General features: G+C 47.4%; 352 protein-coding genes and 11 non-coding genes across 363 annotated transcripts in view; 192 read left to right on the top strand and 171 right to left on the bottom strand.

Annotated features, from left to right (window-relative positions):
- P175DRAFT_0518813 (uncharacterized protein) overlaps window positions 1–6,973 on the top strand; it is a 7,451-nt gene extending 478 nt beyond the window's left edge. The window contains exons 1-6 of the mRNA XM_040899074.1: window positions 1–1,172; window positions 1,229–1,807; window positions 5,470–5,562; window positions 5,801–6,305; window positions 6,358–6,779; window positions 6,835–6,973. The exon at window positions 1–1,172 is cut by the window's left edge and continues 478 nt beyond it. Coding sequence (XP_040749842.1) covers window positions 1–1,172; window positions 1,229–1,807; window positions 5,470–5,562; window positions 5,801–6,305; window positions 6,358–6,779; window positions 6,835–6,852 — 2,789 coding nt within the window. The 3' untranslated portion in view covers window positions 6,853–6,973. The remainder of the gene's footprint in view (window positions 1,173–1,228; window positions 1,808–5,469; window positions 5,563–5,800; window positions 6,306–6,357; window positions 6,780–6,834) is intronic.
- Window positions 6,974–7,038: 65 nt separating this feature from the next.
- P175DRAFT_0370760 (putative MFS transporter) lies at window positions 7,039–9,358 on the bottom strand. Its single transcript, XM_040892941.1, has 5 exons — window positions 9,172–9,358; window positions 8,996–9,102; window positions 8,621–8,932; window positions 7,906–8,548; window positions 7,039–7,768 (listed from the first exon to the last, which is right to left on the bottom strand). Exons 2-5 carry the CDS (start codon window positions 9,094–9,096, stop codon window positions 7,193–7,195), a joined length of 1,632 nt encoding a protein of 543 aa, XP_040749841.1. The 5' UTR covers window positions 9,097–9,102; window positions 9,172–9,358; the 3' UTR covers window positions 7,039–7,192.
- A 455-nt stretch (window positions 9,359–9,813) lies between these two features.
- Window positions 9,814–11,924, bottom strand: P175DRAFT_0560335 (sugar porter family MFS transporter; the record flags this gene model as incomplete). The annotated part of the gene is made up of 4 exons (XM_040900975.1): window positions 9,814–10,329; window positions 10,410–11,349; window positions 11,437–11,625; window positions 11,705–11,924. 4 exons carry the CDS (start codon window positions 11,922–11,924, stop codon window positions 10,041–10,043), a joined length of 1,638 nt encoding a protein of 545 aa, XP_040749840.1. The 3' UTR covers window positions 9,814–10,040.
- A 515-nt stretch (window positions 11,925–12,439) lies between these two features.
- Window positions 12,440–13,319, top strand: P175DRAFT_0504367 (uncharacterized protein). The gene has a single exon (XM_040897848.1). The coding sequence runs from the start codon at window positions 12,564–12,566 to the stop codon at window positions 13,137–13,139; it is 576 nt and encodes a 191-aa protein (XP_040749839.1). The 5' UTR covers window positions 12,440–12,563; the 3' UTR covers window positions 13,140–13,319.
- A 961-nt stretch (window positions 13,320–14,280) lies between these two features.
- On the bottom strand, window positions 14,281–15,803 carry P175DRAFT_0369666 (putative zinc knuckle transcription factor (CnjB)). The gene is made up of 6 exons (XM_040892940.1): window positions 15,763–15,803; window positions 15,383–15,709; window positions 15,214–15,312; window positions 14,950–15,157; window positions 14,746–14,893; window positions 14,281–14,695 (listed from the first exon to the last, which is right to left on the bottom strand). The coding sequence occupies exons 2-6, from the start codon at window positions 15,536–15,538 to the stop codon at window positions 14,488–14,490; spliced, it is 819 nt and encodes a 272-aa protein (XP_040749838.1). The 5' UTR covers window positions 15,539–15,709; window positions 15,763–15,803; the 3' UTR covers window positions 14,281–14,487.
- Window positions 15,804–17,320: 1,517 nt separating this feature from the next.
- Window positions 17,321–18,583, bottom strand: P175DRAFT_0504365 (DUF846 domain-containing protein). Its single transcript, XM_040897847.1, has 3 exons — window positions 18,289–18,583; window positions 17,890–18,176; window positions 17,321–17,830 (listed from the first exon to the last, which is right to left on the bottom strand). The coding sequence occupies exons 1-3, from the start codon at window positions 18,447–18,449 to the stop codon at window positions 17,682–17,684; spliced, it is 597 nt and encodes a 198-aa protein (XP_040749837.1). The 5' UTR covers window positions 18,450–18,583; the 3' UTR covers window positions 17,321–17,681.
- A 135-nt stretch (window positions 18,584–18,718) lies between these two features.
- Window positions 18,719–20,359, top strand: P175DRAFT_0465531 (HpcH/HpaI aldolase/citrate lyase family protein). Its single transcript, XM_040894878.1, has 3 exons — window positions 18,719–19,058; window positions 19,127–19,347; window positions 19,410–20,359. The coding sequence occupies exons 1-3, from the start codon at window positions 19,019–19,021 to the stop codon at window positions 20,139–20,141; spliced, it is 993 nt and encodes a 330-aa protein (XP_040749836.1). The 5' UTR covers window positions 18,719–19,018; the 3' UTR covers window positions 20,142–20,359.
- A 328-nt stretch (window positions 20,360–20,687) lies between these two features.
- Window positions 20,688–23,820, bottom strand: P175DRAFT_0560330 (CCCH zinc finger and SMR domain protein). Its single transcript, XM_040900974.1, has 3 exons — window positions 22,411–23,820; window positions 21,621–22,337; window positions 20,688–21,544 (listed from the first exon to the last, which is right to left on the bottom strand). Exons 1-3 carry the CDS (start codon window positions 23,343–23,345, stop codon window positions 20,974–20,976), a joined length of 2,223 nt encoding a protein of 740 aa, XP_040749835.1. The 5' UTR covers window positions 23,346–23,820; the 3' UTR covers window positions 20,688–20,973.
- A 371-nt stretch (window positions 23,821–24,191) lies between these two features.
- On the top strand, window positions 24,192–26,138 carry P175DRAFT_0518806 (TVP38/TMEM64 family protein). Its single transcript, XM_040899073.1, has 3 exons — window positions 24,192–25,096; window positions 25,151–25,570; window positions 25,632–26,138. Exons 1-3 carry the CDS (start codon window positions 24,627–24,629, stop codon window positions 26,032–26,034), a joined length of 1,293 nt encoding a protein of 430 aa, XP_040749834.1. The 5' UTR covers window positions 24,192–24,626; the 3' UTR covers window positions 26,035–26,138.
- Window positions 26,139–27,039: 901 nt separating this feature from the next.
- On the top strand, window positions 27,040–30,066 carry aof2 (putative lysine-specific histone demethylase Aof2; the record flags this gene model as incomplete). The annotated part of the gene is made up of 1 exon (XM_040894244.1): window positions 27,040–30,066. One exon carries the CDS (start codon window positions 27,040–27,042, stop codon window positions 30,064–30,066), a length of 3,027 nt encoding a protein of 1,008 aa, XP_040749833.1.
- A 415-nt stretch (window positions 30,067–30,481) lies between these two features.
- trr1 (thioredoxin-disulfide reductase TRR1) lies at window positions 30,482–32,748 on the bottom strand. The gene is made up of 4 exons (XM_040892939.1): window positions 32,430–32,748; window positions 32,026–32,348; window positions 31,057–31,956; window positions 30,482–30,988 (listed from the first exon to the last, which is right to left on the bottom strand). Exons 1-4 carry the CDS (start codon window positions 32,624–32,626, stop codon window positions 30,897–30,899), a joined length of 1,512 nt encoding a protein of 503 aa, XP_040749832.1. The 5' UTR covers window positions 32,627–32,748; the 3' UTR covers window positions 30,482–30,896.
- Window positions 32,749–32,802: 54 nt separating this feature from the next.
- Window positions 32,803–36,896, bottom strand: P175DRAFT_0443499 (uncharacterized protein; the record flags this gene model as incomplete). The annotated part of the gene is made up of 6 exons (XM_040894181.1): window positions 32,803–33,566; window positions 33,638–33,933; window positions 33,990–34,192; window positions 34,246–34,371; window positions 34,428–35,692; window positions 35,768–36,896. 6 exons carry the CDS (start codon window positions 36,894–36,896, stop codon window positions 32,803–32,805), a joined length of 3,783 nt encoding a protein of 1,260 aa, XP_040749831.1.
- A 1,478-nt stretch (window positions 36,897–38,374) lies between these two features.
- kexB (kexin kexB) lies at window positions 38,375–41,439 on the top strand. The gene is made up of 2 exons (XM_040897846.1): window positions 38,375–40,410; window positions 40,465–41,439. The coding sequence occupies exons 1-2, from the start codon at window positions 38,645–38,647 to the stop codon at window positions 41,198–41,200; spliced, it is 2,502 nt and encodes an 833-aa protein (XP_040749830.1). The 5' UTR covers window positions 38,375–38,644; the 3' UTR covers window positions 41,201–41,439.
- Window positions 41,440–41,559: 120 nt separating this feature from the next.
- P175DRAFT_0369414 (sorting nexin-4) lies at window positions 41,560–43,541 on the top strand. Its single transcript, XM_040892938.1, has 2 exons — window positions 41,560–42,048; window positions 42,146–43,541. The coding sequence occupies exons 1-2, from the start codon at window positions 41,755–41,757 to the stop codon at window positions 43,304–43,306; spliced, it is 1,455 nt and encodes a 484-aa protein (XP_040749829.1). The 5' UTR covers window positions 41,560–41,754; the 3' UTR covers window positions 43,307–43,541.
- Window positions 43,542–44,402, bottom strand: P175DRAFT_0504356 (uncharacterized protein). Its single transcript, XM_040897845.1, has 4 exons — window positions 44,371–44,402; window positions 44,296–44,302; window positions 43,852–44,232; window positions 43,542–43,761 (listed from the first exon to the last, which is right to left on the bottom strand). Exons 3-4 carry the CDS (start codon window positions 44,128–44,130, stop codon window positions 43,654–43,656), a joined length of 387 nt encoding a protein of 128 aa, XP_040749828.1. The 5' UTR covers window positions 44,131–44,232; window positions 44,296–44,302; window positions 44,371–44,402; the 3' UTR covers window positions 43,542–43,653.
- A 2,155-nt stretch (window positions 44,403–46,557) lies between these two features.
- P175DRAFT_0465507 (putative ubiquinone biosynthesis monooxgenase (Coq6)) lies at window positions 46,558–48,492 on the top strand. The gene is made up of 2 exons (XM_040894877.1): window positions 46,558–46,883; window positions 46,960–48,492. Exons 1-2 carry the CDS (start codon window positions 46,712–46,714, stop codon window positions 48,330–48,332), a joined length of 1,545 nt encoding a protein of 514 aa, XP_040749827.1. The 5' UTR covers window positions 46,558–46,711; the 3' UTR covers window positions 48,333–48,492.
- Window positions 48,493–49,425: 933 nt separating this feature from the next.
- P175DRAFT_0495815 (uncharacterized protein) lies at window positions 49,426–50,475 on the bottom strand (the record flags this gene model as incomplete). The annotated part of the gene is made up of 4 exons (XM_040896095.1): window positions 49,426–49,726; window positions 49,768–49,849; window positions 49,996–50,120; window positions 50,303–50,475. The coding sequence occupies 4 exons, from the start codon at window positions 50,473–50,475 to the stop codon at window positions 49,426–49,428; spliced, it is 681 nt and encodes a 226-aa protein (XP_040749826.1).
- A 1,368-nt stretch (window positions 50,476–51,843) lies between these two features.
- Window positions 51,844–54,217, top strand: creB (ubiquitin C-terminal hydrolase CreB; the record flags this gene model as incomplete). Its single annotated transcript, XM_040896094.1, has 3 exons — window positions 51,844–51,924; window positions 52,004–52,017; window positions 52,081–54,217. The coding sequence occupies 3 exons, from the start codon at window positions 51,844–51,846 to the stop codon at window positions 54,215–54,217; spliced, it is 2,232 nt and encodes a 743-aa protein (XP_040749825.1).
- A 672-nt stretch (window positions 54,218–54,889) lies between these two features.
- Window positions 54,890–56,176, bottom strand: P175DRAFT_0486021 (YOS1 family protein). Its single transcript, XM_040895613.1, has 4 exons — window positions 55,733–56,176; window positions 55,605–55,664; window positions 55,424–55,534; window positions 54,890–55,278 (listed from the first exon to the last, which is right to left on the bottom strand). Exons 1-4 carry the CDS (start codon window positions 55,764–55,766, stop codon window positions 55,223–55,225), a joined length of 261 nt encoding a protein of 86 aa, XP_040749824.1. The 5' UTR covers window positions 55,767–56,176; the 3' UTR covers window positions 54,890–55,222.
- Window positions 56,026–57,845, top strand: P175DRAFT_0444338 (dolichyl-P-Man:Man(7)GlcNAc(2)-PP-dolichol alpha-1,6-mannosyltransferase; the record flags this gene model as incomplete). Its single annotated transcript, XM_040894224.1, has 2 exons — window positions 56,026–56,374; window positions 56,440–57,845. 2 exons carry the CDS (start codon window positions 56,026–56,028, stop codon window positions 57,843–57,845), a joined length of 1,755 nt encoding a protein of 584 aa, XP_040749823.1.
- Window positions 57,846–57,894: 49 nt separating this feature from the next.
- P175DRAFT_0504352 (dynactin subunit 2) lies at window positions 57,895–59,889 on the bottom strand. Its single transcript, XM_040897844.1, has 3 exons — window positions 59,818–59,889; window positions 59,708–59,767; window positions 57,895–59,623 (listed from the first exon to the last, which is right to left on the bottom strand). Exons 1-3 carry the CDS (start codon window positions 59,854–59,856, stop codon window positions 58,292–58,294), a joined length of 1,431 nt encoding a protein of 476 aa, XP_040749822.1. The 5' UTR covers window positions 59,857–59,889; the 3' UTR covers window positions 57,895–58,291.
- A 177-nt stretch (window positions 59,890–60,066) lies between these two features.
- P175DRAFT_0504351 (uncharacterized protein) lies at window positions 60,067–61,959 on the top strand. The gene is made up of 4 exons (XM_040897843.1): window positions 60,067–60,513; window positions 60,632–60,673; window positions 60,819–61,304; window positions 61,373–61,959. Exons 1-4 carry the CDS (start codon window positions 60,460–60,462, stop codon window positions 61,511–61,513), a joined length of 723 nt encoding a protein of 240 aa, XP_040749821.1. The 5' UTR covers window positions 60,067–60,459; the 3' UTR covers window positions 61,514–61,959.
- Window positions 61,840–63,803, bottom strand: P175DRAFT_0560318 (CoA-acylating methylmalonate-semialdehyde dehydrogenase; the record flags this gene model as incomplete). Its single annotated transcript, XM_040900973.1, has 3 exons — window positions 63,036–63,803; window positions 62,323–62,960; window positions 61,840–62,256 (listed from the first exon to the last, which is right to left on the bottom strand). Exons 1-3 carry the CDS (start codon window positions 63,760–63,762, stop codon window positions 61,840–61,842), a joined length of 1,782 nt encoding a protein of 593 aa, XP_040749820.1. The 5' UTR covers window positions 63,763–63,803.
- An 823-nt stretch (window positions 63,804–64,626) lies between these two features.
- clxA (calnexin) lies at window positions 64,627–66,768 on the bottom strand. The gene is made up of 5 exons (XM_040897842.1): window positions 66,478–66,768; window positions 66,117–66,399; window positions 65,924–66,054; window positions 65,208–65,861; window positions 64,627–65,149 (listed from the first exon to the last, which is right to left on the bottom strand). The coding sequence occupies exons 1-5, from the start codon at window positions 66,601–66,603 to the stop codon at window positions 64,652–64,654; spliced, it is 1,692 nt and encodes a 563-aa protein (XP_040749819.1). The 5' UTR covers window positions 66,604–66,768; the 3' UTR covers window positions 64,627–64,651.
- An 847-nt stretch (window positions 66,769–67,615) lies between these two features.
- On the top strand, window positions 67,616–68,944 carry mde1 (methylthioribulose 1-phosphate dehydratase MDE1). The gene is made up of 3 exons (XM_040897841.1): window positions 67,616–68,004; window positions 68,078–68,553; window positions 68,614–68,944. Exons 1-3 carry the CDS (start codon window positions 67,861–67,863, stop codon window positions 68,723–68,725), a joined length of 732 nt encoding a protein of 243 aa, XP_040749818.1. The 5' UTR covers window positions 67,616–67,860; the 3' UTR covers window positions 68,726–68,944.
- A 399-nt stretch (window positions 68,945–69,343) lies between these two features.
- Window positions 69,344–71,349, top strand: P175DRAFT_0535348 (sorting nexin 1; the record flags this gene model as incomplete). The annotated part of the gene is made up of 6 exons (XM_040900214.1): window positions 69,344–69,377; window positions 69,430–69,489; window positions 69,556–70,031; window positions 70,096–70,476; window positions 70,527–71,129; window positions 71,197–71,349. 6 exons carry the CDS (start codon window positions 69,344–69,346, stop codon window positions 71,347–71,349), a joined length of 1,707 nt encoding a protein of 568 aa, XP_040749817.1.
- A 146-nt stretch (window positions 71,350–71,495) lies between these two features.
- P175DRAFT_0465477 (mitochondrial 54S ribosomal protein bL31m) lies at window positions 71,496–72,360 on the bottom strand. Its single transcript, XM_040894876.1, has one exon. It carries the CDS (start codon window positions 72,319–72,321, stop codon window positions 71,809–71,811), a length of 513 nt encoding a protein of 170 aa, XP_040749816.1. The 5' UTR covers window positions 72,322–72,360; the 3' UTR covers window positions 71,496–71,808.
- Window positions 72,361–72,733: 373 nt separating this feature from the next.
- Window positions 72,734–73,841, top strand: P175DRAFT_0535346 (flavin reductase family protein; the record flags this gene model as incomplete). Its single annotated transcript, XM_040900213.1, has 2 exons — window positions 72,734–72,806; window positions 72,865–73,841. 2 exons carry the CDS (start codon window positions 72,734–72,736, stop codon window positions 73,839–73,841), a joined length of 1,050 nt encoding a protein of 349 aa, XP_040749815.1.
- Window positions 73,842–73,895: 54 nt separating this feature from the next.
- Window positions 73,896–74,444, bottom strand: P175DRAFT_0368740 (uncharacterized protein). Its single transcript, XM_040892937.1, has one exon. It carries the CDS (start codon window positions 74,241–74,243, stop codon window positions 73,950–73,952), a length of 294 nt encoding a protein of 97 aa, XP_040749814.1. The 5' UTR covers window positions 74,244–74,444; the 3' UTR covers window positions 73,896–73,949.
- Window positions 74,445–74,608: 164 nt separating this feature from the next.
- P175DRAFT_0485992 (putative ubiquitination network signaling protein) lies at window positions 74,609–78,198 on the bottom strand. Its single transcript, XM_040895612.1, has 2 exons — window positions 76,048–78,198; window positions 74,609–75,972 (listed from the first exon to the last, which is right to left on the bottom strand). The coding sequence occupies exons 1-2, from the start codon at window positions 77,807–77,809 to the stop codon at window positions 74,645–74,647; spliced, it is 3,090 nt and encodes a 1,029-aa protein (XP_040749813.1). The 5' UTR covers window positions 77,810–78,198; the 3' UTR covers window positions 74,609–74,644.
- Window positions 78,199–79,523: 1,325 nt separating this feature from the next.
- On the bottom strand, window positions 79,524–82,277 carry P175DRAFT_0465470 (uncharacterized protein). The gene is made up of 2 exons (XM_040894875.1): window positions 80,908–82,277; window positions 79,524–80,820 (listed from the first exon to the last, which is right to left on the bottom strand). The coding sequence occupies exons 1-2, from the start codon at window positions 81,971–81,973 to the stop codon at window positions 79,646–79,648; spliced, it is 2,241 nt and encodes a 746-aa protein (XP_040749812.1). The 5' UTR covers window positions 81,974–82,277; the 3' UTR covers window positions 79,524–79,645.
- Window positions 82,278–83,454: 1,177 nt separating this feature from the next.
- On the top strand, window positions 83,455–85,171 carry P175DRAFT_0504342 (class I SAM-dependent methyltransferase). The gene has a single exon (XM_040897840.1). It carries the CDS (start codon window positions 83,688–83,690, stop codon window positions 84,888–84,890), a length of 1,203 nt encoding a protein of 400 aa, XP_040749811.1. The 5' UTR covers window positions 83,455–83,687; the 3' UTR covers window positions 84,891–85,171.
- P175DRAFT_0511837 (electron transfer flavoprotein regulatory factor 1) lies at window positions 85,120–85,845 on the bottom strand (the record flags this gene model as incomplete). Its single annotated transcript, XM_040898621.1, has 3 exons — window positions 85,120–85,178; window positions 85,554–85,697; window positions 85,800–85,845. The coding sequence occupies 3 exons, from the start codon at window positions 85,843–85,845 to the stop codon at window positions 85,120–85,122; spliced, it is 249 nt and encodes an 82-aa protein (XP_040749810.1).
- Window positions 85,846–86,139: 294 nt separating this feature from the next.
- Window positions 86,140–87,359, top strand: P175DRAFT_0444161 (thioesterase family protein; the record flags this gene model as incomplete). Its single annotated transcript, XM_040894218.1, has 4 exons — window positions 86,140–86,475; window positions 86,547–86,550; window positions 86,759–86,928; window positions 87,003–87,359. The coding sequence occupies 4 exons, from the start codon at window positions 86,140–86,142 to the stop codon at window positions 87,357–87,359; spliced, it is 867 nt and encodes a 288-aa protein (XP_040749809.1).
- Window positions 87,360–87,489: 130 nt separating this feature from the next.
- P175DRAFT_0526162 (tRNA (adenine-N(1)-)-methyltransferase) lies at window positions 87,490–89,258 on the bottom strand. The gene is made up of 4 exons (XM_040899451.1): window positions 89,073–89,258; window positions 88,867–89,013; window positions 88,720–88,790; window positions 87,490–88,643 (listed from the first exon to the last, which is right to left on the bottom strand). The coding sequence occupies exons 1-4, from the start codon at window positions 89,179–89,181 to the stop codon at window positions 87,648–87,650; spliced, it is 1,323 nt and encodes a 440-aa protein (XP_040749808.1). The 5' UTR covers window positions 89,182–89,258; the 3' UTR covers window positions 87,490–87,647.
- Window positions 89,259–89,374: 116 nt separating this feature from the next.
- Window positions 89,375–90,358, top strand: P175DRAFT_0504339 (putative Phosphoserine phosphatase). The gene is made up of 4 exons (XM_040897839.1): window positions 89,375–89,621; window positions 89,685–89,698; window positions 89,771–89,847; window positions 89,910–90,358. Exons 1-4 carry the CDS (start codon window positions 89,534–89,536, stop codon window positions 90,214–90,216), a joined length of 486 nt encoding a protein of 161 aa, XP_040749807.1. The 5' UTR covers window positions 89,375–89,533; the 3' UTR covers window positions 90,217–90,358.
- A 522-nt stretch (window positions 90,359–90,880) lies between these two features.
- On the top strand, window positions 90,881–93,141 carry P175DRAFT_0504337 (metallophosphoesterase family protein). Its single transcript, XM_040897838.1, has 3 exons — window positions 90,881–91,034; window positions 91,122–92,497; window positions 92,558–93,141. Exons 1-3 carry the CDS (start codon window positions 91,020–91,022, stop codon window positions 92,856–92,858), a joined length of 1,692 nt encoding a protein of 563 aa, XP_040749806.1. The 5' UTR covers window positions 90,881–91,019; the 3' UTR covers window positions 92,859–93,141.
- Window positions 93,142–93,176: 35 nt separating this feature from the next.
- On the bottom strand, window positions 93,177–94,860 carry P175DRAFT_0504336 (alpha-hydroxy acid oxidase). The gene is made up of 7 exons (XM_040897837.1): window positions 94,662–94,860; window positions 94,566–94,599; window positions 94,164–94,501; window positions 93,935–94,099; window positions 93,801–93,875; window positions 93,308–93,719; window positions 93,177–93,226 (listed from the first exon to the last, which is right to left on the bottom strand). Exons 1-6 carry the CDS (start codon window positions 94,753–94,755, stop codon window positions 93,412–93,414), a joined length of 1,014 nt encoding a protein of 337 aa, XP_040749805.1. The 5' UTR covers window positions 94,756–94,860; the 3' UTR covers window positions 93,177–93,226; window positions 93,308–93,411.
- Window positions 94,861–95,340: 480 nt separating this feature from the next.
- P175DRAFT_0495796 (uncharacterized protein) lies at window positions 95,341–96,380 on the bottom strand (the record flags this gene model as incomplete). Its single annotated transcript, XM_040896093.1, has 3 exons — window positions 95,341–95,421; window positions 95,501–96,017; window positions 96,073–96,380. 3 exons carry the CDS (start codon window positions 96,378–96,380, stop codon window positions 95,341–95,343), a joined length of 906 nt encoding a protein of 301 aa, XP_040749804.1.
- A 283-nt stretch (window positions 96,381–96,663) lies between these two features.
- Window positions 96,664–99,157, top strand: P175DRAFT_0465447 (Zn(II)2Cys6 transcription factor). The gene is made up of 3 exons (XM_040894874.1): window positions 96,664–97,016; window positions 97,098–98,008; window positions 98,062–99,157. Exons 1-3 carry the CDS (start codon window positions 96,767–96,769, stop codon window positions 98,986–98,988), a joined length of 2,088 nt encoding a protein of 695 aa, XP_040749803.1. The 5' UTR covers window positions 96,664–96,766; the 3' UTR covers window positions 98,989–99,157.
- An 8-nt stretch (window positions 99,158–99,165) lies between these two features.
- On the bottom strand, window positions 99,166–100,996 carry P175DRAFT_0485964 (NAD-dependent succinate-semialdehyde dehydrogenase; the record flags this gene model as incomplete). Its single annotated transcript, XM_040895611.1, has 5 exons — window positions 99,166–99,317; window positions 99,380–99,641; window positions 99,699–100,333; window positions 100,467–100,836; window positions 100,894–100,996. The coding sequence occupies 5 exons, from the start codon at window positions 100,994–100,996 to the stop codon at window positions 99,194–99,196; spliced, it is 1,494 nt and encodes a 497-aa protein (XP_040749802.1). The 3' UTR covers window positions 99,166–99,193.
- Window positions 100,997–101,130: 134 nt separating this feature from the next.
- P175DRAFT_0465442 (putative flavin-containing amine oxidase) lies at window positions 101,131–103,472 on the top strand. The gene is made up of 2 exons (XM_040894873.1): window positions 101,131–102,292; window positions 102,373–103,472. Exons 1-2 carry the CDS (start codon window positions 101,552–101,554, stop codon window positions 103,435–103,437), a joined length of 1,806 nt encoding a protein of 601 aa, XP_040749801.1. The 5' UTR covers window positions 101,131–101,551; the 3' UTR covers window positions 103,438–103,472.
- A 353-nt stretch (window positions 103,473–103,825) lies between these two features.
- On the bottom strand, window positions 103,826–105,521 carry P175DRAFT_0504333 (ketopantoate reductase family protein). Its single transcript, XM_040897836.1, has 2 exons — window positions 104,925–105,521; window positions 103,826–104,848 (listed from the first exon to the last, which is right to left on the bottom strand). The coding sequence occupies exons 1-2, from the start codon at window positions 105,121–105,123 to the stop codon at window positions 104,010–104,012; spliced, it is 1,038 nt and encodes a 345-aa protein (XP_040749800.1). The 5' UTR covers window positions 105,124–105,521; the 3' UTR covers window positions 103,826–104,009.
- Window positions 105,358–106,947, top strand: P175DRAFT_0560298 (alpha-hydroxy acid oxidase). The gene is made up of 3 exons (XM_040900972.1): window positions 105,358–105,650; window positions 105,709–106,040; window positions 106,129–106,947. The coding sequence occupies exons 1-3, from the start codon at window positions 105,493–105,495 to the stop codon at window positions 106,842–106,844; spliced, it is 1,206 nt and encodes a 401-aa protein (XP_040749799.1). The 5' UTR covers window positions 105,358–105,492; the 3' UTR covers window positions 106,845–106,947.
- Window positions 106,948–107,041: 94 nt separating this feature from the next.
- Window positions 107,042–108,259, bottom strand: P175DRAFT_0367674 (uncharacterized protein). Its single transcript, XM_040892936.1, has 4 exons — window positions 108,222–108,259; window positions 107,634–108,055; window positions 107,393–107,545; window positions 107,042–107,313 (listed from the first exon to the last, which is right to left on the bottom strand). The coding sequence occupies exons 2-4, from the start codon at window positions 107,793–107,795 to the stop codon at window positions 107,239–107,241; spliced, it is 390 nt and encodes a 129-aa protein (XP_040749798.1). The 5' UTR covers window positions 107,796–108,055; window positions 108,222–108,259; the 3' UTR covers window positions 107,042–107,238.
- Window positions 107,908–109,287, top strand: P175DRAFT_0511825 (uncharacterized protein; the record flags this gene model as incomplete). The annotated part of the gene is made up of 2 exons (XM_040898620.1): window positions 107,908–107,936; window positions 108,465–109,287. 2 exons carry the CDS (start codon window positions 107,908–107,910, stop codon window positions 109,285–109,287), a joined length of 852 nt encoding a protein of 283 aa, XP_040749797.1.
- A 525-nt stretch (window positions 109,288–109,812) lies between these two features.
- P175DRAFT_0504326 (putative formamidopyrimidine-DNA glycosylase) lies at window positions 109,813–110,617 on the bottom strand. Its single transcript, XM_040897835.1, has one exon. The coding sequence runs from the start codon at window positions 110,548–110,550 to the stop codon at window positions 109,930–109,932; it is 621 nt and encodes a 206-aa protein (XP_040749796.1). The 5' UTR covers window positions 110,551–110,617; the 3' UTR covers window positions 109,813–109,929.
- A 128-nt stretch (window positions 110,618–110,745) lies between these two features.
- P175DRAFT_0518772 (MIX23 family protein) lies at window positions 110,746–111,828 on the top strand. Its single transcript, XM_040899072.1, has 2 exons — window positions 110,746–111,078; window positions 111,159–111,828. Exons 1-2 carry the CDS (start codon window positions 111,006–111,008, stop codon window positions 111,668–111,670), a joined length of 585 nt encoding a protein of 194 aa, XP_040749795.1. The 5' UTR covers window positions 110,746–111,005; the 3' UTR covers window positions 111,671–111,828.
- Window positions 111,829–112,490: 662 nt separating this feature from the next.
- P175DRAFT_0504325 (peptide alpha-N-acetyltransferase complex A subunit NAT1) lies at window positions 112,491–115,679 on the top strand. The gene is made up of 3 exons (XM_040897834.1): window positions 112,491–112,613; window positions 112,740–114,710; window positions 114,774–115,679. The coding sequence occupies exons 1-3, from the start codon at window positions 112,532–112,534 to the stop codon at window positions 115,235–115,237; spliced, it is 2,517 nt and encodes an 838-aa protein (XP_040749794.1). The 5' UTR covers window positions 112,491–112,531; the 3' UTR covers window positions 115,238–115,679.
- Window positions 115,680–116,830: 1,151 nt separating this feature from the next.
- P175DRAFT_0443602 (uncharacterized protein) lies at window positions 116,831–120,066 on the top strand (the record flags this gene model as incomplete). Its single annotated transcript, XM_040894191.1, has 12 exons — window positions 116,831–116,881; window positions 116,940–116,979; window positions 117,034–117,059; window positions 117,135–117,462; window positions 117,524–117,714; window positions 117,771–118,044; window positions 118,126–118,265; window positions 118,328–118,458; window positions 118,513–118,867; window positions 118,919–119,035; window positions 119,096–119,135; window positions 119,189–120,066. The coding sequence occupies 12 exons, from the start codon at window positions 116,831–116,833 to the stop codon at window positions 120,064–120,066; spliced, it is 2,571 nt and encodes an 856-aa protein (XP_040749793.1).
- Window positions 120,067–120,423: 357 nt separating this feature from the next.
- Window positions 120,424–122,482, bottom strand: P175DRAFT_0485934 (phosphoribosylaminoimidazole carboxylase ADE2). Its single transcript, XM_040895610.1, has 4 exons — window positions 121,938–122,482; window positions 121,767–121,864; window positions 120,753–121,710; window positions 120,424–120,673 (listed from the first exon to the last, which is right to left on the bottom strand). The coding sequence occupies exons 1-4, from the start codon at window positions 122,401–122,403 to the stop codon at window positions 120,477–120,479; spliced, it is 1,719 nt and encodes a 572-aa protein (XP_040749792.1). The 5' UTR covers window positions 122,404–122,482; the 3' UTR covers window positions 120,424–120,476.
- A 251-nt stretch (window positions 122,483–122,733) lies between these two features.
- P175DRAFT_0504321 (uncharacterized protein) lies at window positions 122,734–124,409 on the top strand. Its single transcript, XM_040897833.1, has 5 exons — window positions 122,734–122,803; window positions 122,942–122,987; window positions 123,054–123,102; window positions 123,167–123,812; window positions 123,880–124,409. The coding sequence occupies exons 1-5, from the start codon at window positions 122,794–122,796 to the stop codon at window positions 124,293–124,295; spliced, it is 1,167 nt and encodes a 388-aa protein (XP_040749791.1). The 5' UTR covers window positions 122,734–122,793; the 3' UTR covers window positions 124,296–124,409.
- A 101-nt stretch (window positions 124,410–124,510) lies between these two features.
- Window positions 124,511–128,660, bottom strand: ctpA (Cu(2+)-transporting P-type ATPase CCC2). The gene has a single exon (XM_040897832.1). The coding sequence runs from the start codon at window positions 128,475–128,477 to the stop codon at window positions 124,932–124,934; it is 3,546 nt and encodes a 1,181-aa protein (XP_040749790.1). The 5' UTR covers window positions 128,478–128,660; the 3' UTR covers window positions 124,511–124,931.
- Window positions 128,661–129,652: 992 nt separating this feature from the next.
- On the top strand, window positions 129,653–130,654 carry P175DRAFT_0511817 (uncharacterized protein; the record flags this gene model as incomplete). Its single annotated transcript, XM_040898619.1, has 1 exon — window positions 129,653–130,654. One exon carries the CDS (start codon window positions 129,653–129,655, stop codon window positions 130,652–130,654), a length of 1,002 nt encoding a protein of 333 aa, XP_040749789.1.
- A 74-nt stretch (window positions 130,655–130,728) lies between these two features.
- On the bottom strand, window positions 130,729–132,991 carry rgsB (putative RGS domain protein (Rax1)). The gene is made up of 4 exons (XM_040892935.1): window positions 132,341–132,991; window positions 131,535–132,264; window positions 131,259–131,481; window positions 130,729–130,853 (listed from the first exon to the last, which is right to left on the bottom strand). Exons 1-4 carry the CDS (start codon window positions 132,493–132,495, stop codon window positions 130,804–130,806), a joined length of 1,158 nt encoding a protein of 385 aa, XP_040749788.1. The 5' UTR covers window positions 132,496–132,991; the 3' UTR covers window positions 130,729–130,803.
- A 198-nt stretch (window positions 132,992–133,189) lies between these two features.
- Window positions 133,190–135,279, bottom strand: gcnE (histone acetyltransferase GCN5). Its single transcript, XM_040899450.1, has 7 exons — window positions 135,194–135,279; window positions 135,028–135,128; window positions 134,898–134,954; window positions 134,637–134,845; window positions 134,464–134,578; window positions 133,697–134,404; window positions 133,190–133,632 (listed from the first exon to the last, which is right to left on the bottom strand). The coding sequence occupies exons 1-7, from the start codon at window positions 135,201–135,203 to the stop codon at window positions 133,612–133,614; spliced, it is 1,221 nt and encodes a 406-aa protein (XP_040749787.1). The 5' UTR covers window positions 135,204–135,279; the 3' UTR covers window positions 133,190–133,611.
- Window positions 135,280–137,306, top strand: P175DRAFT_0518763 (putative DNA repair protein Rad1; the record flags this gene model as incomplete). Its single annotated transcript, XM_040899071.1, has 6 exons — window positions 135,280–135,646; window positions 135,700–135,729; window positions 135,798–135,852; window positions 135,917–135,956; window positions 136,042–136,116; window positions 136,149–137,306. The coding sequence occupies exons 1-6, from the start codon at window positions 135,544–135,546 to the stop codon at window positions 137,304–137,306; spliced, it is 1,461 nt and encodes a 486-aa protein (XP_040749786.1). The 5' UTR covers window positions 135,280–135,543.
- A 234-nt stretch (window positions 137,307–137,540) lies between these two features.
- On the bottom strand, window positions 137,541–142,024 carry P175DRAFT_0504315 (MRX complex DNA-binding subunit). The gene is made up of 6 exons (XM_040897831.1): window positions 141,919–142,024; window positions 141,780–141,807; window positions 141,625–141,715; window positions 141,482–141,565; window positions 137,739–141,428; window positions 137,541–137,670 (listed from the first exon to the last, which is right to left on the bottom strand). Exons 1-6 carry the CDS (start codon window positions 141,920–141,922, stop codon window positions 137,662–137,664), a joined length of 3,906 nt encoding a protein of 1,301 aa, XP_040749785.1. The 5' UTR covers window positions 141,923–142,024; the 3' UTR covers window positions 137,541–137,661.
- Window positions 142,025–143,027: 1,003 nt separating this feature from the next.
- Window positions 143,028–144,693, top strand: P175DRAFT_0504313 (GATA transcription factor LreB). The gene is made up of 2 exons (XM_040897830.1): window positions 143,028–144,230; window positions 144,287–144,693. Exons 1-2 carry the CDS (start codon window positions 143,462–143,464, stop codon window positions 144,328–144,330), a joined length of 813 nt encoding a protein of 270 aa, XP_040749784.1. The 5' UTR covers window positions 143,028–143,461; the 3' UTR covers window positions 144,331–144,693.
- Window positions 144,678–146,350, bottom strand: P175DRAFT_0367225 (uncharacterized protein). The gene is made up of 3 exons (XM_040892934.1): window positions 145,912–146,350; window positions 145,538–145,837; window positions 144,678–145,477 (listed from the first exon to the last, which is right to left on the bottom strand). Exons 1-3 carry the CDS (start codon window positions 146,142–146,144, stop codon window positions 145,069–145,071), a joined length of 942 nt encoding a protein of 313 aa, XP_040749783.1. The 5' UTR covers window positions 146,145–146,350; the 3' UTR covers window positions 144,678–145,068.
- Window positions 146,351–147,201: 851 nt separating this feature from the next.
- Window positions 147,202–148,413, top strand: P175DRAFT_0511810 (FAD-dependent oxidoreductase; the record flags this gene model as incomplete). Its single annotated transcript, XM_040898618.1, has 3 exons — window positions 147,202–147,399; window positions 147,506–147,894; window positions 147,948–148,413. 3 exons carry the CDS (start codon window positions 147,202–147,204, stop codon window positions 148,411–148,413), a joined length of 1,053 nt encoding a protein of 350 aa, XP_040749782.1.
- Window positions 148,414–148,707: 294 nt separating this feature from the next.
- P175DRAFT_0526139 (uncharacterized protein) lies at window positions 148,708–149,906 on the bottom strand (the record flags this gene model as incomplete). Its single annotated transcript, XM_040899449.1, has 4 exons — window positions 148,708–148,965; window positions 149,036–149,505; window positions 149,562–149,633; window positions 149,684–149,906. The coding sequence occupies 4 exons, from the start codon at window positions 149,904–149,906 to the stop codon at window positions 148,708–148,710; spliced, it is 1,023 nt and encodes a 340-aa protein (XP_040749781.1).
- Window positions 149,907–150,893: 987 nt separating this feature from the next.
- P175DRAFT_0552208 (uncharacterized protein) lies at window positions 150,894–152,788 on the bottom strand (the record flags this gene model as incomplete). Its single annotated transcript, XM_040900452.1, has 4 exons — window positions 150,894–151,875; window positions 151,918–152,031; window positions 152,082–152,213; window positions 152,287–152,788. 4 exons carry the CDS (start codon window positions 152,786–152,788, stop codon window positions 150,947–150,949), a joined length of 1,677 nt encoding a protein of 558 aa, XP_040749780.1. The 3' UTR covers window positions 150,894–150,946.
- Window positions 152,789–193,036: 40,248 nt separating this feature from the next.
- P175DRAFT_0444575 (RidA family protein) lies at window positions 193,037–193,403 on the top strand (the record flags this gene model as incomplete). Its single annotated transcript, XM_040894238.1, has 2 exons — window positions 193,037–193,195; window positions 193,251–193,403. Coding segments are annotated over 2 exons (312 nt in total), but the record flags the coding sequence as incomplete, so codon positions are not given.
- A 1,084-nt stretch (window positions 193,404–194,487) lies between these two features.
- P175DRAFT_0504311 (uncharacterized protein) lies at window positions 194,488–195,557 on the top strand. Its single transcript, XM_040897829.1, has one exon. The coding sequence runs from the start codon at window positions 194,534–194,536 to the stop codon at window positions 195,077–195,079; it is 546 nt and encodes a 181-aa protein (XP_040749778.1). The 5' UTR covers window positions 194,488–194,533; the 3' UTR covers window positions 195,080–195,557.
- Window positions 194,882–196,566, bottom strand: P175DRAFT_0526137 (uncharacterized protein). Its single transcript, XM_040899448.1, has 3 exons — window positions 196,225–196,566; window positions 195,066–196,171; window positions 194,882–194,997 (listed from the first exon to the last, which is right to left on the bottom strand). Exons 1-2 carry the CDS (start codon window positions 196,264–196,266, stop codon window positions 195,239–195,241), a joined length of 975 nt encoding a protein of 324 aa, XP_040749777.1. The 5' UTR covers window positions 196,267–196,566; the 3' UTR covers window positions 194,882–194,997; window positions 195,066–195,238.
- A 69-nt stretch (window positions 196,567–196,635) lies between these two features.
- nar1 (iron-sulfur cluster assembly protein NAR1) lies at window positions 196,636–199,025 on the top strand. The gene is made up of 2 exons (XM_040894872.1): window positions 196,636–197,058; window positions 197,130–199,025. The coding sequence occupies exons 1-2, from the start codon at window positions 196,951–196,953 to the stop codon at window positions 198,837–198,839; spliced, it is 1,818 nt and encodes a 605-aa protein (XP_040749776.1). The 5' UTR covers window positions 196,636–196,950; the 3' UTR covers window positions 198,840–199,025.
- Window positions 199,026–199,241: 216 nt separating this feature from the next.
- Window positions 199,242–201,291, bottom strand: P175DRAFT_0504307 (multicopper oxidase). The gene has a single exon (XM_040897828.1). The coding sequence runs from the start codon at window positions 201,212–201,214 to the stop codon at window positions 199,364–199,366; it is 1,851 nt and encodes a 616-aa protein (XP_040749775.1). The 5' UTR covers window positions 201,215–201,291; the 3' UTR covers window positions 199,242–199,363.
- Window positions 201,292–201,662: 371 nt separating this feature from the next.
- Window positions 201,663–203,002, top strand: P175DRAFT_0504306 (FTR1 family protein). Its single transcript, XM_040897827.1, has one exon. It carries the CDS (start codon window positions 201,747–201,749, stop codon window positions 202,869–202,871), a length of 1,125 nt encoding a protein of 374 aa, XP_040749774.1. The 5' UTR covers window positions 201,663–201,746; the 3' UTR covers window positions 202,872–203,002.
- A 357-nt stretch (window positions 203,003–203,359) lies between these two features.
- On the bottom strand, window positions 203,360–204,500 carry P175DRAFT_0511802 (DUF924 family protein; the record flags this gene model as incomplete). The annotated part of the gene is made up of 2 exons (XM_040898617.1): window positions 203,360–204,095; window positions 204,184–204,500. The coding sequence occupies 2 exons, from the start codon at window positions 204,498–204,500 to the stop codon at window positions 203,360–203,362; spliced, it is 1,053 nt and encodes a 350-aa protein (XP_040749773.1).
- A 661-nt stretch (window positions 204,501–205,161) lies between these two features.
- On the top strand, window positions 205,162–206,146 carry P175DRAFT_0504304 (uncharacterized protein; the record flags this gene model as incomplete). Its single annotated transcript, XM_040897826.1, has 2 exons — window positions 205,162–205,685; window positions 205,753–206,146. Coding segments are annotated over 2 exons (854 nt in total), but the record flags the coding sequence as incomplete, so codon positions are not given.
- A 966-nt stretch (window positions 206,147–207,112) lies between these two features.
- Window positions 207,113–209,878, bottom strand: P175DRAFT_0560274 (DUF3435 domain-containing protein; the record flags this gene model as incomplete). The annotated part of the gene is made up of 5 exons (XM_040900971.1): window positions 209,227–209,878; window positions 208,882–209,143; window positions 208,057–208,813; window positions 207,703–207,997; window positions 207,113–207,641 (listed from the first exon to the last, which is right to left on the bottom strand). The coding sequence occupies exons 1-5, from the start codon at window positions 209,844–209,846 to the stop codon at window positions 207,113–207,115; spliced, it is 2,463 nt and encodes an 820-aa protein (XP_040749771.1). The 5' UTR covers window positions 209,847–209,878.
- A 433-nt stretch (window positions 209,879–210,311) lies between these two features.
- Window positions 210,312–211,318, top strand: P175DRAFT_0504299 (uncharacterized protein). The gene is made up of 2 exons (XM_040897825.1): window positions 210,312–211,120; window positions 211,188–211,318. Exons 1-2 carry the CDS (start codon window positions 210,404–210,406, stop codon window positions 211,251–211,253), a joined length of 783 nt encoding a protein of 260 aa, XP_040749770.1. The 5' UTR covers window positions 210,312–210,403; the 3' UTR covers window positions 211,254–211,318.
- Window positions 211,319–211,553: 235 nt separating this feature from the next.
- Window positions 211,554–212,263, top strand: P175DRAFT_0504298 (Rpo12/RPC10 RNA polymerase subunit family protein). Its single transcript, XM_040897824.1, has 2 exons — window positions 211,554–211,894; window positions 211,993–212,263. Exons 1-2 carry the CDS (start codon window positions 211,689–211,691, stop codon window positions 212,015–212,017), a joined length of 231 nt encoding a protein of 76 aa, XP_040749769.1. The 5' UTR covers window positions 211,554–211,688; the 3' UTR covers window positions 212,018–212,263.
- On the bottom strand, window positions 212,126–213,919 carry P175DRAFT_0560271 (anthranilate phosphoribosyltransferase). The gene is made up of 2 exons (XM_040900970.1): window positions 213,488–213,919; window positions 212,126–213,417 (listed from the first exon to the last, which is right to left on the bottom strand). The coding sequence occupies exons 1-2, from the start codon at window positions 213,809–213,811 to the stop codon at window positions 212,461–212,463; spliced, it is 1,281 nt and encodes a 426-aa protein (XP_040749768.1). The 5' UTR covers window positions 213,812–213,919; the 3' UTR covers window positions 212,126–212,460.
- Window positions 213,920–214,095: 176 nt separating this feature from the next.
- Window positions 214,096–215,437, top strand: P175DRAFT_0504296 (mitochondrial 54S ribosomal protein uL10m). Its single transcript, XM_040897823.1, has one exon. It carries the CDS (start codon window positions 214,225–214,227, stop codon window positions 215,248–215,250), a length of 1,026 nt encoding a protein of 341 aa, XP_040749767.1. The 5' UTR covers window positions 214,096–214,224; the 3' UTR covers window positions 215,251–215,437.
- A 78-nt stretch (window positions 215,438–215,515) lies between these two features.
- P175DRAFT_0366970 (phosphatidylinositol-specific phospholipase C) lies at window positions 215,516–217,439 on the top strand. The gene is made up of 2 exons (XM_040892933.1): window positions 215,516–215,539; window positions 215,738–217,439. Exon 2 carries the CDS (start codon window positions 215,971–215,973, stop codon window positions 217,414–217,416), a length of 1,446 nt encoding a protein of 481 aa, XP_040749766.1. The 5' UTR covers window positions 215,516–215,539; window positions 215,738–215,970; the 3' UTR covers window positions 217,417–217,439.
- A 70-nt stretch (window positions 217,440–217,509) lies between these two features.
- P175DRAFT_0465348 (putative 2-oxo acid dehydrogenases acyltransferase) lies at window positions 217,510–219,349 on the bottom strand (the record flags this gene model as incomplete). Its single annotated transcript, XM_040894871.1, has 4 exons — window positions 217,510–218,820; window positions 218,883–218,954; window positions 219,009–219,112; window positions 219,196–219,349. The coding sequence occupies 4 exons, from the start codon at window positions 219,347–219,349 to the stop codon at window positions 217,747–217,749; spliced, it is 1,404 nt and encodes a 467-aa protein (XP_040749765.1). The 3' UTR covers window positions 217,510–217,746.
- A 988-nt stretch (window positions 219,350–220,337) lies between these two features.
- P175DRAFT_0366867 (vacuolar protein sorting-associated protein 26) lies at window positions 220,338–222,471 on the bottom strand. Its single transcript, XM_040892932.1, has 5 exons — window positions 222,076–222,471; window positions 221,495–221,967; window positions 221,399–221,423; window positions 221,153–221,269; window positions 220,338–220,704 (listed from the first exon to the last, which is right to left on the bottom strand). The coding sequence occupies exons 1-5, from the start codon at window positions 222,293–222,295 to the stop codon at window positions 220,490–220,492; spliced, it is 1,050 nt and encodes a 349-aa protein (XP_040749764.1). The 5' UTR covers window positions 222,296–222,471; the 3' UTR covers window positions 220,338–220,489.
- A 1,772-nt stretch (window positions 222,472–224,243) lies between these two features.
- P175DRAFT_0444208 (gluconokinase) lies at window positions 224,244–225,080 on the top strand (the record flags this gene model as incomplete). Its single annotated transcript, XM_040894220.1, has 2 exons — window positions 224,244–224,495; window positions 224,628–225,080. The coding sequence occupies 2 exons, from the start codon at window positions 224,244–224,246 to the stop codon at window positions 225,078–225,080; spliced, it is 705 nt and encodes a 234-aa protein (XP_040749763.1).
- Window positions 225,081–225,725: 645 nt separating this feature from the next.
- Window positions 225,726–231,155, bottom strand: P175DRAFT_0444587 (putative endosomal peripheral membrane protein (Mon2); the record flags this gene model as incomplete). Its single annotated transcript, XM_040894240.1, has 6 exons — window positions 225,726–230,264; window positions 230,314–230,398; window positions 230,456–230,666; window positions 230,714–230,905; window positions 230,938–231,010; window positions 231,078–231,155. 6 exons carry the CDS (start codon window positions 231,153–231,155, stop codon window positions 225,726–225,728), a joined length of 5,178 nt encoding a protein of 1,725 aa, XP_040749762.1.
- A 519-nt stretch (window positions 231,156–231,674) lies between these two features.
- Window positions 231,675–232,803, top strand: P175DRAFT_0560264 (E2 ubiquitin-conjugating protein MMS2). Its single transcript, XM_040900969.1, has 5 exons — window positions 231,675–231,913; window positions 231,993–232,072; window positions 232,155–232,280; window positions 232,354–232,433; window positions 232,511–232,803. Exons 1-5 carry the CDS (start codon window positions 231,841–231,843, stop codon window positions 232,569–232,571), a joined length of 420 nt encoding a protein of 139 aa, XP_040749761.1. The 5' UTR covers window positions 231,675–231,840; the 3' UTR covers window positions 232,572–232,803.
- Window positions 232,804–232,998: 195 nt separating this feature from the next.
- Window positions 232,999–234,535, bottom strand: P175DRAFT_0526121 (ACL4 family protein). Its single transcript, XM_040899447.1, has 2 exons — window positions 233,848–234,535; window positions 232,999–233,746 (listed from the first exon to the last, which is right to left on the bottom strand). Exons 1-2 carry the CDS (start codon window positions 234,402–234,404, stop codon window positions 233,104–233,106), a joined length of 1,200 nt encoding a protein of 399 aa, XP_040749760.1. The 5' UTR covers window positions 234,405–234,535; the 3' UTR covers window positions 232,999–233,103.
- Window positions 234,536–234,659: 124 nt separating this feature from the next.
- On the top strand, window positions 234,660–235,997 carry P175DRAFT_0366759 (uncharacterized protein). The gene is made up of 2 exons (XM_040892931.1): window positions 234,660–234,971; window positions 235,076–235,997. The coding sequence occupies exons 1-2, from the start codon at window positions 234,905–234,907 to the stop codon at window positions 235,711–235,713; spliced, it is 705 nt and encodes a 234-aa protein (XP_040749759.1). The 5' UTR covers window positions 234,660–234,904; the 3' UTR covers window positions 235,714–235,997.
- Window positions 235,998–236,281: 284 nt separating this feature from the next.
- Window positions 236,282–237,275, bottom strand: P175DRAFT_0535286 (LYR motif-containing protein; the record flags this gene model as incomplete). The annotated part of the gene is made up of 3 exons (XM_040900212.1): window positions 236,282–236,920; window positions 236,989–237,149; window positions 237,227–237,275. The coding sequence occupies 3 exons, from the start codon at window positions 237,273–237,275 to the stop codon at window positions 236,282–236,284; spliced, it is 849 nt and encodes a 282-aa protein (XP_040749758.1).
- Window positions 237,276–237,719: 444 nt separating this feature from the next.
- P175DRAFT_0511787 (uncharacterized protein) lies at window positions 237,720–242,233 on the top strand (the record flags this gene model as incomplete). Its single annotated transcript, XM_040898616.1, has 10 exons — window positions 237,720–237,963; window positions 238,041–238,354; window positions 238,412–238,975; window positions 239,019–239,198; window positions 239,253–239,420; window positions 239,992–240,120; window positions 240,293–241,170; window positions 241,269–241,474; window positions 241,559–241,683; window positions 242,015–242,233. 10 exons carry the CDS (start codon window positions 237,720–237,722, stop codon window positions 242,231–242,233), a joined length of 3,027 nt encoding a protein of 1,008 aa, XP_040749757.1.
- A 168-nt stretch (window positions 242,234–242,401) lies between these two features.
- P175DRAFT_0366718 (uncharacterized protein) lies at window positions 242,402–243,004 on the bottom strand. The gene is made up of 2 exons (XM_040892930.1): window positions 242,598–243,004; window positions 242,402–242,433 (listed from the first exon to the last, which is right to left on the bottom strand). Exons 1-2 carry the CDS (start codon window positions 242,886–242,888, stop codon window positions 242,425–242,427), a joined length of 300 nt encoding a protein of 99 aa, XP_040749756.1. The 5' UTR covers window positions 242,889–243,004; the 3' UTR covers window positions 242,402–242,424.
- Window positions 243,005–243,758: 754 nt separating this feature from the next.
- On the bottom strand, window positions 243,759–245,467 carry P175DRAFT_0511784 (B-type cyclin nimE; the record flags this gene model as incomplete). The annotated part of the gene is made up of 4 exons (XM_040898615.1): window positions 243,759–243,853; window positions 243,917–244,055; window positions 244,112–245,341; window positions 245,459–245,467. The coding sequence occupies 4 exons, from the start codon at window positions 245,465–245,467 to the stop codon at window positions 243,759–243,761; spliced, it is 1,473 nt and encodes a 490-aa protein (XP_040749755.1).
- A 1,941-nt stretch (window positions 245,468–247,408) lies between these two features.
- Window positions 247,409–248,705, top strand: P175DRAFT_0444082 (mitochondrial 54S ribosomal protein uL2m; the record flags this gene model as incomplete). Its single annotated transcript, XM_040894212.1, has 2 exons — window positions 247,409–248,548; window positions 248,604–248,705. 2 exons carry the CDS (start codon window positions 247,409–247,411, stop codon window positions 248,703–248,705), a joined length of 1,242 nt encoding a protein of 413 aa, XP_040749754.1.
- A 902-nt stretch (window positions 248,706–249,607) lies between these two features.
- Window positions 249,608–252,508, top strand: P175DRAFT_0495746 (putative C6 transcription factor Prf; the record flags this gene model as incomplete). Its single annotated transcript, XM_040896092.1, has 6 exons — window positions 249,608–249,917; window positions 250,020–250,305; window positions 250,357–250,876; window positions 250,936–251,427; window positions 251,460–251,738; window positions 251,795–252,508. The coding sequence occupies 6 exons, from the start codon at window positions 249,608–249,610 to the stop codon at window positions 252,506–252,508; spliced, it is 2,601 nt and encodes an 866-aa protein (XP_040749753.1).
- Window positions 252,509–252,829: 321 nt separating this feature from the next.
- P175DRAFT_0465311 (WD repeat-containing protein) lies at window positions 252,830–254,602 on the bottom strand. The gene is made up of 3 exons (XM_040894870.1): window positions 254,326–254,602; window positions 253,908–254,220; window positions 252,830–253,835 (listed from the first exon to the last, which is right to left on the bottom strand). Exons 1-3 carry the CDS (start codon window positions 254,436–254,438, stop codon window positions 253,143–253,145), a joined length of 1,119 nt encoding a protein of 372 aa, XP_040749752.1. The 5' UTR covers window positions 254,439–254,602; the 3' UTR covers window positions 252,830–253,142.
- Window positions 254,603–254,754: 152 nt separating this feature from the next.
- Window positions 254,755–256,898, top strand: P175DRAFT_0504281 (ribonuclease P protein subunit p40). The gene is made up of 7 exons (XM_040897822.1): window positions 254,755–255,320; window positions 255,395–255,539; window positions 255,691–255,753; window positions 255,828–255,929; window positions 255,991–256,137; window positions 256,199–256,535; window positions 256,630–256,898. Exons 1-7 carry the CDS (start codon window positions 255,174–255,176, stop codon window positions 256,853–256,855), a joined length of 1,167 nt encoding a protein of 388 aa, XP_040749751.1. The 5' UTR covers window positions 254,755–255,173; the 3' UTR covers window positions 256,856–256,898.
- Window positions 256,899–260,508: 3,610 nt separating this feature from the next.
- P175DRAFT_0366585 (bifunctional ATP-dependent DNA helicase/ssDNA endodeoxyribonuclease DNA2) lies at window positions 260,509–262,483 on the bottom strand. Its single transcript, XM_040892929.1, has 2 exons — window positions 262,435–262,483; window positions 260,509–262,300 (listed from the first exon to the last, which is right to left on the bottom strand). The coding sequence occupies exon 2, from the start codon at window positions 262,265–262,267 to the stop codon at window positions 260,663–260,665; it is 1,605 nt and encodes a 534-aa protein (XP_040749750.1). The 5' UTR covers window positions 262,268–262,300; window positions 262,435–262,483; the 3' UTR covers window positions 260,509–260,662.
- Window positions 262,484–262,711: 228 nt separating this feature from the next.
- P175DRAFT_0504277 (uncharacterized protein) lies at window positions 262,712–263,727 on the top strand. Its single transcript, XM_040897821.1, has 2 exons — window positions 262,712–263,192; window positions 263,289–263,727. The coding sequence occupies exons 1-2, from the start codon at window positions 262,933–262,935 to the stop codon at window positions 263,374–263,376; spliced, it is 348 nt and encodes a 115-aa protein (XP_040749749.1). The 5' UTR covers window positions 262,712–262,932; the 3' UTR covers window positions 263,377–263,727.
- On the bottom strand, window positions 263,501–264,933 carry P175DRAFT_0366547 (carbon-nitrogen hydrolase family protein). The gene is made up of 5 exons (XM_040892928.1): window positions 264,844–264,933; window positions 264,692–264,784; window positions 264,341–264,624; window positions 264,202–264,280; window positions 263,501–264,129 (listed from the first exon to the last, which is right to left on the bottom strand). Exons 1-5 carry the CDS (start codon window positions 264,853–264,855, stop codon window positions 263,773–263,775), a joined length of 825 nt encoding a protein of 274 aa, XP_040749748.1. The 5' UTR covers window positions 264,856–264,933; the 3' UTR covers window positions 263,501–263,772.
- Window positions 264,934–265,040: 107 nt separating this feature from the next.
- Window positions 265,041–268,343, top strand: P175DRAFT_0560250 (exosome catalytic subunit DIS3). The gene is made up of 2 exons (XM_040900968.1): window positions 265,041–265,311; window positions 265,367–268,343. The coding sequence occupies exons 1-2, from the start codon at window positions 265,116–265,118 to the stop codon at window positions 268,276–268,278; spliced, it is 3,108 nt and encodes a 1,035-aa protein (XP_040749747.1). The 5' UTR covers window positions 265,041–265,115; the 3' UTR covers window positions 268,279–268,343.
- Window positions 268,344–268,814: 471 nt separating this feature from the next.
- Window positions 268,815–270,421, bottom strand: P175DRAFT_0535272 (MCT family MFS transporter; the record flags this gene model as incomplete). The annotated part of the gene is made up of 2 exons (XM_040900211.1): window positions 268,815–270,137; window positions 270,197–270,421. 2 exons carry the CDS (start codon window positions 270,419–270,421, stop codon window positions 268,815–268,817), a joined length of 1,548 nt encoding a protein of 515 aa, XP_040749746.1.
- An 863-nt stretch (window positions 270,422–271,284) lies between these two features.
- On the top strand, window positions 271,285–274,565 carry P175DRAFT_0504274 (LIM domain protein). Its single transcript, XM_040897820.1, has 3 exons — window positions 271,285–271,704; window positions 271,868–273,837; window positions 273,901–274,565. The coding sequence occupies exons 1-3, from the start codon at window positions 271,602–271,604 to the stop codon at window positions 274,225–274,227; spliced, it is 2,400 nt and encodes a 799-aa protein (XP_040749745.1). The 5' UTR covers window positions 271,285–271,601; the 3' UTR covers window positions 274,228–274,565.
- On the bottom strand, window positions 274,517–276,056 carry trm8 (tRNA (guanine46-N7)-methyltransferase). Its single transcript, XM_040895609.1, has 3 exons — window positions 275,794–276,056; window positions 275,519–275,706; window positions 274,517–275,424 (listed from the first exon to the last, which is right to left on the bottom strand). The coding sequence occupies exons 1-3, from the start codon at window positions 275,961–275,963 to the stop codon at window positions 274,658–274,660; spliced, it is 1,125 nt and encodes a 374-aa protein (XP_040749744.1). The 5' UTR covers window positions 275,964–276,056; the 3' UTR covers window positions 274,517–274,657.
- A 221-nt stretch (window positions 276,057–276,277) lies between these two features.
- P175DRAFT_0511773 (ESCRT-II subunit protein VPS25) lies at window positions 276,278–276,983 on the top strand (the record flags this gene model as incomplete). Its single annotated transcript, XM_040898614.1, has 3 exons — window positions 276,278–276,661; window positions 276,725–276,800; window positions 276,871–276,983. 3 exons carry the CDS (start codon window positions 276,278–276,280, stop codon window positions 276,981–276,983), a joined length of 573 nt encoding a protein of 190 aa, XP_040749743.1.
- Window positions 276,984–277,159: 176 nt separating this feature from the next.
- On the bottom strand, window positions 277,160–279,941 carry P175DRAFT_0535267 (BRCT domain-containing protein; the record flags this gene model as incomplete). The annotated part of the gene is made up of 4 exons (XM_040900210.1): window positions 277,160–277,807; window positions 277,866–279,270; window positions 279,335–279,771; window positions 279,849–279,941. 4 exons carry the CDS (start codon window positions 279,939–279,941, stop codon window positions 277,160–277,162), a joined length of 2,583 nt encoding a protein of 860 aa, XP_040749742.1.
- Window positions 279,942–280,270: 329 nt separating this feature from the next.
- P175DRAFT_0485796 (putative toxin biosynthesis protein) lies at window positions 280,271–282,516 on the top strand. The gene is made up of 4 exons (XM_040895608.1): window positions 280,271–280,690; window positions 280,800–280,938; window positions 281,039–281,147; window positions 281,211–282,516. Exons 1-4 carry the CDS (start codon window positions 280,505–280,507, stop codon window positions 282,091–282,093), a joined length of 1,317 nt encoding a protein of 438 aa, XP_040749741.1. The 5' UTR covers window positions 280,271–280,504; the 3' UTR covers window positions 282,094–282,516.
- Window positions 282,269–284,136, bottom strand: P175DRAFT_0504270 (ceramidase). Its single transcript, XM_040897819.1, has 4 exons — window positions 283,567–284,136; window positions 283,291–283,477; window positions 282,692–283,208; window positions 282,269–282,632 (listed from the first exon to the last, which is right to left on the bottom strand). The coding sequence occupies exons 1-4, from the start codon at window positions 283,651–283,653 to the stop codon at window positions 282,458–282,460; spliced, it is 966 nt and encodes a 321-aa protein (XP_040749740.1). The 5' UTR covers window positions 283,654–284,136; the 3' UTR covers window positions 282,269–282,457.
- A 698-nt stretch (window positions 284,137–284,834) lies between these two features.
- On the top strand, window positions 284,835–285,907 carry P175DRAFT_0535264 (putative mitochondrial carrier protein; the record flags this gene model as incomplete). Its single annotated transcript, XM_040900209.1, has 2 exons — window positions 284,835–284,886; window positions 284,955–285,907. 2 exons carry the CDS (start codon window positions 284,835–284,837, stop codon window positions 285,905–285,907), a joined length of 1,005 nt encoding a protein of 334 aa, XP_040749739.1.
- A 353-nt stretch (window positions 285,908–286,260) lies between these two features.
- P175DRAFT_0443631 (uncharacterized protein) lies at window positions 286,261–288,231 on the bottom strand (the record flags this gene model as incomplete). The annotated part of the gene is made up of 4 exons (XM_040894192.1): window positions 286,261–286,470; window positions 286,543–287,156; window positions 287,472–287,975; window positions 288,039–288,231. The coding sequence occupies 4 exons, from the start codon at window positions 288,229–288,231 to the stop codon at window positions 286,261–286,263; spliced, it is 1,521 nt and encodes a 506-aa protein (XP_040749738.1).
- A 2,045-nt stretch (window positions 288,232–290,276) lies between these two features.
- On the bottom strand, window positions 290,277–291,034 carry P175DRAFT_0504267 (putative prefoldin subunit 1). Its single transcript, XM_040897818.1, has 3 exons — window positions 290,896–291,034; window positions 290,612–290,778; window positions 290,277–290,508 (listed from the first exon to the last, which is right to left on the bottom strand). Exons 1-3 carry the CDS (start codon window positions 290,923–290,925, stop codon window positions 290,343–290,345), a joined length of 363 nt encoding a protein of 120 aa, XP_040749737.1. The 5' UTR covers window positions 290,926–291,034; the 3' UTR covers window positions 290,277–290,342.
- A 344-nt stretch (window positions 291,035–291,378) lies between these two features.
- On the bottom strand, window positions 291,379–292,484 carry P175DRAFT_0443900 (isopenicillin N synthase family dioxygenase; the record flags this gene model as incomplete). Its single annotated transcript, XM_040894203.1, has 3 exons — window positions 291,379–291,605; window positions 291,655–292,093; window positions 292,146–292,484. 3 exons carry the CDS (start codon window positions 292,482–292,484, stop codon window positions 291,379–291,381), a joined length of 1,005 nt encoding a protein of 334 aa, XP_040749736.1.
- Window positions 292,485–293,436: 952 nt separating this feature from the next.
- On the top strand, window positions 293,437–294,180 carry P175DRAFT_0443800 (uncharacterized protein; the record flags this gene model as incomplete). The annotated part of the gene is made up of 1 exon (XM_040894200.1): window positions 293,437–294,180. The coding sequence occupies one exon, from the start codon at window positions 293,437–293,439 to the stop codon at window positions 294,178–294,180; it is 744 nt and encodes a 247-aa protein (XP_040749735.1).
- Window positions 294,181–295,045: 865 nt separating this feature from the next.
- Window positions 295,046–296,884, top strand: P175DRAFT_0465253 (uncharacterized protein). The gene is made up of 3 exons (XM_040894869.1): window positions 295,046–296,450; window positions 296,514–296,751; window positions 296,821–296,884. The coding sequence occupies exons 1-2, from the start codon at window positions 295,457–295,459 to the stop codon at window positions 296,585–296,587; spliced, it is 1,068 nt and encodes a 355-aa protein (XP_040749734.1). The 5' UTR covers window positions 295,046–295,456; the 3' UTR covers window positions 296,588–296,751; window positions 296,821–296,884.
- Window positions 296,885–297,520: 636 nt separating this feature from the next.
- On the top strand, window positions 297,521–299,440 carry P175DRAFT_0504264 (Rcd1-like cell differentiation family protein). Its single transcript, XM_040897817.1, has 4 exons — window positions 297,521–298,227; window positions 298,293–298,448; window positions 298,516–298,891; window positions 298,979–299,440. Exons 1-4 carry the CDS (start codon window positions 297,753–297,755, stop codon window positions 299,154–299,156), a joined length of 1,185 nt encoding a protein of 394 aa, XP_040749733.1. The 5' UTR covers window positions 297,521–297,752; the 3' UTR covers window positions 299,157–299,440.
- An 830-nt stretch (window positions 299,441–300,270) lies between these two features.
- P175DRAFT_0511761 (putative PHD finger domain protein) lies at window positions 300,271–303,117 on the top strand (the record flags this gene model as incomplete). The annotated part of the gene is made up of 5 exons (XM_040898613.1): window positions 300,271–300,441; window positions 300,580–300,677; window positions 300,743–300,962; window positions 301,016–301,858; window positions 301,909–303,117. 5 exons carry the CDS (start codon window positions 300,271–300,273, stop codon window positions 303,115–303,117), a joined length of 2,541 nt encoding a protein of 846 aa, XP_040749732.1.
- An 8,935-nt stretch (window positions 303,118–312,052) lies between these two features.
- P175DRAFT_0485766 (HMG-box domain-containing protein) lies at window positions 312,053–314,136 on the top strand (the record flags this gene model as incomplete). The annotated part of the gene is made up of 3 exons (XM_040895607.1): window positions 312,053–312,195; window positions 312,277–312,394; window positions 312,463–314,136. 3 exons carry the CDS (start codon window positions 312,053–312,055, stop codon window positions 313,711–313,713), a joined length of 1,512 nt encoding a protein of 503 aa, XP_040749731.1. The 3' UTR covers window positions 313,714–314,136.
- A 1,211-nt stretch (window positions 314,137–315,347) lies between these two features.
- Window positions 315,348–316,577, top strand: P175DRAFT_0485762 (DNA replication protein PSF1; the record flags this gene model as incomplete). Its single annotated transcript, XM_040895606.1, has 4 exons — window positions 315,348–315,374; window positions 315,468–315,780; window positions 315,841–316,054; window positions 316,139–316,577. The coding sequence occupies 4 exons, from the start codon at window positions 315,348–315,350 to the stop codon at window positions 316,230–316,232; spliced, it is 648 nt and encodes a 215-aa protein (XP_040749730.1). The 3' UTR covers window positions 316,233–316,577.
- Window positions 316,578–316,725: 148 nt separating this feature from the next.
- Window positions 316,726–320,732, top strand: P175DRAFT_0518712 (sulfate transporter family protein). The gene is made up of 6 exons (XM_040899070.1): window positions 316,726–317,255; window positions 317,327–318,667; window positions 318,716–318,915; window positions 318,966–319,199; window positions 319,250–320,427; window positions 320,481–320,732. Exons 1-6 carry the CDS (start codon window positions 317,042–317,044, stop codon window positions 320,503–320,505), a joined length of 3,192 nt encoding a protein of 1,063 aa, XP_040749729.1. The 5' UTR covers window positions 316,726–317,041; the 3' UTR covers window positions 320,506–320,732.
- A 1,183-nt stretch (window positions 320,733–321,915) lies between these two features.
- On the top strand, window positions 321,916–324,091 carry P175DRAFT_0504258 (uncharacterized protein). The gene is made up of 3 exons (XM_040897816.1): window positions 321,916–322,400; window positions 322,465–322,663; window positions 322,734–324,091. Exons 1-3 carry the CDS (start codon window positions 322,174–322,176, stop codon window positions 323,790–323,792), a joined length of 1,485 nt encoding a protein of 494 aa, XP_040749728.1. The 5' UTR covers window positions 321,916–322,173; the 3' UTR covers window positions 323,793–324,091.
- Window positions 324,092–325,982: 1,891 nt separating this feature from the next.
- Window positions 325,983–326,549, top strand: P175DRAFT_0535250 (uncharacterized protein; the record flags this gene model as incomplete). Its single annotated transcript, XM_040900208.1, has 1 exon — window positions 325,983–326,549. The coding sequence occupies one exon, from the start codon at window positions 325,983–325,985 to the stop codon at window positions 326,547–326,549; it is 567 nt and encodes a 188-aa protein (XP_040749727.1).
- A 1,030-nt stretch (window positions 326,550–327,579) lies between these two features.
- On the top strand, window positions 327,580–328,337 carry cpcA (amino acid starvation-responsive transcription factor GCN4; the record flags this gene model as incomplete). The annotated part of the gene is made up of 2 exons (XM_040898612.1): window positions 327,580–327,604; window positions 327,658–328,337. The coding sequence occupies 2 exons, from the start codon at window positions 327,580–327,582 to the stop codon at window positions 328,335–328,337; spliced, it is 705 nt and encodes a 234-aa protein (XP_040749726.1).
- Window positions 328,338–330,160: 1,823 nt separating this feature from the next.
- On the bottom strand, window positions 330,161–332,527 carry P175DRAFT_0526087 (asparagine synthetase domain-containing protein). The gene is made up of 2 exons (XM_040899446.1): window positions 331,288–332,527; window positions 330,161–331,234 (listed from the first exon to the last, which is right to left on the bottom strand). Exons 1-2 carry the CDS (start codon window positions 332,053–332,055, stop codon window positions 330,197–330,199), a joined length of 1,806 nt encoding a protein of 601 aa, XP_040749725.1. The 5' UTR covers window positions 332,056–332,527; the 3' UTR covers window positions 330,161–330,196.
- Window positions 332,251–335,286, top strand: P175DRAFT_0504256 (guanine nucleotide exchange factor VPS9). The gene is made up of 5 exons (XM_040897815.1): window positions 332,251–333,881; window positions 333,934–334,011; window positions 334,068–334,243; window positions 334,304–334,947; window positions 335,006–335,286. The coding sequence occupies exons 1-5, from the start codon at window positions 332,525–332,527 to the stop codon at window positions 335,052–335,054; spliced, it is 2,304 nt and encodes a 767-aa protein (XP_040749724.1). The 5' UTR covers window positions 332,251–332,524; the 3' UTR covers window positions 335,055–335,286.
- A 246-nt stretch (window positions 335,287–335,532) lies between these two features.
- On the top strand, window positions 335,533–337,881 carry P175DRAFT_0560223 (uncharacterized protein). Its single transcript, XM_040900967.1, has 4 exons — window positions 335,533–335,774; window positions 336,268–336,577; window positions 336,655–337,574; window positions 337,631–337,881. The coding sequence occupies exons 1-4, from the start codon at window positions 335,751–335,753 to the stop codon at window positions 337,724–337,726; spliced, it is 1,350 nt and encodes a 449-aa protein (XP_040749723.1). The 5' UTR covers window positions 335,533–335,750; the 3' UTR covers window positions 337,727–337,881.
- A 550-nt stretch (window positions 337,882–338,431) lies between these two features.
- P175DRAFT_0560222 (uncharacterized protein) lies at window positions 338,432–339,342 on the top strand (the record flags this gene model as incomplete). Its single annotated transcript, XM_040900966.1, has 2 exons — window positions 338,432–338,845; window positions 339,303–339,342. Exons 1-2 carry the CDS (start codon window positions 338,628–338,630, stop codon window positions 339,340–339,342), a joined length of 258 nt encoding a protein of 85 aa, XP_040749722.1. The 5' UTR covers window positions 338,432–338,627.
- A 1,068-nt stretch (window positions 339,343–340,410) lies between these two features.
- P175DRAFT_0504253 (VIT1/CCC1 transporter family protein) lies at window positions 340,411–341,884 on the top strand. The gene is made up of 3 exons (XM_040897814.1): window positions 340,411–340,766; window positions 340,821–341,163; window positions 341,255–341,884. Exons 1-3 carry the CDS (start codon window positions 340,697–340,699, stop codon window positions 341,763–341,765), a joined length of 924 nt encoding a protein of 307 aa, XP_040749721.1. The 5' UTR covers window positions 340,411–340,696; the 3' UTR covers window positions 341,766–341,884.
- A 59-nt stretch (window positions 341,885–341,943) lies between these two features.
- On the bottom strand, window positions 341,944–342,597 carry P175DRAFT_0495714 (DUF4202 domain-containing protein; the record flags this gene model as incomplete). Its single annotated transcript, XM_040896091.1, has 1 exon — window positions 341,944–342,597. The coding sequence occupies one exon, from the start codon at window positions 342,595–342,597 to the stop codon at window positions 341,944–341,946; it is 654 nt and encodes a 217-aa protein (XP_040749720.1).
- A 749-nt stretch (window positions 342,598–343,346) lies between these two features.
- On the bottom strand, window positions 343,347–344,879 carry P175DRAFT_0495713 (uncharacterized protein; the record flags this gene model as incomplete). The annotated part of the gene is made up of 3 exons (XM_040896090.1): window positions 343,347–343,430; window positions 343,504–344,141; window positions 344,261–344,879. 3 exons carry the CDS (start codon window positions 344,877–344,879, stop codon window positions 343,347–343,349), a joined length of 1,341 nt encoding a protein of 446 aa, XP_040749719.1.
- Window positions 344,880–345,715: 836 nt separating this feature from the next.
- P175DRAFT_0444367 (putative C6 transcription factor) lies at window positions 345,716–348,404 on the bottom strand (the record flags this gene model as incomplete). Its single annotated transcript, XM_040894227.1, has 4 exons — window positions 345,716–346,796; window positions 346,852–347,614; window positions 347,675–348,173; window positions 348,255–348,404. The coding sequence occupies 4 exons, from the start codon at window positions 348,402–348,404 to the stop codon at window positions 345,716–345,718; spliced, it is 2,493 nt and encodes an 830-aa protein (XP_040749718.1).
- A 2,091-nt stretch (window positions 348,405–350,495) lies between these two features.
- On the top strand, window positions 350,496–352,498 carry P175DRAFT_0444123 (Zn(II)2Cys6 transcription factor; the record flags this gene model as incomplete). Its single annotated transcript, XM_040894215.1, has 3 exons — window positions 350,496–350,893; window positions 350,957–351,562; window positions 351,616–352,498. 3 exons carry the CDS (start codon window positions 350,496–350,498, stop codon window positions 352,496–352,498), a joined length of 1,887 nt encoding a protein of 628 aa, XP_040749717.1.
- Window positions 352,499–352,911: 413 nt separating this feature from the next.
- Window positions 352,912–354,683, bottom strand: P175DRAFT_0485735 (Tim22-complex subunit TIM54). Its single transcript, XM_040895605.1, has 2 exons — window positions 354,501–354,683; window positions 352,912–354,440 (listed from the first exon to the last, which is right to left on the bottom strand). Exons 1-2 carry the CDS (start codon window positions 354,598–354,600, stop codon window positions 353,122–353,124), a joined length of 1,419 nt encoding a protein of 472 aa, XP_040749716.1. The 5' UTR covers window positions 354,601–354,683; the 3' UTR covers window positions 352,912–353,121.
- Window positions 354,684–355,236: 553 nt separating this feature from the next.
- P175DRAFT_0504249 (serine/threonine protein kinase CBK1) lies at window positions 355,237–358,177 on the top strand. The gene is made up of 4 exons (XM_040897813.1): window positions 355,237–356,199; window positions 356,269–356,772; window positions 356,846–357,322; window positions 357,375–358,177. The coding sequence occupies exons 1-4, from the start codon at window positions 355,568–355,570 to the stop codon at window positions 357,685–357,687; spliced, it is 1,926 nt and encodes a 641-aa protein (XP_040749715.1). The 5' UTR covers window positions 355,237–355,567; the 3' UTR covers window positions 357,688–358,177.
- P175DRAFT_0465210 (spliceosome assembly protein PRP11) lies at window positions 358,178–359,207 on the bottom strand. Its single transcript, XM_040894868.1, has 2 exons — window positions 359,157–359,207; window positions 358,178–359,081 (listed from the first exon to the last, which is right to left on the bottom strand). Exons 1-2 carry the CDS (start codon window positions 359,166–359,168, stop codon window positions 358,380–358,382), a joined length of 714 nt encoding a protein of 237 aa, XP_040749714.1. The 5' UTR covers window positions 359,169–359,207; the 3' UTR covers window positions 358,178–358,379.
- Window positions 359,208–359,245: 38 nt separating this feature from the next.
- On the top strand, window positions 359,246–361,471 carry P175DRAFT_0526076 (putative tubulin-specific chaperone). Its single transcript, XM_040899445.1, has 4 exons — window positions 359,246–359,556; window positions 359,668–360,118; window positions 360,172–360,262; window positions 360,312–361,471. The coding sequence occupies exons 1-4, from the start codon at window positions 359,385–359,387 to the stop codon at window positions 361,422–361,424; spliced, it is 1,827 nt and encodes a 608-aa protein (XP_040749713.1). The 5' UTR covers window positions 359,246–359,384; the 3' UTR covers window positions 361,425–361,471.
- Window positions 361,472–361,759: 288 nt separating this feature from the next.
- Window positions 361,760–362,670, top strand: P175DRAFT_0444689 (putative formin binding protein; the record flags this gene model as incomplete). Its single annotated transcript, XM_040894246.1, has 2 exons — window positions 361,760–361,783; window positions 361,849–362,670. 2 exons carry the CDS (start codon window positions 361,760–361,762, stop codon window positions 362,668–362,670), a joined length of 846 nt encoding a protein of 281 aa, XP_040749712.1.
- A 1,079-nt stretch (window positions 362,671–363,749) lies between these two features.
- Window positions 363,750–364,488, top strand: P175DRAFT_0526074 (uncharacterized protein). The gene has a single exon (XM_040899444.1). It carries the CDS (start codon window positions 363,867–363,869, stop codon window positions 364,146–364,148), a length of 282 nt encoding a protein of 93 aa, XP_040749711.1. The 5' UTR covers window positions 363,750–363,866; the 3' UTR covers window positions 364,149–364,488.
- Window positions 364,237–364,587, top strand: P175DRAFT_0365169 (uncharacterized protein). Its single transcript, XM_040892926.1, has one exon. It carries the CDS (start codon window positions 364,324–364,326, stop codon window positions 364,498–364,500), a length of 177 nt encoding a protein of 58 aa, XP_040749710.1. The 5' UTR covers window positions 364,237–364,323; the 3' UTR covers window positions 364,501–364,587.
- On the top strand, window positions 364,579–367,418 carry P175DRAFT_0365280 (putative C6 finger domain protein). Its single transcript, XM_040892927.1, has 3 exons — window positions 364,579–365,582; window positions 365,991–366,393; window positions 366,448–367,418. The coding sequence occupies exons 1-3, from the start codon at window positions 364,674–364,676 to the stop codon at window positions 367,311–367,313; spliced, it is 2,178 nt and encodes a 725-aa protein (XP_040749709.1). The 5' UTR covers window positions 364,579–364,673; the 3' UTR covers window positions 367,314–367,418.
- Window positions 367,419–369,302, bottom strand: P175DRAFT_0552133 (D-mandelate dehydrogenase-like dehydrogenase; the record flags this gene model as incomplete). Its single annotated transcript, XM_040900451.1, has 5 exons — window positions 367,419–368,012; window positions 368,084–368,323; window positions 368,458–368,867; window positions 368,976–369,190; window positions 369,259–369,302. The coding sequence occupies 5 exons, from the start codon at window positions 369,300–369,302 to the stop codon at window positions 367,914–367,916; spliced, it is 1,008 nt and encodes a 335-aa protein (XP_040749708.1). The 3' UTR covers window positions 367,419–367,913.
- Window positions 369,303–369,979: 677 nt separating this feature from the next.
- On the bottom strand, window positions 369,980–372,171 carry P175DRAFT_0444197 (putative cell cycle control protein (Cwf19); the record flags this gene model as incomplete). Its single annotated transcript, XM_040894219.1, has 2 exons — window positions 369,980–370,801; window positions 370,861–372,171. 2 exons carry the CDS (start codon window positions 372,169–372,171, stop codon window positions 369,980–369,982), a joined length of 2,133 nt encoding a protein of 710 aa, XP_040749707.1.
- P175DRAFT_0518695 (putative ATP binding protein) lies at window positions 372,093–373,877 on the top strand. The gene is made up of 2 exons (XM_040899069.1): window positions 372,093–372,511; window positions 372,575–373,877. Exons 1-2 carry the CDS (start codon window positions 372,466–372,468, stop codon window positions 373,735–373,737), a joined length of 1,209 nt encoding a protein of 402 aa, XP_040749706.1. The 5' UTR covers window positions 372,093–372,465; the 3' UTR covers window positions 373,738–373,877.
- A 140-nt stretch (window positions 373,878–374,017) lies between these two features.
- Window positions 374,018–374,750, top strand: P175DRAFT_0526070 (uncharacterized protein; the record flags this gene model as incomplete). The annotated part of the gene is made up of 3 exons (XM_040899443.1): window positions 374,018–374,093; window positions 374,145–374,262; window positions 374,311–374,750. Exons 1-3 carry the CDS (start codon window positions 374,088–374,090, stop codon window positions 374,748–374,750), a joined length of 564 nt encoding a protein of 187 aa, XP_040749705.1. The 5' UTR covers window positions 374,018–374,087.
- A 227-nt stretch (window positions 374,751–374,977) lies between these two features.
- Window positions 374,978–376,239, top strand: P175DRAFT_0511739 (purine-nucleoside phosphorylase; the record flags this gene model as incomplete). The annotated part of the gene is made up of 5 exons (XM_040898611.1): window positions 374,978–375,109; window positions 375,166–375,436; window positions 375,459–375,501; window positions 375,533–376,036; window positions 376,083–376,239. 5 exons carry the CDS (start codon window positions 374,978–374,980, stop codon window positions 376,237–376,239), a joined length of 1,107 nt encoding a protein of 368 aa, XP_040749704.1.
- A 537-nt stretch (window positions 376,240–376,776) lies between these two features.
- P175DRAFT_0552081 (uncharacterized protein) lies at window positions 376,777–377,617 on the top strand (the record flags this gene model as incomplete). The annotated part of the gene is made up of 1 exon (XM_040900450.1): window positions 376,777–377,617. A coding segment is annotated over one exon (402 nt), but the record flags the coding sequence as incomplete, so codon positions are not given.
- A 1,351-nt stretch (window positions 377,618–378,968) lies between these two features.
- P175DRAFT_0495699 (S8 family peptidase) lies at window positions 378,969–380,352 on the top strand (the record flags this gene model as incomplete). Its single annotated transcript, XM_040896089.1, has 4 exons — window positions 378,969–379,292; window positions 379,351–379,795; window positions 379,845–379,933; window positions 379,999–380,352. The coding sequence occupies 4 exons, from the start codon at window positions 378,969–378,971 to the stop codon at window positions 380,350–380,352; spliced, it is 1,212 nt and encodes a 403-aa protein (XP_040749702.1).
- A 1,079-nt stretch (window positions 380,353–381,431) lies between these two features.
- P175DRAFT_0465184 (putative MFS multidrug transporter) lies at window positions 381,432–383,469 on the top strand (the record flags this gene model as incomplete). Its single annotated transcript, XM_040894867.1, has 3 exons — window positions 381,432–381,613; window positions 381,968–382,297; window positions 382,406–383,469. The coding sequence occupies 3 exons, from the start codon at window positions 381,432–381,434 to the stop codon at window positions 383,307–383,309; spliced, it is 1,416 nt and encodes a 471-aa protein (XP_040749701.1). The 3' UTR covers window positions 383,310–383,469.
- Window positions 383,470–383,784: 315 nt separating this feature from the next.
- On the top strand, window positions 383,785–386,290 carry P175DRAFT_0535224 (glutathione S-transferase family protein; the record flags this gene model as incomplete). The annotated part of the gene is made up of 9 exons (XM_040900207.1): window positions 383,785–384,081; window positions 384,182–384,375; window positions 384,429–385,059; window positions 385,111–385,215; window positions 385,265–385,395; window positions 385,455–385,632; window positions 385,691–385,774; window positions 385,829–386,174; window positions 386,229–386,290. 9 exons carry the CDS (start codon window positions 383,785–383,787, stop codon window positions 386,288–386,290), a joined length of 2,028 nt encoding a protein of 675 aa, XP_040749700.1.
- Window positions 386,291–386,412: 122 nt separating this feature from the next.
- P175DRAFT_0504235 (uncharacterized protein) lies at window positions 386,413–387,645 on the bottom strand. The gene is made up of 3 exons (XM_040897812.1): window positions 387,409–387,645; window positions 387,182–387,297; window positions 386,413–387,102 (listed from the first exon to the last, which is right to left on the bottom strand). The coding sequence occupies exons 1-3, from the start codon at window positions 387,451–387,453 to the stop codon at window positions 386,460–386,462; spliced, it is 804 nt and encodes a 267-aa protein (XP_040749699.1). The 5' UTR covers window positions 387,454–387,645; the 3' UTR covers window positions 386,413–386,459.
- Window positions 387,646–387,746: 101 nt separating this feature from the next.
- P175DRAFT_0504232 (uncharacterized protein) lies at window positions 387,747–388,673 on the top strand. Its single transcript, XM_040897811.1, has 3 exons — window positions 387,747–387,833; window positions 388,004–388,330; window positions 388,401–388,673. The coding sequence occupies exons 1-3, from the start codon at window positions 387,824–387,826 to the stop codon at window positions 388,451–388,453; spliced, it is 390 nt and encodes a 129-aa protein (XP_040749698.1). The 5' UTR covers window positions 387,747–387,823; the 3' UTR covers window positions 388,454–388,673.
- Window positions 388,674–388,908: 235 nt separating this feature from the next.
- Window positions 388,909–391,583, top strand: P175DRAFT_0504229 (uncharacterized protein). Its single transcript, XM_040897810.1, has 2 exons — window positions 388,909–389,647; window positions 389,787–391,583. The coding sequence occupies exons 1-2, from the start codon at window positions 389,398–389,400 to the stop codon at window positions 391,445–391,447; spliced, it is 1,911 nt and encodes a 636-aa protein (XP_040749697.1). The 5' UTR covers window positions 388,909–389,397; the 3' UTR covers window positions 391,448–391,583.
- A 3,254-nt stretch (window positions 391,584–394,837) lies between these two features.
- gldB (putative glycerol dehydrogenase (GldB)) lies at window positions 394,838–396,202 on the bottom strand. Its single transcript, XM_040894866.1, has 2 exons — window positions 395,608–396,202; window positions 394,838–395,522 (listed from the first exon to the last, which is right to left on the bottom strand). Exons 1-2 carry the CDS (start codon window positions 396,013–396,015, stop codon window positions 394,953–394,955), a joined length of 978 nt encoding a protein of 325 aa, XP_040749696.1. The 5' UTR covers window positions 396,016–396,202; the 3' UTR covers window positions 394,838–394,952.
- A 623-nt stretch (window positions 396,203–396,825) lies between these two features.
- On the top strand, window positions 396,826–398,920 carry P175DRAFT_0504227 (phosphatidyl synthase). The gene has a single exon (XM_040897809.1). The coding sequence runs from the start codon at window positions 397,312–397,314 to the stop codon at window positions 398,770–398,772; it is 1,461 nt and encodes a 486-aa protein (XP_040749695.1). The 5' UTR covers window positions 396,826–397,311; the 3' UTR covers window positions 398,773–398,920.
- Window positions 398,921–423,921: 25,001 nt separating this feature from the next.
- Window positions 423,922–424,012, bottom strand: P175DRAFT_0t121. The gene has a single exon. It is a non-coding gene; the product is annotated as a tRNA-Asp (tRNA).
- A 1,130-nt stretch (window positions 424,013–425,142) lies between these two features.
- Window positions 425,143–425,233, bottom strand: P175DRAFT_0t120. Its single transcript has one exon. It is a non-coding gene; the product is annotated as a tRNA-Asp (tRNA).
- Window positions 425,234–425,662: 429 nt separating this feature from the next.
- P175DRAFT_0t119 lies at window positions 425,663–425,752 on the bottom strand. The gene has a single exon. It is a non-coding gene; the product is annotated as a tRNA-Asp (tRNA).
- A 508-nt stretch (window positions 425,753–426,260) lies between these two features.
- On the top strand, window positions 426,261–427,112 carry P175DRAFT_0535217 (uncharacterized protein; the record flags this gene model as incomplete). The annotated part of the gene is made up of 2 exons (XM_040900206.1): window positions 426,261–426,579; window positions 426,874–427,112. The coding sequence occupies 2 exons, from the start codon at window positions 426,261–426,263 to the stop codon at window positions 427,110–427,112; spliced, it is 558 nt and encodes a 185-aa protein (XP_040749694.1).
- Window positions 427,113–428,099: 987 nt separating this feature from the next.
- Window positions 428,100–428,190, bottom strand: P175DRAFT_0t118. The gene has a single exon. It is a non-coding gene; the product is annotated as a tRNA-Asp (tRNA).
- Window positions 428,191–428,684: 494 nt separating this feature from the next.
- Window positions 428,685–428,774, bottom strand: P175DRAFT_0t117. Its single transcript has one exon. It is a non-coding gene; the product is annotated as a tRNA-Asp (tRNA).
- A 1,030-nt stretch (window positions 428,775–429,804) lies between these two features.
- Window positions 429,805–429,895, top strand: P175DRAFT_0t122. The gene has a single exon. It is a non-coding gene; the product is annotated as a tRNA-Asp (tRNA).
- Window positions 429,896–430,059: 164 nt separating this feature from the next.
- On the bottom strand, window positions 430,060–432,180 carry gua1 (GMP synthase (glutamine-hydrolyzing)). The gene is made up of 5 exons (XM_040899442.1): window positions 431,964–432,180; window positions 431,412–431,899; window positions 430,867–431,346; window positions 430,614–430,817; window positions 430,060–430,551 (listed from the first exon to the last, which is right to left on the bottom strand). Exons 1-5 carry the CDS (start codon window positions 432,029–432,031, stop codon window positions 430,187–430,189), a joined length of 1,605 nt encoding a protein of 534 aa, XP_040749693.1. The 5' UTR covers window positions 432,032–432,180; the 3' UTR covers window positions 430,060–430,186.
- Window positions 432,181–435,267: 3,087 nt separating this feature from the next.
- P175DRAFT_0504222 (uncharacterized protein) lies at window positions 435,268–435,852 on the bottom strand (the record flags this gene model as incomplete). The annotated part of the gene is made up of 2 exons (XM_040897808.1): window positions 435,268–435,426; window positions 435,647–435,852. Coding segments are annotated over 2 exons (189 nt in total), but the record flags the coding sequence as incomplete, so codon positions are not given.
- A 631-nt stretch (window positions 435,853–436,483) lies between these two features.
- On the top strand, window positions 436,484–439,409 carry P175DRAFT_0504221 (Leucine Rich Repeat domain protein). The gene is made up of 3 exons (XM_040897807.1): window positions 436,484–437,121; window positions 437,216–437,527; window positions 437,584–439,409. The coding sequence occupies exons 1-3, from the start codon at window positions 436,914–436,916 to the stop codon at window positions 438,996–438,998; spliced, it is 1,935 nt and encodes a 644-aa protein (XP_040749691.1). The 5' UTR covers window positions 436,484–436,913; the 3' UTR covers window positions 438,999–439,409.
- Window positions 439,410–439,514: 105 nt separating this feature from the next.
- On the top strand, window positions 439,515–441,790 carry P175DRAFT_0485680 (TFIIH subunit TFB1 family protein). Its single transcript, XM_040895604.1, has 2 exons — window positions 439,515–439,889; window positions 439,986–441,790. The coding sequence occupies exons 1-2, from the start codon at window positions 439,727–439,729 to the stop codon at window positions 441,770–441,772; spliced, it is 1,950 nt and encodes a 649-aa protein (XP_040749690.1). The 5' UTR covers window positions 439,515–439,726; the 3' UTR covers window positions 441,773–441,790.
- Window positions 441,791–441,873: 83 nt separating this feature from the next.
- dscB lies at window positions 441,874–443,038 on the top strand (the record flags this gene model as incomplete). Its single annotated transcript, XM_040894865.1, has 3 exons — window positions 441,874–442,303; window positions 442,433–442,917; window positions 442,966–443,038. Coding segments are annotated over exons 1-3 (825 nt in total), but the record flags the coding sequence as incomplete, so codon positions are not given.
- A 106-nt stretch (window positions 443,039–443,144) lies between these two features.
- On the bottom strand, window positions 443,145–445,682 carry P175DRAFT_0504217 (putative PHD finger domain protein (Ing1)). The gene is made up of 5 exons (XM_040897806.1): window positions 445,127–445,682; window positions 444,330–445,042; window positions 444,063–444,280; window positions 443,459–444,001; window positions 443,145–443,392 (listed from the first exon to the last, which is right to left on the bottom strand). Exons 1-5 carry the CDS (start codon window positions 445,520–445,522, stop codon window positions 443,334–443,336), a joined length of 1,929 nt encoding a protein of 642 aa, XP_040749688.1. The 5' UTR covers window positions 445,523–445,682; the 3' UTR covers window positions 443,145–443,333.
- Window positions 445,683–446,022: 340 nt separating this feature from the next.
- Window positions 446,023–449,759, bottom strand: kgd1 (alpha-ketoglutarate dehydrogenase KGD1). The gene is made up of 4 exons (XM_040897805.1): window positions 449,368–449,759; window positions 447,239–449,283; window positions 446,799–447,172; window positions 446,023–446,718 (listed from the first exon to the last, which is right to left on the bottom strand). The coding sequence occupies exons 1-4, from the start codon at window positions 449,575–449,577 to the stop codon at window positions 446,180–446,182; spliced, it is 3,168 nt and encodes a 1,055-aa protein (XP_040749687.1). The 5' UTR covers window positions 449,578–449,759; the 3' UTR covers window positions 446,023–446,179.
- A 785-nt stretch (window positions 449,760–450,544) lies between these two features.
- P175DRAFT_0504215 (uncharacterized protein) lies at window positions 450,545–453,774 on the bottom strand. Its single transcript, XM_040897804.1, has one exon. The coding sequence runs from the start codon at window positions 453,688–453,690 to the stop codon at window positions 450,580–450,582; it is 3,111 nt and encodes a 1,036-aa protein (XP_040749686.1). The 5' UTR covers window positions 453,691–453,774; the 3' UTR covers window positions 450,545–450,579.
- Window positions 453,775–454,549: 775 nt separating this feature from the next.
- On the bottom strand, window positions 454,550–457,719 carry P175DRAFT_0504212 (uncharacterized protein). The gene is made up of 2 exons (XM_040897803.1): window positions 456,191–457,719; window positions 454,550–456,131 (listed from the first exon to the last, which is right to left on the bottom strand). Exons 1-2 carry the CDS (start codon window positions 457,355–457,357, stop codon window positions 454,578–454,580), a joined length of 2,721 nt encoding a protein of 906 aa, XP_040749685.1. The 5' UTR covers window positions 457,358–457,719; the 3' UTR covers window positions 454,550–454,577.
- Window positions 457,720–460,001: 2,282 nt separating this feature from the next.
- psf3 (DNA replication protein PSF3) lies at window positions 460,002–461,095 on the top strand. Its single transcript, XM_040900965.1, has 6 exons — window positions 460,002–460,109; window positions 460,166–460,234; window positions 460,296–460,354; window positions 460,409–460,598; window positions 460,648–460,756; window positions 460,817–461,095. The coding sequence occupies exons 1-6, from the start codon at window positions 460,068–460,070 to the stop codon at window positions 460,882–460,884; spliced, it is 537 nt and encodes a 178-aa protein (XP_040749684.1). The 5' UTR covers window positions 460,002–460,067; the 3' UTR covers window positions 460,885–461,095.
- Window positions 461,096–462,698: 1,603 nt separating this feature from the next.
- P175DRAFT_0511722 (uncharacterized protein) lies at window positions 462,699–465,511 on the top strand (the record flags this gene model as incomplete). Its single annotated transcript, XM_040898610.1, has 4 exons — window positions 462,699–462,726; window positions 462,780–462,848; window positions 462,917–463,233; window positions 463,256–465,511. The coding sequence occupies 4 exons, from the start codon at window positions 462,699–462,701 to the stop codon at window positions 465,509–465,511; spliced, it is 2,670 nt and encodes an 889-aa protein (XP_040749683.1).
- A 944-nt stretch (window positions 465,512–466,455) lies between these two features.
- Window positions 466,456–467,910, bottom strand: P175DRAFT_0444679 (uncharacterized protein; the record flags this gene model as incomplete). The annotated part of the gene is made up of 1 exon (XM_040894245.1): window positions 466,456–467,910. One exon carries the CDS (start codon window positions 467,908–467,910, stop codon window positions 466,456–466,458), a length of 1,455 nt encoding a protein of 484 aa, XP_040749682.1.
- A 440-nt stretch (window positions 467,911–468,350) lies between these two features.
- On the bottom strand, window positions 468,351–469,245 carry sod2 (superoxide dismutase sodB). Its single transcript, XM_040897802.1, has 4 exons — window positions 469,104–469,245; window positions 468,639–469,045; window positions 468,515–468,582; window positions 468,351–468,457 (listed from the first exon to the last, which is right to left on the bottom strand). Exons 1-4 carry the CDS (start codon window positions 469,210–469,212, stop codon window positions 468,370–468,372), a joined length of 672 nt encoding a protein of 223 aa, XP_040749681.1. The 5' UTR covers window positions 469,213–469,245; the 3' UTR covers window positions 468,351–468,369.
- Window positions 469,246–469,424: 179 nt separating this feature from the next.
- On the top strand, window positions 469,425–471,893 carry P175DRAFT_0504206 (putative G-patch domain protein (TFIP11)). Its single transcript, XM_040897801.1, has one exon. It carries the CDS (start codon window positions 469,480–469,482, stop codon window positions 471,802–471,804), a length of 2,325 nt encoding a protein of 774 aa, XP_040749680.1. The 5' UTR covers window positions 469,425–469,479; the 3' UTR covers window positions 471,805–471,893.
- A 307-nt stretch (window positions 471,894–472,200) lies between these two features.
- P175DRAFT_0485653 (putative tetracycline-efflux transporter) lies at window positions 472,201–474,179 on the top strand. The gene is made up of 2 exons (XM_040895603.1): window positions 472,201–473,950; window positions 474,034–474,179. Exons 1-2 carry the CDS (start codon window positions 472,522–472,524, stop codon window positions 474,120–474,122), a joined length of 1,518 nt encoding a protein of 505 aa, XP_040749679.1. The 5' UTR covers window positions 472,201–472,521; the 3' UTR covers window positions 474,123–474,179.
- An 845-nt stretch (window positions 474,180–475,024) lies between these two features.
- Window positions 475,025–484,671, bottom strand: P175DRAFT_0535201 (membrane morphogenesis protein VPS13; the record flags this gene model as incomplete). Its single annotated transcript, XM_040900205.1, has 3 exons — window positions 475,025–475,065; window positions 475,137–475,553; window positions 475,611–484,671. The coding sequence occupies 3 exons, from the start codon at window positions 484,669–484,671 to the stop codon at window positions 475,025–475,027; spliced, it is 9,519 nt and encodes a 3,172-aa protein (XP_040749678.1).
- A 1,035-nt stretch (window positions 484,672–485,706) lies between these two features.
- Window positions 485,707–487,107, top strand: P175DRAFT_0485647 (DUF3429 domain-containing protein; the record flags this gene model as incomplete). Its single annotated transcript, XM_040895602.1, has 4 exons — window positions 485,707–486,174; window positions 486,234–486,278; window positions 486,357–486,581; window positions 486,682–487,107. The coding sequence occupies exons 1-4, from the start codon at window positions 485,944–485,946 to the stop codon at window positions 487,105–487,107; spliced, it is 927 nt and encodes a 308-aa protein (XP_040749677.1). The 5' UTR covers window positions 485,707–485,943.
- A 950-nt stretch (window positions 487,108–488,057) lies between these two features.
- P175DRAFT_0504202 (glycerol kinase) lies at window positions 488,058–489,742 on the bottom strand. The gene is made up of 3 exons (XM_040897800.1): window positions 488,613–489,742; window positions 488,388–488,554; window positions 488,058–488,329 (listed from the first exon to the last, which is right to left on the bottom strand). Exons 1-3 carry the CDS (start codon window positions 489,544–489,546, stop codon window positions 488,069–488,071), a joined length of 1,362 nt encoding a protein of 453 aa, XP_040749676.1. The 5' UTR covers window positions 489,547–489,742; the 3' UTR covers window positions 488,058–488,068.
- A 1,707-nt stretch (window positions 489,743–491,449) lies between these two features.
- P175DRAFT_0560179 (i-AAA protease YME1) lies at window positions 491,450–494,172 on the bottom strand (the record flags this gene model as incomplete). The annotated part of the gene is made up of 5 exons (XM_040900964.1): window positions 494,092–494,172; window positions 493,900–494,031; window positions 493,715–493,829; window positions 491,945–493,650; window positions 491,450–491,866 (listed from the first exon to the last, which is right to left on the bottom strand). Exons 1-5 carry the CDS (start codon window positions 494,119–494,121, stop codon window positions 491,450–491,452), a joined length of 2,400 nt encoding a protein of 799 aa, XP_040749675.1. The 5' UTR covers window positions 494,122–494,172.
- A 727-nt stretch (window positions 494,173–494,899) lies between these two features.
- On the top strand, window positions 494,900–495,997 carry P175DRAFT_0444349 (uncharacterized protein; the record flags this gene model as incomplete). Its single annotated transcript, XM_040894226.1, has 1 exon — window positions 494,900–495,997. One exon carries the CDS (start codon window positions 494,900–494,902, stop codon window positions 495,995–495,997), a length of 1,098 nt encoding a protein of 365 aa, XP_040749674.1.
- A 1,065-nt stretch (window positions 495,998–497,062) lies between these two features.
- On the top strand, window positions 497,063–498,411 carry P175DRAFT_0535196 (mannose-1-phosphate guanyltransferase; the record flags this gene model as incomplete). Its single annotated transcript, XM_040900204.1, has 4 exons — window positions 497,063–497,134; window positions 497,244–497,390; window positions 497,461–498,337; window positions 498,392–498,411. 4 exons carry the CDS (start codon window positions 497,063–497,065, stop codon window positions 498,409–498,411), a joined length of 1,116 nt encoding a protein of 371 aa, XP_040749673.1.
- A 615-nt stretch (window positions 498,412–499,026) lies between these two features.
- Window positions 499,027–500,753, bottom strand: P175DRAFT_0504197 (3-keto-steroid reductase). The gene is made up of 2 exons (XM_040897799.1): window positions 500,635–500,753; window positions 499,027–500,542 (listed from the first exon to the last, which is right to left on the bottom strand). Exons 1-2 carry the CDS (start codon window positions 500,700–500,702, stop codon window positions 499,228–499,230), a joined length of 1,383 nt encoding a protein of 460 aa, XP_040749672.1. The 5' UTR covers window positions 500,703–500,753; the 3' UTR covers window positions 499,027–499,227.
- A 1,409-nt stretch (window positions 500,754–502,162) lies between these two features.
- Window positions 502,163–503,307, bottom strand: P175DRAFT_0485630 (putative C2H2 finger domain protein; the record flags this gene model as incomplete). Its single annotated transcript, XM_040895601.1, has 4 exons — window positions 503,136–503,307; window positions 502,874–503,065; window positions 502,733–502,812; window positions 502,163–502,679 (listed from the first exon to the last, which is right to left on the bottom strand). The coding sequence occupies exons 1-4, from the start codon at window positions 503,187–503,189 to the stop codon at window positions 502,163–502,165; spliced, it is 843 nt and encodes a 280-aa protein (XP_040749671.1). The 5' UTR covers window positions 503,190–503,307.
- An 836-nt stretch (window positions 503,308–504,143) lies between these two features.
- P175DRAFT_0511708 (sucrase/ferredoxin-like domain-containing protein) lies at window positions 504,144–506,982 on the bottom strand (the record flags this gene model as incomplete). The annotated part of the gene is made up of 4 exons (XM_040898609.1): window positions 504,144–504,845; window positions 504,927–505,304; window positions 505,633–505,853; window positions 505,992–506,982. 4 exons carry the CDS (start codon window positions 506,980–506,982, stop codon window positions 504,144–504,146), a joined length of 2,292 nt encoding a protein of 763 aa, XP_040749670.1.
- Window positions 506,983–507,356: 374 nt separating this feature from the next.
- Window positions 507,357–508,976, bottom strand: P175DRAFT_0443887 (pyridoxal phosphate-dependent aminotransferase; the record flags this gene model as incomplete). The annotated part of the gene is made up of 4 exons (XM_040894202.1): window positions 507,357–507,961; window positions 508,022–508,307; window positions 508,360–508,835; window positions 508,895–508,976. The coding sequence occupies 4 exons, from the start codon at window positions 508,974–508,976 to the stop codon at window positions 507,357–507,359; spliced, it is 1,449 nt and encodes a 482-aa protein (XP_040749669.1).
- Window positions 508,977–510,691: 1,715 nt separating this feature from the next.
- Window positions 510,692–514,170, bottom strand: P175DRAFT_0535190 (Rho family guanine nucleotide exchange factor CDC24; the record flags this gene model as incomplete). Its single annotated transcript, XM_040900203.1, has 5 exons — window positions 510,692–512,091; window positions 512,152–512,341; window positions 512,496–512,711; window positions 512,878–513,126; window positions 513,199–514,170. 5 exons carry the CDS (start codon window positions 514,168–514,170, stop codon window positions 510,692–510,694), a joined length of 3,027 nt encoding a protein of 1,008 aa, XP_040749668.1.
- Window positions 514,171–516,026: 1,856 nt separating this feature from the next.
- Window positions 516,027–518,706, top strand: P175DRAFT_0495665 (F-box and WD domain protein; the record flags this gene model as incomplete). Its single annotated transcript, XM_040896088.1, has 2 exons — window positions 516,027–516,258; window positions 516,338–518,706. 2 exons carry the CDS (start codon window positions 516,027–516,029, stop codon window positions 518,704–518,706), a joined length of 2,601 nt encoding a protein of 866 aa, XP_040749667.1.
- Window positions 518,707–519,800: 1,094 nt separating this feature from the next.
- Window positions 519,801–521,354, bottom strand: P175DRAFT_0535188 (uncharacterized protein; the record flags this gene model as incomplete). The annotated part of the gene is made up of 1 exon (XM_040900202.1): window positions 519,801–521,354. The coding sequence occupies one exon, from the start codon at window positions 521,352–521,354 to the stop codon at window positions 519,801–519,803; it is 1,554 nt and encodes a 517-aa protein (XP_040749666.1).
- A 132-nt stretch (window positions 521,355–521,486) lies between these two features.
- P175DRAFT_0551961 (involucrin repeat protein) lies at window positions 521,487–524,902 on the bottom strand (the record flags this gene model as incomplete). Its single annotated transcript, XM_040900449.1, has 4 exons — window positions 521,487–522,035; window positions 522,093–524,299; window positions 524,339–524,648; window positions 524,738–524,902. The coding sequence occupies 4 exons, from the start codon at window positions 524,900–524,902 to the stop codon at window positions 521,925–521,927; spliced, it is 2,793 nt and encodes a 930-aa protein (XP_040749665.1). The 3' UTR covers window positions 521,487–521,924.
- Window positions 524,903–526,387: 1,485 nt separating this feature from the next.
- On the top strand, window positions 526,388–528,103 carry P175DRAFT_0511703 (putative cell surface receptor/MFS transporter (FLVCR); the record flags this gene model as incomplete). The annotated part of the gene is made up of 5 exons (XM_040898608.1): window positions 526,388–526,522; window positions 526,618–526,730; window positions 526,882–527,233; window positions 527,310–528,057; window positions 528,078–528,103. The coding sequence occupies 5 exons, from the start codon at window positions 526,388–526,390 to the stop codon at window positions 528,101–528,103; spliced, it is 1,374 nt and encodes a 457-aa protein (XP_040749664.1).
- A 611-nt stretch (window positions 528,104–528,714) lies between these two features.
- Window positions 528,715–529,535, bottom strand: P175DRAFT_0535185 (cytochrome b-c1 complex subunit 6 family protein; the record flags this gene model as incomplete). The annotated part of the gene is made up of 3 exons (XM_040900201.1): window positions 528,715–528,779; window positions 528,869–528,991; window positions 529,250–529,535. The coding sequence occupies 3 exons, from the start codon at window positions 529,533–529,535 to the stop codon at window positions 528,715–528,717; spliced, it is 474 nt and encodes a 157-aa protein (XP_040749663.1).
- Window positions 529,536–530,048: 513 nt separating this feature from the next.
- P175DRAFT_0535184 (uncharacterized protein) lies at window positions 530,049–531,024 on the bottom strand (the record flags this gene model as incomplete). Its single annotated transcript, XM_040900200.1, has 3 exons — window positions 530,049–530,564; window positions 530,645–530,816; window positions 531,014–531,024. 3 exons carry the CDS (start codon window positions 531,022–531,024, stop codon window positions 530,049–530,051), a joined length of 699 nt encoding a protein of 232 aa, XP_040749662.1.
- A 1,646-nt stretch (window positions 531,025–532,670) lies between these two features.
- On the top strand, window positions 532,671–535,104 carry P175DRAFT_0444344 (putative glycerol-3-phosphate acyltransferase Sct1; the record flags this gene model as incomplete). Its single annotated transcript, XM_040894225.1, has 4 exons — window positions 532,671–532,841; window positions 532,922–533,519; window positions 533,583–533,851; window positions 533,905–535,104. 4 exons carry the CDS (start codon window positions 532,671–532,673, stop codon window positions 535,102–535,104), a joined length of 2,238 nt encoding a protein of 745 aa, XP_040749661.1.
- An 862-nt stretch (window positions 535,105–535,966) lies between these two features.
- Window positions 535,967–537,325, top strand: P175DRAFT_0444106 (undecaprenyl diphosphate synthase family protein; the record flags this gene model as incomplete). The annotated part of the gene is made up of 2 exons (XM_040894213.1): window positions 535,967–536,191; window positions 536,333–537,325. The coding sequence occupies 2 exons, from the start codon at window positions 535,967–535,969 to the stop codon at window positions 537,323–537,325; spliced, it is 1,218 nt and encodes a 405-aa protein (XP_040749660.1).
- Window positions 537,326–537,658: 333 nt separating this feature from the next.
- On the top strand, window positions 537,659–539,662 carry lys9 (saccharopine dehydrogenase (NADP+, L-glutamate-forming)). The gene is made up of 6 exons (XM_040897798.1): window positions 537,659–537,741; window positions 537,865–537,918; window positions 538,043–538,329; window positions 538,394–538,432; window positions 538,542–539,366; window positions 539,441–539,662. The coding sequence occupies exons 1-6, from the start codon at window positions 537,690–537,692 to the stop codon at window positions 539,534–539,536; spliced, it is 1,353 nt and encodes a 450-aa protein (XP_040749659.1). The 5' UTR covers window positions 537,659–537,689; the 3' UTR covers window positions 539,537–539,662.
- Window positions 539,663–540,048: 386 nt separating this feature from the next.
- Window positions 540,049–541,372, bottom strand: P175DRAFT_0535180 (AHA1 family protein; the record flags this gene model as incomplete). The annotated part of the gene is made up of 4 exons (XM_040900199.1): window positions 540,049–540,181; window positions 540,239–540,897; window positions 540,972–541,054; window positions 541,150–541,372. 4 exons carry the CDS (start codon window positions 541,370–541,372, stop codon window positions 540,049–540,051), a joined length of 1,098 nt encoding a protein of 365 aa, XP_040749658.1.
- Window positions 541,373–542,063: 691 nt separating this feature from the next.
- P175DRAFT_0362601 (uncharacterized protein) lies at window positions 542,064–546,399 on the bottom strand. Its single transcript, XM_040892925.1, has 3 exons — window positions 546,283–546,399; window positions 545,730–546,184; window positions 542,064–545,649 (listed from the first exon to the last, which is right to left on the bottom strand). Exons 1-3 carry the CDS (start codon window positions 546,288–546,290, stop codon window positions 542,186–542,188), a joined length of 3,927 nt encoding a protein of 1,308 aa, XP_040749657.1. The 5' UTR covers window positions 546,291–546,399; the 3' UTR covers window positions 542,064–542,185.
- A 3,225-nt stretch (window positions 546,400–549,624) lies between these two features.
- On the top strand, window positions 549,625–551,025 carry fbp1 (fructose 1,6-bisphosphate 1-phosphatase). The gene is made up of 2 exons (XM_040897797.1): window positions 549,625–549,803; window positions 549,856–551,025. Exons 1-2 carry the CDS (start codon window positions 549,673–549,675, stop codon window positions 550,799–550,801), a joined length of 1,077 nt encoding a protein of 358 aa, XP_040749656.1. The 5' UTR covers window positions 549,625–549,672; the 3' UTR covers window positions 550,802–551,025.
- Window positions 551,026–551,195: 170 nt separating this feature from the next.
- On the bottom strand, window positions 551,196–554,219 carry P175DRAFT_0504175 (H(+)-transporting V0 sector ATPase subunit a). Its single transcript, XM_040897796.1, has 2 exons — window positions 554,141–554,219; window positions 551,196–554,034 (listed from the first exon to the last, which is right to left on the bottom strand). The coding sequence occupies exon 2, from the start codon at window positions 554,015–554,017 to the stop codon at window positions 551,663–551,665; it is 2,355 nt and encodes a 784-aa protein (XP_040749655.1). The 5' UTR covers window positions 554,018–554,034; window positions 554,141–554,219; the 3' UTR covers window positions 551,196–551,662.
- Window positions 554,220–554,752: 533 nt separating this feature from the next.
- P175DRAFT_0504173 (proteasome activator BLM10) lies at window positions 554,753–561,253 on the bottom strand. Its single transcript, XM_040897795.1, has 3 exons — window positions 560,766–561,253; window positions 555,267–560,685; window positions 554,753–555,211 (listed from the first exon to the last, which is right to left on the bottom strand). Exons 1-3 carry the CDS (start codon window positions 561,200–561,202, stop codon window positions 555,149–555,151), a joined length of 5,919 nt encoding a protein of 1,972 aa, XP_040749654.1. The 5' UTR covers window positions 561,203–561,253; the 3' UTR covers window positions 554,753–555,148.
- A 961-nt stretch (window positions 561,254–562,214) lies between these two features.
- On the bottom strand, window positions 562,215–563,695 carry P175DRAFT_0411436 (DUF409 domain protein; the record flags this gene model as incomplete). The annotated part of the gene is made up of 3 exons (XM_040893054.1): window positions 562,215–562,647; window positions 562,706–563,312; window positions 563,392–563,695. Coding segments are annotated over 3 exons (1,344 nt in total), but the record flags the coding sequence as incomplete, so codon positions are not given.
- Window positions 563,696–565,438: 1,743 nt separating this feature from the next.
- P175DRAFT_0443854 (uncharacterized protein) lies at window positions 565,439–567,196 on the top strand (the record flags this gene model as incomplete). The annotated part of the gene is made up of 1 exon (XM_040894201.1): window positions 565,439–567,196. One exon carries the CDS (start codon window positions 565,439–565,441, stop codon window positions 567,194–567,196), a length of 1,758 nt encoding a protein of 585 aa, XP_040749652.1.
- Window positions 567,197–568,210: 1,014 nt separating this feature from the next.
- On the bottom strand, window positions 568,211–569,715 carry P175DRAFT_0361529 (carbonic anhydrase). Its single transcript, XM_040892923.1, has 2 exons — window positions 569,433–569,715; window positions 568,211–568,966 (listed from the first exon to the last, which is right to left on the bottom strand). The coding sequence occupies exons 1-2, from the start codon at window positions 569,443–569,445 to the stop codon at window positions 568,326–568,328; spliced, it is 654 nt and encodes a 217-aa protein (XP_040749651.1). The 5' UTR covers window positions 569,446–569,715; the 3' UTR covers window positions 568,211–568,325.
- A 270-nt stretch (window positions 569,716–569,985) lies between these two features.
- On the bottom strand, window positions 569,986–574,480 carry aarA (L-aminoadipate-semialdehyde dehydrogenase; the record flags this gene model as incomplete). Its single annotated transcript, XM_040900198.1, has 4 exons — window positions 569,986–570,286; window positions 570,353–570,677; window positions 570,786–574,053; window positions 574,118–574,480. The coding sequence occupies 4 exons, from the start codon at window positions 574,478–574,480 to the stop codon at window positions 569,986–569,988; spliced, it is 4,257 nt and encodes a 1,418-aa protein (XP_040749650.1).
- Window positions 574,481–576,052: 1,572 nt separating this feature from the next.
- sidH (enoyl-CoA hydratase/isomerase family protein) lies at window positions 576,053–576,934 on the top strand (the record flags this gene model as incomplete). Its single annotated transcript, XM_040900197.1, has 2 exons — window positions 576,053–576,281; window positions 576,348–576,934. 2 exons carry the CDS (start codon window positions 576,053–576,055, stop codon window positions 576,932–576,934), a joined length of 816 nt encoding a protein of 271 aa, XP_040749649.1.
- A 227-nt stretch (window positions 576,935–577,161) lies between these two features.
- Window positions 577,162–583,866, top strand: sidD (nonribosomal peptide synthase SidD; the record flags this gene model as incomplete). The annotated part of the gene is made up of 3 exons (XM_040900963.1): window positions 577,162–577,288; window positions 577,367–577,890; window positions 577,970–583,866. 3 exons carry the CDS (start codon window positions 577,162–577,164, stop codon window positions 583,853–583,855), a joined length of 6,537 nt encoding a protein of 2,178 aa, XP_040749648.1. The 3' UTR covers window positions 583,856–583,866.
- Window positions 583,867–583,994: 128 nt separating this feature from the next.
- On the bottom strand, window positions 583,995–588,256 carry P175DRAFT_0485559 (ABC transporter ATP-binding protein). Its single transcript, XM_040895600.1, has 2 exons — window positions 587,293–588,256; window positions 583,995–587,236 (listed from the first exon to the last, which is right to left on the bottom strand). The coding sequence occupies exons 1-2, from the start codon at window positions 588,218–588,220 to the stop codon at window positions 584,184–584,186; spliced, it is 3,981 nt and encodes a 1,326-aa protein (XP_040749647.1). The 5' UTR covers window positions 588,221–588,256; the 3' UTR covers window positions 583,995–584,183.
- Window positions 588,257–589,241: 985 nt separating this feature from the next.
- On the top strand, window positions 589,242–591,387 carry mirD (putative MFS siderophore iron transporter; the record flags this gene model as incomplete). The annotated part of the gene is made up of 4 exons (XM_040900448.1): window positions 589,242–589,501; window positions 589,555–589,825; window positions 589,887–590,229; window positions 590,324–591,387. The coding sequence occupies 4 exons, from the start codon at window positions 589,242–589,244 to the stop codon at window positions 591,250–591,252; spliced, it is 1,803 nt and encodes a 600-aa protein (XP_040749646.1). The 3' UTR covers window positions 591,253–591,387.
- Window positions 591,388–591,405: 18 nt separating this feature from the next.
- Window positions 591,406–593,037, bottom strand: sidJ (putative siderophore biosynthesis lipase/esterase). The gene is made up of 2 exons (XM_040894864.1): window positions 592,625–593,037; window positions 591,406–592,526 (listed from the first exon to the last, which is right to left on the bottom strand). Exons 1-2 carry the CDS (start codon window positions 592,676–592,678, stop codon window positions 591,519–591,521), a joined length of 1,062 nt encoding a protein of 353 aa, XP_040749645.1. The 5' UTR covers window positions 592,679–593,037; the 3' UTR covers window positions 591,406–591,518.
- Window positions 593,038–593,388: 351 nt separating this feature from the next.
- P175DRAFT_0518641 (GNAT family N-acetyltransferase) lies at window positions 593,389–594,971 on the bottom strand. The gene is made up of 2 exons (XM_040899068.1): window positions 593,951–594,971; window positions 593,389–593,888 (listed from the first exon to the last, which is right to left on the bottom strand). Exons 1-2 carry the CDS (start codon window positions 594,914–594,916, stop codon window positions 593,517–593,519), a joined length of 1,338 nt encoding a protein of 445 aa, XP_040749644.1. The 5' UTR covers window positions 594,917–594,971; the 3' UTR covers window positions 593,389–593,516.
- Window positions 594,972–597,465: 2,494 nt separating this feature from the next.
- Window positions 597,466–599,755, top strand: P175DRAFT_0518640 (uncharacterized protein). The gene is made up of 2 exons (XM_040899067.1): window positions 597,466–599,472; window positions 599,518–599,755. Exons 1-2 carry the CDS (start codon window positions 597,779–597,781, stop codon window positions 599,591–599,593), a joined length of 1,770 nt encoding a protein of 589 aa, XP_040749643.1. The 5' UTR covers window positions 597,466–597,778; the 3' UTR covers window positions 599,594–599,755.
- Window positions 599,756–599,927: 172 nt separating this feature from the next.
- P175DRAFT_0518639 (putative xanthine dehydrogenase HxA) lies at window positions 599,928–604,491 on the top strand. The gene is made up of 4 exons (XM_040899066.1): window positions 599,928–600,264; window positions 600,338–600,541; window positions 600,615–602,584; window positions 602,638–604,491. The coding sequence occupies exons 1-4, from the start codon at window positions 600,013–600,015 to the stop codon at window positions 604,319–604,321; spliced, it is 4,110 nt and encodes a 1,369-aa protein (XP_040749642.1). The 5' UTR covers window positions 599,928–600,012; the 3' UTR covers window positions 604,322–604,491.
- Window positions 604,492–604,727: 236 nt separating this feature from the next.
- On the bottom strand, window positions 604,728–607,007 carry prm1 (pheromone-regulated protein PRM1; the record flags this gene model as incomplete). The annotated part of the gene is made up of 2 exons (XM_040894237.1): window positions 604,728–605,020; window positions 605,063–607,007. 2 exons carry the CDS (start codon window positions 607,005–607,007, stop codon window positions 604,728–604,730), a joined length of 2,238 nt encoding a protein of 745 aa, XP_040749641.1.
- Window positions 607,008–610,407: 3,400 nt separating this feature from the next.
- On the top strand, window positions 610,408–611,737 carry P175DRAFT_0444371 (uncharacterized protein; the record flags this gene model as incomplete). The annotated part of the gene is made up of 2 exons (XM_040894228.1): window positions 610,408–611,146; window positions 611,259–611,737. Coding segments are annotated over 2 exons (1,218 nt in total), but the record flags the coding sequence as incomplete, so codon positions are not given.
- Window positions 611,738–611,750: 13 nt separating this feature from the next.
- Window positions 611,751–614,040, bottom strand: P175DRAFT_0504159 (kynurenine--oxoglutarate transaminase). The gene is made up of 9 exons (XM_040897794.1): window positions 613,769–614,040; window positions 613,639–613,707; window positions 613,462–613,546; window positions 613,304–613,409; window positions 613,182–613,254; window positions 612,973–613,126; window positions 612,900–612,913; window positions 612,423–612,846; window positions 611,751–612,367 (listed from the first exon to the last, which is right to left on the bottom strand). Exons 1-9 carry the CDS (start codon window positions 613,840–613,842, stop codon window positions 612,077–612,079), a joined length of 1,290 nt encoding a protein of 429 aa, XP_040749639.1. The 5' UTR covers window positions 613,843–614,040; the 3' UTR covers window positions 611,751–612,076.
- A 572-nt stretch (window positions 614,041–614,612) lies between these two features.
- P175DRAFT_0444429 (ssDNA-dependent ATPase MGS1) lies at window positions 614,613–616,214 on the top strand (the record flags this gene model as incomplete). Its single annotated transcript, XM_040894234.1, has 1 exon — window positions 614,613–616,214. The coding sequence occupies one exon, from the start codon at window positions 614,613–614,615 to the stop codon at window positions 616,212–616,214; it is 1,602 nt and encodes a 533-aa protein (XP_040749638.1).
- A 455-nt stretch (window positions 616,215–616,669) lies between these two features.
- Window positions 616,670–617,802, top strand: cdc31 (putative cell division control protein Cdc31). The gene is made up of 2 exons (XM_040895599.1): window positions 616,670–617,139; window positions 617,238–617,802. Exons 1-2 carry the CDS (start codon window positions 616,861–616,863, stop codon window positions 617,757–617,759), a joined length of 801 nt encoding a protein of 266 aa, XP_040749637.1. The 5' UTR covers window positions 616,670–616,860; the 3' UTR covers window positions 617,760–617,802.
- Window positions 617,803–618,347: 545 nt separating this feature from the next.
- admB (ADAM family of metalloprotease ADM-B) lies at window positions 618,348–621,605 on the bottom strand. The gene is made up of 2 exons (XM_040897793.1): window positions 621,181–621,605; window positions 618,348–621,122 (listed from the first exon to the last, which is right to left on the bottom strand). Exons 1-2 carry the CDS (start codon window positions 621,257–621,259, stop codon window positions 618,784–618,786), a joined length of 2,418 nt encoding a protein of 805 aa, XP_040749636.1. The 5' UTR covers window positions 621,260–621,605; the 3' UTR covers window positions 618,348–618,783.
- Window positions 621,606–621,970: 365 nt separating this feature from the next.
- Window positions 621,971–624,003, bottom strand: P175DRAFT_0560138 (putative DNA polymerase iota). The gene is made up of 3 exons (XM_040900962.1): window positions 623,836–624,003; window positions 623,495–623,782; window positions 621,971–623,433 (listed from the first exon to the last, which is right to left on the bottom strand). Exons 1-3 carry the CDS (start codon window positions 623,872–623,874, stop codon window positions 622,021–622,023), a joined length of 1,740 nt encoding a protein of 579 aa, XP_040749635.1. The 5' UTR covers window positions 623,875–624,003; the 3' UTR covers window positions 621,971–622,020.
- A 553-nt stretch (window positions 624,004–624,556) lies between these two features.
- Window positions 624,557–625,333, top strand: P175DRAFT_0419223 (uncharacterized protein; the record flags this gene model as incomplete). Its single annotated transcript, XM_040893095.1, has 1 exon — window positions 624,557–625,333. A coding segment is annotated over one exon (777 nt), but the record flags the coding sequence as incomplete, so codon positions are not given.
- Window positions 625,334–626,080: 747 nt separating this feature from the next.
- P175DRAFT_0535152 (C2 domain protein) lies at window positions 626,081–630,198 on the bottom strand (the record flags this gene model as incomplete). The annotated part of the gene is made up of 5 exons (XM_040900196.1): window positions 626,081–627,688; window positions 627,782–629,275; window positions 629,336–629,710; window positions 629,768–629,803; window positions 629,890–630,198. 5 exons carry the CDS (start codon window positions 630,196–630,198, stop codon window positions 626,081–626,083), a joined length of 3,822 nt encoding a protein of 1,273 aa, XP_040749633.1.
- A 1,103-nt stretch (window positions 630,199–631,301) lies between these two features.
- On the top strand, window positions 631,302–632,312 carry P175DRAFT_0504151 (uncharacterized protein). Its single transcript, XM_040897792.1, has one exon. The coding sequence runs from the start codon at window positions 631,591–631,593 to the stop codon at window positions 632,233–632,235; it is 645 nt and encodes a 214-aa protein (XP_040749632.1). The 5' UTR covers window positions 631,302–631,590; the 3' UTR covers window positions 632,236–632,312.
- A 98-nt stretch (window positions 632,313–632,410) lies between these two features.
- P175DRAFT_0356063 (uncharacterized protein) lies at window positions 632,411–634,184 on the top strand. Its single transcript, XM_040892921.1, has 2 exons — window positions 632,411–632,722; window positions 632,808–634,184. The coding sequence occupies exons 1-2, from the start codon at window positions 632,586–632,588 to the stop codon at window positions 633,961–633,963; spliced, it is 1,293 nt and encodes a 430-aa protein (XP_040749631.1). The 5' UTR covers window positions 632,411–632,585; the 3' UTR covers window positions 633,964–634,184.
- A 789-nt stretch (window positions 634,185–634,973) lies between these two features.
- P175DRAFT_0504149 (acetate--CoA ligase) lies at window positions 634,974–637,652 on the top strand. Its single transcript, XM_040897791.1, has 7 exons — window positions 634,974–635,106; window positions 635,194–635,285; window positions 635,356–636,600; window positions 636,668–636,928; window positions 636,995–637,124; window positions 637,178–637,452; window positions 637,514–637,652. The coding sequence occupies exons 2-7, from the start codon at window positions 635,247–635,249 to the stop codon at window positions 637,574–637,576; spliced, it is 2,013 nt and encodes a 670-aa protein (XP_040749630.1). The 5' UTR covers window positions 634,974–635,106; window positions 635,194–635,246; the 3' UTR covers window positions 637,577–637,652.
- Window positions 637,653–638,598: 946 nt separating this feature from the next.
- Window positions 638,599–639,580, bottom strand: P175DRAFT_0504148 (uncharacterized protein). Its single transcript, XM_040897790.1, has one exon. It carries the CDS (start codon window positions 639,244–639,246, stop codon window positions 638,986–638,988), a length of 261 nt encoding a protein of 86 aa, XP_040749629.1. The 5' UTR covers window positions 639,247–639,580; the 3' UTR covers window positions 638,599–638,985.
- On the top strand, window positions 639,402–645,457 carry P175DRAFT_0495628 (uncharacterized protein; the record flags this gene model as incomplete). Its single annotated transcript, XM_040896087.1, has 3 exons — window positions 639,402–643,247; window positions 643,357–645,252; window positions 645,344–645,457. 3 exons carry the CDS (start codon window positions 639,402–639,404, stop codon window positions 645,455–645,457), a joined length of 5,856 nt encoding a protein of 1,951 aa, XP_040749628.1.
- A 477-nt stretch (window positions 645,458–645,934) lies between these two features.
- On the top strand, window positions 645,935–648,061 carry P175DRAFT_0485512 (putative MFS transporter). Its single transcript, XM_040895598.1, has 2 exons — window positions 645,935–647,392; window positions 647,458–648,061. The coding sequence occupies exons 1-2, from the start codon at window positions 646,197–646,199 to the stop codon at window positions 648,041–648,043; spliced, it is 1,782 nt and encodes a 593-aa protein (XP_040749627.1). The 5' UTR covers window positions 645,935–646,196; the 3' UTR covers window positions 648,044–648,061.
- Window positions 648,062–648,799: 738 nt separating this feature from the next.
- On the bottom strand, window positions 648,800–650,904 carry P175DRAFT_0504145 (NADH-quinone oxidoreductase subunit NuoF). Its single transcript, XM_040897789.1, has 3 exons — window positions 650,571–650,904; window positions 650,370–650,441; window positions 648,800–650,287 (listed from the first exon to the last, which is right to left on the bottom strand). The coding sequence occupies exons 1-3, from the start codon at window positions 650,829–650,831 to the stop codon at window positions 649,127–649,129; spliced, it is 1,494 nt and encodes a 497-aa protein (XP_040749626.1). The 5' UTR covers window positions 650,832–650,904; the 3' UTR covers window positions 648,800–649,126.
- A 195-nt stretch (window positions 650,905–651,099) lies between these two features.
- On the bottom strand, window positions 651,100–653,704 carry P175DRAFT_0464987 (SET domain protein). Its single transcript, XM_040894863.1, has 4 exons — window positions 653,521–653,704; window positions 652,786–653,343; window positions 652,438–652,697; window positions 651,100–652,371 (listed from the first exon to the last, which is right to left on the bottom strand). The coding sequence occupies exons 1-4, from the start codon at window positions 653,556–653,558 to the stop codon at window positions 651,131–651,133; spliced, it is 2,097 nt and encodes a 698-aa protein (XP_040749625.1). The 5' UTR covers window positions 653,559–653,704; the 3' UTR covers window positions 651,100–651,130.
- Window positions 653,705–654,332: 628 nt separating this feature from the next.
- Window positions 654,333–658,399, bottom strand: P175DRAFT_0444264 (uncharacterized protein; the record flags this gene model as incomplete). Its single annotated transcript, XM_040894221.1, has 5 exons — window positions 654,333–654,621; window positions 654,691–655,004; window positions 655,508–656,188; window positions 656,247–657,626; window positions 657,704–658,399. The coding sequence occupies 5 exons, from the start codon at window positions 658,397–658,399 to the stop codon at window positions 654,333–654,335; spliced, it is 3,360 nt and encodes a 1,119-aa protein (XP_040749624.1).
- A 1,801-nt stretch (window positions 658,400–660,200) lies between these two features.
- P175DRAFT_0504143 (putative SNF7 family protein (Cta1)) lies at window positions 660,201–661,387 on the top strand. Its single transcript, XM_040897788.1, has 2 exons — window positions 660,201–660,312; window positions 660,406–661,387. The coding sequence occupies exons 1-2, from the start codon at window positions 660,247–660,249 to the stop codon at window positions 660,988–660,990; spliced, it is 651 nt and encodes a 216-aa protein (XP_040749623.1). The 5' UTR covers window positions 660,201–660,246; the 3' UTR covers window positions 660,991–661,387.
- P175DRAFT_0464978 (uncharacterized protein) lies at window positions 661,069–663,606 on the bottom strand. Its single transcript, XM_040894862.1, has 3 exons — window positions 662,519–663,606; window positions 662,195–662,466; window positions 661,069–662,087 (listed from the first exon to the last, which is right to left on the bottom strand). The coding sequence occupies exons 1-3, from the start codon at window positions 663,152–663,154 to the stop codon at window positions 661,274–661,276; spliced, it is 1,722 nt and encodes a 573-aa protein (XP_040749622.1). The 5' UTR covers window positions 663,155–663,606; the 3' UTR covers window positions 661,069–661,273.
- A 1,089-nt stretch (window positions 663,607–664,695) lies between these two features.
- On the top strand, window positions 664,696–667,367 carry P175DRAFT_0511662 (uncharacterized protein; the record flags this gene model as incomplete). The annotated part of the gene is made up of 3 exons (XM_040898607.1): window positions 664,696–665,739; window positions 665,800–666,392; window positions 666,449–667,367. The coding sequence occupies 3 exons, from the start codon at window positions 664,696–664,698 to the stop codon at window positions 667,365–667,367; spliced, it is 2,556 nt and encodes an 851-aa protein (XP_040749621.1).
- A 566-nt stretch (window positions 667,368–667,933) lies between these two features.
- Window positions 667,934–669,027, bottom strand: P175DRAFT_0355393 (uncharacterized protein). Its single transcript, XM_040892920.1, has 4 exons — window positions 668,902–669,027; window positions 668,470–668,827; window positions 668,249–668,310; window positions 667,934–668,184 (listed from the first exon to the last, which is right to left on the bottom strand). The coding sequence occupies exons 1-4, from the start codon at window positions 668,941–668,943 to the stop codon at window positions 668,089–668,091; spliced, it is 558 nt and encodes a 185-aa protein (XP_040749620.1). The 5' UTR covers window positions 668,944–669,027; the 3' UTR covers window positions 667,934–668,088.
- A 558-nt stretch (window positions 669,028–669,585) lies between these two features.
- P175DRAFT_0504139 (3-ketoacyl-coA thiolase peroxisomal A precursor) lies at window positions 669,586–671,185 on the top strand. The gene is made up of 2 exons (XM_040897787.1): window positions 669,586–670,285; window positions 670,356–671,185. The coding sequence occupies exons 1-2, from the start codon at window positions 670,002–670,004 to the stop codon at window positions 671,152–671,154; spliced, it is 1,083 nt and encodes a 360-aa protein (XP_040749619.1). The 5' UTR covers window positions 669,586–670,001; the 3' UTR covers window positions 671,155–671,185.
- P175DRAFT_0518618 (RraA family protein) lies at window positions 671,180–672,790 on the bottom strand. Its single transcript, XM_040899065.1, has 4 exons — window positions 672,434–672,790; window positions 672,271–672,346; window positions 671,740–672,146; window positions 671,180–671,631 (listed from the first exon to the last, which is right to left on the bottom strand). The coding sequence occupies exons 1-4, from the start codon at window positions 672,488–672,490 to the stop codon at window positions 671,455–671,457; spliced, it is 717 nt and encodes a 238-aa protein (XP_040749618.1). The 5' UTR covers window positions 672,491–672,790; the 3' UTR covers window positions 671,180–671,454.
- On the top strand, window positions 672,765–674,081 carry P175DRAFT_0560120 (arylamine N-acetyltransferase family protein). The gene is made up of 3 exons (XM_040900961.1): window positions 672,765–673,339; window positions 673,417–673,462; window positions 673,518–674,081. The coding sequence occupies exons 1-3, from the start codon at window positions 672,936–672,938 to the stop codon at window positions 674,022–674,024; spliced, it is 957 nt and encodes a 318-aa protein (XP_040749617.1). The 5' UTR covers window positions 672,765–672,935; the 3' UTR covers window positions 674,025–674,081.
- Window positions 674,082–674,187: 106 nt separating this feature from the next.
- Window positions 674,188–674,720, bottom strand: P175DRAFT_0511657 (NADH dehydrogenase [ubiquinone] 1 alpha subcomplex subunit 1; the record flags this gene model as incomplete). The annotated part of the gene is made up of 4 exons (XM_040898606.1): window positions 674,188–674,208; window positions 674,265–674,359; window positions 674,516–674,612; window positions 674,673–674,720. 4 exons carry the CDS (start codon window positions 674,718–674,720, stop codon window positions 674,188–674,190), a joined length of 261 nt encoding a protein of 86 aa, XP_040749616.1.
- A 235-nt stretch (window positions 674,721–674,955) lies between these two features.
- P175DRAFT_0525989 (putative histone acetyltransferase) lies at window positions 674,956–678,934 on the top strand. The gene is made up of 4 exons (XM_040899441.1): window positions 674,956–675,898; window positions 675,992–676,071; window positions 676,143–676,190; window positions 676,259–678,934. The coding sequence occupies exons 1-4, from the start codon at window positions 675,423–675,425 to the stop codon at window positions 678,862–678,864; spliced, it is 3,210 nt and encodes a 1,069-aa protein (XP_040749615.1). The 5' UTR covers window positions 674,956–675,422; the 3' UTR covers window positions 678,865–678,934.
- Window positions 678,935–679,008: 74 nt separating this feature from the next.
- Window positions 679,009–679,538, top strand: P175DRAFT_0504132 (uncharacterized protein). Its single transcript, XM_040897786.1, has one exon. The coding sequence runs from the start codon at window positions 679,222–679,224 to the stop codon at window positions 679,402–679,404; it is 183 nt and encodes a 60-aa protein (XP_040749614.1). The 5' UTR covers window positions 679,009–679,221; the 3' UTR covers window positions 679,405–679,538.
- Window positions 679,539–679,843: 305 nt separating this feature from the next.
- Window positions 679,844–684,000, bottom strand: P175DRAFT_0504131 (putative SNF2 family helicase/ATPase). The gene is made up of 5 exons (XM_040897785.1): window positions 683,639–684,000; window positions 683,504–683,530; window positions 683,294–683,437; window positions 680,253–683,216; window positions 679,844–680,186 (listed from the first exon to the last, which is right to left on the bottom strand). Exons 1-5 carry the CDS (start codon window positions 683,756–683,758, stop codon window positions 680,073–680,075), a joined length of 3,369 nt encoding a protein of 1,122 aa, XP_040749613.1. The 5' UTR covers window positions 683,759–684,000; the 3' UTR covers window positions 679,844–680,072.
- Window positions 684,001–684,236: 236 nt separating this feature from the next.
- On the top strand, window positions 684,237–685,814 carry P175DRAFT_0504130 (uncharacterized protein). The gene has a single exon (XM_040897784.1). The coding sequence runs from the start codon at window positions 684,536–684,538 to the stop codon at window positions 685,331–685,333; it is 798 nt and encodes a 265-aa protein (XP_040749612.1). The 5' UTR covers window positions 684,237–684,535; the 3' UTR covers window positions 685,334–685,814.
- P175DRAFT_0504129 (uncharacterized protein) lies at window positions 685,405–686,101 on the bottom strand. Its single transcript, XM_040897783.1, has 2 exons — window positions 685,968–686,101; window positions 685,405–685,880 (listed from the first exon to the last, which is right to left on the bottom strand). Exons 1-2 carry the CDS (start codon window positions 686,071–686,073, stop codon window positions 685,699–685,701), a joined length of 288 nt encoding a protein of 95 aa, XP_040749611.1. The 5' UTR covers window positions 686,074–686,101; the 3' UTR covers window positions 685,405–685,698.
- A 148-nt stretch (window positions 686,102–686,249) lies between these two features.
- Window positions 686,250–688,620, top strand: P175DRAFT_0464948 (putative AP-3 adaptor complex subunit mu). Its single transcript, XM_040894861.1, has 3 exons — window positions 686,250–686,376; window positions 686,444–686,863; window positions 686,961–688,620. The coding sequence occupies exons 1-3, from the start codon at window positions 686,333–686,335 to the stop codon at window positions 688,411–688,413; spliced, it is 1,917 nt and encodes a 638-aa protein (XP_040749610.1). The 5' UTR covers window positions 686,250–686,332; the 3' UTR covers window positions 688,414–688,620.
- A 15-nt stretch (window positions 688,621–688,635) lies between these two features.
- Window positions 688,636–689,552, bottom strand: P175DRAFT_0504127 (BTB/POZ domain-containing protein). The gene has a single exon (XM_040897782.1). It carries the CDS (start codon window positions 689,545–689,547, stop codon window positions 688,840–688,842), a length of 708 nt encoding a protein of 235 aa, XP_040749609.1. The 5' UTR covers window positions 689,548–689,552; the 3' UTR covers window positions 688,636–688,839.
- An 852-nt stretch (window positions 689,553–690,404) lies between these two features.
- On the bottom strand, window positions 690,405–692,580 carry P175DRAFT_0354546 (hexadecenal dehydrogenase). Its single transcript, XM_040892919.1, has 4 exons — window positions 692,113–692,580; window positions 691,813–692,043; window positions 690,950–691,749; window positions 690,405–690,889 (listed from the first exon to the last, which is right to left on the bottom strand). The coding sequence occupies exons 1-4, from the start codon at window positions 692,256–692,258 to the stop codon at window positions 690,522–690,524; spliced, it is 1,545 nt and encodes a 514-aa protein (XP_040749608.1). The 5' UTR covers window positions 692,259–692,580; the 3' UTR covers window positions 690,405–690,521.
- A 322-nt stretch (window positions 692,581–692,902) lies between these two features.
- P175DRAFT_0443583 (isocitrate lyase 1) lies at window positions 692,903–694,821 on the bottom strand (the record flags this gene model as incomplete). The annotated part of the gene is made up of 5 exons (XM_040894189.1): window positions 692,903–693,263; window positions 693,354–693,906; window positions 693,985–694,327; window positions 694,402–694,557; window positions 694,618–694,821. 5 exons carry the CDS (start codon window positions 694,819–694,821, stop codon window positions 692,903–692,905), a joined length of 1,617 nt encoding a protein of 538 aa, XP_040749607.1.
- Window positions 694,822–696,470: 1,649 nt separating this feature from the next.
- Window positions 696,471–698,952, bottom strand: P175DRAFT_0511649 (alpha,alpha-trehalase; the record flags this gene model as incomplete). Its single annotated transcript, XM_040898605.1, has 5 exons — window positions 696,471–696,609; window positions 696,671–698,412; window positions 698,482–698,603; window positions 698,684–698,756; window positions 698,824–698,952. 5 exons carry the CDS (start codon window positions 698,950–698,952, stop codon window positions 696,471–696,473), a joined length of 2,205 nt encoding a protein of 734 aa, XP_040749606.1.
- A 954-nt stretch (window positions 698,953–699,906) lies between these two features.
- Window positions 699,907–701,424, bottom strand: P175DRAFT_0464937 (short chain dehydrogenase/reductase family). The gene is made up of 4 exons (XM_040894860.1): window positions 701,289–701,424; window positions 700,969–701,203; window positions 700,582–700,885; window positions 699,907–700,514 (listed from the first exon to the last, which is right to left on the bottom strand). Exons 1-4 carry the CDS (start codon window positions 701,316–701,318, stop codon window positions 700,295–700,297), a joined length of 789 nt encoding a protein of 262 aa, XP_040749605.1. The 5' UTR covers window positions 701,319–701,424; the 3' UTR covers window positions 699,907–700,294.
- A 398-nt stretch (window positions 701,425–701,822) lies between these two features.
- Window positions 701,823–703,025, top strand: P175DRAFT_0504119 (deubiquitinase OTU2). Its single transcript, XM_040897781.1, has one exon. The coding sequence runs from the start codon at window positions 701,938–701,940 to the stop codon at window positions 702,934–702,936; it is 999 nt and encodes a 332-aa protein (XP_040749604.1). The 5' UTR covers window positions 701,823–701,937; the 3' UTR covers window positions 702,937–703,025.
- Window positions 703,026–703,369: 344 nt separating this feature from the next.
- Window positions 703,370–708,128, bottom strand: P175DRAFT_0354408 (PE repeat family protein). Its single transcript, XM_040892917.1, has 3 exons — window positions 707,754–708,128; window positions 706,067–707,653; window positions 703,370–706,017 (listed from the first exon to the last, which is right to left on the bottom strand). Exons 1-3 carry the CDS (start codon window positions 708,013–708,015, stop codon window positions 703,529–703,531), a joined length of 4,338 nt encoding a protein of 1,445 aa, XP_040749603.1. The 5' UTR covers window positions 708,016–708,128; the 3' UTR covers window positions 703,370–703,528.
- P175DRAFT_0354491 (uncharacterized protein) lies at window positions 708,129–708,898 on the bottom strand. Its single transcript, XM_040892918.1, has 2 exons — window positions 708,878–708,898; window positions 708,129–708,750 (listed from the first exon to the last, which is right to left on the bottom strand). The coding sequence occupies exon 2, from the start codon at window positions 708,572–708,574 to the stop codon at window positions 708,242–708,244; it is 333 nt and encodes a 110-aa protein (XP_040749602.1). The 5' UTR covers window positions 708,575–708,750; window positions 708,878–708,898; the 3' UTR covers window positions 708,129–708,241.
- A 1,863-nt stretch (window positions 708,899–710,761) lies between these two features.
- Window positions 710,762–711,129, top strand: P175DRAFT_0535121 (uncharacterized protein; the record flags this gene model as incomplete). Its single annotated transcript, XM_040900195.1, has 2 exons — window positions 710,762–710,873; window positions 710,957–711,129. The coding sequence occupies 2 exons, from the start codon at window positions 710,762–710,764 to the stop codon at window positions 711,127–711,129; spliced, it is 285 nt and encodes a 94-aa protein (XP_040749601.1).
- A 700-nt stretch (window positions 711,130–711,829) lies between these two features.
- P175DRAFT_0504116 (MFS transporter) lies at window positions 711,830–714,085 on the bottom strand. Its single transcript, XM_040897780.1, has 3 exons — window positions 713,411–714,085; window positions 712,342–713,351; window positions 711,830–712,275 (listed from the first exon to the last, which is right to left on the bottom strand). The coding sequence occupies exons 1-3, from the start codon at window positions 713,781–713,783 to the stop codon at window positions 711,979–711,981; spliced, it is 1,680 nt and encodes a 559-aa protein (XP_040749600.1). The 5' UTR covers window positions 713,784–714,085; the 3' UTR covers window positions 711,830–711,978.
- A 1,485-nt stretch (window positions 714,086–715,570) lies between these two features.
- P175DRAFT_0504114 (gamma-glutamyltransferase family protein) lies at window positions 715,571–717,991 on the bottom strand. Its single transcript, XM_040897779.1, has 4 exons — window positions 717,558–717,991; window positions 717,489–717,507; window positions 717,075–717,424; window positions 715,571–717,006 (listed from the first exon to the last, which is right to left on the bottom strand). The coding sequence occupies exons 1-4, from the start codon at window positions 717,720–717,722 to the stop codon at window positions 715,720–715,722; spliced, it is 1,821 nt and encodes a 606-aa protein (XP_040749599.1). The 5' UTR covers window positions 717,723–717,991; the 3' UTR covers window positions 715,571–715,719.
- Window positions 717,992–718,181: 190 nt separating this feature from the next.
- P175DRAFT_0464926 (uncharacterized protein) lies at window positions 718,182–719,999 on the top strand. The gene is made up of 3 exons (XM_040894859.1): window positions 718,182–718,763; window positions 718,834–719,152; window positions 719,204–719,999. The coding sequence occupies exons 1-3, from the start codon at window positions 718,519–718,521 to the stop codon at window positions 719,891–719,893; spliced, it is 1,254 nt and encodes a 417-aa protein (XP_040749598.1). The 5' UTR covers window positions 718,182–718,518; the 3' UTR covers window positions 719,894–719,999.
- Window positions 720,000–721,641: 1,642 nt separating this feature from the next.
- P175DRAFT_0354247 (uncharacterized protein) lies at window positions 721,642–723,262 on the bottom strand. Its single transcript, XM_040892916.1, has 5 exons — window positions 722,987–723,262; window positions 722,902–722,927; window positions 722,733–722,840; window positions 722,102–722,657; window positions 721,642–722,050 (listed from the first exon to the last, which is right to left on the bottom strand). The coding sequence occupies exons 1-5, from the start codon at window positions 723,110–723,112 to the stop codon at window positions 721,934–721,936; spliced, it is 933 nt and encodes a 310-aa protein (XP_040749597.1). The 5' UTR covers window positions 723,113–723,262; the 3' UTR covers window positions 721,642–721,933.
- A 6,868-nt stretch (window positions 723,263–730,130) lies between these two features.
- On the top strand, window positions 730,131–730,743 carry P175DRAFT_0535115 (uncharacterized protein; the record flags this gene model as incomplete). Its single annotated transcript, XM_040900194.1, has 3 exons — window positions 730,131–730,303; window positions 730,402–730,587; window positions 730,641–730,743. The coding sequence occupies 3 exons, from the start codon at window positions 730,131–730,133 to the stop codon at window positions 730,741–730,743; spliced, it is 462 nt and encodes a 153-aa protein (XP_040749596.1).
- A 380-nt stretch (window positions 730,744–731,123) lies between these two features.
- Window positions 731,124–731,515, top strand: P175DRAFT_0535114 (uncharacterized protein; the record flags this gene model as incomplete). Its single annotated transcript, XM_040900193.1, has 2 exons — window positions 731,124–731,240; window positions 731,348–731,515. The coding sequence occupies 2 exons, from the start codon at window positions 731,124–731,126 to the stop codon at window positions 731,513–731,515; spliced, it is 285 nt and encodes a 94-aa protein (XP_040749595.1).
- A 1,733-nt stretch (window positions 731,516–733,248) lies between these two features.
- Window positions 733,249–734,208, bottom strand: P175DRAFT_0535113 (uncharacterized protein; the record flags this gene model as incomplete). The annotated part of the gene is made up of 3 exons (XM_040900192.1): window positions 733,249–733,272; window positions 733,326–733,834; window positions 733,896–734,208. 3 exons carry the CDS (start codon window positions 734,206–734,208, stop codon window positions 733,249–733,251), a joined length of 846 nt encoding a protein of 281 aa, XP_040749594.1.
- A 3,836-nt stretch (window positions 734,209–738,044) lies between these two features.
- On the bottom strand, window positions 738,045–740,485 carry P175DRAFT_0511641 (uncharacterized protein; the record flags this gene model as incomplete). The annotated part of the gene is given in 10 exon segments (XM_040898604.1): window positions 738,045–738,413; window positions 738,478–738,659; window positions 738,799–738,836; window positions 738,899–738,956; window positions 739,022–739,075; window positions 739,634–739,786; window positions 739,896–739,908; window positions 739,928–740,080; window positions 740,142–740,242; window positions 740,419–740,485. 10 exon segments carry the CDS (start codon window positions 740,483–740,485, stop codon window positions 738,045–738,047), a joined length of 1,188 nt encoding a protein of 395 aa, XP_040749593.1.
- Window positions 740,486–740,667: 182 nt separating this feature from the next.
- On the top strand, window positions 740,668–743,548 carry P175DRAFT_0504100 (threonine--tRNA ligase THS1). The gene is made up of 6 exons (XM_040897778.1): window positions 740,668–740,805; window positions 740,870–741,314; window positions 741,398–741,662; window positions 741,715–742,290; window positions 742,349–743,018; window positions 743,079–743,548. The coding sequence occupies exons 1-6, from the start codon at window positions 740,745–740,747 to the stop codon at window positions 743,231–743,233; spliced, it is 2,172 nt and encodes a 723-aa protein (XP_040749592.1). The 5' UTR covers window positions 740,668–740,744; the 3' UTR covers window positions 743,234–743,548.
- Window positions 743,549–743,732: 184 nt separating this feature from the next.
- On the top strand, window positions 743,733–745,481 carry P175DRAFT_0504099 (glycosyltransferase family 31 protein). Its single transcript, XM_040897777.1, has one exon. The coding sequence runs from the start codon at window positions 743,858–743,860 to the stop codon at window positions 745,325–745,327; it is 1,470 nt and encodes a 489-aa protein (XP_040749591.1). The 5' UTR covers window positions 743,733–743,857; the 3' UTR covers window positions 745,328–745,481.
- Window positions 745,482–745,562: 81 nt separating this feature from the next.
- P175DRAFT_0504098 (alpha/beta fold hydrolase) lies at window positions 745,563–746,844 on the top strand. Its single transcript, XM_040897776.1, has one exon. The coding sequence runs from the start codon at window positions 745,603–745,605 to the stop codon at window positions 746,569–746,571; it is 969 nt and encodes a 322-aa protein (XP_040749590.1). The 5' UTR covers window positions 745,563–745,602; the 3' UTR covers window positions 746,572–746,844.
- Window positions 746,845–748,161: 1,317 nt separating this feature from the next.
- P175DRAFT_0443763 (uncharacterized protein) lies at window positions 748,162–749,468 on the bottom strand (the record flags this gene model as incomplete). Its single annotated transcript, XM_040894197.1, has 4 exons — window positions 748,162–748,493; window positions 748,548–748,615; window positions 748,835–749,214; window positions 749,286–749,468. The coding sequence occupies 4 exons, from the start codon at window positions 749,466–749,468 to the stop codon at window positions 748,162–748,164; spliced, it is 963 nt and encodes a 320-aa protein (XP_040749589.1).
- Window positions 749,469–750,190: 722 nt separating this feature from the next.
- Window positions 750,191–751,996, top strand: P175DRAFT_0444412 (cytochrome P450; the record flags this gene model as incomplete). Its single annotated transcript, XM_040894231.1, has 5 exons — window positions 750,191–750,493; window positions 750,575–750,815; window positions 750,869–750,987; window positions 751,063–751,833; window positions 751,898–751,996. The coding sequence occupies 5 exons, from the start codon at window positions 750,191–750,193 to the stop codon at window positions 751,994–751,996; spliced, it is 1,533 nt and encodes a 510-aa protein (XP_040749588.1).
- Window positions 751,997–752,937: 941 nt separating this feature from the next.
- Window positions 752,938–754,539, top strand: mpkA (mitogen-activated serine/threonine-protein kinase SLT2; the record flags this gene model as incomplete). Its single annotated transcript, XM_040896086.1, is given in 5 exon segments — window positions 752,938–753,050; window positions 753,209–753,353; window positions 753,373–753,463; window positions 753,535–753,849; window positions 753,908–754,539. The coding sequence occupies 5 exon segments, from the start codon at window positions 752,938–752,940 to the stop codon at window positions 754,537–754,539; spliced, it is 1,296 nt and encodes a 431-aa protein (XP_040749587.1).
- Window positions 754,540–754,615: 76 nt separating this feature from the next.
- On the bottom strand, window positions 754,616–755,240 carry P175DRAFT_0353340 (uncharacterized protein). The gene is made up of 2 exons (XM_040892914.1): window positions 755,153–755,240; window positions 754,616–755,091 (listed from the first exon to the last, which is right to left on the bottom strand). The coding sequence occupies exon 2, from the start codon at window positions 754,977–754,979 to the stop codon at window positions 754,692–754,694; it is 288 nt and encodes a 95-aa protein (XP_040749586.1). The 5' UTR covers window positions 754,980–755,091; window positions 755,153–755,240; the 3' UTR covers window positions 754,616–754,691.
- A 201-nt stretch (window positions 755,241–755,441) lies between these two features.
- Window positions 755,442–757,780, bottom strand: P175DRAFT_0443514 (uncharacterized protein; the record flags this gene model as incomplete). Its single annotated transcript, XM_040894183.1, has 2 exons — window positions 755,442–757,429; window positions 757,588–757,780. The coding sequence occupies 2 exons, from the start codon at window positions 757,778–757,780 to the stop codon at window positions 755,442–755,444; spliced, it is 2,181 nt and encodes a 726-aa protein (XP_040749585.1).
- Window positions 757,781–758,361: 581 nt separating this feature from the next.
- On the bottom strand, window positions 758,362–759,674 carry P175DRAFT_0511633 (metal homeostatis BSD2 family protein; the record flags this gene model as incomplete). The annotated part of the gene is made up of 3 exons (XM_040898603.1): window positions 758,362–758,949; window positions 759,019–759,534; window positions 759,651–759,674. 3 exons carry the CDS (start codon window positions 759,672–759,674, stop codon window positions 758,362–758,364), a joined length of 1,128 nt encoding a protein of 375 aa, XP_040749584.1.
- Window positions 759,675–759,746: 72 nt separating this feature from the next.
- Window positions 759,747–760,345, top strand: P175DRAFT_0353523 (uncharacterized protein). The gene has a single exon (XM_040892915.1). It carries the CDS (start codon window positions 759,878–759,880, stop codon window positions 760,238–760,240), a length of 363 nt encoding a protein of 120 aa, XP_040749583.1. The 5' UTR covers window positions 759,747–759,877; the 3' UTR covers window positions 760,241–760,345.
- P175DRAFT_0504095 (ubiquinol-cytochrome c reductase complex assembly factor 2) lies at window positions 760,254–760,999 on the top strand. Its single transcript, XM_040897775.1, has one exon. It carries the CDS (start codon window positions 760,452–760,454, stop codon window positions 760,881–760,883), a length of 432 nt encoding a protein of 143 aa, XP_040749582.1. The 5' UTR covers window positions 760,254–760,451; the 3' UTR covers window positions 760,884–760,999.
- A 254-nt stretch (window positions 761,000–761,253) lies between these two features.
- Window positions 761,254–763,583, bottom strand: P175DRAFT_0535100 (3-oxoacid CoA-transferase; the record flags this gene model as incomplete). Its single annotated transcript, XM_040900191.1, has 5 exons — window positions 761,254–761,290; window positions 761,371–761,680; window positions 761,771–762,953; window positions 763,026–763,111; window positions 763,448–763,583. The coding sequence occupies 5 exons, from the start codon at window positions 763,581–763,583 to the stop codon at window positions 761,254–761,256; spliced, it is 1,752 nt and encodes a 583-aa protein (XP_040749581.1).
- A 449-nt stretch (window positions 763,584–764,032) lies between these two features.
- Window positions 764,033–768,538, bottom strand: P175DRAFT_0495586 (ubiquitin-specific protease UBP2; the record flags this gene model as incomplete). Its single annotated transcript, XM_040896085.1, has 11 exons — window positions 764,033–764,619; window positions 764,686–764,857; window positions 764,915–765,335; window positions 765,405–766,068; window positions 766,128–766,665; window positions 766,720–766,808; window positions 766,878–767,272; window positions 767,328–767,373; window positions 767,422–767,629; window positions 767,684–768,438; window positions 768,517–768,538. The coding sequence occupies 11 exons, from the start codon at window positions 768,536–768,538 to the stop codon at window positions 764,033–764,035; spliced, it is 3,897 nt and encodes a 1,298-aa protein (XP_040749580.1).
- Window positions 768,539–769,331: 793 nt separating this feature from the next.
- Window positions 769,332–770,053, top strand: P175DRAFT_0504092 (uncharacterized protein). The gene is made up of 3 exons (XM_040897774.1): window positions 769,332–769,451; window positions 769,514–769,708; window positions 769,775–770,053. Exons 1-3 carry the CDS (start codon window positions 769,337–769,339, stop codon window positions 769,867–769,869), a joined length of 405 nt encoding a protein of 134 aa, XP_040749579.1. The 5' UTR covers window positions 769,332–769,336; the 3' UTR covers window positions 769,870–770,053.
- Window positions 770,054–773,089: 3,036 nt separating this feature from the next.
- On the top strand, window positions 773,090–775,762 carry P175DRAFT_0443950 (SLM1 family PH domain-containing protein; the record flags this gene model as incomplete). The annotated part of the gene is made up of 4 exons (XM_040894205.1): window positions 773,090–773,618; window positions 773,671–774,158; window positions 774,209–774,546; window positions 774,598–775,762. 4 exons carry the CDS (start codon window positions 773,090–773,092, stop codon window positions 775,760–775,762), a joined length of 2,520 nt encoding a protein of 839 aa, XP_040749578.1.
- A 620-nt stretch (window positions 775,763–776,382) lies between these two features.
- On the bottom strand, window positions 776,383–778,041 carry P175DRAFT_0504088 (uncharacterized protein). The gene is made up of 3 exons (XM_040897773.1): window positions 777,213–778,041; window positions 777,003–777,156; window positions 776,383–776,952 (listed from the first exon to the last, which is right to left on the bottom strand). Exons 1-3 carry the CDS (start codon window positions 777,663–777,665, stop codon window positions 776,813–776,815), a joined length of 747 nt encoding a protein of 248 aa, XP_040749577.1. The 5' UTR covers window positions 777,666–778,041; the 3' UTR covers window positions 776,383–776,812.
- Window positions 778,042–778,545: 504 nt separating this feature from the next.
- P175DRAFT_0504087 (uncharacterized protein) lies at window positions 778,546–778,949 on the bottom strand. Its single transcript, XM_040897772.1, has one exon. It carries the CDS (start codon window positions 778,818–778,820, stop codon window positions 778,569–778,571), a length of 252 nt encoding a protein of 83 aa, XP_040749576.1. The 5' UTR covers window positions 778,821–778,949; the 3' UTR covers window positions 778,546–778,568.
- Window positions 778,950–780,467: 1,518 nt separating this feature from the next.
- Window positions 780,468–781,399, top strand: P175DRAFT_0511627 (uncharacterized protein; the record flags this gene model as incomplete). Its single annotated transcript, XM_040898602.1, has 2 exons — window positions 780,468–780,983; window positions 781,067–781,399. 2 exons carry the CDS (start codon window positions 780,468–780,470, stop codon window positions 781,397–781,399), a joined length of 849 nt encoding a protein of 282 aa, XP_040749575.1.
- P175DRAFT_0504086 (uncharacterized protein) lies at window positions 781,369–783,061 on the bottom strand. Its single transcript, XM_040897771.1, has one exon. The coding sequence runs from the start codon at window positions 783,053–783,055 to the stop codon at window positions 781,571–781,573; it is 1,485 nt and encodes a 494-aa protein (XP_040749574.1). The 5' UTR covers window positions 783,056–783,061; the 3' UTR covers window positions 781,369–781,570.
- A 46-nt stretch (window positions 783,062–783,107) lies between these two features.
- On the top strand, window positions 783,108–785,236 carry P175DRAFT_0504084 (WD domain protein). Its single transcript, XM_040897770.1, has 3 exons — window positions 783,108–783,854; window positions 783,910–784,738; window positions 784,816–785,236. The coding sequence occupies exons 1-3, from the start codon at window positions 783,311–783,313 to the stop codon at window positions 785,033–785,035; spliced, it is 1,593 nt and encodes a 530-aa protein (XP_040749573.1). The 5' UTR covers window positions 783,108–783,310; the 3' UTR covers window positions 785,036–785,236.
- P175DRAFT_0t116 lies at window positions 785,167–785,317 on the bottom strand. The gene has a single exon. It is a non-coding gene; the product is annotated as a tRNA-His (tRNA).
- Window positions 785,318–785,945: 628 nt separating this feature from the next.
- On the bottom strand, window positions 785,946–790,316 carry P175DRAFT_0525954 (GTPase-activating protein BUD2). The gene is made up of 2 exons (XM_040899440.1): window positions 787,211–790,316; window positions 785,946–787,154 (listed from the first exon to the last, which is right to left on the bottom strand). Exons 1-2 carry the CDS (start codon window positions 790,032–790,034, stop codon window positions 786,187–786,189), a joined length of 3,792 nt encoding a protein of 1,263 aa, XP_040749572.1. The 5' UTR covers window positions 790,035–790,316; the 3' UTR covers window positions 785,946–786,186.
- A 3,770-nt stretch (window positions 790,317–794,086) lies between these two features.
- Window positions 794,087–797,540, top strand: atgI (autophagy protein ATG9). The gene is made up of 2 exons (XM_040895597.1): window positions 794,087–795,183; window positions 795,259–797,540. Exons 1-2 carry the CDS (start codon window positions 794,426–794,428, stop codon window positions 797,405–797,407), a joined length of 2,907 nt encoding a protein of 968 aa, XP_040749571.1. The 5' UTR covers window positions 794,087–794,425; the 3' UTR covers window positions 797,408–797,540.
- Window positions 797,541–798,524: 984 nt separating this feature from the next.
- P175DRAFT_0464859 (class I alpha-mannosidase 1A) lies at window positions 798,525–801,618 on the top strand (the record flags this gene model as incomplete). Its single annotated transcript, XM_040894857.1, has 4 exons — window positions 798,525–798,916; window positions 798,968–799,606; window positions 799,684–801,156; window positions 801,215–801,618. 4 exons carry the CDS (start codon window positions 798,525–798,527, stop codon window positions 801,252–801,254), a joined length of 2,544 nt encoding a protein of 847 aa, XP_040749570.1. The 3' UTR covers window positions 801,255–801,618.
- Window positions 801,619–801,958: 340 nt separating this feature from the next.
- Window positions 801,959–804,513, top strand: P175DRAFT_0535088 (uncharacterized protein; the record flags this gene model as incomplete). The annotated part of the gene is made up of 7 exons (XM_040900190.1): window positions 801,959–802,004; window positions 802,118–802,210; window positions 802,279–802,397; window positions 802,450–802,708; window positions 802,769–802,869; window positions 802,925–803,084; window positions 803,141–804,513. 7 exons carry the CDS (start codon window positions 801,959–801,961, stop codon window positions 804,511–804,513), a joined length of 2,151 nt encoding a protein of 716 aa, XP_040749569.1.
- A 531-nt stretch (window positions 804,514–805,044) lies between these two features.
- P175DRAFT_0504078 (MARVEL domain-containing protein) lies at window positions 805,045–806,144 on the top strand. Its single transcript, XM_040897769.1, has one exon. It carries the CDS (start codon window positions 805,156–805,158, stop codon window positions 805,861–805,863), a length of 708 nt encoding a protein of 235 aa, XP_040749568.1. The 5' UTR covers window positions 805,045–805,155; the 3' UTR covers window positions 805,864–806,144.
- A 744-nt stretch (window positions 806,145–806,888) lies between these two features.
- On the bottom strand, window positions 806,889–808,372 carry scw4 (putative cell wall glucanase (Scw4); the record flags this gene model as incomplete). The annotated part of the gene is made up of 4 exons (XM_040900189.1): window positions 806,889–807,797; window positions 807,854–807,996; window positions 808,065–808,137; window positions 808,247–808,372. The coding sequence occupies 4 exons, from the start codon at window positions 808,370–808,372 to the stop codon at window positions 806,889–806,891; spliced, it is 1,251 nt and encodes a 416-aa protein (XP_040749567.1).
- Window positions 808,373–809,018: 646 nt separating this feature from the next.
- lcbA (serine C-palmitoyltransferase subunit lcbA) lies at window positions 809,019–810,755 on the bottom strand (the record flags this gene model as incomplete). Its single annotated transcript, XM_040894248.1, has 4 exons — window positions 809,019–809,201; window positions 809,277–809,768; window positions 809,843–810,353; window positions 810,427–810,755. 4 exons carry the CDS (start codon window positions 810,753–810,755, stop codon window positions 809,019–809,021), a joined length of 1,515 nt encoding a protein of 504 aa, XP_040749566.1.
- Window positions 810,756–811,178: 423 nt separating this feature from the next.
- P175DRAFT_0504075 (uncharacterized protein) lies at window positions 811,179–811,681 on the bottom strand. The gene has a single exon (XM_040897768.1). It carries the CDS (start codon window positions 811,590–811,592, stop codon window positions 811,401–811,403), a length of 192 nt encoding a protein of 63 aa, XP_040749565.1. The 5' UTR covers window positions 811,593–811,681; the 3' UTR covers window positions 811,179–811,400.
- On the bottom strand, window positions 811,462–817,569 carry P175DRAFT_0352326 (1,3-beta-glucan synthase). Its single transcript, XM_040892913.1, has 3 exons — window positions 817,339–817,569; window positions 817,054–817,277; window positions 811,462–816,997 (listed from the first exon to the last, which is right to left on the bottom strand). Exons 2-3 carry the CDS (start codon window positions 817,242–817,244, stop codon window positions 811,732–811,734), a joined length of 5,457 nt encoding a protein of 1,818 aa, XP_040749564.1. The 5' UTR covers window positions 817,245–817,277; window positions 817,339–817,569; the 3' UTR covers window positions 811,462–811,731.
- A 1,151-nt stretch (window positions 817,570–818,720) lies between these two features.
- On the top strand, window positions 818,721–819,242 carry P175DRAFT_0352293 (uncharacterized protein). The gene has a single exon (XM_040892912.1). The coding sequence runs from the start codon at window positions 818,866–818,868 to the stop codon at window positions 819,175–819,177; it is 312 nt and encodes a 103-aa protein (XP_040749563.1). The 5' UTR covers window positions 818,721–818,865; the 3' UTR covers window positions 819,178–819,242.
- Window positions 819,243–822,692: 3,450 nt separating this feature from the next.
- On the top strand, window positions 822,693–824,703 carry P175DRAFT_0518578 (glycoside hydrolase family 72 protein; the record flags this gene model as incomplete). The annotated part of the gene is made up of 5 exons (XM_040899064.1): window positions 822,693–822,776; window positions 822,834–822,871; window positions 822,934–822,959; window positions 823,018–823,773; window positions 823,845–824,703. The coding sequence occupies 5 exons, from the start codon at window positions 822,693–822,695 to the stop codon at window positions 824,552–824,554; spliced, it is 1,614 nt and encodes a 537-aa protein (XP_040749562.1). The 3' UTR covers window positions 824,555–824,703.
- Window positions 824,704–825,496: 793 nt separating this feature from the next.
- On the top strand, window positions 825,497–825,586 carry P175DRAFT_0t123. Its single transcript has one exon. It is a non-coding gene; the product is annotated as a tRNA-Pro (tRNA).
- Window positions 825,587–826,208: 622 nt separating this feature from the next.
- On the top strand, window positions 826,209–828,169 carry P175DRAFT_0443525 (SprT family zinc-dependent metalloprotease; the record flags this gene model as incomplete). Its single annotated transcript, XM_040894184.1, has 2 exons — window positions 826,209–827,053; window positions 827,116–828,169. 2 exons carry the CDS (start codon window positions 826,209–826,211, stop codon window positions 828,167–828,169), a joined length of 1,899 nt encoding a protein of 632 aa, XP_040749561.1.
- Window positions 828,170–828,494: 325 nt separating this feature from the next.
- Window positions 828,495–831,324, bottom strand: P175DRAFT_0511616 (uncharacterized protein; the record flags this gene model as incomplete). Its single annotated transcript, XM_040898601.1, has 4 exons — window positions 828,495–829,125; window positions 829,216–829,293; window positions 829,782–830,311; window positions 830,368–831,324. The coding sequence occupies 4 exons, from the start codon at window positions 831,322–831,324 to the stop codon at window positions 828,495–828,497; spliced, it is 2,196 nt and encodes a 731-aa protein (XP_040749560.1).
- A 433-nt stretch (window positions 831,325–831,757) lies between these two features.
- On the top strand, window positions 831,758–832,656 carry P175DRAFT_0504068 (heat shock 9/12 family protein). The gene is made up of 3 exons (XM_040897767.1): window positions 831,758–832,174; window positions 832,235–832,424; window positions 832,479–832,656. The coding sequence occupies exons 1-3, from the start codon at window positions 832,141–832,143 to the stop codon at window positions 832,519–832,521; spliced, it is 267 nt and encodes an 88-aa protein (XP_040749559.1). The 5' UTR covers window positions 831,758–832,140; the 3' UTR covers window positions 832,522–832,656.
- On the bottom strand, window positions 832,325–833,654 carry P175DRAFT_0485348 (uncharacterized protein). Its single transcript, XM_040895596.1, has 2 exons — window positions 832,666–833,654; window positions 832,325–832,614 (listed from the first exon to the last, which is right to left on the bottom strand). The coding sequence occupies exon 1, from the start codon at window positions 833,544–833,546 to the stop codon at window positions 832,689–832,691; it is 858 nt and encodes a 285-aa protein (XP_040749558.1). The 5' UTR covers window positions 833,547–833,654; the 3' UTR covers window positions 832,325–832,614; window positions 832,666–832,688.
- Window positions 833,655–833,771: 117 nt separating this feature from the next.
- On the top strand, window positions 833,772–836,159 carry cog6 (Golgi transport complex subunit COG6). The gene is made up of 2 exons (XM_040894856.1): window positions 833,772–834,102; window positions 834,170–836,159. The coding sequence occupies exons 1-2, from the start codon at window positions 833,803–833,805 to the stop codon at window positions 836,108–836,110; spliced, it is 2,241 nt and encodes a 746-aa protein (XP_040749557.1). The 5' UTR covers window positions 833,772–833,802; the 3' UTR covers window positions 836,111–836,159.
- A 168-nt stretch (window positions 836,160–836,327) lies between these two features.
- On the bottom strand, window positions 836,328–837,607 carry P175DRAFT_0443725 (Nif3-like dinuclear metal center hexameric protein; the record flags this gene model as incomplete). Its single annotated transcript, XM_040894196.1, has 4 exons — window positions 836,328–837,169; window positions 837,244–837,369; window positions 837,423–837,466; window positions 837,543–837,607. The coding sequence occupies 4 exons, from the start codon at window positions 837,605–837,607 to the stop codon at window positions 836,328–836,330; spliced, it is 1,077 nt and encodes a 358-aa protein (XP_040749556.1).
- Window positions 837,608–838,094: 487 nt separating this feature from the next.
- Window positions 838,095–838,756, top strand: P175DRAFT_0504065 (BolA family protein). The gene is made up of 2 exons (XM_040897766.1): window positions 838,095–838,265; window positions 838,348–838,756. Exons 1-2 carry the CDS (start codon window positions 838,166–838,168, stop codon window positions 838,527–838,529), a joined length of 282 nt encoding a protein of 93 aa, XP_040749555.1. The 5' UTR covers window positions 838,095–838,165; the 3' UTR covers window positions 838,530–838,756.
- On the bottom strand, window positions 838,589–839,684 carry P175DRAFT_0504064 (peroxiredoxin family protein). The gene is made up of 5 exons (XM_040897765.1): window positions 839,387–839,684; window positions 839,215–839,314; window positions 839,096–839,141; window positions 838,863–839,028; window positions 838,589–838,813 (listed from the first exon to the last, which is right to left on the bottom strand). Exons 1-5 carry the CDS (start codon window positions 839,592–839,594, stop codon window positions 838,785–838,787), a joined length of 549 nt encoding a protein of 182 aa, XP_040749554.1. The 5' UTR covers window positions 839,595–839,684; the 3' UTR covers window positions 838,589–838,784.
- Window positions 839,685–845,163: 5,479 nt separating this feature from the next.
- P175DRAFT_0464816 (uncharacterized protein) lies at window positions 845,164–846,347 on the top strand (the record flags this gene model as incomplete). The annotated part of the gene is made up of 4 exons (XM_040894855.1): window positions 845,164–845,233; window positions 845,300–845,648; window positions 845,703–845,814; window positions 845,868–846,347. The coding sequence occupies 4 exons, from the start codon at window positions 845,164–845,166 to the stop codon at window positions 846,339–846,341; spliced, it is 1,005 nt and encodes a 334-aa protein (XP_040749553.1). The 3' UTR covers window positions 846,342–846,347.
- Window positions 846,348–846,530: 183 nt separating this feature from the next.
- P175DRAFT_0535071 (uncharacterized protein) lies at window positions 846,531–847,315 on the bottom strand (the record flags this gene model as incomplete). Its single annotated transcript, XM_040900188.1, has 4 exons — window positions 846,531–846,611; window positions 846,682–846,881; window positions 846,989–847,123; window positions 847,210–847,315. The coding sequence occupies 4 exons, from the start codon at window positions 847,313–847,315 to the stop codon at window positions 846,531–846,533; spliced, it is 522 nt and encodes a 173-aa protein (XP_040749552.1).
- A 746-nt stretch (window positions 847,316–848,061) lies between these two features.
- Window positions 848,062–848,461, top strand: P175DRAFT_0504062 (uncharacterized protein). Its single transcript, XM_040897764.1, has one exon. It carries the CDS (start codon window positions 848,102–848,104, stop codon window positions 848,273–848,275), a length of 174 nt encoding a protein of 57 aa, XP_040749551.1. The 5' UTR covers window positions 848,062–848,101; the 3' UTR covers window positions 848,276–848,461.
- A 317-nt stretch (window positions 848,462–848,778) lies between these two features.
- Window positions 848,779–851,617, top strand: skn7 (putative stress response transcription factor SrrA/Skn7). The gene is made up of 7 exons (XM_040897763.1): window positions 848,779–849,087; window positions 849,189–849,205; window positions 849,379–849,451; window positions 849,546–849,689; window positions 849,745–850,638; window positions 850,695–850,884; window positions 850,935–851,617. Exons 1-7 carry the CDS (start codon window positions 849,031–849,033, stop codon window positions 851,444–851,446), a joined length of 1,887 nt encoding a protein of 628 aa, XP_040749550.1. The 5' UTR covers window positions 848,779–849,030; the 3' UTR covers window positions 851,447–851,617.
- Window positions 851,618–852,598: 981 nt separating this feature from the next.
- Window positions 852,599–855,417, top strand: P175DRAFT_0560057 (translation initiation factor eIF2B catalytic subunit epsilon). The gene is made up of 6 exons (XM_040900959.1): window positions 852,599–852,761; window positions 852,819–852,903; window positions 852,967–853,023; window positions 853,132–853,256; window positions 853,318–854,489; window positions 854,570–855,417. The coding sequence occupies exons 2-6, from the start codon at window positions 852,823–852,825 to the stop codon at window positions 855,247–855,249; spliced, it is 2,115 nt and encodes a 704-aa protein (XP_040749549.1). The 5' UTR covers window positions 852,599–852,761; window positions 852,819–852,822; the 3' UTR covers window positions 855,250–855,417.
- Window positions 855,418–856,473: 1,056 nt separating this feature from the next.
- Window positions 856,474–858,246, top strand: P175DRAFT_0444464 (RING finger protein; the record flags this gene model as incomplete). Its single annotated transcript, XM_040894235.1, has 4 exons — window positions 856,474–856,564; window positions 856,672–857,200; window positions 857,279–858,165; window positions 858,218–858,246. The coding sequence occupies 4 exons, from the start codon at window positions 856,474–856,476 to the stop codon at window positions 858,244–858,246; spliced, it is 1,536 nt and encodes a 511-aa protein (XP_040749548.1).
- Window positions 858,247–859,556: 1,310 nt separating this feature from the next.
- mrsA (putative mitochondrial carrier protein) lies at window positions 859,557–861,151 on the top strand (the record flags this gene model as incomplete). The annotated part of the gene is made up of 8 exons (XM_040894206.1): window positions 859,557–859,594; window positions 859,835–859,904; window positions 859,983–860,018; window positions 860,123–860,255; window positions 860,336–860,428; window positions 860,484–860,540; window positions 860,593–861,037; window positions 861,100–861,151. The coding sequence occupies 8 exons, from the start codon at window positions 859,557–859,559 to the stop codon at window positions 861,149–861,151; spliced, it is 924 nt and encodes a 307-aa protein (XP_040749547.1).
- A 1,087-nt stretch (window positions 861,152–862,238) lies between these two features.
- P175DRAFT_0535065 (putative AAA family ATPase) lies at window positions 862,239–864,798 on the top strand (the record flags this gene model as incomplete). The annotated part of the gene is made up of 2 exons (XM_040900187.1): window positions 862,239–862,325; window positions 862,396–864,798. The coding sequence occupies 2 exons, from the start codon at window positions 862,239–862,241 to the stop codon at window positions 864,796–864,798; spliced, it is 2,490 nt and encodes an 829-aa protein (XP_040749546.1).
- Window positions 864,799–865,171: 373 nt separating this feature from the next.
- P175DRAFT_0535064 (uncharacterized protein) lies at window positions 865,172–865,519 on the bottom strand (the record flags this gene model as incomplete). The annotated part of the gene is made up of 2 exons (XM_040900186.1): window positions 865,172–865,322; window positions 865,383–865,519. 2 exons carry the CDS (start codon window positions 865,517–865,519, stop codon window positions 865,172–865,174), a joined length of 288 nt encoding a protein of 95 aa, XP_040749545.1.
- Window positions 865,520–867,095: 1,576 nt separating this feature from the next.
- On the bottom strand, window positions 867,096–869,228 carry P175DRAFT_0560052 (epsin). The gene is made up of 4 exons (XM_040900958.1): window positions 869,096–869,228; window positions 868,920–868,989; window positions 868,630–868,850; window positions 867,096–868,564 (listed from the first exon to the last, which is right to left on the bottom strand). The coding sequence occupies exons 1-4, from the start codon at window positions 869,166–869,168 to the stop codon at window positions 867,294–867,296; spliced, it is 1,635 nt and encodes a 544-aa protein (XP_040749544.1). The 5' UTR covers window positions 869,169–869,228; the 3' UTR covers window positions 867,096–867,293.
- A 765-nt stretch (window positions 869,229–869,993) lies between these two features.
- Window positions 869,994–872,224, bottom strand: trpE (anthranilate synthase TRP2). Its single transcript, XM_040897762.1, has 4 exons — window positions 872,017–872,224; window positions 871,747–871,895; window positions 871,591–871,664; window positions 869,994–871,528 (listed from the first exon to the last, which is right to left on the bottom strand). The coding sequence occupies exons 1-4, from the start codon at window positions 872,026–872,028 to the stop codon at window positions 870,219–870,221; spliced, it is 1,545 nt and encodes a 514-aa protein (XP_040749543.1). The 5' UTR covers window positions 872,029–872,224; the 3' UTR covers window positions 869,994–870,218.
- Window positions 872,225–873,352: 1,128 nt separating this feature from the next.
- Window positions 873,353–873,952, top strand: P175DRAFT_0504049 (uncharacterized protein). Its single transcript, XM_040897761.1, has one exon. The coding sequence runs from the start codon at window positions 873,432–873,434 to the stop codon at window positions 873,822–873,824; it is 393 nt and encodes a 130-aa protein (XP_040749542.1). The 5' UTR covers window positions 873,353–873,431; the 3' UTR covers window positions 873,825–873,952.
- An 800-nt stretch (window positions 873,953–874,752) lies between these two features.
- On the top strand, window positions 874,753–875,818 carry P175DRAFT_0511609 (uncharacterized protein; the record flags this gene model as incomplete). The annotated part of the gene is made up of 2 exons (XM_040898600.1): window positions 874,753–875,381; window positions 875,485–875,818. 2 exons carry the CDS (start codon window positions 874,753–874,755, stop codon window positions 875,816–875,818), a joined length of 963 nt encoding a protein of 320 aa, XP_040749541.1.
- Window positions 875,819–876,469: 651 nt separating this feature from the next.
- P175DRAFT_0511597 (WD40 repeat domain-containing protein) lies at window positions 876,470–878,739 on the bottom strand (the record flags this gene model as incomplete). The annotated part of the gene is made up of 5 exons (XM_040898599.1): window positions 876,470–876,496; window positions 876,559–878,142; window positions 878,282–878,430; window positions 878,570–878,586; window positions 878,690–878,739. The coding sequence occupies 5 exons, from the start codon at window positions 878,737–878,739 to the stop codon at window positions 876,470–876,472; spliced, it is 1,827 nt and encodes a 608-aa protein (XP_040749540.1).
- Window positions 878,740–880,791: 2,052 nt separating this feature from the next.
- On the top strand, window positions 880,792–881,982 carry P175DRAFT_0560047 (rhomboid family protein; the record flags this gene model as incomplete). The annotated part of the gene is made up of 1 exon (XM_040900957.1): window positions 880,792–881,982. One exon carries the CDS (start codon window positions 880,792–880,794, stop codon window positions 881,980–881,982), a length of 1,191 nt encoding a protein of 396 aa, XP_040749539.1.
- Window positions 881,983–882,360: 378 nt separating this feature from the next.
- On the bottom strand, window positions 882,361–883,516 carry P175DRAFT_0504044 (mitochondrial 54S ribosomal protein mL61). The gene is given in 3 exon segments (XM_040897760.1): window positions 882,361–883,102; window positions 883,337–883,340; window positions 883,354–883,516. The coding sequence occupies 3 exon segments, from the start codon at window positions 883,389–883,391 to the stop codon at window positions 882,527–882,529; spliced, it is 618 nt and encodes a 205-aa protein (XP_040749538.1). The 5' UTR covers window positions 883,392–883,516; the 3' UTR covers window positions 882,361–882,526.
- Window positions 883,517–883,689: 173 nt separating this feature from the next.
- On the top strand, window positions 883,690–887,472 carry P175DRAFT_0464784 (leucine--tRNA ligase CDC60). The gene is made up of 4 exons (XM_040894854.1): window positions 883,690–883,838; window positions 883,923–886,426; window positions 886,480–886,678; window positions 886,737–887,472. Exons 1-4 carry the CDS (start codon window positions 883,776–883,778, stop codon window positions 887,337–887,339), a joined length of 3,369 nt encoding a protein of 1,122 aa, XP_040749537.1. The 5' UTR covers window positions 883,690–883,775; the 3' UTR covers window positions 887,340–887,472.
- Window positions 887,473–887,584: 112 nt separating this feature from the next.
- On the bottom strand, window positions 887,585–891,285 carry P175DRAFT_0518556 (uncharacterized protein). Its single transcript, XM_040899063.1, has 3 exons — window positions 890,260–891,285; window positions 889,330–889,753; window positions 887,585–889,272 (listed from the first exon to the last, which is right to left on the bottom strand). The coding sequence occupies exons 1-3, from the start codon at window positions 891,148–891,150 to the stop codon at window positions 887,762–887,764; spliced, it is 2,826 nt and encodes a 941-aa protein (XP_040749536.1). The 5' UTR covers window positions 891,151–891,285; the 3' UTR covers window positions 887,585–887,761.
- Window positions 891,286–891,530: 245 nt separating this feature from the next.
- Window positions 891,531–892,486, top strand: P175DRAFT_0504040 (40S ribosomal protein eS10). The gene is made up of 4 exons (XM_040897759.1): window positions 891,531–891,567; window positions 891,631–891,680; window positions 891,832–891,992; window positions 892,100–892,486. Coding segments are annotated over exons 1-4 (474 nt in total). The 5' UTR covers window positions 891,531–891,565; the 3' UTR covers window positions 892,361–892,486.
- A 208-nt stretch (window positions 892,487–892,694) lies between these two features.
- On the bottom strand, window positions 892,695–894,415 carry P175DRAFT_0525920 (M20 family metallo-hydrolase). The gene is made up of 2 exons (XM_040899439.1): window positions 893,676–894,415; window positions 892,695–893,605 (listed from the first exon to the last, which is right to left on the bottom strand). Exons 1-2 carry the CDS (start codon window positions 894,092–894,094, stop codon window positions 892,729–892,731), a joined length of 1,296 nt encoding a protein of 431 aa, XP_040749534.1. The 5' UTR covers window positions 894,095–894,415; the 3' UTR covers window positions 892,695–892,728.
- Window positions 894,416–894,585: 170 nt separating this feature from the next.
- P175DRAFT_0504037 (HIT family protein) lies at window positions 894,586–896,114 on the top strand. The gene is made up of 6 exons (XM_040897758.1): window positions 894,586–895,040; window positions 895,174–895,256; window positions 895,404–895,472; window positions 895,716–895,808; window positions 895,880–895,894; window positions 895,957–896,114. Exons 1-6 carry the CDS (start codon window positions 894,998–895,000, stop codon window positions 896,062–896,064), a joined length of 411 nt encoding a protein of 136 aa, XP_040749533.1. The 5' UTR covers window positions 894,586–894,997; the 3' UTR covers window positions 896,065–896,114.
- P175DRAFT_0504036 (CRAL-TRIO domain-containing protein) lies at window positions 896,106–898,592 on the bottom strand. Its single transcript, XM_040897757.1, has 4 exons — window positions 897,348–898,592; window positions 897,251–897,292; window positions 897,099–897,198; window positions 896,106–897,031 (listed from the first exon to the last, which is right to left on the bottom strand). The coding sequence occupies exons 1-4, from the start codon at window positions 898,497–898,499 to the stop codon at window positions 896,493–896,495; spliced, it is 1,833 nt and encodes a 610-aa protein (XP_040749532.1). The 5' UTR covers window positions 898,500–898,592; the 3' UTR covers window positions 896,106–896,492.
- Window positions 898,593–898,802: 210 nt separating this feature from the next.
- P175DRAFT_0560038 (uncharacterized protein) lies at window positions 898,803–899,826 on the top strand (the record flags this gene model as incomplete). The annotated part of the gene is made up of 3 exons (XM_040900956.1): window positions 898,803–898,919; window positions 899,002–899,161; window positions 899,251–899,826. 3 exons carry the CDS (start codon window positions 898,803–898,805, stop codon window positions 899,358–899,360), a joined length of 387 nt encoding a protein of 128 aa, XP_040749531.1. The 3' UTR covers window positions 899,361–899,826.
- A 483-nt stretch (window positions 899,827–900,309) lies between these two features.
- Window positions 900,310–901,623, top strand: P175DRAFT_0504035 (DASH complex subunit DAM1). Its single transcript, XM_040897756.1, has 4 exons — window positions 900,310–900,737; window positions 900,796–900,847; window positions 900,900–900,951; window positions 901,030–901,623. The coding sequence occupies exons 1-4, from the start codon at window positions 900,417–900,419 to the stop codon at window positions 901,220–901,222; spliced, it is 618 nt and encodes a 205-aa protein (XP_040749530.1). The 5' UTR covers window positions 900,310–900,416; the 3' UTR covers window positions 901,223–901,623.
- Window positions 901,624–902,329: 706 nt separating this feature from the next.
- Window positions 902,330–904,149, top strand: P175DRAFT_0511588 (putative ubiquitin C-terminal hydrolase Ubp8; the record flags this gene model as incomplete). The annotated part of the gene is made up of 7 exons (XM_040898598.1): window positions 902,330–902,381; window positions 902,445–902,669; window positions 902,731–902,838; window positions 902,893–903,221; window positions 903,272–903,700; window positions 903,755–903,958; window positions 904,036–904,149. 7 exons carry the CDS (start codon window positions 902,330–902,332, stop codon window positions 904,147–904,149), a joined length of 1,461 nt encoding a protein of 486 aa, XP_040749529.1.
- Window positions 904,150–904,821: 672 nt separating this feature from the next.
- On the bottom strand, window positions 904,822–905,745 carry P175DRAFT_0504033 (40S ribosomal protein uS14). Its single transcript, XM_040897755.1, has 5 exons — window positions 905,672–905,745; window positions 905,556–905,579; window positions 905,386–905,428; window positions 905,226–905,282; window positions 904,822–905,044 (listed from the first exon to the last, which is right to left on the bottom strand). Exons 1-5 carry the CDS (start codon window positions 905,707–905,709, stop codon window positions 905,036–905,038), a joined length of 171 nt encoding a protein of 56 aa, XP_040749528.1. The 5' UTR covers window positions 905,710–905,745; the 3' UTR covers window positions 904,822–905,035.
- A 2,122-nt stretch (window positions 905,746–907,867) lies between these two features.
- On the top strand, window positions 907,868–907,947 carry P175DRAFT_0t124. The gene has a single exon. It is a non-coding gene; the product is annotated as a tRNA-Ser (tRNA).
- Window positions 907,948–908,034: 87 nt separating this feature from the next.
- On the top strand, window positions 908,035–908,113 carry P175DRAFT_0t125. The gene has a single exon. It is a non-coding gene; the product is annotated as a tRNA-Gln (tRNA).
- A 179-nt stretch (window positions 908,114–908,292) lies between these two features.
- On the top strand, window positions 908,293–908,377 carry P175DRAFT_0t126. The gene has a single exon. It is a non-coding gene; the product is annotated as a tRNA-Gln (tRNA).
- A 574-nt stretch (window positions 908,378–908,951) lies between these two features.
- On the bottom strand, window positions 908,952–909,702 carry P175DRAFT_0443675 (nitroreductase family protein; the record flags this gene model as incomplete). The annotated part of the gene is made up of 3 exons (XM_040894194.1): window positions 908,952–909,157; window positions 909,214–909,328; window positions 909,394–909,702. The coding sequence occupies 3 exons, from the start codon at window positions 909,700–909,702 to the stop codon at window positions 908,952–908,954; spliced, it is 630 nt and encodes a 209-aa protein (XP_040749527.1).
- A 3,824-nt stretch (window positions 909,703–913,526) lies between these two features.
- P175DRAFT_0551621 (Ytp1 family protein) lies at window positions 913,527–915,865 on the top strand (the record flags this gene model as incomplete). The annotated part of the gene is made up of 4 exons (XM_040900447.1): window positions 913,527–913,698; window positions 913,785–914,428; window positions 914,458–915,180; window positions 915,251–915,865. The coding sequence occupies 4 exons, from the start codon at window positions 913,527–913,529 to the stop codon at window positions 915,428–915,430; spliced, it is 1,719 nt and encodes a 572-aa protein (XP_040749526.1). The 3' UTR covers window positions 915,431–915,865.
- A 627-nt stretch (window positions 915,866–916,492) lies between these two features.
- P175DRAFT_0560032 (dienelactone hydrolase family protein) lies at window positions 916,493–917,936 on the top strand. Its single transcript, XM_040900955.1, has 4 exons — window positions 916,493–917,007; window positions 917,088–917,416; window positions 917,493–917,610; window positions 917,692–917,936. The coding sequence occupies exons 1-4, from the start codon at window positions 916,920–916,922 to the stop codon at window positions 917,892–917,894; spliced, it is 738 nt and encodes a 245-aa protein (XP_040749525.1). The 5' UTR covers window positions 916,493–916,919; the 3' UTR covers window positions 917,895–917,936.
- A 193-nt stretch (window positions 917,937–918,129) lies between these two features.
- P175DRAFT_0518545 (GPI-anchor transamidase subunit GAA1) lies at window positions 918,130–922,570 on the top strand. The gene is made up of 10 exons (XM_040899062.1): window positions 918,130–918,792; window positions 918,850–918,987; window positions 919,072–919,153; window positions 919,201–919,266; window positions 919,321–919,442; window positions 919,497–919,700; window positions 920,172–920,463; window positions 920,541–920,779; window positions 920,839–921,722; window positions 921,785–922,570. The coding sequence occupies exons 1-10, from the start codon at window positions 918,600–918,602 to the stop codon at window positions 922,274–922,276; spliced, it is 2,712 nt and encodes a 903-aa protein (XP_040749524.1). The 5' UTR covers window positions 918,130–918,599; the 3' UTR covers window positions 922,277–922,570.
- P175DRAFT_0525911 (proteasome regulatory particle lid subunit RPN9) lies at window positions 922,568–924,093 on the bottom strand. The gene is made up of 3 exons (XM_040899438.1): window positions 923,752–924,093; window positions 923,447–923,682; window positions 922,568–923,380 (listed from the first exon to the last, which is right to left on the bottom strand). The coding sequence occupies exons 1-3, from the start codon at window positions 924,017–924,019 to the stop codon at window positions 922,739–922,741; spliced, it is 1,146 nt and encodes a 381-aa protein (XP_040749523.1). The 5' UTR covers window positions 924,020–924,093; the 3' UTR covers window positions 922,568–922,738.
- A 222-nt stretch (window positions 924,094–924,315) lies between these two features.
- P175DRAFT_0504023 (class I SAM-dependent DNA methyltransferase) lies at window positions 924,316–925,314 on the bottom strand. The gene is made up of 3 exons (XM_040897754.1): window positions 925,185–925,314; window positions 924,954–925,125; window positions 924,316–924,898 (listed from the first exon to the last, which is right to left on the bottom strand). Exons 1-3 carry the CDS (start codon window positions 925,223–925,225, stop codon window positions 924,380–924,382), a joined length of 732 nt encoding a protein of 243 aa, XP_040749522.1. The 5' UTR covers window positions 925,226–925,314; the 3' UTR covers window positions 924,316–924,379.
- A 727-nt stretch (window positions 925,315–926,041) lies between these two features.
- P175DRAFT_0443686 (complex I NDUFA9 subunit family protein) lies at window positions 926,042–927,637 on the top strand (the record flags this gene model as incomplete). Its single annotated transcript, XM_040894195.1, has 9 exons — window positions 926,042–926,190; window positions 926,252–926,265; window positions 926,340–926,402; window positions 926,454–926,548; window positions 926,609–926,700; window positions 926,752–926,893; window positions 926,944–927,102; window positions 927,151–927,486; window positions 927,539–927,637. The coding sequence occupies 9 exons, from the start codon at window positions 926,042–926,044 to the stop codon at window positions 927,635–927,637; spliced, it is 1,149 nt and encodes a 382-aa protein (XP_040749521.1).
- Window positions 927,638–927,809: 172 nt separating this feature from the next.
- On the top strand, window positions 927,810–929,128 carry P175DRAFT_0504022 (uroporphyrinogen-III synthase HEM4). Its single transcript, XM_040897753.1, has 2 exons — window positions 927,810–928,193; window positions 928,309–929,128. Exons 1-2 carry the CDS (start codon window positions 927,896–927,898, stop codon window positions 929,049–929,051), a joined length of 1,041 nt encoding a protein of 346 aa, XP_040749520.1. The 5' UTR covers window positions 927,810–927,895; the 3' UTR covers window positions 929,052–929,128.
- Window positions 929,129–929,240: 112 nt separating this feature from the next.
- Window positions 929,241–930,726, bottom strand: P175DRAFT_0504020 (mitogen-activated protein kinase). The gene is made up of 5 exons (XM_040897752.1): window positions 930,601–930,726; window positions 930,356–930,551; window positions 929,921–930,302; window positions 929,526–929,873; window positions 929,241–929,466 (listed from the first exon to the last, which is right to left on the bottom strand). The coding sequence occupies exons 1-5, from the start codon at window positions 930,708–930,710 to the stop codon at window positions 929,438–929,440; spliced, it is 1,065 nt and encodes a 354-aa protein (XP_040749519.1). The 5' UTR covers window positions 930,711–930,726; the 3' UTR covers window positions 929,241–929,437.
- Window positions 930,727–933,332: 2,606 nt separating this feature from the next.
- Window positions 933,333–936,677, bottom strand: P175DRAFT_0504017 (COPII subunit SEC24). The gene is made up of 4 exons (XM_040897751.1): window positions 936,532–936,677; window positions 935,875–936,474; window positions 934,171–935,817; window positions 933,333–934,109 (listed from the first exon to the last, which is right to left on the bottom strand). The coding sequence occupies exons 2-4, from the start codon at window positions 936,367–936,369 to the stop codon at window positions 933,534–933,536; spliced, it is 2,718 nt and encodes a 905-aa protein (XP_040749518.1). The 5' UTR covers window positions 936,370–936,474; window positions 936,532–936,677; the 3' UTR covers window positions 933,333–933,533.
- A 937-nt stretch (window positions 936,678–937,614) lies between these two features.
- P175DRAFT_0504016 (kinesin family protein) lies at window positions 937,615–940,627 on the top strand. Its single transcript, XM_040897750.1, has 3 exons — window positions 937,615–938,241; window positions 938,307–938,716; window positions 938,778–940,627. Exons 1-3 carry the CDS (start codon window positions 937,974–937,976, stop codon window positions 940,353–940,355), a joined length of 2,256 nt encoding a protein of 751 aa, XP_040749517.1. The 5' UTR covers window positions 937,615–937,973; the 3' UTR covers window positions 940,356–940,627.
- On the bottom strand, window positions 940,589–943,030 carry P175DRAFT_0485244 (putative MFS monocarboxylate transporter (Mct)). The gene is made up of 4 exons (XM_040895595.1): window positions 942,179–943,030; window positions 941,981–942,087; window positions 941,286–941,869; window positions 940,589–941,155 (listed from the first exon to the last, which is right to left on the bottom strand). The coding sequence occupies exons 1-4, from the start codon at window positions 942,543–942,545 to the stop codon at window positions 940,723–940,725; spliced, it is 1,491 nt and encodes a 496-aa protein (XP_040749516.1). The 5' UTR covers window positions 942,546–943,030; the 3' UTR covers window positions 940,589–940,722.
- Window positions 943,014–944,777, bottom strand: P175DRAFT_0485239 (AIM24 family protein). The gene is made up of 7 exons (XM_040895594.1): window positions 944,532–944,777; window positions 944,332–944,450; window positions 944,197–944,268; window positions 943,970–944,140; window positions 943,799–943,917; window positions 943,527–943,746; window positions 943,014–943,470 (listed from the first exon to the last, which is right to left on the bottom strand). The coding sequence occupies exons 1-7, from the start codon at window positions 944,704–944,706 to the stop codon at window positions 943,204–943,206; spliced, it is 1,143 nt and encodes a 380-aa protein (XP_040749515.1). The 5' UTR covers window positions 944,707–944,777; the 3' UTR covers window positions 943,014–943,203.
- Window positions 944,778–945,477: 700 nt separating this feature from the next.
- Window positions 945,478–947,954, top strand: atm1 (ATP-binding cassette Fe/S cluster precursor transporter ATM1; the record flags this gene model as incomplete). The annotated part of the gene is made up of 7 exons (XM_040894247.1): window positions 945,478–945,852; window positions 945,913–945,972; window positions 946,031–946,145; window positions 946,204–946,472; window positions 946,539–947,585; window positions 947,644–947,860; window positions 947,920–947,954. 7 exons carry the CDS (start codon window positions 945,478–945,480, stop codon window positions 947,952–947,954), a joined length of 2,118 nt encoding a protein of 705 aa, XP_040749514.1.
- A 911-nt stretch (window positions 947,955–948,865) lies between these two features.
- P175DRAFT_0535031 (uncharacterized protein) lies at window positions 948,866–949,170 on the top strand (the record flags this gene model as incomplete). The annotated part of the gene is made up of 2 exons (XM_040900185.1): window positions 948,866–948,893; window positions 948,968–949,170. The coding sequence occupies 2 exons, from the start codon at window positions 948,866–948,868 to the stop codon at window positions 949,168–949,170; spliced, it is 231 nt and encodes a 76-aa protein (XP_040749513.1).
- A 918-nt stretch (window positions 949,171–950,088) lies between these two features.
- Window positions 950,089–953,769, bottom strand: P175DRAFT_0464714 (VAC14 family protein). The gene is made up of 10 exons (XM_040894853.1): window positions 953,431–953,769; window positions 953,194–953,356; window positions 952,963–953,133; window positions 952,224–952,905; window positions 951,408–952,174; window positions 951,242–951,346; window positions 951,069–951,187; window positions 950,940–951,019; window positions 950,719–950,878; window positions 950,089–950,635 (listed from the first exon to the last, which is right to left on the bottom strand). Exons 1-10 carry the CDS (start codon window positions 953,496–953,498, stop codon window positions 950,200–950,202), a joined length of 2,751 nt encoding a protein of 916 aa, XP_040749512.1. The 5' UTR covers window positions 953,499–953,769; the 3' UTR covers window positions 950,089–950,199.
- Window positions 953,770–953,922: 153 nt separating this feature from the next.
- P175DRAFT_0504007 (DNA-dependent ATPase RAD54) lies at window positions 953,923–956,797 on the bottom strand. Its single transcript, XM_040897749.1, has 5 exons — window positions 956,726–956,797; window positions 955,992–956,667; window positions 955,845–955,928; window positions 955,675–955,798; window positions 953,923–955,625 (listed from the first exon to the last, which is right to left on the bottom strand). Coding segments are annotated over exons 1-5 (2,433 nt in total). The 5' UTR covers window positions 956,728–956,797; the 3' UTR covers window positions 953,923–954,078.
- A 173-nt stretch (window positions 956,798–956,970) lies between these two features.
- On the top strand, window positions 956,971–958,075 carry P175DRAFT_0443933 (putative mitochondrial carrier protein; the record flags this gene model as incomplete). Its single annotated transcript, XM_040894204.1, has 4 exons — window positions 956,971–957,136; window positions 957,200–957,539; window positions 957,610–957,943; window positions 958,001–958,075. 4 exons carry the CDS (start codon window positions 956,971–956,973, stop codon window positions 958,073–958,075), a joined length of 915 nt encoding a protein of 304 aa, XP_040749510.1.
- Window positions 958,076–959,240: 1,165 nt separating this feature from the next.
- P175DRAFT_0444657 (putative C2H2 finger domain protein) lies at window positions 959,241–959,794 on the bottom strand (the record flags this gene model as incomplete). Its single annotated transcript, XM_040894243.1, has 3 exons — window positions 959,241–959,355; window positions 959,436–959,615; window positions 959,754–959,794. 3 exons carry the CDS (start codon window positions 959,792–959,794, stop codon window positions 959,241–959,243), a joined length of 336 nt encoding a protein of 111 aa, XP_040749509.1.
- A 1,205-nt stretch (window positions 959,795–960,999) lies between these two features.
- Window positions 961,000–963,882, top strand: acoA (aconitate hydratase ACO1; the record flags this gene model as incomplete). The annotated part of the gene is made up of 6 exons (XM_040898597.1): window positions 961,000–961,035; window positions 961,272–961,343; window positions 961,438–961,457; window positions 961,550–962,148; window positions 962,207–963,552; window positions 963,622–963,882. The coding sequence occupies 6 exons, from the start codon at window positions 961,000–961,002 to the stop codon at window positions 963,880–963,882; spliced, it is 2,334 nt and encodes a 777-aa protein (XP_040749508.1).
- Window positions 963,883–964,908: 1,026 nt separating this feature from the next.
- P175DRAFT_0525896 (putative metallo-beta-lactamase domain protein) lies at window positions 964,909–966,451 on the top strand. Its single transcript, XM_040899437.1, has 4 exons — window positions 964,909–965,080; window positions 965,216–965,228; window positions 965,303–965,662; window positions 965,718–966,451. Exons 1-4 carry the CDS (start codon window positions 965,000–965,002, stop codon window positions 966,137–966,139), a joined length of 876 nt encoding a protein of 291 aa, XP_040749507.1. The 5' UTR covers window positions 964,909–964,999; the 3' UTR covers window positions 966,140–966,451.
- A 533-nt stretch (window positions 966,452–966,984) lies between these two features.
- Window positions 966,985–969,314, top strand: P175DRAFT_0504004 (glycosyltransferase family 20 protein). Its single transcript, XM_040897748.1, has 5 exons — window positions 966,985–967,516; window positions 967,583–967,955; window positions 968,017–968,387; window positions 968,441–968,780; window positions 968,835–969,314. The coding sequence occupies exons 1-5, from the start codon at window positions 967,213–967,215 to the stop codon at window positions 968,968–968,970; spliced, it is 1,524 nt and encodes a 507-aa protein (XP_040749506.1). The 5' UTR covers window positions 966,985–967,212; the 3' UTR covers window positions 968,971–969,314.
- A 246-nt stretch (window positions 969,315–969,560) lies between these two features.
- Window positions 969,561–970,659, top strand: P175DRAFT_0504003 (uS17 family ribosomal protein). Its single transcript, XM_040897747.1, has one exon. It carries the CDS (start codon window positions 969,780–969,782, stop codon window positions 970,503–970,505), a length of 726 nt encoding a protein of 241 aa, XP_040749505.1. The 5' UTR covers window positions 969,561–969,779; the 3' UTR covers window positions 970,506–970,659.
- Window positions 970,660–971,758: 1,099 nt separating this feature from the next.
- On the top strand, window positions 971,759–974,735 carry P175DRAFT_0444421 (putative spindle pole body component; the record flags this gene model as incomplete). The annotated part of the gene is made up of 4 exons (XM_040894232.1): window positions 971,759–971,818; window positions 971,907–972,115; window positions 972,205–974,617; window positions 974,697–974,735. The coding sequence occupies 4 exons, from the start codon at window positions 971,759–971,761 to the stop codon at window positions 974,733–974,735; spliced, it is 2,721 nt and encodes a 906-aa protein (XP_040749504.1).
- Window positions 974,736–975,915: 1,180 nt separating this feature from the next.
- P175DRAFT_0518521 (60S ribosomal protein eL8) lies at window positions 975,916–978,438 on the bottom strand. The gene is made up of 5 exons (XM_040899061.1): window positions 978,266–978,438; window positions 977,810–978,196; window positions 976,833–976,910; window positions 976,253–976,762; window positions 975,916–976,193 (listed from the first exon to the last, which is right to left on the bottom strand). The coding sequence occupies exons 1-5, from the start codon at window positions 978,332–978,334 to the stop codon at window positions 975,993–975,995; spliced, it is 1,245 nt and encodes a 414-aa protein (XP_040749503.1). The 5' UTR covers window positions 978,335–978,438; the 3' UTR covers window positions 975,916–975,992.
- Window positions 978,439–978,650: 212 nt separating this feature from the next.
- On the top strand, window positions 978,651–979,716 carry P175DRAFT_0444141 (translation initiation/elongation factor MRX8; the record flags this gene model as incomplete). Its single annotated transcript, XM_040894217.1, has 2 exons — window positions 978,651–979,213; window positions 979,287–979,716. The coding sequence occupies 2 exons, from the start codon at window positions 978,651–978,653 to the stop codon at window positions 979,714–979,716; spliced, it is 993 nt and encodes a 330-aa protein (XP_040749502.1).
- A 901-nt stretch (window positions 979,717–980,617) lies between these two features.
- On the bottom strand, window positions 980,618–983,899 carry P175DRAFT_0443985 (F-box/WD repeat-containing protein; the record flags this gene model as incomplete). Its single annotated transcript, XM_040894207.1, has 3 exons — window positions 980,618–980,743; window positions 980,796–983,528; window positions 983,600–983,899. The coding sequence occupies 3 exons, from the start codon at window positions 983,897–983,899 to the stop codon at window positions 980,618–980,620; spliced, it is 3,159 nt and encodes a 1,052-aa protein (XP_040749501.1).
- A 2,085-nt stretch (window positions 983,900–985,984) lies between these two features.
- Window positions 985,985–988,791, top strand: P175DRAFT_0443549 (putative meiosis specific protein Hop1; the record flags this gene model as incomplete). Its single annotated transcript, XM_040894187.1, has 11 exons — window positions 985,985–986,206; window positions 986,256–986,278; window positions 986,334–986,550; window positions 986,597–986,876; window positions 986,928–987,093; window positions 987,140–987,303; window positions 987,369–987,433; window positions 987,495–987,746; window positions 987,797–988,025; window positions 988,073–988,266; window positions 988,321–988,791. The coding sequence occupies 11 exons, from the start codon at window positions 985,985–985,987 to the stop codon at window positions 988,789–988,791; spliced, it is 2,283 nt and encodes a 760-aa protein (XP_040749500.1).
- Window positions 988,792–993,249: 4,458 nt separating this feature from the next.
- On the top strand, window positions 993,250–999,270 carry P175DRAFT_0511556 (putative UDP-galactose transporter; the record flags this gene model as incomplete). The annotated part of the gene is made up of 10 exons (XM_040898596.1): window positions 993,250–993,516; window positions 993,547–993,626; window positions 993,648–993,684; window positions 993,706–995,498; window positions 996,676–996,691; window positions 996,716–996,775; window positions 997,623–997,703; window positions 997,825–997,854; window positions 997,929–998,903; window positions 998,974–999,270. 10 exons carry the CDS (start codon window positions 993,250–993,252, stop codon window positions 999,268–999,270), a joined length of 3,636 nt encoding a protein of 1,211 aa, XP_040749499.1.
- Window positions 999,271–999,793: 523 nt separating this feature from the next.
- Window positions 999,794–1,004,710, top strand: P175DRAFT_0560004 (putative DEAD/DEAH box DNA helicase (Mer3); the record flags this gene model as incomplete). Its single annotated transcript, XM_040900954.1, has 10 exons — window positions 999,794–1,000,058; window positions 1,000,128–1,000,237; window positions 1,000,326–1,001,323; window positions 1,001,376–1,001,557; window positions 1,001,607–1,002,295; window positions 1,002,346–1,002,921; window positions 1,002,979–1,003,133; window positions 1,003,186–1,003,283; window positions 1,003,354–1,003,554; window positions 1,004,004–1,004,710. 10 exons carry the CDS (start codon window positions 999,794–999,796, stop codon window positions 1,004,708–1,004,710), a joined length of 3,981 nt encoding a protein of 1,326 aa, XP_040749498.1.
- Window positions 1,004,711–1,005,682: 972 nt separating this feature from the next.
- P175DRAFT_0444397 (uncharacterized protein) lies at window positions 1,005,683–1,007,750 on the top strand (the record flags this gene model as incomplete). The annotated part of the gene is made up of 4 exons (XM_040894230.1): window positions 1,005,683–1,005,706; window positions 1,005,774–1,005,821; window positions 1,005,924–1,006,545; window positions 1,006,618–1,007,750. The coding sequence occupies 4 exons, from the start codon at window positions 1,005,683–1,005,685 to the stop codon at window positions 1,007,748–1,007,750; spliced, it is 1,827 nt and encodes a 608-aa protein (XP_040749497.1).
- A 419-nt stretch (window positions 1,007,751–1,008,169) lies between these two features.
- On the top strand, window positions 1,008,170–1,009,150 carry P175DRAFT_0464667 (Mg-dependent acid phosphatase). Its single transcript, XM_040894852.1, has 2 exons — window positions 1,008,170–1,008,500; window positions 1,008,557–1,009,150. The coding sequence occupies exons 1-2, from the start codon at window positions 1,008,307–1,008,309 to the stop codon at window positions 1,009,005–1,009,007; spliced, it is 645 nt and encodes a 214-aa protein (XP_040749496.1). The 5' UTR covers window positions 1,008,170–1,008,306; the 3' UTR covers window positions 1,009,008–1,009,150.
- Window positions 1,009,151–1,009,231: 81 nt separating this feature from the next.
- P175DRAFT_0503995 (transferase hexapeptide domain protein) lies at window positions 1,009,232–1,010,145 on the top strand. Its single transcript, XM_040897746.1, has one exon. It carries the CDS (start codon window positions 1,009,295–1,009,297, stop codon window positions 1,010,126–1,010,128), a length of 834 nt encoding a protein of 277 aa, XP_040749495.1. The 5' UTR covers window positions 1,009,232–1,009,294; the 3' UTR covers window positions 1,010,129–1,010,145.
- Window positions 1,010,146–1,010,366: 221 nt separating this feature from the next.
- On the bottom strand, window positions 1,010,367–1,011,636 carry P175DRAFT_0485182 (DUF4419 domain-containing protein; the record flags this gene model as incomplete). Its single annotated transcript, XM_040895593.1, has 1 exon — window positions 1,010,367–1,011,636. Exon 1 carries the CDS (start codon window positions 1,011,447–1,011,449, stop codon window positions 1,010,367–1,010,369), a length of 1,083 nt encoding a protein of 360 aa, XP_040749494.1. The 5' UTR covers window positions 1,011,450–1,011,636.
- Window positions 1,011,637–1,020,091: 8,455 nt separating this feature from the next.
- Window positions 1,020,092–1,021,240, top strand: P175DRAFT_0525881 (transcription factor TFIIE subunit TFA2; the record flags this gene model as incomplete). The annotated part of the gene is made up of 1 exon (XM_040899436.1): window positions 1,020,092–1,021,240. Exon 1 carries the CDS (start codon window positions 1,020,314–1,020,316, stop codon window positions 1,021,238–1,021,240), a length of 927 nt encoding a protein of 308 aa, XP_040749493.1. The 5' UTR covers window positions 1,020,092–1,020,313.
- A 796-nt stretch (window positions 1,021,241–1,022,036) lies between these two features.
- Window positions 1,022,037–1,022,999, bottom strand: P175DRAFT_0444118 (3,4-dihydroxy-2-butanone-4-phosphate synthase RIB3; the record flags this gene model as incomplete). The annotated part of the gene is made up of 3 exons (XM_040894214.1): window positions 1,022,037–1,022,562; window positions 1,022,690–1,022,807; window positions 1,022,936–1,022,999. The coding sequence occupies 3 exons, from the start codon at window positions 1,022,997–1,022,999 to the stop codon at window positions 1,022,037–1,022,039; spliced, it is 708 nt and encodes a 235-aa protein (XP_040749492.1).
- A 952-nt stretch (window positions 1,023,000–1,023,951) lies between these two features.
- P175DRAFT_0518511 (uncharacterized protein) lies at window positions 1,023,952–1,026,234 on the bottom strand (the record flags this gene model as incomplete). Its single annotated transcript, XM_040899060.1, has 4 exons — window positions 1,023,952–1,025,519; window positions 1,025,541–1,025,564; window positions 1,025,589–1,025,976; window positions 1,026,205–1,026,234. 4 exons carry the CDS (start codon window positions 1,026,232–1,026,234, stop codon window positions 1,024,045–1,024,047), a joined length of 1,917 nt encoding a protein of 638 aa, XP_040749491.1. The 3' UTR covers window positions 1,023,952–1,024,044.
- Between the last annotated feature and the right edge of the window lie 517 nt (window positions 1,026,235–1,026,751).

Genomic DNA, 1,026,751 nt, shown 5'->3' with positions numbered 1-1,026,751 from the left:
GATTGGGCCAGCTTGAGGGATTCGAGTCGATCTGGCAAGAAGACAACCTTAGCATCGCCGGCAATTTTGTTGACCTTGAGATTGAGTTTCATCGCGGCCAGAACGTGGTCAAGGATGTTAGCTTAAAATATGCAACCCCGGAAGTCACCGACGGAGAGCGTCGCGACGGAACAGCCGTTCTGAAACGGGACCTAATACAGACACCGGAGGAAGGGGAACGAGGTACTTGGAAGACTTTGGCTGGGTTCCACGAAAACCTACAGTGGCTTGCTCGACATGACCGGCTTAGCCAAGAAGTGAACTGCTTCGAGGCAATTGAAGGCCTTTACGAGAGTTTGAAAAAGATATGGGACAATGAGGGCTCCCATCGCAATTTTTCCTGGGAGTTCGGACATCTCTGTAGCGGTTGGGTTGGTCGTCCACGCCTTCACAAAGATGGCCAGATTGGGCTGGGACTAGACTACTGGGTGCCTCGAGCTCAGGTTTTGGACGCAAAGCAGAGAAAGTCTGCCGATGACATGGTGATTGATCAACCATCTGCACGCAATTCCGACGACGAATCAGGTCACCTAGACTGCAAATGGAGTATTGCAGTCGAGTGTGAAGAGGGATACCCATCGCTTCGTGTCTCCAAGGACTGGGTTGGAACAGAAGTGTTCACGGCGGTAAATAATACTACAAATGCGTCATCATCAAGTGAAGCAATGGGTTTAGATGCCATGGTGGTTAATTGGGCAGATCCACCAGCGACAGTCACTCAAAATTCTGATAGCATGGCTCTTGACTCGGGGATGCTAGATTCATCTTCGCCAAATCGGCGATTTGTTGCCCGCATGGATCCCCCACTTGACCTACCCTTGTTGGCAGCTTCGGATATATACCGACATCTGGGCACACAAATGCCACAAGATTTCAAGATGCTAACCTATGATGGGCTTTTGGCGCCGGAATGGACCCCTCTGTCGGCTGCCGGATCAATGGGACTTGGACCACAGGAGGCGTCTTTGGTCAACCGAAGGAGAAGCAGAATATCAGTGCAATCAATGGATGACCAAGGCAAACCTTGCACCAAGCAACATAGCTACACATTTCAGCCTTTTGAATCTGCTGCAGGCCGGACGATACGAGATATTCCATTCTCCCACCCGCGGCAGCTTGCAGACATTTTACCGGTAAAACCCGTCGCCTTTTCGCCTTTATCCGAACCATACTGACTTTATGCTTTAAGATTCTGCGCCAATACGCCTTCCTAGCGAATATGATCCGGAGCATATTTCCCCCTGCATCGAAGCGCGATAATAGCAGGTATGCTGGAGAGGATACCACCGATAATGGGAATATCACAATTCTGAGCAACGAGAACCCTAGCGAGAAAAGACTGAATTTATTACTCCGGGGGGTTGATAAGACAGAGAGCCTTGTCAAAGGGAAAGGAAAGCATTCTTTCAAAACTGAAGATGAAGGTCTGCAGGGCAGTTTCACTGCAAATGATGAGCTTAAAGTAGACGTGACGTTGCGAACACAACTCGGGCAAGCCCCTATTATTATGCTGCTTTTTACTCCTGATCCCCGCGCATCAGGACTGGGAGAAGTGGCAGAGGAGCTCGCATTTAGTAAAGTTTCGATCAGCTTCGAAGTTGGTTTGAATGGGCGCATCTCAGTGGTCGACATGACGGGATTAGTGGATGACGATGCTCCAGCAACCGATGAGCAGAAAACTGAGACCCATGAGCTTCGAAGCGCAATCGCCAGGGTCCTGGATATTTCCCAGGACATTGGAACGTTAGTGGAATGGGTAGTCAGATGGGTACAGCGGCGAAAGAGCCGCGGGTGAGGGATGTATGGGGTAGGAGACACGGCGCTTGGGATTGGCTGGTTACACCCTTGCAGACCTGCGCCGGAGTGGAGGGAATCAGCTTCGTCCGCCTGTCGGTTGCTAGCCGGCCAGAAACGGTCCCTTCCGGCGTCTCCCGTGCTTTAAAGCCAACGGTGTCTGATGATAAGATACGCTGTTTGAAATCCGTGGGGACCTGATGGTCAGTCTTCAAGCTCTCGATAGCACGTTCCAAACCCCAAGGTCGACTAGTGTAGTCGTCAGCCAGTACCTGCATGAAGGTTAAGCTGACACGGGTTTGCTAGTCTACTAGAGGTCTTGAGGTTGGAAGGTTCGACACGGTTAAAACGGAGTAAGCTGCAGCAAGGGGTGACGATATTTTTTTACATGTCTGTTCTGCATGGCTCTTCTCCTGTTTCTGACTTTCTCTCCCTGACGACTCTGGGAGGAATTCTGGAGGACTGGGAAACCCCAGCCAGGGAGGCGGGATCCTGGAAAGGAGCACGATCTCTGGATCTGATAAGGCGAGACCAGGTTTGCAGAGAAGCTGCGGGTCCATTGAACTCTAGTTGTCATCATGATTTGAAGGTTAAGAGGATGGGGTAGTACAGCCTAATACGCCTAATTTGCAGATCTGCATGGGGGTAAATGAAGGAGAGGAAACCCTATCGTGGCGGCGTATAGCTGGGCAACAAACCAGAAGACAATCAAATCAATAATGAGGGATAAAAATGCCAGGAAGTAACTTAATAACCTAATCGGAATGTTGTGACAGCAGACAGCATGCAAGGAGGCCAAGTAAGCCTTGATATTAGTCAAAAAAACGCTCTTTTCATTAGTCATTGGCATGTTATGTGCCTGTTAGGGTAACATCCATAAAAACAATATACCTAAAAGAATATATAGTTACTACTTATCTATGTAGTTTGTATGAGATGTTACTGCGGAGTGGCGTTTAACAGAGGAGTCTTAAATTGAAACAACATACTAGGTAATAATAATATGTGAGGATCAACTGCGCGAATTACTGTCCCTGTCCAGTTGCCTTATGATTATTGGAATCTAAAATATGCCTGGGTACGTTGCGGTACTTACCCAGGAGTGGTTTCCTACCTAATTGATTTGAACAATTTGCCGCGGGTAAAAAAAAAAAAAAAAAAAAAAAAAAAGGCCTTTAATACGAGATGAAAATTTGCAACAATTTGCGAAAATCCAAGTCAGAATAAGAATCGAACTCCAACGTTAGTACTATGTACTGTTCGTCGAGAGGGTCAGTCGGCAGCTCTTGCCTTTCAACTCCTCTATCTACTCTTACGGAGTACAGATTCATGCCCAAGAATAATAATAACAGACGCTTCGTGATGATTTTTGCTAAATACGGAGTACTACCACTAAATTTAAACTCCAATTATAGTAATTCATTCCAGGATAAAAGACAAACCGCTGTATCCTGATTCGGCCCGGGTCCAGTCAGCGCGGTTTGTCATGAACATGGGCGGCAGACCAATCAAAGGACTCTGATAAGCAATCTATCAGAAGACGGAAGGATGATAGATAATAAATCCAATTTATTTTTTCTGTAACGGTTATTCGGGGGGCGTGAAACACCTGTAAAAAACAAAAACAACAGGTATACCATACCGTCCCTCGTAGTTTAGTGCCTAAATGGATGAACTGTCAATGGGGCAAGGGAATGCTACCTACCTACTTTCGTGATATCGCAGAGGAGGTTATGGCGTTATTCTCTTATTTAGGATTCAAGGAGATATTGCGACGATACGTTCTTAAATGACCTATGAAATACATATTCCGTACACAAAAAGGTAAGTAATATTCCTGCATCGCCCGAGTCAGTCCATCCTTTATGCGTCAAACTCTCGTAGTCCATGGATCGGGTGAAATCAGATCGACAGCAGTAGAAGTAAGTTTATACTCGCCTACGGAGTAGGATTGCCACAATGCGGGATCCAGTGCGCATCAAGTATTAATCATCCATTATCCAAGAGATATTACGGAGTAGGAGTAGTAGGAATATTGGGTAGTACTGGGTAGTAGTTACTCCCTAGATAGTCGTTGGTAACTGCGTGGTTGGTACTGGTTGGTATCACGTTGGACAGTCCGGTCTCGGGGCTCATTTTCTTTCGAGAATCTTGCCACGCCCCACCATCGGAGAGTGTTCCGATTCTTCTTCTTCTTCTTCTTCTGTAACTTGGTAACAACCTTACCCTTACCTTACACGGATTTTTGTTTCGATGGAATTGTGTGTTGAAAAAAAAAAAAAAAAAAAAAAAAAGGCACTCCTCCAAGATAAGAATTTCCCAGGCTAAAAGCGGTTGGAACATGATAGAATTTTAAATGTAAAGGGAACGCAATATTAATGTGAATCCATCGGCAGGCGCGCTCTGTTCCACCCACGCGACGATGGCGGGGTTGAGGGGCACGATAAGAACTACTACCGGTAAATATTGCTATCAGGGTAGAAACTTGAGATCCGCGGGAAATAATATGAAGTCGGACGGGATACTCCAAAGAACATACTAGATACATGATATGATGCAAGGAATGTAATCCTCGACCATCTAGACCACTACCTATCTAGTAATACGGACGTAGATGCCTAAGGTTGGTCCTGCAGCTGATATGCATAGCACCAGTCACCCACTGCCAATGGGTTGATAATATATTTTTTGCAACTCCTTCATGTCATATCGGATTGTGAAGTAGAGATAAAACACAGGAAGATCAAATCTGCAGTGACTGGATTGGATGACCTTCACGTGGGGGGGTGATATCTGGGGAAATCAACATTGAATGAGATTCCAGGATCTATCAAGGTGATATTTATTTATGTTCCGTGGCGTCCCCGGGTCTTATGCCTAGATGTTACACCTCATATAATTGTATGAAGAAAGGGAAACCAGGAAAAAGAACCTGCCCCGGAGAACTTAAATTCAGAATAATGCTAGAGAACAATAAACATAGGTAAATATAAGACCCATCAAGTAAAGTTAAAGAAAGCGAAAAAGTACAGGAAGCAGCTGCACCGCCCCGAGGTTTATGCGGTAATTTTCAAAAAACCTTTACCGATTGTAGAAATTTGCCTCCTCCTGCTTTCCCCCCCCCTTCCGTCCTCCCCCTCCAAAAAAAAGAAGCCAGGGAATTTAAAAAGATAATCATTCCCCCCTCCCCCACCCACAGATCCAACTGGTGACTCGCATCTCATCCCGCTCCATTTCACTTCCTTCCTTCCTTCCTTCCTCTCCCTATTAAAATCTCCATTTCGTCCTCCTTTCGCTCTTGCAATCAATCAATCAGTCCTTCGATTGTATTGTATTGTCTTGTGTGTTGCATTTTCGTCGATCTTTCATCTCGACTTCATCCGAGACTGAAGTCGTTTTCCAGAAAAGAAATCTATTTCTTGACCCCTCCACATATCCATCACAATGGTAGGCTTCTTATTTCCCGTCATGCCATCACGTACTGCCATCTCTCGAAAGGATAGGAATTGACTGCTAACTTCCATTTTTCTACTTGCCTCCAGGCTGAATCCTCTACCATCATCTCCAACACGGAGAACGTGCGTCACACTGGTCGATCTGGCACGAAACAACCCCCCTCTAACTGACTTCCTACAGCTCATGAAGTACATGACCCTCGACCAGCGAGGTCAGGTTATGGCTGAGTACATCTGGATTGACTCCACCGGTGGCACTCGCAGCAAGACCAAGGTATGCCAATTTTTATTTGCTACAGTTATCACACCCCTACGCATCTTTTGTGGTGGCAGTCTCGTGAGAATTTTGTTTCTCGTTATTCCCCAATGACAGCGGGGCAAAGATCAAATATACTTGCAGCATGATAAGCGGCGCATGGCCTGCATTCTTCTGCATGTCGCTGTGCCTGCATCTATTCGCTACACGTGATCATGTTTCCTTGTCCAGTCAGTGACTCATCTTTCTCGATTAGACTCTCTCCAAGCCCGTCACTTCCGTAGATGAGCTCCCCGAATGGAACTTCGATGGTTCTTCCACCGGCCAGGCTCCTGGTGACAACTCCGATGTCTACCTTCGCCCCATTGCCATCTTCCCCGACCCCTTCCGCCGTGGTGACAACATCCTCGTTCTCTGCGAGACCTGGGATTCCGATGGCACCCCCAACAAGTTCAACTACCGCCACGAGTGCAACCGCCTGATGGAGACCCATGCTAAGGAGGAGTTCTGGTTCGGTCTGGAGCAGGAATACACTCTCCTTGGCGCTGACGGCTGGCCATATGGCTGGCCCAAGGGTGGTTTCCCTGGTGCTCAGGGTCCTTACTACTGTGGTGTCGGTACCGGCAAGGTCTACTGCCGTGACATCGTCGAGGCTCACTACCGCGCCTGCTTGTTCTCTGGCATCAAGATCTCTGGTATCAACGCCGAGGTCATGCCTTCCCAGTGGGAGTACCAGGTTGGCCCTTGCAACGGTATTGAGAGTAAGTTTTGTCGGTTCTTCCGAGAAGAAAAGTCGATGCTAACGATTGGCAGTGGGTGACCACCTTTGGCTGTCCCGCTTCCTCCTCCACCGTGTTGCTGAGGAATTCGGTGTCAAGATTTCCTTCGACCCCAAGCCCATCAAGGGCGACTGGAACGGAGCTGGTCTCCATAGCAACGTCTCCACTGCTTCCACTCGTGCTGAGGGTGGCATGAAGGCCATTGAGGCCGCCATGAAGAAGCTCGAGGCCCGCCACGCCGAGCACATTGCTGTCTACGGCGAGGGCAACGAGGAGCGTCTCACTGGCCGTCACGAGACCGGTTCCATTGACAAGTTCTCGTACGGCGTTGCTGACCGTGGTGGCTCCATCCGTATTCCCCGCCAGGTCGCCAAGGACGGCAAGGGTTACTTCGAGGACCGCCGCCCCGCTTCCAACGCCTGCCCTTACCAGATCACCGGTATCATTGTGGAGACTGTAAGTTGCCTAAACTGACCTGGAATAAAAAACGATGTGAAGCTAACTGAAATAGCTCTGCGGCGGTGTCTAAATATGTGAAAATTTGTATTAGCGCTTGTATACCCTCCGGCGTCAACTGGGGTAGTAGAACAAGAGAGCAGCTTGGCAGCGAGGAGCAATATAGATTTCTTTTGTTCTTTTCCTTCGTATTGTATTGGAACTCTCCCTTGAGATGCCACAGCTCGCCTTTACGTTCATTATTCCCGCTGGTTTGCATTCTAATTCTTTCATTGTTTATATGGGTTATGTGTTACGTATAGCATAGAAGATCAAGTGAAATGGACAACCTCTGCAGACAGCAGAGCACATATATATATCTCAGTAGCTCTTTATATATATTAAGATTACCATTTAACTGGCGTCTATATAAATCAACCCCTCCAAACCCTAAAAATGCGACCCAAGCCGTCAAACCCTCTCTGCTGCCTCTCCCTTTTCGCCGCGCGATCGACAATCTTGGCACCAGCATCTTCCGCACTTGTCCCCCCGCCATCCACCACGCGCACAAGCACATGCATCAACGCAGCAGCAAGAATACTCGCACCCAGAATCCCCACCATGACCAGGTTACTTTTCCGATACTTGGCCCGCCCCTCAGCCGCAGCATCGCTAGCCCAGCCCTCGTAAAGCGCATACGTGGTGAGGATGCTGCCCAGATTGCCCCAGCCCGAGACGACGGCCGACGCAGCAGCGACGCCGACTTCCCCGTGGCGCGGCTGGAAGATCTCGGTGGTCCAGGTCATGGTGATGGGCACGGTGGGGCCGAGCCCGAAGCCGACGATCAGCAGGCCGCCGTAGCGCGGCCAGGGGTTTGGCGCGGTGCCGGCGTACGTGGTTAGCAGGAGGCCGAGGATTTGGAGACAGACGGAGGCGACGAAGAAGATTGCGCGGTGGTGGTGGAAGCGGTCGGAGATGGGGGTGATGAGGAGGATGGCGATTAGGTCCATCTATTTTTATATTTTTACTTGGGTTAGTGGGGAAGAAGAAAAGACTAGAAGAGAGAAGAAGAAGAAGAAGAAGAAGAAGAAGAAGAAAAGACTAGAAGAGAAAAGAAAGGAGTTTTTTTGTTTGGGGGGCGGCGCACCAGCCAAATTGGAGCCGTGAGCAAACTCAACTGAATCCCCGATAACGAAGGGTTTATGCTCTCGATGATGATCGTGGCGTAGTTCTGCACGCCAATGCCCACGCCGACAACCCCGAAATACATCACGAGCAGCGGCCACAGGCGCCAGTCGAGGAGGACGTGCAGGAGATTGCGCGCCGTCCAGCGGGGCCGGTTGTACACGCGTGTTAGATCCCGATAATGCAGTTCTGCGTCGCGGCCTGTGAGCGCGGGCGGGGAGCGCGGGATGGGTATCCAGCGGAGGATGGTTTTCGTTCGTGGTTGCTGCTGCTGCTGCTGCTGCTGCTGTTGTTGTTGTTGTTGTTGTTGTTGGCTTGGGGCTAAGGGACGGTCTGGTAGCCACCACAGCAGGGCGATGCCGTCGGCGATGGCGATGATTCCGTACACGAGGAACATCCATTGGAAGCCGACGAGGCCGCGGTCGCCGTCCATTTTCTGGAAGCCGGCTGAGACTAGTCCGACCACTGCGGCGGAGAGCTGCGCGGCCGTGTAGTATTGTCCGATGCGTTTGCCTGTGCGGGAGGGTGGGTAGAAGAGGGTGAGGTAGTAGGCCATTCCGGGCCACATGCCTGCGATGACGATGCCGAGGAGGAGACGGAGGAGGCTTTTTTTTGGTTAGTCGATTCTTTCTTTTCTTCTTCTTCTACTTGAGGCAGGGATATAGGAAAGAACATACTATAAACTCCAAGCAGCCTTCATAGCAGCCATACAACTACCGATAACGCCGACTCCAATCACAATCCGGCTCATCCATACCTGCGGACTGAGCCTCGTCATAATCAGGTTCGAAGGCAGGTCAAAGACCACATAGCACACGTAGAACAACGCCAGCCCCGTCGAGACCTGGTGCGGAGTCAAGTGCAGCACCGAGCCCAGATCATGTCCGGACTCTTTGTTCATGGTTTGGGCCAGGCCGACGTTGGATCGAATTGCCGAACAGAGGAAATACAGAACCCAGAATGCAGGTATAATCCGGAAGTCAAGTTTTCTATTAGAATCCCCCTCAGCACTGCCCAGAGAAAGAGAATGAGAAAGAGAAGGAAACACATACCGGTAGATACGCTCGATCTCGGCAATATCTGGCTCACTGCCTGTCTCTAGATCTTCCTGGCTCTTTGCCATGTCCGGCTCGGGGTGTTGGAGGAGCGACATGATTGACTACAGACCGGTCAATGAAATTCAAGTACAAGATCGACAGAGGTCAAGGAACAGAAGAGACTAACGTACTGAAAAAAAAAAAAAGGAGAGGAAAGGGAAAACTCACCGAGGGGAGATGTTGAACCCCGCACACAATTGACAGGGTTCTAGCAAAATCCTAGTAGAAATCGTAAGACTCGATTCTATTTATAATTCAGATAGGTAGAGGAGGGGAGAGGAGGGGAGAGGAGGGAGAGGAGGGAGAGCAGAGGATACACAAAATATCAATCTTAGATTGATTGATTGATAAGAGATTGATCGGGACCAAGAAACCCACGATCGGATTCTTCTCGCGGACAATTCTCTCCTCAATGCAAGGAAGCAATCTAATTGAATCTCACCCGGGGAGAAAAAGGAAAGACTGGATCTGGCGGAAGGGAGAAAAATCCGCCCAACCAGCCAGAACCACAAATGACTCAACTCATGAATAGCTTCAACCTTTTCCACCCGATGTTTGCATCCGCTCCTTCACACTACGGGGGTTGTTGTTCTTTCCCAACCCTTGATGCATTTTCTTCTTGTAGCTCAACGAGCCCGCTTTCGTTCCCAACCTCAACCGGAGCGGGTTCTGCCCAGAGTGGACCCCGTGGACTGTGCAGGGTGGGTAGCTTCGCTGTTAAAATGAACCTCTTTCCTCGGGATTGCCTTGACGATTTACGGCGAAGCGCAAAAAAAAAAAAAAAAAAAACTCCAGATCAAGGAGAAAAGATTTCATTAGCATGCGTAGGGAAATTCTCTAATCGCAGAATTCCATCGGGGTATAAGCCATCATCGTAACATTACGTCTGGCAAGGAAATATCTTCGCCGGAGCAGAGCAGAGCAGAACAGAGCAGAAAAGAACCACCCTTCGACACACCGAAAGCTAAATGTAAATCATTGAAACAACAGCCCCTGGAAACTACCCGACCCTCTCTACCTTTTCGGTGCTGGTGTTGACATCGCTGGAATCATGTTCCTTGGGAGCATGGTGTTCCAACACACTGGTACGACGAACCGCCTCGTCCTCGACATCGCTGAGGTTCCGGAGAAGTTCCCCATGCTTGCCGTACATGTGAGGCTCTTCCTTGGCCCTCTTGACCACGTTGAAGACGCTGGTCGTCTTGCGGAAGATGCGGTCCATCTCCTCCAGGGAACGGTAGGCGGTTTCAGGGTAGAAGAAGTACACCACGGGGAAGATGAATGCGTTGCTGTGGTTTTCATTAGTCGAGACTTTCTTTTTCTTTTCTTGACTTGAAAAAAAAAAAAAAAAAAAAAAAAAGGAACTTACATGACAGCAAAGATGATGTAGGTCTGGTATTTAATGTTCTGAAAAGCAACGGGAGTGATCATGACGACCATAAAGTTGAAGATCCAGTTGGAAGAGGTGGCGAGGGCGTTGGCTGGGGCACGAATCCTCAGAGGCACAATCTCGGCCGGGTACAGCCAGGTCATGCCCAGCCAACCAATGGCGAAGAAAGTGTTGAAGACAAAAAGGAACACCGCACAAGTGTAGCGAGCACCATCGGTGTTTATGCTGGCTGTGATGGCCAGGATCACCATGGCCAGAGACATCCCCGCAGCACCGAACAGCATTAGCGTACGACGACCGAATTTTTCAATCGTGAAGACGGCAATCCACGAGGCAATAAAGTACTCGGTCCCGTTGCAAGCGGCAATCAGTCGAGAGAGCTTGAGGCTCATGCCCAGCTGGTTTTCCAGCACAACGGGGATATAGTAGGTAATCAAATTGATGCCCGAGATCTGTTGGAACATCTGGTTGACGTAGGCCAGCATGGTCCGGTGGAAGTGGCGATCTTCGGTGCAGGTGAACATGTCCTTCAAGCTACCCTGGGCCATCTCCAGCACGGTAGCCTTGATGGCCGTGAACTCGGTCTGAAGGAAGCAAGGATCGGTCTCGTCGCCCATGAGAGCCGCGAGAACCTCTTGGGCCTCATCTTCGCGACCCTTGAGGACTAACCAGCGAGGGGACTCGGGAAGAAACATGACAAAGGCTAGGATGATCAGAGCGAAGAAGATTTGGAACGCCAGGGGGAAGCGCCAGGCGACCTCGTTAGGATCGGCAAACAGCAGGCCAAAGTCGATCCAGTAACTAATCGTAATGCCGCAGGTAATCATGGCCCCTTCAATCATGACCAGCTTGCCACGGTGATTGGCCTTGCAGCATTCCGACTGCCAGGTGGGGACAGTCGAGGTGTTCATGCCGTTTCCTACAATATCAATCAAGATTAGGGTTGTTTTTTTTTTTTTTTTTTGCTTCCCACGGCTACCGAGTCCAAAAAAAAAAAGCCACTTACCGAACCCAGTAACTAAACGTCCGACAATAAACTGCGGGAGATGGTAGGAGGTGCATTGCAGCAGAGCTCCGATCACCATAATAAACGAACCGAGGAAGATTGTCTTCCGTCGACCGAGGTAGTTTCCGATCCAGATGGTAGGGATTGAACCCGCGAAACATCCCAAGTTGTACGCAGCAACGACAATACCTGGAGGCCAAGGGAAGCTCGGAGTGTCAGTCCAGGAAGGTCGAGTCTAGCTAGCCGAGCAACACAACACAACACGTACCTTGACGGGTTGACTGCGTGCTCTGCTGAGATTGAGTCAATTGATCCCATTCTGGACCATTGGTGGCGATGGTAGGGAAATATTTGATGAAGGAATTCAAAGTCAAGAGGCCACCGGTGACACCCTGATCGTAGCCAAACAGCAAGAAATCCATACCGGCGATGAGGCCGATGGCAATTTGGAGTTTGGCGCCCTGCAGGCCCAAATATTTACGAGGCATGTTGAGTTGAATACGTGTGCTGAGTGAAATTGGATACAGAATAGAGTAAGAAATCTCTCTACGAAAAAAGGTCACCCAAATCAAGAGAAGAGAATCCGCAGAGAAGATTTAACAAGGGGTGCACGAGGGAAGCAGATGGATTTATAGAAGCAACCATTATTTCCCTCTGACAGGGAATTAGAGAGTCACAGCAAACATCCTACCTCACCTAGGTAGTAGGTTGGAGAATCACCCTGGTATTGATCCACTCTCTTTCTTCTCTTTGTCTCTTTTTTACATCTAACTGGATCAGGATAGATTCCCTCGATCATTTACTATTATTATATAATAAATCATGAGGGTTGTAATGACATTACATGAGAGAAATCTGGGGTGGCAATATAACTATTGTTACTGTTTCATTCCACCTGTACCTGTTAACACTTATTAGCAAATCAGTGACTAAAGATTTGGTCACAAGAACTTCCCCTGGCCTGATCCTTAGGTTCTGACAACCTTAACTAGAATATAGATCAGTTGCCCCGCATTTACTCCAGGTTTTCACCTTTTTGTTACCTGATGTAGGTGTTACCTAATTCCGTTCAGATTCCTGTTTAAACTGACGTAAAATTGCCACATCACATTCTTCCTGTCGGTGCCATGGACCCGAAAATACAACCCCAGCTATGTCTCTCATGGAGTCGACACGTCCCTATCCGCGTGGAGACCGTCCAACCCCTGGACCCCCGTCGCGAAGTGTATCGCCTGAACCTAGAAACATGCCAGGAATTACACGGTCTTCCGACTGTTGTCATCATCAAAAAAATGAAAGATGATTGGCACGATGAATTCAAACAAGAGATCCACGCCTATGAGCGATTGAAACCCCTGCAAGGATCGGTTATCCCCGTGTTTTTCGGCCAAGCGACGTTCAACGATAGTCCGGTTCTCGTCCTTTCCGAGGTGGTTGGGAAAACACTCCAGGACCTTGCCCATAGCGGGCTTCCGATCTCTTTGAAGGAGCTTCAACGGAAGCTTGAGAAAGCCATGAGGCTGCTGCATGCGTATGGCGCGGAGTATTTGGACCAGCGACTGGACAACTTCTTTCTCTGTGATGGTACCGGTGAAGTCATGGTTGTTGATTTGGAGCAGGTCGAGTTCCCGGGGGATCTTGAGGATTGGAAGCACAGTGTGAATTATGGGGGGGGTGGGCTCTCTTTTATATCTATTCAATGATATCAGAGAAAGAAAGAGTGGTCGGAGCAATAGCGTCTACCCTTTGACATGGCGCCGACAGGCGGCTGTAGAACCCCGGAACGGATTAAATCTCTACCCACGAGGAGGTAGGTACCACTCCGTACCATCAATATAAAGGCTAATTCTAGCTAAAAAGGAATAAGTAAATACTAGTACTCCATATTAAAATTTGTATCCCCCCGGTATCCATATAACCGACACAGAAGTATGCATTATCAAGCTAAACTAAAAACAGCAAGTAATGCACAGGTCCAGGTATTATATAACAAATCTATATTAACCAACTATTACTCCGTATTCTTCGTACTCTGGACCAAAGCGTGCATGCAGCCTAGGTAGTAGGATAGTCACTCGCGAACCCGGGACATCGTATCGTTTCTTGATGGAGAATAATAACTAATCGTCCGTGGAAGCAAGGGTCGCGGTCTGGTTCCCCGGGGGGAGGAATACCAGCTTGAATTGGTCTGTCTGTTCCTGTTGTTGTATAGATTGATTGATCGTCCTACCGAGGTAGGTAGTCGCTTACCCAACTAGGTAATCCCGAGCCTGTGTTGTTTCTTAGTTCTTACTCCAGTCCACCTCGAGCCTCTTCGATCCTGGGAATAAACGAAGTGAGTGAGTTCATTCCTTTGGTTTGGCTTTAGCTAACTAACTAGTAGTTACTACTGCGTACATGCCATGAAGACCCAGTGACGTGCATTTCATTCGGTATTTTCAACTTGTTTCTTGGGCACGACACACCTCCCGTGAAATCAACGAATACTAGCCCGCATTGAAAGCCGCGTCGGGAGCAGAAGAAGTTACCAACCGGCGGACTGTCCCCACCCAGTACTAGGTTCTTCATGCTGAGTATCCGCGACGACGCCCGTGTCCCAGCCGCTATTGTCGCCAGCCCTCTGGTTGAAATCGGTGTTATTATGGCCGAACTCGTCAGCGGTTGAACTAGCTGTAGGGCAGCGTTTGATCGTGTGACCCACTGGAGATAGTCAATGTTAGCATCTAACTATATCCTGTCATCATCGTACTCCGTCTGAGCAAGGATACTGACTTTCTCCACAATTATTGCATTTGACTTTCGACCAGTCCTTCTTTTTGGTACAGTCACGGCTGAAATGACCGACTACAAAGAAAAAAAAAAAAAAAAAAAAACGAGAAACGTTAGAAATTGGCTAACTTGTCGGTTTAGTAGCTGGTATGGTATACCTACCTTCGGAGCAGTTACGACAGGTCACAGTCGACACATCGCGAGGCTGGTCGCAATCTCTCGCTATGTGGTCCTCGGATCTGTTGGGTTAGCTCGTGTTCTGCGTGTAACTGATCGCGTTGCCTACCCGCAGTGGTGACAGGCTCTTGCGGCCCTCGCCTGAGGACAATCCTTTGCAAAGTGGCCAACTAAAAGATATGTAAATATAGAACTCCAGTTTCCCCGGTTTACCATAGCCGCCAGAAGAACCCTACCTTCATTGCATCTCTTGCACTCCACACCTTCAGCAGAGCGTGGGTTGGGACATTCAGCGGCCTTGTGGTCGGGGGATCTTATCTGGGTTATTATATACCCTGAAGACTAGGGAATTTGCATACGCACCCACAGTTACGGCAGGCATATCTGTCACGCCGCTCCTCAAGGCAATCACGAACACGGTGTCCGACAGCGTTGCAATTGGCACACTTCACTTCAACGCGTTCAACAACAACTTTCTCTTCCTTGCAGCCACGAGCGGTGTGACCCATTTCTGTGATCGTCAGCTTGTGTCCCTTCCGACCTAGGGCTATGGATAATTAGACTTACCTCCACAATTAGCACACTTGGGGATCTGTTTGTCATATGGAAGACCGGCATCTGCCAAACGCTCGAGATTCTCTTCAACAGATCTGGGCCAGCGCTCTCTCAGGTGCGAACGCTGGGGCTTGGGGCTGAAGAAGAACCCAACCGCATAGGTGCAGCTCAGTTTGCCCTGGAGGTTAATAAGGCTGATGCATTCGCTCACCTGTCTCTCCTGTATTTACAGCTGGAGTGAATATTGTGTGTTTGTTTCTCAGAGAAGCAGCTTACCATAGCGATGAGATAGATGTTAAAGTTTTCGTCACGCATCTTCATCTCAATATCAAGGAAACTGGCCTCAGGAACCGCTTTGGAGTAGGCTTTGAGCCCCTACATAGTCGTGAGTATCGAAGACAAATCACATAAATGGAAAGCAATCAAAAAAGAATGGAGTCGATACTTCGCGGAAATCTTCCAAGTCTCTCTCAATGCTAGCCTTCTTAAGGATCGCCCACGCCTCCTCAGGAAGTCGATCGGGAATATGATTCAGGTCGAACTTGCGGTTTTCCTTGCACTCGATGGTCTTATGGCCTGTTGAATTGCTCAGAGTGAACATCGTTTCCAAGTCTCATAAACCACAGTCAGTCTGTACTTACCTTCCAGCTTGCAATTCTTGCAGATGTCAGGAGGGCGCTCAGGGCATTCAAGAGCAGGATGGCCTTCCTTATTGCAGATACGGCAAGGGCCTTTGAATACGCGAGGCTTGGTGCACTCCAACTTGGTATGACTGGAGAAATCAGCAGAGGGTCATTCAGTGTTACCAGGATCCTGATCACGTACCCTTCCTCGCCGCAGTTGAAGCAAGCCATGCCCTTACGAGGCTCGGTGCATTCGCGAGCGAAATGACCTTCACCTCCACAACTATGCTTTCTGGTCAGCCAGAGAGCTGGATTCTATCATGACACACGAATATGCTGAACTAACTTGCGGCATTTGTTGTCGGCTTGCTGTCCTTCACCAGCGCCGTAAGCAGATTCGAACCCGTTACCACCAAAGTCACCTTCAGCTTTGAAGCTATTGGGGTTATAATTTTCGTTATGCTGGAGGGCTATCGTTTCATCAGTTATTACCGGTGACCTTTGACCAAGTGAAACTGATGCCGACAAAATAATTAGCACAGAATGCTTACCTGAATCGTCACCACTGCCCCAGTCTCCCCCTTCAGCAGACCAGCCACTCATGCTGACCAGTTTGAACGTTGTTCTCGGCGAGTCTATTGTGGATTATGTCGTTAGTCAGGGCAAGGCGTGTGTGGTAGACCGAGGCTAGCTCGAGTAGACGTCTAGCCCTGTGATTGATCTTGATGGAAATAAAAGGAAGAGAAAAGGATGCTTACCCCTCTTTTTTTTTCAGAACAAGTGGCGTGCCTGATAGATTTCAAGGTAGAAAAGGGGGGGGGGGGTTGTGAAGAGAAGAGAAAGAGAAGAGAGGGAGAAGGCTTGGGGGGTCAAGTAAAGCAAACGAGGGGCTCTTTATTCACTACCAGGCAGACTTGGTACTACCTGCAGAGTCTTTTCCCCGTCAATTTGAGAGGATTTATCAGGGGAATTTCCGTAGCTGGCAATTTCTTCTTTAATTGTATTGGTCTTGACTTGCTGTGCGCCTAGATTGTCTGGAAGCAGAGACCATCGTATATCCTGATCTATACCGCTGCAGCAGAAGACTCTATTTCCTGGGATACTTGATCTAGGGCCCTGAAAGCAACGCCAAAAGGACCATTATTGAGCCCCTGGAGTGTGTTCTTCAACCTGGCACTATTTTGCGTCTCCTTCCGCCACTCCTCTCCTCGCATTGGCTGTTGATAGAGCCCAAATGTTCAGGCGCCGTACACGACCGGAGAGAGATCCTGTAGAAGCTCAAGCTCGTCTTTTGCCTTGTTTGACGCCTCTAGTTCACTAATTCTTTGTTGCTTGACGCGTTTCCCTCTCGGATCGTAACCTCGAGTCTTGGTTAGCATATACTGCAACCTGATGTTCGTACTTGGATATAAGAATTCGGTTGGACGGCTGTTGGTTACCTGGGGTTATCGTGACTCCATTGTGCTGGCCTGGGTATAGCGTTGAGTAGGGGGCATAGTCAGATACGGGAAGCCTCACAGTGTTTGATCCAAACGCTTCACGAATGAGCAGACGTTATGTCCCAGTTTGATGGAATTGAAAGAGGACCTCCTCAGGCGTCTGTCCACCTGGGAGCAGTTTTACGAGTTAGCCAGTGTTTCAGGAATGATAGGCAGAGAGCCATTTCCTAGTTTCTCTTCTTCTGTAATTACAACACCTAGACACAATATTTGCAAACAGATAGTATATTGGTAGCATCTTCTTCGGACTTGTCATGACCTATTCAGAGTAAAATGGATTTATTGGGATAGTATTCGAAGCACGATTCAATGATATCGGTACAAGGTCCCAAGGTGCTGCATGAGTGATGTGAACTGCTAACTTTGTGAAAACATCATGTTAGTAGTTTCCTTTTACAAACAATCTCCTTTAATGAATTGCACTTGAAGCTTAAAATGAAAATTAGCAATATATCTCATAATACAGTCGTTATTGCACAGCCAGATGAAGAAAACCTAAATATAACTACCAAACCACGAATCAGATATCAAAGGGTATTGATGAAACAGAACGAAATTTTTAGGCGGAGCTGGACCCTCCGGGAAAAATTATAAACCAAACTCTGCATAAAAGCGATCCTGGTTACCGGAAGAGTCTGCCCAGCAGACCTCCTGCGATGTTATTCACGATCGCCCCACCGAATGCTCTGTTAGCATAAGTAGAGGCCTGGCTGAAGCGATCACACCGGGAGAACGCTGCAGTGTTGGTAATAGTCAAGATAAGAGCGATGGCTGGATGATGTTAAGTTAATTACTACCGAAAAGCCCAAAGAAGGAGGCAAGGAACTTACCAACAAGACTCAGCCAAATCACACTGTTCAGTTTAATGATAGCCAGAATGGCAAGTCCAACCCAGAACGCAGGAGCCAGATACAGACTGAGCCAGAAAAACCGCTTATCTGTGGCTGTGATTGTACGTGTGTTGGGGTCCGACGACTCAAACACCCAGTGCGAGTCGCCGGTCGACGTATTAACTTCGTTCCACCAGCGGAGCCCGACCAGACGGCGCCCAGCGATATTCTTGAGATAGTAGAAGTCGGCGGAGAGTAGTAAGAGAGTAATAATGAAGACTAGGATGCTATTTACAAATGTCAGACGCTGGCCAAACACTTGTTCTGGAAGGGGAGGAACCTCCGGTCCCGAGGGACTGGAAAGCCCAAGTTGCATCGGGTCAGGGTAGTTGAACGTACAAGTTATCGATGAAAAGGACTCCAAAAAGATACATTAACAAGGCGCCGATGCGAAACCCCAGGAAGAGCAGGAGGGTAATCGGGTGCGCGCTGAGCCTCCAGTTCAGGTCTCCTTGTTGCGGTTGCGTCTGCGGTTGCGACTGGAGTGGTTGCTGCTCCATCGTGGAAGGCGTCGGAAGAGGGAACTGAACAGAGAATGCGGAAAGAAGACAAGTAAAAAAGACAGAGGAGCAGTAAGTAAGCTCCTCGGGGTTCACAAGAAACTCACTATAGTCCTCGTCGGTATTGAAGAAGAGGAAGCAGATGGAGCTGGTGAGGATGGTGAAGCCGTTGCGTGTCTTTACTACGAGGGCGGTAGATAATGGCAGAATTGGACGTCGTCGACAGTCCCGAAGCATCGACTGCGTACTTGTAAACGGAGAGGATGTAGGAAGAATGAATGTTCGAACTATTTCAACAAGGAATTGGGCTGAAATGAAGAGCTCTGGATTGATACCGAACGAAGCTGTGTACCCTCCGATAAGCTTATATACATACTCCGTATATAACTAGGGGCCGATCCACCCCGGAGAAGCCTTTATGCACCTCTCTTATCGTGCCATCATCACCGAGGAGAGAGACAGTCCCGGCTTTCAAATATCTTCCACTTCCCGGTTCCACACTTTCTTGTTGTCCTTGACAGGACCAGTAAAGAAGAAACCTAAGCGGGAAAGTAGAGAATCAAGTCACAATGGCGAGCCGAAACGCCCTCCGTCGCGCTCTACTCTACAGTACGTATCCCCGCATTTTGTTGTCCGGCTATATAGTCAGTCCAGCACTAACGCTATATACCATTCAGTTCCCGGCTCCTCGCAGCGCTTTATTGACAAATCACGAACTTTATCCGTGGACTGTGTCGCCTATGATCTTGAAGACAGTGTCGCTCCGCATATGAAAGCGGAAGCTCGTTCGTTGGTACGAAGAGCTCTAGACCAGCCCGTACCGGCCGGTATCCGTGAACGAGCAGTGCGCATCAACTCCGTAAATAGCGGATTGGCCCTATCAGACTTGACCGAAGTTGTACGTTCGCAATAATACCATCCTCACTGCCATACCTCTTAAAGCTAACCCTTCCCTCCTAGCTCAAATCCCCCAATCTAACGACCATCGTAATCCCCAAGGTCAACTCTGCCTCGGACCTCACCTTTGTAACAGACGTCATCAACCACACGCTCTCCCAGAGCCAAGCTCCCCCCCAATCACAAGCAGAGGCAGATGCTCTCGCCAGCCGACCTCCGATCTCCCTGCTGGCCCTCGTGGAATCCGCAAAATCACTCACCAACCTGACGCACATCTGCTCCGCCACGCCCCTCCTCCAAGGCCTGATCTTCGCTGCAGAAGACTTCGCCCTGGATCTCAGTCTTACCCGTACGCCAGCCCTAACCGAATTCCTGTTTGCGCGCTCGGCGATTGTCACCGCTGCCCGGGCCGCGGACGTCCCCTCGACGATTGACCTCGTCTGCACGACATACAAATCCACGAAAGCGGACGGGTCCCCACCGGCGGTGCTGGAAGAGGAATGCCGCGGGGGTCGCGGATTAGGGTTCAACGGCAAGCAGTGTATCCATCCGTCTCAGGTGGAAACAGTGCAGGCAATTTACGGACCTGACCCCGAGGAAGTGCAGTGGGCGGTTCGGACGGCGATCGCAGACGAGAAGGCGGCCCGAGCTGGAAGGGGGGCGTGGACGTTGGACGGGAAGATGATCGACGTGCCCGTTGCAGCGAAGGCCCGGGCGATTGTGAAAAGGGCAGAAGCTTGCGGATTCAATGTTGGGGAGCTGCGGGAGAAGTGGAAGGGCCAGGAACCCGCGTAGATTATCCGGTTGGTTTCTTGACCAGGCTGGTTGGTCTCTCTCTCTCTTTCCTTGATATTCACTGCAAATTAGAGAAATCATCCTACAGTTGATGGTGTCATTTACACCTGATATCCTGAGCGGAGCGGTAGACACGCTAGATAATATACATTCTACTACCATTCATATAACATTCCCTGGATATCTATCTATCTATCCATCTATCAAGATCAAGATCAAGATCACATCTAACACAATTGCTTCTGATGCTGTTGAAGAAAGCTGAAAATATTAATAGCTAAGCCTCTTTCTGGTACGACTTCTACACACACACACACACATATATATATATATATATTTGCATACATCCCCAAGAGTGCTTGTCATGTTACTGTTCAGACTATGTTATTGATTAGTTAACTCTAGAGCAACTTATTATTACTACTGAAGCTTCAAGTTCTTTCAGATGATGTATACCGGTGCTTAGAGTGATAAAGCAAAGGCGAGCTGGATAATCATCGCAACCGTAATAGAAGTGGCCAAATCAGTCATCATAATTATATCTTACTTCAATACAGTAGGCAGCTGAAGCCATATAGAGATCTGGGGGCTTTTTTTTTTTTTATCTACAGAGTGCGTTGCGGATACAAATGGTACTGTTACTTCAAAACCACGTCTCTCGAGTTCAATAGAAGTTGATCATTCGCGGCCGGAGTTCTTGCATAACCGCGCAGCGGAAACAAGGTGATAGAATAGGTTGGCATCAAACGGGATCATACATAGAGCGCTTTACCCCCTCTAATCCACACCCCCCTGTCCTTCGAAGCGTATGAGATATATGTTTACAGTTGGGTTATTGCTTCAAGTCCATGTCCCCTCTCTTGAGGAGCTGGATCTTGCCCATGGTTAGAACAGGCTGGTTCCCCGAAGATTCGTCTTCGTCTTTCCCATCCCCACTCTCTTCGAGGCTCCTTGCTAGGGCTTTATCGTAGCTGGTGGGATCAATGCCCAAGATTCCCCCAACATACCCTCCTCGCTCTCCTGGCACGCTAAACTCGCGGAACAAGTACTTCCACTCGTTTAGCCATGCTTTGACGGCTTTCCCAATCTTGTCCTTGCCGTTCTTAGAATGATGGCCCGTGCCGGTGATGGCATAAATGACACGTCGACCTTCCCGAGCATGCTTCAGGAGGATCTTCTCCAGATACTCAATCGCCTCCTCCGGATGGAGGCCATGGAGGTCAACATAAAGTTCCTCGGCCGCATCGTCCAAGCCAGCGGTAAGCAGGTGTTTGTTACGTTCTTCGTACAGTTGCCGTGCGGCTTCACGATGGCACTTGCGCATGGCTTCATTTTCCGCCTGGCCGCGCAGGGAAAGAGCTTTCGCTGCTCTGGCATCATTTCGATTCCAGGCTTGAGCAGCACTAAAAAAAAACAAAAAAAAAAACAAATAACTTAGTCCCCCAAGAGCACATAACTAACGACAGAACAGGTTCTTACCTCTGAAGGAACTTGTTCCTTACTGTACCATGGCGAATAGCTTCGGTTCGGTACTTGATATATTGCTGGTTGGTGCGAGAACCGGTCTCAAGCCAGGGGATGTTTTGCGGCGCCGGAATTGACTGTGCAGCCGCGCTATGTTCGCGGCCTTTGGCGCCTTCCCGGCTATGTTTCGAAGAAGATTTCCCCTTCCCGGGAGCGGGGGAGGGAGACATCCGAACCACATCTGCTAGGGATGTTGGGGTGTTGTCCCTGTTTAGATTGTTTTCCCGGTTCTGCGCTCCTCGTTTCCCGTGACTCTTCTTTCCGCTGTTTTTGGCGCCGACAGCGGCCAAAGTAGGAAAAGCATCCGGATCATCAACAGACGGAGCAGCCGGATTTAATTCACGATTCTGATGTCGGCTTCCTGGTCGTGAGTGGGGGCGAGACAGACTTGTCATACTCCCATTCCGCTTGCCATTTACAAGCTGCAAGGTGGGGGAGTTCTTACCCGCTGAAAGACCCGATAAATAACCAGGATATTTAATCCCAAGTTGGCTCACCCATTGATCGGCTGACCCAGCTGACTGCAATGGTGGAAAGGCATCCGACGCAGCATCTACAAGGAAAGTAGGTGTAGCGGACTGATCCCCAACACTAAGATTTGCGACAAGGGCGGAAGGATCATGAGAAAAGGGACACCCATCACCTGCTAAGCAATTTCCCATCACCCAATACCTATAAAGTAACAGCTGCGTAAGTCGTCTTGAACCTTATAAGGTGGCATTTGCACAACAAGTTGAATACATACTTGCAAAGGTGGCTGGTTAAATCATGGCTAAAACGGCAGTCTGCGCGGAGACATTGGCCAGTAGATAGCCAGTATTTGCACACCACCGGGCTGCGATTGTGAGCTGGAGAAGCGGTTCCTCGGGCAGAGTCCATTGACATAGACTTGCCCACCACGACGCGACTATCGCCATCTTGGAAATTCAAAGTGACCTCCCCATCGACTGATTGGGATAAGGACGCAATCGTGGCGCCGAGATCGTAGCCATTCGCAGCCAAGGCGGTTTCGATTTCATCATTCGACCGTTTATCCCCAAGGACAGTGCGTAAGATATCGTGGGGGCTCATATCCGGAACAAATTCTGGCGCCGTGGCGCTTAATCCACCATGCACACTCAGCCCTCCCAGGGATGAGGTGGTGCTGTTGGCGTCGTCGGCGACTAGCCAATCCACATTGCTGTCATTTCCAAAATCCCCGTAGAAATCCGACACCTGGCTTTGATCTGAGAACTCGTACGCGTTTAAATTGGGGGAATGCGGGATTGGCTGGGCAAGGGCGAGTCTTGGAGAGGGGCGAGGAGATGTGAAGGGCGACACAGTGGAGGATAGAGGCGGACGCGAAAAGCCACCTCGCGAGCTTTGTAACCAGGACGTACTGCCAGGACTAGTCCCTAGGTTGGAATGGGGCGACAGGGGAGTAGACGATCGAGCCATCTGCCAGGGAGCAGGGGATGAGCGACGGATGATGGTATGACGAGGAGGCGGGGGGGAGGAGTCTGGTAGGGAGCGATTTCGATGCCGCCAGAGAATGTCGAGGACAGCATTTTCGAGAGATGCCCCTGATAAGGAGGTCTTTCCACGAAGAAATTCCTCGATCTTTTCGACCTGTTCTTCTTCATCAAGGGATTTATCCTGGAGGATCTGCAAGCAATCCTCCAGGAGCTCCTCCACGACCATGCCGAGAGTGGTAGTGTCGAATGGGAAATGGAGAGATGAATAAAGTCAAGGAAGGGAGGTATAAGGTATAAGGCGGATGAGTGTCAGGGAGAGACGGGAAAGCCAGCGAGATGTGGGGTAACGGAGGATAAGGAGTCCGCAATGTAGGTAGGCAGTCAGTCGAGTGGTGAATAGTCGCAGGAAGAAAACAACGAATTAAAGGTCGGATTCCATTGTTGTTTCAGAGCATTTAGAGATATTTAGAGGATGTACAGAGTAGAGGAGGAGGATGAGGTGGTGGTGGTGGTGGTGGTGGTCAGTGAACAGCAACAGGTACGCGAAAGGGGACAGTTTACGGTCCACGGTTGATCACATCGTATCTAGCCATCAAATGAGCGATTTAGGGGGGGGGGGGAAACCAAAAAAAACACCCCACTAACAAATCTGAAACGAAGCAGAAGATTAAGAGGAAAGAAAGAGGAAAGAAAGAGGAAAGAAAGAAGACTGGATGATGGATGGATGAGATGAGATTCTACTCCGTACTAGCAGGTAGAAGAAGTCCCAAGTAAGAGTGAACGATAGGCTGAGAGTCAACCCAACGACTGCAGCTGAATCCTACTACTAGTACCTACCACGCAAATAAACTAATTCAGGATATATCTTGAAATGATACAAAATTCAAAAATCTACATCTTAAATGCATTTCAAGAGGTACGGAGTTGTTGTTATGGAGTACATGTTGTCCTGCTGAATCGTGGTCGTACGGTAAATTTCGGTATCAATGTTACCACTGGATAGCCATTAGTTTATTCCTAATAATAATCCGAATTGCTACAGTCCAACAAGAAATAATTAATTCATCCACGACTCAAGCTCTCTGGGGACTTGATTTTCAGCTTCATTCCTTGTTTTATTTTATTTTTCTGGCGCTATTTATGAAGTCTTTTGAAATCCCTAGGTGATTGCTGACTCTCTACGTCTCTCCTTCGACTAATCGACTAAGGAACAGGCAACACTTGTCTCTCTCTCGCTCACTCACACATCCAAGTCCTCCTACTTTTTCACTCATGTTCCGTTCCTCATTGAGGGTCAAGGTCTGCCCTCTTTGATCGCGACCATCGAACTCATTATATCTCATCGAATCTTATTACAGTACAACAAATAGCCCCCCTCCGGGTTTTCTGGCTCGAACCCTTCCCTTTGCCCTGCACGACCGCATTTTACCCACTCTACCCACTCGCAGATCGCCTTGCTCCAGACCACCACGGTTATCCTATCAGTCCACCTCTTGTACCTCCAAAAATGCCCGCGGACTATACATCAACTGCCCGGGCTCTCTCCCTCTCAAGTTCTCCATCAAGATCGCCGTCCCCGTTAGAGGATAATTCGCGTCCACCATGGAGCCAAACAGCGAACAGCAATCGGAATTCTACCGTCTTCCCGAACCAGAGGTCCCCTACCATGGCCGGCCAGATAAGGACCCGAGTAACAGAAATATCTCAACGCATAACCGCCGCATGGCAGAGAATGACTCTTTGGCAAAGAGTTGGAGCCGTGCTCGCTGCCATCCTCGCTAATCTCTTGGGATTTGGCTTTCTGTTCCTTACCGGGAAGGTGTTCATCTGGCTCGGCCCAGTTGCAGAAGAATGGGAGCAGTCGAAGCTGGTATTTTTGATTTTGTGGCTGGCCGTGTTCTTCGTATCATTCCCTCCGCTAGTCGGCTGGTCTACCTTTGGCACGATTTCGGGCTACCTGTTCGGAGTATGGAAAGGGTAAGTTGCCTGCGGTACCCTCCTTCGTGCCGGACTGGGCTTACGCATAAACAGGTGGCTTCTCTATGCGAGTGCAACCATCTTGGGGTCGACCTGCTCCTTCATTGCTTCCCGAACCGTCCTCTCGAAGTTTGTGCATCGACTCATGGAGCGCGACAAGCGGTTCGCTGCTCTCTCCCTAACGCTCAAGTATGACGGGCTTAAACTGTTGTGCATGATTCGCCTGTGCCCACTGCCTTACTCCATCTGCAATGGAGCAGTGTCGACTTTCCCTACGGTCCAGCCGTTGACCTACGGGCTGGCTACCGCCATAATATCCCCCAAATTGCTTGTTCCAGCCTTTATTGGCAACAGACTCCGAGTGCTTTACGAAAAGAATGAGGAGATGAGCGTGGGCTCAAAGCTTGTAAATATCTTTAGCATCATCATCTCCATCGCCATCGGTATCTTTACCGGGTTGTATATATACAAAAGGTAAGGAAGACGACTCTCCAGGTCAGGTGCGATTTGCCCCATGTCCGCTCACTTTTACTAGAACCCTGGCGCGCGCCAAAGAATTAGAGGCGAGGGAGAGGGCTGATATCCGGAATTCCCTCCAAGCCGACCACGCCGCTCACCGTCCCCACCAACCCTTTTCGGAGGATCCAGATGTCAATGCTGCAGCGACAACCTTGGCACGCGATGAGGAGGAGCGCATTGGATTCAATGATTTTGACGACGATACTGTCGATTTAGTGATTGATGATGACGAAGAAGAAGAAGAAGAAGAAGAAGAAGAAGAAGAAGAAGAAGAAAGCCCCAGTGATCGCACCCCCTCACGGAAAAAGTCCCAATATCGGGATGAGTTCACGGACAATGAGTCGGATGTCTTTCGGGATGGCGATGGAACGGATGGGGAGACATACACTCTGCATACGCATGTACGGAGGGGGGAGTAATGGCCCTAAGACTTGATATCCAGTGTTTTATGTAGCTAGACGATTGGAGTCTTCCGTAAGTATTTATGTACATCCATCTAAAGTATATAATAATAACATGCGTGTATGAATTATGTTTCTGTCTGTGATTACGATGAATCTTTTCCCTATTCAGACGGAGAAAATCCTCTGCCAAGGCTCTTCCGCTGGTCGAGAACAATTTAACGAAACTCATTGATGCGCTCTCCCTCCATCATCTTCAAGCGTTTCGTTTTTTTTTGGATTCTGATCAATCCGCTAGTCTACCAAGAATCCTCCGTTTTTCTTGACTGTGGCTTGACTAGACTCCTTTTCCTACTTCCTCTGTTCCTGGGTACCCCGTTGCAAGGGTGACTTCGGAGACCTGTAAGTCCAGCCCTCCTCCCCTCTACATATGCAGCTGCTGCTATCATGTTATCTTCCATGCAACATATGATAATTTGGAGTATTCTGACCCAGTTTCAAGGTATCTGGCGCGTGTACGCTCATCCTCAGTACCCATCGTCCTTGCGTTCCCGACATCACACAATTTCTCCTGGGACAGTGGACCGACCCACCATGGATGGATATGTTCAGATCTGATCGCTAACAGATCGCAACCCACGCAATGGATCGATATTGCCCTTCCACTCAAGTCACAATAGCCTGACTATTCCTCACCAGGTCCATACTTAGTCAGGCTTGCCTTACCTGCCCTAGAGAAAGTAGAACAATTGCCACCGACCCGTTCCGATACCTCTCTTGCTAGTAAAGATGGATGCTACCTCTCCAAAGGAGAAATTTCATCAAGATCCCCAGAATGGTGCTAGTATAAATAGCCATGGTCAGCCGGCGGAGCCACTAAATGGAACACTGGTGAGGAATGAGCTCCAACTTCCATATCCGGTACCGGCCTCAGGGCCGTCTCAGAATGGTGACTCTGTCGCGCACCCGAATAACAGCAATTTATCCAATGGACTAGGGACTAGAAATTCCGCCATAGATGACATGAATCATGGCCATGGCCACCTTGCAGATATCAAGGGGAACCTACCAAATGAATCCACCACCGCGTCCTTTTTCTCGACACCAAGCCAGGGAAAATCATCAACCGCGCCGTCGACCAATCTAAACTCCATGTCCTCGGCTCCTACCCCAGCAGATTCGAGAACAAAGGATATTATGTCGGAATTTGCCAACTATCGCCCCCGTTCCTCGATCCCAGTCCGTCTTCCGGCGCCAGTGTACGCCCAACAATGTGTGGCTGCCGCCTACGCATCTAGACTGAACCCATATGCACTCCATCAAAAAGAACAAGAGGCGTTGCAGGACCACCTGTGTCACCTTCATGTTACAGTTTATCTTAACATACGAAACGGAATACTTCGTCTCTGGACTAGAAATCCAATGGTAAGTGTGACCAAAGAGGAGGCCCTGGGATGCGCCAAGGATTACCGTTGGATGAATCTTGCTTCTTTCGCGTATGAATGGCTGGTGCGAAATGGATATATTAACTTCGGATGCGTCGAGATCCCTGTGCCCTTGCTCCCTCCCAAGAAAGGCCGGCGGAAGGAGGGCCCTATAATTGTTGTTATTGGGGCGGGCATGGCAGGCTTGGGCTGTGCGCGGCAGCTAGAAGGATTTTTCAACCACTATCGTGACACATCGACAACACCCCGTGTCGTTGTATTAGAAGGGAGACGCAGACTTGGCGGACGCATCTACTCACATCCACTACCAGGCCTTCAGTCGTCCACATTACCTCCGGGGCTAGTTCCCAAGGCTGAAATGGGCGCCCAAATCGTTGTCGGGTTCGACCATGGCAACCCCTTAGATCAAATTATTCGAGGCCAGCTGGCGCTCTCATACCATTTACTACGCGACATATCTACCATATATGATATAGATGGGTCTCCGGTGGATGAAGTCCGGGATGCCATGGACGAGAGGCTCTATAACGATGTACTCGACCGCTCGGGGTTCTATCGACACAAGTCACTTCTCGTCCCCACTGCGGAAGGAGATCGGGATCTGGTCAACACCGGGCGCGACACGTCGATAAGTGACGGCGTGACAGTGAGGCGATATGAAGAGGCCAGAGCGGCTGGCACCGTTGGGTTGTTGCTTCCTGCTAAACGTCTCCGTCGGGGTGTCGGCCACAAGACGGCGGAGATTAAACCCACCGGAGCTCCCGTACCGGACCTGGACCCTGCTGAAGAACCTCCCGCGGCCTTTGCATGCCAAACGATGGGTTGGAAACTAAATGAAGGGATTTCGCCCAAAGATAATATCGACTTGGATGCCGTCGCTAAGGCATCTCAATTTCAAACCTTGGGGAATGTGATGGATGAAGGGGTCCATCAGTACCAGCGTATGCTGCCTTTGACGCCGAAGGATATGCGACTGATTAACTGGCACTTGGCGAATCTGGAATACGCCAACGCAACAAACATTAGCAGACTAAGCCTGTCCGGATGGGACCAGGACATGGGTAACGAGTTTGAGGGTGAGCACTCACAAGTAATTGGTGGGTTTCAGCAAGTGCCTTATGGATTGTGGTCGTCCCCAACGAAACTCGACGTGCGAACCAACAAAATCGTGACAAGCATCACATATAGCAGCTCTGCTGGATCAGCGAAACAGAAGGCAATAGTCCACTGCGACGATGGGGACTCGATTACCGCAGATACGGTAGTTTATACAGGTTCTCTGGGTACCTTAAAGCACCGAACCGTGCAATTCTCACCCCCTCTTCCGGAGTGGAAATTAGGCGCGATTGATCGCCTTGGTTTCGGAGTCATGAATAAAGTGATTCTAGCATTCGACCAGCCCTTCTGGGATACGGAGAGGGATATGTTTGGTCTTCTTCGTGAGCCCAAGAACCGTGAAAGCATGGTGCAAGAAGACTACGCCGCCAATCGGGGTCGATTCTACCTGTTCTGGAACTGCATGAAGACGACCGGTCTCCCCGTTCTGATCGCGCTCATGGCTGGGGATGCAGCCCACCAAGCAGAATGCACGCCCGACGCCGAGATTATCACCGAAGTCATGAGCCAGCTCCGCAATGTCTTCAAAAATGTGGCTGTCCCCGATCCGTTGGAGACTATCATTACCCGCTGGGGCACAGACAAATTCACCAAAGGAAGCTACTCCTATGTAGCTGCCCAAGCCTTACCCGGAGACTACGATCTAATGGCCAAGTCCATCGGCAACCTACACTTCGCCGGAGAAGCCACCTGTGGCACCCATCCTGCCACCGTACATGGCGCATATCTATCAGGACTCCGAGCCGCATCACAGATCATCAACTCCATCCTGGGACCTATCCAGATCCCCGAACCCCTCGTCCCAGACAAGGGCAAGACAGTTCCACTAGGCACGGGGGTTCTTGCACAAACACAGCCCCATCATATTCCCCTTGACAATAACTCTTCATCCCTCGAAGCCCACGACTACTACTACTACTACTACCACCCTAACCACCAACAATCCAAACCTCAAAAGCCTCCAGCAACCACCCGGGCCGCCTACGAACAAGCCATGCTCGACGCAGTCTATGCCGAAACGGGGCCTCCAATCCCGCGGCCCACGCGATCTGGCCTCAACCCCTTCCTCCTCTATCAAAAAGACTTCTGGCCCAAAGCACGCTCCCAGTGCGACACGGCGCACCAAACCACCACCAAAGACCCCACTGCCAAGGCACCCCGCGACGCCGTCCGCCAGGCCCTCGGTCTGATGTGGCGACAGGCCAGCGAGGAAGAAAAAAGGCCCTACCTCGAGCAAGCCGCCTTGAACCGGCAAGCAAATGCGGAGATCTCGGCCCGGTGGCGCCTGGATTCGGCCCAGTGGGCGAAACAGTCTTCGAGTGCGAAAAAGAGATGGAGAGAAGCCAACCCGTTTGAGTCTTGGCTCGGTGCTCCTGCTCCTGCGGTTGTTGAGCCTCCTACTGGCGAGGAGCCGCCGTTGAAGAAACTGAATCCATCCCCTTCTCTTCCTGTTTCTGCTCCTCTTTCTTCCCAGGGGAACGGGTCGTAGCGAGAGTATCAGAACCCATTCATGTGATATACCCGATTCGCCTCTCTCTCTCTCTCTCTCTCCATCATTACTAGACTCTAACCTAGAGTAGAAGAATGAATTCTGTGATATTTATGCCTCTCCTAGGGTATCATAGGCGATCACGTGTTATGCATGCATACATGGACTACCCAACGCGCCCGAGCATCAGCTATGAGATCTTCTGTTTTTAACTTATTTTACTATCGTGTATTTTACACTTTCTGTATTCAAGCAATGCAAGACTATGTATGTACTATGCTGAAGTTGTTTCAAGAGTCCTCAGAAGGAGGGTTACTCTATCATTCTATTCTATGTGTAATGGCATTCATGAATCATGATCAGACCATACATATGCAGAGAATGCCATCATCAAGAGCAGCAGCAAGTTCAGTATGTTATTACTGCGAGATCGTCAAAAAAGAAAAAAAGTAATCAGAGACCACCACTCAATTGACAGTGCAGTAGTTTAGAAGAAAAAAAAAAAAGAAAAAAAAAAAAAAAAGGCGCTGAAGTCTAGTAGATAATAGTATGAACAGAAGAAAACAAAACATCCCAGGGACATGCCAAATGAGGAAATGAAATAAGGGAAAAGGGAGGAAGGAAGAAATGATATGACATGACATGACATGAAAAGAGTCCAGGTAGGTATATGTTGATAGGAGATGAAAGGGAGGGGGTGTTTTGTTCTGTTCTGTTTTGGGTTTTTTTTCTATCCCAGAGCAAAAGTTTGATTGGAGGGCTAAAATGTGCATGATGAGTAGTAGTGGTTAGGAGGAAAGGGTGAAATTCAAGGCGGCTCGTTTCGATATTTAAAGAACAGGGTTGGCAGCGGCAGGCTCCTCGTGGGATTCGCCCTCGGAGATGAACTTTTCTGCATCCAGAGCAGCCATGCAGCCAGATCCTAGAAATCTGTTAGTGAGCCGTTCTTGAAGTGCATTTACTCATACAAAGGTAGAACAAGGAACTTACCAGCACTGGTAATGGCCTGGCGGTAGCGCTTGTCTTGCACATCACCGCAAGCGAAAACTCCCTCGAGGCTGGTAATGGTGCTGCCGGGTTTGGTCTTAATGTAGCCATCCTCGTCGAGCTCGATCTGGCCCTTCACCAGGTTATTGGCAGGGTCGTGGCCCACAGCGTAGAAGAGACCGTTGGCCTCAACAACCTCCTCGGCACCGGTGACGGTGTCCTTCACACGGAGGTGGGTCATCAGGCCATTAGGCTTGTTCTCTCCGAGAACCTCGGTAGCAACAGAGTTGAAGCGGACCTTGACCTTGGGGTGGGAGAGGAGACGGTTGGCCATGGCCTTGCTGGCACGGAGCTTGTCGCGACGGACAAGGACAGTGACGCCGCTACCATACTTGGCCAGGAACATGGCCTCCTCGGCAGCGGAGTCACCACCACCGATCACGAACAGGGGCTTGTTGCGGAAAATGGGCACAGCACCGTCACAGACAGCGCAGGCACTGATTCCGTTCTGCCAGTAGGTCTCCTCACCGGGAAGGTCAAGGCGACGAGCGTTGGCGCCAGTAGCGATGATAACAGCATCGGCAGTGCGGGCAGGCTCGTTCTCAGGGCCATCGTTCCACTCAGTCCACAGCTTGAAGGGACGCTGCGACAGGTCCAACCTGGAGATGGTCTCGGTGATCACCTCGGTTCCAAACCGGATGGATTGTTTGCGCATATTGTCCATCAGCTCTGATCCACCAATGCCGTCGGGGAAACCAGGGAAGTTTTCGATATCGGTAGTGGTGGTGAGCTGGCCACCGGCAGCAGTACCATTGGCAAGCATACCCTCATAGAGGACAGGTTGGAGTTCTGCTCGCGAGAGGTATATAGCGGCGGTATGAGCGGCGGGGCCGGAGCCAATGACTTTGGAGGGGAAAGGAAGGAAAGGTCAGTGATAGGAGAAAGGGGACACATAAGATGGATGGCACTTACTAACTACTTTGCTGTGTACCATCCTGGATGTAGAATTGACGCGCAGGGGCGTCGAGAACGGGGTTGATAAGGCCGAGGCAGAGGAGGGAGAGTTCTGGTGAAGGGGGGACGCAGCGGCAGCGGTCAAGGCGAGGGAGGATCTTAAAGAGGAGAAGAAGGGAAAGCGACGGAAGGCTGAGGAAAACAGATTGGCGGTTTTTATTTCCAAGGCAAAAAGAATCGGAAGACAGGTCTCGAGAGACAGACGGAGGGGAGGAGGGGAGGGTTTTAATGGCAGCAAAGAGGGGCAACTGGTGGAGACGACCAAGAGGACGAAAGAAGGGCTGGACGAACAGGATTAGCTAAGAGGAAGGACGAAATAATCTGATAAGGGATAGTTAGGGATAGTTAGTTAGTTAACTTACCAAGCAATGATCTGTAAGCGAAAGACTGACGAGAAACCGCAAAAGGAGGAAATGAACGACTTGTGAGGCCCGAAAATTTGCGTCCGAAATCCCGATTTGCGAGTTTGCCCCGTCGAGGCCCGGTCACGTGGCAGGCCGAGACCGCGGTTGATTATCGAGCAGATCCGCATGTCTTTTCCTACACGCACTGCCTGCATCTGTTAAGAAGGAGAATGGCACTATCAATGCCGTGTATCCAATGTTATGTGGGGGGGAGGGGGGTATATACAAATGCAGGGTATCTCATCTCAATCATCAATCATCAATCATGTCATAGATAGATATACAGCAAGAAAAACAAAAAAGAAAAGAAAAAAGGGCAACCTCTTTTGGTTTACAGCCGCCGGCCAAACCACTTCCTCCGTTTTGGATTCTCTTGGACGTCAGGTTCGGGTTCCAGGTCTAGATCAGACTCATATTCGTCATCGAGAGGTCCATGGCCATGCGCTCTGGCTTCATTGACCTCCTCCTCCCCTTCTCTATTGTACTCCTCTCCCTCGTCATTGAACCCGTATTCCGCTTCGTTGTTGTCGGCCGCTGAATGCTTGCTCGCGTTGTTTCGACGCATTCCGAGCCATTTTCGCCATCCCTTGGTAATTGGTGCCGCGGGGGGATCGTACTCAGTACCGTCATACCATAACGCAGGAACGAGGAGTTTGTACGGTGCTGTGATACCCGATGGGTCTTTAGGGTTAAGTTCGAGGTTCAGAGTCACAGCTAATCCTCCTTCTAAGTTGACAAAAGTACCTGCGCCATCGTTCTCCCGTTTAGCAGCTTTCTTGGCTGCCTTTTGGCTTAGGTTCGTGGGACGGCGAAGGAATGGACCAGGCCGGAAGTCTTCAGGGGGCGGGAAATAAGATTCGCCTGTTCCTGCCGGGGGCAAAGATGAGTCCATACTCATCCGTCGGCCAGCAGCGGCTCCGCCGAGGTTGAATTCCTTGGTTGGAGGGCGTCCTTTGTGTGAGAGTCGTCGAAGAAGGCCACCCTGAGGCCTATCTCCACGGGTTAATGACAGAGTTCTCTGGAGCATGTTCGGGCGCGGCTCCTCTGGAGTAGGTGATGATGCTTCGGTTTTTGGAGTTGCTGCTGGTGTAGAGCCTAATTTCAGTTAGATGGGTTGCTTTACAGAAAAAAAAAAAAAAAAAAAGGGACCCATGATAGATACCTACCTGGCTGATATACACGAATGGAACACCAGTTCCGCCGTGGTAGCAAGCGCTTGTTATTTCGTGCCTTGTTATTCACATCATGTGTGAAAATAGGTATCATGTCTTCGTCCGTGTTGGTGTCCATATGGTGGACGTGATTACGTCTGTTAAGTGTGTCCGAAATCATTTCGGTTGTGGGCATGTCTGCAATTCCGGATGCAATGATGTTAGGCATGTATCGATAGTCTTTATCTTTGGGTATATTCAAGCTCGGGTTTGAATAAAATTGTCCTATTGCGGCCAGATGCACATCACCACTATAAGCAGGTTAATAATCAGTCTTGCCCAGGAAACCAAAAATTCTATCCCATACCTTAAAATTGTTACTCGAATAGATTTCTCCGCAGCCAAATCTTGGAGGTCCTCTATCAAGTATGTCCGTTCGGATTTGTGGTGTTTGGCTGTCCAGTGGTCATCAAAAATCTCAACTTTACCGCCGTGCTTGTTAACGAATCCGCCAAATAAACCAGCTTTACCGAGTGATTGGCGGCTATTGAGGATGTTCTTGACTACCGCCTACACGAATAGTTAGATAAGAAGAAAGCATTCGGAAAGACTTCGCAACATACCACTCGAGGATAGGCAACCGGAATGCTCGACAACACTATTAAATGCTTGGTTTCACCTTTTGTAAGTTCACGGTGGCATCGGTCCCAAATCAGATCAGTAGTATGTTCGGTTAATATTTCGTCACACTATATCTTGTCAGCATCGGTTCGTGCCTTGCCTGCGACTGGGCTTTATATCCTACCATTCGTTCCGTTCTGCAGTCCAATCCAAGAAGAGCCATCCCACCACCGAGGGACAGGAAGATATTTCGACTGCGTTGGTTAATATACGGCCCTGGCTCTGCTCCAAGAAGCCAGCTAGGTTCGTCCACCTCAGTTTCCTCTGGCACACTATGATGCTGGAAGAGCAAGTAATATTTGAAGGCAATATTACCAAGTCCCGAGATTACCGGTGAGCTCATAAATTCATCCGGATAGGACCCGAATCCCTCAAGAATTTCATGGTCATTCCAAATGTTCACCATGGGTATTTGAGAGCTGGCAAGGGAGAAAAGACCCTGAGAGAACCACCTCGAGTAGTTCTCCAGATAGGACATTTCCAATTCGGCCTTGAATTCCACGTGGAGCGGAGCGTCGTATTTGTCATAACTATCTTTGATCTTAAGCCATTCCTGGAAATGCAAGGAGTTGGCAATAACATTATCGTTGAAGATCTGATCTCCACCTCCAATCATCACATGGAAGGGCCGAGTTTGATGTTCGTTGAGTACATCTCGCCACAGAGGGTCGGGGCCACAGAACTTGTTCGAATCTACGCCTGGGGTGAAGCCGTTGCAGGAATGGAACATGATATTCATCGACTGGCCTTTGGCGGGCACCCAAAACCCGATAGCTGGTCCTTGGTTTAGACGATATGCAACCCGCTGTTGCTTCTCCCCGAGCTCAATCTCAATGTTGAACCTCCAAAACGTGACATCTCTCCCGGAATCAGCATACAGACGGAAGCCAGTAATCTCTTTGTACGTTCCAGCCGTCTCGCCGTCCATTGAATGAATTCTATTGGCCGGGATTGGTTGTTTGGTTCCCTCGCTGTTGTGGTCAACAGCGCTGGCGGACATTTCGTAGATGCCATCGTCGCTTTCAACCAAGGAAAGATCTAGTTCTTCCTCCGTATGTTCAACCGGCTTCACGTAGAGAGGGCGCCCATCACGACCTAGCTTCATCAGCCCAGCTGTTGGGTCGATATATTCAGGCGCAAGCTGCACCCCCTCGCTGTTGATCTCCGCAGGAGGGGGAGGAAGAATGTCCATCGGCTGGGAGAACAACCGTATGGTAGGTCGCGGTTCATATGAGGAGACTGAGTCCTTCGTGACAATTAATATGCTGCCTCTCCAGGTTTCTTTCTCAACCGGCCCATGGGGTCCATCGACTCGCACACGTTTCAATCCAGTGTAGCGAAGCAAGGGCCCACACTTCAAAAAGATTAAGGGCTGGAAACGCTTGTGGGCTGCTAAGAGTTAGTTCTGATTTGACATCCAAACCAAGTCCATCTCGGTGGCTGTTGTTGGGTTTAATAACTTACATGTTAACTTTTGAGCGGGTGGCTTTTGATAATTTTTCGGGAGCGCTCTACTCTGCCTGCGATTCTGGGTTTCCCCCCCCTCCCACCAAGCCTTGCTCTTGTCAACATCCAGGTTCTGAAAGTCAAAATCGGACATATTGAGTCGTCCGGTTGGTGCAGTCTTCCATTCTGATAGAGGAGGGGGTGTTGGTGGTGGAACATTGAATGAAACGGTATTTCGTTTGGGCTTCGATTGCGAGTTTTGGAGCTTGTCAAGTCCTCCGAGTTCTACCGATTTTTCGACATCCCAAATCTCATTTGGGTTGTTCAGATTGGTGACAGCAGGGCCGGTAGTAGCTAGGTCTTGAAAGGGTTGTCCGTTCGTTCCCACCTGTTGCAGGCCGCTACTGGGTGCCGAAGCCCAGCCCTTATTGTTGAAGGAATGATGCCCAGGTTGTTGTTGTTGCTGTTGTCGATAATTTTGGCCACTGTCAGGCATTCTTGGAGGACCCGAGGGGACAGAACCACGAGAGAGGGGGTTGCGGTTAATTGGACCTTGGTTCTGGTTCGGTGCCTGGGGAGCCATGCGCGCTCCATCAGATTGATAATTGACAGAAACTGAGCGTCGTGGGACGGTGCCCGCTTTCACCACCTGCGTGCCCCGAGGCTTATTTCTAGCATACTGCGATTCTTCCAGTGGGCGTGCCACAGCAGGCTGAAAAGCCGGTGCTCCACCGCGGGCAGTCCTAGGTCGTTCGCGAGCTGGCTCCGGCTGGGCACTTATATTCTCTAGTTCCTCCTCGTTTCGGCTATCAGGTTGTTTTACCTTCTGGGTAGAAGACCGGGGAGGAGAAGAAGAAGAAGCACCCGGTTGAGGCGCGATTGGCACTGGAGGCACAGGGTTTACTGCAGATTTGGCGGATGCTGCCGCCATGCGCTCCTTCAGCTTTCTCTCGGCCTCCAGAGCACGCGCTCGCTTTTCTTCTTTACTGATTCCGCCCAAAGCTACTTCAAGCTTTTGGAGCGGTGATCGATCCGAAGCCCAGTTATGCTGTTGGTCGCTGGAAGTACGCACAGTATTTGAACGACTCAAAGGCGAGGAGTGGAATTGCGAGACAGGCGATCCTTTGTTAAGGTCTTCCTCTTGCATCGCGAATGCCGGGGCAATTGGTATATCATGGCTTTCAGGTAGCGAGGAGGGATCTAGACCAGGTGGTTTGTTAGTCGCTTTCACAAAATGGGAGTCAGTCGGAAACTAGACATACCAGAGCTTATTGCTTGAGTGACTGGACGAGATCGGGAGGTCGGTTGGATCGTGGGATTGGATTCATTTGCGTTATCGTAGTTCTTCCCGGAAGGTCCTGGGCTTTGGGAAGATTGTCTTCCCTGGGATGGAACTTGCGATATCCCATCCATCGGGTTGCCATCCATCGAGCCTTGATAACTTTCTGTTGCCATTTTGCAAGCGCTCGGCCCCGTGCTTGTGACACTGTTGTTTCAAGGGATAGCAGCTAGGTCGGATATATTGTACAAATTCTCAATTCGCACCTCACTACTCCGTACTCAATGGCACAATTGCCGGTAGAGTCGGAAAAGGTGTGTGCGCGCTCTCTCTCAGCTTCAGTACCGTCGAAACCCAATTGATACTATGAATCAGATTGACATTTTTTTTCAGCAAGATAGGCTTGTGAATTTTGCTGGATTCAATGCGGTGAATGAACCGAGAGATCGCTGGGTGTGAGAGGTGCCTAGAGTGAGCTAACTGAGGCTGAATCCGAAGTATACACGAGGAGCGTCGTCAGCTGTCGGAGAGGGCTCAGCAGAATTATACGAGGAGGGAAATGGAAGATAGAAATGACATCAAAATTCTGCGATAAATCAGACAAGGAGATCACAGGGAAGAAGATGGAGAGTTGACCGGCATTATGTCCAACCAGATGGGAATTATATTTGGGGATGATGCATGGCATCGTATAAGTCGGTGGCTGGCAGCCCAGCCTTTCGTCTTCTCATGTAACTTGCGGGGCTGCATAATGAGAACCCGCCAGGCACTGTCAAATCCATTGGTTTTTTTTTTTTTTTTTTGTCTTTTCTTTTCTTATTCATGTTTTGGAATCATTAAGGCAGGATTATTTATATGATCCTTTGTTTCTCGCGATTCTCTGGACTGTGCGCTCCATAGAAACTTGATGTATGTGCAACCCCCCGAGAGTGTCAGTGAAATTGCTGTCATGGCTGTCAGTGCTGTCAGATGAGTGTCAAATTATGATCTGAATAATTCATTTTAATTTATATATATATATTTAGGAGAGAATCAGTTAGGTTAATACGGACTGTACCTAGGACCTAGGTAGTCTTATACAGATTCCTCCATCACCACATATAAAAGCTAGCGACAGGAACCACATTCTAGAACTCACCTAAAATATGAATTTATCCCTTTCCTTTGCCAAGTTCCTCAACTGTAACATTTTATACACATTCGGGTAAGAACAAAATGACGCCATACATAGTTAATCCATCCAATAAGCAAATCGATCCGACCCGTGTCTTCTTAGTGCCTGACAATTCAGGAATCTAGAGTCAGGAGGCGGTCGCTGCCTCAGGGTTCTAGGCTGTACGCAAGTGTTTTGTATCACCACGTCTCTTACACCCTACTAGTTGAACGCCTTCCGGTCTTCTCTCCTCTGTTCTTTTTTTATTCTTGTGTCTATTATTCATATTTGTCTTGTCCACGTTCTAGAAGTTCCCTTTTCTTTCTCCACCGAAGAAATCTCCGTCGTTTCACCATTGTGTCTGTCTAGGGGATCCGGGCTTGTTCGATGCTAACTTTCTTATTATTTGTCCTCATCTCACCTCACTGAGAAGGAGTCTTCTTATCCTCCTGCTGTCTCCACCATGCGTTTCTCTGGTGGTGCAGCAGTAGCGCTGAGCTTCTTCTGTGCTGCCTCCGCTTCTGCTTCTCTCCACCCTCGTCGTTCCTATGAGACTCGGGACTACTTCGCCGCCCACCTCGACGCATCCACCTCCCCGTCGGATATCGCTCAACGGTTAGGCGCCCGTCATGAAGGCCAGATTGGAGAGTTGGTAGGCCACCACACATTCTCCATAAGAAGGGAGAACGGCGCCGAGGTGACAGCACTCCTGGATGAAGTGACCGCCCGGAGAAAGCGGCGGAGAGGTGATAGTAGCAACTACCCAGCCAGCTCTCTGGATAAAAGGGTAGAGGATCTAGCAGGGATCCTCTGGTCTCAAAGGTTAGCGCCGAAGAAAAGATTAGAGAAGCGGATGCCGCCTCCGGAGATCTTTCCCAGAGCTTCCGTTGACAATCTGGAAAACCCCGAAGCTGTTCAGGCGCGGGAGGAACTTATTTCTTCTCTTGGGATCGCAGATCCGATCTTTCCGTCACAATGGCATTTGTTCAATTCCGTACAAGTGGGCCACGACCTAAATGTTTCAGGGGTCTGGCTGGAAGGCATCACAGGAAATGGTGTAACAACTGCGATTGTTGACGATGGACTGGATATGTATAGTGATGATCTCCGCCCGAATTACTTTGCTGAGGGCTCCTACGATTTTAACGACCACACTCCCGAACCGAGACCTCGACTTCGGGATGACAGGCACGGTACAAGGTGTGCTGGTGAGGTTGCGGCTGCAAGAAACGAAGTATGTGGCGTTGGTGTTGCCTATGATAGTCGCATTTCCGGGGTTCGCATTCTTTCTGCAGCCATTGATGACACTGATGAAGCAAGCGCTATCAACTATGCTTACCAGAAAAATGACATCTACTCGTGTTCTTGGGGCCCTCCTGACGATGGTGCTACCATGGAAGCTCCCGGGGTTCTGATTAAACGAGCGATAGTAAACGGTGTCCAGAATGGCCGGGGCGGCAAAGGGTCGGTCTTTGTGTTCGCAGCCGGAAACGGTGCGAGCTCCGGAGACAATTGCAACTTTGATGGCTACACGAACAGCATTTACAGTATTACAGTTGGTGCAATCGATCGAGATGGCCGCCACCCATCTTACTCGGAATCTTGCTCTGCACAGTTGGTTGTGGCCTACAGCAGTGGGTCGACGGACGCGATCCACACGACCGATGTTGGTACTGACAAGTGCTATTCCCTTCACGGAGGAACCTCCGCGGCTGGTCCCTTAGCTGCGGGTGGTTTGGCCCTTGCCTTGAGTGTTCGCCCCGAACTCACATGGCGCGACGCTCAATACCTGCTGATTGACACCTCTATCCCAGTCCATGAAGATGATGGTAGCTGGCAAATGACCAAGTCTGGCAACAAATTCAGCCACGACTGGGGATTCGGCAAACTCGACCTCTACAGCCTCGTGCAGAAAGCCAAGAGCTGGGATCTGGTCAAGCCACAGGCATGGTTTAACTCTCCGTGGTTACGGGTACAACATGAAATCCCGCAGGGTGATCAGGGCCTTGCGGGCTCGTATGAGGTTACCGAGAATATGATGAAAGACGCAAACCTGGAGAGGTTGGAGCACGTCACCGTAACAATGAATGTGAATCATACTCGCCGTGGTGATTTGAGCGTGGAACTACGCAGCCCTGAGGGCATTGTCAGCCACTTAAGTACTTCGAGAAAGAATGATAACGCGCATTCTGGATACGTTGACTGGACATTTATGACTGTTGCCCATTGGTGAGTAATATTTATCATTAACTTTTGTTTTACCTTCCTGACCTCTCCATCTAGGGGTGAGTCCGGAATTGGCAAGTGGACAGTCATTGTCAAGGATACCGTCGTGAACGAGCATGTTGGTGAATTCATTGATTGGCGTCTCAACCTCTGGGGAGAGGCTGTCGATGCATCCAAACAAAAGCTTCATCCTCTTCCAGATGAGCACGACGATGACCACAATGTTGAAGATAGCGTTGTCGTCACAACGAGCATCAAGCCAGCTCCCACCGCCACAGAAGTCGAAGATCAGCCCACCCATACGGTGACTCGCCCTGTCAACTCAAAACCTACCTCTACAGAGACCGGCACTCCTGATGAGGCTTCTTCAACAGAGCCTAGCGCAAGCTCCAGTCCTACCCCGTCGTCGTCCGCTGACAGCTTCCTTCCATCCTTCTTCCCTACTTTTGGCGCCTCTAAGAGGACACAGACATGGATTTACGCCGCTATTGGATCCATTATCGTATTCTTCATTGGGCTTGGGATCTACTTCAACGTCCAGCGACGCCGGCGTCTACGCAACGATCCTCGCGACGACTATGACTTTGAAATGATCGAGGATGAGGATGAGACAAAAGCAATGAACGGAACATCTGGCCGTCGGCGCGGTGGTGAGCTCTATAATGCTTTTGCCGGCGAAAGCGAGGAGGAACCTCTTTTCAGCGATGAGGAGGACGATGGGCCATATCATGATCAAACGGCTAGAGCGGAAAATGGACGTAGAACCAGCACGGATTTGGATGATACCCGGTGACATTTTGATACGTTGTTTTCTTTGATATTACTTTTGGGTTTTTATTTTTATCTCCATCTGTATTTCTTACCCTCCTATATTCCTACCGCCATTCTTGGATGATTCTTGCATTGCATTCTCTTTGGACCCGGTAGGTCCAAAGGCAAGTGTACATACATATAAAGAAACCACTTAGAAACTGGGTTAAAAACAGTAATTAACCCTAGAATCAAGGTTTATAAAACCAAGTTATATCGCGAATGCGCTAAAACGGCTGGCAAGCTCCTCAAAATCCGGCAGGCTCTTAGTTAGTTAGCGGATGATGCGATGACGCTGTTGTTGCGCCCAGCTCCCGTTCTCCAATTGCTCAACTTCCACCTCCGCAACTCCCCCGCCGCCTCAACCACGACCATTCCGGCTGACCAACCTCCTGCTTTACCACCAATCATCCTCGATCTGGATCTGGATCTTTACTGTGTTGACTCCCACTTGTCCCGTTCAGCTGTGAAGCAGCGTTTTTATTGCATATTTTCCCCTATCGACCCCGGGCGGTTTCTCTCGTCAGTCGTTCCGCCATGGATCAGCACGACGACTTCGATAGCGTCTCGTGGCGACATGAGCCAGACAGTGATATCTCACGGCCTACGACATCGGGCACTGATGTTGAAGAATCACCCGAATCCCATCGTGATGTCAATGGCAAACGAAGGATGAGCTCAACCAGTGAACCACCTCAGGCGGGGCCCAACGCCGACGCCGTGGATCTGGCAGGAATCGGAGATGGGATGTTAGAATGCAGAGTCGACTCGCCTTTAAAGGAGAACGATGGCACTAAGGATGCATATATATCGTATTTGGTGACTACACATGTAAGTGCTCTCTCTATTTGCGATTATCACTCTGGGTTGTATCTAGCTGCCTAGTGAAGGACGTTGGAACCATGTCCTAACCGGCTCACGACGATAGACCGATTTCAAGTCGTTCCACAAATCCGATTTTACCGTGCGACGACGGTTCACCGATTTCTACTTTCTCTATAAGACGCTATACAGGGAATATCCTGCCTGCGCGGTACCCCCATTACCGGACAAACATAAGATGGAATATGTACGGGGGGATCGGTTTGGACCGGAATTTACGACTCGGAGAGCATGGTCTTTGCATCGATTCTTGAAACGCCTGACGCTTCATCCGGTTCTTCGTCGCGCACCACTCCTGGCTGTCTTCCTAGAGTCTCCTGACTGGAACGCGCACATGCGACTCCGGACATCTCGGTCCTCAACTGCTGGATCGGATAGCGGCGGAGCAACAGGGATCTTTGACAATTTTACAGATACCTTTGTGAATGCTTTTACCAAGGTTCACAAGCCCGACCGCCGGTTTATTGAAGTGCGAGAGAAGGCAGACAAGCTAGACGAGGACCTCAACCATGTGGAGAAGATTGTGGCCCGGGTTGCTAGACGAGAGTCCGATCTAGAGACGGACTACAATGATCTCGCGACCCAGTTCCGCAAGCTTGTACCTCTAGAGCCAGACGTTGAGGTGCCTTTGCAAGTTTTCGCTGCCTCCGTGGAAGAAACCGCCAGGGGGGTTAAAACGCTCAAAGACCACACTGACCAAAACTACCTCGGCTCACTTCGCGATATGGAAGCCTACATAGTGTCTCTCAAATCGCTCCTGAAGACTCGCGAGCAAAAACAACTCGACTTCGAAGCTCTCGTCGACTACCGCAACAAAGCGGTGGCGGAGCGAGACACCCTTGCCACAAACCCATCTTCATACTACGCCTCCAATCCGCTTACCTCGTCCCCAGCCTCGTTCATCAGGTCAAAGATGGAAGACATGCGTGGAGTGGACCATGAACAGTCGCGCCGGGAACGAGTGCGCAAGCTAGAGCTACGCATTGACGAACTTACCCGCGAGGTTGAGTCGGCTAAAACAACATCCGAAATGTTCGATGAGGAAGTGGTTCGTGAAGTTGCAGACTTCGAGAGAATCAAAGCGATTGAGTTCCGGGATACTCTGGGAGCCCTAGCAGAGAAACATATCGATTTCTACCAAGGAGTACTCAACACATGGGAACGATTTGTCGCTGAGATGGAAGGGGACTTGGACGACAACCTTTGAGGCCTCTCAAACTCCAGGCGAGGCTGGAGGCAGATAGACCTTACCCCAACTCCCCCCCCCCCCCTTCAAGTCAAGATGAGGCTGTTGAACGCTGCCTTGGGATTTTTCTGGCATTCTTATCTGCTTGCTATTTCTTCTAATGTCCTTGGAGAGCACAAGGATGGATGGGCCCATGATGTTGATGTTTACGACGTATAGTGCTCGCTTCAGTCTTTTAATCTAGGCATTCTTTCATACCCACGATACATTATTAATATCCATACGTTCCTAGGCTAAGGTGGTTTCCCAAGAGGTATGAACTCGACTGCAAGCCAACAAGGTCCTGATTTCGAACTCCCGTCATATGCTCAAAACCGGTCCCTCACCCTTTGATTCTCTGCACACTCGAAATCGAGCGGACTCGGGTCCCCTCGAGGATCAGAGACAGCCGGGTTCAACGCTCGACGCACCCACTCCTAGCAATTTGTTTTTCATAAGACCAACGAAACAACGCCATAAAAGCAGTATACGTAGAAGCTCAAGGAACTTGAAAAATAAAAACGCACCTCACGGTAAAGTTGGGGGGGTGTTTTGTTCTTCTTGGTGTCCTCTCCGGCCGTCAACTGTAAATAAACCTCTTGATCGTAGTTGACGGCAAAGGGGGCCTTGGGATTGTGAGCGAAGTTCGCGCTGAGATACAGAGATTGTGTGTCATGAGAAGAGGCTGTGGAATTGGATTTAGAGGCGGAGCCGGATGTTGTCTTTAAGGGGGAGGGCGCCGGAGCAGAACTGGAGCCAGAGCCAGAACCTGAAATAGAAGCTGAAGGGGAGGAGGTAGAAGCCATCGTCCACGGTATGTTAGAGGCCCTCTTGCTGCTCCTTGTCGACAAAGTAATCTTGACGGGGTCGAAAAAGATGATGTCAACCTAGGTCCCAGGTAGAGGTAACTAACGACACGACCCACTAGTTAGCAGTAGATCGATTCTCTTGTGTCTATATAAGTTTTTTACCTGGAATCTGGATATCGTAGCAGTCAGTACCTTCCACAAGAACGGCGAACGAACCACTTTCTACACGCCACTCACCCTCGCTCCTCAGCTTAGTAGATCCATTGTTGCTTATTTCCCCATGGTAATGAGCGATCAATATGTATCCATGCCTTTCTGCCCACCTAAACCGCTACCTGCTTTAGGTGCGCCACACATTCTTCGCGATCACACATTCTTTGCGATTTTTTAATATTTGAAGCTATATAATAATAATAATACTAGTAATTAAAATAAAAAAACTCTCTAACTTCTTTAGTATATCTTGTATTATTAATTCCTCTTTAAATTAACTCCTATAAGTATAGAGGGGATAAAAAATTATATACTTTCTTTTTTTACTTTACTAACCTTCTCTACTTATATTTAGTATTCTTTGCCTTCCTATCTTTAATTAATTAAATAGTATCATAAACTCTTAGAATCCTATTACTAGATAGACCTTTAATCTAGCACTTAGTATAAACCTAGTATTAAGGCTCTTATACAGCCCTAATCCTTTAAATTATTTTTTAGGTTATTTTTAGCTCCTCAAGCTTCTCTACCTAATATTAAAAGAGTTTTAATATATTTTACCTTGCCTAGTTAAATATCTTATCAAGTTTCTTTATAATCTTTGCCTAATTCTTTAGAAGAGCCTTTATTATTACTAGAGGACTATTTTTAATGCTAGAGGATAGTAATAGTAGTAGAGATAGAGTTTAATAAAGATTAATTAATATATCTAGTATATCTATCTAATTTGCTAGTTTTTTAATAATTTTAGTATTATTAACTAGCTAGATACTATATTCTTTAAAGGTATTTTAAATAATTTACTAGTAAAAGATCTAGTTATAGATTAGCTAGATAATCTTTAAGAATTCTATTTTTTTATATAGTTTATCTCCCTATTAAGATAGCTTATTATTCTTAAAGTAAAAATTAATCTTATAAGTAAGAAAAGGTTTTCTATTAAGAGGTTAGTAAAGATATATTAAATAAGTTATAAAATTAAAGAAAATAATATTATTTTTCTTATAATATTATAAAAATTTAAGTATAAGGTATAAGCTATAATTATTAAATATTAAATATTATTTCTTGCCTTACTTAGTATAATTAGAATACTTTATTTTAGTATTAAATTAATATAATTAAGCAAGTACAAGCTTATTAATTATTTAATTATTTAAGAATATTACTATTATTATTTTAAGTAGTAATTATTCTATATTATAATACTAGATCTCTATATAATTACTTATTACTTTAAAAATAAAAAATAAATCTATTACCTAACTATTTATAGTAATATATTTAACTATAGTAATATTTTTATCTTACTTACTTTCTACAAGATTAAGGTATTTAGGACCCTTAAAAACCTTCTTATTATAACTTTTACCTAGTTAGAAACTATATTTATTAAAATTATAGATAAGGTGAGCCAGGACCCTATAAAGAAGTAATTTTAAAAGATTATACTAATATTAAAGTAAGCTAGTATCCTTTACTTATATCTACCTTAATTTCTTAGTCTTTTACTTTACTAGAGTAAGTTCTAGATTTACTAGTATATATAATTTAAATTAATATAGCTATATCTTACTAACTTACTTATTTAACCCTATACAAGCAAGTATTTAATTTACCCATGCTATAATAACTACAGGAGTTAGTAGGATATTCTATTTTTATATTTATATAATCTAATTAATTAAGGCCTTCTCCTAATATGGCTGTAGAAGATTCTTATTTATTATTATTAGTATTACTAATATCTTTAGTTTTTTAAGGCATGTTTAAAATATAAAGTTAGGTATATTAAATTCTTATATAATCTTTGCAATATTTAGTTTTTTTTACTTTTAAACTATGGTAATAGCTTCAAGCAAGTAAGATTTATTAAAATCTAGAGATTTAGGTATATTGTGTTATAATAATAATAAAAATAAGTTAAAATATTAAAAATCGCGAAGAATGTGTGATCGCGAAGAATGTGTGGCGCACCTAAAGTGGGTAGTGGTTTAGGTGGGCAGAAAGGCATGGATAGAATGTAGGTTTGTGTTTCAACCTCACGCTCTGAAGCAAGTGATTAGTGCACCGGGTGTGGCGGAGTGAAACCCGCGTCAGACTGGCGGTGGCAGTGAAAATGTGCAACCCCTGTGGGATGGAGATATCTAGTTATAGGTTCAAGCATGTATGATTAGCTATTAATAGCCTTTCTTTCTTTTTTTTTTTTTTCGACAGTTTGGCTGCAATGTTGAGCCACCAGCATCACTTTTCCAGGCACCTGTGGGTGTTTGTCTGGTTTGCACTCAGCCTTCCCTTCCATCCATCAAGCGGGAAATAATATTCGGATCGAGCCTCAGCCCACCTCTAACATCTTGTGCTCAATATGCGTCCAGTTTCACCGTCAGCCCTGCGGCCATATGTCTGTCCGTCTTGTCGGTCAACCCGCCTTCCCAGCCGGAGAAAGTTTGGGTCGAAACCCGCACCGATAACGGATATTTACGATGTAGTTTGTGTCGGGGGTGGCCCTGCTGGTCTGGCTCTTTTGGCAGCTCTTCGTAAGCCAATGCCTCCTCTGCCTTGTCTACTTCACTCCAATGAATTGACAGAAAATATACTAACTGAGTGGCATAGGTGCGTCTCCAGCAACTTCAAAGCTCAAAGTCGCTCTTGTCGAGACCCAGGACTTGAACAAAGCTCGATCATGGAACCTCGACTCGCAGCAGTTCTCCAACCGAGTCAGCAGCCTTACCCCCTCGTCCGTGTCATTTTTACAAAAGATTGGAGCTTGGGATCACTTGGATGTTGCTCGCACTCAGCCTTACCAGGAAATGCAGGTGTGGGATGGTGAAACAGGGTCAAAGATCTCATTCGACTGGTCCATGGAGACATCGCCATTCGAGGATCTTCGCACCGTCGCAACAATGACAGAAAATTCCAACCTCGTGCGCGCACTTTTGTCCCGCATTGCTGCGTCCGGAGGTGACAACCTCTCTATCTTCTCCAACACCACCGTTTCCTCCATTGAGAATGGCGGCGCGGATGATGCCGACGGGCCGGATCTGTCGGCATGGCCGGTTCTGTCTATTGCTCCCACGGGCTCCTCAACGGCATCTTCGGCAGCCCCGTCCCGAATTGCCGCAAGACTTTTGGTTGGCGCAGACGGTATCAACAGTCCTGTTCGGCGTTATGCTGACATCGGCACTGAGGGTTGGGATTATCATCGCCATGGAGTTGTTGCAACGCTGTCACTCACCGATCAAATCCCGGCTCCTTTCCCCATCGGCACGAGAACGGCTTATCAGCGATTCCTGCCTTCCCTAGGAGGACCAATTGCCCTGCTTCCACTCCCGAACAACCACGCGACCTTGGTCTGGTCTACCACCGTTGAGAATGCTGCTTACCTCAAGTCCTTATCTCCCGGGGCGTTTATCGCGATGGTAAACGCGGCTTTCCGCCTCTCTATGCCCGATCTGCAGTACATGATGGGCATGAAACGCCCAGCAACATCCGTTACCAATTTGGAGGAAGACCCTCATGAGAGCGAACTCACCTGGCGCCTGCAGCACACGCCCGCCGTACCCCACCTCCCTCCCATGGCCACAGGAGTTCAAGAAGGCAGCGTAGCTTCCTTCCCGCTCCGCTTCCGACACGCATCAACATACATCTCGCCGCGTGTAGCGCTTGTCGGGGACGCAGCGCACGTCATTCACCCTCTAGCGGGACAGGGCCTGAACCTCGGTCTCGGCGACGTAGCGTCTCTCTCCCGCACGATCGAGTACGCTGTGGACCATGGAATGGACGTTGGCGACATCCTCACCCTGGAACACTACACAGCGGAACGGTGGGCTACGAACGCCAAGGTTGGCGGCGCATGTGATGTGCTGCACAAGCTTTACAACGTTCCAGGCCAGGGGCCGGTCGCCTGGGGACGGAGTCTGGGATTAGAGATTATCGATCGGATCCCGTTAGTCAAGGGCTTCTTGATGCGGAATGCCGATTCTTAGTATGCTTTCCACTTTGACCTCCTTCTCCGTAACTGGCTGTACCCTTTTACTTTTTGGTTTTTACATGTACCAATATCTGTTGCCAACCACCCCAATCCAATAATATGTACCATAATGAAGGATTACAGTGTACCGAAAGTCTTTGAAACCCATCTGAAAGAAAGAAAAAAAAAAAAAAAAAAAAAAAAAAAGCAAATAAAACCCAGCTGATAGTACATAGATAACAAGGCTCACCATACCTATGACTCGCGCTATGGATCCCGTGACCACTTACCCAATTAATTCCTGTTTCTCGTCGTATGATTCAAGGATTCAGCGCGTGAGGTGATGCCTCAGCTGGTACTCCGTACCCCGTACCTGCTAGCAGGCGTAGGCAGGTACAGTACGGAGCAAAAAAAAAATACGTTATCGCGTGCGATGGTTTCAACAGTCCATGAGTTTGTTTAGGTACCAAAATACGGATACTACCTACCTACTACTAGCAGTAGGTACTATGTATATAGTGATGAGTGTAGATAATTCTATCCTTGTTTAGGTATTTTACCTTCTAATGCTACTACGTAGTACTAACTAGAACACTATCCGGAAAGTACTCCATACTCTGGTATACAAGGTATATATATATACCTATAACTAACTATGTTATTGAGTTGGAACTTACTCCACAGCGTGGCTGGATACGGAGTTTATTAGTGGGTTAGGATGGAGTAAAGCGGGAAAAGGTAAACAATTACCCTACTATTATTTACTACAGTTTATTCTCACTTCATAACTGCAATGCTACCTAGGTACCACCTAGACTACCTAGATAGGAAATACCTGGTCAAGACGTTTTCAATACGGACTGAAAACAACTATGCTAAAAAACCCCCGATCAAAACCACGCTAGTACCAGAAATGTTGGGGTTATGATTATGGGTCCAGATAAATTATACGATTGGATAGAATCCCGTCTCCACGTGGTGTGGTCGCAAACAGATACAATACCGCTATACTAGTCTAGGACGCGTGGATGTATGATGTTCGTATGGAGTCTATGGACCTGGAGGGCCTCATCCACCTTATCTCCGGTGAAGTCATTCTCTCTTATCCCCTACCGGAAGCTTATAGAAGATAAGATGGCGAAATGCAGCGAGGGGATTCTTATTCTAGCTAGCTGGAGGTTTGGATTGGCCTTTCTCGGGGATAGGTGTGGGAGGGTGCCTAAATGGCTCGACACGAAGGCGCCGCCAAGAGCGCGCGCAGCCTGGTTGGAGATGCCTTCGAAATCACGCACTCCTTCATCTTCATCTTCTGATGTCGTCCGGTGCAGGTTTCCTTCTAAAGACCGTCCCACATCATGAGTGAACGTGACTGAATGCCTCGATTTCCGCTCTTCGACCGACTCGATCCCCCTGGTTTGTTGTACAGATTCCAGAATCACTCCCCCTCTCACAGGAAAGTTAAAGCATCGCCAATGGGCTGGCAACGAATGAGAACCCCGGCCATCACGTTGGATGTAACCCTCTTTGGTTGAGCTATTAATGCAGGTTATTAATTATCCGGAGGGCTGCCTTGGCCGTTGTCTAAATTGGTGGTTCTGTGACAATCCTGTTCTTCCCCCTTTTCGTTCTCTAGGTCTGGCAGAATTTTGTTTGCGAGTATCCTGATCTCAACTGTCTACCTTTGTTTTTCTTTTCTTTTCGGTCGGCAGGAAAGGGGGTCAGGTAGGACCAGGTGTAACGGAATGACTTGAGAGAAAAGCCATGCAAGATCTGATTCCTCTGTATGGAGCCTTCCATGAGGCATCTGGAAGTATGATAGTGGCCTAAATGGACCCCCCACTGAGCAAAATAAAGTCACACAGAGAGCAGAGTATCCCCAAACCACTTTGCAGCAATCGCGACCGTTCAAGCTTCTTGTTGGATAGAGAGAGACGGAGCCAGCCTACGTAGGTAAGCTTAGGTGAGCATTTTAATCCAGCCACCTACGCCGTACAAGATTCCGACATCCGAGTTGAGGAATTTCGCTCTTTCCCATTTTCTCGAGAATAGTTAGGTCCTGGATGCGAATCTTTGTTTTCTCCAGCTTCTCTTAAGTTGAAGAAGAAGAAGAAGAAGAAGAAGAAGAAGAAGAAGAAGAAGAAGGGCGGAAGGAGAGACATTGGGTTGTAAAATACCCAGATTCGGTACGGGCAACGATACCATGACAGTGTAATGGCCAGAATTGGAACATCCCCCCCGGTTCTTGTTCGGGTTCAGTACCTAGGCAGGTTAACAACATTCTCGAGACATCATCATCATTTAATGACTTGGTCTGAATTTCAAAACTCTCCTCTCCCAATAATACAAACTCGGGGGGTTTGAGATCATTGCCGGTGGTCGTAAACTGAAGTCTTGCGGAGCTAAAAGAACGCTGCCCACTCGTCCCTTTTCCCCTCGTTTCCAACGGCCATCGGTTCGTCGATTATTTTGCCCCAACTCGCTCGGACCCGTCGACCTTCGTCATATCCAGTATTTTAAGATTTTATACAAGTGACACCTGGGTACGGAGTATACGGAGTATATACCGGTACCTAATGTACTCTGTAAATATGGTATTAATAATACGAGTCCTCCCGTCTTTTCCCCAACCCGGAATACAGTCAGTATCCAGATTCCAGGCTATCTTAGTACCTCAGTACTACCACTTTCTCCCCATCCTCTCTCTTCCTTTTTCAATTCTTCCTTTAATTCTTCCTATCATCTTACTCTCTCTCTCTCTCTCCCTCTCTGTTGATTCCCCCCCCTCCTTCGTAATATCGCTCCGTTTTGCCTAGGGTTACCCCTCTACTACCTGTACCGACCACACACATCTCTCTCTCTCTCTCTCTCTCTCTCTCTCTCTCTCTCTCTTTCCCTCTCTCTCCGTCTCTCGCTCCCCTAAAGTCTGCTCCCAGCGTTCGTCAGATCCGTGGACCCTCTCAACCTTATTTATATGCAAACCTACGTCCCGGTCTTCCCAGCCTGCTGTTCCTTGTCGTCCTGAGTAACGTGTCTCCTCGTCATCCTCCCAATTCCTCCGACGCCGTCTCTCAATTCCTCCCTCGCGTTACCCGTCCAACTGTCCCCGTCGTCGCATACTTGTTCTCCTGGTGTATTGTCTGGACAACACATCCTCGCGTGTTCTAGCGGTCTCGGTGGCGGCTTCTTTTCCCGCTCAAGTCGCCCGATGAAGGTGCTTGCTACGGATCAAGAGACTCGGTGACAATCATGGGGTCATTTCTGAGGAGTTTCCGGAGAGATGTGGTGAGCGTCCATTCCCCAGCCTCGCTTTTCCCTCTTTTTCAACTGGCATTTTGTCTTTCCCCTCTTCGATTCGCCATGTTTTGCGGATGCCTCGTTCGGAAGTCTCGCAAGAGACACAGGCGGCTCAGTGCAGTTTGCACCCGGAACCTATACTTGCCTACTCCAGGATACTGATTCTCTCTTAGGGATCTACCACACCTACAGTCGGGGTTCCTCCCTCAAAGAAGGAGCCTCAACCGCTCCCAATGACCCCGCTAGAGAAGATGCTACAGGAGATGGGACCGATCCGAGAGGACGGTAGTGATAAGTTTTTTGGAATGGAAAATGTAAAGCCCTTGATGATTCCTTCTAGAGATTGTGCGCGCACGCTAATCTTTTTTTTTTTTTTTTTTTTTTTTTACATAGTTTGGAAATACCTGGTAAGTGGCTCAATCTTAGAGAGGGATGGGAGGAGATTCAGGCCGCTGACAAATGCGCAACAGCTACTGTAACTCAATCATGCAATGTCTTTACTATTCAGTACCTTTCCGAGAAGCCGTCCTTAACTACCCAAAGCGAACACCGATCGAGAGTTTAGAAGCAGCGCTGGCAAAGAGCCTTAAATTTCAGGACCCAAATGCGCGCCAGGAAGCCGAGGCCCTTGCAGAAAAGCAAAAGGCCGCAAACCCGTCACGACCCGGAATGCCTCCAAATCCACAGCAGAAACCAGAAGATAAAGACTCGCCGGAGTACAAGAAGAAGATCGCATTACAGACCCTTCCTCTTCTGGAAACCATAAACAACTCCGACAGCTACGGTATGTCCGAGTCATTATTCACATCCCTCAAGGATGTCTTTGAATCAGTCGTGGGGAGCCAGTCCCGCATAGGAATCATCCGACCGCAACACTTCTTGGACGTCCTCCGTCGGGAACATGAGATGTTCCGAACGGCAATGCACCAGGATGCGCACGAATTTTTGAACCTCCTGCTTAACGAAGTTGTTGCAAATGTAGAAGCGGAAGCCTTGAAACAGCCCGCGCCTGAGAAAGCACTTCCAGCCGCGGAAAGCTCAGAATCTTTAGAGCCGTCTGTCAGTTCAGGCTCTAAAACGCCCAATACCACCCGGTGGGTTCATGAACTTTTCGAGGGAACGCTAACATCCGAGACACAATGTCTCACCTGCGAAAACGTTTCACAACGTGATGAGGTTTTCCTCGATCTATCTGTGGATCTAGAACAACACTCCTCTGTGACATCATGTCTCCGGAAGTTTTCCGCGGAAGAAATGCTCTGCGAACGAAACAAATTTCACTGCGACAATTGCGGTGGGCTGCAAGAAGCGGAGAAGAGGATGAAGATCAAACGTTTACCGCGGATCTTGGCCTTGCACCTCAAGCGTTTCAAGTATACCGAAGATTTGCAGCGTCTTCAGAAACTCTTTCATAGGGTTGTTTATCCGTACCACCTTCGCCTATTTAATACGACAGACGATGCGCAGGACCCCGATCGCCTATACGAGCTCTATGCAGTGGTAGTGCACATTGGTGGAGGTCCATATCACGGACACTATATTGCCATTATCAAGACGCAAGATCGAGGTTGGTTGCTTTTTGACGACGAAATGGTTGAGCCGGTAGATAAGAACTACGTGCGCAACTTCTTTGGTGATAAGCCGGGTTTAGCCTGCGCCTACGTTCTCTTCTATCAGGAAACCACTATAGAAGCCGTGATGAAGGAGCAGGAACAGGAGAACATGGAGGCAGCCGCCGACTCGAATGCCTCCACAACCAAGCAGAATGGCTTTGCCCACTCACCTGGTTTGGCCCACGTTCATAGTGCCTCCCAAATCCCCGCACCGGATGACCTTGACCGCTTCACGGGCCTGAAACGGGCCCCGACTGCGCCCCAGCTATCTACCCATCCTGAACACACGGACTCGGAAAGTGTTACCTCAGCCACTATCTCACAACCTCCCGCCCCTACCCTGCCACCCGTTCCTCCAATTCCTGAAACCTACTCCGCTCCTCGTACTACTAGAAAGAACGATGTGCAGATCTTGAAAGCACGAGCCCAAATGGTGAGAGAACGGGCCAGAGAGGAGAAAGAGCGAAAAGCAGCTGAGAAGGAGAAAGAGAAACAACGTCGGGAAGATAATGAAGCAAGAATGAAAGATACCCAACGGCGGGAAGAGGCCGAGCTCAAAGCTGCTCTCGAGGCAAGCAAGCTGTCGAAGGAAGACGAGGATCGTCGTAATCACTCTGAAAACGGCTCACCCAAGAAACCCGGTAGCGGTCTCAGTCGTCTAAAGAGAGGCAGCAGGAGCTTTAGCCAGCGACTAAACAAAGACAAAGAGAATCGTGTTTCGCAACCGCCAGTTCCAGAATTGCCCGAGCCCGGCGCACCAGGTTCAACGCCTGCCCTACCGGAACGAGCACAAACTGAGACGCCTGCTGGACAATCATCTCGACTACCGCCCCAGTTACCAAATGGCATCCTAGGACGAGCGTCCCAAGCTGAGAGGCCGGTTATCCGACCAGAGGAGCAAGATACGCTTAAATCCCCTAAGCATGACCGATCTGGTCATGGAAAATGGCGAAGCTTCAGCATTAGGAAGAAGTCATTAAACATCCTTTCATGAGTTCTGGCCTGGCTTCTGCAGCCGCATGGCCCTACCTTTTTTTTTTTTTTTTTTTTCTCCCCCTTTTCTTTATTTCTGTGCACATACAGTCTGCGTTATCGCCGTACATATATCCACCGATGTATCATCAGATTTCGATTCACAACCGGGACCATCTATTCATAGCACGTACTAACACAAAGACTGTGCCCGGTTAATGTTTTAGTTCTTGAATCTTTTCTTGGACTTGGCTCGCATTTTGTGGTCTTTGCTTTGCATATTCATCTAGCAGATGCTTGATTATCTATGACATTCTACGTTCCCTCCTTGCCTAAGAAATTTTGTGACACCCATGCTAGCATGCTAGGATCACACAGCTGGGCGAATATGGCGTGGATTTTTTTTTTATTGGCGATTCTTTTCCGCCCATTCATCCTGTCTTTATTTTCAAATGCTCTCCAAGCCGTCTCATATATCACTGGCCTTCTCCGGTTCTATTCTTTGGGGCAAAAAAAAAAAAAAAAAAAAAAAAACAAGAAAGAAAGAAAGCACCATAACATGTTCACCATATGAATTCTGGGACTACCTGTGCAGGCGCAGCACATAGATTCTGCCATGCGAATTGAGATATGCCTATTCTTTAGGTCAACCCAAGAGAAGTACTTGTTACAGCATAAATCATGATCACTGTTTCATAAACCAAACCTGGATTATAGCGTAAAAAGCGTTCTATAAACAAGAATGAGTATTTGCATAGTCACATTATTATATCTGGTTCGCCCGGCCTAAAAAAAACCGAGGAGATTCTTGAGTCTTCACGCGTGAGGACCATATTGTCACAGTCTCCACTCCCAACTATGAATTCTGTAGACCCTTCTGCACATGCTTCAAACCGCCAGTAGTCACTGACCGACCTGGGTAAACAGCAAAGACCCCCTTGATTCCCTCTCTTTCCCGACTCAGACGACAAACAGACGCGGCATGTAAGAAACAAAACAACAACAACCGGATAGGATGCGGATCAGATCACCCGAGGATAAGCTCGTAGACGATAATTATTATATTGATGGCGATCAAAGGCACTGTGTCGGGTGACATCAAATTGGTTCGTTAGCCAGGGGGAGTTCTTTTTTAATTTGCGAGAGACAGACAAGAGACAACCCTCGTCTCGTCTCGTCTCGTCTCGTGAAGCGGGAGGGAGATGGGTAGGCAATGGGATTGATTCACCTCGCATCACGGTCCGTACGCTCGAAATCAGGTTTATGGTCTTTGCTTTTACGCTGGTGCTGTCGTATGTTGTGCCGAAGGCTGGTTCGGATTGTACGCGACCCCATCCGACTATATAGTGGGTGGTGGTTGTGGTTAGTATAGGGGACTCGGGGTCTGCAGGAGGAGCATGATGGCGTACTTCTAGCGAGAAAGCGGTCGTCTGAGAGGACTGCGATGGAATTGGTTATGAGGATGATGACTGCGGAAGGAGGAGTTAACGAGTTAGAGCGGGTTGGTTGCGTGCGTGCGTGGGGAGAGAATGCGCACCGTAGAGGAGTTTTCCGAGCCCGAAGAAGAACATGGTGGGTTATTGAAAGGGAGTCTCTCTCTAATATAGGAAGTAAACTGTGGTAAAGAGGTTGAGGGAGAGTTGGAGAGTTGGAGAGGTGGAAGTCTGGAAGTCTGGAAGTTGAAGCTGCCAGATCGACTTGACTTGACGTTGACGGCATCTTTTCTTTCCACTTGGCTTCTTCTTTCTTTCGGCCTCACCTGGACTTGAGTCTTCGCCGCAAATAAAGAGTCCTCGACAGGACACCATTCTCCTTGTACAATGGGGAGAGATGTCGGTATGCCTCTTTCTTTTTCTATTCTTTGTTCATTGGGGAAATTCAAATGCTAATCGAATTTCAGGTTACCTGTTGTTGCTGGGTTCTATCCCGGCTCTCATTCTCCTCCACTTATGGATCGCTCCCTACACAAAAGTAGAGGAGTCTTTCCATGTCCAGGCCATTCATGACATTGAGACTTATGGGATCCCTACTCGGAATGTCTCCAGCATGCTCCGGGCGCAGTATGATCATTTGACGTTTCCTGGAGCGGTCCCCAGGACGTTTGTTGGCCCGCTCATTCTGGCGGGGCTTTCGTCTCCCTTCATCTGGCTGAGCAACAATATAGACCGACAGTTCCTTGGTAAAAAAAAGAACTTCCGTATTCTATCTCCTCTGCCGTATGTTTCTAACCAGCATTCTGTCCAGCTCGAGCCATCCTAGGCTTGATCAATGCGGCATCGCTTCTCTCCTTTGCCGACGGATTGCGCCGCACCGCCGGAAAGACAGCCGCTGTCTGGTACCTGTTATTCCAGGCGAGCCAGTTCCATGTCATCTACTATGCATCGCGCACTCTCTCCAACATGTTCGCCTTTTCCATCTCAACTCTGGCTTTGCGCGCTCTGCTCCCCGAGCCGGTGAGCCCGGCGACATACCGGAAACGAGGCAAAGCAGCGCTGTATCTACTCACCACGGCGGGAATCATCTTTCGCGCCGAATTGGCCCTCTTTCTCGGAATCAACACAATCTTCCTCTTCGTCCTCCGGCGCATCCGCATTCAACGCGAGATAATCCCCGCCGGAGTTCTCGGCCTCGCAGTTGGCCTAGCATTTACCGTCTCCGTGGACTCCTTCTTCTGGCAACAATTCCCCCGGTGGCCTGAGCTGGCAGCCTTCAAATTCAACGTCATCGCCGGCCAGGCCTCTGCCTGGGGCACTCATCCCTGGCACTTTTACTTCACCAACGCTATTCCTCGTCTTCTCCTCAACCCACTGACCTATCTCGCCGGCATCCCCCTCGCTCTAACTCAACCTGCAACCCGGCGCACGGCAGCCTTCATCCTCCTCCCATCACTCCTCTACGTGCTCGCCTACAGCGCCCAACCACACAAGGAATGGCGATTCATCATCTACACCATCCCCCCCTTAACCGCCGCCTCGTCCCTCGGAGCCTCCTACATCTGGACCCACCAAACGAAATCTCCCTTCTACCGCCTTCTTGCCCTCCTCATGCTCGGCTCCACCCTCGCCTCTTTCCTCCTCTCCTCGTTGATCCTCCTCCCGGCCTCCTCGGCCAACTACCCGGGCGCCCAAGCCCTACACGCCCTCCACCAGTACCATTACCATCGCCAGCAGCATCAACTCCACAGCCCTAACAGCAATCCTAACACGAATATCTCCGTCCACCTCGGTAATCTCGCCTGCCAAACCGGCGTGACTCGCTTCCTGGAACTCCCCTCCTGGATCTACGACAAGACCGAATCGCAAGACGTAAAATCTAGCCCGGCCTTCTGGTCCCAGTTCGATTATGTCCTCGTTGAACCGGGGGATGGCGTCGCGCAGGGGATTCACGTTCCTGGGGACGGGGACGGGGATGGCTCGGCGCGAGCATGGGAGGAGGTGGGGACGATCGATGGGTTTGCGGGGCTACGGGTTGTTCGGCCTGGCGAGGAAGCTGCGGGGAGGGTCGAGGAGAGGGTGATTCGAGGTGTCTGGGGGGGGGGAGTGGTGGAGGTTTGGAAGACGGGGAGGGAGTTTGCAAGGGGGAAGGTGACGAGAGGATGGTGGATTGAGTTGAGGATGGAGCCGAAGATTGTTATTATGAGGCGGTATTAATTTTAGAAATAGTTGGTTATGCAAAAAAAAAAAAAAAAAAAAAAAATTGTACTCTATTGATGTAATGTATAATATGTCGGTCAATCCCACTGTAATGTTATGGACTTCATACTGCATTTCTGGGTATTGAAACTCGCAAGATTAGAAATTTACTAGGTGGATATGCTAATGGGATAATGATATGTCCAGATAAGATAAATGTGCGGAGAGAAGAAGTATATACCCGAATCCGCACGGGGTGATATGTCCTGCATATGTCTCGTCTCGTCTCGTCTCGTTCTTGCGGGTTTTCCACGAGGGCCGTACGTACGTCCGTACGTACTAATTGTCAAAATCATCATGAATATCCCATCCTACCTACCCCCTCTTCAGCCCTAGGACTGTATTCGGTCGACTATCATCTGTCGTTTGTTGTTGTCGTTTTCTTCTTCTTCTTCTTTTTCTTATTAGGACTCCAGACGCTCCATTCTCTTCTCGAGATCGTGGACCCAAGGTTCGACCAATTCGATATTTCCCTTCAGTGTTGTCTCGCTCTTGTTCATCTTTTCTTCGACCACTTTCAGACCCTGTCGCCACTGCTCAATCTCTCCCGCCATGTCGGCATGACGCTTCTCCAGCTCGTCCAGCGATTCAGAGGCTTGCGCCGCTCCAGCGTGGATGGCACGGAGGGAGCGGAGACGCTCTAGGACACTAGGGAGGATAGGGTGGAGGGATTGGATGGTTGGCAGGGTGGCATAGAGGGCTTGGATCTTGGTTTCCTGTTCGTCGCGCTGGGTAGCAGCGGTGTCGACTTCGGTGGCGGCAGATGAGGACACGGAGAGGTCCGATGAGGATTCGATGGCAGCGGCCGTGATGCGGGCGTTTTGTGCAGCTTTGGCGGCGTCGAGGGCGCGTTTGCGTGCTGAAGCGAGAGCTTCCGCATCGGCGGTCAGTTTTCGGACACGGGTAGAGAGCATCTCGAGATGGGGGGTCGTGACTGTGGTCGATGCAGGGCCGGAGCCCGTCGTCGGCACCACGGAGACGGAGTTCGGACCGACCAGGAGGGTTGTGAGAGTGGACAGACGGGAAGTGAGGTGGTCTAAGGCGGGAAGGACGGGTTGGAGCGCGGGTTCGGAGATCCCATCGGAGACGAAGGGGTTTGAAGAAGTCGAGATGCCCATTGCAGACTCGATTAAGGCCAGTCGCGCATCAAAGGCCGCGGCGTGGGCAAGAATACCAGCAGAGGATTGTGACGTGCTTGTTTCGGGCGTGCTCTGGTTTAATTCCGGCTTCGCGGAGGTCTGGTTCGAAGAGTTTGACGCGAGCCTCTGGGACAGAGCGGCGGCTGCCGAATGTGCTTGGGATGATGCACCACGCGACGAAGCGTATAGGTTATCCAGTGCCCGACTCAGTTCGTCAACGCCATCACCCAGGGTCTCCTTGGCCTGATCAGGGGTAGGGGTTTCCTTTGACTCCGTCTCAGCTTGCTGCGACGTATTCATTTCATCTTTAAGCTCCTCCACCTCTCTCCGCAGACGCGCCAGTTTCCGCTCCAAACTCTCATCCTCGCTCTCGCTCAACTCGTCTTCTCCCAGGTCGTTCCTTCGCCTCCGATGACTCTTACTCCGATACGACTTCCGCTTCACTGCAATGCTGTCGGAGAAATTGACATCACGAGCGTCGACGGTAGCTCCGAGGAAATGGGCGCGCGCTTCGTCCGTGTTGACGGGTTGGCGATCGATATCGGGATTCGATCCGACGTCATCGTCCGCATTGGAGACGGTGCGAAGCGTCGCTGTCTAAGTGGTCTCATTAGATCCAGAGATAGGTGCAGGAAAGCATTTTAGAGCCAAGGGAGAAGATGGATAGATAGGGTTAGCTACCGGTAGAGTGGAGGCTTCGTCGGTTAGGTCAGGAGTCTCATAGATATCGGGGGCTAGGTCCTGGGGGAGTTAGTGAAGAATTAAGAAATGGGTTGAATTGGATGAGATACAAGATCTGGAAGACCGGCATATTTCTTGTTGAAAGCCATGACAAGAGCAATCAAGACCTCTCATTCAGCTCGAGATATGGATGGATGAATGTATTATTGATGGATGAATCCAAATTCCCCAAAATAAATGGATGGGCCAAGACCACGTGAAAGGGGTATGGGAGCCTGGAAACCAAGGCATAAATCTCTAACCGGTCACATATTTAACTACCTACCTAGGGAGTTTTAACACCTTCATGGATGAGCAAATTGAAAAGCAACTAACCTGATTCTAACTTAATCCTATCTCTTCGGGGACAATTCCCACATGCTTGTCTGTCCAGCCTCGGTCCCAGCGGAGAGATAATATGCGGAGATCCCAATCTCTGAATAGCAAGTATAGTACGTACTAGCTTACGGAGTACGGAGTACGGAGTATTAACTACTCTGTAGTGAGTTAGGTACAATGTACTACTGGGAAAAAAAAAAAGCACATGAATAAACAGAAAATCAGCCTAGAGGGGAGGAAAGAGGCTGAGGACTCCAGGAGGGAGCTACTTTTAAACCCCACCCACCCGTGCTGTTCTACTTCTCTATCTTCACCTCTCTCTCTCTCTCTCTCTCTCTCTCTGCATTTCCTCTGTCTCCAAACCCTCTGTCAACATGACCACTCCTACAGATATCACCTTGGCCAACTACAATGGCAGCTGGGTCATGGTACGTATATTCCTTCCTGCTACACACGGTGTCAATCGGAACTATACATACTACCTACCATTAACTTAATCTCTTCTCCTCTCTTCTCTTCTCACTAACATTCTTTTAAAATGAACAGGATCGAACCCTTTCCGATCCTACCGATCCCGTTCTCGCCATGGTACGTCGTGGTTCCTTTCCCTTCTTATCCCTGTACCTACTACCTACATACCTACCTACCTACCTACATAAACACAGCAATCGCACAGAGTCCAATACAAAAAGACAACTAACACTCAATAAAACCAAAAAAAAAAAAACAACAGCAAGGCCTCAGCTGGTTCATGCGCACCACCTTGGCATGGGTAACCGTCACCCTGAACACAAAACAATACGCCAGCGAAGAGGCAGCGGCAGCAGCAGCAGCAGCAGCAGGAGACAACCCCGTCCAGCACATCGACGTGGAGAACATAGTCACGGGCGGAATCCAAGGAAGCACCGAGCGCCGGATCACGGACTGGAAGAAGCGCCAGCACACCGACAACATCTTCGGTCGGGTCGAGGGGCAAACGCGGCTCCTGCGCGGCGTCAAGGGTGCAGATGGCAGGGTGCGCCCCGTTGTCTCTTTGTGTACGAAGCTGGACGAGGCCAAGATTGCGCGGTTCCTGCGTGGCGAGGTTCTCGCGGATGGGTCGGGGGAGGCGGAGGGGTTCCTGGTTGATGACGGGGTTGGTGGGGAGTATGGAGAGGGGGAAGGCTTGTGGTTGCAGAGTTATGTGGAGAGTTTGGATTCGTCTTGGACTGCGGAGCAGGTATGTTCTTCTTCCCTTTTATTTCTATATATTTGCGGTGGGATTAATTAATGATCAATCGGGTGCAGATTTGGGGCTTTGAGATGATCAATGGCGTGCGCTACCATACTCGTCGCGTGGTTATTGCAAATAAAGGCGATTTTGTCCTAGCCCGGCTGGTTTATAGCTGGGTTCCTCCCGAGGATGATTCTGCTCTGGCAGAGTATTGATGATCAATGTTCAACTACTCTCGCTGCGGTCATCCGAACTGCTTCTTTCTTTCGATTGTGATAGCGTGGATCAAGACAGACAGACAGACCTAGTATATAAATTATCAACCCCTTATAAAGTACATCGAAAACTCGACGAGTTGTCCACAGAAAAAGTTCATGTAAGGATAACAACGGCATAATCGAAAGCAATAATGGTATGTCAAGCTCGCCTAGATCTCAATAATGCAAAAGTAAGTATAAAAGAAATAAACAATTTGATCATCCGTCATAAATAACCTCCAACCAATGATAAGGAAAATCTCCCAACATTGGGGTTTCCCCTTTTAAGAATGAGTTGGCATAACAACACTAGCCTTGGTGCTGACTGCATCCTCACCACGCCACAAGCTAGTCACGGTCTTCTGCTGGGTGTAGAACTGAAGCCCAGGCTTGCCGTAGAAAGTGTTGGCCCCACCACCAGCAACACTCTTCTTGTTTCCGGTGAAAGAGAACATGGGAAGTGGGACGGGGATGGGGACGTTGATGCCGACCTGGCCGGCCTCGATGTTCTTCTGGAATCGGGAGCCGATGGGGCCGGAGCTGGTGAAGACGGCGGCTCCGTTACCGTACTCGTTCTTGTTGATGAGCTCAATGGCGTCATCCAGAGTGGACACGTTCAGGCAGATCAGGACAGGGCCAAAGATTTCTTCCTTGTAGCACCTCATCTCGGGGGTAACGTTGGTAATGATGGTAGGACCAATCTAGATGAACAAGTATGGTTAGCCGGGGAAAGGTATTAGAATCAAAAGATTGAGGGGTCGACTTACGAAGTTGCCGTTGGGGTACTTCTCGGGCTGGTAGCCTCGTCCGTCCAAGAGAATGGTGGCACCCTCCTCCTCAGCACTAGCAATCAAGCCCTCAATGCGCTTCTTGCTCTCAGGGCTGATGACGGGGCCAAGGTCGGCGCCCTCTTCGAACCCTCCGTTGACGTTCAGGGCCTTGGCACGCTCAGCCATCTCGGGGATCCAGTCCTTGGTCTCCCCCACGCAAACGACAGTGCTGAGAGCCATGCAGCGCTGACCAGCGGCTCCGAAGGCAGCTCCGACAATCGCATTGATCGTCTGGTTCTTGTTGGCATCGGGGAGCACGGCAGCATGGTTCTTGGCACCAAGGTTGGCCTGCACACGCTTTCCGTTGGCTGAGCCTCGAGTGTAAATGTACTCTCCATACCGGTTACCGCCGACGAAGCTGATGGCCTTGATGGCGGGTTCGTCAAGAATAAAGTCAACAGTCTTAGCAGAACCGTGGACGATGTTGATGACACCGGGAGGGAAACCAGCCTCCTTGGCCAGCTCTGCAAGAATCATAGCGGCACCGGGATCACGCTCGGAGGGCTTGAGGATCAGGCAGTTACCAGTGATGGTAGCGATGGGGATACACCAGAGAGGAATCATAGCAGGGAAGTCTTATCAATCAAGATTAGCATAACCGCAAATCCCAGGGATATATATATATATATAGATAGATAATGGCGGCCTACTGAAAGGGCAAATGGCAGCGACAACACCCAGAGGCTCCCTATAGCTCCGAGTCTCCATATCCTTGGCCACTTCTAGTACTTCACCGGTAAGCTGGGTGGTGATACCGCAGGCGGTCTCTGCAACCTGCAAACCACGAAGAACATCACCCCTGGCATCGGCAAAGGTCTTGCCTTGCTCCATGGTGATGGAAGCAGCCAGACGGTCCCAGTTGGCACGGATCAGGCTTACAAACTCGAACATAATCTGCTGCTTAGCCATGACGCTTGTTGCACGCCAGGCAGGGAATGCCTTCTGGGCAGCCTCGACGGCGGCGCGCAGCTCCTCATCGGTGCTTTGGGGGACGCGGGTAACGAGGTTGTTGGTGGCAGGATCGTGGAGATCAATCCACTGGGTTGCCTTAGATGGCACAAACTCATTGTTGACAAAGTTGGTGGTATCGATAGGGTTGGCGACAGGATCGTGAGTAGTCGGGTATTCGGTGGCGGTGCTGGCTGCGGATGTAGTTCCGGGGGCGAGTTGCTGAGCGGTGACATGGAGTCCGCGGCGAGCCACAAGAGACGCGGCAGAAGAGGTCTGAGAGGCTAGCAGTCGCGAGGAAGACTTGGAGGAAGTCGAGAGAGACCGGGATGCAGCAGCTCTGGCGGTCGAGATGTTGGCCACCGCCGTGCGGGGAGAGGCAAGGCGGAGAGCCGGGATGGAGCGGGCAAGAGACCGACGGGCGGCCATGATGATAGAGAGGAAAGGGAAAGAGACTTAGAAATCGGTTCTGGATGCAATAAGTGAATGCAAAGGAGAAGAAGAGGGGGGGAAAGAGAGGCAGAAATGACAATAAGAATGAAGGGACGAGAGGAGAGGTATATGTACGGAGTAGGAACCCCGGAGTCTTAAGTGTGGAGATGGAGGCAAGACGGTAAGTTTACTGGTACCGTACCTTACCGTCAGGAACCCCAAACTCCCGAGTCCAACCGATAAACAAGCCGGCGATTCTGATCAATCAGAGTCTGGGTGTTGGAGATACTTCTCCAACATGGGTAAAGTACAAGCAAGAAGAGACAGGACTTCGTCTTGGACTACCTAGGTCCTAGGTACATACTACATAGTAGGTTGAAAGGTTCGTCGTCGTCTCCACCAGATCCCGAGATTTGGCTCCACATAACCCCAGCAATTAAAACGTTGTCGGGACTGCCCTGAACCAAAGCTGCCCGTGAGGTCTCCCGGAAAAAGGTATCGCAGAGAGACTTCATTCAAAACTACACGGGATACGAGTCAAGCGACGCAATTATTCACCTGGATGAGTGCGTACGATAAACTCCTAGGTCGCAAATCTGGCATCAGGAATTAACAGACCCATCGTACAGTATTATTCATTCTCGTAGTGATGTCACATTAACAGGATAAGAACATGTATTGATAAAAAAAAAGTGGTGCAACAGCTATCCACGCACGACGGAAATATGGCAAATTTCTCTCTTTCCCCGGTTTCTTTTCTGTCTGCTTGTCATTGTGTCATTGCATTTTTGTTTTGCTTTATGGGGGTATTTTTCTCTTCTTTGTCCTCCTTGCAACTAACCTCGGGTAGCGTGCGGATGGTTTTTTTTTTTTTTTTTTTTTTTTTTTACTCCGCCGAGGATCGTGTGGTGCGCTTGGTAGCACCGCCCTTGCCAGTATCGGCCGAGGAGCTGGTAGCGGCGCTAGCCTTCTCCTTGGTAGCGGAAGCAGCCTCCTTGCCCTTCTTGGCAGCAGGAGCGGGTGCTGGGCTGCTGGCGCCAATAGCGCCAACAATGACGAGGATCATGGTCAGAAGAAGGGCACCAAGGCCGCCGGCAACCTCAGGAACCTGCTTGACGGCGTTGACGGGGTTTTCCTTGGCAAGGCCAACGAAGTGGTCGACCTTCTCACGGATGTAGGTAACGGGGTCCTCCTTGAAGGTGACGCTGGTGCTAACGGGCTCTTCGACCTTCTTGGGCTTGGCGGCCTCTTCCTCAGCCTCCTCAATGGGGCGCTTGACGTCGAAGGTCTCCTTGCGGAGCTGCTCGGCGTCCTCAACGGAGTGACCAATGTAGATGTTATCGAAGAGGATGTCGTTCTGCATGGTCCAGATCTCGAAACCAATCTAAAGAATTTATTAGTTGGATTTCATGTCAAGAAGGAGGGATTGAAGGGGTGCTTACAGCGCCCATAGGCTCGAAGTTGGAGGGAGTCTTGTCCTCGAAGTATGCGGGGTTGGCAATCTTGCGGGGAGCCCAAGGTCCCTTGTAGGCCGGGTTATCGATCAGAGGAGCGGACCACTTGCCCTTGTAGGCAGGGTTCTTGATCAGGGGAGCAGACCAGGGGCCGCATCCAGAGACATCAGCGCACTTGGGGTTGGGAACGGTGGGAGGGACCCAGTCGCCATCCTCCTCGTCATCCCAGTCCTCGGGCTTCTCAGCCTCCGGGTCAGGCACGCTAGTAGCCTCATCCACAAGCCAGTCCTCGGGAATGGTAGCCTCCTCATCGACGATCTCGTAGGGAGCCTCCTCGTCCCAGTCTTCGGGCTTGGTAGCCTCAGGGTCGGGGATCTTGGACTCGTCAACCCAGGTCTCGGGCTTCTTGTCCTTAGGATCATCGATCTCCTTGTCGGGGTTAACGGGGGGGTTGAAGTCCTCGAAAAGAGTGCCGTTCTTAATAGCGCTACCATCAATGAGGATCTGGAAGGACTGGTCGGGGCGGACGATGAGGGTGTAGAGGGAGCTGAGCTTGGAGGTACGAGCGGCAGGAGGAGTCTTGAGGTGCTTCTCCTCATACTCGCCGGTCTTGGGGTTCTTGTGGCGGAAGATGAAGTGAACCTGAAATCAGTTAGCTCATGCTTTTGTTCGCAGTGCTCGCACGGTCGAAGGGCTGCTCGTACCTTGTTGGTGGCACCGCACTTGTCGGGACCAAACATGATCACGTAGGGGCTGGTGTTGGAGAACTCCTCCGCGTGAAGCTTCTTGTTGTCCTGAAGAATCTTCATGTAGGCACCACCGCAGACCAGGGAGTCTTTCAGAAGCGGAGCGTTAGCAATGCATGGCGCTAAAGGTGCGGGGGTGGAAGTAGCTCACTTTGCGGCTTGACTTCGTACTGGACTACCAGGGTCTTGCCCTTGTTGTCAATCTTCTTGGGGAACTTGGCGGAGATGGCGTGGTGGGCAGCAACGTTCTTGACCACGAGACCCTTGTCTCCGTCAATTCCCTTGAAGACTGAGGGCTCCTCGACGGCCCATTCGCCAACGTAAGCCCAGTCCTCCTCGGACTTAGAGTCCTCCTTCTGCGCATGAGAGGGAGTCCATCTTGATTGCCAGTCGTCGGTGAATTGTTCCAGGAAGGGGGCCTTGAGGGAGGTGGGCTAGAAGCGTTGAAAAAAAAAAAAACGGTTAGGGAAATTTCAGAAGAGATGAGAAGAGTGGATTGTAGGAAAACTCACAGTAAAGGTAGGCCTCTCGATGGCGGAGGTAGCATCGGGGTTAGCCTCTGCCTCCTCAGCATGAGCATAGCCCATGAGAGAGGCCGAGGAGACCAGAGCGGAGGTGAGAGCGGTGTTAAGACGCATGATGGACGATAGGGAACAAGGAGAAAAAAAATAAATAAACAAGCAAGCGGTCAAGCAATTGGCCCTCCGTGGAGGAAGAGGAAGAGAGACAAGCTGAGCTGGGGCGATGAAGACAGGCTACACGAGGAGAGGGAAGAGAGTAGGAAAAGAGGGAGAAGAGAACAGCTGGTGGGATCGTTATATAAGATGAAGATGAAGCTAGGTACTTAAGTTCAAGGTGGCCTCTTCCGCTGCCACTCCTCTTTGGGGTAAAGTGTGACCTAATCAGGTTAGTTGGTTAGGGGTGTTTCTGTATTATTCTCTTCTTCCTGGCTCATTATTGAAAATATAGATAGATATCAATACAGAGGATACCATACTATCCTACATATTTTTTTTATGATTTTATTATTACTTTTATTTATCAACATGTTTCAATTGATTTTATCCATCCTCTTGATATAGTTAACTACAAGGTTGCGGGTAACTTATCATAGATCGGAATTGTTTTGATGTTCTTATCGAATCCATCCAGTACTTGTAACCGTACCCATACGGGTATATATAGTAAATTACAGTAATCTTCCACTCTCTCAGTCTCTCTTACTACCTGCGATCTGTCCCTTTGATCCCTTGGCTCCACTACTCTTTCAATAGGGATCAGACATGTAAATGGTTTAATGGACTGTGGCTGTGGAGTATGGAAGGAATCCTGGGGTAAGATCTGGCACTCTTGAAGCATGTACGGAGTCCTCTATGCGACAGTATCAAGGATATTTGGACCAACTATTTACCTGTTACCATAGAATAACCCGTCCCAGATCGAGAAAAAGAGTGGTGGAAGAAACAGACACTCTGGTTGGTTCACTAATTCTCAGAATCCAAGTGCACTACCCCTCCTCCCTACTGCCACAGTCATGTTTCCAGCAGAGAATCCATGATATATCTACATAGGTAGTGGAGGAAGCCTGGGTTTAGGATGTATATACATTTTTTGTAGCATGGAAAAATATTGATGTAACTTAAATTTTACCTTACTTATATAATTAACTGGTACGTGAACCCAAGGCTATTCCGCTAGTTTCCTACTTTTCCCTTCTTTTCATATCCAGATCCTCCCAAACCAGCTACCTTCCAGTTTCACCTCCGGGAATTCATCCCTTCTGTCCTTTTCGTTCCACGAGATATTTCTGTCGAGACACCTATCCTGAGTAACAACAGATAGATCCGCACTCTGAGAAAGCTTGTCCAACCTTCCCCCCCCCCCGGCTCATCACCATGTCGCACGAAGCTGAAAACGATCACAATGGCAACAATGACCATCTGGTCCAGTCGTCCGACCCTGAGCACCCGGCCAATATGATCCCAGAGCTCTGCCGTAAATTCTACAACTGGGGTTGGGTTACTGGGACTGGTGGTGGGGTAAGTGCATATCGCGTTTCCATCCATCCTCGAGAGTCCTTGCTAACGAACGAACTTGGCACTTGGGTCGCAGACCTCCATTCGTCGCGGAGAACATATTTTCATTGCTCCCTCTGGTGTGCAGAAGGAGTTAATGCAACCGCACAACATTTTCGTCCTGCAGTTCCCTACTCCCAAGTATCCTCCCTCCGACCGCAAGTACATCCGCAAGCCACTGCAACTAAAACCCTCTGCATGCACCCCGCTGTTCCTTGCTGCCTTTGAACGTGGTGCTGGCTGCTGTATTCACACCCACTCCCAATGGGCGGTCTTGGTTACCCTCCTGGTCGAGCGTGAGAAAGGTCCCGACGCCTGCTTTGAAATCAGCAACATTGAACAGATCAAGGGTATTCCCAAGGGCAAGGGTAAGGGGATGCTGGGCTTCTTCGATACCCTGAAGATTCCTATTATTGAGAACACTGCGTTCGAGGAGGATCTTACGGGAAGCTTGGAGAAGGCGATGGAAACCTACCCAGATACCTATGCGGTTCTCGTGAGGAGACACGGAATGTGAGTTCTTATCCCCGCAGCTCATTTTCCCCTACAATTAGAAGCTAACGATGTCTGCAGCTACGTTTGGGGAGATGATGTGGCCAAGGCAAAGACCCAGTGTGAGAGTTTGGACTATCTATTCCAGCTGGCTGTGGAAATGCACAAGCTGGGTATCGCCTGGGTCAAATAGGGCCTGTCTAGGACTAAGCCTACCACCATGAACTTTACGACGGTGAACGTGATGATATTGATGAATGGTTAGATAGATAGGTATATATATGAACACGTGTGAATGGAATTGTCGAAGCTTCAGTATACGTTGTATATCACGATAGAAAAGAGGAGTCGACTTTATCTGACGTTATAACCAAGTAACCTGGTAGTGAAGATTTTAGATATACATATATATATGGTTAGTTTTTGTTGAGGCCACTAAGCAAGCCGCCAGTAAAAGAACCACGAGGGAACCCTCGCTATCTAAGGTCGAGAGCGCGACCAAAAACCCGTTCAATTACCTGCGTAAATTGAGAAGAGTTATCTGTCATAAATCGGTAACAATAAATCTGAGGAAAACCGTCCTCTGACCTGAATATATTGTTTTTTTTTTGTCCAGTGCCTGGAGCTTACTAAATCCAAGGTAGCGGGGAACTTCCTCCAACTCGGATCACCCGTTCAACCAACCTGGCCTGCTTGGAATCTCCAACTCTCCAACTGCAACCCCCCCCCCTATCTTGTTAGCACTTGTTGGTTCTCGTGTCTTCTGTAATACTGTCACTATACCCATTGGTTCTCCAAACGCTCAACACTCATGGATCTGGACGCTGGCGACTCTCCGTGGGGCGGTAAGTAGGCAGTCACGTCACGATCATATCGCATCATCGCTAACCTAGGCAGATGTGCCCTCGCAGTCGACTAACAATCATGGTGCGGCCCGGTCGGATACTGAAGGACCACGTATGAAATTCCTCCATCATCTCCCTCTTGTACATCGCTCCGAATGTTAACCTTCACCTTGCGCAGCTCCGGAGCAGTCCCCACAACAGTCGGCCTCTTCTCGCTCCAATGTACGACGAAACCCACGGGGCACGCGCAAGATCAGCGCGCAAGCAACAAAACTAGACGATGATACCTTTGATCCGCTGGGTCCGCTAGGCGACAAGGCTAGTGAAAGTAGTCCAATTGCCGTCGAACAAGCTCCTATACCCCCTCAGAAAGAAGCATTCGCGGGTCGCAATGTTCGTCCAACATCCTCGGCGTCCCAGGCCTCCAGCGGTGCTGGTATGCTGGATTCTGTGAACCTGGAAGAGGATGGCGCGAGTTTTAAGGGTCCTCCGCCGGTGCAGCCTCCGAGCGATGTGGAGGGTGCGCAAAGGCAACAGCAGCCTAGCGTCAGCGTCGAGAAAGCTGCCAACCCGACCTTTGACATTACAGTTGGTGATCCTCACAAGGTGGGGGATTTGACCAGCAGCCATATTGTGTATCAAGTGAGAACCAAGGTATGCTCACCCCAGGCCGAGAAAGTTTGAGACAAGCCAAGATGTACCCTGCTAATTTTGGTAGACAACCTCCAAAGCTTATCGCCAGCCCGAATTTACCGTCAGCCGACGATACCGTGATTTCCTATGGCTTTACAATTCTATGCACAGTAATAATCCCGGCGTGGTTGTGCCTCCTCCACCTGAGAAACAGGCCGTAGGTCGATTCGATACGAACTTTGTCGAGTCTCGGCGAGCCGCCCTCGAGCGTATGCTTAACAAGATTGCTGCTCACCCCATTCTCCAACATGATGGCGATCTTAAAATCTTCCTTGAGAGTGAAACTTTCAACCTGGATGTCAAGAACAAGGAAAATAGGGAGCCGGATTTGGGTCAGAACAAGGGTATGTTCAGCTCGTTCGGACTTGGCGTTGGTGGTGGCGGCAAATTTGTTGAACATGACGATGTGAGTGCCTATTTTCCTGATGAAGGAATATTCACCTAACATTACCCCAGTGGTTTCATGATCGAAAGGTTTATTTGGATGCGTTGGAAAATCAACTCAAGGCATTGATGAAAGCTATTGACACGGTTGTTGCACAAAGAAAGGGACTCGCGGAGGCCGCCGGCGATTTCTCGACCTCCATCCAGTCACTAGCGGCTGTTGAGCTTTCTCCTATCCTGTCCGGTCCCTTGTACGGTCTCTCGGATCTCCAGGTACGCATTAAGGAGTTATACGAACGCCAAGCGCAGCAGGACGTGCTCACCCTCGGAATTACGATTGATGAATATCTCCGCTTGATTGGCAGTGTCAAAACCGCTTTCTCCCAACGGCAAAAGGCTTTCCACAGCTGGCATGCCGCTGAATCTGAGTTGCAGAAACGCAAACACAACCAGGAGAAGCTCCTTAGGCAAGGAAAGACGCAACAAGATCGCCTGAACCAGGCCAACGCGGACGTAGCCGATGCCGAGAGGAAGGTTCACCAAGCAAGACTACTATTCGAGGACATGGGCCGGCTGATGCGGAATGAGCTGCAGAGATTTGAAAAGGAAAAGGTGGAAGACTTCAAGTCTGGCGTGGAAACCTTCCTGGAAAGCGCCGTAGAAGCTCAAAAAGAGGTGAGTGATTATGACAAAGCCATAGCAAAGGTACAATCCGCTAATTATTTTTTTTCCCCACCGGCAGTTGATCGAGCTCTGGGAGACCTTCCTACTGCAACTCGACGCTGGTGAAGAGGGCAACCCCTTCTATCCGCCTACTGCAGGCGAGACTGCCCCCACGGAGCCAACAGAGGGTGTTCCGGAAGCTGCTCCAGTACCAACAGCCGAAGAGGCATAAAGCTCCTCTCCTTTTCTTGCACTGTATAAAAAAAATAAAACAAAACACGCAGCGAATACCTGATCTGATGTCCCTTATATCCTTAACCCTCCTAGTCCTTCCGTCAGCCGGACAGAGTATGGTGGCATGACTTCATTCTCTATTTTATAGCAAGTTTTCTTAAGTGCGGAATTCCCAGTTCTTTTAGCATAATGGAAGCAAATAATCTCAAAGCCTTGCGTCAATATTGTAGATTCCTGCATCTATTCCCAATATCAAACCAGGCTTGAATCTCAGTGCTGAATCCCCACCCAATAGGATGAATAGGTATGATGATATACTGTACATAAGAGCCTAAAATACAACCCAACATATATGATAACAAAAAAACCACAAACAAAAAAAAAAGAAAAGGAAATCCGAAGACGCAATCGAATCAACAACCTTCTCCTTCTCCTCCAAGTCAACCAACAACGAATCCTAATTTTTCTTCTTCTGCGACCCCTCCATTTCCATCTCCTGTCCAAACGAACTAATCAAGTCCAAAAGGTTGTCGTCCTCCTCCTCCTCCGCAGCCGCAGCCGCAGCCGCAGCCTCCTTCGCCCTCTCCTTCTCCGTCTGGGTCGCCGTGGTGCCCTCCCCCCCCTCAACAGGCGCATTCGAGTCCCAGCTCCGGCCGAACCGCGCCCTGAACGCCGCGAGCCGACCGGCTTCGTCCTCCTCCACGTTCAGCAGTTTGCTGGACGACGGGTTCCAGAGTAGCGAGTTGCGTGTGTCGCGGGTCGACCGGTACACGGGGAGCGGGGAGGTCGTGCGGTGCGTGAAGGTGCTGCCGTCCGAGAGCGTGATGAGCTGCGTGAATGTGTAGGGGCGCTTAGGACGGCGGAGGAGTGTTGCATGTCGACATTGCGAGCAGATGAAGGTTGTGGGGGTGGATGTTGAGAGGGTGGTTTGGGCCGCGGTGCGGCGGAGGGTGGTGTGTAGGACGGACATTTCCCTTCCTTTTTTTTTTTTTTTTTCGTATTCTATTGTCCGGCGAATGAACGAAGGATTTCGGGGTCCAGACGGAATTTCAATGCAATAGAGAGGATACGCTGGGTGCTTGACACACTTGTTTGCGGGCTTGGTAGCGTTTTTGGTCGAGAAATTTGGCGGAAAGGTAGGTATCGTATTATGTAATCGGCCGGAGACCAACTTTTTTTTTCGGCGTCAACTTTGGGACAGAGAGAGGATACGGGACGGGAGAGGGAAGTTGGCGACAAGAGTCTCGGAATTACTATCTGAGTCTGTTCATGATGAATGTGGACGCGTTTGATGGTTCTTTTCCTTGCTTCTTGCTTCTCCAGCTTGCTATCGTGTCTTTTGCTCCTTGAGTTTGCTTTCTCTGCTCTTCTACCCACCCGGGATGAAGCTGCTCTTGCACCCGCCGCGGGCTTTGCGGGTTGCGTCTCGGACTGCGGTTCAATGGACGGGTAAAGGTGCATTCCAGAGCTTATTTTGCTTTCTTACTCTACGGCTCTAACAGGCTTATAACAGAAGCGCCACATGTACTGTCTACATACTCTGCTCTCTGTCTTAACCCGCTGCTGCCGCAACAATGGCGCGCACGCCGGACAGTCTCAAATACGACCACCGCAACCGCAACCGCAACCTCTCCAGATAAGCCCACGGAAATCCAGATTGCATCGCATGGCCAGCAGCAGCAGCAGCAGCAGCAGCAGTCTCTTCAACTGACAAACCAAGTCCGCCTCCTCATGCGCCGAATTCCCTACCCCGTTGCCATCATCACATCAACCGACCCTACCCACCCCCCAGGCCCAACGACAAGCAAGTGCGCCTTTCGTGGAATGACCGTCTCCTCTTTCAACACCGTAACTCTCACCCCGGAGCCCGTGATCTCATTCAACGTCCGCAGACCATCCGAAACCCTGAATGCGCTGTTCGCATCGGAGAGGTTCCTGGTCCATTTGCTCGCACCGCGGAAGGAAACGGCAGCGTTGGCAAGGGATTTCTCCAGGGGGAATCAGCATCTTGCGCTCTTGAACGCAGGCGAGGGGGGTAGTGAGTTTGAGTTTTGCTCGTATTTCTCTCCCGCGCCTCATCGAACGTCACCGGCTGGTTCGGCTTCTACGACTACTGGCGATGATGGTGACGGTGACGGTGGCGGTGACGGTGACGGTTCAGGCCCTCTTCTTCCACTCCCGCTACTTCAGAAGAAGAAATCGACATCGACATCGACATCGAAATCTAACAGAGATCGCCCTGCGGAGCCCCAAACCGGGGAATCCGAATCCGAACCCGAGTTCTTTCCTTTCGTTTTCGAATGCCGGCTGCATCCAGCACGCGTAGACGTACACGACCACACCATTGTCGTGGGGACCGTCGTCCGTGCGCTGGAGGGTAGTGACTTCTCCTCCTCTCCGCAGAGCGGAGATACCTCCCCGACGGATTTATGTCTAACATACGCAAATACCCGATTTTGGGAGATGGGCCACGAGATAATAAATAATTAGATATAGACATCGACCGAGCCTTTTACTTGCTTGGTAAAGGGGGTTGCGGGTTTATTTTGTTCTGTTCTGTTCTGTTCTATGCTCGTGTCGCTTGACTGACTGCCTAACTTACCTAGTCAACCATGAGCATGGGAATAAGACAGTCAGTCTATGCACGTCACCCTCGCATCTTGCCAACTCTGTGCCAGACAGACCACCATGCCATGCCCAGTTCAAGGAAGCGTGGATGCTTGCTTGGAAGATATACTTACGCGCGGGTGGTGATTGACTTTGTATAATAATTATCTGATGGACTGTATGTAACATTATCGCATTATCCCTTCTTCTTCTTCTTCTTCTTCTTCTTCTTCTTCTACGCGAGGACGGCATTGTTCCGGTTCGGCTAGTAGACGATTCATTCATTATTTATAGAGTTCAATACAACGACCGAATACTATCTACCTAGTTAACTAGTACAATGCCAATATTGGTACTAATGTTTTCAGAACAGGCGGAAATGCCACTACCACCACCACTACTACTACATATATGCGTAATCAGATGAGATGCAGAAGAGAAGAGCACGGGGGGAGGAACCAAAATTTCTTTTTTTGCTTTACTTCCCGGGCAAAAATAGGGCTTTACACAACGACACAAGACAAGATCTATGGACCACAGGCGATGGGAACTATATAATCACCACATTCCGTTCCCAACGTTCGAGAACGGGATAGTATGTAGCATACCGAGTTCTCCCCGTTAACAGAGAGAGGCTCATATTGGACATGAAAAAAAAAAAAAAAAAAAAAAAAAAAAACTTGGGCTTAGTTTCCTTTACCACGGGCAGAGCTAGGGCTGCCGCTACCACTTCCGCTTCCACCACTTCCGCCGCTTCCACCGCTGGCACTACCGCTCGCATGACTGGCGGCTCTTTGAAAAGGGCTGGAGATTGGCCGCAGCCCGAGGGTTGGGGGGTTGCTCTCCGATCCGGAACGTCGTCGCTTCTCCGCACCCAAATCAAGCGGGTCAAGCTGGAGTGGGGTACGGCGGGTGGAATCCATGAAATCCGAGCCGTAGAGGCTGCTACGGGCAGACCGGTTCGAGAATGAACGGTCACGGTAGACGAAATCCGGATCCAGGTGGGATCCCACGGTCACGAACGGGGAGCTGGGGAAGTATTGGAGGTACGAAGGTGCTTGGATCGGGCTGGTCGGGTGCGACGATGTCGCACCCACAGGGGACGACCCATGCTGGAGAGGACTGGACTTGAGTGATGGGAAGCTGTGGCCCAGTAACGACCGGGTGCCAGAGGTAGTAGTCGTCACCAACGAGGTCAGGGGTAATCCTGGGGCCTCGGGGAAGAGACTGGTCCCGGGAAGATCACCTTCCGGAGTCAGTGGCGTGGATTCCATAAGCATCCGCTGTTGCTGCTGCTGAATAGCTTGTTCGATAGCTGCAGACTGCTGCCAGAGCTGGGTAGTGCGAAGTTGATATTCCTGAACCGACTGGCTGATGCTTACAAACTGCTCGTTAAAAGTGGACTCTAGTTTGGCCTGATCTTGTTCCCGTGCAAACTGCTCCGCTGCGCGGCGTTCCCGCTCATTGAGGCCTTGAGCATTGGCGGAAATAATCCTTTCGTACTGCTCATTCACTCTTGTACGGCGACTCTGAAGACGTTCGCGCCTCTGAACCGTGGAACCCAATTCCGATTCCAACGCTGACAGATCGCGAGCATTGGCGGCCCGCATTGCGATAACCTCCTCCTTGGCGCAGTTGAGTAGTTCGACTTCGTGGTCGTATTTGGCCTTTTGTTCGGTCCATGCTTGAAGTTCCTCCTCGGGAATATTTTCCAAGGTGTCGAGTTGGCTCTCGAGGGCAGCAGTGGCCTCCTCGGTTTGTCGAATGTTTCTTTCCAGTTGGAGAGACCGTTGTTTCTGCCTGTTTTCGTCCGTTCCACTATGCAAACGATGGCTGTAATTGTCCAGCTCTTTCTTGATTTTGGAAATGGCAAGTTTGTGGTCATTCTTAGCTTTCCTCAAACGAGAGCGCTTCTCGTTCAGCTTGACTTCCGCGTTGATAATCGAATTTTTCAACGTGGTAGTTGGAGAGGAAGGCCGATAGGACGGCTGTGGTGGGGTCGGGACCGAGGTAGCTGTTGGTGCAAAATATTGATGAGAATCCTGGGCCGGATAACACGGAAGTTGAAAAGGGAGATTGATGCGCTTACCTTGTTCTGCGTCATTGGCAGGGGGGGTCTTGACACTCATAGCACAGACTTCCTCGTCGGTATCACTTCGTAGAAATGAGCAGGTGTACGCGCAATTTGGGGCGAGACCTGAAATCTCGCCCCGCCAATACACCGTGTTCGACCCCTTCGAAGACTCTTGTACTTTGCATAGGGCAGCAGTAGCCCACAGCGCGCCATTAACACAAACATAGAATGGATCCGCATCTTCCGTCTTCAGGCCTCCAGCTTCGCAGGACCCCGACAGAGCAGAGTCGTCCATGGAGGTGAAATCGCCAGCCGCAAACTGGATGGTGGAACTACCCACCTCCGTAATCCAAACAAGCCCATCCTCCAAAGAAACTCCTTGGAGATCTTCTTCCGTCATGGTAGAACCTCGCGTAGTTTTTGATAAAGCCCGAGAATGCTCATACTCCCTCATCACCGTTACCTTGGTACTCGCCAGTGCAGCCCAGAACGGCTGACGACTCCGGACTTGGTTCGCTTGTCTCCTTCGTTTCTTCGCCGAAATCAATCGATCCCTACCGTCTTTGTGTGCTGCCGAGGTGATGATTTGGCCATCCGGACCAAGGTAAGACGAAACACTGGCCGTAGATTCGAAAGCCGAGTCAATTTGTGTCTGCGAGCCAGCTGACGCTTCTGTATCAACACGTTTGCCGGTTCGCGCGGGAGTTGGGGATCGGTTCTTAGCCATCGACCGCCTTGCCATAGCGGTACCTGCTTGAGCTAGGATATGTACAGCAAGCAGACTCCGGATCCAGCTCGGAGAAGATGCTTGTGGATCAGTGCGTTTCCACTCAGCCGGCATGAGATATGAATATTGTGACAAGATATCGGGGGTGATTATTTTCGCTGATACAAGATGACCAATCACGAATTCTTGTATACCTTTACTGCGAATCAGATGCAAAACCAACACAATGCCAACACACAGAGCGTTGACACCACCATTTTTCCCGGAGCCTCCACCACCGAGAGTTATGGCGACCTGCACGTGGGCCAGATCAAGGGCGAAGTTTTGAGCCCAGCTCCACATGAAAAGCCCCCAAAAGAGTAGACAAAATCCATCCATCGCTATCATAGTTCCAAGAGACGGGGTCCCGGCAGGGCCTTGGAAGATATCGAAGTTGGAAGTCAGGGAGCCAGAGGACGCACCGCCAGGAGGCATGAAGGTCAATGAAGCAAACAAGAATTGGACCAGAGTCAGGACCATAGGTGGAAGCTGCAGCAGAAAGATCAAGATGGCGATGGTGTCGTACATGGGGCAGGACTTGAGGATCGTCGATGCTAATTGGAGGGGGTTGACAGAGGCATTCGAGGTCGACCTCTTGGTCCCAGTCGCCGCCGACTTCTCGGTACGACGTGACGCCGACTGAGCTGCCAGTCCACCACCACCGTTCTGCGCCGCAGCACCGTTCGTCTGACCGTATAACATGTCTGCATTCCCCTTCGCATATCCGTTGAGATAACCACGTCCGTTACCATCCGCCTTCGAGCTCTCCGTCGACCCGTTAGCCTTGACAGTTGTCGCTACCGTGGAGGTTGTTGCTTGGTCTGCTGACGGGCGACGCGAGGGCCAGTCAACCTGAGACGAAGGGCCAGAATCCGGGGTCGTGGTGCTGTTAATACTCCCATTTAGATTTCCATTCGATCTCTGCTTGCTGGGTTTTTTTCCAGACGCAACGGGGCCATTCTCTTGTCGATTGCTATGACTCTTCCTAGCCGTAGCTGATGAACGTGGCATGGACAAGGGAACCTAACACCCAGGCCCGAGTCAGCTTGGCAGGTAGTAGCCAAGGACTTGGACCAGGCGAGAAGGGAGGTCGAAGACAGGTCCAACGAATCGACGGATTGGCAGGGGGAGAGAGGGGAGGGGAGGGGAGGGGAGGGGGAGAGATTCAGCTCAGGAAATATTGGCGGGTCAAGGAATGACAAGAAGAGGGGAGGGGGAGGGAAAAGAGTAAAGAATGGGGAGGAGAAAAAGGAAAGTAAAGAAGAAATAGAATAAGATAAATGGGGGAGGGGAAGGTAAGAAGAAGTGTCGTGGGAGGGAGAGATGAAGGGGAAGAGAGATGAAGGGGAAGAGAGAGAAGGGAGAGAGAGAGAGAGAGAGAGAGGAAAAATGAACGAGATTTGGACGAGTGGTCTGGATAAGTTATTATTGATCGTCACGGCGAACGTAAAGTAAGGCACCAAGGCCGCTGCCGAGCTGCCGTAATAGCAGGGTGGCCTGAGGAATCGGGCATTCCAGCTCTATTTTACGTGGAGTGGCCGTCACGTATGGTCACAAGAGTCACAATTGCCCGACAAAATCGGTATTTTATCTGTTGGTAATGGAAATATCGTCCCATACCTGGTTTTGGGTGTACCAACAGCGCCTGGTTCCGGTTGGCTCTTCCAATTTATTTTTAGACCAGTGATTGAGATAGGGTTGGATATTATCTATAGATTCAATCTGAGAGAGGAGCTAGAACTGTTGAATCTGCTCGGTGTGAGGAATGTGCTGGATATAGAACTCCTAGGGTACATATCCATCCATCCGTACTCCGTACTTCCGCCGATGGTTCCTGGGGCTTTGCTCCGGCAAGCTTTTGGAAAAGAAAGGAACACAGCTGAAGTAAGTACAGCATGAAGAACAGCGCCGGTCGAGATCATGCGATTTCCTACCCAGGTACATTCTTCGTCTGTCGTCCAAGCATTCCCCTCGTCCCAACTTGGTATAGAGCGGCTCTCGAGGTATGTAGAGATAAACAACCACCACCGAGGTAGAGGTCTGTGGTTTTAGACGTGAGAGGTCTCTCCTGATACACCACTCGGCAATCTTGCCATACTCTATCCAGGCATTACAGGAATAGTACCTACTTTCTTGCTGGACTCGGTACGAAATTAAGTACATATCTACTGTAAGGTAATTGCACTCTTAGCTGTCGAGCCTAGCTATGGTTAGTTAGATCGTTACTCTGTAAGCAAGGTATAGTTAACTAACTAACTACTACTATGTCCATGACTTCACCTTCCAATTCAAGTCCAGCAGCACAGAGCAAGAATTACAATTCTTGGGCATCAGAAAAGTGGAATGCTTCAGGAACCCTCCTCGCAGGCCTATACCAGTCTCAGAAAGAGCAATTGGTAGATTGAAATAATCAGAGCTACAAAAGTAAACCCACGTTGAAGATCATAAGTAATCAAATCCTAACACATACCTAGGGAAAACCAAAGAGTAAGAAACTGCCACGCCGTTGACTACAGACTTTCCAAGAAGATGATGATACGCAGGTAAGGGTTCCATTGAAGAAAAGCCCTCTGATGAACGGAAATAAGCAGGTAAAAAAAGAGACACAAGAAGTTAAGAGGAGGAACACAAGAGAAAGTAAAAGGGAGAAGAGAAGACACACACACAACAAAAAGAGCAAGGACAATGAACACCACTAACACGCGATAAAAGAAAAAAGAAGGGAAAAAACAAAAAAAAAAAACAAAAAAAAAAAAAAAAAGACAGACCCCCAAAGAGATTCCGAGATAACAAGACAAACCGGGCTACACAAACACCAGTCTCATAAGATTCAACATGCTTTCCCATTCAGTTCCGTTGCGGCCCAAAATCCGCCTCCACAACCTTACCCTTTTTACCTTTAACAGAAAACTCCGCAAATAATGCGACATGATCACTTGGAAAATGATAATTGGGGAACCCAGGCACTCTCCGTAGATAATCCCTGTCCACCTCCCCGAGTATCGCCGATACATGAAGAGAATTCGATGAATACCAGATATAGTCCAGAATATCACTGAAATCCGGTGTGTAATTCGTAAAGCTCATCTCCCCGATAGACGAATATGCTGATTTGAGCTTGAAGGGGTGCGACATACCGACCCGACTGAGATTTCCGTACAATCGCTTCTCGAGGTCTGGATGCTCTTCGGGGAGTCGGCCGTTGGCAATCAGGTTGTATGCTCCCGAACCAGGCGACGAGTTGAAGTCGCCGCACATGAAGAGCGGAATTTGATCGCCGCTGCTATACTCCACGGACGGAGCAGGCTCCGGTAGACTCTGAGACTCACCCTCGGCCTCTGAGAAGCGGAAGGCGGCCTTGTCAGTGCATGGAGCCCATTTAGCATAAGTTTCGGAAAGCTTGGTGATCTCCTCCATCAGAATAGCTGTCTGAATTAACTTGACATCCTTGAAGGCAGGATCCCAATACAGATGCGCATTGACAACGATGAATCGAGAGCCCGTTTGCCGGTTCTCCAAGAAGACAACAACCGCAATATGATCCTTTTGCCACAATCTATTGTAAATGTCATCCTGGCCCTTGGCGTCCGGCCTTCGTACTGCCGTCTGGCCAAAGTTGATCATCTGCTTGTCAAGAAGAATGAATTTGCTTCCCTTAAAGAAGGTAGCGCAGCCATCCACAGCCTTTGCATCCTCCTCCTGCATACCCATGGCCCTTCCTCGTGGCCAATACACACCTTTGTAGTCGCTGTAGGCCAGTTGTTCCCGGAAGAACTCGTTGTAGCTTCCCTGGTCGATTTCTTGCAGACAGATGATATCCGAGTCATGTGATCGTAGCTCGTTGAGAATGAGCTCTCGTCTAAACTCCCAGGACAAGACGCGGGCGGGGACGTAGCCGTAGTGTGATTCAGTAGCGGACGAATCGCAGAGGATATTGTATGACAGCACGGTGGTTTTCTCCGTGGAAGCAGTTGCAGTCTCGTCAAGAATGACCCAGTCTCTATCCGGAGGTGGAAGATGGACTTGGAAAAGCTACGTTAGAACCGATAAACCAACAGAGAGCAAGGGACAAAAAAAAAAAAAGAAGAAAGAAAATCGAAAATACGAACCTGGCATCTCTTCTTTAAGATACTTGATCAAGGCCTTCGTGCCTTCCTTCATAATCTGAGACTTCAAGATATCGTCCAGCGGATTACCCTCTATGCCCAGAATATCCAACCGGTAAAGGTAGCCCATCTCGTAGGGAAGTGTGCGGATGTTGTTGTCAAACAGCAACAGCTGCTTCAGCTTCGTCAGCATACCAATTTCTTCGGGGAGCTCGGTGAGATCGTTGCCCGACAAATCCAAGTTGGTGAGCTTCCGGAGTTGTCCAATCGCGGGGGGAAGCACTTTGAGCTTGTTGTGATTCAAGTACAGTTTCTCCAAAAAGACATAATTGAACAGGGAGGTGGAGATGGCCCGGAGTCCTTGGCCGCCGAAATCGATGGCATGCCAGCCCTGCCGAGAGGTGGATTTCGGCTTGACAACTCCGTTTTTCCCACTGGTGCCATTTTCTGGCGGCTCAGGTTGGCTGGGCGCGATCTGGATGCCCTTGGTCTGCTGCGCGACGGTTCGGGCATAGTAGTGGGGGGAGCTGGCCTGCCGGGACTCGGCCGCGAGCTGGAGCTGCTGTTGCCAGTGTTTGTTCATAGATTCGTCGATATCTTCGTCAACGTTCGTGTGAGCTCCATTTTGCATGTGGCTGGGGGTAAAGTGAGGAGTGGCGGCGGCCAATGCCCCGCTCGAGAAGTTATGTTGATGATTAATATTGTGGGGAGCTTGGTTGTGATGAGTGTGATGATGCGGTTGTTGTGCAGGGTGCGGATGGTGGCTCTGGGACTGAAATTTCGGAATCTGCATGCCAAACCGCTGATGGGCCTGGCCACCATTCATCATGACATGCTGTCCTTGGTGGGTCTGACTGTACATTGTGAAGGGATTGAGGGCAGCTGCTTGACCGAGCGGCGGGGGGGATCGAGAAGGGGAAGGAGTTTCGTGACTAAATTTCAGACGTCCAGTCGGAGAGCTTGTGCCGTTTCGAATGAGGTGACGTTGGTGAGAGTGTTGTTGCGGTTGCGTTTGGAAGAAGAACTGCCCGGCCCCAGGCTGCTGGAACCTGTAGGTACCATCTGCCATTTAACGTGGCAGATGAAACCAAGGGTTATTTGCTTGAGGGGGGGTTTTGGAATAGACCAGAGCTGGCAGCACCGGAGTCAAGGCAGTAGCAGGAGAGCGAGGAGGAGTCGGGGGCCGAATACGTTCTCTCCTTCTCTTCAACATGGGGTCCTAAAACGGAACCACCCCAGAAATCGATCACTCCTGGACGATAACAAGCGGAGCAAATCCACCACAATAAATCTATTCTCTAACACAAAACCACTCCTTCTATCCAGCTTGCGAGAGCGATCAATTGGGAGGGGGAACAAAAAAAAAAAAAAAAGGCAAAAAGCCAACGTCCGGGGGGGGGGGGAAGAGGAGGGGGGCGACAACGAGTCACGGGCAGGCGAAAGACGATGGTTCAACACGGGAGGGGGGGAGGGAGCCTGGATCGGAAGTTAGACGGAGGTCCTTGAATCAATAAAGCTTCTCAAATTGGAGGAGGCGCACAGAAGAACTGGTCGATTGAGATGGCAGGTTGAGATGAGATTCCTGTCGCTCTTGATGCAGTCAAACTGGGTTGGTTCGAAGGCGGGAGGTTGCTTGGACCACGTGACATGGCATCTGGGGCTGTGATTCGCCAGGTGGAAGGACAAAGGCGAAAATGGCTGGAGTTCAGAGCTTCAGAAATGGACAGAGTATATAAAATCAGGAGAGATCCTCTAACACTAGGGTATTATTCTTTTCCAAGTTGAAGATTCCCATTGTAGGCCTTGTCTTTTCTGTAAGGGCCAAACCGCCCCTGTAATTCCTTGTTGGGCCTTCTCCCTTGCTCTCCATCCTCTCCTCCAAATCGTGAAAATTTTACTCTATGTCTACTACTTAGGCTCTCTCAGCTGACGGAGTCGGGTGGCAACCGAAAATACGGCCTAACCAGCATAGTTGCGTTGCGCTCGGGGAATCGAGATCCTGTATATCAGAAAACCCTAGGGTTGATCACTGCCGAGCGAACTCGTGGATTTGATCGTGATATACATCTCTCATGATGTCAACCACTTCCAATGGATTCAGGAGAAATAAATGCTCATGGATCTTGAACGACGGCAAGGCCGCCACTAGCTCTCACGTACCTACGTTAGTTCATCCTCCAGAAAATCAAGAATTCAGGATCGATTAATCCATTTGGATCCGAATATTCTATTCTGTAATTCTATATCCAGTGGGGATGGGGATAGCCCAATTTATTAACCATATAAACTTGGAATTTACCCAGCCGGAGTCTCGTGGTTGAATTGGATTTTCAGGAGGCGCCGGGGATAAAAGAGTCTGGACTCTCCTCGGTATTTCATAACATCAGCCCCTCCTCCCCTTCTCTCTTTCACCTTGAAAAAGCTCAATAGGATCAGTGCGTGTTCTGGCTTTTTGTCTAGACTAACCTTCGCCCTCCCCCCCCCCCCGCCACAGCTCTCGGGCGCAGGATTTTCTTTCCCTCACTCCATATTATTATTACTCTTCTTACTTTGATTACTCCTTTCCGTCTGCTTCCCTGTGCAGAGGAATTGTTGCCTCATATGATCTGAGTCTTCGTCCGTGTTTCATCTACAGTGTACAATGTCCCCCTCGGCCACCTCTCTCCCTTGCTTGTGAACACAAAAAAGAGTCCAACCTTGACTTCGAGAATGTAAATCGATTCCTGGCTGAATCACTTTGGGAACGAAGACACGACAACGACAACGACCTTCTGATTTCGGGCATGGATATGATGTCGGTGGGCACCGCTGCCTTCACTACCGCCGCGGCGGCCTCCGGTTCCGACCTGCATTCCACGATCAGTTCAACCGGCCCAGCTTGGGCAGCCACCTCCTCCTCCTCGCTCTCTTCCCTCAATGACTACACCAACTTCCCCCTGGTCCGTCAGGGGGACCGTATCTATCTCCGAGACCCCGAAAATACCTACCCTTTACCATGCGATCTTCCCGAGATCCATCGCCAGACCCTGCGCTCGCTCATGCTGATCCGCGTGTTCGGGGCCCCCTTCTGCAACCCGTATCTAGCGGACCGACCGCCCCTGCGGGTCCTGGAGATTGCATGCGGCTCAGCCCTCTGGTCGGGCATGTGCCACGATTATTTTGCCCGTCGCGGCCAGCGCAATATTGCCTTCCACGGCATCGACCTCGTCTCCGTCGCGCCGGACTTGCGCAAGAAAGGCGTAAATTGGCAGTTCAAACGACACGACCTCCGCCGCCCCCGCCTGCCGTTCCCTGATGAGTATTTCGATTTTGTTTTTATCAAAGATGCTGGGATGTGCCCCGGCAGTCCAGCCCATCAGGCGCAAGGCCTGGCTGAGCCGCTGCGGGTGCTCAAGTCTGGAGGGGTCCTCGAAGTTTGGGACTCCGACTCGGTGTTCAGGTCCTTGCTTCCAAACCCCGCGCCTGCTCCCAACTTGGCATCAAAGGAGCAGGAGATCGCAGATGCGACAGCAACATACACTTTTTCGGCTGCGACCCCTTTCACGAATGCCCAAAATAAATTCTTTCAGGACTATAACTCTTGGGTAGAGAAGGCGTTTGACCGCCGCAAACTCACGGCACTGCCATGCGCCACCACAGGCCTCTCCTTCAACGCGGAGGTTGATGTATTAGACAAAGTGGAAAGCCGCCGAATCGCAATCCCTCTAGGCGAGTTGCGATGGGAGCGCGAAGGACATAACAAAGACGGCTGTAATGGTCCGCGAAGGCAATTGACCTCCGACCAACTCTCCATTCGCCGTACGGCCCTTTTGACGGTCATTCAAATGATCGAGGGCATGGAACCCATGCTCATGGAGGCCAGCGGTAAGAGCAGAGACGAATGGGACCGGTGGTGGACAGCCATGATCAGTGATTTGCTCCAGAAGGGCGGCCTCGCCAACGGAGAGTGTTTGGAAGTAAGTGCTTGGTGGGGACAAAAGAAATGAAGCCCCCGATGGACAATCAAGATTTGGAGTCTTAACGGAGTATATGGTGTTTTTTTTGGTAAACAATGATAAAAGGAGGAAACGACAAAAAAAAAAGGCTGCGACCATTGCTCACGTCATATTGGTGATACCCCGGACTCGATTTCGTTTATATTATTATTTCTTTCCAGATGTATATTCCCATGAAACTTTTCTTTTCTTGGCCACTACTCCTTTTGTGTCTGGCATTTCATCTATTTCCATAGCGCTGTTTCAAGGTGCGGTATCGTTTGAGATAGTACCTGGTTTCTTTTTGTTAGAACAACTTGTCTGAACCTGGGTGTACGACATCCAGATTTTATGATGATATGATATGAATGACAAAAGACACAGTTTGAGTACAGTTCGAGCCGGTATGCATTTTGACTTGGAATTGCTTGGACCCTGTTATCCGCTCGTAGCAGATAGGTAAGGTATATCAACAGCACCACAATGCTCACAAGATAAAGGATGAGCCGTTGGCTTGATAATGCCGCGAAGAGGAGGAAGAGGAGGAGGAGGCTCGACCATGAACTTACAGGGCTTCGATTTCTGTGAGAATAGACAATCGGATTAGCCATCCCATGCGCTACTGGACCCAGAAGAGCCCAGCTCTAGGTAGATAAGAGTGAAGGAAGAACTGACCCTTTTTCACAAACTCCGCCCTTGCTATACCGTTTCTGATTTGCTCCTCATCTTCGACATGTGCTTGACTAGCAAAGGCGCGGTGAAGTCTCGTTCGAAAGTATTCATAACCCAAGGGGTATTCGCGACCGATATTAAGGAGCTCTGTGGTGCAAGCAAGCAAGCAAGCAGAGATGTTAGCAGCGACGTGAGAGGGAAGTGAAATGACCTCAAGTGGGGGTTGGGCCTCATTTTGGGGGGGTGCACCTTTGTAAATATTGATAACCTGTCGGCGAAGTTCCGGGTTGGGCATTGTTTTGTTCCCTAACTATTTGTTGTGCAAGCCGGGGAGGGGCTAAATATAGAGAGATGAAGAAGAGTCTGAAGAGATAATTGAGAGCGGGGGGGCAGGAAGATGAACGAGGCTGGGATGTTGATACTCTGGGAATGGGACTTGGCGTGGGATGAGTATTCAAGAAGCTGTTACCGAACTGCCGAAGATACTACTCCAGGTACGGAGTACTCCGTAACCTGCTCCGGCTCCTGCTCCATAATTCAACTGACAAATGCTTCGTACGACAGCCCCAGCACCGATTCTCACTTCGTCATGATACGGAATCAACTCCTCCGAGGCCAGCGCCTCGTCTTTCAGTTCTCAATCGCTCAGATCCGTCCGTTCTCGGCCTCATCTCCTCCTGCCTCCGATTCGAAGACGGTTGCGCCGAAACCTCCCGATATTGACCCTCGATGGCTTACAATGACAAAGCGGAGAGTAGGGAGGTGTATGATGTTTGGATTGAAACCTGATCAGATTCAGGAAGCCGGCGAGATCCTGCAGCAAATAGCCCGGGATTGGCGGGAGCTGATTGCGGGCAGTGAAGGGTATTTGACAGAGGAGACGCGAAGAGGATTGTTCCGGCAGCGTGTCGCGTGGGGTGAAATGGTATGATTTGGGCTTTGGTACGGAGAATCCTAGCTAATACATGACAATTGGTCTCATTGCCAACAGGACAGCATGGTGAGCTATCCTTACACCTATATGTGTATATGTGTGTGTCTGTGTGTGTGTGTGCATGTTAGCTGATCCGTGGACAAGGGTACCTATAATATGACTTCCTTCCCTTTCGATTCGTTCTCCGTGGACTATAGAATCAGATTCCAATCCGACCTTATTGGCTCTCTATAGTTAATCATTGGCTCTAACTAATCAATTGGACCCTCTCCAGGACATGTCAACAACGTGACATACGTTAGATACGCCGAAACCGCACGAGTATATTTCACCCGAAACTTCGCCGTCCACATCGATCCCTCGCATAAGGAGGAATGGATGAACCTTGTCAGTTCCAGGGGACTCGGGATCATCCTTCGCAGCATTAAAGTCGACTACAAATTTGTATGTTCTGTACATGTTTTATCTTCTTCTTCTTTGACATTATCAGATATCGTCTTGCCTAACTTCACTCGCAGCCCATGCAATACCCAGACAAGGTCACAGTGTATCACAAACTAGTTCACGACCCTGCATCCCCCCAGTTTTCTCAATACGCGTTTCACCTCCAGGCCACGATACTGTCCGAAGCGCGTCAGCGGCCCGCAGCACGGTGCCATGAGGACCTAGTGACGTACGATTATAGGCTAGGGAAGAAGGCGGCGATCCCGCCGTTTCTCATGGAGCAATTCCAGAGAACGTGGCAGCTCCAGGAAGAAGCTAAGAAAATCTGGCGCCAGCGGATTCTTGATATCGAGGCGGCGGTTAGGAAGTTAGAAGTAGAGAGTTGGGATCGAGAGGATGCCGTTGAAGATATGGGTTCTGCAAAGAAATAGTCGTTTGTGTTTGTGTGGAACTTAATATATATATTTATAAATATACTCGATCCCAATCTCTACCTCTAAACTTCCCAAAAGTTGCCTTGTTATCAAATGTATATATATACATACACGTATATATATTTTTAAATAAATTTTTATCAATGTATGATGATCTCCGGGTATCGTACAAGATAGTACCTAGTACAAAGGTACTACTATAGTAATCACAAAATCTATAATACACAACGGGTAGTATATGGATCAAAAAGGACCAAAAGGTAACCCAACTTGACAGAATCGTATCTACTGCGCCTGGAAATCCTCTATCCTTCTGAATATACCCACAAATCCTCCACCGACAATACGGGAGCCAACCTTTGGTCTACACACCAGGGCAGTTTCGGGGTCTTTAGCCGGAGTTTCTTCAACTGCTTGCGCTTCTGCAGTTTCTTCCTCCACAGGTTCTTCACCTGCGGGCTCAGAGGAGGATTCAGTCCAAGAAGACGGGTCCGCGCGGGACTTTTTCACCGCGAATCGAATGTCCCAGAGCCGGCCGTTGCTGATGCCCGGGCCAAGCTCGACCGCCTTCTCAAGGATGAAAGGCAATTTCTGTTGACGGATGAGGTCCACGCATTCGCCAATCTGGGTCACGCTGGGCATGAAGACTGCGAGAATTCCGTCTCGTTTGAGAATACGTGCAACGTGCGGGATACGCAGGTGGGAGGAGGGCATGTCGAGGATCGCATGAGTGAGGAATGGCTCCGGGGAAGTATCGGATTTTCTGAAAGACGGGAGGAGGTTGCTGGACCGCGTTTGCTGCTGGCGACGACGGACTTGCTCCATGATCCAGTTCTCGACGTGGCCGACGTAAAAGTCAACATTGCCGGCGTAGATGCCGCGGCGGAATTCGCGCACGATTGTCTCTGCGTGTGCGGAGAACTTCGGGGAGACATCGACGGTATGGATAATGGCTTTGCGCTGAGCACGCCATGTATCCCATTGTTCCTGAGTCTGGTCCACGGGTTTGTCGCCTTCCGCCCCTTGTCCGTTCGTTTGGGGTTGGTCGTCTCCCGGCCGTCCGGGACGTCCTTGAAGATATTGAATCTGAGACTCTTCTGGAAGAAGCGGTGGGAGGGAATTGGCGGCCTGAATTGCGCGCGCGAGCTGGAGGGTGAGGGATCCATGACCTGTGCCGGATTCGAGAATTTCTAGCGGTGGACGACCATCATCTCCGTCGGCGGGGGGTGCGACGTGAATGTCCAGGAGAGAAACAATTAAATTTGCATCTGCCGCGTATATCTAGGGGACCTCGTTAACGAAATCGGATCTCAGTTTCGAGGGGGGTCGGAGGGACTGCGCGGGAAGAGGGCAATACCGGAGTGACGAGGCGCGGTGTCAGGGCGACATACTCTTCGAGGGTTGGGAGTGTGAGTCTATACTCAGGGCCTGTTTGAGAAACTGAAGCCTCAGTCGCGGTTTTTTTTTCTCTTATGTCTTCACTGCTTTACCAAGAGGGTTATACCTTTGCGCGCCTGGACCAGATCTCGAACTCGACGGCCGATAATCTGGTCATGCTCCAACTGTCCCCGGCGGACGTCCGACTTCTGTCCTTTTCGAAGAGGCTTCGTTAACTGCGGGGTTTTTCCATGGACGATGACTCGATCACCCTCTAATAGTAGCAAAGACTTCTGTTAGTTATAGTATTAGAAGCTGGAGTAGAGACAGTACCCCGAAAGTAGGAAAAGTCGGTATCAATTGAGCGGGCAAAACGCGAGACTGGCAGGATCGAGGAATCCAGTCCCAGAAACTGACGCAAAGACTTCACCAGACGAGCCATTCATTTAGTCAATAATTGAGAGGAGAAAGAAAATGTCAGTATCGTTTAAATTTCGGCCCAAAATGCTGGAGAAGACGCGATCCTGCGGGATGAAAAAAAAAAAGACCAAAAGCTCCACCGAAATCCAGATTAGTTCAGTTTAATATGGAGATTTATGTATGGAGATCCCCGCAATGATCCATCCTCTAATGCCAGGACAGATGCCACTTGATACTTGTTCTTCTCTCTTTCCTACACCATCACTTTCCTTCGTTGAAGTAGGTCTATAGCACTTTATCCAGGGCCTACTAGTCAAACTGACTCTAACCCGCCTCCATCTCCAGACCCCTCCTCCTCCTCTGTCGTGTTCGCCATGTCTTCCACCTCCCTTTCATACCTGAAGACAAACCCCCAGATCATTTTCTTCACTGATTTTGATGGGACTATTACTCTGGAGGATAGTGAGTATACCTATTCAGTTCGACGGAATTGTCTACTTCCCCACTGCTGACTGTTAACCGCAGGTAATGACTTTATGGTATCCTCTCCCATCTTTTCTACCCCCCCCTCCCTTCTGCCATGATACTGATTCAATTGTCTTGTCTACAAGACCGATAATCTCGGATATGGATACACAAAGCGCCGTCAGGGAAACATTGACGTCCTAGAAAACAAAATCAGTTTCCGGTATGATTCGTGCGCGTATGCGAGATAGAGAGACTGAGAATAGTAATAATCAATGCTTCCAGTGATTCCTTCCGCGACATGCTAGACAGTATCAAGACTCCATTCAATGAATGCCTCGACCAGCTGCGAAAGAACATGCGTCTGGACCCTTATTTTGCCCAATTTTATTACTGGGCCAAGGACAACAACGTCCCGATCGTGGTTCTTTCTTCTGGCATGGTTCCAGTCATCAAGACCCTTCTGGAGACCCTCCTGGGCCACCCGCTCGATGATCACCTTACCATCGTCGCCAATGAGGTCGAGAGCCGCGATGGCCAGGACATCAACTCACCTGGTGGATGGCAAATCAAGTACCACGATGACAGGTAAGAAAGAACGATTCCGAGTAGTTTTACCTCCGGGGACCCTGACATCAAAACCGCAGCCACTTTGGCCATGACAAGTCCCTTGAGATTAAGCCATACTCTGCGCTGCCGCTTGACCAGCGCCCAACTTTGCTTTACGCAGGAGATGGGGTCTCTGACTTGTCCGCCGCTTCGGAGACGGATCTCTTGTTCGCCAAAACCGGCAAAGGTAAGTTTGGTTTTCCCTCCTTGTCTGCCGTGGGTAGCCATTAACTTACGAGGTAGATCTTGTCACCTACTGCGAGCGTCAAGGAATGCCGTTTACCGTTTTTGACGACTGGTCGTCGATTCTCACTACCACCAAGGATATCCTTAGCGGGAACCTGGTGGTGAAGAAGCAGAACTAAGGGGGGGGGGGAAGGGGAGGGGGTTAGTGTAGATCGTTATAAGGATGGTAGGGCCTACATATAGTTATGACGCTAGAAAGGTTAGTTTCATCTGTTCCAAAACCATACCAATAATAATATCTCGTCAATCCACTTCTTTGTCGTAGTTAGAGTATTATAAAATTATAAATATAGGAAGAAGGGTGCCACGACATGCGACCGCCTTCCGGATTGGATTCTGCTGGTCCAATGACATTGAGTTGCGCCTCATCTTAGTTATCCTTTTCCCAAAGTTCCCACCCCCTTGAGATGGCCTGCCTGTAGGTCTTCGTTTCTGCTACGAGCCCCTGAACTTGCTGCGTGGCCTGGACTTTTCCATCATGCTCCAGCGCTCGCCTGCACTATACTTGGTCAGAACTACCCAGGGGTGCCATTGTGTATCATGACACGCCGACTCGTGAGTCTTCCTGCGCAGCTTTCCCTGGTCGTGGCGTTGCGGCGTAAGGTCCACTTTGCTGACCCTTTCCTTCTTCTTGCTCTACAGGTTCGAGCGGGCATCCAGCTCGCGATATTCGCTTCTTTTGTACTACTTCTCATCGTCACTTTAGACAATAGGTTCCGTGTCCTCCCAGCGTCGATTCACGGCCATCTCCCTTCTCATTACACCGGCTTTGTCGTCACCGATGTCACCGTGGTGACCTGCTCAACTATCAATGTCTTTTCAAGCTGCAAATCTACATCGCCAACATGGTTTCAAGTCGAAAAGGATCTGTATCTGCGGACGGGGTGGACTTCGGCTGCGTTTGTTCGATTCCAGCGGAAGAAGGAGGAGGAGCTGCTCCTAACGGATAAGGTTGTCGTTGACCTCAAAATTAGCCGACTTGCCCCAGAGTTCCACGACGATCCCAGCCAGGATAAGGAAGGTTGGGAGCAGCGCCCCGGTGGAATCTGGTTGAAGCGATCTGCAAAGCGACACGTGAGTGACTCTGGCAACGCCATAACCTCCATTGACGTCTTATTCGGTGCCGATGCCGTTGACCCGCGCCTCGGTTGGGAGGTGAAGGATACCCCACTGCTTCTGGATAGTCGGACAGAGCTCTTGGAGGCTCGGATCACTGTCCGGAGAGGAGATCCACCGAAGACCAGGAAACCTGTGCCCAGGATCAACGAAAATGGTCGGTTCAAGATCATGCAGTTGGCAGATTTGCATCTGAGCACTGGTCTTGGTGTCTGTCGAGAACCCGTCCCGCCTGAGCTGGTCCCCGGGCAAGGGTGTGACGCGGACCCACGGACGCTGGAGTTTGTGGAGCGGCTCCTAGATGAAGAGCAGCCGGACATGGTTGTTCTGAGTGGCGACCAGGTGAATGGCGATACAGCCAAGGATGCGCAGAGTGCGCTTTTCAAGTCTGTCAAATTACTCATCGACCGCAAGATTCCGTATGCCGCGATTTTCGGGAATCACGATGACGAGGGCGACCTGGATCGTACTCAGCAGATGACTATTTTGGAAGATCTGCCGTACTCACTATCATCGGCTGGCCCCGAAGATGTGGACGGAGTTGGCAACTATATCGTGGAAGTTCTCGGCCGTGGAAAGACAGATCATTCCGCACTATCGCTTTACCTCCTTGATACACACTCCTACTCCCCCGACGAAAGACAGTTTCGAGGATACGATTGGATTAAACCTAACCAGATTCGGTGGTTCAAGAATACCGCCCAGGGGCTGAAAGCCAAACACCACGAATACACGTACATGCACATGAATCTGGCTTTTATTCACATTCCCCTTCCCGAATTCGCTCATCTCGATAACTACTACCGAGGAAACTGGTCCGAGGCTTCGACTGCCCCCGGATTTAACTCGGGGTTCAAAGACGCCCTTGAAGAAGAGGGCATTCTTTTCGTTAGCTGTGGACAGTGAGTCAAACTCCCATTTCCGGCAGACTAGACTTTTCTCCTTTTCGCTAACCTTCTCAGTGACCACGTCAACGACTATTGCATGCTCGGTAAAGACCAAGATGAGAAGCCATCGCTCTGGATGTGCTACGGCGGAGGAGCGGGTTTTGGCGGATATGCAGGGTATGGCGGTTACATCCGGCGCGTGCGGTTCTTCGAATTTGACATGAACCCCGGACGCGTAGTGACATACAAGCGCCTTGAATATGGCGCAACAGAGGCCAGAATCGATGAAATGATGATTGTCGACGGAGGCGCGGTCAAAGGACCCGAGGTAGAAGAGGTACCGCAAGAGCCGCCGATTCCCGACAGGGTTGTATAAATCATACACACAAGGCACCTTCTGAGCGGTATCATTTGCCTTGCATAATCTAATGCACCCGCGGACAACATCTTGTTATGTAAAAGTCTTTTCCTTCTCTCTCTTGTGTATATAGTATGAGCCGGCATATTGTTGAGGTGGCGTTGGTTGAGGTAAAATGTCCAACATTATTAATTAAATCTTTACGATAAGAAGAAGAGAAGGATCCCAGATGCAAACACCAAATTTCTTGAACCATATATCATATATACGAGTACTATGTTCAATCTACTCCATTCCTCCCTGGAATTAATTATAGTTTGGCAAGGACCCCGTTCGCTTCAAGAACCGCCAGATGGCCTTCGTTGATATCTTTGATCGTCTTGCAGCTGTGGAATCGAGCCCGGTTAGCATGTTTCCATATGAAGTATTGAAGGCTGGCTGGCTGGCTGGCTGGCCGGCTGGCTTACCCAGTGAGCATCATGGTGCGTTGGAACTCATCTAGCAAGATTTTGACGGCTAATTCAACGCCGGCTTCGCCATTGTACTTTATGCGGGAGCAAATCGTTTTGTGTTAGTGTGACGACTGTTTCCCTTCTTTTTGTTCAAGATAGGAAGGAACACGTACAGCAAGTCCCCAGATGGGAATCCGACCCACGAAACACATAGATGCGCCGAGGGCAATGGCTTTGAACAGGTCTGCGCCCCGGCGGATTCCGCCGTCGATTGCAAGGGGGATCTTGCCCCGTGCAACTGGTCCGCATTCTCTTAGCGCATCCAGGGTTGCGGGCACGCCGTCGAGCTGGCGACCTCCGTGGTTTGAGATGATCACGCCGTCCAGTTTGTAGTCGATGGCTAGTTGGACGTCGGCGGCGGTGTATACTGGTTAAAAAAAAAAAAGAAGAAGAAGAAGAAGAAGTCAGCGAATGAAAGAGAATGAAGCAGGAAAGGGAACGTACATACCTCCTTTCAACCAGATTTCCATCTTCGTGTTTTGTCGTAGCCATGGAATTGTCTTCTCCCATGTGATCGTTGGATCTATATTCCCCCTCTGTCAGTGGCTTGCATAGCCATCAGTTCGTTCGTCAATGACATACCGTAGCCCCGTTGGTATGTGTTTTTCAGCCCAGCTTCGGTCTCATCTTCGGCAAGGTTGGGAAACTTCATCTCTGGCGGGAATTTGAAGTTGTTGCGGCTCTCGTTCAGACGATTGCCGAGAATGGGAAGGTCGACAGAGACGAAAATTGCCTTGTAACCGGCCTCTAAAAAAAAAAAAAAAAAAACATATATTTAGTTATTGAACTCGTTGAAATAAGAAATACTCACTCTCCGCGCGGGCAATGATGCCCTTGGTAATGGAATTGTCTCTCAGAAAGGTAATCTGCATGGCGTATGGATTCTGACCGGCCTGTGAAATGACATCCTCCAGACTCGTGGTCGCCCAGGATGATAGGCACATGGGGATATTTTGTTTGGCCGCAGCTCTCGATGTTGCCATCTCGCCCTCCGGGTGTGCCATCCTGTGTGCTGCCGCCGGGGCAAAGCCGAGTGGAAACGCGACGCTGGTTCCAAAGATCGTCGTGGATGTGTCGACATTGTCCACGTCGCGGAGGACACGAGGACGGAGTTTGTACCGATCGAACGCTGCAGAGTTGTCTTTTAACCTGAATGGAAAGCCAAGTCAGCCTCAACATGGTGTCCGGTCGTGTGGTATACCATGATCCGTACGTGACAAGGTCGCCGGCTCCCTCATTGAAGTAATCTGCAACGAGATAGATCAGATGAGCAACTCGATGGTCTCCAGTCTGGAAATGGATGCATTACCTCGAACAATTGCGGGGATCCTGGCTTCGGCGGCTTTTGCTAAGTCCTGGATTGTGAGGACTGACGGGTCCAATCGCTCCGCACGGTTTGCCATGGTGAGTGCCGAAAGGTCTGGAGAGGGACTGAATGAAGGATTTTAGGATCAGGTTGAAGAATAGTTTCAAGTTGTGAGAATGAGCTCTCCGCAGTTATATTTGGCTTTGGCGGCAGACCCCAACCCTGCGTACAAATCAGTTACCCCAAATTTCCCCTGCAGCCGGCGATAAACAAGAAGGCAAGTCTCCCCGTTATCTGACGAGGATATGGAGTGACTTGCCTTGTCAGAATAAGGATAATCCGGGGATGTTGTGGTCGTGTTGTGATTCTAATTATAGAGAACAAAGATACCTGATAAGCTGGCAATCTGTACTACTGGTTGGATAGATTCTTATATACTAGTTAATTAAAAGGCTTCAGAGAAATCTAGAGCAGAAAGCCGCAGTCACGGCAGCTTAGCACTGCCCCCGGAATTTATTGGCCTTTCTAATCATATCCTTGTAAAGCTTCCAGATACGTTCTGATTTTCACCAAGAATTGGTTCATCGAGGGAGGCCTATCTATTTCCACTCATACCCCCGGTCTGTTATCAAGCGTTACTACCAGCCGGGGGATTCCTCAAGGGAACAGAAGAGCGGCTCCTTTACAGGCCCTGGCTGAGCTCTCCATTCGACTTCCAGATCTCATAGTTCAAGTCCGTTTGGAATTCATAGTAGAGAGTTTCCTTTTTCAGAGTCAGCCAATTTCTTCCCCCCCCCCCCCCCCGAAAGGGATTCCCCAAGGGGAGCTCAAAATCAACTTACTGGGTCTGCGTTGACGTTGGCAGTATATTCGGCTTCCTTGTCGCCAACAATGTTCTTTGGTAGCTTGGCACTTTCAACCATGAGCTGAACCTCACAGGTTCGCTCCAAGGACGTGAAAAGGTAAGCAGCCTCGTCCACAGTGCCTCCCGCAGTCAAAAGTCCGTGGTTCTGTAGAATAGCGACTCTTCCCTTTTCGCCCAAAGCCTCGGCAAGCCGTTGGCCCTCCTCAGCTTCGAGGACAACACCACCAAAGGAATTATACACGGTTTGGATACCGTAGAAGGTGCAGCTATCCTGGTTCAGAATCTCCACGGGGCGGCCAAAAGTCGACCACGCCTTTCCGGCGGGTGAATGGGCGTGGCAGGCCGCATTGATGTCTGGTCGAGCCTTGTGGATCGCACTGTGAATCATGAAGCCAGCAGCGTTTACGGCTACCTTGTTGCCACCGATGACCTGGCCTTCCTCGTTCACATGAACCATGTCCTCGGCTTTCAGCATGCCGAAGTGTACTCCCAGACTTTGCGGGTAATGTTAGACAAGCATGGCTTGAGATACAAATTCGGCGGACTCACGGGTTGATCCAGAAGGTATTAGGGTCGATGGGATCGCGAACACTGATGTGGCCGGCGGTGCCTTCAGTATATCCTTTGCGAGCGAACACCCGGAACGCACCGGCCATGTGCTCCAACTGCCACTGCCGCTTCTTGTAGAGATCATCGAATTTGGGCATACCAGGCACCGGATAACCTCCTGTGCCACAGGCACCGAGACCTGCTGGTGCAGCACTAGCCGGCTTGACCTCGGGCGTGGACTGTGCATTCTTATCCCCAGAGCTCCCGAGAGAGATAGTGTGTGTAGTGGTGGTGGTGGTGGAAGACATGATGATGATGGTGAATCCACTGAATAGGAACTGGTTACTGAAGAGGGACGTTTATGATAACATGCATGACCTCTTATATGGTACGCTGCATTGGGATAATCAATAAGGGATGTTCAACTTCAACATAGTTCTTCCTCCTGTGTGGGGGATGGTTGAAGTCTTCTCTGACTAATCCACGATCCCCAGGCCGAGATCGGTAAAAACAAGCGCTGGCGATAAGGCCCCAATCGCTGTCACTTGACGTCGCTCTGGGCTTCCTGTCTTCCCCCATTCTTAACCTCCAATGTCAGTCACCTCTCTCCACATCTGCGATGAAGACGTTATAAACACCTTTGCACCCTCTGGAAATCCACATACGGCAACTCACGGCGAAAACCTGTAACGCAATGCTTGGTTGCAAACCTCCTCGCAAACATAGCAAGACGTTCACAGGCTGCTGGACGTGTCGTACAAGGAAGGTCAAATGCGATGAGACGAGGCCCGTCTGCACGCAATGTATGACCAAGAGACTCGACTGTGCGGGCTATGGGGTCCGGCTCCACTGGCTGCCCCCAGAGCAAGGGAACAACACCAAGTCTTATGGAGATCCCCTAGATTTGTCCCGCGGTCGATCACAGAGGAGTCAAATCCCCTTTGGTATGCTGTGCTCCCCCCCCCCCCCCCCCCCAAATCCCTTCTTCTGCCCCGGGGGCTAGCGTCCATCGCTAAGCTGCCTAGAATCGTACCGACGCCCTCTGAATGAGGACCAACTCGACCGTATTCTAAGCACCATCGACGACTTGGAACCAGGGCGGAAGAGCGATTCCTCCGGCTTACCAGAGACCCTGGTCGTCCATAATTTTGGTGTCTTTGATACCTCTTCTTCCCGTCGTGATTCGTCCACTGAAGCTTTGCTGAGTCACACCACTTTCGATCCCGAGTCACCCTCCATCTGTGAGCCACTGCCCTCTACCGTCAATCCAAGTCTTACCGACTCTGTCCTCCCTCCCGAGACCTTGGACAGCCTCAATGCGTTGTTGTACCCCAGTGAGGATGATACAGCGCTTCAAGATGCATTTGACACTCTCCTGTTGCCAGAACTGTCCCCAGACTTTGCCGCCCGAAGAGGAGCACAGGAAACATCTCATAAACCCCCGGACAATAATTCAGAACAAAAAAAGGTAGCGCGCGTTACCCCCCGACACTACCGCTCGGAAGACGGCGGAACTATAATCTACAGTCCGTCTCCAGCATACCTGTCTCCCATGGAGCAGTTTTTGATGCACCATTATATGCATCGTGTCGTGCGGCTCTTCTGCGTGATAGACAACATGAAGAGCCCCTGGCAAAAAATCCATCTTCCACGGGCCCTTCAAAGCATTGGCCAGATGAACGTGGACGGCTCGACGTCAAACATCCAAGACGCTCTCCGAAATGCATTGTTGTCCATCAGCGCCTTTATCCTGTCGAATGATAACGGGTCACGTGGATGCGAGGAGGAAGCTGCGCGATGGGCAAACAAGGGTATGTTATTCCGAGGGAAAACCATCCGACTCCTGAAAGACTCGGTGGAGCGCAGCTTTGGGCATGAACCCCGGCCCAAGTATAAGGATTTCCTTGCCACCATGCTATCGATGATCTCGATCAATGTAAGAAGAAGAAGTCTCCTTTTTTAACAACGTTGGTCTAAATTTTCTGCTAGGTAATGTCGGGGGACACAAGCACCTGCAGTGTTCACTTGGACGGCGCTTTTCACTTTATTAAAATGGCGCGAAATTGGAAAGTAAATTACTCACCCAAAGCGCGGTCCCTTCACCGAATTTACGTCTACTTACGAACCATATACGAAAGCACGGCCACGAGGAGTCAAAAGGCAATGCCCTGTCGGTCCACTTCCATCCAGCTTGCCATCCCAGAATTATCGCAAACATATTCCACCGACATTAGTAGGGGCGCTTCAGACTCACCCAACTCGCATCCGTCCCCAGAATCCGACTCTCACATGAGCACATACGAATGTATATATGGTGTGCCACATCATTTACTAATCCTATTAAGTAAAACCACCGAGTTGATAGACGCGGTAACGGATGCCCGAGAAACAAGTGGAATGACAATGATTCCGGATGGGCTCGCCCGGGAATGTGACCGGCTTGAAAGTGCCATTATGGACTGGCCCCTGGAGCTGGAACTCAAGAAGTGCCTCGGGGACGAGATGAGTGCGAGCTCGGAAATCATTCGTAGAACTGCGCGTGCTTTCCATCATGCCCTAGTCATATACTTCGCGCAGCACATACGGCTGGTGGGACATCGCTATCTGCACCAATACATTGAATCCGTGCTCGACTGTATCGAGGCCATTGAGAAAATCAAAGCCAATACTGATTGTTTGGCGGCACCGCTGTATTGGCCTGCTTTCGTAGCTGCGAGTGAGGCATTTGATGAACACCTGCAGGATCGGTTTAAAGCATGGTATGAGCAGGTCGAAATGTACGGGATTGCAGCCGTGCGAACTGGGATCAATATCCTGACCCGAGTTTGGCAGAACGGCACGGGGGCAAGCAACCGAATAACTAGTCAATGGCGGATAGAAGTCCATCGTACGAACGCACACTTGATGTTAAGTTAGGGGTATGATTTTGAGTGTATATCTTTTTATATCCCGCGTCACACTGTCCCTTTTAATATAATCGGAGAGAAAAAAAAAAAAGCATTTGTCTTGAAATTCTCCCATCACATAACTATGCCGCCGAGGAGGAATCTTAAATCCTAGGTAATTGAATCAAGTTGAGAGAGAGAGAGAGATATATATATATATATACACATTTTTTAGTTTAAATGGACGCCCGGTGGGCAACGTTGACATTCCCCATCACGATCGTCTTCATTTGCATATAATCATCCATTCCGTACTTGCTTCCCTCTCGGCCAACGCCAGATTGCTTAATACCACCAAATCTAGATAGCAGGGTCAGAACGAATTCTCATTAACATTAAAGCAGGAGGGGTAGAGAACGTACGGTGCAGAAGCAACGGAAATAACACCCGTGTTCACGGCGACCATGCCCGAGTGCAAAGTTTCGGATACACGGGTGGCACGGCTGACCTGCTCGGTGAACACGTACGCGGCCAGGCCAACATCGCAGTCGTTTGCAGACTCAATCACCTCTTCCTCGGAAGTGAACTGTTGAATGGCAGCCACAGGCCCAAAGATCTCTTCGTTGATAATGCGCATATCCCCCGTGATGCCGGTCAGCACGGTGGGCTCGTAAAACGCGGGACCTAGAATGATTTCGATTAGTTCGTTGAAACCAGACTAGAGAGAAAGGGGCTTCCTACCTAGGGACGGAATTCGCTTGCCGCCTGCCACGACCTGGGCGCCTTTCGTCACTGCATCCTCGACAAGCTCTGCGACCCGGTTTACGGCCGAGGCATTGATCAAAGGTCCATGCGTCACGGCCGGGTCAATGGCATTGCCAACTTTGAAAGCACTCACGGCGGCCGCCAATTTGCGAACAAAGTCGGCGTAGATGCCGCTTTGAACGTAAATCCGGTTCGCACAGACGCAAGTCTGCCCCGTGACCTTGAACTTGGAGGCTATTACGCCTTGGATGGCGAGGTTGATATCTGCGTCGTCGAACACAATGAACGGGGCGTTGCCGCCGAGCTCGAGACTGAGCTTCTTGACCGTGTCGCTGGATTGCTTCATGAGAATGCGGCCGACCCGGGTGGAGCCAGTGAATGAGATTTTACGGATTTTGCTGGACGAGCACAGAACCTGGCCGATCTCTGGAGTGTTGTCTGCCGCATGCACAATATTGATGACGCCCTTGGGCACTCCCGCTCTCTCGGCAAGGCGAATGAAGGCGTTGGCAGTGAAAGGAGTTTCGCCGGCAGGCTTGAGGACTACCGCGCAACCGGCCGCAAGAGCTGGGCCCAGCTTTCGGGCAATCATCGCACCAGGGAAATTCCATCTGGGGAACACACCGGTCTATCAGTTTCGTGTTGCTAGCAGAGAGACAAGGGAGGAACCAGACAGAGAGAGAGAGAGAGAGAGAGAGAGAGAGAGAGAGAGAGAGAGAGAGAGAGAGAGAGAGAGAGACATACGGAGTAATCAGGCCGCATACGCCAACGGGTTCCTTGACCACTGCCACTCGGAATCCCCGTGCGCTGTGGGGAATGACATCGCCATATACACGGGCGGCCTCCTCAGAAAACCACTCGAGGAAGCTTGCGGAGAAGTTGACTTCACCCACGGCATCCCCGCTGGCCTTTCCATTTTCCCAGCTAATCAAAGTGGCCAAGTCATCACAGTTCTCCTTGACCAAGTCGTACCAGCGGCGGAGAATGTTGGAGCGTTCGCGCCCGGTGAGATTCCGCCAGTGCGGCATAGCAGCGGAGGCGGCGTCAATCGCCTGCTCGGCGTCTTGAGCAATGGATTCGGGGCATGATCCGATCACCTCATTTGTCGCAGGGTCTTTTGTGCCAAATCTGTCAGTCAGGCCATAGACATTCGATCACCTTCCCGACATACCGTACACATCGAAGCGCTTCCCCGAAGCCGAATCAACCCAGTTGCCACCGATCAGGTTCTGCCCGATCAGAAGGGAGGAGTCTCGCAAGGAATGGCCCGCCATTGGTTCAGATGGGAAGGTGGGATAGGAAGAAAGACGGACGATAAATGCCTAGGTAGCGGTGATTGCACTTTGGACTCGACGCAGCCAATATATCTATCACCCACGGACGCGGAGAACGGACGCTGCGAACGGACAACTGAGCGACTTTCCGAGATAGGCCTCTTTTCCTCGCGTTTTTTGGGGGGACGGGGTGGAGAGAGAGAGAGAGAGAGAGAGAGAGCGTTGGTGGCGGGCGATGCAGTGCGGCAACCTCAAGCGACGCTCTGGACCACAGCCGCGGTGACTTGCCATCCGGCTATCCTCAAGTTTTTTCGCAGTTGGTCATGGACTTAACGTAAGCATCCAAATCCTGGGAAACGGGATATCCGGAAAGTACGGCGAACCAACGTTGGCACGCATTTTACGTTGACGAGATAGAGCTGTCGAGCAGCGAATTCTGGTGATAAGCTGTGGGGCGGCGGTTTTGTTTATTAGCCGTCTTCGAGCTGTCTTCGAGCTGGTTTCTTCCTCTTCCCAACTCCATCTCACAATTTGCCTTCTACTTTCTGGTTCGAGATGGCTCCAAGCGTCAAGTCTGTGGACATTGCGAGCACCGCCAGCGCCTACCATGCCGCCGCGACGGTGAGCCCAGCAGGAAAGCTGCTGCACATCTCCGGCCAGCCCGGAACGACCAAGGACGGTGCTGTGCCCAACGACTACGAATCCCAGATCCATTTGGCTCTTCTGAACCTGCGGAAGATCATCATTGCCGCGGGAGCCTCCATCAAGGATATCGTCAAGCTGAACGTCCTGATTGTCAACTACGACCCCTCCAACCGCAAGCATACTCGCCACATCCAGCGGTTCCTCGCCGGTCACCGGCCGGCTATTACGCTGGTTCCGGTCACCCAGCTTGCTATCGCATCATGGCTGGTTGAGATTGATGCCGTTGTCGCCATCCCAGAACCGTCGCTCCCTCCCTCCCTCCCCCAGGCTACGGAGACGGTTGACGTTGTCATTGTCGGCGCTGGTCTCGCCGGTTTGTCGGCGGCGCATGAGGTTCTGCGCGCAGGACTCTCGTGTGTTGTTCTCGAAGCACGAGACCGCGTTGGAGGCAAGACCTGGAGCCAGCCGCTGCAGGACAAGGGCGTCGTTGAACTTGGCGCTGCTTGGATCAACGACGTGGACCAGCAAAAAGTTTACGGTCTCGCCAAACGCTACGGCGCCGACCTGATCGAACAGAATACGCAAGGCGATGTTGTTTTGCAGGACTTTGATGGAAGCTGCTCGCCTTTTACTTATGGCGACTTGCCTAACGTAATTCCCCCCCCCCCAAAATTTTCTTCCTTCCTTGGGGAGCTTTCGACTGACCTTGAAAAAAAAAAAAAAATTATTAGTTCGACGCAGCAACTCGTGCTCATATCGCGTTCATTCGTGACAAGTGCGAGGCGGACTGCCAGGCCCTTGACGCTTGGAGGCCCAATGACAACACCCTTGACTCCCTCACTTTCGAGGCCTACCTGCGTGCCAGTGGAGCCGATGACGCTGCCGTTGCCACCGCTACGGTCTGGACCCGGGCAATGCTCGGCCAGGACCCCCGTGATATGTCCGCTCTCTTCTTCCTGAACTACTGCAAATCCGGCGGTGGTCTGTTGCAGATGCGATCCGATCGCAAGGGTGGTGGCCAACATCTCCGCATCCGCCAGGGTACTCAGTTCTTCTCTCTGGGGCTTGCCTCGGACCTTCCAGAGAAGGTTGTTCGCCTCTCTTGCCCCGTGGATACTGTCATCCAGAATGTCGATCGATCGCTCAAGGTCCAGGCCGGCGGGGTCGTGTATGCCGCTCGCAAACTGATCACGACCGTCCCAACCCCTGCCCTCAAGAACATCACCTTTTACCCCAAGCTGCCCCCAGCCAAGCAGATGTGGATTGAATCTACCACCTACGGGTACTACACCAAGGCCATGATGGTGTTCAGCGCCCCATTCTGGATTGAGCGTGGTTTCTGCGGCCTGGCCCAGTCCTACACCGGTCCCGCCAGTGTGGTTCGCGACACCTCCAGCCCCGCTGACCAGAAGTACGTCCTGACCTGCTTCATGGCCGCGGACTTTGGCCGCGCCTGGGCCGCGCTGTCCGCCAAGGAGCGCGAACAGCAGCTGCTCGCCCAGTTGGAAAAGCTGTTTGGCGTGTCCAACCTGCAAGAGAAGTTCATCGAGCTGGTCATGTACGAATGGGTGCAGGACCAGTGGGCCGGGTGGGGTTGCCCGTCGACGTCCATGACCCCCGGCGTGCTCGCCACGCTGGGAGGCGACGCCCTGCGCGACAGCTGCGGCGACATCCACTTTGCTGGTACCGAGACAGCGGGTGAATGGAAGGGTTATATGGAGGGTGCGATCCGAAGTGGCGAGCGCGCTGCTGCCGAAGTGATCAAGGGCTTGAACGGAGCTGTCTCGCGGTTGTAATTTTGTTTTTGTTTTTTTTTTTTTTTTTTTTTTTTTTTTTTCCCCCAATTGGTGTACATAGTGGACGCCACACACAAGTTCCTCATTTGTTTTAAATATGATATCAGCTTTACAAAAATCATCACAGAATATTTCCAAAAAAAAAAAAAAAACAATTGTCTGCCTGGTAAATTCGGTATGATCGTTGCTACTTGAGGTGGTTTGAGCCTACTACTACTACTACTACTACTACTACAGCTGCGTCTCGTCTTGTATAACCTCAGTTCATTCAAACAAAGGTTTCGATTAAATTGAAATATTTGTCATTGTTTTCTTTATGGTCATAACTTGGCTGGAAAATCTAGCCTAATATCTGCTTTATCATATAAATTCACCCGGCCATATCTATATCTATATCTATATCTATATATATATATATATATACATGTTGAGTTTCGGGTCTATCTAGGCGTGGTTTCGTGGCATATCTACCGAACTTCCCTCAACCTATGATGAGAGAGAGAGAGAGAGAGAGTTATTACTCCGGATAAGATCTGTATTGAATTGCATTGTCTACCAGCGGCAATGATTGTTTATTGATAAGGGTTCCCCTCCTCAAACACTGGCTTCCACAAGCCTCTGGCTTCCTTCGTCTTCAATTGCACGCCCTTCAGGATGCCATACATGGTCTTCAGTGTGGGCATGGGCACCCCTTTCGCCTCTCCTTCCCGTAGCGGCTCGCCCACGATGTTTTCAAATTCAATAAAGTTGCCCTTCTCGACGTCTTGACACATGCTGGGCTTGAAAGCTGTGTCGGTAGGATCGCATCGGATCAAAATATCGGGCAGCTCCGACGGCAGCTCAATACCCTGGGCCTTCGCAGCGGCCATGATTTCGAGCATGATTGGCCGGATTAAGTTATCGATGATGTGCTCGCTCATCCGCATGCGCGCCGTGTCGATGCGCAGCACAGCGGCGGTCGAATTGAAGCTGGCGTTGTAGACCAGCTTGCGCCACCTGGTCCTGGGGGTATCCGGTTCGTAAACAATCTCCAGTTTGCCGCATCCGTTGTAGATTTCGACGTATTGGCGTGCTGCGGCCTCCGCAACATCCTGTGGGATGTTGGGGTTATGGAAAGGACCGATCTTTTGCGAGTCGGCATCGTCATGGACAATGTTCCCATGTCCTTTCTCGGTTGCGCCGATCATCGACACGCTGCTGATAATAGGGTTTGAGGGGAAGCGGGCGATAAAGGGCTTTTCGATGTTGAGGCCGTTCTGGGAAAGAACAATGCCGGTCTTTCCGGGGGTGACAGCCGGCGCAATCAGCTCGTCAACCGTAGGGGAAACATCAGGGATGTTCTTGGCGGTGACCACGATGTAGTCATAGGGAGCAAGGCCCTCTGTGACCACATTGGGGACTGTGTTCCGGACTGTCAAAAAGTAAACTCGGTTAGTTCTGGACCCCTAGCGTAGAGAAAACGCCCACACCCTCAAATCAAGACTTACTATGCGTTGGCCGGAAGCCCTTGATATCATGTCCATGTTCGATCGAGTCAATGTTCAAACCCCTCTGCGACACAGCTTGATAGTTCGAACGGAAAATGGCGGTCACTTCGGCTTTGCCCCCCACCTCCAAGGCGTACGCCGCCATGGCGCCGACACCGCCGGTGCCGAAAATGAGGACTCTTGCTTTAGCGATGGACATTGTAGCGGTCTGACGGGAGGATGCTGGGCAAGAAAGGTCCAGTGGCCTGATGATCTTATAGCCTGGCGGCGGATGGAGTCAAGGCAGGTCTTGCCTCATATCGTGGAGAATATACAGCAAAGTCCCGTGGGTGGGAAGCGCATTCGGAGTCACGTGTGGAGATCCGAGGAAGTTGTCGGCGACAATTGACCATACCTTTATCGGGGTTCTTTCAGCAATCTAGAACTACGATGGTTGTTTTATGACACAATTGCATTTCGTTCCCTTTTCATCGGTGACGCGGATTGCTTTTAAACATGAATTTCCCCATGAGGTAGCTCAATCTTGACGGCCACCTAGCTCCATTCTGTTCTGGACCCGCGCATCAAGATGGCCGAAGGACCAAGTACACAACCCAATGATCCGATCACCTTGAACGAGGTGGAAGCCCTCGCCAGAGAGAATCTTCCGAAACACATCTACGAATTCTATGCGTCCGGCTCCGATGAACAAAATGCCCTGCTTCGCAACGAAAAGGCGTTTGACAGGTATGCAGTTGCGTTTCTGCCTGTGGTTGTTCCCTGGCCGCTAATTTGGTCCGGATAGGCTGTGCATCCGACCTCGGGTACTCATAGATGTTTCAGAGGTCGACACGACGACTGAGATTTTGGGACACAAGACTAGCCTGCCCATTGGCATCGCCCCGAGTGCAATGCAGCGACTCGCGGGCGGGGATGGCGAGCTCGACGTCGCGAGGGCTGCGGTGAACATGGGATTGAACCTGACCCTCTCTTCGCAATCCACCACATCGCTTGAGGATGTTGCCAAGACCAGAGAAGGGAAGGGGAATAATGGCATCCCAGCACCTCCGTTTTGGATGCAACTCTATCTGCACGCGGACGCCCAGAAGAGTGTTCAATTGATCCGTCGCGCTGAAGGTCTCTTCTTGCCCCCCCCAAACCCAAACCCAAACCCAGAACTTCCAGTGGTAGATTTGTGCTGACAATATTTTCTTCAAATCGATAGCCGCTGGGTATCAAGCCTTGGTCCTTACTGTGGATACCCCGGTCCTGGGGAACCGCCTCTCCGAACGGAAAAAGGCGGTGGTGTTGCCACCGGGCATGGAGTTGCCAAACGTCGAAAAAGCGCCACCTACGCGCGCCAAGAACCAACCAAGCGTCAACCGGCTCCTGATGAATGCAAGGACGGCCGCCGAAGCAAAGGCATTGCGGGATTCCGTGGGCAACATGATGCACAGCTCAAGTTTGACCTGGACACAAACCATCAACTTCCTTCGTTCGGTGACCAAGATGAAAATCATCCTCAAGGGAATTATGACGGGCGAAGATGCCGCGCTGGCCGTTCAGCATGGGGCCGATGCAATTATTGTTTCCAACCACGGTGGTCGGCAATTGGATGCCGCCTGCGCTACCATCGAGGCACTAGACGAAATTGCTACCGCAGTCCAGGGACGCATCCCCGTCATTCTGGATGGCGGAATTCGATCTGGAACAGCCGTGTTCAAGGCGCTTGCGCTCGGAGCTGACTTTGTCCTTGTCGGGCGGCCAGCTCTTTGGGGGCTGGCTTATAAGGGCCGCGAGGGCGTGGAGACGGCGATGCATATATTGGAGCGCGAGTTGAGCCGCACAATGGCGCTGGCTGGGGCGAGGAATCTGCAAGAAATCACCAAAGATAAGCTAGGAGTAATCTCTCGGGACGGCTTTGGGATTGCCAAGTTGTAATTGTGTGTATGTATGTGTGTACGGAATAGTTTCTTATGTATAACTTGATCTATAACACTTTCTTAGCTCAATAGAACAAGAGTTAGATAATAGAAAGGCTACGGGGATAGTGGTTTCAATAATGGAGTTTGATCTCTTATGTCGAGTACTTCCGTAGCTATAGCTAGCCTTGATATCCGAATGTTGGGGTGAGAATTTGAAAATGCCATGTGTCAATATAGAACCGATTGGGAGCAGGCAGGCAGTCCAGCCCCCGTCATTTCAACATCAATTTTGACCCCGAGTGCCTACGGCAAGCCAATTACGTTTTCAGTTTGCTGAATCTATCCGGAGTACTGCGCGAGGGGAACGTATTGAATTCATTCATATCCCAACCCCCTCGGGCCGATTGTCATTAAACCGAAGCAACAAGCTCAATTTCCACCTCGGCATCCAGGGGAAGCTTCGCAACCGCCACACAAGTCCGGCACTGAAGCGAGTAAGTAGTCGTCCAGTCTCTCGTCAGCGCATTGTTTCCAAAAGGTCCAGACAGAAAAGGAAGCCCTCACCGGTTTGACATCATGGGTGAAAACCTTTGCATAGCCCTCGTTGACTTTTCCATAGTGGTCCATGCTGGAGAGGAAGATGGTCACTTTGACCACCTTGCTCAGGTCGCTACCTCCCGCCAGCAGGATTTGTTCGAGATTCCGTAGAGCTTGGACCTATTATTTTTTATTTTTTATTTTTATTTCGACTTGGTTAGACTTTTGTATTCCGTCTGTAAATCATTGGGGTGTGTCACGGGATTACCGTTCTGTCTGAAGCATCGCCTGGGACGAATTGGCCGGTCTTGGGATCGAGGCCCAGGCTGCCGGAGCAGTAGACCATGCCATTGCAGATGATTCCTTGGGACATCAGCGGGCTGGGAGGGGGAGCATTCTGGCTCAGGACGGGGGTTTTGGTGGACGACATTTTGGGTTGTTTTTTTTTTTTTTTTCGAGATGAAGACGGCAGAGGACGAGGGTTCTGGCAGGGGAGAGAGATCGCGAGGGGCGAAATCGAGGATAAACGTCGGGTTTTCAGGATGGATTATTCCCTTCCACCTTCCCCATAGTTCGTTAACGTTTATATGACTCCACAGATCCCACCTGGAATAGTAGTTGGATTGGTTCGCTCAGCATTTCCCTGCCTGATTTCGGATCGCTGGGGCCCAGTGGCGAACCGGGGCGGATCTTGATAAGATTAGTTAGTCATTGAGCTTCCCGATCTCGGAGACTCGGCCGGGATCGCGATCAACAATCTCAAGAGTCAAGTATAGGTTTCTTTACATCATCATAGTTCTTGTCTAGTATTGACTTGGAAAGGAATGTAGATTTTATATTATTAGGACCTACTTACTATTCCCCAGTCGAAGAGAGATGAGGGATCGTCCCCTCGAATACGAGGCTGCACGGTGGTGTGCCTAGGTAGGCACGCTAGGCTTCAGCCTCTCAACCTCTGCGCTCATCCATCTGAGTCACCGATATCAGATGGGTATTTGGCCATTTTGGTCCCGAGAAACCCTCGAATTGATCAATAATCCAACGCCACAAGAAGGAAAATCACTAAAATGTTGAATGCAGCCGCTGCCTCCACGAACAGCAAGGCCATCTTGACATCTACCGCCCAGGAAACGCAAAAGGCGATTCCAACGGTTCTCCGTCTCAGACCCGATGCGCCCCCAACGGGATATCAATGTCTGCCATCAAGATATACCCCGCTAAGTTCAAGATTCTTTCCAAACCTCAGCACTGAAGTCCAAGTGGTGGATGCAGATACCTACGACACGGCCATTCAGATCACCAATGCATACGCATCCAGCGGTGGAGATACCACGCCTGTCTGTGTACTGAATATGGCCAGCGAAAAGAATCCGGGAGGGGGATGGCTAACAGGGGCCATGGCTCAGGAAGAAGCGCTGTGCTACCGAAGCACATTGAGTGCGACACTCAAAAGGCGCTTCTATCCGCTGAAAGAACGCGAGGCGATATATTCACCAAAAGTGGTCATCTTTCGAGAAAGCTATGACAATAACCACCGGATGATGGACCTGCAACGGCCCGATTTTCTCCCCGCCGTCAGCGTCATCAGTGCAGCGGCTCTTCGACGTCCGGCTGTGAACACGAGGACGGTGCCAGCCAGATATGTATACCCCGAAGACCGGCTGTTGATGAAAGACAAGATGCGTGTGATACTTCGTGTCGCTGCGCGCAACCGCCACCGAAGCTTGGTTTTAGGTGCCCTAGGTTGCGGCGTCTTCGCAAACCCGAGCCACGACGTGGCAGACTGTTGGCGAGAAGTTTTACAAGAGCAAGAATTTAGGGGCTGGTGGGATAACATTACATTTGCAGTGCTAAAGGACGTATCCCACGGCACTGACAATTTCGAGGTCTTTCATACGAAGTTGCATGGCCTGAGAGTTTGACCCAATCCACAAACCACACCACCGTTACAGAACCCCTTTTGTGAGCGGGGAGGCAGCTGGGGGTGAGAATAAGAGCGCGGAGCGCGCGGATTATTTTCCCAGTCGCGTTGAGCGCCGTCTTGTTGGCACCCCTTCCGTCTTAATTTTTTCATCCTTATCCTCCGACTTGATGGGCGGTTTGCTCTGTGGCTTCGATTCCGTCTTCTTCAACTTGAGCTCTTCCTTCTTGGCCTTTGGCGCAGTATCTTCCTTTTTGCGCGATGTTCGCTTCCGCTTGACCTCGCGCTCGCCACTGCTTTCGTCCTCATCCACATCGCCTGCCACAGGGCCAGTCTTCTTCTGCACACTCGGAACCACAGCACTTGTCCTACCACCGACAGTAATGAATGTGATTTTCTCTCCATTTGGCAAGGCAGAAGCTTTGTTTTTCTTTCCTTTACTCCATCGGTGCTTGAACAACCAGTCCTCCGGGAATTTGTCCGAGTCGGCCAACAAATCGACAGATGTTGAGCAAACATAATGTATGGAGGAGTGAAGCTGTTTGATCTGGTCCCCTGTCAGTGTATTGCTGTACTGTTCCGGGTGTATTTTAGCATGATATAAGATTTCATCTCTAGACAAATGTCAGCTCGTAGACTATGATCAAGGTTCCGGGTGGAGGAGCACAGACCCCATCCAATTTCCGATCCCACTAATGTTTTCCTGATCGAGAAGAAGCGCCTTGATGGGCTTCTTCCTGCTTTTAAGCTTGTCCCCAAGCCACTTCTCTGTAACAAGATCTTCGTCGACAACGGGATCCGGGCCGTTTTCCTTGAGAGGGCTATGATTCCGGATCTCTTCCGCCGGGCAATCCACCAGGCGGATCCTACCGAGCCTGCGGAAGTCAACAAACGCGGCCTCTGTCTTGGGATCGCCATCGGTTTCCAGCAGAAATTTCCAGTACTTTGGAGGCCACTGCTTGTCCTCTGGCTTTTCCGTTCGGTAGTAATACGTGTCGGCATCTCGGATCTTGAGCCAACCTGCCATGCCAAAATGCATTACAACATGTGGTGGGGAGGACATGGTGATCCAAAAGTATTTCCCTTGTTGTCCTGCGCCAACAATAGTCTTTCCTTGCATCGCCTTCTGAAACTCTGCGGCACTCGTGCCTACTTTGCCATAGACAATGTCATCATGTTGCGTGGAGACTTTGGTAAGGGTCTTGCCAACCAGGTGGAGGCGAATGAAATGTACCACACGATAAATTTCGGCTAATTCAGGCATGGCGTATGATATGAACAGAAAATCAAATACAAGAAATCAAGCAATTCTATCAAGAATGAAAGTTAAGAATGGTTGAGCCCAGCTGTTGTCAGCTCTTAACAACACGAGCAGGAAACGCGTCACGGGTCACGAAGTCCCGTGATCTAGAGGCACCCGATAAGCGGATTGTCATTTAAAGCATCGACACAAAGTCATGGCTTCTCATCGGCCCGGATCGCCTTCGAATTCGAAATTTCCTATCGCAAACTAATAAAAAAGCTTCCTCGGTATTCATAGCATCTTCTTACAACCTATTTTCCACTTATTTCCCTCGTTTGCTGCTGGAGCACCTTTGAGTCCGCTTCTTTACCAAGCTCCGAAGCTCATTACTCGTTTCTGCAACAAGCAATCTGGAGTGGCTCTGGGACACTGCGGGTAAACAGGAGAGGAGTACCGGGGCTCTTGACGGTCGTAAGATGCCACAAGCTTCTTCAACGCCAGCTCCTGAGCTGAGTCCTCGGTTTTGCTTCAATGAGAGGTTACTTCGAGGTATGTGGTGCCATCCATCATTGGCTTAGCTTGGAAACCATGCGGATTTAGACTCACCGGTATATGACTGTGTGGAATAGACTTCTTAAGTCTCTCCAGGTCCACGATAGATGATTCAATTACCCAAAATGTCAACGCGCTGTTCACCCCCGCTCGAGAGGGGTTCGATCCTTCCTCTACTTCTCAGCGCCAGACAGATTCAAGAGCCGGCCGCCAAATAGACACCACTGCTTGCCAAAACTTCAAAGACAAAGTCTTGTTCCCCTCCTGGCAGACCCGATCCGATGTTCTCACATATTGTGCTGGAGTGGCCACAAGCCCAGACCCGGATGATCCGGATCTTCTCCTACGAGAGACTGAATCTGCGAAAGATCGGGAACGAGTCGTCGATGAAAGATTAGATCCATACTCGGCGAGATTCTTTCCCCGGGAGCCACGCACTGAATCGTTAGCCAATGTCATACGCAACCAGCGTACAGTGGAAGAGATCATACGAGCGCGCACATGGGGAATAGTTTCCGAAAGATGCGGCGGCTCTTCTGAAGGTTGGGAGGGAGCTCTTAACCGCTGGCGTGAACAGAATCAGCGATGAACCAGTTAATCCGGAATCCAGCATTTGATGTTTATATAAAGTTTTTTGTGAGCTTGATAAATCCCCTATCTTGGAAGCTTTTTTGCATTTACCTGTATTTGTACGAAAAAGAAGGCAATGTTAATCTACTGAATGAATTACGATTAATATGTTTGGATTTCGTTATAAGCAGCAGTCTTGCTCGGCCCGCAAGAGTCTGCTTGCTGTAGAATATACTTCGCCTAACCCTAGATCAAATCCCAATCAGCACAAAATAGTCCTGAAAGAGCACTCCTGCAGCATTATATATTCCTCACGAATATCCCAAAGCAATGTCAGTTGGCCCTGTATTTCGCTAGCTCCAGTGTATTGTCTCTTGACCTTGCAGATACATATCAAACAAACAGTAAATTGAGCGCGAGGAAACCCCGGAGGGAAGAATTTTTGTAATCTCAATACCTATGAATTGGAAATTGCGGTTGGTTGACGGTGATGCAGTCGTCGTCTCGGATAATTATTTCATCTGTCGCCGGGCTTGTCCTGGGAGCTTCGGAGTTGAAGCGCTATTGGCAACCGCATCAGGGCCGTCCAGAGGAGTGGTCTTTGGGAGTTAGGTATGGGGACTAATTGTTAATAATTGCTCTATGTGATTTTTCTTTTTTTTCCAAGAACAAGAATAAGAATAATAAAAAGAAGTTGTTGATATAGTAGAAGTGTTAGCCCATACATAGCTTATCGATGCGTTTGCCTAACTAATCGCTCTTCGTTCCCACATTTTCTCCCTTCCGCCCCCCCGCGCGCACATCAGCTTCTTTTAACGGTCACTTGGCAAGAAACCCCCCCCCCCCTTCCCCCAGCTTCGCCAACACTGCCACGTCTACCATGCCACAGCAATTGAGTTCCAAGGACGCCTCCTTGTTTCGACAGGTGGTTCGTCATTATGAAAACAAGCAATACAAGAAGGGTGAGTCCCAATCGGCGGAAGAGTCCTAAGGATCGACCAAATCGACCACGGTGGTGGTTGCTCATGCGGACGAACATATATGGCTGACCGTCACCCTTTTTGTTTCCCCCCCTTGGAAATATGTAGGCATCAAGACTGCTGAGCAGATCCTCCGGAAAACCCCTAACCATGGCGATACGTTAGCGATGAAGGCTCTGATTATGAGCAACCAAGGTCAGCAGGAGGAGGCCTTTGCGCTGGCCAAAGAAGCCCTGAAAAATGACATGAAATCGCACATCTGCTGGCACGTTTACGGGTTGCTCTATCGAGCTGCGAAGAACTATGAGGAGGCCATTAAGGCGTATAGATTTGCATTAAGGATCGAGCCGGAATCCCAGCCTATTCAGCGAGACCTCGCCCTCCTCCAGATGCAAATGCGGGATTATCAAGGTTATATACAAAGCAGGAGTGCTATGCTACAGGCTCGACCGGCCTTCCGACAGAATTGGACCGCTTTGGCCATCGCGCACCACCTCTCGGGGGACTTGGAGGAGGCCGAAAAGGTGCTCACGACGTACGAGGAGACGCTGAAGACTACACCGCCACTTTCAGACATGGAACACTCCGAGGCTACTCTGTACAAGAATATGATAATCGCTGAGTCGGGGGACCTGGAGAAGGCGCTGGAAAATCTCGAGTCTGTGGGTCACCGAGTCAGTGATGTGCTTGCCGTGATGGAGATGAAAGCGGATTATCTCTTGCGACTCAATAGAAAAGAGGAAGCGGCTACAGCCTACAGTGCCCTCCTGGACCGCAACCCGGAGAACTCCATCTACTATGACGCTTTGATCAGAGCTAAGGATATCCCAGCCGATGACCACAAGGCTCTGAAGGCTGTGTATGACTCCTGGGTCGAAAAGAACCCGCGCGGCGATGCCCCTCGCAGAATCCCTCTGGACTTCCTGGAAGGCGATGACTTCAAGCAAGCGGCTGATGCATATCTGCAGCGTATGCTTAAGAAAGGCGTTCCGTCTCTCTTCGCGAACATCAAGCTTCTATACACCAACTCAAGCAAACGGGATACCGTACAGGAGCTGGTAGAAGGTTATGCGTCGGGAGCAGCCGTTGTGCAATCTAACGGTTCTGCTGAAGGCGAGAGTGACAAGGAAAAGACTGATTTCCTCTCCTCCGTGTTCTACTTCCTTGCGCAGCACTACAACTATCGCCTGAGCCGAAATCTCCCCAAGGCCATGGAAAACGTCGACAAGGCCATCGAACTGTCTCCTAAGGCTGTCGAGTATCAAATGACCAAGGCTAGGATATGGAAGCACTACGGTAACCTCGAGAAAGCGGCTGAAGAAATGGAGAAGGCTAGGAAAATGGACGAGAAGGATCGCTACATCAACTCCAAGGCCGCCAAATATCAGCTGCGCAACAATGAGAACGACAAGGCACTTGATAATATGAGCAAGTTTACCCGGAATGAGGCCGTTGGCGGAGCCCTTGGCGATCTTCATGAAATGCAGTGTGTTTGGTATTTAACTGAGGATGGCGAGTCTTACCTACGACAGAAGAAGCTTGCACTTGCTCTCAAGCGGTTCCACTCCGTTTATAACATCTTCGATGTCTGGCAAGAGGATCAGTTTGATTTCCACAGCTTCTCCCTTCGTAAGGGTATGATCCGTGCTTACGTTGACATGGTTCGCTGGGAGGACCGTCTGCGCGAGCACCCCTTCTACGCCCGCATGGCACTTTCTGCTATCAAGGCCTATATTCTTCTTCATGATCAGCCCGACCTAGCCCACGGACCCCTTGGTCTCAATGGTGATGAAGGCGATAGCGCTGAACGGAAGAAGGCCCTCAAGAAGGCCAAGAAGGAGCAGCAAAGACTTGAAAAGGCCGAAGCGGAGAAGCGCGAGGCAAGGAAAGCTGCTGCTGCTACTGCTAAGGGTTCAGACGGGGAGGTGAAGAAGGAAGATCCGGACCCGCTAGGCATTAAGCTTGTTCAGACGCAGGACCCTCTAAAGGATGCGATGAAATTCCTTACTCCCCTGCTCGAATTCTGCCCTAAGAATATCGAGGCTCAGTGCCTTGGATTTGAGGTCAATCTTAGACGAGGTTTGTATTTTTATCCCACTTTTGGAAAGTAACGCCTGTGTTTTTAACTCATAACCTGTTTAGGCAAGTACGCACTTGCTCTCAAGTGTCTCTCAGCAGCACACGCGATCGACGCATCGAATCCAACTCTACACATCCAACTACTCCGATTCCGCCAAACCCTGGACAAGCTGTCTGAGCCCCTTCCGCCCCAGGTTGCAGAAGTGGTCGACGCGGAATTCGAGACGCTGCTCCCAAAATCCCAAAAGCTTGACGAATGGAACGCCTCATTCCTCTCGGCGCACGGTGACAGCATTCTGCATAAGCACGCATATCTTACTTGCCGTCAGCTTCTAAACCCCGATTCAAGACCAGAATGCGAAAGCGAGCTTAATTCAACTCTGGACTCGAGCGACGTGTCACTTGAGACGGCCCTCGCTGGTTTGAACTTGGTAACTGAGTGGGGGAGCAACCAAGCGGCGAAGGCGGCCTATTCCGAAAAGGCTAGTGGGAAGTGGCCCGAGTCGACCTTGTTCCAGCTCAGCTGAGATCTACCACAGCGGTTTGGTAACTGGTCAAGAGAACGATGATTTGCCTCGTTTTCTGTCGATATCCATGACATGTCCGCCTTCGCGGGTAAGAGGTATTTAATACCTCTTTTAGGATGCTTCGTCAAATACTAGCGAAGCGAGAACCTAGATAGGAAACCCTGAAAATCACGCGATAAAACTCCAAAAAAAAAAAAAAAAGACGCATGGGATAGATGAAAAATGAGTGTATGAATATGTAGGGTCAAAGGCTTTTATTGGTCTGGGAGTTCGTTCACCTTCACTTTTCTTGTTCTGATACCAAACTACATAGTATAGCCGAAGGATACCAAGTAGCACTTTTCTCCTCTTCTCTCATCTAGGACAGCGCATATATGCATGGAGACAACGAAGCTTGTGAAAATGTTTCTTTAGAGACATGGATTAAGTTAGGCACTGCCTGTTCAAGTTTACATGCATTCTTTTCTATAGACGAGTTGAGACCGTGGCCTACCAACATAGGGTATGTCTATGGAACGGAAACAAGGTCCACCAGTGTCCCACCATTTCATTTCGAGACCTGTCATCCTCCGTTATCGAATGAATATAGAAGCGAATTTGGGGTGCAAAATATCCCCAACGGCGAACTTCAGACGGTGACGTCGGGATGACACCGTTTGAGGCAATCAGGAAAGAACTCGTGAAACTTGTCGACTTCCCAAACCTTTCAGCTTCAACTTATTCTTGGAATTCAGTCTCGAGCTTCCTCACGGGGAAACTTCCAGCCCAACAAAGTTTCTCCAGGTACCTACCAAGTGCCATCCCCGCGGCCCAGATACCTAGCTACCTAGGGCCTCCCTTGCGTGTCATGCGAGGTGGGTGGTTGGCTCGGAGCTTCCTTCAGCCAAATCTTTGCAGGCCTTGTCTCAAACCCAGAATACCTAGGTATATATCCATGAGAATCGGAATGGCCTTGATTTGCTTCAATTGTACGATGATGACTCGTGGTTGATTACCATGCTATCAGTGGGCTGACCCGTTGGTCGAAACGACCCTGATCCGACCGCAGATCCCCACGATCCGAACCTCTCCCATGCATCATTCGGTCAAGCCTTGGAGATGAGATCATGGGTGAACTCTCGACTTTTTTATACTTTGATTCTTGGAGGACTCGTTGCAGTCGTTGCTCCTGCAACGACACCGTGACGTCAATACGGCCCGAGCCTACCTACTAAATGGCTGTTGCTGGATGCTGGCAAGGAACGATAATAAAAGAGGAGAAACATTTGGGTTCTCCTTGATTTCTTCCCTTTCTTCCTCCTTCACTTCCCCCCTTAACTCCCTTTCTTCAAACTAGGTGGACCTCCAGGTGTCTCTCCGGCATTCTCTCCCCCAAGACTCATTCCAGTGATACCCTAGCGACACGCCCCTTTCTCCTATAGTTTACTTGTTTTGAAATCCTCCCCTCTCTCTTCTCCCATCGTTTCACCTGAGCTTTGATTTCAATTGAAAGTGGCGGTCGTCGATCTCTCGTGAGATAAACATACCATTACTATCCACTGCAAACGTACTGCGCACTCATCTGGGAGGTGATAGTGCCTGACGCATTTCATCATGCCTGCACCGGTCGTTAATCGTCCGACAGATGTCCGACAGAAGGAAAAGGTAGGCCCTAACCTCTCGTCATGATTAAAGGAACTGTTGTATCTAACTGCCTTTAAAGGACATCAATCAAAAGCTGCATCTCTTCGGAATCTACCAAGGTAAGGCGAAGGCGCAATTGACCAAAATGTATGAAGACTAACCGAGCGTAAAAGCCTTCAAGTACGGCAAGCTTCCATCTGTAAGTATCCACCATCTGTAATAGTCTTCGAATCGATGCGATTATGTGCCTGCTAACTGGTATCTTTCGCAACAGAATAAGCAATGCGATGTTGCTTTGAATAGCGCCCTCAATTTCAAGGCTCTCACCCATCCATCACAGGAGCTATCAGAGGAGGGTCAAATACTCGTGGAAGACCTTCGACGGGTGATTGAACAAGCCAAGAGGCTGATTCTCAGCAAGAATGATGGCCAGCTACTTCAGGAATTCATTTGGGGAGCAGAACATGTGGGCGTGGAAGATGTGCAGAACATAGAAGTTGGGATCACCAAGGACTCCGCTCAACAAGATGCGATGCAGGCTAGGGAGGGATTAAAGACTCTTGGGACACTGTTAATTACCAACGGCGAGTTTCGAAAACTGCGTAAGTACATCGACCATTGTCCTTGTTGGAGATCATTAGATTGACTAGAACTCGTTTATAGTTAGTGATGCTATGATTGTCGTCCGTGATATTGCCAGCGATGTATCGCAGAAAGCTGCCGACAGACTCCGTCCATCAGAGGATCAACTGGCCCAAATTGACCAACCTGCCGAGGAAAATGTCTGGCATGAAACTTCTGATGTATCAAAGTACAAAGACCAGGTCAAGTCTCGCTTCAAGAAGGAGAAAGCTGTGAGTTATTCCTGCCTTCCTAAGGCTTGGCATTTAGGTTCTCACACCTGCTATAGCAAAAGGAAGCTGCCGACGTTGTCGATACCGCTGCTCAAGCTGCCACCGGCAGCCGACAGGCAGTCCAAATCGCAGATATTGATGCGCATGCTGGCGTTACTGCTGCGACTCAACAAGCGAAGGAGAAAATACCCGAGGAGCAAAAGGACCGCACTCGGGAGATGGCCGGCAAAGCGAAGAATTATTTGTCTCAGAAAATACCACAAGATCGACGGGAGCAGACTGTCTGGCGCCTTAAGAAGGTGGTTATAGAGATTCAAGGACACCGCGATTGTGAGTTTTAGCTATTTCTACGTTAAACCCACTCAACATGAGAACTGGGGAAGCTAATAATGTGATCCATCGGACGTATAGACCAACAGGCTATCGAAACATTGCTTTCAATGGCTGAAAAGTATGGTAGTCAAACAAGGAATATTTCTCAACAGGGCGCAGGAAATGTCCAGGGAGTCCGAGGACAAGAAAATGTCCAAAACATGGAAAAGAACCTGCGGGTATGTTGGTCCAATGGATACATTGTTTCACAACAAAGGCTGACTCTTGAATTGAATTGTAGGTTTTGATAGAGCGTTTTGCACATAGTACATCTCTAGATGACCTTTTTGACTCCTTGGAAAATATCTACCGTGATGCAGATAAGGACCCCGAGTTGAAGGGATGGTTCAAGAATGTCAACACCTTTATTCGGTAGGGTTGTTAGCAAACTATTATGGCGATGGTGAATCTAATATATGCCCAAAGGAAAACCTTGCAAGAGCAGGGATATGTTATGCAGGATACCTGGTCTCATCAATATGATCAACTCGCTGAACATGGACGGTATTTACTCCGTGGGCGCTACAAGAACAACACAGATCGCATCTTGGACGAGCTGAAGTTTATCGGCGATCAGTTTAACCAAGATCCACAGAATAAGGCCTTTGGAGACTCGATGCAGCAACTCTTCAATGACCTGGGGCGTGATTCGAATGGCAAAGTTGCATTCAAGAAGCATCTGCTGAAGGATATTAGGGATGTTATTTTGCCCGCTGTGTTCGAGAATATCCGCTATGTCCCTGTCCCTCGTATTGAAGTTTCGGACCCGATGGCCGATGTGGTATGTATCATTACCTGTTTTCTTGAACCTAATATGCTAACAATCATGTAGGTTATTGAAAATCTAGTGATTGAGAGTGACAACCTCATGCCCAACGTGGTAGAATTCGGAAGTGACAACTACTTCCGTTGGGGACGTAAGAAGATCAGCAACAAAAGAGACAACAAAGTGAGTCACCTCCACTATGAGAACATCATTTGGTATTCAGTACGCTGATAATGGATCCAGATCATGATTTCCGTATCGGGTATCCAAGCGGATCTTAGGGGTAAGCTCTCTTTAGCTAATGGAAACGACCCATTTTGCTAATTTTCCTCATAGATGTTAGCTACTATATCGACAAGAAACAGGGCTTCCCATCTATTACCGATACTGGAGTGATGGATATCTTCCTTGGAGGCACGGGTTTTGGATTCAAGATTGCCGCATCTACTGCTCACAAAGAGGACCGTCAACATTTTGTCAGGCTAGATAAAGTAGCCGTCAAGATTGACACTATTTCCGTGAAGTTGAAGAAGTCCAAGCATAAGGTCCTCTTCACCATCTTCAAACCTTTGCTCTTCCGGGTGGTTCGACCTGTCCTCGAAAAGGTGCTCGAGAAACAAGTTCGAGACGCATTCATGAAGGGCGATGCATTCGCATACGAGGTGCATAGCGAAGTCAAGCGCGCCCAGGAAACTGTTCACGAGAAACCTGAAGACGCACCGAATGTCTACAACCGGTATATGGATGCATTCCGTACCAGATGGGAGTATAAAAAGCGCAGAGCTGCCGAAGTCGCTCCGCGTGAGACCAAAGTGCAGACTACAACCACACTGAAGGATTCCCTTTTCCCTGATATCGAACTACCTGGCGGCATCACTACCAAAGCTACCGAATATGACGAGATCGCAAAGAAGGGTGAGCGCTGGGAGTCTCCAATCTTCACTATCGGCACCGCCCCAGAGTCAACTGATATCCCCAAGCCAGCCGACATCTCTCGTAAATCTCACACTACAGCTGCGGGTCAGTTGGCCGATCAGCCTGCTGCTGGTACAGGGACCCATGTTACCAACGGTGGTGCGGCGGGAGTTACCAATGGTCACACCAAGACCTTGACAACCAACGGCCGCACTCATGTCGAGACGAACGGCAAGCTTACCCAGAATATTTCCATGATTGCAGGAACGGACACTGCCTTTAACCCTCAAGCTGCGTAAATTGTATCCTAAAACCTTGAGGGGGTTGTGGTTGTACCTGTAATAGCCCATACGCACCTTTTTCTTAATACCTTAATTGCTATGCCTGTTTTTTACTGTCGCCTGTACTTGGTTCTCTTCTATTCTCCCTTTTTGTGTGCGTGAGTGAGTTATGTGGCCTTCATGTATTCAATCCAATGTTTATCGAGTTTTTAATCGGGTACCCTACCTTTTGAAATTATACAGAATATTGAAAGCCCTACCCTGCCGAGTTCTTCCTGAGTCAAACCTGACTTGTCTTTTTGGCTTCTTCTACAACACGTTACATGGACTAAGAAAAAAAAAATTGAAGATAAACAAGAAAAGAAAATCTATTATGACTCTATATAATGACTCCTGAAACTTTTCTGATATATATCATGCTCACCCTCTCACATTTGATTGAAGTACCTTTCCCACCCAAGCTCTCGCATTTTCGTACCCTTTAATTCCATGTTCTCTGCCCTAGCGTTTTCAGCGTAGGCCTCGACCTTGCTCTGGATGGCGGGGTCAAAGGCACCGAGAATGCGAGCGGCTAAGAGAGCCGCGTTGATGCTGTTGTTGATTCCGACTGTGGCGACGGGGACACCTGGAGAGGGAAAATGTCAGTAAGGGATCAACAACACTTGGGGTTGTTTGAAGGAGCGAGAGAGGAGAGGAAGAATTACCTCGAGGCATCTGCACAATGCTGTAGAGGCTATCTACGCCATCCAAGGAGCTGCCCTTGACAGGTACACCGATGACAGGGAGAGCGGTATGCGCAGCAGCCATTCCAGGGAGATGGGCCGCACCGCCTGCAGCGGCAATGATGACCTTGATGCCGCGGGCTGCAGCTTTGGCGGAGTATTCAGCCATGTAGGTTGGCGTTCGGTGAGCAGAGGTGATATCGACTTCGGGCTCGATGCCGAAGAAGTCGCGGAGGAGCTTGAGTCCCGGAACCAGGGTTTTCAGGTCACTGTCGGAACCCATGATGACTGCTACGGAGGGGACGGGCTTCGAGGGGCCGGACTTCTGGGGCTGGGTCTTGACGTCGGAGCGCTGTGAGCGGATCTCGTCTACGACGTCGATTAGGGGCTGGATGTAGGCCTCTGCTTCGTGCATGGTAGCAGCAGTCACTGTGACATGGCCCATTTTACGGCCTGGTTTGGCGGCGCCCTTGCTGTAGAGGTGGATGCTGGCGTTGGGGATGGAGAGAGCGGCCTCTGCGGCCTTGAGGTGGGTGTCTGGAGCAGCCCCACCGATGATGTTGAGCATAATGGATGGCTGGCGGATCTTGAGGCTCTCGGGAGGAATGGGGAGGTCGAGGATAGCGCGCAGGTGGGTATCGAATTGGGAGAGGGCGCATCCTTCGATGGTGTAGTGTCCAGAGTTGTGGATTCGGCTTGCAATCTCGCAAAGGAGGAGGCTGTTGTCTTCGAGAAGGAACATTTCGACACCGAAAACACCCTTCCCATCGAAGGCTGCAACGGCTTTACGGGCTAGCTCTTGTGCCTTTTGGTTGATGGCATCTGATACATTGCGGGCGGGGGCGTACACCAGCTTGCATACCGAGTCCTCCTGAACAGTCTCCACGGTGGGGTAAGAGAGAATGTCGTCTTTGGTTTTTACAACCATAACAGCCAATTCCTAGGGATAACTCTGTTAGAGATAATTGTTGTATTGCATGGTGGGAACCAAACTACCTTCTGGAAATAGGCCCATTTCTCTGCATACAATGGACGTCCTTTCAGGAATTCAAGAGCGTCTGGGATATCGTCTTTAGAGTTGATGCGGTAGTTGCCTATCAACCAATTAAGCCATTATTAGCCCTTTTCCCTTTGTGACGCGTATGGTGTTTCCTTCCCAAGACTTACCACGTCCATCGTAAGCCATAGTCTTCGACTTGAGCATCAAGGGATACCCTAGCTGCCCGCCAACCTTGGCCAATTCCTCCGCAGTATTTTCAACCAACTCGCGATGTTGTGCCATAGGAATACCATACTTCGCCAAATGCTCCTTCTGATTGAACTTATTCTGAATTGTGCGAATTGCCTGCCAGCTGGGCTCGATCTGGACCTGCGACGCAACCTCCTCTAAAGCATAGGTATCGACATGCTCAATTTCCGCGGTGATGACATCGCACTTTTTGGCCAATTCCTGCACAGCCTCACGCTCTTTGAAGGAGCCGGTGACATGGCCATCGTGGGAACTAATTTGCTTCGCTGGAGCGCTCTCCGCATCGAGGATATTGACTTGGATGTTGAGTCTATTCGCGGATTCAACCAGCATGCGACCCAGCTGGCCCCCACCGAGGATGCCGACCTTGGGAGAGTTCCACATTTTGAGATATGTAGCGATAGGGAAAGGAATTCGAGGGGAGTTGTGTAGACTTAAGAAGAGAAGAGGTACCTGAAGTCAATGCAGAGTAACAAATGAATCATTGCAGCCCCTCCATGACTCCGCTTTCGGCCTAATCGGGAAGGCAAGAAAAAAATCTGGTATCATCACGTGAGAGCATGATAAGCGTTTGCATCGACCAATCAGAAGTGAGAATTTGACGGGAGAGCCGCTCCTTCCCCGCGCCACCAATACGGTATTGTAATCACAATACAAGCCGTCCTGATTTATTTGTACCGCCTCGTTGCGCAACCGCAGATCGCGCTTTCAAGAGAAGCTTTCCCTTTCCAACGCCCTGACGTGGCCCTCTGGCTCCGATAAGTGCCGGGAGAAATGTCTCTAGGTAGGTCCAGCTTCGAGCAAGCTTCCTCTGTGTTTCTTTGGATTTTTTGGGTGTCGTGATTCCCCTCCGTCGAGCATCCTCCCGTCCTCGCCGCCAGCCCTCGGAAGTGTCCTGGACTAACTCTCAGCTTTACCGTAGATGAAGAAAGCTTGGAGATAGCCGCCAATGGCGGTTTGATGGATTGGTATGCTCTAGCTCTGGTCGCATTTGTGTTCTGGAGGTCTTGTGAGTGCTAACATGTCCATTATAGCGAGAAATGGCCAAGCCTTGTCGAGCCGCTGCTTGAGCGATTGGAATATGTGCGCGCACGAGAGCTTCGTCTCATCCAGCCTTGTCGCTGTGGATCTAACGATATGCAACTAGATCATGTACAATGTTTTCGTGATGCCGGAAATCCCCCCAGAGACTCCAAATACCTTACCTCTTCATCCTCCGTCGCTGAACGCGCCCACCTCGCCCTTGCTGCAAGATCCCAATTCCGCTCCGTCGAGTAGCAACAAGGAAAATGCAGCCCCTTCAGAATTACAGACCCCGCCACGACCTTCAACGTCATCAATGTTACCTCCATCCTCGATCGAACGTGTTCCTGATTCCCAGCCCGCATCTCAAATAGTCACCTCAAACGGGACCCTCCCGGCACCCTTACTATTACTTCTTCAGTCCATTAAATCGACACTGAGGTCTCTTTTTTCCTCCAAACCTCCTCATACTATCCAGAGACTTGCAGAGCTTATTCTTCGTCCCCATGTGCATTATAAGACCCTCCCAGCTTACTTGCGAGCCGTCGACCGCGTTGTCTCCGTCACTAGTACCGCAGACGTATTCCCGCTCCCAATGCAAAGCGGTGCCACGCAACTGAATGGCGTCATAAACGGGACTGAGAATACCTTTGTGTTTACGGATAATGCTTTAGCGAGTGACGAGTCTCTGGGGGGAGCTTTGCTGACTCCCATCCCGTGGCTGAACAATGCTGCTTCCTCGGAAACCGAAGGAGCCGCTATGGACGACGGTATTTCCCATACTCGATTTATTCTGATACTTCTTGAAAAGCAAGATCCTCTGACTAAATCTCCTAGATGCGGGAATTTTGACCTCTGCAGATCCGCTTCAACAGATTATGACCCAAGGAGTAAATCCTGAACAGCAACAAACGATAGAGACGGGCATTCTCGAGGGAGATATGATGGACAGCTCTGCCACACCGGCCGACCCCGCCGATGAAATCCCTCATGCTCGAGGCCCGTCTGTTCTCGGCGTGGAAGACATGGGTCTCCAGGATGGCAAGGGTGTTCAAATGACCCTGTTAAACACGGGTAGTGAGAATGACGCTTGCTCTACAGAACAAATGTCCCGAGACCAACCTGCTCAGTCATCCCAACCCAGCCCAGAAAACAAGGAATCCAGCCCTTCTACGAAAGACACTGATGGTGACGGGGACATTGCCCTCTCAGATGAACCTTCTTCTGCGTCTTGGGGAGTTGAAGCCCACTAACCAACCTGAGTGCAGATAGATAGAGCAAGAAAATCACAATGCAATTTTACTAGCAGCAGGAGTTTGCGGCCAGATTTCTCATTATACGATCACCATTTTTTTTTTTTTTTTTTTCATTAATTTGTTCATTTTATCTTTGGACTTGCCGCTACTTCATGATTGATGATCTGAAATATGACTTGGCCATGAGAGGTGTTTTGCATTGCATTTGTTTGTTTTCAGTGTCTAGTCCATTGTGTACCTTGTAGCTAGAACAGGATTCAGCTAGGAAATGAATGCATTACTTTGAAAGAGAATACCAAGTACACTGCTACTAGCACAGGGGCAGGGATAGGAATTGTACAGGTGTATTGTGTAGGTTGTATATCATTCAATAACATAAATCACGTAACAAATAACAAAAGGTATCGGGCAAAACAAGCACATAAAACATTGACAATCACAAGTTCCCAGGTCCAGGTCTAGCCAGGGTGTTGGTGAACTCAACAACAATCATCATCAAAAAATCAAAAGGAAAAAAAAATCATCAATGACATTCGATAAGCAGGTGTATAAACGCCTACCAGGCAGCAAACATACAACCTGGAATCGGAAACCAACAACACACACACAAAAACGAAAAAAAAAGACAGAGTTTTATACTGCAGGTTCAACAGTCTGGAGAGGGACATATCCGCCCTCGAGACTTGTTGTCTGGACCGGTCTCCCCGTGACATACGACCATGTCTTTGTAGTTGCGTTGCGGATCCATTGGACTGGGCCGTTTCTCCGACCAGAAGATCCAGTAACGGAGAAAAGGGCAGCATTCCACCAGCTCTTCTGTGGCCCGCGGAAACCAGCTGCAAGCTCCTTCTCGAGAAGCTCAGCGTCCATCCAGGATGGGCGTTTCCAGAATTTCAAGAGGAGACTGCTGACGACGACCGAAACACTGGAGAGAGCCATTGCTGCGCCGGCGGCCATTGGAGGGAGCATGTACCCGCCAAAGGGGAGGAAGAGGCCCATGGCGAACGGCAGACCAATGATGTTGTATGCGCAGGCCCAGATGAGGTTTAGTTTAATGCGGTTGAAGACGGAGCGGGAGAGAGCGAGACTTGCGGGCACGGAAAGAAGGTCGTCAGGCCGCATGAGGACAATGTCGGCTGCTTCCATCGCAACGTCGGTGCCGGATGAGAGGGCGATACCGACGGATGCTGTGGCAAGGGCGGGGGAGTCGTTGATACCGTCTCCAACCATTGCGACGCAGTCACCGGATTCTTGAAGGTTTGTGATGATGGACCGCTTTTCAGATGGGGAAACGGAGGCATGGACCGCGTCGGCTGGGATACCAACTGCTGTGGCGATGGCCATAGCGGCCGCTTGTGAGTCTCCTGTTATCAAGGAAGTGGTGATTCCCATTCGATGTAGGGCAGCAACCGCAGCGACTGCAGTTACCTTGATGGTGTCTTGGAGGAGAATGGTGCCAGCAAACTGTCCATCAATTGCAACATGAATCTGGGTGATACCAACAGGAGCCTTAGGTGCGTCGGAAACTTGCTCAGCAGATTCAGGGACTGGAATATGATTGGATTTCAAGAAAGTGGAGTTTCCAATTAAAACACGATAACGGATACGTTCAGCGCTGGAGGCAGGTTCAACCAAGGCAGATATGCCTTTGCCAACACAGGCATCAAAATCGCCCAAACTTCCCGGTAGCCCACCTTCTCCCGAGTGACCTGATTCAGTCTTTGATGCAGAGAAGATCGTCTTGCCAATCGGGTGTTCGCTGTTCATTTCAGCAAGTCCAACAATCAGCCACCAAAGCTGACGGCGCCATTCGTTTGACATCCAGTGACGCTCAATTTTTGTTTCTGCAACGCTCATTTTGCCGGTCGTCAACGTTCCGGTCTTGTCAAAGACAACATGATTTATTTTTGTGGCACTCTCAAGAACAGCGCCCCCCTTGACGAGAATGCCTTGTTGTGCACCAACTCCGGTACCAACCATCACCGCTGTCGGGGTGCTGAGTCCCAGGGCACATGGGCAGGCAAAGACAATGACAGATATGCACAGTTTTAAGCATACCATGACTTTGCCTCCGCCATCTTCTGAAACGAAAATTTTTGGAGGGTTGGGAAGCAAGTGGCTCATGAACATCCAGCCAAAGAATGTAGTCAGCCCAAGGCCGATGATTGTAGGGACGAAGTAGCCGGCAACAATGTCTGCCATTCGTTGAATGGAGGCCCGGCTAGTTTGCGCGTCCTGGACCAATTTGACTATCTTGCTGAGCTGAGTATCTTTGCCCGTACGAATAACTTTGAAATCTATAGAGCTTGTGCCATTCACGGTGCCTGCAATGACGATGCTACCCTTCGTCTTGTGGATTGGTAAAGCTTCACCGGTAATCATACTCTCGTCCACATACGTTTCGCCGCGAATAACAACACCATCTGCTGAAACCTTATCTCCTGGATGGAGGACAATAATGTCTCCGATTTCGAGAAGCTCAGTCGGGATAATCTTATGGCTAACTGGAGAGGAGGTTGATGACGGCTGTCGGTTCGCCGTGTCACTCTTGGTCCATTCTTCAGCTAGTTTCTCAGCAGCAATTGGGTCGTCATAGATAGTTGTCATTGACGGCGCTAGAGACATGAGCCGAGAGAGAGCCGCTGATGTCTGACCTTTGGCCCTATTTTCTAGCCATCGACCAAGAGTGATGAAAGTTATGAGCATCGTGCTGGTATCGAATACAGTGCTGGGTCGTGTATGGGGCTGGACAAGTACGGCGACCACCATAGTAAAAACACTGTAGAAGAAGGCAGCGGAGGTCCCCAGTATAACGAGGACATCCATAGTAGGTGAGCGATGCTTTAATGATTTAAAGCTGGTGACATAGAACCGTTTTCCAATGCCAAATTGTACGGGAATTGTAAGGGCGAGACAGGCCACATCCCCAAGGTAGAGGCCCGGAAGTAGTTGAAATTTGCCGAAATCGATCTTTCGGAGGTACATAGGTAGGATCATGTTAATCAGAAACACGGGAATGGCAAATGAAAGTGAAATTAGGAAGGCTCGCCTCCACTCAAGAACCTCTTTTGTCTTCGCCAGAGATTCCAGCTGTGCATTGTTATCATCAGAATCTGCCAGCAAGGCATTGTACCCGGCGGCTTCAATCGCGCCCACGATTGCGCGAATCCCAATCATGGAGGTGTCGTACGAAACAACCAGTCGAGATGTTGCAAAGGTGATAGTTGCTGAAACAACGCCCGATTTCTGCATGAGGGAGTCCTCCAGGCCCGTAGCGGAGTGCATATCGCGCAGGCCATGAAGGTCGAGCGTAACGTGGCTTAATCCTCCTTTCTGGGAGTGGGCTTGCATTTCTGAAACTACTCTGGCATCGAAACCCGCGTCTTCAATCAACTCGATGATCTTGTCAGACGAAAGGATGTTAGCGTTGTGAGTGATAATCGCCCGTTCCGCAAGCAAACTAATGTTGAATTGAACCAAGCCCTCTATCCCTTCGAAGGCACCCTGTACACTCGACGTACATGCACCGCACGTCATTCCCTCGATGGACACAGTAGTCACCGTTAACTGTGACGAAGGATCCGCAGATTGCTGAGAGCTGCCAGAGCCACCCCGGGGCGTCAAGGTTTCCAACACCTTGGCCCCAAAGCCACGATCCTCAATAACCTCCGCAATTTGCTCCGCTGAAATCGTAGACAGATCATGCTCCACTACCGCACGCTCTGAAAGTAATGAGACACTGACAGAACGTACACCAGGTGTCTCTGTTAGACCGCTTTCCACTGCGGAGGTACACGCCCCGCATGTCATACCCTCCACGGCCAATGTGGTGGATGCGATTTTCGTTTCCTCAGCCTCGAAAGCCCCATGCGCAGACGTCGGGATCGAGGAGCTATCGGTGGAAAGAACTGTCGCGTCGAACCCGCAATCTTCGATTATCTCGGCAACTTTTCCCGCAGGGAGGCGGGTAGGATCGTGATGTACAACGGCCCTGCCCATCATCAAGCTCACGGAGACCTCACCCGCCCCTTCGACACCTTTAAAAGCCCCTTCCACAGCAGAGGTGCATGCGCCGCATGTCATTCCGTCTACACTAACCGTTGTGGTAGCCATTTGCGACGATGATCGGCCTGCGGAGGGACCATCACCTTCGGCGCGTATTGCTGTGTAGGCCGCCATCTGCTCCGTGTTGATGGAGTGGGGAAGCAACAGAAGCCGGAAAGGACAGTTCGTCACCGCATAAGAACGTTCTCCTGGAGATTCCTACGGTCAACCCAGCAAAATATATAAAAGGAAAGAAGGGAGGAAGGGAGGGGGAGACGCAGAAGGTAACTAACAGGGCAAGGGAAGCAATTATTAAACGGTGGTGGATGCCATTTAAACGGAAAGATCGGAGGGATTACCTCACTTTGTACTCCGTACCAGACCAGACATACATCGGAGTCCGTAAGTTTCCACGTATCATGTACAGAGAAGTCGACAGAAGGCGGCTAAAGCTGGCGACAATAATAATAATATGATATAGTGGAGAATTTCAACTCCAAACACTTCAAGACCCTGAGCAAATTAGAAAGGAGCCGCCAAGGGGAGACTCATTGAAAGTTTTGGTCTCAGGCTCGAACAAGGGAAACTGAAATGGGGATGGAGGCGTTTTTTGTATGTATTGGTATGGTACAGGTATGGTACAAATAGGGCGCCGCCATGACCATGAGCAATTTTATTGAAGACCATATTAGGACCTGTGGATATTACTTAACAAGACTTGCGACTGCCCACGGGCTTTTCATAATCCCAGAAGTATCAGTACCCTTTGAATTATTTTTTTACTTTCGTAGTCAAGTGAGATCCACGATGACACTCCGACAGGTCTCGAAGCGCCTTCAATCATGTGTGTCCCATGTGTATGTGTTTTTGCTGACTGGGGGGCAGAATTTTCAGGATATAGCTTATTGTGCTTAGAGGAAAGTTCATCATGTTCAGACTAGGATTGGGATAACCTCATCAGGGTCAGAGATATGCAGACCAGGTAGTAGATACTCCGTACGGACTACGGAGTATCAAAAGTTGGATCTATATATTTCTGACTAAGCGACCCCGGTCCTCCAACCATCACCACCACCACCAAAGCAATCACCATCACAACATCATCCAAGTGGCCTAACATCCCCGGATTCATCTCACCACTCAGGAAGGCTAACCCAAACTCTAACCTCTCCCTCCCACCGAACTTCTTATTCCAACCTCAGCAACGTTAATCCTCCCTTTCTCAAACTTGACCTCAATCAACCACCCCCCCCCCTGCAACCGGGCAGTAGTTCCCCCGCATCTAAACAGATATCTATCGGGTATAGACAATGGACCAGATACACACCAGGGCTATGGATGCCCTCCAACCCTTCATCCACCTCGCAAACTCGAGCAGCGCCACATCCCCCCGGTTCGCAGCAAATATTATCACAAATGCCACCGCAAGTCCGCAGACCTACGTGTTCGCCGAATTGCTGGAGCGGCCCACAATCCAAGCTCTCCGCTCCCCAGACACTCCCGCAGAGTTCCACGGGTATCTGACACTCCTGGAGATCTTTGCCTGGGGCACATGGCAAGATTATCAAAGGACACCTAACCTCCCCCCTCTGAACGACGACCAAGCCCGCAAACTCCGTCTGCTTTCACTGCTGTCTCTATCTGCCACAACAAAGCCTCTCACCTACGATGCGCTCATGGGTGCTCTCTCCATCTCCGCCCCCGCAGATCTTGAATCCCTCGTTACTGCTGCAATCTACTCCTCCCTTATTACTGCAAGACTCTCCCCCGCTACAGCCCCGCCGACCGTAAACGTGACCTCTGTTGCTCCGTTGCGGGACGTGAAACCGCAGTCCCTGCCGACGATGATCTCAACACTCACACAATGGGAAGCCCGCTGTGGGGCTGTGATCAGCGATATCGAAGCCGAGATTGCCAAGATCAGAGCCGACTCTGCGCAACGCCGGGCGGAGGAAAGCGCCCGGGCTGCACTAATCGAGAAGACATTGGCGAGTTGGAACTCTGAGGGTAGTGGTGGTGAGGCAGGTGCGGGATTAGATGGCTCTGGTGGTCGGGCCACAGGATCGAAGAAGCTTGGGTGGAAGCCTCGGGATCTGGGGGCGGGCCTGAGGGGTCGAGGGATTATCGGGGGTGGTGGGAATAAGCGCGAGTTTAAGGCTGATGAGTTCGATGATGACGGGTTCTGGGATAATTCCACTGAGGGGGATCTTCCTGGGCCTGGGATGGATATTGATGAGGGTGCTGGAGCAAGAATGGGGTTGGGGAGTGCGGGGGCCAGACATGTAAAGCGGATTCTTGGAAAGAAATCATAGTACGATGAAAGATACGATGAAAGATGGACGGGGTAGATGGGGATGTAAACAAGGGCAACAATCACAAAATTCTTGCCTGATAGTTTTGCCTAGATTTCCCGAGGTCCATCGTAACTGCTACATGATACAAAACAAAATTTCCAATCAGGTCATTGCATTACGTGCAATCGCATTCGGATAGCCAACGAATTACCAAAGACTATATCCACAACACCAAGGGTTTCAGTAAAAAGTCATCGAACGTACACAAATCCAGCGGCGAAGGGGTATTATGAAGAAAGTGAATAGACAAAAAAAAAAAAAAAAGAAAAAAAAAAAAAAAACCAGTATTGGAGAAAGTAGACAGGGATGATGAACAAAGGCTGTAGACGGAGTAAGTCCAGCGGCCGCCCCTTGCAAGTTGGTGGCCAGAAATCTAGTCCACCAGGTCCAAGTAGGCCGTCCAAAGGCCTGGGACGCGTGGACTATAAGTAGGCGTGCTACTTTCCAGCCATCAGTGTCCCGAGACTGTGCACGGGACTGCTGCTGTGGGGACGAAATCCATACATGCTTGAAGAGAAGGTCCATGATTATAGCATTACCAGATTAGATTAGAGCATCGTACCAGGAACAAAAATAAACAAGACGCTCAAAGCAGTAGCAACACAGGCCGCAATGAAGACAGTGGCAGTGGCTCGCTTTGTCAAGAGTTTTCGGACATAAGGTTCGCGGATGGGAGACCAATTCATAAAGGTATATTCGCTGAACCCTACGAATGCCATCACTGGGTCGATCTTGTATTGATAAGAAACAACGAAGTAGGACGCAATGATAAAAGGCAGAATGACCTGAACCTTGGATTAGTATCTAGAAATTTTGACAAGAGTAGCTGTGTACGTACCCAACAACGGATATGCCTTGGCTTATCACGCAAAACCACATAGAACGCACCCCAGAAACCTCCACCGAAACTTATGAGGGCCAAGGCTAGGCGGGCAAGGATTGACAGTGGGACAAGATTACCGAGGGCCTTCGCCTGCAAAAACCCTGGAAAAGCATCGCGCTCCATCGCTTGGAAGACATAGTCTTTCGCCGGATCAAATACCTCGGGGTCGTCTCTGCCATCATCCTCAATCAAGTTGATGATGGATGAGACCATCTCTTGGGGTAGAACAATCTCTCTCTCGGCACCAGGAAGTAGGTATGTGTAAAGGATCTTCTCTGCGCTGGCGCGAATATCGGCGCGTGCCACCGTGTGACCAGGAGAGCTAGATTCATTCTTAGTCCCGAAGCTTGGGCGGGGAGGTTGTTCGTTTGACAAGGTGCGAGAGACAGCATTCTGTGATCCTAGACTGCTTTGTGGCGAGTGCTTAGAGGAAAGACCATCCGAGCGCAGGAAGGCGGACAGTCTTTGATCAGCTTCCCTCTCATCCAAATCACTAAGATCATGACGCAAGCCGGAAGGTCCAGCTTCCACTAGCGGGATATCGTTCATGCTCTCAAGGGTTTCCAAGGGGGTCGAAGAGCCTTTGCTTTCGGCTTTCTCAAGATCAGGCGTTGCTACAAGAACAGAGCGGCGTAGTTCTCGGACATAGTGACGGCAGAGAGACATGTGTTGCGATACATCGAGCCTATTCCAATCCGACGTTAGAATTGTAGGACCAAAGACGGCGTCCAGACGCGCCGTCGCCGATTACCTGTACATACCAAAAGTCCAAGTAGTCGACTGAGCGTTGCTGGTCGCGCATGTAGATATAGAAGGAAAAGAGATCGACAGGTGCAAGAGTCCGACGGCTGAGGACCTCGAACAGGGTTGGGAGGCGATTTCGCTGCTCCAGGTCGACCATACTGGGCGAAGCCATGATGAAAACGAGTGTCAATTAAAGCGAGAGGATAAGCAATGGGTTAGTTGGAGAGTGGCTTGAGGTATTCGAGTTCAGACCCGAAACAAAGGAGGGGCCGAAATAGGGGAAATCAACGGAACGATCGAGGTGGGTCGAAAACGAGAGTAAACAGTATATAAACCCTTCCACCAGGGTTTTATAGGATGCTTGACCCGAAATACAGCGCTCAATAATAGTCAATGGAAAAGAACGACAGGGCGAGTTGGGCGTGTGAACTTGGGGCGTAAAAGCTGCGCAGGGTGCAACGCCGTCTAGCACGATAAGGAGGAAGGGCCCCTTTGAAGAGTGGGAAGGGTTTGTGGGGAGATCGAAGGCAAGGAACCGACAACCACCAGACTGCAGCGAAGGTCAAGAACAAAAAACACAAGCCATGAAAGAAGCAGGACAACGGCCCAAGCCAGCCAGTGACAAAGACAGAGAAAATCGAGAGTGAGAGCGAGAGCAAGAGAGAGAGAGAGAGAGAGAGACAAAGAGACAAAGAGTGTGTGACGACTAACCTGAGGTACTCAAGAGAAAAACGGCCCGCCTCAATGATAATCCGAAATGAATGCTCCACCAACCTCAGCCAACAGGAAGAGTAAAACACCAGCAAAACACGTTCTTGACACCGGCAAGGAGACAGGCAATCCTTTCTAATATTATTATATTAACTATTGGTCTAGGTGTTGGTGACTAGTTACCTATTGTGGATGATGCAGATGAGAGTCAAGGAGGCAGGATGGATGCAGGAAAACCATCGAAATGCATGAACGCTCGGGATACATCCTGCATTTCCAAGTGGTGAGTCAAAATAGATACTCCGTACAGGAAAAAAAAAAATAATAATAATAAAAGAATAATGCTACAAATTCATTGGACAGGTCCGCACCCCCCTCTCCAATAAAGTCCATTTCCCCCATATAGTTCGAGAAGCAAGAAAAAGAAATGAAAAGGGCAAAAGCAAAACCGATAAATGCTCCACCATGCTGCAACGGGGTATTGGTTCATGATACAATAACAAATAGTCCTGAAATAACTATGATTCGCTCTCCTTAACTCCCAAAGATTTCACGCGACAAACCCAAAATCGATTCTTCAGTGGCCGTCTGCCAGGTGCTAGAATACACTGTCAGCTATGATAGATCCCCAAGAACACAAGCCATGCAGCGCTATTACTTACCGACCACTCGGGGATGTTTCGAATCTGCTGCCACATAAATTTCTCCAGCTTGTTCGCACTCTTGGCGTACGGTGTAGTCTCGTTGTTGTACCGTCGACAGTTGTCGAAGATCAACATTGCGTCTTTAATGAAGTCTTGTGGCGTTGGATACATGTCTTTCTCGTGTTTCTCCTCCATGCTTGACAAATCCATAGGCTCCTTAATGACTTCATAGTAATCAGGCACCTCATCACGATTGACTGGTTGAGTGAACGGCCATGCTGCGCTGTGATTTTGCATATCGTTGAGAAGGTGTAGTAGTTGATTGTAATTCGGCCCATGACGCGGTTGTCGTGCTAGCTCATCCATATCAGGAGACCATCCTGAATCCTTAATCGCGGGAATGCTCAACGGATCGATTTTACATGGCCCATTCTTCCACTCCTTCGGTGGAGCATGGATGATATGTGACCGACTGAAAGCGCGAATCTTCGCGTGTACCGCCTCCTTTTGTTTCAAGAGCATGCGCCCGACTTCAAGGTATCGAATCTTGGGAAGCATGGTACACTGCATGATCGTTCCTCCTTCATAATCCTTGATATATCCCATCCATATAGATTTATCCAGCTGAATCTCCTTTGTGAAGCCCTGTTTCTTGAAATAACCAATCGCATAGTTATCCGCATAGGTGAGGAAGTGCATAATATCTGATGTGGCTTTGACGTAATCCTAAACCCCGTCAATGTGAATGTCCATCGTTTTCAATTCAACCAGCTTCCATGTCATACCTTAAGATGAGACATCAGATGCGCGCCATATCCCTTCACCTGCTGGTCAGATGAAATGGCACAGAACACAATTTCTGCAAACCGGCGACTATTAAAAGGTCGGTAGGTGATTCCTCTAGGAACTAGTTAGCCATGTCTCTCATCTAGCCCTTGGGTCTCAGCGAGGAATATACCCCACGACCTCCAATGGATGTTTCACGATCGCCATAGAAAGATGCGATCTATCGTAGACTAGTCGCGCGATATAGTCTTTAGGCATTTTGGGGAGCTGTTTTTGGAAAATACACTTCAGACCGGTGAGGACAATGAAGCTGTCGCGTGACCCGTCATTATTAACGACCCGAAATTCAATCTCTCCCCGACGTTCTTCGATGACTGCAGGCTATCATGGTCATTAGAGATACCCCGATTCCGAAGGTAAAACAAGGCCTCACCTTCTCCGGAAATGGAACGATTCTCATCGGTGGCTTCGCAAGGGGATCATCTTCAGTCTATGCATAAGCCAGATAAGAATCAGATCAATCACTTTCAAGAATTCTTTCGAAAAATTCCGCAGGTAAATACCTTCAGTTCCCTTTCCAGAGAATCCGTGCGCGCCTTCTTGTTTTGTTGTTGGGAATCTGGGGAAAGAGCCTCTTCCGACGCTTTCCGCTTCGTGCCTGGGCCTAGGCTCTGTCAATATTACTATCTCACGAAAGAGATGTGATTCTCAAGCGGGCATTCCACTCACTATCCGTCATGTTGTATAGCGAAGACCCATAGATATTCCAACTGTCCGTCCTGAAAAAGCCGCGAACTGTCTTCTCCGCGTTTCTGAGGTCGTCGACGACGCTGATTGCTGACTGATCCGGGGAGGGGCCGATAATTGGGACGGAGACCGGCAGAACTATGGTCCGGCATACTTTGGGCCAGATCGACTTAACGGAGCTTCGAGAGCTGCATCCATATTCTCCCCGTCCAACGTTGTTGTAATGATTGTCATCTTCAACGACTCATTCATTTCGGGTTTCCAGTAAAATCCCTGTCTTTTCTATTTGATCTGCGAACCTGCTGGTCTGAGTTTGCCCTGTATCGTCCCCAATGTCTCTTAACCAGGTCTGGGAGGCAGCTTCCGCAAGCCCTTTTACTCCTCTTATCTCAAAGAACAGCCAGTTCTCCACCGGATTCGCCCTGTTGCTTCTCGGTAAGACTCAGAGCTCATTATATAAAGCATACAACCGCTAAGTAGGAGTTTAGGCTTCATTTTCACTGGACTTTTCGGTTTGAGTTAGTTGCATCTTCTCCCAACAAGATCATGCCAACTAGGCCAAGTTCTTACCTGTTGTGTCTCATAGATCGTTCCTTGTTGAGCATTGCATCCTTCGGGGTTCCAGCCTCTTTGGCTTTTGGGTGAGATCCTTCCTCCTGCGAATCCACCCATGAGCAATTGCTGACGCGTTTATTTGCACTATAGTTTCGGGGCCGTGTTTATGATCTGTGCCGTTGGAGTATACGTTTAAGTAACGGATTTTCCCTGAATACTTAATGTACAATCCCTTTAAAAAGGCAGAAGGGCTGTATCATTAGAAACACCGCAAGTTTCTCATTGAAGCCTGTCACAATTTAATTCCCGGCGTTTATTGTTCTATACTTCTTTATATCTATTTGCACTCTGTACGGATACACAATCCACAATCATGGCGGAGGCAGGCCCTATCTTCACTGCTGTCTCTAGCAATGCGCATCAACTATATGCCCTACTTCATTGCATCGGGTTTGCGCAAAATGCCATGGTGCAAATCACACCAGACGGAATCCGGTTTTCCGTGGAAGAAGGGCGAGTAATTCAAGGCCTTGCGTTTCTTGATAAAGCTCTCTTCACTACTTATACCTTCAACCTACCGGCAATCAATAACGAAAACGAAAATCCAGTGGTGGACAGTTCCGCGTCTGAGAACTTAGACTATCCTCACTTTGTTGTCTCGTTATCAGCCCTACTCGAAACATTGAAAATCTTCGGCATAGGCGATTCCACTGCCACAAATTCCATGAGGGCCGCTAGTGTTCAACCGTCAAATGTTTCTGCAACGAGTGCATTCACAGCCCCTTCGTTACTTCTTAATCGCTCTTGCACATTTCAATATTTGAGTCATGGCTCTCCTCTCAGCATTACCTTGGCCGAAACCGGCGTGAAAACTATTTGTGAACTCACAACTTACGAATGTGATGAGGGTGATCTAGATATCCCCTTTCAGCGAGACGGCATTATCATGAAGATCATCATGAGATCTGCCTGGTTACACAATGCAATCACCGAACTCGGCGCCACAAACCCTCAGGTCTTGAAAATATCCGCATCTGCAAAGCAGGAACCTTTCTTCACGCTTTCTGGCTCTGGAGGTCCGTTCAGTGAGTCTTTGGTGGAATTCTCAATTGAGCAAGATAACCAAAGCAGCGGAAATCCATCCGACTTGCATCGCAAAGTCTTGACCGATGACGGGACATCCCGTTCACGCGCGACAAGGGCCAAGCTTGCCCCGACCGTCACAGAGACTTTCCTTGTGAGCCCACCATCCTCCATGGGCACTCGCATCAAACAAGATTATCGGTTTTCCTTCATTCAGAAAGCTTCCCATGCCATGGCCGCAGCCAACAAAGTAAGCATTCGGGGCGATAGGCAAGGGGTTCTAAGTCTCCAATTTATGATTGAATTCGATGGCACGGGAGCCATCACTACCAACACCGGCTCACGGTCAATTAAAGAGGCACCAGCATCTACTGTGAGCTTTGTGGATTTCCGCTTTGTGCCGATGCTCGACGAGGATGAGCTTAGGGATGAAGTGACTCATGATGCTTTCGAGTAGAATGCACCACAGGTGGTTGAAAGCCTGAGTCTTTACGGTGAGGTTTTCTAAGACGTTCAGATGTAATGGTTTTTACTACATATAAGGGTCTATATTTCACAAGAAAAGCTTTGCACTTCACAGCGTTGTAGTATTCTGATTAAACTGAGGGCTAAATTTCTCCCTGCCCCAACGCCAGCCAAATATGTTACAAGAAGGTAAGTATCAGGATATACAGAAATAGAATAGGGAAAGAAAAAAAAAAAAAAAAAAAAAGGTAGGTGTAAATTTTTTTTTTTTTGAATTCCACAATAGGAGCGCGCGCGTACATGTCTCCGACTGAAAGACAAATCAGCTGATACCAATAGGTGTAAAATTACATCACCTAGCGAAAGTTAGAAACCAGCAAACGAACAATTAAGTGCTACATGAGTAAAGGGTTCCAAATCTTACCTCGGCAATAGACTGCCTCTCAATAATGGACTTCTGTCTCTCGTTTCTCGAAACACGGTAATAGTAGTCACTAAAGTCGCCGCACTGCATATTGCGCAGGAACTCTTCATCATGGGTGATCACAATGAGCTGGAAATTCGCCTGCTGCTGACGAGCGCGAATGATGTCGTGGAGGGACGCAGCTAGGGACCGGATATTGTCTCTATCCAGGTTAGTGGTGGGTTCATCTAGGGCGATAAGGCCACAATTGACGCCGAAACACTCGGCGAGGGCGAGCCGGATGATGATACTCGCGAGGACCTTTTGGCCAGCACTGCAGCGGCCGCGCATATCCATCTCCGCGTCTTGTTTGACCATGCAGACTCGGTAGTTGTAGGAGCGGTTGCCCTTGGCGTTTTCATTGTCGGAGCGGATGAGGATCGTGTCGACGTCGGTGCCGCGGTAGGTCTTTTGCCAAAGCTCGCCGATGATGGCGTTGATTTCTTCCATCTTCAGCCCGTGGTACTTCATGATGGCCTTGTCGAGAGCGCTACCGTAGCGGGCTAAGTCTTCAACGGCAGCTTTGGTGGTCTCAACCTTGATGTGTGCTTCCTTGTACTTGAAAGCTGCGTCCTTGTAGTCGGTGTTCCAATCCGTTAGGAGTTGCATCAATTGATCGTCCTTGGATTTCATCTCTCCCATTTTACTGGATTGTTTGGCTGCAAGGGCGTTGTGTTCGCGCGTTCGACGTTCGGATTCTTCTTTGAAGCGACTCCGGTCAACTTCCGCGTTCTGCGCGGCCAGTTGTTCGATTTCTGTCGTAACTTTGTCAAGCGATCGGGTCGCCTGGCGGTATGTCAGGTTATCTGCGTACTGCCGTTTGGTGTTTTCGCTGTCCTTGAGTTGCGCAGATATCTTGTTAATCGCCTTGGTTATGGTGGCTTGTTCGGCTTCGAGCTGGCCGATTTCCTCTTCAATAAACTGGAGCTCCCGTTTGCTGCGATCAAGCTGGCTGGGGCCACCTCGCTCGTTATATGCATCGATTTCTTCATTCGCAAGTTCAAGCTGATGTATGTTGTCGGAAAGTTGAGAAATTGTTTGCTGCATCTCCCTTTCGCGCGCCTCAGCTCGTTGGCTGATATCGTCATACTTGGCTTGGATTTTGAGTAGCTCCGGTGTTAAGTCCTCGATGTCTTTGTCGGCCTTCGCTATTGCTTGACGTTGCTGGCTGTTCATATTCCTATACTCCTCTATGCGCGCAAGGAGATCTGCTTTCCTTTCGAGCTGGAATTTGGTATTGTCAAGGCTGCTTTTCACGTCTCTGAGTTGTAGCTCTAGGCTGTTGAGCTCCGTTCGGGCTTGTTCCTTATCACCTGTAACCTTGGAGAGAGATTTCTTAAGTGCCCTAGAATGTTCTCCAATGCGGGCTATTTCGTCCTGAATATCTTCAAGGGTGCGCGGGGTACCCGAATCTTGCTTCTTTGACGAAAGCTCCTCAATCTGGGAGGTAATGGACTTGATTTCACTGTCATATCTGACAATGGTGTTGACCGTTTTAGAAAGAGCCTCAACATCTCTCTTTTTCTCTGTCTTGTCGTCGACAACCTTGTCGCGATCCTCCAGTTGCCCCAGGAGCTCATCCCGTTGGAGGACGTACTTGTCCTCATCCTTCTTTAGATCCGGGATCTCGGTTTGTTTAAGACGAGACCAGGTATCGTAGGCGGTGCTAGCCGCACGAGCCGCATTGAGATCCTCCTCAAGGTGTCGCACCTCCTCATCTTCCGCATCGCGTTTGGCTTTCTTCACCAGGTTCTCCAACTTACTGCGGAAAGCAGTCAGTTCATTCTCACTTTTGAACGGCCGGGTGCACAATCGGCAAACTTTCGCCTGCTTGACGGTCTCCAGGCAGGTGGCCATGTACTCCCCAATACCCGCATACTGTTCGGCGTCCTTCCTCGCGATATCAAGTTGAACCTGCCGTTGCTTGACCACTTCGGGGTACTCTTCGGGTTCATCGTCGATCGCGTCACGGATTTCCTGTATACATTCCTTGAGCTCTTTCTGGCGCTGATCTAATGTCTTCTTGATGTTATTTAATTTAAATTCGACCTGTTCCAGCTCCCTGCTGATGCCATCTCTTGCACGTTCGGCATTAGATACGGCCTTCGATTCGTCTTCTAGCGTCCGGTGGAAGTCCTGCTCGAGGGTTTCGGGTTTCCAATTTTGATCAACAAGCTTCGAAAGACGATCGCCATGGGCGCCCCTCATAGTCTCCAGGCTCCGCTCTCGCTCCTTTAGCTCCTTCTTCAAGTGATCTAATCGGGCCAGGTCACCTGCCTTCTTCGTTGCTTCGATAAGCTCCGAGTTCAGGCGAGAACTTTCATCTTCGAGCCTGCGAATCTCCGAGTTCAAGTCCTGAATTTCTTCATCCCATGAGGCCGCTCGACTGCGCTCCTTGGCCTGGTCCAAACGAGACTGGATATCCTCTACATTGGATTCGAGAGCCGCTTGAACACCTTCATCAACACTGATTTCATTGAGCTTCCCCTGGTAGTTAGCTGCCTCCTTATCATTGGCGGCTATCTGCCTTTTGGCAGCATTCTTGCTTTCCTGCAATGCGGATTTTTCCTGTCCGATATTGTTTAAAGATTCCTGGGTTTCACGTAGTTCAGTTTGTGCTTCCCGTTTGGCTCGATCTAGGGATTGAGTGTGATCCTTCAATATTTTCCGGATTTTTCTCAGGAATTCATCAACCTCATTTTGATCCACAATGCTATCAAATCCCCGAATATTGTAGCTCCGCGCGAGCTCCTTCGACATTCGTTCTCGCCTCTCCACTTGGCGCTCAAAGTTGGCCTTGTCATTTTCGAACTTTCCGTATTCGGCCTGTTTAAGGCCCAGCTTTTGTCGAGTTTGTTCGATCTGTTCTTTGATCTCCATGTATTTTTCCTTTTGTGACTCCTCTTGCTGCTGGTATTGGATTTGCTTGGTCTCGAACTGCTCCAGGTTGGATTCTAACCACTCATCCGGATCGTCAAGCTCGACCAAATGCCGCTTGAGGTTATCAATTGTCGACTGGATACTTTTCGCCTCGATGCGTTTGCCTTCTAGTGCTCCCAGGACTTGGGCATAACTTTCAGACTCCCGCCAGGCTTTGTCCGCAAGCTCGGCTACACGACGCATCTCCTGAGAAAGCTGGTGAGTTTCCGCACGCAAAGCTTCAATTTCATCCTGCAGTTTGATAGATCTCTTCTCAGCCTTGTCGGCTTTCTCCTTATCTTCCTTGGCGTGCTGTTCCATAATTTTATACTTGGCAAGCTCCTCGTTCTGCTTTTTCCGCAAGGATTTGATATTGTCGATAGCCTTGGTGTACTTGATCGCTTCAAAAATCTCATCAAACCGTTTCTTCAAGACCGAAGGTTCGCTCATCGGCCATAGACTCTCATCCTGGTGACAGAAGATGACGGAATCCAGAATAGCTTTCGAGACACCGAGATATTGGGGCATAATCTGGTCCAGTTCTGCAACGCGAGACGAAATGGCGGTTCGCTCACCATCCTTAACCATCAATAGCTGGCCCTCTAATGTCTTCTGTTGCCGCGTTGTCTTCTTGACTGTGAGCTGCAAGCTCCTGGTCGCTACCATCTTCGCACCGGACGTTCCCTTGAAGGACAGCTTCACCTGAGCTAGGACTTCTTTTTCTCCGCAAAGCTATCTCATCTCTTAGTTATAATTCCTTTACATCGGGGTATCCATCGCCATACCTTCGGATCGTGGATAAACGCGCCGCCCTTACTATTAGGTGGCAGGTCACCGGTTGTAGCATACTTGAGGCATTCGATAATGGTCTAGACGGCCGTGTTAGCGTCAGCGGTTTTGATTGATCACAAGAACTAAGGATCACTACCGTCTTTCCAGATCCATTGTATCCGACGATGAGGGTAAGAGGGGTGTGAAACTGGATGGTCTCGCTGCGTGTGTTGTCGAACGAGCGAACACTAGAACGAATATTTAAATCAGCAAATATCCTTATAGACAATTCAAAATTTCTCAGAAACTCACCCCAAAATGGAAAGTTTGTCTATCTTCGCTGTGATGCGGATTAGTCTGTCTGTTTGTTTCTAGACGTCATGGGAGTGAGTACTTACACCTACCTGATGTTAGTGAATCCAGCGGCACAAAATTGCGAGAATCTGCACTTACATATTTAAAAGAAAACACACGCCTCAGCTCTTCAATCTTAGACACGCTTAGGGAGAGATGAAAAGAGGTCTAGAGTGCATCCTGTCGCTCGGCAGGCAGATTTGTCTCCTCGTTGTCTGCCTGCGCGTCGGCCTTGGAGAAAGACGCGGGGAAGAGCGCGCGCGATCATGTGACTATAGGGTCTATTGCTGCGAAAAGAAGCCAGGTTTATTCTTGATTTAATTATGAGGATAACATGCACATTCTAGTTAGCAATTAATCATAAATCAGTGTATTTTTGCAGGCACCAAGATGGTATTCTTTCTCAACACCTTCACAGGCCTTCCTGGCCTTAGCCGACCCATTGCAGTTCCGGAACCAACATACGGAGTACGGAGTACAGAGTACTACTGAGTAGGAGTAAGGGGGTTAATAGTTGCTGATGATTGATAGTCATGTCAATCTTTGGGATCTTGAGAATAAGGACTGTGTTTTCAAAAACTCATTCGTGCACTCTGGTGAGCGAGGTTATGGCAGACATCACTACTGAGGTGTCCCAGCCCTTCCCTTCCTTGTGGCCTTTTTTTTAACGACTTCGTAAGAGGACTGGACTGCAGAGACTGGATCGCATCGATCATTTGTAGAGCGTAGACAGAGTATGAGAGCATAGTGAACTCATAGTCTCATGGTCATTTGGCAACCGTCTGTTCCAAAATAACACCCGCTTATGACAGGCCTTTTTTGTCGCTCTCTCTCGGCCTGGATAGCTTTTGCATGTGGAGCAACACCGAAGATGCCTGTGCAGGACCAATCATAGCAACAAGATGCTATGGCGGCCCCTGATTCCGGCTACACGTTGAATGGATGGAATCCTCCCGTTGTGACAACTTGCTGGATGTCACTTTTATTGGCAACTCATAGTGGGTCAGGACACCCTGGTATACAGGCAAGAATTGACAGCTCTAGCCTGCTTTCTCTTGTCTTTGTGGATGTGTTTGTGCATGCATGCCTGTGTGTGTGTGTGTGTGTGTTTGTAGATGGTGTAAGAGGTGTTTGAATGTAAGGTGAGACCTTTTTTTATCTTCTGCTCTGCGTCTTCTCTCGCTTCCTCAGCACACCCTTTTTTTTTTTTTTTTGCCTCTTTCGTCACCCCACCCCAACCTAGAAAAAGGACAATGGACCTCGCCCATCGCCACCATCGAGTAGTGCAAGGCACTCACATTTACGGACTTCAGACAGAGGCTGCATCCACACCATATGAAATGGCAATGGAAACACAGCGGATCCCTCGAACTCTTGGGCCAAGTTTCGGGTTACAGGCCTCGACACTCAACCAGTCTGCTGCCCCTAGCCGGTCCGTAGAACAGCCGTGGCCGAAGCGCGTTCTGAGTGAGATAAGAGACCTGCTGCTTCTCCTCAGCCCCGATGGCAGAGTAATGTATGCCTCCCCGTCATGCAAATTCGTCACGGGCTTCGACTCTGCGCATTTGGAACAGAACCTTCTCTCGCGATTTATTCACGATGACGACAAAGCGGTGTTCACACGGGAATTAGAGGAGTGTATGGCGGTGGCCCGTCCCCTCCGGTGCCATGTCCGTATCTACAAATTCGACAACTCGTCGTGTCTCCTAGAAGCGCATGGCCATCCACATCTAACACCTATCAACGCCGCCGGTAATCAGAGACAGCTCTGTCATGGAGTTTTCGTCCTTTTTCGACCTTACCCCACGCGTAGCTCCCAGCTGCTCGACTCTTTCTTGGAACACAAGGTCGAAAATATCCGGCTAAAAGAACGCATCGCGCAACTAAAAGAGGAGGAGGAGGAAGACCTAAACGCCGCCCAGCAAGCGAAGCAAGCATCCTCAACGATCACAAGCTACCCAGTCGCCCAGACCACTCATCAGGTCTTCGCTCCATCTGGTCCGAGCAACTTCGCCTCCCTCCGGGACACATCAACATCCGGGGAAGAGAACGAATCCTCAGACACGCTTGACAACGTGAACGAACCGGATTCACAACCTCTCCTCGACCAAGCCATCAGTCGAGCCGTCGCCCAGGGCGAGGATATGTCGCATATCGATGGAATCGAACTCATGACAGGTCTATTTTACGGCGACGGAGAGAGATCCCAGGGTATCAGTACTGGTATCCGCCATGGCCGTCTCATCCAGTGCACCGGTGTACCCTCTAATCCAACCCTGATCGCCACGGACGGAGAAAGAAGAAAGAGATTAAAGGGAGAATATATGTGCACTGACTGTGGAACAGCAGACTCGCCCGAGTGGAGAAAAGGTCCTGAGGGACCCAAGACTCTATGTAATGCTTGTGGATGTAGGTTTCTTTCCTCCCCCTTTCTTTCCTTACTAACAACAGTGTTTCCTCTCTAGTGCGATGGGCCAAAAAGGAGAAGAAACGTCAAGACGCACCCTGATTCTCCATTGTATACCCACCCCTCTACGTGTCTGTTCCGACACGTTATTTTGCTGGTTTTTTTTTATGTCCTGTTTTCTCCTTGCGAGGCTTGAGTAATGAGGGGGTCGAAACCGAACCATCGGAAACTGCCGTTATACCCATGCGCTTTAATCTTCCAAGCGTGATTCTTTTTTTTTCTTCTTCTTTGAGTTATATAGGGGCTGCCCGTGGGTTCTCCTATTTACAATTTGGCCTGCCGAAATTTAGGTAAGAGGTCAATACAATCACTTAATTTTTGCGTGGTATCTTTTGGTGTACTATGTATGGTTATCCTAAATCAGAAAGCTTTTTAAGTCAGTGATTTTTAAAAATGCGTTGGAAAAAGCAAACCGGCCTTAAACCATGTAAACGTCCATGATGATGAAGAAAGCTTGCCCGAACAATATGGAAACCATAATTATTGCGCTTCTGGCCAAGGCCCCTGGAACGCGCCCAGTGTAATGACGCAATTAATTTGGCAATATTAAATAAATGGCGAGGTAAGCTGCTCCTGGTGCCCCCTTTCACTGCAAGCAAAAAATGGTATCAACATGACTAGGTACTCCGTATGAGTTCAACAAGGAAACTCGACATCATCATCATAGTTTTCAGCAACAAGTAAGAACACTATATAAGTGATAACATTCTCACACCCATCATAGACACTCGACCGACAGCACAACCTAATTGTGGAATGAGGCAGAAAGGAGAAAGCGTTTCATTTTTTCAGCGCCTTCTTGGGGGGTGGAGGGAAATATATCTGAGGCTGTGGCTGTTTTACAGATGAAGCAGCCTCCACCTCTTGCTGGACCGCAGGTGGCGGCGGGTTTGGGGAGCTGAAAGTTTCCCGGAGGGGGAGATCGGAGGAGCTCGGGGTGTCCAGTCGGTTGAACGCCAAACTCCTGGGTATCATCACCGGCATTGCTGGAAGAGGATATGTCGCTGTACCGGGGTTCATGGGGACAGCCCTGGGCGTCATAGGTATGAAGCTGGGAGACTTCAGGATCATGTCCTCGTATTCCTTCATCGTTCTTTTTTCTTCGAGTGCTTCTTCACGCTCAGCACGCTCCTCATCCGTTATGAAGCAGTTGTAAACCGCAACAACAAACTCGACAAAATAAAGAACTCTGCACAAATCTATCAGTATCAAAGAGCGAAGCGACCGCAGGAACGGAATATCATCTTACATAATGACGATGGTGAATGCAAAGAGCGACTTTGCTTGCTCGCAATATCCAATATTGCCTTTATCGTAAGCAACACTACAGCTCTTGGCAATATACCACGGCGCGCCACGTTGTAAATGCCTTGGGTCGGATGTGTCGCTGCCTGCTTGAAAAGAGGCAGATGCGCAGTAGATAGCCACTAACCCAGCATGGAAAAATGCTGATGGGGCTGGGTATAGGATGCGAAGGACATGAAGCGGAAATTTGGTGATGAAGATAAACGTGCTCAAAATAGCAATGACTAAATTATAATTCGTGGCACTATTTGATATTAGCCTTGAAATCACCTTGCGTCTAAGAACGGGAGATAGCAACAAGGTATAGGTTTAACATACAAGGAGCTCCAGACCATTGGTGTCGTGTAAGGTCGATAGTTAGCAGCTGCATAGATAGCCGCGTCAGGAGAGCTGTTGAAGCCATTATCATAGCCGTCCTGCCATAGTTTGGTCCGGTACCGATTGTGCGAAGCAATACCAGTAAATGTGAGGATGATGATGATGAACGGTAGCTCCAGGGCGATTAAGATGAAAATAAGCCTGTCATTGCGGTACTTTCTCGCCACATACATGGTGGTAGTGTTTGCCGGTGTTGCAGACCGACTCGCTGAGAGTATACGAAAGAGGATATTATTGTTTTTGCTTGTTCAGAAAATCCAAGAGTGTACTAGCGGCCAGACCGGCTGGCTGGAGGTTCAGTTCACTTGCATCTGAAGCCAAGCAGTCGGACTTACGAAAAAAAAAGATAAGAAGAGAAAGTAAGCAACGGAGAAAAAAGGGCGAAGAGCCCAGGCTGGGAAAGAGGCCATTGATATGGAAATTGAGAGTTCCCCCCAGGACCCGGAGGGCGGTCATAGTAGGCCTATCGAGTCTCTGATCCTGGAGGTGCAGAAGAGGGGGAACCATTGGCGCTTCAAAGACAAGCACCAGAGTTGAAAGGAGAACGTCTACTCCGTATGTGTTTCTCAAACATACATCTGGCCAATGTTTGTCGTCGAGAAAGCGCCCTCTTCGGCGGGAAGGGCAGGGTGGCAACCAATAAAGCAGCAGAAGACGCCTGTCGGCACTCGGCCATCACACACTAGCCCGTGTGATGGTCACAGCGATTCTGCAGATCAAGGACAGAATTCAAGCGACGCAGCGGGCGACCAGTCACGTAGTTTTGGAGGGTACTGGATGGAGTCTACCCAGCGTCTAGAGTGAGGTTGTTCGTAAGCCAGAGAATAAAGAACGGGAAATAAGCAATATCGGATCATGCAACATCACCCATACCTATGTGAGCGGGGAATTAGTTTTTTTTTTTTTTTTTTTTTGGTTTGAAATACCATCGTAGCTGCGAGCATCAGAATAGTAGAATGATGTTTCGTAGTGGATAGTCAGAGGAGAGGATAAAGAGTTCGAAGGAGGTGAGAGAAGACGTCACTCTTCAACTCTATCTAACCACCAATCTTTTGATCCATCACATTGTTCGAGAAGGAAAGAAATATTTCAAAGAATTCATGTTCACTGCCCAGGATTCTCTGAATGCAGATTTCCAAATTGTGCCTGTGTCTCCAATTCGCTCGTTACCCTTATACCCGACCTTCCCCCGCTCTTCCGTACCTCCCTGCGGCATTAATCCGGCGCCAAATGAGTTCACCAGCCAGGAAAGTATCTGTACCTCATACGGTGCGCACTGCGGCAGAGCCCCGTCAGAATAGACTCTTTACCGTCCGGTTATCGCATATCGAACAGGCCAATCCGACGGTGCGACTTCTGCAGTTGACAATTCCTGCTAGCAATGTGCAAGATCCAGAGCCGGAAAGTCAAAGAGAGGGATTTGAAGGAGTATGCATTGCCTTGATTCTCAGTGGCTTCTGTCACTCCTCGGGGGGTTCAATTCCACATATACGAAATATGTCATTCATACTGCACCAACTAATCATCTGGATAGGCCGGTCAACTGCAGCCGCTCACATTTTTGCCTGGACAATGGCTCGACGTTTACATACCTTCTGTCTCTAATGCCGGTGGGTTCAGCATAACCTCCACGCCAGCAGATGCACAGGTTCTTCCCTCGCTAGAGCCTACCACTGAGCCTATTTCCGCAGAGGAAAATGGGGGTCCTCCAATGGATCCCAGGGGCCGTGATCCTTATGTAGAATTGGCTGTCCAGAATGCTCCCGCCAACCCGGCCAGCGCCTGGCTCTGGAAACCCAAGGAAGAAATCCTAGGTAAGGACCTTAGCATTCGGGTCGGTGGCAGCTTTGTATGGCCTCCTTCTAGCATGGATCTGGAGAAGATCCGGAACGTTGTCTTTGTGGCCGGCGGGGTTGGCATAAAGTAAGTTCTAGTGTAGAAATGAAGTGATAGAAACAGAACTAATAATCCCACAGTCCTCTTATATCCATGCTCTCCCATTTAAACAACAATGACGAAACCACCATTCTCCACCATCCATCTTTGAATATTCGCTTTCTTTACTCTTCCAAGCTCCCTGAAGCCTCGACCCCAGAGAGGGCCCTCGATCAGATCCTCTTTCTCCCACGTCTACGCCAAATTCTCCGCTCCCAGTCACAATCCCACCGTCTGCAGATCACTCTCGATCTCTTTTTAACTAACCTTCATGATCCGCCCTCTCCGCTTCTAGTCCAGCGTCCGGAAGATCTAACGATCCATCCCCGGCGAATCAACCGGGACGATTTACAAAGGACGATCGTCGGAACAGATATACAATTCACCCCTCAAGACACCGTATGTTACGTCTGTGGGCCACCCGAGATGACAGATGAAGTTATCAAAACCCTTGGAGAGCTCTTAGACGGGCGGAAAGAGCAGATAATCTTCGAAAAGTGGTGGTGACATGAGAGTGAAACATTTACGTAGTTAATAGTAGAGGGAGTTCTGGTAAGATATTTAGTTTAGTATTTACAGACATCTCTGCTTTATAGTTGATGAACTGAATATGTATAGTAAAAAAGTAAAACTACCAAAATTTGCTCTAAACTGCTTTTTAACGGATTTTGCACGGGGGTTTCATTTGAACACACTGTTGGTGCTGGTTACAGTGTGGATTTCATAACTGGGTGCGTTATACGGGGGGGGGTTTCGGATTTGTTCCACGGATTCCGCCCTGATCAAGCCTCCGTCGTAGAGCTAGGCCTTGCCTAATTTCTCCGCCTCCAGCTGAACGGTTTGGGGAATGATGGTCTGTAAATCCTCGTGAACCGGCTTCCAACCAAGCAGCTCTGCTGCGCGACGGACCTTGCTGCGGGCGTTGCTCGCGAAGAAGACGCGCGCAGCGGGGAGAAGCTTATCGGCCTCGGCCTCGTCGATTTCCTCCACTTCGCTGGTGGGGATAAAGCCCTTTTCGCAAGCTGCTTTGCCGATTCGCTCCGAGATTTCGGCCCAAGTCTGTGTGTTCTAATTAGCTTCCATAATAAAGAGAAAAAAAAAAAAAAGGGGGGGGAGGGGGGTTCATTACAATTTCTCCAACACCACTCAGGTAAATACCGTTATCGTTCCAGAGGGGAGCATCTGCTTTACCCTCGGCGCCGGCCAGCGCCAGGGCGGCAATCATGGATCCGAGATCGCGAACGTGAATATTGCCCCAGCGACCCTGGCCCGAGCCCAGACGGATGGCCTTGCCTCTCTCCATGGCTCTCTTTGAGAGAATGGGGATCTGGATACTGCACTGGTTGACGGGGCCCTCTCCAATGCCGTAAATGATAGGAGGCATCACGATAGCTGTCTTGATAGAAGGGTTCTGCTTGGCAACATCGAGCAAAAAGTTATCGACCGCACGGGCGGGGTGGGCGCGCACGAGCGAGCGAATCTCCGCAATGCCATCGAGATCGTCGAAGACGGTATCCGAGGGCTGGCCGGGGGTGTAGGAGGGGGAGGCGAGCTCTCCGACAGCGATGGCGCTGGCACCGGAGATCTGGACCCAGTATGCTGTGTTTGTGTAAGTTACTGTTCAGGGAGAAGTAGACTATAGAGAAAATTCGTACAAGGGGATGATCGTTTGGCAAGACCGCGTTGAATTGCCTGCCAGCTACCAAGATGCTTGTTCGAGGCGAGATCTGCTCTGTAGTTAGCGTTGAGGTGTTCCAACTTGGGGGGCGATACTTACTCAGAACGATAGTAGCTTTGGAAGCCTCCTCCTCGATGACTGCAGAGTCATCAAGACTGGCAATAACTGGTCGCACATCGGGGAAAGCTGATGTGACCTTTTTTGCGACTTCCTCATCCCGGATAAGGGCTGCAATCTTGTATTGGTGATGCGATCGGGTGAGGTCTTGGAGAACCTGACCACCAACGTAGCCAGTGGCACCAGTGAGGAAAAGGGATGTCATTGTTGTTGATCAACGAAGGTTCTTTGTTTTATAAAGGATAAAGAGGATGGAGCAGATGAAAAGTTTGTTATTGGATTGAAGAATAAGAGAACAGGCTGCGAGGAGATATATATGTATATAACCACATCCAGACTCACCTACTTGCTATGCTCTATACATTACCAATATGTCGCTCTCACTTGCCTAGCTCAATCGCATTTGGAGAGTTGAAGATGAGGACATATTATCAATCAAGGGCTGCTTTTGAATGATAACAGATAAGGGTATATTATTAATTCTATATCGCTTTTGATTGCCTCACCAAACGATATCGATAAAGGATCAAGATTAGACACATTATTCGAAGGAAATCCTCCCTATCGAGGTCCCTTGTTGCTGTCGACTACGGAAATGAGGGGTATAGATTAGGGATTGTTGAGGTTATCCCCAAATCGGAAGATCCCCCACAGATAGCGATAATCAACCAATCACAGCAGTTCCCCGTTGTTAGAAGAGTGGGTCCAATCGGATTTGAAAAATAAAACCCAAATTTCTGGTTTATTACAACATTACTGTATTTTATGCTGGCATCTTTCAAGTTTCGTATTGATACTCTTCTCCTTAGGTGTCCGCCGGAGTACTGGTGTTCCCCGCAGAGCAGTTAGTTAGCTATATAATCTAACCCCATATTCCACCTTATATATCTTGGATACAGCAATATATCTATATTGCGACTCACAGTTCCTAGAAATATCTGCCTATCTTGAAGATGTAATTTACCTTTGACTGTAAAAAGGTTCTAGTGATATATGGTGGTCTTACAAGTTATAGTTACCGAACTCAAAACAATTAAAAATATATATACCTAATTGATTGAGATGGGAATCAAGTCAAATTCAATTGATACAATCCTCTGCTATATATATATCTCATCATAGTGAAACAGGTCATACTATATTAACCCCCCCCCCCCCCCCCCCGAGAAGATAAGATCATACTCAAGTTAACATACCTTGTTCTCCCTTTTGAGCGTATATTCCCAGCAAATAATAATATATTGCTCAACCCCAAAGCCATCGATTGACCTTCTGCCATTTTGTGTTTGGCTCAGGCTCAGCATATCCATCATCTATATCTGCCATCGAGCGGCCCGCGTAAAGCGGAACCTCATGCAGCGGGGCCATAACAGGACGCATGATAAGCTTGTATCCTGCATATGTGACAATGAACATGGTAAGAGGGAAATAGGCAAATATAAAGGAAGAAATAGCCCAATTCCCTTTCGTAAAGACCACCCAGCCATTAGTAAAGAAGATGATGATATAAAAAACCAGTGAAATGATTGAGTAGTAATACTGGTTGCGGCGGAACCAGGGTCGTTCGGTGACATTTTGTGCCATTTGGGCGCGGCGGAATCGAATGTAAGTAATGTGGAAAATACAAAAAATAACCAAATTCGCAGAGCCAACAATGTTAGTGATCCAAGTAAATACTGTTAGCGAGCTATTCGAGACCGCCATGAAGGAGATTAAGGTGATAGCCCAGATGGTGATGACGCAGAAAATTGGGGTGCCTCTCCAGGTGGATAAGAAGAATTTTGGTACTTTCCCATCAATGGCCAGGGCATAGAGAGAGCGAGTCGCCGCAAAGTAAAGTTCCAGACCACAAGACCAGGCAGAGGTGAGCAGCGCGGCATTGATGATGTGTGGGAGGACTGGGATACCAAGGCGTGTGGCACCGATGACGAACGGCGAGGCTCCGGCACCGGGCTTGTTGGCACCGAGATCACTGTCGTTATAGGGGACGAGGACACCGACAGCTAACACTCCGAGGACGTAGAAAAGAACTAGGCGGTAGATAACACGGCTGAAAACGGTAGGCAGGACGCGGCGAGGTGAGCGTACTTCTCCGGCAGCCGTAGCGATATAGTCGGGGCCACCAAAAGCGTAAGCGGCTTGAACGAAGACGGACCAGAAGCCTAAGAAGTGACCTAGATGGCTTGTTAGCAGGTTTCAAAGCAACAGCAAGTGACAGTATGGCCTACCCCAATTGCCGCTGCCGACATATTCATTGAAGAGACCCGGGTTCTTCCAGTACCGGAATCCAAAGGCATCATGCTGGGGATTTCCCCCGACCATGAGAATAACTGTGATGATTAGCAAAAAGGCATCGCTATGTTTAATATGACGAATTTACATGTCATTATGAGAAGACCCAGGATCAGAAGAATCTTAAAGATAGAAAAATAAAATTCTCCCTCCCCGAAAATCCGAATACCAAAGACATTAAGGAGAATATAAGACGACGTAATGATAGCTATATATACCGCTAGCAAAAACAAAAAAAAAAAAAAAAAAAGGTTAGTTGAGGCTTCTGGATATCGGGATGTCTAATGACTTACCATTATTTACCGAATCAGTCCAAAAATTGATAATAGCAGCCACAGCAGCTGCTTCGCCAGCCGCAGAAAGCGAGCTGTTCGCTGTATACAGCCAACCCAGTGCGAACCCCCAGGCATCATCGAGATATGCATGTGCATAGACAACAAATGATCCATCGACTGGCAACCAAGTCACCATCTCACCCATGGCGTTGAAAGTCGACCATACGAGAAGTGAATAGACCGCGTAACCTAGAAGCAAACCAAGCGGCCCAGCCCGAGCAAGAGCAGATCCGGACCCGACGAATAATCCGGTACCAATAGCTCCTGAAATGGCCATCAGTTGGATATGGCGAGGCAGAAGTTGCCGCACAGTGTGCTTTGCACCTGGCAAGAGCAAATTCGGCCTAGCCTCCTCAACCTCGCCGTTGATGTTGGATACTGTATGTTGCAGTTCATGTTCGCCTTTTTTCTCGTTTGCAAATGAGACAGGAGGTAAGCTTTGTGATGAAATATCAGCCATGGTGATGGTGGATATAAAAATATATTCACCAAACAGCTAGGCGTTTAGTTTTCAATCTAGACACATTAAGTCTCCAGGTTGAAGTATGTGTATATACTTATAGCTCCTTTCCATCGATAGGGCACATCACCTTACCCAGCTTAGATATTGTGACCTGATTCCCCTTATCATGACGATAGGTACAGACCAACAGGTGATAAGTGATAAGGATAGGTGTATGCTATCTGAGGGCTACAAACTCTGTATTAAAAGGTATCTCTCGCCGAGAACTTCTCTCGTCCTGGCTTTATCTGCTATAACTTACCTATCTCTTCCTGGGGGATCAGCCATAATATAGATAACAAACCTTGTACGGATCCATACCAGAAGTTTATATAGCCACCCTCGTATTCTACAAACAACACTTGACCAGATTAGGTGATATATTACCATCCTGACATCTGCACACGTCCTGTTAAGGGTCTGCTTGTCAGGGGTAGAACCCCTGGCGACTAGGTAAGAAAATGAAGGCCAGAGACTAAATTAATATGCCTTAGTTTAAGGAGTAGTAGACTTATTGCCGAGTCCCCTACTCCTGTATAGCTTCACGTTTTCTATAGGTATATCTTGAAGGTAAGAATTAAGCTCTTATTCAAGACCATTTCGTTGTACGATCAAGAAACAAGAGGGTTACATTAATGACACCTTCTATCCAAGGCCTGATATCATAGCCTGTTACATACTACTAGATTTGAAGCTATTCAATGTAAGAGCATGCGATTCGGGCAGCATGTCTAAGGCCATTGGACCAAAAGGTCACTATGATCAGACCATCAGGTATATACTGCCAACTTTACTGTTCAGCTCAAAAGGTGCCTAGACAACCATTTCGTCCTGATACAATATTGTCGTTTGTTTTGCTCAACATATACCCTACCTCAGTACTTGCCACGCGCCTGGCGCACCAGCATGCCGCGACACTCAGACCTTATAACGTGCCTCGAAAAAGCAAGGAAATAACCCGGCTATTTATAGCTATGCCTTCAAAGCTCAAAAGCATTATTTAGACTTATCTGATAATCAAATTGAACTCATATCAAAGGTAAAAGATATCAGGTGAAGATGGCAAGAATAATACATATCAAGATTAATAGTGCGGAGTACGGAGTAGAAGACCGCTTTAGTATACTTTTACTTCTTAGGATTAGAAGACCTGTTAATTTAGCAAGAAAATAAAAACCAGGTAAAATAAGATAGATACTAGAAGCAAGAGAGATCCTTTGCTTCCTGTTGACTGTCTGACTCCGGGGGAATCAGATTTGGCGATTGTCATTGCCGCTATCTTTGCCAACTAGCGTCGATTTCCTAAGTGGGGATAGTCTAGTTTTAATCTTGCTACCGGTGCGGGCCGCCGGGACGATACGGATACAGCGGGAACGAAAAAGGTTCGTACAGACATTTTGGTAATATTAGAATGTACAGCTCGCCAGGTCGCCAGGTCGCCAGGTGGCTACCAAATTTGACAAGTTGGGACCAGGTAGGACTGGTAATGACCAAATTCTATTACTATATGTAATAATACTAGTAGTAAGTTAGTAATATATTTTATAAAGCTGTAGGATTTAAAATTATTTATCTAGTAGTACTAGTTATAACTAGTCATGCCTAATTCAAGTAGTAAAATACTACCTGGTAAGACAAGATTTAGTATAGTATACTTTTTATAGTATAATATAGTATATTATTTCTAGTTAAGACTAGTTAATACTAGTACTTACTTAAGTAAAATATATATCTAGATTAGATTATTATAATTATTTTTAAAAAAGAACTAATCTTATTAATAATTACTAGATATTACTAGTAATTACTAGAATTTCTAATTTTATTAATATTTACTAGTAATTACTAGAATCTTTAGTTACTATTATCTAGATAATAAGATATAGATTACTAGAAAAGATTAGTATATATTTATTTTTATTAATTATAACTAGAGATTCTAGTAATTACTAGTAACTACTAATAAAATTAGAAATTCTAGTTATTACTAGTAATATCTAGTAATTATTAGAATCTCTAGTTACTATTATCTAGATAAAAGATATAGATTATTAGAAAAGATTAGTATATATTTATTTTTATTAATTATAACTAGAGGTTCTAGTAATTACTAGTAACTACTAATAAAATTAGAAATTCTAGTTATTACTAGTAATATCTAGTAATTATTAGAATCTCTAGTTACTATTATCTAGATAAAAGATATAGATTATTAGAAAAGATTAGTATATATTTATTTTTATTAATTATAATTAGAAGTTCTAGTACTACTAGTAATTACTAATAAAATTAGAAATTCTAGTTATTACTAGTAATATCTAGTAAAATTAGAAGTTCTAGTTATTACTAGTAGGGCTAGTAGTACTAGAACTTCTAGATATTACTAGTAATTACTAGTAGTACTAGAACTTCTAGATATTACTAGTAATTACTAGTAGTACTAGAACTTCTAGATATTACTAGTAATAACTAGATATATATTCTACTGTAATATACTATGAAAAGTATACTATACTAAATCTTGTCTTACTAGGTAGTATTTTACTACTTAAATTAGGCATGACTAGTTATAACTAGTACTACTAGATAAATAATTTTAAATTCTATAACTTTACAGAATATATTACTAACTTACTACTAGTATTATTATATATAGTAATAATACTAGTAATAAGTTAGTAATATATTTTATAAAGCTATAGGATTTAAAATCACCTATCTAGTAATACTAGTTATAACTAGTTAGGACTAATTTAAATAATAAAATACTACCTAGTAAGACAAGATTTAGTATAATATATTTTTCATGATATAATATAATATATTATTTCTAATTAAGATTAGTTAAGACTAGTACTTACTTAAGTAAAATATATATCTAGATTAGATTATTATAATTATTTTTAAAAAAGAACTAATCTTATTAATAATTACTAGATATTACTAGTAATAACTAGAATTTTTAATTTTATTAGTATTTACTAGTAATTACTAGAATCTTTAGTTACTACTATCTAGATAATAAGATATAGATTATTAGAAAAGATTAGTATATATTTATTTTTATTAATTATAATTAGAATGTAAGCATCTCACTGGCGAGGCGCTTGGGTATGGGTAGTGTTGGTAAAGGAAGCAAAGCTACACAGAGTACAAGGATAGTAGGAAGGTATTAGAAGTAATAAAATAAAGTACTTGCCTCTTAGTACTTCAGGGGTTATTATATTACTATTTATATTATCTAGTTAAGTTACTAGTATAGTATAAGTAACTTAAATATTATTATTCTTCTAATTATTCTTAGTTACTAGATATATAATTTAATATATAATTTAATATATAGTTATATATTATATAATTATTATAATAATTACCTTCTCTCTCCTTAGTAGCATATCCACGCGCTATATATACTATACCTGATCTAGCTTAGCACTCTATTAAGGAAGAGCTAGTCCTAATTAGTATAATATAATCTATTTTTTTATTTAATATTAGAAATAATAATAATATATATAATACTACCTTTATTAATTATACTTTATTAAATAGGATATAAATAATATTATATTTTATTTTAAATAAAATAATAAATAAGAATAAGTAGTTTACTAGATATACTAGTAATAAATAAAGATATTATTATAGTATAAATATTATAGAGAAATATTTTTCTATATATATTTCTTCTAGTTTAATCTATATTTTAAAAAGTCCCTCTTAATAGGTTAATATATTATATTAGGTAAGTTATTATTATTTAAGTATTATAATAATAGCTAACTATATTATAGATCTTATAACTCCTTTAAAATATTCTTTATTAGATACTATACTAGCTATATCTCTATAGAAGAGAATCTATTTAACTACTACTATTTCTTTCTCTATAGGTGCCTTTATTCTAGTAATATAAGTCTATTATATTAATTATATATAAGCTCTTATAGTAAATCTCCCTATACTTATACTAACTATAGCACTTATAACTCCTATTACTACTAGTATATCTCTTATAATTCCTGCTATTACTATTTTATTATCTAGCAGGATTATATCCTTCTTATCCTCTATAGCTACTTCTAGTATTATAGTAACTCCTATTATCTCTCTCTCTACTTCTTCTACTATAGTAACTCCAGCTACTCCTGCTATTATTATTACGCTAGCTCCTATTATTATGCTGGCTCCTGTTATTATACTGGCTCCTATTATTCCTACTATTATTATAATCTTAACTACTTGTCACGGGGAGCAGGCGGGCAGTAGGTGTAGCTAATGGCAGGGTGTATATTCAGGCTATCTATGTACAGGTACAATAGGTAGGGGTCAGGTCAAGATAAGGATATAGCTTGAAGAGCTATAATAGGATTAAGAATAATATAGCTTAAATATAGGAATAAAGATAGATAATTAGGGTAGAATCTAACTAGATAAGTATATAATTATATTATAATAATATTTCCTTTTTTAGACTAAGCTTTAGTAAAGTATTCTTAAGATCTAGACTTTCTAGAATAGTAATAATAATAAATAATAATATATTTAATAATATTTTTTAAATAATTAATAAGAATTTTAATAATAATAAAATATTTAATTTATTTAATAATATATTTTAAATATAGATAATTATCTTAATTATAATAATTTTAATAAAAATTAATTATTTTCTTAATTTCTTATTCTTTAATATTATTAATTTTAATATATAAAGTGTCACGGCGTAGCCGTGTACCTATCTAGTTAGATTCTGCCCTAATTATCTGCCTCTACTCCTGTATTTAAGCTATGTTGCCCCTGATCCTGTTGTAGCTCTTCGAGCTATGTCCTTGTCCTAACCTGATCCCTACCTGTTGTACCTATATGTAGATAGCCTGAATATATATCCTGCTATTAACTATACTTACTGCCTGCCTGCCTTCCATAACATTACATAGCTCTTACCCTAGGTATGGTTATTACTAGCATGTTAAAATAACCTAAACTGCCCCTGATTATAGACTTGATTAAGGAGTTTATAAGCTATATTATAAATAACCTTACTATCTAGATTATTTATTTTAGGTCCTATAATAAATATATTAATTCCCTAGAGAAAGAGATTTATACCCTCTAAAACTAAGCTAATAAAGCTAGCCTGGAGCTGGTTAAGAAGAAAGGAGTAGTACTATACTAGAAGAAAGAATTAGAAGCTATTTAATAGAAATTAATTAAGTCTAAGTATATATTTACTATATTATAGATTATTACTACCTTTGCTATACTTACTTCTATTACTACTCCTACCCTTATTAAACACGCCCCTCTTACTAAAGCTATAGTAGCTAATATAATAGGAATACTTATATTTATTTCTACTAGCCTGCCCTCTAGTACCTATTTTAATAAGAAACTCTCTAACTTATAAGAGTTTAATAATACTTATTTTAATCTTTACTACTTTATATAATAGATCTATAGTAAATTAAATACTAACCTGGACTATTTTCTAGCTATTAAGGCCTGACTAACCTATATAGTAGGATACCTGACTAGAAAGGCTTATAAACTAATCCTGCCTAAAATAAGACTTAGTATTCTCTAGTTCCTGGACTATCCTGACCTACTTAATTATCTAGAAATAGTATTTAGAGACCCTAATTAAATTTAAAATACTTAGAACCACCTCTATAGTTAGAAATAAAGAAATTTAGATTTTAATATTTATTTTATAGAGTTTTATTACCTTGCTCTAGAAAAGAAAATATTTAATAACTTCTTAATATTCCTCCTAATCTAAAATATCTTAGTTAAATTTTAAGATATATTACTTTATAACCTTGCCCTGTTCTAAGACTTCTAAGAATATACTAACTACCTCTAGTTACTAGAAAATTACTACTACTAATACTAGCTATAAGTATCCTATTCTTGCCTGATACCTAGTTCCTACTGCCCTAGTCTAGTAGTACTAAGGAATTTCTCTAGTTTTATTCTATCTAGTTATCCTATTACACCCCCCGTGCCTAGAAGAGATTTAGATACTATAGACCTATTCTATACCTGCTATATACTATACTCCCTTAAGAGAGGATAATATAAGTACAAGGAATACTTTTACTATAGAGATAGAGTATATTATATAAAAGATTGCCCCTTACCTAATTAATATCCTATATAAATCTAGGAGTAGATAAATATACTAGTATACTTTTCTAGCCTAATCCTTACTATAGTATTGCCTGCTCCCTATACTATAGCTTGGAATAACCCCTTTATTACTCTAGAGAAATCTAACTAACTATACTTATCTAATACTCTACCTAACTTAAAAAATAGAGTCTGCCTAGCTATAGTTACTACCTGGTACTAGAACATGTATAGAAGCCCCTGTTACTAGATATACTACTCTACCTGTTTTATATTATTACTAAATTAACTAACTTTTTTAATCCCTGTTACATGCGTGTTAATCTCATGGTATAGTAGGTATAATTATACTAAAAAAACCTAAAAATACTAACTTATACTATAATTAATTCTAGAGTTAAAGAAGTTAGTTTTATAGATTATTAATAGATAAAAATATATAGACTAAAGATTATTCTACTCTCCTATTTAATATTTTTATCTGGCTTCTATAGTAAGAAGGTAGAAGAAAGTATAGTAATTTATTATATAAAGGCTAACCTATTATTAAATAATTACTATAACTAGAAATCTATTTTTTATATTATTTATCTTTCCTATTACCTAATTATTCTAGGACTGGCCTAGCTTATTATATATAACCTAAAGATATGTTTCTCTAACTAAATAGCTATATTTAATAGCTAATATTATTATAAATACTATAATATATCTCTTAAGCCTATAAGGGTAAGAGCCCTAATAGATATTTCTTAGAAAGATTAATCTAAGTAACTAAATTAATAAGAAGAATTACTAGAGTTAAAATCCTCTATATTTATAGAAATATACTAAATATTACTAAGAATACTAGTTATATATACTTATTATCTAGTATAGAAATTATATTAAATTTTATTAAATAAAGTTAATAAAAAACTAAAGTATAGAGATACTAATTTTAAATTACTATTTATATTTTTCCTAAAACTATAAGATTTTTAAGATATATTTAATTCTTAAGAAATAGAGAAGCTACTACTATACTAACTATATAATTATAATATTAAGATCTAAGAAGGAAAATAGTCCCTATTTAATAAATTATACCTAATATTATAAGTATAATTAATTACTCTAAAGAAATAGCTAGAAGAGAACTTAAAGAAGGATTTTATATATTCTAGCTTATCTCTAGCTGCCTCTTCTATCCTATTTATTAATAAGCCTGGAGGTAGCCTCTACCTATATATAGATTATTAAGAATTAAATATTATATTAGTTAAGGACTACTATCTATTACCCCTAATTAAAGAAACCCTAAATAACCTATAAGGAATATAATATTTCTCTAAAATTAATCTAGTAACTACCTTTAATAATATCTATATTAAGAAGGGATTAGAGTATCTAACTACTTTCTAAACCTGTTTTAGGCTATATAAGTTTCTAGTTATACTATTTAGCCTAACTAGTACCCTAACTATCTTTTAATATTTTATAAATAATATCTTATAATAATATATAAATATATTCTATAATATATTCCTAAATAATATCCTAATCTATAGTTATATAAGAAAAGAATATATTAAATATTTAAGGTAAATATTATAAATCTTAAGAAATAATAATCTATATATAAAGATATTTAAGTATAAATTTTACTAGCTAGAAGTTAAGTTCCTAGATATTATTATTAGAAGAGAAGGTACCTATATAGACCCTAAGAAGATTAAGATTATAGTAGATTAGAAGCTACTTAAGATAGTTACTAATATTAAGAGTTTTATAGAATTTACTGGGTTCTACTAATATTTTATTAAAGGATTCTTGCAGATCCTTATACCTATTATTACTTTAGAGAAGAAAGGAACCCTATTCTTATAAACTCTAATCTACTAGACTACTTTTAAAATATTAAAAGTAGAATTTATTAAGGAACTAATATTATAATTCTTTAATTAGAACTAACTTGTAAGCGTCTCGCTGGCGAGGCGCTTGGGTATGGGTAGTGTTGGTAAAGGAAGCAAAGCTACATGAAGTACAAGGATAGTAAGAAGGTATTAGAAGTAATAAAACAAAGTACTTGCCTCTTAGTACTTTAGGGATTATTATATTGCTATTTATATTACCTAGTCAAGTTACTAGTATAGTATAGGTAACTTAAATATTACTATTCTCCTGATTACTCTTAGTTACTAGATATATGATTTAGTATATAATTTAGTATATAGTTATATATTATATAGTTATTATAATAATTACCTCCCCTTCCCTTAGCAGCACGTCCGCGTGCCACATATACTATACCTGATCTGGCTTAGCACCCTATTAAGGAGGAGCTAGTCCTAGTTAGTATAATATAACCTGCTTTTTTATTTAATACTAGAGATAATAATAGTATATATAATACTATCTTTATTAATTATACTTTATTAAATAGAATATAAATAGTATTATATTTTACTTTAAATAGGATAATAGATAGGAGTAGGTAATTTACTAGGTATATTAGTAATAAGTAAAAATATTATTATAGTATAAATATTATAGGGGAACATTCTTTTATATATATACTTCCTAGCCTAATTTATATTTTAAAAGATTCCTCCTAATAGATTAATATATTATTCTAGGTAGGTTATTATTACTTAAGTATTGTAATAATAGCTAACTATATTATAGACCTCATGATTTCTCCTAAGTATCTTTTATTAGGTGCCATGCTGGCTGTGTCCCTGTAGAAGAGAGCCTATTTAGCTACTACTACTTCTTCCTCTATAAGTACCTTTATTCTAGTAGTATAAGTCTATTATACTAATTATTTATAGGCTCCTATAGTAAATCCCCCTATACTTATATTAATTATAATACCTATAACTCCTGTTACTACTAATATATCTCTTATAGTTCTTACTATTACTACTATATTATCTAGCAGGACTATATCCCCCTTATTCTTTATAGCTACTCCTAATATTATAGTAACTCCTACTACCTTTCCCTCTACTTCTTCTATTATAGTAACTCCAGCTACTCCTGCTATTATTATCGCGCTAGCTCTTATTATCATGCTAGCTCCTGTTATTGTACTAGCTCCTATTATTGCTGTGGCCCTAGCTACTCTGCCTATTTTAGTTATCTCTACTAGCCTAGCTACTATTATTTAGACACTATATTACCTATAGTATACTAAGTCTTGGTAGTATAAGGATAATAATTCTATAGAAGCCTGTTCCTATATATACCTAAACCTAAGATAGTAGTATACTTAATATACCCACTTGTATAAAAAATACTTCCCTATTATCCTGCCTGTATAGATTAGTCTTGGGGAAATTCAGGTAATATTTAGCAAGGTAGTAGGTATAGTAACCTGTGCCTGATAGGCTCATGCTATTAAGATTTTTATCTATTATTTTAAGACTAAGGACTAGATAGAGAGGTTACTTTAGTTTATTAATTATAATATATTTCGCCTGCTTAATATATAGCATGTTAGGGGTGGCATGATAGAGTTAGAGAATAGTAATAAGAAGGTTTAGAATAGTTATAATAATTAGGAATTTACTAATATTATAGTACAGGCACTTATTATTTCTATTTTTATATAATAAAATTAAATTATTTTCTTAAGATTTCTTAATACCTATAGTATACCCCTGTTAAACCTTAAAATCTAGTAGAAAAAAGAGAAAGGGTAATATTATTAATATATTTCTATAATTTTTTTAATTCTTTAATCCTATTAATTTATTATTTTTATATTTTACTTATTTATAATATTTTACCAGCACCTTGCCCATATCTTATTTATATAGTAGAATTTATTTAGAATATCTTATATATTTTTCAAGTTCTTTACTAATTATTAAGTATTTTTATATATTAACTATTCTTTCTATTTAACTAGGTATTAGTCCTTGCTATATAGTTTTTATTATATAATAATCTATTCTACCTTCTACTCTTTCTTATTATTAATAATAACTAGCTAGAATAGTACTAGTAAGTTGCTGTCTCTTACATTTTATTTCCTAAGGAGTAATATATAGAAGACTAAGTAGATTTTCCTATATAATCTAGGTAGTTGCAGGTAGTATACTTATTAACCTATTATCTTAACTACTTTAAATAGCCCTTTATATTTAGTATCTAGCTTCTTGCTGGGCCTCCATGTATAGATATTCTTTATAAATAGTAGTACTTGTTAGCCTATATAATACTTAGTTAGGTAATACTTCCTATTATAGCTTCTTACTTATTATTTAGTAGCATGGCACAGGCTCTCTTCTAGCTAATAATATTTTACTTATAGTTAGTTAAGTTATTCTTCTATTACTGCAACTATACTAGAGTCCCTGATATTAGCAAGCTTAGATAGTACTAGCTAGTAACTATACTATATCTTATAAGGGGACATCCCTAATAATATATTTTTTATATTATTATATATAAATTCTGCCATGCCTAGCTAGTTTATCTAGTTAATTTATTAGTAACTAATATAGGTCCTTAGATAAATCTCTAATATCTGGTTTTAGTATTTTATTTAGCTATCTATTTATAGATAGAATATAGTACTTAATTATTCTTTAACTTAAAGCCCTTAGTATAGCTAGGTCTAATATTTACTAGTAAAGAGCAAGCTATAGTTACTTACTAGACTTCTTAGTACTTCTATTTTGAGTATAATCTTTTCTATAAATATATTAGCTAGCTCTTTAGTATTAATATTCCTTATTATTAGGAGATATTTAGCTCTCTTAATATATTAGTCTATAATTACTAAGATAGTGTTATACACGCGCCCCTTTTATATTAATAGTAGTAAGCCTATAATGAAGTCTAGAGTCAGGTCTTACTAAGGGTATTCTAGTATCAGGAACTTTGTAAGCTAGTCTAGTAAAAGCTATCTAGATATCTTTATCTTCTAGTAAATTAGATAGCTCTTTATATACTTCTTAATATTATATTATAGGGTATCCTAGTAAAACTTTTATTTAATAAAGTTTAATATCTTCTCTTGACTAAAATAGTCTATATATAGGTTATTATAGTGCACCCTTAGTAGTTTTTAGTATACTACTTAATTAGAAGGGATATAGATAGCCTTACTATATTATACTAGTTTATTATTATTAATATACTATCTATTCTTATAAATTTACCTTTATTTAGTATTATTCCTAAGCTACTTTATTACTTCTTATTTAGATAGTTTCTCTATTATTTAAGTATGCCTCTGGCATGCCAGGCATTTCTTGCTAGTATTGCTCTAAATTTAATTTATATAGGTATCTCTATATTATATTTCCTAAAGTAAGTCTTATAAAGTGGTTAATAGTATTCTATAGGCTTGCTTATTACTAGTTACCTTTTATACTAGTATTCTTTAAGTTAAAAGTTCTAGATCTTTTAATTATATAATTAAAATCTTTTAGGAAGTTACTATCCTACTCCTATCTTAATTATTCTATAAACCTCCTAGCTTTACCTAAAGTATAGGTAAGAGTCTCTTAGCTATGTCCTATTAGGCAGGTTTGTAATCCTTTTACCTTGAAGGTATATTAGCTAGGTTGAGGTTGCTAGGCCAATATTTAATCTAGAAATTATATGCTGCCAGGAGCTTAGCCTATCTAGCCTAGTATTAATTTAGGGTCTTTATAATATAAAAATATTTTAGATTTATATAATCTATCTATATATATATTACATGTAGGTTATCTTTAAGGTAGTAGTACTATACTTTAAAATATTCTACTATAATTAATAATTCTTAATTATAAGTCTTATATCTTCTCTCTACCTTAATTAATTTCCTTAAGTAAAAGGCTATAGATTGCCAAGTAGCATGCTATATCTTTATAGACTAGGCACTATTATATTATATTAGGATTCCTATAATTATAAACCCTGATATATTAGTTACTAGAAGTATCTTATTTTCTAGGTTAAAATACTGTAGTATAGATAGTCTAGAAAATACCTGCTTTAGTATCTTAAAGATACTTTAATTATTCTCTATTATCTTAAAAGAGCCATTCTTTCTTCCCTTTACTATTTCCTTTAGTATGTTACTTAGTAGGGCAGTAATCTTAAAGTATTAGTAGATAAATCTTTAGAAATATCCTATAAATTCTAGAAATACTTAAATATTATAGAATAAGTATAATTCTAGCTAGTCACCCATGATGCACACCTACTTAGGATCTATTTAGATTCTTTTAATTCCTATAATAAAGTTAAGGAAATATACTTCTTCCTAGTAGAAGCTATATTTTAAAAGTTTTATATAAAGGTTATACTTCTAGAGGCATGATAGTACTTTATTAATATAGTATTTATATTCTTCCTCTATTTATAAGTAGATTAAGATATTATCTAAATATACTATATAAAATTTATCTAGGATCTTCTTTATTACTTTATTAATATATACTTAAAAGGTAGCCAGGGTATTATATAATCTAAAAGGCATGACTAGATATTTATAGTATCTATACCTTATATAAAATATTATCTTCTACTTATTACTCTAATAAATATAGATCTAGTAATAGGTATCTTATAGATTTAGTTTAGTAAATTATTTAGTCCTGACTAGTTAGTCTATTAATTTATTAATTTATAGGAGGGAATATTAGTTCTTAATAGTAATTATATTTAGGCTCCTATAATCTACATAAAGTTATAGTAACCTATTAGCCTTTTGCATAAAAAGTACCAGCACGCCTATTATACTTATTAAGGGCTAGATCTATTCTTTTTTTAATATTTAATTAATATATTCCCTTAAGATTACTAACTCTATCCTTAATATACTATATAGCTAGCCTGTTAGTAATACTATACTAGTAATTAATAGTATATTATAACTAGCTTTTTTAGAGGGAAGTATCTTTACCTCTTTTTCTAAAAATACTAATTTTTATTCTTTATAATATTTAGGGAGAGTCCTTATTATACTATTATTATTATATAATTAACTTAAGACTAATATAATAATTTCTTGCCTTATTATACTCTTAAATTACTTAGGTAACTTAATCTTAATCTTTAGCTTTTTCTTTTAATAGTACTAGGTATTTGCTACCAAGAAGATATTAGGGTTAACTAGGCTTAGCTAGCTATGCCTTAAAATTAGTTAATATTCTTTTTCTTCTAAATTTACTATATAATATTCTATATTAAATTCTCTAATTTTATCAAGGCTATCTATAATTTAGCTCTTTACCTGGAATCTCGCGTAGTATAGTACTATTAAGTTATTAGCAAAATATATAGGTTATTCTATCTTTATCTTGTTAAGATTTATTCCCTCTTTAGCTAAGAAATAATAGGAAATAAAGTCCTTATTTACTCTAGTATTTATAAATACCCTTATTATGACCTATTTCTTGCCCACTAGAATAGCTATAGTAGCTAGAAAAGGTCCTGCTAGTATCTTTTTATCCTATTAGAGTACTAGAGATTCTAAAATATTTAATTATTATTAGTTCTAGTTTTCTAATTCTCCTGTCCCCTTAATACCTTTTTTATACTGGGGGTATTTCCTTATAATATAACTAGTTTAATTATACTAGTAGTACTAGCCTTCTTTTTATTAATTCTAGTAATTTTACTACTTCTTCTTTAATTCTTTTTACTAGAATTTATTTAGTTAGGGATTTATTACTTTACTATTATCTTTCTTTTTCTTTCTTAAGTTATTCTTTAATATATAAGACCCTAGAAATTAGTTTAATTATACCCTATTTAGCCTTTTCTATTTCTCTTATTTCTAAAGTTTCTTATACCTTGCCCCTAGTTCAGCAACTTTAGCTAGACTTTATAGTATTATTACGTCCCGCTAGATTTTCTTGCGCAATTCAGGCCAGGCTATTTAAATAGCTAGCTAGTAGAGGAATCCTTTAAGATTAGCTTTAATTATTAGGATAAACTTCTCTATCTAGGTTATTAGGATTTATATGCTCTATTATAGTCTTTATCTTATATATAGGAGCTAGTAAGCTACTATCTACCTATAGTCTCTCTCTAGTTCCAGGAAGTTCTACAGGAACTTAGTAAACTCTATATAAGTAAGTCCTTCAGGATTTGCTCTATACTTAGAGTACTATACTTATTTTATATTATCTTTTAGGTAATCTATAGTATAGTAGATTTTTACTATATTACTCTTATAGAATTTCTCTTATAACCTAAAGTAATTTTAGAAGTCTTCTAGGAAGATACTAAGTTCCTTTAGGTTTCATGCCTTAAAGAACTCAGGTTTGGGCACCTTCTTCCTACCTATCTGTATGGCTTGTACTATATATTAGGCCATGTATTATAGCTTATTATTTTCTATTAATTTAATAAGTTAGTATTAGAGAGTTACTGGTACTATTAAACCTTCCTTAATAATAATTTTTAGGACTATGGTTATAGATTCTATAGAGTTTAGATTTACTATTTCTTGGGAAAAGAAGTAGGTAGTCCTTCTTATACTTACTATATTACTTTACTTAATTAAGGAAGTACTTTGAATTATAAATATCTTACTAGTAAGGTACTTAGGTATAAGTAGTATTAATAAAGAAAGCAAAGCTATATAGAGTATAAGAATAGTAGGAAGGTATTAGAAGTAATAAAATAAAGTACTTGCCTCTTAGTACTTTAGAGATTATTGCATTACTATTTATATTATCTAGTTAAATTACCAGCACGGCACAGGCAACTCAAATATTGCTATTCTCCTGATTACCCTCAGTTACTGGGCATGTGGTTCGGCATGTGGTTTGGCATGTGGTTGCATGTCACGTGGTCGCCGTGACATAACTAGTTATTTTAGAAACTAATATCTTAAACTTTATATTTACTAAAGTACTATTATAATATAATAATAATAAAATTTTATACCTAGTAAGATTCTACTTAAAGAAAATAACTCTAACTAAGTATAATTATAAGATATATAATAAGAAGTTACTAGTAATTATTTATTATTTAGAAGAATAGATCCTAGAATTAGAAAGATACTAGTATCTAATTAAGATTATAACTAACTATAGAAACCTAGAGTATTTTATAATAATTAAGATATTAAACTAATAATAAGCCTAATAATTTAAATTTCTATTTTACTTTAACTTTATAATTAATTATTGCCTGGGTAAGTATAGGATAAAATTAGATAATTTAACTAGAAGGTTATAGGATCTCTCTAAGAAGGGGAATAAATACTTACTATACTAGAGTTAAATAATATTAAAAAAAGAAAATTTAGCAAGTTTCCTATCTAAATATTTAGAGAAGTTATAGAGCTAGTAAATATTATAGTTAATCTAGCTCTAAGCTACTACTAGAAAGAAGTTAGTATGCTTCTAGCTACCTGAGTTTAAAGAAGAAGAGATTATCTAGCTTCCTAAATAGTTAAGAGAGTGCCTAGATAGAAGTTATAAATAAGATCTAGCCCCTAATAATATTTTAGAAAGCCTAAAAAAGGGCTATAACTATTATTTATTAATTATATTATTTAAGTATACTTACTATTCTAGACTCTTATTTTACTATAACTAACTATATATTCCTAATATAAAAAAACTAAAGATAGAACTAATATATAAATATTATAAGAGTATAGTTACTAGTTATTAAGGTAGATTAAAGATTTATAAATTATTATTATAATTATATTACTAGCCTAAAATACTATAGTTTATAAAATAATAGATTTATAATTATTATATTTATAAATAATTTATACCCTACTAAGATAAGTATTAAGGTATACTCTATTTTTTGCTTATACTTAAGGATCCTTAGAAAGATATATCTATTAATTTTATTATATATCTACTCTAAAGCTTAGGTTTTAATATTATTATAGTAATAATTAATTAGTTAATAAAGTTTTAATACTATATTCCTTATAATAATACCTATAATACTAAGGGAGCTACCTGCCTATTTTAAGATTATATTTAAAGATTTTATAGATTTCTTAAGTTTATTATATTTAATTAAGGACCCTAGTTTATATTAGTATTCTAGATATACCTAAACTATACTTTAAAGATAAGATTATTCCTATCTATTACTTACTATTCTAAGACTAATAGGTAAATTAAATATATAAATACTATTTTAGAATAATATTTATAAGTTTATATTAACTACTTATAAGATAATTAGACTAAATAATTATTTATAGTAAAATTTACTACTAATAATACTAGTTCTAAGACTACTAGATACTTCCTATTCTTTATTCTATATAGTTTTAACCCTTATATAGGATTCAAGCCTATCCTGCCTAATTATTACCTATAAATTTATAATACCTACTAATTTACCTTGACTATAAAATAGATATAAGAATATTATTATACTATTATAGTTACTACTCAAGCCTATTATAAATATTATATTAACTAAAAATACTACCCTACTAGATATTATATTAAGGGCTAATTAATCTAATTAAATATTAAAAATATTATAATCCTGCGCCCTTAAAAGAAATTAGACTAGAAAAATCTAGGTCCCTTTCTTATTAGGAGGATTATTAGCCCTTATACTTATAAACTAGACCTGCCTAAGAGTATAAAAATATATCTAGTATTTTATATTAAATTATTATACTTAACTACTAAAGACCTGCTACCTAGATAAGAGGAAATTAAACCTCTATATATTAAAGTTAATAGTATTAAGGAATAGAAGGTTAAGAAAGTAGTTAATTCTTGCTAGGACTACTGCAGCTAAAGTAGCTACCTATATTTAAAGTATACTATTAAGTAGGTTAGATACTCTATTATTATTAAAGTTCTTACTAGCTACCTAGAGAATACTGCTAAATATATTATTATCTATTATTACTACTATTCTAGAAAGCCTGGACCCTAGGAATGCTTTGCTGGAGCTCAGCCTAAGAGAAGAGATACTATCACAGCATAGTTATATACCTATCTAGTTAGATTCTGCCCTAATTATCTACCTCTACTCCTATATTTAAGTTATATTGCCCCTAATCCTGTTATAGCTCTTTGAGCTATGTCCTTGTCCTAACCTAACCCCTACCTGTTGTACCTGTACGCAGATAGCCTGAATATACATCCTGCCGTTAACTACACCTACTGCCCGCCTGCCCTCCGTGACATAAAGATTTAGTTTCCTCTTATCTAGATAATAAATTTTTAATAATTAAATATAATAATTTAATATAAAATACTAGATATATTTTTATATTTTTAAATAAGTCTAGTTTATAAATATAAGGACTAATAACTCTTTTAATAAGAAAAAAATCTAGATTTTTCTAATTTAATTTCTTTTAAAGATATAGGATTATAATATTCTTAATATTTAATTAGATTAATTAGCTCTTAATATAGTATCTAGTAAGATAGTATTTCTAATTAATATAATATTTATAGTAAGCTTAAATAATAATTATAATAGTATAGTAATATTCCTATATTTATTTTATAATTAGAATAAATTAATAAGTATTATAAATTTATAAGTAATAATTAAATAAGATAGGCTTAAATTTTATATAAGGATTAAAATTATATAAAGTAAAGAATAAAGAATATCTAGTAATTTTAGAATTAATATTATTAGTAATAAATTTTATTATAAGTAGTTATTTAGCCTAATTATCTTATAAGTAATTAATATAAATTTATAAATATTATTTTATATTTAATTTACTTATTAGTCTTAAAGTAATAAATAATAGATAGGAATAATCTTATCTTTAGGATATAATTTAAGTATATCTAGAATATTAATATAAACTAGAATCCTTAATTAAATATAATAAATTTAAGAAATCTATAAAATCTCTAAATATAGTCTTAAAATAAGTAGGTAGCTCCCTTAGTATTATAAGTATTATTATAGAAAATATAATATTAAAACTTTATTAACTAGTTAATTACTATTATAATAGTATTAAAGCCTAAGCTTTAGAGTAGATATATAATAAAATTAATAAATATATTTTTCTAAAAATCCTTAAGTATAAGTAAAGAATAAAGTATTTCTTAATATTTATTTTAGTAAAGTATAGATTATTTATAAGTATAGTAATTATAAATTTATTATTTTATAAATTATAATATTCTAGGCTAGTAATATAATTATAATAATAATTTATAAATCTTTAATCTATTTTAATAGTTAGTAATTATATTTTTATAATATTTATATATTAGTTTTACCTTTAATTCTTCTATATTAGAGATATATAGTTAGTTATAGTAAAATAGAAGTTTAGAATAGTAAATATACTTAAATAATATAATTAATAAATAATAATTATAGCTTTTTTTTAGGCTTTCTAAAATATTATTAGAGACTAGATTTTATTTATAATCTTTATTTAGGCACTCTCTTAACTATTTAGGAAACTAGATAATCTTTTTTTCTTTAAGCTTAAATAACTAGAAGTATATTAACTTCCTTCTAGTAATAACTTAGAACTAGATTAATTATAATATCTACTAGCTTTATAACTTCTTTAAGTATTTAGATAAGAAACTTACTAAATTTTTTTTTTTTAATATTATTTAATTTTAATATAGTAAGTATTTATTCCCCTTTTTAAAAAGATTTTATAATCTTCTAATTAAATTATCTAGTTTTATTCTATACTTATCTAGGTAATAATTAATTATAAAATTAAAATAAAATAAGAATTTAGATTATTAAGCTTATTATTAGTTTAGTATTTTAATTATTATAAAATATTCTAAATTTTTATAATTAATTATAATCTTAATTAAATATTAATATTTTTCTAGTTCTAGAGTCTATTTTTCTAAATAATAAATAATTACTAGTAACTCCTTATTATATATTTTATAATTATACTTAATTAAAGTTATTTTTTTTAAGTAGAATTTTACTAGATATAGAATTCTATTATTATTATATTATAATAATACTCTAGTAAATATAAAATCTAAAGTATTAATTTCTAAAATAATTAATTAATTCTAATTAAAGAATTTTAATATTAATTTCTTAATAAATTTTATTTTTAGTATTTTAAAAGTAGTCTAGTAAATTAAAGTTTATAAGAATAGGGTTTCTTTCTTTTTTAAAATAGTAATAAGTATAAGAATCTATAAGAATCTTTTAATAAAATATTAGTAGAATCTAGTAAATTTTATAAAATTCTTAATATTAGTAATTATTTTAAGTAGCTTCTAATTTATTATAATCTTAATCTTCTCAGGATTTATATAAATACCTTCTCTTCTAATAATAATATCTAGAAACTTAACTTCTAGCTAGTAAAATTTATACTTAAATATCTTTATATATAGATTATTATTTCTTAAAATTTATAATATTTATTTTAAATATTTAATATATTCTTTTTTTATATAGCTATAAATTAGAATATTATTTAAGAATATATTATAGAATATATTTATATATTATTATAAGATATTATTTATAAAATATTAGAAAGTAGCTAGAATATTAATTAAGTTAAATAATATAATTAAGGATTTATATAGCTTAAAATAAGTTTAAAAAATAATTAAGTATTCTAACCTTTTTTTAATATAGATATTATTAAAGATAGTTATTAAATTAATCTTAAAAAAGTATTATATTTCTTATAGATTATTTAAGATTTCTTTAATTAGGAGTAATAAATAATAGTCTTTAATTAATATAGTATTTAGTCCTTAGTAATCTATATATAGGTAGAGGCTACCTCTAGGTTTATTAATAAATAAGATAGGAAAGGTAGCTAGAGATAAATTAAGATATATAAAATCTTTCTTTAAGTTCTCTTTTAGCTATTCTTTTAGAGTAATTAATTATACTTGTAATATTAGGTATAATTTATTAAATAGGGGCTATTTGTCACGGCGTAGCCATGTACCTATCTGGTTAGATTCTGCCCTAACTATCCACCTCTACTCCTGTATTTAAGCCATATTGCCCCTAATCCTATTATAGCTCTTTAAGCTATATCCTTATCCTGACCTAACCCCTACCTATTATACCTATATATAGATAGCCTAAATATATATCTTGCTATTAGCTATACCTACTACTTACTTACTCTCTATAATATTATATAATTCCTACTCCAGATATAGCTATTACTAGCATATTAAAATAATCTAAATTATTCTTAATTATAGACTTAATTAAGAAGTTTATAAACTATATTATTAATAATCTTATTATCTAGATTATTTATTTTAAGTCCTATAATAGATATATTAATTCTCTAAAAAAGAAGATTCATGCCCTCTAAAACCAAGTTAATAAAGCTAGTCTAAAGCTAGCTAAAAAGGAGAGAGTAGTACTATATTAAAAGAAAAAATTAAAAATAATTTAATAAAAATTAATTAAGTCTAAGTATATATTTACTATATTATAGATTATTACTATCTTTATTATATTTACTCTTACTACTACTCTTACTCCTACTAAATATACTCCCCTTACTAAAGCTATAGTAGCTAATATAATAAGAGTACTTATACTTATTTCTACTAGTCCTTTCTTTAATACTTATTTTAGTAAGAAATTCCCTAATCTATAAGAATTTAATAATACTTATTCTAATCTTTATTACTTTATATAATAGATCTATAATAAAATAAATATTAATCTAGATTATTTTCTAGCTATTAAAATCTAACTAACCTATATAATAAGATATCTAATTAAAAAGGCTTATAAATTAATCTTACCTAAAATAAGACTTAATATTCCCTAGTTCCTAGATTATCCTAACTTACTTAACTATTTAAAAATAATATTTAGAGACTCTAATTAAATTTAAAATATTTAGAACTACCTTTATAATTAGAAATAAAGAAACTTAAACTTTAATACTTATTTTATAAAGTTTTATTACTTTATTTTAAAAAAAAAAATATTTAATAATTTTTTAATATTTCTTTTAATTTAAAATATTTTAATTAAATTTTAAAATATATTACTTTATAACCCTACCTTATTCTAAGATTTCTAAGAATATACTAACTATCTCTAGTTATTAAAAAACTACTACTACTAATACTAGCTATAAGTATCCTATTCTTACCTGATATCTAGTTCCTACTACTCTAGCCTAGTAGTACTAAGGAATCTCCCTAGTTTTATCTTACTTAATTACCTAGTTATACTCCTTATACCTAGAAAAGATTTAGATACTATAAATCTATTCTATACCTACTATATATTATATTCTCCTAAGGAAGGATAATATAAGTATAAAAAATATTTTTATTATAAAGATAAAATATATTATATAAAAAATTATTTCTTATCTAATTAATATCTTATATAAATTTAAGAATAAATAAATATACTAGTATATTATTCTAATCTAATCTTTATTATAATATTACCTATTTCTTATACTATAGTATAGAATAATTATCTTATTACCTTAAAGGAACCTAACTAATCATACTCTTCTAATACTCTACCTAACTTAGAAAATAGAGTCTGCCTAGCTATAATTACTGCCTAATACTAGAATATATATAGAAGTCCTTACTACTAGATATATTACTCTACCTATTGTCACGGCGCGAAGCCGTAGTACCTATCTAGTTAGATTCTGCCTTGACTGTCCACCCTTATTCCTATATTTAAGCCACATTACCCTTAATCCTATTATAGCTCTTCAAGCTATGTCCTATCTATTACCTAATACTTACTATTCTACTATTCTATCTAGATTAGCTCCTAATTAATAAATATCTAAATCTAACTCTATCCCCTAACATTATATAGCTCCTCTCTACTAGAAATTAATTATTACTATTATACCTACCTTGCTACCTATACTACCTAAAAGTATAAAAACCCTCCTATATAATACTCTTAATAAATTAAGATAATATATTACTAAAATATACTAGTTCTTTACTATTATTATAGAAGAACTCTATAAATTATCTATTTTATACTTTACTATTACTAACCTTCTTAATTATATTTAATAGAAAGATAGTATAATTAAGTACTAAAAAATATAAGTTAAAGAAACCTAATAGAAGCTATTTAAAGTACTTACTTAAAATAATATATCTTCTTAATTACTATTTTTTTTTAAAAGAGATACTAATATTATTACTTTTCCTACTATTATTATTACTTTTACTATATTTATTCCTACTACTTAAATTTCTAAATAACTTCCTAACCCTAATAAATTTAATAACTAATAAAGTAACCTAAGATACTTTACTTCTTAAATTTACTAGAAAATAATTATAAATCTTAATTATTTTCTAACCCTAAATAATAAAATAGCTTATATAATTAATTACCTTAAAAAAACCTTATATATCTAAATCTTATTATATATCTAAGATAGAATCTATAAACTAAATAATTATATTAAGATTTTAAAAATTCTAGAAAAAACTTTTAGAGACTTAAATTTAAAAGCTAATATTTATATTAATTTATTTTACTTCTAATAAATTTATTATAAATTTAGTATCTTTTTTACTAAATTCTAATATTTTATATTAAAAAAAAATATAAATAAAGATATCTTACCTATAATTTTAAAATAGGCTATTAACTAAGAACTTTAAGAAATATTAATATATTTTAAGGCCCTATTATAATATTATAACTTTACTAATTATTTATAAAATCTAAAAAACTATTACTATTATTATATAAGTATTACCCTATTCTTATCTATAAAAAATTCCTAGTCTCTCTAACCTATCTTAAAGCTAACTCCTACTACCTAAATTTCTATAATTTCTATTAATCCTATTATTACTACTACTCCTACTAAAGATCTAATAGATCTATCTACTACTTATTACCTTAATTATTAAATCTAATACCTATATTACTACTATAGTAGTACTAATCACCTAGTAGGCAGCTATCTATATCCTGACTAAAGACTAACTAGCTATACCTCTATATTTACTACTAAATTAGACCTGTACCCCTTATTAACTAGAACCCTACCTACTAAATACCTTATATCCCTTAAATTAGAAAATAGAGTATCCCTAACTTAAATTATAATTAGAAATACCTCTAGTACTTCCTTTACTTATTAAAGGCTATAATAATTAGAATAATAGTAGAGAAGAAAAGTTACTAATTTAAATTAATAATTCTACCTATTAACTTAAAAACTCTTAATAAGATTCTACTAATTTTTATTATAATTAACTCTAAAATTAAGAATAAATATTTTATAAATTATAATTAGACTATAGATAACTAATTAAAGATATTATTATTAAGGAATCTTATCTTACTAAGGAAATTTAATAATATTCTAATAAAGTCTAGTAATATTATTTATTTTATTTATTTAATTTAAAGAATTTATAATTATACTAAAAAAGATATTACTTTTCTTATAATCTAATTTATATACTTTTCTATTATTTTTAGCTTATCTTAGTTAAAGACCTATAATCTCTAGATTAGATTTACTAATTATATTATTCTATTTAAAAGCTTCTATTATAGGAAGTACTATAATATATCTTTAAAATTTATAAAGATTTTAATATTATATAATATACTACTAAAAGTTTCTTCCTAATATTTTAATTCCTACCCTAAACCTCTAAAGAACTAAGATATTACTAGAATCTTAATTACTACCTGTATTATATATACCTGCTATAGATACTAGATATTTATTATTATTATTACTAATATTAAAGCTATTCTAAATCCTATTATTATTATTAAATCTAAGCTATAAAAGTAACTACCCCCTAAGTTTACTAAATTCTATAATATATTCTTACTAAAGGAGGCCAAGTACCTACTATCCTACTAACCTAATAATTATAAGATTAAATTATTATCTAGAAAAACTCTATTTTTTAAGAGCCTATATAGTATATCCTAAAATAAACTAAAAATTCTAAAGAAATAGATTAAAGAGAATCTAAAAAAAGATTTTATTTATTCTAGTTCTTTTTTTATTATATCCCCTATTCTATTTATAAAGAAACCTAAAGAAGGCCTGTAATTTTATATAGACTACTAAGTCTTAAATATAATTATTATAAAAGATTATTACCTATTACTATTAATAAAAAAGATATTAAATAACCTAAAAAGAATAAAATATTTCTTAAAAATTAATATTATTTTTACTTTTAATAATCTATAGATTAAAAAAGAACAAGAATACCTTACTATCTTCTAAACTTAATTAAGCTTATTTAAATCCTTAGTAATACTATTTAGGCTTACTAAAGCCCTAGTATTATTCTAGAGATTTATTAATAAAGCCTTATATAATTATCTAGATATTTTCTATATTATATATCTAGATAATATTCTAATTTATAGCTAAATTTATACTAAATATATTTATTATATCTAATAAGTATTAAGATACCTACAAGTAATAAAACTTTATACTAAATTTAATAAATATAAATTTTTTATGCACGAGATAAAGTTCCTAGGACTAATTATAGATAAAGATAGCTTTTAAATAGACCTTAATAAAATAAAAATAATTACTAAGTAAAAAATACTAACCTATTTAACTAATATTTAAGCCTTTATTAATTTTAGAAACTTTTATTACTAATTTATTTATAATTTTTTAAAAATTATTAAACTATTAGTTAACTTAACTAAAAAAAATATTAACTTTAACTAAATACCTGCCTATTAAGAAGTATTTAAATAATTAAAAGCTACTTTTATAAATATTCTAATATTAAAATTTTTTAACTAGTTAAAAAATATAATTCTAGAAATTAATACCTTTAATTATATATTTACTAGAGTACTATTATAATATAATAATAAAAATATATTATATTTTATTATATTTTTCTCTAAGAAATATTCTATAATAAAATATAATTATAAGATTTATAATAAAGAATTATTAATTATTATTTATTATTTTAAAGAATAATATCTTAAATTAAAAAGAATTTTATTACTTATAAAGATTATTATAGATTATTAGAATCTAGAGTATTTTATATTAATTAAGTTACTAAATTATTAATAAGCTTATTAATCTAAATTTCTATTAAGATTTAATTTCTAAATATATTACTATCCTAGGAAGTTAGATACTAAGCCTAATATACTAATTAGGAGATTAGAAGACTTACTTAAGAAGAGGAATAAATAACTTCTTTACTAGAGCTAGATTATCCTAAAATTTAAAAATCTACTACCTAAGATTACTATTAATTTAAAACTAAATATTAATAGCTAATACTAAGTATATTTTATTAAATAACTTACTACTAATAAACTAATTTCCCTGCTACTAATACTATAACTACTATTTAATAAAGCTTATCTATAAGATAAGAAGCTCTAGTCTATTCTAAATATTTTAAAGGATAATCTACTAAGATATTCTAATATTATACTAGCTAACTATAAATATACTAGTCTATATCTAAGATATTAAGACTAACTTTATATGCCTAATTATAATAAGATAAAAGCTAAAATACTAAGATTTTATTATAAAAATCTTGCTATTAAATATTTTAGAAAAACTAAGATATATAAACTAATATTATATAAATATTTCTAGCTTAGAATTTATAAATATATTAATTAATAAATCTAGAATTATTACCTTTATTATTAAATTACTTCTTTTTAAAAAATAAAGTAAGGAATACTAAAGTCTTTATTAATTCTTAAATATACCTAATAAGATATAAATATAAACTTTATTATATATTTATTATTAAATAATAATTATAATATTATCTTAATTATAATTAATTATTTAATAAAAATAAAGTACTTCCTTTTCTATACTAGAATAATTAATACTAAAAAAGTAACTAATCTATATCTTAAATATATTTAGAAACTCTATAATATTTCTAAAATAATTATATTAAATTATAGAATCTAGTTTATTATTATTTTCTAGAAATATCTAATATCTTATTTAAAAATTTATAACTTATTATCTATTATTTATTATCCTAAGATTAATAATTAAACTAAATATATTAATATTATCTTAAAATAATATTTATAAATATATATATTATACCTATAAAATAATTAGTTTAAATAACTATTAATAATTAAGTTTATTATTAACTTTATTTATTCTAAGTCTATAAGAGTATTACTATTTATAGCTAATTATAGATTTTACCTAATATTAAGATTTAAACTAAGCTATCTTACTATTTATCCTACTAAAAAAGATATTAAGAAGTTTACTAATATTATATATAAGATTTATAAGTTTATCTATATTAAGATTTTATTTACTTAAGCTTATTATAAAGTATAAGCTAATTACTAAAAATAATCTATATATTACTATATTATAGAGTAAGAAGTTTAGTTAGATACTTATAATATTTAAATACTCTACTTATAGAAAAAATTAGATTAGAAAAATTTTAAACTATATTATATTAAGAGAATTATTAACTTATATACTTATAAATTTAAATTATCTAAAAATATAAGAATCTATTTTATATTTAATATATCTTTACTTTACCCTACTACTAATAATCCTTTATCTAGTTAATATCCTAATTTATTATTACTTATTAAAGTAGAAAGATTAAAAGAATAGAAAGTTAAGAAAGTCCTTAATTCTTAATAAGTTTATTAAGACTATAGTAAATCTAAACTATAATATACTATTAAATAGATTAAATATAATAAGCTAATTAAAGAGCCTACTAAGTATCTAGAAAATATTTATTAATTAGTAAATAATTACTACCTTTATTATCTTAAGAAACCCTAGCTAATTCCTCCCTAGTCTTAATAGAGCTTAATCTTAAGAAGGGGGGTACTATTATAGTATAAAGCTATAGTACCTATCTAGTTAGATTCTACCTTAACTATCCACCCTTATTCCTATATTTAAGCTATATTGCCCTTAATTCTGTTATAGCTCTTCGAGCTATATCCTGTCTATTACCTGATACCTACTATTCTACTGTTCTATCTGGATTAGCTCCTAGTCAATGAATATCTGAATCTGACTCTGTCCCCTGACACCTATCTTATATTATTACTAAATTAACTAATTTCTCTAATTCTTATTATATGCGCGCTAATCTAATAGTATAGTAGGTATAATTATATTAAGAAAATTTAAAAATACTAACTTATATTATAATTAATTCTAGAGCTAAAGGAATTAGCTTTATAAATTATTAATAAATAAAAATATATAAATTAAAGATTATTCTACTTTTTTATTTAATATTTTTATCTAGCTTTTATAATAAGGAAGTAAAAGAAGATATAATAACTTATTATATAAAGGCTAACTTATTATTAAATAATTATTATAATTAGAAATCTATTTTCTATATTACTTATCTTTCCTACTATCTAATTATCCTAGGACTAGCCTAGCTTATTATATATAATTTAAAAATATATTTCTCTAATTAAATAGCTATATTTAATAGCTAATATTATTATAAATACTATAATATATTTCTTAAGTTTATAAGAGTAAGAGCCCTAATAAATATTCTCTAAAAGAATTAATCTAAGTAATTAAATTAATAAGAAGAATTACTAGAATTAAAACTCTTTATATTTATAAAAATATACTAAATATCTCTAAGAATACTAGCTATATATACCTACTATCTAGTATAGAAACTATACTAGATCTTATTAAATAAAGTTAATAAAGAACTAAAGTATAGAAATATTAGTCTTAAATTACTATCTATACTTTTCCTAAAATTATAAGATTTCTAAGATATATTTAATCCTTAAAAAGTAGAGAAGCTACTATTATATTAACTATATAATTATAATATCAAGATCTAAGAAGGAAAATAGCCCCTATTTAGTAAATTATACCTAATATTATGAGTATAATTAATTATTCTAAAGGAATAGCTAGAAGAGAATCTAAAAAAAGGTTTTATATATTCTAGCTTATTTCTAGCTATTTCTTTTATTTTATTTATTAATAAACCTAGAGATAGCTTCTACTTATATATAGATTATTAAGGACTAAATACTATATTAGTTAAGGACTATTACTTATTATTCCTGACTAAAGAAATCTTAAATAATCTATAAGAAATATAATACTTCTTTAAAATTAATCTAGTAGCTATCTTTAATAATATCTATATTAAGAAAAGGTTAGAGTACTTAACTACTTTTTAAACCTATTTTAGGCTATATAAGTCCTTAATTATATTATTTAGTCTAATTAGTATTCTAGCTATTTTCTAATATTTTATAAATAATATCTTATAATAATATATAGATATATTCTATAATATATTTCTAAATAATATCCTAATCTATAGCTATATAAGAAAAGAATATACTAAATATTTAAAATAAATATTATAAATTTTAAGAAATAATAACCTATATATAAAGATATTTAAGTATAAATTTTATTAGTTAGAAATTAAGTTTCTAGATATTATTATTAGAAGAAAAGATACCTATATAGATCTTAAGAAGATTAAGATTATAGTAGATTAGAAGTTACTTAAGATAATTACTAATATTAAGAATTTTATAAGATTTACTAGATTTTACTAATATTTTATTAAAAAATTCTTGTAAATTCTTGCACTTATTATTATTTTAGAGAAAAAAGAAATCCTATTCTTATAAATTCTAATCTATTAAACTACTTTTAAAATACTAAAAATAGAATTTATTAAGGAACTAATATTAAAATCCTTTAATTAAAATTAACTAGCTATTTTAGAAATTAATATTTTAGATTTTATATCTACTAGAATATTATTATAATATAATAATAATAGAATTTTATATCTAGTAAGATTCTACTTAAAGAAAATAATTTTAATTAAGTATAATTATAAGATATATAATAAGAAGTTACTAGTAATTATTTATTATTTAGAAAAATAGATTCTAGAACTAGAAGAATACTAGTATTTAATTAAGATTATAATTAATTATAGAAATCTAGAGTATTTTATAATAATTAAGATATTAAATTAATAATAAGTCTAATAATCTAAATTCCTATCTTACTTTAATTTTATAATTAATTATTACCTGAGTAAGTATAGGATAAAACTAGATAACTTAATTAGAAGGTTATAGGATCTCCTTAAGAAGGGGAATAAATACTTACTATATTAGAGTTAAATAATATTAAAAAGAAAAAACTTAGTAAGCTTCCTGCCTAAATATTTAAAGAAGTTATAGAGCTAGTAAATATTATAGTTAATCTAGCTTTAAACTATTACTAGAAGGAAGTTAGTATACTTCTAGCTACCTAAGCCTAAAGAAAAAAAAATTATCTAGCTCCTTAAATAATTAAGAGAGTACCTAAATAAGGATTATAAATAAGATCTAGTCTTTAATAATATTCTAGAAAATCTAGAAAAGAGTTATAATTACTATTTATTAATTATATTATCTAAATATACTTATTATTTTAAACTCTTATTTTACTATAACTAATTATATATCCCTAATATAAAAGAATTAAAGATAGAATTAATATATAAATATTATAAGAATATAATTATTAATTATTAAAATAAATTAAAAATTTATAAATTACTATTATAATTATATTACTAGCCTAGAATACTATAGTTTATAAAGTAATAAATTTATAATTATTATATTTATAAATAATCTATATCTTATTAAAATAGATATTAAAAAGTACTTTATTTCTTACTTATATTTAAAAATTCCTAAAAAGATATATTTATTAATTTTATTATATATCTATCTTAAAGCTTAGGCTTTAATACTATTATAATAATAATTAATTAATTAATAAAATTTTAATACTATATTCTTTATAATAATATTTATAATACTAAGAGAGCTACTTACCTATTTTAAGATTATATTTAGAAATTTTATAGATTTCTTAAGTCTATTATATTTAATTAAAGATTCTAGTTTATATTAATATTCTAGATATACTTAAACTATATTTTAAAGATAAGATTACTCTTATCTATTATTTATTATTCTAAGATTAATAAATAAATTAAATATATAAATATTATTTTAGAATAATATTTATAAGTTTATATTAATTACTTATAAAATAATTAGGCTAAATAACTACTTATAGTAGAATTTATTACTAATAATATTAATTTTAAGATTACTAGATATTTCTTATTCTTTACTTTATATAATTTTAATTTTTATATAGGATTTAAATTTATCTTATTTAATTATTATTTATAAACTTATAATATTTATTAATTTATTCTAATTATAAAATAAATATAAGAATATTATTATATTATTATAATTATTACTTAAGCCTACTATAAATATTATATTAATTAAAAATATTATTCTACTAAATATTATATTAAGAACTAATTAATCTAATTAAATATTAAGAATATTATAACTCTATACCTTTAAAAGAAATTAGACTAGAAAAATCTAGATTTCTTTCTTATTAAAAAGATTATTAATCCTTATATTTATAAATTAGACCTGCTTAAGAATATAAAAATATATTTAGTATTTTATATTAAATTATTATACTTAATTACTAAAAACTTATTATCTAAATAAAAGGAAATTAAATCCTTATATATTAAAATTAATAATATTAAAGAATAAGAAATTAAGAAAATAATTAACTCTTACTAGAATTATTATAATTAAGATAATTATTTATATTTAAAGTATATTATTAAATAAATTAAATATTTTATTATTATTAAAATTCCTGCTAACTACTTAAAAAATATTATTAAATATATTATTATTTATTATTACTATTACTCTAGAAAGCTTAAATTTTAAGAATACTTTACTAGAGTTTAGCTTAAAAAAGAGAATATTATTATAATATAATTATATATTTATTTAGTTAGATTTTATCTTAATTATCTATCTCTACTCCTATATTTAAACTATATTACCCCTAATCCTATTATAGCTCTTTAAGCTATATCCTTATCCTAATCTAATCCCTACCTATTGTACCTATACGCAGATAGCCTGAATATATACCCTGCTGTTAGCTACACCTACTGCCTGCCTGCTCCCTGTGACACTATTTTTCTTCTTAAATCTTAATATTATAGTTATATAGTTAGTATAGTAGTAGCTTCTTTACTTCTTAAAGATTAAATATATCTTAAAAATCTTATAATTCTAGAAGAAGTATAGATAGTAATTTAAGACTAGTATCTTTATACTTTAGTTCTTTATTAACTTTATCTAACAAGGTCTAGTATAATTTCTATATTAGATAGCAGGTATATATAGCTAGTACTCTTAGGAATATTTAGTATATTTTTATAAGTATAAAGGATTTTAATTCTAGTAATTTTTTTTATTAATTTAGTTACTTAAATTAATCTTTCTAAAAAATATTTATTAGAGCCCTTACTTTTATAGGCTTAAGAAATATATTATAATATTTATAATAATATTAATTATTAAATATAGCTATTTAATTAGAGAAATATATCTTTAGATTATATATAATAAGCTAGGCTAGTCTTAGAATAATTAAGTAATAAAAGAGATAAGTAATATAAAAGATAGATTTCTAGTTATAATAATTATTTAATAATAAGTTAGCTTTTATATAATAAGTTATTATATCTTCTTTTATTTTCTTATTATAGAAGCTAGATAGAAATATTAAATAAAGAAATAGAATAGTTTTTAGTTTATATATTTCTATTTATTAATAATTTATAAAGCTAACTTCTTTAGCTCTAGAATTAATTATAGTATAAGTTAGTATTTTTAGATTTTCTTAATATAATTATACTTATTATATTATTAGGTTAGCATGTATATAATAGGGATTAAAGAAGTTAGTTAATTTAGTAATAGTATAAAATAAATAAAATAATATATTTAGTAGTAAGGGCTTCTATGTATGTTCTAGTACTAGGTAGTAACTATAGCTAAGTAGACTCTATTTTTTAAGTTAGGTAAGGTATTAGGGGAGTATAATTAGTTAGGTTTCTCTAGGATAGTAAAGTAGTTATTCTAAGCTATAATATAAAAAATAGGTAATATTATAATAAAAATTAAGCTAGAATAATATACTAGTATATTTATCTATTCTTAGATTTATATAAAGTATTAATTAAATAAGAAATAATTTTTTATATAATATATTTTATTTTTATAGTAAAAATATTTCTTATACTTATATTATCCTCTCCTAGAAAAGTATAATATATAGTAGGTATAAAATAAATCTATAATATCTAAATTTTTTTTAGGTATAGAAGATATAACTAGATAATTAAATAAAATAGAACTAGAAAGATTTCTTAGTATTACTAGACTAGAATAGTAGGAACTAGATATTAGGTAAGAATAGGATACTTATAGCTAGTATTAGTAGTAATAGTTTTCTAGTAACTAGAGGTAATTAATATATTCTTAGAAATCTTAAAATAAGGTAGGGTTATAAAGTAATATATTTTAAAATTTAATTAAGATATTTTAAGTTAGGAAAGATATTAAAAAGTTATTAAGTATTTCTTCTTCTAGAATAAGATAATAGAATTTTATAAAATAAGTATTAAAGTTTAAGTTTCTTTATTTCTAATTATAAAGATAATTTTAAGTATTTTAAACTTAATTAAAGTCTTTAAATACTATTTCTAGATAATTAAGTAAGTTAGGATAATCTAGAAACTAGGGAATATTAAATCTTATTTTAAATAGGATTAATTTATAAATCTTTCTAGTTAGATATTGTCAGGGGGCAGAGTCGGATTCAGATATTTATTGACTAGGAGCTAACTAGACAGAACAGCAGAATAGTAGGTATCAGGTAATAGATAGGACATAGCTTAAAGAGCTATAATAGGATTAAGGATAATATAGCTTAAATATAGGAATAAGGGTAGATAGTTAAGGTAGAATCTAGCTAGATAAGTACTATAGCTTTGCACTATAATAATACCCCCCTCCTTAGGATTAAACTCTATTAAGACTAGGAAGAAATTAGCTAGGATTTCTTAGAATAATAAAGATAATAATTATTTATTAATTAATAAATATTCTCTAGATATTTAATAAGCTCTTTAATTAGTTTATTATATTTAATTTATTTAATAATATATTATAGCTTAGATTTACTATAACCTTAATAAATTTATTAAGAATTAAGAACTTTTTTAACTTCTTATTCTTTTAATTCTTCTACTTTAATAAATAATAATAGATTAGAATATTAACTAAGTAAAGAGTTATTAATAATAAAGTAAAATAAAAATATATTAAATATAAAATAAATTCTTATATTTTTAAATAATTTAAATTTATAAATATATAAGCTAATAATTTTCTTAATATAATATAGTTTAAAATTCTTCTAGTCTAATTTTTTCTATAAATAGAATATTTAAATATTATAAATATCTAGTTAGACTTCTTACTCTATAGTATAGTAATATATAGATTACTTTTAATAATTAGTTTATACTTTATAATAGGCTTAAGTAAATAAAATCTTAATATAAATAAATTTATAAATTTTATATATAATATTAGTAAATTTTTTAATATTTTTTTTAGTAAGATAAATAATAAAGTAGCTTAATTTAAATCTTAATATTAGATAAAATCTATAATTAGTCATAAATAGTAATACTTTTATAAACTTAAAGTAGATAGAATTAGTAATAAATTTAATTATTAATAATTATTTAGATTAATTATTTTATAAGTATAATATATATACTTATAAGTATTATTTTAAGATAGTATTAATATATTTAATTTAATTATTAATCTTAGAGTAATAAATAGTAAATAATAAGTTATAAATTTTTAGATAGAATATTAAATATTTTTAAAAAATAATAATAAATTAAACTCTATAATTTAATATAATTATTTTAAGGATACTATAGAGCTTCTAGATATATTTAAGATATAGATTAGCTATTTTTTTAGTATTAATTATTCTAGTATAAGAAAAAAAATACTTTATCTTTATTAAATAATTAATTATAACTAGGATAGTATTATAATTATTACTTAATAATAAATATATAATAAAGTCTATACTTATATCTTACTAGATATATTTAAAAATTAGTAAAGGCCTTAGTACTCCTTATTTTACTTCTTAGAAAGAAGTAATTTAGTAATAAAGGTAATAATTCTAGACTTATTAATTAATATATTTATAGATTCTAGGCTAGAAATATTTATATAATATTAATTTATATATATTAATTTTTTTAAGATATCTAGTAATAAGATTTTTATAATAAAATTTTAGTATTTTAGCTTTTATCTTATTATAGTTAGATATATAAAGTTAGTCTTAATATTTTAAATATAGACTAGTATATTTATAATTAACTAGTATAATATTAAGATATTTTAGTAGATTATTTTTTAAAATATTTAGAATAGATTAGAGCTTTTTATCTTATAAATAAGCTTTATTAAATAGTAGTTATAGTATTAGTAGCAGGGAGATTAGTTTATTAGTAGTAGGTTATTTAATAAAATATACTTAATATTAGTTATTAATATTTAGTTTTAGATTAGTAGTAGTCTTAGGTAGTAGATTTTTAGATTTTAGAATAATCTAGTTCTAGTAAAGAAATTATTTATTCTCTTTTTTAGATAAGTTCTCTAATTTTCTAATTAATATATTAGGCTTAATATTTAACTTTCTAGAGTAATAATATATTTAGAAGTTAAATCTTAATAAAAATTTAAACTAGCAGGCTTATTAATAATTTAGTAGCTTAGTTAATATAAAATATTCTAGATTCTAGTAATTTATAATAATTTTTATAAATAATAGAGTTTCTTTTAATTTAGGATATTATTCTTTAAAATAATAAATAATAGCTAATAATTCTTTATTATAAATTTTATAATTATATTTTATTATAGAATATTTTTTAGAAAAAAATATAATAAAGTATAATATATTTTTATTATTATATTATAATAATACTCTAGTAAATATATAATTAGAGATATTAATTTCTAGAATTATATTTTTTAATTAATTAAAAAGTTTTAATATTAGAATATTTATAAAAGTAGTTTTTAGTTATTTAAATATTTTTTAATAGGTAAATATCTAATTAAAGTTAATATTTTTCTTAATTAGGTTAATTAATAGTCTAATAATTTTTAAAAAATTATAAATAAATTAGTAGTAAAAGTTCCTAAAGTTAATAAAGACTTAAATATTAATTAGATAGATTAGTATTTCTTACTTAGTAATTATTTTTACTTTATTAGAATCTATTTAAAAGCTATCTCTATCTATAATTAGTTCTAGAAACTTTATTTTATATATAAAGAATTTATATTTACTAAATTTAGTATAAAGTCCTACTACTTATAGATATTCTAATATTTATTAAATATAATAAGTATATTTAGTATAGATTTAGCTATAAATTAGAATATTATCTAGATATATAGTATAAAAAATATCTAAATAATTATATAGGACTTTATTAATAAATTTCTAAAATAATACTAGAGCTCTAGTAAGCTTAAATAATATTATTAAGAATTTAAATAGGCCTAATTAAATTTAAAAAATAATAAAATATTCTTGTCCTTTCTTAATCTATAGATTATTAAAAGTAAAAATAATATTAATTTTTAAAAAATATTTTATTTTTTTTAAATTATTTAATATTTTTTTTATTAATAGTAGTAAGTAATAATCTTTTATAATAATTATATTTAGGACTTAATAATTTATATAAAATTATAGGCCTTCTTTAAGTTTTTTTATAAATAAAATAAGGAATATAGTAGGAGAAAAACTAAAATAAATAAAATCTTTTTTTAAATTTTCTTTAATCTATTTCTTTAAAATTTTTAGTTTATCTTAAGATATATTATACAAGCTCCTAAAAAGTAGAGTTTTTCTAGGTAGTAATTTAATCTTATAATTATTAAATTAATAAGGTAATAAATACTTAGCCTCCTTTAGTAAGAATATATTATAAAATTTAATAAATTTAGGAAGTAGTTATTCTTATAGTTTAGATTTAATAATAATAATAAGATTTAAAATAGCTTTAATATTAGTAATAATAATAGTAAATATCTAGTATTTATAACAAGTATATATAATATAAGTAGTAATTAAGATTCTAGTAATATCTTAATTCTTTAGAGATTTAAGATAGAAATTAAAATATTAAAAAAAAGCTTTTAATAGTATATTATATAATATTAAAATTTTTATAAATTTTAGAGATATATTATAGTATTTTTTATAATAAGAGCTTTTAAATAGAATAGTATAATTAATAAATCTAATTTAAAAGTTATAAGTCTTTAATTAAGATAAGTTAAGAATAATAGAAAAATATATAAATTAGATTATAAAAAAAGTAATATTCTTTTTAATATAATTATAAATTCTTTAAGTTAAATAAATAAAATAAATAATATAATTAGACTTTACTAGAGTACTATTAAATCTCCTTAATAAGATAAAATTTCTTAATAATAGTATTTCTAGTTAATTATCTATAATCTAATTATAATCTATAAAATATTTATTTTTAGCTCTAGAATTAATTATAGTAAAGATTAATAAAGTCTTATTAGAGATTTTTAGATTAATAAATAGAATTATTAGTTTAGATTAGTAATTTTTTTCTTTTATTATTATTCTAGCTATTATAGCCTTTAATAAATAGAGAGAGTGTTAGGAATATTCTTAATTATAATTTAGATTAGAGATACTCTATTTTCTAATTTAGGAGATATAGAGTATTTAGCAGGCAGGATTTTAATTAATAAGAGGTATAAGTCTAGTTTAGTAATAGATATAAAGATATAACTAGTTAGTCTTTAGTTAGGGTATAGATAGCTACTTACTAGATAGTTAGTACTGCTATAGTAGTAATACAGGTATTAGGTTTGATAATTAAAGTAATAAGTAGTAAATAAATTTATTAGATCTTTAGTAAGAGTAATAGTAATAATAGGATTAATAGAGATTATAGGAATTTAGGCAGTAAAAATTAGCTTTAAAATAGATTAAGAAGGCTAGGAATTCTTTATAGATAGGAGTAGAGTAGTATTTATATAATAATAATAGTAATTTTCTAGATTTTATAAATAATTAATAAAATTATAGTATTATAATAAGGCCTTAAAATATATTAATATTTCTTAAAATTCTTAGCTAATAACTTATTCTAGAATTATAAGTAAGATATCTTTATTTATATTTCTTTTTAATATAAGATATTAGAATTTAATAAAAAAAATACTAAACTTATAATAAATTTATTAAAAATAAAATAAATTAATATAAGTATTAATTTTTAGATTTAGATTTCTAAAAACTTTTTTTAAGATTTCTAAAATCTTAATATAATTATTTAATTTATAAATTTTATTTTAAATATATAATAAGATTTAAGTATATAAAATTTTTTTAAAATAATTAATTATATAAATTATTCTACTATTTAAGATTAGAAAATAATTAAGATTTATAATTATTTTCTAGTAAATTTAAGAAATAAAATATCTTAAATTATTTTATTAATTATTAAACTTATTAAGATTAGGAAGTTATTTAAAAATTTAGATAGTAAAAATAGATATAATAAGAGTAATAATAATAATAGGAAGAGTAATAATATTAATATTTTTTTGAAAAAAAAATAATAATTAAAAAAATATATTATTTTAAGTAAGTACTTTAAATAGCTCTTATTAGATTTTTTTAGCTTATATCTTCTAGTACTTAATTATACTATTTTTCTATTAAATATAATTAAAAAGATTAGTAATAGTAAAGTATAAGATAAATAATTTATAGAGTTCTTCTATAATAGTAATAAAAAATTAATATATCTTAATAATATACTATCTTAATTTATTAAAAGTATTATATAGGAGGGTTTTTATATTTTTAAGTAGTATAAATAGTAAGATAGGTATAATAATAATAATTAATTCCTAGTAAAGAGGAGCTATATAATATTAGGAGATAAAATTAGATTTAGATATTTATTAACTAGGAGCTAACTAGATAGAATAATAGAATAATAGATATTAGGTAATAGATAGAATATAGCTTAAAGAGCTATAATAGGATCAAGGATAATATGGCTTAAATATAGGAATAAGGGCGGACAGTCAAGGCAGAATCTAACTAGATAGGTACTACAGCTTCGCGCCGTGACATAGAACTTCTAATTTTACTAGTAATTACTAGTAGTACTAGAACTTCTAGATATTACTAGTAATAACTAGATATATATTCTACTATAATATACTATAAAAAGTATACTATACTAAATCTTATCTTACTAGGTAGTATTTTACTACTTAAATTAGTCCTAACTAGTCATAACTAGTATTACTAGATAGGTAATTTTGAATCCTATAGCTTTATAGAATATATTACTAACTTACTACTAGTATTATTATATATAGTAATAGAATTTGGTCATTACCAGTCCTACCTGGTCCCAACTAGTCAAATTTGGTAGCCACCTGGCGACCTGGCGACCTGGCGAGCTGTACATTCTATTACTCCCACTAGTTCTGAAAATCAACAAAAACGCGTATTGTATCTTCAATTTGAAGCTGTTCAGTACACCCAAAATATTTCGTATACCGCTGGTTTGTCGTAAGTAATGACTGCTTGCACTCGGTGAGAGGCATGGCTAGGGCGATTGTTTTGATGAACACCCGATCTTCAATATTATGCCGCTACCTCCTTGCATTTGGGTGTTGGGAGATCGGAAGGGCTTCAAATTCGGGGACATGTACGGAGTACCTACTAGTATGTGGGATGGTATTATATTGCCTAATCAGGCTACGCGTTGTTTCTGGAATACTAGTGTACTTATGTGATCAGTTCCTTATCTGGTGGGCGACAAAGTGGATTCGACCCCACAACTCAATAGTAACTGGTTATACCGGAAGAGGTTGCCATTGGGTGAGCACTGAGCAATCTACTCCTAGCCCAGAGGCTACTATGACCGCTGCCACGCCATGATAAGGAATCTCTGGTGAAATAGGAACACAGTTGATGTGGCTACTGTATTCTGGTGTAGTGGTATACTATACCGAAGTAAACGGTGCAAGGTTCTTATTCCCCAGTTGCCTACCCCACACATTGCCCACAGTAGACATGTTTGCTGCTGTATAGATGGCACCTGGGCTGCCTCTACCAGCATACCATGTTAGCTCCGGATTGGGCTAGATGAGGAATGAGAATTCTGTCTCCGATTGTGCGCACTACGGAGTCCTTCGTTACTCTCTGTTTCAGTCGAATACTAAGGTTTAAACTAGTATTTTGGTTCCTGCGTATTATAGTTTAAAGATGTTGGAGTCGTGTATGGAGTATCCGATAAGGGATCTCAGCCACTTGGAGGTAATGCATTGCCATCTTCCTACAGTACAATCCATTGGATCGCTGTCTCTTTCCTATCCTTTGATCTGGAAAACACGATCACGTAGAGTTAGATGAAGCTGAACTCCAATCCACGCCTAGCTAGGATCCAACCTACGGAGTAGACACCCGAATGTAAGGTCAGTACTGCTTCCGAGATGTATTCTTCGCAATACGAATTGCATTTGTTCATGGACGCCGAAGCAGCCGATAAGCTGGGTTGTGACGTACTTTCTAGCTTCAACCGTCTTCTAATATCTACAAGGTTACTAGATCTTGAAACCTATATTAACCCAGGAAGAATACGCAACGGTTTCTCAAGAAAAATCAACAACGACTCAAACAATTCAATATCCTCTTCCTCACGGCTTCATTATCATACATTGCAGTGCTTTGCAAGAATTAACTCTATCACTTTCCCTACAATGGAAACCCCCAAGTACACAAAGCCCCAGGAGACTGCCGAGGTCCAGACCCTGAAGCAGGAGTCAAGCAAGCACTTGAAGAGCATAATGTCTGACCGGATTGAGCGACGTAAGTTTCATACCTAGCATCACCCAGTATGTTCTAACTAACTAACAACCCTCTTCTCTTTAATAGCTATGGGCCCATACGTAAGTATATCATTTACCTCTCTGGTTCAACCAATATATATATATATATATATATATATACATAAAGCTCATACGGGTCTCTAGTCTCATGGCACTTTCACCGTTGCCCCCCTCGACGGTCTAGTCTTCCTCGCTGGCCAATGCCCTATTAGTCCCGATGGCTCTGTTTTCCAGGGTTCTATTGCGGATAAAGCCAGACTCGTGTGCGAAAACGCTAAGACTTTGCTGGAGGCTGCTGGCAGTTCGACTGCGAAGGTTATTAAGGTTACTGTAAGTACCCGAGTCTACACAACAGCTTACGGATATCTGATATATGGAATCGCAGGTCTTTTTCCTGGATATTGATCGTGATTACGATGACTTCAACTCGGTCTACGTCCAGTATTTCCCTCACCTTCCCGCAAGAAGTGTGATGGAGGTATCCAAGATTCCTCCCGAGGGAAATTCCTTTGAGATGGATGTGATTGCTCTGAAATAAGTGTATTTATAAGCACAATTATTAGATAGAAAATCGTTTTAACGGTTAGCCAGCATAATGGGTTATGGCTTTTTATCCCTAATTGTATGAATTGTAATCGAACTGACTCGCCAAAGCCCGAATTTACCAGCCTCGGATTGGGTATCTTGAGCCCAATTGACTCGGTCCGATAGCTCGACGAATGCGAGATAGCTAGTTATTAACTTGACTTAACAGAATCGTGATTTGTATTGGCGAGTGATGTTGAGATACTGACTGCATTGGGAAGGCTATTTAGAGGCTGAGTTTCCTCTCTTGAAGAGAGAAGCGTGCTCAATTGATAGCTTTGGATTCTTGCGAATACCCGAGCCCCGTGAAGATCGCTGGAGGTATGCTCGCCTAAGCAGTAGAAAACAATATCCTGTTCAGCTGGAGTCAAGAGGCGAAACACTTACAGAGAAGAAGGGCACATCCTCGGCCCTTGCTAGTGGAGGAACAGGTACCTGGGAGCAAGGAACATGGTGGTGGATACAACAGAATCTCTACGCAAGACCGCAAGTGTGGGATCTGTAGTTAAATAGCGTCGAGGGAGAGGCCGCTTAAACGGTCAGGCAGTCTAGACTGGTGGATGGACTCTCTCATGTGGGCTGGTCTGCAGCTGAGCAACGCGCTCATTCGCAGCGAATAATTATCCCCGTTGGCGCTTAGATTACTCTAACAGGCTCTATACAGGCTCTACACAGGCTCTATCTAGTTCGTGCTATTTGGATGAGCCCTGAACAGCTTTGTTGCGAGATAGACCTCCACACAGTGCTTCTAATGTGACGGAGTGTGTTAGTCTAATGGATAGAGTGGAGTCGATTGACGACAGGAAGGTGGCGGCGGCTAAGTATTGGATATGATGAACCCTCATTCCCTCCTTGCACCGCCAGCCCCGGCGCATGGCAGCAGGCGCCTAAGAAACAGCCATGGTTGATTATCGTCTCCAGTATCTAATGCTTGCTATAAATATGACTGACTCTAAATAAAGAAATTGTCACTATAATATGAGAGAAACATAAATAGATCCCATCGCCCGTCAGGTCTGGTAACATCGCAAAGCAATCACTGGCTCTTATATACCAAAGTTGTACACACAAAGTTGGCATTGAATGTTACCTTCTCCCTCTGGCACAGGCAACTGGTCTGATATCCCCTTTGCCACGGACCCTGTTAATCTTAATCAGACTATACCCAATCCTCTGTCAAACGCCATGGCCTATCAGCTCTCCGTATCGATTTTCGGCCCAGGTATATCTGAGCCTGCTCACTGGGGATTCGTCATCCACCAACCACCCAACGATTCTGGTGAATTGTTGCATGTAAGGGTGATCGATGTACCCATGAACATATTCCAATTTGAGCCTCGAGTCCCACACCTACTGGATTCCCAGGGCGCCTACGGACTGTGCAAAATAGCAGACTTGGATGGAGCACAGCGCTTCAAGGTGGCTTCCATCCTGGAGAGAGAGGTGCCGGCCCCAAGAGGTGGGATGAAAAACTGCCAGGATTGGGTGCTAGATGGGTTGGTCGCGCTTGAGGTGGAAGAACTGGTTGCAGATGGGACGACGGCAATCTGGACATCAAGGGTTGGCAAGAGAACAGATGTCATCAAACGCGAGGCTGGTAGGGACTGGCACTCACTGAATAATCGTTGAGCAACAACTAGATACCAAATACTGGCTATAAGCCAGTGGTTGATGTATCGAAAGCGGCATATTGCCAATCAGTATTCTGGCCGTAACTAGGTTTAACAAGATAAGGATATGTCGAAAGAGCCTTATGTCTATGTGGATATAGCAGCAAGAGGACACACTCTATACAGGCGAATACCGCATCATCGACCGGTCCACCTCATCCATCAACGCCCACTGCTCTGCGAAAAACGGAATACACTCGTCGATCATCTTAACCCAGGGCTGATCCATAGCAATCCGCTTGGCGGCGAAGAACTCCCGCTCTGGCAGGCTGTACCCCGAATTCCCCCAGTCAATTATCGCTGTGATGACTCCGTCCCTGACTATGATATTCCCCGGATGGACGTCCCCGTGGGTCAAGACCCCCAGGGTAGTAGTCGACCGCTCATCCGCCAGAGCCGGAGAAGCAGTTAGAATCTTCTGCTTCAAGGCTTCCTCCTCGTCATACCAGCCACCACCATTCGGCCTCGACGCACGAAGGGCCTCGACAAGGCCATGTTTGTACTGCTCAAAGGAATCAAAAGGCCCATACTTCCTGGTTGACTTGTAATCCCACGGATGTTGAAATATGATATCCTGGCATGGCCCGCCGTCCACAGACCCCAGGAACGAGCTGCCAAATGCACGCCATTCAAGGACGTAGGCCTTCAGTTGGCGCGAAATGGCAGAGAGGTCCTCCGGAGACATGCTATCCATGCATGAGCCCAATGTCTGGCCGTCAATCTTGGTCATGAGGATGAACCCAATGTCGCCAATTGTGTATGCACTGAGAACCTCGGGGACAGGGATCTGTGATCTCTCCGCAAGGAGGATTAGTGCCTCTGCTTCGCCCATGTGGACTCTCCAGCCGACCTTCAGAATCGTATGCTCTGATACCTGTAGTATCTTAGCGCCACCTTTCAGCGGTGCGGTCAGGTCTGTTGCGGCGTTGAACTGATCAGGCGAGATGATTGGTCTGTTTTGATTGCGGAGCGAATCCGTGAAGATCACATCGGAGGTTGATGCCTGGGCCACAATATCGGCCAGATAACCACGAATGGTTGGATGGGGATGCTAGGAATAGCTCATTAGGGTTTGGATTTCAGGCAGCTGATCCCATGACCGACCTGAGCATAATACTTCAGAAAACCTTCAGGAGGGTGTCCCATTGTTGAGGATGATGCTCGATTAGTTGATTTCGATTGATTAGCCAGGCAGTCCTGCTGAGGAGGTTGCAACAAGCACAATAATACCAGCGACGTGGCGATCCACGCAATCTCGAAACTCTAGGGCTTGAGCGGGCCGATTTCGTGTAACTAGGTTGATTTGGCTCAGATGGACCAGCTCTGACCACGATATCCGTGGCAGCTGCGTTGGTGGTCGAGTTGGTGAGGTTGGGGATACAGCTCCTCGTGGGTAGAAAATTGTTGGCGCTAGTTCTACATACCCCCCCTAACTATCCCGAATACTACTATTTTTACAAAGTTCTCGGTAAACCGCGAGGATAATACTCACAACTAATGAAAAAAAAATGTTTATATATATATAATAATATGTAAATATTGCCCCAATTGCGGCCAGTCCCGCGGAGCTGCAAAACGGATGGTGAAAATTGTTGCCACTTCAGATGACAAAGCATACCTACCATACATTTCCTCTCTTTCTTTCTCTTCCTCCTCCCCAACAACGGCCTTCCCTCCTCTCTGGCTCCTTTTCCCTTCGTCTTTTCAATTTGCTCAATATCTGATCTGCACACTCAAATATAGAGTGAGGCGTGCGGATATCGATTTCTCTAAAAGCGCAACCATCTCCTCCTATAACCGTCCAGCGGGGACACCCCGCCTGCCGGCACAATGAGCGCAATTCTCTCCGCTGACGACCTGAACGATTTTATTTCCCCAGGTGTCGCTTGTATAAAACCTGTCGAAACCCTTCCGCAGAAGCAACCTTCAAATCCAGAGGTAGGTTGGCTGATTTCATTACCCCCTTCGTCTACCATCCAATGAATGGTTGTTGATTAGCAATCGAGTAGAACCCCTACGAAGTAACGACAGAAGACAAAGTCCAGCCTGAAAATCTACCCCCGGCACAGATCTCGCTGACTGATTGCCTGGCATGCTCTGGTTGTGTGACATCCGCGGAAGCTGTGCTCATTTCGTTGCAGTCGCATGCAGAGGTTCTCAACACCCTTGATGCGCACCCCGAGATTCGACTGGTCGACAGCGAAAATGGACGACCACCCGCGGTGGGTAACGGACAAGAGGCTGAAGATGGTTGGATGTTTGTTGCGAGTGTCAGCCCACAGGTGAGGGCGAGTCTCGCCGCTACATACGGAATATCGGAGAAGGAGGCAACGCATATGATCGACCAGTTCCTCAGCGGTCCTCAAGGTTTACGAGCAGGAGGGAAACACGGCAGTGGATTCAACTGGGTTGTCGATACTAATGCCTTGAGAGAGGCGGTATTGGTCTTAACAGCTGATGAAGTCGATGAGTCACTTGCGGGGCAGGCATCGAACCGCATGGAAGCTCCCAAACGGCCCATTCTTTCATCTGCATGCCCGGGCTGGATATGCTACGCAGAAAAGACACACCCTTTCATTCTACCTCATTTGTCTCGACTCAAGTCACCCCAAGCTCTGGCTGGGACCTTGATAAAGACGGTGCTAAGCAAAGCTCTTGGTGTCTCGACCTCCCGTATTTGGCATTTGGCAGTTATGCCTTGCTTTGATAAAAAGCTTGAAGCTAGTCGAGAAGAACTTACTGATGCCTCATGGAATACTTCTTCGTCATCGTCCGGTTCTTCAACCCCCGTTCGCGACGTTGATTGTGTCATCACATCGCGTGAGCTTCTGACCCTTGCTTCCTCCCGGGGCATATCTCTTTCTGGACTGCCTCTGAAGCCTCTCCCTCAGTCATTCTCTCCATCATTCCCTGATCCAGCACTCAACGCTTTTCTGTTCTCTAGAAGATTTTTGTCGGGCCAATCCACGTCCGCTGGGACCTCTGGAGGCTATCTTCACCATGTGCTCACCACTTTCCAAGCTCGCAATCCCGGCAGTGAGATTGTCACTCAGCGGGGAAGGAATGCGGATGTAGTGGAATATGTCCTTGCCTCACCCTCGGGTGAACCTATCATGAAAGCGGCTCGGTACTATGGTTTTAGGAACATTCAAAATCTTGTCCGGAAACTCAAACCTGCGCGCATATCCCGACTCCCGGGAGCCAAAGTATCTACCGGGTCCGCAGCCGGAGGTCGACGGCAACCGATGTCGCGCACTGGCGGCGTATCTACGGGATCAACTATAGACTATGCATATGTGGAGGTTATGGCTTGCCCTGGTGGATGTACCAACGGGGGCGGCCAGATTCGGATCGAGGATGTCCGAGAAGTCCACCACCAAGCAGGAGATTCAGAGTCATCGAACGCCGTTGTCTCAAAACCATCGCCACATGAGCTGCGCTCATGGCTCGCCCGCGTGGATGAAGCATACTATTCTTCCGCTGATTTAGATCAAGAGGGTGAAGTCGGAAATCGGCTTCAAACTGCTTCCGTTGTAGAGAACGAAACCATGGTTCATGCAGCCTTGCAGCGCTGGTCGGATGTGACGGGGATTCCCCTTTCCAAACTAGTCTACACCTCGTATCGCGAAGTGGAGAGCGATGTCGGCAAGAAGCAGCCCGCACCGAATGACACGACTCGTGTCGTTGAGTTGGCGGGAAAAATTGGCGGTGGCTGGTAGACTTTTTTTTTTCTTCTTCTTCTTTTTTTTTTCTTCTTGGCTTTCTCGCTTTCTAACAACATCTATACCCAGATAGTAGCGAGCGGTTTGTTGGTTGGTTCCATTTACGGTTGCATGCAGTGTATATAGCATATAGAGAGATAGAGAGATAAATACGGAGTACTAGAAGATCCATTTCAAATTGTCCTCATCTTTGCAGGAAGAACCAGCCGTGGTTTGATCCATTATACGGAGTACATTCGTGTAGATGCCATTTAAGTAATGGTAGAAAAATGTGGTCCTGTTGTCCACGTGCTGCTCCACAAATCTATATTATCAGATCCGTCCTAATCTAAAAGCAATTAAATAGTAGAAGATTGATCCAGGACCCTATTAGATAGAAAAAAAAAAAAAAAAAAAAACTCGTAATAGTATAGAAATAGAAATAGTACTAATGGTATAGTAGTAGTAGTAGTAGTAGTAGTAGTAGTACCAGATAACGGTGGTAATAACAACAACAATAATAACATAAAAATCATTTAATTTTAAATTTCATCTTCCTCAGGCCGGCTCTCCTCCTCGGGCATAACCGGTGGAGCCTTGGACGCAAACTTCATATCCGACAATCCATACACTACAATCGACCCCATGCCAACAAAGGCACTCATCACCGAAAACACCAGGGCGACGATGCCGCGGGCCGTAAAGCCAGCAGGCAGGAATGCCGGCTGTGCATTCTGCCCGGCGAGATCGAGATAGTCTTCCGTGTTGCCGGCGGCGTTGCCCTTGGTTGCGATCCCGGCGGCCTGGCACACCTGGAGGTGGTCCTGCGGGATGGACAACCGTTCCTGCATTTGCTGGGGCGCTTCGACCAGGACCATGGCAAGACCCTGGGATAAGTGCCAGTCGATGTGGCAGTGGAAGATCCACACGCCTGGGTTGTCGGCTACGAAGCGGATGACGAAGTGGCCCTGGGGGGGGAGCACGAGGGTATCCCGGCGGGCGGGGTAAGTAGGAAAGGCGGAATGGTTGGAGGGATCGTAGGGGAGGGGGTCGGTGTCGACGTAGTCGTAGAAGTGAGCGCCGTAGCCGGGTTCGCGGCTGATGACTTGGAAGTTGTGGCCGTGGAGATGGAAGGGGTGGGAGCCCGTGTCCTGGTTGTTGAGCACGATTTCGACGACGTCGTTGTGGTCGAGGACCATGGGGTGAGTGAAGGTGCCGTAGACGGTTGCGTTTGTGGCCAGGTCGCCCGAGGAGAGGACGGTGTAGAGCGTGGGCACTTTGGGGGCGGTGTAGGAGATGTCGTTGAGGAAGGCGTAGCCTTTGCCGTTGATGAGGTTGTTCATGGTTACGGTGAGGTTGATCGTGAGGCCCGGGTCGGTGAGAAGTTCCTTGTGGTCGTGGGGGACTAGGGTGAAGTCGTCGAAGGGAACGAGGTCGGAGGCTTGGTCGACGGTGATGTCGGCTTGCGGGTGCGCTGCTTTGGAGTTGTACTCGAGCCAGTTGGTGTTGTTGAGTTGAAGATCCGTGGGGATCGTGTCCAGGAGTTGCGAATCCGCGACGGTGACAATGGGGTAGTTTTTTTCGGTGGAGTTCTTTGTCGTGAGCAGGATTGCGTATCGCTGGGCCGTGGCGATGTAGAGGGTATCCGCCTCCGTGGGTTCGGTGTAGACCCCGTCGATCTCGACGATCTTGAAGGTGTGATCTTCAATGTAGAAATACTGCGCCACAAAGGCTCCGATGTTGATGATCCGCAGGAGATAGGTTTTGTTCGGCTCGACCGAAAGGCTGCTATTCAGGGTGTCGTTGAAGAGGAATGAGCTCGGGATGGGCTCCGCGCCCGTCGGGTTATACAGCGACATGAACTCGGGCTTGATATATTCCAACAGCTCGTGGTACCAGTCACTGACGGTGATGGTGAACTCTTCATCATATTGCCCGTGGAAATAGGCCTCGGTATCATGCACGATGAGGGCCTGACGATATCCATCCGGGTAGCAGTAGTCGGTATGACAGTGGTACCAGTATGTGCCGTTCTGATTGACGGTGAAATTGTAGGTAAAGCTCTGGCCCGGAGGAATGGGACACTGGGTGACCATCGAGGGGCCATCCATTTCATTTGTGCCGTTCTGAAACATCCCGTGGAAGTGGATGCTGGCATCGTGGTCCCCGAGTCCATTGTACATGGTGACAATGAGGCGATCGCCCTTGTCGACCTCGATGACAGGGAGGGGCCAGTGACCATTGATCCCCACGACCTTCCTCTCCATCAATCCGTCCGGATTGGCCGTCACCCAAGTCACATTGAAGTCATGGACGACATCTTTTGCAGTGGCACGGCTAGCGATGCAGAGCACGGCCGCCGTTGCCAGAGCGGAGCGGATGAGGGTCCTCATTACAGAGAGAGGAAGAGAGGAAGAGAAGGGTGAAGGATGTGAAAAAGAGAAGAAGAGGGACTCCCAAGGGTTTAAACGTACATAGATTCCTAGTAGTACCCCGATCAATAGGGAGTTTTCCATCTGATAAAATACGAGAAATGCTTTAGCGTGCTGAAATTTTCATCAGATAGGGAGACGATTGGAGGCCGGGAAAAGGAACCCCGTCGTGAAGCTTTTTTTAGTGCAGGCTAGACTTGAACACGAGGTCCATATCTGATCGATAACGGGATAGAATGGCATCTCAGGCCAATAATAAGGGAATCCGTGAATCATCGCAAGCGAAAGGTCCATGGTAGAAGAGGGCAGATTGCCTGATGCGCAGTCTGGAGTCCCCGTAGACTCAATATTTCGCGCATTTTAATCTATTTTTTTTTCTCTCTCCCTTTTCCTCCCCTTCTTCTCCTCCCCTCATAAATCCTTCTCTCCCCCTCCGGTTCAAGAACTCAACTCCCCCACCTTCTTTAAGAGAGAAATATACATCATCATCATCATGCCGGACGTCTTCGCCGTTCAAGTCTTCTTCATCATGTTTCGAGAAACCCTCGAGGCCTCGATCATGGTTTCCGTGCTGCTGGCGTTCCTGCGCCAATGTCTGGGCCAGCCGCACCAAGATCAAGCTATGTACAAAAAGCTTGTCCGTCATGTCTGGCTTGGCTCGATCTCGGGGGTTGTCATCTGCTTGATTATCGGAGGGGCCTTTATCGGGGTGTTCTATGGTCTTGGTCATGATCTCTGGGCCAATTCAGAGGATATCTGGGAAGGCGTTTTCTACCTCGTCGCTACCATCATCGTCACCATCATGGGTCTGGCCCTGCTCCGCATCAACAAATCCAAGGAGCAGTGGCGTATTAAGATCGCCAAGGCCCTGCTGGACAACCATACGCATGGGAAAAAGTCGCGTTTACTGGGCGACTGGGCTCGACGCTACTCCATGTTCCTGCTGCCGTTTATTACCACCCTGCGCGAGGGTCTGGAAGCTGTGGTCTTCGTCGGTGGCGTGTCTCTCGGGTACTCTGCGTCTGCGTTCCCGCTGCCCGTGTTCACCGGATTCCTCGCGGGATTCCTGGTCGGATACCTCCTCTATCGTGGCGGCAATGCCATGTCCATCCAGATCTTCCTCATCGCCTCGACTTGCGTCCTCTACCTGATCGCCGCGGGCATGTTCTCTCGCTCCATCTGGAGCTTTCAGTTCTACGCCTTCCAGCTGAAAGTCGGGAGTGACGTGGCCGAGGCAGGAGACGGCCCCGGCTCGTATAACATCCGCCAGACCGTCTGGCATGTCAACTGCTGCAACCCGGAGATTGACAACGGATGGGATGTGTTCAATGCTATCCTGGGCTGGCAAAACACCGGCACCTATGGATCCGTCATTTCGTATAATGTCTACTGGATCTTCATCACCCTCTCCGTCGCGTATCTGCTGTACGAGGAGCGCAACGGCATGGTTACCTTCAAGGAGCGCATGCTGCGCACGGTCAGTCGCATCCCGGGGTTCAAGGGCTATGCGGAGAAGAAACTGGCCGTGATGCGAGAGCGACCGGACGAGATTGTCCAGCAGGTTCACAGTGGAATTTTTGACCAGGCCGTGCAGATTGAAATGACTCCTGCAAAATAATTTATTATTTTTTTGATTTAGTCTATCTATCTATATATATATATACGATGTGCTGTCGATCTTTTCTAGATAATGTTTAGGCAAGATATACCCATAACCCTTGAATCAATCGCATCCATCCAAAATGTGAGAACAAGAACCATAACCACAGCGAGCGACGTACATATATACTATACGGATCTGATAAAAAGTCCTCCATACTCCGAGTCCACTTCGGATGCCCATGGCTATTTATCAATCTGTGGCCAACCAGGTGACTTTCTCCCATCAGATAACTCACACGGAAGTTGATACCTAAGGTATAATATCGATACCCTATATTCAATTTACAGGTTTAGAATAAAATCATGTGAATTACTTTGGTTATCAAGACAGTAGAAGCTTCCTAAGTAAATATTCAGTCTAGTTGAACTGTAGTTAGTTAAAGCGGCGACATGTGTTAAAATTAGATCTGACTTGGAAATAAAAGCAATTAATACTACTACATACTACCCCCCAAAACTCTGGTTCTCTGCAAGAAACTTCTCCTCCTCTGGTTTCGTCGTCCGCTGAAGCGCTTGGTTGCGATGCGGATATCGCCCAAACCTCGCGATAATCTCCCGATGCTCTCCCTCTGTTTTCACGAGAAGCGCACAAAGCGCCTTCACGGCCTCGGGGTTCTTCCCAAGCATCCACGCATACTCGAATTCCTTGCGCTCAAGCAGCTTGTCATTGAAGTCGTCCTGAACCTCATCTTCAACCTCCTCCTCCTCCTCCTCCTCGTTCTCCAACTGCTTGGGTTCGAGCTCCTCGTCGTCAACCTCCTCGGCTGCAACCGGGGCCCCACCTTCAGGCCGTCGTCTACCCGCCTCCAAGAGCTGCAGAAGCTCGCTCTCCATCTCACGATACTTCCGCATCGCTACCGCATGCATCCGCAGGCTCTCCGAATGCATCAGCGGCAGGTAAAACCAGAACCGCAGCGCCATGCGATACCGGATCTCCGGGCTGGAGAGCACTCCCGCATTAAAGGCCTGGAAGGTAACGCGCCGCGCTCGCGTGTCGAAGAACTTGAAGACAACCGCCGACTTTGCATCCCTGTAACAATTCCGGGGGATCTGGTCGAGAAGAATCACGAGGCTGAGCCAGTCGAGCGCAGAACGGGGGTTCGCTAGTTCTATGATGCGATCTGCGGTTGCATTCTTGCCTTCCTTGCGGATAGCTTCTAGGATGGATTCGAATTCGTTTCTTTTTTTTTTTTTTTTTTTTTACGGTTCTTAGTCTAGAAGATGAAGAAGGTGTGATGTGATGTAGGGAAGGGGAGGGCATTTCTTACATGCATCCGAGGTCAAACTCGGGATCTCTGCTGAACCAGCGCTGGAATGTCTCTTGCGTTGGGAGTGTAAAGTTTTCGTCTTTCTCTACGTGTTGGAACCAGAAGCTGTACACTCGGGGCAGTAATGAAGGCGTGAAGACTTGGGCCAGCCGGTCGACTGGCTCAGTCGACGCGGCGGTGGTGCGTGGCCGATAAGATGATGGCCGGGTTGGTCGTTTTACTGCTTTCTTGTCTCCGGCTTCGCCTGTCGTGCGGCTTGGTCGAGGAGACGGTCTCTTGGGTTTTCTTGATTTCTCCTCTCTGGTCTGGGTGTGCATGTTGTGTAGCCTGGGAGATGGCTCTCTTGGTTTTTTTCTTTCTTCTTCCCCCGTTTTCGCCCTTGGAAAGCTCGACGGGGTTGAGCTCGCATTTCTCAGCGACTGGAATGATAGTCGGAGCTGCGTTCTTGTAATGGGATGGAATGGAATAGGAAGCAGTCTCCTATAAGGCTTTAGACGCAAATTTGGAAGCATTCTCCTTGTTGCAGCCGTTGACCTGCCTTCGAGATGAGTTCGTGCTTTTTTATATAGAGCTGACGCTGGTTGCGGAGATGGCGATCAGGAGTGGAGCTTTCTCCGGAGTTATGATGATCCTCGATCGAGCATCGTTACCAATAGCTCGAGCCTGAAGCCACACAGTCTTACCTAAACTCAGTGCCTTCATGCAGCGACTTTGGCCAGTGGTGTTGGCAGGATCTCAAGGGTAGGAAACACTACAGACTACGAAAACTCCACCTTGTGAAGCTCACTGCCCACGTGGACAGTGGTGGCAAATTGGACAGCCACGACGATGTCCCAGAGGATATCTTCAGTGATGGAACTGCTATCTGCATTGCATTGCATATGTATTGAACTTTTTCTGGTCTACTTAGCTTGTTAATCTCATACGACTGCAGTTCGTCCACTGTACCCAGACGATACTCCTGTGGGTTCTAGGATGAATGTTGTTCCGACAACCAGCTGACTATGTATGTAATGGCGAGAGCTTTCCTCCCAACCACAACCGCATCTCATCCTTAATCGCAAAACTAGATTTAAAAGCGTCCTTGACTCGACTTTTAATGGCCACTGCACATCACCGCCACCAGCTGTCCCTGACAGGGTTTATTCATCCGCCTCGGAAACCACTCTTGACACCGGAAGAGAGTCAAATAGCGCGAATCTTGTTCAAGACGTTGATTGACTATGCACCTGAGCGTTCATCAAGAGGGCGGTACAACCCGGCGGTTCTCATAGAAGAGACATTTGGACGCATTCAATGCAAGGATGCCTTCCTCAAGTACTTCTTTACTTACATATACACGAATGTAACACCGGAAGAAGAGCGCAGAACAGGCTCGGATTTCTCTCAAGTTTTCACCTACTTGCGCGATTTCTTGTCGTGGGGTTCGAAGAATCAAGACACAGCTATGGATACCATCGACAACTTTGCAGAATATTTGATAGATAACTTTTTCATGCCACGTGAGTTGATGTCCGCCTACGAGCTCGATTTATCCGGGGAGGAGCTAACTTTTATGACATGTTGTAGTTAGGGCGTCATCAGTGAAAACACCACAGCCTACACCTGTAGCGTTATCCGCGAATCAAAATGCACCAACGGGCACCAAAAGTCGTGTGTCTAGGTTACGACAAGAGTGCCTCAAACGTGATCACTATCGCTGTATTGTCTCCCGCAAGTTTGATAGAGCTGAAGCGAAAAAGCGGCTTGAGCAGAACGAGAATAGCAAAGATGATGATGGAGAGTTTTTAAGAAATCAAAAGAGTGACCAATTCAAATATCTAGAAGTGGCGCATATAATTCCCCATTCACTTGTGACGGTCTCTTCTGAAGAGTCAGAATTGGTATATGGTCCCATAGTGTGACCAGGTTCTTAGTTTCTTTCTAATTATAAGCATAGAGTGAGTCAAAAAAGGCTGCTTTGTACATTCTGGATATGTTTGATCCGGACATAGGCCCTCTTATCGCAGGGCCAGAGATCGATAGTCCCTACAATGCTTTGACGCTAACCCACAATTACCATCGGCTGTTTGGAGAGTTTGAGATATATTTCGAACAGAAGGACCCTACCATGGAGCGCACATATACGATCGACTCTACCGAACAAAGGCCATTTTTGCGCGATCCTCTATTTCCAGTTACCCGGAAACTTCATCTAAGTCCTGAACTTACTATTATTGATCCACCCGCTAGTAAGCTTCTAAAGGTCCACTGTGCTATTGCACATATTCTGAAACTCAGCGGTGCGGGAGAGTATATAGACAGGACGCTTCGGGAGATGACTGAAATTTGCGTCAGTGCAGATGGCTCCACAGATCTAGGACGCCTTGTAAGATTACGGCTGGGGAACTAGTCAAATGTATTAGCTGTTTACTAGCTTGATTTCTCTGGTAACCAAGTTGCGTGACGTAGCAAATGCTTATGCAAGCATTAGTTTTAAAATAGCTATCTCGCGAAAGTCTATTGTCTGTATCAAGCAAAGCATTTGTCAAAGCGCGTTCCGGACCACCCAACCAAGAGGGCTTTTCAATCTTGGTCTCCCAGAACTGATTCGCACCTTAACCCATTGAAGCTTTGTTTACCTAATAACCAATTCACATGACACTAATAAGATCAATGACTATTTGAGCACTCTATTGCTCAAATACGATCTATACCATCTGTCCTGCTACAAATGGTAAGCTGATGGAACAGAGCAGAAAAGTACCTGAGCCCGCAGCCGGTCTGCCCACTGTACTTCACACGTATGCATCTCATTGTAAGCTGACTGCTTTCCATTTGATCATTTCCAAAAAATTCAACCAGAAAGAGACAGGCATCTTATGTACGAAGCCGGTGTACATCTTCTGCATGTCTTTGTAAGTGCATCAAATGCTGAAATTCTATATCATCACAGAAGTTGCATTTTGCGGTCCTGCAAATGAGACATCTTGAAGTGTCTCCTCAGCCCGTAGTGGTCGGAGTATTTCTTGCGGCACTGAAAACACACCTGAGGCTTCAAATCTTCCTTTATTTGTTCATCCAGGGCGGCGGATTGCTCTTCCCAGGCTGATATACTCGGACGAACCTCGGACTTCTGTTTGCGAGCCGGTGGTCGAGCAATGCACTCCTCATCCTCAGCCGGTGCAGGGCGCTTCGGCCTTCCCCGAAGTGGGCCACCTTCAGGAAACCCACAATACTGGATTGCAGCTGCAACGGCTTGATTACGCCTCATCCATTCGTCCTCTAGTGAATCCGAAGTAGGCCACGTGAAGAAGGTCTCAATGAGTAGGATTTGTTCCGGGGGCATTGCGAACTCCTGCCGTAAGATCTCGCGCGCGGGCTCGTCATTCACTGCACCACCACTAAGCTGCCTTTGAATATCGATCACTGCCTGTTTCCGGCTGAAATCTCGGCGTAATTGCTTTCGTTGTTTTTTCCTGCAGACTCCGGCGCAGATTCTTGACTTTCTACTTCTGGTCCTCCAGCAGTGCGTCCAACGCCGAATCTTCAGAGCGATTGCGCTGAATTTCCAAATCAGCCTGCCATCGGACAGCTGCCTGGAGCACCGGATCCTTCTCTACCAATGCCCGGTCTAACTCGCTAAGGTATCGAGGGCGGCGCTTGTCGATCCAGCGACTCATCCGTGTCACCGCTCGGGAAAACTCCACGTCAGGATTTAGGCCACACATGATTTCTTGCAATCCAGCATGTCTGCGCGGACGGTAGTGTTGGACAAAGGTTTTACTACTCGCGTGCAACATGATCACATTCCGTTGAGCCTCACTGACGAATCCTAGGCTAAATAGTTAGTTCTTGAACCCGCACAAAGATGGGCAAAAGAAAACCACGTACCGCTTTCGTCAAGCAGCTGCCCGCCTCCATACCGAAACTGATGGGAGAAGAACGGATTGAGAAACCCATGGATCTCACTCAGACTCCGAAGCTGGCCATGCAGCTTGTTGCCGTTCAGCGGAGTCTCCCAGAGAATTTTAGGCTGACCATTAACCAAGTCAACTCTTGGGAAGACATAGTAGTTGTCCATTTCGGGCTTCAGAGGGAGTGGCATTTCCTGTCGGTCATCCTCAACCAGAAGCCTCCGAAGGTCATCCATTGACTTCAAGTCTGGCGCCTCAAAAGCACGGGCATAAAACAAGATGCTGAAAATCAAAACGTGTGGACTGAAAACAAGCGATACACCGTATACAATTTCAGGTAAAGCAAATGTGTTACTATGCAGAAGAAACTGGATATGAGCATGTGAGGGATATTCGAAACGATGAGCTCCATACAGTTTTGCCATCCCAAGGTTCTTTAAAATTTCAGGTTTGAGTTCGATCATTGGCACAGGAGGTCCTCCGTGTGGATCTCGCTGAAGAGTGATCTGGAGGTGTTTGAACTGCAGGCTTAGGACTGCATGTTTCCGGTTGACGGTAAACAGTCCTATGACATTGTAAAGGCATAGACTTATCCTCTGGAACCCTAGGTGAAATCGCTTTTCGCGGGTCTGGAGAATGGTTTCGTTTAAGGGAACCATATCTTCAATATAGACTGGAACATTCTCCCGCGGCTGTTTATCAAGTCCGTGTTTATCAATCAAGTGTTTCAAACCCTGCTCGGCAATGTCAAATGTCAGATCAAACCACGTGACTGCCACCATTGGACCTGAGAGCAGCTTACCGTGCGAACGGCCTCACCCATCTCCTCGCTCATCTCATGTTTGGTGACTCGTGTGTAGTAGACCCGGAAATACTTCCAGTCCGCTTGAATAGCGCTCGCCTTTTTGTAGCCCTTGAGACGGCGACCGTCGGAATTGTACTTTAACTTGAGACAAAAATTGAGGAACCGATGCATATCGTTCGGTGTTGCCTGCTGTAAGGCTTCTTCTGCATCCTCCCACTTCGGATCGGCCGACGGTTTGATTGCATTCACCCGACAGTATCTACCCATAACAGTAAGTCAGATGAGAACCACCAGGTAACAAACAAGACCCCTAAGGACGGGTCTGAACCAGGAGTCACTCACCGCGCCCAGCGGTTCTTCAGCCGAAGTTTCTGAATCTTGGTATTGGAAGACTTTCCATAATCCTCTGGCACATTAGCAAGATCCTCGTCGGTATCATCAGCCGGGTCTTCATAGCGAGCACGATGCAGCTGTTCCACAGTCAACACGCACACATCCTTGGCGGATGGCGGAGGACAATTTGTAGGACCTGCTTGGACACTGGCATTGATGCTAGTCTTTCCCCGTTTGGCTTTTCGGTACCTTGACGAAGCACGTTCTAGATCCGTAAGTTCTGTGTCCGTCGCGGAGGCGTAAGGTGAATCGTCGTCGGTGACAGCAGATGTGCTCGAAGTTTCACTGGTGCTGATTTGAGAGGCAGAGCGGAACTTTTGCCGAGACAATATCAAAGTCCTTGCTGAACGAAGATCGAGGTGAGATGGAGGCTTGAGAAGCAGGGATGCAACGATGCAAGGCGAAGAAGGATGGAAGGTAATAGAATCCAGAGTAAGCTTGCAGGGGTCAAGGGACCTCAGCGACGACGAGAGAGGATGACAGCCGAAGCGCGCAAGAGACAAAGCTTCCTCAGGCAGAAACAAATGCGCCCGATGGATGCGTGCACAGAGAGTGCGGGAGCGTGGCATTAGGCGGTTGCTGGAAGGCTGCCATTTTCGGCGTCAGTTGCTGCCGGAAATGGCAGCAAAGAAGCAAGTCGCATTTCTTTAGGAGTAAAAAGAGCTATTTATAATACTTAAGATAGTTAACTAGTTACCAGTTAAATCACATTAGCTTATTCATGTATTTAAGTCAACCAAATTACTAGGATTAGGAGAATCAGACCTTCATTTGAGAACAATAGATTACTAGGCATTACACTTAGCGATTCATCTAATATACATTTAACCGGAATCGGGGTCGGTGATAGAGACCCCAAGACTTCAGCTACTTCATATAGTTACTACTAGGTAATTTAGCCAGTTTCTGAACGCATATGATTAATATCTTGTTCCTTTAGAACTCGGGATTACTTCGATTACATCATCTGATCTCGCCGCGCTTAAATCATGGTCACCCAACAGGAGAAGTATGTATAATCGCAGGATGATGGTTTGATGAGCTAATGTGAAGAAAATAAAGTATTTAACGAGAGCTCTTTTGGCTAGCAGAGCTGAAACATGATTTACATTTTTGACGCACGGATATGGCGCCTAAAAAGCTTCACGACTACGTCTCAAGAGACAAGAAGCCCTCTCCCCTGGGAAAGTCCATCTTTGCTAGTCTTCGAGTGGTAGATGTATTCTGGCAATATCATCTCCTCAGCCGTGGCTGGGGCCTCGAGTTCATCAAAACGCTCGGTGGCCACCCGGTGAGCTTTAGCCAGGTCTGGAGCCATGCTGGAAATCATCTCCAGCCCTACTACTGCCTGATATGGCTCCTGTCCTTCGGGAGTACGCTTAAGCAACTCGCCACGATAGTGCTCATCACGGAGCAAGCATTCCCAGTCTCCACTGCGCTCTTTGTCCCGGCATTCAATACCCTTTGCAACAGCGCCAACACGCTTTTGTCTCTCTGGGCTCTGGCGTCCCCGGCCCCTGAATCCGATAGCATCATGGACATTCTGCAAAAGCCCGTGCTGGTTATTGGGCTGGGGCTATATGTTATCGGGATCCTCACGGAAGCCGTGTCCGAGTTCCAGCGCAAATCCTTCAAACAGGATCCAGCCAACAAGGGCAAGCCTTATGGAGGAGGACTGTTCTCGCTCGCTACCAATATCAACTATGGCGGGTACACTCTGTGGCGCGCCGGATACGCTTTGGTAGCAGGTGGTTGGCCGTGGGGTATCCTCACGTTTGGATTCTTCTTCAATGACTTTGCCTCGCGTGGTGTGCCTGTCATGGACGAGTACTTGGTTGGAAGGGTACGTGTTCTCCCCCCTATCGGGAAAGATTGCCTTTTTTGGAAAATCTGACTCTATATAAACTTAGTATGGCGAAGCCTATACAGAGATCAAGGCCCGGGTGAAATATTCTCTTTTCCCTGGTATTTATTAGCAGTTGCAATCGGTATTTATTTGGGGATGGTTTAAACTTGATGAATGGTGAAGGAGATCCAGGCATGCATATAAGTAAAACTTCCTGTACTGTATGAAATTGATAACCAATCTGTGTAAATCATAATAATAATAAAAGATACGGATTAACTTGTAGAGTTTAGGAAAAGCCAAAAAAAAAAAGAGCCAATGTGTTAAAATTAATGCCTCAGGCCCCAATGAGTAAAGATAGATGAGCCCCTGCTGACTCATCACATCAAAAAAAAGATCCGTCGCAAAGAAGAAGAAGAAAAGAAAAGAAACGACCTCCAATTTTTCTATCACCTCAAGCCAACCAACCATCTACCTCTTTCCTCATCTCATCAATACACCTGGATCGCATCAGTTCTGACCTGCTCGAAAAAACCAACCCAAATCAAAAATCAATAACCAAATCATGTCCCGCGAAGCATACCAAGTCCCCCCAACCTTGGGCGGCCAAAACGCCTTCAGCAACGACGGCCTCGGTTCCAGCTCCCTGGACGGTCCTATCGTCGCCTACCTGTGCGGCGAGTGCAACTCCCGTGTCTCGCTGAAACGCGGTGACCAGATCCGCTGCAAGGAGTGCGGACATCGTGTCTTGTACAAGGAAAGAACCAAACGGTGAGTGAGGGCCATTTGTTAATTCGATGTTTGGAGGGGGCGGCAAATGCATCGAGAATTTATTTTTGGCTAATGTCGATTGATTCTTTCGTGTATAGTATGGTTCAATTCGAAGCCCGATGAGCGGAGAAGATCTGATATCGTGTATGTTGCGGGAGATTGGGCCCGAGATGAAGGGAGTGAGAAAGATTCATTGCGTTCGTTGTTTGCCAGTTACGATTATTTATTTATTTTTTTTTTACGTGCATTTGTTGGCGCTTTGGGATTTGAGTGATTCAAGAGTACATTATGCAGTACTGCAATGGTTGTCTTACATGGCTTGTTGAAGAAGAGGAGACAAGTATGAACAATAGTCCTTGATATCTAGCGACTTACAGACTATTTTTGGCCAACTTTTGCAGAAATTCCCCAGAAAATATCTTTATAATGATTTCATCCAACATAATAATCATATACCGAAAAAAAAAAAACCTTTTTTTCCCTTTCCTTTTTTTTTCATTAATCCGTTTCCAATATCACAAAAAAAATTTAAAAAGAGAGATCCGAAATACATATACTCGTAGCCTTTACTGAAGTTTGTTGGTTACTTCAATAAAACCCTCGAGGCATTTGAGAGCGGCGCCGCTTTCAATGGTCCAGCGTGCACGCCGGACACCTTCCTTCCAACGGCCACCACCTGGGCCGCGCTCGGTGATCACTTGGCCATCGTCACCAGGACCCATGTTGCTGGTGTCCGATTCACAGACTCCCGAAGTCACCAAAAGAGCCGCCACATTCATAAGAACAAAACTCAGAATCGGGTCATCCCGAGGCAGTTCGTTCCGTAGGATGCTCATCAGCTTTGCCGCGTTCTCCTTGGGCATCTTCCTACCGTAGACGGCGGTCAGAGGGTAGACCGGAAGGCCGAAATCGGCGGGCTCTAATTGGAATGATTCCAATTTGGCTATGGTACGGGGGACACGCTCCTCGTCATCATTGGAATCCTCTCCCTCGGTATACTCTGGGTTAGGGATTTCGGACAATTGCCAGCAGTTGGTCTTCCCAGCACAACTGATCTCGTCCAAATCTTCCATGCCACAAACAACGAGTGCCTTCTTGCATCCATTCTGGCGCAAAGCCTCAACAAACACGGGCCCAAGAGCCTGGTAGGCTACGCCGACGACACGAGCCTCGATAGCCCAATCGACAGGGTTTGCGAGGGGGCCCATAAGATTAAAGATTGTTCGTAAGCCAAGATTTCGGCGCACATTATCAGCATACATCATGCCATAGTGGAAGTTAGGTGCGAAAAGGAAGGCATAGTTCGTAGCGGCGTACACTTCGTGGAGGTTCTGGGCAGTAACGGCGGAGATTTTGGGGGGAACGGGAGAGATGGCATTGAGGACATCAGCCGATCCAGAAAACGAAGTCTGAGCCCGATTTCCATGTTTAGCTGTCATGAGGAGCGGTGAGGCGAGAATAGAAGAGGTGGTGGAAATATTGAAGGTGGAATGCGAATCACCGCCGGTTCCAACAATGTCGCACTGCAGTTGAGAACGCAAGGGGTCAGAATCATGAACAAAAGAACAGCAAATTGTATCCCGAAAAACTTACCAAACCACCTCGGTAGGTTCCTTCTTTCCTGCCACGGGCTTGAATGGCTTGTCTCAAAGCAGTTTTGTTGACCTGGCGAGCGGCTTCTCTCATCTGATGCGAACACTTTGCAATAACCTCCGCATCTCGATCTTTTCCAGTTGAGTGCAGTAGAGTCAACAGGGCCGCTGTTTGAATATCTGAAAGACGATCTTCGAAAATCAATGCGAATGCTGAAGCGATTTCTGAAGCTTCTACCGCGACTTCGGACGCGGGGTAGGCAAGCTTCTTAAGGAGGGGACTGATGGAGATACTCTCCGGCTTTTGGCGAAGTGAAGCGGACATTGGAGCTCGAAATAGAGGCAGAATGGATTTAAGACCTTTTGAAAGTAGGGTCAACAGGCAGAGAGCTCTCAACTGAGGGAGAACAGACTATAGTTATAACTCAGTAACTGTTCAAGACGGTCGATGACACATAACTAGTTAACTAACTAACTATTTAGTCCTTACTTCATACGGCAATCGGAGCTGAGCGGGTCATAGCGCCCGGCAGAAACACACCGCTAAATCCCCGCTAATCCTTCTTGGGCCTTCAGATTTCGTCTCGTATTATTTTTGTCTGGCTGCATCTTCAAGACGGCTTGGATTGATGGTATCTGCCAATTCCCCGCGCTTCGAGTGGTTTACCAATTGCTTGGTGTATCTGAATAACCTTCTGGCTTTGATTTTAATTTCATATTGAACATTTCTCATCCACAATGCCTCCCAGGCTTCGTCTTTCGAGCGCCCGGGTTCCTCAACCTGTCCGGAGTCAAAGGCTTCTCTGCCAATATGAACTCCCTATCGCGTTGCGATATGCCAGTACCGCTGCGACCGTTACGACTCCGGCTCCGTCAATCGATCAGATGACCGTGTCTGCTCCCTCCATCGCTAGAACTCCTTCCTCCCAACCTCCGTCACACCGCAACCCCGAGTATCGACGCTCGCAACTTCTCCGGCAATACACCTCTCTTATTCGCACCACCCCTCTTATGGTCTTTCTCCAACACGATAATCTTCAGTCAGTGGAATGGGCTGCAATCCGTCGGGAGCTGAACAAGGCAATGGAGAAGGTGGACGCGCAGATTGCCGCAGCAGGTCGATCTACCCCGGCTTTAGCGCCTCATGTCAAAGTCCAGATCGTCCAAACCAGTATCTTCGAGGTGGCTCTGCGGATTGTAGAGTATTTCCAGCCTGAAACCTCCGCGTTGACTTCACAAACATCCGCCAGAGCCGGATCCAGAGATGACCCGTCATTGACCCACGATCTCTCACGCGCTGCTCACGACGCAGTGCGAAACATGAAGGGAAAGCACGAGCTCGCTTCCCTTCTTGTCGGGCCGGTTGCAGTGCTTTCTATCCCCCACATGTCGCCCGAACACCTGAAGGCCGCTATGTCCATTCTTGCTCCCAAATCCTTTGGTTATCCCGCCCCTACCCGAAAGGCGAACCCGTCATGGCATGAATTCCCTGTGCAGAACGGCCTCAACAAATTGAGCGTACTCGCCGCTCGCATGGATGATAAAGTGTTTGATGTCGACCAAACGAAATGGGTTGGAAGCATTGAGGGTGGTATGGATGGACTGCGGTCGCAACTCATCATGGCCTTGCAGAGCATGGGATCTAGCATTACTAATGCTCTGGATGGAGCTAGCAGGAGCATTTACTTTACTCTTGAGAGCAGGAGAAGTGTGTTGGAGGATGAGCAGAAAGGTGCATCGGGTGAGAACAAGAGCGATTCTTAAATCGATATAGCACAAAGGCTGTCTTGCATTTTCATGTATAATAACTACTTGTATTTTTTTTTCTACTTTATTTCCTCCTTGATAAAGATCATGATTCCTTTAGAGCTTGAAGTGCTTTTCCCCTTGTTTATAAAAAAAAAACTCTTGGGGGCTTTTTTCAAGGTTTCTACACCTGACGGCAGAGGCACCAACAAGGGCAGGTGATGGACACATGAATAGCTTCAACTTTGTTTGAAAGAGGTCAGTTAAGAAGCACACCAGGATTACGGAGTCTCCAGACTCATTATAAGTAAGTGGACGAGACATATCCAGGCAACTGAACTGGAATTGGATCCAGTGGTTCTGTATTCCGCTGCAGCCTTTCCACCCCACCCCACCCCGCTGGCAGCTCTACCTACCACCAAAGATGGTGAAGACTAATCTAAATCAGCGATTCGACGTTGTCAAAAGGCCAAGGACTCAAGATGGAGACTAATTGGATCCTTAGCTGGACGGAACCAATAGTGAGCGCCAACCCTCCTGGCGTCGGAGGCGCCTGTGTTCCCTCAAGGCTCGGCCCTGCTCGTGGATTTCGCGTTTCGCTTCAATCGTCTGACAACCTCCCTCCAGCCTCTTGCCAGGCCAGCCAAAGCGTCGTCGTACCCCTAGAGACATAGGCACTGTATCCTTAACAGAGAAGTCTTTGTCTTAATTGCTGAGAGAATTGCATTGATCACCGCCATGGTTGCAGAACATTTGACGATTCGTAACCTCACCTCCACGCCAATTACGTTGAAGCGCATTGAACGATTCCACGCTGCCCAGAAGCCTCGCGATAACATCCAATCCCTAGCAAAGAACTTCACACGCGTATTTACCAATGTTACCCGTGCCGGGCCGCTTGTTGCGGTGATCAACGATGACACTAAGCCATTCGCCGAAGAGGACGTTGACATCCATGTCGAGCCTTTCCAAACAGTGCGCACCCAGCTCCGCGCCTTCATCGATTCAGACAAGGAGCGCCTGCGCTGGGTCTTTGAATCACAGGGAGAGAGACACCAAGTCCAAACCCCTGTGCCTACAGCCGAATCTGCTACGATGAAGCCGCTGTCCCCAAACCCTGAACTCCAATTTACGGGGGTCTTCGTAACGCGCGAATCTCACCTGGCCATTTTCTCCTCCGCAAACCTCAACTCGTGGATGCGTGAGTTAAAGGACAACACCTTACTTTCAGCGCTGTCCATCCCAGGAACACACAATTCCCCGACTTGTCATCTTGCCCCCCCCTCCGTTCGCTGCCAAGCGGTCAGCCCACGCGAACAACTCCGAAATGGCGTGCGATTCTTCGATATTCGCGTGCAGCCCCAGTACCCCGAGGATCCCGCTAAAGACGAGCTTATCCTCGTGCACAGCGTCTTCCCTATCTCCCTAACAGGAAGTAAGTACTTCCGCGAGCTTATGCGCGAAGTGAACGACTTCCTAGAACAGAACCCATCAGAGACTCTCATCATGTCTCTGAAGCGCGAGGGTCCCGGAACCCATACCGACGAACAGCTAAGCCGAATTCTGCACGATCATTACGCCCGTCCCGACAGTCGGTGGTACACAGATCCCAAGATCCCCACGCTCGGCGAGGCTCGCGGGAAAGTGGTCCTCGTGCGCCGGTTCAACATCCTCGAGGGACTGAAGGACGTGCACGGCGGCGGCCGCGGCTGGGGTATCAATGCTACCGGGTGGGCCGATAATTGCGCGAACGCCACCTGCCCAAGCGGTCAGATTTGCATCCAGGATTTCTACGAAGTCATGGAAACCCAGAATATCGAGAAGAAAATCGGGTACGTTGTCGATCAGTGCAAGCGGGCCGGCGAAACATGCTATCCCTTCGGTATCCTTCCGGGCCCCAACGCAACCCGGGCCCATCCATTCTATGTCAATTTCTTGTCCGCAAGCAACTTCTGGAAGGTCAATACCTGGCCCGAAAAGATTGCAGCCAAGTTGAACCCCGCCACCGTCGACCATCTTTGCAGAATCCACGGCGAAGGGGATGACTGCGATTGGTCTACGGGTATCCTTGTCACCGATTGGGTTGGGTTGGATGGCGATTGGGACCTTGTGCGATGCATTGTAGGAATGAATGCCCGGCTGATGATGCGACAAATCAAGCAGCAAGAGCTTGGACAGAAATGATCCTGGATTTATGAATGTTTTTTTTTTTTTTTTTTTTTTTTTTTTTTTTTTTTTAGACACCTACGAATGAGTAGAATACTCTTCACACACTTCGCTTAATTAAGGGGTTTCCTTAACACTTTTTACTTAGGTTTTTGTCAAGTAACATTGAAACCTCAACTACCACCCAAGTGATATTCCACAGCTAGTCTCGTCCCTGCCAGTAGAGACCTGCCTACCGGTATACGTAAACTACAAGAAGAAACGCAGGTATACATGAAAACTTTAAGAAGGAGGGAAAGGGGGAGGAAATGACTGTTCTATGTAACTCTAAGAATAGGACCACGAAGGCTATCGCAAATGTAAGAGCATCAGATCAGGAGACTCGATAAACTCCTTAACCCTACTAGCCATCCTAGCCATCGTCGCACCATCTACCACGCGATGATCGGCACTCCAGCTGAAATTCACCAGTTCACCCTTTGTGACGTGGCCGGCAGCATCAAAGACGGGCGTTGTTTTGACCCTTCCTATCCCCAGAATAGCCAATTCATTGGGAATAATCACTGGACCGACATAAGTGCCTCCAATGTTTCCAATGTTTGAGACGGTGATCGTGCCGCCGCGAAGGTCGGCAGGAGTAAGCTTTCCTTCCTTCCCAAGCGCGCCTAGTCTCGAGAGCTCCGCGGCAACTTCGAGAATGGAGCGGCTGCCAACGTCCTTGATATTCGGGACTACCAGCCCTTGCGGCGTATCCACCGCAACGCCGATATTGTGTCTTGGTCGCATGATCAGGTGTGGCTTATTATCGGGGTTGGTGGTGTCCAGTTTTGCATTGAGGAGAGGGTACTCGTGCAGCGCGAGAGAGACGGCTTTGATAACGAAGGAAAGAAACGTGATTTTCCTGGGGTCTTTGGTGCCATTGGCGATTTTCGCTCGCAGCGCCGATACATTGTTGATGTTTAGCTCGTCGGCGTACAAAAAGTGTGGGATACTAAGGGACCGAGTCATGGTCTTGAACATCTGCGACTGAATCGGCGTGAGATTGACTGCTGTTTCCTCCTGTTGGACAGGAGCAGCAACCTGGCTCTCTCTCATTGCCACGAATCGATGGACGTCCTCCTTGAGGACACGCCCGTCCTTCCCGGTTCCTTGTACATCTTCGATATTCACGCTCAGTGTTTTGAGCAGGCCGCGGACTGCTGGGGTTGCGAGGGTAGCATATTTTGATTTCGGCGTATTCACAGAAGTCTCGTTGGCTAAAGCGGTGGGGGGTGGGGGTGGTGGTGATGTAGTTGCAGGCTGAGGCTTTGCTGGAGCGTCGACTATAGTCTGTGGTTGTTGAGGCGTTGACTCTGGTGCAGGACTCGGAGACGCATGGTCTTCGGGGTATTTTGCATCATCAACCTCAATATCAACAAGAGCCTACACGAAATTGAAATTAGTGATCGAAGGACCCCCATACGTCTTTCAGGGGTTGCATTTACCTTTCCCGTAGGGACAGTATCATCTGCTTGGAAGTGTAGCCGTTTGACCACTCCGTCATACCTCGAGGTAATCTGCACCTATTTAGCCCTGGAACGGAACGAGAAGAGACAAGGCAAGGAGCCTACATCATCAACTGCTTTATCTGACTGGTATTGACAGAGAGGTTTCCATTCCTCAATCCGTGCACCCTCCTCAACGTACCACTGGATTATCTGGACCTCCGTTATCCCTGCAAACAAAGAATGTTGATTAGTAGAGTAACGAAAAGCACACCGAGTGTAAAGGAACACGAAAAAAGAATCCGTAACTCACCCTCTCCAACATCTTTCAAAACCTGAGACCGGATCCCACCTAAAGATAACGCAGCATGGAAAGTCCGTCGTTGGCGAACTCGAACTGCGATTGACAAGGGTCTAGGGGACATGCAAGCCCTGGAGAAACCTCGACTCCACCGGAGAACATTCATTGTCGCTTCCACGCTGGGTAGGGGAGACGGTCATTAAAAGAAGAAGATAATCATTAGAGCGTGGAAGAGGCCGTAATCCTCATATACCTTCCCTCTGCATCTTCTAAGCGCCGATGATAACCGACCCCCAGCGTCATATCACGTGGGGTTTCTCCGCATTTTGAGAGTGCGGAGGTTCGAGATACAAAGAATTCCCCATCCCATATATAATCTTGCCCTGATACTTGAAGTAAAGTGTAAGTGGCACCTATTATGATAATGGGGAAATTGGGGGAAAGGGAAGTTGTTTCGCTAGTCTCTTCGACCTCCAATTCTATTGATCTATCCTCAGATAAGGATCCTATACGGAAAACACGGATATACATGCACATGAAAGGCTTCCATGTAAGATTATTTACATCTATATGAGCTAAAAGTGAGTATGAAAGCAAGCTCAGTAGTGCTGTAGTTTGCCAGCTAGCATTCTCGCATCCTAGAAAGGGGGGGCTGCGCAGAATAAGCTGGTTTTAGAAACCCAGCAACTGGAGCTACTTATGGAGGCCATTCAAAGAGATCAATAATTATTGAATTTCCTCGACAGCTGTATCTCGGAGTATCTTCACTGAGGTGACATGATACTGACCCAAAGTACAGGCAATGACGCCATACAACTTTCCCAAAATGGTAATATTTCAAAGTAACAGGAGGGTTGCGTTCGACCCTCGTCACTCTAAATATACGTTTGTCTACTCCGTAGTTTGCATCGAAAGTACTCCGTACAGTCGTGTCTCTGAATGAAGCCAAGCTCGAACAAATGTTGGATGAAAAGCTTCTTGGCGATGATTTGGGCATGTGCATGCCACAGAATACAGCTACACTGCAGGAGAAACAGATTCTACCAACCACACTTTTAAGCGTCAATTATATATCAGTCATTGAAAGATAAGAGAGAAACCGGCTCTTGTGAAATAGAGACAACAAAATAGAGGACGATGACAGTGACGACTATGATAAGAGAGACACACAGTGTACGGATACAGAGTAGGTACGGTACATAGTAGCCAGCGTGGCGGGGTATATGTAGAATATCAAGAGCAGCTCAACCGAGCGAGTCATTATAATTGGAGCTTTATGACTTGGCTTGAAAAGGCGGATAGATACTTAAGCCGCAGGAGCGGTGACTGTTTGACTAGGATGCGGCTCTCGTCCTGGGCCGGGAGTGGCTGAGCCAGGAGGGAGTGGCACTGCTTGCTGTTGCTGTTGCAGGAGGAGCTGCTGTTGGATTTGTTGTTGTTGGGCCACCTGAGGGGTCGTAGGTACCTCGGGAGCTAGACGGTGAAGGATGATTTCGGACTGCTTAAAGTACCGACGGGCATCTAGTTGAGGGGGTCCAAGTCAGCCAAAATACGAGAAGATACATGCAGCTGGTGGTTGAAATGAAAACCCTGGGAATACGTGACGTGACGATAGTGTAAAATAAAAACGGTGGTGGAAAAAGAAAAACTGGGGAACAGTGGGGACAACCACGTGAGGAGGGAGGCCAAGTAAGGGTTAGCGTGGGGGTTGTGAAGAGGCCGGCTTGTTACCAATCCGGACGAGCTCGCACGAGTTTTTGGCTGGCCACGGTCAGATGATCAATAGCCGGTCGGCTATTGACTTGTGACAATGGGGGTCTGAAGATAACTCGGGCGCCAACACATGCACAACTGAGTCCCCAGTGTGCGGGGAATGGCTCAGGGTCTCCTGAACAAAAGGCTGAAATATGCGGGTGCGGGATAAAAGAAAGAGAGCCACCAATGGGCGCATGTATACACGTCAACATACCTTCGTCAATAAGGACCAAGCTCAGATAGTAACGTGTCGAATATTTCTTGTTAACGTCTCGGAAGGTAGGTGTCAGATCGAATCCACCAAGGAACAAACGGATCGGAATGGTTTCGCCTGGTAATAGTAAGTATTTGCCGTGATCATTTGATTTTTTTTCTTCTTCCTAGACTCATGAAGAGGTCTCTTCCGAAAATGGGGGAGGGCTCAAAAGCAGATACAAGGACGAGGGGACAAAAAGCTTACCTCTCGACGGTGATCCATCCATGATCTATGTGTCATTTATGCATTAACAACCACATCCGTGCCAATTCATGGGATATAATTTTCGCCGAAACTCACCTCGAACCGTACCAGCGTCTCACTCTCATTGTACTGGTTTGGAGGAGACCCGGTCGTTTCTCGTCGAATGATCGATAGTTCCATGTGCTTGATCTTCAACCGCACAAGCAGGAAATAGATGCGTCCCACAATCACATCTTTGAGGTGATATTTGGATTTGGAGTATTCAAACTCTATGTGCAAGCAATCCTCGATACCGACATCCATCTTAATTGGGCTATTAGTCTCGGGGGGCATACGGTAAGAGTAAACCCATAGGTCTTTCTCCCGAATCACATCCGCCATGCGCCTGGAGACTGTCACACGGACAAAGTATCGTAGCTTAACATTGATGCCATTGTAGGATTCGTATTGCTTTTCGACGTTCTTAAAGTTGAAGGGAAAGGTTTGCGGGTGTTGGAGTTCTCCGGGAGCAGCGAGTTCTTGCACTAAGGATAGAAACTCGTAATGGTTGCCTCTGTCATAAAACATCTCTATATTCAGACAGGCGCATGATGTTAGTTACGGGATCGCCACGTTCGAAATGTGGTGTTGACTGCGAGTTCGTGGAGCCTATAGCACTGAAGGCCAGCTTTCCATACCTATCGTCCCAATAAACTGCACTTTGATGCCTGTGTGCTCCAATCGTTTTCCATCTTTGGGTCTTACAGTCACGGCCCCTTTGACAGATTCGCCATCCATATACAGAGGCACTCTCTCCTTATGGCCCTTGTCGAGCTTGACGTCAACCATCTGGCGCTCATCGCTGTCTTCGAGGACAACGTCGATGTCCACGGGGGTAGAGAAGAAAAGGGAAGTCATCGTGGGTGAAGATCTAGGACAAAGAAAGGGAAGACACTAAAGGTACTAGTCGCTCCAGACAGATCAGATAAAAGTAATGGCGCCAATAATGCTCGTCCGTAGAGCTCTGTTAAGCTACCTGACGTTTGTCGGCGTCCCGAATTACTTACTGCCTGGCGGTCGGCAGCATCATCAAGGATTATGTAATGCCACCGCCGCCCCCAGGTACCAAGTTGATATGATATGATATGTAGTTGATAGTATATGTAAGGGCTACCCCCGAACAAGGCGCAAATATGGACTAAATTGATCACCTCCATCTTAGTACGATATAGGATCAAAAGAACAATAGTCCTATTATGCTTGTCTTACGCCTAGGGCTTTGTAAATGAGGGGTAGCTGCACCAGGTGGTTCTGGGACATGAGTGAGAACTTTCTACAACCCCAGGAAACAGTTTCTCTTCGTCGTGCTCTCTGAAGAGGGGGATGCATTCGAAACAATCACCTAGCACTCCGTAGTTACGGAGTAATTGGGCAAAGTTCTCTGCACAAACAAACAATTTCATCAGCCCATTTCCGTTGCATAATTCCCCAGATTGAGCCACATTGGACAGCCACAGTGTGGACCAATCATAATACTTTCTGACCTGTTCCTTGTTCTCCTTCGTACTCCGGACTGGGTCCTGCCCGGAATAAGTCGTATCTATTCCGGTGTAGAAATGGCTCATCCGTTTGCCGTCGTCTCCTTTTCTCGAACGAAACGAAGGTCTTGGAATTCCGTGGGGGGTTCTGAATACCTAACCAGGCATAGCGTGGGGGTCAACCACTGCGTTACAGGTAACCGACCGTAAGTTTGTAACTCTGCGATGTACAAAGTACTAGTAGGTAATGGATTTGAATTCTAGAAAGAAATGGCTGATTGGGATGGGTTTGACCAATTTGATATTTCGAAAAAGGATGGGGTATAAGTTCTAAGTATACTGGCACACGACCCCAGCTTTTGCATAGAACTTGGGGAGGAGGGGGTTTTCTATAGAGAGAGGCCGCGGGTCTCCCGGGACAGGGAAGCTTGGTGACATCATGGACGGATGGGGAAGAGGTCGGATTTCCAACGAGTCGACATGGATGTCATCATGGACTTTGTTCAGATCTATTTTAGCCATTGAACTTCAATAATGCATTCATTGATCCTAGTACCTGCAACCCGCTCTACTCCAGTTTATACAATAGTTGGGGGATGCACCGAGTGCACTCCGTATTCTGTGTAATAATACTCTGTACAGGATTACCTCCTCTATACACTAGATCAGATCTCCCGCTAACAACCAGTCTTTGCTTCCTTTTATATTGTTACAGATTTCCAAATTCCAATACTTCTGGTCCCCCCACTCTCCCCCACTCAGCTGGTATTGTGATGGTTATTTTTGCCCTGTATTTATTGCTTTCTTTCTTTTCTTGTGTTGGGTTGGTGATACAGCCTGGTACTGCTGGTAGTATAGAGGAAGGTGGCTCATGATATAAAATTACCATGACCCACCCACCAGCTTGAATTTGCAACAGGGAGGCAAGAATCTATTAATATTGATGGCTATATCTTGACCAAATTTCTCTTCCAGCTCCTAGTTTCTTCTTATTTCCTCCTTTTCGCTCTCCTGGCCTTATACGCTGCAGGTTACCTAGGACGCTCCCTCTCGATCCCCTCTGACCTCACGACTTCTCTGCTCTTGCCCCAAATCCAGGACAAATATTCGTCTTGTCTATTTTACTATTATTTTACTCCGGTTGTATTACAGTCTAAATACTACTACTATCTGAAGCGCTGGTTGAACCACCCAGAGCATTTCCAAGAATCCTGTCTGTGTACTCCGGATTTCTTCTCTCTGCTTGCGCTTCCGGCATAACCCTCTTCTCTCTCCCCCCCCCCCATATTATAAAATCACCAGCGCTTTTTCTTTCTCCTCTCCTCAAAATGCTGTCTACCGGCGAACGGCCCCAGCCGTCTCCCCAAGGTCGTCCTGCGGGTATACTAGACTCTACCCGCGCATCCGTTACCAAACCCTCCTCGTTCAACCACACTACGCTCCCAATGCGATCAGAGAAACCCAATCCACAGGAAATCCAACATATCTGGGTGGTCACCGGCCCAGCTGGAAGCGGGAAAAGTACTGTGGGAAGATACCTCCAGCGGGAATTGGGGGTGCCATTCCTTGAGGGTGATGATGTAAGTTACAACCGTATAATATCCATGTCCCCTTCCCTCTCCCAAAAGCAAAGCAGGGGCGAAAAAAAAAAAAAAAAATTATAATAATAAAAGATCCCTTAACTAACAATCCTTTTCTTCCAAATCCAACAGTTCCACCCCAAGTCCAACCGGGAAAAAATGGGCAATGGCGTCCCCCTCACAGACGCAGACCGATGGGACTGGCTCATCTCCCTCCGTAACGCAGCCATCACCGTGCTCTCCCCCTCCGAAACAAACAACTACCACCCTCCCTCCGGGGTCGTTGTGGCCTGTTCCGCCCTGAAGCAGAAATACCGCGACGTCATGCGCGTTGCTGCATACGGCTCCTCGTCTGTCCAGATCCACTTCATATACCTCAAGCTCGACGAGAAAACCCTCTTCCAGCGTGTCTCCGCGCGCCAGGCGCATTACATGAAACCAGGCATGATCCAGTCGCAACTGAAGGATCTCGAGGAGCCAAAGGGTGAATGGGATACCCTGGTGGTGGATGTTCATGGATCCCCGACTGATGTCCAAAAGGAGGTGGTAAGGGTGGTAAAGGGGAAACTCGCAGAGTATCAGTAGTTGTTTAGGCTATCTTTCTTTTCTTTCCCTTTTATCCGTATCCGTGTTTCTCTTTCTGTTCTTGTTCTTGTTCTTTTTTTTTTTTTTTTTGGTCTCTTCTGCGCGGTTATATCACAGGGAATGAATACATGGGTGGCTGGAGGCGTCTCTGGAGTTAAACTACCACCTAGCTATCTATCAACTACTACTGCTTAGTCTACTATTGAGAAGCGTTGAAGAGCATTCGTGCAATGCAGAAGAATCAGAGGGTGTCTGGTTCGTGTCCTGAGAGGGAGAACTCACCAGGAGACTGACTGCTTTGTATTTACATTGATGGATACCTTGATCCCATCCAATCAAGACATCAGAGACTTTCCTCTTAGGGTTTTGGGGGTCATGTTGGGTATAAGATAAGGTATAAAATGACTTGGTTAATTGGTTATTGTATTTACAGTATTATTTGTAAGGTGCATGGATATAATAACTAGTTAACTAACTATAGTTACTAAAGTAGTATCGATTGTGTCACCATTCTATGTCAATACCACAACATATTATCGAGGTGCCTAGGAGGTGGTAATAGTAGTTTTACAGCTCGTTCAGAGCTGAAAAATATTTCTATAGAAAACCCCGTAGAATACAGATATATAGATAGTTGGTTAACTACTATACATTACTACCAACCTCATGCAGGACTTCCCCAAGCACACGTAGAACTTCGCCATCATCCCGTTCTTTACCTGCTACTTGCACGGCCTGTACGACAAGGGGGTATATCCATTCTAGGTGCCGCTTGTAGTTTCGCTCGGCCTTTGCTCCGACCGTCGCTGTAAGAGGTGGCGGAACCGTGGATGGCTCACTTCGCAGGCCGACCATGCCCCGGATAAGATGCAGTAGTGCCTTGCGTGCCGGTGTCGGCTGCGGCATGAGTCCGCGGAGTGGCTGGTCGGCAATGTAGCATTTAAGTGATACGGCACACCGGAGGATGAGGTACGGCGCGATAGATCGTGCGAGTAGTATTGGTTTGGGATCGCTCTCGAACGCATCTCCCGTAGCCCCATCTAAAAGCGAGGGCGCGGAGGATAGTTCGAACAATGTATCTAGGACAACATAGGCCATTCTAGTTCGCGTCGTTGGGGGCGGATCGAAGGTTCTTCCTGGGCGTAGCTTGTACAGACCTTCAAGTGGGCCGTCCTCGCGGTACTTGGCGGGAAGGTCGAGTCGTTGCGGAAGATAGATGAAAGAGGAGTGCAGCAATGCACCGGCAAAATCTTCTCGGGTTGAATCTGGGATAGCTGGAGCGCCAAGCGATGGAATGATAAGCGTTTTCAATCTCGTAAACGCGTCAATGTCAAAGGTTTCGTCCGAAAACACCGTGGCCTTGGGAATGGGAATGGTCCGATAGCCTCTAGCGGCAGTTATACCATTCGCAATATTAACTACGCAGGTCCAGAAGCGCGAGATGTCGGCCGTGTTTGAGTTCTCGTATTGTTCCTCGACGTAAGGGATCGTGACCTGGAGCACGTTTAATGATACTGTGGTGGACTTTCGCCATAAACTGGGCTCGCGGTCTTTCCCTGGCCATTCATATCTTTGAACAATAGGGGTCGCCAAGTGATCAAGGACAATCGAGAGGGATCCGTCCGCAAATATATTTTGCTTGATCCCATGCTCGGCCAAATACCAGCTGAGAAGATCTATTGATTCTTTCGAGAAAGCAATGTAAGTCGGTGTCCTTGGGTCACTGCTCGGAGACCATTTTGAGAGCGCGGAATCCACATATTCTGCGAGACATCGGAGAATTTCTCCCTGAGAGTCGTCCTTTTCCAAGCAGATCATTTTGACACAATCGAGAATCAATGCCTGCAAATTGGATGGACGATCTATGTCTGGCGAGTACCGAGGGCATATTGAGTTCCATGCAAGAAGCCGCATATGCTGCAGGATTTTTTCGACATCCTTGTTAACAAGCTCATCCTTATGCAGGCGATAGATTTGCTGAAGAGTGTGCAAGTAAGATACCGCAGCGTCCTGATTAGGATGCCCCAAGTCTAGTAGATCTTCCTTATCCATAGGGTGGCCATTCACCCAGACTAACCAGGCTGATTGTAGACATTGTTTGCTTAACCCATCTGGTGACTGGACTCGCGTAAGTATGCCGGACAAGCTTGAAAATACTGCCTCACTGAACGATAGAAGGTGTAAGCCGGCCAAGCTCTGAAAGTAGTTCAGTAATCGCTTCCAAGATTGGTCAAAATCGCTATCCTGGATGATAGTCTCGAAGAAGTTGGTAATCAAGTCTGAAACCCCCTTGATCATGACAACTGCCGTTTCAACCCATAGCTTAATCTCATCGGAATCCCTGCCGTACTTGCCTTGTACACTAGAAAGATTGACACCAATTTCCTCCACCATCTGAAACAACACCCGGTTCAGACATAAACGCCATACCGGTGGAGATAGCTGTTGGCCATAGGCATCAAAAATTCTTAATAATGTGTGAACCGCACAATTTCTAACCTCTGACCTGGTGTCCGTGGTGAGGTCTACAATCCGCAGTAGCAAAAACAGCCATAGGGCATCTCCTGAAACAGATAGATCATCACTCCTGGCAAGCGTAGCGAGAGTCTCTTCACTAACAGATAGGTTGATCCCTGACTCAACCGAAAATCGTGCGGTCTGGTCTTGAAGGAAGTCTGAAATGTTCCAGAAGGATGAGGTTGTCGTGAGCGAGATGTTGAAAACTTGTTGTTGAAGAGCAAATTTGGAAAATGAGTCTACGAGATCTAGACGACAAGAAGGAGGGAGCTGGGATATGAAATCGGATGCGATAAGCTGCAGACTTTTATATGCAACCTGGATAAGTCGAGCCGAGTCTGCGAGTAATGTTTTCTTCTGTCTTTGGGCTATTTTTGCGTCGCTGTTGCATTCTTCTGATGGCAATTGCCCGAAGACGCTGGAAATGAGGTCGAAAACAGGGGCCCAGCATTGAATAAAAGTCTCTGCGTACTGCTCTAGGACACTTTTAAGCGTTTCCAGTATTTGCTCATGAACTTCAACCACAACTGTTGAAGGCGAGCCCAGAGAACATCCACCGTTTTCATACAGTAGCTTCACTTGCGATTTCAAGGTCTCCAGGTTCCTTAACTGCCGCATGTCGCGCTCCAAATCAGCCTCGTCGACCCCCTGCTTCATGGTTTGAAAAACCAGATTATTGAGTACTTCGTTAGCACGCAAACGAAGGCTTTGATCAATCTGTCGGTCCGCAGCGGTTGCCATGAGCCGTTCGGTAAGAATCTGCCAAGCACTTTGGTCACTGTCGGCTAATGAAGAAAGCCTTTCAAGATTTGCTTTGGCTAATTCGTTTGCTTTCTCTAAGACAAAGCTCAGCTCTTCGTCCTGGATTCTGAACTTGCCCATGGCATGCGACACACGCCGAGATGACCTGCGCATACGCCCAGAGCTCGGCTGTAGGGAAGGAGCCTGTGCTCCTGTTGCTTCAGATGTTTCATGTGTTTGCTGTCCTTCTGTTGGTGCAGATAGGTCCAACAGTGCTATCAAGAGGCCTCGGAATACATCATTGGAGTAGTCGCTGGTGCTCTCGAACATCTTGGCTGAGGCAGCCTGTACAGCCATAAGTTCTGTGCCCAAATTGACTTTAGGTAAGTCCCCAGTGCCTCCCGGAATGTCGCCAGAGCTAACTACTGTAGTTTGTACTTTTGAAGGCGTTTTATTAAGTAGGTCAGTATCCTGAAGTGTACCAAGGATTATAGACCAGGCGGGCTGGTCAAGGGTAGGGCCTAGAGCAATGCCCAAATTGAGCAAAGCACGCAAACAAAGCAGGTGCCTTGGGGTTAGTGATACCGCTCGATCGTTTATGAGAGACGTTGGAGCTTCTGAAGTCGTTGGGGGAGTCACAACGGCAGGTTCCGCCCCTCTACGTTTTTCATTCACTTCATTATGCTGGGGATTGGGTGTTATGATTGAGGTACCAGCAGTTTTCACGGTGGTCTCAGCTGGCATAGAAGCCTTCCCAAGGGTGGTCAAAAAGGCATCTCGGGGAGTAGAAAGCCTGAGAAGACCAGCCACATGAGTCAATTTCTGAAATGAGCGGACGAGATTATGGTAAAAGTCATCATCTAGTGACGCATATAGAAAAGTCGAACATGTTGCAAGGACAGCAGGCCAGCAATCTTCAATAATCCCTGCACACGTTCGAATTGCTTGAAGTTGAGGATGAGACTCCAGCTGAAGAGGATTAATAGGCACAGAAAGTCTTTTCGTGTTTGACTTTGCATGTTTAAGGGACTCTTCCCTTTGAAGGTCTTGCGAAGACGTCGTGGAGCCGCCATTTTGATCAGGGCCTATAACGCGACTCCTCCTCTTCTGTTTGAGGTCAGGAACTGTTAGCGGCAGGATGAACTTTGCAAGTCCTTCGGAAAATGTACTAATACAATTAAGTACAAGGCTATAGATGTATGTGTCTGGAGGAGGCGGGGGTTCGAGCTTATCAAGCACCTCCATGTAAGGGGTGCGGACTACACTCCATTGGCTGCTGATACCCGGCACATTGGTGTCAGTTGTGGGAACTGTGGTTCCAATAACGCCTGCCACTCCTCCAGCCTCGAGAGTTATTTGCTCCTCGGTAATAGATCGAGAGTGCTCCGCACGTGATGGTACGGTTGAGCGACCGCTAACCCCAATCAGAGCAGGTTTCTCAGCGGCTAAACGTACAAGCGATGCCATGTGGTCGCGAAGAATATTTTTCCTTGCTTCTTCTCCGTCATATAATGAGTAGACGAGCCTGACAAGTCCCGGTTCAGCGTACAACCCGCGAAAAACTTCCATGCAAAGGACCCTTTTCCAAGGCGTTGACCCGTCAGGTTCAAGTAAATGGGTCAAGAGTGAAAGTGCCATCTCGCATTCAGCAGTAAGTAGTGATAGGTGGCGCTTCAGAAGGATTAGGAAAATTCTGGTGATCCGTACAGTCAGAGCAAACGAATGCCTTTCTGATAAGTATCTAACAATCAGCGGCATTAGGTGGGTACGCAGGACTTGCGTAAGCTCAGGGTGATTGACGAAAAGTCGGCCACTATTGAGCAAAACGCTCTCAATAAGCTCCAGGGTGAATGTTGGAGAGAGCGACTTGGTTCGAAGGAACTGCAACGGCTCGCCATCTACAAGACGACAAAGGTCATCCAAAACCTAGGGAGGATCAGTCAAGCCGGAAACCACATCCTCAGGCTGAGCTTACCCGTAAAGCATCGAATGCAAAATATCCTATCTTTACCGAGCCGCCATCAATTTTAACATTAATGGTCGGCCGTGAGTCTGGGGGGCTTTCTAACCGCTATGTAAGTATGCGAGATGGAAAGGTTCGCATTGGAAATAATTACTTACGATCTTCAATTGACACCCTTTCAAACGTCGACACAACAAGCTGCTGAAGTGTGGCAGCTGCTGTACTAGAGACCGCAATAGTCTTGCTCGACTGCAGCGTTGCACATATTTCAAGGGTCGTCACAAAAAGCTCGCCGCTCAGGTCATGGGAATAATGTTGCAATAGTGATGGCAATGTCTGCAAGATTTTGAGTTGGATTTCCAAGGCTTACAGGCGTTAGCATTAGGTAGGTTCCGGACATCAAGAAGCTTACTCAAACTTGTTGTTTCTTTTAAACCACCCAGAACATCTTTTAATCGCTCGGATGGCAATGACCTGGACGCTACCAGGCGTTGCAAGCAAACTACACCAATACCGGCAAGCTTTGCATGGCGACTATGGCAGGCCAAAATGAATGGGTTGACGAACCTAGGCTTCCGCACCAAGTCTTGGTGGCGGTCAGTGACTTGCTCACACAACGGCCCCAGGGGGATTAACACTCACCAGCAGAGATTTGGGCTTCAGAGGTAGAAGGCAACGCCTTCAAATCATTGAGTGATTCTTCAGCCGCCTACAGTCCAAGTCAGCCTCAGAGCTTCAACATCGTAACCAAGACAAAGATACAAAGGAGAACAAACATTTCGCAAATCGGAATTCTTTCTCTTGGATTCTTGAATAAGATTCAGAAGCTCTGTCTGCAAGAGTTGAGAGGACATTTCCAATTAATTGTTGTAGGTCAACGCATGGCCGAGTCCCTGTCCAACTAAGTAGGTATCACTCGAATAATAGCAAGCCGATCCGATGGACCAGCCTCGGAAGCCGTCGAACAGGGTGTGAAGGATGAAAGTGTTCAACAACAAGTCAACATTAACTCCATGTGAAGGGCAACAGCAATAGATGGCAGTTTATGACTAGCGAGAATAAAAGGTGTTCAGATGCAGCGTGATTGCAGTAGTATCCACCATCGTCAACATCCCACAAGTAGTCGAATTGTCTCCCATGAACACCTCGCATCAGGAGGCTCCGGGACACGCTAAGGCACCAATGCCGATAGCGGTATCGCACGTGATCACATTGCTTATCATCACGTGAGATTGTGACAGTATGGTGTTACCGGGTTATGAGGGTATTTGCTGTGGTATGGTAAGCCAGTTACCACCGGCTATGACGCGGGAAGTGCCTTGGAATCTGATATGTGGACAACTCCGTCACTGGTATTCTTCGGAGTGGGATAACGAAGAAAGCTGCCCCTCTTTTACTATAACTCATAACTCAGGAAATTCCTTTCCACTCTAGATTACTATTGACTGTTCTGAGTTCCGTACCCTTTGACTCCCACTACAAAAATACCCTTTCCATTCCGTTTGGCTTTTATTTATTTTACCTTTTTCACACCTCATCATGTCCGCGAAGGTACCCAGAAATTTTAGGCTTCTGGAGGAGCTGGAAAAGGGTGAGAAGGGCTTGGGTGCAGGTAAGCATGCGACACCAAAAACATCATATCATGTTAAGTGAACCACCCCGCTAATATACACCTTCTTCTTGCGAACTAGAGGCTTGCTCCTATGGTCTGGCAGATGGCGACGATATGATGATGAGCAACTGGAACGGAACTGTCCTTGGTCCCCCTCACGTCCGTCCTCCTCCCCACGAGTTGCATTCGAAGTGCAGCATATGGACACAATTTTCTAATACCAGCGATTACTTGACTATAGAGTGTCCATGAGAATAGGATATACAGTCTCAATCTTCATTGCGGTCCCGATTATCCCGACTACCCTCCTACACTTCAATTCGTCTCGCGCATCAACCTTCCTTGTGTAGACCCCATAACAGGCAGGGTCTGGCTCTCCCTCTCTCTTCTGACTCTCTAAAAAGCAATACATCAATTCCATCTAGTCTAACATTCCTCAGGTGGATCCCTCTAAGTTGCCTTGTCTTGCTCAATGGAAACGCGAGTATACTATGGAGACCATCTTGATTGAGCTTAGAAGGTAACCCTCGCTCTTCACGCCCCAAGATGATTTGATTTAACTGGGCATTGAATCATGGCTGATACTGGTAATCTCAGATACATGGCTCTCCCACAACACAAGAAAATTCCTCAGCCTCAGGAAGGCACCAATTTTTAAGTCTCCTGAACGATTTGCAAGCCAAAACGGAGTATTACGGTCGGTGTTCGCATCAGGTTTATTTGCAGTCCTATTTTCTCAGTTTATTAGAGCATTTGTAGTCTATGCGAAGCCTAGCTGCAATATATGAACATTTTTGCTTCGTCTCAAATCCCGTACGCTTTAAGCAATGATGCTGGGGGCTTAGATTAGAAGCTGGTAGTGCCCAGGTGCCTGTCAGTGCATTCCTAGAGAAGTTATAGTCAGAACAGTCAACCAGGCAAATCCACTTAGAAACTGGGTCACATTTTGAAGAGTGTTAGCCTCTCCTCTCCTTAGACCTTAGAGAAGACGGTAACTTATAGCTGCCATCAAAAGTAGTAGTGGTGGGGGAGTCTAGAAGCCTGCAATATGCTAACACCACATGCATTTTCAATACATAGAACAAGTCTGATTATCTATCGCACCTCCCTAATATAGGAGTAAGTTCAGAGGATTACTTTTCGAACAACTTTTCTCTTGGTATCATTATGCAAATATCGTTTTCAGGACATTACGAATCCGCCATCTCATGGTCACTATCCGAGTCAATATCATCCCAATCTTCGTCACCTTCGCCATCCACCCCATCCTCCTCATCTTCCATCTCCTCTCCCAGTTCTTTGTTCATGGTCTCCACGAGCTCAAGAGCGTGCTCCTTGAGTTTGGTGTCCTCGTACTGAACAAGGTCATATAACGTCAGACCTTGCTTGAGCCACTCCCGACTAGCCATCAGCGAAGCATGTCGCTTGGACTCCGGTGTTTCGTTGATCTCCAGCCCATCTGCATCTTGGGGTGCTTCTTTCTTCTCCGCTAGGAGATACAGACACCAGCCGCCCAAATACCATGCCTCCACACTCTGGTCGTCTTCGAGGATTAGACGCTCAAGGACCTCCAGAGCCTCCAGTAGCAGGCCAACTTCCATCAGGAGACGAGCAAGACTGATTCTAGTTGCAAAATCTGGAACACTGGGGTCTTCAGGTGGCAAATCCTTCCATGTTTCTAGACTTCTCGAAAGTGCCGCGCGAGCATCGTCTTCTCGGAGCTGTGAAATTCGGATTGATGCAAGTGTTTGTAGGACTTCGGGCGAAGTCGGGTTGACTAGTAGAGCCTCCGTGATGAGGGACTCACAGCGGCTTTCTGCCTCTTCTTCCCACCTAAACCCCTGTCAGTTGTGTAAAAAGAGGAAGAGAGATATGCGCAGCGCGGGGGGCGGGGGGGGGGGGGGGGGGGGGGGGGGGGGGGGGAGGGAGCTCACGAAAGGTCGGTCATATAAATTTCAGCAACGCCGCAGAGGGCATTTGCCATCTTCTGCTTCTTCTCGAGCAGTTCAATCACTTCTGTCGGACCCGGGTTTACCTCCAATTGCTGGACAGTGTTTCTGAGAGATGATACCCCCTTTTCAAACCATTGAACGCTATCCTTTCCTCCAAGCTCACTCAATTGAGCCAACCATAAGAACTTTTCAGCACCCCCTCCCTGGGCCTCCGGTATGGAGCCCGCCGGATCCAACTCAACTGCGCTGAGAAAATGTTTCCTTGCAATATCAATCTCTCCTAGCTCCACGTAGATCTCCGCAACCGAGTTCAGTGCTAGTAATCGGGTGGGGGAGTTGGCCGGCGCATTGTCGAGTACTTGCTGGGCCAACGAAAGCGCGGCATCGGGCTGTCCAGTCTGAAGGAGCGTTGTCGCTTGTTCAAGGAGCTTAGAGGGGTCTTCGTTCATTTTCCGTTTCGATATCGAGCCGCCAGCGCTCAGAACCGACTTTTCGCGAGGTTTGGAAGCCTTCTTCTTGTGAGGTTTGGGCTTCCCCATTGTATGACTGCCGTAGTAGGATTATCTCTCAAACGTACTGTGCTTTCTCGATGATTTAAAATATTCGATCTGGACAATTAAATGGTGCTCCGATAATTAAATATATAGTTGTTTGGTTTGGTCTTTTTTTTTTTTTTTTCTCTCTAGAAACGAAGCGAATTGAATTGATTTCCTTTTTCGGGCGGAATAAATTGGGTCATTTTTCTTATCCGTTTGTTCAGTTTGCATGGCGACCAGCGATGTCGAATTGCGGGCAACGAAGTATGCAGAATTAATTCAGACGCCCGCCAGCTTAAGAAATCCACAGCGAGGGTTTTTTTTTTTTTTATTTATTTTTTCTCTTCGTCGTCCTGTTTTAAGATACCCAGACTTCCATCGTCTTGCCAATTTTATTCTTGCGACAGTAGCCATTTTCTTTCGGGCTCTTGAAGATTCTCCAACAATACCTACTACTACCCCTCCTCTCCTCACCCTGACCCCAGCATCTTCTTTGAAGCAAGATGGGTCGCGAAGATCAGATTGAAGAGCGCGAAGTACTCGACTCTATTTTCCCAGAAGAGATTACAGGTGAGACTAGCCTCTTAGCCGGCCCTCTTGAGGGTTATTTATTTGCCTTAGCATCATCCCGACGACCACTGACGCTGATACTGACGCGAACTCGATTTCCCCAGACATATCCGACACTGCATACCGGATATCAATTACATTAGACCCCCCTGAGAATGACGAGCAGGAAGCTGAGCCGCCAGTCCTGGTGTTGGAAGTCTCATACCCGGAAGAATACCCGGATGTTGCTCCAGAACTCGAACTTACCTCTCCGCCGAACTCATCGAAACACCCTCGTCTAGATATCACCGAGGACCGCGACCGGCTTCTCGAAGCGTTACAGCCTACCATTGAGGAGAATATGGGAATGGCTATGGTCTTCTCACTAGTTAGCGCGCTGAAGGAGAGCGCTGAGCTTCTGATGGCTGAACGGGTCAACGCTGTCCATGCGGAGAAAGAGATGGAGGCCGCCAAGGCCGAGGAGGAAGAGAATAAGAAGTTTCAGGGCACGGCTGTAAACCGGGAAACGTTCTTAGAATGGCACGCAAAGTTCCTACAAGAGATGGCCGAGGAGGAAATCAGGAAGCGTGACGAGAAGGAGGCGGAGGAGAAGAAAGCTAATAAAAAGGCCCCGGTCAAGGAAGAGAAAAAGCTTACAGGGAGACAATTATGGGAACGTGGTTTGGCTGGGAAAGCAGACTTTGATGAAGAGGATGAGGATGCTTTGCCAGTTGCTGTGGAAAAGGTGAAAATATCTGCATAGAATAGTTGTGAACTATCTAAGAAAAAAAATCCTCCTTTAAATGCTTTTCACTACCCCTCCAATTCGCCCCTCTTGTCTGCTTCTTTATAATTATTCTAACACTAGCTATTGAAAGACTTGAGATATGGAACACGCTGGACTAGCCGATGTTAATGTACAGTATGATGTGTACAAACTTTATGTATGTCGTTGAGATATACTTCTTTATCTTGAGATTTATTGTACAAAGTTGAGCCACGCAAAGTCGTAGACGAATGGAGTTGGGATAATCATGAGGAATCCTCAAAACTTTATATATTGACCAACAGTGTCATCGTGTTAATCGAATGAGGGCTCGGTTACCCAAAACCAATTCGCACGCCTGTTAGTCTGCTGCTTGGGTCAGGTCCAGTTATCGTTGTATGTGGCGAATACCCAGAGCGATGGCAGTAGTCTTTACTCGTCCAGGGGTTCGAAGATTAGTCGGTCACTCTCGTACGGACAGATTGGGATCTTGTAACGGCTTCCCATCAGCATTGAGGGTTTCCTTGAGCTATGAAACAAGATCTTGGGTTGCACCCACAACATTTCATGTCTCGGCCGACTTGGGCTTCTCTTCTTCTGCCAATTTGCGCTCAGCAAGGACAACATTCCACATGGCAACTGCAAGTTCTCGGTTTTTGGTATCATTGCTCAGAATCACTTCCCTCGTCTCTTGCAAAGCACTCGCAATTTCGCTGGCCCACGTTTCCGGCTGCTGGCCGATAGTCAACCGATCCCAGTGATCCTCATCTTGGCCAAAAAGCAACTCGGTCTCCAGCCTCTCCCGGCGTTCGATGCGTTTCCATCGCTTTGCTAGTTTCGTTCTTATTATCCCGCTCAGGATTTTCGGCTGCGGCTTTTTGATGCGTAGATACGGAACTCCGCGGGCGTTGATGAGCACGGGAACATGACGTCGGCCGTTTACAACAGGTCGAGGGCGTGATAGTATAGAAGCGGTGTCTGGATGCCGGCTCTCAGTCATTTCCTGGAAACGCCGGGATTCTTCCCTCTTCTTTTCCTTCTCTGACGGCTTCCTTGCTTTCTTTGCAGCGCGAGACCGTTCCTCCAAAACCATTTGCATCTTAGATTTCTGTTCTTTTATTGATTGCGATTCGGCAAGTATTGTTCTAATTAGCTGGGAATTTCCTTGATTCCCTTGCGATGCTGAGTGCAGCAAGTCGAGGGCCTAGGCAACCAAAACGAGAGAGAAAAAAAATTAGCTATTATCGGCGAAGAAGGCGAAGAACTGTATACCTCATACCCAGCCTTCAAGGCGTTGGCAGTTTGAGATGGACTTTGAAGATTTTTATATCTCCGAAACCTGTCGCGAACATGCGGTGTGACCGCAACAAGCGTGGGTGCGGTGCTTGGTAACTTGTTACATTGTCGAAGAAGTGCGCGATAAAGTGCCCGGCCTAGTATAGAACGGTTCATCATGGATGAGCGTTATGTCATACATAATAGGAAGTTGACATGAATCCCATAAACTTACAGGCAAAACCGTGAATGGAGGAGAATTTGGGGGCGACCACTTTATGCATTCTCTAGAGAGATCGCGATCGCCATCGAGGATGAGGATAGAAGATTAAGAAGATAGATCCTCCAGACAGAGCCGGAGAACAATAATGTCTCTGTTGAACCACTAGGCTCCCTTTGGAAGTATTGTATATTAGTCAGACCAGGCGGTGGAAGAGCTTGAACCTGTATACCTGTTATTATTTCATGGCTGCTTAACTCAACTGATTCTTTAGGAGTTGCAATAACTTGGGCAGTTACTCTGTAGTGAGTGGTTGTTGTAGAGAAACAACTTCCGCTTTTCCCCATCATTCGATGTCGGAGGCGGCGTCGGATTAAACTAGTTCCGACGGCTTTCCCCGTACAATGCCAGAGCCAATCTTTTATATATCGCGTGGCAAAAAGCTCAATGTGAGCGTAGAGTCGGCATTCTAGAGGTTGAAGGTGTCTGTCTCATCTTCCTTGACAGGATGGACCCGGTATCTACGCCTAGTGCGGAGAGTTCCGCGTTGAAGACTCCTGTGATAGAAGTGGAAGCCGTTGACATGGCACCCGCAGAGGCTGAAGCAACTCTTACCACAGAAACCGCGGTTACCATGGAGGAGATCTCGCAGTCGGAATCCGAGACAGAGAGCGATGGAGAGGAGTGGGAAAACGAGTCTCTCTACGAGGATGCTATTCAAGTTCTCCGCGATGATCAGCTGCGCGACGGAGGTAAGTACTACTAGTAATGCTCCATGGATACCGTCGATGGGTCAGGATATTTAACTAACCTTTGTGTCCTGGCTTAGTGTTCCCTGGCGCCTGTACTCTAGATGAAGCAGTTGCGTTCCGGAAGCGGCTCCATGAGATTGGCAAGGCAGCCTTTGTGGAGGAGACTATCGGCCGCGATACAGTAACGGCGAAGAAGTTATGCACCGCTTTTGGGATAGCACCGCCAGAATTTCTGAAAGGTGCACCGGATGAGGCTTATCACCCTTTATTGGCCATTGCTATTTCGCGGGAGTTCACAAGGCGTCAGAAGCTGCCCGAGTACAACTCGATTGATGACGCGGTCAAGCTCCTACAGGAGTCGAAGAACATTATCGTGTTAACCGGAGCTGGTGTAAGTATCACGTCGCACTTGTTCTAGAAGGAATATGGGACTAAGAGAGTGACATAGATTTCTACCAGTCTTGGGATCCCGGATTTTAGATCCAAGGATACCGGTCTTTACTCTCAATTGGAGCACCTGGGTTTGAGCGACCCCCAGGAAGTCTTCGATATTCATATCTTCCGCGAGGACCCCGGTATTTTCTTCTCGATCGCAAAGGATATCCTGTCCACTGAGAAGAAATTCTCTCCAACTCATGGATTTATTCGGTTGCTTCAGGACAAGGGAAAACTATTGACTAACTATACTCAAAACATTGACAATATCGAGGCCAACGCAGGAGTGCTTGCAGAGAACATTGTGCAGTGCCATGGTTCTTTTGCAACAGCCACATGTGTCAAATGCGATTATAAGGTCCAAGGCGACGAAATATTCGACGAAATCAGGAGGGGGGTTGTTCCCGAATGCGCTCAATGTCGCGAGAAGATAGCGGAAGATGCGCTGAAAGCCCAAGGATTAAAGCGAAAGCGCAGCAGTAACGGACCGCATAAGAGCCGAAAGGATGATGAGAATAGCTCTGACGAGGAGGATTACGAAATTCCGACTCCCGGAGTGATGAAGGTTAGTCGACTAGTAACATGAACTCGTTGCATTTGCTAACATGAGCCCTTTGTAGCCCGATATCACATTCTTTGGCGAAGATCTTCCTGATGAATTCGGTCGCCGTCTTCTTCACCATGATCGGGACAAGGTGGATCTTGTCATTGTCATTGGAACCTCCTTGAAGGTTGCTCCCGTGGCAGAGGTTCCAGGCGTCCTACCCTCTCATGTGCCGCAGATTTACATATCTCGCACTGTAAGTTTTACTTGAAACCTAAATGTTGCTCATTTCACTCACTTTTCCACATAGCCTGTGCTACATACAGGCTTTGATATAGATTTACTGGGCGACTGCGACGTGGTGGTGTCCGAACTCTGCCGTCGGGCCGGTTGGGACTTGAAACACGAAATGATACCCCCTGATGAGAAGGTCGAAATCACCCCAGTCGAAGGTTATGAGTCACGACATGTCTTTCAAGTTGTTGGCGCATAGCGACGGAGTTTTTGGTCGGCTGGTTTAGGATTCTATGTGTATTTGCGGAAGAACGGCGTCTTTTTTTTTTTTTTTTTTTTTTTTCTTATTGCTCAAGATTCTTCCCTGTTGATGGCTTTCAGTTGCAGATATGATTGTTGAAGGATGTACTGTGATGCAGCTTTAATAGAAAGCACTTGGCTCCGTCCGTCTAATGTATAGAACGATTATGACCAGCTTATTGGACAAGTCTGTATCTACAATCGAGAATAGATTTTCTTTTTGTAACAACCAAGCTTCCATCATTGTCCACATTTTCCGAATCTCTGTAGTACCTGATAGTTGTTGTTCCATGTTACTTGGGAAGAAGTTTTCAACCAGCGGAACTTCACTTCTCTGGTGTATAATTTGGGAGAGAGAAAAAAAATCTCAATTTACAATCCAATCCACCTTTTGAACCCTCATTGAACGACATTCCCACCCACAAGGAAACTGAATATCTCAATTCACTTTCTCTTGTTTTATTCGATTTTTCCGTTAAGTAAACCTTTCGAAGGATTTGATTTGGATTCTCAAGGGCATCTCGCGAAAGATGGAATATCTCATCCGCTTGGCCCAAGTACACGAGACCTTTCGAAAACCGGAGATAGAGGCATTGGCTGATTTGGCCGGAATCGATATTGAAATTATATATTATCATGAATTCGTATGTGATCTTTCTTTCAAGTTTTTCCGACCTTCTCCCTCATGCAAATTTCTGTTGCAAATTCCATGAAGAGTCACCAACATCGCTGTTGATTGACCTCCCCGCACATCCCCCACTAAAGGAAAAAAAAAAAAAAAAAAAAAAAAAAACCTCCTTCACTAACAACAATCAGTCCCCATATTGCGTTGTAAAACTTCCAAGTGAGGAAGCTGCACGCACTCTCATTTCTCGCAGTATCATAGCCAAGGATATCTTTGAACTATGGGGTGAAGGCGCTACCTACGAGGACCTCCATGCCGACGTTCGCAGGCGGACGCAGCATCTCTGGGGGAAATACCTGGACACCCCGTTTCGATTTACTGTTGAATGTTTTGGCGGGAAGCGGAGCTCCACTGAAAAGCGAGAGCTCATCCAGTCCTTTTCCTACGTAGGCTTCCGGGGCCCAATTAAGCTGAAGAACCCGGACCAGGATTTTTGGGTTCTCGAGCAGTTCCCTTACGATAACGGGTTGACTCCCAGGAGCACTAATCCGGCTCTGGAGCAGGATCCCGTGAAGATTTATCTGGGACGCTGGCTTGCCGAGAGCGGTCGCGAGGTTATAAATAAGTATGATCTGAAGAAGCGTCGGTATATTAGTACTACGTCGATGGATGCCGAGCTGAGCCTGATCACGGCGAATATGGCTCTCGCGGCACCGGGGAAATTGTTCTATGATCCCTTCGTTGGCACGGGGAGCTTCTGCGTTGCCGCGGCGCATTTTGGAGCCCTCGTCTTTGGCTCTGATATTGATGGACGAAGCTTCCGCGGTAAGGAGACGGAGAACGAGAAGCTCATGGGTGTGGAGTTGAACTTCCAGCAGTATGGGATTCTGGATAAATTCGTGGATACTTTCACCTCAGATCTTACGAATACGCCTCTACTTGATAAACAATTCCTCGATGGCATTGTCTGCGATCCTCCTTACGGTGTTCGAGAAGGTCTAAGAGTTCTCGGGTCGCGAGAAGGACGTCGGAACGAAGAAGTCATTATTGATGGCATTCCTGCACACTAGTACGCTCTCTCTCTCTCTCTATATATTTCTCTGCGAGGGGGTCGAATTGGCATTGTATTATCTTCTGCCTGAATATAGACTGACCACTCTCGACTAGTCGACCCGGTTACATTGCGCCTAAAAAGCCCTATGGCTTTGAAGCCATGTTGCACGACATTCTAAATTTCGCCTCGCGGACTCTCGTCACGAACGGGCGTCTATCCATGTGGATGCCAACCTCTAATGACGAAGATGGGGAGCTATCTATTCCCATGCATCCAAACCTCGAAGTTATCAGTGTTTCCGTGCAATCGTTCAACACTTGTATGTATTTTTTTTTTTTTTTCTATCTGGAAGTTGGCAAGTCTTTTTAGACCACGGACTTATGTTCCTATTTACTCTCTTTAGGGTCCCGCCGACTTATCACTTATCGGAGGCTTCCAGAAGGAGTTGTCTCGGACACCTCATTGGGAAGGCAAAAAGGCGATGCTGTTGGAGTTTCTGCGGATGAGCTGAATGCGTTCAGAAGAAAAGTAAGACATAAACTACAGCTCATACTCCCTAACACACTCCAACTAACTCCTGTAATAGTACTTTACAAGACATCACCGACATCCAAAGTCGCCGAGGAATACACCATCTTCAGAGAACGGGGCACCCGCTCAATAAAATATATCAGTATTTATTACATTACATATATGGTATGGTTAAATGTTTCAACAATCACGACTGCGAGAAAAAAAAAAAAAAGAAAAGGAAAGGAAAGAAAAGGTCATGTACGTGTACGTGGGTATAGATAGGAGCCGTCCTTAGCCAAAATTAAAAGAAATACATAACAAAAAGACATCTATCTATCTAGATCAGATCAGATCAGATCTTGCCCCGGAACCTATTCCTCTCCTGAGAAAAAGAATCAACCTCCAAATCCACCCCCTCTTCATACTTCAAACGCTGCAATTCCCTCGCCAACTGAGCTCGGAGCTCCCGCGCCAACCCCTCGCCTTCACAGTCATCCAAATCCTCTCTCTGCCCCCGCCCAAACATCACATAACTCAATTTCGCCGGCGTAGAGGCCGCACCTAGAGGAGGTCTCGGCACGATATGAAAATGCACATGCGGGACGACCTGAGCCGCTCCAACCCCTGCGACAGCAACATACATACTCAGCAACAACAAAACCCCTAGAGTAGAAAACCAACCTCCCCGAGATTGAAGAAGAAGAAAAAAACATACCATTATTCTGAACAACGTTCCAGTTCCAGTTCCAGCTTGGATCAGAGTTTCTTCGGTCTTGCTCGGGAGTTTCCCCAAAGACAGTGCGCATCACCACGCGCGAGAGAATAGGGAGCCATTGGCCGATCGATAGATTCCCCCCCCCCCCCCCTCTTGGTTAGTTTTTTATTTGAACGGAAGAGAGTACCCCGTCGGGGTAGGTGAGTAAACTTACCTCTCGACTAACGTGAACGCCTACTTCGCCGAGTTTCTCGTAGTGGTCTCTTGGAACAACCAGAATATGCCCACGAGTTAGCGGCATGGTATCGAGAAAGGCCAGAACATGTCTGGTGGAAAGGATAAGGAAAGCGTGGGAATCAGAATCCGATGAAACCGGTGCATTTTCCGGGGGAGAACTCGATGTTGATGTTGATGTTGATGTTGATGTTGGTGTTGGTGTCGATGGGGAAATCGGAGGATATGCCGCTGCGATCTTACAAAAGGGACATGTTGGCGAGGAAGACATCTATGCTAAAAACGTGCGTTCCTTGTCTAGTAGAAGCGATAATACAATTATTGACTTGATAGAATCGATGTTAAACGGGGAGAGAGAGAGTAACTAGTTAGTTAGTTGAAGAAGTAATTGTAAGGCAGATCAGATCCCGAGCCTCGGTTCTTGCCGAGAAGCTAGTCTATATATAAGCTATAGACATCCCCAAATATTTTATGTTGTATCAATCTAGGTGGAATATTCTAATTCAAGTTGACAGCGACATACTAAGTACGAGATAGAGATTGTGAAGTGGTTTTCACTAAAGCTCTGTTTTGATGGCCGTTAAGCTCTGTTACATGGCCAAGAGCAAGAAATGTAGCTTGCAAATTCTCGTGAGCTGGGCAGCGGACAGACTGGATGGAGTACATGTTGATGTGCCTTGGATAACATGGGATTGAAAATACTACACTGGAGGGAGGCGCCACTTTATATAGAAGCTCTCTTAAGTTGAAAAAAAATGACAGGTCTATCGCAATAGCAGGATATTACGGGAAAACAAGGATTGCAGAGACTCAATCGGTAACAAGGAATCATCAGGGAAAAAAAAAAGTATCATTAAGCAGGCGTGGAATAACCTGGAGTCACAGCCAAGAAATGAAATGAAGAAATGAAGTGAAGAAGCGAAGCGAAGAAAAAGCTAGAGGAATAGAAAGCGCCAGACACCCCCGAACAAGTGAAGAATGCCAATGTCCGCAATTGAAAAGGATGCCGTCGTAAACATATGCAAGAGGTGCCCGATACCCATCACAAACAAAATGCCAACATATTGAAATCAACCAACTCCTCAACCATAATTTTCACCGAATACTGGAATAAGCAGGTTGTCAAAGGACAGTGACGCGGTTATTCGTCTTTGATGGAGTTGTACGGTTCCGAGAGGGCGCTTTCGATGTAGAGATGGTGATATTTCTTGGCCCATTGTCGGGTAAGAATTGATGCTGGATAGAGAGAGAGAGAGTTAGGAAATAGAAATCGAGACCAAGTTTCAACAAGGCTCATACCTTTAAGGAACTTCTTGCTTGCATATTTCTTAAAGAATGCTTCGTGGCAAACGGGGCGGTGGAGGTAGTCAATCATCAATCGGAAAACCGGGTCAATCTCATCTTCGCTGTATCCCGCGTAGTGGGCCAAAGTTGCATCCTGGAATATGCATATTAGTATATCGATCAACGATCCAAGGTACGATTGAAGCTTACCCAAGCACCACGGTCCAGGACGACGCGAGCCAGGTACATAGCGGCAGCAGCGACATGGCTCTGGGGGTAACCCATAAACCTATGATCCAAGAGGCTGATTTCCATGAGGTATTTCCCGAGAGTACGCGTTTGAATATCGTAATTGTCCGCCTTGGAGATTCGACGGAGGAAGTTCATTGGATTGGGATAGCTCATGTTGTATTCGAGCGTGGCGAGGATATGGCGTTCGGCGTCAAGAATCTCCTTGTCCGAGAAGGTCTCGTCCGCGACATGACTGAAGTTGGCAACATGGGGCGAGAGAACCTCCTCGTATTTGGATGCGATGAACATGGCGGCGACACCAACCAATTGCAGACGGTCTAAGGCGACGACCTCGGCGGAGAGGAAACGGTCGATAATGTTGACAGCGAGGAAAAGAGTTTCGGGAAGGAGACGAAAGCGGGTGTGGACCTCGATGAGCCAATCGACCAAGATACCGCGCATCTTCCACTCGAGATCTGGCTGGTGATCGATGTAGAGAGGGTTGGGTAATGTTTCCAGTTCGAGGTCTCGCAAATATTCGAAAATCTCAACCACATACTCGGCAGCCATCAAGGGGTCATCCAAATCTTCGGTGTCGAGGTCATCAATGACTTCTTGGGGGGGGTTCTGGAGATCCTCCGCCCGAGCCTGAGGCTGCACATCATCCTTCACCTTCGAGGCGACCTCGGTCTTCTTCTCTGTGGCTTTCTTCTCGAGCTCGAGCTTCTTGCGTGGTGGTTCCTCTGCCAGTAATGTCTTCTCCTGAAGTGACTTCTGGCTGCTTGTGCGCTTCATCTGTGTGCTACCGACTCCGGATCCACTTCCAGGGCGCTTGGCCTCTGGGACCGGTTTCTTCGCATTATTGTCCTTGGCTCCGAGGGCGGTGCGAGACGAATTATTACGACTGAGTTTCTGGACTCCCCCAGCTTGCAATGTAGCCTTTGATGTCAAACCAACCTTGGTTGTGGCAGACTTCTTCGCGTCCTTGGCCTCGCTATTTTCAGTCTTGGCAACGTTGCTCACATCACCAAGGGCGGCGCGCTTTCTTTGTGTTCCGGTGGCAGTTGTGGCGGCTTTCTTGGTCTGGAGTGGTTTCTTGATAGCCCCTGTCGAGGAAGCGTCTCCTGACAGAGCAGCGGCCTTAGCCCGCGTCAGCGGACCGTTCTCGTCATTCTCATTCATGGCGCCTCGTGTGCGGAGGTTCCGGGCCTGTTCATGAATCAGCGAGTCAATTACCGGCTATCGCGTCAATTACATCCAAAGCGGTCAATGCAAAGGGATAACCGAAGCTTGACGCGTGATTTTTTTTTTTCAAGAAATCCTTACCGGAGGCATGATGAAGAGAAGAGGGGGAGGTACAAGGAAGTAGACCTCGACAGAAAGGAGAAAGTGAAAAAGGTGAAGCTAGTTCCTGGGGTTCTGCCACTTGAGTGAATTGGTGTTAGGTCAGCATTCCGCGATAAATTACTGGAGTGGAGCTTAAATACCTGAGGGACAGTGGTATCGTGGCACTAGCAGGCGTGAGTATGTCCAGCGTCAAGCAATCGGCTGAAGCAATGCAGGGTTGGTGTAGGAATAGAACGGAATTTGAGAGAAACTTGGGATAATGGGCCCTTGGGATTGTTTTGGGGATTATTATGGGATTGTTGACGTTGTTGACAGGGCCTTCAAGACACAGGTCACGTAACCGTCACGGCGCGCAATCCACGGAATTAAGTTGGAGGGAGGGTGTGAAGCAGATATAGAACACTTGGGAAGGTAAAATATGAACAATAACGCGAGAAAATACAAGAAATCGGATAGGGTTGTTTGGAGGTTGAGGATCTCTGGAGGAGGTGTTGATGGGGGGAGGAGATGGTGTAGGAAAAGATGGTCGACAACCTGACAGGGCACAGGTGATGTTTGGCCCTACTCTTTAGCGTGGAAGCCAGCCAAGCTGGGAAAGATGGATGCCCCACAGCACAACTCCGTTCAGTCGCGTGGAATAGTCTATGTACCTTTGGGGAGTAATTTAAGGATGCTTGCAAATAAAAGGAGATTGATGATCTTGGGCTGAAAAGAGGGAAAGGGACGAAACAAGGGAAATTAAAGAGAAGAGAGGGCGGGAGCGTCTCGTAGGTATGTATGCATGCCGTTTGTACATGCAGAGATACAGGATGCGTACACCGTGTAAATAACGGGACCTACAGGCTACTGGTAACTACCAAATAATTACGGCATTAGAAGGCCAGAGGGAAGAAAGAGAGGACGCAAGGTGGTAATAATACCGTTTTCAAATACACGATTTGCTGTGGCAGACAGGATGAAGGGCGAGCGACACCTGAAAGTTGTCAAGGCAATGAATGGATGAATGGGGGAAAACGCCATCACGAGAAAAAAAGGGTGCTGCTATTCTCACGGCTCAGCTGGTCATTCTCACGGCACAGCTAGCCTCTTTGGGCATAGCAGCTCCACATCAGCAGGAACCTGACTGTTTATAGAATAGTGCCAACTAGCTAGACCTAAATAAGACTAGACTAGTCACATGATCATGAAAAACGCGCTAGAGAACCTCAAGGTGTTATTTTATCAGTTTCTTATATAAAAATGACACTTAAGAATTCAATTTTAAAGTAATAAATAAGACTATATTTACTGACTAATTAGAAGGCTTTATTTAATTAGGAATCCTTCCTTTACTACGTGCTAATCTGACTATTCCTACTTCCTCTAAGTAATTGATTCCCTACCTGCCTGGCTTGATACTAAATAACTACCTCTATTACATAATTACCCCTGTTCTGATCTGTCATTATAGCCTAATTAGGAATCCACGTGATATCCTGCTAGACCACCAGGTCACGTGCATATCCATACACTAAAAATTAAGAATAAACCCCAACATGTGACCACACATAACTACACGCTAACTAGCGAGGACCCATAAACTAACTATAGTTAGTTAGGTACCCCACCCACTAACCTAAAAGGGCTAGCTGTGCCGTGAGAATGACCAGCTGAGCCGTGAGAATAGCAGCACCCGAAAAAAACGTGATGCGGCGCGGCCACGATCATCCAAACAATGCGTGTGTTGCCCAGCAACCATTCGAGACGCCCCGACACGCGCCATCCCGTGACTTTCTGCACAGCCACTGCTGGGTTTCCTGGTGGCGGTGTATATGATCACGTGGTATTTATCAGCCACATCCGCTAGTCGTCCCCCCAAAGACATTTTTGCTTCCATCAGGGACGCAGGCGATTTGTCACCGGTTTCTCAACCACCCTGCAGTTTTCAATATGCTTCAACCTCAGAGGACTGCTCAGGTGGCCTTGAGGGGCCTTTTCCTGCGACTTCCGTTTAGATCTCTGTCATCAGTTCCCTCTCGACCTTACTCGGCCAGTGTCCGCCAAACAGAAGCTCCCGTTGCGGAAGAGTCCTCCTCGACGACTTCGACGTTCGACCCAAGCATTGCCTTTGCACCTCCTCCCACTCGCGACGATTCCGGTGTGCTCCTTCGATCATACAAGCCCCGGACTCCCGGTATCCGACATTTAAGACGGCCGATTAACGATCACCTCTGGAAGGGACGACCGGTCCAGAAGTTGACATTCCCTAAGCGAGGCCAAAGTAAGGGTGGTCGTAACAACAGCGGTAGGGTTACCGTCCGACACCGTGGTGGTGGCCATAAGCGTCGTATACGGATTGTCGATTTCGAGCGCGCCGCCCCCGGCCCACACCTTGTCGAACGCATTGAACATGATCCCGGCCGAAGCGCCCATATTGCCCTTGTTCGCAGCCAGGAGACTCAACGGCTGACCTACATTTTGGCGGCGGATGGCATGAGAGCAGGAGATGTGGTGCAGAGCTACATGCCCGGTATTCCCGAAGACTTGTGGAAAAGCATGGGAGGGGTTGTCGACCCTGGTGTTCTTGCGGCCAGAACCGCCTGGCGAGGAAACTGCCTGCCGTTACATATGATCCCAGTTGGGACGCTGATCTTCAACGTCGGCTTGCGTCCAGGTAAAGGTGGTCAACTGTGCCGAAGTGCCGGTACCTTTGCCACAGTTATTGCTAAGGGCAGTAACACACAACAGTCCGCCCCGGTGGAGAGCCAAGAGGGCGAGGATGGGTCAGAAGCAAAAAAGCCAATGACGCAGCGCGAGAAACAGAAGCAGGAACGCATCATTCAGCATGTCACTATTCGTCTGCAAAGTGGCGAGGTTCGCTTGATTCACAAGGACTGCTGTGCTACCGTTGGTGTTGCTAGCAACCCGAACTACCAGTACACCCAACTTGGAAAGGCTGGTAGATCACGTTGGTTGAATATCCGTCCCACCGTGCGTGGCCTTGCTATGAATGCTATGGATCACCCTCATGGTGGTGGACGAGGAAAGTCGAAGGGTAACGTTGATCCAAAGAGTCCTTGGGGCCTTCCGGTATGTGTTCTACCTGTTAAGACATTCTGCAATAACATGCTAATGGGATATCTAGGCGAAATCTGGCTACAAGACCCGCCCTAAGTGGAAGATTAATAAGGCTGTTGTTGTCCCCAGAGTCCGCAACCAGGGTAAGCGTCGCAGAGGATACAACTAAACCTACCCCCCTTCCTTGTACACCTCTTTCCCTTTTCTTTTCTAGTCCCTGGATTATGAATATTGTTACTCCCTTCCCCTCGAATGTATTATACTGTACGCTCGTCCTCTTCGGCCTCTTGGGCGCAAGGCGCGTTTGTTTATTTGTCTACTTTGAAGAGGCTTCTTTGTCCACCGCCGCATTTCTAGACCGAGTCTTACGTTGATTCTGTACCATATTCGGGGAGGCTTCCTAAAAATACCTAGGCCTGTATTTCGTGATAGTCTCCTTCTCCACTCTGAGTAAATTACTTGTTCTGCGTTGTGTTGGGGAAGGATTTAGTAGGAGTGACGCTCTCTGAGCTCAACCAAAAGAACGTTCCTTGGTTGGGGAAAAAAAATGGCCCTAAGTTGAGAGGTCCAGCTGGCGTTGTCTGATTTAACTTGAAGCTGAGATCGGGAAGTCTGACAAATCGTGGCGGCACCAGAAGTTTCAAAGTTTGAATGAATGTCACTTCTTCAGTTACTCCAACCATCATAACCCACGACAGGGAAAGAATATGCAGGGTTGAGACTGACCTGTCACTCTTCTGAACTATATCATTTGGCCGTTCGTTGTGAAATCTTCGCTGTTGAGAAAGATTACAAGGTGTGTGGTGTGGTGACTCTTCGCTCAGGACGGAGGGCCTGAAACTTTCTATACGACGGTGGCATATATCAGTGTCATGCTTGTTCGAGAGACCTCCAACTTTTCAACCTTCTTCAATATCATCGATTCTATGATTCTGCGTTGATCCTTGTTTTTATGTGGCATTCACAAGCCATTTGAAACCCCTCTGTGACTGAGGTCTAACACCTCGTGATTTCCAACTCCCGTCCTTAAATTCCTCCCCGAGTTGCCCCACGCCGCGCTGTCGACAAGCCATGGCGACCTACCTCGACCACCAGAATCTGCCGCAGTCTAGCTTCGATAACTCCTCTGCCCATTCAGGACAGCGCCCCACAAGCCAGTCGCATACTAGCACGGCAGGCCAAAGTAGCGGCGATGGAAACTATATTCCCCGCCCCAAGCGTATCGCATGCGCCGTCTGCCGGCGAAGGAAGCTCAGATGCGATGGAAAGAAACCAAGCTGCGGAACTTGCTCTCGGTTGAGCCATGAATGCACCTACGACGAGGCGCGCAAGAAGAGTGGACCCAAAAGGGGATATGTGAAGCAGCTGGAAGCTCGATTAGGTGCGTCGATGGGAAATATTTTATCTTTGTGTATCTTGCGTTGCTTAATCTTGCTTCGCGCAATTTTGCACTGACAACTGACGCTGCCCCTTCGTCCTAAAGCCCAGGTTGAAACGCTGCTCAAAACGCAAGAACCTCCTACTATCCCGCAAACTCAAGCACCGAGCTTCCCCGTTCCAATACCCGATGAACCAACAGATATGACCGATGTTCCTCTGATTGGACATGAATTCAACCCTTCTGTTCCTCTCCCTGAAGAATCGTCAAATACCGGTCCCGCGCCATCATTCGTGCCCGAAGGAATGAGTAGACCGAATACATTTGGGTGGGATATGATTAGTCTGGGACTGGAGGAACCTCTCCCCGCTCAGGAGATCATAGATGATCTGTATGTTCCCCCCCCCTTTGGTTTAAACAGCGTTTCTCATGATATCCACAGAACCCGAATCTACTTCGAGAAAATTCATCCTGTTATGCCAATTATACATCGTCCTAGACACCTAGCCGCTATGGATTTCGCTCCTAACGCTAGACCTCCGATATGCTTGCAATACATTATTTGGTGCCAAGCTGCATCGACGGACGATAAATATTCTAATCTGCACGGTTTATTTTATCAACGTGCACGCAAGTACGCCGAGTTGGATGAGATGAAAGGCCTTGGGGAGTGCATCCTCACGTTGGCACATGCTCAGACATGGTTACTTATTGCGGCATACGAGTACAAGATGATGTTCTTCCCAAGGGCGTGGCTTAGTTCGGGGAAAACTGCGAGGCTAGCACTGATGATGGGGCTTCACCGGTTGGATGGTCTTGGTCTTGAGGTGAAGCAGTGCTTAGCACCACCAAGGGATTGGGTGGAAAAGGAGGAGCGACGGAGGGTTTTCTGGATGACGTTCTGTGTCGACAGATATGCAAGCATTGGAACCGGATGGCCGGTGGTCCTTGATGAGAACGATGTAAGTCATGCTGTATGTCGCTCCTCGAAAGCTGAAAGGTCGCTGATCACAGCCAATAGATTTTGACGAATCTTCCTGCGAGCGAGGACTCATTCGTTAAAGGTAACCAAGAGGAGACTGCCCGCCTGAGCGAAGTTTTGGTGGGTGAGAAGCTCTCGACACTGGCACCATTTGCAAGTGTCGCGTTCTTATCATGCATGTTTGGGCGAAACCTGACCCATCTCCATCGCCCCGAGCCCCAGGACAATGATAGCGACCTGAATGGAATTTTCTGGCAGCGGCATAGGTCGCATGATAATATTCTGCTTCACTTCGCCTTGTCCATGCCAAGCTGCCTAAGATTGCCTACAGGGATGGCCGATCCGAATGTGATCTTTTGCAATATGGCTGTCCACACATCCACGATTTGTCTTCATCAAGCGGCGATTTTCAAGGCCGAGAAGAATAAAATGGCGGAGCAGATTATCCTGGAAAGCAAACGCAGGTGCATTGTTGCTGCCGATCAAATTTCGAGCATTATGAAGATGGTTAGCTGCATGGATATGGCCACTGTAAGTTTCATGATTCGGACGAATTTCTACAGACTCAAGCTAATAGCAGGCAGATGAATCCTTTCATGGCTTTCTGTGTCTACGTGGCTGCACGCGTCTTTGTTCAATATCTGAAGTTCCGTCCTGATGACACCGCAGCGCGGTCTTCCCTGCAGTTTGTCTTTTCTGTTCTTGACGCCTTGAAAAATAAGAATCCTTTGACTGAGTCTTTCCTTGTTCAATTGGATGTTGATATTGAGGGTACCCCGTTCCAAGACCTTCGTCTGCCTACAAGCAATCGGATGCCTTTCATCCATATGCAAGGAAATAAGGTAACATCATCATGAGGTGTTTTGAAGATATTCATTGCTGATATTGAACCGCGTAGATTTCACCCGCGGTGGGCGAGATGCCATGTCATTTTTTACCTGATAGGAGCCATCCTCGCCAGGACTCGGGAACCTGGGGCCCTCCTGCTGGTCTTCGGTCAAATCTTCCTGTCTGTCTTCCAAACCGATCAAAACAACCTCGGGTAGAACAATCAAGCTCAAGCCGGGGTAAAAAGCCCGCAAACACCGCCACTAGCCTTCCTGGGTTCAGCAAGACCCTTTATAATTTCGACGGGACCGAATCTAGGGTTTTGGGCACTGTCCTAGATCTGGAGCTCCCGTCAACATTTAACGACCACGGCACCTCTGTCCCAAGCAACTCAGCCCCAGAAACCTCCACCCCATCCACCATGAACTCATCGTCTAGTGGTGCCTCCACTTTGAGAACTGATCAATCTTCATCCCCCAAAGAAACCCAACAGTCGTCCCTCAACACCTCCATCCAAGATTCGGTCGGCTCATTCGACGGAACAAACATCAACCAATATATGAACACCTCCACATCCAACCCTTTCTTCTCAACCGGTATAATAACTCCCCTAAACTCTACTGAATCCGACGGATCTCTTCCAATGCCATCTACCTGGGATTTCCCTATGAATGTCAACTCGAACTCCACCGACGACAATATTGACCTAATGGTAGCGGGATTGGACTCGCTCAATGGGGCCCAGTGGGCAAATATTCTGGGCTCGGGGGGTTGGAATCCATGAGCACTGACAGCCTTGATCCAGTGATCGTATTCCTCCATCATTCAGCCTAATTTTGCCAACGCTTTGGAATTCGCGTGACTTGCCACAGCTGTGGCCCGGTAACACATTTACGATTTGTAATTTGTCATGACTGCACTTTAATGGGATTGGGACTGGAGTTTTAGGTTATGGACCCCCCTGGAGGTTTTTTTTTTTTTTTGTTTTTTTTTTTGTTTTTCTTGGGTTATATATAGATCTCTTCTCCCCTCAGGACTTGGTTAATATTTTGTCGAACAATATTTGGCACATAAAGGTAGGTATGTCGTATATGACAGGAAATATGGTTTTGGTTGTAAATTTATATAAAATATGAACGGATCGTCCCTTCTAGATCTTTTGGTAACTTGATCTTTTAAGAATTAGCTAAAACTAGCTGGCCAACCCGGCGTATATTAGGAGATAGGTATCTAGTCCTGCCTCATAGAACCGCAACCCCCCTTCTCCTTTGAGAGTAACATATGCCATAACGTCCATGATGAATGGCTATCAAATACAGCCGCAGGATATCATATCCAAACAGAACTTGAGAAAAAAAAAAAAAAGAATCACACTGGGGTCCTACCGACTAACCAACCAACCAACCAACCAACCAACACTATAAGCTTCCACCCGCTGCTCCTACAATCCTTAATCCTCCTGGAGCAGAACCATCCGCCGTAGTCGAATACGCCAACCAGTATCGCGATGGATGCCACGCCACGGCCGGGATACCCGTATTCGAACCCCCGCCTGTAGGCACAGTATAAACACTTTCGCCCGTTTCCGCGTGGAAGATCTCAATTCCGTTGCCACCGCAACCGACCTCGTCGCAAGCGCCGCAGATGAATCTGCCGTCGAAGCTCCAGCTTACACCTCGTACAGCGCCACCATTGTTACTAGACACTGTTCGTCGGCAGATCCAGTCCGTGGTGTCCCAGAGGGAGATCAGGGCGTCGCTGCCGCCGACAGCGAGGTAGCGGCCTGTGGGTGCTAGGGATATAGAGAGACACGCTGAGGTGTGTGCGTGGAGGGTGTGGAGGACCTCGAAGGATGGGTACGATATGATTTTGACGTTGCCTTCGCCGGTTGTTGCGAAGAGATGGAGATCCGGGGAGGAAGGCGCAGGGATATGGTGTGAGAAGGTTGTTGCGTTTGTTTGGATAGGTTGTGGATGTGGCTCAAGGACCTTGTATGTTGCTGGGATTGCGGCGGGTTTGGGTGCTTGTAGGCTAGGGACTGTGGGCATACCGCTGTTAAGTATAGACGGGGTAGAGGGCGATTCGACGGATATGGGTATAAGAGTATCATCCTATGGTTGAAGTTTGCATCAATTAGTTATACTAGATCTACAAGTATGCAGATGGGATGTAGATATTTTTACCTTTCTTCCTACGATCAAGACGCTTCCATCCGCTGACCAGGAGAGAGTGAAAGCCTCGCCGCCAACATCTAGGCGACTCACGCACGTCTTCGAACGTACGTCCCAGATTCGGACGGAGCCATCGGTCGAGCAGCTGGCGAGTTCTGAATCGCGCACGGGGTTGAAAAGGACCTTCTCAATCCCCGCAGTGTGACCGCGTAGGTCCGTGGAGTATTTTACTTGCGAGCGTTCCGGATTCCAGATTCGAAGGGTACGGTCAGCGGAACCGGTAGCAATTAATTGGCCGCTAGGATTCCATGCGATTGTGCGAATTCTATAGTATAAGATTTTTTTTTTTATCAGTATGAGCTTCTGCTTCTATTCTTGACGTCGATGGCATGGTAGCTAGCTGCCTTGCGCTCTTCCGATGAAGACGTACGTATGAGAGCCAGGTCCGCGCGCTATCGGATCATGATAGCTTTGAGTCTTAAGGGACCCGAAGGCGAACGCAAATCGTTCCTTGGGAAGTAGGTTTCGTTGGGGAGGAGCCATTCCTGTTTGCTACTACAGTAGCTGGCGGAGCTGGCAAGCCCCGAGGGGCGATTGTATGCGAGGATTTTCCTGACGGAGGAATTAGGCAGGGTTGGCAATGAACCGCGGACGTAACGGAGTGCGATGGCAATGGCTAGTAGAAGCACTGGTTAAGGAGAGAGTAGAGCGAGGTGACCGAATTCAAGAATCGATTCATGGGATTCTTTGAAGAATCGCCCGTGACATCCCCGGCCGTGGTGCCTGAGGCATGCACCAGGGTTGAAAGGGTCGTCTACACCTTGATCGCGATTTCAATTTGAGACTTCTTTTCATTTTACCAGATTTACCTCGTAGTAGGATATTTCTTTTATGATAAAACCCCCTCCTCTGACCATGAACACTTCTGGCATCTTTATTTCAGTTCTTCACGATTCAAAGCTTGCATCGCCCCCTCAAGTGTGGATTTGAGAGCTTTTCCGACGACCTCTACAGCAACTTTTCAAGCTCGGGAATTCACTACCAATCTTTATTTCCTTGATAACCAGAAGACTGCGCTCAATCCAGAGTACACGGGCTCTTCAGGTTGAATAAAACCTCCTGTCAAGAGTGGTCGCATTTTTCTGCCTCTCAACATCACCACCCAAGAGCGACTGCTGGCAAGAAGAATTCTGTATAGTTTGCCTGGAATCTATTTATACCGCGCTCGACAGTGAATCAGTTGATATCAAATATAAATTCTCTTGCTCAGAGATAGTCATGTTCGATTTAGAAGATGATGACGCCTCCAGGCGCGAAAAGTGCTACACTACTGTGACCCAACTGCCTCATTTCATCGATCCTAAGCAACCACCCACAAAAAGGCCTCCATTCCCAGCAATCCTAAGTCATCCATTTATTCATACGGTATTCTCATCCAACTCTTCGTTTCGAGATTCCCATAATGACTGTATATAAGGTTTGCTAATCAATATCAATAGGTCGAAGTCATTCTGCCCATGGAGGGTTACTCGTCGATTGAAAGCTCATTGGACTCAAAATTGCAAAAGCTCCAATATGCTCGAGTCTCTATGACTCTCTCTTCAATCATCCATGGAGAGTTCTTTAACACTTATATAAAATCAGGTACATTATGGACCTTATGGTTTTATCTTGAATTCGTTGGATTTTTCTTTAGCTATACCCGAAAATTCGAACGAAGAATCCACAGGCTTTTTCTGGATATCTATCTTGTTTCTAACCGTTGAACAATTTCTGATCATGGTATTCTCTACAGGGAACATTCTCATGATATCTGAGGCCCAGTCAAGCTCAGAAAATGTCTTTACTCTTAGAGATGGTAGGTTCCCTCCCTCTGACGCCAAAGACACACACAAACTTTCTGAGACTTTCCTAAATTAACGCATAGTATAGGAGTTTTGCGACTAGAGCTTGCGAAGGAATGTTTCGAACGGACTGGGTTTACAGGAAAACCAGTTCGCACAGGTGGCAAGAAACACACCAAAGAAAGATATCGTATGTGACTTGTTGGCGCAATGAAGCTCCAAGAATAACACTCACAATTTATCCCCCACAGTGGTCGAAATCAACCTCCGGCTTCCTTCAATGTTACATGGCAAGAAAGGCTTTCAAAGGATAGAGTGGGCTTTCAAAAATGTCCTCAACACCCCAGTATCCTGGTTATTTTTCGACCTTGGAACCGAGTCAAAGGGCATTCAAGATGGTACCAATATTGTTTGAGACATTTTCATCACATGAGCTATGAGTATACTGACCGTTCCTAGATGATATCACATTGAAGGGCAATCATCCAGAAATCATCTCCCGCGGCCCCTCCCGCACAACTCACAGAAATATCAGCACTCCATCATTCCACGAATGGAAAATTACCGAGGAATCTTTGGAGCCGCATCTGAAAGATTCCTGTGGCGATATTGCAGAGTGGCTAGCAATGGTTTCTCTAGAATCAGGTCGGGTATCTGCAAATGATGATATAGACTCATATCTGTCTCGATACGATGCCCCAGAAATCGGGGAGGCCGGATCCTGTGATTTAGTTAGTCTCAAATGGCGCGGATTTATCCCTCCAAAGTGGATTACCCAGCTATTCATTACGCTTTGGTAGGTCGTATCCTCGCAGTGTGCATTTTTTTTCCCCCCCCCGCTCCGTATACAAGGAACAAAAAGAGACTAACCAGTCCTCACATTCGGATAGTCGTGAAACTACTTCGCAGAAAGTCGGATCGTCTGTCTGGTTTAGCTTATCTGCGAGTGCACTGGGGAGAGATGCGGTAGAAAGCAAGGATGGGTACACGATTATGGTACTCCCACCTGGAAGGTCCTCCTGCGTCGAGGGGGGGGTGGAGAAGGAAGAAGCCAATAACGTCAAGGATAATCGTAATTTTGTCTGTTGGGAATATGTCGGTGCATCAACACTATAGAATTTAGCTGTTTTAGCTCTTCTGATGTAAAAATATATTGCGCGGAATAGTTAACATGGATATATTAAAAGTTGGGATAAATTCATCTTAACCTATAACTATCTCGTGATACCCAATTCCATCGACCTCATCATCAATCGTAAACCAAAACCCTAAACTCCGGGGATATGGAGAAAGTAGATAGATACCAATAAGTAAAAGGGATACAAGTCAAGAAACCTTGAATAAGGAAAGAAAATCACCCAACAAGGTCATTCACTACATCTTGTATAATAGGTCGGTTCCCGAGGACGCTGTGTCCACTCAATATCTTCATACCCTTTTTAGCGGGCTTCCTCAAACCGCCTGTCGTTTGTCGTGCCTGGACTGGACTTAATGGCTTGCGGGGGGTTTTCTTCTGTGAGGGATTCCTTTTCGGACTGGGCGTTGACCTGTCGTGTGCTGAAAGAGCGTTATTATCCTCAAAGATGTGATTCTCTGTAGCATTCTTTGGCAAGTCATAGATCCAGCCGCGTTGTTCTACCAATCTGACATATTTGCCTAGCAGCTCGTTGCCGTTACGCAGGGTAGTTTTGCTTCCAATGACGAGGAGCTTGGTGCGTGCTCTCGTGAAGGCAACATTGACCCGTCGCCAATCGCTCAGTAAGTCACCCACATAATTGTCAGAGTTGCTTCGCACACAACTTAGAATGATAATCTCCTTGTCCCGCCCTTGAAATTTGTCTGCGGTGTGCATCTCAAGCCCTGGAAGATGGTGTCGTAGGTTCTGTTTCAAGAGGGAAAGCTGACTGCGATAGAAAGTGATGACACCGATATTGCGTACAGGAATACCACAAGATATAAATGCCTCCACGAGTTGGGCGCATAGAGTCGCCTCAATAGGGTTGACAATACGTGAGCCATTTGCGATGTCCCGAGACGGTGTGGCAAGTGTGTCTGTGTTGACCAGATAAGTCTTAGCCGAGGGATCAATGAGGTCCCGTAGCCAGCAACGGCCTTGGCTCGTTCCAAAGCAAATTTCGCGGCCTTTTGGGGATTGGGAGAGGCTGTCAGGGTGGTGGTGTTTGAGACCATTCATATTAGGAATCTCCAAGGAACGCGCAGCGACTTCTGGAGTACCGCATTTAAGACGGCCTGAGTAGATAAGGGTGTTTGAGAGGAGCATGATGTCCTCGCACATTCGATATTGGTGTTCGAGGTTTACCACTGACGCAGGATGTGAATCGGAAAGCAGCTTGAAAAGACTGACGTCGAGACCACCTGCTTGGGCCTCTTTGTTTTGCACAAGTGGCGGAAGTTGATAGTGGTCACCCACAAGGATGAAAGTCTTCGCCATTCGGATCGGTCCTAGACATACAGGAAGAGTAATTTGGGAGGCTTCATCGACGATACAGTAATCAAAAACGCGTTGACTAAAGATGTTGTGGCCCACGCCAAGGCAGGTAGTCGCAACTACTTGGGAGTCTTCGTATGTTGCTTTCAACTCTTCGATAGTTTTCTTAGGCACCGCCGCCAGCTCAGCAAAGTGATGAATGTCTGGATGCACTTTTGCAGTGGCTCCAATTCGAAGAATGCGGAAATTATCATCCCGAATCTTCAGCAAAATATTGTCAACAGCCGTGTGGGTGTACGAAGTTAAAAGGACACTTTTCCCTTGGGCTACCAATGCTCGAATTATGTGAGCAATAGTTGTTGTCTTTCCTGTCCCAGGCATGCCCAATACCAGAGCGTAGTCGCGGGCACTCATGACTTTGTCGATAGCCTGCTTTTGACCGACATTTAAGCCCGTCTTGTCCAGAATAGGTGGCTTGAAACCAGGAGCCGTAGATTTAAACTTTGGGGGTTCTCCTTCAATGATCAGCCTTCTCAGATTTCGGGCCTGAAATAGGTCTCTTTCCATCATGGCGATAAGGTTGGTTCGAACAATGGCCATTCCGTTGCTGAACTCGTCTTTATCCAGTCGATAAAGGATCTCCTCCTCCGGCTCAACTGAAGAAGCAGTTGAAGAAGGGTTGTCTTCAGTTATCTCCATAAGGCCTTTAAACGATTGGTTCCAGTTCGCATCAAATCCACGGGTTCTGGTCCTGGTGTTATGTAGTCTTCGATCTACAGCGACGGTAATGCGTCTGGGGCTAATGTGCACGACATACCCATTTGCGAGAGCAAAATGGCCCTTTTCATCAGATATGACAATAGGATCTCCAATGGTTATTTGCGACTCCGCGAATGAAAATGTAGACGACTGGTTCCTCTTAGTAAAAGTATAGCGGTAACGATTGATCTTTGTTGCATCCTTGTCTTCACAAGCTGACCCAGGCTGTATAGCAACATTGCTAAAACAGCGACCGAGCGCTTCTCGCTCGCAGCTGAGCAAAGTCCATAGTTCTCGCTTGAATTTCGTCATGCTCTGCTCTTCCTTAGTAAGGAGATCGTCCCATTTTCGGAAGAAGTCCCGATGAGGGAGAGCCAAATGGTCCATTGCCTTCTCGAACTCTTCGCCCAGACCACTTGTTTCGCCATTACCGTCGTCTGCAAGTTTGTGGTAAATGAAGCATGCTGTTTTTGAATAACACTTGTTGCACATAGAAGGGCGCTTGACCATTGGCGGGAGATGGGTTCTCCTGCGCACATAGCCTGCTAGGCGATTCCGTTCTTGGATCATGTGGAGAAGTTCATGTCGAATACCCCTTATCCTGATGATTTTTGAGGTTTCAAGATAGTAAAGCAAACCGAACGTTACTTCCACGTCTTATGAAACGAATCATATCAGTAAAGTTCATCTACGATTCATAATTAGAGTTAGCTTACCATAGCGATCCGAGAGTAGTAAGGTGTAGAGAGCCGTTTGAGCTCGATGACCTTGGTTCGTTTCTTTATTACCGGATTTGAGCTCAAGGGGTACGACCAAGTTTTTATTGCCTTCGCCGTCGTTGCAGGCAACTTGAACCGTAGCATCGATATTACCCTTGAGGCCGTACATGGGAGACCAAACGTGCTCCTCTACTTCGAGCAACTTATTGATACTCAATTTAAGCTTGGAACTGTTTCGATCCTCAACTAGCGATTGTGGCTATTCGGTCATTAGCCAGACAATCGATAGAAATTGCCACAGGTTGCACTTACACCAGGTTTCGGACGAAGGAAGAGCTCCGCCCAAGTTTGTATGCCTGGGATTTTACCCATAACGTGGTCAACAGCCTCATGAATGCTCATGTGGATGAGGTAGAGCTCCTCCACATGTTTGATAGTTATAGTTTCAACCAACGATCTCAATGAGGATGTATCCCATATATTAATCTTCATCGCTTCTTGGAAAACTTCATGGAATATGTTCCCGAAAACTTGGGCTTTCCCAATATCTGATGTCTTTTTAATACGCTCCTGAAGCACCGCTCGCCGCTGGCAGCTGATTGAATCCGCTACAACGGTTGCCGAAATCAGATAATCTGGGTGAATAATGATCATGTTCTGGGCGTCATCGACAGTGCATTGATTTGTTGCATCGAATTCCCCGATCAAATGGATGTAAGAGTCCTTCTCGCAAGGGCTATCGTACCACGAATCCCGCAGTACAATAACTTTCTTACGTTTGGAGCTCTCTTCCTGTACCGATAGAACCTTGTACAATGTTAGCGATGATAAAACTCTCACAAGACTCTGCAATAGCGAACCTTTTCTGCCTGTGTGCGCCCCTTTGGGGTAACATATGTAGATTCAGCTGTATCCACGATCAAATAACGTTTGATAGCTTGACGGCTGCTATTTTTCTATTTATATTTACTTAGCGAATATCTATAGACACATCCACTAAGAGCCGCGAACATCTTTTGTGTTATCTTCACCTGGTTGTAGCAAGCAGTCCAAGTCCAAGTCCAAGTCATCGAACTCATCACCAGAGGATATATAGTGATTCGCTTCTTGGCGAATTTCAGTTGTCGTTGCGCTTGCGCGCAGAGGAGAGTAAGCTGGTGGTGGCCTTTGTTGGATGGCTCGGGAGAACTTGCTGCTAGGCGTTTCATCACATCCCGCGAGTATCTCATCTATGTTATCTGAAAGTCCATCAAACTCGTCATCAAACTCATCAACATCAAGGGTGTAGTTGGCCGTATTTGGGGACTTCCCTTTCGCCTTTAGAAGCGCTTTGCGATTTGCCTCGCTAAAGGAGTCATCGTCTGCTTTATTCGAAGGTAAATTAAACTGCCGCTGGGTGTTCTCGACCATGGTATAAACATTCTTTTTGTTCTCAACAAACGGGTCCAGAGAGGCTTCCGCGAGATCAAGGAAATCTTGATCCAAGTCATCGTCGCCAAAATCAGATGAAGATTCTTGTAATGCTACCTTGTCTTTTGAAACCCGGCGGATGCCACACGGTGTTCCCTTTTGGTGCGTCGATTTTCCCTCGGCACGATGAGAAGCTCCAAAATCCGGTGGAGATGCTGAGCGACCTCGCCGTACCTTATCGCGGGCTGGCTCAGGCGGCATCTTGGAGGTCTCTGATTGTCGATTAGGGGCATTTTGGAGGCTCCTTTCCATCTCTTTCACAAGCGAGCTGAAATTGGATGCCTTGAAATCCTTTGGGACCATTATATTACTGCGTGACCGTGAAAATATGGTACGACCAATGCCAACGCTTTCTCCATCAATTCTCCTTCTTTTAGCTTTAGAGCTGGGCCATTCGGCATTGCAGCTATTCGAACGTCTCAACCCAGCTGAATCAGAGCCAATCCGGGCCGATCCGGGGGTATGTGGTGAAGATGCTAGGAGATTTGCAAAATGTGGCTGCTGAAGGCCTGAAACACCATTCGTACTTGTCTTAGCCACATAATTATTCCATAGGTCGGTCGCAAGATCACTCTGCGGGGTCTTAAGCAATGTTTGAAAGGCTTGCAAGTCAAAGGAGCCCTTCTGCGCTCCTTTGGAATTCCCGGCCAAAGGCGAGCTACTTGGGGATGAGCTATGGCGACGCTTCTTGCTCTGCGTTGCACGTGTTTGCGACATAGTATCCGGGTTTGAACTCGCGGGAGCATGTTGCCAAATCACATAGTCCTCCGGAGTAAACTCCTGTCCTACAGGAGCTCGGCTGAAAGCGTCCTCTGCATTACCAATAAGGTCTGCCAGCGGAATTCTGTTTCCTGGTGTCTGTGGACACTCTTTGACAGCCGTTGTCTCTGCCGACTCGAGAGCGGGCTGCGCTTTATTTGGACTTGTCTGGATTTGTTCCATCACACCATTTAACCATGAATTTTGATTTTCCTTGTTCGCATGACCCTCCTGGGTTTTCTGGGGGGAAGCCTTCGAGGGCGGCATGTCCGGAGCACATCCATCTTTGTTATTGTATCGGAAGGCATTCAATTTCGAGCGGGAAGTTGCGGAAATCGACGTAGGTCTTGAATCTTTATATATGGGATTCATAGTGGATGTTTCTTCCCTTCAACCGGAGAGCAGCTGGACATTTCGATGAGGGGTCTGGGTAGTAGTTAACAAAGTGCGCCCATCATAGGTAAAGTCTTCAGTCAACTGTGGTGAATATAGCGTACCAATTGATATGTGTTCTAGGTAGAAAGGGGGAATCAAACTACCCTTGTGGTTATCCAAGATCATAGTGCACTCAACAGAGTGTTATTGTCGGTCCTTGATGGGCGTGATAGGTTGGCGTCGTGATTTCTTGATTGGGAACGCGTCACGCGTTTAGTCCTATCGACACCTGAGGTATGGGAGATATATGTTCGCCTGAATTCCCAGGCATAAAGGCGGCATCCGCGACCTTCCAAATTTGGACTAGACCGCGAACTCCATCGGCCTTTTGCGGCTGCTGAACATCATCCACCGGCCATCTGTCACCCCTCTACTCACTCACCTCCTGCGACGTCAACGTACGCAATCTATTCGGAAGTCGCTCAATTGGACAGTTTATCGGCGCCTCTGGTCAAAGGACTCTTTATTCTCCATACCTCATTCCTCCCGCACTTGCGTCACTCTAGCCGACAAGGGTCTGTAATCGCCACCGCCTCTCTCGACCTCTTATCTAGTCAAAAACCAGGGATTTTCGAATTCATACAGACATCCGCATATTCATAATGTCTGCTCGCCCATTGTCACAGTGCCTTCGCGCTCGCTGCACCCTGCCTAGGCCCCAGAGTATCCAGGGCTTTTCCACCAGAAGCAACCTCCGCGCCGCCGACCACGGCGATCACTACGACCCTCCCACTGGATGGCTTTTCGGTGTCAAGCCTGGCCAGAAGTACGTCAAGGAAGGCTGGGAAAACATTTGGTATTACGGATTCATTGGTAGTCTGCTCGTTGCTGGAGTTGCATATGTCTTCAAGCCAGATACCTCGTACGTGCCCCCGGTTTAGCTGTTCCCTATTTGTCATGATGCTTTTGTCATTCTCGAAGCAAGTTAATTGAACTGAACTGACGTGTTTTTTTAAAGGATACAAACATGGGCCCTTGAGGAGGCCCGACGGAGGCTGGAAGCTGAGGGTATCCTAGAGGACCCTGATACAGCTCAGCGCAAGTAGATTTTGTTACTGTCCCATTTTCCTTGTACACTGTACATAGAGTGATCAGAAAAGACAACAATTTCGGCCGAGTGGTTGCACCTGTCTTAGTAGGAAAGTGCTGGTTCGGACTTAGATGGGGTTTATTTGTTTCGTGTTCTTCGATTTTTTCTTTTTCTCCGCATGTACCTGCTATCTTACATTGTGAATTATTCCTCCCGGAAGCTTGCACATCAAAGCCACAAAAAGGGAAGAAAAAAAAAGGCAATTGCTTATAGACTTTATTGTTTCTTGCCTGCGGATAGTCATTACTGCTAAAACTAATAAGTAGGATATGAATTGCTGAGATATATGATCTTAAAACTAAAGAATATGCTTACATCTCTCTTGACTCGATCGCCCCCCCTTTATAAGGTTTTATACTTCGGGGTACACATCTGTCCTTCTAAGTAAAGGCATTTCTCTTCTCACCTTCTCCAAAAGGGCCAAATCGATCTCCGCATATGCGATCTGTGGTTCCTCGTATTCATCACCGAGTTTAGCTACAACCTCTCCCCAGGGATTTACAATCATCGAATGACCATAACTTCGCCTTTTCTCATTGTGTGGACCTGCCTGAGCAGCGGCTATCACATAGGACTGCGTCTCAATGGCTCTGGCTCGAAGCAGAGTTTCCCAATGTGCCATTCCTGTCGGAACTGTAAATGCTGACGGATAAGTAATTATCTGAGCATTCTGGCGTTTCAAAGCAAGAGCAATTTCCGGGAACCGTAGCTGCAGTATATCTGGGTGAGCACATTCATTGTTCCTTTTTATTAGGATGGACTGATGACTAGATTGACTTACATCAAAACAGATTGATAGACCAACACGTCCAATTGGGCTATCAAACGGCGGCAGTATCTCCATCCCTTTCTCAACGCTCCTTCGTACGGACGAAGATCAGCAGCCAAAACAGGGAAAATAGATGAGAAGGCTAACTTACGAGCTTTCTTTTAAGACGGGGCCACCTTTGATATCCACATCGAATAGGTGGATTTTCTGATAGCGCTGTGTAATAACGCCTTTATCATCAATCCAAATAAGTGTATTTTTTACCTTTCCATTGGGAGCCGGCTCATGTATCCCAACATTGATGTGCAAATTAGCTTCTTGAGCTTCCTTTTGGAGACCCAAAACAAATTCACTGTCTTGCACTGAGCGAACTAGTGATATAGTCTCGGCTGGCGAAGACCCGATATAGTCTGCGGCTTCAGGAAGGAATAATGCCTGGTGCAGGATTGGATAGGTTAGAAATAACAGGATTTATACTGAAAATTCGGAGAAAGATAATAACTTTTGCCCCAGCCTTAACTGCTTTCTGTACCAGCATTCGACATTGGGCCAAGTTGCCCGCCATACTGGCGGTTGAACATAGTTGTCCTACTGCCTTTTGAGAGGTTAGCGAGGGTACCATGGTAATGTCGTTAATAGACCAAGTATACATACAGCAATAGCCATAGTTAATTCAAGACCAAGGAACGTACTATGCGATAATTAGGAACAGTAAAGTAACAGGATCGCTCTGTGAGTCGGTCGTTGGTCTGGTCACAAAGGTATCGGGAGACTTTCCCGATTCGGATCAGCGCGTGGACGCCGATAAAAGAATGCGGAACAATCGCTGAGATCATCACCAACTGCACCAACTTCTCCCCACGACTCAACTTTGCTCTGGAGAAAAGTTTGACCCGCAGACGTCGGGTCTTTTTATCAAGGCAAAAATGAAGAGCCTTCGACGAGATTTCAAGTCAGATCCGCAGACCGCAAACGTCACCAGCAAAATCTTCGTCCGCTCAACAAAAAGTGGGAAGGTGCAAAAGATTGTTCGAGAGCTCTACCTAAGACAGGATATTCCTTGCTCCTCTCGTTTATGTTCGATATGCCCGTCCGTCGCTCCAGCAGATGCAAATGGGAACAGTGAGAACATCCTCCATGGGTCTGTTGGGGTCCCGAGCTGACATGAAATACCTAGTTGCGCCTTTCGTTCTTTCGGAGCATCCCGCTGGCACAACTGAATTTCCTCGTGGCCACTATCTCATCCCTGATACGAATGCGCTATTGAATGGCATGGATCTTTTTGAGCATACGGGGGCATTTTACGATGTGATTGTGCTCCAAACCGTCCTTGAAGAGCTGAAAAATCAGTCACTGCCTCTCTATAACCGTCTCCTCGCTTTGATTAAGACCGATGAGAAGCGCTTCTACTTGTTCTTTAACGAATTCCGTCTCGAAACGCACGTTAGGCGGGGCCCAGATGAATCAATCAACGACAGGAATGACCGCGCTGTGAGAACCGTCGCAAAATGGTACATGGAGCATCTGCGCGCCGTTACGAAGAAGACCAAGAAAGAGAAGGCTATCCCAGCTATCGTCGTCATCACAGACGACAAGGAAAACCTGCGCAAAGCAAAGGAAGAAAATATAACCGCCTTGTCTCTCACGGACTATGTTGCTGGCCTCGAAGATTCCGATAGACTGCTCGACATGATCACCGAGTCTCGAGAAGCAAGGGAAACGAAGGGCGCTCGTGGAGAGCTCTTCTATCCCGAGTACTATTCGATGTCAAAGCTAATGACAGGTTTGAGGGCAGGAAACTTACACCAAGGCGTTTTCAATGTCTCCCCTTACAACTACCTAGAAGGCTCCGTCAACGTTGCTGCGTTCGACAAGCCCCTCATTATCATGGGTCGTCAAAACAGCAACCGAGCTATCTCTGGAGATGTTGTCGTTATTGAAGTGTTGCCCCAGGACCAGTGGAAGTCCCCGTCAACCAAGATTGTGGAGGAAGAAGCGATAACTAAGAACGACAACCCCGATGCCGGGGATAACGAAGCTGTAGTAACCGAGCGGGAGCGAAAGGCATTGCAGGAGGAAGTTAAGAAAGCCCATGGGAAAAATTCTGAAGGACGTCCACAGCCAACCGCGAAGGTTGTTGGGGTTATCAAACGCAACTGGCGGCAATATGTTGGAACTGTTGACTCCGGTTCAACAAGCTCCCAGACTGCTTCTGGTAGGCGCCAGCAAAATGTCTTTGTTTTGCCAATGGACAAGAAGGTACCGAAGATTAGGGTTCGAACTCGCCAGGCTGCAGATTTGTTAGGCCAACGAATCTTGGTCACAATTGATGCGTGGGATCGTGATTCTCGATACCCCACTGGCCATTTCATCCGTTCACTGGGCGAATTAGAAACAAAGGGGGCGGAAACGGAAGCTCTGTTACTTGAGTACGACGTTCAATACAAGCCCTTCCCCAAAGTTGTCCTGGACTGCCTGCCTCCCCAAGGCCATGATTGGCGAGTCCCAGAAAGCAAGGATGACAGTGGCTGGAATGGCCGGAGAGATCTTCGAGATCTCCTCATCTGCAGTATTGACCCTCCGGGCTGCCAAGATATTGATGATGCCCTGCACGCACGCCAGCTGCCCAATGGCAATTTTGAAGTGGGTGTTCACATTGCAGACGTATCTCACTTCGTGAAACCGAATAATGCCATGGACCTTGAAGCCAGTGTTCGCGGAACGACAGTTTACTTGGTTGACAAGCGTATTGACATGCTTCCACACCTCCTCGGTACTGACCTCTGTTCTCTCAAACCATACGTGGAGCGCTACGCCTTCTCGGTTCTGTGGGAGATGACGCCGAATGCAGAGGTTGTTTCCGCTGATTTTACGAAATCGGTGATCCGATCACGAGAAGCATTCAGTTATGAACAGGCACAAATGCGGATTGATGACCCTTCGAAGACTGACGACCTGACCCAGAGCATGCGCACCTTGCTTCATTTATCAAAAATCTTACGCCAGAAGCGTATGGATGCTGGTGCCTTGAACCTCGCTTCTCCAGAAGTCCGAATCGAAGCCGACAATGATGAAGTCGGAGATCCATTGGCTGATGTCAAGACGAAGGCCATGCTCGCAACGAACAGTCTTGTGGAAGAATTCATGCTTCACGCCAACATTACTGTGGCATCCAAAATTTACAGCGTCTTTCCCCAAACTGCCATGCTACGAAGACACGCTACGCCCCCTCCGCAGAATTTCGAGGAGCTCACCAACCAACTTTCCAAAAAGCGGGATATGCGCCTTGATGTCTCGAGTTCAGGAGCTCTTGCAGACTCACTCGATCGTTGCGTTGACTCGGAAAACCCTTTCTTTAATACCCTAGTCCGTATTCTGGCCACTCGATGCATGACGTCCGCAGAGTACTTCTCCGCTGGCGCTCACGCCGAGTCTGAGTTCCGCCACTACGGTCTGGCCTCCCCGATCTACACACATTTCACCTCCCCCATTAGAAGATATGCGGATCTGTTAGTTCACCGACAACTTGCAGCTGCGATCGGCTACGAAGGGGAAGATGGTCGAGCCTCGATTGAAGGCTCTATGACACGGAATCGTCTGGAGGATATTTGCCGAAACATCAATTACCGACATCGAAACGCCCAGTATGCCGGTCGGGCGAGCATCGAGTATTACGTTGGACAGGCCCTTAAAGCACGTGGAGAGAAGCTGGCCGCGGATGGTGTTGATGGCGGTATCGAGGAAGATGGATATATTATGCGAGTTTTTGAAAACGGAGTGGTTGTGTTTGTGCCCCGGTTCGGTATCGAAGGCGTCGTTCGTCTGGAAGATTTTGTCCTCCCAGGTGACTCTTCCCTGCGCTCTGTCGAGGAACGACGGGAACTAGTCGTACGCCGCGAAAGCGAATTCGACAGTGAAGGGTACACCCTGCAAGTCTCCGAGAAGGGCCAATCCGAGAAAGATCGATCCGCCATCGTTGAACTTTTCCAGCGAGTCAAGGTGAATGTCAGCTCCGTGAAGGAAGAGAGTGGACGTGGAGCAGGGAAGAGAAGGGTCAGGATATTGATCCTTAACAGTTGTATTAACTGAGACATAAAACAAAAACTAGAGGTACTTTATTTATTTATAATCTTGAATGAATGAATACATACGCGTATGATTATGTACAACCTTTTTTGAGCCTCTGCGCTATATTCTTCTTCTTCTTCTTCTTCTTCTTCTTCTTCTTCTTCTTCTTCTTCTTCTTCTTCCTAGCCCCCTTTTCTCGTCTCGTTTCTGTTATGCGGGATTTCCCACTCATCCCAAAAAGATAGCCAACCATGATATGATACTCTCCTTATCCTCACAGAACTCTACGGAGAGCTCATCCAAAGATTCCGAGCAATGCCAACCTCCACGGGTAAACTTGACACATTTTTCGATTGGGATGATCATCATCTCTCACCGCGTACGCTTTAATTCAACCAACAAGCAGTCAATACTAGCGTGAAGCCTGCGTGTTCCTATCTACCTACGTTCTAATATCCTCAGTAGTTACCGGGATACAGTGACATACCCACCAAGGTGGATGAATATATTCTTCGTAGGAAAAGTTTTTATTAGTTATATTGTATAAGTTGACAGGTTCAGACCCGTTTCATGGCCACCATCCGGCGCAGCAGGGTAGGCGGGTTCCATAGGGAGGGCGTGGTGGGCGTAGAGGCTCGTGCAGTCCTGTTTTTACCATTGTGGATACTCTGAGCAACCCCTTCTTGTTGGAGAGAAAACATCTCTTTGTTGTTGTTGTTGTTGTTGTTGTTGTTCACGGCCAAGGATGATTTCTCTAGCTCAAGTCTAGCATCCTCACCTACCTTCCACCCTCGCACTAACCACAAGCATAGCGAAGCGGCGACATACATGAGCCCCGTGAAGATCTGGACATGGAGATAGATTTTATCTTTGGAGTTATTATCTCGGAGAACGAGGGCGATCGGTTCAGCAACAGTCGTCGGTGCAACCAGGAGCAGCCAGGTAATACTCAGGCCGCTGGGCAAGTCCCTGAGTCCGATAATTTCGGCTAGTACGGGGGTTACCGTAGCCCAGTAAGTACCTGCAACTGTGCCGACGAGGACTGCAAAGAATGAGACAAGGCCCATGCTGTGGGCAAAGGTCCAGATTAGGAGGCAGAAGAGGCCGCATAAGAAAGTAAGGAAGGTTGCGATGTTGATCCGACCGAGCTTATCGCTGAACATACCCACAAAGGGCCGTCCAAGAGCCTGACCGAGGTTAAGGAGGGCACTGATGATACTGCCCTGATGGGCCGAGAGGCCGACGGAGAGCGCAAAGTTGGCAACACTAAAGAGGACAGCGACATAGCCAAGCATCGTGAAGATACCCCAGCCAAGGAAGAGGAGGACTTCGGGGCGCTTGAGTAAAGGGAAATGAAAGGCCTTATATCGGCTTCCGACAGCTTTGTTGCGATCTCTAAGGAGGTTTGCGCATACTAGATTGACCACACAGGCTATGATGCCCAATATTCGAAAGGTCCAGCTCAATCCGAGCCGAGGTAGCATCGTACCCACTGCAAGAGAGTAGATCAGCCCCCCCAAGCCAGATCCAGCAGCATTAATGCCCATGGCAAGGCTCCGTCGACGATGGAACCACTGAGGAGTAATGCCAACACTGCCAACGAAGAGGAATCCCATCCCGAAGCCGAAGCACACACCTTGACTTAGAAATATCTGCCATCTTTGCGTGACAAACGAAGATCCAATGAGAGACAGTGTCTCAAAGAAGACCCCTAAGTTCAAGACCGTACGGGTTCCAAGGAGGTGGATGAGATAAGTAGCCAAGGGAGCAATGAGCAGGGCACACGATATACTCAAGCCACCGGTAAATGCATACGCGAGTGCGGAGGTATTGGGAAACACATTATGGGAGAGGTAGTAAGAAAGAAACACGCCGTAACTCTGGCATATAAGTCAGCAAGCTTCTTTCTGTGTTGATGTTGATAGCCGGGGACACCAACACTATTGATCCCCCATGTGTGAGCGTTGATCCAAAAAACACTGGCTATACAGACCCAACCGTAGCCACCGTCCGGGGGTACATCTTCTGCAGATTTTTCTCTCGGGATTCCTATATCTTTCTCATGGTCTATATTTTGGTGGGGTCCTTCTCTACAGGACTCTTGAAATTCCGGGTCATCATAGCTTCGGGAACGAATTATGTCGATTGGAGTATTATCTGCCATTTGCAAGGACTACAGTACCTAGGAGTTGAAAGGGTAGGGTAAGAAAAAAGATCAGGAAGATAGAGCTAACAACAAGCGAATCCCACCAGCGCGAGGTGATCCAAGATTGGAAAGTAGCCAGCTGCCTTCAGGGGTTCACGAACAAGAGCGAAAACCGAACCAACCCCCACCCGGTCTAAAAAGACATCAATAGGTGTTTCAAGGGCCGAGAAACAGAGAGAATTTGAAGTCCGGAGAAGTTAGTAGGAAGGGCGCAGAAAACAGTAGGGGACAAGAGAGATAAAAGGCCCATGGCCCCCTCGGCACTAACCCAGTTACCCCAAGACATCTTAACCACCCACCTAGGTAGGGTCGGCGATCAATCCGACTCCTGCACAGTTATTACTGGCCTGAAATCCTCCAATTTGTGGGTTTGGAGTTTTGGGCTATCGGACCCATGGTCAAGATGAACCCGGCGCCGACTAAACGATGCGGAGATTGCGGACAGTGAGGGTAGTAACTACCCTGGATGGGGGCTGGGGGAAGCGCATTCCCACCGAAGATGACTTTGGAGAAGGTTGACGATTGGTCGACAATTGGTGATTCAAAATAATGCCCGAGGCTGATTTGTTACGAAGTATTCGTATAGAAAGATGATCTGATGATGTCTTCGGAGAGAATCCAGAATGTTACCACGTGCCACCTCCAGTCACATGCAGCCAAGCCTATTTTGGAGTGCAAATTAGGGCATAGGGCTAGGATGACTCATCATGCCCCGCGTTGCACGACAGGGGTTCAGTTTGCACAGTTTGCACTCCCCTGATTTGTTTTGTTTTGCTCTGTTTGGCGATATTACCTAGTGAAATGCTATAACTATGTTTATCATCAGCATCATCATACCTAGATAGGGGAATTTCCAGACATTCCCTACTGAATCTTCCCATTCTTTACTTACTTTTCATTCCTTCAGAAGCACGCTATCTCTAATTCCAGAGATCACCAACCCACCATTCCATCAAGTTTTTTTTCCCCCAGCCACCTGCTTATCGTTCATTGGCCCTCGGCACGTATCATATTACTGACCGACTTCATACAGCTCATAGTCCTGCTGGAGCTCCGTCTTATTATCCCCATTTCATTCTTCCTCTTTTCTGCGTTCTCTTGGAGACATGTCCTAGAGGAGATTAATTGCCCTTTCGCGATGCTCCACAGATCCCCACTTCACTATAGTAGGGCTAAAGACGCCCAAGCCCAACGGAAGGTCACTCCTCCTGGCCCCTCATATATGTCCAACGATCAGATCGGTGAGTCTGCATTGTTGGTCCAATCTTGGCATTCTCCAGCGGCCCTTGGACCATGTTGACGGTGTAACTCCTTGAGCTTGATTTTGACCTTCTCTTTGACATTATTGATTGCCCCATCTTCTTTTGCATCTGCTCGTACTAATGGCGTCTGAGTCGTATGCAGCAAGCTATCTGAAAGACTTGCGGACAAATCGACCCAATCGTCCTGGTGGATCTCGACCATTACCGACGCGGAACGCAGAATCGACCTCCAATCCTCGTGAGGACCTTCCACCGCGAGCAACATCTGCTATGTCTACGTACGGGCATCCGAGGATGTCCTCAAATACAACGCCGACGGAGGTTGAACATCCCCGTGCTGCAAGTTCCCTCTCCACCCATCGACCAATGTCCTCCTTTCGAGGCTCCCAAGGCTCCTCCGCTGGCAGACCCTTGGTTCAAGAGCCCAGAGTTGTCCCGGTTCGAAAAAATATTTCACCAACGCGAGTTTATTCCGGTATTCCGCCAACAACCTCCCCTACGGCGACCTACCGCGAGAACAACCAACGACGGATAGAGAGAGAGGAAGCCAGGTCCTTACGGGATGCATTGCAAGAAATGGATCTCCAAGACGAAATCCGGGTGCATCAGGATGCGCAAGATGAGGCCACAGAGCTGGTCTGGATGCATCAAAACCCTGGGGTTCCGTTGAAAAATCCATATGCACCATATCGTAACCCAGACATGAGCCAGGTGCGCAACGGCCCTGCGGAGCAAGAGCATGTACTGGATCGCCGTCAGGAAGCTCGAAGCTCATGGCGAAACAGTCATCGCTTGTCACTGAAGGGCCATTCTGCCAGCAAGAGTGGTCTCGACACAATAGACCCGGAAGCCTTGAATCATGAAATCCCGAGCCACAAGACGAGCGGAATACCAAAGAAGAACCTGAAGGTCAACTTTGCGTTGCCACAGGAGGGCAATTTGGGCGAGCGATCGAATAGTGCCTATGGGCTAGGGCTGGTGGGCGCCAACAATGACTCGCCTAAGGGCATCTTTAGGAACCCTAATGATCAAATTTATGAGGAGCCTCGTGATCTGAGTCGCAACGATGACGATGAACGTTCCAGGTTTTCAAGGTCTGATTCATCGGCGCTCAAAACGAAGCCTCGCAATGCTCTTCCTCAAGGATCTCGGCCTCTCCCGAGTCGGTTCAGCAGTATTCCTTTTGTTGACAAACTGTCCCGCTTCGAGATTCACAAACACCCACCAACTCAATCGAGGAACCCCGAATACAAGACCAATGAGTCACCTTCCCAGCCAACAAAGGCTGCAACTCAAGGAGATGACCAACCGATCCTAAAAGACGGCCTTGAAATTCGCAGTGATGACATCAGGGCGGCTACCAGCAAAAAAAGATCGGATCGAAGTTCGAAGCTACCAATGCCAAGTGCGGTTAGTGATCGCGCTGGTCGGCCGATTGTGAGTTTTGATCCGACCTGGAAACCTTTGGAGGCTCAGGGTCCTCCCAAGCGGGAGCACGTCCAGGGGAGTGATCCGGATCCTCGGGTGTCTCGTTCCACCCCTCCTGCACCTACCATTGAAATCTCCGAGGCCCCCTCTATCCCTGTTATCAATTTACCAGACGATAAGGAACCCACCATAGCGGAGATGGAGCTGTCTTCTAGGGCTCCAAAGCGAACCCCAAAGCCGTTGTCGAGTCCCAATAGCAACCCGCGGTGTAATTCTTCTTTCAGGAGATTCATACCGTCATCTCAAGATCGCTGGATGTCTACCTACTCACGCTCCGGTGTCCCAACTGCAAAGTGTGAGGCTTGCTCTCTTCCAATCTCTGGGAAGATTGTCACTGCTGCTGGAACACGATTTCATCCAGAGTGTTTTACTTGTCACCACTGTCAAACGCCCCTAGAATGCGTAGCTTTTTACCAAGAACCAGACGCCAAACGCAATGTGCGACTTGCAGACCCTTCAACGGAGGAAGAGGACCATGCATTGAGGTTCTACTGCCATCTCGACTTCCATGAACTATTTAGTCCAAGATGCAAAAGCTGCAAGACTCCTATTGAAGGAGAGGTGGTCGTGGCATGCGGTGCCGAATGGCATGTTGGCCACTTCTTCTGTGCCGAATGCGGTGATGTATGACCCCTGCCCGCCTCCAATCTGTATTAGGTACATTATTTTGCTAATTTTCATGAACAGCCCTTTAGCCCAGACACACCCTTTGTGGAACGGGATGGATTCGCTTGGTGCTTGCAATGCCACTCCCGCAGAACTGCTCCTCAGTGCTCGGGTTGTAAAAAGCACGTCCTCGACGACGTTGTTATCACCGCTGTTGGTGGCAAATGGCATGATGAGTGCTTTGTCTGCCATGAGTGCGGCGACGGGTTTGGTCCGGAAGGCAGATACTTCGTCCGAGAAGGTGAACCCAAGAGAACCGCCAAAGGCCGCATCATTGGAGGCCCTGTTCAACTGGCTGTGTGTGAAAGATGCGAGGGTATACGACTCAAGTCGTCTCCCCGAGCTTAATCACACTGCATCCAAAAAGCCTTTTGGTGCAGCATAGAACTAATGACTTGACGCAGTATGATAAGCAGTTGGGCGTTAAATTGGCAATTTCATTTTATTGGCCCGCAATTTCGAATAGGGCATTTTTACGCGGTTTTTTTTTCATTTTCATGGCTCGGTTGTTTTGAGAATCTTTCTGTTTCAGCATTTTTAGCACCATATCTCCACTGCATTTGGCAAGCAGGAGCGTCTACGGCATACGGTAAACTGTCACTGTCTGGATATTTTCATGTTGGAGTCATCGTAGGCTGATCAAGGTACAAAGCGAATTATATTATATCAATACAATATATCCAAAAGAGCAAGCCTTTTTAACCCCTCTGTGCAAGCTATTCAGGAACCTACCCGCCTGCTACTAGCTTGTGAAACTACCAGCACATATGGAAATAATTTAGATACAACCATTATCATCATCATCATCAAGAGGCCATTCTGGGTCTGCCTTGCGTCGGAAAACAGCCACATACTTGTTCCCCTTGTTCCTAGTTACCTTCTTGCCTTCCTCCGTAGAATCCATCATAACCCGCACACACTCATCCAGCCGCAACTCCTCCTCAGTCAGCCGCTCAAACAACTCTTCTACGCCGGGGAGCTTCTCAACTGTACCGGAAGCCGCCGGAGCCGTAGCATCCCCGCTTCCCCCCGGAGGACCCTCCGCATCATCCTGCTTGAAATGCCTCAGGATCCAATAATGATACTCCTCCACATCGGTGATCGTATACAGCAGACCACCGGGCCGCAGCGAATAAGCGTACTCGGCATTCAACGACTCCGAAACGATACGCGCCTTATGCTTGCGCGTTTTGAAGTGCGGGTCCGGGAAGCAGATGAAGATCTTGGAGAGTTGGCCGCGCGCGAAGAAGTTCGGGAAGAACTTCATGGTGTTTGCGCGGAGAGCAGAGATATTCTGGTATCCGCCTGGGACTGTGGAAACCTGCTCGGATGGTGGAGAGTCCGCCGCGGTGTCGGATTCTTCTGTTGTGGGAATTGCGCTGGGCACGGGGGGCAGTTTTTCTAGATTGGGATCAGAGGAGGAGGAGGAGGTGGTGGTGGTGGTGGTGGTGGTGGTGGAGGAGTGCTGTAGGTGGGTTTGTTGGAATCTCAGGGCGTGGATGCGGGATGTGAGGTATTCGGCGACTTGGGCGCGGATTTCCATGCCTTTTTTTTTTTCCCCCGCCCCGGTAAATATCTGATGTTAGAAAGACCCTTTGTTCACTCTTCTTGTGATGGGTAAAGTTGTCTTATAACGTACCAACCATCAATGTGTCGGGAAGGACTGGTGCGAGGCCAACGAGGAGTCCGCCAAATCCACAGCCGATATCCACAACCTCGACATCCTTCAGAAGTTTTCGAGAGCCACTTAGGGTTTTCTGAGTAGAGTCGGGGTTTACGAAAGCTGGGAAATGTGTACTCCAGTCCATATGCGCTGGGGTGAGGGGACTGTTACAGAAGTAAGAACCTGGGTGGCAAGGAGGGCGGGGGGGGGGGGGATCAATCAGGCAAAGGACAGAAGAACCCTGCACATACTAATCTAAAAGATGATCTGAAAAGGGATTCGCATGAGCTCGTTGCCGGTAGTATCTCTTTTGGGGTAATTGGAGGACTGTGGCGGGGGAGCCTTCTCCCGACTCTGTAGTGACTTTGGCGACCTTTTGGCGAAATTCCTCCCGCTTTGCGCGTTTCGCTGCGGCGCCCATTATGAGTCGAGTATTTGGGTCGTTAAGTAAATTGAGTAGTGGTGAAGGTGAACCAAGGCAATTGAGCGGTGTCAAATGTGTGGTGGCCCGGAGGTGAGGTTGGGATTATGTATCAGTGCGGAATTTTTTTTTTTTTTTTTTTTTTTAAGGGACGGAGGAGGTTCTGGAGTTTCCCCGCATCAAATGATTTAATCAGATCCGTTTTACGAACGAACCTCACTCAGCCTTCAGGTACCGAGACAAGACAACCAACCTCTCCTTTCTTCTCTCCTGTCCTCACCACATCTTTGGAGCAATCTCTCATACTTGTCAAAATGTCAACCACATTAGAATCAATACCACCATTCAAATACCCACGAGCTTACACCTTCCCCGCCTTCTTTTCTCTCCAACCAAACAGCACCACACGACAAAACCAGATGAATCAATGGTCTGACCTGATCCAGTCTTGGTGCCGTCACCACCGCATGTTCAAGCTTTCGCTGGCTGAGGCTGTCGCATCACCTCTATTCTATAATTCTAAGCTTCACAAACAGCTCAACCTGGCTGATGCAAGAACCGTGCTGGATTGGATGGCCAAAGGTAGCGAAGAAGGCGGGGGAGGGAAACGGGCTGAATGGATCGACGGTGCAAATAAATCCACCGCATGGATATGGTGGAAGAGGCCGGAAGAATGGGCGGGAATTATGGTGGATTGGGTATGTCATTTTGTTTCTTTTCCTTTTTCTCCGTTCGAGCGGTGAAACTGACCCTTTCTCCAGGTCGAAAGTACAGGTCAGAAGAATATCGTTCTTACAGTTTACGAGTTACTGGAAGGAGAGGCGACAACTTCACAAGGTGTGTATTGCTCCTCCCTCCGGCCGTAGGGGAGGCCTTTTTGCTCCCATGTATATTAACAATGTTCTAGAATGGCATGGCATGGACGTCGACGTGATGCTCAGATCTCTGAATGTCCTCGTTAAACAAGGCAAGGCACAAGTTTTCGGCAGTGAGGGTCAAGAAGGAGTCAAATTCTTCTAGAACTGAAAGCCCCCCACTTCAGTGAGCCTGTCATTAAATTGGCGCAAGCTCTCGCTACTATTTTTGTCTATGAAAACAAGGGGATATACACACATAACTCCAGATAAGACAATCCGAAACGGCCATGTACAAGTGTCGTGAATGGTGCATTTGAAAATGCCAAGGTGTCGGTCGGTTTACTCTTCCGACTGCTCAGCCATTTCCTCATTGAGTTCGTATTCCTGAGCGATGCGCAGCTCTTGGGACATGGCGATGTCAAGAAGCCAGTCCACCCGGACGATCCGCGGAGTTTTACCCATCTCAAGAGCCACCTGGCGAAATCGTGGCCATAGCTTCTGGTGTTCAGATGAGACGCTGCTGAGAAGGTATATCTCCTTCCGACTTAGATCCTCCTCTTCCTCGCCATCATCGTCGCTTTCTTCACGCTTTGCTTGATATGAGACACGGGTGCGAAAGAGGAAGCAGTCCCCCCCATTTGCGTCGACAATTGATTTAAATGCATCGAATCCCCCACGAATGGTTTCGACGCAGAATATTTGATACCCATTCAGAAGTTTGTTTTTGTTGTTCTTGGCATTTTCTTTAGATTTTTCAAGCGAAAATCCAAATCGTTTCTCTGCCGCCTCGTCCCTCAGAAGGAAGTCGTTGGGAGTTACGAGTTCGTTCTTCTTCAGACACTGTGTGATAAATTCCACGTCGAGAATTACCGGGCCGTATGCAAGCGCATTAACGAATTTGGGGGTTCGTAGTATACACGGTGCAGCGAGGTGCGAGCATTTTCGCGCGTCCTGGACGACCATAATTCCAAGGTCTCGAAGTTGTCGCTGTTTTAGCATTAGCAATGTCTTCGCCTCTAGATAGAGAGTCCATAGAGTAACCAACCTTATCAGCGTCCTCTTTCTTCAGATTTCCCACCCACCTTTGGAAGCCAGTTATGAGAAGGTGCAGAGTAATGGGAGGCCGTGACTTTTTTTGCCTCTTTGCTTCGGTGAGATCCTCTTCATCAGTTTCATTCTGGTCGTCCAGGGACCTTCGCTTTTTGGCGTTATTTATGACCACTCGGTCCTCATCCGTCTTCTTTCGACCACCGTAAATGACACCCCCCACACGCTTTTTCTCCTTCTCGTATAGAGCAATGTCTGGAGCAATTTCCTGTAGTTTAGCTGCTGCTGCCTCCTTTGATTTGCGGCTGCTAGTTGACGAGGGAGTATCATTTTCTTGGCCGTCGGACGTAAGGCGGGCACGCGCAGGTGTTTGTAAGCCTTTGTTTTCAGATATCTTGCGCGATTTTCCCACGGATTTTGGGGTGGCATTCGTCGTGTTCGAAGCCACATTTTCGTCAGTATCCACCACCTTTGCCGGGGGTTGCATGGACCCTCTTCCCTTCCCAGCGACAGTATTCTGGTCTCGGGTTTGCATCGCCCTACGCGGACTTGTGGGGGGTGCCGGTGTCTCATCCGAGGCGAAGAAAACACTCTCAACTGCAGACCTATCCAGGCGTGTCTGACCCACAACCTCGCTCAGGTTTGTTCTCTTTGGAAAATGAGTATAGCGTGGATCTGTAACGGGTTGTAATTTCCACTTCGCGTAGCTTTCCTCGAGCCACAAATGGTTGACAACGAGCAATCCCCAATCCCTTGCTGCAGAGCATTTCTCACTATTGCCATGGGCCGTCACAAGATGCGTATTTTCTTGTCTCAAGGTTTTTGTACATTCTGCGCCTGTAGCTGTGATCAGATTCTCCAAATAAGCTCGCGCTTCTCCAACGTAGTTAGACAAGCTTATTTTGAGTCCCTGGAATCCGGGTATCCCGGTGCGTGAAACGGGGTAATGTAACAGACGACGGTAAGGTGATGTCCAGGCGTTGTATGTGATCAAATGGTAGAGCCATGAAAGATTCCCCACATCCTTATGCAGTCTCGACGCCATGCGGTAAGCAAAGCCCTCTCTATAGCGACAAATCAAGATATCTGCTTTTGAAACGTCGGATGTTACCTTGCCTCCGCCTTCCTCGATGAGATCTGAAATAGTCCCCAGGAGATGTGAGCCAATCCCCAAATCCGGAGAAAGCATGACTGTCTTCCCTTGGAATACATTCAGCTTAGAGTTCGTAGGCGAGGTGACGGGAGTCGGCAAGGTAGTGGGCTCTGGTGTCGATGCTCCGATGATATCTCTATTTTCTGCTGAGCGAATCGGGCCCTCTAGGCCTGTACGAAGGATTTCTGGGTCGGGGAGCATGTACGGGCGCTCATCAATTCTTCGTCCCAGTTTCAGGCAATCATCAAACCTACAATACTAAACGTCAGACCAACTTCATCCAGAAAGACAGAATCTAAAGAGAATAGGCTGACCAATGAGGGAGAACGATTTTTATGTTGACCTTTTTCGACGTAATAAGTCGGGCCTTAGCAGAATCGAGAGTCAAATCGACTAAATGGGTCACCAAATGAGTAACTTTGGCACTATAGAGGCCACCCTTTGCCAGAACCCCTCCAAGAATTGCATCCTTATCGCCCTCTGGAATATCACCACAGGTAACAACCACATCGTTTAGGAAGAGTCGGGGATCTGGGCTGTATTGTCGCGGGTTTGCTAGCTTTCTCTTCGACAGTGAGGACTGCATCCACTGAGGCTTTACAACAGGGATCAAGGCATCGTTCGCAGCGTCAAATGCGGGAAAGTCAATAGTATTCGACATAACATGGGTAAATTCTGCTAGATCCGGAAAGTCGGCGGGGGGGTCATAAATGACTGTCTCAGCGCCATTCTCTTCAAGCGTAGACGCAAGCTATGAAAGTACATATATTTCGGTTAAACCCTGTCTAGCTCCTGAATATTCCAATACGGATAGCTGCCCATACATACCTGATGCGCCGTATCTGGACTAAGATCTTTGGAGCACACTATACAGATCCTGCACTGATCGAACAGCTGAAAGCTTTCTTCCTGCTGCTCCATCGCGGGAGAAGCACCCTGTCTCGCAACGACAGGATTAGTGGAGGAAAAAGAGTTGTTGAAATTTCGAAGCCAGGAACACTTCAAACGCAAAGGTCTCGAATTCCCTTGGGGAACAGAATCCCAGTATGATGTCGAGGATCTCTGTGTCTTGCAGTTAGGTTAGCTGCACGCGTCAAACTTTCATCGGGCGGCTATGCGACGCGCTTTGGAGACGCGCCGGGACGACACCAGGTCACGTGCGAAGCAGACAACCTCCCCAACTGGATAAATGGCGAGTCCAGAGTGTCGCGTTGGTTCAATATCATTTATTAGCATACAAATAATGAATCCGGATTGTTTTCTTTGTGAAGAGCCCTTTCAATACCAACCCCGAAAGAATATGCGGAGCATTACAAGTCTTCCGGGCGAGCCTCGGCTCACCGACTGGGGATCGACAAGTACTACCGATCTGCCAGCTAGGCGGGTCAATTCCCCATTCTTTCTTAAATACTGGGGTTCCAGTCTAGAGATGACATAGTGTTTAGATATCCCCTTTGAAAAACACTTAAAATCTAGCAAGCATCATGCCCTTTCGCGTTGTTGAGCATGTTGTCCCCTGTCAACATATCCGAGAATACCCTGGCGCCACTGCCGATGAACAAGAGGATGTGCTGAATCTCGTGGTGAAGCAATACATTCCGCTAGATAACCCGAATCCTCGTCCAGGAGACGTTACTATTCTCGCAGCCCATGCGAATGGCTTTCCAAAGGTACCCCGCCATTTCTGCCTCTAAAATTTTGCGCCTTGGAGTTGCGAGACTATACCCCAAGACCAAAATTCCGGAAGTTAGCATTCCAGGTCTAATAACATTTGTCTAGGAACTTTACGAGCCCCTCTGGGAAGAAATTCTTGCTCGATCGAAAGCGAATGGGTTCCGAATTCGGAGCATTTGGATGGCCGATGTTGCGCACCAGGGACAGAGCAGTGTGACCAATGAAGATCTTCTAGGAAATGATCGTGAGTGATGGCTGGGTAGCAAGGGCCTCCCGCATCTATGCATGTCTACTTTTTTTTTTTCTCCCCAACGGCAATTACAACTAACAATATGCACAAATAGCTAGCTGGTTCGACCATTCCCGCGACCTCCTCCATCTTGTCAATGTGAAGCGCAAAGAGATGCCGCGCCCCATCGTCGGGGTTGGGCATAGTATGGGCGGCGCACATCTGTTGGTTTCTTCCCATTGCACAACCGCTAACGAGTAGATTGCTAACCGCCCCGTCCCCTACAGTGTACAACTCTGTTTGATGCACCCGCGTCTCATACATTCCCTCATCCTACTTGACCCCGTCATCCAAAGACAAACGACGCAACTAGATGCTACAAGCCTTGGCAAGCAGGAATTAGTCCTTGCCAAAACCACCCAACTCTCCACCTACAGGCGCGATCGATGGCCCTCTCGAAAAGCAGCTGCGGAAGCCTTCAAGAAGAACCCATTTTACCAGACCTGGGATTCCCGGGTTCTAGATCGCTGGATAAAATATGGTCTCCGCGATCTCCCCACCGCGATCCATCCATTGAATGAATCTGCCCAAAAGCCGGAAGACGGAGACCGCCCAGTTACATTGCGAACCACCCTACACCAAGAGGTCTTCACCTTCTCCCGACCAAACTACGATGGACCGCCAGGATTCTCTGTCCCCGTAAATAAAGTCACCCATCCCGACCTAGACCCCGACCACCTAGGTTCGTGGCCGTTCTACCGGCCCGAGCCATCACGCGTATTCGCACAGATCCCTCACCTCCGTCCTAGCGTCCTCTACATCTTTGGCGGGAAATCAGACATATGTTCCCCAACCATGATTGCTGATAAACTGGCACACACGGGTACCGGCCTCGGCGGTAGTGGCGGTGTCGCTGCTGGCCGTGTGAAAGGTGTCTTGTTCGCGGAGTTCGGGCATCTCCTTGCCCAGGAAGCACCAGTTAAATGCGCTGGAGCAGCCGGTAAATGGCTAGGGCCAGAATTGCAACGGTGGCGCGAGGAAGAAACAGCTTTCCGCGAGCAGTGGAGTAAAAAATCCAAGGTTGAGAAGGCGACCATCGATTCCAGGTGGAAGGAACACGTTCCTGTCCCTGTGCGCCCGAAGAAGGAGCCCTCAAAACCAAAGCTCTGATAGTTGCAGCGACATAAATTTTATTCTCGACTAACATGTCACATCATTTTGAGGATAAACCGACATATGGTGTTTTTGGTGAAAGCGTTCACTCTGGCTGGATAGATCTTCTGGCTTGCTGGACCCGTGTTGCTATATTACGGAATTTATATACAGAGATCTATATAGTATTTCATTCTCAACTTGCAGTTCTATAAATGATATCAAAGTCTGACCATCCCAGATCGGAATAAGAGTCTATGAGCAATTTTCATTCACCCAAAACAAACCGTACACGCGAAGTATGCAGGACACGAACAACGCCAAAAAAAAAATTCTCTGCTTCTCAAAAGCATCATTGAAAAATGAACGCAAGCGTCCCAGTTTAATTCGATTTCTTAGCGGAACCATTCATTGTAGATGAGGTGCGAATAACTTCGGGGATGTTCCAGATATGCGGCCACCAGAGATGATATTCCTCTTGTCGCTTATTCAAGCAATGGCGCAGCCAAATACCCCAAACAATATACAGATACGCGCCAATTCCCGTCATCAGATGCCTGATAAGCAAAAGTTAGTACGTAGCCGAGGCTTTTCGAATATGGAATCAAAAACATACCACCAGCCATGGCCCTCAAGAAAGATACCCCAAGGCAGACCCACTTCCCGGCGCCATCCGCGGATCTTGGTACAGAAGTGATTGTCAAGATTCCAAATACCAAATCCCCCCAAAAACATACCCAGTCCGTAAGCAACCATGAACCACATCAAGTTCAGGTTCTTTAGATCACGGGCATTCTCGTATTGCTGTTGCTCCTTGGAAAGAACAGGGAGACCCTGCTTTTGGCGTGCGAGTCTGTCTTCCTCTGTGGTGTGTCGCAAAGACGGGCGAAGTGTCACTTCCATAGTATACATACTCCGTAGAACCACAACAGTGGTCAAAAGTGCGTACGCATTCTGGTGGAACAGAGGATCTTGAAGGTAGTGGTAGTAGAGGGTGATGAATATCGCCAAGCCGGCAAGGAAGGCACCCAAAAAGATTCTATAGGCTGTCGGTTTCGAGTAGGAAAACGAGGCGTAGCACATCAAGCATGTGGTGTAAATCATGGACAGTTCATCCACAAGCTGCATAGGATCTGTGCAGGAAAAGAGCCTGTCAGCAAATCCAAACACGTGGAAAGGTCGCATGCTGCACCGCGAAACAAGGGGGTTACTTGCATTTAAGGGTTGAGTGGAACAGAAAACTGCCTGTACCGACCAAGAGATAGCCATAATAAGCGATCTGGAAAATCGAATCATGTCCGTGACGTCGGCAGCTGAGGATGCCTTGGACTCCGAGGAGCATAAACAAGAGGTTCGTCAGAGTATTGATGATCTCAGCGGCATATTTAGTCGCATAGTAGTCCTGTGGAGAAATAACCGTTAATTCTGAGATTCGGGGGTGAAAAAAAGTGCCGAAGAAGAGGCTCAGAAAAAGCAAAGTTGCTCACTCACCTCTTCGCACCAGTTCAAGGTCGAGGTAACAGGTTCCCAAAACCCATCCTTTGCGGGTGGGTACGGGATAAACGGAATCAAACGCATTATCAACAGAGACAGAGGCTCTCCGTGAAATATTCAATGACCTCTCGTTTCTCGAAACGCAGTCGAGAGGAGACGAGACGAGGCGAAGGGGGGGGTATGGGGGAAGGTTTGGTAGGAAGGGATGGGCCTGGTCTTATAACAAAAGAAACATGGTAGGCCCGGAGGCAAAAGGAAAAGTTAAAAGGCAAGAAGGTAATAACAGCCTTATGAAGAGTGGCTCGAACCAGCAGGAACAAGCAACAGCGGACAACAAAAGGACTCGTCTGTCTTCCCTGACTAAACTCAGCATCCGCCCGGTTCGTCCTGCCGTGACGTCGATAGTTAACTAATTATTCTGGGTAAACTGACGACGAATCAAGCCGGTCCGTGGTTATGAAGCCCGAGTGTTCACATGCCGATTGGTCCCAGAACGCCTCCGCTGGCTGCCGAACAAAAAGGAATGTTGATACGGAGTACTGCGACAGTTAAGTGCAGGCAACTGAGAAAGTTCCCGTTAGTGTACTCAAGATTTAAGACATGGTGCGGGACTATAAGATCCATAGGGAAACTACTCACGTAATGGAGTGTATACAACACTAAGTACCTAGATAGGTACCTAAGCTCGAGACACTCAGTCCTGAGTGTCTTTGAATCATGTATTCAGTCGTCTATCATGTACTCCATACTTGAGTCCAAGACAAGACTTCAAAGTGGGGGAAAATCACAGAAAATGTGGATGAGATCCTTGGACGGAACCAGTAATGATTGACCAAACTGCGTGACGAGTCAGACTGACTAATCACCAATAGTACTGTGACAATACCATACGGTAATCTATGTCCGGGCCTGGGGCATACAGGAACCAATCAGGCCTCAACCCGCCCAAAGCTTGATGACTTCATACTGCCTCCAAAATCATCGTGACTTTTTTTTATAACTAGCCTCATCTTCTCAGCCAAACCCGCCTGCTACCAATTGTCCTTCCCCCTCTTTTTCTGCCCATCTTCCATTTGTCTTGCCTTTGGCCTGAAATGTGGTCGAGATCCCTATTGTCCTAAGCTTGACCGTCTACGGTCCCACCCCAGAATGCCCGAGATCTGAGTCAACCATTATTATACCAAGCCAAAACTTTTCATCAGAGAGTCCTTCTCTCTCACCTGAAGGTGATATTCCCAGGAGGTTTCCTCTGGACACCGGGAGATATGCCGAACAATGCTACTTACGCATCTGCACCGGTGAAATCGACCTCGAAATGTATGTATCATCATCAATCTTCCGTCCCAAAAACTAATCTCACACCCCCCCCCCCCCCCCCAACTCAGCATCGAAAACCACTTTTCACTTTGGAGCTGGTCTCGTTTCCGGCCTTACATCCTCAATCCTTCTCCAGCCAGCAGACCTCCTGAAGACCCGCGTCCAACAGTCCCATCAAACCGCCTCTCTCCTCTCCACAGTCAAGACCATCCTCGACTCTCCTCACCCCATTCGCAGTCTATGGCGCGGTACTCTCCCCTCCGCGCTACGCACCGGGTTTGGCTCCGCATTATACTTCACAAGTCTAAATGCCCTCCGACAGGGCGTAGCGCAATCCGGATCCCCACGTGCCCTCGCCAACCCCAATGACGCCCAACCCGCGACAAAGTCTTCGTCCGCCCTCCCTAAACTCTCGAACTCCGCAAACCTAGCCACAGGAGCCGTCGCCCGAGTCGCTGCCGGGTTCGTAATGATGCCAGTCACTGTGCTCAAGGTCCGATACGAATCGGACTACTACGCCTATCGGAGTTTATACAGCGCCGGACGCGATATCGTTCGAACAGAAGGAATCCGGGGCCTCTTTTCGGGATTCGGGGCTACCGCCGCGCGAGACGCCCCTTACGCTGGTCTCTATGTTCTCTTCTACGAACAGCTAAAACGACGGCTAGCGACTGTTGCGGTTCCCGGGGATCAAGAGCAAGCACGGAGCCAACCGCTAAAAGCTTTGTCCTCTTCGTCCATTAATTTCGTGTCTGGTGCATTAGCGGCAGGGTTTGCCACTGCTATCACGAATCCGTTTGATGCGGTCAAAACCCGGCTGCAGTTGATGCCGGGAAAATACGGGAACATGATGCGGGCCGTCCGGTTGATGATTCACGAGGATGGCGTGCGAAGTCTATTCGGCGGTCTGGGACTGCGAATTACGAGAAAGGCTCTGAGCTCGGCACTCGCTTGGACGGTGTACGAGGAGCTTATCCTTCGTGCTGAAGCACGTTGGGCGGAAAGTGAAGCACGCTTATAACGGTCTTCTCTTGTGGAATATATCTACGATCCCTCTGTAGCTCCATGCTTGAATTGGAGAAAAATGGTCCCGAGGAGGCCATCTCTAATAGATCACAACTGTATCATATATAACTGTTATCATTACCACGAAAATCCCAACTCATAAAAAAAAATAATTGAATAAGGAATAGACATAATACAATTTAACATATCATCAGCAAACCGTTTCTTAGGGTTATAAGTACCAAATTGCGATAACCAAAAAAAAATCAAAAGTTCATACAAAGGGAAAAACAGCAAAGGCGGCAAGGATAGGTATATATTTCAGGCCCCCCCCCCCCCAAAATCCCGCTATAATTTCATGATTTAGACTTAGGTGAAAATCCATGCCCTTCGACTAGGGCTCTTCTTTCGCACAATATACATTTTGTCTTTCTTCCGGTCGTTCACCTTGAGTTCAGTGAGGGTGCTGGATGTTTGAGTGATGAGCTTGCCTTCGCGTAGTCGGCGTGTGTGGGCGAATAGCTCTTCTTGCAGGTCCTCGCTAACCCAAGTTTTGATAATAATATAGTTTCCGTCACGCTATTGAGGGGAACAAACGCCCGTTAGCTTCGAACATTATGGTTGTATATAGTGAAATGAAAGATGGCTTACTTCATCCCACGCCCAGGGTAGTTGATAGGCGATCAATGTGTCTGGGAGAAGATGCTTGCGATGGACCTGGATACGCGTTGTAGTTAGTACAAAAACATACTTGAACACTACCGTCCAATAATTGGGTATTCTTCTCACCTTGATCCAAGTCGCCTTGTGGTCTTCCTCTTTATTTTCATCGTCCTTGTCCTTCTTCTCCTTCTCCTTGTCTTTGCCATGCTTCTTGTTGATGATGGCTTCAATCTCCTCTTCGGTATAGCCCAAGTCTATACGTAACCGGTCCTTAAACTCCTTCTCCTTCTTGGCCTTTTCCTCGAGCTCTTTCAGTATTCGCTTTTGTTCAGCCAGCTTCCACTCCTCAACTGCTGCAGCTTTCATGGCTTTTTCCTTCTCCAGTCGCTCTTGATCCTCAAGCTTCTTTCTGATCTCCTCGTCGCGGATCTCCTTCTTGATTTTTTCACGTTTCTCTTCCTCCTCGATCTTGCGTTGAAGTTCCTGAAGCTTCTCCTGGTGCAGCTTCTGACGAACTTCATCCTTCTCGGCAGCTTCCCGCTCCGCCCGTTCAAGTTTCTGCAACTTAAGTCGGTGCTCTGCCCTTCGCTTTTCCTCATCCGCTCGCTCCGCCTGTTCCAGTTTCTGCAACTTGAGCTCACGCTCGGTCTTAAGCTGTTCCTCGTGCGCTCGCTCCGCCTGTTCCAGTTTCTGCAACCTGAGTTCGCGCTCGGTCTTACGCTGTTCCTCATGCACTCGCTCCGCCTGCTCAAGTTTCTGCAACCTGAGTTCGCGCTCTGTCCTGTGCTTTTCCTCATGCGCTCGCTCCGCCTGCTCAAGTTTCTGCAACCTGAGTTCGCGCTCTGTCCTGTGCTTTTCCTCATCCGCTCGCTCCGCCTGCTCAAGTTTCTGCAGCTTGAGTTGGCGCTCTGCCTTACGCTGTTCCTCATCCGCTCGCTCCTTCTCCTCGTACCGCTGAAGTCGTCGCAACCGGTCACTGATATCATCTTCATACCGGTCCTCCTCCTCCTTCAGGATCCGGAATTCATTATCCTCCCGGTGACGAGCCAGCTGGCGCTCTAGCCGCTCAATCTCCTGTTGTTGTCGCAGCAGCTCGAGGTCCTGGCGCTGGTCGTTCTTCTCAAGCATCCGCTGATCGATGACCAGATCATAGTCGCGGGCGGGCGGGCGGGGTGACGCATCTCGCGAGACACTCGCACTAGCCTGGACGCGGTTCGATCGACGAGGACGTCTGAGGACGGTCTCGTCCTCGGACTCATAAGGGTCGATGTAAGTGTTTTCTTCACGCTGACGGGTCTTGCGGGTTTTATTGCCGCTACGGTCGACGCTCTTGTTTGCGGACTCGTTCTTGATGTCGACAATAACAGCCGTGGGCTGGACACGCTCCCGATATTGGTCCTTTTCGCGCTCCCGATACTGGTCTTTTTCGCGCTCGTGATATTGATCCCTTTCACGCTCGAGCTCGCGCTCGTGGCGAGTAGTACGGCGGCCGGTGGAGGCAGAACGGTGCACGCGGACATCCTGCATGACAGGGGTGAGGTAGGTGGTGCTATAGCTGGGGTTGTGACGAGTTCGTGAGACGGAGCGTCTCCTATACCTGGGGGCCTCCATCATGGAGACGTCGGACTCTGAATACTCGGATTCCGAGTCACTAATAGAGACGTGACGGTGTCTCATGATGGAAAAGGAACAAAATTCAAAAGTAGAAGGTACTTAATATACGGTTGTATATGTATATATGGGGTTTTTGGGGGATACGAGGGTTAATGCAAGGTAGATAGATAGGCAAGAAAAGGTGAGTCAAGGCTGTCGAGTCGAGAGTAGATATCGTTGTAAGTGGTGGGGGCCGTAGAGCGAAGAGAATCTGAGGGTCACCACCAACCAAAGAGAACAAAGAGCGGGAAGAATAGAACAAAGCACCGGGGAGAGAGAGAGAGAGAGAGAAAGAGAAAGGAAACAAGATGGAGAGAGAGAGAAGGAAAGTAGATCAAAGTAAAAGAAAGAACCAGCCACCCCCCCTGCTTTCGTCTCTTTCCAGTCAGTTCCCTTGTGCTATCTCCAATCTCGTATGGCGGCTCAGCTGAAGTGGGGGATTTGGCATCATTGGGCGGCTGATCATCTCTGAATGACGCCCGCGCCATATTCCGCAAGTATTCTTGGAATTCAGACGAGACTCAACCAAGCCATTGATTAGTTACTGACTATTCTTTGAAACATTTTTCTTTCTTTTTCTTTTCTTCTATGTTTTATATCCAGTCAACTGCCGCCTGCAACTATATATATACTCCGTATGTATCTCTCTCTCTCTCTCTCTCTACCTAGTAGGTACCATATACAGCCCAAGTTCCACCTAGGTTGGCTACCTGAGTACCTGAGTATAGGTAGGTACTGTCTAATTTGCCATCTGATCAAGCAGTCTGACAATAGTTTTCCAGTAATGTATAGCAATGATCTCTTTTCCTTTCTTTTGTTTCATCTTTCTTTCTTTCTTTCTTTCTTCATTCATTTACTCCTTCTCTACATACCAGATTCGGATTTCCTTTAATACTACGTACTTGGCTTTCTTTCCAACCAAGTACTCAACCCTCGCCGCTTTCCCTTAGGAGAACTGAGCATGTATCCAGACTCCCAGAATCTATCTAGCTTAGGTATTAGAGTCTCCCTGCTAGATAAATACTGTAACTTTATTAGGCTTTTTTTTTTACCAGATACTTATATATATATGGGTATTTTTAGGAATTACAGATAAATTCCTATTTCTAGGTACCTTGCCCATCATGAAATATTGGATAATGTGGGAAGTACAAACCCTCTTAGGTTGAATAGCAGACATGCGTTGTTGGAAAAAGGGAGGACCTCCAACAAGAATACTTATTGATGTGGCAGTCTATGTATATTAGTGATCGAATCATTTTTTAACTATCCTACATATTTCGTATCTACCACTACAGGAGCTCGAATTTTGGCACACCTCGACCTACTATAACATTGAAAGCCCTGTAAAACCCCATCCTGATACTGTGCTTCCACAGGTCGAATTGTTGCTGCAGTCGACAATTTACCTTCCACACAATGCCCGAGTGTCTTCGCAGAGAAGTGCTTGAGGACCTCCATACTCCGTACACAAGCTTTGAGTCGTAGGAAATGTCTCATCTGGAAAAAGTAATGGTGTTGTGCCAATCAGGTACTCAACATACCTAAAACATATTAGTATAGAACAGTAAAAGTCATATTTTAAAGAAGGTTCCTTTTTATATGATGGCAGAACACCAACACTTTATCGGGAACTGATCTTTATATCCAGCCATTTTCATAACAGCATCTGATCCCATCAACTTGAAAGCACTGGTGTGATACAACACATAAGAAAGGACCAAGTTACTACTCTATTGTTGCTAAACAATAATGGAGGATGCAAAAAATTCACATGACATCAAATAATGTCATACCGATTTTATAAGAACTCAGATTGAACTCTTATTGCTGAGATTATTGCCTTCTATTCTTACTTAGTTCTCCTTGGACCAAATATGTACTACCTAGGTAGTAAAGGAACTCCTCGATGAGTATATTGTTATGATCTGGAGTCGCGCTCCCTACCTAGATTGGATCACTTCAATCCACCACCTACAACATACTTACGTATGTAGTACCACTCCACCCACAAAAAAAAAAAAAAGCAAGCTCATTCGGTATCATAGGTAATAACTCAAACAACCCGTCCAAAATATACAACCATGAAAAAAAAGACACCCCTTCCTGGTATATGAAATGAATGATATTTAGAATCACGCCCTCCCCGATTTCAAAATCTGCTCCAAATTCTCCCGACTATTCTTAAACGTCATCTCCAGATAATGCATCTTCTTCTCCAATCCCTCAATATCAGACTTCAATTCCGTGCTCTCGGTCACTAATCGCTTATCGATTGTTGTTCTGGGAACTGCGACGAACCTATCCATAAGAAAAAGAGAGAGAGAGAGAGAGAGAGAAGTCATTAGCATGATGGAACATTCAGATCGATACCCTATCCCATGACGAGTAAAAGGCCTCTCACATCTTTCCAACACCCTCATACACCTTCGTATCACTCGGTAGCGACCCGATCTCCTTCGATGTGAGCTCGAGCATGCGAATATCGCGCTGTTTCGTTGTCATCTGGGCCTTGGTGATGCCGATTTGTTGTTGGGAGGTGATTACTCGGGTTTCAATTTCTTGGAGGAGCTGTTATATATATATTTGAAAAGAAAGAAAGAAAAACCATCAGTGACATTCTGAAGCTATTTGGTTTTGTACATATGTTCATGGATTGTGAAGACTAAGCGGTGCGTCATTACTTACCTTTTGGAGAGCTTCGTTGGGAATAGACATCTTTGCTGGTGAGGGGGGGGTTGGTTATGATTAGGTTGGAAGATGTAAATGATTGTTGAGTTGAGTGTTGAGTATGGTTGGGTAAGGAGACCAGTAAAAGGAAGGGGGGTTATGGGTCGGGTGTAGATGACTTGGAGGATATTCAGTATATGTCGCGCGTGGTTAATGGTTGATAATTGTCGTGAGAGAACTAAAGCATGGCTCTGCGGGGATGGACAAGGTTGTCTTGCCTCAGGCAGATATTACTGATACGGACATCGATTTAGGGCTTAGGGCTGTGTTTGGATGTATGACCTGACCTGACCGCCACCAGGAGATTTGGAGGTTTTTTAGATATCGCATACTAACTAACTATTAATTTAATTCCACGTGGTCGGTTCATTCTGTTTTCCTATCATGTGGCTTGGAATCGCACCATATTTCAATACACGCACAGGTAATGAGACGACATTCTCAAGCAGACTCGTACATCATGGACATTCGCATTTTATTGTAATCACCCTGTGTGATAGGCTCATATTTTGCTGGCTCTTTGTCGCTCATGCAGGACGGTATACATTCAATAACCATACCCTCGTCCGGCGACATAAAGTAAGGAATCGAGTACCGTTCACGCGTCATTCGACCTGAAAGCTCTGGAACGCCAACACGGTGATTCGTAGAACGAAGTCGGTCTATCCCTATACGTCAGAACACACCCATTGCCCTAGGATCAAATACAAAACGAACCGTTACTCCATCTCTGGAGAAGATCTCCCACATTCATCATAATGCTGTTTTTTATTGGAGGGGCAGGAACAAATGTGCCCAGTCGCGAGATATCTTCGACTTCCAACCCCCCACAGTCATCTTGGAATAGCATGGTTATGGAACTCCAATCAGTGTGAGCTGGGCATCGAGCTACTCGCTCGTTCTCTAGGTCTTCCGCAGGAACTGGTAGGTAATGCAGCAAACGTAGTTGATTGTTATTTCCCGAGTGCTTCTCCGTCAGGTAGTTTTCACTTTCTAGACTCAGCCCAATGGCCAGAGCACGCAGAATCTCATTGCCGATTCTGTCACATTCCCAGTAAAATCGGGTCATAAATTCCCGGAAACCAGGCAGTGTGGTATCGGGGATCCATTGGTTTGGTTGAATGGTATCGTTTTCACTCCCGATATCATAGACTTCCTGTAAACCGTAGGTTATTCAACGAAGTTGTCATGCAGGAGATGGGACAGACCTTGACATCAGGAACCTCCCTCATTTTCTTTCGTAGTTCATCGTCGTGTCCCGTGCTCATGATTTGCGAGACCTTTTCTAATCCCGGCCATGAATACCCGCGATGCACGGCCCAGCCTTCAGGATGGGGAGCTTTCATTTTCTCTTCTTCTGGAAGCGAAAAGAGCCGTCTCATCCAGTCAAACGCTTCATCGAGAGTCGTTTCTGCTAGGGAGTGGTTTGTAATACGGACAAACCCTACCTTTCGGCAGGCGTCCACTAACTCCCCCGCAATGCGTTGTTTGGATGCTCCATCCGGGGAATGGTGCCACGACGAGAAATCGACGACAGGAATTTCCATTCTTTATCACTATTTCCTGCTCTTTTTTTCCCACTGAGAAAGAAAAAAAGAATAACAGACAGATACATGATGGAATCCACATAGTTAGTCCGAATCTGACATGATGTCAACCCGCGATAAGTTGCCTGACGGTCACATGTTTTGCAGTCTGCAGGTCTGTCTCCTCGTCATCTGAGTCAAGATTCCACAGTTAAAACCCATTGTATATGTTTAAGAATTCATACCCGGTACAAGAGATTATTGGAGACGGCTTGTTCTGAAACAAAAAAAAAGGTCGGATTGAAGACTCGTTGGGCTCCCGATGATTCTTAATTCGCCATAGTCCGTTGTTTGGTGGATGAAATATCCATTCTCTACGGTACTCCATACAATTCCCATCAAGAAGCTAAAAACAAGCCAATACTTTAGATGGAATAATCCCAGATCGAGATTGTAACCCGGACGCAAGAAAGATACACCGTCATAGGCCCATTGTAACAATGGCCTCGCCCGCACGGGTGGTTGGTTGCTGTGGCAGGGACTCTGGTGGAGATTGCGTTGGCAGAACAGCCCTCTCAGCGCAGACACAGTGGGATTTTGCTGCCCACTCCACTACGATGTCTGATCAGGGTCTCTTCCCTAAGTATTTCTCTTTCTTTTCTGAACATTGAAATTCTAGAAAGTATTTCTGGACACATTTCAACCATCTGCCAAGCTATAGTGTTTGTTACAATTTCTCTGTCTTTTAGATCAGCCGCTTTCTATGCCACCACGTCTGCTGACAGCCTTCCCGCTTCTAGTAGTTTGTTGATCTGCCGCCCAGTATCGCCATCGCATTCAATCAAATACTGCCGGAATCCTTGAAGACTCGAGGACATTTTTGAAAACAGTTGGCTCAGCTGTCGCAAAAAAGATCAATATCAATTCCCGTTCCTCAAGTGCGGCGGGCCGACCATAGCCCAAGCCCCGAAAAATGAAGACGTCTGGGTGGATCTGGGTCACATTCCTCGCTTCGAGCGTATTATCGATAGAGCGGGTGGAGTTTGAATCACCAGTGACTGCAAGTCTTGAGACAAACAAGAGGGCATATGAGGTTCTACAACTCCTAAAGCGGACCGAGAACAACTGCCCGACAGGATACAGCCCATGTACCGACCTGGGTGACTCGGATATCTGCTGCAGGACCAACGCTATATGTACCAGCGACGACGCAAATCACATCGCGTGCTGCCCCGTTGGAGCAAGCTGTACAGGCACTCTGACGGACCCAAGCACAGGAACAGGAAGCTTCCAGTTCCCTCAATCCACGAGCGCGACAACGACAACCAGTGGAGGCAGCGAGGCAACGATCACAGGCTCGACGCTTTCGGGTGCATACCCGTTTGTCTATGTGCCGACGACATTCTCCAATGCTGATGTTTGCTCGTCATATTACACTCAATGCCAAAGCGAATATACCGCGTGCATCACATCTCTAGGGGGAGGCTACGGCGTCACAGTGAGTGGTGGCGGTGCGGAATTGACTCGATCAGGAGGCGCAGCCGGGGCTGTTGAGACCTGCTCTAGTTTGAGTCTTGCAGCTTGCCATGGCCTTAATCTGGGCTATTGCGGGAACTACGCAGGCGGGTCATCGAGCGACGGAGTCTCTAGACGGGCTTCCAATCTCCAGGACCTTCTCTTTGGCGTGGTTATTGGTATTACTGGTATGTTTATTTGAAGGGAACATGTTGATTAGTTGGAACCCTATAATATGGATATATGACTTATGGGTAGCTCCAACATGAGCTACATACAGGGAGCTGACAGGGTTTTGTACATCTTTTACACCCGCTATTCCTGGATGGATATATGAAATGACTGAATGAGTGATGGTTCATATTTGCAGTTGTATCTTTAGTTTTATTTATGGCATTTATTATTGTTCACCAAAGTATTCAGATAAAAACCAACATTCCCTGATCCCATTCCAATACCCTCAACTTGAGGTATACCGTCATTGCTTACTCCGTACAGTGCCTGACCAAGGCAATATAGGGCATACTGTACAGATACACACCGCTTGATCCCAATAAAGACCGGGCCAACAAGCTGTTCCTACATGCAAAAGCAGAGTCTTCACCTCAACAACAAATCAAATAAATGGAGAATGACACGTCGGCGGTCTGTCTCGATGCCTGATTAGCCTGAACTTGTCAGTACCTGATGTACTCCGTAGGTACCTGAGGGATCCGCGATGATCATAGAATGGGTCCACCTATTGCTGGTGATGCAAGAATAATACTGGTCCTTAGGTACCTGACTGGGTATTTTAGACAGTTATAATAATGGCTTATAAGTCCTGACCGACAACAATGCCTGACATAGTTAACTACATATTAAACCCTGGGTAAGGAAGATGCGGGGATGAGCGGTCTCGATGGATTATGCGAGGAGGGGCTCTCTGTCTCTGTCCAGTCCATGCCACACTTCATGTCAAGTCACTAATCTCAGTGGGGTCTGGGAAAGAAAAAGAAAAAGAATAATAAATAAAGATACCAGCCTTCGAATTTTCTCCTCCCAGAATACTCAAATTTACCCTGATCTGATTATCCTACCGTTGTTGGGCTGATTGGTGGCAGTGGTCTCAGTAAATCCGGTGGTTGGGTTTACATGTTTTAGTTGTATGGGAGGCTGGGAAAGTCAGTCTCGCTCACAATAGCTCTAGTTCCACCCTCAACGTTCCATTCTTTCCTCTACTCTTCTGTCTGACTTTATCGTTTATTGTATTTTTCTACACTTCTCGACGGCATTTCACATTCCAGCTGTTTGTCGTTGTGAAGGTGTCGCCGTTGTGTGGCATTTTCAAACTTGTTGGCTGCAAACTATACGATCGGTGATTAAAGCGGTCAAGTTTTTGGGACCGCTGTAGCCAACAATCGGGGCTCAGAGAGCGTTGTCGATTGCCTCGAATCCTATTTCTCAGGCTCGCTCGCCTGATATATATCAGACCAATTATGCATTCCTCCCGGATACTACAATCGGCCGCATCGATCCTCGCTTTACTGGCCCAATGTCGACTCTCCGAGGCGACTCCGCTCGAATTCAAGGAAACCGATGAAAACGGCCTAGAGAAGCGTTGTGATAACCTTTGCGGTTACTATCAACAGCTTTGCTGTGCGTCAAGCGAAGTCTGCAGTACAAATAGTGCCGGTGAAGCTGTCTGTGTCGCCTCAACCACTAGCAGCGGCAGCGGGAGTTGGGAATACTATACCACCACTTACGTTGTGACAGAAACCGGTGCGACGACGGTCACCTCTGTATGGAGCACCTGGGTCGCAACCACCACAGGAAGTTGCCGAGCTGATCTCGGTGAAACTACCTGCGGTAGTGACTGCTGCGGCGCCGCGTATGTCTGCACCAACAACCAGTGTGTTTTGGGCAGTACATCAGTTTGGGCCACTGAAACCGAAACCGCGACAGCCCCAGTGCGTGGAACAAGCACGAGCACTGTTACCCAAACCGTTTCTCCAACAGTTACTCAAGGGTTCGACGCTCCTGTAACCACCGACGGCGTAGCCGCGTATGGGGTGGACGCACCGGACCATGGCGGTCTAAGCGGCGGAGCCATTGCGGGTATCGTGATTGGAACAATCGCAGGCGTGTTTTTGTTGCTTCTTGTTTGCGCATGTTTTTGTTGCCGTGGCATAATTGATAGTCTTCTCGCTTGCCTGGGTATCGGAAAGCGCAGGAGGACAGACACAACATATGTTGAAGAGCACTATTCCCAACATGCACATGGAGCTCGACCCGAAGGCCGTACCTGGTTTGGAGCTCGACCATCAGGACCCGACCAGGGCGGCGAAAAGAAATCTCGCTGGAGTAATCTCGCCACTATTGGAATTATCATCGGCGCGCTTGCGCTTTGCCTGGGCTTGAGACGGAAGAGAGACCAGGATGAAAAGAGTGACTACACCTACCCGAGTTACTATAGTTACTACACCAGCACAAGTATGCACTGCGATTCCATTCATCCCTCGTGATATTTGTTGAACCTTGCTAACTGTCTCATAGCTAGCGACAGCTCAGACCGACGAACCCGACAGAGCAGGCGATCGAGAAGATCCGGGTCTCGAACACATTCTTAACGATTAATGATGCAATGCTGAAGTAAAATGCATGATAAATGTCTTTATTTTTTGGTCGATATGATGATGATTTCTTGTGATTTTTCTTTCCAGTGATTAAGCCTTTGTAGGCTGTATGAATTTTCGAATCTTCCCCTTCGCCATCCCTCTGTGGTTGAAAATGCCTGTATTATGATGAGCCATGTTTTATGTTATCATGTTTTCACTGACTTTCTTAATTTCTTGTGACTTACTCTGGTTCTGGGTTCGCGAGCGGCGGATATGGATGTAAATATGTGAGACGGAATATAGTGCAACGTGATCAATGTCTTTATACTGCATACCAAGATATGGTTTCGAGAAGACCCTCGAGCCAATAGTGAAGAATAAACCGATTTCTCTTATAAGAATCCATTGCATATAGGTATTGTGTCATCCTGTCACCGAGGGCACACATCGGACAAGAACCAGAGATGCAGGCACAGCAAACTTGCAGACTGCCACTGGCGCTTATTCGCAAGGGAGGTCGCATAGATGCAATCTGCAACCGAGATTCATCTCGGCCAGAGCATTCTCAGTATTCAGACTAACTCGTGACGGTCAATCAGGCACCTGCCAGACCAACTCGTGCTCCCTTTAGTGTAACACGCAAGGTAGCCGCTAGTTAGTGGTAGAAATCCACCTTTAGAGAAAACCCTTATTGGAAAAAAAAGGTATATCCTGAAGAAAATCCGATGTTATCTATTGGTGAACATGAAGGTCAAGATGAACCAAAGGACCTGAAATGCACACACGGTCCTCTTTACTCGTAGATCCTCGAACCTCGAGCAGCAGCGCCGTGTGGGTGGTGAGTGTGGCCTTAGTCAGTCGAACTCCCCGGTCGGAACCTGCGTCTCCCCGCCTCCCGGAACCCGAACTTCGCTCGCCTCGATCGATCGGTTCAAATCCATCCATCACTCCTCCTTCGACTTAAACCGTCAGTGCTCATCGCTCAGTCACCTTTCGCAACCGGCTACCAAAGATTGATCCATGAATTTTCCTTCGCCTTTAATTTTTTAATACCTCCTACCGCCGTTCAAGCCCTTCCTGCCCTCGTTTCAAATTTTCCGGTTGGTAAGGGCATTAGCATCATTACCCTGAGGATTTCGACTCTTGTCGTCGTGCTCTGATTCTTCACCGGCCCGTCATGCTTCAAACGCAAACCCAGCACGTATTTTCTCACCAGCATCAGTACCCGCAGGCTGATCCCTCCTGGTTGCAGCATCAGCAACAGCAGCAGCAGCAACACCATCAAGCCCAGCACCATCCGCATCAAGCCCAGCAGCATTCTTCCTTGGTTGCCCAACAACATGCCCAGGTTCAGGCCGCCGCAGCTGCCGCCGCCGCAGCTCAGCAGCAACACTACACCCGCATTGCTATGGCTAGCAATGCTGGGGCAGGAAACTCCGCTCAGGGAGTAGGCGCTGGAGGGATGGGCGGAGATGGTGCTCTGCCTAGTGCGGTTTCGATGATGGATGGTGGAATTAGTGACGAGAACCGCAAGGTTTTTATTTGGGTCGCGGAGCTTCTAGACCCGAATCGCAGAGAGGCCGCTCTAATGGAGCTCAGTAAGAAGAGAGAACAGGTGCCGGAGTTGGCACTGGTCATTTGGCATTCTTTCGGTACGGCTTCCCTCCCCCATGGCTCCTTATTGCTTCTAGAAACTAACTTCTTGTTGCACTGACAGGTGTCATGACCGCTTTGCTCCAGGAAATCATTTCCGTATATCCGCTGCTGAACCCCTCACAACTAACCGCTGCGGCTTCAAATCGGGTCTGCAACGCACTTGCTTTGCTGCAGTGCGTTGCATCTCATAATGAAACCCGTACTCTATTCCTGAACGGTATGTGGCGACTTTACCCTCGCAATGGGGAGAACACTGCCGCTAACAGAAGACGTTTTGAACCCAGCTCACATACCTCTCTTTCTTTACCCTTTCCTCAATACTACTTCAAAATCCCGACCTTTTGAATACCTCCGCCTCACCTCCTTGGGAGTTATTGGAGCGTTAGTCAAGAACGATTCCTCTGATGTCATCAACTTTCTTCTTACCACCGAAATTATTCCCCTCTGCCTCCGAATTATGGAGACTGGCTCCGAGTTGAGTAAAACGGTCGCTATTTTCATTGTACAGAAAATCCTGTTGGATGACATTGGCCTCGCCTATATCTGTGCGACATACGAGAGGTTCTATGCTGTTGGAACCGTTTTGAGCAATATGGTCACTCAGCTTGTGGAGCAACAGACAGTGAGACTTCTTAAGCACGTTGTGCGCTGCTTCCTTCGGTATGTCCCATCTTTTTCCAAACTAATCTCTCATAGACTTGTCTTGGAGTACAAATCTGTCAAACTCTCCGTACTGACTTTTAGTAGATTAAGCGACAACAGTCGCGCCCGCGAGGCCTTACGCCAGTGTCTCCCCGAACCTTTGAGAGATGCCACCTTCTCCTCGGTTCTCCGCGATGATGCAGCCACAAAACGCTGTCTCGCCCAGCTCCTCATTAACCTCTCGGATAACGTCTCCGACGGCGCACCAGGTGTTGCGATGTAAAAAGTTGAAAAGCATTTGTTTTCTTTCAATTTACTTGGTATATTTGATACACTTAACGACATGCATGGGTTAGGCTCAGGCGAAAACGGATTATAAGGCGCAAATTGTGGAATGACATTGCAACGACAAAAAGAAAACCATTTAAACGAACCCCAAAAAAGCGAAAGAAATTGAGCAAGAAACACCAGGAGCGAGAAGAGATAATACACTTGAAATAATGAACCAGAATGGAGGTTTCATCTGCATACCGGGCTGGGGCTGGTTTCTTGTCCACTCTTATTCAGGTTTTTTTTTTTTTTTTTTTTTTTTTTTTTGCTTTTCTATTCTTATTTTCTCCCACCTTGCTGTTTCCCCCTTTTCTGCTACCATTTTTCAATTTAGGTTTCTTATTACCTTATTCCCCTGTTTATTTACTCCTTTCTCCGTCATAATGGTATATGGCTGTTCGGTAGCGTGGGTATGATATGGATGGCGCTCTCTGTTTCAGTGGATTTTCCTTGTCTTCTACAGTCCCTTTCCATCACCCATACAAGTGAGATAGACCCTCTTTAAGCGAGAGATACCAAGATCTAGTTATGTGTTTCGTTGGTTGCTTGTGATTCTTTTGCGGTTGAATTTCCTGGTTGCCTTATAGTGTTGAATGGATTTCTTTCTTTGATTTCTCCTCTGTACTTGAACATTATTTAGTGTCCGCAGGAATACAGGTACCTCTTAAATTTCTCATAGGGAGAATTATCTTATTTCAGCCTCGCAGTAGAGAAACACTTAAATATAAATCCTCTTTTTGGCAAGCTGGGCTGCATCCCAGCCAGCCTTATCGGAGGCGTAATCGGCTCGCTAACATCACCTGACGGGAACCGGATCTCGACGCGCCTCCCGGAGATTCTGTGAGCTCATCCCGTCCTCTTTCTTGCTTGAACTCATTGCCAGCACCAACTTTCGGAGGATGCCATTTTCTGGATTTTAGGATTCAGCTTAACAATTCTGCCTGTGCGCGTTTGTCTTTTGTTGTCCACGCTTCCTCCTCTCCTCGGGTCCCTACCAGAATCCCTGGTCTGTGCGAATATTGCCCCTGCGCTGCGGCGCCTTTTTTTGACGGTCCCGAACCGCCCTCATGGTATCGCGAAAGCGCACCCGCTCCGAGGTGGACGCTCCTCCAGAGCAGCCACACGAGGAGCCTGGTTTGCTAACCCAGCTTCGAAATAGCTGGGAGTTTGCGAATCTCATGCAGTATATCGCAATCTTTGGGAAACTCATGAAAATCGATGAGGATTTTGGAATTGAAGTACGTGATTGGGTTTTGCAAATCCAGGGCTGAGCTTTTGCTTCTTGGGCCACCTGCTTGCACTGTGCTTCCCATGTGTCGCATGCCATGCTGCATAAGCTAATCTTCTTTCTCTCTTTTTTTTTGGTCTGAATTTAGGATTTGGAGAACGAATGTCTCAAACCTGGCACTTCAGAAAAGCTTCTCGAGATCGGGCTGTGTCTCCTCAAATGGGTTTCGTCGCATCGCGGCCTTACGTATGTGGTCATATTAGTGGATTCAAACGCGCAGTAGCTGACGAGAATACGTTTTGTGTTTATAGGTTTGATAACTTCGACGAATACACGCGACGGCAGTATAATGCGAAAGCTCCACACGTTCCCAATCCCTTCGGGTACGATGAAACCCCAAACAAGTTCTCAGAGTTCGACGTCTTCTTGAAACTGCGGGTCCTCCATCAGCTTACGATATGGACTTTTTGGAACCCCGATCGGATCCGTGATAAGATGCCAGAACAGAGGGAGATCGACCAAACACAATGGGTGAGTGCAATATGTCAAGAATATTTTCTGCGCCTACTAACACCTGTTTCAAGCGTATTGAGGAAGTAGGATACGATCGCGAAGGCCGCTACTACTACATTTTGGACGACAACAGACTTTACCGCCGTACCGATCCACCCCTCCCCCCTCCGAAGCCTGCTAAGTCGAAATCCAAGAGGAAGAGCGCTCGTGCCGTGAGGGCATCGAAAAGGAGGAGGGTTGTAGGCGCCGCATCTGACGACGATTCTGATGGGAATACCAATGGTATTCAAGCCGATGCTGCCCCTGATCCCTTTGCGAATATGAAGTGGGAATGCATCGCCATTACGCTTCCTGACTACCAGGAATTCTTAGACTCCATAAAGAATACGAGAGACGCGGACGAAAAGATTCTCAGAGATAGAATTGAGGAACAGGTATTGCCGGTGATTGAGAAGGAGGAAGCAGCTCAGGAGCGACAAAGAGCCAAGCGTGAGAAGGAGCTCGCCAACCTCCAGCTTCTCGCTGGCGCTAAAAGATCGAGCCGTATTGCCGAAAAGGCTGAGAAGGAGCGACACGATCGCGAGACTGTCGAGGCAGCGCAGAAGCGGGAGGTAGAATTGACAGCTGCTCGCAAGGAGGAGGAGAGGATGAAGAAGATGGAATCCGAAAGACGGTCTCGCATGATGACTCGGGAGCAACGCATCAAGGATCGTGAGAGGAAGCGTTTATTGCATGAAAGTGAGCTACAGAGGATAGAAGAAGAGCAAAAGAAGCTTGAAAGAGGCGAAAGCCGGGCTTCTGAGAGGCATCTCAGGGCAGAGTTGGAGAAGCAGAGGAAGAATTTGGAAGATCTTTCGCAGGAAGACGAATGGATATTCGATTGTTCCGGATGTGGTGTTCACGGAGAAAATCTGGTGAGTTTAACTAATCGAATCGGAGATGAGATTTGCTAAGTATTCGACAGGACGATGGCTCTCATAGTGTTGCATGCGAAAAGTGCAATGTGTGGCAGCACAGCAAGTGCCTTGGTATCGCACAAGATGAGGCTGAGCGCGAGGATTTCCATTTCGTCTGCAAGGACTGCAAGCGCCGCGAGGAGGAAGCGAAACTTCCCAAAATACCACCACTTAAGTTCCGCCTTGGTTCTTCTCCATCGCAAGATATTCATGGTCATGGAAGCCATGAAGATACACACACTGCACCAAAGCCTACTCCTACAAAAATGCATGATGCTTCGTCGATGGCAGTTAATGGGTCCCCATCCAAACAACCTGTGCTATCTCCACAATCTCATGCTCGAGCTCCAGTTTATACCGCACCCCTTTCATTCCCCCCGCCTTCCCCCGAACGTCGATCTCAGCCCATGCTTGCTGCTTCCTTCAGTCCTTCCCGTGCCCCGTTCTCTCCTTCAAAAGGGGTGAACGGACTAACTCCGTCTTTCCAAGAGCAACCTCCTAAATTACCGTCTATTCAACAGGCAACTCATCTTCCCCCTCTTGGCCGGGGACCTCTTCCTCCGGTCTCTTTTGGCTCACGGCGGCCTTCATCTTCTCACTCGATAAATAGCCTAGCTCTTCTATCTCCCATTCAAAATCGACCCTCGATGTCTCCTACTCAGGGTAATCGTGACGTTGGGCCTCTTGCAGGATTTCCCCCTATGGCGTCGTCTGACAGTAATGCACCGTGGACTCCGTTTGGCCACCATCAGACTCCACGCCCCAGCACTGCCAATCACCCGTCCTTTTCTTCGATTTCTAGTGCGAATGTATCGTTTATGGCCACACCTACTACGAACCGGTCCTCGACCCCTCAGAACTCGCAGCCTGTGCTACTTTCTGGCCTCAGTCCAACCAAACAATCACCACGACCTATGACTTCTGGAAGCTTAACCGGTGCCCCTATTCTACCACCAATCCAGAAACTTGAACCGAGCCCTAAGTTGATGGGCAGAAGCTCGCCCGATGCGCCCATTCCCCCGCCTGTAAAATGCATGACTCCAGAGCAGGAGGAGCGCCGGCAGAGGGAGAATGCCATGGGCTTCCACAGCCACTTCCCTTCAGCCTTGAATGGCCAGCCAGTGATGTCATCACCGTCGATCAATCGCATACCACCTTTAGAACCATCCGCGGCCCCGAAACCTGAAATGTCCCCTACCCAACCTAGCCAGCGATGAATGCAGACAGCACCAGCAACCCGTGTGGTAGATGTACTTGCAGAGGGGTTTAATTGCACCATGGTCTACATTCCAACAAAAGCGACCGCATGAGTTAGCTATCAGCTACTGGCTGTCATGACTCATTCTGCGACGCTATTGTGCGACGGGGTCGTGTGATATTAAATCGGGTTGTTTTCAGTTCGTCAAAGATTTGATCCCGGTGCAGATCTTGCCTGGAGTTGTGCTCGGCAAATCTTGAGAGGGCGGAAATATTAACGCGAGCAAATGGAGAGACTCTTTGCCCTGATCGACTCCGGTTAAGTGGATTTGAAGTGGATACAATACGCCAACAGTCAACACGGTTTAATCCGAAACACATTATTACATTTTTGATGCTTTCGCGCACAACCCTCTCGATCTTGATTCTAGTGTTGGCTGGCACTGTATGATATCATCGGATTGGCTGCTTCCTCTTATTTTCTTATCATTTTCCCTCTTTCTTTTCCTTCTGACATGCATTAGTCTTTCTTTCTTAATGTACTAACACTTGGAGGGCTGGCATGTTTCTTGCATTTATCTGCATACAGACAATACAACTAAATTACAGGTGGTGGCGTTTACATGAGACGGGTTTGGGATGAACATGCTACGCTATTAATTGTCTAATAAATCCAAAATATGTCATTTGGCTGGCTTCTTCCGGCCCCAATCAGTTAAAGTATGGATCTTGAATGCTTATTGTTCTCCACAAAAGCACCTATATCGCCCCTACCCTATAGATGACAGAACGGTAGCAAACCACTTCAGAGTCAGGGGTCGGTCGACCTTGTCGTGTAGGAGAGGATAGAGGGGCGTAAAAAAGAAACGAAGAAGAAAGAAAGAAAGAAAGGAAGGAAGGAATACTTTGTAAAACGTGCATCTGGGAGGAGCTCTTCTCAAGTTCTGGCCCATCCCAAGGCTAAAACCACTAACTTATGTATATATACCTGTTCTGGTATCTGACTGAGAAGACTTGGGATCCCTGCAGTGAGCTTAGAGCTCGGCAGCAAACAAATGTTCTCCGTACTCGAGAGGGAAGTATTTTTTTTTTTTCACGTACATAGATCCTAGGTAGTACTAGGATTGTGGGTGTGGGCTTCACAAGTGCATTGTCTTGTCTGGTACGCATTGTTTATTTGATGAGTGATATGTATACTAGAACAAGAGTATTGTCTTTTTTCATGAAGTACGGAGTATACGGAGTACTCAATGCTGTCTTATTCGGAGGTGGAGTAGGTATAGATAGTCGAGATGAATACACATATATAGACACCGCTCTCTCTCTCTCTCTCTCTCTCTCTCTCTCTCTCTGTGTGTGTGTGTGTGTCTCGGTCCAAAATCCGAAGGAAGGCTACCTAGGTAGGTACCTCCAGAATCGTTCCTGATATAAATCGGTACATGTACTCCGTATGTGAGCTCACACTCACCTACCTATATCACATCCATCCCAGATAGATAGCTGGACAAACAGCATGCATCTGAAGTAGCAATCGTAAACCAGGAGGTAGGTAGTACGTAGATCCAGATCAGATCCCGATACGAGATCCCGAAATCCTCCTAAATGCCTGGGATTGGTACTTTGGAATACCTAATATGCCGGTTTTGTCCGTGCCATGCAGCTGCTACTAGAAACAGCCGAGGATGGCAGCGAAACCATGTACGTACGGAGTACAGTACACTGTAGCACCTACGGACTCGAGTTACGAGTATGCAGGTCAAGTACGGAGTAAAGAATCCCTTGGCTTTATGCTGTCCCGGGCTTAGGTTGGGGTGGGTTTTACTCGTGCCTTATTTTTCCTTACTTTAGTTGATCCTAGTAGAGTAGTAAGTAAGTAAGCTCTACTCTAAGGTGATGTACGATGTAGCCGCCGGAAGAAATGGACGTGCATTATTAGCTATCTGTAGGGATGGGAACCGAACCAAGCCTGTACGTACGTTGAGTAGGGTACGGAGTACTTTGTATTTCATGTAAGGCTTACAGACGGGAGAGGGAGTATAGAGCAAATAGGGAGCTCTCGGGGTCTGGATACCTTTCCTCCGGGAACCTTCTCTTCTCTTACTCTTGCTTATGTATGTATCGGTTGTTCCACCGGACGGAGTATCCGGAGTACTAACCTACCAAAGGTTACAAGTCGTTGTCAGAGAGAACCCTTCACTAGTGATTGCAGGCCGGAATTCCCGCCCTCGATAAGCCATGATGATACATATGATGATGCTTAGCGAGTTGTTGGTTCCCATGCAGGCTGTGGAACGGTGGAGGATGGATGTGACGAGATTGACATTTACTTTTCCAATCTCAACGAGATGAAATGAATGAATGAATGAATGAAATGATTATCGTCATCTTCTGATATCGAACTTAGCCTAAGCGTTACAGGATGTCTACAGAGTCACTAAGTCACTAAGGTGCTTATCCAGCTCCATCTGGATAATGCTATTATTTACGCCGGATGGTACGGATACTCGTCGTCTGTATTTCGGAGACTATGTATGTATCGCGACCTAGGTAACGGAAACAAATGACCGGTTCGATCCAATAAATTTTTTTTTTTTTGGGGACGTCAAAATGAATCCAAACAATATGCAGAGCCCGCAAACCCCGTTGACGATCCATGGGACTCTCCCATGTCCAATGTGTCCGCGGGTTCCTTTGGCTTATCGCCGGAAATTATGCATTTTTTGGAACGTAGCTTTCGAATCCTCCGGTCCGAGGTCTGGCAGGCCTGACTGGGAAAGAGCGCCCGACTAGGAAGGAGTCTGTCTCACCAGGAGGCGTTGCTTACCTAACTCAAGTTGAACTGTTGACCTGTGCTTGGGTGATATATATTATACCCAATAAGCGGATTTTCATCAGGGAGGGGAAAAGTGACCACAAGTATGGAGATATCGGTGTAACTCATTTCCCCTTCTCCTGAGTACATACCTCAGTCCCCACCATCGCAAAGGAGATGAGCTCTCCTAAAGCCGAAGCCTACATGGGTCGTGTTCCGCGAATCACTTCATATTCTACTCCCGAGTATAGTCTTAAAAAGTCAAACTGAGATGGAGCAGCATAGCAGCTTAGCTAGTCTTCATTAACAGAAGAGACTAGGAATGACTCCGAATGAGTGTTCCTTGCCCGGGGGGAGGGGGGAGGGGAAGGAACCAACTATCACAGAAATGGGCAGACCCAGGCGCCTTAAAAGGGTCATTTTCAGCCTCTAACCAGTCTTTTCCCATGGACTAGGCATGGACACCTCAGTTCAATAGTCAATCGGTGGCTCGTATTACGTAGATTGTGTGCAGACAGAAAAGCTTTCCTCCTACATCCCCCCCCCGAGAAGCCCTGAGAAGAACTGAAAAGTAAGAACTCGGAGACATTCTGGCAGATCAATCTTGGCATCTCTTTTATTTCCTTTGAGTTTGATGTTACATTCTTAACCACCCTCAATTGATCGAGTGTTGTCTGTGTCTTATTTTGGACACGGTTTCTGTTGCCATCATCCATGACGATTTTAGGTGACATGAGAATGAGAGAGAGAGAAACCATTCCAGGCTAAAAAAAGAAGTTCTGCTGAAGAACCCCAAAGAAACAGCAAGATTAGAAAGAACGAGGCGCAGCGTGAACAGCACAGAATAAAAAAAGAAAATGTATTCTTAGGTAGTAGGGCCATTGCCCTGTGGAGCAAGACATTCTGAGACGAACAAGTAACAACAGCCATAAGGCTCAGGGTAGGAGCCCTGACGTTTGTCACCAGACCTCCATCAAGCAAGAACAAGACAGAATCAACAACCCTGATCATTGATGAGGGTCTGTGTCCCGCTCAATCACGCCGGATCCGGTAAGGGACGTGCTGCTAGATCGATCTAGCGCTCTGAAGAGGTCTTCCAGAACGTTGGTGACGGTGGATAGACTCGGCCAACCAGGAATGGGAGGGGTTGGAGGAGATGGTTCATCATTGTTGCCAGGGGTTTAGAGGAAGATCCCTGCTGCGCATCCTTCATCATGTCCTGTAGAACGCTTGGAGCAAGTAACACAGTCTAGGACAAAGGCATGCGAAGGCATGGCGAATAGCTTGAGCAGGTTACCTGTTGGTTCTGAGGTTGCTGTAACCAGCCGTCCCTTCTATGACGGAAGGTATATCGAGCTGAATGAACAAGTAAGCTGAGCTGGCTGCTGTACTTACTTGCCCTTCGAAATCTACATCCTAAACAAGTAACTAGTTGTGAATACCTACCCTATCAAGTTGAACCCTCCCGCCGGAATGCTCGATGAATAATTTAATCAATTAAACTTCATTCTAGCACTAAGCGGCTGATACTACTTTTAGTTTTGACCGTTGAATGAAAAAAAAAAGTGGGTTCCTCAACTAACCTTCTATCTACAGCCCGTCCCTGCACGGAACAAAGAAAAAAAAAAAAAAAAAAAAAAAAAACAAAAAAAGGAACTTTGGCTCCAGTTCCTGCACAAGCCATTCGAATCCATTCAGAATGTGCTTTAATAGTCGCAGATCATGGCTCGTGTGCCGCGCATGGCCTTGTAAGTCACCCCTCCTGCCCAAATCCACTTTTCAACGCTAAGCTAAGAACGAACTTTGTCAGACAACGAACGAGGGTCTCGAGGATCAATTGGGAGTGGGAGTGCATACAGAGTAGATAAAAGAGAATGGAGACTTGAAGGAAAAAAAAAAAAAAAAATGCAAGTGGTCGAAAATAGAACATAGAACTGCAAGCCGTTGTTGGCAGCAAGTCTTGGTCTTGCTTGATTCATGGCGGTTTCATCGAGTCCAACCCAGCCCCATCGTTGACGTTCCCGAGTCTGCTATCCTGGTTTCTGTAGCAGCCACCTGCGTACTCCCTGGTGCAGGGACCAATGGCTCAGAATAACAACGGCAGGGTAAGGTTGAGATAGAACTCAAATAGTTGACACGTAGTGGTGATTAGATAATTAGTGATCAATCAAATCAAATCAAATGTACTCAACATTGAACCTCGAGTAGGTATGTATATACTGATAGTAAAGTATAAAAGTATCGCTGCGATTATCTCCACAACAACATCCTAATGGAGTCAAGCGTACACGTGATAAAAAAGTATCCAAACTGAAGGTCTTACTACTAGTAACTAGATACCTAGCCATCCTAGCGGTTATACTAGTGACGAGGAGAGCAGAGCCTATTGGACCCCGTACTCACAGTCGAAACTACAAAAAAAAAAAAAAAAAAAGAAGGAGGGAAGAAGCAGAAACACCAAAGGTGTGTTATGCATACCGTCACTCCTGTCCAAACAGAATTAGGTATTAAAAATGAACTCAAATCTCCCATGCCTAGTGGTCCGCCGAAATTGAGTTAACACCGATCTAGATTAGGTTATCTCCATCATAGGTTGAAAATTACGGCGGAGTCCGTACTGAGGATAACTTTTCCGCTTACATACGCACTAGAAAAGGTACTATTGGCGATTTATTGGCGGGTAGGCTCGGGGGGTTTCTCTGGTTCCAAATCCTATTGGCGCACTGCTGGTGGTTAGGAGGTACTGAAGCCTGACAGACAGAGCATGCTCATGGGTTGACGATTGGGAATGGGGTCACCTGACCATGGACGAATCCTGTAGAGCCGCACGGAAATGAGAGTGCAAGGGGTTTGTGGCTGGCCCAGGCTCTGGTAATTGCGTGGTGATTTGGAATTCGGTACCTTGACACTGGATAAGTACTAATGTAATTCCTGCTAGTCAAAATCAGGAAGGAGTCAAGATTTGGGTACGACCATTGATCAACATTTATACATGTATAGGCAATTTGGGTGGGAGGTGGGCGGTCGGAAAGGTTGCTAGACATCAGAAACAGGTAAGGATAGGTGGTACAAACCTGGAGTGGGAGTGGGCGTAGTGGGTGGAAGTATCTATCCTAGATGAAGGAAGGGAAGAAGAACACACTTAGAGTCCAGAGGGGAGTTACAGGAAGAGAAGAGGAAAAGGCTGATTGTACTCATTCATCTGCACCCCACTGTGGAGAGTGATCTGCTCCTGTTGATAACTTGATAGTTAGTTAGCGTGACTGGATAAGTCATCCGGCCCAATGAAAAAGCCAATCATCGACCAGTTCTGTGTTACCTAAGTGTCATCCATCGGTGGGCCGCGGAGCCGTCATTTATTTATTACGGAATTTCCGTATTTATAGGGATGTATTACGGAGGTATTCTATTTTCCTGCCCAACAGTAAAGGCCAGATTCAGACACAAGGAATTATCCCTATCTACGTAGTACCTAGTATTATGAAGGAGGATAACTAAAAGAACATACAACCCCCAGGTTTTTTTTAGGTCTCTATAGAACATAAAGAAATGAAACACTGCTGTGATAGAATGCAACTCAACTTAATCTGTTTGGTTCCCAGCCGGCCCCAACATGGGGATTCTGCTGGCATCCGAACCACCCTTTTTCGCCCCATACATCCAAATTCCAACCCTCCTGCTAGGGACGGGATCGGGTTAGTTTCTGGATTCCATTTCCTCTTTTTGGTCCTTGCAGTATCTACTAGTGAGATGACATGTGGAGAGCAATACATGGCTTCTGCCTCTAGTTTTCTCCGTGCGAAAATTAAGGCAAGGTAAAAAGTTACGGCCAGCTGTACGGAGTACTCCGCATAGTACTCTCCTTTAGGTTCGGGGAACATATGAGGGGAAAGAAGAAGAAGAAGAAGAAGAAGCACGGAGGTTCCAAGGATATGTCCCATCACCTGAGAGACGACCAGCTATATCTCTGAAGGACTTGTCGTCAATGATTCCCCCCGCCACGAGCACGCCGCTTCTACCCATGGGACCGGTTCATGGTACTCTCCGTACTATGGGGTCAACTAGGATAAGACAGTGCCTGTATCCGCTCTCCATGCGTTCCATGGCATGCTATGGCATACCATGGCGAGAGGTTAAGTACCCAACTTGTCCGTGATGACGAAGAAGATATACTCTAATCTATCAGACTTTTCAAATTATTACAACTATTGCTTAACACCCGTCACGTAGCGACAGTATAGACTTTAGAATTCCGATTTGATTTTACGGGTTTAACTTCTTGGCCTCATCGAGACCTCCGCAAAGTCTCCAGTTAATTCGTCCGCGCTTGTTGATAGGTCCACTGCGCCTCATGGCCAGACCTCTACTCAATCTAAACACTAAAATCCAAGGGCGATCCGTCTATTCGTTCCCCCAGTTCCCCGAACCTCCTTCTTCTTTGCTCCACCGCTATCTCCGGGCGAATCCCTCCTGAATACCAGTAGAGTAGACGATTGGAAATTATTATTATTCTTCTTCTTCTTCTTCTTCTTATGGATCGCTCCGGTGGCCGATTTATGTAGGGTCCTCGACTCCTCGTGCGTAGATCCGCGGGTACCTATGAAGTATGTAAGGGAGAGTGCTCCATCAGGTAAATGTGCCATGTTAAATCCGTCGCAATCAGCGTTAAACTAACAACCATACCTTATGCCTAAGCGGAGAGAGAGAGAGAGAGAGAGAGTACATACATACTTTAGTATCAGTATCATCCATAATCTTGCTGCAGAAATACTTCTTCATCATCCGGATTTGGTTAAATGCCACTGTTGCCCGGAAGATCTAGAATAGGCCTCAGATCCTCTGATGAATAGATTTAGCACAAAGAAGGGAGGGAATTGGAAAGGAAGGTGATTCAGAAACAACCGGCGTATCTAAAGTGCCATTGTACTGAAGTTCTGCCTAAGAAGAAGGAATTGAGGCCTCTCATAGACAGAAAATAATGTCGCTACAGTCCAATTAGAAAGAAAGAAAATGAAAGAAAATGAAAGAAACCAACTGGAATAAAAAAAGAAAGAATATTCTTTGAAATAAAATACTAATAATAATAATAATAATAATTTATAAAAAAAAAAATTAAAATTAAAATAATAATAATAATAATAATTAATTAAATAAAATCAAACAGGAGACAAGAAAGTAACATAAAAAAGAAAGAAGCGGATTTCCCTCCATCCACGTCCAGCAGTCCGTCCCAGTACACTGGAACAAAGACATCAACATCTTAAGGCACCGTCGCCTCCACTTAGGAATTATTTTGCATCTGGTCTTTTCCCACCTTTTTCTCTCTTTCCCCCTCTAGCTGTCGATGGATCTCAGCCGCTTGTCTGTCCCATGGTTTCTGTTTCCAGAGAACGGCTGGCACTCTACAATATCATCGTGACCCTTAAACACAGCTGGATATCCTCCTCAGTTCCATCCCCCTTCCCCAGTTCTTTCTCAACCACTTCTTTCCTCTACGGCATAATAGAGCCATATAATAAGATATTATTTTCCAGTCCCCTTCCTTTCTTCCTGCCAGATTTAATTTTCAATACCTCTTTTTTCTATTATTGCATATACTCCCTTGTTCCTATTCTCTTCCCCTACCCAAGTACACCATCATCTTCCTCTTCCAACATCATCCTCCCTCCCTCTTCTCTCTTTCTTCCCCAGCTCTGGACCCTTTTGTTGCACTCTTTCTCTTGCCCCCTTTTATCATTGACAGTTGTCTGCATCTCTTGTCTCAACTCCCAATTGATAGAAAGAGCTGCGTGTCTCACCTGCTTCCGATCTGGTTCTGGATCCTCATTTTGCGCTTAAGGATCTGCTTAGCGGGGGTTTTCAAATGCAGAAATCCCCTGATTACTGGACATTATATTATTTCTCCTGCTTTTCTCCTTCCTCTTTTCTTCATATCCCGCCAAAATTCTGGTCAGTCGGGTGCTCTGCCATACCTGCACCGTCTTCTACCCACAACAAATCTAGGACTTCCTGGCTCTAGCTGGTTTTCGCGCTTTACGGACGGCCTTCGAACCTCATAAGAATCAACTGCGGATATGACATTTCCTAGACCCCAACGTCGGGTCCTAAATCCAACTCCCACACCTCCCCCGCGCAACGAAACTATGGCGGCGGCTGCTACTGCGCGATTGATTCGCGGTCCTCCGCCTTCTCCACCTCATTCGACTGATGGAGACCCAGCTGCTGAGTCCCATCCAGAGTCGTATGGCATATATCATCACCCCTCATTGTATAGCGGCCGCAGTGCGTTTGGAGGCGCTGTACTACGGGTTCCCGGGGAACCCACTGGGTTCGAATGTGAGGGTTACGGCGCACAACCCATGGTAAGCAGCTTAATAGCTGAAAAAAAAAAAAAAATTCTATTCGCCATATTCTTGACTAACAGATTTCTACTGCAGTATGCGCCAACCAGTGATTATTCCCACAGTGTACCCCTGCAAAATTCGGTAAGGCTAGCACTGGTAGTCCATCGGTGGACTTGACTGGTCGTGACCCGGGGCTAATGTGAACACAGATGATGCCCAAGGGCCTTCAGGTCAACACGCCACCCGCCTCTGATGACAGCCTTGTCTCCGGGAGCCTAGATTCCTCAGCAAGGTGGTCATCACCCTCATCCCAGAAGCAAATTTCCAGTAAGGCGAGAGTAGCCAGGTCTCCAAGAGTCCGAAGGAGAGCAAAGAAAACCAAGGACAGAGGGTCAAGACCAAATCTACCAGGTCCATTGAGCGAAATCACAAAACATATGACCCACATTCCCATCAGGGATATGGAAAGTTGGGTGCACCGCTCAATTAGTGTCCGTCATCAAGAAGTGGCTAAGAAGAATGGGAAAGTCGCCAGGCCCATGAACTCGTTTATGCTTTATCGCTCTGCATATGCAGACCGAACCAAGGAATGGTTCGCACAAAACAACCACCAGGTGGTATCCGAGGCGGCGGGCGATAGTTGGAAACAGGAGCCTCGCGAAGTGCGGGAGAAGTACGAACTCCTGGCCAATATTGAGAAGAACAATCACCTCCAAGCGCACCCTGGATACAAGTTCACCCCAGCAAAGGACAAGAAAAAGCGACCATACCCTGACGATAACCGTTCTTTCCTTGGTGACAAGAATACCCCCGAATCCAGCCCAGCTTTACTCCATGCCACCTTCAGCTCCTCGGAGATTGACAGCAACGGGTGGGAAAGCAGTCATTCTACCCCGTTTGATATGTTGGATCACGGGCTGCCTACTGAGAACTATCTTGCTTCTTCGTGGCCTACTAGCAACCCAGGAGGGCCCCTTTCTAGTATGATGCTGGCTTCTGAGCCGTCTCAGTATATGTATCCCTCTTCCAGTCAGGGCCTGATGGGATACAGCGTGGAAGATCCACCACAACTGAAAAAAGTTGAGCTGGAGGAGATTCAGTACACTTCATCGACAGCTTTGGCAGGACTGCCTGGAGCAGCACACCATGACCTCCTCCGACCTCAGCCACAAATTCCGATATCCGAAAGCTGCCCTGGTGGCCAGCTGGACCCCCAGCTGCTGGAGTACACCGGGGGATCCTCGAATCCCGCGAGTCAAGTCTATGCTAGTTCTCACTATTCTATGTGGCAGGAGTCACCGACTAGCAACTGCTATCTTCCTGTCACGACGTCGATAGCGCCCAGTTCGATTTCCTACAATGGTGCATCCCCCTTCCACCCTGGAATGCAACCATGGGAGTCGAGCCAAGAAGCTAGCCTCGACGCCAGTGGCGGCGAATTCGACAACTGGATCAACTAACATTCCGCTGAATATTAACAACAGCATTTCTCTCTCGAATGCTTGTGATTACGATGATGAAAGTCATGAACCAAACGCAGCCACTTTTGGGTGGTACATAAGTTGTCTTTTTTTTTGTTTTTTTGTTTTTTCTTTTTGTTTTTTTGATTTTGGGCCGGGCCTCTGTTTAAAAAAAACCCTTGTGACTGGAGTTTTCAAGGTGCAAGAATCTAGCATGATGGGAATTTGGGCGGCATTTCGTCTCTTGTCTGAAGGTTTAGTGTACGGAACTCCTTTCTCAATTTGATATTTCTGTTTTCTCGCGTTATTACCCTGTGGCTTGTTCATTTAGGCGGATGTCTGTTTGGGTTAATTTTCATTTTGTTTGATAACCCTCGAGGTTTCACCGCATAGAATTTCATCTATTTCTACATTGTAACCTACAATACACGAATCCATATCATAGGGAAGAATTTACCGCATTGCCTACTCGCACTGAACGCTGTGATTATGCAGTATAAGAGATTTCGATTTCGTCCCTTATAGGATGCCTCCACCGTCCACAGAAAGCGGCCTTCTTCCGAATACCATTGCTACCATGCTGGTTGTGATGTGGATGGATATGGAGTAGGCAAAACAAGTGCCATACTACACCTTCATTATCATTTTCAAAACATATCTTCCGTAACTGGAGCTTGGGAACTAGGTAGAATGTCCCTGTAAAGGATGCATGCTTGGTTTACTGCCTAGATCATCTCAATAAGGGATATTCTCACTTTGGGCCAGACTCATGCTACGTCCATTAACAAATGTGGGATCTTTGACGCTCGCTACCACTATTGGGTAGATACTAATACATCCAGCTCTGCTTAATCTAGCCAATGACTTTATTGCAGAGAGAGAGAGAGAACTTGGGCCTTTTCTCTTCATCTGTTGCCTAGGCTCTGCACCATGTGCCGCCGCGCCAACTTTTTGATACATGGTTGTTTGTTGGAGATTGGGAGACCTCGTTCAAGCTTGTACTACATACAGGTAGGGCTCGACATTCCAAGCGAGTCGCAGCATCTGCGGGACAAAATATGTACCTCCAGGAGTTCCAAGACTCCAGTGTTTGGCGGTACATAGGGTAGGATAGCCTGCGGCTCGGCAAGATGATATCTATCCATCGTCTAATTTTGTTTGGGATGCTCAAGTAGACCCTAGATCTTGCTTACTGCTAGCATTGTAATGGGTTGGTGTGCTGATATAGTTATTCGAGATATATAAAAGGTAATTTGTCTTACTGCTATTTCTAATATTCCAGATATCAACTTTGTAGTCCCAGGTCATGCCTACTTAAGATGGGCCTCTGGTGCCCGGTAGATATCTGGAGTGATCGCGGATCCATGAGGTTATTCCCATATTCCTTTGTTAAGCTACTCAACGGATAAACCAATAAATCCGACATCAAGGCTTGTCGAGATCAAGACCTCACTCAATCCAGAATTTGTCTTCAACAACTAACTGTGCTGGTTCTATCGCAGAAGGAAATCAAGCACGATTAATTATACATTGAATCAATTTAACAAGAAAAAAAAATTGCGCATCCTACCTGGTCAATTGACACCAGGCGCGTCTTCCCGCGCCTTCGCACCTGATCAGATCTCATTTCCGCCATGTACGGCGAACTCGGAAACAAACTAGTATAGTGACCTCCCCTCTTCTATATTTAATACCTCCCTCACGCTAGAAAACTTCATAATTAACCCTCCTCCTCCCCCTCCTCCTCCGTAAAGGTTCAACACGCCAAGCGCACCCAATCCCTCGCCCACCTCCCACCCTATCAAACCGAACTGGTCCGAACCGTCGCTCGAGAAGTCCGCGACCTCGACCGTGACCTAGCCCACCTCCTTGCTCCCTTCGAAGGCAGCTTCAATCCATCCCAGGAGCCCGCTGTCGCCTGCGCCCTTCTCGTCGACCACCTCTGCATCCGGCGCAACAAGCGCTGTCTCCTCGCCTACCACCGTGTGCGCACAGAGAAACTCGAGGAACTGTGTTGGACGGGTATCGATGTCCTTGAACAGCAGCTACCGTCCGCGGAGCAGATAGGTGGTGGAGGCGGCGGCGGCGGCGGCGGCGGCTCTACTGGAAATCCTTCCGTAACCGGAGGAGGGGCAGGGGGGTCGATGAGCTCGCAGAATGGAAATCATAGTTCGCTGAGTCCCGAGGAGGAGGAGTATTTTCGACAGTATAGTGATATGCTCGCTACGTATAAGGGACAATGGACGGATATTGATCTTACGGGGAGTTTGGAGCCGCCCAAGGATTTATTCATTGACGTGAGGGTTTTGAGGGATGCGGGGGAGATTCAGACGGAATATGGGTATAACCTCTCTCTCTCTCTCTCTCTCTTATTTGCTTGCTCATTCAGTTTGATTTGGATTTGGATTGTTAACCGTGATTTCAGGGTCATTAATTTGACGAAGAATAGTCAACTCTATGTACGCCAAGGGGATGTGGAGCGATTGATTGCTCAGGGATTCCTAGAGCGATTAAGTTGAGGCGGTGGGATGTTGCGGTGCTTATCAAGTTATGATGATGTGATATTGTGATACCCAATTTGTACCTGATTGAAGTTATTATTGAAGCCACAAGACGTTGTACGAGAGAATTACTTAGAGCAATGACTCTAAAGTATAGAGAAACCTGCGGGTTTCCATGACTAACTAGTGCCTGACCATTAGTTAGTTAGTTAGCTGCGTGCTGGTGCTGGAGGTCCATGCAGGGGAAAAAAAAAATGCAACGGCGACGTTATTTCTGGGGCTCTTCTCGGAGATCATCCGCTACTATAGATACCTCCTTACTCTTTTCCGAGACACCCTCATTTAATAACAAAAGAAAGAAAGAAAGAAAGGCATTGTCTGTGAACAGAATAATCCCTTCAAAATAAATGCCTTATGGGCCTGAGCCTCAATCGGAACCAAGTGGACCCGCCGAAACCGAGAAACCGAAAAACCGCCGTTGATAAGACTTTTTAGTCACTTCTTCTGATAGCAACGCGAAACCTGCCAAAAGCAAAAGGTTCCAGACGTTGGTTCGGGAGGTCTCCTCTCTATCCCTCTCATGTCGCTGTTTTCTTGCTGCTTTCCCGGTCTCGACTTAGCAACTGCATAGCGATGCCAATTGCTGTTCTTGCGAAACCTCTTGCGTCATCGGTTACTACTCCGGCCTCCGCTCCAACGAGAGTCGAGGCCCCTGCAGCCTACGCCTCTAGTGCGAATCGCAATACAAGGGTAAATCCCACCGGCGGGGGGACCGTCGATTGTTGCGAACCACCCATCTTGACGAGTCCGCATCGCCTTCATCCAACATGGGCGTTCTGGGGCTGCGAGACCGCAGGGACTCCCAGCTGTCCCGCCATCGACCCTTCTCTAGTGACAATGTCGCCACGGATGTGATTGATGCCCTTGCGGAACCCAGTAGCCCTCCTCGAACGTTAGGTTCGGAACCCGTCGTCGCGGATGGGACGAGTTATAGGACACCAAGCCGTTCCTTTCACCATCGCTCGTTCATTAATTCCTCAGGTGCGGATGAACTTCATTCACGTCAACCCCCGAAGCTGCTGATCACAGTGAATTCTGACCATGGAATCTAGACCCGGCCCATTATTCCTCCCATGGTGTTCGAGAACAAACGGCTGAGCTAGCCTCCCTCGCCTTGGCCCGGGAACCGAGAAATCTACGAACAGCTATGGATGTTTTTCAATCTGCTCAGAGCGCCAGTAATTCCGTTGTTTCTTCATCGCCAGACCGGCATTCAACCTCCTCAGATGGGGTAGAGGGATTAGATCGTGGATTGGTGGCTCCTCCAACTGGATCGTCAGTTTTGACGGCTATGATTCGCGACCCTGAGTCTGGTCTCGATCGGAACCGCGGCAGGAGTACAGTGAAGCAGAACGAGCTGAGTGAGCCTACAGCCTCTCCAGGCCCTTCTGCTCTGGGTGATGCGGAACAAGAGGATTCGGGCACGGAGCGGACGCCCTTAATTTCTAGGTCGCCAAGGCCGGAACCTCCCAGGAACTACGGAATAGCTCGGGATGTCGAAGGACAGATGTTCACACAAAAGGAATCGTCTAGAGCACTACCCAGAGCGCTTTCGAAGATCTCATCATCCTTCCGAACACTCGGCCATCCAAAGTCTTGGAACGGACGAGCTGTGTGGCGGCATGGAATCGTGTATCCAGCGAGCCTGCTGCCTTCGGTATTTCTCGGTCTTTTACTCAACGTGCTCGATGCTCTATCCTATGGTATGATCTTGTTTCCATTGGGTGAATCAATTTTCTCGGACCTGGGGTCGGACGGCATCTCGATGTATTATGTCAGTACAATCATTTCACAGCTGGTCTTCTCGTGCGGAGGGTCAATTTTCCGTGGAGGTGTTGGAAGCGAGATGATTGAGGTCGTCCCTTTCTTCCATCAGATGGCGTACACGATCCTGAATCGTGTTGGTGCCGACAATCCGCAGGCCGTGATAGCCACCACGATTCTATCCTTTTCCGTCAGCTCCATCCTCACTGGGTTGGTGTTTTTCTTGATGGGGACTTGCAAGGTTGGATCTCTTATCGGATTTTTCCCCAGACACATTCTGATCGGCTGTATCGGTGGTGTGGGCTTCTTCCTGATCCTGACAGGTCTCGAGGTCTCGGCTCGATTGTCTGGGTCGTTTGAATTTAATCTTGCAACACTTCACACCCTTTTCCAGCTAAGCACAATCGCTCTTTGGACTGTACCTTTGGTACTGGCAATTGGACTTCTAGTGTTGAGACGTTTCATCAGGTCTAATTATCTGGTTGGCGCCTATTTCATAGCCATCACCGTCGTCTTTTACATCGTCAAGTTCAGCATTCATGTTTCGATGGATGTTTTGCGGAACAGCGGCTGGGTCTTTGCAGCTCCTTCGTCTTCGCATCCGTGGTACCATTTCTATACGCTTTACGGCAAGTTTGCTACGCACCCTTACATGGATCCCGACTAATCATCTCTAGACTTTTCCGTTGTTGACTGGTCTGCGTTTGTTGACACTATTCCCGCGATGTTCGCCCTCACATTTTTTGGAGTCCTCCATGTACCCATCAACGTTCCAGCATTGGGTATTTCTACCGGAGAGGATAATTTGAACGTCGACCGTGAGCTCATAGCTCACGGTGTCACGAATGCTCTGTCTGGGCTGGCAGGAAGTGTACAGGTACGTAATAATTTCTATGTAAATGACACTGTTGTACTGACGACCGTTAGAATTATCTTGTATATACCAATAGCTTGCTTTTCATTGCCAGCGGGGGTAATTCTCGTCTGGCTGGAATCATGCTTGCAGCAGCCACTGGAGGAATTCTCCTTGTGGGTCCAGTTATCATTGGATATATTCCCATCATGGTTGTTGGAGCTCTTATTTTCCTACTAGGAATTGAGTTGATGGAGGAAGCCCTGGTCGACACGTGGGGAAAGCTGCACCGACACGAGTATTTGACTGTAAGTATCCTTTTTATTTTGTTGCAGCGGGCATCTAGCTAATGATTTAGGTTGTTATTATTGTCGCGACGATGGGCATTTGGGATTTTGTCATTGGTATCTTTGTTGGTATTCTTTTGGCTTGCTTGAGCTTCGTCGTCCAAACGTCACGCAAATCCGCCATCCGGGCAACCTACTCGGGCAAAATTACAGGGTCTACAGTTCGACGACCTCCAATTCAGCATCGCTTCCTGAAAGAGGCAGGGCAACAAACCCTGATTCTCAAGCTTGGTGGCTATCTCTTCTTTGGGACGATTGTGAACGTGGAGAATACCATGCGAGGACTCATCGAGGAGGAAGCATTCACCCGACTTCCGATCAGGTTCATCATTTTGGATTTTGCTAGGGTCTATGGTATCGACTTCTCTGCAGCAGAGGCTTTCACTCGCATCAACCGCATTCTGAGCAAGAGAAATGTGCAGATGACGATCTCTGGTCTAGACGTGGAAGGGGATGTTGGAAGAAGCCTGCAGAACGTTGGATTGTTCGAGCCAAAGCTTGGAGTCCAAATATTCGAGGATTTGAACTCCGCATTGGAATACTGCGAGAACGACTATCTCAAGGTGTTCTATAGCCACCGCGAAGCACTACTGAAGCACAAAAACGCCGGCTCCCCAAATCTAGAGGTGCCGGTATCCCAGCACCAGCCTCAGTCATCTGAAGGGGTTGTGGGTTCCCCCCGCCACCAGTATCTGCAAAGAGCCGCTACTACGACGCTTCACGAGAACGAAACGGCAGTGATCATTCCAGCTGCCTGGTCCGCTATGCGACAGCCACTACCTCTGCTCTTACAGACATTCCAGGGCCTGACATCGCGGAACGAGGATTTCTGGTTCCCTGCGTGTTCGTATTTCATCCGCGACAAATACGCGGCAGGGACTGTTCTGTTCCAAGAAGGCGATCTCCCCAACGCATTCTACTTACTGGAGTCGGGCATATTACGTGCGGAATATGAGCTGCCTCAAGGCCGGTACTTTGAGCTAATCGTGGCCGGCCGACCCTGCGGAGAGCTGCCTTTCTTCAGTGAAACCCGACGCACCGCAACGGTGAAGGCTGAACAAGACTGCGTAACATGGAGCCTTAATGCGGAGAAATGGACTGCGCTACAAGAGCAGGAGCCAGAGATTGCGCGCGAGCTGTTGACCGTGAGTTTGAAGTTGACTACCGAACGGATGGATAGCATTACTTCGTAAGTGCCAGAAGGATTGGTGTATTTCGTCTATTTGCTAATTGGGACGATAGTTATGTTCTTATGATGGCGGCATGATGATGAGATCAGTATATCATTTTGACACATATACCGAATTTGTTGCATTTTGGGGTTTGTTTTGATTTCTGCGGATTGAATTTTTCCTCAATAGTTAGTTAGTTAGTTAATAACAGGTGATGTCTAAGCATGTTCAGAATGCAATGTCAGTCCTTGTCCAGATACATAATGGAACATAATGGAACGGATGAACCAGTGCAGTCTTGCTTTGGAGATCTCCTTTGAAAATAAATGATGATCATGAATATTACATCATTGCTTTACTACTCCGACCTGACTATCTTAGATACTGAGCAAGGACTAACTAAGTATGGATTACGATAATGACGCAAAAGTGATGGACACGGGTTACCCAGCGATCATAAGATCGACGGTGGTCTGATTGGTTGGGGGAGGGGGGGGGGGGTTCATTACCAGTAAAAACAGAGAAGAAAAAAAAAAAAAAGGGGGAACGAGGCTGTCCAATCTTTACGCATGATAGTAATACTATTTTCCAGGAACTTAGGTACTCCGACTGCAAACTGATCATCCGGAATTGTATATCTCTATCTCAAACTGCAGCGGAAAACTGAAACTGGAAGTTGTGAAAAGGAGATAGGGCTGTATAGGTATTCAGACCTCTGCTGGACCGTGCTTTTCCCACATACTACGTAGTAGTAGTAGTAGTACGAATATTATTACTTTAGTTACCTGGATTTCACTGGTCGCACTCTGATACTCGAGGAAAAAAAAAAAAAGGGGTTTTAAAGTTCACTATTGGTTTTCTTGTTTGAGAATTGGTGGATCCTATACGAAGAGACTACTCTGTATATCAGACTTGATACCTATCTTAACCTTGGAAGATAACCTTGGGAACAAGATGGGGAGTTCTCTAGTTTCAGTTCATACTGATGATATCATGATAATAAGATGAGATCTATTTGAGTCTGAGAATATCATCAGAACGAAAGATGGTTGGAATTTTGGTGTGTGGGACGAGTACTTCGAAAAGGAGACAGACTCATGGAGCTGATGGGTCCCAACCAAATTTTTAGAGCAAGTGGCAGGAATTGGATCCACACGACCTTCCCATGATTTCTGAGAGAAATGAACTCGAATTCATGACGGAAGGGAATTAAGGGTCACGTTTAAAGCCCGTTAATCTGCATCAATCAGGCTAGAAGTACCCTATCCCAACAGAGTGAGGACCCCCTGCAGCTCCTTGCCCTTTACAGCTCCCACACACACACACACACACACACACACACACTCCCTTTCTTTCACTTCCTCCCCTCCTGTCGCGCCCCTGCTCCATCCTTTTCTTCTTCTTTCTCCTTCTCTCTTCTTCTTCTTCTTCTTCTTCTTCTTCTTCCTCCTTTTCTTCTCTTCTTTCCCTCGACTACCCCATTCCCTTCCATCAGAGCTGTCCCTTTTTTTTTTTCTTTTTTTTTTAACTATCAGAACATCCTTGTTCTTTTCTTTTCTTCCCCTTCGTTGTGATACCCAAGCTCTTCTAGCCTTGCGCTGAGGTTGCTCTTGTTTCTTTCTGTTGAGATACCCCCTTAAGATACCCTACTCGAACCCCAGAGTTTATTTACGGAGCTTTTCCCAGCCTCCTTACGACTTATTTTAATCTCATCCATACCTAGCCATAGCGATAATTACTCCTTTTGATCATCCATCAACATCATGTCTGACACCCAGAAACCCGTTGAGGAGACCCCCGCTGCTGAGGCTCCCGCCGCGGAGACTCCTGCCGCTGAGGCCGTCCCCCAGGAGACCCCCGCTGAGACCACTGACGCTGCCCCCGCTGCTGCAGAGGAATCCAAGGCGGATGCTCCCGCGGAGGAGGCCAAGGAGGAGGTCGTCCCCGCCTCCGAGGGCGTCCTGGGCTACAAGGCTCCTGGTCTGGTGAAGTAAGTATTTCGATGGCGCCAAAGGATATCAACAGAACATGGGAGAGCTAACACAGACTGGCAGGGGTCTTCGCTTCTCCAAGCGCTTCTTCTACTTCAGCGATGACGCTGTTGAGTCCAAGCAGCTCTCCGCCTACCGCGCCAGCGAGAAACCCGCTGTCGCCAACCCCGTCGTTGCCTGGGCTAGCCAGACCGGCAAGGGTCTCCTTTTCCTCGCCAAGCGCGCTGAGGATAAGGCTACCCCTGCGGGAATCATCAGCTTGGTACGTTTTGCCATAACAGGCATCCTTAGGGGGGAAGGAGGGGGAAAAAAAAAATCTAACTTGGTAATAGGCTGAGATCTCCGACATCGCCAAGGAGGGCTCCAACGAGTTCCACTTCAAGCTGAGCGGCCACAAGTACACCTTCCAGGCCTCCAGCGCTGCCGAGCGTGACAGCTGGATTGCTGCGCTCGAGGCCAAGTCCGCCGAGGCTAAGGCTGAGAAGGAGACCATCACCTCCAGCGAGGGTTACAAGGCTGAGCTCGAGAAGCTGGCCAAGCCCGCAGTCGTCGAGCCCACCAAGAAGGCCGCTGAGCCTGAGGAAGAGGCTGCTCCTGCCCCCGCTGAGGAGACCAAGGTCGATGCCAAGAGCCGCTCCCGCTCTCGCAAGAGGGCCAGCATCTTCGGTTCTCTCCTTGGAAAGAAGGAAGAAACCGAGGAGAAGAAGGCGGAGGAGGAGGAGGACAACAAGGCCGAAGAGGCTAAGCCCGCTGAGACCGCTGCTGCTGAGCCGGCTGCTGAAGACGAGGCTGCTCCTGCCCCCGCTGAGGAGCCCAAGGAAGAGACCGAGCACGCCGCTCCCGCCTCCAAGTCCAAGCGCGCATCTCTGTTCGGTAACTTCTTCCAGAAGGTCACGAGCCCCTCTCATGAGAAGTCTGAAAAGGAGGCTGGCGCTGCCACCGAAACTGCCCCGGTTGCGAGCACCGCTCCTCAGCTTGACAACCCCGTCGAGGAGACTGCTAAGCCTAGTGAACCTGAGAGCGCGACTGCTGCTGCTGAGGATGAGGCCGCTACTGCTGAACCCCCCGCTGCTGAAACCTCTACCAAGGACAAGCGTCGTACCTCTTTCTTCAGCGGCTTCGGCAAGAAGAAGGGTGACTCTGACACTGAGGGTGCTGAGGGCGATGCCAAGACTAAGAGCAACAAGCTGGGTGGCATCTTCCGCAAGCCCAGCAAAGCCGTGAAGCCCGAGGCCAAGGAACCCGCGTCTGAGGCCGAGGCCAAGTCCGAGCCCGCTATCGAGGAGTCCCCTGCTGAGGAGGCCGCCAAGCCTGCTGAGGATCCTGTCGCTGAGGAGCCCCAGCCGGTTGTTGCCGCCGCCGCCGCCACCCCTGTCCAGGCCGCCGCGTGAAACGGGTCAAACGGAGTCGAATTTGAGAAATGGTGGGATCAGCGTTATTTGCCTGCCGAAGCTTCTGCATCAGGATGAACCATCTTGCGAGACGGAAAAGTGAAAAGAAAAAGGAACGAAAATGAAAAACATTGCCTAAAAAAAATCATTTACCGCCTAATCGCCCGAGTTTTTTTTTTTTTTACTATTTTTATTTTCTTTGAATTAATGTCTTAACTGTTACTCCTATGGCAAACTTGCGTTTTCTGGGAGTGCATTTTCTGTATGGAGTGTCAAATGATACCCTCTGTTAATTTGACGGTCGTTTTCTGTGGCTTGATATTGCTCCTGATGTCAAGTGCTACATTTCATTCCTTTATGATATCCGGTCTTGCAAGGCGGTATACCCCTGGTGCCTTGTGAGATCATGTTGTGCGCCGTCCAAACTAGATTGATACCACTTGCCGTTTATTATTCGCTTTGTGACTTGATTAACTGTGCCATTTGATGCTTTGTCTTGATACCTCATTGGGAGAAGGGTGATCTATTTGCTTGTTGGATGGCTTGAGTCTGGTGATTTACGTTGGATGCTCCCCTCCACTCAAATCGACGCCATTGACCGCCGTGTACTATATATCGTGCATGGTCTGTTACAAGGGTGCTGATAGGTAATAGCTAATAGAATCAATGCATTGTTTGGTATTTTTTTTTTTTTTTTTTTTTACTGTAGATTCTCTGTTCTGAATTGCATGCTTATCTCATATGAGATGAATCTTCCGTTAGCGCAAGAGTTGTAGAGCCGCATGAGCTGGCACCAGTGCACGGCGTCCACGTTGCTGATGTGGCAGGCTCGACATCAGCGCAAATAGGAATCTGAATATTGATGGGGGAAAAGATCGAGGCTCATTCATTTCCTTCATCGTGCAGTGGAGTTGGACTATTCTAAAACTGTTGCATACCACTGCGGCACTGCCCACTGCGTCGCATGGAGTCTGGGGAAGCTACCATTTTAAAATCAGGCAATAAATAACTAACTAGTTAGGTAACTACTGATTATTAAGAAATTAATCATTTTCTTCTTTCTTCTTTTATCTCTAGTTAACTAGTTTTAAGGTAGGAGTGTTAGCTAGCACTCCCAAAATTAATTATGTAATTAATCTACTCTTATATAGTTATATACTGAGAATGCATACTACATAGTTACAGAGTAAGTACTCTTTGTACAATCACTAGTTATAGTTATAGTTGACTATAGTTAGTCGATTCTAATACTCCGTACACAAACAACTAACTGTCTACCTAGCCGCCCTCCACAGTCCACACTAGGTAGGTATGACAGACATGACATGTACACCGTATTTGGACGCCTGACGCTTCAGCTCGGGGGTAGGGCCGGTAGGCACCCCCAAGCTACGTAACTATTTATCGGTTAGATATATATATATATATATACTTACAGAGTATAGAGTACGGAGTACGGAAGAGGACTGGGTAGGAAATATTGCATGAGAGAAGTACTAGTACTCCGTACTCCGTACGACCACCTCGCATGTGTATATGGACTATGGGAATGGAGTACATACAGAGTCGTTAGTTAGTTAGTTAGTTAGTGTTTGTTACTCTGGGGCCTTGACGAAAACCGCAGTGGTCAGTGCGCTTAGACACACACACACACACCCATAATGTGGTGGGTGGACTTGGGCAAGAATACGCGCGTGGAAGTGATGTGCGCGACTCGAGTTTGTGGAATTTGGTACTACGTAGTATTAGTTAGTTAGTAGTTAGGGAGAGAGAGAGGATTTAATTTTCTAGTAGAATGGAGAATGGTTAGGAAGACAGATAATTAGGGTGCGATGGTGCGTGGTTTCTAGAACAGGTTTTTTTTTTCTCTGAATTTGGTTTGAGTTTCAGCTTTCCGGGTATCGGATCTGATGTGCCGTCCGTAATCTAACTACCAGTAGTAGTTATATAAGATGATAATATAATAATTATAATTGACCGAAAAAAAAAAAAAGAGAAATTATCTGCTCCGTAGGCGGAAGAATCCGGTGTTGCAGTCTTTTATCCACGGCACTGGGGGGGGCAAAAAAACCCGGCAAGATGGATGGTTAGAGTTTGGAATGCACGCCCTTCGGCAGCACCAACCACGACGGTGCATGGCGGGGAGTCAATCGGGTAAAGACTACAGAGGGAGCAACAGGAGAGAAAAAAATGCGTCCTGGACTCCGACACCAAGTGGTTCACATTCGCTTCTCCGGCGGTAAGATTGATTGGCTAGGCATAGTCGAGGTAGACTGCGTATATGAAGGTCGAGAAGTTGTATGGAGAGGGGGTGAGACAAAAAAGAGGCTCAGCCCCGTTCAACATGGGCGGTGGTTACAAAACGGCTTCATTCCCCGAGGAGCACTATTGGCATCCCTGTCAGCCTGGGGAGGCTGTGAGTTCTGTGCATGGCTGCTAGGTACACTGGTACAGTCAATGATACCTCGAAGCGCCTCCGCCAGCGGCTGGTTGGTCAATTGGACTGAACGAACAGCCAGGCATTTCCCCGAGGGAGCAGGTGAACGTCATCCACGAGTAAAAATGGCCTGGTGTTTGAACTTGGAAGACAGGAGCAACGAAGCGTCCATGGTTTGTAATCCACAATATCGGAGGGAGGAGGAATATTCAATAGAGGCTCGTTCCGGTGCCTGGGGCCTCTACGGAGACCCACACCGACCCGAGCCCGCCAATCACAAAGGGGAATGGCCTTATGACTCACACCTGCTGACCGCATAATATGCACTATGCCTATTGTGGTTAGTACACCAGGCGGAGATGCAATCTATCCTGATTGGCTGAACCAGCCGGTGCACGGCGCACACACCAGTTTTAAAAGCGGCCTGGTTTCCCTTCGCTGCCTGGCGCTTCTGCTTCCTCCTTTTTTCTTTTCCCTTTTTCCTTCTTATCTTCCTCCTTCCTCGCGATAATCCATCCCTCCATACATTCTGTTCTCATTATCTGCATTAGAGAACGTGTACTGTCTTCAATACTCATCTCTTGAGTTTCTTTGCATCTCGCCACCATACAATCCCTGTCTACTCCAGCGTTTCAATATCATCGTCCATTTCAAAATGGACTGTTAAGCGCATCCCCCGCGAAAAGCTCGTCTTTTTCATTAGAAACAGACATCATAGATCCTCAACGGACCTCATTTTCTAATCTCTCCTCTTACCCTTCCAACACCATAACAACGTTCGACGTAACGTCGTTCATCACGGATAACCACCAGCAACCATGGCTTCCTACACCACCGCCCCAACAGCCTTTGGCTCAGAATCTGAACAACAACAACAACAACAACAACAACAACAATCCCAGTTCGCTTCACGAGGACTTTGTACTCTATCCACCTTCGTGTCCTCAACCTCAACCCAGGGACTTGCGTGCGCCAGCTCTCCAGAGTACTGCCCCTAGACTGTCTGCGTATCATCGACCTCTGGTCCGATCTAGGCACTTTGCGCGTCGTCATTCTCTCAGCTTGCAGCAACAACAAAATCAGCTTGCAGGCTCTCCAGTTCAGGTTCCTCGGGTGACCAGACTTGCTTCGCAGTCCACCGGATACCCTCTGTCTTCTACTTTTCGGTCTAGTCCTTCTAATCGGAAGCACCTCCTGCGTCTTTACGCAGCATCGAATTCGGCTCCTGCGGCTCCGAATTCTAACTACCTCCAACGTCCACCTGTCCCTCTATTCAACAACAACAACAACAGCACCACCAATTCTCCTATCCAGAACCAGTACACACAACCCCTAAACCACCGTCGCATCATGTCTACTCCAAACATTGCTCAAGGTGAGATCGAGTATCTCCAGTTTTCCAACATCTCAATACTAACCCCCGATTAGACCTCTTTGACTTTGGTGACGAGTTCGCCCACGTCACCGAGCCTACCCTGCTCTCTCCCCACTTGATCCCCACCGGTATCATGGCGGCTAAAGATCCTATGGGAGCAGTGCCTTCGGGCACTATCTCTCCCAAGGATCTGATGATGGACGCTTCGGCTCCTCCATCTACCTCTTTCACCGAACTCAGCACCCCCTCGTTCGAGTCGCCCGGATATTTTAGCCAAGATACCTCTCCCATGTTCGGTACCGATATGGATCTCGCCCCTGGCCATGAGGAGTGGGATTCTCTCTTCCCCCCCCACGATGGCCTGTCAATGCCTTTTGACCCTGCCGCTCTGGAGATCGCAGCCTCCATTACTCAATCGGAGATTGATACTGCCGACGCTTCTCCCTCTGCGTCTCCCAACGTCTCCCGCGGCAGTGCCAAGCCCTCCACCGTCGCTGGTGTGAACGCCCGCCACCGGAGGCCTCTGCCTCCCATCAAGTTCGATTCCCTCGACCCCGTCGCTGCCAAGCGTGCCAGAAATACCGAGGCTGCTCGTAAGTCTCGTGCTCGCAAGCTTGAACGCCAGGGAGAGATGGAGCGTCGTATTGCCGAGCTTGAGAAGGCGCTGGAGGAGTCGGAGCAGCGAGAAGAGTATTGGAAGTCGTTGGCCCAGAGCAGGGCTGCTAATGTCTAAAAAAGTTTCGTTCCATTTTCATGATGACCCTTGATCAACTGTGCGCTTGTGTGTATTCTGTTTCTCATGCTGTTTGTTCTTACTGTTTTGGTCTCTCAACAAACCCAGTCCCGCGGGGCATGTTGGTGGGCGGGGGCGTCGAGCCTCTCGTCTCATGGATGTCGCAAGTACCAGTCAGTCTCCAGCGAATGGTTACCTGACGATGACGCCTGCGACAGGATAAAAGTTTCTTTTCTCTCAATCTGGTAAACGCGTATCTGCGACCGGACCTTGGTTTTTTTTTTTTTTTTTTTCTATTTCATTATTCACCATGGCTATTCGTGGTCTGGTTCATTTGTTGTCTTTACTCTTTCTTCGCTGGCCGGTTCTGATGTCTCCCGCAACCGGGATTGACTCGTGGCCCTGTTTTTAAGTTATATTACACTTAATATGCAATAACTGTACTTTTTCTTAGTGAATCTAAATTGCCACTCACTACTTGCTCCATTTACGTCCTTTTATAAATTGTTTGCGTCTCGTAAAGCGTTGAGTTTTTCAATTGAGTGCTGAAATCAGCTTGCATATCTCGCTGCGGAGGGAGTACGGAGTTCCTCGGATTCGTCCTCTTGAGCCCCTACCTAATAATAATACATGAGAGCGCCAAACAAATCCCTATACCATCCATCCATCCTTTCTTCGAACTTGAACTTTTTATTCGAGGTCTAACGAATACTCTAAAGGTAGCAGAAACTACTATGAATCATGGATATTCAGGGTGTTTTCCAAGTTGAAATAGCTAGCAGTCAGTCAGTGGGCGGGTGGCCATCTTGAGAGAATAAGATCAACATATGATTTAGTAATCCACTTGTGTAATTTGTTTCTTGAATCTATATTAATCTGTGGTTGTTTCCCCCCCCCCCTTCAAGACTGTGTGTTCTTATTTATGTATATCTATTTGAGGCTGGGCTGGAGACAACGTGGAGAACAGACAGACAGACAGGCAGGCAGGCAGGCAGGCAGACAGACAGGCTATGCTTGCATGAGCAGTTTGACTTTGGACGAAGCGGGAATGTCTCGATCTGATTAGAGGAATGGAAAATTGGTATCCATGGATCAATCTAATTGGCCCTTTTGAGCTTAATTTGTCCCTTAAGGTTGTTTAGGTACCTACCTACTCTTTCTTTATGTGGGTAGGTAGGTAGGTAGGTAGGTGGTGGTGCTGTGCTGTATGTATGTATGTACGTACATGCAATGCAATCAACGGAAGCTGTGTGTGTACTTATGTATAGTATATATTTTAACACCCCGGGGTTTTGTCCAAACTTTCGTCTGGGTACTTTTAAGCCGGAAACATCTTGCAAAGTATATACATGTGTGTGTGTGTAGAGAGGTGAAAGGGTAAAAGTATAGCTGGAAAAAAGGTGTATATGCAATCTCAAAATTATATATCAAAAAAAAAAAATGACGACGCAGCTCAGACTTGCCTTTCATAATAATGTACCTCATAGACCTGGACCTCTTCTCAAGATTAGCTAGATTTAACGACGCATCCCAATGAGGTGTACATGCACAGCTAATTTCCCCCCAGCCATGCGTGGGAAGTACCAGCTCTTGCCACCTCGGCAAAAAGAAAGATGGAAAGGCGGTTGCAGTCGCCACTCATGGGAGGAGAAGTAGCCGCTTAGGTCTCATTGGGGAGGTGGGTCAATTAAATTGCTTGGAATGAGAACGAGGCAGGTCTCGGAAGTATCTGATCCATGGTTGTCATCATTGCTGGTCCTCATCATATGAGGTAGTCATATATATACCCCTCGGGATGGAGAAAATCATGATAACGCTGTGTTGGGAAGGAAGACAGTGGAGGCAGGGTGAGACTGAGCTCAGCTCAACGCATCTGTTCCCTTGCATTTGCCCTTTTCCATCTTTGCCGTTCTAGAACCAAACTGAATAGCTCGTTTCTTCTCATGGGCAACGGACGTCATCCCCAAATTTAAAGCCAAGAGCCGAAGCGCTTTCTTTTCAGCGCTAATGCTAACTTCCCCTAGAGACTCAGGGACCCCGAAGCCACACTTCTCCCAAACAGGTGCCTTCAGCACCCAAGCCACAAAATCTTCATCTAGATAGGGGAACCGTGCCTCACGGCCCCAGTGCGCAATCACTCGATTGTCACGGCCTAGGTTTCGCTTCCCGAGACGGCTGACATCGAGGTCAATCTCGTCGATGAGGCCTGTAAATCCGCCTCGTGCAAATGCAATCCCATGTCTTGAGTATCCCGCGAAGAGCTCATCTGCTCCAAGCCCTGACAGTAGAACTCGAGCTGAAGCTCTGTACGGGACTGGCTGGGCGTTGAGTTGCTGGCTGTCTAGTGCTGTGCCTTCCCCGCGAGCAGCAAAATATAAGGCGCATGCAATGGATAAGTCCATTTCCGTATTATGCGGCCGCATTAGATGTTTAACAGTATCGCGGTGTGTGACTGTAGTAGCGTACGGGATATCAATTGCCACGAATCTCCAGTTACGGTTTGGACAGATCCGTTGAAGTTCTGCAAATGCTGCCCGTCCAGTGATACGGTCCGGGCAGTTTTCATACGGAGAAGTAGGTTCCCCTAGTTCTTTGGCGGCAGCTGCTACTACTCGCGGGTTTTCAAATGCGACATTGAGGAGATCGATGGTTTCATCCTCTGGTAAAAGGTCATGAGCAATTCTTGCAAGCAGAGTGCAATCAAGACCTCCGGAAAAGAGCACAGCAACTTTCGCATCGCTGCTCTCTGCACCAGGTGGCTGGCGCACGTTCTGGATCCTCATTGCGAGAGACAGGCGAAGCTTTTTCTCCAACTCTCTGACAAAAGACGAGGTAGTGGTTAGTGGTGGAGGTGTTCCCTCAGGCACTTCCCTATTCATAGGAGGAATGGGACTTATCTGTGTAAAAATTAGTGGCGAATAAGGTAAGTACTCAAAGTACAGTCACGAACCATGTGAGGTGTCGGTAGAGGCTCATGGCTCCAGGGAATTTTCTTTATATTCTTGATATCAAACCGGGGACTATTGCCTTCCGCATCTGATTCCGGATCTGGAGTCTCGGCAATTTGTTCAAGAGCAGTTTCGACACCAGGCTCAAGGCTAATCATGTAGATACCGTCCGCCTCAACTTCTTGAAAGTGAGTAGGGGCAGATTCTCCGTCACAAAGGCTACAAATTTTGAGATTCCCATCCTCGTCAAGTCCCCAGAGCAAAGATCGCCTTCCAAGGCAGTCTCTTCCGAAGTACAACTTGGCATTGATGGAGTCGTAAAAGACAAATGCAAAGGCCCCAGAGATAGTGCTGATAGCTTTTGCAAAGCTTTGGACAGGGTTCTTAGGTGGCTGGAAATCCCCTCCATGGAAGTTCCGTGCTGTAGCTTGCATGAGATAATCGAAAACCAGCTCTGTGTCGTTTCTCCCACTGATAGGTTCGCCTGCTATCTTCCAGGCATCTCCATTCCAACAGAAGTAAGATTCTGTGGCAGGGTGCGACAGGGGCTGTTTCACAAGGTGGTTTCCTCTCATAGACAAGACAGTTGAGTAAAAGGTGAGGTAAATTTGGTGACTGCCCAAGTCACTAAACACGTTGGGTTTTGCATTTTGAAGCAGATGGTGGCAGACCTCCTGGCTATCCGGCCCTCGTTCTCGTAGGTAGGAGGTAGTTTGATTTCTCGGACGCAGAGCCCTGTTCGCACTCAACGAACAGTAGATTCCACACATGTTATCTTTCCAGCCCTAGATAAGGGCCAAGTCTCTGGGACTTGAAAAATAGGAAAATGGAAGCCCAGATGCGCGACGATGTGAAAGATATTTTTCAAAAGTCGAAAAAGAGCCACCGGATCCCGGGGAAATGATGATCCCGTCCCAATTACATATGCGGGCGCCGATTGTCAGTTATTATGATGCACAACCCAACACTTCACTTCAGGAGCTCATCACAGCACTGGAAGATAGCGTCTTTTCTGGGAACTGAGCCCCTGAGGAAGCCCGGTCTATTTGTCCAGCCAGTGTTCTAATTTCTTTCCTTTTAATCGCCCCAGTTTTACATGCTCTGTCCCGGTTGACAAGCCACCAAGTCTTTCCTCCAAATAGTTCGCCCTCACCATGATCCTTATCGCCGTCTAACTCCTACCTCGCGAATAACTATCCCTTTTTACTCCATTATTTTTGACGCACATGCAGATATCTTATGTCTGTCCCAGGTCCCTCGAAATATCCGACTCCCAGTGAACAAGGGAAGACTCGACCAAAAACACCCAATGAGGGGGATGAGGCTGAGCGGCAAGTGACGTCGGCTGGCCTCGAATCAGCAGTGCAGTCACAGGATGCGACCCCAACCGAGATGTCAGACCTCCAAAGTGCTCAGTTAAGAGATATGAAGGAGGAATCTCAATCAAGATCCGACTCCTTGAGGCAAGCGCCGCCAGATATCCCATCCACCATGGACCCCGCGGATACCACATCGCCCCAGAAGGACGCCACTCTTCCAAAGCAGATGGGGACGCTTTCACTATCACTCAACACTACAGAACAGAAATCTTCGCCGGATGTAAACGCGGCTCCGCCTACACCTCCGGAAAAGGACGAAGCCTACGTCAACCAACCGAATAACGAATGGGCGGAGAAAGAGCTACCAGAGGTCCCAAATGGTGGCGATGAGAAACCCGCAAAGGACACTAGCAGAGATGGAGCTAAAGATGACGATTCACAGTCGGAAATCCAAAGCATCATCGACCAATTTGAGGACGTGACCCGTAACGGCGCTCAAGATCAGGTCCTGTCGCCTCGCATGGAACTGGCGGAGCAGTTTCTGGGTGGTGGACAAGGTCATTTCCCCCCGCGCAAGTCAAGTTTGGATCATGGAAAGACCACGGGGGGTATCCCTCAAAGCCCCAAGCATGTCACCGGAGCGTCACCTTCTCTTGGGGAGCCGCCCCTTGTGATTGCCAATAGTTTTCATAAAACTGCCGCTCCTGGTGAACTATCATTGACCAGGCGTTCATCTACATCAACTATTCCCCCGCCTCCTGAACCCGAGTCCGATCAGCCGTTCGATTTCCATCGTTTCCTAGAACAGCTGCGACACCGTACCGCTGACCCTGTTGCTAAGTTCCTGCGCTCATTTCTTAATGAGTTTGGAAAGAGACAGTGGATGGTCCACGAACAAGTCAAGATCATCAATGACTTTCTAGCTTTCATCACCAATAAAATGGCTATTTGTGAAATTTGGCGCGATGTGTCGGACAGCGAATTTGATAACGCTAAAGAAGGTATGGAGAAGCTTGTAATGAATAGACTGTACTCCCAAACATTTTCGCCTGCTATACCGGGCCCCCCGTCAATTCCAAGAAGTGCAAGCAAGAGCAAACGACGAGAAATTGAAAGGCTACATGGCCCATGGCGACGAGGGCAGCATCAGGAGGACGTCGAGCGGGATGAAGTACTTGCTCAAAAAATGCGGATATATAGCTGGGTGAAAGAGGAGCATCTTGATATTGCTCCAGTGAGTTCCTCGGGCCGTCGATTCCTAAATCTTGCTCAGCAAGGTAAGTCAAGGTTTTGCACTCTGCTTGTTGGATTACTTCTGACAAAGCATAGAGCTTCTAAAAATCAACGGCTATCGGGCACCTCGTGATAAAGTCATTTGTATTTTAAACTGCTGCAAGGTTATTTTTGGTAAGTCAGGCCCCTTTAGGAGGTCATGTTAAAGCTGTGGCTAATCTTACTTTCAGGCCTCTTGAGAAATGCAAAGAAATCCGATACTTCGGCAGACTCGTTTGTACCACTCCTGATCTACGTGGTACTACAGGCCAGGCCGGAACACCTGGTGTCCAATATTCAGTATATTCTCCGATTCCGAAACCAAGATAAACTTGGGGGAGAAGCAGGTTATTATTTATCGTCCTTGGTGGGTTCTTGCATGACCTAGAATACAACTGTTAGAATATACAGTCTAATGTCTTTGCAGTCTGGCGCTATTCAATTTATTGAAACACTCGACCGAACAAGCTTAACGGTAGGAGATGAGGAGTTTGAGCGGAATGTCGAAGCTGCTGTTTCAGCTATCGCTGAACAGAACCGTGCTTCTGAATCCCTAGAGTCCAAAAAATCTTCTGCAGGAGCACCAGGTCCATCGCGCAAATCTACTGATATACCCCGTAATCCTGGACGGAGAGACACACCGCAACCAACCGATGAAGAAAGTGCACCGGTGGCGGGGCTATTGAGAACTATTCAGAAGCCGCTTTCTACCATAGGAAGAATATTCTCCGAGGAACCCGACTCACCGCAAGAACGACCCGTGCAACCTGCGCAAACACCCCAGCCTGGAATGCCATCTCGGCTCTCTCCGAACGTATACCAACCCCCTCGTACTAGTGGTGAGGAGCCGCGGCGGTCAGCCGAAAAACCTCGGGCCCGTGTAGGGCAGCGTTCGCCATCTAGAACGCTTGATGCTCAAGATGCCGCTGCCCGCCAAGCTAGTGCTGAGGACGCGGAGGCCAGAAGAATCCAACGTGCAGAGCACAGCACCGTGGTTGAAACACTTTCAAACATGTTCCCCAACTTAGATCGGGATGTGATCGATGATGTGGTTAAGATGAAAGAGGGAAGGTACACAAGGCTTCTGCCCTACTCTTCTATGTGTATGGTGCTAACTGTCGACATTTAGGGTTGGATTGGCAGTAGACGCGTGTCTTGCGCTTAGCGGGGGGGAGTAAACATGGACTCACCATACTAGCTATAAAGCTGAATTCGCACCGCATTTCCGAGGGTTTTTCTCCGGGCCAGCAGTGGCATTCGATTGTAACTTCTGGATCTTGGATGAGGGTTATTCATACAAAATTTCATAATAATAGCTAGTACTCCTGTTGGGGGACCAGGAGTGAATTTAATGCTAGATCAATACCATCTTCCTAGGGGTTTAAACTACTTGAAAATAATCACTTTAACCAATCTTAACCCAGCATGCAATGCAGCCTGTGCAATATTCAGAACTCCCATAACCTGCCCAAAGTCACACCCAAGTCAATCATCGAAGCATACAACAACCCAATCAACAAATCAGAGAGCGCTAAATTCCTCGCTTACCACTAGCGTGTTATGTTTTGCCCCACCTGCCCCTATATAATCTCCAACCCCCCGACTTCCATTTCACCCTTTTCTTCTTTCTTTCTTCATACTTACCTTGTTTGGGTGGCTGCGATCAAGAAGGCGGCTTACCACGGATTGGTCCCTGCATTGCACAGCGCGGCGGAACACTTCGTTCAACGGCCTTCGGGTCATTGACAGGCGTATTCTTTGGCACTTTCCTCTCTCAGAGAAGAACCCTTTTCATCAGGTCTTGGGCTATATGCTTGAGGGTGGAGAAGAGGTTTTGTGGTTTTGTAAATTGTAAGAAAGGCTCTGAAATAACCATGTTGCTTATACAGGTTCAGCATGTACGTATATTGATATGGTAATTGCGCTGCAGTCCAAGTACTACCTGGCTGTAACTTATTCCCTGGGACTTGTTGATTTGTACTGACTCCGTTCTTAACTGTCAACATACTCCGTAGTACTCCGTATGCAGGATTATATCAGTGACGATTACTCGGGATTTCTTCTGCAACTTTGACAAATGAAATTCATGTAGTCGTCATTGAATAGATATCGTTCATCAATCGCTTCAGAGTTGGTCGCGTGCCAATGACTACTATGTAGGAGTCTCAGATAGTCACTTCAACACTGGCTTTCGGGTCACGTGAAAGCCAGGGCAGTTGGCTCGACGGTGAGACAGTTCTTCACAACATCTACACACACAGATATCAAGTAAGTACCTAGACGGCTGATGTTGATCTGTCAGCATCCTCTGCGAATTCGTCTAGACATATCCCATGCCCCCACGAACCCGACGACTAAAACGGGGCGAGATTACCTACTTAAGTGCGGAAGACCAAGGAGTTCAATGTATTACATCGTTTAGAGTTCGTCGGCCAACAAGAACGATTCTTCTCTTTCCTTGAGAGCAAATCAGAATGGATTCGAGATATTGTTGCACATCATTTCAATCAACAATCTTGCGGTATCAGTATTGCCTGCAGAACGGAATGGCTTCACGGTAGTTTCAATGTCTGCATACCAGTAACCATCGACCAGGGCCCACGCGTCCTCTTTCGTTTGCCCTTACCTTACCGTGTTGGAGAAAACTTCAGGCCTGGAAATGCGGACGAGAAGATTAGGTGTGAAGCTGGCACGTATGCTAGTTTACCCGGCTCGAGAATCTATCATTTATTTCCCGTTGTATCCACCGCTTGCTACGCTGGACACGACCTTTTCTAGGTCTAGCGACTCTTTCTCGTTATGCTCGCTACGACAGCCGATTGTCTCATAAATATCAGGGGATGCCAGGTTATTTGTTGATTGAGTATATTGAAGAGTCAACCGGAACTATGCTGTCAAAGACATGGGATGCACAGAAGGACAATATTGAATTGCGGACCAACCTCTTTCGTGACCTCAGCCGAATATTTCTGAGCTTTGCGCGGCTTCCACTGGATCAAATAGGATCTTTTATCGTCTGTGATGATGAAAGTTTGCGCCTGGCAAACCGACCGTTATCCCTAGGACGTCAGGACCTAGAAAACGAAGGGATACCTATTGATATGCCACGCGGTTATGTATACTCGTCAACTGACTCCTATGTAATTGATTCGCTTGCTTATCACGATAGTCGGCTACAGTGTCAACCTAACGCAATAAATGATACACATGATTTCATCTACCAAACGTCAACTCTTACTGCTATGCGTACAATACTTCCACTATTTTTTCGACGGGAGCTTCGTCGAGGTCCATTCTTCTTCTGTCTTACTGATCTCCATCAGAGCAATATTTTCGTTGATGAAAAGTGGCACATCACAGCTCTGGTTGATCTGGAATGGGGATGCTCTCTTCCCGCTGAGATGATACAGCCTCCACACTGGTTTGTTGACCATGCTGTTGATCGTATAGATGCCAACGAGTTTGATGATGTCCGACGAGAATTCATGGAGATCCTCGCAGCAGAGGAAACAAATACGTTCCCTAGTGAGCCAAAATTGTCGGGCATCATGAACAAGGCCTGGGAAATGGGAACATTTTGGTATACCCTCGCACTGACAAGCCCCTCTGGGCTATTCACCTTATTTGACAAGATGATTCAGCCTGATAATGACAAAACACTGCCCGGACGATGGCTCATTCTATCAAGTGATGACATGGTATTGGCACCGGCACAATGTACAAATCCTGAAACGCAAGCTATCCGACAGAAAAGATTATGACCATCTGCTCCAAGAAGCCTTCAAGGGACAATAAATCACTGGCTCTGCCCCTGATCTTCGGAAACTCCTTTCTCCACAGCCTCTTCTAACAAGCGCGCAATTCTTTCCTCTGATATCCTCTTTCTGTTGTCCTGAGCAGCTTTGGCTGAACAGTATTATTCTGCCCAAGTTGGGGGGTTGGCGTTGGGCAAATGGTTATGCAACCATCAGGCACTAATCCTAGGTCAGCCGACACTGTATAGTCGTGCGTCAGAGAAGCATTTTCTTGGCACGCGGCGTCCCTTACGAGCTTAAAGGCCTTAAAGTACTGGCCTTCGGGGATGGTAGTCCTTCCTGCGTTGAATTTAGCGGGTTGGGTTTGCTGTTGGCAACTACAAGGATAGTGAGTATTATTCCAGGTTTCGCTTTAAACTGGTCGGTTCTGATAGGACAGTTGGATGCAAGGGAATTCTATATAATGAATATTATTAGATATTCATCCAACTGCTCCCCAGATAGGCTGTCCGTGGTAACCTACCTGACGGTCGCAACACGCGTTGTATTCCTAGAAATATAAAGTATAAAAGTATGATGATAATATATATACATATGAACCTATGGAGCACAGATAGAACCTTATCGACAACACTGGCAATACTAACTACTTCACAACCCCCACTACCATTGATCCTGCAACAATAGAACCCCCCCTCAGATATAGCAGCTGAAAACAAAACAATATTTATCACCTGGTTCTAAGTTGTAACTCGCCACTGAAGCAGTTGATCACCTGACAACAACAGTAAGCAAAGCATCCAACATCCGCAACTTCAATGACGTAAAAAGCTTCCGCCAACGTTCAAGGTGCAATAAATAATTCAACTCGAATATCTTCCTTGACTATCCATCGATTTCACACTCTTCCCCACCCACTGCCTGCCCTCCAAACCCGAGATCCCATCTACTGTTGAAAAAAAAAAAAAAAATCAAAAAATCAAAATCAAAATCAAAATGCCTATCCCCGTATACTACACCGAGGGATGCCAAGAATCCCACCCCTCCAGCGAAGCCCGAGCTGGCGAAAGTCGCGCCTCCGATACCACCAACAGTGCTAGCAATGCTTCCAGTACCGGCTTTGGAAGCGGCTATACCTCTGCCCTGAATGACCAGGGCGAGCCGTTGAGCAAAGAGGAGGCGGACCGGTTGTACGAGGAACGCATGGAAGAGGAGTACGCGAAGCGGGAGGGGGGTGCTTAGTGGACAGGTATTTCTGTTCCTTGTGTGAAAGAAGAATCTCTATTTGTTATTTGTACCAGAGTATACGTATGTATGTAAAGATGCTAAATAAACCTGTTGATATACCATTTACGTGGAGAGAGAGAGAGAGAGAGAGTATTTGATGTGTAGGCGAGGCTACCTAGGTAGAGCTGAACCAAAAAAAAAAAAAAAAAACCAAGGGCGAGGAAACCCCCCCATTTCGAACCCAGAGCTATCCAATATCACGTTTATATCGCTGACACTCCTACCTCGAAATGAGGTCGGTAAGTGTTCAAAAAAAAACTGGTAGCTTCTCTTTGATTGAGCGTGTCATCCTTAGTGCAGGGGCCATGCTAATCTTCTCTGTATCGTTTCAAATTGACCAAATGCCCAAAGGGCAACAGGACCTCTTTACGTTGACTTATATAGGAAGACGGGAAAGGATCTACGGGGTGTGATTGGCTGGTAAGCGAGGACGGCCCGAGCGTCGAGGAACACCAAAAGTTGAGTGCACGGTGCACCACCTGGCATCAACGATTGTATGCGGAGGTGAGGTAGTTGGCAAATTATGGCCTTGAAAATGCACAGTACAGGCTGGACTGTGTGATTAGTCTCTGGAACTTACTGAGCTATGAAAACCACCATCCTTGCGGTTAAGTAGAGCTACTTCTTGTTGTTGGAAACGAAGTGTCCCATGGCCAGTTCCTCTCTCTGAATGAGGTTGCAAACATTCACACAGATCAAGGACTGGGCTTTCCAGCCTCTCAAAGACTAATCAGAGATCGGTAATTGCCCTTAAGATCGATTTCTCTGCATTTCCGAGGGAAAGCTCCATTGTGAGACGATAAACCCAAATGCAACTGGGAGAAAGCGAGACAACCAGAATGCTTCGAGGAGATCAAGACGAAAGAGGGGTCACAGAGATAGACAGGTACGGAGTACTCAGTACATTAAGCATTTAGAGATGAGTGGGGCCTCATCTTTTCTCTGAAAAATCTTCCCGAGGCGCTTGGTCTGCTTGAAACAAAGTGGGATACTACTTGAGAGTATACAAGCCCTGACCATCTTGACTGTCCTTTATCACCCATGTCTTTTAATATCCAAGATCTGTTCCATCCTGGAAAATTACCCCCGAGTATTGCTGCCCATGCAATTCAGAGTTAACGATTTATAAGGTTGTATTTCGTCCTGTTTCTTCATGATTTCTCCGTTTGACGAGTTTGAAGGCAAGTACAATCGATGTACTCGATACCGGAGTAGATAGTTACTAGTTCCCTCCGAGCCCCAAGTCCGAGTCCGAACGCTAAGGCAGGTATTCGATCTAGAAAGATTAGCACACGGTCTGACCATTGACAAGCGAGGTAATTGTAATCCCCTCATGGGCGAACCAATGGATTGGAGGATATTCACTGTCGCATCTGCAAACTTGCCTGCATACCTCAAATTTGCTGACTATTGTCGCAATGGTGATTGGCCAGACACCCGGATCTTGCTGTGGGTGCGACGCAGAAAAAAAAAAGATTTTGTTCATAGTGAGGGAAGAGGAGGGGAGATAAATATCAAGTGTTTCTTCTCGAGATGATTTAATCATTGTCAGACTGATAGTTTTTGGCAGCATTGTCTCCTATTCGTACTTGGTTAAGATCCAGCCTCTTTTACCGTGACGTCAGTTGCCAGAGCGAGTCTGGACCATCGTTGATTACTTTCTCCCTATCTAAGGCTCTTTTTTTTTCTTTTTTTTTCTGGGGTCAGTGGACGACTTAAAAGGGGTTGAATTCGTCTCAAAAGTAAGAAGAAGAAAAAGAAGAAGGAAACCAGGAACAATGGCTTTTCTATTTCTTAAGCAGAGGCTGTTCCCAAGCAGCAGTCGTAACCCTGCATCTCCAAACTATAGTTCGTTTACCCTATATACTCCCAAAAGTCACCAGGGAACTGACAATTAACCAGATAAACCCCTTCTCGCTGCAGATGATTCCAATACTCCTCAAATCATCCCAGAGGATCATGACCAAGACCTCGAGGCCCAAAGGTCTTATCAGACATTCCGCACCCCGTCACATACTTCTGATACAGCGAGCACGGGCAGTGCCCAGCGATCGCGCATCAACCCTCGCATCGTCTCAGATGCCATTCTCGGCCTATCAGATGGTCTTACAGTTCCCTTTGCCCTGAGTGCGGGTCTCTCAGCGCTAGGAAACACAAAAGTTGTTGTTCTGGGAGGACTCGCAGAGCTTGCTGCGGGCGCCATCTCTATGGGGTTGGGCGGATACGTTGGGGCAAAAAGCGAAGCGTATGTCTTCCATCTTGTTTTTTTTCCCTTGCATCACACTCTCTAGAGTACCTACCTAGATAAAAGAAAAGCCCGTTCTAACCCCTCGCAGCGAATCCTACCAAGCCACTGTTCGGGAAACAACGGAACTCATCGAATCCTCCCCTTCGGAAACGGCAGCAATTGTCTACGATATCTTTGCTTCCCACGGCGTCCCAGACGACGCCATCGCGCCCATCAACTCCTCTCTTCATGCGTCTCCAGACCGCCTACGCGAGTTCCTGATTCACTTCTACCACAAGGAGTCCGAGCCGGACTGCAACCAGGCCTGGACATCTGCGATTACTCTCGCACTCTGCTACTTCGTCGGTGGCTTTATCCCGCTTATCCCCTACTTCATCGTGTCCCATGTTCTGGTGGCACTGTACGCCAGCGTTGGTGTGATGGGCGTTACCTTGCTGGTGTTTGGGTACATCAAGACGGGTGTCGTGCGCGGCTGGTCCGGCAGGGACAATATCATAGCGGGCATCAATGGCGGCCTCCAGATGTGTGTTGTTGGAGGGGTTGCTGCAGGTGCGGCTATAGGGTTAGTTCGATTGATTAACGGGGGGGAAGTTTCCTAACGACCACTGATTAACCTGATAATGACACTGGAACGATCTCACGACCCCCAAAAAAAGATTCCTACCTAGTAGGTAGTTACATATATCCCTATGTATAATATAATAATATAGCACCTTCATGATACATAAAACATCTTCCTCCACCATATATATATATAAGATAAAAAAAAAAAAAAATTCAAGCTAAAGCCTTCGCAACCAACTCAGCACCCTTCCCCCCCAACTCCATCCCCAACGCCATCTCCCTCCCCCTCCCAGACATCTTGGTCCAAGTCTTCCTCAGAATCCCAAGCACCTTCTCCTCCGCATACCCGCCCTGGAACTCCTCCAACTGATCATCCAAAAACACCAAGCACGCTACATCCTCCAACACCTGCGTTTCCGCATCCGCACCCGCACCCGCAGACCCAGAACCCGGCTTGAGCCCTTCCTTCCTCACCAGCGCCGCAACCCTCTCCGCTACATCCCCCTCATATCCGCCCGCAATGCACATCTCGCGAACCAGCTCGGCCTGGCGTTTCCCCAGGTACGTGCGCCACGCGTAGTACCCTGCCCGGGTCGCGGGGTATTCTGTCCGCGGCACTTCCCAGCGTTTCAGGTGCTGCGCGCGAACGGCGAGGCGCAGGGCGTCTGAAGCGGAGGGGGTGTGGAGAAGGAGGTACTTGGTCATTTTGTTGGCGTAGTGTAGTTCGTAGGGGATTTCGGTAGGGGTTGCGGTGGATGATGATGATGGAGGAGGAGGAGGAGGAGGAGGAGGGGTGGTTATTTTTTTGGGGTCTTGTGCGTGTGCGGCGTCGATTAGGGAGAGGGTTTTTTGGAATGGGGTTGTCATTGTTGATTGTTTCTTCTTCTTCTTCTTCTTCTTCTTCTTTTTTAATTGTTTTTGGGTTGTGTGTTGAGTGGTGAATGAGTAGAGTTGGTAGAAGAATACTGAAATATGAGTAGACTCGTGGCGATGCCCCACGTTACTACTCCGTAGTCCGTAGTCCGTACCTATGTAGGGAACTATTGCTTGAGCTTTCGGGACATATTTGGATAAATTATCTACTGTACCACGGATAAATGATAGACTGGATTCTATCTAGCGTAGCTTTGTACGGGGCCGGTCACTATCAGTATCCATCACTCGGCCTCAGCCTTGAAATACAGAGTCTCGCCATGGGCGTCGATCAAAATAAGAAAAACCAGAATCGCAAAACAAGTAACACAGTGGAACGAGGAGTAAAAAAACATCGCCATTACAGCACTTGGTGGTTTTGCCGTTAAAAAAAAGAAAAGGTAGCGATTCCAGAACAATCCTTTCCGCAAATAAGCATGCTACCCCTAAACGCCGTTTCCGATTGAGTAAAGCCGGGTATATCCAGCACCGTGATGCAAAAATGTACTGAGAAATAAGTGGAAGGCCAAAGGCCAATCCATCGTCCTTGGGTCCCGTGGAGCATCTGTTCATAACACATCCTGTAGTCGACATGCGCCTGGGATGTAACGTACCTACGCGCATGCGTAGCAAAATAAACATAAAGTCGAAGAAAAACGTGCAGAAAACTGCTTTTGCTCCCGTTGTGTTTCCGTGCCATTCGCTCACCTAGCTCCAATTCCAAACATCCCCACTCCATAGCTACCGCCTCTCTCTGGGAGAGGCGTAGATATCTTCGAGACATGATCCTGCAAAAGTCCGACGGTTAGTGTCCTCATCGGATTGCCAAAGGGGGGGGGGGGGGGGGGGGGGTTGAAATACCTTCTTTCGCTTTTTCTTCCCAACTCCTTCGCCGTTTGAATAGTATGCGCCATCATCGTCATCATCGGCGTAGCCTTCACCATAGCCAACAAAACTGTTGTCGTCATAATGCCTCTTCCGCCCACGGCTGGGCCGTGATCGCTCTTGGTCTGTGGGTGCAGAAGAACCGTTCGTTTGAGTAGGTACCCGTACACCATTCGGGGCAGCAGCAACTTTTTTGGCGACTTCTCCATTGCTGACATGTTTCGCTGGCTTTTCATGACCCAAGACGTCTTCCCAATAATCGTTGTTCGGTACCGTCCCCGATTCCATTTTCATGGCCTTCATTTGGAGATTGTATAACGCTGAATCAATATCTGCCACTTTAATTTCTTTGCCGTAAACTTTTTGGTTTTGCCATTCTTCTTCCGGCCACATCGTCATGTGCCTGAGTCCACCAGCAGTAGTAGAATCGATTTTCACCGGTTTGTTCCTTCCTGCAAGACCTAGGCCCTTCAGTTTACCCTCGTATGACTTCCGAAGCCTATTGATCTTCTCGCCCGTGACCGGGTCCATTCTTGCAACCGATTTCGCCACAGGTCCTAACCCGTACAGCGAGATAAGGTCTAGTGTAGGGTCTGGTCCAGTCGCAATATGGGCTGTAAAATATCATAGGACAGAGCGTTAACAAGGTCTCAACCCAAACAGATATGGGGAAAATATGGGTGGTAAGTGTGTACTGCGGCAACAACCACAGTAAGGACTGGGGAGGTCTTACAGCTTTTGCAAAGATGGAAGGCCGATGAGAAATCTCTCTGCAGTGAGTCTAAGCTGGGCCAGTTAGGGTTATCTGTATCAATGTCCATGGCATCGCCATGATGAGCCTGCGTAGAGCTGGCCATATTCGCCAAATCGCGAACTCCTGTTGTTGCCTGTGATCCTTCAAAATTCCGATCGTGATCAGTCCGTCTGTGTTCTGACTGTTGACTGGGCGCCGCACTGGTACTAGCAGCGGAGGGGGCTCCGATTTCCGACACACTGGCCCCGAAGGACTTGTCTATATGGTCGGGATCCACGCTGCTGGCTGGAGTTGGGAACGAATTCGTCATGCCTGCTGTCGGCTGCTGGGAGGCCTGGGTAGACATAGGCGTAGAGGAAGGAGGGGAGGAGAGGTTCGCAGGTTGGGATGTCGCCTGACTAGGAGATGCTTGCAAGGATGCGAAACTGGAGGCATTGTTCGAAGCGCTTCCCGACATCAACGGAGGGGATGTCGGGGTCTGTGGAATCTGACCGGGGGGAGATGCCGTAAGAGAATTCTCCTTGAGAGAAAAAGCGGCAGGAGATGAGGGTGAAGGAGGTCCTACTCGGAATGACGCCGAGGAGGCGCGATTGGACATGGGGTCCCCCAGGTGGAAAGGGTGGTACGGAGGAAGAATAGCCGCGAAAGTCTGAGCAGCCTTATCCTAAAGCCCTAGTCGAAGATCTCAATCGAGCTTCCTTTGGCTTAGGGCAGAATACGGCAGACTCAGGCAAGAGTAAGAAGTGGAGGAGGGTGAAAAAAAGCCGGTCGAGGGTTCGCTGAAGCGACGTTTGGACGACCGTCTTAGAGGTCACACATGCCAATGAGTTGACTCTGAGCGCCAGCAGAGTTGTCGGAGATGTGACGGCACGACGAGGTATAGCAAATGGGTGGAGGAGTTGATAAACGGCGGGTTGGGAAGGGTAGAGAGATCGATGCTCTTTGATCCGCACTATTGGAGTGAAACAGAGGAACTTGAAAGAGATGTTGGATGACGGCAAGAGGCCGGAGAACACGTGATTCCAGCCCTTTTGGGGGGTTGACCCGCGCTTGTAATTTACCGTCACGGCATGGTTTTAGCGTTCCGTTATTTTTCGCCGGGGGCGTGTCCGGTAACGGCAGGAACATTACATACCAAAGTTCCCAAGAGAGCCTACTGGAAGGGAGAAGTGGGATTTACTACAAGTGCTTATAAGACATTCATTCGTGATAAAGTAAATGCAGTAAATGGTATCTGAATTTAAAAGTATATTACTCGTTATTGTAAGTGGACTCGGAAGTCCTCAAATACAGTGCTATGAGTAACTGATCAATTGCACCAAATCAAATAAATGTTATAAAAAAAGTTCGCCAGTTTCTCGAGGCCCAGTGTGAGATGCTCCGTATATATGTGAGGGGAAAAGAGAGAGAAAAAAAAAAAAAAAAAGGGCCGCCTCACGACTGGTAATATGCAGTCGATGTCTGCATTGCTAGCTGAGTTGTGACATCAGGAATGTGATCTGGCAACGAGTCCATCAACTCAAGCTGCTCTTGTTGGCTCAGCGCCCTTCCTCGCCATGGACCCTGAGGGTATTCCCCATTGAAATACTGCGAGTACTGGTCTCCAATGGAATCTACCCAGCCCATTGGATCCATGAACGCATCCGAATGTCCTAGTTCGGCACCCGTTGTGGTTGCCAAGGAGAAATTGGGATCCCAGCCTGGAAGGCCCCGAACTACTGAAGGAAACGAGTTGAAAGGTGTGGATGGATCAAACTGGAGTTCGGCACCAGAAATTGGAGTGGTTTCATATGATTCAAAGCTTAGTGAGTTTTGTGCACTGGCTGGCGCATGCGGTGGGATACTGGGATCCCACAAAGTAGATTCTACCGCCTTCACCGGGTCGACATTAATAACCGACGGAGTGGTGGACGTTGGGAAAGGCAAGGTTGGGTCCACTGATGGACCTCTTGAGAATGTCCCTGCAGGTGTGCTACCGGCAACGGAAGAGGTGGCTGGCCGGATGTTCTGTGAGGGGAGTGAGGCAGAGGTACTGGCGGGGCTAGCGATCGATGGCGGAGAAGTGATGTCTTGAGAGGAGCTAGGTGTCGGATGGCTCGAATGGTTTGAGGGAGAATGAACCACAAACGATTCATCAGTGCTGTATGCTCTGAGGCATGCGATGATGAGGTTTTCGTAAAGTATGAGGGCTGACTGGACTCCAGGCCATCTGGCGGAAGCTAGTGAGAGCGCCTCTAGGGCAACTGAAATGTACCCTTCCACTTGGTCCAATGGATGTTCCTTCCTGATGTCGGGATACGAAAGAGACCAAAGGATTGTATTTAACGCCATGAATAGCGATTGAGTGAAGATCCAAGTCAAATCTACCGAGCCTGTTGCGATCTGTTCCCTCTGCATGACGACATTAAAGACGGAGGCTTCAAAGCACATCTGCGCTGCATAAACAGACGGCTCTGGGATTTGAGGAGAGGGTCGGAACATGAAAACGATCATTGTGTTTTTGCGACCTTGGAACCTACAGAGAATGTATAAGCACTCTAGAATAACCTCAAGGGTGAACAGTTTCTCACCATGTTTCACTTAGGCCGCTCCCACTGTCATGTTTCGGACAAGAGGATACCCAGTAATTGAGCTTATCAAGCATATGCGCGAACCACGGGTCTTGGTCATCAAGCGGAGTTTCCCTTTTATTCAAATAAAGGGTTCGCCGTATCTCCAGTTGGAGTAGCCGCATCTTGAAGAAGTGTATGGCGATGCACTTGGGTAGGATTAACTTTGCGTCAGGGTGTATTCCTTCCCGGGTGACGTGTTTATCATCTACCGGTTCGAAAAATTTCACATTGATGTGGTCATGGTTGACAGAGTAACAGCTGGGGCGTCCAAGGCTATGAGAAAGTCCGAACTCCATCGACGTGACGATCCAAAAGAGTCTTCTTCGCATGTCGATTTCCAAAGGGTCCAGCGGCTTCCCATCCCGCGACTGGCTGATGGTGGCTTCTTCTGTGAGGCCCAACTCTTGACATAGTTTAACAGCCATTCCAACGACCCAATAAGCCGCGGTTCGTGTAGGGGTCAACAAAGAATACTGGCCGATCATGACTAAACACTGTAAGGACTTGAGATCCATTCGGTTCAAAGAGGCTTCGAGATACGGTAATGCGGCAAGGTAGTAGCTGTCCGCGAGTCCTGCAAAGGATTGACTCATCTTTTGCATGCTGATGGCAATCACCATTCGCAACTGGAAGTTTTGACACGGGTCGTTGGACCCGTTGAACACCTCCTCGACCTCCTGTCGGAAGGTGGGAATATGGAGTGTTGGAAGCATTGTTTGTGCTGGGAGAATAGTCAACTCAAAGAAACATCAGATAGGCCAGTAGTAAGAATACAACATACCCTTAACGACAAATACATCGATCAGTCGATAGGTCACATGTTTCAATGGCAAGCTTTGCTGGGGCATTGAACTGATGATGGGGTAAATTTTGGACGTTGGCTTCCCGCTTTCTTGGCTAAATGCTGATTTGATCACTTGAGCTGTTGAGTCGGGGACGACATCCTTAATGCTCTTGGAAGATGTGTTTTGTTTAGCCATTTCCATGACCAGACGAGTTATTGCGATGCCGCTAGATGGCCCCAAATATCTGGCTTCGTCATGTTCTTTGAAGCGAATGCGGCCGGCTCCTCTCACCATCAATTCTGCATCGGCGGCATGTTGGAAGTCCTTTTCAACATCTTGCAACTCTTGCTCCAACTTTCGAGCCCTATCGCGCAATTGAACAATGTATGTTCTGGATATTGTCGACTTTCGAGCCGAATCATAGTAAACGCACTTGGCATTGCTGCGTTCACATGGGGCGCATCTGGGGATCCCCGGGTCGCATCTGGACTTGCGCTACACAAGTCATTAACGTGAATCTCTGGTTTAAACAAAGCAACAGAGGGGGCGCGAGACACGGGGGAAGTGAGAGTATACCTGTCTGCACCTGGTACATGCGGTTAAAGTGTGAGCGATTCGACCATCAGGGGTATGACCCGACGGATCCGATGGCTTGGACACCGGTGGATTCCATGGATTTGTGAATTGAGGTTGCTGAGTTGCTGCTGGGTCAGGCTTGGTCGCCATGGTTGTTTTCGAGGGGGCCAGAAAACGTGGAGGGTTTCGATCGACGGGCGGACGGTGGTCGTTTAGTATTCCATGCAATCAACGCTCCAGACCGTTTCTTTCCACGTTTCTCCACAATATTATTGTCGAATGAGATATTCAGGTCAGGTCTTTAAGTGCACGCGATTGTGCGATATTGAGTGAACACCTGATGAAGTTGCGAATTGGACATAGTCAGGGCTTGCCCCAACGTGACCTGGCTGCAAGGCGGGAGTGATGGTGACTGAAGGAGAGCATGAGGGTGGTACAGAGGGTCGAATGCGCGGGGAGAGGGCTAGAATGAGTCTGGGGATAGCGAAATCATGGGTGCTAGCGTATGTGATATCTCCTTGAAGGGGAACGTTTCAGCAAGAGCCTGGAGGGTCTCGCGCGAACTTGAAAGAGGGACAGAGGTGGTCGACTCTCTGTGGCCTCGGCCCACTTAGCCGCCGTTTGGATCGACGAGCCCTACGGAGGGCGACAGTGACCAACCAACTCACGATCCACGACTAGTTAACTAGAGGAAGAATGTAGGGAGTACCGTTTGGAATAGAATGAATAATGGGATCTCTCGAATAAAAATGATAATAGGACAAAACAATACAAAGATGGAGATGAGGAATAGACTAGGGGGAAAAAAATTTATGGTATATGACCCAGACGGCTAAATTCTCACCAAGAGGGATCGTTTCAGTTTTTCGAGAAGGACAGAGGAAGAAGATCGAAAGAGGAGCCTAGCCGAATCCTGCATAATCCAGGAATTAAGAGCTGACAAGGTGGGTTTCGTATCCTTTGAATTCCGCACCATTCAGTTAGGGATAGAAGATATGAGCATTTCACAACGCGTCTTTTTACATGTCTACTCCAGTAGGTTGTGTTTTCTTTGTACCACCCTAGTCCCTACTCTCTCTCTCCCCCCCCCCCCCCTTCGCTAGGTAGGATATACTACTATACAGAGTACAGAGAGGATAGAGGACGAGTCTCAAGTCTCAAGTGTAGCCCCGTTAATCAGTCGAAAGCACTGCCAGAAAGTGATCTTGGCTTTCTTCGGTAAGTGGTGGGGTGGCAGCGGGGTTCCAGCCAGCAAAAATTAAAAATAACTGCGAGGATCTTGAACTTGGAAGGATGTACCTTGGGTACTCTGCAGTAGGCTTACTAGTACCGTGGGAGCGAGCTCCAGTTTTGCATCTCGCTCGGATCCGAGTGGTTGTCCTCTATTTCAACTCTCTACCTCTCTATGGAGTAATTGGCAAATGATGGAAGATAAAAAAACGAGTAGACGCGGTTTAATCACGTGCCGAAATTTGTTTGTAGGACCAGAGGCCCCGTGACTGGGCCCGAAATAGTTTAGCGTTGACACTGGCGGGGCTGAAGACAGACAGAAAGACCATCACTAGTTACTACTGACTATGATTACCACTAACATATATACATACGAGTACACAATAATTCAGGTATGGCTATGCTGCATGCATTCATTAATTAATCCATCAAATGTCGGTAGCTTTTTCACTTTACCTTGCTTCGTTTGTGCTCCGAGGCGCTAATCCTACTCGTACCATCCCTTTGTTGCTCGTGTTTGCTTTTGCTCTCCATCCACTCAAGCTCTCCCTACATCTCGGGCTAATTCCTGTCATTCTGGAAACTCAACTAATCCTCTCTTAGTCGATCTGCAATGGCACTGGGCTTCTGTCCATCCTGATAGCGGCTCTGTTTCTTGATCCTTCAGCCTCTAAGAAATATCCATCCCCCGCGCGCGCCCCCCTCAGCTCCCCCAGTTCAGCCCAATCTTTACCACGGAGCGGGCGCCAGTGGTTCCAATACTTTCCAGTGGGTAAGTACTCCGTAAGTATTTTGAGAGCGGAATTCTGAGAGTCAACTTTCCAGAAACTCAGAGCGACCTCTTCTCCACGTACCCCATTTTCACATGAATTACTTCCACCCCTTCTCTCCCGTTTAGTTTTAACCTTGGAGATGAAGCAATACCCGCATACTTTCCTCTCCCATTGTGGACCACTGACAAATCTGGTGTCTAATCCTCTGTTTTTGACATAGGGAACATGTGCCACTAAGATGTCCACGGCCTTATTTTTGGACAAGCCACTGCTTAAAGTCAGTCGGCCGGTCGCTGCATGCTCGAGATGTCGGACGGCCAAAATCAAATGCGACGGGAAGCTGCCTGCCTGTTCCGCATGTGAGAGGGTCGGGAAAGCAGCTACCTGCTCCAGTGCCAGCGATGAGTTTGCACGAGGGAAAGAGAGAAGCTACGTCGCCTCCTTGGAGGCATATTGTGAACGACTGGAGAAAAGAGTTACAGAACTCCGTCAGCGCAAAGAATTGCTGATCAGTGACGATGATGGCGTCGTTCGGGAGAGCTCAATCACGTCCGCCGCGCCGACACGTCCTGTCTCAGATACCCACCGACGCGAGGTTTCGGATATAGATGACCTGGTTGGGGATTTTGGCTATCTGTCTGTCCCCTCTTTCAACTATCAACTAATGCAGGCTCCTTTTACTAACATCCAATCTTTCAGATCTGTAAGCGCTACCTCGAGAGATTTCCACGGGATCACCTCGAATACGTCGTTTGCCAATCTCCTCTTGTCAGTTTCTCTTGGAGAGCCCATTCCAAGATTATTACCTCAACCGTTACCGCCTCGACATGAGATCACTCCACTCGTCCAGCATTATTTCGATACTTTCTTCAGCCAGCTGCCTTTCTTTCCCGAAGTCAGCTTCTGGGCTTCGGTTGATATCGTCTATCAGAAAGGCGCCCATTTTGCGAAGCCATTTGATAACTGGATTCTGCGAATGGTGTTAGCCACGGCCTATGCTTCTATGTCAAATGCCTATAATGACAAGAGCCACCAGAAAGCCCTTGCTCTTGTTTCAGAGGCATTGCAATATGCCGAAGATGTCCTCCGGCCGGGAACCTTGCTTGGTATTCAGGCAATCATGTTTCTCGCTCAGTACTCCCTGGTTGACCCGAATCATTTTCGAAGCTGGTATCTAGTGGGTATGGCTGCCAGAGCTCTAGTTGACTTGGGAATCCACCAGGACCACCACGCGGAGGCTGCACAGTCTGTTCTCCAACAGGATCTTCGCCGCCGTGTTTTCCATTGTCTTTTTATTCTGGATAGGTTGGTTTCCCTTTGTGATCGGGGACTTAAAATGCTAATCAAAAACAATGCAGAGCGACCAGTACCGCCTTTGATCGGACCTTCTCATTCTCGGACCAATCCGTCCATGTTGCACTCCCATCTTCTTCCTCTTCCCCCGGATCCTCTCCTGTCGAGCAAAGCCATATTTTCTTACATAGCTCGGAGCCCGCGTGGAGCATTGTCAGAATTAGACAAATCCTGTCTGCGGCTTATCAGAGAAAGTATTTCCATGAATTTGAATCGCCCTCTTTGCCTCCACCGTCGACGTGGATTCTATGCTCGCAAGTTCATGAATGGTATAAGAACACACCTCAAGACGCCACTCAATACTTCCCCATTCTATACAGACTAGAGTATCTTTACACTACTATCATCATTCTGTCGCCCTCTAGTCGCCACCTGCCGCAGTGCAACTACACCAAGTTCCTTTTGTTTAAAAACTGTATTGAATATGTCCGCCAGCTGCATCAAGTCCTGGAAAGTCAAACTTGGCTGCCTGTCATCACATTTCTTGACATTCAGAGAACCTACCAAATCAGCCGAAAGTTCATCGACATCCTCACTCAGGATTTTGACCTTATCATGAGCCAATCTGTTCCAGCTTTGCCACAGGTGCCCGACGACTGCCCGACTCCCCCTCTTCTAGACTGTGAAGATTGTTTGGATTGCTATACCCAAGCGCTTGAATGTCTGACTAAAATTGGCAAAATCCTCCAGTTTGGAGTCCGAAAATGGAAGCTCCACGGTCTACGGCACGATTTCCAGCAGAGATCGACATCTGTTCAAGGATACTTGCTGACCCCTCCTGCCATTTATACCCCGACGCCACCACCCTACATGACCGTACCGCCCACAGTAATGTCATCGACAGATATGGGATATCGTGGGTTTGGAGTTGGGCAATATGAATCTTAGCGGATCTTGATCGAACATATAAAAATTCGAGCTTGTCGTTATTTCTCCACTCTAGTCCTATTGACTAGATCTTTTTATTTGGGATCTTGATTTTTTTTTTTTTTTTTTTTTTTTTTTTCGGGGGAATAATTTGTTTGTTTTACAACATCTGGCTATCCCATAATTGGTTGCGTCCTCAAGTGTATATATACCTCATCTACTTACTCCACCAAAAAGCGCCCTGACACGGAACAAAATGGGAATTTTATGCAAGTCTGGTGCAGAGTTGTTTTATGTGTTACTGGGTACAAGACCCGTGATATTCGGTGGACCTATAGAGTAAATAAATGATACGATACCCTATTATTATTATGATTGTTACCAGGTCTACATACCGTCGTTACTACCCTATATGTAGATAGAAAATCACATTTGCGAGAAATTGATGCGTGAAATTAGTGAACAAAAATATGCATGAACTAATATACAGTGTATCGGAGTTTGATGGTACAGTTCAGGACCTGCTCTTTCTATGCAATCCCAACAACCAAATATCTTATCTATCCCATCTCTAAACCGTCATCGACCAATCCACCCCATCCCTACCATTCATTCCCTTTTCTCCCCTTGGATCATCTACCTACTTACTCCTCCCCATCTAAATCCCCAAGAATGGGTTTCCGCTTCGCAACCTCCGGATCCTCTCCGTAGCCATACTTGATCCACGCCCGCTGCCAAAACGAAACATGTTCGGGCCGTTCCTCACCAAGAATATACTCGGTTCCCTGGACGATTCGCTCCGCGCGAGCTTCTTCTTCGGGGCTGAGAACGTATCGCTGCATGCGGCCGGCGATGCGCGGGTCCAGAGTGATGTCGTCAAGCCACTCGCGTTCTTTATCGGGGTTGGCCTCGTCCTTCTTGTGCACGGATTTATGCCAGTCGCCCTCTTCTTCTTCGAGTTGGCTTTGTTGCTCGTAGGTACCGCCTATGGGGGCTTCTCCACTGGGGGTGGAGAAGCCCTCGTCGTATGGGCGTGCGTAGGAGGCGAGGACGATGCCCGCGACGTCGCGGCCGACGCTGTCAGCGAGGTGGCGCTGGTTCAGATAGCGGTAGATTCTAATTGGGGTGTTGAGGAAGCCGAGGATGTGGGGGAAGCTGATTGGGTTGGCGCCGTCGAGAGTTGAGGGCATGGATGGGGGGAGCGGTTGGGAGGAGTAGTCGACGGGGGCGAGATAGGCGGGGGTTGGGCCCTTGGGTTTCTCGGGCTTCTTTTCCTCTTCTTTCTTAGGTTCTTGGGTGTCTTTATTTTCTCCCGGGGTTTCTGGGGTTGCGGTAGTCGTTCCTTCGGTGGGCGGCGGTGTTGTTGGTGCCGGTGCCTCTGTGGGTTGTTCGGTGGGGAGTTCAACGGGCGGCTGGGGAGGGTCAAGAGGACCAAGCCAGCCCTCGTGAAGACCGCGAATGTATTCCTTCCATGTGTGTCGGCCGATGACAAGGTCTCCTCGTGGACCGGGCTCTTCCTTTACTCCGATGCTCTTTCTGGCTTCAGCAACGACGTCCTCGACGGTGGTCTCTGTTGTTACAGAACTGGGCTCGCCTGCGCGGCGTCTCTGCTTGCGGATCTGCTCTGCAAAGGCGGCTCTTACGTCGCCTTCCCTTCTTCCTTCGATGACATTGTAATCCAGCGCAGCGGCTACCAGAATCGGCTTGACGTATTCCTTGAAATGTTCGCGAGCGGTGCGGAGGCCATCCCCGGGCGGCGCGGACAGGAACACGGTCAGTTTTCGACGTGTCTCTTCGATAGGGAGGGCTTCCTTAGAGAGATGGGCTACGAGGTCACACCATTTCTTCTGCGCGCGCTTCTTCTCTCTACGGTCGTAAATTATGGCGGCAGTGAAGGATCCGGTGATGGTGAGAAAAATCATCCAGTTCCGGGAGGGAAGTTTGAAACGGAAATGGGGCAGACCTGCAGTCGATTGAATGTTAGGCACATTATAAAGCTAGAGGTGTGTGTAATGAATCTTACCCATCATTTTGAGGGCTGGGTTCTGTGGTTTGGGGACACTTTTTGGCGCAGCAGACTGTGTCTGAGCCGAAGCCGCAGCGGAGGTTGATGATTCCGCCATGACTGGAAATAAGAATATGTATCAGAGACTGGAATAAATATATAAAATGGAATACCGGATCACCGCTCCTCCTGCAGTATCACCAGCAAGCAAGCAGCCTCCAATAATGATGGGATTGAAAAAAGTTCGGGATCTCGACGGACCCTCGGAACCTAGTTTTTCCGCCAAGTCCGGAATCCAGAATCATTCTTCCTCTCAGAGACACGGCTTTGCTCTCCTCTACCATGTAGGTCCCTGGATATAGGTGATTCTTTTGAATTGAGACCCCCCCAGAGTGACTGTATGGACGATATGTCAGGATTGAGCTGGAAATTTGAATGCTGCTCCAGTGGAATGACGCACCATTAAGCTAACTGGGCCTTAGGAAACGAGCTGTCCGTATTACTATCCAGGAACTCAGTATATTCGGGAAAATGGAGAGAGAAAGTTGGGGAATATCCCTAGTTGTAGTTCCAGGTACCTTTTAAGATTATCAAAGTTATTGTATAGTGTGGAAAGGTACTATATATAGCCTGAATTGAAATACATCACATACATACCCAACGTCTGGACTCGGGATGAGTGCAAATCCTCCGCTCTTACATACGACGAACTCTTGCCTTTTGCTTTTTTCTCTCTCGCCTTTTCTTTTTTCTGTTTTTCTCCCCTCCGGCTCCGGAATTCCAAGTACAGAAGAACGTTGTAGGACCTGAGTTGCCTCCTGGAGGGATCACGAAAAAGAGCCTTTGCTTGGGCGTGACTGTCCACTCGGGAGCCTCCTTCGACTCTCCACTAAATCCCACCCCTTCCCCTCAAACCAAGTACTTATTCGTCTCCTGAGAGCCACCGCTCCTTTTCAACACGAAACTTCCCCCCCTCCTCCCCCTTCTCATCTCAACCTCCTTCCCCCTTTTCTCTCTCATCTCTCACCCATCCTTTCTTCCCTCCATTCATCCAATCTCGATCGTTGGGAGGGCTCTCTTTCAGGATGGATCCTAACAATAATCGTCCCCACCTGCACTTCGGGTACAATGATCGTGCCTTCAATAATGCGGCCGCAAACAATCGCGCGTATCCCACTACCCCCTCCGCCTTTCCGCAGCCAATCTATCAGAACCAGGGACCTCAGGACTATATGGATGCTCAAAATGGTGCTTACGGCCAAGGATACTTTATGGCAAACCCCTACCCTCCCCAGGCCGCGTACGCCCAACAGCATTACGGCCAGCCCAATTTGCAGTCCCCCCAACCCGCTTATCAGTCTCGGATGGGATACAATGCGAATGCCAATGATGGAACAAACGGTCTTATTCAGCAGTTCTCCAACCAGGATTTAAATGCGAACCGAACTGGCTTTTTTGGTCGCTCCGCCTCACCTGCTCAAAGACCCCGGACGGCTGGCTCCCCGGCTCCTGGACAGCAGCTGCAGCAACAGCAGCAGCCTGGACACCTTGCTCCTCCTATCCCTCGCAGCCCCCGATCCCCCGCCGAGAATGAAGAACTCCAACGCTACCCAGAACGGTACTCGGAGAATGTCCACAAGCGTGGGAAGGCCGCCAAAGAATTGGTCAATGTGTTCTTCCACGAGAATATCGAACGTGCACGCGATCGTAATATGCGGTGAGTAACCCTCGTGGCCCTGATATTGGCATGTAAAATTGGGCCTAGCTGACTCGGGGACGGAAACAGCTCTGCTGAACTGGATAAGATGATCCGCGACCCTAGTACCTCGCAGGACGCGAAGTTAAAGGAGGCTGAAGTACTTGCGAAGAAAGAATCGAACTTCCTTCGGTTCCTCCGGACTCGGGAGACTCCCTCGAATTTCCAGACGATCAAGATTATCGGAAAAGGAGCTTTTGGTGAGGTGAAGCTTGTGCAAAGGAAAACCGATGGCAAGATTTATGCGCTCAAGTCTTTGATCAAGACGGAGATGTTTAAGAAGGATCAACTGGCCCACGTCCGCGCAGAACGTGATATCCTGGCTGATTCCAAAGATAACCCATGGCTTGTGAAGCTTCATGCTTCCTTCCAGGATTCCGCATATCTCTACCTGCTGATGGAATTCTTGCCTGGAGGTGATTTGATGACTATGCTCATTAAATACGAAATTTTCTCCGAAGATATCACCCGATTCTATATGGCGGAAATTGTGATGGCTATTGAAGCGGTTCATAAACTCGGGTTCCTTCACCGGTGAGTTGAAAATTTTCACGGTTAAGGTTTAGCGTTATGAGCGACGGGCGGCTAATGTTCTGCGGTCCTATAGAGACATTAAACCTGATAACATTCTCCTTGATCGTGGCGGCCATGTGAAGTTGACTGACTTTGGTCTTTCCACCGGAGGCAAGAAGACTCACGACAACTCCTACTATCAAAACCTGCTTAAGAACTCCACCTCCAAAGACAAGAATAGGAACTCTGGATATTTCAGTGATGCAATTAACCTGACGGTATCGAACCGTGGACAGATTAACACTTGGCGGAAGTCTCGCCGTGCTATGGCGTACTCAACTGTCGGAACTCCCGACTATATCGCGCCTGAAATTTTCAACGGTCAAGGATATACTTATCTTTGCGATTGGTGGTCGGTTGGTGCCATCATGTTCGAATGTCTGGTGGGCTGGCCTCCATTCTGTGCTGAGGACACCACCGACACTTATCGCAAGATTGTAAACTGGAGAGAATGCCTCTACTTCCCTGAGGAATTGACCTTGTCGCGGGAGTCTGAAGGCCTGATCCGAAGGTAAAGCTCTCCCTAACCCTGTTCTATCGTTGCAAGGCCTAACATTCGATAGTTTCTTGTGTGATGCAGAGCATCGTATTGGAAACGAGGGCGGCCAGTATGGAGGAGCCACGCAAATTAAGAACCATCCGTTCTTCCGCGGGGTGGTCTGGGAGCAGCTTCGGAGTATCCGTGCCCCATTCGAGCCGAGGTTGAGCTCGAACATCGACGTTTCATATTTCCCGATTGATGAGATTCCTCAGGAGGACACTAGTGCTATTCACCGGGCGCAGGCACGTGCTATGCCCGAGGAGCAGGAGGCTGAGATGAGCCTGCCTTTCATCGGGTACACGTACAAAGCATTCAACGCCTTCCAGGCAAGTTGAATATAGTTTCAGCGTTCGAGTTCTCTTAGTGAGCCGATGATGAGTGTCTTTGGAAAGTTTGATAGCGGGCGGGCTTGCGTTAATAGCTTTTCAGCAGCTCATCCAGGTTCTAGCCTCGGTATAGACCCTGTTCATTGGTTTTTCATCAATCACGCATATAGCGAATATATTGTCATGTTACCGGGAACATGGGCATTTTTCTTTCAATTTGTGTTCTTTCCCTTTTGCCCTCCTTTATATCTTTGCATTCATTGTCGCGAGCCGACTCCTGTTAGCTGCGTGTTGTATTGAGCATCAAATGGCCACCTATGAGTGCGTTGTCAATTTAAACCGGGGGGGGTTAACTCTATGATACCTACATACATATGCATATCATGAATACTGGCTATCTTTCTGAGTGGATAGTTGGTAGAGACCTGCAAAATTAGAATCGAATTTTCTGATGGTGCTACATATCTATGTGGTTTGCCGCTATCTGTAGACTAGAGAGAGATATTTCCGGGTATTCATTTGAAGAGGATTAAGTCAAGTTAAAAAAAAAAAATCTCAAGTTTAGTAGTAGAAAGACATAGTACCAAAATTATGCTATCATTAAACACCTCCCCCTCCCAATAAAACGCCGAGGAACCGTTGAGAAATGGTGTGTACCATTTCATTCACCAAACATGATCAGAGAGAACAGTAGGTAGGTCTTAATTGGGCCCCATGGGCGCCAACCCCGGAACACCACTGAACCGCTCCTCACGCTCAGTCTTGAACATAATCTGGACCCAAAACTCCTTACTATCCTCATCAAACCAAGTCCAATACCGCCCTTCGCGCCGATCAATCTCACGCGCCTGCAACTTAAACCCACAAGTCTGGTACGGCTCCGCCGCAACAACCAGATACTGAAAGTTCTTATCAGGCGGCTCCTCCACCTTCTGCTCGAACGCCGACATAAACCGCACCCGAGGCTGCACCCCCGCCGTGATCTCCTGGTACTGCAGCTGAAACAGCAGCCCCAGCTGCCGCGTAAGAGGGTCCCGAATCTTGGTGATCTTGTAACCGGGCCGTCCGATCTTAATCGTCTGCTTTTTCACCTGCACGCCCATCGCCCCGGGAAGCGACGCCGGGTCCTGGTTTTTGCCCTCGCGTTGTTCGCGCGCCGCGCGCCGCGCGAGGTTCGTCTGGTGCTTGCGTCCTTGGGTGTGGGCGAGATACGACCCATCGTTTTGGTGCACGGTTAGACAGAGACGGCACTCGAAGCTGCCCACGTGGTTCTTGAAGAAATACGGGTCTTTGTCTAGGTCGATGGTTTCTAGGGCGAGTTTGCGTAGGCGTTCGCGACGGTCTGCGTTTGTTGCGGAGTGCGAGGCCACGCCGCCACCGCCGAATTTGGAACCCGCGCGGTTCTTTGCGGAAATGTTAGCAGGTGTTTTTTCAAGTAAAGAATATCTGCCGGGTTTTGTTTTTCTTCCCGGACTTACCTGGTAATCCATTTTGGGTTTGTGGGGGGCAGGGGGGTTGAGCGATGGGAGTGCTCAGGTTGATTGATTGATTCCAGGATATGAAGCAGAAGCTTCGGTGTTGGTGATTACATAAGCAAGGAGGTGGGATTCCGATTGGAGAGAGGAAGAGATGAAGCTTCGATCAACAACAGAGAACTTCCGTATATTATTATATATATCATTGAAAACTGAAAAAGAGATCCTATTATGGATCATCAGGACTGGGTGAATCAGCGTCGCTCGTATAATGGGGATTTGTGCACCATTCGCTACGTGGGCAAGGTTGACGGTACCGCTGGAGAATGGCTGGGTGTTGAATGGGATGACCCAACTCGGGGGAAGCACTCAGGAAAGCATCAGGGAGTGAACTATTTTACATGTAAGACACTTCTCTTCTGTATTGCTCAAGGAGAAGAAGAACAAGCAGAACCAATACTTTCTGTGCCACGGGCTGGCTCTGACCTTGGATATCTGCTTATACTATCGATAGGTACAAGAAAACACCCCACGGCTGGCTCTTTTGTGCGGCCCTCGCGGCCTGCAGATAGTCCTCGCAGTTTTCTGGAAGCACTGCGCGAGAAGTACGCGTCTGAATTCGAGCAAACTCTAGCAAGACAGGCCGGGGCTGCGGGGTCTGCGGAAGATTTCCCGAGACCTATTGAGTTCAATGGCAAGGTCGCTGAGGAAGTGGGGTTTGACAAGATTCGGAAGCAACTTGCAGAGCTTGAAGAGTTGAAGATTGTGCTTCTGGATGGATTGCGGGTTGCCGGTGTTCTTGCGCAGGCGGCGGAGACAGAACGGAGAGAGAAAGCCGGCAAGGAGGTCGAGCAGACTTGCCCCAAGATTGTAGAGCTTGATCTTAGTCGGAACCTTTTGGCATCTTGGACCGATTTAGCTGATATCTGCCGCCGGTTAGGGCGGCTGAAGCTCTTACGACTCAAGTGAGTGCTGATTTCCAAGCGAAGAGGATCTGGCTGACTTTGGATCGGAACAGTTCAAATCGATTTGGACCAGTTGTCGAAGGATTGACTTTCGACGGGATTGAAGAGTTACATCTAGCTGACACATTGCTTCCTTGGGAACAGGTAGGAGGGTATCTTTAATCTCTAAAAGGTACCTGGCTAACTTGCGCAGATCTCAGCGGTGGCTGCTCAATGCCCTTCCCTGGCCTCTCTGTCAGCTTCTGCGAACCAGATTTCAATGATCACAACACCCATCTCTAACACTATCACTGCACTCATCCTGGAGAATAATGAGATCTCTGCAATGTCATCACTCCGAAAACTATCGCTTTTAGACAAACTGCAGCATCTGTCTTTGCGCGGGAACTGCGTTGAAACCATCTTCGAGCCTGGTTCGGAAGGCGAGTCGTTCCAATTTTCAACTAGCCTTCGCTCTTTAGATCTATCTCGAAACAAAATAAACTCGTGGCTATTCATAAATGAGCTCGCCGATCTGTTTCCCGGGCTACAGAGTCTCCGCGTCTCCGGAAACCCCCTGTTCAATCAACCTGTCGGCCCGTCATCTGTCACCGGCATGCCAGAGAAGCCAATGACAGTGGACGAGGCATACATGCTAACTCTGTCACGGCTATCTACCTTACAAACCCTCAACTACAGTAAGATTTCAGCCAAGGACCGCAGCAATGCAGAGCTCTACTACCTATCCCTCATTGGTAAAGAGCTGTCCGCTTCCCCGGAGACTGCAGAGCCGGATATCCTGGCGGCACACCCTCGCTATAAGGCTCTTTGCCAGACCCACGGGGAACCCCTCATCAAACGCGCCTCAACCTCAACTGGACCAGACGCTATCGTGAACCCGCGCTCCGTGGCTGCGCGCCTAGTCAAAATGGTGTTTCGTCTGAGCTCTCCCGGGTCAAACTCGGACAAAACGCCTGCAATGCCCTGGGACAGGGACACGACTAAAGTGAAACAGATTCCTCGATCCTTCGACACATACCAAGTCAAAGCGATTGTTTCTCGGCTTTTCAACCTCCCTCCGTTCGAATTCCGATTGATCTGGGAAACGGATGAGTTGGACCCGGTTAGCAAAGAAAATATGGATATTGAGGATGAATGGGATAGTGACGATGAGGATCCCCAGGCTGCAAGTCTGCAACCGAGCGATGGAACGAAGTTCGTGAAGAGAGAGTTTGAGCTCGTGGATTCGACCAAGGATATTGGGTTTTGGTTCCAGTCTGATCTGCAGGAGGCGAGGGTCAGAGTGGAACTTACTTCTCGTTCGTGATATGAGGGTATGTTGATACGAATTACGATATTTTGAATATACTTTAGAGATTCTTCTGTAAATTTATCCCACATAGTAGAATTGAAGCTTTCCTTTTAAGTTTACTCGATTTATGGGTTTTATACTCCGGAGAGGGCGTTAAAGCGGCGACGTTTGTGACCACACCAGGAAATCGGCGACTTCAACCTTGTCTCGAGCTCCATCCAAAGTTACAAGCACATTCCCCTACTCATCTGTTAACCTACATCAACTTGTGCTTAGTGTTGGGTTATTTTTCCTGCGCTTCCTCCACTTTAACGCGATCCCAAAAAAAAAAAAATCCAATACACTAAGTAATGGCTGAATACTGGAAATCAGCAGTGAGTTGTCCATCCCCCCGAGCGCCTCTGCACGCCTTACAGCTCAGCTTCTAACAATAGTCCAGCCCAAGTATTGGTGCAAACAATGCAAGATATTCATCCGCGACACTGCCTTCGAAAAAACACAACATGAAGCGACAGGAAAACACCAGGGTAACCTAAAGCGATTCCTCCGGGATATCCACCGCGACAATGAACGGCAGCAACGGGATTCGCAGCGAGCAAAGAATGAAGTTGAGCGTCTACGACAAACTGTGGCAGGGAGATCTGGGGGTGAAGGGAAGGGCGCCTCATCTACGTCAACTACCGCTGCTGCTCAACCACGGGCACGACCGGTTTCCGTGGAGGAGCGCAAAAAACAGATGGCGCAACTTGCCGATATGGGCGTCGCGATCCCGGAGGCGTATCGTGGTGATATGTCGTTAGCTGGCGAGTGGCAGACTGTTTCTGAAAGGGTAATACGAGAAGAGGGGGAGTCTGAGAAAGCTCCGACTTTGGGAGTCCGCAAACGGAAACACGATGTTGATGTTGACGAGGAAGAGCAGGAGGCGAAGAGGGAGGCTGAGCGTTTTGTGAGCAAGGGCTGGGGCTCGAAGACTAGGCGATACCCTGGCGCTGAGGATGACGCAGATTTGGATGCTCTTTTTGCGTCCACGAAGGATATGAAGAAGGCAAATCCTCCCGAGGAAAGCACGGGGATGTCTCCGCCAGAGGAAGGTGCGGAGGATGTTTCAGCAAAGGATAGAGAAGACAACCCTTCAGATCAGCCCGCGCAGATCGAGAAGGAGTCAGCTGCTGGTCCTGCTCCTGACGTGAAAACTGAACCGGAAGACACAGCTGCGGGTGTCGTGTTCAAGAAGCGCAAGCCAAAGGCCATGAGAAAATAGACACCTGGTCTGTTTATTCTCTGTGTGAGACCTTGATACCCCAGTACTTAGCTGAGCATCAATTTCTCTAATCATGCTAAGTTTGTAGCCAGTGGGGTGCTCCTGTATTCTTCCACTTGCTACAAATATCAGTTACTGGGAATCCGATCGAATAGGATAAGGCACACCCGCGCCATTCCCCGAGGACGGCAGAACAAGACCATACAGCTCAACAGCCGATGCCATAATAAGCCCCATGGCTTTTTTTAACCTCACATTGACTGTGGGTGGATCACACCAATCAACTGTGTATATATGCCACATTTCCCCAAGACAATTCCATGGCACCGCATGGACCGACTCGCTATGACTGTCTGCAAGTTTTACAGGCTTGATTCAGCTAAGAATTTCTCAAGTGAGGTCTTTACCTTTTCAAGCTGCTTGGAGATGTCCAAACTTCACCCAAGCGGCTACTTTGTTGACTTATCATACCATGTCCTTAGTTTAGGATTTTTTAGCTCTGAAGCAATCTCAGAGCCACTTTGCCCAACACAAGCAACATACTCCCTCGCCCTGGAATATACAGCATCTTGTGTTTGACGGGACTGAACTGAGCATTCGTCAGTGAACAGGTAGACAGACATGTCTGAAGCAGTATATCTAGAAGTATGACAGACTCTATAGTGTTTAAATGACCCTTTGATGAGTGTAACTTTGCTTATAAACATAAAAAGTATGAGTATTCTTTCCCATGAGTTAGTATTATTCAGTTGTTAGAGTTGAGTATAGGAAATGCGGCTCTAAAACACCTTCAGTAATGCTTTCTTTCTTTCTTTTTTCTTGTCAGTTGTAATTTCCTCTAAGGAAACCCCATTTAAAAATTGTGATCTATCTATCTATATATTTATATATATACATTATAAATATATGTAAATAAAGTAATAGGTGGTGAAGCCAAATTCTTGCCACAGCCTTTTTTTTTTTTTTTTTTTTTTTTTTTTTGTCAAATTCCGGGGAGAGTCGGTCGATTCGTTCGTTCTTCGGCGCTCCCGAAGCTTTCAATCTTCTCTTCTCTTCTCTTCTAGTCGCGCAACATCTTTCGTCGCAACGCTTCCGTCCTCGTTCCCAACCAGATGCGGAGCCTGTTCGGTGCCAAACTGAGAGTTCTGGTGGAATAGTTCATTCGGCTCGCTTCTTTTCGCTTATCTGACCAGTACATGGTGAGTAACAGAGCCTCGAACATCTCGCTTCTGCGTTTACCCCGATCCTCTCTCCCCTTCCCGAGTCACCTCCTCCCCCTCACTTTGGCTGTTCCCTCGGGTGAATACTGGTTTTCGACTCCCTGGATTCGTTGGAAAAGATTTTTTTTTTTCTTGCGTGTCAGGTTTGGCCGGATGCTGCAAATGGAGGATGCCGTCTCGTTTTGCGCCCTGCTGGTTTCGTGTTTCGCGGCATCGGCGAGGATTCGCACGGTCGCGTTCCAAATCACCCTAGATTGAATGCATGTGAATGGGCACCATGGTCTTAGATGGAGCGGATTGTGAGTTTTTCAAAAGGAGAGTTTCTGTTTGAGGAGAGAATGGTGACGGTGGGATATGGTTAATGCGCCTGCCATGGAGCGCATCCGATGGAACCTTTGACTGGACACGATTTACAACTCCACGCCATTCTTGAATGTGCAACCGGAGGAAATCGATACTGGATGCACTTGTTCATCGAGATTTATTATCTACGCGAGATTCCATATCTATTTGCCCGGGGGTTTCTGGCTATTGGGGGTTGCTTGGTGTTGGAACCTTCTCACTAACTGCCTTTTTTTTTTTTTTTTTTTTCCTTTTTGGAGCGTTATAGGAAAACCAACCGCACAATCATATCTCTGGCGCAGAGTTCCGTGCATTCTGATAGAATTGCTTCGTCGTCGTTGGTATCTTGCGCATCGAGTATCCGGTTGAAAAGATTGCACCTGGCCGCTCCGCCTTGTCGGCTTTCTCTTTTGTTGAGTTTCAGGAGATTTGGCTACGGTGATGGCGGACACGATGGAACAAACTCAACCACCTAGCGAGCAATCAACACTGGCTGCAGAGTCGGGAGATATTTCTGCTGCAGAGCCTACCAAGACTGATGCGACCGAGCCAACCGATCCAACCGATCCAATCGACTCAATCGATTCAATCGATTCTTTTACGGACGTGGCTCTACCTCCAATTGATAAGACATTGCCAACTGAGGACACATCACTCCCTAGCATAGACACGACGCTGCCGTCGATAGACCCGACGATCCCGTCATTGCCGCCGATTGATACAACTTTACCGCCGTTGGATACCACATTACCTGCCACGGATGGTCTACATGGAATTGATACGAACTTCTCATTCTCCGATGCAAAATTCGATGAGGCTATGGGCGATGACCCCGGTGCCACTACGGATTCCGGACACAATCCATTAGAGCAGCTTCAGTCTTCCTCTACGCCGATTTCTCAGCCCCCGGCGCTGTCCAACGGCATTCATTCACAGCCGCCTTCTCAACAGCATTCTCCACATCATCAGCAGCAACAGCCTCCCCAACAGCAGTATTCACCGCACCAGCAACTACATCAGCAGTCGCAGCAATCGCCGGACATGTATCATAACCATCAAGGCATTTCTTCTCAGATGAATAGCTCGTCTATGCAAGGACAGTCTTCGCATATCCCACAAGCTCCCATTGGATCGCCCATGCCCTCAAATATGCCCCCAATGGCTTCCGTTAGCCAGTACATGGCAGGTTATCCGACAAACGTGTCGCAGATGGGAATGAGCCCCGGTGCACAGATGCGCTACCAGCTTCCAGGAGATCCAAATAAGATGCTGTCTGGCGGAAGGCACAAGAAGGAAGTAAAGAGACGGACGAAGACCGGATGTTTAACTTGTCGCAAGCGACGGATCAAGGTACGTAAAGCCAGGGGTATCAAAACCCTCCGCCCATTTATTTTCCCCCACCCTGTGTCAGGTCCAAAAAAATATATAAAAAAAAAAATTATCATCCCGCGAGCAAAGAAATTGGGATTTGAAGAAAGAGTGGAAGGGTTGGTCGTGTTGCTTTCGCTTGCGTTGCCAAAAAATCTTTCGGCTCGCGTCCAGCCCACCACCAACGCGGCGGCCAAAGCTGCAGAAACCCCGCCATTCGCATCTGTCGCTTGTTTGTCGAGCCCACCTTCAACGCCCCAATCCCGCCCTTCCCTCATTCTTCCTGCGCACTCATCTCTTTTTCCTATTTCTCGTTAATCTCTCTCTCTCTCTCTCTCTTCTTTTCTCCCTTTCTATACCCCCACTAATCTGGTAATGCTCCCCCACTAGTGCGACGAAGGACACCCCGTCTGCCGAAACTGCGTCAAGAGCAAGCGTGATTGTTTGGGCTACGACCCGGTGTTCAAACAGCCCACTCCTTCTGCTATACAGCCGGCTCCTAATCCCCAGCCGTCGCTGGTCGTCAACCCTCAAGACCCATCCTCCTCCCAGTCTTCTTATCCTTCTGCCCCTCCTGGTTACGTCCCTGCCGCCTCTCAGCCGTTTGCTCCCTCTCAGCCTCCTCCTACACCCACCGACCGTCACGACTACGGCGCAGCCATTGACCCCTCTCTTGACCGAAATAACTCCTCCACTATGACCAGTGTGCAGAGTGTTACAGATGGAGGCTTGCAGCCGACGGTTAACCCAGCCACTACTACAACTGGCAACTCAGAGCCGACTAGCTTTAGACGTATGTCTGAAATGCTGATCTTTTTTCCGGAATTGTAGCTAACATACACTCTAGTAAAACAGGTCCAGATTAGCGACCTCCTCGCCCTCAGAGGCATCCCTCCCCCACCTCCGCATCCTATCACCACCTTACCACCCAATCGCCTTGAAGAAATCCAGGCCGTCTTCCTTGCTACCTATGCTCCCGCTATCGATAGATTCTTTGAGACCCGCTGGTTCCAGGAGCGGGCGTTGAATCACCTTCTCGCAAACGCACAATTGATGGCCGAATATTCTGCTTTAATCGAGGCTTTCAATGACCGCAATCTGAGCGATCCTAATGTTGTCACCCGGCTCGAGAGCTTCGAGGCGTCTGTCGTCTGGAGTACAATGACTTTGTGTCGCCATGTCATGAATGGGTCGAATGGAAATCATGGACAGGATTACGACTTGCTCGCGGCGTCCAAACGACTTGATGTGATTGAATCCATGATTACTGGCGAGCATCTGGATTCGAACCCCCTTGCACAATTTCCGGCTCGGGAACCCGCTGCCAACCCACCTTCGCTGCCGGACCAGCTGATGCAGCGACAACTGGATTTTTGGAGCGCGATTGGGTATTTCCTCACTCTTCACGACAACGAAGCTAGCTCGGCTAAAGAAATCGATGACACTCTGGCCCGTTGTCGAACATTGTTGGATACTTATGAAAACCGCGATGTTATATACTCCATCGCCATCGCGCGACATTTAGGCCAGCGGTGGGCCGACTTCCCGCGCAGCTTCCCGCAACCTATCACCACGAACGAGAAGGACGCTGGGGCGAAACTGTACGTGGCGCAAAAGTTCCTTGAGCAGGAAGCCGGCGGTAAAGGCACCACACAAGTGATCAAACGCATATGTGGTATGGTTGTGCGATCCTGGTTCGTTTCACGAGAGTAAAAAAAGAAATTTGGTTTTTTTTTTTTTTTTTTTTTTCTTTTTCTTCTTCTTCTCCCTCTACCAATTCCCTGCAAATGAGTTTTGCGTATGTAATATGAAAAATTGCGCGCTGGCAGGCTTCTATCGTGATGATGATTTGATTACTAGACTATTTCTTTTTCCGCTTGTGTTTGCTGATCCCCTGCGCGGCAGGTGGAATCTATTTACCCTATGTTCGATATCACATCCTTCCCCGTTTATTTGGATTGTCTTTGCGGGAAGATATTCATGGCTCAGGAGTTCATTTTAATTCAGTTCTGTCTGCAGCTGGGACATGGCAGTACGATGGCGTTCCGGCTGCCTTTTATCTTAACATCGGTTTCAATTCTACTTACATATTTTCATTTTCTTACATCCTTCTTTCTGCTTTTACTTTACAGTAGCTCCTCGTCTTGCCTTGATGGTAACCTAAAAAAAAAAAAAAATAGTTGATGAATCGAATCTATGTACATACATATCCACCGTTCCCAGACGATTATATATATCCAATAAATTTTATCAAACACGGTTATATCGTAAAATCCAAGGTCGTATTCTTTATTCGCCATTAGAACGTAGAAATCATAGATCTGCCTGTTCAAAGACAGGGCTCTTCAGCTTGCCCGTCTCCACAGCCAAGCGTACATTCTCAATGGCCCACTCTTCCATGGCGGTTTGTGTCTATGACAGTCGTTAGTTCACAGAGCCTATCCACAACATCAGGTTGAAATTGGTATTGAAAAGGAGCATACCTCGACAGTCCAGGTCCCCATATGTGGAACCAGCACTACGTTGGGGTTGCGGATAAGACCGGGATGGACCTTGGGTTCTTCCTCGTAGACATCCAGACCAGCAGAGTAGACCTTTCCACTGTCGAGTGCTTGAACGAGAGCGTCTTCATCCATGACTGCGCCACGGGCCGTGTTGACAACCACCACACCAGTCTTCATCTTTTCGAATTCAGGCTTTCCAATGATGTGACGGGTATGTTTCTATCCTTGTATCAGGGGCACATTCAAAAAAAAAAAAAAAAAAAAAAAAAAAAAAGAAAGAAAGAAAGAAAGAAAGAAAGAGGGACAGTAGTAAACTGGGGGAAAGAAACAAAGCAGTGCAGGGGAGAACATACGTTCAATGGCAAATTCAAACTAATCACATCGCTCGTTGCCAGCAGCTCATCAAAGGTGACGTACTGCGCCCCCGCGGAAAGCTCCTCACTCAGCTGTCTCCGGTTATGATAGATGACTTTCATTCCGAAGGCCTCGGCCTTCTTCTTCAGGTTACGGCCAATTCCACCCATACCCAGGATTCCGAGGACTTTGCCCTCGGGGTCGTGGCCGAGAGCAAGGGCAGGCTGGTCGCGCCAGTTGCCCTCTCGGAGGCCCAGAATGCCGGCGTTGAAGTTACGCAAGGCACCAATGATCAGGAACATGTTTACATCTGCGGTGGCGTCATCGACGGCGGTGGGGACATTAGAGACGCGGAGTGGAGGGTTGCGTGCGGTGCAGGCGTGGACGTCAATTTGGTCATAGCCGGCTCCTGGGGATGTGTTAGGTTTCTCTTTCCCTCGTCTCTATCTTGATTTCATCACTAGTCTCTACGGGCTTGGGGATGGATATCGAGGAGAAAACAGAGGGGGCCAAGTACCGCAATGAGCAAGGAACAGCATTGAGCTGGGGAGTGCGTTTACTAGTTCCCCATCAATCAAGCCAGTGATGGTGGCAGAGTCAAAAGTTCTGTATGCGACGACTACGCCGTCTAGTTTACCGGACTTGCATTCTTCGATAAACTCGGCGCGGTTGGTAGCTGTTGGAGTAACGAGTTCGGCAATCTCGCCGAGAGATTCCCAGGTTTTATGGGCACTGAAGAGAGAAGCGGGGGTTGTTAGCTGAAGGAGTATGTATGTATGGATGTAGGCTGCGGAACATACTGGACAATTCCGCCGAGCAGGAGAACCTTTGGCTTAGATATCATTTTGATTCAGGTCTATTCTATTGTTTATTTTGCGCTTTCTGTGTTTTCCTGTTAGACAAGGCTTTGTAATGCGGTTAGAGTGACTCATTATAAGTTGGGTATACTCTATCTTGGAGAGTGATAGCGGCGCACGGAGTAAGGGTTCAATCGCGCTTGAGAGAAGCTGGAAATTGAATCTGAGGAGAGTAAGATATAAAGGAGTAATACCGTTGGCAATGAGGATGAGGATGAAGAAGAAGAAGAAGAAGAAGAAGAGAGTGAGGGAAAGAAAGAGAGAGAAGAAAGGAGATAGGATAGAAAGTGACTTCCCCCACGTGCCCACACCTGTTATCATTCATCTCACGACAAATTCTTCCGCTCCATGAATGGATCAATATTGGGAGTTGGTCCATCATTCCAGTCTTCTTTGGCTTTCTTGTCGGGGCTCTCCAGCAATCGACACTCCCCGCATCTCTCTCGGCCGGGTCATGAGGAAAAGATCCTTTTCCGAAGCGAAATCCTTGTGTCTACTCCTCGTCGCCTACACTCATCGGAAGAATACCAACGCGGCGCAAACGGCAGATCTTGGGGTTCATGATGCACTTCGTATATTCCAGTTTGCTAATTAGGGTTGTGGAATTATTCCAGGAGTGGAATTGATATACATGAATGTGTTTGAACTCTGGATATAAAGGTCATCATTCCTCTACAAGAATCCTAGTCCAGTCGAACTTTCTCCATCGATTTTGGAAGCCGCCAACCCGTCGGTCTCCTCCTCGAGTCCAGCGTCCCTGCCGCTTGATAACGCCTGGAGCCACGTCCAGCATTCCTCCAATGACCTCTCGTGCAAAGAGGTCGCCTCGAGGCCACCGGTTCTCATCCTCCACAATATGCCCCAGCCCCCCGTCAAGCTCAAACCACACGTGGAAATAGGGCATTTCTTTTGCCAGGGTGCGCCGGAAAGCATTCCGACCCATACCTTGCTTGGCTTTCGCCAATGTGTCGATCAACTTGCGGTGTTGTGTCCACTCTGCATCTGAAGAAAGGATAGCTTCTTTGAAGAATGCAGGGGATGTCTCTCCAAGGCTGTAGGGTAGAGGAACCGCCTCCATGCTGGCGTGTCGCTTGCGGTGGGGCTGCGCGGCGTTCTCGTAGAAAATGACATCGCGACCTTGGTCATGGTACATGCGAGTTAGACTCTTCATGAAGTTCCGGATCTCCTCCCATTCGTCATCGTCACACTCAAGAAGGTTGTTCCGATGCTGGATTGGCACAATGGTGGCGCTCCCCGAGCTGATTTCCGGTTCTGTAGGGAGTGTTAGGTAGACTCGCGTCGCTAGGGATACTACCGGGGCGACCGGAGGGGTGTTAGTATCCTCCTGGTGGCAGAGAGGACAGTTATCTAGGATTCGATTCATCTTTTGCAGTTCGTTGATGGTAGTGTTCTTAATGTCAATCTCGGATTTGTGGACCCGACGAGCCAGTTTCGTTGCATTGTCATCCATGTATTCCAAATCATTCTGGTAGGCCCGCGTTAGCTTTGCCATACCTCCTTGACTAGGGCATATCGCAAACGTACCTCGAATTTGGAATCTTTTGCTATCCTCTCTGCGAGGCGCCGGCCCTCTCCACCAAACTGGCCCCGAGTCCTTCGCTCCTCTTGAACCATATCCTCAATTGTCATGTCCTCATTCTCCTCCACCTTTCCTCGTTCTAAACCACGCCTTGTCGCAACCGCCTTGGTCTCGTTTCGCTTTCCAGCCAGCATTCGGTTTTCCATAACTCCGAGCACGACCACGTCGGATTCTTTCTGGTCTGCCATCGCAGCAGCAGCAGCATTATAGCGCTGTTCGAGTTCCGCTGCATCAGGGGTGCCTTTGAGTTTTGCTTTCATCATTTGAGCCTTGAGTCGGTTAAGGGCTGTCAAGTCAAGATGTTGAGTAGTTTGCGCAGATGTCTGGGTTACCATCGGTTTGCCTTGTCCAATCGCGTCGAATTCCTTTTCGGGGTTTCGAAGGTGCTCGTGCGGGTTATGGTGCACGTTTTCTTTCTGTTTTCTCTCCTGGAAAAATTCCCCGGAAGGTTTTTCCTTGCCTACATAGCCATCACCGTACCTTTCGCGGCGGTCCAGTTCGGCTTCTTCTTCACGAGCATCATCAAAGGAGCGCAGATCCCCAAAGCGCTCCATGGCGACGTCCTCCACAGATCGTCCGTTTTCCTCAGCTTCTCTGTAGACCCCTTTCAATTTGGTCATTCTCCAATTAGAACCGGCGTCACCAAAAGTGTAATCGACCTCATGTTCTGCTGGCTCTTGCTCAATCTCCTCCAGCGCTTTGCCATCTTTCAGATCCCGTAAATGAATATTTAATTCTCTGCTGTGGATTTTGAGTTCAAAGTCGGCCTGAAGCATTCGAGGTTTCGGTTCTTCCTCCAGACGTGTTGTGTCGCGTCGATGAACATAGTCAACATCTAACGCAGATGGTGCCTCCATCCACGCATCTCTTTTCAATCGAGCTGGTTCTTCCTGGACTACCTCCATCACTGAAGCTGACGACTCTCCTTCTTGCTTACTTTCTCTTCGATCTTGGCGCTTGTGCGTATGATCCCGATCATCAGCGCGGTCCGAGTGACGCGATCGTTTATGTCGATGCCTGCTATCATCCCTTCGACGAGACTCGCCATTCTTGTCGGAGCCTCTCTCCCGGGATCGTGAATGGCGACGGCGAGAGTGATGGTGTCGATGCCGGCGCTCCCTGCTGCGTTCACGGTCTTGGTCTCGATCTCGATCCCGATCGTCGCGATGGCGGCGTTTATCTCTGTCACTCCTCTCGTGACGCTTCTCCCGATCCCGTTCCTCCACAAGGGATTTCTCAAAGTCCTCGAGAGTCATATTCTCGAGGGAAACAGCTCTATAGTCAAAAAAGAGGTGGTCAGGAGAGCAAACGGAAATGAATGAATGACGTCGAAAGAATTGGTCGAGACCTTTTTTTTCTCACCGCCTTGCGGGAATTTCCCCTCACTTTTCATCATGAAAAGAAAAAAAGTCGGTTTGATCTTCATTGATCTTTAGCTCAGATATCAACGCAAATTTTGTTGTATAGAAAGGGCGCATCTTATTTACACACAAAAAGAAAATCTTGTTAAGCCACTATATTTCAAATACAGCAGTGCACAGACTTCCTCCATGATGGCGAACCCCCCAGTCTCCGTCGTCTGCGTCGGCATGGCAGGTCTGTCAATATCCTCGCCCTTATAATAAATACAATGCTCACAAACTATGCGCTTTAATATAGGCTCAGGAAAAACTACTTTCATGCAGAGAATCAATTCACATCTTCATTCGAAGAAATCCCCGCCCTATGTGCTCAACCTCGACCCCGCAGTCCACTCGGTCCCATTCGAAAGTAACATCGATATTCGCGACTCCATCAATTATAAGGAAGTCATGAAACAATACAATCTCGGCCCTAACGGAGGTATTTTAACGTCATTGAATCTATTCGCTACCAAAGTCGACCAGGTCATCGCCCTACTCGAGAAGCGGACCGCTCCTAATCCCTCCAACCCCGCCGCAAAGCCAATCGAACACATCTTAGTCGACACCCCAGGGCAGATCGAGGTTTTCGTGTGGAGTGCATCTGGTAGCATTCTCCTCGAGACCTTGGCATCATCGTTCCCTACTGTGATTGCCTACATTATCGATACCCCGCGTACTAGCTCAACTAGCACCTTTATGAGCAACATGTTGTACGCCTGTAGTATCCTATACAAGACTAAGCTGCCAATGATCCTCGTGTTCAACAAGACAGATGTCCAGGATGCTGAGTTTGCGAAGGAATGGATGTCCGATTTTGATGCATTCCAACAGGCTCTCCGGGAGGAGGAGGAGTCCGGTGCTTTTGGAACTGAAGGTGGAGCCGGGGGCTTTGGGGCTGGAAGTGGATATATGGGTTCTCTTCTCAACAGCATGAGTCTCATGCTGGAAGAGTTTTACCGACATTTGAACGTCGTTGGTGTTAGCTCAATGACAGGCGATGGTATCGATGAATTTTTTGAGGCGGTTGAGGAGAAGCGCCAGGAATTTGAACGAGACTATAAACCTGAACTCGAACGTTTGAAGAAAGAACGCGAGGAAGCCAAGACAACACAGCGTGAGGTTGAACTCGGGAAACTAATGAAGGATATGAATCTAGCTAGCTCCAGTCGAGCCCAAGGCGCCGACGCGGCTGAGACTGTCAGTGAGGCCGAAGAAGAGGCGGAGGACAATGCTGCAAGGAGAGGTGCCTTTGAGGAATCGGAAGATGACAGCGACGAGGAGTCGAGTGTTCCTCCGGCTGGTGATAATCAAGGTCTCAGCCAGCGATACCAACAAGCACTTTCTGACTCCACTGGTATGCCATCTGATCAGGACTTGAGCTTTGCCAGATACCTACGCTCTAGCAACATCAACCAATAGCATTTCCCCCTGCACATTTGATCTATCATATTGCCCATTTACCTGGTGTTGCGAGGTGTTTTTATTGTCTTTGAATCATAAAGAATAATGTGGAATGAAAATATATCATAGACTATACGAAGCTACATAATATGAAATCATGAAAGGGTCGTTTGTATTCCTTAGTTGGGTAGTTTTGTGGTCAAGGCAGCCACTTTTTACAATGCGACTGCGGTGAGTGACATCATTTACCTCCAGCCAATTTCAACAACCTGGCAATTACGTATTTTATCACCCACCATCTCCAGCTCCCGAGGTCGGCTTCTTCAGCTCCTGCACATATCTCGCTATATATTGTTCCTACAGACATCATGGATGTATGTGACCCCATTCGGAGCTTTTGGGAACCGTCTTGCTAACCTTAATAGGTATTCTACACCTACACCTATGCCACGGCAGGATGGCTCTCCCTCCAAAGCATCACACTTCTCACAGTCCCACAAATGATAACAGCAATACTGATTGATGAAGCGAGACCTGCTACCAGTCAGTAATTTCTTCAGCAGTCTCCTGGTTTCACTTAGAGTTGCACAGATTGGTGGCTGACCCAATTCGCCCGTCTAGCTATCGAGGTCTACTTCGCCCGCTGCCTGGGGTTAGGTCTCCTCACTATCGCTGCCCTAACAATCATGTTGACCGGATCAATTCCTCTAACGTCGACCATCTCCGCGCCAGTCTCAACGGAGGAGGCCGATCCGAAAGCTCCTTACGCCGTCCCCACCTTGATGGTGACTTCTGTTTATCACGCTATGAGCGCGTCCTATGCGTACACGAGATACCTAAATACGAACCAAGGCGTCTTCATATTCGCGATCGCCGGGTACTCCCTCATTGCGTCAATCGGTTTGTGGTGTCTCTTATTTGGGAGTGATAATGGACGGATCAGTCGAAGAACCGGGGCAGACAAGCGTACCGCAGGGTTCCCGTTCAAGAATAGCGAGGCGGCAAAGAAACATTCCGGAAAGATTTTCTAGTCTATCTTCCATGTCGATCTACAGATATGGATTTTTTTTTCCCCTTACGTTTGGAGATGATGAAGGATTGGGTTTAAGCCTGCGGCGAATGTTTCGTATCCATTACCAACCTTTCGTCGCGTGTGGTGTGGGTCTTGCGATCGGCAGCCCCAAATACAAGTTGATAAGGAAGAGGGAATATTTAAAGGGGACAAAATCAGGACCTCTTAAGCGGTCGTGCAGACGTCATGAAGCTTTTCAAGTCTTTTGTCGCGGCGTCGCTGTTTGCCAGCAGCTGGCTGCTGCCCCTGACCCTAGGGGAATCAGTTGCCCGTGCCACGGATCGCAAGATCGCTCCCAAGGTGTTCATTCTGTCCATGGTGTGTTTTCAGTTTCGTATTAGAATATGCCATATTTTTAATCAAAGTTGAACCAGTTTGAGCCTGAAGCTGAAGTGTGGTGGGGCATTCCGGAATTCAACTTGCTGGCGCATAACATCACCGTCCCTGGGGCATCTCCTCTCTTCCCCAATGTTCACTGCACAGAAGACTTCCAGGTCTGCCAGCTGGTGACCGGTGAAACTGAAATCAATGCCGCGGTCACCGTGTCATCTGTAATTTTCTCGCCTTTCTTCGACCTCCAGCACACTTATTTCCTCATTGCCGGGATTGCGGGAATTAACCCTAAGGTCGCCACTAGCCTCTTCGGTCACCTTTGCTCGGTTCGCAGTCCAAGTTGCCCTGCAGTATGAGATTGATATACGAGAGATGCCGTCCAATATGACCACCGGGTACATTCCCCAGGGGCGCATATGCGCCAAACCAATACCCTACAAGCATCTACGGCACGGAAGTGTTCGAGGTTAATGCTGAGCTTCGCTCAATGGCCGCTGCATTCGCCAGAAAAGCTCAGCTAGCAGACAATGCCATAGCCAAGCAATACCGTAGCTTGTATGCCACTCCAGAAGGCATCTACGCTGCTGCTACCAAGGACCCGTCCGTGCTCGAGTGCGATACCGCCACGAGCGACGTCTACTTCAGCGGCCATTACCTCGGCGATGCATTCGCAGACTTCACTACCCTGATGACAAGCGGCAAGGGGCAATACTGCAGCACTCAACAGGAGGATAATGCGACCCTGGAAGCTCTGCTGCGTGCTGCTGCCCATGGTGTGACCGATTTCGCTCGAGTCATTATCATGCGCACAGCCTCGGACTTTGACCGAGCGCATTCAAACCAGACAGCGATGGATAACTTGTTTTATGCGGATCAGGGTGCCTTTGAGCCAGCCCGTGGAGAACCTCTATCGTGCTGGTGTCAAGGTTGTGGAGGGTATTCTTCAGGAGTGGGACAGCGTGTTCGCTCAGGGAGTGAAGCCGTCTAGCTATATTGGTGATATCTTCGGAACTCTTGGTGGGACCCCTGACTTTGGAGATAATGTGTCCAAGACGAAGAGGTTGATCAGTCCATCCAGTTTGTTATACCTTGTTTTCCTACATCGGACTAGATGATATCCGCCTTGTACATAGTTTAGAGTCTTCGTCCCCAATGTTTTAAAACAGCCAGTATCAGTAATAAGGTATGTTTTGCATGGATAGGCACAGGATAATATCCAATTATCAGGAAGATCGTCTTTATAGTACAATACCCTAGTCTAGAATATTAACCCTTCTGCTTCAGTCCTCGGCGTGGGCATGGAAACCTGCACAGGATGCTCACTGGGTTGATATTTGGACAGCCATGCCCCAATTGACCGAGCCAGCGAACCTCCCTGCGCCGCCGTTTGTAAGGGAAATTCCACCTTCATGTGAGACGGGACTAATCAAGTCAGAACGCCTCCGACTCGGTATTTAAAGAATACCACACTTCGCCAGACCATTCGCCTCCCACTGGGTACAGATACTATTCGTCTGCGTCTATCTAATGCCTTTGGTCTCACTGACTTGCCTGTCACCAATGTCTCTGTGGCCCTCACGAAGCGACACCAACAAGAACAACCGGCACCACCCTCTCTCACGTATATTCCTACAGTGCATTCTCGCAACTAATCAGAAGGGGGGGGAAGCTGGCCCGATCTCCTTCAAACCCGTCTAAACAAGTACAAATCCCCATCCCAAATCGCCATCGCCATCGCCCTCGTCAACCAAGCAGCAGGCGGAAACCGTATTCTCGCTGACGGGCTCGGTCCAAACACCCTCAGCAGCAGGCTCGACCGCGACGTGCTGGCCCATTCGGCCATAACCCACGCGGTGGTCTTCGAGGACGTCAACGACATCGGCGTCGCGGAGAGCACTCCGGCCGCGCAAACCGACACCGGGGACCGTCTTCTCGGGGCCTACGTGCAGCCTTACTCGAGCGGCGAGCGGGAAGCGGACCCGGCAGCGCGTGAATTCGTTTATTCGGAGCAGCGGGGGTGTTCGATGGCGTGTTGGATTTTGATGCCGTGTTGAGGAATAGGACGGAGCAGGCTTTGTTGGCGGCGCAGTATGATTCGGGCGATCATTTGCATTCGAATGTGCTAGGGTATCGGGCTTTGGCTGATTCTGTGCCGCTGGGGATGTTTGTTTAGCTGCAGGGTATATTCATATGTGTGTGTGTGTGTGTGTGTCTGCATCGTACGGTTAACCCATGCGTGGTGGTCTCAGTGGATACGCTGCGAGAAAGTCCAAATACAGCTGAAATGGATAACAGAGCCTGGGTTATGATTTCGCTCGCGATCTAAAAAGTACTACAGAAGTATGTATGGTTGGCGAGCTGCCACCAGAGAACGAGAAACTAGGGCTACTTGGGTCAGGAGACGGCGGAGAATCAGTGGATGGAATGGAAGCTTTATTCACATCCCAGAATTAACTCGACTAGACTACTGGAATCAAGTATGGACCATTGTGCCACAGTTGAAATACAATCCTGTTTGAGTTCTATGTATTAATGGGATCAGAAGCAGTCTATAGGGGAGTGGCCAGCAAGATCTTCACGATTTAAGGTCGGATTATCTGCCCCTGGACCAGGCCAGAATGCAGTGGCTAGTTAATTATGAACGGACTAGACTGGGTAGTCCCGTTCTGCATGCAATGTTGTCTCAGATTCTTAACCATAGCGGGCGTAACGATTAGGATCTGAGGATTAACTCCTCCGCCCTGAACCCAGAGTTACATATGTCTTTTTTTACCCGGAATCGAATGATCTCTTGGCCCTTGAAGTCTTGGTCAGTGTTGATTGATTCCCCTATTCTTCCTACCAGGGGGAGGCTGTATGCCGATAGAGATAAGAGAGAGTCCGTTCTGCTCGTCCAGAACACATCAGGAGACCCTTTTTGAGACACATGTAAATCTTGTACGTTGTACTACAGTTCTGGCTCTTGGAGGAGAGGTTCGAGAGAGCTTATTGCAAGCCAAAAATGTACAGATATTCGAGCTATCTGACGACTTGACTTTGGGCACAAAAGTGATCTATGCTTTTTTTTTCTTCTGTGATTTTAACACCTGGCACAGTCAGACTCCGCTCCCTCTCGGCTTGTTCTAGAATGATTCCAACATCTCATCACCGTTCATATCCAAATCACCCAGACTAAATCCACAAGGAACCCAATATCTGCGGGACAGCGGTACACATCTCGTGAAGGTGCCAAGCGCCTAGACCAAGTCACACTGAGTCCTTCAAGATGAATCCTGAAGACTTTCCGCCTCTCCAAGGCTTGCTCGCACGACACTAATAACGGCTGCCAAAGGTCCAATGTACCACCTTCCTGATGAGGATGTAGGGCAGACCCAAGCGGAGACCAGGGTGGGTCCCTACGAGCGCATAGAAGAAAAGAAAGCTGTAGTAGCTTCGAAGCAAAATCAACGACTTTGATAACAGATCAGTGGTCCGTTGTTTCCCGATCGCCCATCCAACTCTCTCGAAGGCCTTGGGCTGGGGTGACCATCACAGTCGTTTGCGTGCTTCCTGATAGTGCTCGCTCCGATGGAGCACAATGGAGTCGTCTGAAGACGCAATGTCACCCTGTGGGTTTCAACTGCTTCTGGACCCTTGCCATTTCATGGCCATGGAGATTTCATGACGCGGGTTTTCGAAGTGGGGGGAGGGGGGGGGATGGGAGTGCTTTTGAGAAACTTATAAGAGAAGGTGTGCCCATTGCTCTTGCTTCATCCAGAGCTACAACATCCTCATCTTCACAATAAAGTCCCCCTCCCCGAGTAGCACACTTCTTTCTCACTAGGCCCTCTCCTAATTCCTCATCATGCACTCCCTCAAGCGCGGTATTCTGCTCCTCGGGGCTCTTCTTCCCGCCGTCTTTGCTGCTCCCATCCTCGAGGCCCGTCGCCCTGCGGAGAAGCTGCCCGGAAAGTATATTGTTACTTTCAAGTCTGGCCTCGAAGCGGCGCATATTGAGGCTCACACGACCTGGGCTACCAACGTTCACAAGCGCAACCTTGAGCGCCGTGACCAGGCTGACCATGACGTTTATTCCGGTGTTGAGAAGAACTTCGGAATCGGTAACTTTGCGGCCTACTCTGGATCCTTTGATGATGCAACTATCGAGGAGATTCGGAAAAGCGAGGACGTTCGTGAATCAACCCTTTCTAACGAAAAATAAAGCTCCGCGACTGACTCGGAAACAGGTTGCTTATGTCGAGGAGGATCAGATCTGGTACCTCGATGCTCTGACTAACCAAACCGGTGCGCCCTGGGGCCTTGGAGCTATTTCTCATAAGGGTACCGCCAGTACCAGCTACATCTATGACACCAGCGCAGGAAGTGGCACTTATGCCTACGTGGTGGATACCGGGATCAACCCCTCGCACGAGCAGTTTGGCGGTCGTGCCAGTCTTGCATACAACGCCGTTGGGGGCCAGCACGTTGACAGTGTTGGACACGGCACTCACGTCGCCGGCACTATTGGCGGCTCGACCTATGGAGTTGCCAAGCAGGCGAGTCTTTTGTCTGTGAAGGTCTTCCAGGGCGAAAGCAGCACCACCTCCATTATTCTGGATGGCTTCAACTGGGCTGCGAACGACATTGTTAGCAAAAACCGTACCAGCAAGGCTGCTATCAACATGAGCTTGGGTAGGTATAAACCGCTGCAGCTTGAGATTCTCTTACTGATTCTTCTAAGGTGGTGCTTACTCCTACGCCTTCAACAACGCCGTTGAAACTGCGTTCGATGAGGGTGTCCTCTCCGTTGTTGCCGCGGGTAACGAAAACGTAAAGTTCTTCCCGCAATAAACTCAGGGCTACCACACACAAAAGTTGTCTGACATATGGCATAGAACGATGCTTCTGGCACTAGCCCTGCCTCTGCTCCCAACGCTCTCACCGTTGCTGCGAGCACCAGCTCCAACGCCCGTGCCTCATTCTCCAACTACGGCAGCGTGGTCGATATCTTTGCTCCTGGTGAGAACATCCTCTCTGCCTGGATCGGCTCCAATACTGCTACCAACACCATCTCGGGGACCTCCATGGCTACCCCCCACATTGTTGGTCTGTCCATCTACTTGATGGCTCTGGAGGGGCTCTCCGGCCCTGCTGCCGTAACTGCCCGCATCAAGGCCCTGGCCACAGAGGGTGTTCTCACGAGCGTCTCTGGCAGCCCTAACCTGCTCGCCTACAATGGCAACGCGTAAATGGCAGCTGAACGTAGGTCTCCGGGTTGGTTGAAGAGAGATCAGGATTGACGCGCGGTGGAGGATGCGGATGACATAGAGAGAAGTCAGTAAGTGGTAGCGGGGAGTAGGTATTTGTTACAAATGCACATATTCTTTTCTCTATTATAAAGAACCGGTTTGTAGATCCGTAGAATAGAATCCCATCTGGATTCGAAACAAGACATCCTTGAGCCATTCGGATTCTAGATGCGCGTATAGTGTAGAGAAGCTGACGTAGTGGTCCCTCACCTGATACTATGGAATGGAGTGGCTGGCATTAACCCACAATGTGAGCCAGTCTCTACATTTCTCGTCCTATCCCTAGCTAGATCCACGATGGAATCAACTTTTCCCATCCTGGTTACCTCTCACGCTGCAGCCAAAGAAACCTGCCGATCCCCATTCGGGGAAAAAAAAAAGAAATTCGAAGAGGTGCAAGATAAGGAACCAGCGGGGAAGAAAATCCCAGTCCAGTATTTGCGGGTGTGTCTGTGTCCCAGCAGCCTCTACCTGGCGAGTTTCTTCCACTCACGATGGATTCACTTATCAACTGCCTACCCTACGTGTTCTTGTAGGAGGAGGCGTTGTTGTATCCTGCAAATGTCCCGATGGATGTTCATCAGCTGGAATGCAGGAACCCAAAAAGGATCAATCCAGAATTCCCCCTCTCCCAGGTGTTGTTATTATTGATGGAGGCACAGGACTTTACACCAGGGCTTCGGGTGCGACATGCAGTCTGTACTGTACCTACTTGGGTGCATCGCAGTACCGCTTCACAGTGCATCCATCCAGCTATCCCTTGCTTGCTTGCATTCATCATTCTTATTTTATTTCTTTTCGTGGGTTCTTCTGGTCCCTCCTCCTCCCTCCCCCCCTTGTCTGGTTGGGTGGGTTTTTATCAACTATCCAGGACGCTGAAAAATGAGTTGAGACGCAAGTTGTTCTTCTTCTTCTTCTTCTTCTTCTTCTTCTTCTTCTTCTTTGCATTTCCCGCCGTCGATGCCTATAAAGGTCACCATTCTCACGTTCTTATACTTCTGGAATCGACAAGAGAGAGAATGTCTCATCTAGACTCCGACAAAGATTCCCTGGAGCAGTCGCTCGCTCAGTATGGGCTCAAAGTGGCTGCGGATGGATTTCATATCCAATGGGCTGTGGGAAATCAAAGACATCCTCGAAACTGGCACATTTCTCGAAAGGTCTACAATGTTTCACTTCTCATCTTTCTGGAGTTCTTTACGTATGTGGTTCCGTTGTTTTGTTTTCGTGGTTGCTTTGATGTGAGCTAACGGTTATGCATCATTTCATGCATGTAGAACTGCTGTCAGCACGGCCGGTGTACGTCCCTTGCATCTATCTGCCAAATCCCCGCACTCTCGTCATAGTTGCTAAAAAGTTTTTCTTTTTTTTTTTTTGTTTTTTTTTTATCAGTCTACCGCTGCCAACGCTGCTGCTAGCGAGTTCGAGCTATCCGAAGAACTATCGATCTTTGTGTTTGTGTCGCTGTATGTTATTATACCTGACAATGTATCTTGTCATCGAAACGAGAGAAAGAAAGGGACCGGCTAGCTAACTTTGGGTTGGGTGGGAAAAGGTATCTACTGGGCCAGGCGCTGGGAGGTATCGTCTTACCACCGTACTCGGAAGCATTTGGACGGAAAAAGCTATATGTCATCAGTACGGCCTTGTACAGTATCTCATGTCTGATCATCGCTACCGTACCATCCCTCAAAGGGGTCATCTTTGGCCGACTCCTCAGTGGGTTTCTCTCCGCAATTCCAAGCACTATTGTCGTTGGCAGCATCGAGGACATGTTTAACTCCCGAGATCGCGTTTGGATGATCTGGTTCTGGGCTCTGGTGGCCAATCTGGGCCTGGTCGTTGGGCCAATCTTCGGTACATTTACCACGGCAGATCTCAATTGGTACGCTGGGGCAGGCAGAGAAAAACGATTGTCCACCATCCTTTTTTTTTTTTTTGGATTTCCCCGAATCTCTCGTAATACACACATGGCTAACGATAGAATTTTCAGGAGGTGGCTTTTCTACATTGCCGCCATCGTGACTGGCATCCTAACGTTGCTGTTGCTGGGTATCTGTGAATCTCGGCCAGCACTCTTGCTCGATCGAGAGGTAGCCAAGCTGCGGAAGATAACCAACATCGACTCCCTGGTAAGCCTGAATCCAGACAGCGCTCCGGATCTTCGAACCTTTGCACGTGTAGCATTATGCCGTCCAATCCGCTTGTTCTTCACCGAACTCATCGTCTTCACCGTCTCAGTAATGAGCGCCGTGGCAACCGCCCTCGTATATCTTTTCACCCAGGCTCTTCCGCCCATCTATGAAACTCTCGGCTTCACGCCCAGACAGGCATGTCTTCCGTTCATCGCCATAGGCGTGGGGCTTAGTCTGGGGTTATTAACGCGCTACTTGGACCTGCATATCATTGAAAGACGCCGCAGGTGCGGCCGCGTGCTCCAGCCCGAACACAAGCTGACCGGCTTCTGGATCGGCTCCGGAGTGCTCGCGGGTGCGCTCTGGATCTTTGCCTGGACGATTCCGCCAGACGTCAAGAATCTACACTGGATTGTTTCTGTCTTGGCGCTGGTGCTGATTGGATACGCCCTGAACGAGATCGATTACGTTCTGAGTGGGTATCTCGCGGACAGCTACCTCAGCTACGCTGCCAGCGGACTCGCTGCCCTCAGCCTCGTGCGGGCGCTGTTGTCCGGTATATTACCCCTTGTCTCGGCACCCATGTTCGATCGACTTGGGGCCAACGTTGCCGTCTCCCTGATTGCGGCAATGGCGACAGTTTTCTGCTTCGTGCCTCCACTATTCACCCGATTTGGGGAGACGATTCGGGCCCGCAGCAAGTTCGCCAAGTACAGCTTGAACATGTACCATGAGCACAGCGTGGATGAAAATGGGTATTAGATTTCGTTTCCTTGGTAGGAGGTAGTAACTGAATATGAGCTACCTGGAATCATATCCCTCCTTGGGTAGATTGTAGTGAGTGTCTGTTTTTATGTGCCACAGACTTTATGGGTGAGCCATGACTTGCCAACAGGGTTGCTTTTTTTTTTTTTTTTTTTTTGGTCCGTTTCCTTTCCTCTTTCAGGAAGATAGACAAATAAAATGTCAGTGATCTCGGCTTACTTGCATATGTAACCACTTTCATCTTCCCTATTGTGTACGGAGTACTCTCTTGCGTTCCATCTGGAAAGTGAGGCTTTTCCCCTTTTCTAGTTAGGTAAGCGTACGCCGTACGGAATTAATCAGCCGAGTCACGCCGCTTCAACCCCCGCCTTTTCCCCTTCGACCCCTGTCTTAAAAGCAGCGTCCAGTGGCTTGCGATTGCAAATCGATCACGAGAGTACATGGGAAGAATCTTTCGTTGCTTGAATCCGCAATGAGTAATTCAGGATTGCGTTCTCCGGATCCCCTTCCTCCATTGCAGCCCTTGCTTTCCTCTGTCGCGGAAAACGCGTCGAATCTCGCTGCGGAGGAGAGACATCAGCACCATAATCTCCACAATCAACATCAACATCCACATGCTCTAGAGCAAACCCATGACGAAGTCGATCACGATGCTCAATCGCTGCAGCCGCTACAGTCTGTAGTGGAGGGATTCGATCACTATGATCTCCGCCAGCAACACCACGCAACGCAGTCGATTCCACAAGGATCTCAATACAGATTGCTGCTGGTGAGTGGGATTCTCCAATACCATGCACTCATTCATGGACTACGACCTCCGTCTGCCTCAAATGATCCATCCATGTCGAAATACTAACATATGCGCGCAGCCTAAGGAACCATCACCCCCCGTCCTAGACTCACATGCACAACCCGAAGCATACAACCCGAACAAATCCATCTTCTCCTCGAAAGAACACGGATACCTACGCGATCTAGAGTCAATTGTCGATCCCCCAGATCTAGAAGCTTGGAGGGAACGACTCTTCCATCTAGATGACATGATTGTCCTAAGTGAAGAGCAGTACACATTGCCCCCCCAAAAAAAAAGCACCCACAGCTCACCCCCCCCTCCAGATTCCGAACCTACTTCCCCCACGTCGACAACATCTACTCCCACCGCTCAACCCAGCACTATAAACGCAAACCGCTCGTCTCGCATTACTGGGACTGCCGCCTTAAGGGCCGGCCCCCCGGCACCCCGAAATCCGACGACCCAGCGAAGAAGAAGCGCAAACGCACAGCCCGCCAACGCGACCTCTGCGACGTCAAGATCAAAATCACAGAGTATTTCCCAGGGTACGCGGCCGGGAATACCAGCGGCAGCGACGCAGACTTTATCCCGCTGCCGATGTCTCCCCCCCCCGGCGGTGCCGATGTTGGCGCCATCGATCCACCGCTCCCGGCGGAGTCTTTGCCTGGGGTGAGTGCGCTGCTGCTGCAGTGTCCTGCGGCGAGAGACACTGCTGGTCTGAATCAGCCGTTCGGCGTGCTTACCCCCAGTCCGGCTTTACCGGAGGGCCATCCCGGCGCGAATGGGCAGCGGTTTTTCACGATTCAGCGCGTCAATGGCAATGGGGCGAATGGGAAACATGATGGGGTGAGTGGTGGGCATCGGCATTCCTTGGAAGAAAGCGATCGCGTGAAGAAGAACAGCGTCCAGCGGTTCCTTCTAAAGGAGGTGCGAGAAAGGAAGAAATCGGTAGCTGTAAGTTTTTTTGGTTTTTGTTTTGCAGGTTTGTATCTATAAAAGTGACAGGAGATTGCTGTATATCTATCTATGGCTGTTACGTCACATCACGCCGTGGAACTTGTTTTCCCCCGCTTTTCGATGCTACCTGTCTCGCTCCAACCTTCTACTATCGTATGATAGTCGCTATATTGTTTTCAACTTCTAACCATTACATTTTCAGACTAGGACAATGTCCGCTCAACCCCCGTCCGTCCCAAAAACGTACCATACCAAAGCCACAGGCTCGGCCGCCGAGACCGTGGCGAACCATTCCAAAGAATCCGATTTAAAGCTCTACGGGAGTTGTTTCTGGTGAGTCCTCTGATGCCTTCCTTTGTGGATTCGTTAGTCTTCAAACTAAATTGCCTCAGTCCGTTCGTGCAGCGTGTGTGGATAGCTCTGGAGCTCAAAGGCATTCCCTATGAATATATCGAAGTAGATCCATATCAGAAACCCCAGTCCCTGCTGGAAGTAAATCCAAGGGGGCTTGTCCCGGCATTGCGGCATGGAAGTTGGGGATCTTATGAGAGCTCGGTCTTGCTCGAATATGTATGCATATCCTTCGCCCTGGCTTTGTTCGATGACATATGACTGATAATTTAGGCAGATTGAGGATTTGAATTTCGACCCTCCCCTGCTTCCACAGGGGGACGCAAAACTGCGTGCTCATTGCCGGTTGTGGACAGACTTTGTGAGCTGCCTCTCCTAGCCATATTCCGCTCTCTCGGCTCCCTAACAAATCCAGATTAACCGCCACATTGTGCCCAACTTTTACCGTCTTCTCCAAGAGCAAGACCAGCGAAAGCAAATTGCAAATGCGCAGGAGCTCCACGATGCATTTAACACGCTGGTTGCGGCTGCGGATACTCAGGGGCCGTTCTTCCTGGGACCAGACATCTCTTTTGTGGATGTTCAAGTGGCCCCATGGATGGTTCGACTGAGCCGTGTCTTAAAACCATATCGTGGCTGGCCGGAGCCGGAGCCAGGAAGTCGGTGGGCCGCTTGGGTGGACGCACTCGAGGCCAACGAGCATATCCAGGCGACCACCAGCACGGATGATCTCTATCTCGACAGCTACGAGCGATATGCAGGTAAGTGTAAAACATCGACCGTGTGTCGTGGCCATCAACCTGACCACAGAGCAGAGAATCGTCCAAACACTTCCCAGCTTGCGAATGCGATTAACTCCGGAAAAGGTCTGCCCTAAACTCCTGCTGATCTACCAGTGTTCTCTGCTTTCCAACGATAGTCTCCTGTCAGCACATAAATCATGTTGCTAGGCTATCGATTTAGATTGCAAAAAAAAAAATCCACTGAGTGACCGAGGATCTGGATCGTTTGATGCAAGCAATTTATCTAATTGTTTTGCGCGTAGTCTAGCTTGTTTTCGCACCTCTATTTGCTCTGAAGCCGCCTCTGCCACTACTGTCCGGGCCCCTGGGGCTGCGAATTGGTTGCCGCGGGGATTGTGAATTGTCGCTCCTCTCGCCGCTCTGCGGCCTGTCTCTCTGCGGTACATAAGGTGCATTTGGTCTGGAAGGCGATGCTGGATCGTAGAGTTGTCTCGATCTCCCAGATGCGGTAGACTGGTCTCTCTTGTCTCGGTTATTGTTGTCCCTCCCATTCCCTCGACTCCTTCCTTTACCCCGGCCTTCGTGCTTTGGAGGAGTGGCGCTACGCGGTGAAGACGCCCCGGATGTGGGTGCGGAGGGTGTTCCAAATAATCTCTCACGCGCTTCTTCGTACTTGCGCTGCTTCTCTTCCAGATTGCGCAACGCGATCGCGTGGCGTTCCTCGGGGGTTGGTTCTGCTCGCTTATCCTCATCTGAATCGTCGTCGTCGTTGGCACCTAAATCTAGGCGTCCGAGACCGGCTGCAGCTGCGCCAACCCCTCGTGACGATGATTGCCGAGCCGCGGTCTGTGGGTTCCGACTGAGGAGGGTCACGGTGGGTTTAAACTCCTGTTTCAGCGGGACACTGGAGTGGGTTTCGAGAAAGTGAAATGTTTGCGGGGATTCACTACATTCATAAACCAAAACTGAGTTAGAAAATTAAGACCTAGTTTTAATCCAGTCCCAAAAGGGGGGATATGACGTACGCTTCAGCCCATAATTGACGGTTGAACTCAGCCTGCTGGGCTCTTCGTTGGGCTTTGGTGACCTTGGACGATACTTTTTTTTCCGGTAGAGGCGGGGTGGGTTCGGCGGTTAGTTTCTGGAAGGAAAAATGTTCCCGGGTCAGACGGCGCCCACAATTGATTGATATTGAAAAAGAAGCGCAACTGAAGAAGAAGGGGAGGGAGAGAGGAAAAAGGCCAGAACGTACATCAGCTTGGGACTCCCAATCATCTTCCCAAGCGTCTCCGTCCATTGAAGCTTTCGTGCTCATGGCAGGGTAAAAATTGAATATTAGCGAGGAGAGGGGATAAAAACACCCCGATGTATACGGCGGATAGGAGAGTGATTTTGGGGCCAAGGTCCAAGATATCAAAGAGACCAAAAAATTCGGGGGGGCAGGAGTACAGCAGGTGGTGATTGCGAGAGAAGAGAGAGAAGAAGATGAGAAGAAGATGAGAAGAAGATGAGAGTCGGCGGCCGAGTTTGGCGGAGAATAGTTTTGCTTAGTTAAGATACATTCATCCATCATCGATCGTTCTGTCTGCGTTTAATTTGTCTCACTTTGGCTCTCTCCCTCCCTCTCTCTCTCTCTCTCTCTGTCCCTGTCTGAGGATCCTCTCGCCATGGCTACAGGTACGTCTGTCTCCTTTCTCTCGCTGATTCAAGTATTATTCCTCAACTACCCTCTGGCGACCCCCCCCCTCCCCGCATTTCACCACCGGCTCAACCACCACTCCTCTGCAACGAGCCAACTCCAACAACAAATTAATCAATCTTCAAGCCTGACTCAGTGCCCTCCATAGACCCGGACGGTGACTCTCAAATGGCCTCCTCTCCCGAATCTAGCCACTCCCCCTCCGATGTCGAAGACTCGCAGCCCCGTGCCCGCACGCCGACTCATCCAACACAAAGCACCCTTTCGCAGTTCGCTGGCGTCTCGGAGCTCTCTCCACCAGGCTCACAGACTCAGACCACAGCCGAGATGGTCGGACTAGGGAAAGGACTCTCTAGTCCTGATGGGGGGGTAGCAGAGTCAGCCCAACAGCCGGGAGCATCGTGGATGAATAAGCGAGCAGAAGAGGAGTACCAGCGCGCGATGGAGTATGTGATTGATCAGGATTTCACTCTCGGTAGGTATTCTGTTTCTTTTTCTACTGGTGGGGTAGTGGATGCTAATACGGAGGACTATTATCATGTTAGATGAGTTTGGAGACCCGTTCGACGAGAGCGATATGAAAGAAAAGCTGTTTTAGAACTGGGCTAGCATAATACGGTGTTTGGTGTTCTCTCCCTGTGTCTTTTCTTTTAGTATGATCTACTGCAAGCTTTTGAATGACTTGTGAGCTCTTCGATCCGAGCTAGATGATGGGTGCAATGGCTGGGATAGCTAGGCACCACAACGACCCAAGCAAAGACAAGAAGCACATGAATAGTCAGTCTATCATCTCTTGATCTAGTGGAAATGAGTAGTGTCAGTGCCGCTCAACCGTTATTCGTAGTCTCGTGGTGTTGGCACAGCAACCATCCCGCAACGCGCCCACTCCGAACTAAAAAAACAACAACTGAATATTCATTGTATGGATGATTTCGTTCTTCTACACTTGTTAGCAACGCGCCCACTCCGACAACATTTCTTTCGCAGCTCAACATCGACTGGCGCTGTATTCTGCATTTTATCTTTTAAGAATTTACATAACCCTCATTAATCCCCGTCCTTCCTTGATACCTTCCATTCCTACACCTTCCGACAGCACGCACGACCAGCATTCCTCGCACCACCGAAGATGGATACTACTACCGACTCGATCGGTCCAGCACCTCGACCCCCACAGTTATGGTGAGTATCTAAATAGTAGCACCCTTCTATGCATTCCTAGAGAGCATTCCTCAGCGAACATGGCAATCGGAAATCTCTCTGGGATGGAAAGGATCGGATGTTACAAACCCCCTTTTCCCCTGACTGCGCGAGTTTCCAAGCTTTCGGTCACCACGCGAAAGTAACACTGAATACTTTGTGATCACTAACACAGAGTGATGCATTTACAGTAACCGTTATCTCGACGAAACTCGCGTCCGCTTTACCCCAGTGAAGATATCCAACGCCCCTCGTGTATGGGACCGCAAACCCTCCACGTCTTTCCTGGCGCGTTCCAAGTCGCGCAAAGTGTGGAAGCGCTTTCGCTCCTCGTTCAACAGCATGAAGGCCCTACAGCAGTTGATTGGCACAGAGTCCGGCAGTCTCCAGGAGAACGAGCTCTTCCTGGAAATCAACACCAGGCGCAACACAGACTTTTCTCGTGGTGTCAAGCGACAATGCCTTGGGGTTCAGAGAGACTCTGATGATGGGTGCAAAAACGAAACTGAGCACTGCGATGTTGAGCCTGCTGCGATGCGAGGCAGGTCATTCCTCGAGACGAAATGGGAGTCTGAAGTCTCGCGCAAGCAACGTCAGTTGCCGCTCCCTCCCCCCCCCTTTCTTTTTTTTTCCTTACTTTTTTTTCGGCTCTCTTCCAACATATTGAATCAGGGGAATCACTATGCGTTCTTGAGGATGGTGATGAGTTGCAGCGCTAACCACCGGAATAGGCAAGCTTCCTGCAGGATACTATGACACCCTCGTACACGATGCAGAACAACTAAACGACGGTGACCTACAATCTGAAGAGAACGTTGATCTGGAAATAGGTGGCAATGAATGCGGTCTGAATACGTCCACGTCAGGCTTTGAAAGTGTTGCGCAGGAGCATGGTGCAGAAAGGGACGAATCGCCAGCGCTTACCCCCAGTAGTCCCGCTGTTGAGGCAGCCTATCCCCACGCGCTACCTGGCGAGCCTGAGCGCCTACTAAGTGAAGGACGTGGTGTGACTCGGAATATAAAACCCCTCGATGGTGTCGACGAGACCGAAATTCAGAAGGCTTTTTCTACCATCTCTAGTAGCAGCGGTGCAGCAGCGACCGACAAAAATGCCAGCCCAATCGTAGCAATGACGGACGATCGACAGCTGCGACAACCTAGCGCGGCTACGATTACTATTCAACACACAGATCAGGATACAGCAATGGATGCTCCGGCTCAGCAACAGTTGACTGCAGAACTGGAGTCCACCCTCGTCCGATCGGCACTACGCAGCTCTCTCGATGGCGAAGATACCGAGTTGCTAAATAACTTCCTATCCAAGGCCAAAGCGAAGCGCGAAGCGAAAGCCGCTGCGGAGGCCCATGCAGCATCAGCCACCATCGCCCAGGACCCTGAAGAAAAATTGCAGCTCCAGGAAGTGCCAGTTTCAGTGGTTGAGATCCCCACTCCGGAAGCTCGTCGAGTCCTCGAGGATCTCGATACAAACTCGCCATCGCCGCAAAAGTCGCCATCCAAGTCTGCTGACGAGAAGGACGAAAATGCGGGGGACAACGCCAGCCCGGCCGGGCGCCGGAGCACGCGAGCCCGTAGCTCGAGACCCCTACAGCGAGCAACCGCGCCAACTGCTGTTCGCCATGCGTTCTCCCTCCGGCGTGCAAGAGGCACGGAATTTGTCTTCCTGCAGCGCACCGAGGCCCAAGAGCTAGCCCTACTGACCCGCCGCAACACACGCCAGAACAAGGGAGATTCTACACTTCCCAAGTTCACTTTGCTAGGGTTAGCACGACAGACCCGAGAGACATCGCCAACAAGTAGCAGTCCCTCCGACAGCGAGAACCAACCCAAAAGCCAGAAACCTGACAAGCCGCCCAAGAAACACGTCTCGTGGAATGACGAGCAGCTGGTCCAGTTCGAGGGGAGCGAGAGTAGTGAAGAAACCCCTGGCCAAGGGGGCAAAGCCACGACAAACAGCCCAGAGAAAAGAAAGGCAGCCAGTAACCGCAGTTCTCGTTCCCAGACGTCATCAAAGACTGGTGGTGACAAGGCTGCAGCTGCAGCGACTACTGCATCCGCTACTGCACCGTCTCGAGGGCGGCGTGTGCGGCGGTTGGGACCATCCAGAGTCGACTCCACCACCACAACGGACTGGGACAGTGCATCGTCATCACCATCGTCGCCAACTACCAGCCCTATTGCCAAGCGTAAGAAATTAACGCCCAAGTCACCAAAGCCCACGACGATGCGCACACCATCCAAGGCGGCCACCAGTACCGGTTCGAGCGAAGAGAAACCCTCCCTATTAAGTGGTGGTCGTTCAGTGAAGACGAGTCTGCTCAAGGTGAACGCCGGATCGACTCCGATGCCCCGACGAGTTCGATCACGGTCTTAGTTTTTTTTTTAATTCTTTCATCCTCTTATTATCACTTTGCTCCCTATTACGCAATGTGCATACTAACAGGGGTTTCTTCTTCGTATTATTCTTGTTTGTGTACATAATGTGTGGACGGGGATTTGGAGGAACAGGCTTAGGCGTTCGAGGTTATGGTTTGCTTAATTGATTCCCACGTCATTCTTAACGGTTCAACTACTTTTATTTAAAGTAAATCTAGTCGGTAGGGAGGATTCCACGGTACCTTTGTCGGTCTCGCATGCAGTACAATCCATGCATGTACTGTGCATCCTTTGCCGCCGTTCTTTACTCCTCCATAGATTGTACCAAAGACCGAAAGTACTCTTTCCAACCACCTCGCAGTCAGGTCAGTATGAGGTAACTAATGCGTTCCAGTTCTAGGGCGCTGATCATTCATCTACACTTAGTACTCTATGCAGACGTCACATCGACATTCGATAAGCTCCCAGCTTCGGACACACACACACACTCTCTCTCTCTCTCTCTCTCTGTGTGTGTGTATGTCTTGTTATAAGATCCGCGGCTAATTAAAAATACCTCCAACCAAGTATCAAGTTTTTTCTAGGATTGGCTGCAGTGAACCTAGGAGTAAAAGTTACTGCACAACGACATGGTATGGTATGTCTGTATATTAATATTATATTGAACTTTTATTACTGCAATTATCTACTTACCTAGATACCCAGTTAGGTAGGGGTGGTGGAGTGAACTACTATTAGTACGGAGTACTCCGTACTACTACTACTAATTAATTAACATGACATGAATCCTTCCAGTCCCCACAACAATTCTGTAAATAAAAGGACGCCAGGCTCAAATAAAACCATCGATATAAGTAGTAGTTATGTATGTATGTAGGAGGAGGAGGAGGATAGGAGTACATGCAGAATACCCAGGGACTTGTCTCACGACTGGCGTAATAGCAAGCAAGCACTAACTACTAGTATGTATCTACCTATGTATGTTGTATATACTAGTAGTAGTACCTATGGACATGGTAGTAAGTACAGTACATACTCCATCCCGGCTGTGGCTTGACCATGCATGCATCCATGCATGTACTAGTACTAGTACTAGTAGTAGTAGGTACAGTACGGCGTACGCATGGACCATCCTCATTTATTAGACTTGTAACTGCAGTACCCTCACTATACGTACAGATTACAGACAGACAGACAGACACATTGTGTACAATCCATGATCCGATCCCGTTTTTATACCTAGGTATACATAGCTATACTAGTGCATGCTGGACTTCCTAAAGAGTACATACATACATGTGTGTGTGTGTATTTTCTTTTCTTCCACCGCACCACAGCAGTAACTATCCTAGAGAAACCAGTGGACTAGTACGGAGGACTCCGTACATGGAAGAATACAAAGGCCCCATACCAAGAGCAGAAACAGCCTCATGCAGTAGCCGTGCATCCACTCGCACAGCACATAGAGCTAGCTCCATCTTTATGCATTAATGACAGACAGACTCAGAGAGAGGGAGCAATGCACGATGATATCAGTATCAGTCTCGAAACAAGAACACTGCCAGGTTAGGGATTGACTTTCCCTGCGCGGTGCTTGTCTGACTGGACTGATCCGCCTTCGCGATCAGGGATGGATGTGATGATCTACGAGTTTCTAAGGCCAGACGGGCAGTTCCGTCAGCATGGAAGGGTTTACGGGCTATCTATTTCTAGATATGGACTGGGGTCCTGTTCTAATTGCAGGATTATTCTTTGGTTGTTGTTGTTGTGGTGGTAGGTAGAATTATTCTATTCCAAGCTCGTCCGTCCATATGCATGGACAAGTACGTACTGGTAGTAAAGTAAAGAAAGGATGAAATGCAAATACCACACAGGTACTGTACCTGTATTCTTAACTAGTCGATAACTCTTGTAGTACTCCGTAGAGAGAGTTCTATCTATAGGCCAGGATGAAACTCAGATAGTCCAATCTAATGAACAAAAACCAAGAACTATCTACCGACCCTTCCTAACCATCCATTGCAAAGCCAAGTAGTGCTCCATAATCCTTTGAAGCAAGATAATATACTAGTATGGAGTACAATCAGCTCCCTTTGAGTCCTGTGCTCGTAAGTTCTGGGCATCTCTCTCTCTGTAATAGCTACCTACCTATCTATCTATCTATCTATCTATCTATCTCCACTACAAAGCAAAACCAACGCACCGATTAGGCACGTCCTCTAGAGTACAGTACTTTAGTCCTCCGTTCTCCGTGCCTAGGTACTGACTTGCACGTACATAGTCTACCTAGCAGATGTACACATACTCAGGTAGGGTTAGGGTATGTCGCAAAGGACCTACGAGATCCACCGCACCATACCTATCCGGGATAGACCACTGCTAGGGCTTTTCCGGATTTGCCCACCGGGACTTGGCCAATTCCGAATTATTCCGATACGACGGGCTCCGTGATCTCCGGATTGGAATTATTCCTATTCCGGTTCCTCTAACTAACTATCTAGTATCTTGTAACGTGTAGTGGAAGCAGTGTTGTAGGGATGAAGAGCTGTGGAAAAGTATGGTCAAGGCAAGGCAAGGCAAGGTTTTTTTTTTTTTTTTGGAAGTAACCTTAATAATTAAGGCTTAATTTAGATAAGATGGGTTCCCTCATCTTGGCCTATAACTACTACAGAAGTACAGGATAAGTTATGTATATCAAAGTTCCCAACTTCGATTCAAAGGCAGGGGGGGACGGAGTACTCTGTAATTAATTAATTTCCTTCTTGTCCTTCCTTTCTGTAGAGCACAGAAGTTACGTCATGTCACATTAGGAGGACAGTCCTCCGACTCCACTGTTTGCCGACAATAGGTAAACAGAACTAACCACCTAACATTATTAGTACGCAGTCCTGGGATGGTGCCATCAAGCTTCATACAATGTTTCATTTCCTTTCCTTTCTGTTCTGCTATTGGTTCCTAGGTCCTTTGGTTCATGAGTGGGTTTTATTTGGTTTCATTTCTTTATTTTCCTGTATTTTCTCTTGTTAGCCAATTTTTTTTTTTTTTTTCGCATCTTTGTTCTGATACGGTGATACCAGAAGTAGTACAGTGTAACAGCAAAGTAACTTGGACGCCCATGGCAACATCTATTAGGGTGTAGATTTCTTTCTATCCATGTTACATTCCAATCCTTCCTTCGGTATCATGAATGTCCTGGTAGACCGCGTTGGTACCTGAGTTCGGCTATCCCATCCGCACATGCTCTCTTGCTATATTGAGGGAAACCGAAGACAGGTGGCTGCGGTAAGAAGTGTCTCCATTTGCTCTATGACCTGCATAAATGGGAATATCTCACTTGCTTGCCACCGCTTTGCCAACCCCAAATGGGAATAACCAAAGCCCAATATTGAAAAAAAAAAAAAAAAAAAAAAAAAAAAAAGAAAGAAAATAAAAAAGAAAATAAAAGGTAAAGAAAATATAAGAAAAAGAATAATAAAGGTAAAAAATGGCATTAAAATTTTGTTTTAAACGGACATCTGCTTTGCAGACTCCTCCGGCCACACGTCGTAACCAAAGGTATCCTTCATGTTGACGAAACGGAAGTGGCGACCTTCAGCGACCTTGTTGACAGCGGCAAAGTCGGCATCAGTCAGGCTGATGCTCTTGAAGTTGGACTCGATACGAGCAGGGTTGGAGCTCTTGGGGAGCACCACGTAGCCGCGACGCAGGCCCCAGGCAATGAGCACCTGTGCCAATGTGTTTCCGCCCTTCTCTGCAATAGCCTTGAGGGTGGCGTTCTCGCTGACCCTCTCGCCAGTGGTTGGAACCTGGTTCTGCGAGCCCAGAGGGGAGTAGGCCTCGGGCAGGATATCGTTCTTGAAGCAGTAGTCAACAAGCTCGGTGTTGGGCAGGAAGGGGTGGATTTCGACCTGGTTCACCTGAGGCTTGACCTTAGCGAACTTGAGCAGCTTCTCCAGGCCTTCGACTGTCCAGTTGGAGACACCAATGGCGCGTGTCTTGCCTTCTGCGTAGGCCTTCTCCATGGCTTCCCAAGTGGGTTGAGGGTTTTCGGTCAGGTCCTTGAGAATCACGTACTATATATGCCTCTATTAGCTTTTTTTTTTTTTTTTTTTTTCTTTCTTCTTCTTTGAAGCTTTAGGGTCATCAAGAAATTATTACCTTGCCGTCAGGGCCAATCTTGGGTCCATCCTGGCCATCCTTCTCCGCAGCAATGGGCCAATGGATGAGGAAGAGATCAATGTAGGTGGTCTTGAGCTTGTCCAAAGAGTTCTGAATGGACCAGGCGATATCTTCGGGGCGATGGAGGTGGTTCCAGACCTTGGTAGTGATGAAGATGTCCTCACGCTTGACAGAGGGAGTCTCGTTGAGAAAGTCGCGAACAGCATCACCAACCTCGTCCTCGTTGAGATAGAACCAAGCACAGTCCAAGTGTCTGTATCCAACCTGGAGAGCCTTTGTCACGGCCTTGTAGGTTTCGCCTTTGGCCCCCTCATCGGCAAAGGTACCGAACCCCACACCTGGGATCTTGACACCGTTGTTCAGGGTAAAAGTCTGTCCGGACGACATTGTGTAGAGAAAAAAAGGAACTGAGGAGTTGAGAGGTTGGAGTAAGAGAAAATGTAGAAGGAGGAGAGGAAAGGAAGAAAATGATGGCAAGAAAGAAGAGTTGTGAAGCTAATGGGTGATGAAAAGCTTGGTGGGGTAGAGGGGGAAAGCGGCGTGGCAGAAGAGGGGAGAGAGGAGGAGGTCACAGTCGTACCTAGGTATATTATATTATGTATATGCTATAATTCCGTAACGATATACTCGTAACTCTGTATAGGTAAATTCAATTCAATTCATATTATTATCCGAAAATTCAAATCAAATCGAAATGGATTTGATGACATCATGTCTCGAAACGGCACGAGCGTTTGACCCGCTCACAATTCGCCCGCTCTTGATCGTCATCGGCTCCATCGATCTCTGGTTGTATCCCTGGGAGAAATTCTCTGCAGCCAATCATCAACAAGATTGGCTCCATGTTGGTCCGAGAGATTTCATGTCCAGTGGGTTCGCTGTAATTTTCAGTGTATTTTATAAAAAATTAACTTTGCGAGTTTTCAATCTAGGAGATGATCATCTATCATCTCTCTTTTGATAAGTTTCTATTAGAGAGAAGAATATCGGCATAATCTACTCTCTTATCTAGAAAGATAAAATGAGAAAATATTATCATAAAATATGCTCAGTAGAGACTGATAAAGAAGAAAAAAAAAAAAAAACTGGATTGATAAAAGAATAATAAAAAAAGGTAATACAGGGTCTTATACCTTAATTACTGGAACTGGCGCCGTCAAAACCTCACCTCTCTCTCTCCTCCTTCCCAGCTTCAGATGCCACACTGCAGCCACAGGAGGCAGATCCAGTCACTGACCCGCCTTGGTGGATAAAGATGGAGAGATACCAAGCTCGCTGGACTAATCAAATCCTACGTAAATCATGACGAGGATTCCTACCTGGAATGATCCATTGATACGCCCCCCCCTCGGGTGGAGCCTGGTGTGAATAATGGCTGCACGCAGGGAAAAGACTCTCTCTGTGTCTCTCCTCTTGGACTTTTGTTGGTGATTAGACCGCCACTGGTATATTTATTATCGGGATGTCCCCCTGTTTGTACCATGTCTTTCTCTCATCTAACTCTTCTCTTTCTTCTCCTCTATCCTTTCAATCCTCCAGAGGTGAAGCTACCCGTTTACTACTACTAGCTTGCCTGTGTGATATCACCTTTTTTGTTTTATCTCTCCCCTCCTCTCCAGTGGTTTCTCCCTTGCTAAACTTCTTCTTCTTCCCTACTGTACCCCGTTCAGTTCATCATCCACCATGCCTCGCTTTGACGATGCTGATTTTGGCGTGGACGCCCCTACTACCGTCCCTGATGCCAGTACCGTTGCCCCAGACACCCGTTCTCCCAGAGATCGTGGCAGTGTTGCCGGCTCTCTGCCTATTCCTCACGATGCGGGTAGCACCATTGAAATCCCTGCCACCAGAAGCTCCATTAGCGATGCTGCGCAGTACATGCACAATCTGAGCCTGGCTCCCTCTACAAGGGATCGTCGGGGTTCTCGCAACTCTTTTGGCACTTCTCTCCCTATCCCCCGCTCTCCCCGTATCTCTCGCCTGTCCTCTGCCTACGTGGCTGATGGGGCCACTGTCTCTCGTGATATCCTGGCCTCTCAGGTCCAGGATATGTCCAAGGAGAAGGTCGCCGCTGCCAAGAACATGGCCTTTGCTTTTGACATCGATGGTGTGCTGGCTCACGGCAACGAGCCCATTGAAGAGGCCAAGGAAGCGCTCAGAATGCTCAACGGTGATAATGAGCTGGGCATTAAGATCCCCTACATCCTGCTCACCAATGGTGGTGGTAAGACTGAGACAGACCGCTGCAAGCAGCTCTCTGAGGTCCTTGACACTCCCATCTCTACCGACCAGTTCATCCAGTCGCACACTCCAATGCAGGCATTGTCCGAGTACTACGACACTGTTCTGGTTTGCGGTGGTGAGGGCCAGAAGGTTCGTGAGGTTGCGGAAAACTACGGTTTCAAGAACGTCGTCCACCCCAAGGATATCCTGGCCTGGGACCCCACCATCTCCCCCTGGAGGTGTTTCTCGGAGGAAGACCGCGCGGAGGCTAAGCCCCGTGACTTCTCCAAGGTCAAGTTCGATGCCATCTTGGTCTTTGCCGATTCCCGCGACTACGCCACCGATTTCCAGCTAATCATGGATCTCCTGCTCGCTGAGGATGGAAAGCTCTTGACCCGTGCCAAGGACCCTATTGCCTCCCGCATCCCCGTCTACTTCTCCCAGGGTGACTTGGTCTTCCCTACTGACCACAAGGGGCCCCCCCGTCTCACCCAGGGTGCTTTCCGTATCTCTATCGAAGCCCAGTACAAGGCTATCACTGGTGTCGACCTGGAGCGTGTCGTTTACGGTAAGCCCGAGCGTGCTACCTACACTTACGCCGATGAAGTGCTCCGCTCTTGGATGGAGCAGATCCACAACGAGAACCGCCTGCCCCAAAACATCTACATGGTCGGTGACAACCCAGCCTCCGATATCTGCGGTGGAAACATGTACGGGTGGAACACCTGCCTAGTTCGCACCGGTGTCTTCCAGGGTGAGGTGAACGACGACAACAACCCTGCCAACTTTGGTGTTTTCCCCAACGTTCTTGAGGCTGTCAAGGCTGCCGTTCGTAAGGAACTCGGCCAGGAATTCAAGATGAAGTGGAACCCCAAGGTCAACCCTGTGCTGCATGGCAACAGCACTTCTGCTGTCGAATAAGCGGTTGGACCAAATTGAAAAAAAAAAAAAGAGAGAGAAGAAAAGAAGAAAAGACCCATGCTGGCGTTTGGTTCTTTAAACCACACATACATATCAAATTTCCTATCATGTTAGACGGATACGCATTTTTTTTTTAACTTATTACGGGTTACGGGTTTGGACTACAGATATCCACTGTCCTTCGCTGCCACCCATCCAGTGTGCGAGTGAACGGATTTCGTTTTTTTTTTTTTTTCTTTTCTTGGTTTATGTTTTTTTAGATTGTGGACCGGACTTTTCAATCTTACTTTCACTTTTTTTAACTAATGTGGTCATGATGCAAGGAACATCGGACACATGCTGTTATGAGTGGTTTAACAAACAACATCTTTCCTACCTCACCTGTAACTTTTTACCGTTATACGGTTTTACTAGACTAGACAACACGACCAAAGGATAGACGGAATAGACTTCAATACGAATTGCATTCCAAAAATTAGATAGGGCCCCAATCACTGTTTGCCTCCTGAGTCATGACGCCATTCGCAGCTGAAACCTCGGGACCGAGATGTACTCGCTTCCACAATTCCGGCTCGGATCCAAGTCACCAGAAAATGGATCGAATTAACTTCATGGAATTCCAATTGCGTGGCAAGTTATCAGTCGAGTGGAGAGTACGGAGTATACTAGTACCCGGAACTTACCGGTTAGTGGTCATCGCCGTATACATGCCCAGTAGTAGGTATCTACGAGGGAAGAGAAGAAAAGAAGAGAAGGTCAATTAATTTCCTATTTCGCGTCATTATGGACACAGGTATTCTGGCGCTGGCTTAGACTCCCGAGTATGTATTTCTATATCAGAGGAACTATCTAGGTATAAGGTCGATATTTGATATGATGATAAGATGAGGCTTCCATGTCCTTCCATGCGAACCAAACCGATTTGATCAGATCATTATCGTGATCCACTACCCGAATGCACTCCACGCCATACGGAATAGTTAACTACTTGCACTGACGTATGCCCATGATGATGGATGGATGGAACCTGAAATAGGCAACAGATATACATTTCCCATTGTGTTTTCTTACTCCATCAATCTCCTGGTAGTTTATACTATGTTGTCTTGAAGCAACGTCAGTATAGGTGTTTATAGCTCTTCCATCCGATATATCCAACATGTCCTCAGATATTTAACACACACACACAGAGAGAGAGAGAGGGAGGGAGAGAGAGAGAGAGAGAGAGTCCTTGAGTTATTTAGTCAGTACTTGTAAATCAACCCTAAGTTACCCATAACTATACGATACACCTACCAGAGGAATCAGCAGACATTATCAAATTGTTGAATTGAAGGGGTATCTCGTGATGTACTTAGTAAGCAAAGGGGGGTTATTACCCTATATTAAGGCCTTAGGCAAGCACACAACCTCCTAACAGACACACACAACAATATATCCAATCACCTGCTTCTATTAAGCTACCCCTAGGATTATTATATATCTAATAATTAAGAGTCTTATATTTGCTCAAAGCACGTGAATCTATACTAATAACCTCTATTAAAACCTACTAATTATTAAAATACTAACAACCCCTACCAAACCTACTAATTAGTAAAATACTAAGCATAATATCTCTAACTACTAATAATAAAGATAATATAATAAGACTTACTAAGCAGGAAGATTAACTAATATAGTAATCTTTATTTAAAGCATGGGCGAGAGACAACTATCTATAGGAAATAATAAAAAGTAGTAAGAGTTATCTATAATAACCTACTAGATTAATTAGGGATAGTAGAGAGACTCTACTAGTAAATAATACTAGAAGTTCTATAGTATTATTACAAGACTTTAATTTTAAAATAGTACTCTATAAAATAGAAATAGATAAGTATAATTATTAGAATATAGAATTTAAGAAATTAAAAGAATAAATCTAATATACTATTTTCTTAAAGATCTACTATTTTTACTATAAGCTAATAAAAATCCTAGAGAAGTAGTACCTCAAATTAAAAGAGTATATAGTAATTAACTAGAGATAAATTTAAAATATAGTTTATAATACCTATATATAGGTAATCTAACCCCTAAAAGATAATCTAGTTAGTTAATTAAATAATTAGGAATTTATTATTTAACAGGTAATTAAAGTAAATCTTAAAGTTATAATATTATTACTAGACTAGATAAAAGACTTCCTAAATATAATATATTATCTAGCTTTATTCTAGATTATATCTTATTAATCAGACTATAAGAAGGAGATATTAGCAGGAATATTATTATTCTATACTATAGTAAATAACTTCTATAATACTATTAATATATTCCTGTAGTAGTATAGTAAGACTAGTAGAGGGGCTTTTAGACTAATATTTATTACTAAAGATATAATAGATATAACTAGTAATAAAGAAATATCCTTACTATAAGATAAGGAAATAAAATATAAGTATAGATATAATAATATAGAAAAAATAGACTTTAAAAGAAGTACTTCTAAAAACTTATATTAATTATATATAATATATATTCTTAAAGGTATAAATAAATATAATATTTTTATTTATTCCTAAAAAAGGTACCCAAGGACTTTAAAGAAAGAAGTATAATAAAGAAGCTAGTTAATATATAACTTAAGATAAATAAGGCCCTAGTTAAAAAGATAGTAAAGAAATAAGAATAAAATAAATAAGATCTAAAATAACTAGAAGAAAGAAATAATTAAAAAGTAGGTTAAATAAAAAGTAGGAATAAAGATAAAGTTAAAACTTTATTTAATACTTAATTTAAAACTATATTATGTCATGGTGTAGCCATGTACCTATCTGGTTAGATTCTGCCCTAACTGTCCACCTCTACTCCTGTATTTAAGCCATATTGCCCTTAATCCTATTATAGCTCTTTAAGCTATATTCTTGTTTTAACCTGACTTCTACCTGTTATACCTATATATAGATAGCCTAAATATATACCCTACTATTAACTATACTTACTATCTATCTACTTTCTATAATATTATATAGCTCCTACTCTAGGTATAATTATTACTAGTATATTAAAATAACCTAAACTACTCCTAATTATAGATTTAATTAAGAAGTTTATAAGCTATATTATTAATAATCTTACTACTTAGATTATTTATCTTAGATCCTATAATAGATATATTAATTTCCTAAAGGAGAAGATTTATACTCTTTAAAATTAAGTTAATAAAGCTAGCCTAGAGCTAGTTAAGAAGAAAAGAGTAATACTATACTAGAAAGAAGAATTAAAAATAATTTAATAAAAATTAATTAAGTCTAAATATATATTTACTATATTATAAATTATTATTATTTTTATTATATTTATTTCTATTATTATCCCTACTCCTATTAAATATACTTTTCTTACTAAAGCTATAGTAACTAATATAATAAAAATATCTATATTTATTTTTACTAGCCTTCTTTTTAATATTTATCTTAGTAAGAAACTCCCTAACTTATAAGAATTTAATAATATTTATTTTAATCTTTATTATTTTATATAATAAATTTATAGTAAAATAGATACTAACCTAGACTATTTCCTAGCTACTAAAGCCTAATTAACCTATATAGTAGGATATCTAACTAGAAAGGCTTATAAACTAATCCTACCTAAAATAAGACTTAATATTTTTTAGTTCCTAGACTATTTTAATTTACTTAATTATTTAAAAATAATATTTAGAGATCTTAATTAAGTTTAAAATATTTAAAACTATCTCTATAATTAGAAATAAAGAAATTTAAATTTTAATATTTACTTTATAAAGTTTTATTACCTTATTTTAGAAAGAGAAATATTTAATAACTTTTTAATATTTTTTTTAATCTAAAATATTTTAGTTAAATTTTAAAATATATTACTTTATAATCCTACCTTATTCTAAAATTTTTAAGAATATACTAACTACCTCTAGTTACTAGAAAACTACTATTACTAATACTAGCTATAAGTATCCTATTCTTGCTTAATATCTAGTTCCTATTACTCTAGTCTAGTAGTATTAAGGAATCTCCCTAGTTTTATCCTACCTAATTACCTAGTTATACCCCCTATACTTAGAAAAAATTTAAATATTATAGATTTATTTCATGCCTGCTATATATTATACTCCCCTAGGGAAGGATAATATAAGTATAAGAAATACTTCTACTATAGAGATAAAGTATACTATATAAAGAACTACCCTTTATCTAATTAATACTCTATATAAATCTAAAAATAAATAAATATACTAGTATACTATTCTAGTCTAATCTTTACTATAGTATTACCTACTCTTTATATTATAGCTTAAAATAACTATCTTATTACTCTAGAAAAACCTAATTAACTATACTTTCTTAATATCCTGCCTAACTTAGAAAATAGAGTTTATCTAATTATAATTACTATCTAGTACTAGAATATATATAGAAGCCCTTACTACTAGATATATTATTCTATTTATTCTATATTATTATTAAATTAACTAACTTCTCTAATCCCTATTATATACATGCTAATCTAATAGTATAGTAGGTATAATTATATTAAGAAAATCTAAAAATACTAACTTATATTATAATTAATTCTAGAATTAAAAAAATTAACTTTATAAATTACTAATAAGTAAAAATATATAAATTAAAAATTATTTTACTTCTTTATTTAATATTCTTATCTAGCTTCTATAGTAAGGAGGTAGAAAAAGGTATAGTAACTTATTATATAAAGGCTAACTTATTATTAAATAATTATTATAATTAAAAATCTATCTTTTATATTACCTATTTCTTCTACTACTTAATTATCCTAGAACTAGCCTAGCTTATTATATATAATCTAAAGATATATTTCTCTAATTAAATAGCTATATTTAATAATTAATATTACTATAAATACTATAATATATCTCTTAAGCTTATAAAAGTAAGGGCCTTAATAAATATCTTCTAAAAAAATTAACCTAAGTAACTAAATTAATAAGAAAAATTACTAGAGTTAAAACTTTCTATATTTATAGAAATATACTAAATATCCCTAAGAGTACTAGCTATATATACTTACTATTTAGTATAGAAATTATACTAGACCTTATTAAATAAAGTTAATAAAAAATTAAAATATAAAGATACTAGTCTTAAATTATTATCTATACTTTTCCTAGAATTATAAGATTTTTAAGATATATTTAATCTTTAAGAAGTAGAAAAGCTATTATTATATTAATTATATAATTATAATATTAAGATTTAAGAAGAAAAATAGCCCTTATTTAGTAAATTATATTTAATATTATAAGTATAATTAATTACTCTAAAGAAATAGCTAGAAGAAAATTTAAAAAAAGATTTTATATATTCTAGCTTATTTTTAATTATTTTTCTTATTCTATTTATTAATAAACCTAGAGATAGCCTCTATCTATATATAGATTATTAAGAATTAAATATTATATTAGTTAAGGACTATTATTTATTACCCCTAATTAAAGAAATCTTAAATAACTTATAAGAAATATAATACTTTTCTAAAATTAATCTAGTAACTACCTTTAATAATATTTATATTAAGAAAGGGTTAGAGTACTTAATTACTTTTTAAACCTATTTTAGACTATATAAGTTTTTAGTTATATTATTTAGCCTAACTAGTACTCTAGTTACTTTCTAATATTTTATAAATAATATCTTATAATAATATATAAATATATTTTATAATATATTTCTAGATAATATCCTAATTTATAGTTATATAAGAAAAGAATATATTAAATATTTAAGGTAAATATTATAAATCCTAAAAAATAATAATCTATATATAAAGATATTTAAGTATAAATTTTACTAGCTAGAAGTTAAGTTCCTAAATATTATTATTAGAAGAAAAGGTACTTATATAGATCTTAAGAAAATTAAGATAATAGTAGATTAGAAGCTACTTAAGATAATTATTAATATTAAGAATTTTATAAGATTTACTAGATTTTACTAATATTTTATTAAAGGATTCTTATAGATCCTTGTACTTATTACTACCTTAAAGAAAAAAGGAACCTTATTTTTATAAACTCTAACTTACTAGATTATTTTTAAAATACTAAAAGTAGAATTTATTAAGAAATTAATATTAAGATTCTTTAATTAGGATTAACTAACTATTTTAAAAATTAATATCTTAGACTTTATATCTACTAGAGTATTATTATAATATAATAATAATAAAATTTTATATTTAATAAGATTTTATTTAAAGAAAATAACTCTAATTAAGTATAATTATAAAATATATAATAAGAAGTTACTAGTAATTATTTATTATTTAAAAAAATAGATTCTAAAACTAAAAGGATACTAGTATCTAATTAAGATTATAATTAATTATAAAAATTTAGAGTATTTTATAATAATTAAAATATTAAATTAATAATAAGTCTAATAATTTAAATTTCTATTTTACTTTAACTTTATAATTAATTATTACTCAAGCAAGTATAAGATAAAACTAGATAATTTAACTAGAAGGTTATAAGATCTCCTTAAGAAGGGGAATAAATACTTACTATACTAGAGTTAAATAATATTAAAAAAAAAAAATTTAATAAATTTTCTATCTAAATACTTAGAGAAGTTATAAAGCTAGTAAATATTATAATTAATCTAGTTCTAAGCTACTACTAGAAAAAAGTTAGTATATTTCTAGTTATTTAAGTTTAAAGAAGAAGAGACTATCTAATTTTTTAAATAATTAAAAGAGTGCCTAGATAAAGATTATAAATAAGATCTAGCCCTTAATAATATTTTAAAAAATCTAAAAAAGGGCTATAATTATTATTTATTAATTATATTATTTAAGTATACTTATTATTCTAGATTCTTATTTTACTATAATTAATTATATATCCCTAATATAAAAGAATTAAAAATAGAACTAATATATAAATATTATAAGAATATAGTTATTAATTATTAAGATAGATTAAAGATTTATAAATTATTATTATAATTATATTACTAGCCTAGAATATTATAGTTTATAAAATAATAAATTTATAATTACTATACTTATAAATAATCTATATCCTATTAAAATAAATATTAAAATATACTTTATTCCTTACTTATATTTAAAAATTTCTAAAAAAATATATTTATTAATTTTATTATATATTTATTTTAAAGCTTAAATTTTAATACTATTATAATAGTAATTAACTAGTTAATAAAATTTTAATATTATATTCCTTATAATAGTATCTATAATATTAAGGAAGCTACCTACCTATTTTAAGACTATATTTAGAGATTTTATAGATTTTTTAAGTTTATTATATTTAATTAAGGATTCTAGTTTATATTAATATTCTAGATATACTTAAACTATATCTTAAAAATAAGATTATTTTTATTTATTACTTATTATTTTAAGATTAATAAGTAAATTAAATATATAAATATTATTTTAGAATAATATCTATAAATTTATATTAATTATTTATAAAATAATTAGATTAAATAATTATTTATAGTAAAATTTACTATTAATAATACTAGTTTTAAAATTACTAGATACTCTTTATTCTTTATTTTATATAATTTTAACCTTTATATAAGATTTAAGTCTATCCTATTTAATTATTATTTATAAATTTATAATATTTATTAATTTGCCCTAATTATAAAATAAATATAAGAATATTATTATATTACTATAATTATTACTTAAGCTTACTATAAATATTATATTAATTAAAAATATTACCCTGCTAGATACTATATTAAGGGCTAATTAATTTAATTAAATATTAAGAATATTATAATCTTATATCCTTAAAAAAAATTAGACTAGAAAAATCTAGGTCCCTTCTCTATTAAAAGGATTATTAGCCCTTATACTTATAAATTAGACTTACTTAAAAGTATAAAAATATATCTAGTATTTTATATTAAATTATTATACTTAATTATTAAAGATCTATTATTTAAATAAAAAAAGATTAAATCTTTATATATTAAAGTTAATAATATTAAAGAATAGAAGATTAAGGAAGTAATTAATTTTTATTAAAATTATTATAACTAAAATAGCTACCTATATTTAAAATATATTATTAAGTAAGTTAAATACTTTATTATTACTAAAGTTCTTACTAGCTACTTAGAAAATATAGTTAAATATATTATTATTTATTATTACTATTACCTTAAAAAGCCTAGACCTTAGAAATACTTTACTAGAGCTTAACCTAAGAAAGAAGATACTATTATAGTATAATTATATATTTATTTAGTTAGATTCTATTTTAATTATCTACTTTTACTCCTATATTTAAGTTATATTACCCCTAATCCTGTTATAGCTCTTTAAGCTATATCCTTATCCTAACCTAACCCCTACCTGTTATACCTATATGTAGATAGCCTGAATATATACCCTGCTATTAGCTACACCTACTACCCGCCTGCTCCCCATGACATATTATACCTATTATAGTACTTTATTATTCTTAACTTAAGATTATTAATTTATATATTTAATAATTTATATTAATTTAAGTAATATATAAAATTAATATAAGATAATTATATATAGGCAGGAGACTTAAAAATACTTATTATAAGATATAGAGATATTAGTATATAGGTTATAACTTAAAGAGATAAAGATATAAAATATAGCTATATAATTCTTAAGAATATAACTTACTATAAAAAAATAGTATATAACCTAGTATTACTTATATTACTAAACTAAATAGGTATCTATTTTAAGAATAATCCTAACTCTAATCTACTTTATACCTCTAAAGGTATAGTAGCAGCCTATCTTAATAAAAAATATAGCTAATTTATAATAGAATATAATAGTAAACTATATAGTATAATAGGCCAGGCAATATTCCAAACTATTACTAGTATTAGAGATATAAAATAGTAGTATTTATACCTTGGATATCCAGGACTATAGGTATTAGATTATCTAGTTAAGAATATTAAGGAGGTAAGAATTAGAGAACCTACTATAATAGAATATAATGCCTGTAATATAATAAAAATAAAGTAAAGAATTAATTAAAAGGACTATATTATTATAGAAGGACTAGATCTATAGTTAGTAATTAATTTTCATAATTTTAAAATAGGGATAGATAACTACTAAGCCCTACTATTAGTTATAGATAGATAGTCAGGTTTTATATAGGACTACTACCTCTTAGACTAATATATAAAGATAATTAAAAATACCCTACTTAATCTATTTACCCTTCTAGAGAGGTAATATAATATTAAACCCTAAGTAATTAAGTTAGATAGTAAGATAAAAGGATGGTTAGAAGACTTTATATAATCTAAAAGAGCAAGACTTAACTACTCTGCTCTATATATACTAGCCTAAAATAGAGGTATAGAGTACTTAAGGAGTATAATAAAAGAGAAGGCATGTATAATAAGATAAGGAATAAAACTACCTATATTTTTATAGCCTAAATATATCTATATAATAATATATCTATATAACTAAATACCTAAATATTAGGTAGGATAGAAAATACTAATTAACTAATTCTATACCTATATTACCTACTAAGATAGAGTAGTAGTAGAATATAAGAAACTCTAAGAAGCTTACCTAAAGGTATATAGTTATAAGGTATTTATAATAATTAAATTATAAGTAACTATAATAGTAAAGTATAAAAAGAGATTTAACCTAAGAATATTTATAGAATATATAGTAGGATATAAATCTACTAATATCTATTAAATATAGAATTTAAGAAAGGAAAGGAAGATTATCTATATAAGAAATATTATATTTAATAAGGAAGAATTCTTCTTAAGAGATAGAGATATATTTATTTAAGTAATAAAGAATAATTTTCTAATAATTAAAATTAATAAATTTAAATAAATAATTAAAGATATTAAAGTTAAAACCTATATTCTAATCTAGGGAGTATTAAATATAGATTATCCTATAATAGAAGATATTCTAGAAGGTAATTTTAACTTACTTAATTATCTAGTTTAAATATTAAGATTAGTGCTTGAAGCTATGGATAAGGATAAGGATACTAATATAAATAAGTGAATGGCTTATCTAATACTACTAGGTAGCAGCCTAGAATAGTTAGTAGTAATATTGGTAGGTGCTTACTAATATAAGATAGCCAAAACTAAAGAAGAAACTAAGCCAAATAAAAGCTACTAAATTACATGGAAATTAGTATTCATGGTAAGGAGGTTAATATAACTATTTAATAAGATAGAATACTAGCTTCTAAGGCAGAAATATAAAAATAGAATAGGTAACTAGAGGGTCTAATTAGGACCTACCTAGATTAGCTACTAACCCTTCTAAAGATATACTACTAAGTCAAAAATTACCTACTATCTAAAGAATTCATAAAGGTAGAATAGGACTATCTAGCTAGCTATAAAATAATAAAAATATAGATAGAGATAGATAGATCTAAGTATATAAAAATACTAGAATATAAATAGGTATATATATATAAAAGTAATTAAGGTAGTAATCTAACTAAATATAAAGCACGCCTAGTAATAAGAGAAGATTAATAAGAGAATTTAATAAAGGACCTATATACTATAATTCTAGTAATAAGATTCCTCTAAACCTTCCTAGTAGTAGTAGTCTAATTTAATCTAGAATTAAAGTAATATAATATTATAAATATATTTATTAATATAGATAATAATAAGGAAATATATATAGAAATACCTCTAGAATATTAAAAATTAGGTAAAATATTAAAGCTAAAGAAAGTATTATATAGACTTAAATAGTCCCCTTACCTATAGTAGATAACTCTTTAAAAGGTCCTAAAGTTACTAGAATATAAACCTATCCTATATAAATTATATTATATTACTAGAGGTAGGATCCTGATATTTTTTTATATAGATAATATTATATTTGCCTATTACTAAAAATTATTAGTATAAATATAGGCTACCATATAAGAGCTTTAGGACTAGTTTAAGATAATAGGAGGAAATGACCTATAATAGTTCCTAGGAATAGAGATTACCTAGGATAGAGAGAATAGGCTTATCTAGCTAGATTAGTTAGTATATATTAATAAGATTACTAACCTAGTAGATAGAAAGGAAGGTCCAGATACTATTCCTATATTAGTAAAAATAGTACCCTAGAAAGATTAAGATAGAGTATCTTACTTATATACCTAATAATATTAATAGAAGGTAGGATCTATAATATATATAATAATTATAATATAACCAGATATTATATTTATAGTATCCTAGCTATCCCAGTACCTTATAAACCTTAATAAAGAATACTATACTAAAGTAGATTAATACCTATAATATTTAAAAAGAATAAATAAACTCACTCTATAACTTAAAGATTCAGATAACTACCTATTATATAGTAATACCTTTGTAAGCGTCTCACTGGTGAGGCGCTTGGGTATGGGTAGTGTTGGTAAAGGAAGCAAAGCTACACAGAGTATAAGGATAGTAGAAAGGTATTAGAAGTAATAAAATAAAGTACTTGCCTCTTAGTATTTTAGGGGTTATTATATTATTATTTATATTATCTAGTTAAGTTACTAGTATAATATAGGTAACTTAAATATTACTATTTTCCTAATTATCCTTAATTACTAGGCATGTAGTTTAGCATGTAATTATATATTATATAATTACTATAATAATTATCTCCCTTCCCCTTAGTAGCATATCCGCGCGCTGTATATACTATACTTAATCTAGCTTAGTACCCTACTAAAAAGGAGCTAGTCCTAGTTAGTATAATATAATCTACTTTTTTATTTAATACTAGAGATAATAATAATATATATAATACTATTTTTATTAATTATACTTTATTAAATAAAATATAAATAATATTATATTTTACTTTAAATTAAATAATAGATAGGAATAGATAGTTTACTAGATATATTAATAATAAGTAAAGGTATTATTATAGTATAAATATTATAGGGAGATATTTCTTTATATATATATTTTTTAGCTTAATCTATATTTTAAAAAGTCCCTTCTAATAAATTAATATATTATTCTAGGTAGTTTATTATTACTTAAGTATTATAGTAATAGCTAACTATATTATAGATCTTATAACTCCTTTTAAGTATTCTTTATTAAGTACTATACTAGCTATATCCCTATAGAAGAAAGCCTATTTAGCTACTATTATTTCTTCTTTTATAGGTGCCTTTATTCTAGTAATACAGGTCTATTATATTAACTATTTATAGGCTCCTGCAGCAAACCCTCTTATACTTATACTAACTATAATACCTATAATCCCTATTATTACTAGTATATTTTTTATAGTTCCTGCTATTACTACTTTATTATTTAGTAGGACTATATTTCTCTTATTCTTTATAACTACTTCTAATATTATAATAATTTCTACTATCTCTCCCTCTACTTTTTCTACTGCAGTGACTCTAGTTACTCTAGCTATTATTATCACGCTAGCTCCTACTATCGCGCTAGCTCCTATTATTATACCAGCTCCTATCATTGTGCTGGCTCTAGTTACTCCTACTGCTACTGTGGCTCTAGCTACTCTAGCTATTCTAGTTACTCCTACTAGCTTGTCTACTATTATATAAATACTATATTACCTATATTATATAAAGTCTTAATAATATATAAATAATAACTCTATAGAAGTTTATTCTTATATATGCCTAAATCTAGAATAATAGTATACTTATTATACCTACTTATATAAAAAGTATTTCTCTATAATCCTATCTATATATACTAGTCTTGATAAGATTTAGGTAATATCTAGTAAGGTAGTAAGTATAGTAACTTATGCTTGTTAAACTTATATTACCTAAGTTTTTATTTATTATCTTAAGACTAAGGACTAGTTAGAGAGATTACTTTAATTTATTAATTATAACCTATTTTACCTACTTAATATATAGTATGTTAGGGGTAGTATAATAAAATTAAAGAATAATAATAAAAAGATTTAAAATAATTATAATAATTAGAAATTTACTAATATTATAATATAAGTACTTACTATTTCTATTTTTATATAATAAAATTAAATTATTTTCTTTAAGATTTCTTAATACCTATAGTATACCTTTATTAAACCTTAAAATCTAGTAAGAAAAAAAGAAAGAATAGTATTATTAATATATTTTTATAATTTTTTTAATTCCTTATTTAATTAATTTATTATTTTTATATTTTATTTATTTATAGTATTTTACTAGTATTTTATTTATATTTTATTTATCTAGTAAAATTTATTTAAAATATCTTATATATTTTTTAAATTTTTTATTAATTATTAAGTATTCTTATATATTAGCCATCCTTTTTATTTTACTAGATATTAGTCTTTACTATATAACTTCTATTATATAATTGTCATGGGGAGCAGGCGGGCAGTAGGTGTAGCTAATAGTAGGGTGTATATTCAGGCTATCTACATACAGGTATAACAGGTAGGGATCAGGTCAGAATAAGGATATAGCTTGAAGAGCTATAATAAGATTAGGAGCAATATAGCTTAAATATAGGAGTAAAGGTAGATAATTAAGGTAGAATCTAATTAGATAGGTATATAACTATATTATAATAATATCCCTTTTCTTAGGCTAAGCTCTAGTAAAGTATTCCTAAGGTCTAGGCTTTTTAGAGTAATAGTAATAATAAGTAATAATATATTTAATTATATTTTCTAGATAGTTAATAGAAATTTTAATAATAATAGAATATTTAATTTATTTAATAATATATTTTAAATATAAGTAGCTACTTTAATTATAGTAATTCTAGTAAAAGTTAACTATTTTCTTAATTTTCTATTCTTTAATATTATTAATTTTAATATATAGAGATTTAGTCTTCTCTTATCTAGATAGTAGATTTTTAATAATTAAGTATAATAATTTAATATAAAATACTAGATATATTTTTATACTTTTAGATAGGTCTAGTTTATAAGTATAAGAATTAATAACCCTTTTAATAGAAAAGAGGCCTAGATTTTTCTAGTTTAATTTTTTTTAGGAATATAAGATTATAATATTCTTAATATTTAATTAGATTAATTAGTTCTTAATATAATATTTAATAAGGTAGTATTTCTAGTTAATATAGTATTTATAGCAGGCTTAAATAGTAATTATAATAGTATAGTAATATTCTTATATCTACTTTATAATTAGAGTAAATTAGTAGATATTATAAATTTATAAGTAATAATTAGATAAGATAGGCTTAAATTTTATATAAGGATTAAAACTATATAGAGTAAAGAATAGGGAGTATCTAGTAATTTTAGAACTAGTATTATTAGTAGTAAATTTTACTATAAATAATTATTTAACTTAATTATTTTATAAGTAATTAATATAAACTTATAAATATTATTTTAAAATAGTATTTATATATTTAGTTTATCTATTAATTTTAGAATAATAAATAATAAATAAGAATAATTTTATCTTTAGAATATAGTTTAAATATATTTAAAATATTAATATAAATTAGGATTCTTAATTAAATATAATAAACTTAAAAAATTTATAAAATCTCTAAATATAATCTTAAAATAGATAGGTAGCTTTCTTAATATTATAGGTATTATTATAGGAAATATAGTATTAAAACTTTATTAACTAGTTAATTATTACTATAATAGTATTAAAGCTTAAGTTTTAAAATAAATATATAATAAAATTAATAAATATATTTTTCTAGGAATCTTTAGGTATAAGTAAGGAATAAAGTATATTTTAATACTTATTTTAATAAGATATAGATTATTTATAAGTATAGTAATTATAAATTTATTATTTTATAAATTATAATATTTCAGGCTAGTAATATAATTATAATAATAATTTATAAATTTTTAATTTATTTTAATAATTAATAATTATATTCTTATAATATTTATATATTAATTCTATTTTTAATTCTTTTATATTAAGGATATATAATTAATTATAGTAAAATAAGAGTCTAGAATAGTAAGTATATTTAGATAATATAATTAATAAATAATAATTATAGCCCTTTTCTAGACTTTCTAAAATATTATTAAGAGCTAGATCTTATTTATAATCTTTATTTAGATACTCTCTTAATTATTTAAGGAGCTAGATAGTCTCTTTTTCTTTAGGCTTAGGTAGCTAGAAATATACTAACTTTTTTTTAGTAGTAGCTTAAAGCTAGATTAATTATAGTATTTACTAATTTTATAATTTTTTTAAATATTTAAGTAGGAAACTTGCTAAATTTTCTCTTTTTAATATTATTTAACTCTAGTATAGTAAGTATTTATTCCCTTTTTTAAGGAGATCCTATAATCTCTTAATTAAATTATTTAATTTTATTCTATACTTATCTAGGTAATAATTAATTATAAAGTTAAAATAAGATAGGAATTTAAATTATTAGGCTTATTATTAATTTAATATCTTAATTATTATAAAATACTCTAGATTTCTATAATTAATTATAATCTTAATTAGATACTAATATCTTTTTAGTTCTAGAATTTATTTTTTTAAATAATAAATAATTACTAGTAACTCCTTATTATATATTTTATAATTATACTTAATTAAAGTTATTTTCTTTAAATAAAATTTTATTAAGTATAGAATTCTATTATTATTATATTATAATAATACTTTAGTAGATATAAAGTCTAAGGTATTAATTTTTAAAATAATTAGTTAATCTTAATTAAAGAACCTTAATATTAATTCCTTAATAAATTCTACTTTTAGTATTTTAAAAGTAGTCTAGTAAGTTAGAATCTATAAAAATAGGATTTCTTTCTTCTTTAAGATAGTAATAGACACAAGAATTTATAAGAATCTTTTAATAAAATATTAGTAGAATCTAGTAAATTTTATAAAATTTTTAATATTAGTAATTATTTTAAGTAGCTTCTAATCTATTATTATCTTAATCTTCTTAGAATTTATATAGGTACTTTCTCTTTTAATAATAATATTTAGAAACTTAATTTCTAGCTAGTAAAATTTATACTTAGATATCTTTATATATAGGTTATTATTTTTTAGAATTTATAATATTTATTTTAAATATTTAATATATTTTTTTCTTATATAACTATAAATTAAGATATTATCTAGAAATATATTATAAAATATATTTATATACTATTATAAAATATTATTTATAAAATATTAGAAAGTAGCTAGAATACTAGTTAAGCTAAATAATATAATTAAGGACTTATATAGCCTAAAATAGGTTTAAAAAGTAGTTAGATATTCTAACCTTTTTTTAATATAAATATTATTAAAGATAGCTACTAGATTAATTTTAGAGAAGTACTATATTTTTTATAAGTTATTTAAGATTTCTTTAATTAGAGATAATAAATAATAATCCTTAACTAATATAATATTTAGTCCTTAGTAATTTATATATAGGTAGAGGCTACCTCTAGGTTTATTAATAAATAGAATAAAAAAGATAGCTAGAAATAAGCTAGAATATATAAAATCTTTCTTTAGATTTTTTTCTAGCTATTCCTTTAGAATAATTAATTATATTTATAATATTAAATATAATTTATTAAATAAAGGCTATTTTCTTTCTTAAATCTTAATATTATAATTATATAATTAATATAATAGTAATTTTTTTATTTTTTAAAGATTAAATATATCTTAGAAATCTTATAATTTTAAAAAAAATATAAATAATAATTTAGGACTAGTATTTCTATACTTTAATTTTTTATTAACTTTATTTAATAAGATTTAGTATAATTTCTATATTAGATAGTAAATATATATAGCTAGTATTCTTAGAAATATTTAGTATATTTTTATAAATATAAGAAGTTTTAACTCTAGTAATTCTTCTTATTAATTTAATTACTTAGGTTAATTCTTCTAAGAAATATTTATTAAGGCCTTTATTCTTATAAACTTAAGAGATATATTATAGTATTTATAATAGTATTAACTATTAAATATAGTTATTTAATTAGAGAAATATATCTTTAGATTATATATAATAAGCTAGACTAGTTCTAGAATAATTAAGTAATAGAAAAGATAGATAATATAAAAAATAAATTTCTAATTATAATAATTATTTAATAATAAATTAGCCTTTATATAATAAGTTATTATACCTTCTTTTATCTTCTTACTATAGAAGCTAGATAAGAATATTAGATAAAGAAGTAGAATAATCTTTAATCTATATATTTTTACCTATTAATAATCTATAAAGCTAACTTCTTTAGCTTTAAAATTAATTATAGTATAAGTTAATATTTTTAGGTTTTCTTAATATAATTATACCTACTATACTATTAAGTTAGTGTATATATAATAAAGATTAGGAGAATTAGTTAATTTAGTAATAATATAAAATAGATAAAGTAATATATCTAGTAATAAGGGCTTCTATATATATTCTAGTACTAGATAGTAATTATAGCTAGGTAGACTCTATTTTCTAAATTAGGTAGGGTATTAGAAAAGTATAGTTAATTAGGTTCCTCTAGAATAGTAAGATAGTTATTCTAAGTTATAGTATAAAAAGCAGGTAATATTATAATAAAAGTTAAATTAGAATAATATACTAGTATATTTATCTACTCTTAGATTTATATAAGATATTAATTAGATAAGGAGTAATCTTTTATATAATATATTTTATTTTTATAATAAAAATATTCCTTATATTTATATTATTCTCCTCTAGGAGAGTATAATATATAATAGGTATAGAATAGATTTATAGTATCTAAATTTTTTCTAGGTATAGGAGGTATAACTAGGTAATTAGATAGAATAGAACTAGAAAGATTCCTTAATACTACTAGGCTAGAGTAGTAGGAACTAGATATTAAGTAAGAATAGGATATTTATAGCTAGTATTAATAGTAATAATTTTTTAGTAACTAGAGATAATTAATATATTCTTAGAAGTCTTAAAATAAGGCAGGGTTATAAAGTAATATATCTTAAAGTTTAATTAAGATATTTTAGATTAGAAAAAATATTAAAAAATTATTAAGTATTTTTTTTTCTAAAGTAAGATAATAGAACTTTATAAAATAAGTACTAAAGTCTAAGTTTCTTTATTTTTAATTATAGAGGTAGTTTTAAGTATTTTAAATTTAATTAGAGTCTCTAAATACTATTTCTAGATAGTTAAGTAAGTTAAGATAATTTAGAAACTAGAAAATATTAAGTCTTATTTTAAGTAAGATTAGTTTATAAGCCTTTCTAATTAGATATCCTACTATATAAGTTAGTCAGGCTTTAGTAGCTAGAAAATAGTCTAGATTAATATCTATTTTATTATAAATCTATTATATAAAATAGTAAAGATTAAAATAAGTATTATTAAACTCTTATAGATTAAGGAGTTTCTTATTAAAATAGGTATTAAAGAAAGAGCTAGTAGAAATAAGTATAAATATTCTTATTATATTAACTACTATAATTTTAATAAGAGAAGTATATTTAGTAGAAATAGAGATAGTAATAAGAGTAAGTATAGTAAAGATAGTAATAATTTATAGTATAGTAAATATATACTTAAACTTAATTAACTTTTATTAGATTATTTCTAGTTTTTCCTTCTAATATAGTACTACTTCCTCCTTCTTAGCTAGCTCTAGGCTAGCTTTATTAACTTAATTTTAAAGAGTATGAATCTCCTCCTTTAAAAAATTAGTATATTTATTATAGGATTTAAGATAAATAATCTAAATAATAAGATTATTAGTAATATAGTTTATAAATTCTTTAATTAAGTCTATAATTAGAGGTAGTTTAGGTTATTTTAATATACTAGTAGTAGCTATACCTGGAGTAGAAGCTATATAATATTATAGAGAGTAAGTAGGTAGTAGATATAGCTAATAGTAGGGTATATATTTAAGCTATCTATATATAGATATAATAAGTAGGGATTAGATTAGGATAAGAATATAGCTTAAAGAGCTATAATAGGATTAGGAGCAACATGGCTTAAATACAGGAGTAGAGGCAGATAGTTAGGGCAGAATCTAACCAGATAGGTACATGGCTACGCCGTGACAATAATAATTTATTTTACCTCCTATTCTTCCTTATTATTAATAATAACTAATTAAAATAATACTAGTAAATCACTATTTCTTATATTTTATTTCTTAAGAAATAATATATAAAAGACCAGGTAGATTTTCTTATATAATCTAGGTAGTTATAGGTAGTATACTTATTAGCCTATTACCTTAACTATTTTAAATAGCCCTTTATATTTAGTATCTAGCTTCTTACTAGGCCTCTATATATAAATATTTTTTATAAATAGTAGTACCTATTAGCCTATATAATATTTAATTAGGCAATACCTCCTATTATAGCTCCTTACTTACTATTTAGTAATATAATACAGGCTCTCTTCTAGCTAATAATATTTTACTTATAATTAGTTAAGTTATTCTCCTACTATTATAACTATGCTAGAGTCCTTAATATTAGCAAGCTTAAGTAATACTAGCTAGTAACTATATTATACCTTATAAGAGAATATTCTTAATAATATATTTTTTATATTATTATATATAAATTTTACTATATCTAGCTAGTCTATCTAGTTAATTTATTAGTAATTAATATAGGTTCTTAAATAGATTTCTAATATCTAGTTTTAATATTTTATTTAGCTATTTATTTATAGGTAGAATATAATACTTAATTATCTTTTAACTTATAATCCTTAGTATAGCTAAATCTAATATTTACTAATAAAGAATAAACTATAATTACTTACTAGGCTTCTTAGTACTCCTATTTTAAGTATTATTTTTTTTATAAATATATTAGCTAGCTCCTTAATATTAATATTTCCTATTATTAGAAGGTATTTAGCTCTCTTAATATATTAATCTATAATTACTAGGATAGTATTATACATGCATCCCTTTTATATTAATAGTAGTAAGCCTATAATAAAGTCTAGAGTTAGGTCTTACTAAGGGTATTCTAGTACTAGGAGCTTTGCAAGCTAGCCTAGTAAAAGTTATCTAGATATCTTTATTTTCTAGTAAATTAAATAGCTCTTTATATACTTTTTAATATTATATTATAGGATATCCTAATAAAACTTTTATTTAATAAGATCTAATATCTTTTTTTAACTAAAATAATTTATATATAGGTTATTATAATATACCCTTAGTAATTCTTAGTATATTATTTAATTAAAAGAAATATAAATAACCTTATTATATTATACTAGCTTATTATTATTAATATACTATTTATTCTTATAAATTTATCTTTATTTAATATTATTCTTAAGCTACTTTATTACTTCTTATTTAGGTAATTTCTCTACTATTTAAATATGCCTCTAGCATGCTAGGTATTTCTTACTAGTATTACTCTAAATATAACTTATATAAGTATTTCTATATTATATCTCCTAAAATAAGTCTTATAAAGTAGTTAATAATATCCTATAAACTTATTTATTACTAGCTACCTTTTATACTAGTATTCTTTAGATTAAAAGTTCTAAATTTCTTAACTATATAATTAGAATCTCTTAGGAAGCTACTATCTTATTCCTACCTTAATTATTTTATAAATCTCCTAATTTTACCTAAAATATAAATAAGAGTTCCTTAACTATATTCTATTAAGCAGGTTTATAATTCTTTTATCTTAAAGATATATTAGCTAGGTTAAGACTACTAGGCTAATATTTAATTTAGAAATTATATACTATTAAAAGCTTAATCTATCTAGCCTAATATTAATTTAGAGTCTTAATAGTATAGAAATATTTTAGATTTATATAATTTATTTATATATATATTATATATAGGTTATCTTTAAGGTAATAATATTATATTTTAAAGTATTTTATTATAGCTAGTAATTCTTAATTATAAGTTTTATATTTTTTCTCTATCTTAATTAACTTTCTTAAGTAGAAGACTATAAATTATTAAGTAATATATTATATCTTTATAAATTAGGTACTATTATATTATATTAAAATTTCTATAATTATAAAATCTAATATATTAATTACTAGGAGTATCTCTTATTCTAGGTTAAAATATTATAGTACTAGGGATCTAGAGAATACCTACTTTAGTACCTTAAAGATACTTTAGCTATTCTTTATTATCTTAAAAGAGCTATTCTTTCTCCCCTTTACTATTCTCTTTAGCATGTTACTTAGTAGAATAGTAATCTTAGAGTACTAGTAAATAAATCTTTAAAAATATCCTATAAATCCTAGGAATATTTAAATATTATAAAATAAGTATAATTCTAGCTAGTTACCTATAATATATACCTACTTAAGGTCTATTTAGATTCCTTTAATTCTTATAATAAAGTTAAGAAAATATACTTCCTTCTAGTAAAAGCTATACTTTAAAAATTTTATATAAAGATTATACTTCTAGAGATATAATAATACTTTACTAATATAATATTTATATTCTTTCTCTATTTATAAGTAAATTAGGATATTATTTAAATATACTATATAAAATTTATCTAGGATCCCCTTTATTACTTTATTAATATATATTTAAAAGGTAGCTAGAGTATTATATAATTTAAAAAATATAACTAGATATTTATAATATCTATACCTTATATAAAATACTATCTTTTACTTATTACCCTAATAAATATAAATCTAGTAATAAGTATTTTATAAATCTAGTTTAGTAAATTATTTAGCTCTAACTAGTTAGTTTATTAATTTATTAATTTATAGGAGAGAATATTAGTTCTTAATAATAATTATATTTAGGCCCTTATAATTTATATAGAGCTATAATAATTTATTAGCCTTTTATATAAAAAGTACTAGCATGCCTGCTATACTTATTAAAAACTAGATCTATCTTTTTTTTAATATTTAATTAATATACTTCTTTAAAATTACTAACTTTATTCTTAATATATTATATAACTAGCTTATTAGTAATACTATACTAGTAACTAATAGTATATTATAACTAGCTTTTTTAAAGAGAAGTGCCTCTATCTTTTTTTTTAAAAATATTAATTTCTATTCTTTATAATATTTAGGGAGAGCCCTTATTATACTACTATTATTATATAATTAATTTAAGACTAGTATAGTAAGTCCTTACCTTATTATACTCTTAAATTACTTAGGTAATTTAATTTTAATCTTTAACTTTTTCTCTTAATAGTGCTAGGTATTTACTGCCAAGGAGATATTAAAATTAACTAGACTTAACTAGCTATACCTTAGGATTAATTAATATTCTTTTTTTTCTAAATTTACTATATAATATTCTATATTAAATTCTCTAGTTTTATTAAGGCTATTTATAATTTAGCTCTTTATTTAGAATCTTATATAATATAATATTATTAAATTATTAGTAAAATATATAGGTTATTTTATCTTTATCTTATTAAGATTTATTTCTTCTTTAATTAAAAAATAATAAGAAATAAAGTCCTTATTTATTCTAGTATCTATAAATATCTTTATTATAATCTATTTCTTACCTACTAGAATAATTATAGTAGCTAGAAAGAGTCTTACTAGTATTTTTTTATTCTATTAGAGTACTAAGAATTCTAGAGTATTTAATTATTATTAGTTTTAGTCCTTTAATTCTCCTATCCCCTTAATACTTTCTTTATACTAGGGGTATTTTCTTATAATATAATTAATTTAATTATACTAGTAGTATTAGCCTTCCTTTCTTTAATTTTAGTAATTCTACTACTTCTTCTTTAACTTTTTTTACTAGAATTTATTTAATTAAGAGTTTATTACTTTATTATTATCTTTCTTTCTCTTTCTTAAATTATCCTTTAATATACAAGACCCTAGGGATTAATTTAGTTATATTTTATTTAACTTTTCCTACTTCTTTTATTTCTAAAATTTCTTATATCTTGCCCTTAGTTTAGTAACTTTAACTAGACTTTATAATATTATCATATCCTACTAGATTTCCTTATATAATTCAGGCCAGGCTATTTAAATAGCTAGCTAGTAGAGAAATCCTTTAAGATTAGCTTTAATTATTAGAATAAATTCCTTTATCTAGATTATTAAGGTTTATATACTCTATTATAGTCCTTATCTTATATATAAGAATTAGTAAGCTATTATCTACTTATAATCTCTCTCTAGTTCTAGAAAGTTCTATAGGAACTTAATAAATTCTAAATAAGTAAGTCTTTTAAGATTTACTCTATATTTAAAGTATTATACCTACTTTATATTATTTTTTAGGCAATCTATAGTATAATAGACCTTAATTATATTATTTTTATAAAGTTTCTTCTATAATCTAAAATAGTCTTAAAGATTTTCTAGAAAGATACTAAGTTCCTTTAGGTTTTATACCTTAAAGAACTTAGATTTAGGTACCTTCTCTCTATCTATTTATATAGCTTATACTATATATTAGGCTATATATTATAGCTTATTATCTTTTATTAACTTAATAGGTTAGTACTAGAGAGTTACTAGTATTATTAAACCTTCTTTAATAATAGTTTCCAGAACTATAGTTATAAATTCTATAGAGTTTAGATTTACTACTTCTTAGGAGGAGAAGCAGGTAGTCCTTCTTATACTTGCTATATTACTTTACTTAGTTAAGAAGTACTTTAAATTATAAGTATCTTACTAGTAAGGTACTTAGGTATAAGTAATATTAGTAAAGAAAGTAAAGCTATATAGAGTATAAGGATAGTAAGAAGATATTAGAAATAACAAAATAAAGTACTTGCCTCTTAGTACTTTAGGAGTTATTATATTACTATTTATATTACCTAGTCAAGTCACTAGTATAGTGCAGGCGACTTGAATATTACTATTTTCCTAATTACCCTCAGTTACTGGGCATGTGGTTCGGCATGTGGTTGCATGTCACGTGGTCGCCGTGACAACCTTATTTATAGATAATCAGGACTAGAGAAGCTTATAGGGATATATTATAAAGCTATTTAGAGGTATAATAGGGTAGAAAGCTAGCAAGTAGGTAACTATAATAATCTCTATAACTAAAGTAGAAGTATTAGCATTATTATATATAGTAAAGGAAGGAATCTTTATTAAATATCTACTAGATAAAATCTAGGTAGAGTTAGAGAATCTAATTATTAATATTTAATATAATAACATGTAAACTATCTAACTAGTAAATAAGGAAATTAACTATTTAAATACAAGGCTATACTATATAGATATCTATAATTACTAGATTAGGTAGGAAGCCTAGAAGGGAAGGATAAAAGTATTATATTATTCTATTACTAAGATAATTATAGATAGATTAACTAAGGTACTATCCTACCAAAGCTTTAAGGTATTTGTAAAGGATTTAGGGATAGTAGAGAGACCAAAGTTAATAGATAACCTATTACTAGATATAGTTTAAACCTATCCAGGATAAGGATAGCATCTTAAATTATATAATTACAAGTTTAAACTAGATAAAATCCTTTAAACCTAAGGGGGTGTATTAAATTAAAGGGGTATCTTATAATATACTTAGTAAGCAAAGAGGGGTTATTACCCTATATTAAGGCCTTAGGTAAGCACACAACCCCCCAACAGACACACACAACAATATATCCGATCACCTGCTTCCATTGAGCTACCCCTAGGATCATCATATATCCGACACAAATCAAACAGGACATGGGAAACAAGCCCACCCACACACACACACCTCCCGACTACCGAATTCCCTCCAAAACAAGTATGCAGTCAGATACGGCGGAGCATATCGTCCCATATCATATCATATTATATCGAAACCCGGACACGGAGGAGAACCTACCCTGGAGCATGCTAAGTGCTAGTCTAAGTACTGTGCATAACTATAGATAGGTACTACAGTACTAGGTACGTACCCCCCTAGTCCAGATCCGTAAACCTATCGCGTACCGTACTGAGTACTCCGCACCTAGAGACAACCTCAGTGGACTGCGAGGTCAAACAGGACTAAGCTAAGCTAACTACTAACTACTCCGTACTAATGTACCTGGATAAAACACTGGAAGAAGAAAAAAAAAAAAAAAAAAAAAAAAGAAGAACAAAAAAAAAAGGAATCCTCCCCGACTGGGAGTCGAACCCAGGTCTCCCGCGCTCGTTTCCTATTCAGGAATGACAAGCGGAAATCATGACCGTTAGACCATCGAGGAATTGTTGAAGTGTCGTCGGGACTTTTGCCTAGATATTCCAGGCTCTCCGAGCCCATCTATGAGGCGCTAGCTATATAACTGATTATCTGAAGATTTTTGGTGAAGCTTTATTCTAGATATAGGTGGTAGGAGACAAGAGAGGTAGCATTCTTATATGTTTATTGATAGTACACCCAAGAAAAAGGAAATACTGCTCTGTATGTAAGAGAATGTATGATGATCATCTTGGAACAATATTGAAATTATGTGTGGTGGGAATGACTACCCAGGCGCGAACATATCTTAATAGTTAGTTGGCCACCAAGAGGTCCAAATTGACTGATCAACAATTCATTGCCTGGGCCCTGGGGTCTTCTCGTTCGCAGTTTACCTAATCTATCTGTTCCATCTTGCAACCCCACATCGTTCCTCGGTCACGGTCGAAATTTGATATCCCACTTACCTACGACATACCCAGGTAGGTGGTTGAACGCTGTATTCTGTAAACAGCGGACCTGTGAAACACCATATGTGGTTAGTTTTGCCGTTCTGGGTTTAGCGCCCCAATACCTTGTTCTGTAAGCTCTGCCTTCTGTTGCGCTGGCATAAAATGCTTGCTCTCCCCTTTCGACCTCGCTCAGGAGCAGAACCCCCGTGGCGATCTAGCCCACAGCGGCGTAATGTTACATAATAAATCTAAATTCTATAAAATCTATAACTATAGTCCTAGTCTAGAGAATATAGGAAAATATAGCTTATTATAGGTAGAACTAGTATAAACTAAGCTTATCACAGGTAGAATCTCTACCCATGCTGATAGTTAATCCATTCCAGGGTTCTACCCACACTGAGCTGTAAGCCCAGTTGAGCAGGCGCCAACTTCATCAGAGGACGGTGATGAAGAGTGCTGGGCGGGTGCAGAATAGATGAGTGATGGAAGGTAGGGTGGTCAAGCAGTAGTTTACTATCCAAGATGACAGGTGGAAAGACAGCCATTTCTGGCATCAAAAGTCATCATTTTCAGCATTAATTTCACAGGTCCTTATATTCTATATGTAATATATGCATGTTTATACTCCGTACTCCCTATCTGGAGCCTCAACCCACATGCATAAAATTTTCATATACCTAGTAAAAAAGCAAAAAGAAATCTCCCTGACTGGGAGTCGAACCCAGGTCTCCCGCGCTCGTTTCCTATTAAGGAATGACAAGCGGAAATCATGACCGTTAGACCATCGAGGAAGTGAAGATATTGTGCACCTATGCTTATGTGAGTCATATTTAGTGGGACCATGCACAAGAAAACCGAAGAGCGCAGAATCTGCTAATATCTACCTACCTACCTACCTACCTACCTACTACGCAAATGGCGCAAGAAGACAAGCAGGGAGTTATTTGTATATATGCTCTGCAGTCATTGCATTTGACTACTCCCTCCATAATTAGGTAGAAACATCTCCTCCGTATTGGGTCATCCTTGGTGAGAATCTGGAAGCTTAGGTATATCAACAAGGGAGGAAGAAGGTATTATTATCCTGCAAGACTATCTTTTTTTTCCCCTCCGGGCAAGAAAGACAGCAAAAAAAAAACACCTTCTTTCGATATATTGTATGTTGTAGGACGTACGTATATGTATGTATATATGTGAAGAAAGAAAAGATGAAAAAAAATCTCCCCGACTGGGAGTCGAACCCAGGTCTCCCGCGCTCGTTTCCATGAAGGAATGACAAGCGGAAATCATGACCGTTAGACCATCGAGGAAGGCGGTTGAAGGATCGGCGACTTTTTTGACATCATGAGGCTGGGGCTGGAGAGTATCGTTCCCTCTATGTAGTTATGGGTTGCAATTTATACTATCTACCCTGGAAATATATAAGTATTAGAAGATACGATCACACTCTGGGTCCATTGAGTGTTTAGGGATGTATAGTCTATTTATGTTGATTAACATTACCTGTTTGTTCTCTCAAGAAAACAAAATACATAATTATAGCATAACCAGCATCTCAAATAGCTCATCTTGTTTCTCTCTCTAGGCAGAGCCAAATCCAACCTTGCTTCTCTCTCATCCCAGTATGTTCAGACCTGAAGCCTGCTAACAGCTTTTCACCCTCGAGCCTAAAACACGATGCTTTGAGACATTCTCTAGAACTTGCTTGCGATTCCCTAGAGAGATGGAGCAGACTTGCGATGAGTTCAACGAGGTTGAGAGAGATACGCTAGGATAAATAGTGAATCATATCAGGTCCATGAAAACTACTTCGAGGTAATGAAGGATGAGGCACGGCCTTATCAGTATCACGGGAATACTATTATAGTCTTCATTGGCGAGGAACTTTCACGAAAACATCTTCAAGCTGGACATACCTTTTTCCAGGGATCAGCGAGTGCCAGCGTCCTTGTCAGGCGATTAATTAACCGCATTCAAACCATTGAAAATCGAACCAATGGGTTAGAATGCAGACTCTGCTGCTTGCGAAAGACATTTACCTTCATAGACTCTCTTCCTTTACCCGGATACCAGGATAAGGCGCAAGCACTTCGCATACTCTGGGAATACGTTAGATGCTTGGAACCATGTATAATTGGTACGTACGGCCAGCGAGCTTATGGAACTGTGGCATCCTGGATGAAAAAAATCCCATTCAAAACAGCCAGGGTTATCCGCGTTGAGAGAAGGGACGGTGCAAATAATAAATACACGAGTCCACGGAAGCGGAGACGGCGACGTTTTAATTCACATCGCACTCAGTCACCCTGGCAAGTGTCAATATGGTAACAGAGATCCGAAGATATTGTGAAACTTTTATATTCAAATGCAGTTGGCGTATCTAGTCGCCTCTTGTACCATGGAGGTCCTAGACAGAACTGGTAAAAAACAGGTGCAGAACGCTCCAAGCATAACCTGCTAATTGAGGTTCTGAAAAGCACCAGCGAATACCTCTCAGGACATAATGAGTTTGTTGTGAGATCGACAAATGACAAAGTTGATGTGAGCTGGAGGGATGAGGTTCCAATCAAGAAAGGGCGAGTCACGGGCCTTGATTCTAAGGCGATTATTGGGAGCCTTAAGGAAATCATTACACATAGGTTGAACGCCTTAGACAAAGGAATGGAATGAACACATCCTATAGCTGCATTTGGTGGTTCCTCGCAGCGGAGCGCGTGAAGATAAAATGATCTGCAGGGGTTTCCCATTGAAATCAAGCCCAGTGGGGATATCAAGATCAAGTGGCTTACATCCGCGGGGTCGAAAAGGACATTGACCGTCAGCAGCCCGACGTGTGCTATACCTAATGACGGCTTTCAGTCCCGTGCCCTTTCTTTTACTGAACATGGGATTGATTGAGCCCTGGGAGAAGAGTCCACCGCTGGCTACCCTTCCGAGATGGATTTTCAAGTCGAGGGGGGGGGGGGGGTCAACTGCTGCAGGAATTGTGGGAAGCTGTTCGCCTGGAACTTGGATATGCAATCCCTACGGATCGTATCAGAGGGGTCCCACCTCAGAGAAACGGGGTGAGATACAAGCAAAATCGGCCACCCCGCGTCAAGGATGCTAACTTCCTTCTTCATAGTTTCCTGAATGATAGATTCCCGGGTGGGGTGTATTTCGTACCGCCTCGAGGGTGAGAACTCTACTGAGGATCTTCAAGAGTTTGTGAGATTCTGTGGGAGGCCAGATAATCTTGGCCATCCGTACAGCGCGAAGTGGCTAGAGATGCTTGATAGACCACGGCCTTTCATTGCCATACTAGCACCCAACATACGGGTCTATCGGAGCTGGGTGACTCAAGTAACATATCCGTATTCCCCGATATTTGGACGCTATTTTACGGAGACTGTATTCCAAATAGGTCCCGTCGACTCTGTACAACAGCCATTTTGTTAGTTGTGGTGGTGCAGAAAGAGTTAACAAGGTAGAAATTGATACTGGGCATTGCTTGGGGGCCTCACGATGCGTTGAACAGGACTGTTTCTTTTCAACTGGATTTCGAGAGTTGTTGGTATATGCTAACTAGTGTATGTATTGGGGGGAGTGTGTTTTTACATCTATACAGTACTCGGGTTAAAAAACTGGAAGAAAAAAAAGAAGAACAAAAAAGAAATCCTCCCCGACTGGGAGTCGAACCCAGGTCTCCCGCGCTCGTTTCCTATTCAGGAATGACAAGCGGAAATCATGACCGTTAGACCATCGAGGAATTGATGAAGAGAACTGCGCTATTTTGCCGCCATTACTCTATGGCTAAGAAAAATGTACTCGCTGCTGATTGAGGACCAGGATGCGGTGCGGGAGCAAGAGGAGGACCGCAGACAGATGATATTGTTGTTCAATATAGCCTACATGATACACTAAGGAAAGAATGGATGAATAAAGGTGTAGATAATAATATTTATAACTAACTAGAGCTGTATATAAATATTTATCACAGCATGGGTACTAACTATCTATACGTACCTTGCTTGGGCTTTGGTAGGTTACCCGAGGGCGTGCGTGCCCTTAACACTTGTGACAGGGGGCAGGCATACTTTACTCTATGCAGAGATACATAAGAATTGTAGCATGGAAAAAAAAAGCAATGATCCCATGGGCATCTTGGCTGCTTAGGTGTGTGTAACTTAACTTTGATGTGCATATATCCCAATGATGGTGCGAAAAGATGTCGAGTAAAGGTGAAGAGGCGAAAAAATAAACCTCCCCGACTGGGAGTCGAACCCAGGTCTCCCGCGCTCGTTTCCATTGAGGAATGACAAGCGGAAATCATGACCGTTAGACCATCGAGGAATTGTTATATAATGTTTCAGATTTTGACTACATGAGGAGACACTTAAAGAAAAACCCTACCTCGATGTGGATGTATGGTGGGGTGTTAGTTAAGGTTTAGGAGAATGAACAAAGCAAATAGTTTGATATTCCTGAAGCAACTTGTTATTTAGATGGAAGTATTGAGGTAATTGGGTAATGACTTTCCAGCCTATATTATTTTAATTTTGTCGTGTTTCTTTTTTCGTTGTGTCTGTCATCAGAGCAGGCCTTGTCCTTGTTTGGCTGTATCTGATAACATCCATACTTCTACCCTACCTTCCTATACTGGTCACATATCCCCTTGCTCCTCTTTTCCCAGTAATACGTACGTGTGGTAGTTGAACGCTCTACCATCTATAGTATAAGGTAGCATGTCCGGGCACCTAGAACCTCGATCCTCAGGTCCGAGACCATTCAATCATCTAGACACACTCTCCTTCCTGGTGCTTTCCTCTCACCTCCACAGCAACAGGCGCCTGCCTCAAACACAACCACTCCCGATCGGACATGAGCGATCCAAATACCTCCTGCTGCAGTCCAGTCAGCAGGGACAAGCCTGCCAGAGACATGCTATCATGTATTACGGACAGCGAGGTGCTGAGCTGCCATAGGTGTGTATTTTTATGTGTACGGGTGGGTGGGTAAATATATTGACTAACATGCATGTTGGGAGGAGTTTATGAGGATGGGTTAGAAGTATAGTTGAAAGGTGCAGGCAACTACACTTTATGGAGTACGCTGACTGATAATATATATCCAAGCACACCCGAGAGCATTACAGAACAACCATAGCCACTACCAAGATGTGATATCCCAAGACTCTATGAATGGCAGAGTATGGATACTACTTTGTCCAATGCTCTCTGTATACACTTTGATATAAGAAAGGGGTACCCAGCATATAAAAAGGGCGGCATATCTAAGCTTATCATATATAAGTGACTGCACACATCTCTTAGATCTATGGCTCCACCCATAATGCCAAATTGGGCAAAACTGCCTCATCAATTCCTCGATGGTCTAACGGTCATGATTTCCGCTTGTCATTCCTTAATAGGAAACGAGCGCGGGAGACCTGGGTTCGACTCCCAGTCGGGGAGATTTCATTTTTGTTTTTGCCTTGGGGTTCTGCTTTGAAATTTTGTGGTTGGTCTTTACGGTAAGAAAAGACGTCGTCGATAGGTCTAAAAGGGTTTGTAATAAGGCTCTGCTAGCAGTCTACTGGGACGATTTCATGTTTACCGGAGTAATTAGAAAGTATGTTCTTGAATAATAATATTCTCTACTACCAAGTCAAGATCAAGATAATAACTAAGCATAACTCATGATGTAGTTTATATTCGTAATATAGGGTGTAACTTTTTCTCGATCCACCAGCTCTCCCGCGCCAATTATTCCATCTCAATGGTACCAGGAGGCTTGCTGGTGTAATCGTAGCAGACCCGGCACACACCAGAAACCTCGTTCACGATGCGTGTCGAGACCTTGGACAGGAATTCGTATGTGAATGGGTAAGGGGTAGCAGTCATGAAGTCCTTGGTGGAGATGGCACGGAGGAGGATAATGTTGGCGTACACACGCTTGTCGCCCATAACACCGACGGCGCGGGAAGGATCCAACGCAGCGTAGGCCTGGCCGATTTCATCGTAGATACCGGCCTCGCGGATCATGGAGATGAAGATGTGGTCTGCTTTGCGGGCCATTTCGACCTTTTCGGGGGTGACTTCGCCGAGAACACGGATGGCGATACCAGGGCCTATACGAATACAGGTTAGATTGGTAGTAAGTAGGGATGTTGTGGAGGGGAGGAGGGCGTACCAGGGAAAGGGTGACGGCCGACCAGCTCAGCAGAAATACCGAGCTGACGTCCTAGTTCGCGGACTTCGTCCTTGAACAGCTCGCGGAGGGGTTCGATGAGCTTGAGGCCGTGGCCACGCATCAGGCGCTCAGCGATACCGCCGACGTTATGATGGGTTTTGATGGTCTGGGAGGGTCCCTTGAAAGAGATACTCTCGATGACGTCTGAATTTGTTAGCTAGAGAGAATTTTAAATCAAATAATAGGAACCGACCAGGATAAAGAGTGCCCTGCAGGAACCATTCCACCTTTCCGGCGTTCTGGGCCTCAATCTTCTTAGCTTCGTCCTCGAAGACGTCAATGAACTTCCCTCCAATGAACTTGCGCTTCTGTTCAGGGTCGTGGACGCCCTTCAGACCAGCAAGGAACTGTTCTCCAGCATCGACAACAGTCAGGTTGATACCCAGCTGCTCCTGAAGAACCTCTTTGACCTTAGCGCATTCGTTTAGTCGCATGCAGCCGTTATCGACCAGAACGGCGTGGAATCGATCGCCAATGGCCTCTGTCATCAGCTTGGCAGCAACCGTGGAATCAACGCCGCCGCTGACGGCACCTAGAACCTGGCCGTTAGGACCAACGAGGGAACGAATTCTTGCGATTTCTTGGCCGATAAATTCTGCCATGGTCCACTTCTGCTCCGCACCGCAGATACCCACAGCGAAGTTCTTAAGAAGCTGTCCTCCTTGAGGAGTGTCTACAGAAAAGCCGTGTATTAGAATTTACATCATTTGCTTTTGCAGAATATAGGGGAAAACTCACGAGTCACTTCAGGATGGAACTGGATACCATAAACGGCATCCGTTTGGTGGGCAATGGCCGCGTATTCAGAGTTCCCGGTAGTACCGATGGTGTGGAATCCCTCGGGCAGGTTGCGGAGCTTATCACCGTGGGACATCCACACAGTCATATCATCTTCGAGGCCCTCGAAGAGCTTGTCGACATGGCCACCGAATCTGGTGGCCTTCAGGTCGGCATGGCCATATTCGCGGGAAACACCTGCAACGACGTTGTCCGCGTGCAGGCGGTGGGCGATCTCCTGGAGTCCGTAACAGATACCGAGAACAGGAACTCCAAGCTCAAAGAAGGCAGGGTCGACGTGGGGGGCGTCCTTCTCGTAGACGGAGTAAGGACCACCGGAGAGAATGACTCCCTTGGGCTTCCATCCTAGATCGGCCAGCTTCTGGGTGCAAGGGAGCATCTCGGAGTAGACATTGATCTCGCGCAGACGACGGGTGATAAGGTGGGTACTGGCAAAAATTTATGTTAATTGCATGTCCTGTAGTTCTGAGGGGTATGTACTTGGTAACGTACTATTGGGATCCAAAGTCCAACACGAGAATCGTGTCGAACGAATTATGAGGGATGGTGTTGGTGGCCATGGTGGGGGTTGGATAGGCGATTTGACAGGAAATACTTGGAAAAGACGATCACCTGTTGAATGACAAGCTAGGAGATTGGAAGAAGATGTATAGTGGAGGGAATTGAACTATGATCCTAGAAAAGACCTTGCCCCGGAACCAAGTTCAGATCCAACAGATGATAAGAGGGCAAACGAGAGAAAAAAAAAAAAGATGATTCATAGATTCTGCCGCAACGCTAAGCCATTATTGGTGTATATAACTTACCGCTCACATGATCAATGAGGGGTTGGGGATCTTATCAGATAAGATCTTTATTACCGAAATGGGTAATTAAGTTCATTGCAGTTGCTCTGGATGGGGAATTAGGGCTTGTTTTAGGACTAGGAAAGGAAAGTACGATAGAGTCATAATATCAGCTGGTTAATAGTACCGATAGAGATATATTTACCAGTTTTATCCCGTGTAGTGTGGTTTATTTTACACTTTATGAAGGCCAAAGGAACTTGACAATGATACATATACCTCACATCGCGGCGTGTATTCTTATCAATACGGACCACTGCTGTAATTGGTAACTCTAGATTCCGTGTTCGTGTTTCCAGTCAGGAAATTGACTGCAAAGTTATAGGTATGATGTGGAACCCTTTACTTATCTTCGAAAGCAGTTGAGTCATGATTTCCGATAGCGCCATGCGGTAGAGCCAACCACGTGGTGCCCGCCGTGACGGTGGGTTTTGTATCGAGTTTTATTTATGCATAGCAAATTTAATCTCTAGTTGTAAGAAATAGTTCGGGGATTTCAAATTGCACTGTAGAATATGTGATGCCTGACGAGCTGTTTGGAAGTAAAGATATATCAAACTCTAGTGGCATAGTAAGAAAAGCGGGGATACAATTAAGCTTATAGTATGTAGTCTGAGGCTGAGCATGGAATTTTTAATCTAGTATAAGATCTAGCACTGGGTGTGATCCAACATGAACACTCTACCTAGTAATAATATCACTTTTAAGAAGACAAGACTCATACTAGTTTTCTATCTATTATGACTTAATCTCAAACCCAGAGTACAGAATCATCTTGTATTCTTCGGAATATAGGGTAAGCACTAAACCAACACTGAAAGGGAAGCAATTCAGATCATATTAGGTAGATGAAACATAACCCCTCACTATCTCTCCCTCCATCTCTCTGTCTCTTGCTTTGCTGAATTCTACAAACCCCTACCCTTCACACCTATAATACATGAACAAGCTCGCAGCAGAACAAAATAGAGAACATGAAAAAAAAAGAAAACAAGTATAACCCAGCACATTAAAAAGGCATCGGGTTTTTTGGGGACGTGGAGCCGTACGCGAATCTTCACGTTTTCGGACCAGAGAGCTGGGCGTTAGTGAGGTAGGGGAATTGTATGCGAGGGCGAAGAGGGAGGCGGCTAAGGAGAGTAGTCGATTGGGGGAGACGGTGATGGATTATAACGATCGGAAGGAACCCGTGTTAAAGAGAGTTGTTTTCTCTTGGGTTGAATTTTGGGAGGAAAGCTGCTTCTACTAGATTTAGGTTCTTTGTAAAGGTAGGTTGCTTCTGACTAGGTAGGATCTTGGCTCTATGGATGCCCGAGGGCGCTTTCGGGGAAAGATGTAGATATACATTGATCCTTGTTTACGAGTCTATGTCTAGATCTGTCTTTCCCTTGGCCTCGGGAGCATAAGGGCTGATATTGACTAGCCTGCCACGTATCTGTGACCGAGGCCAAGGGCTTGGTTAATCAATACTTGGTCGAAGTATACCCCAGGTGTGTAGGTACCTAGGTAGGTACTGGGGACTATATGGACTATCCAATCATGTTTGATAGTTTGAGATGTTGAGTTGGATGGAGGTGGATGCTTTACTTCTGTATACTGCCCAGTGTAACCTTAGTAGAGGTGGAGACTGGAACTTGGTAGGGGTTGAGTTTCATTCGGCGCTCGTTCTGTATGGAGTAGACATCTCATTTTGTTGATAGAGCACCTCATAAGTGTGATACGAGATGATGATGACAAGAGAATGTCTCATTGTGTGATATCATGAGAGGCTAGAATGATGTGCTTGAACTGACCACTTTGGTCATAACTGGTGTCGACGTACTTGGGGGGAGTGTACTATAACCGGATAAAAGATGCAATTATAGTGATCATGTTCCAGGCCAGGGGTGGAAGCGCAAGCGTGGGGGCCTTGGTGCTGCAGTATTTTCGTGCCTTGCACTGCCCATGAACAGGGCAACGAACGTGTTGGCGGGAATATGAGGTATTGGAGAATAGTTACAGAGACAACGGATGCCAAAGCTCTGTTCTGTTAAGACATACAACACATCTGGATAGGGTACGAACGCATACAGCCAGCCCAGAGAAAGTGGAGAAACGAATAGGGATTGTCCTTTTGCACATGGTTTCATTTACCGCTTCTTGTCGCTTCTGATTATTACCTAACTCAATAATTAGTTTAAGTAACTAGATGATGGATCATGGGAATACGGGGTAATTGAGTCAATACAGCTGACAGCATGTTCTGGTGAGTCTCGGCGATTGGACCAAATCAGAAAGTGGAGGCAGCGGAGGGAAGATCAGGTGGTTCTGGACCATCCCCAGGGGAGAGGATCATGCACTCTTTACCCCAGAGTACCTTGGCCTCTTTGAAAGAGAAAAAGACTAAGAAGTTGGATGACGATGGAGAAGGGATCACGAGACCTCGGGGAGAAGAAACTGTTAGGTAAGGAATTTGCCTCTGGTATTATTATTACGTGATATTAATTTAATTTTCTCGAGACTTCTCCAGTTCTGTTTTTTGGGAAAATCTATCCATTTCCTCGTTATCTATTTATCTACTTATCTACTTATCTGTTTATCTATCTATCTATCTATGGAGATAAAATCGTGAATAAAGAATTGACGAGCAGTACCTTAGTTTGTTGAGAATGGACGAGAAAAAGGAGATAATTTGTAGTATAAATCCTCGCTACGCTCGGCGGCTTGTTAGGGCATATAGCAAACTAATAGTATAGTCTTAATTATAGTATAATAGCTACTATATTAATGTAAGTATAGAAGTTAGAATTAAAATAGGCATTAAAGTAGGTATTTAAGTAAGTATTAGTATGGTAATAGCTTATAAAAGTAGATATAGGAATCTTTATAGCTAACAGGTTAACCAACATCTCCAGGTTCTATAGCATGGAAAAGCAAGTAGGCATTTAAGTAAGTATTCAAGCAGGTATTGAAGCAGGCATTTAAGTAGGTATTAAAGCAAGTATTAAAGCAAGTATTAGCAGGCATTTAAGTAGGCATTTAAGTAGGCATTCAAGTAGGTATTTAAGTAGGCATTCAAGTAGGCATTCAAGTAGGTATTTAGGTAGGTATTTAAGTAGGCATTCAAGTAGGTATTAAAGCAAGTACGAGCAGGCATTCAAGTAATCATTTAAGTAGGTATTAAAGCAGGCATTCAAGCAGGTATTAAAGCAAGTATTATGTAAAGCAGGTATTAGCAGGTATTAGCAGGCATCAAAGCAGGTATTAGCAGGTATTAGCAGGCATCAAAGCAGGTATCAAAGCAGGCATCAAAGCAGGCATTAAAGAAGGTATTAAAGTAGGTATTAGCAGGCATTCAAGTAGGCATTTAAGTAGGTATTAGCATAGTAATAGCTTATAAAAGTAGATAATATAGGAATCTCTATAATTAATAGGTTAACCAACATCCCCAGGTTCTATAGTACAGAAAAGATGGCCCTGCGGGCCATAGTTCTTCCGAACCGCCGGCGCGCGTAGAACTCAGCACGGTGTACGGGTCATACCACGGGTGTTTGAGGGGGACTTTCATATATTATTTAATAAAGGAATAAGACGCCAAGAATAACCGGCATCTTCCAAGTCACGGGGCTGCAGGAGGCGGTTTTTATTATGTCATAGTTAGAATCAGACGTCGATCTTACTAATAATTTTGTCTTTCTGTTGATCTTCGAGATCTTAGAAATGATTATTTATTTATTCTTAACATCATCTGACAGCAGAGTGATTTCTTCTTATATGTTTGTACCCTTTATGGTGTTACAGAAAACTTGTAGTAGGCCCGGAATCAGGTCGGGATCTTAGATTGATAACATCCGAAAAAAGCAAAAACTTGCCATTTGCCGACCGGATCGAATCCCCTTGCAGGATCTCTGCTAAGTAGATACTGGGAGTTAAACAGTACGGACTACGGAGTACCTACTAGTGGTATTAGGGATCTTACTAGTCTACTGTCAGTCACTACTCCAATGTTCCTTTGGTCTATCTGGAAGCTGTGCTGTGATGTTGTTGACTCACAAGTAAATAATAACTAACTAACTAACTAGAATTGTCTCTTCATTTTGCCGCATTCATCGTGCCGATTTTGCCTCTCCAGGTCAGAAGGTTCATAAAATCCTTTCCATGGTCCTCTGTTTACAACTAACCTTCCTCTGTACTTCTCAGGAATTGCACCACCATATTATATTATTATTACAACATACACCTCGTTTCTTATTATTGAATCGTTCGCTCGGATCCTTTCCCCCTCGATAGTCTGCATCCACTCGGGAACCTTTTTTAGTTAGTTATACCTGGATTCTTGTGACTAACAGCGTTTTTCTTTTTCTCCGCCACCCCTCTTCACACCGACCACTACAGTCCTTCACTAGTTGCATCCTGCACCCCAAAAGGTTCATCGAAGTCTGGGGAAAGGAAAGCTTTTTTCACTTGTCACACCCAACTGGCGTTCTCTCTCCTGCATCCCTGTCTCTGTTTTGTAACTTATTCCCTCCTTGTCAATCTGCAATTTGTCAGTCTTGTGGACGGGCCCGTCGGCTTAACTATATAGAGGCCTGTTCCAACGGACTACCTCTCCGTCACTATGTCTGCTGCTACTACCCCTTCCTCCTCGCCCGCAATCCCCGTCAACAAAGCCTCCTTCTCTCGACCTTCCACCATTTCTTCTAGAGACCATTCTCCAGCAACCTATTCTCGCTGCTCCTCTCCTGATTCCTCATGTTCCTCCCCCCGCCCGTCCAAACACAGCAGTCGTCGTGAGTCGTTTGGTTCCATCAAGGAAGACATTGACGGTACGAATTCCATTCTTTGCCTATGAGATGCGGTTCAACAATGCTAGTTTGTACCAATCCTCGGTTATCCACCTTGTCTAACATCGTCCAACAGGAATTGCTCAATCATTCGTGGATACCCACCTCGATCAGTCGCAAAAGGAGCTCCCCAGGCCGAACCCCTTTGATATGCAACACACTCCAGAGTTTTGCTGCCCTTGTGGAGGATTTCTAGGATGGAAGCAGATTCGCCTGGGAGGCAAATCCCTTAGCAAGAGTTATAGCGATATCCGGGGGCTTGGGAGTATGAGCACACGTGGTTGGGCCTGGGAAAATGCTCCTCCCGTTAACAAGACCTTGCGGGTGAAGGAACAGAAACCACAGCCGGGCATCTCTCCTCTGGAGAAGCTTCCCCCAGAGGTTCTTGGTAAGATCCCTTCCGTCGATGTTCAACTGATATGTTCATAACTAATTGTCTGGCAGATGAAATCATATCCCACCTCGCATTGGACGTCCCTCCCAACGGATATACTCCACGAAATGTGGACCTCGTTGCGTGCCTGCTCACATCCCGGACGTTGCACGCCGCAACTCTCAGCGTGTTGTATCGAAACATGACCTTCCCGCATTCTATCATCTTCTCCAAGGCCCTTAACCACCTGTCTCAGTATCCTGCATTAGGCACGCTGGTTCGTCGCCTCGATTTCTCTCATTTTACCTCCGTTGGCCTGGGCCGTACCAAGCAGATGAACTCCGAAATCCAGAACCTGACAGCCACAACCCTCCTCAAGTGCTTGGAGCTTCTGCCAAATCTCAAGGAGTGCTTGCTCCAGGAGCACGTTGAAGGTGACTTGAGCGTGGAAGTTATTCAAAAGCTGTTGACTGGTCTTCCTAACTTATGTGCTATCGACTTCTGTGGCTGCTCTTCCCATTCCTTCGCCTCCTTTTTCCAGCAGGCCTTGACTACTGGATCTGGGCTTCCCCTCACCCTACCAAACCTGAGGCGTGTTTCGCTCCACGAATGCAGCGGCATCCCATCCTCAGCCTTCGAACTTCTTCTTCCCCGTCTGGTTAATCTGACTCACCTCGATGTCACTAATACGCAGATTACTGAGGATGCGTTATTCTCCCTCCCAGAGACCGCCAGGATTACTCATTTGAGCCTTTCTCGATGCATTCGTCTGCGCGGACCGAAGGTGGTGGAGTTCTTGACAACTCACCCAGCTGTGTGTGATTCCTTGGTGTTCTTGAATGTTATGACTGATGCCACACGGTATCGTACATTGGAGGAGGAGGACGTGCATGGGCTCCTTCCAAAGCTTCCATCCACGCTTCGCTCTCTCAACCTCGGTGGTGCCAGGATCACATCTGCTCATACCAAGGCTTTGATTCCTTTGACCAAGCACCTAGAAGAGTTAGGCCTGAGTTCAGCCGACCTGTCTGCCCAGGACCTCAATTGTTTCTTCGTGCCAGCTTCGCAGCTAACAGATGGGCATGGTGCCGACAATTTTGATGACGTGGCTACCTGGATGCCTTCTACTCTTTGCTATCTCGATCTTAACAAGGCGCCACGCCTGTCCATTGGCACAATCTTTGCCACTTCCAACCTGCTGCTCTCGAAGCAGAGCTACCCCCTTCAGGTTGTTGAATTCAGTGATAAGCTCATTATTCCCTTGAGGGAGAAAGCCAAGAATCCTAGATCCTCTCCGGGCTGGACGGTCCGTGAACTCGGACGCCGTGGATGGTATGTCCGTGACCCTACTTCCATCCCCGAAGCTATCCCAGATGACGGCTCGCGCTCCTGGAAAATGGGCGCTAGATGGTGGGGAATGAGAAAAATCCCCGTGGCTGTTGGCGACGTGGGTGGGATTTACGGCCACTACATGTTCAAGCGGTGAACGTACTTTTTTGGTTTGATTTGTGATTCCAAAAATGAATTAATAATATACCCTTGTGTCTTATTCTCATTTTCCTGGAATTTTCGTGTTTGGGTTTGGGCCGGATTCTATGTTATGTTTTCATTTTGGTTTCTATTTCATCAGGAGCGCAGGTGCAAAAGTGAGGACTTGTACTTCATTTTTCAGGCCATGATCTAGCGTTGAACTTTGGTTTGATTGCATAGCGGAGCGCAATGTTTTGGATGATGGCAAACTGATTTTAGCTAACTAATAATTCGATGTATCTGTTCGTGATTAGCTTGGACGTTTCATCTCTTCTCTTCTGGAGTTTGTATGGTATCTGAGTTTCTGGAGTCAGAGAGTATGCTTACTAGGTTCATACTAGTCATTTCCTGGGGGGGGGAAAAAAAGGAGAAAAAGAACCTTTTTAGATGTAAAAGATAAAGTAATTCAAAACCCAGCTCTCCTGACTGAAGTCTTTAGTGATGAAATTGTTGAAGTGAGGTAAAAGGCGTGGCCAGCTCCAGTCACGTGCCAAAGTCTTCGATCTCGACAAGCTCTCCATCTCAAATTCTCCAAATTTCTATCTTTCCCGCTTTCTAACCCCCACAAACTCACATTTTTGATCTTGAAGGCAGTTTGACCTTCCGAGCGTTCCCCATCGATTGTTCCGCTGGGGTTTCTTCCCTCCCGATGGGTGGATCTCTCTGCGCCGCCCAGGACAGTGGATGCTGTCGAGTTCGACAACGATGGCACCTCCGAGCGGGTCGGCGGCGTACAAGAAGAAAGATGGCACCCTGACCATGTCGCAGGATCGACAGTCGATTTCCTGGATTCCAGCGGCAGGCGGTGCCTCGGGGACGATAACGATCTCTGTGGGACAGATTACGAGTGCGTATTTTTTTTTTTTAAAATTTTTTTTTCTCTCTCTCTTCAACAGTGTCTGCGATGAGACGGAGGTGTGTATGATATCTGACTGCTCGATAGATTTACAACAGACACCCGCGAGTAACCCCCGAGTCATGCTGAAGATCTTCGCTCTCCCCGCAAATGCCCCCTCTGCGGCCCCCGAACAGTACATATTTTCGTTTACGGCTGGCGCAAACGCACGTCTAGAGGCAGATGCTATTAAGGATGCTTTGAGTGCGGCGATGAACTCCGCTAAATCTGCGCAGGCTACACCTGCTCCTGTACCGGGGACCCCGACCCCGACCCCGGGAGCTGGTGGAGAGGGAATGTCGGCGGCGATGGCGATGGCGAGTGCGGTTTCGTCTACAGGATCAGGGAAGAATCTTTGGGATGACGATAAACGACTCAAGGGCGATGTGGAGCTGCAGCAGTCGCTACTCAAGTCGGATGCAAACCTACAGCGCATGTTTATGGAGTCGTTGCATACGAAACCAGATGCCCTGACCGCGGGGCAATTCATGTCGCAGTTCTGGTCAACCAGGCTGCATCTGCTGCGGGCGCATGCTATTGAGCGATCGCAGACGCGGGGGTCGTATAATGTGCTGTCGACACTGAAGCCACGGGTGGAGGATAATGTGACGAAGCTGAATATTAGCAAGGAGCAGATCCAGTTGATATTCAACCAGCATCCACTCGTGAAGCGGGTTTATGATGAGAACGTTCCTAAGTTGAGCGAGCAGCAGTTTTGGTCACGGTTTTTCCAAAGTCGATTGTTTAAAAAGCTTCGCGGAGAGCGTATTTCCGAGACGGATGCTACAGATGCTGTTCTTGATAAATATCTCAAGGCGGATGAGCATGGGAATTTGGACCGTGATGTACATGTGCCACATTTCCTTGATTTAGAAGGAAACGAGGGGAATAACAGCCAGCGCCGGGGAAACCGCCCGGATCTGGACATGAGGCCATCTGCTGTAGAAAAGGTGCCTATCATTCGCACGCTCAATACTCTGAGCGAGAAGATAATGGCGAATGTTGCTCCCGCGGATCGCGATCCGTCGGCGCCTGTGGGGGCGATCGACGATGGGACATACGACGAACTGCAACTGCGCGATTTACGAGGAGACGAAGAGCAAAACCGCATTCTACTGAACATACGAGATCAGAGCCGGTTCTTCTCGGCACAGGCAAAACTCGCAGAGGAAGAACAAAACCGGCTCTTTGCGCAGCAAGACCCAGAGCAAATTTTGCAGAATCTACGCGCAGACCTGGAACGGAACATTCGTGATGATGGATCCGCGGCCTTGGGCCAGCTTGTGGATCCGGACGAGGACAGCGACGACGAAAGGGACCCGGGCTCCAAATCCCGCGCATACCGACATCAAGCGTCGAAACAGATCCTCGACGTGATCCGCGACCGTCGTGCGCAGACGGAGGTTTCTTCCTCCAGCTCGGAGACTTACGGCCTATCGTCAACACTGTACGACCGACTCACGCTAACGCACGCCACTTCCACCGAGTTCCTGCATCAATTCTGGCAGGCTTTCCTATCTGGTAACCCGGACCGCGCGGGCGAAGTCGCATCGTTGGTTGAGTCGCTGACCCGCGCCCTGGAGCGGATCAATGCGGTGGCGCAGGACGCGGCGGCAGAGCGCCAGGTCGAAGTGGATAAAGTGAAGCAACACGCACGGGAAGTGCTACAAGCGACAGGGAAACGGCTGCGGGTGAATTTGGATAATATACCTGGCGGCGAGAAGGCCGTGAAGCGACTCCTAGGGCCGACGATCCAGGCATTGGAGACAGGCTTGACACGGTATAAGGAGGCGTTAGTCGAGGAAACCAAGAACATGATAGATCCTACCAGTTAATCCACCTTTCTCCCCCCCACCCCCCTTCGTTACTGGAGAATTCTACGTAGACTTATTTTGTATGTAGCGTAGAATTTTTTTTTTTTTTTTTTTTATATATATAATATTGTATATATCTCGGCATGCCGAGGCGGAGTCCCCGGACTTGACTCCCGCAACGTGTCCCACACCACACACTTACCTCACTCCCCCGACAACAACCGCGAGAGCCTCACGAAGAGCTTCAAGGTAACGTAACCAGAACAACAGCACGAAAAAAAAAGCATGCAAACATCCGGCTTAAGCAACGCGCCCATCACCAAATTTCTCCTCGTCTACACCATCGCGGCCTCCGTCGTCCTCTCGATCCTCGACCTTAAACATGTCCCCGGCATTCTCGTCTCCCCGCACCTCTCCACCTACGGGCAATACTGGCGCTGCCTGATCTGGCAAGTCGCCGGATTTGCGAATTCCACGGAGGCCCTGTTTGGCGCGATGTTGGCGTATCAGATGCGCGTTGTGGAGCGAGCATGGGGTGGAAGGAAGACAGCTGTATGCTTCCCCCCCTTCCTTATGAACCAGAAACCCCCCCCCCCCCCCAATTTAATCAATACCGATATAATGAATTGACGATGATAAATGATAAATGATAAATGATGATAATGATGATGATGATGATAGACATTCCTCCTCTCAACCCTCCCATACACAACCCTCCTCCCGCCTCTCCTCCTAGCTCTCATCGTCCGCCCGCTCTCCCTGTACAGATTGAATTCCCTCCCGTCAGGTCCAACCGCATCGTTATTCGCCCTGCTAGCACAGTACTACGCCTGCATCCCGTCAACATACAAATACTGTATTTCTCTTTCTGGGTCTGGGCCCGGGCCTGGGCAAGAACAAGAACAAGAACAAGAACAAGAACAAGAACAAGACAGACAGACAACAACCGCCTCCCTCTCCGACAAATCAATCACCTACCTGGTCGCCGCGCAGCTCGCGCTCTCGCAGTTCCCGACCATGGTGCTCCCGGCCACGGTGGGCTTCGTGGTGGGATTGGCCTGGCGGGCGGATTTGCTTCCCGGTGGCGGGGCGAGTGGTGGCTGGAGGATTCCCGGGTGGGTTGTTGGGGAGAAGGGGTCTCGTTTGTCGTCGTCGGCGGCGGCGGCGTCTGCGACTGCGACTGCGACTGCGACTGCGACGGGCTCTGGCGCTAGAGGGGAAACCGGGTTCGAGGATTTGAGGAGAAGGTTGGAGAGCGAGGCTGCGGTTGCGGGTGGGAGTGGGAGTGGAAGGCAGAGAGGGTTGTGAGGGGTGGGTGATTGATTGATTGATTGATTGATTGTATTTTGGACAGAATAAAGTAAAAAAAAAAAAAAAAAAAAAAAATATGATATGATGTGATATGATATGATATGCTTAAATATTTACTTCTGGAGATGACTATCTAATGGGATTGTGATTGTGATTGTGATCTGCGCGCTGTAACAATTTATGGCTTCATGCTTGAACAACTTATATGTACTCGGTACTCGGTACCATTCTAAAACTGCCCTAAATCGCTGCCACATCAAGTAGATCTACCCTACCGTCCGCTGCGACTTCGGCGCATACTCTCCTTACACTCGTTGCAGTACCATTTAACTAGTCATTCGTCAGAATCTACTTTTTCGTTTCAAGGCACAGATGAAGATGAAGAAAAAAACGTACCATTTCGCCCAGGAGGTTTCGTCAGTCCAACACAGGATAAGTGGAACCACTCGCGCGGACATGCGTCATTGTCGCATGCAACCATCTCACCGAAACTGATCTCGTTGCAGTAGCAGTACCGTGGCTCGCCTTCCTCATCCTCATCGTCCCCTTCGTGGAGAGACTCCTCGCCCTCCGATGCGATCTGCTGCTGCACCGCTGCCACAGCGCCGTTCTTCTTCTGAGTTCGCTTCGTCTGCGCCGGGTCTGTGTTCCGTGTTGGTCGCACCCGCTGCTGCACGGGTTCCGCAGCAGCTAGGATGGGGGTTGACGTCTTGGATGACCTGCCCTTTGGAGCGTTGGTTGGAACAATAGGGACCGGTGGTTCGCTCGGTTCGATTATATCGGTGGGCTTGCCTTCTAGATCTTGTTGAGCCAGCAGCACAGAGGTCTTTGAGGCGTCAAGGGTATTGGGGTCTAGCTCGCGATGGGGATCGGGGAGAGGGACCGTTTCTGTCTTGGCAGGTGTCTCCCTTGGTGGTGCTTTGGTTTCGGTGAGTTTCCCTACATAAGTTAGAACAGCTGACCCGTGCTTTATAGTATTAAAAAATAAAAATAAAAATACCTGAGCTCGGTACACGGTTAGATGCAGAAGATGAGGGCCGTTGCCGTCCGTTGGTTAATTGTGTAGAGGATTGCTGGGCTCGGGAAGATTGCGGTCGACCCGCCGCACCAGGGCCCGGACTGGGTGCACTGCGAGGAATTGTAGCTGCTGTAACAGTTCCAATGAGAGGGAACGGCGCGAGGACAGGTGAATTTGCGGCAGAAGCGCCAGTGTTGTTTCTACATCAGTTAGTAAATCGCAACAGAAGCGAAGAAAACAGAGACGTACCTTTTGCGACCGGCAGTCGTATTGGAATTCGGCGCTCGGACTCGTTTCTTGGTCGCATCGCCCACCTCTTTGGATGCAGCTCGCGCAGAGCTTCCGGCACCGCTAGCAGACCGTTCCATAGGTGTTCCGGCCGCCTCCACAGCTGCTGGCCTCTCGACCTTCCGACGCTTCGTCTGGCCAGACGAGCCAGTCGTGCCTCCCTGGGTATGTCCTAACGAAGCCTGGTCAACTCCAGCTCCAGCTCCAGCCCCTCCCCGCGATTTACTCCCCTGGCCCTTGCGGGCGCCAGCAGCGCGAACTTCCTCAAGATCCGAATCCGCATGCGCCCGACGTTGTCTGCGTGCGAGTGCCGCTTCCCGTCTCGCCTCGCTGCGGGAGGCTGCCTCGGCTTCCTGTAGAGCATGGACAAGATCCTTGTTCGAGGCGGCTTCACGGCGCGGACGCTCGTTGGGTGGAGGCTTAGGAACATTTCGATTCGAGTACGCCCAGTGACTCAGGCTACCCAGACGAGACTCTTCACTAATCTCCCCCGCGATAAACGGGAATATGGAGTCTAGTCGCATAAGCTGGCGGTCGAGTTCGTCGTTCGCATTGGAGATAACGTGGTTCTTCTCGTCTGCGGTCATCATCAGGTCGGAGAGGGTGTGTCGGACACGATCGAAGAGGATACGGCGGTTTTTGCTTTCTTGGGATTCGGGAGTATGAGAGGGATCCTGAATAGCCAAAGCGAACGACAAATTAGGATTTTTATGATGATTGTAATGGGGAGCTGTGAGAGTTGTTGTAGATCAACCTACCGTAGATAAGACATTATCACGAATAGCCCCAGCGATGACGGGCGCAGGATTAGAAGGATAAGCAACCGGCTGCGACTCCGACGATGCCTTCAGGAGCTGGAGTAAATTCTCCTCCAGAGCCCAAGCCTTCGCATCGACCTCTTTCAGTAGTGAATTGTGTCGTCGAAACTCTCGGGGGAGGGCTGTGATGGCGTCGGTAAAATGCGTGAGAGCAGGATAGAACCCATGGGGAACGGGCGACGATGTCGAGGCCTCCGCCATTGAGGAATGACCGTATGCAAAGGAAGAGCGTCCGAGATTTTTGGATGTTCGCGAGGGGTTTGTCCTTGTTTGGCGCGCCGACTGACGGGCACTGTGACCCTGAGAGTTGACGGCCGAAGAGACGACGGAGGACATGTCTCAAATGGGAGGGGAGAGGGGGGAAACGGGAAAAAGAATGTGCCTTCAATCGGACAATGAAAAACAGACACCAATAGCAGTCGGCTGACGGCTGTGCAACAAGAACATCGACCACGAGGAAGGAGACGCAAAGATTGAAGTCGGTGATGAAGCAAAAGCAAAAGCAAAAGCAGAGACAAGGTGCGGAGAAGGCCTGATTGCGGCCCCAGGCAGAGAGGCTGCCTCAGTCCGCAATCAGGTGATTGATGCCTCAAAAAAAGGGCAGAGAGACGAATGCTGAGTCAGTACCTACTATGACGTCACTTCGTTCACTTATTTTTCGGCTTCAGCTCAACTTGGCTCGACAAAGGAAACAGATAATCTCGTATTATATCAAGCACTTAATTTACACGTACGCAGAAAGACACATTCTAGGTATAGATAAGCCAGCCCAGGATATATCTAGTGGGGATCAAGCCTAGAGATACCAATGCCCCAGCGCAACCAAACCCGATGCGAAAAAGAAAAAAGGAAAAAAAAAAAAAAAAAAAACAATTAAAGAAACGAACAAGGAAATCAGATCATACAATGGAAGGCCAAATCGAGTAGACGCTAAGCCCGCTCCTTTGAGAAACAAAGCACTTGAAAAGCCAAACACCACTCTTGAGACGTAATCTACTCGCCCTTCAGGCGCTCCTGATGGACGGTGAAAGCGTCATGGAGAAGCTCCTGCTCTTCCTTCAGGTGGACAGATTTAAGACCGGTGGCCACGGACGCACTTGGCGCACGACCAGCGTAGAGAACGTGGCGACGGTTGTGGTGCACGGTCTGGTTCAGCAAGGTCTCGATACGAGGCTGGGTGTAGCTCCAAGAACCAGCGTTCAGAGGCTCCTCCTGGGCCCACACAATGTTGCGGGCGTTGGGGTAGCTGTCCAAGTTCTCCTTGAGCTGAGCCCAAGGGAAGGGATGCAGCTGCTCAACACGGGTGATGGCAGTGTTGCGGATGTTGTTAGTCTCACGGTGCTTCAAGAGGGCAGCGTACACCTGGCCGGAACAGAGGATAACACGCTCGATCTTCTCGGGCTCATCAATGGCGGTTCCGTGGGCCGAGTCAGGGATGATCCACTGGAAGTGAGAGTCACCAGTGAACTCATCCAGCGGAGAGCGGGCAATCGGGTGACGAAGGAGAGACTTGGAGAAAAAGATCACCAGGGCTGAGGGGATGAAAAAAAAAAAAAAAAAAAAAATCAGTTAGCAGTGGTTATATCAAATTTGATGGAATAATTGGACATACGTTTGCGGAATTGACGATGAATCTGGCGACGCAGAAGATGAAACAAGTTAGAGGGGCTGGTCATGTAGGCAATCTGCATATTGCAGTCCTGGTGCTGGCGGTCGAGCTTGTCGGGGGAGGGGAAAACACGAGGCTCCTCGTTACAGAGCTGGAGGTAACGCTCCATACGGCCGGAGGAGTGCTCGGGACCCTGACCATCGTAACCATGGGGGAGGGACAGGACGAGGCCAGAACGCTGCAGCCATTTCGATTCTCCAGAAGCCACGAACTGGTCGATGATACACTGAGCGTTGTTGGCAAAGTCACCGAACTGAGCCTCCCACATGACGAGGGCGTTGGGAGAGGTCAAGGAGTAACCGTATTCGAAACCAAGCCTACACAGAATGTTAGAGAGAATTGTTTTTTTGAGAATCACGGGTCGTATCCTAGAAAGAACCTACGCTCCGAATTCACTGAGGGATGAGTTAGAGATGGCGAAGCTGCCCTGACCCTCGCTGATATGCTGGAGAGGGGTGTAGGTACCCTCGTTCTCTTGATCGTGTAGGACAGCGTGACGCTGAGAGAAGGTACCACGCTCCACATCCTGACCGGAGACACGGACATGGTAGCCTTCGCCGACGAGGGAACCGAAGGCGAGAGCTTCGGCAGTAGCCCAGTCGATGTTCTGACCCTCCTCCACAGTCTTCTTGCGGTTGGCGAGAATACGCTTGAGGTTGCGGTGCAGGTGGAAGCCTTCAGGAGCACCGCTGATTTTGTCGGCGACATGCTTCAGGATGGGAGACTCAACAGCGGTGGGGAGATGAGGAAGGACCTCAGTGGCCAGCTCCTTGGGGGTCTTGAAGCCATTCCAGGCGGAGGTCAGCCATTCCTTGCCCGTGGGCTGGTAGTCCTTGCTGCGATCGAAGCTGTCGTTCAGCATACCCCAGACCCACTTCTTGTGCTCATCGATGTCCTCCTTGGTGAAGGTACCCTCAGCAATCAGCTTCTCCACGTACTTGTCGAGCTGGTTCTTCTGCTCGGCAATGCGCTTGTACATCAAGGGCTGGGTGAAAGAGGGCTGGTCCGTCTCGTTGTGACCCTGCTTACGGTAGCAGACGATGTCAATGACAACATCGCTCTTGAACTCAGCACGCCAGTCAGCCGCGACCTGGCAAACATAGTTGACAGCCTCCACGTCGTCGCCGTTCACGTGGAAGACAGGGGCGTCGATCGACTTGGCAATATCGGAGCAGTAAGGGGTGGAGCGGGCAAAGCGTGGATCAGTGGTAAAACCGATCTGGTTGTTCACAACAATGTGGATAGTACCTCCGGTTGAGTAGGCAGGCAGGGAATGGAAGCCCATCGTCTCATACACGACACCCTGAGCGGCAAAGGCGGCATCACCGTGGAGGAGAACACCCATCGCAGAGTCGAAGTTCTTCTCATCATTGTTGTAGTGCTGGATGGCACGGGTCTTTCCGAGCACGACGGGGTCTTCGGCTTCCAGATGGGAGGGATTGGCGACCAGAGAAAGCTGCACGCGCTTGCCAGAGGGGGTGGGCCGCTCAAAGTTCATACCAAGATGGTACTTGACATCACCGGAGCCTTCGTCGGAGGGCTCAGCGGTACCCGAAAACTCGCTGAAGATGGACTCGTTGGGCTTGCGCACGACGTTGGAAAGGACATTCAGACGACCACGGTGAGGCATACCAATGACGATGTCCTTGATACCGTATTCGACGCTGCGGTCGATCAGAGCCTTCATACCGGGCACGAGGGACTCGCATCCCTCCAGGCCGAAACGCTTGTCATTGGGGAACTTGGTGGAGAGGAAGCTCTCAAAGCTGGAACTCCAGATCAGACGGTCGAGGATGCGGCGCTTGTCATCCACCGAGTACTTGTAGGGCTCGGGGACCTCAAAGCGATCCCGGATCCAGTCGCAGGGCTTGCGATCGGGGATGTGGATATACTCAACTCCGTAAGAGCCACAGTAGATCTTCTCGCAGGCGGCAATAATATCGCGGAGGGTCATCTTCTTGCGGCTCTCGGTGGCGAACCGGGGGAGAATACCAGGGCCGAGGTCGAATTCCTCATCCAGATCGCGCTCAGTGAAACCGTAGTGGTCGAGCTCGAGCTCCTTGGGCTTGTTATAGCCAAAGGCCTCGGCTTCGCCACGGATCCCCAGGGGGTCAATCTTGGCCTTGTGGTGACCACGGGCCTGGTATGCGCGAACGAGCAACTGGACCTTCAAGTGTTTTGTCACGTCGGTGCCGGCCGAGAACCCCAGACCAGCGCCGGGCATCTCTTGGGGAACGCCACCGGTAGGAGTCGGGACGAGGGTTGGGGGGGCCTGGAAGGCCTGGGAGATGGGCATTTTACCCTCCTCCATGTTGCGGAAGTAGGTCTGCCACGAGATGTGGACACTCGAGGGGTCTTTCCTCCACGCGAGGTACATCTCGTCGACATAGTTGGCCGTGTTTCCCTGCAGGAAGGAGTCGCTGGCATCCTAACAGGAGACGCACCCCCTCCAGGTTAGTCGAGATTCACACACAAGGCGAACAATGTACCAATGTCAAAACTCTTCACTTACCACGCCAGTCTCAGGCGCGGACACGGCATAATGCCTCTTGCTGTTCACAATAGCGAGGGGGCGTCTGGCGCTCAGGCCGAACCTCGAGCTGGAGCTAGAAGAGGCATGTCTGACGGTCGAGGCAAGAGACAGAGATCGTTTACAGGCAGAACAGGCAGCACCGCGCAGCATACCACTGCTGGTGGCCTTTACAGCTGTTGAGCGAAGCATCGCGGAGAATTTTCCGGGTTCAAAAGAACCGTCAACCTCGGGACTAGGGCGGACGGGTTGAGGGTTTTTTTGGGGGGGGGGGAAGAGGGGAGTTTTTGGTGTTTTTGATATAAAAGGTCAAACGAGACAATGACAATGGAGAGAAATCAAGGAAATAGAAAAGGAATTGCAATCTATTGAATCATTGGTAAGAGCAAGGTCAGCAGAGAAGGAAGCTTCAGTTTGGATGAGGCATATTTGGGAAGCGGATGAAGGGAAAAAAAACGACTAAACGGGACAGCCGGGCTACGTGACGTGACGTACCAGAAAAAACAGGTGTCGACTAGTTAAAGCCGGGACTCATCAGAGAGAGAGCAAAGACACTCTCCAACCACGACAATACAAATAAATGGGGTAGTAAGGAAGTAAGGAAAGAGAGAGCGAGCGAGAGAACTTGCAAGGTTTGGTTTGGCGAAAGAAAAGGCAGACGAAGAATTGAAGAACGGCAAAGATGGGAAATGAATGGACGGGACCAAAATTACCAGAGAATACGGCGATAGCGGAGCACCAGCCACACTTTCAGTACCCTCAATACCGGTACTTACGATACAGAGGCGGTGAGAGGGTCTGGACCAATCAATGAGGATTACTCCGCTGACTCAGCCCCGCTACCCGGCCCGAAACAAGCCGGTGAGGCTGCACCGCCACGGCCGGATATGACCATTTCCCACCGGGTCTTTGCGGACAGACGGATAGATCCTTATATATAACGGGACAAACCAGCAGGAAAGACTGTCATTAAGGATACGGATCGGCTGGATCGGGTGCCAACTCCGTGATAACATTACAGAAGCTCACAATGTCAATAGACCCGCCCAACACAGCTCATCAGGTCGTAGCTATACAAAACGCTAATATCCACGCCGGGGGAATCAAAATCAGAACAACAACAACAACAACAACAAAAAAAAAAAAAAAAAAAAGATGTATATAAGATCAAGCCAGCATCGCCCGTGATCTGGGTTATGCCTCGCCATCACCGGTAGTCGCGCGTTCCAGACGCGGCTGCGAAAGAGCAGACAGCCACGCGCCTTTCTCCGACTCCTTGATGGGGGGATCGATTGCAACCGGAGCTCCTAGGAAATCCGGGGGCACGGTGTGGACGGTTGGACTGACGTCAGAAAGAGCAAGGCTGCCTCTATTCGACGCTGAGTGTTGGTGCGGCGGGGGACTGCCGCTGCTGCTGCGGAGGCTGCCATTGCTTCCGCCCCACGCGCCGCGTCGCAACCTCAGGAGTGCACTCAGGGACATCTCATCGTCGAGGTTGCCCATATCAACCAATTGGGCTAGTCCGGGTCCTGACACAGATTGGTTGGAATGCGCAGCGCCGTGAGCGGTGACTGAAATAATCGAATTGCGCGTACTCCATTCGCTGCGCTCGGTGATGGGGGTCAGGCTGGGCTCTCTGAATTTGCCACGACCACTGTGGCTACGAGAGATGCCTTCGACGCCTCGGGGACCAAAATATCCGCCATTGGTGAGTTCGAAGCCATGGCCGGAAGCTTGCGCATAGAATCCAAACTCTTGTCCGTAAAACCCCTCATCGTCATTCTCCAACGCTTCTGCGTTGGCCGCCGCGATTATAGGATCATCGTAAAACAAATCGTCGCTATCATCGTAATTGAAGTCTTCAAACACTTCGTCAAATGACACCACGTCTACAGTTTGGCTGAGACGGCTGTCATCGGAAATAAGCCCCGGTTGCGAGTCCACCGTGTGCGTACTGCTTTCCTGGCCCAAGGATCGTTCGCTGACGCTCGTGGTATGACCGAACCGGCCCTTCGCGGCCGCTTGCGTAGCAGCATCGGCCAAAGCATTATGGAAAGCCTCCAAATTGTGCTCGGACAGCACTCCGTTATGAGCCTTCACAGACCCTTGGTTACGCACGTTCTCGGCGATACCGCCAACCCGCCTTAATGAGGTTCCTCGATAATCACTGGCCATGCTTGGAACATGTTTCAGCCCGCTGTCAGAGACCAGCTCCCGATCCAACTCTTCGTGTGCGGAGATGATGCTTTGAGAAGTTGTCACGGATCCTGTAACAGGCTTTCGCTCATATAGATGGCTCGTGGGGTCGTCAAAGATTGACTCATCAAACTTTTCTCCGTCTTCTTCCGTGTCCAATTCGCCAAATTCTCCATCGTCAAAATAAAGGTCATCATCCTCTTCGTCTTGATTGAGCTCCAAGGCGGCGGTGGACAACCCCTCAGACCCCTGGGCTAAGATGTGGGGAGACGCGGTGGCCCTTTCTGCTTGGTGAGGGGTGTTATGCAGAGAAGAAGACGATGAACAGTTGGTGGCAGAAGTCTCGAGTTCCTCGTGGGTTGACGAAGGTAAAACTTGATCATCATGTAGATTCGGATTTTCGGAGGGGTTGACAGGGCTAGCGACGACGGGAGATAGATCAGGAACAAGCCAGGATTGATTGATTAGGTTTCCCGGGCCTGAAAAGCCCTTAAACGCATCATCGTATTCCTCGGCGTCGACGTTAACGCCAGGAATTTGTTCTTCAAAATCGTGGAGGTCGTCCAATACGTCGTTGTCGTAATCATCATCAATATCACTATAGTCCCGGTCTTCCAGCCGCGCCTGAGCCTTTCGTGCAGCTTCCTTTTCTTTGTGTTTTTCTTCCAGGAGCTTCTCCTGAGTCGAAGATCCAACACCGTTCATATCAAAGCTGAATCGAGAGGCATTGCTCTTGAAGTGCTTGGGTAATCCAGATGGCTGGTATTGCCCAATCTCGATGGTATCCGGATCTTGGGCCCCCTTGAACGCAACCTCGCTTACTGCGGAACCACCCTGAGAGCCACGCTTGCGCCCCGGTGGATTATCCGGCGGTTTTTCTTGACTGGGGATCGAGGAGGGTAGTTTTCTTGCAAACACAGGAATGGCACGTGGGTCCCGGTGGGATGGGTCTGTCAGAAGGGATGATTGTAGATATGCCTTGTGCCCAACCTGGAGAACCTTTTCGTCATCGTCGAAATGCTCTTTGAAGACCGGAGAGTATTCACTATGCCTTTTCCTTTGTCCAGCTGGCTGAGGCATTAGACCCCCGGAGTCACTGACGCCAAGGTTCGTCGTCCTATTACCCGTAGGGCTGCCGCAAGCGCCATTCTGCAGGGTTTGTTCACTAGCCGCTTCATGCAAAAGGACCGGGGCAGCAGATAAGTGTCGCCGGGGCCGAGGCGCGGAGAAGTCGTGCACAATGTTGCCACGGATGCGGGGGTCGTAATCATCTGGGATCGCAGGAACCAAGTTGCGGGCGCCGATATTCATATCCTCTGCACGCAATGCCGCTATCTGAGAAGAACGTCTCTTAGCCAACAATGACATCGGATTCAACAGGTGCAGCATTGTCTTCCCAGGCCTGTGGGGGATGGGCTGCGCCTGTTCGATCGACGTGTCACGCTCGACGAGCCGGCGACCATTCGGACCTTCAAACCGAACCTCCTTTTGTGGTGGGGTAATTCTGTCTCCCGAGGAGGCCTCGACAGGGGAGGTTCGGAAGCGCAGGTGGCTGGACGACGCCATTCCGGGGGTAGTCGAGCGTTTCGACGTATTCTCAACCGGCGAAGGATTCCGCAGACCCTTTCCGAAGGATAGCCGGAACGGCGAATTAGGCTTGGAGGAGTCTGCCGTGGTTTGGTCGGGGGTCAACGGAGTGAGGGAAGGCTGCGAGAAATTCGACTGGGCCGTCAAGGTCAACTGTTCCCTGTCGCGTTCTTCCGGGCTGGATCGAGGCCGTAGGTCGTCATCCGCCGAGGGCGGATGTACCGTAAGCGTGGTGATTGCAGACGCTGGGGCATCGATGGTGGATACGGTGACGTTTGTTGTGTTCGCTCCATCGAGACCAGAAAAATAATCGGTGGGGGTCTGCAAAGTCGAAGGGTCTCTTGCCTGAAATGTTTCGTCAAAGGTCGCAGTCAGCGTCGAGTCAGAAATCAGTGGTAGTTGAGGAGCATAGCTGACGCCAGCTGCTTTCAAGGTGGGCTGTGCGACAGGAGGAGGAACAGGAGACAGCGACGACCGGCGGTGGTCCCGACGCCAGTACGAGAACACAGTGGACGGTGGCATGACGAATCAACACCCACTGTGTCTTCTGCAGTACTGGGGAGAAAAGAACCGCTCAGGAGGCCTGGAAATGGTCCATAATGGTGAGCAATGGCTGGTTAGTTGAATTCGATCCGAATAATAATAATAATAATAATAATGAAAAAAGCCAAAAAAAAAAAAAAATGAGGCGTGGGGCACGATGGAGCGGGCGAGGCGGCGCAAGCATGTAACTAAAATTAGTCTTGGGAACCAAGCCCTGAAAATCAATTAATTAAGGTGCTTGAAGGGAAAAAGAAGGGGAGAATAGGAATAAGAGAGGGATAGTTGTGTCAGAGCAGTGCATATATATAATACAAAGATATAGAGAGAGAGAGAGAGAGACCAAAGAATGGAGTCCGGAAATGGTCAACGCGTACATACCTTGTCCTGGAGAGAAAAAAAAAAAATAACAAATATAATTATTATTATATTTATTGATGCATGAATGAATATCTGAATTATTGACATAGAAAATACGCGATGTGATGATTTTATCTTGGAACTGAAGGACCAGAACCCCCCCCAGTTATATATGTATACCTAGAGGGATGTCGATACATAGTAGGTGTATATAGAGAGAGTCCCCCCCAGTTCAATTATCAGATCCACGTTCAGGACATCTTCATGGTGCAGTACAGATGATACGAGATCGGAAAGAATATCATACAAGGCAACAAGTTTCATCGCTAATTAAACGACCTGGTATTCAATGGCTAATGCTCCCTACCCAGAACAATATACGCTAAGAAACGAGAACCCTAACAACAGATGGAAAAGAAAATAAGAAAGATAAAAAGAGATATGCGTATGAGTGGAAATGAAAAAAAAAAAAAAAAAGAGAGAGAGAGAGAGAGAGAGAGAGAGAGACACTATACAATGCCCTGCCTCCAGCGATCAATGATTTCGCGTTGTCCGGGATCAATCACTTCTCTCATGACTCCCGGGTAGTGGTAGTTATTTGGCATCGCATAGCTCAGGTGTCTCATGCCTAGTATGGCGTCACTGTAAAACGTATTCGGGTGTGCCATGCCATGGCCGTACGGAGCTGCCATATTGGGTGCCTGGTAATGCATAAGCCCTACTGCTGTTTTCGGAGGACTGGGATTGACAGGAAACTGTTGTATGGACAGGCGCTGGTCAAAAGAGCGTTGGTGAATAGGACCATGGGGACGAGAGAGCTCTGCAGTGCTTGGGCGTTGTGCGTGGAGCACATCCGCCATGCTTCTTCGGTATCGAGGAATCTTTGCGGTAGAATTCTGCTGCGCATCTCCTTCTTTCTTTAGGCGAGCCCGTCTTTGCGCCAGTGTTTCCTCTTCTTGTGACGGTTCCTCCTGGCTGTCCTTCTTCTCATCAGCACCCAGGTTCTTGAGCTCTGTTAGGATTTCGGTTGTGAAATCAGTCCCGGCTTTAGAGACCGGCCGTTCTTCTTGACCCTTTAATCGCCTTAGGCGCTGGCCCAGAGTTTCTTCTTCGTTACCGCTATCTTCTTGGACATCCTGGACCGGGCCGTGGACGCCCTGCGAATACATCGTCATCGGGCGTCTGTCCGGAGTGCGTGGGAGAATTTCGCCGCGCAACCTTGCTCGCCGCTTGCTGAGGGGCTCGCTTTCTTCTAATTCTCTCCTTTCCATGAGACCCAGGGGCCGAGTCTCGTCGGCAGCCTGAGCTTTCTCGGGGAAGAGCATGCCAAGGGGAACGTCTTCATCTTCGTCATCCTCGTGATTATGCGCATCAGGGGTTTCCCACGCGAGGGCAACCGGCTTCTGTCGTCTGTGTTCACTTTGTTTTTTTGCGACGGCTTCAAGTTCAAGAAGGGTTGAATGCAAGCCGGTCGAGTTAGCTGCAGTTCGCCGCCTGAGTTTGAGCTCATGCTTTCGTTGTTCGAGCTCCGCAAGTAAGGTAGTGGGTGGCCCTGTGTAGTGAAATTCCTCCTCCTCCTCCTCTTCTTCCTCTTCCTCTTCCTCTCCTTCACTACTCTCCGTATCTTCTTCCGAACCATCCTCGGAGCCAGACTCTGAATCCGAACTCCTCTCATGTTCTCGTAACGAAGTAGCCTCGTGCATTTCAGCCGCCTGGGCTTCTGTAGTTTGGTATGCATGAGGTATCGTCAGAGTGCTTGCCCTAATATCAGGGTTAGAAGGCCGAGGGCCAAGACCCAAACTGCTCTTGGGGCGTTGCTTTTTCCTCTGTTCAGCTACGCCTTTGGAGACTCCCTTAGGCCTCGAGTTCCCATATACGTCAGGACCGATCGGGCCGGCGAATGGATGATCTGTGAAAGCAGTAACCGGGGCTGTGGCAGAGGCATCGAGGATACTGTCTAGCGTCGCAACCGCGGAGGTTTGAGTTGGGTCAATCTCCAGTGACGCAGAAGGTGGCTCAAAGAAAACACTGGCACGGAGCTGGGGAGGCATCTCGGAAAGACGCTTGGTCCGTCGGCGATCACCGGAGGCAGTTGGGGCGGCGGCGGCGGCGGGGGGGGGACAGGGGCGGCACCAGCACGTTGATTCTGGCCAAATAGCCATGGGGCCGATTTTCTATTCTCGGGTGTTACAGTGTCTAGAACTTGCGTGCGGCGCTTATCTAGCTCCGTGTTGTTTGGTCGTTGGGAAAGTCGCGGTGGTAGGTTGAGCATCATGGGCACCGGAGCAGGGTAGTAGACCATATTCTCCCCCACTTGGGGTTGTTTGTATGGCTCTGGCCGGCTGGCCAAGGGGGGTCGCGTCAATGACACACGCGGTCCCGGCTCCGTCACCTTATCGGAAGGGACATAATGAACTCCATCAAAGTCTGTAAATAGAAACCTGGCTTGTTGGTATGTGTCATTCGAAGCCGCCGTGTCTGGTCGCTTGATCTCCAGGTGATCCATGGCCTGGGTGTACTCAGCGGACTGGGGCGGATTGACCTCGGGATGAACAGCCGGCTCAGGGGGCGGGGGAAGGTAGTGTTGTGTGGGAGGTTGAGTGGTAGGATCTTCGTGAAGATCTTCGAGGGTTTGCTCTGAAACTTGAGCCAAACGAGCAACAGATTGAATCGAACCTCGACGCGAGGTATCCGGATTGCTGGCGAGAACATAATTATTAGAGGCTGAGCCGCTCGAGCGCCTCTTTTGCTCGAGATCCATTTTGCGAATTTCGCTCCCAATATCTGCAGAACTCAGACTCAGACGTTCCGCACTTTTCTCCAGCCTCTCCACATTATTGAGGTACGCTCCTTGCAGTGATTGAAGACCCGGGGTCGGATGGCTGAGAGGCACAGAATGATCGGTGGTTGGGGTTCGGAGATCAACGTGGTCATTAGTGGTGGCCGTATCAAGCGCAGAAAGGCGACGGGGGGGGCTATTGGAGCTACTGCGACTATTGGACTTCCGTCGTGCTGACGGATCGGGGACTTCGTAGTCGTCCTCCACTAGATCATAACTAGCGGCCGTCATTGAGCGGATCATAGAACCCAGACTTCGAATCCCGTTCCCATCCTCGATTTTTGCGGACTCCATATGTCTCCCAGCACCGAGATGGTCGACGTCGAGCGGCAATGGTTCAAAGGAAGCGTGGGGGTGCGGTAGCTGCGGCGAAGGAGCGCGGGAATCATCAGAATCGGTCGCATTGGAAGCCAACTCCTGGTCGACCTGGGACACGGCGTTGTATGCCATTTTGTAGTGGAATCGGGGGGGGGGACGGCGACACAATCCACGTCCATAAACGAGGAGGGATCGTGTGACCGGACGAGGCAGGAAGAGGCAATCAAGAACAACCCCCGTCCAACAGATAAGGCGTGCAGAGGAAGGACAGTCTGAATGGAGAGTCCAGCGATGGGACCAAATCAAACTAACTTCAGTAATGAGTAGTAGCAGGAGGAGTAGTAGTGGTGGTGGTGGTGGTGGTAGTGGTAGTGGTTTTGTCAAGTGTCCACTCACTAAGGAGTAAAGAATAATAGGAAGAGACACCACAGGAGGGACAAAGAAAGCGAGAAACAAGAATGGTTGATGATAGATGATAATAGGGTCCAGAGTTCTATATTAATGGCAGTTATTATGAGCAGTAGTAGTATTATTATGATTATTTCTCTTCCAGAGTGAACCTGAAATGATACCGAACAGTATTAATATTAATATTCCCCTTGTGATTGATCTTTCCTGGAGGGTCTACGGAGTATCATCATCATTAATTAACAGGGAAAACTGGCTTGGACCTTTTTTTTTTTTTTTTTTTTTTTTCCCTCCCTTCCGGATGCTAATTTTGGGATTCTTGTAAGGGAAGTTTCCATACACTATCCTGTACCATACCATCAGGGGGACACCAATTGTCCACCTACATTCTTTTTTTTTCTTTTTTTTTTAACAGGATGATTTGGATTCTTATCATTCTCCTAATATCCTGATGCTGTATGTGTATCTGCATGCTTATTCCGCCACTGCTGTTAGTTAACTACTGCTGCTGTTACCTACTGTTACCTACCGTACAGGTCAAGGTATCCCGCGCGATCAGTCTGAGACTCTGGATGGACCATCATCCATGGACAAGTCAGTCTTCTTGCTGTACGCCTCTTACGTCTCGGGTCCGCTGATAGGTTGATTCTCTTTATCGCTCGAGCAGCGTGAGCCCCAATTCTGGCCAACCGCCAAGGAACAAAATCTTGATCGCTCGACATACCGTCGAGGTCTGAGAGCTGCGTTGAGTGCGATAACACGGATGCGTTGATTGAAGAACCGACGATCTACATATTATATCTTCTCGTATCCCCCCGTCCACGTTCCTATCAAAGTCGACTGGTAAGATCTAGACTTGGCCGTGATGCTAACCTAGGTAGTCCTCGACTCCGGCGACCTCCAACTAGCGGCAGGAGTTGGACCCAGTTCGAACCCGGTTGTGACGTCGTTCTGGATAGCACGTATATGAAAAAAAGGGGGGTTAACTTCTGGCTCTGCAAATCAATCCTTCTCACCAGACTTTAAATAAGTTTAGAGGGCGCCCGGGTCTCTTTTCCGCTGCGCGTGCCTCCTTTCCGTTCTTGTGATCCGAACCCTCCGTCCGCTCAGGTTTTCCCAACAGGATGAGACATGGATGCTATATTACTCGCAACTGATCCTCCGTATCTTGGCCTAAGTAAGAAAAAACCCAGGTTTGTCTTCACTAGTTTTCCAGTTTCCTCTTCAAGTGCCTAGTCCAGTGATCTGCGGGTTTGACAAGAAATTCCGCCCGTTACGGCTCAGGCTGGTCTCTCCTCAAATCATGTTGCCAGTTTCAACGATCGCCCGATAGAATTTTCGCTGTTGCTAGGTTGACACGGGTACAGGAATCATTATCCTCGTACAAGCCCTCTAACCTACATATATATATATATACCTATAAACGACCTGGACTTGCATAGTGGGACAAAGAACTGCAACTAGGTCTATACTACAGTAATAGAAAATTGACATTCCATTTACAAAGTACGTAAAAATCAATTGAATAACCTAGCTATGTTCATGTTTCCCCCCTGTTCCCCGCAGAAGCACCGCATAAGCTCTGGCATGCAATGCAGGAGAAAGCTTACCCTACCATGATAACCATCCCCTTGCAAAGCGAGGGGGGTTGACAATATTGCATTCCAGCGAGCTGTCCCCACGACAGTGCAAGGATGCAACTCCCCCCATTGATAGCGCCATAGGCTTCGTTTCCCCCATCGCTGTCAATCTAGAACCCAATGAAACTTCGAGAATCTGTCCCAAGCAAAGAGGCTGTCGATATGATATCGACTAGGAATTTATCGAGAGCGAGGGCAGCGGAAGGAAATTAATACAGTTCAGTTCGTAGGCATGCTTGTTGTCGCTTGAGAATGTGAAGAACAGCATTCTGATCTTCGTCGAAATCTTTTATTGCAAGGTAAGTTTAAGATCAGCAAGTACTATGTAATCCTAGAAACGGCCAACGCTGTCAGATCTGCACGTTCATGATAACTCTCCCCTTTGGTATGAACCTCAACGTTTCCTGCATCGTTTGACTCTGATCAATATGGATTGCCGAACGACGACTGTACTCGTAGTATTTGTTGGTGTACGTTTACGGGATACATAAAACTTGAAAAAAAAAAAGCTCTAGGATGGACAGTTTAAATCGCAGAAGACAAATCATCAAATTTTCAATCATTGAATCAATCAAGATGACTTCACGACTATTCAATTGTTTACCACTTTTAAGGTGCTTATCGTAATTGGCCAGGACACTAAAAAGCTGGACAGGCACGTGATACCGTGTCGTGGGGGACGCGACTGAATGGGAGAATCTCCCCAGTGTATCAACATTTCCCCGCCACGAACAGCAACATGAACAGTAACTAGGCAGAGGGTGCATTATTGAACAATTGGATTTGTTTTCGACATGTCTTACTATGACATTGATTCGATCTTGACCGATGCCCAGGTGAGCTTCCATATGCCCGTCGGGTGTGTGTTTCTGGAGCTAACGCCACGATCTAGAAATTGCCATGTACCTTTGAATTGGAGGTGCCAGGTCTTGGGATTCTAGAAGGGAATCCTGGAGATAACGTGAGTAAGGTCCTTTCTTTTTTCTTTAGACCTTTTCTTGGCTGACACCCAAAATAATTAGATCAAAGCCGGCACTCGAATTGATCTCCCGTTATGGCTGGGTGAAATGCTTTCTATTGGGTAAGGATATTCTGAACGTGGGCTGAAAAAAGACTTTGCCTGACTTGATTTCAGAGCGCGCCTGGGCACGTCTCCTTTAGTCACCATCGACATTCCCTCTGCGCTATCAGAACGGGTAATGAATGCTCTGAAAGCAGACCCCCGATCGATTGACCTGCGATCATTGGCTCCAAATTTCTACAGTCTCAGTGAACGGATCCTGGAGCTGTTTGAAGAAGAAGAGATGGTTGATATCCTCAGTAATGTATGTAGACCCAGCGCGATGACTATGGTTTGGCTAACATGCGCTTCAGACATTTAAGACGCGGGCTGCTGAAATTGCTGACCATGCGCATAACCCGAAAGGGGCGCTTGGAGACGGGGTAGAGTTTCTGCAAGGCTTGGATGAGACGGAACGGCAGTGTATGTCCCTTTCTGCAAGTTTATTGTGGTGGGTATGCGTGGGTGCTAACATGGCTTTAGTGTTCCGCGTGGCCCATGATAGTGCCAAAGAGACCCGGATCTGGGCGGGAGAGGCGAAGAAGAGATGAATTCCGCCTCCCTGGTGAGAACTGAGCTGAGCTCGTTCGGGTGTGAGGATGGGTTGCGGCCATGCTGCTGCTGATTTGGTGGAGTTATGGGAATCCCCAGGGACTTGGTTTTGCTGCATTAATGATGAGGGGTTTGTTTATACGTTTTTAGTGAATCTTTAAAATACTAGCATTGACTGGCTGGAGTTCGAGTTCCAATAGATCATTCTACGATTATACCTGTAGTCTGTTTGACCTGAATCTTGGATTACTGGTACGCTCCGTAACAGCATCCGTTAGATTAATTGAGGAGCCCCTCGTGTTGGTTATAACTCAACTTATTTTTTTGTGACAACTACGGAGGACTGTGGAGAAGATTCTGGGAAGAAAGTCCGAAATAGGTACTTGTCGTAGTACTAGTAGATAGGTATGGATGGATGATGTCCATTTCCATGCTGCAAGTCTCAAGATGCCATAAAATAAAATAACTATGGATAGTAGAGAACTACTATCTCAATTATTCTATATAGTTTCTAAAAGTTTCATATAGAGTGTCACATCCTAAAAAGAATCTCTTTCTCTGTAGGAACACCATGTTTTCTTTCTGATTGGATAACCTCCGAAAATCCCAGCCATCTCCAATTCCCAGCCTTGGAAGTTGACAGGAAAAAAATATCACTAGTTAAGAAAAACAATCTCTTACTGGCTCTAAGAACCCAACCTCAACTAATAAGTGGCCTTTGCTAGCGTTAGTCTCAGCGGCTTGAACTCTTGTTCGGTGCTAGAAAGCATCTAGCCTTTAAACGCCCTCTCCCCCCTGGAATGACAGGATCTCTTGAATTTGGTCTGGATCCAGCCAGGGCTTTTGTTATGTCCTGGGCTCATTGAGGAAGAATAACAGGAATGTGAGATAGATGCTTTGTTGCGATGTATCAGGATGATGGAATGCTATGACTGACCTCTGATCAACAAACTACCCAATTCACCTCATCTCCCCTCCTCCTCCTCCTTTCCATGAAGGATTAGCATCATTATATGGAGATTAATGCCCTGGTGCATCGTGCAGTGTGGGGATCTGGCTCTTGTTAACTCCCTTTTTTTTTTTTTTCCCTCCTCTCTTACTCTCTCTCTTCGTGATCGACTTGTCACAATTTTCTCTTTCTCTCCCCTCACATCCAGTCACATCTTCAAGGGGCCTCCCTCACGCCTCTTGTTCACTCCAATCTTCATTTGAGGCCCTTCTACCGACCCCCTCCTCTCTTCCGTCCCTTCCTTCGTCTCCAGCGTCGCCCCCGCCCCCCCGCCGTTCTAGTCGCGCCATCTGTGGGATCTTTCTTTTCTTTTTGGAGCTTGCCAGCTCCTCGCGTCAGCACTTGCTCGTTTTCGAGACATTGCTTTTTTCCCTTGCGCAATCTATCCTTCGGTTTTCCTAGCTTTACCTATGAGAGACTTGCGGCTGGTGGATACGGTTCTGTCGTTTTACTGCATTGATCCTGGTGTCGTGCATCTTGTCAGGGATACGCACTAGTTTGTGTTTCTTTTTTGCCATTTTTTTTTTGGAGGAGCCAGAATGGAGCAAAAAATGCAGAGACGAAGCATCGTCCTGGGCCAATCGTCCAACCCGTCTTCCTTGCGACACTGTTTATATCCCTCCGGGGCCGCGACGATCCAGACCGGGGGCAAGTCTCTGAGACACAGTTTGAAAGCGAAAGGTAGGTTCTCCTTTCATCCTCTGCATGACGGACACCCTCATTAAACTGATCTGATGCACAGTTACAGATCAATGTGATCCGCCGAGACCTCCTGCACTCACCCGAATCAAGGGGAGAATCGCCATGGAAACTCCAACGCGAATGGGTTCAGGTGCGAGGTTATATTTCCTGACGTGGCGTGGAGCGTGATACTAATCGTTACAGAAATGTCATGGCTACAGGATGCGTCGCCGATGACTGCCACCCCTCAAGCACCATATAGATTACGATCCCGTATGTATCTCTTTATCCCAGGCGACTTGAAACTACGGTCATGGTGTTAACTATAATGAACTCCACAGAGACTCCAGAGACTGATTCCTCCTCCATCGTGAACCCATCTTCCGCCCTGTTACAAGATTTGTTGAAGGAGCAGCGTGCAACCCGGGGATCTCGCACAGCTGGACCGGAGGAACTAGCAGATTGCACACCGCGCACTCCGGAGTGGTGTCGTTCACAGTCTCAATCGCGCTCTCAATCTCAATCTCAGTCCCAGGAAGATCGCAGCCCGGAGAGAAAAGAGAAGGGAAAGATGTCAATGTCAGCGAGTCCAAGACAGCCGAAGGAGATGGGGGTCAGAGAAACAGACCAGGTAGATGCTTTTTTGTTTGCTTCCTCCGTACAACAGCTGACCGGCGCAGTACATTTCCAAAATTAGTAAACAAAACTTCGATCTTAAACTGGAGATCTTCCACCGCGTGCAGCAAATATCAGCGCTTGAGAAGAAATTCGAGCGAATGCGGGAACTAGAGGAAGAACTACAGCGCATGCGTGGTTTGGAGGACGAGGTGCAAGAACTCCGAGCAGCCGAAGAAGATAATCAACGACTACGAGAATCCAATGAGCAACTGCGACAAGAAATCGACAAGCGAGATCAGGCTGTCACAGAGGCTGTGGAGTTAATCTGCGAGCTTGAGGCAAAGGTGGAGGCGCTGGAGATGGGTGGAGATCTTTCACGGCCTGCCACTACTTGTCCCCAGATCGCCGATGAATCCGGCGTTGCTACACCTAGGAATGCTTCTACACCTGATATCCCAGAGCGAACGTCGTCTAAGCGAGGGACAATGCTTGCTGAGCGCCGTCGTGTGTCTTCTGGATCCCGCCGCCTTCAACGAGCGCCTTCGTTCCTCCTTGAGGAGAGCAAGAGCACTGCAGCATTGCGAAGTCTTTACGTCCAGGCAGAAGATGAGCCTGTCTCTCCAGTGATGGCAATCGCGAAATCTGAAAGCATGAATTCCATGACTGACATGACTGAACCAGAGTCACCAAGACTCAGCGCGCTGAGTGAATGCAGCGAACTGAATGTCTATGATAGCCCGGCCGGCCTAGATGAATTCGACCAGATTGACATTCCTGTCCGGCAGAGGGACACGAGTGGTGAACTATCCAATCTTTCCTCCCCTACACTAGGGAATCCGGATCGAGATTTGGTGCGAATCGACCATTGGATCCAGCCGCAGACGGAAGCTGCCCGCACTGCGGATACGCCAACGGGGAAGAATCGCCGTCTATCAGATGTATTTGAAGATACTGGCAAATCATATTTCGACCGCGGACTATCCCACGGCCCCACCCACAAGAACAAGCCGGAGAACCTATTCGGTGGCGCACGACTTCCTCCGACTCCAGACACTATGAGTACTGCGTACGCAGGATGGGCAAACCGATCATCGAGTAGCACGGTTGCGGATAACTGCCAAATTGACCTAAAACGAGGGGTTTCCCGAGCCCGCTCTGCGGACGAACTAACAACCCGGAGAAGCTCCATCAATAGTGAGCCGAGCGAGAGTTTGGATCCAAATTTTAGCGAGGCTACGCATACACGCGCTAGCTTGGATGAACGAGACGAAGAAGACCCTGCAATATTCACGCTCAACAGCATTCAACCGCGCTACGGATATTCTGCGAACCATGGACTGTTCCATGGAGACTTTGACAAGGTGCTTTCCAGAATGGAAGCAGACTATTACTCTCCGTCCAAACGGACGTATCGTGACAGACCATCGAGTCCAGGGTCCTCTCCTCCATCTCTCACGGCCGAAGACTGGATCGAAGCGGCCCGTCCCGGGACTCGGGCCCGGACGGGGCCCCTGCCTGTTAATTCTAGGCTTGTAGGAGCACGAGCGCCTAGCCAATCCTCGTTCCTTGGTCGTAGACATAGTATCGATTCCGCAGTCCGTGAACCCGATCTCCCCATCATTCAAACCCTCAACCCCCGGGCTCTGGAGGGCTCGCCACGGACGGAGCCGGAGCCGGAGCCTCGGCGGAGAATCAGTCTCCTCCCGCCGTTTTTCACTCGCTCCGGTACCTCAAGACGTCTCCACCCGGCGCCTATGTCTGATCCTGTCGATAAAGACGATGGCGCCCCATCGCCCGTCATTCGAAAGACGAGGAATCCGCCGTCGAAGCCGTCGCGTCCGCCATCCAGACACGGAGAATTTTGCGCATCCGGACCGACGTACGCGGACCATAGAGAAGATCCTATGTCCCGTTCCTTTACCGAGGCCAACTTCCTTGGTAGTACTGGCGCGAATTCAACCACTAGGCCCTCAACCGCAAATGGCAAAGAACACAAGCGCCGGGGCTCTCTGGGCATTTTTGGGTGGATGAAAGGCGCCGGCGTCGGACTGGGTTCCCTCAAAAAGTCCGATACAGCGCCTATTCTCAGCGATTGTCCCTTGACGCCCACATCTTCTTCCGCAATCACAGCCGTACGTGCCTCCTCTCGCCTGACAACGCACGAAAACACAACCCTCACCCCGGAGACCACACTACCGGTCGACCCCGTGATCGAGGACTTTGCAAAACGGACTAGACATCCGACTCGGATGGACGAGCCCGCGGACGAACAGGGCCGGCGTCCGAGATACATGGAACGACGGTCCCGACGGCCTTGAGTGTGCTCGGAGTTCCCCAGTCCGTTTTTCCTTTTCTCTTTCCCTCCTTATATTTATTCCCTTGTTCTCTCTTGTCGCTCTCTCATTTTCCTATCTCTCTGTTCCTACCCAACATGATGACCATTTATGTATTACGATACCCCACGAGTTTACCCGACATGTGCCCGTTGTTGTTTCTTTTCTTTGGGTAATAGTGTAAGTGCTACACGTCGACAGCTCATCTATCTCTGTCTTATTATTGGTTTTTTTTTTTCGCATCTATTTTAGGACCACAATCTACTACGAGTCAGTCTGACAGAGTTCCGCAACTTGTACAACATCCTCATTTAGGTGCTGCCGCTCAGTGCACGCACTGGTATGTACTGGGTGCTCACCGGGCCCTCACTGACTATGGACTTGTAAAATTTGCCTGATTTTCTCGGATGTCCATGATGGATCTTACACATAACCACATGATAACTAGTTAGTTAACTAATAGTCAACTAAAGCATTGTGTACTCAAATCCGAAGTATGATGGCCTATCCACTCTATATAACCTTGGAACTAACAGGACACTCCTTCCCCTGATAATTCATTCATTATACAACTAGTATATAGGTAGCTAACTAACTTGACTTTTAATTATTATTACGTTCGTTTGTCCCTTTCCTGTGCCATGTATGATCGATCGATCCTAGCCAACCCCCAACCCCCAACCCCAAACCCCCAACCCCAAACCCAATGATATAATGATATAATGATATTTCCCTTCCTGAACTCCATCCAGATATCGCGCTACCGATGCATATTACCCAAACGCAAAAAAAAAAAAAAAAAAAAAAAAAAAAGAGAAAAAAGAAAGGAAGCCCTGGCCTAGAGGGAAAAGAAAACACAGGGCATATGAATAGGAATCGAGGGGGGAAGAAAATCAGAGGAGAAGGAGGGGAGAGAGAGAAAGAGAAAACTAATACCAACTATTCCCCTCCTCGCCTAATCTCTTCCCAGTCGGATTCATAGATATAATCCTTTGTCCCGGCAATGTGTCATCCGTAAAGGCGGCCTCAAACGTCCCCGAGATTGCTCGCTTCCCGAACACGGCAAAGGAATCATAGCCCTCTAGCTCCCCATTACCAGCGGCCCACTCGCGGGATAGGCGCGGCGAAGAGCCATCGCCTAGATCGCACCACCGCGTCACGACAATCGCGTGCCGGAAGCGGCGGTTCTGGATGCGCTGTGTGCCTGCTTCGCGCTCCTCGGTGAGTTTCACCTCGACGAGGTACTCAGAGGGACAGTCGGGGCAGCGACGCATGGGGCGGCAGTGGCCGCATAGCGTGGCCAGGGCGTTGGGGTCGTGCGCGCGGTGGTGGATCATATCCTTTGCGCGGTTTTCGAGACCCTGCAGACCGGCGGTGGCGCGGGAGACGGGGATGTGGCCGAGCGCGCATTTGGCCACGGACATCAGTTCGCCATCGCGCCAGTGGGCGCAGGCGGAAAAGTATGGCCAGTAGTCTTCGCGCGAGTAGAGGAGGAGGCGTTGAGAGGAAGGGGGGAGCCCGGGTTCGGCGAAGGTGGAGCTCACGACGCGCATGAGGAGACGGCCGTGGTGGACGTGGAACCGCGACTGGTGTGTCCAGTTGTCGCGGCGCCAACGGCGACAGAGCGATTCCGCAGGGAGACCATAGCGGGGACTGTGGAAGCGGTTCGCGCGGAGGACGAGCTGGACGAAGCTGAAGGGGAGGGAGCGGCCGTGGGTAATGCGGTGGCGCGGGGGAGGGCGGAGGTTGTTGCGGGCGTTGGGGCAGTCGAAGAGGGGGTTGATGACGTTCGCAGGCTGCAGTTTCTCACGGCCTTCCTGAATGCGCCGGTGGAATTTGCCGCAGGGGAAGCAGAGGAGATGGTGTGGGTAGTGTTTGTCCTGGGAGACCAGGAAGTCGGCGCGCGCGTCCGTGGATTCGGGTTCGTTGAGGATGCGCCAGGGGGCGGGGCCCAAACGAGTGTAGAGCGTCCGGCTGGCGAAAGCAAGACAGGCCACTTCGGCGGGGGAGAGGTATTCAGCAATCATAGCCCAGAGATGGTCGGGAAGGCTAGCAATAAAAGGCTCTCCGGGGGGCCGCTCATCGCGGATATTGAGAGCATCCGCATCGCTGTCGGTGTCGAAGTTGTGCACGCCAATGGTGTGGAGAATGGTTGTGTGGTCGTGGGTCTCGCCTAGCTGGGTGTCTTGCTGAGCATGGAGATGACGATATTTGAGACGATGGGCCTCGAGGGGGGCTAAAGTGGTCTCGTTATCCTTGGTGAAGGTGGTGGTGGAGAGGTCGGGGTTTGAGGTGGTGAAGTTTTTCCGCAGCACCTGGCGGGATTTCTTAGGCCGCAGGGCATGGGCAATGAAGGCGCGGAAACCATGCTTTTCTTCGGGCATGATCTGGCAGTAGAAATGAGGTAGGAGAAGGAGGGGAAGATGGCACAAAAAGAAGGCGAGGAGAAAGAGGAGGAAGAAGAAGAAGAAGAAAGGGAGAGGGAGGTTTCAGGCCATGGAGTTGAAGCAGCAAGAATGTGAGGCTGACGCGGAGACGCACGTCAATGGCTTTACATTAAGTTTGGAAACATATTTAGGAAAAGTCACTTATGAGAGCCCAAGAGATGGATTTCGAGTTCTAGAGCTGGAATTGCCCCACGGACGGATGGTGTTGTTGTTGTTGACTTCCGGCCCCCTCCGGATGTGAAGCTAAAGCTGACATCACGGTATTTCCTCCAGACAGCAATATGGGAAATATGGGAAATACAGCAAAGCTTTACTCCTACATACTTGAGTACATGTACAAGATAAGTAAGAGGGACTTTTTAGATTCAACTACCCTCCACACTATTTACGCTACATTTACGAAAAACGCTTCTCAGCGGCCTTCCAGTTGATCACCTCCCAGATCGCCTTGAAGTACTCGGCCTTGCGGTTCTGGTATTGCAGACTATAATTCGATTGTTAGACAAAAGTCATATTGGACCAAAGTAAGATAACAACTTACTAGTAGGCGTGTTCCCACGCATCAATACCCAGGAGGGGCTTGAACTGACCGACCACAGGGTCCTGGTTCTATTTCCTCGATTAGCTGACCCTCCAGCAAAGATACAAGGGAAGAACAAACGTACAGCGTAGGTCTTGACGGAAAGATTACCAGTCTGTTTATCCTGGACCAACCAAGCCCATCCACTTCCCTGGATACCGGCAAGAGCAGTGTTCACCTGGCCCTGGAGGTTCTCAAGACTGCCAAAGGTCTCATCGATAGCCTTGGCCAAAGCACCGGACGGAGGCTCGCCACCACCAGCGCTCTTGGGAGCTAGGTTCTCCCAGAAGAGAGAGTGGTTCAAGTGGCCACCCCCGTGGAAGTTGATCAGAGGCTTGAGGGCGATCTGAGCGGCAATATTGTTGGTGGCCTGGGCCTCCTGGAGCTGTTCCAAGGCGGTGTTGTAGCTGTTGACATAGGTTTGGTGGTGGTTCTTGTGGTGCAGCTCCATGATCTTGCCGGAGATGGAGGGTTCCAGAGCTCCATAGTCATCTGGGAGGGGTCAATTAATCCATCCGAGGCAGCATCAGAGGAAAGTTAGATGACATACAGGTCAAGTCGGGCAGGGTAGCTTTGCCGCGGGTGAAAGTCAAGGGCGCAACGGATGAGGAGCTGGCACGCAGCGAGGTGCGCAGCGAGGAACGGATGAGAGAAGCCATCGTAATTTACAAGGGGAATTAATAAAATTACAGCAGAGGGGAGAGAATCAATTGAATCAAGGTATGAAGTGAAAAGAAAAGAAAAGAAAGAGAGAAAGAGAGAGGATGAAGATGTAAAAACGTCATTTTCATCAGATCCCGTCATCGCCCGTCCGGAATCTGCATTTCGCCGCCCCGAACTTTTCTTATTCCGCTTGACTCCAAAGTTCGGTCTTTCTTCTCAGTCTCTATCCACCTCCTGCCGCTGAATACGAGTCTCAGCTCAGGATGGATTCTGCTGGCCAAAAACGAAAATACACTGATGGGAGCTCTGATGATGACGACGCTGACTCGCCCCCCCGCGCCTCCTTTCGTTCGTTTACCCGCGCCGCATCGCGTTCTGAATCCCCTCCGACAGGCGGGTTAGGTCTTGGGATGGGCCGTGGTCGTGGGATCGGTATGGGCATGGGCCGGAGCCCCTGGAATAATAATGCGACGAAGTCTTCCGCCAGTAACGGCCCTGGGGCCAGCTCTTTTGGAGCTCGCATGCTGGCTAAGATGGGTTATGTCCATGGCCAGGGTCTTGGATCGAGTGGACAGGGTATTATAAACCCCATTGAAGCTCAGGCTCGTCCGCAGGGTATAGGGTTGGGAGCTGTCAAGGAAAAGAGCAAGCAAGCTCGCGAGGAAGAGAAGCGCGCCGCGGTTTTGCGGGGAGACACGGTCGAGGAGAGCTCAGACGAGGAGTTCAGGAGGAAGAAGAAGCGGCAACAGAAAAAGCATGGAGAGCATGGAGAAGAAGAGGGACGCCCGGTTGCGAGGAAGAAGCCTCAGTTCCGTACCGCTCGTGAAATGGAAGCAGATATGGCGGGTCTTGAAGTGCCGAATGTGCTCAAGTCTCTTATCGATGCGACTGGCAAGGAACAGAGAGTCCTGACCTCCACAGCCGGACTAATGACCCCTCTCGAGTTCGTCAACACTGGCCAGAGCGAGGCTCAGAAGATCGCCCGTCGTGCGCGTCAGGACCTGGAGGCCTTTGCGGATGAATGGAAGGGGTTAACGGAAAGGAAGCAGTTTATCGAACAAGAAGAAGCGCAGGTTGTGGACCAGTTGGATACACATCAACATCAAATCGACCAACTGACAGCCTTGGTCGCCGCTCTTGGAGCACTAGAATCGATCCCCGACGAGAGCAGCGGCAGCTCTCAAGCTAAACTCGACCACGTAACGGACCAGCTGGAGTCATTGGAAATCCGCTACCGGAACGAGATTGACGAGTACAGACTCTCTGAAACTGCAATAGCCGCTCTCCATCCTCTATTCCGCGAAGCTATGGACGGCTGGGAGCCGCTCAAAGCTCCGACCTACTTGGTCTCTAATCTACATCGCCTGCAGCCACTTCTATCCCGCAAGGCGAGCGACGGGCAACCAACGCAGCGCCAGTCGACCTCTCCCTATGAAACCATGATATACACTCTCTGGCTTCCTCGCGTGCGATCTGCCTTACTTAACGATTGGGATGTGTTTGACCCTTCCCCTGCCACCACCTTGATCGTCTCATGGAAAGACATTCTTCCGCAGTTTGTCTACGCGAATGTACTCGATCAGCTCGTGGTCCCGAAGCTCACGAGCGGTCTGAAATCATGGAAGCCCAGCAGCAGACGTTCTGGTTCTTCCTCTTCCTCTTCCTCCCAGCGCGACTCCCGGTTTCCCTGGTGGCTCTTCACATGGCTCCAATATCTTGATGAGCGGCATACCAACCCCAAGCAAGCCACTGGACTCCTCTCCGATGCCAAACGGAAATTCCGCACTGTTCTCGATACCTGGGACCTCAGCGCTGGCCCAATCCGCGGCCTGGACCTCTGGCGCGATGCTCTGGGCTCCGAATTTGATATTTGCTTGCGCAACCACCTACTCCCCCGTCTTGCCCGCCGTCTGCGGGACGATTTCGATGTCAACCCTCAAGACCAGGATCTCACGGCGTTTGAGAATGTCCTCCAATGGAAAGATTGGTTCCGGCCCAACGTCCTTGGCCTGCTCCTTGTCGCTGAGTTCTTTCCCAAATTTCACCAGATTCTCTACATCTGGCTTACCAATGACCCCAACTACGACGAGGTCGCACAGTGGTTCACCTGGTGGCGATCACAGGTCCCGGAAAATCTCAATGATCTTACCATCGTCGATGAAGAATGGAACAAGGCTCTTCGCACTATGGATCTGGCTGCTCAGCTTGGCGATCGTGCCGCCGAAGAACTCCCGGCACCGACCGCGGTCGGCGCGAAACCGAAAGCAACTCAACCGACGAAATCGGCAGAGCCTGCGCCAGCAGCACCACCCCCGTCGCGCAAACCCAAGGTGGTCGAGGAGGTGGCTTTCAAGGATATCCTCGAATCTTGGTGTGCCGATGAAGGTCTCATCATGTTGCCTCTCCGTGAAGCACATCCACAAAATGGTCAGCCTTTGTTCCGGATTACCGCCAGCGCCACGGGCAAGGGAGGCGTGGTTGCGTTTGTCCAAGGAGATGTGGTCTGGGTTCAGAATAAAAAAGCGAAGGAAGTTTGGGAACCGATGGGATTGGAGGAGCGGTTAGTAGAACGTGCCGAAGGGAAATGATTTAATCCCATTGTTTTTCTATAAAAAAAAAAAAGAATCTCGTCCATAGATATGATACCCCTTTAGCTCACATTGAATGATATCCTTTCAAGTTGATACCTAAGGCATTCGTAAACGAAGCCTGATGTTAAGAACCTCATCCGCTTGTCAACTCCTCTCATCTACTTCCCATCTATCCTAATTCACTTTTCAGCATATAACCGAATTGGAGCATGAATGGTTCAAGGAGGATGACGAGGAGTAAAAGGTGTCAAGACAGCCATTTTTACTCATACAGTTAACAGTATTATATTTGGTCCACATGTTTAAAATCGGAATGTCGGAAGAGTTTCATCCCGATCCGGGCCGTCATACATGCGTCCTCCGTCCTCTGTAAGCTCACCGTAGATAAGACCAAGACAACACCACCAGCTCTGCATCACCTCATGGTCTCGCATCTGTCAGTCCCTGGCTGCGTGAACGTCTGATGTGAAGTATCTGATCATGCGGAGCTCGACACTCGTCAGGGACGATTCGCACGCCGCGATCGACTCGGCTTTGGATCGCCACGCTGCACCTGGGGATGACGATGCTTATGAGGTTGGGGACGATGATTTCTCCTGTGGGAAACTTTTCCCACGGGCAAAACCAAGGGTAGAGTGCTGTGCTGCCCTTGCATCTCTCCCCTTGAATTCTGATGCCATGATTATGTAGATCTGGTGGTTGCTGCCCTTTATCATGCTTTTCACTGTTGGGTTCGGTGGCATTGCCGTTCCAAGAGTCAACATTTACTTATCACTAGTTTGTCGTGATTACTTTGCCGATCAGAGCATTCAAGATCCAAGCATCTCATACCCCCCAGTCAGTCTGGGAGGAGACAACCCGCAATGCCGAATCCCAGCGGTTCAATCACAGGTCGCTCGTTTTCAACTCTCCCTTAATCTTATTGTTGGGTTACTTTCATCATGGATCAGTCCTAAACTCGGAAAACTATCAGATCGACGTGGGAGGACTAGGTTTATCGCTCTGAACGCCCTGGGTGTGTTGTTCAATGTGGCAATCATCACCCTGGTGGCCTCCTACCCAGACCAGATACCCAAAAACGTGCTGTTTTTAGGGTCGGTGCTAGAGGGCCTTGGGGGATCGTTCACCACCGCGATGGCCTTATTTCAGGCTTACGCTTCTGATTGCACCCGGTTTGAAGACCGAAATGCCGCATTTGGCTTATTCCAAGGTGCCTTATTTTTTGGAATCGCATTAGGCCCCACGCTCGCAGCCATTCTGATCAAAGCAGCTGGAACTATACTAATCATCTTTTACGTCGCGATGGCCCTCCATGCCACCTTTGTCTTGGCGCTGTTTTTTGTTGTGCCGGAGTCTCTATCGCCAGAAAGACAGCGAGTTGCCCGCGAGAGGTACCGCATCAAGTCTCTCAATTTCGATAGGTCAACACGGTCTTGGTGGAAGAGCTTCAACCCGTTGAAGATTGTTGCACCTCTTTCCATTCTTTGGCCGGCCGTTGGCCGACCAAGCTCCTTGTTCCCAAACTCCCGAGGAGCCACAGCAGCGCTCCGACGCAACATTCTTCTCCTGGCCTCCATCGATGCCGTTCTCTTCGGTATCGCCATGGGAGCAATTGAGGTAATCATTATCTACACTGGATTTCTTCTCCAGTGGGGCAGTATAGAGACGAGTCTCTTTGCCTCGACCATCGGTGTAGTGCGTGTCTTCGCTCTTTTCATTGTCCTCCCCCTCATTACTCGATTGTCCCGCGACAAACCCATCGACGGGAAATCAATCCCAGGTGCTTATAGCTCAGAGGTCATTGTTATCCGTGCGTCCATTGTGCTAGATATTGTGGGTTATATGGGATACGTGTTTGCGCGAGACTCGTCGTCAATGGTCACGTCTGGCATTCTTACATCTCTCGGAGCCATGGGATCGCCAACCCTACAGTCTGCCCTCAGCAAACATGTTCCTCAGGACCGCATCGGTTTGTTGCTAGGTACCTCGGGACTCTTGCATGCGCTTGCTCGGGTGGTTGGACCGACCATCCTTGGCCTGATTTACAGCCTTACCGTGGCTACGTTTCCCCAGGCAGTCTTCGTGTGTCTTGTTAGTCTTGTCTGCTTAGCGTTTCTCGCGAGTCTTTTCATTCAAGCTCATGGTATATTTCTCCTCCCCCTGGCTTTTCAATTTTCTTTTTTTTTCTTTTTTTTTTTTTTTTCGATTTGGCTAATTTCTCGATAGTATCGCTTGACGAGGAACCAATCGCGAACCCAGACGCTGAGACGATCCAGGAAACACCAGACGAGCGCCAGCCACTGCTCTCACGATAATAGTGTTCTTTTGGTTACTGTTAATAAGATATGACCTAGTCTTGGGGGGGGGGAGGGGATTCGAAGGTTTTCCTCATTCAATCTAATCTAGAACCGCCGCGGTAACTCTGAAACTAGTTGAAGAATAAGTCTACTTCTCATCTGGATATATTTCAAGGCCAGCTAGAGCCTAGCCCTCCTTTTTTCTCCACAGATGAGGAGAATTAATGGCTCAACAACAACAGTGGTTTTATAAAGTAGATAGATAGATAGATAGATAAGAGGTCTCTGCACCCATTTTATTTCTTAGTATTGCTTCAACTAGAAATGAATATACGCATTAAAAAACAAAAGGGCATAATCGTCTCCCAACATGAACGATGTGTTTCGCATGCGATGCAACAGCTGCAAATTCGTTATCTTCCTTGAATTCACCTCCTGGGGAGGGGGGGGGGGGGGGCCCAATTCCAGCCAAGTCCTTGGCTACGGTGGAGATCAACTCTCAAAATGCGTGGGATGTTTGGGCGTGTTGGTTGGGTACATATATACTCCCCCCAATAGTTTATATCTGGCTGGGTCTCTCGAACTTGCGACGTTCGAGCAGTAAAACTGGCAGAAGAGCTTAAACCCTTCAGATTTGGGAGTGATCTAGCTACAATCCAAGACTTGCAGTTTGAGGGGTGTAGTAGCGCAAATTAGGAAACATCATTAAACCACCACTCCTAAGCAGCAGCGTGTGGTATATCTATGTATGTACAGACAAAACATTAAAAACATACATGAAATAAGTTAAAAAAGAATTATGTACTTGTCTGGATATAATCATAAGAAAGGCCCCAAAAAAAAAAAAAAAGCCCCTGTCGATTCTTCTAGCTATGCTTACCCCGGCATCACATTATCATGAATTAAGACTCCCAAGAGAATCATGCCCTGCTATTATACTTCTCGTTGAATGCATTCACAGCTGGATACAGAGCAATGTTTGTTAGCTGAATATTATTTATCAAGGCCCAGGTCGTGGAAAGTGTAACTTACCAACGGCAATTTGCTTGTACAACCAGTTGCGTGCACTCTCATCCTGCACAGGGATAAATGGTCCATTAGCCCCGCCCTTGAGCATGATGCTCATTCCCGTTCGCTCCTTCGAAATCGTTTGGATATCTGTCAGTCGAATGTCCCATTCAGTTTCGAGCTTCTTGGTGCGCACTAGCATGATCCGATCGTAGGTCAGCATAACCAGTATGTCGCGTCCCGGAAGCTCAAGATGCGCAATGTAGTCCTCGTTAAAGTATTTCCCGTCGTCGGCTGTTTTAAGCCAGAATTGGCCGAGGGCTTCCCGCTGCGAGTATGGCCGAACGATGCCATCCATTCCGATGAAGCGAGTGAGTCGGACACGATCGAGCCCTTCAGCATCGAACACTGTAGTGGTGTTTCGAACACCCTCGGCAAGATCTAGAAATTCGTCAGTTATTAGGCCATTATTTGAAGAAAATGCGATGGGAAACATACTGGAAGCAAGATCAAAGGCCCCGATAGCTGGTTTAGTAGCCAAGCCTAGAACACCCTTGCCGACACCTTTGAGAAATCCTTGGATTCCCTCCTTTTCAGCGCCTTGCAATGGATGGCGTGCAAGACCACCAATGCCGCTAGCGATACTGTTTCCAAACGCTTTACCACCTGCTGTTATACCATATAAGGCATGCTTAGGTCGATTACGGTTCTTCGACATGCGTCGCTGGTCCTGGAATTCTTTGTCAAGGGTAGCAGCTGCAAGGCCCTTCGACATACTACCTGTAAGCTTAGCCATACTATCAGAGAAACCAAAGACAGATTTCTTCAAAAAGCTTCCGGCCCCCTTGGCAATGCCGTAGCCCAGATCTTGAGGCCGGTCAGTCATGACAAGACCTTGATATGGCTCATAGAAGATTGCCGCAACCCCAGAGCTAACATTATTAAACAACCCAACAGGGTTTCCGAGGAAATCCGCGGACCCGAGAACTACGTGAATCTGGCGGAGGAACTCCTGGGTGTAGTGCCTCTGGATGTTGCTGACAAGCACAGGGAAGGAGACTCGAGCATTCTCTAGCATAAGCGCGTTGAGTCGAACAGGCGCGTCGTTGATATTACCCATTGACATTGTCATGACGTCCACAATAAACATCAGTGGATTAGATGGCTGAAGGGTGTCCTCCACATTGACACGTTCGGTACGCATCAAAGAGATGTCAAGTTGCATGGGTTGCAGATGCAGAACCTCAAAGTATACGTCCTGGCCAGCGCCTTCGCTCTGTGGCTCCGGAATGTTTAGCTCTTCGTCACAGAGCTTTCCTTCGTGCTTTTCAGAGAATGAGGCACCAGAAGCCCTCGTGAAATCGAGCATTGCGAAAATGAAGTCCTCGTCAAGCTCAAGGGTCATCTGCTGGAGAAGCAAGGTAGCATATTTTATGTAGAGCACGCCATAGGAGTCATCCTTCACGCGGGTAATCATGGTGTGGAAGATGGGGTGAGCGTCCATTTCCTTGCCAGTCTTGGGAACAACACTAGGGTACAGAAGCATCGGGAAGATTCCTCCGTAAAGCTGGTTATCGATCTGGATCCATTTGATTGTGGTGTTCAACGTTTGATAGACCCTTGATTCCTTGAGTTTAACCTCAATATCACGGAAAGTCATGTAGAGCAGTTCTTTCATCTTTTGGTTGATCAAGGAAATACCAATGCCTCCAAGACGAAGCTGGGCCTTAAAGTTGACATCCGAATCCAATTCTTTGACCTCAAACCCAGCGCTTATGCTAGAATGCGAAGCCTGTCCCCTCTGCTGCCGGTACATACTCCTCGATGCCTTGAAATTTGACAAGACCAGGGTCTGTGTCGGGCCGTCAGCGACGATATTGATATCGATGATCTTCTGCTGCTCCCCGTATTGGGCAGGAGGTATCCTCATGGGAATCAGGTTACCAATTTCGGCCAGCTTAATCCGCCTTTCCTTACCCTTGCATGTCAACACAAGGGATTTGTTCTTGGTCGCAGGATAATCCCAGGCGTATGGCATGATACTGCGGGGAGGAAGACGATAGCGGATTGGACGCCAGGTATTTGTTCGGTCCTCCTCGTCATCTTCCAAGTTTGGATTGGCTTGGTAGAACATGAAATCCATATCACTCTCATTCCGCATGGAAAATGGCCAGTTTCGGTGCTCAAGATTGAAATGGATAAAGAGAGTCGCGCCTTCCATGATGATATCGACCTTGATGAGTCTTTGCCGTTGGTTTTGCTTGGCAAGCTTGACATATACTGTGCCAATATCGGCGATATTGAACGGAGAGGACCATTGATTGTTGACACCAGGGAAACAGAGACAGAGCTGCTTCTCTCCGACTTGACGCAAGAAGTGAAGAGGCAGCAGTTCGCCACTCTTGATATCTATAACAATCGACGAGCCCGGTTCTCTAACCAAAATGTCCTCGCTCAGTTTGTTTTTGAGCACATAGCGAGGCGCGATAGTAACAATCTTGGTCATCTTGTATTTGCCTTCGCCTTCGGCAACCGACACTCCAGAGTGGAATTCAGATCTGCCATCCTTATCAGGAAGAACGACTTCGAATGTACTTCCAATAGCCTCAAAACTTTGCGGCTTACTCCAAGCGGAGCCACCTATCCTCAATATGGACCGATTTTTCTGGTCATCAAACGGATAAGAATACATGTATGGAAGTGCCCGACCCGTCTGTCCCACATCGGATTCGGCTCTAATTCCTTGACCAGCTGCAGATCGAGCAGACTGTAGGAAGGCCTTACTTTGAATTTCCATAGTAAGGCCTGTCTTGTTCAGGACTAGATAAGGGCTGTAAACAGACACCTTGAACGCGCCTCCACTGTCGGGTACATTATAATAATGAAGTTTCAATTTGAGCTGGAGACCGCGCTCGTCCTTTAATGTCAGGGTATCCTCTCTCCTAAAGTCCTGTGTGCTTCCATTGATAATGGAAAAGTCGCTTTGTTTGAAAACAGTGTCCTCCAAGTCAATGCTGAGTAGGAGAAGGTGGGATAGCTCAACAACATGGACTGGGCTGACACCGCCCTTACGCAAGAAATTAGTCCAGTCTTTTTTGGTGTTTTTGTCATAAATGCGGTACTTGAAGTCATAGGGAAGAAGATTCTGGATCTCAACAGGGGCAAAGACCCTGATCCGCATATACGGATAGACCTTAGTGAGGTTATCGCGTGCGTTGAACGTAGCATTGGTTTGGAAATAGAATGGGGCCGCCTGTTGTCCACCCTCACTCAAGCATTTAATGGTTCGAGTAGGTCGACGCATAAGATCTTTCCAATATAGCTGCTCATTCGACCAGTCATACCCGAAGCCTTGGTCTGGGCGGATAACAAGAGAATGCATATACGCAGCCCCAACAGGCGCGGGTCGAGCATCTCCGGGAAGAATCTTCTCGATTTTCAGGAGATGGCCATCATCTGGGTTGAAGATACCCAGTTCCACCGGGATTTGGGTGTTGTTCTCCACGACAAGCGGTGAGCGGAATGTGATGTATTTCACATTGTCTGTGCCGAGCTTGACTTCCACAAGGAGTCGATGAAGAATACCGTCCTTCTTTGGCTTCAGGCCATATAAGATCTCGCCCTCCCGGACGACGGGAATACGCGTCACACTCTCGAAGCCACTTCCTTCAAGCTTCACTCCAACGAGACCAGCATGGCCTTCGGGCGCAAGTGTCTCACGCATAGCAGTCGAGTCCTCGAATCTCCAGGGAAATTCTTCACCATCAGTCAGTTTCGCAGCTGGTCCATCCTCTCCTTCATTAACATCAGCCCAAACGTGGAGGTCAAAGCCAGTGTGGTTACGAATCCGATAAGGCGCATCGGCGCCTCTTGGTTTGGAAAGCACATCTTCATCGGTATTGAGGAATTTGAACGATTTAGAGGCCAGATCAATGGTGGCTGACGTAACCGTGAGTTCCATAGTCTTATGCGAATAAGCCTCGATGGAGAACACTTCTGGGGTTGCTTCCTTTGCCATGTGGAACCCGAGTTGCCAGGGTTCTATCAGTGGCTCCCACGCTGACTTAGAGAAATTATACACATTGATGAAGGTATCAAAGCTGGTATCTGCCGTCAGGGTAGATGACCAGTCGCGGGCATCCACATTAAATTTCTTAACGCTCCAGTCAAGCAGTGGAAGATCGTGCAAGTCTCCGATAAGAATGACTCTAATGCCACCAATGTGAGCGTTCAGCTCCTCCCGTTTCAGGATTGCAGAACGATGGTGAGCCAGTCTAGGATCGAGAGAATCAGCAGCGCCGCTAGAAAGCCGATGAGATCTCGTAGCGGGCGCGGTCAATGATTGCTTGCCAACAGACTTTCTTCTCGACCTTGGACCAGTGGCACTCTTGCCGTCCGATAATGTTTTTGCTCCTTCGCTGGATTCGGACCGTAGTGCCCTTTGAGCTCTCATCTCAGAGGCCTTATTAACAATTTGGATTGCCATTAGGATATCTCGAAGTGAGAGCCGTAGAACAAGAGGTTCAACATGGACATCAATAGATGTTAATAGCATGCCTTTGTCTTGTGAACGCCTATCCATAGACAGTTCAAGAGTGAAATCATCTAAAATACGCAGCCTGCTGGTCTCGAACTTGTCCATACGGCAAAGGAACATTCCAACCTTTTTTACATGTAATGTTAAAACATTTTGATGGGAGAAGAGGACCTCTTTGGTCCCGAGGACAATGGCCTCGGTGTGCGTGATGGCAGGATTGGCGATGGTGATAATTTGGGCATCAACCAAGCTCACTCTAAACGCCACTGTCATCTGTACAGGGGCAGCGGCAGCAGGTTCCTCCCCTGGTGAAGGCGACACAAGAGATATGTCGGTACTTTCTGCAGTGCTAGATCTGGGTTCATCCTCCTCGGGTTCATCCTCAGCATCCTCTTCTTCGGCGACCCCGTTCGTCGCGAAGACAGAGTTTGCGAACGACTGCAATGCAGACAAATAGTCCAGTGCGAGAATTATACGCGGACTATCAATGGTCAACATAGCGATGAGATGCTTCTCCGGGCCTGGAGAGATAGAAACGCTCGCCATAAATTGCTGCTTGACGTCGTTATTAATCAGGGACATGATCTTTCGGAACTTATTTGTGTCCTGTTTCCGACTATCGCGAATAGAAAGGGAGTGAATCAAGAGCTCAGATTCCAGCGAACCATCAGTTAGCATACGTAGCTTAACTCGAGTATCGTTGAGCGAAAACTTTGACAGGCTGGAATCTTCGAGGCTTCCAACCGGTTCATTATCAGCTGCAAGGATAAGCTCCAGGCCAACACTGTCGGCCTTGAAAATCATATCTAGTCGGATCCAAGTTTCACCATTAGTAATGGTGTCTTTATCCGAACCTTCTTCACGGTTCTGGGTCGTATTGGCTTCTGTCTCCTCTCCAGGCTTGGTGACTGATGGGGGAAGAGCTTCCATGGCCTCAAGCTCTTGTTGCTCAGAATCAGACACAAAGGCGCTAGGGACCGTCTTCGAAAGGTCCAGCAGGAATTTCAATTGTTGTTGAGACACTCTCAGGTTGATGGGGGACATTGTTCCTTCAATCTCCATGTCTGGACGTGGGTTGTCTTTCTGGTGCTCGAGATAGCAAATGCTAAAGTCAAGATTAACCTTCTGGATCATTTCAAGCTCCTCTACGGCGCCTCCCTCGAAGTGGAATTTAGAAGTGAGGCGAATATTGCGAATTCCAGAGGATATCAGATTAACTGCCGGCCCATCTGCATCATCCTCGAGGGGAACAAAGGTATTTTTTGCATATATTTCACCAAGATGGGCAGTCACTGTATCATAGGGACGGTCCTCCCTCATTGAGCCCGGGAACACCAAAATTGGAGTCATAACCACCACGTCAAACCGCATCCTCGACGCATTTCCTTGGAGCTGGTTGGCTTGATTCGCTGCAGCTCGCCGTGCAGCATTGAAAATGGCCTGCATCTTGCCGAATTTAACTAGGAAATGGATAATCTTCCGATAGGGCTCTTCTATAAAATTGATCTTGATCGAGCCTGATCTTAGGAAGACCTCCGAATCATAGCCTGGGTAGGTAGGGCTTTCAGGATCAAACGTTTCGTATTTGAAATCAGCGAAATTATCGCCTTCAATAGTCAAGAGCCTACGCAGATCAGAAGTCTCACGCGCACCGGTATTCACGTCGTCTACCAATGTCAGGCTTCCAATCCGGGACTGGATGACCATGGAGCGGCCGACGAGGAAGATTCCAACATCGGCTGTGTTGAGACTGAGGGTAGCAAGCCTCACGCCATCATTGTTGAGGATCAAAGCAATACTCTTCAGGTTAGCCTTGATACGGATTTTACCTGCTTGCTGTGGTTGCTGCTCAACATTATCGGTGTCCTGGGTTGCCCTATCCACCAGAGTGTCCTGATTTTCGAGCGGTTGAGGATTTGTGAAAGTCAGCAGAACGAAATCTAGCAGCGTCAGCAGGGTCTTCCGGGTGACGACGAGGTTGATTGTAGAGACCGAGACATCAAGATTCATTGCTACTCCTTCGTACGTGGTGTGTAATTCAGGAGATTCGGGCTTTACTCTAACGAACTTCAAGTGAAATAGGTCTTTGTCGTCGTCAGCATCGAATCCCTTGGATGTAATGATCTTCTTGAATTCTGGAACTGGGTTTGCCTCGATGTAATCATCCACGCTGAGGGACTTCAGGATCACTTCGGCCACCATGTCATAAGGTCGCATATAGAAGTCTAACCCAAATCCTTCGGCGACAAGTTCGGCCAAGAGGTGATCATGCAGGGGATCTGTCGAATCAGAGCGAAACAAAGAACCACGAAGACGGCCAACTGTGAACTTGAACTCAAAATCTCGACGATGAATGTCCGGAAGCTTGTCCACGCTTTTGCTAGCTGGGTCATTGTCCGACTCGGTATCGGATTCGTCGTCGACGACAGGCAGTTCCCTCAGGGCTACTGGCTGGAAAGAGGATGATCTGGCCCGAGTGCTATTGACTGCGGCTTCTTCGGCCTTCCCCGCCGGGCTTTTGCTTTCATTAGTCCCATCATCGAAGCGTGGGAGGGCAATATCGATCAATTTCATTAAGCCTTTGTACTTAGCGTCCGAAACGGAGGCATGGAGCTCGGGAAGATGGCCAGATATGCGAGTTCGGGTGAGCTCCGTAAGTTTTGGGACGATACACATTTCTAAGACGAAATCCACGTTGATACGGTCAATAATATGTAGGTTTTTGGAGTCAACATCTGAGCTAAGTTGCGACTTTGTCATCTCAATCCCGGGACCAATAAGGACCTGCGTAGAGTCCAGCTTAATCAAAAACCTATCGTAAAGCAGGTGTTCCAGTTCCTTGTAGTCCCCAGTCTCATACTGGCGCTTCTGCTTCGCTTGGATATCCCTCATGGTCTGTCTATCAACCAGTTCGCTGTTGACACTGACGTGGCCGGCATCGAAAATCAAGCACAGAGAACTTTCGTGGGTAATACTTTCGGGGACGATTATCAGCGGTGCATGAAGGTCAAACTGGACATCAACCTTCTTATGCTCCTGCAACGCAAACTCCAAGCCCGCTCGGGTTTGCTGCCGAATGCCCTCCACAGTGGCGCCAGCCGTGTCTAAAATAGCTCCAATTGACTCCATATGGCGCTGGGGCGGGGTGAAGAAGCGCGCAATCTCCACAATAAACCTGGGATTATAGATGACTTCAATGCTCTTTAGCTTGACCTTCACTACCGAGTCAGCATCGCTGTCAAGAGGGTTCTTCTCGAGTTGTAGGTGGAACAAGCTATCTTTGTCGAGAGCTTCTTCAGCCGCCTCCGTATCAAACTCTCCGCTGCTAGAGATCTGGGATAGACGATTCTTGGGCTCTGGAAGAGAGTCCTTAACTTTGACAATCTGCGGGAAAAGGCTGCCGTCTGTCGTTCCATCATATACCCTCAGCCCCCCGAGGTCTAAATCAATAAAGAAGGAGTCAGGGCGCTGCAGTGCCTTCGCCCGAAAGTTATCGAACACCAGCCTCATGATCTCATTTGTTTGTCCATGTGGACTGCGGAGCAACGTCAAACTTCCAGCTTTAAGCCCCGCATTCACCTGGAGTTTAACCCACTCCCTTGGTACATCGACGCTTTCGGAAATGGCTTTCTTCTCGTCCCAGTCAATAGCGCTATAGAGTTCTTGTCGTTGCTCTTCGGTCATTGCGGTTTCTCCAGACTCTTCCTTCTTAGCTCCCCAGATCCACTCCGACCAGGACTGTTGTCGTGCAGGCTTTTGAATACCGATGTTTTCCTTCCGCAGTTGGTTTCTTGCCAGAGACCTCCAGAAGCGGATATCCTCGTAACCAAGCTTCCGCTCTAGCTGGTCGAATTTTTCTGCGTCGGGGCCGGTTAGACTCTCCTCTCGCTTTTTCTTTTTGAATAGATCGATATAGGCTATGCGATCGTCTCTTCGATCTTTGATATAATCCCAACTCCAACGCCTGTTTCGGTCGTGAATCTTGCTCAGGACGGCTTCCCCGGCATATCTAAACCAAGCTCGAGGGTCCTCCTTTGGTCGACACTTGGGTTGGAACTTCTTGTATTCTTGATGGCGAATGAAGCAGTGGAAGAGGTCGACAAGCATCAGAGCGTCACGGTACTGTTCGTCGTCCACAACAAAACCAATCTCATCAAACAGAAGCCGCGCGTTAATAGCTGGGCGATCGTGTTTCTCGTTTTTATCCAACTCCAAGCCGGCACGCCCACTAACCGGACGAAGTATGAACTGTTTGCCTTCTTCGTTATCAATTCCGGATCTGAGTCGTTCCATCAACTCCGCATGTTCGATGCCTTGCGCCTCAGCGCCCACGTCGGAACCTCGACCCGTCCCTAGAAGCTGCGCATCGGTATCCCAATACACAGATAGGGCACCTAGAATAGCTAGCTTATGTGTTGTACCAGATGTAGACTGGATAAAGGTGGGCTTCCACTCCGAATCTGTGCTCACCGCGCTAAGCTCCTTCAAGGTCAAGCCGGCGGCAAAGGGGTGTCCGGGGGAGGCTACCGAGTCCTCGTAACGGAAGTGAACGTTTTTGATGGAGATCTGGAGGTTGTCGACGACAGCGGTAACGAGGCTTTGGGTGAAACTCTGATTTCGGCGCTGTTCTTCCTGGCTCATCCCTTCCGAATTCCTGTCCCTCAGGATCTCTGCGCTCTCAACCTTCTCCATCTTTAGAGCGTTGGCTCGTCTCTCTTCCTCCTCCGGATCATAATCAGTATCTTCCTTTGGTGCCGCGAGGAGGAAGACATCTTCGATATCGACCTTGACTGGCTTCCCTCTCAAGTTAGACCACGGAATGGAGAGTGTAAGCTGACCGACATGGCCTTCGACGACGTTAAGAGGAAGACGTAGTTGATCGAGAGCTTCCCGTCGCAACTCGAGGTTTCGAAGCTTCACATCGCCGGACCAGATGCCAATATTGAGCTGTGTAGCATCGAAGTCTTTGACGTAGATGCCCAGAAAACGGTTGAGCAGGTTAGCAACCAAGCCTTCTAACATGGTAGCAAGCTGCGGCCGTACCCCGGGCCAGGGGAAGGAGGGGAAACAGGTCGATCAAATGGCAGGAGTAATTTCGAATAGCAACGCCGATCTAACTCACAAGTCCGTTTGTTAGTAAGAGGAAGTTCGGCGCCGGGCAGTTTTTCCACCGAGGAAGGTGAGGGGCAACAATGAAAGGAGGCACAGAGAGAGAGAGAGAGAGAGAGAGAGAGAGAGAGAGAGAGAAGGGCAGTAGCAAACACAGCAAGACAAAGGGCAAAATACCTAGGCAACAACATGGGCGAGGTCTAATTGCACTCGCAAAGGACTGAAGTTAAAGCCATCCACGAGTGGCTAAGCATATACACAAAAGCGATACCGAGGCGGGTGGACAAGATTCCCGGAGCGGCTACAGCAAAGATGAGATAAACACTTGAACTAGGACGAAGGGCTAACTGGGAAATTATAAGCAATGGATTTATTCGATAAAAAGAGGGATAAAAACAAGTCTAGCAAAAGAAGGAGGAGAGGTTGGGTATCAACTGTGGACAGTCCAGAGGTCCAAATGCGACTGGAATGAAGAGACAGCCAGCCTATGATGATGATGACTGTCAGGCAATGTAAACTTGGTACGGAGTACTAGTAGTTAACTATTCCCCAGGCTTTTGACTGGCAAAGAAAAAAAAAGGGGGGTAAATATTAGTTACCAGTTGGGGAGGAAATCCAGCAAGAGTGACGTATCCCTGGATTCACTTTTGGCGGAAGAAAGTACGGAGTAATGCGTAGTCCGAATCAGGCTAAATAACTAGGGCTAACCCTCAAGATCCTGACTCAGCCTCGTGCTAACCAACTCGGGTATAGTTAGATAGCTCAATCACGTGGTAAGCTCCTTTCCCAAAACGGAAGGGCTGGATGCCTGGATTTCCCGATGACGAATAGCTGCCTGGGGCATCACGAACGCTGATCTGCAGAACTGGTTTCCCTGGGCTCCCCGACCCGGGCATTACCGCCGCGCGCCAGCATAAGATCGCCGACCTCATTTATTCGTTGCCTCTAGGATACTTGGTTGCTTTCCTGCCTTCAGAACTCTCCACTCCACTCCCACGAGTCAATCTCTATCAGCTTCCAGGTAAGCAGCTCTATTATCCTCCTGTTATTTGGATGCCCTTCTTTTTCCACCTCAATTGGCCCCGAAATCGCTCGCATACCTCTACCCGGCTAGTTCCAATCTGCAACTTTGCTAACAGAAGGATCCGCGTAAAAAAAAAAAAAAATTAGCTGTCCCAGACCACAATGCTGTACAGACATACCGCTGCCCGCTCTGTCCTCAGGGCTTTCTCCAGTTCCAATGCCTCTGTGGCTCGCTCGTCTCTGGTGAATAATGTTTTCAAGGCTCCGTTGACGTCTTCCGCTCGTTATCCCGCCCGCCCGACTGTGTCGCCGAGCTTGGCCCTGGCTGCCCGCAAGCCTGTCACTACCGCGCTTGTCCGATATGCCTCTACCTCCAAGGTAAGAAAGAGGAATGTTTATGCCTTGGGGCGTGTGGAATATACAATCAATTGCTAATTCTTGCATATCATCAGGGCGATGAGGATGTTGATGTCATGGCCGGTATGCGCGGTGAGGCGGTACGTATCGTATCTTCCTTGATATAACTTCTTCTTCTACGACCCATTCCACTGATTTCTTGTCTTTTCCCTGTATAGCAAGTGATCAAGGATACCTTCAGCCTTGCAGATGTCCCCAAGGAGGCTCTCTACCTGGGTATGGCGGGTGTGATTCCTTACCTGGCTACCTCCCTCCAGACCGTGTACCTTTCCTACGAGATCAGCCACGCTGCTGTTGCTGGCGACGGGCTCATCTTCTCTGGCCAGAGCGCTGAGCTCATGCTTCACATGCTCGAGACCGTCCAGGTCGGCTACGGTGCTGTCGTGAGTACTCCTTCATCAAACAGACTAATCATAAAATAAATCAATAAAGTAAAAAAAGATTTTTTTTAAAAACGAATAATCTAAACAAAATCCACAACAGATCCTCTCCTTCCTCGGTGCCATCCACTGGGGTCTCGAATGGGCCAACTACGGTGGCAAGTTCGGCTACAAGCGCTACGCCGCCGGTGTGATCGCGCCCGCCGTCGCCTGGCCTACTTTGCTGCTCCCAGTCGAGTACGCCCTGATCAGCCAGTTCCTCGCCTTCACCTTCCTCTACTACAACGATGCCCGTGCCGCCGCCCAGGGCCGCGCCCCCCACTGGTACGGCATGTACCGCTTCGTGTTGACCTTCATTGTCGGCGCTAGTATCGTCGCCAGCTTGGTCGGCCGCGAGCAGATCTCCGGCATCGTTTCCTCCAAGGAACACTCTATCACTGAGAAGGTCAGTGCCCTGCTCTTCCTCCAGAAGAAGGAGAAGGAGGAGGCCGAGGCCCGCCTCAAGGCTGAGCAGGAGGAGTCCGAGTAAATTAGGTCAAGATGGGGGGGCCCGGGGGGGGGGGGGGTATGTATGTGAGAAGTGTCCGTGCGAAAGAGAAAGAGGATTCATGATCAGTGTATATGCAATAGAAGGCAGGATCGGATATAGGATATAGGATAGGTTAGGTCTGGCAGTAAAAAGGATGATGATAGTATAAAAAGATTGTCACCCGTGTTTCTGTCTAGTTGGTGGTTTCTTTTCTTTTTTTTTTTTTTTTCTTTTCTTCGTTTAGTTATCTTGTAGATTGATGATTACATGCTGAATCAACAATAATCCAGCATCAGCATGCACTGGTGCCTTTTCTTTGTTCGATAACTACTTACTTACGGAGTACTAAAGTAGTATTCCGCAGTCCCCTTACCTCAATTCATTTTTCTAAAGCAACACATATACTCCCTAGGTACGGAGTACCTAGTAGTTAGTTAACTACACCAGGGCGACTTAGTTAGGTACCTGGTACAGATTAGTACTAACTCGCTTGTACTTGCTCCAACTACTACACGGTAAAGGTGAAATAAAGCTAGTGGTATATTTCTATTAATTGGTAATAAAATAAAATACATCATCGCCATGTATGTCATCCCTGTATATCCATCCCGGTATACAGCTAAGTGTAAACCAGCCTACCTAATCTAAGTAAAAGTAGAACAAGTCCAATCAATCGTCGCCATACGGGTGCATCGACCGATCTCAACAATCGGGTATCCACGAATCCCCAATCTAACCGAAAAGAAGAAAAGAAAAAGGGGGGGGGGTGAAGAAACATATATATAAAAAAGATCCAAAAAGAGAGAGAGAGAGAGAGAGAGAGAGGAACGCTGAATCGCCAAAGAGGAACATGATGCAAATATACCCCGGTAGTTGAAAAATTAACCGGATTCCTTTGCGGTCTCGTTATAAAAAGGAGGAAAAAGAAAAGAAAAAAAAAAAAGAAAAAAAAAGGAGGGGATTACTCTTCTTGCATCTCACTCGTGTCCACCCAGCCTCGGGACATTTCGACGGCTTTGGACCACTGCTTGTACATCTTCGTGCTTTGTTCGATGGACACATGGGGGTGGAATATGGTTCGGTTGGCACGGTTCATGTTCTTCAATTCGCTAAACTCCTTCCAAACGTCAATGGCGAACCCAGCAGCAATTGCGGCGCCCAGCGCTGTTGTTTCATGCATGGCCGGTCGTTCCACGGGGATTTGAATAATATCAGCTTGCGTCTGGGAAAAGTTAGTTCGGGTGCTTGCCATGGTAGGCTCCAAGTCGCAGAAAACATACCTGCATACAAATGTCCGAGTTGCTCATTCCTCCGTCAACAGCCAACTCGGACAGTTTGTGGCCACTGTCCATCTCCATGGCATCAAGAATGGCCTTGGTTTGGAAGCAGGCAGCTTCCATGGTGGCGCGCGCAATGTGACCACGCTGGGTGTGCTGTGTGATTCCGACTATCGTTCGATTAGAAATTGAGATACACAACCCCAAGGAAGGCGAAATGCAGCTTACAAATGGTTCCCTTTGCATCATCAATCCAGTAAGGGGCGAATAGACCGCTAAAGGCAGTGACAAAGACACAGCCTCCATTGTCCGGGACCGTTGCCGCCACCTCACTCACTTTACGCGAATCCCGGAAGAAGCCCATGTTGTTCATTAGGAATGAAACACCGCTTCCAGCCACCGCTACACTGCCTTCCAGGGCATAAACGGGTTTTCGGTTCCGTCCCAACTGGAATCCGACGGTACCGAGGAGGCCATGCTTGGAAATAACGGGTTTCTCGCCAACATTATACAAAAGGAAGCATCCAGTACCGTACGTATTCTTGGCACTGCCGGGGGTGAAGGCGCAGTGTCCGACCAATGCGGCCGACTGGTCTCCGAGACAGCTCGTAATCGGAACTCCCTCCAGCGGACCCGACCGAATATAGCCATAGCCTTCGGGATCCGACGAAGGAATGATCGCGGGCAATCGGATCTTGGTGCGGTCGATTTCAAAAAATTCCAGCAAGCGGTCGTCGTAATCAAGGGTCTCAAGGTTCATGAACATGGTTCGGGAGGCGTTTGTCACGTCAGTTACCAGAAGATTCCCGTCCCGCCCACCATTCAGATTGTATATAAGCCACGAATCAACCGTGCCGAATGCAAGTCGGCCGTCGTCATACGCTTGCTTCACGACCGGGTTGTTGCGAAGCAGCCACACTAACGAGACGGAGGAAGGGTATGTCGAGAGGGGCAGACCGCAGATGTTTTTCAAATCATCGGCCCCTGACTTTAATTTGAGCTCCCGAACCAGACCCTTGGTTCGGGTGTCTGGCCATGCAATTGCGTGGCATAAAGGCTCGCCAGTTTCCCAGTCCCAGCACAGAGTCGTTTCGCGTTGGCTGGTGATACCAATGGCCTCAATATCCGACTTGGAGTGACCGAGGGCAAGGAAGGTCTTCATCGCTTCTTCGATACAGGTGTAAACGGAGTCTACTAATTCCAGGGGGTCTTGTTCGTGCCATCTAGCAAGGAAGAATTGTTTCGTCAGTAATCACAATTTCCATCCAGCGGGGGAAAGGGGAAAGGGGAAAGAGGAAAGAGGGTCTCACCCCGAATGCTCGTGGATCTGACGGAATTCCGTCTGATACTTGGCGATTGCGTTTCCTGTACAATCGAAGATGATGAATCGGGTGCTTGTGGTTCCCTGGTCAATGGCCCCAATGAATCGATCCTTCAGGCTGTCATTGCGACGGTCTTCATCTTGGATCAAAGAGCGGTCCCCATTGTATGTGTTGTAGGCATGAATTTCGACACTGGGATGTGGTTCATACTCCTCAATTTGAGAATCCAGGTCTGACAGGTCAAAGGGGTTTCTGCGCATAGTGGTGTGAAGGATGTAGAGGTGATGGTGGGTTGATTGAGGGGCCAGGAGGGAGGAGGAAGCAGAGGAATTGATCTACGAAACAAGAAGATTATTGCAGCACTAGGTAGGGTCAAGTGCAAGAAGATGGTAGCGATGCTGACGGGATACAAACAGCAAGGAGAGGAGGAGAGTGAGAGGAGAGGGTCACGATGGTGACGTAAGAAAGTAGATCTAGAGAATTAGGTGACAGAGAGTTGAGGGGGTGAGATACGGAGCCCTAGGGTTGTCTTCTAATGATGGAATGAAGAAAACGAGAAAGGAATTGATTAATTACTCCAGTTTTGGGGGAAGTTGGGAAGTAGGGAAGTAGGGAAGTTGGGAAGAAGAGAAGAGAGGAGGAGAAAGTTGAGGGAGAAGAGGCAGCGGTGACTCTTTATCCCACACACACACAGAGAGAGAGAGAGAGAGAGAGAGAAAAGGTGGATCAGATCCAAATCCCTGAAATCCCTGAATTCATTGGTTGTGTACCTTACTTGAGGACTTGAATAGGAATTCCTCCCACCTTCACTCCAGACTGTACACTTACAGACTACAGAATCAGAGGATGAAGGTCTTAGTGGGGGCGTGGGGAAGAAGCCGAGACTGCGACTACTGATCTTTAATCTTTTTTTTTCTTCTGATCAGACGACCTGTTCGTCATCTATTTACGGTAGTTCTGGCCCTTTTTTTTTTTCTTCTTCTTCTTCTGCTTCCTTTCCTCTCATGCAGACAAGGCGATTATGTGAGGTTGGATTCGAGATTTCTTCGACGCCGGGTCTCAATCCGGAAGGTTACCCAGCACCCTGAATAAAAAAACCCCCGACAAATTCCTCGGCAAGCCTTCCTTATTTTCTCCCTCCTGCCACATGACTTGAAATTTTTCATGCTCTCTTAATAACTAGTTCACGAATAACTCACTATGGAGGATTCTTCCATTCCGGTTGACAGAGTACTCGGTTGATTGAATTAATTAATAGAAAAGAATAATCATACCTATAGCCTCTAGGTAAATGGATCATCCATCCCCTGATCGTCTGTGCACCTGACAATGTGCAATTTTCTACTACTGGAACCGGGCATTCTAGACCTGGGACTTTTTTTCCCTAGCCTCTTGCGCTCTGATTCATGGAGAAACTGGCTCAGTCTGCTCCTGCCATTCTTCCGTTGAACTGGGAACTTTTCGGCCAGTTCTTTTAACCAACGGGTGTATATGTACTACTCATACTTTTCTTCTTTAAATGTGTATACTTACAGAGTAATACAATCATACAATACAAGTATCCCCTCCCCCCCCCCTTTCACCGCTCCGTCCAATGGCAAATTTCCATATCAAAATGAACAAGGGATGCAAAACAAAAAAATGGTAGGGGAAAATACAGTGAGAGAGGGAAAGGGGAATAATATGTTTAATAATATCAGAATAAAAAAAGATAAAGAAGAAGAAGAAGAAGAAGACAGTATCCTATGGTTCTGTAGACGCTGCACCGGGAGGGTGTTGTTGGCCTTCTTCCACTCGGGTCGACGGATTCAATTTCGCCGCCTGGAGTGCCTCGGGCAGCTTGAGCGGGGCGTCTGTCGCCAACTCCAACTTATCCAACTTCTCGCCCCGAAGCACCTTCTCCATCTCCTCCTTGGTCAGCGTTTCATACTCCAGCAGCGCCTTCGTCAGCAGCTCCAGCTCGTGGCGCCGTTCCGTCAGGATGTTGGTGGCTCGTTGTCGCGCTTCCTCCACCAACCGCCGCACCTCCCCCTCAATCTCCTGCTTCGTCTCCGAGGAAAGACTGTCATAGTTCGTCGACAGATCCACGTTGCCCAGTTTCTTCGAGTAGCCGAACCGGGTGATCAAGGTGAAAGCCGTCTCAGTAGCGTTTCGAATATCCTATCAATTTGGATCAGGAACTCAAAACAAAAACACACGAAGATTAAACGAAAATGGAGGAAGGGCGGGAGCACATACCGCCGAAATGCCACTGGTAACCTTGTCCGGGCCATAGATTAGCTCCTCGGCCGCTTTCCCGCCCATAGATACGTCAATGTCCGACAGGTACTCAGTGTAGTTCTTGGAAACCATGTCCATCTCCGGCAAGAAATGCGTCACACCCAGCGCCATTCCTCGAGGAACAATCGTAATCTTGTACAGGGGCATGGATGACGGAGAAAAATACGCGACAAGAGCGTGGCCAGCCTCGTGGTACGCGGTCAGGAGCTTGTCCTTGTCCTGGATAATACGGCTGCGAGCCTCTGCGCCCATGATGATCTTGTCCTTGGCCCAGTCAAAGTCTCTCGGCATAACCTTGGTCTGCTTATTCCGGCTGGCGTAGATAGCAGCCTGGTTCACCAGATTTTCAAGATCGGCACCAGAGAAACCGGGAGTACCACGGGCAAGCACCGCAACATCAACATCAGTGCTGATCTGTACGTTTTTCATATGGTGTTTCAAGATATCCATTCGGCCCCGGACGTCCGGAAGATCAACCACAACCTTGCGGTCAAATCGACCAGGACGAGTCAAGGCCTTGTCCAGTAACTGAGGATAGTTGGTGGCAGCAAGGATAATAACTCCGCTAGTTTGCGAAAATCCGTCAAGCTCGGTCAGAAGTTGATTCAGGGTCTGTTTGACGTAGGCGGCGTCCCTTTCGTTTCGCTTGGCACCAATGGCATCCAGTTCATCGATGAAAATAATGGCAGGGGACTTATTCCGAGCTTGGGCAAACAGGTCGCGGACGCGCTTGGCACCAACACCGACGTAAACCTCGTCAAATTCGGAGCCGGACATGTAGAAGAAGGGAACACCAGCTTCTCCGGCAACAGCACGGGCGAGCAATGTCTTACCGGTACCAGGAGGTCCGACAAGGAGGACACCCTTGGGCAATTTGCCACCAAGCGAAGAGAAACGTTCGGGGTTCAGCAGGAACTCAACGAGTTCCTGGAGCTCATCCTTTGCTTCATCACAACCATGAACATCGCTAAACCGCGCGGTCTGTTGTTGAGGCTGGGCTTCGTTGTTTGCCGGCCCTTTGATATTCTTCAGAACGCCAGTTGTTTCCACGAGGATAGTGACCAAAACCAGAGACATGTAGGTGAAAAATGCGAAGTAGAAAAGAAACTTGACCCAACGGAAAACAGCGCTCCCAAAGGACTCTTCCACAATAACATACAAAGGAGCCTCCTTGGCTCCTGTTCCCGTTTGCTTTCCGGAGACTCCGATCTGGCCACCATGGCTCTGAGCAGCGATTGCTTGTCCAACAGCTTGAACTTGCTCGGGAGTAACATCCCGGTTCACCAGGGGCGATGCTCCAGAATCCCCACCAACACGCTCCAGAGCTTTCTGGTAAATGGCGTCCGAGGCAGCATTGCTAGAGAAATGACCACTCCTATACCGCTCTATCACTATAGCTGGCATGTTGGCTCGGAGAAGGGCCTGGTAAAACGCATTCTGGGCATTGACACTGTTGGGGTTGGTATTCGCGGTCTTTTCCTTTTGCGCAAGCAAGCTGTGGGAAGGACCTCCAAACAAGAGCCGCTGTTGTTGTCTTCCGAGTAGTGGGTTTGAACTGGGGGCAGGTCGGAGATGTTTTAGAGGTATGGCCAGCGTAGAATATGTGCGACGAGATAGAGAGGTATGACGAGTAGCAAGGGACGGTGACATCCAGGGTGCGGAGCCTTAATATAACCAAATTACTCAGACCATTTCTAACAGTCACTCCAAGTAAGCGTGGGTTCTCACCATTAATCAAAGACCGGGACACACCATGTGGCATGTGCATATCGACTGTGCCGGGGACAAAGGCTTCGGAGGGGGCTGCGGCGAGGAACTCGGGCAAAGGGATTCGATTCGTACCCTACAATTGATCAACACTGCATTTTTTATCACGAATACAACTATCCGATAATATAGGCAGCTGAACTTACTTTGCTGTCTATGCGTTGTGAATCCCGTGCGGCAACTCTCGCGGAGGCGGAGGTCTGTTCGATACTCTTCCACGGCGCATTCAGCAATTTCGACATTGACGGCCAGAGATCGGAAGTCACGGCCGTTATATTCTACCAGGAAAGAAATCTGTAAGCTCTAGGTGCACATGAATACAGTCAGAGGGCTCTTACCGGCTTGAAGATCGGAAATTGAAAGGCCATGGTTGTCCGAAGAGAGCGGCTCTTGGCCGCAATAATGACGGTAGTCACCCCTCTGGAAGCACAGATAGGAGGATAAAGGGAGAGACAAAGAATGTTAGTATCAATCAAAGGGTGTAAGTGCCATCCCCGACTGCATGTAGGCGATGGTGAGATGAAAGATGAGCAGTATGGCTGATGACTGCTCGTCGGACGAAACGGCGGCGGCGGCGAAATTCACTGCCGAGCATTGCCACTAAAGTGCAAATGCCGTCCCGTATATCGGGGATGCTCACGTGCGTTCAGTGCCTCAGGCGGCAAGATTTCCGCGCTCTAGATATTTTGAGGAAATTTTCGGGAGAATAGAGCGCCTTGCGAAAGAGAAATTCCTTTGGACGCTCAGCCTATTGTCTTGTAATTCTAGGATAGTGGTGATGCAATATGGATAGCGTCATCATCACACCGTCCTAGCCCAAGGTACAGTACGACATGAAAGCTTACGGTGCAGGAATCAATCTATGGTTCAACCCCGGATGCAGATAACTCGACATCATCGACGTTCTTTCCAGTCGTTGCTGCTGTCATCATCGTAAGACCGCTTTTATACTGGGGGGATTCTTTTATGACATTTTGAAACCTTAGTCTCTCCGCTGTTCAGGCACATTATATATATGTGGTATATAGCTTCTCGCGGCCATTGCGGCTAAACAGTTCTGATTGATTCGTGCCGTAGAAGCTAACAGTGCTAGGAAACGTATCCCTCGGCAAACTATATGTGCTGCTCCTTTGACATGCTGCGACAATGTCAGCTCGAACTATTTTTCTTATGGGGGCTCCCACGCTCTCAAGCCTTCAATGGGATGAAAGCGAGTTACTCGATGGGCCCATACCTCCATTTCAAGACGACCTCTCAGAAAATAGGAGCTATCCGTCTATCTCAGAAATCAACCCCGTGAAATGGAGGCTTTTGCAGGGTCCTGTTGTCTCCGAGACACCTCGGTTGAAAGACAGGTCTAAATTAGAAAGAGGAGCAGAGTTCTTTCTGACCGATGATCTTACAACACCCACTGGCATGCCAAAAACCGCGCTAGAAGATTTAGAACTCTCCCAATTCTATAACCACTCCTTTACCGTTCACGAAACATCCGAGGTCTCAGCACCAGGAGCCCTGTCAGGAGGAGATGGGGTTCAAGAAAGCGGTCTCTGGTCTGAAAGCACGGTGTCGTCCATGGCAAGCAACAACGAGGGAGAGGTTACGAGGCCACAGTTACCTATACCAGGAGGGCTTACAGATCTTCAAGATATACCCAAGGCCGCATATTTGCATTCTATTGTACCGCAGACCATGTCCGTCAATCTCATCGTTGCAATCATCGCGATCCGACCAGCACGTCGCATTGTAACGAGGCAATGGAAGAGAGAGGTTGGCCTTGTTGAAGTGGTAGTGGGTGATGAGACAAGAAGTGGGTTTGGGGTTACGTTCTGGGTTCCTCCTGGGGGTCACAAGAGAGCCGCTCGCACTGGCGACGAGGGAGGAGCAGAGCTGCGAAAGTCACTGACGCTACTCCGACCACGAGATATTGTTTTATTCCGAACGATAGCACTCGGCTCTTTCCGCGAACGGGTGTACGGCCAAAGTCTCCGTCGGGGCCTTACCAAAATTGAACTGCTCCATCGACAACCGGTGGATGCAACGGACACAGGAGGTATCTACAAACTACGGGACATTCTTTCGCCAAACCACGCCGCCCAGAGCGAAGATCTGCCGCTGGAGAAGGTGCGTAGGGTACACGAGTGGATCAGGCGATTTGTGGATTTCGTCCCGGATCCAGTAGGCGGTAAAGAGAAACCGGTGGTGACCTTGCCTCCTGATACCCAGGAGGATGCGCGATATAATTAGAAAATAGAAATGGGATCACATTGCAATGTGCATATTAATGGCTTGGTTTTTTTCTTCTTTTCTTTTGGATCATGAAGTAACTGTGATCTACCTATGATCTACTCTGTAATCTCTCAAGATGGTAACAAAGAATAGATCACAGCGCAAGGAAATATCAGCCTGCGCTCTACTCCGTAGATTTGTCCCCTAAAGCTTGTTCTCGATTCCCAGTCAACCTTGCCTGGCCCTTTTCCCCCTTTAATAATAAATATAGTTATACATAACTAGTACTAATCTATAATTCTCATCCTTTGTTCCTCCAAGTTGCATGACCAGAACTTTTGAGTATCTTGTGTTGGCTGTTGATGGAGTCACGAGATGTAACCCAATTGACATTCAATAGAAACTTAGAAAGTCTTCCCTTCCTTTCCTTTCCATTTTTTTTTCCCTTTAAATATTCATCCATTGTATTCCTTGTGATAGTGAACTATTTCTAAATTCAATAGCCAAAATATTTGCCCGTCAATCATAATCATGAATTGAAGTCGGAATTAAATCCAGGGGCTTCAGAGCCCCACGAAGACTCCCTAATCTGGATCTGGAACCATACACTGTATCATACCCGTACCGGTAATAAATCAAGCGAATCACCATGCAGAATTCCGCCCTGTGGCGCTGGATGTGACCGTTTGCAGCCGGTTCCTGATGGTACCTTACATGTCTACGACGCTTTCCAGTCTCTTCAACGTGTTCTCCTGGTCTGCTTGGCTTTTTATACCCACCAAAAGGTTGTCGTTGTCGTTCATCTTCATTCTCTTTTTCCTCCGATCGATCATATCTGTCCGTTCTTCCTATCCATCCTCTGACTTCATTGAACTGTCCCCCTTTTCTCTTTCTGTCTTTTGTCTTTCTTTCTTCCTTCCTTCCTTCTGATATCCACCCCCCGCCGCTGTTTAGCTCTACTTCACTCATTTCGAGCAAAAGCTCTAGTCCTCCTCCTGATCCTAATTTAATCCAAGTTAATACCATTCCAACGCAATCATGAAGGGTACTTGTCTTGTTCTGGATATGCCCTATTCTACCGCAATGGCTCCTCTAACTCCTATCCTGGTCTACAGCTCTTATTCTCGTCGGAGGTTTTGGCACTCGTCTGCGCCCGTTGGTGAGCAACCCCCCCCCCCCCCCCTCCACCGCCGCTGATCTCTGATCCTCGACATGCCACCGTCACTGGAACATCAAAAACTAATATGCTCAACTTGGTGATTAGACCTTGACCCTTCCCAAGCCCCTGGTGGAGTTTGGTAACCGTCCCATGATCCTGCACCAAGTCGAGAGTCTGGCTGCTGCGGGTGTCACCGATATTGTTCTTGCTGTCAACTACCGCCCAGATGTTATGGTCTCCGCTCTGAAGAAGGTATATATACCCTATATTTATATCCATACTTGCTGCCTAAGCTAGATGACTTACTTCTCCATTGATTTAGTACGAGGAGCAATACAATGTCCGCATCGAGTTCTCCGTCGAATCCGAACCCCTCGGTACTGCTGGTCCCCTGAAGCTCGCAGAGAAGATTTTAGCCAAGGACGACACTCCCTTTTTCGTCCTGAACTCGGATATCATCTGCGATTACCCGTTCCAGAAACTCGCGGAATTCCACAGGAGCCATGGTAACGAGGGAACCATTGTTGTTACCAAGGTCGACGAGCCCTCCAAGTACGGTGTCGTCGTTCATAAGCCCAATCATCCCTCGCGCATCGACCGATTCGTTGAGAAGCCCGTCGAATTCGTCGGCAACCGCATCAATGCCGGTATCTACATTCTGAACCCCAGCGTGCTTAACCGCATTGAACTGCGCCCAACCTCTATTGAGCAAGAGACATTCCCTGCCATCTGCAGCGACGGCCAACTCCACTCCTTCGACCTGGAAGGGTTCTGGATGGATGTTGGTCAGCCAAAGGATTTCCTCAGCGGCACCTGTTTGTACCTTACCTCCCTTACTAAGCGCAACTCGAAGCTCCTCGCTCCAAGCACTGAGCCTTACGTTTACGGCGGAAACGTTATGGTGGATCCTTCGGCAAAGATCGGGAAGAACTGCCGCATCGGCCCCAACGTCGTCATCGGTCCTAACGTTGTAATTGGGGATGGAGTCCGTTTGCAACGGTGTGTCCTGATGGAGAACAGCAAGGTCAAGGATCATGCTTGGATCAAGTCTACTATTGTTGGCTGGAACAGCTCCGTGGGCCGATGGGCTCGTTTGGAGAATGTTACTGTTCTTGGAGACGACGTGACCATCGCGGATGAGGTCTACGTTAACGGTGGCTCCATTCTGCCCCACAAGAGCATCAAGCAGAATGTTGATGGTGAGTTGGATTATGTTCTACCGAATTTGGTTCAAGGTACTAATACATGTTCAGTTCCTGCAATTATCATGTAATCGCCCTTTCTTCGCCTCGCCCTTTCTCGAATATCTCGCCCTCCCCCCGACCCTCTCAGATGCATAGAACCGGAGTCGTTTTGTGTCTTTCCTGCTGTTGAAGCAAAAAAACTTTGATCCTTCTTTCCCCACTCACCCCTTGTGTTCGTCTGGTGCTCATTTGTTTCATTCCATGCCCAACACCTTGATGGTTAATGCATGTCTGAATCAGATTTTTTTTTTTTTTTTTTTAATTTCTTACAGCCTTGGTAATCGATTTTTTGACATCTTCTTTGGACCTTGCATTGATCAATCCTTTGGCCCAATTTTTCTTTTTTTCTTTTTTTTTTTGATTTTCTTTCTTATATCTTACTTTCCACCCCATTTCATAAAGTCGTATGCAGACCCATCGGTATTGCTTCCTCTGTCTTGCGAACTTGCGAACTTGCGAACGTGGTGTTGTTTTTCTCTCTCCTGGCTCGAGAATGATGAGCACAGAGACTAATTCTCTACCCTATTTTAATGATGTACGTGGACGAGGAATGTAAATATGGGAAGGCAGGAATTGAAAACCCCAAAATGAATCCATGCACTACTACTACTACTTACTTTATGACTACTGAATTTCTGTGTAAGTTTCTTTTGAATGTATATCATTATGATGATATCAATGATTAACTACATCATCTATCGTGTATTGAAATCGATAACACAATCCGCCAAGCAGAATATATACATCCTCCTTTTCCCAAATTCAAATTTGAATTCCAATTCGAATTCGAATTGTCAAAAAAAAAAAAAAAATTAAAATTGACAGGATAGGCGTACCTACTACTACTACTCCTCCTCCTCCTCCTCCTCCTCTCCTCTCCTCCTCTCCTCCTCCTCCTCATCCAAAAGCGCATCCCACTTGATCCGCAACTCCTCCATCTGCTTCCAACACTCCCTCCCCAGCACCTCGAACCGCTCTTTCTCCGGCCCCGTGAGATCCTCGGCGCCACGCTTCCGGCGCCGGTTCCGGTCCGCCGCGAGCACAGCGGGGCCGACGACGCCTCCGTGTCCCCACCCGTCTATCTCGGTGGAAACGGCCGAGTTGGCCCCCGTGCGACTGCACGCCGATCCCCATTTTACGCGCCCGCCGCCGTGCTGCTTGTAGGGTGCTTCGGCGGCGTCGAGGGCGGATTGCGTGGAGAGGGCGAGCCAGACGGGCGCGCGGGCGCCCCGGTCGGTTGCGACGGTGTGCCAGGGGGAGCCGAGGAAGCGGGCGAGGTAGAAGGCTGCGAGCATGGCGTAGAAGAGGGGCAGGGAGAGCGGGAGGATGCCCGTGCCGCAGATCCCGGGGTGGGAGAGGTATATGTTTGGTGGTGGTGGTGGGAGGAGGTTCGCGGGTTCGGGGTTGTTGGCGGAGGCGGAGGCGGAAGGAGGTGTGGTGGCATAATAGAAGGATTTCACCCAGGGTGCGGCGCTGGGGAGGTTCGAGGTGAGCGAGAGGATATCGGTTAGAGCCTTGGAGGATTCGTAGGGGGCGGGAGTGTGGAGGCCCTGGAGGTCGTTGATGTCGAAGAATTTGATTGTTGCTTCGAGACTGGAGACCCAGATTACCCTGCCGGGCCCGCGCGGGGACCCGGCGGAGCGGTGCAGGAGAGGCATCACGTTGTGCGCCAGCATGTAGTGGCCAAAGACGTTGGCGCAGAAGACCGCCCCCAAGCGCGGTTCCTGGTCTGAGAGGCGGGTTTGCGGCTCGGTGATCATTCCAAGCGGCGCGATCTTGTAGGAGGGCCAGGATACCTGGTGGATCAGGTCGGTGGCGACGCCCCAGATGGCCGCGGGCCAGTCGATGCCCGTCCACCCGCCTATGCCGGCATTGAGCACGATGGCGTCGAGCTTGGGGAAGGCCTGCAGGCGGCGGGACAGGGCGCGGACGGAGAGGAGATCGGAGAGGTCGACGTTCTCTGGGACGAAGTTGACTTGCGCCGGGGAGGCTGTGGGATCGCTGGTGGCTTTGCGGAGGTGGGCTTGGAGGCCTTTCAGGGTGTCGAGGCCCTTCTTGGAGCTCCGGGTTGTGAAGATGATTGTCAATGACTGACGGTCATTCTGACAAGAGGTCAGGAATTCATCCACCAGCCGACAACATATTGAATAACCTAGTCCACTGTAGGACAAGGTTAGGGAGCGAAAAAACAAAAACAAAATTAGGAGATCAGGGGGGGGGGGATTGAACAAATGAGGTGAGGGAATCAGTACCTGTTGGCCCCAGTGACAAGCACAAAGATCTGGTCTTCCAGGGCGTCTCGAGGACCGCCCGTAGCCATGACGCTTTTCTCTTCCAGACCGGCTCTGAACACTTTGTTGGTGTTGAGAGAGAGCATCTGCCATTGTCGTGTCGGGCTCCAAATGAAAACGCGTGGGTCTGATTGGACGAAGCTGTGATGATGACGTAAACACAAGGCCTCAGGCCGCAAATCAGGTGCCTGGGATCATGTGATCCAGACCGCGCCTTTTTTACTGTTGTTACTTTGAATCCGAGGGAATCCATCGAGATGCTCTCTCAACCCCTTTACCAGATTCCGTAACAGATGGCGAGTACGTCCGTATACTGGAGCCCAGAGTTTACCGAACCCGCGACTAAAGTGACAGTGAATCTAGAGATGTAATCTAGACTCTGGATACGAGAATTAGCCCCGGTTGGGTACTTGACAGTAACCACTACTAGGCTACTAGTGGAGTACTGCATCCTGTCAAATTAAGGACCAAAGCATAAAATAGAGAGACCCCGCTGGTATTGCTCCGAATCTGTTCCGGTATGCACTCAGGATCAAGTCCTGTACGGAGTCACTGACGGGAATCTCATTTGTTAGGGAGTTTCTACCTACCTCGGTCCGAGTACTTGTAGATACATACAAAGTTACCAGTTGATCGCAAGCCACAATATAGCAAGAGTTAATCGTGCATACCCAAGGTAGGTAATGTACAGTAAGACCAACTTCACCGGATCTAATTGGAGTAGCAGAGACGGAGTACTCCGTTAGTGACGACTAGCAGGATTATACAGATACAATGATGGGCTGGATGATCTATTGGATACTTTACTTTGTACTCCGTACCTACCTAAGTAATTCAAGGGAAAGGATAGTGGATTGAATCCATTTCTCAAGTAAGAATATCTCCAAATAACTCCCTACCATCCACGCTGAATCCCAGATCGTCCCTCGACGGTCCCCCGTTCATTATCATCGTACAAGTCACAACCCAATCCCATTAAGCTCGTCGACATTAGATAATTAGTTTCAAGACGGACCCGTATCCGTAGCGGGTCGTGGGCTGCACATCGTCGCACCACCCGGTATCGGCGGGTGCAGAGGGGAAGGGAGAGGAGATGAAACGGGGGGAAATAAAAAATCAAAATAAAAGAATATCAGAAAAATGATGACATGAGGATTACTTCGTCATAAAAGTGCAAGAAAACATAAGGTATCAAGAGTAGCACAACAAAACGCCTCGCCACTGCCTTAAAAAAAAAAAAAAAAAAAAAAACCAAAAAAAGGGTGATCAAAGAGGCCGGAAAAAGACAGGGATGATCTGGGAATAAAACGCGCTGGGAGAAGTTGCAATAAAACGAACATGCCTGGGCTGTTCCCAGGCTCGTAAGGGACAGACAGTCATGATGCACATCACTAGAAAAATGTGGTTTGTTTCCTTTTTCGCGCGCTACTTTCTAGCCTTGGCAACTTCGCGAAAACCGATGGTATACATTGGCCTTCAGGCCGCGCGCTCAGCTTCCCACTCCGAGGAAGGTCCAGTCAGTTCCCTCGGGCTGGTTTAAAATCCGAGTGGGTTGCTTATACTGGAAACTAGGCGTGTAAGAAACCATAATTGGGTGACCATCGCCAGTGGGGAGGCCCACGTATGCAGGTTGAAATTCTGGGGGGAGATACCCAGTCCTCGGGTGATTGTACCGTTGTTGTTGTTGTTGTTGTTGTTGTTGCACTAATTGGAGATACTGTTGCTGCGCATGCTGCACCTCAACCGGCGAGGTGACTGGAACGGGCTGGGTTCCCATCGGCGGTTGTTCCGGCACCGCAACTGGAGTCATTGGGAGATTCGGGTGGGAATAAAATTCATGAGTCGGTGTCGAGGCGTTCGGGTAATAAGCTTGCTGGGTCAGGAGGGTGATCGGAGCGGGATAGGATTGTTCGGACACGGCATCTTCCGACGGCGTTCGAGCGACTACTACGCCCGGGGGATGGGAGCGGTGCTGGTGTTTCGTCAAAGTGGTCTTGCGGCAGAAGCTATGGCAAATATCAGCAACAGTTTCATCCGTGGCCCTGGAACAGTTTTAGACCTTCGTTCGCAGGTGGGTTCCTGGCATATGTAGGGCCTTTTCCCCGTATGGATCCTGCGGTGGCGGGCCAGACTCGAGGACTAAAGGCACACATCAGTATATATATTCGCGAATAGCACGCTGTACAAAGGCCAGGCATACATCGGAAAAGGCTTTGTGACATCCTTCGTGATCACAGACATGAGGCTTTTCTCCGGTATGCGTGCGGGAATGGACTGTCAATGCGCTCCGTTGGATGAAGCTCTTGTTGCAGTCTTGGACAGTACAGTGGTAAGGTCGCTCATTGGTATGTATTCGGTAATGTCTGCAGAGATCCGACTTGCGATTGAACGACTAGCCAAGGTCAACAAAGGAACTGCAGCGACAACGGTGGTACAGTGGAGAGAGAGACCCAAATCAATACCTTTCCACAATGCTCCCAGGAACAATTAAAATCGCGACCAGTGCCAGGAGCCATGACCCCAAATCCAAGGAAAAGAGGGTCTCGGTCAAAAGAGCCAGACGGAACAGAGGCACTCCGCGACAAGAAAAGGGGATAAAAAAGGATGATCAGAGTTGGGAAAACAGAAAAAAAATAAAAAAGAAAAAAGGAAAGGTTCACCTGGGATGTTGAAAAGAAATGATCTTATGATGGAAGAATAGTTAGTTAATATCAGAGGTAATATATGTAAGCATATAATGGTGTAGTTTAACTAGCGGCTGTTTGACTGATTCATGTGCAAGTTTAATTATCTACTAGTCCCTAGAACTAGTAATATTCTCTCCCTGGTAATTGTAATTACATCTCCATTCGTCTTCTTGACTTCGAACGCTGGAATTTGGCGTGCTTTTTCTCTATTAGTGCTGATGGACATCTCTACTTGACCTTCCTAAGGGGGAAATCGAGGGGGGTCCTCCCGTCATCTATAAATATCTTCGAGTGAAAGAGTACAGACTCATAGAGAGCGGAGTACATCCATCCGCCATGATGGCAGTTCAGCTGCGATTCATTTCAGATGCGCTGGTGCCTCGGTTAAGAGAGCGTATACTGAATCCCCCCCCGCATTTTTGGGCTGTCTTGTCATACGGAGCGTTGAGGTTGTCTACAAATCTCCTAGTCATTAGTGGCCGCTAGTAGGGAGAAGAAAATACTATTTCCGCATCATTTACTTGGGGCTGAAGTTAATCGCTAGCCAGTCACTTGGTATACCTACCTTAGAACCAGCTCCCTCGTTCAATAATCTTGCTTGATGGGGCCCCTGGTGGGGATGTTCTCAACATACCCACCAACGTCCTCGGGGTCACTGGTATCCAATATCCTACCCCAGATGGTGCCCGGTGGGCCTGAACGAAGAACTGTCCTTTTAAAGAATATAACCTCCTGGAGATAAATCTATATATGACACATTCAAAAATGGATAGTAGACAACTACTACCAACTAATCAACCCCGTCTCCCGATCAAACCCCCCTCGCAACTGCTGCCCCGGTTTCACAACCTTCCCCTGTAACACCGTATACCGGACGATATTCTCGCAATCCTCGGGTCTCACCCGTGCAAGCCAGATCCCCTGTGCCGCACCCTCGTCGTCCGCCTCATCCGTCCCCCCCGCGGCTCGCTGGCCACGATGCCAGCCAAAGTCGCGCCGCCGATATACAATCACATTCGCGGCGTACTTGTGCCCGCCGACGTGGCTGATAAAGTAGATCCCCACGCCACCGGGCCGGTCGTCGTCCAGATCCCGATGCAATCCGAGCGGGCGCAGATGGCGCTCGAACTCTCGACGCAGCAGCGGCGCCGACTGGCCGCACCGTGCGTCGCGCGTGCCCTGCGAGCAGAGCAAGATCACAGCGGCATGGGGGCACGGGCGCGACCGGAGCGGAGTCCGTGATGCTGCTGCTGCTGCTGCTGCGGCTGTATCTGACAAAGACCAGCGCAACAACGGCGTCGTCGTCGTCGGCGCCTGGTCCACAAAATCCCGAATCAAATCCGGCACCAGCGCCGGAGTGACATGGTCGATGAGCGTAAAGCCCGGTAGCAGCATCACGGTCGTCGGTTGATGCTGTCGCTGGCCTTTCTCGTGCTGGTGGTATTCGTCGGGAACGGGCATATTCGACGCAGAGAGTTTCATTTTCTAACCCGAGATATCTCTCTCACGCATGAGTTCCATCCATTCCTTGATAAGAGAGAGAGAGAGAGAGAGAGACCAACTCACCCCATTCCCAGCAACAACTCCACCCCTCGCAACAGCCTCCATCACACTTCCCTCTTCGTCCGCCACGTCTCTAACCCAATCCGCCTTCCCCGTCGCCACGAGCAGATGCGTCGCCCATCCGTCCACGTTCCCGTACAGTGTGTCCTCCTGGTCCACGTCAAACCGCGCCGGGTACCGAGTGGAACACGTTGCGCAGTCGTGCAGGCATTCGTCCCCGTCCGTGGTCGGGGAAGTCTTTGCGAAGAGGCTTTCCGCCGACGAGGCTTTCTGGAAGTCTTCGGGGCTTGTTGGTTGAGAGCGTTTCTTCGGGGGGGGGGGCGGGGTGGGAGAGGGGGTAAAGAAGGAGGCTCCGCGGCGAAGCAGGGATTGCATTTTTCTCTTTTGAAAATTACACTAGTAGGTCTGTCTGTGCAATTGACTGAGAGAGATTATTAAAGCGACATCCGACACACATGTAAATTGTAGAGAGAGAGAGAGAAAAAAAGAAAAAGAAAAAGAGAGACGGGAAGAAATCAAAATCAATCTTATCAATCAATGCCATGCCAAGCCAAGGGCGGAACTTTCCGATGGTTCATTCTTGCTCAATTCGAATTCGAATTCGAATCTAGAGTATAAAGAGTATATAGGAATTTATCCTTCATCGCGTTGTAGGATATCTATCGATCGATCACGTACGGTAATTCCGACCCCCCTCGCCTCCACTAACCCGAATCACACTCCCCGCCGAACTCCTCGATCCATTCGACCGTACCGGGCGCAGTGACTGCAGTGACGGGGTCCTTGGGGGCTCCCGGGCCCAATTCCCCGGCCTCAATGCCCCAGAAAGACCTGCACCAGAAGCAGGTGTGGACCCCTTCACAATCACAGAAGAACTCGAACTATGAGCATCAACAGGACTTTGAGAAGGACCACTCTCTCTCCCTCTCCCTGTTTCCTCCTCCCCCTCTCGGCCTGCATAAAATCCGGTGTCCACATACCCAGACGAATCCGTCTCGCCCTCCTCATCCGACGGCCCAATCACCGACTCCGTGTATTCATCCGTTCCGGTCACATCCCCGAGCACACGCAGATGGGAATCCTCAAACAACCGCATCCCCCGCAGCATTTCCGCAAACACATGCATTAGCTGTCGAAACTCTGCCTGGTAAAGCTCTCGGTCAGAGAACCGCGCGTGCTCGTACAGTGCCAGAAACTCCCCGGCGATCTCAGGTGGATCGACAACACCCAAGCTGCTCAGGTGGAACATGTATTCTCTTAATGTCATTGAGCCAGGACGGCGGAGGATTTCCACAACCCGGGTATCAGGAATCGTTTCTTCTTCTTCTTCTTCTTCTTCTTCTTCCCGTTCATCAGCGTAAGGCCGGTAATCCCCCTGTTGACGGCGACGGGCAAATTGCCCCGGAAGGACCGGACGCCGCGGCGCAAGCGACACAGCCTTGGCCTCAATCAGATTCGGCAACTCATGGATAACAGTCCGATACGGTAAATTCGGCAAATCCACACAACAAGGCGACGACCACCCAGGATGCTCCACATGTCCCCAAGGCGGGTTTCCCGGGTCGATACCCGGAATTGCGTTGTCTCGTTCATCGCCTGCCTGGCCGTGCCATTCTCCTTTCATCCCCGGAGTATATCCTTCCTCGTCTTCCGTATACCTCGTACCAGGAGAAGCAGCAGCAGCAGGAGCAGCAAGAGAAGAAACATCCCGCGGTCTCGCCTGGAACGCTATCAACGCACTTCTCCCTAAACCCTCTTTCACAAGTCTTCGGACTGATTTCCCGACATCGTCTTTCTCAATCGGTATCCAGGCCTTCGGTATCCCCGCAAGCACGCTTCGATTCGTATAGATACGGGTCGCGTAGATCAACACCGCCAAGAGGAAGGTCACGACGTATGCGCCCGTGATGATAAAGATGTTTGTGAGCCGTTGGGTGATGTAGCATTGGTAGATCGCGTCTGCAGGCGTGAGAACGATCAGGCAGGCGAGGGCGACGGAGAGGACGATGAAGACGCTGTAGTGGAAGAGGTTGAGGAGGCGCGTCAGGCTGGGGGGCATTTTCTTGCTTCTTTCGTATTCACGATCCGGATTTAAGGCGGAGTATAAGGTGAGGGGCGTGAAGTGAGCGCAGCATGGTGCGCTTTTCTTTAGTTTTTGTTTTTTTCTTCTTCTCTTGTTAAGCCGGGCTATTGGGATGTTCTGGAGTTTAGGCTTCTGATCGAGACTGAATCCTAAGAAAGCTGGGATAATAAGGAGTGCTATCACGTGACCGATATAGATCATCCCTTACTTTTCTCGCCCTTATACGGAGTATTCCAGTCGTTCTCTTCAAAGTCAGATTTAATTCAATGTAATGAATTTTAAAGGGGGGGGGGGAAATAATAATAAATAATAAGGTATCATCCTACGAAGTCGTGCTCCTGTCTCCAAATCTAGTCATCCTGAACAGCGACCTCATCCTCCCACTTCGACTCATAATGCTCCCCGCGCGCGCGACGGATAACCCGCTCAATACCGTCCAGACCCCTCTTTAGCACATCCATCTTGGGCCCGTAACTCAAACGTACAAAGTGATGGCAAGGACTATCAAACAGGTCACGTCTCTTGGCGGGGTTCAAATCGAAGAAAATACCGGGGACAACAATGACCTTTTCGCTCAGGAGAGCATTGAAGAAGTTCAGACCATCGGAAATGTTAGCCTCGCGTGGGAGAGGAGGGTCGAGAGAGGTCAAGTCCAGCCAAATGTAGAAGGTGGCCTGGGGAATGTCCTGGACGCGGAAGCCAATCTCGTGCAGACGCTTCAGGACGAAGTCACGCTTTTCGCGAAAGTGCAATTGCAGAGCTTTCATTTCAGTGCGGACGAGGTTTGGCTCGAGCATGGAAATCGCGGCTTCTTGGAAGGGGGCGTTGGCGCCACCGTCGAGGTAGGAGCCGGCGGAGCCTAGGGCGTTGATGAATTCCTTGGGGCCAACAACCCAAGCAATACGCCAGCCGGGGAGACGGAAGCGCTTGGTGAGACCGTCGATAAGGAGAACGTCTAGATGCACCAGGGTTAGGGCGTAAACATTGGGATTGCTTGTGGATCACAGAAACATACCATCCTGGTTGACGTCGATCACGTTGGCAGCACCGCTGATGGTGGAACCGTCGCAATCGGTGGTGTAGTTGTATCCACCGTAGAACTCATCGAGGATGAGGGTAGCACGGTCTCTGCAGATGTCCTGAATCTGGGCAAGCTCATCGTTGGAGACAAAGTGTCCGGTCGGGTTACGAGGGTTGGAAGTCAGAATGACCTGGGTTCCACGGGCGATTTCCTCGGCGATCTTGTCGGGATGGATATGGTAATGGTCGTCTTGAGCGAGCGGGATAGGGATAGGAGCAATCTGTAGTCCGGATTAGCAAAGTTCGATGGTCCCGTACGAAGAACAAACGCACGTTCTTGAACAAACTCAACATCTCCGAGTACGCCGAGTAATCCGGAATTGGGAAGGAAAGGTAGGAATTGCCCAGAATAGCGGCAATTCGGATCAACCCCGCACGACCACCGGGAACAATGCAGACATTCTCCCAGGTATACTGGCTTTCCTTGCCCTGACGATAGTGTTCATTATACAGACGAGCGACAGCGGCACGGAGAGGCTTGATACCGGCGGTCGGGCCGTACTCACGGGCGGCCGAGCTGATAGGGATAGATTCCGGGCGGGGGAAGCTGCCCTCGATCTCGTCGTCTGCTTCGGGGGCACCCTGGCCAAGATTGGCCCATTCCGAGGGATTCTCGGCGTATCCATGCTCGGAAGCACGTTCTGTACACCATACCACACCGGTAGAGGCACGAGAAGCGTCGAGGCCAGCATGGGGGCGATGACCTTCGTGGGCGGATCGGAATTGACGGTGAGTTTCGGATCGGAGTTCTACAGTCGTCGTCTCGTTAATTTCGCCAGCAAGAAGCGGGAGAAGAAAAGAAACGCACCGTTTTCTGACAGATCCTTGACCAGGGAAAAGCGACGATTGGAGGGACGCAGGATACTAACCCGACGGCCGGAGAAGGACATGATGCAGAATTCAGTGCGGGGTACGGACGAGGGGAATGGAGGATTTAGTATGGAGATATAGAAGGGTAAGTAAAGGCTTAGGAGAGGAAGATGAAGATAAAAAGATGAGAAATGGATATGGAGAAACGACAAAACTTGAAAGAGAGAGGGAGGGAGGGAGGGAGATATCCATATATATATATATATATATATCAATACGTACCTGATGGGTTTCAATGAGTCCTTTCCATGGCCGCCACATCATCCGTTCTTTCTCTCTCTCTCTCTCTCTCCCCCATAACAACAGCCTGAATAAATTACCACTTACTCGTTTCACTACAGATTAGGTACGTACGTCGTCATCGGAGATCATAATAACAAATAATATCCAAGTAATCGCGCACTGCCTACTTACTTCCTTTCTCGATCTGATGGTGCAAATCCTCAAAAATGCCGCATTATTATTCCTTCTGATCGTCCCAGACCGGACCGCAATTCGTCTCCTTTCGTGTGACAAGAATAATACCTTCCCATCGTTGACTCGTTAGGCATTGCTAAGTTGCTAGCCGATAACTATTATTTCTCCCAATCCCCATCGATCCACACTGCTTTTCCCTGGGTTCCTTCGGATAGGACCCGAGTTCGGGACATCGACCCTCCCAGTCGTGACATCCCGAGCTGTTCCAGGCCGTGGGCTGAGGTCTAGAGAGCAGTATTTTTAGGATCCCAGAGCGAAGCCGGGTCCATATTTGCTTCTTTCCTGTTCAACCCTCTGTCACATCAATTCTCTCTCTCTCTCTCTCTCTCTCTCAGCCTTGTCCAGCGCTCAAGATTGGAAATGGTAAGTACTGAAACATACCGGAAAATTTATCCACCGACGATCCACCGCCCCTAAGGCACAAACCGGGCAGGTTCCATGGAAACGGTCAGTTCTAACGTATAGCTTGGTGAAAACTTTTCTATTAACTAAGTTGAGAACCTCATCATATGCAGCACGCAAGGTCTAATTCCGTAAATAAAAAGAGAGAGAGAGAGAGAGAGAGAGAAGGGGGGAGGAAAAGGAAAAAAAAGGAATGGCAATCATAATCGCAATGACTTCGGGCCTGACATGGAATGCTATTGTGGGGTCAGACATTAGGCATTGAGAAGCAGGATCATCCAAGGACAACAACAAGAACCAGTCCTAACAATGCAAGAACACTATACATCGCGTTACCTGGGAAAAGGAAAAAAAATAAAAAAAAAAATAAAGGCCTGCTGGAAAACGAGCAGCGGTATACATACATCATGCAGTCATGGTCCGTGGACATGGAAGATGGCGGGAAACAAACGACGGGGAGGTGGGGGAATGAAACAAAAACCAACATCATCATAAGCATATCTCCTTGAGGCAGATAAAAGAGAGAGAGGGGGGGGGGGAATGGTAAGCAAGGGAAATTTCAAGTCAAATCACTCCTTGTGTAAAATGCAGTCAGCAAAACCACAAAGCACCCCTCCCTTTCTTTCTCTCCCGAGTTCTGAGAATCAAATACACGGCTCTAGGCCAGTCTCAAGCCAATCCAGTTGGAAATGAGTGCAAGTATAAACCAGGAGACCACGGTGACTAAGCCTGTCTCTTTTTATCTTGTCCAGCTCATTGAAATACTTTCGGGAGAGAACATGCATCAAAGATTGAGGAGAAGGGGAAGGAAGGAAGGAAGGAAGGAAGATAGGGATTATCGGACCAAGGTGACAATCTAATTCTCAACTGCTTGACAGTAAAGTTGAATTTCACCCACTTGACCTCGCGAGAGCATCTCCCGGTGCTGCTCTCGCCACTCCATGAACGCCAGCTGAACAGCCTCGTCGCTATCAATGGTCACAAAGTCTCCATCCTCATCGCGGTAACGCAACCGGACTGATTTGCTACCAATTGAGCGGTTGGTAAATCGAGCAAGTTTAGCATCAACCCGGTCAGTTAGCGATCGGAACATGATATTGCTGGAAATAACCAGCGTTACGTAGTTCTCATCGAAGTTCACCTTGGCCTTGAGTTGGGTAGGCATGACAGGTTCCTCATCGGGTTCATGGCTTAATGGCGAAGTTGGTTGGTCTGGAGCTGATCCGTTTGGTCGGCCTTCGGAATACTGAGGCTCATTGAAGTGAGTGGAAGGCATTTGCCGCGGTTCATGGTGCAGTTGCGAGTTGGGAATGTGGTTCCCTGAGCGGATTGGGAGGTTGTTGTTGGTAGGAGAATTGTTCTGGCTGCGGTTGACTGGTGCTTTCATGTTGGCCATGTGGGTAGGAATGGGGGGGACCGGCACGTTATCGATAGTCTGCATAGTGTGTGCACCCATATACCGACGAGATTCAGGGTTATGATGATGGATGTCAGGGCTACTTGCGGAGCGCATCCTCTGCGCGGTGCCATTCGTTTGGCCATGAGCAGACAAGGGAGGCAAAGAAGGGCGCTGGGCACCTCGCCCATTGGGTGCGCCGTTGAAATAAGGATTTGAACCGGGGCCATCCCTTGATGTTGCGCGAGACAATGCAGGAGCCGTATATCTATTACTGTCCTCACTCCATGTGGTGGATGGGGTGAGTTGGCGATTATTATAAGAATAGGCAGCTGATTGAGAACTGGAGCGGGTTGAGGGCGTTTCGGCGACGGGGGAAAAATAAGAGTTTGCATTTCTCTCTGCGGGTGACATGCTCCCACCGGGGAACTGATTGGGGAACTGGGTATGCACTGATAGACTTGGGTCGGGCATTCCAGGAAAGCGAGGAGGTCGGCCAGATGATAGAGGGGGGCCAGAACTACCGCTTCCTCCTGTCGCAGAGCGGGTGCGAAGACTCGTGCTCGATGCATTTCGACTCATTGGAAACTCCGAGAAGAAACCAGCTTCCTTGGTAGCTTGCTCTTCGGCATCATACTCCTGCTGGTACGGGTTGGGAATGTTGGTCATCGACCTCATGTATGTAAATTCGGTTTCAGATGTGCCAGTATTCCGAGCGCTGCGTTGCTCGGCCTGAATCTCCCGCTGGTTGTTGATGTCCTTGTACCATTTGCGCATGATGTCCTCATTTTGATAACGGATAACAAAGTTGTCTACCACTCCAGGATCCCCTTTCCAGATGATTTGGATGCGGTAAGAACCTTTGATAATAGTAGTTAGAAATAGCGCACCAGCACGACCATGGATTTGTTTGTTCATACCTGGTTTCTGCAACCAAACGATATCCGTCACATTTGCCATATAGATGCGACCTTTGAGCTGGAGCTTGGCTTTACCCCTTGAAGTAGTGGTTGGTTTATCTTTGCTGCCCACGATCAATTTTGTTTTCTGTTTGTTTGGATTGATGTCCTTGCAACACAGGAGAATTCGTTCGAATAGATAAATGTGGTACTAGATTCACGAAAGGGGAAAATCCCAAGTTAGCAGCATGTTTTGACTCATATTCCGCTTTCCATTTAGCAATATCACTTCATCAGAAAAGGCTGGGAAAGTAAGGCAACAGAACAGGACTTGGAGCGTAGAATGTCAGGGCACATTATTGCACCTGCGACTTTGGACTGATCCAAGCTGCCTCGGGGATAGGAATCAAGTGGGGAGCAGCATCATTTGCACTCAAAACTCCAAGTGAGGGATGCGGGGTGGGGTGCGCCCAAAAAGAATTGGCAAGGACTCCTGGTTGACTAGGAGCGTCTGGGAGCAAACCATCCAGGATTTGGGGCGAGAGGAACATGTAAACTTTCCAAACCAAGGAGGGCTTCTGCTAGGGCATTCTGAGCAGTGGAACAGCTCATGTAAGAACCGAACCGCCTTTGCCAGATCCGGTGCGGGATGAATGAGATTCGCAGGGCCCAAAAAAATCTTCACAATAATGGGATGAGGGAAAAAAAAAAAAAAAAAAAAAAAAAAAAAAAAAAGGGGGTACGAACCTCTCTTTCTGAATCCTTGCCATTATCGCCCTTAATAACTGTAAATGTGCCGAAACGAAGCAGTTCACCAAAGGTGTCGATCCTCAAGGCTTTCCAGTCATCGACGCGTTCATCAAGCTCTCTAAATGCCGTTGCAAGGTGTTCCTTATCGATTGCATTATTCGCAGAGTCTAGAACAGACTGAATGACATCGATGGCGCGAGTGAGGTCGGCTTGAAGGTCCGGGTCTTCAATTTGTTTGCGGAGTTCCTACCCCAGGATAGTCAGTCAACTAGAAAGCTCGCGCAGGAACGTTCCTTCCGGTTAGCTAGGGAAACTCACCGAAAGCATCAGAGGGTATTTTGTTAGACGCTGAAACGGTTTGACAAAGAAACCGTTGAGGGTAGCGGGTTGCGCCACCATCTGTTGTAGATCAAGAGAGCGCGGGGCACCTCGGATCTTCTCCCATTCCTTCATGCAGGTTGCGTCGCAGCGCATCTGGTTTGCAATAAACGGCTCGTACTGTCGGAAAGCTTCTTCGTGCTGGATGAAAACCTCACCCCAGTTTTGTTTCTCCTCCGGCAAAGCATAGTGTTGTTCGATACGAATGAGAAAGCGCTGGGCGAAATCCAGGATATTGTTCAAGTTCAAGAAGATTTGATGGCTAGCATCACCTGTGAGAGCCCCGGTCTCCTCCAACTCCTTCTTGAGCGCTTGTAGATTTTGAAGATGATGCGCGTAGTCGCGCTCCGTCTCCAGCAATTCCTTCAGGATATGTTCTCGTTTCGTCAGTTTCACCGTGCCTTTCTCGGGTGCGGCGGTTGTCACGTCAGGTCTTATCAGCTGTCCCTGCATCTCCAGGATGTCCAACACCCGATTCACCATCTTAATCACCTTGGTAAAGCCGATCGTGTTCTCGCCATAAAGGTCGGTGATGAGGAAACAGTCCTGCTGCGGAAAGGCTAATTCCTGCAGGGCGGCCTGGAGGAATTTGAAGGTGGCGGCTTTGGGGCGTCTGTTCTCAGGGACTTTCGCGGTATCAATTTCGAGGATCTCGCTGGGGCAGGAGGCGTTGTAGATGGCCAACAAGGGGTACCCATTCCGCAGATAATTCCACAGGGAGGCGACGGGATCGGTATTTCCCAGCGTGCTATCCTCCTCTTCCATCTCTTTCAGGTAGGGCTCGAAATTCGGGACCTGCGCGAGTCGATTTTTGAGGTTGACGCAGCTCTGATAGATCGACTCACCGCCGCGACGGTTGATAATGTTGTCCTCGGCGATAGGACCGCCGTTCAGGCCAGCGGTGTCGGCCATCCTGACGTCCACCGACTGGGGCCTGTGGGGGGAGGGGAAAGGAGAACCCGAAAGGGAGGACAATCGAAACTGGAGGGGAAATCAGGGGGAGGGATCAAATCTGCACAGCAGATCGAAGAGGACGGGGAGAAGAGACCAGGCAGTGGAAGCGACAAGCGGAGGAGGTTGCCCAAGAGTCAAGTCTGTCGAGCATGGAATCACTGAAGAACGCGAGAGGCCAGTGGACCGATGCGGGATGGATGGGCACAAGCGAGCAGCTAAGAAGGGGCAGTGGAGATAGCGGTCGGCGATAGTCGTGGTAGTTCACTGGTAGGTAGTTGGTTGAGGTGGACTAGCTGAGTCAAACCGCGAGCTGTGGTTGCTTCCCGTGTTTTTTTTTTTTTGTGTTTTGACTTGGGCCTCTCTTTCTTTGGCTTTCTTTCTTTCTTTCTTAACTGTCTTTTTTTTTGTTTCCCGTCGGGCGGTTCAAGTTCAACAACCCAGCATAGGAATGTATGTATAAATAATGGTATGGGTTCACGGTGAAATTCCTTCGATACGGAATTTGGAATTCAAAGTCGATGTAGTATTTTATTTCCCAAGATAATTCTCCGACCCTTGCTGGGAAAACAAGCCTCCCTCCCAAGAATGGATATAATTTGGGAGGGATCCAGAACACTGAAGAAAAAAAAAAAAAGGGTGGATGTGTGGGGTTTGCCGCTGCAACCAGCGTACGGGAACCCTGGGATTAAGATAGTAAGTAGTACTCCGTAGCTCGTATACTTGGGAGAGGAGTAAGAAGAATAACAAGAAGAGGAAGAGATAATGATAGAAGAAGGGAAGGAAGAGAAGAAGAAGAAGAAGATGAAGAGGATGATGATAAGTTATGAAGAAGAGAAGAAGAAAAAGTTCCAAAGGAGTAAAAGAAACAAAGATTGAAGCCAACCTGAATTTCCAGGCAACGCTTTAGGATATGGTCCTGTTACCAGATTTGGAGATGGTCGAGAGAGAGAGGGCTGGGGATCAGGGGTAATTATTCTATCTATATCTATATCTATATCTATATACTCTATTCCTTTTTCTACTTTGAAAACGGGGGCTCAGTAACCGCCCTGGGTGCAAAAAGAAGTCATTCGATTTCAAGATATTGGATGCTGCACTGGTCACTTCTCACACACCAAGTGTTTGAGATTCGAATTAGTTCCTCCTCCTGAACTCTGTCCCGTCCCCTGCTCCGAACAGATTTCAGAGTGTCAAGAGAGGTTATATTATCCCCCTCTCCTGTCCCTAGATTGGTGGTACCCATGAAGCTAATCAGCCACCACAGGCAGTCTTCACAGTGTCACCCCCTAAGAATTCCCTACGAGACGCTGCTTGAACCTTAAATGATCCATGATCGGGGACAAAAAACGAAATTTCTAAAATCCCAGTGCACAGATTATATAGATCTGTTCCTGTTCCTGTTCCTGTTCCGAGTTCGAGCTCATACTCCGTACTTGGTGACTCGTAGTCTACGTAGGTAGTAGTAGGAGTAGTAGTAAAAAGTAATTCGCTGACGTTCCTTACAACCGCTTCGCCCAACTTCCACGCCTCATCATAACATTGGACTTCTCCTTCTCCTCCTTGGCTTTTGTTATTGTTTCACATGTTCTATATCTCGCATACAGTCCGACCATCCAGCGCTCGAACGAATACATGTTCTCTGCCTTATTTTACTCGCCGTGTTGTCGAACTAACAACGTCCCCCAAGGCGAACGAAAGGCTTCGCGAACCTCCGCACCGCCTTAGGCAGAGGCCAGGTCTACATCCTTTGCATTGGCATTCAACGGAATTTATTCCAGAGAGAGAGAAACCAGCAGTTTTCGAGCGGAGACTTCATGGCGAAAGAGACTTCGGAATCCTCGATCCCCCTCCGTCTCCTTCAACTCCACGCCTCCGATTTCTCGCCCAGCCTCACCGCCTCCTCTTTATCGACTCCCTTCAAGCTGGACGAGGGTTACTCGGATGATACTCGGAGTCAGCCTGATAAGGAGCTCCTGAGTGGTACTCCAGACGATGTGATGTCGCTTCCTGACTGGCTTCTTGCTCATAGTGAAGCGGACCGAGCTGGTGAGTAGCTCCCTCAGAGCCAGTCGCGTGCTGCCCTTAACCGCCAGGTTCTCGATTTATTCCTGATATTTCGCTTTAGAGCTCGCGTATAGTCTTTTACGTACGTTGCGCACCTCCACCCTCGCCACAGTCGTGGACCGATTGTCGCCTCTTCTACACATGGACCCTGTCCTTAAACTCCCCCCCGAGATCACCTCCGAGATCTTTTCCTACCTCGACCCACAGACCCTCTTAACCGCGTCACTTGCATCCCGCGCTTGGCGAAGCCGTATATTTGATTCTCGTCTCTGGAGGGACCTTTATATCGGGGAAGGCTGGCGGGTTGATATCGATGCGATCCATGCATTCGAACGGGAACAATCCGCGTTGTCGTCCCCCCAGTCCCGTAAATCGCGATCAAGACACGCAGATACAGATATCGGTGAGCCCAAACACAAGAAGCGCGTCCCTCTCGGTTGGTTGGACTCGCGGGCGACGGCTTCAGAGGAGAATGGCTCCACTACGCGGGAGAACGGAGAAAGACCTCGAGAGGCGGACCGAGAAGGGGACCATGTAATGAATGATGCCGCGGATGATCGAAGCGCACTTTTCTCCCGGGCACAGGAACTCGGGAAAAGACGCGAGTCCCAGGCCGGGATTAGTCCCCCGAAGTCCTTGCCACAAGCCTTGTCAACACATCCGAAATCCTCTCTTCTGATTCGCATGGCAAATGGGTCCGTCAAGGTCAACTGGCCACACCTCTTCAGACAACGTCGCCGGTTAGAAGATAATTGGACCAAGGGCAAATTCACAAACTTCCAACTTCCACACCCGGCGCATATGGAAGAGGCTCATAGGGAGTGCGTCTATGCAATCCAATTTATTGGGAAGTGGCTGGTGAGTGGAAGCCGAGATCGAACCGTCCGCGTCTGGGATCTGGAGACGAAGAGACTGTGGTACAGACCTCTTGTTGGCCACACGAAGTCGGTGTTGTGCCTCCAGTTCGACCCAAGTCCCTCTGAAGATATCATCGTATCTGGAAGCAGCGACAAGAATGTTATCGTATGGAGATTTTCTACAGGGGAAAAGATTCACGAGATTGCTCCTGCTCACGATGATTCTGTTCTGAATCTCAGATTCGACCACCGGTATCTCGTAACTTGCTCCAAGGACAAACTCATCAAAATCTGGAGCCGACGCGATTTATCACCACTCGATCAGGACTACCCGAGCGTCCACCAGGGGTCTGGGGTCACATATCCGTCATATATAGTCGACACAAGCGAGATCCCCTCCCCTGTTCTGGAAGCCGAGATTGCCAAGCATCATCTCCGTACCCTTGCACCCTTCACTCTCCTAATGACCCTAGACGGACATACAGCGGCTGTCAATGCTATCCAGATGAACGAGGACGAGATTGTCTCCGCCTCAGGCGACCGACTGATCAAGATTTGGAATGTTCGAACCGGTACATGTAAAAAGACCCTTATGGGCCATGAGAAAGGCATCGCGTGCGTTCAGTTCGACAACCAGCGGATTGTCAGTGGAAGTAACGACGACACTGTTCGAATCTTCGACCACATTTCGGGTGCCGAGGTGGCTTGTCTACATGGACATGGCAATTTAGTCAGAACTGTCCAAGCGGGGTTTGGTGATCCCCCAGGGGCGGAAGAAGCTCTAAGGCTAGAAGCACTAGCAGTAGATAGGGAATTCTTGAACGCCCATACCTCTGGCCACGCGGTTGATCTCAGCGCCGCAGCCATGAGACGAGCAGGCTACCGACAGAACACCGCGGGATCGAAACACCCACGAGACATCAGGGCAATAGGTGCGCACATTCCACCAGGAGGCGGCGGCAGCAAGTGGGCAAGGATTGTCTCTGGCTCCTACGATGAGTCTATTATTATCTGGAAGAAGGATAGAGAAGGCCAATGGGTCGTCAGCCAGAGGCTGCGACAGGCTGATGCTGCGGTCACTGCCACGCATAATTCCTATCTAAGTAGTTCCGCACGCACCAGCTCTTCTCGAGGCAATGCATTTTCCCAGCAAGCCGCTCAAGCCGCACAAGCATCATCGTCGTCGTCGTCGCCGTCGCCGCCTGCAAACAGCAACCCACAAGCCTCAAGCAGCCGGTTGACTTCCCAGCAACAGCAAGGGAGTTCTGGCAGAGCTGCACAACAAGGACCTCCTTCATCATCGAACGCCGCCCTCCCTCAAGGCCAGCACCTCCCTAATCGCCCACCTCCTAACGGCACTGCCGTCCCCAACCTGATGGCCAACTACTACGCTAATTCCCGCGCCAGACCGAACGTCCCACCCGCCCAACCCCCAACATCTAGGATTTTCAAAATCCAATTCGATGCCCGCAAAATCATCTGTGCTAGCCAGGATCCTCGAATTGTCGGCTGGGATTTCGTCGGAGATGATGAGGATCTCAACGAAGCATGTCAATTTTTCACAGGTCTATAAATAACCTACTCCTGGCCTCCTTTTTTTTTTTTTTTTTTTTTTTTTTTTTTTTTTTTTTCTCACCTCCCTCCCCTTACTATTCATTTCATTCTTCCCTTCTCTTCTTTTCCCTCTTCTATTCCCTCTTCTATTCTACTTTCAGGATAATGCTCCCTCCCTCCTCCTTCACGCCCTTCATGAACCACCAACTCACATCCCAGCCATATTGCCATTCATGTCTATCATTATCACATCATCAGCATCTCATCATTGCATAATATTACTATAACCTTGCTTTACCCTTTAGTTCTGGAGCATGCTAATATTTTGCACTTCCACATGCCCTATAGGAGCGTTGTCAATGGCCTTTTTTTTTTTTTTTTTTTTTTTTTCAAAGAACATTGATTGATTGATTGATTGCATTGTATTAGTTTGCTCACATACACACTCTCACACACAGAGAGAGAAAAGGATTTGTTGTTTGTTTTTTTTTTTTTTTTTCAGGTATCAAGTCATTAAGCTATTAAGCCACTGATTCATTCACATTCATTTGTTCAAGTTTTATCTCATTCATGAGTTGGTTTGATCTTTTTTGCTTTTTTCAATTCTAGAGGATAAATACCTCCCTTCTTTAACTTCTTTCCGGAGATTTTTAGGCATTGGAGCCATAGCATGGTGTCTTGTCTTGTTTGGTTCTTTGCTTATCAGAAATGAGAAATGACCACCTTTTGATTACTGTTTTCTAATATCTAAATTACTATATAGAATGATACTGATTGCTAGTATTTGCTTTTTGTTTTTCATTGGAGAAATGACTCTAATAATAATAATAATAATACATAACTAGGGCAGGGGAGCCAGTTTGCGTGCTTCCTTAGTAGAACAAAGTTCTCCTTTTTGGGACAACATTTTTAGGTTGTTTGAATTACCAAACTGAGTCTCGTTATATGTATTTTTTTTGACGATAGAATATGCCTCAAGACTAGGAGGCGAGGCTGGGGGAACCGTGAAACCCCCCCCCCCCCACCGGAAAGTAGGGGGTATAAATAACCAAAAGGATACCAGGAGCCAAAGAAACCAAGACAGACTCCCCCAAGCAGAGGGGGAAAAAAAAATCATGCCTCTGTAGGTCGGGGTTGATCTTGGGCTTCAGCACTGGGCCGAGATGGTTGTGCGCGAACTGGAACCCAACCATGAGCAGTTACGTAGGTATCGTGAGACGACGTATTGGAGTACATCGGATCTTCCGGGGTGTCTCTGATCCCACAGCAAAGAATAGAGTCGGCTATTTTTAAGCACTGTAACACAAATTCTGACCCGTTGTGCACTCTGTTCGGCTGGTTCGGCGTAGTAATCGGAGTGAGGGATTGCGTTGGTGCAAGGAAACATCCAGATAGGCTGGTATTGTCAGCATGCATTGCCTCCTGTCCGGTTATGTGGCTGGGTGTCCCTTCGGGTACGTCAGAAGCACAGGTGTGGTAAGAATCAGCTCTAAGAATAGGCGTGGGTGAGCTAACCACGGCATCGCGTCGAACTAAGGTTGGACGAGGCATTGCTGGTGACGGTCCTGGCGTTCCCGGGGGATACGTCCCAGGTATTGCGTCAGAACTGGATACATCAACGGGACCAAACGGGGGATGTTGGTTGCTCTGCTGTTCCATGGCGTATGTTTTTCTAGAAAGCCCAGAGTTGTCTTCTGCATCAGCCCCATCATACTGAGCCACAGAGAGATTTCTCCGATGGAATGGATGATCGTGGATTCTTCTTGAAGCATTCGTGCCGTGACCACTCTGACGATAAGGGAAGCGTCCTAAGACGGCAGTACCATCTTCTGCCCGGGCTGGGAGGCATACTTGTCGATTATTTGGGGCAGAAGGATTGGTCGAAGGAATACCGAAAAGTCTTCGTAGTAACTCCCCATATGACACTGGCCTCGACTCTTGAGCGCGTTGTTTGCGCGAGGCGGAGTTTGAGCCTGCGGGAACATTTTGTAGGTTGTTCCCGCGACGGGTCGAAGACTGAACCGGAAATTGGGAGGCATACGACAAAGCTTCCTGCGTGCCAAAGGACGGGAGACCCGGAGGAGTGGGTGATCGTATCGGAGGAGGATATCTCGGAAGCGTTGGACTCATAGGCGATTTGATCTTCTGGGGCCATTTGGGCGGCCTCGAAATGTCATCCGCATCATTCAGGCTTACCACCTTGCGAGGTTGGTCGTCTTCCGCAAGGACGTGTGGTTGTGAGAGTGCTGTGGGCAAAGATCCTCCGATCCCCTCGCCGGTAATGGACTGTGGGAAACCGTGTGATAGAAAATGCGTACGGGGATTGCCCATCTGGCCCATATTTCGCCTGGTTCTGTTCCTTTGCGGTTGAGGGAAATTACCCGTGATATCAGAGGAGAGAGAAAAGAACATGGCGACATTTGCTGCTACCCTGCTGTCCAGACTATCGCGCATCGCACTTCCAGCGGGTGGGATGAGGTCGTTGCTAGAGGTAGCTCGAAGCGCGTTGAAGAATGAACTGTCATTACTCGAACTGGTGTCGAAGGATCCTGGCCTTGCACTTAGTGAACTGCGTTCCATTAGAACTTGCTCGATATTAGGACATTCTTGCTGGTTGCATGGGATGGTGTCATCATCGGCCGAGCAAGCTTTTCTGGGGACAGCCATGCTGAGAAACAGGCAGAGACCGTTGGGGATTCGACTAACGTGGGGGATCCTGAACAGAGAGACTTGATGAATGCACAGTAGTGTGAAATGAATTAAGGAAGATATTTGCCATTTTCTAAGCAGGCATGATGATGTTCCATTGCACTTTCCCAAATTGAGTCGTCTCTCAAAGAACCAAGAGAGGGCGGACGCACTGCTAGCAGAAAGAACATGGGCAGGCAGGTAATAAATGAATAAAAAAAAGAAGAGCAGGTCTAGAAAGCATCATAGATACACCCAAGCGCTGATACAAACAATCATGATAGAAGAAAGAAAATTATGGTACACGATTTTCGAAATCGATATGTGCAGACCCGGACAAGAATAGCGAGATGGGAAAGTCTCTGGCCCCAACTGAGGAGGGAGAATTAGGAAACAAACCTGAATATATACGGAGAATGGGATATTGATTGACATGGAACCGAAATTGGGTGGCCGAAAGACAACCCAGAACGGAGAAAGCAAGTATGGAATAAGAGAGAAGCGAAGAAAATAGAATATAAAAAAAGGTGCAGTGGTGAGAGATCGTGATCATAAAGCCGTGACGGTCTGGCCGAGGCCGGATTTGCCGTTCAAATTCGCGTGCTCTTTTTTCAAATTCCGGATTATGGTCTCGAGTCTGCGGCGTTCTTCTTGTTCCGCCTGTTGTCTTGAATTAGCGTTGCCTCGTAATGGCGGGATCCAGAGCGATCAACGTACCTTGAGAATCTTCATATTTTCTGCACGGGTATCCCGCATCATTTTTTTGAACTCATTCTTGAGTACCATCGTGGACGTTGTCTCGTAGGGGCCATCTCGGCCCATGGACGAGGCACTACTGTGAAGGCCCATCCAGCTGATCCGCTCTTCGTTGAGCTGGGTCTCGAGGTACTCGCAGCGATCACGCATCCCGTCAATGATACTTTCGAACCTTTCGCGCTCTTTCTCGAACTCAATACTGGCCTTGGTCATGGCTTCGTAATCATCAACCGTTTCACGTAACTCCTTTTCCAGGGTTTCGACCCGATTCTGGGCATCTCCACCGCCTGGTTTTCCAGCCTTGAGGGCAGCCAGTTCTAGAGCCATTTCGATGTTTCTAGTGTTTAATTCGTCGAACTCCCTTTGAAGGGCCGGGTTGGCCGCTGCTTCCGCGGCCCTTTGCGCACGAGTGCCGTAAGCACCATCAAGCTCAGCCTTGACCATGGTGAGCTCGGTCTGTACCCTAACGACCTCGCCTTCAAGATGGGTCAGCTCTACCTGTAGCCTAGAGGCGTTCTCCTCAGCTGCGCTACGTGCTTCATCCACTTCTTTGAGTTGTGACTCCATATTAGTTCGGAGTTGGGTGATCGTGGCTTCCAGCCTGGAAACTTCACTCTCAGCTTGGATACGCATGTCGCTTGCTTCCTTCACCCGAGAATCGGCATCGTTACGGACATGATGGATGGTCTCCTCCAGCTGCTCGACCTGACGTTCGGCACTTTCCCGGGACCCTGCCGAGTCCTGGAACTGGCCGATTACAGCCTGTAGGCGTGCGACTTCGTCCTCTGCTTGTGACCGGCCTGTGGTAAGTTCCTCTGCATGATTTTTGTGGTCGGAGCGTAACTGCTCAAGCACAGACTCCAAACGAGCGGCCTCGCCTTCTGCTTGTGACCGTGCGGTGGTGAGTTCCTCCGTATGGTTTTCGTGATCGGACTGTAGCTGCTCAAGCATGGACTCCAAGCGAGCAACCTCGCCTTCTGCTTGTGACCGTGCGGTGGTGAGTTCCTCAGTATTGCTTTTGTGGTCGGAGCGTAACTGCTCAAGCACAGACTCCAAACGAGCAACCTCGCCTTCTGCATGGACACGGGTCTCGTGATGCTCATCTCGTTCATGCTGGAGTCCTTCCATGATATTCTGTAGGCGTTCCAGTTCAGCCTCCGCATGAGCACGAGCGTCTTTGTCAGGTTCAGCAAGATCCTTGCTGGTCTGGGTCTGGTGATCTGCCAAGTCCCGTCGAACATCTTCTAGTTCTTGCATAGACAGGTCCAGGTCCTCTCTTGATTGTTGGCCTTGGCGTTCGGAGAGTTCGAGCTCTTTACGAACGTGGGCTAGCTGTTCGATCAAGTCGGCAATATGGGCATCTCTTTCGGCATCTGACTTGGAGTTGAGCTCCCGTTGCTGCTGAATTTGAGTGGTCAGAATGCTCTTTTGGTCCAGCAGCTTTTCAATCTGCTCGTGGAGGCCACTGATCCCCGTATTAAGATATGAAAGCCGTTCAGTGAGATCACTCGAGGGGCCTGGAAGCTGAGGCAGAGTTCGCGAGCGAGGAAGGCCGGGGTTTTCCATGATGCTGAGTAATTGCGCACTCATCTCCTTGATCTGCTCCGCCGACTCGTCGTCCAGGCCTCGACCATGGGACTCACCGCCGCCCCGGGGCTGCGAGGCTAACAGGCTCAGCCCGTTTTCAATATATGTCAGATGAGCTTCTACCATTGCCGATGGATTGATCGGGGCGCCGTTGTCGGGAGGCTGGGGGACCTGGCTGTATTCCTTGTCCGGGCGGGAGTGTACTATCATATCGCGCATTCTAGCACTCAAATACTCCAGTTTCCTTTCTGCATTCTGATTCATTGTATCTGGGCCCATTCCGTTGGATACGGGGCCTCGCTCTCCGTAGCCTCCCAGATCCTCGAGATGATCTGACGTTTTGTACAAGCTTCGATCATCAAAATCATCCATGGTATTGTTGCTGGAGAGACTTTCGGGGGTGTGGGGGATTCCGTTCTTCGGGTTCTTCTTCAGACCTTTGTGTGTCAATTGCAGGACCCCAGCGGTGTGTTCAAGTAATCTCCGTTGGGTCTCTTGCACCTTGCGCTCGAGATTCCAGATTTCCATTGCCAACTCTTCGCATTTTCGGTTACTCAGTGCGAGTTCCTCCTCCGTCTTGTCTAGGGCCGCAGCATTCCGGCTCAGCACATTTCTGCGACCCCGATTGGGATTGGGAGAGCCGCTTGCCTCAAAGTCGTCACTGGTTCTTGGGCTTCTGTGGTTGTGGAGTCGGCTGAGCGACATGGCGGCATCACGGAGTTTCAGTTCTAGCGCGAGTTTTCGTTTGGCGGTATTGGTCCGACTGGATAGAACTCGATAATCCCTTTTCAAGCCTTCAACTTCTTCAAGCGAGAGAATTTCGTAGTTCAAACTATCGCCCATGGCGGTCTCCGTGAGTAAATACATGGCTACCGGGTCATTGGGGTTGAGCGGCGGGACGGAATGGTGCGGATGTGTGGTCAAATTCAACTAGAAATGTCAAAAGCCAAACACATGGAAATTAGGTTGCGTTCCTGAACTATAAATTCATGCGAAAAAAGGAGCGGCGGGAGACATACCGCACTGTACTGGGATTTCCCCGCATTATGAGTATCGAGAGCATTGCGGTAGCCATCCAGGAGAACCTTGGTTGGAGGCGGTTGGGGAACCCCGAACGAAGTTGTAGAAAAATGCCTGGGGTCGCCATAAGACGACAGGCTAGAGCGGAGATCCAGACCGTTCATTGTGAGGGGGGGGGACAAGAAAAATAACAACGAGAAGGCCCAGAAATCAAGCAATCAGGTATGCAAGGCCGATGAGAAACCTGATTTACCAGGCAACATACATTCTTGGGATTCGGGGTCTACCGCCAGGGGGGAGGAAGGTAGAAATTCTCGGGATCGCAGAGAGAATGTGGGATGTTGGATAAAAGGAACGAACGAGAGGATGAAGAGGAGAGTGAAGGTAGAGAGAGAGAGAGAGAGGTTGTAGAAGGAAAGGAGAAGAGAGGAGAGAAGATGGAGGAAGAAGAAGAAGAAGAAGAAGAAGAAGTTCAACCAGTAGGAAAAGAAAGGGAGAGAAACGAGAGCCTGAGGATTCGGAGATCACGAGAAAGAAAGAGCCTGGATCTGCAACCAGTCTCCAAAAAAAAAAAACAAAGGAAAATAGCAAGATGAAGGTTGATCAAGGGAAATTTAACCTAAAGGTAAGAAAAGAAAGAAAGTAAATCATTCATTGTTTTCTTTCTTGGTTTTCCTCCCCTTGTTTTTATGCGTGGCTTATTTTCCTTCCAAGGCTGTCTTGAAGCTTTTGTTCGTTCCCATCCCCATCCACGTTCACTACACCATAACTACTCCGCACATCTATCTACAAATATTGTCTGTCTTTCTTCTTATTTCAGAGATCCAAAGCTGACAGATTGACAGACTGACAGGGGAAGAAAAAAAAAAAAAAGTCACGATGATCGATATCCATGGTTGCGGAGAACGAGATTGGCGCTAGGTTCTCTCCCCCCGGGTTGACCAGTGAGATTGGAGTCTTAATACACCCAGTCTACATCTCAAACAATGGACAGAACCTCCATGGTATCTGACTCGTCTTTGACTCGGGAATTCTCTTGAAATCTGGCTCCCAGACCCAGCGTTCTTCTTCGATACCGATACCCACTTCCCACTTCTTTAATCTCATCCCCTACCCAACTTCTTTACATACCACACTTACTGGACGACATGACATTCCTTCTCCTCCCTATCTAGATTCCCGCGTGGTAATAAAGATCTGACATGCAGTTCTATTCTAGGGGAAGTAAGTATGGTATATTTGAGAACAAAAGGTTGTGGTGTAACTGGATGGACTCGCCCTCAGTTCTCCACAAATTACGAATGGGCTCTCGGAATCCGGAAATGGCAAATGATACTCAAAGCGAAATGCGGAGACTGAAAAGCCCTTGTCCTTGAGAAAGTCTCTCGCATGTCAAGCATCTGATCAATGTAACCATGACAGGCCTCGGGTCACAGAGTGTGTCTTATGCTCATGAATTTAACCTAATGCCCTCCACTAATTCAACACTTCCAATCAGACGGGATGTGCCCCCGGTCTAGTAGTACTTGACTGTCTCCTCACGAGCGAGACAAAATATCGTTGGAAGTATTTATCATGCCAGCAATAACCCCCTCTTCTTTCTCCCTCTTCATTCTTCCTCGTCAACTGTCCAAAGACCATCCGTCACCATGGTCTCCAAGCACTCTGACCTCCCTTCTGCTCCTGTCGAGTTGTCTCCCTCGGGACCGGTCTACAAGGTCTACAAACGGCGGTTTTGGGGTTTAGCGCAGCTGGTGCTGTTGAATATCATCGTGAGCTGGGACGTATGTGGTCCTCCCGTTTACATAGATCTCTCTCTCTCTCTCTCCAAGTACCTATCAAGTAAACCCAGACTAATGGCTCCCTCACCGTTTCGTAGTGGTTGACCTTCTCCGCCGTCTCAACAACAGCATCACAATACTTTGGAGTGTCTGAGAATGCCATTAATTGGACGAGCATAGGCTATCTCTTCGCCTTCTGTGTCGCTAGTCCGTGAGTATTCTTCCTCCTCTATCTGTGGTCATTTCGCCCCGCGAGCCCAACATTGCCCATCCGCTCTATATACCTCGTTATAGTCCATATCATCCAGGATGGGAACGAAAGTAGCTAGCAGTTGCTGATCCGCTCCCCGGAATCTGAATAGTGTTGTGATGTTCACTCTCAACAAAGGCGGTCCCAAACCGGCCATCATGGTCACTTCCTCTCTCCTGCTGGTGGGCAACTGGGTCCGTTACGCAGGGACCAAGGCGCAGGGAGGTGGCATGTTCGGAGTCGTCATGTTCGGTCAGGTCCTGATCGGCCTGGCACAGCCGTTCTGTCTCACTGCTCCAACCCGGTACAGTGACCTGTGGTTCTCGGACCAGGGACGAACCAGTGCAACGGCCGTAGCGACTCTCGCTAACCCACTGGGAGCTGCGCTGGGACAATTGATCAATTCGTTCTGGGCGAGCGAGCCATCGCAGATTCCCGACCTGGTCTTGTGGATCGCAGTAATGGTAGGGGTTTCTTTTTTTTTTTTTCCCTTTTTCTACAATTCTATTTCCAGGAAACTAAACAGAAAGGGGGTGAAAGGCAACTATCGCATCCATTCCCTCATTCTTCATCCCCTCCCACCCGCCAACCCCCGCCAGCGCCTCCTCCCTAACCAGCAAACCCCCGCTCCTCCCAGCCCTAACGCAAATGCTCCAAACGCCCGAGTTCTGGCTCATCCTCACCCCCTTCGGCGTGTACGTCGGCTTCTTCAACAGCGTCTCCTCCCTGCTCACCCAGATCCTCTCCCCCTACGGCTTCAGCGAAACCCAGGCCGGAATCGCCGGCGGCATCCTCATCATCGTCGGCCTGCTCTCCTCGGCGATTCTCTCCCCGTTCATCGACCGCTCCAAACACTACCTGGGCACCATTCGCGTCCTCGTCCCCTTGGTCGGGATCGCCTACATCGCCCTGGTTTTCGCCCCCTCCAGCCCCGCGGGCATCGCGCCCTCCTATGTCATCTGCGCCCTGCTCGGGGCTTCCTCGTTCGCCCTCCTCCCCGTCGTCCTCGAGTACCTCGTGGAAATCACCTATCCCTTTTCCCCCGAGATCGGGACCACCATGTGCTGGGCCCTGGGCCAGTTCCTTGGCGCCGTCTTTGTTCTTGTCCAGGATGCCTTGAAGGCCTCGGCGTCGGGTGATCCGCCCCAGAATATGCGCCACGCTTTGGTGTTCTCTGCCGTTGTTGCTTGTGTCGCGGCCCCGTTTCCCCTGTGCATTGGGTTGTTTGGGAGGCGTGTCTCGCGGCGGAGGTTGGATGTGGATCGGGGCTTGGATTTGGATGGTCAGAGTCAGCTTGCGGTCGTGCAGGTTGTGCGCAAGTGTTGATTGATTGATTATAGATATACCCACTTGTCTTTCCTTGCTTTTGTTGTTTCTCTCTCTCTCTCTCTCTCTCTCTCTCTCTCTTCATGTTGGTTGCACTGATCTGTATACAAGTCATGTACATATGAGATCCATGCTGAAATCATTGAATCCCCAGCTCATTTCGTCTGTCTTACCTACTTGTCTGGTATACACAAACATAATAAATGACGCAATCTAGAGAAAAGTAGTATTTATCTTAAAACACAAGGAGATATAAAAAAAAAGCACAGTTCAAACAGTCGGAGACCAGCTATCTGTACATACACATTGAAGGAGCCAGCACCACCCCATCCTTCAATCCCTTCACCTTTCTAACGCAAAGCCGACAAACAAAATGGTACAGTATCCCAATCCCAGGCGAGATTCTCAAGATTCCTTCCCATTTCCATGTCGGAACCGAGAAAAAAAATTGTCTTTCTTTGTATACATTTCAGCCATCGCAATATTTTGATCTTGTTCCCTTCCACTTTTTTGCTCCTGAATTCATTCCAGGTCATTTCACAGGTAACACGGGTGTGGACATTAGTTCCGTGTTGGAAGAAGAAGTCGTGGTCGGGGATGATTGTCAGGGACGACTCGTTTATTTGAGAGCCTTCCAGAGCTTGGGAGCAGCACACTGGGTAGCACAGTGGGAGAGGTGGAAGACTATATTTGGAGACATGTCAGTCATTCAAATCGATCAGGAGAACCGATGCAAGTTTCCAGCTTGGCTCAATTGAAGGAAGGAAACATACACTCCTCAACGCAGTCCTCCTTGACACCCTTGTAGTCGGGGTCCTCCTGCTGCTGAGTTACACGCTCAACGCACTCATCGAAGTGGTGCTTGTAAGGGGCGCACTGAGATGAGTTGGCACATTCTATCATTTGAAAACGTCAGTCAACCGTCAATCTAAACTTGAATTTAGACGTTCTAAAATTTTCTGCACTTCAATGGCAAAAAAAACCCCCCCAATTGTTGATATAAGCACAGAACAGAACCATGACAGATATTGCCGAATCGCGCAATCCGCAATCTCAACCCCCCCCCCAAAAAGGTTTCCACAAGAAGTAGGAAAGTAGTTGAAAAAAGGGGGAGGAATTAGTAGGGGCAAAAAAAAAAAAAAAAGGTAGCTTACCCTCCTCAAGCTGGGGCTTGATATCCTCAGGCTCCTCCTCCTCTTCCTCCTCCTCTTCTTCCTCTTCCTCTTCAGCCTCCTCTTCCTCAGAGGTCTCCTCGGGAGTCTCCTCGGCAGATTCCTCGCTCTGCTCAGTGGCCTCCTCGCTAGGAGTCTCCTCGGCCTTCACCTCGGGTTCGGCCTCCTGGCTGGTAGTCTGCTCAACGGTTTCGGCGGGAGCCTCGGCCTGGGCCTCAGGGAAGCCCCAGGAAGAGATAACGTCGGAGAAAAAATCGGTGAGACCCATCTTGAATCGGACTTGGAGTAGTCAATTGATGAGACGGGAGGGGGAGGGTGGGCGGGATGGACTGGAGTAACGAGCGAGGTCGATGGGAGGTTTGGCGGTTTTGACGAAGCTTTGGCTGTTCTCTGGCCGTCCAAGGAAAATCGGAACACCCCGGCCGCCGGCGAATGTTCAATTATCGCACACGTGATTGGCCGGCATCGAGTCCGCCGCCGGAATTTACCAGTGTAGTCACTACTAACGAATTCTTAATTCATTCGATCTTGCAAAAGAGTACCGTTATTCCATTTCTATCCATGTTCATTATTTGTAATAGTCGAAGAAAAAAAAAAGGTGGGGGGGGGGGGACAACTGAGTAAAAGGAAATGTGAGAATTGCCCACGGTGCCGCTAAATGTACATTACAGGGGGATTGGGAATTTCTCAGATGCAAAAGGACGCTGAAGCGTGTGGTGTGAGGAGGGCGCATGTCTAATAGTCTTTATTCCGCATTTCAAGCCACGATGACATTCACATTTCAGTTTGCTTGACGTAGCCTTGCTTCGAGTTCATTAGCAACGCTCTGCTGCTGGACCTCCTCATAACCTGGAGGTGGCCCCATAGGTTCGGCGCCAGTTTCTGGAACACCTTGAGCATCTCTTGGAGGATCTCTCTGGCTGCTATTGTGAGTACTTGCACTTGCGCCGCTCTGGGGACCAGGGTAAGCCGGCAGTTCATCCAAGTGGACATTGGTCATATCGACATTTCGGGGCCCCCGCCCGGTTTCTCGGGATATCTCAACTGCATGCTGGAGGCGTTCTTTAATGCGCTCGAATTGATTGTGAAATTCAAAGGCCCCTCCTTCTTTGAAAGTCACTTTCAGCTGCACTGCAGCCAACGACGGGGGAATCCCACCCCCGGCTACGGGCTGGACTAAAGCGATCCATGCATTCGGACCGAAAAAGGGGGAAGAAACGTGAGAATCGTGAATGTTGAGAAGTGGCGCTGAGAATGATTCTAGGTCTTTGGACGTCTGAGCAGGGATGTATACAACCTGAGTGCTAGCATGTTAACCCAAAACTCTGTATCCAAAAAAAAAAAAAAAAACCGGGCGAAAGGAAAGAGGTGCATTACCCGCTGAGACGTAAGATAGACTCGTCCAGTACTGCTTTGAAGCGATAATGAATCTCTACCAGTGTACGAAGGCAGGGGTTGCAAGGCGAAACTGGTACGAGGAGGCGATGTATAAATCAATTGTTCATTGGGAAGACGAACAAAGGTGTCGCGCTCATGGAGCATCACCCAACTATTTCACCAATTAGAAAACGGTAAAGATTAAAAGGCCCTCCTTAGTCGTAAGAAAATGACGAGGGTATTGATGGTTTTGTTTTCGACCCTCGATGGCTAAACTGTATCATCAAAGTGGCGCCATGCCAGAGGGTCCAACGGAATCAACCACAGCGAGGCGGATGATAAGTAGGGAAGTGGGGATCATCCACATACTTAATCGACATCTTTTTATAATGGAATAGTAAAGCTTTTTGGCGGGATATCGAGGCGAGCGACGTAAGATGTTCGTGAAAGGAGAAGAGATGAGAGATGTTGGGGGGGGGGGGGGACAAAAAGAAAGAATAATGTCTAAGGTGGAACGGGTGTCAAATATGTTCTAACTTGGATGATTTTGACCCCCAACCTGATCTTCCCACGTTCAAGGTGCCCGAAAGCACTGAGCTCTGAACACGAGAAAAATGCCGTCCAAAAAGAAGACCCCTCCTCCGAGATGCCGTGTTTCCAACGGCAGTCACATGACCTTTCTGCACTCCTATGCGCTCGCCTCTTTTCTTGAGGTTATTCGAGCCTGCGGGATTCATACGATACTAAAGATTTAAGGGTTCGTAGAATACTTTCAGCGTTGTTCAATATCTCTGGTAATGGGTTTTAGAAGCGTGAGTTCCTCCAGCTCTCGGGTCTTGGGAGGTATCTAGGACTACTACGTAGATGCCAGGTAAGTTCAGGATAGCAAAAACCGCCATCTAAGAGCCGTATACCTACTCTATAGTAGTAAGGACAATCTTGGTAAATAAAATCAATGCTTTTGTCTGTCTACATAACTGGGCAGGATTCCTTCCAGGTCTTGGATTCGGTGGTGATATCCCTGTTATGGAGACTGCCACACGTACGGAGTCTACTGGAGTGAAATAGGAATTCTGGTAGAAGGGTTTGGATAAGGATTTTTGATCGTTTATTGTTCTTTGCAGTAGTCAACTTCCTTTGCATCTACTACGGAGTAAATGTCAATGACAACCTAATTATAGATGCGACGATGGATGGAAGCTGGAATAGTGGCCAATGACGAAAGGCATCATATCATATCATATCATTAGGTGTCATACCGTAGGTCTAGATTCCGGAAGTTTCTGGTATCGATCAGAAGGAATAGGTAGTTCATGCTCTTCTCAACCAACATTGGGCTTTGGTCCCTCTAGCATTTCCCCCTCCCATTGACTTTCAGAATCACAATGAGGAATGATATTCCGTAGCATGAACAGAATACCAACAGATTACCAGACGTAGAGGATATAATACAGAGCTACTGCAAGCTGTGTGCCACTGTGCATTGTGCAATATCAGGGATATTTATGATCGCGCGGATCCGGGTGATACAGACCGTACAGTAATATTACAACTTGACCCCACCAACCAAAAAATACCTCCCAGAACATCCGGAAGTCTTGGTACGTATCACTGAATCCTGCGACTCCCAACACTAACCATTTTTTTTTTATCACATGCACTCCGGTTCTTCTTCCCTGCAACTTTGTTGAGGCCAACTACAACTAGCATCTATAGCTCTCGCGAACAAAACACACACGAGACTTAGATAGCTTTTTCATCCTTATATGATACAGCTGACATAGAGCTGTTCGCAGCCACAGGATATGTTCCCTCATCCTTCTGGGTCCACGCGTGCTCCTTCTAATTCTACGGCATAAAATCCCCTTCCACCACAACGTGACTAGATAAGCTTGGTTTTTGCTGCCGCCTGAGCACCAAGTGGCTCATCTTGACTGCTTCTCATTCTACCTCCAAACCCCGCGAAGCCTCCCTTGTTTGAGAGGCTTTTGTTCCTTTTTCTTTCTCCTTCACCTGCTTTGACGTCATGGCAAATAAACCCTACATTCCGCCCCTAATCGGGTGGTTATACGATCTTGTTCTCTGGTCATTCTCGGTCCTCGTGGACCTGTTCTTTAGGGAGGTTCATCCGCGTGGCTCATGGAAGATTCCTCGAAGGGGCCCGATGATTATCGTGGCAGCTCCTCATGCCAACCAGGTACCGTACCTTCGAATGTTTCTAGTTCTGCCTTTTGTCTTGCAAACATACTGACGATGAATCAATCTACTGTCGTGTAGTTTGTCGATTCCTTAATCCTGATGCGTGTTATGCGCAGTGAGGCGCACCGACGGGTCTCATGGCTGATCGCGGACAAATCCTTCCAGCGCAAGTTTATCGGGCTGTTGGCAAGAGGCATCGGAACTGTGCCCGTGGCTAGAGCGATGGATAATATGAAGCCTGGGCAAGGTACAATTTATCTCCCGGATCCTGTGAACCAGCCTACGCTGGTGCGGGGTGTGGGGACCAACTTCGAAGGCCCCGGCTTTGAAAAGGATGGCACAATCGCGCTGCCAACTATCAACGGAACATCACACAGTGCAGCTATTGGCGAAATCCATGGTCCGGAGGAGTTGATCCTGAGGAAACCCTTCAGAGCCAAGGATGCGCTCTTTCAGTTAACCGGTCGCACGGATATCACGGACGATGGAAAATTCACCGGAGATGCATCTGACAGGGACTCTGCAGATTTTAAAGGCTCCAAATTTAAAGTGTCGCGGCACGTGGACCAAACCGGGGTTTATGAAGCCGTGTTTGCGAGACTTAATGCGGGCGGCTGTGTCGGTATTTTCCCTGAAGGAGGAAGTCATGACCGTCCAAACTTGCTGCCCTTGAAAGGTACTCCCCCCCCCCCCCCCCGTCTCTGAATGTGGCAATATCAGCTAACCAGTTCAATCTCAGCCGGTGTGGCTCTAATGGCTCTCGGTACCTTGGCGGATAACCCGGATTGCGGGTTAAAGATTGTACCCTGTGGAATGAACTATTTCCACGCTCACAAATTCCGCTCTCGCGCAGTGATCGAGTTTGGAACCCCCCTGGAGGTCCCCAGAGAACTAGTCGATCAATTTAAAAATGGAGAAAGAAGAGAGTCCGTCAGTGCGCTTTTAGACATGATATATCAGAGTCTTATGGCTGTCACCGTGACTAGCCCTGATTATGAGACATTGATGGTTCGTGCCTTGCTTTCCGTTTTGTGGTGTGTGCCAGCACTAATGAAAGTTAGGTTATTCAAGCGGCACGCCGTCTATACAACAACAAGGGAAAGAAGCTTCCACTGCCAATGGTGGTTGAGCTAAATCGCCGACTGGTCAAGGGATACACGCATTTCAAGGACGACCCACGGATCGTCGACCTGAGGAACTCTATCGTAGACTACAACAAACAACTGCGCCTGCTAGGAATCCGTGATCACCAGGTCGACTATGCAAAATTCTCTTTCATCCAAGTGATTGCGACATTGATCTATCGTCTGGGTAAATTGGCGCTCCTCGCGATCGGAACACTACCCGGTCTCCTCCTTTTCACCCCCGTCTTTATTACGACCAAACTTATCTCGATCAAAAAGTCGCGGGAGGCTTTGGCTGCGTCGACGGTTAAGCTTCAAGCACGCGATGTGATGGCCACTTGGAAGCTCCTCGTCGCCCTGGCCTTTGCTCCTGCTCTGTACGCCTTTTATACTACAGCATTTACCTTCTGGGCCTACCGTAACCGGATCAACGGCATTGTCCCCGAGAGTGTGCCACTGTGGTCGCTGGTGCCCATCGGAATGGTCTTATTCCCAACCGTTACTTTTGCAGCCCTCCGCATCGGTGAGGTTGGTATGGATATTGTGAAGTCGCTGCGACCCCTTTTGCTGTCGCTCAACCCTTCCTCGGCGAACTCGTTGGTGAAACTTCGCATGCGGCGCGCTGCGCTCGCCAAGCAGGTCACCGACACCATCAATACACTGGGCCCCGAGCTGTTTCCAGATTTTGATGCTGCAAGAGTGGTTACCGATCCTTTCCGCGAAATCAACCGACATGCTCCCAAGTTGGAAAATGAACACCCTCCAACAGTTGAGATCAGGATGGCTAGCACAGCGGACATTGGGGAGGGATCTTCCACCCAGGAACCTCTTCCGCGTAACGAATCCTTCCATAATCTTGCCAACATTGGGTTCTTCTCGACCCGACCCCCCAGTCGCAGCCGGAGCCATAGCCGCAGTAGCTCTTTCGGGGGGCGGCCTGGTACCTCGGGGCAGCAACTGAGACCTCTAAGTCAGCTCAACTCGAAAGAGGGCTTCGAAGAAGTCAGTTCCAAGATCCGGGACGCTATGCGTGAACGGGGAGAACGGCGGCGGCGGCGAAGTGAAGACGGCAGCTGGGATATGGCCAGCTCCGGACCTGGAACACCGCATAGCGAGGAGATCCGCAAGGATATCTAAAACAAAAACTAAAAAAAGTTATATATATATATATATTTATTTTTTTTTCATTCTGCCATGAATAATCACATCGGAGGATATCCCTGAATTTCATGACAGCGGCGGTGTTTGGCGTTGTGATTTCTGGTGTATCTGTATCAGCATGTACCTAAGTTAGTATCTACCTAGGTAGTTTAGTAGTAAATGCGACCAAGATTGTCCTTGATCATGACAAGGAGTAGCAGATTAAGAATAGAAAGAGACAGAGATAGCTAGATTCACCAGTGGTTTCTGCTACCTGGAAGAGAAGAAGAGAGAGAGAGAAGAGAAGAAGAACCTCGGACTGTCCAAGTTGTCTCTCTTACTTTTACAAAGTACACGTGCGCCGGACTGGCCGATGAGATCCACTGCATTTTTCTAAATCGATCATTAACTACTCTGTACCTGTCAGTCTGTTATTCTACCCTAGAAATAAGCGGGACGGACTTGTTCAATTGACGGGTTCAAGCTGGAAGTCTTCTTCTTCTTCTTCTTCTTCTTCCGCAACACCGCCTCGACTCTCCTTTCCCTGTTTCCCCGTCAAACCAGTGAGATGAAAATCAAAACGGCGTAGCCTAATGGCCACTGACACTTCTTTTAGACAAGTATTCTTTTTGCTGACGGTCTCGCGCCCCCTATCCATCTCTAAATCATACCCCTGGGCCTAGATTTCGTCTCTTCCTGGTCCTGTGAATTTCCCGACTCTTTCTTGCATTGCTGGTCTTTTCCCTTCCCTTCTCGCTCTACCAGCAACCGCCCTTGATACCTTACGACAATCTTAATTTTTCTTTATATCTCTCTCTTTTCCTCCGATCCTTTTTTCCCTGGCGAAATATTAGCTACCATGGCTACCTCAATGCACCTGTCGAAGCTCCGAAATTGGTTCCTGGCATCCCCGCCGGTGGAGTTTGCGATTTCCAGGCTCCGCGACCTGCTGGTTGGGGCGATTAGACAGGGTCCAGTTCCACAGCATATTGCATTCATCATGGATGGAAACCGGAGATTTGCTCGAACGCATGGTATTGAGACGGTGGAGGGACACAATCTGGGCTTTGAGGCATTGGCGCGGGTGAGTCTTTCGTGGCCGGTTTTTTTTTTTTTTTCTCCAGGAAAAGTGGTCTATACATTTGCTTCTCTATTCTCTTAGAGAGGAGCGTTGGTTTGGCTTGCTATTAGAAGAAGAGCTAACAAGTTTTGTTTTCGTGTCTAGATCCTTGAGGTGTGCTACCGGAGTGGAGTCAAAGTCGTTACCATCTACGCTTTTAGCATCGAAAATTTCAAGCGCTCGAAGTTCGAAGTCGATGCTCTAATGGAGATGGCCAGAGTCAAATTAGCCCAGATGGCACAGCATGGTGAAATCCTGGATCGATACGGCGCAAAAGTTCGCGTGTTGGGCCGATTAGATCTCCTTCGACCGGATGTTCTGGCGGCAGTGAACCGCGCAGTGGATATGACCAAAAACAACGGCGAGCGGGTTCTCAATATCTGCTTTCCCTACACATCACGGGACGAGATCACCGGGGCGATCCGAGATACAGTGGCCGACTACAGCAAGCCCTTGACGTCGGTTCGCGCTTCACCTTCTCCTCTACGAACACCATTTTCAGAAACCCATATTACTCAGAATATCCGCGCTCGCACAATGAATGGGAAGCTGGAGGACTCGAATACGGAGAGTGATTCTGTCTCTGAATCATCCACACTTGGGGATGACGAGCTGCACAAGCCTGATCAACTGCACACAGTCTACCAGTCCGAGACGGCTTTCTCTTCCGCCGCAACCCTCCACCTTCCCGGGGATCCAAGCGGGCGAAATCGTCAGCTAGACTCTGCATTGGAGGTTGAAGCCCCGGTTTTCAAGTCCCCAGAAACTATCACACGTCAAACCTTGGCGGACCATCTCCTTACTCACGACAATCCTCCCCTTGACCTTCTCATCCGAACGTCCCGAGTGGAACGTCTCAGCGACTTCATGCTTTGGCAGTGTCATGAGAACACTGAAATTGTCTTCCTGCAAGTCCTCTGGCCCCAGTTTGATCTGTGGCACTTCCTACCCGTGCTACTGTCGTGGCAACGACGAATTTCCAAGGAGAGGAAAAACCCCGAAGCGGAGGGCAACTTCGATGGTGAAGTCACAGAATCTACAGATAAAGACCAGGACGAGCTATTGGTCAGCCCTGGCCTCAAACCGAAGATTTTGTAATAATGTTTGACTTTCCCGCTGTCACTTCTAGCATTCGGTCCATTGGGCGTTTTACGGTCCAGAGTCTTTCATTCTGCAACATTACCTTGATTGATATCCCCACGGTTGCACACTGTTGATAAAGTAATAAAGCATCGCCCAGTCTGTTGTCAATCGTGTATAGATATAATATAATATATATATATTAGCGGAGTGAATACATCCTTATGGACTTGACTGCTGGAGATCAACTCCGATACCGCTTTGGAGTATACGTCTCACGTGACAGCCCACTCATGGCGGGGATGAATTTCAAGCATTTCGTGTGAGTCAATCATTCTCTTTTCCTCTATAAATTTGCCCTCTGTCCAAGACTGTCGTCATCATGGTTAAGCAAATTGCTGGTTCCAAGGCTCTTCTCCTGGGTTCAGGCTTCGGTATGTCCTCTTTCCTCGTTCCCAGCCATTCTGCGATCCTTCTGTTGAAGGGACCACCATGCCCCGCATTGGGAAATTATGTACGAATTGAACTGGGATTTTTTTATCTAACTTGAGTCACAGTCACCAAGCCTACCGTCGAGGTTCTTAGCAAGGCAGGCGTCGAAGTTACTGTCGGTATGTACTTGCAATTGAACCGCTGAATGGCTATCCCAACACCTCACCTTCTTCGCCCTCATGCTACCCCGCGCCCCCGAAAGAACAAGGATCTAACAATTGAGATTTCCGCTGTACAAAACAGCTTGCAGAACACTCGAGAGCGCCAAGAAGCTTTGCGAGGGATTCCAGAACACCAAGGCCATTGCCCTTGATGTCAATGATGCCGCTGCTCTCGACAAGGCCCTGGAGCAGGTCGACGTGGCCATCTCCCTGATCCCTTATACTTTCCACGCCCTAGTGATCAAGTCTGCTATCAGGACCAAGAAGCACGTCGTTACCACTTCTTATGTCTCCCCTGCCATGATGGAGTTGGATGAAGAGTGCAAGAAGGCTGGTATTACCGTTATGAACGAGATTGGTCTGGACCCGGTAGGTCTTAACTCTTGTATTTCGGGTTCGTTTATGTGCATTGGCTAATCCTGGTTCCGTTTAGGGTATCGATCACCTGTATGCTGTTAAGACTATCTCTGAGGTAAAAAAAAAAAAAATTCCAATGTCTAGCCTGGTTTTTAGCGTCTTGAGAGAAATATTCTCTAGAGTTGGTTAACCCCACTGACAATGTTGTGATATCGTATTCATAGGTCCATGCCGCTGGTGGCAAGATTACCTCCTTCCTCTCCTACTGCGGTGGTCTCCCTGCCCCCGAATGCTCCGACAACCCGCTCGGTTACAAGTTCTCCTGGTCTAGCCGTGGTGTCCTGCTCGCGCTCCGCAATGCTGCCAGATTCTACCAGGACGGCAAGGACATCAGCGTTGCCGGGCCCGACCTCATGGCCACCGCTAAGCCCTACTACATCTACCCTGGCTTCGCCTTCGTCGCCTACCCCAACCGTGACTCCACCTCCTTCCGCGAGCGCTACGGCATCCCCGAAGCCGAGACCGTCATCCGCGGCACCCTCCGCTACCAGGGCTTCCCCGAGATGATCAAGGTCCTCGTGGACATCGGCTTCCTGAGCGACGAAGCCCGTGATTTCCTCAAGACCCCCATCGCCTGGAAGGACGCCACCAAGCAGATCCTCGGCGCCACTTCTTCCTCCGAGAAAGACCTGGAATGGGCCATTGCCTCCAAGACCACCTTCGCTCACAACGACGAGCGCAACCGCATCATCTCCGGTCTGCGCTGGATTGGCCTCTTCTCCGACGAGAAGACCACCCCTCGCGGCAACCCCCTCGATACCCTCTGCGCCACCCTCGAGGAGAAGATGCAGTATGCCCCCGAGGAGCGCGACCTGGTTATGCTCCAGCACAAGTTCGGTATCCAGCACAAGGATGGTTCTACCGAGGTCCGCACGAGCACTCTCTGCGAGTACGGTGTTCCTGGCGGTTACTCTGCCATGGCCAAGACCGTGGGTGTTCCTTGCGGTGTTGCTGTCAAGCTGGTGCTTGATGGTACTATCAGCCAGAAGGTATGTTTCCATCTTTCCTTCTTTTCTATCCAAGAATATATATTTCAGACCTAACTTTTCCCCCCGTTTACTAGGGTGTTCTTGCTCCCATGACCTGGGACATTTGCGAGCCTCTCCTCAACGTTCTCAAGGAGGAATACGATATTGAGATGATTGAGAAGACTCTGTAAAATATCGGATGTCGTCTCTTGGAGGTTATAACCTATATAAACATACATATGTGCTGAGAAAAATTCTGGTAGAATAAAAGGAATCTACGAAAGTATGAATTGAAAACATAACATGGACTTTTTTTTTATAGACCCCGTCGAGGATTTTCGTACGATTTTGCTATATTCCGTAGTAATGCGGTTGGGTTGGGCGTCAATCTGATTTTCATTCATCATTGAGTCTTTCATCTTTACAATGTTCTAACCGTAGGGGGGGGAAGGAGGGAAATCTATCGTATAATCGTGGGATAAAAAAAAAAAAACCAACAAAAAAAAGTACCTTCATAGAGAGAACACGGGGATAATTAGACCGTCAACGGAGGTAAAAATTTGAAGGCGAAAAATGGGTTCCATTCCACTGTCCAAAAAAAAAAAAAAAAAAAAAAAAAAATATAGAGAGCCAAGTTCGTCATCAGCTACTACGTGATGCGGCAGTGGCGCCCCGGATCGTATATAGCCATTGCCCTCGTGCCTCAGATGAAATAAATGTATTTCGTGAAATTGTCCAAAATCGATCTACCGTGATCAGAGAATAGTGCCAAACCTATACCGAGAAAAAGCACAAAGATTGTAATCAGCAGCTGTCTCCAAGCAAATGGGCGAGATCTGGGAGGAGTTGGTGAGGAAGCAATTGACTGAGATATAAACGTGGGGACAACATACCCAAAGGTCTGCTTAATGCTTCGCACATAGTAAACTTCCCAGTTCTGTTTGGTGACATCTTCCTGGCCGATGGGAACGCCAGTCCAGCTCACACGCATTTGAGTGACGCCGTCAATATCGTTCTGATCGAAGTTGATCTCAAGAGTACTGAAATGATCGGCAGGCCACTGGGCCAGACGCCACTTTTGAACCAGCTGCTTAGGTGACTCAAGCTTGACGAATTCTCCGGTAACATTGCCATCGAAGATGGAAAACTTTCCACCAATGTGGGCTCCGTCGAACTGGCGAGGGGCTCCACGGGTGAATGCTGCAATACGCTGGGGGTCTGTGAAGGTCTTGAACAACTCCTCACCTGTGGTGCGGAATTCATCCGAAGCAGTTACTGTGGTAGTGTTGACAGCGACCTTATTCGAAGTTGTAGTGGTGGTAGTCTGAGAGGCGGTGGCTTCCTTCTTGGAGGCTTGAGGATGATAAGTGGGCGCAGCGAAGCCTTTCGAAGGATTTACGCCGGGAGCGTGTTGAATATCTTTTCCATGCTCAGTGATCAAAGCTGGAGCAAGCTGAGCCAACGCCTTTCTTAACTGCGGCACAAGCTTGGAACGCACGAGGTCCTTCACGGGCTGCTTGGCGGAGGAATCCGAGTAGTTTTCAATCTCAAACTGTTACGAGGCTTTGAGTAAGTACGGGCTTCTAAAGGCAGTGGTTTATACTGAGGGACATTAAGGGAACATACGACATACTCATCTTCCTCTGTGTCGTGGGCTACCTCAGGGATAGTGATAGTGCCACTAACAGACTCCTCGTCCTTAGTCTTACCTATAGTGACACTTAGCCCTGTTTTTTTCTTTCTTTCTTTCTTTCTTTTTTTTTGGGGGGGGGGGGGGAGGAAACTACAGAAGGGCCTATCCTACCTTCGTACTCGAGCTGGAGTTTCACATCAAACAAAGTAATGACCTTGCCTTTTCTCTGGCTGACATCTACGTCGCCATCCATTGTCAATACATTGGAAATCTTGGCAGTAGCTCCATTATCCTCTGCAGAGAGAATGCAGAGATTCTCCTTCAGATAGTCCTTGGCCCAGGCGGAGACATCCTTGTTCACCCAGTGCCAATTGTTGGGGTTGTGGAGGACCATGATGATGATAGTTTATAAAATATTTTATTGCTAGCCGAGAAGAAGACTTTTATATTGTGGGATTGACAGGATCACCCAAGTGCGATTAGAATAGTTCTTTATATTCAATGCTAGGGGTTCTGCTAAGAAATATTCAAATTAGCTGAAAGAGCCTCAAGCAATTCGACAAGACAAATATGAGCCAAGGGCATGGTGAAAATTTCAGGATCTGGGTAGCGTTCCCGGATCAGGAAGCTAATCAGCAACGAAGACAGATACGAATATCCAACTTCCTCTGACTGGTGCCAGCTAGTAATCTCATCATTTTGACATGCGTGGGGTAATTGTTTTCGTAGTGGAAGTGTGGGCAGCGAAAGTAAGAAAAAATTTTCAAATTGACTTACAGTTCCAGGGCAATGAGAGCAGAGCCAAATATGCTGTGGTAGAAGTAGATCAATACACAGAGCACTGGGAGCGAGAGTAGGGAGAATCAAGGGGAGCAAGAGGAATTGTGGAGGAAGAAGAATGGGGGTTAAATAATACGGGTCGACGAAGGTGAAGCGAAAGATTCGGAAGGAAAGCTTTAGAAGGTGGAATTGCACGTGATATATCACGTGACAATCCACCGCGTCTTAGTAATACGACCCATTTTCTCCTAGTTACTTACATAGGTAGTTAATCTTGCCTCCAAACGAGCATTCTGTCAACATATCAGTGATTGAAGCATATATATTCGATAAGATAGCTGCAGTAACGAACGGATGGGTATCTTTCATTAATACAAGACCAAAAAAAAAAAAAAAAAAAAATAGAAAGAACGGGGTTCATCTCTCATTAAGCCTGCTCCAGCTGCTCCAAACCCTCCCATCCATCTTCCCTCTCCAACTGCTCTCGTACTCGTTCACGTAAAGCCTGGATCTGGCTTCCAAGAGCTTCCGTCCATTGGCCCTCAACAGTAGCAACCCTATCCTTCAAGTCATTCGTCAGTGCCCGCTCCTCGTCAGTGCGTGGTTGGCGCATCTCCCGCTTTACGACCTCCTCAGGCTCACCCTGGCGAATACGCTCGGTCTCCATGAGTTTGGAGTGGGCGCGCATAACCGCAGACTTAACCTCATGGAGAAGGCAGAACAAGTTGATTTGGGATTCGATGTATTGGTAGCTTGATTTTTCAGCATGAGAGACCAGCGTGTACAGATACTGGAGCGGGTGGGAGTGGTAACTCGGGTTTTCTTCGTACTCATTGGCGGGGATCTGGATTTGGAAACCACCGAGGTTCTCTGGGAGTTGTTGGACCAGGGTGAGAAGGGATGGCGCTATGTCCCAGAAAGCAGAGAGCTGCATCTCCACGCCGCGGACTACCTTCTCCTCGATTACATCTAGGAAGGATTCGAGTCGTGAGAGGGCGTTGGCTTCGTAGTTTACGCGGCGGTCCAACCCGTCTTGGACGAAGAAGTCCTCTGTGCCCCGCACTTTTTCGTCATTCTTCTTTTGCTTATAAGGGAGGATCACAACGGCCTTATATTTTTCGTCGCGGTCGCTGATCAAATCATACATCTCACGGTGCAGTTGTTCCCGAGCTTCAAAGAGCCACTTGAGCTGGGTGAGCTTTTCAAGTAACTCGGGTTTCTCGTCTCCCTCTTGCTGTGTTTGGTCAGGGGTCTCGTGTTGAGCGTCATCGAACAGCTTGCTGCGTAGTTCGTCAATGCACACAGTAGCTCTATCGATTCGATCCGTTAGGATCGCCTGCATCGGTGTTAAGACCGATTCTTGGTAGGTGTCCAGCACCTGCTTGGCCAAGTCTCTCTCCCTTTTTTTTTCCTCGTCGATTAATGCGGCCTCTGCTTCGGCAGCTTCTGCAAAGCTGATACTGCCATCTTGGATCTGACTCTGGATATTAGCCTTGAACTGTCGACGGCCGTCTTTGACTCGTGCTTTGTGACTGTGAACTAGAGCCTCGGACTCCGAGGCATGTCGTTGTCTGGTAGACTTGATCTCAGAGAGATCACTAATCGACCGAACCACCGTTCGATAAGTCACGAGTTCGGGATGGCTATTATTGACGGCTGGGTAATGGCGTGGGTAAGGTGGAGGAAGGGTGATAAGTCTTGAGACATCCATTTTTCGAGGTTCTCTCATAGTTCCGTGACTGCTAAGGCTCGCAGGAGCGGAATAGTCTGGAATGGGTGGTTCATCCTGCCATCCAGCTTTTTCAGGGGGGTACTCGTCGGGGCCATAGGCCGAATACAGATTTATCGCGTCAAACACTTGATCAACGCTCCTGCCGTCTACAGAGCCTCGACTCAGGTCCAATTGGGACTGGAGAGCTTCCAGCGGTAGTCCCATATACTTGGATTCGCGCTTTGATCGTTGCACTCTGCGTTCGCCTCCCTCACTACCTGATCCAGTCTTTGACTCCCACCAGCGACTCGGGGCACGCCCTCTAGAGCTCATCTCGTCATTACTCATGTTAAGGCTTGCAATTGGCGAGAGACAAGGTTTGTAATTGTTCCATGAAGACTCCCCGCGGTTTTGAGGGATGTCTAGTTTTGGAGCATTGAACGAACGCCGACTTTGGGGTTCAGGGACTGGCTTGGGCGGCACCTTGAAGAGTCTCTGATGCACCTGTGCGACGTCAAAGCAGGAAGAGTCGGATTCCCAGACCTTGGCGTAGCGTTCACGCCGGATTTGAGACTCAGTGATGATGAATTCAGTAAACAATCTCAAAGCTTCTGTTTCGTCTGCAGCGCTAGCTTCCTTCTCAATGAACTCCTTGTGTCTTCGCGTGGCATTCTGGATGAGTTCAACATCTTGCTTGACGACAGAGTCCAGCGAAGGTCCTTGGTGAATCGACAGGCGACGCGGATGTAAAGCCGGGGAAGTCACCGCTTCATTGGGTAAATGTAGAATGTGCGACGCCGGGCGGTCCTCCCTGCGTGAAAGCCCCGAAGACGGTCTAGAGTCTTGACCCGACTGCAGCGGAGGCGTTGGAAGCGCCTTTGGTGGGAGTGCTTGTGATGAGCTCTTCTGGAATGAAGATGATTTATCGGTACCTGGAGAGAACGGCGGGGTCGGTGCATATCCCTGTACTGGTAGCCCAGCAGGACTTGGCTCAGCGCGAGGGGTTGAATATGGAGACCGGTTGCCTGAAAAGAGTCCTGACGAAGCTCTCGATTGGGAGCTAGTCATCTGTCCATCAGAGGCGACACTATGTGTGCTGCGTGGAGTAAACCTTGTAGAAGAATCGTATCGAGACGTCTCAGTTGCATTGTGGTCTTCAAGTACGAGGTTCGAAGGCTTCACCTGATCTAGCGCATCAGCCCAAGGGTTGGTACTGGTTGAGACAGCGCTATAATCGTCAAAAACCTGACTCTGTCGATTCCTGCGCTCAATCCTCCTCTCACGAATTCCTTTTGCGCTGGAATCTCGAACCGCTGAACTGCGAAAGAGTCCGCTGCTGATTGAATTTCGAGATGCATGGGCACTTCCGTTAGGTGCGGATTCATTAACATTACGAGACATTACCGCGCTGGCTGTGTCGACACTAAGAGGGGCTTTATCTCTCCGTTGTGTGGTGTCGAGAGGCGTTTCATCTACCCAGCCTGCCGGCGTAGGAGGAATACTGTCCAGGCCAGTTCCCAGGGATGGAGGCTGACGAGCTATTTGTGTCCGCGTAGGGGGTTGCGAGCTGCGATAAGATGAAGCTTCGCCGAGGCCACTCACACTCTGCGATCTTGCAGCCGGGGGAGGGCCTGGAGGAGGTGGAGGAAGAGGCATTCCTGGCTCCCAAGCAGAGGCCTGGGGTGAGTGGCTTCTGGATTGACTCGTAGCTCTCGAAGAACTTGCACTACTCACAACTGGACCCGCGGAAACGGCCCTTCTGGAGTTTGGAGCACGGTAGTCATCGCCTTGATTAACGACGGTGGAATAATTGAGGTTATTCAACTGAGGCTGTAAATTATCCTCGGAAACCATGATATAGGGTCGTGAGCCCGTACTGAGGGAAGACGGCTCGCGATAGAACTCTGTCCTGCTTTGAGAAGATGATCTGGAGGATGGAAGTCCGTGTGGTAGAGGAGGTGGTGGAGGAAGCGAAACTTGCCTACTATGGCCTACATCGCCCCGGGCCGTTGACACAGGACGAGTACGGGGAATAGCTTGCTGTCGGTCAGTGCCAATGAAGGGAGATCCAGAATTAGGAGAAGTAGAGTCTAAAACTGGCGCATTTTGGTTCATTTGGTCGGTCTGCTGTGACTGACTTGGAGGAGAATATGGGGGAGGTGGCGGTGACAAAGATATGTCTAAAGTTCAAATTAGATTCTGCCATTTTTTTTTTTTTTTTTTGGCCGGGAAAATGGGGGGAAGAAAGTAGAAAACCGACCTGACTGATGTCCAGCTTGTCGATGATGGGTCACAACTCGAAGCATGTTATTTGCCTGTGGATAGGCCGCCTGGCCTGCATTCATAGGTACGTTTCTTACTGGCCCCCAATCCTGAGGATTGTAAGGGACGTTGTACTGCCTAGAAGACATGGGAGAAGACCCAAGAAGGGCCGCACTTGCTGGAGTATTCGCAGCAGGAGAATGAGTGAATGGGCTGGATAAAGATGTAGTTGAAAGTGGAGTTGAGGCGTAACCCTGGCCGATTCCCACTCCGAGTCCCTGGAATTGATGGTTACCCAACGCTGTTGTCAAAGGAGGCGGCTGTATAGCATATTCGCGACGACTGGGAGACGGCTGGCTGCTGGTCACCACAGTGTGAGTTGTTGGCCAACCGTTGGTGGAAGGATAGGGACTGGACGACGGGTCGTCTCCAGAAAGACTTGGGGACCGCCAGCTGTTGATAGTTACTTTTGTCAGTCCTTGGTGGGTTCCAAAGATGAATCAAGAGCAGCGGAGGGAGTAAGGATGAAGAAGACGGGGGAGTTGGCGCACCTATTCATACTGGCGCAGTCAGGAACCAACCAAACCTGAAGCCATGGCCAACATCCGCGCTCAGAAATGGGGAAGAGGATGAGGAACAGAGACAGAGACAAAGACAAAGACAGCCTTGCAGACGCAACAGGAGCCTCGAGGAGAGAAGAGAACGATACGAAGTTCTATTATTTCCAACAGATGAATCTTAGGCCAACCAAGTGCGGAGGAGGAGGCTTGTCTAGAGTCAGATCCACCAAATGGTGAGAGGGATGGTGGGATAAAAATAGCACACCAAGACTGGGACCGCCAGGCTGGATGGCAACAGGCTTGGGGTCTGAAGAACACGAAAACAGCATGTTTTGGAGATAGTTTGGTGCTTTAGATGCAGCCTTGGGGGTTTCATCACAGCCGGCGTGAGGCCGGCGCTTACATCGAGGATTCACGCGTCCTAACAGGCTCAAGGCCCTGGTCTCCCCACGGTGCTCACTCCCATCTTCAACAAACCAGCGTTGAGATCACAATCTTTTTTTATCCAGCACTTATAAGATTGTCCAAGCTAGTCCAGGGTTGAAGTAGGGCGGCACGGCAGAATGGCCCAGAATTGTCCCATTGGATTTGGCGACCCTGAGTACGAATTGAGGGGAAAGTCGATACGAGACTTGTTCCAACATGGCCAGCTTGCAAAATTCGTGCGGGAAGAGATCCGTATTGTAAAATGGGAGCTGGTTTACTCATGGTGCGTGTGTATCCTATATAACTAAATAGCAGAATTGGTATAAACCGCTGTATCAAAGGGAGGACGATGAGATGAGGCTACCAACTAATCAAGCGGCTTCCGATGGCTGTCCACGCTGTCTTTACAATATTTCTAGGATTGGTGATACATATATATTTATATACGCGAGAGATTTGAAACCCAGTTGGATAGATTCAAGGATATTAATTGTATTGCTAAGCAACCAGCTCTGCCAAATCCATACGATCCTAAGTTACTGTTGAATGTTAGCTTTGAACCAAGACAGCGGTCAAGCAGCAAAGTGTGAGAAAAATGGGTTTCAGATGTATGCCCTGTCACAGGCGGTGGTCATCAAGGTAGATATATGTTGACCGTCGTGATTAAATAAAAGGTAAATCATCATTGTAAGGGGAGAAATGAGGGAAAAAGTAAGACTCACGGAATCAGGAAAGAAACACTCGACATGTCGAAATTGCTCTATTCTACCTTTGGGCGACTAGTCAGTAATGAAACTGATAAAAGTCATTCAACTGAACAGAGTGTGATGACAGATCAGGCATGACAATTGTCTTCTTCGTTGGCAAGCCAACTTGGACATATGCTTGTCTATTTTTAATGTCGTATCATCATTGTGTCGGGAGGGAAAAGGAATCCGGAGTGACATACAGAATATCACAGGGGGAAACAGCTTCAAGCAAATGCTACTTTACAGGGAAGTATTAGCAACATGGCAAAAAATCAATGATGCGTGAACATTGAAAAAAGGGAGTCAGAAATGCATGAATGGTAAAAAAAAGATGTTGTCTGCATCGATAACTCGAATAAGACTCGTCATCTAGGTAATCATCATATTATGGGAGGTGTGGATAGTGGGAAAGGTTTACCTAATGATAGAATATCAAGTACAGCTAAAAACTGGTCGAGTGTTAGCCTCGAGCTAGACATGATTGGTATAAACATGTGCGGTTGATGAAAATAAATCTCAGTGGGCGAGGTTTTCTAGGCCTGCCACAAAAATGGCTTATCCGTCAAGACCGAACGTTTTGTCAAACGCCGTCGGAGCCCAGTGCCGTTTCATCTTCGAATGATTGTCTGCGTAGAAGAAAAGGTCGGGCTTACCATCAGGCTTGAAGATCCTATATCCTTGTAGCTGTTAGCGGATGTCATGTAACGAAGATACGACAAGAGTAACAGGGTATTGGTGAAGAGTCAGAAATAGCCATTTGATATCGTCAGAGCCCGAAGGTCTCAGTCGGTAATTTCCAGCGTATAAGTTATACGAAAGCATCATTCAAGGAATTTAACCTAGTAGGAGAGAGGGGGGGGGAAACAAACATGATACATACCTTTTATCATGGATTGGCGAGAGAAAAGCTGTGTGATTAGTCCTAAACTTGAGACCAGTTAGCGACTACATAGAGCCATGAGCGAGTCCAGAAGAGAAGAGATCTTCACAGTTCAGACTGACGTGCAAAGAATCGAGTTTTCATGCCCGGAAGGGGTCAAAGACTCTAGTTTGAAATGGTTTCTCTTTTTCATCATGTAGGGGGGAGGTTCTTCGCGGGAAGAATGGATGCACTTACCAACTACCCTGTAGAAACAGGCAGAGTTAGTCAAATGAAGATGAGTAGCAATTCTACAATAGTCATTCCCGAGTCCAGTGGTCAAGTGCTCACATTGGAGAGACCAGAAGAGTGTGTAGGGGAAAAGGAAAAATCAAAATCAAACGAAGTTTTTTGAGCTGCAGAGAACGGAGCTAGTTTTACCGAGACGCTAGTCTGGTTCGGTCCCGTTTCTGTTACGTAATCACATCACGTGATTACATAGTGTCATGTGACTAAATTATGATCATGTGATCTTGGCGGGGCTGTGAAGCAACAAGTCAGAAGAAGACGAAGAAGACGAAGAATATCCGACGATCTACCAGGATCCCTTGATGAAGATCTAGATCCCCCTCTTCCAGTCAGAAACTGCCGACTCCGGAGAAACTAGAGTCAATTGGACCAAATTTGGCACGTCTGGTGACTTGAGTTGAATCCACCGTATGAAACGATCAGGTCAATAATTATCATATCATATTACTACTCTTACTAACAATTTACAAAATCAGGCAGTTTACTAATATCGCCGGCAGTCTTCTCCATACCTATTCCTCGGGCAGAATAATTCCACCTCTTAGGCCTTTAGAGGCGGGGAAATCCGGACGCAAGAACATAAACCGGAGAGCCTCTAGACCCTCCATGGTTGACAACGGAATATGACGAAAACCCAGAGAGAATTCATGGCGTCAAGGCCTCTCCACACGCGCACCGGCAAAAGATTATTGCTCTGGCGCTCCTATAATACATAATAATGGGCCTTCCAAACCCAATAATGGGTCCTCAGTTGGGCCTCGTGACTGCTCAGATACATCATCAAAAATCACTCACTCCCTCGCTCACTCACTCGGCCTGCAGCCAACTATCGTCACACTGGCTCCGGTTACACTCCCTCTCTCCTGTCTTTCTTGATAGAGAAACCTATCTTCGCCCGTAAATCTTCCTGCTTTCTCCGCTAAACCGAGGTTGCTTTTCAAATATCCCCCCTTTATTACTCTACCCCACGAACTCAAAACCAATTTCACCTCAGCCCTCTCTCTACCTCAAGACTGACCTCATCCATCCTCATTAAACATGGCAACAAACACCAATGGCAACGGTGCTGGTGCCGTCGGCCAGGAGAACATCAACACGGATATCGTCACTCTCACACGATTCCTCACGGAAGAGCAAGTGAAAGTGCCTGAAGCCACGGGTGACTTCACGTAAGCCCTACTCTCCTTGTTCTCCCCCTCAATGCTGACGAATCGACGGCAGCCTCCTCTGCCACGCTCTCGGATTCGCCTTTAAATCCATCGCCTACTACATCCGTCGTGCTACCCTCATTAACCTGACCGGTCTCGCCGGTTCCTCCAACACAACTGGCGATGATCAAAAAAAGCTCGACGTGATCGGCAACGATGTCTTCGTCTCCGCCATGAAGGGCTCTGGCAAATGCCGCATCCTTGTCTCCGAGGAGGAAGAAGAAGCCATCATTTTCAACGAACACCCGCACGCCCGCTACGCCGTTGTCTGCGACCCCATCGACGGCTCCTCCAACCTCGACGCTGGCGTCTCGGTTGGCACCATCTTCGGCATCTTCAAGCTTCCCGATGAAGTCGTCGGCGAGAACAGCACCGTCACAGCCAAGGACGTTCTCCTCCCGGGAACCGAAATGGTCGCATCCGGTTTCACCATGTACGGCGCCTCAGCGCAGCTCGTCATCACCATGAAGAACGGCAGCGTCAACGGCTTCACTCTCGAGAACTCCCTCGGCGAGTTCATCCTTACCCACCCCAACATGCGGCTGCCTCCAAGGCGCGCCATTTACTCCGTCAACGAGGGTAACAGCATGTACTGGGACGAGTGGGTGAATGCGTACTTCCACGCGCTGAAGCACCCAGGCGAGGGCAAGAAGCCCTACAGCGCCCGCTACATCGGCAGCATGGTTGCCGACGCGTACCGCACGCTGCTCTACGGCGGTATCTTCGCGTACCCCGCAGACTCGAAGAGCCCCAAGGGTAAGCTGCGCATTCTTTACGAGTGCGCACCCATGGCGATGGTCTTTGAAAACGCCGGCGGCTTGGCGGTGAACTCGCGCATGGAGCGACTCCTCTCCGTGCAGCCCGAACATATCCACGACCGCAGCGGAGTCTTCCTCGGTTCCAAGGAGGAGATCGAGAAGGTCATTGATATGTATAACAAGTTTTCAGACAAGAACTAAACCAACCCGAATCTAGCCGTCATGAAATCAGCCAGGGCGAACCCTGCATCATAAAACATCCCTACCTACCTACCTACCTACCTACCTATCTACCTACCTCTCTAGCCATTGCTAGTGTCCATTGGAGTTCTATGGTTTTCTCCATGGGAAAGTTGAAAGTTATTAATGTTCATATTATCATACCATATCATACCATACCATACCATATGAAATATCCCTTTTTTCAAAATACCAATCAATGAACGGATTATTTGTGTTCTTTACTTTGGGTCCTTGACTCGTTTAGTTGTAGTTCAATTGGTAATTGAATAGATATATATATATATATATGCCCACCCACCCACACACACACACTCACATGTAGGTATATGATACTCCATAAATCAGAGTAATGGTTCAACTCATTATCTATAATACAATCGTATCAAGCTCCCTCGAACTCTGGCGAGCCAAAAAAAAAAAAAAAAAAACCCTCAATGGACCGACCCCCTTTCCCCGAATCCGAGCTAGTTAGCAAGTTAGTTGATGAACTAACTAACTAGTTGATGATTACTCGTAAATATTGAAAGCGTTCCAAATTCTGCCAGAGAAGAGCAATAACTATCTTTATCATATCTAAGTTTCTTTAGGGGTATATATATATATATAATAGTTATATATTGATGTTCTAATAGAGCACAGCCACGGCCACAAGCCACAGTCAGAATCAGACACCTCATCACATCATGCAACGGTCCAATTCACTAATTCTTGAGATATACAATACATCAAGATGTAACAGAGACGAGACAAGACAAGGGGAAACAGAAGGAGACAAAAAAAGAGAAAAGAAAAGAAAAGAAAAGAAAAAGAATGATCAGATTAATCGACAGGATCTTCCTCAAGAAGAGTCTTGAAGCTAAAGGGCGAAAACGGTAATCCGTCACCCATAAAGTGCTTACTCATGGCCTCGACCCAATGCAGACGCAGAGAGTGAAGCATGGCACTGGTGCCTTCCATAACACATAAAATGACAACGGTCAATGTGAACCATAGATAGAATGTAACGACAATCATGAAAACCCGCACAGTGGGGTTCTCCTGTTCAAATGCACCTCCCAAAGTCATGGTCCACAGGACAATAGAGAGCTGTTGATGGGCAAGAGAAAGTGCCCACAGACGAAGGTACGAGGCTGTGTGGGAGATACAATTCAGACAGAATTCAATGGTGTGGATGACCTGATGGATCATGATTTCGGCGAAATCGAATTCCTCATGCTCCTCGTCTTCGAGATCTTGGGAAATCATGGCGACGCCTTCACCGTCGCTCGCCACGCTGTCGCGGGGAGCTGAGGCCCTGCCGTCCTGGTCGCCGTCGTTATCCAGTGCGCTAACCCGGGAATGTTCGCCAAGGCCGTGGTAGCCAAGACTGCGAGCACGGTTGTGTTCCCTACGAAGGTAAAATGGCTTGAAGAAGAGCATGATGGGAACCTGGATCACAGCGAGGAGCAATAGGACAACCTGTACTTTGCCCTGTCCGGGATAAAGACCGGGTTCCTCCACAGTTCCAGGAGAGAGGAACATGAAGATCAGCATGTTGAGAAGGCCGGGGGGGGACTGGTCGCGAGCAATCCAATCCACGGACCATTTGTAAAGGATGCAGCCGACCAGATAACCGAAGATAGATTGGAAGAAAATCATGCCGGGAAGGAAATTGCCAATAATATCGACCTTGGACTTGAAATGCCGAGCATTGACGTACTGCAGACACAGCGCATAGGTCATGTGCGCCCAACCCAGGACAATACTCATTTTCATCTTCATGCTGTTCGTGAACAGCAGGCCGTTCTCAGCCTCGTGCCAGTTCCAGTCAAGACCAAAAGGAAAGCGGTAGCTACCCTTGAGCGATGCCTCAACCGATTGTCCACGCTGAATGTCCTCGGGCCACTTCCAAGAGCTGGCGAAGACAGTAAAAGACTTGGAGAAGATATCGTTGTAGACAAGACCGGTGTACATCGAGAAGAGACCCATCATCAGCATAATATAGCGACCGTAGAATGCCATGTACGTCAGTTCATCAAGCTTGGTTTTTTGCAGTGTCCTCTCCCAGAAGATCATGGCAACCGCAGCCATGGTCATGAGAGAACCGTGGCCGAAATCACCAAACATGACGGCAAACAAGAAGGGGAAAGTGACCACAGTGTACAAACCAGGGTTAGCTTCCGAGTACTTCGGGATACCGTAGGCGTTGACGATGGTCTGGAAGCCCTCTGTAAATTTGTTTGTGCGAACATAAGTCGGGGGAGTCTTGTTGGTGCGAATCTGGTTGACAATAGTGGGTACGCTCAGACCGGCACGATCGTTGACATCTTGTAAGGTCGACTTAATCAAGGGCAAAGAGCTGGTCGGACACCAGGCCTCTGCAATAAGTGTCTTTCTCGCTTGATCGTACGAAAATCTGTTCAGGGTATCGTACACAGCCTTCTCCTTCCTGACGATGATCATCCAAGCCGCCAACGAACGAGCAATCTGAGAAAGTTCCGCATCAAGCGTGTTCTTCGTGTTGCGCAGAACATTGTTGACATCGCTCAGGCGGGTGTTCACCTCATGGATCTGATCCCGTCGAAGCTCGCTATTCTCATCCACGCTGTAAAGCGACGCACCCAGAGACTCCGAAATCTTCCGAATCTTTGCAATGATATTCTTTCCATGAGCAAATATCACAAAAACATTCTTGTGGGTCTCCTCATTTGTAGAAGGGTCGATAATCGGCTCTGGAATCTCCGACTGGTTCATGTAAAGATTACCACGTAGCGTGCGCCACAAGATACGTTCAAAGGCGCCGATCCGATCCCGAGGAATCACACCAGACACAAAACCAATGTTCATCTCCAGGAAAGACTGCTGGCCCTGGGCGTCGCCGTTCGCACCGCGATGGTTCTGCTGCTCAACGTCACGGAGAAGAGGCGCCTCATCGTTGTCAAAGGACTGGCGAATTTCCTCAGTGTGGGTGTGGGCGCGGTCGAAGAAACCACCGGCCTCCCTAAGCACCCAACGCCATTCCGTCAACTCCATCTCACGCTTCTTCAATGTCTCGTAACTATCATTCAGGGAAGAAATTCGTTGCTCGAGGCTCTCGCTCCGTTCCGCGAGCTCGTCGATTTCCGATGCCAGAGGAGCACCCAGGGTATCCGAAAACTCGGAGGAAGACCTCATCGAGATACCAGCTTTATCCATCTGAGAATGGAAGTAACCTGCCCCCCCAAAAAAATATACGAACACGGATAGTTAGCCACCCACTCTTTCTCTTCCGACAAATCTTCACCCTATTAACAACGCCTAGTATCGAAGCAAACATACGCAGCTGTCTCTCCACATTATCCAACCTCCGAATCTCCTTCGTAAATGTCTTCTGGAAAGCGTTCGTGTCCGAATTAAGCTGTTAAGAAGAAAACCCCCACCCCTCCAAGTTAGAATCACCTCGTTACATTTTGAAAAACGCAGTGGTGAATGAAAACAGAGAACAAAAAACAAACGTACGTCTCGAAACTCGACCTGGCCCAGTTCGCCCAGGGCACTGACGACCTCCCGCCCGATCTCATTCGCGATATAGAGCTGGGTCAAGCTCATATCCGACGAGCGGAAGAAGGTGTCTCTTGGAGCCATGGTGGAAAGAGTGAGCTACTTAGAGCCGGTCTTTTTACACCACAGCAGCAAGGAATGCGCTATAGCGCTGGAACCAATAGATGGATGTGAGTAAATAGAATATAACGATAAAAGGGACTGAAGTGGGAATGGCAAAGGTAGGCGTGCTGCCAGAAAGAAATCCGACGCTCAAACCCCTGGGTCGCTGGTTGGTGATCGATCCTCGTCGATGCCGGAGCCGCGTGGCTGTTTCGATGCACGTGATTAGCAAACTGCTTAGTCATCCAGATACAGAGCCACCAGACCATTGATGCTGTTTGCAGCTACCTATCAAGAGTAAATTCTCCAAAATAGTAATAAGAATAATGATGATGATAAAGAAATAAAGGACAGTCCTCCTGAAATTTTTATTACCAACCGCATGTATATGGTAGTATACTAAGCAAGCAAGACACAATGTGGTGACTAAAATAATGCCCTCCCAGAGCATAAATGCCAACAACAAAAGACAAGTGAACGAGGACAAACGAAGCCTCATAAGAGATCCATCCTTCATTAAAACAATACAGAGGTATTGATGAAGAGCCTCTGCACCAATGCGCTACCAAACGCTTGCCAAAATCCAACTAGTATACAAAACTCGTCCGAGCGGTCTTCTTGGGTAGCACCAGGAGAGTCTGAAGTCCAGATACGTCCCTACGACCTCCGGGGTTGATAGACGTGCTAAGCAAAATAGCTCTTCCAAAGTACTCCAGAGAGATCTTCCAATTGGTCAGGGGTAAAAGCCTAATTCAGATATTAGCTTGTGAATCATATGCCCCGATATTTCGGTCGAACTTACCTTTGCATCAATATGCCAAGTATCTTGCCTTGTCTTCTTGAATTCGCTGATGATAGATTTCACGCTTGACCCAACAATGCCCGGATCATTGGCAGCGCGAACACTTAGTGTGGTCAATGCCTCAGGCATCCAAACTGGGGGCGGACTGCTATAGGGGAAAGCCTGAATCAGGGCTCCAAGACCTAAAATAGCACCGTGTCTGACAAGGATCAATCGAGTATGCTCAGGGGTTGGTGTGCCAGTGCCAGAAGATGCCGGAGATGTTAAACCGCTAGCAGTACGGAGGGCCTTGGGTTTCTTGGGGAGAGGATTCTCGACCAGTATCTTCGTAAATCGCCTCTTAAGTTGGGGGATTATATCCTTTCGGAGCGACTCAGGCGAGCAACGCACCATTCCTGACAAGGTCGCCGAAGCTCCAGCTCTCACTTCATGCTGTGGATCCTCTAACATGCTTGCCACACACTCGAAGAGCTTATTGCGATCAGCCACAGAGAGCAAGAACAGCCGTCGGAAATAGATGATCTGAATGTTAATCATGATGCGCAACCGTTGGTGCCAGGAAGGCGATGTCTGTCCGATAAGAATTAGGGATTTAATAAATTCCGAGCTCTCCTCAGCAGGATAAGGGATGTTAGGCAGGTGCCGGAAAACATGGTACGCCAAGGACTGCAGTTCAGGGTCTTCTTTGACATCCATCATATGCAAAAGCTGCCCGGTAAAGACATCTGGGAAGAAAGAGACTAGCTGCGTGCATTCGTGAGAAGATAGGGTAGAATCGAGCCAAAGCAGAACTGTCTTGCTTCCCGAGGTATAGGACGACGGGGTCTGTTGACCTGGTGTCCGCTCATGCCGCCATTTCTCAATCCGGCCAAAGACTTCGTGGATCGTCTCGCTGAAGTCTTTGTCAGGAAGGTATGGATATGTACCAACCGATGAAGAAGACTTCTGTGCCGTCAGCAAACTATGGATGTCTGCATGTGATTCGTGATACCGTGTGCGGAATAGAGTAGCGATTGTCTGACCCATCGCTTCGCGAACACCCTTATAAGGGTGATCAAGGTGCGCAAGAAAATCAGCAAGAATAGGCTTGTCCAGCTGGAAATGCCAGCCTGCGTCGATAATGGACTGGTGTAACAAGTGGATTTTGGAGCTTTCCTTGAAAGCTGCGTTCGTTGACATATCCAGTCGGAAGCTTGCCAGCCAATCGACCAGGGGCCAGACTCGTCGCGGGTCACGGCATTGAAGTATCATGTGAAGGAAAGTCGTCCAGTACCCAGAGTTCTCTGGCGTTAGTCCATCCGTGAATATCTTTTGTACGATTGGGAATGCATATTCCCAGACCAAGGTTCGCTTGTCAACACTGGTATCTGCAACAGAGCTTATCAAAGCACCAAGAATCTCTGCAGTAGCGCGATGCTGGTGCTTATCACTGCCGTCCTCGAACACCGCTTCTACTTCCTCTTGAATATCTTTAAAGCTAGCAGCAGTGAGTCCATCCCGCAGCATTAGCTCGAAAGCGTAGAGCAGCAACATCGCACATGGCATGCGGAATTTATCGGCAGAAGGATCGCGCGGCTCCTGTTTGAGATACATGAAAAACTTGGAAAACCAGGCTCTGGTAAATAATTTGCCCATGCGAGAGCGCACTTTCCATTCAACTTCATCGTATTCGATGTCGCGTTCCACATTGGGCTTGTACGCAGGCATGTGATCTGACCACACAAGCCACCCCGGGAAATCATGGTCAACGTAGTATTCGGCTTCAGGGTTGGCAAAGTTTGCAAGGAACTGCTCAGTCCATCCCTGTTCATGTCGTTTGGTAGCCACCTTGATCTTGGATGGGAAGTTCTGGTTACCCAAAATGTAGTTCTTGTATTCGTGGCCACAGATTGCGCGGACATCGAGCATCGTGAACAGAGCGGTGAGTCCCTGAGAATATGTACCACGCAAACCAGGATGGTCATCAATAGAGCCCTGAGTTACCAACTCTATCAGGTTCTCGCTTGCGATGTAATCAAACCTAAGACCCATCGAGATCACAATAATAGCCGCTCGACTAGCAACCTTCCAGTGAGAAGCCTTCGCGAGGCCTATCAATTCCTCGGCCAGAGCGGCCTTCTTCTTCTCGATCAGGGCGCGCTTGTTGTTGATGCTGTTACGTTTCTGCAAGACCCGGTCGTTGACGCCCTGCACGGGTGCGATCGACTCAATGATATCCCGGTCCAAAATAGCCATTCTCTCCAAAGGCCGGCCATAGTCCATGATTTGATATACCACACTCGAGCAAATTCTCTGTACGGAGGGTTTATCAACGGCGCTCGCATCAATGAAGGTTCTGATCAAGGCGGGTGCATATTTCCAGTGACGTCCGACAGTTCTCGCAACGCTGCTCAAAAGCAGAGAATACAGCGCACCCTTAATTCGGGCGTAGTCGTTCTCTTTGATGCCTTTCTGAAGAGCCTTGAGAAGAGGGGGGATCACAAGCAGCCGAGAGCCCCACACGGCTTTGAGGGCTGATTCCCCGGCGCTTTGAGCGTTGCGGCGTGTCTCCGTGTAGGAAGAGACACAAGACTCGGCAATATCTAGCAGCAATATCTCGTCCAACTCAGATCGGCATCGAGGAGCTGCGTTGTGCCTCAAGCGTTGCAGATGGTACATATTGGCTCGTCGGACGAGCAGAGGACGAGGATAATCTTTCCGTATTCCGCTCATTTTGTAAGGGTGGATATCGGCAAGAAGAAGGCGCGTAACCCGATCTAAAACATGAGCAGATCTTTCAATTCCAACATCGACGAACCAGGACCTGTATGCTGAGTACAGAGCACTAAAGCATGGCACATCGTCCTCCTGCTTGTCAGACAGATACCGATGAACCTTGTGAAGAACCCATCCTGCCCGCTCCCTAATGTCATGAATCGTGATATAGATAGAATCACTTTCTTGTAATGGGTAGCCAGTCGGGTATGGGAAGGTCTCTCTGACAGTGCCGTCATCCGAGGTGTCGAGCGAAGAAGCTTCGTCTTCATCTCCTACCCCGGGCGATTCTACACCATCCTTGGCATCCACCATTTCGATATCGTTCGATTTTGCGGATGCTCCATTGGTAGCGGCATCCTTGGTCTTAGATGCGGCTTTGGAGTCAAAGAGCACGGAAATGCCCGAGAGGATGAGTCGCAGCAGAATCAGGTTTCTGATAACTTCATCCGACCAATCCTTGCCGCTTCCATCCCGCTTAACACTGGATGTTCCGTCTGTCAAAGCGGTTAACTGCTTCAAAGCAGCCTCAGCCTGGTTCTGGAAAAGTTCCGCGGCAAATTCGAGTTCCTCACACCTTGGAACGTGCCACTTTACGGTGAGGTTCTGGGGATCCGGCCGGTAACTCCACAGATCGGGCTGAATCCCCCGAGCCACGATCTCAGGTTCATACAGCGAATAATCCGACGTGTACGTGCCAGTGAGATTAAGCAAGAGGTGGTGGATAAAGTTGGAAATATGCACCGTGGGTATACCCCGGCACTTCTGCTGCATGTAAACTGCAATCTCAAAGAGTTCTTTCTTATGAGCAAGGACAGCATCTCCAACATGCACCACGCACATGCTAAGCATACTGATGTTCCAAACTAGGCCACGATCGCGCGGTAAGACATCAGTGCCGGTTGTTCTGGTTGAGCCGGCGCCATTGTCGTCAATCTCCGTACGGATGGCCTGGGTCAACACCGGAATGAACCGCTTCAGAGCCCTTTCGGGGTTGACTTTGCAGACAGAGTTACAAATAAAGGCCATAGCATCCCGAGCTTGGTGGATGACATGGTTTGAGACAAAGTCGACCACCTTCGACAATGCGATGTCGTAATATTCTGGAGAGAGAGAGGAAAGGAGGGGCATGAAAGTCGCGGGCAGCGTGTTGACAATATTCTCCTCGGGCGATCCGTTTCGCACCCGGGTGACATCCGGCAGATTCTCCAGCAGAGTGAAGACTCGACCCAGAAAAGAGATAATAAAGTCACCGAAACCACATGTGGAAGAACGCAGGATCAATTCTTCGGTTTCATCATCAAGGTCTTTGTCATAATTCAACTGCACTTGCACACCCTCTTCTTCCATTCGTTCCATCTCACCAGGCACCCATTGCATGGCCAGCATGTTGGAATTCACCTCCTCCCTTCCTTTGGTCAAGTCTGCCATAGGTATGTTATAGCATGCAGATTGGATGAACGATAGCGCATGAAGGGACTTTTCCAGATCATTGGCATCAATGCCTGGCAGGGCCAATCCAAGCAAAGTGGTCAAATGGCACCGATATCCCTTGGTCCGGGAAATGATGCGCGAAAGAACCTGGAGAGCCCGAAGAGAGGATGTGGTTCGATGGACCTCAACCAAGCCCTGAAGAGATGGATAAATTCTTTGCAAGGCGCCCGGGAGAATCAGATGCGGTTCTAGATAGGCTAACCCTTGAAGGGTGGACAATGAGAAGCTCATGGCGGTTCCGCTCTTGGAGTAGATCCCCATAAAGATGACGTCGCGGATACAGAGAACAAAACGACGTTTTAAAGCTTCATTCAGCCTCCGTTCCTCCGGTACCTCCATCTCCCCACTCTGTTCCCTGTTCCAACGCATTACGAAGAAATCAGTGAGGTAATATACCAACTGTGCGAGTGTTTTGGTCCAGCTCCCAGAGTTAGAGGGATGGAAGAAGGTCTCCACGGCCTGTACCAGGCCTTCAAGCTGGGTCAGAATCGACTCTTCTGCGTCAACACATGCCGGAGAGAGTGACATGACAATCCACCGAGCGATATGATGGGCTACAGGATGCTTCCGCGTATCTCTATCGAGCATGATCCCCAACCCTGAAGATATGTCCACAAGAGCACTATAGGGTGAGGTGGACTGCCCTACTGGGATTTCTAACAGGCGCAGGATGGCAGTGAAAACCAAGGACGATTGTTCCTTGGTAAAGATACCATACTCGGAGAAAGGAATGTGGCTAGCAGGTAGCGAATCGCGAGCCGAGCGAGAAAGATAGTCTAGGAAGGTAATGTCGAAAGTCTTTGACCGACTGACCAAGGACCAGAGATGGAAGTAAGTAGGGAAATAATTCTGTGGGAGGAGGTCCTCTCTGGACTCCGGCGGTGGCGATGTGGGAAGGAGGAGATTGATCAGGCCAACCACTACAAACGCTCCCTCAGAGAAGGAGGTCGTGTAGTGTGGAAGAAATTCTTCAAGCATGGCTGGTAGCTCGCAAGGGTCGATGTATAGCTGAATGAATGCACAGAGCTTCGTCAGAGTCTTGACATTTCGCTTCAGATTTGAAGAATGCACAAGACCCGATTCCGTTGGTAATACAAAGGCCTTCAGTTCTCTGTACAAAGGCCGCCAGTCCAATACTAGGTCCTTGACCGGTCTCAGGTAGTGCTTGCGTCTAAAAAAGCTATCAGCCTTGATGGGGCAAAAAAAAAAAAAAAAAAAAAAAAAAACCACCAAGGGCGCAGTCCCACTTACTTGGTGAGGAGCATGAACATGCTAGCAAATCGCTCCGAAACATTGGGATCAATGCCCGGGGCCAGGGAAAGCTCATAGTACAGCCGAACAAGGCTGATCCGCTGGCTGCGAGTCGGATCAAACTTGAGTGATAACCATCCTCTGAGCTCGCGGGTCCAGTGGACGGCACCAGGACTGAAGTCACCAGCCTCCACCGCAACATACAGGTGATTTAATATCTCCCGGAAATTCTTCTCTCTCTGTGCTTCGTCCTCCAATGAATATGGCAGGTATTTAAAGTATGGGTATGTACGAGGTCGGACTCGTGCCTTGGGTTCGCCATTCCCGTTCAGGCCAGCAGCAGCAGGTTCACCACCCGGGGAGGTAGCCCCTGAGACCATATGTGCATTGTGGAAATTGTCCGGGGTGAGGATGGTTTTGAGGGTGGAATTATCCATAATCTCGTTCAGGTTCTCCGATGATTAGTGTGTGGGTGGTGTCGAAGGTAGGGGGGGGGGGGGGGGGTGGTGGTTCGTTATGATGAGGGAAAGCTCTATTATGAAAATACCGAGATGTCAGCTAGAGAGATTCGAGAGGATTGACTGAGAGGTCTAAGTAAGTAGATCGAATTGTACATTCACCATGCAGCTTGTCTCCAGATCCTAGGCTACAAAAATCGATGCCCAACAGTAACCTGCTGTGAGCCTGGATTCGCATTGGCGATTTCAATGGTCTAGGCTTGCAGAGCGACCGGAAACAGCCCAGAGCTGTACAGAACGGTTGCGGACGGGTAGAAAAGCTTCAAAGGCTCATTCCCAGCAGATCGAGCCCGATTTATATAGGCTGCTTCTTTTTCACCGATGGGCAGCTCCGAAGTTGAGGATAAAAGAAGCTCACGCGTAGCGGATGCAGGTCTCAATCTGTAGAAAGTCTCGCTTCGTTGTGTCCGACCGCGGATGACATAATAATAATGCACCTACGTAAAGGGCCGCAGCCTAATTAACTACCCCCCAACGATTTTGACCGAGCGTTCAAACTTTGAAGCCATTCCCAACCACTAAAATGTCTGTATTTTGACTAGTTCTAATTATTCTGATGAGCTCTAGTATGCTCCTTAATATTGGCATTCAGAACTGTGTTAATGGAGCTTGTCTTGGTGTTAGTTGAAGCCACTAGAGTACGGAGTTAGAACTCCCTAGGTACCTACCTATTATGTAGGTATTAGATGGAGCCCCATTCAATTACTCCTTTCTCTGCATACTTAGATCTGTTGCCCCTTTGGTTATTTGTCATTGAAATTAATTATTTTCGGCTCTGTTTGCTGTTCGGGGAAATCATTGGCAGTCCAAGGTTAGCTAATCTAGTAGTAGAAGGCTTTGTTTTATATACAGGACAGATGCCAAGGATCTGAACTAAATTAGGGATTTTGATCATGGATATCATAGGAATTAAAATACAAGTTCGTCCAGGTCAAGCTGGAGGAAGAAAAGAACCGTACAAGGTGGCCTGGACAAGTGCGTATACCACCATCAGCTGGACGACCCGCGAGAAGTATGACCTGCTTTTCAGCGTAGACTGGAGGCTGCGAGTGTCCAGCAGTTGGGATGCAATGTACCAGTACCATAGCGGATACCCTGAAGAGATCCGGTTGATGATTTGGACATGGTAGCTCGTAAGTGCCAGGACGGCAAGTAAAAATTGCGTGATGGCGAGCTGGGTCAGTAAAGTAGACGCGGGGCCCGATGCTGAATCGGAGTTGGCTTGCGAGGTCTTAGGCGAGCTGGAAGATACAGTTGCCCCTCGGGCCCAGAAGCAGGAGAGGAAGAGGATGAGTAGCATGGGGGTAGAAAGGAGGAAGAGGGGGAGGTTTGATAGGGTCCAGTATCTAAAAAAGCCTACATCCCTATCGTTCCGGGTTAATGCCGACGGAATAACGGGGTTTGATGGGATCCGGAACATACCAGTAATGGGATTGAACCCAGCTATAAATACTGGGGACCAGGAACTGACACCATGGGCGAGATACATCCTCCGTGGTACAGTAGGAGATGTAAGCCAGGGTTTGAGGGATGATTAGCCCCAGGGCAAGAATACAGCCGCTGAGAACGACAAAACACAGGTGGACAGTAGGCTCTCCCAGGGAACGCTGGGAGACGATCCTATGGAGTAGCAAGACGGCATCGTATGCCAACAAAATTCCGCTCAGGATGCCATTGCTCCGGACGGTGGTTGCCACCGCGAACAAAATGCCGGACACCACGAGCTTTGCATAGCTCGCAACATGTTTTCCAACATGGTGGTCTCGGCGAGAGGAGGAATAGATGTAAAATCCGGTGATGTGGAGGAAAGAGAACAGCGACTCTGCGTTCAGAGACGAGAGGAATGCGCCTGCAGGACTCACAATATGCAAAGCAGCTGACAGGAAGCAGAGCAGTTGTTGTTTTTGCACAGAGTCATTTCCGAACACATTGATGGAGAGTTTGTACAAGGCCAAGACGGAAAGAAAATGTGTAAGATGTGCGAGCACCACCGCGGTGACTGCAAGGCTTGCGACTCCACTGGAGGCATCTGACCAAGAAAATACTGTGTCATTTTATGATTAGCGCCAGCCACGACCGACTTACCTAGACGGGGAAAGGCAAATTACCTGAGGTGAGCCGATCGACGAGTTTACCATACACATAACTGAAGGCCCATTCTTGTTCGAAGACATAGCCAGCCTGTGCGATGTGGACAAAGTAGATGGAATCCCATCGGACAAATTTGAGTGGGATTGGAAGGGAGGCATGGCTGGGGTCTCCTGATGATATGAGAACATCGAGTGCACTGGTGGAGGGGAAAGGCAGATGGCTTGAAGATGTGTCATAGCCCAGGCCAGGACAGCAGGCTATGATCACGAACAGAATGGCCTTCCATACCCCAAAGGCAATGGATAAACTTCTGATCGGCCGACTAGGATCCAGGAGGGAGGGACGAGGAGACGACGAGCTCATCGCTAATCCTCGTAATGATAATAATAATAATAATATCGGAGCCGAAAAGGATGAAGATAAGTCATCAGACACAGCGGATAGTTAGTTAGTTAGTTAACTAGTTAGTTAGTTACCTTAAGAAGTTGATTCGGTTGATGTGATCCGGAACTCACTAACCAAGTACAGAAGGTGATGACTAATTAACGATTATTATTAACTAATGAGTTAGGTAACTATTAGGTAACCTATAATTAGTGAACTAATTACCTACATAGGTAGGTTAGGTAGTTCATCTGGCGTAAACTACATGAAATTATTGATCGGCAAGTTATCCTGAGCCTCTTTCTGAATTAATTCCTTGGCAGCTACAAGTTGGGTCTCGGGATCCATGGGTGGAGTCATGGTGAATATTTAATGACATCCTGATAGGCATTAGGAATAATGTAGCAGATTTATGTGTATAACCAGAGCTGTGCAAATGTGCCTTGGATCGAGTATTCAGCCCTATGGAAGAAAACCCACACGGGATATGAATTCCAACCCGGAAGACTTTGGCAAGCCTAGGTTTACCCCAAATTCTGTAACATGTTCTGATGATGATGTAGTTCACTATGTACACTATTCGGATAGTCGGAACTTTTGCCACTGATGTGCCGCACAGAGTCTAAAGGAATAACCCAGAACAAGCTGGAAGTTCACGATGCTCATAGCCTCATAGTGTCCACGGCGCGGAATTCGGAACCGCCGATTGTCCGAATGGGATCCACTTAGAATTCTGCAAATTTCATATTTCCCAAAATTATACAATTCTTAACTCCGGATTCCGATGTATATGCCCATCAGGAGATTGAAGTTACTTTAGGAAAGGGGGTTATAGATTATACTACCCTAGGGTAAAGTGATGAAAGGAATCCCAAAACCCTAGAGGTCTGTATAGGTAGCTCCGTGGCGTCGGGACTATTCTATGCCCGAGGATCATCCATCCGTGGTTCGTTCCTGATCGTAAGTAGGTAGGATAAAATATAGGAATAGATTTGTGCTACGTAGCATAAGCAGGTACTTAGCTAGGTAGTTACTTATTTACTTGACATCTCCATCCACCGTGACATTACAGACCGCCTCTTTTCTTTTTCCCTCACGATCCAAAAAAAACTGTTGGTGATTCCTGAATATTAAGGCACCTCCACCCCTCTTCCACATCATCTCCTCTCTCCTCTCCCTTACATATTCTCCGCCCGTACATACTGGCATTGTTTCTCTGGAGTCTGGACGGCATCGGATGTGACACACCCGCAGTTCTCTGCTTAGGTTCTGCTGACGGCAGCTGAGGGGTGGTCTCTAGAGTCTGACATACATACTTGCTTGTCAGCCGTTCCTGGTGGAGCCTGTATATTCTTCTTCTTCTTCTTCTGCTTCTGCTTCTTCTGCTTTTTTCTCTCTCTTCTTCTTCTTCTTCTTCTTCTTATCAAACACCCCCCTTTCCTATCCTCGATTAAATTGCATCCGTCATTCATATCTGCCATACTGGTTGTGGAATACATACTCCATCCTCTTTCTCCGGCGATCCGCCAGCCACACGATTTAGCTGCCTAGGTATTCTCGGATCGATGAAACCCGATCGCCTAGGCATACACCATTGACGATCCCTCCCCATCCAGTGGTTGCTTTTCTTCCTGTCCATGCGGTCCGGGATCACATTACAGAGCTTGATCTCTGGGAATTATGCTCTTCAACTTGGGCATGACTGCTGATGCCGCCGCGGCGCATAATAGTGATCTCGTCGCTTCGAAATCCGACATACACTCCTCCCTGCCGTCGCGTCAGTCTTCTTCTTCTCGACCGTTTTCGTTCGGAACCTTGCCAGTCTGCGGATTAGGCAATCTATATAGCAAGGACAAGATCCCAGATCCCGAGATACCCCGCCTGGAACAGCGATACTCCATGCCGCTTACCGCTCTGGAGCGGTTATCGTCGAGCGATGACGACCGGTATTCTCATACGGGCCCATTGCCAGCTCGACCCCAATTTTCGTATCAGAAGTCGTCCAGGCCACCGGCTGTGCGCTCAAAAACCACGTACCAGTTAGCGCATCCGGCAATCAATGCGCGTCAGGCGCGGCTCAGACTCCGACCAAAGCTTCTCCTCCAACTCCAGCGAGTGTCCCCGACCTCACGGCCGGTCCCCGTCTACGACGTTGTGCCATCGACCGTGTTCAAGAATAGATTAGCCCGAAAGGTCCCGGCGATCCTGCGTGGCAAGAAAGGCCTGGGCCCAAACGATTTGATTGTGACCACGAGCGATCTATACGAACGGACCGGGATCGACCCGACAGAGAGGAGTCTGAGCTCGGATGACGAGAATGGCGACCACCGGGAGGTTGTGGCGACCATTTGCCAACTGTTCAAAGAGGACGCCCTGTCCAAGGGCAAAGCAGAGATTTGCCTGAACACGGGTTCGGTGTGGGAAGCGACGCCGCTTCCCAACGGATCGTACGAGTTTGCGGCCAACACCGACGCGGGAATTTTGATTGTACGATGGGTACGGCGCGGACAAAAAAAGCGTCGCGTATCCGCGCCCCCCGGCTCGCTGGAACAGGAAGACACCAAACGCTTCACCTTTAGTGTCATTAATCCCAACACTCGCCGCCATCCTGTTATTGCATGCATGACCCGGAACCACCTGGAAGTGCATGACCGCTACGCAATGCCACCAAACTCCACCGCCCCATCCTCCCCTACCGCTATGTCGGTTATCAGTGATGCTTCGGAGTTGGATGCCCCATTAGACCAGAATCTGATCGAGACCGACGAAAACACCCGCCTGCTCATTATCATGACTAGTATCTGGGTTGCGTTTCGGGAGGGTTGGTCACTTAATTTTCGGTATAATGACTCCAACTGCAAGCCGACCCCTAAAACATCGAAACCAGCCTCGACCACAGACGGCGATAGTGTCCCCGGCGGAAAAGACCACAAGCCCGGTCCAGAAGTCACCACCAACGCAAATCGGCGAGTAACCATCTCCAGTGCCTTGCCCACTCAACAACCAACGGTCGAACGATCGATCAGATATGGTAGCCTATCCAAGCGCTCCAATTCCACTGGCGCCGCATTCATTGAACGGTCCAATCGACGAACGTCTGGGGTGAATGGCAGACCCCATCGTCACAGTATGTTCTCGAGCCCTCGTCCATCCTTCGACGAAGCGTCGGATTCCGTATCTGTCGCTCGGAGCTCGGGATGCTGCAGGTCGCGATCTCAACACGTGAGAGCTGACGCGGAAGATATGAAGGACGACTTGCCACCTACTCGTGTTCCCATCCATCCCGAGGAAACACCTGCTTCGCAACCACGTCAACTCGAAACGTCTCAGCCCCCTGACGATCAAGTGGGATCGGGAAGAACCAAAGGAAAGCGTCGACATCGTTTCAGCAATCTTTTCGATTTTTTCGTCCGACGGGGACACCATCATCAATCATAGACCCCCCACCCCTTTGTCCTGGCACAAAATCTTTCTTTACAGCACCTCTTGAAGAGGGGAAAACTTTTGCATTGTTGGGCATGACGATGCCCATGACACGCCCGGAGCCGAGTCAGTGCGTAACGGAGTTTACTGTTTAGCTAGCGAATGTTGATCTTTTTGTCATTTTCAGGCATTTTGCCACTATTTATTTTCTCTCTTCATCTTGCACATGCATACATGGACAGCTGGTTGTCATCGTGTTCCTTTTCTTTTCTTTTTTTTTTTTTTTTTCTTCATGATATTCCGCTGGCGATTACATTGACGCAATGTACGGAGTACTGTATCTGATGAACCCATGTAGCTTGAGAACTGATGACAATACCCGCAGCAAAGAATTCTCTTACTTGAATCCGGGGATGGGAATTTCCACGAGTCACGGGCTCACTACAGGTTATTCAGTATCTCCCTAGGTCTAGGTAGTTAACTCGTTAGCTATCAACTTTATATCAACCTCCTACTAGGACCCCGTACTCTGAGCCAATTCGAAGGCCTGAACTCCTGGAAAACAAGGCACCAAGGCCCGCACCGACTGAAACCCGGTTCGGCCGGGACTATACCGGATGCGGGCGTCACTGGGTCCGCCGGTTTCCTATTTGGGAAGAGGGGAGGGAGAAGCCGATCTTAATTAAGCTGGAGATGCCTCGTTGTCTTGTCCGCTTTTTTCGATTCTTCTTTCTTCACTTCATCCAGCCAGAAGTGCCAGTCTCTTTGACTTGCTCTCTGTCAAGTGAATCCCAGATGCAATGGACCCAAATGCTTTCTTTGAATTCTCTCGGGTTACTTTGCAAGTACTCGCTCCCTGCCCCTACACTGAGGGATTCCCTTGCGGTATAGTATAGCATCACATGGCGAAGCATGCCTTGATTTTCATCTACGGGGTTTGAAGAAAGAAGAAGAAGAAGAAGAAGAAGAAGAAGAGGAAAAAACTAACTTCACTGCTTCAATTCGATGTGATATCTCTCCCGTCCAAAAATACGCCCGTTGCATCGCTCACTTATATGCCCAGTGAAATACAGCCCGAGGGCTGCCTGTTCAAACCCGCTAACTAAATATCCAAATGAGATAAGGAAAAAAAAAACCCCCCGTTCTAGACATCGGTCTTGAATGAGGTGAGTCGTGCCTTCACCACATCTGCCGGCTCGCTAGTATCCAGCTGCCGAATAACACCGCTGGACACATCGTACACCACTCCGTGCACCTTCAGTCCTTGCTGCATAGCCTCCAGTACGACGTTCTTCTGCTTCAGAACCTTGACACCCGCCAGAACGTTGAACTCCACCAGCTTAACAGCCGCTTCGTCCGCCGACAATGACTGCAGCAGTTCGAGGTTCTCTTCGCGCAGTTGTCGCAGAGGCAGAAGCCAGGGGTCCAGGATCCCAAGCTGCTTATTGCCAAGCGCAGCAGCAACACCTCCACAGCAAGTGTGTCCGCTGAGAACGATGTGTTTCACCCGCAGGTGACGGACGGCATATTCGATGACGGCCGACGAGCTCAGATCGCTAGGGTGCAAGACATTGGCGATATTTCGGTGAACAAAGACGTCACCGGGTTTGAGGCCTAGGAGGGTGGTCTCGGGACAACGGGAATCGGAGCAACCGATCCAGAGAATCTCCGGGTTCTGGCCAGCAGCAAGCGTTGGGAAGAGCTCCGGCTGCTCCTTGGCAATTTTGGATGCCCACTCCTTGTTGAGCCCAAGGGCAGCGATGAATCGATCGGTGGAGGATGAGTCTATGGAGGAAACTTTATTAGCGCCCTTTGCCGACCGGGAGCAGTTGCGTGATAATGATGTCCGGGTGCCGCGGATTGCTGTGGCTCGTCCAGGGGCAAGTAGACGCGGAAGAAGCCTTGTGGCATTCATCGCGTCGACTGATATTCTATCTGTGTGCCTGGGTCGAGGAAAAAGCAGGGCTGAAGGGGGTTGAAGAACGTGACCGATGACTCAAAAAAAAAAAAAAAGAACGTTGGGACAGCCGAAGAGAACTTGGCTTATCTCTGAAGGAGATCTATCCCCCCTCAAAGTCGTCCGCGATACACCAACAAACAATATTGGGCTATATACAACAATCTTCAACGGTACAGCGGGTGAAGAACGACAGGGTGTGCAGGAAGAAAAGCAGAGAATCCATCATCGCGAGAAAGAGGTTGCGGGCCGCTCAACCGTTCAAAATGCCAAGAAATGAAAATCTGGACTTACCTGAAGTCGCCATGTTGGAGAGTTTATGCAAAGGACAGACAGACCGAAAGAACGATGTGAATTCTCGAGCAGGCAGAAAGCTGGTATATCGGTTTGTTTTCTTTTTCTTTTGTTTTTTTTTTTTGGAGGGGGAGGGGAGGGGGATATAAGGATGGGTTCGGTGAAGTTGTTAGGGAGAGAACATCCTTTTTGCTTCCCCCCTGACGGGAACTTCCCCACGCTCGTGAACCGAGAGTCTCCGGTCCTTCTGCCCGTCCCGCGCTGAGGCCGCATTGCATGATCAACCAAAGGGCAAATTAATTAACAGGAATATTGCCCGTCAGCTGGTTTATGAAGTAAGGTGAGTTATCTAGATGGGCTATCATCAGGTGGTATTCTTCTATCTTTTGACTTCATTTCCTATATACAAACGCAGAGGCTGCCAACATGGGAACCAAAAAAAAGAAAAAAAAAACACATATCACTATCTAAAACGAGTTGCTTTTAGAACCCAATATAAATGATACCAAAGGGGAAAAAAAATAAAATTGGCAAGTCCCAAAATTGAGCAATATTACGCAGTGCCTCCACGACCACCAACGCTAGCCAGCGCTTTCTTCTGATCCTCGGTGATTTTGGCCGCGGGCAGTGGACGAGCGGCATCTGAAGCCGGCGGCGCAGGCAAGAATCCAATGGAGACGAGATAAGAAACGTAGAGGCCGACTAGCTCCTCTGTTACTCCAGCGCCAGCAGAAACATCAACGCCGGACCAGGCGGCATCGGCTCGCAGGGAAGCAGCGGCCTGGATGTCATCTAGTTCAGGGGCCTTAGTGTTGGACGGAAGGTCCGCTGTCACGAAATGATAGAGGGGCATACTAGAAACCCCACATTAGATATGCGCTAATAGTGACACGAGTCGAAGCTGAATTGGAGAAACTTACAGAGCATGCTGGGACTCAGGGTCATCATGCTGTCCGTCGTTGACATACTGCTCAAGCAACTTGGACCATGGAACGTAGTCAACCTGGGGTACATCGTATCCGTATAGTTGGAGAGCACCCAGGAACTGGTTGAAGCGAAGACGGGGATGTCCGGTGACTTGGGCAACACCGATGGGGGCACGTGGAGGGTGGAAGGCGCCGGCAATGACAACGCGTGCAACGTGGTCAACGGGGACCATGTTGACGGTGTTGTTGATGTTGGGCCGAGCGGAAAGCTGGATACATCCCTTGATCATTCGAATGAGGAAGTCATCGGTGTTGGTAGCTGTGAGGGAAAAAAAAAGTCTAGATTAGTTTTTGATTGCTTCATTGTTCATTGTTTGATTGAGAGAGAAAAAAAAAAAAAAAAGGGGGGGGGGGGGGGTCAACTCACTTCCACTGTTGGAGTCTCCAAGAACGTAACCGGGACGAACAATAGTTCCCTTCAATCCCCTTCGGCCGGCTTCCCGAACAAGATACTCTCCTGCCCACTTGCTCTGGCCGTAGCCAGTGCCCAGACCGACGCTGCTTCCCTCAAGATCGTCGTCCTCGCTGATCCCAGCACCGCCAGCCGCGATACTCCGCTCGGATTCCTCAACGTAGTAGTCGCTGTCAAGGACACTGGTAGAACTGACGAAGGAGAATTGCTTGGGCTTGCCGGTGGCGCAAAGGTTCAGAGCGTCAATGGTACCCAGGACGTTGGCGGGCTTGAGGGTAGAGTAAGGATACACCCAGTGGACCTGAGCGCCATTGTGGATCACTGCATCAACGCGCTTGGTCAAGTCGTCCCAAAGGGCTTCACTGAGGCCGAAGCGTGGCTCTCCAAGGCTTCCGCACACGCACTGCAGTCTGCTAGTCCAAGCGTCATCCCAGAAGCCGTAGGCTCGGCATGTGGAGCGAATACGCTCGAGGGCTTGTTCCTCGGTCTTGCCTCGCACCAGAGTCACTACCTTGGCAGAAGGAGACTGGCGGGTAAGGAGGTCCCGAAGGATATGGGCACCGAGGAAACCAGTGGCGCCAGTGAGGAAGATAGTCGGCTCACTAGAAAGAATATCGTCGGAGCGAGTTGGGAATGTTTTTGGTAGGGTTTCCGCCAACTTGCGGGCATCGCGGGAGTATTCATCGTCAGCTTCCTTTTTAGCCGTTTCAGCCTCGGCGCTGGGGCCTTTGTCATCATTGCTGGCGAAAGATTCAAAGCTGAGGAGACGATCGATTTCAGCAGCGAATGTTCTGAGAGTCGGGCTGCGGAAGATGGCGTTCATACTGATATCAACACCACGCCATTTGCGTCGGAGATCGAAGAACATCTGCTGGGCGAGGATACTGTGGCCGCCAAGATCGAAGAACGAGTCATCAGGGCCGATCATGCGAGCGGTGACATTAGGGATACGCTGGGCCCAAATCTGAGCCAGAGCTTGCTCAGTTTCGGAAAGAGCCTGCAACAGGGACGACTTGCGCCGAGGCGCTGCTGCACTAAGTTCTGCAGTATCCGGGAAGGGCAATGCGGGCTTATCGACCTTGCCGTTGGGGTTGAGTGGCATACGCTTGAGCGGGATGAAAACGGTGGGTACAGCGTAGGCAGGGAGCTTGCTGCGAAGAAGCTCTCGAGCATCGTCGCGCAGGGGGCGGAAACGTCGGAGCATGCCTACCATTCCCTCAGCAGATTCATCGTCCTTGAGGTTCTTGCTCTCCAGCCACGATGCCCACTTGCTCATATCAGGGACGAAATAGCTCACGAGGGTCGGCTCCTCGAATTTGTCACGACGCACTAGGGTCACATTCTCTCTCACGAGAGGATGGCGCGAAAGATGAGTATCAATCTCTCCAAGCTCAATGCGGAAACCACGGATCTTCACCTGGTCATCAGCGCGACCGGAACATTCCACATTTCCCGAAGGTGTGTATCGGCCAAGATCTCCGCTTCGATACAAGCGATCTCTTGGCCCGACGTAGAACTCCCGCCAGGGCTCGTTGGCACCCTGCGAATCAGCCTTGTCCTTTTCCACCCATGTTTGTGGATCCACAAACCAGTTGGTCAGGAACTTCTTCTGGTTAAGCTCTGGGGAACCAAGGTATCCCTCGGCGAGACCAGCGGCGCGAACGTAGATCTCGCCCACCTCACCAATCGCACAAATACGACTGGGTTCAAAGCGGTTGACCACCAACATCTGCACATCCACCATTCCACGACCTGCGGGGATAACGTCCTTCATGGTATCAAGATATCCGCCATCGCTTGAGAAGCTTGGAATTTCGAAGTAACTGACCGCACGCTGGGTTTCAGTTGTTCCGTACATGTTGACGATGTTGACGTTCGGGGCCAGCCCTTGCAGGGAACGGCAGTCTCTCTTGATCAGAATATCTCCGACAAAGAAGGCATGGTGAAGAGCGGGGAACTGGGCAGAAGCACCTCCCACCAGGATTTGACCCATGGCAGGGGTAAGGTGAGTGATCGTGGCTCCATATTCACGCATCCATTCAGCAAGCTTTTCGTTCTGGATGTCCTCGCGCGCGGGGACCAGGAGTTGAGCTCCCAAGAAGAGGGGAGTGAAAATATCTCTTTGGATTGGGTCGTGGGCGATTCCGCTGAGCATTGTGAATTTATCATTGGGAGTCAGGTTGAATGTCTCAGACATCCAAGGGAAATAGTATGCCAAGGAGAAATGCCGACCTCGGACACCCTTGGGTCTACCTTCGGAACCAGAGGTGAAGGAGAGGGTAGGCGTAGAGTCTGGGCCAACGACGACACCGACTCGCTTGGACTTTAGGGGTACCTCGTTGGCAAAGACATCCTCCTGTCCATTAACCGAGCCTCCTAGCAGAGTGCCGTCATCAAGCAAGGCAAGAGCAGGGATCTCAGTACGGAGCTCCAGGTTTTCATCGATAAAGGCGCGCACTTTCTCAGATAGCTCGCCAGCATCCTTGGTGGCCTTCTGGATGTTAATAAGTGCCCGAGGACGGGCAACGTCGAGGTAGATGCATTGGCGCTCTGGCGGGTATGCAGGATCAATGACGGAGAAGGTTGCTCCGGCCTTGAGAATGCCCATAACGGCGACAACTAGATCGACACCACGGTAGGCGTACACCATGACAACCTCTCCCCGCTCGACCCCCGCCTGGACTAGGTGATGGCCCAGAATATTTGATGCTTCATTGATCTGTTGGTATGTGAACTCGCGGTGAGCGGACGTCGCGGACTTGGTTTCTACCACACAGAGCTTCTCGGGGTGCTTTTCGGCGTTTTCAGCGAAAATATCGTGGATTGGGCCGCGGAATTTGGACCATTTAAGATCGGCGGTCGGGTCGGGGAGGAGAGCGCGCTGCTCGGGAGTCATGAAATCGATACGACCGATTGCCTCTCCGGGATTGCCGGTAGCATTTGCAACCAATTGGGAAAGTTGGTTCAAGATTGTGGAGATCCTGGCGCTCGAAAAGAGTCGCTGGTTGTAGTACGCTCCCAACTCCATCGTCGAGCCGGTAGCAACATTGAGCACCAGATCGGTAGTCTCAAAGGTATTGGCGGGATATTCTTGGGAGGCAGCGGGAGCGTCATATGCGGCGAAGCGGAATAGGATTGGGGTTCGTTCAGATTGAGACTTTTCTTGGATATAAGATCGTAGGCTACCTAGAGGAACAAGGTCGGCTGAGCCTTGGTCGAAGGCCTAGAATGTGTGTGTGTGTGTGAGATCAGGCAGTGTTAGTAGAAAGGCAATTGGCAAAACCTACCGTCTGGACCTTGCCATATAGCTGAAGGAATGACTCGGAGGGGTCAATGGGGACTCTCAGGACAAAGGGACGACCGTCATCCCCAACACTGGTGCCAATGGCGATATCTTCGTCCCCAGTCAAGCGAGCAACGAGCACGACAAAGGCAGTGAGGAAAACGGAGAACCCGGACGAGGATCCGGAGATCTTCTGCAAAGCGGACGCTGTATCACTGGGAAGCTTGAGTGACTCGAAAGCTTCAATGGCTCTCTTGGGAATGTCCTGACTCTGGGTGTCGGGATAATCGCGGGTGAGGGGGGAGACGGTTAGGTTTTGCAGTCTCTGAGCCCATCGCTCAAGGCGCTGCTGTAAATCGACCCCCATGGCAGCAGTGACGATGTCCCTTTTCAAAAATATGGGCGTCAATCTGCACTAGGATGGAATGGGATAGATGATTATAAGCAGATGAAATAATGAGGATAGTTATGACTCAATGAGTTAAGCATGTAGTGACGGAGGAGGGGCACATCAAAGTGAAAACACCCGCCGATTTCGCTGCTAAAAAAAAAAGAAGAAAGATTCCCCCACTTGGATCCTGAATTTCCAGGCAGACTTTCAGGCTTCATTTTTCTGCCACATGCTGACAGTACACCGCCTTCCTATGTAAGGATTCTGTTGATTTCCTATTTTGGAAAGTACCTCTGCGTTCCGTTTTGAGGAGGAGCAACCCTGGCCATACCGACAGAGTAGAACCAAGTCCGTAATACTAGATTCAAGGTGTCGATACTGGCTGGAAAAAGAAGCCTCTAGCCGTGGAATGTTGCACCGCACGCATATACAGCTAAATCTGGGAAATCGTTGAGATGCAGATTATCAGATCATCAGATAACCCGACAGCGATGAATTGAAGTTATCTGATGTGGACCGAATACGAGACATTCTCCTGAGTCCTTCTAAGAAAGAACGCCACTTGGAAATGACTCGAAAATATGACTCTCTATCTAATCTGATTTCGTGATTTTTTTTTTCTAGACGCTGGTACATACACCTAAATTCCAGCTGTGGTTTGTCTTGGTATTACGCAGTAAATTAATCCATACTAGCGTCGGTACTGTATCGTTCCATGTAACCGTAGTATACGAGAAGACGCAATCGATTCTTGTCTCCCGTGTCTTCCTTGTTAATGTTTTCATTTTTCATTTCTTCAACCACTCGGAAAAATGGAGGGACGGATCTGAGAATTATTATTGACCGGTCTCGATTTTCATCTCATCATTACTCCATAGTCGATGCAAACTTACAAGAGGTCGATGCTCCACTTTGAATAGCGTATGGGATCCGGTTATCTGATTAGATTGATACGGATGGTGGATCTAATACTCCGTACATCACCCGAAAGCCATTTTCTTACCGTACGAAGGATAATTTTTTTTCTCGAATTGTGTTATAAGCCATGTGGATCTAATTGTATTCGATACAGTGTGTATCGGAATTTCGTCCATCTGGCCCAGTGATGGCACCGGCCCACATCTAATAAATATATGCTCCGGTGTAGGACGTATAACTGAATTGGGGAAGCGGGGGGAGGATCATGCCAAACATTGGTTCTTGTACGGAGTAAAATAAAGCTAAAGGGAGTACCTGAGTGGATTCATCTTTCATGTGGACGTAACTTTGGACTGGAAATCGGATATAACTGGGGTTTGTAGAATACCTAACAGAGGAGGGGCTTTGTTTTGTTACCTTGGGTTTTCCAAACGCGAAAGGTCCGTGGTCCATCGAGGGATATATGGACTGGTCAATACTAACTAGTTAATAGTTGGGATGATATAGCCTCGGGCTACTTCTTAAAGTGGTCGTTCCTCGGTTTCACATATGTTCATTATACCTTGTTTGATGAAAATACGGTAAATGCCAAAGTCTTCTCGTTTTAAAGCCTTCTATACGTATAGAGCTATGACAATAGACATGCAGCATCCCCCAGTCCAAGGAGCTTTGGTTTCGTTTCCCGCACCTCAGATTCTCCTCCTCACGTTGAATCGACCGGAGAAGCGAAATTGCATATCCCTCGCCATGAGTGCTGAGATACAACGACTTTGGGAATGGTTTGATACAGAACCAAGTCTACAAGTGGCGATAATTACTGGCACAGGAGAGTCCTTCAGCTCTGGGGCTGATCTCAAAGGTACTGCTCTCCTTTTTCTTTTTTTTTTTTTTTGGATCCGGCTTTAGACCCCTAATTCGATCTCAGAATGGAATCAACTTAATGAGAGCGGCACAGTAAATGAGATGACCGCACCTGGACTGGCCGGGCTTCCTCGCCGCAGAGGAGGCAAACCCATCATCGCTGCTGTCAACGGATTCTGCCTAGGTGGTGGATTTGAAATGGTGGTCAATTGTGATATTGTCGTTGCCAGTGAAAAGGCGACCTTTGGACTCCCTGAGGTCAAACGTGGAGTTGCTGCCGTTGCTGGCTCTCTGCCTCGGCTGGTTCGCATCATAGGCAAGCAGCGAGCGGCTGAGATGGCCTTGAGTGGCATGAGCTTTCCTGCATCCCAGCTCGAACATTGGGGGTTGGTGAATCGGGTTGTGGAGCATAGCCAGCTCCTGCGCACTGCAGTGGAGATCGCAACAGCCATCTCCGGGAATAGTCCCGACAGCCTCCGCGTTACCATGGAGGGGCTTCACTATGCATGGGAAATAGCCAGTGTGGAAGAAGGCAGTACCGCTTTGGTAGACAACTGGTATCCAAGGCTTATGGCGGGGGAGAATTTCCATGAGGGAATGAGGGCATTTGTAGAGAAACGGAGCCCACGGTGGCGGCCGTACAGCTTGTAACATAGTAGATGTAATAAACCAGAAACATTACCATACCATACCATACCATACCATACCAGTCAGTACTGTTTCTACCTCGTTCGTGTATTTCCTCAATAACGCATATCTACTCCGTACAATTTCCTCCCAATTCCATATGTTGCCCAACTTTCCGTCAGAAACTCCATCGAATGCTCCAAATATAGGGTCCAATTCGTCAGTCAATTACGTGACGCAATGAAACGTAAATGCCCATTCTGCAGGTGAAATTTCCAGCCACAGGCTTCGCTGCTCTGCTTGCTTTCGAAACAGCGTGGGCTCCAACCTGTCGAATCCACAATCTCCCGCGACGACCGGTCTCGCTCGAACGATTATGTGCGCTACCTGCATGAGAGGGCCATTTGCCTACTACTTGGCTATATAACGTACACCATACCACTTCTGTCCTCCTAGACTCAAACCCAGCGCTAGTACGTCAAACGACCAGTCAATCTTCCACCCCAGGACAGAAGAACTGGCCGGCCGGGAGAATGGGCTCAATACAGTCTCAAGATACATATAATCAGCGGGAAAATGGGCAAGCGGACGGCTTATCTGCCAGCCAGCTTGATGGGGATGGTTGTTTCCGCTCTCTTGAGCTCATCGGTCTTATGCCCGATCAGACCACTCCGACAGGCTTGAGAGAGGATCTTTTCCTTTTGTCCTGGCTCATTGTACTGCTACGGGCCAGCGATGGTGGCCAGATTGCGTTTGACTGGGCGTACAAAAATCGCATAAATAGTTCTGGAAATGAGCTGGTGAAAACGTCTCTGTCGATGAATGAAGTAATGACCGGCCTAGAAAGTTCTATTGGACATACAGTGGCAGCCATTTCTAGCCACATAGCGAAAGTTGTACCAAGTCAGTGCGCGGATATTACCGGTCCTGTGTCTCTTCTCTTGAGCACTGGCTCTCTTTCCCAGGAAGCTAAAGATGAGGTGGGTGGTCTCTCTCTCTCTCTCTCTCTCTCTCTCTCTCTCTCTTTTGCTAATCAAGGCTGACAACTAATGAACAAAGCCGGTACTTCACCTTGAAGTATGCTCTCATGAGAATGGATTTAAGATTCGTCCCGTGTGGCAAGCTAAAAGTATGCTACCATATACAATAAAGCGACATATCAACGCTTTGGCGGACACCATCAGAACGTGCCTTTTGTCTCCAGATGCATCTATGCAGGACTGTCTCAGGCCCACCATGAGTGACTTGGATGATATATGGGGGTGGAATCATGAACTTCCCCCACTGTATGACTTTTGCATGCATGAGATGATTTCAAAACAAGCCCAGAAATCCCCAGACAAAGATGCCATCGCGTCTTGGGATGGCGGTTTGACATACGGCCAAATTGACAGGTACTCTACCTTTGTCGCCGAGCTGCTGAGAGAAATGGGTATCCAGCTTGGGGATGTTATCCCTGTGTGTTTTGAGAAATCAAAATGGACCATTGTCGCCGTTCTTGCCGTGATGAAAGCAGGAGGAACCTTTGTGCTCATGGATTCGACCCTTCCGCTTGCTCGCCTCCAAAATATGGCGGTCCAAGTGGGCGCAAAGATGAGGGTCACATCTCGTATGCAGCATGAATTTGGCAATGAAATTATGCCAGGTGGAAAATCTATCGTTGTGGAAGAAGACACATTTTCGCAGATTTCGGAATCACAGGTCCTTCCCGAGTTACCAACCGTTCCATCATCTACCCTCATGTACATCATCTTTACTTCCGGGAGCACAGGAACTCCCAAGGGTGTCACTATTTCTCATGAAACCTACACAAGCAGCGCCATTCCTCGAGCGAAAGCGGTGGGCTACACGGGGAACTCCAGAGTTCTTGATTTTGCATCCTACGCTTTCGATGTCAGCATTGATAGCATGCTATTGACCTTGGGCAATGGTGGCTGTCTTTGTATCCCCTCAGATGAAGATCGACTGAACGATATAAACGGAGTGATCCGTGACATGAGAGTCAATTATGCCGGTCTGACCCCTTCAGTGGCCCGCATTCTGGATCCTGATGTTATAACGTCCATGGAGGGTCTTGGCCTTGGAGGAGAGGCGGTTTCAGCAAGAGACGTTGCCATCTGGGGTCAAGACACCAGGATTATTATTGGTTATGGACCCTGTGAATGTACGATAGGATGCACGGTTAACGGCAGCGCTGCGACTGGCAGGGATTATATCTCTATCGGACCGGGTAATGGAGCAGCGATGTGGGTTACGGATCCGAATGACCATGACGTACTAATGCCCGTTGGCGCCGTGGGCGAGTTGCTTGTCGAGGGCCCGATTGTTGGGCAAGGCTACCTGAACGACCCCGAGAAGACCGCGTCCGTGTTCATTCATGATCCCAAGTGGCTGGTCGCAGGACACAACGGGTACCCTGGTCGTCGAGGACGTCTGTACAAGACGGGAGACCTTGGACGATATGACCCTGATGGTTCGGGAGGAATTGTGTTCGTTGGACGTAAGGATACACAAGTCAAATTGCGTGGGCAACGAGTCGAGCTTGGTGAGATCGAGAGTCAGCTTAGGGCTAGACTGCCATCGGAGACCAATGTAATTGCCGAGGTGATTGTTCCTCAGGGATCTGGAAGCCAACCGACTTTGGTTGCATTCGTTGCTCCCCAGTCTGCAAAGGGCCATGAGAACACGGAACTGGGGCTCGCACAGCAGAATGATGAGCAGCGTGAAGTTTTATCCAAGGCGGATGCGGAGCTGGCTCAAGTCCTACCGCGATATATGGTTCCCACAGCATACATACCCGTCAACTACATCCCGGTTTTAATTTCAGGGAAGACCGACCGCAAACGACTCAGGCAGCTCGGTGCAACTGTAGACTTGCGCCAACTGGATCAAGGGGCAAGGAACACCGCCGCTCGGGAGCTGAGTGATATTGAGCAGCGTTTAAGACAGGCATGGGGAGAGACATTGAAGCTCAATGCAGACACCATTCGGCCGGATGATAATTTCTTTGGACTCGGCGGTGACTCCCTGGCCGCGATGAGACTCGCTGCTGTCTGCAGAGCGCAGGGCCTCGATCTCAGTGTTGCCAGCACTTTTAGCCACCCCACTCTCACGGCAATGGCTGGTGTGGTTCAGATTTGCGACTCTCAGACATTGGTCTCAGAGACACAGGCATTTTCAATGATTTCTCAAGCCGTGGAGAGCGCCTGCTGGCAAGCTTCACAGGCCTGTGGATCAACCCCAGCAGCTGTCGAGGATATCTACCCTTGCACCCCCACACAAGAGTCACTTTTCACCTTTTCGCTCAAATCAGCCGAGGCGTATGTGGCTCAGAGAGTTGCTCAAATACCGTCAAATACAATAAACCTTGATTCCTGGAAGAAGGCCTGGGAAGATGTTGTCGCAGCAAACCCTATTTTGCGGACCCGCTTAGTCCAACTGCAAGACCCTGGCCTGCAACAGGTTGTCCTGAAAGATCCCATATCTTGGAAGCATTCAACCAATCTGGAGCAATATCTGGAGACTGATAGAAATGAGAAGATGGAACTTGGACAGAACCTTGCTCGATATGCCATTGTTGACGACTCAAATGATGGCAAGCGATACATGGTGTGGACCGTCCATCACGTACTCTACGACGGATGGTCGGAGCCTATCATACTGAAGAAAGTTAGTGATGTGCTGCAAAGCCAGAGCGTTGAAGTACAGACGCAAATGAGGGAGTTTGTGAAATACGTGCGCGAGACAGACGAGACAGCCATGCAGGAATTCTGGCGTCGTGAATTGAAAGGAGCCGTTGGACCCCAGTTCCCACGTTTGCCTTCTAGAGATTTCCTGCCGACTCCGGATGGTATGGTCGAGCACCAAATAGACATTGAGACCAGTTCTGGATGGCCATTCACCATGGCCACATTGATTCGCGGAGCATGGGCACTCGTGGCGTCGCAATACTCCGGCAGCGACGACGTCGTATTTGGCGAGACTCTTACAGGTCGAGACATTGCGTTGGCGGGAGTTGAAGGCATTGTCGGTCCGTTGATTGCAACGGTGCCTATCCGGATACACGTTCGCCGATCAAGCTCTGTAGGGTCTTATTTACAGACGGTGCAGCAAGCCATGTCGGCCCGTACACCATACCAACACATGGGAATGCAATTCATCCGAAAGGTCAGTCAGGATGCCCAGCATGCATGCGAAGCCCCCACAGGCTTGGTTATCCAGCCAGAACCGGAATATGTGGGAAGCGAACTCGGCTTCGAAGTTGGGGATGTCGTCCGTGAAGCGCTCCATTTCAACCCTTACCCGCTCATGCTAGGATGTGGGATTAAAAAGGGTGGGTTCAGGATTTGCGCCAGTTTTGATACGAGCCTGATTGAGACCAAGCAAATGCAACGAATCCTCGCGCAGATAGAGATGGCTTGTCTGCAGTTAGCCAAGGACCTTTCCAGGCGAATCGACGAGATAAGCTGCCTTCCGGAAACCGAGTTGAACCAGATTTGGCGATGGAATCGAACACCCCCTTTGGCCTATGACGAGAGTTCGAAAACACTTCGAGCAGATTCGAGCTTTAAGCCAGGAGCGGCGTACCCTAACGCAGTGGTTCCCTGGGTTTGCAACTCGCGAAACCCGTCTCTGTTGTCACCCATTGGCTGTGTTGGTGAGCTTTGGCTGGAAGGAGCTTTCTTTGCCGGAGAAACCGTTGAATCCCCTGCCTGGCTCGTGGCTGGAAGCTCCAGTTGCCCTGGACGAACAGGGAAAATGCAGTCAACAGGGGATATGGTCCAGCTACGAGAAGATGGCAGCTTGATGTTTGTTGGGCGAAAGGAGAATGTGGTTCCAGTGCAAGGGCATGCAGTGGACATTGCGGAGCTTGAATCTCACTTCACAAGGTATCTCCCCGAGACGGCCCGTGCCGCTGGAGCTGTATGTCAGGTATTATTGTCCGATGGCGTTCAGAAGATATCAGAGCCAGAACTGGTCGTTTTCGTGGAATATCCACCTTCCAACGAGGACACTGTCGAGGTCATGTCGGCACAACACGACATCATTTCCGACACAACCTCCGATTCCCAATGCTCCAAGACCACTATCTGCGCTAAGATCCCAGTTAGCCTTGCTCTCGCCTTGAAAAAGCTCAATAAATTCATTCGTGACTCTCTTCCGTCGTTCATGATCCCGTCCACCTACATTGTGCTGGACAAATTGCCGGGAGACCAGGACCACATCGACCGCAGCCAGCTCAATCAATTAGCATCGAGAATGACTTCCGGCATGCTCACTCAAATTCGTGAAGGCTTCCAGCAGGCATGGACACACAGCTCGGTTCAAACCACTTTGACTACCGCAGAGAGCATCCTACAGTCTGCGTGGGCGAAGATCCTCCGAATCAGCCCGGAGCAGATTGATGTCGACGACAACTTCTTCCGCCTCGGTGGGGACTCTGTCCTGGCCATGAAGTTGGTGTCGAGTCTTCGCATGCAGGGACATCGATTGACGGTAGCGGACATCTTCCAGCACATGCGTCTTGGTGACGCGGCTAGAAGGCTAAAACAAGCAGGCCAAGTTGCTGAAACGCAGGTTCAGGCTTACGTCCCCTTCTCTACCCTGGGCCTCGCCGATATCGAGCTATTCCTATCTGAAGCGGTGCGGCCAAATCTGGCGGATCCAACTTGGTCTATCCGAGACGTATACCCCGTGACAGATTCTCAAGCCCTCGACATCAGGGCAACCGTCCAGCCCCCACGGACCTCCATCCAATACACCATGCTGTATCTCCACAAAGACATCAACCGGGAACAGCTGATCCGCGCTTGTAACAACCTAGTCAAGACCCACGAGATTCTGCGCACGGTCTTCATTGAACACGAGTCAACCTTCTTCCAGGTCGTATTGAACGAGCTGGAGTCCCCCGTGACGGTGCAGCAGCAGCAGCAGCCAGACAACGAGGACCTCGAGCAATCCGTCACCGACCTGTGCAAGTCGCACGCCGAATCGGAATTCCGTCTGGGGTCGTCCTTCCTGAAAATCTTCCTTGTCGAAGGCAGAGACGGCCAAGCATGTCTCGTTCTCGGCTTATCCCACGCCTTATACGACGGGGTGTCGCTGCCCCGGCTGCTCCAGGATCTGGACGCCTTGTACACGGGGAGCGCAGAACAGACTCCAGATGTCGCGCCATTCTCCGCCTATATTTCCCACGTTTCCAACCAGGACAGCCAGACCAAAGCACTCGCTTACTGGGGAGATCTTCTGCGGGACTCGTCGTGGTCCGTTCTTGACGGTAGCACAGGCCAGCTTACAGATAGAGCCGTCTTCCAAACCAAGGCCGCCGTGGCTACCGCGCAAGCACCGGACGAGATCACGACCGCAACCCTCCTCACGGCGGCCTGGGCACTGGTGCTCGCGAATCGTCTGCACACGCGAGACGTCACCTTCGGCAGCGTGACCTCCGGGCGTGGGGTGGACTTGGCCAATGTCGAGAATGTCGTGGGCCCATGCTACCAGCTGACGCCGGTCCGGGTCTCGTTCGAGACGCCATGGACCGCGATGGATCTCCTGCGTTCTGTTCAGAAGCAGAGTGGCGAGTCTGCCGCGTATGACTTCCTCGGGTTTGAAACGATTTCCACGCAGTGCACCCAGTGGCCATCGGAGGCGACCTTCTTTGACTCCGTTGTCCATCATCAGGATTGGGATGATTCCGATACCATGCTCTTTGCGGGCGCTGAGTGTCGGGTTGAGATCATGAATCCGCACGGGGACGCTGCTCGTCCTGTCAAGGCGGTTTCGTTCGTTCGGGATGGGCAGGTGCATGTTGGTGTAGTGGGAAGCGAACGCGATGCTGAATTTGTAGAGACAATTCTTGATGAGTTGGCTGGTGCTGTTCAAACGTTGACCAGTGGGAAGTCGGACCTGGTGTTGTTGGAGGAGGAGGAGGAGGGAGCTTTCTAGCTTGGACGTGGATTGGAATGAATGAATGCCTTTCAAGAGACAGACAGGCTGCTCGTTATTTCTGCTGTTATTTTTTTTTTTTTTATATATATATATAAATTCTAGTTTTTTTTGGACATTATCTTCTTACCTAGGTAGGGTTCTTATTTGCAATCTTCAATGGCAGGTAGCTATTACTACTCCGTATATATATATGATCAATCTTCCCAATCGACTCCTGGAATAGAAATAAATGTATTAAAAAAAAAAAAATGAAAAATCATACAGTAATAATAGGAGCCTTTTTAATCTAAACTAAATGGTATCCAAATCTATAAATTGATCATCATCATGCAACGGTTTGATGCAAGACATTTGCCCTATATGTCTCTGACCTCTGCAGCAACTCTTCATGCGTTCCGCGATCAACACACTGACCAGCTTCAATCAAGTAGATGACATCGGCTTTCTGGATTGTGTGCAGACGATGGGCGATGGCAATGACGGTAATACCCTTTGCGGCCGTCTCCAGCCCATCCTGGAGAAGCTTCTCGGATTCCGCATCCAGGGCACTCGTTGACTCGTCCAGAATCAGCAGCTTAGGCTTTCGAACCAAGGCACGCGCAATGGATAATCTTTGCTTCTGGCCTCCGGAGAACTGGCTGCCGTTGGGACCACAGAGCGTCTGGTAGCCGTCGGGCAAGGCGTCGATTGTGTCGTGGATATTGGCCAGCTTGCAGGCCTCTTTGATGTCGTCTAGAGTCACCTCTTGTCCTGGTTTGGCCCCCAGACCAACGTTGAACTGGATGCTCCCTTCGAAGAGGACGCTTTCCTGCGGGACGAGGGCGATCGAGTCCCGGAAAGCGACGTCGCGGTGTTTGGTTACGTCGACGCCATCGATCACGATGGCTCCGGACTCTGGCACGTACAATCGCTCAACGAGGGAAATGATGGTGGATTTACCCGCGCCGCTGGGCCCACAGAGGGCGCAGAACTTCCCCGGTTGGATATCGATGTTCAGGCCATTGAGAACTTTGATATCTGGGCGAGCAGGGTAAGCAAAGTGCACGTCGCGGAGCTGGACGCTGGAGGCGAGGCTGTCGGACACGACCCGGGGAAGCTTCGGTTCCGCTGCTGCCTCCAAGTGGCTTCCGTCGTCGGAAGAGACGCCGGGGAAAGCATGGGGAGGCACGCGTCCTTGCATCTGGTCGGAGCCGATCTCAATCAGGCCCAGGATTCGTGCCATCGCCGCACGAGCACTGGTGAGTTCCGGGGCCAGGGCAAACATCTGGCTCCACAGCAGAGCACTGACAAGGAGCGAGAAGACGACAATCAGGAACTGGGTCTGCGTGTAGTTGCCGATGATGATCTGTTTGGCGCCCCACCAGTAGGCCAGTGCATTCACCAGGTTGCCCAGGAAATAAGTCATGGCCTGGCAGAGACTGGCTTGCACGGTGACTTGGACGGTTTCCTTGCGCGGTCCCGTCAAGGATCGTTGGTAGGTCCTCAGGGTTTCTTCTTCCAGGGAGAGCGCGGCTATGGTCTTGATAGACGAGACGGCTTCCACGCCGATGTCGACTGATTTGGTGTATGCGTTTTCGTGACGCTCTTCGAACTTGCCGAGAATCCGAAGCTCCAGAAGACCAGCGCCCAGGAGCAGAGGTACCAGAGACAAACAGACCAACGCAATTCGCCAGGCAATGATGTGAGTCAAGATGATTGCGGCGATGAGATTCACCGAAATCGAGAACAGGGTGCCGATAACAGAGCCGCTCAGGCCCGCCAGGGCATTGCCATCTCGGGTGATGTACGAGAGAAGCAGAGCAGGCGTCCGGCCTTCGGACTGGTGCCATTGAAGGTCTTGCTCGAAAAGGGACCGGAAGGATAGGACTCGTACTGTGTAGACGATTTTCTCCGAAACCCAACCGAATCCCGACCAACTGACCAAGTTGGCAAAGAACTCGATTATTGCGAGGACGAAGAACATAAGCCCGTAGAAATCACCGCGATTCCGAATGCTATCCGGTGTTTTGCAGGGACTCAGACTTCCAACGGTATTTCCGAAAATCACCGCTTCTGCAGAGAATGCTCCGCCAACAATGCTGGAGGCGAGAAGAGCAAGAAAGACCATGAGCAGGTGTGGTCTTAGGGTTGGAGAGTATCCTTTCATCAAGGCCCACAGAGATTTCGATGGAGTTTCGGGCTCCTCTTCTTCTTCTTCTTCTTCTTCTTCTTCTTCTTCTTCTTCTTCTTCCTCACTAGGTGACGGCCTAGTTTCCGGGACAGGTCCGACGGGAGACTGGGGATAACTGCTCTTTTCGATATCGGCTTCCGTGGACGATGATTCATTAATGCTGTCTGCGGTGACGGCGACCTCAGTCTTCTCGGACGTGGATCCCATCGTTTGTAGTTTCACCAAATCGGCGTACGCGCCATTCTTAGCCATCAACTCCGAGTGACTGCCCTGTTCCACGATATGTCCCTTGTGCATAACGACAATGTTGTCTGCGCTCGTGATTGTCGATAGCCGATGAGCAATCGTGATCATAGTTCTGCCGCTGGTGATGTTGGAAATCGCCCGCTGGATGCGTTGTTCACTCCTTGAATCCAGAGACGCGGTGGCTTCATCCATGATGAGGACTGCCGGGTCCTTGACAAGGGCTCTGGCAAGGGCTACTCGTTGCTTCTGACCCCCACTGATTAACCGTCCGCTCGAACCCACAACCGTGCCATATCCGTGTTGCAAGGCCGAGATGAATGGATCCGCGTCTGCCAGTGTGGCCGCCTTGCGGGCCAAGTGGACGATTTCGACAACCTGGGGGCCTCGCTCTGCAGCTGCCGCCATAAGATCCTTGCCTTGCCTAATCTCGGTTGCGAGTTCGGCTAGCTCGGGAGTGAGAAGGAGAGGCTTCAGGTGAGAATGGCTCGGGTCACTGGAATTAATCAAGCCGTGTGCAATATTCTCCAAGAGGGAACGGTCGAGCAGAGAAGGCTCCTGCTGGACCAAGCTCAGGAAGCTTCTCAGGTCGCGGACATTCACCTCGCGCAGGCTATGGCCGTCGAACAGGATCTCTCCTTCGGTAGGATCATACAATCTTGTTACCAACCCTGCGATGGTTGACTTTCCACTTCCAGAGAGCCCAACGATGGCCGTGTGCTTGTTGGCGGGGATAGAGAGATTCATTTGATCCAGAACGGTGACTTCGGGCCGGGAAGGGTAAGTGAATGAAACATTTTTGAATTCAAAGCCCCCTTCTTCTGCCTGTGGGAGACGAAGCCCTGAATCGGCAGTACCGTCAATCAAGGGTTCACGATCGATGTCCTCGCGTAGCTTGTCGAACGAGGCCACCGCTGCCACAAACAGATGGAGAAAAGGCGCAACCTGACTCAAAAGCAGTGTAGCTGTTATTGCATCAGTACCAGCTTATATAGTAGATAGTGGCCCGAGGGGGCTTTACCTTCAACCAGGATAAAGATCACCGTAAAGGTAGCACCCACCGTGACGCCTTTGGACTCATTCCCCACGGAGTCGGCGATATGTCTGCTTCCTTGCCAGAAGGCGAGACCGTTCGCCGAGTAAGCGATGAAATACAGGAATCCGGACTGGATGCCGACCGCGGTAGCCTTCTTCAAACCTTCATGCTCTGCGGATTTCAGCGCCTTGGAGAATTTTTCTTCCAAGCGAGCATTGGCCCCGAAGGCCTGCACCACGGTGATGTTCGAAAGCGCCTCGGAGGCAATGGATGAAGCGCTGGCGGCGTAATCTGACATCAGGCCGGAATATTTTTCAATATAGTGGCTTCCGATAAAGGACATCAGAAAGTAAGCCGGAATCAGGGAGATCAACTCTGCAGCCAGGGTGTAGTCCTTGATGAACGCCACGATGTACGCCGTGATGAAAAAGGAAAACGTCGAGATGCAAATGCCCACCTTCTCCGCCGTACCGGAGCGAATGGCCTGGATGTCCCCATTAAGACGAGATGCGATCTCGCCGGGAGGAAGGTTGTCAAAATAGGACGGCTCTTGTCGAAGCAGGCTTTGTAAATACACTTCTCGCAGTCTCTGGGCGAGTCGAGCGCCGTTCAAACTCCAGAAGGAGAGATGGGCATAGATCAGCACAAACTGAGCGATAGCCAGATAGACAATAATCAGGATGTTGCCGTTAATGTCCCCCCGTTCGTCGGATCTCGTACTCGAGTCGGAGTCACAGGTGACGGTATTGAAGTCGTCCAGCAGCTCACCAAACCGAACACCAATCAACGGGAAAGGGACGCCGGCAGCAATCGCACATAGGATCCCCAGCAATAGCATGCCTACATCACTCTTGGTAGGATTGCCGGCCAGAAGCAGACGCGGGTAGCCCGCCAGTTTCTGGACGAACTTCATGGTGGCGGACGGACGGACGGACTGACCTGAAGCTCGCTTTGCACTTGTCGTGGTCAAGTGTGGAAAGCTGCAGAATGCCGGTCGAGCAACAATTTATTTCGCCCCGTACTAGCTCGGATTTCTCCACTGCCGAATCACTCCTACCGGCTTTCCAAGGCCGCTGAGGGAAAGGAGGGGGGGGGGCACAGAACAGTCTCGGTGGGAGCTTTGATGGTTGGATGAAGAACCCGCCCAAGGGAAGAGATCATCTTGTTACCTAAGGTTATCAGATCCGAAATTATTCAGCCCAGAGTTCTTGAGGGTCTAAAGTTCTGCCGACATCGCTAAAAGCGCGTTGGTGACGTTGGAATCCATCTGATATGTATTGAATGAGGGCTTTTTCCCCCCCCTCTGGACAAATGAAACATACAACTGGGCGTATTGTACTGTACTAGCTTAGTGGGGTATTGAAATACCAAAATGACGACCGTACTGTAATACCATACAAAACATATTTTACCGCAATACAACCAATACAGCCATCGTCAACTACTGTTAAATTGATTCTCCACCACCTCCTAATGCAGAGAGAGAGAGAGAGAGAGAGAGAGAGAAAGAGAGATGAACAGAAAGTGCCAAGGACACCAAGAGCTCCGGTTTCCCATCGCTTAGCAAGGATTCGTGCCAAGCAGATACCGTCGTCCTTCCGCGAGTCTAGAGAGGTCTTTTATACGACCTCCTCTCCAATTGCACATAAGGGGAGGCCTTGGCCGATGGCACTTGCAACTTGGCAGCGTTGGCTCTGTTGGTGGTGAGACTTTTTGTATCTCTGGACTTGAAGCTGGGTATGGTCCGATCACATTCCGATGGCTTCGAGTAGCTTTCCCTTGGGCGCCAATAGGTGCAGCATAGATCCAACAACTTGAAAAACGTAAAAAGGGTGGCCAGCCCCCATTGACCGTTCTCGGAATTTGTCCTCAAGTGGCAATCTGTTTCTGCTGGTCCTGTGGTAGACGAGGATACTGATACTGACGAAATCGCCATGCTTAAAGCGTATCACCGCAAGTTGGCTCGACCTTCGGGCTACCCATCAACGGCAGAGGGTCCTACCGACCCTTCCCGGGACAATGGCGGTGCTACCGAAGAAGGAATCCAGAATGAGCTGAAGATCCCTGCGGAGGCTGTTGATGATCCCGCGGACAGGGAGGATTTGCCAGATGAACAAGCCCAGACTGGTGTCACTCAAGCAGAGGCTATCACTTTGACCTGGAACAAGGTTTCCCTGGGAGCGGCTTACGCTCTGTAAGTTGTGCCCTACAGTCATGGAGAACATGGTGACTGACAATAGAGTCAAGTATGTTTCTTTTGTACTTTGTGAACGCTCTCCAGTCCACCATTACGGGAAGTTTGTCTGCCTACGTGACGAGTGACTTCGAGTCGCACTCGTTGATTCCTGTGATTTACATTGTGTCCAGCGTTATGTCTGCGGCAACGTATATGCCTTTGGCAAAAATCCTCAATCTTTGGGACCGTTCCGTGGGGTTTATGCTCATGGTGTTATTCGCGATCTTGGGCTTGATATTGTCTGCAACTTGCAAGGATATTGCCACGTTCTGTGCCTCTCAAGTATGTCGGTCCTCTGTTTTGTTTTCAGATGGCGAATGATGAAGCACTGACTATGAGGAAGGTGTTTTACAGTATCGGATTTTCGGGAATGATCTTTTGTATTGATGTTATCACCGCTGATACATCAACCCTCCGTGATCGAGGTCTTGCCTATGCCTTCACCTCTTCCCCCTACATTATTACCGCGTTTGCTGGTCCCAAGGCTGCTGAGCATTTCTATTCCTTCAACTGGCGATGGGGATTCGGTGTGTTTTGCATTGTACTTCCCGTGGTGGCCTTGCCTATGTTTGGTCTTCTGCGCTACAACCTGTACAAGGCGAAGAAGAAGGGTCTTTTGAAGGAGAAGCCAGCAAGTGGCCGGACAATGATCCAGAGTGTCATTTACTACATCATCGAGTTTGACCGTAAGCCCTCCTCCTCCTCCTCCTCCTCCTCCTCCTCCTCCTCCTCCTCCTCGCTCACCCTACCAAGACGGAAGATTTGACTCCATATTCTCAGTGATGGGCGTTTTCCTGCTAGCCGCAGGCCTGGTCCTCTTTCTCCTCCCCTTGACCATTGCCGGTTCCATGGAGGATGAATGGCGATCCACCTCCATTATTACCATGCTGGTCGTTGGTGTCGCTTGTCTGGCTGCCTTTGGTTTGGCCGAACGCTTCGTCGTCCCCGTACCCTTCCTGCCATGGCACCTGCTGGCCTCCCGCACCGTTATCGGCGCGTGCCTCATCGACGCCTGCTACCAGGTCGCCTACTACTGCTGGAGCGACTACTACTCGTCCTACCTCCAGGTCGTGTACGGAACCAGCATTTCGACCGCCGGGTACATCGGCAACATCTTCGACGTGGTGTCCGGCTGCTGGCTCTTGATCGTGGGGCTGTTGATCAAAAAGACCTGTCGGTACCGCTGGCTACTTTACTTCTCGGTTCCTCTCTACATGCTCGGGGTGGGCTTGATGATCTACTTCCGCAACCCGCACTGGTCCGTCGGGTATCCGATTCTGTGCCAGATCTTTATTGCGTTCGGCGGCGGCACGATGATCATCGTCCAGCAGGTTGCGGTCGAGGCTGCCTCTGACCACAACCACGTCGCCTCCGCCCTTGCTTTCCTGAACTGCTTCGGGTCTGCCGGCGGTGCCATTGGCAGCAGTATCTCCGGTGCCATCTGGACCAACACGCTGCCCGGCGCGCTGCAGCGCCGTCTGCCGGAATCTGCCTTGCCGGACTGGGAGTCCATCTATGATGACTTGGAGGTCCAGCTCAGCTACGAACGAGGGTCGGACGTCCGCAACGCTATTTCCCTTGCCTATGCCGACGCGCAGACGAAGATGTTGATCGCGGGAACCTGCGTCATGTCTCTATCTCTCGTCTGGATGTTTTTGGTCCGGGACATCAAGCTTACCAAGCAACAGACCAAGGGTATTCTGTTTTAGACGGCTTTGGTGATATCTTAGATTATACATATTTAATTTTTTTTTTTTTTTTTTTTTTAGGAGGAACGGGAAGATTTACAGCTCTCTAGCAGGTAGGTTTTTAGGTACCTAGGTAGTGAACTATGAACGAGGGAGTATTATACTTGATAATTTACACAATCAAATGTGACTATCATTTTGTTTATGAAGATAATAAAGAGAAGTTATATACAACGAAAACATGGTTGAAAAAAACGTTCCTAAGTTTTGTGCTTTATAGAAGACTCTCATGCCGATACTTTCTCCGCCTCGCGCAAGTATCCCAAGACCTTCTCGACCAGGAACTTCCGGGGCTCTGCCTGGTCATCATTACTCAAGGCATGCGAAGCACCGGGAATAATTGCGCTATGCTCGGCATCCCAAATGTCATTCTCCCCATTGCGCGTGGTCGCATTCCGGAACTTCTCCAGGACTTGCCTCTTATCCACCCAGTCCGGGACGGACTGGTCAGCACCCGAGATCAACACCATCAGCTTATGCTTCAGCAGTGCGCGCTGCTGCACCACTCCAAACGTCTTCGCGAGCTGTTCCTCGCCCAGATCCGAACTGAACAGATCGTCTTCCCGCGGCGCCTGCGGACTCTCGGGGCTAATGAGACTCAGCAGCCGCCGGGCGCTAATCGGCACATTGCTCGGATAGATAATCCTCGTCATGTCGATGGGGAGCACCGTGTCGCATGGGTTCTTCTGGCGATCATCGGCCTCCTTGGCCAGCTCTTCCACTTTCTCAAACACCTCGCGCACCTCCGCGGGGGACTTGCCCCCGATTCCCTCGGCCAGGCACCACAGGACCGCCTCCCGATCGGAAACCGGCGCCTGCATGATCGCGCCGTCGAGCTCGGGCCGGCGCACATGCTCCAAGTCCGGGTCGAACAAAGGGACCCCCGGGTGCGGGTTTGGTCGGCACAGGTAATGCAGCACGCACTGGCTCCCCGTGGAATGGCCCATCAGGGCGATCTTCCCGGGGCCGAACTTGTCGGTCTTGTATTCCTTGATGTAGGTGAGACATTGTGCGATCTCCGTCGTGTCTCGGTCCAGATGGCCCAGGCCCCAGGCCTGGTACGACGAGGTGAGGTTGAGGGTGAAAATCGACCATTCCGTGGGGGCTAGGGCGCGCACGAGATCGGCCATGTATGACGTTGTTGCGAGGCCATCGCCGAGGCCGCCGACGAAGAGGAGACTGTGTGGTTTGCGAACGGTGCTGGAGGTATATTCGAATGTGACGAGGGTTTCGGTCTATTTCCCGGGGGGGGGGGGGGTACCGGAGCTTCGTTAGCGAACGTGGCGAGTTGCGATCAAGTTTCGCCCTGGGAAGAAGAAGAAAAAGGACCTACATAGTGATGCAAAATACCGGGGAGACCACCCTTGGGCCAGAATTTAGAGTACATCTTGGAAATGGAGAGAGGATAGGTGTGGTTTCTGTGTGCGAGGAGGATGTTGCGGCAGACGCTCCGAGTTGGCTCGAACGGGTTGCGGAAAAGACCTCTCTCTCTATCCACTTATCAATCAGAGGGCAACCAAAGCGATGTCCCACACGTTTGCAAAGCGATTTTTTTTGGTTCAATTTAGTGTCTCCGAGATCGGTTATGTATGGGTGCAATGTGTTCCTTGGATTGTGCAAGTGCTGGTCGCCGTGCAAGACTTCCAGTGGTTGTTGGCATCACCGTGACAAATGACCCACTAACGATGAATGGCTCTGGTCTTTCTCAATGGTCTCACACTCCAAGGAGCCAGGAGAAAAATCGCTGCTCTCGTGTGGGATTATTTGTCTACGTAAAGTTGCTGCTAGCCGTTGGTTATGGCGTTGGGACATTTGGTGGATTCCGGAGCGTCATGAAATACGTACCAAATACAGGTATTGTGGTATTGTATGTAATAACCATTCCGGTAATCTAACAAGTGCAAAGCCCTAATCGAATTTAGTTCGTTACAGTCGATCTGATTAGATTGTCTCTCGGCGTAGACTCTTGTTCAGGCTAGACTATAGGGATGGCGTGTGGAAATGTCTCTCAATGCGTTCTTTAATTAAGGATCCAAATTCGACAGGTAAATATTCAGTCTTCTCTGCCGGAAAGCTCCGACACGTCACTGTGGATATGCCCATGGAGGGGCATCTGAGACTATAAAGTCAACTCTGCTTTGAAACAATCCATCATCCATGATATCCTGGTCCTTACTCCGTACTGTAAAAAAAAAACAAAAAAAAAACCTAGAATCACAGCGGTGCTAGAGTTTTGCATTCCAAGCTGCGCGGTCCGCAGATTCCAAGGGCCTCTCGCGGCCATCCCAGAACAGTGGACACAGCTGAAACCATTTCTCCCGGCTGCAGATTGAATGCACGGAGCGTTTATGGCCCAGGTCCACGTACTTGCCAATGACCAGACCTTGCGCATTCTCGTATGACAGAATAGTGGCGCCGCTGGCTTTGGGCTCTCCCACCACATTTGCAGTTCGCGGATCATCCAAAAAGCAATAATGGATGCAGCTGGAGTACCACACATTGACCCGCTGTGCACCCCGGAAAGAAGCGTCGCCGACAAGAGAGTGGCGACCCCGATCATAGTCTCCCGCATCGTAATGGGCGCCGTAGTGATCTTCCTGTGAACGAAAACTGTTAATATAGATAAAAAGGGGAAACCAGAGAATTGGGGGGAACTTGCCTTTGCCCAATACAACTCATAGTAAGAGAAGCGAGAGTCATTAAAACGTCCAAACAGACAAAGAACATGAGGATCAAAGTGAAGCTTGCGTAGATACTCCCGATGTTGGTCTAGAGTTCCAGTCTCGTTCCAACCCTTTGCAACACGTGGGTCGTTTTGCCATGTATTGAAGAGCTTCAAGTGCTCGGGGTCTTGCCAGTTGACGGCCTCCAGGGAAAAGTGCTCCTCAAGATCGGGAATGTAGCGGCTATAGACAATCGATCCCGGATGGGGCTTGGGGCGACGGACCGGGTGACGAGTATAGACCGCCTCCTCCGGGAACTTCATTGTCAACTGATAGTTCTCAGGCATGACCGGGTACTGAGCTAACGATTCGCGCAGAGGACCATCTGTGTTATCTCCCACCACCCAGATCGGGCGCGGACCAGCCGGAGAAGCTGCACCCTGCCAGAATGAACTTCGCAGAATCAAGATCTCTTCCGAATCCTCGATCTTCTTGCCCGAAAAGCGCCATGGTTTCGGGTGCTCCAGGCCCAAGCCCGTTTGGAGCAGCTCATTCCGGACAATCTCCTTGCCGGTGCCGCGCAGTGTGACTCGAAAATCCTCGTTTGTGGGATGCGCGAGATAAATCGCATGGACCACATTCCAGATCTGCCCCAAAGAAGGAGGATTGACTCCCGCCCATTGGAAGGTGGTCTGTGGACTTCGCCGGGCTCGCGCCCAGGCACTGTTATCGGAGCTCGGAGGAGCTTGGCTTTCAGATACAGACAATAAATCAAACCAGGAGAGTGTGTCAAGATGTAAGGGTTGGGGCAGAGGTCGTCCAGCTACCGGCTGGTGGTCTAGTGTCAAGCTGAGTCTCTGCGGCGTGGTTTCGGCAACAGTACGCACGCGATATACAGTCAAGAACGGGTGTGGGAGCTTTACCAGCGGGTATTTGTGTGATGGTGCTGTGTTGGTCGCCATGGTTGTGGCCTTCGGTCCTTTGCAGTGGTATCAAGAAAGTAGCGACACGACAGATATGCAATCATTGATCAACGCCTCCTTGCGAGACTGCCAGAAGCCCCTCTGGAGAACTTTTAGCTTCGTGAGGAAAGACGAGCTTCGCAGCCCGAGTAAATGGGTTTTGTAGTCCGGGGGTAGTTCAGCGCATGTAAGCCGAGGGCTGGATGAGAGAGGATTATAAGCGAACCCACGTCGACTCTTATTCGACTGGAACCCTAGTTCGTATCTAGTAGTATGTTTCGGACGTTCTGGAATTTGACTCCATTTATCATTTACCCTTTCTCTTCGGGCTTGCCAACGAAGAGCCCATATATCGGTCCCGTAACCGATATCGCCTAACCACCCACTACGTTACGTGGACCAAGGATGCAAACCTGTTCCTGAAGCCGGCCGCATACGTCCCTCTACTATACTTGAAATTTTCTCTGGATCTCGCAGGGTAATCGCCCCAATATGAGTACACCGCGCCAAACCAATTGACCGGGGGGGGGGGGGGGGGGGGGGGTTAGTGTATCCCACATCTCCAACAGGAAGGTTTTAAAGTAACAGACTTTTCAGCGGGAATCCCCTTAAGGCCTTTCTTGAGTAGGCTCGTCTCCTGGCGCAAAGGATTGCACGACGACGCCATACTCCACATGCTGGAATGAGTTGACGGTCAGCCTGCACAGAGAGAAACAGCCGATCTTGCCGTGAAAGCCAGGTCAATCTGGACCAGACGACCCTACAATGGGGCCTTTTTCTTCAAAGGAGTGAGTGGATCCTCACTCCAATTCTGCCTGCCCTGGTTGTGGTCGAAGTGGCGGACGGAGACCGGATGCACTGATTATGGACCGCTGAATTTTCAAAGCAACGAGGGGACAAAGCCCATTCTGCGTAAAATAAAAACTCACCTTACATTTCCTACCTGGGCAGGGATCTGATAACATCCCCTGTCTCCATAATGAGCGGTCATCGGCGGGCACAACATGATCATCTCTCATTTGTTTACATTCTAACTTACTACTAGTGTACCATACTGGGTAACTTACACTAAGTTGTTTCAAGTGTACATGATACGATGTATTGTAAATTGGTAATGATACCTGGCCCACTTGGTATTATCAGATGGATCCATTGTTTTTGAACCACGGGCTAGCATGGAGGATCTGATAACTTTCTTCTTGGCCTTTCTTCAACTTGTTTATTTATTTTTTTTCTCGTTTCTGGTGGAGTGCTATTGCAAAATGCATCCAGTCGCCCTTGGTTGAGAGCCAACAACTCCGTTTCAGCTTGGCTTTACATGCTCGTGAGCGAAGCTCGAGATTAAAAGCTCCACTGCTTGGAAAAAATCTCTATCAGATCATCTGATTAGATTCGGCGGGAATCGGGTTTCACTTGCCAGTTACGGATACGATTCTAAAAACTCTTGGCAGACTGCGCTCTTGACTTGAAAACAAGCCCCCTATGACTTAACTAAATTGATGTCGGGATTTTGCATGCAACACGTCTATTTGGGACATAACGACGAGATTAAGGTTGTTCCCCCTGCCTCATCCTGCGCGGGCTATATGTGTGGGGGATGGCCCATTGATCCCTGTCAACTCACTATGTAGGATCGGTTTTTGGCAAAATTGTACAATAGAGACTGGTTAACCAGGGACGGAAGACGATCCGGACACTGTATGTAGTTCCTGCAGCAGCAGCAGCAGCAGCTACCCACTGCAGTACTGTGGAGTATTGCAGAGGTCCCAGCTCTGAGGCACTTGATTACAGCTTGTACCGAGTGTCGTAAACTGCCGGCCAGATAGATGCGGGAAAGGACAAAAGAGCCATGTATGTGTAGCGCTACCAGTATGTTGGTGTCCATCGAATCAAGTACCCAAGTCAGCGGTGCACGGTCACTATTAGTTCCAATCGTCCTGCCTGTCTCTTAGGAACTTGATATTCTTCTAGAAATGACGCGCACGAGGCTCTGTCCTCTACCTTGGTCGATAGCGTGATTGACATGTACCAACACCCGATAAGATCTTCATATATTATGTCCATTTGAAAAGATATACGATTTTTTGAATGAGACGCAGTTTTAAGATGCCTTTTATGGATATCAGCCTTCTTCCGCCGGGTAAGCAATACTATCAACTCTCGGAGGTTGGGAGAATGGCTTTCCTGATAACGAAGTAATAGTGGGTGAGGCGCGTGTAACATTTTTCTGTATATCAATCACCATACAACGTTCATGATGGCGGTACTGCCAGGGAATGTTCTGCACCGCTAACAAGACCAAGTCCTTCAGGATGTCGAATTGTATTGTCCAAACTAGGAACTAGATCGTATCACGTCGATTTGACGCCTCTTTTAAAAAAGAAGGGATAGAATCGTCGCCAGTCCATGATTTGCTACCCCTACTGGAACATCGTATTTCCGACAGACCCTGACTAAACCCAATTCGGCAATGAGGTCACTGGTTCCCGGAATAGGAAACCAGGGCGAATATTATCATCGACCAGCAACGTTCCCTGGTGAAGATTCTGAATTCGCTTCCACTCTATGCAGGATACGACCCTGACCCCTATGTGACATGCCCAGTGCCATGATTCAACGATTTGCAATGGACTGATTTGTCCACAACCTACGAGAAGGTATCCACTACGGAGTAATGTGTTTGCCTATCCTTTACCCTTTCTTGTGATTTTGATCTGCTACATAATGTGTCAGCGCTTCTGTAGCTAACTAACTAACTAACTAACTGCAGGTTTCAGAGCTTCTCGCACCATCCTCTGGCTCATTGCTGCGGCCACCCGCTGCGTTAAATATCCCTAGCCAGTCGAGCTGCCTGCTATAAACATGATACCCCATCGGAGTACGACTCTGATCTCAATCATTGTATTTGTCGCCCTTCTCTTGTTAATATTCTCTTCCTCCCCGCGTTCCAGTTCCTTCAGCGAAGAGATTTCCGCCGCGACCAAGTATGTGCCAAAATTCCCCTCGTTCGACGACTTGCACCTGCCTTCTTTCCACCCGACGGCACACCAGCCCCCCGAGGCGCAACAGAACAGCTCGAGCGGCGATTCAAAGTGGTTCAGCAATTGGCAGTGGATCAACCCCTTTTCGTCTTCCATTACCCTCGACGAAAACCGAGCTGTCCTGCCTCCCCTTCGAGAGCGGCCTTATATCTACACCTACTATGATCCAAACAAAGGAAATAGCAGGGATGACGAGGATGCGGATGCCCAATTGCTGCTTGCATGGCGTCGCGCTTGGTATGCGCAGGGATTCCGTCCGGTGGTTCTAGGCCACGGAGAGGCGATAGCCAATCCGCTGTATGAGGTTGTGAAACCCCTGGATTTGAACGTTGACCTGGAAAAGGACATTCTCCGGTGGCTTGCTTGGGGACACATGGGCGATGGCTTGCTCGCTGACTGGCGCTGCTTCCCAATGGCGAGATATGATGATCCTACTCTCGCCGATTTGCGACGAGGCACTGATCCGGACTTCATTACCAGATTTCACCGACTTGACGGTGGTCTATGTTCTGGTCAGAAGGACAAGATTAACAATGCGATCAAGGAGGCGATCGCCAAGACAGACGAAAAATTCTCAAAATCTGTGGTAGACGCTTTACCGAACGAAATGTTCAAGATCGAGGAGTCCAGCTCTTTGGCCTTCTACGACTCCACTACAGTTAGCTCTCACTACCCAACTCTCGTAGAGAAGTCTGCCTCCTCCCCGTCGGCCGGCCGGCTCGCGCTGGTGGAGCTCATTAACTCGCACTTAAGAACTACGTTTCGGAACACCTTTCCCGGAGGCATTGCTATTCTAAAGCCCTTTCCCCAGAACACCACCGCGCTGGTTGAGCCAGCATTGCGGCTCGCCAAAGCTCTTGGTCAATGTTCGGGCTCTGTGGAGCCTTCATCTTGCCCTCCAAACTTACAAAAATGTCGACCCTGTGATCCCGAGCAACCGATGCTTATCAGCCAGCCCGCGACCTACAGGAACAACACCCAAGTTTTCACTATCGGCACACTCCCGCACCCGTATACCTTGATCAGCTTGCAGCAACACTCCGTAGAGGTGACCACCCGACATGTCCGACGAGAAACCGAGCGTGATACGTGGCTAAAGGAGGTTACTAGTGAGCATTTAGGCCGCGCCCTCGGTGGAGCTCCCCGAGCGGCTGTTTTCAAGAAAGCGGTCGCGGACGATTCCGTGATCGGGACTTCTCTCTGGATGACAGTTGAGTCGCTGCCTCCCAAGGTTGGTCAAGCTTTGCCGTCCGAATTGTTAGACGAGTTTGAGTGGCAGTTCGGATTCAAGATCCCGCGAGATACCAACGTCGATGCCAAGAATGAGGGTGAAGCCAAAGAATCCATGCAGCATGCCAATCCGAGCCAGCAAGGGGTTGCGGCCGAATACGAGATCCTCCGACTCGCCCGGGAAGGGTTGAAGAGCAAAGATACCAACCGGATCAACATTAAAGACGTGGCAGAAGCGTGGAATCTAGCGGACACGGAGGTGTGGCGGTTTGTCAAGGCATACCGGCATGTACATCACCCACTTCAGTAAGCTCACACTAACTTTGACAGGGCACGGAGCATTGTGGAACGACAGAAGTGGGAGGAGGATGAAAAGGACTTTCTCGGGGCCCGACCCAAGGCATAATAGATGGACGCAATAGACCCTTTCTTTGCATAGGAAGATTCGCGCGAGGAGTCCAATTAGTTGGTTACAGAGGTACTGTCCGTTCACTTTGGCGTTGGGATGATAAACATTATATCTTTATTACTATAAGCGACGTTTTATTCGACCAGGATATATAATTCTAATTTTATTCAATTCATTAGTTAAGTGAGTAAATAATCATCATTGGCTTCCACTCTGGAATCTGGATGATCCAACTCCAACAGCGTCGGATGGTGGCGATCCCCGCGATAAGTCATCTTTCCCCGCCATGATAGCTATTTCCTTGCTTCTCTTCTCTTCTCTTCTCGTGCACGATACAACTATTAAAGTCGATCGATGCCTGTCTTTCTCCCCTGATCCAGTCGAACACGGCTGAACCTCACTCATCCCTACCCATCATGGCGCCTGGCGTCCTGGTTGAACCAGCTCAGTCGGAGCTTGAAGTCGCCGCGGCGGCGAAAGCTGCCGTGACCTCCTTGACCCAGCTCACAGAGGACTGGGATGACTGTATTCGCTTCTATCTGAATGGCACAAAGGTGACTCTGGACTCTGTGGATCCGGAAATTACCCTGCTGGAATATCTGAGAGGTATTGGCTTGACGGGGACGAAGCTGGGATGTGCAGAGGGTGGCTGCGGTGCCTGTACAGTAGTATGTTCTGGCCTTTCCCCATGCTAGATCCGAATTTCAGCTGGTATTAACCAAGATGGTGACCTCCAAATAGGTGGTCTCACATATAAATCCAACGACAAGGAAACTCTACCATGCCTCCGTCAACGCCTGTCTTGCCCCCCTGGTTAGTGTCGACGGCAAACATGTGATTACTGTCGAAGGTATTGGGAATGTCAAGAATCCCCACGCCATCCAGCAACGGCTGGCAATTGGGAATGGAAGCCAGTGTGGTTTCTGTACCCCGGGCATCGTCATGGTTCGGCTACCTACCTTATAGGGTCTTGTATACCTCAGAGAGAGTCTTGGCTAATAGTATATATGTCTTGCAGAGCCTCTACGCCCTCCTCCGAAACAACCCCCAGCCCTCTGAACACGCGGTGGAGGAGGCGTTTGATGGAAACCTATGTCGATGCACAGGCTATCGGCCAATTCTAGATGCTGCCCAAAGTTTCACGGCCCCGGTTGGTTGTGTCAAATCCCGCGCCAATGGAGGATCTGGATGTTGTATGGAGATGGAGAAGGAGAAGGAGAGGGAGGATGGCACAACGGGATGCTGTAAAGCCTCGTCGCTCGAGAAGGATGGTGATTTTCCAAAGTTCAAGTCTCCAGAGTTTATCGAGTACAAACCGGACACAGAATTAATTTTCCCGCCTGCCCTTTGGAAGAATGAGCCCCGACCGGTGGCTTTTGGTAACAAGCGCAAAAAGTGGTACCGGCCAGTTACTCTACACCAGCTCTTGGAGATCAAGGACATTCACCCGGACGCAAAGATTATCGGTGGAAGCACCGAAACTCAGATTGAGATCAAGTTCAAGGCCATGCGCTACAGTGCCTCTGTCTATGTCGGCGACATCGCCGAGCTGAAACAATTCTCCTTCCATGATGACCACTTGGAAATCGGTGCGAACATCTCCTTGACCGACCTGGAAAATGTCTGCGACCTAGCGCTTGACCGATACGGTCCGAGAAAGGGACAACCATTCAGTGCGATCAAAAAGCAACTCCGCTACTTCGCTGGAAGGCAGATCAGAAACGTGGCTTCTCCAGCTGGCAATCTAGCGACTGCATCTCCGATTTCTGATTTAAATCCAGTCTTCGTGGCCACAAACACGCATCTTATCGCCAAATCGTTAGAAAAAGAGACCGAGATCCCCATGGGCCGGTTCTTCAAAGGCTACCGATCCACAGCCCTTCCACCAGATGCTGTCATTGCCAGCCTCCGAATCCCGATCGCACGCGAGAACGGAGAGTATATGCGGGCCTATAAACAAGCCAAGCGGAAAGATGACGATATTGCCATTGTCAATGGTGCTTTTCGCGTGTCTCTCTCCCCCTCAAACGACATCACGAGCGTGAATTTGGTTTTTGGTGGTTTGGCACCTATGACTGTATCTGCACGGAATGCTGAGGCTTTCCTGATTGGCAAGAAATTCACCAACCCAGCTACTCTTGAGGGCACAATGGGTGCTCTAGAAAAGGACTTTGACTTGAAGTTCGGCGTTCCCGGTGGAATGGCGACTTACCGCAAGTCCCTTGCCTTAGGGTTCTTCTATCGATTCTACCACGACGTGTTATCGGGGCTCGAAGTGAAGGAAGCCGATGTGGACGAAGATGTCATTGCTGAAATCGAACGAGCAATTTCTTCAGGCGAAAAGGATCATGAGACTTCAGTAGCATACCAACAAAAAGTCCTGGGCAAAGCCGGTCCCCACGTCTCAGCGCTAAAACAGGCCACTGGTGAAGCCCAGTACACGGACGACATACCCGTTCAGAAGAATGAACTGTACGGCTGTATGGTTCTATCGACCAAACCCCATGCCAAAATCATCAGTGTGGAAGCGGATGCTGCTCTGGATATTCCTGGAGTAGTGGACTATGTCAACCACAAGGATCTACCAAGCCCAAAAGCCAACTGGTGGGGCGCCCCCAACCGCGACGAAGTGTTCTTTGCAGTTGACAAGGTGACAACCGCTGGTCAGCCAATTGGTATGATTCTGGCAAATACGGCCAAGGCTGCTGAAGAGGGTGCAAGGGCTGTGAAGGTCGAGTATGAAGATCTACCTGTGATCCTTAGCATTGAGGAGGCAATTGAGGCAGAGTCTTTCTTTGAGCATTACCGCTACATTGCGTGCGGCGATACAGAAAGTGCTTTCAAGGATGCGGACCACGTTATCACAGGTGTCTCACGAATGGGCGGCCAGGAGCACTTCTACCTGGAAACCCAGGCTTGTGTTGCGATTCCCAAACTTGAAGATGGAGAGATGGAAATCTGGAGCGGTACCCAAAATCCAACCGAAACGTAAGTATAAGCTTTCTGTTATACTGTCTACTTTCGTCTAACAGCGCCTTTAGGCAAGCATATGTCGCCCAGGTTACCGGCGTCTCTGCCAACAAGATTGTCTCAAGAGTTAAACGTCTTGGAGGAGGATTCGGTGGCAAAGAAACCCGTTCAGTCCAGCTAGCAGCAATCTGCGCTACTGCTGCTGCGAAAATGAAGCGACCTGTCCGTTGCATGCTCAACCGCGATGAAGACATCCTAACTTCTGGACAACGTCACCCATTCCTTTGCCGCTGGAAGGTCGGAGTAACTAAGGAAGGCAAATTCCTTGCACTTGATGCAGATGTTTATGCCAATGGCGGTCACACACAAGATCTCTCGGGCGCTGTCGTGGAGCGCAGTCTCTCGCACATCGACGGAGTATACAAGATTCCGAATGTCAACGTCCGAGGCCGCGTGTGCAAAACAAATACAGTTTCCAATACTGCTTTCCGTGGATTTGGTGGTCCTCAAGGGCTATTTTTCGCAGAGTCCTTCATATCAGAAGTTGCGGACCACCTCAACATCCCCGTGGAAGATCTACGATGGCGCAACATGTATCAGTCTGGTGAAACGACTCACTTCCGCCAGGAGCTCAAAGACTGGCATGTACCCTTGATGTACAAGCAGGTCATGGAAGAGAGCTCGTATGCAGAGCGCCGCAAGGCTGTAGAGGAGTACAACCAGACGCATAAATGGTCAAAGCGTGGAATGGCCGTTGTCCCCACAAAATTTGGCATCTCTTTCACGGCGCTCTTTCTAAATCAAGCGGGCGCCCTTGTGCACATTTACCACGATGGCAGCGTTCTCGTTGCCCACGGCGGAGTCGAAATGGGCCAAGGTCTCCACACAAAGATGACCATGATTGCAGCCGAAGCCTTGGGAATACCCCAATCCAATGTCTTCATCTCCGAGACTGCTACAAATACCGTCGCAAACACCTCGGCTACTGCAGCCTCAGCAAGTTCTGACCTCAATGGATATGCCATCTTCAACGCCTGCGAACAGCTTAACGAACGCTTGCGCCCTTACCGTGAGAAGATGCCTAACGCGACGATGAAAGAGCTCGCGCACGCTGCATATTTCGATCGCGTCAATCTCTCCGCACAGGGATTTTACCGCACCCCGGATATCGGCTACGTCTGGGGTGAAAACAAGGGCCAGATGTTCTTCTACTTCACGCAGGGCGTCACCGCCGCCGAAGTCGAAATCGACACCCTAACCGGCGACTGGACGCCTCTCCGCGCCGATATCAAAATGGATGTAGGGCGCACAATCAACCCCTCCATCGACTACGGCCAGATCGAAGGCGCCTACATTCAGGGCCAGGGTCTCTTCACCACCGAAGAATCTCTCTGGCACCGGGCGTCGGGCCAAATTGCCACCAGAGGACCGGGAAACTACAAGATCCCGGGGTTCCGGGATATCCCCCAGATCTTTAACGTAAGCCTGCTGAAGGATGTCGAGTGGGAGAATCTGCGCACGATCCAGCGCTCCCGTGGTGTTGGCGAACCCCCGCTGTTCATGGGCAGCGCGGCGTTCTTCGCTATCCGCGATGCGCTGAAGGCGGCCCGGAAGCAGTGGGGTGTTAATGACGTCCTGCAGCTGCAAAGTCCTGCTACCCCGGAGCGGATCAGGATCAGTTGTGCGGATCCGATTATTGAGCGGGCGAGGGTGCTTCCCCGGGAGGGGGAGAAGAGTTTCTTTGTTGCGATTTGAAGCAGCTTGGATTTTCTATGTTGTTATGACGTTTATGACTTTTTTTTGAATATGCCTATACATACCGTACAGTGTAGGGTTTTATTTCTTGTGTGCTTTTCTTGTGTGCTTTTTATTGATATCAGTATGACCTTGGTGGGGTATGTATACATCTAGATTTATATATAACTAGTGCATCAATTCTCTAGTTAATAATATCAGTTAAAAGTATTCAGAATGATTTGCCCACTAAGAGGACATTATTGGGATGTTCTAAAGTTGTTTCGAAACAATCCATTACAATGCCTGAGAATCCAGCGCCAGAGAGCATGCACGCCACCATGACAAAAGAACATAACTAGGTATGATGAGAAAAGACGTAAGCAAGGGGCAGAATCTTATAGTAAAATACAATACAATACCACCCCTAACGCTTCTCTATCCCATATTCAACATAACTGCTCCCACGCAGATCCGGCACCCCCGAAACTTTGAGTGCGTTCCGATGTCCTGCAAACCCGATTTTCTCGTCGGGATACCCGGACTCTGTTTCAGTGGTCACGGTCGTGGTCACGGCCACCGCGATCCCAGAGCCTGCCCTTGCTGTCGCGGCAGGTTCATATTGTGGTGCTGGTGGAGAGCGAGCAGAGCTAGAGCTACGGACATTGGGTATTGCGGTTAGGGGCACATCGGTGAAGCCATTGGAGTCAGAAACGCCGCCTCGGGCTCCCGCTCCACTGCCGCCGCCACTATAATGTGGACCCGGCGGCCCTGAAGGTGTGGGGGCGCCGCCGCCCTCCCCGCGGGTTCTTTCTCGCTTGCAGAATAGGATCAGGGCGCGAGTGAGTCCGATGAGTAGATTGAGGAACCACACAAGGAGGATGAGTGCGGAGATGGTTGTTTCTGTTTTGATGCCGTTGGCGATCTTGCTGGTGACTCGGTACACGGTCGCGGTGATTTGATCGGAGGTTGAGTCGCCGGCGTCGGCGAGGAAGCTGTCGCTTCCGTCGGAAGAAGAGATGGAGTCAGAGGCGCCGCGAGAGAACGTGTCGTTGGGCAAAGTAGGGAGGTCAATATATGCGGAGTCGGAGACCCAGGTGAGGCCTTTCGAGATACCGGCGATTTGGAGGAAAATCAGGCAGTTCAAGACGTCGAGGATAGGGTCGTAGAGTATCGTTCCGGCGAAGGTCTCGTTCAGGATGCCTGTGGTTTTATTGACAAACGCGTTGAGGGTGTCGTTTACGCCTGTTGTCGAGGTATGGACCCAGCCGAAGATTTTGTCATTGAGGTCGCTGTTTACGTTGCTGATGACACTGTTGGTCCTGTTGGCCCATTCCATAGATGTGCTCTCCAGCGCGTCTACGACTTTGTCGGCGAAGGCGCCTACTTCGGCGGAGAGCTCGGGAACGGTTTTTTCGACGGCTCTGAGAAGTATATATTGGCAGAGACAGGAGAAGAGACCGGCCACCGCGAGAGAGAGAATGAACAGTGCACTTGGCGAGGTGGCGTACGCAATAACCCAGCGGACTAGTATCTGTCTGCGGCTGTTGCTGAATCTGCTTGCCGCTTTAATCCCGGCGGCTGCAGTGTAGGGCCTGGACACGATGTAGACCACATCCATTGGGTCGTCTGCTTCTTTGCGGACGAGTTGAGATCGTTCTTTCATATGCCGCCAACCGCGGATCTCCTGCCATGCCACCGGCAAACACGCAAGAATTGCGGCAATGATCAAAACAGCAATGAAGACCTTGCGGCCTGTTTCTGCGATGTCCTGGACACCATCAAAAAAGGAATCGATTCCATCGTTGCCTTTGCAAAAGCTCAACTGCCGCTTTTCTGGAACTAGGAGTAAAGAACGGTCGAAGGTATATGTTCCCAAGGATTCGTTGATTTTTTGGTTGACCTCCTTGAAGGGAGTACGGATGACATTCTCGACAAACTCGGTCGCCTCGTCAAACGTTGGCATCGAGTTGTTAAGCTTGTCTAGACTTTCATCTATTGACGATGGAAGACGGGCATTCTCAAGCTTATCAACAAAGCTTGAAACATTCAATGTGGGAACGTCCACTCCGATCGAACTGGCAATTGTGTTGACCACTCCGAGAAATTTGTTGAGGGCGTCTTGGAAAGTTGATATGGTATCGCCGAGGTCCTCGCCTATATCCTTCACCGTTGAGTTCAAAAAGTCGGTGGCGTCTTTCAGCAACCCGACACCGACTTCGACACTGCCATGAACGGCCAATTTTATCAGACAGAGGTAAGTTCGGTACATGGTTCTGATGATATAGAGCACGAGTTCTTCCACGCCAGTCACGGTCAACATTAGCATGCTCTTGAGACCATTGACGGCGGATTCGACACCGGAGGCAGTGAGCTCATTCACTCCTTGCGATAGATAATGAGGCATGGAAGCCATGGTGCTGCCCTGGGTCTCGACAGTGGTACACGCAGACAGCGCCTGGAGTTTCGCCGAGGCAAAATCACTTTGCATGCCAGTGACAGCAATCAATGCTCTGGCTAAGACGAGCAATAGCAGAATGGTCCAGCGGTTCATCCATATTTGTGACAGACGTGCGCTCAACCCCATGTATGGGGTAATGCCGTCAGGATTCAGCGGAATGATACGTCCTGGCCCTCCATGTGGATCTTGAGCTCCATATGGAGGAAGGAGTGGGAAAACAGATCGGCCTGATCTGGAGAATATCATAGTGAAAGGTATGGAAATGAGTGGAGGTTCAATCTTCAAGGAGTCGGTTGTTCAAGGGAGGAAATAGAACGCTCGACGGCAATGTTGGAAGATATCGACTAGAGAGAGAGAGAGAGAGAGATTCTATGATAAAGAGAAAAGAAAGGTTCAGACAAAGATGCTGACCAGCAGCGATTAAGTTATAACAAGGAGGATGTAGTTTACCGGGAAGTCATGGCGCATTAAATCTATCAAGGTGAAGAAGCAGGAAGGAAGAAGAGGAGAGAACTGAGTATCAACACCAACAGAAAAGGAAAAGAGAAGAAAGAAAAAGGATGAAAAGAACAGAGAACAATGGTCTGAATAGAAAGAATTCACCACAAAGGGGGTATTTATCCAATTTATTGCTGGGATCCCAGCAGATCATCTGGTAACACGCCAGGTGAATCAAAGACGATCAAAATAGGTGTTGGTCTTTCTTCAGACATGTATCCATCTCATGTTCATGTTTCATCTCGCGCGATACTTCTCTCAGCAGTTTTTTTGCGTGGGAGGTCAGATCTTGGGCGCTTAGAGGGCAGCATTGTCAGCCAATCCCTTGATTTCAGCATCATAGCGGCAGGACGGAGTAGTCTTAGGCTCCCATTGAAACAAAGGCCTCCATATTTCTGCTTGGACGATGACGTGGATGAAAGGTCTTTGTTCGATCATAGTTCTCGAGTTGAAAGGCGCTTCTGTTCCGCTTGCCGCTGACCCTGCCAGAGATCAGGGTGCCGATCATTGTTTGACTGGTGGAAAGTGATCGAAGGGATTTCCGGGGGGGAGTGACTGGAGAGACCAGTGGTATATTTAGTAGCATATCTGGAGATGATCAAGTGGTGTTATGATGGATAGAGGAGGATAAATAATTAGTGGATGAAAGTTGAAAGTGATGAAAGAAATCGAAGGATCAAAATGAATCCTGAAGAAGACTCACGTGAGATACAGCCAAACCAAACAATGAAAGGATTTCAACTTGTCCTTTTGTAAATAATCTGGTGAAGAAGTGTGTATCATCCTATCATCCTGAATAATGCATGACTGACTCTACTATGCAGGGGTTGAATATAATTACCATGGGTGCATTTCTTGGAGAAGGCCGCAAACCTCAGCTGCAGGCTCCGACATCCCCGACAAGCCTCAGACTGCCTTGTTTTATGCAGATATCGGAGTCTAGCTGACTCGTGTGTGACAGCAGCCGGGTTAACTTGGAGTTGGGGCTCTATAAAACCAGCTGAATTCCTCGCCTCTCACCTCGTCTCAAACGTCCATCCGGTAGCCCAGCAGTTATTCTGCTAGTATCAAGAATCTGAAAGTAAGCTGGAACATTCTCGATTCAACGGCAAAGCCAGCAGACTCCAGTTCGTACACGGACGATTGCGACGGTTACGGGCGATACTGATGATGATCCTTGGGCCAGTATTCATACCAAGTGGCCTCTCTTGCAAATACATCAAATGAGGTCGAGGTGGTTACTTTCACGAGTAGCCCTGAAGTCGGACATCTATGCCATTGGTGATTCATTAAGTGCCAGCCACTCATGGAAGCTATATTCTTTGATAGTTTTTATTAGATTGGATTTCCTAAGATTCCTGGATAGATACTTTTGGGTAAAACACATTTATTTCCAACAAATATCAATTCTAGAAGCACATGTATGGAATCTCCCATATGGAGCCTAACACTGAAAGACTAGCGAAGAGCTCTTCCCTATTGATATTCTCCCAGAGTGGAAATACTTGACTATAGTCCTAGGGGACTAGAGAAGGTGTCTTTTGTTCAGGTTAGAGTGTAGGATGCTTGTGATGCTTGCGATGCTCGCGATAATGCGACAGACTGTTCCGGAACCTCTCCATAACAGTGAATCACAGATTAAAAGCAGATTTCTTCTTCTTCTTCTTCTTCTTCTTTTTCTTCTTTTAAAGGAATACCAGCAACCGCATAGGACAAAGCCAGCAAGAACCACTCAAGTCTCCTCTCTAGGAATTGTATATTATCAACACCTGTTTGTGTCTGCCTTGATATCAGGCTTAGTTGACAAAGCTTATCTGGCTCTCCTATACCTGAATCTCCAGTCAAATCCTCATGGTTGACATCCAAGATGGAGTCTACGAGCTCTGAGGGCTCGCTCAGGGAGAAAGAAAGCCAGGGAACAGATGCAGAGACGAAGCCCCCCATACCACTGCGGCCAAAGGAAGCCGATATACCATCTCTTGGAAATGCCCCAGAAGGCTTGGTCGGGGCCAGCAGTTGTCTTGAAGGGAAGAGCTCTACAGACGAACATGAGGAGAGTCATCCGACTAGCGAGCTGGAAGCTGGCTTCACTGGCCCCAGTGGCCCAGGGAACCACGATCAAAGCTCTTTCACGGACTGTCTAGAAGTGAGCCATCATTCACTGCCTGATATTGAAAAATCCTGTTCTGGTAAGCGAATGTCACTATCATTTTTTTTTTTTTTTAGCCCTCATTCGTTTGTGCTTGAATTTCCCACTTTCCTGCTGGAAGAACGAATATTAACTGGATTCTTAGAAGAAAAAGACATCCAAATTTCCAAAGACCACAACCCTCGCTCAGATGCAATCACTTTAATTCGGGCTCGCACCCTCATTCGAGTCTCTCCACCAGAGGACTCTCCGCCAGAGGTATCTCCCTTGAAACACTCTCTAGATCAGCTTAACAAGAACCTTTCCTCTTCAGGGGACCAATCCAACGAGATGGTGTACGAGCACGCCAGTATTATGGAGTTTGTGACGAAGAAGAAGCCCAAGAAGAAGAAGAAGAAGAAGACTAAGAAAAAGGCAGCTACGAATGCCAATTCGTGTGACCTTGCAGAGGGGAACCAGGATCACACGGAGAGCAAGCCTGAGCCCCAGTGTATCTCTCCATCTGGGAACTTTGACCAGTGTGAAGAAGGGAAAGAAACGAGCATCCGAGTTGATGGGCAGGCTGCTGTTGATCTAGCGGGAAAAGGCAAACAGCACGCCACTACGCCAGATCCTTTGGAAAAGAGAGAGGCTTCGAATAACACACAATTGAATCAGCAGCGGCTTTTACCCGTCAGAGGAAAAACCAATCATTTGGATTCCAGACCTGAAACTCCCCAGAAAGGTAACGCAAGTCAGTAGTGTCTCGATTTCTTTCCTATCCACCACGCACAAAGATAGGAAGCACAGGGCTAATCCTTGATAGAAGCAAACGCAAAGTCCCCTTCAGTTGCTGCATCGTCTAGTCCGTCGTCTCTCTCCCGCCAGAGCTCACGCAAGAGTGCAGTCCTTGTTAAAGAAAGTCTTCCTGCTATACGTGAAGTATCTGGCAAGAACCCCAAGACCCTTGCCCAGGTCGAGCACAGCGGTGCATTGCCCGAGTCCCAGATCCTGCACGCATCTACGCCCAAATCATCTGCAACAGAATCAACCGCATGGAGCAATACAGGCACACGGATTACTCCACAGACAACTGGCCCATCAGACACCCCGATCAAAGGAACCAGGCGTGGCAAGCACCACAAGTCCGGCCCTTCGACCTCTCAGGCAAATAACACGCGGGCAGCACAGGCACACCTCTCCACCCCCTCCAGCACAGGCACCAGACACGCAAGCACCCATCGAAACATCTCCACGCAGAAACCCGAAGGCTTCTTCTGGCAGCTAGACAGCCACGGATTTCCCTGCGCGAAATCCGACTGCGACAAACGCTGTAACCTCTGGGACGGCGCCACGGTGATCTGCCCACGCTGCGGGCCCTACTCCGAGACTCGATACTGTTCCCGCAAGCACCTGCTAGAGGACATCAAGGCGCACTGGATTTCCTGCGGCGAGCTTGTCTTCCGCCATCCGTGCCGGGAATCATCCATCCCTCGAGATGTGCGAGAAGGGGCCCCCCTGGTTCCCTGTCTGCACCAATACGACACACCAGAGCGACACAGACAGGCCGTGTATTTCAACGCCAACGCAAGAAAAGGCGACTACTTCATTTTCTCGGATTGGGCCGATATGGTCGACGCCGGATTCCCCGAGAACAACATCGCAATCCGCTGCTCGAACAAGCTGGTCCATACCGTTGAGTTCTCCGATCCCGAACAGAAAGACCGGTTTCGTCGTGTGCTGGCAGCTTGTCTTTTCAGTACGTTTCCCATTTTCTTCCATAATAACAATAAACCTCCCCCCTTTCCTTTTCCTTACTAACCATAACCCCCCCCCTTCCTCTCCTTCTCGGGTGGAATTTCGTCCCACAGTGACAATCGAAGCCCACGAACTCGTCGACTACCTCTTCCGCCTGATTCGAGATACCCTCCGAGCCCAACAACAACAACCCTCCTCCAATCTGGAAACAGCCCTGATGTACCAGATCCACCAGGAATTCGCCGTGACCATCCAACCGCCCATCACCGGAGAGAGACACGCCTGCGACACCGACTGGGACGGCCGCAACCGACGCAACTGCCCGGACCCCGTGTGTCGGGCCGAGTTCCGTCGGCTGCTGGGGTCCCTCGGTGGACGGGGACACAGCCAGCTGGTGGATCATCTGGAAGGAAGCTACTGGGTTCTTCGCGCGGCGAGGACGACGCATCCGGCGGTGAAAGACACCAAGGCCAGAATGAGAGGCGAGGGGTTTGACGAGGTGGCGGAGGAAGATCGTAAGGTGTTTCGTCGCGGGGATGGGTGGGATGGAGCTGGTAGTGGGGAGATGGAGATTGAGGGTATCAATGCTTGAATTTGTATACATATTCTCTGACTTTGTTTGTTTCCTTCTGATCACGTCGTGACTCGTGTGCCCTGGGATACCTTTTTTTTTTTTGACATCTTGTAAAGTCATACATGAGGTGCATCTGTTCGATTAAATACTGCTAATAGGAAATTGAGATAGGAAAAGGAAAAAGAGACATGATATCTGAAGAAGAAGAAGAAGAAGAAGAAGAAGAAGTAATATGGTATTGGTTCCGCTAGGCTATCTAAGAAGTAATCTATCCCTCTTTAATAACCAGTAGAAATATTAAACCGTCATCACTCCCACTCACTATCGTTTATTACAGTGAAACGGTGACGCAGCAGTTCATCGCACAATGTACTTCTTCAAACCGCGGAGCCTCTCCTTTGCAGTCTCCAGAACCTCATCCTCCTTGCAGACCGCGAAACGAAGGTAATTCTCGGCAATATGCGAATTTCCATCCGTATAGAACTCGGTCGGAGGAATGGCAGCCACCCCGACTTCATGGATGAGAAACCAGCAAAGCTTGAAATCGCGGGGCCGGCTGGCAACGTGGGGAGGGAACGGGTAGTTCCCAGGGAGCTGGACGGAGGCCATGTTCACGAGGACGAAGTAGCCACCCTCAGGGTCCGAGTACTACGAATATTAGTTCAGCTCATGCAATGATTTTACAGGGAGGGTAGCAGCATACCGGGATGTTAAGTTCGTCAAAGACCTCACAGAATCTCTCCATCTTGTTCTTCATCTCCGTTCGGCTTTGGTCCCAGAATCCCTCCTTGTCGGCCTGTTCGAAGGCAACAGCAGCCGCTTCTTGAAGGGGGGACACGCTGCTGTAGCAAATTCGGGTATGTGCCCCGGCTACATACTTGATTAAATGCTCCGGTCCGATCAGGTAGCCCACACGCCAACCAGTTGCGTAGAATGCTTTGCCGGCAGAACCGACGGTGAGTGTTCGTTCCCACAGCTTTGGAGACAGAGTAGCGATTCTAGTAAATGGAACGTAGTAAAGGCGGTCATAGACTTCATCGGAGAGAATGATAAGGTTATGCTTGACACAGAGGTCACCAATGCGCTCAAGTTCCTCACGCGAGAAAACCTTTCCGACGGGGTTATGACTGTTCCTCGTTAGTTCGCTACGTAATCAAGCGTTTATAAGAGCTTAGCCTACGGGGAGTTCAGGACCTGGTAACTCAAAAGTCAGCATCTCAGAGCAAACCAGAGCGCAACAGGGAATAACTTACAATCATCTTGGTCTTTGGATTGATGGTTTTCTCCAGCTCTTCGAAATCAATGGTCCATTCTGATGCAGAAGAGGTGCGAGTCGCTCCGTCCTTGGGAGGATGGAGGGGAACATATCGGATTGTGCCACCAGGCATCTCGATGTTGCTGATGTACCTGCATCCTGTTAGAGGGGGAAAGAAACCCTTCCTCGAAATGAGCGATTTCTCACTGGTCAAAAAATGGCTCGAATATAATAACCTCATCTCCTTGTTCGATGAACCCCATGAAGGCACTCAGCATTCCTTTCACTCAGTCAGCGAGAGGACCAGTATACGGCGCGGAGCCACCCACCCTCATTTGCGCCAGTGGTGATCGATACTTCGGTATCGGGGTTGATAGTTCGACCAAAGTAAGGGGAATATGCGTCGGCGATAGCCTTCTTGAGGCGTGGGCGACCCTAGTTCATGGTAAGCGGAAGTCGAGCGCCATAAGCCTGTTTGTTGGTGTACCTTCGTGGGGGAATATTGGTTGCATTCCACTCGGTCGAGAGCCGCTTTGGCAGCATCGAGAGCGAACTTGGGAGGGTTATAGCCACTATGCCACAATGAAGAGCATTAGTATGGTAATTTCTTGTTCTTCTTCTTCTTCTTCTTCTTCCTTTTTTTTCGTCATAAGCAGTGACTCACAAGAAACCCTGTCCCATGTTCACAATCGGCTGGACGGGAGAAGCCGCCGCGGCTTCATTGACGATAGACCTAGCAGTCAATTAGACAACCAATACTCAAGAATCCGAGGACCACGCATAGTAAGTCTCACCAGACATCCTGTCGCTGACCAGCGACTCTCTTTGCAGGTTGAAATGGATCCGGACGACCCGCAGTGGCCGACATCGCTCTTGTTTGGAGTTGGAGGGGTGAAAGGCACGGCAGAAATCGTGCAGTGGAAGAACACAAAAGGAGACCTAATGGGTTTGAGGAGGATTTGACAGCTAAGACAGCAGAAGTATAATAACTTTTGAGCATGGGGAGGGAGGAAAGTGGAGGGCCAAAGAAAGTGATTTAATGTAAAAGAAGTTGCGGGGGGGGATGGATATCCTAACAAAGAACTGGTGGATATGAATCATCGTCCGCGGGGCTTCTTTGCGACAGATGAGCACCACCACCGAATCCCTGAGGAAACACCAGTAATACAGGATATCGGTTCAATCTTACATGTGTGCGATTTCCAATTCCGGTGCAAAATGAGGGAATATCTTGGATTTATGACGACAAGTACACACTGTGGTATACATAGACATACCCAATCACAGTTGTCCTCGGCTATCTTCTGTTGGAGACGATCGCTATTGTATCTCCAACCTGGCACTGGGAGTATTGAGCCAATCAATGATCCTTAGAGAGAGAGGCACTTACCAGGTCTATACCGAAGTATTGGAATTATATTATGATCTCTTACGCTGTGTTGGAGTTCTAAGGAGATCAGGCAGCAAGGCAGCGACTGACTAATCCAGGGATCTCGACACGTTCGATGAATTAATGAATGAATGAATGAATGAATGCTTCATGAACGACTCCAGATGCCAATTTGATAGTATATCGAAATTCCCGGACGTTATTGAACGGGCCTTCTAATGGGAAGTCGATGCTAGAGCCATCATATCATGGTGTCTTGTCCCATCTGCGGCAAGTATGTCCCGTCGCTGAAAATCAACGACCACATCGACTCCGACTGCCAGAAATTCATCGAGGAGCCATCAAGCTCGGGAGACTTCTCTTCTTCTCAGAAAGCTCCGGTCCCTAGCTTTTTTCAACCCACTTCTGCCCGCAAAGTTTCCGGTTCGTCCACCGCACACAAAGATGCCCTCCCGGATGCCTCGCCGCTCCGCAATGCCAACGGCAAGAGACTAGCGGCGCAGAATGGGAATTCCGTCCCCCACGATAGTACTGCTAATGTACAGAAAGATGGCGCCCCGGAGTCCCTTTCGAAGAAGCCCAAGATCAATGCCCTCCAAAAAGCAGCACCGTTGCCCGAGCGTATGCGACCGAAGACACTGGATGAAGTATGCGGCCAGGAGCTGGTCGGACCGCACGGTGTTCTTCGCGGATTGATAGAAGAAGACCGGGTACCGAGCATGATTCTATGGGGCGGCCCTGGGACAGGAAAGACTACAATCGCACGGGTCATTGCATCGATGGTGGGCAGCAGGTTCGTGGAGATCAACAGCACGAGCTCAGGTGTTGCGGAATGCAAGAAGATCTTCTCCGATGCGCGGAGTGAGCTCAGCCTGACTGGGAGGAAAACAATCATTTTCTGTGATGAAATCCATCGGTTCTCCAAGTCACAGCAAGACGTCTTTTTGGGCCCCGTGGAAAGTGGCCAAGTCACACTGATTGGGGCTACGACGGAGAATCCCTCGTTCAAAGTGCAAAACGCTTTACTTTCCCGATGTAGAACCTTTACGCTGTCTAAACTGACGGATGAGGATGTGAAAACCATCTTGACGAGGGCCTTGGACGTCGAAGGACCAACCTATTCTCCGTCGGAGCTGGTGGACGACGAACTGATTGAGTACTTGGCCAAATTCGCCGACGGGGATGCACGAACCTCGCTGAATCTGTTAGAGCTCGCTATGAACTTGTCAAAGCGGCCCGGGATGACCCAAACGGAAATCAAACGGTCTTTGACGAGGACCCTCGTGTATGATCGCGCTGGAGACCAACATTATGACACTATCTCTGCATTTCACAAGTCTCTTCGAGGGAGTGATCCCGATGCAGCGCTGTACTACCTGGCCCGCATGATTCAATCTGGAGAGGATCCTCTATATATCGCGCGGCGTTTGATTGTTGTCGCGTCGGAGGATATCGGCCTAGCGGATAATAGCATGCTGTCGCTGGCAATCTCGACACATGCTGCGGTGGAAAGGATTGGACTGCCAGAAGCACGAATTAACCTTGCGCATGCCACTGTAGCGATGGCGCTGTCTCCCAAGAGTACGCGAGCCTACCGCGGCCTCAACAACGCCTTTGCGGCACTGGCAGAACCAGGCGTTGCCGGGCTGCCTATCCCGATACATTTGCGTAATGCGCCCACTCGATTGATGAAGGAGCTGGGATATGGAAAGGAGTACAAGTACAATCCCAACTATGTGAATGGCGAGGTGGCCCAGGAGTATCTCCCGGAGAGTCTTCGAGGTCGACAATTTCTCGAGGATCTGGATTTGGGTGATCAAATGGATCCTGACCTGGTGTCCAACAGATAGAATTGGCCAAACACCTTTTTTTCCCCCTTGAGACACCATATCATCCCCAAGCGAGAGAAGAGACTCTGAAACCGCAGCGTACCATACAGTCCGGTACCAGGTCTCGTATGACAGTGACCACGAGTCCAATTGGCAAGGCAATTCAAATATATACTAGTATAGCTGCCAACATCTCACATGAGGCTGCAAGAGTTCCCTCCAACAAGAAGTCATCCCTAGGGATCCGGACGCTAACACAACGCCAGTGCTGTTTGATGACAGTGACATGATCCCCCTAGGATAACACATACTCATTATCTCCCTTATTTAATAAAGAAAGATTCATTGTTTCCCTGGTTTAAAGACTATAAATCTCAAAATGAGTGCATTCGCCGATACGTATAAAGTAACCAATCAGGACGGGATCCCCCCACCGCTTCGCGTGTTTGTCGCGTCTTCATCTCCAACACAAGCGACGTCAAATCAACCCCAGAGAGCAGAGAGCTCACAATCCTGCCGCCTCTCCCCCCTCCTTACTTCATTTCTCGGATCGTCGCCTGGATCTTTGATACATTGCTTCCAGTTTATCCGCGGTTTTGACCACCATTCCCGCTCCTCCTCCTCCTCCATCAGCAGCAGCTCGACGTCAACATAGCCCATCCCACCCATGGCGTCGTCCGGACAGCCGTTCGGGTCGCGCTCCTACACGGCAGGTAAATTGCCCGATCGATCGCTGAACACAAATGCGATTCCATTCAGCGCTTCTTCTTTTTCCCGGCACCGCGCGCTGGGCGGACCCGCGACTGGCGACTTCGGGCCAGACGCCGCCAAATCAACCCACCAGGCACCAGGGCAACCAGCGCATTCGCAGACACACGGCCCTGCCCAAGACACGAATCCTCTGAATCGGTTAACGGAGGAGCAGCGCGAAGAGATTAATGAAGCTGTAAGCCCCCCCCCCCCCCACCTTTTCCAGTGGCCGGCGGGGAAGAAAAGTCGCTTGCTTGCTTGCTTGCTTGCTTACTCCGGGGGTTTCATTTCTAGTTCACCCTGTTCGATCTCGACCGTGACCGTCACCTGGATTACCACGAGCTTCGAGTCGCCTTTCGCGCTCTTGGCTTCACCCTGCCCAAACAAGAACTCATCTCCCTCTTGACTACGTACGGCGTTCCCCGTCCACAGGTCCAGCAGCCCGCTGCTGCTGCTACTACTACTGCTGCTACCGCCGCCCAGCAGGCATCACAGCAACAGGCGAAGGCGGCGGCTGCTCCGGCCTCGAACCCCCAACACCCGTCTAACCTGCTCATGCCGCTTTCCGCCTTCCAAGCCGTGACGGCGCTTAAGATCCTCGAGCGCGACCCGCGCGACGAGATTCTTCGGGCGTTCGAGCTGTTCGACGAGGGCGGCAAGGGTTACATCGATCTGGAGGATCTGCGCCGCGTCGCGCGAGAACTCGGCGAAACCGGCCTGGAAGAGGAAGAGCTGCGCGCGATGATTGAGGAATTCGACCTGGAAGGTGTTGGCGGTGTGACTCGGGAGGCGTTTGTGAGCATCTGCTGGCAGTGATATACAGTTTGGGTTCGGCTTCTTTTTTTTTTTTTTTTTTTTTAACTATTGGCGATACGTTTGGTGGTTGTGTTGTGTATTCCTTGAGTTAAGCACCGACTCTTGGACTCGTCCTTTCCGGACCAGAAAAGCATTCCCTATCTATCTATCTTGACTTGACTTGGCTTGACTTGACTTCACTTGTGTTTTTTGTCTTGCTGCTCCAGGTGTCTCTCTGCATTCTCCCATATACTTGTTGTTCTTCCGTCTCTTTATTTGGGCATTGGGTTTGGGCGCTGTTTTAGTGTTTCTGTTTCTGTTTTTTTTTTTTTTTTTGTCTCTTGCTGGATCTATATACTTGTGTTGTTTTGCTTGCTTGCTTGCTTGCTTGCTTGCTTGCTACTACTACTACTTCCTCCTCGTCTAGTCTTCACGCGCTTTCAGCTTACTTTCCTACAGGACTGGGAATTTCTTGGATGTATGTGAATTCGATTTTTTTTTTTTTTTCTGATAGATGCCGCATACGATACCTTTCTCTGCGTACTGTGTCCTACTGTAATCGGACAAACTACGACTGGTAAGACTCAACACCCCGAATAAACTTCGCGCGTCGTGGGTAGTACATGTTTCATTCCCAGCATACATACATATACAGGAATATATCTATCCTATCCTATCCTATCCTATCCCATCCCAGTCATCCCAAGCTGCAAGAGCCCAAACCCGACTACCCCGTTCTACGCGAGGTAATAGAGAGAAATCGGACCAAGGTTCAATCAATGTAAGAAAGTTGGATGTACAGCCGGTGTGTGTGTGGTGGTTCGCCAAAGGAGGGAAGTAAGTAGATACTGGATTCCAAGTAGAAGAAAACAAATCGGGGAAATGGACGCGGAATATAGAATCTGCCCAATCATCGAATAAACCCCCACCCCCGGGGAAGGGAATCTACTCCGTATACCTGCGCCGAACCATAAAATCACCATGCAGCCCATTCCGGATTACTCAAAACAGATCACTAGTCCAAAAAAAAAAAAAAAAGACAAAATTATGCGTATCGCATGGGAGACGTGTATCCACCCGGACCGCCGGGTGTTGGTGCTGGTCCTGGATATACAGCGGGGGGAGACGGATAGGTTTGGTACGGCATCTGAGGTGGCTGCCCCGGTAATCTGGTCATTTGGGAGATGGCAGGAGGGGGTGGTGGGGGGGCCATTGGACCAGCCCAATACGCGCCAGCAGGGACGGGTTTCATGGTGTAGCGAGTTCGGCGACAGCGTCTGCTGGCGCACAGTAGAATCGAGATCAGGAGGAGGCCGCCTACACCACAGGCGACCCCGATCACGATGTTCTTGTGCGCGTCGAACCAGTTCTTTGCACCCGCGCATTTCCCATTACTGCAGAAACCGCCGTCGTCGCAGGGAGTACCGTCCAGGAAATTCTGGTTGACGGTCATGCACTCGCCAAAGTAAGAGGAATAACAGATTAACTCGCACGAGTCGGAGAAACCAGAGCACGCATAGGTATTGTTGCTGTGCATCAAGCTGCCCATCAAGCTTTGGCACTGCGCGTCCCGGCTAGTACACTGGCCGCTGGCGCAGGTCAAGCCGGATCCACTACTACCGCAGCTATCCCCATTCTGCTTGAAGGAGTCTGATGGGCAAGAGCTGGAATTGCCACTGCAGGTTTCTTGCAGGTCACATTCGCCGCTGCTCGCACGGCAGACCGTCCCAGCGGAAGCGTATTTGCAGGCAACGCAGCAGGTATCATTCGCGTCATCACAGACGGCTCCATTCTTGAATTTGCAGGTCGTCGCATCACAGCAACTGTTGTCCCCACAGCCTTCTTCGCCGCCACAGTCACAGTCTTCTCCGGCCTCGACAATACCATTGCCGCATTGAGCCCCACTGTAGGTGACAATGCCTTTATTGGCAGACAGGCAGCTTGACTTGACACTATTCCGGCCCAGCGCAGAGCAGATATTTCCAACCGTACAGGCGGAAAACTGGGTAATATCCGTGCCCGTGCTCGGGTTCATGATGTACTGTCCGTCGGCGTTACAGGTGGTTGTACTCAGAGGGCAGCACTGCGATGAGGCCTGTAAATCCTGCGCACAGGTCTCTGCAGTACAATCGTGAACCGCTCCAAAAGTGTGACCGGACTCGTGGGCAAAGACCTGCCATCCGCTGCCGGCGCTACGGACGACAACATTGGTTCCGCTCACGTAGTTAGAGCCGTCACTACTCACTTTATTGTTGCACAGCTGGCCCAGCCAGGACAGACCAACTTCCGAGCCGGTGGGGCAGGCGCTCATCAGGGTCCAGTAGGCGTTGTCATCGGTTTGCGACCCACGCCATTGAGAGAAGAGATCAAGGCGCTGGGTAATATTGCCCTGTGAGCAGGGCATATTCCACTGCGCGCCAGTGGAAGCGGAGTTGGTACATTCCTTGTCCGTAATCGTCAGATTCCTCAAGCCGATCGAGATATTAAAAGACTTCTCAAAGACATTCGAGGCGCTGTTAACCGTGCTGATGATCGACGCTTGGGCTTCGGCTTTGGTGTTAAACATCTCGTAAAACGAGCAATCACTTGCGATGCCGATCAAGGCAACCTGTTTCGCGGTCGGACAGCCATTGGTGCTACCGATGGTTGATGCTAAGTTGACTCCGCCAGCGTTGCCCGACACGCTGCCAATGTCCGACTGACGCTTGGTGAGACCAAAGAGGGAGTCCGTCAGGGGCATAGACGCCCATCGACTTGACTCATCCTGGCGGAAAGACTGGAAAACCGGGTGGTTAGGGTTAGAGTTAAACCCCAGCTGCTCGGCCTCGCATGTCGAGGAGCCCGACATGGATAGCGATCGCTTTAAATCGGGGTGCTCCGTCTGAGGCCGCATCATGTCGGAATCCCGATAGAAAACCATATAGTCATCCTTCTGCCGGTGAATCTCGACATCCTGCGGGCGTTTATTTTGGAGGTATGTCGACTGCAGCTCGATGTGATGGTTGTCGCCCTTGATGTTGAACACTCCTTCAAACAGCGGGTGAGGACCGTCCCTTTTCAAATATATACGTGCCCATCCCACAGGCTCCCATGTCCCTTTGCCTTTTCCGGTGAGAGTCCTCCCCTTGAAGACCTTGTGTTCATGTCGCGCGATGGGCTCCTCCTGGTGAATGTTTCCGTGTTCGTCGAGGTATTGCACGTAGGCATCTTCGGCTAAAATATCGTGATTTGGCTCCAGTTCGAGTTTGACTCGTTGGCGGTTATCTAGAATAGTGAAAGTGATATCAAAATGAGAGAGGTGATGCACTCGAGTGGAGGGAGTCTTGATTGTGGCCTGGTCAATAGTCGAGACTCGCTGGATTGCGTTTGGCGCCTGCGACCGGGCTGCCAACGTAGGTGATGAGCATTCAAGTTGGAGAATTGAGAAAGGATCAAGACTAACCATTGACACCGGTCGTAACGAGCGAAAAAGACCCGGCAAGTAGGGCAATACTAGTCACTGAGTCTCTGAAGAACCGCATGACGAGGCGACCATGGGAGGAAATTAGGGGTTTTCAGGGTCTGATCGAGAGAGTAAACGAACGGCAGAAAAGAAGCAGACTGTCAGCAACCCATTAACATTGCATCGTTAGTTAGCTAGCAAGTGAGACAAGTATTAGGCAGCCACAAAAGGCCGCTCAAGATCATCCCTCTATCCCTCTATCGTGAGGAGGACCCTCCAGGGATCGGATCGTCTCTCGGACTGTCTCTGTCTGATGCCCTCAACCACCCTAGAACCCTTAGACCCTTGGCCAGCGTACTAGGGCACCGGTGGATTCCGAAGACGGGGGGGAAAGAGGGTCTTTCTTAGGCACTTTTGGGGGAAACGGAGAATGCAAGCGGCTGGAGCTAACCAGCTACGAGAGTGGCTTGCTTGGCTGGCGGGGAGACGTCGTCAGCAGAGGCGTTCAAACAAGAACAGAAGAGGAGAAACCACAATGAAAGAGAGCAAGAAGATAAAAAAAATCAATGGGGCAGAAAGAAGAATCGATGGATGGAAGGGATTCTGTGATGTTGAAGTTGAGGTGTGAGAAGTTGACATTTCCGGCCAAAGTGGATCTACAGAATCTCCAGAGTACATCCTACTACTACTACTACTACTACTACTACTCTCTTCCTATTCTGTGGAATAATTCCAGAGTAGGATACTCTGTTTATTACCTAACGATATGACTGGTATTTAAGACCTGTGTCTACTCTGTAAGCTGTAACCGCCCTGCGGCTACAAACATTCTAATGCAGCTCATGCGTAAAGTACTCTGCTCGGATCACTAGAAATCCCGGTCGAAGGACCGGATGTCGAATGGTATAACTCGTGAGCTGCCCGCGCGAAATGAGGGATCTGTGCCCCACAAAGCACACAGGAAACAACAGGCATATCTTCTTCGTCTTCGCCACTCTCCTCCCAAGCTGGGTCGGCTGGTGCTGGATGGGTCTGAGGCAGCGACCTTGACCCAATGACAGAAACGGGCTCCCCAGGCTCACTCTGCCGGTGAAACATCCGGCCAATATCCTGGCCGCTGTTGTGTTTTCGGCTGCCGGCCACCTCGACCATGTTTGTCACGGCAAGATTTAATACGCGTAGATTCCACCCGGATCTCCCCTGGTGAAGCTTGCGGAACAAGGGAGTGACACACTCGTGAACAAGCCGTTGTGCCAGGCCTTCCACGCTCTCATCCAGGTTGAACACGTACTGGGGGAGGGAAGCAGAGTGGGATATGCGATGTGTGCCGTCGCTGCTGCCCGGGGATGGCCGGGGATTCGTGGACAGACGAAGAGTCCGTGGGCGAGCAAGCCAACGCACCGTCGGTTCCGCGGCAGCGTCTGTAGGCCTATCCTCTGTCTCGTGGTGGTTTTCGGTCAAATCGGCCCGCATCCGGCGAATCAAACTGGCGGCAATAGAAAGCATTGCCTTCCGGGCTGCTTCAAAGCTATCTAAGCGGCCATAGGAGTTCTCGATGCTGATTTGCGTTGGCAAATCTCGCGCCTCGCGAATCTCGGCATGATTGTCCACGCCATGTAAGAGGCCCCATATTCGGGAGCCGATGTCCTTGGGGGCCCCGGGTCCGCCCAAAATTTGGTGGAGGACGGACGGCCCCATGCCAGGGAATAAGCGAACATCCCGAACCGTGAGTTTTCCATCCGCCCCCGCTGTGCCGGTGGTAGACTCCAGATATGCGGTGAGCTTCTGGGATAGTTTGGACCCGATCCCAGGGATGGCTCTGATCCCCCGAGAGTCGAGAAAACGGAGCACATTGCTCTGTTCGAAATTCGGAGCCGTCTCATACGGTGGAAGAAGCGTTGTCTGACTGTTCGGCTTATGAACCGTTCCCACGACCTTGGCCAGTAATTTCGAAGTGGACACGCCTACTGTGGCCGTGTAACCTTTCTGGTCTTCTAATTGGCCGCGAAGGTACCCCGCAAGATGAGAGGCCAGAAGTAGTCGTCGGTAGAGTTGTGCGACCTGGGGCTGGGCGCACATGAGATCTGTCTTGCTAGGGCCAGGAGGATAGGTAGGACCGTGGATTTGAGTGGCGTCGAACGCAAACCCCGCTGTAGGTTCTCGACGGTCGAGGTGGAAGAAGGAGTGTTCCAAATCATTTGGATTCAGGAGATCAACATTATAGCTGACCATCTCCGTAACATCCATAAATAGCTGGATTGGTTAGTAGGTCGGTCGGCAGATAGTTAGTTGAGTCGAGAGCGCGAGGGAATACCTCGTCAACCCCGAGTTTTTCGACCCTGTCCCCCCAGATGAACGCGCGAAGGAAGAGAGACAGGTCCTTTGACGCATCGCGAAATCTCGACAAATCTTCCCCGAGGACGATGACCACGTCTGGACACACCTGTTTCGCTTCTTTGATCAACTGGAGTTTGCGCAATCCTCGTCTCCGCGCCTCGTAATTACAGGTGACGACGATTTGTTTTTGCTGGACAGCGAGAGGCAGCAACTTGAGGGCTGGTTGCTCGACCTCAAAGACCGAGGCGTAGAAACAATCGTAATCCTGAAGGGGGTTAGAGCGGAGGTATGGAATTGTACATGCATGAGTAGACTGACCAAGTGGAGAATGATTCGGGAGTCATTTCTGGAGGACATTCCAAGATATTAATATATATAATATATATAATATAGTAGAATTAAAAGATGTTGAGGTTGAAATCAAGTCAACGACGTGGTTCGAGTCAGAGGATTAGTCAGCATACAATAACTCTTCACGATCACAGGTAGTTATACAGAGTTATATATACAAGAAGCATTGCATATTCTCCTACTCAGTAGGTTGAATCTCTATTCTTCTTCTACCGAGTCGTGAAAAACACTAGAACTACTAGTCCCAACTAGCGGAATCTATTTATAAGAAGCGTTTCGTTGGCCAGACGGGCTATATTTAGAACGGCTGTAGCGTACATATACGTACTCCATAGAGTAACTATACCTTTTAATCTATTCCTCTCTCTGTCTTTTCGGTCTCTTAATATATTTCCCTCTCTTTCTTTTCAGACTCTTAATATATTCCTCGCGCTCTTTCTTTTCAGACTCGCATCTCCTGGACAGCCCACTAAGCGCTGCTATGCGGGCCGCAGTCTTCTCTAACTAACTACCTTGTCGTCAGCTTGACTCTAATATAATAATAAGAGCTATTATTATTACTCTTATTCTTGTGCCCCTCAAATCTCATCGTCCGTACGCCCTCCCATCTTCATCTTCTCCGGCCATTTCCCCTCAACCCTCGTCCCTTCCCTCGACTGCTCCTCTCTCCAGTATGCCGTGTGGCTTGACTTCCAGTACAAGTCGTCCCTCCGCGCTCTCCCGGCCCAAACTCACCCTGCAAACCTCGTCACTTCCCATCACCTTTGGCAGCTCGTCCACGGGGCTGTCGCTGTCGTTGGCGGCCGGCACTGCCTCGCCTACTGTGCGCAACACCTTCAAGAATGCCTACGATCTGCCCTGCCCACAGTCTGCAACTGCCTCCCCCTCGAGATCGACCAGTCGGCTCTCGAAGCCATCGTCCCCCTTCACCTCGACCAACCCATACCAGCTCCCCCTCGGAGTGAGGAGCATTCTGCGCAACACCCCGTTGGAACCGACCCGGCGACGATCGAATTCTGTGGCCCCAGGCGGGCCTACCGGTGCGTCCGGTTCTCGACGCGTCTACTTTCCACCCAAGAAGCAAGTCACCTACCGAAATCCGCTCGAGGAAGTCATCAAAACCGTCGTATATACCGCGCGACACTCCGACCTCGACTCCGAGCCAGAACCCGAGATCAGTGAAGCAGGCTCCGACGAGGAGTCGGATTATTCCGCCTCCACCTCCTCCTCTACCTCCTCCTCCTCCTCTATCACCTCCGACGAAGATGCAGATCCAAATTCCAATCCCACAGATAAAAAGAAGAAAAAGAAGAAACGAAAGTACCGCAGTGCAGAGCGCCAGGTCCGCGCCGTCGCCTTGATGGATGGGTTCGAGGACCCCTACACCTCGCTCACCCCCCAGACCCCGCGACAGGGCCGTCTCAAGCGCCGCTGCGAGTGGCGGTGGACTCTGGGACCCGTCGAAGCAGCGCTCCCTCTTGTCTGCACGCTCCCGACACTTCCTTCCAATCCGTTACACCTGGTCACGCCAGCCTCGGCGGCTAGCCTCCCTCCCGAGCCCAAAATAACTCCTGCAGACCCGCATCCGCCGCATTGACTAGACGCCCGGGCGATCTTTTGCTTCATGTTTTTTTTTTTTTTTTTTTTTTTTTTTACCTTGCTGGTTACGATTTATGTATGCACTATAGAAGGCATGGATGGGGAGAGCTATTTCCTCATAGATCATGTACTTTTTTTTTTTTCCCCCCTTCTATATAATTTCTTTAATTTACGTTGCTGTCTGGGATATCATTGCCATGGGGCCATGGGTTGTCTGGACACCCACACATCCCAAGACCTACAATTATATATATATAGAGAGAGACATATCTCTCTCTCTATATATATACTTGCTCTTCTCATGTGTGGACTAGGGAGATGATCCATGAGTAATTAACTCGAATACGAGACCACGAATACGAAGGTCACGAATACGACGCCGATCTACGATTAATATGAATATTATTTGTAGCATTCATTGCTCTATAACAGGGCTCCCTAGTACTAGTAGTTACATACAAAACCATTACTCTGTAGTTATGTATACAGAATGAATCATCTTATCAACCCTAGTTATACTCAACAAAACCTCCATACCATATCATACACTCACATAAACAATATCACCAACGGAAAAAAAAAATAAGGATAGAAAAGTACAGAGTACGATACATCACACCCCGCCCAATTCAGTCTCAATATCCGGCTCCCGACCAGCCAAAGCCCCCGCCCCCAGTTTATGTTTCATCTTCCGAAGCGCATACTTTGCCTCGTCTCGAGCGAACACTGCATTCCGCGCCGGTTTCCACTGCATGATTCCTCGTTGGTGACGCTGTTCGCTTCGGCGGGCGGCGCGCTTGGATGGCGGTGTGGAGCTTGAGCCCGCTTGGCTTGCCTCTGTCCTTGTGGATAGGCCGCTGATGCCGCTGTCGGCGTATCTGGATCTGTATTCGTAGCTTGCCTGGTCTTGGTTCTGGTTCTGGTTCTGGTTCTGGTTCTGGTTCTGGTTCTGGTTCAGGGAGCGTTGTTCGTGAGGGTACGTCGGGGTGGAGGTAGATGTTGGAGTGTTGGCTTCGCTGTTGTTGTTGATGTTGTTGTTATGACTAGCTTCATCTTGGTTTTTTTGGTTCTTGCTTGATTGGGTGTTATGGGAGTTTGAGAGTGGGATGGAACGGGCGTTGTTGGTGTTGTCTTGTGTGTGGGTTTGGAGATGGACGAGGTCGTTGGGGGTACTAGTAGTAGTAGGAGGAGGAGGAGGAGCACTCTCCACATATGCAAGAGGATCCTCGCCAAACGCTCCACTCCAATCGTGACCTTCCTTGTCGATCCATCGGCGACGTTCCTTCGGGTGCGCGAGTTTGAGAATATCTCGGCCCTGCACCAGGGATTTCTGATGCATTTGCTCCGTCGCTTCGGGGACTTCCACGGCGATACGCTTCGGGCGGACCCCCTCGGCGATACAAGCTTCCCATGTTTCAAACGTCTCGCGGGAATTATTGTCCACGACAAACTGCTCGTGCCATTCGTCGATCCCCGGCGTAAAGCAGCAGCGGAACCGGAGCCGGCCGATCTCGCGAAGATCTTCTAAGCCGGGGCTGCGTTTGATCTCCCAGTTTTTCTCCGTGATGTAGTTCTGCGTGAGCCGTTTCGCGTTCTTCTTCGTCGCCCAGATGGGGATATCGATCGGGGTGTCTTCGTTGTCCGTGAGATGCTGAAGCCACAGAGTAGCGTACCCGGTGACGGTGTGTTTGTTTTGCGTCTGGATTTCAAACACCACGGGGGACCGGTACCGCGATTTCACGGGCAGATGGCATCGAACGCTCTCGTTTGAGAGGTCAAACGAGACACTGTCCCCGCTGTTAATCGAGCAGACCTGCCGCGGGATCTTCCCTGTGCTGCCGCCCGTTCGGAGACGGATCTTGGCTCGTTGCGTGAACCCCTTCGCGGTGATCGTGTCCGAAGTAAACTTGAACGTTCCTACCTCCCACCCGAGCATTTGCGGAGGGAGCTTGGTCTCGACGTGTCGGAAGAGTAGCGAGATGCGGATCCGTCCGTACCCTATCCCTCCGTCGAGAGGATACCACCGCGTGACTTGGGAGCTTGTCTGCAAGATGTCCGAGAGCTTGAGAGGGACCAGACCCAAGATGGGGTCGTGCTCGCGGTATCGCTGGTCGCGGACTGTGACGGTGACGATGGCGGAGCGCCAGTCGCGCACGAAACGCTCGGTTCCGGCATTGAAGATGGGTTTGGAACTGATGGCTTTGGCTCGCGTGCGGTAGATCTACGGGTATTAGCTGACACACACACACACACACACACACACACACACACACACACACAAAGAGAGAGAGAGAGAAGGCAGGTTGACACTTACAAGCTGATCATTGAGGATAATCTTGCAGTAGCTGGTTGGTAGGTCTTTGCCTTGTTCTTCGGTGTTTTCGCCGTATCCCTTGGCTGGCTCGTACTCACGGCCGTTGCGATTGCCATAGCTGCCGTTGATATTAGCGAGTTGGAGATTGACAATCTGGTGCACCACGACACTGAGGATACCACTGGGCCATAGGGGATCTGGGGGAGTATGAGTGACGGCTTCCTCGTCCTCATTCGTGATGATGCCCTTCTCATCTTGGAATTCGGGGACATGCTTGAAGTTCTCTGGGAGATCTTGGTTCTTCCCATCTGTCCTCAGCTCAGCCCGCAGCTTTGGCTTGCCAAAGAATCCAACCTCCCAGTGCAGTTCGCCTGGCATTTCGCTGCCTTCGTCGAGACCTTGCAGCTTGGAGACCTGTGGGTACATTCGGCAAGGATGCTGGATCATCTCTCGAATGGGCAGCTCGACCTTACCGACAATATCGTCCGCCGTGTGGCGATCCGAGTCCCAAAGTTCCACGCTGAGATTCTCATTTGCTTTGATGAGTTCCGGAGTTACCAGCAACGCGGCTGTCTCTTCCCAGACGGGGTTCAGATCGTCCGTGATCACACGCGTGCAGTACATCGGCTTCCCGTACTTCGAGAACGAGAGGTTGATGTACGGGTCACTGCCGCCGCCGTAACTACCACGACGGTCTTGCTTGCTTAATCCGACTGCGCGATGAATCCGAACCCACATGATACCTAGTGCATGGGTCTCTTTGGCAATATCGTCGCCCTTAAGCATCATGCTGAGGTCCATGGTCATCGACTTGGGGGCCGCAAAAAGGCCACACGCAGTCGCCATGGCGTAGTTAACAAAGCTGGAAATCAATGGGAGGTTTAGAATATTCACGCCTCCCTTGATCATGGGCATACATCCAGCCCGGATATGAGGGATTCCGATCAGACTAAACGTCAAGTCCTTTACGAACGGAGCCTCCGGGACCAGTTGGAGGCGTCCACGCACCGTGCCTACCATCTCGATCAACTCCACAAAGACGGGGAAGGGGACTCCAAAGAGCCCGCGAACGCCCAGATAGAAGACGATCTGCATGTGCATGTTGCGAGCCCTGGCTGACGCACTGGCCCCCGCACCACTCGGTTTTGCATGATACGCAAAGGCCGCTTCGAAGTTGTAGTAACTGGCTGACTCCTCGATGTCGTCTACTTCCTCGGGAGTTTTGTCTTTGAGGTTCTCTTCGCGCGCGTTCTCCTTGAGCTGACCTACTTGCTCGTCCGGGAGGGCACGCAAGCTCAGAATCCGCAGCGGGTTGCTTCCCTGGTCGATTTCGGCGATGCGGACGTTCTCAATGACTCCGGGCGAAGACGCCTGCATGATATCTTCGATCGTGTCAGCGACTGGGGCCAGCATTTCTGGGTTAACCAAGCCCCAGAGGATATCTAGGAAGGTGTTGATCCATTCCGCGGACTCTGGGATCAGGTTGGCAGTCGCCTAGATCAAGTATCAGCTGGGATGCTCAACATTTTCAGCGGGAAGAAACAGCACACATACGATCTTTCCTCGGAGTTGCTCATTACTCCATTCCATTTCTCGACCGCTGCGAATCACCTCTTGCACCCACATCCACACCCCGGTTGCGATACATCCCGCCAGCGGAATAAGGCCCCAGAAGGAGGCGCCAAAGAACCGTCCGAGCACGACAATCCCGGCTACGATTCCGATACAGAGTCCCATCCCTCGCTTCTCGAGCTGTTCAAACATCGGCTTATAGGTGATTGTTGGGGTAGGGAAGAAGAGGACGTTTGTTTTCTCGCCATGGATGGGAACATCGGAAGTGGTTCCCTCCACGATCGGATCCGGAGGTGCGGTGATATCTTGATTTTCCTTGTATTCGGCAAGAGACTGAGTTGGTTCGGCTTTTACCGTCTATGATCTGTCAATCTCTTTTCTTTCCCCGTTCTTTGAAGAGCAAGGGGTACTCACCGTTGGCTTTCCGAGATTCACATTTGGAACGACCAACTGACCATTGTTTAGTAAGTAATACAATAGTTTCCAAAATATTCCGAATTAAGAGAATGAACCCATTTAAAAGGAGATATCAATACCTTTGGATCTAGCACCGGCTCCATGGCATCCTTATCTAAATCCTCCACTTCGATCTCCCTTCCAGTCGTGGGATCCGTCACCTGGCGAGTTTTCCCCTTTGCGACCTTTCGCGGTCGGTGAGGAACCGCCCCCTTATCCTCCTTTTCTTCTCTCGCAGAGACCATCTCATCGTAGGCTTCGCGGTCCCTTCGATTCTCTTCTAGGCGCTCTATGAATCTCCCTATTGTTGGGACCGGGTTTGCACCGCTCCAATGCTCCCCGACCCGGCGATTTCGAGGGGAGCTGGTCCCATTTGGATGGGGCGGCATGATGGTTGGAAATTTGTATCAGATATTTCGTCAAAAAATGTGATTATTGCCGTAGTTTAAGATGATATTTGGCGTTGTCGTCGTCGTCTCAGCTCCAACTTCCACAGCAAGGACCCGTGCAGTCGGAGGCGCACTAGCATTTAGCATTAGGTAGATCGCAACGAGGGAGTAACGGGATCAATAACCTTGGAATTCCACCACTTCATACGTCATTGTGGATGGATTGACTCTACATCATTGATCATCCCTGAAGTAGGGTGAAGTCAGGATGTGGAGGATATGGATGATGTCACTAGTGCAGTCATCCACGCATTGATGATTTGTTATACGGAGTACTCCGGGGATTTGTTATACTATATATACTCCGGCAGATAACATCAGAATAGATCTTACAGACATAGAGTAGTATCTCTTAGATGAACCTGGATGCGTCTCAGCGGGTGGTTGTTGATCTTAGGGTATTCCGCAAGTTGGTTTCCAGATGCCGTCGACAGACACCCACGTATGGAGTAGAGAATTATTCTATTTTGATAACAGTTAGTTAGCTATATTGACAATCACTCGATGAATAATGAGATAACCTGCAATCGATTATAGTGTAGATTCTTATTTCACCTTAGATGTGCTGTGGAAATTGGACATGGCGATTTATCCAGAGGAACACAGAAATAGATGCTAAAGAATGCCATGTTAGCGTATTTAACTGACCTATAAAGAATGGTCATCTCTATTTCTGGCTGTTTAGTATTGTTGATGTTGTTCAGTTGTGCTTGTTCAGTTGTTCAGCTCCTCTACTCTGGAAATGTATCTATGTATTCGCTATTCCCGATTTGGCATCGCACCACCTCTTGAGTTGTCGGCGGAATTTCACCATCACAAGATAAGTCTCACAACATCATCCCGACTTGCTTGCATATTGAGATCGGTTTCTAGTACTTACTTGTTTCCATCTCTATTTTAATATTCCGTTCACATACACAGCTGTGTGAGATTCCCCCTCAAAACATACCCGGCTAGACAGGACAGCACAGCACACAACGTCACATCATCAGAATGTCTTCAGCAGAGGAATCCCCGGCTCAAAGAGCAGCTCGCCTACGACGTGAGCGTCGTGAAGCTAAAATCAAGGAGGGAGGCGCAGCGCGATTGGATAAGATTACCAGCCTGAGCGGACGGACTCCTTCAGCACGTACGACTCTCCGGACGCAGCTTTGAGCGTCGAGTGTCTTGACCTCCCCGCTTGAAGATAGAGAGACCCCATGGCTAATCTATTATTCTGCTACAGATCGTGAAGAAGCCTCTCCCACTCCTTCATTACAACCACCCACTGTTATTCCCTCTCCCTCTCCCTCCCCCGAACCCCGGCCCCTACCTCGCCAAGCACAACCGTCCATGCCGTCACCGTCACCGAGCGTCGACGAACTCTCCCCGGAAATGATTCGGGAACAGCAAGAGGCTTTCCGTGCTCTGCTCCGGCAATCTGCACCCTCTCCAGGGGAACAAGACGTCGAAGAAGACCCGACAATGAAACTGGTCAACGCTCTCATGGGAGGTATGGGAGGCATGCCTGGTGCGGACCCAAGCGGCGGTGCTGGGACCAGCGCCGACGCTCCAGGAGGACTATCTCCCGACCTGGCATCATCTCTGGGCCTTCCACCATTCGTCTCGAACATGCTTGGATCGGTGATGCAGCAGCCAACGGAAGAACAGAAGATGGCCCTCATGATGTGGAAAATCGTGCATACCGTGTTTGCTATCGCGGTGGGCATCTACCTGGTCTTTATTACAAGCACGTCGGTTGCTACGTATGGCAGCCAACCGCCGCCTCCGGCCACGGTGCAGAATCCTTTCCTGTTCTTTACGACTGGCGAGCTGGTGTTAACTGGGGCGAGAGTGATGCTGAAGAGTCGGAATGGTGGGTTGACGGGGCCTTTTATGTATATTCAGGTGCTGAAAGATTTGATCCGGGATGGAAGTATTGCGCTGTTTCTTTTCGGAATGGGTGCATGGTGGACTAAGGAGTGGACGATTGTTTAATTTGTTTTTCATTTCATAAAATCAGAATCTTAATCCTTTGCACCTTTTGGAGAGAGAAAAAGAAAAAAAAAAAAAAAAGAAAAAACTGTCTATCCGGAGAAGGTTAGAAATTTCTCCCAGTACTCCATAGACGAACTACTTCCACACTAATCGTTAATATTGGAGTAGTTATATATAGGTAGACATCTAAAGTGGGCCTGCATCAAGCTAGCAGTCAGTTTGGGTGTTTATAGACGAGAAAAGTCCCCAATCCTTTAGTGGGTAAGGACTCTGGAGAATCGCACTGCTAAAGGGTGTGTTGTCATTGTTTTTCATCTGGATTCCCAAGCATCCAGAGACCCGTCGCGATCATGATCTGGGACCATTTTGACGGCAAGAGCGTTCTCATTACGGGGGCGTCAGGGTTCCTGGGCACGGCGTTAGTGCACCGAATCATTGATCGCACTTCTGCGAGCCATCTGTATCTGATCTGTCGAGGAGGGTTACCGTAAGTGTGCCATCAATCAATCAATCCGCCATTCCAAATCCAGTCTGTTTGGCTGAGAGGAAGCACCATTGATTGTTTCTTCTAGTCGTTTGCGCGAGCAATGGCGCCGTATACTCTCTTCCGAGCTTGCCGATCCCATGCTAGACCCGCGTCGAGTCACCGTCCTCGATGGGGATATCCTCAAGCCTGATTTCGGACTGCCCCCGCGCGAAGTCGAACGGTTACAGGGGGTGGTTGAGATCGTGATTCATTCCGCGTCGTCCATTAACCTAGGCAGCCGGCTGAGTAAAATCGCCGCGGTCATCATCGGGGCCAGCGAGATGGTGTCGGAGTTTGCCCTGAAATGCCCCAAGCTCGACCAGTTTGCGTACATCTCCACGGCATATGTCAATGCATTCCTTTACGCCGAGACCGACGCCCTCGACACAGAGGTCGAGGAGAAAGTGTATGCGCTGCGCAACGCGCAAGGCCGGGCCGCTGACGAATGGGCCCTGGTCCGTAGCCAGGGCAGCAGTGGCGCATACGAAGCGCACGAGTTCCCCTGGGCGTATGCATACGCGAAACATCTCACGGAGCGACTGCTCATGGAACGATTCGAGGCGCGATCCCAACAGCAGCAGCAGCAATCCCGGCTCCTCATCCTGCGGCCGTCCATCATCGGACCGGCCAAGTCCTTCCCCTTTCCGGCGTATTGCGTCCCGACCTCCTCCCCGCTGACCATGATGATTGCAGGCAGCGCCCTCGACCCCTCCAAGGGGTACAAGTTCCACACGCGCTGCCCTAACCCCGCGACGCAATCCACGGCGGACGAAGTGCCCGTGGACATTGTGGTGGACCGACTGCTGGCGCATCTGGGGGCGAGGACCCCAGGGCCCGTCCACGCGGTCAGTGGGAAACGCGCGCGATGGACGTTCCAGGATTGGTGGTGCGCCGTCAATATCTTGAACCCGTCCCCGCGGGGGCCTGTGCTTCCCGAGTGGACGTCGTCGTTGCATTGGCGCTCGCCGGAGCTGCATCCGGTGGCTCGCCTCCACGCGGTGATTGGAACCTCGTTCCATTTCCACGACGACAAGACGGAGCGTCTCTGGGAGAGTCTCTCGGTGGAGGATCGACTGGACTTGCAGCTGTTTGCGATGCTCCCGAGTGAATATGCGGCTCCGGTTTGGGTGCACGAGAGAAGAGCGGCCCTTGCCGTGGGCGTGAACGATGCTATGCGGTGGAATGCAAAGGCTCGATTATAATATAGAGGTTGGATATATATTATATTCTCGGGGCACAAGTAGGAACTTAATGATAGTTACCTAGTCAACCCGTTAAGCCTCTTAATTCAGAGATCGATCGCGGTAGGAGTGAGCAGGTAATAACGGTCCATCAGCCTATTACTCCGTAGTAACTAGTTAACTATAGGATTATAGGGGTTGATCTGGTAGAGACTCAACCCTAGTTAACGGTACTCCATATACAGAGTAGATTCCAGAACTCTTTACCTACAAAACACTACTACTGGTTGAAAATGCCGATTAATAAGAGAATGTAGTTACCTAGGTAGTTAATTACTAGGATTCTTAAATCGTGCAAAGAAATCCAATTCCGTCGAGTCCAGCTTCCTAACGAGGTAGGTTAGGTAGGTACCTAGGTAGGTTCCCCTCCATATACTCCTGTGATCCCTCCGTCCGTGACTTTCACCTCTCCCCGTACGGATAGAGGAAGAGAGAGAGGTGGGACGAATTCCAACCAGTGAGAATATCCCCCGGACAGAATGCGGGATCTTTTCTCCCCCGGAGCAACGGAAACGAAAGGTAACTCAGCCCCGCATGGCCGAACCCAACTTTCCTTGACGCATCTGGATTCATTCTCCTTCTGGAGTACGGAGTACGGAGTACGGAGTCTAGGAGGATGGTGGGATGATTGTACTTTGTAGGAGAAATAGTGATTATGATGAAGTTGAGAATAAGAGTAGTTAAATCATAAATATCATTAGAGGATAGAGTATACTTATATAGTATACTTATATAGTATATATATATATATAATATATATATATATATGACCGAACATTTTCCGATCCTCCCCAGGACTCCGTATAACCACCAGAAACCCCTCCATTCATTCCTCTTCACCGGACAGCCGGGGAGCGGGACCTCAACATTTATGATTCTTCTTTAGCGTCTGGATTCAACATTTAATGTCTTGATCTCTCTCTCTCTCTCTCTGTCTTGCTTTCTCTCTATCTTTCTCTCTCTCTCCATCCCTCTATCCTTGCTTTCTCTCCCTCCCTCTATCCTTACTTTCTCTCCCTCCCTCTATCCTTTCCCTTTCTCTAATATCTCAAATCATTATACCAAATTTCTCCTTCTACTCCGTACAGCTTCAACAAATCTAAGGTGCGTGTGGTTTTGCCCCTCTCACGTGCCCGCCGTTTCCATCGCTGCTTACCAGATTTCCCTCGTCTCTTCCTTCTATTGTCACAGATTTCCTCGAACTAACGAAATCTCCCGCTTACCTAGATTAAATATTCCTCATCATGAGTGGAGGCAGCGGGACCCCCCCTAAATCCTCGGTGGTAAGCTTTTCCCGACGGGAAAGGAAAAAGAAAATTGTTGGCCCCGAACTAATGCCGAGTGTTGCTCTAGGTCGTTGAGGCCCACGAGGTCGACACCTTCCACGTCCCCAAGGCCTTCTACGAGAAACACCCAACGGGGACCCATCTGAAAGATCTCGACGACTACAAGAAGCTCTATGAAGAATCCATCCGCCACCCCCACACTTTCTGGGCTCGCATGGCCCGCGAGCTTCTCACCTTCGACCGCGACTTCCAAACCACCCACGTCGGCTCCTTGGCAAACGGAGATAATGCCTGGTTTGTTGAGGGCCGACTGAACGCCTCCTTCAACTGCGTCGACCGGCACGCCCTGAAGAACCCCGACAAGGTCGCCATCATCTACGAGGCCGATGAGCCCAACGAGGGCCGCACCATCACCTATGGCGAGCTGCTCCGGGAAGTCTCCCGCGTCGCCTGGGTTCTGAAGCAGCGCGGCGTGAAGAAGGGGGACACCGTCGCCATCTACCTGCCCATGATTCCCGAGGCCGTCATTGCCTTCCTCGCCTGCTCGCGCATCGGTGCCGTCCACTCCGTGGTCTTCGCGGGCTTCTCCTCCGACTCGCTGCGGGACCGCGTCCTCGATGCAGGCTCCAAGGTCGTCATCACAACCGATGAGGGGAAACGGGGGGGCAAGGCCATTGGAACGAAGCGCATCGTGGATGAGGCCCTGAAGCAATGTCCCGAGGTCACCAGTGTTCTGGTCTACAAGCGCACCGGCGCCGATGTGCCCTGGACCGAGGGCCGGGACGTCTGGTGGCACGAAGAGGTCGAGAAGTACCCCTGCTACCTGGCGCCTGAGTCCATGAACTCCGAAGATCCGCTCTTTTTGCTCTACACATCCGGGTCGACCGGAAAGCCCAAGGGCGTCATGCACACCACCGCCGGGTACCTCCTCGGGGCCGCTATGACGGGCAAATACGTCTTTGATATCCATGAAGATGACCGCTACTTCTGCGGCGGTGATGTCGGATGGATCACGGGCCACACCTATGTAGTCTATGCGCCCCTGCTGCTCGGATGCGCTACCGTGGTCTTCGAGAGTACCCCCGCCTACCCCAACTTCTCCCGCTACTGGGATGTCATTGAACAGCACAAGGTCACCCAGTTCTACGTCGCCCCCACCGCCCTGCGCCTGCTGAAGCGGGCCGGCGATGAACACATTCACCACAAGATGGAACACCTCCGGATCCTGGGATCCGTGGGCGAGCCCATCGCCGCTGAGATCTGGAAATGGTACTTTGAGAAGGTTGGAAAGGAGGAGGCTCACATTTGCGATGTAAGTGATTTGGAATATATATATATATATATGTGTGTGTGCGACAGACCATTGACCAGCTTGGTAGACCTACTGGCAAACAGAAACCGGTTCCAACGTCATTACTCCCCTGGGTGGCATTACCCCCACCAAGCCCGGCAGTGCCTCTCTGCCCTTCTTTGGAATCGAACCGGCTATCATCGACCCGGTCTCGGGCGAGGAGATTTTGGGCAATGATGTCGAGGGAGTGCTTGCTTTCAAGCAGCCCTGGCCAAGTATGGCCCGCACCGTGTGGGGGGCTCACAAGCGCTACATGGACACATATCTGAATGTGTACAAGGGCTACTACGTAAGAATCCCTACTTTTTCTTTCTTTTTTTCTTTCTTTTTTTTTTTTTTTGGCTGACATGTGTAGTTCACTGGTGATGGTGCTGGCCGTGATCACGAAGGATACTACTGGATCCGTGGCCGTGTCGATGATGTGGTCAACGTTTCCGGTCACCGTCTATCGACTGCCGAAATCGAGGCCGCTCTGATTGAACACCGTAAGTTGCAGAGGAATTTTTTTTTCATTGACAGGGACACTAACGTGCACCAGATATGGTCGCCGAGGCCGCTGTGGTTGGTATCGCCGACGAACTGACCGGCCAGGCTGTCAACGCCTTCGTTTCTCTCAAGGAAGGTAACGAGACCAACGACCAGGTCCGCAAGGATCTGGTCATGCAGGTTCGCAAGTCGATCGGACCCTTCGCTGCGCCCAAGGCCGTCTTTGTGGTTGATGATCTCCCCAAGACCCGTAGCGGCAAGATTATGCGCCGAATTCTGCGCAAGATTCTCAGTGGCGAGGAGGACAGTTTGGGTGACACCTCAACGGTATGATCCGGGTTCTCTCTTGTGGATATGAGCAGTGCAACTAATTTTATTTTTCTTCTAGCTGTCCGACCCCTCTGTGGTGGACCGGATCATTGCCACAGTGCATGCTGCGCGAGGAAAATAAGCAGTTGCAACGAACAAAGTTACCCCAAAAAAAGGCTTACAATGGTGGGATTCTTGAATGGATACACTATGATATAATTTCTAGGCTCCCTTTCTGTTCTGTGATTCCCATATTTTGTTGGAGTTGACGCAACCACTTGCTGGATGTGATGTGTATAACGACTTTCTCCATAGCTTATATATATTATTTATTATTATGATCCTCATTACCTTGATCTTTCTGAGTTGATTTCGGGTGTATTCCCAGATCCAACCGATGAATGGAGTCGAAGAACAAAGAGCCTGGACCTTTTCTGTAGAGGACAGAGTAGTTGCAATCCTCAGGCTGCAGTGGCACCACATCACGTGAACCTCTCCCAAAACGGCGGCCCCAGAGATTACCATCAATTACCATTTATTACCATTAATTACCGGACCTCACCCAAGATCCCCAGCAAGATCGATGAAATCTGGTCCTGTCCTGTTATTTCAATTACCAACAGCTCCAAACCCAGTTAGTCCCCTCCTCCCCTTCACATCTCTCTCTCTCTCTCTCCCTCTACTAACACTCGGCCGCGTCCGTTTCCTCACCTCTTCTTTTTCTCTCCCCCTCTGGACTCGTCGGCTCCCTCGCTCTGACTCCGATATCTGGTCAGTAGCTGCAGTGGGTCTTCTCTTTGATTTCAATATCTTTCTCTTTCATCTTTTCTCTTTCCTCATCCTCGGATTTTATCCCCCCCCCGAAAACAAACACTTTCTTCTCACTTCGACCTCATTTTTTTTTTCTTCCCTTCCCTGGCGCGTCGAGATCACCCCCGACCTCCTCAGTGCATCGTCCGTGTCTTCGTGCGAGCGCATTTATCACTAATATCGTCGAATACCCTGTTTCCTGGATAAATCATCGTCTGTTTTGATTTGGATTCCGTTTCCCACAGCGGTGCCGGGTTTTCTTCATCGCCATCGCTCCGCAACTATCGCTTGACAGGACGAATCTATGACTCTATAAACCTTCACAAAAGTTGACTCAATCATCATGTCTTTCGGATTCGGAAGTGGGGGAGGATTTGGCCAGAACAACCAGCAGAGCTCTGGCTTTGGGGCTGGCTCTGGGTTCGGTGCCACCAGTTCTAGTGGAGGTAGGTTCGATCAGTTTACCCTTGCTGTCAACTCTTGAGGTTTGGTTTTTTTTTTTTTTTCTTTTTCTTTTCTTTTCTTTTCTCTGCTTTTGGGCTTGTATTTCTTTTCTTTTTTTTCTTTTTTTTATCGTTCATCACTTGCTGGCGCTTGAGACGTCCACGACCCGCCATGGCTCCTCTCCAGTTTCCGATCATCAAGCAGCCCCCGGAGGCCCTCGACGCCAGATAACATGCAGCCGCGCAGCAAGGGAAAGGATTGCTCCTTGATGACAGTCTCTGACAGCCTCTGCCCCCATCATCTAGGCTTTGGATCAACCTCGACTCCTTTTGGAGGCGGCAACACCTCTGGGGGTGGCCTGTTCGGGAATACCTCCAGTAGCTTTGGTTCCGGTGGAGGTACGTGCTTGATGGGTCTCTCTTGAGGACCTGCGCGATCCTTTCTCTGCTGTTGCCACCTGCTTCGCGCTTCCTGAGTTGCTTTGCGGGTGCGAATGGTGGTGCTTCGTAAGCTGGCCATAGCTGGCCCTTGATCGAATTGCTCTTGCCTGGAGACCATCGAGGAATTCCAATTAGAGTAGCCACCAACTATCAGGATCCGCACCTTGGGATGGCCTTGTTTTGCTTTCTTCTTCTACTTGCTTCTTCTTGTTTTCTCCTGGGCTCGGGGGGGTTTTTTTTTTTTTTCAACCCTTGATCAACCAACCATCCATTATGGTACTGACGGTTTCTCTCTCTCTCTCTCTCTCTTTTTCTCGCCTAGGATTCGGAACAACCACTCAAAACCAAGGAAACTCGCTTTTTGGATCCCAAAACCGCACTGGTGGTTTCGGAACCGCGACATCCTCCGGTGGTAGCCTCTTTGGCAGCGGCGCCCAGACCCAGACTAGCGGCGGTGGATTTGGGGGCTTCGGATCTACTGGAAACACTAGTGGTGGCGGTGGTGGTGGTGGTGGTTTTGGTGCTGGCTCAAACACCAGTGGTGGGATCTTTGGGAATAAGACTGGAGGAGCTTTTGGCAGCACAACTGGCACCACAGGCGGATTTGGCACTGGTGGTGGGTTTGGAGGCAGCACTGGTTCGGGCTTTGGCGGTGGAACAGGAACTGCGTTTCAACAGGCTGTCCCCCCCTCTGATGGCACTGGAAGTACTCCTTTCAGCGCTTTCACTGAGAAGGACGGAGCTTCTAGTGCCACCAACCATTACCAAAGCGTTTCCTTTATGCAGCCGTATAGCAAATATTCCTTTGAAGAACTTCGTCTAGGGGATTATAACCAAGGTCGCCGATATGGAAATGGAAGTGGTCAGGCTGGAGCCTTTGGATCTTCCGCTTTTGGGGGATCGGGATTTGGCACACAACAGCCACAGTCCACTGGCTTTGGCACCACCTCCACCGGATTTGGTAGCGGCACCAGCGCTCCCTCTGCCTTTGGCCAGACTCAGACTGCCGGTGGGTTCGGCTCAACATCTTCCAACCCTTTGTTTGGAGCCTCCAAGCCGGCCACTTCTCTCTTCGGCGGAGCTACTCCAACTGCTACTACTACTTCTCAGCCCAGCCTTTTCAGCGGAACCACTGCAGCCACCGGTGGTTTTGGGTCCACCGCGAACACAGGAAGTGCCTTTGGTGGTGGATCTGGCGCCTCGTTGTTCGGCAATAACTCCCAGCAGCAACAGCAAAACAAACCCTTGTTTGGAGGAGCTACTGGAACCACGGGCACCACCCCCGGCTTTGGTGGCTTTGGCACGCAGAACACTAGCACATCCACTCCATTTGGTGGCACTGCTGCGACTTCCTCTCCTTTTGGTGCCCAGCAGCCGCAGCAGCCGCAGCCGCAGCAGCAACAGACTGGCACGGGCGCTTTCGGTGGGTTTGGCCAAAACCAGAATCAAGCCCAGACCCAGAACAAAGGTTTGTTCGGCGGCGGATTCGGAACAAATACCCAACAGCAGTCCACCACTCCTGGCCTCTTCGGGGGCAACACGGCCAACACAGGGACCTCCCTCTTCGGACAGAATCAGCAGCAACCCCAACAGCAGGCTGGTGGCTCGCTCTTTGGCGGCGCAAATCAGCAAGCCGCTGGCGGATCTCTTTTCGGCGGAAACCAGCAGCAAGGACAAAAGAGCTTGTTCGGAGCTGGGACAACAGGCACAGCCACTGGAACCGGTGCATTTGGAGGATTTGGAAATACCCAAACCCAGCAGACCGGAACAAACAGTCTCTTTGGTGGCGCGCAGAACCAGCAACAACAGAAACCTAGCATGTTCGGTGGTTCTGTCGCCGGTGGCTCCTTGTTCGGAGGTGCAGGCGCACAGGCCCAAAACACAGGTTCCTCGCTGTTTGGTAACACCCAGGCCCAACCCGGAGGTCTGGGTACCTCGAGTCTCTTCGGCGGTGCACAACAAGCGCAGCAGCCCCAGCAGATGCAGCAATCCCAGCCTATGCCCGGTAGCCTGCAGGCCTCCCTGTTTGATGGCAACCCGTATGGAAACCAGTCCATCTTCTCCGGTCTGCCAGCTCCCAACACCGCCAGCCCTGGCCCCCTGGCAACACCTCTCGCGTCGGCGAATAAGCAAAAGCAACGCACCCCGCTCCCGGTTTACAAAATTACGCCTAACGCTGCCAATCGTCTGATCACCCCGCCGAAACGCCAGGGATACGGCTTCTCTTACTCCACCTATGGGTCTCCTTCCAGCACTGCCAGCACCCCGAATGGACTTGGGGGCAGCCTTCTCGGCGGCAGCTTGCGTGGGAGCATGAACGGTAGCTTCGGACGGAGCACCTTCAGCAAGAGCTTTTCCACCAGCAATCTGCGCAAGACCTTTGACCCCGAGACGGATAGCATCTTGTCTCCTGGCGCTCTGTCCTCCGGTTCCTCCCGTCTGTCAAGTGGTAGCCTGAAGCGCCTCACGATTGATCGCGGGCTGAGGAATGATCTCTTTACTCGTCCGGTGAGCACCCCTACTGCGATTACCAACGGCGAGGATTCCGCACAGTCCGTGGATAAGGTCAAAAAGAAGGTTAGCTTCGAATCCCCTTCTGATACTGCAACTGGCGGAGAGATCATCCCGGTGGAGGCTCAAAGCCCCGAGCCCACCTCGGAGGAGCTAGGCTTCCTGCGCTCTATCCGCAAGACCGGTACCGTCAACGGCGTCAATGGAGTTAAACCAACCCCGGAGATCGCCACCCGTCCTGAGATGGAGTCTGTCCGTCCCATGGATCTCCCCGCCGTCCCAGAAGATACCACCCCTCCTGCTGCAGCCGACAGCTCCTCACGGCTCCCCTTTATCCCTGGTGCGGACCCACAGCCGGGAGATTATTGGATGAAGCCTACACGCGCCGAGCTTAACAAGATGAACCGCGACCAGCTAAAGCATTTTGTCGGCTTCACTGTTGGCCGCCAACACTGCGGTTCGGTGACCTTTGATGAGCCTGTCGACATGACAACGATCGACCTGGATCAAATCTTCGGTGGCCTTGTGGAGATCGGGGTCCGCAAGATTACCGTGTACCCAGATGAGGCAATCAAACCCCCTAGGGGCAAGGGATTGAACGTACCCTCCACCCTGCGGATTGAAAATTCTTGGCCCCGAGGGGGGCGGGATAAGAAATCCCCTTCGCCCCTTACCACCGGTCCTCTCTTTGACAAGCACGTCGACCGCCTCAGGAAGGTTCATAATACCGAATTTGTGGATTACGAAACGCAAACTGGAACATGGGTTTTCAAGGTGCCTCACTACACAACCTATGGTCTTGACTATGACGATGAGGAGGAAGAAGAAGAAGAAGGTGAGAGCCTCAATCAAAGCACGTTGAGTGCTGCTCCTGACACTCCGACTCCGAAGGCTCGATCCCCCGCCGACCACGATCTGACCGTCGGCTCCGAGATCTTCTCCACTGATGTCTCCTTTATGAGCTCGGTGGTGGGGGGAGTCGACGACGACACATTCGATTTCAAGAAGCGTAAATTGGTTCCCGGGGCATTTGGCCACCACCAGCAGGCTAGGGAGGCTGTCGACGAGCACGATCTAGGTTCTGAAGACGACGAAGACGAGTCTTTTTTAGGGGAAGGCTCCACGGGTTCAACTGAACAAGACGGTGACACCATCACCGACAGCCAGCATTCTGGCGAGTCCGAAGTTGAATTTGATCCAGGTGAGGAAATGGACATGGCGGGTACCTTTCCGATCCTTGATCGTACCGTGGAGCAGGACGATGCCCAGAGCATCACCAGCGATGAACTCACCCACCCCTCATTGAAACCGTGGAATACACCCCCCAGGGCTTGCCTTGATCTTACTGGCGACTGGGCGGAACAGTTGCAGCGAACCATCAGCCCCAGAAAACAAAACCGCGATGCCCTGCGTGAAATCCAGGCAAATGCTTTTAGTGACCGACCGCTGAGTGGTGAGGGCACGCCAAAGCAATCTGCGACGAACACTCGTCAAAAAGGCTTTGCCACCAGTATTGACCTCATGAACTCGTTGTTCCAACAACCGCGAAAGCCGCAACCACCATCTATTCCTTCGAAGGCACCCAGTACACAGCCTAAAGGGTTCGAGGTTTGACTCACCTTTTTTTTTTTTTTTTTTTTTTTTTAATATACCTTTAATCGATGATATGAGGTTTTGAAGTAAGCAACTAACTAACCTCTTTGTTTCTTTTTTATAGTGGCCTTACAACAAGCAACCAAAGACCTTCGCAGGAGAATCAAATGAAATGAGCCGAGACGACATTGCTTTCCATCGCTCGTTCAAACCTCGATGGGGTCCTGTGAATTCTCTAATCTGCGTCAAAGACGAGATGGCTGGGTACTCACACTGGAAACAAAAGCTCTCTCTTTTCAGTGAAGGCAGAGATATTGTTCTCCTGGAGGTTGGTCCAAGTGCCGAGTCACAAGAGATGGTTGATGCGCAGATCAAGCAATCCACTATCGATCAAGTTGACGGAGTTCCATTCGCTCGGTTGGCCCAGGTCAACTTCGAACAATTTGCAAAAGCATCAAACACGGTACCCTCGGATTCGGAACGATTAATTTGGCAGCTCGCTAATATCCTGTTCAACGACGAGATCGACGATGATATCTCGGCTGGCGTGCCTCCACAACTTCGGTCCAAGTATTCTCACCGCATCAAAAAAGACCGCCTGAGCCGTCTTTGGGAGGGCATTGTCCGCGAAAGAAATGCACATGCTGTGGGTCAAGCTGGCTCGGCTGAAGAACGCGCCATCTACCTGCTGTGTTCGCACCGGGTTGAGGAAGCTTGCAACGTCTTGACTACCAGCCAGAATTTCCACCTTGCCACTCTTGTGTCCCAGATTGGCCGAGATCCCACTACTCGCCAGGACATGTCTCAGCAGGTTGAAATGTGGCGCCAGCATAACGTTTACTCCGAGATGAATGAGCCGATTCGAGCCTTGTATGAACTGCTCGCGGGCAATGCCCTTCGTAGCGAGGGCAAGGCCGGCGGTGCATTAGAAGACCGCGCATCCACATTCACCTTCTCCGAACGGTTTGAATTGGATTGGTTTCAGGCATTTGGCCTGCGTCTTTGGTACGGAATCAGCGATGACGACCCCCTTGAAGCCGCTGTGGCCAAGTTTGCCCATGATCTCGAGACTGGTCAAGAGCCGGCCTTCCCTTGCCCTCCTCACCAGGACAAGGACCGTGGTGTGTGGCATACATCCAAGGACACCCTGGGCCGCGAGTCTCCCCTCTGGGTTCTCCTCCAGGCCTATTCTGCCACCGTGGGCGCGGCTAAGAGCGCAAGTCTCCATGCCTTGGAATTACCCGCCGCTTTTCAGCCTCAGTCTGTATCTGGGGACAAACTATCCAACAGATTATCGTTCCAGCTGTCTCGGGTCCTTGCTGCTGCTCTTGGCCAATTTGATCGCCTTTCGATCAATGTTGCCCATATGGATCAGCTGGTTTGGGATTACGCCTGGGAACTCAGTGCAAGTGGGGAGCTAGCTCGCACCTTGTTTGTTCTCCTACACTTATCCCGTGGCTCGGATCGCGAGAGAGCCATTCAAGAAATCCTGGCGCGGTTTGCTGCTCATCTCCCTGACCCACTTACTCCGGAAGGTTCGCCGAACACCACCTGGCACCATCTCACGAACGATCTTCAGCTCCCTGAGGGTTGGATTTGGGTTTCCAAGGCCCTCTATGCCCGGGATACCGGTGATGCGGCTCGTGAGGTCGATTTCCTTGTTCGTGGCAAGAACTGGGATGATGCACATGCAACCTTCTGTCGTATTGTCGGACCCACCGCAGTAATTGAGCATGACTACGCCACTTTGGAGACACTCCTGTCCGGCTTTGGAGAAGGCCCCGAGCGCAATGTGCGAGGCTGGGCTAGTGGTGGGGGTGTCTACGAAGACTTTTTACGTCTGGCCACTGCTCGGAGTGGACAACGAGATCCGCATCGCCTGAACCGTTTGGTAAACGCCCTGGTCACGATGGGCGAGACCATTGGCCACAGTTCCGGTGTGGAGGGGCTCGAGGAACGAGTGGCTTTTAAGGAGATGAGCCGAGTGGTTGCTCGTTGGACGGTCCAAGAAGACGCAAAGGTATGTACCATATATATATTTATTTTGGTTTATTCTCCATTCATTCAAAAACAAACAAACTTTCTCTTTTCGAATGCTGACCCCATTCTAGGCTATTGAACTATCCCGCGTACTCCAGCTGCCTCTGACAGGAGATGCTCGGCTGGTACAGACGGCGGAGATGAGTCGTCGTTATTACAGCGTTGTCATGGCCGGGGGCTATTGAGCTTTTTTATTTTCCTCTTTTTTTTTTGACATGTCGTTCTTAGATTATTCCGTTCTCTTTCTCCATCTACTTCAAAACTGTCGACTTCCTCCCACTGACTCGTGATTTGTCTTCTACCACTATTTCCCCCTTCCGATGCCACCATCTACCCCTATTCTTCCTGTAATTTTGTGTTTGCATGAACCAGCACCATCCTGTATCCTAGTTGATTCCCTGCATTGTCTTGTTTTCCTCAATGAAGCCATCTTGGACGCTGGAGAATGTATCATGGATCCATGTCTATCTGTACGAGCCCCGTCGCGGTCCCTTCCTATTTCTGTTCCTGTGGCGTGAATACGATTATTAGGTAGCTAACTGAATGATATCAAGCAAGTTGCCCGTCTTTTCAATGTGTATCTCTTGTAAAAAAAAACCCCCAAACAAAGCGGGAAGGAAGTCATTGTGATGCCATCCCGGTTCCGGCTTCCAGGGCCTGTTCCGGGATTAACCCAGCAGAAAAGAAGCCGGCACCGGGCCTCACCCAAGGTCAAAAAAAAAAAATCCAAACACTGGGAGATGTTGCCATGGAAGAGAGGAAAAGGGGAGGACGATTCTTCCAGCCTCATCTTCCCCCGTCCTCAGTGCAACACTGTCTGTCCCTGGCCGCTTCGTGTGTCCGTCGATGGGACTGCATTGGACGTACAACTTCAGTATCTGATACAACCACATTCCCCTGTTCACTCTCTACCACATCGTCACGATGACCTCTGAAAAGCCCAGACCTCTTGAAAGAGGGAGATCCTCAGCAGAGGAGATCCAGCATGTCGCTTCTTCTGCAGTCTCTTCGTCCTCCACCTCCCCTTCTCTGTCTCTTTCCCAGAAAGATCCAGGAGATCCTGCATCAGATGCAACCAAGGAACCTTCCCCCTCGACAGCAGCAGCAGCAGCAGCAGCAGCAGCAACCAAAGACACCGAAAACGAGACTGAGGCGACTCCAGCTACCACCGAGGAGCAGCCCCAGGTCTACTCTACCTTTAGCAAAGCCCAGACGCGCATGATCGTGGCCATGGTCACCTTGGCTTCCTTCTTCTCCCCACTCTCGGGACAGATCTATTACCCTGTCATGCCTACGCTCGTGAAGAGCTACCATCTCACCCCAGCCCTCATCAATCTGACCATCACCACTTACATGATTCTCCAGGGTCTGGCCCCAAGCTTTATGGGTACCTTTGCTGACTCCGGCGGCCGGCGCCCCGCGTACATCATCGCCTTTACGATCTACACGGCTGCCAATATTGGTCTCGCTCTGCAGAACAGCTACGCAGCGCTCATGATACTCCGGTGCATCCAAAGTGCGGGGAGCAGCGGCACCATCTCCTTTGGGTACGGCGTTATCGCTGATATTGCGACCCCGGCTGAACGGGGCACGTATATCGGGCCCATGGCGGCGGGGGTAATGGTTGCACCGGCCTTGGGGCCTGTTATTGGCGGTATCCTTGCCAAGTTCCTGGGCTGGCGCAGCGTCTTCTGGTTCCTAGTGATTATCAGTGGTGGGTTCTTGGTTGTGTTTGTGCTGCTTGTGCCAGAGACCGCGCGCCGGATTGTCGGTGATGGGAGTGTGCTGCCCGCGGAGTGGTGGAGGAGATCTGTTCTTCAATGGTGGCAGCTGCGCAGTCATGCGGCTCTTACTAGGCCTAACTCTGATGGTCATCCTGATGTTGATGTTGATGCTTCTCGGAGTGCTGCTGGACAGCCTGGTGGAAGTGCAGCAAGATCCAAGCTTCGTTTCCCAAACCCGCTCAAGTCCTTCGTGATCCTCCTCGAACCAGACGCTCTCATTCTCATCTCATACATCGGCGTGGTGATGTTTGCCAATATCGCTCTTCTAACTAGTACCCCGACGCTCTTCACAAAGATATACGGCTTCAATGATCTCCAGATTGGTCTTTGCTTCCTGTATGTCCCTTTTCCTTTCTCTCTCTCTGTCTCTTCCCTAACATAACTGACAACCTCTCAAAAAGTCCCCTCGGAGCAGGCGCCTCCCTAGGTGCAATCATCAACGGCAAAATCCTCGACCGCAACTACCGCCGCTACTGCACGCTCCTCTCCGTCCCTCTCGACCGCAAACGCAACACCGACCTCCGAAACTTCCCTATCGAAAAGGCCCGCCTGGAACCCTTCTTGTGCATCATCCTCCTGGCGATAGTAACCTACACACCCTACGGCTGGGTTCTCCAACAACGAGCCCCCCTGGCCGCCCCACTAATCCTCCAATTCATCCTCGGCTTCTCTATGATCGCATCCACGAATACCCTGAACACCCTGCTCATCGACCTGTTCCCTGATCGGCCCGCGACCGCGTCGGCGGCCTGTAACCTCGTTCGGTGCTGGTTAGGCGCGGTGGGCGCGGCTGTGATCGATTACATGCTCAGCGGGATGGGATGGGGCTGGTGCTTTACATTTTTGGGCTTGGTGATGTTGCTTAGCTTAGGGTTGGTGTATGTGGAGTTTCTGTACGGGATGAAATGGAGGGAGAAGAGACGGGTGAGAAGGGAGGAGAGGGAAAAGGAGAGAAGGGATCTGGAAGCTGACAAGGGAGTTGCTTGACTTGTTTTTTTTTTTTTTTTTCTCTTTCTTCTTGCTGTGCTTTAGGCGATTCTTCTTCTTCTTCTTCTTCTTCTTCTTCTAGGGTTTAAAATATAGGGTTGACCAAGGTACCTTACATAGGTATGTAAAGGAGAGAGGACAAAGGACAAACAAATCTAGGCCAAATAATGTATGTAATCCACCAGTGATCCATCCATCCACCTCTTATTTATTTCAACCACCATTGTTTGACTACATCCAATTATGTATGTAGATGTGTAGGGAGATGATCTATGTGGTTCCTGTATAGCCCTGCAGCAGAGCACACGATAGAATTGCAACTGAAATAAATACTACTAGGTCAGCCAGCAGACTTATTATTATTATTATTATTATTATTATTCCATCTCCTTTCTCTCTTAAAGTAACGAAATCCAATCCCCCTACTAGATACTTCCTGTACTAAAAAAGGCCTTTATTAGAGCGGTTGGGTATCTAGTATGTATTTAGATTAACCTCCTTTTTTTTTTTTTTTTTTACCGCTGCCTGCGCTGGTAACTAGCCAAGGGGTGATGAGACAAGACAGAGGTTATATATATATATATATCGATAGATAGATCTTCAGTATGCTATCTAATTTAGGGTTGATTGCTTGATTGAACTGAACGTCACTTAGATAATGACGAAATGAGCTTACGGTGGTGAGCTGTGACTGTGTATCCCCTCGAAATAGAGTATTTATTTACACCCTGGGGTTACGTGGTAAAAGCTAGGATGAGAACAATCATTCATTGCTACTAGGGAAACTGTACATGATCAACCCTAATAATCTAAAAAAACACAGTGAAAAAGACACGCACACACAAAACAAACAGGAATAGAAATAGAGACACTAGTAAAAGAAAAGGAAAAAAGAGAGGTAATATAACACCTATTCCACCATACATACAGTTTAGTTCACTTCTCTATCACCAAGTATAGGCGTGCAACCATCTATGCTATAGTAGCCAAGGGTTCGATTTCAATTTCAATTTCAAGTTCGATTTCGATTTCGATTTCGATTTTGGGGAATAATCAACTGTGTAAGTGTATGATGTTGTAAAATTACATGCCCGGGGAAATCAGCTTGCCCTCGGCCCGGCTGTTAGGGTGCCAGCCACCAGCGAGGGAGCTCTTGCCACCCAAATCCTGCTCAAACTGCTTGATGCGGGCTTCCAGCTCGGGACGGAAATGTCGGATCAGACCCTGGATGGGCCACGCGAAAGCCTCACCCAGAGCACAGATAGTGTGACCCTCGACCTGCTTGGTAAGCTCCTGAAGCATGTCGATTTCGCGCTCGCGGGCCTGGCCCTTCTCTAGACGTTGCATCATCTTCATGGTCCATGTGCTGCCCTCACGGCAGGGAGTGCACTGGCCGCAACTCTCGTGCTTGTAGAAGACAGACAGACGCGAGATGGCGCGCACAATGTCGGTGGACTTGTCCATGACAATGACGGCGGCGGTACCCAGACCAGTTTGCGAGTCCTTGAGACCGTCGAAATCCATGACCTGGTCATCGCAGACGGACTTGGGGATAACAGGGGTGGAAGAACCACCAGGGATGACGGCAAGAAGGTTGTCCCAGCCGCCGCGGACACCACCGCAGTGGCGGTCGATCAGCTCACGCAGGGGGATGGACATCTCCTCTTCCACTGTGCAGGGGTTGTTGACATGACCTGAGATACAGAAGAGCTTGGTTCCGGCATTACGTTCACGGCCAAAGGAGGAAAACCAGCTAGCACCGCGACGCATGATTGTAGGGGTAACAGCGACGGTCTCGACGTTGGTGACGGTACTGGGGCAGCCAAAAAGACCGACGGCCGCAGGGAATGGCGGCTTCAGACGGGGCTTGCCGGCCTTGCCTTCGATCGATTCAATGAGGGAGGTCTCCTCGCCGCAGACGTAGGCGCCCATTCCACGGTGGATGTACACATCGAAGTCATAGCCAGTTCCGCAGGCGTTCTTGCCGATCAGACCGGCCTGGTAGGCCTCGTTGATGGCCTGCTGGAGGACGGTAGCTTCGTAGTAGAATTCACCACGGATGTAGATGTAGGCGGCATTGGCATTCATAGCCCGACCAACGACGAGACAGCCCTCGATGAGCTTGTGGGGGTCTTTGCGCATGATCTCACGGTCCTTGCAGGTTCCGGGCTCACCCTCATCGGCATTGACAACCAGATAACGAGGTCTGGGGTCCTTCTGCCAGTCCTTGAAGTTCATGAAAGACTATGTCCAGAGAACATGTTAAACCCAATTCCGATAACCCGGGGCACTCCATTGTCGAAAAAGGGAGGGAGTGGACGCTTACGTATTTCAGACCGGAAGGGAAACCGGCACCACCACGGCCACGAAGGCCAGAGGCTTTGAGTTCCGAGATGAGCTATTCACCAGAAAAAAAAAAAAAAAAAAAAAAACACCGCATTAGCATTGGCCCAATTGACCTTGTTACCGGGTGGTCCGAGAGAGGTTGCTGGACACACTCAGCCCTCCTCCGGGAGAAAACACCTACCCAGTCATCGCCCTTCATCACAATTTCCTTGGTCTTGTGCCAGTCTCCAAACTTCATCGCAGACTTCAGGTCCACGCCATGGTGTCCGTACAGGTTTGTGAAAATCCGATCCTGGTCCTTCAGACCGCCGTGATGCCTTACGGGGGGGGCATTGTCCTGGACGGTTGCGAACGAGCGGGTGGCTGCACCCTGGAGGCGGAGAGAACGGGAGGAAAGGGTGGCGAGGGGGGAAGACGAAGGAGCCACCGCTCGAGATATCATGGTGATCGATAGCCCAATGGCTTGTGGGAGGGAGAGCGGGAGAGGGAAAGATGGGAAAGAGAGAGCACAACACGAGGGGGGAGACGGTTTGGTGATGGAGGTCGTCGAGCTTCAATTCCTGCGTTTGCTGAATATCCGCCTTTGGCCGCGTTCTGATTGGCTGAATATGATCACGTGGTAGGGTTTGTCAGCAGGTGTATTCTTACCGGATGACCGCCAATTACACCTCAAATACGCATAAATTACATATAAATTACAATCGCAAATCCATCCATGGGTCATTCATAGATAAGTAAGTGTCACTGCTCTTGCGGAATATACAAATATGTCTCCGTCGATAACATTACCCTCCCTGCCGTACCCCCCGTCTCTAACAGCCCAAGCGGGTTCTCCGGCACCTGAACGCATTCTTGCTCTATCACCATCCACGCCCACCGCAACCAGTTGGGAGACAACCACCAGGCGTCCTGCCTCCATTCACCAGTGAACGGCTCCAAGTTCGAGAAAACTTCCGCATTCTGGCCCCGCATGTTTTCCAAGACATCGTCAAGCATGCTTAGTAACCCCTCGTCATCCTCATCCTCCAGCGCCCAAGCAACATCATCAGGCGGTGGTGGATAGTGCTCGAGTAAGAAACCAGCCCATCGAGAGAGTCGGGAGGGCAAAGAGCTACCCTCACCGGCATTATGAAACGCAGCAATGAAGCACAAAAAAAGCGGGAACCGAAAGGGCGATTCTTCATCTGTCATTCCTCGGAGTGGTGGAATGCCTCGCTCTGCAGCTGTCAGAACAGCCTTGAAACAGTCCTGGCAAGACTTTTGCATTTCAGCAGGAATGAGATGCAGTAATTCACTCAGCGTAAAAAGCTCTCCGCTGCTAGTCAACAGGGACGGCCGCTCTAGAATCCTCACTTGAATTCGAGATTTTAGTTCCTCTGGAAACTTGCCGGCAGGAATCTTAGCCATATGGGCTCCGAGAAGCCACTTCGATTCCTTCCAGCTTCCCTGGAAACCGTGTTGTCGTGCGCAATGCATGGTCCATGCAGCAATGACGAGGGCAGTTTCTGAGAGCGTGATCTGGCTCTCGCGGTAGATCTGGGCGTGGGACTGTTTGAGATTGCTTGGTGCTTTTTGGCCCGGCACGGATGACCTCAATTTGACGATATGTGTAATGAGTTCGATTACGATTTGGCTGATTGCAGCAAGGAGTGACCGTGAACTGCCGTAAGCACCGGGGATTCGAATTTCGCTCTCCGTAATCTCCAGCGTTTCTAGTTCCCTGTTGTTGGCAGCCAGAACGGAAACGGCATTGAAAAGGGCTGGCGAGAAGATCGAATGCTCCATGGGGATATCAGGGGCAAGCAAAGGATAGAAGACATTAAACACGTAGTAAGGGTCCTCTGCATCCTTGGCCAAATCAGGGAACATTTGTGCCTGCTGGGCTTTTGCAATCTGTAGCGGACTGCCGGGTGGTGCGCGCAAACTGAGAGTGCGGTAGTCGCACGGATTGCCCGCAAGACAGAAGCCATAGTTCATCATTACTGCCCATTATCATATTAGCCTGATCACGAAAACAAAAAAAAAAAAAAAAAAAAGGATACACCTACACTGCTCATTATTTCGAGGACCATAGTTATTTGCAATTTCCTGGTCCGCACCAACATCCTCCAACACAACAAAGTTGACATTCTCCCTCCCAGCCCGCCACTCCACCTTAGCCAGTGGCCGGTGGTTCAGCATATCAATGAAAGGTAAAAGAACGGAGATATTCTCCTCAGGAACTCCCAGATCGGTAATAACCCCAGAAAGGACTTTTGCAGAGAACGCCCTCGAAACAAAGATGGTCGAGGCCCAAAGATACAAATCCCTAAGTACCTTTTTTTAGCAGCACACCCACAACACACATCGACGAATCAAAAGATAACCAGAGATATAATAGTCAAAAAAAAACTCACCAGGTATACTTCTCCACATCCCCAAACCCAGCCTTACGAAGCTCCGCAGAAGATTGTTCATACTTCCCTCTCAACAACCCCATCTTCTGCTCCCTCGCAGCCAGCAAACTCGTCCCCTGCAGCCACTCCAAATCCTCTGCACTCTCATAATAAAGCGGCGTGGTCAGTAACCCCGGCTGCGGGAGGGTCCTCAGATACGGGTACCAGAACCCCTGCTCGCCACGCAAATACTGACCGATCAGGAAGAAGATGGCAACTTCCTCGGGCCCAACGCTCTCAATAAATGCAGACGGGAACTGCACCCCATGCGCCGGGAACTTAATTGAGTCAGAAGAATGGTAATCGATCGCATTGAAATAAGACATGGTTGTTGTGATGGGTGTTTGGATGATATGGGTGTTGCTGGAGACGCCGGTGGCATTCTTCCACTCGCGCTTTACACGGACATGAACGCCACGCGTGTCATCTTGGTCTATTAGGACACTTTCATGGAGATTGCCGCCGTGGGATTTTAGCCATTCCAGCAGGGTAGTGTAGATTTCTTTGCTGGGTTGGGTGCTGGGGGTTGGATTGTGTCAGAGATTTCATTGACCAGGTTTGTTTGAGCGGTAGAATAAATGAAGAATATGAAGCCAGCTGGAAGAGAATCAAAAGGAAAGATGTAGAGACAACGAGTCAAGTAGCTCAGTCGATCGATACAGTGATGATGTCCATCACATTGCTCGTAAAGCTCACCTTAAAGGAACCCCGCCCGGGCCAAGTTCTGTGGTCATGATCCCACGAATTCAGTCCTAATCACTCTGGTATCGTTCTCCTCTTATATCCGGTAAATAAAGGTCGGTGGTTCGAAGCAAGTGGTGGAGGACCAGGCAGAAAAGCCTGGGTGTGCTGTTGGGCAATGTCAGTCAATGGAGGAAACAATTTCTGGAGCTGATGTTGTAATGTCCCACTTTTTTACTTTTTTGTTTTTGGCTCTCTACACTTACTCAACTCGACATACACAGTCAGTCACCTTAAAAAAGAGCGTAAAAGAATATGACGATGTATCGAATAACAGCTGTAAATTACCAAGCACACGCACTTAATAAACAAACATTCGTCTAATTCAACTATCGTACAAGACTCTGGCAGTCAGAGGCTAGTCTTCGAGCAGTTATATCGCCATAGACAAATGCAAATGCAAGAGGATCAAAAAAAAAAAAAGGTCAACCGCAAATTTCAACGCCACAAAAAGCTCGTAAAAATCACCATCAATCAGAATCAACATGAGCCAAATATCATCAGAGTGTCGCGCAGGGCGGCTCTCACATTTTATCCAAACCAGCCGTAGCCGCTTCGCTGTTCTTTCTCGTCGCGCGTTCGGGTATGCATCCGAAACATATACAATGCCATGCAGGGAAATAGTAGTGTACATCATCATAATAATCATCATCATGAGTATTTGGGATCGTCGGAAAATAGTCAGAACATGGGTTGCCAGTCAAGGAATTTGACGATGGGTATAAAATAATGGGGAGGAAAGCCAAAACGAAACCGAGGGTTGCCTTTTATAATCCGGAAGACCTCCTGCCAGGAACTAAGATCTCGACTAGTCCATCATCCTCGCCATCACTGCTGTCACTTTGCTCGTCGTTCCCGAAGGGAGAGTGCCCCATTCGAGATCCTCGGAAGCTCTTATACTGCCCGGATCCAAGCTCGGGGTAGCCTAAGGATTCATTGAGAACAGCTTCGTCTTCTTCATCGGAGTCCATCATGTCAGAACCAAATGATGGGCCAACCATCTCTCCCATATCGTCCTCGTCGTCATCGACCTCCAAGGGAACACGCTCTTTGCGTCTTCGCGTTCCCATCATATCATCTCCATCGTCAGAGGAACCAGTAGAAAATGAGTCGGACGGGCTGAACCCGGAATCAGGGAAGGTGGGTGATGCGAACGGCTGGTCATTATGTAAGGATGGGAAGTCTGACGAGTGGTCTCGGTCACTGTCTTCGTTAAAACCCGCAATCACAAACGAATTAGTGGGCCACTGGAACTCGTTATTGCCATGCACATCGGTTGAGTCTCTCTCCTCGTCGCCTTCAGGATTTTCAGCTGCCTGCTGTTTCTGAAGGGCAAGCCGTGCAGCGAGCTGTCGTCGCGCCCGAGAGGGTCCAAGACTTAGGGGAGCTGGCGGTGGAGGCAGGATTGGAATAGGCTGACTTGTAGAGTTCGAGGAGGTCTGTTTATTATACAGTTAGCGACTCCACATCATATTTTCACTGACTCATGGAATGCAAGAGCAGCATCACGTCTTCAAAGACAGCCTCCCCGAAAAACACACAAAACAAAACACCGCAAGAGGTATCCAAAACCCAGAGCCTACCCCCAAAGCTGGGTGTAGACTAGCTACATAACTAGCAGGAGAAAGCCAGCTGTGGGAGAAGTTGCGACATGGCATCAGGGAGTTGGGGATTTCTTAAAGATTTCATACATAAATAAAAAGCGTTGAAAGTCAAGCGCTCAATCTGTATGTCCCTGTATGGCCTCCACCACTCCCGTCATCATGCATGAGCCCTTTCCTAGCTGCTTTTGGCCATAAAAAACCCCCCCCCCCCCCAAGCATACGCCAATAGGAAAGAGCGAAAGGGGTATCAAGGATGAAATACAAAAAAAAAAAAAAAGGAATTGCAAACAAATTCAAACATCTTGCATCTCAACATCAAGAGAGGAATGGTCACCTACATTGTCGGAGCCATCTTCCGTAGACTGCTCGATCATCTGCCGATCATCGTGGTCTTCCATTTCTTCGTCTTCGTCGTCATCACTAGAACTTGCAAATCCGCTAAGCAGGGAACTGTTTCCAGCAGCAAGGCCAAAAGCCCCACCCGAAACACTGCCCTGGTTCATCATGTCAAAGCCCTGGAAGTGGGATCCGCTAGCTAAGCCATTCAATCCGGCCTCTGCTAGAGCAGAAGAAGAGTTCATTCCCTGGCCATTGTTCAACATACCCTGGCGATGTCCAATGGAGATGTCGGGCCGGACTCCGCCAAGGATTGCATTGTCGCGCTCTCTAGTTTCCGAAAGTGTTTGTTCCACATAATCGATCCAGTCGGGATTGAGTACGTAGTCCATCACCGCAGGGGACAGCAATTCTGGGGGATGGCGTTCGCTGAACTTGACGACTTCCTCCGCAATGAGTGTTAAATGTCCCATGTACCCGAGTCTGATCTGCTTAGTTCGCTGCGTTTCATCACTCCGCTTTTGACCCTCGAAAATTGCTTGCGTTATCCTGCCGGTTTCAAAAACATCCACGGCCAAGACTCTGTTGTATCCACGATCCATGGGGCCATTGAAAACCTGCTGGATAACATCGTAGACAACGTTGTGGAGGAAATTGTTCCATGGGAATCGGAAGAAGAAGTCCTAGAGAACGAATTTTAGAATATTTGCTATCTGAAGTACCACGTTTACAAAAACTCACCAGAATAGTTGGCACCACTCGGTTCTCCACAAACATGATTTTCAGGTAATCACCAACAACGGGTTGTCCGTTTGGATCCATCTGAACATCCGGATGCTGATGTTGCTGTGTATTTTCATTGGTTTCGGGTGCGGCTGTTTCTTGTGGACCAGTTTCCCCCGAGCCCGAAGCATTAACATCCTGGGGAGCAGGAACAGCCACCGAAGAGCCCGCTTCCACATTCGACGACTTTGCAGAGAATAGGGGAGCAGGAACAGCATCAGGATTCGAGGACATCGGAGGTGAGACTGAATCTTGCTCCGATGTTCCCGAGGTAGTACCACTAGCAGGGGAAACATCAGGAGGCGCCGGTGTAATAAGATTACTGTCTAGCGAAAGATCGCCAATTTCAGCAGCGAGTCCTGTTGTAGTGGGTGACAGAGGATCAGTGGGGGGGGTATGCGTTTCCGAGGTCTCCGAGTCGTTAACTCCCATCGATGCCTCCTCAGATGCAGGGAGAGATATCTTCTCAGCCGATTGCGGTAAAGACTCTTTCTGGGGCTCCTGAGCGCTGGCCTCCTTCTCCCTGTCAACAAGAACACCCGAGGAGCTTACATCCTCAAATCCCTCGTCACCAGCATTCGCAACTTCCAGAACCCTAGAGTCCTCGGGCGAGCCGTAGCCAATAACAGAGCCGTTTACGAAATCAGCGGTAGAGTCATTGCCATCAAAAGTAGACGTTCCGTCTCCATGCAGGCCTACCGCACCCGCTCGGAGAGCGGCCTCGCGCTCAGCATCACGCTGTTTCACGTACTCATCGCTTCCGGGCTCGTTTAGAAGACCCATATTACTGCAGTGAAGCAACTCAGCCATTAATTCGCACGTTTTGAAGCGGTCGAAACCCAAAGGTTCAATTTTAGCGCCCCAGGCCGAGCTGAGCTGGCCTCGCTCCACGCTCTTTACTTTGCCTCCCTCATTGACGGTATGTTTAGAGCTCTTGATTAATGCCATGAAGTCGGGTATATGTTTGGCGAAAATCCGGAGTAGATGACCGAGGTAGATAGGGTCATAGGTCGATGGAATCGAATCCGGGCTATTCAGGTGCTCCGGATCATAATCGGAGTTGTTTTTTCGAATAACTTCAATCACAATGCCGACACCGACCGTCAAGGGGTTCCCACCTTGGAGCATCGCCTTAACCAGAGTTTCTACACAAGGGGGAGAAACCAGTTGGCGAGTCAAGCTATTTGGACCAATACAGGATTGATCGTTTTGCGTTGCATTTGCAGAGATAGTTATAATAGCTTTCAGAAAGTCTCCTGCCGAAGTTTGGACGGACGGGGGATACTGTGTTGATAGGAAAGAAAGAAGCCTAGGTATTAGGCCCTGCGATTTCAACCACTATATATTCTGTCAGACCAAAGCAACTACAAAATTTGGAGAAGAGAGAATAAAAAACACAAGGGAGGGGGGCTTACATCAACAATTCCCTGGCCGTCTTCAGCCCTTTCCAGGCTAATCAACTTCAACAAAAGATCCATAACCATAGGGTTATCAACATGCTGGAGAATTGCAGGGACGATGGCGTCCATAGATTTCAACAGCCGGAGCATCTCACTAGTCTTCTTATCCAATAGGGTCTCATTAACCTTGGTGAAGTAGCTCGCCTGAACAGAATCCAGCGGCGCGGGCCGACGAATAAAACCCCAGAATTCCCGCAGATAGTCAGGGTTGAGCATGATGGAATCTAGAATTGACCAGACTTCGGATGAAAGAATCTCACAGGCAACGTAAGCTCGCTTGAGACGGTCTTTCTCCGCCCGTTCAAGATCCTCCGGATCCAAAAGCCCCTTGAGGGGGTCGCCCGTCTTCTCCTTGTGATCAGAATCATCTTCGGTCGTTCGCTTCTTTCCGTCATTAAGGGCATGCTCTTCATCGTTGTCGTCATCTTCGTCGTCGTCGTCATCGGTTATAATGCTTGGAGCAATCACATAATCCATCAATTTCTTCAGGACATCCTCCTCGCGTAAATAGTCTATCAGTTTCGTATTCAGTTGTTTCAGCTCCTGTATCACCTCGGACTCATCTAGCAGCTCTTCGAGGGCGACATCGGGCTTGTCCAGAAGGGAGTCGATAGTGGAGATACTTGCATATCCCCCGAAACGCCAGAACATGTTGGATTATATAACCAGGCGCGGCGAGTCATGGAAAAGAAATGGATGTATCACAAACAACGGTCGACGGTCAGTCCGTCGCCTGAATTTGGTAACGGAGAGCTCTATAGGGTATAAGGCTGGAAGGTGGGGCGAGAAAAGAGAGAAAAGGATCTATGAGCCCTCGTGTAGTGTGTGAGGAGGAAAGGGGAGGTGGGACACGTGTAGACAAAATAGCTCCCATATACTACGTTTAATAGGGTTGGTTTGTCGCGGTGGAACGGGTTGGACACGAAAAAAGTAGGGTCGAGGTAGATAGTCGGTAAATGAGTACCCAGTCGGAGAAGCCAGGCGCACTGTGAATGGAGAATAATGTAGTTAGCAGCAAGATCGATGACCAGGAGCGGCGTATCACGAGACAACCGTGGCACTTTGCCGGGACCGGGAGTACTCCCGAATGAGTCCAGACCAGGGGTGTAGCTGACTGGGGTAATAATCACGGAGCAGGCAGAATCGCGTGGGGAGGGAAAGAGGGAGAGGTGGTGAAGGGGGAGGAGATGCATACCTTCAATGAGCTAAGGGAACGACAAAGCTGCTAGCGAGAGAGAGAGAGAGAGAGAGAGAGAGGGAGGGAGGGAGAGAGGGAAGGAGGTGGCAGAATTAGAGAGTAAGACAGTCCTTCGAGGGTGCTGCAAAGCACAGGCCAAACTAGACCGTCACTTTACCAGAAGGATAGGCGTCATCCAGCCGGACAGAACAGGACAGGACAGGACAAGGACAGGAAGTAAGGACAGCAAGCCGTTACGTCCTGGGGTGTAGTGTGCTGGCGGTAGTGTCTGGATCGGCCGGCAACTCTGATCCCTGGAAAAAGGCACTGCTTGGGGGAAGAGGGGGAAGGAAAGGAACCAGGCTCCAACCCAATGAGCAGCAGCGGGGAAAGGGAGGAATATTTCAAGCGCGGAAGTTCTGTGTGGAAGAAAATCGACGAAGGACTGAGGAATATGTATGTATTATTATTAATATATAATTATGGTGAGGGGGAGGGAAAGGTGAGAAAGAGAGAAGAGTTCGGAGGAGGGAGGTACGCGACCGATTGTTTCAAGTGGGGGTTGGTTTTGTGGTTTGGTGTGATTTGGAGCAGTGCAAAAGTTGAGTATATGCAATGAGGATAGGATGAGGATATGGATGAAAATGAGGATTATAAGTAGAATGATTGGGATTCCTTTAATTCTTCTTCACCCTCGATGAGAAAAGAAGATGGCATCCGGGAAGTAATTTTCATTCTTATTTCATGGAGTTCTCCAGACGAATGCCTGTTTGGGTTAAGCTGGAGTGCCGCTTTACTGGACCTTGGCCACCTACTCGGGTATACATACCTAGGTACCTACAGGTACGTACTACTCCATAGGTACCTAGGGATCATGTCAATTGTTTTACCCAGAGATGTTAACAGAAGATATCTAGTAACATACCTAGGTATATACCAACATAGAATGCTGCAGAAACACAGCTCCCCTTTGGATGTGTGGTTAATCCCAATCCATGCCCATCTCCATACCGTTCGCTCATACAATATCATGAGCCACAATGTGGCAAGAATCCAGAGCGCATAAAGCCAGGGTTGATAGCAATAAATAGGGTAGCAAGAATAAAAAGGTGCCTTGTCAAAAACCAAAAGAGAGGAGAATATAGAACAAGATAGATGAATGGGAAAGATGCAGTCTATGAATTGCGCTCGGATCACATGACACCCCCCACCGATTAACTACCTTGTCTACAAACAGACAGACATCCAGCTTGCCACTCACCATAGATGAAATCAGTACCTAACAACTCTCTCCCCCTGCTCCCAAGTCACAACTTCCACGATGAATCGACTTTTCGGCACAAAGAGCGCGGCTCCTAAGCCAACGCTCGAAGGCGCCATCTCAAATGTAAGCCCGCTCGCTATCCCTTCCACCCCGTTCTGCTCTCCTCCCCCGCACAAGAACTACATGAATGACTAACCTAACGAACCAACCAAATAGGTCGACAATCGCATCGCAAGTATAGATGTTAAACTAGCCGCCTTGAACTCAGAGCTCTCATCGTACCAAGCGAAAATGTCCAAGATGCGCGACGGCCCCGGCAAAAACGCAATCAAACAGAAAGCGCTGAAAGTGCTACAGCGCCGCAAACAATACGAAGCCCAACGCGACCAACTCTCGCAACAATCCTGGAATATGGAACAGGCTGGGATGATGCAGGACAATCTGAAGAACGTGATGACGACTGTGGACGCCATGAAAACCACGACCAAGACGCTGAAGAAGCAATACGGGAGTATCGATATCGATAAGATCGAGCGCATGCAGGACGAGATGGCGGATTTGATGGAGATCGGGAATGAGATTCAAGAGAGTATCTCGAGGGCTTATGATGTGCCGGAGGACGTGGATGAGGCTGAACTGGATGCAGAGCTGGAGGCCTTGGGGGAGGAGAGTTTGTTCGAGAGTTCGATGGCGGAGAGCGCCGTGCCGAGCTTCATGCAGGATGAAGTGGCGCCGCCGCAGTTTATTGATGAGCCTCCGGAGCACACGAAAGTTAAGGAGCCTGCTACCGGATTGGGTTGATCGCTAGTACCTGATGTACTCGTTCTCCCTTCCCCCTGTCCTTTTTTTTTTAAAAAAAAAAAAAAAATTATATATTATGGAAGCACTGGAGTTGGGATGTGCATAATAATGACCGTTTACGTTTCATGCTTATACTTCGCTTTTCATTGCAGTCTTCCTAAACTCCGGTTTCTAGATGTTCTAACGAAATTCTACTCCATTCTTCCTTCTCTTGTATGGTAGGATCTTGGTTCTGCCATGGGTAGCCAAACAGATCAACACATACGTAGCGGGGTGCTATCAGCTAAGCCTTGCCCAGGCCCACGAGGACCAGCAAAGCAATGTTCATGACCGCAATAATTAGCCAGATCAGAACAGCAAGCACGGAAACAATAATACCATTCTTCATCTTCACGCCCTCTACGTGATCCTGGCCCTCGCCCTCGGGCACCCGCTCCACCGGAACAGTCATGTATCGGCTGCGGCAAGTAAAGTAGACGAGGGGGGCACTGACGAAGGGAAGAATGACGCTCAGCACCACTTGGCTGGCATTAAGCGTCTGGTTCAGCCCATCTCTTCCAACAGCCGCAGCAATAATGATGCTAGGAATAATACTAACAGAGCGGGTCAGGAGTCTGCGGAGCCAAGGCCGAATGCTCCAATTCAGCATGCCCTCGCTCACCATCTGACCGGCCATGGTGCAGACAATACCTGCGGAGAGGCCCGAGAGAAGCAAAGCTAATGCAAATACTAGTCCTGCAGCGGGGGCGATAGAACTAGAGAGGAGGTCGTAAATCCCGAAGAGGTCAGCATTATCGGCGGATGAGGTGCCGTACAGGGACGCTCCCGCGACAATCAAGATCGCGCTATTCACGAACAGGGCAAAGGTAAATAGGGATAGTGCAAGCTCAACAATGGAGTACTTCATGCAACCTCGAATGGCGTCAAGGGTTGGTCTATATTCAACCTCTTCTCCCGTGCTTCCAATGCAAACGGTGGAGTTTACATAGCCTTTAGTCACGTCAAATTCTTTCAGGCGAGCCTGGACAATCCCACTCCCAAGAAACAATGAATGAGGCATGACGGTGGCTCCAAGAATTCCGCAGCTCTGATATAAACTATGCAGGAGCAATAAAATATTAGTACATCATGGTTGGAAGAAGAAGAAAAGAAAAGAATAGAAATAAAAGAGAAATAAAAGAGAAATAAAAGAGATTCAACCTACCCTTCGGACTGTACAATGGCTGAAGATGGAAGGTAACCCTTGAAAACTGCTCCAACGGACTGGTGTTTAATGAGAGAAAGCTGAATGCAGAAGCATATGACAACACCCAGCACGAGGGCCATGACAAAGACTTCAAACAAGCGTAGTCCCCACATTGAGCCGTTGGGTCTGTAGAAGATGAGGATAAAGAGAACATCGGCAAGGGTAATGGCGCAGCCAGCAACCAGGGGGATATGTAGGAGAAGGTTCAGCGCAATGGCAGATCCAACAACCTGTTGAGCAATTTAGCAGCCATTTCACACCCTCCATAAAAAAAATACACACCTCTGCAATATCCGTCGCAACAATCGCTGCCTCAGCCAAGATATAGAGGATAATCGTCAGCCATTTTGGTAGATGTTCCCTACAATTTTCGGCCAAGTTTAGACCGGTCACTGTGCCCAGCTTAATGCATAGTGACTGCAAAAAGATAGCAAAGATATTAGAAAGCAGCACTATGAAGAGGAGGGCATATTGATATTCCGCGCCACCTGCAACATCGGTGGAATAGTTGCCGGGGTCAATATAGGCAACCGCAATTAAGAAGCCCGGGCCCACAAAACGACCAAACTTCACGAGACTCTGAACTAGATGAGAATAAGAAGGGAGGGATAATGACTTGAAGGCATGGCGAGGCGATTCACTGTTCCCCCCGGGTACTGAGTACCCGGGGGTCACAGAAATCGCCTCCCCCGAAGGCCTCTTCTTGATTCCCGGCTCGTCGCTGTCCGGACTGAGCGATCGATGCTCTATTACCGATATCCCTTCTCCCGTGGTCCCAGAAGTGTGTCCTCTGTGAACCTTGGAATTGGCCATGCCGTTGAAATCCTCCCGGGTGGTCGAATCCGCATTGAGAGGAGGGGGGTTCTGATTCCAGCCCGGGTGCTCGAGTGTGTCATCGGTGCGGGAGGGACAGTTCATGGTGGTGGATAGGGAGCAAACGTTGGCAGACCTCGTGTTGCAAATGAGGAGGAATAGACAGATCTTAGAGTTCCGTGGGATTGGGCAGCTTTTTATCGGTCAGAATCGAAACCAACTTCGCCAAGTGATCTGTGTAAGACAGCAGGTGGGCCCGAAACTACTTGATTCCAGCGAGAAAAGGGGGAGCTGTTCAGGTGGGGAATGAGATCGGATCTTGAAGCGATAGATCAATCCTGAATATCCATCGGGATGATGGATGGGCAACGATGAGGCGTGCGATCAAGATTCAAGCGGAAGCTCAAGAGTCGAGACACACAACTTTGTAGATGACGAGGAAGCCGAGGTTAGCTGCTCGCGGATGCATGGACCACCAAACTCCAAATGCGGACGGACTCCATTGTATATTGTATTCGGTTGGAATGATCAACCCACGAGGAAAGGGAATGAAATCAGTATTTCGATCAATTGAGCAAAAGTCAGGTAAGATATTGTTTGTTGTACGGAGTAGAAATTCTCTAAATGTTGGTTGCATGCCTGAATGCCTGAATGCCTGAATGCCTGAATGCCTGAATGCCTGATGATGCCTCAGGATGCCTGAGGATGCCTGGGACTGGGGAAAATAAATCTATTCAATTATAATAGGATTTTGCTTCTTGGTTTCCTGATTTGATTCTATTATTTTTATTTGATCTCCCTGTTGGTAGTGAGAGATAAATAAAAGATCCGACTGTGTTGTATCTATAGAAAAAGTATCCTTGTGTGGTGCCATAGAGCCACGTCCACTAGATATATACATGCCACTGTATAGGTATCCATAGATAGATAGTATGGATACTGTCAACTGTAGCCTTCGAGAATAAAACCCCACTATTGTGTCATTCCCATCTGCATCCATATCCACAAACTCACCTCACCACAACCCAATAACAACAATCACAGACAACCATTCGATGGATAAATCTAAATCTAACTGTCTCTGCGTCCTAGATCCGCCGTCCCCGGGTACTAAAAATGCGTTGCCCCCAGCAACCTCCATACACCTCCCCTGCCCGCACCTCTGTTTACCCCCCTCCGCCTTGCGACTGTCCACCAACGTCGTTGTCTCTTCGGCCGTGGCGTTGATGGATTGTCTCGGGCAACCGGTGATGGTCATGCTTGTTGTGCTCTTCTGACTCTCTGCAAGGCCTCAAATTCCCCCATCTGTCCGCTTGAGGGGGGTTTCTTTTCTTTCCTGCTGTAGAGATTTGCTTCTACTCTATCTCTCCCAGCGTCTCTTTTATACTTCGTCTCATTCCGTTCCTGCAGTGAGCCCTAGCTTTGGTTGTCCTTCAATGTCTTTTGCATCTGCTCTGCGTGTCTTGCGGCCATTTTTCTTCCCCTAGTGCTCTTTTTCTGGTTGTTCTTACATTCACTTGATTCGCCTGCATTGGTCGATTGTAAGGCTTCTGCGTCTACCCGTGATTCTCTCTCTTCTGCGTGTCTCAAATCCATTGACCTGCTCTAGTGTTGTTCAAGTGAATTTCGGTGAAAGGTCTCTGGATATGGCTCCCAGCACTCAGGCGACCCAGATTTTCGATGATGCATCTCACTCCCCGACAAAGTCCGTGTTTCGATCACTTCTATCGTCCAAGGGCCATAAGCGTAACCAGTCCGCGGACGGTGCCGTTTACTCGAAGGGTTCCCACCAGGCCCAACCCCCTACTGACTCATTTGTTTCTCCCGTGGATCAGGCTTACGCTGCCTTGACTCAACAACCCCTCAGTGAGATTGTTCCTAATCGGGATTCTTGCGAGAATGGGGCATTCTACCCTGGGTCGCCTGGGAAGCGGGAAAAGGGCGGGTTACACAAGAAGACTAAAAGTGCAGTTTCCTTGAAGTCTCTCAGAACTTACATGGAACGCAAGGACAGCAAACCGGAGGACGCACCGGAGGACGCCAACAACAAACCCAAAAAGGCAAAGTCGGCCAATAGTCTGTCCGCAATCCTGAAACGTTCGCAGCGAGGAAGGAAGTCAGAGGAGTCTAAGAGTGCTGGGGACAAAGAGAACAGAAGCCCGTCTGATCTTGCTGACCACATGCGCTCCCCCGTTTGGGGTCCTGATGCACCTCAGTCGTTCTGCGATGAACCTTCCCCAGCATATAGCCACCAAAGGAGGAGAACCTTGCAAGAAGAAGTCTCACTTTACACTCCTAAGGGGTACGGACCGTCTCAACAGCGCAACTTCTACGATTACCATCAGCCGTCCCTCTCGAACTGTACCAACCCTAAGCCTCGTCCCAAGTCTGACTACTTCGCGGGAAATAACAAGGTGAAGGACTTGCTTGTACCATTCCAGGGTATGTCCTTGAGTAAGCAGTCTTTAGTGGATCAGCCAGAATCCGCGTCGGTGAAGACGCATGGTCGCTCCCGTGGACTGTCTGGCTCTGGGTCTCGTGCAGAAATAGAACCGGAACCGCAGCAAAGTCCAAAGCGAACTTCTCGTGTGCAGGCAGCCATTTCCGCCTTCAATGCAAGGGAAAAAGAAGTAGAGTTGCAGAAGCGCCTCAACGCCAAAGACCTTGAAAGTGAATTTGAGAAGCTTCTGGTCAGTACTTCCGAGAGAAGCCGATCGCCGGGGAATCATTATATGCTAACCTACACCTAGGATGCAAGAAATATCCCCCACAATATGAGAGATAAGATGAGGTCTTTGGACACGAACATTAAGGCTGACTTCATTCAAAAAGACAAGATTGAGAATGCGACCCCGCATAGCGCAGGTGCAGGCGCATTCCCCGATGGAAGCAGTCGACGGGGCCGGGGGAAGGAAAAGAAAGAGGACCGCAATAGCCATGATCATAAAGGTTCCCGATCACGCTCAAGAAGTCGGGGATTTACATTCTCCAAGGGGAGTTCGTCCCCCAGCAAGAAGCCGCGCCCAGAAAGCGGTGGCTCTCACCAACGACCCAAATCGGCAGATTTCAGTGCTCCAAACGGATTGTCGAGAATTTCGACTCCTGCGACTTCTACGACCTCTCTTGCGGCGACAGCATGTCACGACACGGCCACTGACCCGTCAGACTTTGTGCACTACCTCAAGGAGATCCAGAAACCTGAAATGATCGAGGTTGGTAAGATACATAAGCTTCGACTCCTGCTTCGAAATGAAACCGTCAGCTGGGTTGATGGTTTCATTGCGGAGGGTGGCATGGATGAGATTGTGCAATTGCTCTACCGGATTATGAACGTCGAATGGAGGTATGTGGAAGCTCTATCCATGAAAGAAGGACTCCTCTTTGCTTATGCACTGATAGGGAAGAGCACGAAGACAATCTGCTCCACGAGACATTGTTGTGCCTGAAGGCTCTTTGCACGACGTCCGTTGCACTGCAGCGTTTGACGGATATGGAAGCCAAATTATTTCCAGCCCTACTAAACATGCTATTTGACAAAGAAAAGAAAGGCCCAAGCGAGTTTACTACTCGTGGCATCATCATCAACCTCCTATTCACCCAGCTTTCCATGGCATCTTCCTCGCAGGATGCGGCCTCTCGTGCTACTCGGATTTTGTCTTACCTACGAGACCCGGCTGAGGAAAACCAACCTCTTTCCTTCATTGCAAACATATACCAATCACGCCCGTATCGGGTCTGGTGCAAAGAAGTCTCGAATGTGACCAAGGAAGTATTTTGGATCTTTCTGCACCATCTGAACGTGATCCCAGTGGTGAAATCTGACCAATCCTCGCTTCGGAATTATCGAGAACGTCACTTTCCTGTTCCCAGGCCTCCGGTTCCTGCTGCTCCTTATGTGGGCGGAGTCGAATGGGATGCCACAAATTATCTTGCTGCACACTTGGATCTTCTCAATGGTCTGGTTGCCTCTCTACCAACCGGGGATGAACGGAACCAGCTCCGTTCGGAGCTTCGGGCGTCGGGTTTCGAAAAGGTGATGGGGGGCAGCTTGAGAACTTGTAAGGAGAAGTTTTATTCTTCCGTGCACGACTGTCTGAGGACCTGGATTTCCGCCGCTGTGGAAGACGAGTGGCCCTATATGTTGGTTCGCGAGGGCCCACCTAGACCCGACCCTGCATCGCCTCCCAAGTCACCCATTAAACCGGCTGGCGGGAGCCCTAAAAAAAGTGCTCTGGATGATAAGCCTCCTAGACTTGACCTGGTCCTGGATGTCCCTATCAGTAACCAGTCATTGCAGCAGAATGACGGGTGGCTGTGAGCGCTGGATATGTTCTACAGCTCCTTTCCAATAACTCCAGTGCTATTTTGATTGATCTTTGATGATGGTCTCTTGCTTAACTACTTCGCAGACAGTATTCACCATGCATTACATACATTTTGACCATCCATCGGCGTTTCGGTATTTCTTTTTTTCTTTTCCTTTTTTGTTAGTTCTCTCTCTCTCTCTCTCTCTCTCTCTCTCTCTCTCTCTCTCTCTTGAATCTTCCCCCCCCAAAACACTCTTCCACTCCAGAATGGACTGTTTTGGGTATCCACTCCAGAAGGCGTTGGCATTTTGGCGTTTTGGGTGCATCTATCAGTTTCGCTTGAAACAGGCGGCGAAATGAAATGACTTTATGAAGTAACAGGGCCACAGACACGATGAACATTAGCCTTCCTCCAGATTGCATGTCAGCCAGAAATTGTTCCTTAACCAGACACAGTGTAGTCCAGCACACCTCTATGACAAGTGAATGAATTGTTAGCTTTAGCTTCAGTTAGACTGATTATCTATATTCGTTTCCATTCTTTTTTTTGTTTTACTGTGTGATAATATACATAGATAGTACTGTATTGTAATGTACAGCGTCAGCAGGTTGGTCTGAATAGGTCTTGAGACTCCTCCAAGTCCATGGATTTCCGGAATATATACATCGTACCAGTCCCAAGCAACCTTGAACCCGGAGAAGACTTTTGGTTCGTACCCACCCACCTACACTCTACTCTCGACTCGAATCATCCGAACGTCTCATAGAGCTCGCGGGCGGAGGCGCAGAGAACACTCCTTTAATACTAGAAAACACAACCCGTCGAATCTATTAAAAGCGATATCCATTAGCCACTAACCAATCTACAACAGTAGGTAGGTAGATAACATACCTCATCAAATGGACTCCCCCTCTCATCCCACTCCATGAATAGTAACGCGTAGATAATAACAACTGCAGAGAGTCCTAATCAGCAAGATTGTTTTTTTTTTTTTTTCTTTTCCCCCTACGTAAACGGTGAAACCTGATATAATCTCCACCATCCACAGAAGAAAATAAATCCAGAGAGGAACCTAGGGAAAGAAGAAAAAAAAAAAAAAAAAAAAAACATACATCCAATAGACGCCCACTGAGCCAACTTGGTCATTTTCACCCACTTCGGCCGGGCGTATTTCAGCGCCGCGCGCCGCCGGTACTTGCGCTCAAGCCGGAACTGGTGTTTCGGGGAAAGCTTGGACATATCCGGGGGCCATTGGCGCTTTGGCTTGTAGGGGCTGTAGTATTCGTCTGAGTTTGGGTTTCGGGGTTGGGATTGGGATTGGGATTGGGATTCGAAGTCGGTGTCGGTGTCGTGGTCTGCGGATGGGGTTGTGGAGGAGAGACGGAACGGGGATGCGGCGAGGGTTGGGGATTGGGAGTATGTTCGGATTTGGCATTGTGCTGGTGGTGTGTATGTGAATGGGGAGGAGCTCTAGGGGGGAAGGTTGGTTAGTTATGGGGGGGGGGGGGGTTAAGGCTTTGCGAGGAGGGAGGGAACAGACATGCGATTGGGATCGGAGTTGGAGTCTGCTCGAGATGGCGAGGCATGATTGTGCGGGTTTGGCTGACGAGGCAGCAGAGAAGAATGGAGTTAGTTTACGCATGGTGAGGGAGATGTGGTGTTGATTTGGTCCTCTATCCGGAGTATTTTGACGGGATGAAGATGAGAAGATGGATGAAGTTTATCTATGCATGCATAACTGGCTATGCACCGTCACGATGACTAATATATTCTATTATGCACCAGAAGTGATCTGAATTCTGTATTAGCTAGTTAATAGTTACTCCGTCCTATATTACAACTAAACTCGAATCGAGCGCTTCTCCGAAAGGGATTTGAAACATCAGTACTTGCCAAAGCAGAAGGCCTAAATCTCCGATCTGTAAACTGCCTTCAGGCTCAGCCAGCAATGCCGATATATCGATTCCAGGTATATTCCCCGGCTGTGCTAAACCCAGTGATGTCAGTGAGACCACTGACAGCGCCCAGATGAGAAATCAGAAGCCGATTAACTAGCTCGTTGGCACTTAGCCGGGGAAATTCTAAAAAAGCTGGAGGACCATCATTTTCACATGAATGCCCGCGTTTTAGGGGGAGATCTCGTGACTTCTGCGCGGGAACAACAATGATCCATAGACCTCGGTATTTTCACAGGATGGAGACATAATCCTAGAAGGGATCCCGGGGACCACAAGCACACTGGCTGTTTCTCTCCCTGGTCGGTTATAAAAGCTGCTGTCCAGTTGTTTCTCCTGGAGTTTGTCCTTCCCCTCTTCCTGAAAAGTTGTTTTCGTTTTGTCTCTGGGCGATCTCTTTGTATATCTTCCCTTTTCTCAACCTTCATATATCCTGTTGACGTCATCATGTCCTCTGGTAAGCAGTACAATACAGTACAATCCCTAGACGAGTTATCCATCCATCGCTGACACTCTGACACTCTGTAGCCCAGCAACGTCTGAACCAGGTGGCCTCCCACTTTGGAGGCAAGCAGGGAGCCTCCGCCATCACCGAGAAGCACCCTGATGATGTTGTCGTGACATGTGCCCTCCGTACCGCCCTCACAAAGGGTGGAAAGGGTGGCTTCAAGGATACTGCGGCTGCTGATATGCTCGCTGGTGTCTTCAAGGCTGTTATTGACCGCAGCAGCATTGACCCCAAGCTTGTTGAGGATATCTCCGTCGGCACTGTCCTTGCCCCCGGTGGCGGTGCCACCGAGTTCCGCGCCGCTGCCCTGGTGGCCGGCTTCTCCGAGTCCACTGCCGTCAAGGGTCTGAACCGTCAGTGTTCTAGCGGTCTCCAGGCCGTCGTGGACATTGCCAATGCTATCAAGTCTGGAATGATCGAAGTTGGTATTGGTGCGGGGGTGGAGAGCATGACCTCTCAATATGGGTAAGCGCTCCTGACTGACAGAAGGAGAAGGAGAAGGAGAAGTTCCAAAGCTGACTGAATAATCAAATAGTCCCGGTGCAGTGACCGAGTTCTCCGAACTCCTTGAGAGCCACCCTGAGTCGGCCAACTGCAAGGTTCCCATGGGTGTTTTGTCCGAGCAGATGGCCAAGGACCGCAAGATTACCCGTGCGGTTCAGGATGCCTTTGCTGCTTCCTCATACCAGAAGGCTGTGAAGGCCCAGAAGGCTGGCCTCTTCAACGAGGAGATCGTTCCCCTCGAGGTCAAGTGGACTGATCCCAAGACCAACGAGGAGAAGACCGTCACCGTCAAGGCTGATGATGGCATCCGCGACGGCATAACCGCCGAGTCTCTCGGCAAGATTCGTCCCGCTTTTGCCAAGGACGGTTCTATCCACGCCGGCAATGCCTCTCAGATCTCCGACGGTGCTGCCGCTGTCCTTCTCATGAAGCGTTCTACCGCGGAGCGCCTGGGCCAGAAGATCATCGGCAAGTATGTCGCTGCTAGCGTTGTCGGTGTCAAGCCCCTGCTCATGGGTATCGGCCCCTGGAAGGCCATCCCTGTGGCTCTGGAGAAGGCTGGTATCACCAAGGAGGACGTTGACATCTACGAAATTAACGAGGCTTTCGCCTCCCAGTGCGTGTGGTGTATCAATGAGCTTGGCCTGCCCTTGGAGAAGATCAACCCCAAGGGTGGAGCGATCGCTTTCGGACACCCACTTGGCTGCACCGGATCCCGACAGGTCAGCACACTGCTCACAGAGCTGAAGCGCACCAACAAGAAGATCGGTGTCACCAGCATGTGTGTTGGTACCGGTATGGGTATGGCTGCTGTCTGGGTTGCCGAATAAATGCAAAGCCAAAAAAAAAAAAACAATTCCCAAAAATTCAAATTCAAAACAAACAAAAAGAATGAGCTGGTTTCATTAGCTAGGTAGATTCATTCCCCCTTTCATGTTTCCTTTTTTTTTTTTTTTTTCCCCATGTGCAGCGATAGTTTAGTATATGTGTGAGGATATCATAAATGTATTGTACGTTATATCAACAATAACGCTTTGCTCCCCCAGTTCCAGACACTACCTGCAAGCAGTAGAAAACTGTAGCCTGGTAAAGAAAAAAAAAGGCAGGATATGAGTATAAATAACCACAGCTCAAATCTTAGTCCGGAACTCCTTGAAAGCATCAAAAACACTCGATCCGTTCCCAACCGCGTCCTTAACCCTCTCATCCATAGCAGTTAGTTTCGGCATCACCTCGAGAACCCGATCAAGCAAGTTGCGAGGAATAGCAACCACGCCTTCTAACGGATCACAGAAGATGATATCTCCCTATCAATCAATCAATCAATCAATCAGCACAAGGCATTCAACCCCCTACCCCAAAAGATACAAAGTAAAAGAAGGTGAAGAAGAAGAAGAAGAAGAAGAAAACCCTACAGGCTCAACAACCACCCCCCCAACATCAACAGCCACATTCCTCGCCGCTGGCTTCGCCTCCGCCCCCGTCCCCACCGTCGACGTCCCCAGCGCCCAAACCGGCAACTCTGCCTGATGCAATTCCGTCAAATCTCTGATCCTCCCGTTGACGAGGACGCCCCTGACGCCAAGAGCTTTCATGCGCATGCCCATGATCCCGCCGACGACGGCGCAGTGTTGGCCCCTGGGCTGGTCCACGAGCACGATTGTCCCCGGTTCGGCCCAGTCTACCCAGTGTGTTCCGGGTGGGAAGCCGTGGGTCTCTGTGGTCGGGATAGCGGCGTGCTTGGGGATGAATTTGATTGTTGAGGCGGGGGCGATGACTTTGGGGAGAGCTGTGTTGCGGCCGAGCATGGGCGAGAAGGGGGCTTAGCATGTTTTGTATTAGCATATAGGTAGGTTTAATCCATTCGGTGGGTATTGGTGGAGGGTGTGGTGTGTGTGTGTATGGTCTGGCTCTTGAGATGTAACGACGGAAGAAAAGATACGCACTGAAGTCGGCTAGATGGCCTGCTCGTTCTGCGGCTCCCTCTGCGGGGGTTTGGAGTTTGAGGAGCGCATCTGATACCTGATGAGAGGGATTAGGGCTTTGCGAAGTGCAAGATGTATGGGGGGAGATCAAATTGGTGAAAGGGAAGGAAAGGCTTCTTCGTACGTCGCATGCAGAGTAGTTTCGTAGGATATCTAGCTTCTCTTGGAGGGAGGTCGTCATATTGCGGGATGCGGGGATCAATGATGTCGAGCGCAGGACGGTGTTTCTCTGGAAGATCACGCTTTACTGGTAGATTGAGAGGGGGAGAAGATGAAATGATTCCATCTACACAGCTAGTTTGATCGCGGAAGAGGAAGAGGAAGAGGTACACCTCAGTATATGTACTTGAATAACCGAGGATCGGGCGGGTTCGCTTGACCTCATTTGATGCGGACGGACTGCAATGGATATTATTATAGTGTAGATAGAATATATTCTCTCAATCAAATGAAGCCTTGAATCATCTACACTAGTTATACAGAACCAAGGTGTATTAGAGAAGAGAAACATGACTACAATTCGTATTTCTACCCCCACTAGTCAACAACTGTTGTTGTCTTTCCCCCCCACCTTCCACGATTCCTATACAGAGACAACCCATGTCTGAATCTGAAGTACAGACGCAATGATATCCACATATACCCAGGATCAGCTGGAGTCTTACCTTGAACGCATTGGATATGCCGATTCCCCTTCGGAAACGGGACTCACCCGATTACAGCGACTGCGACCATTCATCGAAAAGGATGCGCTGGCTGCCCTCGCAGAGCTTCAACGTCGACACCTAGGCGCAATTCCCTGGGGCAATTCCGCTCTCCATTACTCCCAGCATCATAGCGTCTCTATTCACCCGTCTGCCGTTTTCGAGAAACTGGTGGTTCGTCGGCTGGATGGCTACTGTATGGAAAACACCAACCTGCTGTACGTTGTTCTGCGATCTCTGGGATATCAGGTCTACCCCTCTGCAGCGAGGGTGTCGGGAGCTGCGGCGGACCCTACGGCGGGACCCAATGCGCCGTATTTTGCGCTGTAAGTTTTACCTTGTACCTATATACCGTTGCCTTTATAATATCTGTGTGCGGCGGTTGATACTAAATATAACGTAGAGGTCATATGGTGCTTATTGTCACTATCGATGACCGGAAATACATGGTTTGTGCACCCATTCTATCGCAGGGCGGGGTTTGGATCCATAATGACTCTGTAGGTGGATGTTGGATTCGGAAACAATGTGCCCACTAGTCCACTGCCGCTGGAGGAGAACTCAATCGCGATGAATATTGCCCCAGCCGAGATGCGCCTGATCCAGGATTCTATCCCCGAGGCAGTCGACCAAGGCCAGAAGGTTTGGATTTACCAAATCCGATACAACCCGGAAAGTAACTGGATCCCGATCTATGCGTTTTCCGGAATCGAGTTCTTACCCCAAGATTTTGCCGTGATGAATTTCGCGACCAGTCACCAGTCTACCAGCTGGTTTACCCAGGTCTTCGTCTGTGTGAAGCTGATTCTAGATGAGTCCGGAGAGAGGCTCCAGGGGCTCTATATTATGGCGGAGAAGGAAGTGAAGAGGAGGATACACGGGAAGACAGAAGTGGTGGAAACGCTAGAGAACGAAGAGGATAGGGTGAATGCTCTTGCGAAGTGGTTTGGCATGCACCTCTCCGAGTACGAGATCGCGGGAATTCAGGGCTTGGCTTCTGAGTTAAAGTAGAATTTTAACACTAATCTACCTTGATATGGTACAAACAAGGTTTCTCGAAAACCGTTGCGTGGATATGTTATCTAATAAATGCAGGCGAGGAGACGGAAGAAAGGAGGAGGAACGTAGACATGACGAAGGGGGGGGGGGGAGGGAGGAGAGGGCAGCGATAAGCCTAGTAGATCCGTTTCTCGAGCTGTGACCCAGTTAGAAGGTGTTTATAGGGAATCACACCAGGCTCAGAAGCCATACCTTCCAGGGATTGCTGAGTTCGAATCCCTTCGGAGCTTCCGGGTTTGTGGATTGGCCGCGCAGGGACCCTGTAATTCTCAAATCTCTCTCCATCACTGGTCATAGGCGGTCAAGGGTTAGCAGATGAACTCGTAGATATATAAAATAGACACCAATGGTCCAGTCTCAATCCGTTGGGTATCAATGGCATACTTTGCTGTGTGGATGTTAGCCAACCTCATCCGGTCGCAATGTGTGATCTCAAACGGCACTTACTCTATCCCATAGATCCTTGTTCCACCGGGCCTTCTTTCCATCGTTGGCAATGTACTTAGCTACCGTCAAGCCAACACCGGTCACACCGAACATCTATCCAGAGGGCGTCATGTTAGAGGGGGTTGAGCGAGTGGGGGTGGGAGAAAGACGTACGCCAACAATAATCCCATAGGGGATCAAGGCCTCGAAAGGAACACCCATGATGAAGTGAAGGTAATCAAGAAGGAGTTGAAACCGTGGAGGAAACGCCGAATGGAAGAAGACAGAGAGAGCGTCCAAGTGAAGCCATTCCGATTTCCCGTCGTCGACTCGAGGTCTGGTGCAGGTCCGAAAGAGGCCTAGCGCCGTTGCGACGGTCCAGGCGGCTGAGTCAGCAGCGCCCCCCATCAACCTCACAGGCAGGAGAAGGGGGCAAAGGAAGGCCGACGCCGAGCGCTCTTGATACTGGAAGAAAACTCTTTGGACGAGTGTTCTGCTGTGGATTCACGCGTCTACCTTTGGTCTATCTGACGTGGTTGGTCTGCCTCTCTGGCAGGTATGGTTCCCGTTTCTTCTTAACACGCGTTGCCTACCATTGTCCGAACGTCTGGTTCCCCCAGCTCCTTGACCTGACTATTATTTGTTTTGGCTGCGCTCCACGCAGACTTAGGAACTCGTGTGTTACTTTGCGACAGGCTCGTTGACGGTGTTTTTAATACTGGATCCTCCGTGTCCAACTTCACTCGTTTTATCATCTTCCCGATGCCCGTTCCATGCGCCACCCGATGATTGACCACTGTAGCGGGGAGCGAGAACAACCTCAACTATTGCACCGCCATTCTCGTTACAACCGAATTCACCGGACATAAATCATTATCAGATAGGCGGTTGCTGTTCAACCTGGCGACTGCTGTGACATACACCATGCCGGCAACCGTGCCACCGGCCCCCAGCGATTCTGAGCTGAAAACCGCATCGGAGAACATTGTGGATAGTGATCAGGATGCAGAGGGGGAAGAGACTGATCTGTATCACATGGACCAGCAACTTCAGGACGCCGTCCACCGCGCCTACTCGGGTGAAGTTGCCGCTGAGACCGCGGGAGCCGATTTCGACGAAGACATGGACGCAGAAGGAGAGCTGGATCCTGACGTAAACCCTAACGGTGAAATTGATGAAGCCGAACCCGTTGGCGCTGTTAAGATCCCAAAGACAGCTCCTTCAGCGAATAACGAAAATGCGGATGCAAACGAGGACCTCGCCTTTGAGGAACAGAGTGACAGTGAGCAGGAAGGGTCTAGCGCTTCATCCAGCACTCAGGAGTCGGATGAGGAGTGGGAAGCAGAGAGTAACGGTCGTGAGGATAGGGAGGTCGATAATATCGTTCGCGGAAATTGCATGTAAGGGCCACACTATTTGTTATTTTTTTATTTGTTATTTTTTCCTTTTTTTTTTTTTTTGTTTCGACCGTTGATACTGACAAGTTGCGATAGATTCTGCAATCAAGATGAAGATCATGATCCGAGTGAGGAGTTTGAGGAATATCTGAGCTGTGCCGTTTGTGGCGATCACTGTATGTTGATTTATTGCGGCCCTATCAAAACGGAGCTTGAAATGGAGTTTACTGACTCGGCAACCCGACAGCTCATGGACAATGCGCCCGCGAACAGAATGCGCTAAATAATGTAGATGGTATGTAAAGTTTCTCACTACTTTCTCCTGACTTTGGGAATTTTGTCCGTGATGCTAATCCAACATAGATACTGGTCCTTGGAGATGTCCGACATGTCGGCGCGAGAAATTAGAGCCCAGTTCCAAGGAAGACGCTCCACCGCGGCGGAAAAGTGGTCCGAAGAATATGCGTAAAGAGCTTTTGCCAGCTCACAGCGGTGGGGAAGGCTCAAACTTCCATTCTATTTTCAACACTGTGACCAACGACGATGACTTGCTAAATAGCTCCCGATCACTCCGGAAGAGGAAAACTCTATCAGCCGACCTGGAAGAGAACACCCCTTTCCTTCGGAAGCGCTCGAGGCAGAGTCCACCGCGTTTCGAACGGTCTGATTCCCGCGACCAACTACAGGAGGGTGCAGATGGGCTGTCCCCCGTTCGGACTCGTTCGCGACGCGTCCGTAAGAATGAGCTTGAAAGCTGTCGCGTAGTGTCGAGGCAGTTTGGGAAACTCATCGTCGCGTTCCGATTGAATGAGACAAAACTGTCTAGACTCCTTAACTCGCGCAGTCGGTCCCTGGGTAGAAATAAAAAGATTTCTAAACCACCGACGGCCGCGCACGAAGCCCAAACCCATTTTGCACCCATCACACCGGCTTCTTACATCTCCCCTCTCCATTCCTTGAGCGATCGCGAACTGGACGAGTCAAAGTCCAAGCCGTATGGTGGAATTCTGTCCGAAGTGGATGCAGATACATCTAAAACCCTGCCGATGCAGCTTGATCGCGAACGATTTGAAAGTGCTCGGCAAAGGGCTGAAGAAGCCTGGCAGCGACGCCTCTTGGAGGCCGAGCCCAGTGGGGACGCGGTGCCACATGCGTCGCAGAAAGTCTCGGGTCCACCATCCCGGATCAAGTATATCAACTTTGGCGGTTATGAAATCGAAACATGGTACGCAGCTCCTTATCCAGAAGAGTATAGTCGGAACCGCGTGCTCTACATTTGCGAATTTTGCCTGAAATACATGAACTCGGATTATGTCGCGTGGCGTCATAAATTGAAATGTCCCGCAAAGCACCCACCTGGCGACGAGATCTATCGCGAAGGCTCCATTTCGATTTTCGAGGTCGATGGACGGAAAAATCCGGTCTATTGCCAGAACCTATGTTTGCTTGCCAAGTTGTTCTTGGGCTCCAAGACGCTCTACTATGATGTTGAGCCGTTTTTATTCTATGTCATGACCGAGTTTGACGACCTAGGATGCCACTTTGTCGGCTACTTTAGCAAAGAAAAGCGCCCCAGTTCTGCAAACAATGTTTCATGCATCCTGACTCTCCCCATTCACCAACGCAAGGGTTATGGCAACCTTCTCATCGACTTTTCTTACCTACTCACCCGCATTGAAGGCAAAACAGGCTCTCCAGAGAAACCACTTTCCGATATGGGTCTGGTTTCTTATCGCAATTACTGGCGCCTCATCTTGTCATACCGTCTTCGAAATCAAAAGACCCCAGTTAGCATCGCAGAGCTCTCGGAGCGAACAGGCATGACAGCAGATGACATTGTGTCAGGGTTGGAGGCCCTGCGTGCCTTGGTCAGGGACCCGGTGACAAGGATCTATGCCCTGCGTCTTGACTATAATTACTTCGAAGAGTGCATTCAGAGCTGGGAAAGTAAAGGATATGTCACTCTAAATCCGGACGCGCTTGTTTGGACCCCGTACACCATGGGCCGGAATAACCAATCGCAATTTGACCGGGCTCCGCTACACGCTGTTGCTCCGCGCGAGGGCCTCGAGGATGAAGAAGCAGACGAAGAGGCGGAACTGGCGACTGAGGGTGCTTCCTTAGATGTCTTCAAGGGAAATGGCACTCCACTCACCAACGGCACAGGCCATGCCGCTAGAGGACTCCAACCTGAACCTGCAGGACCTCCCTCTACGGCTCTCCTGTCTAACGCTAACGGCCTCCGTCACCACGACACAACACCTGCTGAATTGACCTCGGCGGAACCGGATCCAGCCAAAGGGGTCCCTGCCTGGCGATTCGAGGTATATCCTCCCGTTCAAGCACCAGTTTTCAAGAGGCGTCCCGGACGTCCCTTCGGAAGCAAGTCATCATATAATAAAGTCTCTGTCACTCCTACAACTGCTCGGACGAGTGGCCGCAGCACGCCCAGAAGACCGTCTTCCCTGACCGCTGTGACACCGATGCCGAACGGATCTAGCGTGAGGAGGGGTCGAAGTGCCAAAGTAATCGACTCTCCTTCGGTTGAGTCGACGAGCGTGACAACCAATGGACTTGAGCTTGACCAGCGTGATAATCTGGAAGAAACTGGCGCTAACGGCGCAAAGGAGAACGAAGCGCAACCTGATGCGCCGTCAGAGCTAGAGTTATTACCGGTTACCGATCCCGTTGTTGACCCTGCGGCACCCATAATTAACGGGACTCATGATCCGCAAACTCTAGTGGCAGCGGAAGGCGCCGTGACCCCGTCTCCCAAAGGGAAGGACGTTGACGGCCGAACCAAGCTTACACGTTCCGTAGGACGGAAGTCCGTGGTGGAGAAGATCGAAATGCTTATACCTGCCGAAGATGAGGGCGTGGCGATGAACGAGAGCGGCGTGGATGAGAACCATGTGGACATGCACGGAAGCGACATCGACGCAGAGGGCGATATCGACATGGAGGTATAAAAAAAAAAAAAAAGAAAAACAAAGATCTGTGGACGGGATATGATGACGAAAATCATGATAAAGCGCCGATAAAATTCCACAGACGATGCGACTGCAAGAGGAGGAGTACGATAAGCAAGGCATTTATTTGACTGGGCCGGGGCGTTTGTTTTTTTTTTTTTTTTTTTTTTTGTTTCTTGCTCATCTTATTTTATTTGAGATCTTTTTCATGTCATCCTCCTCCTCCTCTTCTTCTTCTTCTTCTTCTTCTTTTTTCTTGCTGGGACGTTTTCTCCATTTCCATTTCCCACTTGGTATAATATCGTCTGTTTTGTCTGTTGTGTCAAGCAAGGAGTGGGCAGGAATCTGGAGTTCTTGATGGCCTTTTTCTTCTTCTTCTTCTTCTTCTTCTTCTTCTTCTCTTTTCTTCCCGTCTTCCTACAGATATCTGCACCTGCCCATGCACATTTTTTCTTAGAGGAGTCGAGCTTTTTCTATCTCTGTTTGTACCTACGTACTACTAAGCGAGTGCTGGTTTCGTTTCGGTCTGATCGAGACTGATATTGATTGATGGAGCAGTGAGTGGTCGGTCCTTGCTGGCAACGACTTGGAAAGATAGATATCTGAATGCGAGTTGCTCATTGATCCTGTCAATGATAGTTGATAGCACATTCCTAATGCTAGTTAGTTGGTTCCTAGGACTCCGTAGATTTGACTTGACTTGAATATAGAGTCGCCAGCCTTAGTTATGTGATGGGTACGTTAGTTACGGTAGATATTCGAGTAAGCATCTATCTACCTACTTGATTATTGCTTTTATATCGAATGATTGTGTGAAAAGGAAGCAAAAAGACCCAAGAACAGGAGCTTGAAGCAACCGGATGAAATAAGATAACTCATAAACCAGTGGCATCTATGCCAACGCCGACCCTATCGATGTGATCGAAAACAAAACAAAACAAAAATATCATAAATAAAACGTGAAATATAGGGGTGGAATAAAAAAAAAAAAAAAAAAAAAGAAGAAGAAGAATACTCATTGTACCAACCAAACAAACCCGCCAACCATCCATCCAGCCCACTCCTCTCTACAAATAAGACCGTTGTGATATACAATAGGTAGTTAGTACATTAATTGTAATGTGAAGTAAGCAGCTCCATCCTGGCAGCAAAAAGAATCAAGCACACACACACACACACATGCATGAAATCCAAATGTAAATACCAAATCACTTCTTTCGGCTTTTGGGCTTGGGAGCGGTGTTGGAGGAGACACTGGCAGCTCTGGATGTCGAGTTGGAGTTTGCCTTAGCGTTGCCCTTGACTGCTTTGACTTGCTTGTTCTGCGGGTATTGTCAGGAAACGGACTCAAGCGTGTTGGGATACAGGAATAAAAGGGGGAAACTTACAACTACACCGGCCTTGGTCTTCTTCTTTGCGGGTGGTCCATCGTCTTCATTCTCAGCCTCGTCATCGTCTCGGTCACGTCCACGACCCTTGCCGCTCTCTCCGTTGGGCTTTCCATCCGACTCAAACTCCTTTGCGACAGTGTTCAGCAACGTGGTGCATCGTCGGCCAATCTCAACCGGTGTACGACTGAGGAAGAACCAATCGAACCGGAAGAGGGGTGATTCGCGGATCTCATCCCGGATTTTTTCATAGAGCCCTTCCCCATCGACGCCATACTTATCCAGCATGACTAGTAAGAAGCGGTCTTCCTCCTCGGTATACACCTTCTTGTTGGTGGTAGAGACCGTATAGTTGATCTTCAGCTGCTGAAGAGGAACACGGTACATCTCCATTTTCTTGCGAAGCATCTTTCGTTGATGGCCCATCTTGCGGAGTTTCTCCTCGCCCTGCTCAATAACGCGGAGATACTTCGCGTAGTCCTGAATCTCGGTGTATCGCTTCCAGAATACTTCAGCATACTCCTCGACCTCGTCAGGCTCTTTGCTGTCCACTTCGGTGGCAATTCCAACGTAATCAGTACGGCCGAATTTAGCGGATCCATTGACAAATTGCTGGAAGTCCCGGCGATTCCAGTGGGAGAAGCCCTCTTCCGACATCTTCGCCTTCTCGGCCTGTTCATCCTCCGTCAGCGCAACTGCATTGTCAATCTCCTGCTGTTCCAAGTCGCGTTCGGCCTCCCGCTCGCTGAGCTCTTCCTCGGGGCCGTCAGGGAGCGGAGCTTTGTAGCCGATTTCCTTGTGAAAAAATGCGGTCTCCTTCTCTTGGAGCTCCTGAAGGCCAGGAGGGAAGAATTGCCAGTCGTGGATGGAAATTTGTTTGGGAGCGCGGGGAACTTTGGGCTTCGGATCGGCTGTCCTTCCACCAGTCGAGAGAGCCTGGCGATAGTATTTGTCAATGGAGTAAAATTGCTCCTTTCTCTCACGCTTAGCAGGGTTGATCCAGTTGATTCCAATGTCCTTCTTCTTGTCGGCAAAATCCTTGCCGTTCCACTCATACGCACTCTCGGAGCTGAATTTCTGCAGATCATCGATACCAAGTTTCTCGTACTTTTTATTCAATTCTGCCGTTCGCTCTTCGCCTTTGCGAAGAATGTTATCGATATCGTCATCGGAAACAAGGTTATCATCACTCAGCGCATCGGCAGCACCCTGATTGAAGACATTGGCAGCGCCGTGCTGAATCATGCCGAGCAACTCGTCCTTTGAAGCGGCATTCTTAGTTTGTTGCTGGGCGCGACCTTGTTGGATGACAAGTTGATCTAGTCGTAATTTCTGCGCGGCACGTTCCAAAACCTTTTCTTCAATGGCATTTTCTGTAACGAACCTGAAGACAACAACCTGCTTGGTCTGACCAATACGATGAGCACGGTCCATGGCTTGCAGATCCGCCTGAGGATTCCAATCGCTATCATAGAGTACGACGATATCCGCAGTAGTCAAGTTGATACCCAAACCACCTGCTCGCGTGGTGAGAAGGAAGATGAACTTCTCTGAGCCAGGCTTATTGTAATCGTCAATGGCTGCAATTCGGTCCTCGTGGGCTGTGGTACCGTCGATACGGCAATATTTATATTCCCGGAAAACGCAGTAATCTTCCAAGATATCCAGAACACGGCTCATTTGAGAGAAAATGAGGACTCTGCTGTCCTGGCTCTTCATACGGTTGAGGAGTTTGTCAAGAATAACCATCTTCCCGGCGTTATCCACGAGATGTTCGTCGGTCGTGTAGGGAGGGCCGGGCTCGGCGCCTTCAAAGAGATAAGGGTGGTTGCAACATTTCCGGAGCTGCATGACGATATTGAGCAGACGGGTTTTTGACTCGCGCTTTCCAGCTGCTCCGTTAACGGCATCGATGTCTTTTTCGAGGATCTTTTGATACCATTTCACTTGCATCTTCGACATGGGCACATAAAGGTTGACCTCCTTCTTTGGCAGCAGGCTCTTTTCCACATCACTCTTTACACGGCGGAGTAGAAATGGACGGAGGACGCGATGAAGCTGCTGTACAACCGTGTCCTGGTCCGAATCCTGATTCGAGAACCACTGGTCAAATGCGTCGGAATCGCCAAAGACATCCGGCAACAGAAAGTTAAGAAGAGCCCACAGCTCGTGAAGGTTGTTCTGAAGGGGAGTACCGGTAATCAGAAGTCGATTTCGGGAGTTGAAGACTCGAATGATCTGCGCGAGCGACGATTCCTCGTTTTTAATTCGATGGGCTTCGTCAATGATAATGTACTCCCATGCAAACTTTTTAAGATGAGACTTTTCGCGCAAGACCATTTCGTAGCTAGTAATGCAGACGTCGAAGTCCTCGTCCAGAAGTCGCTCGTTGATCAGTTTGTGTCGCTGCTCCTTATCACCTTGCAAGACAAGCACATTGACTTCCGGGGTCCATTTTTGAAACTCTCGCTTCCAGTTATCTAGGGTAGACTTGGGAACTGCGACAAGATGCGGGCCGGTGATATCGCAGACGTGTCGCAGATAACCAAGGAAGGAGATGGTTTGAAGAGTTTTCCCCAAGCCCATCTCATCGGCTAGGATGCCTGAAATACCGTTTTCATGCAGAGAGACGAGCCAGTTCAATCCTGCAACCTGGTAATCACGCATCTCACCCTGAATAAACGGCGGCGACTCTCGGAAGACGGTACCGGTCTGACCCCCGCTTCTCTCATCCTGGAGCAACTCAGCGTCTTCCTCCTGTTCTGTCCTGCGACGGCGGTCGCCACCTGCACCTCCGGATCGCGCAGACCCTTTCTTCTTGGCTCTAGCTTCTTCTTCATTGTTCTGCCTGTCAATTTCGGCCATGATCTCCTTGATGCGGGGGTTAGGGTTTGTTTCGATGAAGTGACGGAACAGGTCCGTCAGACCGAGAAGGTAGCGGAATCTGCGAATAGAGTCATCTTCCTGGAATGGGAGGTGACGAGTTAGAGGTACAATCAAGCCAATTTAAGGGACGAGGGGGGAGGGGGACACTGTCGAACCTTGTTCTCGTTCAGGTGGCCGTGCTTCTTGCCGAACATGTTCTTTCTCATGTGGAAGGCCTCAGACCTCCGCCTTCGGCCATCAACCGGAACTGTGTCGCCTGCAGCACTGCTTGCGGTGGTGTTGGGGTTTGTATCGGAGTCCTAGAGGGGGGATGTGTTAGTTCGTACAGCGCAGGGCTGGGAGTTGAGCGGTCGGGTGCGTTGTACCGTATAGTCTGGAGTATCCTGATAGCCCTAGAGCCGATTAACAAAGGGTTTCTTGTCTAAGAACCTGAAAATAGAAATATGATATGTGACAAATCGTATCACGGCCAGAATGAAAGGAGATTAGCCACAACATACCGCCATCTTCGCGTCGATAGGATCGACAGGCACCGAGGTAACGGGCTCATCATTTGCATCTGTCATAGGAGTATCTGCCTGGGACGGTGGATCTGAGGTTGGCACAACTGAAGGAGCCATGACGAATAATTGCGCACCGTGCGCCTTGCGTCCCAAGAGGATTTCAAGATCGAGTGCGAAATGGGGGGAGCTGCTCCGAACTGGAAGGGGACGTGAAGTGAAGTATGAGATGCGGACAGGTCGATAAGAAAACGGAGAATGAGAGGGATAGGGAAGGGATTGAAGCCCCGAAGAGGCAGGACTCTGTCAAAAAGAGCAAGACCAGGACCAGTTTGCAGAACCAAAGCGTCGAAAGATGACGATGGTGCAGCGAGATGAAAGAACGGAGGTCGAAAGTCGCGCTGGGATGGCAAATAATGGAATTTCGCTGGAGCGGCGCGGCCACGACGCGTTCTGATTGGTTGGACTGCGTGGCAGCTAAGAGTGCTGAGTCAGCACTGAGTCAGCGGTCACGTTTCCCCGCGAAGTGGGTCACGTTACCATGACAAAGCCCGAAAGAGAAAGAAAGAAAGAAAGAAAAGAAAGAAAGAAAGAAAGACGGAAAGAAAATCAGTTTCGTCTCCATCCACCGTCAGGATTTTCATTGTGAGACGCTCTTTCTCCCTCCTTTCTCCTTTTCTTCATTCCTCTCCTTTCTTCCCCTCAGGTTTACGTTTGGCCTCCTGCCCTCCCCGCTTGCCACTGTCCAAGTCACTTGTTGTCCCGGGGAGCACGGTTCACCTCACCCCTCTTTCAAGTTTCCTCCACTGACGCTGCGACACCACGAAATCAGCGGGAGACTCAAAGGAAACCTTTGGAATAAAGAAGACAGCCGCCCTATCAGGAGTTGGAACTACAATGGACTCCATGAGGTCTCTCAACACCTCGCTACCCAGCTCAACTCCCCGCCCGCAGCCCCCTGAGCAACTATTGCAGTCATTCAAGACCGCCGCCCTATCAGTGACCAACCTCTACAAAAATGCGGTGTATGTGGAAGCGCAGGCTAGACAGGCGGGATATCAGGAGGCGATTGAAGATCTGCTGCATTTCCTCGACCGGGAAAACCTTGGCTTGAGTGACGGACAGGGTTGGCGGGTTCGGCAGTGGGCTACGGAACGCAGTGATGGAACGGGGCCTACGAGCGACGATGATGAGGCAGAAAAGCGAACACGAAGTGCTACTCCTGCGGTTGTACGCAAAGAATCCGAGTCCGAAGCCCCACGACAGACAACCAAGTCCGTGTCCCCGACTCGAGAAGAACAAACTGCGGCCCAGCAACCACCATTATCCACTCCCGCTGCCACCCCCCAACCCACTGAAACCAACGTGTTCGATCGACCTACCATCTTCACCTTCTCCGCGGGACCGGCCTTCCCTCAGCCCCAGGAGCAAGACTTGGATATGCAGAACTCAGAGACCTCGACCCCTTCATCCCAAGATGACGCCCCTGTAAGCGTCTCAGTTCTTTCTCGAAATCCTCGCCAGCAAAGCCGCCACAACAACCTCTCACGCTCAAACCCTCGAACAGCCACTCGGGAATCCCCGGTTGCGCTGGGGTCCAAACGAAAAATCCAATTTCCGGATTTCTTTGATCTTTCTGGGATAGGGAATAATAGAGATATGTTCGGAGGCGGCAAACGAGGCCGCTTCGCCTAGAGAATACGGGTTCGACCATGGGACCATTTCATATTCTTATAGTTACGCAGCGGTTGATTTGTTATTTCTATTCTTGGAGCATCTAGTAGGAGTATTGCATATGGTTATCTGATTCTTTTCCTTGTTTCTTTTTGACTTCCTTTCTGTGAACCATGGGTTCTATCCTGTCTTCTCTTTTTCTTTGGATTACAAGGGGTACATTTATAGAGATTATCCGATATGGCGATACCCGGTGAGGCAGTTATTGCTTGAATCGACGCTTGATCATTGATGCAATGCACATACTCACATCATTTATATTCACACTGTTTTTGCACCGAAGAAAGTAAAAGTACAGGGTCTAGCCACCATCAAGCGTAGGGATATCAATTAAACGCCCGCCAAATCCCCATGCCAACCAAAGTGGCGGAAATTGTTGCAATCCCCAGCCGGCGGGATCCCATCTTGTATTTCGTCGCACTCTGCATGATTGTTTGTTCTTGGTTTCGTAGGTTGTTCATTCCGGTGTAGTAACTGTAGACTCCAAGACCAATAAACGCAGCGGAGCCTGTATGGGGTTAGGAATTGGGTAATCCATCAATCAAATACATCGAGCAAGAATTGAGCAAGAAATCGGATCGCAAATACTACTTACCAGTGACTCTGCAAGACAAGCAGTCGTCATATTGATCCTCTGATATGATGCGCTTGGCCTCGGGAGACTTGACATCCCAGGCGGAGTCGTTATTCGAGGGAGCCATACTAGACAGATGGCTTGGTAGGTACAGACTGTGCAAAAAGAAGGACTTGTAGACGTGAGAAAAGAAGCGAAACGAAACGAAACGAAACGAAACGAAACGAAGCATCTCCAGATGTCAGAGACGAAGCCAAAAAAAAAAGGCGGCAATCAGTGGCAGAATCAAGCTTGCGTGCATTTGATGAAGAAGACATCAAACGACGTCTGGATTTGAATCTTCTTCTCCCGACTCTTGAGGACCAAGTTCAAAAGCCGTCGACACCATGAGTGGCGAGATTGATGCCCTCTACATATACGACGAGCAGAAGTGCGTGTCTTTCTATCCCGGACCACCATTCTCAGCTTCCACTAACCCATGCGCTTCCTCTCCCCAGCCAACCTCTCGTCGAGCAGGTCTATCGCTCTCGTCCGCCCTCCGCGGCCGCTATCCGACCCCTCTATTTCGCCCATCCGGCCCCGCGCCCCTCGCTCATCTATCTTCCGGGGACATCGCCGGCGGTGACGGTGTTTTCGATAGTCCAGTCGAACTTGCATTTTCTGGCGCTTTCGGAAACGGACACAGAACCCCTGCTTGTGCTGGAGTTCCTGCATCGCGTTGTAGATATACTGGAGGAGTTCATCGGAGCACCGCTGATTTCGACCAAGGTGCAGGCTAATTACGATGTGGTGGCTCAACTGCTTAATGAGATGTGCGATGCTGGCATCGTGTGCAATACCGAGCTGAATGCCCTGCAGGAGGCAGTGGAGACGTCGGGATGGATGGGGAAGCTATTAGGCAACGTGACTTTGCCTGGGTAGGTCTTCTTTGCGCTCACCCGCGAGTCTATTAGCCTCAAAGTTCATTGTCTCTGTTCTCTCTCGATGCTGATAGTATGGAATCATGGGCGACAGGTCGTCAAATGCTATTCTGGGACAACCTGCGTTGAAGAAGCTGCCACTGGCAGCTGGGAGCGCCGCACAAGGGCCTGCGATCCCGTGGCGACGGCCAGGGGTCCGGCATACTTCGAACGAACTCTATGTCGATATTGTAGAATCTCTCTCGGTTACAATGGCACCATCTGGACGCCTGCTGTCGGCTTTGGTGTCCGGAACTATTGCTTTCACGGCCAAAGTATCCGGCGTTCCTGACATGCTTCTCTCCCTGACGGCTCCCGGTGGCCAACAGGCTATTGGGCGAAAAATCGACCTCCCCGTATTCCACCCCTGCGTTCGATTGGCAAGGTGGCGAGAGCGACCAGGTGAATTGAGTTTCATACCCCCGGATGGGCGATTTATCCTTGCGGGGTACGAGGTAGATCTCCTGCCGCTAGACCCTAAGCTTGACGAGGCTCCTAGCCACATGGAAAAGGTTTTCCTGCCGGCCATTGTCGACATTCGCAAGTCTCTGGGGCCAAATGGCGCCGACTTTGAAGTTAGACTCACCTTAAACACGAGTTTCCCGGGCCACTCGACACCAAGTCGACCAGGTGGCGGGCGGAATGGCTCGGGGACCTCCACCCCGTCATTTCTTGGTGGAAACGGCGCAGGGAACTCTGCTTCCCCGGTGCTTGAGGACGTTGTTGTAACGGTGCCCATCCCACACTCGGTGCGAAATATCACCGACATGAAAGCTAGTCGGGGCGACGCTATCTTCACCCCTGGGAGTGGCATGCTCGAATGGCGCGTCCCAACCAAGGATGCCGGAACGGTTTCCGGAACCGCCACACTGCGCTGCACGATCATCGGTCACCCAAACGAGGAATTTGATGACGAGGAAGCAGAGGACGCAGAAGCAGAAGCAGAAGCCACCCTCCTACAGGGCTACTACGACGACTCCGCAGCAGTGTCTTACCAACATAGCACCGCAACAGACCTCAGGAAGCCCAAACCGGAGAAGAAAAAGAAGAAGAAGAAGAAGGTCAAGAAGGCAACCTCCCGCGCTGTATCTACCCCAGAACTCCATCACGACAATGACAACGACCACGAAAACACCTTGCTCGCCTCCGAAGATCAACCACCACCACCACCACCACCACCACGCTCGCCCGCTCCGTCACGTCCGCAATCTCAAAACCCAACACCATCGCCGCAAAAGCAACAAACCTCGCCACAGGCCCGTACCCAATCCCCATTCTCCATCTTCCACCCCGCACCCCGTAAGACGAAGAGTCAGATCAACGCAAGCCTCATGCCGAATTCCGCATCGGTTTCATTCTCGGTGCGTGGTTGGTTGCCTTCCGGGATCAAAGTGGATAGCCTGAACATCGACCCGCGCCGGAGTCGTGGACTTGGGGAGGGCGTGAAGCCCTACAAGGGGGTAAAGTATATATGTGTAAGTCGGAAGGGAATCGAGCGGAGGTGTTGATATTGCTGGGATTTATTCTTCTTTATCTAAAACCATCTGGTTGATTGCATGGCATGTGATTGGAAGCGAGGACTTATAGTTGGTAAGATTCATTTTCACATAGATCCAGGTGTACGCATTGGATGGCATTTGATAGGTATGAAACGAATAACGATGGATATTCCTTACTACCATACCTCATAACTCTATAACTACGTCTCAGCTCGCATGTCTTCCAGATCCAACATATTTATTCAATGAACGCCAGCCTAATAATAGCGGCGTGGAACTAGCTGGGTGAATGACAACGGGAATATATCGTCATCCACCTCGATCCTGGGATTATACATATCAGCACCGAAACTGAAGTAGTGCTTGTACTACACACACATACATACATACATACATAGAGAGAGAGAGAGAGAGAGAAAGAGAAAGAAGAGGTTCTTACCGACCCGCCCGACAAGCACGCATATCAAAAACCACCCTCTTCTCCACCTCCAACAACCTCACCGTCGGTTCCTCATCATAAACCGCCTCCGAGTCCCCCAGCGCATTCATGCATCGCCGACCACAAGCACCAGGGTCTCCCCTATGCACAGCGATCCCCCGCGGACACACATACACGTGCTTCGCCCCCCACGCCGCATGGTACTCCACCGCCGTGTCCGAGGGCAGTGTTGTAGAAGCAGTAGAAGCAGCAGCACAGGCGTCTGGAACAACCCGCAGCCCGCACTCCACCCGCAGCGCATGCACGTACTGCCGGTTCTCGAGCCACGTCTGCAGCCGCGCGATCTGGAAGTACCGCGCCTCCTCCAGCAGCGCCAGGTACCGGGCGTGGTCGTGGCCCCGCGCCATGTCGTAGAAGACCGGCAGCACCCCGCGCCGCAGGTACCGCAGGATGTGCTCGAATAGGGCCGGGTCCGCGTCGATGAAGTACGGGCTGCCGCCGCTGCCGCCGGCCCAGCGGGCTGAGAGCAGGCAGGCGAAGAAGTCGCTTTCTGCGGTGAGGGTTTCGTGGGTCGTGGTGAATTGCCGCTCCCCGACCTGTAGGGTTATCGGTCTGGGTTGGGGTTGGGGTTGGGATGGGCTGCGGCTGCGGCTGCGGCTGGGGCTGGGGCTGGGGCTGGGCCTGGGGCTGTTTTCACTGGACATGTTGGGAGATGTTGAGCGGTCCTTGAGGTTTGTTGCTCAAGTGAAATGCGAACGCGGCAGGCGACCGACCGACTCCCTGTGAGATATAGTGGCGCAGCTCAGTCAAGAGCTGGCTAGCTATCATCATGACGCGACACATTACATCACATCATCGTCGTTGTACGTTGAATTCCTGGCCATATGATAGCAAGTGTAGTGCGTAACCGCGAGGCGGATGACATTCTCCTGCCACTGATCACCCGTAGCTAAAAAAGAGTATACGTGGAAGAGTTTTCCTGAAGTATATATATATATATATATATATATATATATACTTTACTAGCATAGTATAAACTCAAGGATTCATTCAGTCTGAAGCGTTGGCTTTCATATCGCGGACAAGTTCAAGCTTGCTGAAGGAGCTTCCAAGAAATGTATCTAGCTATAGCCTACTTTCAATTGTGGAGATCTAAAACTTTTGATTATCAAGTTACCGAATATAAAAGTACAGCTCGAGCGTTCGTCCCAATTTGGAATAATACATAGCAGGTGGTGTGGTGTGCGTAAACCTAAAGCTTCGAAGCTCGTCGTTCGAGAATCTTCATGATAAGATAGGCCACTGAAATACGAAAAAGAAAGTGAGCATTTATCTGCTTAAGAGGGTGTAAAACGAGGGAAGGATAGAAGACCAAAGAGAAAGAACCACAAAATTCGACATAGGAAAGATAAAGAGTGGGTTTAGATATCTGGTAGCATCGCATAGCGGAGCTGTTTCCAACATTACACGCATGAATCTAGACATATATTCAAGGGGTATATATATGTGGGTATATGTGGGTATATGGGTATAGGTATGTGTATGGGTATAAGTAGGGTATAAGTAGGGTATAAGTAGGGTATAAGTAGGGTATAAGTAGGTATAAGTAGGGTATATCAATAGAAGGGAAATGAAACAAAAAAAAAAAAGATTACATCCCAAACACAATACACCGGTTTCACTCACCAGCAGCAACAATGACAGCCCTACCAGCACCAGCCTTTGCGGATCCTCCACCGAGTGTGAAGACAAACCGCAACCAGCCCAGGGTAACTTTCTGGCCTGTGCGATCAAAGTCAGGCACCAGAGTGCTGCCTGCCTTGAACTTGCTGAGCTTGCCGGCGTAAGGCGGGTAGCGGATCGCCAGCAAGGATTCAAGCCAGCCCGGGCTGCTTGTGATGGGGCGACGGTGGACGAAGATGTCGAAGCTGGATCGGCCACGGTATGCGCCGTAGCCGGATTCGCCCACGCCGCCGAAGGGGAGTGTGGGAATGTGTAATGCGGCATCGTTGACGGAGACACCACCAGACCGGGTCATGGAGAGGACTATTTGCTATTAGTTCATCATTGCTCAAGTAGAAGGGTAATAATGGACAAGGGCCATACTCTTCTCTGTATCGGCCTTGGAGCCGAATGGGTAGATACCGAGAGGGGTGCTCTGGATTGAATTGGCGATATTGACCGCCTCCTCGAGGTTCTCGACGGGGAGGATGGGGATCAGAGGCCCAAAACTTTCCTGGATGAGGAGAGAGTCATCGGGCGAGTCAACCTGGACAACGGTGGGCTCGATAAAGAGGTCCTTCTCATCCATAGTTCCACCCATGAGGATCTTGCCCTTGGAGTTATCAATCATGGACTTGATCCGGCGGAAGGCACCTTCGTTGATGATGCGAGCGTAGTCGGCGGAGGCCTTGGCTCCGTGGGGGTAGAATTCATTGTACGCTTTCTTGAACTCCTCAACCACGGCGGGCACGAGAGCCTTATCCACGAGCAGATAGTTCTGCGAGGTACAGATCTGGCCAGCATTCATGAGCTTACCCCAGAGGAGTCTCCGCGCGACCAGCCGGGGGTTTGCAGACTTGGTGATAATCGCGGGATTGATGCCGCCCAGCTCCAGCACCACAGGGGTCAAATGGGGAGCAGCAGCCTTTGCAATGATACGTCCAACGGTGGCGCCGCCAGTGAAGAAGATCTTATCCCATCGTTCCGCGAGCAGAGCCTGGGTTTCGGGAATGCCTCCCTGAATGATCGTGTAGCAGGAGGGGTCCAGCGCAGACTCTACGATCTTCTGCATGACAGCAGCGCTCCTGGGCGCATTCTCACTCGGCTTGATCACGACCGTGTTTCCTGCAGCGATAGCGCCGAGGACAGGTCCGAGGGTGAGCTGGAAGGGGAAGTTGAAAGCACTATTGAGACCCTCGTTAGCTCTCGTTCCATCCAAAAAAAAAAAAAAAAAACCAGGATCGCACCCAATAATTAACACACATCCCAGAGGGTCCTTGCGGATCTTAGGGCTCATGAACTTGAAGGTCAGGTCGATATCTGGAGCGCTCTCGTCCTTGACCCATTTGTACAGATGGCGCGAGATAAAAACAATGTCGTTTTCCAACCAGCTGCTCTCCCCAATTTCGGATTCGAAACGGGGCTTGTTTAGATCGAGCCGGAGCGCTTCGACAATCTGCTGTTCATGGTCCTTGATTCTAACCGAAACGATAACCGAGTCAGTGGACGGTACTGAAGCTGATGATGCAGGTGCGGAGAAAACTCACGCCCAGTACAGCTTCCGGAGCTGGACCAGCCTGAACTCGACATCGCGCGTCTTGTGCTCCAAGAAGGTCGTTTGCACACGAGTGACACGCTCCTGGATCTCCTCGATGGGAGTGAATGTAAGGTCGGGAATATCAGAGGCACCCATAGTGACCCACGGGGATAGTAAAAAGAAAAACCAACGGGAAAACAATGACGGTTTTATTCTTAAGATGCATACACATAGTTATATGCAGCAGATTCAAGGAGACGAAAGATGGCACAGAAATTGAACCGCGGCTTTTCTGCATTGAAACTTGAAACCGAGCAATTACCGGTTGTCTGTCACAAAGGCTAACCGCATTGGGAAGGTATATGACGATCCCGTATTGAAAATGACCCACTTGGTACGGCAAATCTTTCAATACCTTACCGAATCCTACACCGCTCTGTATTCTGTATTCATCATGCCATCAGCGAACTTCTACTCCGTACTAATAGTTGGGATCGCCTTCGAATAGCTCAATTCAACCGTCAACGACTATCTTCTAGACTTCTATTGCCGTGGAAATCTCTGTCCGTCAATCACAGATCAACAGGTAACAATTGGATCTTCCACGGTCCCTCCCGTGCCGACCCACTCTGCCGTCAAGAGTTGAGGTTGACGATGCAAAAGCCAAAGTCATGGAATTGGGATATCTATGCATATAAGGACAAGAACTGGACCATTGAAAACTTCATGAAATTGGTATATATATTCTCACAGAAAAAGAAAAAAAAAAAAAAAAGAGGAAAAATGATTTGCTTTTTCAATCATGGCTTGAACTGGTCCTCTGTCACACCTTGACCCATGGCTGCTGTGCTGCTCACACCCCCAGTAACCATCTTCAGCAGTCCATCAACGTAGTTGGCGCCACTCCATTTCTGGTGTGTAACCACATCCACGCCCTGCTCCATTTCAGGCTCCTGCACTAACTCGCCATATGCGCGCATTCCTTGCTTCGCGTACGCCTTGGCGAACTGATCTGTGATCAGCGCCGTTGTGTGCAGACCCGCCAGGGTGATGAACTGCCAGCAGTATCCCAGAGCACCCAGGCGCTTGATATAGGTTTCTTGCTCGTCACGAGGCATTGCCTTCTTCCAGTTGAACGAGGGAGACAGGTTATATGCGAGCCTATTTTTTTTTTTTTTTTTTTTTTTTTTTTTTTCCCAGGGGTAAGTTATTTGAGTTTCATCACATGAAGCGGGGGAAGGAAGGGCGTACTTTTGTTCGGGCCACACAGCATGCACACCATCAGCGAATTCCTTGGCCTGGGCGTAGTCGGGAAGTTTGCTCTCCATCCAGATCAAGTCCGCGAAGGGAGCATAGGCCACAGCACGGTTGACGGCGCACTGGGTGCCGCCCTGGTAGCGGTAGAAACCTTCGCGCGTGCGAGGAGCATCCCAGTTCCAGTAGATCTCCGTGCCCGTAAGGCCCTTGGCAATAGCCCGGGCCTCAGTGTTGCTCTTGCCCTTGACAGCCTTCAGGTACTGTTCCGCAAGACTCTTCTTGTTGGCCAGGGAGCTCTTGTTGATAGTTTCGATAACAGCTTCGTTGAACAGCTTCAGGCCGGCCCTGGAGGCCCACTGGTCTTCAATGGCTTGGAGCTGATCTCCACTCTTACCAGCACGCTCCGCAGCCACCATAAGGTCGTTCAGAGGCTGGAGGTCGGGGTTGGTTGAGCCGACAATGAACGCATGGTCACGGTAGTCGATAGTTGAGGTGATGAGGGTAGCAGCTTCAGAGTCAGTACGAGCAATGGCAAGGAGATCAGTGCCTATAATGCGCGGTGGTTAGTCCTCGAACCCCCAGCCCCTATTTTTAAAACGAACGCCAGAACGTTCCTGTGACATACCCATGATATCAGCCTGCGCACGAATGGCAACCAGACGGTTGATGTGTTCGCTGATAGGCACGAGGACCTTTCCAGCCATGTGGCCGCACTTCTTGGTTCCAGGAGCCTGGTCCTCGATGTGGATACCGGCAGCTCCGCGCTCGACAAAGAGCTTGGTGAGCTTCATCACAGCGGTGAGACCACCATGTCCAGTATCAGCATCGGCGATAATGGGACGGAGGTAGTCAACATTAGCAACTTTGCCTCGCTGCGCCTTGGGGGTAGTGATGCGCTCCTCGCGCTGTTTGCGGTCATGGAACAGCTGAGCCATCCACAATTGGTTGACCTTATTGGGGACAGTGTTCTATATGGTGAATGGCACAGCGCGCATTAGTCAGTGCCCTGATGTTTTGCGTCCTTGCGGCCATAGAAACATACCATAGGGTAATCGGCGAGATCAGGAGAGGGCTCGTCCGTAGAAGAGGCGGTGGAAGAACTCTGCCAGCCGGAAACATAGACCGTGTCAAGATATTTGGCCATCTGGCTGACCATTGTGGGATCGAGACAGCCATAGGTGTAACTCGCCACTTTTTTCTGTCCAGGGCGTTAGTAACGGTCAAATGGAGCGAGGTTCCCAAGGGGGAGACCACCAACCTCGAAGTTGCCCTCAAGGATTTTCCATAGCTTCTTAGCCTGGACATTGGAAGCGTACTCAATCTTCAGGTTCCCCCGTTTAGCAACGATTTGCTCCGCCGTAAAGGGACGATTGGTATATCTCCATCGGGAGTCGGTCCACCACTGCTTCACAGCCTGGACGTCGTCCAAGTACTTCTGGTCTTCGTCTTCCAGGTAACCCATGTTGGACGACAGTTTGATGAGGTATATACGAGGCCAGAAACAGGACAGAACTTTTCGATGTGTATAGTACAGTGCCGTGCTGTCTGGCAGAAGCAATAGAGGAAGCACGCGACAGAGCAGCGAAGGAGGAAAGAAAGGGGGTAGAAATGTAATTTGACACACAGCGCGAAAAGCCGAGAATCACAAGCCAAAAAAAAAACCCCCCGTAGACCGTTCCTTATGAATTAAGCTCCCAGAGCCATTGTAATGCGTCACAGTCTGGAAGTATGACTGTGGTCGGTAAACGCTCGGCTCAGCGGGACAGACAGGAAGCAAGCGGCGCCGGCATATCGCCAACCGGGGCAATATTACGCATCAAAACAGCTGCTGGAGTGATTCGAGACCATTAGGTTTATGGTGTTCCCAGGTTCACAAGCCAGAATCCGGATCTCTAACTGGCCGTGTGGTTCGGAAGAGAGGATCGAGACTCACTGGGGCGACTGACAGATCCTCGGTCTAATGGGAGATAGAATGCCTGAGGCTCCCCACTGGAGTTTTAACTCTTTTTACCCCGGAATTTCGAGAGAGAGAGAACTGGGGGTTATTCATAGAAAATTCTTGTTGAAGACCAGATGATATTTTCCTTTTTTCGCATGCCCATTGTCTATCTAATTTCTTCAGAGCTATTCGATTCAATCCCCTTGAGAAAAAAACAACAACAATTCATCACATTCTTTCTCTCCAGATTCCAAGAATCGCAAGTCCACATGACGTCAATACATGTGCTTCAGACGGAGTAGACCATGACAATACATGACAATACATGACAGTATATTAGTCTAGATTCCTCTGTAGATTCATACCAGAATACACTCTCTATTGTGTTCTTTATAGGAGATTGATCCCTAAAATCTAGTCTCATTCTTCATTCACTCTAGAGCCCCCCCCGTATAAATGCCTCAAAATACCTACAGAGTAGAAACCTCGGCACAATCTCACCAATCAAAAGTGCCGAAACCGGCGAGAATGTCAGAATTCAACCTCAGGCCTCAATCATTCTCCACCTACCCGAACAAGTAAATGTCGCCCTCAGGCCAACCACAGACTAGATTTCGAATTGAAAACTCGCATGCCCGAAGAAAATAGTTCAACCCACGGAGTACCTATCTAACTACCATTTCGTTATATTCATGATCGTCGCAACTGATTAGCTGGGCTTTTGGGCTCCACGAGAATCTCCTCGGGAAAATAAGGAGCCTTCTCCCGTGTTATTGTCGAGATCATGCCGCTAAGGTAGGTAGGTAATGCTCGACTTGGTGTTGCGGACGGCTTGATTACCTAGGTACGGATTTGGATTGTCGGAACTCGGGTTGACTGAGACATCTCCTAGGTTGTTCAGGATCTATTGACCTATATCCTTTGCGGGATGGTGTGAGTGAGGTCTCTCTCTTCCTTTCTTCCGATATACGGGTCCACCCCGCATCACGTTCTTAGCAGTAAGTATATGTACTCTGGATACCTAGTTGGGCGAGATCTACCAGACAACCCAAGTGAGTCACTCTATTTTCTGTTTCTTCCAAACAAATCTGTGATCTCACTTTCCATTCATCTCTGCCATATCTCTCCTCTGCAGTGTAATTTTCCTCAAAACGCTGGAAATTCCTTCAAGATTATCCTCCAAACACCGCATCCTGCATAGACACAGCCTTGTTATACGTATCATACGGGGTGATTGCTCCCAGAGCACGCCGTTGATGCGCATTCAGAATATCCAACCCATACACATAGCTAGCATTGACCCAACCAAACCTACAAGATAAACAGAGTTAGCGAGGTAGAAACAAATCATCCGCGGGAAACGAAATCCTACCCTTCTCTTGGGGCACCTTTAAAGTCGACACCCTGGTTTCCATATTCAGCATCAACACGGTGCGGATCTATAGGCCGAGTCACATCGTATTTCTCCACAACAACACCATTGAAATCAACAAATGCTTTCGTGATCATATAAAGCCACTTGTAGGTAAGTCTCTCAGCTTCTTCTTGGTACCCGTACCGAAGCAGTCCCGTCCACGCGAGCATCTGCTGAGGTGCCCAGCCGTATGGATAATCCCACTGCCGTGTCGGTCGATCCAACCCAACTGCACCTCGAGATTCTTCGGTGCCGGAGACTAATCCGCCAAATACCTCGAGACGTGGAAGAGCCTTGTTAACCATCTCAGCAGCCTGGTGCGGTGTAGCTAGACCAGCCCACATAGCCCAGAAAGTGGTCGCGCTCTCGTAGCTTGTGCGTTTCTGCAGGACGGTATCGTAATCAAAGAACATGCCCTTTTCTTCATCCCAAAGATACGTGTCCATCCTCATTTTTCTCCGGCGTGCCCGACGGTCCCATACCGAGGAAGACTCGCTCTTAATATCCTTGGTTATTGGTGTCCGGAACTCGGGGGGGATTTCGAGGTTGTCTTTGAAATAGTTCCGTATGGTACGGGCAATGTCGACTTCGTATTTAAATAAGAGGGAGTTCAGATCCACCGTTGCAAGGTTGGCACAGACTCTTTCAAGACGGTAGCTAGTATCGTGCCCAGACTCTCTAACAGCCCTATCATGCAAAAAATATTCATCAAGCTCAGGCTCCTCAACCTTACCGGTGTTGTAAGCTTGGACAAAGTCCTCAAATTTCATACCGTGCTTTTCGGCATAGGGAGTGAGAAGATGCATAAAATGCGTAGGTTCGGTTTCTGGAGGCACTCCGATTCCTTGCGGCCGGTATCGTGATAATCCGGAGACAGGGTCAAGCCGCGGTTCCGACATCCAGACGCTGTAGTACTCCTTGATAGCAGCAAGAGTGGCCTGCCGAAGAAAATCTAAAGCATCTGGTTCGCCTTTAATGCGCTCATACACGCGCAAGGCCATATCTGTTAGGAATGGGGGTTGAGACCGCATCAAGTAGTATGAGCGGTTTGCATTCAAGATCTTTCCATAATGCTTAATGCAGAAACAGAAGTTGATCACCATAGCTTTAGCCAGATCAACTTTGCTACTAGCCATCAGCCCCAACGATTCCATATAGCTGTCCCATCCGTACAGCTCATTAAATCTCCCTCCCGGAACGACAAACGGTACTCCAACATATTCCGTTTCCTTGCTTGACTCGTTATACTTCTCCTCCATCGCTAAAGCCAGAAGGCCCGGTTTACCATTGAGGTCTCTCACATACTCCGGTGTGATCTCCCCATCCAGCACTTGCACATCCAGGCGCAGCTGAGGGTGTTCCTTTGCAACCTTCCGATAGTACTCGAGTTGTTCAGGGGCGCCTGGGGGTACGTAGATCCGGGGTCTCGGGTCGTCCGTCCAATCCTTGGGATCCCGTCCAGCCACTTCGATGTTAGACCCGTCGATTCTTCGGGTAAGAGCGTTCCAGAAAGAGTTCTTGATAAGCCGCGAAAGCCGTGAGACTGGGTTCTCGCTAAGACGATCCTCATCTAGAATGATATGTTTCCGACCATGGTCCTTGGCAATTGTTAGCTCTTGGAGGAGATTAGAGAGCATGTAAGTTCCTCGAAGGTCGAATCGATTGTACCCGGAAGATGCTGCGGTTCCTACGGAGAAAACCTGAAAGTATATATGTATGTTAGCACGTGGTATCGCTATGTTGATTTAAGTGTACGATATTTCACCCACCTTAGGTCCGACATCCTCGATGGTGATTTGCATATTCCCGTCGGTGTCCTCTCTTTCCAGAAGACTATGAAGGGTTTCGTCGACATCGATGATGAACTTCCTAGGATTTACCGATCTTTCATCTACCAGCCAAAACTGATTAGTTTACACCTCTGTTCCTGAAATCTATTCAATTTATTAAGATTGAGGGAGGAGCATATACCGTGACTACCCCTTCTTCCAGGGTGCTCGCCTAGTAGATCTTGTATATCCTGTCGATTAAACGATTTCAACGTCTATTGGGTACGGAATAGCATAGATCAGTCATTTCTGCATTCTCTTCGGGAATATGCTAGCTCTTACCGAAGAGAATGCTCGCCGGCGGTTCTTTATCCGTGCAATAGCCTCCTCATCTCCATAATAAATGTCCGGGTGCTGAAATGGATCCCACGAGCTAACCCGCCGGTGCTGCGAAGCATTCGGGGAAGTCATGCTATTGGGGTCAATCACCACGCACTCTTTCAGAGACACGAATTTTCGTAATGTAGTATCCAAACTGAAAAGCCCGACATACAGCAACAAGTGAAGTTTCGATTTCTTCTTTCGGATGCTTGAGGTGCGGGGGAACTTTTGTGGCGGATATAATCCCAAAATGATACTTCGTTGTAACGATAGGATGTGCTATCTGGTATTAAAAGGTAGCACAGAGCTTGATAAGTCTAAGACACGAGTGATTGAAACGTTTATACCCTCATAATATATGCCAAAGTGAAAGAGCATATGAGCGTTGGAGCAATGAAGTCGTCAAAGGTGGTACGGTTCTCTGGAGACCTATGACAGCATCAGAATGGCCGTGATGACATAACCCTCAACAACCTCTCCACCAGGTGGATTTTCGTGAAACTTATACATCTTTATATAGGTGTTCCACACATAATTTAACCAGGGGAATTCATACTGGTGCATTTCATATGATTTTCACATGTGTCTTTTTTTGAACTTGTTTTGTGCTGTAAGTGAGAAGAGCCAGTCGAAGAATTGCTATCTATTGTACACTAAGCTACTTTAATTCTACATACATATTACACTCACATATAAAAAAAAGATCGAAAAGGGAGTAAAAAGAGAATTCGCTCTCATTGCCGAGTATAGTATCTCCGCATCCCTATGGGTCGGTTTGATGCCCATCTCATCAGGCTCTTCGTCCGATACAGCGTCCCATTGTGTGGCTCGACATGGTCATCCTCTACCAAACGTTCGCTGGAGAGAAGAATTGCGCGATCCAGCTGACTTGGAAGGCCGTGATGGCGTCCTCGGACCATCGAAGCGCAAATGACTGGATTACTGAAGACTGAGAACTGTGGCTGAAAGATGTCGAGACACCTGGATACCCTAAGCTGGGACCCGAGGTATTACTCCAATGGTCAATTTTCATTCTAAGCATTTAAAGATAAACTATTCGAAGCACCTAATACTGATTCAAAGAAATGTATCCTAGGAAGCCAATCTGTGCCGGCTGGTCTTCAACTGTCAGATTGAGAAACTATGAATCCCTTCATATAGAGCCTGTAACAGCAGGGAGGACCAGCGACAGAATTAATTGGGAACAAGTGGTTGAGTGAATATCCCCAGAGGTTCGCCGTCAACTACAGTCGAGGATGGTACGGCACCCTTGTGCTACGCTCTTGATTCATGTTTTAATTTGATTCAGGATGATCATAGCCTGGCACTATGGCATCAGCCTGCATCTTACATGTTCTACTTGATCAATAAGACAGGAGACAGCTTGTGGCGTTGAGAATATGGTGCAAGTCTAGTATGATGTCTAGCTTGCTTACATCTTAGCAGCAAGATGACTACCTCCATCTACAGTGATTGTTGCTCCGTTGATGTACGCGCCTGCGCGGCTGCTTAGAAACAGGCAAGATCCTGCAACGTCCTCCGGAGTACCAATGCGGCCGAGGGGAACCCCAGCCTTGATTGAGTCTCCGAACGTCTTCAGAGTGGCGGCCATCATCTTACTCTCGAATGGGCCGCAGGCAAGGGTATTAGATCTGTAGAGCGCAAGCTATATTAGTGCCTGGGTTCGCGGTTTGATGCCCCCCGGGGTGTGCAACATACGTGATATTCCTCCGTCCTAGGTGGTTCGCTAGCACCCGGCTCAGATGATGCAAGCCAGCCTTGCTGGCGCTGTATGCGTAAGTCTCCAGCGAAGGGACCCTCAGGCCATCGATACTGCCAATGTTAATGATCCTAGCGGGATCATTGGGCGCTGCAGCCTTCTCGAGTAAGGGTGTGACGAGCTTAGTAAGGTCAAAAACACGATGAAGGTTCAGGGTAAGGACTCGGGTCCAGGCAGCGGATGGGTACTCGTCATAAGGGGCACCCCAGTTAGAGCCGGAGTTGTTAACAAGGACGTGGAGTTCTAGAGTGCGTGAACGAAGTTTCAAAATTAGCAATAATCCACCAAGGATTACAACTCTGCTGCCGGCGAAGAACTTCACTTACTGCTTTCGCGTTTAGCGAGCTCTTCAGCAAGCCTTTTAACGTCTTCTTCTTTATAGAAATCGGCAGGGATGGCGTACGCTTTTCCCTTTCCGAGCGCATTGAGCTCGCCCACGGCCTTTTCACAAGCCTTTGCGTCCCGGGACGAAATGTAGACTGTAGCTCCGTTGGTTACATATCCCTCGGAAATCATGCGACCAATGCCTTTGGCTCCTCCGGTGACCAGCACCACTTTGCCCTGGTGGGATCAATTAGTACAGAAAATACATTTGGAATGGATCTAGAGGTGTTCTAGTTATTGCCAAAGGTGGGCGCAAACTCACCTTGACGTTGAATAGGCTCTGGGAATCCATGGCGGCGATTTTCTGCTAACAATGGAGGAGAATATTATACAGATTTTCGGATCGAGAAATAAGGAATCACGCCCGGGGGCTAAGTTATATACAAGACCCATCCCCATCACCCCCAGTGATCTCCCTGGGCCGAGCTGGCGCTCAAGTTAGACAAGTACCGAGGTTCCGCGGGGTAGGAATAACTTTGATCCTGAGGCCCGAGATGCCGACGAGGAGGCGAGCTTTTGATTCCAAGTCCTCAATATATCGCTATATTTATGGGATATTTACATAAATATGAGGAACCATGGTATTTCTACCATGATTTTTGGCTCAAATAATTTGGGAGAAATCCGGAGAAATCCAGAATTTAAGGCAGACAGTCACGGTGTTGGCATTTCTGAATCAGGCCAAGAAACTCTGACTAATACAGCATATCTGGTAAGCTTCCTAATAGAGTTAGCGCCATCTCGCCGCGGGGCCAAAGACTTTTGAGGCATCTACTCTTCCTCTCTTCCTGATATCCAAGCCTCCATAAGACCTTTCTTTTTCTTTTCTTTTCTTTATTTTTGCATATTCACAGCCCTGCTTTCCCTCCGTCGTCCAAATTCGCTAAATTCGCATTTCAAGTTAGAGTAAAATGGAGGAACTTCTCTCCCGACATCGCAAAGAGCAAAAAGATCTTCAAGCACGCATAACACAGAAAAAAAAGTCCGCGACCAAGAAGACACGCCGGGGAGTTAATGATGAATGCGACCGACTCCAACAAGAGCTCACTGAGCGGCATCAGGCAGAAATCGCGGAGCTAAACGGCGAGCCAACCGCGGCACCGGTCGAGGACCTAGACGACCTAACACTCGACGACGATGACACAAAGAAAAATGGAGAGACAAATGGCGTGGAGGCGACGCAAACTCAGGAGACCAATGGCTCTAAAGCACCGGTAGCGGAGGACCTATCACAACCAAACTCGCAACCAGCTACACGTGGTAAAAAGCCGAACCGCCAAAAGGCCCGGTTAGCTCGACGTGCCGCAGAGCAGGTGGCCCAAGCAGTGCAGGCGGAAGAAGAAGCCGCGAAGTTAACGGATCATCGCGGAAACGAGAAGGAAGTTATGGATAGCGTGTTTAAACAGTTCAAACTCCAAGAAGTGGAGATAAATCCGGACGGACATTGTCTTTTCTCTGCAGTTGCGAATCAATTGGATGAGATGGGACTGGGGCTTGCGCCGGACCCTAGTAGGATTGTTCTCCAGCCTACGACACAGTCTCGTGTTGATACGGTCGTTTCTCCCAAACATGATGGATATAGAGCGGTCCGGGCTGTGACGGCAGATTTCATTACGGAGCATAAGGACGATTTCGAGCCATTTATGGAAGAACCTTTGGAACAATATACCAGGAAGATTAAGCTGACTGCTGAATGGGGAGGTCAACTGGAGCTCCAAGCTATTGCGAGGGCGTATGGAGTGGATATTAACGTTGTCCAGGGCGATGGGCGGATTGAAAAAATCGAATCTGGCGATACCCACAGTTCTGACGAGGAAGAGCGAGTCAAGCGAGTCATTTGGTTGGCCTATTATAGGCATACATACGGCCTCGGGGAGCATTATAACGCCTTAACGAAGCAAAACCAATGAAGAAAAAAAAAAGGCGGGGATACTAAAAGCAATTATTATACCACTAGTCTGATGGATGTCTGGACACCATCTGGCTACTATGAATATACACAATAGACTTTTTGGATTTTGTTGTTTTCCCCCTCGGGCATTATAGTGTAGGTCTATTTAATTGCTTTCTGGAAATAATGAAGGCGTCAGGAAATTGTCTGATGCTATTCATTGCCTAGGTATACAAGGGCAGGCTTGGATAGAATCATATTTCATGCTGAGCTGCACAGTGGGCACAATTTGAATGATACATATACAACAAAGACATGGCGGCACCATTCCATTATATAAGTATATGTACGTTGAAAAATCAATCGCTCAGGAAACACAACATATATAAATATATAGTTAATGCGAAACTAAAAACACCAGACATGTTAGTTAGGCCGAAAAGATATGCATGAATCAATGCTCCCGCTATCAATGCCCAGCTCATCAATGCAGCTCTGACAGACAGCTGTCAGAAATTTCAAATCATGTCACAGATGAAGAAAAGACGACAATGAAAATATAAACGGTGATAATGCACAGGCCGAAAAATAGAGTAAAATAATAGTCTGCATCAGTGAGCAGGGATAACTGCTTTGATGAGATCTCTGAGTCTTGAAGCTCCACTTGGTGGAGGGGATGGCTCTCGTCGGTGGTGGTGACGGCGGTGATGGTGTCGTCTGTGATCAGACTCTTCTTTGGATCGGAGCGCTTCGCTGTCCTGATTCCTCTTCCGGTCCTGCATATCAACGGCCTCTTCCGTCCTCCTTCGACTCTTTCTCGCTTCGGATTGAGAATGATCTTCCTTCCGGCGGGAGCCGCTAGATCTCTCGGCATCTCCTCTTCCTTCTGTGGAATGGCGATGGCTGTGAGAGTGGCTGGTGGATGAGTGCCTACGTGGGGGCTCGATAATCTTCGCGCTCGCCTTGGTGCCATTGACCTTGGGGAGAGGGCCGTTGCTTGAAACCTCTTCCTTAGGTAGCTCATACTTGAGGTAATGTCGAGGTTTGGAAGACCTGGAGGCTGACCCGTGGGAGTGTCTCGAAGACGAGTCCAGTTTCCGCTCTTGCTCTCGTCCGTCGCTACCTGAGCTCCGGTGCTTTGATCCGCTGTGTCTACTGTCCTTGTCCCTAGTGCTATCCGAGCGTTCAACTCGATCGGCCCGTCTTGATCGGTCTCGGTCTCGGTCTCGGTCTCGTTCCCTTTCGGATGAAATGCGTTCCTTCTCTTCCGCTGCTCGTTGCTGGCGCCTTTGCTCCTTCTTTTGCTTTTCCTCGTACAGCCTTCTTGATTCATCCAGGGCCATGACCCAGCGCTGGGTCAGCTTTCCTCGGTCAGTCTTCTGAGGTTGCTGCCGGAGCCCTTCCGAGGAACTCTTTGAATGGCGTCGTTCGTAATCAGGTTCGGCATGAGACCGTCGCTTCTTTCTCCTCGGCCCTAGTACAGCTGCACCACCTGCTAGAGCAGCTGCACCCCCTACTACGGCTACAGCAGAAGGGGCCAAAGGGTCGATACCACGGTCCAACGGACCGGCCTCATCCGGGGCGAACGAGTCGTCCTCCAACCCTCTTTCTTGAACATCGCCCTCTGACTCACCCGCTGTGGCTAGATCACCAGCCGGGATTTCGTGAGCGAGCTTCTCTGCTTCAGCATGTGCAAGACCGCCATCAGGGGGGGCATCGAATGAAGGAAGTTCCTTTTCCCCGAGAGGTTCTTGAGAGTCGGGCTCGTTAGGAGGCTCTCCTATCGCTGGGGGATCCGAGGGCACGACTGCCTCCTCGGCGATAAGCTCAGGGGGAACAGAATGTTCAACACATTCAATTTCCCTTGCTGGCTCCTCGACGGGCGCTGCTGGCTCGGGAGCAGGTTCTTCAACAGCAGGCTCTTCAACAGCAGGCTCTTCCACAGCGGGTTCTTCCACAGCGGGTTCTTCCACAGCGGGTTCTTCCACAGCGGGTTCTTCCACAGCGGGTTCTTCCACAGCGGGCTCTTCCACAGCGGGCTCTTCCACAACGGGTTCCTCAGAAGGTACCTCTTCCACCGGAAGTGCTTCGCCCGGTGCTTCTTTGACAAGTGGTACATCCGGATGCGCTTGTGCGGCTGGTGCCTCTTCGGGAGCCTCTGCAGCGGCTGAAATCTTGGGTTCTGGTTCTCGTTCATCGACGGGAGCTTGTTCACTCGGAGGGTCCACCACGCCTATTTCCCCCACAAAAGTATCTTCTACGGCAGGACTTTCGCCGGCTAGTTGTTCTGGTGGCGGTGGTTCTGTTGCTTCGGCAAGGTCTTCCACTGGGGCAAGGTCTCTCTCTTGAGGTTCGGATACGTCGACGGGAGCTGAAGGTTGTTCGTCAGCTCCACCAGGGGCAGTCTCTGCAGCGGTGGGTTCATCTGGCGTTAGGTTGCTCTGTGAAGCCTCTTCTGGTGCGGGTTCTAATTCATCATGTACATCGTCTGCGGAGGCCCCACCCGTCGTAGTATCTTCAGAAGGAGTTTCGGTAACTACCAAAGCTCCACCGGCAGGCTCAGCTGGTTCCTCTGAAGAAGTTTCGGCTGGTTCGGCCGCGGAGGCGGCAGGCTCTTCCTCAGCTTTCACGCTACCTGCTACCGTGTCTTCTAGAGGCTGTGGCACAGATTCTTCCTTTTCTTCTGCTTCGGGGGCGGGAGTTTCGAGTGGAAGATCCGATGGAGCATCGTCCGAGGCACCATCTTCCGGAGCTGGTGCTTCTACTGAGCCCGGCTCTGGGGTGGTTTCACTTTCAATGGCATGTTCTTGCGGGTCCTCTTCTTTTGGCTCTGTGGGTGTCTCCAGAAGAGGCTCGCTGGTTTCGTCCGTGCTCGGGGGCTGAGTGTCAACAGCTATCTCTTGCTCTATTTCCTTGGGAGCTTCTGCCACATCACCCGGCTTGTCATCCTCGTCATCAAGCTCGATTAACACCTCTGCTCGCCTAGAAGCATCCTCGGCTTCTATTTGAGCATCCTCTTCTTCTGCTTGTGCTGCAGCTTCTTTCTCGGCCTCGACTTTATCAGATGCCGCCAAAGGATCACATTCGGGAAAATCGTCTTCTAAGAAACATTAGGGCAGGTACTAGTTTCATATTGCTCCCGAACTTACCATGACCAGGTTGGGAGCGTTCATCCGAGGGCTGCTCATCCACATTTGCTGCATCATCTTGCCCCTCTAACTCTGGCATGGAATTAGAGGGCTCAGCTTCTTCCAAAATCGCGTCATCTTTGAGCTCTGGGCTTGGTTCTGGTGGAGATGCTTCCGCAACCTCTACAACCTCGGCTTCGGTACTGGGCTGTTCTGGCTCGCTGGCGGGCGTTTCTAGTTCTTTGCTTGGTTCTAGCGGTTTCGCCTCCTCCTCAGAGTCCACAGCAGGCTTCTCCTCTTCAGTAGTTTCCACGGCAGCCTTCTCAGTCTCCTTACTAGGCTCAGTGACTGCTATCTCTTCGGTTCCTTCCGCAGGGGGGGTTTCTACCTCTTCAGCCGTATCAGCAGAAACAGGCTTCTCGTCTTCAGTAGGTTCTGTAGGATGTGCCGGCTCCTCGTTTGCTTCCTCGCTTAGCTTCAGAATAGGCTCATTCACCTCGTCTTCTACTGGCGATTCCTCCTCGTCAGCTGGCCCTGACGTAGGTTCTGTCACTTCTGTTGGCTCTGTATCGACCGGCACCTCCAACGTATGCTCAGCTTGGTCGGCTGGCTCAGCGTGGTCGGTTGGCTCAGCGTGGTCGGTTGGCTCAGCGTGGTCGGTTGGCTCAGCGTGGTCGGTTGGCTCAGGTTGGTCAGTTGGCTCAGGTTGGTCAGTTGGTTCAGGGGCTGGCTTGGATTCTTCGATAGGAACTTCGACAGGCTTTCCTTCGTCATTGGATTCTGTAGCAGGCACGGGTTCTTCAGGCGAGTCTGCAGATTCTGTTGCTTGTTCCACCGCCGTCTCTGTGGATGGGACGTCCACTGCTGCTTCAACTTTATCCTCGGTTGATTGCTCCGGCGCTTCCTGCCCAGGGGCGGGGGGTTCTTCTTGTAGCTCTGCAGAAGGCACCCCTTCCTCGACTGTGTCCGCTTCAGGTTCAGCTGCGGGCTCTGCGGCTGATTCCTCATCAGACGGCTCTGGAGCTGGCTTTCCTTCTTCGGATGAATCTGTGATAGGCGCTTTTTCCTCCACAGGTTCAGGGGCAAGGGTCTCTGTTGGCTCGCTGGTTTCTGCAACTGGGGGATCCGGCTGTTCAACTGGCTCCCCAGCCGGAGTCTCCTCCTGGGGAGATTCTGGAACGGCTTCTGGGGCAGCTTCTGGGGCAGCTTCTGGAACGGTTTCTGGAACAGCTTCTGCGGCGGCTTCTGGAACGGCTTCTGGGGCGGCTTCTGGAACAGCTTCTGCGGCGGCTTCTGGAACGGCTTCTGGGGCGGCTTCTGGGGCAGCTTCTGGAACGGTTTCTGGAACAGCTTCTGCGGCGGCTTCTGGAACAGCTTCTGCGGCGGCTTCTGGAACGGCTTCTGGGGCGGCTTCTGGGGCGGCTTCTGGGGCAGCTTCTGGAACGGTTTCTGGAACAGCTTCTGCGGCGGCTTCTGGAACGGCTTCTGGGGCGGCTTCTGGTTCTACAGCAGCCTCCTCAGCAGGCTTTTCTTCTTCCTCTGTCGTTTCTGGGGTAGCGTCATTAGGTCCCTCTGCCGGATCTGGGGGCGTTGTTGCTCCCGAGGAAGCTTGAGAAGGGTGAGCAGAGATACAAATGGAATGTTACGTCGATGAATGAAGGATGGCGGCAACGGGAGAGAGGCTGTAGAGTTAAAGGATATGGCGTACCTTCTTCTCCTGTGGAAGTATCATTTGGAGAGCTACTTGATTCATCTCCTGGGGGACTTGCTGCGGCTTGAGCTTCCTCAGTCTCGACGGGGTTGGGGTTGTTGTCCTGATCCTTAGCCGTCAGATTATCGGATGATGCAGAATTGATGGGATAATATGAAAATTTAGAAGTAAAACGGTCAAAAGCCTGATAATTATATGGACTTTCAATTGTTTGATACTCATATTTGGGAAGCTGTGCGTACTGGAGCGGAGATGCCATTTTCCCCAGACTCCGCCTCTGGGACGGGATCAGAAGGATTAAGCTCTGGATTGGATAACTTGTCGTTTACCGGAGTACGCTTGTTGTTGTTGTTGCTATTGTTGCTATTGTTGTTATTATTCTTCTTTTTACCGTTCTTCTTTTTGGCCATGGCAATGATCTAGGTACGGGGCATCTAAAAATATAATAGGTCTGAACGGGCCGAGGGTTGAACAAGGAATATAAATCAGATGAGTGTAAAATTGGATGTGTTTGTGTATAATTGTCCGCGAAGACGTATAATTTGGGGGGCAGGTGAGCAGTCAATTGAAAAAAAGAAAATTATGAGGCGATGAAACAAATTGGGATTGGGACGTGAGACGAGGGTAGATATTAGATGGTAAGGTTCGAGCAAATGCCTATGTATTATTAGAGGACCAAAAATGAAAACCAAAAAAAAAAGCCAGCGGAAATCCCGCCTATCCGTTAACCGCATTCTGGTCCCTGTCGAAGACCAAGACGAGGCGACGTATGGTAGTTCATCGACCACCCAGTAGTTTGGGATCAATTCTCGAGACATACAACTTTGGTCTTGGAGATGGGGATGTCATGGACGAACTACCCAACGGCATCTCTTATCATTGGGCCACGTCTCACGGATCTAATGACCCTAGTGGACCACCATAAGTGGAGAAGAAGGTCCCTCCGAAAACATTGCGAGCAAGTGCAAGCAGGAGACACGGAGGATGAGCGTCTCTGCATGGAAAGCTTGCAGTAGTTAGTGACAGCGGCCAGGGAGGATTGACCGTCGAGGAGGGAAAGTAAGATGGCAGTAATTGGGCATATTGAAGATGGTGATGGTAGGGGTGGGTGGTGCCACTACCTCGTCAGGCTACCTAGTTTTCCCTCCTTTGGGATACTTTCTATAGCTTTTTCTCTGTGCTTCATCTTCGGGGGGAGCGGCGGGGGGGTTGCTAGGTCATCAGATTTCTGAGACGACACAAAATCCGGTGGCTGCAGAAAAAAGGGCAGCGGGGGCATCCCATAGCCTAACAACAACGGAATCCCATCATTGCTGCCAGATCCAGGCGTGTAATTGACCTAACCAACGCAATTTGGGCTTTGATTAGAGATTCGAAAAGAGGGCAAAAATGCAGCCTCGGCAGTGATAATTTTTGCATCCCCCAGCGTCGGGTGTGCTACACTCCACCCATCATGGATTTCTGCCCGACACCTGTTACGGCGAGCGACATACCCTGGCTGCATGGGTGCGGGTTCTGATTCAATGGTAATAATGAGGAGGTCACTGCAGCAACCTGTATGAGATGCAATCTCGATGGAGAAGGACCAATAATCCCGATCCCAGTCGGTGTGTGGAAAAGAGGAAGAAGGAAAGAAGGAGGGGAGACAATTAATTCAACGGAGGACGAGAACTCCACCTGACCTTTCTACCTCACTTTTTCTTTCATCAACAATCCTCTGAGCCTGCTTAATGAATACATGAAAAACAAGAATCAATTATGAATTCTCTTCCTCAGTTTCCCAGGACAAAAAAAAAAGGAAAGAAAAAGGAAAAATCGGAAGTCTGCACACAAGGGAACGTGCAGTAGCACCCACTCACTGCCTTAAAGTGAGGCGGACAACAGGAAGCTGTTTTGGCAATCAGTAAATGGTCAACTCCTGCATCTACATCCAGATTAACCCATTGCTGATTTGATAGACTAGGATCAGATCTTCGGAATTTGACCTGCCACATCTATATGCATACATAAGGGGAAGAGCAGCCCCAACGCCAAAGGCATTCTCATGTTCTCCACGTCGAAATGGAAATCATCGCCCTCAGCTTTGGGAGTCTCGAATCAATCATCTTGACCTGATCGTGGCAAAACGATGCAGAGGGAGAACCCGCCTGAGTCATGAAATTGCTTCGATATGTTTCTGTCAGGCCACAATGGCAACCAACACATCATCAACCATCACTCACTCAACCCAATGCGGGTGAAAAAAAAAAAAAAAAAAAACAGCCATCAGCTGCGTGTCTTGTCTCCAGATCGATCTCTCGGTCCCGATCTTTCTTACCTCGACGTCACTAATCTATCAGGGTAACTATAGAACAAAGACTTAAGGTAGCCGTACTTGTACCAAACAATTTGTAGGGCTACATGATTCGTGGTCTCTTGCCACAGAAGACAATACGAGAATACTCGAGTAAAATGTTGTCCTGCAACTGAAGCATCTCCAGGCATGAGTATTTCATTGAGACCCAACGTTCAGTCAAGATATGGGACAGGTATGTGCAATTCAATTGAACTTATCATGACGTCTCGATCTTTCAAAAGCAGAAGGGGAAATTACCCCAGGCAAGTATATCAAACGAATTGGTCACTTTCAAAGTAATGGGTCCCATGAATATAGCAATTTCCCTGGGTATGGCATTGAGAGTGTCAATGATAGGATCATGAAGTTTCAATCATAACAAATAATCCCTTGAACGCTATCCAATGTTCCCAGTTTGGCAAACAGTGTCGTGTCTCTGTTCTTGTCTCATTTCTACATTCCAGTCAATATCCCTCGAAACACAACAAGAATGTGTAACCAGCCTATAAGTATTGATGGATACTATCTGTCCATGCCCGTCTCTTTTGCTGTTTCTGTTCGGGGCTATTAATACTCTGTCCCTTCAAGGTTCACTGGTTCCTCCTATCTTCCGAGTTGATCGGAACTCCTGATACCACATCTCAACTACCATCTATTCACGGACTGCACCATGAAGTTCACTACTGTCCTTCTTGCACTCTCGTCTATAGCCGCTACCAGCCTAGCAGCCAAGGTCTGCACGCCTAGCTTCGACTACTGCGCAGATGAGCTTGTTAAAAAAGGTAAGGTTTCTATTTTCACTCCTTGTAGCCATTCGACAAGATATACATACATATATATATATATATATACTAAAATCTCCCAGGATTTACAGAAGCCGACCTCAAAGCCGTCCTCAACGGCACGGAATTCGCAAACGACGACCTGAAGAATATTCTCTTTCACTGCAAGAATCCCGGAGATGTCGGACACCCGAAGCTATGTCAGAGCGGGTGCCAGGACACAGCCCAAGAGGGAAGCAAAAACTGTTTAACTTGATGTTCCCCTTTATTAGGGATTTATATATATATATATATATATATATATTTGGATATGTTCAGTGTATCTAGAGCTCATCAATCGCTATAGACCAGCCAGTAGGGTCGCTAGAGCTAGATAGTTAGATAATGAACGAGGCTGACCTGTCATATTTTTTTAGGGTGAGAGGAGAGGTCACTTTATTCTAGGGGATTCATGGCATCTAGATACATATATGTACATAGTTCTAGGAAATATGTACGAGCTAGCCCTAAGTACCGAAAATCCATATTCCTCCTACCTAGCAACGTACTACGGAATCCACTGCTTCTTGAATTCTCCCAAGATTAATGCAATTTATTCATGTACTACAAATCATCAAGGATGATAAAAAATGCGTTAATGGAATACCATTTCGGTTGGATTTTGAATCCTATACAAAGTCAGGAAGTGAAACCACTCAAATTTCCCAATCAAGCCCCGAAAAGCCCTCACTAAGTTGCCATGCAATCAATGGAGATTGAAAGCATTTCCAGATATCAGTTACCTTTTCCCTTCTTTACAAAACTAATCTCCTCTCCTGGACTTGAGACTGATTTCTTTGCCTCTTAGGGAGCTGGCCTCCATTAGCTAGCACATGTACCAACGGATTACTGAATGGTGTTGAAAGCAAAGATAGGTAAACGACTGATTCCATAAGTCTAAAAATAACAGGACTTGTTTTGGGTATCTCAATCATGCTCGCTTAACATGCCTGGCAATGACTCCAGAGGAATCCAAAAAAAAAAAAAAAACAGAACGCCAGCCCAAACAAAAATCCAGACTTTTACCTCAAACGCAATCGCTTGGACGGATGAAGGAAAACTGGCCCTATTGCTTAATACCATCCATCGATTGCCGCCAGCGGGGACCATAGACTTTCATCACGAAAATCGCCGAGCTGCTGGCGAATGCGACAAGCCCAAGAATAGTGAACAGCCATCCATTCCCAATAGCTTCGATGATTGGAGCAGTGACAAAAGAGCCCACACAGGAAAAGATGTTACGCATGAAATTGTTCAGGGCCACCCCCTCTGACGATTTTTCGGGCATGAACTCCGTCAACATAGTGGTGACCATGCTGAAAATGAGCATAGAACCGATGCCAAAGAAGAAATTCGCCACCATCTATGCCTCATGTTAGTCCAGACGCATAGCAAAGCTGTGAGGTAGGGATCGAGGATACCAACATACCGGTGCAAGCCAATAAACACCCCGATCAGCTGTCCAGCCATACCAGATCAGTGCGGCAGGATAGAGCATAGCACCCAGCCAGGCATTCTCACGCATGCGATCTTCGGGAAGATATATCAGTTTTCCATTTTCATCGTACCGGTTGGCCTTCTTAGCCTCGCGTTCCATAATATTATCTATCCAGCGCCCACCAAAGAGACTGGAGACAATATACCCCAGAGAGTTAGGAATATAAAGTAAACCAACGACCAGCGTGCTGAAGTTGTATGGATTACTCCCAAACGTATGTTCAACACTGACGTTCAATACGTAGAGGGACCCAAAGGTGATGGCCGCATAGTATACTGTCAACAAGACTGGGATATGCCGTAGGTATAAAATGATTTTCAAAGGGTCAAGGAAAACCATTTTGAGCACCTTTAGCCATCGTGCGGTGGCTCCGATCACTTGTCGGGAAGAGACTCGACTCAGCCTGCGCCCAATCGGTTCGTGTTTGTCGTGGACCGGCTCTGAGGCTTGAACTTTTGTCACTGCCAGGGTCTCCGGAAGGGCAAACAGGATAAATATAACAACAACTGCACCGTAGGCCGAAAGAAACCACATTGTACTCCTCCACCTCCACCGCTGAGCCAGGGCACCGCCAATAATGGGAGCCAGCAAAGGTCCACACAGTGGGCCTAGATAGAATATCCCCATAGCACGACCACGTTCACGCGGATGCCAAATATCAGCAATGGTGCCCGCACCGACTGCCTGAACCGATGCAGATGCACCGCCACTCAGCAACCGCATCACAGTGAGCATGCCTATTGAATGGGAAATGGCACAAAGGACATTGAAAACGACGAAGAGACAGAACGAGACGAGGTAGATCGTTCTTCGCCCCAGCCTCTCACTAAATGACGACCACCACAAGGGGAATATAGACATACTCAGCATGTATAGCGAGATTGTCAAGTTCGTGATGGTGGTGGTTGTGTTTAAATCCTGAGCTACCTGTGAAAGGGCCGCTATATACGAGGCATGTAAGAAGCAATCCAAGATCAGGGGACATAAATCGACCACTTACGGAAAAAGATGGAACTTCCCATGGGAGCGGTAGAGCCAGCTACTGAAACAATGAAAGTTATAAACCATTTTCGATTCCGAGGATAAGACTTTGGATCTTCAACTTCTTCTAATAGAGTAAGTTGACCAAAGAGGCCCCTTCGCTGTGATCTCGGCACAACCACGGGGTGGTCTTGTTCAGCTAACGAGAAGGAGTTCCCCAAGGGAGCTTCCAAGTCCTTGTCTTCAACAGTTGGAGCCAGGCTTGAGCCCCGGGAAATCGATTCAATGTCATCGTTATCAGTGACAGTAGTTTCTGGTTTGTCATTGACGTTGGAACTCTCGGGAGCCTTCTTCTCAGCAACAACCTTCTCTGCCATATCCAAAGCTGTCATTTGCTATGTAAGAATGTGCCCTGTTGGGTGAAGCAGGGTCTGCGCCAATATCCCAGATTCTGTATAGAAAATCCGGTCAGGTGATATCGCATCCAGATGATGATACTCCAGTATGATCAGAAAGCAACCCAGGCAGACAAAAAAGACTGGCAGAATGGATAAAGTAAAAAAGCACTGCGCCCTTAGTCCGCTGGGGTAATCAACAATAAGTACTATGTAGTGGCGAGGCGGGAGCAAGTCGTAAGGATACAGAGTGGAAATATAACCATACCTTATAGCCAGGCAGGTTCCATGAAGAGAGCACAGTAAGAGGGCAGAAAAGAAGAAGAGAAAGAAGAGAGATGAGTTTCTATATATATTTTTTTTTCTAGTTCTCTATCATTTGCCCTAAGGAAGGCAGTACCGACTACCGAGACTGAACGTCGTCTCCACCTCCCTTTGTTTTTCGTTTCCCACCTTCATACATGGCAGCTTCCGGCTCATTTTCGATAAGGGTTGCTTTATGGTGATATTCTATGCATTGCTGCCTTGAACGTCCTCCATGAGCTCTGCTACAATCAACGGCTGTCGTTTCCTCGCTTTCGATCTGTAAAGCGGGGGTCGAAAGAGCTACATACGTCGTCGTCCTCTTCCCAAGTTTCCATTCTTTAATCAATCCCAGTTTCTACCTAGGTAGGTACCATATATCTCCCAACTAGGGTCTAGTCGAGCTGGAGGCGTGCCGTTTCATCCGAACTGCTAGTTAAAATTGATGGAGGTGGACTGCGCTATCCATTCCCAAGTCAACCAACCAACCGTTCCTCTTCGAAGCCGGGAAAAATATCCGTGTGGGTTTACATCATTGTCTCCCCTTGATATTTGCTTCTGATAGGGTTTAGGACCGAGGGTATTCGACTTTACGTTCTTGCGTTCATCCCCGTTGTGGCAATACAGCTACAATACCCTAATCCTCCGTAAACATCGCCGAATTCCCCCACGGAGAAAGCAAAACTCGACAGTAAGGGATCCGACCCACTGCCCCCCGATTTAAGCTTAACATTAACAAGGCATACCCCTAAAATGCTTATCTTTCGCGTGCACTCCGTTCTAGTGATTCCGGTGGCTTCCGTACCTTGGGTTGACCTGGTTTGTCGAGCCCTTATAATTGAGTCCCCAGGAGCGTCTAGATTTTGAAGTAGCAGACTGGAGTCCGTTATTACAGCTTCTTCTCCTATCACAGTTTCGAGGCCTGGTAAATATACCCATCATATCCCTAAGCAATAAATGTGGGTAAAGCAACGGGGTATGTATGCGCTGGATCGAGTGGCCATCTTGAGTTGAAATCCATACCAACTGCGAAAGTTCAGGGAGTAATTGCTCCTGCATTGGTGTTCACTCGAAAGCTCCACCAGTCTTATCATGCGAGAACATCACTGTCGAACCCCAGAAACTGCGTTCAAATTGTGAAAACCTGGAGACCTTAGCCAGACAGATACATAGTTCCTACAAGACGAATCGATCCAAAAATTCCCGTGGGATGGTACAAGTCAGCTCTCTGGGCCGCCGGCCAGGTCGGAACGTACCGGAGCATACCCTACATACGTACAGTATATTCTGTTGCATAAACGCGACGCCTTTCTGACCGCTTTTTATTCCGAGGGGCGTGGTCTTTATGCAGCTAGGGGGGGATATGGCTGGGTTTTGGAATATGCTGCACGGTGGGGCTTTGTCTGCATTGATGATGATGATGATGATGATGACGATGAGGCGGGCGATGAAGGGGGTGGGAGAGAATTTGCAAATATATTGTTCTTCTTCTTCTTCTTCTTCTTCTATATTGTGAATTATGTTAGACAGTTATGGATATCATCATATACTTCATATTCATTTCTCTTGAGCGCATGTCAGTGAGGTATAGTATGGACTGTACTGTAGTTCATCAGTCGATGTATATATATTAAACAACGGGAATTGCCATCCCATCGCCCCGTGGATCGCTTCCGGCGCTGTATACAAGCTTTCCATCATCGTAGTGACACCGAATGATCTGGCCTCGGCCAAACATGCCCCTCTTCCATCCAGTCAGGAGTTTTACCTGGTGGCCGAGTATACGCAGTCCCTCGATGGCTTCTTCACTAATCCCTTCCTCAACGTAGACGGTGCGATCCGCAACCTTCCCGATCTCAGGGTTTTCCGCTGAGATGCAGATACGCGGCGAATCCAGAGCAGCCTGGGGGTGGAAGTTGAATGCCAGCATATTGAGCAACACCTGCACATGACCTTGTGGTTGCATGAAGCCACCCATCACCCCATACACGGAGTGAAGAGACCCGTCGGAAACATTGGTTATCATGGCCGGAATGATGGTGTGATACGGGCGTTTGCCGGGTGCGAGAACATTGGGATGACCAGGAGCGAGGGAAAAGTTGGCACCACGGTTCTGCAGGGTGAACCCACAGCCCTTGGGGATAATCGCGGAGCCAAATCCAGCGTAGTTGCTGTTGATAAAGGAGATTCCATTACCCTCTTTATCGGTAACGGCAAAGTAAACTGTGTCGCAGTGGTTGTGGGCAGGGCTACCGTGGTCAAGAATGTCGGACGCTTTGGTAGGGTCGAACAACTTTGCCCTCTCAGCAAGGTATACTGGGTCGAGCAGTTCCTGTGTAGGAACCTTTTCCACGTCTGGGTCAGTTACCCACCAGGATGCATCGGCGAATGCAATCCGGAGACTCTCGATCACTGCATGGAGGTATTCTGTGGAGTTGTGTTGCGCTTCCGTGAAAACAGGAATTTTACCCGTCTTTTCGAGCTCCTGGAGGATTCCCAAAGCAATAAGCGCAACAATACCTTGTCCGTTTGGAGGATGTTCCCAAATTTCGACACCTTGGTTGGGCTCGCCTTGTGTTCCGGCGGACTGTTTCTCTGCGATATTCTGACCCGTGTATTTTAGCGAAATGGCCTCAGTTGGTTGAGTCCCCGTCTCTGCATGGTATTTCAGATCCTCAAGAGTCATATAGCCTCCAAGGTCCTGGATAATTTTGACAATTTCCTCCGCAACTCGCCCTTCATAAAACCCCTTTTTGCCTTCTGCGGCAAGCTTTCGGAATGTCTGTGCCATTGTTGGATTCTTCATAATTTCTCCAGGAAGAGGACTCCTGAACCCATTTTTAGCTTTGGGGTCTGGTTTGAGCATCTCATTTGCATTGGGTGATGCCTTCCAGAGCAGGGGCTCGCTTTCTTGCCACTGTAGGGATTAGCAATCAATCCAACCGAATGTATTTGTTTTCCTTCACGCCAGACGGCTATACCTACAAAGAAAGATGCGAGTTCAGACACAGGGAAGCCTTCTTCTGCAAGTTCGATCGCCGGAAGAAGGATCTGCTCCAAGGAAAGCTTGCCGCTACCGAATTTCTCGACTGTATCAACCCACCCCGCAGCAGCTCCAGGAGTAGTTACGGCGAGGACGCTGTGCATGGGAATGCCTCCGGCATCGTTTGCTCCAACATTCAAATCCGCACGAATCTTCTCCAGGTTTGCTTTTGCGGGATAGCGACCCGACCCATTGAGAGAGTGGATCTTTTTCGTCTGAGCATCATAAAAGAGACAAAACATGTCTCCTCCGATTCCTGTTGAAGAGGGTTCTGTGACATTAAGCGCCGCAGCTTAAATCCACACATGCATGTCAGACAGAGTCCGTATGATTAACATCAAAAGATTACCCCTTACCAACAGCGACAGCCGCATCCTCGAAGTTGTTAGCTGCAAGGCAAACCATACAGGAAGCTATAAACATACAGCAGCATTTCCCCCTTCCTTCAAAATCCTTTGGCCTGCTGCTGCTGCTAGCGGCTGAGTGCAAGAGACTATTCCATTTGTGCTGTGCACTGTACTCCTGCGACTCGCAAATGGAACAAAATCGGGGGTTTGCCTGGAGTAGACAGCTCTAGAGTTGAGGGGCATTCTGGCTTGATTTGGTGGAATGATCAACGTATAAATTCTCCTGTAGTGAACAATGAACGTCAAAACACGAGAAAGACAGTCAGAAGCGAGGATGATCGCTCTTATATGTAAATGACTGGCCCAAGTGTCTGTACTTACTCCAATTCCCCACGCTCAAGTCAGGTTTCGTACAATTCCGCCGCCAACGTTCCGTGCGCCATGGAATACTTCAAAAAAGGAACACCCTATCCAATTTCCCTATTTTGAAACAATACTGAATTCTCTCCAAGTCGCAAGCACGTAATTACCCCAGCGATAATTTCAACTTGCTCCCTCATTCCCAGGTGTATCACGTGTTTCAACGGCGGGGCTACTGACCTTCCTGATTCGGCAAGCGCCCCCAGCACGTGAAGAATCACGCGTGGCTGGTGCAAAACCCGAGATAAGATCACCAGGAGATCTCACGTCTTTTTCTTCCTGGCCCAGACCGTCTTTCATCGGAATCTGCAAGGATTCCATTTTGTTTCGTCTCAAAACGGTAGGATCGGAGGCCTCATCGGCTTCAAGATCGCCGAAACGAACCACCGAAGAGCTCCTTAGCCCCGCGCCGAAGACGGAGCTGGAAGTTACTCAACCACATCATCCCACGAAGACGGGGGGGAACCATACAGTATATAGCCTCTGTGCTTTAAAGCCATGGAAGAGCCTCTTGACGGAACCTCTATCTCTTGATTCGGCGACTATCCAATGCTTCCTGCTTCCCCTTGTCTTTAACTAACCTTGCTGCCTTGGTCGTATCTACTTCAATTAAGTCAAAATGGTGGTGTTTATTGACTACGACCACGATATCCCCAACGGGCATAGCTTTTCAAAGGGTCCCAGCGGTTTTTCACATCTCTATGTAGAACCCGGGAAACCTGGTGTTTCAAAGCTCATGAATCTGGATATACCGCCCAGCGACCATCTTGCCAATCCGCCTTCGGATGATACAGATCTACAGAAAGAAAATAGGCAGCCAGTGCCAAATCGGAATTCTTTCTCGGCCGCTTTAAGCTGTTATCCGTATGAATCGCTTCTGAACCAAGCACGTATGTGTCTGGTTCGGCTTTCTGTTGCTAACTCACAAATCCAGGATCGCGAAGGAGATTGCCCGATCAATTGATCTTAATACTCTGCACGCGCTCTCCGGGACGTGTCGTCAGTTCCATGCGAACCTGGCCCCCTACCGGCAACAGCTTGTCAAACAGACGCTTCGCTGCGAAAATGAATATATCGAGACGCTCTCAGATATGTTGAGCAGCGGTGCTGCTATCCCGGACAGTGTTAAGTCCGTAATCCGGTTGCTGAGAAGAGACGCACTGAGTTCTGGCCAACTTACAAGCGGCAAAGTCTCTAAATGTGCAAGGGATATGGTTGCAGAGTGCCGTGGGTGTTCGAAAATCGTGTGTCGGGTAATGCTCTCCTATATGCCGTTTGCTTTCACCTTATTAAATATTGTTTAGAATTGTACCGCCAAACCCCCGAATAACGCGACACTAAAGAACCGCATTCGTCGACTATGTACGCCCTGCCGCACCGCGCCATTGAACAAGCTCGCCTCCTCCCCATCTCATTTGATATCAGATTTCCCAAGCCATGCTTCTCCCGTGTGTTTCCAAGATACGTGTACATGTGAAGAATCCATTTGGCTGTGCCATCAATGTGGACACAGATTACGTAGGAATGATACCACGTACCGTCGGGTATGGACATGGCGGACACGCTACAGCACATATTTAGGGGGCTTAGGGACAGGCATTGGCGAAGGCTGTCAAGGCGTCAAATGCGGCAGAGAAGAGAACTGTCTTGCGGCCCAAGAAATTGAGCTAGAAGTCGAGTGCGACGCCGACTCTCTGTCTAGCACCTCCTCCGATAACGGATATCATCTTGGACATCATCACAACCACACACATGAAAAATGGGAGCACCGTGATGAGGAACAGCCCGGTTATTTGCGGCAAGAGATCATTGGCATCGGAGGGGTTGTGAAGCAGAAGGCCAAGAAACGAGTGGTGGTCGGTGCATGCGTAGTGGAGCACGAGGACGAGCGGGAAACAGGAGAGTATCTCACGCGTGAAGAAGAGGGGCTCGATCGAAGCTGGTGCGACTGGTGCTGGAGAGTTATCCCGGCCCAAGGCGAAAAAAGCTATTAGTGTTGGGCGCTTGGTCTGCGTCCAGGAGTATTACGAGCCATCTATAACATACTGTACTTCTTAGTAGTAGCAGTCAGACAATAAATCCAAACCCCAGATCTAACAGTATATATCCACCAGTGCAGATTTACTCTGTAGTATACTTTGGTAAGCGAAGCGAAAGTCTTGTACATCATCATATCATGCATAGGGATGGATGCCTACCCAAGTCTAGTCTTGACTGAGCGGAGCTGAGGCTCTAACAGTATGACTCTTGACTCATTACCATCCCCCCCCCCCCCCCCCCCCCAGCAGTTACTTGTACAATTCTTAACAAGAGTACTCAAGTTCTCCGAAAACCCAAGCTGAACCCTCTTAGCTCCAACCCTAAGATTTAGAACAGCAGCCCCCGTAATTCAAATCATCTCATGCGTACGGAGGGAGTAACTTTTCGATAAAAAGGCAGTGTGGGCTTTCAGCTTAGATTATTATACTTTGAGCCCGGGTTTCAGCTGCCAGCAAGTACCAACAAGTACCATGCTGATGATACCTAGGTACACACACAAGTGTGTACCAACTAACCACCTGACTGGCTCCCTGGCTAGGTATATACATATCTGATCTGATCTGACATGCTGACATGCTGACATGCTTAACTCTGTCCCTAGGTTAGGTAACTAACTATGTAACTACCTCCAGAGGATATTACATGCAGGTTTCGGGTTGAGTTGGAGTTGCACTCAAGTCTTGTCAGAGTAAGCTTGCTGGCTGTTAACTAGTTAGTCTAGTGAGTGCTAAACTAAACTAGCTACAAGTAGGTAGGTAAAAGTAGGTGCCTGGACTGGATAGTTATTTACGGGGATTATCCTATCCTGTCCTGTCCTGTCCTGTCCTGTGCGAGCCTATCCACGAGGGAGACCAGGGTCGGATATGCATGTGTGCATTGCGGAGTACTCCCTAGATACCCTAGGGTAGGTCATGATCTATTATTCCATGTCACACGGAGTCAGAGTCGCATTCGGACTCAGCCAGGTTGTCTAGGTACTAGGTATCTAAGCTGCGTTTAACTGGCAGGTCAAGTTGGATGGTATCGACTGTAGGTCGGTGGTTGTGCTTAGAGGGAGGGGAGGTAATAATTACTTTATTCAGGTATCGAGTTAGGTAGGTATATTTCAAGCACAGTACAGTGGTATATTCTGAACTCTAGATCAAGCGGATGCAATGATGGATTTCTATAGGAAATAGAATAGCATAAATAAATAACAGTAACTCGTGACAATCCAATGCGATGGATGGTATGCAGCAGCGTAACTTGACCAGACGAAACGAAGAGGGTATATATATATTCGTAAACCAGAGAGGGGAATATAGGAAGCGAGTTCGGTACTCCGTACAAAGGAAATGAAAAACACAACCCAAAAAATGCAAAGTAGGAAAGAGGATGGGGGAAAATGGGAAAAGGACATTTCCTGCTCATTTAGCCAGCCAGATGCAAATAGAACGCCTGAACCCTCCAGAAATCTATAATCAGAACCCCGTATCCGTATCCATAGGTATCCAAACATCGTCAAACATACATCGCTTTTCTATGGTCGCAGACAAAGGAAATGAGACACATAGGAAATCAAAAGTACAAACCCGTTCCCTTCCCGATAAAAACTTGACTTGAACTCGGTGTCTTTTTTAAGCGTGTTCGTGATCGAGTCATCTCGATATTAATTGCGGTTTTCCTTTCAGCTGTGGTGAGACAGCCTAATTCCAGTGTTGGTGTAACTTTCTCCCACTCGGCGGTTTCGAACCAGGATTGGTGAAATGATATAGAGGTCGTAAGCATGATCTTCGTGGGGTTTTTTTTTGTTTTTTTTTTTTTTCTTTTCTTTTCTTTTTTTCTTTTATTCTTTTTGCTTGCTTTTTATAATTTCTTTATTGGATTTGTTACTGTCGGTTCAGTGCAGGTTTGGCGCAGGTGAAATCGAGCTTTGTCCCAGAATTTTGTTGCATTCATTTAATCGGCGTTTGTAGGTTAGGGCGCGATTGATTGGGTCATATTTGCTGACTAGTTCATAGAGACCACGATTTGGAAGCCATGGGGGTTGGGTAAGTAACAGGCGGTAGGAAACTGTCATCATAGCCCATGTGGTGGGGAATGGACCATGAGGGTGTGTGATACTGAAGTGCCTAATATGCTAGTTAGCACTGTTTTGGATGGTATGCTTAGAGATTCCTTACCGGATGGATGAGGCTATCGGGAATTGGCATGGGCACCATGTTTGATGAGATGCTGGAGGACATGTGCTCGGGTTGGTCCCAGCCGCGAAGCGTTGAATGCATTGGGACAGGCGAAGATGTTAATTCCGAGTCCACAATCGGGTCAGGGTATGAATCAAGGACTCCCGCTGGAGTTGAGGAAACGGAAGATCGGGGGTACGAAGGTACGGAGAGTGCTGTGCCATCGGAGGAGGGAGAGGAGCAAGCCTCTGGGGTGGAGTAGAAGCGCGAATCCTCCACAGATTCGTGGATGTGAGGGCTGGGATAAATCCGGGTCTGGTGCTCCGAAGGCATTTCCATTCCGTTCCATAGCAAGCCGTCGCTACTAAGGTCGGAGTGAATAACAGAGGCCTTGAGCGGGCCCAGCGAGATCGAGGTCGTGGGCTGAGTCATGGCTAGATAATGGTGTTGGTTTGGGTCTACGATGGTGCATCTAGAAATGTATTGCTCTGATGGGATGCTAGTAGGAGTATGGCGCTCCCACTGGGTGGTGTTGTCCATCTGAGCCTCAAGTTCACTGCAAACATGGGTTAGCGGACCCAATCGTAACTGGCGCGGGGAGGGAAGGGGGGGGGGTTCCGGTGGGACATACTGTCGTTCCATGTGTCGCGCAAGGAGGTCTGGACGATGGAAGGCTTTCTTGCACCCAGACTGAGTGCAGCGGAAAAGAGCCTCAGGGTTGTGGTTTAATTCATGACGCCTACATACAAAATTAGGATGCGCAAAGCGAGAGAGGACTAGCAGAGGGTCAATAGAGGTACCTTCGATGTTCAGCTCGGGTGAAGACCTTGAGCAGGGTCAGTGAAAGGCCAGACACAGATGATAAAACAATCAGGATGAACCAACCTTGTTACATCCGGGGTATTCGCAAGCATGAACACGCTTTCCTTTCTTCGCCTTGCTAATGCGGTGGGTAGTAGGAGTATAGGTAATGGGGAGAGGGATTTCCGAAGCAGCAGTCGTGCGACCCATGATGACGATGGTGATAGTATCAAGAGGCCGTCCCAGCAGGGAGATAACGAAAGTCTAACGCTTAGACGAAGGAATATAAGAAGAGAGAGGTGGGTTGGAAGCAGTAGAAAATTTGGGTTGGAGTGGAGTGATCAAGAAGGATTCAAAGGATTGGCAATTGGGTCAAAGATATAGTTTCGAGTCCCATATATCGACAGTTGCTAACCTCGTGCTTGTCAGGAACGGCACAAGAAGGCTGTAGTCGAGCTGCAGCCGGTATGTGGAGACGGGTTGGGATGAGATGAAGAGAGTGTCAGGGTCACTAAAGTGGGCTGTGTGAAGCAGAACTAGTGAAGATGGAGAAACAGCTTGAGGTCAGACTTGATAGGGAAGAGAAGGGAAAAAAAAGGAAAATAAGAAACAAGAAACAAGATGATGTGAAACGGCTGGAATGGTGGCAGTACTGGACGGAGAAGAAGCAGAAGCAGAAGCAGAAGCAGAAGAAGAAGATGATGAGTCTCAGTTACGAAGGAGGGGGAAGAGGAAGAATCATTATTATAATTGCATATTATTTTATTATTATTTTTGATATACTCCGTACGAGAAGAAGCAGAAAACAGAAGATTATTATTATTATTCTTATTATTATTCTTCTTATTATTATTATATTATTCGTATTATGATTATATTATTATTATTAGTCTTAGTTAGTATGATTATTTATATTATTCTTCTTCCAATTTACGACGAACCCCAGAGTGGATAATATGAGGTCCTGCGAAGATCCCTTGGGAGAAAAAAAAAAAAAAAAAAAAAAAAACCAGTCTGATCAGGGAGTTCAAAAGAAAATATAGATGAATAATCTAAAATCACCCCCCTCCCTTCCAAATTATCTTACAATAATATCATTACCAGAGAAGGTTAAGCAGCAGCAACAGAGGACAGGCAGTTCGATGATCAATCTGCAGGGTGATCATCTAGGGCAAGGCTATGTCCAAAACTTCAAAAGCCACTGCTATGGACCTAAATTTATAAAAATAAGTTATAACAATCCCATTATACATTAGTTTCTTGGGATTCTTCATGTCTGCATTCCAAAACCAGATCAGGGAGAGGGGGAGAGAGCATGAAGAACAAGCAACGGAAACCAACATCAGAACTTCCAGCCAATCTCTCTCTCTCTCTCGGCCGGTGCGGCTGAGGCGCAATCAAAGATGGGGAAGGGAAAATAACAGGCCCTGTATGGAGAATTATTTTTAAATTCTTGTGGTTGGTCTCTTGTTATTTGCCGGTTCGGGTTTGATGGACCACACACTACCTCAGTCATAGCAGGGGTCTCGACCAAGTAAAATTTTATGCTTCAACGGTTTTGTTGGTTCTCTACTCCGTAGCTGCAGTAATAAACCATCCCTGATCCGAGGTTCTTCGGAGCAATACGAGGTGGCACGTTGCATAACCACGCGCGTGGTCATTACCGATGAGAAACTTGGAATTCTAACCTGCGTGGAAAATGCCAGGTGCTAAGGGGAATCGTCCCAATCTGTTGGTTCTTCAGACGCGTTGATTGGTTTCTGAGCATTTCAGTTCTTATTTCCTCCGGGCGTGCTAAAAGAGGCCAGCTGGGTTGTGGACTGGTTGAGAAAAGTGCTTCTCTCCACTTTCCAGGCTATCAAAATTCAACACTAAAATTGGCCCGGTGGAACCATCCTGTGGGTTAATTTGCGAAATTTGGATTTGACAACAAACGTTAAGGCGTGCAGGAACTTTTGTCTGTACCTCGTCCTGCACGGAAAATACACTGCCATCTTCATGGCCATTCAAAATATCCTAATAATAACTTTACCTAGGCATTGTGAGAGGCTTAGAGGAATATGATTCGGGAAAAGGCATGATTAGATATGATCGGGGTTATTTTTTACACTTTATAACTGCTGTACTTTAGTGACAATCCAATGCTCACAAAGAACTAAGTAGGTTTTCCCCAGTCTCAGTACGGTAAGATTGTTAGGAGGATTCTTCTTGTTTTCTTGTTCTTCTTACCATTTGATCCAAAGTAGTTACCGAGTACACCATGCAATAAACTAAAGTAGTAGTCGTCGAAGTAGCCTAGTACAGTCTTCCCTATCCATCCTAATCAAACTTGAGGATATTCAAGTTGTTGGCAGGGTTGGCGCTCTGCCGTCCGATCCGACCTGAGGATTTCATTTTCCAGTCCTCCGTTTTGGTACCTGCTTCTGTGTATACCTACATAGTCCATACTACTCCATATACAGCGCAGGAAGGAAATAAGCACCTTACATCCTTCCCAAGACCACCACCCTCATCCAATATCTATAGAGAGGAAGAAAGAACGAAAGGGAAAAAATAAATAAAAAAGTACGAGACGACAAGATTCGAGAGCATGCTTACATGCTTACACTAACTCGAGCGGAAAGCTCCGTCAATAATTACAACCAAAATTCCATTTCCAGCAAGTTTGGTATTGAGCTGATTCAGGTTGGGTCAAAATTACAGAGATTTATGGGTTGGATTGACAAATTTACTTCTGGATCCGATGTTTACGTATTTATTTATTTTTCCCTCCTTCTTTTACTCCTTCCATTCTCTTATTGAGTATAATTGAACAGAACAGGGAAAAAAGGAAGAAGAAGAAGAAAAAGAAAAAAAAAAAAACAGGCGCCCGGGCAATAGGCAAGTCTTCCGTCACCACGAGTTGCCAAGGATGACCCTACTTTCTCTTGTCCAGTGAGCTGGATTTATCTCTCTGGAACAAATGCAGTACGGCGTAACATCATCACCATTGTCATCATTGTCATCATTCCTATCACACTTTCTTCCTTTTCCATCCTTCTTCGATTTGAGTTCCTATTTTGGTCAACAGAAGGTTCTCTGGCTTCGATTTTGTTTTCTTCTTTTCTCTTTTCTTTTTCTGACGTACTCCCGAGTTCATTTCTTGTTTTAGTTACCGGATAGAAAGAAACAAACTTCGATCCTTTGTCAGCGATGTCCTGGGACTTCCCCCCCCCCCCACTCCATACAGTTCATCAGTTTACAAGATCCAGAACTCAACTCAACCCCTTTCTGGGGAATATTTTCCGGAGGCTAGATTACTCCATGACGATCTTTTCCTGTCCCGTCTTTAGCGATGTCATGCTTCGAAGATTCGGCCTTCGTCCGACGGGGAACGACGGAGTGCAGCGTGCAGTAGTTACTATGGGTATCAGCTCAACCCGAATCCTTGAGGCGAAGGAGGAAATGCTAAACGAAATAAGACTTTAATTAGATCTCTACTGGGACCCGGATCGCCGAATGTTGACTATAAGGTGGGTATGGATACCAGAAGTAAACCACCCCTTGCTGGCCGGATTGGAATACACCACAGCCGCGATTACCTCATCATAAGCAGCGTCACTCCAATGTTTACAATGAAATCCAACAACTTAAACTAGTTAATCGAAGAAATTATTAATGACCTTACTCAAGGTTCCCTCAGAAGGCAAGGCTGGCGACTAAAGGTCGTCGGGGATAATAAAGTTCGGTGCAGCCGCTTGGATTCGCTTTAACCCGCTTGTGCCGAATTCCCCCGGCATAGCTCGGAGAAACAGGAAAAATCACCAAACAGCGTTAATATCTCTTATCGACCCTGCAACGATCCATTATGCGTGATTAGGCCGCCCGGGAGAATGGGGAACCCGGTCAACACTTGTCCTTGCTCAGGATAGACTGTCACTATGCACATTGGTCGAGTCGGGCCCAGTTGGGGCATGCATGGTCAAGACGCCACTGATGGAAATCGTCCCAGCTTGCATTGGCTCCGTATCCATCACGTGGAGAAGACTAGACCAGGGCAGGGATCCTGCTTGGTGGCCGATGGAACAATACGGAGTACACACTCTGGACCTCAGAGTCGCAGTACCTAGGTACACAGATAGAATGGAAGACCGGAAACGCACCAAAACATTCCATGACGTCCAACAAGGCACACTGCTTCTGTCCTACTTTTTTTGGGAGGGTATTCGAAGTATTATTCATCGGATGACTTTGGGTTTAGAATGTACATTAGAGATCAGCTTGGACCTCAGTACAGCAGAGTGTAGACCAAAGAGGGACCGACTGCATCTACCCGGCCTGGTTGCATGCATCCATCTCCTCCATACATCGGACGAGGCTTGAAGCTGATAATAGTGATGCCAAATAACAATCATTCCTCGCCATCCATCTTCGCAGCAGCTGAGAAAGTCCTACACACCATGATGATGCAGAGTGATCATGTGTAGGCCTATGACCTTCTCCTTCACAACCCAGGAGCTCTGAACTCTTTACAGTTTTTTTTTTTTTATGTTTGGATAAGGAAAGGAGTGCGAAGATCTAACTTAACATCCCAGCAACTAACTAACTAACAGGTTTTTTTTTTTTTTCTTTTTTTTTCCCTGGCATAATGCATACCCGACACTCAACTCTGGCCACCATTGGTCGTTTACAAAAAATGGTCAGACTTACCTAGGTAGTCTTCGTGCACACTTGCCCATTATGTCTTCGTCCTGGAGAAAATAATGTATGACTGCAGCAAGTTATTCTTATCTTCGACTAGTCCAGACTTGATTCCTGGCTCGTTTTTGTCTGAAACATTCAAACAACATGAGTCGTCTCCGCTGTAACCATCTCCGTCTGTCTCGTGGCGAGGCAGGCATTCTTTGTGCAACCCACCTCGTCGCGTCGATTCGGACCCTTCGGTATGGAGGGGATTTCGATTCCTAATTCTGGATCCACCAACAGAACCACACTTGAGTTAAGAACTTAAGAGTAGGTAGAATAGCCCCGGCCCGATCCCGATCCATGGTTCCCGCCGTAACTCATTCCAAATCTTGAGGATTTCCACCCATTACTCTGTATCTATATCTCTCTGCCTAGGTGCTTTCGCTGGAGCTACATAGTAGTACTCCAAGTCTCCAATTCCCTAGGTGACCAACTTGATTTATATGGACAAAGTGAGGTTCTTGGGGTCTCGAAATTGAACCTCGGCTAGTCATTCCTGCACGATCGAGACTCCATCCGGGCAGCTACTCATATTCATAGACGTAATCAAATCCATCAACATTGACTCAGTCGATCGGCGGGCGGAAGGATCGAAATTATCTACTACTAGTATCCATTCCGACAGGACTTCTGATGGTCAAGATCCCTTCCCAGGTGGAGGATGGCATGGCATGGCGGGCCTGAATCATGGTCACAACACGTTGATAATAATAGCTCATCCTGCCGTGTCGTCCCATCTCACCACATTCAGAAAATCTGAAACGCACACTTGGGTTCCTCACGAAGATCGCACTGCGCCTTGCAGGTAGGGGTTCTTAAGCTTCTTCGGTACCACATTGGCGAGTCTGCCTTGCCTGAGGCTTCCCGCGTTGGCGGTGGGGCTGAACGGCTTATGTAAGCTAAGGCCCACGAGGGGTTTTGAGTGACTTTACTCGTTCTCCCCCCTACCTGGTTTTTCAACCTCCCACTTCCAATTCATAAAACTCCGGCGCAACTCTCACCTAACCATCCATATTAATATTGCCATCTCCAACCGATCGCAAGATGACAGGAACAAGGGGCAACGATTTCAATAATCCGACACCAGTCCGGGTCTGGCGTCCGGAATTCTCCCCTCAGATCTACTCCTGATTGGTGGCCAAAATGGACATTTCAGCCCTCTGGATACTCATCATTCAAAACATCCGCTCCTAGGTCGTAACCGCTAACCAAGAGAAGAATTTCATGATGGAGTCTAGTTCCGTCTCCTGAATTTGACCTCCACCGATGAGCGGAAACCTCTTGAGGGTAACCATCCTTCGCTTCCCGGTCACACGAATCATCATGGTTCTACGGAGTATCATTCTACAGAGTTCATCAAATGATGCGTCCCCCCCCCCCCCCCCAGCAGTGGGGAATGTCAATCTGCAGCGGAAGGTATCGTTCGTTTGGCTAACCTCCATAAGTTGCGCCAGATAGTCAGGGCTCTCGATTCCGATTTGCTCTGTTTAGCAACCACTGATCGAGGGATTTGGATGTGGATTTTGGTGATTAGTCGGAGGCTAGCGCAACCTCGAAAGCGCCGGCTTATCTGATGATGGTGCTGCTTATCCAAAACAGGCCAGTCCGCCTCGTGTTAATGACCTACACAGTACACAGTAGGCTGGGAAATTCTCGTCCCGTACTAGCGGTTTCCACTAGCTGGATAGTGCGAGGTACCAAAGCCCGACAGCCCTAGCATAGTGACACTAAATCTCTCCCTCGCCAAGTGGCCCTACTTGATTGTCTAAGCGGGTCAATAGAGTTGGCCCAGGCCACGCTCACCTGCCGGGTACTCTCCATGAGCCCAGTTCTCAGGACAGTGTGCCCACTAACTATCCCAGTCTCCCACTTGGAGATGACAGGGGTGTGTGCCCGACGATTTAGACGAAATGAAGCATCAAAAAAAAAAAGGGGGCTGCTGCTGGAAATCGAAGATAATCTCGGTTCCGGTGCGGGTTTTGAACTTCTTCACTCATCATTCTTACCTAACCATTACTCTTCAGAATGAATCCAACAATCGAATTGTCGTCGCTGTACCTTCCCGTCTGGCACTCCAGACCAGTCTGTTTTGAGTACGGAACCACAGATATACCCACTCCCAATCAAAACCGTTAGATCCAATCTCACCTACATCAATCTATCGAATATCAACCCATGCCAGTGGGGTCAATAGTGTGTGTTTTTTTTTTCACCTTTACCCCCCTTCTTGAGATTCAACCGGCTATAGACACCGTAGCTTTAATTGTTCTTCCTGATGACGAAACGGATATAGTTCGTGGGCTCACTTCCACGAGGAAAGAACATGCGAAATTCACACAACTGTCGGCAATTATACTAGCTCGAAGTTTCGCCTAAACTTCGGCAACTTCGTTGGCTAGGCAAAATCCCCCCCTTTTTGTCTTCCGAGCTCATCTCCATGTTGGGTAAAGTACGTAAATCTCCGTGTACTCCGTACAAGCTATCCCTCTGGAGCAGCCGGAGAATGCGCAGATGTCGGTTTCTAGATCAGCACCCATGTCACCCACCATCCAGGAGTCAGGGTCCGGCTAGCATCCGTCGTAAAAACGAATTGGATAGGCAGCTTCAAACGAATTTTGACGTGCAGAATGACAAAAGGTTGGGCTTCTTCACGGCTGGTGGCGTGGCGGAGTTCCTGTAAGGGTCTCAGGACACTACCCGGAGTATATTGATATACACTACGGAGTATAACTCCGCTCATCCTCATGAGGAATAACAGATCGACGTTACCAAAGAAGACGAAACAACACGGAATACGGAGTACAGATTGCTCAAGGGAGAAAACCAAATCTCTGGGGCCGATTCTTCGCGTTACGGAAGCAACCGCCGCCAGATGCATTAAAGGATTCTTGCCCCGGTCGAGTCGTGGAGCACATCGATGTCGAGTCCATGCAAGGTGCCTGCTGTTTGGGATCAATCAGGTAAGCGCTCCGGCTGGGTAGATTACTGTCTCTCGTAGCCAATATCAAAGCAGTAAAGTAGCCGACAATTCAGTGATTCTATATTGGCTCGAAGCCAAAATCCCGCTGCTGCGTCTGCATGAAGGCAACGGCCTCAGACTCCGTTCAGATGCATGAATAGACCTGACACGCAACCGAAGCAACACCACGGTACGGAATCGACTGCAGCGATTGGAGAAACTGCTACCGCGGATCTTAGTCTTACTCCTTGTTTTCATCAGCCTGCACATGGAATCCTTACTAAGTACGCATAGTGCCTTATCAACATCATATACTTACCCTTCTTGATCAACGTTAAAACTGGCAATCGGAGATCAGAAACCCCCGACTCAGTGCTCGATTTTCCTTTAGGCTCATTCTAGCCGCTATCTCTTGATATTGAGGTATGGCACAGAAAGTCCGGCTTGTTGTAGACTTATCCAGCATGTATCCACCCAATGGCATCTAGAGATTTACCAACACAACCAACAATCCGAGCCAACCTCTAGTTACACATCATGGTTGCATTGCGATCTGCAGCTTTCGTCTTATGGTTTGCCATCTCACTCCTCGCTTCCGCTGGTGAGTCTCATGTTATCCAACTACGCAGATCCCACGCCCAACATACGGGTAGCGTCCCATAGACCTCCTCGGGACCAACCTAGAAATTTACTCTGTCTCTCTCCCAACGGTCTTCGCTTCTTCCAACACAAACCTCCATACAAAAACCAAACATCCATAGAACTACGCCCACCTAAGCTCCATGAAGCCAGCAACCACGCCTACTGCGAAACATGGCTTATTCCCAGGCCAGCAGCCAGTCTGCTCATGCGTCATTTCGCAACGAGTGAACGTAGATACTGTCGAGCAACAAACAACAATACTGCATGAGGACGAAATAGCTGTCTAGGCACCTTTTTAGCTGAACGGTAAGATACTAGTAGGCAGAAGGTAGTAGTAGGTAGTGCACCAGTACCTCCGGCCTCCCTTTATCTGTCTTTTACCTTCCTTCCTTCCTTCCTTCCTTCCTACCTAACCTCCCAAGGTACCCGATCAGGAGCCATGGAAAGTGAGTTGAGTTGAGCTTGCCCAGGCCATGATTCCAAACTCAATTCACTCATATACTCACTACTGGCCTTGCCTAGCCTGCTCGAAGGGGGTTCTGTCCGCCATCCGTACCTGTATCTTGAATTGAATATCCATCTACACTTACAATCGATAAACAGAACCTATCCACCTACATACATACATACATACCTACCTACCTACATACCTACCTAGATATACCCAGGTTAAGTAGCTAGGGTACTCTGAGCACCACCAGGTCTTGAGTACCAGGCCTTTCACCCAAGAGAATCCGTCAATCTATGTATTTCCCGCGCTACCCTCCCGAAACCCAAGCAATCCCCGGCACTGCAAAGTCAAGTCAAGTCAAGTCAAGTCAACAGGGCCCAGCTCAAGGCCGTGAGCAAAGTAGAACAGTCTATACCGGAGTACTTTACATACTTACATACTTAGATATATATATATATATATATATGGATCTAGAATCTCTGTCTGGGTGAGTCAGTGCCAGTGCCAGTGCCCTGCCACAGAGGAGCATGATGATCAAGTCGGCCGAGAACATGATAACTAACTATGATGAATTGATATACCAGTGAAAGTAACTAGGTATCATTTGCTTGCTTATGCTCTACTACAACTCTGGGTTGTTGTTGTTGTTGTTGATGTTGTGGTTGCGTAGTAGTGTAGTATCTGGATCGTCCACGTATACATAGATAGATAGATAGATAGATATATATATATATATATATGGGTACTTTCTAGATATATAGTGAACTATCTCCCAGTCATTATAGTACTAATGCAACGACAGGGCAATTCTATACGATAGAAATTTACCAGAGTACACGGTCATTCCTAGTCACCACCAGCCTACTCATGATTACGGACAGAACCATTGATACAAGAGCAAAAGAGCAAAGTAGTTTAGGATTTCAACCGGCAAAGAATAATAAATATCATACAGAGAAGCAAGGGAAAAAGTAATTGTAGTTACCAGCTCAAGAACATACCAGGCACAAAACATATACACGCATGCTGTCCAGAAGCACTAGGTAAGAAAGAATTGGAATTAAAAGTCAACCCACATCCAAACGCCTTTTCAAATAAAATATCTTTGATGGTCATTTCGCGGGATCCAACCCGATAAGAGTTTTCGTCAATACAGTACTCCAGAACGACATGGATAGTCTCTGGGGAGAGTAGGACGACAACATCGCGCTCATATGTGCTTTCATGGTATATACGGGGCCGTGATACTTTCCCCAATTGCGGGGCCGCATTGTCGAGGGCATTCGAGCGAGGAAAAGGTTGCATGGATTCTGAAACGTTACAACCGCGGATGGCAAAGCCAGGAATAAAATGCAAGTCTTGTTCAGATCGTTTTTTTAGGGTAGAGCGGCTGGGCGGCCGCGTTGAACAAGAGTCATAAAAAAGGAAATCGATATTTGACTAGCGAAGGTGGGAGGTGTCGAGCACAAGATCGCGAATCGAAACCAAGGGCATGATTTGGACGCACAGGGCAGGATGTATATACATTGAATTCAAAACTCGGGTATATCCCACGGAGGTAAACCGTATTTAGCGTCGATCAGGGTTCGTCACCTGTGTAGAAATTAGTACTGGACAAGCAACACAAACCCCGGGTTGGAACTGACCTGCAAGATGCGACGTGAAAAATCCCGGTCGTCGTCGATACTGCCATTGCTCTGGCGTCTCTGTGCCATAAAGTCGCCGTCAAACCTCGAATCGGACATGGAGTCCTGAGACATGGGCTTGCCGAAACTTTCAGCATTGTTGACATCGCGGAATCGCTGATCGGCGGGATGGCGAGTCTTGAAGCGCCAGAGGAAGAAACCCGCCCCAATCATAGCGCAGAGTCCGACAACGCCAACAACAACTCCAGCAGCAATGGCCGCAGTATTAGGTCCGGATTTTTCTTCGGCTTGTGCACTGGCTTGAGTGGTTTGACTGGACACCGTCTCAAACACTGTCTGTCCTGCTCCTGATCCTGTGCTAGTAGACGACGACTGGCTGCTAGTATTATCGGAGTCGGTGGTTGTTGTCGACGTACCATTGGCCGTGGAGGTCGAGCTAGATGGAGAGTAGTATTCAACGCTAGAGGTGAGACCCGTTAGGTAGACAGAAAATGCGTTATCACCACCGCCTATCAAGTTATTAGCATGAGATCAATAGGCTTCTTCAGGCGCCAGGAAAAAGAAGCATACACATCACAACTGGCCAGGCCGCGCAGGGGTCATTGCATTGGGAATCTTCCACTTTGGTGGATTTCTGTGGGATCTTGTTTCCACAGAGACATACATTCCCAGAATACAGACCAAAAACGGAATAGCCTGCTTTGTAACATAGATCAAGACAATATCCGTTACTCTGGTATGTATAACTGCCTTGACTCTTCAGGGGTTCTGAACTGGAGAAGCATCCGACTTCTGTTTCCTGTTGGGCACTGACAGAAGGGAGCCCAGCTATGAAAAGAAGGGCGGAGGTTGCGAGGACCGAACTTAAGCTGATTGACTTCATATTCGAATGTGCTTGTTTGATGGGAAATCGGGGGATTGGTTAAACAATGGATAAGGGACGACCCGCGTAACCCTTTTGATCCTCGGAACAAAGTTGCACAGTCGGTTCCCTTGGTTGATAGAGCCGACCAGGATGGGACGACAGGACCGTCGCTGATGAGATATATCGACGGTCGGAATTAAGGAAACCGGGTGAAACTGGCGAAAGAAGGTGATGAATAACGAGTGTTAGGGTTCTGGAGAAACGGTCCCTGGGGTTGTGAAGCGAGAGAGATCCAGTCGTTTCAAGGCCCCTTTCTGAGGGCAGGATATTAATAGGATGGTATAGTCTGCCACCACCACAACAACAACAACAACAACAACAACAACAACAACGAACAGGCTGCAAGAGGTCGTTGTTGAAGTCCAGGTCGGGATGAATGATGAATTGAGTCACTGGAGGAGTTGATATCCTCGATAGAGTGACAGAAAACGAGAGGGACGGGACCCTTTGACGATGAGTAAGGCGAGAGTAATCAAATCAGGGGGGAGAAGGGGGAAGGAAGAAGTAGCAACGAGAGGCGACAGAAAATTAACCAACAACCGAGAAAGGTGCTGGGAAATCAAAGCAGAAGCATAAGAGAGAGAGAGAGAGAGAGAGAGAGAGAGAGAGAGAAACGAGTGTGTCCTTGAAAGGGAGAGGTGGAGTTCAAGGAAGGGGAGTGAAGTGGGAAGAGAGTGAGTGAGTGAGAGAGAGAGAGAGAATAAAGAAAGAGAGAGAGCGCGCGCTAGAGTCAGTGACTGGCGCAGTGAGTTCCCCAGGAAGATTAGAAGCGGAGGAGGAGGGAGTAATCTTAGTTACTACATAGTAATTAGGGAAACGCACTTTGGAATGATTACCTGCTGCCAAGTGTATACAATCTCCAGGATCTCAGGGGAAATAATCGAGTGAAACCGCGTGGAAGCAAAAAAGGAAACAGCAAAACCAAAACATACCCTAGCTTAGTATAAAGAAGGGTTTAGTTTGGTACGACCTTACGAGGTACCTAACAGTCGGGTAATTTACATCCCGTGTACCAGAGGTTTCATCCAATCAGATCTTGCTGTGGGTATTAAATAAGTTGTCCCTCCCAGGGGTCTGCTTATCTTTTTCCGTTTTAGTCAAGACCGGCGGCAGAAACAGCAAGCCGCTAACCTAGAATAGGTTAGAGGTGGCAATTAGACGGGTTGACTACTCGGTATTGTTTAATGAAAAGAGGGGATGATGATAGACAGATAATTCAATCCTGCTGGACCCTCAACGTGTCACCTTTCAATTCTCGGGGATTAATATAGATCAGCATGCGATGGTATTTTATCAAGATTAAAGAAATACAAGACAGTGAGTGTGATTAAGTAGGTAACTTCAAGTACCTGGCGTCAAATGCACCCATGTAAGGAACCTGCATTTATTACCTAACAGTACTACAGGACTCCGTATCTGGCTTATTATGGCTAGTACCACACCTAAAACGCCACACATACAATAGTTCTCCTCTGTCGCAACCTTGAATTTGTCCGGTGATGGCATCATGGATATCCAGAGGCTACTCGAACACTGACACTTCATCATGCTTTTTGCCTCCCACTCGCCTTGACCTTCTCGAGATCTTCTTCGAGGCGCCGCAACTGCAAGTTCAGAAACAGATCACCCACTAGACCAATGATTTCAACGCGAGGTGCCCCCCCCCCCTGACCCAGGCTTTCAAACACAGAGGGCACGGGAAATCGCGCGCGAATTTTCTGCATCGAGCCCAAAAACGAAACAACAAAAGGTTCTGAACAAAATTTCGTTCACTTGATCCTCGAATTATAGACGTTAGTTACAGTTTTCCATGGGTCTATATGACATAATGTATCTTTTTGTTGGGCGGCCACTCCCGGAGTGGACCTTGGATCCCTGCGAACTTTCGTTGAATCATGTTGGCGCTTAAATTTGGACTGCAATATCGATCTTCTAACAGCGTCCGATTACGTATGTGCTACATGCGAGGAGAAAATGCCACAATTGAAGAGTCCAGTCATGACTTCACAAGAAAGACGACCCCAGCGGCGAGGGTGTCTACAGAGGATTCCGGATCGAGAGTCTGGTAGCATGGAAAACATTCTTAACCCAGTTGGCTAAAGAAATCCTTGGGGAGCTGCACGAGCTAACTTTCCAATCGGAATAAACTAATGTCGTTCAAGGGAACTGTGTCTATTTGTTCCTGAGGCTCGCGAGTTCACCGACTGGGAGGCAGATGATCGGACCGGTTAATTTTGTTGATACCCGGTACCCTACTCGAGTCTCGACAAATCTGGAAAGCAAAGTGATTTCACTCAGCGGTTAAGAAAGTAGTCTTGATTCGTGGAAGCTGTATGGGAAGTTCTATTATCTATCGTGGGATTCTTTTTCCTCTCTACCTTGTTTTTTATATTCACACAAGACCTCCCTCAAAACTCGTCGAAGAATGTGTCCCTGGTCAATAGACTGGAATAAAGTTTCTAGTGCGAAATAGAGCAGGCATTGCGAAACGAACAAAAATACCACAGTTTACTAGTAGTATTACAGATTCAACTGAAGCCCTGCGAAGGAAGAGTCTGGACTGCAAACTTGGACTTTAACCGTTGGTCTGGACCAATTCCGTACTCCGTAAGCCCACAGACGTACTCCGTACTCAATCCCACGACCAATTTCCCAAATTCAAGAATGCAAGAATCCTCCGTACAAAATATAAGAACTAGTTTTGGCTGCGCGGGATCGAACTTCCATAAGAACAAAGAAAAAAAAAAAAAAAAAAGCCACACAGCAGCCAGCCATGAGAGGCCAACAGTTAACTAGGTATAAGATACCTGGCTACATAACCTAGTAAGAATCCAGAAATCCCTACCTACCTCATTAATTCAGTGAAAACCCGTCAGAACCCGTCGCTGGCTCAAGCATTACTAGGTACATAGTATAGTAGTACGGGGCACTCGTAAAACAAGCACATCTAAAAATATCCCCCAGGTTTTGCACTATCGTTACTCCGTACAAAGACCAAGACTCCACGGGAAATAGTCAAAGAAAGGAGGGGGACAAAAAGAAGCCGGCTCCAAGCGCCAGTCATGTTGTGTTACTGTACTAGTACCTACCTTGAGTATAAATAACCAGTTGGTTAATTCCTCTGTAAGAAACCAATTATTCGTTTGAAATACTGAGCACAGGGGAAGTACGGAGTAAGTAATCTAGTCAGCTATTATAGGATATCTACTAGGTACTGGCTGATATCCCCAATAGTTACCTACCTAGTGCTGGTTATATATATATTTTTGTGTGTACTTGGTACTCTGTTGCAACAGTCAAAGTTGAGACAAACAAGCACGATTGATATCAAGGAGAAAATCCATGTAATTCCTTTTGGAGCTGAGCAGTCAGTTTCTACCATTTTACAACTGCAACTGCCTTCAATGCCATTTCCTGAAGCTTCTACGTGCCAAGTCCCATCTCAGCTCGATATAGACAATTAAATAGCTAATATAATTTCTACATAATCCATGAGACTGATCCCGGCTCAGATATCCGAGCCGTGAAAGAGACAGAGCCGGAGGATATCATACTTTTAGCCACTGCGCCTCTGCAGGGTCCCAGAAATAATACATGTGACAATAAGCCAGCCACAACCGGCCCCAAAAGAAGATTTCTGCAGTCCGTGCCATCGATTTTTCAACTTCCATATTATCTCCAATAAATGTGCTATGTGTGCCTCTGCTCCTGAATTTCTTCCCTTGTATATGCTCATCAAAACATTTCCATCAAGAAATGGGCATCCTAAACCAGGAAAATTTTCCCTCTGGAGTCTATGGCTTCGGAATATGGAGCGTCTTGCTGACCATGAGGCATCCATGCAGAACAAACAATAGAACAATCGGGTGGAATTCGAAGATGGTGCCTTGAGCAACAACGCCCAGCGGAAGATCTTCTAGAATCCACCCGTTCGATACCCAATAAGCCATCAATGACGCGATCGATAACGTGGTTGGGATGGGAGTCCCTTCAAAATATTTGGATTTGCCTGTCTTATCCTTTGGCAGAACGGCAGCAGTCACATTGAATCGAGCGAGACGGGTAAGGCCGCAGAGCACAAAGAACGCGAGGAGTAAGTGGTCGAGGGGAGTGCGGATTCCGATAGCGAATGCCACTGCAGCCGGGGACATACCGAAAGAAATCTAAGCCAAAAAAAAAAAAAATCGTTAAATCGCTTCAATGTATGACAACGGCGATCCCGCCTACCAAGTCTGCCAAAGAGTCAAGCTCCTGTCCCATCAAAGACGACTTGTTCCTCCATCGCGCAATCCTTCCATCCATGAAATCAAAAAAAAGCCCCAAGGGCATCAGCCCGAGGGCAATCCAGATAGCACCGTACTCATGGGGATCCCCGAGGCAGTATCGCATAGATGAAAGGACGGACATGACTGTTATACAATGATTAGTTGTTTTCCCGCAACATTGCTTGTTTAATTGGAATTGAGCTTGCCTCCACAGAGTCCTAGTTAACATGGTCAGCGGGAAAAAGTTTTTCTGGACCGGAGATCAAAAGATTATATGCCATACCGTTGAGTTCAGTAACCAGATCTGCTAGATGCAATGCCCTAGTATAGAAATGGCTGTTAGTGACCTATCCCGCACCTGCCAGGAGAATGCTGAGCCTAACCTGACCAGACTGAAATGGCCAGTCTCGGACGAAAGGAGCATTTTCTGCTTTTCCTGGCCTGCAGAATATCAGCTGAATGCCCTAATCAAGTATTTATCCATCATTATAATGGTCCTAGCGCACCTCCATCTCCGGCCGGCCGGACACCGCTGTTTGTAGACGAGGTCGAAGGCATGGCTGATGTCCGACGAGACATGCTCATTCGGATTGAAGGAAGTAGGGGGTGGTGGGGATTGAATAAAGAGACGAAACTCGGTGCGGCGATAAATTGCCAACGCAAAAGGTGGGAAGAAGAGGGAAGAAATAATGAGCAAGCAATTGCAGTTTGAAGGAGGAAGTCTGTTGACACATGCACGTGCAGATTCTACCCAGTTGTTGGAACCAGCGTGACCAGACGTCATTCAACATTGTAAGTTGGCAGTGCTTGGCTGCGCCACTCACTAGCCACAGTTTTACCAGCCCCCCGAGGATCGGTGAGTACTCCGTAGAAATTACAGTGCAAATTTACGCTTGTTTTCTGAGCGACAGCAGATTATATCCTTTGTGAACTTACATATTTAATAGCAGCAAATTTTCCATAGGATGGACCAAGAATTATCGAGACAAAAGGTTCCTGCAGAATTTCCATTTTCCCATAACGCCGTAATAAGACAGGACTAGGCACAGACAAAGGGGCTATCTAACGTCGGAAGCCTCCACGAGGTCCTCCCCGTCCGCCTCCTCTAGAAAAGCCACCGCTACCACCACGGAAGCCTCCAAAGCTTCCACCCCGAGGACCACCACGGCCTCTTGGGGCGCCGCCGCGACCACCTCGGGGTGCACCACGTCCACCACGCCCGCCGCGCATACCTCCACGAGCACCACCGATAGTCTTCTTTGGTTTGGAACCTAGATGGTTGTTAGAGAAAGCGCATACTAAGAGCTGGTAGTGATTTGATGTTTTACCTGGTGGGGGCTTAGGCTTGGGAAGGAACCTATGGTTAACGAGTTAGTAAACGATCGCAATAACACTCCAAAGGATTTAGAAACTCCGTACTTTTCAAGAGGAAGAAGCTTATCACCGCCAATAAAAACCTTGTCACCAGGCTTGAAAGAGGTTGCGACAATTCCTTCTTGCGGTTTGATGGTGAAATACACCTGGTTGATAGGGCCCAGGATTTCGTCGACCTTGCCAATAGGGGTCTATCAGCGATAAACATTAGTATATAGCCCGTCCAGAAACGAGGTCTTCGTAATATTATACCTTGTTCTCCAGATAAATGGGGGCGTTGAAGTACGGGATCTTGGGGTTGATCGATTCGCAAACCATTTCGCCTTCACAGGCGTGCATGAAAGTACCCATCTCTAACACTGAATTAGTGGATCTCCCTTCCTCAAAGAAGCCTGATATGTATAATTTACCTAGCACCTGATCTGGGGGTCCATAGGACTGCTGCTGGAAACCTCCACGGCCTATCCGAAGAAATTTTCGTTAGCTCTACCCAGAACAATCTTCGACATCAATTGCGACTGTTGCTCACCTCCACGGCCACCAAAGCTTCCGCCACGGCTAGAAAAGCCACCACGACCGCCTCCGCGAAAAGACATATTGACTCTTAGGTTGTTTTGATAGACCTGTTGCGGAGTGAGCGCGGAGAAGTTTTCAAATGGTGGGAAGCTCGAAAGGGTAAAGTGTCGCTAGCCGCAAGGGCAGTTTTCGGTCACGTGCTTCACCGCCTTCCGAATGATTCACAGATTTGAGTCAAAAGAGCGTTTGGGGATACTGAGCAGTCCCCCGTTACCGCTTCACTCCCAATTCCCTCTGCTCATATTCCTAGATCGTTGCTCGAGGCTGCGGGATACAAATATGGCTTCTGAAAGCCCGAAGGATTTGCCTGTTCGGCCCGCAGAGGGCGCGAAATCCGCAGGTAAGTCCTATCCCTACCCCGCCGAATGCTGCCAGAACCCCTCCTAATGAGTCAATTGCGCCAGGTGTCGACTCACTCCCTGACTTTATGGTTGAGCGCAATAATCTATTCGAAGACCTCTGGCAGGAACACCTTGAGGAACTGAAGAACAAGCCGCATCCCGAAATAAATGTCACCCTTGAGCTTGGCGACGGAAATACCTCCAGCATCCCTGCGAAGGCTTGGGAAACCACACCAGCACAGCTGCTCAAGCATGTCCCGAAGGAACTGAGCGCCAGTATCGTTATTGCTAAGGTAGATGGGAAGGAACTTTGGGATTTGGGTCGTCCCCTGGAGGGCGACTGCACTGTTTCTTATGTTCCCTTCGAGGACCCCGAGGGTAGGGAGGTTTTCTGGCATTCTAGCGCTCACTGTCTAGGCGAAGCTTGCGAATGCGAGTTTGGATGTCTTCTTTCTCATGGACCTCCCACCCCCCAGGGTTTCTTTTACGATATGGCCATGCCCGAAAAGTAGGTATCATGTCATGTGCTCTGAATCTTATTGAAATGTGAAAGAAAAAAAAAATTCAACCCAAATGCTAACATTAGCACAGCCGTGTTGTTAAAGAGTCGGACTGGTCTACCCTTGATAACAAGGCGTCTCGAATCTTCAAGGAGAAGCAGAGCTTTGACCGATTGGAAGTTACCAAGGAAAACCTCAAGAAGATGTTTGCCTATAGCAAGTACAAGCTACATTACATCGACAAGCTTGTTACTGGAGAAAAGAGTACCGTGTACAGATGTGGTACCCTAGTTGATCTCTGCAGAGGTCCTCATATTCAAAGCACTGGCAAGATCAAGACATTTAAGATCATGCAGGTACGACACGACTTTCAGATTTGCAAGAGGAAGAATGCTAACTCCGTAACAGAACTCTTCTGCATACTTCCTTGGTGATCAATCCAACGATTCTCTTCAGCGCATTCGTGGAGTTGCTTTCCCGGATAAGAAACAGATGCAGGAACACCTGAAGTTTTTGGAAGAGGCTGAGAAACGCAACCATTTGAGAATCGGCAAAGAACAAGAACTTTTCTTCTTCGATGAGGTTTCTCCGGGATGCCCTTTCCTGCTTCCCAATGGTACCAAGATTTTCAATGCACTCCAGACACTTCTTCGGTCCGAGTACCGCAAGCGAGGATACCAAGAAGTCCAGACTCCCAACATGTATGATGTGGGAATCTGGAAGACTTCTGGTCATTGGGCTCACTACAAGGATGACATGTTCAAGCTTGATGTTGAGAAGCGGGAGTGGGCCCTTAAGCCCATGAACTGCCCCGGCCACTTCGTTCTCTTTGGCCACCGCGAAAGAAGTTACAGGGAGCTTCCATTGAGAATTGCGGACTTTGGTGTCTTGCACAGAAATGAGGCATCAGGTGCGCTGAGTGGTCTCACCCGGGTTCGCAAATTCCAGCAAGACGATACCCATATTTTCTGTGCTCAGGACCAGGTTAGTATTGAATATGTGTTACTCGAAGATAGTATACGGTTTAGCTAATACCCCAAAGATCGAATCCGAAATTGCGGGTCTCTTTGACTTCCTGCAATCTATCTACGGTCTTTTCGGCTTCACTTTCAAACTGAAACTCTCTACTCGTCCCGAGAAGTACCTTGGTGAGCTGTCGACCTGGGACTACGCCGAGGAGCAGCTAAAGAAAGCCATGACCAAATTTAAGGGCAAGGACTGGATTATCGATGAGGGAGACGGTGCATTCTATGGCCCTAAGATCGACATCACAATTGCTGACGCTCTCAAGAGAGAGTTCCAGTGTGCCACCATCCAGCTTGACTACCAAGCTCCTATTAACTTCAAACTTGAATATATGGCTGGTGAAAAGGGCCAGTCTGCTGGTGATGAGAAGAAGCCGGAAGGTGAAGCCAAGTCCAACGAACCTGGAGCCGGTCGTGCCCGACCCGTTGTCATCCACCGTGCTATCATCGGTAGTTTCGAGCGTTTCTTGGGTATCCTGATTGAACATTTCGGCGGCAAGTGGCCATTCTGGATCAGCCCTCGCCAAATTCTCATTGTCCCCGTCATGCCCTCGGTGAACGACTATGTCGAAGAGCTGCAAGAGATCCTTCGTGGAGACAAGCTCAATGTTGATATTGATATCAGCGGAAACACCATGCAGAAGAAGATCCGCACTGGACAGCTGGCACAGTATAACTTCATTTTTGGTACATGATCCCCCTTTTTGTTTCGCTCTTTCCCTCAATACAACGCTAACCGTGAACTAGTTGTTGGTGCCCAGGAGAAGGAGAGCCGTACTGTCAACATCCGTAACCGGGATGATCCCGCCACCCAGAACAAGGGCATCATGGTCCCTCTTGAAGAGGCTCGCGAGAAGCTTCGGGCTTTACGTAAGGAGCGCCGACTGGTCAACTCTCTCTAATTTTGCTTCCCGATTCTGTTCCTCTTTTCCCCAACATTCCTTATCCAAGACCCTGGGGATTGAGGATTGCAACCACGTTATATTATATGAGCCATATGGGCTGCCAGCAATATAGTGGTGTGGTGGTGTTTCTGGTGTTTCAAAATTAGGGAAGAAAATAGGAAGAACCAGACCATGAAGCTATGAAGGAGGGGGAAATTCATTATTGACGTATTTCTAGCCATGCATTGAGATGTAGAAGACTTTCATCGTACCTGTTGATTCCTGTACATATCCGAGTAGAGGGTTTCTCCTGTGTAACTATTTTTAACTGTGCCCGTTTTCTCTTAGTATACTAGTACCTATATCTGATCAGCCCTAAATTTCTCTATAGTCTCGCAACGATTTGCTGGTCAGAACTACACCTACCAATCACATCCGTGCTGGTGGACCACTATTTGTTTCATTCTCGTCGGAAGCGCTTCCTACAGGGAGAAAGAAGGATAGCACCAGGTGGTGGGAAAAGAAAGGGGAAGATGAACTAAATCTTCCCCCCTGCTTTTGAGGTAAAACATGCGGGTTGGATCGTATCGTTCCTATGATCAAACTTGATTGACCTGTTCACATTCTTCCGTATGCGAAGCGATGGTGCAGCAACTCCGACTGCTCCTTCACCACCCATTCCAGCAACGCATATTCAGATCCTGGAAGATTTTAACCTTCATTGCTGGGTGTCTTTTTGGCTGCATAGTTTTGCTAACTTATACAACTACCAATGAATTCGACTCTTTCTCTGACCCTGGACTTGCTTCCAGCTTCACAGCCAAGAATCTCAGCTCCTGCTTCGTCGACCTGAACCTCCTCAGACTCCATGCCTACAATTCCTCTTCCATCGACTATGCTCGACTCAACATCGCTGTTACACGAACTGATAACTTCACCGCATTTGCCGATTCCCTAGACGTGCCTCTCCCCACGTACCACACCGTCCGATTAGATATCGAAGCTAGCCGCGAAGCCCAGTCGGAAGAAACATGTGCAACCTCGGTGACCATTGAGGCTCCTGCAGTAGTCGCGCGACCGGACGCATCCCACATGCTCTTCGGCGTTGTGACATCTCTGGAGAAATTGGAGGATTCCCTGGATGCTTTCGCCCATTGGGCAGGTAGCACCAATGCCCGGATCATGGCTATAGTTGACCCAGGCAACACAGAGACAAGACAACGGATAGAGCAGCGAGCGAACGAGCTGCACATCCGCCTGACGATGGTTCAAAATGAAGACACACAACTGGACCAATATTTCTCTCTAGTCCGGATTCTCTACCAGCACCGGGACCATTCGACCCAGTGGGCAGTTCTAATTGACGAAGACACATTTTTCCCCTCGATGAAAAACCTGGTCGATCGACTGGCGTCCTATGATTCGACGCTACCACAATATATTGGAGGATTGACGGAGGACCTGGCACAGCTGTACGGTTCAGGGTACATGGCGTACGGCGGAGCCGGAGTGTTCCTTTCCATGCCACTTCTCGAGGAGCTGCAGCGTGTATTTGAAATGTGCTACTCCTTTCAAAGTGAGGGCGACCGTATGCTTGCTTCGTGCATCTACGCACACACAAACGCAAAGTTCACCTGGGAACAGGGGCTCCACCAACTAGACCTCCACGGGGATGCCTCGGGCTTTTTCGAGTCCGGTCGTCCCCTACCGCTCTCCGTGCACCACTGGAAATCATGGTTTCACGCTGATATGGTCGCCCTCGGCCGGGTTGCTGATATCTGCGGCGACGAGTGTCTGCTTCGCAGATGGCACCTATCGGGGGAATGGTTCCTTGTCAACGGATACTCCATCATTCAGGATGCGACATTGTGGAATAACCCGCGTCCTATGGAACAGACATGGAAGAAGAGCAAATACAAGGGATCTGATCCATTTGCCTATAGTCTCGGCCCGTTGCGACGCCTAGACCCAGACAAAGTTTCTTTCCGGTTAGTGGATGTGGTTCAAGAACTTGACCAAGTCCGACAAATATATATGTTTAATGAGACGTCCGACAAGCCTCCGCAGGTTCTGGAAGTTGTGTGGACGGTGAAATCCGAGGATGGAGACTGAATGTCCCTCCCTCACTTGCCTTTCTTCTACTGTTTATATTTTCTATTTTTATTTTCACATCAAATCTGTGGATTCTAATTCTGGACCCAATTATATATACAGTGTATATAGCATGCATAACTTATAGAAATAAACCTAATCCGAATGGGCAACATCAGGCATCAGGAGTCATCAGGTGATATCAGACATAAATGACATCGTCTTCTCACACCCCCTCATCCCCAGCTGAACCCCAGCTTACTCTCCCATATTGTGGTCCCCCTTCCAAATACAAAATGCCAATAGAAAACTGCTGGGAAACAGGCGAGCATGATGGTCTCATCTCCATCGGTACCCACCGACTCTTCGCAAGTATCTTCGGACCAGACCGCACATCCCCCACCGTGCCTGTCGTGATTATCCTCCCCGGTGCAGCAGCCAGCATCAAAGAATGGGTCGCCATGCGTCGCATGCTCCAACCATCAACACGTGTGTTTCTGTACGAGCGCTCGGGACTAGGCTCATCCGATGAATCGCCACCAGGCGAGCCACCCACGGCAGAAACCATTGCACGCGAACTGGATCTTCTCCTGCAGACTCTAGCCATCAAGCCCCCCTACGTCCTGGTCTGTCATTCCTACGGCGGAGTTACATCTCGGGAGTTCCTGCACCGGAAACAGGAATCCGGAACGCTCCACGAGATTGCCGGGATGGTGTTTGTCGACGCAAACCAGGAACGCAACAGCGAGCTATGGCCTGATTCGAATTTCGATGCTGTCAGTAGCGGAATTGATACCATGGAAGTGACGGGGCTGAATCACTCCGTGTTTCTGAGCGACGCTGAGCGCAGCGAGATGATTGCGGAGAATGCCAGCGCAAAGCATCGCCGCGCCGCCGCGGCAGAGATGGCGCACTACAGAGAGAGTTGTGCGGTTCTAGGGAGAAAGAAGCAGCTGGAGGCTGAGGTGCCATTGCTTGGGTCCCGGCCTGTCAGCGTATTAAAGGGAAACGCTGCGTATGACCTGCGCAAGATCTATGCTGCCGGTGTGGCAGCGGGCAGTGGCTCCCCGGAGGAGAGAATGGCATACCAGCAGAAATTGGATACGTACGATGAGAAAGATGAAAGTTTCCAAAGACGGACTACGAAGTTATCCTCGAATAGCAGGTTTTCCAGCACGCCTCGGGAAAGCGGCCATTGCGTGCATCTCACCCAGCCTGATGCTATCATTCGGGAGATTCAGTGGGTGCTGGATCATACACACTAGATTCCAATGAGACGTCTGCACATGGATACGAACCTCACTGCTTTGGAGAGTGTCTTGAAGGGGAAGAAGTCCGTGAGTGAGCTTTGGCCTCGAAAGGAAAAAAAGAAGCCCATGAGCCAGACAGCGCCACCAGATAACAGCAATCTTTCCTACTCCGTACAATTACAGTAAAATCCCCCTTAGTACTCCGTACCTTTGTAGGCGCATTGTACACTGGGCTCTCCGGACCTGCTGCTTTAGCTTCCGAGCCGTCCCAGCTCCATATATCAAATTATTGACATCTAATACTCCGTATGCATTCCAAGTCCTTACTTCTTGCCCATCACTTCCACTTTCCAATCCAGCTATCACCAGTCAATCCCGAAGGTGTCAATCAAACCTTCCCACCCCACCTAGGTACCACCAATGCGCCAGTAGAGTAGATACCGCTAAAAAAAAAAAGGCACGGGGACTCACTCTTACCTAGGTAGTCAGTCAACTCGACAGCCTACCAAGTTAGTAGATAATAAAACGCATCCAATTTCACATCGTAATCTCCGGGGTAGTATCAAACAGGGATGGATCTCCAATGCATGATGCTATGGCAGCTATGCGCAACCTAACCCAACCCAAATCAAGATCAAGAGCAAATCAAGTTCTTATGGAGTTTCGGTTGATGCAATGAATTTGTTACTTACTGCCTACTACCTAACCTAGAAGCTAAGTGAGGAGTAGTAAGTAAACCGGGTCCGGATAGGACTGTTTAACCCAAGTATAAGACAGTAGTACCTAGGTAGGTACCTACTAGTAGTTCAATATGACACCCACGGGGTAAGTACTAGCTAGTAGGTAGGTACTCCGTAGTATTAGTATTGGTATACATGTTATATATATAGGAGGTACGTACGTACAAAATTCCTCATCCAGGTTGATTTCAAACCGATATATTCTGAGCTCCGGCCCAGAACATACTAGTTACCTACAGAACAGCAGGTTACACGGCAAACTTCTATTGAAGACAGAAAGAATCCTCCGTCTGAAGCCAGGAGCAAGGTTTCATTCAATCAATCTTTCAATTTCCCGCAACATTTCCCCGTTTCGGCTTCGGCAGTGGAGTGCGGAGGAGGAGATGATACGTCTAAAGGTTCGGGACGGGAGGTTACTGAAGCTACTACATACTGGTAGTACAGACTACGGATCTGCGTTATCTTGTATTGTATGTATGTATGTATCCTGGATTATAGTCACTAATGACAGTCATTTGGGAACATGCTTCTGTATTTCCGTCTGCTGGCTGTAAAACCAAGGATACTCAGCGCGTAAGTAGACGACGTTCTCTTTCTTTCTTCTCTATCATAGGACTTGGTTGAGCTATCCCATTTTTGATAGTTTGGTTATAATTGCACAATATATGGGTATACTCCGTATTGGTATTATATGTGAGATGGGTTAGCCGTAGAAATGAATTGACGAAAAATGGCTTTCCCTAGTTATTTTTTTCTTGTCTTTCTTGAAGAAATGCCTGTGCCTGATTGCAATCCAAACAGATACATGGCCCAGTTCTCAAGACAAAATTATCATCTCGCAATCCCCTGAATCCGAGCAAGTTTCCTAGTTGGCCTTGTATGTGACGGAAACTTCCGTCGTTAGGTTGATTTTATCCTCCTCCTTAACCGGGAGGATCGACTGCTGACTGCCCGTAAGCGCCTCGTCGGCTGGTTCGTGGACCTGAACGGTGTCAACCTGGGTTGCGTAGAGAGACGTATCGAACTTAATGCGGCGCTTCTCCTTCTGGGCGCCAGGAGGCAGCATGTTGTAGCTCTCCTGGGAAGCGGATGTGGGAAAGATTTTGGTCAGCAGCGGCTTTAGGGTTGGAATTGAAGAGGCAATAATCGTCAGACCATCCTCTACCGCGGCCCAGTTGAGTAATGGAGTAAGCTCCCCTGGATGAAATGTCAGCGCCACATAATTGGGCCAAGATAAAGTATAGAACATACAGGTGAAATCAGCCTTAGCTGAAAGTGTCACCAGATAACAGGTCTTGACGATCGCGGCTGCACCAGCACTATATGGTATGAATTAGAAAGAACCCCGGTGTGATTTCAAGGAGAGCACGTACAAGACTCCCAGGCTCATAGCGATAGCTACACCGATCTTTTCCTTCTTCTTCATCTGGAGGTTCCAGACAATAGTCCACGGTAGAAGTGCGAGTATAAAGTCCTGCATTCCCGAATAGGCTGGGAATCCGTCAGCACTGGGCATGAGATCAGGGTTAGCAGAGCACATACCTCCAACAAAGAGCGAGTAATCAGTAAAGACATGAGTCGGCCAGCATTTTGTCTTTACACTCGGATCCCAATTTCTCCTGGGATCTTTGCATTGAACAAAGACAAATAACGCTGCCAGAAGGTTGATCACGTTCACCGTAATAATAATAAAGCAGAGTAGAACAGTCATCCATCGCTTTACCACAATTCGCAACAAAGTGACCGCAAACGAGGTTTTCCCCCAGGCGCAAGCCATGATAGCCAGTGTCTGGCTGATGCTGCTCAGCCGGGCTAAGTTAACGAGGTCCTTTGGGTTCTGCGCGACCACTTGGACGTGTCTTCCCAGCCCTATGTCGGCAGCTGCATGGCAGACCGCAGCGTAACCGAGGAGACAAGCCTAGCGATATAACAAAAGATTTTCAATCAGTCCCGCATCGATCAGTTCTTGAGAAAAGCCAGATAACTTACAACAGCAGCAGCAGCAATCAAGTCATCCCATCCGAAGACCCGCTTAAGATGAAGCCTCACATACAGACGGAGGATGACAAAGACCAGAGGGGTCAACGACATCAACCACATCACGGCCTTGACCGTCGTGGTCTGGCTTTCGGCGAGGAAAGCGGGAGATGGTGTCTCGGCAGCGGAGGACATGATGTATGGGCAGGGGAGGTCCCTTGAATGGGGGGGACGAACAATCTGTGCATTATCCAGGCATAGTCTTATATAGAGCACAAGAAAGGAGAAGAAGAAGACCCATGTAGGTATAACGGGCACTAAGGATTGAGATCATCGTTCACAGAGCCCTGACAGCCCTAGGGTCTATAACCTGGCACACACACACACCACACAACCTTGGCTTCTTGCCCTCCTTCTTCTCCTTATCAAAAGTACCATCATGTAAGCCTCCAGTTGGTTACAATCGAAATCACCTCTTTGCGTCCTTACTAGCCAAGGTGGGTTGAGCCTACTCCATAGACGAGGGCTGGGCTTGTCAGCTCGGACACTAGGCGTCTGTTAGTGGGAAAGCCTTCAGGTCCGTCACCTGCAGAATGCAGTTGAGAAATCCTCCACTTACCGCATTCAGCAAGAGACACAGCACTTACTCCGTCGTAATAGCAGAAGTAGATTTGAAACGACTAATTAAAAATGTCGGGGCTGCGTATGGTTGGTTCGCCATGACTATCCCATCGCCCCCCAACAGGGAACAACCCCCCTTCTTGCAGAATTTGTAGGCGGGGAGGCCTTCGCTTTTTTAATACAGATCATCCCTAGTCGACATGGCTGTGTCCAGTTACGACCTTGTGGAAGCTGAAACAAGCTGCTCATATCTTTGCTTTTGATTCTCATCCATTGTTTGCTCGACTATAGATAGTATGGCCAGCGTACTCTTTGATGACCTGTGGATGCACATCTCTGCAGTGTTTGGCCTGCTTATACTGACCAAGCTTGTTTGGGATATTCTCTTCTCGCCGCTGAGGAGTTTTGGAGGGCCCCTTTTTGCAAAATTCACGGATGTCTGGCGAGCCAGCCAAGCGTATGGTGGCTTTCTCGATCGGAAATATGTTCAGCTACATAGACGGTACGGCTCTGTCCTCCGGGTTGGTCCAAACGCCCTGAGTATATCAGACCCGAGCTTAATTCGAGTGATCTATTCGACTCGCAATCCGTGGAAGAAGGTATGCATTCTTGATATCAGAATGTGATGTATAGCTCGAGTGGGGAATGGTGGCTGTGGCTTACGTCTAACCTATCCGTAGAGTGACATGTATCGCCCTAACGACGTCCTCATTAACGGTCACCGCATATCCAACCTTTTCAACACCCAAGATGAAGAATGGCATAATCAAAACATCCTCCCTATCCGGAACCTATGGCGAATGACTAAAGTCTTGGAATACGAGCCCCTAATTGACGAGACTCTCCAGAAGTTTGTCGATAAGATCACTGCTAAGTTTGCGGATGGGAAAGTCTGCCCGGCAGATGAATGGATTGGATACTGTAAGTGGTTTCACCTCGTTCCCGACGGCGCTTGGTTGATTTGGGATGGAAAGTCGCATGGGATGTGACCGCCAATATAAGTTTCGGCCGTCACTATGGCTTCATCGACCAGGAGAAAGATGTGGATAGTCTAATCACGGACTCGACCAAGGGCCTCATTTATTTTGCTCCCGTAAGTTGCTCAATTACCTGCTGGATGAGACCTTTTCTGCGGCCGGGATAGCTGATGCTGTGTGCTTTTCAACAGGTTTCTCAAATCCCATGGATCGATCTTCTCCTTGACAAAAACCCGATTGTTCGCATTGGGCCCAAGCCTACTCTCACGGGAGTTCTCTATGCCTTCAAAGTGGTTGCAGAATATCAGGCACAATTGAAGGAAGATCGCATCAAGGCTGGCACCGTGGACCACACACTGGACAAGTATGTCCAACTCAAGGATACCTACCCGGACATGGTCAACGACCAGCAGATTGTCAACTGGCTGATGCTGAGTATTCTTGCGGGAGGCGATACCACATCTTCAACAATGCGTGCGATCGTTTATTATCTGGCCAAGGATTCCGACGCCTACCAAAAACTTGTGACGGAGTTGGAATCCGCTTCGCTTTCCCTCCCAGCTCAATGGAAGGATATCCGCGAGCTGCCTTACCTTGACGCGGTCATCCGAGAAGGCATGCGAATCAACCCAGGAATTGCCATGGTCTTTGAGCGTGTGGTACCGGACGGAGGGTTTACACTTCCTGATGGCCGGTATATCCCTGCAGGAACCAAAGTGGGCATCAACCCGGCTGTGACGAATCGAGACTACGGAGTGTTTGGCGATGACGCAGATGTCTTCCGCCCTGACCGTTGGCTCAAACGGGACGACGAAAGTGCTGAAGCATACCACGAACGCCATCGACGAATGAACGACACCTGTGACTTTGTGTTCGGCGGCGGTGGACGCATTTGCATGGGTCGGTATCTAGCGATGTTGGAGATCAAGAAATTGATTGCAACTCTCTATAGCGCATTTGATGTAAGTGATCCTTCTGAATAGGTCGAGAGTCGGGAATGACTAACTAGGGGCACGATCGATCCAGATGCAACTGGTTGATCCTCAGCACGAGTGGACGTATCGGAATGCCTGGTTTGTGTACCAGAGTGACATGCCAATGACCATTAGCCGTCGACCAAAGTAGGATATTGATTCCTACACTTTGGGGGGGAGAAACTACGAGTGAATTGAATTCTCTATCTATCCCCAGTGACGTTATATCAGGGTATTCTATCTTTAGGGTTTCCTTTTTGTCTCGAGTGCGGAAAATTTGGTCAAATTAATCTAGATTAATTATTCCTTCCTAGTTCTTCTTTTAAATACCAGATCTACTCCGTACCTACTTGTTGATAAGAATCAAGAATGAGGAAGACATACAAGGAGGTAGTGTGCCCAAAGCCCATTCCTGTCCCTCTTGCTGCCTGAGGTTCCCCTTCTTGTATCCCAATTCTTTTGCTCTGCAATCAACTCAACTCAACTCAACTCAACTCAACTTGACTCGAACTTCTCAACATTCTCCATCTCATTTCAGTCCCTTTTCAATCAAATTCTGTTCCATGGTTCTCATTCTCCCCTTTTGAACCCTTAGCCTCCCCACTCCGTTTTATCTGCTGTCTGCGGTTCCATCTAGTGCTTCTCCTCGTCCCTTACAATCCTATCCGTCAAACCAAGATACTTGCATATTCCCTGTTTTCTTTTCTGGGTCCTGTCCCAAATTCCTGAAATTTCCCCACGAATCCCAGCAGCGACTGGCCAAGCGGGAGCGATTAACTTGAGTGTACTACGGCAGCACTGCGGGGCTTCGACCCGTCCATACAGTCCTTGACAGCCACACCATCAGATCTTCAGCTCTTCCTTTTCTTTCTTTCTCTCTCTCTCTCTCTCTCTCTCTCTCGTTTTAGCCGCTAATACCCTTTATCTTCTCTCTCTGGCGAGAGCGAAATAACTTTCGTTTCTTCTCCCCACCCTAAACACAAAACGCTGCCGCCGTCCCTCCACCCTCGCTTATCGTTACCCCTCGAGCTCGAATTCCCCTAACCGCTGGTCGATCGTTTACAATCTGTATTATCCCCTCCCAAATCCACCATGTCTGACCTACAAGGACGGAAAGTTTTCAAGGTTTTCAACCAGGATTTTGTCGTGGATGACCGGTACAACGTGACAAAGGAACTGGGCCAGGGTGCCTACGGTATTGTTTGGTAGGTGCTGTTCACAATCTCGCTCCTTGGTTTTCTTTAGTCAGGGATAGCGGGGTCGTGTTGCTATCCTCTTCCTGAAGAAGAAGCGAACGGGCAAAACCGCGGGTAGAATGGCAATGACCGAGTCCGAGTGCTAATGATTCTCATTTGTTTGACAGCGCAGCTACTAATGTTCAGAACGGGGAAGGTGTTGCCATCAAAAAGGTCACCAATGTCTTCAGCAAGAAGATTCTGGCTAAGCGGGCCTTGAGAGAAATCAAGTTGCTTCAGCATTTCAGAGGCCATCGCAATGCAAGTCAACACGTTGTCCTTCCTTTTTCAGGATTGTAGGGCTGACCTAGGGCAGATCACTTGTTTGTATGATATGGATATTCCCCGACCGGATAACTTCAATGAGACATACCTGTATGAAGGTGAGGATTCACCCTCCAATCTCAAAAGCCAACATTGCAGCTTCCTAATGATGCATATTCCTTTCTTCTAGAATTGATGGAATGTGATTTGGCCGCTATCATTCGTTCCGGACAACCTTTAACCGATGCCCACTTCCAGTCCTTCATCTACCAGATTCTTTGCGGACTTAAGTATATTCACTCCGCCAATGTCCTCCACAGAGACCTGAAACCCGGAAATTTGCTGGTCAATGCGGATTGTGAGCTCAAGATCTGTGATTTCGGTCTGGCTCGTGGGTTCTCTATCGACCCGGAAGAGAATGCAGGCTACATGACCGAATATGTTGCAACAAGATGGTACCGTGCTCCGGAGATCATGCTTAGCTTCCAAAGTTACACAAAAGCCAGTGTGTTCCCCGTTCTGTCGTGCGTTATAGTGGTTTTGGTTTGCTGACTGGTTGCCAGTTGATGTCTGGTCTGTGGGCTGTATTCTAGCAGAACTCCTCGGTGGTCGTCCCTTTTTCAAAGGTCGCGACTACGTCGACCAGCTTAACCAAATCCTACACTACCTGGGCACCCCGAATGAGGAGACCCTGAGCCGCATTGGTTCCCCACGTGCCCAGGAATACGTGCGCAACCTGCCGTTCATGCCCAAGATCCCATTCCACCGCCTGTTCCCCAATGCCAACCCCGACGCTCTTGACCTGCTCGACCGCATGCTCGCCTTCGACCCCTCCTCCCGTATCTCCGTGGAGCAGGCCCTGGAGCACCCATACCTGCAGATCTGGCACGATGCCTCCGATGAGCCAACCTGCCCCACAACCTTCGATTTCCATTTTGAGGTTGTTGAGGATGTTGGCGAAATGCGTCGTATGATCTACGATGAGGTCGTCCGGTTCCGCTCAGTAGTCCGACAGCAATCCCAGGCCCAAAGCGCCGCTCAACAAGCACAGATTGCCCAGCAGACCAACGTCCCTATCCCCGAGCACCAACAGGGCGTGTGGAGATCAGAGGAACCCAAACCCCAGGAAGCGCTCGCCGCGGGCGGCAGCATAAATGATCTGGAATCGTCACTGCAGCGGGGAATGGACGCGTAATGAACTTCTCGTCGTTTCTTGTCTTGTACATGTGTGTTGCTGTGGGCTGATTTGATGATATATTGGAGATTCCCTGCAGGTCGATTGATTCTTGTCAGAGCTATTTTCTAGGAAAACCGCGGGGACGTTTTTCTCTCTAGAGTGGTTATGGGTTATGGATATATAGTTGCATCAGTGAGCGGGAGGCAAGACAAGAGACAGAGACAGAGAAAGGCAAATATAGTACTAAGTCTGTTGTTGTTTCTTTTTATACATCCCATCCTAGCTTGCGTGAACAAAAATCCGAAAGTTGCCTTTTTGCCATTTCTTTTCCTTTCTCTAAAAGCATTACTAAATCTATCTCTTTGGCATCCAAGCATCAGTCTCGCTTCCGGTTGACCTCCGACTAATGCTATGCCCATCTCATTCCCGCATCCATTCCATGCACTTTGGTATTTCATCGCTTAGGATCCTCATTTCCTCCTTTTCCATTCGATTGTTAGTGTCCTCCCCACCAACCCACTTGGCAAGCTGTCGAAACGCAAGCGCCTTGGTCAACTCTACCTTAGCTACCTAATTAGGTAGTTAGTAGCTAGCATGTTTTCGTTGGCAATATACATAGGTAGGTACATACCTAGGTAAATGTATATATGTATGTATGCAATGGCAATAGGAATGGATAAAGAACCCCACAAAAATTCCAACAAGTAAGCGTCGAGTGTCATTTTGCATTTTATTTTATTTATTTTTTTTTTGTATATAAGATAAGGCATTTATTTGTCCATCCATGCATATAAATAATATAATTCATCCATCATCATCACATGATGCAAGTACAGCAACAACAACAACAACAACAACAACAACAACATAGGGAGGAAGAAAAGAACCCGGCTGAAATATAAAGACCAAGTAAGAACAACCTAACAGTAATACCCCCTCCACCAAACACCCATACAAGCCGCAACTACCAAATCCAGCATCTTGATCCCCTCGTCCTCGATGATCAGTTTGCCGAGCTTTGCGCTTTTACCGCGCATGCCGCCGCCTGCTGGTTCACGGGCGAGAGAGAGATCGAGCCGGTCGTCGCTTTGGGGGCGGCGGAGAGGGGCCGCGTGTCGTTCGGGGGAGCCGTATGACTTGGGGTCTCCTGGTGGTGGGGGTCGGGGTGGGGGTGGGTCACTGCCGCCGCCACCGCCGCTGCTTGTGCTGCTATTTGAGAGTCTGCGGGAGTGTCGGGTGGTTTGGTGGAGGAAGTGGGCGAGGGCGGCGCGTTTAGAGGAGCTAGAAGCTGAAGGGGGAGTGGAGGGGGCGAATAGAGGGTTGTGGGAGGAGTTCGAGGAGGTGGGGAAGGAGAAGGAGGAGGGGTCTGAGGAGGAGTCCTTGAGGGTGGGTGTTTGGCTGAGAGCGAAGGGCGACATGTGCGAGGATCCTTGGTGGTGAACGTAGTTGGCTTGGAAGGGGGTGTTGAAGCGGATTTCGGCGACGGTGATGGGGGGATTGTCGTGGTTGTGGTTGTGGTTGTGGTTGTGGTTGTGGTTAGAGACGGAGGTAGAGGAGTGAGGGAGCCCCGGGGTGGGTATCAGGTGTTTGCATTTGAGGCTTCGGCCGTTGACACTTGTTGAGAAGGTGCAGATGCCATTCCAGGGGGAGGTGAAGGCGTAATAGCCGCTTTTGAGTTTGGAGAAGCCCGGCCCGTATGCTTTGACGGGACTGCCTGACATGCTGCTGTCCATCGAGGCACGGTTGCCGGATAGATCTAGGGAGCTGCGCGAGTCGTCTGCAGTGTAGGGTCGGGATACGACGAGTGTTCGACGGAAACGCTTTGGTGGGGATGGCTTGGGAGGGGACGATGAATCGGCTGATGCTGAGGGATTGGATTGGGATAGATGAAGACCCGGTCGCGATAACAGGCTGCGAGCTTCGAAGGGTAGATCCAGTCCGAGGCTCTCCAGATTCAGAGGTTCGCTCATGGCAGCAAATCGACTGTAGCCCGGGGTTGACACCTCGATATCAATGCCGGTACCATCGGCATGAGTCGATAAGGTTGCGACGTTCCACTGACTGCCATGAGCTGGATCGCGACGGATTACAGTAATATGGAACTTGGGTTGGCGTAGGCGTGCGCTGTCATGTGGGCGTCGACTAGGAGATTGCCCGGGGCTTCTTGCCGGGGAGCGCGTGCGAGCATAAGATGAAATTTCATGCATCGAGCGTGGCCATACTTGGGGTCGAGACGTGTCAAGACTATGGCGACCAGTAGAGACACCATCGAATTTCTCTCTCCCACTCAGCGGAGTCCGGTCTGAAATATATCCAGAGGCACTCCAGCGGTTGGGCTTCTTGGACGCCGCATGTTTGTCAAACACATTTTCATCTTGTGGGACGGAAGGAAGTGGATGTCCCGGCGTAGGGATTGGATCAAGAAACAGTTCGCGATCCCCACCTGTGAAGTGGGCTGTCGCCCTCGCCGGAGAGAAAGTGCCTGAAGATGTTGGACGGGCAGGCAGAACGGGAGGAACCTTCGAATCTGGAATTTGGAATGAGCGGTTGCTACTCTCCAGCTGTTGCTCTTCTTGTTGCTCTTGCGATCGGGTTGGAGGGCGTGTGGGAAGAGGAGGAGGAGGAGGAGGAGGAGGAACATCTGCATTCGCTTTGGTCGGTAATCCAGGTACGGGTTTGCGCCGGACATTATTTAAGCGTGCGAATTCGCTCGAGGGCAAGGGCATGTCCGGATCCGGGAGCAGGCCTTCTCTCCGTAGGCGGGCCTGCTCCTCGCGCTCCTGTTCGCATTCCTGGAGAAGGATGTCGTCATCCGGAGTTGCGACATGAAGATAGTAGAGGGAAGCATTAATGGCTTCTGCAGAGACGCTGGATTTGGTGGGAGGTTTCAGAGGGGAAAGAAAGACATCTGACGAGGCTCTTAAGTCAGCGACAAAATCGTGGCTGGTGCTCTCCAAGCATGATCGGGAAGGATTCATTCCAGGACCCTGAAAGCCTCCATGGCTAACTGCGGGGGAAAGGGTCCTGCGGTTTGTCGCAGGGGAAAGAAGACATGACATGACATACCTTTGCTTCCCGGGACTCTTACAATGTACAACACGAGCGGGTCCAGTTTCTTCTGGGCGGGGTTTCGAGGATAAGCTGGGGGATTGGACGCGATAGTCGTGATGGAAGACAACGAGCGAGCCTCCACAGGACCTTGGTTCGGAGACGCGGGGACGGCGGCGGAATCCCCATCCACAGGGTCGACCTTAGCCATTTACCGAGAAAAAGGGAAAAGGAAATGGAAATGGAGGAGAGGGTGCAGCTGCAGGTTATATCAAAGACGTCGAAAATCATACCTAGTTAACCACACAAAATCAGTCAGCGGAGGAGTCGGAATCGCGGTGGAGAGAGCCAGCGCCCGCCAAGAGAAGCTGTGTTTAGGCACCCATCCAGAGTCGATTCGAGAAAATCATCCAAAGGGATTTCGTGTTCATTCCAAGAAGATCATCCTGAAAAATATAGTTGCCTGCTGATGGCAAAATACAAACGAACAAACTGGAACCGTTGACTCGTCATGGCTAAGAGAATCTTCTTTTTTCAATAGGTATCTCTAAACAAAAAAGAAAGAAAGAAAGAAAGAAATATAGCTACAAGGTGGTGGACACCATATGGTAGCCGTCAATGATAGAATAATGAAAAATAAGGATAAAAGGGGAATGTCACGACAAGAAAAAAAAAAAAAAAAAAGAAAGGAAGAAAGAAAAAGAGAATAAAAACTCCCAAGCTCCGCCCCCAAAAAAAATTTCCGACCAAGTCAAGCAAAAAGGTGTTCTTCTGCAGGATGCATAACAGTATTCAGACGACAGTCTCCGATCTCTCGCCCTCAGCAATTACCGGAACGCTGAGCCCGCGCTCGGGACTCTGCAAGACCAGTTGCTCATGGCGTCGAGCCCGGAGGAAGTCGCTGATGGCCCGAATTAAGATAAACCAACCAACAATCATCAAGACATAGGAAATCCACTCGCTTGTGGTAATAGACGATACTGCGCCACCACCTCCGTCGCCTCCTGAACTCGCACTATCGACAACGTTATTCGGATCAAAATTATGGCTATTAGGGTCCGGGGGAGTAATGTAGTCCCCGGAATCTCCATCCGATCCTTTCGAATCATTGCTGCCTGTCATGTAAAAGCCGTATTGTACCAAAGTGAGGCCGAGACCAGCCCGACTTCCATTCTTTGCTGCATGTGTAGTATGAAGCAGGTAGGTTAAGAGAAAGCCTACCAACTGGAAAGACATGGAGATCATGGCATTCCACACGAACGAGAAGATGGAGCCGACCGGCAGCCCATCCACATAGACTTCATCCGAGGAAATCCCCGGGGCCACAATCGTCGTCTCCCAGTAAGGGGGAGTGGCATCCGCGGCGGCTTCTTCATACGACTACAGGACGAATTAGCATCTCGCACGATAACCAACGTCCAAGGAGGGACAGAGGTGGGTCGAACATACGGGCGGTAGATCTTCAGTCTTCTCTCCTCGTTCCGGTTTAGCTGCGAGATTTGCAAAAACTCCATCATTCGACGAACTGATGACACGAGCGGATCCGGAACTGGGGGAGGTGCCGAAGAACGGTAAGAGGGTTTGCCGTCGCGGAATTCGTCGTGTGGGCTGCTCATTCGACTGCGCTGGCTGCGGTCCACTGCTTGCCCCAGACGAGGACGCAGCCTCTGTCAGTGCAGATGGGTTGTCGGTGTCCGCTGCTGGCCAGTGTTCCGGCTGCGCCCGCATCAGCCGCTGGCGGTCATCTGGTTCGTCACCGGCCTCGGATTCGCTATCATCGAACGCATCGGCAAGCGTCTGGTCTGTACTGTTTCGGTGCAAGGGGTCATCGCGGAGCAGGCGTCTTGAAGAGGGCGAGACAGAACGGGAGTGGAACGAGGGGGGCGGAGAGGAGGGCGTAGGCTGAAGAGGGACTGACGGAGGGACGGATGTTTCATCATCATCGTCATCGTCGTGGGCGTTGACCTGATAAGACACATCAGGCATCAGTTAGTTTTGTGTTTGATGACAAGAATCGCCGCTGGAGCATCGACATCGGTATCTTGGTAGGACTTTGCTTCGGAGGAGCGCTCGATACTTACCCTTTGATAACGCTGCGAGCTCATGACGAGCTGAGCGAGGGGACGGAAGAGCTGGGAGTAAGAGAGGTGACCTGTGAAGAACCCAGCAGGACCAGAAATTCAATGGAGGTCGAACAGTTGACTGGGTGAAAAAAAGAAGAAGAAGAAGAAGAAGAACAAGAAGAAGAAGAAGAAGAAGAAGAAAATAGAATAGGATGGGAGTGGGATGAAGATAGAAAGGAGGGAGGATGGAGAGAGGAAGCGAGATGTCAATCATGACATGCGTGACTTATGTATCCTTCGTTCGTCCGTACGTCCAAGCCACCACCACAACCACATCCGAGTCTCTTTCTTTCTCTTTCTCTCTCTCTGTCTCTCTCTCCCTCACTCGCTCGCTCCCTTTTTACTCGGACCAAAAAGAAAAAAAAAAAAAAAAAAGCCCAAAAAGGTGGCCGAACATCACCAAAGAGGCGCTTAGTAATAGCCCCAGGCAGCAAAGAGGCTTCCGCTCCCGTGACTGGGATTTTCTGCCGCATCGAGAAAGCCGAACAAGAGAGAAGAAAAGAAGAAGAAGAAGAAGAAGAAGAACTACATCGATTGATCTTATTTAAGACTTGACTCGATTTCAAATCCCCCGAGCTCCACTTGAAATCTATCCGTCTTTCTCTCTATCCTGCATCATATAGTGATATATTCTCCCACCCATCCAACTAACCATTTGCCAAACATGGCCAAACCAACAACAGTAAGTCACTCTCACCCACCAACTCCTACCTACTAGGTAGGTCGGTAAGACTGTCATCCTCTAATTCGAATAATCGTATGCGTATCCAGAACGTCCAGTCCCGCCTTGCACACCTCCTCAAACACTGGCCCGTAGACCCGGTCCGTCCAGCCTCCGTCTCTATGCAAACATACCTGCAATCTCGTCTTTCCCCTTCCCCAGTCTCCGAAACCAAGCCAGGACCATCGCAATCGCAATCGCAGTCGCAGTCGCAGTCGCAGTCACTATCGTCGGCAAGCAACAACAACAGCAGCAGCAACATCCTCATCTCGGAATCTTCGCTCAATGCTCTATCATCCCTCCTAGAAGACCGATATGCCCGGCGCTATCCGCTTTCGCCCAAGTTGCGACGACCCGCGAGTAACCCAGACCACTATGACAATGTGATTCGGGAGTTTGAGGAGGCGCCGAATAGGGATTGGCTGGGAAGGATTGGGAAGCGGTTGACTGGGTTGTTTCGGTTTACGTAGGTCGTTTTTGTTTGATTTGTGCGCAGGTTCGATTACTGGGATTTGTATAGTATTGATTTGATGTATTATAATGCGTTGTTGTGTATGGGTAAGACTGTGTGCTTGAGAGAGAGAGAGGAGGTCCCTTTATAGGTTATGCAATGATATGTATAACGATGCATCCATACTTGTAGTTTCTTCACTTGGATTGGTGATGGGTAAACAAACTACATGGAGCTACATGCCTATATATATATCTGGTATTTAAGAAAGAAAGAGAGAAAAAAAGAAAGGTCTGGACAATTCATCATAGAGTATAGATATATTATGCTAGACAGACAGACCTGGTATCAACCAAGCCATGCATGCTATTTAGGTATCACAGTAACGCTTAGAACCCAACAAAACAAGACGCCAGCAGCAAAATGCTATTTATATACCCCAAGCCAACAAGAACAGTAGAAGAGAAGTTTTTTTTTTTTTTTCTCTTTTCTTGGATAGCCCTTACAACATGGGCTGCAGGTCATCAGAAACCTTGAATGGAGCCTCTGTCTTGGCCTTCACCTCGTCGACTGTCACGCCGTCTGCCAGCTCAATCAGAGTTAGACCATTAGTAAAGTCAACATCGAACACACAGAGTTCGGTGATAATACGGCTGACGCAGGTGCGGCCAGTGAGAGGGAACTCGCACTGCTTGACGATCTTGGGGTTGCCTTTCTTGTCGGTGTGCTCCATCGTTACCACCACCTTGGTGGCAGCCGGGTTGGACACAAGATCCATAGCACCACCGAAGCCCTTGATCTTACCGGGGAGCATCCCTGTTTGATTAGTGTTAGCATGTTGAGAACGTACTAAAAATCGAGGGGTTATAGAGAGAGAGAGAGAGAGAGAGAGAGAGAACTACTCACAGTTGGCCAAATCTCCCTTCGCGCTGACCTGCATCGCACCCAGGATGGTCAGATCAATCCGACCAGCGCGAATCATCCCAAAGGACTCATCACTCCCGAAGACAGCAGCACCAGGGGCAAGAGTCACAGTTTCCTTGCCCGCGTTGATGAGGTCAGCGTCCTCCTGGCCCTTCTTGGGGTAAGGCCCCAAGCCAAGAATGCCGTTCTCAGACTGGAGCATCACCTCCACGGAGGGGTCGACGAAGTTGGGCGCAAGCATAGGCATCCCGATACCCAAGTTGGCGTACATTCCGTTCTTAAACTCCTTGGCGGCGCGACGAACAATGCGCTCACGTTTCGCGGCAGTGTTCCCCTTGCCAAGGGCAGCAGCGTTATCCTCCCCTTCCTCCTTGGCAAAGGTGTACTTCTCAATGTTCTTGGGTGCCGTGCTCTGGATGACCCGCTTGACGTATATCCCCGGCAGATGAATGGCAGCGGGGTCGATGGCGCCGACTTCGACGATATTTTCGGCCTCGACGATAGTCATCTTCGCGTTGCGGCCCATGGCGCCGTTGAAGTTGGCCGCCGCATAACGGAACTGACAGTTCCCCAGCTTGTCGGCCTTCCAGGCCTTCACGAAGGCGTAGTCTCCCTTGATAGCCTCCTCCATCACGTAGCTCTTGTTATCGAAGACCTTGACGTCGCGGGGCTGGCCGTACACGGCAACAGTACCATCCGCGTTGTGCTTCAGGGGCAGCTCGCCCGTCTGCACGACTGTGCCAAAGGCAGCGGGCGTGTAAAAGGCCGGGATACCAGCACCACCGGCACGGCAGCGCTCAGCAAGGGTGCCCTGCGGGGTCAACTCGAGCTCAATCTCCCCGCCCAGATACATGCGCTCAAAGGTCTTGTTCTCTCCGACGTAACTCGCGACCATCTTCTTGATCTGCTTGGACTGCAGGAGCAGGCCCAAACCGGCACCATCCACCCCGGCGTTGTTACTGACGACGGTCAACCCGGTGATCGAGGGGTTTGCTTTGACAGCATTGATCAGGGTATCTGGCACACCGGACAGTCCGAATCCACCGGCCAACAGGGTTGAGTTGGACTGCATGTCCTTGATTGCGAGGTCGGCAGAGGAGACAACCTTGTTGATCTCTCCGCGACGGATGGTGCTCGAAAACGTTCGTGCCAGCCGGATTTGATGCTACATCGATTCAACACGCCGTCAGTCGGGAGTTCTTGCATAGTATCGAGAGGCAAATCGTGAATTAATTACCTTGCTGGGATCCAGCGAAGCCCGCCTGGCAAAGCGCAGGCACATTGCCACTGGGGAAGGCATAATCATAATAAAATCCTGGGGGACTACAATAGAGTCTCAGTGAGTGAGTGAGTCGTATAAAGACGATTCACAGAAACCAGGGGAATTATCGTTGATTTATATCGTATCTGCAAACGGTTAGTTGCGGAGATGCGGAATATCAGCCACCCGCTTCCCCGCAGAAAATTGTAGTGTACACTGTAGATAGAGTATAATAAATAACCTCAAGAACTCCTTTCTCCCTTTCTATACCAAATCTAGAGACAACATTGGATTGTTTTATCGCTTTCTCCCCTTTTTATCGCCCTCATCCTTGGTCCCTTTCTTGTCTTTACTTAGATTCAACTGTGCCCTATTTGCCTTCTGACACTATTACACACCTTTCTCTCTCGATCTCTCTAACTTCTGCCGACTGCGGATCTGCCTTTCCGACCCGCGGACCACTTCGGTATCGTCAAAAGACCACACTCGGAACTCGCTGATATGCTCGAAAATAATCGTCATGACCATACTCATACTCATCATCATCATCATCATCATCATCATCATCATCATCATCATCATAAATAGCAACCATATTTACAGGAAAGCATCAGGAGATGGACTGCTCCCAGCTCCAACACACAGATAAATAGTCTCCACCAGCACCTGAGCGGAAAAAGGAAGCTAATGCAATAATAATAATACCGCAGGTGTCTATCCATATATGTACCTGGCTTAGCGTTGTCTTTCATGTACTTCATACATCGTGGCGTTATTCGACAGCCATGGGAAAATGCCGCCCGAAGTGGTGGAAAACAAGGTCGTCGAGGTATTCCACAGGCGTAAAGAGGGGGCGGGTGTCGATACAACAATCTTTCATTCTGCGGATTCTCGGCCAGTCTGTCCTACCTCCATGTTATCGTCTCCCTTTCGTTTCAATGGGTTGGGCGGCGTCGTGACTGTCGGCGATTTGCTCTCTGAGTCTACCATTTCACACCACGCAAGTCAGTCCCGTCATGCGACCACGCCTCAGCAGATTTGCCCTCATCTGTATTGACCATATTCGGTTTCTTTTCCCTGCCAGAGGAGTCGGCTCCCTCACCTGATGTTCCATTCTCCGTGCTGATTTCACGATAGGCTGGTGCTTCCATGTCTACATCTTCTGTCTCCTTTGACGGAGTGACGTCTTCCATTGCTTTATCGCTATCCGCGCGTTGATAATCCGAATGAGGCTGGGTCTCCTGCTGGATCTCGACCATCTCGCGACACACAGGATTCACGAGCCGATCCTTTATCGTGTCGTTAACATAGACCAGGAAATACGGCGTAGGTGGGTTGTGCCGATCCTGGTTCTTGAAGATTTCATCGAGATCCTGCACTTCGGTCACGTAGTCGTCATTATATTTCCGCCAAACATTTCGCTCGAAATCGAAAATGTAGATGTAATAGTGTCCAAATTCAACCGACCCATGGTGAACAAAAACGGCGTATAGTCGGTAGGGCAACCGCTTATAGTCAACAAACTGACTCGAGATCATAGTCTGAGTATTTTTGATTTCTTGATCGAGATCTGGGACCGTATTAGCCGCATCGCTTCATACAATATATAAACTTTGGGGGGGGCAGGGGGACCTACGTCGGAGCTCGGCTTGAGCCGACTGGCAGAGCCGTTCAAGTTCAGGGACCAGCTCAGGGTCAACATCGATAGCTTCTTCAGCCGTGTCGGGGTCGTCCTTCATAGCGCTGAGATCCTCCAAGACTTCTCTGGCACTGTTTAACAGAGCTGGTGTGTCAAGACCATCCTTTTCCTATCGTCAGAGTTAGTATTTCTCGCAGGATAGCAATTATAACAATTAAGTTCATACATTTTGACGCAAGAGTTCTGCTCGACGGGCCTCCAGTGCTCTTAAGTTATCTTTCCATTCCCAGCATTGCTTTCGACGATCTAGGATTTCGGGGTGTCGAGTATCCATGTATCGATCGAGGTAGATAGTCTCCTTCAGTTCTAAATGATGGGTGGATTTAAATGAACGCTTTTTGACAGAGTCAAACTGCACTCGTTGAACCTGGATCTGAAGGACAGGAGGCAGCTTGCTGATCGCAGCGAATTGCTCTGCCACCGAGTTTTCGACGTTGACTTTTTGGACATCAAACGCACCGTCAATAGCTGTGTATATGTCGCGTGAACCGCTTGCAACATCGACCTTGATATCACACCACCATTCCTCCTTGGACCGAGTGCCTTTTTCAGATACAATATAAGATACTGTACGCCCGTAAAATAGACTAGTTATGGGAAAGGAAGATTTGTCAGCAGTTACAGTATAGTTACCTGTGAATCGTAGTGCAACTTACTCTTTCACTTGATCCAGCTGTTCTCCATCTGCAGCTATCGACAGAGGCCGGATAGCACATTGGCTTTGGAAGAGCACGTTGTTGATCACCTCTGTGACATCTTGCTGGGCTCCAAGCTCAACTTCATCAAGAATTTGTCTCTGGGAATCTACATTTGTTGTCGGCCGGGGGGGAACTGGTGGAGCTTGGGCGGATTGGACGGGTTCCGCTGCAGAATCTGCTATATTAGAAGGCGCTTTTCCCTCTTCCGCTAAAGGGGTCGGCTCTTGTGGCACATCTGTCATAACAGAGTCAACCTGAGACGGCTCGTTTTCCTTATCGTCGCTTTGAACGTGTGGGGCGTCGTTCTTCACACCATCGGCAACCAGAGTCCCATCACTATCCTCGTCACTAGGCCGCTGGACCTTTTCCTGCTCTACTGTTGCCGTTTGTTCGCGTTCGTTCTCTGCGATCAGTGGCGGAGGTCCCAGGGGTCCTACAACTGGCATCCCATCAATTTCCCCCAGGCTCCCACCCCTACTAGCGGACATCGTTGACCTGCGACGAATGGCAGCTTCATTAGACGGGCTGATTAGGGTAAGTCGTGCTAGCTCTTGACCAGGTGTGACATAAGAATCCGGAGATGAGATCATATTTGAAAACAAAGCCCGCAATTCTCGAAGGACTAGAGCCAGAGAGGATAAGTTAGCTGAGTGGCCAGAAGGCTATACTAGCAGTACTTACACCTTTGGGAGCGTTCAATCTCTTTCTTGGATACTTTCCGAGACCCTACTTGTTTCTGGCTCCAGCTGTTGTCATCCATTTCCATTTTGAAGTTTTCAAAATCCAAAACCATGTTCCGGTATGGACGGACTGAAAAGTAGAATTGTAGTAGACTGTTGAGGTAACAGGTATTGCCAATATTTTTTAACCCAACCGGCCACTCAGCCAAGTTACGGTCCGACTTCAAAGCAGAGCCGGAGACCATGCTGCTCAGCAGAGGGCTGTTCGTTTCTCTTGCAAGAATGCTTAGAGCCTTGTTGTATGTTTCAGCTTGCGCTGGGGCTTCATCTATACAAATCGTGTACGCAGCCATGATGGCTCCTTCATCAGCAGTACGGTCGGGGATCTGTAGAAGGCGGTACGCGTCGGCGACGTCCATTTCACCTGCGGTCATCTCGCCGGTCTGGAGGAAATGTTTCAAAGCATCAGATTTGCGTGCCGTAGCTATGAGCTCAACAGCGCGTCTCGCAAGGTCCCGGCTTGAAGGGTTGTCGTTTATCTTGAGAAGAAATGAGTTCATGATCTAATATGTGGGATATAAGGTCTACGGTACCTTGGCGGTAAACATAGCCATGATGAAATCATCGGGTGTTTCTTCATTAACACCGAGAAATACCTGGGCCTGCTCGACCGTTGATACTCCTATTCGTCTGGTCAGTATGATTGAAGGAGATATGCAGAAAATTAACAGTAGGGAAGAACCAAACTTACTATCTTCCGCGGCAGACTTGATACGCTCACTCCGCCTGCTGTCGCCTATTCTCCATAGTTGCCTGCGAGTTTCCGTTTCTTGAGTGGTGGAGCTCAAATACGCGTAGAAAGTCCCGATGATGCTGTCTTCGGTAAGTCGCGTATCGTCATGGCTTAAACCGAAGTATTTGTACGCGTCCACAACATCTGCTTCCGTATATCTACCCTCTGCATAAGCCACCTGAACAGCACGGTCAATGGCATCTGCATCCTCGCCGCCTCGAAGATAGCCGATTTCTTTCAGGCATTTCAGATAGGCTGGTGCTCGCCCTGGGTCCACGGACACTTGGCGATTGAAAGCCTCAATGATTGAGGATGTCAACATGTCTTCGACCACCCCCAAGTCTTCGTAATACCTATTCATCGGGTTAGAACGTATTTTTAGACCAACGCAGGACGGATCAAACATACGGTGCAGGTGCCATTTGGAAATCAGCTAGCCGGGGGGCTTTGGGATCTAAAAGACCATTAGCCTGCGCTTGAGGAAACTAGGTGAAATACCCACAATCCAATGCATCAATAGCATAGAGAAAATCGTCCAATGCCGGGTGGTAGGTATTTTCTATTTGATTGCCTTTCTTCTCCAAGACAGGTCGCTGGTCTATAAGTATTGAAAGTTCATGTAACACATCGTCAAGGAAGATCTTCAGCTTGTCCTGATAAGGGAATTCGGCCCATGGGTTAGGACGAGGGGGGTCCCAAAAGCCTTCATTCTATTCAATAATGAGTGATAACGAAACAGATGCAGGGTCAGTCAAGGTACAAACCGTAACAGCGAACCCCAGAAATTGAAGGAGGTCTTTGCAAGGTTTCCCGTCAACCCCAAAACATGTCATAAACCTCTTGTTGATCGCTGATATCGGCTTGCTTTGTTGACTATCGTGGAGGGCATTGGTAATATATGTACGGAGATTGAGTAACACATTAATAGGCTGGGGTCGAGCCATTCCTTCCAAACGCTCTGGATGTGCTGCAATGGCCTCATCCGCACGAGCCTCGAGCACTGATGGATCAGTTAACTGACGCACCCACTCGGGAGAGAGTACTGGGGACGCGATTCGAACGGTGACCTTGACGGGACATGTGAGGTATGAGCATTCATATTGAAATGTCTCCACTGTCTGTCCCTTGGGGGTGACCTCTGGCGAGCCACTACCAATTTGCTTTCCTGAGCTACAAACCAAATGATGTATGTGGTCTGAAATGCCCTGACTCAGCTGGCCAATCCCCGGAGTGGAATTCACAGCAAACTGCAAATGGTATCGGCATTTCGAACAGACGGTGGAAACTTTGGTTGGAGCCCCATGGCTTCCTCTATCCTCTTGCAGCGGAAGCGAGGTTTGGTTGGGCTTCCTCACATAGCTGTGATGGCAGGCGGAGGGAGAAATGAATTCTAGCGGTGGCCCATTATAGTGTTCAGGATATACTGGTGGTACGTCGGCAAGAAGATTACGGCCTGTGCTGGGAGGATGAGCAGGATCGTAGTCGAGAAGATCTTGCACAAGACGCGGCGCAGTCTTGCCTAGAATTCATTATTGGTAGTGTAAGCATATAACACGTAAGAAAAGGGGATCGTGTCAACTTCAGAGAAGCTACCTACCTGAACTGCGGACGGGCGACATGAGTGTGCTCCTCTCTACTCACACTGGTGGAAGGACTGACACAAATAATTCAGTAAGACTTAACAATATGCCATGTATTATTTTGTCAGAACTTCGCTTAATGCGATTCCCACGGACGAGACCGCTTTGAATTCGAGAAACTATTCGATGCCGTTCAAGAGCTGTGTGTTGGAGGGATAGCGGGGAGGCACCAGTTGTACTGGTGAGCTCAGCGAGCGGCAAGCCTGCAACTTCGTTCACCACCCCAGAGGCAACCAGCTTGCGATAGGGGGGGGGGGGGGGAAGAAAGAAATCAGAAATCCGATGGCTGTGATGTCTGTCCACACTCCCACAGTAAATAGTAATGACACCGGCGTGTGCCCCTTGGGTCATCTGCCTGCATGAACCGTCGACACCATTTGGAGCTCAAAGAGAGCCCAGTGAAAGCGGTATAGCGCGGCAGAAACTCCGACGTCCAAAATCCCATCGTCACGGTCCTTCCGCAACCGAACCGACTTCGTCTATACCAAGCTCAAGCGAACCTATTCCCATCCCCAACCGTCGTCATGGGCTCCGCTACCGAAGAGCACGTTTATCACCCGCAGGATGCTATCGCGGGGTCATTGAAGGCCACTGCCCTCACCGGAGCTGTCGGTCTGTTCGCATCGGCTGTCCAGAACACCCTCACACGGAGGAACGTGGGACCATGGGGTATTTTTGTGAGAACTGGTGGCACAATTGGAGTTTTTGGTATGGATGGAATTGATGGCCCTGGAGTGGTTTTTTGAATACTTGGCTGACATGCAATGCTCAGCGGCAATGGGAGGTACCTATGAATTCGTGAAGACTGCGTCCGCCAACCTACGGGAAAAGGAAGATCACTACAACGTTGCTCTGGGAGGCTTTTTCTCTGGTGCAATTCTCGGACTGCGAGGTTTGTTTTGGGTGTTCTGTGTACACTAATTGAGGAGGGTATCGTACTGACAACTGATTTAGCCCGAACTTTCCCCGCCGTCCTGGGTTACGGTGCGGCGCTGGCCACCGCAATGGGTGCCTTCGAATTCGCTGGCGGATCGCTGTTCGGTCAGAAGCGGGGCTTGGATGTTGATGAGTTCGAGCGTCGAGAGCACTTGAGGACAAACTACAGGACTCCCGGCGAGCAGGCCGTGGCTGAGCTGGGCGAGGGACGAGGTATGTCTATGGTGATGTAGCGATCGGTGATCGGAAAAGAGAGATCTAACTCTTGCCTTTCTCTAGGTATCTACGGCCCCGGGTATGAACAGCGACGACGAGAGAGAATCAAGGAGGCATATGGCATTGACGTTCCTGCTTCCGGTGCTCCCGCCTCATGAAATCGGTTTTGGTCGGCGTCTCTTATCCAGTGTCTCTGTGTAAAATTATTTGCAATATATCACATGGCCTTCAGCTAGCATACTCAACAATCCTCAATAAAGATTTCCTTTTGTTCCTTAGATGAGTTAACGCATCTGTATTGAGGGTGATATCTTGTACCCTACGCAAGTACTCCGTACCTACCGAGCATCCATCCCCGCAGTATTTCCAGCCAAATGCAACGAGCAAAATGAATATTATCCAAGTTTTCCGAATATCTACCTAGTACTTTTAAGTTACTTTAAGTTACTTTATACATACCTAGGCACATACATATCTGAAGGTTCCAAAATGTACCTACCTAGGTAGGTCGGTGGATGAGGGGAGCCCAACCAATCACATGGTCACTTTAACAAATCATGGACTCGGTGCAAATTCGCCGGGATGATCTCTGATACGTCGGGTATGACTACCACACACCTCAAGTAAGGGAAAGCCCAATGAAAGGTGTACGGAGTACGGAGTATGGGAATTCTGTTGTCAATCTATTGGGTGATTCAAGGGACCGTACTGTACGGAGTACGGAGTACATACTAGTAGTATAGAAAGTCAGTTACAGTACCTAGGAATCTACCTAGGTAGGAATTGGGCATGAATTGTTTCTCGAGTGACATATCCAAGTGCGACCACTAACTACTTCATGGGTTCGAAACAAGGCAACCAGACTGGGGTCGATTCTTTCTTGTTCATCAGTTACGTGGATAGAGCTCTGCTGTTTTCGTACCCAGTAAGGGGATACTAACTACCCAAGGTACGGAGTAGAATTGACAGTTAGATGACAATATAGTGAATACACTTGAAAAGACAGAGGGTAAAGGTTGATCTGATCCACTTGGTGCGAAGAATGAATGTTCTATTATTCTCGCTCGTACTTTTGGCATCCTTGACTACGGAGTGCCCTAGTAGTAGTAGTACGGAGCAGTTGGAGTACACTACCTAGGTAGTTCGCCTAGACGGAGGGAGTGCTCCATCGCTAGAAAGTTCGACGCTTCTAGCACAGCATCATTGGCCTAGTCATTTATCTTAATTTCAGAGAAATGAAGCGTACTTTATTTATAAACGCTAGTTTCTCAGAATCAGGTACCACCCTTAATCATACATAGCACTATAATTAGGAGTGGAGCATAGGAGGTTTTAACGTGGTGTTTGATGCGTACCTGCATTTGATATCGAATTTCAACGACCCCTTTTAACTGGGGGGAGAGGATTTTGAAACTGGGAGGGACTCGAGGGAGTCCTAATGTGGATTCTCGGTATTTTGACGGGTGGAGACAAGATAAGATATGTTGTGTGTGTGTGTGTGTCAGTCAGTGTCTCTTCCGCAGAAATGGAGAACAGAGTGCTGACGAGAGTACGGAATGTATATATGGATGGGAAGTCAAGTTCCTGATGAAAGACTAGACTCGAGAAATCAGATATCAGCAAGCTAGGTATAAGAAAGGTACTTGGACGTTCTATCATGAAGCATTCCCTACCTCTATACTTGGATTTCACGTGCAGAACGGATACCTTTTCAACACGAACCTTCACGGATCAGATCTAAGCAGATCCAATCAGCGCTAGAGTACGAGTACCTTGGATACCTATAGGCAGGTAATGGAATTCGTACGGATAGTCGATATTACTGTGTAACGAATGGCAGATCATGAGTGTCTCCCCTGCATATACTAGTAGTAGTAGCAGGGGAATCTACCATCCGGATCAATCTATCTGGAAGTTTGATGGACCAGTTCCGTACATGACGTGGAAACCAGTTAGAACCTTGACGGCTCTCTTGGAAAGGAGCCCCAAAGGGACGATCCAAGGATAGTTCTCCTTTACTACGGAAAAGGAGACGAGTGTCGCCACGGACTTTCTGAAAGGGGGATGGTGGATAGAAAAGGAGAAGAAGAAGAAGAAGAAGAAGAAGAAAAGAAATGAAGAACACGCTAAGCTAAGGAGAAGAAATTAGGAATGAATTGGGCGATGATGATTATTACATTACAGTGGGTTTTTGATCCACTCAGATTCAAGCGATGCGGTCCACAGACCAAGTCCATAGCCACAGTTTTTTTGAACTGACAGGAGGGAAAAGGACAGTATGATGATATCGATATAGATGTACTCCGTATTCTGTAGGCAACTGTATTGTATTGTGTAGAGAAGAGAGGGTTGTTTTTTAAAAATAACAACGGACTGAACCCGGAGTCAGGATGGCAGCTGAAAAAGGAGGCTGGCAGGCAACACCAAACTGACTAATCCAAGTCGCAATAACTAACTAGTTATCAAGATTCAAGTACAGCGAAGAGAACTCTGTATAACATCGTAGAAACTGTCCGGGGGATCCGTGGTCTTCTTGAGCGTCATACCGTCGCATTTCCCGGTGTCGACGTCATCCGGAACCGTCCTTGAGGGTGAAAACCGAAAGATCCCAACTTTTGAACCAACTTCACTTTCCCCTCTTCACATCGTCATTACTTCTTGGAGAGCTCAAGACCTTGTTCATCCTGTCTCATTCAAATCCCACTGAGGATGACTCGGAGAGAATAGAGAGAATAATATTAAATACCAACAGATCTCCTCCATACCTCCTTCTCCTAGTTGGGTGGAGACTCATAGTTCTGAACCCCCTCTCTCTGTCTCTCTCTCTCTCTCTCACCAAAAAGGGCGCATTCTGATCGTCTCCTATTTCTCATGAATTATTTCAATCATTTACTGCAATTTATGAATATTATTGGGGTTATTATTATTCAAGGTAGTTCCCACCACGACTGTTGCTGTTACGTCTCTCTAACGACTTAGGAGTAGTATACAGATCCAGATACGATACCACTATAGGAGAACTCCCCCTCCCCGCAAACAGTTACAGTCCGCGCGCCCTTCAGTCCAGGCCTTTTGAAACCCATCGCAGACCTAATTTCCTCTCCCCGTTCGCCTGGTAACCAACCATCCTCCAGAAATAGTAAAAAGGGAAAGGAACCAAAAAAAAAAAAAAGGGTCACTGTTCTCCTATCTTGGTATCTTCCTCTTTTTTAAATATATTTCCTATTTCTCCCTTTCTTTCTCATTCAGTCTTCCCGTCTTCTTTTCTGTCCACCTACATACCTACCTCCTCTTTCCATAGTCTCTCTCTCTCTCTCTCTCTCTCTCTCTCTCTCTCTCTCTCTCTCTCTCCTCTCTCTCCGTCCGGATTCCCCCGCCATGGCCACGCTTGTACGGTCGCAAACGCCCGTACAAGATACGTATGGCGCTATTTCACAGCCCCAGGATACTCTCATGCCGAGTCGGGGCTATTCTGTACGTTCAGGCTCCCGGCCTAACTCCTTCGCCGCCAGTAGTTCCGGTTACAACGTTGCCCACGGTGCTGTCGTCGAGCCCTCGCCGTTAGGCCATTACGGTCGCTTTCAAGAGGAATTTGATATCGCCAGCTCGCGCGGTTCGATCGATGGTCCTTCAGGTATGCAACGGTCCGCGTCTCAGATGTCGCATTCGCGTTCCGCAACTCCAACTCGTGCCGGCACTTTGAAGAAAAAGTCGTCCCTGAGCAAGAGAGGCAGTATGCGTCGCAGTGGAAGTCGCAGGAGCTTGCGCGCCGGTAGTGTGCGAAGTTTGGTACTAGGAGATAAGGATAAGTATGCGGCTGGTGGCGAGGAGGACGTGAATAGCGCGTTTTACGTTCCTGTTCCGACGGGTGGAAACCCGACAGAGGTTCTGGCAACCCGCTTTCAATGTGAGCCCTCTTTGGATATGTGGTTATCCTGGTTTTTGCTAATTTGCTGTAGCCTGGCGCAAGATCCTCAAAGATCTAATCGTCTTTTTTAAGGAGCTCCAGAAGTCTTATGAAACTCGAGCCAAACTATACCTGTCGACATCAAATATTATCAACAATACTTCGCTTCCTCCAACATTCATCAAGTCCGGCGGGCTCGGAGACGCAACCGGAATTCTGAGGGATTTCCACCGGCAGGGATACCTGGAAGCGAACAAGGCTGCGGAGATCGAAAGCGAAGTAGTCAATCAACTGATGGGGCTTCGCAACGACCTCCAGAAAAAAACCAAAGAAATCAGAGCTCTGTCAGGAGATTTCCGCAACTCGGTGGATAAAGAAGTTGAAACGACGCGCAAGTCGGTTCGACATCTGCACGAAGCCCTAGGCCTCGTGGACACTGACCCCGCCGCGACTTCTGGGAAAGGCGATCCATTCATCATCCGTTTGAGTGTGGACAAGCAGATCGAAAAGCAGCTTGAGGAGGAGAATTATTTGCACAGAGTTCGTCCATCACACCCTGGTTCCTCTGTTGTTGCTGCTAACTAGCTTAGGCATATCTGAACTTGGAAAATTCGGGACGGGAACTCGAGTCCATCGTGGTTAGTGAAATCCAAAAGGCGTACAACGCCTATGCCAGCATTCTGAAAAGAGAGGCGGAGGAAACCCTTGATACCGCCGAAAAGCTCCGCGTTGGCCCCATTGCAATGCCACACGACCATGAATGGAACTCTTTCATTGCCAACACGGACGATTTGGTGGATCCGCGCGTCCCTCTTCGTGACATCGAGAACATCACCTATCCTGGAAGGGATCATCCCGCTGCGGCAGAAGTTAGGTCGGGAATGCTGGAGCGCAAGAGCAAATATCTTAAGAGCTATACACCGGGATGGTCAGTCTTACCAACTGTTTTGTCTGGGTTGCGTGCTAACATGGGACGCAGGTACGTCTTGTCACCGACTCACCTGCATGAGTTCAAGTCGGCCGACCGAGTTGCTTGGCAGACGCCAGTGATGTCATTGTACCTCCCGGAGCAGAAGCTTGGATCCCATTCGCAGCCCGATTCAACGTCGCACAAGTTTATGTTGAAAGGGCGGCAGACGGGAACCATGCACCGCGGCCACTCATGGGTCTTCAGAGCGGAGTCTTACGAGACCATGATGACCTGGTACAAAGACATCGAAAGCCTCATCTCCAAGACAGGAGAGGCCCGAAATGCGTACGTCAGACGACATGTACGCAGCGTGAGCGGTACGAGCTTCCGGACAATGTCAGGAAGCAGCGATGGAGTCATGGATGAAGACGAGGCTGACCGGACACCCTACTCCGCCGGGTCGGTAGTGATGAGCCAAGAACGCCCAACATCCCAACCCCGGCAACCTGGTGGCCGGTTCCCAAGTGATGTCCAGATCGACCGGCACTCGCAGGCCCCGCTATCGCCTTCCAGTGGAGAAAGCCTTGGGGAAACAGACCTCCTAGCTGCGGGGTCGTCACCAGAAGGAGTGCCCTTTGGTGGCCAAAACTCCATGTCCGATCGAGAACTGGACTCAAGCTTGTTGAATCAGAGCCAAGTGCAGCCCGTGGGCAATCCCACTCGGTTCCCTATTGACGGACACGACAGTTATTACGGTGAATGGATGGGCACCGGTGCTGCAAGCCACCAACAACCCATGGCCCACCAACCACCTACTTCCATGGGCAACCGCGTCACCCCTGATTCCAACAAGGACAAGACTGAACGTTCGCACTTTGTCGCTGGGGTAGGGTCGTCAGCTATGTACCAGGACCAGTCTCAACAGAGAGATCGCGGGGAAAGTGCATCGACAGCGTTCACAAGCTCGAATGTGACGGATCACACCCACAATACCATCCCGACATCTGTCGATGAGAGTGTGGGATCTGACCACATATCAACTGCAAAGCCAGCGCAGCCAATTCTTTTGGCCAGCGCTATCCCCCGATCAGCACCTTCCGAGACATCCCCACCAAACACCATGGGTCGGCCATCACTCGAGAAGATCCCTAAACGCCCTACAGCCCAGTCCAAGAACAGTTTATCCACGATTGAATTGCGGATTCCCGGCAACTATCCGCATGCGGCTGCCTAAATCATCGCGGATTGTATGCAATCCAAATAAGGTTGTTGTTTTTTTTTTTTGTTTTTGTTTTTTCCTTTGTACATAACTAACCCTTTCTTGGGGTTTACTTGATCACCAGCCTCTATTCTTCAGCTCACAAGGAGGTCTCAGTCAGCTACGACGACCTGAATCCTGCGAGAGCAAGTTGTGGTAATGAAACTGGTTGAATGACCGATGGATCTTGGTTTCTGAAAGCCGAATCCGATGATTTTTTTCCTTTTGTTACTTACTTCTCCTATGTGTCTTTCACTTCACTTGTACCATATTACTCCACTATCAGTGTTTTGCGTTCGTTACGTTGGCTTTTGGATTGGATTTTGGACTGGATAGCATGTTTGGTTGGATTTGGCTGGATTTGGCTGGATTCTCAGGCTTGTCGGGTTTACTTGGTTAGTTGGGTAGGTATATCAAGGCCGGGCGAACACAATCTCTCTACCAGCCTATTATATATATATATGATGAATATGATGATTTGTTTTCCATTGTGTTTGCATTCTGTTGGTAGAATCCTCCCCTGCCTAGAGAGTACGGGACGAGCGTAGCACTGTATATACATACATACATACATACATACACACGCACACACACACACACAACAGAGCTGACTTGGGTATCGTATTTCATCCACTACGGCGATACCGACTGAACTATAAATATATATAACTGGGGGGAAATACTGAGAATGCTGGCTAAAGCTATTCTAATCTCTTTACCATCATCATCACCATGCACGTGTATACCATTGAATGACCTTACAATTTCTAACTCTCCCACAGACGCATCTCATGTACGCGGATACAAAGCAGTCGGGCGAAATCAACGCAAACGATCCGATCTGTCCCTTGAAAAAAAACCTCATCGCCCGAAAATGTCGACACGAGTATGATACCAAATAACGCAAAGACAGATCACATTCATATCAAAAAACGAATCCCGAATCCCATGGCTCAAAGCAAGCTTTGCCCCACCTTTTGAGCTTTTCCGAATGGAAAACCAAAGAATACAAAAGATACGGTAAAATTACATGATCTGATCCTGGGTGATGCCGCCAGTTGACTCACCACCATCCATCACGTCGCCCTGGGGGGCACCGGGGGTCATGTACTTGACAAAGGTGATGCCAAGAGGGCGACCACCATACTGATAGCCGGTGAACTTGGCTGTGAAATGTTAGAGGGACACAGTCGAGGACAAGGATAAAGAACCATACCGATCGCAGTCTCTGCAGTCTCAGCGCTGTCAAATTGGACTACACCGGTTCCACGAGAGCGGCCATTGGGCTCGTACTGAATCTCAGCGCGGTCAACCTTTCCGATAGTCGAGAACAAGTCCACCAGATCTTCGTTGCAGGTAGACCAGGGCAGCTATCATCTGTTAGTCGCGGTCCAGCCGAGCAGCCGGAGAATTCCCCTAGACTTACATTGCGCACATAGATAACAGCGCTCTTGTCACCTCCAGAGGTAGCAAAGTCTGTAAAGGGGTTGGGGGGCACGGAGGCAACGTTCTCGAAGCCGGGCCCACCAGGAGCGCCGCCAAAGCCAGGGGCGCCTCCACCATAACCACCGCGGAAGCCTGGTCCACCGAAGCCACCCCCCCGGCCGCTAAATCCTCCGCGACCTCCGAAGCCACCACCCCGGCCAAAGCCACCACCGAAGCCACCGCGGCCACCCATGCCCATTCCGGGGCCGGCAAAACGATCCTCGCGAACCTCCAGGGTACGGCCTTGCCAATCATATCCGTTAAATTGTTGGATAGCATTGCGAGCATCATCGGGGGACTCAAAGGCAACGATTCCGGAGCCCTTGGGACGGCCAGAGGCATCAGTGTGGACATCGGCACGGATCACGGCACCTTGCTGAGCTGGACGGCACATCAGGGTCAACATCAGATCATTTTAACACATAGGGAGGGGAGATGACAAGGAACAGCTTTTGCTGTCCAAAAAAAAGATAAAAAAAAAAAATTCCTGTCATCCTTGGCTTACCTGCTTGGCGGAAAAGATCCTTCAAATCTTGCCAGCCAACATTGAAAGGGAGCTACAGACAAGTCATATTAATACCCATGCCCCATCACTGATGGCATCACAATACAAATGGGGGGGAAGGAAGGGGAACGAACGTTGGAAACATAAATTTGTCTTCCTCCAGTGCCGGCGCCGCCACCGCTGTAACCAAAGCCACCGCGGCCGGGACCACCAAAGTCCCCACGAGCAGGACCGCCTGTAAATCGAGGTTCGGGTTCTCGGTCCTAGACGGGAGGCACAGAATGTTAATAAAAGAAAGGAAGCGGAAACGGGGAAGAATACCTCTCGAACGTAGACTAGCCGGCCCATAAGATTCTGGTTACTGAGCGTGTTGACTGCATTCTGCGCTTGCTCCCTGGTCGCGTATTCCACAATCCTGGCCCATAAATCAGCTCGGGTCACTGGGACGACTAGAGACAAAGAAAAAAAAAAATAAAATAAAAAGACAACTCACCCGCATCCCTACAATAATCCCGGACAGCCAGGCCCAGCCCGTCAACCCAAACAGTCCAAGCAAAAGCGAACCAACGGGGATGAAGAAAGAAACCAGAAAAACAGAATGGAAAAGGAAGAACAAAAAAAAAAGAACTAGTCATGCTACGCAATGGCGCCCACCTTCGACATTCCATTCGGAAGAAGCAAGACGTCGGCAAAGATAACTTCTCCAGCTGTAAGAACGATGCGGAACGACAATCCCCCCCCAAAGTCAGCCACAGATTCCAAACTGACGAAAAAAAAAAAAAAAAAGCTCCATCACACATCCGACATGATATGACCCTGCTCACCCTGTCTCATAAAATCTTTAAGATGATGCCATTTGACATCGTAAGAAAGGTTCCCAACATAGACGCGGCGGTCTTGTTGGGATGATTCGCGCACGGATTGCATCATCTGTTCTTTGGCGACTGCACGATCCTCAAACGATCTAGGGGGAGGCGGGTAACTACCACGCCCACTGTATCCCGAACCTGAATGACCTCCTGACGCGCCTTGGGCAGCACTCATAGGAGAACGGGAACGGCGGTCACTACGACGGTAATCGTCACGACTCCGAGATCGACTGCGTGGCGAATACGAGCGACGGGTTCGTCGAGGGCTGCGTGATCGACGACGGGGGGAACGAGACCTCTCACGCTGAGCGCGGTCAGTATCGAAGTCGCCGGAAGGCATTGAAAAATTAAGGGAGATAAATTAAACGAGAAAGAAAAAGAGGAAAGAGGAAAGAAGAGAGGAAAGAAAAAGGAGGGTAAGGGCTGCTAAGTCAGAGAGAGTCAAGTTGGCTTTGAGTTGCGATAACACCTTTTTTGCGCAACCGAACCTTGGAAGAGAGAGAGAGAGAGAGAGAAGTTGGCCAGCGGAAAATCAGGTGACCGGCAAACGGATGGAGCCTTGCAGCAACCAAAAGTACCTTCTGGGGCAACCCGGTGGGTTTTTTTTTTGGCGCATCCGAACGGCCCTAGTGTGGAGAGGTTCCAGAGAGTGTATGGAGAATACATGATCAGGAGAAGGAGATGATTTTAGAAAAGTATAGATTTTGAGAGAGTTAAGATAGGGCCAAAACCAGATAGATTCCTGGTCCGGGTTTCACCCCTCCGGTCACATCAATCACTCTCGTGGCAGGAAAAGCGAAATAAAGAGACAAGGGGAAAAAAAAGAAGCTTGAAGATAGGAAAATTGACGCGACTTACTTGATACGGTCGATAAACGTCGGCTGCAGTTTGCTTTAAGTGTAAGCCACCATCCGACAGGAAGCAAGGGGAAGACAGCAGAAAACAGAAGAAGAAGGATAGATATAAAAAGATGGCACACACGGACAAAGAAAGGAGGGGAAGGGAAGGGGAGAAGAAAGAGGGAAGGAGGGAAACGAGATAAAAGGAGGATAATAGCGGGGGAAAGGGAGAAAAAAAAGTGGGAAAAAAAAGAAAAAAAGAAAAAAAAAAGGCTGTGCAGTTCAGCCTGTGTGTCAGACACAAACAGTTTGGATAGGAAGCAGGCCACAGGATTGGTGTTTCCGGAGGAGACCGAGATGCTACTAGAGTGCAGGGGAGAAGAGGAGGAGGAGGAGGAGGAGTAGAATAGAAAGCAAGAGAACCAGAGAACGGGAGAGGTAGAATTACAGTCAAGCACCCGAGAGAGAGAAGGAAAAGAAGGAGATGATGTGAGAAGAGGGGAAGAATGGGATTGAAAGTCAAAGAGACTTAGTAGCCAAGACTAAGAGGTGGAAAGGGTAAGAAGGCGGCTGGATATAGAAAAGGATTCACCCACCCATAGTTATGAAAGATGTTGGTTTGGAGAGGAGGAGAGGAGAAGAAGAGAAGAAAGAGAAGAAAGAGGACGGAAAAGGGGAGAATCTAGAATAAAGAGAGAGAGAGAGAGAGAGAAGAGGAAGAAGAAACACTTAACTACAGGTGAGAGTCTTAATATTCTGATTTCTTATACTAAGTATCAGAATCAAATTCCACCCCTGAATCGAATGAATTCATTACATATATACTCATAGAATAACTAGTTAACTAACTATACAAATAATTTATCGGCCGCCCGCTGAGGCCGCCACCCGCTTAGTTTTATATCCGTCAAAAACTCGTCTCCAACCCTCACCACCAACATCTCCTACAAGCAAGCACAGCTCAATATATCATCATAATCATCATGTCCTGCCCACGCCTCCTCCCATTGCGATCCTGTCGCAATCCTATCCTCACTTCCTGCGCCCAGAGATCCCTCCGCGTCTCCATCCCCCACCAACCACCGACCAATCCACTCCTCCGCCGCTCACACCACCAACCACCCTCGAACTCTCGTCGTCGTTTCTACCACTCCCAGCATCACCCTGACCTCCCCGTGCACGAGTACACCAACTCCCAAACGACAATCCTCACCGCTGCCCTGAAGCATGTCCCCCATCATGGCTTCACCCGCGACGCACTCACCCTAGGAGCCCGCGACACAGGATTCCTCGACGTCTCCGTGCAACTTCTGCCCCGGGGTGAATTCGACCTCGTTCTCTTCTGGCTTGCGAGTCGGAGGGGTCTCTTGCGGGCCGCTGTTGAGAATGGTCTGTTCACGACTAAGACTGTAGAGTCGGCTTCGGTGGAGGAGAAAACGAAGACCTTGATTATGGAGCGGTTGGAGATGAATGCAGATATTAAGCACCAGTGGCAGGATGTATGTTTCTCTCTCTCTCTCTCTATATATATATACATGGTAGAGAGAGGGAAATTGGATTATACTAACGCCAGAAGAAACAGGCCCTCGCACTCATGTCCCTCCCCTCAAACATCCCCTTGTCCCTCTCAGAACTCCACGCGCTTGCCTCGGACATCCTCAGTCTCGCCGGGGACACCTCCGTCGATGCGTCTTGGTATACCAAGCGCCTTTCTGTCTCCGCAATCTACGCCTCCGCGGAGGTGGTCATGACCCGTGATTCCAGTCCGGATCTCTCTGCCACCCAGGGGTTCGTGGATCGTCGTGTCGATGATAGTAAAGCGATCGGGGATAAGTTGAGCGGTGCGAAGCAGTGTCTTGGGTTCATGGGGTCGACCGCTGTGGGGTTGGGTAGGAGTTGGGGGTTGAAGATTTAAATCCTTTTCTCGGTCTAATTCTCACTCTTTCAATGACTGACTGACTGACTGACTGACTGACTGATTTAGAGTGGGGTGTATTTCTATTACGGATATCGTGTAGGTACTACTGTATATTTTATCTATTCTACTACTTTTTTTTCCCCAAGGCGCATGACTGTGAGAGTACAATCAAGGATATAAACTCTCCCGTTCCTTTCTCTCCTTCATCCGCGCCTCGAGTCGTTCAATCCACCCGTCCGGCCCAAGCAGCTCACGCACGGCTTTCCGATTCGGCGGAAGATCCCACCAAGGCTCTCGGGCGGCGCCACTACCCTGGTTACTCCGCGTCCGGTGCCAATGCTGCTTCAGATCCTGCTCTCGCTGGCGCACAATGGTATTGAGTGCCTCACACGTCCGCCGGTCAGGTTCGATCCCCGTGACTTCCATCTCGCGGAGCAGCGACACCACCCCAGGCACATCGTGGCATCCGCTCCAGTAGAAATAGATCAGCTCGTTGTAGAGCGCAGTCGAACTCCCAAGGACGGCGGACTCGCGACCGAGCGACCTGATCGTAGACCGGAACTCGCTGATGAGCGGGGAATCCGGGAAATGTAAATTCAGTAAGCGGAATGCGACGAGGAGCATCTTGGGGTACAGGGTTGTAACGACGGCTTCAACGGGCACGCACGCGGGGACTTCCAGGGAGGGTTCCGCGGCGAGGCCACAACTCTCATCGGAAATGGGTTGTTTGGTACTATCGCCCAGGCGCTGAACCATCGAGAAGATCCTGTCCCGGCAGACATTCCAGATTTCGGACTCTCCTTTGCCCGCATCAACGGCGGCAAGAAGGGCTCGTTCAATCCTGGCAGCCTCCCGCTTCACAATAAGATCAACCGCCTCTGCGGGGGAGAGCTTGCCGGCATCCAGGATCTTCCGCAGCTCCTCGTCGGTGAAATCCAAGCGGTGCAGCTTCCGCCTCATGTCCGCCGCCTCTTCTTCCGTCTCTGGCTGGCGATCTGTGTCCAAAGATGACGATGATGAAGAAGGCGGTTTGCCTTCCGACTCCGCCCCTCTCATCTTAAGCTTTTTCATCTCCTGCACCACGGAGTCGAATATCGCAGAGATATGCGACAATTCGTCCCGCTCCGTGCTCCTGGAGCTTGTCTCGCGCGGCTTGAATTCCGTCGTCGGTTTCACCGGCTCCACGTAGTCGTCCTGCCGGCTCTCCACCTGAAGCTTCTCGAGAAGCTGTCCGAAAACCCGCTTCTCGCTTGTCGTCATTGCCGGAGAATTGGGAAGCCTGGATCTCCGGGGTCCATTGCGCTGTGTCGACGACGCAGCAGCAGCAGCAGCAGCAGCCCGTCTGCGGAGGTAGCTTCGCCGCGGAGCTACTTCCGGCTCCAGGTCACGCGGTGTATGGCTTGCGTGATCTCGCCCCAGCGAGTTAGTGTCCGGTTGCACTTCTTCATTTTCCGGCTGCGATGGGTGCTGGTCCGTGGAGGAATGGGGATCGGAGGTATGGCTCGTGAATCGCAAGCCGTGCGGCCGAGGAGTAGCAGCAGCAGCAGCAGCAGCAGCAGCAGCGAGGGTCCGAGTCTGGTAGAGAAACGGAACAGGAGAAGTGTATGTAGCCTGGGCCAGCCAGGTCCAAGCTATGCGGCGCTGGGCACTCATAATTTTCCGGACTCGAGACGAGATTCTCAAGAATTTCAAGAGGTTTTTTTTTTTTTTTTTGTTTTTTAATGGCGAATTTGGCGGAAAGGGTGCCTGCACGTGACCACGCGGCTGCCTGCACGCGCCGGGTGGTTTGCATTCAACTTCTGCTGTCTATCTATCCTTCCGCCATTGGTTTTGGCTTCTTTTTTGAGTCTGTTCGGGCTGTGTTATTTTGATATCGGCATTAATTGAGTTATAATACCGGGCGTCATCATGGGCACCGAGGAGATTTCGGATTTCGAGAAGCAGCGTCTTGCGAATATCGCAGAGCGCGATGCGCTTCTCAAGAAGCTTAGCTTGGATGCACAATCCGCGGGGCTTTTCCCTCCCAAGATGCCTAGGGGTGTCTCTGGAGATCAGACAAAACCGAAGAAAAAGGTCGCCCCTAAGAAGGTGAAGAAGGAGGAGGTGGAAGCGCCGCTCCCTCGTCGGACATCTTCCCGCTTGAGGGGTATTAAGGCGGATAGCGAGATCGCGAAACGAAAGGCGGACGAGGAGTATGAACTTGCACAGCAAGCAGAGCGGGCTAAGAGGGTCCGCAAATCCGACGCTTTCTCCTTCAATGATATCTTTGTCTCGGGTCAGAAACTCAGTGCGGATGCTTTAATCGGAGTGGACGTGGTGACCAAGGGATTCGCGGTGCCGAACCAGCGAACCTTTGGGGAGGAGGATATCAAGTCTACCAAGGACAGTGACTTGAAGGCTCTACGGAAGGAAATGAGCGGGCTGCAACTGTGGGAAGCCTGGGAGCCAAATCGTACGGTAGCCTACCATGTTGTGTCGTTGCGCCGGCTAACACCGAATGAACCAAGGCATCAAGCTCACCCCCGAGCGAGTCTACTCCATGACCTTCCACCCGTCCGAAGCAAAGCCTTTAATCTTCGCCGGCGACAAAATGGGCCATCTGGGAATCCTAGACGCATCCCAGGAAAAGCCGATCTCGGCCATCAAGAGCGAAGACGAGGACGAGAACGACGGCGACGGCGACGACGACCCAGATCCAGTCCTCGTCACGCTGAAACCACACACACGCACCATCAGTTCGATGACCATCCACCCTTCCACACCGACCAAGCTCTACACCACCAGCTACGACAGCTCGATCCGCGAAACGGACCTCGAGAAAACCACCTCAGTCGAGAAATACGCCCCAGCGTCGACATCAGAAGACATTCCCATTTCCGGCATCGACATGGCCGCAGAGGACCCGCACACGCTGTACTGGACCACGCTCGACGGTGAATTCGGCCGCTACGACATGCGCACCAAGCGACAAGAGTCCGTCTCGACCTGGCAGCTCTCAGAGAAGAAAATCGGCGGGTTCTCCCTGTATCAAACCCACCCGCACTACTTTGCAACCGCCAGTCTCGACCGTACCATGCGCCTCTGGGACCTGCGGAAGCTGTCTCGGTCCAACCCCGTCCCGATCGGCGCGCACCAAAGCCGTCTCTCGGTCTCGCACGCAGCCTTCAACGCCGCCGGCCAAATCGCCACCTCCTCCTACGACGATACCCTGAAGATCTACGACTTCAGCACCAAGGGCATCGCCGCCTGGACCCCGGGCCACAACCTTGACGAGACCCAGATGACACCCGAGACCGTGGTTCGACATAACTGCCAAACGGGGCGATGGGTAACTATGTACGGATCCTCACCTTTTTATATTATTATTATAATAACTAACAATTCCAAAAAAAAAAAAAAAAAAAAAAAAAAAGTCTCCGTCCCCAATGGCAGCTAAACCCTCAATCCAACATCCAACGCTTCTGTGTCGGAAACATGAACCGTTTCGTCGACATCTACAGCAGCGCCGGCGACCAACTGGCCCAACTCGGTGGCGACGGCATCACGGCCGTTCCTGCAGTGGCTGTTTTCCATCGAAGCCGGAACTGGGTTGCTGGGGGCACGGCGAGCGGGAAGATATGTGTATGGATGTAGATATAGATAGAAACTACATAAGATTAACCAGACAGTCAGTCAGTCAGTCAGTCAAGTCAGTCAAGTAAGTTGAATTAAATGATCCAAGAGAAGAAGAAGAAGAAAAAAAAAAAAAGCCGAGGGCCAACACACGCCCGACGTGAGGATCGAACTCACAACCTTGGGATTAAACTAGACCGGCAAGATTAGTCATGGTTATCGGAAAAGCTTCACTTGGAAGTTCAGTCAGTCAGTCGGGAGGGAACTCACAGTCCCACGCTCTGCCAATTGAGCTAGCCGGGCAAATCCGTTACCGCAAGCTCGGCTTTTTGCTTCTATGTAAGCGGGCAGGGGAGGGGAGGGGAGGGTTCTGGATCTTCTTTTTCACTTAGCAGATTTACTCTAACCTAACTAACTAACTAACTACTCCGTCCTCAGTACTCTTAACCCAAATTGTATGCGGAGGATGTAGTTAATGTTAATATAGGTAGCTACTGACAACTTCAGCTACGATTTGAGCGCAGATGCCACGACAACAGGAGCTCAAGTGGATAGCGGCCAACTTCGACACTGAAGCCTCATTTCATCTAGGCCAAAGAACCGATCGAATATGAAAAAGGGAAGACTATTTACAGAATATATAGAGCTATTGTTATTCACAAACAAATAGGATGGAACTGTCTGCTACTTGCAGCATCTCTTCATTCGTTCTTTGCACAAAAACAGCCACCACAACAGGGTATCAACACCATGACAAATGCTTTCCAAAAAAAAAAAAAAAAAAAAAAAGAAGAAGAAAGAAAGAAGAGGAGTAGAACGAGCGTTAATCATGAGCACATCTGATAGATAGAGGGATAAAAAAAAAGAAAGTGCCAAAATGAAAAACAAGAAAGAAAAAAAAAAAAAAAAAAAAAAAGAGAAACATGTACACCAAAAGATGCAGGATTTTGTCAGTCCAAAACCCTCATGTTATACAAAGCAACAGCCCAATGCCTGTTCTAATATGGATTATTTAACCCATTCTTGTCTTTGCTTCAATCAAAATCAAATGTAACCAAGGGGATTCTAGGTAAATCTCGAGTCATGGTAGAAACCTTAAGAGGGAAAGCCCATGATTGGGTGTCTGCTATCATATCCGCCGGCGAATCCCGCAATCAAGGGTTATGAGCGGTTTAGAATTCGTTCCGAAGCTCTTCGCGTGAGTGTTGTGAAGGGGTCTCTCGATCCTTGCCCTTGCGTCTGGATGGCGCGGGAACAAAATCAAAGAATCGGTATTTACTGGTAGTTTCCCGTGTGATACTGGACCTGCGAGACCTGGCAGTATCGGGATACTCAAGGGAATAAGTGGACGAATTTTTGGAGCTGCTGGTGCTGTCCCGAGGTTCGGACCACCGTGGTATGGAGAAAGGCACCCGACTCTGGTCCCATGTAGCCGATGACGAACTTGGAGGAGTTTCCTCATCGCCATCGGGACCATAGTCGGTGGAACGGCGAGGAAGAGACGGTCGTGTGGTGAAGTAGCCTATCGAATTCCGATGGCTGCCGGTAACAGAGGCCACGGTTCCCGCCATAGCTTCGGTGGCAGGCGTCGCGGGTTTGGACGAGCTCTCCTCGTAAAAGGTCGCAGAGCGTTCCAAAGTGTCAACCAACTCTTCCCATTTTATCTCGAGGCTGTTATTGGGTCGCCCTGCTTGCTCCGCCTTGCCCAGGCATTCTTTCGTCCGTTCCTGGAGATGACCTGCTATCTCGTGGAATTTCTTGACCGCAGGGTCTATTTCGTCTAGTTCTGCTAGCCTATCCGATGCAACTGCAAGCCATATCTTGATTAAACTGGCAAAACTTCGAGCGTGATCGATCAGGAAAGGAAGGCTGGGAAACCCCTCTCGTGATGGAGGAGGTAGACGGCCGAGGATCTGGATGGGGGTCGCGTATGACGGCGTAACGACCGGAGTTGGACGGTCGGCCGGAATTGAACAGATCGAATCCACGAATTGTTTAAACTCGGCCCGATTTCCAACGAGAAATTTATTCATTGGCTCCATCCAGGGTTCCTTACTGCCGAAAGTAGTCATGTTTGCCAATCCTTGCAATGCTTTGGCGATTAGAGTCAAAGTGCGTTGCGCTCGAGGACGGGGATGATCTATACGCGTGAACATGTGTTTTTGAGTGGGGATAAGGAGGGGAAATAATACATACCTTTTAACAATCCGAAGAGCTTTGGATTGAGGATTGCAGGGCAAAAGAATCGCAAGAAAAGGAAGCCAGACACACTACTGTAGGTAACCGAACGAAGGAAGTCGCCATAGCGATCATCCGCGCAGGCCCGGATGTGTCGAAAAATGAGCCTCAACTCGGGAGGGCATCGAGACGCAGAACTAGCTATTGCTTTCCAAACGCTGGTAGTAAGGCTAACCAAGTTTTTCCAGTTACGCTCGAAGTCATCCGATCGATGTATTCGGGCGGGATCAACCTCGCATTCTGGATCAGATTCGTCGATTTCACGAAGCCGCTCGCCAATTGTCTCTTCGAGATACTCCTTTCCAAGCCGGCGCATATGGTAGTCAAGAGCCTTGGTAAGAACGGAGTTTCCTCGGAAAAGGAGATTTGCTTCCACGGTTGCCGTTCGGCCTAGATCCCGCACGAGAACTTCTCGATCCTGAGCAGATTCTCTGGAATCATTGGAATGAATCCGCGTAGTATATCGAAGCCGACTTGCAGTTGATTCCTTATGAACCCCATCGATCTCATCCTCAACCAATGCTGATATCCATTCAACTGTAGCCCCCGAGACTTGGTAGATGTTCAGGAGGGCCTCGGACAACTGATTGAGTTCGGAAGATAGGATCTGAGCCATGTTGATGGTAAGGCCGTTGGCAAAAGCATGCAGGAGTTCAGACATCGGTGCGTACTCGTGGGACATGAGAACAATTGTCTCCTCCATCCGAGCCCTCATCAGCATCTCACCGACGCTTTGATCTCTGTCATCTAAGATCGGCCACCATTTTTCGGTTTCTGTTCCTGGTTCTAGATCATCCAACCTGATATCTACTCTTCCATATGTGGCGTCATGTGAGGTTATTTCGACGTCGTCTAACAGGCGCATAGCATTTGTTTCCTGGCTTAGGGAATAGGTGCCATGTGCCACCAGTGACCAATCCTTTTGGGCTGAATGAAGGGTTTTTACCTTGATAGAGGCGTGAGATAAAACAGGCGGAAGATCACTAAAAGTGAATTCTTCCCGCCAAAAGGGATTGGCAGTGCGATATTTGACCGCCGTCTTGGCACGGATTTCCCCGTCCAGAAGCAACTCAGTGTAGTAATCATTAACAGCAGATGCCGGAGTCGCAGTGAGTTGGGTGCGAGACTGCTTCCGGCTTCTGGGGGCTTCTTCCGAGATTTTACTGCCGAACATTTTCGCCTCGGTGACTTTGACAGTCAGTAATCTCTCGATCCTGAACATGTCCGATGGCGAATTGGTATCAATTGAGCCTGGCGTCTTTAATGAATCGTCCTCGATCGAGTTTTCCGGACCGTAGAGCTCGGGGGTACTAAAAGCACGCAGAAGGACAAACCAGACTTCAAACAAGACTCGACTCTCAAGCGCAAGGTAAACCGGGCGTGTTAATCCGGATGCAGAATGTGCTGCATATTGCGGATAGATTGCAATACAGAATTCATCCTCCAATACCGAAGGGTTTAGCTGCTGGATCGCACAGCGGGAGAGCTGCGATAATTGAATGCAAGTGACTAGAGTGATATCGGATTCGGTGAATAATTTGAAAGCGCCGTTCTCCTGGAGCGTACAGCTTACTTTCTGCCAGGCCGAGGAAAGCGCACGTTGTTGTCGGAATGTTGAGATTCTGCGACCAGAAGAGGGACGAACCCCAGAAGCACTGGGACGATCCCATAGAAGCATCTTTCCCACCTTGATGATGGCAGCCTCCTTCTGAACCGTGCTTTCCGAGTTCCGTCGGCGGTCCACGAGGCGACGATCATTTATGGTAACCGGCTGCGGTTTTGTCATTTTGTTTTGAACGCCTTTGGGGCGGATAGGTTGCCAACATAGCAGGGCAGCAAGCCAAGAATCGAAGGTCTCGCTCACATGTGGTCGCAACTCCACACCAAGCCCAGATGTAAATGTAGACACGCTCAGATAATTCGTGCGCAGCTCCGGGTCCACAAGGGAACGAACTTGGCACCCACGGAGATCCGGGACGAGGGTTTTTGCTAAGGCAGGCTCCCCCTTGGCTTGGTATATCAGACTTCCCATAGCGACATTAATCGCACAGTACCCTGAGGTCCAAGCGGTCGTGGAGGATGTGCGAAAAGAAAGTATACCATGCATCCGCCCACATGTTGTTTTCATTAGCTGGAGAATTTTGGAAGGGTCCGTGTTCGACAGGGACGGAGTGCCTGTATTGGCTGGCGCGCTTGTAACGAACGCCGAGGTGCCTGGCGACTTGCTTAACCGTTGACGACTCGGTGTCTGGCTTGGGTAGGTAGGAGATTGGATGGACGGAAATCCGATTGACGATGGGTCTTCGGGTGTTTTGGGTTGAGGAGTAGCAGTGTTGATAGAACCCAAACGATTCCGGGTTCTAGAAAAGAAGGAGCCTGACGAGACCTCGCTGCGCTGATCCTCCAGCGTAGTAGTTCGGGATCGCGCACGTTGACGAGTCAATTCCACATAGGTATCATCTTCGTCGCCTGTGGAATAATAGAGATTGAAATCTCGGCGAGATTCTCGATCGGGGACTCTTGTGCGAGCCGCAGCACGGGGAGAGGGGGCGGCAGCACTTGGGGGAAGATGCTCCACCTCTGACAAAGGAGAATGATTTCCCGGCTCGGCGGAGTCCGGGGTCACCGTTCGAATCGTGGTCTCCCTGAAGTTATCAGGGTAAACCATGCCGTGACGGTCCTTGGACGACGACTTTTTACTCGGGCGACGTTCCACAGGGCGGCTGTAGACTCCCTGGCGCATTGAGTTCCGCTTGAACCCATTCGAGCCTTCCGACTCCATCTTTGCCCGCAACGCACAACAATCAACGCGGCGGGCGCGGCACTTCGAGAGGTGTCGCTACGAAATGCACGGCCAACACAGGTATATTGCTGATAACTCTGGTGATAAAATGCTACCTGGCAGCAGCGGGTTGGGATTACACACACACGGCGCAACCGACCGCCCACAATTGAAAGCCTTTGTCGTCCGCTGGGTCGCTATGGGAACGCATGGAGTCCAAAAAGGGGGAGACGATTAGAGTCGCACATTCGGTTGGGGTTGGGGGGGGGGGGTTATCGGTGGGAGGTGAGGCAACGAAACGGGCCACGGCGGTTGTGGGTTTAGGGGGGGTTTGCGAAGAGGAGGGGCGGACGAGTGATTGAAAAAAATAGTGAATGGCACGGAAAACAAATTGCGTAGAAAAAAGGGCGTACAAGACCAGAGGTGCGAGGATCACTTTCGCATCACGGTGTTTGCAGCTAGAAGGTCGCACAGGGTTAGCCTCTGGGGTTGGGATGTGGAGGAAGAAAAAGCGGTCCGAAAGCCTCCAAGGTTTGGTTGAACCACCGGCAAACGTGATATCATTGGAGTTGCAGCAAAAGCTTGGTTGAGATTTTGAGAGGGAGGGGAAGCGAAATAGCTGTACGTACCCTCCGTCATGAACGAATTTTTGTCTGGACTGAAAGCATTAGGTCGATACCTAAGATGTACCCCAGGGTATTGGCTGGATGGGAGCTGAATGATAGATTTAATTTGGTGGGAGATGCGCAGGTTTGGGAAGCCGCAGACCACACATCCAGCACAAAATACGGGGGAGGGGATATTGTGGTAATTTATTTTCCCCCTCTTGTACGACAAGGGCGATTCGGTTTGTGGGTAAGCCAAAGAGAGAGGAAGAGAGAAAGAGGGACGAAAGATGGTGCTGGAGAGAGAGAGAGGGGGGAGGAGGGAGGGGAAAGGAGAAAATGAGAAAATAATAGTAAGACTAGAGAGAGAGAGAGGGAGAGAGAAGGCGGGAGGCAAAGAGTAGGTAGAATTGAAGCGGGACGACGGAAAGAGAGACAAGGGAGTAAAGTCGGAGTAAGTGAAGAAGAACATCAGATTCTTCCAAGTTCAAACTATTCATTAACTTGACTCTCTTGATTCTACTCTAATACAGCCAGCAGCAGGTCCCTACAATGAGATACCAAGTAACTATCCGTTCTGTGGTCAATTTCCCCTCCTTGGTCTCCCTCTCTCTCTCTCTTCCTGTCCACCTCTACCTATGCGGATGATCTATCAAGACGGTCGAACGCGTTTCTAGAAGGAATCCTCCTCCACTACTCGATCTGTTATTGGATCAAACAGGTCTCCATGTCTACCTAGTACTACTCTACATACCTAGGTACTGTCCTGATCCAACTACTGTCTACTCGATACTGACAATGGTAAAAAGAAAACCCAATTCCGCCATACTTCTGCCATCATTCCAAAGTTCCTCTCAGTTTCTTTCCCCCCGGGCAAATTAAAAAAAAAAACAAAAAAAAAAAAAGAGGGTTCCTGGATAGGAATGGCGTTAGTTAGTGTTGGGTTCGGGCCTTTTGATGATGAGATCCACCATGGATGGCGATGGGTGAAGTTTGTACTAACTATTAAAGCACCATTCTGTGGTGGCGTGGACTGACAAGTTAACTCTCAGCTCAGCTCCTTCTCCTTGACAATTCCCATGGAAAGGCGAAAAGGAGCGACGCAGTTCCGATAGAGCCGTTGCTGAATCATGGACGCTGAAACTCAGGATGGCCACTATGGAGATGACTGAGTCGGTGTTGTCAAGGAGCATTTGATCCCAGTCAAGATACCATTATTATTGGAGCCCACTTGGTAGTAAGTCCCTTTTTTATCTTCTTCACGGCCGAATCATCCTGCTTTAGGAGGAAACCCTCCCACAATTCATGAGCTCGAGTAGTCGCACTCTTTTTCCGCCCCCTCCCCTGGTATTATTTCGTTTCCTATCTCCGAAGACGACCGACGCCGTTGCTAAGAGCCAATGAGTAGCCGGGTTCGTCCAGCACACCGTGCCTAATGCCATTTTCTTGTGATTGGACAATTACTCAATCTGTCAATATTTGTTTATATCTGTATTTGGTTACTCCGAAATTCCCGTCGGCCGACAGAAACAATATCACGAGAGCTGCATGGCGGCGTTGGCCAGTGCCTCAACTCTCGGGATGGCCTGCACTCTGCAGGTCATTGCGCCAGCCCTGGGGTAGTCCGTGGTCAGGACCTAAAGTGGGCGTCTTACGAACAGTTATTAGGTAACTACACTGAATCGTTTCATAGGTTACCCAGTCTGCCAACCGCCAGCCCGTAAAGATGGCAAGATTCAGCTGCCAGCGGTTCGGGCTCGCACGTCATATTCCAGGGCCAGAACCTTTGGTTGTCCTTGATATTCTAAAGAACGGGAATCAGTGTCATAGCGTCTTTTTGTAGCCGAATCGTGTCTGTTTCAAGGAATAAATGGCAGGTACCGTGGACGGGATATCTGTCCACCAACGGAATTCTAGCTAGTACTACCCGTATACTACGTGCTATTCCAGCGGATATCTGGCTAAGCATCCCGTATTTAACCAATCTGTTCGGCCTTCATGTCAGAAAGGTGGATGGGACCATCATATGCTAAGTGTGAAAGGCTTGGTTTGAGGTAGAGTAGCCTGATGGGCTCATTTGTAATATGCTTAGCTTTTGCGTCCAGGCAAAAGATGAATTCTACGAGACGGTAAAGTTTGCTTGGTGAGGTATCAAAGTGAACCAAGGTATTTTCCCTGGAAACACACCTGATACTTTATTATGGTGTTGTACTGTACGGTTCCCACGTTGGCTTCAGTCCGTGATTTCCCCCTGGAAACCAGATCCTGGAGATGTCTGAGCAAGAGTCTCCGAAATGAAACACATAGCTATCCACTTTATCCTCGTTATTAATCTCTATAATACTAACTAGTTACTATGACCGAACTGGAAGGACCATCATTCGGATCCGTGGTTAGAGAGCAGTGGACTGCCGCATCCCGACTCCAGCGATCTCTTACTTTGTAAATGCCACTGCAATTCTGGGGAGACGATATCCTAATGATGATCTCGGCCCTTGATCCCAAATCAATGCGGATACTCATCTTATTAAAGTTTGCCCATGTCCAACATATGGGGAGAGTCCAACATCTTGCCCCTCAATAGCGGTAAAGCTTATACCAACCATTCTAGATCCTGAGAGTATAGGACTATAGGTTGGCGTTGATATGTTGATTTCTCAGCAGGACTCTTTTGTTGACAGCAAATTGGATGGATGGCAATGATGCTGACACCAACATCCCGTACTATAAAGGAGAATCCAGGGAAAAGAACACCCCGCTCGAACCACCCCGTGCATGTTATTCCGCACGACAACCAACAGCCCTCATTGGCGGTTGCTCCTGAGAGTATCCCACTTGTCCTGACTCGTGTCGTCAGCGACTGCGACCGTCCCAATGAATATTGACGAAGGCAGCAGGCTTGCTCCTGAAGCTCGACGGACTCGAGTCCTGGGGAATACAGCCCCCCAGAGCCTAGTGGCTTGATTGGGCTCTATGACGAGTCGTCGAGGCTCCGAGATTTGGGAATTCCTATATACTTCCCGAATTACGGAGTACATTTCTCTTCTCCGCTGATGATCCCAGCCTTGGACCTGCAAGTCATCCCAACATGGAGGGCCTCTATTGGCTTCAGGTTCTTATCATGGTAATTACTACATCAACCGAATCCCTAATCGGGGAGTAGATAATATGAAAGTTTTTGGAGGAGTTTTGTTCCTGACTCTCCTAGCTTTTTTCTTCTTCTTCTTCTTCTTCTTCTGCTTCTTCAGTAATTCTCTAGTAAACGATTGTTTATACTCTATACCCGTGAATTATTGCTTGTATTTTTACCCCGGGAAGGAGAACAATATTACCTGAACCCTTTCATGTGATGCCTCAGGCACCCACACGTAGTTCGGAAAATGCATGCCTGGTGACCGCCTTGCATCATACTTTCTTGCCTCATGGCGGCTCCTGAGCTTCTATCATGGGATCTCCGCTATTCATCAGCTGCCAATTATCGAACTATTGGCAGCCGAAAGACCTATCCTAACAATCCATCCTTCTTCTCCCTTCCCGTTTGAATGATATAGAATAAGCCTCTACGGTCTTCTCATCCTATATACCCCCCTCTGTTTGGACCCCGGCCCAGTCACTTCCGCCATTCCATCAACAACCACTCAGATACCGCCCACGTATATATCTGTCCTGTGAATGGGCCATCTTCTGAGCACGATCATTGGCTCACTGGCCGTGGAGGCGTTCTAATGCTTCCCTCAGCATATACCGATCGTAGACACGTTGATTCGTACGGACTTTCCTGCCAAGATGATGGCATCAAATATCTTGTCTCGGTTCCTCCCTCCGAACGGCCCTGCATCGGTATACGAGACGATCCGCCAACACGATGAGGGCTCACAGACATCCGATGTAGAGGAACGAGCAGGGCTGACTTTCGAAGACGATGCGAGGGATCGGTTTAGTGATCGCGAGCTGGAGGAGGCACTGGCGGATGCAGGGAGGGATGAATCCCCGAGCCCAAGCCACACTTTCCTCACCTCACAAAGTAGACAACAGGGCCCTGGGGACAGTACGGTTAACACCGGTCCTCGCCGCCGCAAAGCCGGTAACCCTCGGTGGATGCAGTCAATATCGCCACGACCCGATCCCGACGACGACGATAACGACGATGATTATGATCACGATGACGATGTTCCCGCGTCCCTTCTCATGGAGGGACATCAGGACAATGACGATGATGACCCCAAACCGCGCCTCCCTCCTCCTCCGTCCCACCATCTTTCAACCCCTAATCCCCCCCAGCCTGCCCCGTCACCACGCCGTGAGCACATTCAATGGGACAATAATAGAGACCAAAGATCGCCGCATGACTTGCCGCGGAGAAATCGCCCAGCTGGAATATGGTCGGCAGGGCACCCAAATATGGCCGCGGTAGATCCTAAGGTGAAGGCGATGTGGATGTGGGCCAATGTGGACAACCTGGATAATTTCTTGAAGGAGGTTTATACGTATTTCTTAGGGAATGGGATGTGGTCCATCCTGCTAAACAGGGTTTTAAGTTTATTGTACGCCTTCCCCCGAGAGCTCTTCCCCTCCTTTCTCATGACGTCGCCTATAAAATGGATGCTAATCGTCAACAGAACATTTGCATTTGTTGTTGGGTTCAGTATCTTCCTCACGAACTGTATTGACTATCATCAGGTCCGTGGGAGCAAAACCCTGGATGATATTCTAATCCAGCAGTGCACCAAGAAAATGTCCTTTTCCTCAACCTTTCTGCTCTGGCTGCTCCTTTTTTTCTGGATTGGAAAGGTCTTCCAGTATGCGTTAGATATACGACGACTCAAACATATGCATGATTTCTATCACTATTTGCTCGGGATAACAGATGCAGAGATCCAGACGATTTCGTGGCAGGAAGTTGTCAGTCGATTAATGACCCTCAGGGATTCAAATCCGGCTACCGCTGGGGCTGTCTCGGCGAAACACCGCAAGTTCATGGGTAGTCAATCCAAGCAGCGTATGGATGCTCATGATATTGCCAACCGCTTGATGCGCAAAGAGAATTACTTGATTGCATTGGTGAATAAGGATATCCTAGACCTAACGCTTCCCATCCCGTTCTTGAGAAACAGACAATTGTTCTCGCGCACACTAGAGTGGAATATCAACCTATGCATTATGGATTATGTTTTCAATGAACAAGGTCAGGTCCGCACGCTGTTTTTGAAAGATACCCACCGACGAGCGTTGAGTGAAGGCTTGCGGCGGCGCTTTATATTTGCAGGAATTATGAATATCTTTGTAGCCCCCTTCATCGTGGTTTATTTCATGATGCATTATTTCTTCCGTTATTTCAACGAGTACCAGAAGAATCCCTCTCAGATGTCCTCTCGTCAGTACACTCCTCTAGCCGAGTGGAAGTTTCGGGAGTTTAACGAGCTATGGCATCTCTTTGAGCGCCGCATCAACATGTCCTACCCTTTTGCTACCCGCTATGTGGACCAGTTCCCGAAGGACAAGACTGTCCAGATAGCTGGTTTTGTGGCTTTTGTCTCTGGTGCGCTTGCCTCGGTGCTGGCGCTGGCATCTGTCGTGGACCCGGAGCTGTTCCTGGGGTTTGAGATTACCCACGACCGGACCGTCCTCTTCTATCTCGGGGTCTTTGGATCGGTTTGGGCCTTTGCGCGCGGGATGGTCCCTGAAGAAACGGACGTATTTGACCCCGAGTACGCACTTCTCGAAGTGATCAATTTCACCCATTATTTCCCAGGCCATTGGAAAGGGAGGCTGCACAGTGACGATGTCCGCAAAGACTTTGCTACGATGTATCAGATGAGGATAGTGATCTTCTTGGAAGAAATTCTGAGCATGATCTTCACGCCTTTCATTCTGTGGTTCAGTCTGCCAAAGTGCAGTGACCGCTTGATTGATTTCTTCCGTGAATTCACAGTGCATGTGGACGGAATGGGCTATCTTTGCTCCTTTGCGGTCTTTGATTTCAAGAAGGGCACAAATGTCATCACTCAGGGGGAGAACGGCCGACGAGACAACGCCAGGCAGGACCTGCGTGCGGATTATTTCTCCACCAAGGATGGAAAGATGCTAGCGTCCTATTATGGATTCTTGGATAACTACGGCCCCAACAACCCGCGCGGACCGCATTTGAACAAGCGCCATTTCCATCCGCCTCCCAACTTTCCGACCCTAGGGTCTCCATATATGGTCGAGATGGGTAATATTGGGGAACGACTGGATCTGACCCACACTCGCCCTGGACCGGTAGCTGGCCTCACGGGCCAACAGTCAGGCTTTGGAGCCACCCGATTTATGGCCCCTAACATCGGTGATGGCGGCTCTCTAGCTCCTTCGGTCCTCCTCGATCCGCACCACCAACCTTCAGCCTCGGGGTTCCGAACGGCGACGGGTCGCGTGCTTTCTCAACAGCGTCCTCGTCCCTCACGCCCACCTGGGCCACCTATCTCAGACGCTATCGCCGATAATAGCGAGATACTAGCTGCGGCAACACGTAGCCCGGCTTCTGGGCCGAGAACGAGACCCCTCCATGCGGTGACGGAGTCAAGTGGTGCAATCGGCACGGGCGACAGCCTAGGCGAGTCTTGGCGAATGAACTTGGTGGGGGATGAGGACGACGACGACGACGACGACGAAGGCGGAGAGGGAGAGAATGTCGACGCCATTGTTAAGGGAGACGGCGTTCTCGGGCTGATTCAACAGTTTCAGAAAGTGAATCAGGATAACCGCGGGCGTCCATCGGTTGGTTTATAACATAATTATATTTGGAGAATATCACCTTGACCTTTTTATACATATATTACAAATTAAGAAAGTGGTCTAGATACAGTATTTGGACTGTCTGCCAGCATAGTATGCAGTAGGAATAAATATGAATCATCTAGTTACTAGTTAGGATGATTATTCTGCCTGGTAGGTCTGCTTATTCAGAACCTCTGTTACTAACTAACTAACTACTTGAGTGGAAATTATGATCGAGAATAAAAGAAACTTGGACACATTCCTTTGCTCTGTATCCTCTCCCTGAAAGGAGATATTTATAGAAACTGACTCCTAGTAGTAGTACTAGTAGTAGGATGTGGCTGCAGGGTCCGGATATTGAATATTATTATTGTGGAGTATGGATGTATCATATCGTACTGTATTGTATTGTCAGGATTCTTACGCCGTACATACATATGTATGCACTGCACTGCACTACTAGTAGTACTATGGACACGGTACACCTATCAAATAGGCAAGAACTTGAAGAATGAATTGAGATCTAGATTACCTGCATGTTATGTTGGCTTTGGAAAATCAGTTGCTCTACTGCTCGTATACACACAGTAGTTAACTCCCGTATGGGTGGATCCGGGGTTGAAATTAAGGGAATCAATCGTAAATTAAATACTACTCCTACTATCAGGGTCCAGGTCTATTAACTACTCGTAACTGAGGGAGTTCACTAACTGGTAGTTGGAAGAGCCGTTGATTTCTAGCTTTCTGGGGACCCTGTTTAGATTCGATTCTATCTCGGTTCTTCAAAGTGCTTTAACCTGTGCATGATTCAGGGTCTTATAGGCTCATCCTGTGTTTGTTGTCTCTCAGAAGCCCCAGGTCTGGGCTTGCTTGGCTGGATCCTTTTCCCTGCCATTTTTGTTAAATATCAGTGATCCCACACAGGCTGCTCTCTCCGTCGCTCGTTTACAACACCTCACCTTTAATAATGCCCTGAAGACGATCCAAACTCTTCTTATTCGTTTCTTCTTCGCTGGCGTGGTTTCCGCGGCGCCCTCGTTTCCCTCAATCGCGTCTCGTGCCCCTCCTTTTTTTTTTTTTTTTTTTCTTGTATAGTCTTGTTTCCCACGCGAGCTTCGTTTCGTTGACCATGTTTCGTGCACGAAGATATCGGATTTCTTTGGTGATTGCCGTGGTTTTTGTCCTGGTGATCCTCCATTTTACCGGATCTCACGATCCACCTACTATCCTACAGGTCCCTCCGCCGCCGCCGCCTGCTGCCGATCACTATTCCTCTCCCCAATTCCCCAAGCAAGCAAATGACCAGCTTAAAAATGGATACAACAGCAACAACAATAACTACGATAATGGAGGTGCTAGAAATCCCGGTATCCCAGCAGCTCCAGAACTCCTAGAACAACAACAACATCAGGAGCAACAACGGCCGCAGGCGCAGCCCCAGCGACCCTCACAACAACGCCCGTCGCAACAGCAACAATCTCCTTCCCAAGACTCTTCCTCTGTCTCCGATAAAGGTCCGGCGTCATCTGCAGGACATACAGGGATTGACATCGACAGGCCGCCAAAGAATAGTAATGAAGGTCCCAGGCCGCAGTCTGGCGCTCAAACGCAGGCCCATCACAACGAGGAAGAGGCTGAAGATGACGTCCCTTCGCCCGTTCACTGGAAACCAATGCCCGAGCAATACCCTATTAACCCCGAGGCCCAGATTCCATTGCCTCCCCGGCAGCCGAAACTCCTCCCCAGACTCCAGGCGAAATTCAAGGATGAGTCGTCTGCGGACAAGATGCAGCGGCTACAGAGACTGGACGCGGTCAAGGCAACCTTCCAGCACGCGTGGAACGGTTACAAGGTCTCCGCCATGGGTCACGATGAGGTCAAGCCTCTTCGTGGTGGATTCAAGGATACTTTCAATGGCTGGGGAGCGACGCTGGTTGATACCTTGGATACTCTATGGATCATGGGGTTGAAGGAGGAGTTTTCTATTGCAATCGACCATGTCAAGAGAATTGACTTCACCACGAGCAAGAGAAAAGATATCCCGGTTTTTGAAACGGTGATTCGTTACCTTGGCGGACTGCTTGGTGCATATGACATCTCGGGACACAAGTACAATGTGCTCCTGGAAAAGGCCGTTGAACTTGCCGATATCTTGATGGGTGCTTTTGATACACCGAACCGGATGCCTACCCTATTTTACAAGTGGACTCCGTAAGTTTATATCGATCGCTTCTCTGCAGTCTCCATTGTATCACGATTGCGCTGGGCTGACAGAGAGATGTTTCAAGGGACTACGCTTATCAATCGCGCCGGGGGGATTACAAGGCAGTTCTCGCGGAACTTGGCTCGCTCTCCCTTGAATTTACTCGGTTGGCCCAATTGACCAAGGACAATAAGTACTATGACGCCATTGCCCGCATTACCAACGCCCTGGAACAGTTCCAAGATGCAACCAAGTTTCCTGGTTTGTGGCCTCTGCAGCTCGACGCTTCTGGATGCAGAAAACCCGCTCCTTCCGGGCGAGATATCTCCAAGGGACAACCTGTCAAGGCTTCAACGCTCCCCTATGGAATAGAACTCAATTCGACAGCCTCGATCTCACACGCTCGGAGACAACTCCATGAAGGTGCACAGGCAGCCACTTATGACGATGATTCTACAGGGAGTTTCTACGCTACGGAATCCGATACTACTTCAGAACGGTACAGGGACCGGCCGCCGCCTCCAACAAATCCGGCTTGCACCGAGGGCCTCAACAATCAGGTCTCCGGAACGGATAAGTTTGGGTTTGGAGCTCTTGGAGATTCGACATATGAGTACTTGCCCAAAGAGTACATGCTGCTTGGTGGGAACAACGAACAATACCGCACCATGTATGCCAAGGCCATGGACGCTGCCCGAGAGCATCTCGTGTTCCAACCCATGCTCAAGAACAACCGTGATGTCCGGTTCCTGGCCACTGTCACGATGACAAAGAAGGTCGATGAAAGTCACCTAGCTCGTACGATCTTTGCCTACGAGGGTACCCACCTTACCTGCTTTGCTGGTGGTATGTTCGCGATCGGTTCTAAGCTGTTTGGAATTGAAGGTGATCTGGAGCTGGGCCGCCAGCTAACGGATGGTTGTGTGTGGGCCTATGAGACCACCAAAACTGGAATTATGCCCGAGGCCTTTAAGCTGGTCCCTTGCCAAAAGGACAAACCATGTGAATGGAGCGAGACTGCGTACTACCGCGCCTTGGATCCGTACGCAGACGAGCGACCAAAGTCTCACCGCAAGCGTGCTTCCAAGAACAGTAGCTGGCACGTCATTGCCACCGGCGAATCCGGCAAGCAGGAAGATGATGAGAGCGACACCAGTGAAGAAATTGAGAAGAAGGATCTGGAGCCAGCTGCCGAAGAGGTGAATACTCCCTCGCACGAGGAATATGTTACCGCACGAATTCGAAGCGAGCGCCTCCCACCCGGAGTCATTGGAATCTCGTCTCGTCAATACATTCTGCGCCCTGAGGCTATCGAGTCTGTGTTCATCATGTTTCGCCTTACCGGAGACCCTTCCTGGCGCGAGAAGGGCTGGAAAATGTACCAAGCCGTTGCCGAATACACGAAGACTGAGTTGGCCAACTCAGCCATTGACGACGTGACGGTAGAGAGTCCCCGACCGCTGGATAGTATGGAGTCGTTCTGGCTGGCAGAGACCTTGAAATATTTCTATCTCCTCTTTAGCGACACGGATGTGGTGAGCCTTGACGAATATGTTCTGTAAGGGCTAAATTCCCCGAAACTCCCTGGGCCGATACCGACTGACCTTGACCTATAGAAACACCGAGGCGCATCCCTTTAAGCGCCCAGTCTACTAATGCTAATAACCTTTCGCTCTATATCCCCTTGCGATATACCCGTCGCCGTTGTTGCTATTTTGCTGACCGGCTCTTTGTAAAAGTATCGATACCACGTTTCCAAGTCCTTTCTGAACCCTGAACCTCGAGTCGGGGAGGCCTTTTTTTTTTTTTTCTTTTCCTTTTCTTTTTTTTTAATTCATCTGTACCCTGTTAATTGGGCTGTATTGGATTGTCCCCCGCGGTGTTTAGCAGCGTACATAGATGTCTGCATTTGGGTCCCTGTATTGAGCAGTAGTTGAGCTGTTAGACGTACCTGTCGATAATGTCGGAAATTGCCAAAGGGAACCCATTCCAAATCTACCATTTTAGCAGAGAGATAAAGATAGAAATTGGTGGCCATGGTTGAGAAGGTGGACCACAGGGCGAATTCCCCGCCGCACCGCCAACTCAGGCGTGGTCATCAATAATCTTCCGGGCCATCTGGAATTCCTCTTTTCCCTCCCTCCTGTTTCGCCTTCCTCTCACATCGCTCGGTTTCCTGCTCCTTTTACAACTGAACGCCCTTCTACAACCTCTTTTACCAGAAGCGTCATCGCTTCTCTTCCTCCCTCCCTGCGGAGCCCCCCTCCCCCCCCCCCCAGCCAACTGGTGTGACGGGCGCAAGACGGGATGAGTGCAGAGACTCGTCCGGCCCGACGACGACGATCGAGTAGTTGTGGGAAATGGAGTTTGAGGTCTCCGTGGAAAATGAGCAGCAATTCTGGGCCAGTGCGTTTGCCCTTTTTCTTTTCTTTTTTTTTTTTTTTTATTCTTCTTCTCTCTGTGTGGGCGATTCTCCGAATCATTGAACTAACACCATGATGTTGTGGCTCCGCAAACAGACATCCAAGAGATTGTTTCCACCCCTTGCTCCTCGGAAGACTTAATTGATAATGCGTTACGGGCGTATTTGAGTTTTGCTACTAATTATAAAGGTGTGTACTGGATTTGGTTTCGTTTTTCTCTTCGTGGGGGCTTATTCCTGGTTCTAATTCTGGGCAAGAGCAATACCTCCAGTCCGAGTTAGAGGTGACGAGATGTTCGTTCAAATTGATCTCGTCGACGATCTTCGTCGCCCATACCGATTATGTCCGGCGACAAATGATCTACGGTCTATTGCAGGTACGCAGGCTTTGGAAGGTCGAGGTGATCTTGTTTCTCACAGTCCAGACAGGAAGATGATTTCGTGACCCTCCAGTTGATTGCGTCCTGCCTCCTGTTCGATGGCCGGCAGCATGAGGTTTTGTTTCATATGATGAACGAGGAGGGTGTGTTTCCGCGGTTGCTGGAGCTGCTACATATACAGACAAGGGAGGGGGATGACAACACGGCCGGGTTACGTCGACTTTTGATGGATCTGCTGTATGAGATGTCGAGGGTACAGAAAGTCAAGATTGAAGATCTGGGTGAGTCGCGTCCTTGTGCCGGTGGCGGTTTGCCCGCCGCAGCATATCCTGAAGGGGTTGGTTTTCTGACGTGGTTGGGAATAACAGTTCTCGTGGACGATGATTTCATCAGAGGGCTTTTTGATATTATCGAGGACCTTTCATTTGATGCTAACGATCCGTATCATTATCCCGTGATTCGCGTGCTGGTATGTCCCTCTTTCCCTAGCTCCATCAAGAGAACCCGCTGACGGTTCCTGATAGTTGGTTTTGAATGAACAATTTATGATATCTGCCCATACCCCCGAGGACGGCCAATCGCCTGCGAATTCGTTGACAAATAAGGTCATCAAAATATTGTCGATGCATGGAAATCTATACAAAACTTTTGGAGAAAATATTATCCTCCTTATTAATAGAGAAGGTAGCTTCCACCTACAATCCAGATCGATCTAAACCAACAACTCTAACCCTGAATAGCGGAAACGTCGTTGCAGCTTCTCACCTTGAAACTCTTATATCTGATTTTCACGACCCCTAGCACCTATGAATACTTTTTCACCAATGATCTTCATGTCCTGGTGGATATCCTAATTCGAAATCTCCTCGACTTGCCCGAGGAGGCTTCCGCTCTTCGACACACCTATCTTCGGGTGCTGTACCCGTTACTTGCACACACACAGCTCAAGTCGCCGCCGCATTACAAGCGAGCGGAGCTGAGGCGGATGCTGACGCTTCTTGTCCGCGGCCAGCTCTCCGGGAACGGCGAAGCAGACGGTGAGAAGATTATGCATTTTGACGAAGTTGATGAGACGACAAGACGACTGGTTTTACGATGCGCTTCCGTCGACTGGCTACGCGATGAACCACAGGAACCGTGTAAGCTTCTACGAGTTCCGCAGAAGGAGGATAGTGGGTTCGCATCTTTGACCGCAGCGGATATTGTGTTGAATTCCGAGGTTGATCCTGGCGCATCTTTGGAGTCATCCCAAACCCTCTCCTCTCCGAGTACCAGAGAGAGCTCGCCTGAACCTTTGTCAGCCACTGCTCTGGATGGACTCGACGCTTCCACGCCTACTCTCGCGACAGATCACAAGTTTAGCCAGGCCGAGCGATTAGGGATGCATTTGGACCCCGCCTCCTCATCTAGCCTCAGCGTACATGAGGTCGCATCCCAACGCGAGAAACCGGGCGTCATCACGCCCAGTCGCCATGACACCCAACCACCTGATCCCCAGACGAGTCCCACCAAGTCCAAAATCAAGCCGATGCCCCCGAAGGCAAGACGTTGGCGCGGCAGACGCGCCACGGGCGACGAAGACAGCATCCCCAACATCACCGCAGAGAAGATCACAGAAGAGAGCATCAGCCCAGGGCAAAACAGTCCGAGCCCCCTTCATCCATCTACGCCTCTCGCGGCCACCCCGCATCTTCTCCCGGAGACCGACCGACGAAACTCGACCACGACGTCTGGTCTTGTTCCGCCCTTACCACCAACCCACGCCCGTCGCTCTGCTTCGAACCCACCGCCGGCTGTACCGCCCCCAAGACGTTCGGTCGTCCACCACCTTTCCAGCCACTCTACCCCCGTCACCAGTCCCTCCAGAATGCCACAGCAATGCCCCAGCCACAAATCCATCCCGAAGCCAGAACCCCCGAAAGCTCGTCGCTGGGGGCGCGGGAGACACGCGCAGACGGACTCGGAAGAATCGCGTCGCAGCCAGACCAGCATCAGCAGCGTCCACAGCACTGCGTCCACACAGCACCGAGAGCAGTCTGCGGGAATTCCTTCTACCAATGATACCGCTGTGATCAGTGTTGAACAGGCAGTGCAAAATGTCACCCTGCACTGAGCGGCAAGGGCAGCGGCCGCGGCCCATGATATCTTGATGCCATGTTACGACCGACTACATTTGTATTAGTACTCTACCATTCGCATAGCATAGTCTGGAGGGTTTTTTTTTTTTTTTTTTTTTTTTTTTTTCATACTACAATGAAATCCACGCATGATAAAACTCGTCATAAGTGCCGAACTCCGTATAAGTGAGACAAGTCACAGCACTCATCCGAATAGAATCAGAATCCCTTCCTCATTTCCGGTTTTGACCACAACCAACCGCCGTCTCCCTGGAACGGATCAGGGGTTGATTCCATGGCAGGAATGTGGATAGATTCTCTAGAAGAACCAATCGTCATAAAGGAAAAGAGCCAGAGGTACAGAGTCCTGGACAGCGATTCATTATTGGATCCGACAAGACTGCCAAGTACGAGTACGCTGGATTTTCCTATTTGGGCAAATATCGCCAGTCCTCAAGATCCACCGCATATTTATTATTAGATCGTTGCGACTCAATTGCCACAGGTGAACCCATTTTTAAATGATGCTGGTTGTCTTTCATTAACAATATCTACTCCTCTCCTCTCCTCTCCTGCTACTACTACTACTACTACTACCCTCAGAACGAACAAGAATAGTGCACTACCTCAGTAGCATCATGGATACAAGCAACCACTATATCCCGTCAGCCACGGCTCCAGAGAAGAAGCGCTGGATCGATTCCCGCATTTTCCATCTCATCCCCCGCGCCCTCCAGTTCCTCTTCGCCGTCGTCGTGGCCGCACTATACGGAATCGACCTGGCCCACGCAACCAAAACCCAAGCCCACGCCGAAGCCCCCTGGATCTACGCGGAATTCCTCGCCTGCGTGTCGGGACTCACCTGCACAATCCACATCCTCGCCACGGCCATCGTCTCCGCCCCCAAGCCCGCGTGGGATCTATTCGACGCCGTGGTCTTCATCCTCTGGCTGGCCCAGGTAGGCGTCTTCGGCACAATCTACTGCGCTCCTTTGACGGCCATTCCACCGGAGTACGAAACGGCTACGCTGTCGATCTCCCGCATGCGCGCCGGCGTTTGGATTAGCTTGGTGAATATGCTGCTGTGGCTTCTGACGACTGTCCTCGGGGTTGCGGGATGCATCCGTGCTTGTTCTTCTTCGCGCAGGTCGCGTCGTCGGGATGCGAGCCGGGGGGGGGACGACACCTGCGATGAGATGGAAGTGGGCAGTCGTATCCAGAAGGATGTGGATGATCGGTTGAGCTGGGCCGATGCGGAGAAGCAGATCATGGAGCATTGTTCGGATCAGCCGCCGGAGTATAGAGAAAAGGATGTCGCGGATATGTGGCCTGTCGAGAAGAAATAAAGCAGATCCTCCCCTTTCCTTCTCTCTCCTCTCTCTCCTCTCTCTCCGCCTCCCCCCGGCCCGGGTTCTCGGGTTTAGGTTTGGGTTTGGACCTTGGACCGAACTGTGGAGATAAAAAGAAGGAGGGAGGAAACAGGGCATCTCTGAGAGGAAGGGAAGTCTTGATATATGATGGATGAATAACGTAAACACACTCATGATAGCTGGCTATGAAGTGATCTCCTTTTTCCATATGATCTTACCCCCCCGGCAACCCTGAAATCGAACCCATAACCCCCCCCCCCCCCCCCCGGGGAGAAAAAGACCGGAGCAGATCATGGCTTCCTTCGACTGCCTAAACACACACTCTCTCTCTCTCTCTCTCTCCATCTCCTTGAATGAGAACGAACCCATATCATGGCGTCGAGTGCTACACTGGAGACCAGAATGTTCTCGCAAAGAAAGACACACGCGGGTTCGACGCAAATGAATAAACCAGGCCAACGCTTGAAGGGGCTCCCGGTTACTAAAGCTTGTATTTTTCACTAGTTAACTAGTTAGTCAGTTAGTTAACTAACTACTAGTAACTCGTTACCAATGGAAATCCAAGACTTTTGACAGGACAAGAACTACTACTACTACTACTACTACTACTAGGATCTCAACTGTCCAGCAGAACAAAATAACTAGAGGAAAAGAAGCTCATCCGACGTATTTCCTTTTCCTACCACGAGGTAAACTGTGACAATGCCAGCACTGCTCGAGAATGGAATCAGCGACCCGCTGGAAATACCGCACGTGATTCTGGAAAGGGTGAAATTATTTATTGAAGAAGGCAAATATAGCGGGACGAAATAACAAAGAGGCCGGCGGGCTTGTCTCCGGTTTGCCCATGCCCATGCCCATGCCCAACATAACTAATGAACGGAAAAGGAAACGAGAAAAAAAAAAAAAAAAAAAAAAAAAAAGCCCGGCACACAACTTCCACTCGAGAGAGAAGCCAGGGGGAAGGAAGGAAGGAAGGAAGGAAGAAAAAAAAAAAAAAATCAATGCCGCTCAATGCCCCAGAACTTCTCGGCCCCAAAGGTCCCCGGGGAATCCTGCTTCCAGGCATCGTCAAACGCACTGAAGAGAACAAGATTGCCATGGTTATGGGCAAACGCCTGTCGAAGACTCTCGATGGCCCTTTGCTGGTTCTCGGGGGAAGGCACCGCTGCGCCGTTGACTTGGCCGGCATGGGGCCAGCCGGACTCGCTGATCATGGTGCGTTTGCCGCCCGCGGCAGCGGAAATATCGTGCGCTTGCCTGCGGACATACTCTCCGGCTTGCTCGGCGGTCTGCGCGTTATCGAAAAAGGCATGGCAGTTTGCAGCGCAGTAATCCGATGCCTGGCAGAGCTCCGGGTGTTCGAGCATCTTCGAGAAGGTGTCGATCGTCACTACGGGGCCCTTGTATCCGGCATTGCGGAGGTAAGTGCGCGCAGACCGGACGGCGTTGGTCACATCCGGGACCGAATTTTGACCGCGGTTGATCAGCTCGTTGCCCACAGAAACGGTGTGGATAGTGGTCCAGTCCCCCGCGGCGGCGTCAGAGATGAGTTTCAGACTGGCGTCCAGGTTCTGGAGGTCGTATACGCCCGTGAACACTTTCAGGTTTCGTTGTCTTGCTGCTGAAACTACCTTGTTGGTTTGGTCACAGTCCACGCCGTAGATACGGACAAAAGCGTAGCGGCCCAGCGTGTCCATGTCGCTGTTGACTTGGTCCTGGGACTTGCACGTGTTATCCGCGTTGTACGGAGAGTATGAAATTCCAAAGCGGCGACCATTTTGCGGCTGCGGCTGCGGCTGCGACTGCTGTGGGTTGTGGTTCGCGACATCGGTTGCCAGGGTCGGTACAAGCTCATTGGGAATATCCAAATTGGGCACGCCAATAATAGGAGGGAGATCCGTGGGTGCCTATATTGGGATTAGCATTGGCTCCCGATTGTATCCCTTGTCCATCCAGACCTTACACTATTCACAGTTGTGCTTGGGTGGTGGCCCTTTCTCTGAGTCCCCAGCGTCTTCCCATTCTGGTCCACATAGACGGTCACTTCTATTGTAAGCGGTTCTGGTTCCGTGACGACATCCCGAACTCTCAACGCATGGTGGCCATCTATTTACAACCTTCGAGTCAGTATAGTCCTAGTGAGTTCGTTCTCCTCTTCTGCGTAATCGACGCACCGTGCCCAAAGCCAGCAACCTGATAGCCAAGCAGGAGCGCAGCCAAGACGCCAGTAATCCCCTTCATTGATTGCTAAGTGCAGTGCTTGTAGTTGTTCTTTCTGGTTTGAATGTGTTTTTCGATCCCAATCCAAAGGCAAGAAAGCCGCTGTTGGTAAAGGATGCTTTAGCACAAGACTCACCAGGATAGCTGGCGCGAGGAAGCAACACTTCAGCACGAATAAATCTGGGCCATGAGGAGAAAATAAAAATGTGTGAGATTCAAGGAAGGCCACAAATTCACTAAGAAATTCACCTCTGTCCACCATAGTGAATAAAGCATGGATATCTCCTCAAGGCTTCACAAGGGAGCCCCTTCTAGACTCCTCGACTCCTCGACTCCTTCACTTGACAGGAAGAATGCAAATAATCAATCTTTGACTTTGGTGGAATGTTTGGGTTCATACCTCCATGAATCGACAGTGAATTATTCCTTTCTCTGTGAGACAAGACATCCCTATATTACCCCTTCCTTGGACAAACTCTTAAGAGGGTTCGTTTCGAACACAGAACAGGAGAGCCCAAAACAAGACAAAAACCGAATTTTCATTAAAAAAAAAATATAATATCTAATAATGCACACCACAATGCCAGAACAGAAGCCAGATGATTAGGGTCAAGAGTTATTAAAGGGAGGGCTCATTCTGTTGGCCAAAAGAAGAAAGCAACCTTATGTTTTGTATGAAGCTATAGGCTCAGTACCAAAGTCCCGTTTAGTACACGAGCGCAAACTCACCGCAACCCGAGTCCACGTTCGTGTACTCTATACAGCCAGGGTGTGGAAGAGCAAGTATAGGTAGAAGAAAGGCCCGGAAACGAACGGATGGGAATTCGACGGGCAAAATCATGGTCGCATTAGTGGGATTTCATGACCGGGTCCTTAGGAAGGTGACGGAAGGAAAATTCATGAAGCCGTTACTTCTTTCTGCTAAGAACCTTCGTGATAGCATGGCGAATAATAATTCCGGCCTTTTCGATTTCTTTTTTCGTTAAGCCGATCGTTACGCACACTTTCAAGCCAGGAGGAACGATTTGCCTGGGCTCATAGTTATCATCAAGGGTCTTACGGCGAGTGATTAGAACGCCGTTTGTGAGGCACTAAAATAGAAGAAAGATGTCAGTATTTCCGAGACAAAGAAAGCAGCCCAGGGGTAGTGATGGCAGATCCCATACCTCATCAACGACATCTTGAAGGAGGAATTGTTGGTCTGCATAAGAAAGTCTCTTTGCAGCAACCACCTCGGGCTTGAGAACGAGGATCATGACGGGGTTTTCAGGAGCGCTGGTGCAGTAAACCCAATCACTCCGGGGATCGAGCTGAGACCACATGGCCTTGGTAAGGTCACGCAATTGTGAAACTGTTTCTGGGCTGTTCTGGAGAATATTGATCGTTGCACTGGCAGTTGTAGACAAAAGAGCAGGAAGAGCTGCAGAAAAGGTGTATGCAGCTGCGGAAATACGCTGGTGATGAACAATCTCCTCGGAGCCGGCACAGAATCCTCCTCCTGCAACTAATGGACCGGCCAGCGAACCCACAATCATATCAACTTCTGCAGCGTCGACGTTTTGGTGTTCAGTCACGCCACGGCCAGTCCTTCCAAGGACACCAAATGATGATGACTCGTCAAGAATCAAGCGGAACTTGTACTTCAGCTTCAGTTCAATCTAAACCTATCAGTTAGTTTATATTTTTTTTACGTCCCCAGGACAAGAAAATGAAGCGAGAAAAGGGCACTAACGATCTTAGGAAGGTCAACCAGGTCACCATACGACTCGAATAAGCCCTCTGTTATGATGAAACGCCTGGTAAGGGGTTTCCTTGCTTGTTCCTTGGTGATCTTGGCCAAAACCCTCTCCAAATCCTCCATATCATTATGCTCATACCACCGGACTATGCTTCGAGAGATCTGAATGCCTTTCCGAACAGCAAAGCTCACACCCTTATCGGCAACGATGATATCTCCGCGCTTGGAAAAGGCAGGGATCACGCTAGAGATGGTTGAGAAGGCCTGCGCGTAAATAATACACGAAGCGGTGCCAAGGAAAGACGCAACATCAGCCTCTGTCTTCATATGAACATCCTGGGTACCGTAGAAACCGCGAGGGCCACAGGGTCCAACACCGTAGTTTCGCAGAGTCTGAATTGCCTTTTCTTTGATGGATTCGTTCGTGTTGAAGTTATAGAAGTTATAGGAACCGAGGTTCATCACCGTTCGACCGTTGGAAAGCTTCGATTTAGGGCCAACTGGGCTGTAGTGGTTCCAAGGTCAGTATTCTCATCGGCGCAAGGCAACAATTTCAAACGATACTCCAGGGATTTTACCCAACAATAACCGTCCTCTTATCAACTTCCATCTCTTCTAGGGGAGTAGGGTTGCCCACAAGTGGCTCTGGCGTCCACTCATCCACCAAATCATCAATTTCATCCTCCGAGAGCTGGACGACACCAGGTTTCGTGGAATATTTCGGGGCAAGCAAATATCGTACGGCGAAAAGAAACAGAAACAACTCCACGGCAGAGCGGATCGGATCATTCTGGTAGCTGGACTTCACATAGCGCAAGAAAATAGCGGACCCAGGGACTCGATGGAATAGGTTTGCGAGCTCATGTAGGTACTCCGAAAGGAGGCGTTGGGTCTCCTGGATATCCATGATGGAACCGGGGGAATTAGGCAGAAGCGCTCGCGGCGCAGAAAAGGAAAACCAAAAAGAAAAAAAAAAATTTAAGAAGGCCTGAAAGGAGAACAGAAACGTCACGATAAGGATGATGGCATTGAAGTAGCAAACACAGAAAAGAGAGGTTGGAATCAGGGCAGGTAAACTCTAGGAGAGACGATGTGATGTGTAGACAGGAGATTAATTCGTGGTTGTTTCAACCGTACTCGTAAGGCGGGAACGGACCAATTGCCGGGTACAGCCGACACGTGACCTTCATGGGACAGTTGGTGTCTATGGGAGCAGAGCAATTTCATTCTTACAATTTCTCAGGAGATTTAACAAACGAAAGCAGTAGATGGAAATTTGCTAGTCTAATGAGCTCGCACAAAGGACAGAACAAGACACCTCGCGAATACAGAACAAGTTGGTAAATATCGGGTCCATTAATGTTAACAGAGGAACCGTCCATGAAGAGATTCCGACAAGAAGGAAAGAAATTCAAAAATAAGGGGGAAAAAAAAACAAACAAACAAGGTTCAGCAGCAACTTCAAGGCGCTGAATAGTTTATACAACTCGTTTCCATGATCAATATCCGGATAATGTAGCAAAGTGTAGTTTTGAAAGAAACAAGACAGCCTTTACGATGTCGTTGCGGCCGACGATGCGGCGATGTAGCCCTTAGGGAGACCCGCACCCGTGTAGTCGGTGGTAGTGTCGTTGTTGTTGGCGTCCAGGGGCTGCATGAGATCCATCGGAATGGTGGGTAACGAGATACTCATATTCCGGGCAATCAGGGGCGCGATGAGAAGGACGAGGAACAAGACAAGCATCGCAAAGTACAAGATAGCGAAACGAACGACCCTTCTCTTGCGGAGTTTAGACTGCTTGATAGAATAGATGGGAGGACGAATTTGTCGACTAGATGAAGGTTAGAAGACCCAAAAGAAAACGATAGCGCAACAGGGGAGCTTACCTTGGTCGCAGCCAGAAAAGGATAACGGAATGGAAGTTGTCGATGTAGGGGACGCAAAGTGCAGGCAACATGACAAACAAGAGAATATGGCCAAGGACAAAGTCCGCGGCGAAATAGCCCAACTCAGTGATCTTGCAGAGAAATTCGCGGCCTGGTTGGGAGAGAGTGTGCCATCCCATGCTATACCATTTTCCAGTCCACCAGGCAATATTTGACTGATCATGCTTGAACTCGCGAGTGAGAGCCAGTGAGATGATAAGCTTGTAGATGAAGCGTTGGATTGCAGCCATAGCAATCATGCCCAACACGCAACGAGGCCAAGACCAGTGTTCGAGGAAAAACATAACCTCAAAAATTACAAGGAGGATGATGACGGCAACAGCGTGGGCGATAGCAGCCAAAACAGAACCAAATTTCTTGCAGCACATACCCAAGAGTGGACCCATACAACAGGCCATGCCGAAGAACATACCAGAAACGCCAGCATTGACAGCAATAGGTCCAAATGCGACGATTGCGATACGGACAATGGCGTTTCTGGCCGTAGCATTCACAACACCAGTTCGAGAGTTGATGTAAAGGTACGGAACGAGCGTTACGGCAACCAAAACCAAGGGGGCGATGATCTCACTAAAGAAGATATTGGTGATGCGAGCTCGGGGAACATCGCCAGATCCTTTCTCCGAAGGCACACCGAGAAGTTTGCGCTTGTAACCAGTGAGACGGGTACGAGACAACCGACAGAAACCAATCCAGGAAGATGCATGCGATCGAGAGTTACCGCGAGAAAGCCAACGGATATAATCACGATAATCAATAAAGAAGTCATTCCAGGCGAATTGGTGGGGGTTGAAGAGGAACGGCGAGATGCAGAGGGCGAGCAGAGAAACCCAGAACCAAATGAGAGACGCCGTCCAGACGGTGGATGTGGCAAAGAGAAGCATGAGGAGAGCGCGAGCCCCAGCGTAGATTGAGGGACCGGCAAAACGAGAGTACAACACACCAAATGGAATACGAGCAGTGGCAAACCCACGACCAGTACCAATGTAGCGAGCACCACCGAAAGACAAGTTTTGGTGAACAGCATTAGCATAGATCTGGCACACAAACACCTCAAACATGAACGAGAAAGAACCAAAGTGCTTTGCTAGACGTGTAGCCATGCGCCACAATCCTCTCTCAGTCAACTCTTGAACCGCCAGGGGCACGAAGGAGATGAAGAACACAATAAAGATGGAAATAATACAACGATTGACCCAGTTGACGATAGGGGTGAGATTTGCACATCCGGTAGGTCGGAGAGGGTCAGTGATAGGCAAGTTCGGGTTATAGTGGCACATGATCGTCTCGTGCTTCAGGGCACCCAGGTTAATGAGGACAATCATGAACATTTGCACTGACAACATGATAAACATGTTGTTAATGTGGAAACCAGCGTGCGCATAATAGAATGACAAAAACCGGTCAAGAGGAAGCTGGGTACCAAGGTAATAGTACTCTCTAGACAGCATCTGTTCACCCATACCAGTACCAATCTTGGTTGTGAAGTTGAGAATAGAACCGAAGCCAAGATCACGACCTTTACCGCATTGGAAGTATTCACAGTGCTTGATGCGGCCGCCACGAATCATAGCATTCATACCAGCATAAATATCCTCGTTCAAGTGCAGACCCTTCTGCGCTTTGGAAATACCACCTCTAGTGGTCATGAAGATGCCATTGAGGAAATCCGGGTGACCGTAATGAAGCTTTCCGCCGATCTGAGCAAGGGTACGTGCGAACAAGGTACCGAACGTCTGTTCTTTTCCAGCAGCAACGTCACCCAGAACACCAATGTTCTCGGAGAAAATGTATTCACGGGCACCGAGAATAGCAACGGGAGTCTCGCCGGAGGAGGGAACGCCAGGGGTGTAAGGGGAGACGTTATCAGTTGTCAATTCCTCGAATTCAGCCAGAACGCTACGGATCTTCAAGCATTCTTCAAGATAGTTATCCTGATTGGCATCAATGACCTGAATATATTCACCACGGTAGAAGATGATCGAATGGTTTTGGTTATCGGATTTGCCGTCACCAAGAATCGGGTTTCCGGAAAGTTGAATTCTGAATTTAGGTTTACGCATGCCATTCTCGAGGAGCTCGCAGTGTCCATCAATCAGAGCAGAATACAGGCGGGGCTCTTCGCCCTCCTCGGCAGGAGGTTCTTCATCCAGGTATGCGATTTGAAGGTCGGGATAAGCGCGAAGAAGGAATTCTGTGTTTTCACGTTCCTCTTTGGTGAACTTGGCATAACGCTGCATAGAGACGCAAATCTTGAACTTGCGACGAGCCATTCGCTCTAGCTCACGCTCCAGTTTCTCTGAGTTTCCGCCAAACATCTGGACAACTTCAGGGTTCTCGACACGGTAGAGGAGCTTGATAGCCCTGCTATAGTTCATGAAACCAGAAATAGTTCTATAGAGCGTCTGGGAACGCAACGAAGACCAAATACGGGTTCGGAGGGTGTATTCCGGGGCAGCGGACTTAAAACCAATGCAGTAGAATGGAAGATCATCGATTTTGCTTTTGGCAGCGTCTTTCTCAGTTTTCTCAGATTCTCCATTGAACTGAGAGGTCTCATCAGCCAAGATCTTGGTATCCTTAACAAAGCAGTCCCACTCATGGGGATGAAGCTGCTTCAGGTACTCCAGAAGAGTCACGCGAGAGTAAGGTTCATCTTCACGGATAATTTCACGAAGAGACAGCAGAATCTTCTCGCCATAATGCGGGATCAAGACCGTGAATGTTGGCATGTTGTCAACAGGCAGAGGCTCAGGCATGGGAGTGGATACAGATTGCGCAAAGAATGAAATACGACGCTCAGCTTCACTGCCTGAGGGAAAGAATTCGGTCTTGAAGGACTGATCCTCCTGGGAAACGAAGAAAGTGGGTGCTCGAAGAGTTCGCTTGCCTTCTTGCTCCGAGGGAACTTGATGGTAGAGCAATTTCTGAACATGATCGATAGCAAGCAGATGCTCCCGGTACATAGAAATGATGATGGCATTCCACACTTGGGAAATTAAGACCTTTGGCTTGTACTTGATTTCCATGTCCGTGGTAGCCAAAACCTTCGAGTAAATACGCTTGGGGAGGCGAGAGAAGATGTTTCTCCAGGGGGACCAGATGGAGACACCCAGATAGAAAGACCGAGCGACAGAGAAAATGGTATTACAGATAATATACCACAGGTAGCTGTCGAGGAAGAAGAGCGTCAAATCCATGAAGAACATGAGGCCGAGAAGAATCTGAGGTTGGGCACGGCAGAGGACGTTCGGAATATACGTGACACCGGCACAGTGATGAATCTTCATCGGCGACAGAATGCGAATGGGGTCTTTGAGAGAGAGCGTCAAGAAGAAGTACGACTCACACAACTTGGCGCCAAACACACAAACCCACAGACCATAGGACATCCACATGTCATTGCCTTTCAACCTTGGATAGCTCGCAGTAAACGTCTGACTGGCAACGTATTGACGACCATTCTTCTTCAGATAGCTGCCAAATAAACCACCGAGAGGCATGATACCACAGAAAAAGAATGTGGCCAGAGCGATGAAGAAATGTACGATGCCGACAGCAAGAGGAATTTTGGCATTAACGCTGTCAGAGAATCCAAAGACAAAAACACCGGGGGCCAGATTGATGACGAGGAGCGCAAGGAGGAACAGCAGGCGCTTCGTGAGATGTTGAGCGCCCGCCCAGCGTCGGGGCACGTACAACCATTCAGCCAGCGTGGCGAGAACTTGGACCAACGCAACGACCGCACCGCCGAAACCAACAGCAGACCAATACCTCGAGCCTGGGGGTTTGTTATTCACCTGCTGCTTGTAATCGTGCGTGTAGAGAGTAGGCGCATTGTAGGCAGTAAAGAACCAGAAAGCGCCAAAGTGGATAACCCAGATGCGGTTGAAGTTGGTGATCAAGTGGAACCATGACCGTGTTTCCTTGAAAGTCTTGAAGAAGGCTTTTTTCCAGTTGACTTCCTTCAGCTTGACCCATCTCTCGGCAGCCGGGATATCAACCAGTCGAGTCTTATCCTCCAGTGCGATTCGCTCAATACCTTCTGGATACCAGAAAAGCTGGTTCATATCGTCGTATCCGATGATTTGGTTGTGGTCGCGCTCCCGACGAACATATTTGCCATCCATGATTTCGTACCCTTGGTCACGGCAGAACTGGTAGAGGGGTGTAATAATCTCGTTCAGATAAGTGAACTCCTCAACCGGTTCCACGCGATTCTGGCATTCGGGAGAGTTGTAATAATCGTCTGCACACTTGAAGATGAAGCACAAACACTCCGGCAGGAAACGGACTTGGTTTGCCTCACCCCAGCAAAGCAAGAACAATGCTAATTGGCGCACGCGGTCATGCTGAGACATTCGGTTCATCCGCGTCTTCCATCGATATTCAGCAGCTTCCAAACTATTATCGCCCTCCAAAGCCTCGAGGTTTTCTTCAACATTTTCGGGGTTCTCTTGGGCCTTTTTCTTGGCCGCGTTGCGGGCCTTTCTGGTCTTACGGTCTGCTTTGCCCAGATTCATATTGGAGAAACCCACCGCATCGTCGAGATCCAAGTGGGCTGCAAAATACCAGCGTCGGTAGTTTGCATTGTCACCCCCAATGTAATCAGCATGCAACGACAAAAGAGCCTGGTTTGGAGTCATGCGGGAAGCACGAGAGTCCAACTGCGTCATCAGATGATCATACATATTTCGCATGCTGTCGCGCTGGAAACCGAATTTATTAACCAAGTCGAGGAAGATATCTTCGATCTCTTCCTTAGAGACGGGGATTTGGCCGTCTGAAGCCCAGGCGGGGTATGGCTCTCGAGATCGCTGGCTCGCGGGCAAGGAATTGCCGTAGTCCATGCCATACACGGGGGTCGAGGCTCCAGAAGACCGATTACCGCCATAGGATACTTGCGAAGAGGGAGGGCGATAGCCTCGTCCTGCATACTGGCTATCAGTATAGCTGTTGTACCTTTCGTCTCCGCGACCATAGTAATCCATGTCAGCTGCACGAGCAGTCTCAGATCTCATGGTAAAGTCGCTAAACGTTTCGGATTCTTCCTCTGAATCGCGACCTCCACGTCTACCTCTAGCCCCATTTCCTTGGTCGTAGTACTGGTCGCCGTAGTAGTCATCCTGGTGGCCAGCGTCGTAATATCCACCCTCTTGGTGGTAGGCATTCTCATTGCCCCCCTCCGCGTTGTAATAGCCGCTATCAGATATCAGCAAAAATGATCTCCAGTAACTATCTCATGATGGTAGACAAACCCTCTGTTGTCGTAATAGCCATCCCCATAGTCATGAGGGTCATAATAGCCACCCTGGCCATGTTCATCCTGGTAGTAAGCATCGGCATGCTGGTCCTGATGGCCACCACCACCACCACCACCCTGGCCCTGGCCCTGGCCCTGGCCTTGGCCATAGCCATCATCGTAATGGCCTGCTGGATAGCCCGACATTTCGACTAGCCACAATCACTGTGTTTGCAGCTTCTGCTTAATTCGTAAGTAAAAAGTCCATCTTGAACCCGTTCGGACTCCAAAATAGACTTACAAAAACAGTGGCCCATTAAATATTAACCTGACTAATCCTGAGATATCAACACATGGACGAACAGTATTTCGGACGTGGTCGACAAGTAATCGGGGAAGTTTTCGATGCAATAGGCGCGTCGTAAATTTCCTCGGGCTTGTTGTTCTTGTGAAGGCACCGGTCCTGTCCGTGTACGTACGAGTCGATCTCAACCAGGAAGATCGATTTTTTTTGGGGGGGGGGGATTCCCTAGGTGGGATTCGGAAAGCCGTCAAGTCAAACGAGTGCAAGAGTAAGGAAACGAGAGGATGACTGTTTTCGCAGATAAAAAGGTTCACGAGAGGACTGGACGACCCAAATGTCTCAGCCGAGAGCCTCCTCTTCTTTCCCCAAACGAAAGGAAGGAAGGAAGGGGGGTTAGGCCGTGTTGTCGAAGAAGTTTCGCGGGTACGAACCACAAAAGAGCGATCAGGGAGTGAAAAGAAGAAGAAGAAGAAGAAGAAGAGAAAGGCAAGAGTCAACGAAAGAAAGAAAAAAGTGAAGTCGAAAAATGGAAAGGAAAGAACCAAGAGAAGGACGAAGGGAGGGAGGAGGCTAGAGAGGTTGGACGGTCAGCGTAAAAAGGGAATCGATTGACCACCAACACTAAGACTGGGAGGGAGGGAGGTTTGTGTCTATTTTGGGCTTCTGGATCTGCTAAATTACTGTGCAGCCCCGAGTCGTGTAAGTATTTGCGCAGAGTAATACACCGCAATACTGTATATATTACTCCGGAGTCCCAGCATAGGTACCTTCCCCTTCCCAAGCTTGCCAGAGGTATCTCCGCTGGGGATGGGGGGTTCCGCGTAATGTTCTTTCTCTGGTATTACCGAACGCGGGACATGGGATGGTGCCACAACAATTATACACAATACAGCCCATTGGTATTATTACGTACCTTGCGGATTAGTCAGGAAGATACCTCCCCAATGTACACACAAAACACCCCTGGGGGGGGGTTTTTATTTCATTTTTACAGCTTATTGGGCTGTTGAATATTCAGTTCTTCTAGAACAGGTAGGTCTCCATAAAATGAGTATTCTGATTGGGTTTGGGTGGTCGTTGTCTTCAAAATTCTGGACCTATCAAGATCTTCAACTCGTTGGACTGGTTGAGGGGAAAAAGATTACCGCCCTGTTTTTACTCTTTTGTTGGCCACTCTGTATACGGAGTAATCTGTCGTCTATTCCCCAAACGCACCCCTGAACATTAAAAATCCCTTCCCGGGCATAGGGATTCTCAATACACTTATGATATATTCTCTCGCAGGGATCTCTTTTTTTTTTTCAATACTCCGTAATCAAATGTTATGATTGTACTCAATGTTTATGCCAGGAACTGGTTCAAATTTCCAGGAACTTTGGTGGGTTTCCAACAAATTACCCAAAGCATGAGGGTCTGGAAATCCATGGGTGGAATTTACCGGAGAGCGGCCCCTGAACCAAGACCCCACCATCTATCTGGCTGGCCACCAATGGACAACAGGATCATGGGGATAAATACACCGGTATGGAGACTTCAAATACACTCCGTCCGCGTTGTGTAATTGTTTTACGCATTGCATTATCTTTAGTTACAACACTGTACTCCGGAGGAAGATACATTTACTGCCTTCAGTTGGTATGCAGGGATGCCTTTATCTCATTCCTCATCCAACCTTGTTCTGGCAATTGCCTCCTAACTCGCCATACCACAGTGCTTTGCCTAGTGACAAGCCTATGCATGCGTCGCTATGCACTGTTTATTGTTATGATATTGATCAATTTTCGAGAGTCGTGCATATGTCAAGTGGAAGTTACAGTACTTGTACTCTGTCGTTGACTTCAATATCCTCATATTCTATTACTACTAGTAGAAGGACAGCTTTCCTAAAATAAGTCGTATGGAACCTAGACACGACTATTAATGGCGGACTATTGAAAGCAAACGTATTTTCGGATTTGTTTCCTCTCTAGAAGAGTTTTTTGCTGGTCTCTCTTTCGACTATATCAACACTATGTCCCAAATAAAATAAAACCTGGTACGGCATGTTGTCTTCCAAGGTTGTCTCATGGATGGATGCCATAGATTTCAGCCTCGACCAAGTATGTACCATTTCCATTTCCAGCCTTCTACCACCTGGGTGGACACCTAAGTATACCCAGACTACAGTAGTGACTTAAGTATTAAATGTATATTAGACAAAGCCAATCAACACAGTACGTTACAGAAGTTGTAATGATCCCATCACAGATAATCGATGGAAATGATAAAACCCCACTTTGGTCAAGTCGATGATGAAGTGGCTCTCCCAGGGATCCTTTTTGGGCTTCGCTTGATCGTCTTCCAAGTTTGAGAAACCCCTCTTGGATATTAATATTAACTTTTTCCTAGTTAATTAAATTTTTCATCAAAAGGATCTACAAAATTAATAGCTAGCCATAATTTCAAGAATAATCTAGTAAATCTACTATGTAATTGTCCCTCATTTTGATTCGGGGCGTTCCTTTTTGAAATTGGATGATATCCATCCTGGAAAGAATACGCATGGTAAACTTGGAAACATGGTATTATTAAATCTCTTTAAGTACCTACTAAGTACTCCGTACCTGGGTAGTGTACTAAGTACCCCCGCACCAAATACATCCATCTACAACTTCATCATTTATGCTTCATAATTTCCTTAACAGAGTGAACAAAAATCTTAGTTAAAAACTCTAAAGTCTACAAGATCAGATCTGCTAAATTTTTTAACACCTTGGAGGGTCAAATATTCCAAGATCCCCTATGCGTGAACTTGGTATTGTCCTGTAATCATTGTCACAGGCCAGTTTTCCAAAAATAACGAGCATCGGACTTAAGATCTCTACATCCACGGAACCCGCTGTTGTGTCCACTGTTCTCTTCTACGCCGTACCATTTCTTTATTCTCCGCCGCTGGAATGGATGGCGTGGACCTCAACTCTTTCGGCTCAGAGGAGTAATTATTTAGGTACGCGAGCTACTCCAGGAGTCCGTACGAGAATAACTGGACGAGTCGACAGTGGGAATAAGAAAATAGTGGAGGATGAACAAGCTAGTTGCAGGCTGGCGGGTCAGCCACACACGCCTTTTGGTGGCGGGTTATCAGCTCGTCTTCCGTGTGAGGAGATGCCGATGAATTCTGAATCGGACTTTGCCCTCGCCCTTGCAGAACCAACCTTAGAATCTTTGAAAACAAATTCTTTCTGTTCCCGACAAGAATAGTATCACTGTCGGAGAAAAAAAAAAAAAAAAAAAAAAAAAAGGATGCAAGCTGTCAATACTTCCTGGTACCTAAGTTACTGTAGTTAACTACTCCGTAGGGTACCAGGATGGACCAAACTAAAAATACATGATCCGGAGTTATCCGTTCTAAGATTATCAGAATGGCCAGCCAGGCTCTTTGAAGTTTGTGGTATTTTGCCAGCGCAGTTTCATCATCTCAGTTTAAACCAATCTCGAAACAAGCTGAGTGATTGCGTGGAAGTTGGAGTTTGTGGACACTAAAACGACAGTACTTTCAACAGTTACAAGTACCTACTACTGTATGTACTCCATAGGTACCTACTAGGTACCTACTAGGTACCTAGGTACTGTAAGTTACTAGGGGGAATGGGTGGCAAGTGCATTAATTGCAACTGAGGTGGGGATGTTCCATGGTCCCGTCCAACAGGATTTGCGAAAGGGGGGGGGTTTAATGTTTCAGAAAAGGTCCATCTGGCGGGTCTCTAGACTCATCCAGTTGTGCTTCAATTGGGAAAGAGTGAATTTCGAGCATGGTCTGAATTCTTAGTGAAAACGGGCAATTTTGGCTGTCCTACGGAGTATATGGAGACGTACCAGCGTTTGCCATACGATGAATAGAGTATAGCACTAGAAGCCTTGACTTGATTGCTGTAGTCGTGTCCAAATCCATGATCATGCCCCTTGGTGCCTCTGTCTCTGTATATACCTGCATGATATCCCACGGGAATAGGTCCAGATGTCTTACTCGATAGACGAAGGTCTCGCAAAAGAGCATGCATACAGCCAATGAGTCTTTGAGTCTATCGTTCAATCTCCTGAGAACAGAGCAGGCAACGATCTCCAAGCTGCAGTCCCGTCTGCCATCAGAGTCTCAATATATTTTGTCACATACTTGATACATGATCCGACACACCAGAACATCATAAATGGACACTCGATAATCTTAATTTGGCTGACCCTTCTGCTATAACCAATAAACAACTCAACTCAACGTACTGTGGCATCTGAAGAGCATAACTTACCTACACTAGCAAACCTGAGAACATACCGAACGCAGCAGCGACCGTCATCCCTACTCTGTACACCAAGATACCAACTACAAGGCACAGCCGACAGGCCTGTGTACGGAGTATCGAGTGCTTGTTCCACAGATTCCGCGATAGACAAATCTTAAAATTGTCGTACATGCACCAACCGTAAGGAGAAACCTGTCAAACAACCGCTGTCCGCATTCGGCAGCAGGAGCCGTCCCAGCTCGAAACCCCCAACATGCGCAACTTGAAGACACAAAGCCATGCAGCAGGTCCCTCTGATAGACACGTTCTCGTCCCTGGCTCTCAGCTTCAACGCGGATTGCCCAGTGTATGGTCGCATTACCGTCCACCTTTATCTGGCTTCAACTCCAGGGTTCGTCCCTGTACATCTTGGGTGAAGAGATAATTAAGCCTTTGCTCAAACCCTTCATCCCCTGAGCTATTCCCTGCTGTGGAGCTAGCTTGTGTATTTTTGCACCCTGTGATATCAGTGTCTCCCGTCATGGGGAAGCCATCGCGGGCTCTGGGCAAATGATAGCCTAGAGAAGTGCACATCACTGAAAATCCTCGGTGATCAACATCTCGTTGTATCGTGAGAATTGCACAACAGTGGATATTCTTGACCCTCGTCCCGTCTGATTCTCTCTCGAGCTCAAGAAGAGTGGGCTGTCCTTTAAGCTTACTGCCAATTCATGGGAGCCGGGTATCCTTCATAGAAGAGTATGAAACCCCTAAGGGCCCAAGAGCGTTACTGTTCATGTTCTCCCTTTTACCAGCTATCATTCTTTGTGTATCTCAAAGAGCCACTCCCTCTTTTCTTTTTCCGCCATTTCTCCATGATTTTTATCGCAGTTTTTTCTATACACTCACTTTTTTAACTATTATCTCAGTCGTTTGATTATACATCACTCCTTGATTATTCGTAAAGCTAGCCTTTGACGCCACTTTCTTTAACCGACTTCGACGGTTTGATATCAGATACAGTCAGGCCGGTGCCCAGATTTGATACTACCGTCACAACATTCTAGACTCTCATATGCATCGTACAGTTTCGCCATGAAGCTTTCAAACATCATTGCAAGCACTGCGCTCTTTGCTAGCAGCGTTCTTGCTGCCGACCTGGACCCTATTGTGATCAAGGCATGGTTGCCGGTGATACTTTCTCATAAACCACAGGAGGCTAATACCTTCTCTTAGGGTTCCAAATTCTTCTACAAAAGCAACAACACCCAATTGTACGAATTTCCTATCCATACCATATATGATGCCTGCCTGGCCAACTGACTGATTGTTCTAGCTACCTCCGTGGCGTTGCTTATCAACGTGAGTAAAAAGTAATCTGCTAAGAACAGCCGATATCAAGAATGCTCATATCCCACAGAGGAATACTCCGGCTCCGACGATACTCCCAACAGCTTCAAAGACCCTCTAGCCGACGCCGATGCGTGCAAGCGTGACGTCCCATATCTTCAAAAGCTCAACGCCAATGTGATCCGTGTTTACGCCGTGGACCCTACCGCAGATCATTCCGCGTGTATGAACCTCCTCAGCAACGCCGGAATCTATGTCATTGCAGACCTGTCCTCCCCCGGGGAGTCCATCATCCGCAACGACCCCCAATGGACATATCCACTATTCGCCCGCTACGCCGCCGTCATTGATGACCTGTCCCAGTATACCAATGTTATCGGTTTCTTCGCAGGAAATGAGGTATCGAACAACCCCCAGACTACTGATGCCAGTGCCTTTGTCAAGGCTGCTGTCCGTGATATGAAGCGGTACATCAAGGCCAAAAACTACCGCCCAATGGGCGTTGGTTATGCTACCAACGATGATGCTTCAATTCGGGTCGCCATGGCGAATTATTTTAACTGTGAACGCGCGGATGAAAGCATTGACTTCTGGGGCTATAACATCTATTCCTGGTGTGGAGACTCTAGCTTCCAGAAGTCTGGTTATGACGTGCGCACCAACGAGTTCCACGACTACTCCGTTCCCGTATTCTTCGCCGAATACGGCTGCAATGCAGTCGAACCCCGCACGTTCACTGAAGTTGACACCCTGTATGGACCTCAGATGAATGGCGTTTGGTCCGGCGGTATTGTCTATATGTACTTCCAGGAGCAGAACAACTATGGTACTGTCACTCCCAATCCCCACCCCATGATCAATCATCGTGATATCCATCGTCTAATAATCTACGAGTAGGTCTGGTAAATGTCAACAACGGCCAGGTCAGCCCCCGTGCTGATTACAGCTACCTCTCAAAGCGACTAGCCACTGCTACTCCCACTGGCGTTAACAAGGCTGATTACACCCCCACCAACACCGCACTCCAATCTTGCCCCCCAGTCAACACCAACTGGCTTGCCACCGCCACCCCACTCCCTCCTGCTCCCAACCAGCAGCTTTGCTCGTGCATGGTGGACTCCCTGACCTGCGTAGCGCGCGATAATCTCGCTTCCAAGTTCCTTTCTACGACGTTCAGCAGTGTCTGTGGATACCAGGATGGCAAGTTCTGCAAGGGGATCGATGCAAACGCCACCACCGGCGAATACGGCGCTTACAGTGTCTGTACCCCGGAGGAGCAGCTCTCTTTCGCCATGAACCTCTATTATAAAAACCAGGTCAGCCAGGGCAACGGCGAGGACGCTTGTAACTTCAACGGCGCGGCATCCATCCAGTCTGCCAGCCAGTCCGGCGGCAGCACCTGCACTCCTCTTCTGCGCCAGGCTGGCACCTCCGGTACTGGCTCCGTTAAAGCCTCCGCAGCTGCCGCGGGCGCCTCGAGCAGTGCTTCCAGCTCTCAGGGCGCCGCTTATGCCGTCGCCCCTGGCATGGTCGACTTTGGATTCCTCCACCTTGGTGCCTACGTTGCCACTGCTGTTGTTGCGGGCGTGGGGATGATCTGGCTGTAGATGGATTCGCCCCTCGCTTGGGCGGGCCGGCTTGGTTCGGTTAGGTAGACTTTATGATAGTCTGATGCTTGATTCTATGGTTCCTTGGGTGTTGTTTTGTTACTCTTTTTAATTCTCGGATTTGCTTCCCCCGGGTAGATGCTCGCCTGGGTGCGAGTACATTTCGCTCGTTAATCTATTTTTTTTTTTTTTCCCAGCTTTGTGTTCGTAGTACTGTTTGCCGATCTGTATACTTGGTGAGCAGGGTATGTTGTGTTGTATTTGTGATGCTGTGGTGGTTTACGAGGGATAGACGTTAGGCGGCTAGCCATACGTCGACATATTACTATGGTTGGTATCATCGTCTATCATTCAGGTTACCAGAGTTACTGAAGAGGGGATTTGGCGAGAGACGCTCAATTTCTAGAAAGCTGCTTTCGCTAGTTATTGCTAGGACTCTGTATCTCGTTCCTCTCCGGCTGCATGTTCTCCTTCTCCCGCTGCGTTCCCGGTGTTGATCAAGACCTGTAATAGGTAAGACCAGCTCTAAGCGGGCACGCAGATACCTGAAGCTTGATGAATCAAATGCCTCTTGGGATGACAATGTCGTGTTTGTGTGGTTTTTATATATGTGTGTGTGTGTGTGCGTGACTTGGAGGAGTTAGATAGAATGAAGATGCAAAGGAGTACTCGTCCAACATATATATAAGCAAGACATTTCCATGCCAGACAGTAAATCACACATTGGACTAGTAATATTCAGATATAGAGTAGGAGAAATAAACCAGCAACTTGAAGAAACATGTAGATAATCATCCTTCCAAGACTCTCAATAATAATATGCTTATTTGTATCAGGGAAATATAAACCGAAGTTGGGTAGTAGTTTGCGTTGGTGTGAATTATGATACTGGAGGATAGGTGAGGCTTATATAGTCATTAATACAAGCCAATATCATAACAAGCCCGGGTGGTCTAGTGGTATGATTCTCGCTTAGGGATTTAACCCAAGCATATCTGCGAGAGGTCCCGCGTTCGATCCGCGGCTCGGGCCTTGTATTTTTTTTTTTTTTTTCCACTACGAACCCACGGAATATATATAATAAATATGTATCTATCCATGTATCTAGGTACCAGAGTACTTACTATACATACGGAGTACATACACATCAAAGCTTAATCGATAGCACTAGATGCGGCGCCCGGCCAAGCCGTTTGTTGATCATGGGATCATTAGGCTGTTGCCGTGCCAACTGTGGCTCCCCCAACCGGCATTGTTCTTCGCACATTTGTATACTGGTCACATAAATATCCTGAAAGAACAGCGCTCTCTGCCTTCCGGTACCTGCAGCTGCGGAATTCCACACAATACCGGACATACAGGTACAAAGACCGCAGCGAAGGGGTCGGTGAGCCCCCCTCTTACGACCTCTCACATTCCCCCAACAAGGAAAGTGCAGCCACCGGACCCGGATACCATCGATATACATTACATTACGTATACAATGGCTCGACTCAACACCAGAAGCCAGGCGAAACAAAATGCGTTGCAGGAGGCCCCCAGCGGAAATGGCCAGCCCAAAAGAACCGCGACCGTTCTTCGACGCGAATTCCAAGAGAGGAGGTCACCTGCCTCTTCAATAGCAGCAGGCACTAGAGAACAATGGAGCCCAGCAATGCGGGAGACGATGTTCAAGAAATGGCCAGCCGGAACAACGGACAAACAACCACAAGAGCGGGGCAGGTTAGCAAGGTCAGGGACGTTTTCTGACCTGAATTTCGATATCTTTGCCGACAGCGATGGAGCGAGCGAGCGGGGTGGGGATGGTACACCGAAGAGCAAAAAGGCCAGTCCTTTGAAGCTTGCACGCGCCAATTCTTTGATTCTACCACTGCCACAAGCACCACGGGCTCGGACAAACCGCAAGTCGGAACTATACAATTATGACAAGGAGAATGATCCAGTTGAGGAAGTGGTGGAAGAGGAAACACCTTCGCTGTCTAGGAACCCGTCCGATGCGTCCTCTACACGAAGATCGCCAACCAGATCGCGAAACCCACAGCAGTTCACGAGGTATCGGCAGCAAGAGCCCAATTCTGGGGACGAAAGCGGGGAGGAAGATAGCTTTAATTCACTGGAGGACTTTATTGTCAGTGACAATGAGGAGCTCAGCTATCATGAAACGTCAGGGGATGAGACAGAAGAGGAAAGGCAACACCGGGAGCCTCAGTCTCCGCCACCACCACCACCACCACCACCACTACCACCTAGAAGGAGGCTATTTAGAGGTAGAAGGGCAGATCCGACCGTCGAGTTGGAAAAGGCTTTGCTAGAGTCAGCAAAAAACCCAGACCTTCGCCTGGAACCGTCGCTGCCAGCTGCCATTACGATTCCCTCTCCTACACGGAATAGAATCCCAAGGAAACTATTTCAGAATCACACAGAGGTCTCCGAAAAGATGGATCGTCTAAAGCTGGATGATTTTGATCCTTCATCCCAGCTTCAACAAGATCTCCTTGCGTAAGCTCTATTGCCTGGTATCCCTCTGGTGATCTAAGGAAGTATTTGCTAACCCTACCTAGAACTGCCATCGAGCTGCAATCTCCATCCCAGACATCTCAGAATGATAATTCTGCATTTAAAACACCCCCATCTAGCCCCACCAAAGGTTGCCTACGCTCTCCAGTGAAAGAAAAAGTCAACATTCCACCCACCCCTCATCGTGAAAGTGTTGATGCCTTTTGGAGCCAAGAGGCCACCAACGACTGGATAGACCAGCACTCTCCACACAAACTCGATATTCAGCTACAGGAATTTGACGAGTCTGACTGCGAAGTCGATATGGAAATCATGCCTCGACGCTCGGTCGTCCTGAAACAGACTAAGACGCCTAGTAAGGCAGCACTGAAGAGGGCAGAGACGGAGGCGAAGAAGGCAGCACTGGAGCGAAAGAAATCATTCGATAGCAAGAAAGCTTCCCTGGCAGAGGAGTTCCTCAAAGCGCTGGACGACGCCGTGGCGGATGGCCAAGTTCAAAAGCGCTCTGCAGATACTGGCGGTGTCCGCATTGTCTGGAGCAAAACCCTTCAAACGACTGCTGGACGAGCCAGCTGGAAACGAGATAGCTCCTCGTCGAGCGAATTATCATCGTCCGGCCGCGAAACACCAGCAATCAAGCCCAGCAAGCGCACCGCTACCATCGAACTAGCCGAACGAATCATTGACAATGAGGACCGGCTCATCAATACTCTAGCCCATGAATACTGTCATCTAGCTAACTTTATGATTTCAAACGTGCACAATAACCCGCACGGGTCCAGTTTCCAGAACTGGGGACGCAAGTGCAAAGAAGCGCTGAAGAACCACCCCGTGTATGGTGGGCGCGTCGAAGTGAAGACAAGACACAGCTACAAGATCGACTACAAGTATGTCTGGACTTGCGTTGACTGCGGCCAGAGCTATGGACGCCACTCGAAGAGTATCGATCCTACTAAGTCTCGATGTGGGAAATGCAAGGGACTCCTGCAGCAGATCAAGCCCAAGCCCAGAAGCGTGTCGCCTCGGAAGAAGCAGCCTCCCGGCCGTGAGGTGGATGATGTAGCGAGAGGCTTGGAGGAGGTGAATTTGGATGTTTGACAATGCTACTACTGTGATGGCCTTGATTTGGGCGATTTAATTTTTGTCTCTCTTTATGATTGAGCTGGATACCATAGATAGGAGTTGTTGGAGCTGCCCTGTAGCATTGGCTACTTTTCTTTCCTTGATCTATTTTCAATCCTGTACGGCAAGACATGCGATATGACATGAGGTGTAAATACTACACTAAATACCTGCAAATAAGATGCATCCATGATCAATGTAAAGACTACATACATACATACCCACATACATAAATAACCATACCATGTAAGCCATTCATTCATTCCCTTCAAAAGAGAGAAAGAAAGAAAGAAAAAAAAAATCATCCAAACAACCCCCAATCCACAACATGCAACTTTTCCACCAACCCTTCCACCAGCTCACTCGCCAACTCCTCCTCCCTCGACAACCCTCTGGGATCCCCATTCTCATCAAACTCCCTATGCGGCACATTGACCAAAACAAGCACATCGGTATCCTGCTCCTCCAACCTCACAAGCAGATAATGACAACTAACCGTCGACCCCAAGGCACCATCCGCACTCGACCCGGCCGCCGCCCCGCCAATCGACGCCGAAACCCTCTGCACCACGCCCCCTCCCCTCGCCCGCTCGGACGAACTCAGCGCCACCACCCCCTTGTACGCACGCACCCGCATCGCCGCCGGGAACCGCGCCATCGCCACGCGGTGCGGAGCCAGCACAATCCGCAGGTGATCCGCCTCGCCGTTCTCCCGGATATCGTTGATGTGGTAGAGCGCCGCGGCCTTGTCGATGGTCTCGGGCGTGGCTTCGGGGTTTGCGCCCAGGAAGTCGGTCAGGTCCTGCAGGCGGGTGCGGACGCCGGCGAGCGCGGTTTCCTGCGCCACGCGCTCGTTGACTTCGATTATGACGTGGGACAGCGTGGTCGGCGACAGGAAGATTTCTTGGTGGTCTGGGATTTGTCGGAGGTCGCTTTTCGCGCGCGCGTTAGTTATTGCTCTTGTTTTTTTCTTTTCTTTTCGTTTCTTTGGTGGGGAAGGAAGGAAGGAAGGAAACACGTACCTGGCGTCCAGCCATCCTTCGGGGATTATGCCCTTTATGGCGCCTCCGTAGAGGTCTTGCGTTGTAAATGTCGTCATGCTATGAGGGGGGGGGGGGTCACGGTATTGTGCTTCTTTGTAGTCGTTGTGTAGAGCGAGGGAGAGACGATGGTGGTGGGGAGCGGCGTGGGGTAGATAGGGCGGTAGGTAGTCTTGATGTTTAAGAGTCTACCTGCTCCTCTGTAACTAACTATGAGTTTTTGCTAACGGGCAAAGCATCAAGTAGAGCTTCGCTGAGGGATCAATCGAGATCTTCTCGAGGTCGATGGCAAATGACGTCGGGTTTGGAGACGGAAGGAGCCTTAGGCTGTTTGTTGATTGGTTCCGCACGAAACCACAAGACAACCTGACATTTAAGGTATCGATAGTGCCATTATGAGCCTAATCTACGAAATATGAAATCTATGACTTGAGAGACGAACCGATGTATGTACTCTCTATATCTCTAAAAGCTCTTCCAGGTAGTCATCCAACGCTATCATCTGGAACTGCCCCCCCCAGCGGGAGCGGAATTCCTTCTTACGATACGCATAGCTTGTCACTTGGGAGAAGCTAATTAGTTCCACTCTCCATCCACGCTGGAGGGCACGTTCGACCATCTTCATAAACCCACCAGAAAACTCCGCTTCCGCGGCGTCTCCCGTGGCCAGCACAATCGTCGCCGGCTTGTCCGTATCCAACAGGCTTTCTAAGATCTTTAGGTGTAGAATTTCGTCGACACCTTGCTCGACCCATCGCTCTTCGGGCGCATCGTTCGTTTCAGAACCATGGCCTGCCTCGTGCGAGCCTACTCGTGGATTCTTACGGTACTTCAGCTGACGAGACGTGGGTTGTTTGACCTTCTGCACTCGGTCGAGGATATTCGCCTCGTAGCCGAGCAATTTGCCTTCGCTGATTGCGGCAAATCGGTCTGACCCGACAAGTATTCGTTTAGCCGTAGGACGGCCACGTTCCAAAATCAACGAGAAACTTTGAAACGAGAGGGGTAAGCGTCGAATTCGTGTCTTGATAGGTATGTTCCGTGAGATTTTCATCGTATCATGAAACCCTACCATAATCTTCGACATAAGTGTTAGTGGCTGAACACATCATCTGCATAGATGGGTCGACTTACATTCGACATGTCGACGAAGACATGGATAGGACGGGTCGAGACCGTGTCTTCCTTAGACTTGCCCGACCGTCCGGCTTGAACGATTAGATCTGCATAGTCCGGAAAGGTATTCAAGAGTTTGGTTAAGAGGCCAACACGTCGGTCTGCTGCCGACTTATATGCTAATGGCTGCACACGGATTGTGCCAGTGCTGGGCATGTACTTGACACCGTTAGGCGTCAAGAACTCATCGAGTTCATCAAAAGAGGAAGGGGGGGTTTCAAAGGCTTCTGGTATAGCCTCAGCAATCCCGATCTGCGGGGGGACCATGGGACGGGCACCGCGCTGCTTCTTCACGAAAGGGCGGTCGAAAACGCTGACAGCGCCATCAGATTCCCCTCCGGCATTGCTCTCAGAAGAGCTACGTTCGTGCCGGGGCCCAGTACGCGTGTGGTCATTTCGACGAGGCGTCCTGGGCTCAATGACGATTTTCTCCTGCAAGAAATCATCGCAAGGCTCCGTACAGGTTAGAAGGGGTATGTGTTTTGGAGAGGGTTGGGATGTTGCTCCGCATTGCTCAACATCGGAGGTTGTGGTAGGCGGTCGTTTGAATATGACAATTGGCTTCGTTGGATGGGGGGCTAAGATCGATGGCGGAGTCTGGATCTCCTCCCGATGAGACCGATGGTCTACTGGGGTGGGGGAAGAGCTGGTGCTACCCAAAAGCTCCCAGAGAGCGCCGAAATCCCCCAGCCTCGGGATATTACTATAACTGTTCGCATGTTTTAAGGAACCAGCCTGGATACTCGGAGTTTTGACGTCATCCGTGTTCGAAGGGTGGGATCCAGATCGACCGGTGGAGGAACGCAGGCGATGATCGAGAACCGGATGGTCCCCACTTTGGCATGGGGAAGACCGAAGGAGGTTAATCACCGGAGTGAAATCCCAGTTTGAAGTTGACGAAGACGATGGTGACATTGACGAGAATCAAGGATGGTGAAGGGCGTATCTGATGATGACTATGGCGGTCCAGGAAGAAAACTGGATTGAGAGCTAGAGACAACTGGCTAAAAAGGGCTAACAACAAAAGCAGCAGGGGCAGAAGGAGGAAAACAGATGAACATGATGAAGGTCGTAAGACCCGAAAGTAATGGGAAAATCACAGTGATCATTCAGTGTCTTTTCTATGACTCCCCGTCGTAGTGGTCTGACCGTCGCTTTCTTTGTCTGTTGTTGGGCTGTGCAGGTTCTGCCAACGAACACCGCCTTCTATAAATAGACAAAATAGACTAGTCCTAAAAGAGCCAGTCATGACTTCATCGGAATGCGGGCCAACAATAATCCGACGGATTCGGTAGCCACGGCTCCGATGAAACTAAGCCTGTTCTGGAAGGACGATAGTCATTGGGACGTCATTTCTCGACCCTGAGTGCAAGATATCATCTAACATTGGCTTCAAATGATGGCATTCCCAAACTATTGCCCGCCCTAGTATTTGCGGTACGACTGCCGATTTGCGGGACGGATTCCGTAGCGTACCAGCACGTTCCCTGGGGAATAGTATAGGAGCATGGGCATTAACAAGAACCAAGGGATAACCTCATAATTCCAGGTGTATCGACGTCATGGTCTGTTGTTCAATGGTGAATGACGAGCTCATGGGCAAGGAAGAAAGCTATATAAACCCCTTCAGGATGTATCGGGACTTGGTTTCCATCAATCCAGATTCTCTCAAATATCTCAGCCTCTGAACATTCTTCCAGAAAACATTCTTCAATTGCATAAACAACCAACATGTCTGACACCGGTCGCAAGGATTTCACCACCAGTATGTTGAGATCGCAACAAATTCCACCTACAGATGTATGGCCGCTAACACTGTTTGCAGAGGCCAAGGAGGAGATGACTCCTGACTCCACCAAGTCCACTCAGGACAAGATCAAGGAGACCTTCACTGATACCACTGATCGTATCTCTCGTGGCCTGCAGCCCGATGACCAGAAGGGTGCTGCCCAACAGGCCTTCGACAAGGGCCAGCGTGCTCATGACAACCACAATGGCGGTGCCGGCCAGTCCATGTAAGTACTCGTTGATGGTTTTCTCCCACGATCATAGCTCTGACAGCCAGGCAGTGCCGACAAGATCAAGAACGCTGTTGGCCTCGGTGACCACTAGATTGCCTGCGCCTGACTGGATTCGGGTTGTCGCTTTGAATATGATTTCCGTTTTATGATCGTGTTATGACGAGTTGACGATACGTCTCTCTGCCTGTAAATTGAGATTAATACCAATGTGATTATGTCCATTGAATATACCTACTCTGTTGTAAATCGCAGAACGTACTACCGCTCTACTAGTCCTTCAAACATAGAGTCTCGCTTCCGGGTGAGTTTGTTCAGTTCCGCTTCAAGTTCTCGGTACTTGGCACGAGCCCCGGCTAGATCTCTGGGGAGATCATGGAACATGTTGACCCTACTCTCGAGCCCCTTGACCGATTCTATCATTCGGCTGACCTCCTCTTCGTCCGCCATGACATCCTCAAGGGTGGCTCCTTTATTCTTAGTTCGCTCCGATGCAGCCACCCGATCTTGATATTCGCCAACCTTGGGAGTAAGTAATTTAGTGCTTCTCGTCCACTCAGACGTAAGCGTAGGAAGATTGGCAGGCGTTTCAAAGGCCGGGTTTGACCTGAAATCTTCGAGCTGTTCCCGTAGAGTTGCAAGCTCTCTTTTCAGATAGTCATGCAACATCTCCACGCGCGTCATTTGCTCTTTGATATTGAACTCTTCCCTCGTTAGCTCAATGATTGACTGGCCGATCTCCTTCGTACTCGTTTCTAACGAACTCAATAGGACAACCGTCTCTGCCAAATCCTCCAGATTTCGAGTGCCATCCTCATCTAGACAATGCTCGACTTCATCCAATATCTCCACCTTCTGCTTATTTTCCGTGTTTTCTCGAGCTTTAAAGCCTCTGATGGTTTGTTCACGAGCGTGCTGAATTAGCGTTGCTTCCTCGTCCGCTGCATCGTTGGCTGCTGCCAGAGCCAAAAGAGTTCGTAAAGTATCATCATTGCGCTCGAATTTAGGCACTGGATTTGGCGCGTACTGGCGACTTAGCCATGAGTTCACGTAGGCCCAGTCTTTGGCCTGAATAGCTGCTTGACGCGCCTTTGCGGGGGAGACAAGCGGGCTGTCCATCGGAATTGGCAATCTGGTTTCGCCCCAAAAAAGGAGACAAAGAACCAAATAAATTTAGAAACGAATTGGTATATATGTACAAGCTCTGAAATGAATTTAAAATGTAGATGGTTTCGAGGTGCTGGGAAAAGGGTGAAGTTCGTCCCGTTGGTTGATCCGCTAAACCTGGGTCTCGCCGCCTCCATCTCCGCCAGATCAAACACCTGGTCTACTCACAGTTAAAAGCCCATCGCATACCCAAACAACATCAGCTCCAATGGCGAGCTATTTCCCACCTTCCGGAGCCACGAGCTATGCACCCCCTCGGACATCTTCCCCGGCTTCTTCTCCGCTTTCACCCCCGCCTCAACAACGCTCCAATGCCTTGTCGAACCGGCTGACAAGTGTACTTTCGGCCTCGTATGCGGACTCCGATATACGCGATGCGCTCGAGACTCTCAGTACCAGAGGGATACATAATACGGCAGAGGTCCGGAGACAATTACGTCTGGATGTTCAAAAGGAAGTGGTTGATTGCAATGCGGAAATCGTAAGGGACTTTGGCAAAGTCGCAGAGGTGAGCAGCTACACTGGGGAGGAGGGTGGGAAGGCTGCGGGCTTTGCTAACTTTCTGGTAATAACAGCAATTGAAACGGATTGGCACGGTTATATCGAGTCTGAACCAAACGTGCGAGGAAATGAAGAGGCATATTGTGCTAGCTAGGCAGGACACGGCCCCGGTGTTGGAGGAAGCATCTGCCTTGATGCTCCAGAGGCAGGAAGCCGAAACGAAACAATGCTTACTCGACGCCTTTACAAAGCATTTTATTATTCCAGACGATGATTTAATGATTATGACTTCGGCCGAGGAGCCTATTGACGATGAGTTCTTCAATGTTCTCTCCCGGGTGAAGCAAGTTCATCGTGACTGCGAAGCCCTCCTTGGGGGGGAGAACGAGAGGCTTGGGCTAGAGCTGATGGAGAAGAGCTCGAGAAGTCTCAACTCCGCCTATCAGAAGCTCTATCGATGGGTTCAGAAGGAATTCAAGTCTTTGAATCTTGAGGATCCCCGAATTAGCAGCTCAATCCGACGCGCTCTGCGGGTGCTGGCTGAGCGACCAAGCTTGTTCCATAGTTGCCTGGATTTTTTTGCGGAGGCTAGGGATTATGTCCTGTCAGACGCATTCCACTACGCCTTGACAGATGCGGTATCTGGTACTGGAGGCGATACTAACGTCAAACCCATTGAGTTTTCTGCGCATGACCCGCTGAGGTATATTGGCGATATGCTTGCCTGGGTCCACTCCACCACGGTCTCAGAGCGGGAAGCCTTGGAGGCACTTTTTGTCGCGGACGGGGATGAGTTGGCAAAGGGAATCCAAGCTGGTCTTAGTAGTGAGCCGTGGGCTCGGATCGACGAAGACGAGGAAGTCACCTTTGACGGCCAAAAAGCCCTCAGCGACCTTGTCAATCGCGATCTGATAGGAGTTGCTCGATCCCTTCGCCAGCGAGTGGAGCTCGTCATCCAGGGCCACGATGACCCGGTCACTTGCTACAAAGTCGTCAATGTACTCTCCTTCTACCAGACCACTTTCTCCAAACTCGTCGGCCCCAGTTCTAACTTGGCCGAACTGCTGCAAAATCTGGAGAAGTTCACCTTAGCCCGTTTCAAGACGATCATGCAGGAAGAAGCCAACAGCCTCTCAACAGACCACAATGCCTTGAAACCATCTGAAGACCTCTCTGCGCCACAGTTCCTTCTCGACGCCCTTGAAGTCCTCACATCCCTCATGAAGACGCACCAAGCCTCATTCGGGGCAGACGATGCCGACTCCACCTCCGAAGGCAAAGAGAACAGATTCACTCCTGTCCTCCATGCAGGCCTCGACCCCTTCTTCGACCTAGCCAAATCCTGCGCAAAGGAACTACTACCCACCCAAACAGCCCGCTCCATCTACCTCACCAACATTCACCTCACCACGCGCTCTGTCATCTCCCCTTACACATTCGCCAGCGCAACACATCTCACACCCCTATCCACTGCCCTCTCTACGCTCCGCGTCGAGCTCCTCGAAATTCAACACCGCTACCTCCTCGACGCCTCCGGTCTACAAGTGCTTCTCGCAGCCCTTGCACCATTTTCTTCCTCCCCATCCGCCACATCAGAAACCAACCCATCGGGAGATTCCAAGCCACCCAACATCGCTGACATTGCTCACCTCCCGGCCTTTCAGCCCGAGGCTCTCGTCACGATCAGCCAGCAGCTCGATGACTTCCTCCCGTCTGCGCTCATGGACGCAACGGATAATCTTAAGCGTGTTCACAGCGTGGCGTTTATCAAGAGCGTCACAGAGGAGGCGGTCGAGGCTTTCTGCAGGGATTTCGAGTTTGTAGAAGGTATGATTATTGGGGCGGATGAGGCTAGGAGTGGAGTTGATATTATGAAGGGTAGGAAGAGTGGTGAGGATGAGTTGGGTAGTGAGAAGGACAGCGAAGGCGAAGACGAAGACGAAGAGCAAGAAGAGCAGAGTCTGAGACGGTTATTCCCTCGTACTACTGGTGAGATTAGGGTGTTGTTGAGCTGAAGAAGTCACTACTATTTTATTCTTATTTACCATAATCTCAAGATGCTGGCTGTTATTTATTATTGCCTAGACTTACATCTTTGTATGTAAATGTAGTAGTAGTTTATTTTATTTTGTCCTGTATATAAAACTAACTATTAGACCAAGCCAAACAAACAAGCAGGGCTTGCTTGCTTGCTTGCTTGCTTGCTTGCTTGCTCAAGTCTAAATGTAAAAATCAGGCCTGTCGAATCATGATCCCGTACGGATCCCGATCCTTTTCACTAACATGCACCATGCACTCGCTGTCATTGTAGATCTCCCTCAGATCACTCGACTGTGCACCCTCAGCCCTCGAAGCCTCCCACTCCTTCTTTAATACCTCCTCTAGTTTCCCCCGCATAACCGCATGCAGGTATCCCCTCTCTGTATTCGAATGCGCGAGCGCAACCACCACAGCGCCGCCCTCGATCGCAGACAACGTCTCATGGTGGCTCATTTCGCCCGTGAAGAGCAAATCGGGAACTTTACCGCGGGGCACCTTGAGCAGGATACTCGATCCCGAGCCCGGGCAGACACCAACAGTGCGGATGTTCATCGTATCCACTGACGCGGACTGCGGAATGGCAACGGGGATTCCGCCGGGGGCGCCAACCCCGCGCGCAATTCGGTCGATTATGGCGGTTAGAGGCTGCGGGGTGTCGAATGTAACAAGGCGGCCCATGCCTGCGGACTCCATGCCTTCGGGGACAGGGGGTGGGGAGGGATGGATGGTGCTGCGGGTATGTGGAACTACAGAGGCGGAAGAAGAAGAAGAAGAAGGGGAAACAGGGCCCGGTCGAGGATATGTGGGTTGGGAGTAGAGCTGGGAAGAGGACTTTTGGATTGCCGGTGTGGGCTCTGATGGGGTGATTGCGTCGGTGACGATATCGCAGAGCCAGTCGCCCATTCCGCCTGGTGTGGCGTCGACAGCTGTGTGTGGTGAGTAGACGCTGATGCCCTCCTGTGCTAATCGGAGGAGGGATTGTTGTTGTGGATCGTTGAAGGTGAGGGATCTCAGGCCGCGGAATATAATCGGGTCTGGTTTGGGGTTGGTAGTATGTTAGTTGGTGATGCTTCTGGGTTGATGGGGAGGAGGAAGAGCATTGGCGTACGGTAGGCTACCACGACCGAATCTTTCCGTGCGATAGCTTCATCAGCGACGGCTTTGGTGAGGTCAATGGTTAGGAGGACCGAGTTTCTCTGCCTTCGAGTATGGTTGTAGGGTGCTTCGAGGAGTACTTCAGGGACGTCAGTAGGCATCTTTAACTTGGTAGGATGGATTCTAACTCACGGCCAGTATTATCAAAGCTTTTGTCCGCCAAAGATTCCGGGTAGCTAAATATATATATATATATATATTAGCTGTGTTTTGTCCTAAAACCTAAAATCTTTTGCGGCTGGTCAAGCATACATCTTCCTCATGGAGCTCACTACGGCCTGTGTGAACGGCGACGAGGTTGGGGGTAGAGTAGACATAGTGGAGAACAAACGACTAGCGGAACGGAAGCAGGTTTTCATAGAGGACCACTGTTTGTCCTTGAATTCAACAATGTAGAGAATATAATCCTCAATCTTTTGAAGTTTCGAAGTCGTTGCGCGAACAACTTGATTGAATTTCCCGCGGTTTGGGGAGGGGAGCTGACGCCACACTTTACGGCCTGAGGCACAGTTATACACAGCCACACCTTCTAACTTTACTAAGCAACCACGGTATTGTAAAATAAAAAACTTGTCCGGCCGTCGTAACAAAGTTACCGAAAAGATTAATAATTCCGTCATCCTCCATCCGGCTACCGCAAACAGAGAGAAAGCAGCACACTCCCCTTCTCAAATAACAGACCTCGTTTGTTGTTATTTTTCATCGAATACGCCATCCTCCTGACACTCGCGTCAGTGTACCAGTGCTTGATGTACTCCCGCACTACGACCTTGTTGAGCAGAACCTGCCGATACCTCCTACGGTCTCCTCCCACCTCCCACCAGAACGCAACCTTCTCTATTTCCGCACGCTCCTTTGCAGCCATAAACGCAGCAATGGCGGATGCTACCTCTGGTGGTGTCACGGCAGATCTGCTGAAGAGCAAACTGACTGCCCAGTTGGAGGCACAGCATGTTGAGATTGAAGATTTGTCAGGTGTGCATATATACTCTATATATATATAATGCTTTGCCCTCCCCCCTGGTGGATTGATACTAATGGAATGATTGGTTTATAGGAGGCTGCGGCCAGGCGTTCCAGGCAATTATTGTTTCCCCACAGTTCGAGAAGAAGACTATGCTTGCTCGTCACCGGTTGGTGAATTCAGCTCTGAAGGCGGAGATTGCGGCTATTCACGCTTGGACTCCGAAGTGCTATACTCCCGAGCAGTGGCAGGCGCTGCAGCAAGGTTCTTCCTAAGGAGATTTGTTTATTACGATGGATGCGCCCGGCATCGGTTACAGCTGGGCATTGATATATCCCGGGTATTGATTGGCATGCGGGTTAAAAGCATGCAGGCAGGCGTTGGAAGGTTGATTCATGTACATTTGTTGTATAATCTGGCAACGATATATATATCATTGTGCGAGGATTGTAAAAGATAAGAAAGATTAGCATTTTATACCCATAGATAATGGACACTGGATTATATTGTACTGTCCTAATAGCCTTCCTCTAGCCAAGGACCTTCTCGGCCGCAGACACTAATTTTTCGTTAGCATAATTTGTAAATTCCCAGATCGGAGCTTTTACCATTGACACCGGTGTTGTCGGGCTCCACAAAGGCCTCCTTGACCTTTCCATCTTCAACAAGAAGCGCATAGCGCTTGCTACGGTGGTTTCCAAAGATCGCAGTGCTGTCAAAGGTAACATCGAGGGCCTCTGAGAACTTGCCAGTGGGGTCACCAAGGAAGCGGACCTTGATAGAGGTTAGCAACAGATATGAGGTAACATTGAGTCGGATGCATGAAGAAAGGTGAGCTTACGCCGCTCGTGCCTTCGGGGTCCAGGGAAGCACCCCAGGCCTTGGTCCTGTGATATTATCAATACCATGAAATCACAGATGACATGTTCAATTGTCGTAGGGTGTGATGTGGTGACTTACACGAATGGGTCATTGACAGCAACCACGAAAACCTGGCCAGCCTCCTTGAGTTTAGGGTGCTTGATGTACCCGGGAACATGGGTGCTGGAGCAAGCAGGGCCTGTGAATCACAAGGTTAGGTAATTTTGGATCTGATAAATGGTAGCTGTAGGGCGACAAAAATGAGACATACTGAACGCCGCAGGAACACCAATGATGATGGCCTTTCCCTTGATTTCCTTGGCGAGGTTGACTTTGTTGCCGGGGGAGTCTTCGACCAAGACATCTAGGTTTGGGATAGAATCCCCCTTTTGAACGAAGGCCGGCACAGTGTTGTGGAACAAAGCCCTTTGGCCGAGAGCTCGGGGAAGACCGTTGGTCAGACGACGGGTAGCGAACATGGCTATGGCTCGTCAGGCAATTGATGAAGATGAAATGGGAGTAACTGTTATGGGATAGTACTGGCTGGGAAGTGATTCAGGTATAGTTCCTGGGAGAAGCGGGATGGGTTGAGGTACATATGAGTTGTGGAGGAAGAAGCAACTTGGAAACGTTAGAATCCGGTGGCTGGTGGGCCGTGAGTTTTAGTACGTCATTCCTCCGTAGATCTACCAACAACCCCAGGTCTCTACAACTTCATGTATATTTAAGGGGAAATTATTATTATCTAGAATCTATACACCCTCATTATCTTATAGGTTACTACTAAACTAGGCTCTAGCATTGTCGGATATATGATGATCCTAGGGGTAGCTCAATGGAAGCAGGTGATTGGATATATTGATGTGTGTATCTGTTGGGGGGTTGTGTGCTTGCCTAAGGCCTTAATATAGGGTAATAACCCCCCTTTACTTATTAAGTATATCATAAGATACCCCTTCAATTCAACATACTCCCTTAGGTTTAAAGGATTTTATCTAGTTTAAATCTATAATTATATAATTTAAGATGCTATCCTTATCCTAGATAGATTTAAACTATATCTAGTAATAGATTATCTATTAACTTTAATCTCTTTACTATCCCTAAATCCTTTATAAATACCTTAAAGCTTTAGTAGGGTAGTACCTTGGTTAACCTATCTATAATTATCTTAATAATAGAATAATATAATACTTTTATTCTTTTCTTCTAGGCTTCCTGCCTAATCTAATAGTTATAGATATCTATATAGCATAGCCTTATATTTAGGTAGTTAATTTCCTTATTTACTAGTTGGATAGTTTGCATGTTATTATATTAAATATTAATAATTAGATTCTCTAACTCTACCTAGATTTTATCTAATAAATATTTAGTAAAGATTTCTTCCTTTATTATATATAATAATATTAATAATTCTACTTTAGTTATAAAGGTTATTATAATTACTTACTTACTAGCTTTCTACCCTATTATACCTCTAAATAACTTTATAATATATCCCTGCGAGCTTCTCTAGTTCTAATTATCTATAAATAAGGTATTACTATATAATAGGTAATTATCTAAATCTCTAAGTTATAGGGTAAGTTTATTTATTCTTTTTAAATATTATAGGTATTAATCTACTTTAGTATAGTATTTTTTACTAGGGTTTATAAGGTACTAGGATAGCTAGAATACTATAAATATAATATCTAGTTATATTATAATTATTATATATATTATAGATCTTACCTTCTATTAATATTATTAGATATATAGGCAAGATACTCTATCTTAATCTTTCTAGGGCACTATTTTTACTAATATAGGAGTAGTATCTAGATCTTCCTTTTTATCTACTAGATTAGTAATCTTGTTAATATATACTAACTAACCTAGCTAGATAAGTCTATTTTCTCTATTCTAGGTAATCTCTATTCCTAGGAACTATTATAGGTTATTTCCTCCTATTATTTTAAACTAGTTCTAAAGCTCTTATACAGTGGCCTGTATTTATACTAATAATTTTTAGTAATAGGTAAATATAATATTATCTATATAAAAGAATATTAGGATCCTGCCTCTAGTAATATAATATAGTTTATATAGAATAGATTTATATTCTAGTAACTTTAAGACCTTTTAAAGAGTTATCTACTATAAATAAGGAGATTATTTAAGTTTATATAGTACTTTCTTTAGCTTTAATACTTTACCTAGTTTTTAATATTTTAGAGATATTTCTATATATATTTCTTTATTATTATCTATATTAATAAATATATTTATAATATTATATTACTTTAATTCTAGATTAAATTAGGCTATTATTACCAGGAAGGTTTAGAGAGATCTTATTACTAGAGTTATAGTATATAAGTCCTTTATTAAATCCTTTTATTAATTTTCTCTTACTACTAGGCATGCTTTATATTTAATTAGGTTACTACCTTAATTACTTTTATATATATATATCTATTTGCATTCTAGTACTTTTATATACTTAGATCTATCTACTTCTATCTATATTTTTATTATTTTATAACTAGCTAGATAGTCCTACTCTACCTTTATAAATTCTTTAGATAGTAAGTAGTTTTTAACTTAGTAATATATCTTTAGAAAGGTTAGTAGCTAATCTAAGTAGGTCCTAATTAGACTCTCTAGTTACCTATTCTGTCTTTATATTTCTGCCTTGGAGACTAGTATTCTATCTTATTAGGTTAGTTATATTAACCTCCCTGCCATGAATACTAATTTCCATGCAATTTAGTAGCTTTTATTTAGCTTAGTTTCTTCTTTAATTTTGGCTGTCTCATATTAGTAAGCACCTGCCAACATTACTACTAACTATTCTAGGCTGCTACCTAGTAGTATTAGATAGACTATTTACTTATTTATATTAGTATCCTTATCCTTATTCATGGCTTCAAGTACTAATTTTAATATTTAAACTAGATAATTAAGTAAGTTAAAATTACCTTCTAGAATATTTCCTATTATAGGGTAATCTATATTTAATACTTTTTAGATTAGAATATAGATTTTAACTTTAATATTCTTAATTATTTATTTAAATTTATTAATTTTAATTATTAGGAAGTTATTTTTTATTACTTAAATAAATATATCTCTATCTTCTAAGAAGAATTCTTTCTTATTAAATATAATATCTCTTATACAGATAATCTTCCTTTCCTTCCTTAAGTTCTATATTTAATAGATATTAATAAATTTATATCCTATTATATATTCTATAAATACTCTTAGGTTAAACTACTTTCTATACTTTACTATTATAGTTACTTATAGTTTAATTATTATAAATATCTTATAACTATATACCTTTAAATAAGCTCCTTAGGGTTTCTTATATTCTACTACTACTCTATCTTAATAGGCAATATAAGTATAGAATTAATTAATTAGTATTTTCTATTCTACCTAATATTTAGGTATTTAGTTATATAAGTATATTACTATATAAATATATTCAGGCTATAGGAATATAGGTAGTTTTACTCCCTATCTTATTATATATACTTTCTCTTTTATTATACCCCCTAAGTACTCTATACCTTTATTTTGGGCTAGTATATATAGAGTAGAGTAGTTAAGTCTTATTCCTTTAGATTATATAAAGTTTTCTAATTATCCCTTTATCTTACTATCTAACTTAATTACTTAGGATTTGATATTATATTACCTCTCTAGGAGGGTAAATAAATTAAGCAGGGCATTTTTAATTATCTCTATATATTAGTCTAAAAAGTAGTAGTCCTATATAAAACCTGACTATTTATCTATAATTAATAGTAGGGCTTAATAATTATCTATCCCTATTTTAAAGTTATAAAAGTTAATTACTAACTATAGACTTAATCCTTTTATAGTAATATAATCCTTTTAATTAATTCTTTACTTTATTTTTACTATACTATAGGTATTATATTCTACTATAGTAAGTCCTCTAATCCTTACCCCCTCAGTATTCTTAACTAGATAATCTAATATCTGTGGTTCTAGATATCCAAGGCATAAATACTACTATTTTATATCTCTAATACTAGTAATAATTTAGAATATTACCTGGCCTGTTATACTATATAGTTTACTATTATATTTTATTATAAATTAGCTATATTTCTTATTAAGATAGGCTGCTACTATACCTTTAGAGGTATAGAGTAGGTTAGAGTCAGGATTATTCTTAAAATAGATACCTATTTAATTTAGTAATATAAGTAATACTAGATTATATACTATTTTTTTATAATAAGCTATATTCTTAAGGATTATATAGCTATATTTTATACCTTTATCTTATTAAGTTATAACCTATATACTAATATCTTTATATCTTATAATAAGTACTTTTAAGTCTCCTGCCTATATATAGTTATTTTATATTAATTCTATATATTATTTAAATTAATATAACTTATTAAATATATAAATTAATAATTCTAAGTTAAGAATAATAAAGTACTATAATAGATATAATATAGTTTTAAATTAGATATTAAATAAAGCTTTAACTTTATTTCTATTCCTACCTTTTATTTAATCTACTCCTTAATTACTTCTTTCTTTTAATTATTCTAGATCTTATTTATTTTATTCTTGCTTCTTTACTACCTTTTTAGCTAGAGCCTTATTTATCTTAAGTTATATATTAACTAGCTTCCTTATTATACTTCTTTCTTTAAAGTTCTTGGGCACCTTTTCTAGGAATAGATAAAAGTATTATATCTATTTATACCTTTAAAAATATATATTATATAATTAATATAAGTTCTTAGAAGCACTCCTTTTAGAATCTATTCTTCCTATACTATTATATCTATATCTATATTTTATTCCCTTATCCTGTGGCAGGGATATTTCTTTATTACTAGTTATATCTATTATATCTTTAATAGCAAATATTAGTCTAAAAGCCCCTTTACTAGTCTTACTATATTACTATAGGAATATATTAATAGTATTATAGAAGTTATTTACTATAATATAGAATAATAGTATTCTTGCTAGTATCTCCTTCTTATAGTCTAATTAATAGGATATAGTCTAGGATAGAGTTAGGTAACATATTATATTTAGGAAGTCTTCTATCTAGTCTAGTAATAATATTATAACTCTAAGGTTTACTTTAATTACCTATTAAATAGTAAATTCCTAATTATTTAACTAACTAACTAGATTACCTTTTAGAGATTAGATTACCTTTATATAGGTATTATAGGCTATATTTTAAATTTATCTCTAGTTAACTATTATATATTCTTTTAGTTTAAGGTACTACTTCTCTAGGATTTTTATTAGCTTACAGTAGAAATAATAGACCTTTAAGGAAATAATATATTAGATCTAATCTTTTAATTTCTTAAGTTCTATAACCTAATAATTATACTTATCTATTTCTATTTTATAGAATACTATTTTAGAGTTAAAATCTTATAATAATACTATAAAACTCCTAGTACTATTTACTAGTAGAGTTTCTCTACTATCCCTAATTAATCTAGTAAGTTATTATAAATAATTCTTACTATCTTCTATTATTTCCTATAAATTATTGTCTCTTATCTATACTTTAAACAAGGATTACTATATTAGCTAGTCTTCCTGCTTGGTAAGCCTCACTATATTATCTTTATTATTAATAGTTGGAGGCATTACGCTTAGTATTTTACTAATTAGTAGGTTTGGTAAGGATTATTAGTATTTTAATAATTAGTAAGTTTTAGTAGGGGTTGTTAATATAGATTTATATACTTTAAGTAAAAATAAGACTCTTAATTATTAAATATATAATAATCCTAGGGGTAGCTTAATAGAAACAGGTAATTAGATATATTGATATGTATATTTATTGGGGGGTTGTGTGCTTGTCTAAGGCCTTAATATAGGGTAATAACCCCCCTTTGCTTACTAAGTACATCACAAGATACCCCTTCAATTCAACAAGCATATAACGTCACGTGTGAATCAGCGTCCCTTGCTGCTCCCAACACACATCCTTGTTGTTGATGTTCAAATACATCCATCCTCTTTGGCGTCATGTCAGCGACTATCTGCTTCGAGATCGTTGATATCGATAACTTAATCCCTAGAGCTGTGGATAATGAAGGTATGAAAACCAAAAACTCTTTTAAAACAATGTCATTTCATTTACTGATGTATTATTTAAGATGAGAATATCAAGATGAGAATATCAAGAAATTATCCCCTTGGATATTCCAGCACTGTGATACAGCAGAGGAAAATTGCACAGATAATTGGCCAGATCATGAGTGGGACCTTCGAAATCTTTTCGATGATCTCTCTTCTTATTGTGCTGAGGTGAAGGAATATAACTCTGGTAGCATAGGAGTTGAAAACGCTTTAAGGCCAAGTGAGATGATCACCTTACCTAGGAAAACTTGGAAAGTGCCAGCAAGGGAGGATTCTGAGCCCTTTATACGACGGCAGGGTATGATGTTAAGGGTATTAATGAAAATTGTCTATTTCAATCTTGATGCTCGAATACAAGGTCCTAAAGTTCGGTAAGCCACCATGAACAGTTCTTATATGTGATTTTATATTAACAATACTAAAAGCTTCCCCGTCTCAATCTTGAAGATGAAATATGTAATTGGCGGCGAAAAATTCCTCACTAGAGCAGAGGGCGCAGCTACTATTGAGGGCCTGCCAATTATCTCTTGCACTGGTGTATGTTTATGAAATAGCCATTCCTCATATACCAACTTTCTAATATTTCTTAGTGGTTTGAGGGGCAGACTTGGAGAGAATTTCTAGAGGAGACCATTAGTGTAATGCTAGGGCAGCTTGCTAAAAACATCCGGTATAGCAGCGCTGGTATCCAAGGTCAGGATGTTTTCGTCATTGGCTTCCATGGGCTTTATATCCATATTGCACGTGGATTTTTCGCAGCTGATGTAATTTCCAGGATACATCTGAAGGGGTGTAGAGAAAATGAGGTTTTTAAAATAAACTTCTCACGGGGCTATAATCTATGTTTAAGGAAAGATTGGTTCGAAGCCACACAAGCTTTGTCAAGATTATATCAATACCTCCTAAGTGGCGATGCAAAGGTTGGCGCAATAACAAGCATTTCTACAAAGGGAAGCAGGTGGCAGTGTTTAAACCTTTACCAGGACTATTGGGACCATACAACTAGAATAGTTATGAGGGTGAATAGCTTGAATAAAATAGGACTTTGCTATATATATAGCTGATAAAATGCATGATACTAGAAGAATGAATGACGAAGGCTAAACTACTCTAGACTTTCTCAGCGTGAAAGGTCTGAATAACAAAAAACAAAGGCCTATGGAAGTCACAATCTGGGGCCAAAATAACTAATAATAAGTAGTTAAATAAGTAATCAACACGAACATGAAGCTATCCAGAGAAAGATAGCAATGCTAGCGTGGAGCTGCGTCAATTGCTGCAGTCACAATATTGATTTTTGCTTCCCCACTTGCGACATAGTTTATCAGGGCCCACTGAAGTCGAAGGGCCTCCCTCCACTCTCTCCTTTCCTTCTTTCATATCAAAGTAGATCGATCGTCTTACCCACAAGTTTGTCTCAGCGTGTTGGGGTGGCGCCTCGAGATATTTGATGTACTCAGGCGAGAAGTATGCTGCACTGATATAGAAAAGTGTTCCATGCATACTAGCAATGAATGTTTCCTGGTCATTGTGCCTGGTGCCGGGTATCTTAGATCTCTGAGTAAACATGCTTCCAATCATCTCAGCAACCTCCTTAGCGAAAACTGATGGGTTGAAACGTTCTCGCCCCAGCGTTCCGTGGTTTACACTGTTGTTATCCAAAAGACAATATTAGTTAGAAGAGTCCTTAAGTAAAAATAGCTCGTGATACCACTGACCTCAAAATTAATTACGGGGGGTTCTGTGTTTCTATCAGAGCCAAAAAATCCAGGATAGTTGACTCCAATAGAGCCGTCGTTTGCCGCAACGTGCTTTAGTCCACTGGAACTGATTTGGAGAGGCGAAGCTGTTACCTAGGTAAGTGAGTTAGCAAATACTACTTGATTGGGGCTTAACCTGATTACCATGTTATTTTAGCTCCATTCGATGTACCCAAGAACGTATCATCTCCCATCACTGGCAAGATATCCGTTACGAAGAGTTTGAGAGCTTCGTCGCTGACGATTGCGCTTTTCCCCTCATTACTGGAGGTGGACATTTCGGAACAGACTGAGCTTTGACTAAATGCTCTTTGGTGTGCTCTGTTGATTGAGTCCTCAGAGGTTTGGGTTGTGCACAACTCTGCAAGATATGCCAAAAAGTGATGGAATGGAACATTATAAACCTTTCGTCATCAAATTCCTTCAGATCATCAATCATTACTGCCCGGAGTGTTGCACAAAGCAATTTGAATTAGGTTACCTGGATGTCGGTTATACCGTTCGGTCAAAAAGGTGTCAAGACAGCCATTTCTAGCTGATATAGTATTATATTGGTCCACACTGGATTATAATCCCTCGGAAAGAATTTTTCTGGAACAATACAGGTCGGATCAACATCAACTAAAGGAATAGCACGAACGGCATGGACCTCTGTCACGCCATTTGGAGCCTGATATACCGAAATCTGGGATACAGCTCACCATGGGTAGAGATAAGCTCATCGTGGGTAGAAATTTCTTGGCGCTAGTTCTACCCACGCCGAGAAGAGGTTTTGAAAAGATGCTCACACAGGATACTACGTACCAAAGAAGGAACCTTCTGTACGGAGTACATAGCGGCCACAATTACTCGTAGGTCGGTGTACATTTGCCTTGTTCGCTCCTGCTATCCGGTTTGTTGCTCGCGATGAAGTCATGGTCTGCAAAGTAGCAACAGATCTGCAGCGCTGGACGAAGCTAATGTCTTCTCCAATGAAGCCGGAGTCTGGACTGTCATACTGGAGGAGATCTGGCCACCAATAATCCCAACCATTTCATGCTGTTGATCCATGCGTGCGTGGGACGATGGCCCTCCACTGGGGTCCCCAAAAAGCCCCAAGCAGCCTATCTGTATGTCTCCCCCTCCATCCTCGCCGTCTTCTCATGCATTTCTGCTGCATCGTCAGACGCATGGACGAATTTCGGCCTGCTTTTCCCGCTGGAGAAATTCTGATACCTTGTTTTACTTTCTTTTCATGACCTTTGATTTGGAGCCAGACAGAAACGGACAGGACAGCTTCCAAGTTTCCCGAGGGCTGAGACTTTTTTCCTTTTTGACATTAAAATTCCTGTCTCCCTCATTTCCCCTCCTTGCTTGGCTCAAGAACGAGAGAGAGACAGCTGAGGTTGTTCTTAAATATTTATTAAAAGACCTAATCTATAAAGAAGAATTTAAGGAAAGATGGGCTTAAAAAAAAGAAAATAAATTCCTCCCCTCTCTCGTCTCTTTCTTTTCCTAATAGTAAACGGGTGTGGCTAGTGACCACGTACTTAAAAGGAACTCACTCCGACTGTCCCGTAGTTTTTTTTTTTTTTTTTTTTTTTTAAGAGAAATAGGTACTAGTTAACTGAAGCAACTAATAAAAGATTATTCAACCATAATGCCTCTATCCACTCACACTCTCTCTTGAGTCGGAGAGGGAGAGAGAGAGAGAGTGTGTGTGTGTCTCTCTCTCTCTCTCTCTCTCTCCCGTCCCACCCAAACTACTGCGACTTGGGCTCCTCTTCTTTCTCCTCCTTCTTCACCTTCGGTCAAGACTAACTGCGTCTTTTTTTTCTCTCTCTTCTTCTTCTTCTTTTATCATTCCTCAGCTTCCTTTCACCAGGAACTTTCTCCCCGCAACCCGCGCAAAATTTACTCTTTTCCCACTCGATCCCGCTCCTTTTGTTTTTCAAGTTCTGAGAGCTCTGAAGTCTGTTGCTTGTTCGATCGGTCGCGACCCATCTAGCCCACGATGGACGGTGGCCAGACCACGACCAGTACCGCCTCCGCGGGCAACTCCAGCGATTTTGTAAGTATTATTGTCCTGCTGGTGGTGACGGAAGGATTTTTTGTTACCATCATTGATTTGTTGTGCTACCGTTTTAATCTGGATGCTAACAATATGGATAGGTACGGAAGCTTTACAAGTGGGTTCCTTCTTCGCTCTTTTTTTCTCTCTCCATTTTTCTCCCCCGTCTTCAACCTCCCTGGTCCTCAACCTCATTGTCCCTTAGCTTCCCCCTGTTATTGGCTACTCTTGTTCTGGAAAAGATGGATTGCTCGTTGTACGGACAATTTCTTACTGATTTCGTTGCATAAGGATGCTGGAGGACCCGTCGTATGCGGAAATCGTACGGTGGGGTGATGAAGGAGACAGTTTCGTTGTCTTGGAGGTAACGCTCCCCCTCCCCAAGCAGCGCGCACTTCTGCGATCGTGAAACCCCTCCCTTTCCCCCCACCCGGCTAATTGTGAATACCTGATTACAGTGCGAAAAATTTACCAAAACCATTCTTCCCAAGCATTTTAAACACAGCAACTTCGCCAGTTTCGTGCGGCAGCTGAATAAGTACGATTTTCATAAAGTACGGCAGAATAATGAGGAAAATGGACAATCGCCGTATGGTCAGAATGTAAGGGCTTACAGCTTTATGCAGAGGGAATATCTTTATCTGATTGGAGTTTCAGGCATGGGAGTTTAAACACCCCGAGTTCCGCGCGAACAGCAAGGACTCTCTCGACAACATTCGACGGAAGGCGCCAGCCCCGCGGAAGCAGACCCAGACCCACGACGACTCCGTTCCCACGCAGCAGATCGATCTACTTAACCAGCAGATTGTAGCACAACAACAGCAGATTCAACACCTGTCAGACCGCTATGCACAGCTGACAGTGGATCATCAGCTGATGCTGCAGGAGGTAATGAGGGTCCAGAAAACCGTCCTTAACCACGAGAACGTTATTCACCAGGTGATGAACTACTTGCTTTCGGTGGATGCACGACAGAAGCGCGATGGTAAATCCGGCCCTTTCCAAGCTCAGGGTCAGGCTGGTTCCAACCTGAGTCCCTCCCAGGTTGCTGCCATGGACGACGAACCTTCCTCCCCGTTACAGCAAGCTTCAAAGCTCTTAAACGATATGAATGCCGAGATTCAATTCAACCTTGCCGGTCTCGAATCTATGGGAGAACCCTCCAAAACAGCTGGAGTTGTCGCTACCTCTGCACTAGAAACTGCTCCGCGTAACGGGGTCGTGCGCCCACCTACTGTCACGGCTGCGAACCCGGCTTTGGTCTATCAAAAGATGAATGGCGATATGGAGTCTGTCGTGTATCCCGTCGGTGCAACTAATGGGATTGACCCCATGTACGGTGAACATGTCAACAACGTCCCGTATCCGATTCCTCCCAAACAGGAAATTGATGATTCCCGGAGACAGTTTCCTGAGAACAGGAAGAAGAGCACCAATGTTGACCCAGGATGGGTGCGTAGTCCACGGATCTTGCTTGTCGAGGATGATGCAACGTGTCGTCAGATTGGTGGAAAATTCCTTTATTCCTTCTCTTGTGAAATTGATACAGCGGCAAGTTTTCCCTTATATAAGCTTGAATGACTGGACTGTCGCTAATATTTGCGTAGTTTGATGGACTGGAAGCTGTAAATAAGATTCAGGATGGTTCCAAGTATGATCTGATTCTTATGGACATCATTATGCCAAACCTGGATGGAGTTTCCGCGTGTCACCTCATTCGCCAATTCGACCGAACCCCTATTATCGCCATGACCTCGAATATTCGAAGCGATGACATTCAACTTTACTTCCAGCACGGTGAGCTGATCTTCTTACTGCTCTACTGCGTGCCTTGCTAACTTGACTAGGAATGGACGACGTGCTCCCGAAACCCTTTACAAGAAAAAGTCTTCTAGATATGCTAGAGAAGCACCTGGTTCATCTGAAGACCATGTCGCAAGGCATGGAGGCTCCCCAGCCCCCGACAGCTGTCACGATGGCTGCGCAAAGCTCAGCTGCACAGTCTGTTAAAGAAGACAGCTCCCCTGGCCAGTCACCTGCTACTTCGATGAACACTTGGCAATCCCCGGGCCAATTCCAGGGAATGGCGACGGTTCCTGCCACCCTTCAACAAGTTCCAGGCCAATACGTTCCTACCAATCCAGCGGCCGCTGCTTATGCTGTAGATCAAAATGGGGTGCAATATCCCGCACCCCCTGCAGTGGCACTTGCCGCAGCGGGGCCCCGCCCGCAACCACGCCGCCAGGTCTCCGAAATCGCCAATGCTGCAGAGAACCCCAATTTAGCGAAGCGGCCACGCATGTACGCACATCCGCCTCAGTCAATGGTCAACCCAATGCAGGCTACTCGTACTGGTTAAAGATCATGTTTTGAAGCCTTTCTTTTGTATATTTTTTATCGACAAATTGCCGCCATTCATTCCCTTTATTCCAGCCCAGCTTGACTTTGTTAATTTCTGTATAGCCACATCTTGGATTGATGACGACCTTTCCTCCTGCTTTAATGAACCCCTAGCCGCACGACATTTGCCTTTTTTTTTTTTTTTGATTTTATTGCCTACTACCAGGGAATTGGGCCCTGTTTTTCTTTATCTTCGGGCTCTTATTTGAGAAATTGTGGCGTTCCTGGGGTATACTTCGCATCCAGTGTGCATGCGTTTATAGCAAATTGGTTTACTTGTCATTTTCTATTGGATCGCTTAAGAGCTGTTCGATTCATATTTGGAAAACGGAACACCTAGATAACTTGGCTCCTTTGGGAATTTGGAACCCGGGTTGGCAGCGTGTCGTGTTTATATAGCCTGTGATCGTTTTGCCTTGCTTTTGCATCTCAGGTTTACCTTATTTTTCTTGGTTATGGAGGAATTTTTTTTGCTCTTTCTCTTGTGCTATTTTTGGGACACTTGGTTATCTTGTCCCGATTGAGATTTACTCTTTCCTGTTGCTGCCCGAGAGTCTAGGGAATATGACACTTTTGCAGGCACCGTTATTAGTATGATATTGTCGGTAATCTTTGAACACCATCCGTATTCAAACTTGTAGATACCTTCAGAAAAGGAACTAACCAAATTGTCCTGTCTAGCGCAGAAGCGAGGCATTTTTATAAACAAGCAAATATATACACAAGTAAATCCCTGCATGTGATAAACAACTATCGATCGGGATCGGCGAACCCAAGCCCCAGGAAGCCCAACCCCAGGCCGCCAGCATTGAAATTTCGACTTTTCGAGCCTTCCAGGCTCCAGGTCAAGGTCTAGACCATTGTCCCTTGTTCAGGGATATCTATCCCCTTTGAGTCCAGGAGGGCCCAGGCCTTTCCTTGAGTTCTGGACTTTTCAAGGCTGGAATGACCGCCTGGTGGATGTGGCGGTGCTGCATCGATAGGTCACGTGTCATTGGGAAAGGCAAACAGCACAAACAACACAAACAACACAAACAAAGAAAATCTGCCGGGCGGTAAAGGAGGTGGGATGGGATGACTCCGAGGGTACACATGTTTTTGTGAGCCAACTGTTGTCTGGAACTACCTTGGGGCAATTCATCTAATATTGGGATTCGTTAGCCTAGTGGTTTCGCCTTGTGCTCTACTGATCCTAACTTTCTCTTGTTTCGTTGTTGTCTTTCGCACGTCATCGGTGCTCCCCTAGTGCGAAAAAAAAAAAGTCGGAACTAGGAGTGAGTGCAATAAATTGTGCTCAACATCTTTTACTTTCTAACTGACGTCTTTGTTAGCAAGATGGCACCGAAAAAGGGTGGCACCGCGAACAAGTCGCGGGGAAATGCTACTGAAGAAGTAGAGGAGACATTGCAGGCTGTCGTACGTAACTTTCCTATGTTTCCCGAGAGGAATTTGCGGGGCGCTAATATTTTGTTCGAACAGGTCCTTGCGGATACTTTCGAGACTAGATTCGAGCCTTTCACCCTTGATAAGCCTAGAGTATGTGCTGCCATGCGTTGCGCTGAAGATTGACAGCGGGAAAAGAAAAGAGTCGGATCTAGCACGAAGCAAGTGGGAGTCCTATGGAGCTGATGTTTGTCTCTTTAGTGTTTACTGCCGCTCGCGAACACCCCATTGATTGAGTATACGTTCGAGTTTCTTGCCAATGCAGGCGTCGAGGAAGTCTTTTTGTACGGCGGTGCACACTCGGATCAGCTGGAGAATTACATCAAGTATGTGGAACACATTCGGGAGGGTAGTGGCTGGTACGGAGACTGACAGAGAGGTTGAAAGCACATCGAAATGGAGATCCCCTTCGTCACCGTTTAAACAATTTACCTTCCTCAAGTCAACTTCTACATCCGTCGGAGATGTCATGCGAGACCTCGACGGCAAACACCTGATCACCGGTGATTTCCTTGTCGTGAGCGGCGATGTGATTAGCAATCTGCCCATCGAAGGTGCGTTGGCCGCGCACCGTGCTCGCCGTGAGGCCGACAAAAATGCGATTATGACTATGATATTGCGGGAGGCTGGCGGGAACCACCGGACAAAGGCCTCTTCTGTTTCACCTGTCTTCATTGTCGACCCGACCAAGGACCGCTGTCTCCATTACGAGGAGATTGACCATTATTCTCCCGAATCATCTCGCCTGACTATCGACACCGAACTCCTTGAAACACACGCGGAGATCGACATCCGCCAGGACCTCATTGACTGCAACATTGACATCTGCACTCCCGACGTCCTGAGTCTGTGGTCCGACAGTTTCGATTATCAGACCCCACGGAAGCAATTTCTTTTCGGCATTCTGAAAGATTACGAACTGAACGGGAAGACGATACATACACATATCATTACAGATTACTACGTAGCCCGTGTGAGGAACCTGAAAGCTTATGACGCGATTAGCAAGGATGTCATTTCGCGGTGGGCATACCCCCTGTGCCCAGACACTAATCTGCTACCCGGACACAACTACGACCTCCGAAAAGGAAACCTATATCAGGAACAGGGTGTTACTCTAGCTCGTTCGTGCATCGTGGGCCGGAGAACGGTAATCGGCCAAGGCACGAGCCTTGGCGACAAGACGACCGTGAAGAATACAGTACTGGGAAGAAATTGTAAGATCGGGAAGAATGTCACCTTGGATGGCGCTTACATTTGGGACAATGCTGTCATTGGTGATGGGACGACAGTTTTCCAGGCGATTATCGCCGATGGTGTGGTAGTAGGCAACAGCTGTAAGGTTGAGCCTGGTGCCTTAATTTCTTTTGGTGTGAAGATCGCCGACGGGATCACTGTGAGTGAGGGAATGCGTATCACAAAGGCCTTGAGCCAAGAAGATGGAAGTCAGCCAGAAAACGACGCAGATATTGTTGGGGAAGGCGGAGAGGGCTACGAATACGTCCCTTATGAAGACGAGGACGAGGATGAGACTGCCAGTAACGCCTCGTCAGGCCTGAGTATGCTGCCCCCCCCCCTTTATTCATGCAGCCCATTTAGTTGCTGAGGGAGATGATAACGCTAACATTGCCTGCTGTAGTTTACAATATGGCACGACTTTCCCTTTCTACAGAATCGATCTCTACTCTATCTTCTGAGATCTCAGACTACGGCAGATCCCGCTCCGGAAGTTTTGCAACTTCAGTTTCAGATGATGACGAACAGGATCACCATTTCGTTCACGACGCCACGACCAGTATCTACGACAGCTTACGGGACGGCGTTTCCTCTGATGTTGTGCAACTGGAGCTGGTGAGTCTCCGTATGACAGCGAACGCCTCGGATTACCAAGTCCGACGAGCTGTCGTGTCCGCCTTCATGAAGCGCATTGCGCAATTAATGGAGGGCGGCCAGGGGGCAGGGGAAGCCGTCAAGGACATCTTCGGCAAGTATCATGAGATTATCGATCGCGCATTGTTCGACCGTGAGCGTAGTGCGAAGACGGATCAAGTGGATCTGTTGGTTCTGCTGCAGCAGGATCTTGTGCATCGTGTTCGCGGCGAGACTGTCCTGTTGTTCGCGGCCAAGGAATTGTATGATCTGGAGGTGTTGGAAGAAGAAGCGTATGAGCAGTGGTGGGCAGATGAACGGTCTAGTAACAGTGAGGAAATGCGAAAGGTGCGAAGCCAAACGCAACAGTTTGTGGATTGGCTTGCGAACGCCGAAGAAGAGGAAAGTAGTGAAGAGGAAGAGGAAGAGAGTGAAGAAGAAGATGATTGAGCATTGAATCTACCTACCTCAGAATATTTGAGCGCCTTCTGAAAGAATCAAAGAATCAAAGATCGGTTCATGATGTAGTGTTGCCTGGCTGCCTGGTGGATGGATGCCTTAGCATAGCGTGACTTGTCCGATATTCATCCGAAGTATCTATCTATCCTATCTATTCTTAGCATCAAAAATGCAATGAATGAAGACCTTCTTTATTTTTCAAGATTGTTTCCCAGTCAAGAAGGTGCAAAGATCCCGCAAGTCCTCATCTCTTCCAGCCGCAATTGATATCATTGGACTAATTTCCTCCCATTTATACCTAGGCACGGAGTACCAGGTATTATTATAATGCGAAAGAAGGAGGGGTTGCTTTTCCAACACAGATAGAGGATTTGCACTGGCACCGTCATGTCATGCCCCTTTCTTTCTATTTGACAAGTTCGACTTTTTTCCCACTCTGCCTCCTCGTTGTTTATCCCTTCTCATCCCTTCTCATTGTTCTCCTCCCCAAATGACTCGGGTCGGACAGTAAATCCTCTCAGGCTGTGTTGAGTGAGGCTCTTGTTTTGCTACTTCCCCACATTTCTCCCTGTGAAGTCGAGCCGCCCGAGAGTTAATTAACTAGTAGAGATCGATCTCTCTCTGACTCTTAACCTGTCTATTTCCTCCCCTCTGTTGGTTACTTCTGCCTAGAGAGCTCCAACGCTCGATAAGGTGGACGGAGCTAGCTAGTGCTTCTCCCCCCCCCTCTTCCCCCATCCACTTTCCCCCTCCCTCCCATTCCCTCACAGTCATCGTCCAACGCTTTGGTCGGCTGCAGCACCCAACTATCGGTAGGCTGTGACGTGTGTTGTCCCGAAAAAAAAAAAAAAGACGAGGTCTTAACAGAGTCAAATCTTGAGACCTACCTTTTTTTTTCGAGTCAGCACCCTCTCTAGCCTCCATAGACCACAAACACCTTTCACCACGCCTCCTTTCACGAGAAAACGCAAGGCGGCCCTGGCGGCGATCGCTGAAAACGAGTCAACCTCTCCTGCCGCCACCAAGCCTCTAACTGCCCGATTACGAGCCGCCACCGACAACCCCTCGGGCAGTGATACCAACCCTCTTCGTAAGAAGCAGAGGACTACACAAGAACAAGATCCCGGTACAGATTCGGCTTCCGAGTCCTCCCAGCCTATCTCGGAGCCTACGGGAAAGAAAGTCCCCGATCTGGTCACTCCGGCCTCGACCAGCATGGAGTCAGATGATGATTTTATGAGTGTTGCGTCCAGTCCCGATGATTTTCTAGGGACTCAGGGTAGTGACGATGAGAGTCTAGGAGAGGGTAATTTTTCCTTTTTTTTTTTTCTTTTCTCCCCTTACGAACACAAAATCTCTCCTCTTGGTTTGATTTGAATGTTGCTAATGTTGGTCACGTTTCTTCTTGATTAGATTTCGGCGACGATTTTGACGGCGGCTTTTCTAAAGACAAAGACATCGTTGCAACGACGCGAAAACCCTACGAAGTAGACTTCAAGGTTCTCAGTCCGGAAGAGATCGAGAGGGAACAAAATCTGCAGATCAATGAAGTTTCATCGATTTTGGGACTGCCTCCAGAGTGGTCTGCTATTCTTTTGCGATTCGGTCGGTGGAACCGAGAGAAGCTGATAGAGTCTTACATGGATCACCCGGAAAAGACACTAGATGAAGCCGGTTTGGGAACAAACTTTGAATCAGTGCCCAAGGCTGAGGTGGTGTCGGGCTTCATGTGCGATATTTGCTGCGAAGATAGTGATGACCTTAAGACATATGCCATGCGTTGTGGACATCGGTTTTGCGTTGACTGTTATCGACATTATTTAGCACAAAAGATTCGGGAGGAAGGAGAGGCTGCGAGGATAGAGTGTCCTGGGGATGGTTGCCATATGATTGTCGATTCTAAGTCTTTGAGCTTGCTGGTCACGGAGGAGCTGAAAGAGAGGTGAGTTACTTTGTTTTTTTTGTTTTTTTTTAACGTCTTGTTTCCGACCTGCTTGTGGTATTAACATGTTCTCTACAGATACCAAACACTCCTCATAAGAACCTACGTCGATGACAAGGAAAACCTCAAGTGGTGCCCCGCCCCGAACTGCGAGTATGCAATTGATTGTCATGTGAAACAACGTGATCTACACCGAATCGTACCCACGGTCCAGTGCAACTGCAAACATTACTTCTGCTTTGGGTGTACCCTCAACGATCACCAACCTTCGCCGTGTACACTGGTCAAGATGTGGCTCAAAAAATGCGAGGATGATTCCGAGACGGCCAACTGGATCTCTGCTAATACTAAAGAGTGTCCTAAGTGCAACTCCACAATCGAGAAGAATGGCGGTTGCAATCACATGACGTGTCGCAAGTGCAAGCACGAGTTCTGCTGGATGTGCATGGGGCTGTGGTCCGAACACGGCACCAGTTGGTACAACTGCAATCGGTATGAGGAAAAGTCAGGGTCGGATGCACGCACTGCACAGGCACGTTCCCGAGCCTCGCTGGAGCGTTATCTACATTATTATAACCGATATGCCAACCACGAGCAGTCAGCCAAGCTTGACAAGGACTTGTATCTAAAGACGGAGAAGAAGATGACGAGCTTGCAATCCCAGTCGGGCCTTTCCTGGATTGAAGTGCAGTTCCTGGACACTGCGTCCCAGGCCCTGCAACAGTGCCGACAGACCCTCAAATGGACCTATGCCTTTGCCTATTACCTTGCGCGGAACAATCTGACGGAAATCTTCGAAGACAACCAGAAGGATTTGGAACTGGCGGTGGAGAGTCTCAGTGAGATGTTTGAGAAACCCGTGCCAGAACTGGCGAACCTGAAGGTAGATATCCTGGACAAGACGGCGTACTGTAACAAGCGCCGGGTGATTTTGTTGAGCGACACGGCGGAGAATCTGAAAAATGGTATGCATCTCGCTGTGTCTCTGCGCAGGTTACTGTACTAACGATATTGCAGGAGAATGGTCGTTCAATGTGGAATGGTAAATGTTAGATTGTATAGATGGGCCCATTTTCTTGTTGCACTGGTGGGCAGAGTAAAGAGAAAAAAAGGAAAGAGAGGAAAGGTCAGAAGAAGGACAAGACTATATTATTATTATTATTTTTTGGTTCCTACCCCATGGAGGGTGAGTGGGACGAGTTTTTCACGACGTACATGACTGACTACCTTACTGCCGAACAGCGAGAACTGGATTCAATTTCATCGCAAAAGGCGTTGCTTGACCATGAAAACCATTATCTAGGGATGAACGAGGGCGGTTCCAATGCATGTATCAATAACCAAATCCATACAACATATGGGATAGTACTACATATAAAATCAGATTTGTGGCTATCGAAGTATTCAGAGCATCAGATAAGACGGGGAATTCCTTGACTCAGACCAGCAAGCGGTCCGGAATCGGACGGGAGATTGTCGGATTTATGATTTATCCTTTAGGCCAGAATCTCTCGCTTTCTCTTTCCTTCCTTCTTCGTCGATTGCTGGGATCTTTGCATAATAGAGTCGATTTCTGAATTGAGAGAGTCCAATTTGGGCAATTCCGATGACTATCTATCCATATCTCTGGTTAAAATATAGAATGATGGAAGAAAGGAGAGTACAGACTATAGACTATACGAGGAGTGATCCTCCGTAGGATTCGTAGAGTGAGGCTGACTGATTGATAGGAAGATCTGATAGCCAGAATCTGGATCTCGATACATCTCAGCCAAATAGTGTCAATACAGGGAAAAAAAGGTACATTATTACAAACTAATTCATTCTAGAATTTATCCCAATTAGCATGAAGTTGAAGATTAGTAAAGTCCCCGACCAGCTGCTAAAAAAGTGGGTGAGAACAACACCTCTCTCTCTCACTCTAGCATACATAGTCTAAGAATCCTCAATAATCCTCCATAACCTACCTACCTCTCCTCCCAGCCCGGCCAAAAAAAAAAAATCATCCCCGACCTACTCTCTTCCTCTGTCCAACTCCTTTCTTCTCCCCCCTCATTGAATCTTGTTTTTGTCTTCGCTTTTGTCTTCCTTCTCCCTCCATTCTCCAGAACTTTTTCTCCTCCGCTCGTCGGCTTCGGTTCCTCTCCACTCCGCAGATTCCGTTTTCTTCGGCATATTCAACACCAACTGCTTTTTCTCTCCTCCTCCACCACCACCACCGGCGCGCCCTCCGTCCTCTCGCACTCACTTTCGCCTTATAACCTCCTCCCCCCTCCCCCCTCCTCCTCCTCCTACCTCTCCCTTCTTTTTCTCCCCTCCTTGCGGCTACGGCTGCTACTAGAGCTCTCCTTGCTCGATGGCTGTATCCGAGCAGATGTCCGGGCAGGAGTTTGAGTATGTCCTCGTGCTTTCCCGTATCCGCTCCCCCCTGTCCTTCGGCCTCGGACAACCTCGCACGAATAAATCCGAGTCTCCAAGACGGATTGATGGATGCTTGATCCTCGGATTTTAGGCTGCGCAGATTGTTTCCCCCCCCCCCTCCTCTTTGGCTCTATTGGGACGAAGACTAGAGGGGGGCGAAAAAAAAAAAAGTCAACATGGTCGGTTTGGATAGAGCTAACCCTGTCATGATAGTTACGAAGCCCTCCCTTCAAACTATGGCCTGGGCCGGAATATGTTGGCTGGCGCTTTCGCCGGGATAGCAGTATGTCGCCAAAAAATTACCGGGACTATTGACTCGGCGTTGGGATTTCAAACTGATGTGATGCGTGTTTAATAACAGGAGCATTCGGTCATGTACCCCGTGGATTTACTCAAGGTATGTCAATTGCTCCTCGCCCATGGCAGCGCTGCTGTTGCCTGCATTTGCTACGTCTTGATGAGTCTGTACACTTGCTGACCGTTGGATTCTTCTGCCCTCAGACTCGAATGCAGATCTTGCACCCTACAACTGGCGGCCTCTACACAGGACTCACAAATGCGGTGTCAACAATCTACCGGATTGAAGGCTGGCGGACACTATGGAAGGGTGTTTCGAGCGTGATTGTCGGTGCTGGTGAGCAATTCCGTCGATCGGGAGTTGGATATTGGGGGTCTTCGTTCGGGGGCTGACTTTCCCCTCTTTTCTTTTTGCAGGACCCGCCCACGCTGTCTATTTCGGTACATACGAGTTCGTGAAGGACATGGCCGGTGGAAATGCAGACGACGGGCACCATCCGTTGGCAGCTGGTAAGTCGATATCTTGGATTTCTCAACTTGACTTCTATTTACTGACGCTCTACAGCTATGAGTGGCGCATCCGCGACTATCGCCAGCGATGCCTTGATGAATCCGTTTGACGGTGAGCACGCCACACCCCGAGTTCCCCACTACATATCATCTAACTTGAATAGTGATCAAACAACGAATGCAAGTTCATGGCTCCGTACATAAGACTCTCCTGCAATGCGCCAGGTCCGTCTATCGGACGGAAGGTTTCCAAGCATTCTACGTCTCCTACCCCACCACGCTCTGTATGACCGTTCCCTTCACCGCCACCCAATTTGTTGCCTACGAGTCGATTTCCAAGGTCATGAACCCATCCCAGGATTACGATCCCTTCACACATTGTATTGCGGGTGGTCTGGCTGGCGCTTTTGCCGCCGGTATCACCACACCACTTGATGTGGTGAAGACTCTCCTCCAGACCCGTGGTCTGGCCCAGAACGAGGAGATCCGGTCGGCCAAGGGCTTGGTCAATGCAGCCAGCATTATCAAGCGCCAGTTCGGCTGGCGGGGTTTCCTGCGTGGCGCTCGTCCTCGCATTATTTCTACGATGCCTAGCACTGCGATTTGTTGGTGAGTTGAATTTTTTTTTTTTTTCATTTTTGGATCAAATTTGATCGCTAACATTGTGGCAGGACTTCCTACGAAATGGCCAAGGCTTATTTCAAGGGCCAGGTCGACCACTAGACGGACTGATGACAAGTCCGACCGCATGAATTCAATTCACATCAGCATAGGCGCTTGGCAGCCTTTCTGACTGTGATAATGATGCAGAATATCCACAGATCATAAAAATATGAAAACCACATTGGGACCCACACAATAAATCCCCATACAAAAGGAGAGGGAGAAATATAAAGGAAATAAAAGACAAAAAGGTTCAAAGCGAACAAGCTCCTGGTCCGAGCTATTGGGGGAAGGGCAGGGCATGCGCGCATGCTTGCTACTCATCTTCTGTTCTCACATTGTATATACTCTTGTTCTTTTTCTGGACCAGGCATTGCGGGCTGCTTTGGAAATGCCTCTTTGGCATTCTGATTGACTGCTTTATGGCTTGACGAGACACACTGTGGGCATTATCTTTTTTGGATTGGAGCCGGCCCTGGCCCGATGTATGCTATGCTATATTGTTATGGCGTTGGGACGCAGGGGGGACACTTTTGGGGATTTTTTTTTTTTCATCCTTTTCCTCTTCTGTTTTTCTTTTCTTTACCCATTTCTTTTTCATATCGTACATCCCTATGATCCTTTATTTGTCTGGTTTCTGCTTCTTTTTTCTTTTTTGGATACATTTTGTGGATATGGGAGTGTGAACAACATTGTACTGATAGACCGACGAGATGGCTGGCCACCCCGCCAGATTGGATGAAGATATCCGAATAATATTTATCCAGAGCTCATTCTCTTCTATCCAGTAATTCTATACATCCCATAAAACGGTCGAGGTAGGAAATATAACTTGCAGAATTTTCGATGCCACGCAACAGACAACAACGACGTCACGAGGGGAAAAAAAACTGCCGCCCCTCCGCTCAATTCGTCGTCTTCACTTCTACTCTCTTTCCTCTCCCATCTCCCCTGTCGTGCCTCTTGTCAGATCATCCTCAAGGACCTCTTTTGTTTCTTGTCTTCTTTATAATTTTCCTGATTCATCAATTCATTCTTTCTTCCCCCCCCCCCTTTTTGTCCTCTTCTTTCTTCTTCACGCATGGCGGTGTTGCGGGCTGGCCCTGCAATCTCTCCGCTAGCTGTGACTTCATTCATTGTATGAATGATGCGCCCTAAGCCCGTGTCGTCGCTGCAGAAGACCTACGACGACTGCTATTTGATGTGCTCGACGGCTGTTTATTTTGAGGGTCAAGTCTGTAGCCCACACCCTCCACTCTGATGCCGTCTGGCTGACTTAATTGCGTTTTCCTCCTCGACTCCAGAATAATGAAGAAGAAGCCTTGAAATCTTGGCGCTCCGCCTTGGAAACCATCTACTACCACAACGCCTACCGACTCCCTGCAAGATACACCCCAAATTCTGAGACAGAACGCGCTTTGCAAGAGTCCATCCGCCAGCTGGAGCTTCAATGCCGTGAGCGAGTCGACCTCCTGGGTGCCCTTCGCGAGAGCAGAAAGGATTCCGTTTCGGGGAAGTCTCCGCCTCCAGGTAGCAACGCCACTCGCGGCTGGATTGGAGAGGGAACCGTCCCCGCGGTCGGATATACTGATCTCTCCAAGCCGCCCACCATCGCCGGTCGCTCGTCGGTGTCGAGCGCAGCGACTACCCCCCCTGCATCGGACCCAGCGCTGCCGCCGCCGCCGCCGCCACCACCTCCTCCCCGCCCTACCGCTCCAATGCGGTCGGAATCGCAGTCTTCTGCTGCTAAATCGAGTTCTCGCACACCGAGCCCCGAACGGCGAAAGTTGATGATGCCCTCCTTGCGCAATCTAACCTTGAAAAAGCCGAAGAAGAAGGAGAGTTCATCGCGACGGAAGGAATTGCGGCCCGCTGCCGCCTCGCAGGCGGCGGGTCTCGCCTGGGGGAGTATCTATCGTACTCCTTCCTCCCCTGATAAAACGGCCAATGATGCCGCTTTAGCCTCCTCTCGCCAAAGTCTCTCGAATGACTCGGGCTTTCGAAGGGACTTTGAGCTGCCTCGGGCTAATTCTGCTGAAGAACAGCGCTTGAGAAGGACGACTCCCCACCGTCCTGCTGAAAATGCAGAGGACCGTCGAGAAGGGCGAAAGCTCAAAACAGCGGCCGATAAACCAATCAAAAAGTCTCCCGCGAAAAGAACGTCGTCATCTACTCCAACAACCCCTGTACCCAAACATCGTGGTTCAGCTGAGATCCGACAGCAACGGGCTAGTACCGCGCGTTCCCAATCTGCTTCTTTGGCGCCAGAACCGAAAGATGTGCCTGCACCATGTCCTTCCCCCAAACCACTGGTTAAGCCTAAGCCTGTATCTTTAAGAGCGTTGCAACCACCACCACCACCACCACCACCACCCCCGCCGTCTTCTTCATCTCCTGGCCCGTCCCTGGGAGCTGTAGATAGCCCAAAGTCAGATGTCAAACCGACATCAAAGCCCCAAGCACCACGCGGATCTGCCACAGACAAACATCTAGTTCCTGGTATGAGTAATATGTCTCTTTTGCCAAAGGGCCCGGTTCGACGTACCCCGGTCCCCAAACGTGCCGTGACGCCACCGTCAAGTGATCCTGAATCTTGGGGTCTCAAATCTACTGATGCTGACGAAGATGATATCGAAGACTACGACCCTGACGGAGCCGAAGACGATTCCATCATGAATGTACTGAAAAAGCTGCCGAGGGGGGTTGATGTGAATGCTGCGCGACAGGTTCTGAATGACATTGTTGTCCGCGGAGACGAAGTCCACTGGGACGATATTGCTGGCCTGGAGGCTGCCAAAAAGGCTCTCAAAGAAGCCGTGGTCTATCCGTTCTTACGTCCAGATTTGTTTTCTGGGCTACGAGAACCGGCCCGCGGTATGCTTCTCTTTGGGCCTCCCGGGACGGGGAAGACGATGCTTGCGCGGGCAGTTGCTACAGAGTCAAAATCAACCTTTTTCTCTGTATCAGCGTCAACCCTGACATCCAAATGGCATGGAGAGAGCGAGAAGCTCGTTCGCGCACTTTTTGGACTAGCCAAGGCGCTCGCTCCATCGATCATCTTTGTCGACGAGATCGACTCGCTTCTCTCCGCGCGGTCATCAGGAACAGAGAATGAAGCATCCCGCCGCTCAAAGACCGAATTTCTCATCCAATGGTCGGACTTGCAGCGGGCTGCAGCCGGGCGGGAACAGCCAGGCAAAACGGGCGACGCAAGCCGGGTCCTCGTGCTTGCCGCGACAAACATGCCCTGGGACATTGACGAAGCCGCGCGCCGTCGTTTCGTCCGTCGCCAGTACATCCCTCTTCCCGAACATCACGTCCGGGAACAGCAGCTCCGCCGACTCCTCAGCCACCAAGTTCACGAACTCAGCGACGAAGATATCGAAGTCTTAGTCCAGGTTACAGACGGTGCTTTCCCTCCTAGCCTCTTACCCCCTCTTTCGCTCCTTTCGCTTCGCATTAAGCTAACAATAATGAATCATACAGGCTTCTCCGGCTCGGACATCACAGCCCTCGCCAAGGATGCCGCCATGGGACCTCTCCGCAACCTAGGCGAAGCCCTCCTCCACACACCCATGGACCAGATCCGGCCCATTCACTTCCAGGACTTTGAAGCTAGTTTGCTCTCTATCCGTCCTAGCGTTAGTAAAGATGGCCTTCGCGCGTATGAAGACTGGGCTCGACAGTTTGGGGAGCGCGGAGGATAATTTACCCACTTTGTGTTTTCCTTTGTTCTTCCTACTTCTGTTTCTTGGTTGGAGTTGTACCTGGTTATCTGAGCCTAGCTGGGCTGACTATTATACAGCGACGAGCGGCGAATGATGCATAAACGGATTGCACTGGGTGGGGCTGGACTGGACTTGCTTTTCATTTTTATTTCATTTCTTTTTGGTTGGATTGGATTGGATGGGTTGGTTACGGTAGGTTAGGTATGACATTATTAACAGACTTGTGTGTGTACGGATAAAGGCTAGGTTAGGGCTCAGTTGGTTGGTTCATTTATTTTATCTTTTCTATTCCTTTTCTCGTCCAGGAGTTGAGTTTTACTACCTTACTATACAAGTAGAAGTAGGTATGGAGTTAACGCGAGCTTCCTAAAGGGCCGCAGGAGAATGTGCTAACTAGCTTATCTTCCCGCAGCCTCTGTTCTGCTTTTCGTTTCTCTTCGCGCATCCTATCCTCTGCTAACCGTTTCTCTTCCTGTACATAGCCTTGGATTTTCGAGTTGCTGCTGTAATAACGTATGTATCAACCAGCATACCTGGCTCCTCCGGTTGTAAACCTCGACCACCCTGTGAGGATGCGGCCCGGCGATATGTACCCAGAACGTGTCTGCGAGCCGATCCCTGACACCTGGGAATCGATATCATCAAAATCGACGCGCGAAGAATATTCTTCGGGGTCGGGACCCTCTTCCAGGAACCGCATCAGCCGGTCGATATGAACCGGTAGAAATTCACGGTCAAGGTTTCTCCACGAAACGATAACATGCCCACACTATCCTGCATCATCCAGATATTCAGTTGGGCGATAGGCCACCGGTAAAATGATACTTTACCGTCATCTATCTCGGGATAGTAGCCGTATATTCGGAGGTGTTTTCGAGTTCATGTGATATGGAAAATCCCAAGAGTCTCCGATGCACTTTTTTTCTGGGCAACCAGCTGCCTGGGGCCAGAGAGACCACACACAGCCCGGAGAGCAATGCACATACATATGTACTGGGCATATGTATGTATTCTGCCGGTCAGCAATTTCGAGAGCCTGGTGGTTCCCGTATTTGATTTCTGCTGTCAAGTAAGGGAAGTAAAGTAAACATGTCCTCTTGCGCTGTGTATGGCGATTTCTTATTCGGCTTTGATTCCAAGCGTTTTCGCCTCTGGGTTTTTCCGAGAATGTCAACCATTTTCAAGCCTTGTGCACGCGTGGTCTGGCTCATTATATACCCATCAACGACATCCTTCAGCCATTCTTTCCCCTGGATGAATCGATTTCCGGGCGGACGGCCTGAGGAGAGAGGGTGTTAAATCCACCTGGAGACGGGCTTCCGATCTCGATTCTGCAATGTCTTCTGGCACTGGGCCATTACGTTGACGGCCGCCGCATAAAGCCGCCTTTCATCTCAAGCAAATGTAATAATACGTAGCTGATGGCCCTAACTATATGTATGCGCATGAACTTGGCATTCCAAATGGAACTGCTCTCACTGTTTTCACTGTTTGACAAGAATGGTCGCAGCCGTCCACAATCAGTTGAGATTGATTGTGATCGCGATCTCTTCGATTGCCGGTTATTGAGGTTGATATGCCTCAGCGCCTGACTGTCTCTCACTTTTACACCCGGTTATGGACTGGACCCTTTGTTTACTGTCAGCCAATCTATACTTGGGAGGTAATTTGATCAAGAAGATGGAAAGGGTGGAATGGATCACTTTCACCTATTTTTTTTTTTTTCATTGTGCCATTTGATTCTAATATTATACTCTGCTTGTATTTTTTCCTTGTCTAGATGGTTGGTCTCTTTGAAGTCTTATATACCTACCTAACCTAGTGAATCATTATTTCCTCTATATACATTTCTTTCTTTAACATATTCAATTTCCTTAGTATCCAGAGGGATTCTTCCCTTCATATTCTCTGGTCTACTCTGGTAGTTGTAGTAGTTGCCCATTGGCTTCATTTCTTGGAGGGTTGCTCTTACTATAGGAAGTGATTGGCGGAGAGTAGGCGTAGATGGGACCAGTTCAAGGAGTTAGCTATACGGAGACATAAGAGATAGAGCGGAGTAGAGTAGAAGTTAAGTTAGGTAGTATAAAGTAAATATAAGTTCCCATTCCTGAACTTCTCCATGCAGAATAAGAGTAAAAAAAAGTAAACACCCAGCCAGTATCATGGTAAATAGAGAGACAGAGAAAAAGAAAATAAGGCAAAGAGAGAAAAAGAGGAGGAAGAAGTAAGTTGCATGTATAGGAAAGGTGAGTATGAAAAAGAAACATAAAAAGTGCAAAAAAAAAAAAAAAAAAAAAAAAACCTCTGGTATCTGGGCACCATAATAGATAGTCAATCGAAACTGCACAATGAAAAAGATAAAACAAAAAAAAAAACATACAAAAGAAAACATCCCGGGGTCGAGTTAGGCAAGACACAAAAAGAAGAAACAAGACGGGGTAAAAACCAAGGCATTTCGTCATCCCTCTCTACCACTACAGATCTATCAAGCTACCGCCCTGTTGCTGGGGTTGGTAAGCTGGCTGGCCACCCCAAGGATTGTTGGTCGGCTGCGTGAAGCCCGTCTGCTGTGGGACAAACTGTTGCTGCGGCTGGCCATAAAACGGATTGTTTCCGGTTCGTGTAGCTCGCAGACGATCCAACCCTTGACCTGCAGAGTTGACAAAGGTTCCTGGTGCAGTGTGTTGCGCCGGAATACGTAGATCTCCAGTGTTGCCAAAGGTATCCTGGCCCTCTCCGGAGGCCAAAAGAGCGTTGAGACGAGCGGTATGCGGGTCCATCTGGGGAGGGGTGCTCCTGGGGGGTGCGTAAGGCTGCATGGGTTGCTGAATTTGTGGTGTTTGATAGCTGGTGATAGGGTTAACGGATGCAAACTGGTTGGTTGCCCGCTCCTCCGACAAGGTGTTGAGAGAGGGAGCGCTTGCGCTTGAGGTGGCGGGGCGAGGTTGTTGGAATTGTGTACGCTGAGCGAAGGGGTTATTAGAGCCGGTGGGCATGGGCTTAAGAGCATCTGCCTGTGGGCCGGTGGCCCATGGGTTGTTGCTCCCTGCTGAAAGCATGTTGTTGTCCTGAGGCTGCTGCTGGTGCTGCTGCGAGTAAACATCGGTTCCGTATGGGTTGTTGTTGCTGAAGGCCGTGTGTTGTGGTTGTAGAGTAGCCTGCGGCTGGAGGAAATTATTCTGACCGTACGGATTCTGGTTATATCCAGTGACCTGTCCCTGGAATCCGGTGGTGTTCGCGTATTGATTGTTCAGGTACCCTGTTGTCAGCGGTTGCTGGGGGTTGATCGGGTTGCCAAACCAGTCGACGGCGCTCTGCTGCTGGTATCCCTGGTTATATCCAGTAGGTTGAGGCTGAGCTGGAGGGGCATCGTCGAAAAGCGACTGCGCATTGCTTTGCTCCAACTCCCTCCGGCGAAGCTCCTCCTCTTCTTTGCTCAGCTTAATAGCCTGAGCCAATTCCTCATCGTCATCTCCGTTTACAGCTTGCTTGGCGCGTCGCTTGCGCTCTTCGTCGGCTTCGTGTTTGCTAGCCTCAATCGCCAAACGGTACTCTGCATCGTCATCATCCGTCTGACGCCGACGTTCCCGCCGTTCTGCCCGACGTGGTTGCGCACCATTCCCGTAGCTCTGGTAGTCGTCGAGGCCATTTACTCGTGATTTCCAAAGTTTACGGTCAGATCGCTCGCTACGCAGGCGATCTTCATCGAGAATGAGGGCTGTAAGTTCTTTGGCAGCAACGCGAACTAATTCGATCCGAACACGTAGGTTAGCCCAAGTTAATTGACACGAACAAATAAAGACAACTCACCATCTTGACCCACATCTCTACCATCTTCGTCAACATACTGGAACTCGCGCAGGGTCTTGATAATGTAGACGTTCTTCCGGGCCCATGTAACGACTAGTTCAGACCCTTCATGAAGAGCATAGTCGAGCACCTTTAATGACTTGAGAACATGTCGCCAGTTTTTCCCCTTGTCGTTGAGTCGCTTATCGAGCATATCCATGATCTCGTAGAAATCCGTGGGGCTGTGCAATCATATCAATATCAGACCTGTCATGATTCACCGCATATGCGAGGAGGCCCATCGAGCTTACCTGCCGAATGTCAGGGAGGCGATTTCAGCCATTTCAGTCCCGGTGGGGCCCCAATGATCATTACTCGTAGCTGCAGGTTGCCAATGTTAGAATGTGCTATACAGAAACTCGAAAAATGAGTCCAGCGATCGGAGAGGGCCCAAGCTGGACGGGATGGATCGAAGCAAGAACCATACCATTTCGGACTTTCACCTGAACTGCGGAGTAACCCTTGGTGACATTCTTTACGCTGCGCACAACTTTAGACATGGTGACGGCTGTGGGGGGAGGAGGAACAGGGGAGGTCGAGAGAGAACGGTCGCAACAGACTTTGGGGGGGGGGGGGGGGGGGTGGAAACCCGACTAGGTGAGGCTCGGATTCAGTCTGGCCTTGGAGGGGAGTGTGGTGGATCTAAAACTGTGCGAACAGAAAGAGATTTGAGTGAAATGAAAAGAATAGCGCGATCGGAACAGAGCCAGTTCAGCAGGTGCGTTGGGAAGTAGGAATGGGAAAGCGAGAGAGAGAGAGTCGTGGTCGTCCGTCGAGGTGATGGAGGTCAGTATGGCGGCTGTGGCGTATGTAAGCCGTGTGCGGAATGGTTGGTATTGGCCAAAGGAGGGGTCACCAGGAGGAATAAAAAGAGCACGAGGGAAATAGGGAGGATAATTCTCTACTCCCGTAGTGAGGAGAAAAAATATAAAGAAGAAAAAAAAAAAGAACAAGAGGGGGGCAAAAAGTGGTAAATTAGAAGCAGAAGAAAGAGGCTTTTTGGGCTGGAGTCAAGCTTGGGATTAATAACGAGGAGTTGGTGTGGTTGGTGGTGGTGGCACTGAGAAGCTGACGACGCTGGCCAGAATCATACAAAGAATACGAGTATCTTTCTATCTTTCTATCTTTTTTTTCTTTTTTTTTCTTCTTCAAACAGTAAGCATTCAATTGATGAGAGGTGAAGATTATGGGATAGAGTAGAGCAGAATGGATTGAAGAAGAATAGGGGAGGGCTGTCAATAGTCCAGCTAATAATGCGAATGCCTAATTACCAGACGGGTTCAGGCGGAACTGCTGGAGTATTACTATTAGCACCCTGAAAGTCCTTGTAATTCTCTAGTTCTTTATTTCGATGTAATTTACTTCGAATGAGTCTGCTGAATTCTCAACAGACTGTGTATATATATATACCTGCAGATTCCCTGACGACGTCATCGGCTGTATAACGATCTTCTGGACGTTAACTCATTTCCAATTTCTTGAAATCATCTCTAATAGCCAAAAAGTCTTAAAATAAAATGTAGATCTCTCTCTCTCTCTCTCTCTTTTCTTTATTTCCCCTCCATACTCAAGTACTTCTCCTCCGCCCCCTTGATACAAGCAATGTTCGCCCCCAGCTTGTTCAGCGTCTCAACATACTCGTCGTACGGATCCGAGTCGAACACAATCCCACCGCCAGCCTGAAGATATGCCACGCCATCCTTAACCATCATCGTGCGTAGCGCAATGCACGTGTCCATGGCACCAGGCAGCTCTGTGGAACCGTCGATGGTGGCAATGTTAAATCCAAAGTATCCGACCGCTCCAGCATAGACACCTCGCTTTTCGCCCTCCAGTTCTGCAATCAGTTGCATGGCACGCACCTTGGGTGCCCCAGACACCGTGCCCGCAGGGAAGATTGATCGGAACGCGTCGAAACGCGTCTTCTCGGGCCGGAGGACGCCGGAGACCTGAGATACCAGGTGCTGGACGTGCGAGAACTTCTCTACCACCATGAGGCGGTCAACCTGAGTGGTAGCTGGGTCGCACACCCGGTTCACATCGTTGCGCGCCAGATCAACTAGCATGACGTGCTCAGCACGGTCCTTCAAACTTCCCCGGAGTTCTTCAGCAAGTGCATCGTCTTCCTCAACGGTCTTGCCGCGTGTCACCGTACCCGCAATAGGGTGAGTGATAATCCGGCCCTTTTCTTCCTTAACTAGGAGTTCGGGACTAGCTCCTACAAGCTGGAACTCCTCGCAGTCAATGTAGAAGAGGTAGGGGGACGGATTGACGGTGCGTAGGTGACGGAAGAGGTTGAATGGGTGGAGAGAGGTGGGTCGCGATAGACGTTGCGATGGCACAGTCTGGAAGATATCGCCCTTGGAGATATGCTCCTTCAGACGGACGACGTGTCGTTCGTACCCTTCCCGGCCGATGTTGGAGGTGTACTCCTGGTTGGGGATGATTGGGCCCTGGGGAGGCAGAGGGTAACCTGGTTGTAGGAGGGTATCAATAATACGCTGGATTTCTGCTTGGCCTTGGTTGTAGCTGGCTTCAAGCTCCGCATCGGTGCTGGGAATGGGGACGTAGGTAACGACCTTGACAACCTGGAAGAAGTGATCAAAGGCGACGATAGTATTGAACAGCATAAATAGCGACTCCGGGATATGGAGAATATCTTTGACCGGTCGTGCGGTCTTGGGCTCGAAATACCGGACACAGTCATACCCAACATATCCAATCGCACCACCAGTAAGCGGGGGAAGGGTCAACCCAGGGACTGTCGCAATGCGGTAGTTGGCGAGTTCTTCTTCCAGAATCGGAAGAGGATCGCACTCGGGCCCATGTCCGGGCCCAGTCTTGAGAACTTTACGGGGATCTAGGTCGCCGCACGGGTTAGTCTCGGTTTCAAAAGGGTTGCATGCGCGCGATCTCGCATACCAGCTCCGACAAAACTATATCTTCCAATTGTCTCCGTAGTGGCCGCGCTTTCATAAAGGAATGACAACTTCGATCTATTCCAGGGAGGGGTGGTTGACTCGGTTAGTGCCTGTGCCGCCACCGGCATAGGAAGTGTATTCCAGGCGGGGTACTCACTTTTCAGCAAGCTTGAGGTATGCGAGCGTAGGGGTCAAGAGGTCGGCCGGGATAGACGCAGTGAGAGGGAGGAGATTAGGAGGGTATTGTGAATTTCTAGACTGACTGATCACATCTTTGGCCGTCTCCAATGCCGGCACGATTGTGATCTTGAGTCATTCAAAGCAACGGAATCAGCGTTGGTCACACAGTCCTCCAACACCACGGTTTTCTTCGCCATGACCGGTCGTAAATAGCAACCGGGGGGGAGAATTGAGCGGAAATACTTACAGATGGCGCCATCGTAACTGATACTTTGCCAATAAGTTGTAGCAAACTGTCTCTTGTGCGGGGACTTGCAAGGAGGAGATTTGGCGGAGAAGCGGCGGGTTTGGATTCACCGCTGACGGATCGCTAATCTACTAGTTATGTATGTACTAGTCCTGAACGACTCAATTGCGGTGAACTCCAAAGTCAACAGAGATATTATAAAGACGTACGGAGTAGAAAAGGAGAAGAAAAGGAACCTTGGAATGCAGGGGGAGAACGAAAGTACCTAGGTATTTAGGAAAGCCTGCCACGGAGGTGAGGCAAATAACTACCGAGTCAGGACTATTAATAAATATCTACCTATTCAACTATTGTGACTACTCGCCGCGCCCTGTCTAATATTAAAGAGAGAAATCAATCGAAACATCAGGATTCTTAAACCAAAATGGCTAACACACACTTTATTCTGTCCTCTTCACTACATATTTCAAGACCCTGTGAGTGGAACCAAGAATGGTCAGAGATCTTTGTCTACTTGGTGTTGACATGATTATCATAGCTCTTAATTTCCCACACTGCTTTGTGAATAGCTTCAAGGCTCGATTTATTTCGCATGCACTGTTTTAAAATGTTGCTCAGCATAAAGACCGGTCTCCCCTTTCTTTGGCCTTGAGCTCTGCCTCAGTATCCATCAACCCGTTGTGTTTAGCGACTCTCTCCCGGGGACAGTGCGAAGGCCCACCACAAGGTCTGTGAGGAAATCATCATCAGTTGTCTCCCACAGGTGTAACCGGATTCTATTGGAACGCTATTGCATTTCCCGAATGCACCGCGCCGACGTATAGCGTTTAGCCCCGGATTCTACTCGAAGGAACCCAAACAGGGAACTCACTGGAAACCTATTAATAGTTCAGATCCATATGCTGCAGGTAATATAACCGTTCACGAACCAGCTGCGCTGTCCCCGCTCTGGCACATGCCAAGCTGACGCCCAGAATGACATTTCATTTTGCGCCTGTGAAAACAGCTGAGGGACGGTAAACCCGACCTGTTGAGTACCGGATTCCTCTCGAATCTAGTTTCTGTGCAGCTTGAATTTGTTTCATCATGCGGTGTTAATTTAGTGAGCAATTCTTTATGAGTCAATGCTGAAGTCTAAGTTGAGATTTGATTTTAACATTAACGTTAACATAATATAAGTAAGAATCGATTCGTTAATTGCGATAATATCATGTCGATGGCTGCAAGTGGGATCCAGATACTCGCGGAAAAAAGGTGTGTGATGTCATTCGATGACGTTCTGGACAGTCTGTGGCAGATGGTTTCTGATTATGCATAAAATAACCGTGAGATCCAGGCCTCATAACGAGTTTTGTAATCGACCTGTTAATCGAAAACTCCTCTTTTTAGCCAGCCATATCGAAGCTATATTCAAAATGGCAGCCTTTGAAAAACTAGCTGGCATCTTCAAGCGTCCAAAGCAGAAAGAACCCGCCCACCGAGACCCAGGTGCATCGTCGCCTAGAAAACACCCGGAACATGGGAAACCAGATGAAGACTCTGATAGAAATGCATGTGGCGCCTTAAGTGAAATCGGAGCGCCCGAGCCTTGCGAATGCCCCGCGGAAGAATCGCCAAAGATCACACGTCGTGCATCCTTGGATCAACGGTTGTCGCATTGTACAGAGCCCGGTGAACATCACCAGGGGGACTTGTATCGCGCTTTGAGCGAGGTTGCAACGCCTAGTCCTATACGGAGACAAACAGAAGACGAACTGGCTTGCCATCCTTCTCTTGACGAGCACTTCAGGAGCATGTCACATCATTAGGTATTCGCTTCGTTTAACCTGAAACCCCGATTTCAATCACAGTCGATTCTCGAGACTCAAGGTGAGGAATATCTGTGCGAGTCCCTGATATTTCATTGGCAAAAGGACTCGATACTCGTACGGGATTGGTAGTCTTTGTTTTTTTTTTTTTTTTTTTTTTGATTGATACCCTGAATTTCGTATATCTGTTATTGGAATTGTCATTTAGGTACCACATAACACTATACCTTGTGGTTTGTGCGTTGGTTGAAAAGAGACACAAGTTCTGCAATGCTGAGGTGCCCGATATTTTCATCCCCTAAGCCCATTAGCACAAATCTGATCAGCTAGATATATTTTCTAGACTGTGCAGAAGCACAAGAAAAAAGCGGTGATTTCAAAGAGACCAAGAACAATCAGCCAACAAGTCTTTCGTAGCCGATTCCCGATGCCAGCGAGTTATCGATCACAGCGCGCAGGAATGGAAAGAATGTTGAGGCTGGGTAAAAACTCTTCATTCTCGGCAGTGGATCCCATTATTGACAACGAGGGACACTGAAGTCGCATCTTTTATTGTTAGGACCCGCCTTGAGCAGGTCTAAGATCCTATCAGGTTCTATAACCGATAGATAGGAAAGTGCAGTGGATGATTGTTGATGGATTTCTCCACTACCATCAACAATAACAGTCAACATCTCGTGATCTCTTACTCACTTTTGAACGGCCAGCTGTACTGATACACCATCTTCTTGCTTTATTATCTCCCCGAACAAGATACAGATACACGGCATAAAATAACATAACATACTCTACGACTCGGATCTTATTTCTTCAGACCTATACAGACACATACTCACATGTAAGATCCCTAAGAACGGACACCAACACCAACAACAGTAGTAGGTAGCTAACTAAAGAATCCCAGCATTAGTTAACTAACTAATCACTAATGGATTCACCAATTCCTCCAAACGACATAGGCCACCAACTCGCACTATCGCCCACTCACTTTACAACAGAAAACCAAGCTAGCAGTCCAGAGAAGGCTCTTCCAAGCCCCGACTCTTCCTGCCACCTTTCTTGGGAAGACAGCCAGGACAGGAATAGAGATCAGACTACCACCACCAAATGGCTACCAGAGCGCCTAACCCGACTGATCCAGCTCGCATCGCAAACCCCAGACATTGCAGAATCCGACTCGAATGTTCTCCACGACTGCCTGGACACCATAGAATCGTTGCTACTGGATCCGCGACCAAATATCACGCGGGAAATCATCCGATGCCGTCCGTCGAGCCCTCACTCCATGCCTAAACTTCAACCTCCAAGGCCCCAGCTTGTCTCTTCCTCTTCGGCTCTTACCTCTGATCGGTCTATGGCATTCACTACTTCTCCAACTCAGACCTCAGAGAAATCGCAACATTCTCAACTAGAGGAACTCCGTGACGATGTTGCGATGCTTAGCGTTCAATTGAATCAGAGACGCAACGAAGCTTTCCAGATCTACGGCCTACTTTCCCAAGAACGAGAAAAGCTAGCGAGTAAGATTTCGGAGCTGGAAACTGAAATCCGTGAATTGTGAGACGAACCCTTTTCTACATTGTGAACGATTGGATTTACCTTGATACTATGGATTGAACTAATTTTTTTTTTTTTTTTTTTTTAAAAAAAAAAAATATAGACGAACTGACATGATTGAGGATCTGGCTGAGCGGGAAGCGCTCCAGGGAACAGTCTCTGGGTTGGAATCTTGGATTAGTGGGTGGCAGGCGCAACGCGACTTAGCGATTATGAAGCAACCAACGAAGCCCCCCCGACAAGGTGGGCGAACATGGTGGGCTAAAAATAAAACGAATCAGCCTCATGAGACCAAAACCGATGCTTTACTTGAAGGCATAACGGCGTGGATGCGAGGATGGAGAGATGTCGAGGAAGGATTTCGGAACCGAGAGGGTAATCGCCAGCTGAAAAGAAATGAAAGATGGAGGAGCCGAACGACGGCCGGTGTAATGTAAGCGAAGAGCCTTTAAAAAATATTTACGGCTCATCCTTCAGTGTTATGGAAGAAACTGCGTTCAGATACCACAATTGGAACTTGATCCCAATTGGGGGAAAAGGTCAACCAAGATGCTCGAGTTGAATTTGAGATGTCTGATATTCAGTAGGCCATACCGACCAAGAGATAAATGTTTACAGTTCAAGAAGGAACAAGGATTCAAAAAAGCCAGTAGATCCGCCCATGACCCCATGCTATTCGCCAACCACACCTTTTTGCCCAATTCCAAGTAGACCGCGCCATTTTGTATCGTCTAACCAAACATATATAAAGGTATAAATGTAATTATGAAGGCATTAGAAGAAGTGATGGAAACCGTTAAGACGACATAATTTGCCGGAGTTCTCGCCGGTCGAACCGAATCCAGTAAAATTCGTTTCATACTCCTATTTTTTGCGGAGAAGACCGGCGAAATGCATGGAGGGACCTTCTCAAGGGACCGCTCCTTAGGTCTCGTATCTTGGGTCTAGCCTTCATTTATTGCTCAGCAATAAAAGATTATCTCGTATTAAATAGGCAGAATATTGCATACGGAGGAAATTCCACCCATCAAGGGTAATTTCCTTATGCATCCCGATGGAGAGCTGCGTATTGCGGACAAATTAATCGCTCACCGTTGCAGATTTATAATTGCCAGCTATTTTAAACGGTCAGTTTCAACATCTATAATACGTTTAGAGAAGAAGGGAGATAACGTACCTGATTGCCAAACCCAAAGGCAAGCTTCTTCCCGTCAGTATCCCAGCTTAGAGAGCGATCTTGCATGGCTTCTATGCTTCCATTATGTCCATTGAGGATAGGGCTTTGCCCCTCTTCCTTTTTCGCTTTATCGCTGCTTGAAGATTTCCATGTAGCCATTGCAGTGCCACCCCGCTGTGCATTCCAAATAGAGAGACTGTTTTTGCTAGCAGCAGCAATAGCATACCCATCGGGAGAAAAACAACTGGCCAGAATCGGCGACGACTGGCCGAGGGATAGGCGGTGAATGCAGTCGAACTTTCTTAGCTCTAGATCGACATGCCATACCTTCAAGGTATCATCGGTAGAGGATGAGGCAAGAATTAGAGGCTGATTAAATTGCGAATGCTCCGACGGGTTGGGTTTCAGTTCAATAGCTGTGATATCGCCATCATGAGCGTTATCCATATGGATATCATGAGTGGGAATCCAAAATGAAGCGCCAGATGAGGATGCTGCCACAGCCACAGGCGATAACTCTGTACTAGTGCAGCGAACAAAAGTCCAGGGCTTGTCGGGGCGACCGGCAGAGAATGTCTTAGAGATGTGGATGCTTGAATCGATGTCACATTGATATACAAAGGTACCTCCACAGGCAAAAGCTTGGCTACGCCCCAGCCAGCTAAGATCGTAGATTGAGCCATCAATTACCTGGGGAGAAGGAAACTCCTCTGGCCGTACAGAGTCGTCCCAGAGAGCTAGCTCGGATATTTTGCTATCGGACGCGACAACGATCAAATGCGATCCTTTTTCAGCCCAATTTAGGCCAGTTATCATCCGAGGAACTTCCGGTAAAAGGTCAACAGCATTTCCGGCCACGTCGTACATGGTAATAGATCCTCGCATGTCATTGTATGTCGCAACGGCTAATTTCTGACCCAGCGGATCCCAAGCAACCGCTGAAACGCAAGTGTTATCTCCTTTACTTTCAACAAGTTTCTCCTGCACTGGTGCCGATGTCGAAGATAACTTCCACAAGCTGCAGAAGGTGTCACCTGCTGCAACTACAACTGTAGCGTCCTGGGGGCGCCACAATGTCCTGGTCACGTGATCATCAACAGCCACGTCCAATAGGGCGGTGTCGGGGCTAAGGTCGGCGGCCTTGGCGGGGGTGATCTGGACGCCAACACTGGTGAACGTCGGTGCCGCGGGAGGTTCTTGGTCGGCTAACTCAGGTCGGATACCCATATTAACATCGCCATCGCCATCGACAGCTGTCTCCCCGAGAGATGCTGAATCCACGGTATGCGATTTGGTCTCGTTGGCGATGCCGTTGGAATCCACTTCCATCGGAACTTCATCTCCATTAGTTTCCGCGCGATCGCCTTTGCGGGTTTTCTTGACAGTTGGGGTAATTTGGGCAACGGCAGCATCAGCCGTTAAGTGGCCGTTGATCAGGCCTCCATCTTGCGCTTTGTTCGACGGCGAGAAAGGCCCTTGGCCTGCGCCAGCACTTGTCTCGGTTGGACCCTTTTGAATTTCCGATTCCAGGGGTACCGGTCCAAAGAAATATTTCGAAGGCGTAAATGGTGCTGGATTTCCTTCCTGTAAAATAATTAGACACCACCTTTTTTCCCCCTCTGCCCCAAGGATATAATATCGGCAATGAAAAAAAAAAAAATTAATCGGGAAGAGGGGGGAAACCGAAAATAGAAAATATCGAAAGAAAAAAAAGGAAACTTACCCTGTCGAGTGACTGCTCGAGTTCGTAGTACTGTAGACCCTTTTGAACCAGGGATACTAGCGCATGAGTTCTAATATAAGGAGCAAAAGGTAGGCTCTCCGGATTATCATTCCAAGCGCGTTGTAGTGTTACAGCGGCTTCACCATGGCCTGCGAAAGTTAGTTGGAATATTATTCACGGGTGGGAAGACGCAGTTCAGATCACGAAAATAGAGTCATGATTGCCATTTAAGGAGGGTTCGGAAAAGGGGCGGAGAAAGTGGAAAGAAAAACAAAAGTTTGGACCAACCTGATTCTTGAAGGTACCTGTAATATGGGTCAGTTGGGTAATTACCGGGTTATTGGGGAGGAAGAGCGGAGGATTTCGCGATGCTTAGCTCTCACAAGCGAAGAGTTCGAGACGACGTACCTCCATATCAGGTAGTTGACGTGATGGGATGTTAGATCAGGATTTGCCATTGTTTTTGTTACATATATGACAGTTGGGAGGGTGAATGATCCACAAGCATGCCAGAGGCGAGAACTTAGCTGGGCAACACGACAAAAAGGAAATGACGAGAAACGAGGCGCGAGATGTGCAGATATGCAAGGAATTGACTTCGAGACCTCTTAAGAAACGGTGGAAAACTCTGCGGGAAATTTGAGTTCCAGTAGAGTCAAGAAGGGGATTGTTGGGGAAGTTTGGGAGAAAGAATCGGAAGGGAAGATGGAGGACGCAGCTAGCAGGAGGAAGCAAGATGATTTGAAGGGAGAAAAGGAAAAGAGAGAGAGAGAGAGAGAGAGAGAGGAAGGTAGGTATGGGAATAGAAGTGCTAAGTGGGGAGATCGAGAAACAGATGATCAAAGAAAGGGCTAAGGACTGTCAAACATCCTTATGCACCTAGTGGGAAGCGTTAGAGGAAGAGTCGAGACTGATGGTCTGGAGAGGTGGAAGGTGAAGAATGAAGAATAATGCCGGGACGGGACGAAATCGACACCAACGTGTGGCCTCGAGATAGTAGACCCGCTAGCGAACTGCAAAAGGCTGGATTCTCGACACTGGGGTTAGACTCTTTTTGAGGGGGGTGGTGTGGAAGACAGCGAGAGAGAGAGAGAGAGAGAGAGGGAGGGAGAAAGACGGTTGGAACGGGGAGGGAAGAGAAAAAGGAAAGAAGAAGTTTAGAAGGACGCGAGCTGCGAGATGTGAGATCAGTTCAAAGTATGGATGGATGGAACCAACGGAGACTGGACTGACCTGCTAAGGAAGAAGTCAAGAAAGTGAAGAAAAGCTGGGAATTTCTCCAGGCGGCTCTGGGATGCTGTTTCACACTCAATATTACTGAACACAGAACGAACACAGATCAGGCGCTGGCGCTCCAGAGTGGACTTTTTTTTTTTTTGACTTGGGACCTTTTTTGGGCTTGTCTCCTTGTGGCGTCTAGCCCACGGTTTAGCGTGCAGGTGGGAAGAGGGAAAATCCACTGGGCCCTTGTCCTGGTGCGGTTCTGACGGCCACAGGATCGGCCTGCGCGCTTGTCTGCTTGGAGTTTAGTTGCCAGTGGACCTGGAGATTTTTATATTTCACGCAGCTGATAGGTGAGTGAGATTTGAATATCGACTCCTTTCATCTACCTTGAATCTTGAATCCTCGAGGAGAATTTCTCGCAGGGAACTATAGGTTGTGCTAGTTAAGACTGGTACGGTATGACTAATAAATCACAAGTCTAATAACTAGGATTCTCCACAATCTTTTCTTGAATGTTATGATCCGGCTCATCATCTGGAGGAGGAAGTTGTATGTATTGATTACCTTATCATCAGGATTATCACAGAGCATTATTATGGAGTTTGAAACCTATATATAGGGGTTGTTTTTAGGTATTACTCCATCCCAACGTACGTATTCATGTGCCAGTTCGCCATGGTAGTTAACTAGTTAACTAGTTAACAACTTCATTATTCATTGAGCTGACTCATCATTAGCGTATTCGTTCATAATTCGGTATCCCGATCTGTTGTGATCATGACTGGAAACCATGTCTGAATGATGGGTATTTGGTGCAGATTGCTTGATTTATGAGAAGCACTACAATCTATCACAGGGGCATTTATCACGTTACACGGTACTTTTCAAGCTATATCAACCCCTCCCCCCCCCAAAAGTACCCAAAGACGCGATCGCCTTGAGGGTTTCTAGCTATATTAAACATGTCTACATTCCATTTAGTTTATCAGGTAGTAGACTCTCTGCATACTCCGTACAGGATCTACCTAGCTGACAGCCTTGAAAGTCGCACAACACTTGAGCAACAACCTCTTTACAGGTATGGTAGGGTGTCCAATCAGATCGAGGCTTCCGAACTTGGCACTGCCACCGCTGTCCAAACTTCGGTGGCTGAACCCCCCCCCCAAAACACCATCGACAACCATCTTCCTTCCAAGGTTCCATAACCCTTTTGCCAAGTGTGATTAGGCTTCATCCTCAGCCTGTGGCCTGCCTCTTGTAGCGGCCATAAACACTCACATCGCACTATGGCGCTTCGAGTCAATATCCCCCCCGCGACCCGGGTTTGTCTTATTAGCCTGCTCACGCTCTCCCTTTTGTACAACATCGCTCGATGGCGGCAACTTGACATCACAGGAAAAACCAGCACCAGCACCGGCACTCCTATCATTTCTCCTATCATCCCCTACCTCACACTGGTCCCGTCGCAGTTTATCTTCTATCCTTGGACCCTTCTCACAGCGACCTTCGTGGAGCAGAACATCTTTACCGTCCTCTTAAACGCCTCTACCCTTTTCTATGGTGGGAAGTACTTGGAGCGCGCATGGGGTTCTCGCGAGTTTGCGAAATTTATTATCGCCATCGCGGTGATCCCGAACGTGGCGATGGTATTGCTACACCTGATGTGGATTACTATTAGGGGTGGTTCAAGCAGCGGGTACGCCTTGTTCTCTCCCGAAGAATGTACAACTTCTTGCGCTTTCCCTGCTAACCCCCCTTCTCTAAGTGTCACCCAAATCTGTGGCGGAATCTCTATTCAAGCCTCCTTCCTTGTCGCTTTCAAGCAGCTAGTCCCCGAGCACACCGTTACCATCTTCAAAGGCCTGGTGAAAATGCGGGTGAAGCATTTCCCTGCTGTCTTCCTGCTATTAAATACACTCAGCGGAGTAATACTTGGGACACATGTGGCAGCGCTTTTGTCCTGGTTTGGCCTATTGACAAGTTGGACGTATCTTCGATTTTTTAAGAGACAGCCGGATCTTACTGGGACATCTACCGACGGTCTCGGCATCAAGGGTGATGCCAGCGAAACTTTTGCATTCGCATGCCTCTTCCCAGACATCATGCAGCCACCGGTTGCATTCATTTCCGATATTGTTTACTCCGCCCTCGTCTCCCTGAAGATCTGTACCCCGTTTTCGGCGGAGGAAATCGCGTCAGGCAACCAGCAAGCACTTGCCCGAGGGGAGGCGGGTCTCCCAAGTCTTCTCGGAAACCATAGAGGAGGATCGAGAACTATGGCCAAGCGCGAGGAGGCTGAGCGAAGACGAGCCGTCGCACTGAAGGCGTTAGACCAGAGACTCCAGGCTGCAGTTGCGGGAAGAACTCAGCCCGGCGCTCCTCAGCCAGGTAATAGCCAAACCCAAACTCCGACACCAGCAGTTGCCGCTGGGCAGAGCATGCTGGGAGAAACAAGCTATACACCGGATCATGCTTAAAATTGGCGGAACTGCATTTGGTGTTCTTTATGGAGTTTGGTTAATCTTTTAGGATGAAACAAGGGCGAACGCGGTATAAGATCTGGGGCCAGATGAGCGAATTTGCTTCTTATCGGGAACAAATGCGGAATGATTTGGTCTCGAATGACCTGGGGTTGCTAAAGCTGGCGCTACTTGTGACTAATATCTGTGGTATACTAACCTTTATTTTTCTTTGTACTTATAATTGCCTCTGCTTGCTTAATTAAATACCCCCAAAAGAGTCGTGGTGGATTTTCCACCTCGATTCTAGATTTATATGAGAACACTATCACTCCTTGATAGAAAACAATATCCATACCTCATCCAAGGTCCACCAAGAAGGAAGAAGGAAGAACTGGAAGTGGAAAATATTGTTTGTAATTGCACAAAAGAGATCCTAGAACTACATATAACAGAAAGAACAAGAGAATGCTATGCTACAGTGACCATGCCCATACTTTTCCACCATCTAAAGAGCAGAGACACAGACCAAGGATATATCCAACCCAAAGACAATAGAGCTCTACATTTGCTTCAACCTCTCAACCTCTCCCCTAGCCTCCTGCAGCATCCTCTCCTGGTCCTTCTTCGCCTGCCGAATACCCGCTACCCGCACTCTATCCTTCTCAGCCTGTACACGCATCTGCTCCAACTTTTTCAACTCTGCCTCCTCCTGCGCAGTTGCCGCGATCTCCGCCGCCCCCGTCATCATCTTCACCTTCGCCCAGATCTCCTTGTAAGTCAAGTTCCTCACATCCATGACGGCCGCCTTCTCCGTCTCGCCCGGTTGTGGGGCAAACTTATCCTCGATCTTCGCGGGACTTAGCGACGCAGCGTTGCTGAGCTTCTCGGAAAAGTATATCGTCAGCACGGCAGGACCGTCCTGGTTGTCGGTTTGTTTAACTGTCATCTGCACACTGGGGTTATGGAACTTGAGGCGTGGGAGGCAGTTGCGCCAGAAATGTCGAGCGCCTTGGTGGCCGCCGTAGATCTTGCGGGCGTATGTGAGATGTAGACGGGTGATAGCTGGGAATTCGTTTGTCGCGGAGGCGGCGGAGGGGAATGTTGCGGCGCCGGTTCCTACGCGAACGTCCAGGAGCTGGATGTGTGTGATTGCGCGAGTTAGCTAGATGTGTTTTTTTTTTTTTTTCCCTGGAGTTTCATCGGCAGTGAATGTCGGGTAGCCCGATAATAGCCCGTAGTACAATTCATAATCCGGATGGGCTCCGGGGGGGGGGGGGGGGGTATATGGAAGGAGATGAGGTTTGAATGGAATAATTACCCGCTGCAGGGGAAATATTAGCTTTCAATTTCACATCTTGGATCTCTCAGCGCGAAGAACAACATACAGTATTCAGCTTCCGCATCCGCTTGAAAAGGTTCACCATGTTGGCTAATGGGGCGAGTATTGGTAGCCCTGAGAATGGGCGGGAGTGCAGGCAAATTACTGGGAGGCTGGCCTAGGCAAGCTGAATGAATGCGAGGTAGAATTGCGTGAAACTCCGACTCCAGCTCATCGTCAATTTTTGGCCATGTCGGCGGAAAGAAACGAAGTCCTATATAGACACACGTGACCATCTTGGAATTGGAATTGTGCCTGTTGCGGCAGGCGGTGAATGACTCATCCATTCCCACATAGTTATTCTTTTGAGAACTTTTGATAAAGCCTTGACCCCGCGGTTGTTGTATATATCGACTCACTTTTCCCTGCCTCCTACGCCTTTGGGCTCTTTTCTTTTAGTTTGCAAGAAAGCAGACTATACTAGAGAGCCATGGCAGCCGCTGCTGCGCTCGACCTGGGCAACAGCACCAAAAACACCCTGAAGCTTGAAAATGTTTTTACTCATTTGCCCCTCCCTCTCGGCCCATCGAGGCGCTTGTATTGTCCAGATCGAGCTAATGTTGATTTAACCTCATAGACTGAGAAGCGAGATAATCTCATCGCTATTGAGAAGAAATATCAGGCACAATGGAAGGAAAACAAGGTTTTCGAGGTCGACGCTCCCACCCTTTCCGAGGTGCCCGCCGGTACTATGTCCGCCGCGGAGCTTCGTGAGAAATACCCCAAATTTTTCGGAACTATGGCCTACCCTTATATGAACGGTACTCTGCACGCAGGACACAGTTTCACTGCTAGTAAGGTCGAATTCATGGCTGCGGTCGCCCGTATGGAGGGAAAGAAGGCCCTTTTCCCCCTTGGGTTCCACTGTACCGGTATGCCTATCAAGGCCTGTGCGGATAAGCTTGCCGATGAGGTGAAGAAGTTTGGTCAAAACTTCGAAGGTTACAAGGAAGAGAGCGAGGAAGAGACCACTTCAGTCGCCGCCTCTGCCCAGGAGGTCAAGGCTGAGCAGCAGGAAAAGTTCTCCGGGAAGAAGAGCAAGGCCGCCGCCAAAACTGTGAAGATGAAGTACCAATTCCAGATTATGTTGGCCATTGGCCTTCCTATCGAGGAAATCCACAAGTTTGCCGATGCTTCTCACTGGCTCCAACACTTCCCTCCTCTTGCGATCCGCGATCTTGATAGCCTAGGCGCTGGAATCGATTGGCGCCGTCAATTCGTCACCACTGATGCGAACCCTTACTACGATGCCTTTGTGCGCTGGCAAATGAACCGTCTTCACGAACTTGGCAAGATCCAGTACGGCAACCGATATACCGTCTACTCTCCCAAGGACGGCCAACCTTGTATGGACCACGACCGAACTGAGGGTGAGGGCATCGGGCCTCAAGAATACACCGCTATGAAGCTCAAGGTCAAAGAATGGGCGCCAGAAATTGCAGAGCTGGTGAAGGGTAAGATTGAGGATGACGCCAACGTGTATTTTGTCCCCGCTACTCTTCGCCCTGAAACCATGTACGGTCAAACCTGCTGCTTCCTGGGACCAAAGGTTGAGTACGGCATCTTCAAGGTCAAAGAGAAGGAGTACTATATTTGCACCAAGAGGGGTGCTTGGAATATGGCCTTCCAGGGTACCTTTTTCGATAGCGAGCACTTCCCTAAGACTCAGGACCAGCTCCCTACCGTTCTTACAGCTCCAGGTTCCGCATTTATCGGTACACTGGTCAACGCCCCCCTCTCCTTCCACACTGAGGGTGTGCGCATTCTGCCTATGGAGAGTGTTTCGGCTAGCAAGGGTACTGGTGTTGTCACTTCTGTGCCATCGGACAGCCCTGACGACTACGCCACCCTAATGGATCTTGCCAAGAAATCCGAATACTACGGCATCAAGAAGGAGTGGGCCGAACTTGAGATTTTCCCTCTGATCGATACTCCCACATATGGTAACCTCACTGCTCCTGCACTGGTGAAGCAGCTCAAGATCAACTCGCCTAAGGATGTTAACCAGCTCGCCCAGGCTAAGGAGCTGGCATACGGTGAGGCTTTCTACAAGGGTACTATGCTTGTCGGAGAGTTCAAGGGCGAGCCCGTGAGCGCTGCTAAGGATAAGATCCGCAAGGCCTTGTACGAGAGCGGCGATGCCTTCGCCTTCGCTGACCCCATGGGCAAGGTTGTCAGCCGAAGTGGCGACGACTGTGTTGTTGCCTACCTCGGTCAGTGGTTCTTGAACTATGGTGAGAACGACGCCAAATGGCAGCAGGATACCTTGAACCACGTTGTTAACAACCTTAACACTTACGCCAACGAGACCAAGCATGGTTTCGAAAAGAACCTGAGCTGGCTTAACCGCTGGGCCTGTGCCAGAACCTACGGTTTAGGTTCCAAGCTCCCATGGGACCCTCAGTTCCTAGTTGAGAGTTTGAGCGACAGCACCGTCTACATGGCCTACTACACGATTGCTCACTTGCTGCACGGCGACCGCTATGGTAAGACCACAGGCTCTCTCAACATCACGGCAGAGCAGATGATCGACGAAGTATGGGACTACGTGTTCACCAGACGTGAGATCAGCGATGACCTCGTCACAAAGAGCGGGATCAGTAAGGAAGCTCTCCAGGCCATGCGAAGAGAGTTTGAATATTGGTACCCCTTAGACGTCAGAGTTTCCGGAAAGGATCTCATTCCAAACCATTTGACCTTCTTCATTTACATCCACGTTGCCCTCTTCCCACCAGAGTACTGGCCCCGCGGTGTTCGTGCCAACGGACACTTGCTTCTGAACGGTGAGAAGATGAGCAAGAGTACTGGTAACTTCTTGACTCTCAAGGATGCGGTTGAGAAATTCGGTGCCGATGCCACCCGAATTGCTTTTGCCGATGCCGGTGATGGAATCGAAGATGCCAATTTCGAGGAGACCGTTGCCAACAGCAACATTCTGCGTCTGTTCACTCTCAAGGAGTGGATTGAGGATGTTGTTAACGATGATACCCTCCGCACTGGACCTGCAGATCTGTTCTGGGATAAGGTTTTTGACAACGAACTGAACATTCTGGTTCGTGAAGCTAAGAAGAACTACCAAGAGTAAGTATCAAGATACGACATGTTTGTACTTCTCAGATACTGACTTTGACTAGTACCAACTTCAAGCTTGCTCTGAAGTCTAGCTTGTACGACTTGACCAGCGCTCGTGATACCTACCGCGAGGCTGCTACATCTGCTGGTGTTGGCATGCACCGTGATATGGTCCAGAGATATATTGAACTGCAAGCGCTTATGATGTCGCCAATTGCTCCTCACTGGTCTGAATACATTTGGCTTGAAATCCTGAAGAAGGTGCGTCTACAAATTATCAATCATACAAATGCTCGTTTCTAATTCTTCTAATCTGCAGCCCGAAACCATCCATCGTGCGCAATTCCCTGATGTCCCCGAACCTGCTGCAGAGCTGTCCGCTGCCGCGAACTACGTCCGTACAACCTCCTCCAGCATTCTTTCTGCGGAGGCCTCTTATGTCAAGAAGCTCTCTAAGGGTAAGGCGTCCGCTTTCGACCCCCGCAAGCCCAAGAAGATCACCATCTTCGCTGCCAAGAAGTTCCCCTCCTGGCAAGAGAAGTATATCGACCTGGTCCGGGAAGCCTTCGATGCCATTAGCCTGTCAATCAACGACAAGGATCTGAACGCCAAGGTTGGCAAGCTCGGTGAAATGAAGAAGGCCATGCCCTTCGTTCAGGGCCTGAAGAAGCGCCTGGTCCAGGGCAAGGAAGCTCCCGAGATCGTCTTCGACCGCAAGCTGCCCTTCGATGAGTTTGCCGTCCTCAAGGAGATGACCGTCAACCTGAAGAAGACTACAGGATGCAAGGAGCTCGAGGTTATTGCCGTAGATGAGGGTGGTAAGACCGGTGAGGTTCTAGGCTCTGGAGAGAAGAGAGAGGGTCTCCAGGCCGAAAATGCTGTTCCAGGTCAACCTACCTTTATTTTCGTTAATGTTGAGTAAATGGGGAGAGGAGTAATTTTTTTTTTCTCTCTCTCCCATGCATTTCTACTCTAGATATACATACACATCAGATCTAAAAATTTAAAAAAAAATAAAGGCAAGAAGAAGACCCACAATGATACGAGTTATGTTCAATATTCCCGCACCCATCCCCCCCCTATAGGCTGAAAACTACCTCCTCCATTCCTTAATCTCTACTGCAAGGTGAACGAAATGGTTTGTCCTTCCTGATAGTTAGATAGAGTCCATTCTCCGCTATCTTGTGACAACGCATATCCTATGACACAAAAGTATATATCTAAATGAAGTACTTTTAATACAAGGGGTATTTATTTATCAACACCAGTCGCTATGCTTATAGTATACAAAGTAGTGATATAATGCTTCAGGATGTATCACAAACCATCCTTATGAGTCGTCATTCAAAGTTTCGCTGAATGCTGAGTTCGCTTCTTCTGTCCGACGTTTTGACGTCCCCGGGAAGTATTCTTTCGCCGGTCAGACGTTAATTTCTTAGCCGTGAATTTCCAGCATTCAATGGGTCGTCGGGACCCAATATGCTGCCCATTTGGCGTGAAGACTTCCACCTGTGGAAAGGAGGCGGTAGGTTCGTCTTGATGCTGCAAGTACTTGGCTCGGATTTGAGTCGTCAGTTCGATCCAGCCACAGCCCTCAATCAAGATATCCGTTGACATCACTTTGTAGGGCAAAGAGGGTGGTCGTATTCCTTTATCTTCTATGGCTTTTTCTATTGACGTGGGGAGATGTGATTGAGTGACGTCCCATTTCAGGTCATAGGCTCCTGCGGAGGAAATGATCTCACTGATGCCTTCTTTGACAATGCTGGTTCCGGGGTATGGGCGAGTCCCGGCTTGCATTTCAATAGCCTTTTCAGTTTTTGTAAGATGAACTTCGATGGGGACGAAGCAAGCTGCCATTACAATAGCATCTGGATCTAGAGGGGTAATCCGAACGAGGCCGCCTCCAAGTAGTAAGGACTGGCCTGGTTTAATGGTGTAGCGTTCAGGTTTTATTCGTTTGGTCATGATGAGATCACGCTTGTACTGGTCAAGAACATATTCTGCTAGATCTCCACGATCAAGACCAGGTAAGTCAATAACCTCGCCCTTACCACGGCCGAAGGGTATTCTAATTGGTGACACAGTGGTACCTGGTAGTGACGACACTACAGGAAGGATAGGGTAGAGGTCCTCTCGTGGCGCAGGTGGGAGAAGCCCGTCTGAAGAGATGAATGTGTGGTTCTGTTGATTAGTAGTCTCAGATTCCGCCTGTCGACGTTCCACAAGCTCGGCCATTTTCTCCAGATTCTTTGAGTCTTTCGGAAGACAGGCCTCCACAAAGCTGCTCTTGCCAACGTTCGCTTTACCCACGATCCAAATACCACCTCCGTGTTCCTGAATCTCCTCTTTGACTTTCTTTGTCCACCAACCTCGGTGGGAGCTAATCATATGGACATTCCCCAGACGGAATTCCTCGGAAGAAAGGTTCAATTTCTCACGAAGAACGGACCGGACGTACTCCATCTTCGAATCAACCAAGTCCTTAGTGGGCGCTAGGAGATCAGAACGCGTTATGACAAATGAGACAGTTGGTAGTTTTCGTCCACGGCTATATTTCTCCGTTGCTGATCGCCGATTCCGTGAGCGCTGGTCCTGAAGAGAAAGCTCGTCGTATATGTCATCAACCAGCGACATAGGAAAGTCTGCAGCATCAATCACATGGTAGACCCGGTTGTCTTTATAAGGTGTCTCGTCAAGATAAGCGCTAATAGAGTATATCGACGGCGAGACAGCGGAAACCGCTTTGTTGTGATGTAACAGGTCGTGGCACCTGTCACATACCTGAACTGGAGATTGCGACTTCTCGAGGTATTGGCTGAGGGTGCCTGTCGCATTTTCTAGCAAGGCGTTGTCTAAACGAGGCGGAATTAGTACCGCCACAAACTATAACGAAAGTGAATAGCACATACGACGCGGCTTGGGAATAGTGTCCGCCTCTGTAATGACATCCTGTATCGTTGCTACTGCTTTCTCCCTTATAGACTCATCTGCCTCCCTCTCCTGTAACTCAGATAAAAGCCTTCGTGTTTGCTTTCGAGTTTTGCTATAGTACCCTGGCTCGTTGGCCTCGACGGTCTGCGCATACGCACCACATCCCGGACAGCAGACAGGAAGTACAGAATCAACAAGCTCCGAGGATTTAGCGCGACAAGTTGTGCTCAAGGATAGGCTGCGTAATTGCGTTGTCGGCAGTTGGGTGGTGAGGCTTTGGCTGGAAACTACCTCCGGCCGTGAAAAAAGAAGCCGGGTTGACCGTTCCAGGAGGAAGCGCGGTTGGCGCTGTTGAATGTGTAATGTAGGTCGCATTAACCTGGGAACCCGTGGAACCACGCGCTTCAGGGGCAGCAACATGGTAACTGAAATTTCAGAGTGTTAGAAAAGCATGGAAGATTTGCGATAGAAATCCGATTCGTATCGTAAAGCATTGATGGTCCGTCTGGGTAGACGTAATAAATAGTTAGTACGGAGGACTGTCGGGACAAAAGTGCAATAACTAATTTAACATATAAGCACTTGGTACGGAGTAGTTAACTAGTTAGTTATAACTACGACCTTATTAACTGTCTGTCATATAAATATCTAAAGCCGAGCAGGGTAAGGTTCTGTCGCACCCTATGTTCACATGGATGCTGGTTGATAGCTGTTAGCCTAGCCTGAGCAGCCTGAATCATCAAGTTATACATGGCAGTATACAAGTAGAATATATTACTATACACTTATTTAAACCCAAATTAATTAGTGTCTTGAATACTTAGCAAAGAAGAAATAGTCGTGAACATAAAAGATAGGATCAATCTGCTTTTGGTAATTTAGGCCTTCGCTTTCCCCTTTCCTTTGACATCTTCGGGCTCCTCCTCCTCCTCCTCAGAGTCACTCATGAATTCATCATCCTCATCAAACCCAATATACCTCCTAGGCGCAGCAGAGGGCTGTGATGACCCAGGCTGTGCAGGCGCATCCTGCATCTCATCTCCCTCCTCCTCCTCACTTTCCTCCGAGCTAGATGATCCCTCCTGACCACTTCCCTCACTCGCACTTGTACTAGACCCGCCCAGAAGGACATCCCGGAGATTATCCGTCCAAGTGCCTTCCTTCATAGCCGCCAAAACAGCCTCCCTTGCCTTCTCATTCATCTCATCTCTATCCTCCATCCACTGACCATCAACCTTTTGCTTTCCATCGCCATTCTTCAGCTCCTCCTGGCGCTTCTCGGCTGCCTCCACGACAGCCTGCCACCTTCGTCGGCGCTCTTCTTTCTCCTTCCGGTCCATTTCAGGCTTCACGGCTAGGTACTCCGCGAGTGCCTTTGCTTCGTTAACGGTACGGAGCCGCCGCCCATCAAGGTTTCGGCTGGATCCATTATCATCGCCCTGGTTGCGCTTGCGCTTGCTAGACATGCGACCACCAGCGGCGCGCAGCTGCGAACCAAAACCACCTTTTCCTCCGCGGATGGGAACGCTGAGGCGGAGGGGGAGGAGGTTGGATGGCGCGGTGGTTTCGTCATTGTAGGAGATAAGGTCGGAGACTAGACGTGGAGAGGGAAGAAGTTGTTTGTTGCTTGTGGTTGTGAGAGTTAGGGACTGGAAAGGAACCGAAGATGGGATATATGTCGAGACTTTTTCTGTAAGGTCTGAGAGAGTCGACGTCGATGGGAGGGAGAAGGAGATTGTAGATGGGAGAGAAAGGCCTGGGAAGGACGAGAGGAGGATGTTCACTTGCGACGGAGCCATCTTGAGCTGTTGGAGATGCGTTTCTTCTCTTAGAATAGATAATTCGAGGAATCGAATACGTCGATTTTGAACTTAAGATGCCAGGTCCTCCCTAAAAATGGAGTGGCGTTGAGGGTTATCCGTGCAACAGAGGAAGGATATTACTAGAGTCAAGACGTCGCGAAGTCGATGGAGCAATAAGCTAAAATAGACACCTCAGGCACAAGTATCTTAATCACCTGACTATATCCACGTGATAATTCTTTATCAAGACTAGTGTCATGATTAGGGCCCTAGCCCTGGACGCTCCCCGAATGAGAAAGCATCACACTTTTCACTTGCCGGCTGTCGCTCCACTCGCATCACAACCAATTTCAACCAACCTCTTCGCGCATTGTTAGAGCGATTCCCCGAAGAGCACCAGGAACTCGCAACAATGTGAGTATATCATTCAATTATTGATTGAATATGGGATTTAATAGACTAATATGTCCTCTCTAGGCTTATCCCCAAGGAAGACCGCAAGAAGATCCACGAGTACCTCTTCCGCGGTATGTGCACGATGCTGTCTCCCTCGGCCGGGTTCTCATATATTTGAACATCCGGCCAAAAGAAAAAAAAAATCTTCTTTCTGTCAATTAGCAATTGAACAGAAGAGGCGAATTGGAATGAAGAGTCTTTTTTTACTGACTGAATGAATAGAGGGTGTGCTCGTGGCCAAGAAGGACTTCAACCTTCCCAAGCATGGCGACATTGATACCAAGAACCTCTACGTGATCAAGGCCTGCCAGTCCCTCAACTCCCGCGGCTTCGTCAAGACCCAGTTCTCCTGGCAGTACTACTACTACACCCTCACCCCCGAGGTACGTTCTCTCACTATTACTCAACCAGTTGGACCATGAGCCAGCGGGAACAGAAGGAAAAAAAAAAAAAAAGGGAAGGGAACCAAGGCTAATGTTTCTGCGTGTAGGGTCTTGACTACCTCCGTGAATGGCTCCACCTCCCCGCTGAGGTTGTCCCTGCCACCCACATCAAGCAGCAGCGTTCCCACGCCCCCCCCCGCGGCATGATGGGTGGTGAGGAGCGCGAGCGTCGTCCCCGCCCTCCCCGTGAGGGTGCCCGCGAGGGTGGATACAGACGCCGTGAGCAGGAAGGCAAGGAGGGCGGTGCCCCCGGCGAGTTCGCTCCTAACTTCCGTGGTGGATTCGGCCGTGGCGCTCCCCGTTCTTAAGTTGATGTCGCCCGGTCTTCCGAGGCATTTTCAGTGGATGCTTGCGAGTGTGGTTTGAGTAGGCTTTCTTAAAACGGAAGTCAGAAATTACTGCATCTTTGCACATCCTATAAAAGGAAAAAAAAAACAAAAGTTGGAATTATGTGCATTTCCTCTACGTCTGTTTTAATGAAATAGCTAGGATAATGACATGATTATTATACAAAATATGCCGAATTTTTCCCCTTGTATGACTATAACCGATTTTATTGCCTTAGGAAGAAGATGAATTTTTTTCTGGCAAGGAGAAAAAGAAAGAAAGAAAGCAAGAAAGAAGGACAGAGAAACTTGAATAAGATGGTATTGTATACTATAAGTGAATACTAATTTCATGCAGAAAAACGCTTACGGTCATATCGAATAACTGCCTGCAGAATGACAGATGTCCCTCGGGCACAATCATCCGCGGAGCAAAATTCTTCAGGGTGATGGCTCAGGCCATCCTTGCACGGCACGAAGATCATGCTCGTGGGGACTCTCTTAGATGTGAAGACACTGTCGTGGCCTGCACCGCTCATGATGGTACGCACGAGAGATTTGGGGTTCGCAACACCAGCGTCCGTGGCAACAGCCTCTGCAGACAGCTGTACACACTCAATGCAGTCAGAGTGAAAGTTCACTGCTGGCGAGTCGAAATCTTTGCGCAATTCGGCCTCGACCTGGGTGACTAGTGCGGTCTTTGGGCCACGGATATCGAGACTGAAGCTAACGGTACCTGGGACGGTGTTTACACTGCCTGGTTTCGCTTCGATGGTACCCACACTGGCGAGACAGCAGCCATGGGAGGAGGCAACTTCTCGAGCACGGACCATCATACGGGCGAAAGCGTAAAGGGCATCTGCGCGATGTTCGAAAGCAGTGGTGCCGGTGTGGGTGTCTCTTCCGAAAATGTTGAGACGATACCAGCGGTATGCCTGGACAGCTGTCACGACACCAATTTGCTGGCCTGCCGTGATGAGGTGAGGACCTTGTTGAATGTGTAACTCGAAGTAGGCTGCCATTGGAGTTTCCTTGTAAGAACAAGGTACACCTCCGAGGTAACCGATCTTCTCGAGGGCTGTTTTCATAGACTCGGGGGCAGAAGCAGCGGTGGGAAGAGAGACAACAGTGGGAACCTCCTTAAGGGCATGCGCTTTTTCAAGAGGAATACATTCCGCCCATACTCCGGAGGAGACCATGCTGATTGGGAATCGGGCACCTTCTTCACTGTAGGTGTATCAGTCTTCTAAGTACTCCACAACGTGAATCGAGGAACTCCTATGGGAGTGTCGCATACTTTGTCCAGTTCACAAGCCCTACGCCGCCCTCTGTCTCCAACCCCATCTCTTCCAAAGTCTTGAGGAACTCAATACCTGAAAGAACACCTAGGATGCCGTCATAACGACCACCTCTTGGTTGGGCATCTAAATGGCTACCGATAAATGTTGCGGGGACATCGGTTCGACGTCCAGGACGGACCGCAAAGATATTCCCCATGGCGTCTACTGTAATGCTGCATGCCAAAGCCTTTGTTGTCTCAATAAACCAATCTCGTACTTGCTTATCCTCCTGCGACAGGGCCAGACGCTGCATGCCCGTGTCGGTGGGACCCCCGAGTGATGTGTTAACTAGTGGTTTGTCGTGGGTATAACCAATTGCCATAGTAGAGATGTCCCATATAAAAGAAGTGCACCTACTCTGCCCACCGGATTCCATAGCCCCATTGGCAGCTGTGATGAAGGTCCTGGGCCAAACGCTCTTTGTTGGCTCTGAGGGCCGACACTTGGGCTTCTGTCAACTCAGTCGACAACATGGCTTGTTTCCAAGAGACTGTGAATGCACGACGTGGATGTATAGAAGGGGTTCTAGTAGGGATGAAGAATGTGTGTTTGAAGGATGATTTAAACGCCGTGGCAGTAGTTCGAATATGCACCATGGAGGCCATTTTGGAGACGACTGGGAGGGGTATGGCTCCCTATATAAGTCATGCGAACGGGCCCTTCAAAGACCGCGCGCCAGCCTGTCAATCTCCACGAGATACAACGGGCGATAAAGATAGAAAGGCTCCATCCAACGATGAAACAATGATTGCGGGCAAAAGTGTCAAGTGGGGTTGAATGTTGGAGTCGGCTTTCTGGTCGAATCAGCTGCGATAAGGGCGAATTCACGGCTGTCGAAGAAGAACAGAGAACCACGTCTACAATCTGGGCTTGGAGATATTGAAATGAAAAGAGAGAGGTGGTGAGTGTAGATGAACGGCATCTTCCCTGGTGAGTTGGTATAGAGCAACGGGGTATGACATAGAAGAGAGTTGGAGCTCTTGAAAAAAAGGATCAAATAAGCTATCTAGCTAGAGGGAAGCTAGGTCCTCTCTACTAGATGCAAATAGAGCCGAACTGCCTGGAGTAAACCCCATATAAACTATATAACAATGCTAATTAACTGATGGCTGTTCGATTCCGCTCGTTGATGCCATCGTCCGTCCAACTGGTCCCGCCGCCTCGCGTTTCCGAATCGACACGCGCCAAACCCCCGCATCGACAGCGTCTTGACGTTGATACTCGCTCCACCTCACATCTTTCCACCCAGAGTCTATACATTCGCCTCATCACTTGAAAAATGGCGTCCTCTCCTGCTTGTATCTTCTGCAAGATCATCAAGGGTACGCTTTACTCGTTCCTGCGCTGCATCCAGTGCAATACTCTACCCCAACTCTGGAAAATCCGCATGGAAGGCCTCGGCCTCGACCTCGACCTAGTGCAGTGCGCTAACAACTCTGCATTTTCATGAGACAGGAGAAATCCCTTCCTTCAAGCTCTTTGAGAGCGACAAAGTGTTCGCCTTCCTTGATATCCAACCTCTGAGTCGTGGACACGCGGTGAGTACTTGATGGACTATATTCCCACCACCCCATATGGGAGCCTCAGTTGAGAGTTCGAGTTCCTCACTGTCTTATCCAAAAGTAGAAGAAGAGAAAAAAAAAAACAAATGCTAATCAGACCTACTTATCTATGTAATGCTCTAGCTCGTGATCCCCAAATTCCACGGCGCAAAGCTCACCGATATCCCTGACGAGCATCTCACCGAAATCCTGGTACGTGCCTACCTGAATAAGAAGAAGAATCAGCGATGGAAATAGACCCAGAGCAACGCATACAGCCGTGCCTCGTCTTTTATAATATACCAAGATAGCCAATAATCCCCGAGGACCTTGGGGAATTCCCCCCCCCCCCCCCCCCCCTTTTGTCCAGTGCCCTTCTATTCGTCTTCCAGACCAGATGGACCAAGCGAGCTAATTCATTTGAAAAAAAAAAAAAAAAAAAAAAAACCGAAACAGCCCGTCGCTAAGAAACTCGCCGAAGCAACCGGTGCTGTCGATTTCAATATCCTGCAGAACAACGGCCGTATAGCCCACCAGGTCGTCGACCATGTATGTTCCGTTTGACCTTTCTTGTGCTGTTTCCCCTCAAATGCTAAGCTTCATTCATATCAACTTAATAGGTCCATTTCCATATGGTATATTACCGTTCACATCTAAAGTAAGTAGATAGAGAAATGTACATACTAACTTCGAGTAGATCCCCAAACCCAACGAGGCGGAGGGTCTTGGTGTTGGATGGCCTACCCAGGCGACGGATATGGATAAACTGAAGGCTCTTTATGAAGAGGTCAAGGCGAAGATGTAACTTGTTTATTTTTTTATGTCTATCGATCTTGAATTCAGAGGGAGACTGTATCGTATTCCTGAAGGGGTTGTAAACTACTAACTGGACTCTCATCGTAAAATATAGTATGTTGGCAATCTTGCGGGGTTTCAGGTGGATGCGTAATCCCCGTGGTCCTTGTTAACTAGGTAGACAACCTGTAGGGTATAGTTACGTCGAGTAGGTGTAGACAAAAAGGATTGATGATAAATCCTGTCCCAAATTTCCGTATCCAATGCTAACCTAATGAGATGAGAACAAGCGATATATATATATATACAGACAAGAAGTAACATGAAGGAACTTTGAGAGACATCAAGAAGATAGCTCTATTAATGTCAATCTAAAAAAAAAAGAGGAGAAATGGCCAGAAAGAAAAGGAAGGGAAAGGGGGGTTTATATAAGAACGTTTACGCAGCCACGGCTGTCTCGCCGTTCGTCTCGGATCCGCTCTCCTTGGGCTCTTCCTTCGCTTTCTCGGCGGCGCCGTTGCTTTCCTTGCGAGCAGATGGGTAGAAGTCAAGCTTTCCACCGCCCTGGATAATATTCAGTCTGTCGTACAAAGTAGTGCATCGGATGTACGGGTCCATCTCCCAGTACTGAACGCGGAGACGCTCGATTAGGCTATTTCTCTTTTCTGCGGCTTCCTTGGCCTTCTCTTCCTCCTTTTTCTTATTAGATGCAATCCAGGTAATGGTCAAGTCCTGGATCTCTTTAGCAAGCTGCTGTCGCTGGGCCAGCAGCTCTGCGCGTTTTGCGGTGTCTTTGATATGGGTGTTTTCACCCTCCTGGACTTCGACGTATTCGTACTCCCAGTCTTCGCCACCTTCAAGCTCTTTAATAATGCGCTCCTTGGGGATAAATTGCTCGAGGTCCTCGACACTCTTTGTGAAGTGAATCTTCTGGGCGACAACGGGGTCAAGCCAGCCTTTGATGATGTTCCAAATGCCTGTGTGTTGGTTAACTTACATGTGACGAGAAAAGGGTGAGGAGGAGGAGGAGGAGGAGGGACGAACTGGAGAAGATCCAGGGAGCTTTGTGGATGAGGATCACTCCGAGGGACTCGGGGTAGTTGGCTTCAAAGCACTTGATCATGAACTTTACGGGATGATAGTCCTGGAATTTGCTTAGCAAACGTTCATCGTAAGCGTAAAGTAGGGATGCATACCATGTTCGCAAGGGCAAAGTTGGTCATATCGAAGATAATGCACTATTAATCTGTTAGGTAGAACTGTCTTAAACCCCTTGGGTCATTCGAGACTTACAGCTGTTTCGACCGGAGGTGCCAGCATCATCCGGGCCGATTCAATCGTGAAAACGGTATACCTATCCAAACTTTCGGTGCCCTGGTCACCGGGTTTGTGCAGACGAACCCGGATGATACAGATTGGTCGGCCAAGCTTGTCGACACCATGGAGGAAACTTTTGCCCAAGCGGAACTGCTTCATAAACTCTTCCGCCTGTTTCTTCTCGGCAGCGTTGGAGCCCGCGATCTGCTCCAGAGCAAGATGTTCGCCATGCTGCATGATATCATCATCCACCTTGGCTTCGAGCAACCTCCACCGGATTGTTGAGATCAACATGATCAGTGCCTTCTTCACGTCCCACTTGCGTGCCCGTAAGAAACGCAAAAGCAAGCCGTCTGGGTTATCCTGCTTCACCATGTTCCAGAATGTGGTCCGGATCTCCTCCGGTTTCATCTCCACAAGAGCCTTTTGGAACTCCTTCGACTGTCCGAACTTGTCATCTCCATCCGTGATTACGAGAGATGCAACGCCTGCGGCAACTCCATTTGCCGACTTGAGGCTGGCGGAATCATCCTCTTCTTGGGATCTGCTAAAGATACCAAATCTCCGTTTGGGTTGTTTCTTCTCGACGGGGCTTGGGGGGGCGTTGTCGGTCTCCTGCTGAACGCCTTCCATGTGCACACCGCACACCTTGAACAGCAGAATCCAAAACTCCTGGAGCTTGAGTTCCTGTTCTGGGGTGAGGTTACGCACGGTTCCGGGTGCTGCTTCGGTAGACATGGTTTTTAGGGTATCAATTACACCAAGAAAGAGATCTTCTTCTTCTTGCTGTGGAGGGTTGTGGACGTGGTCGGTCGTCTGCGGAAGGGGTTCGTTTCCAAGGGCGTGACGGTATTTATCCACTAACCAGGCTCCTCCACCAACGACAAAAGCAGTGAATGTGATCGCCCAGAAAGTTGAAGCCTTCCTCGGATCCTGAAACGAAGACGATGAGGAGGTAGAGATTGTCCGTTTAGGCGAGTAAGAGAACGTCGAAGGGCTGAGACCTAGACGCAATGATGGGGGGAAGATCTGTACACTTCTCGAGGGATGCAGCAGACAAGACGCAGATTGGATCGGTTTGGCCGAGGAATAGTAGAGACGGCGATGGAAAAGGGAATAAGCATGCATGTGCTAATCGAGATGACCACGATTGTGCGTGGCCTTTGGAGGGAGAATCGTGGATTGTATCCGCTCAAAATATCACGCTACTTGTGCCTCCGGGGCGGACGAGGGGATAACTTTGATAAGATTTTAGGTACCTTAAGAGATTTAATTAACTGGGATTAGTCTATACTAATAGTAGTAACTATAGGTATTATTTTAGTATTACAGCTTTTAACCTCTACTACTCCGTACTTCCGCTCTTCTTACTAGACCCTCTCTCTAACATTTCTTTGTATTTTTTTTTTTTCCTAGGAAGAAACTGTTGGGATGCTGGATTCAGTCACTGTCACCATCACCACAAAGCAAAGGCTTAGCGACACAGAGTATTTAGGCCATCATTTTGCTCCAGACCTTCATGCTTCCTTCAAGCATCTTCTTTCCATAGTTTGACCTCTAAATTGAAGTCTATTCAGTCATCAAATCTGACGACGACCATCTGAAACTATACGGGGTTTTGCACTAAAAGCAATTCCGGGAAGACCCTGTCTTCCAAGGACAGAAGGCAATTCCGTTGCCAATTGCCGCCGCATTTCTCGCAGAATATCTCGATTCACCAGGCCTGGCCTGTCTCGATGCGCCCTTTGAGACGTTTCGACCCAACATGCCATTGATCTCGCCGAGCTCCGGTCTGCCTTCCAAATTCTGCCGCTAACCTCCTATGCAGCGGTCACGTGATAAGAGCGAGGGGATATATACCACGCCATCCCTTGAGCAGGCGCTACAGGGGCTCAAGGGGCGCTTATGGTCTTTCAGAACCCCGACTTTCAGCGATTGAATGTTTGGGAGCCAAGCAGTAATGAGTGGACAGTCATCATCACTTATTAGACAGGGCACATATTATCAAATGCGCGAGCGCGAGTTCCTGCTAGCTAGGACACGGATGTGATCAGAGGGGCAATCTCTCAGTCTAGAGAGGGAAGAGGTACAATTCGAATTCCTGGTCCAGATACCCAGGTCGTTGCGGTCAGTAATGCAGGCTTGAGTGTGTTAGCAGCGTCCCTCAAGATGATCATTTAGCTCAAGTAGAGTATTGTTTGCTGTATTGCTTTCTTTGACAAACCTCTCTAGCTTATTGCGGGAATGTTTTCGCATTAAATTGTATTACGATACTATAGTTGCTTGAACTGCCTTATAGTGCCTAAAAGATCAGGATGAGAGATAGCTTGGACCTGTATAATAGTCCCGTTGGCGAGCACAATCTCCATGTTTGACCATCATTTCAGAACCCCTAGCAGAAGAATTAAGCACTATGATAAATTCACGATGGAAATGGTAGTTGAGGATGAAGCAGAAATGTTCGTCCAGCCTCTTATTTGATCTAATAAATTCGCCCGCAAATCTGGGTGTATATTGTGGCAACAAATCACCAAATACTGTAAATTCTCTTCTGCGACGAGGTTCCCTGCAATCCCCTCTACCTAGGCTTAGCACGGAGATCAGAGAATACGAATAGAGCCCTGGGTGAGAGGGAAAATGTCTAAGCTACTTAAAAGTTGCGGAGTGGGGGTTTATTTGAGCTGCCAAAGAACTGCTCTGTATGCAGACGCATTCGAGAATCCCAAAAAAAGACAACGATCGAAAGCGACCCCGCTTTGGAGAGCCTGTGGCTCGCCATGCTTTTCTCCGTCGGAGCCTGCTGTTCGTAATTAGTAGCTCGTTTTATTAGGTATCGAAGTTGCTATAACTATAGAAACACGCACGGCGATAGTAAAGCGCAGGGAAGCGCTAAACCCAAATCGGCACGCTTAACTCTTTTGCGAACTTCACCGTCGCCCAAGACATAAACAAGAGGGCTTGGGAGGAAGACCCAAATGGCGGGAGAAGAAGTCTTCTGTTTCTAAACAACCTCGGAATCCTTGCTCCAACTCTTGCATGTCGAGGATGGATGTTGCTTCTGTTCCCCGGTCGTCGTCGCGACCACCGCCATCGTCCAGGCCCACCACTCCCTTGAGACCGAGCTCGCGATCATCGATCCGTGAGGCCCATGGGTATGGCGCAAGTATTGGGAGTACTGGCTATACCCAACCGGCCATTCATGCCCTCGAGCCCCAATTTGCAGAGCTTGCCGATTCCATGGCGGATCTGGAAGCCAATTTTATGCACCTGCAGCTCATGCACGAGAGTTTGACGCGTTTTAGCGAGAGCTTTGCAAGTTTTCTCTATGGATTGAATATGAACGCGTTCTGCGTGGATTTCCCCGAGGTACCATTTCAGTTGCCTTTTCTAAGAATATGTCGCCCGTGCTAACTGGCTATTTTAGGCCCCGATTCCCGACTCGTTTCGGAGGGCGAAGCAAGCTGAAGCAGAGAAAGGTACTGTCTCCTGCGTATCTAGAACATATCATTGGGCTAACAGCATGGCTAGAGGCTGAAGCGGAATCAACAAAACCCACCCACGATGGGGACATGACCTTTATGTAAGTAAAAACTCTTCAAAAAAGTCCTCTATTAGGCCTGGGTGTTATTGTATCCTCCGTCTGACACTCCCGATCCAGGACTACGGATACCACTTTCGTTGAGAACCCCCCAAGTACGGTCTCTTCTAAGCCTACTTCCAAGTCTTCTACGCAAGGTCGTGGCACTGGTCGAGGATTGAGTAGGCGCGGATCAACCACTGGTCGCTATGCAACGAGAGGAGCTAGTCGAGGTCGTCCAAGCGCCTTGCCACGAGGAAGGGGGACACGATGATGACTCGCTATGCACGGCGAAACACCTTTGATACTCGGGAAGCTATATCTCAGGGTGCGCATGCAGTTACACGCACTCACAAGAGAGCACCATTGCTCCACAGCCAGCAGCCATCAAACCTCTTGGGAAGTTTTACGGTTAGAGGATAGTTGCACATTTTTAGCACAACGATATCTTGGGCAGGAATACCCAAGGGCGGGAGTTAGCTGGGGATTGTAACCCACAAGATTGCTTTCCAGGTCATGATATTTGATATCTAGACTGATAGTTGGTGAAGACTTTCTGTTGGGTCGGAGAATAATCTCCATCTGAATAGTCGTGAAGCAAGCATGGTTATTTAATTGTTAACAACAAACCTACAGTCAATTTTCAATAACCAACACTTTTACAAAAACAAATATAAATAAATATAAATAAATCAAAACAAGAGAGATACAGCCAAAGGCACATGGATACTCAATATAGTTTCCCTTTTAGCCATCGGATCAAATGCAGGTCCGGTTTCTTATCGCGCGGAGCGAACCCTGGCGAAAAAAAAAAGATCTGTCAGGCGGTTATGAGCACTTCCACCTCTCGAACTCGAATATTTACTAGTTCTTTTTGATATTGAGAATCAGCCTTGGGGGTGTCCACGCGGAGACAACAAAGATTCCTCGCTTTTTGGTAAGTAAATTGTCGTTTCTCGAAGGCTGAACCCCGTTGTCCTGACGTATGGGTTTAAGCAGTGCTCGGTCCCGATCCCGACAACGGAACACCAACTGACCGCGGAGAGCCGTCCATTCACCACGATCAAGTCAACAATTCACAAGCGCCATTATCTTGAAACACACCCCCATTGAAGACTTTTATTGATGATTGTGAGCTGGACTCCACAATACGACATGCAGATTTGACAAGTGCAGCGCTCCCGAGACGGTGTTTCAATCCATGGCTTCTTTGTCTGTATCCGAAAGGTGAACTGGACAATCGACCCTCTACGCTTTCGTGACCTCAGTGTTCTTACCCCGGCTATCGCCTACCTCTGATTCTCCATCGCGCGATCGAACTACAAACCTTGACCGTTGCGGACTGCTTTTGGCTTGCATAACTTCTTCCTACACTTTCAAAATGGCAAGCGTAGCTTCGGTGTCCCTCCTGTCGGAGGCGGAGTTTGGATGCGGTATGAATGCATAATAATATAAGTTGTTACCTTGGATATACGGGGGGCTAATCCACCTTGAAGAGCATCTTGCCTCCAAGCTTACAAATGACGGACCCGCCAGCGACCAGTTCAAGAAATCCTTCCTAAATGCCAATAACGCCTTGGGGCGCACCAACCTCGATGGCTCGTCGACGAAAATCATATCCTCCAGGTTTCTAAAACCCAAATATACATGTGTGGCCTGTTCCGAGGTGTTTATGAATGGCGACCGTAAAGCCCATGCGGATAAAACTGGACATCAATTCTGTAAGTGCTTGAGGATTCAATGCTTACGATAGCTGGCTAATAGACCGCTTCTTCTGGTTAGATATGGAGTCCAGGAGCCGCGCCCTATTTTGTCAATCTTGTGAGGACTTCGTTTACGACCACGGACTTGAACGCTTCCGATCGTCGACTCCAGAAGTTACACTACAGGGTTCGTGTGAGACCCTTCAAGCCGCCATTGTGATTTAAAGCTGACCGATTGCAGTTTCAAAGAAACGCCGGTTCAGTGATAGTTCAGCTGATGAACTTTATGTGAGGAGCAATGCAACCAAGCGCCCCTGTGCAAAGCAAGGAGTCAGAGGCCTGTTCAATCTTGGACAGACCTGCTATTTGAACGTCATACTACAGACGCTTTTGCATGACCCGATTCTCAATACTTATTTCCTTGGGAATGGTCATCAACCCCATGATTGCACGGTGCCCGATTGCGTGGGATGCGCTGTTTCAGAGGCATTTGCCGATTTCAATAGTTGCGACAAGGCGGAAGGGTTTGCGGCACTCAACCTTCTCTTGGCCTCATGGCGTGCGAGTCCGGTAGGTGCACCATTGACCCCTGCCGTAACCATTACTTACTCAATTTTCAGGCTTTGGCTGGGTATCAACAACAAGATGCTCATGAATATTACCAGTTTCTGGTCGACAAGTTACACGCCAGCACCGATGGACACCGGGAGGGTCATGGAAAAGGATGCAGCTGTTTCTTCCACAGAACGTTCTACGGCAAACTTCGAAGCAGTGTAACCTGTGATAAATGCGGCAATATCACACGAACCGAAGACCCTATGGTAGATCTAAGCTTGGACGTTCAGGTTCAGGCGAAGAAGCGAGCCATGGGCGGCGCTGTTGGCCCTCCAACAACCCCAACTTTGAATGGTTGCTTAGAAAGCTTCACCTCTCCCGAAAAGCTCATGGCAGGTGTGTACAACTGTAGCGGATGTGGTGGAACGCCGCAAAAGGCAACAAAGCAGCTGCGTATCAAAAAATTACCCGCAATTCTCTGCATGCAGCTCAAAGTAAGATGCCGACACTTCTCTCTTCTGTGGGAGCCTAACTAACACCACCCATAGCGTTTTGAGCATACGTTTTCCGTCTCAGAGAAGGTAGAAGGCCGAATTGACTTTCCATTGTCGATTAATATGCTTCCATATACAACCAACCCGAACTCTCGCGTTGACAAATCCCGCTACATCTATGACCTATCGTCAGCAGTGGTCCACAAAGGAAAGCTCGAGGCAGGCCATTACTACGTCTATTGTCGCCAGGGTGACCAGGTTCGTCATCTCCGTACCCCCTACCAACTCACATGTAGCAGTTCAATATCTTAGATTACTGTACTAACTCCCAACAGTGGATGCTCTTTAACGATGACCAGGTCACCGCTGTATCCGAAGCAGATGTCCTCGGAGTTGACGCTTACCTCTTGTTCTATAATCTTCGATCACTATCTACCGCACCACCATAACGACTTCTAGCCCGCACTACAGGTTCTTATTTCTATTGTTTTAAATGGTGGCTTGTTCGTCATCGCATGTTCGGTTCAGCGACCTGGAGTCTACGGTAAGGAGTTGGATAAGGTTCATTCTTTGGCTTGCATACCTATCTGGAGCTCTGGTTGAATTGGGTAGCTGGGTAGCATCCATCCAAACAGGCGAGGCAGAGAACTGCAACTCCACGTTGAGATTATTTCCTTTGTTAGATGGTGGTTTTTATTAGTCGGGCTTAGAGCTTTTCATGTCAATATGATTGCATTTATTTTGGACTCGATTTCTTCATATTGGCTACAATCTCGATGACTCCGGAGGTCTCTCTTTGTTGAGTCGTGGGGTTGATAGTTAAAACCGTACATTGGCAGGTCCACAGCCCACTGAAATCCAGCCAATGCATCGAAACACTCCATACGATTCTACAAGGTACTCTACTCTCCGAATGCCCAGCAAAAGTACATCTCAGAGAAACAGGACAAGGAGTACTGTACTGCCAGAGACAAACAGAAGACCGGTCTATCAAGAATTCCTCATTTCAAAACCGAATATGACATTTGAAGAAAAATAAAGGTTGGACATGACACCCTTAAAAGAAATTGTCAACACCGACGACGACGACGACGTCCACGCATAACTTTCCTCAAATTTTGTTTTCCTTTTTTTTTTGACCATGCTCTTAACAACAGAACCCCATTATAAGAGAAGGCCTCTGTACCCTGCGCCCCCCCGCGGAACGAAAACCATTCAATCCCAAATACATTCGGATTTTTTCCTTTCTCAGTGAATCATTTCCTCCTGGGCTGCTACCGAGCGCCGAGCACGTAACGAATTCGTCATGAACAGGAATAAATCGGGGAAATTAATTTATCGGTACTGGAGGTGGAGAAAGTTCGTTAGCGAGATTGTCCTTAGTAGGTTCTTGTGATTTGTATTCCCCCTCCCTCCTCTTCCTTGGTTTCGTTCTGAGGTCGAATATCAAGCCGCTTGTCGTTTCGTTCGATTGTGTGTGTATGTATGGGTGGGGAAAAGGAAAGATCCAGCGGTGTAAACCAACCTTGTGGAAGCCAATGTCGGAGGACTTCTCACGGAAGCACTGACGGCAGATGTTCATCTAAATCGCAAAAGAGATTCTCGATCAGTTATACGGCCCAAAACGCACACGCACGCACACACAAAACATTCATAAAATTCCCAAGGAGATTGATATTCCATACCCCGTACTTGCGGATAAGACCGGCGCGGTGGGAGCAGACACGGCTGTTTTCACATCGAAATTCAGTCAATAAAACATCCCAATTCCAATCGCATTTTTGGGTTCCTTCTTTTCGTCTTGGAAGTCGAGAGACGCAGAGAGAGGGACGAGGGATTTCATCTATTTACGCACCACTGACGGGAGCCCTTGCCGAACCTATTCATCAAAAGAAAAAAGGTCTCCGTTAGCATTTATACCTCCAAACAGCACTTCGCTTCATTATTCGTTTTCTTCGAGGGATTCCTTACTTGCGGGGCCGGCTGTACCACACAGATTCGTGAGTCATCTTGAATATGAGGCGAGGAAGAACCTGAGGGGTGGTGAGACGGTGGTTGACAGGCGGGTTTGTCGTCGCTGGGCGTTGAAGGGATTGTCGAAACAAAAAGGTTAGGGTTGAAATTGCGTTGTGTGCTTCTTTGCTGACTGTTCCGAGCGGGCGCTTAGACCATCTCGCTTGATGGACACTAATCCTCTTTGGGGTGGTCACGAATCAAGGTACCCATCATGTGACCTTCGTGGCCCTTTTAGGGTTAGTTTGTTTCCCCGGGGTTTTTACTCCATACATACGCCGAGTCTGTGCGCATAAATTGTTTGTTCCATTGTGGCTCTTTGTTGATATGTGCAAGTGGATAGACCGACAGCAAACAGCACTAATCATATCATCGTGGACTGTATTCTCATAAGGTCTACTAATTCATGATCTAAATTGCACATCTACAGTTCCTGCAATCGTTAGGCGGAGGTGATAGCTTCTACCAACAGTCCACCACCCAGCCTCTTCAAGTCATCATGCGACATTTTGGTCATTGAGTGTGAAACGGTGTACTTTATACCATGGACAACAGTGGTGCATCCGGATCTTCAACCACAAGAAAGTATTCAGCTTTCCCCGGTTGCAGCCGCCAATATTGGTGTTATAAGAGTGCTTGCGAAAGCACCGTGCTCAGCTGGAATCTCTAATCCCGAAGGTCTGATCCTGCACGATAAAGAAATTAATGGATGAATCGAGTCGAGCATATCAATAAACTTTGGCTCTGAGAAAACATCCTCGAGGTAGGGAGTTGGTAGAGACCTGATCTAGAGCCAGGTCCAAGCCGGAACAGGCATCTCATTTTCTTCTGTCCATCCATACCCTGGGTAGTTGCATATTATTAAACATTACAAGTGCAACATGGGGCCACTATCAGGTATATACGATACAAGTGCAGTAGCCTTAACTGTAGTAGAATCTGCGTCAAGCCTACTAGTAGTCAATGGGCCCGCTTAACTCGCCTGTATAAACATAACACTACATATGGTCTGATAGTTTAACAAGGAAGGAATGATTCTGAAGCAGAAAGTCATCTTGAAATTGTATATAGAAAGTTTAAGCAGGTTAATGTCGCTTGTTAGGAAGTGTTTGCTGGAAGAAATGTATAACGACACCTCAGGCTGGATAGATTGAGTTCTCTAGTGCGAAGAATCCAACGCTCTTGCATGGGTCATGAAATGTTTGCCATGAAGTTCAAATATGAGTCTCTATTAATTTTCCCGCTATCCCTCTAGCAAAGCGTGATCCCTGTAACCTTTTTTAGTATTTGTATTTTGGTTTCCGGGATGTAGTTAATTAGGTGCTCAATCCATGCCCACTTAATAACTGCGGAGAAATGCCCCAGGCATGTTTTCTTATGTATTTGGCAGAGACTTGCGCCTCGGGAATATTTATGACCTTTCCGTTTTAGTTGTGTCGGAATACATACCGGAATACTGAAAATTTACTCCGTTAATGCAGCGTTCTTGATAGGGAACCGAGGATTGTCCTGCAGAAGACTCCATCTTCTAATTCTGCACCAAGTGTCCCCCAGTAAATGGCCCCTGGTTGTATCCAATGTATGCCATGCCATTAAACTAAGGTATTCTTCAGGGTCAAGCCCTGTGAACACTAATCCTCTTTGGGACAAAGGCTGTGCATTAGAGACCCACTTTTGACCTCTCGAATATAAATATAGCTTTTATCACCCCCGAAACCATCAATCCGTATGCTTTAAAGCAAGTCATCAAAGCCCCCATCTCGCTGAAGTACGGAGTAACTGATGAGTTAACGATTAATTCGATGTTTATCCGGGGGATTTCTTTCTCCGGCCCGTGTGCCTGGTGATGAAAAAACAATGACTTCATCATTATTGCAAAGCCAGGAAACAGCTGTGGGACGGACGTCTACACCGCCATCGTGATCGCTGCCGTGATGGCTTACTTCCCCTCAGTGTGCAATTTACAGGTGATGCAGCGAGCTCTCGAAAATTACTCGAAGTTTTTTTCTCTTCTTCTTGCCGTGAAGTGCAGCTACTCAGAGGATGGCCTTTTTACTCCAATGAAGAGTGAGAACGCTCGGAATAATGGGGTTTAACTACAAAACGCGTTGCCGTGGCTGCCATTATAAACCGAATTAGAAGATATTACCTCTGCCCAGGTTGGTGTAATGGTTAACACGGCGATGGGATGGGTGGGAGCGGCGCAGCTCTGGGTTCAAATCCCAGGCCTGGGATCATTTATTTTTTTTTCTCCCCCCCGCGTCTGACTTCATCCGGTGTGGTCATTACAGTCAATTTACCTGCCAGGTATGATGTAATCGGTTGGGTTAGTGTAATGGGTAACATGCATTCCCCTTTGAAGGGTGCTTGCTTCTCTGGGTTCAAATCCCAGACCCGAATACTTCCTTTTTTTTTGGCGTCCTTTCCTTCACAAGCTGATAGAAATTCCAGTCAACCCAATGGCCTATTTACCAAACTTCGCTCCGGCTAGTGTAACAGGTAAACACGGCGATCGATTGAGAAGGGAATCCTGGGGCTTGGGCGGGTGTTATAACCCGAAGATTGGTTTTCTGTGATTGCCCAGGTTGGTGTAATGGGAACATAACGGTTCCTGGGGGCCCACGACGGAATCCGTAGCTCTAGGTTCGAGTCCTAGACCTGGGATTATTCCTTTTTTTTTTCCTCTTTGAAAATGCAAAACTAAACAAGCATCGTTTTGACCATCCTTTTGAACGTGAATAGCTAGGCTAAGCGTCTATATTCATTCCTTAGCTTATTGTCCAGTCCACTTAGTCCCATCATGCTTTAAACTGATAGAAGCTGGGGTAATCGTGCTTTCCTCCGCCGCCTCATCTTTACTCCGGCTGGTTCCTTTCGTCGTTTTTCCAGCCTTGGTTGATTCGGGTCCTCAGTCTAAAGTGCTCTGTCGTGTGGCCCGTTTTCTACTTACAAGCTCCACATGAGCCTACCCAGGTTTTGCTGAGTTCATACCACTTTTTCTCCAGGTTCTCCAGGATTTTTTTTTCAAGAGGTTGGCTTCCAGTAAGTGAAGTTTATGCCGGCCGTATTATCCATGACACACAGCGCTGGACCAGGAACCATAATTGCATTTATATCGTGTCTAAGCAGGTTTGTTAAGGCTCTAGCAACCCCCCATTTACACAGGCAGTTCTATAGCACAAAGAATCGATAACGCTCTCCCGTATAATTAAGTGTCCCAATCCTACGGCCATACATCTCAAGCACTGCCATAAATTTTAAGGCGATCTTCAATGGGCTTCTGGGCCTTCTCTCCTGCCTCCCCCTCGCGTGATCCAAACACAAGCTGTGCGATCAAACGCCAGTCAGATGGAACGTCCCACTCCTTGGCAACAGGAGCATCGATGAGGGGGTTATAATGTTGGAGGTTGGCACCAAAGCCTAAGGATTCCAGTCCCGCCCAGACTTCAGAATAATTAGTTGGTGTCACTCGGAGGAACGGAGAATCAAAGAGAGCTTACGGAAATACTGGTGCATCGCGTTCGAGTGCTCTGCCCAGGGTTGGAAATGATCTTTGTAGGTACGGAATTTCTCTGAGAATGGAGCTATGTGCGAAGGGTCCTCGTAGAAGAGAATCTGAGGGCAAATAAATATTAGTGCAACGCTCGTGGGTTGAGGGGAAGAAAGAGGCTGCAACGCACCGTTCCAACCCCAGCCTTCATACCCTCCAACTTCGGACGGGTCTGCTTCTGGAACAGCTCTTCGGGGATTCTCCCAGACTTCACCAGCCCGGCAAAGGTCTCGATCACAATATCCCAGAACTTCCGGTGGTCGTCGTGAAGCAGGGACACGAGCCGCGTTGACTGGGTATTGAAGGCGCTGGGGACGTGCTCGATGGCAGCGTGCAGGAGCTCCTTGATCTTGGCATCGGGGACCGGGCTGTTACTGCCGAGTTTGTAGATAGTGCGACGGTTTCGCGCAAGGTCGATAAAGCTGTCTGTTTGACACATGGCTGCAGATGAAGATGTGTGATGGTTCAGCCGGCACAGGAATGGAGATTTCGTACCGCTGATGCCTGCAGCAGAGGACCGGTTAATTGATGTAGGTATTATGCTGTTCCCCGCAAGTTTTCTTAAGGAGTGAGAAAATGTGGAGGCCATGTTGGATAGCTCTGCTCTTCAAATAGTCGGTCAAGCGTTGTCCCCTGCAAGGTATATATTCTTATGTAGCGTTTAGATATACGTTATGTATACCTTATTAATGCGTGGAAAGGGCAGGGATGTTCTTCTTCTCCTCCTTCTTCTTCTTCTTCTTCCTCCTCCTCCTCCTCCTATTGCTGCGCGGTCGCTATGAATATGCTTTTCGAATCCCGCTGAGACTGGTTTCTCTCACTTCGCTAGTTAACTAGGTTAGTTATTATCAGCATATTGGTAAGCCTTACTAGACACTTACTTTACGGCCACCAAATCCTTAGTTCGGGCTTATGGACAGACCCACATCCCGAGGGTTAGAACTTTATCTACGGAGTCCTCCGTACTAGTAGTTAAAACGCCAATTCCGCGACTTCGGATTTACGGATAAGCATGAACGCGGAGACCAGAGAATAGACAGACAGAATAGACTAGGGAAACATTACTCGTTCGCTCGCTACACGGAGTATAGACTGCACTTCTCCAGGCCCCAGGGTTAGGAGTACATAGTTAGCTAGGTAGCTCTACAACTAAGCGAGGTTAGAATTCAAATAGAAAAGCCTAGTTTATTAGGAAAAGGTAAGTCTACCTAGTAAAACATGTTCAGTCCGGGACCTACAAGTAGCCATTGAAGTTCCATATGGTCTCAGTTCTTAAAAGAACCAACTGGTGATCTGCTAGTTTCGAAACAAAGAAGGGTATAATGGATGAGATCGAGGGATAATAGGTATAGGTAATAGGTAAGAAGCAAAATAATACTCTGTACGTGGTGCCGGATTTCCGAACATCCTTTTACCTATAGGGTAATTCTATACTGTGAGGGTTTGGGCGGTTGGCTTCGATTTCGGGTATACTGGAAGGTGGTGGAGCTGTCCAAGTCCATTCCAAGTTGAATGTTGAGACTTGCTTATTAAGGGTAGGGAGATAACTAACTAGTTAACTAACTATGTAGTTAACTAAAACTAGGTAGTAATGTAGTGGTCGACGTTGATATTAAGTGGCTGGACACCAGAGATCATGATTAATAATAATTTTTTTAGCTGAAATGATTCAGAGATACTAACTAAAACTACAGAGGTTGAAAAAAGCCTGAAAACGTTGAAAGTCTCCGAGTGAGAAAAGAACTAACTAGCATTTATTGGGCGGATATGTCGGCCGCTGGGTCCACTATCTACCTCTTTTTTCTCACTCTTTATTATGAAGAAGAAGGTTTTTAGACTCTGTTCTATTCTATTCTAACGGGTCAGGTATCTACCGGAGTAATCTACTTTGGCTCTACGGTAGTTAGTTGGTTGAGCGTGGAGATGCAGTGAGGAAAACACGTAGGATTGTTGTTGCGCTCAGCTGGATACCCCAGGATCACTATCCAAGTACTCTAAGTACTTGGAGTTAGGACTTCGGATGAGATGGAGTAAATAGCTACAGGATTGAATTATCAGTTGCGGGGAAGATCCATATTGTATGGGTTTCTTCTTTCCCTCTTGTTTCTTTTGTTTGTGCAGGTAGAAAGATGTATAACTACTTAGTTAGTAGACAGAAGACTTAATTATCAATGAGGGATATTCCCATAAGCGCCAATGAGTCATACCACCTCACGCGGGACGGGAAGCAAAAAAAAAATATAATATTACCTATATTATATTATATTATATAGAAAGGAGAGTGTGCAATGATTCATTGAGTGGTCGGGGTTGGCTGTGGATGAAAAGCCGGTAGTGCGTGTGGATATCTTCATAGTCCAACGGAAGAGCGCGGATGTATGATTCCTTGGCCGCCAAGCACAGACGGATCATCCTCCGTAAAGCAGGAATAATCCGAGGTGCTATCTTAGTATGTATGTAGTTAGCTTATGCGAAGGGACAGGGCTGGCTAGTTCAACATGCATTAATCGTACTCGGGATAGAGGAGTCTTGTGCTCTCAATAGTTAGCAGTTGTGGAACTTTGGTTTTCTTGGACAGAACAAGTCAGCTTGCAGGTACATAGAGAGTACACAGTACGACTTTCTCTCACAAGTATCATTGGGCTGGGGTATATCAAAGGTGTGGTACGAGTATGGTCTGACCAGGTTTGATATTTCTCTCTCTAGTAGTTTCTACCTCGTTTGTCCGCCCTTCCCGGGAGTAATATCTTCTCCGCCGCCCAAGTTGTACGCTCTTGGGGAGGGCGAAAGAATGTCGGTGACCTCAACTTCATGCAGAAGAGGGGTGCCCAGTAGTCCTCTCTCGGTTGGGTTGTGCCGGGAGTTAACCCAAGGAGGAAATTTCTTTAAAAATCATCTCAATTTAACTAATTTTGTATTATATGTATCTTCATCTCAATCTTCACCCCTCTGTTCAGCAACCTAGCTAAAACCACGTTTCTTATCTCATCTTGAGCGATCACGAACGCTGAACATTGTCTCCACAACCTTATATATGCAAGGGTCGAGGAACCATGATCTCATTCGAATTTCACCATGAGTGTCAGGGAAGAAGAGAGAAAAAAAAGAGGTTTAAAGTAAACGCCGATTAATCTGTGCATACTGCATAGTCGTCGGGGACTCCACTACTGCAAACTCTGGAGTGACTTCGACTACCCGATGACAAGACGCTAAAAAGGAAGTACCTTGGATGAGGTCATTTTGCACGGGTGCGTCAGCCTTGAGTGACCTGGACTTTTGTCGCTCTCTTCCGGATCCTCCGAGATGCCGGTCAGTTACCCTGCAAATACACCAAATGATAATTCACACCATAAGAAGAACAGGAAATAATCATATGATAAGAAAAGGATTTCTTATTCACTATTTCATGGATATATACTTATGTCACAAGTCTTCAATAAAGGAATTGAGATGATGAAATCCAAGGCCCAGACCATCTCCCGTCAGGTAACCAAACTCTCGGAAAGATACACACCACTGCTGACACCTCATGATGACATCTTTCAGGTCTACTTAGTAACTTACTACTAGTAACTAACTAAGTAAAGAAAGAAAGAAATGTATCCCGGGAACATCTCCACTCTCGGCTCACGGAGCTTAGCAGTTGGGAGCTCTGCTTCTTGTTTCCACGGCCCTCTCGGCCTCACTGCATGCTATCCCCGACTGCCTCCGAATCCATTGATTGATTCACCAGGTACTCCGTATGTACAGCACGCCAAAAAAAAAAAAAGAAAAAGAAAAAGAAAAAGAAAAATAAGAATGATTAAAAGACTGTCATGACCCTGTCTTTTACTTTTTTTTTTCCCCCCCTTCCCCCCCCAATTCTCCTCTCCCCCTCTCTACCTAGTAGACTCTCATACTACCTTCTTCCTCTGAATAGTTTCCCATTTATCTTCCCTCTCTACCTCTCTCTCTCTCTCTCTCCCTCGCCTCGTGCGACGACGTACTCAGCCCGATCGAGGAGACTCCTCCCGCCAGCAGCGTATTCCATACGCTGACGTGACCCCCCCTCATCCGTCTGGGTTCAGCTCTCGTACTAGCTACAGCGTCATAATTATAACAGGAGGGAGCGGGTTCCCTCTTCTTCTTCTTATCTGTTTTCTAGCTTAAATAAAAAAGTTCTTGGGGCACATGTGGCGACATCCAGTTCGCGCCGCCCTGGCGGTTTCCCTATTAGCCTCGCTTGCGAGTGCGATCGCCCATGGCCATGATGATGAACACGGAATGGGCATGGATATGGACATGGGAATGAACATGAACAACACTCAAGCGCAGACGCAAACAGAGCCAAGTGACCACTCGCCCATGAGTTACTTTGCCTACGACAAGCATCGCGGGACAATCGTGGCGCATATTGCGCTCATGGTTCTGGCTTGGTGTTTCGCATTGCCAATAGGTATGGTCTCCCTCCCACCGTGTTCCACTGAGCTCGGGCGCAAAAAAAAAAAAAAAAAAAAAAAAACCCCTAACGATAATTCTTAGCTGTTATGCTGAGTGTTGCGCGATCACGCTTTGCGCTGCTGTCGCAATTCTTCTTCCTGGTGTTTAATGCGTTCGGATTGCTCCTCGGAACCATCTACAACAGTCAGACTCCTGATCTTTACCAAAACAACGCGCACCATAAGATCGGGTGGATCGTGACCTGGGTCATCAGCGCGCAGATCATCATGTCGCTGATTTTTACCTATGCGGGCAGAGGCGAAAACGATACCTCTGCATATGAGCGCGCTCAATTCCTTCCTGTCTCCACGGATGACATGGCCGAGAGCCCTCACAGCTACCCCACTGGTATTTGTCATGAATACCGCTGGTCGCGAGATAGCGGCCAAGGCACGGAGAGGAACTCTTCCTCTATTCACAGCCGTGCTAGCTCCTCGTCCTGTCCCGACGAATACGAGGGTTTTGAGAAGCCGGAAGAACAGGCCCCCGAAATGCCAGCTCAGGCTCGTGGCGGTTGGTTTCACAGTACCTTTTTCGACCGTTTCCTTACCAGTCGCGTGCCTCAAATGGTCTCCGGTCGTGTTCTCCGTGTCCTTAACTTTCTCTATCTGGTTATTGACAGGATCATTCTGCCATTTGGCTTCATCGCTGTCGTGACCGGCGCAGTGACATATGGTGGTATCATGGTAAGAACTTCTTCCTCGTCAATGTTTAGCAATCAGGTGCTAACCGAATCCAGCGGGAACGAGAAGTCTTCAACGGTCTGGCACACTTCATCAAAGGCGGCATTTTCTTCTGGTACGGATTGCTCACACTAGGACGCATGATGGGCTGCTGGGCGGATCTAGGCTGGGCCTGGAATATCAAACCGACGCGCGAAATCGTCGGCTGGAAGGCCCGGGTGGCTACCGGTGAATTTACCGAATCCGCAGTGATTTTCACTTACGGCGCGAGCAACATGTTCCTCGAACACCTTGGCAGCGCGGGTGGCGCGTGGACCGCCACAGATCTCGAACACGTATCGATCTCCATCATGTTCTTTGGTGGTGGTCTGTGCGGTATGCTTTTCGAATCCAAGCGCGTCAAGAACTGGTTGAATAGCAGCGTTCTGCGATACCCTTCTCACCTCGAGGCCCGCGGAGCTCCCGACGCTGCCTGGCGCGTTCCCGACACCCAGGGGGTGTCACTGAACCCGATGCCTGCGCTAGTTATCCTCCTCCTGGGAATGATGATGGGCTCGCATCACCAGACTAGCATGGTGTCCTCCATGGTCCACAAACAGTGGGGTAATATGTTGGTTGGCTTTGCGCTGGCCCGCGGCATGACATATGTCCTGCTCTATATTAAGCCGCCCACCTCGTATCTGCCATCTCGTCCACCGACGGAGATTATTGCTGCGTTTTGCTTGACAGCCGGTGGATTGATATTTATGTTGAGTGTAAGTTTAAACCAAACAAGGAAATAAAGTTTGGAAAGGAGATGGGGGCTAACATTTGGATGCTGGGTAGACCCGCAACGTTATCGACGCGATCGAATACTACGATCTCGATGCGATGTTCGTCTTCACTGTTGGTATGGGACTCACCGCTTTCATCATGGCGATGGAAATCTTGGCTATTTCCATCAAGGCCTGGGCGGTGAAGCGCGAATCTCCTCCTCGGCTCGCTCCCTTCCGATTCCCTGCTTAATCCTACGAGCGTTTTCATCGATAATCTCGGGGCGATATTTTAAGTGACAATTTTGGAACCATCGTGGGAAACATCAACCTATCCAATCGATCGACATGGATAGCAACATCTACGTCAACGTCGACATCACCGGCGCCATCGCCATTACATCTCCACAAATGAAAAGAAGAAAAAAAAAAACAAGAGAAAAGAGAAGAAAACCCCCCAAAAACATTGCATGGAGTTTCGAAAGTATTATACCCCTTAAACCGTTTGATTTCTTCTAGCCTGGTGTATGGGGCTTCAAGTGACAGTGACATAACGCACACATGCCTCAGTTGGTATGATCTGCGATAATATGCGCCTGGCTGCATTATATATACCAGGGACCGTTTACCTATTTTTTTGCCCTTTTCCTTGCTGTTCCCCTTAATAATGATGTTTCTATGTCAAGTAATGAGGCTCTGAGTTATGGATATGGATATGGTTAAATGAGATGCTGAATAGCTAGTGATACAATGAATATGCTATATATAATCTATCTAGTTTCTACTTGGTACTCTCCTAGTATTGAATGCTCTATCCAAATCTTGAATTTATACTTTATAGTCGTCTTTAGCAATTGAACAGCATTGGCATTAGTGTACGAGTTAATCTGCGCAAGTTGGTTTACAGGATCTGAATATACAATAGTTAATAGTAAGCTACTACCTAGGTAGATAAAGTGAAACATGCATGACCCAATCATTTTAGTCTACAAAGTAGGCAGTTTGAGCTTTAAGCACATGTACTCCGTACCTAGGGCTATCATCCATAACTTAGTACCTACTCCGAAGCAACGGATGGAGTGGAGCTCGATTCAGTACGCATCCACTTGATGGAACAAAATTAGTTCAATTAACTTAATGATTACCGCCCCGTGAGTCATTCTTTTCATGCTGTCATGAAGAATTTATGGGATTCATGTTTAATAATCTGTAAGAAACTAGGAACCCGCATTTGTCATCGCGTTATATGTAGATTCTGAGGTCATGCCGACATTTATGCCGAGGGACGAGAACCCCCACTGTAGTCAAATTGGCGGCTCAAGCCGGGGACTTTCTACTTTGGAGGTCCATCAAGCAGCTCCTCCATCGTGGACAATTGCGATCAATCAAAAGAAATGCGTCACCAGTGATAAGTAGGCAGCTACACTTACGTTGAAGGGAGTGGGCTAGGTCGGGTTATGCTCCGTAGACAGAAATGTGAATTGTCTGTCGGGAAAAGGCATTGTTAGTAAGGTGAAGAGGGGCAAGAGTGGGGAGCAAATGATGATAAGATGGCCACCATATTTCGCTAGAGGACGCGGCAAATAAATGCCTAATCCTCTCCATTTCCCTTAAGTCCCTTAAGTCCCCCCTTAAGTCCCCCCTTAAGTCCTCCCTTATACCCCGATACCTTCTTCATCTCTTCTACTTCATTCCAGTTTTACGGTCCCTTTCGTCTCTTCTCCGTTATACCCTCTTCCAAAATGGCCTCCAATCCTCCTGGCGCCTGCTGTGCTACCGGTTTCAAGCACGAAGGTACCCCCATCGGCGAAATCAAGAACATCAACGGAAGTAGGTTTAACCCAGACCAGACCCCACCTCTTCAATTCAGCTTGTACCTAGCAGTATCTAATCCCACCGTGTGGTTCTAGCTGAAACCTACATTGTCTATCCCAAGGGTAACCAGACCCCGGAGAAGGCCATTTTGATCCTGAGTGATATCCTAGGCATCTACACCAACACCCAACTGTTGGCCGATGCTTATGCTGCCAATGGGTACCTATGCGTTGTTCCCGATCTTTTCCGGGGTGACTGCCGCACTCTGGAACAATTTGAGTCTGGCAACGCCGACCTTCCATCATGGCTTACTAACCACCAGTCTGCGGTGGTCGACCCCGTGGTGGAAGCTAGCATCAAATACCTGAGGCAGGAGCTTGGTATTAAGCGCATTGGTGCTGTCGGCTACTGCTTCGGCGGCAAGGTAGGTTCAACATATCATCGCAGGAATCATCGGTCATTTTTGGATTTCCTAATGCGTCTTGTCTTGTCAATTATAGTACACCTGCCGTTTCCTGAAGCCTGGAAAGGTTGATGCCGGCTACACTGCTCACCCATCCTTCATCACTGAGGAGGAACTTGCTTCGATTAGTGGCCCCCTGTCGATTGCTGCTGCTGGTTAGTCCTGCCCTATCGTGCATCAGCACCTGGTCAAAGTTAGCGCGGAGACCCCCATTGTTAACCCGCTTTCCCCCATAGAAATCGACCCAATTTTCACAACCGCCCTCCGTCACAAGTCCGAGGAAATCCTGATTGATACAAAGCAGCCCTGGCAGATCAACCTATACAGCGGTGTCTCCCACGGGTTCGCCGTTCGTTCAGACCTGAGCGTCCCCCACTTCAAGTTCGCCAAGGAGCAGGCCTTCGCTCAGGCTATTAGCTGGTTCTGCCAGTACTTGTAAACCTACCTAGCTAGGGTCCGGGGTTTAGTGCCTTTTTTTTTTCAATATATGGAGAGTATGCATGATATATTCCAAAAATACATGACCTTATTTTCCCTCCATTATAATAAGAGAGATGTGTCTAAAGTAAAATAAGAGCTCGTATTCTCATCAATCCAGATAAGCACTATCTTACACGTGACCTGGAGATCTGCACCCTGAAAACGGCCCGCTGCAGGAAGAACCCAAGGAGGACGAGGTGTTCTTTTGTGTCTCGAAGCCAGAGGAGAAATTATCCTGTGCGTTTTGTTTCTTGCCGTTGAAGCTGCCTAGGCTTTTGTGTTTACTTCAGTTTCTCGACGGCTCGCGCTTTCTGCGCCCTACCCCCTTGGTCCAAAGTCGTCGATCTCGCTTTGTTCCGCGCGTGGCCGGTTCCTGGCAGTCTTCTTGGTGTATCCTTTGAATTCACTGAATTATTGAATTCCCCTCGATGAGCTTCTTGAACCCTTAGTCTCGCACGAATTCCTAACGAAATTACGCCTTGTGTTCCTTACTTGGGCCTACCATTTCAAGAATAGTCGCTGCATTCGAAGCCGCGTATTGGCTAGGTTTTCGCAATCCCAAACGCGTTTTGACCCGATTACTCCAGGAAATTACTTGCAACACCATCCTCCCCATTTTTCCTTCGAATAGCCGTTAATTGTCCCAATTACTGCCTTGGAAACCATGGCTACGCCCGCTGCTCTCCCTCCGCTACCATTCAACCCTTCAAGGGTTCGGTCCTACTTGCTTCGACTACCGCTCTTCACACGACTGATCCTTCTCGCAATAATTATATTCTGGTTGCTTGAGTTGCAGACGGTTTGGGCTGTTGTACAATGGGGAGCTTTAGTACCGGACGAGATTGGACTAGGTACCAGTATGTTCTCTATACTGTAGCCTCGCAGCTGAAGGCAGGATTCTGACCTTGAGACAGTGTACCGGCTCAATACCTATCCGTTAATTCACACGGGGTTCTTTCACACTTTCATGAATCTTCTAGCCCTTACACCATTGCTAGAGCGATTTGAAGCGGAGCATGGTACTTTGACCGCTGTTGCTTTGTTCATTGGGCGTAAGTACTGCCCACCGAGTTACATGCCTACGAAATTAGCCAAGCCGAATAATTATTCATACTAACATGTCTTTTCTTGTCTAGCTCTTTCCACATTCCCAGCGGGTATCTATCTTTTGATCGAGAAATTTATTCTGCACAGGAATACTGCAGTGGTTGGTGCAAGGTGAGGACTCCGTACTGTTTCAGTTACTCCTCTTCTGACATTTCCAGTGTCTGGGTGTTCCTTCTTTTGGGTTCTGAGTCCATCAGAACATTTAAATCCAACCCATATTTCAGGTACCTTTGATACCCTGCCTGCCTGCTGTTTTACACCTTATTAATGGATCATAGCCTCGGAAATTACAAGATTCCAACTTGGACTTCGCCCCTGTTTGCGTGCGTCCTGGTCTCTATCCTTATACCCAATACCAGTCTCCTTGGACATCTTTGCGCCATTCTCATTGGTTATTTGCGTGAGTGTTTCCCCGTCTTCCTATCTTGTGTCCTGGTATCTAATTCCTCCCCAGTCGGCCTCGGTTACCTCAAGGTGTTTGTCCCGCCAGAGAAGGTTTTGAGGTGGATTGAAGGAAAACTGAACCTCCTTGGACGTCTTCCACACTATGTGTCCGTGGACCAGAAGACATACGGTCGTTATGGGGTCCTCCCAACGGCTAACGCTCCAGGGGGCGAACGAGGAACACCGATGAGCTTTCTGAGTGGCTCAACACAGCGTCTCGGGCCGTGAGGATATTTGATCTCTCTAGACATTCGGATTTCTTGTGCATATTTATTACCATAGCGCCTTATATAATCAGCTGCTTCGGCAGATAAGTTAATATCATGGATCTGGATAAATGATGGCGATGATAGTGTTGCTGGTAATCAAGTTGTGCAGGTGGTCTTTAGCGGTCGACGTAAATTTCCATGTGGAGCCCCGATCAACTCTCGAACATCAACTTTCCCACCCCATGGACCAGGATCGCTGAATGTCTCCGGTTCCATGGCATTGAATTGTAAGTCCGTTTCTTTTCCTGCAAAAGACATCGAGGTCCTTGATTTTGGAACCACACACACACACACACACACACACCATCTTGCGCCCTCTTAATCCCCACCGCTACCTGAATCTCTTACCCCGGATTGTCGCAAAGGACACACAGCTCAAGGCTCCAAACAACAACACTAACGAATACCAATGACAGCTGCAATCCGCAAACTGCGGAGCAATCCTCATTTGCTGTTCGTGCGCTTGCCGTACATCTTATCGTTTCTTTGCATTGTCGCTGGAGTAATCTGGCTTCTCCTCCTACCCCTCGATGACTACTCCCGCCGAACCTACATCTCTGAAAACGCGCTTCTACCAGGCCAGGTCCATGCATACTTCTCCGGCAGTGAACAGCATATCTTTCGCGGGTACAAGAAGGAAATAGAAGGGTTGTTGGATAAGCATCGGGTCGAAGGACAAGAAGGGAGAAATGACGAGCTCACCCCGGAGTATGTGGGCGCGCGCGCCTTTCTGATTAAACATCTTGTCGGAGCTTTGCTAAGCTTGGACCTCTTCTTACTACTAGGATTTCGGATAAAATACAGTCGATTTTGAGGGCTGGAGGATTGAAGGTTGCGACGCAGAGCTACGAGTACACACCTGCCGGTGTCACACACAAGGGGAAGAACGTGTATGGTATCATTCACGCCCCCCGCGGAGATGCAACGGAGGCAATTGTGCTCGTGGCAGCTTGGAAGACCGTGGATGGCGAGCTGAATCTTAATGGAGTCACTCTCGCACTGACTCTGGCGCGATACTTTAAACGTGAGCTTCTTGTGGTCTTTGGGGAATCAAAAAGTTTACTAATGAGCCGTTGCCTTTAGGGTGGTCGTTATGGTCCAAGGATATCATATTCGTGTTTCCTCCTGATAGCAAAACAGGAACTCAAGCGTGGATCGATGCATACCATGATATGCAGCCAGAAACGGTCCAGCCGCTGCCCCTGAAGAGCGGTGCATTACAGGGTGGTCTGGTAATCGAGTATCCTTTCGACCACCGATTTGAATCCCTGCACATTGTCTACGACGGCGTCAATGGCCAGCTGCCCAACTTGGATCTTTTTAATACAGCAGTCTCGATTGCGAGCGGCCAGATGGGAATCGGAACCCGACTGCAAGAGATGTGGCAACATAATGATAGCTACGAAAAGCGGCTGGAAACCATGCTCAGAGGAATGGTCAAGCAGGGTTTCGGGTACGCTACTGGTGCTCATAGCAGCTTTATGCCGTACCACATCGATGCTATTACCCTCCAGACAAAGGGAGACGGCTGGCAAGATGAGATGGCTCTAGGCCGTACTGTCGAAGGTCTATGTCGCAGCTTGAATAACCTATTGGAACATCTGCACCAAAGCTTCTTCTTCTATCTTCTCATGCAAACGCACCGGTTCGTCAGTATTGGCACGTACCTCCCTAGTGCCATGCTCATTGCAGGAAATTTCACCATCATGGCTATTGCTCTTTGGCTCCGAACCGGATACTACATGAGCCCCAAAAGCACTACATCATCTACTGTTAAGAAAACAACCACTGGCGAGAAGTCGGCAGCCTCGCAAAAGAAGCCTGATGATAAAGGCACTGTTGCGCCAATAGAGGAATCATCCAACGGCATTACAGAGCGCCAGCTTGCGCTCCCTCTTACTCTTGTCGTTGGCTTGCATATACTCGGTCTCATCCCCCTCTACATCTTCAATAATCTTCCCCACGAAGTAAGCCCTCTCCAACCACATTCCGTTTCTCATAAAACCCAGCCTAACAAAACCAAAACCAGTCCTTCACACTCGCAACCTATACTTGCATCGGCGTCAACGCCTCCCTCCCCCTCATCCTCGCCGCAATTCTAAGCCAAAGCTCCACCTCCTCCCCAAACACAAACACTCAACAATCCCACCTTATCAAATCCCTCTCCCTCCTCCTCCTCGGTCTCTTCCTCTCCACTCTTGCCACGCTCAACTTCTCGCTCTCCTTCATGATCGGCCTACTCTGCGCTCCGCTCAGCTTCGTCGGCCATATCAGCACCCAAACCAGGCCTGCCCTCCGCTACGCCGTCTCCACCCTAGGTCTCATCTCCCTAAACATCCTTTCTCCCCCTGTTGTTCTCCTAGGAGTCTGCTGGTACTTTGGTGTCTCTGTGGAAACGGTCCTCACTGAGGCCGCCTTTGGGTGGGATGTCTGGGGTATGTGGACTCAGGTGGTTGTGTGGTGTGTCTGGTGGCCTGCTTGGGTTACAGGGTGTGCGTTGTTAGGATTTTCCTTGTTCTGAGCTTTTTCTTCTTCTTCTCAAACTCAAGAGCAAGGCATGAGCGTGTATATGTATATGTGCATGTGCATGAGCCAAAGCGTAAGCGTTCGCTCTAGATATGATTTCTTATATTATTACCTCTTTTTGTCTATTTCTCTCTCTCTCTCTCTGATTTGGTTATCTATCTATATCTACTTCTTTATTTTATGTATCTGATAATCCTTGCATTTTAGCCTTGCTGTATTTGGAGATAGGTTATGGTTGTCTAGTGAGAATGTATTAGGTATATATACTATATAGTATATACTATGTGGTGGTGTTTTAACGGCCACAGAAATATAAATTCATATTTGGTTGTCTTCATGACCAAGTCTTTGATTATGAGGATTCTAGTACACTGCCGTACACACATGCAAAAATGCTCTTTTTGCCTAGGTTAGAAAAGAGAAAAGGAAAGGATCTATTGAAAATGAGCCGTCTCCCTTACGCAGCCCACACATCCTTTCCTACGCCTTCAATCCAGTGACCTAGTTGGTTAACGCCCGCATCCCAATCCTTCAGCCGGTTCCGCATGCCCTCAATTTGTTTCATATCCAGTACCTTGGGCTGCACCCAGTGGATCTGTGCGATCTGGGCCACCTGGTCGATGGCTCCCTTAAGCAGGCCCAGAGAGAGCGCCTTCATAACGAGATGCTCGATTTCTCCAGGTTTCACCTTCGTCTCGGCAGAGATGGACGCGAAGGTCAAGTTGCGGTCGTGGGGTGGGCGGCGAAAGACCATCTCTGTCAGAGCTGAGAGGGAGATCTTCTGGTATAGGAAGATGCGATGTTGCTCAAGTAGCTTGTTCTTGGAAATGTTGCCCGCGAGGACATCGTAGGCTGTTAAATCGCCGCGGTTAAAGGCAAAGAGGAGGTCGCGTAGCCAGCTGTGCGGCGTTTCGGTTAGGGAATCCAGGATCGGGTGCAGGAGCAGTTCGCCAAAATTGTAAATAGAATCCGAGACGAGGGCGGCAACACTGAGATTGTAGGCGCGGGAAACGCGCTCCGATTCGGGGAGGTCCTCCAGGTTAATGCAGGCAAGGTATAGTAGGGCATTTTTGTAAAAGGAGGCGAATTCTTCTTTGGCCTGTCGGGTGCTTTGTTAAAATTGTTGTTCCAGAGTTAAGCTTGTGAGGGGCATGGAATAGCTTACGTGGTAGTAATCGGCGTTGACTTTATAGAACGATGCGTGCACGACATTCTCAACAGAGTCAAACGAATCCAATACTCGCTGGCATGCTGCTAGGTCTTTCTGCGCTCCCTCCAGGTCCTGTAGGCGTTGCTTGACATTTGCGACTTCCGCCAGGGCGTAGATGTAAGCGTCTTGTGTCTCGGGCTTATTCACTTTATCGGCAAGTGATGTGAGGAAGGATAGTCGCTCTTGGTCATCTATCGCAAGATAAAACGGTCAGCAACCCTCTGTTCATGTACAAGAGTGGGTGGAGGATGAAAACCTACTTGCGCACTGTGTTGACGCCATCAACCCGAGCGAGACGAACTTGAGCTGGTTGATCTTGTCGGCAAAACTGAGAACAAAGGTTTTGAATATCGGTAGCCGCTGGGGAGCGCTCTCTGGTAGACGGAAGAAATCGATCAGGGCATTGGTTAGCTGGTGCCATAGTTTTCGCTCCCAGTAGTCTTCAAAGCTCAAGAACGAGGCCTGGCACTGCTCCGGAGCTTGTTGCAGCTGCTCAGCGAGGAAATCGGAGATCTTTTGGTTCTCCATCGTGGGGGAAGGAAAGACGAAAATCCCAAATATCGAATAGGTGAGATAACCGGAAGAGAGAGAAGGGATGTATGTTGATTAACGGACTTGAGAGAGATAGGAAGCTGTTCTGATGGAAAGGAAGTTGGATGGTTCAGCGGAGTCGAAGCTTAAAGCGGTGTCTCTGCGCGGCCCTACATAGGCACATGACATGGCATGCATCATTTGTTCTTCCTCACTCCTTGGGTTTCTCTACCACAAGCACAACAATCATGGCAACTACAGGATATTAACTTTTCCAGCCTGATTATCATTTATGCAATTCAAAGTGCAACATGCATTATCTAAGCCCATAGTGGAATGAGATCATGAACTTCTAACCTAGAGCTCAGCTCGAGCCATGAAAATTGTCCTGTGAAACACGTTGTCACCCTTCTTAAACACCAAAGGCTCTTCTATCACTTGATACTTGAAGCCTGTTGCGAATCCAGCGTCCCCGTACAATTTATTCATGTCCTCTTGGCTAAACCCATGCCTATGTATCGTTTCGGCGACTTCTGAGGGCGTTACATGCCGCAGTCCATTATCCTTATCATCCTGATGCTCTGGGATTATGTCAATGATAGTCAATACGCCGCCCTTCTTCAACCGCTCAGCAAGGCGGCTCATGGCTAACTCAGGTTTCTGGAAGTGATGGAGCGCCATGCTAACGACGATGACATCAAAGTCATAGAACTCCGGTCCCGAGATTTCAGCCGGCACAGACTCCCCTAGAAGATCGGCTTTGATTCCGACCATTTTGTCTGACATGCCTTCTTCTTGAGCATTCTTGTTAAACTCGTCAACCATGCCGTCTGAAACGTCCATGCCAATAATGCGGGTGACAAACGGCGCCAACGCCTTGTTGGACAAATCAGCCCGATACTTGATATTGTTACTTAGGGTCATTACGCACCATAGAGACCATCCCTGGGCCACATGCATATTCAAGCATCTTGATTTCTCTCCCCTTTCCTGCTTCGGTATCTGTCCATATATCACTAGCCCAGCCACGTTTCGCTTGAACGGTCTTGAACAGTATTTTGAGTCCCTCTGCGAAGTCGGCACGGTAGCTGCGAGACATTTTCCTGTGCTATTGTGAGACATCATTCTTTGGGGGTTCTCGTAAAATCATTTCAGAACTTACTCGAACGTCTGCCGGTTCTTTTCCGTCCAGTCGCTACTCATTGTTGCTAGGAGACCGAGGAATAGTATATGGAGGTATATGGAATGGAAATAGACGTTGAAGGACTGATCTGGGTATACTAAGAGTGGCGGTGGTGGTCTTCGGGAATAATTTGATACAAAAAAGTATCGTGAATAAGAATTCTGTTGGACAGGTAGGTAGGTTAGGCCCTCTTTATACCTTTCCCACCCTTCTCATCAGAAAATCGGAGAGTTCTCGGAGACTTCCCAGGAACCAAGTCACTGTTCCACCAATGTTGCCATTTATCAGCGAGCCGGATGGGGCGGTAGCTGAGCCATAGTATGTCATAGATAGGAATATGAAAGCTTTAGAGGCCAGTCCCTTGTCTGAATGGCGTATATAGATATCTCCTGCTGGAGGTTCTAGGTATACCGACACAAGCGAGGGGACAGCAGCTGGCCAATCATAGGCCAGGAATAGTCAGACATGAAGGTGCTCAGATCGAGAAATGTCGCCAGAACTCGCGGTGGTCCCGGGGTATGAGGGTCTTGTACTGTAACAATGGGTTAAATATTACCCAAGAGCTTAATACTTGATAAAGATAAAGAGTGTTAAGTATCCTTAAGCCTGGGCTGGTTGTTGACGTCGTCAAAGGTGCTGTCTGAATTAGGACTAGCGTGATAGTCCCGTGAGCAGATTGTCTCTTGAAGATGGACGACTTTCGACCTCAACGAGAACCAAGATCTCTCGCCCGAGCTTTGCGCCCTCTCCCTCTCCATTCTCACTTCTTGTTGTATGATCCTTTCGTCCAGATGCAATTCCACTATCTCATTTAATTAACAAGCAAAATAGACACAATGCAGAAGTGCCGGGCCGTTAATCCCGTCCTGGGGTCCAAGGCATTCGTCCCCACCCCCCGAGTTCAGTCCCAGGTGCAACGCCGAAATCTCCAAGATGTCACGATCACCAGGACTGGAAAGCCTCTTCTGAAGGTTCAGGGTGGACGGTAAGGACCCAATTGGTCCATTGTGTATAGTTGGATGGTGCTGACGAGCCTCTTCTTACAGTTCATCCCTCGGCGGTACTTAGCCTGATTCCCTTCTCGCCTACCTCTCATGAACCTACTACGTATATTAACACGAAATTGTGCTTTAGGACACACCGCGACTGTCTTTGGTGCCACTGGCTTCCTAGGTCGATACATCGTCAACAAGCTCGGTAGGTCACACAGAGCCGTTGAAGGAACGTCCAGAAGCTGACATCCATCAGCTACGCAGGGATGCACCGTCGTTGTTCCCTACCGCGAGGAGATGGCGAAGCGACATCTGAAGGTTACCGGTGATCTCGGACGTGTTGTTTTCATAGTATGGGAATCCAATGTTTGCCGGACTTGCCCCCCAGCCGTGACACTAACTCGTCTCCAGGAATATGATCTACGCAACACCCAGTCAATCGAGGAGAGCGTCCGCCACTCCGACGTCGTCTACAATCTTGTTGGCCGTGAATATCCTACCAAGTTCGTTTCAAGGATATCTCGTTGCTGAACCAATGTGCTGATGCTGTCTAGGAACTTCACCTACACCGATGTCCACGTTGACGGAACCGAGCGCATCGCGGAGGCAGTCGCCAAGTACGACGTTGACCGGTTCATCCACGTCTCTTCCTACAACGCTAACAAGAACTCCCCTTCTGAATTCTTTGCTACCAAGGTTTGACTGGACAATTCACGCCAACCAAACCCAGTTACTGATGGTCATAGGGATGGGGAGAGGAGGTCGCACGCTCTATCTACCCCGAGACCACCATTGTCCGACCTGCCCCCATGTTCGGTTTTGAGGACAGACTCCTCCACAGACTCGCCAGCGCTACCAACCTCTTCACTGCCAACCACCTCCAGCAACGCTTCTGGCCTGTTCACGTAAGTCCGCGCGAATTTATAGAAGAGAGCAGTTCTGACATTGAATAGGCAATTGATGTCGGTACCGCCCTCGAGCGCATGCTGCACGACGACACCACTGCCGGCCAGACTTTCGAACTGTACGGTCCCAAGAACTACTCTCCCGCGGAGATTGCGGAACTGGTTGACCGCGAAATCGTCAAGCGCCGCCGCCACATCAACATCCCCAAGGCTGCCCTGAAGCCTGTGGCCAACCTCCTGAACAAGTACCTCTGGTGGCACACCCTGAGCGCCGATGAGGTTGAGCGGGAATTCATCGACCAGGAGATCGATGAGAGCGCCAAGACATTCAAGGACCTCGGAATTGAGCCTGCCGACCTCAGCAACCTTACTTTCCACTACTTGGTGAGTTCCTTGGCGTGCATATGTAGAGGCTGAGTAGCTAACTTTTGCGCAGAAAGGATACCGAAGCTCTTCGTACTACGATCTGCCACCTGCTACCGAGCGCGAGCGACAGGAGGAGAGGAAGTACCTGCACGTTCTCGACGACCAGTAGTCTTGTTTTTTTAGTGTACATAAGCTTACTAGACGCATTGATTTCGTTTGTTCAGTTACTTCACCTACGCTTTGCTCCTGGTAGATCTATAAAAGTGCCCTTACACATTTAACACGGCGAGGGACTAGAAAACCTCCCGCATCCGCTTTCTCCGAACTCACCAAACCCACAACCCCCCCCCCCAAAAAAACCAACCCATCGAACAAGAAATCCTAAACCGGACAAGAGAAGGAAATAGAAAGCGCCAAAAGAGAGAGAATGACATCCCTCTCAACCAACACGAAACACAAAACCCCCATCCTGCTCCTAAAAACCAAATCAACCCCGCACGACGGCTACCACGAGTTCTTCTCCGCCAGCAGCAACGAGAGAGAATACGACCCAACTTTCATCCCCGTCCTCGAGCACCAATTCCACAAGGAAAACCTCCAGTACATAAAATCCCTCTTCGAGGGGGGCGCGTTGAGTCCCGGGCCGCGCAGGAAATATGGCGGGTTAATCTTCACGTCGCAGCGAGCCGTGGAGGCGTTTGCCGAGCTAGCGGGGGAGATAGATGGTTTGTTTTTCCTTCTTCATTTCCCTTTCTACCAAGAAAAACAAACAGAAAAAAAAAAAAGAAGTAGGATTAATGTATAAGTGAATGTGCTATTTATTTATTCTTTTCAAAACAGAACAAATTCGAAAATCCCTCGCCCCGTCTCTAATCCTGTACACTGTCGGACCCGCAACCGCCCGATCCCTAGCCACGCTTCGCGACGCCTACCTACCCGGCGCGAACATCTTCGGTGCCGACTCCGGCACGGGCGAAAACCTAGCTGCCGTGATGCTGCGCCATTATAACTCTGTATACGGCGGCATGGGCGTATCCTCCGAGCACCACGCGGAAGAGCGGGGGAAGCAAGGGAACGAGGCCGGGATGAGGAAACCCGCGTTGTTGTTTCTGGTCGGTGAGCAGCGCCGAGATATCATTCCGAAGACGCTTATGGGTGCCGTGCCAGAGAGGGACAGGATCCGTGTTGACGAGGTGGTCGTGTATCAGACTGGTGTGGTGGCTGGGTTCGAAGGGGATTTTGAAGGCGTTGTTCGTAGGGAACTTGCCTGCTGTTTTTCTCGTTCGCAGTGTAGTTCGGCTGGAAGCCATCCGCGGAAGACAATCTGGGTTGTTGTTTTCTCGCCGACCGGGTGTGATGCGATGTTGAAGGTTCTAAGCCGGGAAGATGGACTTGTCTTTGGGCGAGAACCGAATCGAGAAGCATCTGAGAGGAGGGTTTTTGTTGCGACCATTGGTCCTACGACGAGAGACCATTTGATTAATGAGTATAGGTTTGCGCCGGAAGTGTGTGCGAAGAAGCCGTCGCCTGAAGGCGTTGGGAGTGGGATTGAGGAGTTTATGAAAGCGTGGGAGGGGAAGTAGTGGCGTTTTATATCTATCTATCAGGAATTGTGATACCCTATGTATATCTTGACACACTGTGTTAACTTTATAACTTTATGTCAAATTTAAATTTTAAAACTGCGAATTGTGTTTATGCTCAAACTGACGCTGTTACCGAGGAGTATCAAAGTCCCAAACGTCTTGGATAGGGGAGTTAAAACAAAACGGAAAGAAAAAAAAAAAAAAAAAAGAGAGAGAGAAAACGGCCAAATGGAGCAAGATTAAGATCAAATGCGTGAGCATAGGTAATAGATTCCCAGATGTTTCTTCTATGCAGCTATGGTATGTGCAACGTTACTCGACTTCATTTCCTTATAGGTGCTGGCTGCCCTTTCACTTCCTACCTCTGTAACTGAGCGAATCCTCTACCGCATGATCTCTTCGTAGATTAGAGCTGTATAACATGTTAGGAAAAAAAAAAAAAAAAAGAAAGGAAAAATAGGGTGGACAAACTCTTCAACTGCTCCTTGCTTAGTGCATCCTTGTTCTTGTCAAAATCAAAGAATCCCTCCGGAATTGGAGGTGCTGTCGGCTCATCCTCCGGGTCGTGATACGGTTCCAGATATGGGTGACGTAGCGCATCTTCGACGGTAATTCGCTTTGTGGGATTGAATGCCAGCAGGTTCTCTAGAAGGTCCAAAGCCAAGTCATTGCTCTTGGGGAATAGCGCCTTGAAGGGAATCTTCTTTTTGAAAGGAAGGGAACGGATGTACTCCCGAGCCCGTCGGGACTTGATGCCATAATAATCTTCCATCGTAGGTGTTCCAAGAACATCCAAAATAAGGGTAAGCTGATGGTGGTCTGCTCAAGTTAGTTGACGATCATAACGTTCAATGCGGGACACATACAATCTTTTCCAGGGAACAGAGGTTTGCCACTGAGCATCTCTGCCAGAATACAACCAACACTCCACACATCAATAGCTTTCGTGTATTCCTTGAACGTCAGCATGATTTCTGGGGCACGGTACCAGCGCGTTGCCACGTATTCCGTCATGAAGCCGGAGTTATCGTCGGTCGAAGCAGCTGACCGAGCAAGACCAAAGTCACAGACTTTCAGATCGCAGTTAGCATTGAGGAGGAGGTTCGAAGGCTTTAAATCACGGTGGAGGACGTTCGCGGAGTGCATGGCTTTCAAGGCACGCAAGGTCTGGTAAATGAAATATTGGCAGTGGTCATCCGACAGATCCTGCGTACGGATAACACGATGCATATCTGTTTCCATCAATTCCTATCGTCTGTTAATTTTACAGATTGTTTAGGATTTCGGGTTGCAGGTAGTACCTGAATAAGGTAAACCTCGTTGAAGCTTTCGTAATTCCGGGGCCTTTGGATATCCAAGATGGAGATGATGTTTTCATGGTTAAAGTACCGCAGCAGCTTCATTTCTCGCAAGGTTCGCAGGCAAAACATCGAATGGTCAAATGGGGTGATTTTCTTGATGGCGACTTTCTGGCCGGACGGCTTGTGGATAGCGGAACTGACAGGGTCACTAAGTAGCCGGTCGAATGAAACCAACCAGTACTCACCAGACAACACCGTAGGCACCTTCACCGATCACATCTTGAATCTCATACTGATCGGAGACGTTGAAGGAGATCTTCCTTGACCCCCCTTGAGGAGGTGCTTGCTGAACCATGTTTGTTGATTTCGAACTGAAAAAAAAAAAAGTGTCAGTGAACACGGTTACAAAAACATGCGATATTAAAACGACCACACATTCAGATGCGCTCTACAAGAATATCACCCAAGCAAGCAACATTAGGGCTTTGTGCAGATAAATCAATGCATGGACCAAACCAGGCAGCCGAGTATAAAAGGAGCATGCCGCAGCAGTCTGCGATATCCGCTGCAGGTCCACCGCACACCAACATATTTAGAACATAAAATTGGCGCTTACATTTGCTGAGCTTTCCGGTGTCTCTGTAATTCAATCGATATGAAAAGCGCTGTGACAGCGAATCGGCGTTCTTAGATTGTGCGCTGAACGGGTGGCAGAAATTCGGGATTCTCTCCAAGATCGAAAGCGGGGTATGTATGGCGCGTGCTTGCTGTTATCGATCCTCGTTGCGCACGATAACCCCAGACGATCGGGTGAACCAGGGAATTAGGTAAAAAGAAAAAGAAAAGGCCTTGGGGGAGAGAGAGAGAGAGAGAGAGAGAGAGAGATGCGAGTTCAGACTTGATTCGTAAGATTTGGCTGAACAGGGAGGGGGACTGAGAGAGAATGGAAGCTGGTCGAAGTGCCGACGTGGAACAATTCCAAGTCTCCTACCTAGTCGCCGACGGGGTCAATCAACCACTCACACAGAAGGAGACAGAAGAATCAAAGGGAATGTTCGGGAGATGGGGATAGCAAGCAAGGTAGCAAGTGCGATTGAAAAGGAGAACCCTACCGATGTGCAGGACTGATCCGTGGCCTTTTCCTGGTGGATGTTTCACAGCCGGGGTCTAATTTTATTAATTTTTGGGGAGTGTTGTCCCTGTGAGAAGGTATTTGACAGACAGACGGGCTACGTCGATCACAGAGGTCAGCTCAAGGGGATATGAGGGAGAGAATGAGCTTTAGGTATTGCGGAGGGGCTGGAGAAGCAGGAAAGAAAGAGCAAGCAGAGAGAGATGCGCACGTAGTCCAGGACTAAAGGGAATAGCAGTAAGTTAATAAACCGGGCGCAGATCGGCCATAGTGGGGTGGGGCAGGAAGAGGAATAAATAGTTAACCAGATGAAAATAATTACTCATTCATGTATATGGTACGAGTCAAAGCAATCATCATCGGGAGGAAGAAGAGAAGGAAGAGAGGATGAGGGGTTGATTCGTACCTGTCAGAAGGAAATTGAGATTGCGGGAGATCAAAGCGGAAGACCAGAGTCCAGATCGTAGGTTGAAGTATGCGGAAGAAGATGTACTATGTAGATGTTCAGGAGAAGATGAAGAACCTTGGTTAGAGAGACGGAGGAACCGGTGGTTCAGGAAAGATGGAGATGTTCCTGACACTTAGGAGAATTAAGGAGGATTTAAAAAGTATTACAATCAGTACATATGTAGAGTACCTAAACTATATCATAATTCTTCTCCAAGGATTTGGCCATTATGTATTGAATATCATCATCCCAACTAATTAATACCTAACCACTACCTAACCTAAGGTACCTATTTCCCTCTAACTACCCTCTTGAATAATTCCTCTCGGTCCAAACTAACATAACAAACATTCAGGCTCAACGTCTCACCTCTTCAACCAGTGTTTCAATAGTCGTCCTCCTTCCTCCACCATCACTACCTCCAGACGAGTCGCAGCGCTAACTGTCTTCCCACTCCAAACACCATGGTCCCACACCGGGTCACTCCAGTTTCCAACTTCCCAAAGTCTAAGAGATTCATTGGCGAAGAGACTTAAAGAGAGGAGGGGGGGGCAATGCTATCCTGGAAACTGCCGCTACTCCTGCCGCCAGCTTCAATTGATCACAACTATCACATATCACAGACAACCGTCGAATCAAATCAGCTCTCGAGACTAGACTCAACCCGGGCCACTGTGTGAGTCTGAATTTGAGTTTACTTGCAAGTTCCCTACTTCTTTCTCTATCTACACTCTACACTACGGTACGGATACCTACCTGTCTCTCAAATTTCCCACTGTACCCCCCTGTCAGTTTATACAGGATGATGACCTCTTTCGTTGGCCTTGCTTTACCTTTTGATTTGCCTGTCTGTTCTCTCCGCGTGAGTCCTGCCTGGCAGGCTAAGCTGTGATCTAAAGTTTACACTGCATGATCCGCCAAACAGACGCCCAGACCAATGCAGCTGTCTGCTTCGGATCCTGAGCCTACTCACTCGCATGCTTTGGTTATTTTTATCATCATAGTATGAGTTGTAACTCGTGCGTACCAGACTCCAGGTCTATCTAAAAAAAAAAAATTCTGGGCAGCTACTATTAATATGCTTGGTTCTTGTCCGAGAACACCCCCTCTCTCCAAACCCCTCCCCGAAAAAAAAAAAAGGCGGATGAACTACGAACTGCAGGAGAGGATTAGCTTTTTATTTATTTATTTTATGTTTGTTTTTGTTGCTACGGATCAGGCTTAAGCTATCGTTAACGGGTCTAGCCAGTCGGGAAATTGAAAAAGAAAAAAAAAAAAAATTCATAATCATACAATAGAGAACGGTTGGGATGTGCCAAAAGTTAACCCATCGGAATGAAAACCACAGCCCGGGAAATCAAAAAAAAAGGGACGAAATAAAAGGTTAAAGCAAAGAATGGAATAGGAATTCAGGTGAATTGTTGTATATCTCATATAGTTTACCAAAATTTGTAGAAGCTATCATTACTGAACAACCTGTTCGTGGTTCAAAGCTCGTCAGTCTAAACTGTTTCCAGGTGCAACATGGGTAGACTTTGATGACGGCGGGCGGGGGGGGGAAAGAGAAGAAGAATTAGAACCTAGAAAACGGAGAGGGATCAAACCTTTTCCCGCAGCGAGCCCATCCATTGCACCAGGCTGACACCCTGGTCGGCTCGGTCCTCCACCAGCATCGACTGTGCCCACAGCCGGAGCCCAGGCTCGCCATCCTCTTTGACAATGTATAAGTGTGGCACCACAATACTACCAACACCCTTGGCCCGGTGGTCTCGACTCTTTTCAATAACCGCACGGACACGTCCGTTGAAGTCATTATCCAGCTCGGGGAGGTTTTGTTTGCCCACGCGGAGTTGCGACTTGTCAGGGAAGCCAAAGACGTCCAGGACCAGCTGAGGCACCGCATCGCGTCCAACCCACAGGAATTGGTTCTGGCCATCATCAATGAGGTAGAGGCCGTAGGGGACGATCCGTTCGGAAGACAGGTTGATTGGCGGGGGAAGGACGATCTCGCCGGTCTGGTCATCGGGCAGTCCCGCGCTGTCGGGCATGTCGTGAAGAGAATACATCTTCGGATAGATGTACTGGATAAGAAGAGGAAGGGGGAGGGTTGAGAGCAGGCAGAGGGCGGCAGATCTCATATCCGTGGGAATTTGGGCGGATTTCCGCAGGCCGAGCTACATCATGATCATCGTCAGTCAATCCACGAATCAACAAAAGATAAAGAGGAAGCGTTACATTTTTAATCATGGCAAGGAAAAGAACAGGAAGACCCCTCAGGTTCGCGGGGAACTGAAGGCCGCCGCCACCAACGCTTCCACCAGCAAGTTCCTTGCGGTAAGTCGAAAGCAACTCCACGGCTTTCGCTTGGATGGCCTCTCGGGCGGGTTCAAGACCACTTCCAAGCGCCCTTTCAACGGCCTTGTGGCTGAAAAAGGTGGCGACCGCCTGCTGATCTGCGGATGCAAAAACATCCGCCAAATTCTGAGTGGTAGGAAGTGCCAGGGTCAAAACTCGAATTCTTCGCTCGCCGTTGCAGGTGGTGTGAAGAACGGCGGTCTGCAGGCAGACGACGGGTTTCGTGACGGTCTCATCGATGGCAACTTCAACAACATATGCCTGATCACGCGGGAAGGCTGGGAATGCACACAGGTCGGAGCTACGGTTGAAGAAGTTTCCGTAGAACGTGTTCATACGCAGACCGGTGGTGGCACGGACGCGGAGCACGGCTTCTAATCCAATCTCTGACGAGAGATAGTCGGAGAACTCACGCGCAAATTTAATAGCATCTTCCCCACGAGCAGCATTCCAAGCAGGATAGAAATACGTTTGACCACCAGTATACCTTGGAAGATTGCTGAGCGAGGCCACATCCTGGTACTGGGAGGAGAACAGGAACATATCCACTGAAACCTGTGCCTTGGAGCACTCCACCGCGAAGCTCTTGTAGAAGCTATTCGCAGTCTGGAGCAAGCTGTTCTCCTTGCTCGTTCCCAAAACCTTCTTATCCTCCCTCATAGTCAAGGAGCCATGTCCCACATTCGGCAGAGAAGAGCTAAGAACGGTCATCTTTCCTCCGACGGGGGCAATCAGCTTGTAACCAGCACGCAGAGCGGATCCCATCGCACAGCCGTTGTTCTGGGTATTTTGGAACATCTCCTGCAGCTTGTCAAGGAACACCTCAATGTTTTCGCGGCACTCGCTAAGAGTCACCAGAAGATCACCGGGGATAGGAAGGAAAGGTTCATCCAAGTCGCTGACAACCAACATGCGAGGGTCAGAAATCTCCGATCCATCCCGAGGGATGGTGAAATAATGAAGGCTAGAATCAACCGCAACAAAGCCCAACCTGGTTCGTCGGTCTGCATTTGGAATTCGGTCCAGGCTCTCCTTGATGCACCGAGCGCTTGTAGCCAAGAGACCGTTGGTGACCGAAGCGTAGCTCACGTCGATCAGGAAAAGATAGACAAGGGGCTGCGGAGGGCGAACCATATATTCCTGGGGGGCGACAAATTCCACTACCGCATGGTTGAGATCAGGTCTCAATGACCGATCTGCGGGTTTTTGTAGAGTTGTATCCCAATCAAAAGCCTGAGGTACATCGTTGGTCAGGTTACACATATTGCAGCGCCACCGATGTCCGTGGTCGAGGAAGGTCACGAAAGGGTTGATATATGATCGACAGCGTCGACAACGTGAGATGACTTGGTCTGGGATGACAGGGATCGGATCTTCGGCGTCATGGAGCGCAGCGTAGGGTTGGATAACAAGGGCAAAAGGAAGCTTGGACTTCTTCAAAAGCGAATGGGTTGTCGGGACGGCATTCAATGTTGACCGCACATATTTCGGAGGGCAGTTGGCATAAGGAGAGGGATAAACGCTAGTCTAATGAATGAGTTAGCATCAATATTACACATATGCAGACTCTCAACAAGCACGTACCCCTGGGGGCAAAACAATGGGAGGTGGAGGGTAGTCAAGTTCGGCAACATTGAAAGGCTGGGTGATCAAATCGGTCGGATAAAGCTGATTGAGAGGAACTGGTCGCGGAGCCTGTGAAGCTGGTTGAGGAGCGGACTGGGGGGGCATAAGGTGTGGATCAGTCACCCCCATAGCACCAAATTGCTGGGTCATCTGCGCGACACCTGGGGCAGCAGGCGGAGCATATCCTTGGGCCATTTGGGACGGATCAACTCCATAGGCAGGTTGTTGCTGTTGCGGCGGATGGTATGCTCCATAGCTACCTCCAGCGGGGAGTTGTCCCCCTAGGGCAGCATTGGCACCAGAGCCAAACTCAAAAGCCTCGCCGGCATATGCTCGCTTCTTTTTCCCAGCAGCTTGACCCTGAGCAGCAGCGGGAGGAGCCCCCGCGGCTTGCTGGGGGACCGGCTGACCATACCCTTCCTGCGGAGGATAATCCCCTTGTGGTGACGCCATGAGGAAATTTGCTGTATGCTTTCTCGTCTTTCACTGATTTTCGATGATTCTCTGGACCGCGAGTCAAGGGATTGATGTAACGTCGCGGAAATCGCTACAGGCTCACTGTTTCGGAGGGGAGTCAATGGTTGGTCATGATGGATGGGGAGAACACTTGCATACTAACAGCCAGAGATAGCGAATCGGGGAGCCAAGAGAATAAAGCAGAAATTGAGTAGAGGCGCCCTGCAACACCACCTCGAAAGAAACAGACGAGGAGTTATGGAGGGGAGTTTGGAGCAACTGTGGGAGCGGAAGGCCGTCTGGAGTCGGGCGATGAGGTGGTGGTGGTGTACGGTGGCCTTTGCGGATGGTTTGAACTCCTTGCGCCAATCAGAGAGCCCCGCAGGTTAACCGATCAGGGCGAGGTTTCTAGTAGCTTCAACTCAGAGCGACCTCGTGAATAGCTGTTTTTTCAATGTGGCCAGATCTTGTTCTCGGTTGGAGCGACTGGGGTGTTCTTAGAGCAGTAGAGAGGCTGTGCAAGGAAATTGTCGTCTCCATTAGGTACCTAGGTATGTATGAATCTGTTCTTGTGCGATGATCTCATAGGCCAAAAACTACACCTATTCTACAAGGTACCTAACTACCTGGTATATATGTATACCTAGATACCCAGCTCCTTACCAAATATTTAGATATTTGCTGCTAATCTTCCCGGAGAAACCTGTAATAAATCTCTCCATTATAGTGTATATAATTACTGGGGTATGCTGGATGATTGTAGTTGTTCTCTGAAGACGCAAAATACCACTAGCAGTGTATAACCTCCATATGATAGCACGATTAATATACATCAGTTCAGTCTACTAATGAGTATCCCGCATTATATACTAAAATACTGTAGGTTGAAGGTAAAATTCACTGATTTAAGAAGAGACTGCTAAAGTAAAGGTATAAGCAACTTGTATGTCAAATAGTTAGTACGTGGTGGTGTCCTTGGGACCATATACACACAACACAGAATAATAGAACAATAAGAGAAAAAAAACATAGACTCTGTTCTTCAAATCAAGCCATACTACTATACGTCCAAGTAAGTTTAATTCGACGATTTTATTCTTATACCCCAGCATACCTCTCTCTAAGAAGGGTTAAGCGAAGAATCAAGTAGTAGAGGTTGCCGTGCCAACAGGACTGACCGCAAGTCACACCACAACGAAGCTCTCTCCCTGTCGCTTTGCAGTTCGCACAGATCTCCTCCACCGGTTCTCTCACTTCACCTCAACGTCTTTCGCCGGTTTCCTGTCCTCCTTTCCTATCTTTTTGCTACTTCTCATTTCGGAAGCATTGTTCGCTTGTGTCCCGACTAAGAACGAACTGCACCGGATTTCGCGTTTCACCTTCAATTTCTGAAGCACCAGAAGTTTATCTACAGAACGTTTTGGGAGACAGCTCCTTGCGGTTTCCTGTTAGCGGCATTATTCTTATGCAGGGACTATAGAATACACACATCAGGGTCGGATCTGGAGTGTATGAGCTACTCAGGCGACAACGGGTCTTCATCGAAACGCGGTGACTGAAAATCGATATCGGGGCAACAGAGACCTTCCAGCCTTATCACAATGAGTGTACGAGTTGTTGCACGGGTTAGGCCCCTTTTGAAATCGGAGCGCGAGTTGGATGTGATCCTTCACACTGGCACGAACAACACTGTATCCAGCAAGGGGGACAGGAAGAGCTCGCAGGATAATTCCAAGCTGGCGGCGTTGAGAGATCGGGATACAATAGTGCGGGTCCCAAACCCGAAGAATGAAAATGAGGAATACTCTTTTCAGTTCAACGCCGTTTACGATGCGGGTGTGTCTCAGCAAGAGCTCTTTGATGCAGAAAGTTCGTGCCGAGCAGCCCCTTTGGGAGTGTGATGTGATAGGATAGTATGCTAACCATACCCACAGTTGCGCCGACAACCAAGCATTTATTCAACGGGTTTGATGTGACACTGTTTGCCTACGGAGTAACCGGAACCGGAAAGACACACACAATGCGGGGTGGTAAAAGCCTCGCTGAGAGAGGTGTTATTCCTCGCCTCTTAAGTAGCATATACAGGCGCAGCCGAAAGATCGAGAAGGACAGTGAGGGCAAAACTTCAGTCAACGTCTCCTTGAGTTACTATGAAATCTACAATGACAAGGTCTTCGATCTATTTGAGCCACCAGAGAAGAGAACGCTCGCGGGATTGCCCCTAAGAGACAACGGTGGGAAGACTGTAGTCGTAGGGTTGACGGAGAAGCCATGCTATACCCTTAAAGAGTTTGAGAGCTTATATGATCAAGCGAACACGAATAGATCAACATCTGCAACCAAGGTTCGCTCTCCGCTAATTCATATCGTACGCATCGCGGGATATAGACTGACTCTTGTCACAGCTCAACGCGCATTCGTCACGATCTCATGCTATCCTCTGCGTGAAAGTTGCAATTACCTCGGAGGATAAGACCCGAATTAGCACCGCATCTGCTATTGATCTTGCTGGCTCGGAGGATAATCGCCGGACGGACAATGGCAAAGAGCGCATGGTCGAATCGGCTAGCATCAACAAGAGCCTATTCGTTCTAGCACAGTGCGTGGAAGCAATTACTAAGAAGCACCAGCGGATTCCATATCGGGAATCAAAGATGACCAGAATTCTGTCCCTGGGCCAAAACAATGGGCTGACTGTTATGATCCTAAACCTTGCTTCTGTAAGATCATACCACTTGGATACAATTAGTTCACTCAATTTCGCCAATCGCACCAAAAAAATCGAGGTGCGTGAGGTCGAGAACGAGCCAATATTCAGAGGGCCCCCCAGACCTGCAGCACGCCCATCAGTTACAAGTTCCCAACGGCAACCTTTACGCCCACTCACGGCCTCCGTTAATGTCAATCTCGCGGCTGTTACTAACAAGGACAAGGACGCCTCCAAACCTGGTGACGGCAAACCAGTGAAGGCATTCCACGTGTACTCTGACAAACCGCGACCTAGAAACTCGGCTCAATTTAAAACGTCAGAGGTTCTCAGCCGGCCTTCGTTGAGTTCTGAGCTCCCTGAAGCACGCCCACTGAAGACTGGTAGGCTTGCACAACCTTCATCTTACTCGCAAAAAAACCAGGAAGAAATGTCAGCCAGAATCGAGGAACTGGTGGAGAAGAAGGTGGAACAGATACTGGCTGTGCGTGCTGTTAGTGAGCGATCAAGGCAGACTCAAGTCCGCGAGCTCAATGAGCAGGTACAACGGCGCCTAGAGCTGCTAGAACAGCGGATAGAAGGCAGCGAAGATGCGAGAGCTGAGGGATTGTCATATCTCCTCATGGCAAAACAACACCAAGCACGCGGGGAAGACAGCTCAGCCTTGAAGATGTACCAACTAGCGCTTCCTTTCTTCCCCCAGAACGAGAAGCTGGTGGCCAAAATCGATAAATTGAAGCAGCGCATCCACAAGAAAATTCACCACGACGTGGAAAATTTCAGCGCCCCTGCAATCCCAGAAGCAAAGCGGGAATTCGGTAGCATGTTGTCTCTCAAGAGGCATCCATCAAAGCAGGGAACGAAACGATATGCTGAAGATTCAGACGCAGATTACGAGGAGCATGAGTTGGAGCAATTCAGTTCAGAAGATGAATTCGAGACCTTGTCTCGGAGCAAGCGCACGAAGCGTACCAAGACCAAAATGGTTCTCGATGAAATCTCCGAGCAAGCAGACTGTAATGACTCTGCCCCTTCCCCCCGAACAATCCACCTCCTGTCCATCATAAATTCTCGTGATGTAAGTCAGATCAAGCTGTTGAAAGGTGTTGGAGTCAAGAAGGCAGAGGCGATTGTCGATTGCCTCTGTGAGATGGACCAGAATCTAGAAAGTTACGAGGAACCGCAAGTCCAAATCAACAGTCTTGCAGAATTAAGCACACTCAAGGGTGTAGGAGCGAAGACTGTTCAAAGCATGCGAAACGGTGTTTTGGTATAGACGACGAGTTGCCATTCTTTGCACTTTTCTTTGCATTTGCTGGAGCCTTGAACCGCATTGCATCATGATCTCATTTACGTTTTGGCATTCCCCATATTGCTTGCTTATTTGGTTTTCTGTTTTGCTTTGCGATTGCGATTGCATCAGTTACGGGTTGCATCTATGCATCTGTGTTCAAGTTGTTACAGCGAGGGCGTTGTGGCGCTTGATTAATATTGTATGATTTTGGTTATCATTTTGCTAGCATGCTCAATTCAAATATCAATTCTGCGGAATCCTTTCGGTATCCAACCCATATCCAGTTTCATTGCTTGAACGAATGAGCAAGAAGAAATAACCAATTCCCAGTGTCTATTTTTTTTTCCCCTCATACTTTAGCTGTCAACCCCCACCCACTAATCCTCCACCTCGCCAGAATATAAAAAACAACTCCACCAAACATGACAACAGAACAGAAAATATCCAACTTCAAATACGAACCCTGCAACGGGTCAGGCAAAAGTGCACCAGCAATCGGCATCCCCGTCAACGCAGCAAACGCGATAATCGCGAAATAAGTTCCGCTCCGAATACCGATCTCCCGGATATCCGAGATCTGGGCGACCAGAGCCGGGGCTAGAGAAACCACCGCCCCAGAACTGAACCCGTACAGTGCGGCGAATGTGATTGCCGGGGCGTTTCCGCGGGATGGGAGCCAGAGGGCGAGGACTACGATGACGCCGAATAGAGAGGTGAGGATCATAAGGTTGAAGCGGCCGAGCAGGTCAGCGAGGTACGGTGGAAGGATTCTTCCGAAGACACTACCATATTTTCTTCATCAGTATCGAGGCTCGATGGGGGAAAAAAAAAAAAAAAAAAGAGAGAGAGAGAGAGAATGGCCAAAAAAAAAAGGAGGGAAGGAGGGAAGCCTAAGACAGTTGGAAGACTAACCTTGCTGCATTCAAAATCGGAATCAGGTACGACGCTAGATACGACGACATGCCATATCTTTCTGCTTGAGTTGGAATAAACGCAAACGGCAGAAACAGACCCCAGTATACCGCGAAAGACCCTGCAGTGGTAAGCAAGAAGGGAATTTCACGAAGCGGACGCAGAAAGTCTCCCGGGTGGAAGGGCTTCCTGCGATGTTCTAATCTCGACTGCGTGGTCAGATTCGTGATGATGAGAAGGAACAGGCTTGTGAATGCGCAGATCCGCATGGCCCAGCCGAACCCCAGGATCGGAATCAGCCGAGTCACCATGATGGGGAAGATGATCCCCCCGAAGCTCGAGCCGCAGGTTGTGATTCCGAGGGCGAGAGCTCGACGGCGTCTAAACCAGGTGCTTACGGAGTTGAGGCAGGCGTGGAAGATTGCACTTGTGCCGATGGGGCTGCAGATGCCTTGGGCGAGCAGGAACTGGTAGTATTCGGAGGAAATGGAGGTCATCATTAGTCCGAAGACGTGGAAGAAGGAGCCGATGATGAGAATCCAGCGAGGGCCAAAGTTGTCGAATAGGGCTCCTACAACGGGACCCTATTGTCTCCGATAGAGCATATCTATAGTTAGCTTCTTGCTGCGGGTCGGTCAAGAAAGGAAAGCAGAGGGGGGGGGGGGAGGGGGGGGACCTTGGAATCAAAAGCGTACCCCGAAAAACATCATAAAGATCTCCAGCGAAGTGATCCATGTGATGGTGCTGGTTGGAAAGTCTCTCAGCTGGTGAGTTTTGTAGTAGTCGATGAAAACCCCGATACCTAACTCGACACATGTCAGCCAACACAACACACGTTCAACACGTCAAGACTTGATATCAATAGCTCAATATCAATCTCTAGCTTGGCTCACAATTAATCCACCCAAAACTCACAAACAGCCCACAAAACCCTCCAGCAACCGTCCACCACGCACGAAGCCCTCCATCCGGCGGCGGTCCATCACGCACTGCTGCGTCGCGAGTCGCAACATTCCCGCCTGTTTTCTCTTCTCCTGCCTCACTCCCACAACCACCTTGAGATCCGCGAGCGCCGTTCCCAAGTAGTACCAGTTCTGCTGCAGCTCCATGCGAGCTCTGTGTTCCTGTCCCCTCCGGTCCTCCGGTCCGAGTTTGCGCCTCGATCTCGGTAGTGAGGTGCGCATGCGAAGCACAAGAAGGGCGACTACCAGTGCCCTCCCTACCCTCAGCGATAGTATCACTACTAGACGAGTTATCCATGCTGCGAGGAGGCGACTTGACCCCGCGACGATATCGGTAAAAATGCGAGAAGAATTAGCGAAAGAAAGCCCCCGTTTGTTTCAGAACATCCCAGCTGACAGACTATCGTCGTACTGGAGTATAGGTAGGTAGGTAGGTAGGTAGGCAGTTTGAAGTCCGCGGAGAGGAGGAGAACTAGTAGCGTTTTGTGCACCTAGAACATCTAGAAAATGAGTTGGGTGGGTTTCGCAGAACAGTGCTCCGTATACTAACCTACTAGTACTCCATGTCAGTCCGTTCTCGCGAACGAGTGAGTAAGTTACAGTATGGCGTTGCATTCCTCGCGACCCCCGGAAACATCGTCTTCGCCCACCTCACTTGGCGAAGAAGCAAGGGTTGAGTTACTCGACGGGACTGTGTCTATTTATCTATGCCTAGATTCATGTCTAGAATGCAGTAGTAGTAGTAGTAGTAGTAGTAGTAGTAGTAGTAATACGTAAAAAACGGAGTACACAGAGAAAAGGAAATCCATATGGAAAGTCTGCCTATACAAAGGCTAAAATCTATGATACATTGATCCCGCAATGAAAAATTCCCCACCTGCCGCCTCAACAAAAATGAAATAGGCTCTTGACTCTATGCATATAAAACAATGATACCAAACCCTTCATCCCGGAGCTTAGTTCTTTTTCCCTTGATTTTCAAATACCACCCTGCCCTCCTTGGTCAGGTGCGCGATGCTTTGACTGACGACGTGGAGTTCACTTTCGATGTCCTCGGGGGTCTTGGGCCCCGTTGCTACAGACTCGGGCTTCGCAGGGACAATTGTCAGGCCTCGGGGTGAGCGAGCGATCTCGTTGACCTCGTGGTTGGTCAGAACCTCGTTGATTCGGGGGCCCCGAGACTGTAGAAGGATAGTCGACGGCCCGTCAAATTGAAGAAACAACTATTCGCAAAATTAGCTCTACGCCTTGAGTTTGCATGGGGGCCAGTAACACACACCCTATCTCCCCAGATAGTCATTCGAGACCAGGTACGGACTCTATGCCAGATCCGCATGGCGGTTTTCCATGTATCTGAATCCGACATATTCTGGATAAACTTGGAGCTCTGAATGAAGTCAGGAAGACCTTTTAAGCCTGGAACCTGGAATTTCAATGTTGTGGATTTGAAGCGGTATGGACGAGGGGGGTTGGAGCTCATGGTGTAAGCAACAACATTGCTTTCAAACATCAGTAAGTACACGGCGTCTAGATGGTGTCAATATAACTTACCTGGGATGGACAATGTATTGTTCTCCAGCCTTAAGCTCAACCGAGTACAGTTGGCCGTTTCCAACCAGTGCCAGCAGTCCCCTACCAGTGACCTCAGAGCTACCCCAGTGAGCCACGCTCTTCACAAGTTAGCCCAGTCTTCAAGAAACGCGGTATAGGAGGTCAACGAACCAAGCTGGTGTTAATCGTGGGTCGAATATTAAGCGAGCGGCCTGTCCAAGCAAGTAGGGCCCGTTTCTGGGCTACCATCCAATCCACAGATCCATTGAGGTGGACAACAGCAAACGATGTAACAGGAGACCGAACGGATATTAAAGCGGTCACCGGGCTAGCGGAGGAGATCTAGTTTCTGTCAATGAACATTCCAGTTATTTATCCTCCAAGTAGGCCTATTATACCTTCTGGTAGAGGAAGGGGACACCGACGGGAGCCCTTCGGAAAGGCTCCAAGACACTCAATGTCGAAACCACCTGCACCACGAACAACAGTCAGTTAGAGAGCGGAGGGAGGGTATATCGTAGGCATCAACATACATTGTCCGCCTTTCCACTTAATCCCACCAAGGTTCCCCGCCGTGTGAAGAGGTTCTGTGAAGCCGAGAGCGAAACCGATAGGAGGGAGTATGGTGCACCGATGACATCAAACCGCGCATCTGTTTGGGTCAAGAATTAGCAAGGACCCTTCTTTTATATACATATATAAGAAATTCTTTCTCCCGGGTGTAGGAGCATACCTGCAGACTCTGCAAAGCTGGGAGTATCAGCAAGAGGTAGGTTACTCCCATTGACAGTCGCTGGTCGCTCCGTGGGCGCAGCTCGAATTTGGATGCTTCGTGCCTGTCGCGCTCGGGGAGGGAGGACCCGAGTCCAGGAAAGCGTCCTAACACCTCTCCTCAGGGGTTGACTCATTGTCTTGCTTGAGAAAACCTAGCGAGATCAGGGTAGGGAAGAGAGAACGACAGGGTGGTCTTCAACTGCTTGTCCTCCGCGGGAATTCTTGCTCTCCTCAGCTTCCCGGATTTGCGGTTCCTAATCGGGAAAGGCGTTTAGGTGGGCTTGGCACAGCTTTAAATGTTTATATTGAACTGTACAATATATACAATATATACAATATATACAATATATACAATATATACAATATATGTACAATAGTTATCTCCAGGTTGATTTCGCAGTTTGGGCATTAATAACTGGAAGTTGTCTGTTAACCTCTGGAACAATCATTGGTGAAGGGGGGTTGGATTCCAATGTTATCGGCCTATCCCAAGTAGTATACATATATATAGAGCTTAAAAGAGCTGCATCTGATCTGCAGCTAAAAACACCTCTCCCCAAATTGTCTTCCAGGTACCCTCCGATTTATAACTATGAAAATAGAGTACAACATATATCATTACTCTGGAGGTAATATACAAATCCCTAGGAGGAACAGACAAGTAAGTATCCTCCGTGTTTCCAAGTTTCCAATGTGGGAGGGGTAACCTAATCCGGGCCTTCCAGCAAACCGCCTCATCCCGCTCGTCCTTTTTTCCCCTCCGAAGCCGGTGCTCCGCAAAGCCAAGTGGGAGCGCACGCGCACAGCGATAACCACCTCGACACCACCCTAGCAATGCTCCACTGAGCAGAGAGAAAGTCAGGCTCCTGTGTCCCGGTTCTCGTGAAGACAATATACCGGGGACCATGTTGCCTCGCGCTTCTCGATCGCCTTGCTGGCGCATTTCGCCGCGTTTTATACCTCGTCGTCCCGCGACCCTGTGCGCAGCTCAACACAGAGCCTTTTCGGTTACCAAGGGCCCTCTACGGAAACAAGAAGAGACCACCTCGCTCTCAGACACGAAGACATCCACATCTACTCCTAACACCTCGACACCTGGGCCGTCAGTCAATAAACCCGCTTCAAGCCCTCCGACAACTCAAAATGCAGCCACCACCACCACCACCACCACCACGACTAAGAAGAAGGACTTGCTCAGTGAGGCCACTGTGGCCAGTAAGGAACAAAGAAAGGCAGACTTGGCTATTATGAAGGAGATGGCGAAATATCTCTGGCCAAAGGTGAAGCTCGGGAAGACCTGTGCGTTGTCTACGTCTTGTGACTAATCGGACATGCTGTAGGATGACTGGGGAACGAAACTTCGGGTTGGAACTGCTCTGTCGTTGCTAGTTGGAGCAAAGGTTGGGCTCACCCCCGGAACAAGTGTATGGGCTTGAATACTGATGGCACGTTGCCTAGGTTTTGAATGTTGAGGTCCCATTCTATTTCAAGAGCATCGTGGACTCGATGAACGTAGACTTTGCGGCTGTTGGCGGGACTGCCTATACAGTAGCGGGATCGATGATCATTGCCTGTAAGCAAGGTCTGTTTCTTTTGCGAACTAAAGGCTTCTAACCCGCTGGACCCCCCAGATGGCGCTACTAGAATCGGTGCTACGCTTTTTCAAGAGCTTCGAAATGCGGTTTTCGCGAGTGTGGCCCAGAAGGCTATCCGCAAGGTTGCACGGAATGTTTTCGACCATCTCTTGCGACTAGACCTCAACTTCCATCTCTCCCGGCAGACCGGTGGACTCACCAGGGCAATTGATCGTGGAACAAAAGGTATCAGCTTCCTGCTGACATCCATGGTGTTTCACGTGGTACCTACAGCCCTCGAGATCTCCCTCGTGTGTAGTATCTTGGTATGAGAAAAGAAATCCTCTTATAGGCATATGCATGCATGCACTAATTTTCACATCGCTACATAGACCTATCAATATGGACTCAAGTTCGCCGCTATTACTGCGGCTACTATGGTCGCCTATTCCGCTTTCACTATAACGACAACTGCTTGGAGAACCAAATTCCGCAAGCAAGCCAACGCAGCCGATAACCGGGGGGCCACCGTTGCAGTCGATTCCCTGATCAACTACGAAGCAGTCAAATACTTCAACAACGAGAAATTCGAGGTCGCGCGTTATGACAAGGCTCTCAAGGCCTACGAGGATGCCTCGATCAAGGTCACGACCTCCCTGGCTTTTCTCAATTCGGGACAGAACATGATCTTCTCCAGCGCCCTTGCCGCAATGATGTATCTCGCTGCTGATGGTGTGGCTGCCGGTAGCCTGACCGTTGGTGATCTGGTCATGGTTAACCAGCTCGTCTTCCAGCTGTCGGTTCCACTGAACTTTTTAGGCTCTGTATACCGGGAATTGCGCCAGTCATTACTAGACATGGAGACATTATTTAACCTGCAAAAGGTGAATGTGAACATCACCGAGCGCCCTCATGCCAAGGCGTTGGATCTCCGACAGGGAGGGGAAATCCGATTCGAAAACGTGACTTTCGGATACCATCCCGAACGGCCCATCCTCAAGAACACTAGCTTTACAATCCCTGCTGGTCAGAAGTTTGCTATCGTGGGGCCGAGTGGCTGTGGAAAGTCGACGATTCTGAGATTATTGTTTCGGTACTACGATGTCCAACAGGGCCGGATTCTGGTCGACGGCCAAGATATTCGGGACGTTACCGTGGAAAGCTTACGGAAGGCAATTGGTGTTGTGCCCCAGGACACACCATTGTTCAACGACACGATTGAACACAACATCCGCTATGGCCGAATGGATGCCTCGGACGAGGAGGTGCGCCGGGTTGCGCGACGAGCACACATCCACGCGCTTATCGAGAAGTTACCTGAAGGCTATAAAACGGCAGTAGGGGAGCGTGGAATGATGATTTCCGGTGGTGAAAAACAGCGATTGGCCATCTCGCGATTGCTGCTGAAGGACCCACAACTTCTATTCTTTGACGAAGCGGTAAGTTTTTGGCGATCAAGGGTATTCGACGATTCGATGGCTGACCAGGTCCATCCAGACATCTGCGCTTGACACATATACCGAACAGGCGTTGATGCAAAACATCAATAGCATTCTGAAGGAGAAGGGTCGAACCAGCGTGTTCGTGGCACACCGATTGCGCACGATCTACGACTGTGATCAGATCCTGGTGTTGAAGGAAGGACATGTGGCAGAGTTGGGATCGCATCGAGAGCTTCTCGAACTGAATGGGATTTATGCGGAGTTGTGGAATGGTAAGCTCCCTTTTGATCTGTGGGGAGACAATTGAGCTAATGTATTGGCGGCCACACAGCCCAGGAAACCTCTCTCACACAGGATCCAGAGTAGGAGAAGCCTCAGAGAAGGAACAAAAGTAAGACATTAGAGGGGAGACTAAGGAAGTCAGACAAATGAAATGTTAATAAATCACACACAGACTAACGTGAACCATTTCCCCCCTGGCTAAACCCAAAGCAGTCTGACCCTTTTTTCAGAATCTTTGGATCTGAATCTCTCTCTCTCTCTCTCTCTCTCTCTCTCACCTCTTTTCCCCTCTATTGTTCTTCTTCTTCTTCTTCTTCATCTACTTTCTTTCCTTGTTTTTCTTTCCTTATATATTTTTATATCTATTATCTATACATATATCTATATATTCCTTTTTTTACCTCTTCTGGTATATCCAACCCTCTTTTAGGACAAGCCGTCATCTACCTAGTTTATTGTGGCTTCTTAGCAATAGTCGTTTATTGGGCTTGATTAAACACTCTCTTTCTATAACTATCATCTCGCCACTTGTCTGGTCTCCAAAGACACTATCGAACTCCAATTATCCAATATTAACTACCTTTTCGTCCTTAGTGTTCCGGGCTCTCTCTCATTTGTTTGTCTCCCCCCCCCCCCACTTCTTTCCTAGCCTCTTTCAAAAGCCCTGGTGGTTCTCCCTTTTGCTGCGCTTTTTCGAGAACCATTTGCCCATCGGCTTGTCTCGCATTCAAGCACATTGTTCTCACTTTACTTGGCTTCGTCCGCACCCTTCCCGGTACCATCCTCCTTACCGTCTCTTTCTTCTCTACTTGCATGTCCACCCGAGGCTTTACTCTCCTGACACAGATTATCCAGGAAATCCAACCCACCAGACCGTTCGTTCCTCTTTCTTGAGCACCAACCACGCCACCCGTGAAATTGTCGCATAGGACACCGGTTGAAGAAGTCCAATTCCCTGTACAAAGTTAAAACCCACGCCAAAAACATCCTTCACAATGGGTTTTATCGAGAAATTGCAAGCAAGTAGGTTTCCAACCTGTTACCTGGGCTTCCGCTGGTCCTCTGGGATCTTCGATGCTAATTATCCCATCACAAAGAGCTTGAGCTCTACAGGCTAGAGCAGCGCTACGCCCGACGCAAGCATCGCAGCACATTTTCCGGGGTGCAATACGTCGACGGAGAATACGTCTTCTCGAATAGCTCCAACTCGTCTACAGGAACCGTCTCCAAACACTCGACCGGCTCCCACTGGAAGGCCTCGACCTGGGGCACCTTCGGAAACGACGCGCGATACCGGTGATATCTGGGATATTTACCCCCCATTTTCCTGCCACGATGTATCCTCGACGTTATGTCCCGCGTAAAGGATGCGACGATACTTCAACTCTTGTCCTCCCTCCACTCACCGTTCACAGCAGGAACGAAACTCTTACGGCTTTTTTTTTTTTTTTTTTTTTTTTTTCCCTCTCTCTTTTCTTGGGTTCTCCTCAGTCATCGGGTACATACAATACAGCCCATGATACAATGAGGAAGAACACTGTTACTTTATTCAGCGAGTCGGTTGATCTGCTCTGACGGCTTTTCTATCTTGGCATCTTCATTGACGCTATCTTCACGAGCATCTTTTGTACTTTTCTGGTTTGGAATATTTTTTTTTTTTTTTCATATTCCCGAGTCTGCACCTATCTACTATGTCCTCACATAAGGAGATAGTGGCTGGGGTCAACCAACCTTTTTTTTTGTTTATATATCTATTTTCTTTTCGACTGTTACATCTGTACCAAAGACCATGAGCGAGATCCTTTGGTGCCTTTTTTGGTATATTTTCTTTTTGGGGGTGTGGTCAAGGGCGTTATAACCCTCTTTTTTGTATATAAAGGTTCTTCTTCTGTTTCTTTGCAAGGGAAATATAGATGTTATCACCCCTGCACAATAAGAATTTATATTCACCCCCTTTTTTGAACTGTAGACCTCTCAGAGGTCGTAAACAATATAGACACACATACATACTTACATAAATATCCTACTCAGAAGAATCAATTATTATCAACATCAACCGTCTCTTCATCCTGTGCTACAGGATACAACCCCTCCCTCTCTCCCTCTCACTCATCTCAACACCCCAGAGAACAGCATATATAACAACTAGAAGAGCTACGGCACAATCCATGTGCGCCTGTATTTAGAAAGATATTTCTTTGTAACCCCCCCTTCCCCCCCCCCTTCTTCTCAGCAACTGCATATTGGTATCACCGCAAGAAGGAATAGAACAACGTACACACAGGGAAAGGAAGAGACAGAAGAGAAAGAGAAAAACGAAGTCATCCAATCACCGCTTATTCCTCCGCCCTCCAATCCCCAACCGACCTAGATTGGGAAGCCCCGATTTCTGTCTCGGGGTGCCCTTTTGTCCGCTTGCGCCTTCGGCGGGGGAAGCGCGGCCCGACGCTCCGCCTCCGAATCCGGCTCTTGGAGTCTCAGGGAGACTCTTTTCCCTGCCGACGCCGATCCCAATGCCGCGGGCTTGGTCGGCGGCGGAGAGCGCCGAGGTTAGTGTCGAGGGTTGCAGGAGGTCTTGCTCGAAGGGTCGCTGGGAGGCGACGCGTTGGGAGCGTCGGGCCTTTTCTTGGACGGTCTTGAATTTCTCGAGGAGTTCGACCCAGCGGATGGAGCTTTCTTCGCGTTGTTTGAGGCGGTTGGCGGAGCGGTCGTAGGTGGATGTTGCGGAAGACGAGGACGAGGAGGAAGCTGATGTCATGGTGGTTCTGGGGGGGGGGAAGGGGGTTTATTAGTTATGCGGATGTGGACAAAGGCATTGGGGGGGAATAGGCCGAGGTTGATAACATACAAGCGAGGTCCTGTGTGGAGGAGACCGATGTTGCTGACACTATTTAGGCGGTTTTTAAGTGCTGCAAACGCCGAACTTTGGGGGAGAAGCATGAGGACCCCGAAAAGGCACTTATACAGGTATGGGTATCTTTCAGGTTCGAGGAGCTGGAGACGAAGGTCTGATGTAAAACTTTAGCCACCGGCTTTCGTGGGAGATGGGGAGTTTTCGGGAGAACCAACAGGTAAAGACAGGGGACTCCAAGAGTTGGACCAACTTGTCAATTTGAATCAACATATTGACTGTCATTTCAAGTTCAGCACTAGGAGGGTTAGATTCTATTCAAGAAGTTCGCGAATTGCTCTTCTTACAAAACCTGGAGGAGATTATATGCCTGTTCATAGGCTTGCGCAAGCAGACAAAGAGAGAAGGTCGAGACTGCATTGTGACACCAAGACCTGAATAGCGCCATGAAAAATGTTTGGCCTTCCTAGAGATAACATTAGCCCCATTTCCATAAAAGATGCAAAGATGGTCTCATTACCCTCGAGTCTACATTGCGTAATCGCTTTCGTAGCTCTGAAAGCTCTGGCGCAGTAATTAAGTTGTTATTCAAATTCTGGACCATGATACTCGCAAATTCGATGTCCTGAAGAAGAACAAAAATCAGCATCAAGCCACTCCATAAAAGCAAAAAAAAAAAAACCGACCTCTTCTTTCTCCAGACAGTCAGCAAGGGTTCGATATATACGCTCTGGGCTCAAATTCATGCAAAGTTGTCGAATGATGAGATTGCCACGGACTTCCAGTAGATTTCTGTCCGTCGAGAAAAGCTGGAGGAGGTTGACCATGAATGACTTGAAGTAGCTGTCCTCACTATTCCTCGATATCTGAGAGAGGAGTTGGAGGTCTTTTGTAACGACAGCCTCTGCTGGGTCGGAAAGCGTCTTCAGTAGAGCTGGGAAAGTCCCGTCATTAAATGCAACAACCTTCTTAGGGGCTTTACGGTGTAGCATGATAAGCCACGAGAGGGCGGCAACTCTTGTAGCTTCATTTTCGTTGAGAAATTGCAGAGTGAGAGAATTAACAGCGGCTGCATAATCAAGGTCTGCGGGAGGTAATGGAGCTGTAGAGATGATACTACTCCGGGGCGATGGCTTCTTGGAATCAATTGAAGGTGCTTCGGGTCTACTGCTTGGTGTAGACCCTCTTCTTTCATCAAATTCCTTAGTGATAGTATTGGATAACTTTGAGGACGCCATTTGGCGGGATTCGTCGAAGTCTTCAGAAAGGGTGACAATATATTCAAGAAGGGACGTATTGACACGGTTGGCAGCCTGCCGTACCTGGTCCGAGCCGCTGGACATTGCTGGAAGCACCTGCGTTAGGAGACGTGGGACGAAGGGAAGAATATCTTCGGGGCTAATTTCGAAAAAGCTATCGACCCAACGCAATGCAGTTAATTGCATCTCCTCATCTGATTCCCTTGTAAGCAACTGGTATTTGAGGGGGGGATGGCTTCTTACCGAAAGACGTGTCGACGAAGCCTACGAGAATATCCAGAATTCTTGGATAGTCAATTTGGACATCTTGTCCTGGAATCCAGTCACCATCAACATGCAGCCCATCTTCGTCGAGGACAGAACCAGCCTCAGAATCTTCGATCGCGTTCTCATGGGACTCGGTATCAAGGGCGACGGTCTGATCTGTAGTCATGCTCGCGCTATCACTCGCAATAGACTGTCGATTGTCGCCTCCTTGCCCCTTACGGCTTTCTTCTAGTCCTTTCTTGACGCGTGCGATTCTTTTAATTTCAGCCAGGAACCTGTCAAGAAGGCTTTGAGTGGCAACATTCACATCCCTGTTTGGGGCGCCTAGAAATTTGATCAATCCTCCGAGGAACTCTGGTAAGTAAGACACTAGCTCTAGATCTGGAATCGTATCTAGCAAAGTGAGCCATGATACCAAGAATGTTCTTGTAAATGCACTGATAACATGAATTCGCTCTTTCAGCAGAGGTATAAACTTCGGAAGCGAAAAGGCGGTTGGCAGGTCTGCCTCTGCTAGACCCTCAGGATCCGAGGCGTTCTTTTCGGAGAGTTGCAGAACTGAAACGTGGTGGGCAGCAGATTCAGAGACAATATCTTTGACAAGTCGATCAAGCAGTTCCGCGCCATTTTTCACGGAGAGTTCAGAGTCCGAAGCAAGCTGAGTTGAGGTTAAAGAGAAGCCCAGGATTAAAAAAAGGCCAGGTTGGAAACACACCTTGCTTAGCGCATCGAATATATCATTAAAGAAAAGCAGTATTTCTCCCTTAGCGACTTTTGCGATATTATACATGCTTTCGCAAGCATAATATCTGACCCTTGCATCCTGATCGGAGAAACAAGCTAGTACCGGCGGTACGATCTCTTTCAGATAAGGTGCAACACCCTCCTGTTGTCCCAAGATCTCAGTATCGATAATTAAACCCTATACTCTCCAGCAGAGACTCACAGATCCCAAAGCTATCGAAGCTGCAGCTAGCCCGATTAAACCACCATTTCTAGCATGAGGTTGATGGACGGCGTAGGCATAGTCGTGACAAAGCTGGTCGACGATTTTTTGGATGACTTCATGATCCCCTCGAAATGCAGAATCGCGAACGACCTTCTCGAGCCTATGAATACGTACACAAAATTAGGAGCTGAAGCTATGATAAAGAGGCATTTGCTTGGAATCACTAATTCATACTCTAAGGCTCCCTGTTTCCTCCGGTCATAGAGCTTATCATTCAACAACCGCTGGATTGAGTGATCCATCGTTCATGAAAACCTAACTGCACCGAGTCTTAAGCTCTAGGCGACAATCTTCATGGTGGAAAACGGTTGGACGGGGCCGTGAGGCGGTGATGCCGATGGGAGTTCGAAGCTGTCGTTATCGCGGGTGAGGGGGTCGGATTCGGAGGCTCTGTGTTCGGAGGACGTCAAAATACGCAAGGGAGCAAAAATAATAATAATAAAAAGGATCGGTGGAAAAAGCTCTGTCGAGTCAGCGGTTTCCTGGTCACCGAAATGCCAGTGTGGGGAGAAATCGCGGCGAAGATGCGTTGGCAGGGAGGTTGGCGTCTTAGCGGATGCGGAGTGACGTCGAGTTGCCGTCCTGAAGGCTCGACCATTCGATCGAACGGTTTTTCTACATGTGGTTTTCTAATGATGCTAGACGCTGTTCCTGAACAAAAACCCAGTAATTCAATATCAAAATATACTCCTAATTAAGCGCTCTTCTCGGGTCCAGACCGGCTCTATGGGAGGAAGACCACTCGCTGTTCCAATAATCAATGCAATCGTCAAAACATATATAGGGATATAAAAAAAGCCCAAATACTTCATCATTCTGTGCTCAGTGACTGATATATTGAAATACCGCGGAGACATCTTTTTCTTGCGTCTCTTGCCGAATCAGCAAGTCCTGGATCTTGCTGAGCAGGCCCTTCTCTCCATCGTTCACAAAATGGTTCCAAGAACTTGTGTCGCCATACAACATGGCTGGGGCCTTGATATACTGCGTCCCGTCGGGTCGGCATCTCTTGCATTTGAATGTGTCATGTGTGTCGCTGCGTGTTTCAGGCTTAAATTGGAACAGTTCACGAAGTGACTCCAGGGAGAAGTGTCTTTCTACATCCTCGGCTGAGTCGACAACACAGGAAGAAAGGGACTGTTTATGTGATTGACGCTGGAAGATCTTCTCCTCAATGGATCCCGCCGCAATGAAGCGGTACACAAAGCAATCTTTCTTCTGGCCATCACGCCAGACTCGAGCCAGGGCTTGCTGGTCGGCTGCTGGATTCCAATCTGGATCGAACAGCACGAGTCGATTTGCACCTATCAAATTCAATCCACACCCACCAGCTTTGCTGCTAAGGAGGAACACAAACTCTTCACCGTCTGGGTCATTGAACTTGTCAACCAGCTTTTGCCGCTTATTAATGTTCATAGTGCCGTCAAGCCTCAAACAACCATATGCTCTTGATCTGCACAGCTTCTCAAAGAGATCGAGCGTTTGCGTGTAGTTGCTAATGAGAACAATCTTGTCATTCGTATCCTGGCGAATGCGTGCAAGCATCCGGTCAAGAACCATCATCTTCCCCGAATACCAGGATCTAACATCTCTATCACGTCCCCTACCGTCGGGAGGGACATAGTCGTCTGGGAAAGCGTGCTCACACCCAGGAAGATCATTGGAAAGGTTGAGCAGATCGGGATGATTGCACAGTTTTTTCAGTAAACCAATTGCTTTGAGAGGCTGACTTCCTTTGCCTCTAAGCAAACTCTTGATCTCGGGGCTCTCGATGAAATGCTTATAAAGGTCGAGTTGAAACTGGGATAAGTTGCAGAAAACAACGTGTTCGTACTTGACTGGCAAGTACTTCGACAAAATATCGTTTGTGCGACGAATGATAAATTTGTTAACAATACCGGATAGTTCTGCGAGACGTTCGTCGCCCTTCTTGCGATCTTCCTCCGTTCCAGCCGCATCTCTTCCTTTGAGAATAGGTATCTCAAATCGTTTGCGGAATTCGTTCTGTGATCCAAGCAAGTCTGGGTTTGCAAAATTGAGGAGAGCGAAATACTCCGACAGGTCATTTTGGATTGGGGTTCCTGATAAAATGACCCGACGCTGGACGTTTAGACTGTTGAGCGCCATCCAGGTCAAGCTCTCTTTATTTTTCAATCTGTGGCCCTCATCACATAGAAGTAAACCAATCGGGCTGTCCTTCAACGTCTCGACATACATACGTAGAGTCTCATAAGAAACAATAAGGACGGGCCTGACAACGGAGCGGCCAGAAGCAATTGCCCATTGCCTTAATTGGGTCGTAAGTTCTGTCTTCGAAACCTTCCCATCCACCGCAAAGGGTGTGATAGTACCCTTCCCAAGCCATTTCCCTACTCTAGTTAATGGAATTATCCAAAATAAGAGGGAAATCCCGCTTACCAAGTTCGTTGGCCCAATTTCCGACCAAACTCGATGGGCAGGCGATAATGCACTTTTGGATAGTTGTCTTCCCTGCTTCAGGGGATTGTTTGAGAAGCGTCCACATCAACGAGATACATTGAAGCTATCGATATGAGTTTTGAGATCAATCAAGGGACAGTTTAACCTACTGTTTTGCCCAGTCCCATTCCATCTGCCATAATACAGCCGTTGGCATCTTTATCAATCATGCCAGTAGTGCATCGGTAAAGAAACTAGAAAAAAAAAAAAAACGTTACTCAACGTGTTATAATTAGCCCATGAGCAGTAAAACTCACCTTCACTCCTTCCACTTGATGCGGACGTAGAATTTTGGCGATCTTTGGATCGATCACCACTGGAACTTTTGGCCGGTCTTCCACCTTCTTTTTAAGCCCAAGTATGTCCGCTAAGCTTTTATGCACCAAAGGCTCATCCAGCTTTGTACTCGTATCTTCGGCCTTATTTTCCTGCTCCTTGGGCTCAGAATTATCAACGTCATCGACGGTTGGATCATAGAGAACAATCGCAAACTCTCCGCTCGGGTCGTGCAATGGCTTTACGACGAAGCTCACGCCCTGCCTCATTCCCAATGTGGGTGCTGGCCGCGAGGGATCATATGAGTCTGCGGACTTGTTTATGAGAGGAACCCTGAACCTCTGTCTAAATGCCACATCTTTATCCTTGGCTTTGAAAACAGGAAACCTGTTAACATCCCTTGTCGCGAGCGCTAGTCTCTCCTCGTTCGTGTATGGCTTCACACTCCCATCATCAATACTTCCATCGGCCCCTGCGTAGTTTACCTTTCTTCGCTTCCTCGCTGGCTTATCGGACGCTCGCGTTGGTGTGGCTGAGCCCGGACACTTGAATGGCTTCGAGAGACGGTCGACGGAGTTCAAGGATGAGCCTGTGCGTTGGGTTTTGGATACCGGGGTGGAATCGCCATCCTGGTTTACGGCGGGTCGCGGTCGATACCTTGGTTGATGAGAATGAAAACTCCAGAATTCGAGTGTATATAATGGGGGGTACTCACATTTCTGACACGAGTAAATTCGGCCTGGTCTATTCCTGCTACACATTCGGTGTGTTATGGCGAAGGCTGTCGTCTCCTTCGGATTTACGCGTGTCGCTATCCTAGCGCGTCAAACACCAAAGTATCACGGAATCACGTGATTATCACGGAAGCCGAAAGACCCCCCGCATTCACACAGTCCGCAAGACCTGGAGTTCGTTACAACATGTCTTGCTCTTAGATTTTTGGTTTCGGTGTGCGTCTCCATGTCGTCGGACTTTTGGGCCGGCTATATTAGCGGCGCTATTGGTATAATTATCGGAAATCCGCTCGATCTCCTCAAAGTTCGATTACAAGCCAGCCGTGCTACAGATGGCGTTGTGTCCCCTCGGCAATTAGGCCAATTCGAGACCGCCAGTTCTCTTGTGCGAGGTGACTCTCTGCCCTGGATGGAATAAAATACCCAGAATCGAACTCTCCTAACACCAATACCAGGCGCTGCAGCTCCAATTCTGGGATATGGGGCTCTCAATGCCCTACTTTTTGTGGCCTATAACCGGTCTTTGATGATCTTGGATCCCTCTATTACTGATCCGACAAACCCTTCAAATTGCGCCCTTTACAAGCTATGGCTTGCTGGAGCTGTAGGCGGAGTCGCCAGCTGGACTGTGTCGTCTCCGACTGAATTCATCAAATGTAGGGCTCAGCTTGACGCACGCCCGGGGGTCTCATCCTGGACTATCGCAAAGGACATCATTCGAAACCATGGATGGAGGGGCCTATATTACGCAGGCGGTATTACCTGTGCAAGGGACTCCATAGGTTATGGATTTTAGTAGGCGAAACCAATGCCCAGGAATTTCTCCGCTATCTTTACAAGACTCTTGACTGACCTAGAATACCAGTTTCTGGTCCTACGAATATTGCAAGCGCTTGATGTCGTCTGGGGACGATGAAAGCTCGAATTACCTAGCCATGAAGGTGCTTCTCTGCGGCGGTATTGCGGGAATTGTCACCTGGGCTTCTGTCTTTCCTCTAGATGTAATCAAAACACGACTCCAGGCGAGTACAATTGAGCCTCATGTTGAGGACCGCCCATTGTTGCAATCTCAACGCAACCGCCGCACCCTGAACGCCTACCAGCTTACCAGGGAGGTGTACACGACAGAAGGGGTTAAGGCTTTCTATAGGGGCCTAGGGGTTTGCAGTTTAAGGGCTTTCATTGTAAATGCTGCTCAGGTATTCTCTACCCTAAGCTAATCTTGCTGAGTCGAGGACTGACGGTTTTTGAATTAGTGGGCAACATACGAGTGGCTCATGAAGTATTTCCAGAGTCCTGCGTGGAGTAAGACATTCGATCATCTGCCATAGTATATGTTGGTGTCATATTGCTCAATATCGATACCATGCTCGAGACGACCTCAAGCCGGGTGTTCCCCAGTTCCTCCACGATTTCACTTTGGATAAACTATAAAGGGCAATTGGACCCAGCTTGATACGTCGGTCCATTGTCGGATACCTGGTATAGTGAGGAGGTTACTGCGCTTAGCTCGCCCGAGCGCCTTCGTCGGAAGATGACGTTAGCCGGGAGCTTCGGAAAACTCTATGGACACAGGCTGGAACCGTCGGCTCAACGTCGCTCGCTCCACAAAGTTGGGGCAATGGGATTGAGGGAGTAGTTCCCAGATGTGTGTATGTATATATATATATATACATCACATACCCGAAAATCAACTATGACCTATAAGAAATTACGACCTTTTAGAACGGACCCGTAGAACAAGTATTTAAAACAAAACATTACATGTCAATTGGACCATGTCTTTTGGATCCAACCCCTTTGGAGACCCATCTCCTCTATGTAACTCTAGCTAAGCTTTGAACAGTGAGAAGTACAGATAGGAAGTATACGGATAAAATGTACGGAGCGTATCGGCATACCAGTGTTTACGAACCCTACAGGGAACTTCTACCTACGCACTACAGATTTTAGCTCTCAAGGAAACGCCTTCATCGCAAGAATCTATAATTGCATTAACTGTGATAGCTACCGGTGAAGCGCGTTTCCCCCCCCCCCCCCCCAGCCCCGAGGGCTAAAGGGAGTAGCGGCAGCTTGTAAATTTCGTGTTGAAAATGGTCTGGTAAAGTGGAACCTCTCTCCATACCATTTCCGATAAACGGCGATTCTAGCGTGGGTAACCGCAAAACGGAAGCTGCGGGCTCGGAAGCGGTCACGCACGACTGGCGATTTCCGGCACTTGTTGTTTCACGTGCAGGTTGAATTCTCGAGCTTCTGATTGGCTGAAAATTTTTTTTTTTTCAATATAGCCACCCGCAGGGATGGCCATCGCCATGCCTCGTTAAGAGCGAAAGAGTATGGCGCAGGGGGACGGTGTGAGAAACATTTGCCTCTGGAGACGGTTTGAGATAGTTGAATACGAAAAACAAAGGTCGTACGTAATTGGTTTGCGTAGACGTCCGCGTAAAGGGTGCAGAAACCATCCCCCGATTTCATGTCGAACTTGGCGTGAAAGCCTTAGGATTCCATGTCGATATCAGCTTCCTTTGGTCGAATGCCATTATCTGTACCCAAGCCTACAGCAGCTTCGGCGGACTTTTGTGTGTAAGGCTCTTCACGTAGGAGGCGAAGTCTGAATGAAAAGCAACGACTCTAGGTCAGCATGAAGAGTCTCTCGGACTGGGAGAAAAAATTTGTCGCAAACTGGCTGACCTTCTCTTGTGGTTCTTGCCCTTCCTGTGGGCAACCAAGTTGAATTCGCTTTCAAACCATTTTGCGCATTCAACGCAATAATGTTTTCCTAGCCCTGGGAGATCTTCTGCATCCTTCGTTGCTTTGTATTGCGCGAGATGCTTGGGGCTATCGACGTCCGCGCGGACCTGATCATAGTCTCTAGAAAGGTAGCCCTATGTTAGCGATGGGATATTCTGTCGCAAGATTTATTCAGATCAGGAGAGAGAGAGAGAGATATGTATGGTAGTATGGACAAAAAAAAAAAGGGTCAGAAAAAATCTTTAAAAAAAAAAATACCTAGTCCTACGCTTCGTCTTGGATCTTCTCACGGCACCCATTTTGATAATTGTGTCGGCCCTAGGCAACTTCAAAGGTTTGCTATAGCAACAATGCAAGAAATCAGCATCCACCGATATACGGAAGGAAGCTAAAGTAGGCGGCGTAGCGAGAGCGGGTCAAGACATCCAAACGGGGGGTTTTGTGTGTGTGGGATGAATTGTGAGAAACCAAGGGGTTGTCATTGGCCCAAGTCGACTACAGGCAGGCCGCGGAATTGGTGCCATCGGTAGGCCTCGGTTCTGGTTCGGTTCAGTCAGCACTTTGAATTCTTCTGAAGGTGGTGCTTTGCTCCGTCCGTACGACCAGCTTCCCTTTGTCCCGCCCTGCGTACAGAGTAATTTATGACGATTCCATCTTTTTTCGGCACCTTCCTCCGAACTATCACCGGCCACTTGCAATTGAAGTAAAGTAATCGGTTATGATACTCATCCGGGTTTTCTTTCTCTTTTTATGGACATTATCCTCTTAGCGACTATGTACTCTATTCTGAAAGCTGTCGGTGCGGTGCTGGCGTCATATCTTTGGCTCTGGGTGAACTTTGCAGACGCCCCATGATGTAGTAGAGGTAAGGCTGACCTTTGATACTACGACGTAATCACTATACGTTGATTGGGTTACCATAAATACCCGGTCTCACATGCAGCGGTTTCCAAAGTTACTGTTGCAGTAATTACAATACACGGACAGCTATGCTGGGTCTGTCGCTGTGGGAGTGTAGGAAAGCAGCAAATCTATACACTCGACACAACTGCTAAGTAAAATAAAATTATGGATCCTGACCACCAAAGAAAAAGAAGTTGAACAAAAATGCCAAATATTATTAGTTCTGGAGTATGTCCAATCCCATTTAAGCAATCCCCCTGGTCTCCCGACCCGAGTCCGGTTGCATGTTTATTATTAGGTAGGGGTTTGGTACGGGTGGTCCCAGATGCGTACGGATAGGCGTATTGTAATGAGCGATTACGGGTCCTTGTCTCCGGTTCAGTAGGAAGAATGGTCGCTATGGTAAAACAAGAATTCTCGCACTGGAAAATCCAAGCTTCCTTTTAACCAACACTTTTCCCTTTCTCTTTAAACTCTTTCCCTTTCCTCCCTTCACTCTCCACTCCATCCTTTGCTTCCCCAGGTTGTAGCTTTTGTTGCTGCTTGGATTAGCTCTCGAGTGTGTTGCGGCGTTGCCCACTTTGCATAGAGAGCTTCCATCATGATCTCCACAAGGCTTGCGCGCATCGGTGCGCTGGTAAGTCGCTCCGAATTCTTTGTTCATCCAACCGAGAGAAGTTGCTGTTATTCAAGCAATGGATGTCGGTTAGTACGGACTCTAAGCAGTATGGGAAAGCTAACATGGTATTCTCGCAGGCCCCCAAGTCCCGTCTTGTAAGACGTCACCTCCCACCCCAGGATAGAGTACTGGGAGAATTTGAATTATGGTCAAAATTTTTTTTTACATTCTGGGAAAAACTAACATTTTTGTAGCTTCTCGGGACTAGGGGTATGGCCACCGTCAACCCTCTTGACCAGAAGGTCGAGATGTGCAATACCGAGAAGGTGAGTGGTGATTTCCGACCCTGCGCTCTTTTGGGTTGCCTCGGGCGAGAAAATGCCTGTGCACGGGACAAAGTCCGCTAACGATACTGTGTAGGGTAACTACATCAACTACAAGTACGCATTCGCCTTGATTTTTGGGCGCTCAAAAATTTTGCTCCCATATGTCAATTAACTCGCATTGACTAACATGATGTTCAATTGAATAGGAAGATGTCCGAGAACTTGGACATCGTTCGCGCTCGTCTGAGCCGCCCTCTCACATACGCCGAGAAGGTTCTGTACTCTCATCTTGACGATCCTCATGGCCAGGACATCGAGCGTGGCAAGTCCTACCTCAAGCTGCGCCCCGATCGTGTTGCTTGCCAGGATGCTACTGCCCAGATGGCCATTCTGCAGTTCATGTCCGCTGGCATGCCCGCCGTCGCTACCCCCACCACCGTCCACTGCGACCACTTGATTGAGGCCCAGCTTGGTGGCGAGAAGGATCTTGCTCGTGCCAACAAGATCAACAAGGAAGTTTACGACTTCCTTGCCAGTGCTACCGCCAAGTACAACATTGGTTTCTGGAAGCCTGGCTCTGGTATTATTCACCAGATTATCCTCGAGAACTACGCCTTCCCCGGTGGTCTTATGATCGGTACCGACTCTCACACCCCTAACGCTGGTGGTCTTGCTATTGCCGCCATCGGTGTTGGTGGTGCTGATGCTGTCGACGTCATGGCTGGTCTTCCTTGGGAACTGAAAGCCCCCAAGGTCATTGGTGTCAAGCTCACCGGTGAGCTGAGCGGATGGGCCACCCCTAAGGGTGAGTTGCACTTTTTTCGCCAGTGTCCAGCAGGGCGCATCCGCTAACTAGTTTTTAGATATTATCCTCAAGGTTGCTGGTTTGCTTACCGTCAAGGGTGGTACTGGTGCTATCATTGAATACCACGGACCCGGTGTTGACTCTCTTTCTTGCACTGGTATGGCCACCATCTGTAACATGGGTGCTGAGATTGGTGCCACCACCTCTCTCTTCCCCTTCAACGACCGCATGTACGAGTACCTGAAGGCTACCAAGCGTGAGCGCATTGGTGACTTTGCTCGCTCCTATGCCAAGGATCTCCGCGAGGATGAGGGTGCTGAGTACGATCAGCTTATCGAGATCAACCTTTCTGAGCTCGAGCCCCACATCAACGGTCCCTTCACTCCCGATCTTGCCACCCCCATCTCCAAGTTCAGGGACGCTGTCAAGGCCAATGGCTGGCCCGAGGAACTGAAGGTTGGTCTGATTGGTTCTTGCACCAACTCTTCCTACGAGGATATGTCCCGTGCGGCCTCCATTGCCCAGGATGCTCTTGACCACGGCCTGAAGGCCAAGTCCCTCTTTACCATCACCCCCGGTTCCGAACAGATTCGTGCCACCGTCTCTCGCGATGGTCAGCTCAAGACCCTGGAAGAATACGGTGGTGTTATCCTTGCCAACGCCTGCGGTCCCTGTATCGGACAGTGGGACCGCAAGGACGTGAAGAAGGGTACTGCTAACTCTATCATCTCTTCTTACAACCGTAACTTCACTGGTCGTAACGATGCCAACCCTGCTACCCATGCCTTCGTCGCTTCCCCCGATCTCGTCGTCGCCATGACCGTCGCAGGTACCCTCAACTTCAACCCTCTCACCGACACCCTCAAGGATAAGGACGGCAAGGAATTCAAGCTCAAGGCCCCTACTGGTGCTGGTCTTCCTTCCCTCGGCTATGACCCAGGCCGTGACACCTACCAGGCTCCTCCTGCTGACCGCAGCACTGTTGAAGTCGCTGTCTCCCCCTCTTCTGACCGTCTCCAGCTTCTTGCTGGATTCGACGCTTGGGATGGAAAGGATGCCACCAACATTCCTATCCTGATCAAGTGCAAGGGCAAGACTACCACCGATCACATTTCCATGGCTGGCCCATGGCTCAAGTACCGTGGACATCTTGACAACATCTCCAACAACATGCTGATCGGTGCTGTCAACGCCGAGAACGGTGAGGCCAACAAGGTCAAGAACGCCTTCACTGGTGCTTATGATGCTGTTCCCGCTACCGCCCGTGACTACAAGGCTCGCGGTATTAAGTGGGTCGTCATTGGTGACTGGAACTATGGTGAGGGTAGCTCTCGTGAGCATGCTGCTCTTGAGCCCCGCCACCTTGGTGGTCTTGCCATCATCACTCGCAGCTTTGCCCGTATTGTAAGTTCCACCTTGGCTTGCGTAACTGACTTCGTTCGCGCAAAACTAACCTTTGGATTCTTTTCTTAGCACGAAACCAACCTGAAGAAGCAGGGTATGCTTCCTCTGACCTTCTCCGACCCCGCCGACTACGACAAGATCAAGCCCGATGACACCGTTGACCTGCTCTGCACTGAGATTGCTGTCGATAAGCCCATGACTCTCCGTGTCCACCCCAAGGATGGCGCTTCCTTTGACGTCAAGCTCTCCCACACCTTCAACGAGTCCCAGATTGAGTGGTTCAAGGACGGCTCCGCCCTCAACACCATGGCTCGCAAGTCTGGCAAATAAACAGCATGTGACAGCATGTAGGGAGACATGGACCTTCACCCTCAGATAATGAAGGCTCATATGTAAATTATATTTTGTATGCTTCGAACAATCAGCAAGAAACATATTCGGTGGTCTGGACACCTTGGAACACCTGTCCAAGGGCTGTCTCCCTGGAGGTGGAAGCAGTCATGGGGTTGGTAGCAGCTGCTAATGGTCTTTCTATGATGGGGTGGGGTGGGAGTTCTGAGAAAATTTTACGAATCGCGTTTTGTTCACGTCTTTAAGGGTTGTTTTTTGCACCCCTTTGGGTGGACTATATGGATATAGCATTTGCTTTTTCTACACCATCCACTGTATGTTAGGGACTGGATGCATACCAATATTATTTCCTTCTGTTCACCCCGTTCCCCCGTCTTAACCCCCTATTCCAAGCACCTGCTGCTCTACATAGTACATGCAAGTGTATATGAGCGCTTTACGTGAATCCTTGATGCTCCTGTCCCCCAACTTGAAAAAATCCTCTGTACAAAATCACGATGACCGATGACCGATGACATAATATCGCGTGCTCACTGGTTTTGCCGAACTGGCCGAGGCCAATGGCAATCAATGTGCATCCGCCGCTGCCCCGCCCCGGAGGTAACCATTAGACTTTAGTTCGTTAGGTATCGGCAGGTTTTCAGCGTGAAAGAAGTCCAGATAGACCCGGGGAGAGAGGAGAAGATTTTATGGGGTCAAGTGTGACCTGTCACCCTCATAATGAATGAACGTTCGAACCTCTTTAGGTAGCTTGTCTTCATTCGTAATACTGTTGTTTGGTTTTCTCCACCTGCCCAGAATATCTATCCAGGTAAATCAAAATAGCATCCGACTTTGATAAAGTAGCTCGCTAACTATAAACATAAGCTTGCCAGCGGTGAGCCAATTTCCCAACTTTCCCGGCAACTCTTGTGCAGTTTCCCGAGAATTCTGGCGATTTCTCCAGCAGATTATTTTTTGGGGTTTTAAAACAGGTTCAGTTAGTTGACTTGGTTCCTGCGCTAACTCCAACCTTCTTTGTTTTTTTTTTTTTTTTTTCCCATAACGTGCAGTTTACTTGAAGGTTACTGAGACGGCTAAGGGTGGGCGAAAGAGAATGGCTCAGTTTGTTCCTTTGCCGGAGGTGGAGAGGCTTAGTGCTTCGGTGCTGCGCATACTTGGTGGGAATCCGGGGAAGGTAAGATGACATCTACCTAAGGACTGGGGGGGGTTGTGGGTTGTGAACTTCCGACGGCATGACTTCTCGTTAAGTTGCGACCTGGTGTGATTGATTGATTGTCTTACTGACTGACTATTATTTGCTTCGAAACAGTTTACTCTACAAGGTTTGTTCTAATCAAAATCCAACCCCCCCCCCCTGGTATCACTCACGGGTGTTGACTCTTACACTGTTCTATAGGAACAAACACTTACCTTGTCGGCCAAGGGCCTCAACGAATTCTCATCGACACCGGTGAAGGCAGACCGTTCTGGGCAACTCACCTGAAAAAAGTGCTGTCAGATGAAAATGCTACGGTGCATCAAGCTCTCCTAACACACTGGCACCATGATCATGTCAGCGGTATTCCAGATCTCCTCAGGCTTTGTCCCGATGTGACTATTTACAAGCACCAGCCAGGTGAGGGGCAAAACGATATCGAAGATGGACAGATTTTCCGTGTCGAGGGAGCAACCTTAAAAGCCTGCCATACACCTGGGCATACTGTTGACCACATGATGTTTTTGCTCGAAGAAGAAGATGCCATCTTCACTGGGGATAGTGAGTGACTCTCGCTCCGTGGATCATTTCCGAAGAGCTAATACGTGTCTGCAAGATGTCCTGGGCCACGGAACAGCAGTTTTTGAAGAACTGAACGTCTATCTCGACAGTTTACAACGGATGCAAACCCGGGTGTCCGGACGCGGATACCCAGGCCATGGCCAAGTGATTGAGAAAGCGACGACGAGGATTGTGGAATATATCAAACACAGGCAGCAGCGCGAGGACGAGATCATCCGAGTTCTTCGGTATGGCAAACTCGATGTAGGTGAGACCGAGCACTCCCCTGAACGACAGACGGGCTGGACCCCTCTTGAAATCGTGAAGGTAATATATCACAATGTCCCCGAGAACCTCCACCTTCCTGCCGCGAATGGCGTCATCCAGGTATTGGGCAAGCTTGAAGAGGAAAGGAGGGTGGTCCACGACGGGGATTTAGGGAGATGGGCATTGAACAGCGAGAAGTCTACCTTGTGATTCCGACATCATGCGAACCACCGGGCAAGAAGACTTGAGATTTGATGATGTTTCGTGCAGAACCATATCATTGTCCGAGCGCCAGACTCTATTACAACCTTTCGATACCCAACGTTGATACAGAGCATAGAACGAGCAAGGAGTAATCATTGGTTTCGGTCATCTTTCGAGACAGGGACTACAGGCGTGCATGTTCTTACAGTAGTTTCAATAAGAAATAAATGTCACTAGATGCCTGGACTCGGTCCAGAGCGGTTGTGAGACCCCGCGACTCGTATGATATCAGACTAACATTATTTGGAGTGAAGAATCAAGTACCTACTGGACAATCCGAAGCACCTGGCTTCCAGCCTGACTTCATCGGTATTGGACTAAATTTCTCCCGCCCTGAGCCGTCATCCTCTTCGTCATCACCTGCATTCCTTAGGCAAAAGGCGCCCGCTTTTTTTTCCCCCCCTCCTCCTCCAGTACAAAAAGAAAATTGATTTTGCAAAATCCAATTTCACATATGCATACCTAAAACTGATGAGTTCGTTAGTGAGGAGTGTGAGATATTGTGTGGCTTCTCTGGTTATCTTCTTACCCAAGCTTCTTGGGTCGATTGGTCCGCGCGCTGGACTCTAGTTAACGCCCCTCTTTGGCTCCCCTTTGACAGCTCCCCCGCCTACAGACAAAGAGAGAGTGTATGAAGGAGAGTGAAGGAGAACAAAGATCCAGAGAGTAAGTGACTTGTCAATCTATCTTCTCCCTGTTTATCTTCCATGTCTTGTACTGTGCCTTCTCATTTTCAATTAGAGGTTTACTAATTTTTTTTTCCGCATCAAGAAGCTTGCCTGACGACACTTCCCCCCCCCCCCCCCCCCCCTCCTCTTACCCTCGCTGAAAGGAGAACAAACAATCATCCCTGTGGACCCTTACTGCGCTCTTCTTGTCTTCAGGTGGGATCGGATCCCCTGTGATAATCTCGCCTCTTTGTCACTTTTATTGGTCCTTGCCAGCCCCGGATCCCTGATCCTTCTCGTTTCTTTGACGTATCTTGCATCTATACTGGACGCTTCCGCTCCCTCTCCAACATGCCCACCCTTGAGACCCCCACACAGAGTGAAGCCAGGCTTCTTCTTGTTTCAAACCGGCTACCAATTACCATCAAACGCTCCGAAGATGGCCGGTATGACTTTTCCATGTCCTCCGGCGGCTTGGTGAGCGGTCTGAGCGGTCTCACGAAATCCACTACCTTCCAATGGTACGGCTGGCCCGGTTTGGAGGTTCCAGAGGAAGAAATCCCCGTGGTCAAACAGCGCTTGAAGGACGAATATGGTGCCATTCCGGTTTTCATTGATAATGATCTTGCAGACCGCCACTATAATGGATTTTCCAGTCAGTCTACGGTATGGATTCTAGGATAGAGGTGTCCTGTACTGACAAATTCTTCGTGTTGACCAGATTCTATCCTTTGGCCACTCTTTCACTACCATCCTGGGGAAATCACTTTCGATGAATCCGCCTGGGAGGCTTACAAGGAAGCGAACCGTCTGTTCGCCAAGGCCGTTGCGAAGGAGGTCCAAGATGGAGACTTAATCTGGGTCCATGATTACCATTTGATGCTTCTTCCGGAGATGCTTCGAGAAGAAATTGGGGATACCAAGCAAAACGTCAAGATCGGATTCTTCCTCCACACCCCGTTCCCTAGCAGTGAGATCTACCGCATTCTTCCCGTAAGAAATGAGCTCTTGCTAGGTGTTCTCCATTGCGATCTCATTGGTTTCCATACCTACGACTACACAAGACACTTCTTGAGCGCTTGCTCACGGTTACTGTACTTGAACTCCTCTTTTTTCCCTGCGTCTTAAGGAGGCAGACACTAACTGCAATTACAGCGGGCTCCCAACAACTCCCAACGGGATAGAGTTTCAAGGCAAGATAATTGCCTGTGGCGCATTCCCCATCGGTATCGATCCGGAGAAGTTTCAAGAAGGACTGAAGAAGGAAAAGGTCCAAAAACGAATTGCAATGCTCGAACAAAAATTCCAAGGCGTGAAGCTCATGGTGGGTGTTGATCGATTGGATTATATCAAGGGTGTGCCCCAGAAATTGCACGCCCTCGAGGTATTCCTCAGTGACCATCCAGAATGGGTAGGAAAAGTGGTTCTCGTTCAGGTTGCTGTTCCCAGTCGACAAGATGTAGAGGAGTACCAAAACTTGAGGGCTGTTGTAAACGAACTTGTAGGCAGGATCAATGGTAAATTCGGTGAGTTTCCTTCCAAAATAATCATGATCCCCTCTTTATTAATTTGCTGGCAGGCACTGTCGAGTTCATGCCTATCCATTTCCTCCACAAGTCGGTCAACTTCGACGAGTTGATTGCTTTGTATGCCGTATCAGACGCCTGTATTGTATCCTCAACTCGAGATGGCATGAACCTCGTTGCGTACGAATACATAGCCACCCAACAGAAAAGACATGGAGTACTGGTTCTATCCGAATTTGCCGGCGCAGCTCAGAGTCTTAATGGAAGTATAATTATTAACCCGTGGAATACCGAGGAACTTGCCGGTGCCTATCAGGAAGCTGTTACTATGAGTGACGAGCAAAGGGCGCTGAACTTCTCCAAGCTCGACAAATATATCAACAAGTACACAAGGTGCGTCTACATTGTCATCCATTGAGTCAGGGGAGAGAAGTTAACATGTTATAGTGCTTTCTGGGGTCAGTCTTTTGTGTCTGAATTGACGAGGATTTCAGCCCAGTCAGCAGAGAAATTCCAAGCCAAAAAGGCTCTCACCAATAACTCTTTGCCAGATGGCGTAGGCAAGGAGAAAGGGGAACGATAACACCTGGTGGCCCCTGGTCATAAAATTTTTCTTCTTCTTATTTTTCTTTTCTTTTTCCTTTTCAGTCCTGATTGAGACTGTAAATGAAAAAATAAAAGCAAAACATGGCAACATGTGAACACTCTGGTTCAAAAGATTAGTATTAGCACAGGACACGGCGAAAGTGGATTTGATCTGTTATACCTGCATTGCATTCTTTTACCCTATTTATACATACTTTACGTCGCGCTCAGTCTCTCGATGTGGGTGGAAGGGGTTAGAGTCTTGTACATGGAGGAGAGACTATATATGCCGGTCCCTCTGAGGGTTAAACACGTTTTATGTACTTAATGAACAACAACGAGATATTTCTGAAAAAGGGCTTGGTTTTTTTTCCAGCATAATTATAGTCGTTTTCGTTTTAATTTTGGTCTCTAAATAGGCATATCGTCGTTGGGCTGTTAGTAGTAGGTATGCCAAATCGGGTTGGGATTGCAAACAATGCAAACAGACCCGTCAAGAAATTCCTCGATATTCAACTTGCGCAAGAATCGGCATCGAACTGATCAAACTTTCATTGAAGGCAATTGCAGCAGCAAACAGGGGTGATAGTCCTTTTACTTCCATTATAAATTTTGGGGAGTCCATTCGTTACCTATTTTGACGACAATTTCTCCAGATCTTCGGATTTTGCAGCCTTTCGCCTCTGCAAAATCTCCGTCAAGCCTCCTCAAATCTCGATCAAGTGCGTTACAGGGTAAGAACCGTCTTGGTTGATTTATCGACCATTTTCGGAGTCAACATTTATTCATACATACGGCTTGGGGGAAATGTCTCCAACCCATATTTTCCGGGCGATGCAGCCCCTCCGGTCCTCCATCATCCGAAGAACCACGACAACCTCCTCTACAGCAGAACTGGCGTCTCTCTATTCCACTCGACCAGCTTTCATTCCCCGCCGATCCCTATCCTCTACCCCTTCTCCAGCCTCAGAGCTTCAAGAGCAGCAGCAGCAGCCGCAGCCGCAGCCGCAGCAACAACAAACCACCCTCCCATCCACCACTACCGCCACCACCCTCCCCTCTCTCCGCAACTACCCCTACAGCCTGAAAACCGGCACCGTCGTTTCCGTCGGCCACATGGACCGCACCGTCCGCGTCGACCACCGCCACACCATGTGGGACAGCTATCTACGCAAGAGCTACCCCAAGATCACAACCTACCTGGTCTCGGATCCGCAGAACTCGCTGCGCGAGGGTGACGTGATTGAGTTCTCGTCTGGGTTCCCGAAGAGCCGTCGCGTGCGTCATGTCGTAGAGCGGATCATTGCGCCATTTGGAGAATCCATTGAGGGTCGTCCGGCGGTTTTGTCCCGGGAGGAGAGGGATGCGCTACGTGCACAGAAGCGGGCGGCCAAGGCTACCAGGAGGGAAGAGAGGAGAGGGGAGGAGGAGGAGGAGGTGCAAATGCAGGGACAGGGACAGATCCATGGACATGAACATGTCGGGCGTATTCGGAGGTTGGTTTTGGAGCGGACTACCTCTACTCAGGCATAGATGATGCAATGGGGGGTTGTAGTTTAGGCAAGGTGGTTGGGGGAGGAGATGTGTATTATATTGTTATATTAGATAGTTCATAAGGTATTTCATACTATGGGTATGTTTTGCTGGGAATAGATTGTTATAAAAGCTACCTGCGGGCTTTCCACATTACTAGGAAAAGGTACCCTACAGGTAGGTACCTTTATATATATATATATATGCTACACAACCTTTACCATATCAATACTCAATCAACAGACACGAATTCGGTTTTTCATACAACCCTAGATTATACTAGACTCATGGGATGTACAGGTATGCAATATCCTATAATATCTTGAATGGGGGCTGGTCTAGTCAAATCAATACTCTATGGCTACACTACTTCTACAGATACCACAAACACAACCTCCTTTATTATCTAGAGCCTAGCCTATATCATAGAATCCCTAAAGGATATTGCTACCCAAGGTATGAGTGAGTTATGTCACTGGCGGGGTCAAGTACCTGCGGAAGAATAAAGAACGATAACTTGATTCTCCAGGGTACACAAGTCCTCTGCAGAACTCCTCTTTTATAATTCAATCAAATTTATTTAGACAAAGTGCAAACAAATAATAAGAGTTAATTCTTATTGTGGTTCATATATAGATTGACAGTAGCAGGAACTTTTGTCTCTTTCTGTCTCTCACCTCTTTTTTTTTTTTTTTTTTTTTTTTCCAGAGTAAACCCGCCGCCAAGCCCAAACTTTTTAGGTCGCAAAGTCACCCCAGCAGCAACACCGACGTTGATTGTTTACTCTCTCCCTCCCTCTCTCCATCTCCCCCTCTCTCCGCCCCATCGATCGATCTATCTAGCCAACTTTCTATCGGCTCATTATTTGGCAAACCCGCCCTAACTATTATCATCATCTATTACACATCATCCTCTCTCCAGTGATCACCGTTCGCAATTCTCTGTGGTGCATGGTGTGGTGTAAGTGTGTTGTTTGTCTCCCAACATCCCGTTCACACTCCGCCTCTGTGCACAAGATCTGCAATCGTCTGCAAGACCAAGGTGTGTTGACCCCATAATGACATTCCCGCCGGTTCCTCGTTGGACAAAGGATTCTGTCCCCAGGGTTCGCTCTCAAGCACGATACCTAGTCTGCACTTTCTTCACATGCCCTCCAGGTTTGGCTTATGACCTGACCCGACCTGACCGCATCCGGCTCTCCCTTAACATCGCTAATTCCCTTGATCCCTTCTAGGACATAATAAACCGTTATCATGGCCGAGGGAGAGGACGATTTCTCTTCCTTGCCGTTACCCGAACGCTTCGCACACAAGGTCAGCTTGTTTGTTTACTACCCTCCGTTTCTCCGGTCGTATCGATAATGTCGAGCCCAAATACTGATATGCTATTTCTGTGGATTAGAACTGGAAAGTTCGAAAAGGGGGATACGAAGATGCTAAGGTACAAATCGAAAAATCACCAGACGAGTCGGATCCAGTATTCGCCCCGTTTCTCCAAGATCCTGGCTTGTGGAAAGGCGCGGTCACAGATTCCAACGTTGCAGCCCAACAAGATGGTCTAGCGGCTTACTGTGCATTCCTTAAATTTGGTGGAGTGGCGGCCTGTGTTAGGTATTTCTTCCTGGACTTCTCTCTGTCGATAATTTCGATACTTTGTTTTTATTGTACCGGGGAGGGGGGTTGGCTAACCTGCCATGAAGAACTCGAGGATCTACAGTTGCCGGTATTGTCGAGAAAGGCCTACCGTCTACCAGGCCCGCTGCGAAAGCTAGTGCGCTCGAGGCACTGCTCCTGTGCGTGGAACTTGATAAGGCCGACCCAGTGATCGAAGAAATAATTCCTTTGCTCTCACACAAAGTTCCCAAGGTTATTGCCGCTACACTAGCTGGATTGACCGCTCTGTATCACAATTTCGGCTGTAAGATCGTCGACCCCAAACCAGTATTGAAGGCCTTGCCAAAGGTTTTCGGTCATGCCGATAAGAACGTCCGTGCGGAGGCACAGAACCTCACTGTGGAACTTTATAGATGGCTGAAAGAAGCCATTAAGCCCCTCTTTTGGGGTGAATTGAAGCCAGTCCAACAGCAAGATCTCGAGAAGCTTTTTGAGACAGTAAAACAAGAACCAGCCCCGAAGCAAGAAAGACTTACACGCGCCCAACAAGATGCCATGGCTACAGCAAGTGCTGTGGCAGAGAGCGGTGAAATGGATGGAGGAGAGGAGTATGCTGAAGAAGAAGCCGGGGAAGTCGACGTCTTTGATCTTGCGGAACCCGTCGATGTATTTCCTAAGATTCCTAAAGACTTCCATGATCAACTGGCGTCGTCAAAATGGAAGGATAGGAAGGAGGGTCTTGATGCTCTATATACGGCCTTGAATGTTCCGAAAATCAAGGACGGCCCGTTTGACGAAATTTCTAGGGTGCTGGCCAAGTGCATGAAAGATGCTAACATCTCAGTTGTGACCGTGGCGGCGAATTGTATTGAGCTTTTAGCCAAAGGTCTTCGCAGTGGATTTGGCAAGTATCGTTCTACCGTCATGTCCCCGATTATGGAACGCTTGAAGGAGAAGAAACAAAGTGTCGCAGACGCTTTGGGCCAGGCTTTGGACGCGGTTTTTATTGCGACTAGCTTGACAGACTGCTTAGAAGAAACTTTTGAATTTTTGAAACACAAAAACCCACAGGTAAAGCAGGAAACTGTCAAGTTTTTGATTCGTTGTCTTCGAACTACCAGAGAAGTCCCGTCGAAAACAGAAGTCAAGTCGATTGCTGATGCAGCTACCAAACTTCTCACAGAGTCTAGCGAGGTAAATCGTGCAGGAGGCGCAGAAATCCTTGGTACTTTGATGAAGATCATGGGCGAGCGAGCAATGAACCCCTTCCTAGATGGCCTGGATGATATCCGAAAGACAAAGATTAAGGAATATTTTGAAACAGCGGAGGTGAAAGCAAAGGATAGGCCAAAGCCTATTGTTGGCCCACCCAAGGTCGCATCTGCGGCTGGGAAGAAGGTTGTTGGGGGCAGGAAGCCAGCATTAGGATTGAAGAAAGCTCCAGCAGCAGCACCACCTCCAGCCGAAGAGCCAGCTCCTTCCCCGCCGAAGCCATCCGCGAAATCTATGCCGTCCAAACTGGGCGGTCTAGGAAAGCCAGGCGGTCTTCCGGCACCAGGCTCAGGGCTGAAGCTCCAGAAAAAGCTCGGCGGACCGGGGGGGCTGGCATCTCCCCAGAGACGGGTTATTTCACCGCCGTCCGAAGAACAGCCACAACATGCCCCTGTATCAAAGTTTGGACTTGGACGAGGCCTTGCAGGCCGCCCCATCGCCAAGCCAGCCAGTGAACCACCAGCACCAGCGCCTGCCCCTGCCCCTGCTCTCAGCGGCATCTCAGCTATTGAAAGGGCAGAATTGGACGAACTTAGAGCCGAAAAAGAGCGATTTATCCGAATGATCGAGGACTTGAAGTCCGACAGATCCAGGCTTAACTCACAAGTGACAGAGCTTCAAAACCAGAATGCACAACTCATTGAAGACCATACAAGAGATGTCCTAAGCATTAAGGCCAAAGAGACCCAGCTGGTCAGAGCTCGGAGTGACGCAGAGTCAGCAGAGCAAACAGTTCAGAAGCAACAGCGCGAGATCGACCGTCTCAAGCGTGAACTCACTAGAGCTCTCCGCTCTGGTGCAATGAGCCCACCCAATGCTATCACCGATCAATTTAATATGCCGATTCCCGAGGCCGCATCTATCTACCAAGATCCCGGCAGCAATGGCCATGGCGCTATTTCGCGAAGTGGGCTTCATTTGGGATCCCGGTTCGAGAGCACACGGCCCCGTAGCTATGCTTCGGCAAGCCCTAGCGAAGAGAAAGAGAACAATGGACTCGAATCCCCAGGACTGGGTGGCAGAGAGGGAGGACTGGGCCGTCGGAAGTTCAGCCCAACATTTGGGACTGCCTATTCTGGGTTGGGCAGCCCAACACGGTCCTCGATCATAGGATCCGGTAGTGCCTCTGGAGAAGACCAGCCCGCAAGAAGTACCGAGCCAGCGGAGAATTGGAAGAGAGCAGCTGAAGTGACCAGCCAGTTAAAGGCACGAATCGAACAGATGAAGGTATGCCACCTTTTACTCGTATTTTTCGAGCACCCTCGTCCTTGGGACAAAAATAGCTAATTTCAAACTCCTACAATAGGCTAGACAAGGACTTACACGACCACCCGCACAGCGCTAATGATTGAATGAACGACGTTTTTCCTTTCCTCCTCTTACCTCCGCTCCTCCTTACAAAACGACATAACTTGTGTTGTTTGTTTATTTTGTCTCATCCTTTTTTCTATCATGAACTTGTACGGTTCAACGACGAGGGTTCCTTAGCTTCGGCGGGCTGGTTAGCTCTTTCGCTTCCCTTATCTCTTTCTTATACTCTTTTTGTCAAGCTGTATTAATGGCCGGTCATCCTTCATCCCTTTTTTATGCTGGTTTTGTCTCATTTCGTTTTCTTTCATCTCATCCGCTTAGGCTGGAGAGCAATCAAAATAAACTGCGTGGTTTTGCAAGGCGGGTGGGTAATTATCATCTGGTTTGCATATGTTTGGGTTTTGTGCTTTGTGCTTTCTACTTCTGCTTTATATTTTCATAGCCCCTCTGGGAGCTTTGAGTGCTGATTGCTTCGTTTGACTTGACTTGACTTGATTTGATGTATGGAAGTTCCTGTACGATACCCAATCATCCCATCCATTTACCCATCTATCGACCTATCGATCTAATTTGTTCGTTTAGTCTATCATGTAAGAGGGATTACTAGTTAGTCATGTACTTGCACTTGTGCTCGCATAGTAGGCAAAGTCCAAGGAACGAGTTGGATTTTATTTTAGGTTTCTTTCACTTGGAATTTTTTTTTTTTTTTTCACAAATAGATAGACAGGTTGTGGGAAGAATGTAAGACACAGATTCTACATAGGGAGGGATATTACAAGATCCTACGAGGTACAGCGCATAAAAAAAAAGAAAAAAAAAAAAGTACAACACGCAGACGTCTCATGAATGCTTAAGAGGGATCAAATTTTACAAAACGGGGTCGGAGGGGGTAACAGGGTATGATGATGTCTGAAATGCATTCATGGGTATCTGCGACGTGTACATAAAGAGTAAAATAGAGAGTAAAGTAGAGTGAAAAGCCAGGTAAGGTAGACCATCAAGATGGAATGGGATTCAGGATCGGGTGCCAAAAAAAAAAAAGCTGTTTTGGTTTTTTCTTGTTCCACCCACCACTAAGCTAAGAAGAACGATGAGCCTTATAACACCTTTCTCCATATACTTGAATGGAAAACAAAAGAGGTATATTGGATTCAATTCAATTAATCCCGACTTTTATATTATCGAAATGCCTTTTTTTTTTTTTTTTTTTTTTTGGAGCCCCAAGTCATCATTGTCGTTTAGGAAGGAGAACCCGTCATCGTGTGTAGTAAGCGAAAAACAAAGGATAAGCTTAGACACGGATGGCAGCCTCAGCAGCCTTGCGCTTCTTCTCCTGGCGGGCGACGGCCTTGGGACCCATGATACCACCACCCCAGTGGCGGCGGGACTCCTCGTGCTTGTCGCTGTAACCCTCCTTGACGGCAGAGAGGAGCTTGGCGAACTCGGCCTTGTCCTCAGCGCGGACCTCGGTGAGAGCGAGGACAGCAGCGGTCTAAGAAATTAGCAATGTGAAACGACCAAAAGATAGATGGGAATAGAAGATGGACTGACCTTCTTGTGGACGACGGTACCGAGACGAGCCTTGCCCTTGACAATGGCATAGGGGACACCCATCTTGCGGCAGAGAGCGGGAAGGAAAACAACCAGCTCAATGGGGTCAACGTCGTGGGCGATCAGGACGAGAGAAGCCTTCTTGTTCTCAACAAGGCCAACAACGTGGTTGAGACCGTACTTGACGTTGTAGGGCTTCTTGCTGACGTCCTCCTTCTTCTTACCCTCGGCAACAGCGGTAGCCTCGGCGAGGAGACGCTCCTTCTTCTCGGCCTTGGTCTCAGGGCGGTACTTGTTGAGGAACTTGAAGGTCTGGGCAGCGGTGTTGCGGTCCAGAGTGCTCTGGAACTGAGCGATGGAAGGAGGAACCTTGAGGCGGAGGTTCAGGACCTTCTTCTGGCGCTGCAGACGGACATACTCGGGCCACTTAACGAAGCGGCTCAGGTTGCGCTTGGGCTGGATGTCCTGGCCAATACCGAAGTTGCGGGGACGTCTCTCGATGAGAGGGTTCTAGCACAAGTTAGCATACTGCATTGATCAGAATATTTGAGAAGATCTAAAAAAAAAAAAAAAACCGTACCTTGGGGCCCTTCTTGCCAGCACCAGCCTTGCCCTGGGGGTAAGGGAGGGGAGCGGCCTTCTTTCCGGACTTGGGAGGCTATCATTGAGAAAAGAAGATCAGCGTCTTATCCACCTAATGCTGCATCTTCCTTGAACTCTAGAGAGAACACAAGCCTGTCCTAAGACGAGACTTGTGACTCCAGCCAAATCATCACTGATGCTCGCATCCCGAAGGAATTGTGCGATCAATGGAAAAAAAAAAAAATTGTTGCTCCGAAAAACTTCACGAGCGATGAAGTAGAGACCAATTATCTCACGACATGTCGCAGAGGAGATCGAGAGCTCTTTTACAATAAAAGAGACATCAAACTGGACGTTATGTGCTTACCATTTTGTCGACTGTTATCCGCGGCGTGCTGGTTGACGTGGTTGACAAAGGGAGAGAGAAGAAGAAGATTGCGAAGTTCCAATTGTGCAAGAAAAAAGACGCCGTTGCTTCGGTGGATCTCGCTAGCACGGAAAAACTCTCACGCCGACCCAATTTTCGAATAATCACGTGCAATCAGGGCTTGCCCTAAACCTCCCGATTTGGACAGTATACTTTGAACATGCAATACACCTAGATCAAAGCTTCATGGAGTTCCAGTAGCCCTCCGGCCCCTCCCTACATTCAGGAATGTAAAAGAAATGAATGGATAGGTTGATACGCCTATAATTTCCCTAACTCCACATGGTCCCATAACGCCCATATTCTAAATCTAACCATCCCGGATTTCAACATACACGGTCAGGAAACCAAGACCTTTGCTCATATATTAAAAACAAATACCTGACCCTGGGATACACCCATTCCTAAAATCTACTTCTTCGGATAAACCGTTGTAGAGGAAGGCATCATCGCCAAGCAGCCAAACCCGACAACCCGCCCCTCCCTACCCCAGAACTCGCCGCCTGCATCGCCTTCTTCTTCCCCGAATTTCCCTCCTGACTCTGCACGCCCGCAACAATCTTATCGATGTTCGTCTCAACCACGACCCCACCCACAATCATCTCGCTCAAAACTGCATGCATGGTCTCGTACCCGAAGATAAGGTCTAGTTCGCAGACGTTCTCGAAGATCCGGTCCAACGCTTCGACGAACACCTGGATGAGGTCGATCAGCGCCAACGGGGACTCTGTGGCTGTTGAGATCATGATGAAGGAGAGCGTGGCGTATGTGCGGTAGGTGATTTGTGTTGGGGCGTCGGAGGGGCCGGTGCTGGTGTTCGAGCTGGCGCCGCGGGCGAGGATAGGCGGGAGAGGGAGGAAGTTGCAAGCGGTAGACGGGCGTTGCGCGACCAGTTCGTAGATCTGTGCGATGAGGGATTGTTTTGTTTGTGTGTCCTAAGGATACGCATGTTAAGTTTAATTGCAAGATGGAGAGGGGAAAAGGGCTTATGGTGGTTGACTGACTATTTGGGTGTAGAACTTGGTGAGACGCGGTTGTCCATTATTATTGAAAACGAGGACGGCGTTGATCATTGTGGTGAGATCTGAGTCGTAGGGGTTGTGTAAACCAATAGACTGAATATATTAGTTGAAGGGGGGATTGGTATCGTTTCAGAAGAAGTAGTAACGGACAAGTGAGTGAGGTCAAAGTTATCGACCTTCATCCTGAATGCTGCGTTTCTTTCTTATCGCGGGGATCTCGGTAAACATGCCAAATTTCGATAATCTCGGCAAAGCTCCTTATCCTGGCCGGCAGTCCGGAGAAGCTCTGGCGGCGGCGCAAGAAATCATGATCCTGAAATTCAACCAGCATGTCTTCAACGAGCAACAATCCCTATTCCGAATGAAAATGAAGCGCTCACCGTACATCTGCCGCTTTTGCTCAGACTACAAACCACCATTTCATTTTCTCAGCCGAAAACTGAGTACCAAGACCGCACCTCCAGCTCCCAATGCCAATGCTACTTCCAATCCTCACCCTCCAAATCCTAATAAAATCCCACTCCAGGACCTAACGCCCTCGCGCCTCTCCTCCTACTGGGACACACAAGCGCCAGATACATCGCAACTGGCCTACGCAGACAAATTCTTTCTTCCCTCGCGCCACTCCCCCATAAAACTATGGTCTGCCAGCAAATTCCGCACCACGCCTCTTTCCTCAGTCGAGCCCGAAGTCGCGTTCCTGGGCCGCTCGAACGTGGGGAAAAGCTCGCTGCTGAACGCCATAATGGGGGAAGAGATATGCTGGACTTCGTCTAAACCGGGTCGAACGAGGGAAATGAATGCCTTTGGGATTGGAGGTACAAAGGGCGGCGAGTCGAAGATTGTTCTGCTTGATATGCCGGGGTACGGGAAGGCGAGTCGAGCGGAGTGGGGGGTGGAGATTATGAAGTATCTCCAAGGGAGAAAGCAGTGAGTACACACTTTCAATCTGTGATGAGAGGGGTTGGGGGCTCGACTAATCCATCTGGCTTGGGATGCTTAGACTTCGACGTGCCTTTGTCTTGATCGACAGTCATCACGGCATCAAGAAAAAAGACGAGGATATCCTCATGTTATTCCGGAGATACGCCATTCCGCACCAAATAATTCTCTCCAAGGTGGATAAGGTTCTAGTGAAGAACAGAAGCCAGATGAAGAGCGGCGCATCTGTCGCAGGGGCCGCAGCGTTGCAGAGGATGCTGGAGGGTCTAAGACCTATTATCCAACCCGACGGCCGCACTGAAGGTCCCGGGGCCCTAGGAGAGATCTTGACATGCAGTTCAGAAACATCGATCGGCCAAGGTCAGTTCTTGGGTATTAGTGCTATTCGCTGGGCGATAATTTCTGCGGCTGGATTCGACGGGAACGTTGAGGCGAAAACCAACGCTATCTCTGATTCATGCGTGTCGAATACTTCGGGGGCTGCATCCTGATATCTGCCGAACCCTTTGATACAATTATCACCTCACTCCTGGGGGTTACTCTCCAAAGCTATTTATTAATACGGGCTGCTGCGACTCGCAATTTCTGATGGGAACTCGAGACCGCTACTGCTGGCTGGTCTGGGAACCTTGGGGTTTGCAGACATCGATCGAACCTGAGGTACTAGAAAAGGCCATCGGATCCGTACCGAATGAGGCGTTTTAAGAGTTCTCGGGCCTCAGATAAGATCCACTAGGCTTCTATGATCATCTCTTCGAAAGAAAAACGAATTCTATCCATGCAAGGACGCTTTGGGCTGATTGTACTACAAAGAAACAAGCTCTGCGCCTATAGAGGATGGCCCAGGGTACTTTGATAAACAAATGCATTGTACTCGTATTTCTTCTATAACGCATGAATATCAGAACTTAACAGGACAAGTCCAAGCCATGAGGTGACAAAATGTCGAACTGCCCCTTTTCGGGCACCAAATATTGAAAATATGCTCTAAAACAACAGGGGGAGGATATAAAGCATGGCATGAGAGTGCATAGGGGTAGGATGGAATAGATACTAAAAACAAGGGTGATGATATAATGATGATATATGATTGTTTTGAATGCCAGTACGCCTGTCCGTCATGAACCGCATGTTGAGTAATGCTGGTTGGTAATCGTGCTATGCAACGCCATGTAATGAGAAACATTTCCGTGAGAATGGGTATCGTAAATAGTGCATGACTTGAGTGTGTTAAAAGGGAGGGGGTTGAATAGAGAAAAAAAAAAAAAAAAAAAAAAGGGGTGCCGCCGCCGGTTGTATCATGCGGTGAACAGAGAAGGAGGGTCCTTGATGGGAATGGCCCTACCAGCGGGCGCAGCATAGAAACCGCGTTCTAGCTTTGGGGAGGCGCAATCACCCATCAGAGAGGTCGTAGTCTTCATCAGTGTCGCTGACCTCCTGGCCCCATCGGTTGACGACGATGCGCCTACCAAGTTGATCATTTGGAACCCCATCGCGGGAAGCCCCAAAGTCAAGGACCTAGTCATGATTAGCTCGAAACAGACCCTTCGATCAAGGGATTGGGACTTACCTCAATATAAGTTAGGCCATCACGCTGCACTGCAGCTACACATCTGCGGTCATTAAATTTAACTTGCCACACGCCACCAAGGTTTGTTAAAAGATCCCGGACGCATTCCCCTGTTCGCACATCCCACATTTTGAGGGTTCGATCGGAACCTGAAATCACTTTCTGGCCGTCGTGCTGGAAACAAGTGATGGCACCTGTGTGGGCGCTTAGCGTACTCTTACATTGGCCGCTTTCCGGATCCCATATCCTCAGGGTAGAGTCCGCGGCTGCAGAGACCAGACGATCACACTTCAGGTCCAGCAAACCCACAAGGGATGTATGACCTTCTAGGTTGTATAAAATAGACCCTGTCTCTAGGGACCACACCTTGACCATATTATCCATGGATCCACTGATACAGCGGTTTCTTTTGTGGTCCAGAACCACGCTGTAAACCTTCAGAGAATGGCCTGAAAGTCGGTGCAAAGTTTCTCCTGTAGAGATCTTCCAAACCCGGACAGTACAATCATAGCTCCCACTTACTAGGGTGTCGCCATGAGCCGCAATCGCACGAACGGAGTGTTGATGGCCGGTGAGGACACGGACAAAGTAAGGGCAATCCGCATCGTCGACATGCGGTGAGCTCTGATAGTAGCCGGGATCGCCCGGTTTGGGGAGTTTCCATACACGCAGGTTGGAATCCCTCGATCCGGTGATAATTAATGGCTCTTTGGGCATCATTTCAGGGGTACCATCCGGCCTTTTCCCTACTTCGGCGGGGAGAACGATTTGCAAGCAACGTACTGTGGAGGTATGACCATGGAAAACCTGGGTACATCTGGCTCTTTCAATATCCCAGACGCGAACGGACCTATCTGTAGACCCAGATACCAGAGTATTGCCGTAGTATTCGAGAGCCCAAACCCCGCCTTCATGACCTTCGAGTGTTGCCCTCAAAACTCCGGTTTTGGTATCATATACATTAATGTTCGTGTCGTCGCTGCCAGTCAAAATTTTGTCAGTATCAAACTGAAGGCAAGTGACTACATGACGATCATGAGCACGGAACGCAATATGTCTTGGCTTGACTCCAGGTTTCATCCAGCCTTTGTGAATTGAGTGGTGTCGTTGGTATAGGGATTTATAGAGATGGAGGCCTCGCAAGGATGATAAGCCGATGTCCGGGTAGGGAACGGCTGCGGCTGCAGCGCTGGCAGCTGCATACGGCCCTTCTGCCGCCGAGGCTTCTTTCTTCCAGTCTGAAGAGTCTGACTGATCGGTTCCGCTAGATGAAATCTTCCGCTTGGAGAACTTTCTACTAGAGACTCGAGTGCAAGCTTTCCTCTTTGGGCGGCGATTTACAGAAGAAGACCGCTCGCTAGGTCCGGCTAGGGGTGACAAAGCGGGAGCAGAAGAGGATTCTGGATCGGGTTTAATTAAAGCAGACATGCTTATATCCTTCTCGTAGTCAGCATTTCCGTTTGGAAATTGCCATCCCCAGCCTTCTCTGATTGCGCGCGCCAACTCCCCTTCTGGGAGGACATATCCATCTCTATCAAAGAGCTCTTTCCAAGATTTTTCGTCGGAATTGATGATATGTCTCCATTTCTTCGACACTTGTGCCGCCCGACACATGGTCTGAGCGTCAAAATATTTGACAATATTGAGGCTCAGTTCAAGTGGTAGAAGCGTTAGGAAATCGCATTTGAGGGCTGGATTAACCACGTCTGCAACAAAATGTAGTGTCGGCTTCGGACAGCGTCTGAGGAGATGGTAAATTAAATATGTCTTCAATTCCTCAGGCACCGAGTCGAAGAAGTCCAAAACATTTGGTATATCCATCAAGGTCGACGCCTTTGGGATTCTCGAAGGCACAGGGAAGCCGTCGGATTCGGGAGCTATAATGACAGGCACGCGGGACTTCAAAGCCCCTCTGGGCAAGGAGTCTGTGAATTGGGCATCATTCTGCTCGAAACTCGAGTCTGTTTCATTTTCCGGGTCTTCAGCTGATTCGAAAGAAGAATCGGCGTGCAAAGCATTCATAGCGGCAACGGGGGACAAACTAGGGCTGGGCAAACACATATCCTGAGCAACGACATTATCAACCAGAGTAAGTTGCGAGGCTGAGTCTGTAGTCTGAGGTTGGGAAACATCATCTGCAGCATATTCAGTGTCCTGGCTTGCGCTGAAGGTCAAGTCATGTTGCTTTGGTTCAGGTTGCGCTTCATGAGTCATCGGCTTGGGGGCAACAATCTCTGCGGCCTGCCTGCTTCTCTCAGAGACAATAGCTTTGATGCGAGATGGTTCTTTCCTTGGATGCATGGCAGGCAAGCTCCCTTGAGAGTCAAGTTCTGAAGACAAGGGGGATCGCAGAAGAGGCTCCCTTCGCGGGAAATTCGCACTTTGAATTCTCCTCCTGGATGCTATACTTTCTCCGGAGCTAAAGCTACTACTTTCGGTCTCGGGGGTTGCTAAACCAGCCACTCTGGGGTAAGAAGGGGTAGAGCCATTGGACCGAAAGGACCGGATTGAAGGTTCCGACAGGACTCGAGAGGACTGGACCTTCAAGTTTCCTTGGTGAGTATCGGGGATGGACATCGGTCGGCGTTTAGAACTCGTTGGTAGGATAGAGGGTTGGCTTGATACTCGCGAGCCTACGAAGCGCCGGGGGAAATGACTGTCGTCGGAGGTAAATGAAGCTACCGATCGAACCAAGCCTTTAGACGACTTTAGTGCATCGTTTTTCTCGGTTAACTAACAGTCTCAGGTTAGCATCGGGATATTGGTTGCTAGTTGGGAGGAAAGGGATGCATAGTGTCTCGTACCTCATCAAGAGCTCCTGCAGTATCTTCAGGCTCATTAAACACAGCCGATTTCCCTCCCAGATCAAACTTGATATTTCTCAATGCAGATGGTGTTGGAGATGCAGCTAGCGGGTATAGTTTTGGGTCAAGTTCTCGGATTGCTTGGGGCGGTTTGATAAACAACGGGGGGAAAGTGGTCGTAGTGGTTGTGGTCGTAGTTACCACAGTGGTCCGAGTAGCAGGAGCGAAGGAAAATTGGCCAAGAGAGGCAGAAGTGGTCCCGTGAATGAACTCGTTATTATTGTTTTCATGATCGTCCATGTTGCTTTCTTCGTCCCGTTCCTGGGATGATAAGAGGTAGGTTGCAAGTAGACGCGTCGTGATGGGCGCTTCCGCTTCAGTACGCCTCGTCGTGTCTAGTTGTATGGGATATACCAGATAGAACCGGTGATCATTCTTAGAATTAATAGATGTAGAAACTGATGTTGTCGAAGCGGACGGCAGGCGTTTCCTCGAGAAAACGAGCTGGGGTAAATGGTGGGCTGTCAGCACGCTACACGCCTGCTAGGAGCATCTATCTGACTGCCCAAAGTATTCGAGAACGGTCGCCTTATTAGAGCACGGTCATAACGGTTCGTCGTGTGTTGTTGAAGAATAACGGGGAGGAAGATTTGAGGAAAAGAGGTAAATAAGAAACAGGATGGGACCCTGTGGCGTGCTCGGAGAAGAAGGTGTTGGGCGGAGGACAATTCGAGGGAGCTGATGGAGGAGGTGGTTGGTTGTGCCTCCCTCTTCACACTCACTCACTCAGTCTCAGCACCGTCGCACCGTCACTTGGGCGACTAGCCTAATTTGGGGCTTTCCCGAATCTCCGCAAAAAAAAAAAAAAAAAAAAAAAAAAAAGAAAAACACAACCGAGTGATAACAAAGAGAGATTAAATTCAACTCGATAAAGGGAGGGGAAAAAAAAAACAGAGATATTTGGGCTTTTATTGAAAATTATTTTGAAAAGAAGCAGAGGGGACAAGAGACTACAACTAAGTGGAGGGAGGGGGGGTTTTGGCCTGCTTCACCATGCGCAAGGGAAACAAAAAAAGGGTCGAAAAGATGAAGAGGCAAGGTGGGCTCAGAATTTGCCGTCGTGCATTCCCAGGCCTGCTTACAAGAATAATCCCAGTTCGGTAGTTTATACAGAGTATTAGGTACTATTATTATTTGGAGATGGGCAATCTTGAAGAAGTGAGGAAAGAGGAGTTGGATTAGATCAATGTGATACGTCACCTCCTCCTGCATTCTTCTCGTGTACATTTTCAGTGATAAATCAATCCACAATCTCCTGAATATTTTAACCCTACTAGACTTGTTATCTTTTATTATTTTTTGAGTCGGGAATCAGAATTCAGAAATCCCCAGCCCACCATTATTCCATCGAATCACGTGTCATGGTGGGGCACTACATACTCCGTAAACGCCAGCACCAGCACCACCGAGTCGTACTCTATAGGGTCTGCAATTCTCTGTAGACTCTAGAGTATAGAAATAGCCATGTAAATACACAAAGAGACATTTATCCATGCCTTTCATTATCTCTGTATAGGTCCACCAAGTCTTTCCATTCCGCCCTAAGAAAAGTTGTCATACTTCGGAAAATCTTAACTCCCAGGAATTGCGGGGAAGAGAAGAGGTCCAGAGTCCAGACTCTATTGATCCGAGTCGACTGGTAAATTCGAGGATGATTCGTAGAGTGGGACAACTTGGACTAAACACCTTCTACCTTCTGTTGGTGAGATAAAAACCGCTCTTTCTCCATGGTCTTTGTGTACCTGCATGACACCATTTGTAAATCATTCTTTGCGCCTATCGATGCCGACACCACGGACTGGCCGCTTCTATATTTAGGCACAAAGCATTAAAATTCCAACCTTACTCCCATATACTTGCTGTTGGACCGCTACGGCAAATGATGAAGATGTTAGTCAAATGAACCCTCAATAGCTTTTGGCATATTCTCACCTTGAGCCTGCTAGGCGCGATCTTGAATATATGTAAGCGAGAAACAACAAACTTTCTCTTGCCTAGTAGGATTTTCAATATGGTGTGAAATTGGGATCTATACAATCTACTGTTGGAAAGAAAAAAAAGTAGATGTGTAAGAAAAGCAACAAGTAAGCGGAAAAGGCAGAAAAAAGTACAGCATCTGCTACTCCAGATATTAAGAAACTCCCCTGGAGCCCCCGTGACCGGCCCTTGGCTTCCTCTCCAAATGTCGTCAACCTGACTTGATCAGATATCTTTTTACAGCGACTTAGCCAATTCTTTTAGTTTTACACAGTCTGCCTCTGTTTCCCTTTAATCCCCCCTCCTTTTCAACTTGGACCGTGTGGAAACCATCAAACTCACTTCAGGATGGTCCGAATCAAGATTACTGGACCTGCGTCAACGGTCCGGTTACAGCATGCACAACCTCACAATGACCTTGTTTCCAGCACTACAACCTCCTCTTATATTCGGCCATCTCCGGTACGAAGTGTGATAGACGATTCCTCTAGATTAACTGCCCAGGAAGATCCACTTCTGATGCAAAAACAACAAAGTTTGGAAATGGTAAAGATCATGCTGCATGTATCGGTCAGTAGTTTCAATCTTACTGCCGATCAAGCTAACGCAGTCTTCTCAGTTCGGCACCCTCTTTTATCTTCGGTTCGTCAAATTTGCTTTGCCCTTATCTTGATGGACCTCTCATTTTTGCTACCAGGGAGTTTCTGCCACTTCCATGCTTTGACGACAGGGATCTGAAAGAGACACACCGGCAGCAGAAGTTTTCCTACCATGAATTCGTCAATGGCAATTTAATATCCAGCATCGCTAGGGAGAATTCCGATGCCACTTTTGGGAGCGGTAGAAGAGGCCAACCGTTAAAGATTCTTCTCCGTGGCTCTGATCCTAAGACGGATTCAATTCTCGATGTCCTAGTATGATTGATGACCGAATACATAGCAACTATGCTAACAGGGCTAGGAAACTGGTATCTTTGATGCTATGAGCAAGAGAGTTCTCGAAGCCGTGCAATTGACCATTCTCGTTGACAAAAACGCCCCTGACAACGTATTGGAATCGTATACCTTCTCATTTAAATACACTGGAGGACAAGGAAACCTAAATGACCGCCTGGAAAGTATCTCAGTAGAACCCGTCGGCTATACCGCCAACATGAAGTGTGCCCAGACTGCTCGAGTAGGGCTGGAAACAATAGTTAGGCGTCTAATAACGCTCAGCTCATTTCTCCCTACCCTTCCAAGTATATGACCCCCTTGAGGTTCCTCCCTTCACTTTCGCTAAACCAACACAGACAAACGTAACCTTGGTATTCACTTGTTCTACACTGAAGACTGTCCATCCAATTACGAGCCTCCTGGCTTTACTGATGCAAGAGATGGTACACTCCACTATCCTCTAGCTGAGAATTGGACAAAAGAGACCCAGACCTGTGGTGTGATGGATAGCGGATGTCACAAGTGAGTATCTATTCCTTCAAATTGGCGGTTGCTAAAGAAAAATCAGGGTTGGACTCAAGGTGACATCGCTCAAGTGGACTGGCCCCGAGCCAGAAGGGTCAGACTCATTGCCTCAAATACCGCCCAACCTTGAATATAAGGACACCGTGCCACGATCAGACGATATAGGGGTTGAGGATTGCAGTAAACAACAGAAATCTACAGATGGAGGTATTATCGATGTTGTCCAACTATAATCTGTGCTGAACAAAGCTCACTCAGTTATATACTCTAAGCAGGGAACCTTCACGAGGTGACGCAGGATGTTGCTGAGAGGGAAAGATTGCGAATGATGATTCCTGTAAGAATAGATGCAAATCTCCATTTACCTGGCCTCGATCTAATTTTGGTTGCTATAATAGTCCCAAGAAACCCTATCCTCGGACACTGACTTTATTCCCACACAGCCCCTGAGGGCTAGTCTCGTGGCTGGGCCCGATAATATGGAGGCCACAGGTCAATGCCAGACACATAGGTTCCTTCTTTCCAGGCGAAAGATGGAGGAGATTCGAGAGTATTTCGATTCACGAAACTCGGGTGCTTTGCGGAACGGCGAGATTTGGAGGCATGCTGTTAGATGCGAGTGTGGCTGGGAAGGAGAAGAAAAAGCCATGGTGAGCTCGAAAAGGTTCTGATTTTGAGAGAAAGATGCTCATTTTATTAGCTTGAATGTGCTTTCTGTCATACGCGACAGCACCTAGTCTGCTATGGGTATGAAGGTGTACAGGATCCAAGGATTCCAGATGTTCATGCTTGCTACCGATGCCTCCTCGAGCAAAACGAAAGCTCAATTCTTCATGAAGTGAAGAAACTCACGCTCGTTAGAAGAACTCTCCGGGTGATATTAGAAGAAGGGTACCCATGCAGAACGGCGCTATTCTCCGAAAAAACCCGTAGGTCGTTTCAACATAACTTGGATTATTTGATCTGACCATTGCAGACTGCAGTGGATCGACTGTGATTCAGATAACGAATCGTCTCCGGAAGGAAGGGTTTTTGCAACCAACTCCAGGCTCTAAAAGCAAGGGCTTTTTGCGAAAAGGATTGCCGAAGTTCAGAGTTCCTCACTCCGAAGATATCCGACAAAGAATGAAAAGGGAAATCCTTGATCCTATGGTAAAGATCCAACATCATGTAGGTGGCATGGAGACTCACAATTTCCCAAAGAGTATGCTAACATTGTCCCAGTACACCAAGCAATTCCCCCACGATTCGCTCGAGGCACCTAGCCCCCCTGCGACTGACCTCAATAACCTGAGCACACCCAACTCGCAACAGGAAGAAATTTCTGCGAGTGGCTATGACACAGAGAATCAAGGAACACAAAAATCCAATGACAGATTCGCGTCTTCAACTACGGTGAGCCACAATGGGAAGGATAAGCCATCATTGATTTACTGCAAGCCGTATGTGGCTGGCCATTTGAATCCCTCCACCGCGGACACAGCTATACCGACTCGCAAGAGAACTAGATCCTCCCAGATTCACCCAGAGCCTGGGGTAATTCCACTTCCAACGACTCCAACCCACGGAAGTCCAGGAGATGGACTTCGGCGCAGCGCGAGAAAGAAACGCAAAATTAGCAATTACTCAAAACTCATCGATGTTGGAGCCGAGACAAGTGACAGCGAGCAGCCTGTGACATCTTCACAGCCCTAGTCTATCCACAAAACAGAATATCTCTAATGTAGAAAAAAAGAAAAGCAGGACAGACAAGATTTACCCTAAAAAAAAACCAAAAAAAAAAACCAAAAAAGCAATTGTATGTGTTATGCTCTAAAAATTGCTACGGCGGGTTTCCGAATGCCTTTTTTTTTTTTTTTTTTTTCAATTGTATGATTAGAGAGAAGCTCCCTCTGATTTCGAAGTATGAAAACCTTACAAGTAGTGTTGTCAGCAACGAATCTAATAATACTTTATCATGAATGCATAAACTACTTTACAGCACGAAAGCTTTCAGATACCACCCCGACTCACTACCTAGGTGAACAGTAGTACTGCGTCCTAATTGATGGCCTGGAAATAGACGACACCGACACCACTGGAGCACGAGTTCGGGATGAGACATAGTTAGATAACCAAGTAACTATTATACGGAGTAGATACATACGTATAGCGTACTCTCCTAAGGGCAAGCTAGGAGCAAGCTCTCATGAACTAGGCAGTTAGTTACTGTCGATAGGAATGAAATTTGCGCGGCTGGCTCCCGTTTACTCCTTACTGAGGTAAAGGTTCATTGACTATCGCTGTTGAGTACTCCGTACTGTGTGCTAAACATTGCTATTGAGACTGCAGGTAGATAGTTTAGCTTGCTCCCGATCCTGGACCATCTTGATTCTCGGGCAGATGCCTGCAGGCTAACTACATAAGTAGGTTATTGGTAGAAACCTGAAAGGGGCGATTGTGATGAGTGGAGAGAAGTGTTGCTTTTTCGAACGCAATTGCCCCTTGGGTAATTTCCGGCTGTGATGAGTGAAACTCAGAGATCGGAGGATGATCTTGTCCATAGCTCCTAGTTAACTAGTGCTTCTTACTTTCTCTCCTGGGTACGTGGGATGAACTACTCCGTACTTGTAAGTTGTGGGGGTGAGATTTATGGTTAGCACAAGGGGATTCCATAAATGGTCCGGAGTAGGGTTGATCGAAGAGCATTGTGGTAACTGATCTTGTTCTGTGCGGAGCCAAGCTCGTGAAGGCCGAGACCAGCTGGCCCCAGGCAGATGGATCTGCGGGTTCCTGGCAGGTGCGTGCCTAGCTTCGTCGGTCGTCACACGGTCACACTGTCACACTCAAGATGTGCGATGTGACTCTGATCAACTTATCAGGATCACGCAGGAGGGGGCTGTGTCGTTGGTGGTATAGGGTATACAGCCTTTGCAGGCATTAACATTGACTAAATCCACCTCCTGAGTGGTTGTTATTGTCTTGGGAATGCCTGGATGAGTTCACCACCAATAAAGGCCACCATAAGACTCGCTTAAGGTTCCAGACCGTTGGAATCCTGTGGATTGGCATTGTGAGAATCCCTGCCTCGTAGGTAGCGAGGCTTTTATCGAGTGAGATTAGGTTCCCACACCTGGTAGCTGTTTTTAACCTTGTTCTGCACGTTATACCTAGTGTTGCCTGTGCTATAGAACGATTGATAACTTAGATTTCGAGCATCGCATATTGGTAAGACAATGCTGAAAGAAGTTCATCTTCGGCTAGACTGGAGGGCTGGCGGATACGATTGTCAAGTTCAGCCAATCTTCTGCATTAATATTAGCTGAGTGTTTCCGAAGATAATTTATGTCAAAAGCAATTAGGATGGGGTGGACGACGGTAGTACCCGATAGTTAAGTAAAAGATCTGCAAAGGATTGAAGGTAGGCCCTAGGGAAAGGGCCCCAGAATACTCCGTAGTGGTGCCTCGAGATGGAACTTTTTTGCTTTTTCCGGTCGTGGGACAAATCACCGTGCTAAATGAAACAGGGGATGACGGTATGACCAAGTGTGAGAGAGGCTGAGAGCCTCGGGAGGCATGAGATTCGATCCTCCTGGTTGTACAACTACAATTTCCGACACTAGATCAGGAATTGCCAAGTTGACTGCAAGATGAGACAGCGTAACTCATTTGGGATGGCGCCTGAGTCTCTATAAACCCAATCGCTGTAGAATATGGGTTCTGTCCCAAATAATACAGTTGTGCTAGATAATCCTGAAACGGCTATTAGTGCAGGTAAGTCCTCACATTCCACCTGCACGAAAAGAGAATATGAATGCAATCGTCGGCCGCGATAGTTACATCGCCCCTGTTTCTCTCGAGCTTTTCACCTGTTAACTCAATAATAAGATAATCCGACTATGTTCAATCGCCCGACACGTCTGACCACCCACACAGCACGGTGAATGCGGAGTCGAGAATCATAACTTTCCATTCGGCACTATTTGAATTCTAAACCCAATTGTAAGGTAATCATTAATGTCCCTTTTCCCTTTTGCAGAATAGAGGTGTCGGGCTGACCAGAATCGAATAGGTCTTTGTAGCGACTCCTCTACTGTACCGCCTAAGAATGGTATTGGCGAACTAGGATGAGGATCAGCATAGTTTGTGTCTCCTATTGGAAGATGATTGAGAGATGAATGAGCGAGCAAGGAGTTTCCAAGCGGTTCCTCGTTGACTTTAGCGGGATCGTGTGTGTCGATCGAGTGGTACGCAGAACCGGTGGAGCAGTATGGATGGAGACTAAGGAGACTAAGGAAATTTGACCCCTTTTTGATTGTTTGATTAGACTTGTGAAATCAAGAGTAATTTCAGTGCATTTTCAAACAAGCAGCCCGTGAATCCTATGAAGAGGCCTTGACAATCAGTACAGATTTTTTTTTTCTGTTGCTCGTCTCTCTTTTTCTCCCTATTGCAAATGGTGGGAGGCTAATTCCCACAGTTTAGTGACAGGGGTGGACGGGGATACCAATAATATTGTCGCTGGGTTTCCAATTACATGTGTCTAGCTGTGGATTGGTACTGTGTACTACTTACTGTATTATCTGCATTGACTATTATTGTCCGCAGAAAGGCTCCTAGAAGATGTCCCAGGAACAACCCACAAGGGAAGAGGTGTACGCGATACCTACTCCATAGTCCATACAGAGTAGGAAAAAGGGCAAGGGAGAAAAAAGCAACCATGCCTTTTGCCCAGCATTCGCGCCAGAGCTAGTCCTGTGTGTATGACAGCCATCTGCCGTCGTCCTGGTCCGAAAGACTGGGAGAAGTCGCGGCGGGTGGGTTGGGGCCACAGTCGGCGCTAGTAAAAGATAATTCGAGACAAAAAGCAGCAAAAGCTTTTAATCCACTTTGCATTGACTGACGGAAGTTGCCCCGTGTGTGTTGTTTCCCCGACACTCACTCACTCAGTAGTGCGCACAGAGTATGTCTTGAGATATCTTGAAGTCCATAACCAAGGAGCGAGGAAAGTCTGCCCCAGTTTCCCCATAAATACTTCCAATTGTAGTGGCCTTTCTCCAAAGCTGTCAATGGTCGATGACAACTGGGTCGTTCCTTTGTGGACTATATCAGAGTCCCTGTCGATGCTTTACTGCATAGAGTATGAGGCTTCACACCACTCCTTCCCGAATTGATCAGTAACAACTTTCTTGATCGATCGTGAACCGGTCCTGCGGTTCTCTCCCCGATGTGCAGGGCTATTTGAGGAACCTCACGCGTGTACGAAGTACTGATCATTGACTCCCCCTGTCTCCTCCAAATAAGCGAGTTAGACTCCTAAGATACACTGATGAGCTGCCGTTGTTGCTGTTTAGATCCCCTTAAAAAGACCTCGTTGACTCCGGGTTTGGATGAAAGAACGCGGAGAGTCGAGGGTCTAGACGATCAATTGCGTACTAGAATAAATTAAGACTTAATTAAAGAAGAGAAAAGAACCCGGTTGATGGTGCGCGAAGGTGGACACTGCGAAAATGGCGCGGGCGGAAGTGTACATAGGCGAGAGGCTGTTGTACTCCGATTCCTCGCTACTAATAATAATCTTCATCTCTGCGCCGCTACATAACCCCCCATTTATTTAACCCACTTCTCCTCCGACCAGACCCTCTCCTGGTGCTTGTCAACTGATAAAACCAGGTGGGCTGCTGCTTGCGCTCGTCCACAGTCCTTCAGAATAATTATTTCCCTCCTTCTGCGCTTTGTTGTTGGCCCTTGTCGTTCTTTTATCCATATTTCCCACTCTCTTACTCTTTCTTCAGACCAATCCATCAATCATTCTTTCCAATTCTTTTGCGACTCTAGGTAGTCAAATTTCGAAATAAAAAAGTAAACAAAACTCTCCGGTGCAGGCACCTGTCAGTTTGTTTCAACGTCTTTAATTTGCCGAATTTTCTTAGGGTGGGGAAGATTTCTCTGTTGGACGCCAGCAACAACACGACCTCCATCTGGTGAGAATACTCGAAAGCATCCTCCAATTCCTTCACTACAAGACTGCCAACCTGCATTTTTATTCTTCAGCGACACTGAAACACGTTCGCTTGACCGACCCCGAAACTCTCCTGAAAAGAGTACACTCGAGACTGCAAATCTGCCTTGAAACACACGGCTGATCCGCCTTTAATAGAGGCGGTGGTCAAAATGTCTTTCCATATACCACTCAGGACATCGAGCATGAATGCTCCCACAAGCGACATGCTTTCCGCCAGAAATGATCAGGGGGACATGAGGTCGAGGAGAATGAGCAAGGCCCAGAAAATCCTGGGAACGACAAGCATTGCTCTAGATAATGAATATCATAGGCCACCCGATAAGCGAACAAGCAGACGACCAAGCTTCCTGAATGCTCCCGAAATCACACCCAAAAGCTTTGACACAGAAAACATCCTGCCTCTACCACACCTGCGGGTCCGAGCTTCATCCCCTTTGTTGGGTCAGGAGTATCGCGCGACAAATGACCCTCCCCCCGCTCTCCAACACTCAAAGAAACTCCATCAGTCTGGCTCATCATCAGCCTTGTTCTCACATTATCGCTCGAGAGAATTGCCGGCAGACTTGAACCCAAGCTTTGGCACAGTGGCAAGGGAGAATGGTCAGACTATGGATATCATTGGACAGCACTCGAATGACAAAACGAGCCCATCATTCGAACGACCAAAAGGCTCTACGAAGGACTCGAGACGAAAGAGTCGCCCTCCAAGAATCGATCTTTCTTTACTCTTCCCCAAACCACAATCAGCCACCCCACCTCTTCTTTCACCTACACGCCTGATGTCGTCTCCCTCTCCAATTTCGGTAACCTCGGAACATTCTACAGCAAAGGCAGCTAAACAGGGAAACCGTTCACCTGGAAGGAAGCTTACAAAGGTACCGCCGCTGCCAAGAGTCTCTACTCGCCTGGAGAACAGCCACCAGACCATTAATGGGGTGCTCAATTCTCCTGGATCGCCCGTTACGAAGAGCCCGCAGTGGGTAGAACCTTCGACGGAAAGAATAGTGCAAACTAGCGAGATGGACCTGGCTTTGGAGAAGAAACATGATACCCAGCTGACTCCCCGTTCAAATGACCGTGTTCGATATAGCCTGCTAAACTTTAGCTCCCGGAGCAGGGAGCAACTTCGACAAGGCGACTCCAAGTCTACTGAATCAGCCCCCCTGTCTGGCAAATCAACGGTCTCTTCACAAACAACAGTTCGTAATATGCCTTCACACCACACCGTCGGTGACCGGGGTAAAGAAACCTACTTGTCTGCAAAGGCATCTTCTGGGCCCAAACCGCAGGCAATGGCAAGCCTACCTCCATCATCCCAGTCTAACTTGCGTGCCAATGCTCGTAAGAGCCCGATGGTGTCTAAGAAGAGTAGTAAAAGTGCATTGAAAACCTCGGATCTCAATAAATCCAGTGTCCTATGTCTTTCGTCTTCTGAGGACGAGGACGAGGAGGAAGACTTGTTCAAACCTGCAGAAAAGGTTCGCCGGGCCCAGCGAGACAGCGTGGCTACATACGGGGAATCCGATGCCGAGATTTGCACAGCTGCAGCTGCTCAGGCTACTAAGGGCACGTTAAGGAGTGTTGAGCGTCCTCCATCATCAAGCACCCGAAGCTCACGCCCTATTCCGAGAACAGCCAAGGTCCGACGTGAGCCTTCTGCTGCTACTACTGCTAGTACTACCGCAAAGCCATCATCTTTAAATAGCCAGTCTCGCCGCTCCAGCGGCGTCCCAACTATATTAGAGCCTGACTTTTTTCACAATGACCCTATCTTCCGCCAGATGAGAAATTCTACCATCTCTCAAAATACGCCATCTCAAAGCATCGTGTCTCACAAAGAGATCAATAGGAGGAGCCGACTCGTTGCGGTCACTCGGCAAGAAGAGCATTTGCTCGAGGCAGTGAGACAGCGGAAAGGCAAAATTACTCCAAGCCTCTTCCAAGAAGCTCTGGAACCTGATCGTCATTCCGTAATTTCTGGCCCATCTCGCGATTCGTTCTATTGCTCCGACACGTCATTCTTGCGTTTAAGCCCTGGATTTCCTCCTCCAGGTACGGCACGCACACCGCATGGTGCGAGTTCTGACTCCGAACACAAGACCACAAACTCTGGTGCGTCGCCCCGTGTGAGTTTAGCGTACTCTGAAAGCCTCCCTTCTCCCGCGACCAGCGGGACATCTCCTTTGACCCCGACCCTTCCTATTCACCGCTTCTCACCTTTACCATCACAAAAGCCCCCGCCGCGCCAACCGCCACCCCCAGTTCCCGAAGTTCGAAGACAGCATTCGAGAAGGCGGACTGACAGCAGCGAGGCAATTGTGCTTAGCAGCCCTACTGAAACCTCGAAAGGAAGCAACGATTTTCCGATTTGGGCTTTGGGCTGGAATAACGATAGGTGGTAGCAGTGTGACGGCCGTACATTAACAACTTTTATAATTAACTTTGATCCTCTCACGACCTGGCGTCTCCCTCGATCGCGTTCACTAATCATCCATATTTTCTTTTTATGTCAATCCTTCATGACCCATTATAACCGTGACAGACACATCAATCACACCTTTCGCTCTCTATATACTTTCTTCTTTTTTCTCCCTACCCTTTTTTTTTTCATGTCCTCGACATATTTATTCCCCCTGTTTCATCTATTGTGAGGGTTGAGTGCTAGCAGCGTGCATTAGATTACATTGTTCACGACAAGTTTTGGATAATAGGTAGCAAAGGAAAAAAAAATAAAAATAAATATAGAATAATCATATGTACTGTACCACAATGTGGATTGAAGTTGACGCATCGGGGATCTCCTTGTTTAGCTGCTTCATTAGAGATCGGCATGCGGTTGATGGCATTTACCTTGTACTCCACTATCTGACTCCCATGTATACAATCTGTGACTGCCGGAAAATATTGAATGGCGTCACTCCAGCAACGTGGCAGATCACTCGGAGATGCAAGGGAGAAGAAATGCTAAAATGCGTGTGCCTTTGAAATCCGAAGCGAAGATCAAGAAAGAGGTTTAGCCTTTGGGGAGATGAGTCTAAATAATACCATAGTAGTACGGTCCAACGGTACCCTATATCTTCCCTCGATTAAGTGACCGACCTCCAGAGTAGGTACCTAGGTAGTTCTACCTAGTTACAATGTACACAGTAGTCTACTAGTAGTTACTACCTACTAGTTAGTAAGTAGTAGTACCTAAGTACTCCGTACTGTTCAAAAAAACCCCAAGCGCCTTCTTTCCTACCTCGTTCGGACATTGCCATTGCCGCTTTAAGGGGGCGCTCGAGCCCCCTGTCTGCGGTCGCGTGACCTATGGATGGACTATAGTTGATCCGTGCCGGAGACTTTTACCGTCTGCGTATATAGGAAAGGCGTTGTTGAATCAATCCAAGTCGTCAAAGCCACAAGATCTTCTCGCCATGGAGTGCGTCTTCAAAGCCAGGGAGGCCATACCGCAACCCATGAGGACACCAAGATACGCTTCCCCACCGCGACTCGACCGTCTACGAGACCGGGGGATAATCTCTCTCGAAAGCCGGGTGCTGTTTCCTGGTATTTCTCCGATGGTAATTTAACAGCCTCCATCAGATCACTGTGATCTGAGCAATCTGAGCCCAGAGCTTCGTTGGCTTGGGTGGATACGATCCCTGGCCCAGGTTACCTGGGCGGCTGGGCCAGGTATGTATGTGCCAAGGGGTTATCATGTTTACAATAAGTCTTAGATACAATAGCTACTACTACTACTACTACTACTATTATTTTTTGTTTTAATTTCTTCCTAGAAAATCTTTATCAGGAAAAATTAGTTTATAGGCATTTCTTATAATTACCCGCTATATAATAAAAGCTACCTGATCTTTCTATCAGGTAGGTATGTGTCTTTTTTTTCTTCCTTCCTTCGTTTTCTCTCTCTCGTACAGTTATTGCTATCAGGAATAGAACTAGTTAAATTCATTAGGAATTATCAGTTAACAGCTCATAGTTTTGATCATTTTTTCCCCATATTATTTTACCCACTTTACTGTTACCAGTGACGTCCATCAACCATGGATTCAGGGGAACTCTTCTCTTTCTTACCAGCGATCAGGGGCGCCGCCTGGGCGAATCGGTGTCCTGCCTGAGGAATCACTGGTCGATATTGCTGAAATAGTGCGACCGCCCACCCTCCCCCATGATCCACACCGCCCACTAAGAAAGAGAAAAGAAACACTGCATGATAACTTTTGTCTTGATTTCTCGCCGCTGGATGATTTTCCTCCTTGTCTTGACTGAATGAGAGGAAAGTTCCCTCTTTTAACTATCGTCGATATATAGTTGGAGTCGATTTTCGTCTTGGTGGACCAACCCCCCCATTGGAAATCGATAACCCACGACCCCAGTACTTCCACGCGCACTGTGAACTGCATGAAACATCCTCGGCAGATTAAGCCTAGCCCCTATTACCATACAACATCACAACGGCCTCTGTTTTCACATTTTGTGCGCCTGTCTGACACCATTCATCGTGTCTGCTGGGAGGACACAGCTATCAATCACCATGGGGGAAACAGTCCAACGACAGCCTGCGGGGCGCGTGGCGGTTTGGAGGAGTTCTTCTTGGATTCTGGTTAGTCGATTTGTTAAAGAAAGAAAGAAAAAGAAAAGAAAGAATCATGCAGAGGAATAATGGGCTGCGATTATTATTGACATTAGAGTAAATATTGGGCTAATTCTGCTTTCGCATGCAGTTGACTGCGCAGTATACCACATTCGTCCTTGTTCGTTGAACCCCCCACCCCGGGATGCCTTGGCCCGTTTGATAGACATCTGATTTAAATATTTTCTCTTCTAGCTAGCGCATTACTCCAGGATTATGCCACCCACTGGTGGCAAGCGATATCTAACATCAACCGCCGTCTTTTTTAGCGAAGTTATCAAACTCGCTGTATCCTTGACAGTTGCACTATATGAAGTCTCAAAAACAGCCCCTCCGTCTGTGCCTGCGACCTCCCTTCTTTTATCTCTCACAGCAGCTGTCTTTTCCGGTGACAGTTGGAAGCTTGCGATACCGGCCGGTCTTTATACCCTGGCGAATTCGCTTCAATATATTGCACTTTCCAATCTACAAGCTGCGACGTTTCAAGTATCATACCAGCTGCAGCTTATTGTGAGCTCGATATTCGGTCTGGTGCTGTTGAAGAGAACTATTTCCCCACGCAAATGGGCCTTGATGCTTCTACTCCTGCTGGGGGTGGGCCTGGCCCAGATTCCCAACGGTAGCCTAGATGAGAATGCATTGGAGCATGCAGCTTCGCACTTTGATTTCCCACGCTCGCTGGAAGAGTGGAAGTCGGTGAAGCTAAATGGCGGGAACCTGCATAAACGTTCCGCGACCTATGAGGGAATCCAGGAGGATCTGCTGACTGCGACCCCGCAATTGAATGCGGCGGTTGGCCTTTTGGCCGCCATTGCTGCTTGTGGAGCCTCTGGCGTTGCCGGTGTATATTTTGAGAAGGTGCTCAAGGATAGCGTAAAGGCAACTTCACTTTGGATCCGGAATGTGCAACTCGCTATCTACTCGATCTTCCCTGCGTTATTCATTGGCGTTGTATTCCTGGATGGGGAGAAGATTGCAACCGGTGGACTTTTCGATGGCTACAACTGGGTTGTTTGGTCTACGATCCTGGTGCAAGCTGTTGGAGGGATTACTGCATCTTTCTGCACTGGGTGTGCTTATGCAGATAGCACGAATGTTGCCTCGGCCACAAGTATTGTCGTCACAACAGTGGCTAGTGTTTGGCTCTTCGAGTTTGAACCCACTCTCTCAGTACGTATTGCGATAACAAATTTGCAGATCAACTGTTCTTTAGACTTTTCTAACACGCCATTCTTCTTAGTTTCTCATTGGCACCTTTGCGGTGTTGGTGGCTACCTACCTCAGTGATAACCCTAACTCAGGGTCTGTTCAGGTTAAGCGACAGGTCCTTCGTCCACCACCAATTCGTATCGAGCGCTTTGATAAAGATAGCAAGAGTGCTGAAGCCTCGCCTTCATCCTCGCCTAACGAGATTTCTATCAAGCTCCCAAGTACCCCTTTCTTGTCGGATGCAGGCATCTCAACGTCAAGGCCTACCTCGCCAGGCCATGCAAGAATCGGTAACTCGCGAACCGGGGGGGGTGGGTTCTTCAAATGATACGTACTTACGAATTGACTGATATTGATGATATGGCTACGAATGTCGCATTTCCTGTGTGAATATCATACCTTGTATTTGTTCCTTTGAATATTTGGCATTGGAAGTGAATAAAAACATAAGTAGAAACCATCTTGCACCATTGCCTTGGGTTGCAAATACAAAATTATTGGGCTGCTACCTGACTCCAATTGTTTCTCTAGCATAAGCTGAACCTATTGCTACGCGGGCCTAAAACTATTGAATACTAATAGTTTGATATCATTATGGAGCACATGAAAAGATTCTGACTCCATAGCCGCCCTGATATTCCGGTCAAATACTAGCATTTTAGTCTACACTATGTTAATGATACTTCTCCCGAGTACTGCATCCACGTGGGTGCAGGTGACTTATGTCCTATCTGATGATGAGAGATTCCTATTCATCATCTTGGATCTGCATCAATCCCTCATCTTTAAACCAATTGGATCATCAGCTTTCTTCAAAAACAGAGCTTTCAAAAAATCGAATTTCACTCACCATGAGGAGAGAAATGAATCGCCCGTTCTGCACCCCTCGCCATGGACGTGGTCTCTCGTTCAAAAGAAGGACTAATGGCCAGTTTCCCACATCCGGCCAACCTCAGTCTAGTCGTATAATCGATCAAAAGCTTATCGATGGAGCTCAGACTCCACCGGCCCTTGATACATCTCAGAAGCAGAAATTTCAATTGTTCTATCCTGATAGTGGATTCATTCCCGCTGGGGAGGATGGCTATAATGATGATTTACAACTAGATGCATTTGGTAAGTAGATTGAAAACTACCTGATATATACCTTATCTTTGAATTATGTACTCACTAACTACTTACTAGACCTTGAGCTGTTAGCACACACTGACGAACCTTCCGGGAGCATCCAGTCTTCCTCTAATACAGACCACCACTCGACATATCATCAGCGACAGGAACATCCTCCAACTCAGGTATCTAGATTTTTCAATGGCATGTACCGAAACGCTAAACTGCCGCAATTGATCGAATTTGAGCTAATCAAATAATTTAGATTCGCAGGCCACTTTACATAGAACCTTGGGCTCCAGTTCATCAGATGTCGACATAGGAGATGCTTCTAGTGCATTGACAAGGCTCCAGAATGGAAGAGCAGCTGCACCGTTTCGAGATCAGGACATTACAACGAGGAGGTCACATCAGGATTCTCAGTTCCGTTTCACGGGGCTTGGGACACCTCACTCTTATGATAATCCTGATATTTCATCAACAATGAGTTCTGGAAAGAATACGGTTTTCCAAAATTTGCCGGTTTCTAGTCGAGGTATTGTTCTAGTATCTCTGCGCGAGCTCCCAGATAACTATAGATCACTTTTTCATTTCCCCGTGTTCAACGCGGTTCAGTCCAAGTGTTTTCAGTCGGTCTATAGGAGCGATGATAACCTCGTTCTAGCAGCACCTACGGGAAGCGGCAAGACAGTTGTCATGGAATTGGCAATTTGTCGCTTGCTCAACAATTTGAAGGATGAACGGTTCAAGGTTATTTATCAAGCGCCTACCAAGTCTCTTTGCTCTGAAAGGTTTCGTGATTGGAATCGAAAGTTTCATGCACTTGGGCTTCAGTGTGCGGAGCTCACTGGTGATACGGATCAGACGCAATTAAGACACGTCCAGAACAGTCAAATCATTGTTACAACTCCGGAAAAATGGGACAGTATGACACGAAAATGGAAGGACCATGCACGATTAATGCAATTGGTGAAACTATTTCTCATTGACGAGGTGCATACACTCAAAGAAGCTCGCGGCGCGACTTTGGAGGCGGTTGTGTCTCGAATGAAATCTATTGGATCTACTGTTCGATTCATTGCATTGAGTGCGACCATCCCCAATTCCGAAGATATTGCAACCTGGCTTGGTAGGAATTCTACGAACCAGCATGTTCCCGCACAGAGGGAACACTTCGATGAGGAGTTTCGTCCCGTAAAGCTGCAGAAAGTTGTGTACGGATATCAGTCGCACAGCAATGACTTTGCATTCGATAAGATGTGCAACTCGAAGTAAGACTTGTGTAACGTTTTCCGATGCCTGAACTAAACATTGAGTTCTTAGACTCCTTGATATTATTACGACACATTCATGCAGAAAGCCTATTATGATATTCTGTTGCACAAGAAATTCGGCTGTCGCAACTGCCAAGGAGCTTGCACGCCTATGGTCGATATCGAATCCTCCGGCGAGACTGTGGAAAGGTTTGAACAAGCCGATGGAGGTTAAAAATCTAGATTTGAAGAGTAAGTTTATCTTTACTGGCCTGGTTCTATGCTAACTGGCATGCCACAGCTACAGTGAGTGCAGGAGTTGGTTTTCATCATGCTGGCCTTGATGCTGCAGATCGACATCAAGTTGAGAATGGGTTTCTCGGGGGGCAAATAAGTATTATATGCTGCACTTCAACTCTCGCAGTCGGAGTAAATCTACCATGTCATCTGGTTATTATTAAAAATACGGTAGGATGGCAAGATGGCTGCTGCCAGGAGTACTCAGATCTCGAGATAATGCAAATGCTTGGACGCGCAGGCCGGCCGCAGTTTGACGACAGCGCAACAGCGGTCATCCTCACCCGGAAAGAGCGTGTAAGTCACTATGAAAAGTTGGTATCTGGTTCTGAGAGCCTCGAAAGCTGCTTGCATCTGAACCTAATTGACCACTTGAACGCTGAAATCGGGCTTGGAACTGTTACAGATATAGAGTCCGCTATCAGGTGGCTTGCTGGAACGTTTCTATTTGTGAGGCTGAGAAGGAACCCGACACATTATCAACTCAGAGAAGGTGCCAACCAGGACGACGAAGATGAAATGCTTCGCCAGATTTGCCAGAAGGATATCAAGCTTCTCCAAGAATGTGGGTTAGTTACCCTTGAAGGTCTCCGCTCTACACCATTCGGGGACGCTATGGCCCGGTATTATGTACGATTTAAGACGATGCAGTCCTTCCTTGCTTTAAACAAGCAGGCAGGTATCGCTCAGATTGTAAGTCTAGATTTTTTACGGACTTAGAAAGTGATACTGATTCAACACAGCTTTCAGCGATATCCGAAGCAGAAGAGTTTCACAATGCTCGTCTCAAAGTAGGAGAAAAGACTCTGTATAAAGAAATCAACCGCTCTCCAGATATCAGCATTCCGATCAAAGTTGATATAGCGCTTCCGGCTCACAAAGTATCTCTTCTAATTCAATCTGAACTCGGAGCGGTTGAATTTCCTGACGGAGAGCAATTTCAGAAATACAAATTTGCATTTCAACAGGACAAGAATTTTGTCTTTTCTCATGTCAACCGCCTGATTAGATGCATTATAGACTGCCAAGTACACCTTCAGGACTCAGTGACAGCTATGAATGCGTTAGAGCTTGCAAGAAGCTTGGCTGCAAAGGTTTGGGATAGGTCACCGCTCCAGATCAAACAGATTGAACAGGTGGGAGTAGTCGCAGTCAGGAAGCTGGCAGCAAATGGAATCACGAGCATTGAGACTTTAGAAGAGACCGAGCCTCATCAGATTGACATGATATTGAGCAGAAACCCGCCATTCGGGGTTAAGCTACGCGGTCGTCTTGCAGATTTCCCGAAGCTACGGGTCTCGGTAAAAATGACAGGAAAGGTATAAAGAATCATTTGATATCACATAAGACGATGTTCCTAACTTGGATATTTCTAGGACGTCAGACCGGGACCTATAGCGAAGATACGATTCAAAGCGGAAATTGGATTCATAAATGAAAAGTGTCCGAAATTCTTTCAGAGGCGACCCGTCCATGTTTGCTTTCTGGCGGAAATTTCTGATGGTTATCTCATTGACTTCCGACGCATCAGGTAAGTCAGCACTTTTCTTTTCCGGGGAGGCTATGGCATTAATGTCAACCAGTGTGAGTGGAATCCAGAATAGCCATGAGATACTCTTGATCGCGGAATTGAAGAGCCCGACTCAGTTTGTTACATGCCATGTTATGTGTGATGAAATCGGTACGTACTTCAGGATGGCCGTCTTAATGCAGTATCTGGTCGTTGCTTGGGACTAAGGAGCCGTACATAGCTGGAACTCTGAGAAGTGCTGTGTTGAAACCGGAGCTTCCACCGTCATCGTTTCCAGGAAATCATGGGAAAAGCCTAATTAAGATGGCAGACCAGGAAGAAACTATAAGCAAAGAAACTTGCGTAGTAAAATCTACTGGTACGAATAATGTTGATTCCTTTGATAGCGATGATGCATTGTTTGGTGAGTTTCTTGAAGCAGGTATGTGTCATTCCCTTGGATTTGTTATACTTGATTAGCTTGTAGTTTGAACAAAGACCAAAATTTCTAAATAACGGGAATAATGAAGAGCCCCACAGAGCTTCAGGTTCAGCCACAAGCATAGGATATCCAAAAGCAACTGGGAAAGAGATCAAAATGAAGGAAAAGATAAAAGGCAACCATGAAACTTACAAAGAACCAACCCGGCTGGACAATGGACTACGGGCATGCAACCACAAGTGCAAGGATAAATTAACGTAAGATCCTATCAGATCGTTAGAAGAATTAAACTAAGGAGACCAGGTGTAAACACCTTTGCTGTCGAGAAGGCCTTAAAAAGCCTCCTAAATCATTCAAGAAACAATCTGATGGAGGAGGCCAGGGGACCATGAGGCTTAGTCAATCGACACTGTCAGCTAACATATTAAAAAGGCCTGCATGTCCAACAGTTGTTCGCAAATTTTCTGAAAATGAAAGGAACAAAGACAGTTTGACAGTTTCGACTTCAACAGAGAGCCTATTGCAAGATTCCACCGTACCAGGATTATCCCGGATGGCTAGTCAAAAAGGCAATACTGTGGATTCTTCGAGCGATTATGGAAGTGATGGTCTTAGTGATATACCGTCATTATCAACATTGTTCTTCGGTGTTATAGGTGATTCGATGAAGACGGACTCCCAACAAGCCCCCGACACTCCAGCTGTCATTCAAAATAGACCCGTGCCTGCGGAACCTTGGCTTGAGTGTGATATTATGCTATCCCCAGTGCATTCGCCTTTGATGGAGCCTTTACGCAAAGAAAATACTATTCCGGAAACTTCTTTGATAGATCTCACATACCCGGAACCTCAACACGTGGTTGCCGATTTGTTGGTCGAGGGACATCCAGAAAACCCCTGCGGATGGCAAAAACGAAAAAATTCTCTAGTGGATGACAGCAGATCCTACACTAAGAAGTTAAAATATGACGGTGACTCCCAAGTGGATTCTTTCCCACTAGGAAAAACGGATAATCCTGGAGCTGGTTTCAAATATAATGCAGTCGAGTCTCGTGGGTTGTTCGAGATATCAGGTATAAGTTCTGTCTCAACAGACTGGGAGGGTATCGATCCTGATCTACTGAACGAGTTCAAAGATATTGTTGATTTCTTTTAGAAGAATATGGTCCTTTGCATGGTACTAATACTAATCATATGAAGGTTGTTATGCTTTCAACTGCCTTTTGATCTTGTCTGAATGGCTGCCGAAGCCTAGTTAGCCCTTGAAGCTTGCAGAAGTGCTACAAATGTGAATTCTAAAGCGATATGAAGCGTTAATATCTTTCATTCATCAAATTCAAAGCAGTAACAGACTACTTAGCGGTTTTTGAGGCTCGCTTAAGGGGACTTACTAAACTAAGCGAATATTGCATGTAATAGTGAATGAGTGAATATGATTCCTAGCTCTTGATATCTACCTAGCAACAAGAAACTCCCTTTTGTCTCTGTTTGACAAGAACCCTACGCATCCTATTTCTTCTTTCTTCTTCTTCTTCTTTCCCATGCTTTTCTCCCAAGCTCTTACATCCATTCTTGATACCCAGTATCAAAGCATCAAGAAGAAGGTAAGTAAGAAAGACTCTCCTAAAACAACATATCTTCTCTTTCCAGTCAATTCTATTAAATAGGATCATGATATACTCAGCTAACATCCTTGCCCTTATTGATCTACGAGATTCTCTTGTGGTTTCAGTACTCTTGCACTCCTCTACACCTTGATCGAAGACATCCATCTATTCTTTCTAGCCTAACTCTCTAGGGTAGAGGGTTCTTATCAGAAACACTGTAAGGTGAGTAGTACTATCAAGTCTTCTCTATTTAGGTGGGGTGGGGTATCAAGCTCTTCTATACTTTGTTTCTTTTGCGTTGCGTCGCGACCGCGCGCGTGAACTGGATGGCATCACTCTCCCAAGCTTTGTGTTGAAAATAATAACATCATCTACCTATGTATTCTATTCTTTTTTGTTCTATCTGTTTGTTTCTCTAGCTATTGGTCCATTCTGTCATGTATTGTTATGAGGGTTCCCAACACTGACGTTGAAATTCAGACAGATAGCCACCACCTGTAGACCTGCAGAATTGGCTCAGAATGGGGAAGCTCAATTATTCAGCGGTATGTCTATGTCTACATCCAAAGCATCTTCTGACTAGAGCATGACTGACAAGTATGAAACATATAGAGAAAGATCGGTGGAATTAAGGCGGGCCAGGTTGTCTCTAAGGACCTCGTAAGTCTCCTTGCTTTTCTATCCGTCATATCTATTTCAAAAATCCATCAAAATCTATCTCTAGTTTTATCCAAATACCCCAAGACTAACCCGCTTTCATAGAAGAAACGTATCCCCCCAGGCACCGGATCCAAGGCAGCAGCAAGAGACCCAACTCTTGAAATTGACATCGCTTGCAAAGACCTTACTGATGCGGGATTCGCCCAGTTCATCGATGATCTGATTGATTGTGTCAAGTACCGCAATGAGCAGCACCCATCTGGCCTGACCAAGGTTACCGAGTTCCATCTGCAGAGTAACCAGCTCACCATCCAGTCCCTGGCGAAGCTAGCTGAGGTGATCACTCTCAGTCCTGGAGATCTGCGAGAGCTTGATTTATCTCAGAATGAAATCCAGGTTGTTAGCGCAGAGGAGCAGATGATCTGGAATTCCTTTTTGAAATCATTTACCAACTGCTTTATGCTTAAGAAACTGGATCTTAGTGGTAACCCACTTGGACCTGTGGGGTTGGAGATCCTGGCCCGTGTTTACATCAAGAGTGACCTTGATTATCTTGAAGCTGATGCTGGGGCTATTATCGGAACAAAGCTGGATGAGGAAGTTGATGTTGTTTCTGAAGAGCTTGCTGCTTTGAAAAATTTGAACAGCGAGAAAGAAAATGAGAGTTCTCGTGCGGGTCGTGTGAAGAAATCGCCTTGTAAGGGAAAGGTTGTTCGTCAGAATGGTAAGACACACATCCACATCCACCCTTGACTTTGATTTGAAAGTAAAACAAGCTGACAGTTTCTGGGTATAGCTGCCTCCCACTCAACTGCGGTTGCAAACAGCAAGGCTTTTACTGCCGCGGACTTGAAGAAGTACACCTGCACTAGAGGTCTCCGCTCAATCCCCTATCTTAATTTGTCAGATTCCGGGATCAGCGTCTGCAGCGCTGTGCATTTATCCTGTATGCTCCAGATGCAGCGTACTCCCGAGCAGCTTTTGGCGTTCCTCCCTACGGGAAAAGCCTATACCATTCACGAATGCGAAAAAAGCTCCAAAAGTATTGTTTGGAAGCCCAATGGCGGCCTTGCACCATTTGCGACGAAGCTCCTTGAAGTGGCTGAGACTATCCATGAGTCCAGAGTCCATGTTTCGTTTGAGGATGAGGAGTCTGGAACCGACGGCGATGACCAGAGAAAGCTACAGAGCAAGCGTGTGCTTGAGTATAGCCGGCTCTCCAAGCGAGTTCGCATGGAATTTCTTAAGCACGAAGGAGTGCATGCCAGTCAAATTTCCATCACGGCGTTGAAGATGATGATCGTCGCCCGTGCCCTTTTGCTCAATGATCAGGATCGGAACGCGGAGACTGGGTCAGAAGAAGAGGAAGAATCAGCTGTCGAGGAAGTTGCAGTTGAAGAGCGCATTGAAGAGCCTGAGCCCAAGCCGGAAAAGCCTAGGCGAACCGTGCGCTTTTTATGCGATTTAGAGCCGAAATATTCATTTCCTATCGGGCCATTCCACCCAGCCGCTGAGAGGTTCGATGCTGAGTTTCCTGCCCTTCGGCCAACCAACTACAAAGACGTCCCTGCCGCACCCCCTGTTGCTGCTAAGCCTGTCGAGCTGAAGACCGAACAATCATTAGAGGCGAGCGGCAACCAGTCTCACCGTTGCGAAAATGTACCTGCTCGTCACTTGAGTGCTCCTCACAAGACTCGCAAGGGGGAAGGACGCTTTAGAGTTCCGTTGGACATCTGGCGTCGAATTATCGCGGAGGCAGTCGGTGCCGATGGCATTTTGGACCAAGAACAGCAAGACCAAATTCTCCACTACGCCTCCGATTGGGATATAGTCGCTTACGAGCTGACTATCAAGGGTACCGAAGACCACCAGCAGATCTGGAAGTTCTTGGAGACTGTGAACTGCTTTGCTTATACCCCTTTGGCTTGAATTTTGAGGGCGCATGTCTTGTTTACCTTGACTACAAAGTTTCATCCATGTGTGTACTTTTAATCTGTTAATATTGGGGGTGATCATGATGGATTTTAAGCAGGGAAACCAAAAAAAAAAAAAAAAAAAAAAAAAAAACAAGGCACAAGGAAAGGAACCAAAAACGGGTTGGGAACAGATTAATCAAGCTTGGGGTGATGATGTGACTGGTTTGTATGACATATTAGGGGTAACTGAAATAGCAGGATTCAACCAGATGTACATTTCACCCTCGAATGAATACTAATGAAGGTTCTCAAAGACTGAAGTTGTTCGAAAGTAGGGCTTGTCGAAGATGGGGAATCGCACGTGACCCCCCCCGATTCCCCCGCAACATCGATCAATTATCAAGTTATGCCTTCTTGTCCTTCTCTACAGGACTTGTACACTCGTTCCAATACTATAGACACTAGCGTCTGTTTTGTTTTGTTTTTTTTTTAATCAGGAGCCGCATTAGGATCCCAGATCAAGTCCCGCATATCTTCTTTTTTTCATTAATTAGACAACCGGCCGGAGAATGATCCGCGCAAAGAGAACAAATACCCAGCCGTTGGAAGACAGCTCCAATGCGCCTGCTACATTCAACGATGGTCTCCCACTCCCTAAGCTGATCGCCTTTGATCTGGACTACACTCTATGGCCGTTTTGGGTCGACACCCATGTCAGCGCACCAATTAAGCCCCGCGACAACAACTCCCGTTGCACTGACAAGTATGCCCTCCTGGCTCGTGTAAGAGACAAAACATACTAACCTTGTGTTGGTCTAGGTGGAATGAATCCTTTGCCTTCTACCCGGGCGTCTCCTCCATCATCTACGCTTGCAAAAACCGCTCGATCCCGCTGGCTCTCGCCTCGCGCACCCACGCACCAGATCTAGCCCGCGACATGCTCAAGGCCTTACACATCATCCCGAATTTCTCGGATAACCCGGCCAACAAGACCAAATCTATTCGTGCCCTAGACTACTTCGACTACGTGCAGATTTTCCCCGCGACCAAGACACAGCATTTTTCGCGCATTCATCAGGCGAGTGGGGTTGCGTACGAGGATATGCTCTTTTTCGACGACGAGGCTCGGAACCGAAATGTGGAGATGGAGCTCGGGGTGACGTTTTGTTTGGTTAGAGATGGCATGACCAAGGAGGAGGTGGATCGGGGGGTTTGGGCATGGCGGAAGAGAAATGGGATTAAGCCTGCTGTAACTTGGGGAGGGCAGTGAGGGGTTGAATTGATTTGATATTGGATTTGGTTTGAAGTCGGTATTTAGACTTGTTATGAGATACCCAGCCTCGAAAGAAGGCATGAAAGGAAGAGATAAAGGAGCTATTGATTTATTTACCCAGAATCGCATTTTGAAGTTGAGGTTGAATTAAAGTACCAACCACGTAATTTACCTCTTCCGCGTCCCACAACTGTCATCTCCAACACCACCACCACCACCACCATTCTACCATTCCACCTCAACTCAATCAATCCCAATAACAACAACAATAAAAAATATATTCAATGGACCCAAGACACAGCTCATCCCGCCCCACCCCCCAACAAAGCCACCTACGACCCCCTCCGCACCACCGTCCCTTAGCAACAACAGCCAGCTCCGCCCCCCCAGCCTCAGCTCCCCCCCGAGCCCCCGTCACCGCACACCCCACCGCAACCATCTCCGACTCGGCCGTCTTCCAAGGACCACACCGGATCACAATCGGGTCCGGCTCAATCATCCACCCTCGCGCCCGGATATACTCGCACGACGGACCCGTTGTAATCGGCGACGGATGCATAATTAGCGAGAAGGCCTCGGTTGGAATCGCCCCTGGATCTGGAGCGTCTACCCGGGGACAAGGACGAGCACGAAATGCAGCCAGTGCCAGTGCCAGCGGATACGGAGAAGGAGGTGGTGGTGGTGAGCTTCCGATTCGCATCTCGGCAAACGTTACAATCGGTCCCGTGGCTACGGTTCACCCCGGAGTGCAGATCCATTCCGCCGCTGTCGTTGACGCTCTTGCTATCGTCCACCGGCGGGTGTCCATCGGTGCGCATGCGAAAATCTGTGCGCGGTGCGAAGTCCCTACGAACACCAAGGTGCCTGAGTGGGCGGTTGTTTGGGGGATCGGGGCTGGTTTTGGAATCCGGAGGAAGATTAAGGTTGTAGGGAAGAAGGCTGGGCCTGTGGCGCTTGCTGCTGCTGCTGCTGCTGCTGCTGGGGGGGGGAGTGTGCAGGCGTTGGAGATGACGCTGGAGGGTCGGGCCGCGGAGGATGCGAGGATGGTTGGCTTGCATAAGGAGAGGGAGGTGCTTGTGAAGTATATTGCATCTTCTGGGGGAGGGAGGAGGAGATGATTTTTTTTTTTTTTTTTTGTATTTTGCTTCAGGATGTATCCCAGCTTGGTGGGTTCGATTATGTGGTGTACTTGGCGAGTTTTGTTACATTCGGATTTTATATACCCCTGGCTAGACCTATAATGCTGTATTGTTGGTTATTGAAAGAATTCCAAAGTTGGATTTATATTTAGACCTAGTGAAACATCGTTAAAGATGCCGGAAAGAATAACTACGCTATACTGCCTAAAGTACGTATTCACACCTCATACATAAACCATCCACATTCCGGTTGAACTGTATCAAGCTGACCCTGCGTTGACTGCTTGCTGGCCCGAACAGCCACCGAACCGGCTAGGATCTCTGTTTCGACAGTGATCCGGCTATATTCCAGCCGAGCAGGCAACTTTACAAACCCCACGGGCATCTCATCTAATCCAAGCTCCGTGGTCTCTCCCGGCTTCGTGTCATGCAAGCAGACCCCGTTCTCATCCCAGAAACAGAACGTCGTGATCCAGCCGGAAAAGGTCGAGCTTCCACTTTCCCCCTTGATGTCACAAATAGACTGCCAAAAGTCTCGCACCGCGTCACTCTCCGGATGGATAAAGGTATTCACAAAGCTATCCAGCACAGGCCTCAGCTTCTCATACCATCTCCTCGGCTCATCACCATAGATGATCAGCCTCTTGCTTTTCTCCCGAAGCTTTACCCAGTCCTCGAAAGTCCCCAGAAGGGTCACGGACGGCAAGCCACAGGACATCTCACAGACGGAGACAAAATGCTTCTGCATCGTGCCCATCATCACGGCGCTCGCAGTAGCCCGATCAGTGACTGTGGTCGTCGTGAACTCAGGCACAACCCATTCTCGAAGATCTGCGTCTATGATGCATTTCTGCATTTCAAAGGCGATTATCACGGCAAAAGCACCCTTATCGGTCCGGTCAATCGAGGCCACTTGAATGACAAGCTCCTTTTGGCCTTCGTGGTCCACCAAGAAGTGATACTGGTCTTCAAGATGAGCATGGACATGTACGCTCAACTGGGTCAGCATTGCGAACCACACATCGTCAGGCCGAAGGACTAGATGATGGTGGTAGTTGTACGCCTCGATGCATCCGTGGACGAAGCCGTTTTTGCTGGCAAAGTAGTGTGAGCTCTCGATAGGATGGTTAAATGAGCTCTGAATGATCATCTTGAACGGGTTGATCGGATTGGGACAGGATGTGCGTTTGTTTTTCAGAATGGAGTGAAGGAGGTCTTTCGCAGACGAAGCGGCTGGAAAGCGATTGGCGGGCTGCCAAGCAGCTGCACTGTTTTTTGACGGATTAATAGTGATTGGCATATTGAATATGAATTACTGGAAAGACTGGATTTTAGTTCTAGATAGGATCATTAAAGAGATGAGGATAAATAGGGGGAAATTTGTTAAGCCTATGCTTCAAGAGAAAGATATAAGACTGGGCTCTCTTCATGTGGACAGTTGTGCTTGGAAGGAGCGAACCATGAATCATTATAAGAAGAGTCTTGTCAGTTTGATAAACCAGATATGGGATCTAAACTTGATTATTCTTGCGGAATTTTCAATATCAAAACGGTGCTCACTACATGTGCTGTAAACTTGACTGAAATAGGGCAAGAAAATACATATATACACACACATCCAGCTACACATGGATAGATATGTATACACCTTTCTGTTGATTAGAAGGCTGTCTATATATTGTCATATTAATATTCCAACTCTTTGAAGTTGCCAATAACCCATATATTCTATATATATTTCTTGTTTTATTGTCAAGAGGAAGGAATAGTTCGATCCATCCACGCTTAATTGGTGGCTGCCTACTGAGTCTCCAGCCTAAACTTGCTGCGTGCTCTCGGATCTTTCTTGGAATGTATATATAACTCAGGCCAATTGACACCGTTCATTACAGACTTGATCAAAGAATAGATTCTTGGATTGATCTCTTTATTCAGAGAATGAGCCCCTCCTTCACCAATCTAATACCGGAGGTGCAGCTCCTGATCATCGCGCGTCTGGATTTCCAGGCAAAACTGTCCTTGGTCGAAAGTAAACTCCTGCCTCCTCTATGGATAATGAGAATCGAAGACGTAAACAAATACGACGACGACGGCAACAGTCTCTTGCACTTGGCAGCCCGGGAAAATTTCGTGAGCGCCGCGAAGTTCCTGCTTTCCGCCGGTGCGCACCCAAGCGCCCATATGGGACCTGGGGCGCGAGACCCAAACACCACCCCGTTACTGCTCGCTTCCAGGCAAGGGAACCTGGCGATTGCGCGAATGCTTCTCGATCACGGCGCAAGTGTTCACGAATGGGACTGGAGCGGCGTGTCCGCACTACACTACGCTTCCGAAGCTGGCCATGCCCAGATCGTCCGCCTGCTTCTGGATTCCGGCGCTACACAGAACCTGAACTTCGACATTGGCGCGCCCATCCATGGAGCCGCGGGGAATGGCCACGCGGAGATCGTCCGCTTGCTGGCTGCTCGTGGGGCCGAGCTGGAACTGCCCCGGCGCGGTGTCACGGCTCTCGCGCTCGCCATTTGCAATGGGCACCTTGCGTGCGTCGAGGCCCTGCTAGATGCTGGCGCAGCGGTCTCGGTCTCGGGGGAGCAGCGGTTGAAATGCGGGGAGTGGTCTTTCCCGCTGCTTCTGGCTGCTGGGGGGCCTCGTGCGATAGAGGCAATGTCGATAGCCGAGATGGGCGTCAGTGAGATATGTCAGTCGCCGCGGTTGGCGTGGAAGCTCGGGCAGAAAAGATTGTATGCGGAGATGGTACGGCTCCTGCTTCGTTCCGGGGCTGATGTTGGTCAGGAACTTGATTCGGTAACTGCTTTGCATATGGCGGCTATTGCAGGCAATCATCTTGCCGTTGAATATTTACTAGACGCTGGGGCTGATATCTACCAGAGAACCAGGCGGAAGAGGTCAGCGCTGGGTTTTGCGTCTCTTCTGAACTTTGATGATATCGTGCAGTTGCTTCTAAACGCCAAGTTGGGAAGGCCAAAAGAGCAAAAGCCGGCTGTCGGTGCGAAGCCAGATTTAAGAATTTTGAACTCGAGAAATCCAATTTAATTAGCCTCTGTAGTTATACAATGTGAGAGAGACCACTTGTACTGGCTTAACTAGAGTAGTACGCAGGCAAGAGAACATCGAATGTCTATACAATCAACCGAGTCCTTTCATAAAATAAGAAACTAAAATGGATAGTCACCCTTTAAAACAAAGGAAATAAGAAGATTCCCCTCTTAGCTTTCGTCTTCCGTCCAAATAGAGGGATATAAACCTTTTGAAATGCTTGTTATGCTTTCCCCACCCATGGCAAAATAAATGGAATTCAAACGTGAACAAGGACATAATTAAAGAACGCATGGGTGAATAACCGGATGCAAGACGCCTAAGAGCCCCTTGCATGTCCTCCACCTCTAATTCTCTTTCCTCCACTGGCACTTCCTTCGCTAGCAGTGTCTCCTCCATCTTCTCGGGCCCGCTTATTTCCCTGGGGGACAAACTGGCGCGCCGAAGCGCTCAAGGCTCCTCGACCACCACCGGGGCTTGCTTGGCCTTGTCCAGGAGGGACATTAGACGTCTGCACGTTCTGGTTTCCACCCCGACCTTGATGGCCGCCTCGTCCACCTCGACCGCGTAGAAGGCCGGTACCGCGCTGGCTCTGAGACTGCGGCGGTGCTTGCTGTTGCTGCCCTTGGGACTGGACCTGCGCTTGCGGTGGCTGTTGTGAAGATTGACCGAAAGGATTCTGCTGGTGAGAGCCACCTCGACCAACAGCACGGCCACCTCTTGCAACCGGAAGTCCAGATTGCAGAGCTCGTAGTACTCCAGGGCCGGTTCCAGCTGGAGGTTTACTTGGTAAAGAAGGGGGCTGTTTGTTTTGAATCTGTCCGAATGGGTTGGCAGGGGTTGCATTTGCTGTTGCTGTAGCACCACCGTCCACCTGTGATTGCTCTTGGGGTCGCTCATTTGTCTGCGGCTGTGCCTCAGCCTGCGCCGGGGTTGCGCTTGCCGACGGAGCAGTTGTTTCGGTGGCAGCTGCAGGGGTGGGCGCTTGTTGAGCTGCAGGAATGACACGTGGGGCAGGTGACGGCGTCGCAGGAGCAGCCTGGAGGACTTGGGGGGCAGGTGAGGGCACAGGAACTGGGGTTGCCGCTGGAACGGCGGCTTTGGGGGTTTGTGCTTGCACAGGTGGAGCCCTGGCAACTTTAGCAATCTCCCAAACCTCGACAACCGCTTTCTGAGGAGTTTCTGCAGCCGCTTTCTGGACCACTTCGATCTTGGCCTGTGCAGTTCTGCATCTGGAGTCAAGCATACTAATCCTAGCTAAAGATTTCTTGTCTGACAGCTCGACAGCAGATTTGATCTTCTCTTCCATGCCCTCCTCGTGGGCTTTCTTGAGGGCCTCTCTTTCATCATTGAACTTTTGTTCCATCGCAGCGAGGGCCTCTGGGGTCGGCTGGGTCGGCTGGACTTGTTGGGCTTGTTGGGCTTGTTGGGTTTCTTGCTTTTCTTTTTCCTTGGCAAGCATGGTTCGAATGTTGTTGCGAATGATCATTCGAATGGTTTCGTTTTTGGAAACAAGCTCTTTCGCCTGGCTTTCGGTCAACTCGGGGAGACCACCCTCGCTCTTGGATGGAGTGGCTGGGGCCTCCTGGTCGGCTTGCGGCGCAGGGGCTGTTTGTTGCCCAGCAGTTAATCGTGCAACCTCCTGTCGATGTGCTGCTCGGGCTTCTGCCATCTTGCCATTGAAGATTTCTTTCAACTTTTCTGATCTCTCCTTAATCTTCGTCTCAATCTCAGCATCTTTAGCAGCCAAGGCAGCATCCTTTTCGACAAGAGCCGCCTCGAGACGCTGAGCCTTCTCCTCCAGAACCTTAACTCTTTCATCTTCGCTTGGGGCAGGCAGTTGGGTTGTAGGAGCTGGGAACTGGGATGCTGGAGTGGAGTCGACACCAGATCCCTCCTGGGTAGCGGGTGCTACAGGTTTCTCAGCCATCTTAGTCTTCAGCTGATTCAGCTCCTCTTTGGTTGTTTTCAACTCCTCCTGAAGAACCTCCTTCTCTTGAATCATCGCGGTTAACTCCACTTGCTTGGCGTTGATACGACCCGTAAGATCCTTAGATCGAGCCTTGAACTGCTCCGTAAGTCTGGCACGACTTTCTTGTATCCTATCCTCCGCATTTTTCAACTGTTCTTGGGATGAAGCAGCCCGAGCCTCCATGGCTTCCCGTGCTGACACGGCATCATCTCGCTCTTTTTCCAAGGTCGCTAGCTTCTCCTTCAATCCTTCCATCTCAGCCGGATCCACACGATCGTATTTCTGAAGGATATTTTGAGTGCGTTGTTGCCAGTGATCTCTATCGGCTTGTAAGAGCTTCAACTCTCCGTCCTTTGTTTCGACAACATTCTCAAGCTCCCTGATGCGAGTCTCAAGGGGCTCGATTTGTTGTGTCAGCTCATCGACACGAGCGGATTTCTCGGCAAGGGCCGTCTCTGTTTGTTTGACCTGGCTACGGAGGGTGACACTACTCTCACGGAAAAGATTAAGCTCGTTCAAAGTTTCCATAAGCTTGCTGTGGCTCAAAGCGGTGTGATCACTATCAGCCGCAGCGCGACGTTGCTGCTCGAGCTTGAGTCGCGCCTCATCCAGCTGAGACTGGGTGTATTCAAGCTGCTGGCGAAGGCGCTTGCTCTCCTGAGTAGACAGGTGATATTGCACATCAACAATCTCCTTCTCACGGCGCAAGAATTTAATGACTTCCTGAAGACCTTCGAGATTTGGTGCCGTAGATTCTCCATCTTCTTGTTCATTGTCGGGGATGTTGGCGCGATCACGCTGCAAGGCAGATATCTGATTCGTGATGTTCTCGAGCTGAGAGTGAAGCAATGAATTCTGGTGAAGAACCTCCTCTCGGCGTTTCTGAAGCTCTAACAGCTCGCTTTCGTATCGGTTCTTGAGTTCATTCCAGCTTTCTGCCTTTTGGGAAAGGTCCTTCTTGTACGTCTCAGCATGGGTTCGGAGCTCAACAGCCTCAAGTTTTAGTTGGTTTGCTTCAGCGCGGACCAATTGCAAGTTCTTGGCTGCTTCAGCATGCTTAACCAGTTCGTTCTCGTAGTTCTGTTGTGCGTGCTGAGCGATTTCAGCCTGTGCCTTCAGATCCTCTTGATGATATTGAGCGGCAGCAATCTGGCGCTCGTTTTCTTCGGCCAGTCTCTTATTTTCGGCTTCCAGCACAGACTTCTGTTCTTCCAGGCGGCGGGCAGCCTCCCCTTGTTCATCACGAAGCTTGGAAAGCTCGTTGTTAGTTGTAGAAAGTTCGGATGAGATCTCTTCAATCCGTTGCTCAAGATCCTGGACCTTCTTATCTTTGTCCTCCACCAGGCGCTCGGTTTCTTCGCGATACTGCTCGTTTGTCTCTGTAACTGACTGCAATCGTTCCTCAGTTGCCTGGCTAATAGCCTTGTAATCCTCCACCTGCTCCTGAGCATGTTCGAGTTCGCTCTTGGCTAATTCCAGATCACGCTTCAACTCTGAAACCTGAATGCTTAGCTCTTGTTCCCGGGTGAGTCCGGTCTCCTCTGTGCCTTCCTCAGCTCCGTTGGTTGTGTCAGCAGGTGCGTTAGAGATACTAGGTCGAGATTGAACCACTTGAAGACGCTCTTCGGCGCTTCGAAGCTCAACAGTGAGTTCATCAACCCTCGATTGCAGGTGATCTCTAGTAGTCTTTGTTGCAACTAATTCCTCCTTGACTGAACCCAAGGTCGTCACCAAGTCGTCGATACGTTTTTGATTCTGCTCGTGCTCGTACTCTCTTCGCAGAGTTGATTTCTTCGCCTCTTCCATCTCGTCGTTGAGCTTCCGTTTCGTCGACTGCAGTTCCGATTCCAGAGTCTCCACACTCGCCTGGAGTCGCCTGCGGCTTTCGGAGTCAGTGTGTTCACGCTCGTTCAAAATGTTTTGCAAGTTTGCATTGAGAGAGTCAAGTCGGCTTCTTTCATTTCTGAGCGTCTCGTTGTCTTCAATTAGTCGCTTTTCAATGTTTTTCCAGAGTGTCTTCTCAGCCTTCAAGTTTGCGCTCTCACGCTGAAGACTTTCGACGAGGCCCTTCGTTTCAACTAGGTCTTCGGCAGCTTGTTGTGTCCTAAGATCTTGTCGATTGGCGTTCTCCAAAAGCGTTGCATAGCGTTTTTGGAGATCTGTGTTTTCGCTCTTTAGCATATTGAAGTTACTTTGCAGCAGCTCAGCTCGTTGGGTAGCAGCGACAAGCTGGCTGTTCGAGCGACTAACTTCGCTCATCAACTCACTGTTCTTGCGTGAAAGGTCATTGACTTGCTGTTTCAGGGCAGAATGGTCTGTGGCGGTTTCCTCTCTGAAGCTGTCGAAGTGGGCTTGGACCTTACGGAGTAGCTCCGCATAGTCAGGGACGCCCTTGGCTTGGTCCTCAGGAGCGACTGGTGGAACAGCACCCAAGGGAAGAGATTGAGAGAAGACCGAAGCATCGCCAATAGTTTGTCTTCTTCTCGTCAGCATGCTGCGGAATGTATCGCGTTCCTTGACGTAGCTCTTGGTTTGAGCAACAAGGTTAGCTATTTCATCCCGGTATGTCTGGACTCGGATCCGGAGCTCCTTCAATTCTTCCTGTTCTTGCTGACGAACAGCATCCTTCTCACGAGCTTCAGCGCCCTCCATCTTATCACCCAATTCCCTCAGCATGCGACGAAGGGTCACGTTCTGCTCTTGCAAATCATGAAGATCTTTGAATGCCATCAGGTTGTGGCTAATAAAACGTCCAGTAGGAGTAAGATCAGCCGCTGATTCGTCAATTTCTTTGCGTGCGATCTTTTCCAGTTCCTCCCTATCGTAACTTGCTTCCCCTTCCTTCAAGAGGGTCACCTCCAGCACAAGGACCTTGATCTGAGAACTCAAATCTCTGAGCTGCTGACGCAAGATATCACCTTCACGAGCCAGCCCCTCCACTTGGCCCTGCCATTTCCTGGCCTCCTTCGTGGCATCATCTCTTTCCTTTCCAGCAGTTTCGAGGATGTTAGACATTTCAACAACTGCATTCTCTAGTCTTGAGTGATCAGCGCGCAATTCATCGATTTCGGGCTTGCTTGCTTCGAGATCCTGAACCATTTCGTCTAATGTTGACCTCAGTTCTTGGTTGGTCTTCTGCTCAGCAGCAAGCAACGTCCGCATCTTGTCATATTCCGTATACATTTGTGTAAGAGTAAGACCGCCCTTAGATCTTGATGCCCTAGGGGAGAAAGTGCCAACGGGTGTTCCAGCACGAATTGGGGTGCTGGGAGTACCGCCATTCAAGCCAACAGCTGGGCTCATGGACCTTCTTCGCCCAGGAATACCATCTGACTCCAATTGGCTGATGGTGAGTTCAAGCTCGGCAATGCGGCGTTCAGCTGCTTCCTTATCATTATGTTCGGTCTCAACCTCTACGCGGAGACGAGAGATCTCCTCCGCAGCATCGTCCCTCACCTTCTCCAACGTCAACTGACATTCCTGTACACGTTTCTTTGCTGTCCCTGCGGCATTTCCTTGAAGCTCAGCGAGGCGGTTGGCGCTGTCCAATTCGATTCTGAAAGATTCAGCCGCTTGGATAGCCTCCTCCTTGAGTTGTTGAATGGACGAGAATGATTCTTCACAACGCTGCTCAACTTCATCAAGACGACTCTTGAGAGCATTCTCGCTACGTCTTAAGGAATCGATAGTTGCAATAGCCTCTTCGTTTTCACGCTGAAGCTCTGAAATCCGGGCACTCTTCTCCTTGCGGAACTTGAGGTACTCGGCAGACTTCGTTTTCAGCTCTGCCTCAAACCACTCATTGTTCTTCTTTGTCAACTCCAGATCCTGCTGAAGGCTTTGTTCACGGAAACGGGCGCTAGCAGAGGCAGAGTTTGCAGCCTGGAGGTTCTGTTCCGCCGTAGAAAGCTCGCGTCTCAATTCAATCGCCTTCTTATGTTGTGTAGAAAGTTCCTCCGCTAACTTGTCGTAAGCTGCCGATTTGGATTCCAACAAAGCCAAAGTATCGCGGTTGGACGTTTCCAGGGAGGAAATGCGAGATTTCAGAGAGCTGACCTCGGATTCATTGGACGTGGAGGACGACTTGAGGGTCGCGATTTCGGATTCTAAATTCGATCGGATGTTTTCTACCACACGTAAGCAAGATGCGATTAAAACCACAAGCTATAATTACCTGATTCGTGTAGTTTCTTCCTTGTTTCTTCAACCTCCGCGTGGCCCTTTTCAACCGAGCTCTTCAAGACCTTGATCTTGGAGTCGCTGCTGCGAACAGCATTTTCCAGCTCAACTTCCAGGCGAAGTTTGTCGGACTTCAGCTCATCGACCTCCCGCGCCTTCTTAGTGATGGCTTCTAGCAGCTGGTTGACAAGCTCGACCGTCGGAGTTTGGGTTAGAGTGCTCAGGGTGGACTCTGCAATGGAGTAATGGGAGGAAAGGAACGGCAATTCGATCGTAGCGGCAGCCATACTGGCTGTAGGATGGTTGCAGCAAAGAGCTGCTTAAAGGGTTCCAACCAACAATCCAGGGTGTCGCGAAGCAACCGTCGTTGTCGATCAAGCAAGAAGCTCTCCAGCCTTCCCGCCGTTGAGTTCATTGTTTGCAAAGCGCGTCACGTGCAGGACTAACTCGGCCCAAAAGTACCTTTACCTGCATCAAGACTTTCACTTTCCTACAGTAGTGACTTTTAGCTTGTGGGTTTATTCCATACATAAGTATAATATTCATTCAAGATATTCACCTATCTAAATGATTTTTCAGACTGTTCGCAATTCTATGCAGCTACCTCAACTCAAGGCTTACACTTGGATATTCCAATTCCAAATATAGTTAGTGCCCATTCACTCACGTGACCGAATTCTGCCTGAGGATCCATAGACATCAAAGCATCCCCGTCATCTCGAGATTCGCTCACAAGAACTTTGCGCATCAGAACTATCGACGTCTCTTTTCGTCGGGCTGTAAAACACAGCACCCCATCTGCCTCGTGTTGGCAATCTCTTCGGACCTGAAATCTCATATGACATATTACGATCGTTCCTAGAGCTTACGCAGGCTCTGACGAGCTCAGTCTCGCCTTACCTCCCTCCCACTTCATCCGTTTTCACCGGCTGTCCTCCCCCTTCATCGCCGCAACGATGTCACACCTCCAGCAACAGTTAAAGAGCTTCAGCGCCAGTGTTGTCGACTATGCGAACCGCATGCCGCAACAGCGGCGTTTCGTGAGCAACAACAACAACAACACTACTACCACTACCACCACCACCACCAACGCCTCCGCCAGTAGCTCCCAAGTGCCTTCGTCCACATCCACACCCACGCCCGGCGGCGGCAGCAACGATCCCAAGCGCAAACGCCACGATGCGGATATCGTTTACTCACAGCCCGCCAACACGGGCACTGGCAAGGACATCATGACCCAGGTGATCTTCGCGATCGAGCACATGAAGTCCAAGGGGGTTCCGCTTAAGTTCGGCGATATTGTATCATACCTTTCGCTGCAGCACCGCGCCAACGACCAGGGGTATGTGCAAGCGCTCCGGAGCATCTTGCAGATGCACGAGAAGGTGCAGTATGACCCGAGTGGAGCGGGTGGGGAGGGAACGTTTAGTTTCCGGCCGCCCCATAATATTCGGACTGCGGAGCAGTTGCTTCAGAAGCTGCAGGGCCAGTCAACTGGCGTGGGCATGAGTGTGCGAGAGCTTAGGGAGGGGTGGCCGAATGTCGAGAATGCGATTAACAAGCTGGAGAAGGAAGGGAAGTTGCTTGTGACAAGGAATAAGAAGGATGACCATGCGAAGATGGTTTGGGCGAATGATCCCTCGCTCATCCAGCATTTCGACGACGAGTTCAAGCAGATCTGGGAGAATATTAAAATCCCTGACCAGCAGACTGTCAAGGAGGAGCTGGAGAAGGCCGGTATCACTCCGACAAACAAGAACAAGGTCGTCAAGGCACGACCCAAAGTGGAACATAAGAAAGTGAAAAAGCCCCGTCGCAGCGGCAAGACAACCAACACACATATGATGGGTGTTTTGCGCGATTATTCGCATCTCAAGCGATAGATTTTCCGGCCGTTCTTGTCTGCGTTTCTCGACATTTGAAAAAAAACGATCCATTCAACCCCCCCCCCCCCCCCCCAAAAAAATGGCAAGTATTCTCGCAGAAATTCGTTTCACAGTTTGCATTTCAACGGCGTTCCGGTGGAGCTGTACACCCTCCAGGCTCCTCGTCATGGTTTCTTATTCTGGTCTCGCGCGCGTGCTGCTGTACATTACTATATACCTAAAAACGATAGATACCCAAAAATGATACAATGAGTTCGTTATTCCAGGCTGCATTTCATCAGTTACATACATCCAACGGCCTACCGAAGGACTTTGTAATACTTAATATATAATAAATCCACATCGTCCACATCCTAACATCCATCCTATCTCCCTAGTCCCTTCTCCATGAGGCACTTGCAACTACTATCCCGAAACCAGTAGAGAACTTCTAGACTCCTCTTGCCTACTGCACCCGTTTCAAAATCAAGGGTTAATATTCACATCGGTATATACTTCTTAGTCCATGGTAGGTACCTAAGTTATCTAATCTATCTTAGATGCATCTGGTAACTAGCTTTGTAGCTATCCCTCGCCGTGTCTTTCAACAAGACATAAGATGGCATCGCCAGGCCATCCAAATCAGAAGAGGGAAAGCAGTATAAGCCACAGCACAAGTATGTATGTGTACTAATAAATCAGAAAGAAGAAAGAAAGAAAAAAAAAAAAAAAAAAGGGGGGGGGGGGGGTGAAAATAAGAATATGCATACATAAAATTTACATGTAAAGCAAAACAGAATCAGTCAGTCATCACTCAATGCTTGCCATTCGTAACAGTCGAGGAAGATCCCTCCGTCCGCTCGACATACTCTACGAGATCTTCGATAGTGCAGACCTTAAGACCCCATTTGCGGCCAAACTTTAGACATCCATCGCGTCTCATCATGCCATTGCTACCAGAGATCTCCGCGACGCCTTCAACCACGTCCCCGTCCTCGACTAGTTCAGCAATGACAGCTGCAGGTGCCTTGCCAGCCAAACGACACAGCTCAACAGCAGCCTCGGTGTGTCCTTTCCTTTGGCGCACACCCCCGGCCTTCGCTTGCAAGGGAATGATATGGCCAGGTCTGCGCAGGTCTTCGGGACGGGCGCTAGGAGACGCAAGAATTCGGCAGGCGAGAGAGCGGTCCTGTGCTGAGATACCGGTTGTAATAGAGGGATGGTTGGCGTCGACTGAGATTGTGTAGGCCGTTCCCTTGGGGTCGGCGTTTTCGACCACCATCTGAGGAAGCTGGAGTCGGGTAGCGATTTCGGGAGAAACAGGTGCGCAAATTAAACCGCTATATTGGTCATGGTATGGTCAGCATTATATCACAGATTATGTGGGTTACTTGAACGGGCCACTGATTGATTCTGACGTAGTTGAGGCCAGGTGAGGGGGGAAGGGGAACGGGTATCGTATCCTACCTTGTGTAGCGGACCAAGAAAGCCATTTGGGCATCTGTAATGGAGTCTGCGGCAATTATGAGGTCGCCCTCGTTTTCGCGATCTTGCGAATCAAGTGCAACAATGAATTCCCCATTCTCTAGATAACAATGGCATAGTTAGCGCCACTCCGTACAGAAAAATAGATCAGTGAGCCCTTCTTAACCGGTCTGGGCTAATGGTGACGATGATCGAAAAGACAGACAAAAGGCGACCCCGGGTACTCACTGAACGCTTGGATTGTATCTTCAATGGAGTCGAACTGAAGGGCAGGCTCTGTTGGTGAAGGCATATTCACTGTAATCGGGATGAATGCGGGGCAAGTCGGACGAGGTTGAGGTTTTGGCTTCCAACTCCACTCGTCTTGATTCCAGCTCCGACGGTCAATTCCCACGGTTGAATTTTATAATTCCAGTCTCAAACTCTCTTCCTAAGAAGGCTCGAAGGAGATCCAAGGAGGGTGCGGGTGGCGGTTTCTGAGTCAGAGCGGGAGTCTCGGGCTATCTCGGTCTGCGGGGGGTGCGCTGAAAGCAGAATTGATTGTGCAGAATGGATTAGCAGGGACAGAATGGATATAAAGGATAGGATCTGTGATAATTGAAGTCAATGAGCGGAATTGAGGAGGGCGTTGGGTGGAAAGAGGAAGAAAGAATAGCAAGGAAGCGATTGCAAATGGTTTGTCATGGACCGCCATAGAATCCGTCTCCAAATCCAGCGATTAACCCGAGGCGTGTCCGAAGACGGGCCTGTCCACACACAAGAAGTGAAGATATATTACGCTTTATGATCCAAACTTTTTCTTCTAACTAACTATTGATAGTGAACAGGGTGCAATTCACTTATATCTAGTATATCTTGTTCTATTTCATCCCAGAATGAACCTCCAGTATATAGTTAGGTATATGTTTCGATCGGAACCAGCCATTACCCGCCCTGAACTGTAATTGATATATGTAATCCCAGATGATCATGAACAAGTCCTCCAATGCAATTTAGTTAAAGAGGCTTTATTTCTAAGCATGAGTAATAGACAAAATCAACTCTACAAATCATGGGATAGTGCACATGCAAGTAGAATCATAATCACAAATGTACCTTGCACCTGAATATTCACATAGATCTAAGTATATATGTATGGAACAAAACAAAACAAAAGGCTCTCTAGATATACAAAGAAACCCGCTGAATGTAATAAATGCCAACCGAAGAAGAAAAAAAAAAAAAAAAAAAAAAAAAAAAAAAAAGGGAAACAGGCTTCGGACTTTCGATAGATAAGTGGGATGCGTCATGCCCAATAAACAAAAACACGAGGGGTGAAAGGGAGAGTAGAAATGAGTTTAAAGACCAAAATCACCCATCCGCCGTACTTCATCTGCTTGTCTTTCGAGGGCTCTGCGCATCATCTTAGAGTACTCGCGTTCACGAGCCTTCAATTCTCGTTTTCTAGACCTGATTTCTTCGCGCGCCACTTCGTCGGTTTCTCCGTCAAGAGACATCTCGTCCTCTTCGTCTGTATACTCCAAATCTAGGGTGTCTGAAAACCTGACGCGGCCCAGTCGCTCCCCTGTCCAAATGAGGAGTTCATCTCCAGTCAGATTTCCGCCTGTTGGAAGGATCTTACGTGCCACATCGCCCTCATTCTGGGCACGGGAGACACTAGCCCACAGACCAGACGCTGTAGCTGCTTCATCGTCATCATCAAAGGGCGAGGCTTGGGTAGTTGACTTCAAAGTTGTTCCGAAAGGTGACCGATAGGAGTTAATATTTAGTCGTCGGACTTCACTACGGCCGTCGCGCTCGACCCATTTGATGTTACCATCTCCGTCGGAATACACGATGCGAGTCCCGTGCGATTCAACGGAGAGAATTTTCGACCGTGCGGCACTTTGTCGATTTTGATACTTGATAGACATGGTTGAAGAGCAACCTGAGGGTCGGTTTTCGTCGTTTTCGCCCGAGGGAGTAAGACTGTAGAGCTCAAGCGAACCCTTACCGTTATATTCCCCACAAGCTACCACCATGTGCGAATCCGGAAATGCAGAGCTAGAAAATACGGGGAATCGCGGTGCAGGGACTGACACAAGACCGCAGAGCCGTCCACCTGAGTGGACAGTACTTTGTAGTCTGGGGAAATACCGGCGATCATATTGCAGTATACTTGGGAAACGGCCTGCGAGGAAGATCGAATTCACGTGCGGAGCTGGAGGATGTAGAAGGGTTAGAGGCCCCGGTTGAAATAGAGGAGCGTAGTTGTCGCTTGTGTCCGATGGCCCGGGGCTTCGAATCCGATGCGGAGGCTTCCCGTTTGCCTGAAGCTGAAATAGAGGCGAGTCTGGTGGAGGATAGATCTCCGAATCTGGAACTAAAGGAATGGCTGGCTGCTCGCAGCGTAATGTGATAGCTTCCTTCTCCTCTACTTCAGACAGTCTGCCGTCGTATATGTGCAAGCTCAGCGTGGTTGCCACAGTTAGCGGCACAGAATAGTCGGTTTCCTGCGATATAGCAAAAACCGACCAGGGGAAGCGTTGTTGAGAGACGACTCTCAGGGTTTCTAGGTCCACTTCGTTCAAAACATTTCCAACAGCTAGATAAGCCCTTTGGCGAATTGAATCGACGCTCACGCACTCTCCGAGGTTGATAAATTCGAGCGCAGACTTGGCCGCCGAGCTTTCTCGTCTTCGAGACAGATCGGCCGTTAAAATACCTGGAGCACTCATTCCAAGAATATTGCCCTTCGTAGCCTGAGAGCCAATAGAATGGGAGTGATTGAGATCCCAAACACATACGCTACCGTCACCTAAGGGTGAGACCACTCTATTTTGTCTTGCCGTACTCCAGTCGCGCAAAAGGCCCATTCCTTTCACTTCGATATAAGTCTTACCGCCTTGGCTCTTTATAAATGGTTGCTGAAGCCAACTTAATGAAATTGGTCCATTCCGAGCGACATATTCTGAATACCAGTCGACATTTTCCCCCTCCCCAGAGGGATCCCACGCGGCCACTGCCCTTGCCCTCTCACCAAAGGACGGAACCTGAGGATGGCCATCCGGTGTGCCATCACCGAGTTGAGGCTGGATCAACGAACGTAGTGATGTCTGGCCCAGCGATGTAAGAGATGCCGTAGGATTCGTGACGAGGCTTTCGGAGATGGTCTTTTTGAGGCGTGTGGCGGCTAAAGCGGGACATGTCTTCTCGTAGCAGTGGAGTCTCCACAGGTTATTGTCGCGAGCGAGTGTGAAAAATCGCTTGGAAACAGACTGTAACTGCACCTGCTCTGGCGGAGTGAGATCTACATAGAGAGTCAGTCAACTTGTTCCCCTTGAGGGCATCCAACACCCAACACTGCGCGGGCGATGTGGGGTAAATATTCCGCGGATGGAGTGGGGGAAGAATGCTTACGCTCAATGATTTTGGTAAGAATTTCCACAGGCAACTTCTCCATGAGGAAAAATTGTGGAGGACCACCATTGAGGGCAGACCGGGCTCACCTGGCTTACTGCAGGATGCAAGACGAAGAGCATAATCATCTTGGTAGGGATTAAAAGTCCGTTTTATTTTCCCCGCGATCAGCAAGTCTAGATTGTCGGAAATACGATGTTCCTGTACATAGGGGATGCAGTCAAAAACCTCCACAACTAAACTGTCATCTTCTGATGAGAATGGAAACTCAGCAATCCTTGAAATGTATATATGTACTAGTATGATGCAGATAGCTTCTGGATGTATCGGAGTAAGTGTCAATTGAATTAGATAATCTCTTTGGCACCAAAGAGATCTGCCAAATTTAGGACAATAAAGACTGTGGAGTATATCCACCATCTCATCCATTATTTATTGAGGTTTGGTCTAAATAGAAGTAATATTTATAGATCTGGTATACTCTGTATACTGTGGAGGTTGGTGCGTCCATTGTGCCATCGAACAGATCGCTCCAAGTCACATTTTTCATGCCAAAGTGTCGGAAATACGATGTTTCCTTTTGGGATGGCTAATTGATGGAACGTTGACTTGAAAATCTCTGCTTTCAGAGAGGAGAGAAATCAT

The sequence above is a fragment of the Aspergillus ochraceoroseus genome, assembly GCF_002846915.1.
Source record: "Aspergillus ochraceoroseus IBT 24754 chromosome Unknown P175scaffold_8, whole genome shotgun sequence".
Classification (NCBI taxonomy): Eukaryota; Fungi; Ascomycota; class Eurotiomycetes; order Eurotiales; family Aspergillaceae; genus Aspergillus; species Aspergillus ochraceoroseus.
The sequence above is the reverse complement of the archived record's forward strand: the minus strand, read 5'-3'. Positions and strand labels throughout refer to the sequence as shown.

Excerpts from the sequence above, each read along its gene's own strand:
- P175DRAFT_0370760 (XM_040892941.1), bottom strand. The coding sequence starts at position 9,096 with ATGTCGCTCCTCCAACACCCCGAGCCGGACATGGCAAAGAGCCAGGAA. Across the intron at positions 8,933-8,995 it reads GAGATCGAGCGTATCTACCG|AAAACTTGACTTCCGGATTA; the intron begins GTATGTGTTTCC and ends GGATTCTAATAG. Across the intron at positions 7,769-7,905 it reads TCACGGCTCCAATTTGGCTG|ATGGACCTAATCGCCATCCT; the intron begins GTGCGCCGCCCC and ends ATATAAAAATAG.
- P175DRAFT_0504367 (XM_040897848.1), top strand. The coding sequence starts at position 12,564 with ATGGACCCGAAAATACAACCCCAGCTATGTCTCTCATGGAGTCGACAC.
- P175DRAFT_0369666 (XM_040892940.1), bottom strand. The coding sequence starts at position 15,538 with ATGTTCACTCTGAGCAATTCAACAGGCCATAAGACCATCGAGTGCAAG. Across the intron at positions 15,313-15,382 it reads ACTTGGAAGATTTCCGCGAA|GGGCTCAAAGCCTACTCCAA; the intron begins GTATCGACTCCA and ends ACGACTATGTAG. Across the intron at positions 14,696-14,745 it reads TATGCCTGCCGTAACTGTGG|ATCCCCCGACCACAAGGCCG; the intron begins GTGCGTATGCAA and ends AACCCAGATAAG.
- P175DRAFT_0504365 (XM_040897847.1), bottom strand. The coding sequence starts at position 18,449 with ATGGAGCAGCAACCACTCCAGTCGCAACCGCAGACGCAACCGCAACAA. Across the intron at positions 18,177-18,288 it reads GTCCTTTTCATCGATAACTT|CATCCTAGTCTTCATTATTA; the intron begins GTACGTTCAACT and ends ATTTGTAAATAG. Across the intron at positions 17,831-17,889 it reads GATTTGGCTGAGTCTTGTTG|CCATCGCTCTTATCTTGACT; the intron begins GTAAGTTCCTTG and ends AACATCATCCAG.
- P175DRAFT_0465531 (XM_040894878.1), top strand. The coding sequence starts at position 19,019 with ATGGCGAGCCGAAACGCCCTCCGTCGCGCTCTACTCTACA. Across the intron at positions 19,059-19,126 it reads CCGTCGCGCTCTACTCTACA|TTCCCGGCTCCTCGCAGCGC; the intron begins GTACGTATCCCC and ends TATACCATTCAG. Across the intron at positions 19,348-19,409 it reads TATCAGACTTGACCGAAGTT|CTCAAATCCCCCAATCTAAC; the intron begins GTACGTTCGCAA and ends CTTCCCTCCTAG.
- P175DRAFT_0560330 (XM_040900974.1), bottom strand. The coding sequence starts at position 23,345 with ATGGTCGTGGAGGAGCTCCTGGAGGATTGCTTGCAGATCCTCCAGGAT. Across the intron at positions 22,338-22,410 it reads TTAACCAGCCACCTTTGCAA|GTATTGGGTGATGGGAAATT; the intron begins GTATGTATTCAA and ends GTTACTTTATAG. Across the intron at positions 21,545-21,620 it reads AGGAACAAGTTCCTTCAGAG|TGCTGCTCAAGCCTGGAATC; the intron begins GTAAGAACCTGT and ends GTTTTTTTTTAG.
- P175DRAFT_0518806 (XM_040899073.1), top strand. The coding sequence starts at position 24,627 with ATGCCCGCGGACTATACATCAACTGCCCGGGCTCTCTCCCTCTCAAGT. Across the intron at positions 25,097-25,150 it reads CTGTTCGGAGTATGGAAAGG|GTGGCTTCTCTATGCGAGTG; the intron begins GTAAGTTGCCTG and ends ACGCATAAACAG. Across the intron at positions 25,571-25,631 it reads GGGTTGTATATATACAAAAG|AACCCTGGCGCGCGCCAAAG; the intron begins GTAAGGAAGACG and ends CACTTTTACTAG.
- trr1 (XM_040892939.1), bottom strand. The coding sequence starts at position 32,626 with ATGCAGGCAGTGCGTGTAGGAAAAGACATGCGGATCTGCTCGATAATC. Across the intron at positions 32,349-32,429 it reads CGCTTACAGATCATTGCTTG|CCCTTCTTTCGTCCTCTTGG; the intron begins GTAAGTTAACTA and ends CTGTTCGTCCAG. Across the intron at positions 31,957-32,025 it reads GGTACACAGCAAAGTAGTTA|TCATTGGCTCCGGCCCCGCC; the intron begins GTAAGTGCCATC and ends TCCCCTCCAAAG.
- kexB (XM_040897846.1), top strand. The coding sequence starts at position 38,645 with ATGCGTTTCTCTGGTGGTGCAGCAGTAGCGCTGAGCTTCTTCTGTGCT. Across the intron at positions 40,411-40,464 it reads TTTATGACTGTTGCCCATTG|GGGTGAGTCCGGAATTGGCA; the intron begins GTGAGTAATATT and ends CTCTCCATCTAG.
- P175DRAFT_0369414 (XM_040892938.1), top strand. The coding sequence starts at position 41,755 with ATGGATCAGCACGACGACTTCGATAGCGTCTCGTGGCGACATGAGCCA. Across the intron at positions 42,049-42,145 it reads CGTATTTGGTGACTACACAT|ACCGATTTCAAGTCGTTCCA; the intron begins GTAAGTGCTCTC and ends TCACGACGATAG.
- P175DRAFT_0504356 (XM_040897845.1), bottom strand. The coding sequence starts at position 44,130 with ATGGCTTCTACCTCCTCCCCTTCAGCTTCTATTTCAGGTTCTGGCTCT. Across the intron at positions 43,762-43,851 it reads CCCCCCAACTTTACCGTGAG|GAGTGGGTGCGTCGAGCGTT; the intron begins GTGCGTTTTTAT and ends ACAAATTGCTAG.
- P175DRAFT_0465507 (XM_040894877.1), top strand. The coding sequence starts at position 46,712 with ATGCGTCCAGTTTCACCGTCAGCCCTGCGGCCATATGTCTGTCCGTCT. Across the intron at positions 46,884-46,959 it reads GGCTCTTTTGGCAGCTCTTC|GTGCGTCTCCAGCAACTTCA; the intron begins GTAAGCCAATGC and ends TGAGTGGCATAG.
- P175DRAFT_0486021 (XM_040895613.1), bottom strand. The coding sequence starts at position 55,766 with ATGTTCTTCTTCGGGCTCGGAAAACTCCTCTACG. Across the intron at positions 55,535-55,604 it reads CGACCGCTTTCTCGCTAGAA|TCGGATGGGGTCGCGTACAA; the intron begins GTACGCCATCAT and ends CCCACTATATAG. Across the intron at positions 55,279-55,423 it reads CGTACGGACCGTGATGCGAG|TGCCTTTGATCGCCATCAAT; the intron begins GTGAATCAATCC and ends CACCCGACACAG.
- P175DRAFT_0504352 (XM_040897844.1), bottom strand. The coding sequence starts at position 59,856 with ATGGCTTTCAACAAGAAATATGCCGGTCTTCCAGATCTT. Across the intron at positions 59,768-59,817 it reads ATGCCGGTCTTCCAGATCTT|GACCTAGCCCCCGATATCTA; the intron begins GTATCTCATCCA and ends TAACTCCCCCAG. Across the intron at positions 59,624-59,707 it reads ACGAAGCCTCCACTCTACCG|ACAGCGACGCTTCGCACCGT; the intron begins GTAGCTAACCCT and ends GAGACCACTTAG.
- P175DRAFT_0504351 (XM_040897843.1), top strand. The coding sequence starts at position 60,460 with ATGACCACTCCTACAGATATCACCTTGGCCAACTACAATGGCAGCTGG. Across the intron at positions 60,514-60,631 it reads ACAATGGCAGCTGGGTCATG|GATCGAACCCTTTCCGATCC; the intron begins GTACGTATATTC and ends TAAAATGAACAG. Across the intron at positions 61,305-61,372 it reads CGTCTTGGACTGCGGAGCAG|ATTTGGGGCTTTGAGATGAT; the intron begins GTATGTTCTTCT and ends AATCGGGTGCAG.
- clxA (XM_040897842.1), bottom strand. The coding sequence starts at position 66,603 with ATGCGTCTTAACACCGCTCTCACCTCCGCTCTGGTCTCCTCGGCCTCT. Across the intron at positions 66,400-66,477 it reads TCGAGAGGCCTACCTTTACT|CCCACCTCCCTCAAGGCCCC; the intron begins GTGAGTTTTCCT and ends CAACGCTTCTAG. Across the intron at positions 66,055-66,116 it reads GTACGAAGTCAAGCCGCAAA|ACTCCCTGGTCTGCGGTGGT; the intron begins GTGAGCTACTTC and ends CGCTTCTGAAAG.
- mde1 (XM_040897841.1), top strand. The coding sequence starts at position 67,861 with ATGTCGCACGAAGCTGAAAACGATCACAATGGCAACAATGACCATCTG. Across the intron at positions 68,005-68,077 it reads TTACTGGGACTGGTGGTGGG|ACCTCCATTCGTCGCGGAGA; the intron begins GTAAGTGCATAT and ends CTTGGGTCGCAG. Across the intron at positions 68,554-68,613 it reads CTCGTGAGGAGACACGGAAT|CTACGTTTGGGGAGATGATG; the intron begins GTGAGTTCTTAT and ends CGATGTCTGCAG.
- P175DRAFT_0465477 (XM_040894876.1), bottom strand. The coding sequence starts at position 72,321 with ATGTCCGTCCTACACACCACCCTCCGCCGCACCGCGGCCCAAACCACC.
- P175DRAFT_0368740 (XM_040892937.1), bottom strand. The coding sequence starts at position 74,243 with ATGAATGAATCGTCTACTAGCCGAACCGGAACAATGCCGTCCTCGCGT.
- P175DRAFT_0485992 (XM_040895612.1), bottom strand. The coding sequence starts at position 77,809 with ATGCCACGTTCATCAGCTACGGCTAGGAAGAGTCATAGCAATCGACAA. Across the intron at positions 75,973-76,047 it reads TGCCAATGACGCAGAACAAG|CTACCTCGGTCCCGACCCCA; the intron begins GTAAGCGCATCA and ends TTGCACCAACAG.
- P175DRAFT_0465470 (XM_040894875.1), bottom strand. The coding sequence starts at position 81,973 with ATGGCAGATGGTACCTACAGGTTCCAGCAGCCTGGGGCCGGGCAGTTC. Across the intron at positions 80,821-80,907 it reads TCTTAAAGAAGAGATGCCAG|TCCATCTTCCACCTCCGGAT; the intron begins GTTCGTATTTTC and ends AGCTTTTCCAAG.
- P175DRAFT_0504342 (XM_040897840.1), top strand. The coding sequence starts at position 83,688 with ATGGATATGATGTCGGTGGGCACCGCTGCCTTCACTACCGCCGCGGCG.
- P175DRAFT_0526162 (XM_040899451.1), bottom strand. The coding sequence starts at position 89,181 with ATGGCTCGTCTGGTGAAGTCTTTGCGTCAGTTTCTGGGACTGGATTCC. Across the intron at positions 89,014-89,072 it reads CGACTTTTCCTACTTTCGGG|AGGGTGATCGAGTCATCGTC; the intron begins GTACTGTCTCTA and ends TGCTACTATTAG. Across the intron at positions 88,644-88,719 it reads CACCGCGCCTCGTCACTCCG|ATATACGCGGCAGATGCAAA; the intron begins GTATTGCCCTCT and ends GAGGTCCCCTAG.
- P175DRAFT_0504339 (XM_040897839.1), top strand. The coding sequence starts at position 89,534 with ATGTCTTCCACCTCCCTTTCATACCTGAAGACAAACCCCCAGATCATT. Across the intron at positions 89,848-89,909 it reads GAAAACAAAATCAGTTTCCG|TGATTCCTTCCGCGACATGC; the intron begins GTATGATTCGTG and ends CAATGCTTCCAG.
- P175DRAFT_0504337 (XM_040897838.1), top strand. Across the intron at positions 92,498-92,557 it reads CTTTTCGTTAGCTGTGGACA|TGACCACGTCAACGACTATT; the intron begins GTGAGTCAAACT and ends TAACCTTCTCAG.
- P175DRAFT_0504336 (XM_040897837.1), bottom strand. The coding sequence starts at position 94,755 with ATGGCAAACCGTGCGGAGCGATTGGACCCGTCAGTCCTCACAATCCAG. Across the intron at positions 94,502-94,565 it reads GGAGCCGGCGACCTTGTCAC|GTTAAAAGACAACTCTGCAG; the intron begins GTACGGATCATG and ends CTTTCCATTCAG. Across the intron at positions 94,100-94,163 it reads CATCATTGCCCGCGCGGAGA|AGGCCGGTTACAAGGCAATT; the intron begins GTGAGTATTTCT and ends TTTTTTTTTTAG.
- P175DRAFT_0465447 (XM_040894874.1), top strand. The coding sequence starts at position 96,767 with ATGCTTGGTTGCAAACCTCCTCGCAAACATAGCAAGACGTTCACAGGC. Across the intron at positions 97,017-97,097 it reads GAGGAGTCAAATCCCCTTTG|AATCGTACCGACGCCCTCTG; the intron begins GTATGCTGTGCT and ends TAAGCTGCCTAG. Across the intron at positions 98,009-98,061 it reads TATCGATGATCTCGATCAAT|GTAATGTCGGGGGACACAAG; the intron begins GTAAGAAGAAGA and ends ATTTTCTGCTAG.
- P175DRAFT_0465442 (XM_040894873.1), top strand. The coding sequence starts at position 101,552 with ATGGCTCCAAGCGTCAAGTCTGTGGACATTGCGAGCACCGCCAGCGCC. Across the intron at positions 102,293-102,372 it reads CTTATGGCGACTTGCCTAAC|TTCGACGCAGCAACTCGTGC; the intron begins GTAATTCCCCCC and ends AAAAATTATTAG.
- P175DRAFT_0504333 (XM_040897836.1), bottom strand. The coding sequence starts at position 105,123 with ATGTCCATCGCTAAAGCAAGAGTCCTCATTTTCGGCACCGGCGGTGTC. Across the intron at positions 104,849-104,924 it reads GGGCTTCCGGCCAACGCATA|TCCGGAACACAGTCCCCAAT; the intron begins GTAAGTCTTGAT and ends ACTTTTTGACAG.
- P175DRAFT_0560298 (XM_040900972.1), top strand. The coding sequence starts at position 105,493 with ATGGCCGAAGGACCAAGTACACAACCCAATGATCCGATCACCTTGAAC. Across the intron at positions 105,651-105,708 it reads AACGAAAAGGCGTTTGACAG|GCTGTGCATCCGACCTCGGG; the intron begins GTATGCAGTTGC and ends TGGTCCGGATAG. Across the intron at positions 106,041-106,128 it reads ATTGATCCGTCGCGCTGAAG|CCGCTGGGTATCAAGCCTTG; the intron begins GTCTCTTCTTGC and ends TCAAATCGATAG.
- P175DRAFT_0367674 (XM_040892936.1), bottom strand. The coding sequence starts at position 107,795 with ATGTCGTCCACCAAAACCCCCGTCCTGAGCCAGAATGCTCCCCCTCCC. Across the intron at positions 107,546-107,633 it reads GCGATGCTTCAGACAGAACG|GTCCAAGCTCTACGGAATCT; the intron begins GTAATCCCGTGA and ends AAAAAATAATAG. Across the intron at positions 107,314-107,392 it reads TCACCCATGATGTCAAACCG|TGCCGGACTTGTGTGGCGGT; the intron begins GTGAGGGCTTCC and ends TACTCGCTTCAG.
- P175DRAFT_0504326 (XM_040897835.1), bottom strand. The coding sequence starts at position 110,550 with ATGCCTGAATTAGCCGAAATTTATCGTGTGGTACATTTCATTCGCCTC.
- P175DRAFT_0518772 (XM_040899072.1), top strand. The coding sequence starts at position 111,006 with ATGCCACAAGCTTCTTCAACGCCAGCTCCTGAGCTGAGTCCTCGGTTT. Across the intron at positions 111,079-111,158 it reads CAATGAGAGGTTACTTCGAG|ACTTCTTAAGTCTCTCCAGG; the intron begins GTATGTGGTGCC and ends TGTGTGGAATAG.
- P175DRAFT_0504325 (XM_040897834.1), top strand. The coding sequence starts at position 112,532 with ATGCCACAGCAATTGAGTTCCAAGGACGCCTCCTTGTTTCGACAGGTG. Across the intron at positions 112,614-112,739 it reads AAACAAGCAATACAAGAAGG|GCATCAAGACTGCTGAGCAG; the intron begins GTGAGTCCCAAT and ends GGAAATATGTAG. Across the intron at positions 114,711-114,773 it reads TGAGGTCAATCTTAGACGAG|GCAAGTACGCACTTGCTCTC; the intron begins GTTTGTATTTTT and ends TAACCTGTTTAG.
- P175DRAFT_0485934 (XM_040895610.1), bottom strand. The coding sequence starts at position 122,403 with ATGTGGAACTCTCCCAAGGTCGGCATCCTCGGTGGGGGCCAGCTGGGT. Across the intron at positions 121,865-121,937 it reads TATGGCTTACGATGGACGTG|GCAACTACCGCATCAACTCT; the intron begins GTAAGTCTTGGG and ends ATTGGTTGATAG. Across the intron at positions 120,674-120,752 it reads CATTGTGCAGATGCCTCGAG|GTGTCCCCGTCGCCACAGTC; the intron begins GTAATTCTTCCT and ends TTCCCTCTCCAG.
- P175DRAFT_0504321 (XM_040897833.1), top strand. Across the intron at positions 123,103-123,166 it reads TGCTTGAGCGATTGGAATAT|ATCATGTACAATGTTTTCGT; the intron begins GTGCGCGCACGA and ends ATATGCAACTAG. Across the intron at positions 123,813-123,879 it reads AGGAGCCGCTATGGACGACG|ATGCGGGAATTTTGACCTCT; the intron begins GTATTTCCCATA and ends TAAATCTCCTAG.
- ctpA (XM_040897832.1), bottom strand. The coding sequence starts at position 128,477 with ATGGCGGCCTACACAGCAATACGCGCCGAAGGTGATGGTCCCTCCGCA.
- rgsB (XM_040892935.1), bottom strand. The coding sequence starts at position 132,495 with ATGGCTTCGCCCAGTATGGTCGACCTGGAGCAGCGAAATCGCCTCCCA. Across the intron at positions 131,482-131,534 it reads CAAGGCATATCCGTTGTTGG|GTCATTCTGCCTTTTATCAT; the intron begins GTACGTACACAG and ends TCCAAGGTTCAG. Across the intron at positions 130,854-131,258 it reads CTTGTTTATTTTTGTTCCTG|TCTTTGGTAATTCGTTGGCT; the intron begins GTACGATGCTCT and ends TTGTGGATATAG.
- gcnE (XM_040899450.1), bottom strand. Across the intron at positions 134,955-135,027 it reads CTCTGGAAAGGGAACTGAAG|ACTGAAGATGATCCCCTTGC; the intron begins GTATTTACCTGC and ends GCTTATGCATAG. Across the intron at positions 133,633-133,696 it reads GAAACATCCCCGAGTGGTCG|CACCTGGCAGACGGCCACTG; the intron begins GTAAGTAATAGC and ends AGTGTATTCTAG.
- P175DRAFT_0504315 (XM_040897831.1), bottom strand. Across the intron at positions 141,566-141,624 it reads ACAATGGATCTGGAAAGACG|ACCATTATCGAATGCCTCAA; the intron begins GTAGTGATCCTT and ends ACGGCCGTCTAG. Across the intron at positions 141,429-141,481 it reads CGTTTATCCACGATCCGAAG|CTTTGCGGAGAAAAAGAAGT; the intron begins GTATGGCGATGG and ends GAGATGAGATAG.
- P175DRAFT_0504313 (XM_040897830.1), top strand. The coding sequence starts at position 143,462 with ATGGCGGTGGCCCGTCCCCTCCGGTGCCATGTCCGTATCTACAAATTC. Across the intron at positions 144,231-144,286 it reads TCTATGTAATGCTTGTGGAT|TGCGATGGGCCAAAAAGGAG; the intron begins GTAGGTTTCTTT and ends TTTCCTCTCTAG.
- P175DRAFT_0367225 (XM_040892934.1), bottom strand. The coding sequence starts at position 146,144 with ATGTATGTGGCGAGAAAGTACCGCAATGACAGGCTTATTTTCATCTTA. Across the intron at positions 145,838-145,911 it reads CCAATGGTCTGGAGCTCCTT|TGCCACGAATTATAATTTAG; the intron begins GTATGTTAAACC and ends AATATCAAATAG. Across the intron at positions 145,478-145,537 it reads GCATTCACCATCGTCATTAT|AGTTCTTTATTTTGTCGAGT; the intron begins GTAAGATGATAT and ends AGATTTGTGCAG.
- P175DRAFT_0504311 (XM_040897829.1), top strand. The coding sequence starts at position 194,534 with ATGTTACCTTCTCCCTCTGGCACAGGCAACTGGTCTGATATCCCCTTT.
- P175DRAFT_0526137 (XM_040899448.1), bottom strand. The coding sequence starts at position 196,266 with ATGGGACACCCTCCTGAAGGTTTTCTGAAGTATTATGCTCAG. Across the intron at positions 196,172-196,224 it reads TTCTGAAGTATTATGCTCAG|CATCCCCATCCAACCATTCG; the intron begins GTCGGTCATGGG and ends AGCTATTCCTAG.
- nar1 (XM_040894872.1), top strand. The coding sequence starts at position 196,951 with ATGAGCGCAATTCTCTCCGCTGACGACCTGAACGATTTTATTTCCCCA. Across the intron at positions 197,059-197,129 it reads AGCAACCTTCAAATCCAGAG|AACCCCTACGAAGTAACGAC; the intron begins GTAGGTTGGCTG and ends GCAATCGAGTAG.
- P175DRAFT_0504307 (XM_040897828.1), bottom strand. The coding sequence starts at position 201,214 with ATGAGGACCCTCATCCGCTCCGCTCTGGCAACGGCGGCCGTGCTCTGC.
- P175DRAFT_0504306 (XM_040897827.1), top strand. The coding sequence starts at position 201,747 with ATGCCGGACGTCTTCGCCGTTCAAGTCTTCTTCATCATGTTTCGAGAA.
- P175DRAFT_0504299 (XM_040897825.1), top strand. The coding sequence starts at position 210,404 with ATGGCGCCTAAAAAGCTTCACGACTACGTCTCAAGAGACAAGAAGCCC. Across the intron at positions 211,121-211,187 it reads ACGAGTACTTGGTTGGAAGG|TATGGCGAAGCCTATACAGA; the intron begins GTACGTGTTCTC and ends ATATAAACTTAG.
- P175DRAFT_0504298 (XM_040897824.1), top strand. The coding sequence starts at position 211,689 with ATGTCCCGCGAAGCATACCAAGTCCCCCCAACCTTGGGCGGCCAAAAC. Across the intron at positions 211,895-211,992 it reads TACAAGGAAAGAACCAAACG|TATGGTTCAATTCGAAGCCC; the intron begins GTGAGTGAGGGC and ends TTTCGTGTATAG.
- P175DRAFT_0560271 (XM_040900970.1), bottom strand. The coding sequence starts at position 213,811 with ATGTCCGCTTCACTTCGCCAAAAGCCGGAGAGTATCTCCATCAGTCCC. Across the intron at positions 213,418-213,487 it reads GAACCTACCGAGGTGGTTTG|TGCGACATTGTTGGAACCGG; the intron begins GTAAGTTTTTCG and ends TCTCAACTGCAG.
- P175DRAFT_0504296 (XM_040897823.1), top strand. The coding sequence starts at position 214,225 with ATGCCTCCCAGGCTTCGTCTTTCGAGCGCCCGGGTTCCTCAACCTGTC.
- P175DRAFT_0366970 (XM_040892933.1), top strand. The coding sequence starts at position 215,971 with ATGGTTGCAGAACATTTGACGATTCGTAACCTCACCTCCACGCCAATT.
- P175DRAFT_0366867 (XM_040892932.1), bottom strand. The coding sequence starts at position 222,295 with ATGACTTCCCTTTTCTTCTCTACCCCCGTGGACATCGACGTTGTCCTC. Across the intron at positions 221,424-221,494 it reads AGACGCTGGTACGGTTCGAG|ATCATGGATGGATCACCGTC; the intron begins GTGAGTTTCGGC and ends AATGACACATAG. Across the intron at positions 221,270-221,398 it reads GGATGGATCACCGTCGAGAG|GCGAAACCATTCCGATCCGT; the intron begins GTAAGCTTTTTG and ends TACTATTACCAG.
- P175DRAFT_0560264 (XM_040900969.1), top strand. The coding sequence starts at position 231,841 with ATGTCCGCGAAGGTACCCAGAAATTTTAGGCTTCTGGAGGAGCTGGAA. Across the intron at positions 231,914-231,992 it reads TGAGAAGGGCTTGGGTGCAG|AGGCTTGCTCCTATGGTCTG; the intron begins GTAAGCATGCGA and ends CTTGCGAACTAG. Across the intron at positions 232,073-232,154 it reads CTGTCCTTGGTCCCCCTCAC|AGTGTCCATGAGAATAGGAT; the intron begins GTCCGTCCTCCT and ends ACTTGACTATAG.
- P175DRAFT_0526121 (XM_040899447.1), bottom strand. The coding sequence starts at position 234,404 with ATGGGGAAGCCCAAACCTCACAAGAAGAAGGCTTCCAAACCTCGCGAA. Across the intron at positions 233,747-233,847 it reads ATTTATATGACCGACCTTTC|GTGGGAAGAAGAGGCAGAAA; the intron begins GTGAGCTCCCTC and ends ACAGGGGTTTAG.
- P175DRAFT_0366759 (XM_040892931.1), top strand. The coding sequence starts at position 234,905 with ATGGGTCGCGAAGATCAGATTGAAGAGCGCGAAGTACTCGACTCTATT. Across the intron at positions 234,972-235,075 it reads TTTCCCAGAAGAGATTACAG|ACATATCCGACACTGCATAC; the intron begins GTGAGACTAGCC and ends CGATTTCCCCAG.
- P175DRAFT_0366718 (XM_040892930.1), bottom strand. The coding sequence starts at position 242,888 with ATGTCTTCCTCGCCAACATGTCCCTTTTGTAAGATCGCAGCGGCATAT.
- P175DRAFT_0465311 (XM_040894870.1), bottom strand. The coding sequence starts at position 254,438 with ATGGCTCCTCCCCAACGAAACCTACTTCCCAAGGAACGATTTGCGTTC. Across the intron at positions 254,221-254,325 it reads CGCGGACCTGGCTCTCATAC|AATTCGCACAATCGCATGGA; the intron begins GTACGTCTTCAT and ends CTTATACTATAG. Across the intron at positions 253,836-253,907 it reads TCTTGATCGTAGGAAGAAAG|GATGATACTCTTATACCCAT; the intron begins GTAAAAATATCT and ends CTTCAACCATAG.
- P175DRAFT_0504281 (XM_040897822.1), top strand. The coding sequence starts at position 255,174 with ATGTTCGATTTAGAAGATGATGACGCCTCCAGGCGCGAAAAGTGCTAC. Across the intron at positions 255,754-255,827 it reads TGTCTTTACTCTTAGAGATG|GAGTTTTGCGACTAGAGCTT; the intron begins GTAGGTTCCCTC and ends CGCATAGTATAG. Across the intron at positions 256,138-256,198 it reads GTCAAAGGGCATTCAAGATG|ATGATATCACATTGAAGGGC; the intron begins GTACCAATATTG and ends GACCGTTCCTAG.
- P175DRAFT_0366585 (XM_040892929.1), bottom strand. The coding sequence starts at position 262,267 with ATGAATCCCATATATAAAGATTCAAGACCTACGTCGATTTCCGCAACT.
- P175DRAFT_0504277 (XM_040897821.1), top strand. The coding sequence starts at position 262,933 with ATGTCTGCTCGCCCATTGTCACAGTGCCTTCGCGCTCGCTGCACCCTG. Across the intron at positions 263,193-263,288 it reads GTCTTCAAGCCAGATACCTC|GATACAAACATGGGCCCTTG; the intron begins GTACGTGCCCCC and ends GTTTTTTTAAAG.
- P175DRAFT_0366547 (XM_040892928.1), bottom strand. Across the intron at positions 264,625-264,691 it reads CAGTTAAGGCTGGGGCAAAA|GCATTATTCCTTCCTGAAGC; the intron begins GTTATTATCTTT and ends ATCCTGCACCAG. Across the intron at positions 264,281-264,340 it reads CCCGTCTTAAAAGAAAGCTC|GAGCGTTGAGAAAGGGATGG; the intron begins GTAAGTTAGCCT and ends GTCCGTACGAAG.
- P175DRAFT_0560250 (XM_040900968.1), top strand. The coding sequence starts at position 265,116 with ATGAAGAGCCTTCGACGAGATTTCAAGTCAGATCCGCAGACCGCAAAC. Across the intron at positions 265,312-265,366 it reads AGCAGATGCAAATGGGAACA|TTGCGCCTTTCGTTCTTTCG; the intron begins GTGAGAACATCC and ends TGAAATACCTAG.
- P175DRAFT_0504274 (XM_040897820.1), top strand. The coding sequence starts at position 271,602 with ATGCTCCACAGATCCCCACTTCACTATAGTAGGGCTAAAGACGCCCAA. Across the intron at positions 271,705-271,867 it reads TATGTCCAACGATCAGATCG|CAAGCTATCTGAAAGACTTG; the intron begins GTGAGTCTGCAT and ends AGTCGTATGCAG. Across the intron at positions 273,838-273,900 it reads TCTGTGCCGAATGCGGTGAT|CCCTTTAGCCCAGACACACC; the intron begins GTATGACCCCTG and ends TTTCATGAACAG.
- trm8 (XM_040895609.1), bottom strand. The coding sequence starts at position 275,963 with ATGGGCGCCGCAGCGAAACGCGCAAAGCGGGAGGAATTTCGCCAAAAG. Across the intron at positions 275,707-275,793 it reads TCAGATCATCTTTTAGATTA|TCCCCTCACCCCAGCGCATA; the intron begins GTATGTGCAGGG and ends CTTCTGTAACAG. Across the intron at positions 275,425-275,518 it reads TCCCGACACATTGATGGTTG|GCATGGAAATCCGCGCCCAA; the intron begins GTACGTTATAAG and ends AAAAAAAAAAAG.
- P175DRAFT_0485796 (XM_040895608.1), top strand. The coding sequence starts at position 280,505 with ATGCCCTTTCGCGTTGTTGAGCATGTTGTCCCCTGTCAACATATCCGA. Across the intron at positions 280,691-280,799 it reads ATGCGAATGGCTTTCCAAAG|GAACTTTACGAGCCCCTCTG; the intron begins GTACCCCGCCAT and ends ACATTTGTCTAG. Across the intron at positions 281,148-281,210 it reads AGTATGGGCGGCGCACATCT|TGTACAACTCTGTTTGATGC; the intron begins GTTGGTTTCTTC and ends CGTCCCCTACAG.
- P175DRAFT_0504270 (XM_040897819.1), bottom strand. The coding sequence starts at position 283,653 with ATGCGTTTGATTCCGTTTATCCCGTACCCACCCGCAAAGGATGGGTTT. Across the intron at positions 283,478-283,566 it reads CCTTGAACTGGTGCGAAGAG|GACTACTATGCGACTAAATA; the intron begins GTGAGTGAGCAA and ends ATTTCTCCACAG. Across the intron at positions 282,633-282,691 it reads CTTGAGGGCCATGGCTGGTG|GCATCTGATGACGGGAATTG; the intron begins GTATGTTTTTGA and ends TTTGCTTATCAG.
- P175DRAFT_0504267 (XM_040897818.1), bottom strand. The coding sequence starts at position 290,925 with ATGTCTATTCCCAACGAAGCTCTCCAAAAG. Across the intron at positions 290,779-290,895 it reads CCAACGAAGCTCTCCAAAAG|CTCCTCCAAGAAATTGAAAC; the intron begins GTAAGTAATGAC and ends TATATATAACAG. Across the intron at positions 290,509-290,611 it reads TATGAGGGTGTTGGAAAGAT|GTTCGTCGCAGTTCCCAGAA; the intron begins GTGAGAGGCCTT and ends TCTTATGGATAG.
- P175DRAFT_0465253 (XM_040894869.1), top strand. The coding sequence starts at position 295,457 with ATGCATTCCTCCCGGATACTACAATCGGCCGCATCGATCCTCGCTTTA. Across the intron at positions 296,451-296,513 it reads TAGTTACTACACCAGCACAA|CTAGCGACAGCTCAGACCGA; the intron begins GTATGCACTGCG and ends ACTGTCTCATAG.
- P175DRAFT_0504264 (XM_040897817.1), top strand. The coding sequence starts at position 297,753 with ATGCTTCAAACGCAAACCCAGCACGTATTTTCTCACCAGCATCAGTAC. Across the intron at positions 298,449-298,515 it reads CCGTACTCTATTCCTGAACG|CTCACATACCTCTCTTTCTT; the intron begins GTATGTGGCGAC and ends TTTTGAACCCAG. Across the intron at positions 298,892-298,978 it reads GTTGTGCGCTGCTTCCTTCG|ATTAAGCGACAACAGTCGCG; the intron begins GTATGTCCCATC and ends GACTTTTAGTAG.
- P175DRAFT_0518712 (XM_040899070.1), top strand. The coding sequence starts at position 317,042 with ATGGGCGTTCTGGGGCTGCGAGACCGCAGGGACTCCCAGCTGTCCCGC. Across the intron at positions 318,668-318,715 it reads CCATTTCTATACGCTTTACG|ACTTTTCCGTTGTTGACTGG; the intron begins GCAAGTTTGCTA and ends AATCATCTCTAG. Across the intron at positions 318,916-318,965 it reads GGCTGGCAGGAAGTGTACAG|AATTATCTTGTATATACCAA; the intron begins GTACGTAATAAT and ends GACGACCGTTAG.
- P175DRAFT_0504258 (XM_040897816.1), top strand. The coding sequence starts at position 322,174 with ATGTCTGACACCCAGAAACCCGTTGAGGAGACCCCCGCTGCTGAGGCT. Across the intron at positions 322,401-322,464 it reads AAGGCTCCTGGTCTGGTGAA|GGGTCTTCGCTTCTCCAAGC; the intron begins GTAAGTATTTCG and ends ACAGACTGGCAG. Across the intron at positions 322,664-322,733 it reads CTGCGGGAATCATCAGCTTG|GCTGAGATCTCCGACATCGC; the intron begins GTACGTTTTGCC and ends ACTTGGTAATAG.
- P175DRAFT_0526087 (XM_040899446.1), bottom strand. The coding sequence starts at position 332,055 with ATGTGTGGAATCTACTGTTCGTTGAGTGCGAACAGGGCTCTGCGTCCG. Across the intron at positions 331,235-331,287 it reads CTCTACCGACACCTCACATG|ATAAGTCCCATTCCTCCTAT; the intron begins GTTCGTGACTGT and ends ATTTTTACACAG.
- P175DRAFT_0504256 (XM_040897815.1), top strand. The coding sequence starts at position 332,525 with ATGTCTGTCCCAGGTCCCTCGAAATATCCGACTCCCAGTGAACAAGGG. Across the intron at positions 333,882-333,933 it reads CCTAAATCTTGCTCAGCAAG|AGCTTCTAAAAATCAACGGC; the intron begins GTAAGTCAAGGT and ends GACAAAGCATAG. Across the intron at positions 334,244-334,303 it reads GTTATTATTTATCGTCCTTG|TCTGGCGCTATTCAATTTAT; the intron begins GTGGGTTCTTGC and ends ATGTCTTTGCAG.
- P175DRAFT_0560223 (XM_040900967.1), top strand. The coding sequence starts at position 335,751 with ATGTTGCTTATACAGGTTCAGCAT. Across the intron at positions 336,578-336,654 it reads TGAAGCTGGCACGTATGCTA|GTCTAGCGACTCTTTCTCGT; the intron begins GTTTACCCGGCT and ends GACCTTTTCTAG. Across the intron at positions 337,575-337,630 it reads TTCTATCAAGTGATGACATG|ATTATGACCATCTGCTCCAA; the intron begins GTATTGGCACCG and ends CCGACAGAAAAG.
- P175DRAFT_0504253 (XM_040897814.1), top strand. The coding sequence starts at position 340,697 with ATGGCTTTTCTATTTCTTAAGCAGAGGCTGTTCCCAAGCAGCAGTCGT. Across the intron at positions 340,767-340,820 it reads CCCTGCATCTCCAAACTATA|ATAAACCCCTTCTCGCTGCA; the intron begins GTTCGTTTACCC and ends ACAATTAACCAG. Across the intron at positions 341,164-341,254 it reads GTTGGGGCAAAAAGCGAAGC|CGAATCCTACCAAGCCACTG; the intron begins GTATGTCTTCCA and ends AACCCCTCGCAG.
- P175DRAFT_0485735 (XM_040895605.1), bottom strand. The coding sequence starts at position 354,600 with ATGGCGGAATCATCAACCTCCGCTGCGGCTTCGGCTCAGACACAGTCT. Across the intron at positions 354,441-354,500 it reads CCCAGCCCTCAAAATGATGG|GTCTGCCCCATTTCCGTTTC; the intron begins GTAAGATTCATT and ends AATCGACTGCAG.
- P175DRAFT_0504249 (XM_040897813.1), top strand. The coding sequence starts at position 355,568 with ATGGATCCTAACAATAATCGTCCCCACCTGCACTTCGGGTACAATGAT. Across the intron at positions 356,200-356,268 it reads GCACGCGATCGTAATATGCG|CTCTGCTGAACTGGATAAGA; the intron begins GTGAGTAACCCT and ends GGACGGAAACAG. Across the intron at positions 357,323-357,374 it reads TCTGAAGGCCTGATCCGAAG|TTTCTTGTGTGATGCAGAGC; the intron begins GTAAAGCTCTCC and ends AACATTCGATAG.
- P175DRAFT_0526076 (XM_040899445.1), top strand. The coding sequence starts at position 359,385 with ATGGATCATCAGGACTGGGTGAATCAGCGTCGCTCGTATAATGGGGAT. Across the intron at positions 359,557-359,667 it reads GGGAGTGAACTATTTTACAT|GTACAAGAAAACACCCCACG; the intron begins GTAAGACACTTC and ends TACTATCGATAG. Across the intron at positions 360,119-360,171 it reads CTGAAGCTCTTACGACTCAA|TTCAAATCGATTTGGACCAG; the intron begins GTGAGTGCTGAT and ends GGATCGGAACAG.
- P175DRAFT_0526074 (XM_040899444.1), top strand. The coding sequence starts at position 363,867 with ATGGTGAGTAACAGAGCCTCGAACATCTCGCTTCTGCGTTTACCCCGA.
- P175DRAFT_0365169 (XM_040892926.1), top strand. The coding sequence starts at position 364,324 with ATGTGCAACCGGAGGAAATCGATACTGGATGCACTTGTTCATCGAGAT.
- P175DRAFT_0365280 (XM_040892927.1), top strand. The coding sequence starts at position 364,674 with ATGGCGGACACGATGGAACAAACTCAACCACCTAGCGAGCAATCAACA. Across the intron at positions 365,583-365,990 it reads GTCGCAAGCGACGGATCAAG|TGCGACGAAGGACACCCCGT; the intron begins GTACGTAAAGCC and ends CTCCCCCACTAG. Across the intron at positions 366,394-366,447 it reads AGAGCCGACTAGCTTTAGAC|TAAAACAGGTCCAGATTAGC; the intron begins GTATGTCTGAAA and ends CATACACTCTAG.
- P175DRAFT_0518695 (XM_040899069.1), top strand. The coding sequence starts at position 372,466 with ATGATGGCGAACCCCCCAGTCTCCGTCGTCTGCGTCGGCATGGCAG. Across the intron at positions 372,512-372,574 it reads CGTCTGCGTCGGCATGGCAG|GCTCAGGAAAAACTACTTTC; the intron begins GTCTGTCAATAT and ends GCTTTAATATAG.
- P175DRAFT_0504235 (XM_040897812.1), bottom strand. The coding sequence starts at position 387,453 with ATGGACGGAGACGCTTGGGAAGATGATTGGGAGTCCCAAGCTGAT. Across the intron at positions 387,298-387,408 it reads ATTGGGAGTCCCAAGCTGAT|AAACTAACCGCCGAACCCAC; the intron begins GTACGTTCTGGC and ends TTTTCCTTCCAG. Across the intron at positions 387,103-387,181 it reads CGTCAATTATGGGCTGAAGC|TGAATCCCCGCAAACATTTC; the intron begins GTACGTCATATC and ends TTATGAATGTAG.
- P175DRAFT_0504232 (XM_040897811.1), top strand. Across the intron at positions 388,331-388,400 it reads TGATCAGGATTTCACTCTCG|ATGAGTTTGGAGACCCGTTC; the intron begins GTAGGTATTCTG and ends TTATCATGTTAG.
- P175DRAFT_0504229 (XM_040897810.1), top strand. The coding sequence starts at position 389,398 with ATGAAGGCCCTACAGCAGTTGATTGGCACAGAGTCCGGCAGTCTCCAG. Across the intron at positions 389,648-389,786 it reads TGAAGTCTCGCGCAAGCAAC|GCAAGCTTCCTGCAGGATAC; the intron begins GTCAGTTGCCGC and ends CCACCGGAATAG.
- gldB (XM_040894866.1), bottom strand. The coding sequence starts at position 396,015 with ATGTCGTCCGGACAGACTTTTACCCTGAACAACGGTGTCAAGATCCCA. Across the intron at positions 395,523-395,607 it reads AGATTGGCCCTGACGGCAAG|TACGTGATTCTCAAGGACCT; the intron begins GTAATAATTTCT and ends AGGCATATATAG.
- P175DRAFT_0504227 (XM_040897809.1), top strand. The coding sequence starts at position 397,312 with ATGCCTCGCTTTGACGATGCTGATTTTGGCGTGGACGCCCCTACTACC.
- gua1 (XM_040899442.1), bottom strand. The coding sequence starts at position 432,031 with ATGGCCACCAACACCATCCCTCATAATTCGTTCGACACGATTCTCGTG. Across the intron at positions 431,900-431,963 it reads TTGGACTTTGGATCCCAATA|TACCCACCTTATCACCCGTC; the intron begins GTACGTTACCAA and ends AATTTTTGCCAG. Across the intron at positions 430,818-430,866 it reads GCAGGGCACTCTTTATCCTG|ACGTCATCGAGAGTATCTCT; the intron begins GTCGGTTCCTAT and ends TAACAAATTCAG.
- P175DRAFT_0504221 (XM_040897807.1), top strand. The coding sequence starts at position 436,914 with ATGTCTGCTGCTACTACCCCTTCCTCCTCGCCCGCAATCCCCGTCAAC. Across the intron at positions 437,122-437,215 it reads CATCAAGGAAGACATTGACG|GAATTGCTCAATCATTCGTG; the intron begins GTACGAATTCCA and ends ATCGTCCAACAG. Across the intron at positions 437,528-437,583 it reads GCTTCCCCCAGAGGTTCTTG|ATGAAATCATATCCCACCTC; the intron begins GTAAGATCCCTT and ends ATTGTCTGGCAG.
- P175DRAFT_0485680 (XM_040895604.1), top strand. The coding sequence starts at position 439,727 with ATGCTGTCGAGTTCGACAACGATGGCACCTCCGAGCGGGTCGGCGGCG. Across the intron at positions 439,890-439,985 it reads CTCTGTGGGACAGATTACGA|ATTTACAACAGACACCCGCG; the intron begins GTGCGTATTTTT and ends ACTGCTCGATAG.
- P175DRAFT_0504217 (XM_040897806.1), bottom strand. The coding sequence starts at position 445,522 with ATGTCCTCCGTCGTCTCTTCGGCCGTCAACTCTCAGGGTCACAGTGCC. Across the intron at positions 445,043-445,126 it reads GTGATAATGTCTTATCTACG|GATCCCTCTCATACTCCCGA; the intron begins GTAGGTTGATCT and ends TTGGCTATTCAG. Across the intron at positions 444,281-444,329 it reads ACGACTGCCGGTCGCAAAAG|AAACAACACTGGCGCTTCTG; the intron begins GTACGTCTCTGT and ends TAACTGATGTAG.
- kgd1 (XM_040897805.1), bottom strand. The coding sequence starts at position 449,577 with ATGCTTCGCTCAACAGCTGTAAAGGCCACCAGCAGTGGTATGCTGCGC. Across the intron at positions 449,284-449,367 it reads CCGCGCCTGAGACTGGCGTG|GATGCCAGCGACTCCTTCCT; the intron begins GTAAGTGAAGAG and ends GTCTCCTGTTAG. Across the intron at positions 447,173-447,238 it reads TCCCTCAGTGAATTCGGAGC|GCTTGGTTTCGAATACGGTT; the intron begins GTAGGTTCTTTC and ends CATTCTGTGTAG.
- P175DRAFT_0504215 (XM_040897804.1), bottom strand. The coding sequence starts at position 453,690 with ATGCCACCGTCCACTGTGTTCTCGTACTGGCGTCGGGACCACCGCCGG.
- P175DRAFT_0504212 (XM_040897803.1), bottom strand. The coding sequence starts at position 457,357 with ATGGCATACAACGCCGTGTCCCAGGTCGACCAGGAGTTGGCTTCCAAT. Across the intron at positions 456,132-456,190 it reads AACGTGCTGGTGCCGCCCCT|CGTCTTTCCGAGATGCCTCC; the intron begins GTCCCCCCCCCG and ends CGACGGACCAAG.
- psf3 (XM_040900965.1), top strand. The coding sequence starts at position 460,068 with ATGTCTTACTATGACATTGATTCGATCTTGACCGATGCCCAG. Across the intron at positions 460,355-460,408 it reads GGTGAAATGCTTTCTATTGG|AGCGCGCCTGGGCACGTCTC; the intron begins GTAAGGATATTC and ends ACTTGATTTCAG. Across the intron at positions 460,757-460,816 it reads GGATGAGACGGAACGGCAGT|TGTTCCGCGTGGCCCATGAT; the intron begins GTATGTCCCTTT and ends ACATGGCTTTAG.
- sod2 (XM_040897802.1), bottom strand. The coding sequence starts at position 469,212 with ATGGCTTCTCTCATCCGTTCCTCGCTGCGCACCTCGCTGCGTGCCAGC. Across the intron at positions 469,046-469,103 it reads TACCCTGCCCGACTTGACCT|ATGACTATGGAGCTCTGGAA; the intron begins GTATGTCATCTA and ends GACCCCTCCCAG. Across the intron at positions 468,458-468,514 it reads GCGTGGGAACACGCCTACTA|TCTGCAATACCAGAACCGCA; the intron begins GTAAGTTGTTAT and ends ATCGAATTATAG.
- P175DRAFT_0504206 (XM_040897801.1), top strand. The coding sequence starts at position 469,480 with ATGGATTCTGCTGGCCAAAAACGAAAATACACTGATGGGAGCTCTGAT.
- P175DRAFT_0485653 (XM_040895603.1), top strand. The coding sequence starts at position 472,522 with ATGCTTTTCACTGTTGGGTTCGGTGGCATTGCCGTTCCAAGAGTCAAC. Across the intron at positions 473,951-474,033 it reads TCTTTTCATTCAAGCTCATG|TATCGCTTGACGAGGAACCA; the intron begins GTATATTTCTCC and ends ATTTCTCGATAG.
- P175DRAFT_0504202 (XM_040897800.1), bottom strand. The coding sequence starts at position 489,546 with ATGAAGACCTTCCTTGCCCTCGGTCACTCCAAGTCGGATATTGAGGCC. Across the intron at positions 488,555-488,612 it reads TGATGCAAAGGGAACCATTT|TCGGAATCACACAGCACACC; the intron begins GTAAGCTGCATT and ends ATCGAACGATAG. Across the intron at positions 488,330-488,387 it reads ACTCGGACATTTGTATGCAG|ACGCAAGCTGATATTATTCA; the intron begins GTATGTTTTCTG and ends AACTTTTCCCAG.
- P175DRAFT_0504197 (XM_040897799.1), bottom strand. The coding sequence starts at position 500,702 with ATGGCTACGGGCGGTCCTCGAGACGCCCTGGAAGACCAGATCTTTGTG. Across the intron at positions 500,543-500,634 it reads CTTGTCACTGGGGCCAACAG|TGGACTAGGTTATTCAATAT; the intron begins GTACTGATTCCC and ends CTTGTCCTACAG.
- lys9 (XM_040897798.1), top strand. The coding sequence starts at position 537,690 with ATGGTTAAGCAAATTGCTGGTTCCAAGGCTCTTCTCCTGGGTTCAGGC. Across the intron at positions 537,742-537,864 it reads TCTCCTGGGTTCAGGCTTCG|TCACCAAGCCTACCGTCGAG; the intron begins GTATGTCCTCTT and ends CTTGAGTCACAG. Across the intron at positions 538,330-538,393 it reads ACGAGATTGGTCTGGACCCG|GGTATCGATCACCTGTATGC; the intron begins GTAGGTCTTAAC and ends GGTTCCGTTTAG.
- P175DRAFT_0362601 (XM_040892925.1), bottom strand. Across the intron at positions 545,650-545,729 it reads ACAAGCTGGACATCAGTCAG|ACATATCTTTGTCACCGCCA; the intron begins GTCGGTTTTCTA and ends TTTGAACTTTAG.
- fbp1 (XM_040897797.1), top strand. The coding sequence starts at position 549,673 with ATGGCAACAAACACCAATGGCAACGGTGCTGGTGCCGTCGGCCAGGAG. Across the intron at positions 549,804-549,855 it reads GAAGCCACGGGTGACTTCAC|CCTCCTCTGCCACGCTCTCG; the intron begins GTAAGCCCTACT and ends AATCGACGGCAG.
- P175DRAFT_0504175 (XM_040897796.1), bottom strand. The coding sequence starts at position 554,017 with ATGGATAAAGCTGGTATCTCGATGAGGTCTTCCTCCGAGTTTTCGGAT.
- P175DRAFT_0504173 (XM_040897795.1), bottom strand. The coding sequence starts at position 561,202 with ATGGATAATTCCACCCTCAAAACCATCCTCACCCCGGACAATTTCCAC. Across the intron at positions 560,686-560,765 it reads ATGTTCATGCTCCTCACCAA|ACGCAAGCACTACCTGAGAC; the intron begins GTAAGTGGGACT and ends TAGCTTTTTTAG. Across the intron at positions 555,212-555,266 it reads CTTGGCATATTGATGCAAAG|GCTTTTACCCCTGACCAATT; the intron begins GTAAGTTCGACC and ends TATCTGAATTAG.
- P175DRAFT_0485559 (XM_040895600.1), bottom strand. The coding sequence starts at position 588,220 with ATGAAGTTCGTCCAGAAACTGGCGGGCTACCCGCGTCTGCTTCTGGCC. Across the intron at positions 587,237-587,292 it reads GATCTTTATCCTGGTTGAAG|CTACACTGCTTTTGAGTCAG; the intron begins GTAAAGCCCCCT and ends ATGCAATAACAG.
- sidJ (XM_040894864.1), bottom strand. The coding sequence starts at position 592,678 with ATGTACTCTAAATTCTGGCCCAAGGGTGGTCTCCCCGGTATTTTGCAT. Across the intron at positions 592,527-592,624 it reads CCGGTATTTTGCATCACTAT|ACCGAAACCCTCGTCACATT; the intron begins GTAGGTCCTTTT and ends CCCGGGAAATAG.
- P175DRAFT_0518641 (XM_040899068.1), bottom strand. The coding sequence starts at position 594,916 with ATGGCGACCAACACAGCACCATCACACAAATACCCGCTGGTAAAGCTC. Across the intron at positions 593,889-593,950 it reads ATGAGTTGTATTGGGCAAAG|GAAGATCACTACGGCGCCCA; the intron begins GCAAGTTCCCCC and ends TTTCGTTCACAG.
- P175DRAFT_0518640 (XM_040899067.1), top strand. The coding sequence starts at position 597,779 with ATGATACCCCATCGGAGTACGACTCTGATCTCAATCATTGTATTTGTC. Across the intron at positions 599,473-599,517 it reads CGGTTTGTCAAGGCATACCG|GGCACGGAGCATTGTGGAAC; the intron begins GCATGTACATCA and ends TAACTTTGACAG.
- P175DRAFT_0518639 (XM_040899066.1), top strand. The coding sequence starts at position 600,013 with ATGGCGCCTGGCGTCCTGGTTGAACCAGCTCAGTCGGAGCTTGAAGTC. Across the intron at positions 600,265-600,337 it reads GCTGCGGTGCCTGTACAGTA|GTGGTCTCACATATAAATCC; the intron begins GTATGTTCTGGC and ends ACCTCCAAATAG. Across the intron at positions 602,585-602,637 it reads ACCCAAAATCCAACCGAAAC|GCAAGCATATGTCGCCCAGG; the intron begins GTAAGTATAAGC and ends CAGCGCCTTTAG.
- P175DRAFT_0504159 (XM_040897794.1), bottom strand. The coding sequence starts at position 613,842 with ATGTCGGCCACTGCGGGTCGTCCGGATCCATTTCAACCTGCAAAGAGA. Across the intron at positions 613,547-613,638 it reads AACATGGGACAGGGTTTCTT|TGGCTATAACCCTCCCAAGT; the intron begins GTGAGTCACTGC and ends ATTGTGGCATAG. Across the intron at positions 613,255-613,303 it reads CACCACTGGCGCAAATGAGG|GAATGCTGAGTGCCTTCATG; the intron begins GTGGGTGGCTCC and ends ACTGAGTGAAAG.
- cdc31 (XM_040895599.1), top strand. The coding sequence starts at position 616,861 with ATGGCGTCGTCCGGACAGCCGTTCGGGTCGCGCTCCTACACGGCAGGT. Across the intron at positions 617,140-617,237 it reads GCGAAGAGATTAATGAAGCT|TTCACCCTGTTCGATCTCGA; the intron begins GTAAGCCCCCCC and ends TTTCATTTCTAG.
- admB (XM_040897793.1), bottom strand. The coding sequence starts at position 621,259 with ATGCGGTTCTTCAGAGACTCAGTGACTAGTATTGCCCTACTTGCCGGG. Across the intron at positions 621,123-621,180 it reads CGTTACGACCGGTGTCAATG|CCCGGTCGCAGGCGCCAAAC; the intron begins GTTAGTCTTGAT and ends CTACGTTGGCAG.
- P175DRAFT_0560138 (XM_040900962.1), bottom strand. The coding sequence starts at position 623,874 with ATGTCCTCCAGAAATGACTCCCGAATCATTCTCCACTTG. Across the intron at positions 623,783-623,835 it reads CCCGAATCATTCTCCACTTG|GATTACGATTGTTTCTACGC; the intron begins GTCAGTCTACTC and ends AACCCCCTTCAG. Across the intron at positions 623,434-623,494 it reads AAAAACTCGGGGTTGACGAG|CTATTTATGGATGTTACGGA; the intron begins GTATTCCCTCGC and ends TAACCAATCCAG.
- P175DRAFT_0504151 (XM_040897792.1), top strand. The coding sequence starts at position 631,591 with ATGCCGTCACCGTCACCGAGCGTCGACGAACTCTCCCCGGAAATGATT.
- P175DRAFT_0356063 (XM_040892921.1), top strand. The coding sequence starts at position 632,586 with ATGATCTGGGACCATTTTGACGGCAAGAGCGTTCTCATTACGGGGGCG. Across the intron at positions 632,723-632,807 it reads ATCTGTCGAGGAGGGTTACC|TCGTTTGCGCGAGCAATGGC; the intron begins GTAAGTGTGCCA and ends TGTTTCTTCTAG.
- P175DRAFT_0504149 (XM_040897791.1), top strand. The coding sequence starts at position 635,247 with ATGAGTGGAGGCAGCGGGACCCCCCCTAAATCCTCGGTG. Across the intron at positions 635,286-635,355 it reads CCCCCCCTAAATCCTCGGTG|GTCGTTGAGGCCCACGAGGT; the intron begins GTAAGCTTTTCC and ends GTGTTGCTCTAG. Across the intron at positions 637,125-637,177 it reads GGCCGCTCTGATTGAACACC|ATATGGTCGCCGAGGCCGCT; the intron begins GTAAGTTGCAGA and ends AACGTGCACCAG.
- P175DRAFT_0504148 (XM_040897790.1), bottom strand. The coding sequence starts at position 639,246 with ATGGTCTCCAGGCAAGAGCAATTCGATCAAGGGCCAGCTATGGCCAGC.
- P175DRAFT_0485512 (XM_040895598.1), top strand. The coding sequence starts at position 646,197 with ATGACCTCTGAAAAGCCCAGACCTCTTGAAAGAGGGAGATCCTCAGCA. Across the intron at positions 647,393-647,457 it reads CAGATTGGTCTTTGCTTCCT|TCCCCTCGGAGCAGGCGCCT; the intron begins GTATGTCCCTTT and ends CCTCTCAAAAAG.
- P175DRAFT_0504145 (XM_040897789.1), bottom strand. The coding sequence starts at position 650,831 with ATGATATCTCGAGCGGTGGCTCCTTCGTCTTCCCCCCTCGCCACCCTT. Across the intron at positions 650,442-650,570 it reads TGATGAAGGGCGATGACTGG|CTCATCTCGGAACTCAAAGC; the intron begins GTAGGTGTTTTC and ends TCTGGTGAATAG. Across the intron at positions 650,288-650,369 it reads TCCCTTCCGGTCTGAAATAC|TCTTTCATGAACTTCAAGGA; the intron begins GTAAGCGTCCAC and ends CTCTGGACATAG.
- P175DRAFT_0464987 (XM_040894863.1), bottom strand. The coding sequence starts at position 653,558 with ATGACCACAGAACTTGGCCCGGGCGGGGTTCCTTTAAG. Across the intron at positions 652,698-652,785 it reads GATGTGGAGAAGTATACCTG|GGATTTGTATCTTTGGGCCT; the intron begins GTGAGTTTTTTT and ends AAAGGTACTTAG. Across the intron at positions 652,372-652,437 it reads TCCTCGAAATAATGAGCAGT|TAATGATGAACTATGGCTTC; the intron begins GTAGGTGTATCC and ends GATAATGGGCAG.
- P175DRAFT_0504143 (XM_040897788.1), top strand. The coding sequence starts at position 660,247 with ATGAATCGACTTTTCGGCACAAAGAGCGCGGCTCCTAAGCCAACGCTC. Across the intron at positions 660,313-660,405 it reads TCGAAGGCGCCATCTCAAAT|GTCGACAATCGCATCGCAAG; the intron begins GTAAGCCCGCTC and ends CCAACCAAATAG.
- P175DRAFT_0464978 (XM_040894862.1), bottom strand. The coding sequence starts at position 663,154 with ATGAACTGTCCCTCCCGCACCGATGACACACTCGAGCACCCGGGCTGG. Across the intron at positions 662,467-662,518 it reads TTGCGACGGATATTGCAGAG|GTTGTTGGATCTGCCATTGC; the intron begins GTGTGTATTTTT and ends ATTGCTCAACAG. Across the intron at positions 662,088-662,194 it reads GCCATTGTACAGTCCGAAGG|TTTATATCAGAGCTGCGGAA; the intron begins GTAGGTTGAATC and ends GCTCCTGCATAG.
- P175DRAFT_0355393 (XM_040892920.1), bottom strand. The coding sequence starts at position 668,943 with ATGCCTCGCCATCTCGAGCAGACTCCAACTCCGATCCCAATC. Across the intron at positions 668,828-668,901 it reads CTCCAACTCCGATCCCAATC|AGCTCCTCCCCATTCACATA; the intron begins GCATGTCTGTTC and ends CTTCCCCCCTAG. Across the intron at positions 668,311-668,469 it reads TCAGTGGGCGTCTATTGGAT|TTGTTATTATCTACGCGTTA; the intron begins GTATGTTTTTTT and ends GACTCTCTGCAG.
- P175DRAFT_0504139 (XM_040897787.1), top strand. The coding sequence starts at position 670,002 with ATGCTCGCTGGTGTCTTCAAGGCTGTTATTGACCGCAGCAGCATTGAC. Across the intron at positions 670,286-670,355 it reads AGCATGACCTCTCAATATGG|TCCCGGTGCAGTGACCGAGT; the intron begins GTAAGCGCTCCT and ends ATAATCAAATAG.
- P175DRAFT_0518618 (XM_040899065.1), bottom strand. The coding sequence starts at position 672,490 with ATGACGACCTCCCTCCAAGAGAAGCTAGATATCCTACGAAACTACTCT. Across the intron at positions 672,347-672,433 it reads GAAACTACTCTGCATGCGAC|GTATCAGATGCGCTCCTCAA; the intron begins GTACGAAGAAGC and ends CCCTCTCATCAG. Across the intron at positions 671,632-671,739 it reads GGGGGGTGGTTGTTGAGCCT|GGAGATATCATCTTCTGTGA; the intron begins GTAGGGTTTTCT and ends ATTGATTGATAG.
- P175DRAFT_0560120 (XM_040900961.1), top strand. The coding sequence starts at position 672,936 with ATGATATCCACATATACCCAGGATCAGCTGGAGTCTTACCTTGAACGC. Across the intron at positions 673,340-673,416 it reads AATGCGCCGTATTTTGCGCT|AGGTCATATGGTGCTTATTG; the intron begins GTAAGTTTTACC and ends AATATAACGTAG. Across the intron at positions 673,463-673,517 it reads TCGATGACCGGAAATACATG|GTGGATGTTGGATTCGGAAA; the intron begins GTTTGTGCACCC and ends ATGACTCTGTAG.
- P175DRAFT_0525989 (XM_040899441.1), top strand. The coding sequence starts at position 675,423 with ATGCCGGCAACCGTGCCACCGGCCCCCAGCGATTCTGAGCTGAAAACC. Across the intron at positions 676,072-676,142 it reads TGCCGTTTGTGGCGATCACT|CTCATGGACAATGCGCCCGC; the intron begins GTATGTTGATTT and ends GCAACCCGACAG. Across the intron at positions 676,191-676,258 it reads TGCGCTAAATAATGTAGATG|ATACTGGTCCTTGGAGATGT; the intron begins GTATGTAAAGTT and ends AATCCAACATAG.
- P175DRAFT_0504132 (XM_040897786.1), top strand. The coding sequence starts at position 679,222 with ATGGCCTTTTTCTTCTTCTTCTTCTTCTTCTTCTTCTTCTTCTCTTTT.
- P175DRAFT_0504131 (XM_040897785.1), bottom strand. The coding sequence starts at position 683,758 with ATGGCTCCTTCAGTTGTGCCAACCTCAGATCCACCGTCCCAGGCAGAT. Across the intron at positions 683,531-683,638 it reads CTATCGACGCGAAGATGGCG|GGCTATCAGGATACTCCAGA; the intron begins GTATGTTGTGGC and ends AATCGGCTCTAG. Across the intron at positions 680,187-680,252 it reads AGACCAAGGCCGGTGTAGTT|AACAAGCAAGTCAAAGCAGT; the intron begins GTAAGTTTCCCC and ends CAATACCCGCAG.
- P175DRAFT_0504130 (XM_040897784.1), top strand. The coding sequence starts at position 684,536 with ATGGACTCCATGAGGTCTCTCAACACCTCGCTACCCAGCTCAACTCCC.
- P175DRAFT_0504129 (XM_040897783.1), bottom strand. The coding sequence starts at position 686,073 with ATGGCTCCCTCGAATAACGACTCCGCCTGGGATGTCAAGTCTCCCGAG. Across the intron at positions 685,881-685,967 it reads CTTGTCTTGCAGAGTCACTG|GCTCCGCTGCGTTTATTGGT; the intron begins GTAAGTAGTATT and ends AACCCCATACAG.
- P175DRAFT_0464948 (XM_040894861.1), top strand. The coding sequence starts at position 686,333 with ATGAGTGGCGAGATTGATGCCCTCTACATATACGACGAGCAGAA. Across the intron at positions 686,377-686,443 it reads TACATATACGACGAGCAGAA|CCAACCTCTCGTCGAGCAGG; the intron begins GTGCGTGTCTTT and ends TCCTCTCCCCAG. Across the intron at positions 686,864-686,960 it reads GGCAACGTGACTTTGCCTGG|GTCGTCAAATGCTATTCTGG; the intron begins GTAGGTCTTCTT and ends CATGGGCGACAG.
- P175DRAFT_0504127 (XM_040897782.1), bottom strand. The coding sequence starts at position 689,547 with ATGTCCAGTGAAAACAGCCCCAGGCCCAGCCCCAGCCCCAGCCCCAGC.
- P175DRAFT_0354546 (XM_040892919.1), bottom strand. The coding sequence starts at position 692,258 with ATGGGTGCCTCTGATATTCCCGACCTTACATTCACTCCCATCGAGGAG. Across the intron at positions 691,750-691,812 it reads GGATGTGTGTTAATTATTGG|TGCTTTCAACTTCCCCTTCC; the intron begins GTGCGATCCTGG and ends GGGTCTCAATAG. Across the intron at positions 690,890-690,949 it reads CAAGGCCGATACAGAGAAGA|TCCTCTCCATGACCCGGTCT; the intron begins GTATGGCCCTTG and ends AATAGCAAATAG.
- P175DRAFT_0464937 (XM_040894860.1), bottom strand. The coding sequence starts at position 701,318 with ATGGATTCCCAGAGCCTATTCAACGTCAAG. Across the intron at positions 701,204-701,288 it reads AGAGCCTATTCAACGTCAAG|GGCAAAGTGGTGCTGGTCAC; the intron begins GTGAGTTTGCGC and ends TGATCCCACCAG. Across the intron at positions 700,886-700,968 it reads GCTCGCTAAACGCGAAAGCA|AACTCCACGTCCTTGTTAAC; the intron begins GTAAGTGAAGTT and ends CACGCACTCTAG.
- P175DRAFT_0504119 (XM_040897781.1), top strand. The coding sequence starts at position 701,938 with ATGGAGGAACTTCTCTCCCGACATCGCAAAGAGCAAAAAGATCTTCAA.
- P175DRAFT_0354408 (XM_040892917.1), bottom strand. The coding sequence starts at position 708,015 with ATGGCATCTCCGCTCCAGTACGCACAGCTTCCCAAATATGAGTATCAA. Across the intron at positions 707,654-707,753 it reads TACTTCCACAGGAGAAGAAG|CTTCCTCGGGAGCAACAACG; the intron begins GTACGCCATATC and ends ACCCTTCTCAAG. Across the intron at positions 706,018-706,066 it reads ACGCTCCCAACCTGGTCATG|AAGACGATTTTCCCGAATGT; the intron begins GTAAGTTCGGGA and ends AATGTTTCTTAG.
- P175DRAFT_0354491 (XM_040892918.1), bottom strand. The coding sequence starts at position 708,574 with ATGTCTCGAGAATTGATCCCAAACTACTGGGTGGTCGATGAACTACCA.
- P175DRAFT_0504116 (XM_040897780.1), bottom strand. The coding sequence starts at position 713,783 with ATGACAGCTTTGGATATGGCAGAGAAGGTTGTTGCTGAGAAGAAGGCT. Across the intron at positions 713,352-713,410 it reads GGGAAGTTCCATCTTTTTCC|CGGCCCTTTCACAGGTAGCT; the intron begins GTAAGTGGTCGA and ends CCTCGTATATAG. Across the intron at positions 712,276-712,341 it reads GTGTTTATTGGCTTGCACCG|ATGGTGGCGAATTTCTTCTT; the intron begins GTATGTTGGTAT and ends CATGAGGCATAG.
- P175DRAFT_0504114 (XM_040897779.1), bottom strand. The coding sequence starts at position 717,722 with ATGCCCCTCAACTCTAGAGCTGTCTACTCCAGGCAAACCCCCGATTTT. Across the intron at positions 717,007-717,074 it reads CTGAACTCGCATCTTTCTTT|TGGCAAGAAAGCGAGCCCCT; the intron begins GTAGGTATAGCC and ends TAATCCCTACAG.
- P175DRAFT_0464926 (XM_040894859.1), top strand. The coding sequence starts at position 718,519 with ATGGTGGTGTTTATTGACTACGACCACGATATCCCCAACGGGCATAGC. Across the intron at positions 718,764-718,833 it reads GCCGCTTTAAGCTGTTATCC|GATCGCGAAGGAGATTGCCC; the intron begins GTATGAATCGCT and ends TCACAAATCCAG. Across the intron at positions 719,153-719,203 it reads GTTCGAAAATCGTGTGTCGG|AATTGTACCGCCAAACCCCC; the intron begins GTAATGCTCTCC and ends AATATTGTTTAG.
- P175DRAFT_0354247 (XM_040892916.1), bottom strand. The coding sequence starts at position 723,112 with ATGGGTCGCACGACTGCTGCTTCGGAAATCCCTCTCCCCATTACCTAT. Across the intron at positions 722,658-722,732 it reads GCGCGACACATGGAACGACA|TGAACTTGAGGCTCAGATGG; the intron begins GTATGTCCCACC and ends CCATGTTTGCAG. Across the intron at positions 722,051-722,101 it reads CCGATAGCCTCATCCATCCG|GCACTTCAGTATCACACACC; the intron begins GTAAGGAATCTC and ends CTAGCATATTAG.
- P175DRAFT_0504100 (XM_040897778.1), top strand. The coding sequence starts at position 740,745 with ATGGCTTCTGAAAGCCCGAAGGATTTGCCTGTTCGGCCCGCAGAGGGC. Across the intron at positions 740,806-740,869 it reads AGAGGGCGCGAAATCCGCAG|GTGTCGACTCACTCCCTGAC; the intron begins GTAAGTCCTATC and ends CAATTGCGCCAG. Across the intron at positions 742,291-742,348 it reads TTTTCTGTGCTCAGGACCAG|ATCGAATCCGAAATTGCGGG; the intron begins GTTAGTATTGAA and ends AATACCCCAAAG.
- P175DRAFT_0504099 (XM_040897777.1), top strand. The coding sequence starts at position 743,858 with ATGGTGCAGCAACTCCGACTGCTCCTTCACCACCCATTCCAGCAACGC.
- P175DRAFT_0504098 (XM_040897776.1), top strand. The coding sequence starts at position 745,603 with ATGCCAATAGAAAACTGCTGGGAAACAGGCGAGCATGATGGTCTCATC.
- P175DRAFT_0353340 (XM_040892914.1), bottom strand. The coding sequence starts at position 754,979 with ATGAAATACCAAAGTGCATGGAATGGATGCGGGAATGAGATGGGCATA.
- P175DRAFT_0353523 (XM_040892915.1), top strand. The coding sequence starts at position 759,878 with ATGGAGAGAGGAAGCGAGATGTCAATCATGACATGCGTGACTTATGTA.
- P175DRAFT_0504095 (XM_040897775.1), top strand. The coding sequence starts at position 760,452 with ATGCGTATCCAGAACGTCCAGTCCCGCCTTGCACACCTCCTCAAACAC.
- P175DRAFT_0504092 (XM_040897774.1), top strand. The coding sequence starts at position 769,337 with ATGGGAGGTACCTATGAATTCGTGAAGACTGCGTCCGCCAACCTACGG. Across the intron at positions 769,452-769,513 it reads TGCAATTCTCGGACTGCGAG|CCCGAACTTTCCCCGCCGTC; the intron begins GTTTGTTTTGGG and ends CAACTGATTTAG. Across the intron at positions 769,709-769,774 it reads TGAGCTGGGCGAGGGACGAG|GTATCTACGGCCCCGGGTAT; the intron begins GTATGTCTATGG and ends GCCTTTCTCTAG.
- P175DRAFT_0504088 (XM_040897773.1), bottom strand. The coding sequence starts at position 777,665 with ATGTGCCGTCCAGCTCAGCAAGGTGCCGTGATCCGTGCCGATGTCCAC. Across the intron at positions 777,157-777,212 it reads CTGTTATCTATGTGCGCAAT|CTGCCCTGGTCTACCTGCAA; the intron begins GTAAGTCTAGGG and ends AACAGATGATAG. Across the intron at positions 776,953-777,002 it reads GACTGCAGAGACTGCGATCG|CCAAGTTCACCGGCTATCAG; the intron begins GTATGGTTCTTT and ends AACATTTCACAG.
- P175DRAFT_0504087 (XM_040897772.1), bottom strand. The coding sequence starts at position 778,820 with ATGAGTGCTGCCCAAGGCGCGTCAGGAGGTCATTCAGGTTCGGGATAC.
- P175DRAFT_0504086 (XM_040897771.1), bottom strand. The coding sequence starts at position 783,055 with ATGAGTGCCCAGCGCCGCATAGCTTGGACCTGGCTGGCCCAGGCTACA.
- P175DRAFT_0504084 (XM_040897770.1), top strand. The coding sequence starts at position 783,311 with ATGGGCACCGAGGAGATTTCGGATTTCGAGAAGCAGCGTCTTGCGAAT. Across the intron at positions 783,855-783,909 it reads GGAAGCCTGGGAGCCAAATC|GCATCAAGCTCACCCCCGAG; the intron begins GTACGGTAGCCT and ends GAATGAACCAAG. Across the intron at positions 784,739-784,815 it reads ACGGGGCGATGGGTAACTAT|TCTCCGTCCCCAATGGCAGC; the intron begins GTACGGATCCTC and ends AAAAAAAAAAAG.
- P175DRAFT_0525954 (XM_040899440.1), bottom strand. The coding sequence starts at position 790,034 with ATGGAGTCGGAAGGCTCGAATGGGTTCAAGCGGAACTCAATGCGCCAG. Across the intron at positions 787,155-787,210 it reads GCTCTTCGGATTGTTAAAAG|ATCATCCCCGTCCTCGAGCG; the intron begins GTATGTATTATT and ends TCACGCGTATAG.
- atgI (XM_040895597.1), top strand. The coding sequence starts at position 794,426 with ATGATGGCATCAAATATCTTGTCTCGGTTCCTCCCTCCGAACGGCCCT. Across the intron at positions 795,184-795,258 it reads AACAGGGTTTTAAGTTTATT|AACATTTGCATTTGTTGTTG; the intron begins GTACGCCTTCCC and ends AATCGTCAACAG.
- P175DRAFT_0504078 (XM_040897769.1), top strand. The coding sequence starts at position 805,156 with ATGGATACAAGCAACCACTATATCCCGTCAGCCACGGCTCCAGAGAAG.
- P175DRAFT_0504075 (XM_040897768.1), bottom strand. The coding sequence starts at position 811,592 with ATGCTTGTCTTGTTCCTCGTCCTTCTCATCGCGCCCCTGATTGCCCGG.
- P175DRAFT_0352326 (XM_040892913.1), bottom strand. The coding sequence starts at position 817,244 with ATGTCGGGCTATCCAGCAGGCCATTACGATGATGGCTATGGCCAAGGC. Across the intron at positions 816,998-817,053 it reads GGCTATTACGACAACAGAGG|CGGCTATTACAACGCGGAGG; the intron begins GTTTGTCTACCA and ends GATATCTGATAG.
- P175DRAFT_0352293 (XM_040892912.1), top strand. The coding sequence starts at position 818,866 with ATGGAGACTTCAAATACACTCCGTCCGCGTTGTGTAATTGTTTTACGC.
- P175DRAFT_0504068 (XM_040897767.1), top strand. The coding sequence starts at position 832,141 with ATGTCTGACACCGGTCGCAAGGATTTCACCACCA. Across the intron at positions 832,175-832,234 it reads TCGCAAGGATTTCACCACCA|AGGCCAAGGAGGAGATGACT; the intron begins GTATGTTGAGAT and ends CACTGTTTGCAG. Across the intron at positions 832,425-832,478 it reads GGCGGTGCCGGCCAGTCCAT|TGCCGACAAGATCAAGAACG; the intron begins GTAAGTACTCGT and ends ACAGCCAGGCAG.
- P175DRAFT_0485348 (XM_040895596.1), bottom strand. The coding sequence starts at position 833,546 with ATGGACAGCCCGCTTGTCTCCCCCGCAAAGGCGCGTCAAGCAGCTATT.
- cog6 (XM_040894856.1), top strand. The coding sequence starts at position 833,803 with ATGGCGAGCTATTTCCCACCTTCCGGAGCCACGAGCTATGCACCCCCT. Across the intron at positions 834,103-834,169 it reads ACTTTGGCAAAGTCGCAGAG|CAATTGAAACGGATTGGCAC; the intron begins GTGAGCAGCTAC and ends TGGTAATAACAG.
- P175DRAFT_0504065 (XM_040897766.1), top strand. The coding sequence starts at position 838,166 with ATGGCGGATGCTACCTCTGGTGGTGTCACGGCAGATCTGCTGAAGAGC. Across the intron at positions 838,266-838,347 it reads TGAGATTGAAGATTTGTCAG|GAGGCTGCGGCCAGGCGTTC; the intron begins GTGTGCATATAT and ends ATTGGTTTATAG.
- P175DRAFT_0504064 (XM_040897765.1), bottom strand. The coding sequence starts at position 839,594 with ATGTTCGCTACCCGTCGTCTGACCAACGGTCTTCCCCGAGCTCTCGGC. Across the intron at positions 839,029-839,095 it reads ACCCCGAAGGCACGAGCGGC|GTCCGCTTCCTTGGTGACCC; the intron begins GTAAGCTCACCT and ends ACCTCTATCAAG. Across the intron at positions 838,814-838,862 it reads CGACAACACCGGTGTCAATG|TGTCTGCGGCCGAGAAGGTC; the intron begins GTAAAAGCTCCG and ends ACGAAAAATTAG.
- P175DRAFT_0504062 (XM_040897764.1), top strand. The coding sequence starts at position 848,102 with ATGGCCCTCCACTGGGGTCCCCAAAAAGCCCCAAGCAGCCTATCTGTA.
- skn7 (XM_040897763.1), top strand. The coding sequence starts at position 849,031 with ATGGACGGTGGCCAGACCACGACCAGTACCGCCTCCGCGGGCAACTCC. Across the intron at positions 850,639-850,694 it reads CTTGTGAAATTGATACAGCG|TTTGATGGACTGGAAGCTGT; the intron begins GCAAGTTTTCCC and ends ATATTTGCGTAG. Across the intron at positions 850,885-850,934 it reads TCAACTTTACTTCCAGCACG|GAATGGACGACGTGCTCCCG; the intron begins GTGAGCTGATCT and ends TAACTTGACTAG.
- P175DRAFT_0560057 (XM_040900959.1), top strand. The coding sequence starts at position 852,823 with ATGGCACCGAAAAAGGGTGGCACCGCGAACAAGTCGCGGGGAAATGCT. Across the intron at positions 852,904-852,966 it reads AGGAGACATTGCAGGCTGTC|GTCCTTGCGGATACTTTCGA; the intron begins GTACGTAACTTT and ends TTGTTCGAACAG. Across the intron at positions 854,490-854,569 it reads TAACGCCTCGTCAGGCCTGA|TTTACAATATGGCACGACTT; the intron begins GTATGCTGCCCC and ends TGCCTGCTGTAG.
- P175DRAFT_0560052 (XM_040900958.1), bottom strand. The coding sequence starts at position 869,168 with ATGTCTAAAGTTGTGCGCAGCGTAAAGAATGTCACCAAGGGTTACTCC. Across the intron at positions 868,990-869,095 it reads TCAGGTGAAAGTCCGAAATG|CTACGAGTAATGATCATTGG; the intron begins GTATGGTTCTTG and ends GGCAACCTGCAG. Across the intron at positions 868,565-868,629 it reads TAGAGATGTGGGTCAAGATG|TTCGCGTTGCTGCCAAAGAA; the intron begins GTGAGTTGTCTT and ends GGATCGAATTAG.
- trpE (XM_040897762.1), bottom strand. Across the intron at positions 871,665-871,746 it reads TACCTCAAGCTTGCTGAAAA|ATCGAAGTTGTCATTCCTTT; the intron begins GTGAGTACCCCG and ends TCCCTGGAATAG. Across the intron at positions 871,529-871,590 it reads ATATAGTTTTGTCGGAGCTG|ATCCCCGTAAAGTTCTCAAG; the intron begins GTATGCGAGATC and ends GCGGCGACCTAG.
- P175DRAFT_0504049 (XM_040897761.1), top strand. The coding sequence starts at position 873,432 with ATGGCAGCCTTTGAAAAACTAGCTGGCATCTTCAAGCGTCCAAAGCAG.
- P175DRAFT_0504044 (XM_040897760.1), bottom strand. The coding sequence starts at position 883,391 with ATGGTGAACCTTTTCAAGCGGATGCGGAAGCTGAATAC.
- P175DRAFT_0464784 (XM_040894854.1), top strand. The coding sequence starts at position 883,776 with ATGGCAGCCGCTGCTGCGCTCGACCTGGGCAACAGCACCAAAAACACC. Across the intron at positions 886,427-886,479 it reads GCTAAGAAGAACTACCAAGA|TACCAACTTCAAGCTTGCTC; the intron begins GTAAGTATCAAG and ends GACTTTGACTAG. Across the intron at positions 886,679-886,736 it reads GGCTTGAAATCCTGAAGAAG|CCCGAAACCATCCATCGTGC; the intron begins GTGCGTCTACAA and ends TCTAATCTGCAG.
- P175DRAFT_0518556 (XM_040899063.1), bottom strand. The coding sequence starts at position 891,150 with ATGGCTCCGTCGCAAGTGAACATCCTCCTCTCGTCCTTCCCAGGCCTT. Across the intron at positions 889,754-890,259 it reads AGGAGGAGGAGCCCGAAGAT|CGCGTGGTTCCACGGGTTCC; the intron begins GTCAAAGGAAAG and ends CTGCCCCTGAAG. Across the intron at positions 889,273-889,329 it reads CACTATTCCCAAGCCGCGTC|ACAACGCCTTGCTAGAAAAT; the intron begins GTATGTGCTATT and ends CGCCTCGTTTAG.
- P175DRAFT_0504040 (XM_040897759.1), top strand. Across the intron at positions 891,681-891,831 it reads CCACGAGTACCTCTTCCGCG|AGGGTGTGCTCGTGGCCAAG; the intron begins GTATGTGCACGA and ends CTGAATGAATAG. Across the intron at positions 891,993-892,099 it reads ACTACACCCTCACCCCCGAG|GGTCTTGACTACCTCCGTGA; the intron begins GTACGTTCTCTC and ends TTCTGCGTGTAG.
- P175DRAFT_0525920 (XM_040899439.1), bottom strand. The coding sequence starts at position 894,094 with ATGGAATCCGGTGGGCAGAGTAGGTGCACTTCTTTTATATGGGACATC. Across the intron at positions 893,606-893,675 it reads GGGCTTGTGAACTGGACAAA|TGAAGAAGGTGCCCGATTCC; the intron begins GTATGCGACACT and ends ATACACCTACAG.
- P175DRAFT_0504037 (XM_040897758.1), top strand. The coding sequence starts at position 894,998 with ATGGCGTCCTCTCCTGCTTGTATCTTCTGCAAGATCATCAAGG. Across the intron at positions 895,041-895,173 it reads CTTCTGCAAGATCATCAAGG|GAGAAATCCCTTCCTTCAAG; the intron begins GTACGCTTTACT and ends TTCATGAGACAG. Across the intron at positions 895,257-895,403 it reads CTCTGAGTCGTGGACACGCG|CTCGTGATCCCCAAATTCCA; the intron begins GTGAGTACTTGA and ends GTAATGCTCTAG.
- P175DRAFT_0504036 (XM_040897757.1), bottom strand. The coding sequence starts at position 898,499 with ATGCATGCTTATTCCCTTTTCCATCGCCGTCTCTACTATTCCTCGGCC. Across the intron at positions 897,199-897,250 it reads ACTTTGCCCTTGCGAACATG|GACTATCATCCCGTAAAGTT; the intron begins GTATGCATCCCT and ends AGCAAATTCCAG. Across the intron at positions 897,032-897,098 it reads AGCTCCCTGGATCTTCTCCA|GCATTTGGAACATCATCAAA; the intron begins GTTCGTCCCTCC and ends ACCAACACACAG.
- P175DRAFT_0504035 (XM_040897756.1), top strand. The coding sequence starts at position 900,417 with ATGGATGTTGCTTCTGTTCCCCGGTCGTCGTCGCGACCACCGCCATCG. Across the intron at positions 900,738-900,795 it reads TCTGCGTGGATTTCCCCGAG|GCCCCGATTCCCGACTCGTT; the intron begins GTACCATTTCAG and ends TGGCTATTTTAG. Across the intron at positions 900,848-900,899 it reads GCAAGCTGAAGCAGAGAAAG|AGGCTGAAGCGGAATCAACA; the intron begins GTACTGTCTCCT and ends CAGCATGGCTAG.
- P175DRAFT_0504033 (XM_040897755.1), bottom strand. The coding sequence starts at position 905,709 with ATGACTCACGAATCTGTGTGGTACAGCCGGCCCCGCAA. Across the intron at positions 905,429-905,555 it reads GGCAAGGGCTCCCGTCAGTG|CCGTGTCTGCTCCCACCGCG; the intron begins GTGCGTAAATAG and ends ATGTGAAAACAG. Across the intron at positions 905,283-905,385 it reads GTCTTATCCGCAAGTACGGG|ATGAACATCTGCCGTCAGTG; the intron begins GTATGGAATATC and ends TTTGCGATTTAG.
- P175DRAFT_0560032 (XM_040900955.1), top strand. The coding sequence starts at position 916,920 with ATGGCCTCCAATCCTCCTGGCGCCTGCTGTGCTACCGGTTTCAAGCAC. Across the intron at positions 917,008-917,087 it reads AATCAAGAACATCAACGGAA|CTGAAACCTACATTGTCTAT; the intron begins GTAGGTTTAACC and ends GTGTGGTTCTAG. Across the intron at positions 917,417-917,492 it reads GCTACTGCTTCGGCGGCAAG|TACACCTGCCGTTTCCTGAA; the intron begins GTAGGTTCAACA and ends TGTCAATTATAG.
- P175DRAFT_0518545 (XM_040899062.1), top strand. The coding sequence starts at position 918,600 with ATGGCTACGCCCGCTGCTCTCCCTCCGCTACCATTCAACCCTTCAAGG. Across the intron at positions 918,793-918,849 it reads CGAGATTGGACTAGGTACCA|TGTACCGGCTCAATACCTAT; the intron begins GTATGTTCTCTA and ends ACCTTGAGACAG. Across the intron at positions 920,780-920,838 it reads TCTGGCGCGATACTTTAAAC|GGTGGTCGTTATGGTCCAAG; the intron begins GTGAGCTTCTTG and ends CGTTGCCTTTAG.
- P175DRAFT_0525911 (XM_040899438.1), bottom strand. The coding sequence starts at position 924,019 with ATGGAGAACCAAAAGATCTCCGATTTCCTCGCTGAGCAGCTGCAACAA. Across the intron at positions 923,683-923,751 it reads GGCGTCAACACAGTGCGCAA|ATGACCAAGAGCGACTATCC; the intron begins GTAGGTTTTCAT and ends ATCTTGCGATAG. Across the intron at positions 923,381-923,446 it reads TCAACGCCGATTACTACCAC|GCCAAAGAAGAATTCGCCTC; the intron begins GTAAGCTATTCC and ends AGCACCCGACAG.
- P175DRAFT_0504023 (XM_040897754.1), bottom strand. The coding sequence starts at position 925,225 with ATGAGTAGCGACTGGACGGAAAAGAACCGGCAGACGTTCGA. Across the intron at positions 925,126-925,184 it reads AAGAACCGGCAGACGTTCGA|GAAAATGTCTCGCAGCTACC; the intron begins GTAAGTTCTGAA and ends ACAATAGCACAG. Across the intron at positions 924,899-924,953 it reads GCCCAGGGATGGTCTCTATG|GCGTTGGCGCCGTTTGTCAC; the intron begins GTGCGTAATGAC and ends TTGTCCAACAAG.
- P175DRAFT_0504022 (XM_040897753.1), top strand. The coding sequence starts at position 927,896 with ATGACATCCCTCTCAACCAACACGAAACACAAAACCCCCATCCTGCTC. Across the intron at positions 928,194-928,308 it reads GCTAGCGGGGGAGATAGATG|AACAAATTCGAAAATCCCTC; the intron begins GTTTGTTTTTCC and ends TTTTCAAAACAG.
- P175DRAFT_0504020 (XM_040897752.1), bottom strand. The coding sequence starts at position 930,710 with ATGGTTCAGCAAGCACCTCCTCAAGGGGGGTCAAGGAAGATCTCCTTC. Across the intron at positions 930,552-930,600 it reads GGTGCCTACGGTGTTGTCTG|TTCCGCTATCCACAAGCCGT; the intron begins GTGAGTACTGGT and ends TGACCCTGTCAG. Across the intron at positions 929,467-929,525 it reads AAGCAAGGAGCAGTTGAAGA|CTCTAATCTACGAAGAGATC; the intron begins GTTTGTCCACCC and ends CATGTTATACAG.
- P175DRAFT_0504017 (XM_040897751.1), bottom strand. The coding sequence starts at position 936,369 with ATGGCGTCACCACAAGGGGATTATCCTCCGCAGGAAGGGTATGGTCAG. Across the intron at positions 935,818-935,874 it reads CCATTGTTTTGCCCCCAGGG|ACTAGCGTTTATCCCTCTCC; the intron begins GTACGTGCTTGT and ends CTCATTCATTAG. Across the intron at positions 934,110-934,170 it reads TCCTTGCCATGATTAAAAAT|CTCGGCCTGCGGAAATCCGC; the intron begins GTAACGCTTCCT and ends ATCATGATGTAG.
- P175DRAFT_0504016 (XM_040897750.1), top strand. The coding sequence starts at position 937,974 with ATGAGTGTACGAGTTGTTGCACGGGTTAGGCCCCTTTTGAAATCGGAG. Across the intron at positions 938,242-938,306 it reads AGAGCTCTTTGATGCAGAAA|TTGCGCCGACAACCAAGCAT; the intron begins GTTCGTGCCGAG and ends CCATACCCACAG. Across the intron at positions 938,717-938,777 it reads GATCAACATCTGCAACCAAG|CTCAACGCGCATTCGTCACG; the intron begins GTTCGCTCTCCG and ends CTCTTGTCACAG.
- P175DRAFT_0485244 (XM_040895595.1), bottom strand. The coding sequence starts at position 942,545 with ATGGATAACTCGTCTAGTAGTGATACTATCGCTGAGGGTAGGGAGGGC. Across the intron at positions 942,088-942,178 it reads GAGTTTTGGGTGGATTAATT|GTATCGGGGTTTTCATCGAC; the intron begins GTGAGCCAAGCT and ends GTGTCGAGTTAG. Across the intron at positions 941,870-941,980 it reads TCTTTATGATGTTTTTCGGG|GGTCCCGTTGTAGGAGCCCT; the intron begins GTACGCTTTTGA and ends CGGAGACAATAG.
- P175DRAFT_0485239 (XM_040895594.1), bottom strand. The coding sequence starts at position 944,706 with ATGAGTCAACCCCTGAGGAGAGGTGTTAGGACGCTTTCCTGGACTCGG. Across the intron at positions 944,269-944,331 it reads TAAGTGGAAAGGCGGACAAT|GTGGTTTCGACATTGAGTGT; the intron begins GTATGTTGATGC and ends TTCGTGGTGCAG. Across the intron at positions 943,471-943,526 it reads TGACTATCTGGGGAGATAGG|TTGTTTCTTCAATTTGACGG; the intron begins GTGTGTGTTACT and ends TTTTGCGAATAG.
- P175DRAFT_0464714 (XM_040894853.1), bottom strand. The coding sequence starts at position 953,498 with ATGGATCACTCAATCCAGCGGTTGTTGAATGATAAGCTCTATGACCGG. Across the intron at positions 953,134-953,193 it reads CTTCGATAGCTTTGGGATCT|GAGGGTGTTGCACCTTATCT; the intron begins GTGAGTCTCTGC and ends TTGGGACAACAG. Across the intron at positions 950,879-950,939 it reads GGAGTCCCCTGTCTTTACCT|ACCTTCGTCTCCAGCTCCTC; the intron begins GTTGGTTCTCCC and ends GTTTTACATCAG.
- P175DRAFT_0504007 (XM_040897749.1), bottom strand. Across the intron at positions 955,799-955,844 it reads GAATGGGACTGGGCAAAACA|CTTCAATGTATCTCGTTGAT; the intron begins GTAGGTTAAACT and ends TCATATCGATAG. Across the intron at positions 955,626-955,674 it reads AAATTGGGCCAACGAACTTG|GGAAATGGCTTGGGAAGGGT; the intron begins GTAAGCGGGATT and ends TAACTAGAGTAG.
- P175DRAFT_0525896 (XM_040899437.1), top strand. The coding sequence starts at position 965,000 with ATGGCTCAGTTTGTTCCTTTGCCGGAGGTGGAGAGGCTTAGTGCTTCG. Across the intron at positions 965,663-965,717 it reads TGCCATCTTCACTGGGGATA|ATGTCCTGGGCCACGGAACA; the intron begins GTGAGTGACTCT and ends CGTGTCTGCAAG.
- P175DRAFT_0504004 (XM_040897748.1), top strand. The coding sequence starts at position 967,213 with ATGCCCACCCTTGAGACCCCCACACAGAGTGAAGCCAGGCTTCTTCTT. Across the intron at positions 967,517-967,582 it reads CCACTATAATGGATTTTCCA|ATTCTATCCTTTGGCCACTC; the intron begins GTCAGTCTACGG and ends CGTGTTGACCAG. Across the intron at positions 968,388-968,440 it reads CAGGATCAATGGTAAATTCG|GCACTGTCGAGTTCATGCCT; the intron begins GTGAGTTTCCTT and ends ATTTGCTGGCAG.
- P175DRAFT_0504003 (XM_040897747.1), top strand. The coding sequence starts at position 969,780 with ATGTCTCCAACCCATATTTTCCGGGCGATGCAGCCCCTCCGGTCCTCC.
- P175DRAFT_0518521 (XM_040899061.1), bottom strand. The coding sequence starts at position 978,334 with ATGATCAACGCCGTCCTCGTTTTCAATAATAATGGACAACCGCGTCTC. Across the intron at positions 976,911-977,809 it reads TCGATAAGATTGTTGCGGGC|CCTCCCAAGTCCGGAAAGAA; the intron begins GTGCAGAGTCAG and ends TCTCAATGATAG. Across the intron at positions 976,194-976,252 it reads GTACCGTCGTCCACAAGAAG|ACCGCTGCTGTCCTCGCTCT; the intron begins GTCAGTCCATCT and ends CTAATTTCTTAG.
- P175DRAFT_0464667 (XM_040894852.1), top strand. The coding sequence starts at position 1,008,307 with ATGATCCGCGCAAAGAGAACAAATACCCAGCCGTTGGAAGACAGCTCC. Across the intron at positions 1,008,501-1,008,556 it reads AACTCCCGTTGCACTGACAA|GTGGAATGAATCCTTTGCCT; the intron begins GTATGCCCTCCT and ends GTGTTGGTCTAG.
- P175DRAFT_0503995 (XM_040897746.1), top strand. The coding sequence starts at position 1,009,295 with ATGGACCCAAGACACAGCTCATCCCGCCCCACCCCCCAACAAAGCCAC.